This window comes from Plectropomus leopardus, chromosome 21, assembly GCF_026936395.1.
Source record: "Plectropomus leopardus strain MGB_pleo_1.0 chromosome 21, ASM2693639v1, whole genome shotgun sequence".
Taxonomy (NCBI): domain Eukaryota; kingdom Metazoa; phylum Chordata; class Actinopteri; order Perciformes; family Serranidae; genus Plectropomus; species Plectropomus leopardus.
The window spans coordinates 11,945,293-12,890,080 of record NC_142196.1 but is presented as its reverse complement, the minus strand read 5'-3'; the positions used below and the strand labels follow the sequence as shown (position 1 = coordinate 12,890,080).

At 39.0% G+C, this 944,788-nt stretch overlaps 21 protein-coding genes and 3 long non-coding RNA genes across 45 annotated transcripts; 14 read left to right on the top strand and 10 right to left on the bottom strand.

Annotated features, from left to right (window-relative positions):
- Positions 1–3,403: 3,403 nt before the first annotated feature.
- skida1 (SKI/DACH domain containing 1) lies at positions 3,404–31,748 on the bottom strand. Of its 3 annotated transcripts, XR_015775396.1 has the most exons (3): positions 31,584–31,748; positions 26,112–26,187; positions 3,404–5,202 (listed from the first exon to the last, which is right to left on the bottom strand). XR_015775396.1 is itself a non-coding variant. In XM_088072154.1 (2 exons), exon 2 carries the CDS (start codon positions 19,381–19,383, stop codon positions 17,050–17,052), a length of 2,334 nt encoding a protein of 777 aa, XP_087928280.1. In that variant the 5' UTR covers positions 19,384–19,721; positions 31,584–31,748; the 3' UTR covers positions 13,695–17,049. The 3 variants fall into 3 exon arrangements, 1 of the variants encoding a protein (XP_087928280.1); XR_015775397.1 differs by lacking the exon at positions 26,112–26,187; XM_088072154.1 differs by lacking the exons at positions 3,404–5,202; positions 26,112–26,187 and adding an exon at positions 13,695–19,721.
- A 49-nt stretch (positions 31,749–31,797) lies between these two features.
- Positions 31,798–85,032, top strand: mllt10 (MLLT10 histone lysine methyltransferase DOT1L cofactor). 3 transcript variants are annotated; one of them, XM_088071804.1, is made up of 21 exons: positions 31,798–32,170; positions 36,042–36,121; positions 40,592–40,646; positions 43,660–43,769; positions 44,648–44,751; positions 45,144–45,237; positions 49,632–49,721; positions 57,908–58,006; positions 58,310–58,646; positions 59,402–59,620; positions 61,948–62,430; positions 69,036–69,196; positions 73,263–73,380; positions 76,827–76,905; positions 78,119–78,312; positions 79,315–79,464; positions 80,509–80,564; positions 80,794–81,095; positions 82,150–82,170; positions 82,433–82,523; positions 82,824–85,032. In XM_088071804.1, exons 1-21 carry the CDS (start codon positions 32,008–32,010, stop codon positions 83,106–83,108), a joined length of 3,291 nt encoding a protein of 1,096 aa, XP_087927930.1. In that variant the 5' UTR covers positions 31,798–32,007; the 3' UTR covers positions 83,109–85,032. The 3 variants fall into 3 exon arrangements, with proteins under 3 accessions (XP_087927930.1, XP_087927931.1, XP_042366173.1); XM_088071805.1 differs by lacking the exon at positions 49,632–49,721; XM_042510239.2 differs by lacking the exon at positions 82,150–82,170.
- A 9,984-nt stretch (positions 85,033–95,016) lies between these two features.
- LOC148186031 (uncharacterized) lies at positions 95,017–105,324 on the top strand. The gene is made up of 3 exons (XR_015775404.1): positions 95,017–95,182; positions 95,393–95,493; positions 105,071–105,324. It is a non-coding gene; the product is annotated as an uncharacterized LOC148186031 (long non-coding RNA).
- A 10,263-nt stretch (positions 105,325–115,587) lies between these two features.
- Positions 115,588–120,860, top strand: commd3 (COMM domain containing 3). The gene is made up of 8 exons (XM_088071931.1): positions 115,588–115,774; positions 117,160–117,271; positions 118,611–118,674; positions 118,764–118,798; positions 119,567–119,627; positions 119,711–119,767; positions 119,877–119,930; positions 120,613–120,860. Exons 1-8 carry the CDS (start codon positions 115,636–115,638, stop codon positions 120,670–120,672), a joined length of 582 nt encoding a protein of 193 aa, XP_087928057.1. The 5' UTR covers positions 115,588–115,635; the 3' UTR covers positions 120,673–120,860.
- Positions 120,861–121,304: 444 nt separating this feature from the next.
- Positions 121,305–132,844, top strand: bmi1a (BMI1 proto-oncogene, polycomb ring finger a). 2 transcript variants are annotated; one of them, XM_088071930.1, is made up of 10 exons: positions 121,305–121,522; positions 125,856–125,990; positions 126,270–126,366; positions 127,018–127,073; positions 127,722–127,769; positions 127,992–128,100; positions 129,092–129,137; positions 129,464–129,562; positions 129,730–129,810; positions 131,552–132,844. In XM_088071930.1, exons 2-10 carry the CDS (start codon positions 125,879–125,881, stop codon positions 131,915–131,917), a joined length of 1,014 nt encoding a protein of 337 aa, XP_087928056.1. In that variant the 5' UTR covers positions 121,305–121,522; positions 125,856–125,878; the 3' UTR covers positions 131,918–132,844. The 2 variants fall into 2 exon arrangements, with proteins under 2 accessions (XP_087928056.1, XP_042366820.2); XM_042510886.2 differs by lacking the exon at positions 121,305–121,522 and adding an exon at positions 122,036–122,357.
- A 2,178-nt stretch (positions 132,845–135,022) lies between these two features.
- On the top strand, positions 135,023–177,638 carry spag6 (sperm associated antigen 6). 2 transcript variants are annotated; one of them, XM_042510438.2, is made up of 11 exons: positions 135,023–135,178; positions 135,260–135,355; positions 135,437–135,603; positions 136,598–136,781; positions 136,913–137,118; positions 139,606–139,779; positions 139,855–140,007; positions 140,148–140,339; positions 176,239–176,355; positions 176,480–176,625; positions 177,133–177,638. In XM_042510438.2, the coding sequence occupies exons 1-11, from the start codon at positions 135,154–135,156 to the stop codon at positions 177,194–177,196; spliced, it is 1,524 nt and encodes a 507-aa protein (XP_042366372.2). In that variant the 5' UTR covers positions 135,023–135,153; the 3' UTR covers positions 177,197–177,638. The 2 variants fall into 2 exon arrangements, with proteins under 2 accessions (XP_042366372.2, XP_087927791.1); XM_088071665.1 differs by lacking the exon at positions 177,133–177,638 and having other exon boundaries at positions 176,480–177,124.
- LOC148186029 (uncharacterized) lies at positions 173,170–176,493 on the bottom strand. The gene is made up of 2 exons (XR_015775284.1): positions 176,281–176,493; positions 173,170–173,672 (listed from the first exon to the last, which is right to left on the bottom strand). It is a non-coding gene; the product is annotated as an uncharacterized LOC148186029 (long non-coding RNA).
- A 1,971-nt stretch (positions 177,639–179,609) lies between the features above and the next one.
- pip4k2aa (phosphatidylinositol-5-phosphate 4-kinase, type II, alpha a) lies at positions 179,610–218,188 on the bottom strand. 4 transcript variants are annotated; one of them, XM_088071666.1, is made up of 12 exons: positions 217,985–218,188; positions 217,182–217,322; positions 201,200–201,297; positions 200,985–201,081; positions 199,342–199,494; positions 198,424–198,570; positions 197,868–197,906; positions 193,307–193,423; positions 188,424–188,537; positions 187,792–188,032; positions 186,655–186,758; positions 179,610–184,475 (listed from the first exon to the last, which is right to left on the bottom strand). In XM_088071666.1, exons 2-12 carry the CDS (start codon positions 217,320–217,322, stop codon positions 184,395–184,397), a joined length of 1,332 nt encoding a protein of 443 aa, XP_087927792.1. In that variant the 5' UTR covers positions 217,985–218,188; the 3' UTR covers positions 179,610–184,394. The 4 variants fall into 4 exon arrangements, with proteins under 4 accessions (XP_087927792.1, XP_042366402.1, XP_087927793.1 ...); XM_042510468.2 differs by having other exon boundaries at positions 217,182–218,188; XM_088071667.1 differs by having other exon boundaries at positions 193,316–193,423; positions 217,182–218,188.
- Positions 218,189–220,679: 2,491 nt separating this feature from the next.
- armc3 (armadillo repeat containing 3) lies at positions 220,680–229,271 on the top strand. The gene is made up of 18 exons (XM_042510805.2): positions 220,680–220,867; positions 220,992–221,058; positions 221,694–221,811; positions 222,202–222,327; positions 222,571–222,639; positions 222,735–222,910; positions 223,004–223,198; positions 223,396–223,579; positions 223,704–223,856; positions 223,941–224,049; positions 225,196–225,445; positions 225,691–225,827; positions 226,067–226,235; positions 226,480–226,574; positions 227,748–227,831; positions 228,105–228,272; positions 228,518–228,680; positions 228,919–229,271. The coding sequence occupies exons 2-18, from the start codon at positions 221,011–221,013 to the stop codon at positions 229,126–229,128; spliced, it is 2,454 nt and encodes an 817-aa protein (XP_042366739.2). The 5' UTR covers positions 220,680–220,867; positions 220,992–221,010; the 3' UTR covers positions 229,129–229,271.
- A 721-nt stretch (positions 229,272–229,992) lies between these two features.
- msrb2 (methionine sulfoxide reductase B2) lies at positions 229,993–232,744 on the top strand. The gene is made up of 5 exons (XM_042510672.2): positions 229,993–230,227; positions 230,792–230,889; positions 231,221–231,297; positions 231,711–231,858; positions 232,034–232,744. The coding sequence occupies exons 1-5, from the start codon at positions 230,113–230,115 to the stop codon at positions 232,163–232,165; spliced, it is 570 nt and encodes a 189-aa protein (XP_042366606.2). The 5' UTR covers positions 229,993–230,112; the 3' UTR covers positions 232,166–232,744.
- Positions 232,745–232,964: 220 nt separating this feature from the next.
- c8g (complement component 8, gamma polypeptide) lies at positions 232,965–238,051 on the top strand. The gene is made up of 7 exons (XM_042510473.2): positions 232,965–233,292; positions 234,687–234,832; positions 235,291–235,361; positions 235,442–235,549; positions 235,651–235,755; positions 236,844–236,879; positions 237,875–238,051. The coding sequence occupies exons 1-7, from the start codon at positions 233,110–233,112 to the stop codon at positions 237,892–237,894; spliced, it is 669 nt and encodes a 222-aa protein (XP_042366407.1). The 5' UTR covers positions 232,965–233,109; the 3' UTR covers positions 237,895–238,051.
- A 2,506-nt stretch (positions 238,052–240,557) lies between these two features.
- On the top strand, positions 240,558–242,215 carry ptgdsb.1 (prostaglandin D2 synthase b, tandem duplicate 1). Its single transcript, XM_042510552.2, has 6 exons — positions 240,558–240,721; positions 241,012–241,151; positions 241,255–241,334; positions 241,418–241,531; positions 241,621–241,722; positions 241,830–242,215. Exons 1-6 carry the CDS (start codon positions 240,626–240,628, stop codon positions 241,847–241,849), a joined length of 552 nt encoding a protein of 183 aa, XP_042366486.1. The 5' UTR covers positions 240,558–240,625; the 3' UTR covers positions 241,850–242,215.
- A 3,564-nt stretch (positions 242,216–245,779) lies between these two features.
- Positions 245,780–622,240, bottom strand: cntnap2a (contactin associated protein 2a). 2 transcript variants are annotated; one of them, XM_088071612.1, is made up of 27 exons: positions 621,644–622,240; positions 471,290–471,400; positions 454,768–454,961; positions 433,860–434,007; positions 424,115–424,167; positions 423,735–423,885; positions 422,395–422,579; positions 417,263–417,406; positions 415,830–416,091; positions 397,585–397,734; positions 385,881–386,043; positions 378,233–378,339; positions 374,653–374,772; positions 373,603–373,718; positions 371,915–371,999; positions 319,131–319,287; positions 315,639–315,766; positions 300,734–300,904; positions 290,407–290,625; positions 287,205–287,234; positions 283,784–284,020; positions 277,864–278,097; positions 276,624–276,757; positions 267,509–267,602; positions 253,122–253,406; positions 250,137–250,208; positions 245,780–248,299 (listed from the first exon to the last, which is right to left on the bottom strand). In XM_088071612.1, exons 1-27 carry the CDS (start codon positions 621,744–621,746, stop codon positions 248,100–248,102), a joined length of 4,053 nt encoding a protein of 1,350 aa, XP_087927738.1. In that variant the 5' UTR covers positions 621,747–622,240; the 3' UTR covers positions 245,780–248,099. The 2 variants fall into 2 exon arrangements, with proteins under 2 accessions (XP_087927738.1, XP_042366301.2); XM_042510367.2 differs by lacking the exon at positions 287,205–287,234 and having other exon boundaries at positions 621,644–622,239.
- LOC121960582 (uncharacterized) lies at positions 402,453–405,830 on the top strand. The gene is made up of 5 exons (XM_042510366.2): positions 402,453–402,792; positions 403,193–403,318; positions 403,405–403,572; positions 405,159–405,287; positions 405,363–405,830. Exons 1-5 carry the CDS (start codon positions 402,570–402,572, stop codon positions 405,638–405,640), a joined length of 924 nt encoding a protein of 307 aa, XP_042366300.2. The 5' UTR covers positions 402,453–402,569; the 3' UTR covers positions 405,641–405,830.
- A 14,721-nt stretch (positions 622,241–636,961) lies between the features above and the next one.
- On the bottom strand, positions 636,962–691,883 carry LOC148186028 (uncharacterized). The gene is made up of 2 exons (XR_015775384.1): positions 691,468–691,883; positions 636,962–637,084 (listed from the first exon to the last, which is right to left on the bottom strand). It is a non-coding gene; the product is annotated as an uncharacterized LOC148186028 (long non-coding RNA).
- A 296-nt stretch (positions 691,884–692,179) lies between these two features.
- Positions 692,180–769,966, top strand: tpk1 (thiamin pyrophosphokinase 1). 3 transcript variants are annotated; one of them, XM_042510281.2, is made up of 9 exons: positions 692,180–692,296; positions 695,026–695,116; positions 700,658–700,732; positions 713,720–713,789; positions 726,053–726,125; positions 729,410–729,505; positions 736,736–736,882; positions 740,710–740,818; positions 767,832–769,966. In XM_042510281.2, the coding sequence occupies exons 2-9, from the start codon at positions 695,074–695,076 to the stop codon at positions 767,975–767,977; spliced, it is 759 nt and encodes a 252-aa protein (XP_042366215.2). In that variant the 5' UTR covers positions 692,180–692,296; positions 695,026–695,073; the 3' UTR covers positions 767,978–769,966. The 3 variants fall into 3 exon arrangements, with proteins under 3 accessions (XP_042366215.2, XP_042366216.2, XP_087927796.1); XM_042510282.2 differs by lacking the exon at positions 692,180–692,296 and adding an exon at positions 692,347–692,526; XM_088071670.1 differs by lacking the exon at positions 692,180–692,296 and adding an exon at positions 693,475–693,595.
- Positions 769,625–771,666, bottom strand: sec61g (SEC61 translocon subunit gamma). Of its 2 annotated transcripts, XM_088071671.1 has the most exons (4): positions 771,506–771,664; positions 771,021–771,124; positions 770,719–770,821; positions 769,625–769,788 (listed from the first exon to the last, which is right to left on the bottom strand). In XM_088071671.1, the coding sequence occupies exons 2-4, from the start codon at positions 771,112–771,114 to the stop codon at positions 769,779–769,781; spliced, it is 207 nt and encodes a 68-aa protein (XP_087927797.1). In that variant the 5' UTR covers positions 771,115–771,124; positions 771,506–771,664; the 3' UTR covers positions 769,625–769,778. The 2 variants fall into 2 exon arrangements, with proteins under 2 accessions (XP_087927797.1, XP_087927798.1); XM_088071672.1 differs by lacking the exon at positions 769,625–769,788 and having other exon boundaries at positions 770,715–770,821; positions 771,506–771,666.
- Positions 771,667–773,501: 1,835 nt separating this feature from the next.
- Positions 773,502–782,529, bottom strand: LOC121960618 (retinol dehydrogenase 12). The gene is made up of 7 exons (XM_042510404.2): positions 782,389–782,529; positions 781,576–781,691; positions 779,445–779,600; positions 778,656–778,760; positions 776,553–776,762; positions 774,641–774,833; positions 773,502–774,433 (listed from the first exon to the last, which is right to left on the bottom strand). The coding sequence occupies exons 1-7, from the start codon at positions 782,397–782,399 to the stop codon at positions 774,331–774,333; spliced, it is 894 nt and encodes a 297-aa protein (XP_042366338.1). The 5' UTR covers positions 782,400–782,529; the 3' UTR covers positions 773,502–774,330.
- Positions 782,530–838,300: 55,771 nt separating this feature from the next.
- On the bottom strand, positions 838,301–842,034 carry LOC121960599 (retinol dehydrogenase 11). Its single transcript, XM_088071628.1, has 7 exons — positions 841,879–842,034; positions 841,383–841,498; positions 840,804–840,959; positions 840,613–840,717; positions 840,080–840,289; positions 839,392–839,584; positions 838,301–838,662 (listed from the first exon to the last, which is right to left on the bottom strand). Exons 1-7 carry the CDS (start codon positions 841,890–841,892, stop codon positions 838,560–838,562), a joined length of 897 nt encoding a protein of 298 aa, XP_087927754.1. The 5' UTR covers positions 841,893–842,034; the 3' UTR covers positions 838,301–838,559.
- A 1,763-nt stretch (positions 842,035–843,797) lies between these two features.
- tnfrsf11a (tumor necrosis factor receptor superfamily, member 11a, NFKB activator) lies at positions 843,798–860,471 on the bottom strand. The gene is made up of 10 exons (XM_042510380.2): positions 860,125–860,471; positions 854,281–854,359; positions 853,706–853,831; positions 852,672–852,818; positions 852,496–852,586; positions 852,008–852,084; positions 851,635–851,742; positions 851,427–851,476; positions 849,684–850,638; positions 843,798–845,239 (listed from the first exon to the last, which is right to left on the bottom strand). Exons 1-10 carry the CDS (start codon positions 860,197–860,199, stop codon positions 844,956–844,958), a joined length of 1,992 nt encoding a protein of 663 aa, XP_042366314.2. The 5' UTR covers positions 860,200–860,471; the 3' UTR covers positions 843,798–844,955.
- A 3,196-nt stretch (positions 860,472–863,667) lies between these two features.
- Positions 863,668–902,952, bottom strand: relch (RAB11 binding and LisH domain, coiled-coil and HEAT repeat containing). 7 transcript variants are annotated; one of them, XM_042510244.2, is made up of 31 exons: positions 902,392–902,950; positions 893,901–893,990; positions 891,096–891,167; positions 890,894–890,949; positions 890,617–890,730; positions 890,115–890,309; positions 889,429–889,523; positions 888,320–888,449; positions 887,393–887,550; positions 886,511–886,586; positions 886,337–886,432; positions 885,490–885,513; positions 880,681–880,793; positions 880,438–880,528; positions 879,636–879,707; positions 879,412–879,552; positions 879,091–879,255; positions 878,331–878,478; positions 878,077–878,233; positions 877,840–877,963; positions 877,181–877,229; positions 875,854–875,933; positions 874,803–874,909; positions 874,104–874,203; positions 871,652–871,734; positions 869,929–869,992; positions 869,687–869,825; positions 869,439–869,555; positions 867,595–867,683; positions 866,961–867,031; positions 863,668–864,955 (listed from the first exon to the last, which is right to left on the bottom strand). In XM_042510244.2, exons 1-31 carry the CDS (start codon positions 902,840–902,842, stop codon positions 864,835–864,837), a joined length of 3,588 nt encoding a protein of 1,195 aa, XP_042366178.2. In that variant the 5' UTR covers positions 902,843–902,950; the 3' UTR covers positions 863,668–864,834. The 7 variants fall into 7 exon arrangements, 6 of the variants coding, with proteins under 6 accessions (XP_042366178.2, XP_042366177.2, XP_042366180.2 ...); XM_042510243.2 differs by lacking the exon at positions 871,652–871,734 and adding an exon at positions 872,450–872,532 and having other exon boundaries at positions 902,392–902,949; XM_042510246.2 differs by lacking the exon at positions 885,490–885,513 and having other exon boundaries at positions 902,392–902,949.
- Positions 902,953–903,305: 353 nt separating this feature from the next.
- Positions 903,306–916,237, top strand: pign (phosphatidylinositol glycan anchor biosynthesis, class N). Of its 2 annotated transcripts, none has more exons than XM_042510365.2 (29): positions 903,306–903,635; positions 904,025–904,276; positions 904,469–904,590; positions 904,729–904,827; positions 905,178–905,284; positions 905,673–905,797; positions 905,912–906,042; positions 906,151–906,270; positions 906,525–906,565; positions 906,695–906,754; positions 906,926–907,018; positions 907,339–907,394; positions 907,780–907,858; positions 908,240–908,422; positions 908,537–908,676; positions 909,053–909,152; positions 909,307–909,399; positions 909,776–909,867; positions 910,398–910,503; positions 910,601–910,709; positions 911,763–911,865; positions 912,000–912,102; positions 912,594–912,680; positions 912,911–912,966; positions 913,379–913,454; positions 913,707–913,780; positions 914,237–914,279; positions 914,825–914,877; positions 915,055–916,237. In XM_042510365.2, exons 2-29 carry the CDS (start codon positions 904,050–904,052, stop codon positions 915,176–915,178), a joined length of 2,802 nt encoding a protein of 933 aa, XP_042366299.1. In that variant the 5' UTR covers positions 903,306–903,635; positions 904,025–904,049; the 3' UTR covers positions 915,179–916,237. The 2 variants fall into 2 exon arrangements, with proteins under 2 accessions (XP_042366299.1, XP_042366298.1); XM_042510364.2 differs by having other exon boundaries at positions 903,307–903,635; positions 903,986–904,276.
- Positions 916,238–917,872: 1,635 nt separating this feature from the next.
- gpr141 (G protein-coupled receptor 141) lies at positions 917,873–920,758 on the top strand. Its single transcript, XM_042510767.2, has 2 exons — positions 917,873–918,076; positions 918,763–920,758. The coding sequence occupies exon 2, from the start codon at positions 918,763–918,765 to the stop codon at positions 919,699–919,701; it is 939 nt and encodes a 312-aa protein (XP_042366701.2). The 5' UTR covers positions 917,873–918,076; the 3' UTR covers positions 919,702–920,758.
- A 202-nt stretch (positions 920,759–920,960) lies between these two features.
- Positions 920,961–937,981, top strand: hnf4g (hepatocyte nuclear factor 4, gamma). 2 transcript variants are annotated; one of them, XM_042510766.2, is made up of 11 exons: positions 920,961–921,182; positions 928,245–928,413; positions 928,686–928,780; positions 929,459–929,565; positions 929,685–929,834; positions 930,300–930,387; positions 932,042–932,194; positions 933,370–933,419; positions 933,635–933,821; positions 935,998–936,120; positions 936,612–937,981. In XM_042510766.2, exons 1-11 carry the CDS (start codon positions 921,152–921,154, stop codon positions 936,731–936,733), a joined length of 1,275 nt encoding a protein of 424 aa, XP_042366700.1. In that variant the 5' UTR covers positions 920,961–921,151; the 3' UTR covers positions 936,734–937,981. The 2 variants fall into 2 exon arrangements, with proteins under 2 accessions (XP_042366700.1, XP_087928463.1); XM_088072337.1 differs by lacking the exon at positions 920,961–921,182 and adding an exon at positions 926,023–926,262.
- The last annotated feature ends 6,807 nt before the right edge of the window (positions 937,982–944,788 follow it).

The window sequence follows — 944,788 nt, the reverse complement described above, 5'->3', positions numbered from 1 at the left end:
TGACTCAACGTGCTCTTTTGCATTTTCCTCCAACTTACCCTTTATCCAGGCAGCGCACGGAGCAGGTAACCGGGTCAAGGTCACGGGCACCTTTGAATGGCCAGCCGCTGGCGTTGACGCACCCCATGAACCACGGTGAGTCCTCGTGATCCGGTGCAGGCACTGCCACAGAGGAGCGATGAAAAAACGGATGCAGTGAAATGAGCGTGCAGACAAACGCAGCGAACATGTCTGATGCGCGAGGTCTCCGGACAAAGGCCGCAGCAGCCTTAGAGCACGAGCTCAGGACAGCAGCTGGATTGCGTTTGATGGGGAGGACGCACAGGTTTTAGACTGAATTAGGGGGGAAGAGTGGGATAGGAAAGCAGGTGCATTGACACCACGGAGTGCGTAGGTGAGAACAGAGAGGGACTGTATGCAAATTAAGGGAGAGGAAAGACTGAGGAGGAAGCTGGGATCAAAAAGAGAATTATTACAGTGCTGGTATGCAATCAAATAGTGCACAAATAAGTGAGCTACCGCGCATTTGTTACATTATAATTTAATGTTAATGGGTATGGTTTTATTTCAGGGTCGTAGTGGTGAGTATTTCTCATTTACTTGTGCAGTTTTCCTTTATTTTATGCATTGCAATATGATGTTAAGGAATTAAAATGTTCATTTGTCATTTTTTTTCCTTATAGTTTTAATACCGTGTGTTGTCTGTTATGCACTCCATGCCGTGAAAGGTCACCAGTCCAATTAAGTAACAGTATGGTCGGATTTATAAGTCTGACACTAGATCTGTGGCAAGAAGGGATTGTGCAATAAGGAGGTCTGCCATCGGACAGTTTTTTTCAGTGAGAGCAGCTAACACATGGAACAGTCTGCCAACAATTACCAAGGACTGTGACACACATAAATAATTTAAAAATGACCTAAAATCATGGCTAAGAGACAATAAAGTGTTTAACCATACTTATTTAACTTCAGCTTATTTAAAATCCGAATTGTGCTTTCTTTGTCCCTGTTTTAACATACTTTGTGTTTTCTAATGAAGTGCATTCTGTCCTATGTATACTACAGTTGTTTCTGTTAATAAATTGTATGTTGTTTTTTTTCTGTAGTTATCATCACACCTGCCCAGGGACTACAGTTGAAAATTTGCACATTTACAGATATGTCTATAAATGTGCACTGTTCCTGTAATCTTAAACTGTATAATTAAATAAATAAATGTGAGTTTTTCGTGCATAATGAAACAGTTTTCAGACGACCACAGGCCTGTGTTTCAGCCTGAGTTGCTGCTTTTCTTGTCACCACACTGAAATGACCTATCATAAAGAGGCAAAACACCAGAAAACTGTAGAAAAAGATGAATGTGTTCTTTCTGGGGTTTTTTACATTATATTTTCAACCCCGTGTGTATCATTTTAATCTAACAATATGTAAATGTTATCATTAAGCCGTTTCATATGACAAATTAAACTGGTCAACAGTGACCTGGAAGCGTGCCCACGTGCGTCACTCAGGCCTCCAGTCTTAATAACAAGAAGGAGATGAATTCATTTCTACAGAGCCACGTTTGTGAGACAATGGCTGCGTCCTGTCACGAAGCAAATCCCATTACTGACTTCATTCAGCCCATTTGAAGCCGGTTGTGTCACTTAAGGACCAGAAACAGATCTCTATTCTTTCATAAACACTAATAATAACATCCATAGTCTTCAAAAGCGTCCCATTTATGTTTTATTCCATCAAGGAGAATATGAGGCATAATATTCTCGTTTAGGGACCAGAATAATAGAATCTGATGAGTGAGCCATCACACCACTATAAAGCAAAATCTAACAAGCTGCAGTTTGACATATATGAATCTCACTGACTATTTCGTTTTATTCTAAGTCTGAAATGTGCTTTTCTGACATGTGACACGGGATGCATCGTCCTACAACTAAGTTTCAACTGTGTGTCAAGAGCTGTCACCCTGTTTGCGTCTCCATTTACTCGCTAATAGCACTAATTCAAGGAAATCCTTCAAGAACGTCAATTTTAACAGGAAATATGTATATGAAAACCTCACCAGCAGTGCTTTTTTTATTTTGTTTCATAGAAATTGGATATTTTAGTTATTTAGTAAACAGTTTTCTTATAATATCGTATTTTTTGCAAAGCAGTTCTGGGCTGTTGGGGTGAGAAATGCAACAACACAACAGAAGTGGTGAAAATCTTAGACTCCAACTTGCCCTGTGAGCCCTTTGGTGGGGGTAAAAAGCGTCCTCCTCTTGCAGCTAACTCTACCGGTCCACCTTAAAAAACTCTTCCGGTTTTCCAGACATCCCCTTTAAGAGAATTTTCCACTGGTTCTCACGGCCAGCAGGAGGCGCTGTCAGACCATACCATCTCACTGAGCTGAGTGGAGCAGAGAGAGGCACAGCGGGGGGAATCAAACACATTTTCTCTGTTCATTTTTTATCCGGAATACGCGCATATTTTGTCCCTTTCGTTCCGTGTCTCCACGCAGACACTCGTCTTTCTTTCATAAAAGTAAACATACATGTGACCACAGAGACACCGACAGATCTCATCTGATCTCTAAAGAAATCCGAAATAGCGGGATTTTTTTTAAATTGTTGATTTAATAGCTTCAGCTGCACATATGAAAACTGAATACAGCTGTGGGAGTGACACCTATATTTGCGCACGCATGCACATTAAATTGGAATCTCTTTATGTAAATTAATCATGAGGAAAATACACCATGCTTTATTTTGGTGCGGGAGCCCATCCAAGCACCCGTGGAGGTCCCCGGATCACACGTTAAAAAGCATTTTAACCCTGAACATCAACATGTAGCGCTGCGCTCGTGACGGCGCGTAAAGCCCAACCCAGGCCTATAAACTCCCAAAAACCTGCTTAATTCGATAAGCGCGTGCTGTGTTTTCGACAAGTGCGCGTGGTGATACAATTAACAAATGATAAAATCAACGAATTTTTGAAAAAAGAAGCCGCTGAATGAGCGTTATGGTGCTGCGTAACGGAGAGTCCTAATAAAGACACGGGGCGTTATGTAAGCGCCCGCAGCCTGCGCCAACATAGAGGACACCGAGGAACCCGCTGCAGGAAACACAGCTGACTCCGGTAGACGGGGAAGAAAGAGGTGGAGCGGGATTAAACAGATATAATCTCACGGGTTTTGTCATAATATCAGGAGTGCAGTGGAGGGAAATCACCCCACCAAACCAGTTTACCTTTAATTTGTAAATTTTGTAACGCTTTTATCACGTGACATTAAACTGGACGAGAAGACATGGAGACATTAAGAAACTGAACAGATATAAAATATAAAACTATAGATTTAACTTGCTCATGTGATAAGCAGATAATCATTTTTATTCACAAACAGAGGAAAGTGCTCCTCATTTAAGAATAAAATAGTTTTGATTAACACGCTGCGTGATTTTTCTCCAGTGGCTGTCTGATCATGTAGACATAATTTCCTTTTTTTATAAACCAAATCATTTTTGTTTTTGTTTTTGTTTTTTTCTGGAGGAATAGTAACTCATTATATTCTTGTCTTTGGCTTCCATTTGTCAGAGGACTTTCCACAAATTGCTATATTTTAATACTTGAATTTTGAAGATAAAAAGGCCTGATCTTACCAGACTTCATCTCTCCCAACAACATTAAAAAATGATCCATATAGCAGCATAAATACTTTTTTCTTTTTAATCGATTAAGCAAGTCTTCTTAGGGCATTTTTTAAAATAAAAAAAGTCTCTAAAAGAAACATTAACATTAATCCTTTACACACAAATACCATAAGAAACGACCAAACAAATTCATTGACATCATTTATGAATCATGTCAGATTGCTAAAGAAGTTGTGAGCATTTCATGATGTTTGGATTAAGGCTTTTTAAAGGTGAGAACAGCTGGGATTACAAGCAGCCTCCCCTACTATACTCCATTTATCAGCTTTGAAATTGATATTTGAAATGAATACAGTCATTTTCGTTTTGGAAGAAGCCCAGAGAGGCAAAACGCTGTATCCTGTTGCTAAAACACAAATGAGACAAGATGAGCAGATTAGGCAGTCATGGCAGCGAGTTTCCACCGGAAAAAGAGAGCCAATTCAATCCCCAATCGATGTATAAAAAAGGTGTTTGATTAAATAAAGAATAACTGGAAATTGTGGAAGAGGCAGGCTGTTTCAATCTATTTCACTTTTGTTTCACGTTCATTTTGTCTCGTGTTTAAACAGGTTGTTTAACTTTACTTTTTTTTTTACATACTTTTCAGTCTACTAACATTCATTCTTTGTATTTCAAGCAGCTGTTTATTGGGGTTATGAGGTATATTTTGCTCAGTCCACAGAATAAACATTTCATCATTTAGCCTGAAAACCAGTCAACAGCAAACTAACTGCATATTAATAGAATACTTATATAACGATTTTTTAAATACAAAATCTTGTCTCTCAATATTCATATATGATCACGTGATGCTTGTCACTTCATTAATGATTGAGGCCTACCTCACAGTCACATTAATGAACGTGCCGTCCAATCGGCTGCATGCAAAAGCTCCTCAGACCTGTGTGTCTCTCTGATGGTGCTCTAAAAAAGCACAACATTAAAGCTGATTCTTCTCTTTGTGCTTGTTTAAGGGTCTGCAGCACCAATACTCTGTTATCCGGCCCTTGTTCAGTGCATTCACAAAATCATTTGCAGGCTGCTCAGCCACAAAAAGGAGGCCAGAAACTTAAGGGAAATTTGGAGGGTCAAGATGAACCAGAAATAAGCCGCAGAGAGCATATTTGAAAAAGGAATGTGTGTAGAAAGGCCAAAAACATCCAAAATATCCATGTCCATTAACCAATGAGCAACTAAGCACAGAAGTAAGTTAAGTAATTGCGTAAATTACCCGTGCATTGAGTCTATTAGATCACACGGTTATCATGTATTTCACCATAAATCTTTATTAAAGCACAAGTGGCGCACCCTTCTAACAAAGTTTTGGCCGAGGCACTAAAACATCCGCATTTAAAAGCTCTTTGACGGCACTGTGAAGTCGTTTCCCCCGAGAGGCAGCTCTGCAGGCTCAGATGACACTCTAAACAAACCTCAATCAGGCCAAATTATTATCGAGGATTCACTGTAACATTCAGATCTTATCAGAGCTGCATCACCAGGAGCAGTCTCCTGTGTTTGACAACAAGGGCTGGAGAGAGAGAGAGAGAAAACACATTAGAAAATGAGTTTAGCGGGACATTATAGGCTACAACTGAAACCATCGGCGAAGATCACAGATCCACGGACCAAAGAAACATCAGGGGAAACATTTTTTTAATTAAAATAATATTCTGTTTATACAACATAGGACTTTAAAAATCCTCAGTATGGTTAGGTCACAAACTGACAATTAAGCAGGCCTGTTAATAAAGTGTTATTTTACAGGATGTAATTGTAATATTTCACAATAAATTACTATAAAATGAAACTCTAATCTTCAAATATGCTGTGTTTTTCCCAGGATGTAACAGTGATATTTCACAATAAATCACTGTTAAAAAATGATACCGTGATATACAAAGATGATGTGATTATTTCCAGGATTTTACAGAACTGTAATATTTCAAAATAAATCATTGTAAAATTATACAGAAACTTATTAAGAAAGTAATTTACTGCGACTGTACAGTCAAACATTTTTACAGTGTGTTCATATCCCTTTGTCTTACTACAAATATGAATACTAAAGTAATAATAATACGATAATTGAAAATTCATTATTAAACATATCAACCACGTTTCAACCTATGCCAGCAATACTACGCAGGATACAATAATAAAGGACATAATTTAATATTAGCTATAATCCATAAGTACAAATAGACCTGATGATTTTCAAAGGAAAGTTCTGCTGAATTTTCATTTATACGCTGAATGCTTCAAATTAATATGGAGTAAGTTAAAATGAGTCTTTCTGGCTTTCCCCTTTGTCCCACACGAGATATAAAGAATTGGGTGAAGGTTGACTGAAACCTTATCTGGCAAAGGCCCAGTCAACCCTCTGAAAGAGTGTCCTATTATATGTCTCGCCCTCCCAATTTAAGAAACTTCACTTGAGGAGGAGAAGAAAGGAAGCCCATGTGCTCAAATCTGCTTTTGACACACTGCTTTTCCCACCTGCCTGCCTGCCTGCCTGCCTGCCTGCCTGCCTGCCTGCCTGCCTGCCTGCCTGCCTGCGTGCCCTGCAGCAAGGCAATAAGCTGTGGTTTTCATCAGTCTGACGTTTGACATGTAGCCCTGACTGAGGTGAGAATATCTGTCGACTTAGGCAATGGGGCAGTGGCACTGACAAAGAAATCAATGATCAACAAGCTGTGGCCTGACTGTGTGTAGAAACTGCTAAAAACACATTTTCTTCAGTGTTGTGGTCATTTTAGAAGGATTATTTCTGTTAATAATAAAAAAAATCATGTGTCTGTTTCAGTGGAGGAGGGTCTCTGTTGTGTGTGTGTGTGTGTGTGTGTGTGTGTGTGTGTGTGTGTGTGTGTGTGTGTGTGTGTGTGTGTGTGTGTGTGTGTGTGTGTGTGTGTGTGTGTTGGTGGCTTTCATCCTCAATCCAGTCTGGGCTCCTTGTCCTAACTCCCTGGTATGAGGGGTCAAAGGTCACCCCTGCTTGTGGCCTGTTCAAATCCCCCTATAGTGTGTAATGTTCTCAACTGATCTGTTGTTTCATAAAAGGAACTAGTGTCCAGATACTAGTTTTCAGGCTGTGGAACATTTCAATCAGCTGATAAAAACGATAAACACACACCAGCTTTAAATGATCATCTTATCTCCTGCCCCATTCCACTGCATACAGTTTACAGCTGCTTATATCCAAAACAATGGCAAAATCATTTTAAATTGTGACTTGTTATTGTTGTTGAATTCCTCTTTTTAATGAAAACTCAAAATACCATTTCATGGGATAACAGCTAAGAAAACATCTTAAAACATGTAGCCAGTAAAACCAGTGAGATGAACCATTTTAGAGCAAAACCATTGTGAACGCTTGATGTGCTTTTGCACAAAGATGAAAATAAATGTGAAGATGTATCCTACAATGCAAATAATGAGTCGAAAAATCAAGGTGTCCCTACCATAGCTCACAACAAAGAAACCACTATGAAATTCGTGTGTGTGGGTGTGCGTGGAGGAGGGCTTTATTTTAAAGGCAATTAATTTTTTTTGTTTCAGCACGAAAAAATTTAAGAAAATGCCTTCATAAACAGTATCCTCAATTAATATATGTTTTGCCAATGAGTAGTTTGTTTTTCCCCTTTTATTTATTTGTGGAAATTAAACTAATCATTTAAATTAATAATTCTCATTATTAATTACAAGTTATAGTTAAAACATGCTGAGACATGGGGCATGCTCAATCATTCATGTAATGGGATTAGGCAATTTAAAAAAAAAAGAACAATAGGAACTTCAAACTTTACTTAAAAAGTGGGTCACTGCAAAAAAAATACTTGCACAAAATTATTAGTCTTTTTCTTGCTTTTTCATTTACTAATTTGCAGTTTCATTTAGGCTGTTTTCGTATTTCCAGCTAAGGACAACATTTTTCTGTGTCACACTGACTGACAGCGTGAATCCTGCTCAGGTTTGAAAACCTAATAAACCTTATGAGTTTTCAGTTCATGCAAAAAAAAAAAAAAAAAAACCTCTAATGGGAGCCATGGGCTATATGAAATAAATATAGGCCAAAAAGACAGGGTTTAACTAATACCACGCTTTAAGATATGTTGACACATAGCAGAAAAACGGTCTCGATCAAAGGAGATCTTACTTGGCCTAAATATAAATGCCTTGGTGTGATTCTGATCAGTGTTGAGTTGGCTCCCACTGATCGCCTAAACACCGGGCTTACAGCTGCTCTCGGGGCCAGTACACGTCACTGCAGCGGGGCTCGTTGATAACTGATTGAATTGTATGTTCAAAGTTGCTCCAGTCTCCATGCTCCATTCAACATTAGGGCTACATCTGGCTCTCTGCTGTCCGCAGAAAAGCCTTTACAAATGGAGTTGAGCTCCATGACCGAGCAGAAGCCCTCTGGTGCTGGTTTTCCCCTTCCTTCCCCCATGCAGTCCCTCTGGCCAGGGAAATCCGCACAGACATCAGCTCTGTGGGCTCCCTGTGTCTCCTCTGAGCGTGTTTTCAGCGCTCTGGGGTCAGTTATTAACTTGAGATCATTTGATTTTAAGTTATGCATGGAGACTGGAAAATACTTGAGTCACTTCCGAAAATACCCTTAATGATAATAATAATAATAATAATAATAATAATAATAATAATAATAATAATAATAATAATAATAATAATAATCTGCCATGTAGCCCATATATTATTTTATAGATATAACCTATATTTCGTTGTGTTACCAGGAGCCATAAATGTGCAAATACGCATTAAGTAAATTTCAATAGGATTTTATAACAAACAGGCTGCCTATACTCACATAGGCTACTATAATCACAGTTATTTTAAAATAAAAAAAATGAATTGCAGCGACAGCGCTGTAAAATCTGACATGTTGATCTTACTTAAAGTAATCTTGGAAACCAATTGCCTTGAAAAAGGAATGGAAATATATCTATAAATCTTAATTTATGTTTACCTTATATGTCAGTGTTAACTTGAAACGTAGCTGTATTTACTTAAATTTGTGATGTTGTTCCAACTTAAAAAATGACAAGTGAAATTACCTTGTTCTTTGTAAGTGTTAGCAACTTCAGTCAACTAAGTTAGTCTGACTTTACTTAACTCAAAAAAGATAATGCCAGCGATGAAGTTAGGAAATCTACTAGCTCTGTTTTCTTAACATATTTAAGGAAATACAAATTTGACTGACTAGCTTGCATTCAACAGAATACAAATATAAAGCACATGGTTTACTGAAGTTTCTAAAACTTAGAAAATTTTATTTAATTATATTGGTAATTGCAAAAAGTTCACAAACATTTAATACATAACTAAAATTTAAGTAAACTTTAATTAGATATAAAGTTGACATAAATTGAGCTTAATAATTGTATTTACCTACGCTTTTTAAGGCAATTGGTGCCCCATATTTTTAAAGTAAAATCAACTTGTCAGATTATAGAGTGTATTATTTTATTCAGTGCTTAAATATCCCATTTGACGTTTGAGTGTGTTTTTAAATGAAAAGTCGCATCAGCAGAGTTGTTCCCATCCCCTCTCCACACAGGCTGCCATCCCTCCCTCTGACCCCGCGTGTGTGCAGGGGGATGCCGGGTAAAACCCAGCAGAGGCAGCGCTGTTTCCCCCGCTGTTTCCTCCTTCATGTGAAGCCACAACGGAGGTGATGGAGGCTACAATGAAATGCAATTCACGTGACTGACAGTTAAGAAAGTGTGTGGTGAACTAAATTTCGGGATATAGGCAGTTAGAGGCGATCATAAAAAAACATTATTTTTAATTTGTGTTTATAGCCTCCGAACTTACGTCATGGCTACGTGATTATAACAATATTACAATGTCATGAGCCCCTGACCTTTGCACTACTTATTTTTAATTCATTGGAGTCTCTGACTTGAAAGCATATTGATTGATTGCCAGACACCACACACTTAAAATGTAAAGCTAATACGCCAAGAGCGAAATTTGGGGAGTATTTTGTTCAAAGATTAAAACCGTATTTGTAAGAAATATACTGTAAATAAAACGGGAAAATCACCATAAAGCTCTCGATAATTCTGTTATCAACAGCTTCCCTCCATATGACGGTCCTCCAGTAACTCAAGCTCTATTTAAAGTCACAACTGTTGAAGCGTGAAAGTGCTTACAGCTCATACCACAAAAAGGTCAAAATATCAATACCAAGAAGAGAGAAGTACTGAAGTGGTGAGAAAAAAAGACGCGATTTTATTGTTAATTCACTCCACCCTGTCTCTTAGATGTGTAGCTTGTATAAATTCACATGAAAAAGAAAAGCACGGGTCACCCATGAGGAGTGCGTTCTCCTATAAGCGCATGGAGGAGCCATTGGTTTATAGCGACTTTTCTCATGGGGAAACTTTTTACACCTTATACAGAAGCTCTGCTCTCTGTTTTATCAGACTCATATGGCCACACACACACACACACTTTCGACTCTGCGTGGTGTTTCACTTGATTAAAAGAGTAAGCTTTTATTTTGAAATTTAATGCAACAAATGTAACAATTCCTCCTTTTATTGGCATCAAACAGTCTGCTTACTGCCCCCATTTTTCTAGTCTTAGCCTCTGTAGAGTTTAATACATAGTTAGAGTGTACGTGCACACGCGCCAATTGGCACACGCAGAGCTTGAGTGTTATCAGGAGCCCACACCAGAGTGTGCAGACCAGGGATACTCAACTTGCTTTGCTTGGGGGGCACTTCTGAAAAATGACAGGAATCCAGGCGTCAGTCTATCAGCCCTATGTTTCAAGGATTTTAGGACATTCCTAAGACTTTAGGAAGTTTCTAGGACTTTAGGGTATTCCTAGGGTTTTTGGACATATCTAGGGTTTTTGCACGTTTCTCTGATTTTAGGACTTACAGGATTTTTAAAGATATTTCTAGGACTTTAGGGGTGTTTCTCAGTTTTTAGGAAGTTTCTGGGACTTAGGATATTTCTAGGATTTTTAGACATTTCTAGGATTTTAGCACATTTTTAGGATGTTGCTCAGATTGGGATGGGATGGGTTTAACTAGGACCTCTTTTTTTTTTTTTTTTTTTAAAAACAAGCTCTATTTTGATGCAGTTTTATGCACTTTGGCACATTGTTTAGGCATATACTTAAAAGTACAAAAACAATTCCCAACGTGAATCACTTTATCTTTATTGCGAATTACAAAATGGTTGGGGGCGACACGGTATCCTATCAGGGCCAGATTTGGCCCGCGGGCCGTAAGTTGAGTATCTAAGTAGACGCAGTGTTGAATGACTGAGTCTTGCATTGCGTGACACCCTTTGCATGCATTATGTCAGTGTGGGCTGAACAGTCTTAGTCGAGAATTAATTCAATAATTTATTTGATAATTTATAGCTTGACTTTTTCTTAATTCTAGATACATTTGGGGAGTCTTTCAGCATTATTTCAATCACAGGTTAACGATGCAAACTGTATTCCACCACAGCAGATCATCGACCTGCGGCAGCAGCTTTCATGTCACGAAAGCAAAAAGTGTGCGCTTGCAATCTGCATGTTATACAGCGAGGCTTCAGTGCAACGTTTGTGCAAAACTATTGTATCATGCAGAGAGCCGTTTTCGTGTCCCCTCTGATCCCTGACTCACAAATTCATTCATACAGAGAGAATGAGAGAGAGAGAGAGGCGAAAGAAAAAAGGGTATGGCTGCGTAATTGGTGATGCATTAAAAAGCACGCAACACCACACACGACTCTCTTACAAATCCTCCCTTTGATTTGTTTATTAATATTTTACACTCAAAATATTATGAGTTTGCCAGTGACCTTGTGTGAAGAGGTGAGTGGCAGGCAAATACTTTACAGCTGAGAGATTCAACATAAAAACGTCCTGACAGCTTTTATCGGTCTCCGTGTATTTAATTGTCTCAAAGATCAATGCAGAGTGCTGACCATAACGCGGCATGTGTCTGTCAGCATTACCCATAACTTCGTTTCCCAAACACGCAGCCAGCCACCAATATAATTCCGATTCCAATGAGCTGAGCTCTTTGGAAAACCTTAATTTTTATTTTTTTTATTTTTATTTTTATGGCTGTTAAAAACCAAATTGTGTGAGGGCTTGTTTTGTTCTTTTTCCACGTATTCTTTCTATTGTTATTCTATAGAAGTTACAGTCTACTGGTTTCCAATCCGCACTGGAATTTAACCCTGAAACGCCAGCAGCAGTATAATGGCTTGTCTCTGCTCCCAGTATGGCCCCTCCAGGCTCCAGCAGCAGCAGCAGCAGCCGTGCCGGGGCCAGACAGCCTGCCAGCCCCAGCTCCCCTTATCAACCTCGGGGCTTTGGCCTGGACCGTATACCGCAGAGTCCCATTAATCAGGGAAACATCACGTCAAACATGGCAGATTGGGCAAAGAGCAAGTCTGGTCAACGCTTTCTTAGAAAAGTTGCATGCGTCCTGCACTGCACACTATATTCTGAACAGCCTTTGGGCGAGTTTAAGCTGTAGTCCTGTGTGTCCATACAGGTACATATGGTTGTGAATTATTAGTTTAACTTATTGTAGTTTGTCCCCTACACTGTAAAATGTGGCAAGTTGATTTTAAAAATAAAAATAAAAAAAATAAAAAATAAGACACTGATTGTCTTGAAAAATATAAGTAAATAACTATCAGTCTTAATTAATGTTTACTTTATTGTTAAATTTACTTAAAATTGGTCATATTTATTTAATTTTGCGAAGTTGTTGCAACTTAAACATAAGAAGTGTAAGTCAATCTTTTTAAGCTTTAGCAACTTCAGTATGTTTACTGTGTGATATAAATGTATTCTGCTGGTTTCAAACTAGTAAATCATTTTGTATATTTTAAAACATCTTAACAACTCTCCTGACTTACACCATTGGCAAAATCCTTTTTGTCATGAACAGTGTTAATCAGACCAATTTGGTTCACTGAAGTTGATAACGCTTTAAAAACAAAAAACAAGGTAATTTCAACTTTTTAAGTTGCAACAACCTCACAAAATTAAGTAAATACAGCAAAATTTCAGGGGAAGACATAACATAAATTAAGAATAATATTTACTTTACTTTTCAAGGCAGTTGTATTCCAAGATTTTTTAGAGTAAGATCAGCTTGTCAGGTCTTGCAATGCATGATATTATGACTCTAGATTTGCATTTTCTATCTGTATTTTTCCTGCAGGACTTACACATTATGGAAGGGAATAATGATGCTTTACGCAGCATGTAAGGTAGCTCTGCACAAACGCTTTCTGCAGATGCATACAAGCCACAATATGAGTGCACACATGCTCCCTGCAGGAGTGTTGTTTGCTCTGTTTCCAGTGTTAAAGCGAGTAGGCTTGCACCACCTCATGTGCCAGTGGTTGGAAATGCTGCATGCGTAAATGTCTGCGGTTTGCCTCTTGTTATTATTGCAGGCTCCGCAGGCCTACCACTTCTTCCGTCACACACCCCTTAAATACACCAGGAAGGGATTCCCTCACTAATGTAAGACTGAAGATACTGCCATACTGTATGCAGCTATGTTTGAGGGCTATTTACCGTCAGTCATTATTAGTTCTATTGTTAGTTTAAACTGCACACAATGTGGATAAGCGCTAGATCTATTTGGGGTCTATTTCCTTTTAAATGTGAAACCTCGTCGCCTCAGGACAAAAGCCTTATCTGCTATTTAAGTGGAAACTATCTGATTTCCCAAAACGCCTTTAAACACTTATGAAATAAGTCGTGTTACAGAGTAAATTGAAAGGTTGAGGACATTTGATGGCAAAGTAGTGCAACATATGAAAAGCAGCTGTGTTCCCAAAATAAAACATAATAAAAAAGGAAAAGGGAAACCCTATAAAAAGTTTGAAAATCACTTCACTTCTTTGTTTTCATAACCCTCTCCTAATGCAAATCCCAGGCCAATTTCTCCATCATTAAATCTGTTACCGCCCCCCCCCTCCGAAACAACAAATGATTGTCCAAAAGAAAGAGAAAGAGTCTCGTAATTACACTCAGTCGCGTTTAATGAATGCTTCATAATTAAAAAAAGAAAGAGAAAGTGCTTCAGAAATCCACTGTTCAAGTTTCCATTTCGAGTGCAGTTGTTCTATATATATTCACAAAAAAAAAATCAATATACAAGAAAAAAAAACGGAAAAATTCACAAAAATAAATATTCAGATTGATATAAACAACCAGTGACTTCAAATTCCATGTCAAAAAACCTGACCTCAAGTATTGTATCAAAAAAGCGAAGTAAATGGGTGAATGAGGAGGGCAGGGAGAAGAAGAGGAGGAGGAGGAGGAGGAAGGTGGAGGGGGGAGAGAGAGTGCACGCAGCCTCTAGCTGCAGCACGATGCAATTGTTTACATTGATAGCGTCACTGTCAGAGAGCTATTTGTCTTAACGGTGGAAAGACCCTCCCAACAGGCCATTACCACCATCTCCGTCCCCTCGGCCGCGCATTGTGAGCACTGCGTGAGAATAGGCTGGTGCGTCAGGGGGGCAAACCCGCACTGCTTTGGGCGCAGGCTATTCCTCTTCTTCCTATGCCGTGCAGCCTATGCTTTTGACATGCGGATTAAAGGTTGAAAGCTTCGCTCTTGCAACACAGCAACTCCCCCCTTTCAAACCATGTGCAACCCCCTCCTTTTTTTCTCTTTTTTTTCTCTTTTTTTTTATTTTTTTTTACTGCTAGCCTGCACATATACCAGCTTGTGACACGGGCTGCGAAAATAGCCAGTTTACAGGCTGGAGATATAAGTTCAAGTTTGAATCGTCGCTCCAGCACTGCAGGAATAAGGCCCACGGTGAGTTTGGGGGGCTTCGTGGCTGCAGAGTTAATCACGTGGCTAAACATATATGTATCCACGCTGATTTAGGCAGAAACTCACTTTTTGTACTTTTTTTTTTTTTTTTACAATCACCCATTACATAGTTTCTACAATCCTCTGAATGAATGCACCCTTTGCTGTGCTTGTGAGGCTGACATCATTCACGGGCTTTGGGTTTGTTGTGATCTGGCTCGCCATAAGCTGGGCCTCTCTTTGTCGCAGACAGAAAAGCCTGCCAATTAGCAGAGCGCGTCCTGCACTGCCATTAAAAAAAAACATCTACACATTTACTTAAAATACCTACATGTAGGTGCAGCTTCAACCTCTTGATTCGCTTCTGTTTAACGGTGTGGACACTGAATTTAGGAAGTAAATGAAACAGGTCTGGGGTACTACATTCACTGAGCAGCCATATTCAAAAGGCTACATTAAAGATGATGGTGGTGACAAATATAGAAAGCAATATTTTCAAAAAGACTGATTGTATTCTGGGTGTCAAATAGGACATGATTCGCGATTTTTTTTCCCAGCTCAGAATGCTGACTTACACTAATATTACACTGATGAAATACAATGGCTTCACGGAAATTAGCATATTATTAAATTATAGGAACTCACATACACTGTAAAATCTGACTAGTTGATTTTACTTTTAAAAAAATAAGGACAAAAAACTGCCTTTAAAAATAATGGTATCAGTAAATACCACTACTACTCTTATTTGCTTTTACTGAGAATTTAATTATAATTAATTAATATTGTGAAGTTCTTGCAACTTAAATATGACCCGTTTAATTAATCAATGTTTTTGAGTTTTAGCAACTCCAGCACACCAAGTTTACTGTGCTGTGTATCTGTATTCTGCTTGCTGCAAACAAGTCAATTGTAATTGTATTTTCTTAAACATGTTAACAAAACAGAACTTGCAGATCTCCTAACTGCATCATGGGAAAATTTCCCTTCATCACGATCAAGTTAAGTCAGACTAACTTGGTTTACTGAAGTTGCTAACACTTAAAAAGAACCAGGTAATTTCACTTGTCACTTTTTAAGTTGGAACAACTTCACAAAATGAAGTCAACACAGTTACATTTGAAGTAAACTTAACAATTAAATATAAAGTAAATTAAGATAATAGTTATATGTACTTCATTATTTCAAGGTGCTCTTTCCAATATTATTTTAAGTAAGATTAACTTGTCAGATTTTACAGTGTATGGGTGAATTCTAAACATCAAAATAACAGTCAAATGAATGCATTTTGGCCTTTGTGTCTACATTCAAATTAATCAGTCTCATCTTTTTTTTCTATCAGCATTTCTCACACATCATTTCACAGGCTAGTCAGAAAACCCTAAAGCTGAAACAAGACCCCCAACAGTATCAAAGTGCAATGCATTTAAGCCTATCTCTTGTGCTTTGTCGCATTGTTTCTGAGTGGCTAGAAGGTGTTTCACGCTGTTTTGGTGCTGTTTTCCCCCACTGAGAACTCCAACTCACACCCCATTCAAAGTCTACCTTGGACATTGTTATCGTGTCTGTGTTTTTCTTTTCTTTTTTTTAAACTTACGTACGTGCTTTTAACGCAAATACAGACTGGCACAAATATAATATGCAGGAGAAATCTGTGTCCAAGTGAAACCAGAAAGGACATGACTGGAGTCCATCGTGGGAGCTTACGTGCCTTGAAGGGCTGAACCTTATTCTTTTTGATTGTCTGTACATAAGGCCTGTGTTGTGACTGGGGGCCTGCGTCTGTGCAGAGTCACACATTTGCAAACCAGGAAATAGTCCGCAGAAATAAAAACAAGACTGAAAATCATATCACAAGCACCCTAGAAAGAAAAATACAACCCACAACCACCAGTAAATTCCTGTCAAATCTAATAAAGGCTTAACCGTGAGCATGTATAGATAGACATTAATAAAACCAAATTTCATTAATTCTCTGAACACTTGGACACAAGCTGGAGAAATCACAGCTTTGATATATATATAAAAAAAACACACTAGGTGGCACAGAATAGGAAACCCTGATTTTTTCCCGATTTTCCAAACTTGCTCTGAGCCCCAGCTAGATTTAGAGTAGCCTCATCTCAAGGAATGCTGTAGGTTTTTTTTTTAAACCCCTTTCCTCTTTTAGACAAAGCACAACCCACTGAAGCCCTGACACCATACAATCCAACAGGTCGAGCATAGAAAAGCGAAGAAGAAAACACTCAAGTAAACACAATAACGAGAACCTAACGTATTGCTTAGGATTGGTAGCTTATTTAAAACACAAGTTTTTAAGCATAAATCCACGAGCGGTGTGTCACAGTTCTGTGGGCGTTTACGGAGGCTCCAAAAAGGGGGATCTTGTGGGTTTTACCTCCACCAAACTTCAAAACAAAGCGGAATGTCACCCCATTCACAGAAATAAAATATGATAAACACCGATAAAGTTGCGAGCAGTTTTGTGAGCTCAAGTTAAGACTACAAAATGCAAAATGGACAAGGGTTGTTTTTTTTTAATGCATGAAAAACTCAGTATTTCCTAGTTCTCGGAGCGTGTGGGGGAGGGAGAATCTGTCCGCCTGGCTGCCACCTCCACACGGGGTGGGACGGAGGGGGAGGCCCGGGGCCCCTCAGCGAGTTCAGGGAGTAAGCAGGGCACAAATCCCCGTCGCTGCCAACAACCAGCGACGGCGGGGATGGGAAATTTGCCATGAGGCTGAAAGGCGTTTTTGCAGGCGATGCTACAGTGCTCGCGTTGCTGCGTTTGCGTCTGCTCGGTAAATCCTCAGTGGATGTGTCCTCGCAGCGACGAGAAGAAGAAGAAGACGTAGAAGAACAGGAAGAGGCAGCCTTGTTGACCTTTTTTGTTTGCGTCCTGGAAACTCGTTTCTTACTCCCCAGCACCGGAGCCCTGCAGTTTTTGTCCCCCTCTTCGATGCAGGGGGCGTCCTGGGTGCTCCTGCATTCCTGAGGACCACATGGGGCCACATCGGGGCTCCTCTCTGTGGCTTTAATAAAGTGTTTGATTGGGCTGCTCTCTATCGCATCTCCTTTACATTTGACCACCTGGCTCTGGTATTCATACTCATCACAGCTGTCCTCCACTTTAACTTTCACATTGTGGAGGTTGAAGGGTGGTGTTCTGGCTGTCCTGCTGTTGTCCGGGTGGGGGGTGGCGGTGACACAGAGCTCCTCCGGCTCGGTCTTTATTTTTTTCACTGGAGTGGGCAGTTTGAGGTTGCTGACTCTCGCTTCCCTTTTGTCGGCACATTTGGGGAGCTTGTCCTGGTCACACGGTGCGCTAAGGCACTTGGTGGGGGTCCTGCGTGAGAGGTGAAAGGCCTTACTCCGGTTGGGTCCCGGTGAATACAGCTCGTCCCTGTTTGGATCTGCCTCAAACACCCTGTCCCTCTTGGACTCAGAGAAAAAGCTCTCCCCAGGGTTAAATTTTTGCTGTAAAGGTCCAAAGTCCTTTCTGGTTTCACTGCATATAAATTCACATTTCTGGCGTTTCTCCTGTCTGCTGTCGCCTGTCTGTGAAGCAGCAGCATGACCCAGTGTCCTGTGTTTCTCTTGTTGATGCTGGTAGTGAAACGTGGGCTGCAGGACCAAAGGTGCTTTACTAGTGTTAAGAGTTTTGGCGAGAGAGCCGACCCGGGCGCGTCTGAACCGGATGCTCTGGACCGAAACACGGCTAGAAACCGAGCTGGAGTCGGACTGAGAGGAGCTCTCCTCCTCGTCTGAGCTGACCTCTGAACTCTCCGTGTCATCTTCCTCCTCGCCCTCCTCTTCCTCCTCGGAGCTGCTGCTGGTGGAGAATCCGGACCCAAAGTCCGAGTCGGGGTACGCGCGGTCTGAGTAGGTGCTGGACTCGGTGTCGCTGCTGTAACTCTCTTGGAAACTCGGCTGGTGGTGGTGGTGGTGATGATGATGGTGGTGGTGATGATGGTGAGGTCTGGGGTCAAGATAGAAATCCGAACCGAGGTGGAAAGCTCCGAAAGAAGTCCCGTGACCGCCGGGTGATTTGGGTTGTACGAGCAGCACCGGTGGTACGTGGTGGTGCGCGTGTCTGCTCCTGCTCCACGAGTGCCTCGCGCTGTCCCTGCCGCCGCCCCCCTCGCGCCTCCTCTTCCTTTTGTGAAGTAGGTCGCCGGCTGAGCGCGAGAGCCTGGACTGAGCAGCTATGGCGGACTGAGGCACCAGCGGCTGCCGGCTCACAGCGCTCCGGAAAAACGAGTGCCTTTGGCTCAAAGTAACGCGGTTCCCTGTTATTTTAGCTGTTTCATAGTTTTTAAAATGTTTGTGACTGGACTTAGTCACCAAACGGTGCTCCCGTCCGTGGGTTTTGTGGTAAAATTGAGGTAGTTTGGAGTCGGTGCGGCAGGGAGTCAGCTCTCTTCTCCTGCCCGTTTTGTTATGAAGTGTGAGAGTCTCCGGGACGCCGTGAAAACTAAACCAAACTTTTTCCTTCCACAGCTCGGCGTCCGCACGCAGGAGTCCCCCGGACGCATCCTCACCCCCGGGGGAACACGCCGCTTTCGCTTTCCTTTTGTTGGACTTCAACACCCGCTCCGTCTTGCAGGAGAAATACAGAGCCTCCACGTCCTCCCGCGATATCAGAGTGCACTTAGCGGCGTGGAAAGCTATAGAGTTTATTGCTTTAAGCTTCCGCAGCTCCTCCAGGTCGCAGTGGTGCTTCTTCACCTTCAGGTGGTCCATGCGCTTGTGCACCGTGGTCCGAGGGATGTTCTTCAGCAGGTCGGTGAAGACCTGAGACAAAGCAAACATTTGCTTGCCTTTGATGAGCAGGTATCCCAATCTCACTCCTTGCATCTCCTCAAAGCCACACTCCAGGTCTCCCATGTTTTATGCATCCAATGAATTAATCCATGTAGTCACTCTGAGTATATTATGGATTCACCAGTAAATGGCATGGGGTCGCGAGCTCAAGGCATCCTGCTCATACCTTTAATCCATCCACACTGCTGCGTCATGAAAATGCAAACTTTGACATGCGGACTTAAATGGAGCTGCCGGTGTCTCATGATCTGACAGCATCCACTCGTCGCCTCTTGCCCCTCTTGTCCGGCATGGTGGAGGAATGCGACGGATGCGTCCACCAAGCCGGGGCTGCTGCTACCTGCCTCTGCCGGCTCCACTCCCCTCTGGTCGGCAGCAGGACGAGGGGTAGGTGTACACCACTGCCTCAGCCAGAGGGATAAAATAGCGAGAGGAGAGAGAGAGAGGGAGGGAGGGAGTTGTGGGGGTGGAGGGGAGGGAGAAAAAGAGAGAGAGAGTCGTAGAGAAACAGAATAAGGGCTAAAATGCAGCTGCTATTCTGGCTGCTGGTTGAGCCACAAATAAAATGACAGAGAGGGGAGGTGCGCCAGTCTGGAGACACCTTCATCAATTAATGCCCTCGGAGTCGACGCCCATTGGACGCCGCTGACAGGTGATGCAATAAAAATGGATATTCCATCCCCACCCCCTCACACACCCTCACATCACAATAGTTTACAATTGTGCCCACAGACTCCGATGTTAGAGTAAATAACGCAGTTATGACAAGTTCATATTTCAACAGAAAGCGCTGCTGAAAATGCACCAGAGCTCGTTTAGAATGGGTAGCCCGAGCCTGCATAGTGTCATGATAGGACTGGAATGTATTGTGCTATTCCCTTTTCGGTCCATATCAAAATGCATGCGGTATAAGCAATCGATATATGCTGGTAAAATGACTCCACACTCCGGGTATTTTAGACGGTTTGATGTGTGTGAAGGCAGCGCAGCTTAAACAAAGACATTTGCTTTTTACTCTTGCAGAGCTGCTTTTCCACGTTCAGGCTGCTGCTCTGACCAAGGCTCAACTCATCTGCTTTTGTTGGCTCTAGCTTTTCGTCCATATGAGTTTTTTCTTTGCTGGTTGACTATAGACTGACCCACTAATCCTACAATATTTGTTCATACTGGATAGGCCTACACTCATTTGTTTGGCAATGCCTTAATTACTTCATCGGCATTTCCAATGTGTTTTAATACCCTTTCCCTTTACAATGCGTGCGTGTGTGTCCCTCTCTTTCTCTCTCCCTCTCTGTACGTGTGTGCGCAAAATTGTTTGAAATGTTGTGTAAAACAGGGTGTAGCACTCCCAGACTACGTATTTGTGCATACAGTTGATTAAAAAAAGAAAATAAACGTCAAACACTAAAAATTATATTTATGCGAATTCTGTGGAGTCATGCTAAACTGACAAATCCCCGTTACATTGTAGCCTTCTTTTCATGCTGCTAAAACAACGAGAACAGTGATTGGACAGGCTGAAAGTGCAGAGTCAGGGTTGCTTTTCCCACAAGATTTTCTAGACAATGTAGGTTAAAGCTGCAACTATTAAACAATCCAATTAAGAACTACTGTTCATTTTTTAAGAGGCACATAGGAGAAACATTTATAAAAAATATATATTTATATATTAAGAATCTAGGCTAAATGTTAAATAAAGTAACAACTATTTATAATATCAACAAGTAGCTTTTTATAATAAAGGGAACAGAAACACGTGCTGTGATGAATGAATATGACGCTGTCACTTGTTTTATTTCTAGAATGTGTTTGTCTGGTGTCGCACACATTTTTGACATACTGTCTATGCGCACGTGCATATTGCATGTGAACACCGGAAACACCTACACACACACACACACACACACACACACACACACACACACACACACACACACACACACACACACACACACACACACACACACACACACACACACACACACGCGCTATGACTTCCTATGACTTCTCACGGAACAGGCACGACAAAACGCACACAAAGCAAGACGCACAATCTGAGAGACGCACGCGCGCTCCCTGTCGACACACACACACACACACACACACACACACACACACACACACACACACACACACACACACACACTAAGTATAAAAAACGTATAGGCTGTAGCCACCACCCACAAAGCTGTCCAAATAATGTGACTATGTAATATATTTTAAGGGCTAATTGTTTGAATTACTGGTAGACCTTCAGAAGGGTGTTTGGACTGACTATTGTGTTTCGCCTCAGAGCCACATTTTTTCAACACTCCCAGCGTTATGTTCCGTCTTTGTTATCTATAAAACACGTAAATCCCTTGTGGCCCGTTCCTCAGCGCTGTGCGCTATGGGGCCAAAATCCAGACTGGGCATGCTCATTTCCACAATGTTAAGCCTGTTTGCTTATTTACAGACCATTCAGTGTGTGCTGAATGGCATCGATGTTACCTCGGTGTTACATCAAACAGCGTGTTATATATGTAGGCGTTGTTATTATATCTAAACCTTTTAATATGACTCGATCGTGTCCACAAGATCCTCCCGAAATTGGACTGCAGAGCATAATCACTAACATGGTGGTCATAGAACTACAGACAAGATCGTGCGTACCAAATAAGATGAAGAAAGCAGGAGATTAATGGGACTATATTGAATATATATATGGGTACCTGTAGCGACACACGCGTGCGCACGTATTTGGATGGTTAGGGTCATCGTGTTGCACCAGGAGATGTCAGCCTCCATATGGGGAATATGGTTTGGGCCGGACTGTGACCAAAAATATTTTTTCTCTTTTTATCTAATTTAAGAGTTTATATTACAGTGGCTGTGCGTATTGTGGCACAGAATCAGTAGAGATAATTAAAAGTTATAATTATAGTAGCCTCTAGTGTGACAAGGCTCCTGCTATTTATAAAGTAGGTTATATTTTACTGGATAAGCCGCAGAAAGCTGTTATGCGCCATACAAGTTACTTTAGGGTTACAGTTCAACACAAGAGATCCATGTGTGTGTGTGTGTGTGTGTGTGTGTGTGCAGGTTGCTCCTGTGCAGTGAATATATGTCTGATAGGCTGCCCAATCACTTCAAAACTAGTAAACTCCAGTTCAACCCCCACACAGCCACAGGTCACCTGACCTGCATTCTCGTCGCTCTAAATAAGACCAACCGATAACCTGCACGTTGAGCTCCTCTCGCAGCAAAACTCGCTGTTCACGTGCTGATCCTATATGACAGCATTAATACATGGGGCATGTGGAGCTTCACGGATGCAGCATGGTGAAGTGAGAGGAGGGGCAGATTGTTGAGGTCTGGATCCCCGGGAGAATAACTCCCGATCCCAGAGCCACGGTGCACCGTGCCTGGCCTGGGAGATGCAGAGAGGAACGGACAGTCGAGGCTTGTTTCATCCCACGTCCTGACCACTGTGTCTTGCCCTATTGGAAAACTGCCTCACTAGTAATAAACCATATCTATATATTTTTTTAATATAAAAAAAATCTTGAGGCTATATAAACACCCCCCCCCCTCCCCACCACCAGTCCAATCTATTCTTTACTTTATTTATTTTATTTGTCCAGATAAAATCGTAATCAAATTCCATTACAATTAAAGATTAATCTTTTGATACGTGTTCATTGGTTTTACTATTTAGTTATTTTATTAATATGACCATGGGTTGTCGCTTTCAATGCAGACGATTTAAAGCAGTATAAACCTACCAATTCTCTTGTACTGACCTAAGCCTGACCTCTCACGCGCGCTTTTTATCGTCTTATAACACAAGTACATCCTTTATATCCTTATAATAAATTACTCATATTGTACTGCAACTTGAGACAACTTTTTGACGTTTGTTAAGCTACAGCAAAGTAGATCAATCAGCAACAATTTCACATTACTTTTCAGTGTTTGGTCACAAAGGTCTGAAATATTTATCTGCAGGCTTTCAAATATACCATTAATTAATTAATTAGTACTGTCCGTCTCACCAACTATATGACACACACACACACGGCTAAAGAGCTTGAAAGATTTTGCAATCAAGATAATTTTACACGTCTAATATCCATAAAAACACATTTATTGATGTTATGTAGGCTAACTTTATAACAAAAGGACCTGACATAATGGAGGACTTTACCTGCTTATGAATAAACAAATATTACTTTCTGTATCAGGTTAAATTTGCCAGAACAACTGACGATGACGTTTCTCATATCGGCGCTGTTAGACGTGAAAGCCCTATGCTGACACCATGATCACTATTTTTAAATCAGAGCTCCACGCTTGTCCCAAACTATGTATCGAGTGTTATCTTAGCCATCCTGATAATAATATAATATTGTAATAATTACTCAAACATCGTCGTGTATATATATACATATTTGAGTATTTCCAATTAAGAGCAGGGACTCTTTGTTATGCAAATTTGTGGTTCACCAGATGCCACAGGGCACTTATTCCAGCCTCTCCTGCGCCTGGATGTTGGTCGGGACCGGAGGGGAGGAGAAGAGACCCGAGTGGCCGAGAGAGAGACCTCGAGGACGGGGGAGGTTTCTTACAGGAGACCGCAGTGTGCTGGTGATACGGGGAAAAATTCCAACAAATCTTACACTTTCGACTCCCACGAATGGACATGAGGCTACTCCAGTAAAGGCTTGATATGTTTGCGGAAGGTGAACCACTAAAACTCGCTTTAATCTGTGGGATATGTTTAGGGCATGGAGTTAATACCTTTTGGGAATCTGTGCCATTGTAACCTAGATTCATGAAAATTCGTGACGCATAGTTAGATGATCTAAAAGTGGAACAAAAACGAGTAAAAATATTTTTATTTAAAGTAAACGTTATGGATGTTCGCCTCGTGGCTGCTGCTTTACTTTTTTCTTTATTTTCCACTACTTCACGGTGGAAGACCGGCTTAATGGGGAAGATAGAGGGATTGGTGTGGAAACAGAGACGCACATGACCAATGGACACACATTGCGCAGTGTAACCTACATTTTAACAGGAGTGAAATTGTTTGAAACTTCAATGCCCGAAAAGGAACGCATGAAATGTCTCCAGTACCATGTAAAGAATATAAATAAATGGCTAAGTGTGTTTTAAAAAATGTATAGAAAGTCGACCCACGCCACACAATCGCTATGTGGTATATTTAACAGCTTCATTTGGTGATATTCATAAATTTTTTACAACCTCACTGGCTGTAAAAAAAAAAAAAAAAATCTTTTCGGTACAGGCTACAAACTCGTCAAACCAAACGTGTTGCTCCTGCAGCTCCCAGTCATTTGTTTTGCATCGAGTTTTATGGAGACACTTGGTCAAGGAGGCGCAGGCACTTGTAAGAGCATAGACTTTTTATGACACAAACCCACTGCCCCATGCCAAAACAATGAATTCCTCTCCACCCCCCACCACCCCGGGAGAATGTGATTTTACATGCAATCCGAGCCTGAAGTGTGTGCGGACAGTGGTGGGGGGAGGGCTCTCTTCACCTTTCACCCCGCCGTGTTGGGACTGTTTGTATTTTTTTCCTGGGCCCCTGTCCTACTCGCCGACCAGAGAGGAGACCAAATACTGATGGGTGTGTGACCGAGAAAGAAGCGTTATGGCACGGGAGCGCTGGGTTCATTTTTGCAGGTCATTTTAGTGTTGCAACTTCACCTATTTCAAACTTTCCCACTAAAAAGTAGCAGATGAAAAAGACCCCAAACTATATTGGAATAGCTGATGACTCTTCAACAAATAATGGCTCTAACTGTTCAACACATCATTTCTTTTAAGGGGGGGGGGGTCATATGACACAAATGGGAATGCATCACAAACATAAAGAACAAATATTAAACACAAACTGCCATGAACCACAAGAAAGACATGAAATATGTCCATACCACTGAGATAAAAATGCAACCTATGAAGCCTTATAGTCTATAATTACTGCCTAAAGGAATATCAGGCTCAATTAAATTTAATGATGCATTTATTGGGATTGCTGCAGGTGAATGACCTTAACTAAAACTTACTGTATTATTGCAACAGGGAGATTGACACAATATAAATTCTGCAGACATACAAAGGGAGGTGTGTGTGAATGCTGCTTCGTCTGAGACACTTTTCACTGTTTCAATTTTACCTTGCTTAAAAAAATAATAGTTAGGCTAAACGTATGCTGGGATATATTGTGTACAAGCTGCTCAAATATGTTGCACAACATATATTTTCTACTAAAAAAAAAAAAACATTGTTAGGCTGTTTCTTTTGTTTAGCAAGGCTATTTACATTAAATGAAAAATACCAATTTTCTCATAGACGCAATGATTTGAATACAAGCTGTTTGTGAAGACACAATTGCTTTAAAATAAAAGTCTTATTGGCTGTCAGTAGTCATTTGTTGGAGCTAAACATTCCCTTGCAGACTCATTTCTGCACACACACACACACACACACACACACACACACACACACACACACACACTTGGGATGCAGTGTTTTGTTTTGTTTTTTTTTTAAATTAGGATTGTATTACTGGTGTGATGTTTCAAACATTTTTTGCTCCTTCTGGGTCTTTCTTAGGATTAATAAATAAAAAAAAAATCAAATAAGCCTTTAAAGAGATGGCAATAGGAAATCTATATAGGGCAGTTACCATCAGAAAAAATAAATAACTGGCAGGCGATTAAGTGTGTCCAGTGTTTGTGTATACAATGTCTTAACACAATGCCATCATTTCTTATGCAGCTTACATAGAAGTCTGTGAGTGTGGGGGCTGCTTTTCCCAGTGTTGTCTTTCCTCCTGGTGCATTTCACACATCCCTTATCCTGCACAGAGAGACCACAAAACTTCACTCAGCCTATGCAAACATGTCCAGGACCCAATCATGAGAGCCCTCGGACTTCTTAAATCTCAAGAGCTATGAAGTCACACTTCTGACAATGAAACGTAGACCAAAGAAGACATTAAAAAAAAAAAAAAAAACATGAGGGGATATGAACAAGCATACTGTTGAAAGGCCAATTACAGCTTTTTACCTACATACTCTGTTTCTATGTAGTTCTCTTAAAGGCTTGCAAACTGCAAAATAAATGAAGCAAGAAATACCACAACTAAATGCAATTTATGCTATAGACAACATTTGGAAAAATGGTGCATGTTTCTATAGTATGGTAAACCTTAACAAGAGAGCTGACTTTTCTTAACAGGTCAAGGCCCATAGCAGAAACACTGTTGCAGCGGATTTAGAGATCCTCATCCAAACACCAACTTGAGAGCGCTAACATATAGCATCTAAGAGAAATGCCTGGTTATAATCACAGAATACTTTAAATTATATAAAAGCTCTGAGTGCTATATGTGAGGTCACCAATAGTGGTTGGAAGCAGATAGTGTCGCTGCAATTTTCAGTCTCAGAGAAAGCTCTTCTCTGACAACCCGAGGAACATTATACATGATTTGTGCAGACTTTGACTTAATCAAGTGCAAGTTGTAAAAATCATTTGCCATTTTCAGTGTTTCAGTAGCTATATGGGCCCCTCCACAACCGCTGCCCCCTCCTTCGCCTCCCTTTGTTCTCTCCAGCTCTAATAGGTTTTCCCCTGCCACACACAATTCACTTTTTTTTCCCTTTTCCCCAGCTCCCCATCCCTCCCTCACCCCCCTTTTAGTGCAGTGCCCAGTGTCGACTGAAGCATTTGAGCAATTTGAAATTAAAGCAAACAATGGGCAGGCACTCCCAGGGACCTCTCGCTCACCATATTACACGGAGGACGCTCGTGTGCTCTTGCGCATTATTGGCAAGTCATTACGTTTCTCTGGAAACCAAGAGCGGGAGCTCGCTCAGAGGAATCGGTGATGCAAGCAGCAGCTGAGTGCTTGGAATAACATGTGTGTGTGTGTGTGTGTGAGTGTGTTCTGGAGCATCCTTGGCAACAGCATGGGGATGCTGTCAAAACAGAACTGTATATTGACAGGTCTGATATGCAGCCTGCTATAGGATTCTCAATGCCTCTAGTTTTTTGTTTTTTTTTTAAGATATAGGTATTCATCCTTACAATGGAAAGCTTTTCAAATTGCTGTCTCAAGTCTACTGGCTCTGCACTCAAAAGGCATACACAACTTTTCCATTCTTAATCATACTGACATGGCATGGTGAAAACCATGCCATGCCATATAGACCTACTGTATTTTATAGTGTGTTGACTGTTGAATTTCCAAAGGTGTACATGAACTGTGATTCATTTTTTTTTGTTTGGGCTATCATTTGTGAAAATTGAAAAATTGAAAATCTCTTAAAATTACAGAAATCCTATGGTTGTCATTGACTTTGAAACTGTCAAAAACACTGTTGTTTGTACTTGTGTACTTTGTGCTGGGAGGGACAGAGTATACAGTTAGGAAACATCATGTTTTATCATATTACTATTGTCTTTTTGTATTAAATGAATTTAGTGCAATGAAATAAAAGACCTACATTCCTGACTTTTTAAGGACATGTGTGTGAATGTGTACAAACATTAATGACATCTGGAGAACATTCTGCATTTCAGCTTGAAAATTAAATATCTAGCCTCTCACATGATTACAAATATGCAGTCTGCCTTTAGAGAAGTGGTATACTGAAATGAAAAGGATTCAAATGGATTCGAAAAGGACAGGATAACAACCCTAAATGCAGAAAAATCCTCAAAGGGAAAATCAGCAAGTGCACAGAATGTACAGCAAAAACAGATGTGTGTGTTTAATGTACTTGAATTATCAAAACCAAAAAAGGTTATCTTAAGGTGTGAACACACACACACATTTATCTAGGCCTGCTATAGCAACTAAAAATTAATGTAATTATTGATTATTTTGCAAATCAGTGTAATGAAGCGAGGGATTGTTGCGCTCATTCGTTAGATTTTTTATGAAATATAAATATATAAAAGGGGTGAGGAAAGTCTTGAGTCTATCCTTAAAAGTGGAGACGGTGTCTGCCTCCCTGACCAAAACTGGAAGATGGTTCCATAAAAGAGCGTGGTAACTGAAGCTCTGGCTCACATCCTACTTTTGGAGACTTTAGGAACCACAAGTAACCCTGCGTTTTCAGAGCGCAGTGCTCTTGAGGGTTGATAGGGAACTATGAGCTGTGAAAGACACGACAGTCAGAGACTTGTTGGGGCAACTCGATAATAGGGAGTTGCAGTAATCAAGCCTAGAAAACACAAAAGAGTGCACTAATTTTTCGGCGTCTGTTTGAGACTGGTTATGCCTGAATTTTTCCAATGTTACGCAAGTGAAAGAAAGCAGTCCTTGAAGTTTGTATTCAGATGAAATTCAGAATATGGGCCGGGGGCGCGGTACATTATGACAAATAGAATGGGCTGTGGAGTTTTCCAGCTTGGGTGTGAAAGACTAAGAAAAAGGTTTTCAAATGAATTATTATTTAGTTTATCTTTAGGATGAATTACTAAGCTTGAATCAAAAATGGCAGAGATTCTGCCTTCTCGGCCAGTGGCTCAAGCAATGTGAGTATTTATATGACCAGGAGGAGTGGACTCATTCAGGCTAACATAATGATGAGGACACAGCCAGGTCTCCATGAGACAGAAAAAATCAATATTATTATCCGATATTTAAATGAGCTTTAGATGATAGGGATCTAAAATTCAAAAGACTGCATTTAATTCTCCTGTTATAATGCTCTTTGACAGATGATGTGATCATTTTTTATTAAATTCTCTTGTACAACTCCCATTTTGTTTATTTTAGATTTAAACAATTTTAGTGGTCGGGGGACACACATGTTTTATTACACTATGGGTGTGTGACTGTAATAAAGGGGGCTCAGAGAAGCGTATAAGACTGCGATTCTGCCCCCTGGTCCCAACTCTGGATCATCATCATGGCTCTAATAAACTCGGCCAGATTCCCAGAGAGGAGAGCGGCTCCATGCAAAGTTGAATGGATGTCATCCCTCCTGATAAGACCAGGTTTTCTCCAGAAAGTTTGCCACTTATCTACGAAGCCCACATCGTTTGCTGGACACCACCTCGGCATATCTGGGTGTCATAAACGCCAACATGAATAACAATCTTACCAAATCTATGCTTAGCCTTAGCAAGGAGTTTCAAATTTGACTTGGCGTCGCCCGCTCTGGCCCCAGGGATGCATTTTACTATGGCCGCTTGTGTCACTAACTTCACGTTTCGCAAAACAGAGCTGCCAATTACCAAAGTTGTGTCCTCAAGGAGAACGCATTTTAAACGTTAAGTGGGGGTGGGTGGTGAACCGCGGGCTTCGGCTTGACACTATGCCTCGCTCGGACAGTCACCCAGGCTCCCGGCTGCACGGGGGTTACCTGGGGACGGCTACCAGAGTTTCGCTATGTCGGTCCACACCGGGTACAGAGGGGCTTGCTAACTATTGCAGCTAGAGTGGATTTTTCCACGGTGCGAAGCCGCGCTTCTGGGTCGCAACAAACAAACTACACTTATTAAATGAACCATTATGGCTAAAGGAGGCAGAGGAGTAACTATGCATCTGACACCGAGAAGGAGAGAGCAGCAGAGGGAGAGGTCATCGATAACAAGGGCTAAAGTAGCTAACGAGCTAGCAGCGAGTGAACGGCTGTGTGATTAAACCGGAAACCCGCTGAGAGGAGAATACAGCAGTGAGTGCTCGAGTAAAAACTGGGTGAATTTAAATCGCAGGCAAGTTATAAGTAGTCGGAGTAAATAGCACGTTAGAAGATTAGCTGGTAATCGGTCGCAAGAGCAGCACAGAGACGCCACAAGACAAAAACAAAAGCACGGGAAGTGAGGTAATACGCTTACCGCAGTACGTCAGCATGTCCATCAAAACAACGCGATACTGTGCTTGTGCTACTACTACTACTACTACTACTACTGCTACTGCTACCATCGCGATATTTTGTCTGGCAATATTGTATCAATACACAGACGCCAAGTATAAATATTTCATTATATAAATGAATAATGTTAAATATACAAATTACGCTTTTGGTTGCCCTGCTAGACTGATAAAATCAATTGCTTTTTAAAAACCACTAGATACATGTTGCAGCAATAAAAATGAATAAATGAGCTGAAAATACTGGAAACTTTATCCTAAAAATGAAAGTTTTTCTTTCATTCGCAGTTGAAAAAAGGTCATAAATGCAATACATGATACTGCAATACTCAGCATATTGTGAAATATTTAAAATCGCAATAATATTGTATCGAGACCAAGGCTAAGAATTGTCATAATATCATATTGGAGGGACTCTAGAGATTCCAATCCCTATAAAAATACTAATTAAAATTTCCCTGAACCCAGCATGTCTTTATTAATTATGCCTTGTTTTGTCCTGCTATCAGTCTAAAACTCAAACATAATAAACAAAAAGGCTAGTCAAATGACAGAAAACAGATAAAAAACAGCAGATCCTCCTATCCAAAAAACTCAAGCCAAGAATGATTCTGCTTAAAAATGTAAAAACATTTTTGATTTATCTTTTTTAAATTATCATACTTGTTGTGAGTTCATTTTTGTTCGATCGATTACGCTAATTGACTTGACATTTTATCTCCTAATTGAGTTAATATACAATAAATAGTAGGGGTCAACAGATAATAAGCCTGGCCAATTATTGGGGCCGATATTTGGCAATTTGACGGTTATATGTATCAGCACATTATTTTAATGATTGCAGATAAAATTAATTAGTGTACAAGTGAAAAGATAATGTCAGCATGGGAAAAACTTTTACTTTGTAAAGCCTCAGAGAGCTATTTGTATTAATTCATTTTATTTAAATTTTCACTTGAATTTATTTTTTAAAAAGTTGCTCAGAACTTGTTGTATATGATGTTGAATGTTTTAGTTTTGATGAAACATGTACTGAAGACATTTAAACAAGGTTTTGTGTTGCTAACTACTAATAATCAGTAATGGCCCTGACAAACGGTCGACCAATATTAAATAGTCAACATGATCCTCACACTGAAAGTAAACCCTCTTTTTTTACGCTGGAACAGAAAATTTCCATTTCTTTGAAATGCAGCTGTGCTCTATGCATCACAAACGCATCTTATTCCACTAAGTCAAGAATTACAGTCCTTCCTGTAAACAAACTCTAAACACAGTCAACATTCACAGTTTTCTAAACATTCAGCGTTTCACAGCTGCAAAACGTAGTAATTCTGTGTCAGTAATACACCAAAGCTTTGCCTACCTCCATGTTGCTACAGTGTAACTTGACAGTGAGTGGAGGAAAGTGAAGTTTCTCTGCTACAAACTTTCAAACACCTCTGCCATTTGGAGCCAAAATGGGACGTTGTTTTCGGCGGTCCAATCACATCCGTCTTTTACTTCCTGTCAGAGGGCACGCACACACACGCGCCTTGCGTCATTACGCATTTCCTGTTCACTACGAAATCCCCCCGCCCCCCCTCCCCTCTTCTGCTCGCCGTCGCGCCGTGAAGTGGATGTTTTGGTGAGAAAATACAGTGTCGAAAAGGGATGTAAATACGTTTAAAACATGACATTTCGACCGAGTGGGACCTAAAGCGGCGTAGCTGGGGAACGAAGGGCGTTTTGTGCGAAGGTTTCGGTTCATCTTTATGTCGTATTCCTCCGCATGTCCGCTTTCTTCGTAGATGGTCTCCGGCGAGCGTTGTCTGGCGGCGGACGACGAGTTGTCGACGAATAATATGAAGGAGATGATCGGGGGTTGCTGCGTTTGCTCTGACGAGAGAGGCTGGGCGGAAAACCCGCTGGTGTACTGCGACGGACACGGCTGCAACGTCGCCGTGCATCAAGGTAAGCGGTGCTGTTAGCTCGGCTAGGACTTAGCAGTTAGCTCGCAGGCTAGTTTAGCGTAGTCTTGTTGCAAGGTTATGGAGCGCTGCGTGCGGAGCCTCCTCCTCCGCCTGCCCTCACCAAGGCCAGGCTGAGGTCAGCCTCCACACATGCAGCAGGACAGTCTACTACTTTGGCTTGGCAGCTTACTTTGCCTGTTTAATCTGGTATGGACGATTGTTGGCAACTGCTTTATGAAAAACGTACTGGCTGTCAGTCGTGCTCATTTTAGCTGTTCTGCTGTCAGAAGCTGTCATGTGGGATATCCAGGAGTAATACTCTCCTCTTGTCAAATGGTGTAAACTCTTGTCGACGACTTTACCATGCGATCTGCCAAATGACAGTCAAGTTTGCATCAGATATGAAGGAAAACAAATTTTGGACGCAACTTTTTAGCTCAAAGAGCAAAACAGTGATTTCCAAACAACATGTTAGCTCGTAGTAGTGTGGCAGTTATGCAAAGCTGCCGAGACGCTGCTTACCCAAGATGACTCAGATAATGACGTCCAGTGTTTACAAATTTAACAGCTGGCCATGTGTCTATTTGGCAGACGCAGGGGGAGAGTGAGAACTACTTGAGATGTCAGCAACTCTGAACCCATGCAGATGCATTTCAGTGTATTCACACTTGTAACCCAAGTGTTTTTGTAACAGCTTGTAAGTGTTTGGACTGTTAAATAGGGCTGACAGGGGCATGTCTGTAAGCCTGCAGTTAGACAGGGCAGCACTCACATTTAGTCAAATATTATAAAACTATTTGACCCACGTGTTTCTCTAACATGAACCAGCACCAGTAACATGCCTTACTATGTGGCTACACAATTGTACCAATTCTCATCGTGGTTTAATATTTCACATTACGGCTATATGATATCATGTCAGCCTCAACTAGTCAGTTTTCGTGACTCTGTAAAACATACTGTATCAGTTTGCCCAAAATTAGTTGCCTTTTGAAACTGGTTCAAGAACCAGACAGGAAGGTTTTTAGTGGACTACGATACTTAGAATGTCGAATGTACCCCATCAAGTACTGTATAACATATTCTATTACCCCACGGTTATCCTAAATGAATAGCTTTGAAGCTTCCATACAAAGTATTGCTGAATATTGAAAGTTGCGATAGGACCACAGATTAAACACTTACATCCAAACATGAACCCTCTGTTAAATGTCTAGTCACTTCCCAGATGTGGTCTGTTTGAATTCATTTAATTTAACCTTTAAATATGCAACACATTGCATACTTTATTTAATGTATAATACTTTGCAGACACACTTTGGGTATGATTGGAAGGACATACATGCAACATGCCTTAAAAGCCACTTCTTCTACCTCAAGTGAATTGGTGGTAGCAGACAAGCCTTTGAAGCTCCAGTGAAAATTATCCGAAAATATTCAGAGCTTTGCCTTGGGAAATACAAGCTATCATACTTTATTCAAACTCGCGGACAGTATTTATATACTTTGCTGTTACTGTAATTATGAGTTAAATGAGAGACAAGGACAATAATTAGACTTACGGATTTTTTTTTACTTGAAGCAAAAACAGCCTCAAAATGTGCAATGATCACATCAAATAAATTAGAAGGAATATCTCAAAAAAACAAACTCTCTCATATGTAGGCTTATAAACAAACGAATACCATGTTTCCCACAGAATTATCAACTGGGGCTAGGGCAATCAATGGCAAAATTTTACTTAAACTGTGCCTAGCGTTCTGCTGCTCTGTCTGTGTCCAGAGTACATCCTGCACTCCGATAGTGTGATGCGATCAGTAACTGAGCAGTATATATATTCCAGTAGCACTCCTAATGAACGATACAGCTCCAAAATATAAAATAAATCAATGTCGGCAGATGTTTTAATCGTGGCAGGCTGCCACAAGTATACAAATGTTTGGGGAAACCCTGGAATTAAAAAACAGACTATAGCCTGAGCCAATGATCAATGATATTGGATTGTATAATTAAAAACAAACAATCAAAAAAAGAGAGACAGAAAACCAGAAGCATTCGAATACTTCTTTGATATTGATTATCATGACCATGTGAGCAGCTTCGAAACATTTGGGACAGCCCTGCAGACTGTACTGCATTAGTTAAGATCAGACAAGGTTTTGATTCAGATAAACAACATCTCATGCGTTACCTTGTCCAGATGTTTTCTGAAAACCACAGTTATGACAGCATCTGTTTAAATGAAACATTCCTGCAAGAAAGATTAACTAGCAGCATTCAAAAATTTCCAATAAATAGCTTATTGCTGTATCCCAGGACTCAGCAGATATGAAACTGTTGGATAATTAACAAAAATAATGATTTTGATGTCCGTCAGGACACTGGCATCAATCCATAGAAGAGATGCATCTAAAAAAGAGTCACGAGAGACCAGAAGTGCTTCACTCAGACTGTGAGAGTGTCCGGATTTCACACTATATACTAATACTATTAGAAAATATACTATTTATCAATGGTGAGAGAACATTTTGGAAAATGGTGTATTATACAAGACTATGTAATATTGCAGTGCAGAGAGAAAACAGTACAAGGCAACTGTTAGTGTTGAACCTCTGACACAACAAAGTCATAATTTTTTTCTATCTCTTCACAGTCTCTTTGTAAACGCATTGATGATGAATAAAAACGTCCCCTGTGTGTTTGAAGACACCTCTGAATCTTAGAGAAAATCTTAAAATAACATCAAAGCATTTACATGCTCTATGTACCATCGGTTAGCATGGCAACAAATAAAAGTTTCAAGTTTTTAAGTGATTTGATCAGACAGTTGTAATTATTAAAATGAGTCAGTATGCAGCATGAAGCAGAATATTCCAACCAACTGCTACTTGATGTTTTGTCTGCAAGTCTGGTCACCGGTTTCTTCATTTGAACTCAGTTACCTTCTGGGTGTTTTGTTCTCAGAAATCTGGATTATGGCTGTTTATTCCATTGGATTATGAGCTCTGGACAGATCAGAGATAATCTGAAAATGTGTAGAGGTAGGCTATTTAGGGTAGTGATGCCGTATTTAGGGTAGCACCGCCTGCGCTGAAACAAGTCTGAGTCGTGTAAGCATCAGTGGAATCGGGTTATAACTCAAGATGAAAGAACTCAGTGTGTTTTTGAAGTTACACTCCATCTTGTAAATCATATTGTTTGCTAAAGCGATGCCAGAATATTAAGGTTTGACAGAACCTCGCATACTGTTTGTAAGAAGAGCGACATCAGTGACAATTGTCTCCTCTCCTGCATCCACACAGCAGTGTGAAAAATAAAAGTGCAAATTCTTCATGTCATTGTGAGACATTTCGTATCATCTCAGCTCTTAAATTAAGCAGTTTCTGCAGCTGACATTCTTTCTTTGACTTTTGTTTTCATAGAAATGTTTGGTCTATTAAAGATTGCGGACTATCTGAATGCAGTTTCTGTATGTATCGTCCCACAAGCTTGGTGACATTGACAAAAAAGCAAAGCATTATCATCGATGCCCATATGTGTTGACATTGTCATTGTCCCAGGGGCTTAAAATATTTTGTAGTGCAGGAAAACTATGTCAGCTGTCAGTAGCATATCAAAACAACAGCAGCGTGTTCGACACTCTGTCAGATGAAAACACTGCTCGGCTCTGCATTCAAACCACTTTAGTCACAACTTTGCCTTCTGGCACTTGTAAAAACCAGTCAGAAGAAGAGATCATATGATATTGTAAAGATGTTATCAAGCGTTGTCAGGTTTGCTGTGGTTTCATTATCACTGTGTAATTATATTCTGTAGTCTTTCAATGTGGTTGTATTGACTTACTTTAACACACCCGCTCCGTCTGTCCTCAGCCTGCTATGGCATCGTGCAGGTGCCCACCGGTCCTTGGTTCTGCAGAAAGTGTGAATCTCAGGAGAGAGCGGCCCGCGTGGTGAGTTACACAATCCAGCTACCCATTCATCATTTATGAGTAAACTCCTTGAATAACAGGACTGTCTGACAAAGACGGTAGACGTCATGCCCTTGCACAGCACCAGCAGATATAAATGGTCACTAAGAAAATAGCACCAAGTTGGGTCTTGTATCTTCAGCGTGTCTGTTCACATTGACTGCAAGATTTCATAACCAGTATCATACCTTGTGCTGATGAGAAAATGTCTTTTAATCTGCTCCAAATATGAGCTGCCTACTGTTTCTGAATATTTTAGTTATGAGAGAAAGTAGACAGAACAACTGTTTATTGCTATTTTTAAATATTAAAAGATACAATCATGCAATGCATCATGAAGGGATGGGGTTTGAAACCCAGTTCTTTTCCGCTTTTTTCAAAACCAATATCAAAATCAGAAATGATTGAGCTTATTGATACCGCTATGGAGTTCAGCGGGCCCTATAAGGTGACATTACATCTCGAGTCGAGTCACAACATTTAAATCCCAGCACACCCAAACTTAATAGCAAGTCCCCTTGATTAAAAATAGTAATCCAGTGTTGAAATCCGAGTTGAAGTTGGCAGGATAAGAACTAGTTAGCTAAATAAACGAGGTTCCATATGGTTTCATTGTGATGTGTTCATGGTCGGCTCAGTAAAATGGCATTTATACAAAGGTAAATAAAATGTCATCACGATGTGTTCAAATGTAACATCAAGAAAAAGAAAATTTAGTTATTGGTGAGAAACTTGAATAATACCATTGTGTGGGTGAGATATTTATTTCCCCAGCAATATAAGATTAAAACTCATTGTCGCCTCGTTGTTCCACCAAATTATAGAAAAGTATCAATAGTGGTATCAATAAAGACTCGTTAAGGAGTCTTGATAATGGTATTAATATCAATAAAATTAACAATGCTCATACATAGTATTCTGCAATGCAGTCACAGTCGTAGATGACAAACAATATTGAAATATTGCCCAGCCTTACTGTATGGCTTGCTGGATTTCTGTGTTTCACCTGAATTCAAAGCTCTAATCAGACAGAGAGTGTTTCGACATCCTGCAGCGGCTTTTTGTTATCATTTTTCGAAGTGTTTTGCTCCCTGCTTTTGAGTCAATTTATCCACTAAATGCACCTCTCATTTTTGTAAGAGCACTCCTATCTCCTTGAGTTGAAAAAACTTTAAATCAGAGTGGGGAAAAAAGGGCCCAATGTCATTGGTGGTTTTTTTTTTTCATTGTCTAGACAGATGAATTAAGTGCGCCTTCTGTAGTTGTGATAACAAGTAGTCACAAACATGGTCTTTGTGAAGCTAACATGAGCTTACTCTCAATGTTGCCCTATGTAAGCTACTTGACATATGTGAATAAACTGCCACCTCAACTTCTTTGTAACTTTTAACCAACCATAACTAGGCCTGATGACTAACAATCGATTGCTAAACTGCCAGACTTATCCTGAAATAAGTATCATCCAGGTTAAGCTCCTGGACCAGCTGATGGTCCTCCCTGAGATTTCTTCTTTTTCTGGGGTTCTCATATACCCACACAGATATATGTTTCCCTGTGCCCAGTACAGCCTCTCACTCAAAATCGGAGTTCCCTTTAGCATTATTAATGCAGATTTAAGGTACAGATCTGTAAGTTAACATCACAGCAAAATAACGTTTTGGCTAAGGACAAGTGATTTGGTGGTTGCTTAGTTAAAAAAGACACAGCAAGCTGCAAAAGCGCTCTGCCTTATTGGGACGGATTTCAATGACAGTGTGGTACACCTCACGTTTTGTAACCTATAACATGCGCTCTGATGTCTGATCGGGGCCTAACAGGTTAGGTTTATTTGAAGATGTCTTTTACATTGTACAAAACTGACTTTTTAGAGCTTTCCTTTGGCTTTTCCTTAACAGGGAACCTAAGAAGGACTTCCTTTATTGTATCAAATGGCATTAACACACAGCAGTAGTATCATTGTTTAACTCATTAGTAGGACTCAGAAGCTTGCTTGTGTTGTGCTCACCCTGTGTTACTGCTTCATCTTAAATCTCTATACAGCTTGGCAGAAGCTGCTGTATCAAAGGCATTATAACTAGTGAAATTGTATTGGAGGTCTGCACAGACCTGCATGTTACTGCCTCTTTTCGTGGAGCTACCTCCTGCACAGGCAGCACTTTCTGTGGTGTGTGCTGTCTCCTACGGCCCACAATCTGTTTTCTCCACCAGTTACTTTCATATGTCACCAAATAATATTAAGTCCTTATGAAACGCTCAATAGAACCTATCAGAAATGCTTGTTTGTGGCCAGTTTACCAACTTAACTAAATTCCATTCTATAGTGTGCAAAAAGTAAGCTATCAAGTCTGCAACTTGAAAATGTTACTGCTGAGGCAGGGAAACGGCCCTGGAAAGCACTGCATTTCCAACAATAGCTGGACTCACCGGCTCTCCTTAGACCCCTGAATCATGTCACTTAGAGCTGAACTGAATTTGGCCAAAGCGTTTACATACTTTATGTGCTCTTTTTGTGAAAAGCCATAAACTGCTATGGCTAAGTTGCTGAGTTTCAACTTAATATGACCTCGGCAAACTTCTAAGGACCTGTCGAGATTTTGTCAGGGCAAGATTTACTTGCGTAGTTGTTGATACAGGTGCTAGGAATGATCTGCCGACTAGCTGTATTCATGTGTGTGCAGAGGGCAAAGTTGCTCTTGCAGAAATTTAGCAGGACAACTTGGGTTTTCCTTTAACCTCTTAACCTGGTGAAGGAAACCAGGTTTCTCGTGTACATGGCAATTCAGAAATGAGTTTAGCGGAGAAATACTATTACAACCAGGTCACTCAAGTACATGCAAATGCTTTGAAAGTTGCAAAGCAGTGTCAAAGTATACAAAATCTTTAAATGCAGTGTTTTTAAAAGCCGAACATCATTCTCCTTGAAGGAAGATGTGAACTTGTTAGTCCCTTATTTCAGGCTGTGCAGCGGACAAATGGGTGAGGTGTTCCTTTTAAATATCACAATATAAGCATACAAAAGTGTTTTAACAAGTTGGTAATTACATGAGTGTGTCTGTTTGCAAGGGTCAGGGGAAAAATCAATACAGGCTGGTGTTGCAAAAACCTATCAAAACATGGACCCCAAAAATTTAATTTTTTAGTACATAAATTATTAATATTGCAAACACAAATTAAACTTTTGGTAGCCGACTAGAATAATAATATAAATATCTTTTGCTGTCCACTAGATAAAAATTGCTACAATAAAAATGAGATGAGAACTTAATCTTATTACATAAAACAAATGTTTTTCTTTGGGGACATAATTTGCATTTGAAAATAGGTAATAAAATCACAATGTAACGCAACATGTATTATCTAAATACTTAACATATTGCAAGACATTTGAAATTGCAGTAATATTGTATTGTGACTTTTAAGTGTCGTGATTGTATTGTGTCGTAGGGCCACCTGTAGCATTCTCAAAGGATCACATTGTGCACAAAGTTAGTGGATAACTGTAGCTAGTAAAATTAGTTATTTTCTGATTGACAGAGTAACCTGAAAATGAAAAACGCTGGTAGGAAAGTGAAGTACCCAACTTCCTGCGAAGCGTTAGGTTAATGGAAGAGTGATAAATAATTACCCTCACTTTTAAAATCTGTAATTCTCCTAATAAAGCATCCATCGCCTTTCTTGAATTGAGTGCTCTGAATCAAATTGACCTTTCGAGTCGATCAATTATGACTCCACTTTGTTTGCCTAATAAAGGAATATTTGGGAAAGGTGTTTACACTTGTGGCATTTAAATGGTTTCATTAAAGTTCATCCCGTCTATCGCTTGCAAGTGCTGAGTTTAGAAAGATTGTGAATTAAAGTGTAAATAAAGCAACAATTTGACTGTACAGCACTTTTTTAACCACAACTTTACAGTAAAAAAACATTTATAATAAATTAAATATAGATATTCAAAACCCTTCAAAAAGATGGATTTTAAGATCGTACTGTGGAGTTGGGGCACCTTTACTGTCTTGTTTGTGAGGTGTGAGCTTAAACATGCCACAGAAAAGTATTGGAGGAAGAAATAAGGAAAGAAGGGACATGGAAGTCTTTCCGCTCTGTTACAGTTCACACACACTGTGCTCTTTGTAGTTAAGGCCTTAAGATGAGCAACGGCAGCTTATGTGTGAGTTGAGTGAGAGTTCAATTGTCAGGCTCAGAGCAGCAGAAATAATTGCTGGAGGACTTGTATTTGCTGATATACAGGACATGCACACACTTGGAGTGATAAATAACCTCAGGTGGCAGGTAGTGAGGGTGTTTTCCCATAGAGTTTCTGGCCTTGTGCCCAAGTCAGGGCCGCTTGCCAGTTTATCTCACACACTGGCATATTTGTCATACTTTTCTGTGTTTACCTCTCCCTGTGTGGATGACCTGTTGTTTCTGACCTGGTGTCTCTTTTTTTCCCCACAGAGATGTGAACTGTGTCCCCACAAAGATGGAGCCCTCAAGAGGACAGACAACGGAGGTAGAATCCCTCTCAGCTACTTAAACACACACATACACGCACACACATGCACACACGCACACATCTGTGGTGAGCCTCTTGTGTATTTTGTCATTAATTGCATGTCACCGGCAAGTTTAAGGGGTGTGAGCGTGCTGGGAGAGTTATGTCGCTGTTTGTTGTGTGTGCTGCCTCTCTCTGCCGTCCTTGCCAGTCCATGTTTTATGTGTGTGTGTCTGTGTATGTTTATGAGGGGGCGGGCCAGGATGGGTATAGTGCATGGCCTGTGAGGAGTCTCCTCTCTGGGTTCATTGGGAGGTCAGCTTGGTGGAGACTGTAAATATTCTGTGTGTATGTGAGTGTGTGTGTGTGTGTGTTGAGTCAGTCAGAGAGAGAGGCACAGCTGTGGGATTGTGTCCAGGCCTGCAGGGAGGCATCAGGACAACACTAACACACACCGTTTTACTACTTTCTCTTTTATTTTACCCTTCCCATGACCCCTCTCTCCCTCTCTTCTTCCTCCCATTTTTCTCTCGCCATCTCTTTCCCCGACCGTCCGTTTCTCTGCTCCTGTCAGTTCCTCTTCACTTGTTGATCTGTGTGGTAGTTGCTGTTATTTCAGGTGGGACAGTAATAAAGCACAGCAAAGGGATTAGTCTGAAATGGGTATTTGATCTACCCTCTGAACATATAGCAGGAAGAGAAGAAAGGAGACAGAAATTAAGTTTACAGCTGCTGCTGCTTCTTGCCTCTGTTTTTGTCCTCTTTAAGTCTAGATACCGACTAAATATTGGTGCTCTTTTAATTGTAGGGTTTTAATACATCTGTGACATGCATATATTTAAAGAGATTTGATGAAAACAAGTGAAAATCAGCAACAGGTCAGAGCCAAGAAATACTAGATAAGTGGCAGCAGAAGAGCATTTTCTAATTTGTACTGGTGTGGTTTCACTGTACTTGTAGTTCTTTACCTGCTGCAGTAAGTACAACATTAACTACCTAACACTGTCATCATGGTTTTACCCGAGTTTACCACGGAAGCTCATAAAGCCATTATCAAGAACTGACAGTCTTTTTGTTTGTTTCAAACCACATATACCACATTTTAGCCTTATTATCAGTTAAATTTAGGCTCATGTTCTCAACAGATTGTTCCCTGATAATGTCTTGGAGTATGGGATGTTTGTTAAAGGATGCTTTGTTGGCTGTTTGGGGTGTAAAAGTGTGAATACTCAGTTTGAGGAGGAAGGCTGTGCCACTTTTTATAGTCCTGTTTTATAGGCCTCTTCCAGATTCTTGGAGGGACTTCAAAACAACAACATGCCCCCATTTCACACCCGCTGCCTCCCCTCTGTCCCGCCCTCTGCCCTCCTCCCCCTGTCCCGCTCACCAGGTCAAAGGCAGGTCAGGGGTTCAACTGTAAGTTTAAGCCTGTTTTTGTTTCCGCTATGGGGGAAAAACAGACACCTCCAGCGTGGCAGGAGACTCCCACCTCCATTTGACCTCGCGTTGACCGCCTTCTGCTCCTCCTCAGCTCGTCGTCAATTCTGCTGCCACTCCACTATGCCCCACTGTCATCCCACCGCCCCCAGTTTGTCTTCACTGACAGGCAGCTGTGTGTGTTAGGGCTCAATAAACGGCTACTTAGATAGATTAACTACCAGGTTGCAAATTCTACATTTACGATGTAGCATTTCAAAGTTGAACCCAAAGTTTAATTTATGTTTAATGTGTGAATGTGAATGGAACCAAAACTACAATTTGGCATATTAATGATGGGTCCAGACCACATTTTAGGGTTTCCCACACATTCATTTATTTGTGGCGACCTGCCATGATTAAAACATCTGTCGCCACAAATAGATTTTCTGTATTTGGAGCTGGACCATTCATTAGGTGCGCTGTTGAAAGATCTAGATACCGTTCTGTTATTCATTGCGTCACACTCAAAAACCATAGAGCACATTCTGGGCACAGACGGAGAAAAGTTTGCATTCACTTGCAGCAGCTGCTCCTCTCATCCATTGATCTGATCTGATCTGATCAGCTCTTAACAGATCAACAGAGCAATTATCTGTCCCGCAAGTCACAAACTGCTGCTGAGGAGATAAAAAAGTCACGGATAGCTCTGCCCGCGCTGCGTTCACGAACCCACAAAAACCTCAGAATTTAGAGAGGGGATACCAAATGACACATAGGGATACACTGGTATTGGGAAAAGTTTACTGTCATCAGCTAGAGCCACACATACACTCTTATTCTGTGGGAAACAGTGTGTTAGTGCTAGAGTCAAATAAGTATTATCTGCTATTGCCTTTAGGCGTGGTCCATTTTGGGTTCACATTGACAATAAATCCAAGTTTCATGGACTGACAACTAACACATTCAAAGGACTATTTTGAGTTGTGCTGCGCATTTGCCCGTCTTTTGTGGAGTCTGACAGCTTTTTTTAAAATTCTTCACAAAGGTCACAAAGAGGTCAGGAGGAAATACCTGGACATTGAAACTGTGCTGGACTTTATGGACTTAAGTGACACCGTGCAGATAGAGTCAGAGGAGATGAGGTATCATGTAGTGCAGCGTGATGGATGAGAAGGGAATCATGATTGGCTGCCCTTGTTTAGTTGTTTGATCCTCATCAGAGTTGAAAAAGCTGCACTCATACCAACTCAAATATACCAGGCCAAAGTGCTGCAAAGTCAGTTATGCATTTAGAGTAGAGACGTCACATTTTTTAGAGCCTGTGTCATGAGTTACAACTCAAAAGAATGCGCAGGAAAAGGCTGTTTTTTGTTTTACCCAGTTGATAAAGTTCTGTTGGTGATATATGGAGCAGTTCAGGTTATAAGGCAACTATCAGTCCTTTGCAACTTGCAACCAACATATGGAATGAATGCAGTTCTTCACTCTTATTCCTTCTCAAGACCTTCACAGATGGTTTTTAATCATCACGTAAACTCTGAAGTGTTGCCACAAACTTTTTGCAATCACACATGTTCAGAGGTTGATGGTTGTTTTCTGTGTGTGTTTGCAGGCTGGGCCCATGTCGTTTGTGCCCTTTACATACCTGAAGTGGAGTTCGCGAATGTCTCAACCATGGAGCCCATAGTGCTCCAATCTGTGCCACATGAGCGCTACAACAAGGTAACAGAACGCATCTATGCATTTAGACACCACACCACACACACAATGTAACTCTGATGGACGGGGTCAGTTTTTGGAATTACAGTGGTTCTCCTGCTCATCTAAAATCCATTAGGTGTGTCATGACCATCAATCTTTTATAGTAATGACCATAACTTTGATACAAAGCATGTATCAAGATATTATTTTCACTTCCTGTTTCAAAAATGAATGCCAACAGACTGTTTTTGTTCAGAGGAATGGAAATATGGAATGTTTTTTTGCATCAGATATTACACATTTAACAGTTAAAATAGCTCTTAAAAAGAGGTTAAAGAAATACCCGACGGCACACAACACCAGCCCCTCTCCTAACAAAACATGGTTTTGTTAAAGAATATCTGACAATATACTCATTGAATTCAATAAAAGAACTCTCTTGGACATTTTATTTTTCTGTCACTGTACATTATATTTTATAGTAGTGCTGCTGTCATTTTTAATCTGTATGAAATTTTTACTGATTATTTAGATAGTGTGGGTACTTGCTGTCATTACTGTAATTATTTTCATTAGTAGTTTTATTATTGTTGTTGTTATGGTTTGTTTTTGCAGTTTGCCTGTTTTCTTTTAGTCTTTTGTTCCCTTGCCTTGGATTTTTAATTACATACTTATTTTTTTTCCCTATGATGTAATGTGTACTTGTTTTGAACCCATGAAGAATAGTTTCTACCTTGGTAGTCGCTAATGGGATCCAAATAAAGAAAGAGTGTGTGTGTGTGTGTGTGTGTGTGTGTGTGTGTGTGTGTGTGTGTGTGTGTGTGTGTGTGTGTGTGTGTGTGTGTGTGTGTGTGTGTGTGTGCGCGTTTGTGCGCGTTTGTGCGTGGGTGCGTGTGCAGACATGTTATATCTGTGAGGACCAGGGCAGAGAAAGTAAAGCCGCCACTGGAGCCTGTATGACCTGCAACAAACATGGCTGCAGGCAGGCCTTCCATGTCACATGGTGAGACCCGTTCACATCACATCAACCTCACTAGACAAAGAAAGACACTGTTTCTGCTGTTTCACACACTAGAGTACACACACTAAGTAAAGACTTGTAGATTTGATATACTTGTGAGTAATGTAGTAGAAAAAAACTTTGAGTCACTGTGAATATTGAAGATTTTCATGTATTCCGAACTGTAACGACATCACAGCCTGCTGTAGAGTGGTCAAACCTGGATTTTTATGCTATGTCTGCTTCTGCTTCCTTGGGTTCAAATCATACTGTTTCATGATCGGTACTTGATGGTATTATGATACTTATTGTGTTACAATGTCACACATACATTTAAGAAAGTCTTCTGGTCTTTTTACCTCTCTTTATTGCCTTTACACTCGTCTCTGCTGCAGTGCCCAGTTTGCGGGGTTGTTGTGTGAGGAACAAGGATCGGACGCAGACAATGTCAAGTACTGTGGATATTGCAAATACCACCACAGCAAATTGGTAAGTGTCATCTCATATTTTTGTCTACAGATCTTTTGATCCTCTAAACCACAACCTCACACATCACTAGACAGTAGGTCATTATTCTCAACTTTCTTTTCTGTTGTTCCCATAACCCATTCTGCGCATGTAAGGGAAAAAAAATTGATTTGGTTATGATTAATCATTGACTGTACCAGTTAATCAGGGAGGAAGCTTGTTTTTTGTAAATATTGTGGTATAAATGTACAAGCTGACAATTGCTTGCAGTAGGGTAGAAGATTAATCGCAAAAGTTATATCTCTTTCTTTTTTTTAACCACCCAGTAACAATGATTAATTTGTGTCAAAAAGGTCTCTTATACAACCAATAAAGGGTTTACTAATGTAGGCGGGACCATGTGGTGGTAGGTAATTAACAGATTTCTTGATTGGCTCCGAGAGGCTTTTTACAAAAGCGTAGATCTTTTTTTTGTCTGTTTACAACTTTATGCTCAAGGACAACCAAAGATATGTCTACCTTTGCACGCTAAAAGGCCATCTCAACTCGCAACTTTGACTTGTCAACAACAGCTACCCACACAGCGCCCCTAGCTGCATATCTGCTGTCGATGCATTGCCACTGCTTTACTGCAGCGTTCTAAAACTTCAGATTAGCAACGATAGCTAGTGTTTTGCTTGTATTAGACTCACTGTCTTCCCTTCAGAACTAAGCATTGATTTCACTGTATGTATTTTATTTATGAAACCACTCTAACTGGTGTGTTGGACATCTTGCAGCAGACACAGTGTTAGTTGCACTTCACTACATATATATGCATGAGAGTATCTTAAGGCTATGTGTCTCCTAACAGTTTGATTGCTGATTCATGTCTTTTTTTGTTCCGCTAACTACAAGCACGGATGACCATGTAGAGTTAACACACACATACTGGCTCGGTTGGAACACAGTGAGAAATACCTTTCATCTTGTGAATGACTTCTCTGCTGCCACTTGAGAGATGACCCACCATCACCTCTTCCCTCTTCTTTTTCTTGTGTCTCTACCTGCCTTAGCCCTTCACAGCCCTGTCCTTCTCCTTGATACTACTTCCCCGTCTCCTCTACCTCTCCATCTTTTGTCCAACGTTTCCTCCGTTGTCAGTTTCTTTTTTCCTGCTTGGCCATCTCTCTCCTTCAGTCAGCTTCCGGTCTCTGTTGGCCTCTACCCCCTTCCCCTCCATCTATCTTTCTCCCCCATCTGCTTCCTCTTTCACAAGACCACTGAATCCATCCCCCCACTGCCTGCCTCTTTTCCACCTGTCCTTTACCCTCCATCTTTCCATTTCCATCTACTCTTATTCCCCCTCCCTTCCTGATGCCTCTAATCTCTCTAATAGTGGCCCAGGGTCCCCTCCACTCCCTTGTGTATTAGTACTAAGCCCAGAGTGGGTACAGCGGGTTGGTTCTGCAGATGCTCTATAGTGTCCTTTTGAGCTTGGTCAGGCTTAAACATTATTTCTGTATGTTAAATTCTGTAGTAAATATTTCAGTGATTTATTTCTCAAGTCTCCCGTGCTGTCAGTTAGATTTTATTTTTTAGTCAGCAGCAGTAGTAGAAGGGGCTTTAGTGCTGCTTTACATAAATTGGACACATTGTTTCAATAAAGTTGCAATGTCAGTTCAGTTGGCTTTTTCTTCTTTTCTAGGTGGTGTGCTAAGTATAGTGATATTTATGGTGTAAATGAGTATAACGATCAACCTAAAAAAGACAGAAGCACAGTCTCTTTTGTCTGCACTTCAGATTTTCTTGCCAAACAATTGGCGATCACTCCTGAAAAGCACATTGCTAGTTTCTAGTCCTTGATAGCTACCTTATCTTTAGTAGTCTGTTAGCTTTGCTCTGACTATGCAACCAGCATAAAGCAAACCTGATAGGTGGATAGCTAGCCCATTGTCAAGCAGAATTCAATCAGATAAGAGAAGAATGAAAAGGATAGGCATATCAACACACCAATCCAACAACTGGATATGCAGAGCAAATGTGTTTTTAGTGCACGTTTACTGAAGAGACGCCCTGTTGTGATCCAGATTTTGTTCCACATCTCCAATAGTTAATAACCTGTAACAAGGTATACACGTGTGCATATACACACTGCACCAGTTTGGGGATGGACGCAAATATGAATAACAGTAGCGTGACCTAACTATTGTAATTTCTGAAACAATGGTAGGCTAGAAACACAGGACAGGCTTTATTTGTAGTTTACACACACACACACACACACACAGATGACATTTTGCAATGTTAACAAATGCTGATGGAAAGACTCATGCTGTTATATTGATCGTGTATGAATGGCTTTGGATGCTGGGGCATAATGTCATTAAGCTGGGATTGTATGGATGACAGGAATGTACGAGAGGGAATCAATGACGAGAAAAGCAATGTTGTTAGCAGAGTGGGTTTCATAAAATACCACTTGATGGATGTTTACGGCATGTTAGCAACATATGGTATTTGACTGGACTCTGTCAGTGGCCAAATTTAATTTCAAACTTTGATTATACTTCATCAACACTGTGAATAATTTGTCCTTATTTGGTAGGGTCACTTTTAAAGCATTTTTCAATACACATTACTGGATACATGCGCTGAAATGTCATTTGTAACATATTTAACTAGATTATAAAATATATATATATATATATATATATATATATATATATATATATATATATATATATATATATATATATATATATATATATATAATATTTATATATTCTAAATATGTAGAACTATTTTGGGAATGCTTCAAAGCCATCATGCTGTGCTAATTCGTCCGAATCTTATATTTCCATGCCAAAAACACCAGCGTACTTTCCTCTGCTGTTATCTTCTGGCAGGTGCTCTGCATGCACTTTTTAAAACATTTGTGTGAAATTGCCTTACATGAATTTTACTTAGTGCCCAAATAGTAAGGGAGCGTTGCTCTATGTCCTCACTGAATACCTTAAATATGCACCTCTGTTACATCATGTAAAACACGTACTGTGCACTCGACCGGAGACATAACTGCTCTAAAATGCGTTAGTACTTGCTATCTTTCCACATTTGTACTTTTTAAACAAAAATACATGTTTTATATTTTGATATATATTGTGTTTTTTACTGGAAATTACATAAAATATAGCCAATGGTAAGTAGGTTTTTAAGGATGGTCATTTACCAGAAACTTTAAGTTTCCTAATGATCTCTGAGCAGACAGCTGCTTTCCTATTTAATTTAGTTAAATAAGGAGTTAATATTTGATTAACTTCCTCATTTTGTTTTTTCGTCTATTGTTGAGCTTTCAGATTGAGCAACAGGAATAAACAGAAATGGCGTCCAATAAAAGTTCAACTCAAAATGGTAGCATAATGTCGCTTGCTGAAACATTTTAGTAGAAAACACTAAAACAATGCACTCAAATCTGCAGAGAATATATAACTAAAAATAAAGCAAGATTGAGTGATACAATTGTTTTTTATTTTTTCAGGCTTTGAGTGGAATAAAAATCTTGTATTCTTCAATAGTATTAGTATAGTAGTATTTGTTGATCTTTTTCCTATGTGCTGTACAGTATGTCAGTATGGAAATCCAGATTTAGACTTTAAAAGGGAAGAGATTGCCAGTGAGCTGTATGTGAGGCCAGGAGAGGAGGATTTATCCCATGGTGCACCAGGTTGCCTTGGAGAGTCAGCTTTACATGAAATGCCAAAAGAAACACAGTCTCTGGTCATAGATCTGTACTTTTGAATAGAGACTGGGTAAACACACGCCTTGATCTATGCCTGGAGGTAATTTGGCTGTAATTTGAGGATGTAGTTGTTTATCACCATGGCAACACATGCTATGAGCAAGAGCAAGCTGACTTGGACTGAGATCGATAACCAAGACCTCTCAAAAGTGTCCCATGATGCCTCTTTAGATCCTAGCTCTGGCAAAGGAGTTTTAAAACAGCAGTGAAACACAACTTATGGTGGTGTCGGGCCTTACTGTTGCCCTCAGTCTTGATTGTTTTTTCTAATGTGTAGTATTGACGGATTTTCAACACTTGAATGACTTAGCCCAATGGTTTCTTTGGTCAATGAAGTTTGAACAGAGGAGCAGTGGAGGTATAATGCATTTTTGTTTTAATACTGTCACCATGCATTTTTTACTTAATTGTGACCAATAAGTTAACTCATAACCACCAATTCCAACCAATGCTTGTGACAATGTTTTTGACTGTCTTTTAATTTTGAATTTTCCTTAAGTTCAGTCAGCCTTTTCTAGTTTAAGTTTTAATTATTATTATTTTTTTTTATCATAGAGTTCTTTTTTTGGTCTAATTTTAGACTCTCTTCTTTGGACTTCATCCAGTAACTTGGAGTTCCTCTTTACCTTTTTAGCGAAGGAGCAGGGGCCGTGGTAGTAGGTCTCAAAGCTTAAGTGACTCTCCCTCTCAGTGTATGGATAGACCCCCAGACACGGACAAGAAGGTAAGACAGCCCTCAGATCTTACCCTCTCTATGCCTCCAAACCACCAACTGTGACTCCACCAGAAACACACGCCCTCACTGTTACATGCTCACACTGTGCAGGCACAGGCAAATTCACGGAAAAGCATTGATCAATAATACTTTTCAGCGGTTCTTGTAATGGCTTTATAATGAGCATTTATGGAGTCAGTCTTTGAATATATTGGCAGGACATTATTTATGACAAGCGGAGTCTCAGAAGACATATTTTAGTTTGAATTAACAAGGCAAATGGAAAAAGAGGTGTGTGGTTTTGATTCATTATTGTAGACGTAGGTGTCATATCTTAATATATTATATGTTGGCAATTAAAAAAACAGCAGATGTCGACCCTTAAGTCAGTTGATCTGAGAAAAATGAGTGACTTGTTTTGAAATGGATAAAGGTCCTTGAAAAGAATTCATTTGGTATCTTGTAGTAATTTATTTATATTTTTTTCAAGGTAAAACCTATAGATGTTATTGATTTGAGCATACTGTGTTTAACATCACACCTCATAATGCATCAATCTGTCCTTCAGCTTTTCAAAAGGTCTTTAATATATAACAAGTCCTTTTAATTTGATGTCCAAGTGAGTGCTGTGATTGTTTTATATATACTCCGTATCAGTTGCATTTGGATTGGTCTTTAACTGTGAGTATGACTGCAGCTCACTAACACCCACCAGTGATCGCAGCCTTTAATGAATGCTACATTAGTGTGACTTAATCAGTCACAGCTGTTAGCAGAACATGTAATCACAGGCTGCGAAAAATCTGAATTTGCACGAGGTGTCAAGTCATCTGTTCCACTTTTTGTTTTTTGTCATGTGTATGGAGCCCTTATAGGACCGGAGTACAACTTTTGCGGGCCAGTATTGGGCCACATACACGCTAATATATTTTATTTTCAAAACTGTGTGTTTAAACAAGAGCAATCACTTTACATACAAGAGTTTTAGTATCCCATCAGAAATAATCTATGTAATAATTTATGCTTGATTTTATTTTTATTTGGAGCTGGAGTGTTCATTAGGAGCACTATTGGAACATTTATACTATTTGGTTTTTTCACGGCCCCCCCCCAGAACGCATGCTATACGCATTGGATCACCTCTGACTGAGTCGACAGATCAAATAATTGACAAGTGACTCAAACTCCTTAAACAGCTGCTGAGGAAAAAAAGGACTCATGATGAGTTCTGCCTATGCTGTGTTCACAGACCCGCAAAAACATCAGAATTTAGAGAGGGGGCACTGAATGATAAAAAAAAAAAGGGACACACACATACACAAGATTGAAAAGAGTTTGCTGAACCCCCAACTCCTGTCCTCAGCTACCACCACACATAGATTTTAATTCTGTGGGAAACACGCACGACCATTCAGGTTCACTGGGCATACAGATGCTGATTCTTTGCTGCCGGTTACTCAGCCACAGAAAATACTATGGAGATAGTAAAAAGTAAGACCAGAGAAAACCAGCGTTGGATTTTGTTTTTTTTTTTTTTGTTTTTTTTGACCGACAAAAAAAAGGAACTGTTACTGAAAGAAAAATGAGTGCAATGTGGTCAAGGAGCAGAAAGCAGATTGGGAATCGTTACAAAGCAAATATGGCGGCATATAAGCGCCGTACCAAAAGCAGTATCCTTGAAGGAAGTCATGGCAGTGGGAAAGGACTAGCGTTATGCTACACACATAAGAAGAATTTTATGACACAAACGTGTTAGTGTGGATGTAGCCTTGGAGTGTAACAGGTAGGTAGAAATATTCAGCTCTGTGTTGTATAAATATAGAATGTACTAAAGTAGCCACATGACTGTCCCTTTACAGTTGAGCTGTTTAGAAAGTTTTCTCTATAGTGTCATTGATTCTTGTCACCCAACTCTCCAACAGTGTGCCCTGTGTGGACAGCACTTTGAAAATGCATCCATCCTTACTCTCTTCTTAAGTAGCAATCACCGGGAAGAGTTTACAGCATCCAAATATTGAAGTTGGTGTCAGTGTGTGAAGTTAATCAAGCACTTCACAGCAAAGTGCATTGCAGCAAACAAAGGATGCTTATTAGATAAAACAAGCAAGAACAAGTACTTAACATACTCAGACATGAGTCAGAGCTTTTGTGTGTGTGTGTGTGTGTGTGTGTGTGAGAGAGAGAGAGAGAGAGAGAGAGAGAGAGAGAGAATTTTTAGCCTGAGGGAAACTTGGTCCAGACCACCTCACTGTTTAACAAATGTGGATCACAACAGGATTTTTATCTGGCAACAATAAAATGTTTTATAAGATGACATTTTAATCAAGTTGTACAATTCTGCTCGGTCATCTAAAATGCTCTCCATATGTCCCTGATATTTAATGCAGCTGCACACTGCATACTAAGTGCATTCGTAAAACCAATTTAATTTGGTCAGGGGATGCTTTAAAATCTGCATTAGAAAGATGTTGCCTGTATAAAACAGTATAAACCTACTGTGAAAACAATCACAAATGAAAGCTCTGGGCGAAAATGAAAATATTACAAATGTCTGCTGCAACTTTCTAATTAAATAAATTCAACTCTGCAAGCATATATTATATAGATGCCTATAGAGATGCCTTGCTGTAGCAAGTTTTATGTAAAATCAGTCTTAAACAAATTAGTATAACAACTGATACAGACAGATTTAATGGACCAAAGTAAAATATGACAGGGCTACACAATGCTGATATTGATCTTTCAAATCAGCTCAGTGCTTGTACGTTTTTGTTATGATGAGCATAAAATTAAGAGGATTAGCATAGTGAAAATTGTCTTCTTTTTTCCTAAAAATACATCATGGAATTCAGTTATCTCAGTTTTGTTTTTAAGGAAGGAAGAATTGATGGGTGCATTTTGTAGGTGTCTGTGCAGTCAGCTCCTGCTTGTTTTTGTCACCCGAATGACTTGACAAACAATTGTTCAAATGAAATTCAACCTCTGAATGAAATGTTCATTTTTAGATGAGATGTTGCATTTATTTGTACACCTTTGTTTATGCAGAAAGCTGAGGAGAGATTTTGAAAATGATGCTGTGCCAAAAAGACTTATTTACTTTGAGTTCCATTTTTCTATCTTTTTTTTTTAATTTAAGTCATAGTTAATGTTTTTGATAGACAAGCATGAAACACGACAATAGATGTTTCATTGTGTTCGGTCATAAAATAATCAGTGGAATCAAAATTGAGAATTTAGCATGTTGTGTGATGTTTTATCCTTCTTAGTCATTGTGTCAAACAATACCAGCTTCAGCGTGTGTATCCATATACCATCCAGCCCTTCTTCTCTGGCTTTTGTTAATTTTGTCTTATTTGCATTAGTCAGAGTATCCTCCCTCTCACTCATTTGCACTCTGTCACACACACACACACACACACACACACACACACACACACACACACACACACACACACATTCTCTCTCTATATCCACCTTCCAGGGTCAGAGATCAGTAGGCTCAGGTGTGTGTGTGTGTGTGTGTGTGTGTGTGTGTGTGTGTGTGTGTGTGTGTGTGTGTGTGTGTGTGTGTGTGTGTGTGTGTGTGTGTGTGTGTGTGTGTCTCCACACATCCACTCATGCATTTGTTATGTGGTTTCGAGGCTCAGATGTAAACCCACTTCATGTTAGACCCTGCAGTCAAACTACAGCAGGGGCTAAAACATCCCCACACTGGCCACTTAGACAAAGCCTGCAGGAAATACACACACACATCTATACATACACAATGGCTCGTCAGAAATCCTGCAGGAAACTGCACAGGGGAATTCCTGCCAGGCCAGGGCGGATTATTTTCCCCCTTACTTCCTGTTCCTCCATTTCCCCCCGCCGCCTTCCCTCTCCTCTCCTCAGCCCCCCTCCCCTCTGTGTCTGCATCTTCCTCCTGTGGCCACTGCGTTGACTTGTGAAGCATTTAAGATGCATGTTCCATTAAAATTAAAAGGCGATACTTTTTGCTTTGCATCATCGGTGCAGGCCCTTAATTTCTTACATAACCTAGCTAAGATTAGGGACTTTTATTTTATTTTATTTGTCTTTAAGCATCGCAGCAAAGAAATTACCACAACCTAATACACACTGTGCAGTACAACAGGAAGTTTGTTTTAAAATAGTGTTTGAACAATTAATTGACTGATGAATTAACAGGAAATGATTGAATTATAGTTTTGATAATTTATTATTTTTTGTCAAGCAAACATGAGTAAAACTTTCTCTGGTTTCAGCCTCTCAAATGTGAAGATGTGCTGTTTTGTCTTTGTTTTATAGAATTATAGGATGAATATTTTTAGATTTCAGACTGTAGGTTTGGCAGAAACAATTAACTTAGGGTCTGAGACTTACTTATGGGCATTGTTTACTATGTTCTACCATTGTATTAATAAAATAAAACAATTGATAGATAGTTACAGCAAGTGTTGTTAGGACACTGGAGATTCTAACTTACAATACAATACCTTGAAAAATATTGATTTTTAATACCACAGAGAAAAATTAACATTGAAGGCACAGAATTTCATTTTGTTGATTAAAAGATAAAAATGAAAAATCTTGTCTTTTCTTGGTTAGTGGCAGAGAACAGCATAATGATTGTAGCAAACATTAACAATAAAAGAGAGCAAGAAAACACAACCGACACTGATGTATTGATAATGCAGAAAATGAGTACTTTTTTCAAATATTTAGAACTGATATGTATCAGTAAATGTCTGCTTTTGACAAAACTAGTTATTTAATGCATTTAGTTTGAGCGTTAAATGCAAAAATCAAGAGGCCTGCTTGTACCAAGAGAGCAAAGAAAGTTCAAAGCATATATTTTCGGAGCTGTAAAGAAAACCGTTGCAAGAAATAATGTGTGTCTCCTGAAAGGGGAGTTTCCCAGTTCAGAGCCCCATGACCAGCGTCCGACATAGACAGAGAGGATTTCAGCCCGCCGTTGTATTGCTCATTGCTCAGGGGTTTGTTGATAAATAGACGTGGCCCTCTTTCGCTGTCACAACTCATATTTACCCCACACAGACTCAAAGAGCACTCGGACATGTCAAATGATCAGGCTGCTAATGGTCAGCAAAAGAGAAAGAGGGGAAATGACACGCTGAAAGGCTTTGTCTCTGCCTGTATAATCAATTGACCTGATTGATAAGGGTGTGTCAGGGGTACATTGTGTGTGTGTTATGTTTCCCACGCCCAGTGCTTCGGGTCCTCGTGTGTGTGTGTGTGTGTGTGTGTGTGTGTGTGTGTGTGTGTGTGTGTGTGTGTGTGTGTGTGTGTGTGTGTGTGTGTGTGTGTGTGTGTGTGTGTGTGTGTGTGTGTGTGTGTGTGTTATCCGACCCTCTCAGCTCAGCCTCTGTCCATCAACACCTACCTCTGGAATGTTAATGAAAAACAACAAGGGAATCCCAAAGAATTTACCTCTCTGTCTTTTCTCTCACTCGCCTTTCCTGCAGTGCCGTCTCTCCTTTCTGTTGCAGTAAATACTGTTTAAGTTAACCATCTTACTCTGTTTAGTCACCCACAGTTTATACTATGTTTCTCATTTGTTATCTGCTTTCTGCAACAAGTTTGCAAAGTAGGTAGAGATCATCAGACACAATTTTTCCTTCTGAAAACGATTCCTAATGCTGAACTTGCACATAAGCCAAAAGTGAAGACTGGCCCAATACCACTGCATTAAAAAAAATATACAGATATATCACTAACCCTGTATAGATGTGAAATAATTGCTTTTATTGTTGTATGGCATTGCTCAGGTTGACCCCTTTGTAAAACATGAACAGATATGAACAGAGAGAATGGCTCCCACAGTCATGGGAAAACTAGAAAAGTAATGGAATCCCACAATCTCATTTTCCAGGTCTGGAAAAGTCATGGAATTAGTAAAATCTTTTAAAGTTGTGGAACAGTTACGTGGAATTTGGTCTCTGTAATGAAATTTAAAGTTCCAGTAATTTTCCTTGGATAACCTTCTATGTAATGTGGCATTTTATGTCACTTCAATTGATTATCTTTGACGGTTCAACTGTTGGTCTGATAAAGCAAGCGCTTTAAAGATACCAAACTTTTTTATTTCATTTTTCACTATTTTGTTCCATTTTATAGACTAAACTGTTGCTTGATTAGGTGAAATCACCAGGGTTTAAAAACTTTAACAGCAACTCACTCAATGATCGGTCATTACAAAGTCATTCTGTGCAGCCAAACATTGTTAAGACCTACAGAACTCTATTTTGAATTCTACTTAGGATCCAAACAATTCCAGCGATATGAAATATGTCTGCTTTTTTGGGGGGGGAAATGTTTATAAAATGATGCACAAAACATCTAGAATGTTTTCATTTGTTAGAAGGTGCAGACATAAGAAACATGAAGTCGGTATTTCCCTCAGTATAAACTGACAGCTTCAAAGGAAAGCTGCAGAATATATACATTACCGTCATTCAGCATGGATTAAGATGATCGTAACAACTTTAAAGCTACCTAATGGAAACAAAAAGGTAAATTAATTGATTGCAGCCGTAAGTTGCAGCATAAAAATAGAACGCTGCAACATATGTCTAGTAACCCCCCTGAGTGTTAGCATTAGCGGAAGCCAGCGTGCAGAGAGGTTACAGTGGAGCTGCTATCTCCTGATTTGGCTGGTGAGGTCTGTTAACTGCCACCCTTAGAGGAAGTCTGGCTAAACTGTCACCAGCCTCCATGCAGTCGCCGGAGGGGGGGGTTAGGGGGGATGGGCGTTTTCTGGTGTTTCAGAGTTGTCATGACACTGAGCATCACAAGCATGTTGAGTCTCATGTCGTCTCTCAGGATCACTGCATATTTTCACCACCTATCTTCTAGAGTGTGTGTGTGTGTGTGTGTGTGTGTGTGTGTGTGTGTGTGTGTGTGTGTGTGTGTGTGCGTGCGTGCGTGCGTGCCTACATGAGTGTCCATGTGAAAGTGTGTGTGAGCGCACATGCACCTGTCTACTCATATGCCTGCACCGAGAGGTGTCAGGGTGCGGGGCGTGCATGTGAGGTGTAAATGCGCTGGCACCCAGTCGCCACCTCTGGGGGTGCGAGAGGAGGATGGCGGCGCGTGTGTGATAGCAAGGGTGTAAATTGAGCTGTGATGGTCCAGGAGGAGGATATGATTGGATGTAACGATGAGACCTTGTGCACGGCAAGAGGCACTTAGACACACTCCGCTCTAAAATGCAGTGCGCTGAATTCCTGTTTCCTCCTGCCCATTCTTTATCACTCTTCCATCACTCTCTTTGTGTTTGTGGATCTCTTAGCTTTCATCTCGGACTGAGCCTTTGAAATGTAATGCTCTCTCTTTCTATCACAAACACACACACACACACACACACACACACACACACACACACACACACTTCCTTTTTTGTGCTTATATCCTAATAACTCATACCTTTTTAGTTTGTTTTATTTTAGCCATCTCTTTGAACACAGGACACTTGCAGTTATCAGGATTCCCGCTGATCCTCCGAAAATCTTAAAAGGCATTGAATTTATTAATCTGATAAGATACCCTGTTTGGTGTTAAAATATCTTAAATAAATCTTGCAAAAGCCTTGAAAAATGCACTGGAGATGGGATTTTATGAATTGCTTCTTTTCTGATGTTGCAATGTAAAATCTCATAATAATCAGTTAACATCTATTTTTTATTTTTTTTTAATAATTTACTAAATCCATCTTCTTAAATTATTCATAATGGGAATAAAAGCAGTGAAATAATCCAGCATATAGAGTGAGACACACAAAACCAGTAATAAAAAATTCTAAGAAATGCCAGGTATTTTCCAATTCTAATCAGATGTAACATTTTCACTGGACCAGAATTGTAATGTTTTATATTACAATAAACGTTTAGGCAAAATTGTTCTTAACTTAATGTAAAAACTGATGGTTCATGTTTTATTTTTTCTTCACTTCTCTTTATCTTCAGGTTTTTGTTATTGTAAATTTGGTCTCAAAATTCAATTTGAGTCCAAATTTCTAATTATAGTCCAGTATGTCTTTGCGGGTTGAGGGTTTCAAAGAAGGGTTGTAGGAGCAGGTCTGTTTTTCTCTCTCTGTCTTTATTTCTCTCCTTCCCGTATCATGTCTTAAGCAGCTTCACCCATCTGTTTCTCCTTTTTTTTCTTTTCCCGATGCTCAGAAACACAAGGAGCGGGACAGGCACAAACCGAAACACAAGAAGACCTCGATGGACATGTCGCCCTCCCTCGTCCTTCCTAACATCATGGTCCCAGATAAGGTAAGGGCATTCCTCACTGCTTTGATTTGGTTAATTATGACTGGTTAAACATTACAGGACGGGTGGCTGTTTTCTTTTCTTCACCTTGATTTACCTTTGTTGCTCTTCTTCTCCATCCCTCACATATCTTGTCCTCCTGCTGACCTCTGTCCCGTGTTTGGTCCTCCCTCTCTCAACTGGCATTGTTTTGATAATTTTCTCTTCTTGTTCCGGTACTTCTCACGGTTCCTGTCCTCCCGTTTCTTTTCAACCATAATTTTTCATTGTACACCCCCCCACACCCTTTTCATCTTCCTCCTCCAGAACTACAACAGCAGCAGCTCAGGGGGAGGTGTCACCTCTCTGCCGGCGTCGTCACAGAAGCGACTGGACGACGGCAGCGCCCGTTTTACCACCGCCAACTTCCAAGAAGTGTCGTCCGCACTCTCTGGCAGCGGTTCCAAAGATGGCTTGGCCGCAGACACTGGGAAGGCGGCATCTGAAGCGAAGAACAAGAAGAACAGCGGCGCAAGTCATGCAGTGGGACAGAGGGGTGGCCGCAAGTCTCTCACCTCCTCAGGGAAACCCCTCCCCTCCGCCGTGGTCACCATGGCAACCTCCTCTACATCTGCCTCCGCTTCCACCGGGCCTTTCCACCAAGGTGAATTAATAGTCCTGTATGTTAATTTTCCTGCGACTGGGAATTAACCCTGCAGTTAGAAAAATTGAAACGCAACGACAAATCATCGGGTGTTACTGCCCTGCCCACCTACCAAAAAACTGCAAGTGCAGCATGTTTACAAATGCAGACATAGTATTAAAACCCAAATAAGAGCGTGATTCATGTGGTTTGTGTGTGTGCTGTGTCATTGGCTGGATTTTGGCCAGACACCAGAGTTTTGTGTGTGTGGCCGTGATAACAGTGTTTCGTCTCGACTGGCCCCTGGCTCCTGTAATCAGAGGCCGTATCTGGGAAAGACCCAGAAACACAGAGAAGGAAAGAACATGTGGGGAGGTCAGGACCTGAGAGGCGTCAGAGGCTCACATTGAGCTCCTGTGTTTTGTACTATCAGAACTTGTCAGGTGTGTGTGTTTGTTTATGTGTGGCTCGTAGAGAAATGGTGTGTGTGTTTGGGTATCCATGGGTTTGTGTGCTCTCGAGGCGCTTCCTCTGATACATGGGAGGACTACATGATGAGGGAGGGCTGACTGAAGAGCAGATAGAGAGCAGGAGAGCAGATAAGGTGCTTATTTTGGTTATCTTGGTGCTGCTCCTCCCATGATGATGGAGAGGAGGCTTGTATGAAAACTTTAACAGCTGTAGTGCATGTATCCTGTGTTGTTTCTCTCCTGCTTCTTGTCAGTCTCTTCTATCTCCTCCTCTGTCTAACTTTTCTGTTATTCTCTTTCTTCCAGGCCTCCTGTTGACCAGTGCCAGCAAGACGCCCTCTGCCCCCTCCTCCTCAGATTTCCTAAGTTTCTCAGACTCATCGTTGCGTTCAGGCGGCGGGACTACCTTCTCTTCCCCGCCATCATTCAGCAGCTGCCTTGTGAAGCCGAGCTCGGAGGGTGGAGCTTCAGAAGGAACTACAACGCTCTTCGGCTCTCTGATGTCCGCCACTACAGCTTCTGCAGGTACCAGGCGTTTAATCATGGAAGTGATCTCTTATGATTGAAGTGTATTTTTGTTTTTCTAGGCGTGTTCCCATTACAGATTTGCGCAAATATTATGCAATATTTTCTAAATTTCGATAAAACGCTATTGCAAGGTGACTGCATTTCCATTGAGTGATATTATGAGACTTTTCCTGTGATGTTATACAACATTTAGTTGAGCAAAAAGGAATCAAGAGGCCTTAAACAAATTAAAATCTTCATACAAAACAGTGATAGGAGCTACAGCCAATCAAATGCCTTCAAAACAAATGACAGCAGCCATGATATACAGTATATCCTACCACCATTTCAGTTAAACATGCAATTTTTAGTTGTCTATATTCAAAAAATACATAAGTAATACTTAAGTCCCAGTGGTGCAGCATGATTATCTAATCACTATCAGCTGTGTGACAAGTGTGTGGCCTGCATAAGAGATTAGTGTGCCCCCGTCTGAGTATGAATGTTGATTTTGAAGAGGGCCTGAGGGCCGAAACATCATCTAAATAAAAGAAACGAACATGGAGCTAGAGTGTGTTACACTTGTCTTTAACTTACAAGTCTGCTTCCAGTGATCAGCACCTAAATACAACCTTTATTGCTCGTTACTTTACGATATCATAAATTATTTGGTTTTACCATAGAAATAGAAGAGGAAGTAATACATTTGCTGTAGTCATTTGACAACATCAAAAGAAAATGGCGATATTTGTTTGTTGTTATGGTGACAACACGTATCTGGGGCTATAAAATGTGTCACACTCACTCGTTTGAGGACTCTGTCGTGGCCGGTCGTACACACTAAGCTCTTGTTTTCCTTTTAACTGTCTTTTATTGATGCTCATCATGTAGCCTGAACCCATAATTACAATTATCAACATCTGTGTCACCTGTTAACAGAGGCAACGGTCAAAACTCAATTTAAACCTCACCAACATCTGACATTAAAGTAATGGATAACACATTCAAACATGACAAAAGATTGTGATAGTCCTTTTTACAGCGGACATTTTGACATGTCATTGAAGAAGAAGCACAGGTGTATTCACTAACATTATTGATATCTGCATTTCACTCAGACGAGCCCCTGGTATTGTCATTGCTGGGTCGCTGGAAAAGCTTAATGCAACTGAGCCATTGTTAATGTTATCAATTTCACCTGTGCCTTTTTTACTCTGTCGAGTCAAAATGTCTGCTGTGAAAAAGGTCCATTCTCTTTCTTCTCAATAAAAATATGAGGTGATTATATCCAGCAATCCCCGATCCTTCTCTAGCAGCAAGGCAAAGGAGATAATATTACTCCACTCCTTGTTTTGTTGTTACTACAAAACCTCACCTGCTACAGAAGTCTCAGTCACATTTGCAACAGCACACAAACATGAGGGCTGCTCTGATCATCCTGCTGTGTTTATTTGAATAGGAGTGTTTGTTCTACTCTCATTCCATCTCCGTCGTTTGTACCTTCTTCGTGGTCGCATTTTTTGGTCTCATTATTACAGTGGGGCCACCGTTTTTTTTTTCCAACACCATTTCTCAGATACAATAACAAAAGACATTAAGAAGGCTATTCACAAAATTTATTGTTTTTAATGACATTTTTGTGATAATTCTGAGCATGTTGACCCTTTAAAGGGCCATTCCATTAATTTAGCATGTCACGCTTGACCAGTGTACCAATGGACGATTATTCAAGAAATTAATCAAGTGACTTGACTTTAGTAATCTTGGGTTGGACTCAGATCCTTATACAAAAAAAAAATAATTACAAACTGCTGCTGAGGTGTGCGGAAAAAAAGTTAATCACTGAGGAGGGTTAACAGAAGACTTTTGCCAGGTTGAATAATGGGAAGTTAAGGATCCAATGTAGTTTGGATCTCAACCTTGACTGGCAGCCATTTTGAAAGTATTGCAACTTCAAACGATAATGAAGCACAAGACTTAATTAGAGTGCTCTTTTTAGTCATTTTTAGCAACATTTTCTCCTTCTTGTATCTAAAATGTAAATATGTACTTTTTTTACGTAGTCCTCCATGATAGTGATTAGATTGGACTGTTGGACAGAGAGATGGGCCTCTGACGTTTTATTGACCAAACGACCAATAGATTAATTGAGTAATAATGACTAAATTAATTAGTAATGAGGAGCAGTAATCGTTAGTTGCAGCTTTAATTTACAAGAGAACTGATGACGCAGGTTGTATTTTCCTCTTGAAGTAGAATCATTGATGGCCAACAAACCTCACAAAACATCAAGAGACTGCAGGCTTTGCTCTTAAATATTCAGTCCTGCTTTCTTTTTATTGCAGTGGGCGGGAAACTGTATGAGAATTCCCACAGTCTCACAGCCAGCGAGACGACAAGCCTCAGTGGGTCCGCCGGCTACAAACGGCCACAACCCGCCAGCTCAGTGCCGGGAATTGGAGGAGCGGCGGCAGGAGGAGGGGAAGACGGGGTGAAGAAGAAGAAGAAGGGCAACTGGCGAAACAGATTCGGACCTTGCTTCACGACGGATGTGAAGCCTTCAGAGCCAGCTCCCTCCCTGGCTCTCCCCACCCCCTCCACAGCCAACACCTCCTCCTCCTCCATCGTCTCTCCGTCCTCCTCTTCATCCTCGACACTCACAGGCCGGCCGGGTTTAGTATCCAGCAGTGGATTAGGAGTGGGGATGGGAGGAGGAGGAGAGAGGGGGCTGGGGGTCATGGGTGTCAGCGGTGGGATTCAGAAGTCCCCGTCACTCCTCAGGAATGGGAGTCTGCAGAGCAACAGCAGCTCCACGACCACTGGGCCAGGTGAGGAAGAAACAGCAAGTTGACACACTCAAAACATGACTACGTTTACATGCACACTAATATTCCAGATATGACAATATTCTGCATTTGATACACGTCATGTAAACAGTACATTCTGAATTTAGCCCTATTTCACATGTAGCACTTTCCGATTAAGACATGCAGGTTATATCAATATTATTCTTTGGACATGTATACAGAACATTGAGAATATGTGTCTCAGGTGGGGTTTTCTATCCCAGTTTTCCACACACAGCATCTTGCCCGTTTATGGTCGGCTTTTTGTATTGTCGTGGATCTGTTGTACATAAAACAATAGTTTTCAAGGCTGGGGTAGTGATATATGCCCGAAAGAAAAGCCTACATTTCTGGTCAGAGGGAGAAACACACATACTTTTAAACATTATGAAAGGCTTGCATATCCAGGGGTTTTTGGACTGTGAAAATATAGCAGTGCCAACCCGTACAAGATGGTTGTTAAAGGAATAAAACACTCTCATATCTATCTCTCTGTCTGTCAGCTACTTTTAAGAAAATCATCCTTGCAGTTTTGCTGTATCTTACCAAATAGCCTGAAATTATTGAAATGTTGGCAACTGAAATGAGGTTGGTTTAATTCAAGCTCTGTTAGCCAGTTGTGTTCCATCGTGTTCACCGCAGTGTCATCAAAATGATTTAAAGAGAAGAGTGAGGCATTGTGGCTGTTTTTATTCGTCCAGCTCCTGACTTGTGGAGCTTTCTTACTAAATGCTTTTGTATTACACAGAAACTGTTTGTGGAATCACATCTGCATAGCAAAGTATCAACAATACCGATCACAAACAGGAAGGATTCGACACACCTTTGTTATTGGCTCCTTGTGTGCATGTGTGTAAGTCAGAGTGCAGGTCTACGTGCTGTTTGCTCACACACGTGGAAGTGGTCTGTATGTTTTTTTCATCGTGTTCAGTTGCTTGGCAACTGTCTTTATGCTTTGGAGTTCCCCTCTGCTGATGGAAATGGCTCAGCACAGCCCACACATCCCACATCTCCGCTTTCTTCCAGAATTACCACCCTTTTGTTTCTGTCTCCAGCCGCTCAGTCGCTGTCTCTTACCTGCATTCTGCTCATTCCTTAAATCCTCGTCTCACCTGTTGATGCTTTCTGCAGATGAAGGTGTAGGTGTTTTTCGTATAGTCCCAGGTCAATGCATATATGTGTACATGCTTCAAATCCAGGTCCAAGTCCAAATCCAAATAAAGAAATTAGATGCAGGCCAACATCCATCACTGATCATCTGATCTGATGCAGATCACCAATGTGCTCCTGCTATAATATACTTACATTAGGCTCCTACAGGAGAGACCCTTGTGTCTCTTTGTTACTGAGAGTTAAAAAAAATAATAATAATATTGTGATTATTATGACAGATATTGTGATCTGAGTCACAAATTAAGTGAGACTGATCATTTTTACATTTCATTTTCATTTAAAAAGAATTAAAATTATGATGGGTTTGGTTTCTTTTTTGGATATAGTTTCCACCAAACAAGCATGTTTCCTTACGTCTAGCATATAATTTGTAGGCCAGAGCATCTCTGTCGCACCACAATGCTTCATTTGTCATGGTATGTTACACTTTTTACCTTTATAAAAAAAATGGAACTTCTGCAATATGAATATTGCATTTGGCCATATTGCAATTTCAATGATATTTCACTTACTTGTGCAGCACTATTTTTGATATTTCTAGTTCTAAAGTATTAGTATACTGTATTTTTCAATTGTACTATTCTTTTTAAAGTGATTCATTACGTCTTGTTAAATTAAGTTGTCCTTAACTTTCAGAATCTATAATACATATTGCCCCATCGATTGGATTGGAGCATTCATAGAAGACACCAATGAGTTGTAATTAGGTTATTTTTCCCCACCGCAGTGCAGATCTTAAAAGTGTAAAAATATGTGGTTGCAAAGAAGTGCAACAGTACACTGATTGTGATCACAGCATTTGTTGCTTGGTGTGAATGTCTCAATTCACATATTTAGAAATATAAACATAGGTATGAACTAGGGTTACACTCATTTTTCGCACTTTCCTTAATAGATTATTTGTAAAAATTAACAATCGATTAATCATAACTCAAAAAAATCATAAAAACAGCAATGCATAGCCTATCAATTAATCAGTAAAATTTCACGTTTGATTAAAGTCTTTATGACCGATTAATTAACCGATTGTCGATTAATTGTTATCATCACTTGTGTGAACTTAAAAAAACCATAAACCAATAAAAACTTGTGCATGTCTTTTTCTGCTTGCATATGCATTCAGATGCAGAGATAAAGTTATTTTATAGTGGCATCATAGCTTTATGTTTCCCACTTAAGAAAGCATCATTACCCCCAAGTTTATTAGAGCTAAGTGTGAACTGACAGAAATTTCCTTCTAGTTATATTCTGCTTTTATAATTTTATGTGACGGTGGAAACATGTTAACTTGTCATCAAAGCAACATGAAACGTAGCAATTAGACTTCTGGCATTCTGACATATTGAAGTGATTGTATCATTGCAAACCCTCAAATTTATTGTTGCTAAAAGTATAAGCACAAGTCATGTCGATCTATAAATATTGATATTCAGTCAAGCTTTCAAAGGTGGATATTTTGTATTTGCTTTGAGCGGGAGTTGGTGATGGAGACACGAGTACTGGAAGGCTCTGAATATAATTATTTGCAGCAGTGGTGGTTGAGGATAATTTTGTTTGCGATTCCACGTCCATCTCAGTTTTTGGAGCTTGTGCTTTTCCCTACAGCAGTGGCGACATTTCTGACCACGGCTGGTGAAAGAAGATAGGGGAGACGGTGGTGGTTATGTATGGCTGTGCATTATATGTACGTGTGTGTGTGTGTGTGTGTGTGTGTGTGTGTGTGTGTGTGTGTGTGTGTGTGTGTGTGTGTGTGTGTGTGTGTGTGTGTGTGTGTGTGTGTGTCCGAGAATCATGTGTTCTTCTTCCTACTGTAAATATTTAGCTGAGGGTTAATGCAGGGCAGTAATGGGGAGGGTCTTGGCGTTTATCTCCCCCCCTCCATCCTGTCTGCTGACTCCACCGTGCTGATGGATAGATAGTTAGCCTGATAGATATGTGTTGGAGGGTGGGGAGAGGCAGGGGGTTAGATTTTGGTTAGGTTAATGTTTGACGGCAAGGGGGTCACTGATGGGACGGACGAGTTGGTAGAGCACAGCAGGTTTGTTGGTGTGTGGGGGAGGAAAGACGTTGGGTGGACATTTATTTATTTAGACCAGTGTGTGAGTGTGTGAGTAGAAAATAATGAAAAAAGAGACAAGGAAATTAGACACCTCTTGCTGTTTTCATATGTTGTTTTTATTATGTTTTTTTAGTTAAAGATTTCTTAAGATTTGTACGTTTTTTCCCGTCATCTGAGTGAAGTGACAATTATAAGGAACTTGGTCTCACTGCAACACACATAAGACGGAAGTTGTGAAAACCAGGGAATATATAATCTGTTGAAATTTTATTCAAGGACAAATAAATAGGGTTGGATAAATGAAAATGAATTTGGGCACAGTAAAATTAAACTTAAGAATTGTATTTTTTTAATTTTTTTAATGGGTTTGATTTTCTTTTTTTTGCACCATTCAGGGTAATTATCTTTTATTTTCATTAATCTTAATATTTAACTAATGTGAACATTGTCGTTGATCGAGCTTGAAAATTTCCTCCACTTTATCCAAAACAAAGACTGTTAAACACTTGAAGCCAAAGAAAAACAAGACACACACACACACACACACACACACACACACACACACACACACACACACACACACACACACATTATGCAGAAAACTTCAAACAACACACATCTGAAATTGGAGACAAAGTACTTTAAAGTGACAGCTCTTTCATGTACAATAGACAATATGTGTGTTCCTCCTCAGTAAACTACGCAAAAAAAGTATATGGTAAAATATTTCAGGTGAATTAAGTCCACTTTGAAACCTAACTGCATATTTGCAGAGACTCCTGAATTTTGTTGTATGCCCAAACTGTTTTCAATTCTGAAACTGATTCGGCATTATCAGTCAGAGGCAAACCCTCATACATTTGATGTGATTCGTGCACACACACACACACACACACACACACACACACACACACACACACACACACACACACACTCGCATGGTCTGCCCTCGATGTGGCTCTGCTCCCTCTACACATTGCCGTGATGTTTGAATACATTTCTGTTTATCTTTGGTGGTAGAAAATTCTCAGAATAATAAATCTTTCCGTTGCCATGATGGTATTCAGTGTTTGTCTCCACATTCCATTTTTAAACATGATTAAATGACTGTCTGAAGTTTTTCCAGAAAACATGTTACAGGACCCCAGTGTTCAGCATCACACTGCAGACTGAAATTTCCCTCTAAAACAGAAGTTGTTGGTTGAAAACACTAATTCTGCTTGTTTTTTAACAGCGTAAGATGCATTTCACTTTGTTTTTAGATTGGACTTAACCCTCCCTAAATACATAACATAGATTTCCTTTGGCGATAATACCAGCTTGAACTAATCAAGGTGGATATTTTTGAAGCTTACAGATGTACTGAGCAGGAGGGGAAAAGGAACAGGAAGGTCAGGCGATGGAGGCAGTTGTGCTTCAGGGGCTTAACATTATTGATCTCACAGATAGGGTCTAAGTTGTACAAGCTTAGGCATGTGTGTGAGAGGTGAGTGAGTGTGTGTGTGTGTGTGTGTGTGTGTGTGTGTGTGTGTGTGTGTGTGTGTGTGTGTGTGTGTGTGTGTGTGTGTGTGTGTGTGTGTGTGTGGAGAAATGTTTTGCTCTTTGTCTTCTTTTTATTTAATTTTTAAATATGCCTTTATCCCAGTAAGTGGATAATAGTTTGGTTAAATCTCAATCTTTGTAATATTTGAAGAGAGAAGAAAATACACTTCTGAAATAACAGTTCCACAACAACCATGAAAAAAACATAACTATATACATTTTTTAATTTATTAGATTTGTTTTAAAATAGTTCAATAGATGTAAGGTTTATTTATTTATGTATACATTTTTAGTGTAGCATATCATGAACTGGAGCAAGACGGTTTTCACCTTAAAGTGATAACATTTACCTTAAATGACTATTATTAATATAATACAGCTGAACTTTAATTTAGAAAAGTACTACCAATTTACATAAATATTTATGAATTCCTTTAACATCACAAAATTGCAAAATCAGAAAATAACGAGCTGTTTAGTTTGGTTGTCTATATTAGGAAAAAAAAATACAATATATTAAAAATTAAAAATAATTCAGACATTTCTTATAGAACATTTAACACAACATACAGAGACTGACTCAAATCTCTATTAAAATACTAGCTGTTTAGTTTGGTTGTCTGACACAGGATTTTTTTTTACAAGAAATTTATTTAAATTCATTTTTATGGAGTATTAAATAAATACATATACTGACACATAAACGGCATACTTTTAAAAAAATCTCTATTCTTGCATCATGAAGTTAATATAAGTTAAAATTAACCTTTAATTTTTTTTACTGCGATTGTTTTTTTGTTTTTTTTAACCATCCCTTTGTGTGTAACTCATTTCATCAGCGACATGAGCTAAACTCTGATAAACTGTTGGTTTGGCCTCTAATCCAGCGGCTCAAAATCTCGCTGGAGCTCGTGCCCCCTGAGTCACGGCAGCCCTGCTTTGGGTATCAATTTTTCTGGTGCATATTACAAAGCGTTATAAATAGTATGTAGGCCCATGCAGTGCTCCTATCTCTCTCTCTCGCTCTCCCTCGCGCTCCCTCCACCCCTCCCCTCCTGGCACAAAGATCTCTTGTTCCCCCAGTGAATGTGTGCTGCCCTGAGCCATTCAGGCTTTTGTGGGGCTGAGGGGCCCTGTCCTCCCACCCCTCCCCACCTCCACTGCTGGGGTCAAAGGGGGGCAGGGGCAGGGCTTATCCCTGGTTAGTGGGCGAGCACAGGGGTGTGCGAGGGGGGAGGGAGGGGGAGAAAGCAGAGAGATAAGAGAATGGAGTATGGGTGTGTGAAAATGGAGCAATATGTTTAGTGATTTATAACTAGTTTTTTAATACAACATTCATGATTTTTAATAAGCTGTAGAAAATGTGTTTTATCTGAATTGCTATAATTCTGTGCCAGTTTTTAAAAGCTTAATGTGAATGGTTTGTGTGTGTTTCTGTGTGTTTGAAATGTATTATAATTTAATGGAGATTTTACAATCATAGGGAAACTAAATTATTTGACTGCACACTTAGGCACGTCCATGTACGTAATCACACACTACATTTGTTGATTTAATAATCACGCATTAAAACTTAATTTTAGATGTTCCTTTCTCTGGAATAGAGTAATTGGTCTTTTTGTAGCCAGCATGCACAAAATCAGGATGACTTAAACTGAAATATTAGTGCTTTTCATGCTGCAATAATTACAGTAACTGTAACATCACCTGTCAAACAATATTCCTCTAAAACCATTGTTTTATTGTCCTGTTTAAATATAGTGTTAGATGATGATAAAGCTGCTAATGTCTGTGGTCTCTGATGTCTCCACAGGTGTTTTCTCCGGCGCCGATGGGTCATCGTTGGGAACAGGAGCCGTTGCCGTTGGTGGAGCCGGCTCTGAGTTGTCACAGCAACAGCAGCCCACACCTTCGCTAGCCCCTCCATCTCCATTCACCGCCACCGCACCGCTAACCAGCACAGCCTCCACACACGTGAGCCCAAACACACAAACTGCACTAAAAACTCCCCGTGCCCTCCTCACACACTCACATACATGAAAATACATGCTCATTAAACACACTCCATCTCTCTTTCTTTCTTTCACAAACACACGCATACACACATTTTCTCTCTTCATTCAGCACCCTCTGCATCCGTCAATTCATCCACATCTCTGGCATCTTTGAGCTGAAGTGTAGATGAGCTGAAGTGCAGATAAACTGTGGGAACACAAATAAACCAAAGCACGCTAATTAAACGTCTTCCGCACCAAATCTCTCAGCACTATTATTAATCCATCGCATGTTAATTATGTGTGAAATGTGTGTGTCCTGACCTTGTCTGGATTGTGTTTTCTCAGGGAGTTATTCTATGGCTGATTTTTGTACAGTGCGCCTGTGGTGGAAGGTCTCACTGGTTTATTCACAGCACGAAAATTAGTCTTTTTTTTTTGTATCTGAACATTTCATCGAAACATCTGTGATTCCCCTGCCTAATTTAATTCAACTATTGACCTTAGCATGCTCTGAAAAATGTTCTGTTATAATATGAAGTCTTTATTACTGTAAATGTACAGGAATGTGTATGGGTGTCATCACACAGATAACACACAGGGAAAATTTTGGGAAACAAAAAATCTTTTGAAAAAAGAATGTTGAAATTTAGTGTTCAATGTAATGACATTTGGAAAGAAAAAAGCAGAAGTTGAGAAAAAAAACAGCATAGCATCACGATTGCTTATAATAAATAATAAATTGCTTATTTAGTCCAAAAGATTTTGCTGTAATAAAAAAAGACTTAAGTGAGATAAACAGACTGAAAACTTTATCTTGAATAATACAGATGTTGACAAAGTTCTTCTTTGGGGACATCATTTGCAGTTGAAAAAAGTGATTAATCGCACTAAATTCCAATATATTTTATTGCAATACTCAGCAGATAGCAACATGTTTAAAATGACAATAATACTGTATCATGGCCTAAATATTATCATAATATTTTATCATGGAGCCTCTGGTGATTCCCATCCCCACAAAAAACACCTGTGCTGTGTTAATATAATACACACTCACTATGAGGATTTTCCTCATATTCCTTTATGTGAAAATGGTGGGAAAAAAAGCTTCTGGGCAGAGCTTAGAAAGTGATCATTCACTATAAATTAGGTCTGAAAGTGGTTCCAGAATCCAGGCTGCATATTTAAGGAAAATGCCGTCTATCTTGCATGTATGTGAAATGTTTAGGAATTTTTAAATAGACATTAAATCATTTTAACAGTGTTTTATATGATATATGATGTTCAACTTGCAGTTCAGTAGGTTTATCTATATCAGAATGAATTATGGTGATTTCCAGAGCTAAAGTTGCAATTTTTTATGCTTTTCCTGGAAGTGTAATTGTTGTCGGTGTGTCCCATTGGCTTAAATAGGCTTGTATTCAAAAGTGAGGGCATTGACTCTAATTCGATCAGCTCAGCCCCCTCCAGTAATCACTGCCCCATCTCCCCAAGAGAAAAAAACCCTCATCTTTAATCACTGACCCCAGTGTCCATCCATTCAAAACCTCCCCACCAAAGACCACGCTCTGTCTCTGTCCACCCAGCTCCCATTTTTCTCCCGTGTCCACTTACCACCTCTTTCTTTTTCTCTCACACACACACACACACTTTCTCTCACCCTCGACCTTCCTTCTCTCCGTCCCCATCCATTTCTCTTTTTCTCCCTCCGTTGTCCTGTGATGTAATGACATCTGACAAGCACCACAGTAGGGATGGAGGGATAGATGGAGGGAGGGAGGGATCAGGGCAAGTGTGTGTGTGTGTGTGTGTGTGGAGGGGGTTGCACTCATGCCTTGAATTGGCTGGCCTGGGCTTCATCTTGCCCCGCTCCTCTGTGTTCAGCACATATTATAGGGGACGGGAGGCCCAGGGAAGCACAGGATATCACGCTTGTTTGCAGCATGTATAGATGAGTTTGGGCTGTAGCTGTGTTTGTTTGTACGTTTGAGACAGAAAGAGAGCAGCAAAAGCGAGGAAGACTTTGATAGAGAAAGAAATATTTTTTTCCTTCCTGTCGCTCCAGATTGTTAAAAATGTGTGTGTTGGTTTGTAAAGTGTGATGCACGCCTCTGGGCATCTGGGACACACACGCACACACGCGCACACTTACAAGTCGAGTCTGCAGAAATTACGCAACTATAGAAGGACGCCAACAACAGGCTTTCTTTACTCTGTGTGTGTGTGTGTGTGTGTGTGTGTGTGTGTGTGTGTGTGTGTGTTCCTGTGTGTGAGTGACAGAGACCATTTGCTATTTTCAGTCCGCTAGCAGACTCTCGGCCTACTGTTATTGGCTATCAGCCCAGGACAGAGAAAGGGAGCGCGAGAGACTTTGAATGAAAAATGAATGAAAATGAAAAATGAATGTTGATGGGAAAGGGGGCAGGATTATGGCACTAAGGGGAGGAGGAGGAGGAAGGGGAGGAGAGTCTAGGAAGAAATCTGAAGTCATTTCAGCGTGGGTGGAGAAATGGACCGAGAGTTTGAATTTAACATTTAACAGTGATGGGAATTTCCAGGATGTTTTCCAAATGGTATTGTTTTAGACATACACCTTCCATGAATTTGTAATGGGAGATTATCTACTATTTTTGTTCTCAGGGTGCACCCAAAATTTGAGCAAAATGCATATAAATAACTTATAATGCAATAGCAAGAACAGAAAACAGGCTTGTCATATTGACCAGAAATTACAGAATTGCTAAACCTTCCAAACAATTTGTTAAATAGCACCTTCTGGCGGCCTCAGTAAGTTTTCTGCTGTGTCACTTGTTGTGGCTTTTTAACCAAAACAGCCATTTTGTTCTTTTCGGTAGACCTTATTCCCCTCCTGATGCTCCACCCTCGCTCTCTTCCGTCTTACCCCACCCCACCCTTCACTCCACGGTCCTTATTTGGGAAATGCCTTAATTGGATTAAACTCTATGCATCAGAAACACTTTGTCAGCATGTCAACGTACTGTTGGGATGTTGAGGCACTCTGAGCCCCGTGTGCATGTGTGTATTGGTGACAGAATAATGAGCCGTGGATCCATAATATAGCCTTGGTTTTTGTATATGAAATGGTAGTAAAGTGTTGTCAAATCCACATTCAGATATGTTTTTTTCCTCAATTCAAATAAGCTTCACTCACATTGAACCGCGTGTAGATGCTTTGTAGCAAAGCAAAATCAATACTGGAGGGCAGAGAATTAAAATTCTCGAACCAGCGATTGATCTGATTGATTCTCATCTTTGTATTCAGGCTCATTATATGTGTAATAACATGCTGATTAAACCGCTCCAAAAATGTAGCACAAAGTAAACACTTGAAGCTGACTGACGCAGTAAAACACACACACCAAAGAAACAACTCTGACTGCAGCATGAGATTTAAATATCAGTTCTTTAACAATAATTCACCGCTCAGACAACATCGCTTTGCTGCTGTTCAAGAATGACAATTTTTTTTTAACAATTATTGCTAAATAGAGAATCTAGATACAATGATATAAAGTAGTGCAAGTTACATAAAGGAGAAAATATAACAGATAAAATATAAAGTAAATGACATAAATCATTAGTTGCATGAATAGACGGGAAAAGTAAAATATATACGCACAACAAGAGTGTAAATAAATATGTAAATAAGTGTGTATATCAGATAAATTCATAATGAATATGAACAATTAAAATTGGAACGCATCAAAATAATTTTCCATTGTAGCCCTGAAATAATGTCTAATTCAATGAAAAATGATTTTAAACTCAGACGTGCATTTCCACCATTTAATAGAAGCCGTGTAACTCCTGAGTCAGTGCTTTGATGTTAATTGTTTAAGATTCAAATCCTTTAACTTTGAGCACAGTTAAAGAGACATATAACTGCATTGTGGATGGGTTCTGGTCCATGCTCTTTTAAAATCCTCTCTAAAAAAATGTTTTCTAAATGACTTGTAACTACAATCTCAGTAACATATATCCTTGTGGGTTATTCTCGTCCATATCTGTGCCTCTGTCTACAGGTGAGCGGTCTGCCGGGGTCAGTCTTCAACCTCGCTCCCTCGCATATGTTTGGTAACCGGCTCAATCCCAACTCAGCCATGGCAGCACTCATCGCTCAATCCGAAGCCTCACCAGCAGGTACGGCAGCATACCTAACGTGATGATGCGTGTGTGTGCCCGTGTGACAAATGCATGCATGTGTGTTAGAGAGGGAAAGAGAGGGAGATAATCGCTAGGTCACGCCCCCTCAGTCCCACAGAGAGGTCAAGGGTCAGCACTCGTGATATCTTCAAGCTCCTCCCACTCAGCACCAGTAACGTGCCGTGATTGTCCCCCCTCCTCTGTCAACCGTCCTCTCTGTCACACATACAAATACAGCACATGGGCTCACACACATATGAAATGCATGTTTAGAGCTCTTAACTGTGGCTGGTGTTCGGGAAAGATCGGGGTTGTGTTGAGCTGGTAGCTGCCGTCAGGAGCTCCTGCAGCAGAAAACAGGCGGTTTGTTGTCCGTCCAGTGCAGAGGAGCTGATGAAGGAGTGAGACATGGCTTTAGTAATCAGAGTAGCCACTTCCTGATACAAGACATCTGGTTGAAAAGAGAGGAGAGAAGAAGGGGGAGGAGGAGAGAGAGTTAAGAGCGAGGAGGAGGAGGAGGAAGGTAGGTAGTTCCTGCTGCCGGTCAGCAGTCATCAGAGCCAGATCCACCCTGACCCGCAGGTCAACTCACTAATCAGGCTGAATGACAGGAGGCCACAGGGCTGTGTGTGCGCGCGTGTGTGTGTGTGTGTGCGCGTGTGCGCGTGTGTGCGTGTGCGCGCGAACAGATAAAGAATATGCAGGTTCCTGTGTGTCGACACAAGCAAGCTTTGTGTAACTTTTAGAAAACGGTTTGGTAGCAGAGGAAATTGTCACACTTTAGCGACAACTTTTTTCACTTCATTAGAAAAAAAGTAGATTTTGTTTTAGATAAATGTTAGATTTCGTTTAACAAAAATAGAATTTTGGATGTGCGTGTGCATTAAAATTGAAAATTTGCATATTCATATATTGTTTGATATTCCATTTTATATGTAAGACATCAGACACTTTATTTGTCATTGTAGATGGACGAGGAAATTATGTCTGTGTACTTTCATGTTGACATATGTACACAAAAGAAATAAAAACATTAAATTAAAGCTGAATTTGAAACATTAAGACAAGATAAAAAAGAAGCACAGGTAATGATAAAATGAAACAGTGACAAATAACTCTGAGCATAAATGATCATTTGAAGTGTGTCTTAAATATCAATAAATAAATGGCAGTGGTGAGTTTAAAGTGCATTGTCAATCAATATGTATATTTAGAGTAGAGTTCTATGTTTTTATTTTTATATATGCAGGGTTCCCACGGTCATGGACAACCTGAAATTCATGGAAAGTCATGGAATTTCTCAATCTCATTTTCCAGGCCCCCACCGTAAAGTTGTGCACACAGTTGTGTACAGCACGTGTGAACAGCTACACAATCATGAATTTCTGTTTGTGAACCAGTGAGGGTCATGTGAGCACAGACGTGCAAGGTGTGCGTGTGTTTGTATGCATGTAGCCTGTTTACTTTGGCAGCCGTCTCTCTTTGCTTTTGAGTGTCTGGAGGGAGGTGCCAGGACGGAAAGGGTTATGAGAGAAAAAGGACTTGAAAAAGAAGGCGAGCGAGGGACTAGAGTGGTGACCTGGTGGGGGTAAAAGCTGGGATTGACCGTCTTAAGTAGAGGGGAGTTTGTGTGAGTGTGTAAATGCAGAAGTGTGCGTTTGCGTGTGTGCATGTGTGATTCATTACTCTCACTGAGGAAAATGAAAAGAAGCGTCTGGCCAGGGGCCCGGAGGGAGGAGGTAGAGACTCTCACAGAAGGTAGAGGGAGAGAGAAACGCACAGGCACTTTGAATGTAGGCTCGTGTGTGAAAGAGATACAAAGGCAGAGAGAAAAAGTTTCGGAGTTTGCAGGGCCACAAGTATTACAGTCTTTCCACGCTGCTCCTCTTTGACACAGTGTTTTTACCCAAAACTGAGCTGTCTCCAGAGCAGAAAAATCTTAAAACTGTTTAAGTGTGGGTGAGGACACCAGAGCTTTTGGAAAAGTCTGCACTGTAAGCCTGTTCAGATCTCCTATCAAAGCTTTATAAAACTCCAATAAAAGAAATCCAAATAGACATACTTGGAATTTGGGAAGCGGTAGTGCTGTTTAAATGTGCTGTCAACACCAATCACAGATATGGAGTGTATGAAAATCCTTAGTATTTTAACCATGTGTGTTATAGTGGGAGTCATCGGTTCAAAGTCATGTTTGTCATAACTTGTTTTAAAATGAGTAAAATTTATCAAGTATGAAGCTCATAAAACAATGTTAAATTTAGTTTGAGATGTTAAAGAGGGCCCCAAAAAGAACAATAGGAGGAGGAAAATATTTTTTCATAAACCTTCATTTTAAATGTTAATACAGCCTAGACCTGCAACGATAAATTGATACATTGTCAAGTATTGAATCAATCTCCAATTGAATTTATAATAAATATTATCGAACAATTTAAGTTCTCTGACTCCAGTTTCTGAGATGTGAATACTCTCTGGTTTATTTACTCATCTGTCAAACTGAATATCTTTAGGTTGTTGACAAAACAAGAATGCCACCTTGGGTTTTGATAAACACTGATCAACCAAACAACTAATCAATCGATTGAGAAAATGATCAACATTTAAATTGCTTTTAAAAATAAAAGCAATTTGCAGCCCCATAGCCTATCACGCAATGCATTCATAAGGCTTTTTTAGATTTATTTATTTATTTATTTTGAAATGCTTGGGGTTTTTTGTTTGTTTGTTTGTTTGTTTTTGTTTTGTTTTTTTTCCTGGTGTTATTTGTCGAGAAACAGGACAAATCTAGAAATGAGAACAATTAAATCATGAGTGAGGTTGTATTTAGTGCTGCAAATTAAAATTCTTTTCATTATCAGTTAGTCTGTTGATTATTTTCTTGATTAATCTATAAGTTGTTTGGTTTTAAAATTGAGCAGTGTTTCCCAGATCCCTAAATGATGTCCTCAAATGTCTTGTCTTGTCCACCGCCAAAGATATTCAGTTTACTGTCAATAGAGGACGAAAGAAACCTGAAAGAAAACACTTTTAAGAAGCTATAATCAGAGAATTACTCTTACTGAATTAGCTGGTGATTAATTTATTAGTTGACAACTTATCGATTAATTGTGGCAGCTCTAGTTATGTTAAAACACAGTATGTGTGATGTCAGAGAGCACAGGATAACCTGGCTGTTGTCTCACTCTTTACCATATGTTGGCTGTGAAGCTCAGTTTTGTGGTTTACCCACCAAAATAAAACAAAAAAGATATTTAGCTGTTTTGCGATTGTACAGGTGTTTATGTGTAGATGGAAAACTTTACAAAAATGACCTGGAAATGTTAATGTGGATGAATACACACAAAGTGTTCAACTTCAGCCGGCTTAGTGCGGGCTTGGTCTTAGATGTACAATTGATTTTTGTGTGTGTGTGTGTGTGTGTGTGTTTGTGTGTGTGCGCGCAGATCAGGAGGTTGGAGACGGCAGCAGCGGCGTCGGAGCTCAGGGCTTCTCCATAAGAGCTTCTCCCAAGACCACCCCGCGGTGAGTACACACACACACACACACACAGATGCCCACCCATCCCTCCCCATTTACATTCCTCGCTGCCCCCCCTACTTCACCCATCCCCCCCTCTCTGCTTTTCCCTCCGCTGGCCCCTCGTCTCCTCTCTCTTCCTCTCACTCCTCACACACACACATGCACACTCTCCCTTTCGCTCTCACCCCTACAGGCAATTCTCGCTCTCTCAGCCAACGATAACTTGTGTTTTTTGAAGGTGGTAACCATCCTTCAACTCCAGTTAGATTTTTTTTTTTTTTCCGTGGGTTTAATCACACATGGACGGACAGTCTGATGATTTTCGGCATCTCCTCCAGTTGGGAGTATTTACATGGATGTCTCAGGATGGGAATATTGATGAGACAAATTTGTTTGTTTCTTCGTCTTTGTGGGATGGATAATTTCACTTGATGAGGTTGGTTCCAATTTTTATTTTTTTGGTTTATTTATTTTCACACTGCACCTGTTTTATTTCACATTTTGCATTTATGGGATGTAATTTGTCTGTGTTGGAAAGGGTGGCATTTATTTTAAAAGGAAATATTGTAAACCAAGAATATGGTGACTTAGGAAATTAGATTTTCTCATTAAAGCAGCACATTTAATAAATGCCTTGAGGATTTTGTAGTTCAACAATTTAATGTCTTCATATAAATATAGTTGACACATTTTTGCATCCAACATTTTGGATTATAATGAGACATCGACACCCAAAATCTGAGTGAATTTAACTTTGCGCTGTGATTCAAAAGTGGAAAAATCTTGTCACCACTTTGCATTTCTTTTACTTTCCCCCCACATTACGCACCTCTCTGTCTGTCCTCCTTGCTCTCTCCTGCTGTCCCTCTATTCCCCTTGTCCACACTCAACAGATTGTCTCCGCACACACACACACACTGAGATTTATTGCATGAAGACAGTCCACTTTCCTCTGTCTGTCTCTCTCCCTCTTGCATGTCCACTTTCTTCTTCTCTCTCCCTCTCTTTCTCCCTCTCTCTCCGCCTCACACACACAGACAGAAAGCCTGGCCCCTTTTCATTAGAGGCCACTGTAACAACAAATTGATGTAGTTTTATAGCCAGCAGTGTCTATGTTTGTCTGACGTTTATGTTGGGTCATTAATCTCCCCATTGACCTCTCTATCTCTCCCCTTCTATCCATGCTCTCTCTCTCCCTCTCTCTCCCTTCATTCAGCTCTCCCATTGGTGGCCTGCAGATCCGCTATGACTCCTCGGGGTCGTTGCCGGGGCCCGGGCTGGGGTTGCTAGGGGCGGGGGGAGGCGGCGGGGAGACGCTGCCCCCGGTGGCCACCAGCATAGAGCAGCTCCTGGAGAGGCAGTGGAATGAAGGGCAGAGCTTCCTGCTGCAGCAGGGAGCGCAGGGAGACGGTGAGAGGACACACACACACACACACACACACACACACACACACACACACACCTGAAGACGCACAAGGATGCACTCACAGGATGCAATACCTGACACTCTTCTCCAATGGCAAAACGATACTATTTCAGTGCCTTATCCTGATAACTTTTTAATTTAACAACAGGATTAAATGTTCTTAAACAAAAACACAACATTTGCTGTCCATTTTTCAGTACTTGTCAAACATTTCTGTACCAGAAAAGTAGTGAGGTTTATTACCCAGCCCCTTCCACCCTCTTTGCCCATCTCTCTCTTCCTATCAAGTGATCCATCACCCTTTTGCCTTCCAGCTGCTACCGTTCCCATGTTCTCTCAATCTGTCTTTTCATTCACTTTCTCGCTTTTTCTGTTACTGTCAATTACTGTCAGTAATGTGGCTATCCGAACAGCCTTTCAGGGATCTATAAAGTAAAAATTCAAAAGGGAAGGTCGCCTCGTTGTTGGAAAGGTTGTCCTTCATCTGGACTTTGGTTTAAGCTCCTGTGTGTGCATACCCTCCTCACTGAGTTGTCCTTGTCACTGACTCTGCACAGGTGCCAGGGTCACTTTTCTGTAGCTGACCTTGACCTCTGACCTTTTCGTGGTGTACATCTGTCTAATCAGTCACCTGTTTTTTGTGTTGGGGCTTAGCATAGGTACATGGCTTTTCTTTCTTGTGAAAAGATCACTCCCAATACAGCTTCATCTAAAAAGTCCAAAGCATTTCATTTAAAATGTAGGCAAAAGCATTTTGAATTTGAAAAGCCTGTGTTGACCTCACACTGCAACCACATGAACTTAATCACTGCAAATTTGAATGATTTTCCTCTCTGCCTTACAGTAAATCGACAACTCAGAGCAAAGAGATGCACAAAATGTCTTTTAAGCAGGAAGAACAAAGTGCTCCTGCTCTGCGACACATAAACGCTCTGATCAAACCAATCACTTTGTCCTTCTTGTCTCTCTTTCTCCGTCTCTTTCAGTGGTGGGCATGTTGAAGTCTCTCCACCAGCTGCAGGAAGAGAACAGGAGGCTGGAGGAGCAGATCAAAACTCTGACCATGAAGAAAGAGAGACTGCAGCTTCTCAGCGCTCAGCTATCAGTGCCTTTCACCCCCACCACGGCCTCCTCTGGTACACACACACACACACACACACACACACACACACACACACACACACACACACACAAGCTGCTTTTACACAGAGATTGTGCTATAGGGCTGCAACAAAGTCCCCCCTTTACACAGCCTCGCACTTTTACACTGAGCCAAATAATGGCGGCATCATGCCGCTTCAGTGTGTGATTGTACACTGCATAGTGGTATCCCACAATCAAAAGAGTCATGACGGGCGTGGCGTTAAACACACGAATGTCCGCCTCTAGTTTGACATGTAATACACGTGTTGGTAGTGCTTTATGAATATTAACAAAGGCATAACATTTTAATCACAATCATTTACCTTCTCTGATATATGACAGCTGATCTCCTCTGCTTGGAGGGTAAGGAGCTCCTGAATCTTTTCCCAATTTGCGGGCATTTACGGAAACTCTTCTTTTCTGAATAAGCTGCTGTGCTAACAGCTGCTATTTAAATGTCCCATGGTGGGGCGTATGCATAAACACATTGTCAAAACGTCACACTCGTGCCATTTTTTCGTCTTTCTGGTTTTACGTTTTACACAGCCGTTTCGGGGCTGTTACTTCCTCTGGTCCCAGCTCAGAGGAGAGACCACTTTGTCCCCCCTTTTTCGTAATCAGACATTATATACAGAACGCAGAAGCAGCACAATAGTATGTTGTTCTGTCTTGAACAGGCAGCGTAAATGCAGCCACAGATACAAGAACTGAAAAAAAAATAGTAGATTAAAATAAAAGTTGATGGAGAGAATACAGATGCACAGCTTTGATTACTAATTCATCTTTACAGCTGTTTATTAGAGCAAAATGACAATTATTTTCTGGCTTCAGCATCTCAGATGTGAAAAGCTTTCCTGTTTTTTATGATTTTGAATTGAATATCGTACAAAATATTTATTCACATCACCTCAGGCCTTTCCCCATATTTTTCTGACACTTCATATAGACGAAACAGTTGTTGGTTAAAACATAATCGGCAGAATTATTGATGAAATGTAGACAAAGAGAATCTAAACCTGCTTTGATTTCTGTTGCAGATGTGAAAGGAACCCATGTGGGAGCCACTGACTCGTCTTTACCCATGGCAGCTCAGGTAAGAACAAACAGCAAAAGCACAAGATGAAGCAATATCATACCATTAATATAATAATTGAGTTAGTTAAGGTTCAGTGATGTAGGCAGTAGATGGTTAAGTTTGGTTATATGAGGTAATGTCATTATTTTACACCTCATTGCATGATAAATTAGAGTGATCAGTCTACATTTGTGAATAAGAATATCATCAAGTGGATGTTACTATTAATGGTTTTTCTGTCCCTCAGGACGGGGCATCATGTGGTGGCCACAGCAGTAGTGGCTCCACCTCATCTCTCTCCACCCCTCCCTCCGTCTCCCAGAGCCCGCCCCAGCCGCAGCTGAATGGAGTCGCTGCTGTGGGAGCGGCCCCGGCAGGGCTGGGAGGGGTGGCGGGACTGATGGGTGCTCTGGGTGCAGGCAGCGCACTGGGCATGGGGGGAATTGTCGGGGCGCTGAACGGGGTGATCCAGACGCCAGCAGGCACAGCCAGCCCTCACACACACACTACAGGAGCAGCTACCGGCGTCACGTTGCCTGTTAATAATAGGTACGTCTGACGGCTGCTTTTTTCATCCTGAAATCTTTTTCTGATAAAACGGTAATTAAAACCTTTTAGTTAGTTATAGTTGACAAAAGTGAAAGACGGGAACAAGTTATGCTCACTAATGAAGGATGAATGTTATTTCATGTTAGTAATGCAATAAAAGCATGTGGTGTCAGATCACCCACCCCAACAAATCCAACAACTGTCAGTGGATTAAAAATCTCCACATTCAGAGTATATCAGCAGTATGACAGCAGCAAAAAGAGGTCGGTGTAAAAAGTAAAGCCGTAACCATGGGCAGCACGGGTGTGACATTTTGATTTCGTATTATGTTTTTGCGACCACACTGCAGGAGATTTAAAAAGCAGCTGTTAGCAATTAGTTGCTAACTCAGAGAAGAAGAACAGTGGCCGTAGATGTTTGCAAACTGGAAAAGCATGCACTGTTATTCAGTATTCACGCAACAACCAGAGAGGCTCGGAGTAGGAAAAAAAAAAAAAAAACACACAATCAGAACCAGAAAATGATTTATTGATTATTGACATGTAGGTTTTCACTTATAAGGACTTTAATTTGTTTTGTTTTGATTTTTTGGTGCATACATTAAGCCTTTGAAACCTAAGCAAATTGGCTTGACTTCTTTCGACAAAATTATGGGAAGAAGGCAATGAGCAATTTAAGAAGAAATGGCCTAAAAATTAGCAAGAAATTTGTAAAAAGCTAAAGCTACAAAAAAAACACAGACATAGCCTGAACAAAGTGCTCATAATACTAATTAATTCTGTAAATAAAAATGTGACAAAGATAGGTGTGTTTTAGCTCAGGATGTCATTACTTCGCTATATTATCACAGCAAATAGTTCTTCCCCACGATGCTAATGCTCTGAATGTCATATACAGAACCTTTAAAGAACTGAAAACACAACAATCATTCCTGATGTCAGGGAACAGCCATGTCTTGCAGCTTCATCTCTTGGTTTTCAAAGATGTTTGTAGGTGAACTCAATTGCACCTTCTCCTTTTTCTTTACCTTTGCTTGCATGTTGGATTCGTGCAGCTCAGCAACTAGTAAGAACAGGTGAGACAGAAGTCAATTTAGCATCACAGCAACCTGTAGCTCCGTTTCTTTCGTGTCTCTGAAGTCTGTCACAAGAGATTTTGTGCTGCATGTTTTGTGTGTGGTTATGTGAATTCATACCCTCCCCCCTTTTTTTTGCAATATCACAAAGTCTTAAACCTCTAATGTTTTGAGATTGTGTATTAAAGTGTGTGTTGCTCAGAGCTGATAAGGAGTGTTTATTGTGTGTGTGACTGACTGTGAATTGTTTGTGTCCTGTCAGCGCTGCGCGACTCGGCCTGCTGTCTGAGCAGCACAGACTCCTCCTGCAGCAGCATCAGCTCCAGCAGCTGCTGTCCTCACAACCCTCAGCGGTACGACACACACACACGCACACACACACGCACGCACGCACACACAGGCAGGCTTGCAACTCCTCACTGCCATCACCACTATCACACACAGTTAAACACACACAAAGACACTAAGCTACAATTTTCCTTTCACAATGGCCTAAATCACCAAGCTTATTAACTCTTCTTTTTTTCTGCTGTCTTCCTCTCCTTCCCTCATCCTTCTTATCCAACTCACATTTCCATTCTTGTCTTAAACTTTCGCTCTCTCCTCTTCCTCCCTCTTTGCCTCCTCCCCTCCCTCCTCTCTCTCTCTCCCAGGAGCAGCAGCAGGTGTTGCTCTACCAACTGATGCAGCAGCAGCAGGACCTCCAGCAGCTGCAATCCCTTTCCTCCTCTGCCCAGATTCCCTCCATCCCGCTCTCCTCCGCTCAGCTGCCCATCAACAACCTGCTGCCCGCCGCCCAGAGCCAGGGCCAAGGCGCCATCACCGCCAACCCCTTCCTGGCACTGCAGCATGCACATGCTGACACACACGCCTCGGGGGCACAGAAGCCGCGGCTAGCAGAGAAGGCCGTGGGCGTTGCAGGGCAGGAGAAAACATGACGGCAGATACTCTTTACTTTTTTTTTTGCTTTGTTTTTTTTAATAAATATGCAGAGTCTTCGGGAGATCAGCCTGTTCGTCAACTTCGTGGTTCAGTGATGAGAACATTGGCAGCAGAGAGATCTGTGTTATTCTTTGCTAATACACTAGCATTGTGAGTGGCGGCATTGATCTGCAGTCACCAGCTCATTGTAGTTGACTGTCAGGGTTTTATTTTTTTGCTATTTTTTCAGGTTACAGTCTTAACACAACATTTTGTCTTCGTTTGTAATATTTATGTCCATCCAATTTTTAGATTTTGTTTTTAGGTTTTAGCTTTAGGGCTGCTTCAGGTTCTTATTTTGTCACTGAGATCATTTGCGTTTGATATCACTGGTAGCAACTTAGTGTGTTAGTTAAAAAAAGCACATGGTGTGTTTGCTTACCTTTTCCATCAATGAGTTTCTCTCAATGTTTCTACTCTAATCTCATCATCTTGCTTCTTCTAATTTCTCCTCATTCTCTTGTTGCCGTGTCCTGTTTCATGCTGTTTTCCTTTGTCTCCACATTTCTCTCACTGCTTCTCCATCCTCCACACCAACGATAATTCTCGGTCTGGTCTCTCTGCTGTCTCACTCTCTCAGGGGCCTCCGCTAACCAGAGTCGTGCACTCAGCACACAAGCTAGCACACACACACACACACACACACACAACATACTAAAATAGCAGAAATACATGAATATAAAAACTACAACTCCCCACCACAGGACTTCACAGTAGCAGATGTATGTTTGACATCTGTCTCGCAGCGATCCCGAGGGGAATATTGGGTGAGAGGCTGGTGAAAATATTCCACATGTTCTTGCTGTTGCCTCTCTCCCCGTGTCTCTTTCACAACGTTTGTGCAGATCCATTAATGTCAGTGAGCCAAGCCTCGTACGGTCACCACAGAAGCCTTGCTTTTGACTGTCTCATCTCTGGGCCAGATTCAGGGGGCTCACTCAGGGAAGTGAAATGTAAAAAAAAAACAACAACAAAAAAACAGCAAGTTGAATGTTCAGAGGGATGCTTTAATCCACAGACTCACAAAGAGAAATTATGCAGTTGGTTGTCAGCGTGCGGAAGTTTTTACGTTTCATCTTCCTGATTGAGCCCCCTGCTGCACCTACCTCTCGAGCAGGACCAGCCTATCAGGACCTAAAAGGCCGACAGCAGCGGCCGCTAAAAACCCACAGCAGTCAGGACTGGCCAATCAGGGTCCAAACCCAAGTGCCTGAGGCCAAGGGGGGAAGGCGCGATTTGTTTTCCTTTTACCTGTGTCCCTGTCACTCAGCCCAATTCTTCACAACGCTACTAGTAATTAAGCTGCCTTTCTAAGGCGACAGATTATTAAAAAAAAAAACACGTCAGGCTGGACGTGTTGTCTCTTTAATAAAACCAGGAAATATTATTCTGCTGCATTCTCTAATATCAAAGCCAACTTTGTATTGTGCTTTTTATTTATTGGGAGTTTTTTGTGTAATGGGCATAAGATGATATATTTTAAAAGCCCGCTGGTGTTGCAACTTAACATCATTTTGTACTACTGTGTAAAGTTTTGTTTGTATTTTTTTTCCTTCATACAGTCGAATCTTGCTGTAAACCCTTTTAATAACTTCTTCTCTGTGTTGTGTTTGAAAGCTAGAAGCTACTTGATAGTTGGCTGATTGGGGGGGGGTGCCGCTGTATATAGCTGTTTGTAGGGGGAAGGAAGTGTGTCGCAGTGGCACAGTTTTTACCTCGTCAAGTGTACATAAACCTTTCTCATTGGCCGTTGGTGTACATAAGTGATTGTGATTGGCCGTGCTGGTGTGAAGGAAAGCCAATGAAGCCTCAGTTTGTGTGTGTGAATCTTTTAGGACCAGACAAAAAATAAAAAAGGTTGACAGTGACTGGACACACAAAGTATTAATTTATTTTTATATGTGCAGGGACATTGTGTTTCTTTTTTTTTTTTTTTTAAGTTTTGCACCGTTTTTCTTGATGAGAAGTCATTTTATACTTGGCACTGTGTTTTCATCTGTGCACACATTTGTTTGGATCAATTTTGTACAAGTGGAGAATAATGGGGGGGGGGGGGTCTGACATTGTATTTCAAAACACCAAAATAAAGAAACACTCTGGATAAAGTAACTGGAACATTTGGTCTTTGTGTTAAAATAGAAAAAAAAATCTTCAATTCTCTGATTTGAAAAGCGTTGTTTTGCCGATTCAAATGAATTAATCTGTATTCAAACCTGAATTAATACTGAATACACTGACACATAAATATACTTTTTTTGTGTCACAATATTCTAAAAATGTTACATTTTTAGAACAATATGCAAATTCTGTTCTCAAAATGGATGCTTTCCTTGCTGCCAAAAAGTCTGTATTTGTTATGCCTCCAATGAATAATCTGAAATGCATTTAATATCCAGACAGATGTGCTGTTAATTCAAAAAAAAAATCCTGCTTGATAGGGGAAAAAATCAAAATAAGGAAGTTCTTTTGCCTAGATGTAAAACCAAATAATGCAAATGTATACACAACATATTAAATATACACGTCATGACTAAATTTAAATGGGCTGAATAAATTGGTTGCGAGATAAAACTATGTAAAAACCCTTTTCACCCATTAAAGGCACAAAATGGTTTATTCTGCCCCTGCTCTGGGATTCATTTAAACACGTATTTCCCCCAAAAAATATCTGGGTTACAAAAAAGGGAAGGAAACTGAAAGAAAGTAAACTCACAAAAAAATTAAAATTTATAATAAAATTAAATTTTTAAAAATAAAGGTGCATGACAGAGACATAAATCAAGAGAGAAAAGACTGGGGGCCCACAGAGCCTGCTTATGGATAGGGCCCAGGATTTGGTGCTACGCCCCTGTACACAAATCATGAATGTAAATAAGATGATAAAACAAGTTTGTTTCATTTCTGATTAACTGACAATAGACACAATGTCAATGAAGATGGAGTGATGGGCTTGGCTTATATTTTACAGCATTCATTTTACAGAGGAGATGGCAGCAGAAGCAAGACGCGATTAATTCAGTAACAAGGGGGAGGAAAATGAATAATCATCATGCTGAGAACTGCCAATAGAAGCTGAACATCTTTAAATTTAAACAATGTGCTTCAAGGCTCCTGTCCTAACAAATATGCACACACACACCCCAAAGCTGATGACTTCCAGCTGCCAAGAAACAACCAGTGTGTGTGTGTGTGTGTGTGTGTGTGTTTGGAGGTGGGGGCACCATTCTGCTACATCTGCTTCTGCCCTGGTAATTAAAAGCTCACTTTCCTCCTGCACCCCTGCTCCCCCAAAAATACATCCCCTCAGCCCCTTCAGGAGTTTTCAGCGCCCCCCTCCTCTTTCTGTACACAAACACACACACACACACACACACACACACACACACACACACACACACACACTAGAACCCCCCCCTTTCTCCTCTCTTTTCTCAAGCACTTGCTCACTCACCCCTCCCGCTACCAAACATCCCTCACCGTGCCCCCCCTCCGCTCACTATCAGCTCTGTCAATCAAAGCCAGACTGTTTAAACAGCATATACCCTCACCACCTCCTCCTCCTCCTCCTCCTCCACCACCCAGGATCTCCTCTTTTATAAGCCTCCACCATCAGAGACGCCTCCCCTCCACTCTGGTAATAGCAGCACCACCCTACCACACATACATACACACACGCACACACACACACACACACACTCAGGCCAGAGCTGCTGTGTCCATCATCGATCACACTCCCCCAGAAACCCTCCCTGGGGGTGGGAGGGCTTACCAGCTGATGGAGGACCCCTGTGTGCTGCCCAACCAGGTGCCTGATCACAAAGTCAGAACATTACTAAGCCCTGGTGTTAGGAGACAGGAGAGCTCTCTCTCTCTCTCTCCCACACACACACTCACACACGCACACAGAGCAGATAGCAGGCCAGCGGGGAGGGTTAAGCCCTGGATGATTAGACAAATGTTGGGCAGATATTTGTAGCTTCGGAGGCGAGCTGAGCTGCTGTCACTGAGGAATGCTCTGCAGCTACATGGGGACCTGCCTCTGACTGAGCGGGCTCTGTAACTTTGAGTCCCAGCTTTCTTCTCCTGCGTTAACATGAAACACTTTATTGTTTTGCATTTATTTAGGGGAAACAAAGCCGCAGAACAAAAATGCAACCAAGACAGCTTGAAGAAAGAGTGAAGTCTAGATTTTATTTCATGATATTAGATTTCTAGATTTCTAGATTTTATTTCATCTACAAAAACAAAATGACGCAGCTGGAAATTATGTCTTTTTAATAACTGTACAGAAAAAATGACCACATTCACAATTTAGGTACTGACTATTTATATATAAAATAGACATAGTTCATCTAAAAATAATAGACTACTTAAATAAAAAATACAATTAGCAGAAAAACATAAATTTACCAAAGTTAAGCTGCTGTAATAGGATGACACAACAGAAAAGAGAGCATCTCAAAGACTACAGCAATTTTTAATTATATTTCAATTTATATTAAATGTATCAACCGCTACAAACACCATGACCTACAATTGAAGTTACACACTTAAGTGTTTCTTACTAGTCCAAAAGAACGCACGGTCAAAATGATTCAAATTTGTTACTCTGTAATGAAAAGCTCCAGACTATAGAAAAAATATATACTTTAAAAAGTTAGCTTATGGGCATTCTTAAAATTTTAAATTGAATTGAATTTGAAATGACAAGTTGAGGTAAACTTAAACATTTAAGATAGCCCTGACGCTAACTTTTTTCTTTAAGTTATTACAAATCCTTTATTTTCCACAGCGTAAGTAGACAAGTTGAGGTGATTTTGTAATGATTAAACTCTCAAATTCAGTCAACTTAAAAATTTGAGGCAGACTGGGCAACTTTTTGTTTTTAAGTTAAAACAAATAGTTTACTTTTACCATGCAAATTTGGAGAGTTTGAATTTTTCTTATTAACTCAACAATTAAATTCTTCCACTTCTTTATTCTAATAAACCATTTAAAAACCCACCCATGTGAGAAATGCACTGTCACTTAGATCCTGAAAAGCTGATGTTCGGACATACATGGTTTTCACAGGACGTTATTTTTCTTATACTTACAATATTTGTTGCCATCATCTTTCCCATCCAAACTCAGGGCAGCTCAGGCGTCTCTCTCCAGCCAAGCGGAAATAAAAAGCAAAAACCATAAAACAAGTTAACCAAGTACCATGAGTAATTCCAACACAGGTTTTGGCATATGTTTGGTAATTCAGTTAAATTATTTAATTAGACCTCAGCCTCAAAGTGAGAGAGCAAAGTGCAATAAAGCTGAGAGAGGCTCCGGTGTAATAAACCATTAGCAGGAGGAGGCAGCCGCTGCTGTGTACAGTAATGCAGTGTAAATCATCACAGAGTGGCTGCCATTAGGAGGCTTAATCTCAGCCAGAAACCTGTAGTCAGCTGCCAGGGGCCCTGATCCGGTGCCGAGTGGAACCAGATCCAGCGAGCAGAGGTGTTTAGGGCCAGGGTAGGAGAGGAAGAGGAGGAGGAAGGGTACAAGGAGAGTGCAGGGGGAACAGCTGAGGAGATTCCCAGGGTGTGGGTGTGTGTGTGTGTGTGTGTGTGTGTGTGTGTGTGTGTGTGTGTGTGTGTGTGTGTGTGTGTGTGTGTTTGCCTGCCCCCCACAGGTCTCTCTCCTGTAGGATAATAGAGGCGAGGAGAAGCAGCAGGATTCAGCCTCATCCCTCTTCATTCTCAGATAGCTTGTATTCTTCTGCTAAGTGACACTCCTCTGTCACCCCCATGACACACACACAGACACACACACACAAACATGCATATACACATCCTTCCCAGGACCCTTATTTCTCCCTCTTGCTCTGTTCCACCTTGGAGTTTTCTTGATGCACATGCAGTGACTAGGCTGTGAACATCCAAAATTACAAATTACAGCGAATGCAGGTAATAGAAGTGCTGCCCCAATAATTCTTTTTCTTTGATAGTCAAGTCTGGCCAGTTTTGTTTATGTATGTTAAACCTTAAAAATGTGCCTCAGAGGGCTTCTGCTGCTTACAATCTGTGCAACACAACTTACATCCCTGTAGATCTCCAACAGAGAAAAAGTAAAAACTCCCCATAAAAACATGTTTAAGTCCACACTTGCTATTTAGATCAATAAAATGAAACAGTTTTACAATCATCACTTAAACTAATCGTATTCAATGAGACACATACACAAACACCCATAAAGCTGATGTTTTCCACAGCACTGATGAATAATTGCAGATGAGATCCAATTACTGATAATATGGAATAATAATGGACAGGATAAAATCACAAACAATTGTAGGAAATATGATACGTTTTATGTAAATGAATTCAAAGTTCAACAATTAAAGAAGAATTACAAATAAATATTTTGACTTTTAGGATGATGAAGATGTCTCTTCCTCAGAGTCTTTCAGTGTGTGTGTGTGTGTGTGTGTGTGTGTGTGTGTGTGTGTGTGTGTGTGTGTGTGTGTGTGTGTGTGTTTATGTGTGCGTGTGTGTCTGTGTGTGTGAGTGTGTGAGTGTGTCTATCAATCTATCTATCTATATGTTTGTAGCCTATATGTTGTGTTTCATGTTGGCTACAATTTAAGGGAAATGGCAAACTGTGAATACATAAATAAAAATTGAACATTTCCAAAATACACAACAGTTAGGAGTTTTTATGTATTTTCATTATATTCAAAATTAATTACATCGTTTCCTTCAAAGGTTTTAACGACTTTTGCAAACAAAGATACAAAATACAAAATAATAATATGGACATGTGTTTTGAATATCAAAGGCGAAAATAACTTTGGATACAATTCAGTTCTGATATATGTATACGCTGTGTGCGGGTGAAATGTTGCGCTGCAGCCTGATAGTTGGAGAAACGCCGTTGATCGCTCCGGTGTGTAGCAGCGTCGTCCCGGCGACTCAGCGGCGCCTGCTGCGCTCGCCTGCCGCGTGTAGTGCTGCGCTGCGCGGCCAGCGAGCCGTCCCTCCCCCGCTGCCTGCGGCTCCCACTACCGGCGAAAAGAAAGGAGCTCCGAAAACTGCCGACAAGTGGGGAGGATAAATTCACCGTGCGCCGTGAGTTTATTAATTCAACGTTGAAGGGAGGGGATTTAAATAAGTGATTTTCTTTTGTCTGCTATTCCCCTTCGGAAGGGGAAATGCAGCTCTGCAGCAGCAGCAGCAGCAGCAGCAGCAGCGCCGGCGTTTACATTGCTGTGTTTATTTAATCTGTGGCTCCCCGGCATGTTGACTCACGATGAGTTTCACCACATTCAAAATAGCGTCAAATGTTGGAATAAGATACAAAATAATTTTCACACACTCGCGTGGACTTATTGTTACTCACTTACTGAGACAGAAAGCGATTAAAAACTCCACAGGCTCTGGCGTGTTATTGTAGCATTTTCATCTAGCTACTATAGCGAGCATACAATATAAATGTAGCATAATATTGTTGTGTATAGCCTACTGTAACATACATGCCACCTACAGTGAGGGTGATAATACAGATATTTCTAAATAAAATAAAATGAAATAGAATAAAGAAAAAGAAAAGGAAAATAAGTCCACATATATTTATGTAATCTCCTACAGTTTAACACCAACATTTCTATATTTTATAATATTCATAAATTGACTTTCTGAAGTTTTGCTTTACTTTAATCAATTACCAACTACTCAAATATTTATTTATTTCAATTAGATCAAATAGTTTATGTTTTTACTGTGATACAGCCCCCCATCTGTGATGGTGACCTCCGTGTGTTGTTTTGAAAGCCATCGACCACAGCAGCCAACAGCAGGGAAGCCACATGACCCACACAGAAATGTACTAAATTAGCCTATGTATAAATTCAATTAAACCCATGTAGAAGCCTCTTATTTCCTTTGCAGTTGACTTTTTTTGTCATGTTGTTTTAAAAGCACATCTATGCTATTTAACTTGTCATAATGTGGTATAAAAGTGACATAAAGCATTTATCTTTGTATTTATTTGTCAAGTATCCTGTTAAATTCAAAATAGCATAACACCAGGAATTAATGATGTGCTCAGTTCTTACCTAAAGACACAAACACACACAAACTCACTCAGAAACATAATGTGATTTCCTTTAAAATGTTTACATCCAACCTGAAAGAAGGGGGACAGAACCTTCATTGTATTCCCAATATTTACCATAGGTGTGAATGGGCTCTGGGTGAAGAATGAAACACCATTATAAGGACAGGTGGTGCTGGCAGAGATGAATGTAATCTTGCTGGGTTATAATGAATGTGACGGGATATAGATCTGAGATGAGATCTGGTTTGATCATCAGGTAAAAATAGATCAGTCACTGGCAGATCATTACTGATAATTACTTTCAAATGGTTGGCTATGTGAGAGGTCTATATTATTAAATAATTCTAGCCCTGGTTAGTGATGGCAGGTTGAGGGTATTTCATGTGTGAATGTGTGTGTGTGTGTGTGTGAGTCCATGCTTAATAATTATATTAAAAGTAAAAGAGTAGAGGAGAGGTGTGTTATAAATGAATCTTTTTTTTTTTTTTACTTGTTGTCAGGTGACAGATTAAATTTTAGTATTCATCAGGCAGTTTTCAGCATTAAAACTCTTTATGCATAACAAATGATCAACCTCAAATCCTCTGATATGAATCCCTCCGCTCCACATGTATGTGTATATTTTTATGATTAGCTAATAAACATCATTTAAAAGCTGCAGGAGGAGGGAGGGGCCCTTCCCTGAGCCGCTGAGGTATAAGTGCCTTGCTCAAGGACACTGCAGTGGATTGTGAGGAAGGCATCCCAGTGGAGGCTTCACGCCAGTTTCTAGTATTGAAATCAGAGCATCAGAGTGTGAGGAGGAGTCCAACTGCTGCTGCAATCACGATAAATGAGCGAACAACAACCATGTAAAGAGACCTGGGATTTCTCCAACGGCAACAGCTGTTAAATGGTATAGACCTGGGCTGCATAATGGTACCGGCTGATGTGTGTGTGTGTGTGTGTGTGTGTGTGTGTGTGTGTGTGTGTGTGTGTGTGTGTGTGTGTGTGTGTTTGTGAGAGAGCCTTCCCCCTCTCATGTTCATCCACCTATCAGCAGGCCTCATTTATTATGCAGACTGGAGACCCCTGGGCAGGAGGGGATGGCTAGTGTGTGTGTGTGTGTGTGTGTGTGTGTGTGTGTGTGTGTGTGTGTGTGTGTGTGTGTGATTTGGAAATGCTGCGGGGGGTTACATGTGATGCCCACAAGAACATGCACACACACACACATACAGTTAATTCAGTTGCTCCCAAATACATGCTGTGGGAGCAAAGGGCTGAGAGAGATTTAAAGACTACAGAGACAGAGAGAGATTTTTTGTGTGATATAATATCAAATAATAGTGTGTCTGAGGTTTGTTGAACTTGTTGCATCAACTGTGATGAAGTATTAGTTCAGTAAAAGATGGCGGTTAGGTTTGTAAGTGTTCATCCAGGTGTGTGTGTGTTGTTTGAACATGTGTGTCTGATCACACAGACCTTGAAAAACACACAAAGGAGCCGTCTCTCCGCTAACTTGTATCTCTGTTGTTTCCCTTCAGAAGGAGAGAACAAAAAAAGACCTCTCTTAGAGATATGTGAATGCATTTCACCCTGAAACTAGAATTACCGCCATGTGGTCGGATGCTTCAGATGTTGCAGTTACAGCTGACATCCTTAGCTGTCCAGACTCATATGTAGCCATGACAGTTGACATTCTTTAAATGTGGAGCCCCGAAAATAATCTCAAAAAAATAAAATTATATTTAAAAAATAATGTTAATTTTTAAAAAAAAGAAGTCTGTGAGAAAAATGTCAACACATCTCCCTTCAGATCTTGATATATGGTGTCACAGTGAAGTTAACCTTTGACCTTTTGAATAGAAAAAGTTATGACTTCCTCCTTTTATTCTGTTAGACATTTGTGTAAAATATGTTTGCAAGTAGTGTATTATGAATACTTGAGTTATGACTAGAAACATGTTTCTTGAGGTCACAGTGACCTTTGACCACCAAATTCTCATCAGTTCATCTTTGAGTCCATATGGACATTTTTGCCAAATTTAAGACATTTTTGTGAAAGTATTCTTGAGATATTGGGCTCACAGGAATGAGACAGATGCAAAGTCACAATGACCTTGACCTTTGACTTTGGAGAACTACAATCTAATCAGTTCAGCCTTGTAAACGTTTGTGCCAAACTTGAAGAAATTCCCTCAAAGCGTGCTTGAAATATTGCATTCACAAGAATGGAACCATTAGACAACCACAAAACATGTCATGTCTTCCTGGCATGTCCTTAAAAACATTGTCCAGTGACTTTTGGGTCTAAGAAGGTAATACTGTACTTTTTAATCCACTACATTTATCTGACAGCTATAGTTACTTTCTTAAGTAATATTACAAAACTTGTGATACACCTATAAAAAGACTCCACTTATAAAAAAAGACTCCATTGCCAAAATGTATCATTTTACCTTGCTGACCCAGGAACTGTTGGTCTACTGCTGCTTCAGTCAGTTAGTTTATTTTTGTTAAACGGTGACTCTGGATTCACCAAAGTCTCACCTTGACATGAACAAACTGTTTTGGAAGTACTTAGCATACAACTGAATAAAAGAGACTTGGATTATACTGCACAAGTTGTGGAAGAGGGTATAAACAGGTGTTTTTATCTGTATTTGAATTCTTTGTTCACCATAGAAGCATCTGAGAAAAAAAAAGTTTTCTTCACAAATGTGCTTTCTCTGCAGGCAGGTGATTGTTAGAGCAACTGGAATCACCTGAGCGTGTTTTAGGTTATATAGGCAAGTGTGCAGCTCGTAGCTCACTCTCTGGCTGACTCTGCGCTCTGCTGCTGCAGCTCCCTGCAACTCTTTTGTTTGGTTATGTTTCCTTAGCTGTTTGCTTCGCTTTAATGCACCTCTACAACACCCATACACATGTCACACTCATGCACCACACTATTGACACCACTGACTTCCACACTGCATATTGTATATATTTTGTTAACATTTGGTTTGGTCTATTTTGGTCTGGGTTGATTTAATTTTATTAAATAAGTTTATTTTGTCCAATTTATCCATGGTGTGTCTTCCTTTTGTTGTGGTCTTTTGATTTGTGTCATAATTTAACACAGGGTGAAAAAATTGATAGATAAATGGTCCTTTAAAGATTAGAGCAAAGCAGTAGTTTCCAACCTTTGTGATTTGTGGCCCTATACAAAAAAGAAGGTGTCAAAATCACTTTAATTAAATAAAAAAGCACTTCAATTAAGAAATGTTAAGGATAAACTCTTAAAAAAAACTGAATGATTAAAATACTCAAATTATCCTCACCCTGATCTGAGGACCCCTCAGATGAATCTAATGACCCACTGAAGGGACTCAATCTTCAGGTTGAGAAACTCAAGCCTAAACTGCAGAATTGTATATGAAGAAGTTCAAGCTAGAGCCACCTTGACTAATAATATCATAAAATATTATCAGTCATGCCCCCCCCCCCCTTAAAAAAAATTTTTTTTTTAGTGCATTTTGCTATTTACTAATATTTAAGCACTTTCACTCTGTGTTACTTAATTGGGAATAAAGGTCAGGGCGATTCAGCAACTGGCTGGAGCTCTAAAAATATTAGAACATCCTGTTTTTTTCCCCATGGCAAAGTAAGTAAATTATAATTATTAACATAATATTTAATTCAGAATGTGCTAACTAATACAAACGGTTTCTTTTCTCTCTCGTCTTTGTAAAATAAAAAAGAAAGAAAGAAAAGACCCCCCCCCGGATTTTCATGAAATGGTTCGGTCCTGCTTGCACACCTGACGCAAACCGGTACTTGCTAGCAAGGTGAAGAGAGGAGAGTCGGCGGAGCTGAATCTAAAGTGAAAGCTTCCGAAACAAAAGTTTGGGTACCAAAAACCAAAAGGAACATGGGAGAGAAAGGACAGAGTGACGGCATTTCACCCAGTTCTTCACAAAGACAGGTGGGTGACCGTGAGTGGTGGAAATAAACTCCTTAAGTTCGTAGTGAAAGGTGCTACGGTTGCTCCCCTAACAGTTAGTTTAGCAATCTTTACAGAAAATTGTAAGTGTTTCGCCTACATTTTGGTCCTCTGTAAGACATCATTTAATCAATGTGCAAACTTTTTGGAAGTTATTTATACTAAATCAGTTGTCCCTGTCCGGTACCACAGACTGTATCCTGGTATCAGGCCAAAGTGCAGCTTCGTCCTCAGCAGTCCTGTCTCCCCAAACATCCCCATCAATGAACCAGCCCTACTCCCAACTAAAGGAGGTGAGCAAATGACCTGAGACTGAAACTTTGCCTATGATGTTTTTACCAGGTTGGAAGAAATACTCCAATTATTACATGAGTAAAAGCAGAAATATCACAGTCTAAAAATGTTCGATTACAAGTTAAAGTTCTGGATTCAAATAGTTACTTATGTCAAATTTCACAAGTATTACCAGCAAAATGTACTATATGTATCAAAAGTAAAAAAAAGTGCAGAATGGCACCTTTCAAATGATCATAACTGTAGAAATTATTTGTATGATCATAACATGAGCTCCCTGGGTTATCATTTGGCTATTATATGATTCTGTTTGCATGTAACAGTGTTTTAATGTTGAAATGTGTTAATGTGAAGCCAATTTTAGATACTTTGTATATTATGGGGTAGATTAGTAGTGTAATATTGCATCAAATCACATTAAAAAATCTGGTAAACGGATTGCCTTGAAAAATGTGAGTAAATCTTGATTTATGTGTACATTATATCTAATTGTTAAGTATACTTAAAATGTAGTCATATGTACTCTTTTTTTTAAGTTTCTGCAACTTAAAAATAACACATTTAATTAAATCAATCTGTCTTAATTTTAGCAAATTCAGTAAACCAAGTGTGCATACTCACCAGTCATATTTGTGTTGTCATCATTGCCAAATTCTCTTTGTCATGATCAAATTAAGTCAGACTAACTTGATTTACTGAAGTTGCTAATACTTGGAAATAACAAGGTTATTTCCCTTTGACACAGTGTAACTTAGCACATGCATATCTGTTTATCTGCACAGTAAGCCACCAGATCTGAGTTACATGGGGCTCAATAATCTACCCTGACACAGTACACATGATAGTATAAGAGTGTAAAGTAACTTAAAAGTGTTGTAGAAGAGGTATTTCTGATATCAAAAAGTAGTATTCTCCATTAGTCTTGCCTGTCTGTTGACACGCATTAGTGGCACAATTATAAAAGCTGTGGTCTAATCTTTTAAAAGTCCCAGGGTAATGTTGGAAATGGTCAGAGGAGAAGGAGAGAGGGGGATGGAAGAGGGATAAAGGGAGGAAGGGGAGGAGAGAAACTCAATCTAAAGCACCAGGTGCACCTTTTGTCGACATAATCTCCCAACCCTTGAGACCGCGCACACACTGGCCAACATATACAGCCTTTCATACGTACACATGCTGCTTTTTCGACCGGGGGATTTGGATACTGGGTTGGCTCTGGTCGTATGTAAAAACCGGACTCTCAGGTCACTGCGCTGCCAGAACTGGGTTTTGGTCTATTTTTGATTTAGCCACACTTAGGTGATAATCAATAGGACAAAACATTAAACATTGCATTGCAATGATGATAAAGGTTTATCACAGCATGTGAACACTGTCTACAAAATTGAGGTCAATAGAATACCTGCCCGATTTAACAGGAATCAGGAGAAAGAAAAGGAGAACCATGTCTTTGAGGGAAATGTCACATGTAAAAACCCACATGTGAATTTAGAGCACATGTGCACCTCCGACAGAAATGCTTTCATGTGTGAACTGGTTTTCACAATGTATTCACTGTAAGATGGAAATAAACGTGTATAATTTAACACACTCTAAAATGTAGCTGTAAGCAGATACAGAACATTTTTAGATGTTAACACCAATAATTGAACATAAGCAGTACGAGTGCTTGACAGTGTGAAATAGCTGTAATCAATCATACGACTTTATGAGTCAGCACATTCATTTACAGTTTAATGTTTATAACTTGCCCGTGAGTGACTTGGATAAACGCTTGACAGAATATTTCACTCCTGAAATGATCATTTTGTTTGTCATGATCTGCTTTGATCTCCTTCTTGAGGCCATGTTTTCCTTTGTTTAACCATTTCAAACCTGAGCAAATTGGCTTGATTTCTTTCAAAAACACAGGAAAAGCAATGAGCAATTTAAGAAAAAAAGAAAATTAGCAGAAAAAAATGCAAAAGTACAAAAATACCTAAAAATTAGATGGAAATAAACAACTTTGAAAAAAGTTAAGTAAAGGAAATACCTGGAAAAAGTGCTTAAAAATTACAAATAATTCTGTAAAATCTAAATATATGATTATTATAATTAGAAATTTAGTTTTTCTGGTCATTTTCCTTATCATTAAAAAAAAAATAAAATTTCCAAAGCTACTATTTTCTTGCAATTTGTGGAACAGTTATTGCCAAGTTGCTAATTGCCTTTTTCCCCAGGTTTTACTAAGACAGCAAACCAGTTTGTTCCAATTTTGAAGCTTTAAATACTTGTGAAAGTGTCTGACCAAGCATAAGAACAAGAAAAGTGATGTCAATCCAAGTTTAAAAGGGTTAATTCTTTTTTTACAGTCATGCTTAGCATTTTTTCGTCAGTGTTGATTGTCTGTCCCCTGGTTAGTTTCCCCTGCCCCTCACTGGTCCTGCAGTCTACTTACCTGTTTTCACTCCCCTGATTAGTGTCTCCCTACTTTTACCTGCCCAGTTCCTTTGTTTTCTCATAGCTCGTCTTTATTTTCGGTTAGGAGTTCTGTGGCTTGGTCCAAACATGCAACCAGCTCCCCAAGACCGTGACAGTGTTACCTTTAATTCGTGAAGAAAACGCAATTGCTAATTTGTCAATATATGTGATAAAATTTCATTATACATGCTTACAGCTAAGTTTACCAGCAAAATGTAACTTTTGAAGGAGGAAAATTGCTCTTGCAAATAAAAAGCCTAAATTCATAAACACAACCTTGCTCAGTTTAACACACTGTCAAGGTAAAGTTAACATAAAAAAACTTCTGATAGACGTAACTGTGCAACTGACATTACTGCTGACTTTTCCTCTCTCTTAATTGTGAAACGTTCATCTAAGCAGCTATCATTTCCCTGTGGTAGTCATTTGTGCTCGCTGTTGAGAAAAAAATTACACAAGCTTGCTTTAAAAAGTCCTTATAAATACATTACGTGCACCAAAACGTTACCTGTGGCTGTTTTTCCAGGGGTATTTGCAGATGAAGAGGGGATAAAAAATAAAGTCTCTAACAGAAGGATATGCAGAGTAGCAGTGGCTGAATGAGCTTGTGTGTGTTTGCATGCATTGAGGGGAACAAGACCTGAGCTTGCAGTCATTGTGAGCCTACAGACATGTATTGATGCCTGTCAATCAGTCCACTACACTGCACAGGGAGGACAAGGGGAGGGGACACAAAGATCCGCCTTTAGAAAAGAAGCAGTTGTGCATCTAAAAGCCTGAAAAGTTGAAAACCTTGGATTGCACGAAAACACACCCTTGAATAACATTACAGGCCGCGTTAATCAATGGCTCCTACCACAGTGGATTTACGCAGACCGGGCGCCCCTTGTCTACAATCCCTCACCCGTCATCCTTTAAGCTCGACCCCTAAACTCCTGTGAAGCCTCAAGTAGGGACGGAGCCAAGGACGGAGCAGGCTGCTCATTGTGATTTAATCTCTCTCTGCCTCTCTCTCTACTGCCAGAACAAACATCAAATATGGCCTCCTTATCAGGCCAGCCGTGCTCTATCTATCTATCGCCAATCAATATCTCCTTTTCTGTGTGTACAGGCTTACATGTATGTGTGTGTGTGTTTGTGTGAAACAGGTCTCAAGGGCTGCGCTAACTAAGGTCAAAGAGCAGGTATAACCCTCCAGCGTGGAATGACAGATGTGGCCAGAGGGAAACAAGATAAAAAGAAAGGGAGGGAAAAAAGAATGAAGGGAGAGATTTATAGAAGTTGCGTGTGTCCTAAACAACAGATCATAAAAAAAGAAGGAACTGTTATTATCGCTTCTGTTTCTGCGGCAGGCATAAGTTCGCCTCAGGCAGCGGCCACCAGATCAGCTTACCTGAGCGAACGTGGGCCTTGAACAATGGACTGGAAGCTTTGTCAGGTACATTTTTTTCAGTAGTGCCACCAACTAAACGAGCAACTGTATGGTCACAGGGCGGTGAATGGCTCATTATTAAATGCTTCCTTCAGTCACAGGGAATAGGAATAAATATCAAAAGGCGTTGGCTTCTTCTGCATCCTGTTTGCAGTAAGAAATAAATGTTACGCTTGAGCTTTCAGATTCACACACACACACACACACACACAAATAGGGGCAAGTATACATGCGCGAAAGCCATTTTCTCCCCTGCATGGACATGAATTAACATAGAAGAGAAAGTAAGTGTATGCATATGCATCGAGGGGGGGCTCCTGAGGTGATATGACACTTTGTCTGTGCCTCTATTCACCATGAAACAGCTCCATAAAGCTGCAAAAATGCTGCCAGAGCTACAGCCGGCTGCAAGGGTGTTAGAGATAGATGGAGAGAAAGAGAGAGAGAGAGAGAGAGAGAGAGAGAGAGAGAGGGGGGAAATCCTTTGTTCTGTCAAGGACTTAACACAATCAGAGTGTACAGTGTGTCAGGAACGCACAGGCATATATCAACTTCAATCTCTTTTTAATGAAAAATCCTGCCCTCTCTAATATGTGCAAATTAACCTCTTCTCCTCCCTCCCTCCCTCCTCCCCTCCTGCCATTTCCCCTCCTCTCTCCCTCTCCCTCACAGAGGCCCCTCGACTCCCTTTCCCTCTCTTCTTGTGCTCTCCACCCTCTTTTTTGTCCCTCTTCTTCCTCCTTTCCCACTGTTTCGCTTCACTTTCACCAATTTTTCCACGTTTGTCTTATTCAGAGGTGGAGGCCACGCAGGACTGCAGCAAAGAGAAGGAGAGAGATGTTGATAGAGAGACTCCTGCTTTTCATTAGCTTGTTGCTTCAGCCACCCAACCCCCCGCAGCAATTATCTACATCACTTAGTTGTAAAAAAATATATATATATTAAAAAAACATAGCAAAACAACATCCCCAAGTCATTGTCCAGCAGCAGAATTAAAATTCACCCTCCATCCTGCTCTACTCTCTTTGGTTTTCATCTCTCTCTCTGCTCCGGCACACACTCCGAATCATGCTATTACCCTGATTATCCTGATGAGTTGGTCAGATCCTCGCCTTCTCATTCTGCCCATGTTGATTGTAATTTAGAAATTACACCTAATGAGGAATTTTTTAAAAACATGGTGGTCGCTCTGTGGTGCCAGCTCCACACCGCTCCCTGCCCTAATGGATTTCCTGGTATGGAATCCATTTTTCCCCCCTTTCTGCCCTGCAGGGGGTCCGGCTAGCCAGGCCCTCCCTCCCTTTCTCTCTCTCCTCTGCTCCCCCCACCCCACCCCATATCCCCTACCCTCCACTCCTCCCCCCTACTCCACTAATTGGGGACGACTGGTTTGGGTGAAAAGAAGTCATAATCATTGTTTCTGCTACTAATTTAAGTGGTTAAGTGTATGGGATCAGCTCGCAGAATGAGGAAATGAGTATGATTAAATTTACATTTTTTAATCTTAACAGCTAAAGTGCCAATTTCCTTTTTATGGTTTTGTTGGAGGTTTCTGAAACTCCATATGGCAGTTTGCACAAGATAAATGCATATGTTTGCGTTTTTGTTGTGTCTCAAGAGAGCTCTTTTGGTTTAGTTCTTTTGGTTTTCTTGTATTTAATAATTTAACATGCCATCCTTTAAAGATCAGAGAACCAAACTATCTTTTTCTACTTCTTTTTATTTTAGAGGAATGTGATCCATCAGATCACATTCATCAGTTTTATAGTTTTAACCTGTCGTGTTAGTCTTACAAACACCTGTACCGTACGTGCGTTTGTGGCAGAAATGAGGGGGAACACACACACACACAGAGTTGCATGCAAATCAAAGCCATCAACAGCTTGTGATGAAGTGAGACGTCGTGGCATAAACAGAGTGTGCCGTTACCATGGAAGCCACTTTCACCTCACAGGCCGAGAGAGACAGGCCGAGAGACAGAAAAACACAAAGAGCCAATGAGACGGGGAGGGAGTGACAGGAAAACAGTAACAGGCAGACAGACAGTGTGTTACAAGCTCTCCTTCAGCTACATTTAATAGCTTTTCAAACCTTTCTGAGCTTTTTCACCACTCTCCCTCCCCTGGGAAAGAAACACTATTCGTACAGTAAGACGTACAAAGACAAAGTTCATTGAAATGTCGTTTAATAGCTGGTTGGACATTCACAAGTTTAATGAGCACATCACTAAGCTGCAGGAGCAGATGTACAGTGGCTGTTGGAGAGGTGCAGTGGCTTTGAAGCCACATCTGTCCCTGTTTTGGCCTTTTTTCCCCCTTTTCTGTTACAGATAGCAGCCTTTAGACCCTAACTTCAGATGACTTTTGGCATCATTTTTGCTGGAGAGACAGAAGGTTTACCCCACAGTTGTTTGTGAATTAAAGCTGTCCTACATGCACCATCTAGGACTTGTTTTTTCTTTAGCGTTATCAGTTTATAAGAACTTTAAAACAAATAAATCACTCGCCAGGCACAAGCACAGACAGATAGGTGGTGCTCATTAACTTGCTCTTTGGGCCACTGACTAAACAAGTGCCCTTTTTCTATTTCTTTATTAAAATGTATATTTTATATTTCATCAGTTCTCAGTTAAAAACGTGTAGTAATGATCAACAACTGCAAGTTGTTGAATATTAGTTCAAGCTCTAATTCTCAAGCCCCTTTTCCACTGCACAAAATTTCCTCTATAACCTGCTAACATCTGTTTTTTGATGTAATGGTAAAAGATACAATTGGTATACACACCCACGTCAAATGACTATACAGTAGTCACTGCTATTTAACCACTCCAGCTTTAATCAGCGTTGATGGAAACATAACACCTAGGTGAACATGTTAATTTTAGCCCCTTAACCAGCAAGATGCAATGATTTGCCAACACAAAAAAAACACCTGTTTCCGCCCAAGAAGCTCTCAAACATTGATCCAAATTAGTCTACACTGAGTTTTAAAAAGAGACTGAGTAAGTAAGAGATATATAAAAAGAAGTAATCACTGATACCACATGCTGACCTGTTTTCTGGTCCATCCACGCACACACCGAAAGGCATGCTAGTCTGCTGCAGAGCCATGTACACAGCATTTGTCTACAAAAGGAGTCTTTTTAGCGCGTTTACACATTTTAAAAAACATCCCTACCATGATTCCTTTCCTCAACCTCATCTACATAACTTTGCTTTCCTTAACCTTGAACTAAACCATGTTACTTATTCTAAACCTAACCAACGTAACTTTACATTATGTATGTCACATTATTCATAGGGCGCAAATTTGTGACGTATTATACCGACCATTGTATAAGTACTCACAATTGTTTATCAATGTCAAGAAATTACACCACTATGCATCAGTGTGTGGGTATTGAATAAAACTTATTTTATATAACTTTAACTTTTAAAGATAATTATGAGAGGGGTGCCCTTTCTTTGCATAAGCATCAACCCCTGGAAATGTCTGTGTACGGCACTGTTGCTCTCTTTGTCATCAGTTTGATCACTCTCACGTATCCCTCATAGCACGTGCATTTTACTTCATGGGGGGAACCATAAACAAGACTTACAATTCACTCAGCTTGAACTGGAACAAATCACTGCCTGCATTTTTCTGCGTGGCACTGAACGTCCACTTCACTCAACAATTCATAATAAACAGGCCTGTTGCAGGAAATTGAACATAGCGACCTGGTCATATGACATCAGACAGGGCAGCTGAGCAGGGAGTCACAAGCAAAAGGGTACTTCATTTGGCAGAGACAGTAATGACAAATTTCCTTCCTTTATACTTTATAAATGGTTCATCTTAGTAAAATGGAAACCTTTATTCATTTAATCCAGCTCATTTTCTCTCTCAGAGATGGAACAGTGGGTTACATAACTTCTACAAAGGGCAGCATAGCGACTGAAAAAGAAGAAGAAATTGGCTTAGCAAAGGAGAAAAATGGGCATTTCTGCTTATGAAGACATTATTTCCCTTAAGTCCAAAGTCTATCAGGTCACTGTGTTTGACTCCATAGCAATCAGTGATTTTGCATGTTGTTTTTTTCGTAGCTCCACTGTCTTGTCCACCCTCAAAGCCTGATTGCTGCAGAGTGAAAGACTAGACTCAATACCTTCTGCGAAAAGGTCGGATGAGCGAGGCCGCTGTAGCAATCCTAGCTTTCAAGGTTTGCCAGGGAGGCTACAGGAGGTAATCAGAGGAAAATATGTCCTCTCCTCCTCCTCTTCTTTTAGACCTCCATTAGACCAGCCTGCCTCTGTCTGGGAAAATTGATTTTTCTCCCTCCCCTCCTCCTCTCCTCTTTCTCTTCCCTTTTTTTTTTGCGTCTCAGGTTCCATTTGAGGCTTGTTCATCCACTCTCAAGAGCAGTTCTGCGAGACAGAGAGCGAAAAGAGAATAGTTAGGCCACGACAGGTTGTTCACACATATAGTTACCCACCCCCAACAGCAGCCACCGGGGCTCCGGTCTCATTTCTGTCATCTGCAGACACACAGAGGCCTGCGGTGGTTTGAACTTCTTTCTTCCACCCCCCTTTTACTCCTCCTCATCTGCCTAATCCTTTCCTTCCTCTACTGTTCTTTCTCCATCTCTTCCTCTTTCTGTTGCTCTTCCACCAGTCTTGCATCCCACCCCCCCTCTCTCTCAGAGCCAAGTCTTGGATCAATGCACCATTGATTTTCCTATCAATGAACATTAGTATGGATCAGACTGCTGCTTGCACTGCCCTGCCCCGAAAACTACACACATGCACGCTCATACACGCATGCACTGAAAGCGCCTGTTGCCACAGGGACCCCAGATTTCATCACTGCTCAGAAACAAGCACAAAAAAAGGGACAGGCTGGGTGCTGTGGACAAAGGGAGAGCGGCAACAGAAATAAAGGATTGATAAAAGAGAGGTTCTAGTTGAAAGCACAGGAGCCAATCAATGAAAGGAGTGACAGAAAGGGTAGGAAATGAAATCAGACTGAGCAGAGTTAGTGTTTGTCTCCACGTAAAGTAAACAGTCATTGGTCAACTGCCTGCTAGTCGATTCACTGCAGAATAATTCAGTCTGATTGGCACCGAGCTCGGGCTGCTGATAATAGCTGCTGATCATGACAGTGAATGGATGCGTGCGCTTTATACACCTTTAGGTGTCTTTCTCTTTCCCCTCTCCCGCTCACACACACATACACACACATTTCTGTCTCCTCTATCGCCCTATAATGGGCTCTCTGAGTCAGGTGGAGATTGACACTTTTCTTTCTGCTGTGCTCCTTTTGTGTCCAACATTGTATTCATTCCACACAAACCGACAGCGGCCTCTCAGAGAACACATTTCTGCACACATCAGCTACATTTTGCATCACCAAACAATGAATCTGTGCTTATACACACGCCGTTACCATCTTCAATTAACTCTGTGTTTGGGGTAAAGTGAAAGGAGAAATAGGAGAGTAAATATTTTCTAATTTTTGTGTGGTCATAGTAGCCCATTGATAAATGAATGAATGTGTAAAGTGTGTTTATAATCAACTGTCCTTTCTTGCACAGAGTGAGAGGCCCTGTATGTATGTGCAGTATGTGATGGTGTATAAATGGTCTTCTTTGGGATTTTCTGAAGTAATGTTGCATCTATGATAATTACATTGTCTTTTTCCTTTGTCAGAGAGAGAGAAAGAGATGCAGTGTAGACTGGTCTTGACAGAACAAAGAAACATCCTTCTTTGGAAGTGCTTGCATGAAAGTTGATCCTCAGTTAAGACCCCACGTACAAGGAAACTGAGCCGTCCTTTGCCCTGCCTGATTGTAAAGCGCTTTAATTCGGGCTGCTGTGAATGCCTGCCTGCCCCTTTGCCTGTTTTTTTTAAAAATTATAATTAATTATTTTGCCATGTTCATTATTTTGTATTTATTTACTGTATGCAGAAAATTACATATATTAAAAATCTTGTTTTAATATTATATAATTTCTATGATGAACAGTCACGTTATTATCTACTTCCATAATTTCTAATATTGTTCTTACATTTGGATCAGCAGCAGAATAGTCTGGGGGGGGGTCCTGCATAAGCAAGGGCATTGGTTTTATTTCAACACTGAGGGGGACACATAACATGATCTGCTACAAAAAGGCCAAGCGCAAATACGTAATTTCCTGCATTCTGGTGAAATTTGGTGGTCTGCTGTTCAAACTGTACATAAAAGCATAAATTCTAAATGTGGATGAAATGTTAGCTTTCCTAGATTTTTCTATTTTTTATTTCACCCACTGGGGGAAAATGTAGTTTGCAGGACAGAGCTTATATTTGGACACAGAGAGATTTTAAATGTCGGTTCTTGAAGGTGCAAACAACCTTCAGAAATAAATAGGCTTTGTTAGCTGACTTATGCCACAAAACATAAGTGGTTGGTTTCGCAGCTTCAAAAACCATTTTCACAACAGTGTCATAATCTGAACATTTATTTTGTGCTTTGTTAGATGTCCTATCAAACCAGCCTTGAATTTAAACAACTGTAGGCTATTCCCCAGAATGTACTGGAAAAAAACCCAACAATTATTTGCTGGTGTAACAACCTCAGAAAGATGGACAAGGCAGGTAAAAGAAGGAATGGAGTGTGACTGTTGGAACTATTATATGATGTAAATGCAGAAATGTTAATCCCTGACCAACATATACCAGTTCTACTCTTCTCTACAATGCCTGCATACTTCACTGGGGCACACACACACACACACACACACAGAGAGAGAAAGAGAGAGAGAGAGGGAGAGAGAGAAACAACAGTCAACCTGTGGGAGCTGAAGAGTAGGGGGAGCCAGCAGATTTTTCTGGCAACATGTCAACCAAGACTATAACCTTTGTAACCACAAAGTTCAATTACTCACTTAACTCACTTTGATCCAGACCTCTGCCTCTGATTGAGGCTTTAACATGTGGACTGACTAAAATAAGCCCTAAGCAAGCTCAGTTCTGCATCCAACAACAACATATAGTTGTGGCAATGGAAAATCCGTGTTTGATGCTGATCATAACGAAAATATAACTAACAACTTCCACAGCAGCTGCTTTAGTGTTGAAAAACTAAAAGGATTGTGATTAACTTCAAAGTTTTTACAATGTTGCAAAACAAACTTGAGTCCAAATTGGCTTGCTTTCGGTTATGAAGCATTTGTATTGCAACACAAATACACTAAAAGCGGTCTTTAGTTGTGACTGAGGCACTGCGGAGTACGATATGTTAAACTGTAAAAGACCCTAACTGCCTGCCGTCTTCAGGCAGCGGCAGGGTAAATATGGCGGGTGCACCGTGAGAATATCTCTGAAAAAAAGACAGCAAAACTCGTGTTAAATACATTTTTTAAACTGTATATACGTTTTGAGAGAGCGATGTAGTCGCTAAACTACTCTCTCAATCTGTAAAACTTCCCTGTCTTGCTCGGTGCGAAGCCGCTGTGCCGGGGAGCCGAGCAGGACGTAGGCGGAAATCGAGCTCCTGACAGCGGCTGCTGGAGCAGCAGCGGCCGGCAGGAAGCTGCTTTTCACCGGCAGGCGCGGGGAGGAACAGCTGCTCCTGCGCGCTCAGGGAAACACCGACTCTTTTCGCCATTTACGTAACAAAAAATATATATATTATTAATAATTTTTAAAAAATCTAAAATACACAATGATTGGCATTGTTTTATAGTCTTTATTTATATAGGCTAATAATTATCTAGTTCTTTTTTCCCCTCCAAACAATCACATGAAAATCGGCTGAATAGCAATTTTCTGTCAGAGATGTTAATAATAATTATTACAATTATTACAAACTATAGTTATTTATGATAGGTAACTTTATCTATTTCTTTTATTTATCTGTGGCAGAAAATAGCTAATTATGCTATTCATTAGTCCAGTTAGTTGGGCGAGTATATTTTAAACAGCCCCTGACTTGTTTGTTTTATGCTTTATCAGCGGATTAGCTTATTCTTATATTAGAATATTAGGTTATATATTTTCTTATTTCTTTAATATGCAGCTGCATGTGAAAAGGTGAACAGCAGGTTAAATACTATGAGCCTGGTTATTGAATTTTACGTCAGGTGGCATTTGCATTTAATATCCCTCCGCCTGCCATATTGTAACTAGGAACTCTCTCTCTCTCTCTCTCTCTCTCTCGCTCTCGCACACACACACACACACACACACACACACACACACACACACGAGGGGTATCCAAGCTTACTTTAGGCTATGGATGGATGTATATTTCTATAGACCTACATCATAACATCACAAAGGAGCCTCCATCACTGTTACATCTGTCACAGTTAGGGCTTCTGCCTGTCGCGCGCCCCAAGTCATAATGGGAGGTGATGGTGGTGATGGTGCTGGCTTTAGAGATGGTGAATTAGAGCAGGCATGCGCGCGCTGGTTGAGGTGAATGTGTGCCATTCAAATTTCCATATATGTCCTGTCACAAGGGAGACCCCCCCTCTTTTTCCTCACATGCCCCCCCTCCCTTTCTCTCTCTCTCTCTCTCTCTCTCTCTCTCTCTCACACACACACACACACACACACACACACACACACACACACACACACAGAGCCTCCCCCTCTCCTTTCTTTGTTCCCCTCCGATGATTCCCTCTATGAGCTCCCCACAGGACAGAGAGAGCGCGAGAGAGAAACCACACCACTGCCACCCAGCGGCCACGGAGGCGCGCGCGGCCGTGCGCGCGTGCTCTTTGTTAGCCCCGACCTCCATGAATTTCCATCATCGGGTATTAAAAAAAAACAGCCGTCGGCTCCTTTACAACTTCACGGCATTTCATCAGCATAAATTCATGCGCGAGGATGCTCTCATGCCATTTTGCGCATAGAGAGTAGGCTCGAGACGCGCTGCGTGCGCAGACGCACACACGCGCTCTGCTGAAGTGTCCTTGAGCAAGACACTGACCCTATGCTGACCTCTGGGGACCGTGAGGGGGAGATTTCTCCTCCCGAGATTATCATATAATCATCAGACGGTCGTATCTTTTTTTTCTCACTCGTTTCCACCACAATATCTGACGGATTACACATCGAAATGATTCAATAAAGAGAATATAGGCTCTGCAGGACAATAATTTAATTAGCTCCATATATAACCTAGTTAATGAGGTACTTAACAGGGAGACGTTAATTACAGATTCTATATGGCCCTGTTTTTTTCTGCAGGGCATCCTCTCTTCTCTGCGCCTTTAAGTGGGATTAATCAATCATATTGTTGCACATTTATTCATCCGCGTCAATCTGCTCATGCAAACTGGTTCATATATTTCTGATTATTTGTTTTATTCTGTATTTTGTGCAACATGCAGACAGTTCTGTTGAAAAAGAAACAATGTAACAAACAAGTACAAATATGTGAGGAAATATGATGATCAGTGTGTTAGTTAAAATGATGAATAATTTAAAGCAGCAGGCAGATTCAATGAGGAGGAAGGGGAGGAGGGGATGGGGAGTTTTTTTTTCCAACAGGGGGCAGAATCACTGCAAAAATCTCCATCACGTACGCACATTTGCACACGCTCATTCATACAAAAGCACACAGGCAACGCTCTAGGATCTGTTGTTTTTCTCTGCAAGCAATTTTCACCTCCTACCAGCTGCCTTAAAAATTACCTTTAAATAGCCTTATACAAATCTGAGCCCAGCGTGTGTTCTGTTTGTTTGTTTAACAAATAAACTTCTGCAGCAGATTAAGAGAAGTTTGGATTACTTCCAGGGTTACTAATCTATTTCAGCAAATGAAGCTGAAAGGTCGCTGGGAGCCCCATATTAAAACGTGCTAAAACGGTTAAACACACTAGATGTTTGACAAAGTGAAAAGGAATAAAAATCTCCTTCTGGGAGCTCAAATTAGGCTCTCCTCTTTGGTTACTGTTTGGGATTAGTTTAAAATTATAGAATAATAACCAGATATGAATCACTGTGAATTTAGTCTTTTTCTCCTATAGGGGCCTCTTTGTTACATCGAGGTCTTGACCTCGGAGCTGGTGGTTTGGGAGTTGTGGTTTCTTTCTTCTCCATGCTTAATTAAGTTTTAATTAAAGCAAAATCGGGATGTTTGGAGCATATAAATAATAGAGGCAGACATGGAAGGGGAAATGCATGGGCTGGTTAATATTTTTTCCATGTTGCATTTATTTTTCTCACGTTTTTATGCAGTCTGTCAGTCAACAGATATTTGCATTTTCAAGTTGATATAATTTTTGACAAGGCAGGTGTAAATCCCTCTAAAACAATTTTCCACGCATTTTTTATTTTTTTTTAATTTATTCATTAATTTTATTTTCTTTTTTAGAATTTTCCTTCTCTTACAAAAAATACACATCTATCATTGGTGTAACGTGTAGAAAACAAACAAAGCCTTGTTTATTTTGAATGAGTCAAAGATGAAGAACAAAAGTTCATTTGTCAAAATTCTTGCAGACACAAACTGAACTGTGCAGGGTATTCACTATAAATCAGGCATTTCTCGGCTAAAATAATTAGGCTGAAAATATTTTGGGAGGCACGTGCTGCATGAATGATGTTTTAAGTCATCAAATCGGACAAAATGTCCTTACTGAACGTATGTGTTATCTGTTTATCAGCTGCTAGCCTATTTGGCTGACACGTTCATGTTAGAAAGTGTAGGCTGCAGTTTTTATTTTATTTTTCATCTGCTCATAGCAAGTAAAATATGGTTTATAAATGCTTAAGCAACCACCAATAAATATTTAGCACTGACTGTAATTTGTAGGAGAAAGTCTTAGAATAAACTGATGATTAAAAAAAAGACAACTCCATAACAGTCGTCACTTTTCTTGTTCAAAAGAAAGAATTGAGGAAAGGTGGATTTTTCTTTGGATGTTAGAGCCTTAGATCAAATTAAGTTATCCATAATTTCAACATCACAAAACTGCATCCTATTCAACGTTAAATTAACTCAACAAACCCTTTATTTATAATTGTGGCACACTGTAGATAATAGCAGACAGATGGACTGAAGCTAAAGCTGTCGTACTGAACTCCTGAAGAGAACAATTAACCCACACCACCGCCTAATTCACGATATCATACTGAGAGTTAACGCGTTTATGAGACGACAGACTGAAATGATTTTTTAGAAACGTTGGTGACACCAAACCTGTTTTGCAGTTTTACTGTAGACATTTTTTGTAAGATGAGGTATCTTCAAAGACCCGAACAAAGAATGTATGTGCATTTTGTACACTGTAAGCTGTGCAGCGTCCATTGCCATATTAAAGTTAAGGTGGGTCACTTGTGTTAAATCACTATTAAAAGGCCAATCACCTGCTCTGTAACAGCTTCCTAAACATGAAGAGATAGAGTGGGTGCAGCATATCTGAATTAGCCTGCTGCAGATCTACAATATTGGTCAGTTATATAATTTGGTGTTATAGAAAACGCCAGAACATGCTGTCATGAGTCTTTTGGACATTTGGATCTATCCACACGCTTGCATGATGATGCTTTGGCGAAAATCCTTTGATTTTATTGTCATCTAGTTGTGGAGAAAGGACAGCAAGTCCCTTAACCGAGTGCAGAATCAGGGCCCCACTGACAACTGATTTTACAAATCCTCACTCCACCCACGATTCCAACCTTCACTTTTCAGATGTGTGGCCCATTTGTTATGTTTGTCGGAAATAAAAACATGACAAGCACAAACACGGTAAAATACGACAATATGTCAACGTCCTCAAGGCTCTAAACCCTTGTTGCAATACAATGAACATGCACACAATCAATCCTGTTAAAACAGTCCAAAACATTTTGGTGAAACGGGACAAATGTCCATACGTCTCTGTCTTATAAACAGGTTTTGAAATGTGTTCCCTTGTTGACAATGCTCGCATTTTCAAAGGTCATGTTGCCGCAGAATGTTCTTAAAGGGGATGTTTCCAGTTTGTCACTGTCAGGATGTAAAGACAGTCAGTGGCGGGAAATAATAACTGAGACAGAAGTGATTATTTCTGTCGACCTTCAGTCGTCCAAGTATTAATAACAAAATAGAAAATCACAATAAAATAAAATCAGTGTACGTTTATAGCTTTTTGTTCAAACACATTCCAGCATCAGAGGTTGTCCATCAGTTTTGACCTGCAAAGATCAGTATGTTTTAAATAACTTAAGCTGAGTTAAATTCATCTTAATTTCAACACTGCTGTCTTGGTAAACTTATAGGTTTTCTAATTATTGCACTGAATTAGAGACAACAGCACATTTGACACATGTAGCCTAACCTTTGCCAATTTTAATAGTTTTCATGTTTACTTCAAGAAGTCACACCGACTTAAACATTTGGGGAAATCATGCAGATTTCAACTATATTCAGATTTCTGAAAGATGTTTTAGCAGATACAACTGTGTAGAGGTTAAAAAAGTGAACATGGCTTCACCAGTGGTGCAAAGATGATGCAGAGTCAGCAGCCTGATATTTGCTCTGACAGCAGAATAGTATGTTTCCATTGAACTGGTGCTCTTCAATCTTTAAATATTCACATAAGCAACATAAGGGGAAAAAAGAAGAAAAAAAAAGAAAGAAAAAAAGAAACGCCTGGTGGTTTCCTGTTCAGTTATATGATCAACAGATTAAAGTGATGAAATTGAAAAGACAAGTGACGCTGCAGAAACACAGGGATTACTGTGAAGAGTTTCTTTTTTGGATCCTATATCGTCAGTTTTTCGATTTGAGTGTTATATTACTGAGTGGGGCTTTTATTTTGAAGGAATTATCAAGAAGCTGCATATGTTAATACATTATGCTAATTAATTTCAAGGCATCATATGGCCAAAAAATGTCGAGGCTGTCGTGGTTCTTACAATATGTGTGAAAATGAGTCTGTTGCAAATTGAGATTCATGACGCATTAAAAAAATCTGATGATGTAATTGGCTCTGATGTAACAGACAGAGAAGGAGACGTCGGGGACAGTAGGATGAGACATATCTTGGAGGAAAAACAAAACAGCAAGGACAGAGTGAAGGCTAATCTATTTCACAACCCGTCCTGGAGCCAAAATGGACTTTGGACAAAGCGCGGAGTCAGAGGTCACTCCGATAGCTGCAGCGTGTGTGGCCGCGCGAGAGATCCTCCTCGTGTCTGGATAATGAAACTGAGACCGACGACGATCTCACTTATAGGGAGAATGATGCAGGATGATATTACTGTTACGATTTTTAAGCGCGGTGCATGCACCTGCGACAGGCAACATTTGAAAACGAAAACAATAAATAGGTTTTCCTCCGAGAGTTTAACCCGTTAACTGCTGCTGTTGGTGGTAAAAATGTTCAGCGCAGAAGCTTAACTGCACCGAAGAGTTACAGTGTAAAAATTCAATTAAATAGCATAATAGATAAGAGAGGCTTTTATCGGGACTGCTTCTCACACAGAGGCACTTATTTGCACAGTTGTTGGTGTTTTTTTTTTTTTAGCTGTGGAGGAACAATGTCCAAATGTATGCCACATGATAACTATGACCTAAACGATTTATGCTTTCCTGTCAGTTTAGGGAAATTTACCAACACAATAGAGCAACATCTAAGGCTCGTCTGTATGCAGCATAAAATGCATTTATGTTGTTTTTTTTTTCCGAAAAAGGGAATTTCCTTTATCTGTAGTTGTCACGGGGATCCAAGTCTAGACTACATAACACACTGATTACACATGTTTTCGCCTGACATAATGGAAATTTATGTGACCTACTCTGTTCACTAAAACATACTCAAGAATCTGGCAGGGAAGTTCCCCCGCGCCAAAAACAACAGCATATGCAGATGATTATAATAGATAATCATATAAATATGATGACCGAGTTAAAGTCGAACAGGTTGGGGTTAGACACTGTGGTTTAACCATGATAAGTGCGGCAAAACCGCGTGGACAATAAGATTAAAAGGTCTTCACTTTCCACATGTCAAATGTAAAAAAACATTGCATCGTTTCACACAATCCTTATTTCATCTTAACAACCTTTATTTGTTTTTCTTGACCTTAGTCACGGGAAATCATTAAGGCACATTTCTTTCGTTTCAGCCCCTCAGGGTACCTAATGGAATAAGTAAAAAAAAAAAAATAATAATAATAATAATAAAAAATAAATTATGACAGAGTTAAACTGTGACAGGTTTTAATGTGGTGTAACAGTTTAGTACAGAACTGTAGGGGGGAGTGGGGTTGGTTGGGACATTTTTGTATCAACACTTGTACACTTGAACAGTAATGAAATTATTTTGTCCCCAATACAGGTATCTGCCAACAATTTATCAAGCTTTTCAAGAGCTCAACCTGAACATGAAAGGCACAATTTTGTAAAAGGAGTGCATTTTCCCACAATTCAGCCTCAGTGGGGTGGTTGGGACAGAGGGGTTGGGTCCCCTGGGACACATTGTTCTGGGGGAAAAAATTAAAAATTAAATTGAAAAATTGTAGTCTAAATCTGGAAACCTTATATTTACAATGGCACTTGTTTTAAAATTTCTTTAAGTAAATAGAAATCATTTGTAAATTTATTATATTTTCCAAAATTACTGGGATGTGGAATTTGGCTGATTTTAGTCTTCTTTTCAGTGGCACCAGTAAGCTCAATGAGGTTATCATATACTGTACTTAGCTTATAGGGAGTGTTTCATTTTGCAAAAGAAAAAAGACAATAAAATGTATTAAATAAGTCCTTCATCTCTAGTGCAGTCAATATTCTCAGCAAAGTGACTGATTAGTTTTAAACCTCAGACAGACGATGATACCAACTGATTTAATGTGTGGACGGTTTCTAATGACCTTGTCTGTATGTTTGTTTTACCACCTGCTTGTCTGCTTTTTATCATGTTGTCTTCTGTGTCCAGTGGACAAATGTCCTCTCTGGTGGACAATAAAGATATAATCTATATTCTATCAATTTGAGAGTTTAAAAAGTTTAAACTCTACGCATTCAAAATATGCTCAGGGGTTGAAATGTAGGCCTATGAACTTCTGACCATTAAAATTAAATTTGTGATTTTTTTTTTTTTTGGAATTTGAAGTTTTATTGATTTTGTCAGTAATAATCATTATACAAACAGGAGAAACAAAAACAACCTAAAATAAATAAAAACAGGCAGGTAGCCAAACAGACATTGACACAGTAGTGCTCATTATTTCATTATAACTTGGTGGGCATTAGCACATGACAATAATGGCATAATATTGTATTACACCCTCATGTTCTTGCCAAGGTCAAGTCCCTTATATACCCACTAAGGCTGTCCCATTGTTCCTTCACCATGTCATTTTTGCAGCTCAGTCTTCCCAGCATCTTTTCACATGCAACTATTCCCATCATTTGTTCCTTCCACATTTTCAGTGTGGGAGTTTGAGGTTCTTTCCAGCATCTAAGAATCATCCGGGTACAGGTAGTTAAGCCAGTTATTAATCAATTTGTGATTTGACAGTGGGTCTTATTCAACCAACTCCGACTGTCCCCCTGTCCCAGCTGACCCCGCTTTCCTCTATAGACAAAAGTCTTGAAATTAAACTTTATTAAGTCTGGTGCTGTCTTGATTTTATACAAGAGGACTGAACAATGTATGCAGAATTCTGACAGCTTCAATTAGTAATTCTTTCTTTCATCTGCTTCACTTCATCTCCAACTCCTGATTAAAGAGGAGAAACCATCTTTTATTGAAAGAGTGGCTCTAAAAGTGTTTCAGCCTTGGCTACAGAGGTAACCTGTGCACTATTATTGACGACTTTTACAGATAAAACTGGCTAAAGAGAGATGTGTGTGTGCATGGATATAAAATCTATGCATAAAATAGGTGATTAACCTAAAGAAGCCCCATTGGACCCCATGTTTAAGTATGACTCCATCTGTGGATTAATATTTTGTGTCATTTTACTTAAATGTGCAGATACAACTGCTATGAGGAGACTAAAAATATTTCCATTGCACACAAAATCAAGTGCACAAGTTCCTCTGTATTTATTGCATTCAGAGTACAGCAACAAGGAAATATTTGCATCATGAAAACCACCACTTTGAAGCAATTTCCCCCAAAACGGAGCTCCCACTACATCTGCTCATCGACCCCCACCAGTGATTTCTCCACATTTTCCAGCTCTGAGCTCCTGAGCTCCTGAGCTCAGCCCTCTGCTGCTCCACACGCTACATCAGCTGATCCGTCACGTGGTCTGGTGTCGTGGGTCGCCCTCTTGCAAAATGGAGTTGTCTGAGTCTGTGCAGAGAGGGTTGCAGTCTCTCGCCGACCCGTCCTCCTTCGACCAAAGCAGCTTCCAGGCGCTGCTGGACGCGTCCTACAGCAGCCTGCTGTCATCTGCAGCGGACCCGGGAGTCCTCGGTGAGCTGCCGCCTCTCTCCCCGCAGCTGCCGCTGCTTTTGTCTCCGCCGCTGCTTCCGGTTTCTCTCCGTGTGGAGGAGCTGCCTCTATATTTCGGGATTTTACGGCGCCTCTGCACGCTGCGAGTTGACCTTAAACCGGATTGCCCGTGTTTATATTAAGATCTTTAACAAGGCGAAGTGTTTGAGCATGCAGCCGCCCGTCAGCTGCGCTACAGCGACCTGAAATTTACTGCAAAAATAGCAGCAAACGGAGCGCTGCTGGTTTCAAAGATCTGCTCTGCGCGGTTAAAGCGAACAATCCGATGTGTCTCCGTGATCACTTCTGACTAATGGTGATTGAAAAGGTCTAACATAGCCTTTATGCAATGCTGAGTGGACTTAATGCCAGTTTAAATGACAAAAGGCTTCGAGTGGCTGCTCCTGAATGTAAAACAGGCAGCAGAAAGGGTTAAAGGGAAAAAACGTCTTTCTCATCAGTTGTGGTTTTGTAGAAAGGCGTTATGCACAATAAGCTCCTTAATACACATTTATGACTGTGTTGATTTGTTTCCACCTCATATTCACATATTCACTAGATTGTTTACGCTTTATTTTTGAAAAGCACCTGGAAATAACCTTAGAAACACGTGAAAAACGTTCCTGTTATATTGTTCTCTAATTTGGACTGTGTAAGGCTTCATACTATGGTCCCATTGTTTTTTTTATTTTTCTATCTAGTGCTTCCCAGTAACTCATCTGCAACATCTTTTTTTAAAGAAAATATTTAGTTGAACATGAAAAACATGTTGTTTCTGTGTGTTTAAGCTGATACAGCTCAATGGCATAAGCACGTGCAGTTATTCTGACTGACCTGGAAAACACTTCAGAGTTTTATCTTTCAAATAAGCCCATTCATGTACGGGTAGCTACTAAAAATGGAAGAAGAAGAAGAAGAAAAAGAAGAAGAACTGCAGTCAGTGTTTTTTGGGGGAAGGCAATTTAGGTGAATCTTCCAGGGTTTTAATGAGCTTTAATGATACAAAATGACAGCAGACTTGGCCACATCATGCAATAGTTACAGCTCATACTTTGTCATGGGCAGCCTCGGTTGTTTTCACACCGTGTTGTCCAACTTCTGCAACATTCCGACTCTTTCTAATGGCAGAATTATATAGAAAGAAAAATGTCCACCATACAAACAAACAAAGGACCCCTGGCTGATGCAGCTGAGGGGCCCATTCACATGCAAATCATCATTGATTTCCATTCCACACGTCAATCTGGAGAGCACGAGTATGGATCGCAGATTTCCGTCATTTATACCGATCAAACCCGTGTGCTGTGTCCATATAGAGAAAAAAACCCGCAGATTGGCATCCTCACGCCGTGTGTTTGTGCCTCCAGATCAGCCCGAGCTGAAGCGCATCGACCAGATCCTGCTGAAACAGAGTCACACCGCAGCGACCACCTTCATACTGGAGGCGGTCAAACAAAACGCTGACAAGTCGACGATAAGGTAGGCGACTTGAGGCAGGGGAAGGTTTCCTGTATCATGTTGATACTGCTGTCAGCCCCTGCACGAGCTCAAAATAACCACATTAGTCGTCAGTATTAGGCTATGAAAATTGTGCTCTCCTCAGTGTGACAGGAAATGTGTTGCTCTAAAGTATATTGCTTGCACGTTTCTAACCGTGTAAGGACACTGAGGTGGCATATCTCCATGAGCACAAAAGACTAGCCATAAACTGATATAATAAAATACGTGAACTATTTCTTGTAAAACTTGAGGAAATCAACATAATATTCTTAAATACTGCAAAACAGCATGAGTTACAGGAGGTTAAGTAATGCTGTTGTGATCTAAATGTGTGGCCTATGTGTACCAGATGTGTAATGGGATGTTCTGCTTGTGTACCAGCAGCAATGCTCCAAAAAAATAAACAAAGAGCCAAGATGTTGTTAGTTTTGGGGGAATTTTCATCATGAAGCAACTCTTAAAATGGTCTGTGAGCTTTGTAACTAAAACTGCAAATGGCTGTGAATGAGTTAAAATAATGGATGCAAGTTACATTTGACATCTTGGTCTGAGTGTACTAGTATCTTATTATTAAGTCTCTCACTATTGTCAGTTTATATTGCCTTAACATATTTCTTTTTTGTCATTGTCTTCGGGTGTTTAGAAAAGGGAAAGTGTTATTCTTTTGTAGAAGGACATTGTATGCTAAAGCCCTCTTGGTCATATTGTGATTTGTGACATTGGCCTTTACAGATAAAATTGAACTGAAATTATCGGCACAGCCCTTTAAGGTATGCTTTGTCATTGGGCTATAATGAACTTTGACTAATCTGTAAAGCATTTTAGGTTGCCTTTGTTTATGAAATGTGCTATATAAATAAATTTCCCTTGCCTTATCATGAACAGAGATGTGTTCAGGATATAGAAGATAAACTCTCAAAAACTGTGCATGTGTGTGACCATCCAGCAAACAAGTGCAAATATACAACAAAAGAATCACAATTTTGATCCCATAGGAAAGTATTTCTTTTCTTTTGCTGTCTTTTTATACTCCCTTAAACCCACCCAAAAACTGTTTGTCTTGTATTTCTTTTTAAACTGCACATTAACTGTGATTATAAACCAACAATAGACATTAACGCTGATTCATACTACATTAAATTGAAGTAGGACTGATGTATTTGTTCCTCTGTTATCTTTGTTTTGGAAGGGGGGAAGAAAACACAATTAAAATGCTACGGTTTAAACATGTCCACAAATTTGAAACACTGACTATTTTAAAACAACAGTAAAATAAGTGCAGTTTTGTGAAATCTAATGGTCTTCCTTGTTCTTGCAGCTCAAGCCTTGAAGAACTTACATTCAGCGCAGAGAGAACAGAAATATTCTATAGCACGCATCAGGTGGTGAACAATGTTGCCTTTATTATTTATTTCCATGTTGTCTTGTGACTGTGGCTGACTTGTACATTGATCTATGTTTTGTTTTACAGAAACATAAAAAAGATCTGGAACATCTGTTGGCAAGGTAAGCCTGAATGGGTGCTCAGAAGTGTCATCAGTGAAGAGATTTGTGGAGGTGATGATGTTATTTTTAAGTTGTTTGGTCCAAAGATGAAGCTGAAGCATGGGATTTCTTTAAGATACAGGATTGTACCTGAATGATTTTGCTCATTGATTGCCTATGGTGATCACCAAATGAAGGTCAATGACTTTGAAATTTTTAGTCCACTCCACACTGCTAATGATGATTGAAGACATCAAATTTGAGAAGAAAAAAAAAACAGATTAACACAAAGGATTATTAAAATACAGCTAGTTTTGAAGCAGTCTTAAAGAATTTTTAGTTGATTTACCAAAATCAAAGGAAGAGAAGGCAAGTTGTTGCTTCAGCCCAGTGAGGAGCAGAGAGGGTGGAAAAGGACACAGAGTGATTAATTGCAATGTAAATGCTGCTTTATGACCCATAAACAAATGTTCTTTGTGAAAGAGCCACATTGTCCCCAAACCGACTGAAAACAGTTGCAAACAAATAGTCAATTCACATAAAACACAGAAGGGCTTTTAATCTCACAAAAAGTGTAATACACAAAACCGTGGGACACGTGGTTAAATAACCTCAAACTGGCTGTTTATTAAATGCTGAAAGGTTTTAGAGAATCGGCCAAAATATGTTCACGAGATATTTTTTTTAGAACAAATTTCTGTTTTTTGTCTCCATGACGTTTATCCTGATTTTCCCCTTAATGTCATCCAAATCACAGATGCAATGCTTCTTTTCTGTCCCCCTCTGCAGCATAGGAAGGTGTCCACCTCAGATCAACGACGTGTCATGGCGTCTACAATACCACGTTAAGGTACATAAAACACGTTTTTGGAGCGCGTTTTGTCTTTTTTGGAGCACGAGTTTTTGCTTCTAACTAAAATGTTGTTTCTACAGAACGGCCAGGTCGATAAGGTCAACGAGCCTTTCTACTTGATTTCATTGAACACGGAGGTAAGACTCTCTCACATGTTTATGCCGCAACTGTCATGGGTTTTCCTGGATGTGTTTGGTGCGTTTTTGTGCGTAAAACAACGTTTTTTCTCTCTCCCCTTTTTGATAGAATGAAGGATCCCCAGAAGATATCAACTTTACTTGCACAGTGGAGCAGCTACAGGTAGAGGAAATATTTTCCTCTCTGCATACCGCTTTGTAATCTTTTATTTGTCTTTCATTTTTATTCCAGCCTTAGATCATCTTGCAGTTGTATATTTGCAGCTTTTACGCACCACATTTAGCCGCCTTATGAAGAAAACAAAAATGAAAGAAGTCGATTGCTACAGGGCACTTTTCCTATTCAGACAGGGCAACTTCTAAAGAAAATAAACTTGTTAAAATTGTATCATATCTTCGCTTTGGACATAATAAATGAGGTGTTTTGTTTTCTTGCTCATTAAATTGTTTTTCATTGCTGCAGCCAAACATTAAATCTGAAATAATTGAACCCGATAGGTTGAAGTGATGGTGATGCATTGGTTATTGTGCACCATCGCTGAATCCTTTACATCATTAGAGTTCTGGTTTGATGCTTTCAATTTGACGCCTGACATGTATGAAAATGACGATGGCTGCAATCAGATTCACCATGCAAAATATTTAGTCAATTTAATTCGGTCATAAGTCCAGTGCAACTCACTGTCAAGTCAGACTGAATCAAACATTCTGAACACATACTAATTTTGTTTTATTCTTATATATAATGAGTATAATTCATTGCGTAAATAATATACTTTCACCATACTCATATTTTAGTTTTTGTCGGACATGTTCCTGTAAAAAGTGATCAATGGTTGTTTCAGGATTTGGTGGGAAAGCTCAAAGACGCTGCCAAGTGTGTGGAGAAAGCCAGTCAGATGTGATGCCGGTGTCCAGTTTCCTCGCCTTTTTCTGCACCTCAAAGCACTGAACTTCAGCGGTTTTCCAGCGGCATTTCATCTCTTTATAAGCTTATTTTTTGTACCTGCAGATTAACATGACCTGTATGCATTGGGACATCAAATCATTCCAAGTTGTGTGTTTCAATTAAAACTGAAAAAAAAAAAAAAAATCAAAACCGCCTTGTGCTTTGAATCATTTTTCGGCTGATGTCATTGTCATATCTTTTGTTTTGTTTTGGAGGGACTGAAAACATTTAATTTGAAAATAGAGCCAATGGAGTGAGCATGTGTTTTGTCAACACTTACTTGCCTGAATAGGATTTTTGCCATAGTTTCATGACAGCAGTGTATTTTGTTCGCTCAGTTTACAGCTTTTTTCCCTGCAGAACTGGGAGTTATTTTAAAAGACTATTTACAAGGATCTGCTACTTTTTGGGGACGAGGCTACGTTGCTCTGAAAGGATTGTTGTTCCCCTTTAGACTTTCTTTCTGCATCCATCTCACAGCTGAAAGTTCAAAGCTCCTCAGCTGAAGCGGCTCAGATTCCATAAACATCCGAGATGCCTTCATTTTCGGCGGCGCTGGCTGAAGGATAAAGACTCCAATTCATCAAGTTGGAAGTTGCGGAGCATTTTCTTTTTTTTCTGCAGATGTCAGGACAGCCTGTGACAAAGGTTTGACACCAGAGCCATTTGTCACACTGGACGTGTTTTAACCAAGTGCGTAGGTCTTCTAAAGCAGCAAGATGAATAAGGTGGCAGACCGGTGCTCCCAATAGACTGCGCGGAGTGGATTGAGGCATTTTTGACGAGTCAAAACGACACGGACGTGTGTGAGTGCGTGTGCTGCAGTTATTTTTAACACCAGAGAGATGAGGGCACACCATCAGCAGCCTGCTTTTCAGACTCCCATAATCAGGGTGAATCAAGGGCGAAAAAGGACACATATAAAGTGCACGGATTGCGTCTTTGTGAGCTGAAAAGTGCATCAAACTGTGTGTGATGTGTAGGCTATTGTGGGTTATTTTATATCATGCGTCATACATTTGAAAGAAAATGCACCGACAGTAATTGTATGCGCCCTAACGCAGCTGCCCGGTGTCCTTTCAGCTCAAGAAAAGCACAAACTGTTGAGTAGTTTGTGATATTTTGTGGTTAAATGATGGTAAAATGTACATGTGTGTCGTTTTATATCCTGCGTAGTAGATTGGCAGAAACAGCATACACCGACAGTAATTCCTAGGCACCCTTAAGCAACGAGATCACGTGACCAAAGCGGGGCGGTCGAACTACAAGCCATTTTGGGGACGGTGTCAGTTTCCACGGAGCACACACACACTGCTGCATTTTACTGGGGGGTGAAGCGGATATTTTGGAGGCAAAGTTATCGGTGCCGAAGTGGGAGCCTTCCCGAGCCGAAGCCGGAGGACTGGGCTCTCTTGACGCCGCGAATCGGATACGCTCAGAGCGCGCAAGCGGCGAGGAAAAGAGGAGTTTTATTCGCACATCTGAAATGCGCTCCGGTCCGCCGTGCGCTCTCCGCCACTGACAGCGTCTGCAGCCTGCTTCAAGATGGCGGCTCGGCTCCTATTCATTTGCTGCTGATCGCCTCCCAACTTTCATTGTCTATTCGCCTCAAGACCCACCGATTCCCCGCCGAGCCTCCAGGTAGGTCTTATTCGATATCGTCTCTAACTAACGCGGGCGGGAGGAGAGGTTTGAGCTCGGTGCTTTTGTGTTTTTCCACGTAGCGATCCAGCGGTGGATGTGGAGCTTTCAACGGTGGCTGCAGCGATCACCGACGTGGAGCTCCGTGTGTGTCTGCGCACCACTTTTTCAGCAAAACATGTTCCCCGCTCGAGCACGAACGCGAATTATGACCCACGCACACGCGGCGTTGCATTATCTACTACCCATGCATGTGTCTGTATAAGTTGATCGCGGTTGGGGTTTGAATTGCGTCGTTTGGATTTATGTAAAGAGGGAGATCTCAGGCGAACCAGGCAGGGTTGGCTGAGATGGTAACAGCAGCAAGTGCCCCAAACGGTCCCTGTGTGCTCATATTTACACACAGCGTCTTTATTTTATAGAATTAGGATGCTTGGGATGTTGTGCACAAGGTGTTGTGTTGCTTTTGGGTGTATGTGACTAAATGTTGGTTTTATTAACTTAACTTGGATGGCTCCCATAAACGTGACAAGGAGGCAGACCGTTTCGATTGAGCATAAATGTTTCATTACGGCTGCTCTGTAAACACTGGATTGTCGTTAAACACGCACTGTGGATGTTTATGTCTCTGCTGATGGTTTTCTCAATTAAGAAGGATGGGTGGTTTTTGGGGGAAATTTAAAAAAATGTGGGCGAGACGTCGGCTATAGGATACAAAAGGGTGTTTGTGTCTCGCGAGCAGCCAAAGCACCTTGTAGTTTCACTTTATTTCATACATACTTTTGCCAGCATAGACAGTTTGTTACCATAAGTTCAGTATGGATTTCTACATTTTCACCTTCATACGGCTAAATGCTGGCGCGCTGTGTGGCTCTAAATCTGCAGGACAGGCAGACATGAACCACCTCTTTTGCCTCTTGGGGGGATACAAAATTATCATTTTACTCATGAATTCTGTCTGGCACCCTGTTTGTGCGTAATTGGTTAAAATTAATGTATTTTCCCCCACTCGGGTTTGTAGGTTGACAGCGTCTCAGGTCTGTCAATAGACGTTTTAATGTAGCCCAACAGAGTGGATGGTTTACAGTGTGTGATGAGTACAATTTAACAAACCAAAGTTCTTCCCATTTGTACTGACTTTAGCCATGCGGTCGATTAGGAATCTTGAGTTATTTATTTGGAGATTTTCTGAACTGACTGACAGCGGTTAATATGAGGTCTTTTCCATTGATAATTTTAACTGGGTTATATCCAGCTGCTGCTGATTTACGCTGAAGGGGAACCTTTACAAGAGGAGCTGCTGTCGTTTGGGAATAAATGAGTTTTGGGTCCGTGCAAGAAGCGAGGGAAATCTCCTCATTTGTCGATGCTTTATTGAAAGATTTAAAGACTGAGTAAATGAATTGATGATGAGTTCTCAACACCGATTCCATAATTAAACCTATGTGTGCACAGTCTGCCTAATATCGTGGTTGCATCATCCATGTGGTACAGTCACTGTTAATGGGAAACTTGATTTAGTCTTTACTGTAGCGTTTGTTTGTTGGTTGGTTGCAGCCATTTATCAGCATTCGTTCCCATTATGATTAAAATTCTTTGGATTTGTGGAGTAAAGTGAGCACGCAGCTCCCACAGGACACAGCGAGAGCAGTTGTCCAAACACCAGTCAATCGATTAATGATGCAACAGGAGGCTCCCTGCATGTATCCATCATTATCCATGTGTGGAGTCCAGAGTTGCCAGCAGCGGTCTGTTCAGAGTGTCGGTTGGTTGGTGCATTGAAACCAGCCGGGACTCGGGCATGGTGCCGGCTGTGGCTCCGTAAAGTAACAGTGTGAGTTCAGAGCTGGACAGGCTGGCTGTCATCCAAAGAGGGACACCTCCTCATGTCCAGTCTGTAGACTTTTAATGAGCGCTGTTATTATTTCTTCAAATGTCAGCGAAGGGCGCCCTAATTCTTAGTTAAGCTTTTATTAATACGCGCCGATTTGGATTGCTTTCCAAGCTTTTAAGACCCAATCACGGCTCTGGATAAAACGAGAAAAAAACGATGATACTTTGGCATTTTTTGACTCGCTGTTTGAGCTCTCGTGGTTTGCCATAACCAGGTTTGCAAAGTTAAATTGCGCAAAGTAGCTATAACAAGTATTGGCGTTTATTAAAAAGGCTGTTTGTCACGTTAGTTGGGAATGGCGCACAATAAATATCCAGTGTGCGCTTCAACTTCAGCAGTCGCTGCTGTCTGGCCATGTTGGTGCTGCACGGTGCTGGTTATCGCGCACACGCCATGAAAAACACGGCGCAAAGCGAACCAGAATAAAGCCGAGATTATTCTCCGAGTTGGACACACATACTCCCCCCCTGTGCTCCATAAAGATTTGGAAAGCCCGTGTAAACGTGTCGGATACTGCTTTTATTTGCCCCCTTTCGAAGGAAACCCCGCAGCCCGTTGAACCGATACGGGTTTTTTTTCCTCCACAAAATGGCAGCCGTGCTGTCGGCAGCCTGGCAGTCCAGCCGCTGTCTGTGTGCGCGGAGGGACGGAGGAGCCTCCGGTCCCTCCTTGCTCCCGCTCTGCACACCGGCAGCTCGCCGTGCTGTTGTTTTGGTGAGACATCCTGCCTTGTTCTGGCGACTGGCGGGCAGCCATGTGGGCTTAAAAGCAAAAGGAGTTGCCATAGAAACGCTCAGGTTTCCCCATAGCCTGTGTGGCACACCTGACGCAGTGAATGGGTCTCTCCTATCATCCCCCCTTTCACCCCGGGGCTCCACAGACCCTGAACCTAATATTATTTCCCACCAAAATTTCTCAAAATCGGATTTTGTCAGAAAGTGGAGCAAACTATCCATTTTTATTTATAGTTATGAGTCGTAGATGTCTAATTTATCTAAAATGGTAGCATACATTAGAGTTTGATGCTTCATTTGTCCGATCAGTTTTTATAATTGTTATAGATTTTCCGCTCAACATTGCGTAAAGTAAAATTTTACTCAATTTATGCGCAATTAAACGCCGCATTACGCATCAGATTATCCAGCCTGTCCGATTTTGCGTCTATGCCCAAATCAGGACACATCATATAAGGAATATTCTGTGCCACCGTGGATTGTACTTGGATCCGAGAAACCGTTGTTGAAAACTGCAGTGTTGCTCTGATGCCATGTGTGCAACCACGCTGATTTAAGATGAAGCGAAGAAGAGAGGAGCTCTTGGCTCCATCGATCTCTCCAGTGGAAGTGATTGATTTATGATTATTCCCTGCGCCGTGGTCAGGTGACTCCGCTGCCTATCAATCTGCCACCGAGCTCCTTCCCCTTTGGTTATTATCGGGATTAGCATAAAAGATGATGTTGCTTTAACAGAGTCAAACAAACAGCAGCCTTTTTTTCTCTCCAAATGGTCCTGCTCGCTGTTGTAAACCTGCAGCCCCTCTGATGCCTCCTTGCCGGCCATGCATGCGTTGTTTTGACTTGCCCTTTTTTCCCCCTTCCACGCAGGATTCTTGTTCCTCTCCTTCAACATGCATCGGACGACCAGGATAAAGATAACCGAGCTGAACCCTCACCTCATGTGCGTCCTGTGTGGAGGATATTTCATAGACGCAACGACCATCATTGAATGTCTTCACTCATGTGAGCAAACTGACACAAACACTAGCTGCTATGTGGCTGCAGTGGGGAAATATTAACATGCAGTTATGCACGCTGATGGCTGAGAATCTGTTGCTGTTTATAGGAAACCCTCTCGCATCTTTCCCTGCACGTTTACTGTGATTTCCACTGTCAAGTGCTGCAAACGAGATTTGTCCTTAATAGTCCTTGAACCACATGCTCTACCAGCTCAGATTCAGGAAATCCTTTCAGGTCACATCTGATACTGACTCTTTTTTTTTCTTTTTCTATGGTTTGCAGTTTGCAAGATGTGCATTGTGCGCTACTTGGAAACCAGCAAATACTGTCCCATCTGTGATGTACAAGTGCACAAAACCAAGCCTCTGCTCAACATAAGGTGAGAACTGTGACTATTGAATTTCCTGCATGATTTTCGTCTCAGTGTTTTTTAAATTGTTTTTATTTGGAGACTTTATTTGTTTTTTTTTTGTTTTTTTTCATGAATCTCTCATTGAAGTACTTTTTTTGTGTGTTGTGTCTTGTGCCCCATCATATATTTGCCCCTAATTTACTTTTTCTAATATGAAGATTTTTTCTTTTCTTTTTTTCCCTTTTTTTGCAAAACTGGCAGCTACAACAGTTTGAACATTCTTTGTTTCCTCTTTCTAGCACTTTGTGGTTTTCCCCTTTTGTTTCCCCACTGAACAGCTGGATCATCCAGTGATTACTTAAAAATATTCAGACACAAGGAACAATACACAGCTTTGAAAACCAGTTATGAACTTCTATTTATATATGTTGCACGCAGGCTGTTTATGTGCAGCAATACCACCCTGAGTATTTATGAATTTATATATTAAAGCAGAGGATTTGCAACTGGAAAAAAAGCAACTTTACTTTGGAATCATAAATTATTTTTCTTCTATGTAATCTCGATACAATAGGAATGATTCAACCATCTGTTTCAGTTTTTTTGTCTTTTTAACTGCAACTGTTGAGGATTAATATATCTCAGTGACTTGACTGAAGTTTCTCTTCCTCTCTGTAGGTCTGACAAAACTCTACAGGACATTGTGTACAAACTGGTCCCCGGCCTCTTCAAAAGTAAGAGCATGGCGGTAGAACCATAGCCGTATCTAGCATGTGTTTACTTTCACTCTGACTCTTCATCTACACTCATAGCTTTCTTTTGATAATCAGCCAACCGTGTTGAGAGACCACAACAACTCACTCCTGCAAATACAAAGCAAAGAAATAAGAAAACAGTAATAATAAATTCACCTCCCCCCAAAGAAGTTCTATTTGAAGATATTTAGATTTTCAATGTTTCCAACATGCTCAGGATCTATTCTAAATGTGGGGCTGTGGTTGTAGAGCTGAGATCATATCTGCTGTTGTCATCACATGTGGTTGTTTTTGTTAAAGTGTTGCTTTTGTTTCATGTAATTCTCTCTTATTCTGTTGATCAAATCTCTCAAAATAGGTCAGACTCCATTTTTTTTAGTGCCAAGTCTCCTGTATTTCTCTCCTGTTAGGAAGAATATTATGATGAAATGGATATGGAACTTGAGGCAGATTTTTTTTAGGCACAGGCTATAATGTGATGTTACCAGAATGTATCAAATCAAACAGATCATTTTGTGATTTGTTACATCCCTGTGTGCTGTGTTGTTTAAGAGCTATATTTCCATTTCTGTGAAAACTGAGAAAGTGAACAGACTTGTAATTGCTTGTCTTCCTGAACGTCCTCAGATGAAATGAAGAGGAGGAGAGACTTTTATGCAGAGCACCCCGTAGATGGTGAGTTGGAAAGCATGTCCTTCAATTAAATTTCTTTTAGTTGCCACGGTGAAAAGAGAACCACATTTCTTGTTTTCGATTAAACAAAAGGCACGATTTCCACTCTATATGTGTTTCATTGCAGTTCAGTAGTCCATATTGTGCATATTATATTTCTGATTTGTCCTTTTTTATTTGTTTTTTTTTATTTGTGTGGGTATTCATATGTTTATTTTTCCACAGCATCTAATGGATCAAATGAGGACCGTGGAGAGGTGGCAGACGAGGACAAGAGAATAATTACAGATGATGAGATCATCAGCCTCTCTATTGAGTTCTTCGACCACAGCAGGTAGTCTTTGTGTTGGTTTTGTACCAGTAATTATTAATGCTACTTTTTTATGTAGCTATAGGTGACTGTTTTTTACAGAGAAGCAAACATTATATTTAATTCAGTAACAGTGTCAGGAAATGTCATAATTATTATGACATAATATGCTTACGGAAACAATTAAGTACACATATTTTCATGTGTTTGATCAGATCTTGTTTAGACTTGAAAGACGTATTGTTTCAGATTAAATATTATAATTGGATCAGATCCAAGTGTTGAGGTGTTTATGTGTCTATCAAGATATCTGCTGTCCTGCTTCAGAGGGTACGAGGTCCTTTTGTCCTCCAAGCTTAGTTTTACTATATTTGATATCCAGTGTAAATGCTGCTAAATCAGTCATATGCTTCAAAATAAGATGCTGAACACCCATTTTTCCTTTATGTTAGGAAAATGTCTTTTTTTTCCCCAATCACAGTCAGAAGTACCCTTTTGGCAATAGAAAGTGTTTCTCAAGAGCTTTCATTTAATATATACATAACTCATTTTTATCCAAAATTTCACTTACACACCTTTGATTTTCACCCCTCAAATAGTTTGTGGATATCACTTTATGGAAGAACAACAGAGAGATATTCAATAGATTGTCCCTCGCTCTTTCAGCCTTTCTTAAATTATTTCAAGAGCTTTTTAATGTTATTTTACATTTTTCTTTTAAAGTTTTTAAAAATGTTTGAACTGTTGACACGAGTAATAAGCCACAAATACTGCATGTGTCAATTATAGTTTCAAGGGGATTAAAAACTATAATATCTGTTGGAGGAAAAAAAGAGCAATAAAGTGTACTTTTCATTCGAAAGGTAGAACATCAAAATCAATTTTGATTTTTTTTCTTATATCTTTTTATTTCTAATAATCCAATTTTGTAATTGTATAGATGTAATTTTGGCACATAAAAAATACAAATATCACATAACTGTAAAGTTATTAATATTTTCTTTTTGTCTTGCAGACTGGGAGGTGCAATGGAGGAGAAGCAATCTAAAGAGCAGAGTATGGTAAGCTGGTTTTGGCTATATTCTCTTCTTTGCCAGCACAACATCATTTGGATCAAAATAAGAAAAATAAAACAGCAGACTCCTTCATAAGGAAGCAGCTCATGAATATTGAATTTCCACCTCTGGTTGTGAAATATGAGACATTTTAACCGAACATTGTTTCTTCTTGAGAAATGGCTGAATAGCTTTTGTAAAGTGAATTCTTTTCCTGCTTTTAAGGTGGACCAGTGTGTAAAAAAATAAATGCTTAGTCACTCCATATCAATACAACTCTTTACAAATATTTTGTCCAATGCATGATTTTGGAATATTTCTATGATGTGCAGGTGGCTAACAAGAGGTACCTACAGTGTCCAGCAGCCATGACAGTCATGCATCTGAGGAAGTTTCTGCGCAGCAAAATGGACATCCCAAATGCCTACCAGGTCTTTATTTATTTATTACATTTTTCTCAGACATTTCAACTACATGAATATAAACCCCTATTGGTCAAGTTGAATTATGATATTTTTGACTCTTATTTCAAAATTGCATTTAAATGCAGATAAAGTTACTGTTCCATTGAAATGAAAATCTTGTTTTCTCTCTCCAGGTTGAAGTCATGTATGAAGATGAACCCCTGAAAGATTACTATACGTTAATGGATATAGCATACATCTACACTTGGAGAAGGGTGAGAGATCTGTTGTGATTAAATAAGCTTGATTTCTCTTTGTTATCCACATTTTTGTTATTTGACAGTCATAATTTTAATGTCCTTATCTTGCCTGTGTATGTATAATATTGTGTGGATAATTTTAAGTTATCTACATTATCAAGTATATTTTATTTTATATTTTGTTTATTTAATATTTTATTCTATTATCATGTCTGTCTTATCAGCTAGGGCGTATTTTAAACACATTATGGTTTATTGTTCAGGAAATGCTCTGTTTCAGTGACATGAAATAATTAGACAACCAGCGTTGATCTTAAAATGAGTGTATTTCGATTTTATTTTACAAAGTGATGAATTGAAGATGACACATTTTTATTTTAGTGAAATATAGCAAAGTGTCCCATTGCACTGCACAGTAAAATATGTCTGTTTGTGACAAATGGGTTCCCTCCCCTTTCTTTTAACTGGAGCAGACACTAATGTGGTCTTTTAAAAAAATATATTTTCATTTTAAAATATTTCTAAATTAAAATAAAACAGACTATAATATATATTGGATGGGTAAGGGTCTAGCTTGGAAGATAGTGGGCATTTCACCTTATAAATTTGTAGGCCAATATTCCCAAAGGAATCGGGAAAAACATGACATGAAAATGTATTTGATTACTGATACTAAGACAAGAAAAAAAGTGCTTAATTTATTCCTCCGAACATATTTTAGACATTTAAAAGTGTTTGTTTTAAAACTATTTTAATTTGGAATAATATGCCTACCTGGCTTTTATTTGGCAATGGATACAAAGAATCAATTTGTTATCAATAAGCGTCCTATATTTTGAGATATGTTGTTTGTACAAATGCATTTGGAGTTCAAAATGTCCTTATTGTGAAGAGTATGTTGTTGTTTTTTTATTTTTATGTTAATCATTTTATGTATTTGATTTTATCAATGGTAAAATGTAATTAAGAACATTTACTCAAGCACTGTTTTTAAGTACAAATTTAAGGTACTTTTACTTTAAATGTTTCCTTTTCATGTCACTTACACTTTTACTAATATTATACTTTTAAGTTCATTAGATTTATCTGAATTTTTTGTTACTTTACATATTAAGATTTTTGCATAAAACAGAAGTTTATAGGCCTTAAATTTGATGTAAGTACAATATACAAGTAGCCTACAGTCAAAATTCATTGCAAATAATTGCAATAAATATTTAAATATAAGTCTTTTTCATTTCTAAAAAATAGAATTTAGAGTTTTGTGGGTGTTTCTTTTTCATTTAAAAAATAATTTTAAGTTTTGGGAGGGGTCTTTTTTTTTTTTTTTTTTTTTTAAAAGTAATTGTGACTTTTTTCCCCTTTAATTTTTCAAGTGTTTTCTATGGCTTTTAAATAATTTTGACTTTTAGGGTGTTCATTCTTTTTCTCTGATTTTTTTAAATTTTTTTTTTTAGTTTTGTCTTAGTTTAGGCTAATACTTTTACTTGTAATACTCTAAATACTTTTTCCTCAATATACTTGCTTACTTCTACGTAAGTAAAATTTTCAATGCAGGACTTTAACTTGTATTTTTTCCAGTGTGTTATCAGTAGCCTACTTTTCTATATTATTTTTAATGTTTCCGTTTTTACTTTAGAATTTTTTTTACTTCTACTCAAGCAAATGATCCAAATACTTCTTCCACCATTGAATTTTAATTTTGTTCAGTCGTGATAATATTTTTATTACCTCTGTATTCATCCCTTCCTCACAGAACGGCCCTTTGCCACTGAAGTACAGAGTCCGACCCAACTGTAAGAAGATGAAGGTGAGCCACGCGCAGCAGGAAGGCCAGAACAGCGCGAGCAGATCCGGTCCGGAGAGCGACTCTGCCAGCGACAAAGCCGGGAGTCCCGCCGGGGCTCCGTCCACGTCCTCGTCGCTGCCGAGTCCCGGCACGCCTGCTCAGTCCCCGCACCCACAGCTCCCGCACGGCCCTAATAACGTCAGCTGGAGCCCAGCCGCCGCCCCTCCGAACCCTTCGACCCCCAGCCGAGCCTTCACTCAGTTCGGCAGCGGCGGCGGCGGCAGCAAACCCCGGAAGGTTTCTCTGAACGGCTCGGCGACCTCCTCCGGATGACGCGGGGCTCCGGACCGGACCAGCCAACGCCACACCCGCTCAGCTAATACTGTTTTCATGCCAACGTAGTTCCATTGTGTAGACAATGTTATCTCTATTTCTCTCTCCATTTGTTGTTCTGAATATTATGGCATCATATGTAAGTTTAAACGTAGTGGAATCAGAGACATTTCAAAATAAAAGGAAGGAGGAAGTCAGGTGGCGTGGGACTATATGGAAGCAGATTTTGATGTTGAAAAAAAAGAAAGAAAGTTGGAAAGGAGAAGAACGAGCATTTACCCAATTTTAAAGCTACATTTTTATTTTATAGAGGTGACTGAAGATAGACTTTTATATTTTCTTTTTTTCTCAGATTAAACGTGTTTATCATGATTATTTCATGTGTGTTGGGATATTTTTAAACTGTTGGTTTAAACATGCATGCTCATGATGACACTTTTTTCTTTTATGAAAGGATTCTGCGTGTTTGCCCCACAAGTCTCATTTTGACGGGTTTTGGAAGTGTTTCGGGCATCGATTTGTTCCAGGGAAAGGAACATAAGTTTGTTTGGCGCTGTTGGCTTCACGGAAAATACGCCTACGGAGAAAAAAATCAAATTTAAATTGCCTTTTACTGCAGAACATAAAGCGGTTTCTTGTAGCTGCCGTGGAATCGGATTGCTTATCCTCCACGTCTTTAAGTCCTTATAAGCAGTTTTAGAGAATCCACGTGTAAATAGAAACAAAATGCATATTTAATCAGCGATGACGTTATTCTCCCCTTTGTTCTGAGGGAATGACTTGGGCTCAGCTCCATTTCATGCTCAATGACAGATGTTTTGATGTCTCCCGTGTTTTCCGTATTTGTATCGCTCGATTGTATGGACAACTTATTGTATTGTTACTGTTGCACAGTATAAAACATCTAAATAAAACATTTTACACTTACGGAAGTCGTCAGATCGATTGTCTTTTTGTATTAGAAAGTCATCAGTCAGTCTGCTGTTTTGCATGAAGAAAACCAAATAAAGGAATAATTGAGATGGGCAGACGGTGCAGAGCGCCAGATGTCTGTGTGAATCAGCAGTGATGAAGACTAAGACTAACTTTGTTAAGGAGGCCAGCTCTGAGGAGTCAGGAGGAGGTCTGGCCCGTGATCCAATCATGCTTTTGAATACATTCAACGAAGATGGAAGTCTTTTTGATTTTTGTGTTGTACTAATGATTTATCGCATGAGTAATGGGTTTTACTAAGATGCAGCGATTGTAATGGAAAATGAACTAAGGACTTTTTCTCTTTTCTGTAGAAGGCATTTATTATTTCATATACTCCGCATACAATTTCAGTGTGATTTTCATTCTCAGATAACGCTGCGTGTCATATTTTAGACATTTTATGAATATATTTGATGCCACTAAAACGACGACTTTAAAAAAAAAGCCTACATACTGTTCATTAACTAAATTTTATTTGTTTAATTTTTATTTCATTTTTTTAAAAAATGAATTAATTATTAAAATATAGGCTAGGCCTATATAGAAGTATTCTTTAAATTCAAACATACACACAACGTTTAGTCTGTGTTAATTGAATCTAGCTTTTTAATAAATCCCAAATATAAATAAATAAAATGTAGCCTAAGATAAATCGATCAGGCGGGCTGCGTGGTTAAAGAATAGGCTATATCACAAAACTGCGGTGAAATAAATGAACCATATCACTCTATCAGCCAATTGTTATCAGCCATTTTATTTGGTTATCAGTGTTTCAACTTAATTATCACTTACCATGAAGTCATACCTTAAAGTAATAAAACGAAAATACGCCTATTGCTCGGATTTAATACAAACAATTATCTGTCATATAGGGCTTAACTGAGTGATAATGAGGCTAAATAAATTTACTGTGATAATCATTCCTGCGGTACAAAAAATATTTATAGCCCATTAGCAAGTCAGCCGCAAACGAAATCAACAACACTCAGCACTTTATCTACATTTTGTGTGAAAATAAATACATAAATAAACAAACAAATAAATGCATAATAACATCGGAGTATGATACGGTTTTGATCCGAAGGCAAATTTTAAGATGTTGATGGGTAAAGTAGATCCATTTACTGATACTATGACGTTGTAAAAAAAACAAAACAAAAACACTAAATAAATAAATAAATAAAAATATGGGCCAATAAGACTTTATAAAAATCATTCAAATAAATAAGCTATAGGCTTTTCCACACAGCTATTCAGTGTAGGTTAATAACCAAAATTATTTAACCCATTTTTATTCCTTTATTATTCCTTTATTAATTTTTAAATTGACACATGTAGGCCTATAGTCTATCACTATCATCATATCAGCACATCACCATGTTTCTTTTACTTTTTTCTTTGTTTGCTGTTGCAGCACAAATCTCATAGCTCACATACTAACTGACAGAGAGTAGGCCTGTGTGGGCCAAAAATTTTGACTGACCACATTTCAATTACAGTTCATAACCGAATAATAATTATAATAATAATAATGCTAATTATAATAGTAACGACAGAAAATCTATATTTGTATTAATAATAAGAACAATAATTTAATATGTAGCCTTTATATTATTTTTATAAATAGCCTATCATCTATGTATATAATAATATATAATCATTTTATAATTATTTTGGCCTATCACTTATTTTATAAGATACCGGTCTGCAAACTGCAACTAGAGGCAGTCATACAGGCAGGTTATCCGAGGACACACTCCTCCAGCGGGCAAAAGTTGTAAAAAATAAAAAAGGAGGCTATCTCATTATGAAATACAGAACACCTTTAACTGTAGGCTACTTGGCGTTTTCACTTCATCCGCCACTGTTCGCTCAGATTCCGCGGTCCTGCTTTTTCTGTGAATCGTGGTGAGTAACGTTGTGGTGTGAGCGTGCGACACACCCGCGGTTGTATTTTCGCGGGAACAGACATGAGGAGGCAGCACAGAGCTCTCACACTGAGCACAAAGAGAGGGGCGAGCGGATCAGAGAACAAACAGGTTGATTCAGCTTTACAATAGACGATCTTTGGCACGAGCGACAGAATGTTCTGCTTCCTGTCTGTTGCCACGGCAACACTTAACAACAACATCCAACCCAAACGGTCAGGAGGAACACTGCGTTGATTCTTGTGATACATTCACTTTGTTTTCCGGGAGGATAACTCGGATTAACTTGTGGAAATACATCTTTAAGACGAGGCATTGTCCATCAGGGTGATAATGAGTCAACGGCAGATCATTCAAGGTGAGATCCACGAGCTGTTTCGATTAATAAAAGAGGGATGCAGCTAAAAGTCAAACCGTCTTTTTTTTAATCTGTTTGCAGTTTTTGAGCAGTATCAGAAATCAAGGATGCAGTTTGTGCAAACGGTTGCTGATTTGGCAGCCAGACCACAAAACATAGAAATCCTTCAAAATGCTGGTAAGAAGCAAGATTATAATCATTAAAACTATGTTAACTTTAGCTGCTATTTCCATCATTTACTCCAGTTCTCTCTTGCAGGTGTGATGTCCCTGCTGCGTCCCCTCATGCTGGATGCAGTCCCCAGCATTCAGCAGACAGCAGCTTTGGCTCTGGGCCGCCTGGCAGACCACAGCGATGACCTGGCCGAGGCTGTGGTGAAGGAAGACATCCTGCCCCAGCTGGTCCACTCTCTGGCCTCGCAGAATGTCAGTATACTAGTTTACTTAGCATGAGTGCGACCAGGCCTTTGTTTCCTTCCTCTTTCTCTCTCTGAACACAGACAAGGTTTAGTTCTTGCTATTGATAGAGCACTGCACTCTAATATAATAAGCTCACATTGGGACATGAGTCACTTTACATTTTTAAACATTTCATGTCAAATAGGACAAGGATTCAGTGTTTGCAGCAGAATTATTTTGGTGACAAATCTGTTTGAGTGGCTGTGCAGCTTTTAAAGGTGGGTTGACAACTCATCGAGAGACCCCAGGCAATTTTTTACAGCTCAAAAAACACACTTTCCTGCAGTAAATGGCCCAAAACGCAAGCAATGTGAGTTCTGACACACTTTTCAATTATGTTTTTGCCAAAAGAAATACAAATTTTATTTGTTTCTGAGACAATTTAGTGTAAATGAACCATTACAGCATATAAAACATATAAAAACATTCATTTTTAGCGCACTTATTAATGATCATTTATGCCTACATATTTTATCACCTCACCTCAAATGTGAAAGCCCCGTGTTACGCTTTCAAAAAAAATGTTGGCTGAATAAGACAACAAAAAAAAACAAACAAGCAAATTCATATTTGAAGGAAAAAAAGGTTGATTTTTTGCATTTGTTTTTATTGTCACACATACTGTATAATGCACTACCCAAACAATGTGGGATTAAAGCCAGTGTCAACAAAAGATGAGGGTTAAACAGTACAGGGGAAACATTTGGATAAATGGGATTTTTAAATAATCAATAAGTTAAAATATTTTTTTCTATAAAACACAGATAAAAATCAAAATAAACAATAACAACAAAAAATCTAATTTCAGGCATTACATGAAGATCAAAATGTGGGAATGTAATCAAATTGTGGGACAATAATGGGCTAGCATCTCTGTCATATTAAAGTCTATAATGTCAGTTGAATCCTCAGTTTGGACCATGGACAATGGATGTGTGTATCTGTGTGTGTTTGTATGCAGAGGTTCTACAAGAAGGCAGCAGCGTTTGTGCTGCGTGCAGTTGCCAAACACTCCCCTGAACTGGCGCAGGCTGTGGTGGCTTGTGGGGGAGTTGATGCTCTGGTTCTCTGCCTGGAGGAGTTTGACCCTGGGGTGAAGGAGGCTGCTGCCTGGGCACTGGGCTACATCGCAAGACACAATGCATGTGAGGAAAACACACTGGCATGCTTAGATTTCTATGATTTCCCTTCTTCTTTTACTCTCTTTCTTGGTTTGAAGAGACACTTCAGCTCCTGTTTCTTTTAATGTTTCCCCACTCTTTCCATTTCTGTGCAGTGTTGTCTCAGTCAGTTGTGGAGGCAGGTGCTGTCCCCCTGCTGGTTTTGTGTCTTCTGGAGCCTGAGATCGCCCTCAAACGCATCGCAGCTTCCACACTTAGTGACATCTCCAAACACACACCAGAGCTGGCCCAGACTGTGGTGGACAATGGTGCCATCGCTCATCTGGCACAGATGATCCTCAACCCGGACGCCAAACTCAAGGTAGGAAAAAACACAGCCTCACTTCAACAGCTTTTGTATAATGGCATGGGAAAAAAATCAAACCTTTAGTCCTCTGAAACCTGGAGTGAGTTTTCTTGTGCTGCTTTCAGAGATGCCTGTCACAAGTATTTAAGCCACTGAACCAAGAGCAACTGATGCGATTTCTTTCAAAATCATGGGGGAAGAGGCAATGAGCAACTTGGTAATAAATGTTCCACAAATTGCAAGAAATAAGTAGATTTAGAAGATTATTTTTAAAAAGGTAGGGGGGAAAAGCTAAGGAAATTTTTTTTATAGTTATCACAATTACATATTTAAAATCATGTTACAAATTATTGTATTTTTTAAATTACATTTTAAGCACCTTTTCATTGATGTATGAAAATACATTCTTTATTTCTTTATTTTATAAAAAAGGAAAACAAATTTCTTGATAATTTTTGGGTAATTTCTTCTTTGTTGCTCATGACCTTCTTTTCATTTTTGAAAGAAATCAAGCCAATTTGCTCAGGTTTCAAAGGGTTAATAACAGAACATTGGACCATTACACTGAATGGTAATTTTTTACCACGCATACCCAATAACCTGAGACATGCATGCTAAACATTCATGTAACCTAAGTGCTCTCTTTTATTTTGGTAATTGAAGATTAAGGCTGTTTTTGAATATAATTTTATCATTTTAACGTCGGATTATATGACTGTTTCACTGTATTAAATTATTCATATTATCACAAGAGCCATACGTTGGAGTAATATCCCGCCATGCCAGTAGGTGGTTTGTGTGACTGATCGGGGCATGGGCGTGTTTTCATGCAGGTCAGTGCAGGTGCTGCTGAGAAAGAGATGCAAACAATTGTCGAATGCTCGGAAAATGAGTTATACGACTTTATTAATTCGAATTTTAAGTTGAAGCTTATTGGAGTTTATACAGACAACACGGACACTGGTGAGAAAATAAATGTACACTTTATTTGATAGTGTGAAGTATGCGTAAAGACCGAAAATACTCCTCTGCTTTGCAGACTACGTGTCAAAACAACTCGAACAAATTAGCAGGCAGTAGCGGTATGGGACTTATCACTCAGTATGAATGACTTAGTATAGCAGTACCACGTAGACCAAAAAAAAATCTACTTTGAAAATGTACACAGATGATAGGTCTAGATATATGCCTCCGATCTTTAAGGTTTATATGAGGCTTTATGTGTGTTTTTTTTCTCCATCTGTTGGTCCTGTTTTCCCGTCATTCACTTTTTAACAAATCTCTTTCCCTGTCGCTATTCCTTGTTGTGATTTGTCGGTTAATTAAGGTGATTTAGAACATTTTATCAGCAGCATAATTTAACCGAAAATGTATAGTTCAAAATATTGATTGTTGTAAAAAAAAAAGATACATTCCCCCACATACCTACATTTTAAGTAGCATATTCTTCTCTGTTATAGGTCACATTTGAGTTGAAATTATTATTTTTTTGAGTCAACAGAGTTATTAAATCTGTCAAGATGGGGGAATACAATAACAAAATTATGCTGACATTTTAAGGTTCCCTCATGCAACCCAAACATACAGGTATTACGTTTCTGTCAGGCTTGGAAAAACCTGATGAAATTTAAGTGAATGTGGCACCTGTACTTGAAAATAACTCTATATAGTATAGTGTGTCAAGTAATGTCACAGTATAGTATGTCATAAGAAAAATCAAAATATAGTATATTGTAACAATGTCACAGTATACTATGTCATAAAAAGTCATAAAAATGTCATTGTATCATGTAAAAAAGTATGATAATATGATATGTCATTTTTTTTCCCATAGTATATCAAAAATGCCATAGTATAGTAAGTCATAAAACTGTCCAAATATAGTATGTCAAAAATATCATGGTGTTAAAAAATAGATAATAGTGTAAAATGTTATTAAATTCATACAGAATTCAGGTTTCTATCAGTCTGGGAGAAACCTAATGAACTTTGACTGCACATGGCACAGATTCTTTAAGGTAATTCTTCAAAGTATAGTGACATTTCAGGGCAACCAGTCTAAATGTTAACTATCAACATTGCAGGTAGATTTTTTTAAAAAACATTGGAAACAACCAATTTGTCTTTGATTACTGAATGTAACATCCAAGTGTAGCTTAAGAAAAGTACCATATATATATATTTTTTTTAAAGATTATTTTTAGGCATTTTTGCCTTTATTAGATAGGATAGATCATCAGTGTGAAAGGGGGAGAGAGAGGGGATGACATGCAGCTAAGGGCTATGAGCTTGGCTTGAACCCACAGTCACTGTAGCAGGGACAGTGGCATTATCCACTAGACCACCAAATGCCCTGAAAAGAACCACATGTTTAATACATAACAGTAACATTTCAACATGAATGCTGGCTTTAAGAAACATACAACATAAAGCTGTTTTTGAATTTACAAAAATGGCAATGAACTCTGAAAATAATTAAGATTTGTTTTTGTTTCCAACCAGAGGCAGGTGTTCTCCGCTCTCAGTCAGATCAGCAAACACTCTGTCAGCCTGGCAGAGATGGTGATAGAGGCTGAGATCTTCCCTGCAGCAGTGGCCTGCCTCAAAGATCCAGATGAGTATGTCAAGAAGAATGTCACCACTCTGATGAGGGAGGTGGTGAAACACACACCCGAGGTACTGCACACAGTCACACTTGTATGCACGACTATGCATGTCTGGATACGACGTAATCTATGCCTGTGTTTCCAGCTGTCCCAGGTGATTGTTAACTGTGGTGGCATGGCAGCTGTGATCGACTATTTGGGCGAATGCCGTGGAAACCTGCGGTTGCCGGGGATCATGATGCTGGGATATGTGGCAGCTCACAGTGAAAACCTTGCCATGACTGTTATTCTCTCCAAGGTGTTAATCTCTGTTCTGATTCCCCTCAACATGTGACAGCTAAACCCACCGCTAAAACCAGAGACATGACTTGGGGTTCAGTATGTAGGTCACAGTCACTGAACCAGTCCCTTTGTGCTGTATCTCCTCCTGTCCTGCAGGGGGTGCCCCAGCTGGCTCTGTGTCTATCCGAGGAGCATGAACATCACATCAAGGCAGCCACAGCCTGGTCCATCGGCCAGATAGGTCATCACACCCCTGAGCATGCAAAGGCAGTGGCAACCTCTAACCTCCTGACCAAACTGCTGGAACTCTACATGGACGCCAGCAGCTCAGAGGACTTGCAGGCCAAAGTAAGACATTTTTCATGACATTTTTAGTGCATACTATGCTATGACTTTTTTACAAGTGAGTTTTTTTTTAAACAAATACTTTATGAAATTTTAATGGCATTCTATTCTACAACATTTTAAAAAAAACAACTTTTTTTAATGCTGTGGCATACTGCACTGTGACACAGTTTTTGTGACCGATAATATTGTAGGAATTTTTTTATGCAATGCATACCCAAAAAAAGACACCATATGTCAGAAAAACTCAAAAAAAATCATAGTATTGAGTGTAAAAAAATCATAAACAAATCATGACAAAGTGTGTCATAAAAAAGGGTAAAAGTATAATATTCCCTTAAAATTGAATTACAGACATAATGTTGTATGCCTTAAAATGTGCAAGAAAAAGGTACACCATGGAAGGCCCTAAAATGTCACATTGTTGAAAAAAATCCTTTAAAAAGTAAAAGTATGGTATGCCATACAAAATATCTGAACATTTTGGTATAACTTGCCCTAAAATTTTAATTAGTATGAAAAGTCATTGTATAGTAGGCCCAATACCCTAAAAAATTCATTGAAAAGTCATCGTATACTATGGTCCAAAAAACCATAAAAAGTTATACTATAGTATGTGGTACAAACTAGCATGAAAAAGTTATTGTACAGTATGTGGTCCAAAATAGCATCAAAAAGTTAGAATATAGTATGTGGTCCAAAATAGCATTAAAAAGTCATACTATAGTATATGGTCAAAAAAGCATTAAAAAGTCATAGTATAGTATGCACAAAAATACTATACAATGGCATTTTGAATACTTTTTGGACCAAAAATTCTATAGCATGGTGAAAAATGTCAAAATATGACGTCCAAAAACAACAGCTTGAATCCACATGAAATAGCATGTTGAGGGGGTGCCCGGTGGCTCAGTTGAACATGAGCCCAATGTATTTAAGCTATATCCTTGTCGCAGCAGCCGCAGGTTTCAGTCCGACCTCTGCCGTTTGCTGCATGTCATCCCCACCCATCCACCCCTTTCACTCAATAATGAGGCTATAATTAAACATAAAGCCAATGAAAGCACAAAAAGTATAAAAAAAATTAGTATGGCGAGGCGAACAATAGGATGGAATTTGGCAAAACCGACCAAAAACACCATTATGATGCATGTTGGAAAAATGACCAAGAAGGCAAGGCTATAGTATGGCAAAAAAATGTCAAAATATGACATGTCCCAAAAACAGCTTAATACACGTAAAAACAGCATAAAATAGTGTGCCAAGACAGGCCATAGCATAGAATGTTGAAAAAATGGCCAAAACACAATAAAAATGCATGTTGAAAAAAATGACCCAAAAGGCAAGGCAAAAGGTATGGCAAAAATGTCAAAATATGGCACGTCTCAAAAACAGCTGAAAACACCTCAAAACAGAATAAAATAGTGTGCCATGACATGCAATAGCATAAAATGTTGTAAAAATGGCCAAAAACAGCATCAAAATGTATGTTGAAAAAATGACCGAAATGGCAAGGCTATAGTATGGCAAAAATGTCAAAATATGGCACGTCTCAAAAACAGCTGAAAACACCTTAAAACAGTATAAAATAGCGTGCCAAGACACGCCATAGCATAAAATGTTGCAAATATGGCCAAAAACAGCATAAAACTGCATGTTGAAAAAATGACCGAAAAGGCAAGGCTATAGTATGGCAATGTCAAAATATGGCACGTCTCAAAAACAGCTGAAAACACCTCAAAACAGCATAAAATAGCGTGGCAAGACATGCCATAGCATAAAATGTTGCAGAAATGGCCAAAAACAGCATAAAACTGCATGTTGAAAAAATGACCGTAAAGGCAAGGCTATAGTATGGCAGAAATGTCAAAATATGGCACGTCTCAAAAACAGCTGAAAACACCTTAAAACAGTGTAAAATAGCGTGCAAAGACACGCCATAGCATAAAATGTTGCAAATATGGCCAAAAACAGCATCAAAATGCATGTTGAAAAAATGACCAAAAAGGCAAGGCTATAGTATGGCAAAAATGTCAAAATATGGCACGTCTCAAAAACAGCTGAAAACACCTTAAAACAGTGTAAAATAGCGTGCAAAGACACGCCATAGCATAAAATGTTGAAAAAATGGCCAAAAACAGCATCAAAATGCATGTTGAAAAAATGACCGAAAAGGCAAGGCTATAGTATGGCAAAAATGTCAAAATATGGCACGTCTCAAAAACAGCTGAAAACACCTTAAAACAGTATGAAATAGCGTGCAAAGACACGCCATAGCATAAAATGTTGCAGAAATGGCCAAAAACAGCATCAAAATACATGTTGAAAAAATGACCAAAAAGGCAAGGCTATAGTATGGCAAAAATGTCAAAATATGGCACGTCTCAAAAACAGCTGAAAACACCTTAAAACAGTGTAAAATAGCTTGCAAAGACACGCCATAGCATAAAATGTTGCAGAAATGGCCAAAAACAGCATCAAAATGCATGTTGAAAAAATGACCAAAAAGGCAAGGCTATAGTATGGCAAAAATGTCAAAATATGGCACGTCTCAAAAACAGCTGAAAACACCTTAAAACAGTACGAAATAGCATGGCAAGACACGCCATAGCATAAAATGTTGCAGAAATAGCCAAAAACAGCATCAAAATGCATGTTGAAAAAATGACCGAAAAGGCAAGGCTATAGTATGGCAAAATGTCAAAATATGGCACGCCTCAAAAACAGCTGAAAACACCTTAAAACAGTGTAAAATAGCGTGCAAAGACACGCCATAGCATAAAATGTTGCAGAAATGGCCAAAAACAGCATCAAAATGCATGTTGAAAAAATGACCGAAAAGGCAAGGCTATAGTATGGCAAAAATGTCAAAATATGGCACGTCTCAAAAACAGCTGAAAACACCTTAAAACAGTACAAAATAGCATGGCAAGACACGCCATAGCATAAAATGTTGCAGAAATAGCCAAAAACAGCATCAAAATGCATGTTGAAAAAATGACCGAAAAGGCAAGGCTATAGTATGGCAAAAATGTCAAAATATGGCACGTCTCAAAAACAGCTGAAAACACCTTAAAACAGTATAAAATAGCGTGGCAAGACACGCCATAGCATAAAATGTTGCAAATATGGCCAAAAACAGCATCAAAATGCATGTTGAAAAAATGACCGAAAAGGCAAGGCTATAGTATGGCAAAAATGTCAAAATATGGCATCGCCTCAAAACAGCTGAAAACACCTTAAAACAGTACAAAATAGCATGGCAAGACACGCCATAGCATAAAATGTTGCAGAAATAGCCAAAAACAGCATCAAAATGCATGTTGAAAAATGACCGAAAAGGCAAGGCTATAGTATGGCAAAATGTCAAAATATGGCACGACTCAAAAACAGCTGAAAACACCTTAAAACAGTATAAAATAGCGTGGCAAAACACGCCATAGCATAAAATGTTGCAAATATGGCCAAAAACAGCATCAAAATGCATGTTGAAAAAATGACCAAAAAGGCAAGGCTATAGTATGGCAAAAATGTCAAAATATGGCACGTCTCAAAAACAGCTGAAAACACCTTAAAACAGTGTAAAATAGCGTGCAAAGACACGCCATAGCATAAAATGTTGCAAATATGGCCAAAAACAGCATCAAAATGCATGTTGAAAAAATGACCGAAAAGGCAAGGCTATAGTATGGCAAAAATGTCAAAATATGGCACGTCTCAAAAACAGCTGAAAACACCTTAAAACAGTGTAAAATAGCGTGCAAAGACACGCCATAGCATAAAATGTTGCAAATATGGCCAAAAACAGCATCAAAATGCATGTTGAAAAAATGACCAAAAAGGCAAGGCTATAGTATGGCAAAAATGTCAAAATATGGCACGTCTCAAAAACAGCTGAAAACACCTTAAAACAGTGTAAAATAGCGTGCAAAGACACGCCATAGCATAAAATGTTGCAGAAATGGCCAAAAACAGCATCAAAATGCATGTTGAAAAAATGACCAAAAAGGCAAGTCTATAGTATGGCAAAAATGTCAAAATATGGCACGTCTCAAAAACAGCTGAAAACACCTTAAAACAGTATGAAATAGCGTGCAAAGACACGCCATAGCATAAAATGTTGCAGAAATGGCCAAAAACAGCATCAAAATACATGTTGAAAAAATGACCGAAAAGGCAAGGCTATAGTATGGCAAAAATGTCAAAATATGGCACGTCTCAAAAACAGCTGAAAACACCTTAAAACAGTGTAAAATAGCTTGCAAAGACACGCCATAGCATAAAATGTTGCAGAAATGGCCAAAAACAGCATCAAAATGCATGTTGAAAAATGACCAAAAAGGCAAGGCTATAGTAAGGCAAAAATGTCAAAATATGGCACGTCTCAAAAACAGCTGAAAACACCTTAAAACAGTGTAAAATAGCGTGCAAAGACACGCCATAACATAAAATGTTGCAAATATGGCCAAAAACAGCATCAAAATGCATGTTGAAAAAATGACCAAAAAGGCAAGGCTATAGTATGGCAAAAATGTCAAAATATGGCACGTCTCAAAAACAGCTGAAAACACCTTAAAACAGTGTAAAATAGCGTGCAAAGACACGCCATAGCATAAAATGTTGCAGAAATGGCCAAAAACAGCATCAAAATGCATGTTGAAAAAATGACCGAAAAGGCAAGGCTATAGTATGGCAAAAATGTCAAAATATGGCATGTGTCAAAAACAGCTGAAAACACCTTAAAACAGTATGAAATAGCGTGCAAAGACACGCCATAGCATAAAATGTTGCAGAAATGGCCAAAAACAGCATCAAAATGCATGTTGAAAAAATGACCAAAAAGGCAAGGCTATAGTATGGCAAAAATGTCAAAATATGGCACGTCTCAAAAACAGCTGAAAACACCTTAAAACAGTGTAAAATAGCAGCAAAGACACGCCATAGCATAAAATGTTGCAGAAATGGCCAAAAACAGCATCAAAATGCATGTTGAAAAATGACCAAAAAGGCAAGGCTATAGTATGGCAAAATGTCAAAATATGGCACGCCTCAAAAACAGCTGAAAACACCTTAAAACAGTACAAAATAGCATGGCAAGACACGCCATAGCATAAAATGTTGCAGAAATAGCCAAAAACAGCATCAAAATGCATGTTGAAAAAATGACCGAAAAGGCAAGGCTATAGTATGGCAAAAATGTCAAAATATGGCACGTCTCAAAAACAGCTGAAAACACCTTAAAACAGTGTAAAATAGCGTGCAAAGACACGCCATAGCATAAAATGTTGCAGAAATGGCCAAAAACAGCATCAAAATACATGTTGAAAAAATGACCGAAAAGGCAAGGCTATAGTATGGCAAAAATGTCAAAATATGGCACGTCTCAAAAACAGCTGAAAACACCTTAAAACAGTATGAAATAGCATGGCAAGACACGCCATAGCATAAAATGTTGCAGAAATAGCCAAAAACAGCATCAAAATGCATGTTGAAAAAATGACCGAAAAGGCAAGGCTATAGTATGGCAAAAATGTCAAAACATGGTACGTCTCAAAAACAGCTGAAAACACCTTAAAACAGTATGAAATAGCGTGCAAAGACACGCCATAGCATAAAATGTTGCAGAAATGGCCAAAAACAGCATCAAAATGCATGTTGAAAAAATGACCGAAAAGGCAAGGCTATAGTATGGCAAAATGTCAAAATATGGCACGCCTCAAAACAGCTGAAAACACCTTAAAACAGTGTAAAATAGCTTGCAAAGACACGCCATAGCATAAAATGTTGCAGAAATGGCCAAAAACAGCATCAAAATGCATGTTGAAAAAATGACCGAAAAGGCAAGGCTATAGTATGGCAAAAATGTCAAAATATGGCACGTCTCAAAAACAGCTGAAAACACCTTAAAACAGCATAAAATAGCATGCAAAAACACGCAATAGCATAAAAGGTGGCAAATATGGCCAAAACAAGCTTAAAATGCATGTTGAAAAAATGACCAAAAAGGCAAGGCTATAGTATGGCAAAATGTCAAAATATGGCAAGTCTCAAAAACAGCTGAAAACACCTTAAAACAGTGTAAAATAGCTTGCAAAGACACGCCATAGCATAAAATATTGCAGAAATGGCCAAAAACAGCATCAAAATGCATGTTGAAAAAATGACCGAAAAGGCAAGGCTATAGTATGGCAAAAATGTCAAAATATGGTACGTCTCAAAAACAGCTGAAAACACCTTAAAACAGTATGAAATAGCGCAAAGACACGCCATAGCATAAAATGTTGCAGAAATGGCCAAAAACAGCATCAAAATGCATGTTGAAAAAATGACCAAAAGGCAAGGCTATAGTATGGCAAAATGTCAAAATATGGCACGCCTCAAAAACAGCTGAAAACACCTTAAAACAGTGTAAAATAGCTTGCAAAGACACGCCATAGCATAAAATGTTGCAGAAATGGCCAAAACAGCATCAAAATGCATGTTGAAAAAATGACCGAAAAGGCAAGGCTATAGTATGGCAAAAATGTCAAAATATGGCACGTCTCAAAAACAGCTGAAAACACCTTAAAACAGTGTAAAATAGCGTGCAAAGACACGCCATAGCATAAAATGTTGCAGATATGGCCAAAAACAGCATAAAACTGCATGTTGAAAAAATGACCCAAAAGGCAAGGCTATAGTATGGCAAAAATGTCAAAATATGGCACGTCTCAAAAACAGCTGAAAACACCTTAAAACAGTACAAAATAGCATGGCAAGACACGCCATAGCATAAAATGTTGCAGAAATAGCCAAAAACAGCATCAAAATGCATGTTGAAAAAATGACCGAAAAGGCAAGGCTATAGTATGGCAAAATGTCAAAATATGGCACGTCTCAAAAACAGCTGAAAACACCTTAAAACAGTGTAAAATAGCGTGCAAAGACACGCCATAGCATAAAATGTTGCAGAAATGGCCAAAACAGCATCAAAATGCATGTTGAAAAAATGACCGAAAAGGCAAGGCTATAGTATGGCAAAATGTCAAAATATGGCACGCCTCAAAACAGCTGAAAACACCTTAAAACAGTATGAAATAGCATGGCAAGACACGCCATAGCATAAAATGTTGCAGAAATAGCCAAAAACAGCATCAAAATGCATGTTGAAAAAATGACCGAAAAGGCAAGGCTATAGTATGGCAAAAATGTCAAAATATGGTACGTCTCAAAAACAGCTGAAAACACCTTAAAACAGTATGAAATAGCGTGCAAAGACACGCCATAGCATAAAATGTTGCAGAAATGGCCAAAAACAGCATCAAAATGCATGTTGAAAAAATGACCGAAAAGGCAAGGCTATAGTATGGCAAAAATGTCAAAATATGGCACGTCTCAAAAACAGCTGAAAACACCTTAAAACAGTGTAAAATAGTATGCAAAGACACGCCATAGCATAAAATGTTGCAGAAATGGCCAAAAACAGCATCAAAATGCATGTTGAAAAAATGACCGAAAAGGCAAGGCTATAGTATGGCAAAAATGTCAAAATATGGCACGTCTCAAAAACAGCTGAAAACACCTTAAAACAGTGTAAAATAGCGTGCAAAGACACGCCATAGCATAAAATGTTGCAATATGGCCAAAAACAGCATCAAAATGCATGTTGAAAAATGACCAAAAGGCAAGGCTATAGTATGGCAAAAATGTCAAAATATGGCAAGTCTCAAAAACAGTTGAAAACACCTTAAAACAGTGTAAAATAGCTTGCAAAGACACGCCATAGCATAAAATATTGCAGAAATGGCCAAAAACAGCATCAAAATGCATGTTGAAAAAATGACCAAAAAGGCAAGGCTATAGTATGGCAAAAATGTCAAAATATGGTACGTCTCAAAAACAGCTGAAAACACCTTAAAACAGTATGAAATAGCGTGCAAAGACACGCCATAGCATAAAATGTTGCAGAAATGGCCAAAACAGCATCAAAATGCATGTTGAAAAAATGACCGAAAAGGCAAGGCTATAGTATGGCAAAAATGTCAAAATATGGCACGTCTCAAAAACAGCTGAAAACACCTTAAAACAGTATGAAATAGCATGGCAAGACACGCCATAGCATAAAATGTTGCAGAAATAGCCAAAAACAGCATCAAAATGCATGTTGAAAAAATGACCGAAAAGGCAAGGCTATAGTATGGCAAAAATGTCAAAATATGGCACGCCTCAAAAACAGCTGAAAACACCTTAAAACAGTATGAAATAGCGTGCAAAGACACGCCATAGCATAAAATGTTGCAGAAATGGCCAAAAACAGCATCAAAATGCATGTTGAAAAATGACCAAAAGGCAAGGCTATAGTATGGCAAAAATGTCAAAATATGGCACGCCTCAAAAACAGCTGAAAACACCTTAAAACAGTGTAAAATAGCTTGCAAAGACACGCCATAGCATAAAATGTTGCAGAAATGGCCAAAAACAGCATCAAAATGCATGTTGAAAAAATGACCGAAAAGGCAAGGCTATAGTATGGCAAAATGTCAAAATATGGCACGCCTCAAAAACAGCTGAAAACACCTTAAAACAGTGTAAAATAGCGTGCAAAGACACGCCATAGCATAAAATGTTGCAAATATGGCCAAAAACAGCATCAAAATGCATGTTGAAAAAATGACCAAAAAGGCAAGGCTATAGTATGGCAAAAATGTCAAAATATGGCACGTCTCAAAAACAGCTGAAAACACCTTAAAACAGTATGAAATAGCATGGCAAGACACGCCATAGCATAAAATGTTGCAGAAATAGCCAAAAACAGCATCAAAATGCATGTTGAAAAAATGACCGAAAAGGCAAGGCTATAGTATGGCAAAATGTCAAAATATGGCACGTCTCAAAAACAGCTGAAAACACCTTAAAACAGTGTAAAATAGCTTGCAAAGACACGCCATAGCATAAAATGTTGCAAATATGGCCAAAAACAGCATCAAAATGCATGTTGAAAAAAATGACCGAAAAGGCAAGGCTATAGTAGGGCAAAATGTCAAAATATGGCATCGTCTCAAAACAGCTGAAAACACCTTAAAACAGTGTATGAAATAGCGTGCAAAGACACGCCATAGCATAAAATGTTGCAGAAATGGCCAAAAACAGCATCAAAATGCATGTTGAAAAAATGACCGAAAAGGCAAGGCTATAGTATGGCAAAATGTCAAAATATGGCACTTCTAAAAACCAGCTGAAAACACCTTAAAACAGTACAAAATAGCATGGCAAGACACGCCATAGCATAAAATGTTGCAGAAATAGCCAAAAACAGCATCAAAATGCATGTTGAAAAAATGACCGAAAAGGCAAGGCTATAGTATGGCAAAAATGTCAAAATATGGCACGTCTCAAAAACAGCTGAAAACACCTTAAAACAGTGTAAAATAGCGTGCAAAGACACGCCATAGCATAAAATGTTGCAGAAATGGCCAAAAACAGCATCAAAATGCATGTTGAAAAAATGACCGAAAAGGCAAGGCTATAGTATGGCAAAAATGTCAAAATATGGCACGTCTCAAAAACAGCTGAAAACACCTTAAAACAGTATGAAATAGCATGGCAAGACACGCCATAGCATAAAATGTTGCAGAAATAGCCAAAAACAGCATCAAAATGCATGTTGAAAAATGACCGAAAAGGCAAGGCTATAGTATGGCAAAATGTCAAAATATGGTATGCCTCAAAAACAGCTGAAAACACCTTAAAACAGTATGAAATAGCGTGCAAAGACACGCCATAGCATAAAATGTTGCAGAAATGGCCAAAAAACAGCATCAAAATGCATGTTGAAAAATGACCGAAAAGGCAAGGCTATAGTATGGCAAAAATGTCAAAATATGGCACGTCTCAAAAACAGCTGAAAACACCTTAAAACAGTGTAAAATAGCTTGCAAAGACACGCCATAGCATAAAATGTTGCAGAAATGGCCAAAAACAGCATCAAAATGCATGTTGAAAAATGACCAAAAGGCAAGGCTATAGTATGGCAAAATGTCAAAATATGGCACGCCTCAAAAACAGCTGAAAACACCTTAAAACAGTGTAAAATAGCGTGCAAAGACACGCCATAGCATAAAATGTTGCAATATGGCCAAAAACAGCATCAAAATGCATGTTGAAAAAATGACCAAAAAGGCAAGGCTATAGTATGGCAAAAATGTCAAAATATGGCAAGTCTCAAAAACAGCTGAAAACACCTTAAAACAGTGTAAAATAGCTTGCAAAGACACGCCATAGCATAAAATATTGCAGAAATGGCCAAAAACAGCATCAAAATGCATGTTGAAAAAATGACCGAAAAGGCAAGGCTATAGTATGGCAAAAATGTCAAAATATGGTATCGCCTCAAAAACAGCTGAAAACACCTTAAAACAGTATGAAATAGCGTGCAAAGACACGCCATAGCATAAAATGTTGCAGAAATGGCCAAAACAGCATCAAAATGCATGTTGAAAAATGACCGAAAAGGCAAGGCTATAGTATGGCAAAAATGTCAAAATATGGCACGCCTCAAAAACAGCTGAAAACACCTTAAAACAGTATAAAATAGCGTGGCAAGACACGTCATAGCATAAAATGTTGCAGAAATAGCCAAAAACAGCATCAAAATGCATGTTGAAAAAATGACCGAAAAGGCAAGGCTATAGTATGGCAAAAATGTCAAAACATGGTACGTCTCAAAAACAGCTGAAAACACCTTAAAACAGTATGAAATAGCGTGCAAAGACACGCCATAGCATAAAATGTTGCAGAAATGGCCAAAAACAGCATCAAAATGCATGTTGAAAAAATGACCGAAAAGGCAAGGCTATAGTATGGCAAAAATGTCAAAATATGGCACGTCTCAAAAACAGCTGAAAACACCTTAAAACAGTGTAAAATAGCTTGCAAAGACACGCCATAGCATAAAATGTTGCAAATATGGCCAAAAACAGCATCAAAATGCATGTTGAAAAAAATGACCGAAAAGGCAAGGCTATAGTATGGCAAAAATGTCAAAATATGGCACGTCTCAAAAACAGCTGAAAACACCTTAAAACAGTGTAAAATAGCGTGCAAAGACACACCATAGCATAAAATGTTGCAAATATGGCCAAAAACAGCATCAAAATGCATGTTGAAAAATGACCAAAAGGCAAGGCTATAGTATGGCAAAAATGTCAAAATATGGCACATCTCAAAAACAGTTGAAAACACCTTAAAACAGTACAAAATAGCATGCCAAGACACGCCATAGCATAAAATGTTGCAGAAATAGCCAAAAACAGCATCAAAATGCATGTTGAAAAAATGACCGAAAAGGCAAGGCTATAGTATGGCAAAAATGTCAAAATATGGCACATCTCAAAAACAGTTGAAAACACCTTAAAATAGTATAAAATAGCGTGGCAAGACACGACATAGCATAAAATGTTGCAGAAATGGCCAAAAACAGCATCAAAATGCATGTTGAAAAAATGACCAAAAAGGCAAGGCTATAGTATGGCAAAAATGTCAAAATATGGCACGTCTCAAAAACAGCTGAAAACACCTTAAAACAGTGTAAAATAGCGTGCAAAGACACACCATAGCATAAAATGTTGCAAATATGGCCAAAAACAGCATCAAAATGCATGTTGAAAAAATGACCAAAAGGCAAGGCTATAGTATGGCAAAATGTCAAAATATGGTACGTCTCAAAAACAGCTGAAAACACCTTAAAACAGTATGAAATAGCGTGCAAATACCCGCCATAGCATAAAATGTTGCAGAAATGGCCAAAAACAGCATCAAAATACATGTTGAAAAAATGACCGAAAAGGCAAGGCTATAGTATGGCAAAAATGTCAAAATATGGCATCGCCTCAAAAACAGCTGAAAACACCTTAAAACAGTGTAAAATAGCTTGCAAAGACACGCCATAGCATAAAATGTTGCAGAAATGGCCAAAAACAGCATCAAAATGCATGTTGAAAAAATGACCGAAAGGCAAGGCTATAGTATGGCAAAATGTGAAAATAGGGGACGTCTCAAAAACAGCTGAAAACACCTTAAAACAGTATAAAATAGCGTGCAAAGACACGCCATAGCATAAAATGTTGCAGAAATGGCCAAAAACAGCATCAAAATGCATGTTGAAAAAATGACCAAAAAGGCAAGGCTATAGTATGGCAAAAATGTCAAAATATGGCAAGTCTCAAAAACAGCTGAAAACACCTTAAAACAGTGTAAAATAGCTTGCAAAGACACGCCATAGCATAAAATATTGCAGAAATGGCCAAAAACAGCATCAAAATGCATGTTGAAAAAATGACCAAAAAGGCAAGGCTATAGTATGGCAAAAATGTCAAAATATGGCACGTCTCAAAAACAGCTGAAAACACCTTAAAACAGCTTAAAATAGCGCGCCAAAACACGCCATAGCATAAAATGTTGCAGAAATGGCCAAAAACAGCATAAAACTGCATGTTGAAAAAATGACCGAAAAGGCAAGGCTATAGTATGGCAAAAATGTCAAAATGTGGCACGTCTCAAAAACAGCTGAAAACACCTTAAAACAGTATGAAATAGCATGCAAAGACAAGACATAGCATAAAATGTTGCAGAAATGGCCAAAAACAGCATCAAAATGCATGTTGAAAAAATGACCGAAAAGGCAAGGCTATAGTATGGCAAAAATGTCAAAATATGGCACGTCTCAAAAACAGCTGAAAACACCTTAAAACAGTATGAAATAGCGTGCAAAGACACGCCATAGCATAAAATGTTGCAGAAATGGCCAAAAACAGCATCAAAATGCATGTTGAAAAAATGACCGAAAAGGCAAGGCTATAGTATGGCAAAATGTCAAAATATGGCACGTCTCAAAAACAGCTGAAAACACCTTAAAACAGTGTAAAATAGCTTGCAAAGACACGCCATAGCATAAAATGTTGCAGAAATGGCCAAAAACAGCATCAAAATGCATGTTGAAAAAATGACCAAAAAGGCAAGGCTATAGTATGGCAAAATGTCAAAATATGGCACGCCTCAAAACAGCTGAAAACACCTTAAAACAGTGTAAAATAGCGTGCAAAGACACGCCATAGCATAAAATGTTGCAGAAATGGCCAAAACAGCATCAAAATGCATGTTGAAAAATGACCAAAAGGCAAGGCTATAGTATGGCAAAAATGTCAAAATATGGCACGTCTCAAAAACAGCTGAAAACACCTTAAAACAGTGTAAAATAGCTTGCAAAGACACGCCATAGCATAAAATGTTGCAGAAATGGCCAAAAACAGCATCAAAATGCATGTTGAAAAAATGACCGAAAAGGCAAGGCTATAGTATGGCAAAAATGTCAAAATATGGCACGTCTCAAAACAGCTGAAAACACCTTAAAACAGTATGAAATAGCGTGCAAAGACACGCCATAGCATAAAATGTTGCAGAAATGGCCAAAAACAGCATCAAAATGCATGTTGAAAAATGACCGAAAAGGCAAGGCTATAGTACGGCAAAAATGTCAAAATATGGCAAGTCTCAAAAACAGCTGAAAACACCTTAAAACAGTGTAAAATAGCTTGCAAAGACACGCCATAGCATAAAATGTTGCAGAAATGGCCAAAAACAGCATCAAAATGCATGTTGAAAAAATGACCAAAAGGCAAGGCTATAGTATGGCAAAATGTCAAAATATGGCACGTCTCAAAAACAGCTGAAAACACCTTAAAACAGTGTAAAATAGCGTGCAAAGACACGCCATAGCATAAAATGTTGCAGAAATGGCTAAAAACAGCATCAAAATGCATGTTGAAAAATGACCAAAAAGGCAAGGCTATAGTATGGCAAAAATGTCAAAATATGGCAAGTCTCAAAAACAGCTGAAAACACCTTAAAACAGTGTAAAATAGCTTGCAAAGACACGCCATAGCATAAAATATTGCAGAAATGGCCAAAACAGCATCAAAATGCATGTTGAAAAATGACCAAAAGGCAAGGCTATAGTATGGCAAAAATGTCAAAATATGGCACGTCTCAAAAACAGCTGAAAACACCTTAAAACAGTGTAAAATAGCTTGCAAAGACACGCCATAGCATAAAATGTTGCAGAAATGGCCAAAAACAGCATCAAAATGCATGTTGAAAAATGACCAAAAGGCAAGGCTATAGTATGGCAAAATGTCAAAATATGGCACGCCTCAAAAACAGCTGAAAACACCTTAAAACAGTGTAAAATAGCTTGCAAAGACACGCCATAGCATAAAATGTTGCAGAAATGGCCAAAAACAGCATCAAAATGCATGTTGAAAAAATGACCGAAAAGGCAAGGCTATAGTATGGCAAAAATGTCAAAATATGGCACGCCTCAAAAACAGCTGAAAACACCTTAAAACAGTGTAAAATAGCTTGCAAAGACACGCCATAGCATAAAATGTTGCAGAAATGGCCAAAAACAGCATCAAAATGCATGTTGAGAAAATGACCGAAAAGGCAAGTCTATAGTATGGCAAAAATGTCAAAATATGGCACGTCTCAAAAACAGCTGAAAACACCTTAAAACAGTATGTAAAATAGCGTGCAAAGACACGCCATAGCATAAAATGTTGCAGAAATGGCCAAAAACAGCATCAAAATGCATGTTGAAAAAATGACCGAAAAGGCAAGGCTATAGTATGGCAAAATGTCAAAATATGGCACGCCTCAAAACAGCTGAAAACACCTTAAAACAGTGTAAAATAGCTTGCAAAGACACGCCATAGCATAAAATGTTGCAGAAATGGCCAAAACAGCATCAAAATGCATGTTGAAAAAATGACCGAAAAGGCAAGGCTATAGTATGGCAAAAATGTCAAAATATGGCACGTCTCAAAAACAGCTGAAAACACCTTAAAACAGTGTAAAATAGCTTGCAAAGACACGCCATAGCATAAAATGTTGCAGAAATGGCCAAAAACAGCATCAAAATGCATGTTGAAAAATGACCGAAAAGGCAAGGCTATAGTATGGCAAAATGTCAAAATATGGCACGTCTCAAAAACAGCTGAAAACACCTTAAACCAGTGTAAAACAGCGTGCAAAGACACGCCATAGCATAAAATGTTGCAGAAATGGCCAAAAACAGCATCAAAATGCATGTTGAAAAAATGACCGAAAAGGCAAGGCTATAGTATGGCAAAAATGTCAAAATATGGCACGCCTCAAAAACAGCTGAAAACACCTTAAAACAGTATGAAATAGCGTGCAAAGACACGCCATAGCATAAAATGTTGCAGAAATGGCCAAAAACAGCATCAAAATGCATGTTGAAAAAATGACCGAAAAGGCAAGGCTATAGTATGGCAAAAATGTCAAAATATGGCACGTCTCAAAAACAGCTGAAAACACCTTAAAACAGTGTAAAATAGCGTGCAAAGACACGCCATAGCATAAAATGTTGCAGAAATGGCCAAAAACAGCATCAAAATGCATGTTGAAAAATGACCGAAAAGGCAAGGCTATAGTATGGCAAAATGTCAAAATATGGCACGTCTCAAAAACAGCTGAAAACACCTTAAAACAGTGTAAAATAGCGTGCAAAGACACGCCATAGCATAAAATGTTGCAGAAATGGCCAAAAACAGCATCAAAATGCATGTTGAAAAATGACCGAAAAGGCAAGGCTATAGTATGGCAAAATGTCAAAATATGGCACGTCTCAAAAACAGCTGAAAACACCTTAAAACAGTATGAAATAGCGTGCAAAGACACGCCATAGCATAAAATGTTGCAGAAATGGCCAAAAAAAGCATCAAAATGCATGTTGAAAAATGACCGAAAAGGCAAGGCTATAGTATGGCAAAATGTCAAAATATGGCACGCCTCAAAAACAGCTGATAACACCTTAAAACAGTATGAAATAGCGTGCAAAGACACGCCATAGCATAAAATGTTGCAGAAATGGCCAAAAACAGCATCAAAATGCATGTTGAAAAAATGACCGAAAAGGCAAGGCTATAGTATGGCAAAAATGTCAAAATATGGCACGTCTCAAAAACAGCTGAAAACACCTTAAAACAGTATGAAATAGCGTGCAAAGACACGCCATAGCATAAAATATTGCAGAAATGGCCAAAAACAGCATCAAAATGCATGTTGAAAAAATGACCGAAAAGGCAAGGCTATAGTATGGCAAAAATGTCAAAATATGGCACGCCTCAAAAACAGCTGAAAACACCTTAAAACAGTATGAAATAGCGTGCAAAGACACGCCATAGCATAAAATGTTGCAGAAATGGCCAAAACAGCATCAAAATGCATGTTGAAAAATGACCGAAAAGGCAAGGCTATAGTATGGCAAAAATGTCAAAATATGGCACGTCTCAAAAACAGCTGAAAACACCTTAAAACAGTATGAAATAGCGTGCAAAGACACGCCATAGCATAAAATGTTGCAGAAATGGCCAAAAACAGCATCAAAATGCATGTTGAAAAATGACCAAAAAGGCAAGGCTATAGTATGGCAAAATGTCAAAATATGGCACGTCTCAAAAACAGCTGAAAACACCTTAAAACAGTGTAAAATAGCTTGCAAAGACACGCCATAGCATAAAATGTTGCAGAAATGGCCAAAAACAGCATCAAAATGCATGTTGAAAAATGACCGAAAAGGCAAGGCTATAGTATGGCAAAAATGTCAAAATATGGCAAGTCTCAAAAACAGCTGAAAACACCTTAAAGCAGTGTAAAATAGCTTGCAAAGACACGCCATAGCATAAAATATTGCAGAAATGGCCAAAAACAGCATCAAAATGCATGTTGAAAAATGACCGAAAAGGCAAGGCTATAGTATGGCAAAAATGTCAAAATATGGCACGTCTCAAAAACAGCTGAAAACACCTTAAAACAGTATGAAATAGCGTGCAAAGACACGCCATAGCATAAAATGTTGCAGAAATGGCCAAAAACAGCATCAAAATGCATGTTGAAAAAATGACCGAAAAGGCAAGGCTATAGTATGGCAAAAATGTCAAAATATGGCATCGCCTCAAAAACAGCTGAAAACACCTTAAAACAGTGTAAAATAGCGTGCAAAGACACGCCATAGCATAAAATGTTGCAGAAATGACCAAAGAAAGCATCAAAATGCATGTTGAAAAATGACCGAAAAGGCAAGGCTATAGTATGGCAAAAATGTCAAAATATGGCACGTCTCAAAAACAGCTGAAAACACCTTAAAACAGTGTAAAATAGCTTGCAAAGACACGCCATAGCATAAAATGTTACAGAAATGGCCAAAACAGCATCAAAATGCATGTTGAAAAATGACCAAAAAGGCAAGGCTATAGTATGGCAAAATGTCAAAATATGGCAAGTCTCAAAACAGCTGAAAACACCTTAAAACAGTGTAAAATAGCTTGAAAAGACACGCCATAGCATAAAATATTGCAGAAATGGCCAAAAACAGCATCAAAATGCATGTTGAAAAAATGACCGAAAAGGCAAGGCTATAGTATGGCAAAAATGTCAAAATATGGCACGTCTCAAAAACAGCTGAAAACACCTTAAAACAGTATGAAATAGCGTGCAAAGACACGCCATAGCATAAAATGTTGCAGAAATGGCCAAAAACAGCATCAAAATGCATGTTGAAAAAATGACCGAAAAGGCAAGGCTATAGTATGGCAAAAATGTCAAAATATGGCACGTCTCAAAAACAGCTGAAAACACCTTAAAACAGTGTAAAATAGCTTGCAAAGACACGCCATAGCATAAAATGTTGCAGAAATGGCCAAAAACAGCATCAAAATGCATGTTGAAAAAATGACCGAAAAGGCAAGGCTATAGTATGGCAAAAATGTCAAAATATGGCACGTCTCAAAAACAGCTGAAAACACCTTAAAACAGTGTAAAATAGCTTGCAAAGACACGCCATAGCATAAAATGTTGCAGAAATGGCCAAAAACAGCATCAAAATGCATGTTGAAAAAATGACCAAAAAGGCAAGGCTATAGTATGGCAAAATGTCAAAATATGGCAAGTCTCAAAAACAGCTGAAAACACCTTAAAACAGGATAAAATAGCTTGCAAAGACACGCCATAGCATAAAATATTGCAGAAATGGCCAAAAACAGCATCAAAATGCATGTTGAAAAAATGACCGAAAAGGCAAGGCTATAGTATGGCAAAATGTCAAAATATGGCACGCCTCAAAACAGCTGAACACACCTTAAAACAGTATGAAATAGCGTGCAAAGACACGCCATAGCATAAAATGTTGCAGAAATGGCCAAAAACAGCATCAAAATGCATGTTGAAAAAATGACCGAAAAGGCAAGGCTATAGTATGGCAAAAATGTCAAAATATGGCACGTCTCAAAAACAGCTGAAAACACCTTAAAACAGTGTAAAATAGCGTGCAAAGACACGCCATAGCATAAAATGTTGCAGAAATGGCCAAAAACAGCATCAAAATGCATGTTGAAAAAATGACCGAAAAGGCAAGGCTATAGTATGGCAAAAATGTCAAAATATGGCACGTCTCAAAAACAGCTGAAAACACCTTAAAACAGTATGAAATAGCGTGCAAAGACACGCCATAGCATAAAATGTTGCAGAAATGGCCAAAAACAGCATCAAAATGCATGTTGAAAAAATGACCGAAAAGGCAAGGCTATAGTATGGCAAAATGTCAAAATATGGCACGCCTCAAAAACAGCTGAAAACACCTTAAAACAGTGTAAAATAGCTTGCAAAGACACGCCATAGCATAAAATGTTGCAGAAATGGCCAAAAACAGCATCAAAATGCATGTTGAAAAATGACCGAAAAGGCAAGGCTATAGTATGGCAAAATGTCAAAACATGGTACGTCTCAAAAACAGCTGAAAACACCTTAAAACAGTATGAAATAGCGTGCAAAGACACGCCATAGCATAAAATGTTGCAGAAATGGCCAAAAACAGCATCAAAATGCATGTTGAAAAAATGACCGAAAAGGCAAGGCTATAGTATGGCAAAATGTCAAAATATGGCACGCCTCAAAAACAGCTGAAAACACCTTAAAACAGTATGAAATAGCGTGCAAAGACACGCCATAGCATAAAATGTTGCAGAAATGGCCAAAAACAGCATCAAAATGCATGTTGAAAAAATGACCGAAAAGGCAAGGCTATAGTATGGCAAAAATGTCAAAATATGGCACGCCTCAAAAACAGCTGAAAACACCTTAAAACAGTGTAAAATAGCGTGCAAAGACACGCCATAGCATAAAATGTTGCAGAAATGGCCAAAACAGCATCAAAATGCATGTTGAAAAATGACCGAAAAGGCAAGGCTATAGTATGGCAAAAATGTCAAAATATGGCACGTCTCAAAAACAGCTGAAAACACCTTAAAACAGTATGAAATAGCGTGCAAAGACACGCCATAGCATAAAATGTTGCAGAAATGGCCAAAAACAGCATCAAAATGCATGTTGAAAAAATGACCGAAAAGGCAAGGCTATAGTATGGCAAAATGTCAAAATATGGCACGTCTCAAAACAGCTGAAAACACCTTAAAACAGTGTAAAATAGCTTGCAAAGACACGCCATAGCATAAAATGTTGCAGAAATGGCCAAAAACAGCATCAAAATGCATGTTGAAAAAATGACTGAAAAGGCAAGGCTATAGTATGGCAAAAATGTCAAAATATGGCACGTCTCAAAAACAGCTGAAAACACCTTAAAACAGTGTAAAATAGCTTGCAAAGACACGCCATAGCATAAAATGTTGCAGAAATGGCCAAAAACAGCATCAAAATGCATGTTGAAAAATGACCGAAAAGGCAAGGCTATAGTATGGCAAAAATGTCAAAATATGGCACGTATCAAAAACAGCTGAAAACACCTTAAAACAGTATGAAATAAGCGTGCAAAGACACGCCATAGCATAAAAGGTTGCAGAAATGGCCAAAAACAGCATCAAAATGCATGTTGAAAAAATGACCGAAAAGGCAAGGCTATAGTATGGCAAAAATGTCAAAATATGGCACGTCTCAAAAACAGCTGAAAACACCTTAAAACAGTGTAAAATAGCGTGCAAAGACACGCCATAGCATAAAATGTTGCAAATATGGCCAAAAACAGCATCAAAATGCATGTTGAAAAAATGACCGAAAAGGCAAGGCTATAGTATGGCAAAAATGCCAAAATATGGCACGCCTCAAAAACAGCTGAAAACACCTTAAAACAGTGTAAAATAGCTTGCAAAGACACGCCATAGCATAAAATGTTGCAGAAATGGCCAAAAACAGCATCAAAATGCATGTTGAAAAAATGACCAAAAAGGCAAGGCTATAGTATGGCAAAAATGTCAAAATATGGCAAGTCTCAAAAACAGCTGAAAACACCTTAAAACAGTGTAAAATAGCTTGCAAAGACACGCCATAGCATAAAATGTTGCAGAAATGGCCAAAAACAGCATCAAAATGCATGTTGAAAAATGACCGAAAAGGCAAGGCTATAGTATGGCAAAAATGTCAAAATATGGCACGCCTCAAAAACAGCTGAAAACACCTTAAAACAGTATGAAATAGCGTTGCAAAGACACGCCATAGCATAAAATGTTGCAGAAATGGCCAAAACAGCATCAAAATGCATGTTGAAAAAATGACCGAAAAGGCAAGGCTATAGTATGGCAAAATGTCAAAATATGGCACGTCTCAAAACAGCTGAAAACACCTTAAAACAGTGTAAAATAGCTTGCAAAGACACGCCATAGCATAAAATGTTGCAGAAATGGCCAAAAACACCATTAAAATGCATGTTGAAAAAATGACGGAAAAGGCAAGGCTATAATATGGCAAAATGTCAAAATATGGCACGTCTCAAAAACAGCTGAAAACACCTTAAAACAGTGTAAAATAGCTTGCAAAGACACGCCATAGCATAAAATGTTGCAGAAATGGCCAAAAACAGCACCAAAATGCATGTTGAAAAAATGACCAAAAGGCAAGGCTATAGTATGGCAAAATGTCAAAATATGGCACGTCTCAAAACAGCTGAAAACACCTTAAAACAGTGTAAAATAGCTTGCAAAGACACGCCATAGCATAAAATGTTGCAGAAATGGCCAAAACAGCATCAAAATGCATGTTGAAAAAATGACCGAAAAGGCAAGGCTATAGTATGGCAAAAATGTCAAAATATGGCACGTCTCAAAAACAGCTGAAAACACCTTAAAACAGTATGAAATAGCGTGCAAAGACACGCCATAGCATAAAATGTTGCAGAAATGGCCAAAAACAGCATCAAAATACATGTTGAAAAAATGACCAAAAAGGCAAGGCTATAGTATGGCAAAATGTCAAAATATGGCACGCCTCAAAAACAGCTGAAAAACACCTTAAAACAGTGTAAAATAGCGTGCAAAGACACGCCATAGCATAAAATGTTGCAGAAATGGCCAAAAACAGCATCAAAATGCATGTTGAAAAAATGACCGAAAAGGCAAGGCTATAGTATGGCAAAAATGTCAAAATATGGCACGTCTCAAAAACAGCTGAAAACACCTTAAAACAGTGTAAAATAGCGTGCAAAGACACGCCATAGCATAAAATGTTGCAGAAATGGCCAAAAACAGCATCAAAATGCATGTTGAAAAAATGACCGAAAAGGCAAGGCTATAGTATGGCAAAAATGTCAAAATATGGCACGTCTCAAAAACAGCTGAAAACACCTTAAAACAGTATGAAATAAGCGTGCAAAGACACGCCATAGCATAAAATGTTGCAGAAATGGCCAAAAACAGCATCAAAATGCATGTTGAAAAAATGACCGAAAAGGCAAGGCTATAGTATGGCAAAAATGTCAAAATATGGCACGTCTCAAAAACAGCTGAAAACACCTTAAAACAGTGTAAAATAGCGTGCAAAGACACGCCATAGCATAAAATGTTGCAGAAATGGCCAAAAACAGCATCAAAATGCATGTTGAAAAAATGACCAAAAAGGCAAGGCTATAGTATGGCAAAAATGTCAAAATATGGCACGTCTCAAAAACAGCTGATAACACCTTAAAACAGTATAAAATAGCGTGCAAAGACACGCCATAGCATAAAATGTTGCAGAAATGGCCAAAAACAGCATCAAAATGCATGTTGAAAAATGACCGAAAAGGCAAGGCTATAGTATGGCAAAAATGTCAAAATATGGCACGTCTCAAAAACAGCTGAAAACACCTTAAAACAGTGTAAAATAGCGTGCAAAGACACGCCATAGCATAAAATGTTGCAGAAATGGCCAAAAACAGCATCAAAATGCATGTTGAAAAATGACCGAAAAGGCAAGGCTATAGTATGGCAAAATGTCAAAATATGGCAAGTCTCAAAAACAGCTGAAAACACCTTAAAACAGTGTAAAATAGCTTGCAAAGACACGCCATAGCATAAAATGTTGCAGAAATGGCCAAAAACAGCATCAAAATGCATGTTGAAAAAATGACCGAAAAGGCAAGGCTATAGTATGGCAAAAATGTCAAAATATGGCACGTCTCAAAAACAGCTGAAAACACCTTAAAACAGTGTAAAATAGCTTGCAAAGACACGCCATAGCATAAAATGTTGCAGAAATGGCCAAAAACAGCATCAAAATGCATGTTGAAAAAATGACCGAAAAGGCAAGGCTATAGTATGGCAAAAATGTCAAAATATGGCACGTGTCAAAAACAGCTGATAACACCTTAAAACAGTATGAAATAGCGTGCAAAGACACGCCATAGCATAAAATGTTGCAGAAATGGCCAAAAACAGCATCAAAATGCATGTTGAAAAAATGACCGAAAAGGCAAGGCTATAGTATGGCAAAATGTCAAAATATGGCACGCCTCAAAAACAGCTGAAAACACCTTAAAACAGTGTAAAATAGCTTGCAAAGACACGCCATAGCATAAAATGTTGCAGAAATGGCCAAAAACAGCATCAAAATGAATGTTGAAAAAATGACCGAAAAGGCAAGGCTATAGTATGGCAAAAATGTCAAAATATGGCACGTGTCAAAAACAGCTGAAAACACCTTAAAACAGTATGAAATAGCGTGCAAAGACACGCCATAGCATAAAATGTTGCAGAAATGGCCAAAAACAGCATCAAAATGCATGTTGAAAAAATGACCGAAAAGGCAAGGCTATAGTATGGCAAAAATGTCAAAATATGGCACGTCTCAAAAACAGCTGAAAACACCTTAAAACAGTGTAAAATAGCTTGCAAAGACACGCCATAGCATAAAATGTTGCAGAAATGGCCAAAAACAGCATCAAAATGCATGTTGAAAAAATGACCGAAAAAGGCAAGGCTATAGTATGGCAAAATGTCAAAATATGGCATCGTCTCAAAAACAGCTGAAAACACCTTAAAACAGTGTAAAATAGTGTGGCAAGACACGCCATAGCATAAAATGTTGCAGAAATGGCCAAAAACAGCATCAAAATGCATGTTGAAAAAATGACCGAAAAGGCAAGGCTATAGTATGGCAAAAATGTCAAAATATGGCATCGCCTCAAAAACAGCTGAAAACACCTTAAAACAGTGTAAAATAGCTTGCAAAGACACGCCATAGCATAAAATGTTGCAGAAATGGCCAAAACAGCATCAAAATGCATGTTGAAAAAATGACCGAAAAGGCAAGGCTATAGTATGGCAAAATGTCAAAATATGGCACGCCTCAAAAACAGCTGAAAACACCTTAAAACAGTGTAAAATAGCGTGCAAAGACACGCCATAGCATAAAATGTTCCAGAAATGGCCAAAAACAGCATCAAAATGCATGTTGAAAAATGACCGAAAAGGCAAGGCTATAGTATGGCAAAAATGTCAAAATATGGCACGTCTCAAAAACAGCTGAAAACACCTTAAAACAGTGTAAAATAGCTTGCAAAGACACGCCATAGCATAAAATGTTGCAGAAATGGCCAAAAACAGCATCAAAATGCATGTTGAAAAAATGACCGAAAAGGCAAGGCTATAGTATGGCAAAAATGTCAAAATATGGCATGTCTCAAAAACAGCTGAAACCACCTTAAAACAGTGTAAAATAGCGTTGCAAAGACACGTCATAGCATAAAATGTTGCAGAAATGGCCAAAAACAGCATCAAAATGCATGTTGAAAAAATGATCGAAAAGGCAAGGCTATAGTATGGCAAAAATGTCAAAATATGGCACGCCTCAAAACAGCTGAAAACACCTTAAAACAGTATGAAATAGCGTGCAAAGACACGCCATAGCATAAAATGTTGCAGAAATAGCCAAAAAGAGCATCAAAATGCATGTTGAAAAATGACCGAAAAGGCAAGGCTATAGTATGGCAAAATGTCAAAATATGGCACGATCTCAAAACAGCTGAAAACACCTTAAAACAGTGTAAAATAGCGTGCAAAGACACGCCATAGCATAAAATGTTTCAGAAATGGCCAAAAACAGCATCAAAATGCATGTTGAAAAAATGACCGAAAAGGCAAGGCTATAGTATGGCAAAATGTCAAAATATGGAACGTCACAAAAACAACTGAAAACCCCTTAAAACAGTGTAAAATAGCGTGCAAAGACACGCCATAGCATAAAATGTTGCAGAAATGGCCAAAAACAGCATCAAAATGCATGTTGAAAAAATGACCGAAAAGGCAAGGCTATAGTATGGCAAAATGTCAAAATATGGCGCGTCTCAAAACAGCTGAAAACACCTTAAAACAGTGTAAAATAGCTTGCAAAGACACGCCATAGCATAAAATGTTGCAGAAATGGCCAAAAACAGCATCAAAATGCATGTTGAAAAAATGACCGAAAAGGCAAGGCTATAGTATGGCAAAAATGTCAAAATATGGCACGTCTCAAAAACAGCTGAAAACACCTTAAAACAGTATGAAATAGCGTGCAAAGACACGCCATAGCATAAAATGTTGCAGAAATGGCCAAAAACAGCATCAAAATACATGTTGAAAAAATGACCGAAAAGGCAAGGCTATAGTATGGCAAAAAATGTCAAAATATGGCACGTCTCAAAAACAGCTGAAAACACCTTAAAACAGTGTAAAATAGCTTGCAAAGACACGCCATAGCATAAAATGTTGCAGAAATGGCCAAAAACAGCATCAAAATGCATGTTGAAAAATGACCGAAAAGGCAAGGCTATAGTATGGCAAAAATGTCAAAATATGGCATCGCCTCAAAACAGCTGAAAACACCTTAAAACAGTATAAAATAGCGTGCAAAGACACGCCATAGCATAAAATGTTGCAGAAATGGCCAAAAACAGCATCAAAATGCATGTTGAAAAAATGACCAAAAAGGCAAGGCTATAGTATGGCAAAAATGTCAAAATATGGCACGTCTCAAAAACAGCTGAAAACACCTTAAAACAGTGTAAAATAGCGTGCAAAGACACGCCATAGCATAAAATGTTGCAGAAATGGCCAAAAACAGCATCAAAATGCATGTTGAAAAAATGACCAAAAAGGCAAGGCTATAGTATGGCAAAAATGTCAAAATATGGCACGTCTCAAAAACAGCTGAAAACACCTTAAAACAGTGTAAAATAAGCGTGCAAAGACACGCCATAGCATAAAATGTTGCAGAAATGGCCAAAAACAGCATCAAAATGCATGTTGAAAAAATGACCGAAAAGGCAAGGCTATAGTATGGCAAAAATGTCAAAATATGGCACGTCTCAAAAACAGCTGAAAACACCTTAAAACAGTATGAAATAGCGTGCAAAGACACGCCATAGCATAAAATGTTGCAGAAATGGCCAAAAACAGCATCAAAATGCATGTTGAAAAAATGACCGAAAAGGCAAGGCTATAGTATGGCAAAATGTCAAAATATGGCACGTCTCAAAAACAGCTGAAAACACCTTAAAACAGTATAAAATAGCGTAAAAGACACGCCATAGCATAAAATGTTGCAGAAATGGCCAAAAACAGCATCAAAATGCATGTTGAAAAATGACCGAAAAGGCAAGGCTATAGTATGGCAAAATGTCAAAATATGGCACGTCTCAAAAACAGCTGAAAACACCTTAAAACAGTGTAAAATAGCGTGCAAAGACACGCCATAGCATAAAATGTTGCAAAAATGGCTAAAAACAGCATCAAAATGCATGTTGAAAAAATGACTGAAAAGGCAAGGCTATAGTATGGCAAAAATGTCAAAATATGGCACGTCTCAAAAACAGCTGAAAACACCTTAAAACAGTATAAAATAGCGTGCAAAGACACGCCATAGCATAAAATGTTGCAAAAATGGCCAAAAACAGCATCAAAATGCATGTTGAAAAAATGACAGAAAAGGCAAGGCTATATGGCAAAAATGTCAAAATATGGCACGTCTCAAAAACAGCTGAAAACATCTTAAAACAGTGTAAAATAGCGTGCAAAGACACGCCATAGCATAAAATGTTGAAAAAATGGCCAAAAACAGCATCAAAATGCATGTTGAAAAAATGACCAAAAAGGCAAGGCTATAGTATGGCAAAAATGTCAAAATATGACATGTCTCAAAAACAGCTGAAAACACCTCAAAACAGCATAAAATAGCGTGCAAAGACACACCATAGCATAAAGTGTTGCAAAAATGGCAAACAAACACCATAAAAATGCATGTTGAAAAATGACCGAAAAGGCAAGGCTATAGTATGGCAAAATGTCAAAATATGGCATATCCCAAAAACAGCTGAAAACACCTTAAAACAGTGTAAAATAGCGTGCAAAGACACACCATAGCATAAATGTTGCAAAATGGCATAAAATGCATGTTGAAAAATGAAAAGGCTATAGTATGCAAAAATGTCATTTAATTCATTGGTATCATACAAGACAGTGAAAACATTACTTGAGCACTACAAAAATTAAAATGCATGAAAAACATTACTATGCCTTCTTATAAGATACATTGCATACAATACACTACAATACTATACATTACAGCACATGCAATAACACACATATTTTTCAGAGAAATTGTTCAGACACTTGACCATCTATGAACCATAACTTTAAATTTCTTTCACAAGAAAGGTAATTGTCATGTTCCCTGAGCTGCGCTGGAAGAGTATTCCAGGTATGAGTAGCTCTCACCGAAAATTCTGCCTGACCAAAAGCAATCCTTCTGTTTGGAGCTAAAGTCTCTTCTCGTGAACGACCCGGTATGCCAGTCAGTAGATGTTTTCTGTTTTATAAAAGCACCAAAGGAGGGAGGAGCCAAGTCATGCAGTATTTAAGACAGACATCCTTAAATCTAACAAAATTATCCAAGCTCAGTACGTTCTGGTTTGTAATGCTGTGACATTGATATTGCATGTCCCAAAAACAGCTGAAAACACCTCAAAACAGCATGAAATACAGTGCAGAGACAAGCCATAACATAAAATGTTGCTAAAATGACCAAAAACATCATTAAAATACATGTTGAAAAAATGACGGAAAAGGCAAGGCTATAGTATGGCAAAAATGTTAAAATGTGATATATCCCCAAAACAGCTTAAAACATCTTAAAACAGTATAAAATAGCATGCAAAGACACGCCATAGCATAAAATGTTGCAGAAATGGCCAAAAACAGCATCAAAATGCATGTTGAAAAAATGACCAAAAAGGCAAGGCTATAGTATGGCAAAAATGTCAAAATATGGCATGTCTCAAAAACAGCTGAAAACACCTTAAAACAGTATAAAATAGCGTGGCAAGACACGTCATAGCATAAAATGTTGCAGAAATGGCCAAAAACAGCATCAAAATGCATGTTGAAAAAATGACCCAAAAGGCAAGGCTATAGTATGGCAAAAATGTCAAAATATGGCACATCTCAAAAACAGTTGAAAACACCTTAAAATAGCATAAAATGGTGTGGCAAGACACGCCATAGCATAGAATGTTGCAACAATGGCCAAAAACACCATAAAAATGCATGTTGAAAAAAAAATTACCCAAAAGGCAAGGCTATAGTATGGCAAAAATGTTAAAATGTGATATATCCCCAAAACAGCTTAAAACATCTCAAAATAGCATAAAACACCGTGCCAAGACACGCCATAGCGAAGAATTTAGCAAAAATGGCCAAAAACACCATTAAAATGCATGTTGAAAAAATGACGGAAAAGGCAAGGCTATAGTATGGCAAAAATGTCAAAATAAGACATGTCTCAAAAACAGCTGAAAACACCTTAAAACAGTATAAAATAGCACGCAAAGACACGCCATAGCATAAAATTTTGCAGAAATGGCCAAAAACAGCACCAAAATGCATGTTGAAAAAATGACCCAAAAGGCAAGGCTATAGTATGGCAAAAATGTCAAAATATGGCACATCTCAAAAACAGTTGAAAACACCTTAAAATAGCATAAAATGGTGTGGCAAGACACGCCATAGCATAGAATGTTGCAACAATGGCCAAAAACACCATAAAAATGCATGTTGAAAAAAAAATTACCCAAAAGGCAAGGCTATAGTATGGCAAAAATGTTAAAATGTGATATATCCCCAAAACAGCTTAAAACATCTCAAAATAGCATAAAATAGCATGGCAAAGACACGCCATAGCATAAAATGTTGCAGAAATGGCCAAAAACACCATTAAAATGCATGTTGAAAAAATGACGGAAAAGGCAAGGCTATAGTATGGCAAAAATGTCAAAATAAGACATGTCTCAAAAACAGCTGAAAACACCTTAAAACAGTATAAAATAGCATGGCAAGACACGTCATAGCATAAAATTTTGCAGAAATGGCCAAAAACAGCACCAAAATGCATGTTGAAAAAATGACCAAAAAGGCAAGGCTATAGTATGGCAAAAATGTCAAAATATGACATGTCTCAAAAACAGCTGAAAACACCTAAAAACAGCATAAAATAGCGTGCAAAGACACGCCATAGCATAAAATGTTGCAGAAATGGCCAAAAACACCATAAAACTGCATGTTGAAAAAATGACTGAAAAGGCAAGGCTATAGTATGGCAAAAATGTCAAAATATGGCACGTCTCAAAAACAGCTAAAAACACCTCAAAACAGCATAAAATAGCATGGCAAGACACACCATAGCATAAAATGTTGCAGAAATGGCCAAAAACAGCATCAAAATGTATGTTGAAAAAATGACCGAAAAGGCAAGGCTATAGTATGGCAAAAATGTCAAAATATGGCACGTCTCAAAAACAGCTGAAAACACCTTAAAACAGTATAAAATAGCATGGCAAGACACGCCATAGCATAAAATGTTGCAGAAATGGCCAAAAACAGCATCAAAATGCATGTTGAAAAAATGACCAAAAAGGCAAGGCTATAGTATGGCAAAAATGTCAAAATATGGCATGTCTCAAAAACAGCTGAAAACACCTTAAAACAGTATAAAATAGCGTGCAAAGACACGCCATAGCATAAAATGTTGCAGAAATGGCCAAAAACAGCATCAAAATGCATGTTGAAAAAATGACGGAAAAGGCAAGGCTATAGTATGGCAAAAATGTCAAAATAAGACATGTCTCAAAAACAGCTGAAAACACCTTAAAACAGTATAAAATAGCGTGGCAAGACACGTCATAGCATAAAATGTTGCAGAAATGGCCAAAAACAGCATCAAAATGCATGTTGAAAAAATGACCCAAAAGGCAAGGCTATAGTATGGCAAAAATGTCAAAATATGACATGTCTCAAAAACAGCTGAAAACACCTTAAAACAGTATAAAATAGTGTGCAAAGACACGCCATAGCATTAAATGTTGGAAAAATTGCCAAAAACAGCATCAAAATGCATTGGTGAAAAAATGACCAAAAAGGCAAGGCTATAGTATGGCAAAAATGTTAAAATATGTTATATCCCCAAAACAGCTTAAAACATCTCAAAATAGCATAAAACACCGTGCCAAAACACGCCATAATGAAGAATTTAGCAAAAATGGCCAAATACACCATTAAAATGCATGTTGAAAAAATGACGGAAAAGGCAAGGCTATAGTATGGCAAAAATGTCAAAATATGACATGTCTCAAAAACAGCTAAAAACACCTAAAAACAGCATAAAATAGCACGCAAAGACACGCCATAGCATAAAATGTTGCAGAAATGGCCAAAAACACCATAAAACTGCATGTTGAAAAAATGACTGAAAAGGCAAGGCTATAGTATGGCAAAAATGTCAAAATATGGCACGTCTCAAAAACAGCTAAAAACACCTCAAAACAGCATAAAATAGCATGGCAAGACACACCATAGCATAAAATGTTGCAGAAATGGCCAAAAACAGCATCAAAATGTATGTTGAAAAAATGACCGAAAAGGCAAGGCTATAGTATGGCAAAAATGTCAAAATATGGCACGTCTCAAAAACAGCTGAAAACATCTTAAAACAGCATAAAATAGTGCTCCAAAACACGCCATAGCATAAAATGTTGCAGAAATAGCCAAAAACAGCATCAAAATGCATGTTGAAAAAATGACGGAAAAGGCAAGGCTATAGTATGGCAAAAATGTCAAAATATGGCACGTCTCAAAAACAGCTGAAAACACCTTAAAACAGTATGAAATAGCGTGCAAAGACACGCCATAGCATAAAATGTTGCAGAAATGGCCAAAAACAGCATCAAAATGCATGTTGAAAAAATGACCGAAAAGGCAAGGCTATAGTATGGCAAAAATGTCAAAATAAGACATGTCTCAAAAACAGCTGAAAACACCTTAAAACAGCATAAAATAGCGTGCAAAGACACACCATAGCATAAAATGTTGCAGAAATGGCCAAAAACATCATTAAAATGCATGTTGAAAAAATGACGGAAAAGGCAAGGCTATAGTATGGCAAAAATGTCAAAATATGACATGTCCCAAAAACATCTGAGAACACCTAAAAGCAGCATGAAAAAGTGTGCAAAGTCACGTCATAACATAAATGTTGCAAAAATTGCCCAAAAAGAACATAAAAATGCATGTTGAAAAAACTGACCCAAAAGGCAAGACTATAGTACGGCAAAAATGTCAAAATATGACATGTCCCAATAATAGCTGAAAAGACCTTAAGACAGCATAAAGTGGTGTTCCAAGACACGCCATAGCATAAAATGTTTCTAAAATGGCCAAAAAACCAATAAAAATTAATGTTGAAAAATAGACCCAAAAGGTAAGGCAATAAGTATGGCAAAAATGTCAAAATATGACATGTCCCCAAAACAGCTTTAAAAAACCTAAAAAGAGCATAATACACTGTGCCAAGACACGCCATAGCATAGAATGTTGCAACAATGGCCAAAAACACCATAACAATGCATGTTGAAAAAATGACCAAAAAGGCAAGGCTATAATATGGCAAAAATGTCAAAATATTGCATGTCTCAAAAACAGCTGAAAACACCTTAAAACAGTATAAAATAGCATGGCAAGACACGCCATAGCATAAAATGTTGCAAAAATGGCCAAAAACAGCATCAAAATGCATGTTGAAAAAATGACCGAAAAGGGAAGGCTATAATATGGCAAAAATGTCAAAATATTGCATGTCTCAAAAACAGCTGAAAACATCTCAAAATAGCATAAAATACTGTGCCAAGACACGCCATAGCGAAGAATTTAGCAAAAATGGCCAAAAACACCCATAAAAGTGCATGTTGAAAAAAAAAGACCCAAAAGGCAAGGCAAAAATGTCAAAATATTACATGTCCCAAAAACAGCTTAAACACCTCAAAACAGCATAATATACCATGTAAAGACAGGCCATAGCATAAAATGTTGCAAAAATGGCCAAAAACAACATAAAAATGCATGTTGAAAAAATCACCGAAAAGGCAAGGCTATAGTATGGCAAAAATGTCAAAATATGACTTGTCCCAAAAACAGTTGAACACCTCAAAACAGCATAAAATACCGTGCCAAGACACGCCATAGCATAAAATGTTGCAACAATGGCCAAAAACAGCATCAAAATGCATGTTGAAAAAATCACCGAAAAGGCAAGGCTATCGTATGGCAAAAATGTCAAAATATGACATGTCCCAAAAACAGCTTAAAACACCTCAAAATAGCATAAAATACTGTGCCAAGACACACCATAGCCAAAAACCTCATAAAAATGCATGTCAAAAAAATGACCGAAAACCAATACTGTAATATGGCAAAAAATGGGAAAAAATGACCAAAACTGCAATCCTGTAGAGTGGCGACATATGCCAAAATATTACATGTCCAATAAACATATGAAAACCATGTAAAATCACATAAGACCACATGCTGAGACACGCCATAGTATAGGATTTTCTAAAAATGGCAAAAAACAACAAAAAATAGTATGTCAAATGACCAGTAATGCATGACTATAGTATGGTGAAATATGTCAAAATATGACATCTAAAAAAAACCAGCTCAAAACAACATTAAACTATATAAAATAGCACACAGAGGCAGGCCGTAGCATAGGATGTTGCAAAAACAGCCAAAAACAACATAAAATAGCATGTCGAAAAAATTAGTAGTATGGCGAAAAATGTCAAAATATGACTTTCAAGGAGCAACAGCTCTCCTCTTTAAGAGTTTGTGTCTCTCCCTTTACTTTGACGAACAAATCGAACAACATCAGATCTACGAGAGTGGCTTGTTAGAGAGTTGAGGTGTCTGTTTCTTTCTGAGTGATGGATATCCAATAATGCTATCTTTCATGGTTAACCAAACCAGGAGTTAAACCCTCTACCACCCGGGCCTAGGGAGCATCTCCAGTCCCTCTACTCTTGGGAAACTGAAAGTTTGCTTTTGTCCAGCAACCTGTTTCTTTTTTTGTTTTGTTTTGTTTTGTTTTCTTATTTTTGTCTTTTAGCCACTCAACAGATTCTCAGAGGGATTAAAAGGCTAACACCCAGGGATGGTAGAAAAAGGTTAAAACTGCTCAAGGCAGGCTTTATTCAAAGATAAAAATGTCAAAAGCATAACTCAGAAGCAACAGTTACCTCACTCCTTTATATGGGAGTTACATATACCATCTAACAAGATCTAAGCAAGATAAGGCAAAAGCACATACAGTGATCTGTTGTTCCTCTTTATCTGGAGGTCCGTCACATCCTGTCTTTCCACTGTCCATCTCTTCTCATTGGCTGGCCTTGGGGTGGCGTGTTCAAGTAGAAACCTTCTCCTCCTGCTGCTGGGAAGTTTCCATCCCCTGCATGTGGTTTCCTGTCACTGATTGCTCAAATGGCTGCTGCTACTGATTCATGAACATGTTAAACATGCTCATGAGCCAGGGTGCAGCTGTTTGCATGTTCAAGAAGGGGTTCATCTCCCTCAGAGGGAATGAGCAGCTTGGGTTAGGATCTGGGTGCAAGTTTCCATTCTTGGCTGGTCTCCCAACGATGACATGTCCAAAAAACAACTGGAATTCATATAGCATAGCATATACAGACACGTCATAGTATTAAATGTTGAACACAAGTCCAATAACATCATAATATAGCATGTCATGTTTTCAACATGTCAACACACGTCTTAATAGAGAATTTTAAACAAACGGACAAAAACATTATAATATTGCATGTCGAAAAAATGACAAAAAATGTCACAATATTACATGTCCAAGTATAGAATGTCGAAAAAACGCCATAGCATGTGGTCCAAAATAGCATTAAAAGGTAATACTATAGCATGTGGTTCAAAATAGCACAAAAAAGTCACCACAGTATGTGGTCCAAAGTCACATAAAAAAAAGTCATACTCTAGTATGTGTTCCAAAGTAGCATTAAAAAGTCATACTATAGTATGTCGTCCAAAATAGCACAAAAATGTCATAGTATAGTATGTTATCCAAAATAGCATTAAAAAGTCAGTATAGTTTGTCGTCTAAAATAGCACAAAAAAAGTCATAGTATGGTATGTTGTCCAAAATAGCACCAAAAAGTCATACTATCATATTTCATTAAAATTAATAACATAAATAAAGCAAGTCATCCAAAATAGCTTTACATTTTATTGTATAGTGTGTCCTTCAAAACAGCATAAAAATGCCATACTATAGGTTGTTGTCCAAATAGCACAAAAAAGTCATAGTATGGTATGCCCTCCAAAATAGCTTAAAAAAAGTCATAGTACGATATGTCGTCCAAAATAGCACAGAAAAGTCATTGTATGTAGTTCAAAATAGCACAAAAAAAGTCATGGTATATTATGTCATCCAAAATAGCACAAAAAGTCATACTATAGCATGTCATCAAAAATAGCATAAAAAAGTAATAGTATATCATATCGTCCAAAATAACACAAAAAAATCATACCATAGTATGTCCTCCAAAATTGCACAGAAGTCATCATAGTAAAAATGTCATACTATAGGTTGTTGTCCAAATAGCACAAAAAAGTCATAGTATGGTATGTCCTCCAAAATAGCTTAAAAAAAGTCACAGTATGGTATGTCGTCCAAAATAGCACAAAAAAGTCATAGTGTAGCATGTCATCCAAAATAGCACAGAAAAGTCATTGTATGTCGTCCAAAATAGCACAAAAAAAGTCATGGTATATTATGTCATCCAAAATAGCACAAAAAGTCATACTATAGTATTTCATCCAAAATAGTATCCACTGTCATGGTGTGTCATGTCATGTCATGTCATGTCAAAATAGTCCCAGGCCAGGGGATCCCGAGGCGTTCCCAGGCCACGCTCTTCAGAGTGTCCTGGGTCTTCCCCGGGGTCTCCTACTGGTGGGACGTGCCCTGAACACCTCACCATGGAGGTGTTCGGGAGGCATCTGAATTAGATGCCTGAGCCACCTCACCAGGCTCTTCTCAACGCGGATCCTCCCGGATGACCGAGCTTCTCACCCTATCTCTAAGGGAGAGCCCAGGGAGTTGAAGCTCCTTCTGCTGGGAGACTCTACCAGACGTACCCAGCAGAACCTCACAATGCGTTTGGGTCTGCCAGGTCTGACCGGCGTCCTCCCCCACCATCGGAGCCAATTCACCACCAAGTGGTGATCAGTTGACAGCTCCGCCCCTCTCTTCACCCAAGTGTCCAAGATATGCAGCCGCAAGTTCGACGACACGATTACAAAGTTGATCATTGAACTGCGACCTAGGGTGTCCTGATGCCAAGTGCACATATGGACACCCTTATGCCTGAACATGGTGTTCGTTGTGGACAATCTGTGGCTACCACAGAAGTCCAATAACAAAACACCACTTAGGTTCAGATCGGGGGGGGGCATTCCTCCCGATCACGCCCCTCCAGGTCTCACTGTCGCTGCCAACATGAGCATTGAAGTCCCCTAGCAGAACGAGGGAATCCCCAGTAGGAGAACTCTCCAGCACCCCCTCTAAGGACTCTAAAAAGGGTGGATACTCCGAGCTGCTGTTTGGACCATAAGCACAAACAACAGTCAGGATCCGCCCCACCCATAGGCGGAGCGAGGCTACTCTCTTGTCCACCGGGGTAAACTCCAACATACAGGCACTGAGCCAGGGGGCAATAAGTATTGCCATCCCTGCCCGGCGCCTCTCACCAGTGACAACTCCAGAATAGAAGAGAGTCCCTCTCGAGAAGACTGGTTTTTGGAGCCCAAGCTATGTGTCGAAGTGAGGCCAACTATATCTAGTCGGAACTTCTCAACCTTGCGCACCAGCTCAGGCTCCTTCCCCACCAGAGAGATGACATTCCACGTCCCTAGAGCTAGCTTCTGCAGCCGAGGATCGGACCGCCAAGGTCCTTGCCTTTGGCTGCCGCCCAACTCACATCGCACCCGACCCCATTGGCCCCTCCTATGGGTGGTGAGCCCATGGGAAGGATCTAGTGAGCTATGCTTGGTCTGGTCCCTCCCTGGTCTTTTAAAACCATAGAGAGAATCATAAGTCAGTTCCTATCAAAGGTCACTTTCTGTAAGGCTGATAACAAAAAAAGGAAATGCTTTATATGACTGTATGCTTTATACTTCATTCCTTCTGTGATTTTCAGAGTAAGAAGGCTCTGAAGAGTATTCTGCAGAAGTGCACATACCTGCCAGGTCTGGAGCCACTCCTTTATGACGTCCCAAGCAACATCCTTAAACATGTTGTCTGCCAGTTCAGCAAGGTGAGCGAATCCACAGCCTGAAACAGTCATCTGCATAGTAAAAATCAACATTGTTATTTTTTCACATTTTGTTGACAAAGATTTTCAATCTGTATTAAATACTCTTTTATGCCACTTCTTAAAGGTGCTACCTCATGACAGTAAGGCTCGCCGCCTGTTTGTGACCAGTGGGGGGCTTAAGAAAGTGCAAGAAATTGAGGCTGAGCCTGGCTCCCCTCTGCAGGAGCACATCAATGCTATCAACAGCTGTTTCCCTGAGGAGATAGTCAGGTGTGTTTCTTTACCCAGTACACACACATGCTTAAACACATATTTTGTTAACATCAAAAACCTTTTTGGAACAGCTCTGAGCAACATAAACAGTAATCTAGGAGTGACTGAGCAGACCACATGATCTCAGTCTTTTCAGAGACAGTGTGTGCTGAGTCAGCTGCAAGTTTTTAGCAGTATGTCTTTTCTCCACCTCATTTTTCCATTCTTTAACAATCATAAAATAATAATCTTTGTTTTTGTTTTTTTATTAATTCAGAGTAAAAAATACTTTAATAATACCATAAGCCTAAATAAATTACAGTAATGTATATAATTATAATAAAAGGTAACATAAGAATAAACTCAGCAAATACAGTTAAATAGGTTAATAAACTGGATCAGTAATAAGCAAATGTAAAAGCAGAGTTAAGTTGCATAATTATGATAAAAGAGACATAATATCCATAAGTTTAAAACCTAGTGTACAGGTTGATTATTCTTTGTGTGTGTGTGTGTGTGTTTTAGGTACTACTCACCTGGCTACTCGGAGGTCTTGCTGGAGCGGTTGGAGAACTACCAGCCGGCCTAACAACACTTCATACACATCCTGTTTCATTTGTCTTACAATAAATTTACATTGTTTAAAGTAGCAGCTTTTCAACTTTGATATTAAACCTGGTTTTGTTTTTACACCAAATTTTACATGCATTTTGGCAGTGACTGTTATCTTTAGTACAACAGATATAAATGGTATATTCTAATATTTTTACTATATGTTATGTTAGAGACCCTGCAGATACAATGAAGGACATTTCACTGAGCTACATGGAAACTCTTGTCTCATAGAGAGGTCAAAGGTCATGTTCTGAGGCAGAACAACAACCGTGGAGTTGGTGGGTAATTACAGAGTCACTAAAAGACATTTCAGCATGCTGGATTCTTGCTGACACATGGTCTTAGGCATGCCTGGCTCATACACATCTAAATGTTTGATTTAAAAAGTAACATACAGTAGGCTATGTAGTTCGATAATCTGGGATAAGAAATGTATTTCTCAGTCAGTGCTGTGGTTGCTGGGGTCAAACTGCCCCCTGGCGGCCATGACTTGTCACTGCATCTCAGCTGTGCCTGTGTGCGTGTACGTGTGTTGTGTGTACGTGTGCGTGCAGCAGCTGCAGCGCACATGGCGAGCTCTTTGTTTATTGTCTGCTGGGTTGTCTCTGCTTGTTCTCCACATTGTACTGACGGTGCAAATGAGCCTCCGCCTCTTGCCGCAGCGGAGATCTGAACATGCTCCGGCTGCAGCTGCCACCACCCCCTCCTCTCTAAAAATCGCATTTGATATCATACAGCTTCATGACTCTCTTGTCGCCGATTTTATTTTGCTCATGTCTGTCATATCAATGTTTCAGTTCCAGTAAATGGAACCGGTTTCAGAAAAGACGAGCGGCTCTAATTTCCTTTCCACAATAAATCAACAAATACATACTTTAGTTTGGCAAAACAAATAAACATATAGTCAACAACTGTCGCGATTAGCTAGACACATAATACAAAATATAACATTTCAAATTTCAACGGATCAAAATAGGATCGAAAACCTCCACATTTTTCCTTAGCATATCCTTGTATTGGCATTTAACCAACTGTAGAATATATGTTGCAAAACAACACAATACAATTATTCTTCATTTAAATTGGAGGACGCTGAAAGTGTGAACCCGTTTTAGCAATAAAAATATTAAAACTGATCAAAAAAAGTGTGTCCTTGTAGTGTGTTGGTGCGTGCATGGAGATAGAGGGGGTTAAAGAAAAAATCACTGATATTAAATTAAAAACCGGAGTGTTTTTCTTTCTTTCTTTTGTTGGCTTTTTTAAATGGTCAATTAAATGTGAGTCAATTAAATTAGAATTTGAATATGAATAATTAAAAACTAAAGCGTCAAGCCTCCGTTCACGGTTTTTGCGACAAACATTTTGTAAATAAGAAAAGCAAATTAAACGCCGGTAAGTTTTTACAAACATGTCTCTAGATTTTATATAGCCTGTTTGATCGTGCCTGTATCTATTTTTGGTATGGTATCATAGCCATTTTTCATTAGTGACGTTTGATATTTTAGGGGCAGATATTTGGTGTTCATACGCTAAAACAAAACAAACAAAACAACAACCCCACACAAAATACTTACGTTACTACCGTTTAACGTTTTAAACAAACGGATGGTCCCTCATATTTGAAATCATTACCACCGCTCGCAATACGGACTACCATTTATTATGCATGAGACTGTAAAGCATGACGTTATTTTTTTGTGTGCGAAATCCAAGCGTGTAAATGATGAAAGGATTTTTTTTTTACGATTGCGACATTTTGCTAATTTTACATGCAACAGGATCTCGGACTAAATATTTCCTTTGTTGCCTCTTATGTAATTGAAAAAGGCGAAATCCCTCTGGCAAAAAAATACTGATTAGTTTAACAGACCACGTTTGCGTTTTATTAGTTTAACATTATGGTAATTCAACAAATACTAAACAAAAACACATTCAAATTAAAGAAATAAGGGGGCATTTTTCAACAGCGTTTTTCGTTCATCTTTCAGGATTTTCTTTTTTTCGCGTCCATTGTTCCGCAAATTTAATTAAATTGTTAATACCAATGTTAAAAACAACTATATATATATATATATGTATAATTGTTTTTTCCAGGCTTTTGGAGACAGGAGCATGACTTTAATAATCACAAAAACCAACGTCTGTTGTTTTCCTAACAAAAATCATGGTGAAAAAAATGAAGAGTTAAAGCGAAGAAATTTTGCAGGATTTAAAGAGTCATGAGAAAGTCATTCCTGTCTTCCTCTCCTCCTAAGCAGATACTGAGTGTTAACTGGAGTGTGAAATATGTTATTGCAAGTAGAGCATCAATGTGAAACAAACATATTTCAAAGTGAAAAATTAAATGTGCAACAGGGGATAGTAAATGAAAAAGAGAAACATCAGAGTTAGGCTGACTTAAGCAGAACAAGTGCTTTAATTGGTTTGAGTGAACGCTTATGGAATGGAGTGTATTATTATTATTATCATCATCATTAAATGTGAAGAACAATAAACATACATCATTTTGGCCTCTCTGCCACTGAAAGGGAACTCTCACCAACCACTGTCAGACAGCAATAAACACACACACACACACACACACACACACACACACACACACACACACACACAAACTCTCACTCACATATACACACACAGTAATGCGAAAGTCTTTTAGATGTAGTCTAAAAGTACTCGGGACTGTCCTGAGACCAAAGCTCCACTGCAGGGGGGGAACGTTTCCTGGCCTGGGGTGTGTTGACTTGCATGTCTGATTTAAAAGGATTTAATTACACGGTAAAATCTGACAAGTTGATCTATGAAACCGATTGCCTTGAAAAAGTAAATATAACAATAAATCTTAATTAATGTTGACTTTATATCTAATTAAGTTTACTCAAAATTTAGCTGTGTTTACTTAATTTTGTATCGTTGTTGCAACTTAAAAATGACGAGTGAAATTACTTTTCTAAGTGTAAATCTTTAGTTGTTGGCAACTTCAGTAAACCAAGTTAGTCGGACTTATCTTTATCCCCACAAAAAAGGATTTTGCCAATGATGAAGTCAGGAGCTCTACAAGCTCTGTTTTGTTAACGTGTTTAAGAATATACAAATATGACTGACGAGTTGACAACCAGCAGAATGCACACACACACACACACACACACACACACAGACACACACACACACACACGCACACACATATATATATAGCACAGTAAACTTGATGTACTTGATAAAGATTTATGTAATCAAAATACAGATACACGTAAATTTTGTAAAGTTGAAACTTAAAAATGACAAGTTTAAGTAAACTCAACAATTAGTTATATTTACTTACGTTTTTCAAGGCAATCTGTGTTTTTTTTTTTCAAAGTAAAATTGTGTCAGATTTTACAGTGTACTTTAAAAAATATTGTTTTCTCTACAAATATTTTTAATCTAAAGGCCAAAAGAAATTTTTCCACCTCTGCAGATCTGGCCTGGGTTCCAGTCATTTGTACTCAGATTTTCCCTTAACACTTAATAAACCACATGAACACAGGATCGTTTCTCATAACTTTGGACATGTTCACATATCAGCGATGCACACCTTGCTCCATCTCCCAGTGCATGTTAAAAAACATAAATTCATTTCAAACAGACACATTATACTACACACAATGTTCTTCAAGCTCATGTGGGGTAGTTCAGACTGCTGCTTTTGGCAAGTTAACAGTGGCAGCAGGTTGACTGTCAGGTGGGGGAGCTCATTCATGAGAGTCACAAAAGCAAGGATTTATTCATTTCAGCAGCAGGGTGCGTGTTATTATCATCTTTAATTTGCATCTGTTAAAGTCTGGCATCATCATCGCCTTCCTCGCATGAGAGCCAGATTTAATATTCCCAAAACAAAACAGATTTTTAAAAAAAACCTCACTCTCCCAGCATGCACTGCTCTGTTTTCTACTTGCTTATGTCAACTACAGGGAAGCCTCCAGGGCCAAACAGAGCAAAGCAGACTAGAAGATGATTGTATTCCCTCATGTTTTCTGTATGACACAACCTATGTACAGTATGAGCTACGTGACAATAGAAACAAAACAGCCCATTTATAGTGAACAAACACAGAAATATCAATTAACCACTGACTCAGGATGAACTATCAGCTGACGACCTCCCTGATAACAAGGTGATCTGGGTCACACAAAAAGCAAGAGAACATAAACCGGTTTCAGAAATGAGTAAGGAAGCAGTATATCGATGGTGAGTGAAATTTTGGACAAACATTTAAAAAAAAAAAAAAAATCACATTCCAGTAATGTGATTGCATCTGTAGTTAGAAGTTAAAAAAATGTTGACAGACTACTTAGGAGGGGGGCAGCTGTCAGTTAGCGAGGATGAGCACGACAAAACACAATCACATTCCACAATTCACTTCCACACACGCACGCACGTTCATTATAAAGGCAGGACCAGCGTGAACGAACAAAGGATTAATATCAGCAGACACCGCCTCGCCCTGAGGACGAGGAGGAGGAGGAGGAGGAAAGGGACGCCTGTACACACTGAATAATCACAACGATAGATCTGAATTTGCAGAATCCAAACCAATCCACCGTAGTCAAATTTAAGACAGCTATTCTCTGTAAGTCGGTTAAAACACAATCATTAGAATGGTTTCATTTAACTAACAACAATAAATCTAAACACAGAGTGGAAGAAGGGTGAGCGGGGGGGCTGAAAATAAAGTCGGAAATAACGCATGTCAACGTAAACACCCTATTATTAAAATAACCTTTTACCTTTGTTTTAAAAAAAGATTACAAAATAGAAAATTAAATAATTTTGGAGTATAAAGGCACACATCTTGCACAGTGTATACAATGAAAAACAGTTATTTAAAGCATGGTAGGGACTATTTTACGCTGAACAGCTCACAAATCCGGTTAAAGTGTAGGGACACAAAGAGAACCTGAACAGCCAACAACACAGACTAGAGGGAAAAGGAAACTTAGTCCTGTGACATGCAATTTTTTTATGACTTTTTTTTCTTTAAAGTACATCTATAAGTAAGTATAAATTCAAGCAGTATCATTCTTCATTTACCACAGCACCATCATTCATTCACAAGGGTGGCTCCGCATTGTTTTTTTAAATACAACTATATTTCATGACTAAAATCCAATGTAAAAATATAAATGTGAATATATTCTATGATATCTAAACAAACATATTGTGATGGAAGCTTTTTGCATGGGTTACAATAGTCAAGGAGGACGACTTTTACTTGTTTTAGTTGGTTATCCAGAGGTGATACACAACGTCACACGCACAACAACTTTTCTCACTTACACACAAGTAATATTGCATTTCCCTTGTTAAGACCGTATCAACTAATTGGGATCGTATTCGTAACATTTGGTTCCTTTCCTCTTGTGCAAAATATACAAAAAACCCCCCCAAAAATCATTACCACATCAATTCATAAAACCGCCAAATTAAAACACAGATAAACCACCTTTAAAAATGTCAACAATAACAACACAAACAACAATGAATAACAGACTTGAGGTTAGAGAAGATGCTGTTGGTGTTAATGACTTAACAACACGTATCTTTACATCCGCAGCTACTCTTCCCAACCCCCCCCCTCGGCCCTTTTACAACTTTTGAACACTGACACACACATCGTTAGCCGTCATTGAGTGTGCGCTGGTACGATGCTGGAGGTAAACAGTCTTCTGTCTGCTGCCCTGAACACACAGTAACGCTGTCGCCTGGTCACAAAACCCACCACAACACCACAAAGCACTTCTAAAAAGAACTGGAAAGTTTACAAAAGCTCTGAACAGAGCTAATATTGCAGTAAAGTCTTCCCAACCAATCTAGGGACCCGTAGGTGAGGTGAGGATCTGAGATCAGGTCCCTAAAGACTCGAATCAAAGAGAGGTTTCCTTTTCATCTTTGTTGCAGCGCATGTAACAGAACAAGAGCTCCTAACCTCTAGTAACAAATAAAAGTGCAACAATTTTTTTGATTTACTCATAAGGTGCTAATGGCAACAGAAAGTTAAGGGCTGTTGATGTTTCAAACTGACACCCTATAGTATATGAAGATACAACACAGGACTTCTGGGTCATTCCTCGCCACAGGAACAGAAACTTCCAGAACAATGCCCAACAGAGGGAACGCAAGTAAACAACACTTAACTGTGTACTTAAATCCCTCTTTCTCCTCATTTTAAGGTACACGTCCTTCCCTTAATCATCTTTCAATCACTGTGCATCACAACAAAGCAAACGGGACAAAGCACTGACAACCACAAGTGCTGGAAACAAGCAAAGTAATTTACTGCAATAATCTAAAGAGAAGTTACTGTTGTGAGTGTGTGGCAAGAAGATAACCCAGAAGCTTAATTTTTTTAACTGTACACGAGGGAGCAGGTGGCGTTTTAAAGGTGAGTGATGCAGGAGGGACCCAAATGGGAAGATCTGTTTGGCTGAGTACTTGTATAGCATTTGGGTGGGGGTGGGGGATCTGGCTGTTGGCCTATTGGAAGACTGCTTCCCTTTTCCTGAAATGAAGCAATTGCATTAGGCGAGGCTCAACATCCTCGTTTACATCCCACTACCGGCATCATTTTGCAGAAGAGATCTCACCTTGTGCCGTAATCTGACCTCTGCCCTCCCCTTGACCTCATGCGATACACACACGATACCCTTCCCCTACAGTACTTCCCCCCCAAAATATCATAAGGGGAAGACAAATGCAAACATCCAAAAAAAAAAAAAAAAACAGGGTGCTGGATGTTGTATTAGAGGATTAAAAAAAAGCCATATTCCCACATAAACAACCATACAGAAACAAACAAATTATATAAAAAAAAAAATGTAATGACTTGGACGCTTGCTTTCGACACCCTTATCATCCAAAGTAACACATGAACAAAAGTCAACAGAGGAGAGGTTAAATGTAAACGAATGATGTTTTGTTTTTAGCTGCAGAGCGTGGCACGCCACTGAAAGGGAGACAAACAAACGGGGAGGGATGAGGAGAATGCATGAGGGAGAGTGATAACAAATCCATCACAGCACCTTATTAATTCAGCCTCTCGATGGTTTTTCTCTCCGTCACTTCTCTTCCCCGCCCTGCTCCCCACTTGCCCTCCCTTTCCCATGTGCCTCTGTGCCCCTTGTCACTCCTCGAGGCTATGACAGGATAGTGGTGATGAAATCGTAAAACCTCTTGGAGTACTGCTCTGGGTTCACCGTGGAGATCTCTGCTCCGGCCTACAGAGGGACACACAGACGACTGTCGTTCAACACATGCAGTGTTTATCCTGTAACTCCGGGCTACAGTTATACTTAGCATTATATTCTGAACAGAACTATTCAAATAGCTCCTGTGTGTAGAGATGTCAGATGAGATTTTGATATCATGATTATTGTCAGAGAAAATATTACAGTTGCACTATTTCTATGATTATTAGTCAGAGTGCTGTGGCATTTTAAAAAAGAAAGAGAGACAAAGAGAGGAGAGACTTAATTTCAGAATATTTTCTAATGTAGCTAATGTCAACCATCTTTAACAACATTGACAAAAGCCAGTTATTTTTTATAGTGCAATGTTTGGCTACTTATCCCTTTAAAACTTCAAATTGGTTTGACCTATTTCAATCATGGGTAAAAAACAATGAACAACTGAACAAGACATAGCCCAAAAATTTGGAAGGGAAAAAAAAAGTAGCAACAAAATTACCTGAAAATGCACCAAAAAAGTAAAAGTAAATAACCAAAACAAACAAGAAAATGACACAAAAATCCTGAAAAAAATATGTATACATTTTTTTCTGTAACACAATTTTAATACAGTATATGGTTTTTATTATTATACATACTTTTCTGAATATTTTTATCTAGAAAATTTTAAATTTTCTTCTTAAAAAACCCCAAAACAAATTTTTTGGTATTTTTCTTGTCACCTATTACTTATTTCTTGCAATTTACAAGACGATTCTTGCCAAGATGCTCGTTGCCTTTTTCCCTAATGTTTTTGAAAGAAATCAAACAATGCTTTGGTTTCAACGGTTAAATAGCTGACAAAAACTGATGTCAATACAGGTTTCAAGGGTTAAAAATAATCTATAATAATAATAATTAAGAGGGAATAGGCTATAAAGAACATAGGACAGAGAGAGAGAGAGAGAGACAGAGAGCCACAGCCAGTTAAAGGCATGAATTTGATGTCACTACGCTGCCTCTCCATTCTGTTTAAAAAGTACAATTGCGGGATGGTAGGACAGAGTTGTCTCACCTCGAAGCCGCCACGAGGGTAGTAACAGCATCAAAACTGTGTCTGTATAAACAGGACAGCCTGCAGGACTGGATTATGACCGGAACAGATGTGATGTTCAGACAGCGTGTTGTATGTGCGACCCACCGAGAGAGATTTAGCAGCAGTTAGCAGCTAAGTCAAAGAGGACGAACAGCGGCTGTTAATGTCCACAAATTGGGAAAACAATGAGATTTCAAAGTGCCTCATCCTCCGAGCACAGGATGAGATCAGCCGCCACATACCAGAGACATCAAATGATTCTTAACGCCATATAATGCCATTATTGTTTAGAAAGCGCTGTCGACATGCATGTTATACGTCACAATAGAGGCCAACGCTGTTGTGTTATACATCATTCCTGTCACACCCCTACATGCTTCTGGGACGCCGACATGCTGTGTTAAATAACACATGATGCTGCTGTCATTTAGTTCTGTGTAAGAATGCAAATGCAATGTAGCGCGGTCTCTGTGTAAAAAGGGCTACAGGGAGAGAGTGAGAGCGACAGCCACCCTCACAAGTTGTGATCTACGCTCTGGGACTTTTAAGTATTTTGTCCCAGATTAGTACAATAACAAGTTAAGTTTTTTTCTTTACCTTGACTTGGGCATACAGGGTCAGACGATTATTTTAGCGATGTTGGAACATGTTCAAAGTTTTGCACCCCATTGCGATCACTTTTTGACGGCACGCTTTGCAAACTGGCTATCCATCCAACTCCCTGGTCATTTATTAGATATCCAAAATGCCCCCACACTATCAATCTTAGGAGCTGCTTTGGCGAATAGCTCCCTCTGACATTTTTTAACACCTCCTCTTCTCGACGCTTCAAGCGAGTGGCACGACTCTCACACACAAAACAAAGCAGCGCACGTTATGTGACTTGCAGTCGCGACGAGATTTCACCGCACACACGTGTTACGAACTTGACTCTCTTGAGAGGAAATTTCATTACACACGTGACTCATAAGATTAGTTTTCATGGGTCAACAGGCAGGCGTAAGGACACACAAGATATTGTAGCTTCTTCACTTCTTTTGGCTATGAAACTGTGACAATATGTAATGGCAGTTACATAACTGTTATGGCAAAATTGGTTAATCGAGACATTCCTACTTGTATGCAGCTACATACCCCATGTTTGACAGTCTTGGCGGCGTGGGCAGCTTTCTTCTTGGCATCGTAATGCTGCAGAATGTCTATGACAGCCATGAAGTAAACCTCCTTCCTGGGAGCGCCTGTAGTTTAAAGCAAATGCACTGTGGATGAGAATCTTCGTATTTACACAGTGTCATCGGGCAAAATCAGGTGTTAAATAAGACAAACAAAATCATTCTGCCAGCAGCAGGTCAGACAACTAGAATGAGAACTAAAATACCCAGTAGGGGGAGCTCCAAGTACTGTATTTATTGTTTAGATGTTAAATACAGCTCTCACTGGTTGTATTTATAAAGGGTTCCCACAAATTTTCAAGGACAAAATTTCAAATCTTTTCCATGATTCTTCAAGGACCCATTATATTTTTTTTTTCTTGCCCAGGATTTTTCATCTACAGACATGTACAAAACATCACATTGATGGATATCAGAGCTATGTGATGTCGACAGCTTTATAAATGAAACTTTCTGTTATGTTACATTCCATAGAAGATCACTATAACAAACAATTTCATTGCACAAAACAAAATTCAAAGACTATTTTATCCTTTCAAAGCTGGATCAACATCCATTTTCTTTTGCTGTATTCAGACGCCTTTCACTGGTGTTTTGAGCACTGATCATATTGGTCTGATTTCATTCAAAAACATGGAAAAAAGAAAAATTGGGCAACTTGACAAGAAATGTCCTGCAAATTGCAAGAATTTGCTAGTTTTAGAAAATTATATTTAAAAAAAACTAGGGATATTGATGAGAAAATTGAGAGTTATTTCTTTTAAAGAACTTTCTTCCATTAATTTCATTGTTTGTTATTGCTCTTTACTTTCCTTCTTTTGCTTAAGTTTGGGTAATTTTCTTATATGTTTCATTACTTTGTGACAAATTTTGGGGCAATTTACTCTTATAAGTTGAATTTTGCCTTTTTGTCATTTCAAAGGATTAAAATATTCAATGAATTTTCCAAAACTTTTTAAATTCTTACTTACTCCATGATGTTTTTTCAGGCCTGCAAAACACGACTGTAAAATTCCATGACTTTCGCAGGTTTTTCATGACCGTAGGAACCCTGTATATAACATTGTATAAAAACTTGAAAACACATTTTGCTACTCACTTTCATTGCTTTTGATGGCATAGACATCAATGGCGGGATCAAACTCTCCAGGCGACAGAGGCTTGGTGCTGTCCAGGGTGTTGCTGGGACTGTCAGGGGGTGTTCCAATGCCCCCTCCGTCACTCTCGCCCTCCTCCTCGGCCTCATTGTCCTCGCTCTCCACGTCCTCCTGCTCAGCTCGCTCCACATCGTGGATCCCCACCAGCAGACTGTAATCCATGAGCTTCAGCTGGGCCAGAAACTGGGAATGAAGGAAACAGGACATAAAATGTAAGTGAGGGTATAGCAAAAATGTTTAAGGAGGATGGAGATGGCAAGGGTAAAAAGGACGAGAAAATTCAAAGAGGAAATACTACTACTACTACTAATAACGATAAGCAGTATGTCCAGCTGGTCTGGTAAAACGTCTACCTCTGTCCTTTCTCATCAAATTCCTACTTAAGGTGCAATGTAAGTATATAATATGTTTACTGATGTGTTCACATTTGTTATGGAAATGTCAAGTGACTGCTGCTGCAAACCAATTTCCCCACAGGGACAAATAAAAGTATCTGCCTTTATCTATCTGAAATGTACAGTTAGAAAGGGTTAAAACTAGGGGTGCTTTATCAGTAATTTTGATGAGCACATACCTCCACATCCTTTCTAAGCTTCTCCAGGAACATTTTCTTGTTCTCCTCGTCAATGTAGATCTTCTGCCCGTCATTGATGAAGTCATTGTCCTTGTAGGTGGGCAGCTCCTTGGCCTACCCATTAGCAGTGGAGATTAGCAGCCAAATAAACAACAGTGAAAACCACAACAACACTCGACTGTTCAAACCTGAGAGGTATAGCACTGTAGGTAGCAGAGCTGGGCAAAAATGTGACAGAACTCTGGTGCTTGAATCAAGTGTCAGTTTTTGATTTAGAAGACAAGTAAGTATCCATCAACTTCAGTTCTTAAATATATTGATATTTGAATACTGAATAATGTTTGAGATAACTGACATAAAAGGTCAAAAGCAGACAAATAAGAATACATGACACCAGCAACAGTGTTCTTCCTCCTTTTTCCCCAGAGTACTTTCACAATCATAATTTCACATACTGTGTATATTATTACACAGGACTTAGGCGTATCAAAAAGTTGTCTTGTTCAAGTACAAGAATTAAGGGGTATATCAAGATGCATGATGACAAAGATTAATTAATTAAATTTTTTATTTTTAATTTTTATTTAAAGATGAAATTAATCGTGCCAACAGCGTATTCAAATCTGCCTGACAAGACAATCCGGCATGTTGAAACACCCCAATGAGCCTGTAGTTTGTTAGACAAGCCTGTGTGATTCAGCCGAGTTCAACACATATTACTAGTAAAATGAGTTGGCTGACGAAGTACAGGTAGTCCATCCAAACCAAGGCTGACTGTGTAAAATCGTGCAGCATGCTCACAGCAGGGTACAGATCCATCTGATGCACCAGTTTGCATATTTTCCATATTGTCGCAGTGAAATGTATTTACGTCTTAGTACCATGAAGCACATAGCACTTGGTATGTTTATTTTTGGCGGAAGTTTGGACAGCTTTTTAAATGCATCTGGTAGATCCACACTCTTTGTGTCATGAAAAAAAAAAAGGACGTCCAAGTCAAAGCCATGAAACGTCTTTGTTGGCACTAAGCTAGTCTCCGAGAGCATCTCGTTCTTATTGCTTTGATAAAAGAGTATATTCTTCCTAATATTCTTCCTAAGACATTTTTTACAAGCTTTTTCATCTAAGATGCTTCTCGGAAACCAGACTGTGTTTTGCATCTAATATTAACTCTTTTAATAACTCTGTAAAGCCAGCATACTTTATCTTCATGACGGATTCCCACTATTCAGCCTACAAGCAGAATAAAGGAGTTTCCTATTTAAGTGTCTATCTATTTGGATTAATTGACTTCTTAACCAGGCTGCAGGACTGTCGGCAGCCTGTAGGGGGAAGAGGTGTTATGTGAGGAGGGACAGGGCCTAGTTCTGAGTCACTGAGGAAAAAGAGAGCAGGACATGAGGTATTGAGGCAGCAGCAGCAGTTAAGTTACTACAGTGTATCTATGGCAGCAGGAGAAGAGCAGCAACACAACAGCACTTCGTAGCACTAGAATGAGCTTGGACAGCACACACTGACACACATACATACACATACAGGTAACAACTTGACACAGATGAAGACAGGAATACATCTCACAAGGTAGGACATTTGAGCGCATATACAGTGTACAGACATAGACCTCCAATTTACAAGAAATATGGGATGTACAACTTGCTAGACAGAATAAAGATGCGACATAAAAAGTAAATGAGGACGCAACAGAAGGCCAACTACAAAGAGTGAAATTAACCTGAAAGCATTTTGCAGGCCTGTCACCTGAACTGACACCTCAACTCTTACATTCATCCATCTTTCTAAACTTTCATTTTCTTTTATTTCCCTGCCGCACATTCTCAGTCTTTCTGACTGCTTCATTAAGTCTTATGCTTTCTCCCAGTCATGCATAGGATTCTATCAGTGGGCCTGTTACTGCTTTCCTCTATTACAATGACAGCAATGAAATGGGCCTGACTCTTGAGTGGTGTGCTGCGATGAGGTAGTAAGTAGAAAAACAGAAAGATATATTTGAGGCAGGAAGAAAGGGTAGGTTGCTGATGAGCCTTGTAAAGCTGTGTGACAGGTGAATTTCCCCGCAACCTTAAAAAAATGTATCTCATTTCTTTTCTGTCTCCCGTCAGCTGGTTGGAAAATGGATCTTGGCCTTTGGCAACGTTGATGTCTAGCTGTCTCAGAAGAAAAAAGGCTTTCTGTAGAATTTGTGGCATGCTAACCAGGTTTCCTACAGCTTAAGGCAATTTAAGATTTCAGACTTTTAAAGAGGTTTTTTTTAAAGCCACTCAGAATGATTTAAGACATCCCCATCACATTACCTTGCATCAGTTTCAGCCATATTGCAAAATCTTCATTGCATAGTCAATTTTTGTATAATTTCACTTCCCCATGTTGTCCAGAGTACAGTGACAGTTGGCAAGCAGTGGCTCCTCTTCGTCTAGATACCAATTACTTAAGTATTTTACAAAGCAACATTAGAAAAAAGATCACAAAATCCTACTTTCCATGTTTTAGCATTTTTAAGGGTTTTGAATAACTGATTTAGGACATTTTGGATGGATTTATGGGCATCTACAGAGTGCCCCAGGGACAAAATTTTTCTGTAGGCCGACGATGTAGTTAGTATCGCCCTGGTTCCCTCATCAAAAGGTCTATTGGATTTTTCCATTGGCTTTTGGATTACTGAAGAAAATAAGCTCTGTGGTAAACAAACGTTTATGATACTTACACATCTTGCTCTGCGAGACAATATTTACAAATGGACACCACTTTTAGGATTTTTTAAGCCTAAATGTAATCGCCAGAAATAAAAAGTTAACATATGCTTATAAGCGAACTACAATGTGGTTGCTTGACTTGATGGTGCCGCCACAATGAGGCTGTAAAGCTGGATTTGGCGCGGCTTGACGCGATGATATTCTGTAGTTTCATTTAGCTACATGTTAGCATCCATCATTTTGAAGACACATAAAAGCATCACCATTCGCAAATGGTGTATTTACTAATGTGTTTTATATTGTAGAACAATATGTGAACGTCTCTTAAGCTTGTATTAACCACAGACTTTATTTAAGTCAACTAACCAAAACCCCATTCAAAAAATCCTATGATTTTGAGATGAGGGAAGCAGGAGAGTTAAAATGCTAACTCTAGATGGGGCCATTTGAGGTCACTGTAATTCTCCTGCATGCTTGGCACACGAGAGAAGCTTCAGTTATGAAACTGAGGGTTAGATGACGATAATCCTACAAACAGGACCTGTAAGACCTCATTTTTATAACAATGAATGAAATGCCTTTTAAGACATTTTAAGAATGTGCAGAAACCCTGGGTAACACTGGGGTGTTCCTAAACCTTTCTATGAAGTTATAATCCTACCGATTTTGACAAAGATTAATAGCCACCAGCAGGTTTCACATCAGCGACATCCAATTTGTAAATTATGAGCTCTGACCGAGACAAATAGCAGTAGAATTTGTCTGAACTGTTTATCACCAGCAGTCAATGTCTATTAAAACTTTATTTATGTGGAATTATCATTCAACACTTTGATAAGCTACTAGCAAGTCAGCTGGTTCATATCAACCGCATGCAAGTCAACGTGAATCAAGCACTCGTGTTTGTTTAGCATTGTTATGTGTGAACACACAGAATAAGCTGTGTATAATAAGTGATGCACAATCAGCTGTTGTGGGTGTGTATGAGAAAAACGTGCTCTTGAGAGCAAAACAGTTTTGAGGTATGTAAGCTGGGCAAAAACAATAAGAAAAGTAGTTGAATAGTTTGCACCTAAATGGTTTTGTCAAATGTTCATTTTCACAACAAAGCTATTTCTGCCTCATTTCATAAGTTGGACTGTTTTTTGGAAACAACAGGCAATGTTCTCCCGAACTAGAAACACATTGAGAACTGAGATGCAGGTAATTGCCAAACTCACTCAAGGATGCCAACAACACTGACTCATAAAACGCTTATTATATCAGGGGGCTGTGGATGTATAAAAAAATGACCAGAGTCACACTGCCGTTGCTCTGATTACCTGCGAACACTGAACAGCTTTAAAAAATAAAACAAACATTAAAAAAAGCAAAACAAACCTGACTCATCTCTTAGACTAGCTACTGTATCAACTTATGTTGCGAGACACCAGCTCATCTGCTAATTAATACATTTCATTTAACAAAATTAAACGTTTCGGCTGCAGTGTGCTGCACAGAGCTGAGACATCGTACCTGAACTTCACTGTTTTGAGAAGGGCTCACTCTATCACAGTCTATGTATATACTACATCTTTCTTTTGACTCTTCAGACACCATTTGTCACAAAATGTGCACTCTATTTTACATCATGTCGAGGTTGGTGTACAAAGGTGAGTTAACGTAGTCTCCTTATCAATTTGTTCTGCAGAAGACAGTAGAATTTGTTTAACTCACTAGTTTTAAATTCGGATTAAAAAGAGTAACAGAGCAAGGAAGCTCTCCCTCTGAAATACATCGACTTTCCAGAAATGTAACAAGTATTCACTTTCTCTTTCTTTCTCTGGTTCCTGAATTTTATTTTGGCCACACAGTGTGCTTCCCATTCATGCCGCCACCTTACTCCTCCACTCCTTGCTCTCCAGTGTTTCAGATACATGTTGGTGTTGTTGAGTGAATGGTGGGAACAAAAACAAACTGTCTGGCAAAACTAAAACTGAACTTGCTGACAAGTTGAGCAAAAGGTGACTGTAAATGGATGAAAAGTGTGCAAAATATGGCCTTTAAATAACAGTGTGTCAGCTTAGAGAAGGCGAGGAAACGAAAATGCTCGGCCGTACCAAAATAAAAATAACAATAAAATAAGATTGGTTTAATAGATCATGCCTGGTATATGAGCCCTGGTTCTCTTACATCTCTTACGTGTTTCATGGCGCAGTAAAAGCGCGTGGCAATCCGCAGTGTTTGCAGCCTTTGCTGAACGTTACCAGATTTGGGCCGCGGGGGCACATCCTCTGGTTGGGGCGGCTGCTAGAAAAGGGGGAGCGAGGGGAGGGGCGGTGGGGGTGGAGGAGAGGAGAGAAGAAAGGAGAGAGGAAGGGAGGAAGGAAGTTGGAAGTAAAGGCAAAGTGTTTAAAATGTAACAGAACACCATTGTTTTTTCAAATTGGTAGAGGGTTGGAAAGGGCATGAGCGCGAAAGATCTTGATGAAATGAATTATAATTCTTGGTTGTCTTAATAGTATATCAACAGTGTCCAACAGCTTTATCCAGTGACGCAGTCATTTTTATAGTTATACTTCCACGCTCTTAGTTTCATTAATCAATATGATTTTGTTTATATTTAATGACTGCATGACTTTGGTTTGCCTTTAATAGTATTATGACTGTTTCCTGGCATAAATGCCTCATAGAGGAAAGAAAGCAGCCTGCAGCGCTACTCTATGGAGGCAGAGGAGCTGGAACTGCGAAGAGCAAGGAAACAACTGTGAACTAATTTGCATTCTATAAACTTATATTCTGCCAAACATCTATTCAGATGTGGTACTATTTCTAAAGGCTTACTATAAACTGGATAAGAGGCTACAATAAAATATCAAGGCAGTTCACACTCAGTCATACCGACACATTAAAGCCATGTGCCCCCACAGGAGATACCAGCCGGTGCTGGTGTGAGGAGAGAGAGGAGAGTAAACAAAAACAACAAACAACTGTAGCAAACAGCTACCGAGCAGAGACCGCGTGGGGACAGGCTGTACTCCACAAACCAAGGACCAGGTGCTGCCTATTAACATATAAACAAAACCTCTAGATTTTCCAGGTCACATAACAAATAATGCGATCACACGAATGACCTACACAAGTGTTTGCTAAATTTATGTGTCAGATTCATAAATGGGTCATGGACAGGTTTTTTGTGGTTAACCACAAAAAAGTATCTAGTATGATTAGATGAGCCTGAATAAGACCAAATTTATCTAGTTCAGGCTGTAGTTAAGATAATTTGAGAGAAAAACAAATGAACACAAAAACTCACTTCTCTTTTGCTTGGTAAAATGCTGGACATAAATGTCAAAATGTCAAATGTCAGAAAGCCAATTGCTGCTGTTTGGTAATCCAAACCTGAGACAGCAGCTACTAAAAATCTTAAAATGTATTTATGAAAAGAAAAAATACATGTCATATATGGGTAGAACAGAACATGTCCACAATGTGCAACAGAATGAAGCTGGTGTTCATACACATCGGAATGTGTTAGAAATAATGTAACTTCAAAAAAGATGCAGAAAAACATTATATACCATGCAGATGCATGCATGAAAGGGAGACGGTCATGCAGTCAGGAGAGAACCCTGCTGTGCTTGTTGTTTGTGTGTGTGATGCTATTATTTTACACAAAGACACACACACACACACACACCCCTTCTGAAAACTGAATTTTTCTTTCAATTGGCAAGATGCACCCTCTTCTTTTCACTGACCAACTGCAGTGTGTGTGAGTCTTCACACTAGTCTGAGCTAGTGTTAGTGTAGTGTTCTCATATTGGACTTTAACTAGAGAAAAATGTTTTGAGGGAAAGGAAAACATTTGTTCATAGCTGAGCACTTGTTAGAGCTAAGTGTTAATTTAAGCATGTCAGTAACTGTGTGTATGTTCAAAGGTGTTTCATGTAGAAAACACTGAATAACTTGTCAGATTCTTGTCTTTGATGTTGGGGCTTTAATTGGATGAAATAGTAATGAAATAGTTAGGAACACAAGAAGTTGGTTCCCAGCTGGAACCAAACAATAGCAGTTTTCTCTTGACCTGACGTGTGAATGGTAACACCATCAGCGGGCATGTCCTATTGTACATGTTGGAAAGAGAGGATAGAGAAGTCAAGTGAGAAAAAAAAAATGTACAGTGGTCTCATTAATAATTACTTAAAGACACTAAACACTAGAAAGAAAAGCCAGAGACTGTATCATATTTAGTTGCTGTGACCTATAAATTCACCACTTCTTAGGCGAAGAGAGAAGATAATGTTATCTCAGAGCCCTATGGTGCAGTGTCTCTCTTCCTCTGTGCTGCTGCAAATTCCGGACCAAAGAGTAGCTTGAAAGTCAAGAGCACTCACTCTACAGCAAAATCTGGGGACCAAAACATCCAAACCAGGTTCTGCTTGGAAAAGCGGGCTGATTTGCGAGACAGCTCACAGGTTACAAGAATCCTAAACAAAACTGGTTTAAGAACCAGAGCTAATATGATGGAAAAGGAGTGTTACTGTGTTTTACATTCTGCACGTGACTAAAAAAACAGTGCGAGCTTTAATTATGGTGGCAAGTACTGTGCAATACTTACTGTATTAGCTGCATTTCACTGAAAGTAACACAACTACAGAACTCCCCACAGACTAGCAGCAGCAACTAAAGTTAAAAAGTCAGTGGTAGTCAGTTTTGCAAAACAGAAAATACCCATTTCATTCATGTTAATTCTGCAAAAATGTTGCTTCTGTTTCTCGACTGTAATTAGTGTTTCACATACAGCTGAGCCAAAGACAAAAAGGTCACACAGGAGCCTCACGTGTGTGTTAAATCCTTAGCTGCTTTGTTTTTCCATTCATCTGTTTTAACCCCAATAATGTTTTGTTTCTTCTTCCATTTACAGTAGGCTATATTTAGTTGAGGGATTCCCTGAAGTCATCCATGCCTCACTGCACGGTAAACCCGGTGGAAAGTTCAAACCCCTCTGGGTCAAAACACACTCTCCTACAAAACCTTTTTCGTGGTCAGACAAACCTTTGCAGAGTGACATGTGGAGACATGCAATGAAGACAAAACACTTTGGACAACCATCCCCTTCAATACTGCTGAGCTGACAGGTCAAATGAACAGTGGTCCAAAGTCACAGTGATCAAGGACGTCATCAGCTACCTCATCACTCACAAGGTCAGAGTCTTTTATCTATAAAAAAAATATATATTGTTTATATCTGGTGAAATTCTAATTGGTTTAACAGGAAGCACAGTGAACCACCAGGTCCTTCACAATGCCAGTGACACAATTCATTTTTGACAGGTGACTGTCCAAGCAGCCAAGAGCAAAAAACTTAAAATAGCCAGTCTCACACAATCAGCGACATTTACATCACTATCATCACACAAAAGCTCATATGTACTGCTCATACACACACACGCAGCCAAATCAGATACATAGCTACATAGAAAACACATCGTACGCAAGGCTACTCAAAATAATGAGACATCAGACTGAATTAAACCATAAAACCAGACACACACAGACACCTTCTATGAATTACACCTGTCAATCTTTCATACACAGACAGCAGGCAGGGGAACTGATGGAACAGCAGAAGCAAGGTTAGGGGGATGGAGCAAATTAAAGAGACACAAATAGCGTGCAGGGGCTAGAAAGGGAATGGGGTGATGAAGTAGGTGCTAACTGAAGGAGATGGATAATTGCTTCTGTCATCCCCACCCAAAAGGGAACAAAAACAGACACAAAAAATGTGTTATTTGGGCCATTTGGGTGATGACAGTAAGCCTGGAATTGTTTGAAGCTGTGTCGGTTATTGAAACCACTGCAAACAGTTTGTTCTCTCTCTCATTCTCTAACTGTCCACATGGCTGTTAATGAACATGGAGTTTAATCAGAGCATTTGATTTGTTGTCATGTTCATTTTTAGTACATGTCATCACTGTTTAAAGTACTTGAAAGATAAGACAATTCACATTTAGTGTATTTGTTAAAAAAAAAAAAAAACAAAACAAAACTTGGTCCAGAGTTTTTGGATACTTTTTAACCGCTTTTGTTCCATAAAAGGAAATTACAACAAAATCGAGACGTCAGAGATGCGCCAGTGCTATGGAAGTTTCCATCTGTTCAATCCACACCAACTCAAACCTCCACTGTCATCAGAACCAGCTGTTCTTTCAGCATTGCACCACCTGGTGTGCTGAAAGGACAGTGATCTGTTCAATAGACAAAAAAATTATCAAGTAAGATGTGTGAAAATTAAAGAAGAAAATATTTATTGCTGATGTTAACAGGTTAATCTGTTTTATTTCCTCCACAAAATATAGAAAGTGGGAGACTGCTTCACTAGGTGCACAAAAAGAAGAAAAAACACTTGGAGCTTAAAAAAGTAGTTTGCATATTGACATGCAACAACGTAATGTCGGTGTGGATACACATAAAGCGCATCAGTTCTGAGTGAAAAATGTTTCTAGACGTTTGAAAACACGCTGGTGGTATGGCTTGTTTTCTTTTTTTTCACGTTTCTAACTGTTGCTGTGCTAGTTTGATGCATTTGTTTACACTGCGTTCAAAATTTTGCACTTGAGAGTTTATATTATCACTACTATCACTACTATAAAGGTATACAGTAAAGTTTAAGAGATCCTGCCTCTTCTTAAGCTGAAAGTTGTGATAATATGTGTAACAGTGGATCCTGGCTCATGACAGGTGACTGTACCTTCTCCTTGTCGCTGGCCTCTCTTGCCACAGTGGAACCCTAGAAACAAAAGAGAGGAAATTACTCTCCTTAACCCGATTGTTACTAGAAGCACTGGAAAGTGTTGCACTAGCCTTTTCCTCACCACCCTACTTATACTCATTCCTGCACATAATCATAACCCCTTGTGCATGTCTGAACACAGAAGCTCACCCTATTAGGCATGCGAGGCGAAAAGGCTTAAAATGGATTAAATCGGTTTGACTCTGTTCTGGGACCAACTTGGGGTACATTTACAAAAAAGTGTTTAAAGGCTTGAGCTTTTACAAAATATCTGAACTATAAGCAGGCCTATGATGGGGAAAAACACAAACAGTGAAATAAATATTTGTGTTTTCTTGCACCAAAAGTTCATATGATCAGCGAAAAGAGGACCTTGAAAACTGAGTGGCAACAAGGGATACGTTTAGAGCAACTATAGAATAGATTTACAACATTTCTTATAATATTCATGCCATTTACGAGCACTTTTCATTTCCTTGTTTCTTTTTTTTTCTTAATCCATTTCCCCTCTTACCTTGAGATCATATTTTTTGTAGACAGAAAGGCGGTGAGAGAAGACATTGCGTGTCACAATCATGTAGGTCTCATCTCCATCCACGGTGAGCCGGTAAATCCCCAGAAACTGAGGCAGCAGTGTGTTGCCATGGCACTCCACAATGAACTAAGAAAAAGAGAGCAAAAAATATGAATTAATGGCTCTTCTATAGTCACAATATAAACTTACAACCTGGATAAGAGAAAATGAGAAAGAAATGTACAAAGAACAGCAAAATCCCTTTATAGTCATTCTGTGATTGACTGTAAGGTGATAGACAAAAAGGGCTTAACATTCTGCAACAGCTGACCTAGGAAAGTGTCTGAATCTGTAACCTGGCACGTAAAATCTGGTCCTTGTATTGTGTGTACAGTGAACCTTTGTATCACTTTGTAATGCAAATAGACAAAATAGGCACTGATGAATATAAAATTATGTATGTGTATTTTAGTCCCTCTGGGACTTTGCCATGTTGCAATCTCAACAATAATCCCTTTGAATTCAGCACAACCGTGCAATTCTGTCCAATCACTGCAACTTTACTGCAAATTTAACGTCAAAATTTCATTTCTTTGTGGAGCTGCATGCAGGGTATTGATCCGCTCAGTCCCTCCTTGCCCCTTTTTCTCTTTGTTTATCATGAGACTGCGCATGGTACACAGTCACACACACTGACAAGAATAACTGTAAGCATCACACAGCAAACTTAACCCAATGTTTATCAATAGTTTGAAAAACAGAGTGGAGCTGTTTCAATGTTGGTGTGAGATTATTGGGACTGTTTAGGGGCACAGTGTCTAAAGTTACTTTAGTAGAGTAAAATTCTTAGGTTTACAAAAGAAAGGATAAATGAATGCTTGCCTTCACGTTCATAAGTGTAAGATAAACCATTATCACCTGATGATATTTCTTTAGAATGTTATGCATCTCTGCCACATCCTCACTGCTGATGGTCTTGATGACGTAGCGTTTGTCATAAGAGGTATGGAAGCGAGCCCCGCTCCGTCCCTGGGCCTCACTGTTCAAGGGAGCACTGCGTGTCAGAGAGTTCTGAAAACACACAGAGCGAAGACAGAGAGGAAAAATAATAATGTTTATCAGGATATACACACTGAGATTTGATTAGCTGCAATTTTTTGAAATGATTTAACAGTCAGAATCCATATTGACATATAGCTGCTGGCGAAACAAAACTTTTGAAGGTGATTGAAACAGCTTCTAACGCAAATTGAATGGATCCCTCATACAGCATGTCCTGCCTCCACCATCTTATTGTCCGACCACCTCCCACTCACCAGTCTAAACATGTGGGCTTCTGACCCCTACGCCTGCTCTGTATCCAAACCTAGACACAGACACAAACAGCTGCTGCACAGACTTTGGAGCTCAAAAGTAACATGATCCAACACCCCTGGCTCAATGCCTCATTCTTCAAGAATTTCTCATGTCCTCTGCCTTCAGTTCACTCTCCCCTCTTCACATCATGGCATTGATTGCTGGTATTGCAAAGTGAGCAGTAGCCTTCAAGGTGCAACCTAAAACAACTATTGGGCAGTATTTCTTTCTTTGGTCGAGACCCTAAAATTGGTTGCAGTATGCTTTCTGGAGGGTCCTAAAAACCACAGACACTTAGAGGCCTACTTATAGTCCAGGTCCTGGTGCAACACTAAAGAGGTCTGTGTCACAGGCTGAACATGTTAAGAGGCCCTTTGCCTGAGGCTGGCATAGATGAAAAGCTTTCAAAATAAGAGCACTTTTTGTTTCAGCTGGTTATTTTCTCCACCAGGCATTTATCACAATGTGAAGGAAAAGGTTAATCTGTTTGCACTTCAGTTTCCCTACAGAAACTTAATTAAATACTGCTAGCATTGCTCATTAAAACTAATGGTTATTGTGCATGCAATCAAAAGAGCCTGCAGCTGGTGATATCCTTGGCTGTAACAAAGAATATTACCGATTAGAAATAATTCCACCAGGCTTTTAGAACGAGAGCTAAAAAGAAAACAAGCAATAAACCTTTTGACCACAATGCAACTAGTGCCTCATGTAGGAAAGTAGTTTTAATGTTGAGAATGTCATGACATTCCTTTACACAGGCCAGTGTCTTAACACCCCCAACTGCCCACTCACTGCAGCCAGCCGAACCCTAATGTAAACATGTGAGAAGGACAGCTGCACTGAGCTGGGACACAACGACCTCCAAATACTGCCAACTCATTGCCTGCACTGGGAATGTGGATTTACAAGGGAAGAGTGGAAAATAAAGGAAGTCAGGGCTGAAACAAAAGAAGGAAAGGAAAAAACACAATTTGCAAGCTAAGACTATGATCATTTTTTTTTAAAAAAAATCAAGTGTTTTAGTGATCTTGTAGCGCCAGAGGGTTACATTTAATCGATACCTAAGGTTCAGATACTTATCAGGATAACTGTAAAATCATTAGGCTGTCTTTAGGAGCTGGCAGTTCACACATATGTAGAACTACAAATACAATAAAAGAGACTGTTTATTTGCAGAGGTAATGTTATTAGGCTTTTCATACCAAGAAGTCCTGATCATCAATGCCAAACCTCTCTCTGAGGTTTCGAAACACCAGAGGGCAGTACTCCTTGAACTTGAAATGGCTGGGCATGTTCTCCCTGTGTAAAGGAAAAAATAATCAGAAAATACAAGTGATAAAATTTACGAGATATGAAAATACATTATTTTATTCTTGTTATCTACAATGATTATATGGTATACTTAAAAAGACCTTACTTGTTGAAGAGGTGGTTGTCCACTTTGATCTTAGAATAGGCCTTGAAGTCATCTGGCATGAGCATGATGGGAATCTGAACATGGCTTAATTCGTTTATCTGGGCAGAGAAAAATAAACACAAGATAGAAGGCGAGATCAGTGATGTTTCTTATAACACAAAGCCGTCTTAAACATGTCACTGTAATCATGTCACATTAGAAATATTTGAAGTTAGGAAAGCCCTGGTATACTGAGGGTGGAAAGAGGAGTGCCACACTTGGGGAATAAAGACAAAACCTAGACAAAGATCATCAATAGGACTAATAAACATAAGGTGGTGATCACTGGGATCAACACTGAAAATATTTTCTATAAATACAGCGGCAAAGCAACCATTACAGTGTCCTTTATAGTTTATTTATCTTAAAAAACAGTTCTTTCAAACTCATGTAATCTTTTCACATTGTAAATATCATCCGAACCCATCAAGAGCATTCTTCAACAGAGTAATGGATAGATCAGTGGTCATTTAACTTCACATGGATGCTCACATGACTAGATTTTGCCTCTGAAAAGACATCCACTGTAGGAGTAGGCACACATGTGAACACATTCAGGGGCTGTCTTGCACAGAGGAATTCTTTGCACCCCTAAAGAGGTTTTAGCCAGCAACAAAGAGAAAACACCAGCACCAAAATGATAAAAATTGAGAATAATACTAGCAAGCCCCTTTTATATCTAGTGAAAATAAAAAAATGCTGAATTACGACCACAGTGTTTTCTTAGTATCATGGCCTGCCTCCTGCACCAGGTTTCCTAAACCAAGTAGAGTATTTCCAGTAGGTGAGAATGAGTCTGACACGACAATTTCATATGTGAAAGGGCAACACAAGGAAATGTCTGGAACTCCAAAACTCACACTGCTCTCTATAACAAGAAAATGCACTGATTTGTTTGCAATAAAGTAACACAGACTCATTGCCTTTTTTGAACCAATCATACTGTCCTGCCTAGTCACCCCAAAAGGCAGGAAGACCTTGCATATATGTATTTGGTTCTGGTATCGACAAAATGATAAAACAGTTGGCTTACACACCAGTCAGTGTTTGTTCAACTTTACCATCTTGCTGCACAAAAACTACTCACATGATTAATATCATTAATCCTTGTTTTCAATCTCAGATAATTTAGTAAAATGTGGTGTGTTGCGGAATTAAACAAAAAAAGCAAACATAAAAGGCAAAATGATGTAGGTAATTTCCCCAATCAAAGTCGCCTGCTGACATGTTATAAGGGATAACTCCCAATTTGGGCCAAGAGATATGGCCAGCCGGGTCATCAATCAATACCGATCTTCGGCACAAAGTGACGTGAGTAGTTTACGGATTAGATTTTCAGCATCATGAAGCCTTTGGGATTGAAGGACAGCTGAAGGGGAAAGACTGATGGAAACGTTGGCAGAACTGCTGAAGCTTCAAGGTGCTTTAAACGTACAGATAAAAAACAAGATGACAAGATGAGGACTCGCAGGTCAGAGAGGACTACGAGAGAGAGAGAGAGAGAGAGAGAGGACATGTATGTATGAGTGACAGGATGGGATGTGTAGCTCCTGCAGGAGAGATAATCTTAATATCCTGCAGTCTGTGATGCACTGCTATTTTCTAATCTTCTATTTTGAGTGTGTTCACGATTCAAGGGCAGATAATCACTTTCCTTTCTATGTTTGATAATGTTTCTCTCCATGTGCATGTTGAAATACATTTTTAAAACCAGTTCTGAAGTAAGGCATAGAGAATTTATTTTTTAAATGCTCACATCTTACTCTCTTTTCAGATAAATAATGTGTCACAAACAAATGAGGTAAATTAAGGCGGTGTCTGAAATACTGAAATTCACTGAGTTTTAAGAGTGGTTATGTTCTTAGAATATCATATGTCATATTTGAGTCTTATGTATAGAAATACATTTACTAGAAATGTTGATTAGATGAGTTAGCCTATTAACCCTATCTTGGATGACTTACATGAGTGTAATTGATTTCACACTTATGGTTATGGTGGCCATCAAACAAAATACAAAATTACAGAGCACTTCAACAAACCACGCTGAAAAAACAGCAGGGTGTCTAACACATAAGGTACATTGCAGGGGTTTTCATTTGGAATTAGTCATGCATGGCATGGCTGTAATACATAGACCTGACATTTGTTATGACTCAGGCACAGCTTGATACAAATATGATGTGTGTGCATGTGTGTGTGTGTGTGTGTGCACATGCTTGTGTATTCCTTGTTGGCTGCAGGTGGGAGTGCTGGCAGGTTGCTTGAATCTATTAATAACCTGTCATTCCACCAAGCACACTTGTCATCTGGGTTCACTGAATAAGCTCGAACACTCAAAACGTGATTGACCAGAACATTAATCACGAAACCTGTGGGTATGTGTTCCTCCACAGTACAGTCCCAAGTGTACTGCAAGCTTTACATTGCTTACGGCTAAGATTGTGCAGACAGACAAGATGTGGCGTCATATCACAATTCCAGCAGCTGCATTAGAGGAGGCAGCCAACATTTTTTACCATTGCGGATTTGCTATGGCCCTGTAATGCTGCAGGGGCATTACAGCAGATGGTGCAGAGAATGGCCTCAGCATGATTGACTGACCCAGGAAAGCATTTGGCATGCTTCAGGTGGCCATTAAGAAGTGTACTTTTCAAGACAGTGTGCCTGAAAATGTTGTTGATGTTAATGCTCAAGACTTTGTTTTGGACATATATCAATCCAGCGCATGGTTAAGGCTTTAAAATGTATGATTAACGCTAGGGGTCGACAGACTATCGGCCTGGCCATTTTTGGGCCCATATTTGGCATTTAGCCGATTATAACTCTCTCTATTACTTAATCGAAGTGTTATTTGCCACTGGCCTATTCTTATGATTAATGTCATTTTTGTGACCAGATAGATGAGAGAGCAATAATGATGTTGACAGCAGTGGAGATGGCAGCATAAATAGAACAAATAAATACAGAAATAACTTTGAAAACCCATAACTTGAATTTTTTTTAACATAATTGTGTATATGATAGTGTCCTTGCTGATAAAAATACAAATCCTGTACTGTAGGTAATATTTGTTGGCAGCCAAATAAAGTAGATTAAATTGGCTCACTTTTAAAAGCACAAACATTTTAACACACTCCATGTCCAAGAAAGGAGCTGGCAGCAACTAGCCAGTATGTTGGCAAAAGTAGTTGGCTAAAAATTTTCATTAAGACAAACTTAAAATATACTAGACTAACCAACTGCAAAAGCTGTAAGACATAACGCTTACACTAACAGAATTGTCTTAATTTGTTTGCTATGAGGACTCACAGAGGAATACAATGTGTGCAAAAAATAAAACAATCCACTGACTTAACTGGTCAAATGTAAAACAAATCTTAATGCTGAAGTCTGCAAAAGCTTGTGCGGTGATGTACAACGGTCTACCTTTGCACACTATTCCAGCTTTTCCACTATTTAACCAGCTCAGCAAACATGCAGAAAATGAGCACAGTAGTATTTCAAGAAGAAGATTGTTTAGCCAACTTAATGTACAGCACCTTCACAGTCAACAATTCAAACTGAATATCTCTGCGCTTAAAATACCCTCTGGGATTATTGCGAGCTTTTTGAGCAAATAAACAGAAATGGTAAAGAGCATAAGAACATAAAATTAGTCTGCATTGTTAGCAGAGATAAATTATTAGTAGCAGAGACTTTTTAGGAGAGGGATTAAATATATCTGCAAAGAAAAGAAGACAGCATATATCTTAACAGAGCAGAAAGCATGAGAAAAATAGAAATGGAGAGGAAAGCCACAGAGAGACAGAGCAAGCAGAGGATCCAAGTCCACAGATGCCATATCCGAGTATGTTTCAGTGCCCTGGTGTGACAAGCACCAAGTGATGATACAGCACAGATGCATCCTGGGTACTCAGTGGGGAGATGTCGCCTAATCAACAAAGCTGTGTTTCACACAAGAGCAGAGACAATGCCTGATCTTATCAAGAAGCACACGTAGACGAATGCAAAGACACGAATGTACACATGCATGCACAAACAGAAATGGGGTGAAAATATGTTAGATAAAAAGAAGTTGGCCCCGAAAACAATGTGCATCAAAACTCTAGGCTGCCAGTGCACCCATTTTGTACTGTTACTGTTTTAGTGGCAAATGTTCCTCTTCCTGAAATTTAATCCATGCTACACTAAAAACTGCAAACACTGCATGAGTGAGAGTCTAAGTCAGAAAGTAAGCTATTTTCACAATTCATGCTTTTGACAGTTACTATAATGTACTGTTTTTTGCAGATGCATGCATGAAGGTATGACTAAACCAATACAATGACCTGACTACAATTGGATCACCTAATCTACATTAAGTAATACGTGAAGTAACCCTATTTCATCTGCTAAACTCATGATTTCTATCTTGAGCAAAGTGTAGGTCTTATGTTTTGTTAAATCAGATACCTCCACTATATCCGCCTATCTTCCTGCAGCTATCAAACTTGCAGACAAATTTCACACCAACACTTCCTGTTTGTCTCCATGGTGATGAAGACTGGTTTTCCGGCCTAGAGTGAAGCAAGTGTGTGCTGTTGCTCCATTGGACAGGAAGCTAGTGAAGAGAGTATGCTCAGTCAGCAGCATGGCATAGCCTTATCTCTCTCAACAATGACAGATGGATGACTCAGTCATAGCAGATAAAAGTGTTGAAAGCGGTGAGAATGAAACACCTTTTACTTAGTTTAAAAAATTGGGTCATTTCTTAGTTGCAAGCAGGATAATGAAAATATAGAGAGAAATGTCCTTGAAAGTAAAGCAGCCATACTAATAAGGCATGCCACGAGGATGGGGGGAGACATTTGACAATGAACAGGAAAGCTGTGACATTCATAACTCAATAACTGACTTGCAAGCTAGAACTAGAATGTGTCACTAGTGCAAAAAGTCATCATAATGATGTGGCAATTCTGTCAAGTTCCTCCTTTGTTAGTAAAGGTCAGAGATGAATTCCAGCATACTTTAATATCTACAGACTCTGTCAGACAGTCTTTACTTATACATACTTATGCAAATTTAGTTAAAAGCATTTATGAAAAAGTGACCAAAATTAACCTCGATGTTTCCATGGCCCACTCATATCGTCACTCTGTAAAAATTGTTGCTACTGTCTATATTTTGAGGTCTATGGTTCACTTATTTCAGTTCACCAATACGTGACAACTAAAACAATTGGTCCCTATCTGATCCAGAGGATTAGTATCCCTATTTACTAACTGCACAACACATGTACTTTAATTTCTCATTGTACAATCTAAGTAATTCTACAAAGCCACAATGCAGCCACAAAAGACAAGAGAACAGAATCAGTCACAAATCAATTGACGGTTTAGCTGATGCTGAAATGACAGCTTCTTAGAGATGATAAATGTAATGCAGCAACCCTGTTCTCGATCTATTCCCTTCCATATCTTATTATCTAATTTGGGTCTTCACAAAAAAGTAGTATTCAAGTTAAGTTTTTCTACCCTCATTGACTTGTCTCGAGCTTGTGGGTTTATTTTCCATTGGATGAGTGTCACCGCAATCCAATCTACAGGGTTGAGTAAAGTAATTTCTAAAATGTATACAGCTCAGGCCAAGGTTTCCCTCTGTGCTTGCAATTTTGCCTTTAAGGTAGCTGGAGTCAGGGAAGTAAACAAACCTGGATCGGTGCCAATTTTAAAATAACATAAGTGGTTTAAGTAAAGACATACAACAGACAGTGTGGGAGATTTATTACCTCAGAAGTGTTACCGACTTTTTAAGACAAACGTGTCGAAAAAAACAAATCACAACTGTAAAGATAAACAAGAGCTTGGGAAACTTGTATCAAGTGAGACACAGGGGATGATTTATTTTCTATTTGAGTCATCTTACAGTATGCTTAATGTCCTCGTGAGAAGCTGTCAATTATGTGGTGGAAATGGGACGTATGCTCAGAACAAAGTGTTAGCATGCATTTCCTCTATGCCAATTTAGTAGACATTACCGTCTAAGTGGCTCTAATTAAAGTGTAATCAAGACTGACTGATCATGTAATTAACCAATATGAAGTGGTGTAAAAATACTAGGAGGCAGTGGGATTCATAATCTAGTGAAAGCTGTGCTCAAATCAATGCAGCACAGCATTGATTTGTGACTGATTCTGTTTTCTTGTCATAATTTTTATAAAGCAACAGCTGCCAAACCCATCAGCATACACATCTAAATGTTTTCTGGTGTAACACACACTCTCTCAAGCATTATCTGTCTTGCACTTTTTGGGCAGCAAACACACCACAGAGCTCTATTAAACTTTTGAAGTAGTATACTTGTTTAGCAGATGATCATCTCCATAAACCACTGATATAATCACATAGAGTATACACCCAGCTAAATGGAGATTTGCCCTTTAACAGTAAGCATCAAAGGTCAGTTGTTGTCGATTGTATTTAGTGCTGACTTGACCTTTCACTGACCACTAAAAAGGCCATTACATCATCACCTGACCAGTTAAGAATCCCAGAACCATTCATAAATTTTAACAATATGCACATGAAGAAGAATACATCTGACTAGGATCCAAAATAAGCCCCTTTCAGTGGAAAGCCCTAAGAAGTCAAGAAGTTTATTTTACCATATGTATATGCACAGACAGGCCGTACAGGTACATAGGAATTCATTATGTGCAAGCTTTGAGTGGTGAAAAACACCATAGAGATAAACACAAACAAGAATCAAAGAAAGATACTAAAAAAATGTTTTTAAAAAAAGAAAGCTACAGTTCAATTTAAAAACACACTATACAATACAATAAGTTAAATACAGTGTAACTATGGTATCTGGGTGTGTGTATCACGGATTCATTGGCTTGCCCGTAAAAAGTAATGTAGTAGCGATGTGACCCAATTCTTTGGAGCAGCTTTGACAACTTCAGTGTCAGGGGTAGCCCTCACTCCTCCCATTCCTCCCTCTGCTCACAACCACAGCATAGAGAGGTCAGCCATAATGAGGACACAATGATGAAAAAAGTGGAGCAGTGTTAAGGTAAAAGGACTGCTGCATCTCTCTCTCTCTCTCTCTCTCTGTGTGTGTGTGTGTGCGCAATACAAAGAAACAGGGCCTGGGACAAATGAAACCAACTACCTGAGTAAGACATCAGTGGTGTACTTACAAGCTTAAGGTTGTCATTCCTTGAAGTGTGACATGTCTGCTTTCACATCAGACACCAAAAGCTCATTCAAGTCTATTTTAGTCAGTGTCAGTCACTCAATCACACACTGAAGTGCTGAAAAAAGGAATTGTGAGTTTCCATGTCTTAGACATTAGACTACTGCAGGTATAGCAAGCTTCTGCAGTGTATGATAAAAAGACAATTATTACTCCATGTCAGCATGTCCTTTGGGGGCATTCTTACAACAGACATGCTCCTGTCTGTGTTGAAACACAAAATGACAAATGACTATGGTGGAAACAGGTAACACAGAAATTACTGTTGTCAGGTGCACATACATGCAGATACTCAGTAAGTCTGTTGTGAGGTCAGTGCAATAAAAGGCCAACTATTAAAGGATATAGTGGTTTAGACTGACTGAGCAACAAACAGGCTTATGGTATACGGCCTGTCCTGTTAAGCGAATCAAGCTGCTCAGCAACATGTCGCATTGCATTTGGGCAAGGAGTGTGCCACTGGCCCATGGCATGGTAACTGTGGCACAGGACACACACACTGAACACACAGGACGACTATAGGAATGTACATACATGTTTGCAATAGTTGCATGAGTTGAAAAAAAAAACATGTTTGTTTTAAGGTTTTCGAAGACACACACTGGAACAACACCACAAGACGCTTCCCATGAGTTCCTCTATCTGTCACTGCCTCAGGGTGCCAGGATGTGAGGCTCCAGCTTTTCTGTTTTCCTCACCCATAATCATCACACATATTAGCTGTAGGTCCCTCCTACAGATATTTATAGAATACCCTTCTTATGCAATCCACAGAACTAGACACAACTACTCTGACTCAGAGAGGCAAAACAGCAAAGAAAGGGGAGACACAGGGGGACAGGGAATGAAAGTGAGCCAGATAGACAGGTTGACACAAAAAGGGGCTACCAAAAAAATAGTAGGGGTGTGAAAATAGCTTATTCTCTGAAGTATCTCAATTTTTTTTTCATGAAAAGAGAGAGACCGTGCAGTAAAGTAAAGGTAAATTTACAGCTTACAGGAGGTTAACATGATACATCCTCTGGATTTTGTTTGATATATATTGTCGACACAAAATGCTGTTGCAAATTAATGACCCATCATAAGCACAGTTAGCTTGTTTACTATATGAGGTGGATGCTACTGTCATACTGAACGTCCCACTGTTCAGACTTTCAAACTTTGTATGGAAAAACAACACAAATTGTCTAATATTTGTATTGAACTGCCAGATCTGATTCGACTAGCATAATTCTGAGACAGGTACGGCACTAAACTTGTAGCAACTCAGATTCAGCCAGCATAAATCCCTGACGCCAGGTTTGATTGAGACCACGCTTACTTCTCGCCAGATGAGCAATCCTTAAAAATCACAATAAATATCAAATTAAAGCCCAAGTGTAATGTAACTGTAATAGTATCGAATCAGGAGATACACATATCATTTCCTCTGTAAAAAATAGTGAATTAACCTGTTGGGTGGGGGGAGTTTAATGACCAGAAAGTAAAGAGAACCACTGAGAAAAATCAAAGTAAAGCCTAAGGAAGCCCAAAGACAAGAAAGAAAATTTTGAAAATGTAGACTTTCATAAGACTTGCCTACACTACACAAAGTCTTATGGGAAACATTCAAAAGCTATTTGTGTAAAAACAGGGCAAATAAAAAAATACTCCAAAATTCTGCTAATTTACACTTTTCACTGTCTACTAGTTAAAAGGCCTGCTTTTTCTAGAAAAGGTACCTAAAGTGGTGCTGCGCTCAATAACAATAACAAGAAATTTGTTGCAAACTCTTTCACTGTCTCTTTGCCTGTGGTAATTAAAAAATTGTGAAACATCAACTCAACACAACCATCTTTTTTGCATTAAAAGGACAAGAGCAGGTGACACGCACCAGCAGGTTATGAGCTCCTAGACTCAAAACCATGATTTCACAGTGGGTGCCTTAAACTGTGAGAAAGCTGCTTTCCAGCTGGTGAAAAATCTACTCAAACATCAACGGTGGAACATGATCTGATATGCACTATAAAACACCAAGGACTTACAAAAAGAACTGACAGACTAGCCAGGGCTCAGGATTACGCCCTTTTTTAACGATTCACAAATTATGTGAGGGTGACACTGTAAGCTCGATACTGACTTTCTACTGCAGAAACAAAACTCCTGACACATAATGCACCTTGAAACATTTTTAGAATTAGCTTGTCATACTGAGAATAGTATTTTCAGTGACACTGTTGGGGCCTAAATGCATTCCAATAAATCTCACAATAGACTGTGTTGGTCCAACAACTTAACACCACAAAGGGGTTGGACTTGCATTCTGTAAAGTGTCTTGTGGTGGTTTTGCAACATTAATTCACTGTAGATGTTTTACCAAGCTCTCTTTTTTTTCTTTAAGAACCAAAATAAAAAGAACCAAACATGGAATGAGTATTAATGTATTAAGGAGTCAAGATTTACTTTTTTTAACTTATGCACAAGATCCACTGTTTTCATAAAGAATATAAAGTGTGTTACAGGACACGACTAACATAAAATTGGTCAACTGGCTGGTGTATCCTGTAAGCTATATTTGTGCTTAGTGTCTGTTCTGTTCATGTCAGCACATATTCAGTACAAGTTTAAGAGAAGGGCTATCCCTCTCAAACTGATATTAAGCGAGGCAGAAGGCTAGTTTCACAATATAGAGTAAAAGGGGAAAGAGACTAATTTACATAAACACTCTGATGTAGCCAAATCATAATTTGTGAACTCAGTGCAACAAAAAATAGATTCTAGAGAGACAAGGCCTATTTCTTTATACTCGCCACCAGGCATAAGCCTGAGGAGAATTACGCGTTTCATCGTGTGTGTGACTACGTGTGTCTATATCTGTCTGTCTGCACCTAATCTCACATACTATTGGATCCATCTACCTAATGTTTTCTGTGTATATTTATGCCTGTATGCTGAAGGCCCTCTCAAGTTGCAGTAATTCGCAATTTTTGAAAACCTGTTTTTATGTCTCTAGTTTATAAAGACATTGACTACTGACTCCCTTAAAAGGCCAGTAGGAACCGCAAGTGCTTCAGTTATATTGTTTCTGTTATGGATAATCTAGGTTCTAGGGAGAATATTGTTTCAGCTAATCACTATATACAAGGCAGTTGGGGGCTTCTTTTAGTGGCATTTTCATGCTGAAATTGACATTTTTCATTGCTGGTGTTTAGGAAGTGTTCCTGTCCAAATTTGCACACCAAGGTAAGACAATTGTGGTTTGTATTAGGAATTCAATCAAACATTTCAGCAGTGATCCTTTAAAACATCCAATTATGTCAGCCAGCTGCTGAAATGCCTTTTTTGGTTAACTCAGCACTCATGGTGGCAATACACTGGGCAAATTTGAGGTCAATGTGACAGGGCAATGTGCTGCCAATAGGAACTAACATACACTGAATACCTTTGTAATTTTTTTTTTTAAGATTTTTTTTGGCATTTAGCCTTTATCAGGACAGATCAATGGCATGAAAGGGGGAGAGAGAGTGGGGACTACATGCAGCAAAGGGCCTTGAGTGGGAGTTGAACCTGAGGCTGCTGTGGCAAGGACACTTCCTTTATTTATGAGGCACCTGCTTTACCCACACAGCCACCGACACCTCCATACCTTTGTAAATTTTGTACAAAATCATGTAGCAGAACTCATTTCCAGCAATCGGCCAGACTATAAAACAACCCTTACATAGTCTAGTGTAGACCACAGTTTGGCCTTTGTCAAAGTTTGCTCTTATTTTGAGTATCCGCAAATTAATTTCATACCTACTATGTTATGATCCTAAACACTTGGGCACTATGTAAAATGAATATATCCCCGTTTTTGTTCCACTACTCATACGCACAGCATGCCCTGCACTTCCTGTCCTCCACCCACATGCCCCCAAACACACCTGGCTGATATCTACTCTCTGTTGGGCTCACTATTCTAGTTTGTAATGTCATTCAGCCTAAGAATCAGGGGATGCTTTTTGAGATTGATTATGGAGACTCAGGTTTGTTTGAGCTGCATTCACTAAGCTCCAGCAGTTACAACTGAGATTTCTTTGGCCTCAATCTATTTCTGTAAAACCATGAGCTGTGTAACCTATTTGGGCCCTGAAGGATGCGAGTACAATTTCAAAGTATTAGGATTAAAGCAAAAATTGGCTACCTGTCAACAAAGGTTATTTTCAGCAAGCTGCCACGCACACCTTTTGCCACACAAAGGTATTTGAAAACACAAATCCCTTGCTTTCCTCAACCATGACACAAGAATCATTTGGAGGACATACACTGAATGTCCTGGATCACGTAAATGTCTCATCTTGGCACTCCATTAGACTTTTTTTTTAGGTAAAAACTTTGCTTTATTAGACCAACAGAGGGGTAGTATCTGTGACTCTTCTGTATTGTCTAGAGTGATTACTTGGCCAGTCTCCCCTCTTAGCAGGTTCAGTTGTTTCAATTGCACCCGGACTGATAACACTGTAAGAAGTATGGTTTTCAGGAGGCACCAAAGTGGATGCTTTTGACTAGGAGGCCACAGTGGATATGTAGGGGCGGGGGGTTACATTTTGCAGAACATGTGCATGTGTTTACATGTTGCCTCTGCAGACTGGTTGCATTCTCAGGCCTCCCTTTAAATTCATTCCTTTACAGCGTCCTGTTATGTACAAGTGGAGTTTACTTTTGCAAACTTCAGTCTGTAAAGTAACCTTACATTAACATTTCCAAACTGCAGCTTTCACACCTCCTGGAAGTAACTCAGTGGCTCAATCTGGTGACCTGGCATGGAGTGTCATTTTTATGTTGCCAATGGTATGAGAAATGGAGTGCCTTAACAAGTGGTGAGAAAAACAGCAGGGAAGGCAGCCTAAGGCATAAGAAGGAAATGTGCTGGCGGCAGTCCTGCTCTGTGTTATGCAATCCAAGAGAAGAGTTTGAACATGTAGATTCTTCAAACTTGTGTAGGTTTTTATGGTTGGTTTCATTAGACCGCAGTTTTAAGACACTTGAATCAGAGGGAGTTTCTGATATGAGCCTAGATTACTCTTTCAATTGGATGTGCACACATAAACAGATTACATAATAATGCCAATGCAACTCTGTATTAAAATTTTGATATTTTAATAAATGTATCTAATAAAATAACATTTTTAATAAAACATCAATCTTGACAGATACTATAGGATTTTGTGTGCTTTGTGAGGAAATAAAGCTGATGTCATATCTGACATTGCATCAATGTTCATCCATCTCAGGCATTTCAAGTGACATTCAAAAAGTGAATGATTTAATCAGTACTGCATGTATGGAGGTAAACCTCTTGTGAACCTTATTTTGCACCCTCAGACTTAACACCACAGCCAGGTGACTTAATCTACCTACAGACTACAGCTTAGATACAAAACAACACCTCTGTTTTTTTGGCTGCCTTGTCCTCACATCACTTAGGCTATCTAGAGGCTACATAATCCACACTAAACTCCCTCTCTTAACTCTAGGCCAAATATCAACATGGTTAGTATTGACTCCATCATCAATGTGCCCTCAGCAATGTGCATCTATGACGCTGATGTCCATCAAACACCCAAAGATTCCTTAACCCAATACAGAGATACTGAGTAAGACAAAAAGACTAAATAAGAAAATGAATTACAGTTCTGTTATATTGAATAGAGGTTTGGTTTCTAGAACATCAGTATGAGTTTTCAAAGCAACACGAAACAACAAATAGAGCTCAAAAGAGGCCAAATCAGCTCTACACAAATTGCTGGTGCATTAGCTAAAAACTGCAAACTCATTTGATATGACAAAGACAGCAGACTTTTACGTCATGTCAAACTGCAACAACAAACAGAAAAAGGGGTCCAAAATTGTGCATTTCAAAAATATGTCAGACGTGGTATGCAGTATACAGGAAGCTGAAATAGCACAAATTGGCATGCAACCTTGACATAACCCACTTTTGTAGTGATGTTTACAGTAGCCATCTAGTTACAAAGTTTCAGTTACAGTGCAGTTCTGCAATGTCAATCCCCCGTATTTACCTAGGCTATAGTTGGGCTCTTGTAGACAGATGTCTAAATAGTATTCCTCTGACATATGAAGTTAATATAAAATCAATATTAATGTCCAAATGAAAGCTGTTATGGAACTAGTCTCAAAATATTTAAATTCCTCATGAGAATCCTCCTAATTCTGAATTAATTTTCTAAAGCAGGCTCTACTGTCTCAAAGTGTTTAACCACTGCCTCAAAAACAAACAGAAAAAAAAGATCAAGAAAGCAGAGCGACATTGCATGAAAGGGCCAAAATTATCATCATCTTTTACACCATTTGCTACCCCATGGGAACAATTTCTTACTGATCTATAAATAGACATTTATATACTAAATGAACAAATGAGTGATGCTGCTTACTTATTGCTTCGTACTTTTTGCTTACACTTCGGAAAGCAGCTCAATCTTAAACACCAGATAAAACATGCAGTAGCCTGGTTTGCTGCAATTACCAGTGGTGGAATGTAACCAAGTACATTTACTCAAGTACTGGACTTAAGTACAAATTTGAAATACTTGTACCTTACTGGACTATGTTTTTTTTAAGCTGCATGCACTCCTCCACTGCATTTGAGAAGAAAAATGCTTAAGCTACTAGTTATTTTTTTCTCAAGGTTTTTGCATAAAAAGCACAAGTTTATAACATATGATGTTTTGTTATAAATTAAACTACCAGTTACTACAAGTACAGCTGTAACAATTAGTTGACTAATCAAATAGACAATTTACAGAAATTTAAATAGCTATTAACTATTTTTGATCAACATTTCAGTCATTTTTAATTTAGGGAGTGAAGGTTATATATATTAATAAGATTGTTTGAGTGACAGACATGAAAGAAACCTTAGATAATATGCCGTAGTCCACTGATCACTGCACCGTCTCCTTGTGTGTTATAATAATGTGTACGAAACATTGGTTAAAGGTTTAATACTTGGGGATTTGGTGCAAGAAATATTTGTATGTCCTCTGCTTGCCAAGTTTGCTCTCTCTCTCCAACATATGAGTATTGGCCCAGTGCAAATATTCAGCAAAGGAAGAAAAAGAGTGCAGAGATAAGCTGTCTTGCATGGGAGGATCTGCTCTCTCATGACACAGACCCCTAGAAGCTTATCCTACATGTACACAACAGGAAGCCGAAGCCAAAGCCAAAGACAAGTTTGACACATACACATACACACATACACACATACACACACACACACACACACACACACACACACACACACACACACACAACACTTTACAGGGTTCCTACAGCTTATGGCAAGGTACATTTAATAGTTTTTTTTTTTTATGATTTTCTAATAACCAAAATATAAAAATTACATTTTGCCCAAATGGTTATTGTAACATAAAATATATCATTTCTGTTCACTGAAGAAGTTAGATTATCTACATCAAATAAAATATTATAATTCTTTTAAGAGTGGAACGTATGGAAGATAGTTAAAATATAATATTATGATAAAGGTATCTATTTGGTTACAAACAGGAGTGTGAAATATCTGTCATTTCTGGCCTGTTTTCTTGACGATTCTTTGTTTCTCAATCTGCATGTGTATATTGAGTTTAAGAAAATACATTTATTAATTATTTCACACACACACACACACACACACACACACACAATAGATATCTGCAATTATTTTGAAATTTTGTGATGCAAATGTCAAGAAAAAAAATTAATAAAATCCTACTTCCTATGCCTTCACATTTTAAGACTTTTGAAAGATTCATTTAAGTCAATTTAATACTAATTAAGTGCTTTTTTCAGGTCAGTGAATTCAATGCCTTTTAAAACTTTTTAAGGACCCACGGGAACCCTGATTTTAAGTGCATAGATCAAAAATTATGCAATACTAATACCATGGGAATTACAACTTTACAAAGCTTTCTAAAACTAACATCACTAATCACTAATAATTGAAGTCAGTCTCACATTTATATCGACATTACTCTAGCGAACCACTGGACAGATTACTTTGTATTAATCTACTGCAATAACACAAAGGCTCATAGCTGACAGCAAGTAAGGCATAATGTGGCACATCAAAGGTCGAGGGAGACATAATGTGCAAAAGTCTTAGGCCACTTTAAACTTTGCTTTTTAGCAAGGTAATAATGATCATACATTTTTATTTCTCAGTAGTTGCTTTACTAAAATACATGAAACATCTATGCAATACTACAAATGCAAATATTTCAGAAATGATTACTTCAACTAGCTAAAGTTGCAAGTATTTAGCCTGACCTCCCTTTCCTCTTAGAATGTCTTTAACTCTCTTGGGCAGACAATATGAGATTTACAACACTAATCTTTTGGTGTACTTACACCAGGTTATTTCAAGGTATGTCCAAAGCTTAATGTTGATTATCCGAGCTACCTTTTGTTGTGGTTGTACAATTCCATGTTTGGTCTTTATCCCTTTCTTTGTTGAGCATTACATACACAATGTGTGACAGTTTAACTCGCCGTAGGCTGACTACTGTACAAGACAAAGTCACAGTCAGATTATTCCATTCAAAATTCCAAAAAATACACGATTGTAATTTTGCATCTGCAAGGCATATCTATGGTGGCCTATGACTTTTGCACAATACTGTAACTGTGGATCATCATATGGACATTGGGTGGTCTGACTCACCGAATGGTTGACTCCCCACATAAGCACGCTGAGCAGAGGGTCGCTGGCACGGAAGAGCTTCACTTTCTGAGCCACGAAGTGTTTCTTCTTGGTCTTCGTTTTGCTCGCAATAGCTGCGGCAATGCTGCCCGCCGAAGCCATCTTTAAGCAAACAGGCTGGTTATTGCAGTCTGTGCGATAATCTTGACAGAGTGTCTTCCCTTGAAGCTGGCACAGTGGCCACTAGCTCACGACTCACTGATACAAATACTATTCATTTAGCCAGCTCGCAAATAGAAGTGCCCCAATTATTTTCTTCATCCAACGTCCCACTCGACGCTATGGCCCTTCCTCAACGAGGAAAAATGTGATAAAACACGACGTGTTTAAGCTAATACTGCTGCTCTCCTTCGCCTAACAGTCCACCGCTTCCCTCAGCCCACATCATAAGTCACCTCTCTTCCTTCCTTGACTAGTCTGGAGCTCTCCGCACCCCTGCGATGTGAGGTCTCACTGAGCTGGCGTTAGCATAGCCGAGTAGCTAGCTAGCAGCGGTAAACTCAGTGAAATTAATAAACGTACAAAATAAGGAGAATGTGCTCTGTGAAAAAACTCAGCCTTAAAACAAACGATTAAAATGACACATTAATAATGCTGAACGGCTGACTTAACGCTCCCGACTACCAGCTAGTCCCTCCGACCTTCGCTAGCGAGTCAGCTAGGCAGGGTTAGCCCACTGACGGCACAAAGCAGAACCGGACTCCGTTTACCACCAAGCTACCGTTAGCCTGCAAGCTAACTATTAACATTGGATAGCAGCTTACAACTAGCAAGCGGCTCAGCCCTCCTTTAACGCGCTTGTGGTCAGTCTGTAGAGATGACAGGGGTGTATCCTGTCATGTTCTTGCCCCGAGGAGCGGTTATTTGGACGTGATATCAACGGCTGGTCAACTCCGTCTGCAGCATTGAGGCTCATGTGTGCTGCTGTCAACTGACAGCTCGGCGGAGGGGAGGTGACAGCCTGCGCTTTGCAGTGTCTGCTGCGCTGATTCGCTGCAGCCCCCTCCCTCCACCGGGCCTATGCTACTTTTCTGTGCTTTTTAATAGCACACGGCAATCTTTTTATATCATCCGAAATTTGCATTTCGAATTGACAATGTCACAAATGAAACAAAATCCTTTGAGTGTCAGAATAAAGCATTCACTCCACCATTTTCAGGTGGGCATGTGAGTGCGTGGGCACGCTTGTTTGCAGCTCGTGTAATAATAATGCATTAGCAGAAAAAAAATGTTCATCATCCCAACCATCCCCCATCCTTGGCTTGCTTTCGTTTAGATTAATCTGAGGCTCATTTCAGGCAGAAGGGTGATAATGTCCCACACCCCCAGAGGTAATGTCTTTAGAGGTCATTTGGTTTTCTGGTGCACACTGTGCTGTTTCCACTGGCACATTGCTGTGTCAGTAAGAGCAAGAGGCCTCAACGTGCTGATGCTCCATAGAGCTCATTTGTTTTATGAGTCACCCTTCACACCAGCACATTTACCTCAATACAATTTCAATGACCTGCACAGGACAGACGGCCACCCCCTGAACACACACACACATACACACTACACTCAATCACACTGTGGCCTGCAACTTACCATTTTAACCCTATAATGCCAGTTGTATTACATTTGATACACATCTTACTGTGGCCTCCGTGTCATCCACATTCACAATACTTTCCTGATGAATGAAATCTTGACCTCATTGTATAAAATGACATGACATTTGGAACCCCCAAACACAAAAGTGGGATTTAAAGCCATATTCTCTGTAAAAACAAATCACACCCCTCTAAAATCACACAATTTTTCATAGCAAGAAACTGTAAAAAATGTAGGAAGATATTTACAGCTTCAGGGAGGGTCATAGTGAAATAAAATACATTTCGAAAATACTGAAGTTGGATCACAGCTTTCCCTCTGTTCTGATAAAGTAAAATCCCTAACAGATCCTAAACAATACAGCAGTAAAAAGGCAAAGTGCAGTATCTGCACTTTTTTGCAAAATTCACTTTTTTTGCACTAATTGAAAGCACAGTATCTGCTCTTCAATCTGTTAAAGTTTTGTTGGTCTTCTGTTTCAATTACCAGAGATATTTGGGTTTTTCGTTTTGCAGTATCTGCAAGAACGCAACATGAAACCATTGCAAAGTGCAACTGTCACCCACTGCAGTTTGCCTTGGTTTTACCATGAAGAATGTCAGAAACTGCAGTTTGCCTTTGTTTTAGGACCAACAATGAATATGAGGCTGCTAGTTACTGCTTCTATTTAGGCGGCATCCTGAACAAAGTGACAAAATGTGAAATTTTTGACAGCAGGAAAACATTCTGGAAGATGTCAATTTCCCATGGCCGAAAGCCAGTGGAACTTGCATCGGACCGTGGGGCAGACAAAAATGGTTTTAACCAGTTTTAACCATGACTAATTATCATTTTGCAAAATGACATACAGTAGCCTACATGAAAGCCTGTTATGTTTGCTTGTAGATGTTTGCTTGTTAACCATAACCAATTATAATTTTGCTAGATAACCCATGCAGTGACTGGTGTTGTGTCAGTAACATGTATAAACGTACAAACATGAATTTAGTAAAATTAGTTTGATGTTGGATGAACAAAGGTGGTCTTGTTAACACAGCAAGAATCCAGACAATAAAAGTTTTCATGTTGCTTGATACCAAATAAGCAACTACCATGTAAAATATTGGCAGACTCATAACCAAATCACAACAAAAACTATAAAACAACTTTGATTTGTGGGTGAGAAAGACATTTGACCAATTATAGGAGAGCACTGCAGGTCATTTTACATGGCTGGACTTTATCTGTGTGCTGTAGGGGACATCCTTTTTTTGGGTTTAAGATTTGATTTGAAATTTTATAAACAAAATTTAACAGGAGCATTTGCCCTAGCCATTCAATCAATCCCCGTGTGTAGAGGAAATCCTGCATTACATAGACTTGTATTAAGTAATAGAATAACAGACATTTATATTTATTTTTTAATTTTTATTTTAAATGATATCTTTTAAAAATAGAATGGAATAGACATTTTCTGTCCACTCAATTACATGGATAACTAAGAAATTGCTCGCACAATTTTACTTACTGCTTACTATTATATGGCCATATATTTATACTGCAGTAAAACAAAGGCAAAGCGCAGTTTTATCCATAAAGCTGCCAAGGTCAGTCTGAGGGTTAAATTGCAATATGCTTGAAATTCACTGCACTCCCATCTAATCAATCATGCACTTGGTAGTTAATATAATATAATTTGATGCTTACATATAATTTGATTCTTACATTTGACTGACAAAAAAACACAAAAAGCTGTTTTTCTCAGTCTGGGATTTTTGCAGATACTGCACGTTGGCTTTGCAAGGCAGAATAGCTCTAACCCCCATTTAGCCAAACGTGGCAAGTGTTGCCTAGCAACGGGGTGTCAACCTCCTTTTCCACAACACTAAACTTACAGTCTGCGTCGTCTCGCCGGCTGTCATACAAATTATGAATCTTAAACTTGAGCTGAAGTGTCGAACAAAATAGTTAAGTCATAGTGAACAATTGAGAAATTTATCAGCAATTCTGTCTGTTAGAGTGTCGCTTGTGAAGACTGCTAACGTAACGGAGCAGTGAGCAACCCACCGAGCTGTCAGGTTAGCTTTGTAGTTTAGCTAGCATAGCTACTTCACGACTACAGTTTATAGGGTTGATTGCATTAAGACGCTATTGGACTATCTGTGATTAATAAACGCTGTTTACACCAATATTGTTGAACAGTTTCTCTCTGGATCACATAATGGGAAAGAAGGTGAAGAAGGAGAGCGAAACTCCATGCAAGGAAACGGTGAGACATTATTAAAACGTACGTCTAGTTACCTTTAGGGAATGTACTTTATTTATCAGAGTACGGGGTGGCTGGGGTGTGATTTGGAGGTTTGTTTTATATCAGGACCCTCCCTGGAGCTACAGATATTTTTTCTTGAGCCTGCATGAGTGACTGGGGGAAAATGAATGACCCTCCCTTCCCCATAAATAACCATATTTCACAGTTTCTGGAGATGATAAATTGTGTGACTTTAGAGATTTATAAAAAAAAAAAAACCAAAAAAAAAAACCTAAACTAAACATGTCTTTAAAATCCACTTGCAGGTTTTGGGGCTCTGAGGGTGTTTAAAATAAATGCAAATACAACAATTTAATTGAATGCTGCTCCTCTAAACCAAATAAAAAAACTTAACTCCTTCCCCAGTGCTTCAAAATTTATCTGAAGTGCCTCTCCTGCTCTGCACCACTCCCTCCCCTCTAATAAATAACAGATAGTCCCTTACTCTTTTGTAAAAGCCTAACAAATGTGTTTCTGAAAGGTTTGCATATTCCATATCCATTGAAACAAATGCCCATTGCCTAAAATGTATATTTCAGGGACAGATATAATCATTTATGAAGCATTTACATCTCTCCCTGTCTCTCCACACACAGTTCGAGCCTCTACCTGTTGAGGGCAAAACTCCAGCAACAGTAGTGCTGCTGCTGAGCTCCCCAGAGGAGGACATCCTATTCAAAGCATGTGAAGCAATCCACACATTTGCAGAAAAAGGTACAGCAAGCTACGAACTGCTATTCCTTACACCGGTATATATTTATACATATTTCTTATTTTCATTTTTTGGTGAGCAACCCTGCAGCTTATTTCCTGTCATTTACCGAGAAATCTACATTACCATCTCATTTGTCGCCATTCTGTGCTCCATAAAGCACTTGTATACCTTTCTATATCAAGAGCTGACATGTCTAAAATGATCAATATCATAGGCAAATTACTATATTGACCACCGCCCCATTTTAACTTTAATTCCCACTTCTGCAATATTAGTTTATATTAAATCACATTGCAAAGTTTACTCAACAGATACACAATAAATGCCCACAGGCACTCTGCCTGGCACCATGCTGAATTTCCCTGTTAACTGTCTCCCCCTGTTGTTAGGAGATGAGAACAAGCTTTCTCTGTTGGGACTCGGAGCATTGGAGCCTCTCTGTCAGCTCATCACTCACAAAAACAAACTGGTCAGACGCAACGCTTTCATGGCCCTGGGCACCATGGCCACCAATGGTGTGTCACACAACACAATCAATGCACACTCTCATTCTGAGTCATTTGGTGGCTTACAATGCAACAGATTTGACCATGCGGTTAACTTATGGACCAACTTCTATCTGCTTTTGAGCCGACTGTTTGGAGACCCATTGACTGGTTACAGTATTGTTTTATTTACTTAAAGACTGAGCGACTGATGGATTTACTCACTGAATAACTGCAACAGTTATTAACCTTGTCTCATGTTTTCACTAAAAGGTGATGTGAAGAATGCTCTGAAAAAAATAGATGTCATTCCATCGATCATTGACAAACTGTCACTTGAAGGCGAGTCATTTTGAACACAAGATAAAATAACTCAGAAGTAGATATTTACTGTGTATTAGCTGCAATAAACATCATGATTATCTCTCCTTTTCAAGAGGATACAGTTGTCCATGAGTTTGCAACACTGTGCCTGGCCTCTCTGTCAGTGGATTTCATCTGCAAGGTCCAGATCTTTGACAACAAGGGCCTGCCACCTTTAATCCTGCTTCTGTCCAGTTCAGACCCTGATGTGAAGAAGAACTCGCTAGAGATCATCTTTAACCTGGTTCAGGTGACTCAGTGTTCAAGCATAGAGAGAAGGTTACAAGTGTATTTGTGGTATTTAATTGCCTAATAGATTCAACATTCCTGCTCACTGTATAAGGATCAACAAAGTCGTCTGGCAGTACATGAGTTGGTCGGGATCCCTCCAATTCTGGAACTGTTGAAGTCGGACTTCCCTGTCATTCAGCATTTAGCTCTAAAGACGCTGCAGATTATCACAACTGATAAAGATACACGCAACACCTTCAGGGCAGAGCAAGGATTTGAGAAGCTCATGGATATCCTCAGCAACACGGTGGGTGTAAAAACAAGAATGCAATATGGAGAAGGTAATAATAACAGCCCAAATATGCAGTTTATGTTTGTACTATTAGCTGGAAACAGTACCTTTTGAATTATCACTTGTTGTAAACTCTTAATGCCCTTTCTGTCATTTAAAGTCTTTGTCCTCTATATCCTCTGAGCCCTATCTGTTTTTTTAATGTCTTGCAGGCCTTCACTGACCTCCATGCTGAGGCCTTAAAAGTAGTTGCTAACTGTGTGAGTGACAGTGAGAGCTTACAGCTAATCCACAAGGATGGAGGACTGACGAGGTTGATGGAGTTTGTTCTCACCCCCAGCACGCCTGAAGTCCAGTTCAGTGCTGTTAAATGCATCGCCAGGGTTGCTGAAAGCTGTAAGAACAGAAGGAGACAACAGATAATAAATTTCTCTTAACTTCCCAGCTATAGGTTTAAAAGTCCTAATAGTATATATAAAGCACTAATTTCATTTGTGTGTGTTTTCTGTGTTGGGTGTAGCTGAGAATCGCAAACTGCTCCATGAGCAGAATGTGGAGAAGGTTCTGGTAGAGCTTCTGTCTGTGGCGGACATAGGCATAAAAACAGCTGCCTGCAAGGCTGTGTCGGTTATGAGCTTCCACCTAGCCAGCAAAGACTGGTTTAGAGACCTGGGTACGTACAAATTCACACAACCACCTTAACACCAACACAATGTCCTTGATGCAGTGTGACTGAGTTGATTTATGTGTGTTTCAGGTGGTATCCCTGCAGTTGTACAGCTGTTGAAAAATGAAGATTTGGCATTGATAGAGGCAGTAACTCAGGCCCTCTCTAACCTCACACATAGCAACCAGCTCAACGCATAGTGAGTGACAATGACAATTGGGTAATAAAAATGTCATCTCTGCAGTAAGTTGCTCAAGGAAGACACATGAAATTAATAATCTCAGGGTCTTTTGACTGTGTATACCACAAAGTATTAACAATATGTGTAATTTAGTGCCAAACGTGTAAAACATTTAAAGTCCCATATTGTATTTAATCCAATTTCTAAGTCTTCTAAAGTCTTTCTAAATCAAGTAAAGTTGCTGTATAAACAATGCATTAAGTAAGAAAGTATTCAAATACTTACCCACAGAGAAATCCACACAGTCCATATACAGAGACTTTGCCTTTAAATGAGCCACCAGGAAATCTGCAAATTTTGATGTCACAACTAGTCAGTGTAGACTGTTTAAAATTTGAAACATAAACATTTTAAATTGGACTCTTTGTATATGCTGCTGGAATGACAATACAGAGATGTAGAGAAAGACACAGAAAGGATGACAAATCAGAGTAGACTAAGCTTTTTCAGGAGAGCTATTATAAAGAGAGAGGCATTAATCGGAGCATTGCACACAGTTGGTGAATACAGGTGTATTCAGGCAGACAGTTTGAGGAAAATAATGGCTAATTTTAACTTTAAAGCATGTAAACATGAAACACAGAGCACATGTGTGACTGAAAATGGGTATAATATTGGACCTTTTATTGGTAGGTTTGCAGTCTCTAAAACTGAGGCTTAGAGGGAGTATGTATTTTAAAGTTGAGCAGTGAGCCTTCCTCACCACTATTTCACAACTGATTTAATGCTTCATCCGTCTTCTCATGGTTCTCCCTCACTAAGTATCTCTTTACCTCTCTTGTCTCCCTTTTCTCATTTCATCTTCCAGCTTTTTATTCCCCTGACAAATCTTCTCTATACCCATCGTCTCTCACTGTCTGACTTCATATTTCAGTAATACTGTGTCCTTCCATTTTCAGGACATTTAACTCCGCCTCCCATGCATCATCCCCTTGCTAGCCTTACTATTAATGTTTGTTTTCCTTTATATTTATTTGTGCAAAGCACACAAATCAAACACACATTACATAAATTCTATGCGGTATGCTTTGTTATGAGACTCCATTTATAGTCAGCTCTGTAGGTTTGCAGTAAATCCCCCCTCCATTTCCTTGGTATCTGCAGTGCAGTGCATGAGGCGGGAGGCCATGAGATGCTTGTCCAGCAGCTGTATGCAAGCTGCCCCAGGACAGTGGCCAATTCTGCTGCCACACTTGGCAACATGGCAAGACAGGAAGTCATTCGCTGCAATATCTTGTCACATGGAGCCGTACAGGGTCTGGTGGAGCCAATGAAGTCGACAGATACACAGGTCCTGGTCAACACCACTCTGTGCCTGGAAGCTCTCGTCTGTGATGCAGAAGCAAGGGCAGAGGTTGGTGTTTGTGTGTTAAATGACTGTTCATACTGCTGACTTGTTCTCATGCATGCAAATGACAAAAATATTATGCAATCTAGAGAGGTTTGCATAAAGGAAATATCAGTTAGTTTTACTGATACTATTTTTTTAACAACAGCAAAACATAACAATATTTATTATAGACAATAGTTTCCTATAAATTGTCACACTATTTTTATGCTTTCCCTAACTACCTAAAATTCACCCCCTGTCCTACATAGCTACAAAATGCTGGAGGCCTTCACCCACTGGTCAGTTTGCTGCGCTCCCAGCACAAGGAAGTGCTGCACAATGCATGCTTGGCTATCAATGTCTGTGCCAGTGACGTGCCTGCTGCTGTGGAGATGTGCAAACTTGGGTAAGACACTGAAATATAAGACAACCGTAACATCAGGGCATGACTGATAAATTACAAAATGAAGAAATCTACTTGTGTGATGACAACTGCAGAGCACTTGAGCCAACTCTGAGTAGTCTATTATATAGCCAGTAGATGGCAGGATAGGACAGAATTTATGTGTGGTTCTTTAAGAGTGAGTTTTTGAGCATTTTTACATATATCATCAATGTCTGAACATCTGTGTATGTGTGTCTCAGAGCCCTGGAGATGCTTCAGGAAATCAACCAATCAGTGAATCGAAGGAGCAGCTTCAGCACGTTAGCCATGATCAGCCTGCTTAACTCCAACTTGTCTGTCAAATACAGCCTGACAGGTCATCTGGCCTCCACTGACATTATCACTGATGGCTTTTACGACACTGGGAAGGTGTGTGAATACTATTGAAACTGATGTGAAACTGAGGTCACTTAAAGAGATGTGAACTAAATTTTAAAAAAAAACAACAACAAGAAAAAAAAATCTCCAGAAAAAATCTGCAGATGCACTCATAATTTGTTGTTTTGGAACTTGTTGGACTGATCTGTTTCATGTTTCTTTTGTGAAGGAAACATACTGCAGAAAAGGATAGTTTAACATTTCTTACACATTCACATCTCTTTCTCCCTCTAAGGCTCGTGCAGGCCAAAGGATTCTGACTTTAGAGGAACTGTCCAAGCAGCCAGTCAACGAGCATCGGCCCATCATTGTTGTCAACACAACAATCGAGTATGTTATTTTGTCTTAAAAAACTAGATCTTAATAATCTCTCCTTTAGTATTTGTATGCATCATATACTAACCCAGTAAAATCTAAAGTGATTTATTAAGAATACATCCAGCAACTCCCCAAACTATGACAGCTAACTGGGCCTCTTTTGCACTACAAGTACTGTGTGAGTGGGAAACTAACAAGTACATCCACACAGATGGTGCTCTAGCATTAGCTGAGACTTGGCAGGTTTCCTACACTACGAGTCACACTGTGTAGTTTGTCTGCACAATTTATTGTGGCTGTTAGATTACTATCACCCTCCCCTTGTCCGCTCCAATCCAGTGCTCCACTTTCTCTCCTTCCCCCTCTCCCCATTGCCTTCAGTGTGCCCCATTAGCGTGGCCTCACAGGGTAAACGATCCCATTTTTTTAAGATGGCAACACACTCAAGGAGCTTTTGTATTTAGACTGATGGAGTTAAACTCACAGCAATACACAAGTGTACATGCCTGCACGGCCATGAAGATGCCTACACATAATACACATGCACACTGACTGAGACACACAATACAAAGACACTATATGTATTAAAGGCTGCAAAAGCATACCCACACTAATGCTCCTACAAGCTTCCAGCATTTTGATGAATTAACGTTACCAAAGAGAACAGTACCCCCTCAGGGTACCTCTGGTCCACCCAATTTCTACAATGTCCCTCCTTTAGCACACACATACACAACATCCCAGGCATTCTTAAACAGTGTGTTATGTAATCTTGATCTCATGTGGTCTCATCTACTGCTTAGTATTACCCAAGTTTAACCCATTAAGTATGTGTTGGTACTGGGTACCTTCTAATTTTCTCCTGGAATTTATGTAATAATAATATGTGCAGAGATGAAAAACAGCTACATGTTATTATTTATTATTGTTCATATATGTTTTCTACCTGTGTTTAATGCATATACTATTCTCTTGGATTCTGGCAAACTATTTCAGAGACTAGAACAATAGGACCTGTCTGACACAAACACATATATATTCCTATGTACATACTGGCATTACAAGCACAGACAGAGACGCCGAAACCTAATTAACTGTAAATATACAAAACTAACTATAAAAAATTTGAATAAGAATGCGGTATTTGGTTATGTAAACCATTTTATCCTCCTACTTCTGGTGCAGAGAGGCAGAGGATGTGCCAGAAGAGAGGCAGAGCAACCCATCAGAAACAGAAACCAGCAGCAAGGGAGACCGCAAGACACCAAGGTGAGAGTGTCTGTGTATGCGGGGGTGGGAATACGTACGGTATCATCATATGTAACACTGCCTTACTTATTTTTGCCACTAGTATATATCTTAACACATTCAACACACAATTCTTTGGCTGAAATTTTACAAAGATTTGTGTGATTTATGGACAGATTTTACAGGCAAAAATGTACTATTACCTCATTTTATGGTACTGTAAATCACCAATGATATTGCTATTTTTAAGACTGTGACTCGGATTTCTTTTTAATGTACTGTTTCTCTGTGCAGGAAGAAGAAGGAGGATGACAAACAAAAAGATGAGACCCAGCCTGAGTCTCCTACAGAGAAAGCATGGAAGATGATAGACGATGACTCGTTGCAGATTCTAGTTAAAGAGGTCAAGGAAACCATCCTCCGACTGAGTGATGAACGAGAGCAGTATGCTGCCTTGGCCAGGTGATGGATTCCTGCAGCCAGCTCATAACCAACATGCAGAGATGTTACTACAATTCCAGAAGAAAATCCTCTCATATTATATGATTGAAGCTAATAGAAAGGAGACACCCTGGAAACTGTATTTTGCACACTAACTTGTAAAGTGTTATAAAGGGAATGACAAAAAAAGAGAAAAAAGTGGCATGTAACAGCATTTTAAAGGTTTCTGTATTGTAATGGATTTTGTGCACGTGTTTAAATTTCAGGCTGGTGAGTGAAGCCATGGGTGGAGCTGTGGAGATGGAAAAGTTGCATGAATTCCCGTGGGTGCTGCACCTCAGCGAGCTCAAGTTTCAGCTTCAGTCTAATATTGTTCCCATTGGTCTGATCAGCAGGGGAATCTACTGCCATAGGGCACTTCTCTTTAAGGTACCACCAACCTAGTTCCCGTGAAACATCATCAACTTTTCCCCTCAGCAAAAATCCCTTTTCTTGCTCATTTTACATTTCAGCCACATCTTTAATATCTTATTTCAAGCTCCTTGGCTCAAAAATACCCAAATTCTCCACTAAAAGTATTTTTATTATAACCCTCTATATCAGTCTATTTTTATTTCTAAATCAGACTGTAATACCCTGACCTGTCTTCCCTCTTTGACTTTCTCAGTATCTGGCTGATTGCATTGGACTGAGCTGCACACTTGTTAGGGGTGAATACAACCGAGCTTGGAACGAGGTACTCCTCTTCAATGGGAACATCTCCAGGAATGAGCGCTCTTCACAGCCTTGCCGCTACATAGTAGACCTTATGCACCAGCCGGGAAGCCTGCTGAAAGCCAGTACCCCTGCTGCTGTGCAATACCAGACATTTAACTAATAGATAACTGATTCGTATTTTGTGGCAGACCTTTAAACCACACAATAGAGTATTATTTAGATTGTCATTTGATTATTTTGGTCCAGGTGAGGCCAAAAGGAAAATGATGTACGTTATCTTCTTAAATAAACACACTGTTATTACCTTGTTCTTCACCAAGGAGGGTTCATGTTATAGCTGCAGAGAAAAGACAAACAAACAATGCCACAGCTACAGTCTGAAAGTTGGACTTGGTCACCAGGGTGGTATTTAACTGCTGTGTATGCCTCCACTGAGGTTAAATCATTTCAAGGAAAACATATTTTTGTCCAGAGACATACTCACGCACAGCTATTATTATTTCAATATGACAATTAATAATTAATCTGGAAAGTTTAAAAAAAAAAAAAGGTTTTAAGCTGTCGGAGAGTATTAAAAAAACAACAACATGAAAATAGTTCTTGTTGCTCAAAAACAAAATTTACAAAAAAAGAAAGAAAGACATTCATGGGGTGGGATCCCCCTGAGCCCCCTACAGTGGTCTGGGCTAAGCCCACAAAGTCTTCAAATCCTGGTAACACCCCTGCATATGTTCACAAGACTTGGATCCCTGCATGCACATATGGAGGGGTTATAGATTTACTAACAAATGTACAACACACTTATGGTAAATGTAGGTCAAAAGCAAATATGTTATTTGTGAAACTGGGCTATCAAACTGACTTTACAACTTCACAAACCAGCTTTTTCCCCCAGTTCGCCCTTTTTTCTCAAGCCATAAAGCGGCTACAGCATTATGATGCTCTTTGCACGTTATCTGGCAATAAAATCCAGTGAACCAATCTGCCCTATATAGCTGGCGGTGTGATTTTTGACCGGGTCACACGAGGGAGGACCAGCGCGAACTCGCCGCAGCGTGAACAATCCCGCTGCACTTGGCTCCACTGATATCAGCTGCGCTTGACTTTAGACAGACTTGACACCACAGCAGCGGCAGCAGTAAACATGTCCCGTTTCGCCGTCCGACTCTTCAAACTAGTTTCTCAGCACGCGACAGCCAGATCCGCGGTGTTACCGAGGAGGATTTCGGTTTCCATCCGGCCTGTGTCCACGTCTCAAGGTACTGAGGAACTTATAATTTCTTTACTGTCACTTTTTTGTGTAGAAGGTCTGAGTTTCCAATGGTGTAAACTCATGCAGGTGCACCATGCTGCAGTTTTCTTAAGAATAACAAATATGCAGCATTAAGTTATTGATTGTGTAAAAATGATTGTTTTCAGAGGTAGTGGGGTTTGCAGGCGTTAGCAGTACATTTGGGATTAGATAAACTTTTACTTTAGAAGTTAAGTGAAACTGTATTAACTGTTTTGTTCTGAAATGTTACCCTCTCCTCTGGTACCTTTCTGCCTTCAGCAGTACAGCTAATTATTTTCCAATTCAAATCCTAAGAAAAACAATCTTGATTTGTTATGGTGTTCAGTGTCTATGGTCTAAAGTTGTGGCTCCTATTTTGAAAAGATTCAAGAAATACTGCCATACCAAATGGTTTTAATTGTTTTTTGGTTGATTGATAAAAAAAATCATTTTTGTGTATTCAAGATACTTGATTGGACATAATGGCCTTCTATTATGTTCCATATGCACACAAAACTCCTTGGTGACGTTGTCATTATAACCCCTGCAGCCTTGCAGTCCCTCACTCGTTATAATGAGAGTACAGACTGGCAGAAGAAACTGACCCCAGAGCAGTATGTAGTCACCAGAGAGAAAGGCACTGAAGTGGTGAGTATAGCACACTAAATGTAGAAATGTGCAGTAATTTGTGTCAAACCAACATTAACTCTGTCTTCCACACAGACATACATATTTTCTGATAAAGACAGTTGCAGGTTGTCAAGTTCAACCAGGTCAGCTACAGCACTACTGATTTATAAATTAGAGGCTGCCTGAGGACAGCGTGTAATAAAAATAAGGATATTGTATTGCATTTACATAATCATTATCAGGTTTGAGGACACACAACTAATAACATGGTGAAATCCTCCTTTATGATTAGTTTTGTGTTTCTGCTCCTAATACTGTGTGTGTGTGTGTGTTCTGTGGGTGTTTTCAGCCCTTCAGTGGGATCTACCTTAACCACTTCGAAGTGGGGATGTACCACTGCGTCTGCTGTGATGCTCCACTTTTCAGGTAAGAGCACTTTAGTGTTAGGAAATACTTCCCCACATTTTTATGCAGACAGCAATGAGTGATTTTTTGTATTAGGGACTGTTCGTTATTTATGAGAGGGAGGGGTGATGTGGGGGGGTTCACTGAAAATCTACAAAAATCACACAATTTATAAAAGCCTGTAAAATATGGTTATTTGTGGTAGAGGGAGGGTCATGAACTTTCCCCCAGTTACTCAGGGAAAAGGTTCAAGGAAGAAATATTTGTAGCTGCAGGCATGGTCATGATATATATATATATATATATATATATAAAACACCCCAGCCACCCCTTCCACCCCTCTACTCTGATAAATTAATTACAGTCCCATAGATGTTGCTATCGAAATATATTAGCAGGTGCTGACTGAGAAAATGTTCCTCCTGTCTTGATAGTTCAGAGGCTAAGTATGACTCTGGGACAGGCTGGCCTGCATTCAAAGAGGCTCATGGGACATGGGAGCGGGACGAAAGCTCCGCCTCCATCATTCGTCGCCCTGACAACAGCCTTGGTAGCACTGGGACAGAGGTCCTTTGTAAAAATGTGAGTTGTTTTCTGAACTGTGAAGCCAAAGTTCACTTTGCTTAATGTAGATGATCTAGTTAATAGTTTTAGTAAATAAACCAATAATGTTTAAATTGTTTGTGTTTCTATACTATATTTATATTTTTGTAATTTTGTCTGGCTTATGACTTTTGTGTGTTTGTATTTAATGCAGTGTGATTCTCACCTGGGTCATGTGTTTGAAGACGGGCCGGACCCAACAGGTCAGCGGTTCTGTATCAACAGCGTGGCCCTCACTTTCAAACCTAGAGCAAACAACACACCTGAAAAGGATGAAAAGGACTAAAACACACAGTTATGTTTCAGTTCTCACCTGTTCTTTTATGACAAATTGAAGGACCATCTAAATGTCAGAGGATTCATTCCACGGTTCTGACAAACACATATTTACAAGTGAGAGCTTTTTGTGCCACAAAGTGTCTTAATAATTGCATTTTTGCAGGAAGAGGACTAAGAGAATTGATCTTGTCTCTTGTTAAAAAACACTGGATTTATGCACTGGAAGGAAGTCGACATACAGACCGTACATGCATCACACACACTAGTGTAATCAGCTTTCCTAATGAAAAACATACTTCCCCCCAAAAGTCACTGTATTAACTGTTTTCATTATTCACAAATGTTCATTCAGTTAGTCATTTTGTTTTCAAACTGAATGTATGACTGTCTATATGCCCGAAAAATGTCAAAATACACTGGCCTAAATTCATTAGACCTCTTTGTCTGTAGGTATTGCAAAACACAGTTATGCGATTGCTGCTTCATGTGTTTATCAGTCTGGAGTCACATTTACAGATCAAACTGCGTTATTTTCTGTGTTAGGAATTATGATGATAAGTTGTCAATAAATTCACATTTTTGTGTATTATCTGTGGTCATGCTTTACTGATAGTCGAGTTTATTAAGATTTTAAAGTCAGTATTTAATAAGGATTTGTTGCTGCCCCCTTCAGATGTGCACACTGCAGTAAGTACTGCAGTATGGCCTCATCTCTGCTGGTAAACCAAGTTAATATTTAACCGAAAAAGCCATCCTCTGTTTCACATTGTTTGCCTCATGCTCTCTGTCTGTTGATGCATTTTGGGAAATTTGGGGATTGGGAAAAGTTCAAACAGAGACAGGGGAAACAGAAAGAGTTAAGGAAAGAAAAGAAGAGTTAGTATACAGGAACCCGAGCAGTCCCTCAGGAAGAGAAGACTGTCTCTTGAGTGTATTATTGTCAGTGCTAGGATGGCTGGAGTATGGCGTAGCGTGTTGGCAGTGGCGGTGTTGATGTGTGTGTGTCTGTGGGGCGCCACTGAAGCTGTAGGGGGGGCTAAGAGTCGACCGCGACCCCAGAGACGACCTCGCAAGAAACCAAAGGTTGACCCTATCGACTTGACCCCGGCTGCACAGAACATAGACATACAACAGGTAAAAAACTGGAGGAAGGGGCAAAGTATAGACACCTCTTCGTGTGTGTTTGGCTTGTGTATTATTTCTATGATTGTGTATTAAGTGTTTTTTTTCTTCTTCTATGTTTTGATGTTTGTTATTGGTGCCTTTAAATCAAGCTACAGAACTAAATAGGTAGAGTGCCCTGATTGGATATGTTCTAGCATTAAATGACTATTTTAAACTTTCATTTAAAGTTTAGTTATGACAAGGCTGGAAAAAAGTTTATGAAAAAGCTGCACTGAAAAGAAAGAACATCTTTTTTTGATAAAAGATAAAGCGCTGTTTCCAGGCAGAAAACTGCAGACTGCAAACACAAAACAGTTGACTGTGCCTTTAACTGACCTTTGCACACTGACGACGTGATTCTGTTTCTCACTTGTCTGTACCAGAATGCATCAACAACACAAACCGACAGGATTGCAAAATAATATGTGGAAACCATGACAAATCGCCTCAGCAGAACAGCCAAAAAGACCTAATATTATTTTGAGGAGAACATGGGGGGAGTGAACTTTGTGATGCATGGACCAATTTGTACATATGCCATCTATCGACTAATGTAGCAGGTATTTGTCTTAATCTAACATAGTGTCAAATGTAAAAGGTTACCAAAACAAATGACATTAAATGCAAATTTAGGAGGCTGATCAGCAAGTATTTTTCCAGAAGTCTGGACATCCAGACATCTTAGTCTCCTTAATCCCATTAATATTTGGAACACATGCCTTAGTCCCCTCCAAAAGAAACACAGAAGTAGTAGAGGACTTTTATTTTGACAAAATGAAACACATTTACGCCACAGATTGTTGTCAAAAAGGCACAAACTGATGCATAAAAAATCACCAAAGTTCAGAAAATGAAGTGTTTGATGCTCAAATATTTCTGGCAGAGGGCCCGCAAATCCTTGTTACATGTGTGTCCCCGCTAGTGTTGAAAAACAAACAAACAAAAAAAAAACCTACGCCCTTGTGGTTATGGATTAGTGCGGGGTCTGGCAATGGACATGCTTGTGTAATTGTGTCAATATGGTGTTTTTGGCAATAAGGGGGATTTTTCAATGAAATAGGAACTGAACACAACCAAAGATAATTAACCGGGACATTCGAAGCAGATGTATCCTTTTTGCTAGAAAAACCGAGAGTTTATTTTTGCATAAAAATACTCAGTCTAAGTTCATCTGACTGTGGTAAACTAGAGCAAATCCTATATAAAAAGGATTTTGTTTGATATGAGGAAATAAAAAAAAAAAAAAAAAGAAGAAAAAGAAAGAAACAACCAAAATGTATTTTCCACTTGAAATTATTATATTTAAGGTTTAGGAGATATTTTCCTCTGTCTCTGTTGCCTAATCCTACTTTTATGTGTTACAGATGACAGGAACATGGTACCTGCTTAACACCGCCTCCAAATGCTCTTACCTGATGAATCATGGAACCAAGGTGGAGCCCACAGTCATGACCCTCACACGTCCCTCTGCCTCTGACCAAACGCTGTCTGTTAGCACAAAAACACGACAGTAAGTATGCATGTAGCTTGCTGGGACTCTTCAGTACCATGATTTATCAGCAGAGGGGGCAAATATGCCACAAATCCCTCTACACTCCTCATTCTGCACTGACTTCACTTATCAGCCACATGTGTTTGATTTTATTTCTGTATCCTCTGAAACAGGAAGGAGGTAGAACAGTTAAATCTTTTCCTTATAATCTGAAAAAACTTTTAGGTCGTCCTGACCTGGCGCAAGCAGAATAACAGAGGGTACAATACGCAATTGAAATGGAAAAAGTGTGTCTTTGCGTGACATGTTGGCATTTGAGTGTTATGAATCATTTTGGCCCAAGAAGAGGAAAACAGGGTTTTGTTTTTGTCCTTTTCTCATGCAGCATTAGAAAGTTGGTTAAATTTGAGGCCTGAAGACGATGCATGTGTTTAGATTGTGCAACAGTGTAAAATGTCACACTGTTGTCTCCTCAGTAATCACCAGTGTTGGGAGATATTACAGGTCTACGATCTAACGCCAACTCCAGGAAAGCTGACACTTAAAGGTCAGTGCCTCCCTTATCAAAAAATGATTGATAAACTGCAGTGCAATGCAGCATCCCTTCATCCTATCATTTTCCACCAGGAGCTCGTCCTGAGCTGAACATTGAGATAGTGATCGGCGAGACGGACTACACCTCCTATGCGATCATGTATTACCAGAAACGGGACAAGATCACCATGAAACTCTATGGTTTGTTCTTTATTTGGTATTTTAGATGTAAAATAAAGGAAGAAGTTTTGATAATGTTGCATTTGTAAAGTCATTATGTTTGTTTTGTGCTCTGTGTGCAGGCAGGTCTACAGACAATTTGTCAGAGCCAATGCTGACCAAGTTTGAGCAGCTTGCTGAAAAACAGGGTTTGGGCCTTGCATACCTCTTCCCCTTCCCCACATACAGTACGTACATGTACAGTTGAAAATAAAATGAATTAAACTGTGTTAGCAGCTGTATAATTTAACATTTGAATTGACACAATATGTCTCAGCAGCTCAGAATCAAGCATATTTGTAAAGGAAGTTTGGAATATCTTGTGCTACTTTTCAAAATTAAATTTACAGTAGCTGTATGCAACAGTCTGAGCAAATCCATGATTCAGAGGTTGTCTGCATATGGCTCTCAACATGGAGGTGGCTGAGCCTGCAGCTAATGTTGCTAAAAGTACAAACAGTGCTAGTGTTTACCCGGTGGGCAACTGAGGGATGGGTGCTACACTTTCAAAAAGATGCCATTTCAATATCAGCAGTAACTGCCATATGAGTGCAGGGCAGGGCTTCGTCGATTAGCTAGCCAGTGGGATACACACAAATTGACCCACAAGCACTAACGCGTGCTATATTAAAGGTCCAGTATGTAGGATTTAAGGGGACATATTGGCAGAAATGGAATCTAATATAATATAGATTAGAAAAATAGATTTTCTTATGTATATAATCACCTGAAAATAAGAATCATTGTGTTTTCATTCCATTAGAATGACTTGTTTATTTTATAAAGGGAGCAGATCCTTGTCCAACGAGATCCCCATATAGTGTCACCATGTTACTGCAGTAGCCCAGAAAGGGAAAACTAAACCCTGACTCTATATAGGGCCATTAACGTACTCCTATGGCCATTGTATTTGGAATCCCCTAAACAAAGAGCAAAACCGTTTTTTTTTCCATATTAAATCACCCGTTCTGTTTGTTTTGGAAAGGGAGAGACCTCTGTGGATAATTAGGTTCCCAATTAAAAAAAGCCCTAATCAATTAATACTGAAGGAACTCCAACCAGGAGAAGTTTCAACTGGTTGCAAATTGCAAACTTCACTGCTAAACATCTCCCTACATCTTAGGTTTACATTTTTCTTTAATGTTCTGAATAACACATATAGCTCATTTGAAACAATTGAAACACACTGTGCTAAAGACAATGATATAAAGGATGAGTATGTAGTCTTACAATTGCCTCAGCTGAATTTAAAAACTGTACTTTTTTTCTTCTCTAGGTCACTGTGGTGATGTGGACCAGGACCATGTCATAAGTAAGTCAAAAGTGTAAAAAAAAACCGAGATGGCCATAATAATTAAATAGAATAAAAACGTGGTGATTATAGAACTGACATAAAAAATGGACACAGGTGAGTGGAGTAGTTGCAAATTTTTGAACACGTGTAAAATGCCACTTTCAGACACTGCCACTTTTTTGGAAACTGAAGAGAGCATCAAATAATATTCAGTTCTTTAGCTGTCAGTGTAGCTTGCAGGCTTAATGTATAGTCCATCTAATATTTCCACAGGTCATGCACACTGCAGTTTGTTCAGAATCTTGTCTGGGCTCTGTGAGGCTCCAGACGTATTTCATGCATTTCATCTTATTCAGTGTAACGGATGCTTTACTGGGTCTGTGCATTATATGTCAATCATCATTTTACCTTACAGCTGCAGTTCAGAGTGCAGGCGCTGAAAGATAACATATGTTTTCCCCAGCCCTGTTCCTCTTTGACAAATAATTTGTATTTAATAAGTAATATTACTATTTGTCAAAAATATAAATGTTTCTGCAGCAATGCCAATGAGGTTAGGTTACAGTATAGTACTGTATCTGAATTATGTGATTATGATTGTTTAATGGAATTACTGGATTGTAAAATTTGACTTTTTTATTGTTGTTAGATGACAGATAATATCTTACAATTTTTGTATTCAAAGGATATTTCTACCATTCTTGCCATGGTAACGTTTCATAATACCTTAACAAAATGTTAAAATGTTGTAGGCGAGCCCAAGAACTTTAAATAAGCTATTATATCACAAGCAAGCAAGAGACACAAAGAGAGAGAGATTGGTTGAGAGCAGCTTTAAGGAAATCAATGACCTGCTGTGAACCCAAATACTTTTCACGTTTGCGCCTGCAGCCTGTGCATGTGTTGGGTTCAGTTATTTAAACATTGTCAACAACATGTTATCCAATCTCCACTCCCTGATTAAAACAGCAGCATTGCTTCTATGTAATTTAACCTGTCACTCTTTGTTTCAGACTGTGTCCCCACATGCTGAGGAGGCAGAGTTTTGCAACAGACACATCCATCCTTGCAGAGTTCCACAGTTCTTATGCAAATATTATATAATTTAAGTTGCTGAAAGACCAAGGTCTTAAAATTGTAAAACTGTAAACATTATCCATCACAGATAAATAAAACCAAATGGAGCACAATCATGTTGTTGTCGGATGTTTTCAGTTTTACAAAAACCCACAATGGGCCTCATCCGCCACTAGCTGATTCTCATGCATGACTTATTGTTGTGTTAACACCATCCCATCGTTTTAGGCTGAGATTTGAGATCATTCAGTGTGTGTGTCTGCATACATGCTTTTTAGGGTGTGTTTGAGGACACTTAAGAGTTGGGGGTGGGGGTGGGAGTTAATGTAGCCCAGATGTGGAGCCCAAAAGGGGTTGTGAGAGTTTAGTTACAAAACTAGGCTACCAAATGTCTTTTACACTGCCCCTAGCTCCACCCAGCACCTCTGTGTCCGTGTGAGTTACATAACCAGCGAACTGCAAGTCAGCGCCTGCCTTGTCTCTTAGCTGAGTCTATCAAAGAGTTTTTGCCAATGAAGAATTTGTAGCCAATCAGCTCATTACATATTACATAATGTGGATTACCTAATTTATTATATAGTGATGGATTTTGGGGGTATTGTTTAACACATAAAGCAGAGATTTCATTTAAAAACAAGATGATGCAGTTCACGCAACTCTCTTCTCACTTCTCACTTCTCACTGTTATTACACAACTAGAAGGGGAACTATGACAATTTTCAAAATTCATTCATGTTTTTCCTATGGTTTAAAATCCAAAAATATTAGTAAACATGAACAACTCTCTGCAAAATCCAAAAACTTAAGTGCTAAAACTCAAATTTGTGACTCTACCCTATGACATTACAAGCATGAGACTAATTTTCTGCATCTGTGTGTCTGAAAAGGGCCGCTTTGGTCCATGTGACACAAATGTCATAATCCGCCCATGTTCGCGAGGGTCCGCACGGACCCCTATGCAGATGTCCAAGTGAAGCACATTTTTTAGAACCATACAGACCATATACATAACAAGCACGCCAACTGTGCATGCTCCACACTCTTGTTCTGAACTCAAATCCAGTCCAAAATACAGCAGTTAAGCTGGATGCAGCCTTCTCACCATAAGTGACAAATTTTTAAGTTGGATATTTAATGGATATCCACTCCAGACTGAGCAGCATTTTCTTATACCCATTTTCCATCAAAATAAGCGTGTGCTCACAGTTTTTTTAAAACAGTAAAAACCCACTTAGAATAGGCTATCCCTTTGCCAGTAGAGCAGAGCTATGTACACGGCTCTGCAGCAGACAAGTATGCCTTTCTGTGTTGTTGTGGGTATATTTTAGTGTCACGTTTCACGTCACAGACAGGCCAGCAAACAGGTAAACAGTAGAAATCAGCACAGATGGAGGCCTGCGAAACTTAACAGCAGCTACTTCTATTTAACCATAATTTACTTTTTTGGTTACTCTTTCAAACTCAGTAAAGACTAATCTAGATTGATGTTGGAGGGCTGACAGTAATTTTGTCATTGCATTTCACTGGTTAAGAAGCTAAAATTAACACGTTCACCTGGTTGTGGTGTTTCTATCAATTCCTACTGCTAATTCTGCCTACAAGTCATTTGATGTGGATGTAAACGCCAATTGTACACTTTCCCATTGCATTAAAAAGCCAGGTGTTAGTGGGTGTAAGCAGGTTTTTGTGCAGTGGAAAAGAGGCTTTAGTCTCACTTTTACTCTACGTAGGCAGTAGGAGGATAGTAAGCTCACCTCCCAGCCCTCCTGTTTACTGCTAATGGCTCACATGGACCTCCAATTCTACTATAATACGTATCTGCACGATCACAGCTAGCCACTGACTGATATATGTCCAGGCTTATACTATATAGTAGTATATAGTAGCTCATGTTCACAAATGTTGATTTAGCTTGAGTAGACCATAGAAATAACATACTAGAATTCTAAATTTAGGTGTCTCCCTTTAAGTTACTCATATTTTAAAGGTTTTATGAAACTGTTAACACTCAAAATGAACTGCGGAGAAAAAGCAAATAATTATAGGCGATGCTGGCAGCCTTTTATGGGAAATGGTAACCATGCACAATATCACTGTCTGAATGCATCTGGCATTAGCTGCAAGGGAATTCATATTTAGTACATTTTAATCTTATTTTAGGTGGATTTTATTGGCTCATAGAGCTGATTTGAGTACTCTTTCGAGGAAGTTCAGTAAAAGTGCCTCTGAACTCTTATTGTGTATGTGGTGTGTTTCTTGAGCTTTCTTGTGCCATATGGTGAAGAAATTTGTACTCTTACCAAACAGCTGTTTTGATAGTCAAGGCATGCCTGAGCATTTGTGCTGGAGGAGGGGGAAAGAGAGGGGTGTTAAAAGAACCCTATTATGTGCCCACTCTTCCTTTTTTTCCCCTTTCCTCCCCCCATTCTTCCCTCCTCGCCTCCCCCGCTTCCATCCACACGTGCCAGTTGTGTAACGGCAGTGATTTGCATGCTGGTGAGTGAAGGCCAAAGAGTTTTTGTAATGCAAAAGCTCGCAGTAGGAGGTGGGAGGAGACAGAAGGACAAGGAGGGGATGGGGAGCAGGACTCTGCAGGATATAAGGAGCCCCATACTTGCCTTTTCTGACACACCTCTCCCTGATACTTCATTCACTGCTGAAGAAGCCCAGAACACAAAGGAGAAGCCATGAGGAACACACTGCTGAAGATGCTGGCCGCCCTGATGTGTGCAATGGCTGCCTGTGCCGATGTCACGCCTGTAGCAGACTTCGACCTGCAGAAGGTAAGAGAGAGACAGAGACATTACCAACATCGCAAGACATATTGATTACTAACAGCTGAAATCACCACAGATCAACAAAGAGAGAAGTAAGACGGAGTTATTTGAATCTGAGGTTGGCTGATATGATCAATAGAATCACCCAATGTGTAAAATCTTACTGAAAGAATAATTTATAAGAAACATAAGGGTTGTGTAAAAATTGTGCTGCAGTTCAGATAAACTTAAAATATTATGTTCTGATTGAGTGAAAAAATGTTAACCCCTTTTTCCTTCGTCTGTCTTTCTTTTAGATGGCAGGTAAGTGGTTCATGGTTGGCTTTGCCACCAACGCCCAGTGGTTTGTGAACCACAAGGCAGGGATGAAGATGGGCACTGCTGTATTAACTCCAACTGACGGAGGAGACCTGGACCTTTCTTATGCCAACCTGAAGTGAGTGATTTATGTGCAATTATACCCTAAAATAAAAAAAAATCCTGATGTTTTGTGTGGTAGAATAAACAGCTTAATAATCTGATCCCTTTCTCTCTTTTAGTGCTGATGGTTCCTGCTGGAGAATGACTCACCTTGCAAAGAAAACAGAGACTCCTGGACAATTCACCTTCCACAGTCAGGGTAAGAAGGGCACACACAAACACACCAGACAGACGCAAACTGTAAAATTCAACAGCCTGACCTTTCTATGTCTGCTTCATCAGTTTGGAACAATGATAACGACATGCGCATCATCGACGTTGTGTACGATGAGTATGCTCTGGTACACACTATCAAGACAAAGGACGGAGTGTCTGAGGTCCTCAACAAGCTTTACAGTAAGTCTGGATCAGTCATGAGGAAGCAGCCCTGAAGAAAAGCATTGTGTGCCGTATTTGGTGAAGGTTAACTCATTCTGTGTTTGCAGGTCGCTCCACTGAGGCCAGTCCCGAACTGCAGCAGAAGTTCACACAGTTTGCCCTGCAAACTGGCATCCTCGCTGATAACATTGCCATCCTGCCTAAGAATGGTATGTAATTAACACAGAAACCTGCACTTTAACATAAATGCATTTAATCTGTGTATGAAAGTGGTTCAGACCTTCGCTCACTGGCCTTCTCATGTGTGTTGTCACAGCTGAGTGTCCCGCGGTGTGAAGAGTCCCCTGCTGTCCCTCATCTCTCGCGCTCTTAACTCCCAGCCTTTCATCACAGTGGAGTCTTGTTTCCCCCTCACTGTGATGTCTGCGTCGACACAAAGCCACACCTAAGACAACGAAACTTTTCGCACGATTCCTTGCTTCCTACCAAAGATCCAAATCCTCGACCCCTCCAGCTCACGCAATAACTGTGGCACCGAGTGGAACGATAAAGGGCTGATGGTGAAACAAAGGGAAGAAACACATGAGACTGTGAAAGCTGTTGGTTTACCTTTTTGGACAAGTGTGCCTTTTGTAACTGCTGATTTTCTTTTGTAGTGTTTTATTTTTTGTTGAAATAAAGCCATTAAAAATGTTAAATGAATGGTTCAATGTTGAGAATGATTCTTTTGGTGGAAAAACAATGCATCACACACTCAGGTCTGTGAACTGCTGAGTGTAAAATCAATTCTGTAAAGTATGGTAAACAAGACTGCCACCTATTGGTTCATTAACGGGTATAACACCAGATCCCCAGAAGTAAAAAGTCTTTTTCAATATTATGCTTTTGTCAATCCAAATAAATAAACAAATAAACAAACAAACAGATAAAATAAAAAAAAAAACTACATAATGCTACCAAGAGCAGAAAATGAAACTATTTAGATTTTACACATCACAAGCTGGCTTTTCACTAAAATTTTAACTTTGATAAAATTGGCGAAAGAAAATGCAAATTCATGTGCTTCCACAACTATTACCACAATATTAAGAGTTGTTTGATCAAAGTAAGCAATGGGTGGTGCTAAATCCTCAATCAGGTGACACAAATTGACATAATAAAAAAGCGTGCCAGTCAGTCCTCAATTGAAGGAAAAACAACTGACATACAGTACAGTAATAGCCAAGCCCCTCGGTTCAGCGCCAGGTGTCGAAGCCATTTTTACATATTGGCCAAACGTGAAATCACAACTTCCCTGTTCATCGACTGATGCCTGTATCAATTTCTCTGTATGCATCCAAGATGTAGCCATCTGAAAAAAAAATAATATTTTGTGCGGTAACATTTGTCCAGTAACAATTGTTAACTTCAACAAAGCTTAATGGTATGCGTTCACAGGGTGTTATTTATTTTGTTTGTCCTGATGGGATGTACTGCTTACAAGTGACAACTGCCACAGCTGAAAAATAACAGTAGCACAGAAGTGCCAAAAACTAGCCACTTCAGGCTGGCTCCAAAACAGAGTCAATCCCCTCTAGGCCTCATCATGGAGGTCACCAGGTCACCAAGGTCAGGACCTAGGTAGCCTATTTTTTCTATGTTGTATACCTAAAAATAACTTTCATGTGGCAATTGAAAATATATTACAACACCAAGAGAACATCATGCTCCTTCAGTACAGGACAGGTACTCCCAGAAAATACCCAAGTACTGTATAAGTATTATTACCTCACACCACTGGTCATGACACATACAAAAACAGATCATGTATGTTACTGCCCTGTGACATGGATCTCCAAACGTCTAAAAATATACGTATTTAGAGAAATAAAAAACTTTCATGCCCCTCTAACAAGCTTAGTTTTTGGACCTTTTCTAAGACCCAGCATACAGTGCTGGCCCTCATGTTTAGATGTCCATATTTACAGCAGAAATAAATGCATTTACGGCCTTTCATGACAACTGCGTTGCTACAGTCCACGAGTCAGAGCCACAGCTTTACCTGTGCTGCAGGTGAGGTCACCTCAGGCTTAAATCAACCAACATGGCGACGGCCGAAATGCCAAACACGAAGCTTCAAAAAACAGTCCACAAATCAGTGAGTGATATCACCATAGCTAAATCCATTATTGTATACAGTCTATGGCGGCTTTCCAGCACTGGTTGCTAGTTCGGTGTGTCGTTAGTTTACGTTTTTTGCGAGTTTCCAGAAGCGGCGAGTCAGGCTGGACCCCCCAAATGAGCATAAACTAGCCAAGATACAAATTTATGCAAATGAGGAGCGAAAGCCCGCCTCTTAAAACGCAACACCGCGCTGCCAGAAACATTAGCTTACAAAGACAATACATGAAAAGCGCAGAAATGACAGAAACTTTGGACACGTACCTCAACACACCTGCGTCTCCGACCAGACTGTAACCAAGTTGCATTATGGGTAATGTAGCTAATGTGTGGAATGGATATGTAAATGAAGTTGTTGCTGCGGGTCTGACAAGATGTGTAGCTTTAAATTGGTTTAGTACTGTTTTCAGAAGATTAGGTAAACAAAAACACGAGGTCAGCTGACAGTTGTGGTAGAGAAGAACGCACGCACGTACGTACGTACGTACGCACACACGCACACAGGATATTGACTAAGCAGCTGCTAAAGGTCATGCTAGGTATCATTCACATTCATTTCTAACACTATTGCAGTCAAACATTCAAGTTAATGTGACGAACAAATACCAAGAAAATCAATAAGCACCTTTCTAAAGGCTGTAAAGCTAATGCTTTAAATTTTTTGTCCTCTCTGTTATCTGTGTCCTCAGTCCTTCAGAGGTCATTTTTATGCTTTTGTACAGCCTTATTACCGAGGCTGTCTACCAATTAGGCCTACAAAAAGTATTTAAGTGTATTGGCTGTAATTATTTTTAGTTTTGAGACAGTGTTTTCTCTTATATATCCTGTTTTCTGACAGTTGATGTAGTTGTGATTTAGTGCGTACAGTCACTCTTACAGGGATAAATAAAGTATAACGTATTTCCACTGAATTTTGTTGATGCTGGTTCACAAGAAGCTGCACCATCTGACCACAGGGAGGCAGCCTATGACCAGAGCAGCTAAAACTACTCTCATTTCTCTCAGCATGTGATAAATGGAGGAAGGGCTGGCATTACATTCAGTCAGTTTAAGCAAAATTGCTTTATAAAGTGAGCCATTAGGGAATCTGTGTAGTTGTGATTCATTCCCTCGCACTCAGTGTCCTTGTTTCTCTCACTTCACCCTCAAGTTAAAGCAACCGAAAACGTTTAATTACAAGAATGAGGTCAAGCAGTGTCCTGCTTTAGGTGCAATTTGTTGGTCCAAGCGCAGCATGACAAATCATACTTTTCATTCAAACTGACAAACATTTATGAGTTGCAGCTTGGGGATTATCTTTTTTTTTTTTTTTTTTTTAATTTATTTTCAAATCATTTTCACTTAGTTAAGGAGCCAGTATATCTTGTTACAGCTGCTGACACTGTTAGAGGCATTTGCAGCCAATATTATAGCACAAGTTTTTGTGCAATTGAATTGCCTCTGTCAGAGTACTGGTGGAATTTTATAGGTTTTCAAATTAAGAAGATGAAAAATTGTAAACAAATGAAAAGAGACAATTTTTGAGAATAAAATACTCAATATACGGTATCGCAAGACACTGCGATAATCAGCATTTTCTTTCACATTAGGGGGTATAATGCTACGTTCAATTTACCTCAGAAGCCGAAGATCGGAGCTACAAATTACATCTGAGTTGACCGTATACCAGTAAGCAAGTAAGTAAAGAGTAAGTAAGTAAGAGTAATTAAGTAGGTAGGTAAGTATGTAAGTAAGCAAGCCCAGTAAGTTGGAAAAACCATGTTGTTAGATATGCATTATGCTATATTTTGCAACTTACAAACATTGTAGCACATGTCCACAGATAGAAACTGTGTGTGCTAAGGCCTAATATGAAGAGAGCAGTTCTAAAAAACAGTGAATTACGACAGCTTTAACAGCCGTTGGTGAGGTTCCTCCAACTTTCCGAGTCAGAAATCTGACATCAGTTGATGTTCCAGTGAAAATTTCTGACTGAGAACTTGGAAATTCTTCCTTCCCACATTAGGCCAAGGTATGCCATGGATGTCTTTCCCCCCTATGCTCTATATCCCGATCTGAAGATGTCTACATGTCAACATGATAGTTATACATAGAAAAAGACTGACATTAAAGATCAAACACTCTTTATTGAACTCAACAGAATTGAAAGCAAAACATGGGTTATGTCTCTTGGAGCTGATGATCCATCATCATCGTTATATTCAAACCACATAACAAGGGTGTGTGTGCGTATTAATGTAAAGTCTGAGTAATATAATTATTTAAAAAAAAAAGGAAAGTCACTGGTTTGCCTTCATGGGTGTGAAGTGTGAACGGAGAAAGTCTTCTTTGAGGCCGCGGTAGAAGGCAGGCTGAGTTCACCAGCTGTCCTAATGTCTCTGATAAAGTGACCTACAGTTAGCACTCAACCATGAGGCCACGACGATGTACAAAATCATTCATGAAACAGGAAGTCATGGCAGCAGATTTGACCAAACAGACATACAGAAAGCAAGTTTCACGAGGAAATAAAGTTGGCAGCAAATGTAACACATTGTTCTGTAAATGCTACGGTAAGGTAAACACACACAACGATGAGAGGAAATACAACATGGTTAGAAAATATGAATTGTACATCTTGTATGTTGGATGACGGTGGCACTGTTAGAGTGAAGCTCAGTTCATTGTTGAGGAAAGCAGCAGCCTCCTCATTCTGAACCCGTTGCTCTCATAATAGAACAAACAACCTTGACTCATGCTCTATCAAACATGCATGCTTGCGTGTTCATGTGCGTCACAGACGATAGGTGTAAACTTATGCATTGTATAGCGTGCAGCTCTCCTGTACATCAGGGTACCTTCTCCTGCTGCATAAGAATACACACTGCTACGCTTGAAAGTCAGACTTATTTAGGATTTAAGTGAAATTTGCCAGATTTTTTTTCACCCGAGCATTCTGAATTCATATTCAAGTTTCGACCGAGATTCATAGATAATTGAACAGAGCACCACGCAAATCAGAAAACATAAAGACACCTCTGATTAATGACAATTCATGCAGCAGCATCAAGTTATTGTAAGTTTGTGTTAAGTGGTCTGGGGCAAGGCGCTATGGCTCAACACCTTGAAGGCACAACGGATTAGAAAGCCAATTATCATCTTAACCTTTCCCAGATCTTGAACAAATATTAGGTTTTTATGATTTTTGTGTGTGTGTTTTTTTTTTGCTGCTTTGACCACTTAATACATAGAGTTTAGTGCACCAATAGTAACCATCAGTGTCAGGCAAGTTATTCGATCTCATCTGTGTAACCTTTTTCTAGCACTTCTCTATTTAATGTAACAAATCCTTTTCATCTGACCTGCACATATACGCACAGTTGCATGCACGCACTGCAAACTCACAGCCCAACGTTGGTCTAAGATGTCAAAGTCAAACATTTAACACAAAAATCAGAGCCGATCGGTAAATGACGAAAGACTCAAGTGTTTGGCAAAGAAACAAAACGGATTGCTCAAGTCTGAATGAGTAAAGGCGCACAATTTCACTCATCCCGAATGAAAAGAAAGCTGCCGTGCTGAGCTAAACCAACCATGGAGTGTCATGATTTCCCATCATGCTCTGAGAAACCCCTCTCTGCTTTCCCTCAGAAAGGAATGTCTCATACAATCTAATGTCTTGAGATTTAAACATAAAACTCTATATCTGATACATATATAATATAATGGACGGACATATAATGTAATAAAGATCTGAAATTTTCCTCTTAGTGTTTATGTAATGGACTCTGAATAAATCTTTTGAGAAAAAAGAAAAAAACAAAACAAAATATTGTATTTACAAAGTGAGTTTTGGCATCCATATTAAACTCTATATTACCACAATATAAGTGGCATGTCATTTGACGGATATGAGTGTTGACAGACTGGTGCAACCGCAGCCTGATGAATTTAAAAAAAAAAAGGAGAAGGGTTTGGCATGTTGATTTGATCATTTTTGATATAAGATTTTTTGTTAAAAAATAAAATCAAAACGCAACAGAGACTGGCAATAAATCTGTGCTATCACACGACCCAGTAAGTATAATTATTTGTCATATACAGTATTCAAAGGACTCCTGAAAACTCCCAAGCACGATACAAAGAAGGACAAGCCGGTTAGTATATACATGTACAGTCTCTTACAGCCGTGCTTCGCTGCATTAACTGTCCCTCTTTTCACTCTAATACTCTGGATATATAAAAAAACAAAACAAACAAACAAACAAAAAAAGATTTCTGTACACGTCTTTCTCACATCGCCGCCCTCTCTGGGAGATTATTGTCCTATTCAAAGGCCTTTCCTCCATCTCTCCTGTGATTGGTCATTGAATTAAACCTCCTCCGTCTCTGTGGCACCAGGTGGTTTGACGAATCACGTCCTGGCTCAAAGTCCCGCCATTGGCCATCAGATGAACCACTCCTTCTTTGATTCGTCGATGGTTTCTGGGTTGTCGGTGCCGATGATGGCCGTGTCTGCCGATTCTCCGGCGGACTCTCCGCTGCCCTTGGCCTCGTTGGTGTGGTAGGTGCCTTTGTGACGGAACATGTAGCGGATCAGGAACACCAGAGTGCATAAGATGGTGAAGATCACCACCGCGATAATGCCTGCAGAGGAAGCAGATGTCACGTGCACGAAATCAGGTGTTATTGTGAATTTTCAATCACTTGTACTACTTTTATTCCACCAACTTTGTCAAGGCAAGTTTATTTATAGAACACATTTCTGCAACAAGGCAATTCAAAGTGCTTTACATAACACATCAAAAGCATCGAGACAAAGTGCAAAAGAAACACATTATAAAAAGGACATTAAGATATAAAAATGAAAAGAGCTAGATAATGCAAAATACAAACAAGCGAAATATACTGAGACGAATATAAAATACAAGAATAAAAGTTACAGTATAGTGTAAGAAATGAAAAAATATATTTAAGAGCTGCAGCAAACATGCATGTTTGTCTAGGAGTTTGTTTCAAATAATGTGTCAAGATGTTCTCACTCCCAAATAAACTCCTGACTTTAACTCAGAAGTCCGCTCTTTTTTCCGGTGTAAAACCAAAAGTCAGTGAGGATGTTTAAATAACAAAGTGGTGTGCTAGCATGTGCAGCACGCTACATTATCGATCGCTAGTGATGTATGTGACATGGTGTAATAACAGCTTTAATTTTCATGCTGCAAAAGAGATGACAGAATTATACATAGCGCTGATAAAAAAAAAACCAACAATAAATTATTAATAATTTTACATGGTCTTGCTGGACTTAAAAACTGCACGATTAATGTATAAAGTCAAAAATAACCTTTATGACTGTATTCAGAGGATGTTCAAAACTTAAATGAGTCAGTATGAACTAAGAGGAACTTTACAGAGACAAAGATTAGAAGAAATGGAAAACAAGGATGTATAACAGTTGAAGGAGTTCATTTCTGGAATAGTTTTGAAAAGGAAATGGAAATGTGTAAAACCTCTAAAAAATTTAAAAAAAAACCAAAAAAAACAAAGGTGATTAAAAATTAAGATGATTGATATAAAACAGAGTTATGAGTGCCAAGTGTATATATGAATATTTGTTTGGGACTTTGTGATATAAAGAATATACATACATTTTATTTATGTTTTTGTTTCTTTCAATTTCATTATTGAGGCCTTGTCCACAAGGTCTCAAGCCGAAACACATCGGTCAAATAAAGGTGTTCCTCAAGTTACAAGTGTTGCTGGAGCTCTTTGACCTCTATAAGACTCTCTTCATTCTCCAAGCACCTTGGAAGTTGTGCCAGAAAATCCACTCTGTGTTTTCAATGTCATTATGTAAATCTGAAGAGGACCGTACAAAACAATTGGGTCGGCGATTTAAACTAAAGCTGAAGCCTACACCTTTATAGTCAGCAAAACTTGCTTTGCTGTGGTTTGGTTGGGTTTGTTATTGTCTTTTTTTCTAGTGTGTTTGTATTTGCAGAAGTTAGAAAACAACCTAAATTAACTGAACTGAACTGAACTAAACTGTACTAAACATAATGATATCAACTACTGTAGTTTTTTTAAGCCAAGCCATGGTGCTTTTCTAAAAAAAAACCTAACCACCTGCTTTTGTTGTCTATATTTACAAAAGTAAACCTAAAATTGAAGTTTTACAGATATTGTAGGTTTATTTTGAAAAATACTTGATGCATGTAACGAACTTTACATTTCCTTTGAAAACTAAAGCGTAATTTGTAATAGCGTAATGTGTGCTATGCTTAGTGCTGACTCTGGGGACACAAAGCACACCTGTCCCAGAAGACCTGAGAGGTCTCGATGGTTCATAGCGTAGCAGAAGGTCAGAAATGTATTTTGGCCCTGAACCACTCAGCGCCTTATTGAACATTTGTTGCTTTTCCTCTAATATATAATAATGAATGCAAATGCAGATCTAACTGCTTTAAGAAATGACATTCTTTACCTCCAATGATGGCTGAGTCTCTGTTGACTCCATCAGGAATCACTCTCTCCTCATTGAAGGGGAACTCTGCGTCTGAGCACAGCGAGAAGAAAATTCAAAGCGTACTTTCAAACATTAAGAAACTCAAAGAATGTTAAAAATGTTGTATTGTCTAGCAATATAACTACCTTGAAAAGCTTCACTAGACCAATTATTGCACATGAAAACAACGAACAGATGGATAAGTGCATTTGAAGGTCAGGCAAAATAATACCAACATGTCACAGTCCTGCCTGCAGCAATACAAAATAGAGCCTTTAGTCTTTTTTCAGCAATAAAGTGCCACAATTAAAAATTTCCCTTTAATACCAACAAATTGGTTTGATATCTTTCAAAAACATGAGACGAAGGAAATGGGCAACGAAGGAAGAACTGACCCCAAAATTAGCGAGAAATTAAAAAAGTACAAGAAAATTACCTGAAAATGAAAAAAAACCCCAAAAAAACTGGAAATGTCCTGGAGGAAATGCTCAAAACATTGTAATTCTATAATGTAATTTTAAATATTTAATTTTGATAATTAATTATACATTTTTTGTTTTTCAATAGCTTTTTAAAAATAATTTTCTAAATCTACTAATTTCTTGCAATTTGTGGAACATTACTTAGTAAGTTGCCCACTGCAATTTTCCCCCATGTCTCTGAAAAAAATTGTATCTATTTGCTTAAATACTTCAATCTTAACAGCAGCATAATAAAAGTTATGTCACTCCAGGTTTTAAAGGGTTAACTACAAAGTTTTACTTTAAAAGCAAAAACCCACAGTGTTTTGTTTCTTCTAACTGGTTCTAGTTTCACTGCGTACATATATCAGACAGTTAACTGGATGAACACAGCGCTTAACATCCTTGGGGGATGACTGGTGCTGTTTATTTAATGTATCGCTGCTTCATGTATTTCATTAAAGATCCATGACAGGTTAAGAGGTTAATAACAGCTGCTGCTTCTGTAATTCTCTGTCCGCAACAATTATCTTATTGCTGTGATTCTGGATGGAGAGAAAGTGCAGAGCAAATGAGCGCAAAGAGAGATGAGAGGTCAGAATGAGCGGAGGAGGTGGTGGATGATAAAAGGAAGACAATCAAAGACATTGTTGAGATCTGCAGTAACAGTGTGGCATTCCTGTTTAAGAACACGCGCAAACACACGAGTTAAAGCATAAAATCGAAGACGTGCGTAATCAAACCTTACTGTGCACGGCAACCTGCATATTTGCCGCGCACTCACACAAAGTGCTTCACCCTGCAATGAGCTGTCAGCTATTTCTGCTGCTGACTGCAGAGTTCTCCAGGGAAGTAAAGAGCATGACTAAGATGGAGAAGAGGAGGCTGAGGTGGGAAAAAGGAGTGAAAATTAGAAGCAACAGAGGGGAGGAGAGCAGTCAGACTCATTACAGTCTGTTAGCTGTCAGCTGCCTGGATTTCTTTGGCTGTAAGAATTTATTTTATCGGAAAAGATGAGAGACAAGGGCAGAGAGGAGAGAGCCAGGGCCGTAAATATAGACATTATGGGCAGGGCAGTTGCACTGGGGCCCATAGAGAGAGTGCACCCTCCAACTTCATGTTAGGCAGAAAACAGATCCTAAAACTAAGCTTGCTAAATGTGCTATTGGAAAGGAAAACCCATCTCCATCATGGTTTTTATGGTTGCAATCTAACAATATATATTATAAATTATATGCTATATATTATAAATATATGTAAACAAGAGAGACACAAAAGTAGAAGAATATTTTTTTTAAAGCTAAGGAAAAATGTTCAGTGAACTATATTCATATTCTATATTTAAAAATATTTTACAGGATTGTTATAATTGTAAGCATTTTTTTCAGGTCATTTCTTGCTTTGTATTTTTTTGTTTGTTTTTATTTTTCTCACTTTTTCGTTGTTTGTTTGGATTTTTGGGGGGAATTTTCAGGTAATTTTTTTTGTACTTTTCACAGATTTCTTGTTAACCTCTGGGTCATTTCTTCTTTTCTTTTTTTTTGTTGCTCAATACATTCTTCCCATGTTTTTGAATAAAATAAAGCCATTTTATCCAGGTCGCAAAAGGGTAAATAAAAAATTTAACTGTATTTCCATCTTTGCTGAGCAAGTTTTGTGTGAAAAGAATTAAAAGCCTGTCCCATACAGATGTCTGTCCTAAATATAAGCCAGTTGAGTTCAGTGATTTAAGCAAATTATAGCCCAGGCCATTAATTGAAGTTTTACGGTAAAATATAAATAAACTATAAAAACTAATTGATAACATCAATAGTCCTTTTGGGTAAATTTGTCAAATATACATATGCAATGATGATTTCTGGTAATATGAATGTTGTAATATGTATTACTCAATGTCACGTCTCTATTTGATCATATGAGGAGACAATAAGCTTTTTTTAATTGCATAACTGGTAACTAGAATGCACTAGGGCCCATCAAAATAGCATGCACAGGTCCACTGTAACTACCTCACACCACTGGAGAGATCCAATGAAGTAAAAACATAAAATGGAAAAACAGGATTTAAGCAGGATGGGTTTTGAAAAAAAAAAAACGAACTTTAAAAAATCAATGAGAAGACAGACAACAATCATGACGGACTGAGGGAGGGCTGGATGAATCATTGATTGAATCTATCTATAGAAAATGTACAGCTAAATACGATTAAATCCCTTCTGTGAGGAGGGTGGAGAGCTGACTGTGAGTTTGGACCTGGAGTCCAGATCAATAGACTGGATCGAACTCATATAGCTCAAAGCTCCCAAAGGCACTGTTGGCAACAGGCCTGAGGAATGCGTCTGCATCCAAAGTAATGAGGCTGAAATCCTAAACACTGTTGTGGACTGCAACTTTAGAGGGCGCTGAGGTCTGTTTTACTGCAGGAAGTTCTTGCTCATTACTAAATTACTTGTGATATTCTTATGCAGTCACAGCAGCATCTCTTATCTGCAGTAATCCTCACCTGTGTTGTCCAGACGCCAGGGATCCGTTGCAGCAGACATCGGTGGGATGGTGAGAGGTGACGCCCCACAGTTGGACTCCACCAGTTTACCCTGGTAAGATACTGGCGAGGCGGCTTCAGGTTGTCTGTCTGGCTGAGCGGCTGTCGGTGTGGCCTGGGCCTGTGCAACGGTTCTCAGTGCAGACTTGAGGGGGGCGACTCCGTTGAACTGTACCCGTGAAAGACACCCAACAAAGCCTGGGGTGTTGTATCGCTCGATGACGACTGGGTCTACGTGTCCAGTTTCTGAACAGAGACAGAGTTGAAGAGAGAAACATGTTACTGCTTAATGAGACTGTTAGATCAGTCAAACGTGATGTTACCGTATGTGGAATCAGTCCATGAATTTGACTGATATTAAGAAATGTGGGGCGATAGATTGATAGCAGGGAGAAACAAGGCACTGACCACAGCAACATTGATATAAAGAGGGTCCTCACAAAAAACTAGGGTATATAGTAGAAAGACACAAACACTTTTGAAATTGGTGCCAAGTGACCAAAGAAAACAGAGAAAAAATACTGTGGTATTGGCTTCTGGTCAAGAGGCAGAAAACCTACAACTACCAGAATGCACTGTGCTGTATCAGACCAATAATCTCATCTTTTCGACACAATGGCGGCCAGCTGGCAACAAAAGATCTCAGATCTTAAACAGCAAGCTGTTTCTGAAAACATTTGAGGGAAGAAACAACGCAACAACAGAACTGGTTCATATTAGCGCTGCTTACTTTTAACATTTGATCTCCGTTTTTCAGCCTCTGTTTTCACTTTGCAGGAAGCAGTATTTTGTCCACTTCCTGTTCACAAACTTTCACAATTACATCTAAACAGGGCATCAAAATATGTTTTTGGAAACATTTTTGGCGAGAAACAGGCAGTGCAATAAGATAATCTTGATTTATATTCGATCAGCACAGCCTGGTTTTAGGTTGGGTGGGTCTGTGTCACTGTTTTGATACCAAGCTGGTTGAAAATCAGCAAAGCATGCCTTTAAAGAGAAAGAATCAGCTCTGATTAGCCAAAACACACACAACAAAGATGAAAACACACTTATCTAAATGCTCAAAATCCTACTGAACACTCAAAAGTGAGCATATACTCAAACTCTAGTGGGCACAAATGCAATAGACTAATACTCTAATATGAATTTACACAAACAAGGAGGAAAGAGAGATGAGTAGGAGGCAGGAAGAGGGAGGAGGCCCATACACTTGACATTGACCTCTAATGTCAAATTAGGAGGATGAATGATGAATTAACACCCCGTCTGCTCTGACAGTCTCTCTTTGTCTCTAAATTCAGTTTCCTTCTCACAGGATGCCTCAGTAGCAAAGAGTTTGGATTTATGTGTTTCTAAAGCAAAACCATCAATGTGAGCTCAAGTCTTTATGGAAAACAGAGAGAAGAACAACACCGGGCTTCTACAATGCCAATTAGTTGTTGTGATGTTGCTAAACATTTTATATAGATACTTTAAATGGTAAATCTGCTCTCTGAATCCAGGACTCTTGATAAACACGCTGGTTTCCTTGTTTTCTCTCCACTGATGTGTCTCTGTTGTCCACCGTGCTAACCCTTCACAACAACTCCAACTGTGACAACAACCATAATTTAGAGAATTACCCGAGGTCCCCCTACTGCCATGGCAATCCTGACAGTTTCGGATGTGCCTGTTCAAATGCGACAATTTGTGCACTTTTATCTCTGCGTCACAGTCAGCTCCTGTCTCTCCTTTGACTTTTGTCTCTCTTTATTTTTCAAAGAGAATTACTTCAACAAACACAGATAAACCAACATCTGAACTGCAGCTGGCTCAGTCGTGCCAGTGCTACATCCCTGCTCAATCTGTGGCTTATATAGGCTGTTTGTAGGCTACACACAGCATATTTCCCAGTGTTGACAAATATTGATTTTTACTGACAGTCATTTGGAGCTGTAAAGTGTTGACTGGAGAGTTGTTTCTTCTCTCAGAGCTGACTTGGCCCCAGGGACATTCATTAAAACTACCTAAGTGTTAAATCCCCTCACAATCATTCAGGGTTTGTCTAATGTAGCATTAACGGTGCACATCAATCATTAAAAAATGCTTCTTTTATCACTGAATGAATACAAAAGATGATGTTCATTGGCTGCTCACACAAGCAGACACACACACATACACACCTGCAGAGAAGATAAGAGAGGAGAAACTGCAGGCAGCAAACAGAATTTAAAAAATCCATCCAACACCTACAGTTCAGTAAAGACTTAAACGCTGCACGCTCCACGCCGGCACAAACCTGGCCTGATTTCAAAACAAGCAAACTGTCTTCAGCACTTTCACAGAGCTGCAGAATATTCCCTTCGTATGGACTCTATCTGTGTGTGCAGACACAACTAATTTTCACATGCATGGCTGCTCTGCTGCTACACGGCCGAGCCACACCCAGAAGGAACTGCTGTTTGGACAATCCTGCAGCAAAATATGAACAAGGGATGACTAACTAGACTGCTGCTCTGTGTGTGTGTTTATTTATTGAATCGTGATAGTAAGACGATGGGTTTATGAGTATCTGGACATGGTTTATAATGTAATTTTCTCTCTCTTTTCCAGTTGGATGTGTGTGTTTAATTGTGTGTGTTTGTACACTATTGATTGTGCTGCCAGGAATAGAGCTCAGCCCAATCTGAGTCCTCCACATATTCATCATCTGACCAGACATACACCACTGTATCTGTGTGTGTGTGTGTGTTGGAAGCAATCAGGTTCCGCAGTCTAGTTTTCATACAGTTCAGCGATGATGAGGTACTAATGCTGTTCATATGTGTGTGTTCTGAACTGTGTGGTCTGATGCCGCACTGATCAGTCCTTTTCTGCAGGACGTAGATCCACATATCTGCCATCAGTCACTTCACACCTTTAAAACACTGTGCATAGTGTGTACGTGAGAGATGGTATGGATTTGCATATGCGTGGGGGTTGTGCAGAATAGGTGGAGAGAAAGTCACCGTCGTTAAAGAAGTGCCTTACGAGTAAGCACAGCGAGCAGAATACTGATAACCGTCTTATGAATGCAGAATATGAATATGAATACAAGTCCTCTCTCTCCTGTAGCCTGAACATGTGTTGATCACTGCAGAGGCCTGCGTGTGAATACTAATAGGCTCTCTTTTGGGAGTAGCGCAGGCTGCTTAGCATACAATGCTGCTGAGTAAATAGCCAACAAGCTTCCCTTGTTCCAGATTTTTTTTTTGTGGCCAGTGATTTCATGAGGGGAAAGCAGCATGTTTAAAGTTTAAATAACATAATGTAACACATAAACACCACACATTTAATATGAACTGAAGACCCAGCTGTCACTGATAAGAGGCCTCCATGGCTTCAATGGCATCATATCCATGTAGTACTAATGGATGAACAAGAGGTGGACACAATAACACATCTAATGCGAATATATGCCAATATATTAGCCCTGCAAAAACTACCTTTGTGAAGTTGTGAATGTTCACTTCTGGTTTTGGTTCAGCTCTAAGAAATATGAAGCTTAGAATGTAATTAGGACTGGGCAAAATATTAATATAATATCGATATCATGATATGAGACTCAATATCGTCTTAAGCCACCTTTACACTGCCGGTTCAAGGTGGGAATATCACGCCATCATGCAGCCTGATCGTTCTGTATAGAAGGTACGATGGTGGAATAGGCGACAGAGTTGTTTCACCTTTAATCAGCGATGGGAGGTAGTAACAGGGCAAAAATGATCTCTGTATAAACAGGACAGCTGGCAGGATGGCTGTGATGTTTTGGTGAAACTGTAAATGGCCGCAAATAGGGAAAACAATAAGATCTGGGGGATCCTTACCCTCCGAGCAGAGTATGAGACGCCATATAAAAGGGAACGCAAAGGTTGTTCTTGACATGTTATGCCATTGCTATTGTTTGAAGAGGGCTGTCATTATATGTCACACGAGAGGCTGATCCTGTTCTGTTAAACGTCACGCCCGTCATGCTTCTTTCGGTTCCGCAATGTTATTTAAAATCACACACACTCGAGCAGAATGATGCCACCGTTGTTTGGTTCTATGTAAACATGCAAAGGAGGCATAAAGAAGGGACTTAGTACCAGGCCTTTAACATCATCTCTGTGTTAAAAGGGCATTCAGTTCTGGATAAGGTATTATCATAAGAGTTATCTTTTTCCTTGTTTTAAAGGTTGCATTAACCCTTTAAAAACATAGAGAAAAGGCAATGACCGACTTGGCAGAAAATGTTCCTCTTACGAGAAATTAGTGAATATAAAAAAGTGATGGCAAATGACCTAAATTTTTTTTCAGAAACTCTTTTTATATATCATATATTTTATATTTATCATTATTATATATTCAAATTTATTTTACAGAATGTCTCTCTCTCTCTCTCTCTCTCTCTCTCTATAAATATATATATAGATTTTTTCAGCACTTCCAGAGTAATTTTCTTGTTTGTTTTATACTTTTCTAATTTATTTTTTTGCTTATTTTCAGGTAGGCAGGAGTTGTTCGTCGCCTTCTGTCTGTGTTTTTGAAAGAAATCAAAGTGATGTAATTTTATAAACTTACTAGACTGTTCTGTTTTATTTGCCTCTACCCATGTTGTCATTAAATCTACATTACTGATGATCATTTATCAAAAATTCTCATCACATAAATATTTTGTGAGAGTGCTAGTAGTCCACCCCAAAATATTGTTACAATATCAATACACGTATTTGCTTAAAAATATTGTGATATTAGATTCTCTCTTTAGAACACCAAGCCATAATATCATCCAATAAAACCAAACCACAAACAATGGCCTATATAATTACCACAGAGTAACATCCCTCTAATGCAGTCTCAACATAACCATTATCAGCTTTCTATGGTATGTTCTTGCCAACAGAACTACGTATATATTTTACACCTTTTTAGAATGCTTTGTCCATCCTCAGTGCCTTACACCATCCTACATAATACATGAACATTAACAAGTAATATCAGCTTGTCAGGGCCAGTCACCACACTAATCTTAAGGCTTGTAATCCCTTATTTTGCTTGCCTTGTTGGCCTCTTAAGAGGCTTTCTGGACTGATCAATACAGCATTTGCAAACACACACTCAAACCAATAGCTCTCTACACACTCATCGTGATTAGAAAAGAGCATCAGACTGATCCATTTGGCTTCAGATTGCAATAATGAAATGTACCATCACATTTGATTACAAGTGGGTCTTGCAAATGTGATGTACAATATGTGGCCCCTCACACATCTCGACACACACACTCACACAGTCCCAACAAGGTCAGCATGTAGATTTCACCTTCTGATGGTGTGTCACCAGGGTGGGCAGTGACATCACATGAATAATTCAAAAGGTGAGGCAGCATGTAAAGCCGCGAGGAGAAGGCTGGAAGGAGGACAATGGGTTGGGGTGTGTTTAAAAACAGAATTTGTTCCCCAAAAAAAGAAAGGACGGACACAACTGCAGGGCTAGCAGAGAGGGAGGGTGTGGCTGCCTTTCCAAAAAAGGCAGATGTTGACGGGAAAGGTGAGAGACTTAAGAGGAGGGGGGTGGAGGAGGAAGGAGAGAAAAAAAAGACAGAGGAGAGTGTCTCTGGTGTGTATGCGTGTCTGGGTGAAAAAAAATGAGGAGTGGAAAAGAAATGGGGTGACAAGAAGGGTGTTCAAATAGAGGGGCAGGGGAGCGGAGATCAAACGCAGTTGCCATGGCAACAAATGGAAGCTGATGCAGGGGTGAAAGAGAGAAAAAGAAGGGGGGTGGGGTTAATGAAAGTATGATGCATTTTAGGCATATCAAAAGAATATTAATGTGAATCCACCCACCACAACCCTTGTAGTATAAAAAGTAATATGTAACATGTAGTAATGCAAACATGCATGCATGCACAGCCAATGTACCAAAGACAGAGACAGACTGAAAGAAAGAGTGAGAAATTTTAAATAATGAGAAAAAGCCCGAATAGAGTAAAAAATGTAAAAATTAGTAAGAAAGACAAAAAAATTGCAAGAAATATTGACCTACAGGTGTAAAGATATAAAATTAAAAGACAAGTCAATTCTCTTACATTTGCTTCAAATTTATTTGTGCGTTCTTGTCGATTCATGCTTTTTCTTTGTTTAAAATCCAATGCAAAGTTTGCTAATTAAGCCAAAAACTACAAACTGAACACAACTTCTCTTCCTCTTTGAATTCTGGTTCTTGTGCACTTCTGTATTTGGTTGTAAGTGTGGTAATCCTCTCTAAACTGCTGGCATGAATGTCATAAAAACAACATAGTGAGTAAAAAACTGACATGATTTGCAGCAAATAGAGACTTGCAAAGAGAGGAGGTGTGTGATGAATTAAGGAAGTGGAGGTGGAGAGAAAAAGATCAACGAGAAGGCAGATAAGAAGTGAAGCAGATGTATGACTGTTAGTTTTAGACATGGAGAATACACCTGTGGTTACAACGCCCTACTGAACACACACATACACACAGATACACACACAGGTGTATCCATCACTGCCGCCTCCAGCTTCCTCCTCCACCAGGATGTGAGGCTGTACAGACACCGAGCCAAGAAAACACAGACATAACAGAGACGCAGCAACAAACAGTAAAAATAATTAATACACGACTCATTTTTTTGCCTTCTGACTCAGACTCACACCGGGGTTCTGTTTAATTTCCCTGCAATCCAATTACATCAGGGGGTGGATGGCCTTTAAGATTCAAAAGCATCACAAATCTGGTTAAATGTCGATCTATGGGGAAATGTAGCAGCAAATTTAATTCACATTTCAGAAAACAGAGATGATGAATCACTTAGACCTGGTAACACTCATGCATATGCAAGAACACATACAAATGAAGACACAGGTATACGTATACAAACACACACACTCACACACACACACACACACACACACACACACACACACACACACACACACATGCACACAACTGTAGTTACCTATGTGGAGTAGTTTGCGTCAGTGTCTGTATACAGTTTGTGAGGCAAACCAGCTTCCTCTTCTCTTCTGTCACTCGTTCCTCTATATGGATGTCTTGACACGGTACCACATTGGCAAGCGTCTCTCTCTCTCTGTCTGTCTCTCTCTCTCTCCCTCTCTCACTGCAGTGCAGTCCCACCCCCACTCCAACACAGCAACTGGAGAAAACCTGGATCCTGGACCCACAGTGCCACGGATCAGGACTCACCAGTATCAAGTACAACCAGTGGTGATAGCCTGGCATGATGTCATCCTCACACAAACACACACAGACACACACACACACACATGAAGCGGTGACCACGTACAGGCATGTTCATCTGATTTAAAGGCACACTAAGATGACAGAGATTATAGAGATTATAGAGAAAACGACTCTGTTATCAGCCTCATCTAACGTCAGGATTCATCAGCGATTCGGGGCTCTGCTCAAAGGTCACAACAAAAAAGACAGGTGATGAACCAATGATTGCCTGTAAGGAAGGAAACTGATTGTACTTCATCATGGCTTTAGAAACCGCTGCAGTGAGTGAAGTGAATTGTGCCTGATAAAGAATCAGTGGACTCTACAATGTATACAGTAGCTGAGTGCTGAGTCCTCAAAAACAGGAACCCCAAAAAGCGTTATCAGCAGCTCAATGAAATGATTTATTAATGCACTGATGTTTCAAGCAAACTCCTCCGCATGCAAAGGGGCATCTGCTAAATATTGAAGAAGGGGGCAACTGTCTGTAAATTAATAAGCTGTGTATTGAAATGTGTTCGGTTAGAGTGCTGTCCAGCTGATATCTTTTTAATTAATATAACATTTATAACAAATTAAACAACATTTATATACACAGTTTTAGGAAGGTTTCTTTTGAAATGTCACAGGTTATGGATTACTAGTTAAAATTAAATATGTACTGTAACTATTTTGATTACTTTATTAAAGTAATATCATCAAATTTGATTACCTTTTGGTTGATTTTCCAACAGATGTTTTAGACTGTGCAATAAAGCTGAAAAGTCCTACAAACATACATTTAAACCACACATTGTAAATCTCACAACAGTGCTAAATAATGATTATTATCAAACTTTTTATTATTTCCTCAATATAAATAAGAGTATAATATGCATAAGGCCTCTATTGAAAATAATATATTCAGATGTTACCCTTTGTAATCACCAACACTGTTATCAATGACTGGAATTCAATTACATACTTTTTCCCACTAACTGTAACAGATGCCAATTACATTTACTTAGAAATGTAATTACATAACTCCTTTTGATGGATTAGAAGGTAAGGTAATTTATTTTTCAAAGCATCACGCACCAAAAGGTGCCCAGCCTGCATGGGCTTACAAAACACCATGATCATAACAAACAAGAGCATAACATGAGAGCGAAAGAGCAAACATAATACACCTCCCTGCATGTCAAACAAAGACAAACAATATTAAAGCAAATATGAGCAAAATGCTCCTGAACAGCTATGAAGCGCGAGACACAAACTGTGCCTTTAACACATCAGACCTATAGCACCCTCCTACGCTGCTGGTAGGCCTTTAATACAAACTAAGAACAAAAAGTGCATTTCATTTGTTATTTATTTCATATCATGCATGTGACATTTTGTAGACTGACATGAGTGTTAGCTTCACCCTGCTCCCTTCGTCAAAAAGTCAGTGGGATTAATCCACTGGATTTTGGATTATTACAGAAAATATACTCTGTGGTTAACAAATATTTATGTTACTTAATGTTTTGTTCAGCAAGATAATCATATTAAAAGAACAAAACTTTCAGGATTTTTTAACCATAAATTCAACTGCTAAGAGTAAAAAGCTAACGCTGGGCTATAAACAAACTACGCTACTGTTGCATGGCAAAACGTCGCCACCACCAGAAGCTGTATTTGGGACGATGACGTTCTGTAGTTTCATTAATCCACTTGTTAGCAACCTCCCCTTTAAAGACAAATAAAAGCCTCAAGGTTCACACATTGGGTATTTACTGTTGAGGGACAAAAAGTAAAAAGACTCTTAAGCTTGTGTCAACCACAGACCTTATTCCAGGCATCTAACCACAAACCCATTAAAAACCCCACTGTCTTTGAGAGGAGGGGAGAACCATACGTGCTGAAAAACTAACTATTTTCCATGTTTTAGGACTCATTCCTGGGGCATCCTATGCACTCCCAGAAAACAGCGCATAGCTCTGTTCTGAACTGCGTCAGACCCCTGCACCATAATCTGAAATAGGACACAAACAAGATTAGAACAACTGTGTATAGGTTTTATAACAACAGTCTCTAAATAGCTGAATTTTATTAGCAACAGCTCCCAGTGCCCTAAAATACTTGTAGAGTCTGATGAAACTTTCATTCCTTCTTTAAAGTTAAGACGCTCATCAAGACTAAGTCCTAAGTACTTGTAAATTTCAGAGTGTGACAGTGATGTTGAGCCAAAATGAGCATTTTCACCTTTCACCCGTGAAAACAACCCTGAGCTCCATCAGTATATTGTCACAGCTGTTATTTTCAAATAATGTTGGTCATACTGTATGCCTATATCTATATAAAAGCACAGTCTGCTTACTTTGCTGCACCAAAGGTAAATATGTCAATGTTTAAACAAATGTTAGAACAAAAAACAAACAAAAAAGCCCCAAAAATGTTTAAAATAATAGTAATAATAATAAACATAGACTTGTAATACATATTATATATTACACTGAGCCTGGATTTTAGGGATACATTGTTTAGATCTAGATATAGAGTAATCATGTTCATTGCTTATGGTGCTGCCAATACTTCACTTAAGAGATGGTTGAGAGTTATGGTTGTCAGGTTTCTGTATAGGGCAAGTTTATTAAGCACTTTCCAAAAAAGCTCTTGGTTCCCATCATGCTCTGCTGAAAATGGCTCCTTGGTATACCATGATGGTCAATGTCTGTTTGAAGCGAAAGAAAAGACCTAATTCAAAATCAAAGCGAGACAAAAACCCTGAATGAAAATAACAACCATTATGCCTCACAGTTTCTCAGAATAAAGCCATTACACCTGGAAATGGCAGTATGACTTAAAGCCTTCGTAAAATAATTGGCAGCATCCACTGGGAGAAATATGTTAAATATGTGTAGGCAGACTTAACAGAATATGGGACGCTGGGGGATAAAAAAAAAAAACACACAGAAGAGAGAGAAATCTGAATTTCAGTGTGGTACTGATGTACATGTCCTTTAAAAGCAACCCTCAGGGCTACAATCATCTGTCTCTAATAGCACTTTCACAGTGTCACTATTTCTCCTGCTCTCTCTCTGCCTTTGGCTCTGAATTTATTCTCTCAGACAGACACACTCACAGTCGATGCACATGCGCACACCCACACACACAAACATGCACCACACACACATAGATACACACTCACAGGCAGATTTGTGGCACTGACAACTGGGTTGGGAGTGTGCCTGCTGTTCTGGCTAACGTATGAGTCATGTCCCCCATCTATTCCACTGGGATGCAGAGATCCAGGGAGCACAGACCCGTACGCAATACATCAACCCACACCCACCCACCGACACACACACCCACCGACACACACACACACACACACCGATGTAAAATCACAGGGAAGACATTAGACTACATTCTACATATATAAATATACACAGGACTGTTGTACATATACGGTTACCCTCACACACTGCATACAGTTACATTAAGCATCAGGCTACAGTAGTACATACTTCATGTAGCATGTGCTGAATCCTCCCTGTGCTTCATGATCAATACTACTTAAGTACAATTACCTTTGAATGCAAACACAGTAGATCTCATGACCCTGAACCCGAGACATTCACGCTGACAGCTACAACAAACAGGCTCGATAGTCCAAATACAATTAAGAAGACATTGGTTTTGTTTTCACAAAAAAAGAGTGACACTGTGCTGACCGCAGCATTGCAGTCGATCATCACTTTACAAACACTTTGAATAACAGAGATAAAACCCTGAATGCTTTAAAAATGGTTTTAACTGCTAGTTCCTGTGGCAGTATTTCACCCTGAGTCCGGATTAGAAGTGCTTTGCAGTTAGGAATGTAATTAACAGTTATTTTGATTATTAATCTGACAAATAGTTTCTCAAATTTTTCTCAGGTTTTCCTAATTTAACAGTAATTCTGTACAACAGTGAACAGTCACGTTTTGTCAGAGCACACTGGTGGTGACACCATCCAGTGGTGAGGGCACAGATTGCAACTGGCTGAAACTTCTGTGTGCAAAGAGTGTGAGAGAACACACACACACACACACACACACACACACACAGATGTTTTGCCTTTCTAGGCTACTATAACAACTATTCTTAGTTTCAGATGATTATACACTAATGAAAATACAGAATTTGCTTGTAAAAACAGTATATGTTGAGGAAGAAGGCACAAAGTTGCTGTAGTACCGTACACATGCCACTATGTTAGAAGGCTCAGGTCAACAAAGCTTAAAGTGTCCCATGCGATGAAAATAATGCATCTGTCAATCAAGCTTAAGGAGACTGTCTGAGAGAGACACAGGAGGACGACTGGGAAAATAAGGGCCGCGCATCTGTGACTAATGTGGAAAAAACAAAAAAGTGGGATCTAGGTTAATTAGTAGGGCACCAACTATCAATCATTTTCATTGTTGCTGTCATATGTTGATTATTTTTCTGAATAACCGATTAGTTGTTTGACCTATAAATTGTCTAAAAAAAGGCAATCAGTGATTTCCCCATGCCCAAGATGACATTCTCAAATGTCTTGTTTTGTCCACAACCCAAATACATTAAAACTTTTGTGATAAAGGAGTAAAGAAACCAGAAAATATTCACATTTGAGAGGCTAGAGTCAGGACATTTTGACTTTTCCATTGTCAAATTAGTTGGTGATTACATAATTTAATAGTTGACAATGAATATATTAATGGCTTAATCACTGCAGCTCTATAAACTAGTTGTACATAATGCAAATATTCCATTACTTCAGAGGTTGTTTATGGTATTTATACCTTTTGTAGCTCACAGGTTATTGGATATTGGGGCCCTAATCAATGGCACCCTTATGAGTGTTACCTATGGAGTTAGTTAATGACAAAACAACAACACGTTTACAATATTTAAGTAATGATAACAGAAACAGTGACTGGTTATCTATGCACGTCTTTCTATGTATCTCTCTATTCTATAATGTCTACCTTGCTTTTATTCGACCATTTTTATTCTAGCCAGCTTATCCCATCCCACAATCAGCAGACTGTGAGGTGATAGTGGAGACGTCTCTGTGATCAGTGTGTCTGTGTGTGCGCTGTACCAAACACAGAGTCTCTGTCTCCCAGAAATAGAGAATCTGATAGCTGGGCTGTCTGACAGCCTCTCTTGTCTCTGTGGTCCCGACACAGAAGTGGAACAGATCTGATGAGATGTGCAAAATCAAACGCCTGCTTTTGTTCTGTTTCCTTTCTCTCTCTGTCTTCCTCGTCACAAGATTCCTGTCATCCTTCTGTCTTCCTCTTTCCTCTTCCATCCAATTACCTTTTTTCCTCTGCTCTGTCTATATGCGCTATTCTGTTATGATTGAGACATATCATACATTTATGATGTATGGGAGACATACAGTAACATCTCACTATGTCAAGTCTATATATTTGCTGGACTCCATATGTGGAGATGGCTATATGAGTTGGGGCTGTTTTGGCACGTGCAATGACTTTGTCCTGTGTGTCCTTAAAGCATCTGTGCTGTGTTAGTTGGGTGAAGATGGATGGCTGTGTTTCGTGTGTGCATGTGCAGTTTGCGTGTTTGTATGTGTGCGTGCATGTTGCTGTATTCCCAGGGGTCCCGGTGGTGTGTGCAGCAGTCGATAGTTCTGGCTGGTGAGTGAAGTCAGCCATTACTTCAACCTCACTGACTTTCTCAGCACTTGAGGTAGAGGACAAAGAAGATAAGGGGAAAGGAAGAAAAGAGACGAAAATACAGAAAAGACAGGAACAGAGAAAGCTGCAAATTCTGAGGCACAAGATATATTAGAAGTAATTAAAGTAGCTAATAACACCGGCCAAAATCAAGCTATAAACCACAGTGACTACTTGGGAGAACATAACTACCTTGAGGTAAGTGGATGTTGATAATAAGAGCAATCAGTGTAATCAAAGTCTGTGTTTGGGCAGATGATTAAGCGCTTTGTTAAGACCTATGCTCCAAGTTAATTCAGTGGGAAAAATAAACTGATGCAAAAGATCATGAATCACATTTTAATTAGCTTCAGCACTGCAGCGTCATTGTCTGCAACAAGTAATGTGTGTAAGCAGTTGTGGCTGACCAACTTAAACAGCCAAACTGAAGAGAAAAACTCCCAAAGTCAAGTTTGGGGATTATTATATCCCATTAATTATCTACACTGGACATGCACTGGGGGTTCTCGTAACAGTTAGGCAATGAAATATTTAGGTTATTTCAATGAGAAAGTTTCCATCAGAACATAACATTGTATAACCAGATTTCATAACCTCATCAGCCACAAATGTGGTGCAGTAGATGCAGCTGGGATCATGTGCTGCATAAATATCCCTCTTTTAGTCCTTTGGCATCCTCTAGTGGACAAAATGTGCAACTACACTCTATTTTCTATTTACAAGAGTCAAGAATAGTGGAGCACATGGAGACATTATGTGTGTGTTTTTAGATATTTTTTTCAAAATGTATTCATTTTCTAGTGTTGATTGATCTTAATTTTTTAGCAATGGGTCTTTTAGGGACCCATTTGTAAATGAGGTGGTTTGTAAAACAAAGGTTTAGGGGGTTTACCTGCACTTGAACATATAAAAATATGAATTAAGGACCTAAACATGACAACAACTGAAACTAACAACACACATTCAGTGTGTTTTTATCGTCTAGGCTTTTACTTTTGGACAGGAGAGATGTCGACTACAGTTTGCCTCATAACAGAAAACTGAGATTATTTTTTATCTGTTTTAACTCAAGTAGTGAACTATGAGCTGAAGAATTACAGCAAGGTCAAGCAACGAACATTAATTCAATTTTAATAACTGTATGGATGTTTTATTTTACTGAAAATCGCATTTTTTAAAACTCAATAGCAACACTCAATAATCCACAATTAAAATGATTTTTTTCAGAAGATATGAAACTTGAGCCTCTTAATGTTCCGAAAAACTCATAAACAAGTGATTTGGACCATGATGGAGTGGGGATAAGGTGGTATTTGAGTTTAAAAAAAGATCACAAAAAGTTTGCACAGTGTGAAAATGGTAAAAAGGATTAGACCAGCTGATACACTTACCAAAGACTTTCCCCAAGAATAGTGTCTTGACCAGGTTGAACTGTGTGTCTGAGGCATCTGGGAGAGTGTAGCTGACTTGAGGGTAATGATCCAACTGAAGCAGTGAGAGAGGGAGTGAGAAATAATATGTTAGAATCTGCATTTTAATGAGAGTCTGGGTCTTAAACTACTGATCACAGTCTTGTATAATGACAGCCAGCCAGAGACCTGCATCAGCACATTAAGCAGAGTACACAAGATGATGAAGGAGAGATGGTAATTCACTTTTGTCAGGCACTGTAACATAGCACAACACAGCACAATCCAGGCTGAATGGCTCCCTCTTGTGGTCAAAACTGTTCAGTAAATTGGAAACCACTGAAACCTTTACATTCCTCCCATGAACCAGTAACATAACTGTGTCAAATCCAGACACTACAGACAACCAGGATTCAATAGCTTCACCATAAACTAGGACTGAAACATGTTTGTTCAAAAATATGAATATAATATATTAATATTAATATTAATCATTTGTGATAACTCACTTTACTTCAAAGCATTTGGCAGAGCTACTACATGTCTTAGGGCAGGCTGTTTTCATGCACTCTTTGTACATATACCTACAAAAAGTGATGCACTAGAATTTGTATATAACACACATAATGGGGAATGCTGCGATCATGTGGTCAATGCGCTGACATGAGTAAAGAAGTAAGTGCGTCAAAGTGCTACATTTTGTATGAAGACTGCTTGTTGGAGCTGTGGTTAGGTCTAACAAACACAGGAATTTCTGCCAGGAGACTGCTGATTGTGTCCTGTGTGAGGCCAAGTGCACTTTGACTTATTTTACAGTATGTCATCACAATATTTCTTTTTCTAAATCTGACTTCACTTGTCTAAAGCTAATCCACGTAACTTTAGGTTCAGTATGTGCTGATGCCCAACCATGTTTCTTTTCCAAAACCTAAGTTACGGAACTTTACTTTCCTAAACCTTTAGTACGTAATTTTATGTGAAGTATGTAATGTGTCAATGCCCAACCGTGTTTCTTTTCCTAAATGTAACCTATGTATCTTTACTTTCCAAAACCAAATCAATGAACCTTAACGTTACAGATGTAACGTTAAGGTTAGTTAAAGTTAAAGTTAGTTTTTCTAAAAATCAAAAAAGTTTGACAAAACTTGCATTCATTTAGTTGTATAGAAGTTATTCCACAATAAATAAAAGAGTTTTTACAAATTTCTTTTCTGGAAAAGAAAACTGAACATTTTCCTCATAAAACAACCTGTGTTACCTCGCTCTTTGGTCATTCTCTACAATATAGGAGAATGATGCATTAAAATTAAAATCATAATTTTAATGTGGTAATAATATCTCACTTCAATAATATCATTGCTGTTCACACCAGACCACATGATCAAAGAAAATCTCTTCCTTGGAAGGTTAATTTTTCTTTTATTCCCTTTTGTTTAGGCAAGCTAGTCACGGCTCAACGTGAACTTAAAAGCGATTTTCTATAATGATCCTGCAAACAAATAGCTCTTCACCAGGACTCGAGATAAATGATCACACATTAATTAACAATATGCAATTTCTAAAGTCTGCGGTGGGTTCAAAGCCTTTCCCCGAGAACTCAAAATAGAGGGAGAAAAAGCAGCGTGTTTACACAGAAGAGCGTTGGTGGAGATGTGAAAGCAGAGATGCTGATGGAGGGAGGGAATACAAGACTTTAATATCCCTGCAACATAATTAACTTGTTATTGCTGTTTCACTGAAGTTTCTAATTAGCTTGAAGGCTGCAGTCGGTGCTATTGACGAGAATCATTTCAACCCCACAAATTGGTTTCTGTGTGTTCCAGAAATAAAAGATCTGCCTTCCTCCCCTCTCTCTGTGCTCTGTATCTCAGTGCACACCAGTCTGCAGAATGCAGACCGACGGCCCAAGCCAGAAGAGGGGAGGTTGATTGAAAACAATGACTTTTGTTACTGTGTGTTTTACTGGAAATTTGTTCCTTTGATGTGCTGAAAAGCTGTTGTGGACTGTAAGCAGGGAGCTCAGCTGGACTGTCATTAAAGGGTTGAGATCTCTCTCTCTCTCTCTCTCTGTGTGTGTGTGTGTGTGTGTGTGTGTGTGTGTGTGTGTGTAGTGCTCTTGTTTACAGGTTTGAATCAGTAGAGTCCTCCCATACAGAAAATTCTCTCTACCCCCTACCTCTCCAGACTATTTTCTCCCTCTTTCTCTCTCAGCACACACACATGCACACGCGCGCACGCACATGCACGTGTGTGTGCGCACACACACACACAGAGCATATCCTAATTTGATTCCTTCCAAAAGCCTGGTCTCAGTGGAGCATTGTGTGGGTTTTGTTTTCCACAGTGACTGGAGGGTGGGATAATGGGGCACAATTAAATTGAGCTCAGCTTATTTACTTTTATCTGAGAAAACAAATTGGCTGCACAGTCAGGGAGGGCGGTCTGAGTCTCAAAACCCCACAAAAAGGTCCACAGAGGAAGACAGCTAGGGAAGAAACCTCATTTTACCAAACTTTGTCAATTACAACCACAATTATTGGGATCCTTTCCTTTTTCGCTGCTCCATTTAGACAACACAGTTTTCTCCTTTAAGCGCTGTTGGTGCCTCTTAGGTTACATAAAGCTTACATAAGCAAAGTAATCAGGGGTTAGACAAAGAGAAAATTAACAATGGGTGAAATCTATTTCCCTAACTATGTGCTCAAAAGGAATCTAATTTAGCCAATGTGCTGTATATATTCAAACTAATTTACAGTACACTGAGAACTTTTTTTACTCGTGGCAGCTCTGTTTCCTTAATGATATCTGAGGGACAAAAAAGACTCATCAAAGATTAAACATTAGAGAAGCTAAGTGCAAATAAATGCTAATTTTCTTTCTTTACTCGAATAAATAGCTTGACCTCATTATCAAGAGAACAACTGAATTATTATCTTTTCCTTCACAGCTAGAGCCAGCGATTCACACCACTAATACCAACCAACCAATGACTATCGGAGGAGAGAAAAGAGGAGAGGAGACAAGAGGAGAAGACGAAACAGAAATGAGATGTCTGTTGCCTAAAGGGACTCCTCACTTTCATCTCTAAACCCTCAACAGCGTGAGAGTTTGAGAGAAAGCGAAAGCCAAAGATGGAGAGATGGAAACTTATTTTGATCTCGCCATGATATGCTTTTGATAGCTTGCTAACCTGAAGAGACCCCACAAACTGCTTAAAAACCAAACATTTGCCTCCTGCGCTGCACTCTGCGCACCCCGTGTGTACATTTCAGCAGGTATTTGTGTGCACATGCAAATCCACACCTTGAAATAAGCCTCAGGACTGCGGAGGGTTTAGATAACCTAAATGCATCAAAGTGATCTTTGTTATTTTATTTTGTGGGTCTGCTTCTTTATCTGGATACAAAATCTTTCTCTTCTCAACCTCCACCTCTCTCTCTTTGACTCTCTATTCCCTCTTTTTTCTTTTGCTCTCCATTTCTTTTCTGCTCCCTTTTCTCTCTGATTCCAATTACCACACTCCTACTTGTCTTCCCACTTGTTCTCCGTCGTGTCTTTAAACTGAACAGTCGCTTGTCTAAATGCCTTTAAGATTTGCAGCCCTGATAGCAGAGAAGTGAGACCTCCTCAGCCTCAGGTAAACACTCAACTCGCTCTTTTACCCTGGAAATTGAATTTGATGCACCGGCGGGCCCACCAGCATAACTGCCTTTTATTGCATCTGACTCATATCTCTGCCTCTCACTCATGTTGTTATATCTCAGATCAAAGCACCTGCAACAAGGCCTCCAATGAGCATGTAAGCAAAATAATAATGGGTTGGTAAAGTTTCAAATGCCCGTGGCACGCTATTAACAAAATTGGCATTTTAGGCTTTAATACCTAACACGGTAATTTGTGATCCTATTTCAAACTCAGTAATTAGCGAGTGTACATTTCAGTCAACGATAATTCAGTTTGAACATTCAAAAGCAGGTAACATTTCAGCATGTAGGACAGGTTGTGAGCATTTTGTCTGACTGTAAAGGCTGTTGATGGCATTTCAAAGAACTTACTGAATGACTGAAACACCATCAAACAGTAACACAGAACAATAACATTATAAGTTTGGTGAACCATGCAGATGTTAGATGACTATTAAAATCTGTGCCAACTACTTTATGGCTACCTGACGGCAGCAGAAACAAGGTAAAGACAACAATAATATATTATTAATTTTTAATGTGGAAATAGACAATGTTTTTTGCTTTCACTTATAATTATGAAGTAAATGTTGATTGCACAATGTAACGGCTATAAAAAATTACAACCTCAGTGTTTAGACTGGTTTCCTATAAGCCTCAATTTTACAATGCAATTCTGCCTGCCACCTGTATGTGCCTGCCTTTATGTTTCCACTTCAAGGTGATACAGCCAACTTATTGGCATACAGCTGCCTTTTTACACATCTAACAGATCACAAGGAACATTAAGCATTCATTTGTGAGTAACAGGAATATTTGTTTCTTTAAGTGATAAGTTCCCTTCTTTGTTCTCTAGCTAGCTGCTAACTTTGTCCTTTTTTGTGTGTCTTTTGTTGCTGGGTAAATTATACTTTTTTTCTTTAACATGGACACCTGCAGTGTAATGCTTCATTGGTAGGTCATGGTATCTGCTTAATGTAAAATACTGTTACAGAACTGACATATTGTCTTTGCATGCTATATTTGAGAATTAAAGTAATACTTCACCAACAAAATGACCATTTGTATATCTATTACTCACCCCGTGTTACATTGAGTTTGTGAAGAAAACTTTGTTTTTCTCGCATGCTTTCACGCTGAATAAAGAATCAAAAAATGGTGAGCATTCTTGATGATCGTCCTAATGTACTTCTTGAGTACTTCCCCAAACCATGCATTTTGGCTAAAAATTTTAAACGTTTTGAAATAAAAGTAGAGTGGGGGTCGTTGCCTATGTGCGCTACTCGTCAGTGTGTGAGGCTCTTAATGCAGACGTGTTTGAAATAGTAAGGTTTTAGCTATAATGTATGCATGTGTTTGTGAAGTACTGAGCACACAATTGGTTATATTAGACTTTAACTGCAGGAGTTGTGTGAGACTTTAGATAGATAGAAGGATGTTTTTATGTAGTTTTACTGTTGCTAAATGCAGTCCTCGTTGAGGCATTGGAGAAAAAGTTTTCCTCATGAATTTAAGGTAACATGAGATGATTCATTAATATACAAATAGTCTTTTTGTGGGCAAAGTATTCCTTTACGTCAGCAGACCACCAGCTCCCCTGTCTTTTTCAGAGTTTCTCTTGTTGCTGTCATTCTGAGCAAAATTTGTCCTCTTCCTCGCAACTCATTAGTGAGAGTATAAGCTACAGTCATGGTTCATGGCTAAAAGTAAATTAACTATAACTAAAAACCCTCAAGGATGTGAGAAGGCAGAAGGTGGGAGGAATGCAGAGATAGAAGAAGTGGAGTGGACAGATGAATTAGACTGAATAAAGTGGATTTTGTAGTGTAGCAGTGTAAAGCCTTTGTAGTGAGCTGACCTGACAAGATCTCGCCTGTGCATGCACGTCTGTTGGTATGCATGTCCACATCTGTTTACCCGTGGTGGATATTAAGTGCATGTTTGTACCTTGAAAAGAGCCCGGAGGCGGTAAGGCAACATGAAAAAGTTTCGCTCATCAAAGTTATCTTCGTTAGCACACCTTCTGGCTCTACTTTTCATGCCCTATCTTTAAACTTAATCTTTTTTTTCTCTACGTCCCTCCCCCACAGTTCCCTTGCTGATTTCGTCTCCTTAAACCCAAATTACCACATCATGCCCACCAGTGTTCCTCTTAATTTTCTTATCATTCTTTACTGTTTAAGAGGTGAACCTATCATTTAAGGACGAGACGATTGAATGGCTTCTTATTTAGAGTGTAGCCCGGACGCAAGGGGAGTGGTAAACTGGGGATATGCACTTGATAGTTAATATTTCAGTCACATGCTGAACACCGGGCCAAACATCGATATCTAGACGCAACCAAGCTGCGATCAACTGGTGGAAGACACAGTGTGTGAGTTCAGGTAGGCTATGTGTATGTGTGTGTGTGTGTGTGATGAGCAAAGAAGCGCACAGTTGCTCCAATCACTCTCTATGCCAGTAAAAGGGGATGTGTTATGTTGAAGTGCTCCCACTGGTGTGATCAGCAGTTGCAGGATGTGATTTGCTCAGAAAATGAGGACGATTTCCATTGGATGTTTCAGCTTCCAATTTTCGTACTGTCACAATTTTTCACTGTAGTGTGTGACGGTAGGTGATGAGATTCCAGTATGGATGGGGTCACTGCTTGATGTTCAATGAAAGACGGATAGGGCTAAAGACTTATGTAGAAGAGGAGATGTAATGATTATTGGTTTGCAAATTTACTGTTATTTAATCTGGTACTGTTATTCAATATTTTATGTCACCTTAGTGAAAGCAACAGAGGAGAGGCTTCAGCTGAACTTGTATTTATCACAAGAGAGGGTTACACCTTGACACTGTAGCCAGAATTATATTAAACACGACCAGTTACATATCAACTGTCTACTACGCATTATATGGACGCCACTCAACATGTCCTCTTACAACTGTTAGTGTAATATCTTTATGACAATGCTCATACAATGATTTGTATTTCCAATGTATTAGCGCCCCATGAATAGCATTGTGACATTACTTAACAAAAACTTATATAAGTTAGGTTTTGGAAAAGAAACATGGTAATGGTGTGCCTTAAAAATAACTCAGAGCCTGTTTTGTGTTCAGATTTAATTTCTACTCCTCAGACAATTATTACATCCACACTTTTGCTGGATGTTCTGCAGCATGCTTGCTAGTCACGTAAGTAGTATGTCAATAGAGATGGAGATATCGCTGTCAGCAGAATTCAATACGTCGCAACAGCTTCATCTAACTTGACATAAATGTGTAAGTTATCGAGCGTTAGCATGCTGTCACCAGAACAACCACCATGTCCTGCACTGATGACACAGTACTTGTCAAGGAAGCATTGGGATGCTGTAGCATTTACAAAAGATATGTCGTCAAATGTTTCCCAGACCAACTCGGCAAGTGGTGGTGACTGAATCACAGTGAGTCTTGGTGGTTGTTTAAACATGTATTTAGTGCTGTCCACTATTGATCATATCACCCAAAACACAAACTAATACCAGGTGTACAAAGGGTTTCGAACAGGACACAAACACTGGTCTCTTGGGGGAAAATCCTGTGTTTGACCCATCCAGCCCCCCACCCTGCCATCTTGTGCAGACTTTCACTCTTTATACTACCCCCTTCTTTAATCCTGTCAGCACATTAGTCATGATTGCATCCTTCCCAATTACTGGATGGATAATATACAAATTACTTCATATATTTGGATCATTTCCTTTGTGTCCATATGTTCTAAATGTATTCCTTTAAACATCCGGCAAACATATTGTGATTCATTGTCATTCTTATCATTTATATTTCATTTATTCTGAGTAATAAATCCATTGGTGCATTATCTGTACAAGGCCAAACCATTTGCATTGTACTTGCACCTTTTTTCCCATTTCTTTACCTAATTATGTACTTCAAACATCTATTTTCTCAATTAGATCCAAAGCAAATTACATCGACGGTCTAGTTTATTTTTTATTTTCACAGTGATTATAGTGTTAAGGTACACACTTTTCTCTACAATAACTTCTAAAATAGAGGTGATGCAGACCCAGGTTAAGTGTTTCATTGATGGAAAGTAATCCATGAGGATACCATGAATAACACAATATAGCAGATAAGATCAAACTTCATTGATGCTTGCAGGGAAATTTGATTCTGTCAGCATTAGCATTAAATCCATAGATAACAAACTGTGTGGGGTGTAAGCAAATAGCCGGATTATTAGTAAGAGCAAGGTTATACAAAATTATTGATGTGATGCTCTCAACAAGGTTCAGTAATTTTGCAAAGAGTTGGTGAGCCAGTGGCTCTACTTCATGCACTGCCTCCCTCTGGCCACTAGGGGGTAGGTGGGCTCTTGACATGTGAGCAGGTGAGTGAAATACTCTGAATATTTAAGGAAGCAGATGATAAATATAAATATGCACACTTTATGAAATAAAGTCTGAATAACTAAAAAAATAATAATTCTAAAAAATAATTCTATTAATGTTATAATGTATGACACCTGCATTAATGTCACAATATATGATGTGCAAACATGGCATTCAAGTGACATTCTACTGGAGGCCATGCATACAGAAACTGATAATTAGATGTTCAAGAATTTAATTTTTTTGCATCTAATTTTAGAAAAAGACCCTCCCATGACAATTCATATACTGCCCATGCAACTACAAAATTTACTTTGATCTGGATGCATCCAGTAACTACGTTTCACAGGAGGCTGCCATCCATCTAGGGTCCTCCTTAAACTGCAGCCAAATCGCAGCATTTTAGCCCACAACAAAGTCTGTAATAGTTTAGCTGAATTCTCACTCCATCCTTGACAGCCACTGACTGAGGCTTGGCTGTATTGATCTGCACTAAGCTGTTTAGCTGCACAAAACTCGAGAGCACACAAACAACCCCCCACGCACAAATACAGCTACACACAAATATATGTGCACAAACACATTGTCATGCGTGGACGCAAACACGCTCACTGTCTCTGTCTCTGTCTCACACACAGGCAGCCACGCACACCAAACACACAAAAAATGCAGCGGCAATCACACAAAAACAGCACGCAGTCATACAAACACACACAGATCGATGCTTTCTCTCTGTTGCTATACTTAGGCTGTCTACTGGAAGTGGATTAACAGTGGCAGAGGACAAGCACTTTCATCACAGCAGAAGACAGAACAGGACACTGCTCTACCCTCTGACTTAATGCTAACTCTGGCTGGGCCGGTGTGATTGTGTACTTGTGACTGAGAGTATGTGTGTACTGGATGGCAATCCCATGCTTTCCTTGGTTGCTTTTAAGGAGGATCTTGAAATTGAACTGTAAGTCTTTCCAGTTCTTAATCTAAAAGCCAAAAATATGTCTTTGAGAGTGACCACGTGTGTGCAGGCCATACCTGGATGGTGATGCTTCTGTCAACACGGGACATGTTTATGCTATGTGGCTGTCCGTTGGCAAGGTTACGCTGGTCCACATCTATCGAGAATGGCTCCCTCAGACCTCCCAGGTTATACCGCACCTGTAGTGAACCTGAAGACACATGTGGCAGTGGTTTGAAACCCGGTCTGGTTATGTGAAATCTCACCTTTGCTTTTTCACCTCTCTAAAATGATTAAAAGGTACACTATGTAGGCTTGTCGGCTACTGTTTGTATAAACCAACCCCAGAATTGCTCTCGTTTGGCAATTTGCCTCAGTGCATGTGTGTTTTTTCTGTGCTGTGTCTCTTGGATGCCTGCTGCTTATGATCTGGCACCTGGTCGCCACACTTTAATAAAGTCCCGACCTCACCTGAGTGCTGTGGTATTACACGCCCATAAACGTCTGGTAAATAAGAAAATACAGGCACAGACCTGAGTCTTTGCTGATAAATACACTACCAAACACTTCTAGTGAGTCATGAGTGATGACTGAGAGGAATTACTTCTGTATGTCTATGCATTGTTTATTAGAAAAATCCTTCACAGGTAGTATATCTTTTCGCATGAGCTCTCGTAAATCAATACTTAAATAAGAACAATGAATTTTCTAGATATTTCTCGAGTACTGGCTGCAAAACCATAATCGCTAATGGGTTCCCAAGTAATGAGTGTGTTGCTAATGGGTGACACAGAAGACTAGCTATTTTTAAATTCATTTAGTTCATTATGCACTTTTTTCTTACAGAAATATTCTGACTGAAGTCAACACTTAAGGCCAAAATGTAATTCTTTTTGAAGTGGAGGTGCAAGCAGGGGTGAGGAGTAGGGGGTGAAACCCATATCTTGACAGGGGATTATCGATATTTACTATCTCAGGGCCCTGAGTGCGCAGGGGGCACCAGAATCTCTATCTGCACCCCTAGGCAGTGTGAGTATTTTGTAGTTTTATTTTGGTGGTGCACATCAGCTGCTAAAACGCTAGATGGCACTGTCAAATTTTTCTGAGTTGTCTTTCATCAAAGTACTTTGTTGCCTATCAACCGCTCAGTGGGAGGCTATGACTGGGGAGGATTTTTGGAGATTATAGAAGTTTCCAAAATGTGCTGCAAGGTCAGCCTTAAAAACATACTTTGCAGCACTAACAAGCATTACTCCAAGCAGACTTCTCAGTAGTGAGCAATTGCAAATTGTGTGTGTGAGTGTGTGTGGATCTTACCATTCTGCCTTAAAACCACAGCCAGATAATCCTGCGTCTTGGAGCTGACATACATGAGAATAGCGGGAGCGTTGGATGTGCTGAAACTGAAGGCTACTTCCTCCTTTGTTAGATTCACTTCATGCGGCGACAGCTGGTGCGTCAGGATCTTTGAGTCTCTACTGGCTCCTGCAACTGCTTCGGGCATGAAGTTATACTTGACCAGCGTTCCTGCCTCAAAGAAACCCCCAACATCTGGGTGAAAAAAAAGAAGATGTGTGAAAACAAATGTTATGTATGCAGGTGAACACACACAAATACAATAAATAGTGCTTGTCAATCAGGGGCGTGTCTATGGAGCACACCCCTACAATCTGACTGGCTACCCCTGGTGCCACCACGTTATGATCAGCTATCAGTTTGAGGTGTTTGATAAGTAAAGTAAGTTTTCGTTTATAGGTGCATTTCAGTCTTAAACCTGAGAAGCAGTAATGTGCCAGAGTAGTGTCTAGTCTGACTAATTTTATGTATAAATACATTGATACAACTGTTAAAAAGTATCTTCTCAAAGGCTTATTTATTTTCATTTTTTGGCACTTTCACTTTTGCAAAGTTTGGCACTTCAAATAGCAAAAACGATATGAATGTTTTTTGTTTTCTATATAAAAAAAACAGATCAAACCTTATAAAAAGCTATGCAAATAAAAAAAATACATCTATGTATAACAAAGCAACGGCAAAAGAAAAGACAGAAAAAAAACCTCAATCAAATAGAAGCAGCATGAAAGCACTCATAAACTCACGGATGCCACCACACAACAGGCCAGACATATTAAATAGCCATGGAGAAATAAACACACATAAATATGGTAGTGTTCAGGAGGTGCAGTAAAGTGGGTGTTAAATTGCTGTGCTCTAGCATCTGAAACCAAACAATACAATGTTTACCAGTACATTAACAGAGCTAATGGCATATTCCCGCCATTCCAGGAGGCTTATTGATTCTTGTAATCAAGTGTTGAAAAGAAAGGACCAACAGTCCTGTTATGCTCCTTGTGTGTGTGTGTGTGTATGCATGTGTGCACAATCCCTGCGTGTCAGTTACAAAGGAGAAAAATGGCACAATGTGCGTGAAATTAAAGAAAATGGTTAGAGGGAAAGCAGCACGCCTCGAGTGCATGTCTGTGTGTGTGTGTGTGTGTGTGTGTGTCTGTGTGTGTGTGTGTGAATGCCATGGAATATTTCTTGACATGTTTGCCTCCCCTGTGTGGCAGTGGTAAAAATGTATAACTACAGCCCTTACGAGTAAAGAATAATAAGTGAACACATTTATGCATCTTATTTTAAAGCTTCACTTCACCCTTCGTCTCCCACCAGACGATAAATACTTCAAGCTACATTACTTAAATTTAATAGAAGGCTTATTACTGGAAAATGGGCAAGTTCTTTGACTGGTATCTGCATACAGGCAAAACCTCACTTCCATTCAGCTCCACCACAATTTTATCCTCTATTCTGCTGTGCACTGATATCATTTCAAGCCTTGAAAGTCTGGAGAGACCCATTTTACCAATTGTTGTGTTTTAACCAGGCGGAGAGCTTGTGAAGTTTTCAAACAGCCTCTTTCTCACTTTGTTTTCTGATGCGGCTGGATTGTTTGCTGTCTGCCAAGATCCATGCTGCTGGGTATTAACTGAATCAAACTTAAATCTGACAAAATGCAGTATTTCTGTCAGAACAGCATGCTTGATTGAATTCCTTAAATCAGTTACAAAACAATATGGAAAAACAAATCAATAAAACAAGCCTCAATATCTATGGCCAAATGACATCACAGGAAAAAAAGTTTGTTTCTCACCTCACAGTTATTAACAAATAATGACTTCAATCTTTTCATTTATAAATGCATACACTGAGAAATATGTAGTTATTAGAATTAGTCACATTAAATTGAGTTGGGAAATATCCAATTATGTTAACCTCGCTATGTATTTTAGGTCAATATTGTGTTATTTTTGAGAAATGAAATAAGAATATTCCAAGTTTACATCCTAAATTTACTGCTTTTCATCAAATGTCAGGTCAGATATTACATATTAGCCACCTCTTCACTCAAAACATGTCATACGAGCAAGATAACACTAGCATTGTGAGTTGGTTTGCCAGCTTCCACAGATGAAAGTTTTAGGAGGCCAGACCATCTACCAATTCTCTCTAAATGCAAGTAGTACTTTGTTTGATTTGGAAACAGAAGCCCTGATCTCATGGGACGTGTATTACCAGGAAGCTCATGTGATTTAGAAACTAAGTCCCCATGGGATCTCCTTGCTGTGTAGCGAGATTAAAACATAATATTTGACAGGAAAAAAGGCAAAAAATACACGTAGAAAAACAAACAAACAAACAAAAAACCTAAATCCGACCCCAAATCTCAGATGAGGATGCTGTTTTACAGGGCACTAATATTATCACATGACCTCTGTGTCTGGCAAAATGTGATAATTTGTGGTGGAAATTCTACTTGCGAACACATGGACATGGCAGATGTCACGGGATTAAGATCACAGACAACCTTTGCAATTATTACTAGAGGTGCTCAGTTTGAAGTAAGCTATTAATGTATTTTTAGCAAGTGAGTGAGTATGTTAACCTAGCTAATGTTATCAGGTCTTTGCTGTGTTATTTTTGTGGAATGTAATTATAACATTTCCCCAGTTTACTTCATAACTAAATAGCATCTTAACATTTTATTAGTTTTAGTTCTGATGCTTTGACCAAATTACATATTAAGCCTCATTCCCACTATACTAAAAACCTGCAACACCTGCTAACATCTGGCTTTTTAAGGCAATGGGAAAGTGTACAATTGGCATTCACACCTGAGTCAAATGACTGTAGTAGACATAAGTAACACCCAAATGAATGTGCGAATTTCAGCTCTTTACCCGGCGAGATGCAATAACGCGCCGCCACTCATTTCTACCCATCTCCTCCTAAGCAGCGTTAAAACATTGATCCAAATTAGTCTGCACAGAGTTTGAAAGAGACTGAGTAAGTAAGAACAGTAACCATCATAAAGTTTCCTGATATTGTACACGAAGTACTCCAGTTACTGGCAGTTTGTGAGTGAACATAATTTGTGACAACTAACTAAGTTATTATGTGGTGCAACCTGTTTTCATTTAGTGGTGTGTTAATCTCTAAGCAACCACTTACCTATATAGTGAAATTAGATTAAGGGTAAACTTTAAGAGGAGCTTCTTAAACTGGCCTCAATCTTGCCATTCTCTAAACTTTAAAAGATTCATACATTTTATCTTTATTTCATACAAGCTATAGATCATGCGGGGCCTTTGTGTAGCCTGTCTCAGCCTTCTCTGCCCTGCTGAGAGAAAAAGAAGAGAGACCCCGACTTGCTGCCCAGAGCCACAGCAGCAACACACATAACTGTCTGGAAGCATAAGAGGGAATGAAAAACGCTGCTTCAGGGCAGGGGCTCTTTGTGTGTGCGTGTGTGTGTGTTTTATGTCAGCGCGTGAAAGTTTTGGAAAGGGAATTTATGCATGCATGCAAACCTCTACAGGTATTTACAGACGTGTGCGTGTGTCCATGTAAATGTATATACATGTGCACACCGACTCCATGTGACCCTCAAGGGCAGAAAAGCAGAAGAATGAGAATGTAATAATAATAATACTGCGGGGTCCCCTGAGCAGTGTGTAAATATGGATACAATGGAAATGCACTATGCAATTATGGCTGGCTTCATGCATTTTTCACTTGCTGGGAGGACAGGGGGAAAGGGGGAGAAATTCGGAAAGAGAAGAGAAAACAGCAGAAGGGCAACTGGGAAAGAAACAAGGAAGTGAGGAGCAAAGGGGAGATATAGAGGGTAAAAAGAGTAAAAAATGAGGAAGGAGAGGGAAAGGAGACTAAGAACAGGGGGTTGAAAATTGGAAAAAGGGAGCAAACAGGGAGGAGATGAGGGGTAGGAAGGCAGCAAGAAGACTAAAAGTTGAGAAAGACATAGGACAAGAGTAAAAAAAAAAAACGGGAAAAATAAAGAATGAAGGGGAAATTCACTAATAAAGGATTAGTGATGGGTTTCTAGAGCTTAAGGAGAGACAGATTTAAGACTTTTCAAGACATTTTAATGCTCAGAACTCAAATTCAAACAAACAAACATACAAATAAAAAAATAACCAACAATTACTCAGGGATAGTTTTTGATAATTTCATATACAAAATGTAAGGTTTCATGATACAATGTCAGAAAATATGATTGAAGATATTTTAATATCATATAAGCCCTTTGTTTTTTTAGATTAACGCATTTAATGCCTATTCAGATGTTTAATGGTGGGAAGGAAACCTGGGACGGGAAATATGGGTAAAAGAGATGAAGGAGAGAAGAGAAAGGCGGAGACGAAGAGGACAGAAAATAAAAGATTTTATGGAGGAAAGTCACACAAAGCAAGAAGAGGATGCAGCAAATTGTAGGTAAAAAGGACATGGGACAGAGAGATGAGAGAAGAGGACAAAAAATAGGGAACGTGTATGAAGAGTTAGGGAAAAAGGGGAACACAAGGAAGAAAAACATAAAGGAAAACAAAGAAATGAAAGCAGTGTTGACTGAAAATGAAGAAAAGGAGGAGACAGGGGAGGAAGAGGAGAGTCACATCATGTACAGGAACAAACAGACACAAGGGTGTGCTCTCTCCCTTTCTTTGCCTCTCCCTTTTTCTGACACACGCACAGACAAATACATAAACACACACAAACACACACCCTCGCACAGACAGTAATCTCCATTCTCTAAATCCTGAAATGCCTGATTGGTTATGACAGGATTCAGAGGAGCTCATGTCTTACACTAGCATATCACCACACACGGTCGCCCTCTTCCCTGGCCTTACACGCGCACGCACGCAGACACAGGCACACACACTTTGCTTTTCTGTCATCTTGTCACCCCCCTGCCAAGAGCACAGGGGAAAAAACACTATTAGGCTTTAGGAAACAAATTAATTCACGTGTCGGGGATCAAGTCTCTGACTGGGAGCTAGCAGAAAGCCTCTGACAGCACTGCTGCTCTTCTCCCCAGAGCATTTTATGAAAACTTGTTTTGGGAAGTCGAACTTTAATGCTGCATCTAATGAATCCCTGTGAAACAAACATGATGTTGTAGCAATATGCAACAGTGCAGAGCTCCAGCGTGACATTTCTCATCTTTGAACTTCAAAAATCTGGAGCTACCAAGCGCTAAGCGGTGTGGCGTGTTTCGTTGTTTTAGTTTGATCTCGTGGCTCTGCATCTGCACAACATTAACATTCAGCGAGAGTAAAGTCGAAAGTTAGGGAGAATTGGGTAAGCACAATATCACTCTCGATCGATGCCTTTTATTATAAGCCCAAACACTCTCAACACCGACAGCTCCAAACCGAATAGGAAGTGAGGACAATCACAGAGCGCGGCAAAAATCACAGTGGGTTGTCAGGCAATGAAGCTCATTGAAACACAACTACTCCAGCAGTAATCATGGCGCTATTTGCCTCTGGCTTTGTGAACTAAAGAGGGACGGTGCCAACAATAACATTGTTACACAAGGATGCCCGTAAAACTTGATGGAAAAGCATTAGCCGAGAGATTATGACTCAGTGTGTCACCCTAAAATCTCGAGCAGAAAGGTAGTTTGTTAGGTTTGAGGAAGGGAATAAAAGAAATGAAAAAATCATTTATCTGCTACAGTTAGATACCTAAGGGAATTGCAAAAAAACCCTGCAGTGCTGGCAAATTGGAAATAAAATCTGTACCTGAAAGCCCACACAAAGACAGATTGTCTTTGCAACTGAAGTTTTGAAGATGAAAAGCAGCGTGATGCATTTATAGTGCCATGATCTATCGTCAATTAGAGGCTGAAATTTCCTAAAATGCCTCTCACCTCTGGTGCAGAATGGGCCGTCATAGGCAGTGGCAGTGCAGTCACACAAGTAGCCGTTGTACTTCTCCACACACTTCCCTCCGTTCCGGCAGTACATCCCAAAACTGGTGCAGTGGCCTTGGCACCCAGGCTTGACCCCAGGCGTGACCTTAGCCCTCTCTTCCAGGTCGAGGGTGATGCCGTTCATCCGTAGGGCTCGGATACAGCCCAGGAAACCCCTCTGCCCCCCTGCGGCACCTGAGGAGTGAGGGAGGGAGGAGTGGGAGGGAGAACAGTGAAGCAAAGATATGTAGCATTAGCAGATAGGAAGGAAACAAATAAAAAAGACAGAAGAGAGGACAAATGGAAGTCAGGGTCACAAAAGTCCTTTTAAATGTAAGAGGCTGTTCTCTTTTAGAAATGTTTATATCCAAACGCCTGGAGGAAGCCACTGATGTCACGTTAATCGTTCCAACTCTGATGCCGTTCTTGAAACAACCTTCAACTCGTTTGATTTCTTCACTAATTAAAACAGCCTAATGAACGCTGCGTCTTAATGAACATCTTACAAGCGTACACATGCTAATGGACGCACGAATGCGCGTAAACTACAAACTACAAACACACACATTTAAAACACACTACACACAACGCACCTGGCTTGAACGAGTCAATATAAGCATTAATGCTTAGCCTTGGGGTGTCGATAGCCATTCCTCTAAAGTGCCTCCATCGTCATTCTGGCCTTGCACCATTACAGTCTAACTACCCATTAACTTGGACAGAGTAGGGGTGTTAAATAGATTAATGTGCACCTAAATGACTATAGCAATAAACACACTCATAAACATGCACCCACAGGTATAGATTCGAATGTACACAAGCACACCCGCAGAGGACGGTTACGCTGTATGGATAAACACATGAGCATGGGCGCACACTCACACACACTATCATTAACAAGAGCCGAGGGGCATTTTAGTTATTAAAACCTCTCAAATGCATCCTTTGGATTACAGAGAAGTGTCCATTCAAGAAGACACGTTAGGGGAGACACGTACGGCTTCCTCCCAGCTGCGTTCTCACACACACACTTCTGCTAGCTTAGCCACACACATATAAGACGCAGATCTAATAAGATTACTTATACATGTACTTTGATTTCCTCCAGCCGATACATTATTCACATATCTAGATGCAGCTGGGCTTTCACACGCTTTCTCCACTTTCCGATCCCACAAAGGGTTTGACTTTTAGTAGACCTGTTAATTAATCCATTTTGTACCACTGATTGGCTGGAGGTTTCTGCCACCTGTTTACTCAGGTCTAAATCAGTCTGTGATTAAACGGACAGCAGGCATGGAGGCCTGCGGAGACCAGGGAGGACACGTACGCGGGTATGCACACATACATATAGCACTCACACACAGATGCATACACCTTCTGTACCACTCACAAATGGTGTGTAATAGTGCCTGACTGATACTGAGTCAAGTCAACATTGGCCTATCACAGATATAAGCGTTTTGGCGAATATGGTGGCAAAAATGTAACACTGTGCTGTGAATTATGACTTTTTAAAAGGATGCATTTATATACTGTATATGTGCATCTTTGTTTTTCTTAATTGAGGAAAATATATTTTGCTCCATGTGTTTATCAAATTCAATTGTATATAATCTTTGGTTGCTACCAAATCTGGAGGATCCTGAATGTGTCTTAATTCCTTAATAAATCATTCTTAGTTTTTCATTTTTCTTAAAGATCTACTATGCAGGATTTCCCTAAAAACAATGTTTACACTGATACAGAATTAACCCCTCTCAATCATTATTTATGACCCATTAGAAGTGTATGACAGGGATGTTTTTCTGTAAAGACTCCGCCTTCTGTATTTTCCTTTGTTCTTCTTATTTTCAGTGTCAGGACTCTAAAGGCATGTACCCCACAGCAAAAGGTACCGACCGAGTTCCGAGTTAGCAGACTGCAAAGCTTTTGGTTTCTAAAGCTAATTTCCTCCTTCATGACAACTTTTCAGGGGGCGAATTTTTTCATCTAATTAACCCGTTTACATGAATTTTTTTTGTCCTTGCTTTCTTAGTCAGTTTGACCCATAACTCCTCCATACCTCCACCTCTCACCCAAATATGGTCACTTCTGGCTCTGAAAAACCAAGACTGCGACGGTCAATATGCAAACTACATACTACTACACCCTGGCTACACCCATTATTTTCACAGACTAAGTTTACAGACAGTGACCAACAATCCTGCATAGTACACCCGTCAGTAACAGCCTTCAATTGAGTATTGATTGAACTTTAGAACACACACACACACACACACACACACACACACACACACACACACACACACAAACATAGAGCACATCATTTAATGGCTACACAGACAAACTGAGATGAATACAGAAATTCAGACACATTAGCAGTACTAAAAGTCAAACACACATGCAGCAGGTGTCTGCACCTATTTATTTATGGGTGTGATATACGTGGCTCAAGGGCATGTTACCCTGTAATGTCTACCTAATGAGGAAACATTTTATATTCATTAGGCTATACACAGTACACACATATACACACATATACACGCTACAGCCAAATTAGCAATTAAAAGAGAAGTCATAAAATGTGACCTTTTGACCTTCGCTGTAGGTGTTTGATTATGTTAGTGAGGATTCTCAACTAATAAATAAACATGCAATATGGACTTCAACACTGTATGCAGACATACAGCATGCATTTATATGTATACAGACTGTGCTTTTAAGCCTGATTCAACCATGCAGATAATTCCCCATCCGCCTGCACATCTGCTGCACTGCTGTTTTTCTATGATCACTGTGTAAGTGGGTTAATAGGATGATGGTATGTCCTATTTCTTTCAGTTAGTCTGCACTTTAGGATGCAATTTATATTGGTTTTAGATGAGTATTTTTGATTCATATGGTCTAAATGCCATTTCAAAAGCATTCCTAACCCACCGGCAGTTCCAGTGGGGAGATATTATCATAGAAATCCCATTTCACCAGCCCAGTGCTCTATATCTGTTAGTTTATGGCAATGTTTTTCCCCAACTATCTCTCTTAAAGGTTCATAATGGGCTTGCCTCTGATGGATCACTGCGCGGAAAAAGCACGTGTGCGTTGCAATAAGTGTGAGTGTACAGGCAATCCTCACACTTGTGCGTTAATGTTGAGCATAATTCAAAAAAAGGAGCAGCACGAGAGCCGTAACATTTCAGAAGATTAATCCTGGCTAAAGTTTAATTATCACCAATGTGGAGCTGCAGCAAAATCACAACAAAACACATTTAATTTGAACTGTAGGTCTGCATACGTGTGTGTACTGGGAAAACTGAAGCTGCTATGTCTGCATCAGTATGAAAGATACATTTCATTACAATCATTAAATGTTACCTACTGTCTTGACAGGTGAGCGAGGCGGGCTTCCCTGTGACAGGTGTCACACACATGCAGTGAGTAGAAACAAGCAAGATGTCGATCCATGAGGACAGAGACAAACCAAAGAAAGACAAAACAATCCAAGCATGAGAGAATCGAGCAAAAACATGCAAAAACATAAAAACGCGCGGTAGCCAGCATTAATCAAGAGGGAGATCAAAAAGAACAGATGGTGGCATTAAATAAATAAAATGTGGCAAGACTGATAGTTATGTGCATGTACGTATGAAGTGAATTGGGGAGCTAAAAGTTAACAGTGTGAAGTAAATGACAGCAGGCTGATGGTATAACATTTACTCTCAGGGCCATTAGAGCAAATGAGCCACTGTGCAGTAAACACTAAAGCAATCAAATGCTTGATGAGGAGCATATTGATTGAGAAAGAGAGAAGGAGATGATACAGCGATAGATATCAGAACAAGGTGAGCAAAAATAAAGCTCCCTGTTGCACTTCCCTACTGTGTGATCATGCAAAATCATACAAACATAATCTTGATCATTTTTTTGTTTAGGTTTCTGGATTACATTGTTTGTTTCTATCTCGCTGCATTCAAACAGCCACAGCAGTATCAATCGGAGACGATGTGATGTGAAGTGGTGAGGGATGGTACGAGGAAGAATCAGGTGAGTTCAGATAACATCTTGATGCCTGCAGGGCTCTGCTAAATCTCTCCATCAAACACAAAAAGATCTTTTCTTGATGTCAGAGGGCAAATCTAAACCACTTCCTTTCAGTGGCTGGGTCACTTCCTGTGTGTCACACTTAACCTTCTCAAAGCAAACCTCAAATGAGGATTAAGCGGGGATTAGAGATTAGATATGAGAGGTTGCTGACACCTTTGTTGCAGATGTTACATATAAGTTTCTTCCTGCTGTTACTCTATCTTCCACTATCTCTGGTGTTTTTAGATATGTGCCACACGCAGCAGTCTTCTCCTGTCTTTCTTCGACAGAAAAGTCACACATGCAAATGAGGCCGAGGCGCTATCTGGAAGCCATTACGTTCCCGGATTCATAGCTGCGAGGTGCAGCTCAGTGACGAAACCTTTCTTGCACCTTTCCATTTCCCTAAATGAAAGTACAAATACACTGAGAGGCAAATTGGGACATGATAAGGTGAGGATGCTTCAGCAGCGTTCAAATCAGCAAAAGTGATGAGACGGTGAAATTATATTATAAACGGGGATCAGCGGGGTTACAGCTATCACATCGGGATGCCTGATTGGAATTTGGAACAATCTCCTTTGGGCAGAACTTTTTTTCCATGAGATAGAGGGAACTCTGTGATCCGCCTCAGCACTTTTCCCTCCATCCGCAAATCCCCGAAACTATTTTAGCCCCAGAGTTTGGTTTATAGCGTATTGACAGCTCAGCACAAAAGGTAGAATGAGACAGAGAAGTGAAAGCATAGCGAGAAAAGTGGACAGATCTTCTGCCATTTGAACCGTTGATGAGCTTGAGGGGCATTGTGTGGAGAGGAGGATGAAGCTGTGAGGAGCTAACCACTCCATCTCACAAAATTTAAGCATAATTGGTGTGATAATAAGGGCTTGATCTGTCTGATAGAAAGTGTGTGTGTGTGTGGGGGGGAGTAAGGAAAGTCGGAGGGTTGATATCGTCCTTGTGCAATAATAGTTTCTTAATCCAAAGAAATATAAACGCTGAGTCAAAGTATTAAAGAATGAAAGAAATGACCTCTAAGTGAATTAAGTTAGTTTAAGTCACACGCCCTCACAGCCAGCACAGAGTGCTCAGTTTTAACTTTATTAAAACTCTGATCACTTACACGGATTAGTTTCTGAGGACGTGTGTGTCCTCATGCATGCATAACATAAGACGAGAAATGGCTCTGTGTGTGTGTGTGTGTGTGTGTGTGTGTGTGTGTGTGTGCGCGCGCGTGTGCGCTGGATTAACATGAACTTAATTAGCAGTGGTTGTGGCTAAGCTGGACTGAAGCCTCTTTAGAAAGAACCCTGCGACTTCCTGTAACGGCGGCTACATTTTTAACTTCTGAAACAATGGATATCTGCATCTGAGGGCGACATCACTGAAAAAAGACAGCACAGAGGGTTTATTTCTTAATTCTATCCAATTACGAATACTTGGGTGAAGTCTATTCAGGCATTTGTCTTCCACATAAGAAACCTTGATTATTGTGTGTTTATCTCATTGAATGTTCCTCCCACACAAACTAATTTTAAATGTTCAATTGAAATCAAACGTGTAGATGTGAGCTATTCTTACACATAGGGGTTGTTAAAGGAATAGTTTACACCTTAAATAAGCATTTTTATTTCAATACCTCATTATGTGTCACATTGAATTCCTGAAGAAAATGTTGTTTTTCCTGCACTCCTCCGGTAAACGGAGAATACAAAAACGGAGGAAATTCTTAATGGATGAAAGTCATAGATGTTTGCGTTCAATATCTAAAAGAAACTTTATCAAAACATCCATTTACAAATGTTCACAAAACTTGTAGTATAAACCAAGTCTCATTTATTCAGTCATATGCTCAGAACTTACAGACAGACAGCACTTTCCGACAGGTAACAGAACAGAGAAAAAATTATCTATGCACTTTTAAGCCTTTTAAGGCTTTTAAGTCTCCACTGACAGAAACAGTTATTTTACCTTGCTGAAAACGGGACCTGCTGGTTTACTGCTGCCATGATCACTTAGTTTGTGTTATTGTGTGACTTTGGTGATTCTGTATTAACCCTTTTAAAAACCAAAGTCACACAGTATCACAAACTATTGGTTAAAGCAGCAGTGCAAAAGCAGCTCCGGTGTTCAGTGAGGTAAAATTACTGTTTTTGTCCATAGAGTCTGGCTTTGAAGAGAACACAGATAACACAGAAAGTTTTCAATTTTAGTTCAATTTCCTGTCAGAAAGGACTGTCTGTTTGAGAAGTACTGAATATATATGACAGGATATACCATTTACATTATACTGCAGGAGTTGTGTGACACTTTCTAAACTGATGTATTGATGTAGTTTTGATGTCAAACGTGGTCACCAGTTTACGTCAGTTCATTAAGAATTTTCCACATTATTGGATTCAGAAATTCTACAGTTATAGATATACAAATTGTTGCATGGGGGGTGAAATATTCCTTTAATTGTTTGGGGTGAGTGTGTGTGTGTGTGTGTGTCTTACCCACATAGAGCTGGCTGAACAGCTCTAGCCGTGTGTGCCCCTGTGCAGGAGCAAGCTGAGATGTCCGATATGTCTGATCCAACTGAAGGACTGACTCTTTTACGTTTCGCTCCGCCATTACACGATGCCATTGGTCATCGTTGAGGGGCGTGGCTGAATGCACTGTTAATTCCACAGGCCCATTTCCAACGTCGAAGGAGAAGGAGATGACTTTCGGAGCTGCACAGAGAGTGTGAGAATAAGAATGAATCACTTCACCTGGAATCCTAGTTATTAAACCACATGAAGCAAACATCGCAGCTTTCTAAAACTCATAAGTCCCTGTTCTGTCATAGTCCACTCTGCAGGTAAATATGCGTTCAATTTCTAATCTAATGGCTCATTTGTTTCAAGGCCATTCATTTGGCTTGTATAGATTTCAGCTTTGCAATACACGACTGCTCACAGCTTTGGACAGGACTAATCTCACAGACAGTCGATAGAAGCCAGGAACTGTAGGCTTTGTATGACATAAAGTTATATCGCAGCAGTTTTCATGTTCTTTCTTTCTTCTTCTTTTTTTTTTATTCAAATCTTGATCTTTTTGAGGTTTCCCTAGTTTTGATGGAGAGATGAAAGTCAAAGATAGAAGAAAAAGATAGAAGGAGAAAAAAGAGAGCAAGAGTTGGAGATAAATGACAGCGAGAGTGTGTAAATGAACAAAGAGAAGAAAAGTGAAGGGAAATGGATGAAAAATGAGGGCAAGATGGCCTTGTTTTTCTGCATGATTAATTTCCATCATCTTAGAGTAAGTGGATTTTTGTGTGTGTGTATTTGGGATGTGCTATGGGGAATTAAGGAAGCTGAAATGCCATAAAGTTTATTGCTTCTACGCAGTTTAGTGGCCTACTATTTAACACACCAACAGGGGGCACTGTTATACCTTTTTATGACCATGACCGGTCAAATGCACATCTGAATTACAGTGTGTGTGTGTGTGTGTGTGTGTGTGTGTGTGTGTGTGTGTGTGTGTAGGGGGGTGTGTGTGTGTATGTGTGTGTGTGTGCGTGTGTGTGTGTGCTTCAGCCTACCAACTGTCCATTCCAGATGTTTTTGCTTCTGCAGCGGTGAGGTCAATGTCTGAGGGCTTTTAACCTCTCTGTAGGGAACAGTGATCAATCTGTACACTGTGTGTTTGTGTGTGTTATAGCAGAAAGGGAGTTGAAAAAGACAGGCAGAAAATGTATATGTGTGGGTTTTTGTTTTCACCTCTATCTCAGCAATCTCCAGGAGATCAGATATTTGAAATGTTATTTTGAGACACAACTAACCAGACATACCAGACAATGTCCAGCTTGATATTTTTTGCGGGGCAATATGGACAAAATTGAATATCACAATATTTTTGAACCAAAGCAAGCATTAAAAAACGGTCACTAGGAAAATGGTTAAATCCAGTAACAAATACTTTGAAAGAAAAGTATGGAATCATTTTGGAAATATTTAGAATGGAAAAGTTGACTTTGAGGATCAAGAGAGAAAATTCTATCAAATTTGGAATAAATGGATTGAAATTATTACCCCATTACAAGCAGACTTTGCATGACTCCAGTGATGATTTATCCTTATTTCCCCTTCTTGATGAAAAAAGTTAATAGAAATATAAGCTTCATTAGTCCTAATGTTTCATAGTTACGTTTTTTTTTTAGAGTTTGAGTAATGCATATGTAATAAAGATAAACACAAAAACTGAGGTGAAAGTACAAGAAGTGGGTTGCATACATGTGGATATACGGGTGAATATAGATATGTTAAACCTGTACATGGTACTCACTCACAGAATAGGTTGTTGCTCAACATTCCAATAAAAAATAAAATGAAAATAAGTGAATAAAACCAGGAAAAGACAACGCTTAAGATATTATCACATCGAGTCATACTTCATATGACTACAGTTTAAAGATGACAGTTCTCTCATCTTTTCTAGCTGCAAGACACTTTTGGTTTGGATTCATTATTTCATAATTGAAGTTATGTGTGGTAATTTCCGCCAACACGAGTTATGTGTGGACGAGAGGCATTCAATGAATGCTTGCCACGGCAAAAAGTCAAGGGATTTTTTTGCCTGGACCTATAAACTGAGGCAAGCAACAATGAGAAAACAATGAGGGAATTATTTTTTTTGCTGCTGGAAAGACAATTTGCAATTGTCACATTAAAACCCAATTTGACTCTTTTCTTAATGTTGGTAGTACTGTGAGACTGCTGTATAAAAGCTATATATTCTGGGCGGTGCCATATGGTTGTTATTGGCACCAGTGTGCTGCAGTCATAGAGATGATGAATAACCACTTCATAGCTCTATATGTTACTGCTTAATTATGGCTTAATTAGGCTCAGATATTAGAGTGGATAATTAAATGTAGTGGTCAATGGGGAAATGAACTCTCTTTTTTCCCTTTGCCCAATCAATATGCCCGGCTCTTTTCTCCTTTTCATATTACTTTCCTCTAATTATCTTATTTTCACTCCAGTTATTCTTCCATTCCTCCATCTCTTGCATCCCATCTGCATTACACATATAGCTCCTCTGTTTTTCTTTGTTCTTTTGTTTCCTTCCTTCTTTTTATCCATCCTCATAGTCCCCTGAGTCTATCCTCCCTTCCTGTTATATTACTTCCCTCATTTTTTCACATCTTCATTGTTTGTTCATTTGTTTCTTCATTTACAATTTGCTTTCTTGCACTTCTCACTTCTTACCCATCCCTAATGAATCAGTCACTTTGCCCTCCCTCCCATCCTCCCTTCCTTCCTTGATCCCTTTCTTGCAGACATGATCATCTCCTCTTAGATGAGATGCAAAGACACCAGAAATCATCTCAGCAAAAGCCTGTATGGATGTGCTGAGTGCATTAACCCATAAGATAAATCTGAAAAAGCGCTTAAACATTCAACTCCCAACAATACACAGCAGCATGCAGACAAATAGACGCATGCACACATAGTGAGGCGCAGAGTATAAGCCCTCTGACAGGCTTTAGTACACTGAATTAATGATGTCTGTATGCACAGAGCAGGTCTGCAGGGCAGGGAGGAGCGACATCAGTTATTTTAAATGCTGGAGGAAAGCCAAACATATATCAAAACGCCCCAGTAGAAACAAAGCTACGGCAATGCTGCTATAACAACACTGAACGAGGTGTGTGTGTGTGTGTGTGTGTGTGTATGCTGTGATTGTTTGTGTGTTCTTTCAGCAGCACAGCAAAGCAAGATGGATGCCCTACAACTTTCTTTTATACTCTGTCCACCGGCTGGAATGAAAACTAAAGTGCCCTCAGAGCACAGAGCTTGCCTCATCTATTTGCATAGCGATGATGGATGTTATAAGTGTTAATGTGTGTGTGAGTGTAATTTGGTCTGCGTGTGAGATATACTCGCATGTTGGCCTCAAGAAAATCCAGCAGAGCTTTTCATTTTTGCTATCTGTTTTTGTATTAATTGTTTAATATGGAGGCTGAACAAGCCAAGTCTTACATTATCCTTTGGTACAACCAAACAATGATGAAGTGAAACAGATCATGTAAGTCTCTGTGTGAAAGATCGCTGTGCATACATGTACCTGTGTTTTTCTAAAGTGAAGTTTCATTTTGCAGCTCTTTTGCCATTTGTAGATGGCTGGCGGTGTATTATCTCTTCGATCTCCTTTTTGTTATACTTGCTAATTCTTTTGTTGCTTGTCTCATTTGCTTTGTTAGCCTTTTACTCTGTGATTTCCACCCCTGGGACGACCACAACAGTCTGGCCCTTTTAAGAAGGGAAACTCTATTTAAGTGTGAGTCGAAATCAGAACACCACAGCAAAACCTGCTGCTGTTGACGCTGAAACAAGATTTAAAGCAACCTCTCAAAAGCTAAGCATCTCTTTGTGACAAAAAAGGCTCTTCAAATCAAACTTTTTCATGCTCATAAGCAAAAAAACTTGCATGCACATAATGCAAAGAATCCTGAGTATTTCTTCATGTTTACATAGAACAGATATAGTGAGATAAAGATGTACTTCTGACAGTTTTTGAAGACGAGTTTTAAAATATTCGCAATGGCGGCTGGTTGTGTTTCCCTTTAGTAGATAACTACATATTACTTTACAATGCAGAGAGACATCTTTAGACAACTTCAGAAAGCTAGAGATGCATACACTACGGCCAAACTTCAGATGTGAACTTTGTGTCTGTCTGGTCTTCACATGAAAAAGGGCAATAATACAATTTTATAAGTCGAGGTCTCAAGCAGGAAAGAGCATTTCTCAGCTGGATCCCAGACTGAAAGTGTTTATAACCTTTGGGCAAGACTATCACTGAAATTGCAGCCTCTTAAAGACTCAAAACACGGCACATACATAGTTTCCACCGAGCCACAGAGCACCCCAGAAGTCAAGCATTGCTGTATTTAGGGACCTTTCTATCTGTCCTCAATCCTGTTACCAGTCCAGTTCACAGGGTTCTGAATATGTCTTCAGCGCTGCCTTTCAAATGTGTCTATGCCTACCTCTTAAGATTCAAAGGGGAATAGTGTCCACCTGATGGCTTTGAGTCTGCTGAGGTCACAGTAATGCGTGTTTTGTACAAGGTCGTGTGTGGATGTGTGTGTTTGTAAGTGTGTGTATGTGCTTTGAGCTTCTGCAATGGCACAGCTATGCTATTCTGGCCTAATGCTAGTCATTTCATGCCTTGACTGGATTGCAGCAGATACAGTTTTTGCACCAGCGAGAGGGCAGAGATTATGTGTGTGTTTATGTGTGTGTGTGTGCATGCAAGTCGTTTTGCGAGTGTGTGTCTAAATGTGTGCTGTGGGGCAAAATGCAAGATGATAGCGAGGGAGAAGGGAGAGGAAATCGATGTAGGGGCATTTTGAAAGCCTCGGGAGACACATGCATGCATGCACACACGCACGCATTCACGCACACGCACACGCACACAAACACACACACACACACACACACACACACTATCTCCAATGGCCTGCTGTGCAACGGTTAAAGACTTACTGTATTTTTGTGTATGTTTTTGTGTGCATTTTTGGAAGACAAATACCAACCCACCCGTGGCAAAACGTCAAACTGTACTTGCATGTACAGTAGTTTCAGCACATTGTTTTTTTTTCATGCAACAATAGGTGCGTGCATGCATTGTGTCCATGACTTTGTGCAAAGCCGAATTTCAACTGTAAGGAAAAATTGCGAAAGAAAATAAAAAAGTTTTTCGGCCACAAACCAGCTGACATAATGCCTTCCAGAGTAATGGCTTTAGAAAGCACATTGGCTCAAAAATTGTCCGTCGACTTTGTGTCTGTTCACTGGTTGGCATTTTGACACAAAATGGCGGGCCAGGCACACCAGCAGGAAATGTTAAGTAAGTGCCTTTGACACCAAATGTTCAAATCCCTTTGAATCCCAATGAAATGCAATTAGTTATCTATCGACAGCCATGCTGTGCCAGGAACCCCCTTCACAATGCAGCTCTGCGATTCAAATGAAGCCAGAGATTTTAACATTCTTGATCAGCGTGGCTCTACTGAGGCCTTGGGGATGTTAATTTGAGCCACTGGAACAAGATCACAGAAACATACTGCATGACATGTCAATCATAAGTCTCAGAAAGGACTTAGAATGTGAAATGGGGTGGTGCAAAGCTGTCCCATTTTTGGGGGATTTAAAAGGCTTCTTTTTTCTGTCGCCACTTCATCCATTTCCCACTAATATTTGACAGTTTTCTTTCTAAGAGCCTTGTATGACATTATATGGTAAAGGGTTAGCAAAGTATGAAATTCTCAAGTCAAATCTCAAGATGGTGGGTGGGGAATATGAGATAAGTCTCAAGTCTCTGAGTTAGAGTCCAAGTCAAGTCTCGAGCCTCGAATGTTTTCCGACTTTATATGTCTATTCCAGAGACACCATCCTGCAAAATACAACAAGCAGTACAAGCAGCCATTTAAGACCCATTGTTACGGGCCATAGCAATTATGACGGGAGCAAGGAGGAGGAAGTCAGCTGAAGTAGTATAAAGAAGTCTGTGAAGGGAGCGTGGTGGGAGGTGGTCGGATCAAACACAGGACTTTCATTGGCGTTTACTCGTGTGAAACCAAAAGTCAGCACTGAATTACTTTCACTACTTACCGAATTATGTCATGTGACACACATAATGTTACCTTACATGAATACACTGATGTATTTTAACCCAAATGATAACCTTTTTCTTAACTTAACAAATTAGTTTTGGTACAACTGTGGCCCTTTAAAACAACAAGCGTTAACAGTCATATACAACCTATTCTGTTGTTTAAGTATAATGGTGGTAGGTGCGCTATTTAAGAAAACGCTCCTGTGGGTTGTAAAAGCAAACAAAAAAACAACAAAAAATCAAAGACATTTAATACATATGTTTGAAGATGAATTTTCCACTTAAACAGTGAATTCAAACTCAAATATTGCACCACTGACAATGAATTAAAATATGAAAACAGAAAAAAACATACTGCAAGAACAAATCCACCTTTACAAATGTTTTGTTGTTCTTCTTTCTCACACTGAATGCAGCCAATAATGTGGAATAATGAAGATCTAAATCAAGTAAAAATAGTAAAAACTTAAATCCATTTTTGTTTTTAAAAGAAAGTAAAGATACGATTTAGAGGCCTGTTACAAAGATGTAGGCATTATTTCAACATGATCTTTTGGTATGTGTCTACTTTATTTCAACGGCGCAGTTGCATCTCAAGAATATAAAACCTGAAAGTGTCTTTGCACTCAGTCTTGCACAATGAGGACGCATGATAAGATAATGCCCCCATGACTGAACTCCCTCTCAACTGGTGCAATGGTTGCTTTTGTGTTGGTAGAGTAAGAAAAGCCGTGCTGTCTTAGGGCTCGGCTCTTGCTTATCTTCTCCCCTGCTGCTCTGAGGACGTGGGAATCTGTCAGTCTGTGCTCCTCCAGGCAGATTATTTCATAAATAGATAAACAGCATTTTATATTATAAATGATATACATATAGGTGTATTCAAACAGAACTACTAGATTGCTCTAACTTTATTAAAGAAGAATCTCCTGTAAAATGCAGCCACATGCATTTTGTGTCATTTCATTTCTATGGATTGCTAAATATTTAGTTTTCACAAAAACATTCAGACTCGTAACTCCAAAGCTACCCACGAGGGAATAATTAATTTTCAATTATTTTGTGTCAAAAGTTGTGCAAAAAAAGAATAATGGAGTGAGGAGTGCAAAGTGTTTTATAGCAGCATTACTCTGTAATAAGTGATGATAAAATATTACACCCACCCAGCACTTCCTCTTTAATCATTTGCTTGACATCTTCTGGTGCAAGGACATCATGGTCGAGCCAGAAGAGGCAAAAGGATGAGTCCAGCAGAACAGACAGCATGTAGACTGTGTCTCCAACACCTGGCCCCAAAACATCTCCACGCTCTTTTAGCTGGCCAAATTCTCTCAGTGATTGACGCAGCTCTTTATGTCCTTGGGCCTTGAGAAAACTGTTGAGTCTGTGATTTTCCAAATGAGTGACGGCTTGCACAAGCCGTAAAGTTGAACTCCACCTGACTGATGTTGCAGTGGGGATACTGTGGTTGGCTGCATATTCTGCCTCAAAAGCTTTTTTCTATCCAAAGGTGGAGTGAGGCAGACAGCAAAATTTATTCACCTTAACCATAAGGCTGTTCGGTATGTTTATCTCTCTCAGCCCATTGCCAAAAACTATCTGTAATGTATGTGAAAAACACTGCAATGAATTCTGCAAATATTTTCAGGTGGGGGTCTTCCTTTTTCCTCACCTTCAGCTAAGCCCAGGAAATAGAACAGGTGGTCCTTTAACCCTTTAACACCTGGATTGACTTCAGTATTGTGCTGCATTCAGATGCCTTTCACAAGCATTTTAACCTCTGAAACCTGGGAAAATGGTTTGATTTCTTTTAGAAACACTGGAGAAAAGCAAAACATATACCACAAATTGCAGGGAAAAATAGGGAAAAATGACCAGATAACTATAATTTCCATAATTATATAATTAAAATTATTTATAAATATTTCTTTATTTTTACTTCTATTTTTTTCCTTAATTTAGGGTAATTTTCTTGTACCTTTTTACTGATTTATTGGTAATTTGTGGGAAATTAAGTTGCTAATTTCCTTTTTTTTTACCATGCTTCTGAAAGAAATCCAGCCAATATACTCAGATTTTAAATGGTTAATTGGTTGTTTGATCCTAGGCTCCTACTGTCTGTATGTCAAAGTTTCCTTAGGCAAGACACTTAACCCTAAGATGCTCCCAATGGGCATGGCACCTCTACCACACCTATGCTTTATATAAATGCAGTCTATTTACCTAACCGTGGAAGCCCTCATCATATATGAAGCATTAACTCGGACCATGTTAGTGTATGCTTTATTTTATAGTTATCACAGTGTGTTCAAATGTGTCACTTTTTTCTCTCCTCAGAGAGATCTTGTAAATCTGTCAGTCTACGAGAACAGACTGTAGTTTTGACCTGCAGTATTTTGGCACAAGCAGCTTGCGAAAGATAAGTTGTGCGAAAATAAGCAGGCCACACCTGTTATGTATCAAATAAATATCAAAACACATCTTGTGCCACTCATCTCCTTTTCAGGTTGAAGCGACAGAACATTAAATCATGAAACGTCGGTCCTTTGAGTAAACAAAGTGCAGACTTCAACTGAATATTTAAGATGCTTTTAACTAGCTCAGTTTTTTAAAACTAATACTCAGTGTTTATGTAACTGACTTTTTAAAATGCACCACATATACATTTTTGTATATGCATGTGTGTGAAAGAGTTGATATGAAACTGTAGAGGCTTCTGGATGGGAAGACTTGTGTGCAGGTACACATTCAACAATGAATATGTTTACATGCACACTTAAATTACACTATTATCCAAATTTGACAATATTCTTCAGTTGATACAGGTTTTGTAAGAGGTATACAGTTTAGATATTCTGAATTCAGCCTTTCTACAAATCTAGCAATTTTTGTATAAAATGTGGAATATGCAGGTATTATTCAGGTTTTAATAGCATTCTTTGGACATGTGTACAGCACATTTAGAATATGTATCTCTGTTGGGGTTTTACCAGAGTTTGAGACACACAGCCTCTTGCCTGTTTACTTTCAGCTCTGTGCGCTGTCATGGATATGTTGTACACAAAAGAACTCGCCACCAGTTTGCAAGGCTGGGGTAGAGATGTGTGCCCAAAAGAAAATCCCCCTCTGATTTAAAACATTATAAAAGATGTTTTTTTGGCTCCAGCTGTGTAACTATTCCATTCAATGTGTCTGATATGTCAACTGAAGTATGCACAGCTGCAAGTAGATGGGAATATTAGTGGAGTATTATGGGTTTCCCACACATTCATTTATTTATGGCAGCCTGATACAATCATAACTTCTGCTGCACGTACTGATTTTATATTTTTGGAGCTGGAGTGTTTATTAACAGCACTATTTGAAAAAAGATAACTCTTGGTTTTGAATTGCATCACACCCTTGGAGCACAGAGCGTACTCTGAGCTCAGACAGAGCAGCTGAATGCCAGGCGCAGTGAAAGTAAAACTTAATCCTTCATTGTGCTGGGTCTAAAAGTTTGCATTTACTCGCCTCTGCAGCAGCTGCTCCTCTCATGGATATTTTGTGGATGTAAACGTACTCATTGCAACACATACAACTAAACCATTTCACCAACACCATGAGTTGACCCTGTGTGTGTGTGTGTGGGATATGTGAGTATTTGTGTACTGTACAGGTTCACGGGGACAAACTTTTAAGAGAGTTAAACAGTCATACATGCAAGAATAGTTTTTAAAAAAAGAAATGGAGAGACAGAAAGAGAGAGAGAGAGAAAGAGAGAGAGAAAGTCTGTGTACTGGCATGTCTGTGTGTGTGTAAGAGAGCTTGTGTTTTGTCAACCCTGAAAATGGGTGATTTGGTTAAACAGAGGTTTATAATGGACATAATTATTGCACACACCAATTACCTTAAATAAATGATTGCTCTCTCTCTTGCAATCACACAAAGTAGTGCGCTATAATCAGGAAGGCAATTGACTGTTGCTGGTGTGTGCATCTGCGTCAGTGTGTGTGACAATGTGATTCTGAGTGTGTATGTGTGGTGACAGGTTGCATCCAGCGCAATCAGACTGACTGATGAATTAAAACTCACACTAGGGTAGATAAAGAGTAAGAGTAAAAGAGAGAATGAGAGAGACAAACATGGAGAGTGATGACTCTCATACAAACACAGAATCACTCAGGTGCATCTTACATTTGAGCTCCAAGCGGATGAAGTCGGTGTTGCCAAGGTTCTCCAGAAAGACGCCGTAGGGCGCGCTTGTCTTGAAATAGAAGGAGATGTCGGCGCTGGTCTCACCCTGAAAGGTGGCAAAGTGCAGGTAGGATGACGGAGTGGTGAACGACGCAGCGTTCCAGTAGTTGTCTGTGAAAAAAGCCCAAAACAAATAGAATCACAACCAGCCCATCCGACATGCACCTACTGCGCCCTCCATCAGCAGTGTGGCAAACACTATAACCCACTCCGAGCTGATAAGCCGAAGAATAAATTCAATGCAGAAATGGTTTTATTTCAAATGGTAATGCATCCATTCTCATTTCTTTCCAAAGAGCTATCAATCTATTCAGGCTAAAACAGTGTTATCTCACCGACATTGTCTAATGTGGCTCATTTGATATCTCCTCAGTAAAAATGATTTCATCACCTAAAACTCTATTTCTGTGCAGAGGTTTTAACGCAGCCTGTAATTTCCTGCAACTTCAATAATGCTCAATAGAAAGTTGATCATATCATAACAGCAAAGAGAGACCATTTCTTTTCTTCTAAATGAGGACCTGAGAAAGGGACAAGGGTACACGGATATAGTGCTGCGGGATTTTTGATAACAACTTTTCTAATGACTTTTATGAAGCGAAACCAGCGGCTGCTAATGAAGACAAAGTAGCGGCATGCTAAACAGCTGCTGATGAGTTATCAGACTGTGGTTGATGAAGTGACTTCTCTGCTGTCCCCTCTCCTCTCCTCTTGCCATGTCGGTGCCTCGCTCCTATCACTCAAGGAAGATGGAGAGCAGGGAGGAAAGAAGACGAGGAGGGGGAGAGGAGACAGAGTAGAGGAAAGAGGCCAGGCACGGGTGAGAGGATAGAATATTGAAGAAGTGATGGAAAAGAGGGGAGAAAAGTCATGCAGAGGGCAGTTGACAGGAGAGGAGGAAGAGGAGAAGGAGGAGGAGGAGGTGGGGGTATATGGAGGGCAGGAGGAAGAGGAGAAGAGTTAAGGCTAATGTGGAATAAGCTGTGTGAGATCTCGTTGATGCCTCAGAGGATTGGCCTCAGACCCTCCACCATAACCCTGGATGAGCAGTGAAGAGAAACACTAGAGCAGTGGGGAGATGTGTGTGTGAGTGTGTGTGTGTGTGTGTGTGTGTGTGTATATACAAGAACTGTGTATTAGAACTACTGCTAATGATTAATGTAGAGTTAATCTTTAAATTATTATTCTAATCTGACATCTACAAGATGTTATCCAAATTTTTCTGAGCCCAAGATGACGTTTTTTATTTATAATGACAATTTATAAAGATTTTATTCCATATAAATGACAAATGATTATCCATTATAAAAAGGAAAAACTCTGACTGATTTTATGTCAAGAAACTAATCAGCTAATTAACTTATCATTTCAGTGCCCCTTTGCTCCCTTTCAACTGATTTATGGATGCATATGTGTTCCTGTGTGTCGTAAGTGTGTTTGTAAATGTGTTAGTGTGTTTGTGTGTTAGTGTAAGTATACACCAGTGTCCATGCATCTGTGTGTGCATGTGTGTGTGTGTGTCTCCTGGCTCTCTGCGATAAGCTCTCCCCAATGACAGGGCTGAGCTTCTCCCCTCTCCTCCTTGCCTCACATCCAGTCACCAGGGGCAAGGGCAGATAGCGGCCAAGTGTACACACAGACATGCGCACACAAGCACGCGCAGACCACCTCCCGATTTTGTCTTTGTGATTAGTGCCTTTGAAGTTGGAATACTGTTCATTTCTCTACGGGAGGCACAGCCAATTATTGAACAGGGTTAATTGGGGACTTAACAGGAGGAAGCCTGCAGAGGCCACGGAAACAAATAATTACGTTGACTGTGTTGTTCCAACCAGGGGCCACATGGTTGGCGACACTCAGATGTACAATCACTGACTGATTGTAAATTGTTTTGATGATTGCAGCATATGCAGGAGCACAAAGGTGCAATAATGACAATATTTCAGAAGAGGTAACCAAAAAGTAGCAGGACTATAGAGGTGAAAAGCATATGGGTACCAAGGCTGCAACAGTATGAGATTTTCCTAGTACGATAACCATCTCAGAAAATATCAGTTTCACAGTCTTACGCCACTAGAAAAAATGTGCATCTTATCCTGGGCCCAGTTAGATAAACCCACACTGTAAACATAAAAAAATAGTTTTGCCTTGAAAAGGTTAGTGTCTGCACTGCGTTAAAATTTTAAGTTGACTGAATTTGAGAAAACAAGTTGTGATGCTTCAACTTGTCTTCTCAGATTTAGTCAACGGCAGCCCGAACACTAACTTTTTTTTTAAAAGTTAAAACAAATAGTTTATCTTTATAGTTCACTCGTGGGTAATTGGCATGGGGCCATTATGGAACCTTTTGAAAATCCCATATGGGGCCCATTTTTCAGACCATTTACTACCCACACGGGCCCCACATAGAAATTTTGGCTGGGAGCTGGCATGGAGGCATAATTGTTATTATCATCAGTTACAATGGCCCTTAAAGGAATGAGAACAAGTTTCCTTTGGTTGAACGAATGCTTCATTACAAATGAAAATTAAAACCATTTATTTTAATGGTATTGTGTATAAAGAGGCAGTAAAGGAGGAAAGGAGCTTTGCACGTGCAGGTGTGATCCTCTGTGTGTTTGTATTTTTTTTTCAATAACAAAAACAAGCATATGGTGTGATAACTGTTATTTTTTTTTTTTTTTTTTATCTATGGTATACTGTAAAACCTGTACACAGAAGCAGTCCTTATTGATATACATATACACAAAGAATTTGTTCAGTTTTCCTTTGTGTGTACTGAATAAACAAATCCAGCCGTCACAGTAGACATTACGAATACATAAACAACATTAAAAAAGTCTCATGTGCTGTGATATCTATTTGTATGCACTGGACGAGACCGTAAGCGCTTCGAGCAAGAGAGTAAAAAGAAGGTTGACAAAGACATAGAAGCAAGAAGGACACGAGGATATAGAAATACAGCCTGGAGGCGAGTCATGCTTCAGAAGGAGGGAGAGAGAACAAGAGGAAAAGAGGAAAAAGAGGGGAGTGGGAGGAGGTTAGAGAGAGAGAGGGCTCAAAGGGGATCTATGGTGTGAGAAGCAAAGGAGAACAAAACATTAGGGGGTTGACGGAAACGGAGTGTTGGAGAGAAAACAGTGTTAGAGGAATAAACATGGGAGCCAAATCATAAACCTCTGATTGCCCCTGTGCCAGATCCACAGATGCAACTGGTTGGCTAGGCTCTGTGGCACATTTATCACTCCCATATTGAAATGTTTATCAAACAAATGTTTCAAAAACTGATCCAGCACATGAATGTCTTTTCCTGACTGAGACACCACAAATATTATACTGGTAGCCATAATGTCCGATAACACGCTTAAAGGCAAAGCAAATTAAGCTCATGCCAAGAATTTATTGACCACAGATCTATAAAATGAGTGTGATATGAACTGCACGGCCTGCTACATTAAACAGCCTTGGAAGACAATCAGGTCGTTCTATAAGCTTCTGTGTGCAATCAAGCCATTTTACTTTATGTATTCATATGTAGGCTTTCAGTAAACAGAGACAAAACTAGAAAGGAGGATCTACGGTTTGTGATGAGAACTTCCAAGACAGACGCTTTTCAAATGAAATCTGAAGTGGTTTCCTTAATAAGCCACTTTTCTCTGTCTAATTGGTTCTCAAGGTGATGCCTTTGCAGAAATTCTCATCCTGTTGTCACTTATTCTCCTGGATGCCTTGGTCTCACTGCGCGGTGCACTACTGCAGACAATAAGGCTTACCCAAGAATATCTCGGATCTACTTTCAGGACCTCTCTGGCCTCTGTTGCCGAGCTACTCGTTTGTTAGACACTTCATTTTCTGAAGCAGCGGAATAATGGTCGATTGACATTCAATTTCTTCCGTCTTTCAACATGTAGACGGAGTACTTTAAGGTTTCAAGAGTCTTCTGTGGTGGCGGCCTTCAATACATTCAACCCCAGTGCACCTTACATTAAACAACTATTTGAAACACTTTAAAATGCATACAAAGAGTACAGCACAGAAAGAAATGGAGCAAACCAGTGCTGTGTGGAAGGATCACTGCAGTCTGGATGGGAGGACGATGCAGCATGAAGTAATTCAAAATCCAGCGAGAGCTCATGACTCACATGAGCAACAATTCACATTCTGTCATCATCAGGGTTTAGAGCTTCTATGCTCTGGTTTGTTGGTGCAGTGACCAAGGTGCTTAGAACATAGCAACAGCTTGATCTGCATAGTTTTCAAGGAGGACATTTTTTTAAACATGCAGCAATGAAGCAGCTGAAGGACCCTCTGTCCTGTGATTGGAATATGTTTGGTGAATAGCTACTTTTTCCAAAGTTGAAGTGAATAAAATTTTTTAGCCATGCTAATGATGTGGCTCCATGAATAGCAATGTTTGTCTGTTGGTCATCATCATTTTACATAGACATTCATAGATGCCAGATAATAAATATTTCCTGTAGTTCCCCATCAGGTTGACATTTGTGGCTTTAAGTGAAATGTTTCAACAACTATTATTATAAATTGCAATAAAATTTGCTACAAACACACACTCTTTTCCCTGCAGAGTGAACTGTGATATTTCTGGTCCTTTTCATCTAGTGCCAATATTATGTTACACATTTCAGTTTGTCCAGCACTTTGGTTTATGACCAAATACCTCAAATCTAATAATATCACAGCTAGGCTTCACATTGGTTTTAACAGACAACATCACATCACCATAGTCATGGCTTCTCTACAGAAACACAAATGCTGACCCCATATGAGCCAGTATGCAGCCTTGGATCCCCAGATGGGGCCCCTCTGGCTGCTCCAAAGTCAAGGCTTGGTAGAACTGATGCCGTTGTAAGCACTTTTCATGCAATCCCGGGTCAAACTCTGAATCATAGATATGCTCTAAATGTCACATAAAGCTCCTTTAACACCCACTGCAGGGATTAATGAAAAAGAATCACAAATGTAACCACAAAAAAACAGAGCAAATTTAAAGGTACTCCAAAATCTGCTTATATTAAGATTATTTCTGCACTTTTTGTCTGCATGTTGTAACCATCTCCCACACCCTTCAACTAATTTGACTGAGACGTGGCGTTGCATAAAACACTGAAAACAGCTGCTGACCTCTGGATCAGACCATGGGGACTCGTGCAAAAAAACAAAAACAAACTCCAGCCCACTGAACTGTGGAGGCTGACATGACGTGAGATACAGTTTGGGGTGAAGTTTGAGTCTGTACGCCAACTAGATGATTCATCTGTCCATGCTTGACCAGATGGGTTATGTGCCAGTACCAGCAGATGGTAAGGATGACTGAGTGCACTGTCGCAGGTCATTAACTAGGACATTTTCAGGCACACACACAAACAAACACACATATAAAATACATGTGAATACACTTTAAAAATACAAATTCATGTATACGGTTGGCTGTACAAAGAAGACTACACTTAATACAGAAATAGCTCATATTTAAAACCTCATCCTCACACGTACTGCATGTACTCAGTGTGAAGTGTGTCTGTATGTCTGTGTATTCACTGTAGATTGTGAAATTCAGGATCTCTGGCCTGCTAAAGCACTTATTACTCAGTTTTGCAGGAGCAAACACCCGCTGAGCCATCTCATTTAACTTTTCCACTTATTCTGCTACCTACTTCAGGTGCAAAGTTGTCCTATTCATCAAAGGACTTAGAATAGTGTCATCCAACAAGAGAGACAGCAGCTCCGATCTTGGAATGTGATGCATCTTGAAAGTGCCCCCAAGGGTACAGCTCAGATATAATTCAAAACATAACACTTGAACCTACATATATATTTCTGAAACATATTGAACTATGGCACAATACTTCTGTGCTCATGTCTAAATTTCCACGGAGACCTGCATTTCATTTCAACTGCATGTAATTGGTTTAGGCTCTGTATGTTTATAGTAAAAATAGTATTTGAAACTTCAGGTAATTAGTCTGTATCTTTCATTTCAGACTTGATAAGCCTTTATCAATCTGACTCAACTGATAAAGTTGCTCATCACATTTTTAGCACTTAACCTTTAGAGATATAATCATGAAGAGATTACAAGATATACAAGTTTAGCAAAGACAGAAAGGGAAACTTTTTCTTTAAATTATTTCTTGTGTATGAATATTTAGACAAAAGGATAAATGTAATATGTTTTTAAATGGATGTAATGCTCTGCTAAAAATAAATTGTGGAAATAGGACTTCATCTAGCAAACATTAAAAACAATTTTGGTGATTAGCTTTTGTTTTCCTCCTTCAAGGTCACTGGAACTAACCTTTTCATTTACGGCTTTGTCAAATGTTTATGAATACCTGTTTGGTCGATGGAATCATTACCATGTATGTATAACAAAGGCTCATTAGTTTTTATTCAATTATTTTAGTATTGTTCTTCTGCTGTTTTTTTTTCCAAAATAGTTGCTATTTGTTGTCTTGTTTCTTACTTTTTCATATGGTGTTTAATTTTGTCTATTTTTTAAAAAATGTATATATTTACAAAGTGTGTTGTTTGGATTTACCAAAACTCATATATTATCTCTACGTAAACTGTGCATCGCTGGTGGCCTCCTCCCAGGGACTACAGCTAAAAAAAGTGAGCTTTTAGTTGGTACAATATATTGTGTATTGTACCTGTTAAATAAACAATAAAATAAATATGTATATATATGAAATGTAAAAATGGGCCCAAATGTTAAAAAAGTTTTCATGTGCTTAATGATCAAAAAAATAAATAAATTGTACAATACAAAAAAAGTTATCAAATTTTGACTTTTACTACATTTTTACACTTGACTTGTTTATCTGTTTACATCATCTCATACATCTATGAACAGAAAAGTAATAAGCCCTTTGGTATGCGCACCAGACCCTTGATGTCTTAAAAAGCATGCTAGAATGACATCAATTACAGAGACATTACATGTGGGCATATGAACAGTGACAAATGGGTACAAATCAATTAATTAGTTTTGAAGTATCATAGGTGACCCTTGTAATCTTTCATTTGTGGTCAGCCATGAGGCCGTGCATGTCTCATAGCAGGTGCATTACATTATAATAATAGAGCACATGCTGCTTTGCTTCATTTGCTGTCATTTATTTTCATTCCTATCTATTAAAATGTCCAAACCCTTTTAACATCAATAAATGGGACTAATTCCTCTCTGTCTGCCTGCGACTGTATAGGCTGCCATTAAACTAGCCATGGAAATGGGCTTCATTAATGCCCGAGCACGCACGCACGCACACACGCACGCACGCGCACACACACACACACACACAGAGAAAGTTGCACTCTTACTTGCTCTTGTGCCCACCGCGGACACACACACACACACACACACACACACACACACACACACAGAAACGTGCACATGTGCACACACACAGACACAAAGACACCTCCTTACTAAAACTTTCCCTGACTGCACAAGACATTAGTCATTTGCCTAAGAAAATCCATTATATGGCAGCCAATCATCATTGCTCTTACTGAGACAGAGCTCCATGCAAAGTATGAGGAGCATCAATCATACACGGAGCACCTATTCACGTGTGAAATTTTTAATATATGTTTAATATGCCTTAATGGGCCAATATATAATGCATGCTCCATGTTCCGGTGTCTTGACCGGCACTATTGCAAACATACCTCAAAGTCATCTTCATTTTAAAGTTAGTTTGTTAATTTGGCAACTCAATATAAAAGGGGATAACTCTATCTTTGTCTCTCACACACCCTCACTCACTCACACACACACACACACACACACACACACACACACACACACACAGTCACACAGTGGATAATAGAGTAATACAAAGAGAATATGACCCCCTCCAAGTGACAGAAGGATCCATCTTTTGTAATTGTGTCTGCCATACTGCTACATGATAGAGCCACACACACAAACAGATGTGATGTCATGGGTCATTAAATCATGGTTTGTTTGTATGTTGGCAGCTCTGTGATAGAGGGACATTAGCGAGAGTGGCACCAGATTGTTGATGAAGGGACCATAATGAGTGTGACACTGGTGAGGAGTGAGGGCAGGTGGTCTGTCATGTTCTGGCCCTTCGACAGAACCAGGCCACTTCCTGTCTCCTGAATGAATGTAAAAACTGATAGAGAGTGAAAAAATCTGTGCATGAAAGTAAACCACATCCACAGTATTCTTAGATTCATTCTGTTGTAGTTTAAATCCAGCACAGTCTGTAAAGCTTGCAAAATGCCCACACACAGTCCACTGAGATTGCATAGCTCCACTCAGTTATTCCCTTTAGTATGAAAAACAAGCAGACAATAGATAATATATGAAGCATTATTATCCTAATGATCATGCTGCCATGCACTAAAGGTGAAATCCATGTTTGCTTTTTCTCTCTGCACGATATTACTTTCCACAAAACCTCTCTGGTACTTTGTTACATCACACAGGAGATACTGACATTACTTCCTGTCTATGCTGTTTTAATCTATTTCATCTTAGGAGGTAGAAAAATAAAGAGAAGGGATGAGGGAGGCAGAGGCAATCTCCAAAGACAAAACCACTTGATTGAGGTATTCATACAGTTTTGTTCTGAAGCCGCTTGATGGATAACACATACGGGGAGTCAGGATCTGATTGAGCCTGCAGCTGTAGTGTGGTTCAACTGTTCCACTCTTAAGAAAAGATAATACACTGACTGCATTTACAAGCACAAAGTATTCATGTTTTTGGCCTTACTCCATAAAAACAGACAATATTCCTGCTAAGATGTTTACACAGTAAATGAAAATTTATATTTCATTTATATTCCCCTTTATATGCAGCTGTATATATGCTGATTAATGTGCCCTAAAATGTCATTATCACATCAAAATATAGAAAAAAAGGAATGACTTGAGTTGCTTGTGCCATTTTGCTCCTTTGTGTCAAAACAGGTTTTTTTTTTCAATTGTTTTTTCCCCAGTGGCCAACTTCTTTGAGTGTACGATCACAGCCTCCCTCTATTATTTCTTAAACCACTTTCTTGAAAAAGTCAGCATTGTAATATCTGCTCATATCCTTGGACACACTTTTATCCCGGCCTTAAAAATTGTTTTTTATGTATAGCGTAACCATGACAACGTACAGAGCTGACCATAAACAGGCAAGAGGCCGTGTTTTGCAAACTGAGGTAAAAACCTCAAATAACACACATATTGTTATAATGCTGTATACTTGTCCAAAAATGCTTTTTAAACCTGACTAGTAACAGCATACCCTACATGTCTTGATAGGGAATGTCACATTCGGAATAAGGCCCCATTCAAAATATCCAAATTGCAAATTTTGTTTTCATGACCTGTATCAAATTAATAATATTGTCATATTTGGAATATTATTCAGCCCCTCCAGGATGTTGCTATCACAACAATTAATGCAAACTCAGTCAGTCCTGGTGAATGTTGTGTAACTTTGCCCAATCACTGCAACTTTATCGTAATTTTGACTATTTATAAATGGGTACAATATCATTACATTAAGGTGATGCACACAGCATATTGATGCGATCAGCCCCCCGCCCCGTCCTTCTGTCTTGCTTTTTCATGAGATTACTTCTGCAGGAATGGAGCTCCGTGCCTGGGGAAGAGTGTCACAAACACAAAGTGACAGGGCTAACTGTTAGCATCACATGGCTGACGTCAACAAACTGTTAATAACAGGTTTAATGACAGAGTCAAGCCATTTCAATGTTGCTCAGAGTAACAGCTTGGTGTCGAATGTCAGCGACGGCTGTGTGGCTTCTGCCCACAGCGGCAAAATATGACCAGTATAGGGATAATCAGCTGTGTTAGTCCCTGCCAACTTGGTAAAGAGAGCAGGAGGAGAGAGGTTAAAGAAACTGGTCATTCAGCGCGGCTTCAAAAGCAGCAACAGCTGATTGTAGGCAATCTGATGTTGCTGCCCCCCCCCCTCCCAAAACACAAATAGATTTTAATTCTGTGGGAAACACTGAATGCTCATAATAAAAATCTCAGAATCCAAGACACCACCACAACTATTTTTACAACAGCTATAAACATTGTAACATGCATCATATTTTTTAGAAAAGCTGCCATGAAATCAGTTATTTCAGGCTACAACAATCCCTAAAACAGCACCATAATCCTGCAAGACTGAATAGTGTAATATTAGTGTGCATATAAATTTGGTCATTGTTGCATTGTTTGACTCTAGTTGTAATCTGTTTTGTCACATTTAGGAACGATGAGAGAAACTCACAGCCGAATACAACAAATCAGCTTCTGGCTCCTTGTGGCTTTCAGGAAGCCTCCCAAAAGATACTGTACTTGAGGCTGCAAAAAGCCCGAGTAGCAACACATGCTGGCTATGTATTACTGCATCATTTGAAAAGTGTCAATTAGTGTTGGTGTGCTGATACAGGGAGTGAAAAAAATGACACTTTTCTGGAGAGTTATAGTGTGTGGTGAAGCAGGATAGCAATATGTCAACAAATATCAGTCTTGTCATCTTCAAGCTGGCTTGCTAACACCTAAAACGATGGTTTTGGTGTGCATCACACACTGGTATGTGTTTTGCTGAATTTCTCCTTGTAATGGGAGCTATCATTGTGTGGCTTTACATCATTAGGATTATATTTCCATTATCCATTGACTTTTATGAGATTGTGTGAAAGCCCACTCAGATTCAGAATGAGAAATGTTTCATTAAGCCAAGTATGACAGATGCATCAGGAATATGATGCCATGAATCACAGAGACAGAGACACAGTGCACACTGCAGGACTGACACACTGCAGGTACAGAGTGAAACAGCAAAGGCTCATGAGTTAGGAGGAAAGAGAGGTGGTCAATATGATAGAGTAGGAATCTGTGTGTGTCTTCCAGTTGACCCCATATCCCACAGGGAGCAGTGTGCCAACACTGATTAGAAGAAAAGACAGGAAGAGAAACAGCTAGGATTAAACAGCCTCTCTGGGTGTGTTGTTTGTGTGTGTGTTTCTGCAGTATCTGATATCTGATGTTTACCTGAGAAACAACCAAAACTACAAGGACTAGACAGAAGAGAATAAAAGGATGAGAGGCCTGTTTAGATGGAAAGTCTCTGAACAGAGTTCAGATACCTTTATCTGGCCACACACGCATACATAAACACAAACACAAGCGGCTACAGACACAAAAACACATATTCCGAAGCGCAAAAAACCCACACATATACACACATAGTATTTTTCACAGCAGAAATACAAGTCAAGATAAAAAACTATTTCTCTGAATGATCAGCACAATGTGAGTATGAGTGATGTGTTATTTTCATACTCAAGTGCAACCCCTGAATAACAATGTGCCCAGTTGTACTCCGCTATGCATGAAGTGTTTTCTCTTGTTCTCTCTCACAATAGTTTTTAATTAAGACCCCATTTAAACCATCAGCAGCAAATTTTAATCTTCAAAAGCGGTTTGTTACTTTCTAAAAGTTTGGCTTTCAGTGTCGGGATGTATTGTTCAGTCTTAGACATACTAACAATGTTTCATTTCTCCAGGGATTAGGGATGCAGAAGGGGGCAAAATGCTCTTCTACATGAGGAAAGTAAAGATAATAAAGACCAAAGTACTCCTCTATTTTTTTAATTCTGTTGGGTGTTTAAGTCATGACTTTGCCGCCACCCCACTAACCATACAGCTGCACATTTTCCATTAATTGTAAAGAAATATAATGGGTGGTTTGCCCATGCTTAGATATGTGACATTAATTATTGTACTATGTGTGTTATCAGATGTTGTGCAACTGTGGCAAAGATCGTGCCCTCTTAGAGCAGGGTGGAATATTTTTTTGTGTTAAGTATTAAAAAAAACGGTCCAGAAAACAACTGGATGTCCCTGAGTGACATACTTGACATAGTTGAAATGTACAGGTACCACAGTTTAACAAAGTAATCCATGTACCTATGAAGTAAATCATATAATTTACAAAGAGAGAGACAGTCACCATATCGTTAGCCACTTTGTGTGTATTATTGCTTGAAGTAAATTACCTGACTTTGTAACTGTAGTAAACTGCACACCTAATACCTGTTAAGTGATGAAGCCAGTTCCTATAGCATTTAAGTATACATATCAATTGTATAAATGCATCATTCTACAATGTACAGCACATAGCTCACTAGGCTTACACAATGTGTTCAGTTTCCCACTATTACATACCTGAATACATCAATAGTGATGGAAATAGCTAGCATTGACTGGATTTTTATGAATTATTTTCCCCAAGAAAAATGCATTGAGAAAGTTGAGTCAAACACAGAGTAGGTAGAATTAGGAGCCATTTATTTTCTGTAGGGCACAGGGCACTGGCCAATACAACCCTTAACACGCTGTCCACATTGTTTTACTGACTTTCAAACAAGAGGATGTATCTTTTGGTACCCACAGAGAGCTCTCAAAGGTCAAAGGTTTCATGAGCAAATTCACAAGACAGAAAGAAACTTAGAGCACCTGTAGGGGCAGAAATGCACCCCGAACCGCACCGTCATGCAAATAGTGTCCTTTTGCTTCTGTGCTATCTGCACGTATTTCAAGTAGGCTATATGCATTTGGCAGACAACTGGCCCTTTTCAATGCAAAAGAGCCTCATGGCAAAAACAGTCTAGTTCACAGAGATTAGTACTAAGACACACGCAGTTACGGTGAAAGTATCACAGTCTTCAGACTCGCAGACTGGTGGTAAATGAAGAGCACTGACAGACTGGGATACTAATCCCAAATATGTTTTCTCTCTGTCACATTTAAATTCCTTGCCTGAAGTTTTGTAGTTTCTCTGTACCTTATTGGTAAAGACCTGTAGCTTGCAGGCTGAAAATTTCAGTTTTTATTTTCTCTCTGTTCTGCTTACTGTGTTCTTTGTGCAAAAGCCACATTTATATTTTGCCTTGTGGGTAACTGCAATCAGACACAAAAAATGTAAAACTGCACTCAGCTGCAAAACCTCTTGAGCATGTTTGCCCTGCATTATCCTTAATGGAATATATTTCAAGAATAGGACCTTGAGATGGGCAGATAACAGTTCCAAGTGATGCGTAATTCATGGTGGTATCTGTGGCCACAATTCAATCTATACTCAGTGTCAAACATTGCTCCTGACTGGCGTGCCTACACTTCTTATCGTATGTTATTGAGAATGCATAATCTCACAGTTAATTTATTCAGACTTAACTGAATTTGGAAAACATTCCAGTCTGGCTTTATGCTGTTTTAAAAACTAAAAGCGACACAGCAACAGACGGACCAGTTGCATCATCGCAGAGTCACTGTTGAAGTGTTGCTGAAACGTTCATTAACGTAGTTACACTGTGACGTGCTTGTGTGTGTCTGCTACTTGCCACAATGCAACTTGACTGAAAACCATCTAAAGTTTGTAGGTCTGCTTGGTCAAAAAATATATATGTTTTGAGTAATATCTGAGTCCTATTTTAGCATCAAATTTCGATGCATCCCTCTGTGCACCACAATGCACACAAAGCTATCACAGCACCAGCTAACTACGCTATATAACAAAGCACCACAGCTAGAAGCAAAACTATACGACTGGTTGATGCTTAACTGCGTCATTGCACAAAAGTTGAGGCAAACTCAATTTTTATTTGAGCGTGTCACATCTCCCCGCAGCTACAAGCTTAAGGTGTCAGTTTTCAACGCTTATCAGGATTCTATTGAAGAGGACTTGTAGCCTGTGCTGTGCTGCTTGCAGTGTGAACACAGCATTAGGCTGCTTTCCTGAATACTTGACATTTCTCCTCAGAGTCACAAATGACCTTCTTTGGACAAAAGATGCAGGAGAATGTGATCTTATTTATTTTAGATCTCTGTGTTCCATTGTCCATGCAGTGCTACATGACCTGCTTTAGGAATGTGGTGGTATTTCAGACACAGCAGCTCCGTGGTTCAACAGACATCACAGAGCTATCCGGATCTTAATAGGAAAGACAACCTTTATCGACAACTACACTGCATAGCCCTGTGACCTTTGTTGTAGCCGCTACATCATTTTCTCTCCTCACACATTATAAATCTAACTATTTCAAAAGTCTGATAAAGTTTCGAGTCTAGGAATCTTCTACAACTTAACATCAGTCAAAAAATGTCCTTTGGCTCCCCGCCTCTGTTCAGAGGCTACACACAATGTCAACAGGGGAATCTGAATATGAGTTGTATTTAAGAGACTGGAGGTGTTCTCTTGATTCAGCCTTTGATGAGCCCCTCACAAAGGTTATGCTGTCATGCCTTGACAACCCGCTGAGAATTATTTCAAAAGTCAACCTCTCCGCAGCTGACTTGGAGGAAGTCATTAAGTTGTATTTAGTATTTCCTCTCAATTAGGCCATTGTAACTGCAGCCCTCCTGCCACACTCAAAGGTCCCTTTAACCCCTGCAGCTAATCCAGAATGCTCACACCAGTCTTCATTTTTATGTGAAGGCACCCTGTTAGCTTTGAAGTTATTTTTAAGATCTAACTGATAATTCTAAAGCACAGTGTGATTTCGCTCCTGGCTACATTACTGACCTTTTCACTCTCTTTGAATCAGAGGCATCCTCTGGCAGGACCCCTCCTGTGTTAAAGTTACTTCATGTACGTCCCTGATTCAATCATTCATTAATTACATTTCCAACCCCCTGTGGCTCATGGGATTCCTGTTCTTTAATCTTGATATTCATTTTCACAATTATGCTCGTTGGTCCAAGCCAATCATCATTTGGGATTCTGATTTGGTTACAAATTTGCGAAGCTGCCCATTAGTTAAAATACGAAAGAGTTACTTACTATCTCCTTGGCAGCGGAGTGGTCCAACAGTCAGCCTGGCCTCAGAGCCCGGTCTGTTGGTGTCACCCACAGCCACCTGGCTGACTGGAAGGTGCTCTTTATATACCAAGAGACCAGAATCTTCTCTCCTGTAAGATGAGTGGAAACACGCAGACGGAGGGAAGAGGAGGAACCATGTTAAATATTTAGTCCCTTATCTTGTTGTTAAATAAAATGTGAAATTTCTGCATCTTTTGCTGTTGAGGAACCTTCTTGTATGTTGCACATTTTTGATTATAGCCAGTTTTTTCAAAACTATGCAAATGCTGCTCATTCACAGAGTTCCTTGACTTTAAGGGAGTACTTATAGTATGTTAATGTGCATCCTAAAAAAAATCTTAAATGGTTGTGAAATGAATGTTAAAGATGATGTATGTCTCATATAGGAGGCAGAGAAAAAAGGTCATGGCAAAAAACATGTATAATAGATGTTAGTTGCATGGGGTTGGGCAATATATTAATATAATATCAATATAGTAATACAAGACAAGATATTGCCTTAGATTTTGGATATTGTAATATCATAAATGTTGTCTTTTCCTTGTTTCAGAAGCTGACTTACAATAAAGTAATGTCATTTTCTGAAAAAACAGACTGTTTTATTAATTCTCCTCATCCACTTAGTCATTAAATTCCACATTATTGATGGTTATTTATCATAAATCTTATTCTGCATATACTAGCACCAATAGTCAACCCTACAATATCATCGCAATATCAATGACGTGATATTTCATTTTCCCCATATTGCCCAGCCCTAGCTGTAACCATATAATTACCTTACATAAAGCATACCAAATGTTTATATTACTTATTATAGAATATATATGTGAAAATGTGCAGATATATATACATAAAACTCATTCCTAATTATTATTTTTTTTAAATATGAGGGTGGTAACCGACATAATTGCAATATAACACATAACCAATTTGCCTCTATGTTCTAGTAGCACATTGTATATGGGTATGCTTTGTATATATGCATATCTGTGTAAGTTATTTTTACATTTTCTCTAGAATGTTTTTGTTTCACACACACACACAAAAAAAAGAGAAAAAACTATTGTACATGAACCTAACACACCATAACAAAATGGTTAAAGGAGAGTATATAACAATAAAGGAGTATATAACAATACAAGAGTGACACATAGAAGAATGAATTGGATGTATGGATGAATGAGTGGATAGTTGGCATGATATTTAAAGCAATCCATGAATGAGAAAAAAAATCAATCAATCAGAAGAACTAAATCAATTGACAGCATTATTACTTTTTCTTGCCATCACAAGAACTAGTCCACTGACAATCCCATTATAATACTACAAAGAATTATTTCTACATCACAGGCTACATGGTGGGCATGAGTTTTAGCATAAAATGCTATAAACTATTTGATTTTTATTGTTTGCTATTCACTGTTGTTTGAAAATGAAACAGCGAGATCTGCTTTATGGCTTTGTGCACGCATGAGTGTGTCTGTATGTGAGCGTGTATCTATGTGTGCATACATATGTGTATGCTTCTATGAGCTGACAAAAATATGGGTAACGAGTGGAAATAGAGTTATATGGGTAATATTTCATCAAGTCACTCAGCCAGACAATGAGACATTAATGCATACATTATTAATGGAGAGAGCCAGACAGAGTAAGACTTATTTGTAATCTCATCAGTTTTAGAGATGAGGAGGGAGACATGAAAGTAAATGAAATCTCTCCTTCATGCTAACACTCAGTAATTACTCACAGACAAACATACAGTATGTACACACATGCACACACACCCACAGACAGTGATCGGTTTAATGAGAAAATCCATCAGCTGGTTAAAGGAGCTTTGAAACACAAACTGTTGGTCCTGGCAAACATCGCTCTTAAAACGCATCACTGATAGTGGTATTCATCATTCAGTCACTTTGAAGTTAGACACCTCATCACACTGTCCAGCTAAGGCAGACTCTGAGCTGACAGATTAATGCAAACATTAGCATTAGGGATGGTTATAGTTTCAGCACATTAAAGTCGTCCCGTCAAAATGTCCGTGGGTATGACATTTTTTACTTTAAAGTTGAATGATATAGCAATACAGTCAGTATTGCCATATCAACGGCAGTCTTTTAGGCAATACGTTATTTATTGGAGTTATGCAGGGATTTAGATATTTCTATATTTGAATGCCAGCCAAAATGAAATTCTCAGTAAAAGAACATGTATTTATGAAGCATACTGTAACTAGCACTCAATAGGTACACTGACCTTTACGATTTCAAAATTCAAAGTGAGATTTTTTGCATAGTGCTTAATAAAAACAAACAAAACATTAAATACTGTTAAGGTAAAATAGAAGTTCCTTTGACCCAGCAGAGAAAATCTGTGGGTGGGCTGAATGACAAACACTGTTGTGTCCCTGAAGAACCTCTGAAAAAGGCATTTAACTCCTAACTGCTTCACTGAAGCTGCTTTGTGGCTGATTGTAAGTGGCAGCGGTAATACTGGGCTGATCCCAATAGCGAGAATATTTACTAAATCCACTTTATCCAGTTAATTAAAAAGCATAAATGTCTTTATTGAGTTGTCCACTGGTTATTGATTGTAATGAACAGTAATTGACCATCCAGTCCCATCCTCCTGGTACTGGATAATTTTGGTCAGAAACCTTTTTGAAATAACAAAAGTGTGCAAATTAAGACACAGCATTAGTATAAGGCTTGTAAATATGCATTTGATGGCTACATATATGACATTGTTCTAAAAGTCAGAGGCTAAAGCTACATATCCCAGACAAAAAGACTGCTTTCACAAAAGTTTTGATCCGTGTTGAAGAAATGGAAGGAGCAGTACTGTTCTTGTATTGAAGTGTTAGATGTATTAGAGTACAGTGTAAGTGAAAAAACACCTGACTATTATTCCATTGTACCACTTCCACACTGTCTTTTGTAGAAAAACATAGTCTGATATGCACAACAGAGACCATAGAAACAATTTCAAACCATATGTTACAAGAGGAAAGCCATTGAGGATTAAGACTAACCAATGTGCTTGGGAAATCTTACTCTATTCCAGTAAACTGTTTTGGCTTTTAGACAGTTTTCCATACGTGCCACTGAGTCTCTGATAACCCAGATGTACCGTAGCGTCAGTGATAGGGCAAATCTGTAAAACTGAAGTGGGATGGATACAGCTGGGTGCTCAAAGGAGCATTAAGCAGAATGCACAGCAGAATGATGCAAATAACAGATGTGCTGACTCGGCTGTATGAATGTCCCTGTATGACCTGCTATGCTCCACTGCAGCCGGTGGACTGGGTGTGACCGAAAACTTTCACTGGCAGCTGGTTCTGCAGACTTTAATTAAAGTCAATGCATAACTGAAACTGTAGTGAAGTTAATCAATATGGTACAAATTGTTTGCGCTCCGGCTAAACTTTTATGTGACTGTCTGACTTACCATTGTTTGTGGTCGGCATCGCAGTTGCAGTCATACTTGGGGTCAGTGCAGTTCCTGTCGATGCCACAGGCACATTTCTGGATGCCGGGCCCCGAGCCTCCCCAGTAGAAGTGCTTCTCGCTGCCCCGACCCACCCACCAAGTATAGGGCGTCCCATCTGGGGAGCAAACACACACAAACAAAACAGAAATATATTGGTTCCTTTCCAAAAAGAACAGTCATGTCCCTACTGGTTTCTAGTTGAATACTATAATGTTCACTGTTTGCCTCACAGAAAACACAAACTTCTGCAAAGGCAGTCACATTGTGTTACTAAACTGTCCAAACTCCTTCCCATTGCCAGTGATTAATTGTTAAATCATTCACTGTTTGAGGCTTTTGTCGCATTAATGTGATTTATATTGACAGCCAGCAGCTGCATGGTGAATGTAATTCATTTGTTCAGCATGTTTTACACAGCTGGATGGTAAATGCCTTTGAGACAGGCAGGCACACTTAGTCATAGATCACACCTGTGATTTCAAAGATCTGCTAAAACACAGATTCAGCGTTGCATTTACATTTGAGTGTTGCATTATTATGAGTGAATCTGTGTTTATATAAGTGTCTGTGTGAATGCAAGTACTTCTGAGCACATCTGTCGACACACAAACACCTCTCTGTGTGAATGTGCGCCCGTGAGCATGTGTGAGTGTGTGTGTTTTAATGAGTGGATAAAAGGTGAAGGATCACTGCTTTTCAATAAGAAATGTAATATTGTTTTCTTCGCCCTAGATAACATATTCTGGCAGGAGACAGTAAATAGGCAGAGAGATAGGTGTAAATATTTTGGTGCCTGGAAATACATCACAACAACAGCAGGGGATAATGAAACAATATTACATTTCCCTCTTTATTCAAAGAAAATAAGCTGCATTGTCAATATCGCTTTGTCAAATTCGTTCTGAGACAATGAAATCTCCTGAGCCACATTCCTTACAGGAGGGGATTGAAGCTGACTTCTGATGCAGCACAATTGCATTGAGAGGTGTGATATACTGTATGGTATTATTACACTCTTATATTTTTATATTTTCTGAGCTGGTGCTAAACTCCAAGAGGAAGTTGTGTGTGTGTTTCTGTGTGTTTATATATATATATCTATATATACACATATATTATGTGTGCGTGTGTGTGTTTGGCCTTGGTGACCTGTGGGTTTTATTGTCCTCATAAAGAGAATTAGCCTCATCTCTCTCCAGGCCGCTGTTCAGACAAGCCATTGTCAATAGGATTAACACTGCCTGCTCAAGAGACTTCACAATCCTCTCCCTTTGTGTGGACATGTATGTGCGTTTGTGTGTGTGTTGTTGCACTTTTATACAAGTAAGAACCAAGTTTGAAATTAAGACCTTCACAGATAGGTCAGTGAGGTCCCCAACCACAGCCAACTAAGCTAAGTCCCAGCCACGCGAAACACCATGCATCTTGCCCCACAGCCCAATTAGTGAGTGTCATGCCATCGTCCTTGAAGATGATCTGCCGCTACTTTTCAAAGTGAATGGCAAGTGGCTTTAGTTATGTTGCCTCAAGAGCCTCGTTTTCAACAAGCAGTCCGGTTCACTTCAGTTCAGTTCAGTTCGTTACACATTAGAACAGTTATTTTTGGGTTTCCATTGCAAAAAGGTTGTGGATGGTACCAATAGCACAGCACTTTTTTTGCCACCCCTCTGTTGAGGTACCTAGCACACTGATCTGATACTAAAACGTGGAGCTAATAACAATGCAGTCTGTCAAGAGAGTTACAATCATCACTGCTCTTCTACAAGGACTTAATGCAAAAAGTCACTATTTTTAAATATCTCATTTATTGTGACAGAAACGGTAAACACTCCTGTTCTTTCAGAAACCCTCTTCCAACACATTCTGTCTGCGGTGGAAAGGCTAAAGAGTTCTAGGGTTTAGATACATGTCTGTACGGGTTATGTACTGGTCCTAAGGTTACTATACTGAAACTGATGGTGGAAACCTGGCTTAGTTCTTGTTAAACTATGATGGAGTGTGAAATATAAAACAAGTCTTTGGGACAAAACATCTGCTACATGAGGAAAGCAATGCCCCCAGTGAAAGGTTCCAGCAACAGACATCAACAGATGCTATACTGTAAATAACAAGCAACATAGGCCTAGTCCACAAGTAATTGGGTGTTTTTCAAAAATAGCTTTTCTATGCCTTTTGGACTTTTGTCCACAAGCAATCTGTGGTTAGGTCACTGAAAATGGAACTTTTGCAAAAGTCCTTTTAGGGTAAAGATGTTCAGAAACTCTGTTTTCTGTGTTGAAGTGTAGACAGGAACATTTTGGGGCTATTTTTCAGGCTTCTGATTAGCTAGCATCTTTTTCTTCCTTGTGTGATTTGCCAGCATGGCTTTAGTATTAGGGTTATATTAACCCCTTTTAGTTTGGCATGGCCTCGACAGCACTTCAATTGTGTTTTGGAATTTCATTTTAGGCTTAATTAATTTAAAACAGTGCTTGTGCGGATGTTTGGGTTTGTTTTTTTGAAATGATGGAGGAAATAAACTTTTTTCAAAAATAGCTTTGACTTTGTGGACTATTGCATAAACACATAAATGGATATATCACAGACCGTCTTGTACTAAAAATACAGTTTTAAATGTTGGCACATTATTGTGGTCAGGCAGATCACAAGCCACACTGAAAAGACAACAGTTTCCCAGCTGTCTTATTTGTGAGCCAAAGGGCAACAAGTAAACAGAAGCATACAGTGTGAAACAGTGAGTTAATGCCCCAGAAGCCAAAAGTCTCATTCTCTTACTTTCTGCTTGGCCTCTCACTGACCCTGCCATGCCATAACACATCCGATTTGAGCCCTCACTTTTCTAAACTTTTTAGACAGGTGGGAAGCAAGTAGAATAAAACTGTTTTTCTAGAAAAATTCCAAGCTGATCCTTTTTTCATAACCTATTTTTCAGGAGGAGTAAGAAAATATGATGGAGAGGAGAGGAGAGGAGAGGAGAGGAGAGGAGAGGAGAAACAGCAGGGCATCAGGTGGAATGGGAGCTATGTATTGTGCCAGTTAAAGTCTCCTGTGTGATTCAGTTTAAGCTCTGCCAAAACAAACAACCAAGGAGTGGAGAGTGAGGAAGAGGGTGGAGGGGGAGATGAGAGAACGACAGCATGGATGGATGGAGATAGGAGAGATGGAATCACACTGGCAGAGAGTTCATATGGAGAGCCGCAGAGCGAGGGCACTGCCAAGATGAGGCTCAGCAGCGTTTTGGTGTGTGCGAGTGCATGTTTGAGAAGGACAGAGTGTGTGTGTTTGTTTGGGTGTTCTTAAGTGTGGGTTTAAAAAAGCAGGTGCACAATAATTATCACAAGTCCCACCAGATTAAGATTAATCTAAAGAGTGGTTGCTGTATTTGTATATTTTAATGCAACATTGCATCAGAAAAGAGACAGATGAAGCTTTTTCTCATTTGAGTTTAATAAAATACTGGAGGAGACTTTACAGGGCAAAGGAATAAAAAATGTTAATGATAGAGCAAGGGATTAACTGGTCAAATACAAATAGATTTTTGGAAGATGAAAGCAGTGGAGGAGACAGATGTAAGCCTTATCTTGAGCATTGTGTTACATCATTTACCACAATAAATAAAAGGATAATTCTGGCTGATTACAAGTAAAGTCACTTTTACGTACTTTTGACCACGATGCTGTCAGTAATATTAACATTGCACTCATTAACACAATTGCTGAGATCTGGGAAAGAGGAGACATTGCTGAAAAGAAGTCAGATTCGGCAAAAGACTACTCAGTAAAATGATCTCACAGGTTTTAAACAGGTAAAGCCAATGTTGTCTGAAAGAAAATTGTAAAATTATTGCACAAACTGTGCTTGTTAAAAACAACCATCACAGTTTCCAGAACAACTTTGACCTGCTGCACTTATCGTAGTTTAGTGTGCACACAGATATCCTGTGCCTTCAGTAGGGCTGCACGATATGCAAAAAAAAAAAAGGCATATTGCGATTATTTTTGACAGATATTGAAATTACAATATGAGTAATGATTTTAGTGGAAATGATCATTTTTGTATTTCATTTTCACTGTACAAACTATAAAAATGATTATGTGATTTTGCTGTTTGGCACCAAACAGGCAAGTTCCCTTAAGTCTGGAATATGATTTGTATGCTAGGGAATCTTCACAATGCTTCATTAATGATGGTTTGTGGTGACACAATTTTCTTTATCAAAAAATTGCAGCTCCTGCGATTAGGATATTGCACTTGGCCATACGGCAATTCTGATAATGTTTCGAATAATTGTGCAGCCCTCGCCTTGAGATAATACCTTGTTGATTTTACGTCTAAATAAAGTGGTTTAGATACCTGGCTAATAATCTGATTTGTTGGACTTCATTGTAACAATGTTACAGTATTCTTATTTTCTGGTCTGAACTATAACTTTGATAAATAAAATGTTCTAATCACTAATAGTACAGCCTAAGCTGTGTAAATAAGACCCAAGCTCTAATAAAGCAAAATTATCCATTAAATCTCAAAGGATGAATAAATTAAAACACCAAGCGGAAATTTCTTGTCTGTATTCATCTTTATGATCTTAACATCCTTCCTTATCGCTCCTCTTGCTCTCACAGCCAAATCCCCCAACAAACATCTTAAATGTTCACAGGAGAGGAGAAAACAGACATGACGGATTGATAAGGCCTGAGGTTGTGTTCCTCTCCTGTCCTCGGGGACAGCCACACAACACTGCTTATTGTGATGGCTTTATCTGGCTGTTATTTCAACATCAAACCTACAGACACACTAACCTATTTATCTCTCTTCTTATCCAGAGAGGTTAATGTCTACATCTTCATCATGTCTGCTGCATTTTGTACCGAGACTCATAATCCCAAAGCAAAGACACATAGAGCTGTAGAGGGAAAGGCAACAGAGAGAGAGAGAGAGAGTAGGAGAGAGATTTGGAGGCTGTGAGATAAGAAGAATGACAGCAACAGAAAGATGGCAATGAAAAAAGACAGAACGAGAGAAAGAGCGTGATCGCTGTCTTTATAGTGATAAGAGACCTGTCAGTTTCATCCCTCTTTGATAACCATCTATGCTTTAGCCCAGCAATTAAACTCAAAATGGCTCCCAGAATACTCATATTAAAGGGGAACACCAACTAAATTAAAAATTTCAGTATATTATTTCCACAGCCTAGGAAACTTCAATCAATATCTGCAAACATGAGCTACTCTTTCCTAGCCAGAAGAAAACTCATATCAGTTCTGAAAAAGGACGTAGTTCCCCTTTAGTGGCAGAACGACTGAAGCCTTTCACGTTGCTGCAGGGCTACTGAGCCAAACATCTTTACTGTTCATTTTAGACATAAGCTGAGAGTTTAGTCCCTGTAGGGCATGCCTTAATACTTCATAAAAAAAAATAACAATAACAAACGCACACAGGCATGTACACCAAAATTATGTCAAACCAACCAAATCACCAGAAAAAAGGTGATATTATATGTTTCTGAATCCATGGATAGTGTTACATTTACACATTATTATGTAGCAGATATGTTCAAACTTAACATTTCACCAAGGCTGTGGCTAATGTTTGGTTAGGTTTAGGTACAAAAAGACTTGAGGGTGGTAAATAAAAAAAGATGATGTTTTTGCTTAAGATACTCAGTTTTGGAGGCACAGTGTCCACGGGAAAAGCAACAATATCTCTCTAAAAACTACAACAGCTTCAAAACACAGTCATTTAGTGCCTAAAAAGCCGAAGAGACACACTGACTGGTCACTACAAAACCCACGTTAGGTGCCTAAAAAGTGTATGAAAACACAGAAGTGACTCATTTAAACACAACTTGTTTTGTTGTTTGTTGGTCTTGTACAGTGGTCTGTAGCTTGGTAGTTGTTTTGCCAAGGTGGCTCTGCATCCACCATCCCCTCCACCCCCCAGTGAAAAAGTTACCTCATATATAATGTCATTTGAGAAATAAAACAATACATATAAAATGCTGAAATGCAACATAATTGTGGTTCATAGAAACATATAATGCCAACATCATCCTCTAGTGCCTGGGCTGGTCAAACCTGAATGTTATGAGTTGATGACTGTTTCAAAAATTGATTTAAGGTGAATAAAATATGTAACAGAGAACCTTTAGAAGTCCATAACTCACCGTGTTGTTTATACTGTTGGTGAAGATGTTTAACTTTATTCTATTGTGCTCTTTAAATTAAAAGTGATAATGAAAATTTAAATTACTAAGTAATTATTTGCTGGTTTCTGTTGGTACTAAATCATGATGGATGGCTGATACAGCAGCAGATACCACATCTTTATTTTGCATTTTTATGTCAAAACACTGTCTCTGGCTTTGGGGCAAAAGCTGTTATCAGTTGTTCGTTGTGTGATAGGTTAAGGCTGACATTTCAGGTACTATTGGTAGCAGCCTCTAGCCTCAGGTTGGTCTGCTGATCAAGCTTATCACAGATTGGTCCGTAGTACACAGACAGTGCTTTTCCATAAAACTCTGTTGATAATCTGTCACAAGTATTCGTACCCAACTCACCACAAGCACATGGGGCGCACTTAGTTCATATCAAGGGATCACACCCCTGCCAGTCAGACCATGAACTGAAAGGTCAGTGGGTCCAAAAAGGCACTCGACATGCTCAGTTGCTCATATCCCCAGTCTGGGAAATGATGGCTTTTAAGAAAGGCGGTCAGTTGGAGCTGAAATGCCAGAATGGCATTCATAACCCTTAGATTTGGTTTTCTCATAAACCTGTCTCAGACATCACCTTTACCAGAGTCATTACACCTTAAAGAGTGATTATCATTGCCTCGCATTTACTCTGAATTCCCTCTCTGGCCCTGCTGAGTGACAGGTGCCTGTACAGCACGCTGAAACACTCCCATGGCGCTCACATGCGGATGAAAATATAAACAGCTCATTTGCTCTCTGCACGGATCTCTGAGGAGGGTGAATGTGAATCAATACTCTTCTTTTCTCTCCTCTAACAAGATCAGCTACTGTATAATTTAGAAAATAAGAAAGGGCAAGAATAAGTCTTCGCTGAAAAGCTCCCATCAGGAGACACAACAAAAAATGTGCACACCCATTCACTCTCAAGGGCTCTGGACAAAGACAAGAGCACCCTCCCGTCTTGGAGAGTTTTTGCACAAAGTCCTGGATCAATTTGTCTTTGTCAATATGACGTTGGTTTCTGTTCTTTGTTGTCATCATTTGTTTGCATTTCTGTTTGCTGTGCAGAGAGCCTGGTGTCTCCACTCTGTGCCCGCTGGTCTTTGTTAGCTTCCTATCCTCTTAACATCTCTGTTTCTGTAGGGAGACTGTAGGGAGGCATATTAGCCTTGCCTTGGGATGTCTCCCGAGAGCTACAGATAATGCAGTTTGTGTTTGTGTGTATGTGTGAGAAAAACAGAAAGACAGAGATTTTTTGAGCCTCTTTCTTTGTCTCTGTGCTTTTGTTTATCTATACCAGTGCATGTGTGTCTGTGTATTCTCCTCTCTGCCCCTTTTAATCTGTCTCTGAGTCTTTGCAGAGTTCCCCTGTCTCTGTCTATTGTCTCAATCTTTCTCCTCTCCCGGACCACCTATCCATCAATTACTTCAAGAACCCCTCCTGCCTCTCTGTGCTACCACCATTTTCTCCGACTCTATGGCTCCCACATATTTAGAGCCCTTTCTACTTCACGCTCACCACCCTTTCCTTGCTCTCTCATATCTCTTGGTTTCAGAGGCCTCTTTCTTTTTATCTCTCTTCCTATTATGTCTTTCTACCTTCCCTCTGCACTCCTGAATCTCTTGCTCTACCAGGCTACTTTTCCCCCTCCCTCCCTCATATCTGCTTTGCACACCTTTCCTTGCATTCTCATATCAGTTGGTCTCAGTGGTCTTTCTCTCTTTCTCTCTCTGTCTCTCACTGTGTCCATGCTCCATATCTGTCTATCTCTCCCACGTCTACACGACTCTTTCCTGGCATCTAATCTCTTTATGTTCTCATTAGTCTCGCTATAATCTGCCCTTTAATCCATGCTAATTGCAAACTCCCCTTGTCCTGATCCTGATCTGAAGTTGTATTTGAAACACACACCGCCTTTCCCGTCAGTCCCTTATGGTTTGATCTGCTAAGGGCTACAATGCATACCAATAAATCAAATGCCTGTGATCTGTAAATCCTTATAATTCTTTACCTGCGGTTGAGTAAATGTGGGTAAAATGGGGTCCTGAATATTCTAAGGTAACTTAAAGGTAACCTGTGCAAGCTGATGATGCAACACAAAGACCCACCAACGGTTTCACACTGTTCAACACATTCTCACTCCCAGCTCGACACTTGCTCAGTGGCTCATGTCAAACTATGATGCTCTAGTACCTCTTCAGCCTAAATTTTAGATGCTCAGGGTTAACGTGTCATAATGTATTTTTTTTAAAATACACTTATATGTACGAGGTAAAAATTTGGATTTTAGTTTTACTTCCTTAGGTTTAGGCAACAAAAGCAAGTGGTTAGGTTTAGAAAAAAAACAGGGCTACACCAGACTCAGAATTATGCCAGTCAAATCGGATTTGGCTGTTTAATACAAATAATGGACAATTTGTTTGTTTTTCATGCAAAGTTTTAAAGTTTGAATGGGCTCCACAGGTCGTTCAGTGTGACAGTGGCATTCACATAATATATTCAACAAGCTAACGGTGCTAACAATGAATTGTAAATGTGCGAAAAAACATTTTTTTGCCAACTAGATATCAAACTAAAACCAGAGACTGAATCTTATTAAGTTGCTGAGAGCTGTAAATTCACGACTTCTAAGCAGCGATCCCCCGGTTGAAATTCCAGTGTTTTTTTGACCCATCTACCTCCCCTCCTGCCTGAACCATGTGGACCTCCTTGCTCTTTACACTATGAAGTTGCTCAGCCTGTCAAAAAATGCTATTGCCTGTTGCATCTCATACCACCGCCAAAGGGTGCCTAATTACGTCAGTATCTGACCCCGAGGGCTAATGACTAAGAGTCAATTGACAAGTCGGAGGAGAGATCTGGTTGCACATTTTCAGTGATCAATGGTTAGTGGTGATAGCTGGCAAAGGAATCTAGCAATACATTAGCAAAAGAAAGGAAAGAGACAACTGCTAGCATGCCAACATCTATTCTGGTGAGAAAAGAGAATGCAAACATAACTGTTTTCAAAAAGTTGTAAGTACAACTAGTTATAGATTCATAATGCTGAAATGTTGGTTGGTATTTAGTACTGCAAAAAAATCTATCAACGCATGAATAATTAATTCAAGCAATTACTTGTTCTTTTTGGTGGTGAAGGTAGGAGGTTAAAGAAGAACAGCATAGAAATAAGTTCATTGTTGCCTGCAGTGCATACAATGTCAGGTGAGATACCTCCGTTGTCTACATCAGAACACACAGCAGACAGGCCGGGGAAGGATAATGAGTTATTTCAACAATTTCTACCTGAGAGCACCCGTAACGCGATCCACCTCCCTTACAGTTCTGAGGCCGAGCCTCCTTCCCCCCGCCCGCTGTTCAGCACAATGTTACGCTCTAGTAAATTCACTCTGCATACCTCTGCACCCATCTACAACTCTTCACGGGTCATCACGGAGTGTATTCGGCTATTAAATGAAAAACACCTCAGAAAGGGGAGAGAGGGGGAGGAAGGGAAAATTAATATCAATGGTTGTGCCCTAATTGGCTTGTCTGCTTGATAAAGGACACATAAACCCGACTCTGCTGCAATCACCCCCCCACTTTCCTGACTCTAAAATATGCACTAGAGCCACACATAAACATACGCACAAACAAAGTGGAATATGTGCGCTCACAAAAACACACACCTCCGGCAGCCGTTGTAACTGACAGAAGTGTAGGCTGAAGACCATAAACAACCATAATCATCATTACCGCAGGGTAATCTCGATCAGTGTGTGTGTGTGTCTGTGTGTTTATGACTATAAGTCAGATTTAGTGCCGTGTCCCCTCAGGTCAAGGCCGATGGACAGATGTGTCATGAGGAAAATGGCTTCTGCCAAGACACACTCATTTTTCACTCTGGTGTTTTACTCACACCATCCATCTCCCTGCATATCCGTCAGGCTCGTCATATGGATGGGGATACAGTGAACAACACTCATAATTACAGAGGAGGATGAACGGGGCATAAACAACTCCACAGAGGCGAGGGCAAAGAGGAAGAGAGAGAGAGCGAGGAAGAGAAAAAGTAAATCAGAGAGAGAGAGAGGCCAATGGAGAGGAAACAAGAGTTCAGCAAACAGGCAGCTGGAATAGAGAAAACACAACAGTCAGAAACAGAGAAGACAAAAAAGAGAGAGAGAGAGAGAGGAGGGACTCACAAGATGAGAACATGATTAGCGAGAAACCAGAGCTGAGAGACTGGTCGTGACAAAGATGTTTTTAGGGACTGTAGGTGACAGCGGGAAACAAGTGCCAGTTCTTTTAGTACCCAGTGACAAGCAAACTGTGGGAGTCATGAGCAAATTCACAACTAAGGTGTGAAGATTTATGCTGTAATTAAAGGTAAACTGTCACATCCAAACTTTAACTTCATTTCATTAATTAGATACTGCTTAATCAAGATCGGCAAACAGGGCAGAAATAGTGCACGCTGTCATGTTATCTTAACAATATGTCAAGAGTTTGCAGTGAAAAAAACAAAGTGTGGCTCTGATAATTACTCAACTTCAGTAAGTCATCAAGTGACATGCCACCAGTGGGCATTTTCTCATTTGCCTCTTAAAGCAAAAACCATATGTTTTTTTAGTCTATATGCACAGAACCCTGTACAGTGATGTGGATATACAGTAGCATCTGTGATGTCACACGGGGTTTTAGCTCTGATTTTGGTTTACTGCAGGCTGCCAAAGATAAAATTATGTCAAGCTGACACAGCCGTAAACATTCCCTCTTTGAGTGTTAATATTTTCCCACAGGAATAATAATTTTTGAAAATATTCATCAAGGACACGACAAGATGTTCAACATTCAGCTGTGGTGTTTGCTGCTTGGTAAACACACTCGAGAGGATTAGGATTATGTAAAGCACAGTGATGAAACTGCTTTTTGTAACACTGTCAGTGTCACAAAAACATGGTACTGTATTTGGAGCCATAGTCTCGTTTGCAGATTCATTGTTAAAAAGTTTGCATTTTGTGTAAATGCTTTGAAGCTTTTTAGCCACAGATCACTTAAGAGGTCATAAAGTTCAACACAATCTCCAGAATAAATGTTGGCTTTGTATGTGTCTGCAAACCACAGATATATTACATTTGTACATTTCATATGTAGTGTATATTTTGAAACTTAACATTAACTTAACACACTACTGTGGTTAATGTGTGATTAGGATTAGGCACAAAAAACATTTGATTATGGTTACAAAAAGATCATGCTCTGGCTTAAAATACCCGTTGTTGTCGCCAGAACCACAGACAGTAATGTCCCGGACATCTTCTTAAAAATTACCTGAACTATTGCCACCTCTTGGTGGATATTTTCAATATGTCTACTTAAAAAAATACAAAGTTTTGTCACCAAACTGTGGTGGAAATGTCATGGACATCTCCCAGATGCATACCCAGTACTGTTGCCACAAACCTGGTGGAAATGCCCCCACAACTTCTTTAAAAAGTATTGTTGCCACACACATCGTGGAATTGTCCTGCAAATCTACTCAGGTTTGTTGCCCAAACCACTGTGGAAATGTTCTCTACGTCTCCTTAAAAAATGCCTGGTTGTATCACTACAACTATGGAAGAAATGTGCTGGAAATCTTAAAAAGTCAGTCATCACAACCCTGGTAGAAATGTCACGAACATCTCCTTAAAGGATACCTGGCATTGTTGCCACAACCCTGGTGGATATGTCCCAGACATTTATTTAAAAAATACTTGCTTTTGTCATCACAGACACTGCTGGTCTTCAATTCTGCTCTGCTAAGTGGGAAACCATGTGTTTAGGTCTCAATGAGGCACTCGGCTTCTACACATGTAATCTGAATAACAAGACTTTGGAAATGTGGGTATGTATGCATGAAACATACAATGCCAATTTTTTCGACTGGCAACTGGGGTGCAAATTTAGACAGCTGATTGAAAGGTAAGTGAGTAAATAATTGGTACGACACCACAGCACTAATTACAAATACCTCACACATCACAGGTCAGTACTCAGCTAGAAACAGACTGCACTTGTGTTCATGCACCTACCCACACACTCAAACATACAAGCAGGCACAAACATTCCCACAATGAAAGTCTAAATTTCTTTCATGTTGCTGTGACACATAACAACAGAAACAAGTCTCTCTAGTGTCTGTCAATTATCAAAGAAGATCTTGCTGCATTTCTGCTTTGTATTACTCATGAAGGGGCTGTGCATCCTGCTGACAACTCTGTGCTATGTTCGTCATCGCAACATTTTGTTGTCAAAAGCATGATGGACTTCAAGCTTTTATCCTAAAAGACTTTTTTTTCTTCAATTCTCACTTCTTTTGCCTTTTATGGTCCAGCTGTGCCGCTACCCAAAAAACTCAATTTCCATTGACTTTTTTTTTGTCGTACTCTCACATGGCATGATCAAACAATACAGTAACATTCTAGGCAAAACATATTTAAGAGAAGAAGAAGAAGAAAGAAGACTGGGAGAAAAAAGATGGAGAAAGACATGTTGTCAAAAATCATCAAGGAGGGCTGCTCTCTGTGCCACTCTCTCTTTTGCTTTATCCCTGCCAATCCTGATTTAAACACTTGGCAAGTTGCTTGTAACCTTGGTGATTTATCTGTACTGTAAGTCTGAATGAAAATCATTCACTTACAAAATGTTCTGGCCTTGAAAGCCTCAAGTATACAGTTAAGTCTTGCTGGTTGCTTGCGAAGCACATTATGTTTGGAGGATTTCATCATTGCATCAGCGTTGACGATTTCTTGCAAGCATTTATTACAGTCTAAGGCGCTGAGAGCCACAGCTTTGTGGGAAAAAAAGAAGACATTTCAGGGGTGAACACAACGTCTTTCGAAGGAGAACAAAGAATAACCTATGACACTCTCCTCTCATCCAACCTGCTACATTCTTTCCTTTAGCTCCATTCCTACCCTGCTCTTTGTTTGCAGTCGATCCGCAGGTGAAGAAGTTGACCTCTTCGGGCCAGACACTAACCCGCTGGGCTTTTCCCTGAGCACACAAAGACCTGCAACCTTCTCTATCTTATTCTACCTCTCTTACACACTCAGTCTCTGTTTTCAGCTTCATCTGCTCTCTCAGCTGCTTTCTCTCCCCCCATCTCCCCGTCTCTCCGTTCCCTCTCCCCTTCTTTCCCTCACTGCCCTGCTGTCTCCATCTTAGGTTGAGTTATTGATTTTTGTAAAGGTTGACTGCGGCTTCTGCCTTCTTCTCTCCCACTCTCTAACTCCCTCTTCTTTTCTCTCATACTTTCTCTTTTTCCCTCATTTCCTTTGCTGATTCTACCACTTTTTAATTTTTTTTTTTTTACTTCACATTCTGTTTCTTGCGGTCACTATTCCTTCTACCCATCTCTGTGTCTCTCAACGGGAGGCTAAACTTTAGGAAACTTCTAGATTCCATCCATCTACACGGTCCCACGTCCCTCAATTTCGACTTAACCTTAATCTGGCCTGGACAGAGTCTACCTGGGTCAGTTTGTAACACCGTACAGAGTCCATAGTTCTTGTTTCTGTTTCTAAAATATCCTATAGCATATAATTCCAAGTTTACACAGAAATGTCTGTCACAATCGAAGAACACCCACATTACAAGGAGCATTCCTCCAAACAACCCAGACTCCCAACTCGTCTGATACTGATGCTTGGTCAGTGGCCCCTCAGTGTCAGATACTGATGAACAAGGTACCTTTAGCTGCAACATAAGATGCACCAGTCAGTTGCAATACTGATGCTCCAAACAACTGCTATAGTGTTAAGAGCAAGGAACTTATTTAATAGGCATGTAGTGTGTGGTATTGTGTGTAGTATAATATTCTAGTGTAGTATATACAAACATGACATTGTGACACCACATGCATTTTTGCCTAAACCCAAGAAATTACACTTAAAAACAAAGTATTTACAAAGCGGCAACCTCTGAGGCTGAGAAATTAAGCCAAAGATGAGATGCCAAAAGCTGCAGTTCAGCAGATGGCCACTTGAGGCTGGCTCTCAAACAGAGTAAACCCCTGTAGACACCCATGTGAAAATGCCCAATTTCACAACAGAAATAAACATGCTTGCAGCCTGGTAAAACAATGGATACAGTCTCAATAGCTAATTCCAACTTCATGACAACTGTACATGGGGATAATTTTACACATTTACAATTTATTAAGGACCAAAGTTGAACATGTTGGGGCCACTTTAGTGAGAGCCGGTCTGCGAGGTGTCGCTTCTGCCTGTGTGTGAGATCCACCCCTTGAACCTTTACAGCTCAACCTTCCCGCCCAAACATGGTCACTTCTGTCTCCAAAAAAACAAGATGTCAACAGCCGAAATACCGAACGCGAGGATTCAAAATGGCAGCCCACAAACCAGTGTGTGATGTCATGACAGCTTTGTCCATTATTTATGCAGTGTATGATTTATACCTAACTCTTAAAATACAATTTGAAAACAGACCGTAGACATTTAAATAGCAGAAACTGTATATCTCCTGTGAAAAGTGAAGTTCATTTTGAAAAGACAAAATGCACATCATAGCTTGTCGTGTAGGACCTATAACCAAGCATCAGTATTTGAAGAGTCGGGAGGAAGAATGTGTCTAAGAGAAAACAATCCCTGATGAAAACATTGCATTCTCTTTATCGTTCATCATTTAAAATACAAACCCTGAGCAGCAAAGAAACCAAACATACTAAATAAAAACAAAATTAATGTTCAAAACTAAGAAAACAAGTATTGCGCAAAGCATCTGGTAAATTAGTTACAACTTGTATTTAAAAAAAAGTTTAGTCCCTTGAGGGAGATTTTAAGATGAAATATAGAAATATGTCTTGAGTGCATCAAAGTTTTCAGCTCTACCGCCTGGTTTCTTACTAATATGAAGAATTAAGTCTTGTGACTGCTTATTGTGTGTAAAAATCTGTCAACAATCTATGACAATTTATCTTATAAATAATGCATGTATAAGTAAACAAATATGACTGGAACATAATAATGGATGTAAACAACTTGATAAACCATTTATAGAGTGACGACTCGAATCAGGTTATGATTGTATCATATATCTAAAATACTCTGTGTCCTCATATAAAGCCACTCGGTATGATTTATTGTGACAGTGATTTGTGATAGTCCTCCACATATGTGACCTCATAAACTTTTACTCTTATCAATTTATATCTCTCTGAGCAGTCGCATTCTTATGAACACAGTAAGTCATATTCACAGGCTCGCTTCAGAGGCTACAGATTTTGGAGGACCTTGCTGCATAAATCTGTATATTAATGAGGAAACACTGATGCTGCTGAAACTGCTGTACAGTAAAGAGTTCATATTAATGCCACCCATGCGTTCTGTGCGGACAAGTAAGTTGCCCATAAATATTTATTAGTGCATTAATGGGCCTAGTGAATGGAATTTGTAATAGGTTAATTTGATGATGTTTAATACATCACTGCGATTAGGTCGGGACATTAGGCAGCAGAAGTTTTCCATGGCTTGGATTTTCATCCAACACTATGACGCTTACAAACACTTTAGATGTGTAAACTAAATCTGTCAAGTGTTTATACTTTCGGAATTGTTTTGCAGTAACACCTACTGTAAAAAAAAAACTATTGGAAGTACTAGACAGATTGATTGTAAAAGAAGTGTAAAGATGGAGTCATTTATATTAGTATTCCTCTCTAAATGAATACAGAGGGAAGGAATCACACATTTAGCAAGAAACTTAACTTTCAGTTAACAGCACTGTTGTTAACGTCACGCTTAAAAGAGCAACTTGAGTGTGTCATCACAGCTGCGAGGTGTGGTGAATTTCCTAAAACACAAACAATTATAGCCTGATAATAAAAGGATATCAACATGCAAAGTTACTTTGAAATAAACATTAATCTCCCTTCAAAACGCTTCACACAAAACATTAAGGTAGTTAGATATATCAAATATATTGTATAAAGAATATTGTAGCTGAGCTTTTGTAGCTGTTGTTTAAAAGGTCATGTTGAATTTAGATAAGAACCTGAAACATTTTGCAACAAATTGCCAATTTATTTTCAGAAGTGCAGGATTTCACTTTAGCAGTATACTAAGTGTTGCTCACCTGCCCATCATTCTCTAATAACCTGTCCACGATGTCTCAGGGAACATGATGACCATATTAGTAATGAGGACGTGGCTGACAGGTGAGGCTGCACCTGGATTCTGGAGGCTCATTACAGAGTCTTAATGATGTGCTGTGTTCAATAATTAGGAAACTTTTCAGCTCTCTGTCCAATCTGCCTGTTTGGTTGCTGTGCTGGCTGGGGGGCAGCACGAGCGCTTTGGTTTGGTTTGACAGCTCGAATGCACACAGTGCCTGAGAGATCTGTGGAGTGCTCATTGTATGTGCCGGTGGAAGGTTCTGCAGAAGTTTACATAAGGACACACATACGGGATGATAATGGAATATGAGAGAGTGAGGTAGGGGCTGGGAGTGGGAAAGTTTGAAAACTTAGTTGTGTCTGAATGTAATGAGCATGTGTATTTTTCTTATTTTCTATATTTTGTGTTAGACAGACTGGCTTGGGACCAACTACCACAAATGATGCAACTGTGTTTGTGTGTACTATGTGCACTATGTGCAAGCCTGCGTCGGCCAAAGTTAGTGTGTTTGCACTTCTTAATGAGAGCCAGAAATTTGGGTTTCAAAGTCCAGACCTCTAATTAGGGTTTGAAAGTTTTCAAGTTGGGTGATAAACTTCTAATAGTTTGTGCAAAATATATTTGCATTTGAGTTTCAAAGACTATGGACACCTTTGCAGGCGCTCTCTAAGTATTAGTCAGTAAATGCCAAAAACATTGGGATTCATTTATTCAGGAAATAGTTCCAGGTTTGTGTTTTGGGATTGACCATAAATATGACAACTAAAAACAAAACAGCTGATTCATGAGATCTGTTTTGGAGACTTTCTTTGCAATGAAGATAGATGCCAGTGCATAAAGTTTGGGCAGTCCTCCACTGAAAGTGATAACTAATGTTCCTTATTTGACTCACTTCAATTGCTGCTCCTGAGGCACTCTGCAGGCATCAGATTTAAAATGCTAATCCTAAAGAAGTAACAGCATTTTGGGAAAACGTCATTATTTTTATGGAGGCAGGCACACGTTTGTGTGGGACCAGCCATCTCATTTTATCTTTTATTTTGTTATTCCAGATGGGTGACAGTCACATAAAGCACAGCGAATCATAAATCTCTACCATGTGGTTTAAATCTATAGTAACTAAGCTGTTGGCAGGGGTAGTGATTTTGCTTATTGCAGAATTACAACTGTGTTGTTAATAAAGTTTTAAGCTATGCTAACGGAGCAAACATCAAATGTTGCCCAAAACTGTTGCATGCTCTCGCTGCTTCTCTGTCTCTTCTCTTTGCCTCACAGTATTTGGTCGCTGAATCGTTATTCAATGCTACAAAATTGAAACAAAGTTGAAGTAGAGGCATTAAAGCAGTTTAACATGCTTTCAGTGCGCTTAAGCCTTCAGTTATTTTTATATAAAGACAACTTTGAAAAGTATTAACTGTTATGCATAGTTACGCATTTAACTTTATGTCCTGACAATGGAGTAGTTAATGTGTGGTTAGGTTTAGACCCCTAAACACAATTGGAAATGTCCCAACACGTTGTCAAAAAAAAATCCGGTTTGTTGCCAAAAATATTGGCTGGAATGGCCCCGAACTCTTGCTTTTGTTGGTCTCAAACAGTGGTCTGCTGCTGCCTGCTGCAGCTGTCTAGCCTAAGTGTCATGTCATCTACCAGCCCCCTCATCTGCCCATTACAGACTCAGCTCATATACATGTCATTTGTCTGAGATTTAAATCCCATAAGAGCATAAAAGCATGCGTGTGTAACTATCATGAGATTATATTCATTTCTAAATCACCGGAAAGTACTGTAACAGGCAAGTGATGCACTAAGTGCTCTGAGTGTAGGATAAGAGTGTATGTGTATGTGTGTATGCGTGTGTGTGTGTGTGTGTGTGTGTGTGTGTGTGTGTGGTGTCATGCCGGTTAATGAGGGCCAGAATGATTGAGCTGAAGTTTGCAGGTCCTGTCTGGCTGCGGAGGAGAGCAAATGATGAATACACTTCAATCATATCAAGACAGGCCTTCATCATTTGTTGGAGCTGTCAGAGAGTTATCAGGGCTCACTGTAGGCAGCTGGAGAGGAGGCCGTGTCCATAATTGAAAATTGAGTTTAGAAATGTCACATGTTTCCGTCCATCTAAATTTCAAGCTGGGAAATCCCCATTGGCACGCAGCATGTAGAGACCTGACAGTACCTATCAATCCAAAATTCAACATTTTAGTCAACAGAGACAATCGCCAGTGGCCCATTTGTTCATTTTTAACAAGGGGCATGTTGGGCAGCTACAGTATGAGACTATGCTGCAGGCAGTCCTCAGTACTTTACTGATATATTCTTTTTAAAGGAAAAGTTCCTGCTTCTCTGTCTTTACTTACTTACTTACAAACTATGTAAAAATTAGCAGCCAGGTGGCTGGTTTTATCTGAAAATGCTCCCATTTGTGCTTTATTTAAAGCTGTTGCATCATCATTTAGGCCCTACAATTATTCTTTGATAGCTATTTTTGAAAACAAAAACAGATGCTTCAACCTTCACATCACCAGCCAAGTAACCTTTATAGTCTCTGCCGCAGGGTGAGGCTGCCATTTTCACAGACACAGATTGAGCTTTATCAAAAACAAAAAAAGAAAAAGAAAATCAAATTTGAGACTTGGTCCAGGGCTATCCTTTGACTCTCATGTGTTTTCCGTCCAAAATCCACAGTGAAGTTACTCTTTAGTTAGTATACGCGTTCACCTTAGAATATCTACATCCAAGGTCTAACTCCTCCACAGTGGTTTTTAAGTGAGGAAAATAGAACGCTAATCTATTCTGCTGTAATCATGCTCTGACCTGGCTAATGGAGGCAGCATACCCCAGGGCAAGATGTAATCAGGAGGACAGTTAATAAAATGAACAAGACCGCTTTACCGATCTTACTAATGTCCCTGACCTTCCCCGGGGGACGACATTTGCACACATGCAAGCTCACACTTCTACATACATGCCCTAACACACATATAATGTACAGTTCATCACATGCAGTCTTAGGCATGACCGTACAAATAGGTTGATTGATGTAAAGGATAACAAGGTTGCTGCAAATAATTCCACAACATGATTACTATCCAATGATCCTTCCAACACTCTACCCATTATCTCTGCACTAAATCGCCTCTTTAAGTAGGGGTGGAAAAAAAGGACAGATGAATCGCTTGCCCACACCGCACAAAAAACTTTCACACAAGTTCAGACTTGGAGTTCAGAGACAGTTTCAAGGCATCGTCTATTTCAGGGGGGTTTGTCTCTTCCCGGGGTCACACACATCAACTCCAGGGAGCAGAGTCACGACTCTACAAACGGCTGTCAGTCAAACACTGTAATGACTGACATGTCACTCGGAGTTCGGTATATATTTACATGAAGGACATGCTGATCACAGAGGAGCTACTCATAGGTAGAAGTGTGTATGGATGGGCACATGTACCTGCAAATGTAGACACACCTAAACATAAAAACCTTTAGAAAAAACAACAATAGAAAAGCAAACAAAATCAAAACATGTCAAAAACCTGTCATCTGTCCTCATGGAAGTTACACAAGGTTTAGGCTGCCTCAACTGCAGTATATGTACTTATGAGTGCCTGGCAGCTCAAGTGTAACCTTACACAGCCAGGTGCGTTTGACACTCCCTCTGCACTTTTCCACCTTATATCTATTCTCACTTTCTTCCCTCCTCTCACTCGTTTTTGGGTACAATTAAAACCCACCAAACACCCTGTATTTTAGTGTGACAGTTCTTTTCTCCTGATCTTATTGGCACGTTCTTGTGCCTGCTGTTATCCTACTCTGTTCCAAGGAGGTAACTTTTAACTCTAAAATAGTCTAACAGTGCCTACATTGGAATTTTTGTTTATTGTTATGTTATTTCTTTAAGCATCTTCAAATGCTTCATACCTTTAAAATCTAAAAGCTAAAAGGTTGTTCTAGCCAATAAATCAGAATGACTCATAAAAGTATTGAAACAGTGTCATTAAAAAACAAAATACAAAAACTTTTTTTCATCATATTTAAAAAAAACAAAACAAAAAACAACAACAAACCTTTTTATCAAAAATATTTTTAAATATGGAAAAATTACCAAAATATTTTTAAAAATCCCTAAGTTATTTGAACTATGTACATTATTTAGTTTTTAAAATATGTTCATTTCACAAGCAGACTGTGGCAGCATTGTAATAGATTCATCATTCAATCCTCTGACACCACTGTGTGTTTTAGTGTGGTTTTGTGCCAAACGTAACGTAGTGCAAAGATGTCATTATGAAGAATTATTGTTCTAGCTATTGTGGTTTTTATTTTAGATTAATATATGCAGGATTATCCAACAACGATCTCACACAGCCATTACAGGAACATTCTGGTGGAATTTTGGCTGAATACTATGTTTGCACTGCATTTAAGGTAACATGAGGCAATTACATGAGGGGTTAAAACGATAAGTCACTGTATCATATCGCATCATATCACTGCGTTAGCACACATACGCAGGAAAATCCGGTCTGCACTTGCCCAAAGGCTCACTATCAAATCATCACGGTTTACTGTGACAGAACATGAGTATGATGGATTTGTTTCACTGAGGCATCCGCATCGACCTTGGGTCAGAATATAAAATATACACAACTTGAACTTCATCCAAAGTATGTAAACATGTTAGTCAATGTTACATCAAATACAAACATTAGAGAAAAAGCCCTCAAGTGTCTCAATTCTCTAATGCAGATGAACACTGTAGTAATTTGAATGCTGCTTCATTTGAGAGGTGTGTTTAAACAGAAAAACAAAAAATCCCTTTCAGATTTAGTTATTAGCCTTGTATGTCAACATGATGTAACACTGTAGAAAAAGGTGACATTATAAATGTTTTGTAAATGATTCAATATACTTTTCTGCTTGCTTCAACATTACCAAGCAGAAATTAAAAAAACAACAAAAGTATGATCATAGCTACTATTTATTGTACAGTGATCTAATAAGAGACACCATAATATTACTGATAACTGCAGTGTTTACTGTGAACACAGTCCACTGTTGGTAGGTATTATAAAAGACACGCATAACATACAGTGCTGTCCCTGTGCCCATATGCCGAACCTCAGTATAACGAAAGACCCCATTCACTCTCCAATCGTGGCGTTATGATATTAGCAGTTTAGGTACAGCCTTGGCGGGATGTACTTCAGCCCCGTGGTGGATTACAGCGATGCATCAAGGTGCTTACAGCAAAATGAAAACGTAATTCTCAGAGCGCTTGAGGGAAATACAAGACAAGAGGTTAGAAATGATCACTTGTTGAAACACGATCACTGGCTGCTAAAGGGAAGTTGTCCCGAAGCTCTGACATTCCCAGATGGCAAAGCCCCCATCATAATTCCTGGAGGTCATTTCAGGGATATCATTTTCAAGAAGATCATAGCTGATGAGAGTGTTGGAGGTCTCCTTGGGGTACGGAAGCAACCTTGTCAGTGCAATATCACCCTCTGACATATTTTAATCAAGGAGTGCATGCATGAATGCATGTACATAGACACAACCAAATTAATACAGTCGTGAGATGGACACTGGGGCATTAAGCTGACAGTGATGGAGTTAAACACTATTGGCAGGCCAAACGATTATCAACAATGGAGAACGAAGGTGTGGTTAATTTAAAAAATAATTTAGCTCGAGGGCTGTGCATGAATCAGCCACATATTATAAATAACTGATATCAGGAACCTTCATCAGTGGTAAACAAAACGTTGTTTTTGATCAGCCAAGATTGATCAGATTACCATTGAGATCCATTAAGCCTCTGGACAAAACAAGTCATTTTTACCCAAGTATACAGCCTAATAGGGCTGTGTATCATTGGCAAGAATCTGGCAATAGGATACACATTACAATACAGATACATTGCAATCCTGTAAGCCACGTGGTATTTTTCAAATAAAAAAAAATATCAAATTTTAGGAGTTAGCTTTGTGCCCTTTATGACTGCCTGTGTTCTTTGTGTTTATACTAACTGTTGTTACATTGGAGTGTAAGAGACAAATGGCTGAAGATAGATTGCAACACTGAAGGATCTAGCAGTCTGAGGATTAAAACCAATAAAAAAATGAACCACTGTCAAAATCTTTGCATGCAAATAATAAATTAAAATAGATACAGGGTTTTTAAGAATAAATACAGCATCACAAAACATCATATCACGATACGCAAGCGTATCAATACTTTATCATACTCCTACAGCCTAATCTGAGGGGAAAGACTGGGTCCAAAACCATCTTAAAACCAAGAAAAATGTCTCCTACACCTTCACATTCAAATCATGACAGGCTTTTACTTTCATAGTGTATTTAACACGTCTTAGAGCATGAAATAATCGTGTGAAATTTGTCACAGACAGTTCTATTCTGCACTGTATCATAGTCAAGGACTGCATGAAAAGATTAACTCAGCATCAATATATGTAACCTTTGAGGTTAATTTCCATTATAATAACCATCTAATATAGACATTAGAGAGCTTTGGAGCTTTTTATGGAAGAAAAAACAAATGCATTCAGTTGATAAATAAGAAATATTCTCCTTGCTACAGTCAGTGTAAGGGAGGCAGGAAATGGTGGGAAATGCTTTTAACAAATATTGTAAGAACGTAAAGTCATTATATTTAAAAGCAGTGCTTTACTTAGTGTATCATGTCAATAAGTTATATTTCTAGGACTTATATATTCTAGTCAGCAGCGATTTTAGTCATATAATATTCCTACTGTAATTGTTTGCAGTCAGTCACTTTGCAATCATTGAATTTCTACTTAATGACTTAGCCCAACCTTTTAAAAAAAAGGTATTTGAAATATAAACATAGTAACCTCCGTTCTGTCAGCTATACCAATGTGGATTAACAGTCTTTTCTCATATAATGGGCTTTTTGATTTACATAGCAGGACATCCTCTGGTCTTTTATGCCAGTTTTTTTTTTTGCAAACTTACTGCATCCTCTCTCGAGATCTCCAAACAAAGGACTAATTGGCTGTCACAAGTTGTGATGCACTAGTCAAACATGGAGCTATTCATAGCACAGCGTCAAAACTGCCACCTACTGTATAACCTGATGGAAAAATAACAGTAACGAAGTAACAGGAGATTCTGTTACACCCTGAGAGAAAGCAAAAGGATTTTACCCAAATTTTATTGCCATGAAGGAGGCCATGGTGGATGTGCAGTATGTATGCCACATGCTTAAAAATAACCTATTATGCTAATTTTTCAGGTTTTAATTAAAGCAAAAAAACACTTCCTCATACTGTCTGTGTTGGAACACCTGTATTCACCTTTAGTCTGAGACGTTCTGTTTTGTACGTGTCTCTTTAAGCTCACCTTCTGTTTGCTTTGTTTGGTCAGATACTATATGTCTTCGGTATTTCGGCATCTCTGACCATCATTGCAGTCTTGGGAATGACTGTAACTGACAACAGAAGCCAAAAATCACCAATAAAAGCTACTTAATGCAACGAGACATGTTACAGCAGGAATATGATCCTACATTGTTGAGAAATTAAAAACATCAGCAAACAGAATTACAGGTATCCACCTACGTTAGCACTACCATGTAGTTAAATGGACATTAGCAGTGCACTTGCAGCAGTTGAATGACTTTACCAGAGAATGGCGGCATTTCCAACTGTGAAAAACTACAAATAAAAGCTTCTAAATGCAACCAGACATGCTCCAGCACAAATATGATTTGATGTTGAAATTGTTTTTGAAATATGATTGGGTGATTTGTACCGCAAAGCGTGCTAAACTGGCAACCTATTAAGACGTGGCAGACCAGCTGAGGCCATACCATGCACAAGGCAGCTATAATGGAGCTGGCTAGTACCAAAAAAGAACAAAACTTTATGAATCAAGGGTTATGATGTCAATGGAGGAATTAAAAAGAAAACAGCAGTATGAAAGGTCTTCACCTCAAAAATAAGCCACCTGGCCACCACACGTGTCACTACAAAAAACCCACTATGAAACGTACATTAATGTGTCGAATCATCACTATTTAACAGACTTGATTTGACTTGCTTGATTCTCGCCAGTGTAACTTGGGACTTGCTTGAGTTTTGAAGGTTAAGACTTTAGACTTGCTTGTGACTTGTACATGTGTGACTTACTTTCATCTCTGGTAAGACTATATATGACACAAAATACAGAAAAGCCTAACAGGTTCCCTTTAAACACACACACATATACTCTGCAGTTATGGAGATATTTGTTTACATTCACCAGACAGATTATTTTTTTGTCAGAGGCAGAAAAATGGCAAGCAAAGGTGATGGACTGTCATGACAAATGATTGTTGGCAGTAAACAGTAAACAGAAATCATATCAGGAAGCGGGAAAGAGAGTGTACAGTAATTGGACTGAGGGGTGATATAAAAAAAGAGAAATACTAATATTAAATCACAGTGAAAGGGTCGGGGAGCTTAATGCGGCAGGCTCCTTACTAACAAGGCATGGCTACACACAACTGATGCTCCCTGTTTTTCTTCTTCCATTGAATTCTCATTATATTTCCACTCTGTGGCAACTTCTCTTATGTAACCTCCACGTCAATAAGGCGTCATGGATTCAGCTGTATTGAGCTGAGAGTGCATGAGAAAGGATTCAGAAAACAGAGATAGAAAAAAAAAGAAGTTTAAAGTTCCTCTCTTTCTCCCTCTTGAACTCTATATCTCCTTTTCGCTTTGTTTTTCTGCCCTGTTGTTAGCCAGGGAGCAGAGGACCAGAGAGAAAGGCTAATGTACCGCATCGAAAAACACCAACGCAACTGTGCTTCTCTCTTCCTCCCTCATACACTGTTTCTAGCTTCTCCCTCTCTTCTCTGCAATTCTCTATCTGATTTTATGTAAGTTTTACTATTTATTTGTCTTTTTTAGTTACAGCACGGCATTTTCTCTTCCACCTCCACTCCGCTCTCTCTTCCTGTGCGGTCCATCCAACAGTATGGAACATGACCTCTCACTTTGGCTGAAATCCCTGCAATCTTTGTTGTTTTTGTAAGTGAACACACACATACACATGCAGGGAAAAGTCAGGCAGCACACACATACACAAACCTGCACAAATCCCAAATGCCATTTCCAACTGCTCTGGAGCTGCAGAAAGACAGGGGCTTATTGAGATGAAGCATGGGGCCTTGGGGGTGACAACGTGGGCATGATTGTCTGCTCTGCCAGCCTCCTCCTCCTCCCTGAAACTCTATAGAAACTAAACCCCCACCAGCGACCACAGCGAACCACCAAGGGAGAGAGAAAGAGAGAGCAGTATTTCAATTCTCTGCCTTTTGCAATTCATCACCACCCTCTAACGGCAAACTGAGCAGTTAAGCTATTGCCCCCTGGAAGAAAAACAGGGATTCTTCAATCAAAGTGTCTGGAGAAGTAAGGTGCCGGTCAGCCGAACTTATATCATCCCTGCAGAAAGGCTTAAAATAGATCTGATGTTGTGAAGATAATGCTATGCTTTCCTCTTAGAATAAATTCTGTTAAAATTGTGTTAAAATCTGTGAACAATGAAAACTGTGAAAATATTCAAATTTAGCACTGAAAATTCATGCGGATGATTAATTGTTAATTATTGAAATACTGAAATACCTTTTTTTACATACAGATAACACTACAGGGTCACTATCAAAAGAGGCATAGCATGTAACACAACAGCTTTTGCCAAGTCGGCAGAGCTTTCTGAACAATAACAATGGCATAATATGTTAATAACAATCTTTTATCTCTGTTATGTAGCGGTCGATCTCATACACTGGAGGGTAAGGAGCTCCTGGACATTATTACTTTCAATAATTTTCCTGCTATGGGTCACACACATAACACGTTGTCAAAATGTTACACCCTTGCCTCCCATGATCCCTTCCTGCCAGCTGTCCCATCTATACAGACATCATTTTTGTGCTGTTACTACCTCTGATGCCAACTTAAAGGTGAGACTACTCTGTCTCCAATTCAAAAATAGTGCCTTACATTCAGACTGACAAGGTGGCTGAATGCCTTAAAATTCCTGCCTTGAAGAGGCAGTGTGAAAAGGGGCTTTTGTTTATAGAGCTAGCTGTGAGAAAGAGCATGCAGCTTTGTTTGGACAAGTGTAAATATGTCCCTAAATAATGTTATGATGAAACACCTCTAAAAATCTCATATGAATGCACTTACCACCTAGCAGGCTTTCTGTTATGCCGGACTGATCTAATCAAATTCACACATGTGCGAATATGTGGTTATTTATAAAAATATATTCACATATGTTAGTGTGAAAGACACGCAGGTGCTTAAGTAACAAGATCTGTAATTATCAGTAGCTTGATTACAGTTGTCAGTATAGTTTTACACAAAGGAACAAGAGCAAATTCACAGTCTTTCCACAGTCCTTATAATCAGTGAAGAACACCTTACTTTTGGAATTTAAAAAAAGACTCGCTGAGCAAAGTTCCCCATTAGGCCTATTAGTGTTATTTTCCTCCATGCAAGAAGATAGTGCCAAGATGCATCTTCAACAGCTTTGTCAAAATTGGTCCATTGATGTAACAATTTCAGCAGTGCCAAGTTAGAAAATTATCCTTTTAACTTCAGCATACCCATGGCACCTCTCACAGTGTATTCCTTAATATTGAAAGATCAGTGTTGTCTGAAATATCACCTGAGATTCTGCTGGATGAGGGCCATTTGATGTGTAGGCTGAATAAGAAAAAATATTTAATTTGGATAGCTTTAGCTTCCTAATCGGGCTATTGCACAAAGACGAGAGTACATACATAAACAGACAGCGAGGTATGGAGCGCAGAAAGAAGGGAGAAGAGAGAGACAAAGAAGAAAGCTTGGTGTTGAACGACACACAGAGACGGGCGGGTGGAAATCGGAACATTTCGAGGCGCAGATGCAGAAAGGTTGAACAACAAAGCAAATTCCACTGTTGGTGTTCGCAATAGTCATGCTACGTTATGTGATCCTGTTAGCTTGCCTGAGTTATTGTACTGGAAGCATTGTGGGGCCGCAAGCACTGAAGAGGCAGTAGGCTTTTTAGAGCCACAGGGATAGAAGGGTAAATGACAGATGATACACAGATTTAAACACCACAGGATGGCCCAAGGCAAGCTGGGAGCCACAGACAAGTACCGTTATACGGTAACACAGACACTGCTAGTGCATACTCAAACAGATAAACTCTGAGGGACTCGTATATTAGGCATGCATGCACACATGCTGCCGTACAAGCACACACTCTAAGACACACTCGCTGTGTCTCATTTCAGGGGCCGCTTCCTTTGAAATCTGCATTTCAAGAACAAATGGGCTGAGAAGATTTGGAGGACAACAGCCAGTGTATCCACTCTGTGCTTACATTTCTGACTGTAGAAGTTTACGAAGACTGCTCAAATGCATCATTAGTTCTGGTTACCACTCAAAATGAAGCTATGGTGAATCTGCATCTGGTGGAGAGAGGAGGTGCACCCTACTAGTTTGAAGGACACACCATCGTACATGACGTGCTTTGAAGGAGTTGGCCTCTAAAATAAGACTCTGTTAACATCCCATCTCCATTTGCACGCACAGAGGTACGTTGATATCGTGCTGTGAATCTAATCTCAGTTTACAGCCCACCACATGGCATGAGTCTTGCAGTGCACCCTGAAAATGGATTATGATAATTTCATAACTGCCTTGGAAGCAGCGGTAAGGAGGAGTTGTGCTAAAACATCAGTAGCCGCCCTGTGACCTCCTGCAGAGGTGCACAGCAGGAGGCATCAGTGGAGATCCACTAACACAAACTACTTCTGTACAACCTTTCATGTCCCTCTTCTCCTCGTGTTTTTCTCTTCTGTATCTTATTTAATCTTCCTTCCATTCTCACCATCTATTCAGTGTTTTTTAATCTTTCCACTGCTTCTGTCTTCATAAACGCAGACACACACAGCCACGGCCCCTTTTGAAATGGGTGAAAGCTTTGTGACAACATCAAGTCCTGTTGTGGTGCCTATTGTAAGTGCGCAATGTTGCTGACAACAAGGACAATAAAAAACCCATGGCTTCACATCGAGGCAGAACGGATGGAGAGCGACATGGCATCTCAGAGTCTCCGGCTGTAATATCTCTCAGAGTGTTGTGATGGCGTGCTATTTTCCACTCCACAAGGCACAAAAATGGCCATGTACCAAACAATACGCTCTCAGTGAGAAGTTGAAGGTTCCTACTCACATTACAATAAAGCGGAAGGTGAATGCATATAAAGAAAATAACCTCAGCACCAGTTTCCTATGCAGCTGTGAAAAGCTGCATTTAGTGCAAAGAAGGCAGGCCAATACAAGGGCAATGAGACACAGAGACAATGAGGCAATGAGAATAAAATGGAGAGGCAAGGAATTTCACTGGAAACATAAATCAGAAGAATGAACAAAATAAGATAAATTAGCTTTTATTACAAAAGTCATGTAGTAGTCATTTTATTTGTTTTAATTTTGTTTTACAAATATATATGTATTAGACATATTTGGATTGCACAATGATTATAAAAGTCAGGTTTCCTAATGTAGCGTAAATGTTGATCAAAGAGTATATTGACTACAGCTCAGGAGACATTACAACCTCTACTCTCCTATTAAAAAGCAACAAACATATTGCTTTTTCAACCCTGACACCACTCTGCAACCTCAAGATTAACTCAAACCCTGGGACTCTTTTTTTATTCGCATAGCCACTGGACCACTGTAATTCAATGAACTGCAACAAAAACAACCCTCTAATTTATCATTTGCAAACTGACATGACATGGGTGGTATCAATCTTTTTATCTAAGGGACCTGATGCACAAAGCCGACAGTCAACCATTGGTCAATATTTGGTCGTCAGTGAGTGTTTGTCACTCTAGTGTTTACGGTGTGCCCTGTGCTTTTGGCACTTGTCTGACTGTGTCCGCTGTTCTGACCGAATCAGCCGGCAGACTCGACAGAATTGCAGGACTCGCAGGAGCCCATCAGTCAGGGATACAACTCTAATTGGCAGCTCAGTTCAGTTCAGAAAAGGAGAAAAGGGAGTGGGGGAAGGAAACAACTAAAGTCAAGAAGGTGTGTGATTAAAATAAACTTAAGATTATTATATTTAAACTACTGAGCTCTTGAGTGGAAATGGTTTGTTATCATTTGTGTGTAAATATTCTTTGTTCTTTTACCATCAGGTTGTGTTTTTAATGTGGCAACTGGCTAACTAGCATCTTGAATCTGTCTCATCAGTGTTCTGATTTCCCTTTCTGAAAGACAAATATAGACTTCCACTGCCTGCTGGTCTCATGCAGGCGCAAAACATACGTGCAAGTTGGCAGTTGTCTGTTGTGGTGAGTACAAAAGACACTTTTTGACTGAGACACAGGCGGCGTAAGGCGACTCAACACTTGGGGAAGTGTGAAAGGGGAAAGAGAGGGTAATAACATGCAGCAAAGGACTGAGGTTGGACTGCTGCAGCAAGGACATAGCCTCTGTAAAGGGGGAGAAACTCTACCAGGTGAACTACTTGGTGCTCTGACATTACATTCAAAAATTATGCAATTTAGTGATTTTTTTTTTTACTTGCTGCTGAAACTGACTGAGACTGGAAACTGTGCAACTGTACAGCAATGTGTCTTCCTTAAAGAGATAAGACCACAGCAGGAGGCCTATAAATTTGTGAGCGACAAATTAACAACAAGAATGCCTAACTTTCTCATTTAGTGTTGTCTTCTATTTGCTTGTTTAACGCGTTTATGGTTATGAGTTCAGCACCCCCTCTGGTGTGACTTAGCTTTATCCTCCAAGGAAGTAATTTGGACATCAGGCGCTAAGCACTGATTGGACTGGGCTAAACTGCTAGCCTGGGTTGACACGGACCTATATGAGCAAAGGAGCACTCGCAAATGACATCAAACTCTTTGCTCCTGTAATTGGATGGGATTAGTCTGGGCTGAGGAAAGCAGCCCTAAACATGGCTGAGCCACAGACACAATTTGCATAATTCAAAACCGCAGGGGTTTGTAACAAGTGAGTTTGAAAATAGAATAACAAAGGGGATGGATTTAGTTAGGCTGGATCCAGGTAATCAACAAGACACAGATGAACTTGATACCCGAGAATTGGCCATGTTAATTTACACTCCAGGGAAAAAAGTGTGTATTTCATGAAAGAAACAGCATCTGGCAATTAAAGGATGGATATTTTGGAGCGGGAGGTAGTGGTCAGCGTGCCTCTTTAATAGAACAAGGCAGATACATGGAGATTATGTTCTTGCCAGGCAGCTGAGCTTTCAGCCAAGAATATCAACCGTTCGGTGCCATGTCTTCTTATTTTTGTTTTTCTTGCCACTATTTTTCCTCTTCCACAAGCACAACGCCAGTGCAAAGCAAAACAACCATTTACAGAAGCAGTTTGGTACAGTTACATTTTTTTTACCAATTAGATTCTCAGTTTATACTCTTACTTAACTGTTTAGACAGACCCATATGACGGAAAATGGTAGCCTAGTTTGTTCTTTTATCTCCGCAGCACATGATTTTTTTTTTTAAATTATAAATACAGTCTACTCAGTAGTTATTCCTTCTGATGTTGAGGCAGAATGTACATGCATGCCAGAGGTCAGCTGGCCTTCAGATGTATCCTTTACGTAGTGCAGGAGATGTAAAGCATTTGATCAGTCAGCCTTTGTGGGCTCCAGATCTTTGAGGTTAGCTCTGTGTGCCGGGGTCCTCAGGCCGATTTTCTAAAACTACCTCGACAAACGACACAAGCAGATGCACCGCCGTTGCAAATCTGTTACCTTGTACATTTCAAGTACGGTATCTTCAAAGCTGTAATCAAATGATGTGAAATCACTTTACACTTAGAATAGTTCAACCCAGGAGTTTAAAACCCATTACCTGTGCTCAGATGAACTCTGCGACACATAATATCAAAAAGATATTTTCTATCCATTGCCCAACAGCACCGCATTGAGGCATGTCTCAATCGTCTTCCACCTGAGCTTACTATTGTGGTGGCTAAGTCAAGGTTGAGGCAAAAGTTTCTGAGGAGCACCTGCTGTAATGCATCACTCTGGGATGAACAGAATGAAAACCTGAATTGAAAATGGCTCCCACCTTTGTCGGGTCAATGATCTATGTGTGTGTGTTCATGTCTATGTGTGTGTGTGTGTGTGCGTGTTAGACAGAGAGATAGAATGACAGAACGAAGTGAAACTGCATGTAGAGCACTTTCTTGAGCAATGGAGTGCATCTGCATGAAAGGCAGGCTGAAATCTTGGAATCCTTTTAGTGTGTTAGACATATAAATTGCCTTTCACGCTGCTACATAAATCAAAGAGGACTATGCAAGTGTGGCCTTTCTCTCCCTCTCTTTCTTCTGTCTCTCCTCCACTCACCCTTCCCTTTTTTGTCCCTCAGATATGCCTGAAAAAAAAATACATTAGCCCTTCAACTCTCCTGCTCCTTCTCCTCCCTTGGTGCTGGTGTGACTGTGTGTGTGTCTGTATGTTGCCTTCTGACAAAAGCTGCTCTCGACAAGCCAAGCCTGCCCCCTCTCAACAGCCGTCTTATCCGCTAACATCGTGATCCATCACGCTGTGGTTCGCCGCCCTCCCCTCCACCCCCTCCACAACACCGCAATCCCCTGCTCTCATCCTCACCTCCACCCTTCAAGCCGCCTGCCTGACCCAGCTCCATCCGTCCCTTCCTCCTCAGCTCACCTTCCTCTCCTCATCACGCTCTCTCATTTCCCCGCTCTGCGTGCCACCCTGCCTCGATCCCACCCATCTGCGCTCCTTCTCCTCCCTCGTCTCACCTCCCTCTGAATCTCCCATACTCCCTGTCACCCCTTCTCCCTCCCCTCTCCCTCTTCAAGTGTTTATCTCGCTGCCTGTGCTCCAGTCATCCAGGCAGTCAAGGGAGAGACAGAGAGCTCTCTCCCCCGGGTCGGTGACCCTTGTCAGGGGGACAAACTGCCCACTGCTGCTTGCCTACACAGCTGGAAAATTAAGGACTTGTGGGGGCGAGAAGGTTCAGCGTGTCTGTATGTGTGTATGTGTGTGTGTGTGTGTGTGTGTGTGTGTGTGCATGTATGTGTGTGATGGAACTCATAGATCGGTCTGTGTGTGGGAAAGAAAGAGGTGCAGGCATGTGTGTGTGAGAGTATTAACGAGTTTTCGTTTGCTGGTGTGTGTGTGTGTGTGTGAGAGAGAGAGATCAGGTTAAACAGTCTTGTTTAGAGAGGAAACATGCTGCAGATGGTTGTGGGTGTCCAGCTGTTACTCCGTCTAATGGTTTAATGAGTATCACAGCATTCATCCAACTCACCATCTCCTCCTCTCTTTGTCTTTCTCTCTTCCACATTAGCCTGTTGGCACACTACCACATGACTATTTAGCGAACAGAGTAAACATCACAAAAAAAACCCAAAACATTAAAACTCCAGCTCCATTTTTGTTCCCATCCTTGCATTTACAGTTGGTGCCAAATATCAACTGCACTTTGTATTCTGTGAAGGTATTAACTACAAAGCTAATGCCCAGGTTCTGTTATTGTTGCGTAACGTTGCTTCTGTTCTTTGATCGTAATCCAAATCAATTGCCCTTTGGGACTGCTGCAAACACTAAAGAGAGTCGAGATACTTTGTTTGCTAGAATTTTTTTCTCAGGAGGCTTTGACAAGGTGTGGTTGAATAAAATTACAGCACAAAAACTCAAAGCTACATAAACTTTAGCAGGCCCATGTTCCAAAGCCAAACTTTAAATGAGTTTTAAAAGGCTGACATCTGTAGTATTCATTACACTTTTTTAGGAGGTTTGCTTGTATCATGTTTTCTTACTAAAATCACTACTGAAATCAACCTTTTTTTTTTGTTTTATGTTAAAGATGCAAAAATGAACATCAACAAACTGAAATCACTGAATGCATGACAAAGGACAGGATCACAGATTTATGATTTGACTGTTTTTTCAAAGTTTAAATGTGCAAGTCAATGCAGTCTGCATCCATCTGTTGGGTTTCTGAAGCTTTTTTTTCCCCCAAGAGTTCGACTAACCAACGGACTGTGACTCAGCACACCCAAATGCCTCTGAGAAGAGCACACACCCAGGAGGCATTCGATACAAACATGTTTGTGTCTCACTTAGCTTAAGAGAGTCAGATGAAGAGTATCTTTAATGACCAGCCTGCTCTCAGACCTCTACCCAAGGGTGAAGTTCAAATATTTATGCCAATTAGAAAGGTACAAAACCCAAAGACGTGGGTAATATGATGAATTAAAATTTAAAAAGGTAACCTGCACTATTTTGGGTTGATAAGCTCTGCAAAATAAAAGAGCTCAGTGCTTCTGGTTTGGCAGGAAGAAATCTGTTAGCTTGTGTTCAAGTTCACATAAAGAGCTGCATTTGTAGGAAATCTCAGAAACAATTCAATTTAATTGACTTTTTAGATGTAAAGAAAAATGTTACACGTTCTACATGCTTCTCATAGAGCTGTAGGAAACAGCTCAGAAACTGCTCACTGCTCACAAAGTTAATGTATATGCCATGAAAAGGTTATCTAACATGGTCAAGGTCAAGTTCAATTTTCATTTAGTTTGGATGAGTCTGTATTGTCCAAGTGCAGCATTTCTCTTTGCCAAACACAACTACACGTCTAAAATATTTTCTGTGAAGGTCCTGCTGAGTTTTTCAGTCCAAGACCTCCATGTCTTGCCATATGGGTGCTGTGTACTGTACCTTGTCTTTTTATTTACCTACTGGACTGGCTGACTACTTTTATCTTGATCCAGTTCTTTTTCTATCATCTTCAGCCTAGAGCTCCACTGTGTTTGTAACTCTGTGAGGAGCTTTTGTTGAGACGCTCTCTGTCTAAGTTGGCCAAATCCCTACATTTAGTCCAAATGAGGGAAAATGCATCATCTACTTTCTTAAAGCCAGAGATGACACAAAAAGAGTCAGGGTCCAGACAGATAAAGAACTAACACGGAACATTCAAGGCTTTCTACGACATAAGTACATGGAACATAAAAAAACCCCCAAAAAACCCTTCACATTATTGTTCTAAGAAAACGGTACAAGGCAATAGGGACTTTTCTAGAAACAACTTTACAACAAAGAGCACCAGGTATTCTACAAATCACGCAGGTTATAAAAAAGTCCATAGTTCAAACTAAGTATTGAAAACCTTTAACATTTACCAACACAAGTTATGGTCAACAGTTAACCCTTTCAATTATTATTATTTTTCTTTTTATAAAAAAATCAATGAGTTAATCTATTTATTCACAATTTCAAACTTCCCTCAACCCCAAGCCAAGTTGTTCCTACTAAAACATAAATATATAAAAAAAAACAGAACATGAGCGTATGTCATTTAATATTTTAAAAACTAGAATTAAAAATGAAAAAAAAAAAAAAACAAACAAGCAGGGGCATGAGGCTGAATGCGCTCATGCGGCCATGTTTTAAGGTGAACCCTCCAGAATGTAATCACTATCATTTAATTCCACCTGGGAATGTGTGTAAAACTTTGTCATAATTAGAGTATGAATTAATGAGTTATGGCTAAAAGCATATTCTATGAAGTCACATCGACCTTTGACCACCAAATTCCAATCAGTTCAGCCTTAAGTCCAAGTGGACATTTGTGCCAAATCTAAAGAAATTCGCTCAGCGCATTCCTGAGATATCCTGTTCACAAGAATGGGATGGATGGACTCCTGCAAACATAATGTCTCAGGCCATGGCTGTCACTTGTGTGGAGGCATAAAAGGGCAAAGTAATTTCCTAAAAAAACTGGCTGCAGTAGTTTTGTGCAAACAACCAGGGATAAGTAGCAGTAAATATTTTATTGAGGACTATAGTGGCTTTGGAGGGCTAGTAATTATTGTTGGCAGCATGATGATCTATGTGTGATTGACTTAAAGTAAATCAACAAAACTATACAGCCCAAATGAATGAGATAAATCTTGATTTAGCTACACAGGCGATATTTGTGAGAAGAATCAAAGTCTTATTCTTTAAAGTTACTTTTTCAAACCATCTGTTTTGGCGTCCATGACGTCTTGTGCCAACTGGTTTAAAGTCTACCTACTGCACTTAGTGTAACTGTATGGTACATGGAGATTTATAATGCAATTGCCGGGGCCACATTTTTTCATGTTTTAATGGGTTCCTATTTGCATATTTCTTGGTGTTCTTGAATAAACATATTTACATAGAAATCCCATCATAAGCATGCTATCTAGTCAATGACTGTAAAAGTGTTACTCTCGGCTCACTCTCTGAAAGTATAAGATTAATTAAGGGGACTACATCCGTGACTCAGACATTAGGATATCAACTTGATGACAATGCTGTCATTTGTTGATACTCACGAGGACGTCAGGAACCACAGTCTGTGTGTATGACACATGAGCAATATGCACACAAACACACACAAACACAAACACAAACACACACACACACACACACACACACACACACACACACACACACACACACACAAACAATTTGAGCTGAGTAATTACAAGAGAATGTTGCATGGTACGCCAACATTTGATAAGACAAACATCATGAATATTTATTGGTTTGTTTATGCTCCCTGTGTGAGAAACAAGACAGAAACCGCTCCACAGAGATGTGTCATTGGCACAAAACAGCACACTCTGACACCGGCACAAACACACACACACAAACATTGATATAAACACACTGATATTAACACGAGGCCACACACAGACATTAAGTTTATAACAGGCAGAACAAACTATCAAACTGCAGCACAAGATGCACATAATAGCAGACAGGTACACACTGACGGACACATAGAGTGGGTTCATTTCACGAGCACACACTCCCCATTTATAAAACTCTGCATCTTCTCCAACTTTGTCTCTCTAACTTTCCCTGGGTTAGTTTTAAAGCCCCTCAAGGTCAAGTCAGATAATCAACTTCCCGCCCTGTGTTGCTTCATTAGCACCACTGAGTGATATTTCCTCTGTTCTGTTCCTGTTGTTTTTCCAATTGGTCTAATCTCTCTGTGCCCCAATATCCCGCTGTAATCCGGGAGCTGTGTTAAAAATGCCTCCAGTGATCGCCGCATACAAACTCACAGACGCCAATAAACCATGAACTCACAGATGCAGACGCTTCGCTGCATACATAAACACTACTGACACTGGAAATACTTCATAATATACAGTATATGAGTGTGTGAGGGAGATGTAGGTAAAAAAGCAGCCCATTAGTATGCATATGCAAATGCATGGATGCATGTCTTTATAGTGGAGCGGGATTCTTGCTTACATGATCCATCACTAAAACCACTATGTTTGATGAGCAGTTTGCGGTCCTATATGCCACAGCTTGTCCACAGCAACCTTGGGGAGGACAAATAGAGAGCCGAGGATTGCCTCAGAAAGCTTCATAAGTGAGATCAACCTCTCAGCTCATCACAAATGAGAAGACAATATTATAATTACTCCTCAAGCGAGCTGTTTCTATTTTTCCATTTTTGCCTTTTATCTTTCCGCCAGGCGGTGGCCATATGGTGTATTGTTGATGTGCTTGTTTGGGTGTGCTGGTTTGTGTGTGTGCACGTGAGAGGGAGCAAGTACAGCTCAGAAAATCCCATTAAGGAGGATATGTATCGGTTTGCTGTGTTATTCAAGGCTTTCTAGGACATTAGTACCAACATATCTTTCAATGTCAGAGCAAGCGGCAGAAAACAAACTAATCTGCTTCTCCTTCTACCCTTCTTCCTCCCTCTTTTCCCCCTTCTTTTACTTGTTTTCTTCCCCCTCTGTCACTCTACATCAATCTCTGTCTTACACTCCCACTTCTCTCAATTTCTACCCCTTCTCTCATCACTACGCTTCTGCAAGACACAACATTTTCCTTTGTCCTTCTTTCTCTCCTTCTCTCCTCTTTGCACCATGAAATTGATAAGTTATCTGTGTATTTGGCAAATTGGGCACAAGTTTCAGTTGAGCTCAGTGTCATGCCGTCAATCTCTGCGAAATAAAAGCAGTTTCTGCATCAGCTTTGCTCCCCTATCTTATATACGCAACAGCAGCACCAAATCAAATCCCTAACAACACAGGTGAATAAACAAATGAAATGCATGAACACGTCTTGGTCTTTGAAAGAAGTACACAATGGATTAAGCCCAGTTATGACACATGAAAACTAAACTCCAGGTGCTTGCTTTGTTCTCGGTTGTTAAGTTAAAAAAAACATGCAAACACACAAAAATATACACAAAAACAACACCACACACAAGCTGACTATTGCAACAGCTGTAGGACAATTTCCATAGAAGCTGGTGCTTGTCTGAATAAAAGGTGCAGTGCGCTGAGTATGATAGATTCCAGTACATATACAAGCTCTTTTCTTGATTCTAACCCAATTTCGGTATTTTGCAATGGTTGCAAAATATAATTGGGATCTGTACACAAACACATTACCGACGGGACAAATGAGGCAAAATTTAATTAAGACATCTATTATTAACAGTGCAAGACCACAATAGCTCTAATTGCAGAAACAATAGGAGTGAAGAAGAAAATGCAGAAGACAGTTACAGGACAATCTGGAGCATTGTTTCTGTTGAAAGTGCTGTTAATGGTTCTACAGTGCGTGATTAGACACAACAGTCCATGTTATCCAAACTCATAAATGGCTGATTTTAATTGTATCTGCGTGAAATGTATGTCTCCTGAAGGGTTTTACAAGCAATAGTATTGAGATGACCTTAAGGGAATGCACCAGGTTACGAGGAAACTGGATTCATTATCTCATCCGATACACTCTCCAACTGGACAAAAATCCCACCAACATCCACTAACATCTGGCTTTTGTCTTTAGTGTGAAAGGTTACAATCTGTATTTGTTCTTGGGACTCTGCAATAGCGTTAGCTATTTATTGACTCCAGCTCCAAAGAGCAGTGGAGAAAACAGGACACCTGGGTGGAAAGCTCAATTGTTGCCCCTTTCCTAGTGCAATGCTCCACACCTTCTATGACTCTAAAGCAGCAAATTCCATCCATCTCCGTCTAAGCACCTCTCGAACGTCATTCCAAATTAGTCAACACCAAGCTGAAAGAGACTTATTAGGGACAAATTGGTAATGGGTGGGTCCCAATAGTATGTTATTGTTTAAACATTAAATTAATATGGATTGATCAGAAGTTGCTATATATATCATTTACAAGAAACAAACTTACAGAACAATCTCAGAATGGGGCTTCAGATCATTTGTGATCCCAAAAGTTAAGAGACTGAACACAGGTCAAATAAGGATTTTCCTTCGTCACAAGTATTTACTCGGATGATACTTGCACTCGTAAAGAATACATTATTTGTGCCAGTTTCTGGTTTTATCCAAGTATTTGGCTCAATCTGATGAATAAGTACAGATATTTAAGAAAAAATTAACCGCTATAACATTTTCACTGGCCTCCATGCTGTTTTCTTCTATTTACTAAAACCGGTTTTGATGCGTTTGTGATGTCAAACGTGGCCCACAAGAAAAAAAACAAAACAAAAATAAAACCAAACCAAAACAAAACTATCTCCTACAGAACTGTGTACACAGTTCTGGTCTACTGGCAAGTATAAAGGAGTCTATGCCCTTTTTTTGTAGTTGTTTCAAAAACCTGCATAGAAATGCTAAAAAAACGGGCATTGTTTTGAAAATGAAGGTAGTGGGTGATGGGGAAATAAACTTTACTGCAAACCACATGAATATGTATTTAAGTCAAAAAAAAAAAAATCCCTGACTGATTCATTATCCTGCTAATGAGATTTCATCACTAACAGCTTCATCTTATCTTAAAGGTCAGGTCTGTGGGTGTAGTCACTCAATACAATGTATGATAAAAAGAAAAGAAAAAGATTTGGAGAGATATGAAGCCTAAGTGGACCAACAACCTCAAAAACTCAGTGTATTCCTTTGAGCAACACACTGAATCTCTAGAGCCATGAAAATGAGAATTTCCCAAAGGAGATCAATAAGCTATCAGGTTCATTTTATCATCGCTCTGTATGCTTACATCAGGAATCTCGCCCACTTGAATGCTAACCATGCAGAGCTTTTTCTCTGAGGAGCATTCTGTTTAATGTTGCTGTCTGACAACAATCTCCACCTAGTAATATCTGGAGCATGGACGTCCACAGGGGACAGAATCTCACTGATAACACACATGTAAGTGCCAATACACTCACAGACACACACTCCTTCCCAGATGTATCTGCATTGAATCGAATGAATACATTAAAACGCTCAATAAATTTGGTCCATCAGCCAGAGTGCCTTGTGACACACACACGCATACACACACCATCATTAACAGACACATCACTTTAATTTATGCTGGTCTGGCAATTCTTCTTTAAAGACATGTAGCCGGAGCAATAATGCATGTTGTTAGATTTGTTGGAAGCTCCCCTGCATTAATGCGTATTTGTGTATGTGCTGTACTTGTGTGTGTTTTGCTTTGTATATACTCAGCCTGGGTCCCACCCTTCAGTGCTGAGCATTTCAGAGAATAGATGATATAAAATAGAAGAATAAATATATGGAAGATGGAGAAGAGAATAGATAACAGGGAGAGGAGAAAGGCTGCAGAAAGAAAACAGAAAAAATATAAATAGAGAAATAATATAAAAAATAAAGATAAGGCTTTGTGCGGATGTTGCATTGTGTTATTACACTTTTTTCCTGTGCTTACATCCTTGTGCTGCTCAGCCCGTCTCTCATGCCCATGTTTTTCCATGATTTGTCTCTGTTATTGGTGTGTGTTTTGGAATAATATGCAGGTTTCTGTGTTTTGAGAGACATAATGGGCACAGCAGTATCTACTTTTTTTGCTCTTTCTAGAAAGTTCCTTATTTTCTGGGAATGTCTTCTCTTTTTATAGTCGCAGCTTTGCGAAGCTTACACCATCTTGACTAAAATATGAAGTGAAAAATGCACTCTCATACCGCCAATAACTCACGTGACATGCCTTTACTTCAGTCTCAGAAGATCATTAACAAGTTTAATGTCTTATGTTGAAATGTAATGCACACAATGGCAGTAAGAAAACCGTTAGCAAATTGTTAACAATACTTTGTGCTGAGCGCTGCATTTTGTGTATGGATAATGGACTCCCTAGTAGGCTCTTTATATTGACTTATGTCTAATTTTGGCTGAAAAGAACAAAGGAAGGAAACAAAAAGTCCACATGAGCTGTTTGAAGCTGCTGAAACAAAAGCCTGTAATGAGAGGTGTGATGTGCAGCATATTAAAACATCAATGCCTTTTTATTGAGACAGGCAAACAACATCTTTCGGTAACACTTTATATGGATAGTCCGCCTACAGACAGCTTATAGAGTACGTGAATCACTTCAACTGCTTATTAGCCAGTACTCAAAAATCTGACTCTTTGGCTCTGTCTGTAGATGTGAATCTATGGAGCATGGTATGTGACAGTGCCCTGCATAGTCTGAGAGTAAGTTAGTTATGAACTTGAACTACTCTCTCAACCTGAAACCAAGAAAAGCAGAAGAGAATAAGGGAGGACGGAAAAGAAGTTAAGAGCAAGATAGACAAATTCAATGATGGAAAAGCAGGAGAGTTTTTCAGAATATTTCTGGGACCCATCATGTCTGGGATCAACTCAACAATTTAGACGAATCAGACTAATCAGTCTTCATACACATAGTTATGTAGTGATGCCTGATTTTTTTTGTTTGTTTGTTTGTGATTTTTAAAAAAAAAATTGCAATACATGTAAAATGTTTTTAGGCTCTTTTCTTTTGCAATGAGATCGTAGGGGCAAGTGAATACTGCAAAAGCAGTTGTGATGCTATCTCATTAATCAAAATTATCAATTATAATAATTATACTATTATTAAAAGCATCAATGTTTCCCACATAATTAGAGTCTATTTATGATGGCTGTTGGTGAAGGATTGTCTCCTTGAGCTGCCCTCCTCCTGCTTTCTCTACCTGGTTAGCACAAGCTAATACAGCAGCAGCGGCAAATATCCAACACCAAGCCCTTGAGTGGTCAAAACAATCTCACATCAAAACCCATTAATAGAATTTTGGTGACATTAGCTGTGTGATGATGACAGTTATGCCTGTCACTGTGTGTTACCCTGTCATACACTTAGGGGCTGAGTGGATCAATATGTGGCTGGCAGCTCTACAATGAAATGAGATTTTAACCGTCTGAAATAGTCAAATTTGCGGTGAAGTTGTGGTAATTGGACAAAAGGTTGCACAGAATTTGGGTTAATTGCTGGGATCGCAACTCTTCGGGGAGACTGCATAGGCTGAGTGAATTGTTCAAGTTCAACCAAATTATTCTGACAATATGTGGGTATGTTTGTGAATTGTCACATACTGTATACTGTAAAGATAATCTTTTAAACATCTATGCAATAAAGCAAACTGTTGAATTGTTAAATATAATTCAATAAACTAATGGAATGTTACAAATATCCTTTAAACTATATGGTGGACTCTCCAGATAAAATGACACCCATATTTTATTTCTATATTCAATTATTGTTGAAATTCCTATATAAATGCACATATCCAACACTGAAGATAAAATGAGAAATTTAGAAAAGTTCTTGATGACAATTACTTCTGTACTTTAGAGCAGCTGCTATGGAAACAGCAGAAGTCTTGTTGCTCCTACTATTTTATAGCACCAATGACACAAAAACCACAATTGTAAGTTGAAGTTTGGTCTTAAAGTGTAAGAGTAATTAGAGTACAGCATTAACTATGTCCCTTGCCTTTTAATGTATTATGGATTTAAAAGTAAAGTAAAGACTCAAAAAGTCAAAAAGAATACCAAGCAACTGAAAAGGTTACAGAGGGATAAGTGGAGTGGCATTTACTAATCCAATGACATTTTTTCCAAGTAGAACTAATTTTAAGCTCTGCTGTGTGCAACTGTTTTTAATAACCTACTGTCATTGAAGAAACTGGGGATGCATGCGCTGAGAGCAGTGGCAAAATACAAGTGTTATTGTTGTTCTTTCTACACATATTGCTGTTTTTCTGTAAATTTAGTCTTTTCCTTAAAAGTGCTCTATTTTTATTGACAGTGTTGGAGCTGTGGTTTTATTTATATGCACCTGACACAACCTACCTGAAAGAGTTTAGACTGTGACAACTGAGCCTACACACTGAAAAAGGCATCAGCCTTAATATTCATTTTTCTTCTGCATAAATGCATTAACAGTAAATGAGAACTTCAAAAGACTACTTTTACCTTTGAGTGTGAACCAGTTTACCTCGAGCTAAACATGACCGAGAGCAGCCCATACCATTTGATCTTTGGCTGTGCCCTAAAACAGAGTACTAATTTAAGCTTCCAGCGTCTGCGGGTACATCAGACACATTTCTCCGGAGTGAAAAACATGAAATTGTGTTAAGGCTTTTACACATTTTCAGCACTCTCACTCTCAGCACATCTTTCTTAGAATATTTGACATTTCTAGGTTAGTAAGATGCTTGTACTGCTGGAAACCATCCAGATCCATGTCCCAGGTGTGGAAACACTGGTAGCGCTGCATTCGAATTACAGTTAAATTTTATTGCAGTCTGCACTGAAGGGAATAAAATGAATACATTTTGTTTCAAGTTCTTTGACCCTGTTTGCACTAAAATAGGGGTTTTGTTAATTAATTCAGGTGTTTCAAACTAATTTATCTACATCTTAAAAATAAGCTTTGTTGTTTTACTCGCGTTAATTCCATGATGGCTTTTTTTCTTCCTGTACTGGAAACAGAATTCATGCACTCAGCCCAACACTGGGCAAACTGGGAGCAGAAAGTATTTGACATGCTGGATGAATGTTGCAGCCAGTGGGCAGCAGGCATGGACAACTCACTCTATAGCAGTGCCAATAAGCACGTACGCGCACACACACACACACACACACACACACACACACACAAAAGTACTGAGCGAGACAGAGAGGCTTTGAAAAAAACACATACACACCAAAAGCTTCACTAGCAGGTGGTGTTGTCTTTCCAAAGGTACACCACACACACCATCCGTCTGCACAGACCGCCACCAGACAGATACACAGTTACTGTACACACTGTGGCCCTAACTTTACCACCCTTGGGACGCTCATGAGTCTGTGTGACTAAGAGACTGTAGGAGAGAAAACGACAAGCACAATGAGAATGAGAAAAAAAGAAATGCGAAGGGAGAAAAAGCGTAACGGAGGAAATAAAAGAGAAAAGAGAGAGATGCTGCCCTTGCAAACACCTTATTACTCCAACTTAATGTACTGTAAAATGTTACACTCTTTTCCTTCGACACTGGCACCTCTGTGGCTATGAGCTGTAAGTGTTGCACTCAGGTAGACAGACGTGGTGCCGGATAAGACACATGACTCTGTCAACACAACATATGACAGCATTATCCCGGGCAATGACGCATTACCAAGGCAACGGCAACCAGAGAGCGCACATTATGGGATGTAAATGATATTGGCTTCTCTGTGACGGATCACACTTTGTTACTCTGTTTCTTGTACAGTCTCTCTTACCAAACACCACTTTGTCACAAAAAAACCCACACCTTCGCACACACACACACACACACACACACACACACACACACACACACACACACACACACACACACACACACACAAAGTGCTGTTTCACATTAGCAAACCTTCAGCCTGCACCACCACAGGTGTCTTCAGGTGTCTACCTTATCTGAAGCTGTAGAAAGGTTTCAGGCTAATTCCATCCGTTAATTTGCTGTTCTATAAAAAGCCTAACTTTACACGTCAGCCTCGAATGCCTCTTATCAACTGACTGAACACCCTTAGCTCCCCTGCCCCTGCCTGTAATGGGTGGGGTGGGGGGTACAGAAAGCTGCCTGCAACCTTGAAAGGAGGCGGATTCTCATCAGCGCATTTAATGCCGGGAAAGATAGAGAAGATAATTTAGCGTTAATTAGCATCTTGTCTACAGGGGGTAAGAAAAGGATGGGAAAAAGAAGGGCGGACACCGGGGTGATGAGGAGAGCGAGAGAGACGCCCGAGGACCCTGGTGATAGTTCTCCTCTCTCTTGTCTTTTGATATATTAGTTCTTGTTCTCTCTTGGCCCCTGACTTGCTTCTTGCCTCGAGTGCTTTCATAAATTAATAACATTGTAACCAGAACATTAGTCGGGTAATGAAAGACGTGGCACAATTGGGCACTGTGTGGGCACAATAGGCTAATAAAAGGGGATAATAGATAAAACATAAAGGGATATTAAAATTAATAATGACATAATCTCAAACAGTTAGAAGCCAGTGACAAGGTCCCTCGCAGTATGATCTTATTTGTTTTTAATCAACAGTAAAACTACTAAAAAACACAAAAAAAACAAGGTAACGATAAGTTTAAATTAAAAGCCACACAGTGAAGGAGTCAGCAGCACATATTGTGGATTAGTTAAGGATTTCATATTTTCCAATAAAACATAATTAGGGACAGACTTTTGCACTTCAGATGGATATCAGCTAGCCTTTTTCACATTCACAGCAGTGAACCAGTATCTGTTATTTTTTGGCAAAACACAAGAGAGTGAAAGCGAGAGGCAAGAGAGAGAAAAAGGCAATTGTCTGCCACTGCTGCATTTGTAAAGGTTAATGATGAACATCAAAAACCACAAACAAGAGAAAAAAATAAACAAGTGGTTAACCAGTGCTGCAGAATAAAGTCATTAGGGTGTGATGCAAGTGTGTGTGGGACCTGTGAGTGTGTGTGGAATATTGCAGTGGTTGGCTTGCTGTGACTTGTGAGGCAATAATTGAGACCAGAATTCCCCATGGAGCAGAGTGTAACAACGCCACGCATACACACAGCCTCATTATCCTGAAACACGCTCATCTCACATCTCTGGCCACCCCCGTTTCTTCCCTCTCCTCCTGTGTCCATCATTCTCTCTTCCCCTTTGGTTCTCGTATGTATTTTACACCAAAGACCAATTCATGACCTGCGTTTTTGTTCGCGGTTGTTATGGGTGAGAGTCTTCTACACCAGAATTCATGAGCCACGTTATCGTAAAACATCACACCCTGTGACCAGTGTATATTCATCAAAACAATGCAGACGAAAACCTAATGAAGCCAATAAATGAAGCCTTTAGAGTTGTTTAGCCAGTTAACAGCATCATAACATTTGCAGATAACACCACAGCGATTGGTTTAACAAGTGACAGTGAAGAAAAATCTTATAGGAGAGAAGCGGAAGGTATATGGTGCCAGGACAACTCTCTCTAAATGCCCATAAGACAAAAGAAATCATTATTGGCTGTCTGTTATCGCTGTATATTCTCTGTAATATGTCTGTTTTTTTGTCTGGAGATGTTTCAGGCAGAGGGTGCTGCTAAGCACAAGGTTTCAATGCATTTTCAATGCACAACACATAAAAAATAAAGGTGAACTCAACGTGAATATATATTTGTGGGTGGATATACTTGTGGGTGGGTGATATGGCAAAGTTCCTCTATCATGGGATATCATTTTATATCACTGTATATAAATCAGTATAACTTTATACATTGCCAACTCCATCCTGTTATGACAGCAAACCTTTTTTAAAACTTGGTTTTAAAACATTATAATTAATCATTTTACCTTTGCATCTCTTGTCTGCGCTTTTGCTATTTTAGTGGTGACTTAAAAAAAAAATTAAATCACTTATTACTCAATCAGACCTCTTATACCTTTTCTCGTCACTTTTTTATTGCAAATGTCTATCCTTTAACGTGTCATATATTTTATTGCTCTGTAAAGCACTTTGAATTGCCATGTTGTACTATACAAATAAAGCTGCCTTACATTGCCATATATATCAGGATACAGTAATTGTTCAATAAATTCAGTTAAGAAATGGTTTAAAATAATTTTAAAAATAACTGCCATTTATTGAAACTAACATAAGAACAAAATAATAGCTGCCTTATGTGTTACAACATTTCAATTGAAAATAAAAGGTAAAAAAAAACCGTTAAACTAAAAACATTTCAAAATTGGGTGTCTTTAAGGCTCTTGAGAACAATAATTTCGAGTGTTAAATTAACTCCCATGGCAGAAGGATATAGCCAAATCTTTGCTGGTAGACACTTTTCAACAATTGCACATGCTGTCATATCACCCAACCCTAACTCGTCCCAAGTCTATTATTTTAGTGCCCTACTGTACACCCTGAGATCAAGATCAGCAGTCTATTGTTGGTCACAGCACAGTCCTTTTGCTCAACCTGTGACTGAAGTGTTTTGACAGATTAGAGAACAAGAGTTCCAATTACTCCCTCTGTTCCACTTTCTCTCTTTTCAGCTTTCTCCATTTTATCATCCTCACTCTGTAAACTCTTTTTTTCCTGTTTCCACCTATCTACTGTATATTGCTTACTGCCTTATTGCTTACATGTACCCTCTTTTTAGTGGCCTGTAACATTTTAGCAGCCAATAAATATGCAAACATAACAAAAGTCATTAATGTGATAAAATCCTGAAATAATAGCACTTTATAAGGACAGCATTTACCACTATCATAATAACTTTTGACATGACTGGACAAAAATTAAATTGATAATTTCAACTTTATGACATCACCCCGGATTAACTGGGTGTTGTTTTGCTGACAGCAAGTGAAAGCTTTACTTAGCAGAGGGAAACTGGCTGCAGCATTATCTGCAGTCTCCTTTTAGGGTTGTCAGGCTATTATCTCAAAATGTTACGATTAGCTACGATTAGAATTTTGCTCTCAGTGTTACTTTGCACACAAGAACAAATTAATTTGGACTGATTCATGATTGGATGACACAGTTACATTAGACAAAAATAGTTTGGCTTGGTAATGCTACAGTCTGTCAGTAAGTTAAACCTTTATGTCTAATGTTATCATTTACAAGATATTTTACTGAGGAATTTATGTTCTTCCTTTATTATAAAAGGCTTTATTACACATATTATATTGCTGCCAATTATTTGGGTATACAGACATATGTTACAAGCCACTGTCCACCAAATGCAAAATGGTCAAAAGGAATAACTTTATAATTCTAGTAGTCATAAACACCCTGTTCCCAATTGGCCAATGTTTCAGCTAAAGCTTCCTTAGCAGAAAACGTATTATGTGTGTGTCAGCGGCGCCTCTAAACTGTGCAAATATTAAACACATGTCTTACTGAAGAGCATTTCACTGGAGTAATGAGCTCATTTATTTGATGGAAACATTTCTCTCTTCATTAGCCTGGATTCTATAAATGATTCTATGAACTGCTTCAGGCAAGTCTGACAAATAAAGAGAGAAACAACACGTTTTTTAATAAGCAAAACAGAAAATGGGAATCGGAGTTTTAGTCGTTCTGTTCAATAAACAAACACATATGTTTAAGTTTGTTGGTTTTGGTTGTTTGTGGCTCCACCGCAGTTTCAGTGATCAAAAGCAGGTATCTGTGTACCACAGTATGATTATTTATTTCAACAGAACTTCAGTTTATCAGAAGCATTGCTTGAATTCATTCCAGTATTCATAGGAATTTGTTCCATATTGAATGATCCTACACCTACTGATGTACCACGACATCAACACCAGAGACCACTGTTCATTTCCTGTTACCCACCAACAGTCCGTATTTTCTTCTTTGAATCATTACTATGGTATTCCCAAGTGGTTATTGCTGTAACTACGATGATCAAGGTCCCCTTATCTTAACAAAGTAGTAATTTTGCTGTGCTCCATTTATCTCAGAAAGCAGAACTAGGAACTGCGAATGATGTAAAACCACGTTCCAGTGCAACAAAACGGAAAATTTTGGAAGAGTTGCTGAGAGTTGTAATGGGTCATTTCAAGCAGTTGTTTGAAGACCACCAACTTCTATACATGTGGGTCAAGTGCAGAACACTGATTGTATGATGCCCAGCCACACGGATGGAAACAGGATGTCAGGTATATAAAAAACATAATGTAGTTTCAAAAGGGAATAAGGAGCAACAGTGACAAGGAAACTCAAAGAATGAATAAAATCACTTAGTTTTTTTTACACTGGACATTCTTAACTTTTCAAGGCGACTGTCTTCTGTCGAAGTACAAACCCTAAGCGTACACTTCATCCTAATTCCTCTTTGGCTGTGAGTATGTGTGTCAGAGAACGATAGCTGTGTGTTTTTATCTGCATCTGCATCTTCTCAGGAGCTTGTTTGTGCAAGCCTTGTGCCACTGGTTGTTTACAGGTTGTTTACGCTTAAAGGGATGATTCTAAATCATTAGTGAAGGGAGCTAATTCTCTTCTAAAAGCTGTTATTTCAACACTAATGGAAGAAGTGTTCAACAGAGTGAGTGAGAAGACAGGGGCAGAGAGATGGGGTGGAGGAAAGGGAGGATTTTAAGTGTAAGGAGGAAAATAATGTGAGGCAAAATTGGAGGTGAAGAATGGGAGAGGCAAAACTGAGACTTGAGATGGTAGATGGGATGAGAGGAAAAACAAAGGGGAGTTGGGGGTGGTAAGTGTGGACTAAGAGGAGAGAAAGATGGGTATAAATTGATAAATGTGGATGCAGAAGATGATGGGGACCAGTGGAGAGAGGAAGAGATGAGATAGAAACGTAGGGGAGGAGGAGGGAGAGAGAAGGGAAATATTGCCTGAGTTTGTGCGCCTCTTCAAGTTGTCTTTGTGTGTGTGTTGCTGCATGCATCAGCATCATGCTCTCCCATTATTTTACCTACTCATCCTGCAAATGTTGGACAGAGACGAGTTGTGTGTGTGTGTGTCCGTGCGCACGAGCGCGCGCGCGTGTGTGTGTGTGTGTGTGTTTGCAGGTGCAGGACCAGTCTGACTGAAAGGAGGTAATAAAAAACACTAAAGGGCCAGAATACGTAAAAGAGGTCAGACAATTAGGACAATTACTGCCCAAGTTCCAAATTAGGGGTGTCACTGGTGGCAGAATATAATTCCCATTTAACGGTTCGTTTAGCTGTAAAATGCCAGCACTAGTGTAATAGATGAGATCTAGATGAATTTAAAAGAAAAAAATAGTGGAAGTGGAAGGAGAAGAGTAGCAAGAGTGTGTCTGTGTAGCCATGCGTATATGAGTGTGTCTGTGGTTCACAGAAAAAAATGCTGTTGACAGTGTAATTTGATGAAAGCTGACAGCTAATTTATGAAGCATATTTTGGGGTAAATGATTTTTCCCGGTCCTACTTTCTCAGTCATTCTAGACTGGTAATTGGATTTCCCTAACTTGCAAGGTAGTGAATTAGGAGTAAACTTGAAGGACTGACTGACTGAGTGACTGACTGTGTGTGTGGTTGAGGGAGGGGGGTTCAATGTGTGCATTTTAAGCTTGAGTGTAAAAAAAGAGTGTATTAATAAGGTGTGTGTATTTGTGTGTGTGTGCACACTGCGTTCGGAGGCGTAGGCGTCTTTTCTTAGTGCATTGGAAGTTAATGGCAAAGTTTTGGTTGGCTGCACTAATACCCGGCTATTACTAACCACCTATTGCTTTATTCCTACTCAGTCAATCAAGGACCATGGACAAACACACATACACAAACACACACATACGCAGGCATACATCTAACAAACCTGAAATCCTCTCCCCCTCCGTCACACTCTTTCTATCTCCTCTCACTCACTCTAATTGCCAGGAGTGTCTTGTCTTTATGAAGCTATCCGGAGGTGGATCTTGGTGTGTGTATGTGTGTGTGCACTGTGCGTGCGCCTGTGCATATTATTATTCACAGTGCTGTGTTTTTCACTATGAGAATAACAAGCTTGCCGTCATTGTCAGAACCGTTTTCTGCCTTTTTACTTTCTTTCCTCTGGCCAACACAACCCCTCCTCTCTCTCTTTCTCACACACACGCACACACGCGCACGCGCACACACACACACACAGATGTCTTCCTCAAACAAGATATTAGATTAAATACCAAGCTTTGACACTGACTGAGCAAAACAAGAGTAAAACACAGCTGCGAGCCCTCCTCTCTAACTCTTCTCAACTGCATAAAAAGCTATTCCAAACCCTGCTGAAACTCCACTAAACCCAACCCTAACACCAACCAAATAGGTCCAATCCAGGGCAAACCTTACACACAACTCAACCATTCACAAGCCAGACCAACTAATCCAAGCCAAACTGACAGAAAACCTTACCAGGCCTCGCTCAAGCACATTACAGCCAAAGTGACTGAGTCCAAACAAATCTAATGCAAATGAATGTAATCCATGTTAATCTACTCAGACTGAGCTCAGCCAGGCCACAACTCATTTCCAATGGTCTGTTTCAGTCCTATCAACCGTAGAGCTAGGTAGAGACAGGCTGAAAGCAACAGTTCAAACACACAGATGGGTGACAAATTAGCAGAAAAACCAACATAGGGTTGGAACAATGGCATTCCATCATGCTGCCTTAAATAAGTATAAATTCTAATCCAAGCTAAAGAGCTATTTGTTCGCCAATGCTTTTAATTAAGTTTCTTTTAAATACATTTTATTTGTTTGTTTGTTTTACTGTTGTTCTATTGTTTTCATTGTTTTATACTACATGTGCTTTTGCCTGTTTGCCTTTAATGTTTTTATTCTATGTGCTTTGGATTGTTTGATTTTTATCTTGTGTTTTCACTGCGTAACCTGGAAAGAAATTTGGGTATGAACACAATACAAATGAGAGGAAGGAATAATGATTGGAAAATCGGTTCTAAATAAATAAATACATCAACCAGTAACTTTGACAGATGTTAAAAGAACTTTAGGATGCAGCAATGCCAGGTACAAACTAACTGTCTCTTGGGGATTTTAACTATCTTTCCTGTTTACTATTAAACTAATGGAGCATGAACAAAAGACATTCCTCGAAAACCACCCACACACAGTTTACCTGCTCATTTCTGCAAGCTTCTCATCAAATTGCTTTTCAATGGCCAGCAGAGATGCCTTCTTTTCTTTTGCAGTTCGACAAAACTTCTTACTTTCCACTGTCAATTATCTGTTGGTGGAAAATGCTCCCTCTAAACTGGCCTGTGCATGAGCTAGGACAAGCAGAACCTTCGCCATATCCCACACTCTGGAAAATGATGGTTTTGTCCCAGTTGTCTCATACAAACTTTAGCTGTTTTGGGGAAAAAGTCCCTGACAGCAACCTGAAAAGCAGCTGAGTCACTTACAGTCCATCTCTGCCTCTGTGAAATGTTTTTGGAAGAGTTGGTTCAGGGTGGCTTCTGCTGTAAATCAACCTGAGAACTATCTTTGTGCAGACTAACACTACTTCTTTCCAATTCACATCCAGCCTGTCCATTGAGATCTTAACAAGATTCATGATTCTAATCTCTGAGAGCAGGTACTTATTTTTCTCAACGATATCCAGATGATGAATGGTCCATAAACTCAAATGCAAATGCATTTAGACTTTTCCACGGTGTCATCACATAGCCTCTGTTGAGCCTAGAAATATTGGTTCAGCCCAATTGTCCACATGTATGAGCACCTGGGACAATCTGGCCCAACACATCATGTAGGAACAGTGCGAATTAACCACCTTAAGTGTCCACAGTGCAGTTAAGGGTTTGTGTTTGGATACAGCATCAAAAATGTTGTTTGCTTGGTGGCAGATGAAAAAGAAGCTGGTAGGCGGGGTGACGAAGTGAGAGTAAGAGCTGATTTATGTGCAGCAGCAGCCTGGTGCTTCGATCATTTAGCACTTAAATGGTGCTGCCTCACGCATGTTTGAAATGTCACAGTGTCAAATGTTTTGCACATCCCAGTTTAAGCCATGCCTTACACTTGTCTATGGGAAGCCAAATAGTATTAAATTTGCACTTTCGCTTGTGCAAATTTACTTTTCTCTAGTAAACATGCTGCAACTCAGGTTGGTGTCGACATGACATTACCTCCCGTAGAGAACATATGTAATGCAACATTAATAACGAGTGATTCTGCTTTTTTGTTAAATTACTTGACTAAAACAGTAAGATTTTCTTGACTGTCCTCAAGTGAACCACATATATTTTAGATATTTGCTTTAATTATTTTCCTGATTTTTCATTTCCCTCAAAGCCTTTCAAGGCTTTGCTATGGCTCATTTCAAATTGGACATTTCCTGTTTTTTCCTTGACCATATGAACCCTGTTTAATTTGTATTGTCTCTGTTGTATTTCCAGGCAGAAAGACATGGGGAAAGATATGTTGTTAACATGACTTCCCCATCAAATTCTGACTATGAGACGAATAGAACATCCTGTCTGTCTCCATGCTGTGTACTTGTATTTGAGTCAGTGGTAAATTAAGATGCCATCCTCAGCCCTTACCTGGAGTGTTGAGCAGTCTGGACATGCGACAGCTGTAGGCGATTTGCTGCTCACAGTATTCTGCACTGGTGGTGATGGCTGTCACCTGAAAACACAAGTACAGATATATATTTTCATTTTTCCTTATTCAGCTGGACGGGAATTTAAACTAATTATTGAGCTGCAAAATGAAACAAAATGCAGTGTTTTAATTCAGCTTCCTGTGATTTAGAGAAGCTGAAAATGGAACAAGTGATCCATACAAATTAGGGGGGGAACATAATTACAGGAAGGATATGCTACTCAAACCCTGTCATCTCATGGAACACAGTGGTCTCGTATAAATTGCAGGTAGATGTCACTCCTCATCAGAGCGTTGAAATCTGTAAAGTTCCCACTCACTCTGTTCTTTTGGATGACAGAGGCAAATAACTGACTAGAAAAAGCTGGCTTTTTGACTTCATGCGACATGTAGAACCACTAACCAGAAAATTAAAGGGACAATTCAACGCAAAATCAAAAATGGGCTATATGTTTTTTCTATAACATGTACTGTTATTTGTCAGTCTAGATTGCTTTGGTGTGAGTTGCCGAGCGTTTGAGATATCGGCCTTCTCTCCAGCATAATGGAACGAGATGGCTCTCGGCTTGTAGTACTAAAAGCACCAAAAAAATCCATGTGAAAAATTCAGTAGCAGTGTCTCTTTCCAGAAATCATGACCTGGTTACTTGAGATAATCCACAGACCTTGTTATGAGCAGTTTTATGTCAGCACAATTTTCTTTCTACTGAACTACAAACTGCCAACCATATCACACTGCAGTGCAACCGTTAATGGTGTTTCAGGAGGAGCAGCAAGCAACTGGCTCTGGTTCTTTCTCATGCCTGGAACACACTGCGTGCATGAGCAGCACATGACAGCAACCTGGCCGAACTGCTGCGTGATAAGTTGTATGCAGCAAACGGTAGAGAAATGAGAAGAAACAGGTTAAATTAGCATTGTGCATTTGAAAGAATTAGGACTGAATCAGTTGAGGGTTAAATTTTAAGGTATCATTCAACTGTTTCACATTGCAGTCAATAGCTGTAGAGTATATGACGGTGCTCATGGTGTAGGTTTGTAAAAGCAGGCACAGCATAAATGTTACCACCAGGTCAGGTTACCAACTTCTGGTCAGTCTTTGCCTTTATTGATTTAGAAATTATGGAAACCAGGCAATCAAGCTTCATTAGATTCTCAAAAACACCCGGTAGGCACTGGGCAAACTTAACAAACAACTCAGTGCACAGCTCTCTTGGTGTTTCAAAAGTAGAAATAAAATTAAAAAAAGAAGTGACAACAAATAATGACTTAATGACAAAACTTTGTTTTGTACCTGGTTACCTTTAACTCACTGAGTTGACAAACAGTCACACATGAGTGCTGCTGTTCTTTGTGTATCACTGTGAGTGACTTGTAGGAGTCCATAAAAGGGTGATTGTTTCTAGTGTGTTTTGGGTGAGAAAAAACAGAGGAGCTTTTGATCAGCTCACAACTGAGAACGCAACACTGACAGTACAAAATATTGGCACAGTGTAGTGTTGGAGAAAAAGTCTGCACAATTCAAAATTGGGATCGCAGCAAAGGGCCATGGGTTGGAAACAAACCCGGGCTGCAACACAGAACTTTCTGTGTATAATGTATGCAATTGTGGGTTTGTGTGTGTTACCTGGTCCATAGAGGCACTGTAGTTGACCTGTAAGACGGTGCGTCTCTCTCTACTGGAGCCGGTCACTGCAGTTTTGGGTGGCAGGTTGTTCATAACAGTTGTCCACACTTTGTCTTCTATATACACACAAACATGTTAACATTTAAACAGCTATTCTCTATCTGTGAGAATAAAACAGTTAGATGTAGGAAATAATGTGTTACACACAGATTAAACACAAACACAAACACAAACACACACACACACACACACACACACACACAAAGAGAGATGCAGTTTGACTGTCATGGCAGTGAGGTTCTTTCTGTGTAATCTAAGTTACAGCTATGAGACTCCAGGGTTTAATAGACACTTCTGTGCTGTTATAGCATGAGCCAGTCACTCAGACATCTCCCTGTTCATTCACACTGTCAGTCAGGGAATGTGTGCGTGCATTTCAGGTCTCTGAGGTATGTGTGTGTGTACGAGTGGGAGAAAGAGAAACTCTTAACATTTTCCGAGGGATGTGTGAGTGTGCTATTCAGCGTGACTAAGGGGCTAGCCAGCGGAGTGCAGTGACATTTCATTAAAAGTCTCGCCTTTGCTCTGCCTGCGTGCTCTGCTGTTCCACACTATCTACTTATTCCACTCTGTGTGCGTGTGTGTGTGTAGAGTTAGTGAGGTGTGTGTGGGTATGTGTGTGTGTGTGATTGACAGAAGTGTCACTCAGACCGTTGGAGCACCCTCAGGTTTGCATAACAGGTTCGTTTCTTATGTGTTTGTGGTTGGTGTGTATGTATATCTGTGTGTGTTTGTCGTGGCTGCTCCTTCAGAGTTAAATGTCAGTAGCAGTGATCGTGTTGCCATGGAAACCCCAGGTATAGCAGGTTAAGAGTGCTGCTGTCTGAGGTTAAGAATGTGGAGGGCCGGAGAGTTGTCTTCCCTCACAGGTCACTGGGGCCAGAGTAGAGAAGCGTGCACACACGCACATGCACACGCACATGCACAACGTATCACAGATGATAGCACACACAAAGGACTGTGATTTCAAGCCCTCACACACACACACACCTGTCATGTTGCAATTGACTTTGAAGGGTCCTAGGGGTCCGCTGCCATCAGGGTCAATCCAGTAGGTGTCAGAGGATCTGCCAAGATGCTTATAGGCCTCACATGAGGGCTCGTAGATGGCTGGGGGTGGGGCAACATCACGAAGAAATAAGGAGAGGTTGGGGGAGGAAACAATACAAAAATTCCACTGTTGCTGATACTGTGATGCTGAGTGACAAATAAATATTGTTTATTATATTGTTTTACGGGGTTAAAGGTTCAATGACTCTGACCAACCTGTGCAAAATGAAAATGAACAAAAGTGTTTTTAAAGTCTACACAAATTCTTTATTTGGGGGTAAAAAATGTAAAGGCTGGCCTGAGCATAGCTGTGTGTATTCCAACCTCCAAGTTATTATTTTTAATATCAATTACTCAATCTGTGTTATGTTGAATTCTTAAAAAAAAAACTAACTTTTCTTCACAGTGAATTAATAATCCAAAAACAGAAAATTCTTGATCTGTTGAAGTGAAGGGGGTCTGCGTTCAAAAACAGCAAAACTAGATTAACACATTTGTTTACAAACCCTCACACAACTAGTGCAGTATAATCCAACACCCGTTTATCCAGGTATGTTACAATGCATTTTTGCTAAAAATGTACTATTTAAAACACCTCTGCATAAACAACGCAGCAGTGCTACTTGCACGTGTGTGAGACTGCTTATGCCTTAAGTATTTTAAATAATCAGGTTTTAGTAGAAATGCATGTGTTTGGGAAGTACTGATAATATGATGAGACTTGGATTTTACTACACGAGTTGCGTGAGAGGTTTTAAATTAATATTTTGAAACAGTTTCGCTGTGGTTAAATGCCAACCCCTATGACTTCAAATAATAAAGAATTTTCTCCATTTTTGTATTCCTAGGTCACTGGGAAGGCATGCAAAAAAACAAGTTTTTTTTAAGATTTAAATGTGACATGGAGGGAGTAACTGATATACAAATGATCATCATTTGGGGGGGGGGGGTGACGTATTCCTTTAGGGCAATGTCTTAATCTAAAATCAGAGGAGTTGATCCTCTTGTAAATATGAAAGAGATATGTATAGCAGTCATTTTCATTTTCATTCATTTTCATTTTCAAAGAAGCTAGAGAAAAGGTCCTTACAGTGATCTGCTTAAAGCTATTTTTGGACATCTTGGATCATGTTAGGAATCACAGTATGAGTCACATTATTAAACAACTTCCATATGCTGCCCACAGTGACAACAACATGTCAATAAAGATGATACATATTTGCAAAGACAGCCTTCATATCCACACACACACACACACACACACACACACACACACACACACACACACATATATATATATACTGTGTATATATATATGTATATATATATATATAAAAACAATGGACCAAATTAATTAAATTGTAGAATTTTCTGGGATGGATCTAAAATAGCACATCAATGTCCGAGGTTATTTTCCTTTTCCCCTCCTTCTAGAAGGCAATTTCATGTGGTTGCCAGTCTCTATTCAGCAGCTGTCAAGAAGTGGTGTCTTGTCCCACACACTCTAGCAATCTATCTGACAACATATTGATGTTATGTTTGTGTTGATCTACACAGAGACAGACAGAGAGGGGAGGGTAGGAAGAATTACATTTCAAAGAGAAATGTGACAGTACGACTTGGAGAGAAACTTCCTCATTGAGGCAAGACTGTTCACGGGATTTATACGGAGTTTAAAGAAGAGGGAAAAAATGTTTTCTGTTTTGCATGTCTATTCTTCCTGTCCTTTCTTCAATCCTTTTTTGTTGTCTTTATATTTTTAGACTATTTAATCATTGGTCATTTTATCTTGATATTCCTCTGTTCATCCAGGAGATTAGGAAAACAGTTGCCTCATTACAGTGCATGTTTCTCAACAAAATCTGTGTTTGGAAGAACTGACCCTGCTGAACCATCTCACAAGAATCTGTACAGAACTCAGGTTCTACGGGTTAACTATGTGACCCGATTTAAAAAAGAAAAAGAAAAAAACCTCAACACACATTTTTGTTTTCACACAGGACATGAAACCTTGTCTCCTGGGTAAAAGTCTTGTGTTTGTTTGACTAATCCACCATCCTGCCTACCACCTTACTGACTTTCTCACTCTCTATACTATGTCATGCTGCAGACTGGTTTATATTGGAGCTTGTTGAAAACATAATACATCTTATACAGACACTAAAAGGGGGGCTTGTGCATCGGAACCAGACACCATTGGCCACTGACCAAGCTGCCGTATTCTGCTGTCACCAGAACTGAACTACAGTCAAAATAGTGTTGGACATAAAGCTAAAACAAAATGTAAGTACTTTGAGCGGATATATCTGCAGCTCATAGCTTATAACTGGGCACCATGCAAGCAAAGCTATTTTTTTTAATTGACAATTATTTTCACTATTGATTAATATGTTGATACTATATTTTTTACATTTACTGGCCATTAGCAATTTGACATGTAAGCAGATAGTGCCTATAAAAATTTCCCAGAGTCAAAGGTGTTGTCTACATCTTGGTTGTCTGAACAACAGTACACAACCCAAGGATATAATATTTACAGCAAAAAAAATGAGAAAATAACAAATATTCTTATATACGAGAATATGGAACTGGCAAATTCTTGACAATTTTGACTAATGAAAGATTAATCAAATACCAAATATCTTTCAAATGTGATCCACTATTTTAATAATTAACTTATACTCTATTAGCACTTCAAGTGTAGTTTGGTAGCTCATAAAACACAAGATTTTGAGCAAAATGTATTATTCATCCAACCTTCTAACCCACACTTTCGTGGCTGGTCCCCTGATTTGACCCACCGTCTCAAGGTTACTGCCATGGCCTTAACTATCTCTTATTAGTGAATTAGTCCTCCATAAATTGTTAGGAACACATGGACAGAAAAATATGGGGTCATGCAAAAACATATCTCACTACACTTCTTGTGTTTGTTATTTTTTTTTCTTTTTCTTTTTATTGTTTATGCTTTATTTTCTTTCTGATGTTATTCAAAGTCCTCTGTCCCTCTGTGATGTTATATATCCTACACAAAGTCTTTTCCACTTGCTCTATTCTTCTATCTAATACTCCCACACTCCATTCATATTAAATCTGTTGCTTTATGTCAAACATACACAATATTGCCAAAACTTTTCCCTCTCATCCTCTCTTAAAAGAGAACAATATTTGTGGCACTTGGGAGGAGGGATGGCATTCTCAAAATTTTAAGCCTTTAAAGAAAAACCTCTTTAGCTTTTGCTCTTTTTCTGACTCTGTTCTCTTTGTGTGCTGGTGCTTTTGGTCGAGTTGCCTTTTCTCAGTCCAGAACAAAACAGCGCAATCAGAAAGCCAGGCCTCTAAACACTTCAAAAGTTCATCTGTCCCTCTGCTGAGGATTGTGGCTTTGGAAGGAGAAACAGCTTAATCACTCAAAGGCGAACAGAGGCAAAATCAAACAAACTCAGAGGGAACAGAATACATTGGTGTTTCAGTAAGGGAAAAAACACACAACTGCATTTACACACATTCATGTACTCACATGTGTGGCAGGTGGCTCCAGTGTATCCTGTTCCATCGCAGGTACAGCTGAAACTGTCCCAAGTCTGTTTACACCGTCCGCCGTGTTCACAGTGATTGGGCATACACCTGGAGAGAGGATGATAGAGAGACTCATTTGAAACATTTACAAGATGTGATGCCCTTTACAGAAAGATAATTATATGTTTGTGTGTACATAAAGGTCAAAAACACATTCACACTACCCACTGCCACATTACTTCCTTCTAAAATACAAGCATGCATAAATTAGATAGATTCTAATTTATGTCTGGTTTTGTTGATATAGATACATATTTGATATTTGTTGAACTGGCTGCTAAACATCTGTCTCATGTGTGAGACATTTAGATAATCCTACTAACACAATAAATGCCTCTGACTGCCACTGAGACTATGGTTAATATGCTGACTACTCATCTGATATTGAAGATCAGAAAGTGAAGCCTACAGAATATTTCTGACGGAAAGATTGGAGCAGAATTATTTTTGTCAAAATATTGATTTATGGATACCTATCTATATGGAATATTTAAAAAGGTTTCAATGCTCATTTTCAACAGTATTGATACACCAGTACCAGCTGTGTTTTCTTGCTTTCTCTCTTTCCCTACAGAGTTAACACACAGAATTGTGACAGCACCCATTTGAATATCCTTAAACTGCAGAATTTTGAATTAAACAAAACAACGCCACGAGTGCAAGATGGCAGCGCTCATAACTAGGATATTTTGGCCTTATTTTTGCGCAGTGGAGGTAAATGAGTACACATCATCGTCTTTATATACAGTCTATAATCTGGATTTATGTAGCAAGGCATCAATATCGCACTTACAATGCAAAGAAAAACTTCTGTATCTTAAAACGTGTGATATAAATTCAGATTGTATGCTGCACGATTCCAATGGCCACACATGCATTAGCATACCAAAGCTCCTTCAAATTCAGGTGAAAAAATGAACACATTTACTTACTAACTTACTACTTCCTAATTATTAGTATACCCAGTGGTGAGTGTAAATGTTCCAGTTGACTGAATATAGCTTGACTTAAAATACATATCTTTTTCTCTCTGTTTTGGCCCTTTGTCATGCTAACATTGTTTCACACATCCATAATGTTGCCTTTAGAAAACCTTTTCAAAATGGATGAATCTGAAATGTCACTGTTGAGTAAAAAGTGTGGACAAGAAAAAGAGAAGCATGTCCAAACGTTGACACGTAATCACAGAGATGAGATGTAATTGCTCATACAAATTGACAATAACTGACCAAACAATATGGGTGTTTTCGTCGAGCATTATAGCATTTGATTGAATGTGTCGGTGCAGCGCGGCAGTAATTACTGGTCACTTTAACAGGAAGCAATTATTTTCGGATGCAATAAATAACTATTTAGTACTTAATATATTGCATGACAACAGGCACACAGAAATATACAAATGAAAACAACTTAATTGCCTGTCTGCCTTTAATAATTTGAAACATAATTTAAGTAATCATGGAAAGCAGGAAGTGACAGAATTAATTGTTTATCGTGTCAATATTCTGTGCAGATGACAGGTTTCTTAACCAAAAGAGGAGTAAAAAAAATCATTGCCACTATCGAGTTTCCACATTCAAAAAAAAGGACCTGGGATTAGTAGTGCAATGCAAGTAAACACCATTATCCGCCTCAGAGTGAATACACTATTTCAGCACATAGCAGTTAAGACATCACTGGGTTTCTTGTTGAAATTTGACTACCAGCTCAAATCCTGAATACATCAAAGTTCTGTGGTTTGATCTGCCTGCGGGCCTGGTGGGGATAGATCCCGAGGCACTGTCGTCTTAGAGCTGGGTATCCTGCACACAAATTCGCAAACATGTACTCAAGCACAAGTTATGTGATTAAAATATCTGAGTCTGATTATTTGAATGAATCAAAGTGTTGTTAAGAGGAAGGCCGGCTGGAGGAAAAACAAACACTGACTCATAAGTGCTGCAGGGGTGCTTTAAAATGCTGACTACTTCTTCAGTCATGTCGGGAGTCGGGCAGTTTCGGGCACAGGGACGTTCCATCTCTGGAGGGAGACACGATGATAAGCTGTTTTCATACCTCTATAGTGCCTACGAAGCTGACAGACAACTGTGGACTTGTTCATATGATACATGATGAGTTTGCTGACAGGGGAGCCTCTCTGACTGTGAATATGTTTTATGTCTCTGTATATTCGCATGAAATGTGCTTTGAAAGCCATCAACCCTAGAGTGACATTAACCTTCATATGTGTTTTCTTACTCTCTGAAAAAGTGCTGCAGCAACAAGGTTACAAGTACTAGAAAAAGAGTGAAGTGCTGGTGTGTTTTCTGAATGAACTGTATTGTAAATACTGTAGCTACTGTGTCTGTGTGTGTGTAGACTGAAGGAGAGAAGCTGTGGATATAGTAAAATTTTGGGAGAAAAATGACGTGCAAAATTATCATCCACCTCTCAAAGCATATCTTTGCTCTGACTGTGTTGACTGATGCAGATAAAGACACTTTAGGTAACACTACTACACATGAACCTACCTGCCATTTTAACAGTGACACTGCTTTACATAAAATACTTGAAAAGTGCACTTAGAGTAGTGCAAATCACTGCAAACCAGAGCTGATTGCAGCCACTCTAGACAATGCTTGTTTCACGGCTGCAAGTGGCAGAGTTCTCCCTCCCAATTTCCTTACAGACAACATGGTGATGACAAAAGTATTATGGTTTTATGGTTTATTGTTTTTCAAATCATGCCTAACTTGAGTGATCACAACATATCAAGTATGGAATTAATTTGTTAATGCTACAGTTAAAAAAATGTGGCCTGCAACAGACGGTAAGGCTTTTTGTTTTAAGCTGAGACTAATTCCGGAAATGCTTTTGGCTCTCTGCTTTTGCTGCATGATTTAGTTGAGGACTTGTGGGCACTACCGACCGCACTTCTGGAGTCAGCAGTCAGTGATGGTATGAAACAGTCAATAAAACAGGCTTTTCAGCAATTTTAAATTAGCCCAACCATGAGAGTTTCTTGCGCATACAGTCATAAATGTGTACACAAAATATTAGGCTAATTGGTCCAACTGTATTAGCTGCGGACAGACAGATACACACACACACACACACACACACACACACACACACACACACACACACACACACACACACACGACCAAATACATCATCAAGGCTTGCAAAGATTAAAAAAAAAGGAGTTCTGATTACAGAAAGTATTTAAGTAAGTTATTTCCTGAGAATGTAATAATTCCTGAAAATATAATAAAAGTTGCTCTTAAAACAGATAAAACCCGGGGCGTCCAGTGGCTCAGTGGCTAAAGCAGGTGCCCCATGTACAGAGGTTGTGTCCTCACCGCAGCAGCTGCGGGTTCGATTCCAGCCTCTGCCCTTCACTGCATGTCGCCCCCTCTTTCCGCCTTTCACGCTAAGTCTTTCCTATACATTAAAGGCATAAAAGCCCAAAAAAAATCTTAAAAAAAAAAGAAAAAACAGATAAAACCCAATAATATCATGACCAATTATGTAATTAAATGTCCTGAAAGATGTCGTAAAAATGTACTAACATTTTTACCAATAATGTAATACCTTTTAGGTCGGTCTGTTTCCCCCAAACTGATAATGTAATAATTTTGACAGATAATGAAATAATATTTCATTTACCATTTAATGTCATGTTAGCCTACTAAAAACACTAATATTTGAGAGAAGGTTTAAGCAGTGATTTTCAAACTTTTTTGGTCCAGCCACCCTTTAAAACTACAAAATCCTTGATTGAATCCCCAATCACAGGAAGAGTACAATCATGTAAAAGTAAAAAGGTTTCTACTTTCAAATGTTCTTTAGAGTCGAGGCAAACATTTTTCTGAATTTCAAATTCAATGAGAAAACCTTTTCTGGTGCAGAAATGTTCTCAAATGGAAAGACTGGCACGGCACTTCATCTACAAAGAATCACTATTGATAAAAAAAGGACATTTCATGGAGATTGCATTGACCGTTCATCATTCTATTTTTTAACTTTAGTCATCTTCTGTTTTTATTGGCTCCGGATAAAGTCAAATCTAACATCCAGTCTGGTCTGGTGGATGATCCTTGCACAACAACCAAGCAGCATGGTGATAGGCAGGTTAATTTCCCATTGACTGGGATTTTAGTTTAATGCATCTTTGCTTGATAAAATGCTCCACTTGAATTCTGATGTTAATTTAAAATTATACATTATTTCTAGAGTTTATAATTCCAAACATGAAATCAATGTCAATTGTTAGTGTTGTTAGTATGCTCACATAAAACCCACAGCACCATCATTTTTTGCACACTCTTCTTTCCTTCTTTCTACCTTTCTGAAAACAAAGCTACTTTTTTACATCATTACATAACCTCGCAAAATTATTACAGCTTCATTTAAAAAGAAAAAACAACAACCTGAAAGATATTTCATCATCTCTACGATATCAGTCAGGAAATGTTATGACATTATTGGTCAGGTTATTACCTTATTGGGTTTTCTTACATCTTTGATCAGCTAGAGTCCAAATTTTATTACATTTTCAGGAAATAATTACATACTCAATATATAACTTTGCACTGAGCCCACCCACAGATATTCAAATCATATTGAACCTTGACTTTGCATATATTGTAAATGAAATTCTAATATGCTGGTGATCCAAGTATATCACGCTGTTTCGTAGCTTCAGCAGGCTAACAAGTGCAATGGCATTGTGCTTTCACAATGTGCTGAGACTGACGAGCACTGACGATCACAGAAGATATTATGAGCAGCAAGCCGTGAGCACTGAAGTACACTGACTACATATGCTCTTTTTTTGTATGAGCAAAAAAAACCATGATCTATGAAGGAAATTGAGCTACTCCAGAGTGTGTTAATGCTTTTGTGTGTATTGTTGCAATACCTTTACAGAATGACGCTGACATTGTTGAATATGGGAATTTGCACGCCTTGTAGCCATGTGTATCAGCATGAGTGTGTCTCAGTGGAGACATGTGTGTGTGTTTTGCCTCATCCAGCCTCTCAGCCTAAACAGAATCCCACAGTGGAACGGCATTGATCAAAAGGAGGTCAGACAGGGCTATTGAACCGCCTTCAAAGACATTCTGATTAGTTAGATGGTAACACTGCACCCATTCATCTTCCATGGAAGGACATGAGGGCCCACCTCGAGTACTGCAGGGTGGATCCACGACAATTGAAGTCATATATAGGGTCAAAAGCACGGCAAGGAAACTGGTGTGGATATTTGACGACCTTCATAAGAGTTTGTTCTAAAAATCGAACCGTAGTCCGCCTGCTGCAACCAGCCATCAGCAGTGCTAATGCACCATAATCTGCAATAATAATAATTTCATACTACATTACCTCATAATGCAATGGCAAAACAAATGATAATAGAAGGCAGCATGCAAATCCGTAAATTAAACATAAGCATGAAAAGTTATCAAAAGTTCATCAAAATTTACGAGCCGTTTGTGTTAGGCAGTATCCAAAATAATACTTAAGATAGATCTTTCTCATAATTTTCCACATGTGAAAAACAAAAGTTGTTGAAAACCTCTACAGTGTAAAGTTTCACACTGTAGTATGGACTAGGATGACAAAGCTTTTCTTGATAATTCCTTCACAATTATTAATGTAGCTACCGTCAATGCTTTAATACTAACAATGGATTTGATGACTATATGTAAAGTGAAATGGGTCGTTCGTATTCATGAACTCACTGAGAATTATCACTGGATTATAATTTCAGCTCTTCAGAGCTTTTTAGTGTTTTAACTCGTTGCTTCGGTTTTTCTGAGCTACAAATTTAAACTTCTGGTAGACCCACTGCTTTCCTAGCATTGCTTTCGACCACAGCAGGCAGCTGTTTTCAGAGAAAAACCCACTGTATGCAACCTGCCCAAAGTAAGTGACTAGTTGGTAAACACTGTGAAAAATTTAGCAGCTAAAGAGTGGAATATTTCTCTCAAGAGTTAGTGGAAACCAGATACAGAGCTTGAAGGAGAGAAAATATTGGACATATATTTGTCAGCTGGCCAGAAACACAACTCCAAATAAATGACTCCTGGATGTGCAAAGAAAAATAACTATATGCTAAAAAAACCAGCACATCTTTTTGTAATGTGATAATATGTCAGCATTATGTTCACAGCTTGTTTCCATCGCCACTAAGTGGACAGAAAATCCCTTCATGCAGGTTTATTCTTTACATGTATGGTAACATACTTTCACATTCATCCTTTAATAATCTCTAACACTCATTCACTCATTTTCTACATACTGCCAGATGACTTTATGTGTGTTATAGTGATTTGACCAAGGGTCTTCATGCAGCTGTTCAGTTTACAATTAACAGCCTCAGTCCTTTATCTGTTAAATTGGCTATGAGGCTCCAGGTTTGAACATCTCTATTGTGACTTCAGCCATACAGAAAGATAACAAAGTAAGTGTTAAAATACAGACAGAGAAAGACAAAAGAGAACGTTTAATTGTTTTGGCAGTTCAGTGTAGACTGGGAACTTTTAGAAAATTATCTGGAAATGATTTTGAGTTTAAAAACTCTGCTTGACACGTAGACAGCTTTTTGAAATGTGTCTATACGTGTTAGTGCGACTAAGCCGTGATCCAAATTCAAGTATCCCAGCAAGCCACACTGCTCTTGAAATGAGGACTAAATTGATCTAAATCAAGCAGTGGCAGTTGGTGTCTACTTCATGGGGCGGGGATATTGATGAAGGTAAGTGTTATTGACAAACCTAACCTGAAAACAAATCGCTCAGTTCGGGGAAAATGCTGTTCCAATCAGCGCAAGGTCAACTCCTAATTGTAGCTTCCTGGTCGTGTTTACCTCGACAGTACCAATCCATGCACCGTGTTTCTAATTGTCACATTTTCTTTATATCCGCTGCATGACTGAAGACCACTTAACTTTTATTACACATAGAATAAGGCCTGATACCTGGAGGTTAAATCAGTTGACAAAGTTTAAATGTTTTGCTCACAGCCATCAGATTCGGAGTAAAGAAGCACTCATATTGGGCTCAAGGCATGGATGATTCCATATATGGCAAATCCGTCCCAATGTATTTGACTAGTGTATGACAAGAAAATAAATTGGAATGTCAACAAGTTGTAATGAGTGCCTCCAGTGAGCCAACATTGGGACGTGCTGTGCAGAGTCTCCAGCTCTGCCTTACTTGGCAGTGAAATAGAGAAATGCGTGGCTCATTTTTGATGTTTGATTAAGATCATATAGTGTTTTCCACGGATGAAACCGACTCTTTTCTTTCAGCTAAAAATGAAAAAAAGAACACACATACCCTCACACTGTGAATCCGCCACATCAATTATATCCATTTATCAGTATGACAAGCACATAATAAACAACCACAACAGCCAGAGCCCTGACTCATACATCTCTAGATAAGAATTCAGACTCCGTTTATATGACTCTTCCAATTTAAAACCATTTGATTTATGACATTATGACACAATGTTTTAGTGCTTCGCATATGACTGAGTGTTTGTTTTCATCAATGAATGACCGTGTGGATGTGTGTGCATGCAGGAATTATTGCTCTTACCTGTCTATGATTGCACACATGTCTAGGCTGACATTCTCAAAAGCTCCCATCGTGCCTTTTTCCACCGCGTGCAAATCAGCCGGCTGGTCATCCACCAAGATCGCTTGCATGCAACCCTGGAAGGAACGCTGAGAGGGTGGGAACAGCGTCTGAAGAAAATACCCTAAAAACAAGAAAAAGAAAACTTTATTAGGGTTTTTTTTGTTGTTACAAAAGCAAGAGAGTTTGAGATCAATCAACTGAATACTGAACTGAATCTGAGAGGAAACAGAAACAAAGGGATGCACAGCAGCTTGTGTTCAAACAATGAAGTGAAAGAGGTGAAAGAGTGTGGGAAGTTGACAATAAACAAGGAGACAAGGATTTCTTTTGATCCATGCTTTAAAATGCATCATGAAAAGACGACCTTCTGTAGAAGTAGACATCAGACTTAACAACGATATCATCCTTGACGAGGAACAACAGACCTGGCTCGTGGCTGCTTATTGTCACTTTTTAAAGCCATGAACCTTCATCAGTCCTCATGTTTTAGAGCTTATCCACAAGGCCCATTAGCCTTAATACCGGTGCTAAGGCCGCAATACACTAGGGGACATATAGGTTTTACTGTATACAGCACCTTTATGAGATACAAGAGTCAATGGCCCGTCCAGAGGTAGCACTGGGCCTTGACTGAAGCGAGGACAAGGCGAGGACAAAGCTGTGCATATGGTGTGCGTGCATGCTAAATCATTTGCACATATTCAACTTTGAGGATGTGTGGTAGGTGTGTGTGTGTGTGTGTGTGTGTATTCTACATAAACAACTTTGTCTTCATGCACCGGTTTACAATACATGTGTTCACTATATATAGTATGTGCGTGTACATCCACAGGGGTTATTACAGGGTGCATGCACGGTCAGATATAAGAGATGGGAGACCGGAATTTAATCTTTGACACAAGCACACAGGTCACTCATAAAACACTGCCGCTCAATGACATCTCCATCATTGTGATGTTATAAGCTGTCACACTCTCCAGCATGCCTATTAGCCTCAAGGCCAGAGCATCAAAAAGGCTTATTATAGAGGGCATATGCACTGTGTGTGTGTGTGCGCGCACCAACATAACTGGCTGATATGCCGACAAGTAAAGTAGCAGAAAAGTAAAAATGTGTGTGCCAGTGTGTGCTTGTGTGTGTATGTGCTGGATTCATCCTTTTCTTCACATTTTCTGATTTTCATTTCCTCCCCCAAAAGTTTCTCCTGTCATCCTTGCCATCTGTCTCTTCTCCTGCCACACCTGTCTGCTGTCTTTCCAGAGGAGTGGGAGACAGACAGACAGTGAAAGGAGAGCGGAAGAGATGGAACGCGAGAGAGGAGATGGGAAGCAGAGCAGACTGCAGCTGGCTGGCAGCACTTTGTGTGCGGCTGTGGGTTGCATATGAATGCAAAGAAAATGCAGCCTTCCTGACAGTTTGGCACAACAAACGGAGCAATGCATGGAACGAGGGATGGGTGGGTGAATGTATGTTGCTGGGCTGTGAAGGCTAACAGGGGGTGGTTGATTTGTTATTCTATCTAAACCACTGACGGGTAGTTCTCCCAATTCAACTATACGAAAAATGTCCTACGTATTAGTTAGGTGTCACCTGTTTAAGCCCACATACTGCTCATTTTGTATGGAGACCATTTTTAGGCATTGCACCTAAAAAAAGCTTCTCTCCATATAACTGTCTACTAAAACTGACTATGTTTCATTTGAGAAACAAGGTTTGGATAAAATACATTTTGATAATGTGACAAGTTTGGGTAAATACACTGGTCTTGGATTAAAACAAACTATGTAAAACAAAATATGTAATCCCTCATCACTGCAAATAAACATATTTTCCTCCCAGCTATAGTGCGGCTTAATAACCTTAATTGTTTTAGAATAAGTTTCCGAATGTTGAAGATATCAGCTGTTGAGATGTCTGACTTCTCTTGAATATAATGGAACTTAATGGCATCAGGCTTGTGGTGCACCAAAAAAGGAAATGACAAGACAAGTGTTGACATGGTTGACAGGTGTAGTTGTGTAGAAAGAAAATTGTTAATCCATGAAACTGCTCACGAGATGATCTGTGGATCACCTTGACTTAATTGTATTATTTGGCACTTCAAGCACCACAATTGCCATCTAGTTCAGCATAAGATCCCAATGCCAGAAGCCACATTTTGCAACCGCATGATACGCCACAGGATGTTGTCAACTGAGAACATGGTTGGACCAAAACAGTCGCGTTCACATGCCATGGCTCAAACGGCATCTGGATAAAATGCTGCCAGTAACGGGAGGGATGGGTGGTGGATGGGTCAAACAAACCCTGGACTTTGATGTACAAGTCCCGTGTTTGCTTCCTTTCTGAATGTGATGTATTTTCTCTCCAATTTACCATGTGCCTCCTTCCCCTAATCCTAACCATCAATGCCCTTGTTTTCTAATCCTATCCATCAGTGCCAGCATATGAGTTTTTTGATTTGCCGCTGGGTTGCCACGTGCTTTTGTTGCCTAAACATAATCATGTGTAGCGTAATCCCATCATGTGTTTGTGTTGACATCATGGTAGCAGCATCTAGGAATGTAAAATAGCAGATGCTTAAGGATACCTGGAGCGTAATATGTAGGTGCAGAGGTCCACTGTAAAGCAGCAATATATGACAATATGGGATGAGAATGCATTGTTTAGTCCTATTTTATTTGAGAGACAGCAGACATCTCTATCACTGATATCTCCAGCATTTAATCTCGAGCCACAACAATCGAGATGATAAATGGCACTACAGGAAAGAGAAAAATATGTATTTTTGTAACTGTCCCTTCAACCCCTGGTATCTCCACATATACTGTATATTAGCAGCAGTGCTTGGCAGCTCCAGTTTGTTACTTTGTCTAACACTGTGGATGATCATGGGCATTGCACTACATGCGTTGGCTAAATAAAACTTAGAAATGCTTTAAATTTGGTCAAAGCACCATGTCTTCCCTTATTGTTGCTCTGAAGCCATGACCAGCAATGTATCATTTTATCAGTCAGAATGCTGTACTGCAGCTGCAGTGACAAACAGAGGAAGATACAGACCACGATTAATGAGGCGGAGTCAAACAGAGACAAATACTTGGCAAACAAAGCTTAAACGTGGTCATACATCTGTACATCCTAAAGCTATCACACACACCCAAAGCTTAAATCCAAGCTAAGAATGTCTGACCACATTTTATTTTTTACCCCCCGAAAGCAACGACGCTGTGTGGTTTTAATTTGTTGTATAAACAAAAGCTCTATCTCTCATAACCCCTCAAGATCTGGAACAGCAGCAATAATCCCCTGCAGTCTTGCTGGCACTCTATCACAGCCCTCCTGCTGTGCCCAAAGAGCTTCTCATACAACACACACTGGAGGACCAGCACCAGCTCTCTGCTACCTGAACACCATCTGACTGGCACGGCTTGCTCACAGGCTACAGAACACTTGTTTCCACATCCCAACACATTTCAGGGACGTATCGCCTTTCAACGGAGGTAGACTGGAAATCGGCCAAAATGCTTACACGTCAAAATAAACAAATATTCTCAGCCTGCTTCTCCAGCACATTCAGAAGAGACATAAAATGTTGCCAAAAACAATATGTAGAATCCAAAATTTCCAAACTCACACCAGGAAAAATTGAGCTTATCTATGAACCACCTGTTGCTAGTTCTCCCGGAGCCATTTCTCCCTTAACTGTAAAAACAAACTAATAGTGCAAGTACCTTCGAACAAACATAGCATGCATGTGTGTCAAACAACAGCATGTACCCGCTACATACACAAGACTGTGTGCACATACACAAAAATGCATGGTGTACATGTGCAGACAGCATAGGCTGCTTTCTAATAAATGTGGGCGTCAGAGTCATATGTTTAATTCATCACATGCTTTAAGATGAAGAGGAAGAGGGAACAGTATGTAGAAGCTGAAAGCTTGCCATGCATTAAAAGCTATATTGTGAATATAAATTCACACTATATCTGCTGGAAAGATTTCCTTTTTATGGCTAACTGAAAAATATTACGCACTAGACAGACCAAATAAACCAACTGGAGTGTAAGCAGCATTATGGCATTTTATTTTAAAAGGTCACAAAAGTTTTGTTTTATAGTAAATATAAGTTCATAATGGAAAAGAAACATTTAAGACAGCACTATACTAGGGATACATGCCTGTAAAATTCTGAACCAACATCAGTATTAATATTTAAAATAACAATTTGGCTGTAAGCTGATACTGATGTTTGTGTTGTCATAGTTTATTTTGTTTTTGTTACTACTTCCGGTTTTTGTGACAAAAAAATGACTTAACAGTATAAAGTCATTCAGCCCTTTATTGCGCTACCTTTGAATGAGTTTAAATCATCTTAAAAAATTATGAAGCAATCTTCAAAATAATCTTTCAAATTAAATGAAAAAAAAACTGCTCCAAAAGCTTTTTTGCTATGTATCAGAATTCCCTCACTAATATCGCTTTTATTGCTTCAACATCAACAAATTGCTCAGTCGGACAACTGTACCTATTCAAATTTCTTGCCAAACAATACATTTTACAAGATTATATTTGAAATAGAGCTGTCAAACAATATTTTTTTATAATCATGATTAACTGCATCTTTTTTTTTCTTTTTTTTTAAATTCCATTATTTTGCATTACAAAGGAGTTATGAAGTCCATATTGACGAGGTAAAACAATTCTTACCAGCTTGTCTTGATGAGGAATCCAATTATAGCAAAAAACTGCATGGGACTAGCATAAAGTGGACATGTCTGTAAAGGGGAGACTCTACAAAGCAAACATCGGACAACACAGATGCACCCCTACTGATAACTAGACTTTCATTTATTCATACACATGTAATAAATGTGAGAGGAAAAAATGACATTTGCAAAGTGATGATAAAAGAAGCAATGAGCTAAGAAATACTGTGACACAGTTTGGAGAGCAGAGTTATAAAATTGTTAAGAAAGTGCAGATTGTAAAACTAATAATGGAAACACAGAATGCCTTTTCCCAACAGTTATCAAACACCAGCATGCTTCAGGGTGGAACGTCCCATAATTGACTACTCTCTCATTAGTATATCCATTTGTCCCCTTTTTCCTGCAGAGAAAAGAGCATAACTTTATAGCCTTGTGTGTGTGTGTTTTTGTGTGAATGTCCATCTGTCTGTCTTCCCTCTTGAGAAATTCAATTTGTGGATGTCTCGTGTCAGTCACTTACTAATTTCTCTAAGCGCAGCGTCAGGAGTGAGAAACTACTCCCCGTAAAATAGGCTTTGGGTTCAGGAGGCTGCTTCTAAAAGCAGATGCTCGGGGGATAGAGGGGTGGAGATGATAGGAGAAGAGAGGAGACGAGGGGAGGCAAAGGAAGGGGTCGACCCGGTTAAAGGGGTTTAAGGGGGATGAGAGGAAAGAGGAGAGGATGAGGTCCAAAAAAGAAGAAGAGGAGATAAACTGAGAAATTGGAGAGAACGAGAGAAACGAGGGAGGGAGGAAAAGCGGAGAAAGGAAAACAGAGGAGAACGGAATTAAGAAAGCGGGCATAGTCGAGGATAGGATGTCAGAGGCTCAGAGCCAAGCCGTTTCCTTCCTCTGACATCTAAAGTATAATATCCTGTAACTCTGTAACCTTGGGTTTAGGCAGCGCCATGTGAATTTTAATGCCACAGAACCAGAAATAGCAGAGTAATTATTTTTAAAGCAGCATTCTTGACTAGATACTGTAATGCCACTGAACTCAAAGAAAACAGTTCTCAACCAATATGTCATGTCAGTGTATGACGTGTGGCACAGTGAAACGTAACTGCATCTGTTTAAAGTAGAGCTTGTATTATGAACTCTATAAAATTGTCATATGAAGTCACATGAAAATTGCACAACACAAAACAAAAGGACAAACATAACGAAGAAAAGTAAAGAAAGGAAAAAGTCTTGGCTGCATAATTTAGCCTTTCAACTCTTTGGGAATGGTACTTGAGCTGCGTAATGTCCCATTTTAGTCATCAAAATACATTAAACATAGCCACTTATGCAAATTAGGCAATCTATTAAGATAATTAAAGCATTAATTTGCAAATATTTTTTATGTCAGCATGCTTGTCTTCGCATCGCATTACAGCTCCATGGTATTAATATTAATGTTATCTAAAAGTATTGTGAGGCTTTGTTATGTTTAAAAAATGAGTTTTCCTTAATTAAAAAGAAAAGATCAACTGCTGTATGGAGGGAACCTGCTTTTTAAGTGCTGGGTCATATTTTGCAAAAATGTCTAAACTCACAATCATCACTGGCAGGACAAACATATTTTTTAAAGGTGTATTTTTTTTTTCTTATATTTTATTTGGGGGGGTTGAGAGAACTTGAACAGCTTCTGGCTAACTGTTTTGCATGTTTCACATTAGACGGAGACAGTGCTTGGCCTGAAGGACACCAAAACCAATCATGTGCATGTGGTAATATTTTGTCCACTTTATAGGTGAAATCATCCACATGCACACTCACCTCACATTCGATTAAACACAGACTGGTAATTTATTTCAAATTATGCCTTCTTATATAAAATCTCTGTCTGTTTATGTTTACATAGACAGTGTTTATTTAAATGCATTAAAATCAAAATGATCCTTTACCCAGGCGCACTGATACTTTCTTATGTTAATCATATTATGCTGTAAGTGTCACGTGAAACACTGCGACTTTGTGTGTGTGCACACTGTATGATTAGCCCTGCATATGTGTGGCAGTCAAGCCTCACTATAATACTAATAAGTTCTACTTTGGTTTAATGTGGCAATTCGACATGCTCAATAAACATTTAGCTGCAGTGGGGAAAAAAATAAATTGAGGAATATGGACACAGACAGAAAGTCAAACCCTGTTCCTTCTGACATCCACGCAAGGTTTCCACTGTGGCACTCACACCGTAGTAGCATATTGGAGGGCTACACTGGACCCAGCTTACTAGCAGTTCTTATTTCCAAATTTCGTTTTATATGAAGGGCAAACACTGCAATATGTTCACTACATGCATCACAATTAGACGAAGAAAGGATGACCTAAAACAAGATAAATATGGCTGCAGCTATTTGTATTGTCAAAATTAATGCAATATTTAGAGCATTAATATAGCTGCTAAGGAGCTGGCAGGTCCAGACTTTTTTTTTCACTGTGGTGGCCCAAGTGAGGCACTGACTTACGGCTTGAAGTACGAGCACTGCAGTGAGAACATGCTTTGGCATAGCTTTAATTTCCCATTTTTGTCTCAGCTACCCATTCCTACTTTAATTATTAACACTGCAGTGTCTTACAATCCTGTTTATAGTTTAGTTTAAACAATAAATAGATCTACCGATCACAACACAACAGAGTGACACCACAAAAATGTAAAATAAAGCTTTTTCAGCCTGGCACGTGCCACCAGTCTACTCCCTAGAAACACCCCTGAGAGAGGATTTCTTGAAACAAGATAGAAACAACTGTTTCATATTGTCAAACTGAATGCATTAAGAGCCAAATAATTGAACTGTAACTTCAAACAATATTCAGAGCATTGAAATAGCTGCTAATGAGAATCAATCACACCCCCACCACGCTGACACCCTCTCCCCACGTGGTGCATCTCGACAATTGCTGGCACAGGTGAACTTCACAGGCTGCAATACTGCCTTTAGTATGGCTAAAAATCTGATCTCTGGAGTGCAACTGTTTACTATGTTAAGAATGATACCACACCACCACTACGTGTTGTGTAATCCAAGCATCTCTGCTCCTTACTGTAATAGATGGGCCATCCGTGTATACCTGTGAGTCCCTGTGTATACCCTGCTGGTTAGCTAAGCCCCCCCACTCTGCACTGAGCTCATAGGGCAGTTATCACTGATATCTGGACGGTGTTGTCACAACAGCATGGCGCCCACTAGCCGGTTCCCCTCAGCTTTTATCTCTGTCAGCTTTGTTGCTATTGTTAGCACTGTTTCCACTGTTAGCACCATTAGCTGCTAGCTGCTAGATAAGCCACCTCCATTGTTGAGAGCCATGTGCAGACAACCACTTAATCAAAGACATGCTCTGAATGTCACATAGAACTCCTTTAATATAGTTATATTCCATGGTAGTAGCAGCAGTACTTTGTTTATGCAGTCTGGTTCAATCTGTGGTCACAAATCAACAACTGTTGCCAAAGAAAACACAGCAGATTGATGCCTTCAAGCCATGAGATTTGAAGCAGATGGCTACCTGGATGACTGAACCTCCACAAATGACTCTCAGCTATTATCTGAAGCCTCGTCCTGTTTATGAAAGAACATGGATTGTTCATAATACTGAGGGGTTTCTGCTAATTGTGGCACACTGACAGAACAGTCGCATAAAAAGTGCCGATGGAATATTGTTATAGAGCTTTAGGACAGCTTAATGCGCTTGGCCTCTCTGACTCATCAAGCTGAACGATCAGAGAGAGTAATTGAGGGCAAGCCAAAGGCTAAACTATCTTTTGTACACTCACTATATTATTCGGTTACCTCTGTGCTAGGATGGAAATTAGCCCCTGAATGTGATGAGGTGGAGTGTGTTGAATAAATGTTAAAGAAACTCTGTCTGAGTTGTAAATGAGGCGAGTTTCTGTATGTGTATGTGCTTGGGAGTGTTTAAGCATGTGGTTAAAAAACACCCACACACTTACATACAGGTTCACACTAACCCACATGCACAAATCCAGATGGCTTGAGGCTTTCGTTGTAAGTCTGTGAATATAGAGCACCCCAGGGATGATGTTTTTCATCAGGCCAACCAGGAAGCTAACGTTGCTCTGGTTCCCTCGTCAAAAAGCCTATGGAATTTTTACATTGGATTTTAGGATCATTGCAGAAAGTAATCACTGTGGAAAACAAACGTTTATTATACTTGCATGTTTCGTTCTTTAAGATAATCTTCACAACAAAACACAAGCTTCAAGATTTTTAAAGCTTGAACGCAATAACAAAAGGTGAAGAGTCATTGCTAGGCTCAGATGAACTACACTACAGTCGCATTGCCACCACTATGAGGCTGCAAAGGCGCCTATTGGGTGATGACGTTCTGTAGTCTCAATTAGCCACTTATTAGCAACCGTATTTTTTAAGACACAATAAAAGCTTTAAAGTTTGCGAGTGGGGTATTTACTGATGTACAAAATGTGAAAGTCTCTTAATCTTGTTTTAACCACACACCTTATTTCCGACCGTTAACCAAATAGCCATTCAAAAAAACAAATTAACTTTAAACGAGGGAACTGGAGGTGCTAAAATGCTACCTAATTTCCAGGTTTTACTGGGGTTCTCTAGAAAATAAAATCAGGTCATGGAATTGGACTGGAAATGTAAAAAGAAAAAAAAAGAAAAAAAACCTTTAAGTGCAAACCAAAATAATTCTGGAGCTGGAAAACAACCTGTGACAGTACCTTTTCACAGGAAAAGAAATCTCAAGTCTGAACTAAGAATGAACTGGTTGAAATAGTTCCAAAAATGTCTTTCTAAAACTTCTTCCCTTGCCTGTGAAGCGGTGGCCTAAATATCTCTCTGTACTCTTTGCCATAGTAATAATCAGCAGTTCTGTAGCTCCTGCAGCCTTCAAATTTGTGTTTACCACCAGGCTCCCTGCTCCACGGTATTCATTATGTCATGTAAAAACTAAAAACTAAAAGTCCAGTCACAGCTGCTGCCACACATTAACTCTGTCAGTAGGGGGATAAAAACTTTGGAAATAACACAGTTGTATGTAATTGTGTGAGTATGTGTGTGTGTGTGTGTGTGTGTGTGTGTGTGTGTGTGTGTGTGTACATGCAAACAAGTGAAACCCACATGCAGTATGACACAGACATATAGCACATACTGTAAAGTGTATTGTGTGTATCTACCTTTGTTTATAAAAATAAGATGATGTGGGTTATGTGTGTTTCCTCTGATGACGTTCAGGTGCTGCCTCTGGGATTTTGTCTTATTGTCACCCCTTTGTTTCAGCCTCTCAGCACCTTAGGATATAGCTTTCACTTTCACTTTTTTCTCTCTCAAGCTTTAAACTCACTTATTAGCCCACTACCTTTAAAAATGTCTCAGCCAAAAACTTCTCTTTGTCTCGCTTGTTGTCTCCTTTTCTCTTCTTCCCCATCTTTTATCTGTCCTCCCCTTCAGTTTCACTCATCCATTCTCTCACTCTCTGTCTGTCTCCTCGGCCCTGTTCAAGGGGTGAAGACATTACAGAGATCCTCTCCTCTCAGCCACTATTGATTCCCGACTCAGCTTACTAAAATCAATAAATCACCAATTGGATCAAAATGGAGACTAGAGGGTGAGAAGGAAGAGGAGAGAGAAATCAGAAAAGACAGACTAAGACAGGAACTAAAGAGAAAGTTGAGGTGAAAGAGAGATAAGACATAATAAAAGATAAAGTGTTAATATTGAATGATCCTGGATCACACTGGATTAAAGAATCCAAGTCAACCCTTTTAAAAAGTGAGCATTTAGAAAGTGTGGCAGATTTTTAGATGCTTCCTGAGTAAGATGCAATTAGCACATCAAGGCCTCAAAGCTCAGATTTCATAAATAAAAAGTACAGAGTCATCATGGGCTTAAGGGGGATTCACTCAACAGCAGTGAGGAGTAAATGAAGATGGACAACAGAATAAAAGAATGTTGATGTGTGTGTGCGTGTGTGTGTGTGTGTGATGGTGTGAGGTGCTCTGATCCTTATTGACTGGCCTGGGGAAATGGTTTTGCTTGATGGAGGAGATTGTAGTCTGATAGAGAGAGGGACGGAGGCCTGATGGAGCTATCAGGGCCCAGACTATCTCTCTCAGTTACTGTAATTTCATACAGGTGCCCACACAGCCAACACACACAACGTTGCATGCGCACACTTAGATACGAACCATCTTCCAACAGACGAACAGCAGTGTCTGGCATCATTAACCTGGCGTCTTCCTAATTCAGACAAATTGTGGCTGATGCGTGTGTGTGCGTATGGTAGTGTGTGTTCACCTCTGTATGGTTGTGTAGCGGTCTAGTCGTGTCTGTGCTCTTGCTAAGTGAGCAACTCCCTGAACTCTGGTCACTGGGATATAGATTTCTAGCGTGATAAATGATTTGTAGACACATTAAGCCCGGCACACACACACACACACACACGCACAGACGGATGAGACTTTTGCTCTGGTTTCAATGAGCCCTGTTTCATAGTCGGCTAACACCGACAAAATAAAATTGATTATAACTAACGAAAATAAAGTACTCCTAAGTAAAGGTAGATTAATTAACATGTATTTTAAAAGGTTTTTGTATCCTTGGCCCATTAAAATTGATCAAGCAATAGAAAGCTATGTAATTAAGCACAAAAAATACTATCACTTGCTCAAGAAAACAACTGAAGATGCATAACATTTTATAGGCTTTATGAAACAAGTATAATACACCACCTTGACATTAAGAGATGTAAGCTGGATATTACACTCGGATGACATTTTTAGAGCATTCTTACTTCCTTAAGCGTGGTGAACATCTTACGCTCTGATGCCTCCCAGATAGCACTGGAGAGGAATGTGATGGGATGACGGTAAATGGAGGTGGAAGTGACGGGTGTGTTGTTTTTGTCAGATCTGTGGTGGGGTGACCCTTACCTCCTAAGTGATACGTTCCTCCCGTGGTGATGCTGAGAGGTGAGGTGGAGCGCACAGCAGACGCCTCCTCGCTATCTATTGTCAACATGGCAAAGTTCTCCTTGGCGACCAAACGTATTGCGTGCCACTGGCCATCGTTGAGGCCTGAACCTGGAGGGGGACAAAAATAAAGATACCTTCAGAAATATGGGTGGATTTCGAGACAATTGGACAATGAGCACAGAAATGCAAAAGGCCCTTAAACCTCTTCTACATAGCAGCAAGACACACAGACTTTGTGGTTGTTTTGTGTCTCTTTGAGGTAATTTTGTGTCGTCTGTGGTTGTTGTGTGTCTTTTTGTAGTCATTTAGTGTCTCTTTGTTGCCGTTTTCTGACCCTGTGTGGTAATTTTGTAGTCATTTCCTGTCTCTTCATGGATGCTTTGTGTCTCTTTGAGGTAATTTTGTGTCTTCTTTGGTCCCTTTCTTGTATCTTTGTAGTCACTTTGTGTCTGATTTTGGTTATGTGTCCTTTTGTAATCACTTTGTTGTTATTTTTTGTACCTTTGTAGTTCCTTCATGTCTTCTTGTAGTTATTTTGCTGTGTATGTTCATCTTTTTGTGTTCCTTTCGTGTCTACTTTTGGTCATTTTAAGTTTCTTCCTGGTTAGTATGTGCTAATTTGAGTGACATATTGCATCTGATGGCCTGGGGGTGCCCAAACAGTTTGGCCCCTGTGCCCGGTAGGCTCGGTTATGAGTTCATGCATGTTCAGAAAACACACACTGCACAAGTGTCTTTGCATAAATGTAAATAATAAATGCTGTATGCTTTAAGTATAAAAGGTGAGTACAAGGTTTTGGCTGAACAGACGAATTTCCAATGAGGCTCTCATTTCTGCAAAAAAAAAAATCCTGACCCAAGTCTGATAAAAACGCACCACCACATTCTTTTATTCATTTGTGAACAATTCACAGTGAGGACTGGTTCCTTATACTGGGTCAGATTTAACTTTGTTATAAGAGGATATAGGAGAAAGACCTGACAAGGATTTTAGAGAAAGACAGCTGGTGACTCATCATGGGAGAGAGGTGTGTGGGTGGTGAAACTAGGAAATACAATTTCTGCCTGTGATGTGTGGCATTCTCTGTCTGTCTACCTTCTACCTTTTTCATACAGCAGATTTTTTCTCCACAATCATGCATCCCTGTGTTTTTCCATCTCAGCTGGCTGGCGAATGTGGCTTCAGACAGAGTTAAGACATGCTCAGCAGAAGATCATCTTCCCGCCTCTGCCACATTTTTTCCTCACTTCTACACGTATTCTCATATATATGTCAATACTCCCCAATTCTTTGCTTCTCTTTTGTCCTCTCTCTCCCCTCTCCAAGCTGAGTGCAGCTTCCCGTCTCAAGGCCCCTGTGTCTCAACTCCATTAACTCTCAGAGAACCCTGTTTGCGTCTGGGCACCAGAGTGCATGTGTGTGTGTTCTGCATGCAGGCTTTGAGCACTCTGTGCAAGTCTGTAATATGTTGTGTTGTCTGCATATGTCAACGTAGTGTGTGTGTGTTCGTGCGTGCGAGTTTTGTGCTCTCCTTTTCTCTCTCTTCCCTTGTAGCTGTGCTCCATTAAATATGAGTGATGTTTTGGAAAGGGACATTACTACTGGAGCTGAGAGAGAAGCCAGCTCACTCTCATCACCCTCTCCTCTATACATCACCTCTTACTGACACCAATCTCTATTCATCCTTCCCTCCCTGCCTCCCTCTCTGTCCCTGATTCTTTCTTCCGTCTCTCTGTCTTTATTTCCTTTCCTATATTTCTGCATTTCTCTTCTCTCTCTCCCCTTTCCGTCTTTATACTCCTCTCCTCTTGTGGCCATCTGCTGCATTGTCTATCTTTTTCAATTCAGCTTCGCTCACTGCTTCACTGACTGTAATGCATCGAAAGTGAAGACATTATAGAGAAGTTCAAACTACGGTCACGTGCAGATCAGTTTCAGCACAGCGCATTTGCTCACGGATCTGCATGCAAGTCAATACACATGTACCTTGGGCTTGCTGCATGTGTCAATATATTTGACTCAAGTGTGTAACAGAGTGTGCAAAAAGTTTCCACGTGTCTTCACCATCAACCCAATCGCTAGAATAAATGTTAGCTATGTATATTTATGCAAACAACGGATATGTAACATCTTTAAGTTATTATAGCAGATATATTGAAACGTAACATATCTGTATGAACACTGTGGTAAATGACCACAAAAACTAGGGGTGAATATCATAAGTCTAATCACAATATATGATATAACAATAATTTTGAAAACAATATGATATTTGCTAAAATCACAAATAGGGGTGGGAATCCCCAGAGACCCTATGAAATAATCATTACAATACTATATTAGAACAATTTTAAATGGGTAGCGGTAAGCTGGGAATTACGATTGAGTAAATTGTGATATATTGCAATTTATTACCTCTTTGCAACTGCAAATTATGTCCCCTAAAGAAGACATTGTTTTCATAAAGTTTTCATTTCAAGAAATGTTATCACAGAAAAATGTACAGTATATGGTGGGCTGAAAAAGCAATTAATTTTATCATTATTCTTGCAACTGCAAGTTTAATTTGTATTTGCAATATTAATAATAAATATATATTTTTAAAAAAATCAAAATTTGCCATCTGTGTACCCCCCTCCCTCCCAAAATATAATTTCCATTCAGTTTAATTCAATTCAGTAAATTCAATAAACTATTGCTTTTTGGTTTCGCTACTTTCTGGCATTTTAGAATGAAATGCTTAATCTAGAAACAATAAACAAATTCACTGTTATTCATTCAATCCATAATTCATTATGGTGATTGATTATGATTTAAAAAAGATCAAGTTTTGCCTTAAAACACCTTGTTCTGGTGGCACACTCACAATTGGAAATGCTGTCAATGTCTTGCTAAAAAACAGCCGTTTTTGTTATTTGTTGGTTTCTAAAGTGGTCTGCAGCTTGGCAGCTGTCTCACCTGGGTGTCAAACCATCCGCAACCCCTCCACCTCCCACTGAGAAACTCAGCTCATATACATGTATCAGAACCACACCTCAGAAACGTGATATGAAACAAGTACAAAAGTAACATCTTTGTAGGTTGCATAAATGTACAGTGCCAACATTTTTCTTCTGGCCACTGTGCTGTCACCATTTACAAGGCACATTCTTCCCAGAATGCACTTGGAGACGCTGGCTTTCGTGACAGCAGGGAGTCTACACTAATTAATCTCTATCAGCAGGGTGACTGTGTGTATGCATACATGCGTGTGTGCGTGAGATCATGACAGTGACCAAAGAAACTTAGAGCGAAGATGGCCACCTGCTGAGGGGTGTGACCGCTGTGGCCTTGTTCAGGGCAATGCTGAGTCAAATATGCACACACGCATGCAGGCACGCAGACATGCAGGCACACACACACACACACACACACTACAAATGTGATTATGCATACAAATTTCCACTCGCTCTATCACAGAGTAAAATACAATGATGCAGCTGAATTTTTCTTGTGCTCAGGAGGAAGTCATGAACTGAATAGCAATACTGACAGAAAATTAAAGGATGCTTTGTTTGAATGACATCAGAAAAGTCAGTTCTGGAGGAAGGAGACCTTGATGTGCTCCTTTACTGGCAATCACATTTCTGGCTGTATATTGGTTGGATGTAATCACTATCAAGCTCTCCGCTCCATCCTGTCCCTCTCTATAACCTCTTGAACGTAATGGAAAATAGATACTGTGTAACCGAGTGTCCCCTCATCTGTTTTACATCACCTGCAATAGCTTTGAATGATGAGCTTATCAGTGATAGCGGTGTTATTGAATCTTCACACCCACTGCAGCACAGCTGCACAAAACCCAATCTTACGCACACAAATATGCGATGCACTCTCTCTCTCTTTCTGTCACACATGCCAAACACACCGGCTCAAATCACACATGCCAGCTGTGCGACACAGATAAAAAGACCACAGATAATGAGGGAGACTAGAGGAAGGAGGAAGAGAATTGTTCAGATTTGACTAGATAAAATGGTTTCATGGCATCTTTCGGAGTTGCCATTCATATGTACGAACCTAATAACAAGGTGGAAGGCTGACCGGTCACTTTGCTCTGTTTTTGTTTGGAATAAAATAAAAATGAAGAAAATTGCACTGTGGGTTCACTCGCATCATCTCACATCCTCACTTTTAATACTCATTAGCAAGAAAAAAGCCTGCAAACTGTGGCAAGAATGCCTTCCCAACTGAAAAATAACCCATTAAAACAATTGAAAGGTTGGCAATGATTTCACATAACAAATAAAGAAATGTGGACTTAATTAGTAATAGTAATTATATCATTTTAGAATTATAGAATAACATCTGACCCAGATATTCTCATGGCATTTTGACACTTCTAACAAGCACCTTTCTGTGAGGAAAAAACAACTTTTAAGGTCACATTAAACATTTTTCTTCACAATACCATCTAAGGCTTTATTTATTTTTATAATGCTGTCATCTAATAGAGTAGAATTAATTATCGTCTCTATCAATCCAAATAATACACACATATTAAAGGTGAGCTTAGAGCCCCATACTCACCATATTCATAAACAAGATAAATGATGATGTTTGTGAAAAAAAGAGTTCTTTCTGTGTGTTTTATCCTTTTAAGTCATCTTCTGCAGTGTCAGCATGGGGTCAGTTACAGAAAACAGTCAAATAAAATAACGGGAAATCGTTCCTGTATAAACAGCTGTGGCCATTGCATCAGTCTATTCTTAATATGGTCAGGGACGGCCTTCTTGTGCAAACTCGGCACAAGATAAATATTAACTGAGAGAGTTTTCTTTGACCGCTTCTGCTCACAACACCTTTGGTCACTGGGGGGACATTTTTATAAAGTACAAGTACACTAAAAAAGTCTTATTCCATTTACTTCTTAGAGGACTTTTTGGAAGGCTGAGGTTTAACAATGAGGGGTGCTCTGCTGCTGGTGTTGCTGCTATGTCTGTCTGGGACATCGGCTGAAGGCGAGAGCGAAAGAGCTGAAGGTTTACAGACGAGTGGTTCGATCTGGAATGAGCTAAGAGCTCTGAGAGACATGGTGGTGGAGCAAAAGGTGGAACTGAGGAACACCAAGGCTGAACTGCAAATCCAGAGAGACAAAGTGGCTGGGCTAGAGAAAGAGAACGCAGGTAGTACTTTGACAACATCTATGATGTGGGCTGGGGATGCAGTGATTATCAATCTGCTAATTATTTATTTAATCAATGAAAATGAAATAGAAAAAAAGGAGTGTCTGCAGGAACTTAAAATAGGATTTTTAACATTTAAAGCGCTAGAACCAGTAAATCTTCAGCAATTTTACTGGTCTCCATAACGTGTTTTAAAGTTTCAGTGATTTAAAGCCTGTTGCAGCTTACTGCTCACAGCTTTATCAAATGAAAAATGTGCCATAGTAAACACCACAAGATAAAAAAAACTCTGTGAACTTTTGTGGGCTGAATATAAGTTATTGTGTCATATATATTCCATAAAGATGTGGCTGAATGCTTCCTTAAAAGAACCTCATCCTCAGCTTCTATGCTCTTTCAGTGATGAGCTCCAGACTGGCAGTCGCTGAAAACAAGGTGACATCGATTACAGTGGAGCTGGAAGCGACCAAGACTGAACAGCAGCTCCAGAAAAGCAAAGTGGAGGAGGCTGAGAGACTGATTTCTGGTATGTTATTACCTAAATCACAGAGTTGGTAATTATAGAAAATCTTAAGAGAGCAGTTGAGCAATGATTGGCTTTCATGCATCTAGCACAAGCAGCAGAGTTGGCTGCCCTGATCTCCAGAGTGACAACCAGTGAAAAGGAGGTGCAGGAGCAGAAGAAGGAGGTGACAGCTCTCAGGGAATTGCTGGATATTTCAAAGACCGAACTACAACTCGTCATGACTAAACTCAAGGAGATGGAAGGGACAATTGCAGGTATTTTGATAAGAGACAGCCCACTTTAAAACATTTCAATTCTAACTCTATACAGTTAAAATGACTTCTATGGCTTTCGCTTGAAACCAACAATTGCTTTGCCTCTGTTTTCACAGATATTTTAACTGGTCTCTTAGACTATGCAAATTCCCTAAATGTGCTGTTGTCATCTCTGTACCCAAGAAGTCTAATGTTGTCTGTCTGAATGATTACAGGCCTGTCGCTGCAACTGTACTCTGTTGTTTTGAGGGTGTGCGACTGGTCTGTAACCATTTTACAATGTTGAGACAGACATGATTCAGTTTGTCTATTGGGCTTACAGGTCTGTAGAGGATGCTGTGTTTCTGTGCCTACATAGTATCCTGTAGCACCTGAAGGCCCCAGACACCTATTTAAGAATTGTACTTATTTATTATAGTTCTGTGGTAATTACCACTGTGCTCCTTAAACTATCCGATAAACCGTAAGTGCAAAAAACCCCAAACTAAAAACAGGATTCTTGGGAATTCCATTCCCATGATAGAGTAAAAGAAAAAAATCCTGTCTTTTGCAATCGCATGCCTGACCCTGTTACTCTTCCCCGTGCTGTCCCCCAGTCTTGTTATGAGTAGTGAAATTTACTCCCATATTACAGAAATCCAGTGTCATCTGTAGTTACCCCAAAAATATTATTTTCCTGAACTCTTTCAATTTCAACCCCATCTATTTGTATCTGTGCTTGCACTTTCACTCTACAGTTCCCAAATAACATTTTTGTTTTGCTTTGTTCAAGTTTAAAGACATTTTGTTTCGACAGACCAATAATTTTAATTTTCTAATTTCTTTGGTGATATCCTCCAATAGTTGAAAGAATGGCATAATCATATTATGTATGTTTGAATGTATACATTTAATAGCTGTTTAGCTGCTCTTTTTTTACGGATTTTAATTTTGTAATGCGTGTGGGATTTTTTGTCTGTTTAAAAAGCTGAACTTAGGCAAATGTTTATCAATTGAATTGAATTAAGTTACATTTATATCCTCTGTTACTGCTATCTTTGGGCATGTGTCCACATAGCATTTTTATTCAGAAGAAAAGCAGTGTCGAAAAAGTGCTCCCTTCTTAATGACGTGCTATGGGTGTGTATGATTATGACAACGATATCTCGACATGTGTTGTTGACAATGTTAGCGAGGCAGTAGTGCTACATTAACAGATGGTTTGCTACACAGTTGAAAACAAGCTTACAATGTGTACGGTGATAAAAGCACAACACTTCTCAGCAACCTTTAGTGTCCAAACGATCTGCTCCCATACTTTTCTGTCTTTGTTGTGACTGAAATATCATCCAGTAGCTAAAAGAAGCCACAGTGACATCAATAGCTCGGTACTCAAAACAGCCGCACAAAGAAGTTGGAGCACTCTGGAAAAGGTACCGGGCGAGGTGCCTTTTCATGCACTCTCCTATGGGGAACAATTAAGAGAAGACACCAGCGCTCAGAACTAAAAAAAACACTATGTGGACACAGGCCCTTTAAAAACAGTATCTAATATTTGGGATCAAAATCTTGTCCCTTTGTTAAGTGTTTCCATCCTGTGTTCAAAGGTACTCCGAAGCTGGCTTTCTCAGCTGCTTTGACCCTTTCAGGAAAGATTGGACCATTTAATACTGAAACTCCACTCATCTACAGTAGAGTCTTCACAAATATCGGAGGGGCTTACAACTCCGCAACAGGTATGCATGACCGCAAGCATCTCATTATTGTCTAAGAGACAGACAAAGCTGACCCCTGATTCTTTACTGTTGCAGGTATCTTCACAGCACCTGTTAAAGGAGTCTACTATTTCAGATTCACTGCTTTCAACAACAAGAGCGGAGAGTGGCTGGCAGTGAATCTATACCATAACAATCAGAGAATTTTGCATAATTCGGAGTTAGCTACTGGTCATACTTTCATTGCAAATGCTTTGATTCTACAGCTGGAACAAGGAAGTGTGGTCAATATGCGTCTCCAGATAAACTGTGGGGTTTATGATGATTCTTCCTCCTTGAATACATTCAGTGGTTTCCTCTTGTACCCTTTGTAACATTCAGACAAACTTTGATCTTCAGAACGGCCTTGAGGATTTTACACCTTCCAGTGGTTTATCGCACTACATTTTATACTTGGGAATCTTATCCTTGGTAACCTAAATTTGATCAAGTTGTTGACATACAAAGAAGAAAAAAAAATACTTGTGTGCTACAATGACTTAATAAATAATGTGAATCAAGCTACACTGTTCTTAAGTGGCTCTTATCTGAAAAGAAAGAAAAGTAAGTGTGCTCCTCAGGTTTTGTCGCTCCATTTATTTAGTACTGAAAAATGAGATGTATAGGCCGTATGGGCACAAAAGCTATAGCTGTGACGATGAACAACAAGCATTATTATGTGCAAAAATGATGAAAACTCCAATGGAGAAACTCACTTGGAGAGCAGGGTTTTAGGAATAGTTTTTAGCAACCCTCCACTTAAAGAGCTAATCCAAGTAACCTAATTACTTTAGGTTGTTTGAATAAAATATGTCTTAATTGCAATATTCCCCAAAAATAATTAACATCAAACATTTGTGTGTGTGAAAATGTGGGCCATTTCTCATATCCTCATTAATAAGGACATTGCAGCTGGCAGCATATTTATGTGTCACACTTTTGATAACCACTGAATTTTCACAAATGCCGATGTATTAATATCACAGTAACTGAGGGAAAACAGCCACCTTAACTGTAACAGTGCCGGACCTTGTAGAAAAAACTGGTTAAATTTTAGTTGAAGGAAAATCGTTCTGACTGATACACAAACAGCAGCAGCTGAGGCTCCACCAGTTTACAAAGCGGGTCTTTTAGAGACCTTACACTTGAGCATGAGGAGTTTTTCACTCCTCACACTGTTTCATTCACTGTTGGTAGAAAGTGTCGATGAAAGTTTAGAAGAGCATTAAGAGTGTAAACCAATGTATAAGCAAACAAGCCAACAGACCAGGACAAGCAGCCTTGACATCTGGGCTGAGCTGAAGGAGTGGGAAAAACATGGTACTGGAACAGAGGGTGACTCAGCTTCAGTGCCAGAGAGACAAAGCAGCTGCGATGTGGAGTGAGAACACACGTCTAATGATAGAGCTAAAGTATTGCACAAGTTTTGATCACTGTAAAATCTATGTCACAGTGAGCAGGTGTGTTGTGCATTTAACATTTTTCATTGAATTACTCAAATCACACTGTTTAGTACAGTATATCATGTTGTGGTCGCACTAAATGACCTTATTAACGGCTTCATTCTGCAAGGGGACACTAAACCAGTCCCTTTAGTACCACTTTACATATGACACACAAAGATGCAAGGGGTTTACAATGGCTATTTTTTACCTGTAGTTTTTCATTTGAGGTAACGGATATCGAGCATGATGCTTAAGATTCATCTTACAAGGTGTTAGGGAGGATCAGTGGTTATATGAAGTTAGAGAGCTCAGACCCAGAAAAACAAACACCCCAGATTCAACGACTGTCTTTTTCTCAACCAACTAAGACCAAGTGATGCCCTGCTGATTTCAAAGAGGTGTGTGTGTATTTGTGTTTATCTGTCAATGTGCAAGTATGCAGGTCTTGCATTTCTATTGATTTCAGCTATATTTGCCTTGAGGGATCAATGATGCATAACCGACAGTAGACTGATGCAATCTTGAGTGGGAGGGAGAGCACATAGCCTACATACATTTAAAAGTAAGATAATTATTTTCAAATGACGGAAGACAAATAATTCAGGATGAAACAGTTGAGTTCTGAACTTAAATAGCATATGAATTGTCTAGTCATGGACAAAAACATGTTGTTTTTTTAGGTCACACTGAGCTTGACCTTTGATCCCTTACCAGACCTTTGAAATCTTACCAGTTTATACCTCAGTCCAAGTGGACTTTTGTGCCAAATTTGAAAAAAAATTACTTTTAAGGCTTTTTTTTTAGGTATTGTGTTAATCAGAAAGAGATGGTTGCAAACTCAAAGTGACCTTGACGTTTGACTACTAAAATCTAACTGGATCATCCTTAAGTCCAAGTAGACCTCTGTGCCAAATTTGAAGAAATTCAGGTCACAACGGCCTTGACCTTGGACCACCTAAATCTTATCAGTTCATCCTGCTTTTAAAGTTATTTTGGGGGACTTTTTATGACCATTGTGATAGAGCAGCTGAAGAGTGACAGGTCTAATTCCAATACAGGTCCCAATCCCAATCCCAGTTTGTGCCAAATTTGAAGAAATTCCCTTGAGGCTTTCTTGTGATATTGCATTCAATAGTATGGGATGGACGGACCACCTGAAAACATAATTCCTTTGTCCACAGTTGTCGCCAGCACCGAGGAGGCAGGGTCAAATTCAGCTCATTGTAACCTCACAACAGTTTGTAGACATGCACTTTGTAGGAATAAGATGTTCAGAATAATAACAGTAGTATGTTGTACATTTTAGTCGGTTATCATTGTATTTTAGTGGAATAATGCTCTCTTTGCTAAAAGCCACAGTACACTACAGTAGCTAGCTCAACATCTGTATTATATGTATGAAATGAGAACTGTAAAATATGTAAATATAAATATGTAAAATACATTTTATTGGATCTTTACCAAAGCTCCTGAGATGGTCACTACTTTATAAACAGCAGCAAATAAATCATGGGCTCAGTTGACGGTGAGTCCATCTGATAAGATGGAAAATAGCAGTGAGTTATTATAGCAGACAGAATGAGGCAAAGTGAATACTAATACAATTCTCAAAGGTAGAAACTGATTACATGTACATCACAAAAGGAATAGGCATCAATTATTATATTACCGCATTACACATTGGGAAGAAACATTATTTTTGGCTGCTCCTGAATGTTTTTGTTTTTATCTCATCTCCCTGGCAGCATATTGGGAATATCACATAGTGCAACAAATCCTGACTGTCCAGTGTGGATTTTATTCCTGTAACTTTATCACTCTGCTCCTCTTGCTGCATACTTTCCTTTCTCCTATCATCCTCCTCTCATCCTTACTGATCATCTTTCCTTTTCCCATCATGTTTCTCCTCTCCTCCTCCTTCCAACTGTTTCTATTACATATTGATCCTGTATGTACAGTATAAATGAATTTCGTCTACTATAAATTTATGGGGCCCTCTGGCATTCATGAATTTATCCTAGCCCTGTCTCCTCCACTCCTAAATATTCGATTCTCCAAGGTAGTTTGAAGAGCTTTGCACGTCCTCACAGATGGCAATATGCCAACCACACAAAGCCTGGGAATACAACATATTAAGCATTGCCTTTACACACACAAACACATATGCACACGGACACAGGGACACACACACTCAGGGGGAATGAAACAATATAACATTGTAATCAGGGCTGGCTGTAGTATGTTCCCCCCCTCAAATCTGTGCCTGAGGCCATTCCATTATTGTAATGCCTTATATGCCTCCTATTCGGACTGTGTGAGTAACCCTGTGTGTGTGTGTGTGTGCGACTGGTAGTAATTCTGAATCTCAAAGGAACTGATGTTATTACTTCTAGCTAAGTTGAAGGGTGTGAACGCACGCATGAAAGATCCCACAAACATTCACACAGTTTTACAAAGCAAAATATTTCTGCTCTAGCAGCAGCTGAATCAAACAGTTTATGCTGCCTGTGGCTTTGTCTTATTTTGCAATGAGTCTTGCCTCTCACTGAGAATGATTTTGTGGGATGACACGTTTCCCTGGTGATATCAAATAGGCCGATTTACAGAAATAGTGAAGGAAAAAGTTCATATAAAATGTGCAAAAGAGATGGAGAAAAAGAGAGCATCATAATTCTTGCATCATAAGAAGAGAGAGGAAGAACAACACATACAGAATACAAAGATTTTTTGGGATAATAAAATAAAAGAGCTAAATCCTACTTTCCTGTTTTCTTGAAGCTCAGGTTGAGTGATACGGCCTATAAATTAAATCACAATAATATTAGGCCATATCGTGATATATGATAAATATTTCTCAAAATTTTGAAATCTCCTCTAAACTATCGTAGACTACTGAAATACTACACTGCTAAATAAACTACTGTTTGAATACATAAACTAACAGCTCTACAGTTTATATATGAATAATATTTACAAGCTGAGCACACACAATCACCCAGGAGAAGGCGGTCTGAATGGGCGCTGTTTGTGTGATATATCATGTTGGTGTCAATGGTAAAAAATGTTTTAAAAAAGGGGGGACAAATGTACTTTATAGTCCTGATATGGTCATTTATAAGAGCCTGGTAAGACCAGCCTGATAATGTGAGCTCAACATTCTGTTTCGCTCTGCAAATCAGTCTGGACTCGCAGCCGCCCAAAACACTTTCCAGAACTTCCAGTCCAGTCGGGGCCATTCTGGGCCAAGAAATGTGCACCAGTGTTGACAACATCAGGGACTGTGTTGTAACTGATGACGCAAACATATAAGCTAATGCCTGAAAAAACAGTAATGGCAGCTCTCGAAGCAACAAGTGCTAACTTTAACATTAGTAGAGTAAACACAGGAATAAGAGAAGTTATTGCAGCAACCGATCCACTTACAACAAATAAACAACACGCAGAGTTTCTCGAAGGAAAAAAAATGATTTCGCCATTTTTTCCAATTGGATTTGGCAAAAGCTTGATTTACCAACTGGCTCCGTTGGTTATGAAAAAGATGCCACTGATTATGCTAACGGAGGATCAAATATGGGAAGCCTCAAAGCTGGTGATCACGGCCATGCAGATCAGTGTTCAAAATGCTTCAGACATACAACAAAGGCGCTGCCAGATGGTGTTCGTCGTCCAGTCCAGAGGCCTGGTGGCTGAACGATAAATGGCTTAATACGTTGGCAACGCCAGTGTATTGCAAAAAAACTTCATGTGGATTCCTGTCAACGAGGTAAACATAACATACAAATTTTAAATACGAATAAATTGTATTTTTTAAACTAAATTATGTTAACAAAAGTAATGGCCACACACTACATTTATGCATCCCATGTGAAGCGATATATCACCCACCCTACTTGAAGCTATACTAATATATTAAATTCATCAGGAATAATTATCACTACTTACATATTTTGTCTTCTCTGACAACGAACCAAAAGCACAATAACATATTCCCTCACTTTGTTCCATGAGAACCTCTTAGGAAATTAGATTTCTCTGTCTCTGCTAGAGACACTGGAGTATTGTTTCCATGGAAACAATGCTGGTGCCCAATAATCCAATAATTAATCAAGAGGATGATCAGAGGATAGCATCTTCACAGCACATACTCAAAGACAAACACTCATTAGCTATCTGTGTCAGGTACAAAAGGAGCCTTTTTCACTGGCTTTGTTTTATTGGAATTATTTCATGGTATGTAATGTGGAAAGTAGTGTTTTGATTTATATTTGGGCACTTGAAAACATGCTTCGGTCCAGCTGTATGGCCATCAAGGCAACATTTCCCAGCCCAACCCTATAAAAGCTGTTGTATAATTCTAACAAACAAGTGATGAGAGGAAAGCAAAAGAGAGGAGAGAGGAGAGAGTTAATGAGTAAGTAAAAGCAAAGTGATGGGAAAATTAGATCAGTGTCCCTTCAGGAATCACAACTAAGCATTCTCTATCAATGCACATGCAATACACACACATACTGTTAGAGCACAACCACATCTAATCTGGTGTTCTCTCAAAGGCCTCATCTTCTCTAGTTTCATCCTCTGTCTGCTTGAGAGAAGAAAGTGGATGAAATGGTTTTCTCAAAGGAGAGAAGAGCATGTTTCCGTAGGTCACAAACAGCCTAGGGGCAAGTTCTTGCTCTCTCTCTAACACACACACACACACACACATTTTGAATATGTGTGTATGCATTGGGGGTTAATTTGCGTGTGCTCCTAGTAGCAGCTGTAATCTACTGTACCTGTCGCTCTGTCTCCAATCAGGGAGGAAAAATTAACTTTAATGACCTGGGACCCACCGTGGACAGAATGAGGTTATGAAGAGATATTCGGGTGATTGTTACGCCATCAGAGATACGAAGCTTTTATACACCACTTCCCTCCCTTCATCCACCCTCCTTTTTCATACTGCACCTGCTGATTCACTTGGGTTTTGCAGAAAACCCTTTAGAAATTACAAGCTGGCTGTTTGAGGGTGATGCTCATAATACAGTCCTGCATAAAAAAAAGTATCCCTTTAGTCCAGACCTAGATATCCCCCCTCTTACAATATATATGCACATTACACACCACTACAAATAAAAGTAGGCTCCAGATCAAACACCTTTATGAGCCTGGATATATTCTGGATCATGTGTTAACACACCATTGTCTAGCATTACTGACAGACCTGAAGCAGAAACAGACTGACATGGGCATCCTATTGGAGTCTTATTGCTCACCCCCGGTGGGAAATGCCCAACATTAATTTTCATTTTTGTCTTATTTTGATCTGCCAATTCCTAAGAAAAACAAATATCTGGGCCTCATTAGCATGCTAGATGTCTGTCTCTAAACTAAGCTCTAAGTAATTCTATCTCTCTGCTATTTTGTACACAACGGTGAAAATCAAAAATGTAATCAAGTGTGTAAAAATGATTTATATAGCATTTTTTTCACAGAAAAGGTCACAAAGTGCTTCACAAGAGCAATATACAACACACAAGAAAGAAGCCAAAAAAGACTAGGTGACTACCAGAGACACAGTTAAAAGTGCAAAACTATTTTGCAGAGTTCAATTAAAAACAGCACAGTACACAAAAAGAGCACACAAAACACCACCAAAATACAGAGCTATACAAGTTACCCAAATGGCTGTTTAAACAGGTGCATCTTTAGAAGACTTTTAAAAGAAACCACAGAGTCAACAGACCGCAATATGATGCAGGGAGAGCGTTACAAAAGTTTGGAGCTACAGCCTCAAGAGCTTGGTCACCACAGATCTTCAGGGAGAGGGATAGATAACACATTTTGCAAAGAACAAGCTGAAGAATATGGGTGAAGTAAATCAGCCACAAAATGAATAACATAATAAAACGCTGGGGTGCTCATTCTAAGTGGAAACAACTTTCACTTTAATAATAAAATACTGGTTGATGAAGATTTAAATAGGATAACAGCTACTGCGAGTCAAAAAGAAAAAAGACACTAAATATTAATATGGTTCTGTTATCAATCTATCATCCATCTAAAGCAGGGGTGGGGAGCCTTTTTTTTTTTTTTAATTAAGGGCCATTTCAATTTTTATGAAGTCCTCCGAGGGCCATACTAAACTTCTGAACACATATGATGTAACGATCATAGATTAGTCGGAAAATCCACGGTTATCACGCTTTCACGATAATTACAGTCCTTCACAAACTCCTTCTGCGTGCGGTTTCAGCTTCTTAGCTATTAATTTACTCACCACAAAACTTGCTTTCCTAACATTGTCTCTGTCAGTCTGTGGTCTTGGGAAAGCTGATTGTTGGGCACCCCAAATTTGTCCTTACAACTCGTCCAGTTTAGCATGTTTCGAGCATCAAGGTGGGCCTTTTTCATCACTGCCAGCGCCACGCCACAAACTAGGCAACGTGTCTGGACTTTGACTTCGTCAAAGAAACAATCGTTTGTCCATTTCACCTGGAAAACGCGACCTTCTGCATCCACCTTCCCTTTCTCGGCACTCGCCACGACGCATATCACTTGTCAATCAATACACAATGTTATCGCGCGATGGCACGTGACCTCACGTGCTGTGTTCACTGACCCTGAGCCTGACTCGGACATAAATAGCCGTCAGTATTATCTCAAAAAGTAATTGCTGTAGACATTTTTTCCCCCTGAGTTTATATTTATTTTTAGAAATGCGATCAATGGTCTCGTGGGTTGTACACGGCCCAGAAGGCGGAGGTTCCCCACCCCAGAGCTAAAATTAATCTGGTTTATATTTCGACAAGGTGGCATGGTGCTATTCAAAAAACAAGTGAGTGAATGTTCAAAGACTTGGTTCACCTGTTTTCACATCACGTTCACACTGTGGTAAACATTAAGTGGTGCATATGATGTGAAAGTTGCTACCTAATGGTGTTTCTCTGAAGACTCTTCCCATTATGGTTAACAGATCAGACAAATATTAAAGACTGATACATTATTGACACAAAGTGTGCCTCCTGGTGAGTGGTTAATACCCCAGTGTGCAAAAAAAACTCTTCATGCCTTAGCATGAGAAGGGGGTGCTGGAGGCTGCAGATCAGTAAGTCTGTATGGTTTTACCTTCCAGCAGATGCCTGATTAAATGTATGAATAAGCTTTCGCTAAATAGCTTCATAAGCAATCTATCCCCACTGGGAAAAGAAAACTGGATTGTGGAGTCTGTGTAAGCTCCCTTTTCTTTCTCTCTCTCACTCTCTCCTCCTTAGTGTGTGCACATCTGCACGTCTCTCCCCAGTATATTTGCCATTAAGAGGGACTAAGCATTTCATTACAAGTCTGCTGAGCTCCCACTGTGTCATTGAAGCCAGAAGCCAGTGTGGCTTTCTTTCTGGGAGATACTAATAACTGAATCAAAGGAGGGAGCGTGTGTTTGTGTGTGCACGTCTGTGTTTGTGTGTCTGTATATTCTGGTAATACTGATGTAATCGCAGGCTCAAGCCCAATTAGCCTAGAGGGTAACTCTGTAATAATCCCTACCCCTGGGCATAATGGCCTATTAAAGCAGCAGTGGACAGAATAAATGAGTGTGTCTAAGGAAAGAGAGAGGGGAGAGAGAAAGGAGAGGCAGGGAATATAAGTAACGGAGAGCGAGTGGGTAAAAGAGATTTAGGACAGACAGAAGACCCACTTGTTGAAAAAAAAAAAAAATCATGTCCGTTTTATTTTGACCTTGATGTTTAATGTCTTTGAAGGTTTTACTCAAATGCTAAAACTGCCTGTCCAAACCATGGGGCATCACTTATACTCGATCTACACATCTCAAAACATGCTTTCATTCAAAGCTTGTTGTAAAAATGTTTCATTAGAATTGCAGACAAAATAACAGGAATTCATAGCCCCAGCTTCAAAGCAACCGATATGAGTGTTTTATGCTGGGAACCCTCCTCCATTATCAGACTGCTTATTAATGTTGTTGGGCTCAGGACCACATAAATATAGGCCTTGTAAAGATGGAGTCTGTGTGTGTGTCTCGAAGAGTATCTCAATTTAGATGTTAACTAAAATTGTTTGATCTGATAATGTAGTTTGTGCTAATGCTTTAAAAGTAAAAACAGCAATGTGGAATGATGTATGCATCACTGTCTGTCAAAATGTGGACATTAACTGTGTTTACATAAACATATTTTTATGCGTACTTTGCATCAAAAGTCAGTATCTAAATTTGATAGAACTTCCTAAATCTCTACCGGCAAAAACACTTTTACACTCGCTTAAGGTGGTTGTTGCCATAGTTAAAAAAAAGGGTTGTGCTAAATGAGATATGGAAACACCTTTGATGAAGTTCTGAAATAGCAAACATTTACTTGCATGATTCATTATCTATTTCCGCTGTTGGAATCCACCTGGACATTCCCACAATAACATAACTCTTCTTCATCTCTGGACAGCATGAAACGAGGCCAAAAATAGCTGACATCACACATTCTGCTATTCTATTTACTAGCCGATATCCCCCCATGTGTAAACTATACTGCCAACTTTTGATAAAACTATGCTATGCATGATGCAAACAGGCCTACTTCGCTGTTTGCTGTTGTTGTTTAAGTTTGCTTAAAATTTCTTTGGCAGTTGAATAAAACACAACTATTGTTTGAAACTGTAACAAACACCCTAAACACCAGCCAGATACAGATATGCAATATATCAGTTTAGCTTTCATTTAAAAATTCCTGCTCTTTACTCAACCCTAAACTGTGAGCAGTGACTGTGAGCGAAAAGCAGAAATTCTAAATATTTCCATAGCAGATTTGTGGCAAAGACGTACTTTGATTACAATAGAGAATACAACAGTAACTGGCGTCATGACTTGCTAATAGTCAATTAGCTAATTCTATTAGCTAAGCTAATAGAATTATTTTGTTTCCATGCAACATAATCCATGCAAATTAATTACTTGTAATAATTATATTGATGACTAGTGTCTTGCTTGTTGTTTTCCATTCTTGAAGATAAATGTAGAACTTGAGAGATCAGCTTCTGGTTTGAATTGTGTGGTGTATGTTTATGTAGGTATATAAGTCGACCGACTCACCTGACGATAAGTCTACCCGGTAGTTTGTGGTCGCCTTTGTTACGTTGATACGAACTACAACCTTGCTGTCCTCAAGGGAGATCTCCATCGTGCCGTCATCAAGATTACTGAAGAAGAGGAGCCCGTCAGGGTTCCAGGTACGAAACTGGAAGCTCACAGATATTGTGTCGTGATTGGCGCGACCTGGCAGCTGCAGGAAGCTGGTGGCATTAAAAAACACCGGGAAGGTGTGGGTTTCCACACAGGAGAAGGACAGGTTACGCTGTCAGGACACAGATTTAGAGAGACACCAAGAGAAGGAAATATTAGGAAGTTATCAGTGATCTTTAGAGAGAACAGTAAAAAACAAAGCTAAAGTTGAAGTTGTTTGAAATGCCCTTACACTTTAGGAAATCATGGATTTATTCCCAAGGCTTCTGAATCTAGCTTCTGCATGTTTACCTTTGGATGTTCCAGACTGAAGCTAGATTCAAAGAGTGATATCGCTTGTACACATTGTAAAAATGTGTCTTCGGCTCACCTTGTTTTTGAAACAGTAACCTGGGTGATGTGTCTGTGATGAAAACAAACACTATTGTTGAATTTAAGCACTAATTACCATTGAGCTTCTCCTACCTTGCGCTCCGAATCAAATCATTAGCAAACGCACAATATTGAGCTGCCTTACCGACTATAGATACTTCCTCATTGCCTCTGCCCGTGTGCGTGTGTGTTTCTGATATTTGAGAGCAGATCTGTTTTGATTAGAAATGAATGGCTGTGTGAGTGATCAGAGAGAATTAGAGGTGCGACTTAAATGGACTTGATTAGTGCTTTCATTTGTTCAATCAGTTCACCCGAGATCGGAGAAGATACACTGGCTGTCTATTATTGAGGAAGAACAGGAGAGGGGGGGAAACGAGAGCTCTGAGACTTTACAGTCTATCAAAGGCTGTTCAGTGAATAATTTTAAGGATGGCAAAACACTTAATGTGCTGAAGTTACATCCAGCAGTCATCCAGAGTGCAGTGTGTTTGATGAGGAGAGGAAAAGCATTTAATATGTTTCTCATTCTGTTGAGATAGGTTGAAAATAAACTGAGCGGTTGCAGTGAAATTCTGTTTTTGTAGGTCGCAGTGAAATGGCAGCCATGGTATTAAGAGGGAGCACAAAGACAGGAGGCAAACACATGGAGGGGCCACTGATGGGTCAGTTGTATCTGATTAATTATGAATCTGTTAAACTATTTTTATACAATGAATAACTTGCCCCCTCACTCAGGTCAGATTCAGAGTAAGTGTGACAATAATGAGTGTGTTTAGTGTTCAGCTGCCTTTATAAGCATGCTATTTCAAGCTCTTTAGATTGATGCATTTCAAACTATGTTGCCCTGTGTTGTTTAAGACAGTATATGTATGTGAGTGTCTGCGTATGTGCATGCACATTGTCCTTACAAAGCTGGAAGTGTCTAGCTTCTTTCGGCGGGCCAGGTCTGTAATGTTGTCTCCATTGTAGTTGATGCTCTCCATGCAGCCTTTAAAATTCTTTCTCCCTCCTCCCACTGGCTTCCCGCTGTAGGGCATCCCCCCAAAACTCAACTTACGAAGAGCAAAGGGGAAAGAAGTAAAAAGAGATGGACAGAGGAGAAAAATACAGATTAGGACTTCCTTTAACTTTGATTAGCTTCTCCCTCTTCTCATAGAACATTTCAAAAAGCTGAATAAATGTAACATGGAATTAAAACGTTCTATTCTGGCATCACTGTTCAGCCATTCCCACCCAAAACAGGGATTATAGTAGCAACATACAAATGTCTTATGAGAGAAATTGCAACAAAGCCTAAAATAGGTTTCAAAACCCAAGATACAGTTAAGCCAACTAATGTTCAATTTCTTTTTCCCCTAATCTCTTTATTGGTTTTTGCAAAGAGATTAATTACACGCACAATTGGAAGTAGTGCTGAAGCCCACTCCCACCCATCCACGTAGATCCCACTCCCACCTACACCAGCTCTTCCAGCCTCCGGGGTCGTACCCTCTCCTCCACCTGCCTTTCTGAGTCTCATTCACACACATGTGTACCAGAACTAACCTAACCTCTCAGGGAGAGCCTAATCCTCAAGCCTAATACACTGCATTATCTCATGAATCCATCTGTTATGAGTAGGTGGGTAGAGATGTGTCCATTTGATGAGAATAAGCTTCCTAGCAAGCAGTGATTGCAATAACTTGTGCTGCTTTGTGTGCACTGGGCATTGCCGTAATTCCAAAAAAGGAAGAGAGGGTGTCGGGGGCTGCTGTTTACCCAAGATTTCACAAAGTGTATCAAATGCTGCAGGATAAAACTCTGATAATCTTGGGCATGAACAAAACATGTGCATCTAATCAGCGGGTGGTTGTTTACATCTGATGCATGAATCAGTTCTGTCAGGGAATATCTCGACTCGTCTTGCATTGGTGAGGTGCCTTTATTTTAGAGATGACAGTGAAAAGGCAGAGGAGATACGAGGGGAGAGAGAAGGGGGTATGATGTGCAACAAAGATCCCAAGTCTGGAGTTTGGCTTTGCAGTCATGGCATTGGCATGGGATGTAAGCAATAAGCTACTGCCGCTCTGGAAACGCAAGTTGCATGAATGAATGCAGAGATGTGTGAACAAGGTATGATCCACAGCCACTCTTCTGATTTTAAACATGGGACAGTTTGTGCCAGCCCTAATTTCTAAAGTGTTTGGTCTTCATAACAAGAGCAACACTGACAAATCTAACATCAGATTTTTTAAGCAAATACCTTGATATCAGCATATTATTGATATATACCTATCATATATTTATATACCGCAGTGTATGGGAGAAAGCATAAAAAAAGAAGACAGGAGTTTGTGGGGAACAGATGTGATTAGAGGAGAATTGAGGCGAGGAGATGGAGGCTAATAAACGGGCATCTGGTGGGAAGTGCTGAAGGACACAGAACTGATGAAAATGTAAAAAGCGTTTCCTATTTTTCTACAGTTGAACATGTGTTTTTTTTTTTTTTGCAGACATAGCTCTGAGCTCTGACGGAAGCTAAGATGATGGAGAGTGGTGCACAATTACCAGTCGATATGTGTCTCTCTTTCTGTATGTGTGTGTGTGTGTGTGTTTGTCGTGATGCTCCAGTAGTCTTAGTAATTACTGCCAAGGGTAGATACAAATGCACCCGGATATTTAGTCGACAGGCTTAAATGGGAGCAGAAAATGTACAGACATGCACACACGCAAGATGTGGACTAGACGGAGTACAGGGGTGCACTTTGAGTAAAAGCTGGTCACAATTTTGCCTTATGCAGAGAGATTCATGCAGGCAATAACACTGCCAGGATCCATCCAGGGTTCACCACAGGCATGTTACACATACATTCTTTAACACACACACACACACACACACACACACACACACACACACACACACGCACACACACACAAAACCTCTTTCAGTTGTATAGATTTCCCACAAGATCCCTTAAATCAACAGCTTCAGTTTAATTGGACTGTGGTTTGTCTTGCCCCATTTCTCAGTATCCTATTTAACACTGGAACAGATCAGCCATATCAGCAATACCTGCTAAAGGTCACACACAAACTTATCAATGCACACACACAAACACATGTACACACCCACATACGTATTCAACGCACACAGCTGCACGTGTATGCACACACTCACATTACACACATTTCGTATCCATTATGCATTCCAAAGTCAATTTCCTGTTTTAAGTATTATTAGCTGAACTCTTTGCATTCCATTACTGAATATCATTAATTATGTGAGTTTTATGGATTAGCATTATGGCACAGTGCAAAACCAATATCTAATTTCCTGTGAGGTATCAATGCACTGTACAGACAAGGAAGGCCTAGGAGTTGTTTGCAAAGCAGTAGCAAAACCAGAACAGTTGTTGTGGTAGAACACGAAGATAACAAGTACCATAAAAAAATAAAGACTATGAATAAGTAAAAACAAGTTATTGCTATTCTCATGTTTGTAAATTATCAAACAGCCCTTTTGAGACTCACAGAACTTTTGGAGGGTTGAAATTTTTGACTGGGAACTGCTCACACAAGCAGATATTGTATATTGTGTTAAAATTCAGTATGTCCCAGGGCTCCTAAACAAGAATTCTCACATAGCTTTCTAGAGGACTGAAGTTCACCTCCATCATTTAAGTTCCAAAATAGAAATACACAACACCTCAAACCTTAATAAAGTGAAGCCTGCGAGCTAATGTAGGCGGAAAGCTCAAGTGCATTGCTTCAGTCAACATGGCATACTCTTCCCTTTCTAACACCAGACTGACATCACTGCGCCCCTCAGTCTTCTGCTGCTCTGCTCGCACTCTGTGCTACTCCTGCCGTCACTGCTGCTGCTGTTCACAAACTCCACTCCCCCCCCCCCAGCATCAGCCTGCAGGCTCTGAGTATAAGACAACCTAGAGGGGGAGTTTGTATTTTTCCAGTTCCTTGTGATGAGGAGTGATGAGGTCAGATAATAGAGGCCAAATATCAGTGCTGTACATATTCCACCCTCACATAATAATCCTTCCACCTGAGGTGATGACTAAAAAATACATTAGCCCAAATATGCTGTCAGTGGCAGAATGATGAGGCAGCTATTTTGCCACAGCTGCTGCATGCTGCTGGTTAGAGTTACAGCTATATGGTTATAGTTGATATAAGGTGATTTTTACTTTGCATATTTAAAGAGCTTCATTTTTGTTTAAAATCAGCACTGCACTATGTGTGTGTAACATCTGTTTTCAATTTACCAATTATTTATCCAGTAACTATAATACAAAACAATTAAAATACATCAAACACCACTGACTCCCATGTTCACTGCTTAACTAAAAGCAAAAGCCACCCATATGTACACATTCAAGAAAATTAGCTAACTGATATTTAGATGTGGCTACCAACAAGTTGTCCTAAAACAACAAGCTTTTCAAACATAATCCGTGACCCTCTGCATTAACGCCACCCATAGGTATACTAACTAGTTACATACATACACATAACATGGCAGAACATTATTACATTTCTGGCCATCATTTTGTACCAGCGCTGAACTTATACCTTTACAGAAGCTCTCGCTTAGCATTATGCACCTTTCTGTGGCAAAAGCTGAAATTAAAGCTTTCTCAGCTCCATACTGTTCTGTGTCTCTGTTTTAGTAACTGAAGCTTTTTCAATGCCTTTATTTGATAGGACAGATACAGCGTGAAAGGAGCAGAGACAGAAGGGATGACATGCAGCAATGGGCCGAAGCTGGACTCCAACCAAGGGCCGCTGCAGTGAGGACAGAGCTTCTGTACATTGGGCACCGGCTCTACCAACTGAGCCACTGGGTGCCCAAGAAACTGAAGCATTTTGACTAGATTTTTTTATTAACTAAACAATAACTTCATAATTCATTCAGTATTAAAGTAAATTAGTCATGAAATTTCCCCCTAGGGACTGTCAACTTCCGTGTCCTGACAGCAGCATCGGCTACATAATGCAGAGCCATCAAAAAACAGATTATGAAGGGGGCCTCATTTCATGAAATCAGTGTCTCAAATGTAGATGGCATTTTTGGTCTCTGCCATAATTGTGCCTGTTATAGAGTGGGCTTAATCACATTAACAGTTGTAGATGTTAAAATGTTCATGCAAGGTGATTTGGGAGAGGTCTGTGTGCATGCACCTTTGCCAACTAAAGCCACTATAATTGCCTTGTGTTTGCAATAAGAGGTGATCTGAACAGGTGGAAATGCAAACACGACATCATGCCAAAATTTGCCCCAAAATTGCACTGCGCCACCTAATCAGAGGAAACCCAGCCTCAGCTGCACCACCCCTCCCACTTTGGCACACATAGTTGTGTCTGGAGCCAGGGAAATATCAAATAGGCAACTGCCTGTGGGTGCAAAAGCACTGCGTTTGCACTGCTGCTGGCTTTGCGCCTGCAAGATAGAGCCTTGTATGTTGTACAGGGTTGAAAAAATAAATAAAGTCCACATTTTGAGTACCTGTGAAGCTAACATGTCAGTTAAAAGATGCTTTGCTGTTACAATTTACAAATAAAGTAGGATGTGAAAGTTAAGCATTTTTCTCTATGTGTTCTTAATACGGTAGCCAGTCACTTGTACACCGGGCAGCTGCTCTGCACTGACACACACATACAAGCATCAGTCAGGCAAAGCTGAGGTAGCTGGATAAATCAGCTGACATTTTAGCTATTCACTTCTTCCGTGGTCTGCCAGTTCCCTTTTCGTAATTGAACTCACCCATGACTGCCTATCAGTGTACAGCTGTTGAATCATTTGAAACCCTGAGGTTTTGTTATTAACATGATGTCAAGCTGATATGTCTTCTAAAGAAAGAATTGTAGCGAATGTTTAAGTAGCAAATGTGCTTTATACCTTGGGTACTTCCCAGTCATCTCCTGTATATGGCATTATGCTTTTGTGTTGGATTCACTCCTTCATTTATTCTAAATGGGAGACTACCTTTCTTTGTTTGTGTTCTTAACACCCATGTCTCTACATTCAGTATAATTTGCTTCTCACCTCATAGTCCAAATCGAGGTGGTCAAACTCTCCGTTGGTCCTGAAGTGCTGAGTGTGTCTGTCCAAAGTGAAGTTCACATTACGACGGTAGCGTTCGATCACCACTGAGTGCCAGTGATTGTCATCCAAGAGGCTGCCGGTGGTCACAGAGGTATGACCCAGGATAGAGCCATACTGATTACTGCCTGTAATTAACATGTGATAATCATATTAGTTCCAACACACAGACATTTGACACGGTATAGCAAGCAGCATGTTTTAAAAAGCCAAGAATTAATTAAAAGATGCCCTGTAAAATATGTACAAACAACAAGTAAATCTGCTTTTATTCTAAGAGTTTTAATCAGTTACTCTGGCCATCTTCACAAGACCAATTAACGCAAAATATATGTGTGACTTCTGTGGAGGGGATTTGCCAGAAAAGCCAGAAATACTTTCAATGCTTCACAAAATGGAAATTTATTACACCTTGTACATGGGTTTCTTAAATATGCACATTTTCAAGCAATTATTCAAGACTACGCAATATATACACAAGTTTATAGGTTGATTACAATACACAGCTCAAAGTCATTCTGCTCTTTATGTTATTGTTGTGCAAGTGAAGTCATCCTCACACACATAAGAATACAATTAATATATGGTGCTGTTTCTTGCCAAAACAAACACACCTGACACTTCTTAAGCAGCCAAAAGTGTCATCATACAGTTACGGACTTCATTTAGCTGTTATACTGGGTATAGGAAAGCCTCACTGCAGAGTTGCATCTGTGCTCCAGTAAAGCATCTTTAAAGGTTACACAGCTCTGTCAGCAGCACAGCTGCTCGACAGTGAGTGATGCTCCACACACTTGCGGATTGTTGTGTCTGTTGTTTACAGTGTAAAGGGTAAAAAGCTGTGCCTGGACACTTTATCTTTGCTCCAAGATAATGCTATCCTGACAGACAGGGCATTAATTCAGATTTAAAAAAAGTTTAGCGTTATTGTCAAGCCTGTAATGATGTTATTATTCTTTTGACCTGTCAAGTTGCTGCAAACACAACCAGTGCAGTGTAGCTGTATGCATTAGACTGAGTACCTTTTTAATCCAAGAATCGGAGCTGAACTAAGTATATCTGGGCCTTATACATTTTACTTGGATATTTTTTAGCCAATATTTCAAGACAGCTTGAGTTGTACTTGATGAGATATGAATTTACAAACATAGCTCTGCAAAAGTTTGAAAGTCTGCAATAAATTGATATGAAGACAGCTACATAAAAAACACTGCAGGAGAGACATCTTAAAGACAAACTCTGCATTTCTTTGTCTTAATAAATGCGATGCATGTGTTGCCTACCTAAGTTTATCTGCAGCAGCAGCTTGGCCTTGCGAAGCTCCAGGGTGATGTAGTCTCCCTGCTGGCCCTCCCCATGGAGGATCACACCCTCACTCTCTGATGTCTTAAACCTCAGTGCAATCACATCCTTAATGATCTTCATCTTCTTCACCTGCCAAAATGTGAGCAAATACCATGAGACCCACATGTTAAACAGCACAGGTGGCTCATTTTCAATTAAAGGAGCGTAGAGAAAAATGTCAGGATCTCCATCAATTTTTCTATCATATCAAGTTGCTATTTGTTTGATTTTCAGGATGCAACTTTTATGTACTAGTATGATCCTCACAGTATGACTTTAATGGGATGGTTTAGTCAACAGGATATCAAGGTTCCAGTACCTTAAAACGATATGAGATTACACCCTGCCCATCGAAGTTGATCACTCCCGCCCCTAAATAGACAGAAAGTATAGACAGATAGAAACAACAGAGATACAGACAGAAATAATAAAGAGGGAAACACAAGACACAAAGAAACAGCGATTAGTCAAGTAAAAGTGTGATTGCAGATAGGAATAGGCCTTTATCCTAAAAAAAAAGGACATAAAAACCTAACCTCTTCTTTGACTGGGTCCAGAAATCTGTATTCAATTACGCATCATTACAAAACAAAACTTGGTAAAATGTGTGTTTTTGCTTCTGGGTTACATCAACAGTACGCCGACAATAGCTACATTAATGCGAGAATACCTAATCAGATGTGCTAACATGCTAATAATAGATAAACAGACAAAGGGCTTGTGGAAATGTAATATCTTCTGGCTTTACTTCCCATACATCTCGTATGCATTAAAATGTCATCTTTACAGGTTGCTATTGCCGCACTAGAGATTTTATTGTTTCAAATGATATTGTACCCAATAGGCCTCTTTCACAGTCGACGTTTTGATATGTCACAGTATGAAAAGCACAGGTGTAAATAATAAAATTAATGATGATTGAATTCCATTTTGCGGCTTCTGTTTCAGGGTCCTGATATTGTACTCTTTGGCTCACTATCACACTGTCACGGCTCACTGGGATAATTGAACAGAACAGAGCAATTGTTAATGTTATTAGTAACACCTGTGCCTTTCCCATTATGACAAATCAAAATGTCTGCTGTGAAAAAAAGGCCTGTAGCACAGAAAAAAACACCAATGTATTTGACATTTTCTATATATGTGCAAAACAGATACAAATGTAAAACTGTGCTGTTGTGTAAAATATCATAAATAAATATTTGTCATTGCACAGGTATTACAGAGTCCTATATATAGGATGATGATAGAAATATTTTTTCTGTGAACCTCCTTTAATGAAATTAAATAAATAATAAATAATCACATTTCACAGTTTCTGGCTAAATGGTGTGATTCTTGGAGATATTTAAAGAAAAAAATACTAGGTTTAGCGGTTCTGAGGGTTTTTAAAATAAATACAAAACATGACTGTTGAAAGTTGAAAGTCCCTCCCCTAAGCCAAATCTAAAAACTGGACTCCTTCCAAAATTCTTGAAAAATGATTTGAACTGCAACCCCCATTTTGAAGCACCCCCTCCCCTCTCATAAATAATGAACCATGTCTAAGGGATTTTTTCCATACAGCTTTTAAAAAATGGTGTAAATAAAAAGACTTTTAACTAATAATAAGAATATGTGAAACAATAAAAAAAGTTAATCGCCAAAGATATTAAAATCAGATGCTATGATACACCCACCAGGTGTTCTCACTTATTCAGGCTGATTAGCTGCCAAGCTTCAACCTGAGCAGGCGTCTAATCAGCCAGAATGAAAACACCTGTGCGTGCATGCAGGTGTGTTAAACATACTTATCAACAAGTGTAAAATACTACATATATTCTTACTGTTTACAATACATGGTCTGTGTTGATGCCACTGAAGTTACAGTTGCAGACAAGAGTGCATAACTTGCATAATATCTTTGCAGGAAATTTAAATGACGATTAATTCCAAATGAGATATTTTGCATGTAAATATGAAGTTTTACGGTGGGCAGAAATGAGATGGGAAATAAGGGTGGAAAAGAGTTTAAGATCTTGAGAAGAAAAATAAAGTGCAGTGCTTGAGGCCCTCTTCAATCTTACTATCATCACCCCAACTGTTGGAGTGGTTAGTGGAGAGTGCGTGAGTGGTGTGATTGGTTGTAGAAGGTAGCAAAGAGTGCACAGGCTATAGTAGGATGACAGAGCTGGGGAAAGATGGGATCATCTTTATATAGTCATACTCATGCGCAGTCACGCTGTCCCTCGATCTTACCTTCTCTCTTTCTTTCTCACTTATATAACACACACGCACACAACTGTGCCAAGCCTGTTCTTTCATGATAAACACCTGGAGAGGGAGGTTAGAGGAAATTACATTTGTTTCCTTTGTTCTAACTTCAGTGCTCCCTAAATGATCCCATGCTGCCTCTCACTGGGTAGAAATACATCTTTCCATCTCTTTTGCTGCTTTACACTTCACTCTTGTTCTCGCACTTGTTCTTGCTCTCTCTCTTCCCACTTTCATCTTTCTTCACTGTTCTCCTCTCTGCTCTACTCTTATTTCTTTTGCTTCCCTCTTTACTTTACTTATCCCTGTTTTTTCCCCCCTCTCTCTCTCTGCTGCTCTCCCTGCCCCTCTCATCATCTTCTTCTGTCACGTTTACGGTGCAAACAGTAGTGGTAGTTGACAGTTTTCCAATTGTTTTATGAGATATTGCAGATCTAGATGTGCTGCTCAGAACAGGGTTGCCAGCTCAGCTGAGTGCTTGATGTCAGGAGGGAGACTTTGTGGTGGATGGAGGGCTTTTCCACCACCTGCAGACCACTTTGAGATGCAGAGAAAGAGGGAAGGAGGGGGAGAGGTTGACCCACTGCAATGCAAAGTAACAAGGGATGACTATTTGGCTTGTAGCCAGCTGCAGCTGGGACGGCATGTGCACAAGATGGCCGAGGTTTTCAGACCCTTACCCAGGAGATCAGGCCATTTTGGACCCTGACCCAGATGGTGGTTTTCCACCAGAGATGTGAAGCGACAGAGGCTTGTTGAGATGGAGAGGCGGAGACGGAGGTTTAACAAGGCCAGCTGCATGTGACAGCCAATATAATCTCCATATAAATTATATAGGGAGTTATTAATTATCAGGATCTGAAATTAGAAGTTGAGTTCAGTACATCACTGTCACATTACCTGCACAATTATGACTCTGTTGTGTATGGCTGTTGAGGGTATGATCTCACTGCTTTACATCCTGCAAACTGCTACATTAAAAAAGAAAAATATCATTGAAACAACTTGTGGCTTTCTTTCACTTGCTTCCAAAACATCTTGTGGTGGTGCTCATGTGGACACCACTTTTGTCCACAGGGACCACTAAATCAACACAAAGAAAAGTTTCTAGTGGTTGCTTTAAAGGAGTGCTTCAGGGAGTCCAAAAACATTCTTCATTAATTAAACAGGGACAGAATTTACAAACTGCATAACTTGTGCAGTATAATTCATGTCTCATTTATCCAGTTGTTTGCAGGTTAGACCTACTGCCCAAGCACATGCATTTTCACTCAAACACCAGGATCCAAAGCACATCAGTACAAACAATCTCATACACGGTCGAGTAGTCAGCCTGGGCACCCACTTGCATTTCAACTCAAGCAGAGCTTAGACTCACATGCTCAGGGCGGACTAGTCAGCAGTGGAAATGCTTTATATTATAACATTTTTAGTGAATATGGATGTGTTTGGAAAGTACTGAGCATACAACTTGATAAATTGACTTGGATTATACTGCAGAAATTGTGAGAGTTTGTAAACAGATGCTTTGATATAATTTTGCTGTTGTTAAATGCAGCACCCAGTGACTTCAGTTTAAGACTGTCTTTTTTGGATTCTCTGTTCTTTGCAGAGGCAAGCGAGAAAACCTACATTAATTCAAATGTTAAGTGCAAGATAGTATTCTAAATTTGTCACTTTGGATAAATGCCTAATTGTGCAATTTACAACAAAGCAAATAGACATAATTCACCCAGCGTAGGGAAATACCACGGAGATGCCACCTGTATCGTATCAAGGCCAAATGGAGGTGCACTGAACTGGCATGTAGGTGTTATCATGTTAAATTGTATCCATGGCAACGTGTGTAACTGGGCAAGCAGCAAATTAGGTGGCAGTGAGCACAAAAGCAGGCCACTCACGGCGTGACCTACCTTTACTAAACTAATGGATTAGGGTGATTTATTCTATAATTAGAAGATTTGTATTTGCATTTTCTGACTCTTGGTAAATCAATGTAAGATGTTACTTTGTACTCTGGTATACATTTTGTCAATACTTTTGATATTCTGTATAGGAATTGGTAAGGAATAATCAAAGCATTTATTTATAATGAAAAAATTATTGGTCTCAGCCCTGTACTGTAATACTGTACCCCACCCCTATCCCCCATAGTTATCGCACCCCTGAGACTGAAGGCTACAATGATGCTCTTTTAGCTGTTTATGTTTTTGGCCTCAGTCCTGCTCCAGAAATAGATGCCATCCATAAAAAAATCTACATAAGTACATTTCTTAGACTCGACAGATAATGATGGTGATACATCATCCTGACAACATATTCAGAGTATCGTTGGCAGAAATGGGCCACAGGTTGAAGTCAGATACGATATGCTGGCAATCATTTGGAATTCTGCTTGCATGAGAGTGATTGGTGTGTATAGAAAATTAAATTTGTACTCTGTTTCCATCTGACTTCCCTTTCTCTCACATACCAGCTCCACTATTTCCTGACTCATCTATGAAATAATTGATTTTCTGTTGATCCTATGTTAATCAAAATGGAAATGAGCATGTAAATTCCACAGCATGGTGGCTCACGACTCCTTTATAGCCCCTAGCTCTGGCGCAGACACATACACACACAGCCTTTCATTGCACAGTCCTAGATGAGTCATAATATGGTATTGCATTTAATTATCATACATTTTGAAAACCCAGAATTATCATCTACAACCAACATATTTGGTGATTATGCCGGGAACATAACATCTATATTTATCTGCCTCCTTCTCCTCCTACTAATTCTCTTTTGTGCTCTCTTTTTTCATCCTCTCTTCTTTTGTCGTTGCCGAACACTGTACCTCTCTCCCTTCTTTCATCTTTGGACTGGGAAGCAGGAAAACATTTAGGAGAAGTTGATTCTAAGAGAACCGGAGAGTTGGGGAGTGAAGGGCGGGTAGATGAACAGACAAATGTACGAGTTCACATTTTATGACTGAATGCTGAAGAAAGGAGCAGTGACAGCATAATCATGACTGTGGGCTTCAAAACACAGCTGACGGACAACTCTGAAAGATGGCACACCCTACCAGGGCGAGTGTGTGTGTGTACATGCGCAGGTGTGCGTGTGTATATGCAAGTGTCTATCTCTTTCCGAGTTATCACTGATATCTGAGTTGTAAGCATGTTTTCACCTGATTGTGTATATTTATTATGCGTTTCATCTGTCAGCGTGCAGTGGATAACACTCACATCTATTAGAAACACAGAGCTCTCAGTGCTTATTTGTCATCAGAAGAGATATGTTCTTTCAATAGTATTGTTGTTTACCTCAAACACTGTCTATCAACTCTCTTTTTGTTTGTCTGGCTATTGAATGAAATTATATAATTTCCAAAGATGTATTTAAATAAAATGGTCTTATTCTAATGCAGAATAAGGAAGCTAGAGGAAACACACATGATGTATTTCATCATGACGTATTTCGCACAGCTGAAACCCAGTTACATCTGGGAGTTAACTGTAATCACTGCATTCTCGTGTTGGTCCACCAGAGACAATGGTCATGACAATGATTTTTAATTTTGTTTTAACATAAACAGTGATATTAGGTGCAGCACCCAGTGATAGCCTTCATCTTCATAATAGACATATGACAATAAGCTGACATAAGTTGCTGCACAGTTTACAGTAGGTTTAAATTACTATATTGATGTCACACAAGTCATCCTCAATCTACCTTCTGTGTTCTTTAAAATTCATATGTTCTACTATCAAGCATTGGCAACTAAGACAGGACAAACAATCACATTAATAAATTGCAATAAAGGAGAAAAAAAAGGAAAAACAGAAAATACAGAACCTTATTCAAGGTCGGGCTCGTGTAGTGCCCGATCTCTGAATATTTGTGGTCCTCTCTCGTGTGTGGTGGTCTGTAGTTGTTGAGTCAGCAGAAGTTAGGTGCTTTTACCTCAGCCAGTGGCGTAGTTAGGTGTAGTCAGTGGCTTCAGCCTCAAATGCTTTCTAAATAGCCCCAGATCTTAAAATGTAGGCTATATGTACATTTCAAAAATAAGAATAAAAGTAATAATAATAAAATGACCTGGATCTAATAATCTGTTATTCCGTTCATTCTTGTAGTAAATAAATGTACGTAATTACAATCCACTTCGGTTAAGACAAATACATACATTTAACTGTTTTTCCAACTCTAGTCAATAAATCAAAGTATTATTTTTCTACTCGATAGTAATTACTGTCAACTGTTATTATTTTTAACATACTAATTTATAGTAAATCTGGAAAGTAAAAAAAAAGAAGTTTTTAACGGAAAATAAGGTGCCAGAGTGCATACAAAAAGCATAAAAATCAAGCTTGTTTGTAAAGAAACAAAACAAAAATTCCCAGGGGAGAATCACCATGGCTCACCCTACATAGTTGCAGGCTAAGCCACCAATGTCTTCAGCCTTTTGCTCTTTCGCCATTGGTTTCTCAGGTGGACAATATTTCAGAGTCTCTTGCTTGAAATATTAAAATGATGAATTGTGGCATATAAGAATATCCGTACATTTCAAATAGTATTGCAGCTAATTGGTCAATATGTTTTAATACTATGTAAATTTGGCTAACTAGTTCACCTCCCCATTATGGATGAGTGTCACACAATGATTAAGCGTCATCCAGCTCATTGCACTTACCCATGAATCTTTGCATAACAGTTAGCCTGTCCTTAATGCTGTGTACTGCAAATCAAATGTTTGTTTTTTTTCTTTTATGAATAGGCCGATTTACCTTTGCTGTTAATAAGTTCAATTTCTGTTGATGAAAATGGAATGTGTGTTTTAAATCATATTTGAATATTCTGGGGGAAAACAATCAAAACTTAAATGATCAAATCATAATTTGGTAGACCCCCTGCAGTATCTTTGAGGACCCCCTGTTAAAGACCCATGTTTTAAGCAAGTAAATCACATTTGCAAATGACAGCAAAGGAAAGCATGACCTAAAGAGATGACATTTTTAATGCACATTTAGATGACAATCACAGTCAGTATGTATTTCCTTTAAACAGACCCACTGCAGAAACCATATTAATATCTGAAACACTGTTTGAAGACTACTGACAAGTCAGTGGAAAAGCCGCAGAATAAATAAATCAAATCAAATCTACATCAAGTTTAGTCTTTGCTCAGTCTAAGTGCTTACTTTCCCATTTAGCAAGCTAGTGACAAACTGATGTTAGCAAAAAAAAGGGAAAAAAAGAAAGCTAACTTGTATTAAACTCAATTTACCAACTTTTTTTGACTGTTTAAAGTCAACTAGTAATGACTTCTGGAAATGTTTATAAATAAATAGTATAGACTGTGTTTCTAATATGTTATTCGGTCCTGCCAAAATTGTGTTTACAACTCACAAAACCGCTGGTGCTTGACAGCCAGCTTCACTCTGTCAGCTATTGATCGTGCCTACATTTCTTTCTCTATAGTTGAGAAATATACATCTTATGGCATCTCACTTGAATACAGTGTTTTATACTGTATTTGGAAAAGAGTAAGTAATAATGCTCATACATTCTGAAGTAATCTTGGGCGGCTCTGTTCTGATTGCTACCTGCCTAAGTGTTTTTGTGTATGTCTGAGGCTATCCATGCTTATGTTGTGTACTGTTGTTTTGGGAAATGTGTAAAATATATACTATAATATTATACTGATATTCTCTATCCTCTATATTGTCTCATCATCATTATTATGGTGAACCTGCAAAACACTATTTACAGTTGAAGTGGCTTAAAATAAAATGATTCTTTAAGAAAATGTGACATCAAAAAACAAGGCAGATGTTCGAAAGTCAAATTCTGTTTTTCAGTTTTTATAGTCCAAATTAAGATCAATGATATCAACACCGCTTGAGAATATAAGGGTAGAAGCTATTCTGGTTACAAACAGCAACAGCAACAAGTTGACTTTATCTACACACAAAGCAGTCACATGTATTAGAAGTGAATTATTTCCCTGTCAAAGTTGTTTGTGAGTGCAGGAGTGTTTTTGTTGGAGGGGACAGGTGATGGATATAAACCTAGAGTGGGCTGGATTTCTGTGTTTTATTGTTCTGTGCAACTGTGCATATGCGTGTGCATGTGTGTGTGTGTGTGTGTGTACCACATCTTGTCATCCTTATCACTACTGACTTGCTTTTCTTTTAACATGGGAAGGAAATGAAACAAGGGAAATATAATCAAAGGGGATGAGGACTGACTGGAATGCAACACTTGCCCTTGTATTCACACTCAGACACACACACACACACACACACACACACACACACACAAACTCAGAGACATGTAATCGCATCTCTGGAATGAAAGATGTACGTGTGTCACTTATAACAGTAATTTATGCAGAGCCTTAATTGAAAATTGTTATCAAAATCAATTTGGCGGCCTTTAATAGGATGAGAGCAAAGAGGCTGCAAGAGAGTCAGTTCCCTGGATGATACATTTGTTAGAAAGCGAGAGACAGAGTGTTAGTGTGTGTGTGTATCTCTGTGTGTGCTCTGCATATTTCTGCACATGGAGGGCTTTTGTGCGTGTGTGTGTGTGTGTGTGTCCAGGCAGGTTTTCACTCTGGGTTTGTGTTTGATTTGTAAACCAAATTAGTTTAAAATGAAGAAAATCCTTTGTGACATCATTGGAGATTACAAACCATCAGCACTCTCCTCATGGATCCATAATTATAAATGTTAACAATACTTATTGGAAATACAACAGTATTTTAATGTACAAATTAAGGATGTCAGTTTTGATTTATTTTGTTTTTCTATAGCCCACTCTATAATACATTTTGTTTTTCAAGATGACAAAAAAAGCAATATTAACTGATATACAAAGGGCCTCTCCATGTGGTCCGAAACCCCATTGGCTCAATGAGCCTTAACGATGCATTTCAAACCGCGATCCATTTTAGTGTGGGCAAGTTGTAATGTTTTGTAATATAAATGTCTTGCCTTTTATTTTATTTTCTGCTGGCTTTTCTGACATACAGCTGGCTAACATGCAGAAACATAGTGCCCATGGCCAACCCTTGTTTAGCTATCATTAGCCTTGGCTGCTGTGCACTGTGCACCACCTTGGTCATATGGGAGTTAGCTAGTGGTAATTACAGCTAATATCCTAGTAGCCTCACTGCAGAAATATGGTGGCCACCCTCTGATCTTTCCCCAAATGTAGCCCTTATGAGTATGGGGCCTCATTTTGAGCCACAAAACCCCTATATTAATGTTAACTATGTTAGCACCACTAGTTGTGCTGACTCTGCTAACGGTGCTAACACTGAAGTTCACAATGCTGAAGTGGGTTTACGGCTCAACAGTGAAGTATTTACTCACTGGGGGGTCCATGGGGGAGAACAGGAGAGTGGGCCCAATGTCTCCACAGCAACACTGATGGGACCCGACAGCGTTACAAGAGGTAATTGCCAAATGAGTGGGGCCGATGGCTAACATTAGCTCCCACCAACTAGGTTAAGCATTGTAATGAAGTGAAGCGAAGCAGAATTAACCATAGACCAACATGCAGAACCGGTCCAAATTATTCTTGGTGGTTTACCGACAGTGTTGGGAAGGTTACTTCTAAAATGAAACAGGTTACAGATTATTAGTTACCTTACGAAAAATGTCATAAGTTACATATTTAAATTTCTCCATCAAAGTAATGTAACTTTTTACATTTGATTTATTTTTGATTACTTATCTAATACATGTTTTATACAGGCCATAAAGCTGAAAAGACTTTAAAACTTTTTTGTGTCTGTGTGTGTGTTTGTCTCAACTCACAGTAGGAGCAGCCATAGACTTCTATGCGCAGGCCAATCCGTCCCTCCTCGCTCCAGTCCAGTGGGACGAGCCTCAGGAAGCGTGCAACAATTCCCTGCTGCAGCTCATGGCGAACTGAGCTCTCCGAGTTGGAGTTCCCCGAGAAGGCCTGCGAACACACACAGACACACACACCCACAATGAAATTAAATACATCAAAGCCACAAGCCTGCAGTCAAACAAGCAGCTTCGGGACTAGGAGCAAGAGTATTTGTTCCACTCACCACATCCTGCCCTAAAGGTGCTCACTCACAAAACATACAAAATAATTATGAGTCTACATATCTAATATGCCCGCCATAAGACAATCTGACTGCAGGGGATTCGAAGAGGAAATTGCATATTGTATTCGACTCCAAGTGGATGTAAGAAAGCCCCTGTTCACATCATCTCATATTTAGGCTGATTTCTGGGTCCCAAAAGATTCACAGGAGCTTGTGACTGATGAGGTTTACAGTTCCTTGTCATAGCACTGCACTCCACACATTCAGTTAAGCAGTCTCTGAAATATCAGCCTCTAGAAAATAAGACACTGTACCGTCTACAAACAGAACAAATGTGACTGCTGATTTATTTACTTAACTATACCAGTACAATAAAGTGCACGAGACAGATCAGGATGTGTTCTTTTGCTTTTGTGTAAAATCACATCAAAACATGTTGCCTTCATGCACCATTAAAGAGCAACGGTGAACTTTAAGAATCCCTGCTGTGTCTGGAGCATGGCAGCAATTCACCAATGATGCAAAGAGCGTTCACAGTCGGTAGAGAACAAAAAGGCAGCAACAATAAGGTGGCATGAATTTGAGGACATCAGGCTACATTTGGCAAATAGTCAGTTTTTTAGGGATGTAATGGCAGTGACACACCAGAAGTACATTTACTGTGGCCAGTCTAAAAGCCTTCAAAGAAAGCTAATTTAAAAGCTAATCCTTAATTCCATTTCATTTCTTGTTGGAATTTAATCATGACTTTGTGTTTGTTCCTTCTCTTGATCTGGCACATGATGGGGAGACATTCTAACCTACCACTAATCCACGGTCCCTAAACTGTTTTCACTTCACTCCCTCTGAGACAAACGCACGCCACCACCCTGTTCCCCATGCTTTTCTTCATCACACATGTGCACTAAACAGTTGGCACAAACCAATGGAGAGAAGCATCATTAATAGCCTAGCTGGTGACCTGACGAGAGCAAGACACCAGGCAGCCATGTGTTATTCTAGATAAGACATGAAGTGGGCAGGGCAGTGGATGAGAGAGAGAGAGAGAAGAGAGAGAGAGAGAGAGAGAGAGAGAGAGAGAGAGAGAGAGAGAGAGCGTGCGCGCGCGCGTGTGCATGTGTGTGTGCATGTGACCCAAGTTCGTACCCCTGAAGATGTGCTATCTGCAAAGAAGGAGATGGTCAAGGGTTCACACTAAGCTCAGAGCCAGTGAACTTCCACAGTGGTGGGGGAGTTGACATGAGGTGAGCAGCGCTTCTATCTCCTCTGTGCCTTTCCCTCACTTTCATTTTTAATCTTTATTTATCCAGGAAAGGTTAACTGAGCGCACAAACACATACGCTTTTTTATTAGCACCCTGCTTCAAATTCACACTGCTCCACATGACTCATCAGGGAGCCCTTCAGTATACTTTAACTGCAGCTTTTGGTCTCTGCAGGTGCACAGGTCCTGAAGTTCTGGGTTAAGTGACTTGCTCAAAGGTGGCTATGCTGCTCACTCACATTACTGAGTGTGTGTGTGTGTCTACATCCATAAAAGATACATTTCTGTTTAATACAGTAGCAATCTAAAAAGCCATCAGCTATCAGTTTGACTATGATATAGTTTCTGTGGCAACGTACAGTATTTGGGGGATTATGGTTCTTCTTTTCCTTCTTCCTCTTTCTTGTGCCGATCTTGTTTGCACTTTGATTAGCAACTTGAGAAAAGTCCAGACATTTCGGCTAACATATATTAACTGATATCTGAATATGAACGCAGAGAACTACATCCTCATGGTGATATGTCTCTAGGAACCAGTTAAGTTGCACTTACAGTTTACATCCATGTCTTTAAAAACATGGATGCTTCACATACATCTTCCCCCCAGTGGCACAGCAGCTCTATACAATCATCTCAGATTCTAGATGGTCCCCCGAAATTAATGTCACCAATCCTTTATCTGACCAAATGTCTCCCCTTCTGTAATGGCCAGAAAAGTGTTTTTTTGAGGAACATTAAAGTTGATCTGTGAACTTTTCAATATAAAATGTTTTCACCTCATATTTTCAACCTATCAGATATTTGTGTGAAATGTTGCCATAATTTGCACATTAATTATTGACTTACGGTCAAAAACATGTTTTGTGGGGTCCCAGTGACCTTTGACCTTCGACCACTAAATTCTAATCAGTTCTTTCTTGACTCAAAGTAGACGATTGTGCCAGGTTTGAGGAAATTCCCTAAAGGCCTTTTTAACATATTATGTTCATGAGAGTAAGACAGACATAAGGTCACAATTACCTTGACTTTGACCACCAAATACAACCACTTCATGGCTGAATCCAAGTAGAAGTTGGTGCCAAATTTAAAAAAAGTTTCTTCATGGTGTTCTTGAGATATTGCGTTCAGAAGAATGAGTCGGTTGACGTCACAGTCACAGTGACCTTGACCTTTGACCACAAAAATCAGTTCATCGTTGAGCACAAGTGGACATTTGTAGCAAATCTGAAGAAATTACCAAAAGGCATTCTTGAGATACCTCGTTCATGATGGGACAGAGCTATGTATGTACATACAGATGTAGGAAAGTACAGACGTTAGCGTAGAGCCCATATACGTAACGCACAAGCCAAAACTGTCGTCAGATGATAGCTGATGGGTTCTGATTGCATTTCAGCTGATGCATTGTTTACTTCCCCACACTGACTGTTTACGTGCAACCATAGCCCACTTACATATAATTGATTAATGCTACTGGGACTACAAATGGAAACCAGAACACTTCTCATACCATAATATTGTCCCTCTAGATTCTGCATACATATCTGTTTACAGAGATTTATACAGCAGTGAAGAAAAAACATTGGTCATATTTATTTTTTTTGAGTGGCTCCAAAGGATTTTAATGATCAAATTAGCGTTCATGAGCATATGGGATAGCTTGGTTGTGGAGGACTTTTGACTTTTCCTTGCATACACAAATCAAATGAACTAATGAATGCCCTCCTTATGTCTGCATGCAGATTGAACATATGTTTCGAGTTCACGGATCTCTGTGAGATCAAATTGAAACTCTACCAAAGTGCTGGAGAATACACTGTAAAACCTTCCAGCAGACTGACAAGTGTAACTGCACTGAAACAACATACACATTAATAAGGACACAATTTAAAAATAAATGGCATCAGCTTTTACTTCACTACCAATACAATTTTGACAATGTTAAAGCAAAACTTAAGACAAGGCTATAAGGCTCTGTGTCCTCAGAGTTGTGGTTGAACTAAGATACTTTCACAGTCTAACATAACTTTATGCCAAGACATAAAACAAGCATCTGAAAGAAAAGAAACTGGTTAAAAATGTCCTCAAAACTAAAATATTCCTTTAACCACTGGGGCTAGCACCACCCTGTGGAGTTGTTGTACATTTCTCAGATTGTATCTCTAAGACTCATCTCTCTTTTCTCCTTTCGTGTCAAATCTTCTTCCTTCACATCTTGTGCTCGCTTTTGAACATTTGTCCTTCACTATTCTGTTTCCAGAATGCCCGTGGTCCTGGCTATGGATATGATGCACAAAAAGGCACAAATGTTTCAATTTGCATGCACACATGGAGCACACATACAGTATGCACATACACACGATGCCCATGCATCACCTTGTCATTTAAACCTTCTGCACTGCTAAAACCTGATATCACACTTAAGCTCTTTTTATAGTTGGAAATAAAATAATAATAATAAAAACCCCTCTGAATAGTGTATATCTACTGAGGATTTGGCTGACTGCGTGCTGAAGACTTAACTTCTTTTTGTCCAGCCGACACTTTCCTCTCCTTGCCCGTCAAGGTATAAGAGATAGAAAAGGAGAGAGAGAACAAAACTGTTTTTTGGCTCCACCCAAAAGCTCCATTCCCATTTTCCAGCTTCCTTCTTTTATTTCTCTATTGTGTTCATCCCGCTATTCGGCACTTATCTGTGCTTGGCTGAATGAACAGCTCAATTCAAAGACATTACTATGCAGAGCGGAGGGCAGAAGGTAGGATAGGGAAGAGAGGAGGAGGATGGAGATGAGGAAAAAGTTGTGGATGCTGAACACCTCGCAAAAGTCTGCTTAGTCAACCATTTAATTCCCTCTCCTCCAGAGTCAAATCATTAACCAGCAAACCAAGGAGTAATTGGGAATTTGTGTGTGCGTGTGTCACTTTATAGAGTGTGTGTGTGTGAGACCGCTTACGTCTGTATGTGTGTGGAAATGTTAGGCAACTTAAGAGCTTAGACACTTTGACGTTTTGTTTAATCAAGAACTGAGGTAATTTACGGCAACAAAGGCCACAAAGTGCCTAAAGCAACTTTCAGTTTTTACCCAGTGTGAGTATGTGTGTGCTTACATGCTTTCATGGATTTGTGTTTCTTTCCACAAGTTTAAGCCTAAAAGTGATTTCTATGAATGCTATGTCCGTCAAACTACTTTTTAAATGTACTGCAGTATCCCATTTAAAAACGCTGCAAATGGGAATCCTGAGTAGATTTAAAGTGAAAAATATTTACTCCTATTTTTTTGCAACTACCCCTGCAAGGATGTGCATAAAGTTTAAGAATATTAAAAACAGATCATGCTGTGTTTTAAAAGTTTAAATAAGCATAGTTAGTACAGAAAACTTGGGATGAAAATCAGATGGTACAGAGCTGTCACATGATTTAAGCAATCCATGAGATCAGTGGAGGAAAAGCAATGAGAGGAAACTTGGAAAACAAAAATAATGAGGGAAGCTGAGAGCCAGCCAGTGTCCTTGTTGGGCATTTGGAACACCAGGGCTGCCGTCATTCAAGAAACAACAAGCCAATCACTTTACTACAGCTGGTCAACAAAGACCCCTGTGGTCTGCTCCGTCTCACACACATCACTCACCATGCAAACAAGATACACATGCATGTTGGCATGCTTGTGCCAATACACAAAACTGGGCATTCATTTATACACACATGTGTATACACACCCATTATCTACTTGCTCAGCAGCTCTCCCTCCTTCCTACACAGCAGTTACTTATTCTCCCTGGCTGCATGTTTTTCATTTCCTGAATGTGCATCTGTCATTTCTATCTGCGTGTGTCTGTTTGTATGCTGGTGAATATCTATCTGTATGTGTGTGAGAGGATGTATGCGCTTGTGTGTCTCTGTTTTGACAGCCAGAGACAGGCCTTTCCAGAGAACAGATCTCCAGATACTGAGAAACAACAAGTGAAAGCTATTTTCTGGTGTTTGCTTGTTGCTGAAGGACGCTTTGTTAGACCAGCCCAGAGAAGGGCCATTGTGTGTGTGTGTGTGTGTGTGTGTGTGTGTGTGTGTGAGTGTGTGCTCCTTCTGAACAGAGGCAGGGGAAATCAGTCCGGCCTGGTCTGGTCTTTTGTTTTTATCGACAAGTGAACAGGACAAAACAGAAGGGCCATAGAGAAATTTGTGTTTCTGTGAAACCCTGTGGGCGGTTGTGTTTGTGTGGGTATGTGCCTCTATTGTGCCAAGACAGGACAAACTGTAGTAATGCTAAATTTAAGTCATGCATGTTTAAAGACATATTAGGCAGGGTTTTACTTAAGACTCATGCAGAAGTGATCCCTCTCAATCACCACTTATAACCCACTAAAAGTGTGTGGCTGTGTACTTGTGTTTGAGACTCTCCCCCCCGCCTGTATTTTTAAATTTCCGTGTAAGGGACAGAGTGTAAGCTGTATGCATCCAAGAGCAGTGGTGTACTGTAAGAAAGTATTAATACTTTATTACAGTGCTATAGTATTTTTTGGAAGTATCTGTAGTTGGGTTTTTATATTTCTGTTAAATCTAACTTTTGCTCCGCAACATTTCCTAAATAAATTTTACACATTTCTCCTGAGCATTTTAATTACTACAAAATAAGGCAGAAAAGAAGGAAGAATGGAATTAAAGGAAGGTAACATGATTTTGTTCCTTAAATCCTTTAAGTTGTAAAGAAGACATTGTTTTTCTTCAGGTGTAATGCACTCTCCATTTTTAAGGTGGTGTAAATATTATGAAGAAATACACTTCAAAATTCTGACTGCTTGCTTTTTTTTTTTACTAGAATTTAATTGTACTTTTACTTTCAATACTTAAGTTCATATAAAATAATAAAATTACCTTTGATACTTCATGACCGGAAATATCAGATACTTTCAGACTTTTAGTTAAGTATTATTTAAACAGGTGACTTTAATATCTACCAAAGACATTTTCTGGTGAGATATCTGTACTTTTACTCAAATATGGCTTTCACTGGGGAATGTGTTGACAAATAGTAACTGACAATCCTGCATATTCTGCCTTTAAAATGTTTTGTAAAGTACAGGGAATTGGAATGCATTTTATTCGCAAAGTAGAGTGGAATAATCTCCTCACTAAGATAATGTGCGTTTGAATGCCTATAACACTGGCTTATTAAAAAACTACAACAACAACAAACAACAAAAAAAAAACAATAGCAAGCACATGTCTTTCAGCAGAGCTACTGGCATGTGTTGCTATTACATAATGTTTTCAGTCACTGTAACTTTAAATGTAACACCCACCTCAGAGTCTGCTGTTATCAACTCGTCTCCCAGCACTTCTCCCATTAAACAAGTTCACTCCTCTGTGTGGACAGCTTCATCTGCCCTCTTTCCAACAAGCTAAAGCATATTATGAATCCCGAAAGTGGAATATGTTCCAACTCAAATATCTGACTGCTCCTCCCATGGGAGGCTTGATGTAATTCATGTCCCTTGCCTGAAACTATATGTCTGCAAAATACAGCAAAATGGGCAACATGCCTTATTGAACACAAAATGCTGCCTCAATGGGAGAGATTCTTCATCTCCTCTGGCTAACCACTTCTTGACACTCGGCTCACAGAATTAAAATTCTGAGCTACACAGTCAATCAAGCCTCCCACTGGGGGTGGAGACCACAAGCAAGTTCTGCTGCAGGCAGAAGTTAAATGGACTTTTGATCTGGATCTGTAGCTCAGATGGGCTGAACAAGGAACTTGACCTTTACTGTATTCTGTAACATTCTTTTCATTTTTTGTGTTCCAATATTATTTATTGTGTATTGTGAAGTTTTGATTGTCTGTTCTCCCTCAGACTGACAGTTTCTTAAAAATATAAACCTGAAATATGTTGGTGTTCATAATAACTGTAAGAGATCTTCAGCCATGCTTTCTCCTCAGTATTATTTGTATCTGTTAGCGTTTGATATTATTGATATTATGTTGTGTATCCCAGTGGAGAACTCAAATTATGTCTGTTGCTCATTCTCATTCCGAAGTCGTCAAATACCGTTGCTTTTGTGGTATTTTTGGCGTAGGATCCTACTGCTAAAAGCCACCTTTTGCGTCTACATGATACACTGCTGGATGACCTCAGCTGAGGACACAGCCGGACAGAAACATTCACTGTGTTATTATACGCAGCGTATATGTGCAGTGTAATGCCACCATGTGCTTTTGATTTTGATATCATGGCGTCAGTAGCAGACGCAGAAGAACACCTAGAGTGTAATATGTAGAAGTGAAAGTCCACTCCAAAGTGGCAATATCTGATAACTTGGGATGAGAGCGTGTTGCTTTGCCGCATTTCTGCAGGTCTCCTCCATTATTTCAATGTTATCTGAGGGGAAACACTCAGCTTGAACTCCACATTTGCACGTTTAACAAGCAACATTTACTGTATGTCCATCTTTTCTCTGCGGGTGTTTTTTTTTTTTTTATTATTATTTCTGTGCATCAAATGCTTTCACACATATTTTCATTTTTGCAGGCAAAGTGTTTCCAATGTTCTTTCCACCATTTTATTGGAGCTGGTACATTATTATAACCCTTTATATCCGTTATTGCCATGTGCCGAAGCACAGCTATTCAGTTCAGTCTCTCATTAACTGCTCTCACCTGCTAAAAGGAGCTCCCAAAGAGCTGGTGACAAAGGGAACTGAAAACCTTTTCTTTGCTTCCCATACATTATTATCAGAAAAATGAGGAACATTTCCAAGATATTTCATGCTAATACTTTTCTACACACTTCCATTTGGATAATTAATTGCTGTGGCGTAATCGAAAGATGGAAAGGCCTCAGTAAAAATCAAGAAACATTTTTAGCATCACACCATCATCAGTATTGCCTCGTCTAACTTCACTAAATTATCATTGGTGTGCAAAATATTCCCCTGCACTGAATTTAATTTTACAGAGTCAGACCGACACACACACACACACACACACACACACACACACACACACACACACACACACACACACACACACACACACAGAGGAAAAGAATGGTGCTTTAAGAGCCCATTACTCAGACTGTGAACATTTGGCACCTTCTCTCCCCTCTGCTCACCAGGGACCAACACTGATGGAGTGAAGTCTGCCTCCCTTGCTCAACTATGAAACCTCACACACCAAATGCTAAGACGGCATGTTTGTGTGTGTGTGTGAGTGTGCCTGCTAACAACTCATTATTTGGGAGTGTATGTATGTCTTGACACGATGTTTTGAGGGGGCCGGCATTTTCACACTCATTCATGTTTGACTCTTTCTCGTGCATCACACCGCCTACTCACCCAGAGCTTTGACATTAGTTGTAAGACCCACGAGCACCATTTGGAAAGAGGCGAGCTCTATTCAGCAAAATGAGTCAGACAGACGCCACTCATCGCCAACACAAAAAGATTCAGCTGTTAGTAGGGCACCACCTGTGCACAGTAGATATAAAATAGGTACCACAAATCTCAGTGCCACGTCTTGTCCACCGTCACAAAAGTACAATGTTCCCGTTCATGACAGAGATGTTAAAATTTCATAGCAGCCACTCAAGTCGTACCACAGGAGACGTCCATGACTCACTGGGAAGTGTCCTCTCTATCTATTTCAATTCATCAAATTCATTATTCACACTCAGCAATTTTTAATTCCCATACAACTCTTATCTGGAATGGAGTGAAGTGACATTAAAGAGGCTGACGTTCAAACCCTGTGAAGTCACTGCAGCGGATCAAGATACAGAGCTGAAAGTTAGAAGAGACTTTATATCAATGCAGATGGAAAAAAAAGGCCAAAAAATCATATCCATGACTGTAAGCAATGTGTTCCTCTGTGGTCTGATTCATTAAATCCAAACATTTTGGACTGAAATGCTGGATGCAATCATTCATTTACAATAGCCAAAGGCAAATGGTCAGCACTGCAGTAGTCACTGTGAGTGAACGTGTCTGTGTGCACTAGCATGTTTTCATGCATGCGGCTGCCTGGTTACATCTTTTAGCAATTTATGTGCTTGGTCAATGTAAGTCAGGATCAAAACAAAGGGATAATATCTATTAATACACATATTAATCTGAATGTTAAACCTCTTTAAGATCTTGCATTAATGTCAAATGAGTGCACCTTATTCCCTCTGATGTAAATAATCTCTTCTGATCCCCTCCCCGGTCTCTCTTATCAGCTGGTACCAGTTGCTGTTAGGGTGGTAGCTATGGATCATCTCCATCTGTGACTTGACTCATTACATATCATCTTGGATACCACTGGCTTGAGATCAGAAATGTAGTGTGCATCTTTGCATAATGTTTTGTAATGGATGCTTAACTCCGGAGAATAATAGAACAATTAATGATAACTCAAGTATGACAGAAGAACAATGGCTGTTTGTTGCTCTTGTATTACTGAGAAAAGCAATTTCATATCATAATAAAGAAAATATTTTCCACTTTAATGCATCTACTGTCAGGACTACAAGGACAGAGTCAGTGATGTTAAGCACCACTTATAAAAGTCAAATCATTTTAAGAAGGTTTGGGTGGAATTTTTGTGTGAATGAAATGATTTCCAGATGAGTTAATGAAAGATTGTCATTATTCAAACATCAGAGGCTTCTTAACCACAACTGCTGCTAGAATGTGCAGCTATAATTAGAGCAAATGCATTAGTCAAATATTTCTAGTACCTAAAGAAGAGGGTCCTGATTTAAAATTAGGGTGCCTTTGCAATAGAAAGATGCAGATACGTTTGAAATTGGTGCTATATGACTAAAGAAAAGAGAGAAAGGATACACTTTTGCTCAAGAGGTAGAAAACCTACAACTATAACAAAAAAATGTTCCTGCTGGTGGGTGACGTAATGTGGACTGGTACTGGTTTGAAACATTGGTTGCCGGCCGAATCTTGCACTACATGGTAACCGAAAACATTTGAGGCAAGTCAATAACAAAATCTTGGTTTATATTTGATCAGTGCAGCTTAGTTTTACTGCTTGATCTGCATTTTTCAGCCTCCGTTTTCACTGTGCATTAAGCAGTATGGCGCACACCTCCTGTTCACAATCTCTTGCTATTACAGCTTGATAGAATGTAAAAATGTGTTTCTGAAAACATACTAGGAGAGAAATGGGCAGTGCAGTAACATAACCTTGCTGTATATATCAGCACTGCCTAGTTTTGGGTCGGATTTCGGTCTGAGTTTGAGAAAGAGAGAAAGGGATGAGTAAGTCTCTCCATCCTGTTTAAATCTGGCATCAAAATGCATTTCAGGTGATCTGGTCGCAACTAAATAGTACTAAATACTGGTAGAAATGGCTACCAAGATGCATTTCCGATCCGATCTCTCAAACCATTTCCCAAGGTGGCCTGGGACATATTTGACCATAAATGTTATGTAGTATAAACGCTAACGCCGTCCTGATGTCTCTCTGACAAGGACAACATCATCAGTGCAGGACGTGATAGTTGTTTTGTTGACAGTGCCAATGCTCTGTAATTTATCAATTTTATGATGATCTGGACAAAGTGTTGTGCAACCACATCGTTTTCGTTTTGCCCGATGGAAGGGGGCATGTTGAAATCTGTTGACAGTGATATCTCCAGCTGTACTTACACAAACCCTAACGTGGGTAGCAAGCATGCAACAGACCAGCTCGCAAAAGTGGTCAGCTGGATGGACAGATATAAATGGTGATGTGTCTCGGTTGTCCACTTGCATTTGGATCACCAAAACACATGCTAATACTGGGTCTAAACAGGCCCTTTGCGTCCACGGCGGCGACGGCATGGTTGGCAGGCAATATGAACACGAAGAGAAATGGAGCCTGTAGTTCGAGCAACAAGTGAAGCCTAAAATATCTTTGCAATATCTCACTGTCAAGAATAAACAAACACATACAAAGCATGGTGAATATGAAGTGAAACTACAGTACTGGAGCATTCCTGCTGAGATCTGGAGCACCCATCCCGATCACTCAATAACAACCTGACATATAGCAGGTTACAGATGTGCTAAATACAGAGTGAATGAATAAGTGAAGTGTTTGGACCTTCAAAACAAAGGGTTCTCCCCAGAGAAGAAAAGGTGCATTAGTGTTGTAATTTAAGCTAAAAATTGTTCCAAGAAGATTACTCATAGAAGCCTTTGTAACCAAACGGCCTTCAGAAATAATTGATGCTTGTCTGTTGGTATTACTATATGTTGAACACTTGAATGTGAACATGTATAAAAAGTATAAACATCATCTTAATGAAGACTTTTTTATTCGAATTTGCTTTTAGTCATCTATTAGTGTTTAAACACTTCAGTCTGGGACTTATTATAATTCCAGAGCAGTCCTTCGTATCTGCATATACACCTCACTTTAATACATATATGCAGAATATTTTGAGTACTCTTTTTATCTTTGTTTTTACACTAACCATTTTATTCATTTCTCCATGCTTTAGTGTTGTCTTTCTGGAACCTTGCACTAATGTACACTTACTTTCCTCTCTGTCTTCCTAGTGTGATCCCCTCTAGATAAAAGTGTCAGCCAAATGCCTGGATGGAAATGGAAATGTATGAGGCACTTGATGTCTGTATTTAATCAGATGCAAAAGCGCGGAGGGCGATTTAAATCTTACAACTGGGAAAATCACTCAGGTTCAAAAAGTCAGCACTGTACTTTCATTTCTCTTGATGCTTTTATTTCTCAGAACTGACTGTGAAATATCACAGATAAATAAATCAAGTTGCATTTTTTTTTTTTAAATGTGAAAACCAGAGGAAGGAGGTTAAAACGTTTTCTCTAGTACAAATGCAGCTTTGGAAACTTGCTTTGTACAAGCTGTAAATCCCCATTTTTGCACCATTTGTTTTTGTGATCCTTGAGTGAAAAAAGAGAGCTGTAAATTAACAAAAGGTAAAAAGATATAGTATTGGTCAATGACCGCTTGTCCTTGCTTTGATTCCCTGCCTGCCTTCCATAAACACACCACCAACAAACATCCTTGTGGAAAGTGTCCATAACAGGAAGAACTGGAAGAAATGGTGCACAGTGCATTTTGGTTACTGTGGAATATTTAGAGCTAAAGCAAAACCTTTAGTCTTTTCCCTCCCTTTTTTCTGGCATTAACATGCCAATTTTGAAAACGATTGCACATTTATGCAATATAAGGGACCTGGTTTTAAGAAACGGCCAGTGGTAAAAAGCCTCTTCACAAGCTATAAGGACATCAGAACAAGTGTTAATCTCACAAAATGCGACCATCCAAAATCCTGATATGTGTGCCATTAGTAGGCCTGTCAGAGTAACTATAACTCACTTGCCTTATGCCCTGGTTTCTCAAGCATGGGCCATGAGGCCCACAGGCCAGCTGACAAGATAACAAGGTCAGTAATGTGTTTCCAGGCACGGAGGCTTGAAAAATTATCTGGGTCCCATGCCACTGTTAATCTCTCTGTGATTTTGATTTACAGTTTAAAATGTGTTTCCCTCCCCGCAGCTCAGCTGCATTATTTTCTTCTGCTGTTCTGCTATTTCTATAACTGCTTTTAAGTGCCAACGTCAACTTTAAGTTATTAGTAGTAAGTAACGAACAAAGAAAACACAGCAGTGGTGTTGTTGTTGTTGCTGCTGCTGCTGCTTTTCTTTCTGCACTGTTTTGGATTATGTTTTGCCATGGTAAGAATAGGATAATAATAACAATATTTGCTCCATAGAATATCATCATATATTGTTTTTACATGTGTAGCCTCGTTGGTTACAGCATAGTCATTTCCTCAATCAGTTATACTTTATGGACATATCTAACCACTGATATCAATAAACACACACACATGCAAAATTTTAATGAAATCTAACCCTCTACACATCTCCTGTACCAGGTAGAAATAAATGCTGCGTGAAAAATAGTTTGTTTCTGTACACTTTAATTTACAGGGGAAGGTGGTTTGGTGGCAGGAACTCATGCCATATTTAAGAACTTTCTTACAACCAAAAAATACATAAGCCTATTTTCCATTGGCTCGAGTGAGAAACCATTATTAACATGTCCCTCTTTGATCCTGTACCAGCTTAAGATTTGCGGCACTGGCTGTGCTAGTTTATTGGATACATACATTACTGTCAACTGACCCTGTGTACTTGCAGCTTCAAGCTTCTCATCCACATTAATAAACAATCTGAGAGAGCCAAACAGGGCCTGCTGGCATTATCTGAAGACAAATTATGGTAAACAAGTGTATGGAAGGAAAATGTGACACTAAAATGTTAAGTTAATTGAGTTTTAATGTGCAGTTAGACAGAGATTTTTTTTTGTGCTTTCACCAAATTCACTCGACATTGCATTTAGTTTTTAATGTTCCCACTGAGGCACGCATTAAATCATGATGCTGTGGAATCAAAGCCTGACAAAAGACATTAAGATGATCACTTGAAAGGTTTCCAAGAAACACACTTTAAATTGTTACCTGTCACTGAGTACTTCAAATTTCTAAAACACGAGTTACTGAATATTTTTATGCAACTGCCACTATTTAATAAACCAAGGTTTTCAGGTCTGTTTTGTAAATGTATTGCCATCATTGCCAGGGTGTAATTTGGCACACAAAAATAACCATTGTTAACAACTTCTAAGTTAAAAAGAAAAACTGATTCGTCTTCAACATGACACATCAAATTATAATATACATTATGAAAGCCAAACAAACATATCACATCACCACTGTACTAGTGTGTGCGCCCATGTAAAACACAAGGTACAAACAATGTGGACTTATGATCAGCACATTTCTCTATGGCAAACTAGTGCTTAAAAACTCCACTCTTCACTTACTGTTATAGTTATATGATAATTCAGTATTAGATTATAGACTTTTAGACTATTGTGTAACTGATTAATTCAGGTTTGCTAGTATTGACAGTCTCTTAGGCATTGTCCACTTTTCCAGTGGTTTTAATTATCACAGTAATGCATCAATGTCATTGTGACTCCTCAGTAGTACATTAGCACGCCATTAAAAACATTATTTTTCACAAAACCAATACTACAGTTGCCAGCCCTTAATCAACTATGCAACCCAGCAGAGTGAAAATTACAAAAAGACAGTCAGGAGGGTCAACTTTTTCTCCAGGGTGTTACAGTAAGGGAACGCAGGTCAGCACAGGTCTGTGTTTAGGGTGTGTGTTGAAGAATGGATGAGGAGAGAATTGTTGTTGAGGTTGAGAAATATCCAAAGCTATGCAACCCATAATCAAGCCATTATAAAGACAATGGCAAATAAGATATTGCCATCTGTAGTTCTGGAGATTGTCTCTTTAGGTGGGAAATGGAATTTCATTAGTGGATGTCCACACATGAATTACGCTAACGCATAGATGGAAAAGTACAACTTTTTTAGTAAAAGTAGCAATTATTCTTCTGTTGATGTGCTGCAGTGTGACGCATCCTACTGGTGTTTGGGGTGGCATTTGACACACCTCATATGATGTGCCGTTGCAACGCTGGTGTGTTTTCAGCTTTACAGTATCTTGCTTGTTAGATGTATTATCTGTAGATGATCTTTAGATGATTTTCAATCAAATCCATTACGTCAGCTTGCGGGGCATGTATCACACAACAATTTATTTGCTCAGGGGCCATGCACCAACAAAGTAGGCTATTCTAGGCTGACAAATGCCAGCAAGTCAGACACACGAACACACAACAACAGCAAACCATCATTTATGCTCAAACACAGACCCAACCAATGCTGTACCAGAACCAGAGACACTATCAACACAACAAAAGAGGCAGGCAAATGTGTTATACAGCATATAAGGCGCAAGATTAAAGGGCATAGACCACCCAATAATGTGTTTTCAGTTGTTTTCTTGCTTTGAAATAGTCTAATGGGAAAAATAAATCAACATTACACAATGTAAATCCTGTTCCTGTCCCAATACCAAAAATTACACAGGGCTCAATTTATGGGCTTTAAGGCCTAAGCAAGAATGACTCCTATCTTTTCCATTGATTCAGAAGTGAGAAACATAAGACTCCTATGGGAAAGATCCTAAAATATGGATTTATTCTTTATATTAGACTATTTTCAAGGTCAGAAATGAGCTGACAAAGTTAGATTTTTGGGTGGTCTACCCTTTTTAAGGAGTAGTTACGGCAATCAATACTTTAGTCTTCAAACTAACTTCAAAGTTAAACTTTGATGGTTAGTAAGTCAAGTGTAGTAGACCAGCTATTTGCATTAATCTACAGTGGCTCTATTGACTTGTAGGACACACTTGAGCAGAGACTTCAATGAGGGTGAATGACTGAAATGATGGGAGCAAGGCAGACAGAGGAGACCATCAACTAGCGTCAAAGTTAAGAAATTAGGCGTCTGAAATGGTTTTGCAAAATTCTTCAAGGAACCAATGTGGAAAAGATACTGTAGTAGTTATGATTACATTACCATTACATTACACCCTTTGCTATTACCTCTTTTTGTAACCCGGATCTGTTTGTAATTTGAACCATGCTCCCCAGTGAATCAGTACCACAGTTAAGTTAGCACTGGCGCTGCCCCTTCTACTGAAAGTTTTGTCCCTCAGTTTGGCAGTGTAAGGGTTAAGTCATCAGCATGGAGTAAGGGCAGGTGGTGATTGGTGGCAAAATGTTCCTAAACAGAACCTCCATGCATAAGACTGAAGGACGGGTGGTTTTCTCTCTGGGGATTACTGTGTGAACCTCATCCACTGGTGAATGGGATTGAGCCAAATGATTGAATGAGCTGAAACAGGGACTGATGGTAGCAGTGTGAATGTGTACGTGTGTTTGTGTGCAGTGTGTGTGCGTGTGTGCATGTGTGTGTGTGTGTGTGGGTCAAACATTAAGTCGACTTAAGTGCCCAACCATTAAAACCCATCCTTTTGATCAATAGCACTGATAGCTCCAAAATTTCACCACTCACACACAAACACACACACACACACACATTCCCATAAAAGATTTTTAGCTGTAGTATGTGTAAAAGAGTCGATGCATGCATGTGTGTATGCCCTCATGTAGATTGCAGCAATCCCAAAGCCTCTTCGAAATGAGACACGAGACAGAGAGAAATAAATGGCTCCAGTTTTGCTTGTTACTGCACTGGAGGTTATTGATGGTATATGCCCAGCTTAAAATTATTGGCTCTGTATTTGTTTACATAAGCAATATTTTGAATTACACTGGCGATAAATTAAAAAGCAATATATATGTCGTACATCGAGGCAAAACTGAAAAAAAAAGTCAACTATAGTAGCAAATACATCCAAGATGAATGTGTTTTGGAGTATTTGCAGAAATATTAGAGGCAATGAATCAGGGTTAATGGCAGAAGGAAAACACTTCTGAATAAATAATAATCTGCAAACAATTATGATGCAGCACACAAAAACAACAGCTTAATTTACTTTCAACTGTAAATGATCCATATTTGTCACTGCTTCCAGTCCTAACAGTACTAAAAGAGAAATTAATGATGAAGCTATTTGGGGCTGAATGCAGCTTAATACCCACAGACAAAAATGCACACATGCAAGAAAACAGTGTGCACTGCTTGCAGGAAAACACACACTCGAGCTTGCAATTTTGTGGCTGCTAAACAAGATTCTACACATTTTGGGTTTTCTTACATCTTGTGATGTGTGAAGTATAATGGTGCACATTATTGTTTATTGAAGCTCTGTGGCTTTTAAGTTGAGAACATACCCACTGCCCACACAATACTTGACCAGTGTTTTCTCGCCCTGTCAGAGGAGGTGGAAAAGCTTGAATTACACAGCAGCATTTCAGGAATAAAACTTTTAGGGACAGATTAGTTCAAACATACTCTGCCCCGAATTAGTGTCGGGACACGCTTCCTCAAAGGAACTGTGTAGGACATTCAGAATGCAGAAAACATGTATTTGCTATGGAACGATATAGTGAATAAATGGTGTCAATAGACCATTTAACTGATTTTTATTTTTTGCTCGGGCAACAGGTTTGCAGTGGTCTATAGGATGTTGATGTCATGATTAGACCACAAGATGTGCTGTTGTGGCTGCTGAGAAAGCAAGCATAGAGCTCCATTCTTATTGAATAACACTGACAAAAAAGCAGATTTACTTGTCAGTGTACGCTAACCCCTAATTAGTACAAGTGCATTTTCTGCCCTGAGACATTTAACTATTTGATCTTCTTCTTCTTTTTTTTTTTTTTTTAGCATTTATAGAAAATACCTTTTCAATTATCAGATTCACTTCTTTCTTAGTAACATTCTGATATGTAGCATTTTCCTGAACATAGTTCAGTAGGGGCAGCTATCTGTTATCAAGGCTCTTTCATCTCAATATAGATAAAAAAGAAAGTAATTTATTGGTTTACTTGTTACATTTAGACAGTTAAAAGTTGCCCTGAGGAGTTACTGGCTTCTAGTAGTGCTAAAAGTTCTGTTTTGTTTATCATCTGCATATAAGCACCAGCACTCTTAAGTTATGTGGCACACAGTCCTGGTTCCACATTATTCCACTGGTCAACAGAAAACTCTAAGGTCACTTTTAATGTGCTACTGCTACAAACAGAAATAATATGACTCAATTTTCAATGCAATCACTGTCATACAGCATTCTGACTACAGGTGAAATATTAAATATGTGCATGATATAACTTATTTTGTATGAGGACAAATGTGTAAGATTTAGTGGCATCTATAGCAGTACCAAATACCCCTCACTCATCCCCTCAAGCATGTTGGAGAACTTCATTCTAAGCGAACACAAACATGATTCTTAGTTTCACCTGATTATAGTCATGAATTTTATATCTCATTTCTGCCTATAGATCCCCCTAAAACCTGTTTCTTTAGGTCATGCTTTCAAAAAGAAATCTTGACCAAATTGATTTTTTTTATTTATTCTGCAACTGCTATGCAGTATGTCCTTGATGTTGTTTAATCTGCTTTTGTATGTCTTGTTCGTGAGGCTTTTTGCAGAATCTGTTACATTTACATCATTTTGATATTAACTAAGGTTGTCAGCATTAACATGTTATTTGTGATGCAATAAAAGTCCTTACATAATGTGTTTGTTTGTTTTGTTTTTTTAAATTGCATTTATCACTGGCCCACTTTCTTGTCTTTAAGAGGCTGTATCGGGCTGTTTTGAAGCGAAAGTGATAGATATCATTGATACTGGTATCAATGAGCCTCGAAGACCCAAGGAATCCAGTGGTACCAACACTGTCATGCTAGCTTCTCAGGAAGGGTGTGGAATAATGCCACAAAGTTAGGCTAAATTTTGGCGATGGAAAAAACAGCATGGCCATTTCAGAGGACCCACTTGACCTCTGACCCTGGGATATCTGAATGGAAATGGGTTTTATGGGTACCCATGAGTCTCGCCTTTTACAGACATGCCCACTTTAACCCAGTTTCATGCAGTTTGTTGCTGTCATTTCATTCCCAATCAAGACAGTTTGGTAAGAATTACTTAATCTCATCAATATGGACTTGAAAAGTGTTTTGAAATGCAAAATAATGGAACTGAAAATATGATTGAAAAAATGCGAATAAACGTGATCAGCTGTGGAAATTTTGCAATTAATTGTAATTTTTTAAAAATCACATCATTTGACAGCCCTAATATTGATTAATGTGTTGTCCCTGACCAGTAAAGTAGAACACACAGACCTAATGGTCTTCCAGCAGCTGAGAATGAGAGTGGGGATATAAATATCCATATATATAATAATATATTGTCTCCACCAGTCAAGACAAACAAGCAAACATCCTCTCCCTTTTACTTCCAGGTTTTAAATTTCTGCTGACTAGCTTGGTGTATCAACGTTATTCATGACAGGGCTATTCTTCTCTTCTCCTCTCCCCATGCTGAAAGCCCATCTGTTATCACCTGTAGCCTTTACCATTCAGCAACAGTGAATAGTGCTGGCCATTAACCCATTAGCTAATGATCACGGATTGTCAGATGCCCCACTCAAGTGCTTGCTAACAGTGTGGAGTTGTAGGTTTGGACCAGGAGATGCACAGAAGATAATAAAGCAACAGAGAGATCACGTCCATACAACGTCTGATAAATAAAGTGCTAATGGCTCATTTCCTGATGTTGTTATTTCACTGTATTTTCCATTTAGTCCATCAATTAGCCCATTGGTGCTTGAATAAGGTCTGTGGTTGAGATATATTTGGTAAAAACTGAGCTAATTATTTGATGAATATTTATGTGCATCATGCTGCTGCACTCCCACGCAAGGTTTTTCTGTTCTGGGTTACGTGAAGGTGAATAAGAAGCCTTCACATTTTAATGATAATTACGAGAAAACGCTGTTTATTTTGTAATAAGTGTGGAGTGCCATTTAATATCCTCTTCTATCATCATCAAAATATTTCCCATCTGACCAGTCCTTTTAACACATACTTCTTGAGTGACACATTTATTATAACAGGAAAGTAAAATGCATGCAAATACCTTGGATATTGTTATCTGCTGTTATCATCAACCAACAGATAAATAAAACAAGTATAGAGCTTTGTCTTTGATGCTCTTACTGCTTCCAGTTCCCTATCAGCACTTCTCAGCACTTATCCTAGGTTGTCAAATAAAGATGAATAGTCATGCCCCTCAGCCTCTCACATCGATGTGCAGACCACACAGCTGAAACACATTTTAACACGTGGTTAATGTTGTGAAATGGTTGCATTATGGTTCAGGCAACAAACAAGATGAAAATCATGTTTTGTGTTGAAATAAAGTAAATATGTCCATAACTGATGTCAGTGCACAACACTTCTACACAAACTGCCTCTAATGTTCGTGTCCCTGTACACAAACTGTGTTCAGTCCAGTTTTGTTTGATCAATCCACCACCCCTGCTACCTGCCCTATGCAGACTTTCTTGCACTTTATATTGTATCAGTTGCTCTCAGCGTCAAGTATCGAGGCGGATGGGTTTACATTTGATATAGTTGAAAGTTTGGTGTGTCTCATAAAAACGCTAAAGGCTACCTTCTGTGTCGATATCAAGTGCAAAGAGGCGTGACAAAGACATGTTTTTTATTTTTTTAAGATTAGGTTTTTTTTTTACTTTTGGTCTTTCTTAGGACAGGACAGCTTAAGCTTGAAAGGGAGAGAGAGAGAGAGAGAGAGAGAGAGAGAGAGAGAGAGAGAGAGCAATGACATGCAGAAAAGAGCTGCGGGCTGGAGTTGAACCCACAGCCACTGCAGTGAGGACTCAGCCTTTCTAAATGGGGTGTCCGCTCTACAAGATGAGCTAATGGGCACCCCAAAGATGTGGTATTTGACACAAAGGAAATGAGAAAGGACTGCATGCACACACACATCTTGTTTACTCACCCAAATGTTGCCATCTTGGTGATATGGTTTCCAGTTCCTTCCTGTGTCGCTGTAAAGGAGTCGGTATCGCGTTGTCCAATCAGAGCTGCTGTAGCGGCCCTGAGTTGCTATGGCGCTCACCTGCTTCCTGGAACCAAGGTCCACCTGTAGCCACTGGTAATGGTCACTGTCCAGAGGTGACCATCCACCAGCACCTGCAGAGTTAGTGACATTTGTAATGAGTGGGCGGTAAAAGGTTGTTGTCAAATATTGCTTTAACATAACGTGTTTCTCTGTGAGCTAAAATGACTCGGCCCTGGCTTAATTAAGTTAATTGTAAAAAATTGTAGGAGTGACTTTTTTTTCCTTCCGTGTATCTTAATAGGAGAAACTGCCTGCTGCACATGCAGAGTTACAGCCAGGTCAGGGCATAAAAGATGTGGAGTCCAATACAGTCAGAGAGGCAGCATGGTGCCACTATAATGACATTTTACAAAGGGGATGTGGAGTTACATAGCTATAGTCCTTCCTATTATTAATGGACAGTGTCTAGCAGAGAGCAGCCTAGACATTTGCTCCAAGTCTGACACTAGAATAGCATATATACTCGTCTTCAGAATCATATAATTATTCATCATCCAACACAACAGACGTCTCAACTTCTAGAGGAATGGCATTAGTATGTATGACATTCCAGGGTGGACTCCTTTTTTGTTATTGGTATGCTAGACATAATATGACATTTTTAGAAATGCTACATATACCACTGACATCCACATATCCACAAAGATGTTGAGTTAGAGCTAAGAGATACAACTGGACCAGAATGAAACCAAAAATTACAACATGAGCACAACACTACAGTTGTGTTACTGATGACATATATTTGTCACAAAGTATTTGCAAAGAGTAAAACAGGAATGAGACATTCCCTAGATATGTAAATAAGTAAAAATGCATACACTGTCAAGCACAAATATAACACCATTCATACTGATAGTTACATACAGTTTTCCACTATCTCCATTTGTTTTCCGCTAAGCTCTGGTTTAATATGTGCATCCTTGGGTGCAGATTAAGTGATATTTCACTCTGGTGGTGCATGCATTTTTCAATAGTTTTTTACTCCCACAAGTCTCAAAAAATGGGCAATAACAATTGGAAATTACTTTAAATGTTAAGATCAGAACTGAAATGTGACCTCCTCATTGCCTTTTTGCAAATAGTTTAAAAGGTTTTCAAATCTATACAAAAAAACCCCCCCTCCCAAACAGCTCCCAGGTTGAGGGTTTGTGAGAGTAGGTGCACTAAAGTTGGAATCATTCTACCAAGGTGAAATATTGCTTTGAAGAAAATTACTCTCTCTGAAAGCATCAAATGAGAGCATTTCAATGCTATTTTCCCATGGCTACAGTGTCAACTGTTGGAATAGATGGCTGTGTTTGTGTCGTATCTCAGAGGCAGTTAGAGTCCTTGTGCTTTCCTCAAACCCCATGGCTCTGCCTTTAGTCCCAGGCAAATACTCATGTGTCCTCCAAAACTTGCCCCCCTACACACCTCCAGGTGTCTACCTGAGGCGGTGCCAAGCTCCCCTGGACCTTGCAGGTTAAATGAACCTTAGGTTAAACGCTGCAGAAACAAAAGAGAAAGACAACTGCTAGACAAGAGAGAAAGAAAAATGCTGGAAAGGTTCCCACCGACCTGATTCCATCTGCCATTAGAAGGTAAGAGAAAAAAAAATAGGAGTGATGCCAACATGGTATGTGGGCGACTGTAAGAGCAGTCAAACCAGTGTGAGAAATCCAAGAAAAATGCACACAGAGTGCATTAGAGTGCATAAAACAGATGTAGAGACTACTGCACACACACATACATGGCAAGCACCGAAAATGTATCAGTGCAACAAACAGCCGAGCCTGTGACAGAATGCGACTGTGAAATGATTATCGGGAAGAGTGGGTGGTGGATGGACTGCGAACTGGCCATGTCACGGCCGTCTTCTTTGATTCTCTGTGATGGATTTTTTTTTCTCGAAAGGACACAAATACAGATAAGAAAGTGACGGGCTGAAAGCACAAGTGAAGGAGAATGACTGATTTAAAAATGACAGGAGGAAAGAGGGAACAGAACCACAGGGACAAGGTGAGAGAAAGGGAGATAGGAAGACCAAGAAAGTACGAGAGAGTGGGAGAGGAGCACCAAGTGTAGTGAAGCAGGCATGAGAGATGATAGTCATATGATAAAATAGAGGGTGAGGCATTTTGCGATGTACCCCCTCCCTCCCCTGGCAAAAATCCTATATCTTATCCAATTACAGAGCCATTACACTCCAGCCCCGGCCTTGACAGATAACCAGGCCCGTATCAGTGGAAACGTCAATACCTCAAAAACCCGTTGCAGCAAAGCTATTCCCTTGGGGGGATAAAACACTATCAAAAGGGGGAGACGGGGGAGAGCATGGAGGGTGAGGCACTGGGTTTGGAAGGGGCGGGGGATAAGTGATAAGTAAACTGACAGTAGGAAATAAAGATTAAGAAAGCAAACTGAATGGACAATGAGCAAGGAAGTGTGACGCTGTGAACAAGATCCGAGCATGGGGTGCCGGATAGGGTGTCAAGGAGGTGTGTGTTGAGAGGGTGACGCGCAAAGGGAGAAGGCAGAAAAAATGGAAACGAGGGCGAGTAAGAGAGATGGATGAGGTGAGGAGAAGAGGGAGTGATGAGAGAGGATTTTATGGCTGTGGTAGTGGGGAGGCCAGAGATGAGATGTGGATGGGATGAAAAAAAAAAAGGACAGATAGGGAGAAATGTAGTTATGGTAAAGAGGGTGATAGATGAGGCCAAAAGTGAAAAGGGGAGGATGAACAGAGCCGAGGGAAAAGGATGAGAAACTCGGGAGAAAGAAATAAACTGAACCCATTTGACACTGGAAAGAGGACAACATGAACGGAGAAATAGACTGCAGGTGGGTTCAAATGATGTGGAACAGAAGGCAAAGATTAGAAAAGTTATGGAGAGAGTTCAAGACAATAGAAAAGAGTGAGAGAGGTTGCTTTAGATATACGTGCAATGTATGGGGTCATTATTGCACCATAATGGTGGTGTATTGTAAAGATCTCCATGTTTGTTCATCTGAAATTTATACTGCTATATTTCTGTACATGTCCTCAAACACTCTACCGAGAATCCCATTTCGATGTCAAACACCAGATATGAAATTGTTTTGTATTACTTCAAAAAGGAGTTATGAAAGGCAGGCTGACCTGGCATGCTGCTGTCCATCCAACCCCCTGCTTCACAATCACACACATTCACAGTGCTAAAGTGTAAATATAATCCTCCACTGTTGGTCACTGCGGATCACAAAGCAAGCAGTTGGGAAATTTTAGCACATTGTTCAAGGCCACTTAAATGGTTGTTACTGGTGGCTGGGAATCGAATTTCAAATCTCTACCCTGCAGCGCTACAGCCACAATGACCACAGTGAAATTTGGACTGCAAAATCATGCAAAAGACTGCATTCTGTAAGTGTCACGACCAGACTTCTTGCACGCCTGTTCTTCCCCTCAGCCACTTCACACATCCCCTCCAAGGCCCCTGCGATGCTGGAGAACTTTCCAAAACGTCCACACAATGCTTGTTAAATGATGAAATGCATCACAATAAACTCAAAACTTAAGTCAAGAAAAAAATCATTTTTGTGTTTACTTCCTCATTTTTAGGCAAGAAAAGCACATAGTTAGGATTAGAAAAAAAACAGCATGGTTGGGTTTGTTTCTACTGGCATGTAATGTAATGTGACATACATCCCTAACAGAGTATGCTACACATACTAGTGCACTATGTTATTGAAATAACTTGACTGACTTTTGATTTCACCAAAGCAAAGGATCAGAGTTTGTTAGTCACATCTACCTCCCCTTCCACCTGACCTATGTGGACTTTCTTTCTGTTAAAAAAAGCTGTCCCCTGCTGCGTCTCATGCCCCGCTAAAAGGTGCCTCTGTGCATCAGTATCTAATGTGTTGGCATCTTCAACTGAACCGGTACCTGCCTGCATCTTTTTTCTTGCCCCGCTCCTGTTAATTTCCATGTGTTTGAAACTGCTGCCTGTTTCGGTAATCCTGTTCCCCATCCATTACTTCCTGTTCTGATCGTGAGACTACATCAAGTCTTCTTTCCTTTAGCCTGATCAAGTCCAGTCGAGCCCAGTTTGATACACACTATTTGATTCGTCCGTGCAGTGCAACGCTGGATGATGTTGCATTGCGTTGCGTCAAAATGCTGAGGCAGGTTCAACTTTTTTGACAGAAAATTCTGCCTCCCTTTGACAAAGCCCAACCTTGCAGTATGGAAGGTGGAATGAATGAGAAACTGCGTTTTTGAAGAAGTGCTTATGTCGATGTGAACATAGCTTACAGGGGTGAATGAAAAGACGAGGTAATGGCTAGGGATAAGGGGTAGAAGGTGATGGATGGAGTGGGAGGCATGTTAGGGTTACAAGGATACCAGAAGTAACAGATGGGAGTGAGAGAGAGACCGATAGATTGAAAAGTCCAGAGAGACGTATAGGTTCAAAAGATCGTGAAAGTGATGGGAAGCATTTGGGAAAGACGGGCTAAAAAAAAGTAATGAGAGACAAAAGTTGTGGGCAAAAGAGCTATATGTTAGAGGTCAGAGGAGGAACAAGGGATATGGATAAAGGATTTGGGTGAGCAACAAAAAAAAAGGGCAAATACTGTCACAGATCGGAGAGGAAGGGAGAGGGCTGGTAAAGAGGAACAGATGAGAGGGGAGAGGGGAGGAGGGGCAGCTTGACAGAGGTTAGGAGGGGTGTGAAGAGTGATGTATAAAAAAGAACAGAGGTGCAGTGAAAGGTGAAAGCCGGAGGGAGAAAGGGGAGAATCGAGAAGAGGTTGACAGAATAAAGTGGAGATGGAGGAGGCTGGCGGTGGGGGGATGGTAGGTGAGGGCGCGAGTGCCAGCATCAGCGAAGGGAGAAGAAGGGGAAAAAAATGGGAGGAGAAAGGGGAGGGGAGGAGTGTCGGGGGACTGTCACCGTTCTCTCACCTGTCACACACACAGATGTTCGGGGAGGAGAAGAGGAGCAGGAGGAGGATAGGGGAGAGAAGAGGGGAGCAGAGAAGGTCAAAGAAAGCACCTTTGAGGAAGAGACGAAGAAAAGGAGAAAGGCAAGTAACAGAGAAAAAGATCAGGAGATAGAGCTCAGGACAAAGGACAGAGAATAACTACAATCCAAGAGGAACATGGAGAGAATAAAGCACTGAAAGCAAAACAGTCTAAAACTAGAGGAGAGCTGCCAGATAGTTTTTGCTGCTGACACCATGTTGCTTTCTGGATAATAGGCATCAATTTGTGCAATGCAATGTGTGTGTTTTTGTAACATTTCAAGTCTACACCATGGCGTTAAGTGGAGTGATGAAACACAATTTATATGTAATTTATTTTTCCTCAGAGTCAAATATCATCTCCAACCCAATATGGAAGCTTAGAAATCTCAATCTAAACCCGAGCCCAACAGGTTCCAACAGGTCCTGAAAACCCAGATGGTTCAGGCCTAAATCATGTGCTGATTGGCCTGGTCGGGTATAGAGCTTGGTTGGTGCTGTGGAGCAAAAAAAAGAAAGAAAAAAATATATTTTATATATATATATTGATTGATTAATATCCTCTCCTATTTTCAGTACCAGGCAGCAGCTCCCCCTTCTTCTTGCCCTGCAGGCAATAAGAGAAAGAGAGAGCGCAGTCAGGCTCCATGCTAGGCTCTCTGTTCATCCTCTCGACTAGAGCAGGGAGCCTCTCTGGCGGGCAAATACAGTGCGGTGAGTTGGTGATCCACTGAGGTGGTCCATTTTCCGCTGGAGACGCACATAGCTTGCGCCGCCATACTGGTGCGGCCCAGGTGTCAGAAACTGTCTAGTGCTTTTTTGAAGGGTTGGGTTTGGCTGGGCACAGGCTCGGGCGGTTCTGTTCAGGTTGTAATTTTTTAGCCCTTAGAGAACTCTAGTAGCTTGGTCACTGACTGTATGCTTCAGACTATGGCGCTCTAGGTACAGTGTCAGTGTTGGGTTATCAGGGAAGGACTCATCTGCTTGATACATGCATAGTGTCTTTTCAAATTAAACTTCCGTGTTCACAGGAAATGCAGGTTTTGTCACTTAAACTACTTTAGGTTCAGGCAACAAAACTACTTGGTTTTAGAAAAAAGATCATGGTTTTGGTTTAAATAACAAATTGTATGTTAATGATTGTTTGACCTAAATGTTGACTTTTGGTTTCACATAGGACACAGACAGCGGTCCCCAGGGTGAAACTCCTGTGTATATTTCACCTATCCAACACCCCTTAATCCTGTCCTACATGGACTTTCTCACTCTTTATACTACGTTATTGCTTTGGATAGGATTAAGTTGGAGTTAGTTGAAAGCCCTGTGTGTCTCATATAGATGCTTAAAGGGGGTCTTATGCATCGGAGTCTGGTACCAACTAAACCACTGACCAAGTTGCCATTTGTCGCCCTGGAAATAAGAATATGCAACCAACATCAGATGGCACTTAATGATGGGTGGGGTTAAGAATCAGTCTACAACATTTATGATAATGAATTCTTTGTTTCAGTCTGTAATCAACCAAAAATACCAAATATTTACTGGTTGAAAGTCTTACATTTATCTGGTCGTAAATTGAAAACGTTTCTAAAAAAGTTTATGAACTGCTGGTTCACAAAAGAAAGTTGAAGAGGCAACTTGGCCTCTGTGAAGTGGTCATGAGCATAGCTTTTAACAAAACAATTCATGGATGAATACCAACTCACATTAATTAATAATAACATTAATAATAGCCCCTGTCAGACAGATCGAACATCCTTTAATGAACATAGAAAAGGCAGAAAATCCAATCTGATTTTTCTCACACTGGGGAAATTCACAGGTATTGATAATATGCCTTGGCAATTTATCAGGACATTCTGCAATGTCTTAAAATCTGTCTGGGGGGAACACCTCTGTCCCATATGGCCACTCTACAAAATCCCCTCATAATGCATTTGAATTAGGAGCAGTTTCTACGGTTATACTGACACTGGCATTTTAAACAAGCAGCATGTTAGAAATCACATTAATCTGCTACCTGAAAGCTACCCTAGTGAAAATGTCGCTGTGTGGTGCCCTTCGCAGGTCACCACTGGCCAATTGGAATTCACACAGAGAGGATCCTTCTGAGATAAAAGGAGCCAAGCGAGGCCGAAAAACATGGTTGGAGTTTCTCCAAGCTTGCAAAACAAGGTTTGAGCTATCTGTGATGACACAGATAACCCAGCAGTGGTAGCACAGTCGGAGTGTGTGTTACAGTGGAATCGCACTGATATCAGTACTGACTATGAGCACAAATATTCTCACACGCAGCATAAAACTGCATATAAATGTATTTGTGTGTGTAAACACACACACGTGGAGGTGAAACATCAGTTTTTATCAATTGTTCCGTTTTTCAGTGGCATAAAAGCAGTTTCCTCTAGGCTGCAAGCAAAGTGACCGTACAAAGCTGGTTATTTCCCATTCTTCAACAAAACCAATAACAATGAGCATACAGTAAAAGCCACTGAAAAATCATATTGGTAATGTAGGGGCCATAGATCGATGTACCAACAGCAATGCGCTGACTAAGGAAAGGCAGGGAACATAATGGCGAGAAAATCAAAGCAAGAAGTGCCCTGTGGGAACCATTGCCAAAAATGGCCGCCATTTGAAAGTGTCAACTAATGCAATCTATGTGGATATTTTTCTTGTATAACATCTCACTCATCTCAGTTCTCACTTTTCAAGAAACCTTGGGCTATGAGTTATTAGACCAGACCACAAGTAAAGGTATGAAAGCTCCCTTTGGTTGCTTTGAACTTGAATCAAACAGTGCTGCACTGTCTCAGCCGTCTTCTCTCTCCTCTGTTCGTCTCTTGTTAGGCTGTCAAGTTGACTCCCTCCTGGTGTTTTATTTTTTTGGATATAGATGATCAGAGCCCACCTAACTGGACAAGTCATAGGGTTGTCAATCGCTCTTGGGGAGTGAAAGTAAAAACATACAAAGAATATAGTATGTATGTGCAATGCCGATAAAGTTAAATTGTGAACTGGAGTGTGTGCATGTGTGATGATGACAAAGATGATTTTAACTTTTACAGCCCAGCAGGGAAATGGAAAATAGGAGGTTTAATTCAACTGCCTGGCTGGGTAAATGGCTTTTAGAGTACTGATGGTAGAAAATGAGTCAGACAAGAGGAAAAATGTGAATGGTGGAGAAAAGCAGAAAGAGCAAGTGAGCATTAGAGCAACAGCAGGAACAAAAGACAAAGTGAACAACTGAAAGTGCGTACGAGAGTACAAAAACGAAGATAAAGATTTTTAGAACACAGGAGGAAAGACCTGACTTCTTAGAGTGAGTAATGGAGACGCAGCGTGATTTGGGACGAGTGACGAGCAGCTGGTGACAGGCATGACACACAAACAAAAGTGAAGGCAAAGCAGAGCATCAAACAAGGGAACATCTCTCTTCTGTCTTACTGTCAGTGTGGGAGAGTGTGTGGGTGGGCGCGTACACATAACAGAAATTTGTTTCTGCGCATGTGCGTTTGAATACTTTCATGGCTCTGTGTCGTCTTTGTGTATGTGTGTTCCAGCCCCCGAGAGAACATGCGAGAGTATGTTTATCAAAGTCGCCGCTTTTCATAACAACCACATTCACAGAAAGTATAACATCTTAATTAATTAAGATGCTAGGCCGCCGGAAAAAGGGAGCAGAGAGAAAACAGCTGGTTAGCCCTCTGCTAGTACTTCATCTTTCTGTCATGGAGCAAAGGGAGCGGATGAAGACAGAGTAATTTAATTAGGAGCGGACCGCCATTATCGATGGATGACTGCAATGACTAGAGACATCAAACAACTTTGCCAGATGACAGAGAGTGAAAAGCAATTCATGAAAAGGGAGAGGGGATCTGGTTAATTGTGCAGCCAGTCAGAGCACAGTTGTACTGCAGAATTGTGACGTCCATTGTTTGAATAAGGAGGGATATCGAGCAGCGTTTTCAAACTTTGGACAAACTTTGAAAAGTATGGAATATGAGTGAAGAAAAAATAGATAATAAGGTCTGTGAAGAAAGAGGGGACAGGCTGAGAAAATGGAGTGTGGGATTGAGAATGTTACTGTGGAAAATAGAAAGTGTATGGAGGCAAAATGAGATGGAGAGGAAGAAAGGGGAGACAAGGATGTGACGGAGGGCAGACCATACAGAGCAGAAGAGAAAGAAACAGAGGGAGAAGGGTTTGGAGAGAGGGAAGAGAAAAGAAAATGGAATATAAAGCTAAGTGGCCACATGTTTATGATTAGCGGCCCAATCTCATGCTCGGCCATGTCTGCACTGCATAGCCACATGGGCACATGCACACATGCCAGCAGAGATGTTCACACACACGCATGCACATGCACACACACACAATGTGCCCATTCCTCTCTTATTTTCTTCACACCCAAAAAGGTATTCATTGTTCTCCTGTCTGCTTGTCTCTGTCCAAAGGCTTAATCACTTTATGACAAGTTTTTTTTGTCTGGATGAAGTCTATGTCAAAATAAGCCATTATCAGGTGCAGTTTCCATGGTGGCAGAGATAATAACATGGAAATTTGATTTATCTTTTTTTTTGTGATTACACAAGGCTTGACACGTGAGATCACTCATGAAAAACTGAAGCCAAATTTCATAAACAACTCATTGCTTATCACTTAAGCATTGTTTCTTCTGTCCATTTCAGTCTGTTTTCACTGTTCTAAGAACCCTTTTACTTTCTCCATCTCTCCTCTCTCTACCTTTTCACACCCTCTCTTCTCTCTTGCCTTCACGCTCTTCATGCCTCTTCTATTTTAACCTGTATCCACAGGGCAACTGTCTTTAGCTGGCAGCACTGAACACAGCCTTGTGGGGGGTGCAGATCACAGCTCAAGTCGTTGCTATGTCACTGTTGAAAAGCTTGACGGGGCTCATCACTCTTCTGTTAAAAGTAAAAGCAGTTTTTTCCAAACATTTATTACCAAATGACCCTGTTTTAGTTCCAAAATAACCATGGTCCGAGCAGAGAAAGAGTTGTAAAAATGTCATATCAATTTGAGTGAGGCATATTTTTACAATGCGTTCTTGAAGTGGCATTGCACCACTTACACCTGTCAAAGTCAATTTATTAGTCACAGGAAGTATTACTCAGCCAATGAAAGCTGTAGCATAATGTCCTCTGTGGCTCTGGAGGGGCTTTGACAGGTCTAAGAATGTGACCGATCTCACTTGAGGAATCTCAAGTTGGACTTGGACACTACAAATTTTAAGGAGAAAGTCTGCTGTCAAACTGGGAAGACATGAGCAATTACTAGACATGGAAGCACACAAGAAATATGCCAATGAGTTGCACTATAGGAACCAGGGCTTTCTGAACTTGATGTATAATGGAAATTAAAAGTATCATATTTTGGTCTCTGTAGGACATATTTTGGACATTCTTTTGTTACGCTGTCTTTTAATTCCCTTAGCTTAATTAAGGGTTGGACTAAGGCCTTATATTTTTGAAAACTGAATTTTCCTCTATGTTTTGGCCTCTTGTACACATGCAATCAGAGATTTAGGGCACTTCAACAAAGATTTTTAAAAAACACCTACTGAGATGCTTTTGAGGAGATTTTTCAAAAGTCATTTGTAAAACGATGACATCATCTCCTCAATTTATGCATGCCTATTGTCGCTTTGTGTAATGAGCATACACTAGAAACATTAATGACAATGACAGATTGGTTTGATAACATTTGCTAGCACTCCTTGGTCTAAGGACTACTGTACACTATAACTTAGCATTGCTGCGGATGAGCAAAGGTGTCTGCTGTGCCGTGTTTTTGCTCCATCTCAGCGCCCAAGGTTTAAAGTCCACCAGGCACAACAGTTTTTAAACAGGCCTGGTCGAACAAGCAGGTGGAGGGACAATATCCAGAGAGGGATTGTGGTTAAGAAATGGAAGGACAACCTTAACATGTTCAGAGCATCACTCATATCTCTAAATGAGCTCCTTTGTCTTTATGTGTAATGGGTAACAGTGGTGACGTCATGAGTAGGTTAAGCTTGCACATTTAAATACCTTTGTGACGAGGGAAGACTGCTGAAAATAGCCGGAGCGTTTGGGGTCGTTTATGTGTTCTAGTATGCATTGTCAAAAACACTTTGAAAAACAAAGGTCTTGTGGGGAAAATTATTTTTTAAAATGAAGGGGAAAAAGTATGTTTTTGAAAATATGTTTATACGTGTCAACTGTGCCTAAAATGCCAGATTATTCCTTTAGAACATGACAGAATGAGTAACAGTACATACAAATGTATTTCAAAATTGTTTAACATCATGTCAAATGTTAATATTGATGTTAAAAATGTTACGTGACCCATTTTCAAACCTAATAATCCTATGTGGTTGTGAAAATCTGAGTTGAAGCTCCTTTTCTACATTTCACACTTAAGTGTCAGCCGTTCTCTCTTCTATCTCCCTCGCTGTCTCTCTTCCTCCCCCTCTCTGTGCAAATAGACCAAAGGGTTTTGGCTGCAAAGGAGTGGGCCCACCTTTCCCTCTGTCTGACACTCTTGAGATGTGCAGGGTCTCATGCATGAACCAGCACCGAGGAGAGACAGTGAGGGGGTGGGAGGATGTACATTTGAGGGAGAGCAGAGGAAGAGGAGTGATGGTGAGAGTCGTCACCGTGAGAAAGATAAGGCGAGAGAAAAGCATGAGCAGGGGTCATGGTGGCGTGGAGGAACGACTGAATGGAAGTAGAGAGAGGAGGAGAAGAAGTGGGGGAGAGAACAGGTGGGTGGAGGGAGGTGAATGTGAAAAAAAAGAAATGGAGGACAAGTCAGGGAAAAAAATGATAGATCTTCAGAACCCAGAGGCAGATGTCCCTCTTCGATTCATTCTACTACAATAATGATAATGATAATATCGCTAATTTAATAATGTGCAACAGCAACTGACAATCAAACTGAGCTGGTCCTAAAAAAGATGCCATGATGTAAGTTCATAAACAACATGTAGCACTGAGTAACAGTTTGTGAGTGATTGTGTTTTTCCAAACAAAGACGAAAGGCATTTAACATTATGATGAGCCTGTTGGTAAAGAACATTTTTAGGTTTCAGGAGCCAGAAAACAAAAATTTAATGAGCTCCCCTATCCAAATAAACACATAAATAAAACACAAGCACAATCTTGTCTGGCATCTATACATACATGCATACCAATATAATCTTATAAAACACATACTGCTACTTAAAAAAAAATCCAAAAAAATATGCGACAGGGAAATGCTGCATATCCAGTAAACACAATGAAAGTTATTTTAAAATGAAGTTGTTCTAAATTGTTGCTGGAGTCACTTCATCATTATGACATCAGAAAGACATTGGACTCTTACGTTGGACAGACTTTAAATTTTGGTTGGAATTAAAATCAGATTGATGATATTTTAAATGTGTGCAATGTTGGAATTAAAATTGTATGTTTGTTCAAATTATGGCCTTTTGTTAACATTGTGTTTTGGTCTCCATAGCTTATGAATAAATGTTGTTATTCTGCCTCAAGACTATGATGACATGAGATGTTTGGAAGCAATGGTTTTGAATACTTAACAATTCATCTTAAAACCAATGTAATTTCAACGATTCCATGTCAGTATTCTTTGTCAAATTCACGATGGAATTAGACATCCTGACATTTAATTTTGGTCACAACCCTAATCCAACCAAATATTAATGTCTAATGACGTTGATGGCCTGCTGGGATGATTTTCAAACCAAATGAGAGACCAGATAAAGGTTTTTTTGGGGGGTAGAGTTATTTTTTTGGTCACTGTGAGGGTCTAAGGACTGAGGCAAACTGTTATTTGTGATAATGGACTTTACAAATAAAACTGGAACTGAATTGAAAGTGAGTGTTGATTTGGTTTTGACAGGGGAAAAAAAAGTGGAGTTAAGAAGCAATATGAAAAAAATATGTATTGCTTTTGTATTATTATAGTTTATTAATATATCATTTGAGAGAAACAGTTTTACGCTGCCTCCTCTAGAGGCCTTGGGAACTCCCTTGTGTTGCCTGGATATGCAGCGATTTGCGTTGCATTTGTTTTAGAGGTTTAGTGTGTTTTTTGACTTTGCATTGTTTCTGTATTTATAGTGTTTGCTGTTAATGTATTTGTTTTTGGCTTTCTGTAGCATATTTTTTTCATTTGCAACATGTTTTAATTGTTGTATTTGCTTTGGATTTTTGGATGTGTTCGAAAAGGTGTCATTTCTGAAGCTAAAGCACATTTCTCCTAATGTAAATGTTTTAAGCTGTTTTAGCGCATCTGCCCTTGTCAGCGCCTGTACATACACGGATGGAGAGCACAGTGTGTGTGTGACAGTAGTCACATGAACAAGCAGGGCAGGGACCAGGCACCCACTGACTGGCTGGCACACAATAGACCACTGCCTGCTGAAAAATCATTATGGCATCATTTTATGTCTCTCTCTCTCTCTCTCTCTCTTTCATGCACACATACACAGACAGGAACGTGTGCCCAGAAATAAACATACAAACAGACGCACATACTCAGACACACATGCCAATAGCCCAAAACTGTTATAGCTGTCAGCGTTCACAACACAAGCTTAATATGAGTGGTGTGTCTCATTGATTTTGTGTCTCCCCTGTTTATAGCACTGGGAGATTGCAGTAGATTGGCTTATCAGCACACACTCATGCCACTGACGGCACATTTAGCTGCCAAACGCGACACTCTTGGAGGGACTCCTCCTTATAGAATGACTGCATGTGTATGTGTGTGTGTGTGTGTGTGTGTGTGTGTGTGTGTGTGTGTGTGTGCGTGCGCACGCAAGTTTTATCCTGTGTTTCTGTGAATGTATGTGTGTGTGTTGAGAGTGAGCAGTTCCATGCTGCTGCTTCTGTTTTCATAAATACATGTGCAAGTGTTGAATAAATTCCATTTTTGTCAAAGTAAGTGTTTTGACATGCTCGTGTTCCTGTGAACGTCTGGGCATCTAATGTGACTTTTTTATTCCAAAGAATGTTTCTGTGAATGTGTACATGCGTCATATGCAAGCTTGATTGGCTTATTGCTTGTTTTCTCATTCAGTTTGTGTTGTGTGTCTGCAAATGTTTCCCTGTCATCCTCAACACGTGCAGTGTATTTGATGTTTTTACATGTGCTTCATTATGTCTGTGTTTCTGTTTTGTATTGCTGTGTTTTGGATTCTGTGTGGAAAAACAAGAGATAACAATACTGATATAAATTTTGAGCGACATCTACTTTCACAGCAGATAAAACGAGATTTGAATTTCAGAAAAGAGAAGTCGACACTTTTTTAATCCTTGTGAAGAACTTTTTCTGATTGAAGAAACCTCATTGTCCCTTCTTGCAGAACTTCTCTAATTTTATATTCCACTCTTGTCATGTGCTGTATGCTAACGAGGTGATGACCTCATCATCCAAACACAGTGTCATTCTCCAGAGGACACCAAGACATAGAGGATGAGATGAAACTTTATATCCTTTTCTCTCCTCTCCCTGCTTTGACACTTGTCTCAGCATGTATCCATTTTGGGACATCTGATAGGGTTTATCACAACGGTGGTCCGGACTGTCATATAATGTGCACAAGTTAACAGTATAAAAACATTACAATGTCTATGGACTGCATTGTAGTCTTGGATTTTGGAGGTTAGCCCCCTAAAAAAAGTAATTTAGTCTTGCTAGTGATAAGGTATTTCTTCCTGAAATGTGAGCAAGGCTTAGAAAATTGTATAATTTAAGTCAAAACTGATCTAAAACATTTCTTTGAATGTATAGTTCCTAATGACTAATATCCTTGACGCTTAAACAGAAGTTTAACCTTTGACTAGACGACTAGTCTAAAAGTAAGAAAACGTTCCACAAACAGTCAGAGTAATCACAAATTAATCTATAAGCTTAAACATTGTCCCCAAAAAGTTGTTGCATATACTATAAAAGCCATTTGAAATCTGTAATGTCAATACATTTCAGTTCATTTTTGAATAACCAAACTGTATTTTAAATGTTGCTGAAATGTTTAGCACAGACACCATTATGAACAACGCACAATAAAACAAATGTCTTCTTTGTCTTAATTCTTTGTCTTTGTCTAATTTATATCTCGCTACTAGCAGGGCGTGAAGAACAGACAAATGTGTCATTTTTGTTTTTTTCCTTTTTAATCATTTTTCTTTTTATAAAGCAACATGTGACAAGGAAGACATTAAAATTCAGTGCAAATTATGTCAATATGTAAACTGTAATAAAAATGAAAAAAATTAAGTTTAAGCGACAAGCATTTCTGTGCTAGTGATAGTATAAACCCTTAATCCACTAGTCAACAGCTTGCACAAACCGCAAGTCCAAAGTGCAATAGCACCCGGCACTGATAGAACACACTTGTGAGTTGAGGATTACAACATAAAATTGTTGTCTGTGAGAAATGTTTTATTTATGACATTTATCTGAAAAGTGTAACTTTCATACCAGTTCTCCCCACTTCAGTGACAGCTTTATTTCATTCATAGAAGGAAAATAGAACGATAGAGTAAGTGACTTATATCGACCTTTTCTAAGTGCAAATAACACTGTATATTACTGCAGCTTTCCTGTACAACAACCATCCCTAAGGAACTGGATTTATATGCTTTAACTATTACATGTTCCCTAAGGACCTCCACCCTTGAGGAGATTGAATAGAAGAAAGCAAGTGGGGAGTGAATGCATTCATCTGCTACTGCTTTTATTCACAGGTTGGTCTTTATTTCTTTCCTTCTTCTGCTATGTCTTTTTCTCTTGTTGGTGGGTGTCATTGTTTAAGGAGGGGCAGTCCTGTCCTCTTTCACCAATAATTCTATTGGTATGATTAAACACACCAGATTAACTTGCGTTTATTTGCCAGCCCTGAGCTCTGTTGCCTCAGCTGTAGTGTGACTATATTAGATGGAAAAGTATGAATTATTAATTGTATAAACATAGAGGGGTGTAATTGTCTGGCCCTATCTCTCTCTGCTGTGGACTGATGTGGAAATGAGCTCCAGTCTGAGTCACTGAGATAATGACTTGAGCTGAGAGGGGGAAGGGAGAAATATAGAGAAGAAGTAAAAGGAAGGAGAGAGAGGGAGAGAAGAAAGTGAGGAGGAGGAGGAGAGTAGCAGCTGTGCTGCACTGTGAAATGTGTCACAAAGCCTGGACATTCACCTTTAAGCGTGTCATCTGTAAAATCATTCATAAGGATGTGTGTGCATGTACTTGAATTAGATATTTACCTCCTCCTTTGTCTGCAGTATGCATGTGTGTACATCTCTCTGTGTACATGAATCATGTGTGTGTGAGTGCATGCACATCAGCAGCTTTGTGTGTGTGTATGTGTGTGTGTGTGTGTGTGTTTGTGCATGTGTATGTTTACCTCCTCTCCTGTTGAGCTTGGCATATCCAGGTGCATATCCATTGGAGAAGACAGACGAGCTGGTGAAGGCTGTGTGAGGCAGAGGAGAGGCTAGAGCCTCGTCACACTTCTCTGTGGAGAGAGAGAAAGAATATGGAGACAGAGGGAAAGAGAAACAGGAGAGACAGAACAGAAGGACAGAAAATAGGGGGGAGGGATAATGAAGAGAATAAGGAGGAAAGAGGGAACAAACAGAAAATGGGTAACATTAGCATAATTTACATTAATTAGAAAATATGCATCAGCGCTGAACATACATTTATCTAAGTGCATATGGTTGAAGTAGTTCTCAGCCATTCGAAATGACAACTTTTGTAATTAAATGTTAAATAAGTGATTTCTAGGATAAGATCTCCTCAACTCAATTCAAGTACTTTCAGCTGAAAAATCTGAAGTCTTGTATTTTCCACATGGTTTCACTCAGTGCATTGTCAAAAAGAGACTTGCTCACGGGAGTAGAGACGTGGGCCTAGCTGGAGAGAAGCTGTTTGGGGGTCAAGAACTAAGTCAGGTCAGTCCGACTTGAACCACAGGGGCATTCAGAGCATTGTTGACTTCACTGGCAATCTACTGCAAAACATCCACTGTATCAAGCACTCTGGTCTAAAACCAGATGCATAATTGATTTAAATAAAGAGGAAAAAAGAAACAGATATGTTAAATAAGTTAAACCCCGGAGTGCTCCAATCAGATTAAGCTCGGCACAATCAGATTTAGCCATCAAGGCTCTAATCTGTCTTATTCTGACTCCATTATGCTGCTATAATTGTGCAAACGACACAGATTTATATAATGATATCACCAGGTGACATGGTCTCATACAAGCTAAGAGTAAGTCCATCAAATGAATCATTAGTTGGATATGCCATTTTTTCTTAAGTTAAAGGTCCAGTTTGTAGGATTTAGGGGCACATATTGGTGGAAATGGCATGCTTCCATTAGTTTAATCAACTTAAACAAAGAATCATGTTTTTGTTCCCTTAGAAAGAGTCGTTTATATCCACATATAAAGCAAGTCGTCTTCCACAGAGTTTACTACGTTGTTCAACAGTAGCCTAGAACGGACAAACCAAACATTAGCTCTAGATACACATTTTAATTTCACCCACTGAAGTTATCCAACATATTTGGCACACAGGAGAAGTTTCAGTTCTGCAACCTCACCCCTAGATGCCACCAAATCTGTCACACTGGAGCCAAATAAAAGTCAGCACTCAGCTTCAGTTGCTACTGTTCAAGACCACAAACCACAAATTACTTTGAAATTCTTCTGTTGTTTCATAAAGCACTGAATGGTATGCGGCCAAAGTACATTTTTGATCTGCTTTTCCTTCTTGAGTCCGGGACAGGTCCACGTAGCATTCAGCTTTCAGATAAACATGAAATCTTGGAGGCCCCCCCCACCCATCCACACACACGCATACACACACAGAGTACTGTGATGTTACTACTACAGGTTTTTGCATGGGGTACAATCTGTTGGAAACACCTATAGTTTATACAGGACTTTCACACAAAACTTGTTATCATAGGCTGCAGTCTGTGATCACAACCTGAATGACAACACCTGTAGATATCATGTCATACAGGATTTACACAACAGATTTGCAGACATTAATTTATTTATTTACTGAGTTCAGTCTTGTAGAGCCAGGAAGAGTATTTCCTCTCTGACTGCCAAGCTGGATCAAAGCCTGTCATCCTGTGCTGCGTCCTGTGCTCAAATATAATTTGAAACAAATTTCCTTCAACTCTTCATCACCTGTGCTAGTCTATATTAGTTACACTGAGGGTGGTAGAGAGCATAAAATCTACAGCTGATAACAGCCAACCATCATTCACACTTAGACAATGGGTGAAATCAAATCAATGCAGTTGGGCTGGGATACCAGGCCCCAAAATCACTAAATCTGCCTCTAAATCTGTGTGTGCGTTTTGACCTCAAACATCATGATCACCAGGTCAGTTCAGCACCATCACCTGATTGTTTTATCTCAGCTGCCTACTTCCTTAGTTTCCTTTTGTGCTACACAGAGCTACTAAGATCAGTAGACAGAGAGCTGCCTCCGCGAAGCCCCGCGTGAACGGAGGAGAATGGACTGAGAGGCAGCAGAGACTGAAACATTACTTAGATAAAAAACATAAACATATTTAGTTTACTCAATAAAAAGCAGACGGCCTAATGGTTTAAATAGTAAGTTAAAACTGTCAAGACTAAAATAGATAAGAAAAGGATAAACTGTGGGGTTGTTGAACTCCTTGCCAACCCGCCAACGGGTCTCCGCCATCTGCTTTGGTGTCTTAGGCGTGGGAATCATCAGAGGCCCCCCAGTATGATACTATCATGATATTATATTATGGCGATTTCAAATATTTTGTAATATGCCGTATTGCAACAACATATAATGTGATAATATATTTGTGATATAATCTAATAACAAAGTTTTAAGTCTGGTCATCTCACTTCAATCATATTTATTGCAGCAACATGCATCTAGCGGACTGAAAAAACAATTGATTTAATCATTCCAGTAAGCTGTCAGAGGTTTAATTTGTGTTTGTAATATCAATATTAATATTTATATAATAAAATGCTGATGCTTATCATCCATTTATGGATATAGTATTGCCATGCAAAATATCTCTACGCTATGCTGCATTGATTACTTCCCCAAAACGTAGGGCATACTGTGCTCTTCTCTTCTTGAACTCCTGATGGATGCTGATTACCTCAGTCTCAGGCTAGAATGTTAAATGTTGGCTGTATAATGTAGATTGAAGATCCTCATTTGTGCAAATTATTCATCACTTTTTTAAAAAAAGTGAACATTTGAATGGAAAATACAACAGCTTCACAATGGCCACATTACACTGTAATGTAATGTAATCATGCAGACATGAGTCCAGATGCGCAATGAACTGCTGACCCGATGACCGGGATCAGCCATGAGGAAAATAGTCAGAAACACCGATGCGGCAGTGCTGCTCAGTCCTAGCTGACCTCAGTGTCAACTTGCAACTCCTGGAACTCTCAACAGGGATCATAGAAAGCCATTACAGCAGTATAGAGTATGCATGTGACACGCAAAGGCAGCAAAAATCCTCTACAACAAATCCATATGTATATATATATATATATATATATATATATATATATATATATATATATATATATATATATATTCCTGACATACACACAGTCAAATCACTTTCCTTTCCCCTCTCAATTCACATCTTTCACTCACACATGTGCAAAAAAATGTACCTCTTCCTATGCAAGGTTTCACGTGGAGAGAAATTGTGAATTGCAGTCGATAGCTCTCTGTCACTACACTCCGTGTAAGTGTGTGCGTGTTTGTGTGTGTTTTAGTGTATATGAAGTACCATGAGATCCAGAACAAAGAGAATTGTTTGTGCTTCTGTGCATGTGTACAATACACTGTGGTTGAAAGTCAAAGCCATGTTTCCTCCTTGGGCTGTTGGCTTGTTAGACATATTACTTTGTGTCACAAGTGGACTCACAGAGAGAAAAAAATAACATCATCAAAGCCTGATAATGTATGAGTGTTTGTGTGAGAGTGTGTGTTTCTGTGGGGAAGAGGGAAATGGTCTGCAGCCTCCCTCCTGGCGTGTAAGTGAGGTTCATATTTTACATCATTGCCTGTTTTGACAGGAGGTACACACACTGACACACAGGTGTTCCTTTATAAACACACAAAAAGTAATGAGGTTTCTGGCACATTGACCTTGCACATGGCGTAGTAGTAAAATCCACCAGGAAGCATTCGGTAGCTGGCTCACCACAGCAGAAATGTGCAGTGATGTACACAGGAGGGGAGTGTCCAAAGGAATGGGGTTGTAATTTTTAAGGGAAAAAAGTATACTTGCATCCACTTTGAGTGTGTCACTGAGCTTGTGTGTATGTATTTGAGCATGACAGGCTATATTCGCACCTTTGCAAGTACTTCTTGCACGGAGGGACATCTGCTTCTTATGGCAGTAAAAAAAAAAAAAAAGAACAGTTTGTATCCCATGGAAGGGAGTGCGGTGCTTTAAAGAGGACTTAGATGAGCTGATGCCATTGGATGTGACTCATGCCAGCACACCTAGTGATGTGTTTCTGCTTATCTCCTTCTGAAACTGTGCCATAGCTGCACCTGTCATGCAGCAGCATCTGGTCATGAAATTGGGAAAAAATCTTTGGGTCATGCTCAAGTGTCTCAGAAATTATTCTTGCACCTGAATTTATGAAAATAAGTCCTTCTCTCTTCCACCCACACACACACACAAACACACACATCATGGGACACTTTCACGCGCATGCATCCATACAATACCCCCCCTGCACTGATCCACAGAGACACAAACACTTGCAATGAAACCGATGCAGTCAGGCAGCCTCTTATTCATTCACACATATGCACACACAAGGCCCTTCCTGCAGCTCCATTCTCAAGAGTGTCTCTATAGGTTTCCCAGCATTATATTTTTCCAGCTGTACATGAACGTGCTTTGCCGGTCACACACACACACACACGTACACACACACATGCAAAAACATAGAATTGCATAGAATATCTGCTGAGAGGGAAGGAATGAATGAAGCTGCAGAGCGGAGTTAATGGAGAGAAAGTGGATTTTAAAGGAACGGGGGTGTGGAAGTGTGGAGAAAAATATAGTGCATTTCTTCAGTGCTTCAAGTTATTTCCTCAGAGCCCTTTTTACACTTTGATGGGAGTAAAGTCGCTGTGTGAAGGGGTTTTAGTGATCGGATGATGAAAAAAAATGATACCTGTAATCAACTGGGTAATGCTCACTTACAAGATACAAATGATATATGAAAAAATAAATAAATACATAAATTATATACCCAGCCATTGTCAGATAAAGCTCTCAAAACCAAGGCCTCTAACTGATAGAATGGCAACCCCTCCTGAGGCAGTGTTACCATATTACTGGCTTCATTTATAAAGTGACTGATTAGATTTAAACTTCTTTGGCCCCATGCAGCTTGCATTGATTTTACCACGGCATTACATGTGTGTTAAGTGCTCTGCATTAACATCAGCTGATCTAAAAAGCGTCTGCAGACAAGTTTGACAGTTTTATAAGGAGGTGTGTTAATCTGCCAACACCCCACCCACCTTTCAACACTAACTGCACATCTTATTTCCTCTACATGCTGTTGTACTGGTTATGCTGATTCCCCAGTCCCCTTCTGTTCTACTCTCTTAATAATCACATATATGATGTTATACCTTGCCTTGTGCATTATACAGTAGTATTAAAATGATATGTCTGCTAGCTTCTGTTCTGCACATTATACCCCAAGGGTAATCAATTTGACTCCCAGTTCAATCTTTGCAATGCTGCCTGGGTTAATGTGGGAACCGATGGCAAATAGTGCTACAATACTTCGTACATCATGATTAAATGACACATGAATCACATGAATCTAATTTTAAGAATATATAAGGGTTGTTAGCCTTTTAAGTTCCATTTGGTTTTGTGTAAAATCAATTTTAATGTTCACAAAATGTTTTTTTTCATATGAAAACCTTCAGAGCCAAGTCTGTAATTGGATTGCAGCTTTGTTCTTTGATCTTCAATAGAGCTGTCAATCTTCCTCTATAATCTCACATGAATTTCATTCATTCTTATTTTTCACATTCAAATTACATTCAAAATCAAGGCTAAAATTTAGCCAATTGTATGTACCTATACACTGTGTCGCCTCCACAGGCATATGCATTGCCAACACTGCCATGCTTTTGTTGTATATGCTGTCCACGAGAGGATATTCCAACATTACCAATAAAGATTTGGAATAACCAAACAATGTTTTTGCTAAGTTATAATAAAGCTTAGGCACAAAAAGAATAATACTGACTTGTCAACTCAAACGGTCAGGATCTCAGTGGGACCACCGCTTACTGTAATTTCTTTTTTTTTCTTTGGCTAAATCGAGATTGGCTCTGCATTGAAACGAGAGCAGTGTTGTTGAAGACATAGAGCGTTCTATACGAACAGTTGAGTAAAGCACATTCATTGTGCTTGAAGGTCAAATGCTGCACCTCCTCAGACAGAGGGAACACTCTGCTGCTCCAAGAGAGCTCTGAATAACCCTACAGTATATTTCAACACAATATGAATATAAAATGCTCTAATTTATGCCAGAACATGCCCTGGTGCTCAGCTGGGTTTTTACAATCACATCCTGTTCAATAGATGCGATAAAAGCATCTTTTTTTCAGATGTGGGCAAGTCAAGGCAAGTAGGGTAACATTTGCTAATGTTGGCCACCACACACGCACACACACACACACACACACACACACACACACACACACACAATAATAATATTTATAATAATAATAATGATTCCAGCATTCAAGTTGTATTTTTTTTGCTATTCAATATATATTTGACTCCTGAAACTGAAAAAAAAAATTATGAGAAGAAACCAAAGTCTATATTACAATGTGACAGAGTTTGTCATTGCAGTTGTTAAAGTTCTTTGTCAAACCTAAAGCACTTCAATGACGAATGACAACAAAGCATGTTTGCAGTGTACAGTTCTCTGTACAGCGAGTGGCTATATTGGCATACAAACACAAAAGCAACCATGACTGCAGAAAGGTCATTCTGCTATGAATGGGAAAAGCAGAAATCTTGGTCTACCTACTTTAAGTATGTACCTGTCAACAAAGACTACATTGTAACACTAGAGTGACGTTACTGCTGTTTGTTGTGTGACTTAGCATTACACATTTTCTAATGTATTTTAAGTGCGGTTAGAACCACACAACATTTTCTGAACACTTTCCATTTTCAACCCTTCACTGATGGCAATCCTCGTGTGGTCACTGATGTGCGGGCAACAAAGAATCAAGGGAACAGCAGTGAAAAAGGTAAATGTTGGTTGCTTTTGAAGTGAAGCCAGCATTGTGTGGCACATCTAGAAAGAGCACTGCTGTCTTTTTGGTGACGTTTAATATATGGTAGACTGCACTTTCTTTTGTTTTGGCTGAAATGTGTGTATTTGCAAACTAAGGGCCTGTTCCATATTAAATTGAAAACATTTTTTGTTGCACATTTTAGGAATTGGTGCACATGAATCTTAAAACGACATTAAATTACTGCTTAACTGAAACAGCAATCTGTTTCAGGATTCCTTGCTAAATGTCTGGCATAAAAATCTGTCTTTGCCCATTTTCTCATTTTTAGGAATGCGCCAGTACCAACAACAGTAATATACCTAAGTGATTTATTGCTTTGAGATGATTAAATTGCAGCACAAGGTTTCCCACACAGGAAAGAGGAAAAGAGGTCTAGGATCATAACCATCAATAATTCACTGATATATCACAATGCCACCTGCTGCAGCACACATACTGTATTGTCGTGCTGTAAGAAAAATACATTGTTAAAGTATATAAATGAATTGATGAAATGAAGACCAAAATTCACACCCACACAAATGCATATGGTTATATGTGCAAAACACCTAAAGCAGTGCATGACTGCTCTGTGTCACCGGTGAAGGGCACATGGTTTGTCACAGAAACACAGAACAAATTCATGAATGCAGTGGCATTGGCCATATGTTCAGCACTCAAATGTGAGATCCTGATATTTGTCCACGTCTGAAGTGGAAAGTCAGGTTCTGTATGTTCATGTACTTTAGGGCAAGCAAATTACTACAATATCCAAGCGCAAATGTCAGCCTGTTCCCTGGAGAACAAGAGAGAGATAGTTTTACACATGATGGTATTATAAGAGAGGAAAAACAGGTAGATCCAGTGAGGGAGAGAGATAGATAGAATGAAACACAAGAAAAGAGAGAGAAGACAGGAGGTGAAAGCAAAGGAAAATGGCTGCCTACCAAAGCCTTCTTAGTGACATTTCCAGCTAGGTAAATAACTAGGATGTGGAAAAATAGCAACCACGAGATGTGTCAGCTGGCTGCCACCATTTGGGACCAGAGCCACGGATAGACAGGGTTTGGCCAGCTTGTTCAAAGAGCTTTACATCGCTGCCACATCTCTGGAGCTAAGGGGAGTTGGATACAAATAGAGCATAATACATTCAGGGTGAATTTCATGACATCCTAAAGATCAACTGGCATGAATTCACAGATTGAAGCCACAAAGCTACATTTTGGCATCCAGAATGTGGCATAATAACACGGAAAACTGGCAGGTGCAAACTCCTTTAATGAACTGTTGTTCCTGCCACATTGGCATTGCAGAAATATAGCCCTGACAGAGACAGTTTTCAAGTACTTAGCACGAAGGCCTAACTCAGAGGATGTTTTGAAAATCGCAGATTTAAAAAAAAAAAAGAAATTGGAAGGACTGTTAAACACAAATGTCTACCACAAGGGGTCTCTTAGTCGAAAGGGGCTATCTCAAAGAAGAGGAACAGCAGCTGTGAAAGTCTGCAAATTATAGAACATCAAGATTTGGAGCTCCTTGTCTCCAAGTAGAGGATTAGATCAGCCATGTAACCAGAGGGTAAATATTGTTATTTCTATGTTAATGCCATTGCTATTGTTTATAAAGTGCTGCCGATGCATATGCTATATGTCACCTGAGGGGCCCACGTTGTTGTGTCTAACAGCTCGCCCTTACACTTTTAAAATATTTCTACAAAAAAATACCTTTATTATCACATTGAACAGTCTATCCCACAGAATATTTGTGGCGGTAACTGACCGGTGGGTCACACCCTGAAACAACTCAGGACCCAGTGGTCTGATCCTGGCCGGTCCTACTCCCGGCTGGATCAGCAAACTTTCTGTTGCTGCGGTTACACAGTTTAGACTCCATGCTGCCACTAGCCACCAGACCAGTGTGACCGATGGGTTTTGCACTGGCTGAACTTGACTTGCTGAAAATCCGTATGCGGAGCTGCGGCCCACTCTCCCCGTGGTGAAGTAGTTCCCTGTATGGGTAGTAAGGCTGAGGGTCCGTATGGTGCACTAGCTACCTAGCTTATCTCATTTCCTTTTTCTCACAGCTCATCTCATTTGTGGTCTGATAAACAGAAAGAAAGCAAGAGCGGAGCAAGGAGATGCTGAAAATACAGCAGAAAATCAAAATGTTGTGGTCAGTGTTGATATTGTAGCAGGTTGCCAAAAATAAATCAAACTATAGGAAACAATTGTACTGTAGCAATGTAACTGCACACATTAGCTGGTGGCTGGCATGAGCCAGTTGTTAGAGTAGCACAATGTAGATCGCTAAATTGATATTGAATTATGTCAATATGGTCTCTACTAGACTGCTGTGTTACAAATTGACTCGCAATTAATGAAAAAAAATATGCAATTTGGCAGAGAAAAATGCTGTATTACTGTTATTGTCACTGTGCTGTCACATACTCAGAGCACACAAGATCCCTTACTGACTCTTTATCAGCTGATATACACAAGGTCTTGAGGAGAATTAACCCACACAAGGCAGCAGGCCCAGACAAAATCCCCGGGCAGGCCCTCAAGATGTGTGCTACAGAGCTGGCTGATGTTTTCACCTCCATCTTTAACCTGTCTCTTGCACAGGCTGCAGTCTAAACCTGCTTTTAAATTACCACGATCACCCCAGTCCCCCAAAGGAGATCAGTCACTTGTCTGAAAGACTGCATGGCCATCTGCACTCACTCCAATCATAATGAAGTGCTTTGAGAGGGTGGTTCTCAAAATACAAAGAAATACACTTTAGTCACAAACTCACAAAGTAACTGTACAACCTTGGAGTGAATCCCATACTCTGTGACCAGTGTTGGACATAAAAGCGGGATCAATGAACATGCTCGTATTTTTGATGAACAGTCACTTGAACACATCAGTGTGCAACAGATAAACTGTAATGTGAGTGTGATTCATTCTCACAACAGTTAATATTTGTTTTACAGCACCTGGCATGCCAGCACAACACTGGCAGACAACACAACTGCTGAACCAGTTCATGTGGATATTAAAGGATTTTTATGAACAGTTACAGAGTCCAGTGGAAAAAAAGTCTTTCTTTTATATGCAAATTGTGCCCACTGGTTCTGAAAAAACAAATCGAAACATCAGCAAAATGTGCAACAAACTTTACATGACACATCAAGTTCAAGCATCTGACCAGTATTGGGAAATACTCATGATTAAATAAGAAAAATAAAAATTAACTACCCAGTCACATTTAAATAATTAAAAAAAAAATTAAAGCTTTTTACAGTATGCAAAATTATGTTTCAAAATGTGGAGAAAAGCAATATTTTCTGCTCTAAAGCACTAGGGGAGAGTCAACTGAAGATTCTGAAATGAAGAAGGAGCCACTGAGCATTTACAGACCCTCTTTAGCAGCTAGCACAGTAGCACACAGACACCCTGAGCTGAAGAATGAGCCAATACACAATGACAGTCTCTCTTTCAGCTATTAACAGCTGCTAGCCTTAATAAAAAGCACACACCCACAGCAGTGAGCAGAAAGTGCTGAGCCAGGTAGCCAATTCAGGATGAAATACCGAAAGGTTAGTGACGGCTGTTATGCTTGTGTTTATATGTGGCATTTAATAGAGTTATTTATTCATTTATTTATTAGGCTGAAAGAGCTTAGAGAGCTTGCTGAATGTATCAAACTTGCCGCTTACACACAGAGGGTGAACGAAATGACACTGATGCGGAAGCGCTGTTATGTTTGATGTTATATAGTTAAGGTGGTGTTATGTTGAGGATGGCTCCATTGCGTTCATGAGCCATTATTTCAGGCCCACCCCAAACCATCCTGAACACAAAAATGCTAAATAAATGAATGAATAAATAAATAGAAAGATAGATAGACATAAATAAATAAAAGTTTATTTCTACAAAGCTGTGCTTTTTAACAAGTATATTTTGACATCTATAATGTGTTCAGTAAGAAATGTCTGATTTTACTTTTTTTTTTTTTTTTACAGACTTGAACTGTGCCTATGGTAAAAAAAAAAAAAAAAAGCCTTGTTTTTCTTTTTTAAACTGATCATCTGGTGTTTCCTTTGTTTTATTGAAAGTTACAGCAAGTAGACGGGTTTTAGAGGTTAAACACTGTTTCAAACTTGACAGCATAAACATTACAAATGGGTCTCTTTGTATTTCCTGTTGGAAAATTTTACACAGTGTGTGCCTGTCCTCAGCTGACAGGAAGTGGACATGAACTCAAGCTGATTCCTTGTAATACAAATCAAATATAAAATGGTCTTTATGATGCAATTGACAGGTGATCAAAGGGAATGCACCGTAAGTTTGAATACATTTACAAATTTCTCTAGATTTGAACATTCTTGTAAACATCTGAGATAATATAAGTACACATTTTAACAAAATACATATGTATAGGATATATACATACTTACATATATGTATATATGATCTATGGTATTTTCAGATATTCTAATGGGAAGGCTACACAGGGTGTTTTTAGCTATCAGACAGTTAAATTTAATATTATTTAAGACCATTTTTAAGATAATTTGTAGCTTAATTCAAGAATGTCTTTTTCATTCAAGCACTGCAGGTTAGTATGAAGTTGAGTATAGTATACATGGTCCCATTAAGAGGTATATAGGATATATATGTATATGTTATTAGAGTGAGTTAGGTTAATCTAGCCTACATGTTGCCAACAGGTAAGTGCAAGTATTAAGTAAAAAGACATTATTAGGTTCATTGGTATGTTTAAATATTTGTTACATCAGACATGTGGACTTTTAAGCAGAAGAGACTGACTCGTTTTGACAAAAAGACATTAAAAGATGGATAAATTAAAAGCAATGAAATGTCTGTGGCATGTAAGACCTCACACATTCCAATTTAAGACCACTTGTTTATATGTCATATCTTTAGGCGAGTCTGCTAAAGTCTTAACTCTTGTATACATGTTTTAATAAAGGGTTCAGTTAGTCAGTCAGCCAGAGAAGAACATTCAGTATTCTTTGTCAGGCTGCTAAGCAGACTGGCAAAAACACAACACAAAACTCTGCTATCTTTATTTAATAACTGTGAAACCAGTTTTGGTATGGTGCTGTCAAGTCTGTCCTCTCAACAACACGGAATGCTGAAGTTTGGGGACTTGGGGGCTTTTTCTGGACTCAAGTCATGAACACAGTGGAAGCTGTCAAAAGTGCCAACAGCTGCATGGAGATTCGGTCTGACTCTCCAAACTGCCAGCGACTGTGAGAGTCTCCGTCTGCTCATGCCTTTGGTCTCTGGTGTGGCTGGGAGCGGCGTGGGCCTCTGCTTTCTGTTTTCCAATTTTTGCCCACATGTATGCTTCAGTTTGACAAAGTCCATCTGGAGCAGATTGAGAGATGGTCTTAACTATATTGTGTTTGCTGCTGTAAAAGCATTCTGCAGTGATCTCATTTCTACTGTAATATTTATAAACTCAATATAGTCCATCTTAGTTATTTTAGTTTGATGATCTCCGTTAGTCTATGAATGCTCTTCTTTTGGAGGAGGAGATGCAGGGCTGTCGCTGATTCTGCTGGCAGAAGGCAGTATGTATTTCGTATGTACTTGGATGTACTCAGTGTTGATTCTGTTTAGAAATATATCACTGTTATACTTGTTAGTGTACAATAATATTGTTGTCAACAAACCATTACCAACATAGAACCGTTGATTTCTGCTGGTGCTATTACTTTAAACAAAAGCATAAGAAGACTGACACCCTCTGAGGTTCACACAGGATACCTATGAAACATCTGCACTAAATGACTGTTGGTATTATTTGGTCAGGTCATGTTGTATGCAGTTGTCAAATTTGGCAAAGTAAAGGCACTCTGTATCCAAAATTGCTTTAAAAAACTGATTGAATATGCTCCCCTTTTTCATGGGGTCACAGCAAAAGAGTTTAAAAATCGGTCAAATGGCCATTCGCTAATTAGCAAGCGGTTACATATGCGTGTTGTCCTGTACACCTGGAATTGCACGACAGCAGCTCCCCAGTGGGCTTCACAAAGAGCTATAGTACACAAATTAACAGATGTTCCGCAGCATAGAAAAGGCCTCAGTAATTGGCATTACAGATGGCTGTTCCCACCATTTCTCAGTGTCTTTGCTCTAAAACAAAACTTGTAAAGTAATCACTGGCATGTGATAGTTGTGGACTCTTTGGCAGGGTCAGTGCTGTAAACATATCTTCAAATTAATAGTACAAAAAGTTTTAGTGGAGTTTGGCACCATTGCACTTTGGAGCTTTTTTCTACGAGTTGATCTCTTCTTTCTAATGCATGTGCATGAGGATGCGTGGGTGAAGCAGTACACAATCATTTAAATAGTGCCACAATATTTCCCTAATCTAGAGCTGCTGGTAATGCGCCATGATATGCAGCGATGCACCAACAAAGGTAGGAAAGAAGAATGCAAGCTAGGAAACATAATCAACATAACATAAACAATACTGGATTCAAAACACTTTGCAAATGTCTTATAAAGAAGATAATACATTCAACATGTTTGTAAGACCTCTGGGATACACACAATGTGCCTTAGAGAGTAACACTGAATGCAATTAAAACTTTTGTTTGTTTTCAAGAAAACACTGCAGGGCACCTTTAATTTGAATGCCAGCTGCCAGACGGTGCTGCACTGTATGAAAAGAAGTGATTTTGGTCGCATCTTGTATTCAAAAGGCTCTGTTGATCAGGTGACCTTCAAGTCTTAGAAGCCCCCACAGCCTACAAACACATCACAGCTCAACAAGCGACAGATACGCAGTCACAAAGCCGCCTGAAGCTCACTTCTCAAATCAAAAGAAGAATAAAGGACATTGCAGACTTTTAGAAAAGATGCAACAGTGACAGATTGAAACTTCACTCTTGTGTTGTCAAGTGCTTAGTGACACCAAAAGAAGTGAAAACACCAACAAGACAAACGGACAAAAATTGCTATTATGTTCATTCTATGTTGTGGAAAACTTCTTTACTGACTATGGATAGTGCTCAACAAAAAATTGTAATCTAAGAAACTGATTTTCTGACTATCTGACTCAGCCCTCACTAGACCTCCTGCTCCTCCTAAAAATTATTAATATTAAAAAAAAAACTATTTTCATCGTCACACAGTCCAAAAAACGTTATTAAAGATATCCAAATCATTTTTGTGAAGCTGATGAGAGTGTATCTAGTTATGCACACTGTACTACTGTAGTTCCAATACAAAGTTATACTTTTTAGGGGTGTAACCGTTAACAAAAGTCATAATTAAACATTTTCATAAACCCTGCATTTTCCATAACAGAGTAGGGTCTCATATTCACAGCTGTAATTGTAATGTTACCAGTCCCTCCAGTGATTTCTTTTGCTTATAGAATAGAATAGAATATGTCTTATTGTCAATACAGAAGTACAATGAAAATTGAGCTTGTAGCATTTGAGTTTTCTTTCTACTTTCCCGCATTGACACACGGGGTGATGTGGGCATGAAATGAAATTAAATGTTTGAAGTATTCTCACTGATCATGATGTGTAAAGGATGCAACACACTGTTGTTGTTTTTTTCCACCGCCACTCTATTTCCATCATCCTTATAATTTACAGTGAAACCAGAATGGCTCCAAATGCCAGACCTGTAGGTTATTGGAGGATATTCTATTCCTGGTTTGGTAATAGCGTTACAAACCATATTGCAACAACTTAGCTTAGCATAGCCTGCCAGTGCATAGTTACTACCTTTCTGCTATTTCATGGCACACAGCCTTTTGCCATGAAATAGCTGATGGCAGAGGAGTGAATAACAATCATCTAGACCCCAGGGTGAGAGCCCATTCAATTTCAATTCACACAACACCGTGGAGGGAATTAAAGTGACCATTTAACTCGAAGACAAGGTGCCAACTTTTCTCAGCATGAAATTTGTTCTGTGAGAAGGGGTTATCATATTTTTAAAGAAATCCTATCTTTATTTTATTTTATTTTATTTATTTATTTTCTTAAAGGGACCATGTACAGATTAAAACATAAATTTTATAACTTTATGCACCATATACCAGAATATAACTGAGAGCTAATTTGTATCTGCAGTCCCTTGGCAGGTCAGAATAAATACACACCCCCCACTGGAGTTTGGTCGCAGATATTGTTTTTTTTTCTTTAACTGCGCTCCTGAAGGCAAGTGAGTTGCTTTTCCAAATGCTTTCTCTCTGTTCAGAAATGTATATGCTGTGTACATGGAATGTGACTCACTCTGCCTGCGGGGTTAGGTACCTTGTTATTATATTTTCTATCTATTCATGTCTCTGTATCTTCCCTTGCATTTTTTTCTACCTTTTCCCAAGTCAGTGAGTTTATATGTGAGTGGGTGAGTTTTAAAATGCAATTAGCTATTTTTTCCTCTCCCTTTTGGAAGATTTTTTATTTAAAAAAAAACACACAATCTCTTCTCATGCTGCTCAGTCACTCTATACACTTTCACTCTGGCTTATTTCTCTTTCAACCATCCCCTGCCTTCCCGGACCACCCTCCAACTACCCACCACCACCCCCAGGCTTGCCAGCTCTTTGCTTGAGCTGTTAATCTAAATTTTTTGGTCCAGATTCATTTTTCATGTCTTGGAACCCTCACCAAACAATTTTTGTCAACAGATCTGGTGCCCTGTGCCAATGTGTGCACAGACCAAGCGCATAATGAGATGTTTTGGATGAAGCAACCACACATAAAGACAGACATCCAACTGCGCGCGCTCTCGCTCACACGCACATGTACCTTTTCTTTCCTGCTTCCCTCTACATTTACATGTGTCAAGTGAAATTTAAACTAACTTTTGAAGTATTGCGAAAACAAAAATGTCTCCAATGTGTAGAGTTTAAAATGTAGACTGGAGCTTCATCAAAACTTACAACAAAACCAAAAAAAAAATGTGAACAATGATCAATGCTGGACAAGATGATATTGTAGCTAGCGCTGGCCATATTTCACACTGTCTGAAGACAAAAACTAAGAAACACATTTGGCAGGATTTAAATGCACCAACTATTACAGCCATCAGTGGGTGCTTTATGAGATGTGTTGGAAGGATATTTTACAACCAACATTTGGTTTTCACAAACATTTCAGAATGTCAAAAGCCACTTTTCTCCAGTGTGGCAATTGACAATTTAAGAGATTAGAATTTACATAAAATACTTCAGTGGAACCCAAGCTGTCCCTTCTCTATCCCTATTACTTCCTTCAAAAAATCCTGAAATCATTTGGCAGCAGTTCTCACTCTCCTAATAAAGTCCTTGCAGTCAGTTTGTTGTCCATAACAAAGGCCAAGACTTTTTTCGGTTTGCCCAATAATGTAACCATGGACCCTCCTAAGTCCAACATTCAGTTAGCCCGGCCAGCTCAATAAACCCTTGTGGGTCTGCTGTATAACTTCATCTATTATTTATCCCAGTAATTAAAGGGCTCCTCAGGATGACTGATTCTCTGTGTCATCGGTAATCCATGGAGCCTCAGGCTGGTTTATGGGAGGTCTGTGGTGACAGAATGGCCCCCCTGGATGGCCCCCTTTAGTGTTTTTTGATGCAGTTTTTGAAAGTGACATTGGTCAGAGGGGCAGATGAATGCATGTTTTAGTTGAGGGTTAAGAGAAACAGATAGTAGGTAATAGGAAAAGTAAGAGGAAAGAGGCAATTTAAAAGTGGTGGACAAAGGTTAGATCATACTAATTACAACCCGGCCAGTACAAAGGGATAGGTCACTATATGCGAAAGGCTTATTATTAGCCGGCTGCATTACTTTTCTCAAACTTTTAAACCGAAGAGCAAATGATAATGGTGCATTACCAATATGCATGAAGGTAAGAGCACAGACCAAGTTCTGCAAATAACACTGACATCTGAGGTGTTCAGAGTGGGCTGCAATGACAAAAACCCCTGCATGCACTGGCTAAGAGTCCCCTCAAAGTGAGCTGCTGTTACTGAGTCCTGTGGATGCTAATCTGTGTAATCCTAATGTATCTTTTAGTTCAAATAATATGTTTCAGACTCATTCAACAGTACCTTTTACACTGCTTGTTCAAGGCTGGAATATTGAGCTGTTACGCTTGCTCTCCGTTCTGTATAAAAGGTACTCTCGCAGAATGGGAGGACAGAATTGTTTTGCCTTTAAGCTGGCAGTGGAGGTAGTAACAGGACTAAAATGAGGTCTGTGTAAAAGGGACAGCCAGCAGGACAGAACATGGGTGGAACAGGTGTGACCACATTTAAAAAGCAGTTAGAAGATATCTCAAAAAAGAAGAACAGCTACTGAAAATTTTCCGCAAATTGGGAAAACAATGAGGTCTGGGGTCTCCTTACCCTTTGAGCAGAGATTGAAATCAGCTGCCATATGAGAGAGACGGTAATTTATTGTTTTTTTCTGTGTTATGCCATTGTAATAGTTAAAAAAGCACATATGTTATATATCACACTAGAGACAGACGCTATTTTGTTAATATTCATGGCCATCACGCCTCTGTTGCTTCTGCGATGCTGGCATGCAGTCTAAAATTACACACTAGAGCAGCATAATGCCACTATTGTTCAGTTCTGTGTAAAAAGGCAAATGCGATGTAAAGAAGGGACTTCCTAGTCGCCCTGTAGTGTGATCTCTGTGTATAAAAAGGCTGAAGACACACAGTGCCCAGTCATGTGCATCATGTGATATCTTAAAATATCAAAATGTTCTTCTCTTACACTTTGTATCAAAACTTCATCAACACCTCATCGCTCTTTTTGTCTCTCTTTGTCACCCTGTGGCAACATGCGTGGCTGCTTGATGTGCCCACTTGGTGCCAGGTCAGATCAGTTATACCTGCCTGATTCAGTGGACTCTCAACCAGGACCGATCTGCTCAGAGCTGCATGAAGCATAACCCTCTGTCTCTCACTGATACACTCTACCTTCAAGAGAGTGTGTATGATTGTGCGAGCAGGTGTGTGTTTGAGTGTGATCACAAAGGAATGGCAAGTTAAAATTCCACAGAGTTTGGCCGGGGGAAAGAATGAGACGTTGTTAAAAACATTTATGTGTGAGTACTGCACAATGGATAGCGGACAGAAATACAAAAAGCATGATAATGATGGAGTAAATGAGAGAAAGTATTTCTGTATGTCTCTGTGTTGTTATGTTTATCTGATGTTGCCCGCAGCATCGCCAACAGCAACAATGTGGCAAGCCAAAGTGGTTCCCTTATAATAAATTGAATGGATGTGGTGAGGGCTAAAATCTTTACTTGAAAGTGCGAGGCAAATTTGCACCACAGCTTTTATTCAATTTGCAGTCACAATCTGCATGCATTTAGCATCTGATTTAATAAGTGAGCAGCTCATCATGCAATTAACGACGGAGACTGCCTTCCAGTGGCATTCTTTCAGAGAAACAGAATGAAAAACTTTAATAAAAATAATTCTAAGTAAAGCAAAAGATTACAATATGTTTACTGTCTAAATGAAGGCAGGGGGAGTCATTTAACTCACTAAAATATCTTAATATATATAAAATAAAAAAGTGCACAGAGTAAAGTGCAGATCTTCGCCAGGTGGCCCTCCAAGCTGACAATTCTTTTTACTCCAGCAGAAGCGCTGCAGGACATTTCAGAGGCATCAGAGAAGCTAATAAAAATGTACACCTTATCTATTTAAAACAAAGCTGTAGCACATTGCACCAAGTGGATTGATTTCTCCTGCTAACATACACTACATGGACAGCCACGTCCTTTGTAATTGGACTTTCAAAGAATTAAATCTGTTTGTAGGCCATAGTACAACTAAGAAGAAAATGACAATAAACACCATTAAAACAGACAAAAAGAACCCATTTACAATAGCTGGCTTACTTACTTAAGGTGAAAGCAGAAATATCAAAAATGACCAAATCGACAAAATGAGCAGGTCTACAAAATCGGGCAGGCAAAATGCTTCTTGCCCCTGGAATTGCCCTTCCCAGCTCCCTTACAATTAAGATGATAGCAAAGACAACAAAAAAAATGGGCATTTACTCATCTTGTATTGTGCCTACCTTTTAAGCCACAATGAAGACTAAAATGTGCCCTGCAACAGACTGTAATGCCCAGAACACACTGCATTCATGAGCAGTGTGTGATGGCAACCTGGCTGAACTGCTGCATCTTGCACGGGTGCAATGTTCACACTGGCAGCATTGTTGCTGCGAAGCTTCTGCAGGGCTGCTTGCTGCTATAATTGTTTCCACAATTATAAGCACATATTTCTCTCATTTATGAAGCCCTGCAAGCTCTTGCATTGTCAATGACATAGTCCTGCAAATATTTCACAATAAAATGCCTTGTGTCAACAACTGATGGTGTTCTGTTGACAGAAATGTGAGGGCTTTTAGTTTGAAACAGAGAAGGCTAAGTAAAACAGATATATTTGCATTTTCTCAAGTCTGTGACAAATAAAGACATTGGAACTGTAATAAAAGGTGGTAAAGAGTTGATATTTCAAAACATGATTTTTACTGTATTTTGGCTGACAACTACATTTCTCTGGACATGCCGTGCCTGAAAAGCAGCTGTGATGCGCCTGACCAGTGCTGCTAACACAGGCAGTGTGACTGCACTAACCTGCTAACATGAGCCCAAGAATGATGATGATGTCTGGAAAACTTGCAGCCCCTACCAGATGATTAAGAGGAGTGAGGAGTCAGAAGTCAATGAGCATAGAAGTTTAAGTACAGAACAGTCAATAAAGCAACTAGGATTCACTGCAACCACAAGAGTTCCTTCAACATACAGTTAGAAATGTGCACACAAAATATTTATCTTACTGGTCTTGTAGTTTTCAAATTTACTGAGGACTGACAAAAACACACGTACACACACACACACACACACACACACACACAAGCAACAGGTTATCCCTTCCAAGTTTACGTCTGGCATAGATAAAAATAAAGACAAGCCAGAACATCCTGTACTCCCGTACTGGAACAATGCTTTAGAGACCCTGTTAAGCAACTGATCCAGTAACAGCACAGATTTGACCAGGTGGAGAGTGTAGATGGTGATATGGCCAATAATAATGCATCTGAACGCTAACTATGAATGTAAAAAAAAAAAGTGCTTTGCAAAAGTGCATTAGCACCACATGTTAAGTATATACAGATTTTTGTGCACTGTATTATTACTCCTCTCTCTTTTTGTGTGAAAATTGATTTATTAAGATCAATAATATATCATCCACAATGTGTCCTATTACTACTAAAATGTGCAACTTTTTTGTCAGAGATGAAGAAACAGCTGCACAAACAGGCCCACGCACATTACAGAAACGTTAATCCAACAAAAAGCACTCAGCCACACTTTTCTCCACCTGTTATTGGTGCAGTACTTCCAGTATTCGACAGATAATAGTCAAACTGTGCTTCCAGGCTGTTGCACCTGTTTGATACATAACATGCACTACTCTTAGAGCACTTTTAGAATCTACAAAGAAAGTACCAACAGTCTAGCAAATCTTGCCAAGAGAGAGCTTGGAAAATAATTATTACTTTTTCATGGTAATATCTCAGAACAGAAATAAGACTATGGTGGGCAATTGTATTTTCCTTCAGCAAAGTAAAATTGTTGTACATTGCTCACAACAACAGAGCATTATTAATTATTTCTCATGGTTCCTCAGGTGGGAATGGCTCTCATTTCAGAGGCCATTAAAATACCATCACGCACAGACCATAGTGAGATTTTGGGATTTGGCTTATTGGTTAGTGGGTATATTGGTATCAAAGGAGCTCAAACAGAAACACAGATGCAAGGATGGTCTGTTTTAAGAATACTGCTACCGTAAGAAAGGTCAGTAACCCAGTATCAGTTTATCAAAATACTGTGACACCAAAATTAAACATATATGTAGGAAACATGCACCTTGCTCTTGCTAAAAAAAGTTGTTTTTTTCCCCTGGCTGTTAGAGACAAAAAAAAGAAATTAAAAGTGTAGTGATCAGATAACTAGGAGAGTGAGATAAAGTTTATAGTACTGCCAATGATGCAGTTTACAGTATTTGGAAAATTAACAGCCTGCAGTGGCTATTCATCCAGAAAACTGCAGGGTTGAGGAATGCATTGGCTGCCACTACGTGCTTGTTGTAATTAGGTTGATAAGCAAAGTCTATCATGGCCAGAAAGAGAAATGGATAGGTAATCTATACCTGCATATACCCTCAATTACACTACTGGATTCCAATTAACAACTGGTCTTGAGAAAGTGAATTAATTTGGGCCACAAAAGAAACATGATTAATAAAGGTGTAGTTCTATATGTAAATGCACAGTACATGATACAAAGGGTTTTAATGATACCTTGAGTAATCAGTGTGACTGCGTTTTAATGTACGTTATGATTGAAAATTTGTATTTTTATTAATATGTCTACTCTCAGAGGAAACATAAGAATATTCAGCTGATTTTTTTCCAGTAAACTAGTCATTAATAGTTAAGTATTTCCTTTTTCTCCATCTATCAATTAAACTTTTTTTAGTCACTTATATCAAGTGGCACACACATGCCATGTGGAGGTGCTTATGTGTAGGCACACACACACACACACACACACACACACACACACACACACACACACACACACACAAACACTCTCCTTCCCCCATATCACCGCAATGAGAAATTGTAGCATGAGATCCCATGTGTGAAATTGTCTCTGGTACATCGTAAATAGGAAAGAACTACGCCGATTAAATTTAACACATCACAAATATGTTTGTATTTGCCTGTGTGTGTGTGTGTGTGTGTGTGTGTGTGTACACATGTGTGGTGAGTGTGTGTGTGTGAGTGTGTGTGTATTTCTACAGCAAATATATATTTCTATAGCATATCTTCATCATTTCCCACCTTATTTAACTCTGTGCTTGTTATGGTCCATGTGAATTATTTCCATGTATCACGAGAGCAAGAGCAGAAACAGATTAATATAGCAAAGCAACAGAAAAATACACTGAATGACTGAATAATAAAACATGCACAATTCGCTTCCATTTCCTCCACTGTGAATACTGGCACAGTGGGTCAATATCAGAGCAATCAGTGAATCACTGGCTGTTGGTGTGGTCTGGATGGGCCTCAGTCATTTCCTCTAAAGAAGCCAGAGAGGAATCGTGAGCCTCTCTCTGCCCTCCTGTGTGCTCATAAAGATGATTTGCTGCCAATCTGGCAACTGAAGCTCATAATATCACTCCCTCCACTGCCCTCCACCCCTTTGTCAGCCCTAAACTCCGCCATGCTGAGAAACAATATGTTCTGACTGGCAGTAAAAGACGAGGGTAAGGGGATGAGGGAAAGGGCAAGATAAAGTAGTGTGAGACTCAAAAAAAACTTAGGTGGCATGTGTTTTAAAATCACACATGCATGCACTGTCTTCCACAGAGGTACATGTGCGCAAAGCCAATTAACTTCCTTTCAAAAAAGTCCCATGCTGGTGTCCAATATGGCCGGTGTGTCTTACATAAAGTAGGAACTGAGGAGTGGTCAGGGGCATAGACAGGAAAAACCTAGGCAAGCTGGCTGAGCCAGGAAGACACATTAAAGTGTGACAGAGTTGCCATTTGAAAACAAGGAATCAAAAACTAACCTCAGATCTGCTTACTTAACATGAAATCTTTCATATGAAATTTAGCAGGATTTATGTTTGAACATGGACAAAAGATTAAAAAAAAAAAGATTAAAGTGAGAACTGTAATTACTTTTTGTGGTAGTGGTACATTAATTTTCCGAATAACACAAAAATACACAAAAAGCAGCTTTATTGTGATTGTAAGTGGAGTTGTTTACTGTATGTATGCCCTTATGTTTGCGCTGACGTGGTGTGTGGTGTACTGTCACATCGTTCCATCTGTACTGAGGTTAATCCCACCAGCCGAGCTGTGGGGTAATCAAAGAAACTTGACTTGACGTAGCTACATCCTGGAAATGAGGTGAGCAGCGTAAAATGATGGTTGTGTGTCTGACAAACTGAAACAGATAAAGTCTACTTACTTTGGCTTACCATGTTTTTCACAAGCTACTTGCTCCGAATACTAAAGCTTGAGTTAGAACTACTATATTGATAGGCTTAAATTATTGATGCGATATTCGAGAAAGTTGAACTGAGAGGATATGAATGAAGAAACTGATATAATGCAATCGGCAACAACATTTCCCAACAAAAAACACACAACCCTGCTGGTCTGCTTGAACTGTAAATCCATACAGTCCGCATCATGAGTGGAGTGGTAGCAATGTTGGGAGGGTGTAAATGTAATAAGTCACAGAATACTAGTTACTAGTTAAGAGGGCATTCCTGCATCGGAGAAAAGATGCAAAGCAACGGAATGAATGTTACAATTAAAAGCTTTTTACTGACAAATATGTTTGGATGTAGCCCATCTGCAATTCTGTTTTTTTAGAAACTCTTAGTTAAGTAACTGTCACAGATTACAATTCCGTTTACGTCGTCAAGATATTGGTGTTTCTCTCTCTAACAAAGAACCATTGGCCTCGCAAAGACACAAGATTAACCCTGTAAGGCTCACAGTTACGATATTGCACACATCAATTTAAGCTACCCTGAAAAACCAATATTGAAAGAAACGAAACAAAAGAAACTGTAAATGTTTTTCAAGACCAAATTTCCATGGCTCTTATTTATAATCACAGTAAATGTTTTAGGTCCAGCCAGCTCACCATTAACTCACACACAACCTGCAAACTGTCCTTTGTTTTATTGGAATGAGATTTCATAATTTAGGTGAGTAAAATTCGTTGAATTTATTTTTGTGATTATTAAAATTACTAAAACATGTTGTGGAATACTTTTTTTTCAAATTGATTTAGAGCTTGTGTCTGTGGTGTAATTTGAAACTGCATTAGTTAAAAAATATGTAACACTAATCCAGGCTTTTTTTTTGTTTGCCCAAATAGTTGCTTGATGTATAAGGCAGAAACAGCACATTTGTTTTGGCCTCTGGGCAAGTTACTTATGGAATTATTGCTAATTAGCTACAGCTGATATAATCTGTCACTGACATTATTTTTCATTTTAACCAGCAAATGTGACAATCTGTGCAGATTGAAAATGATAATGCTTTGTAAATGATCTGTATAATTCTCTCTGCTAAAAAAAGACCAAAAAGGGGTGAGAGAAGAAAAATATATAAAAGTTGTGTTAGCCTTAAAGCTTAGAAAAGCTTAGCAAAATGAAAAAAACAAAACAAATCAACTATTTTAACCCAATTCTGGTACAACGTTTATCCCCACTTGTGGATTGTCATCCAATACACTATTTTTTAGATCACCTCTTGAAGTTGACAGCACAGTGGCCCACTGAAAAAGACACTGTCCTTCAAACAGAGGATCCAAATTGAAGTCTCTCTGTCATCAAGCATCTGCCCTGCTAGAGTGTCCTTGAGCAGAATATTGAATCCCCTCAAGGGCTTCAGGAGCGCCGCACCGTAACTGACCCTGACCATTGACTCATATCTGGTGTTCTCATACATCATCAGACAGAACCTCTAAGAATAAATAACTATGGATTGCTGACAGGTGTTAGGAATCAGTGTTAGCGATTTGGCTGCACCCCACAAGTACCATTGGTGAGAGTATATTTTTTTATATTGGACTCAAGGAGACAGAACAAGGGAGGGTTTTAAGGATAGTACAAGTTTGATAGCTTATATAATCCCATAATCAATAAGTCCTGTTTTCACCAGATGTGCTGCTCTCCAACCAGACAGAAAGAGAGAGAGAGAGAAAGAGAGAGCGGGGGATTAAAGGTGGAGGCAAGCAGAGAGCAAGTTAAAGAGAGAAATACTTCAGAGTGGAGGAACGACGAGCCATGGGAAATGTTGACAGTGTAAAAAAGACAATGTATTTGTAAAATCAAAGTATGAGACATAAAGCATGCCATCTTTGGACTAATCAGTGGATAATCTGAGTTCACTCTGACTCAGCGATAGTGAGCAATAGTTCAAAATCCAAAAACAGACATGCAAGCACACATATATATATATCAAAAATAGAATATATATATTTGTGTGTGTGCATTCAGACTAATGCACTTAAATACAGAATATGCATGCACACACACATAAATGCGCACTCATGCTAAGGGAAGTCCAACAGTAATTAGAGGTGAACTCTATTTGCTAACGACCTTCAGCTCCAAGACCCACGGCAGGCTGACAAATTAAGGTTCTCTCTCCCAGCCACGCAGGGCTCCCACAGGTTAATGGGAATCAGGGGGCTGAGAGGGTGTGTGTGTGTGTGTGTGTGTGTGAGAGAGAGACAATACATTTGCTCGTGTGTGTGTGTACATCTATACTGCCAGGCTAATGGAAACCCAAGCTGTGCTAAGCCCCTGCAGTGGCTGGGGTTCGCTAACGGGGATTTAGCATTGTTCTCTGTGTCAGTAATACCTGGCAGCCTTAACAGGAATTAGCATACCTCGTGGCCGAGCAATACAAAACGAGGCTTATAGCGGTTAGCTTTGTTTGCGCTGTGGCAATAAAGCGCTAACTATGTTTGTTTATCATGTATTAACTGATGTTTCTGGAGCAAGAAATGTTAACAATATCCGCTGCTCTCAGATGAGATTATTACATTTGCTGCTAATGGAGAGGATTAGAAATTGGCGAGATTTGTTGCTGAAACATTGCGCAGTGTTGGGAAGGCTCTGCGAGTTTTCACACTCATGCTCCTCCCTGCTTTTCTCTCCAAACTTTTTTTCTTCCATTCTCAAATATTCAACGCTCTTGGCGAGATCTATCTTTTCTCCATTTCTGCGTTCCTCTCTTACCTCCATCCTGTTGCCCTCTGATTTTTCTCACACTCTTCCCCCTATACTGTCATCCTGCCTGCCATCAATGACAATCTTCTCCCTCTCCATCTCTGTCTCCGTCTCACTCTGTCTTCCATCTTAGGGTAATTATTTTCAGAGGAAGGATATGGTGGAAATGGATTGGTTCTGAAGGCTGCTGAAGAGGAGGGAAAAAGAATAAATGCTCAGAGGAGGAGAAGGAGAGTGTGAAGGATGGAGTGTGTCAAAATAAAAAGAGGACAGCCACTGATGGCAACAGCAATGAAAGAAAAAAATCATGTGTTGTAAGACAGCGAGAAAATAGTGTATTAGAAGAAGAGGGAGAGGGAAAATAAATTACTAGCAGAGAGTAAGAGAAATATCAAAAGCAGATAACAAGGGAATAAGAGAGGATGCCCCAATTACAATGTTGATTCCAGAAACAATTAATTCAAAATGAATAAATGATGCGCTCAAATAAAGATACACATACAGAAAAAAAGCTCCAGCTACTTGTCTACTCCAGGTTCTCTCATCATACAGTCAGAGTTTCAACAGGGGAGACTACCGCTGAATTTTCATATGGCTGGAAAACTGTGAGCCATCCCATGATACAGACTCGGCATGAGTCATTCCCCACATTACAGGAGGGCACTGTCGAAGGTGTTGTTTACCTTGTTGACATGTGTGAGGTTTGACGTTCACCCAAACTGCAGTACCTCTCACCTGCACCTCCTCATAACAGCTCACCATGGCTGCTTACTCTTTTTCATTACTTTCTTAAAGAACCCTCCACTCAAAAGTGTTTTTCTTCTATTTGTGTTGCCTAAAATGACTGTCCTTGACTGTACTGACTTGTATCTGTGCAAAGTTTTTTTTTACTAGAGGGGTGCTTTTACATTCCTCTGCTGAAGGTGGTGATGTCTATGCATTTTCCTGAAATATAAGATTCAAATGTACACACAGCAAGATGGACTGGGTACATCCAGACCCCCGGGGAAGCTAGTCCTCCTTGCAACATTTTTTTTTCTATTGGCCACTTGCGGCATTGCAGCAAAACTATCCCCTGAATCTTTCCATTCTGAATTTTTGAGCCATGGTGGTTTGATATTTGTTTAAACTTCCACAGAGCAGAGAAAAGCAATTTAAAAATCTGTGACGTCATCACAATGTAAAATGTATGAGACGACCAGGAACTTGCAGATGGGGCTGGTGGGAGGAACGCTACTGAGCATATTCAGAGGGATGCGTACAAGAAGTAAACCCGGAAGCTTGAAAACTTCTGAAAAACTTCAGTTGCTCACCTGGAGCAACTCCGAAGAAGGAATAGATGCCATCTTTGGTCTGGGTATGTCACAAATGCAAAAGCCAATCACAGTCTAATATGGGAAATACATACTGACAGTGGAACAGACTGTGAAACAACATCCACAAAGAAAACTGACACCTCCAGCACAGAGCACACTTACAGCAGAGAGAAAGTTCTGACAGCAAACATGGTAGAGTGAGCAGTATTTGGACGAACCCTAGAGAATCCTTCCAATATCTACCAAAAACCCCAAACATAGCAGATATTGTGTATGTTTCACAAACACTAGCAGTGTGTCTGCCAATGCCAGCTAGCCTGCAAGCTAACAAACAACACCGACAAATAAAAAGTGCTAACTACACTTATCCTTCTCATTCGGCTGCTAGTCATTGACTTTGTTGCACAACAGAATCCCGATCAGACTCTGGGTCTGACTGAAGCTAAAACATGTTCAGCTGAATGTCTCTAATGTGTAATAATTACCATCTTGATCTATTTTGCTCTTTCACCAGTCAACCTAGTGCTAGTAGTGCTGAGACATCGCTGAAGAAAGCGAAACCTACTGCAAGCAGCAAGTGGGTGTTGAGTAGGACGAAGGTCAGATCCAGAATTACTTAATGAGGGGAAAAAATAGATGTAGTTCCAGCCACTTTTCACAGTTGTAAAAACCAACTTTTTATCATGTGGGAAAACCAGGTGAAACATAATATTTATCACAACAGAGTATTTTTACATACTTAAAGTACACCTAGAGGGGGGCTTTAAAATATTTAAATTGATCTGCCAAGGTAAAAAGTAGAAAAAAAAAAAGATTTAAAGTTTATAATCGCAATGACTAACCCAACATTATCTGTAGCTCCTTCAAAATAAAAGCTCTCCAGTGGTTTGAAGGTGGAATATGTTATTGACGAGCATCAGCTGGAACAATGTGGATAACATTAACAGCTGCTCAGCAACAGTAGACTTTTCCACAGCGTAACAAAAGAGTGGAGTCCCATGTTACCCAAGAGCTACAAAATTATGTAAACCTTCACAAAATCCTGCTCCCTCATTGTGGCCTTTTCCAACACACTTGTTGAGCCAATCAGTTTCCAGTGACCACACAGCTTGGCTGAGCGTGGAGAGGGTCACAGATTGGCCCCGTTCCCTGGCAGGACCATAATACTGGGGGTCAGTGCAGTTATCCCCTACTGTGAGGTCACAGTGGGAACGCATGCATGCGCGACTGCATCAAGGCACGCCATGGTGTCACTACAGTGTGTGCCAGCCCTGAGGAAATGGACATATGGTGAGGTGGCAATATGTAGAGCTTTGTGGTGTGGGGCTATGTGAAGAGTTGAAAAAGAAAGGAACAGAAACAAACACAAAAAAATCACATGCATACACAAGTATTTAGAACACTTTATACACACTGATTAATGTGCAAACGTATCTGTATAATCACACAGTCACATCTGCAGAAACACACAACTCGATGTAAAAGAATGACCATGACGAGGGTATCTTGGACATTATAAAGCAATGCATTAAAAATTATGCCTGAGACTGACTTACAAATTACAGAGAAAAACCATCAAAGACAGTGAAAGAGAAGCTGAAACAAAGCTATAATATTGACAATGCATAAGCATCAGCCTTTCATCTTTAAAAACTTGTGCAGACATTCATTTTAAACAGAAATATTACCTTGTTATGTTCCAACTTTTTGGTAATTAAAGATGATTAATTCTGAAATACCACTCTGAAGGGGAACGAATGTGAGGAGTAGTTTGTCTCACTGCTCATTAGCAGTGCAACTGTGCAATATGCAAAACACACACCATAAAATGGAACAAGGAGCTTGAGTTTGAGGCTTTGAAAAGTGGCACTAAATAATTAAAAAGAAGCAAATTACAGTTAGTCTCGCTAGTTTTTTCATGATTAAAGGCAGTAACGTCAGAACAATATCATATTTTCCTTTCTTATGTAAAGAAATAACTATTTTGATGGTGTGGTGTTGTGTAATTGCTACAGCGTTGCCGCTCTGTCTATCTCTAGCCGAGACACGGTGAAATTTTTTAATTAGCAGCATGGCATATCATTAGCTTGCAACATTGTCCTGAGATATTTTGCCTTTCATGTGAAATTAGTCCCACTATGCAAGAAACAGCAATTTCTCCCTGGCATTTTCCACATGGAAAAGGCATGAAATGAAAGCCTCTGTGATGCTATTAGAGGTCTGGAGTTAATGGTCTCAACATCCACTAACCAAAAGTCTTTTATTTTAACCGAACCATGCTCTGAACCAATTTTCATTGTGGATGCACAAATGTAATAAATGTCTCTTTGTGGATTTACTTAATGCTCTTTCGGTGTATGAATACCCGCTGTATGGGATCTGAAAAACATTTCAATTCTTCATGAATTGCCTTATACTATTTGATTTTCAGTAATAATGCCTTGCTCTGGACAAACGAATAATACTTGTTAAATCAAATAAGTAGACATATAATATCCTCACAAGTCTATGTAATTTGAAATTTCAAACATTCAATGCAACTGAGTGTCCAGGAAATTGATGCTGTATTATGTGTGTGCTTAGTAACAACAGTTGATTTGCATGGGTCTAAAATATGCGTTTTTTCGACAAATAATAGTGTTAAACCGATCTTATATGGTTCTAATTACGGTCATATTCATGTATGCTGAAAATGTGTGTAAAAATTAAATAAATAATATCCCAAGTCTGAAAACTTTACTGCATTTACAAAAATGCGTCTTTTCAGATTTTAGTTCATGTACCTAGCAACAACACTGTCTGTGTTATCCCAAATAAATGTAAACACACACACAAGCACACAATCTACCGTACACAAGAAATAGAAAGACACGCTGAGACAAAAAATTTAACTTGCGTGCATGAGTGTGGATGCACAGACACATGCATACAGATATGTGCACACGCCCATCTTCTTTTCCCTCTCGTAATTGGAAAGTCCCGCTCATGCTTAGACATCTATAGAGATAAATCTTGATTTAAATAATGTTAACACATTTTAATTCCATGCTGGGTCTTCCTCAGCTTTATGAATTGTCAGTGTTGTGAGCGTGTGCCTACATGCATGCGGTGTGTGTGTGATTGTGTAACTAACACGCTTGTTGTGTGTCTATCACAGAGCCATATTTGTCTCCTCTGGATAAACTGTGAATTGCTCAATGTGAGTGTGTGTGCGTGTGTGATTGATGGAGCTGCAGTGGTACTGCAGAGAGAGACACAAAGTAAGAGAGAGAGAAAGAAAGAGACAGAGAGAGAGAGAGAGAGAGAGAGAGAGAGAGAGAGAGAGAGAGAGAGAGAGAGAGAGGGAGGCTGGGTTGGATCACAGTAACCGTAAATGCTGAGCGGTGGGCATTACAGAGAGGAGACAGAGGGTACTACAGAGAAGTACAGAAGACTGAAGAAGGGTAAGGAAGAGGGCAAGGTCAGCAAAGGACAGCAAGCCACCTGTACATTACAAGTCTTAAAAGTAAGATGAATAGCTCCCAGAACACATCTGTTGTAGCTCATAAAAAAGTAACAAGTACATAGCTAATTTAGTGATGCATCAAATAAGGCACATAGCCAGAACAGCAGCGTTAGCTCAGCTTCACAGAAAAGCAAACCGATAAATGCAACTGATTCGATTCAGACTTCCAAAGCTCCTTTTCTAAACTCTGTCTCAGAAAGTGATTAATTTGTGCCGTCACAAATCGAGTCACAGGACGATTTAAGTGTTTGGTGGCGAAAACAAGATGGGGTGAACAACTACACAGTTTTCAACTGTCAAGAATTTAATGCCTTTTTTTAAACTTGCAAGGTTTGTCTATGAATCTTTAAATGGTTCAAAAGTGAAATTGAGCCAGTAATATGGTGACAAAAAGCCTTGATGAAACTGAAGTACAACAGCCTCAATGTTCAATTTAACGCAGCAAATCTCAACATTCCTCAAAAAATATCTTATTCATCCTACTGTATATTGTTGCATATTGAATTGTTAATGAATAATTGATTTCTTTCAACGGAGAGTGAGACAGAGAGCAACTATTGCTCTTACTGTTGCCGACATGTATTACCAATTGACATATATTGTAATATTTTCAGAATTTACTGTAGTTCATATCTCCACAGAGGCAAGTACAAAAGGCAGTTACAGCCTGGAAGATTTTTTTTCCTTATCCCTCTTTTTGACATTCTTGTCCCTCACTCTATTCCATCCAGAGTCCATGTGCTCCCCACTTAAGATTTACTATTCACAACACGATGTGGCAGTAACGGTGAGAGAGGAAGGAGAGCAAGAAAATGGAGAGAGGATGTTTTAGCAAGGAAAGAGGGGAGCGACAAAGGTACAGTACAATATGTAGACTCGAGGGAGCCTTTGGGAACTCACAGTTCTTAGATACAATGTACAGACTCTAAGTCACGGAAAGAGAGCTGGGGTAAAGATTGAACACTGACTTTTTTTTTCCAGCCCTGAAATGGTGTCATGCTTCTGATTTGCAAATTTCTTTCCCCCTCCACTTCTTCTCTTGTCTAATCAAAGTGGACACTGGGTACTGAGCAGGCAGGGCATGAGCATTTTAGTAAAAGAAACCTTCAGAATGTGTCAAAAGTGATGTAAAAATGCAAAAGAAATGCACCCTATGTCTACATAAATCTAAACCAGAATAGGTTCACTTGACAGCTGGTTGATTTTCGCTGTCCTTTTTGTGTAAATTTAATTTCCAAAATCTGCCTATCTTCTCTGGCATTGCTGCATAATGATAAGCATCCTATTATAAATCCTGACAGGCCTGCATACTGAAAATGGGCATGTCAGCTGGTTTGGAAAACCATAACAATGAATTATCTCCTTTGGAATGTCGTTCACTTTGTTTGCTGTGGGTTTGTCCGTACATGTTACTTACTGCCTGAGTATGTAGTGTGTGTGCATGTAGAAATATGTGGATCACATCCTTGTCATAAACATCCGTCATGGGAATATAGCTGGTGGTGAGAGTTTTAGGACCGTCATTCTCCGGAGCTTGAAATAGAGGACGTTCTGGACGTGCACTGGTTTCACAGTGGGAAAGGCTGAGGTAGAAATCTACACAGCATTCATGTGATGGACATTATATGACTGCAAAACGTGCCATCTATCAGAAAATTAAAATTCAGAAACAGCTGTGGGGAGTATTTCAATAGCAAGAGCTAATGCTGGATTTAAAAAAAGGCATTACTTTCTGATTAACCCCAGCTGTTCTTTCTTCAAGTAACCCAACAAATTCCACCCTACAAAGCATTACGATATAACAAAAAGGAGCACAGAATCTGAATCAATTCATGACATGCCCAGCTGTGAAGAGCAGGTGTGCAACAAAATAGAACAAGAGTCCACTGAGTGAAGTAGAAATGGCATTTTGTTCTTTTGTTGTTTGATAGAGAGAAAAACGATCAATGACAATCTAAGAGGTGACATCAGAACTCCTTTCACTTCCAATCAACTAAACATGATAACGCGGATCCAGTCGGTGTTGGCTGAATAGTTTTCCTGCTCAGGGAGTTGGTTTAACAAAAGAGCTAATTAGTGGAGACACCGATATGTCTAAGGCGGAGATAAACAAAAATAATTATATAACGGTAATTTAAAGTTAAAGCCTCAAAAGAGATTATTTTGTACGCAGAAAAAGTTGCATTTAACCTTGCTATGGGAGGACATGAAGAAAGATAAGGACAAAACAGCATTTAGATTACGGGACAACATTATCTCCACGCCCAGTACACCCCCCAAAAGAGGTTGTATTCCGCAATTCTTTTGTGAAATGGAAAAGCAAAGGCAAAGGAAGTCAAAGATCTAGCAAAAGAAACCAAGATATATTTTCTCAGGAGATGGTGGACCAAACAAGTGATGAAAGGTGACTGAAGACGACTTTGATGGGAAGTTTAAGTATCTCTGTCTTCCACTTTCATGACAACAGGTCAAACAATGAAGTTTTAACGTGAGTTGAATTATATCGTTATGAATGATTATGTTTGAACAGTTTAAACAAAACTAAAAGCAGGTTCACAGTGGACGTGAAAGAACAGGGATATGACAATTATCTTGGAATAACTCGTTTGCCTGGCTGTTTGAACCAGAAGTGCATTATATAATTCAGAAGAATCAGATAATAACATGAAATGTATCCTTTACATTTTAAATAACATAATATCCGTGTGTTTTCTAGCTGTCCCTGCAGCTTATGGAGAAAATAGACAAGTAGTCAAATGCTGCAGATCATGAGTTGGTGGTAACATGTCCAGTGTGAACATCCCAATCTGCTAAAATAGGCCCAAAAAGAAGTGGGCTGCACTTCACGAAAATTGGTGTGCTTGGTGGTGCTTGTGCATGTACTGTAGTCGCACTAGTAACTGTGTGAGGCTACATAGCTACTAAAATCATGCTGATGTGCTCACAGTGTCAAGGTTAACATGCTGGTGCTTTGCATGTAGAATTTTTACCATTTTCTCCGCCTTTGGCATGTTAACATTTGCTAATTAGCACTAGGTACAAAGCACATTGTAGGCTGGTATAAATAATATAATGATGATAATGATAATTACCAGTAGATTTGTAGGTAGGATGCAAGTTTTTAGGCATACGAATCTCCATATATAAAGCATACAGTCATGTTACAGTAGTTCAGGCAGAGACATAAAGTCATTCCCACCTGTGTGGCCGGTACATCCAATCATAATTATACAGTTGCACCTTGCAGACATTACAACATGCCACTTATCACTGTGACCCCTCTGATTACACTCAAGTCAACACTATGTGTAAGCCCTCACACCACCCCGAAAACCTCCTCTGTATGAGGCATTTGTGGTATATTGGGGTATATTTGATTTAACTAAGATTTACGTTGTCTTTAAGTTACTCTGACGGATTCACTAGATAAGAGGAAACTTTGAACTGCTGCTGTTTTCAGAGGAAAACTCAGGGGATCACCAATTCATGAGGCCTCATCTTCTAGGGAAGATGAATGTCTGCACAAATTTCATGGCAATCCATCCCATTGATTTTGAGATATTTCAGTCTTGACCAAAGTGCTGGTCCAATGACACGGCCCATTCCTAGAGCCACATTGCTAGCATGGCTTAAAAGCTTTTATATAATCATAATACAATAAAAATAAGAAACCTTGCTATTATTTAGACACTAGCAGGAGTTTTACAACTTGACAGATGGCACAGTGTTAAAACAACGTGCAGATGATTGCTCTGGAATACATCCCTTTGAGATGCAGAAACAAGGAGATGTTAAAAAGGAGACAACAGCTGTAGCTTTGAGGAAGTCTCTACGGCTGGAAAACAACTCCTCTGATAGGGGGGATGTTTTCTCCACAGAAGCCTTAAATTATATTTGCCATCAGGGACAAGAGTCATATGTTGAATTAAAAAGGTATGAAAAAAAAGCACAATACAAAAACAACAAGCTAAGATTTTTGATGTCACTGTTTTTGTCAGGGGACCCATTTTCACACTAATTAAGTTCTTCAGCTAAAAAAAATAACTATTGAAAACACCACACCTACTTTGGTGTGCTTTGTGTTCCTGTACACAAAGTAGGCTAATGAGCATGTTGGCATATGTGCATTTCTTTGCACGTGTGATATTAATTGTAACTTTGAAGGCTGTCTGTATACAAATACTAGGCAAATACAGTGGTAAGCTTAAGATTTTGTGCAGTCCATCAATATTCCGTTGGAAAACAGAATTGGTCAGGACGAATGCAGAAGTTGTGCCTCGGTTCTAATTAAAGAATATAGCAACTTCACTTGTAGGAAAGTTATTTAGATGGAAGGTGGGTGTTTTTTCCCCCTAAATCTAGTTGATTAATGTTTAATTCCATCTCATCATCTAAGTTTTGATACTGAACTCGAGTTTTCAACACACTGAATTATGCAAAAATATGTTTATGTAAGCAAAGAGCAAGTTTGAGTCTCAAAACAACCCCTACTAAAGGCTCCTACACACTATAGCACTTCCCAAGCAAAGCTGTAGTTGCATTGCACAACTGTCTTATGATGGGGTATATTAAAGTTTTCGTGGTTTGCATATCAGTGACAGGGGTCCACACATTATGAGGCACTTCATTAGGGAGAATCCCCAATAAGTCTGTCGGATCTCCAAACTATGTTTTAAACAAGAAGTAATATTGGAAAAACACAAGACCACACAGGAGATAAGAGTGCTTTCCTCCCAAAAAGGGTGTCTGCAAGAGGGAAGTAATCTAAATTGTTTGTATGCTGATTTACAGCAATAATCAAGGAATAAGAAGAAATGTATATGGCGGAGAGAATGGTTGGGGCAACGCAGGCAGCAATGGCGGTCTGTTCTGCTTGCTGATTTCCTGTCACAGGAGTTATGACACCCCCCCCCCCAATATTTCCCTTGCCCCCTATCTGGCATTCTCATTTCACAATTTCAGGTTTTTGACTCACAAACAAGTTCAGATATTATAGCTGCCAGATACATTTCAGACATTTGCAAAGAAGTGTATCTCTTAGAATGTGTCTTTAAAAATTCACATATAGGAAACTCTGATTCGCCTCTAATCTGAAGGTTTTGTCAATGATTACCAAAAACTGTCAGCAAGAGAAAAATCAGGGATAAAATTGTGTAGTATTAACTTGACGTAAAGGAGCTAAATTAATGCATGAGCAGGATCGAGTAGAAATCAGAGCTTCAAACTCTTACACTAATAATAATATCCACAATAAACCTAAAACCCTAGTTCTAATTTAGGTGATAGTCCCAACATTGTCTCTTGCAAAGCAAGTTGACATGGCCGAAATCAAACTTTAAAGTTCATGTTATAACGAAAAATGTGTTGCTTTCCTGTAGCAGAATGCTCCATCACTGAAGAGCTTAAACTGAGATGGAGGATGGCTGATTTATGATGTAGGAAAGGCTGAAAACAGAGTTTTTCAAAGCCAGAAATCTCTGTGGGCACTGTGGTGAAGCAATTGCTGAGTCACCGGTATTGATTAACAAACCTATCAAACCCCTACAGATAAATTATAGCTTATTATCATTATTATAGCTCATTTTTAGCTGTGGAAGAGGAAAAAATATTTATATACATACTGACCCAAAAAAGAAGTTTCAGATTGCGAACCAGCTGAACAATAAATTCGTATAACTCAAGCTGGTGGGATCCAGCTTAGAGGCAGCTGGCAAACCATAATTTACTAGATATGTGCAACCCGGTGATCTGCGCCCATGAGATTACAGTATTTATTCTTCAGACCTGCAAACTCTAGAGCAATAAAAAAGGTAACAAGACACAAAACAAAAATCAGGGAGGGGGTTCTGGGGGTATTCTTTCCTACTGATTTAAATATGCAAATTAAGTGTTTTTGAGCATTTTGAGATTAGAATACCATAAGAAAAACCATCTTATTTTGATAAACAAATAAGTTTAGTTGAATATAAACATACAGTATATCATATTACTAGATTATAATTTTTGATGCATTTATGTCTTCATCACTTATATATTTTAGCTTGTAATGGGCGGAGAGCATTTCTTATTCAATCATATATTTTCTATATTACTTTACATACTGCCGTGTAGTTTGTGATTTTTCCTCCTGGGAACCAAACATCAGAATCTGTCAGATAAATGTAGGGTGTACCTCTGACGAGCAAAAATAGAATTACTTGAGTAAAGTGCAATTACCTCAAACTGGTACTTATGTATAGTGCCTGAGTAAATGTACTCAGGAACTGGAGTTGAGGTTAACTAATACTAGCTAGTTAAACTAGGCTTATTTAGCTAGATAGATGGAGATGGATATATTTTTCTCAATATTATTGAGATTGACAGTCTTTGTAATACTGTGTAATTTGTAAATCTAAAAAACCTTCAACAAATACAGAAAAGATTTGTAAACTCAGAAAAATGTTTTGTAAATATAAATAGATATGCAAATACACAAATTTATATCACTGTTTTCATTAAATCAATTTATTAAAAAGAGAAAAAAGAAAAGTGTTTGTGAATATCTTAGCATTTACAACCTTCAAAAAGATATTTATGAATACAGTTTTAATTTGTGAAATCAATTCTACGATTGCAGATTTGCATTTAACAGTCTTTTGATTTAATTTGTGGAATTTGTATATTTGCAGATTTGTTTTATATTTGAAAAATGTTTTTCTTTGAGTATGCAAATCTTTTTTCTTTGTATTTATGAAAGGTGTTTCAAGTTTACAGATTAAACATTAACACAGGATTGTTGATCTGTTCACACATGATACTGAGACAAATCAGTTAAAAGTGTTTTTGAACAACCTGCAGTGTTCTTCACATTGCTTGTTCTGTATGCCAGCAGCTACAGTGCTGTTACGGGTTGGCCAAAAAGCGACTAGTTTGCAGGTTTTTTTTGGGGTTTTTTTTACAAGCAGAAACACTTATCAACACAAATATAGAACATTTACAACAGATTTCAATCAAATCAAGTGTTTCCTTTCAAAATAAATTTTCATGGATTAAGCAAAAAACATTTGGTCTTGATGGCAGTGCTTGACAAAAGGAACAAGAAACCACCAAAACAATTTGGAATCATCCTCTGGGAAACATGAATAGTACTATATATTTTCATGAGAACTTTGTCAGCAGTTGACATTTGTCCTTACATACAGACCAGCAATCTTCTTTGGCCATTCAAGAGGCCTTCAGCCTACAGGTCAGAGGTAGAATCAATTTCTTCTGGTTTACCACAATGATTATTTATGGGCTTTACTGCATGTGTCCTGTTCGGATAGTATAAGGGTATTTCGGCTTATGGGCTAGAGTCTATTTCTACCTCACATTACAGCAACCTCATCACATTCATGTGTGAAATCATTTGAACCTGAAAAAGCCACACATCCTGCAGGAGCATATCCACAGTCTGCCAGTTTTCACAGTGTAGTATACGATTGACTTCAACTTCACTCAGTGTCAAAGCTCAACACCTCCCAGAGTCATCGGCCAGTGTCATTCCTTTGCCAACCTGTTGTCACATAACTATCGCAATGTCACATGGGATATCCATTGCTCATTTTGATTTCAGTGTATTAGGCAGATGGGTTGGTCTATTTAGAGAGTGTGGGGCTGGTTGTAGCCTATAGAGCACCCGATTCTCCCACGCTTGCTGTTTAACTGACGCTGGAGCAGATTGTTTATGACAGCTTTCCGGCTGCAAACACCAGACTGTGTGCTGCAGGACAGCTTCTATTACCGCAGCACACATCAGCATGAGCACACAAACACACACAGACACACACACATACACATAAACACACACACGACAACACATAAACAGGCTCACGACTAAAAAATAATAACAGAAAATTTCAACATCAAAGCAAATGTTAATACACATTTTCACCCACACAAGTTCACATGTACATATATCATAGAAAAGAATGCAAATACCTTATCATTTTCACACATTCTTACTGATGTAGCCATCAGACAAATCCTGCTTTTTACATCAAGCATTACTAGCTGCTCTGCCCCGAAGAGGAATGGATTGGACAATTTTAAAATTCTGCTCTTTTGACTATTGTCAAAAACAGGTGGATGTCAAATTTGTGACATTCTATCTCCTGTGATAAAAAAGAGCACACACATTGTCCTTAAGGTTACTAAAGGGGAGAGTTGCATAATGGGAGGGACTTCAAAATGATTCCTGTGTTGCCACACAGTGTTCCAGTACATAATGGTTTTCTAAAACTAATGAGTCCCAAATGTAAATGTCCCACAAAACAATGACAAATGCTTAAATTGAAGGAAAACATTTTTCCAACTGTAATAAAGACATTTTACACCAACTGACTCTGAAGAAAAGAAACATTTATTGACCTTCGTAACTGGACATCAGTTACATAACTGTATGTTAAGAACGTAATGTCATTCATGGGGCACCAATTCGTATGAGTTCAAACAAACTGTTGTGCTGGATTTACTCAGGATATCATATGACCCGTTCCATGAGAACACATTGAGTGGGGAGATGGGGCGTTGTTGGAGCAGGAACATGGGGTAGGGAGGTCCATTGTATTTTCCAACTGCATCTGTGATCTACTGCATTTTGTATGACTTTAAAAAACCAATAAATAGACCTTGAGCAAAACAAATTTAAACAAATTACACCCATGCTCTTTGCTTAAAGATATGATAAAAATATGGCTCATCATTTTAGTTTATAGGAATCTTTCACTGTTTAATGATGAAATACAAAATGGGTAAAAAGACAGATCCCAAATAATGTCTCGTCAACACATCACTGGGTGCAGTTCCTGCTTGATACGTACCGTTGGCAAACCAGCCAACTTTTCTCTTTTCTTACTTTCTGACATTCTGATGTATAAACAGCAACTCATTTGCCTTTTCCTTATTTTTTGTCTCATTTTGTGCTAATACCGGGAACAAGAAGTACAGTGATAATGCAAGAAAGTTGTCTTTGAACCTATCCCTCTTATTCTTTCTGTAGAAAAGCTCACGTACTCTCTTTTAGGAAGGAAATTATACAGACATCATCAAGGGTCTACTTTTGAAGCCAGGGCCACGTGAGGTTGTTCATTATGCAGACAGGGTCAAAGGAAAGTTCTTATATACTGATTATTGATTAATATCCCGTTGATAACATAAAATGATTCATATGTTTCTTACGTAGCCTACGTACATCAGCGAATCCAACTGGCAACCTATCAATCACTTTTTTGTACACTTCTAATCTTCCTCCTCTCTCTTCCCCTCAACACACTACTCGAGGCCACCATCATTTCTTGCCTCCTTATCTGTCTGTACTGCACATCAGGTGAGCTGAAATATGACAAGTCCCAGGTTGTGAGAATTTTCCTTTCAGGCAGGAGAAATAGGAAAAAAAGGAGTAGAAACAGATAGTAGAAAGTGAAGGAAGTCAGATGTGTATACACCCATGCCACTGATAGCTTCAGCACCAGATACAGTTCTCTTTGCTTCTCTCTGTCCCTCTGTCTTTTTTTGTTTCTGTTTTATTTCCCTCTCTGTTTCTGTACCTCTCCCCTTTTCCCTCGAACGCTCTGGCTTTGTATTTCTTGCTGCATTTCTCTTGTTGTGTCAGTGTGACAGAGGAAGATGCAAGGCTGTTCCCGTCGGCAGTGTGGATAAAACAGTTGACTCTGCGCTCACGGGCACAGTGAGAGTGCTGGCTGAAAGCAAGACCCTTTCCTTTGTAAGAGTGAGTGTGCCAGTGTAGGGTGTGTATTTCACTGTATCTGTGTGTGAGTGAGATCGTGCTTGTGCACAGTGTATAAGCTAGAGGAAAGATCTCCCCATACACCATTCCCCTGTGACATCCCACAGTGTGGGAGAGGTGCCAGAGTCGGTGCCCATTGTCGGTGAAGATACTGATTGGAGGTATTTTGTTTCTGTGCTGTTTTGTTTTTCAGGCCTGTGTGCATTTATGTTAGGTTGTCTGTGTTATCAAAAGCAGGAGTTGAGCAAATGAGTTGGTCTGCCATGTGCACAGGGAAGTCTCCAATCTGTTCCAGGCTGTAGCTGTGTTGTTCTGGCTAACTAACAGTATAGTCACAAAGTTAGAAAACAATGCTGACTGCACTGCCGTGGATGCCAAACACCAGATGTAATACACAATAGTTCTTTCTGTTTATTTTGTGTAGTCCCAAACACAGTGATGCCACAATTTACATGTCGAGACTTTGGCCTTGTTATTTTACTTGACTTGTGACTGGTAATGACACTGCTCCTTTACCAGAAAGTGATATTTTTCAGTCTTGGTCCACATTGCCCTCTTTGAATGTTATCACTCAACTGAATGGCAGTTATCAGACTTACATTAGGTTGATGGGGAATGCCCAATTAACAAGACAGGGCAGGTGCACCAAGTACAACAGGCTATTACCTTGTCACAGTGGCCAAGTAAGACCCCCTATAAAATAATCTCAAAAAAGGGAAAAAAAATGGTGTTGATACAGTAGACCTAGTAAAGACAAACCATCTTAAAAAATACCTTCAAACAAGGAGTCCCAACATTAAAGAGAGAGTGTGGGTCCTATCTTAACAACATAAAAAGAGTCTGATATGGAAAAGAGTTTCAGGGTGTTTCTATCTGTCGTGCATCAAAGAAATTTTGCAAATAACTTGAGTATGTTCATCACTGAATCTATTGAAATATTCATAATGTGAGTATAAAGAGCAAGAGAGTACATGTGCTGAGGAGTTTGGAGTGGGGAATGAGTCAAACAAACAGGACTTTCACTCAGGAGACTGGTGTTTGTGTCGTGCGTAAAAAAAAAGTCAACATGATTTACTCTACTTGACACATTTAAGTTAGGCACATTACGTTACATCCTGTAACACATGTACTTCTTTTAACTCATACGCTTATCATTTTTCTAAACCCAACCATGTGGTATCAGCACCTAAATCTAACAAAAATGGAAGTGAACTGTAACCAGACTTCTCCTGTTGACAAATGATGACAGGCATATGTTTACTGGGCTGATGATGGCCCTCTGAGGCTACTAGTAGGCATAGCAGGCCCATTCTACACCATATCTATGAGGTTGATAATGACGGCCACTCAATCAAATGATAACATTCAAAATGGGTGTCCACACATGACACGTATTGGCTACAGTTTCTTGAGTTATTCTCTTCTGTGATAAAAGTAGCTTCTTCTGTGGTCTAGTAGCTGCCATTAGCTCCTCAGATGATAAAATCAAGTAAATTAACACACAAGATCCAGCTGTATCAAACTCAGAACTCACTCAATTCTAATGTCAGGAACAATGTTGATGCAGCTGTTGAAGCCCTAGAAGAAGAAGAATAGTCATCAATGGCCTATAAAGTAGAGCTAACTAATGATTTAATGATGCAGTTACATTTCATTTTATATGTTATTGTTTCTTGGTCTTTATAAACTGCCCAAGTTATTTTGTTTTCATTTGTATTCATTGTGTGCTTCTTTGACCAGTAGTAGTTACACCCTCAAGTATTTTGCCAAGTTATATGCTGTATGTTAATATTTATTTTATTTATCAAGATCAAAACTGATTTTTCACTGGAAAATTCAGAAATGGGTTCAATTTAGGAAATACCCCCAAGATGTTTATAACCTCTAGGGTAGAAATAGCCTCTTCAACTTATCAGCATTCCACAGACATGCACACAAACTTGCACATAAATATATTAATACACAAATACTGTAAATAGGATAAGCTGCAGGTTGGCTACAATGGCTGATGGCTGAAATGCCTGAATAAAGCCATAAATTATTAGAGTGCTGTTGTTTTTTTCTATCACCATGTGAGTATGTTAACTGGGAGTAGTGCTACACTAATATTAAAATGCTGTGCACTTACAAAAGTCATTGCTATTTTAGCACATCTTTTGATTTTTTTTATAAACTGCTTACTATAAACTTTTTTTTCTTCCTTATGTTAGGTATGAATAATGGAGTCTGGCAATGGATTAATGAAAATGTCAGCCATGGCCTTTCTATTTGTTATTAAATTTGTGTCAAGTCTAGAGTATGTTGATTTTTCAAACTGCTCTTTGTCTGCAATGCTTTCTTGGAGCATATTTGGCAGCTGAAGATTCACTCTACTCCAAAACATTTCAAGATCAGTAGTGCTGCTTACGCCAAATTTCTACCCTTCACCTAAATAAAAAATAGTGATATCAGACTATTTTCCACAGTTATTTGGTGTTAGGAGTGGAAATTAGTCTTCCTCTATATATTTTGTGGCAGTCGAAGAACAAACAGCTACAAACCAGGATGTAGGCTCCTGGAAGTTTGGCTCCGCCCCTGGTCATGAGACGCCAGTTCACAATTCAAAATTTGTCCTTGTTTAATGGTGTAGAAAACGGTGTGGATTGAAACATGGACTAAAATTCTTGCAGTGTTAACTTGTTATAAGAAATCCTTTGCTTTGCTCTACAGCTCTGATGTTTGACTACAGCAGATTTAGGATTTGACCTTGCTTCCAGGGCTTTCTCTACTGTTTTCTGGCATACTGCAAGAGACACAGTTAAATGGCTTTGAGATGGATGGTTACAAATACCCAACGTCAATTTGGCTTGAAGATGCTGTACTTGCATTAAACCTGGACATGAATGATTCTTTAAGGGATGAATGAATATTTTACAATGCACTCTATTGAAGAATCTATTCTGTCTGTAGTATTTATTTCACAGACTAATTTTGGCACAAGGCTTAGTCCATCTGGGCAATATAACAATGTGGCGATGTTCATAGGCAAATAGAAAGGAGCATTAATTCATTAATATTTCTTAAGTGTTTGATTTTTGCATAAAAGATGTAGCAACTAAACACATGACCACTGGCAGAGGCTCATGACTCATATTATGAATAACACTTCTGATAATTAATGTTAGGCTGATATTAGTTTGTTTGCTAGTACAGCAATGTAAGTTATTGCAGGGGAGAGCACACAGATTATTAGACTGAATGCAGAGTTGTGTATGTATTTACAGATTTCATTTTAAAACATTTTTAATTAATGTGGTGTATTCAGATAAATAAAATTAGACCAAATACATAAATGGATGCATAAGTACAAAGGGCACATAAATAGAGAGATATAGAGAGAAGAGAGAGGAAGAACTCTCATGAAGTCTCAATAACCTTCAAACACATTTAAAACCAGAGTTAAAAAGCACAGGAATTTCAAAAATTGAAAAGAAAGAGGTAATAGAGATGAGTAAACTTTTCCACAGCCAGCTACAACAGAAAAAGCACAATCATACTTGGATTTTATCTAGGACTGTAGAAAGGACAAAATTAATTGGCTAGAAGATCAAAGGGGTTTGGAGGTGGAATAGGAGCAGGGTAAATGGAACCTTGTGCTACTCTGTAAAGGAAGGGCACAGTGAGAGAAGAAAAGTTCCCATCTCTTCAAATCAGTCTTTTTAGGGAAAGAAGCCATGACTTCCAACTCCATGCTCTAAGTGGTCCAAAGGAAATCCAATGTGTGAAAGGAGCAGTGAAATAGATATCAAAACAACATCAATGTCACAATCTAGAGACTATCAAAACTGCAGTCACCCTGATGAGAGTCGGTGTAGTACTACAGTACCGTGCACTGAAAACCCTCACAAGTTAAATCTGGACGACAGTAAATATTTTTGATTTAATATGCACTGGAGTAACTAATAATTACAATAATGGCAACATTCATTACAACTGTAGTGTCACAATAGGCAAGCTGTTGTCATGCACTGTTTGTAAGCTTTTTTCAACAAACAGTAAAACATATCTAGTACATATCTTAAAGCAAGTATTTTTTGTGTAACCCATGGATTTGGAAAAAAACACAAACAATATGCTAACAGGACTAAAGAAGGAAGCAGTCCTTCTAGGGAGGCAGTTTGGGGTGATGGAGGGTAAATAAAATGCACAATTTATCCCAGAAGACCGGTGTAAGTAAAGCTGAGCAAATAACTCTGGAAAGTTAGTCACTTTTTTTACTTGGTCGGTTTCCAAATGGTTGTTTGAATACTGTAATATTTTAGCTCATTTTGGTTCAGTTCACATACCATCAATTTTTTACATATAAATTAAGTTTGGGGTATAACTCAAATTTACATTGCAACAGTAGTTGACAAAGTTCTACAAAATGCACGACTTTCCCTCAGGACTTTCTGCAGGAGACCAGTGTCCAGAACCGTGTAGACTTTCTAACCCTAGCTACAGTAACTTTACTTGCCCAAACCTCACCTACAGAACTCCATAATGGGTATGTATCGTTGCATTAAGTGCATGAAGTCATTTGTGGGACACTTATTCTTGAAATATAATACCAACCAAAGTTGCAGTAAGCCATGCCAGTGAGCCACCACAAACAATACCAAAGTACAGACACTGGCATACCTATATGGAAAACCACCATTCTTATGAGTCAGTTATCAGTCACACCTGTTTTTAACAAGTCTAATTGCCAAGCCTGTCATGAGAAAACTCACTGTTAAATTCAGCACAGTTGCACCAGTTTTACAGGACTCAGTTTGTGGAATATCACATTGTGAATTGTTTAATAGAGTACAAATTTTCACTTGGTTGGTTTCCACATGGTTGGCTGAATTCTGTAATATTTCAGATTGTTTTAATTAAGTTCATATACCATCAATAAATTGCATATACATTTGGTTTGGGGTGTAACTCAAACAGTAGTTGACAAAGTGCAACAGATTTTTCAGGAAAGATGTTTGTAGCTGATCCTGTTGACAGCTGTGCTTACATTTCTCACTCAGTGCTTTACAATATTTAAGTCATTTACACCTTCAATTAATTCTGTTTCCACAACACAGCATTTATAGATAAGTGATATCAACCCTCCCTGGTGTTGTCAGGGTTGCAGATGGGACACACAAATGCGTTGTTTGCAGCCTAATCTTGTTAAACCACAATGACAGCAATTATTTTTGTCAGGTGAGAAGTCGTATTAAAGTAAATAATGGACAGCTCACTTCCTTTGTGGCGTTAACTGAGCCTTCCTATCCCTGTGAGATTGCACCAGCAGCCAGAGGTGCATAGTGAAAGCGAGTCTTAAAGGGAACCAATCTTTATGCAGGTGGTGTTTTATGCTACAGCCATTACACTGTGCAATCAACGTTTACTTTATAATGATAACTTGAAGCAGAAAACTTCCCTTTTTTCAGTTTGACTGTTAAGACTTGGGCCATTTTAACCTCTTTGTAATGCTAAATGGAAATAACTACCCACACAAGCTTGGGCGCATTGGGACAACTCATTAGACATTAGTTGGCTATGTCTCCAAAGTTTTTTTTTTTATTATTATTTCATTTAGTAATAAAGTCTTCAGGGGGGATTTTCATTTTTGGCAGTCTCAGTAAATCATACTTTTAAAGCCCATAGAACGTGTGCAATTATAAACGACTAGAGGACAATTTATTTCTTTACCAACCGGTGACCATACAAAAGTAGGGGTCTTACATAACAAGGGGGTCAACCACATACTAAAACATAGATATTAACAATGGAACTGGAAAAAAACAACTGAGTTTGTTGTCAATTCTTAGCTCAGGAGTTCCAATTTGATCACTTAAAAAACATATCCACCTGAATCTACACTATTTTAAGTCCACACTGATGAATAATTATGCTAACATACCTGCTTTGCCTGAGTCTTAAGAGTGGAGCAGAGTAAAGCGAAATTAACTGTGATGTTGGACGATATTGAGGAGACATGTCAATTTAGATCTGCCTCGATAGCAGCGTCTATCATTTCTACAGCACTCGCCATTGTTGTTATTACTCCTCATCAATTCTGGCGCACTGCTTGAAAATATTTGTAACAGCGTTATTTCAGCCTGTGGCATTGACTGGCTAATCATCAGTTTCCAGTTAAAAGAAATAAAGCAGCCCAAACACTAACCTTTACATTTAAAACAAGTTCTTTTTTTTCAGTGTGGTTGCTTTTTATTTCAATAGAGAAATGCCAGGGTGCCAGACAAACCAGTCAATTTGGTGAAGTGGGCAGTTAACAAGGTCTGGAACCAGGTAAGCTTTAGATACCCTTTCGACAAGTTTCCAAAATCACTTTCTTTCTACGAAATCACTCCTATAAAACAAGGCACAATGGGAATCTTCAGCTGACTTCAAATGTGCCCTTAACCAATGAGGTTGCTTGAATAAAACTACCACCTTTACAATTTCTCCTCATGACTGCCTCTGTATCCTTTGGCTCAACAATTAACACGCATATCTGTTCAGTGAAAGCTAACCCTCGGGCTATGATCTGCAGCAGCAGCAACACACACACATATGCACACGCACGCACGCGCGCGCGCACACACACACATACACATACACACACACACCTTTTTATTTTTATTTATATTACATGCTGACTCTACATCCACTGCCTCCCTTTCCATCTGCCACTCTTTATTGACAGCTCTCAGCTCTCTCTTTTCATCCCCATTGTGTTTTTATGTCTCCTCACTAGCATAGCAGGTGACTCATGTCGTAATTCAGATATTGATGTTTCGATTGTTAATAGAGGAAGTTGGATAAGGACAGCTATTGTGTACACAGTGTGGGTTGCAGACAGTACATTCAGTTGTGTTTATTTTGTGACAATGTCTGCCACTCTCCCCCGGCACCATAACTGGTTTAGCACAATCCTCTTCACTAAAGCCAAACCCTCGGGCATGTTCTGGAGCAACTTCGAAAAGAGACACACTTAGCTTTTCTTCTTTTTCGCTTTTTGTCACGCTGAGCCTAAATTCTCCGTCTAGTACTCCATCTGCCTGTTTTCTTTTATATCTGAAATTGCTCAGTTTACTGCCTGCCTTTTATTCTAAAAATCTGACAATATACATCTCCTCTTCTCTGCACCTTAGTCTTTCACTTTATAAGTCTTTTCCCCCTGTTGTTTCTCTCACCACTAAGGTAAATTGAACCTGTATAGTCTCACTTGTTGTATAGACACTAGTATATCCACATCTGCACTGTAATAACCTTTTCTTTGTATGCATCTATTTATATAGATGGCTAAGGCGTGCTGTGTCACCGTCTTTACATTAACTGTTTCATAAGAATGCCTGACAACAATTCAAGTGATGGTATGCATGACTCCAACTGTTATGTGGGATAAAGAGAAGCAGGAGGGAATTCAGGGGTTTGGCTCAACAAGCTGTGCTGTTTTATCGAAAGAAGGAGGCAGAGTAGTGGCAAAAAAGCCAAATGATGGGGATGACTGTGACAACAAAAGAGACAACAATAATTAATATTCAAATCAAAATTACTATCTCACTTCTACTGGTTAAAGTTTTTCAGAAACTTTTAAATTCACCTTCATTCCAAATCGATTTATATACTTCCCAAGGTATTGTTCTTGAGTTTCATAAACCAGTTTCTTTCTCATGCACACACTCTCGAATGCATCCCGAAGCACATGTACACATTCACACCACTCTGGTAAATTAAGGTGTGATCACAATGGAGCACAAGCTAAAATGTGCTTATGCAAATTTGATTTGATTGTTTCCTCAGCAGGCATACGTCTCCCTCAAAATGTGCACCTTTGCTATTCTGTAATGTATTTTTCTAGCATTTTTTCCACACCACCTTTGGGCCAAGCTGTGCGTTATGTTAATAGCATTGCCCTGAGGAAAAATATGCTTTTAACTCTACTCGTGCAAGGAGAGCAAAGGCTAAATTTCTTTTTGTCAGTTTTTATGTTTATTAAGTGAGTTATGCAGCACTAAAAAGTAAGGAAGCACTGGGGCCAGAAAAGTTTATCTACTTTTTTTTTCTCATCTCCTTCCCATGCATGAACACAAATATGACAAACTGCAGACAAAATTGAACACTATGGATCAGGAGGGTGATATGTTCCGTGTGGACAGCTTGTAATTGAGTTTGTCTGTCATTATAAGGCATAAATCGAGAGGGAGCCTAAAGTCAAAACTATATTCACTGGAGAACGCCACTGACCACAGGCTGCTGTCTTTCTCGCCAGTGCACTGAGTTTTTGGTTGCTTCACCCTGTTGTTCATTCTGTCTCTATGGAAAGTACTCTTACAGCCTGCGGTCGCATCCCACTCCAATAACAACTCCAGCTGGCTCTTAGATAAGACTCCTCAACCTCAGGAGTTTTCTTAAGTTTCACAGCAGCTGATATGTGCTGTGTATGTGTATTGCTCTTTGTGTACCTCCTTTGAGCATATTCTTTACAGTGCTGTTCATGCACTACATAAGTGTGTGCCTGTGTCCTATCAGTGCGTGTTTGCAGTTGTGCTATACCCAAAGCAACACACAGTGTCTTGGCTCACTAATGTGTGTTATTATAACTGTATCTCTCTCTCTCTAAAAATATATATATATATATATATATATATATATATATATATATATACACACACACACACACACACACACACACACACACACACATATATATATATATTATATATATATATATATATTCATACATTTTCATAAACACGTAACAAATGCAAATATGCAAAGTGTCAATATGTATACTTCAGTGTCCATGCTTGTGTACTATCTTGCATTACTCTTTTTTGGCAGTGTGCTTATTGTGTGTAAGAAAGTGTGTCTGTGTGTGTGTGTGTGTGTGTGTGTGTGTGTGTGTGTTCCTGCCCCCCTGCTGCTCTCCAGTAATGGAGAACATGTGGTAATAACAGTGATCTATCACAGCGATTGCTTGCCACTGCCAACCACAGTGAGAGCAGAAGCTGCAACAGCATGGGACAGGAGCGATGACAGTGTTGATAACAATACAAAACTATGAAGTGATTCAAACAAGGGGACGGACGTCCTTTCCTTCTTGCCAAGAAGACATAAACACAGTCATTAAGCTTACAGACATTATCAGATTATTGCATTTTCTGGAATCACAGAGTCTGGGCTATTTAGAAACTTGAGTCTATTGGTTAATAACTAACTTAAAATTTCTCAACAGGTAGGTATTTTAATGTGAGTGTTATGTAATAGGAAAGACGTGCACACACACACATGCACCTGGAGTTGACATGTTTAATGCCGTCTTTCTGTTTGTGTTCTGGGGTTTGGAGGCGGGTGCTGGGAAGGGGGGGTTGATTCATATGTTTAGATGTTTTTTATGTTTTTAACTTGTGAAGCACTTTGAGCAACATTAAATGATGAGAAGTACTCTATAAATTTTGTAAGTTTGTTTGATTTAATTTGATGTCGCATTAGAAATACACACTCTTGAAGGAAACTCTGGCGCAACGTCACGGTTTTTAAAGAAGCAAGTCTATTAGCGAGTCGAGGGGTCATGTCTGTGACAACAGCAGCACAGAGAGAATGAACCGTGCTGCACTTGTAGATTTTTCATGGGAGCTGCCCTTTTTTTCCCTGTACTCACAAAGTAAATTCTGCATAGCTTTATTGAAATCACGTTTCACTTTCGTATAGCAACTGATGTAGTGGATGCTGAATGGTCTAACAATTTGGAAAATAAACCCCAGGAGCAAACAAAATATTTCTTTCTTTTTTTTGTGAAATACTGACAAATGAAATGCTCAATGAGGGATTGCAGGAGTTACAAAACACAGTGGACCAGAGGCAAACCCAGATGGGACATCGTGACTTCAGCTCTCTAAAGTCAGAGAGTTCATTATCACAGTTCAGGAAACATGCATTCAGTATCTCATGTAGCCAAGGAAACATATGACTGCAATAATGCACACAGCATACATTGTTATGAGTTCTGCGAGACCATTTGCAAAGGTGGTCTACCTCACAATGCATCTGTATCTCAGCCAGAATCAGCCACATGTAAATACAAAACCATCCAGTTTGCTCCAACAAAAGCCAACTGCAGGCTCTCTGCCTGCAAAAAAATGAAAACATTTATCAAAGCTTCTGATCCATATATAGTACACAGCAAAGAGAGCAAGGAAAAACCACCCAAGTTCCTGCCTCATATGTATGCATTGTAAAAGAGGACCATTTCCTGAAATGAAAGTAGATCCAGACTGCCGCTTTACCCTAAAGCTGTCTAGTTTGTGTTTGTTGACAAGACATTATTAAAATAGCATGCCTAGAATCAGACCACAAGGCTTAAAAAGATTTATTCCACAGTGAAGTCAGCATTGATAGTCATGTGAAAGAGCACAAGGACATGAATGAACAAAATAAAATACTTAAAAAAAAAAAAAAAAGACTGGCTTTTTGTTGCACAATTTTCATGCAATTTTGTGTATTTGGCAGGTTCCCTTCAGCACCCACTCACCGAAACTGATAAAACATGACTAATTATTACTGTATTACTGCATGAATTTTTCATTGCAATTTCACTGATGAAAGCAAAACACAAGGTCAAACAATATTTAGATTCTGAAAGCATATTGAATGTTTAAGAAACATAAACTGTGTGCATCAAGCCAACACCTGCATCGCAAAACGATGCGAGAGAACGACAGCAGTGGCAGCCCCTCAAGACAAATCCCCTTTTTCATCAGATACAAATGCAATATGTTTCCTTGACCTGACCTGTGCTTTTAAAATGAACAGAGATGAAAAGATAAACAGATCAATTCAATCTCAGCCAGCGGGGATAAATGTGTCATGTATGCAAAAAGCAAAGCAGAGGGAGGTCTTTTTGGTTTACCTCGAAGCATGCAAGGCAAGGCAGTCCATTAAAGCAACACATGTGTTTGTACTTCCTTCTAACAGCATCTCTCTGACAAAGAAAACTTGCTTTTATCCATTGTTTCCCTGAGGTCTTTATGTAGGCTGAGAGAAGCAACAGACTCTCCATCCCCTCCACCACACACACTTGCTCACCATTGTTACATTTCCCCCCGTCTCTCTGCGCTCCCTTCATATTCTCTCACACGCACTATCTCTCATTTCTAACCTTTTCTCTCTCTCTGTCTATCACCTGTCTCCATACTCTGTTTTATTTTTGCCCTTCTCCGGCTGTTACTTTTTCATTTTCAACGGTTTTTTTCTTTCACATTCCTGCAACCTTCCCCCATGGCCTGTCATCACCCAGGCTCTAACAGCTCAAGTCCTTATCACCTGTTGAACCACTCGTTTTGTGATATCACGGGTCCCTGATGTTGTTCCTCTCTGCCTTTTATATCCCTCTTTTCACCCATTCATAAACCTAATTTACAATACTCTCTACTGCAGTTATCAACAAAAGATCTCAAAATAAAACATAAGCAGATGTCAGGTTGTCACTTCTATTATGAATGTGGTGATCACAAAATCATAACACAAAATGGCTTTAGAGGTAATTGCGCTCTCTCTGAATGCTGACAATATCACTGTTTAAGTGTCTGAGGTTTATTCATATTGTGTGCTGTCATCTGTCTAGCAGGTGAGTCACATTTTTGTTTTCAATATCCAGAAATACAATGTCCCATTGTGTTTTTAAAATCTAGGACTGAAATTGTTTTCGGCTTTGCAATAATGCTGTATTTTCAACTTGACTGTAATGGCACAATTTACATCACATCCCAGTGTGCTCATCATTTGTTTCTAGCCAGGGGATGTTGTATTTGATGCCTCTTCTTAGATTCAGTCTCAGGCAGACATTTCTGCACAGAGGGTGGGATGGCAAAGTAAGCACTTAAAGCTCAGAATGGCTGCAGCACTGATTTTGCCATTGCTGTGTTACTTGCTTTCAAAACAAAATTTTGAAGCTCAGGTGTGCGACAAATTAAAGTAAACTCTAGAACAGGAGAGCTCCATCAGTTACATGCCGATATTGGCTGGGCTGACGGTGAAGGTAAAAACAGCATCTTTTTGTCTTTCTTTTGTCCTTTGAAATAAGCTTTCTTAACGTATTGCACCTACATAGAATACATGTTGAAGGCTAAAAAACAGAGTGTATATTTGTTTTTTCTTGTTGGCAAAACACTGTACTCACCACCGTAGCTGTAGACTGTGGAGATGAGCACTCCAATGGAAACAGTTCTACAACACAGTGGGGGCCAAAAAATTCAAGGCTGCAAACCGTCATTATCTCTAACCGCTTGTCCTATTAAAGTTTGCAGGGCATCTGGAACCTGTCCCAACTGACATTAGGCAAGAGGCAGGGTACAACCTCTACAGGTCGCCAGATTATCACAGCCATTCATGCTCAAATTCAAACCTACAGGCAATTTAGAGGCCCTTAACTAACCTAACCTGCATGTCTTTGGTCTGTGGGAAGAACCCAGAGAAAACCCACATTAGGAGAACATGCAAACACAGAGAAGGGCCCCAGACAGCTGACGGTTTCGAACCCTCTTGCCATGAGGTCACAGCAACCAGTGCAACACCGTGCATTCACATTTTCCTGCAAACCTGTTCATTCAGAAACATAACAAAACTACTTGTGTTTTATTTAGAGCTACATGACAGTCAAGTCCAAGATAATTCTGTATTCCGAGGTCAACCTCTTCAACTAACTTTGTAATGAAAAACATGGTTGTAATGGAATAGTGGTCTAATAACTTTAAATGTTCAATAACCTTCATACCTCTAAAATGCTGCTCAAGATTGAATATGTTTAGAAGTTGTCAGATTTGTATGGACCTTTTCACAGCAGAAATTCTAACGTAATAGCACAGTAATTATAAAAATGAACAATGGAGGCATTTCATTCAGGTGTTCTAATGTAAGGACCCTGCTATTATGCATACAGCCTTAGTGTTATGTGCTTAGTGGCACACTCACAATAAATTGAGCCACCGTTAATTTTATTAATCACACCTGTGCTTTCTCTGCTGTGACATGTCAAAATATCTACTGCGAGAAAGATCTATTACCTTTACCTCATTGAACACTCGTGTAAAACTTAAGAAAGCTCTTGTCTGCCAGCTCTACAAAGGCATTAAGTACAATGTGGTAATAGGCCATGTTACAGAAAATAAATACTAACAGACACACAGTATCTTACTGGTAAAAAGATGAAGAAGATGTTTTCTTGGACAAGACAGTTTCATTAAGACAACTATACGTTCTACATTTAATTCAAAACTTTGGCCAAAACGTGCAGATTGAAGGGTTAATTCTGTGCACTCCTGCTTACAATTTGAAGGCAGGAAGACATTTAAACTCTGAAACATAACTCATGCACTTTTATTGTTTACCTTCTAAATCAATCCTACTTAAAGGACAACACAAGACATGAGAAATGGGGATGTCAAAATGACACTATAACATGTTAACATAAAAGACCCATAAAATCACACTTTAGATGTATGCTGATGCATTTAATGCTAATGCACACAGACACACACACAAATACACACATTAATGTATCCAGTTAAATGTTTTGTGGGAAACTAAATATAACACAGTGTACTATTTAAATATTTATGTTGCACGTCTTCATTTCAACCACAGTGTAGCAGACTGGAGATGCGGAATTCATTATTTACAGCTACATTCAATAATGAACAAAAAGTTTTTAGTTTTAATGAGCCTTCTGGACCTGAGAGCCTATTTTGGTAACTATAAAGTTATAGTTAGCTGGAAGTTTTATGGGCCTGCCATCACTGATCCACCTCCATTAGTCCCTGTGTAAAGCCTGGGGAGTAGAAATAAAACGTCCAGAAAATGCTCACTTACAGACTAGAAGGCCGATCTAATTACCACACAACAAAAAAGTTAATATAAACTGTAATAAAACATAATAAAACTACTCAATGTAAAGACAAAACTCTGCATCATTACATACAATTATATGGGTGACACATCAGTGTAAGGATGCCGACACCCGCAGGCTATCACTTAGGTCCTGCCTTGTCTCCCCAAAAAATGTAACCTTCACACTCATGAATGCGGAGTCACTCCCAGCTTTGCAACAGAGGCTGCAATCTCATCTTTTCCAAGAAAAACCTTAAAGCAGTCACCCCACATCTAATCATATTCCCTCTAATCATTCTGACAGCACTATGTTATTCTCTGCAGTATTTCTGCTTCATTCCTTTTGGGTTTCTTAACCTCACACTTCACACCTGAAGCTTACATCATCATCCTACAGTCAAGAGGATATTATAAAAGCACTTTGTTAATTCCCTCTTTACTCGGGTCTCGTAATTTTGGTGGTGTAACTTAGGTGACGGATCAGTTCCTTTTGTTAAAGAACAAATTCTTCATAAAATTTGACCAACATCGAATCTCAGTAAAAACCATAACCCACCGATGCCGAGTTACTCCCTGTGGCTACCACTCAAAACTTTCAGCTTTCACTGTACATTAACTTTTAAAAGCAAATTGTTACAAAAGGTCATTTTCACTCTCGGTCTTCAGCAGCACTTTATCCCTGTGCTTTTTCGCCTTTTTTATGGTTTTGCAGAAAGTTGCAAAGGATAAAACACAGAGAAAGACCACATTAGATTTAAATGCACTCACGAAAACGGTAGTGTGGCATAAACAAATGAAGTACAAAGTCACAAAAACTATTCACACATTATGTTGCTGAAGGATATATTTTGTCCTTGCTAGTCACTCAAAATACAGATTGATGTGATTAGAGAGCCACTGAATACTACTATTCTATTCTATAGCTATACTGACAATATATGCAAGTGTAATCAGCTTCTCATGTTGTAGCCATTCTGAGTAACATATAATCAAAAGTGACATTCTGATGTCTTAGCAACACAACAAAACTCAAGTGGAGAAAGAGCACTGCGGGTATTGCATGTTCTTATTTACCGCAGGCAAGAACTGCAAGGAGTTTACAAATCAGATGTGTTAGTTCCAAAGTGCAAATCTGGCTGCTAAATAGCTCCTCAGACTGCAAACACTCATCTACTCAAAGCTGAAAAATCACCGAAGAGACTCATTAGCTTGTTTTAATGTATTGCAAAAGACTGCGATATAGTTTCACTGAAAGGGAAGAAAATAACCTTGTTGGTGATGCACTAAAGTTAGATGGATGGAAAATGCTGAGTGAAAGACCTAAATATCTTCAAAACACTGTTTGCCAGCAGTGCATTCATTTTAGCATGAATGGCTCTAAAGTATGACATGGTGACTGTCAGTGGCAAAGATCATATTTGTATCATTGACTTCCATATATTAAGTCACATTCTTAGTCCTGGTTATGAGAGTTTCACTGGTGCTCTTAAGTATGACACATTTCGGAGGTGTGACAACTTGTGTGAGACTCAAGAATACTCGATTAATGAATCATATTGACAATGCATGCATAATACAGTGTATCCTGCTAACTTTTCTTGATATATTTTACCTATTTTGCCCACTTTTTCTTCTTCTCCTCATGTTCTTTAATGAGATAAGAAACAGACCTTGGGCGCGAACACACACTCCCATTGCCCATTTCTCCTTCCCAACTCGATCTCCTTTCCTCTCACTTTCTCACTCTCTCTGTCCCTTTTTTGGTCTCTCGTACTATTTAAACTCTCGGTAAATTGCTAATGATAGCAACAGCCTTGAGCAGACTTCCCAATGACAGAACTAATGAGAGGACTGCTGCAATGATAGCACATGCCAGCGTTGGCGTGGTTGTATATGCATTATGTATTCATGTTTGTGCTCTGACGGTCTTTTGCATCACTTGTGTGGAGCACGTTTAGCCTTTTCCCTCCTTTCCCACTCACTGTCTCTTTCTTTTCCATCCTCCCTTATTCTGTCCTTCATATCCTAGCAAGGTGATGCATCCCATAAAAGGACAAGTGTGGCCCAAGGAACATGATGACCATCACCAGCTGCAGTTCTCATCTCTCTAACTATATATTACAATGGCTGTCTAGCAAACTGTTCTATTATCACCGGACATTTCTTCCCCCTCCTTCAGTCTTTCAGTCCGTCATTCCCTCTCTCTCCTCCTCATCCCTAATTCCACCTTGCACCAGCTGTTGGTGTCTCCTAATAGCTGTCATGTTGATGTGGACAGACTAGGAACCTTTCGTCTCGCACCTTGCAAATGTGGCTCATTAAAGTGGAGGGTGGGATAGGGGTAGGGACGGTGACAGGATCCCGCATCAAGCTGCTCCATTTGCCTGCGTTTTCACTAATGAGTTGCTGACAAGCCAATGCCCGGAACGTCCCTACAAGGTGGTCATAAATGTATAATGGCATTAAGAAGTGCTTGATCGCGACACGCTCAAGGTGTTTCACGGTACATGGTGGACATAAGTTGAGACAAGGTGATGAATACCATTAATAACTTGAGGAAGTTGAGTCAAAGCCAAGGGTTTTATGTGGGCACAAATATAACTGACACATGCTCTCACATTGAATACAGCATTGACAACTTACAGCCCCTGGAACAGGATGTCAGATGGCCTGCTGCACATTTTCTCGTTTACAATGAGAATTAATTGATTCACACTGGGATTTTTTCTTATACTTTCAATGTAAATAAGGTGCCAGAATGAATAAAAACATCAAATTAGACCCTAAACAGAGGTCGAGGCTCTGCCCTGAATGTCCTCAAATCCTAAACCCCCCCCTATTTACACCTGACCTGTGCCATGCTGCTAAAACTGGTTGGTGCACATGAGTGAGGACAGCAAACATTGGAAGGTTGAAAGCAGGCAATTCACTTATTACATATACTTATAAATATGATTTATGTTGGTTTATAAACTGTTCCCCCCCGGCCGCCTGGTGCCCTACCATCCATTTACTTTTATATGTTAATTTTCAACTTGCTCAAAGGAGAAATTGCTTGGAAATGCCAAAAAATGTGTGAAAAAACCCCAAACATAATATTTCAAGAAAATTTTTACAGTTGGGAGAGGTAAAGAAGTTTATACATTGATAAAAGTTTATGCAACTTATAGCAAAGGAAACAGATTATGCTAATAATAATGCACAGTCATGATGTGCCATTAATTTTTGGCCACTGCAAGCTTTGTTCTACATCTTTGGATGGCTCTCAACACAGTTGTATGCGCACAGAGGTTTTTCTGGTATTTCTCTTCTGCAGTGGCACCTCCCAATTTTTTGCGAACAGTAATGGAAAGAAACGCACATAAATTTGTGGGGTTTTTTTTGCCAATATACTGAAATTTTGTTGTAATTTGCAGAATGCCCTGTGCAAAACAAGTTTAGTGTCCCCAAAACACTGTTTGTATTTATGCAATCATACATTTGCAGCCAAACAACTCTGGCAGAATCATATTAACAGGTACACAGAAATGTGAGCCAAATGATGCAATCACCACAGATGTCACAAGCACATACAAAACATGAACACTCTCACACGCATCTGTCATAAGAAAAGAGAAAATCAATTTAAGGCCATCTGTTTTACTCGCCACTTGCCAAATACAAAACAACTTGCAATTCACTTTGAAACATCTGGGACAGACGATAGAACGCAGACAACAGGAACATGCGGACACACAAAAGGCCAATCCAGTTCCTGAAATAGCAATCTAACACCAATTTGTCCATTGTGCTGGACATGTAGAGCTCAAAATTACGAAAGAGCACTACAAAATGTATGCTGTTCAATACTCACATCAAATACAGGCTCCAAGCAAAGTTGCACCCGTACAACCTCAGCAACAGTTTGACAAATTAAGCAGAATGAATGATGAATGGAAGGCGAGAAAACGAAGAGAGAAAAAGACAGAAAAATACATGAAAGGAAAGAGGGTGAGAACTGAGAGAAGAGAGGAGAAAGAGCCTGTTCAAAATTAACCAGCTGCCACACACTCCCACATCGCCACACAGAAAGAAAGACTACTACACAACAAAGGAGAACAAAAAAAAATCAGCTGCCACCAAGCCTTCCAATATAAGAGTAATAACTTATTTCATCTCCTCTTTTCTGAAGCCATCTCAACGTAGGCGGCGGAATGAATGTGGAGATTTGATATTATTGGCAGGGTGCCACTAAGCAGATACAAAAACGGTAGCTTAAGGCAAAATCAAAAGAAAATCAAGTTAAAGCCATCAAAACCCTATTCAATGTGGATTTAACTCCAGCTTGTCAGAAGCAATCATACCGATGTAATCAGTTTATTTGGCCTGTAAGTACAAATAATATGACTGTAATTTTTCTTGAAGGATAATCAAGCTGCTATTGCAAAAAAAATGTAATTTATTTGTCAGTGTCAAAAGTCAAAAGCAGTTTAGAGTTTGGTCTGTTGATAAAAAAAATAAAAACAGATTTGATATTCAGAAAGTACAACTGCATACAAAAAAAGGTGAGATGAGACAGGTGGGCACACACACACACACACACACACACACACACACACACACACACACACACACACACACACACACACCAACATCCACACTACAATCAACATGACACTTACCTGTGGATGTCAGATGAGGGTTTGCCATCAGGGAGCATGCAAAGAAAAGATGCGAGAGATTACTTTTAGGGCAAAATGTTACAAAGACAAACTCTGACATTAATATGAACACATTACACATCAATATCTATCACCATAATTCATTATTCTGGCACTTAATTACTGTAATTCCATATGTCTTGAGTATTCATCCCCACATTTATCTTCCAAACATCTGAGTGCTTTGATATAAATTGCAGGAATGTAGTTTATCATCACATTAGTTTTCTCCCCAAAGTCCTCCACTTTGTACCTCACTTGATTTATTATACAAAGGACTAGAACTATGTAAAATGATTTAAATATCTTGAATCATAACCTCCCACCTCCACTTTCAGCCTGACAGGTGTGAAAAACAACCAATTAAATGCCCAATGTCAAGGTATTCCATTAACTGCGGCTGAAAGGTTACAAAAGATTTCCAAATGTCAGACGCAAGGTTACACAGAGGTGCTTTTATAGTCTGTGGTCCTGGTTTGAACTCCGGCCCTATTTAATCTCGTAAGGATCTAATGTTCACTAAGAGCTGCTGGTTACCACAAAGACCTGCCTCACCACACTTCCAACCTCATGGACACTTGCCATTAAAAGGCAATCTTCAGCTCTGCACTGCACGGTATCCAAGTTATGATCACTGCAAACACAGTCTTGTATTTTCTCTCCAGATTCTAGACTCCCTCTCTCTATTATGCGTGCTCAAGAATAATTTTGTTTTTCCTGTTCAAAGCAGGTAGGTAGAAAATGGTACATTGGTGAATATGTGTCTGTTGCTGGAGCAACTGTCTGATGCTGCATGGACAGCGATTTCAGTGCCCATTGCAAGTGAACATTAACATTAACTCTCTCCTGTCCATTTGTGGCTGCAGCAATGATATATCTGGGTAGACGCTTTCTTACTAATGTAAACAAACTGTCAGGGCTGTTATTACATCTAAATAAATGATCATGCAAATTCGAGTAAATCTAATTACATGATATTGACAGTGTGTGCTGTATACATATAGTGTGTATTTCTTGATATGAACTAAATACAGTTAAAGAGAAATCATTTTATTCTAGCTTTAGCATTCTGATCTCAGTTCATGTGCTGACTTGCTCAGACATTTCACACAAACAATCCTTTTTCTCAGCTTGTCATTACTTTCTTAGGTTTGGTTTCTTTGTTTTACTACATCTCTGCTTTAGGAGGAAATTGGTATGACTTTTTCCATCAACACAACACACATGTCATGATCTTTTTAAAATAAAAAAATGTACAGACTCATCACAACAGTACAATACTGACACAAAAAAAGTTTCAGCAGTTAGGTCTCAATTCTATCATGGTAACTCTCTTTTGCTGTGTTTTCAAGACTGCCTGTACAATGGCCATAAAGGTGGTGTGTTGCCATGGTGATGTGCTTATTAACAGCTGCTAAGCTTCATTTCTTCCTGGTCATCAGATGGTGACACTGATCCCCACATGGGGACAGAAGTACAGTCTGCAGCCTCATGCTCTCTCACATACACACACTCATACACCCACACACACACACAGATTTGTTATGACAAATGAAAAACCATGGCAACTGGTCTTCTTCAGTTTACATCTCATGTTGTCAAAGAGAATGTGTGCGTGCGTGCGTGTGTGTGCATGCCAGCGTGCGCGTGTCAGTCCATGTAGTATAGACTCATTACCAGTTCTCTAAAGGTGGAGTACATGATTGGCCAAATACAAAGCAATAGCATCTAGCTCCTCCATCCATTAATAAGATTCACAGTCTTCTCTGTTGCACACACTCAAGCACACTTTTAATACACACACACACACACACACACACACACACACACACACACACACACACACACACACACAAAGGAAAGTCAAGCTGCTGGAAGAAATCAGGTTAAAGCATGAAATCACGGGTGTTTCTGTGCAGTGCAGTAACCCGGTTACCGTAAAATCTGTGATTACCTGAAGCTGATCAATAATCACATTTCTCCTCTACCCAATACCATATTTGTTATTGCAAGGCCAGTAATATAAAGCATTTGTTTTTGGGTTTTGGGTTTATTTCACTCAGATTTTGGGTTAAGTTTATTTAGGATTTTTTTTTGTCATTGTATCCACTTCCTCCATAATCCTATTCATATTCATGACTTAGTCCTGCACATTTGCCTCTAAAAAAAAAACCCAAAACAACTAATCCCCTAGGTTGCCCATTTGCATGACACTGAAAATGTCAGGTTACTGCAGAGGGCTGACAACAACCAGGTTACCTCAAAGCATGTAAATGTGAACAAGTATTACATAGTCCCATATTTTCTCCTCTCACGACTCTCTGGGTCATCTGCTAGGCCTCTCAAACTTCTTTTAAAGATTTTTTGGGGGGCTTTTATTGCCTTTAGTTGACAGGACAGTGTGAGCGTTAACAGGGGAGAGAGGGGGAGACAAGCAGCAAAGGGCTGAGGCCGAACTTCAACCCGTGGCCACTGCAGCGAGGACACAGCCTCTGTACATGGGACGCCGCTCTATCCACTGAGCCACCAGGCACCCCTGGCCTCTCAAACTTTGATGACTAACACCAGAATAGGGATAGACATGATGAAATACATGCGCTACTTACACACAACCACATAAATAACTGCACATTAATGAACATTCCGTTTTCAACCTCATCAAGACCAACCACATCTGTCTCTCACACACACCTTAACCTTCACTGTCCTGCTCTCAGAAAAGACAGCTGAAAAGAATTCAAAAAGTGAACTATTCAATGCACATGTGGATCTTTTGAAACCTAAATAGACCATTTTTATTTAATATACAACTTAACCTTGCACATGGCAAATTTGCACATCTCACTCTTCCACACTACCTCACTGCATAGTCAAAACTAAAACTTCAGCAAATGTACACTGTTTTATGTCTACAGTATTTTATGATCATTGTATATTTTTTATATATTTTTTAGTATTTAGTGTGTTTAAGTGTTTTTATCTCAGTATATAATAATAATGCACGCACACTCACACACCAATGGCACAGCTATACGGAGCAATTTGGGGTTTAGCGTCTCCATGAAGGACACTTTGTAGTGGTAGACAACCACTCTACATCCTGAACTACACCCCCCCTCACTCTGACAGAGTGCAAAGTGTATCTTTATGATACTGGCATGACAACATACTGTCCCTTGTATTCAGTGGTGCTGAATCATGTGCATAATCGACTCCGACATTCATTTAATCAGGTTTGTCTCTGTATATCTGTACTGCTTTGTGCTCAATTCAAGGTTACTAGTTCAGAATACAGTTAAAATCTATAGCTAGGGAACACTTATGGGGTTGTAAGAGAAGGTAACAAAAATCATTTGATTTTAGATGAAAAGACAGGAAATACTATGAGAGCTACAACTTCCAATGACATAAAAAGATTAAATACTCAGTATATTTACCCCCCCAAAAAAGAGTTGGTGTATCAACACTAAAATGAGAATTGGGACTTGTCCACTGTGGTTGAGGATGGTGATTTCTCTCAGGATGTGTCCTATTATTTTTGCTGATGATGTGTCCTCAGGCTCCATGTCCCAACAAAGATTGTCACCTGGGAAAATTCCTGGGAGTAAGAAGGGCAACAAAGTCAGCTTCTCCCTGACCTGATCTATCAGTTTAGAAAATGCTGCAGCATCTCCATATGCAACAGCATCACTATTCTGCACCAGAGTATCAAAGAGCAAGGCATGCACTCTGTCACAGGCGCTGACCTGCCAGACTGAAACTCACAACCACTGGGTCAACCAATCAAACTGGAGGAAACACATTCTCTCCTTCCGAAGGGACCAATTAAGGAGACAACACATTCCCATTGGGCAGTTGTAATATATTCTCCCTTTCAGGCCAATTTCAGTACAATGAATAATGCTCAGGAATAGAAGGGGTGTCAGACTGCCATAACACTATCATGACCTTAACATGACCTGTTTGTATGTGGAGTTTTTATGAATGCTAATGACTGCTGGCTGATAATTTCATTTAGAGTAAAAGTATATAAGCTGATTTCTTCGAGAATAAGATATAATATGCTACATTAACGGTGGCAAATGATTTAAATGCAGGAACCAAAATAAAAGTTCATCATTCTGAGATAACAGCACTGTCATTTATGAAAAAAGGCCTCTATGAATGACAAGTACTACGGTGTATTCCCCTGTATTTCCTCTGCACGGTCGCTGTGTTACACGCAGGTAAGAGTTTAGGAAATGATTAATTCTGAGCTACCCTTTATTGTCACAACTGTTATCCAGCTCCTGTGTCTGTGTTTGCATAAACATAAACATGATTACTGTATTGCACAAAGACATGCTGTTCATCTGCATCAACTGAGTCCTTAATGAAGAGCAGAATGGGACAAAAAATCACCAGATATGTATTTAGAAGCCATACATGAACTGAATCCCTTCAGCAAGCAGTGATCCGTTACCAGGATCTGTCTTTGGTGAATTGCATCTAATAACTTATCACATGGAAGGAAAATTGGCCTAATAGCCTGCCATCTTGTCAGTCACTGCTCTACACTAGCTCCACAGATTGGTTGCATATGAAGAAGCTCTGAAGTTTTGGTGAGTAGACACCCCATAAATCACCCACAAGTGTTACCATGGGTTACATTTTACATTCAAGACACCACCAGAGAAGCAATTTGAAGTAACCTCCAAACAAGAAAAGCTATCATGCTCAGAAAGCTAAAGCTTTTGCTAAGTATGATTTGGACAAAAGTATTGGCATTGTAATTTTCTGCAAACCACGGATTCATTTTAATTGAGCGTTTCACACATATATCATTGTTTATGAAGTGACATAGTTCATATTATATGCATATGAGCCGAGTTTCTGTTCTAAGGAGCAGGGGCTGGTGGATTGCCTGAGAACTAAGTGAGAAGGCTGCCATGCTGCAGGCTAGTAGTGTTTTTAATGACACTTATTGACATTTCCAGTGGTGTTTGTGGTGACAGCACCAGGTATTTGGGGCAAAAATCAAGCAGTTGAAAAGTGGGCTGAAAACAATAAGCCTATGCAAAGGTGCCAAATCTTGCAGTTCCTATAAAGGCCACTTGATGCTGGCTTCAAAACAGAGTAAATCCTCACAGAACCCCATGGTAAAATGCCCTACTTTACAACAAAAATAAACGTGTTTACAGCCTGGAACAAAAAAAACAAAAAAACAGTTTTGGTCTCTATAGCTACTTCAATATTCATGTCAACTACATGTGGGGTAATTTTTATATAACTCAGCTGTTTACATTCCTTTAAGTCCCAAGATTATACATATTTAAGGGCTGGCCCACTTGAGCGACAGGCTCTCTTTGAGGCATTATTAAAGTAGATGAGTTAGATTCACCCCTCGCTCATCTACAGCTCCACCCACTCATCCAAATACAGTAACTTCTGTTTTCAAATAACCAAGGTGATGATGGGTGAAATGCCAAACTTGAGTCTCAGAACAGGAGTCCACAAACCAATGTGTGATGTCACGGCAGCGTTGTTCATTATTTCACACAGTCTATGGCCAAAAACCAAATGGTCTTTGTGTCTAAACCTAACCACACACTAATCACAATATTGTCACAACATAACATTAAAAACTAAAGCATACAGAAATGTAACATTTCAATACAATCACTACATTTAAAATGAATAACTTACATATTGCAGAAACATAAAATGCCAACAATGATTTTGATGACAATTTTGAGTCCAGGAGAAAGAGAAAATGTGGCTGTAAGGACATACTGAGAGGAAAAACATGTAAAAGTCACAGTTTATGCAGGAAGTGCTGCGTTCAAACAATGAGAGTTTGAAAACTGCCCAGTAATGCCCTATCCCTGCTTTTCCATGCCATCCCTCTCTCTCTGCCCTTGGCAAGAGAAACTCAGTTTGACAGGGGATAGATGGACAGTAGAGATAGATGGATGGAAAGAGGGAAAGAGAGAAGGATAAGCAGAGGGCTGGCCTCTTATTCCCAATGCTGTGTCAGCTCTGCCATCAACTCATCAAAACTGCTGACACACTGCTGACATTCCCCTCTTTTCCATCTCTGTCCATACATATCTATAGAGTCCAATGTCTATTCATCCATGTCACCTATCCATCCATCTATCCACAAGTTGTAACAGAAAAAGAAGGATGAAAAACTGCAAATGATGAAAGAAAAACAGATATGAGGCAGGAGACAGATTCAGGTTAGAAAACATGGGTGAGGACTGAGAAGATAAGAGTGGGGGTGAGAAAGGGGGAGTGAATCTTCACAAGCTGGCAGTGACATTTAGTGCAAAGCTAGGATATTCAATGGAAAGCACTCAGCATCAGAGACTGCACACATGCTACACACACATACATTATGGATCTGTCCCTTTCCCCTAGAGATGGATTATTGTACCACTTCATTCTGAGAGACAGAGGCAGGGGTAGGCCTGCAGGACAGGTACAGGCAGACAGGCAGGAAGGCAGACAGAGTAGCAGGTAGACAGATGGCAGTATATTCATGCACCAAGAGAATGAGGAGAGTCTAAGCCTCAAACTGCAAATGAGACCCATACAGAACATTAAGTGCAAGTGGGGAAAAACACACTCCAAATGACAACTTTAAGTGCTATATAAAGTGCTGCGGAAAAACAAGAGCATTGTGAAATGAGTCACTCCAGAAAGTAGCTCTCTGCTAGAGAGCATTAAAGTTGCTTCCAAGGTAAAACAAGCAGGAAAAAAATGTGGAGAAAAGGAAAATCTGCAGCCTGCTTACAGTGGAAACTTTATGATCTGACTTAACAAAGATCTCACTTTTTTCTATCATCTATAACACCTGTCTGTCTGCTGAACTTCACACCTGCCTCCCGGCTTTTCTGTATATCATTGTGCTACTTGGTTTCCCACCACCTGCCCTTTCCTCATTTAGCACTCCATTTTTTCTGCATGCCTGCCTGTGCTTGAGACAATTCATCTGTATCTGTCAACAAGCTCCTCTGTTTTTGGCATAATTATGTTATCCAGATTTCCAGTCTCCAAGACTAAGTGCTGACTTAAAATTTAACACAGCCAGAAGAAGAAGCTCCAACAAACACAGACATAACCTCCAGGGCTGCAACTAACAGCTACTTAAATCAGGACAGACTCACTGAGTGAAAGAGTATTTGTTTACATGTGCAGAAAAGGCTGAGAAATGTGAACAGTCTTTGTCGATCACACCCCATCTTAATGTCATATATTTTAAGGGGACTGGTGGAGCTGAAGCTGAATAGGGAACCCTTCTGTGGAGTCTAGAGGCTGGTGGTGGAGGTGGTGGGGATGAGAGGGAGAGGGTGCTGATGATCTGGATAGAGGACAGAGGAGAGGACATTTGACCCAGGCATTGGATATGATGACTGGAGGTTAGGATGAGGGTGTCATTTTTTTGCCTCAAATGACAGGATTTGAAATCTGACAGCAGTGACATGACTGGCTCATAGAGATCGAGGCACAATTTGATTGGTGTAACTGGAAAAGCTAATTCCTATCATCAGCTAATTAGGAGGAGGCGGGGAGATTGACATAGAGAGAGAGAGAGATCTGTGAATGAGTGAAGCATAAAGATCTTCCTTTCTGATTGAATCTAGGATAAACTTTATTTACATTTCATCTGTTGATTATTTTTTTTATTGACTGATTTGTCGATTGGTCTATAAAATGTCAGAAAATGGTGAAAAATGTTAGGCAGTCTTTCCCAAAGTCTGAGATGATGTTGTCAAATGTCTTAATTTGTCCAGATATCCAGTTTAGTATACTATAGTATACTATATACTTTGGAGTAAAGAAACCAAAAATTATTCATATTGAAGAAATTGGATTTTGACTGTTTTTCTTTTAAAAAAATCATCAAACCAATTAATAGACTGTTAAAGTAGTCTGGGATTATTTTAATAGATGACAACCAATCAATTAAATGTTGAAGCTCTTACATTATAGTGTCACCTTCCTAAAAGCACCCTCCCATTTACACAGAAAGATTTTCAAATTCAGTTACCTTAGCAGTTCATAATGTCATTTACACAAATGTATTGATTTAATTAGCACAACGGGTGCAACAAGACAGCTTTAAAAACTAAAAATTAGACAGCATTAAAAAATAATAATGCTGTGCTAATGTGTAGGTGTTTGCTCACATACAAAGTACACATAGTGTGAAAATATACTTGAACTGTTGAACACTCAGTTTCCAAAGATATTCATTAGTTTTAATACTGTCTCATCTGTCAGAAAGTGTCAGATTTTGCAGGCATTTTGATACTTGAGGTTACAGCTAATTTTTTAAAGCTTTGTAAATATAAAGTTGAATGTTGTCCATGGGCCTAAATCTTTTTTTGTGAAATTAAGGATGTTTTAAAACGTTTCCAAAGATTTTTTATGCAATCTGATGCAGATGCAAGTTTAGTTATATTTACCAAGTGGTAACCACCAAAAATGAAGCCATCACGGTGCAAATAAAACTGCACTTGATTGGCCACTTCATGCTAGCGAGAGAAGCCAGTCAATCGTCATATACACATATGTTAACCTAACAGCAGAAAGAAATATGTTTACAGCATGACACAAAAAACAGTAATGATCTGTCAAGCCAATTTCGCCCCTTCATGACAACTGTACAGGTGGTGAATTTGTATATAATTCACCTGTTTACATTTAACTATGGCTTAAAATTATGCATAATTAACAACAGGCTGATTTGACTGACAGGTTGTCTGCCGGCAGTGTCTTCAACCTATTAGTGAGATCCACACTCGCATTGAAATATGGTTACTTCGCTCTGAAAAACTAAGATGATGACAGCCAAAATGCTTAACTTGAGGCTTCAGAAGGGAAGTCCACAAACCTCTGTGTGACGTTACAGTGCCTTTATCCATTATATTTAGTATTATGGTATTTATTAGTAAAACAATGCCCTGCAATGTCCAGATGGATGGAAACAAAAATGACATACAGGCTCTTTGCCCTGGCAAAATACAAAAGCTGGCAATGCTGTTTCTGCATTCAGGGAAATTGCTTGAATCACATGAATTCAACAGGCTGTATGAATGCAGTAGTCTTCTTCAGTAGCTTTAGTACAATCTTCAAGAAAATAGCACAAAATTCACACCATTGATCAAATAGGTAACACCAAAAACTGTACCCACTATTGACACCATGTCCCAGTTACTTCACTTCATAATTCACACAGCAAGCAGTAAACAGGTTCCATGTCTTCTTTAGAAAGTACTTCCTATGACAGTGATGACTGTAAATTATCCAGAGTAAGCTCCAGCATATTTAGATGTTTCTGTTGTTTTGAACCTCCTCTTATATTCTGACTTGTATGCAACAGGATCCTCTAGTCACTGACAAAGATCTAGCTGACATCCTGCTGGCAAGCTTAGCATAATTTGAACCACTTCCTTGTGGATTCAAACCAGCAACTTTCAGGTCAGTGCACAATCGTACACACTCGGTGCAGCAGTGTGTCTGGAGGGCAACTTTTCCTGAGAAGCAGCCACATCATACTGGAAGCTGCTTAAGGCCTCACCTCAGGCACAGAGTAGCACTCAGGTATATGTACGCCAGCGGCATAAACATAGCACACACACACACATACTGTACATGCCTCACACACACACACACACACACACACACACACACACACACACACACACACACACAAACATATGTATCTGGAGTCAAACAAAGGGGCACGCATGAATGCACAGACAATCCAGCTATGTACACAGAACCTTGATTGCCTTCCGGTGTATTCTCTCTCTCATATAGGAATACAAAAAGATACACACACCCCTGGGCAGATGTAGAGATGCACATGCATATGTAAACCCCCAACGCACACGCACACACACAAAACAGCCGAGAATGCCTGTTTAGCAGTCAGTCCAAACTGTGCTGGGAGTCTCTTACTTTCCATATGACCTTTTGTCACTTTGCCAGTGACATTTTAAATATGCTCTCGCTCACCTTTGTCAGCAGCCTTGTCTGCTGGGTGCCAAACAAAGTAGAGATGCTGAGGAAAATATAAAGAGAGGGAGTATGAGGAGACAGAGGATGGAGAAAATGAAAAAGATAAATAAAACAGAGCCAAATGAGAGGCAGGGGTGATGGCTGAGAGCAAGCATAGATAAAGAGAGGTGGAAAGGTTCAGCAGATGGGAAAGAGTGAGCTGAGGTGTTGTATAACCGGACAGAAACGTGAGTCATAAAGGTAAGAAAAAGTGGGCTAAAAAATAAAAAAAGCAATGAAACTCATGAAAAAACAAAATGGCAAAAGGTGGGGGAAAATGAAAAGACAGACAGCAAGAGGCAGGAGGGACTGATAACATGAGGTAGCCAAGAGCGGAAACTCAGAAAAGGGCAAGGGTTTCAAGAGAAAGAAGCAAGAAAAAAAAGAGTGTAAGTGGGCGAAAATAAAGAGCGAGGGATGGGGTGTGTCGATCTGGAAATTACAGCCGTCTGTGGTAGAAATGTCACAGATATCTGAGGGCCCCTTTCTGAGCTGCGATATGTAAGCCCCATTCATCTCCAGCCACAAGGTCTATAGTAAGATCAATAGAGTCTTTGCATCATAGGGACCCTTCTCCTACATTAATAAGACACACCAGCACTGACAAAACTCCCTGACATAAGAAGAAGAAGAAGAAGTTCCCACTCTTTTCTGTTTACACATGCCTGAAAGATCACTGTGTTGACATCAGGGCAGGGGGTCACCATCCTTTAACCAAAAGGCCTGAGATAAAGTCTACATTCTGTGGCTGATCCTGGACTCCCCGGTAGAGGTGCGTCACATATAAAAAGATACATGTGGAGATCTGGAGATTAAAAAAGAAATCACAAAAATGGTACTAAAGTAGACAATGTGTGCTATCTTACAGTTCATATTGACTACAGTGAGATCCGTTTAAAGGTCGAGGCAGCGTATTGATGGGGTTTACCGGTGGTTTCTGATCTTCAAGGGCATGTCTGTCCTTTCTTGGCCAGCTCATTAGTTGCAGGTGGAAGGAGGTTTTGAGAAGAAGAATGGGAATTATAAAGGTCAGGGGAGGGTTCATTCCTCTGTCAGCGTCTGTTTTGTGACTCTGTCACTCCCCACAGGCGAGTTGACATTTTAATAAAATGTTCAAAAGGACAATTAAAACATCAGGGGTGAGACATGCTAAGCTGTTCTTAATTTCCTCATCATCAGCATGAAAGTGTGATTCTTCACACGTGCGTACATGTGTCTGTGCTCTGGCAGGTCAGCCGTCATTCTATTCTTTCGACGATTTGGCATTTGAATCAAGCCCCACTACTGTCCACAGTGTTTCTGTAGACGATAGAGCTTTGATATATGAAAACCTTACATGAGTTCTGTTAACAAAAGGATTCAAAGACTTTGATCAGTTTGCTCTGAAACTTTGCTTGTATCAGTTTCAAAACCCTACTGTTCTATGAATCAAAGTGGCAGTTTAAATCTCCTGTGTTCACCTTTAAAGCTGTAATCCATGAGATTAAACACTAAACTAAAATCCAAGTGATAGGACACATCTTTACATGCACCCGCTTTACCATACGCACAGTCATGATCCATAGTAATTAACACTGATAAAGCAGAGATAGTCACACGGTAAAAAGCCTCATTATCAACAGCATAAGTAATTTACTTAGTAAAGCTAAGTTTCATTTGCCCTCATGAAGCAGCGCAGCAGAAGATGCTCTTCTGTCAGCATGAAAAGATGATTCCACACTTTCATACAACACACACTTGTGAATGAGCTGACGTGCACACAGACATTGTGGTTAGCTTGCATACATGAACAGACACACACACAATTTACCGTTTTGCACATACGCATGCATGCACACTGCTATAGAGTTGAAAACCACCTCAGGCTGTCCAGAGGGGGAGCTGGTAATGAGAGAGGCAGTAGGGGGACAGAAGTTTGGAGTGTGTGAAGCAAGGAAAGTTGGTTCTCACTTCTGAGGCTGCAAAGCTCACATGGGGAAAGAGGCCGTGTCATGAACAGTGAAGCTCTGCAGGAAATGACAAATCACTGGTGTTTGAAGCTAGGGACGTATGCATAGCTATGAGCACAAATGAGTGTGTGTGCATGTGTACATGTCTGATAGAGAGATAGCTGAATTGACAGAAATCCCAGCATTGCATGCACAACTATGTATGTGTGTGTGTGTGTGTGTGTGTGTGTGTGTGTGTGTTTGTGTGATTTGGACCCACAGTGCACACTTGAGAGTGTAAGTGGGTGATCTGAGGGCATGATTTGATCAAAGGCACTTTGATCATGTGGAGACTTGGTCCAGTACCAAACACTGTATGTGAGTTTTCTTCATGGCCAGACACACACACACACACACACACACACACACACACACACACACACACACACACACTCTCCAACATGTGTGCACGTGCACGAAAGCAATTGGATAATGGTAGCGCAATAACACTGGGGGCCCCATGTAATGGCAGCTAAATTTAATCCCATGACAGCTCCCAACTTGTGTGGAGAAAATCAATCAATGCAAATGGAGGCTCATATTGCCACAGTCAAATGTTAAATGACTGACAGACTGATGTGGCACTTAGCAGAAGGCCAGTGTCTCTTTCTTCCTGTCTCCTTCTGTCTTTTTTGCCTCTTAAGAGCCCGGCAGGTAGCATGTCAAGTATTCTATTTCAAAACATTGAATCCTTCTTGAGTAACAAAATGACTACATTAACACTGAAATATCAAGTCTGAAATGTTGTGGCATTGACTTCACAAGTAGGCCATTGTTGAATCAGTGATCAGTTTTTTCAACCTGACAAGTGTGTTTTTATTTTCTAGATAATAATATCACTATGTCGCTTTTGTGTTCCCTTGCAGTGTTAGTAAATGTTTATCCTCAGTCTACATGCAGTATCCACAAAGGTGAAATGTTCACCTTGACACCTCTTTCCTCGACAATACTTTTTCATTTCTGTTTGTCTTCCACCCCATTTGTATTGCTACCACACGCATCGCAGGCTTTATCTCTCTCCTTCTTCCCCCTTTTTATTTCTGCCCTGTAGAAACACAAAGTGAACTATCTTCTCGATCATTTCCCGCTCACAGCAGCACTTCCACACAGATATCTTTGCTCCAGTTGTATTTTTTTTTGTTTTGTTTGTTTGTTTTGAGAGTGCCTTTTTCTCTCTGTTCTCTCTTTGTGTCAACTCCATCGACAAGTTCTGTAATTGTCTTAGCTCATTTACCTCTAAAGGTGACGACATGCTACAGTGGCCCATAGTGGATTACAGAAAAGCTTTGATTATGCAAAAAAAGGAGCTGGGATCTATCAGTTGCTGAAGAAAAATCACAATAATCTGACAAAACATACAAGTGCCGGCATGGTGTGTTGTATTACTAAAGCCCCGTTCACACAGGATTAATATTCCAGGGGGAAGTGAATAAAATAAAAAATAAAATATTTGCTAGGCTCTTCTGTAACTTAAACCATTACTCTGGATGGAAGAGGCCTGGAGATCTTTTTTACACTGATTAGTTACTTAATTACTTTGATTGAAAAATTATTATAAAATTCTGCCATAAACAACAATTTAGAGGGTTTTTTTTTAAAACCAAAAATAGTCCCTTTTCTCCTCTGTCTGCTTCTTCTAAACACTGATGTCTCGAGTCTGTGTGCAGCGTCAGTACCTCAGACCTCCTGCTCGCTTACAGATTCAGCTGACAACAGATAGCAGAGTGCAGTGGAAGCAAAGTGAGAGCGGGAGGCAAGTGTGAGTGTGTGGTGCTGGTGGTTCAACATGCTTTTATGGTGTGTGGAAGAGTCAGCACCAGAGGACAAGCACAGCAGCTTTCATCTGGAAAAGTGAGTGCAGCGGCGCAAGCATGGCATGCTGAGTATCCCTACCCACATACACACACACACAAACACACACAAACAAACAAACACACGTGCACACCTTGTGCACACAGCTTTCTCCACGTTGTACGCATAAACATGCACACTCTCAATAACATGCACACTAAATGCATGCACATTTGCTCACATTGTTAAATGATATATTATGCATAAAGCCATGCATTCTTCATTCATTCAGCCATAATGAATATTCTATGAGGAGATAAAAGGGGGTTTGCCCTGCTACGCCACCTCCATGATGTAATACACCGACACCACACTGGCCCAGTGAACACCGAATACTGACACAAGCACTACTAACATTCCTGTGCTGTATGTACAGTACAGGATGTATGAATGTACTTGGCTTCCTCCTCACTGACTCACATCTGCATGTAAGCCTTCAGATTAAATGCATCATGGAGTGCCAAAACAAGGGCATTTTCATCGCCTGCTGCATATTTGCCTCTATCTGTAAAATCAACTTATCCTCAGAGTGCGCTTTGGAAAAAGGCACTCAAAGCAATTTAAGTGGTTTGCCTAAAGAAATGTGGTGTGAGGCTGACAGGCCATTGGAGGATTTGTTGAGGCTTGGTGATTCATATGACGTTAAGGTTTTTCACACCCTGCATCAAAGCACCTTGATCCTTCCTTTCACTTATAATCCTATAACCCTGCCCTTTGTGACAGAGTTAGTATTTTTATATACGTGTGCACCCTACAGTCTGCATGTGCTAAAATTCATTGAAGAAAGTATCTTTCTTCGAGTCTGTATACTCTAACTACGCAGATGCAGTGTGCGTGCGTGTGTGTGTGAGAGAGAGAGAGAGAGAAAGAAATGAGATAAAATTAAGTTTAAACTTGAGGGAAGACAGGGAAAAATCATCTACACGCACACAACGTTTATAGATGTAAATAGAGAAATTCATAGTTAAATACACCAACATCTTAATTGACACAAGCTGAAAAATGAAGTAATGCTGAGGTGTCAGAGACTTTGTGAGATTAAACCTTACAAAGTCTTGAGACCTTTTAAAATCAGGTGGCAGCGCTCTCAAGGTGTCCTTCCATGCTGGGAGCGTTGGGCCAAGGCAGTGGGTCCAATCCAAAATGTAACGGTCCCTTCTAAGTGTAAGCAGCACTGGAGCTAAACTTACTATGGGGATGCCTTCCCTCCCTTTCTTAAACATCAGACAGAGTCTTTATTGTACCTATTTCTTCCTATAGGGGTGCAGGTTGCCCCAACTATTTTGGTCTCAGGCTGACAGTGGGCCGTTTGACCAGACACACACACATCCCCCTCACTCCTACTCACTGCAGCCCTGAGTGGGTGCTACCTCTGCGTTATTCCAGAAGTAAACACAAATAAACAACTTAAATAATCAAAAATAAACATTTTTTGTCATTCTCCTTCTCATTTTTGTACGGCATCCTCAATAGACTCATTTTCTCTTAGTCTATTGCACTCATGCAGACTCCATTCCACTATTTCCCTTGTGAATCTTTTGAAAGTAAACAAAATGAGAGGGGGGGGGGGGTTCTAAGCGGCTGCCAATATCGCCTAAGGGAAGATTTGGCTTGTGAACACATAAAATTTGGGCATAAACAAAAATAATTGCCACATATGGCTACTATCAACAATATACAAACTTGCCCAATGATCGCACTGCCTGCTTCATTCTCCCCACAGAGTACTATTATTGCAGCTGGTCAAAAATGCCACACGACAGGGTGCAAGGTATGAATTCTAGCATTTTACTTCTTTTTCGTAGAATATGTGAGTTATTTGCACTGTAGCCTTGACTCCTCATTCATCATCCGGCAGAATTGGAGCTGCAGTGACTGCACCGGAATTTGTCCGCAGCGCTCTATTCAACAGCAGTCTGAGGAGATGCCAAAGCTGATTCCTTTCGGCTTTACTCTCTGTCTCCCACACACTTCACAAACACCCTCACCCAACAGTTTTAATCTGCCTGTTACTCTAACACAAACACCTCTTACCTAACACAAGACACAGGCACACTCGTACTTACAAAAAGCTTTTTTACTTTGCGTGCTCTTCATATTAATGCATTTTAGAAGTGGCAAAATACATTCTGAAAGGGTTGCTAATCAAGGTGGCTGCATAACTAACTCCCTCTGCTGCTTCCCACAACCACAGCGCAGACAAACACCTGCTCTCATAAGTGTGTGATTGTCACAGAGGTTGAGAGGAATGAAGTATGCTCTGTATTGAGAAAGAGGAAAAGAACACGAAAGACAAGGACAAACAGAGAGCGAAAGACGGTTGAAAATAGAGACAGAGAGAAAGAGACAAACAGGAGGTCATTCATTTGTTTCCAAAGTGAGCTGTTAACAAAGACTTTGTGTAAAAACTAATGGAAAGTGTCAGCGCACACACTATAGAAGAAAGATACAGCATAATAAAACAGCTTTGAGCACCAAGGGCAGATTACGCACATCAGAGTATGTGGCTATTTCCTCTGTCATTGATCCTCCATCGCGTGCTTAACTGAGGTATTGATTACAAATTGAGACTTGTTCTGCCTGAGCTGTGCATACCTACCTCTTATCAATACAGGTCAAGAGGCCGCTCTATCATTCATATTATGTTTCATCAATAGAACAAGGGTCACTTCCTTTCATTTACTCACCTCCTTTGTCTTTAGATGTTACACATAAAGGAGGACTGTGCATCTATTTGTGTGAGTGTAAAAACATTGACTGACTTTCACGATTAAACTGAAAAAAAGCTTTCAGGAGAGGTTTCTCTTTAATGGAGAATGAAGTATGTAGGTGTGTCAGATTTTCTATGCTGCTGCAGCACAAGAAAATATCGTCAAAGTTGAACTTTCAAAGAACTTTCCTGCCAGGTATCAGTTTGTGTTTGAAACTTTCCTATTTCAAATGCAATATTAATCTCACTGTTAATAAAGGCTGGCTGTTGCACATATTTACTCTGTGCTGTCGTTTGCCAGGGATCAGAAACACTCATTTACTCAAAGCTAAAGTTTGACATTTTGTGAAATACACTTTTTTGCCTTCTTGCTGAGAGAAGATCAACACTGCCCTCCGGAAACACACAGCGACAGCCAGCAACCGTTATCTAAGTTCAGCATAAAGACAGAGATGTAGAAAAAGAATGAGTAGGAATGACCCTCCACTGTTTGCTATGGTCATTTGACGAATACAAAAGAAAATTGGTAGCACATGTCAGTAGGGTCATGACATGCGTCACACTCACTAGTTTGAGAACTGTGATTTAGCCTGTTTCTTTAACCTTATTTCTCATCAACCTATAAATTACAACTGTACACCAAGTTTTTCTCTCTCACCGAAACAGGGAACAGAAAAATAACAGTTATGGGGACACTTTATAAGTAACGAGTTATTCATTTGAGAAACCTAATGTTTCAACTTCATTGCGTGTTTAGTTATAACCACAAAACCTCGTCTCAGGGAGTTCTGAGCTTGCCACAACAGTTGCAATGGTAACAGTGCACGTTAAAAGGCCGCCACTCTGACCAGCATGCTACAGTGATTTGAATGGAAATGTCTGTTCTACTCTTGTTCTATTTCTAAGACTGGAGACACATGGGAACAGCCAACCACCACATCTAAAACGCACTAATTAATATGTTAATTCCATTTTGTTTAATCAACACAAATAACATTTAGAAAAGAAGAGTAAAAAGGACAAATTATGGTTTTAAGGGTGTTATGTGCCAGACTATTTCATGGCCAGTTGCAATAACTTCCAGAGGTCTCCACTTGTTGCCTGGAATCCTCATGGTGACAATAAAACAGGAAGTTAGTAAACATGTTAATTAATGAGCTCTATCGGTGCTGGTAGGCAGATTTTGTTACTTTTGGACAGAACCAGGCTAGCTGTTTCTGTTTCCAGGCTTTTTGCTAAATTAATCCTACAGACTGCAGTAGCTCAGAGAGCAACATAAATCTTCCCACTCTCAGCAAGAAGGCAAATAAGCACATTTCCAAAAATATCGAACTATTCCTTTAATCTTTCTGCCTGGCAGGTGGTTAAGTGTTAGAAAGTGTGAATAAACTTTGGCTTAAACGCTAAATCTGTTACACCCGGAACGATTTAAACACTGCACCACTATAAACACTGCACGTCCGTGGTGCTCAGTGGTCGAGTAAACCACTGAGTATTTGCATGGCTTCCTGCCCATATAACGTGGATGAATGGCTCCACTGTCCTGCTGCAAGACTCTCCCCTCCCTCTGCAATCCAAGTAGGTAATTGAGTGCTAATCGAGTGTAACCTCAGAGCGGGAAAAAAACAATATAAGCAAATGAAAACACAAAACATCGGGCGCCTGTTCAACATTCAACAGATTCAACACTTGTCAGCCGACAACTGTCAGCGTCCATCATGAGGCTGTGTATTCTCTCTGGCCAAAGCAGATATGACAAGCTTGTGTATGCTGCTATCATTCACTCCCTCCTTCTCTCATCCTATCTTGTATATCTTCCTATCGTCACTTTTTTATGCTTCTTTGTATTCTTCTGCCAATTTCCCTGTTTCAGACCCTCTGACTCAAATTTGCCTCTGTTACCCGATTCTCTCAGCCTCAGTTCATATTCTTCTTAGTCATCTGTCTCTTTCTTTCTTCTCCTCCTCTCATTTCTGTATGCAGGTCACCATGACTGTGGGTGAAGCCGCACAACAGTACAGGAGAGAGCAAAAAAAAAAAAGAAAAAGGAAGGGACATAATGAATAGTAATTTACCGGTGGAGGGAGAGGGGGAAAAAAAAGCTTTTTTTTTTTTCAATCTCTTTCTCTCTCTCGTTGTATCACTCTCATTGCCCAGCAGGATTACACATAATATATGCACACCCACAGAGCTGCTCTGAGACAAAAGGCCATAGAGATAGACAGAGAAAGAGGCAGATAGATAGAGTGATACAGAGAGGCTGAGAGAAAAAGTCAGACAAGAAAAGACGCACAAGTCAGGGTTCAATTCACTCATATAGTTCCCTCGAAGTTAGTTAGTGCGGGAGGAAAAATTCTCTCTTCTGCTGCGTTACTTGTTTCCCTCTTTGTGTTTTATTGTCCTCTGCTCCATCCATCCCTCTTACACAGACACAAACTCCTCTTATCAACATTAAAGCACAATATCAATTGCCATGGGAATGCACCAGTGGGATTTCACTTGCCCCTTTATAGGAGTACCCTGAGATTGACCTGCCATGCAAAAATGATTGCCTACTCATATGGGAAGCGGCACAGCAAAGACCATGAGATCCCAAACAAAACCAGTTTGACTGAGCTAACGTACTAGTAAAACCGCGAGGGACCACAACTACAGTTGGATGTAATTTTTTCTCCCAGAAGAAAATCCAACTGCATACTGATGGAAGAGTTCGTATGACAAGTTTTAGTGGTTCAGACAGTTATATTAATACACCGTCTCGCTGACGAATACACTCTTTGATCTGCTTCAGACAAAAAGACAAAAACAGATCTGCAGTAGTCTCCTCAGAGCTTTAAGTGCTATCAATCTTGGTGTTGCACAAGAGTGAGGTGATCAAAGAGCTTAATTGTGTTGCTTTCAGGAGCAATCTATAGGACAGAGGCAGACTATTTGAGATTGAGTCAGAATTTTGACCCGTGTGACATGATTTTTACTCCAATCTTTTCTGTCTCACTATATCTAAAGCTGATACCAGCTTAGATAAATCATTTTTATAGACAGTTATTTGTTGTCCAACTTGTTTGTTTGTTGACCAGCGTGTATTAACTTAAAATAAATCTTTGATACATAAGTACAGCATAAGTCAGATTTTATTCCAAACAATGCATCAGATATCCTCCAGGGGATTGTGTTCCTTTGGGAAAAGAATGGGATTATATTTTCCAAGAAGCCTCAGTGGCATGTTTCGTCTATTACTGTGGTTGTGTTAGTTTAATTAAGTGTTAATATTGATATGAGTATTAATGACTGAAACCATAATTGGCTGACAGCACTGATCAATCTCAGAAACCCCGCTCCCACACTTGCATGCATCAAATGATTCCCAAAAACTGCAGCCAGTCGTTGAACAGTATCTGAGCCTGTCCCTGATTTTCAGCTGGAGAAGTGTGGTAAAGAGATACAGGTTTTATATGATTTCACCTCAACCACACTTAACAAATTACTCAACAATGCATTTGCAAGATTTAATGATCACAAAATCCTGTTATGTCCAAAAATGACAAGAACGCTTAAAATGCATACACATACAGCAGCGGCCGTCAGAAACTGCAGGGACAGACTGAAAAATCTCCTATGCATACTGTTAACCTTGTTGTAGTTTAAAAAATAATCATCATTCGGAAAACTGCTCTGCCTATTTTTCATTTGACATATGCAAAACACATGTTTCAGTGGATTTTTTAGGTGGAACTCAACCAAAAAAAGTTTCTGACCAAGCTGAAGTCTTTTTCCAGGCTAAAATTTGAATACTCTTAGAATACAGGCTGCCACTTGGACGCTGACTGCAAGATTTAGAGATCTAGAAAAGTCACTTTATCTTTATGTCAAGACATCTTGAAAGTGAAATACGTCTGTGAGATGAGAAACACAAGTTAAACACGTGCATAGATTTTACAGATTGAAAAAATCCTAGTTCTACTACCATACTACTTAGTAGTAGTAGTGGGATTTGGAATGCAGTCTAAAATTTCAAAGCTGTCATCGTGTAGAAGACCTTTATCTCTTCAATCTTAATAGTAAATGGCTGCACAGAGCATCAACATGCTGCATGCACTTATTGATGATGTTTAAATCCAACCATTTTATATGGTCGCCCCATGGTAAATATAGATACTATACTGTGCAAAATGTTATACACTTTACATTTTCTGTGATTCAACATGACATTCCGTATATATGGAAAGCTTTAGATCTATTATTTAAAATATCTAGCATTAAATTCAAGGTAATATGAAATCATTGGATCAGACATCTAAAAAGCAGTCCTCAGGATAAGTGGAATATGTTGTGACATGAACATACAAGATAGACATCTTTAATATAGTCTATATGTCGAACAGACTGGCCATTTGTCTTGTAGCATTTTAAAAATATTTATGTAAATGCTTTATCTATCCTCTGCGGTCATAAAAGCAGTACAGACTGGGTTATAGCTATATGTGGTATTCTGTCTCTCTTTCCACATTGGCCTGGGGACATAAAACACGTATTACATAAAATAAACACTCGCACAGACACACAGAGTTTGAATCTTCAGAAGAAGAGGCTGGCAGTGAAACAGTGTCGACATAATGAGAATGGAAAGCCAGGTTGAGAACCCTCTATCCAACTGTCTGGGAGAAATGATAATAACACGATAGTATTTGGGTCGCGAGGAAGACTGAGACAGACTCAGGGTGAAGAGGGCACACCTACTTTATGAAGGCTATTCTTCAAAGTTTGACAGCTGCAGCCAACTTCAGAGTAGCAGTAAATATGAGTTTAAATGTCTCCTTATTGTCCGCAATCATTCAATTCAAATATCAGCCGTGCTTACACTACAGGCTTCCTGAAACTCTGCAGTCTGCTCATATGAGTGATCACATTTTTAGCATTAATGTGTGCAGGTGATACAGGATACGTGGGGCAAGATTTGTTGGAGAACATCCACTGATGAGTGGTTACGTATGAATGCGCTTAAGTGTGTATGCGAGTGTGTATGTGTGTGCGTCTTTGTACCGCCCTCCACCCGCAGGCTTACAGTCAATCCCACTTTGGCAGAGTAATGGCCCGGGTCTCGATTGAAGTTACCCTTCATTAGTAGGAGAACAACGTTAAAGCAGGGATAGTTTGGATGAAAGTATTACGCTGTAATTCAGAAAGGCTGAGTTCTTTATCAAGTCCTATATGAGAGGAAAAGGGCCTAATGGTTCAAATTGCTGGAAAATTACAGCTGCGATTCACACTTCAAAAGACTCTGATTTTCCCTTGGCCTTTCTGCTTAGATGTGCTGAACTCTCTTTAGATCGAGGCTGTAAAACCCAGATACACTTTCCAGCCCTGATTGCAGCCCTTTGCCAACCTTAGACCCCTCTCTCATCTTGACCTCTGTCCTCTTGAGAGAATCTAAACACACCGACAGATTTTTCTTGATACACTGGATGTGGAGGTAAAGTTAACATCTTGTAAAGGGCATCAAAGGTTTGCAGGATGTTATGAATGTATGAATGCCATATTTATCAAATAATGTTCTCCTTACTCTTCCCTTCGATGCATGCAGACTTACTTTTCACTGCCCCAGTGACAAGCCATGAACCTTACTTTGAGGGGAGAGTCAAAATGTGCAAGTGCAGCAGTTTTTGGCAGCAAGGTGACGCATTAATGGGGACGATTTTCAAGTAGAGGGCAACAGAAACATGCTACCAAGGTGTCCTTGTTCAAGCCATTACGAGCAAATGGCAAAAGAATTATTGAAGAGGACAAAGAAAAGACACCTTTGAACAAAACAAAGTTTCACAAAAGATCCAATTACTGCAGGATGTTTTTGTTGGCAAGTGGAGCAACAGTTTGGCATTAGTGCAGGAAGAAACCCTGAAAGGTGTTCCTTCTGCTGTATTTTGTTGTTGTTTTCAACTTCTACATGTAAGAGTTGTCAGAGGGCCTGAAGTTTATGTAACTACACACAGTGCAGAGCAATTAGCGCCAAGACAGCTGCTTGTTTTTGACGGAAAAGAGAAGAAGAGTATCCTCACACCCAGTGTAAGAATCCTAACTTTTGACCTCTTCTTTTGGACGTAACTCCCCCTCAGGATATATTACTCTGCAATATGACAACCACTCAAAACAGTCGACTAAGGGCTCATTTATGCACAACCTTAGATACGTGTACAGACATGGATAGAGCCTTCTATCCATAATCCGCATTCATTTCACCTGTTTTTGTGCACATTTTCTGAATGCTTATTGATCCAGATGAAATAGAGCTCTACCATCGGCGATTGTGGGGGCAGTGCAGCATAGTTCAACTGAGATACAACCACAGGAGACAACAAAGACATTTAAGAAATGACGGAACGAAATTAACCCATAAGTGAAAACAACTGTCCATCCACATGTTGCAATGTTATTAATGGCCTACAGATAGCTGCCGTAGACAATGCAGCCTCCGTAAAAAGGTACTTTATTAGGACCTACTCCACTGTCGCCTCGTTTGTCGTTATGTTAAACGTTTGACTCTGTCCTCTAATGTCATCTAGTGGCTATATTTATGCAAACATAAAGGATGCATGTAAGTAGGAGCGCAGTGAAGATTGACACTGTATTTTCGTACACATTGGGAGAATAAATGAGCCTTAAGACTGAATAGCTAAGCAAATGCAATTTTCCCGTTAATTTACCAACAAGTTTTCAAAGTCTTAACTGTGCCAATTAGACCCGGTCTTCCCTTCCCATGCGGAAGCACCTTTAAGGCCAGCGGGTGCTCATCAAGGCTTCTCCCTGCTGTGACTGTGGGGCGGCAAAGACCTTGGGTTACAGAAAGCAAGGCATGATGCAAGCCCCCTGCAAATGGGTACTACAAAACCCAAGTGGCTTCCGGTGAAGAAGGGGGCACTGCTGTAAGGAGCAGTGTGTGTGTGAACATGTACATGCACATGTATGCGCTCTATGGTGCAGAGAAGATCACTAGGAAAGAGAACTGCAGCAGGCATATGAGAGAAAATCATAGTGCAAGACAAAGAGAAACAAATAGAGAAAAACAAGAGCATACAGTAAGCAAGAAAGCTGGAGGGTTTAAAAAAAAAAAAAAAAAGGTAGACAGGCACAACATGACGTCCTAAAACAGCCTGTCTAGATTTACCCTCAAATGACATTCCACTAAACTCATAACGCTCCTTCCACCTTTTTCTCCATCATCTCTCAATCTCTAGGCCCTCCTCTCAGTCTCTTATTCAATCTCTCCATCTGTCCATCTCTATCTCTTTATCTCACTCTACGTCTACATCTTAATGTCTCTCCCTTTCATCTTGTGGTGTGTCTTTCTCCATCTCTGTTTGTCGATCCTTGCATCTGTTCTCTTCCCAAACCAATTAAATGCTGTTTGCAATTACCCCCTTCACTTAGCATATCCTGGTCTCAAAGAGCTTTATGTGTGTGTGTGTGTGTGTGTGTGTGTGTGTGTGTGTGTGTGTGTGTGTGTGTGTACCACTTTAGGTAAAAGTTTTTATTTTATTTTAGAGGTTTTCTTTTGCACTCTAAAAATCATACTCGTCTGTGCAGAGGTACACACACAGACACAGTGAGAGCTACGTGCACATATGTTACACATTCACCGAGGGGGACAGTTTGTGAAGCGGTCAAAGGAACACCTCTATCCATTTCCTGCGCTTTCTTCCTCCCTGGAACATTTTATTGTCTTTGAATGCAGAAGTGAAAGCAGAAGCCTTCACTGTGGATATAAATAATGAACACTGCTCCTGCTGTAACAATGCTCCAAATACCTTCTTCCTCAGTGGTCCTATAGGGAGAACAGTGTGGATAGGGTATATTAACCTCCCCTATGGTGAGCTGTGGCTGTTTAAATCATTTAAATAACTCTGACTATTTTGGCATTCTACAGCATCACACACCTCGGCGTGTCTCAAGAAACTTTGCAGCACAAACCAGCATACCAAAATGGTCTGTGATGTTGATCATTGCCACATATCCAGGCTGCTTCGCTGTGCATTTTAATTGGGCACCACTGTAACTACTTCTGTGTCGATGATACACTGCTTTTGAATTCTGCAGCACCACTCTGAGGCCCTATGGGAAGAATGGGGAAATGCAGAAAATGGAGGGGAGAGGGAGAAAAATGAATGAAGATGGAGAGGAGGTGTGAGAATGTAATTATGAGAGAAAAGTGTGACAGAGGCGGGATAAGAGAGGGGCTGAATGAGCCTTTAGTGAACACCCAAGGAGCTCTCCATGGTGCTGAACTCACAAAGACTCATGCAGCAGGACTGGAACTAGCCATGGTCCTGTATGTTCTCAGTAACAGTTGCAGCTGCACACATGACAAAGATGAAATGTTGGTAATAGGAGCTTCGGTACACTGAGAAATACTTGCAACAGCAGCATAGCAGATAGTCAGCAGTGTTACTAGTACAGTCAATAGCAGCAGCTGTAAATGAAACAGTAGTTGCTGTTGTAGTACTGTAAGCATGAGTATGAACAGCATTGCTGTCTGCAGTAATCAGTAGCAATGTTAGTTTCAGTGGTAAAATAACACAACTAGATGTGTATTCCTGAAACAATAAGTCCATTGACAGATTATGATTTGTGTCCATTCATTGTTTTAGTCATTTTCCAGCAGAAATGACAAACTTTTTTTTTTTTTTTTTTTTTTATCATTTTATCTTTTAAAATGTGGAATTTATTGCTGTGTTTTGTCTTGTAAGATAAGACACTGAATATTTTGAGGTTGTCAGATTTCACCCTGGACACAAAAATTATGTTGATATTTCCCTGACATTTTATAGACAAAATGATTTATTAACTAAGAGAGTAACTGGTTGAAAAATCAATAATGAAGTTATTGTTAGTTGCACCCCTACAGCTTAATATTGTGAGTGATGGCTTTAGTTTTCAACTCAACAGCATGAGTGCATATAAAATATGTGCTGCAAAAGAAACGCTCTGTGCCCAGTTGGATGATAAGACAAACAATCGACAAACATTGCTGGCATGTCTGTTGTATCCTCAGCAAACTTATGAACAACACACAGGAAGTAAACTATTTTTTGTGCTCTGTGTGAGTCATTCTTGATGTTATTTTATTCCATCTGCATTGATACCTTGGCTTTATCTTTAGACAAAATATTTCAACATGGATACTAATTGTAATTATTTCCACATCTTGCACAGTGCTGTTAAAGAAACACTGCAGAAGTTACAACCTGTTTAATGTCAGATCTGATTGATTTGTTAGTGGGTATGTTTCATATGGTATTATATAAAGTGTTTATTGTATAATGTCTTTAGATCAGAATCCAGACATGACTGTCACGGTGATGTTATGGCTAGGCGATTATGAAAGAAAGGTGGAGATCTATGGAGAATTCAGGCTGTTAAAAGTGGAAATGTTGACACAGGACTGTCTCTTGTATGTGGCACAGCTCCCTTCTACTCTCTACCCCTGCTCATTTTTTTTTTTGGGGGGGGTCATTATCTTTCAACCAATCTTAGTCTTTTTTCTGACCTGTCTTTTCCCTCACTTCCTAATTTCCTCCTACTTTCTACCCTGTTTATTACTGACTGTCTGTGTTTCCTTTTGCCTATTTCTTATCTTCGTCCTTGCTCTCAAGCAGAGCATATCCACTAAAAAGTGATAAAGAGTCTAGACAGTAGTAATGAGATCTCTGTGACTCATTTCATCTAAATAGGGCACCTCCTGAGATCCCTCTGCTTCTGTGTGTGTGTACAAACACATCTGCATGGTAGTGTGTTTTTAATAGGAATAAATGTACGTATGTACCTGTATGTCAATGTGAAGCTGAAGGCACATTTACACAGGTTTCTGGGTGAGTGTGGATACTGTAAGTGTGTGCATGTGGGTGTGTTAGTTTAACAGGAGAGGTGGTAAGCAGAGAGTCCCTGGGAGAGTTGAGAAGGGTATCCATGCAGCAAATTAAAACCGTCCTTTTTCACTTCCAACTGTCCATCATGAAGGATGGATTTAGAAAACCTCAACTATTTAAAGAACGGGAGCGAAACAGACACACCCACATGCATGATGTCACACACTTTAGAAGCTAGGAAACCCGCTCCCCCACCTCTCAAACACACACACACATAAGAGCAATCGCAATTTCTCACACATCATTAGGCACGGAGCATTATCAATACCCAATCTCAGCCCCATGTAATTAGTCCCTATAGATTCTTTATTGAACACAATCAGGCAGCAATAACTCAAAAACTGACATCAGCAATAAAGTCATTTCTGCTGATGAAACGTCTGCTGATGTGAACCACTGTAGACAGCGGCAGCTTTCTAAAGATGGGTAAGCACTATACAGTTTCTGGCAGATCTCCTGAACAAATTCATTGTAATGTTGCATTGGTAAGGGGGAAATCTGCAAGGGTAAGTTTCTAGAAGTACTCCTGTAGCCGTCTTTAGAGACTGTTTTATTTTTCTCCCTCTTTCTGTGCCAGAATGTGTCTCAGCAAAACAATACATTTGGAAAGTTATTATTGTTCCATGAGATTCAAGCTGGATGGATTCATTCTTGCAGACACATCATAAAAAAAACAACCAGCACTGGATGGAAATTTTGAGTAGATTCAGACTTTGACTTATAGATAGATTGTCGGGATGTTTCATTACTTGTTATCATTCTAGGGCTGACCTGAATGCGTCAAAGCTTCGAAGCGTCAATCGTTGCCATTTTAATCTAAGTCTGTATTTGAATGCTCCATTTTACTGATTTGTTTTTTCACTGGTAAACTAGTGAAGGAAATTGAAAGAGAGCCAGTATCAAACACAAATGAGGCCAGTGTCCTCAGCACAGTCATTGACCCTTTGAATATTCACAACTTATTATCACTAAAGCTTCCAAATGCCAAAAAATGGTATTCCAGACATTATAATTGATCATTAAATAACAATGTTAGCATGTGTCCTGTTTTCAAATTATGTCAACAAAACCCTTAGAGAGTATCATGCTTCAAAAACAAAAGAAAACAATAGATTGTTCTTTTGGAGGAAGATTTCAATGAATGGCTTCAAAGATAGGAGTCAGGCTGCTTCAAAGAAAGACAAAGAACCAGAAAACTTTAGACACTAAAAGACCAAAGATCACTGAGAAGTTTTCACTGAATAATGAAGAAGTACAGTGAACACAAACTAAGCTGACTCTCAGCATAAGCTTTTTGCCCAGTAGCAGAGTCTGAGTGACAGTTGGTAAAAACAAAATAAAACAAAAAAAAAACAAAACAGTGAAGTTTTTACTGAACTCTTATGTACTATCATGCTCTGTGATTTTAATGAGGGACATCCATCTATTAAAACATATTGGGCCACAGGAGATCAACATAATTAACCTGAACTGTCCCTTTAAGAGTGGACCAGCAGTTTTGCTTCTTTTTCCATATATGTTTTCATTACAGTGTCCCTCGTTCAATAATGGTATCTGTATCTGTATTCAGTAGCTGTATTTCAGCACTAGAAAACATATTAGGTAGTTCTTTTTTTTACTCTTTGCAGGATCTTGTACGTATCATCATTCTGTGTCAATACAGCTTGCTGTAGATATGAGAGGATAACAGCACAATCTCCCCTGTGAATACTGAGTCCTCTCTACCAATCATCATGCCTTAGCTTCAGGCAGTGCAAATTAATCTTGCAGAGTTCATCATAATAATTGTAAAAATAAATTACCCTCCTACCAAAAATACACCAGGATTTTCCCTACAGATGTTTGCCTCAGTCTAAAGGAGCACACTGACCTAAACATGATGTTTTGCAACACAATAGTATGGTGAAACTGATGGTCCATTTCATTATTGATGAGTAATAGTACAAGTTTTAAGGTCCAGTGTATAGAATTGAGAGGCATCTATTGAGAGAAATAGTACAAGGTAGTCATGACAATGTTTTCATTAGTTTATAATTACCTAAAAATAAGAATGTGTTTTTGAAACATAAGTATGAGCTGTTTATATCTACATATGGAGTGGGTCCTTTTCCACAGAAGCTGCTGTGTTGTTGCTACAGTAGCCAAGAATGGAACCCAACACTAGCTATATCAAGCTATTCCTTTTTTAGCGTTGGCCATCACTGATCTCCTACACACTTGGCATACAGGAGAAGTTTCAGTTCTGCAACCTCAGCACTAAACGCAACTAAATCCTACACACCAGTTCTTTAATTACTGCAATTTATCTACATATATATTCAGTTTAATGTGAATATTTATACTATAATGAACTTTAAACTTTTTTTGTTCTGCTGCACTTTTGTTTTGGCTCCCTCCTCTTATCTAGTGTTAAAGAGTTGTTGCTTCTGAGGCAGAAGTTTCCACTCAATTTGCACTTGCTTTCCATTCAGTGTATTACCTCTTTTATAATGAGACACACGGTTGGAAGAGATAGCTTGACAGAGGGGGGCAAATGCTGTCTCCCATGAGCGTTATGCTTCACTCTTAAGTTTATTGATGCTCTGAAAGAGGCAGTGTTGACAAAATCCACTGCTCTTCTCTTTTGAACATCTCCAAGCCGTTTAGAATTAATGATCATCTTATTATCGGGTACTGTTCTGCTGGGGGACCCCACCATAACAATATTTTGATTACACTAAAGGCTGTCTCAGGGATCAAATTTGCACTTTCAGCAACAATATGCCATTAAGTAGCACCCCTCTTATATTATGCTTTAGTGCAATGATAGGCTTCCACTCTTCCCCTCCTCTCGCTCTCCCTCTTTCCTCTGCTCTCATCATTCTGTATCACCGGTAGCAGCTCAATTATGTAGTGACCACAATAGACCATGAATACCAATTTGAGGGGTGATAGGGGATAGAGGGAGGGAAGGGGGGGTCAGAATTCCTGCTGGCCAGCAAAATCGAGAGCGACAGAAGCTTGGCCTGGTTTCCCCTCTCCGGTGCCGCTGTAATTCACCTTGTGTCACCTCTATCTCATCCTACACTACGCTGCACTTCAATCTGCCACTATGCCTCTCCCTCATCTTCCACCCTTCTCTTTCTCTTTATGTCTTCCTCACACTCCTCTCCTCCCCCTCAGCTTCCCTCACCACCCTCAGATCTCTTATTAGTGATTCATATGTAAATCGTGCTTAAAATAATTATCTGACCTGGTGCCATCAGGTGGGATGAGGATGCAATCTGTGCAGGCAGATTCTGAAATGCCTCTTTTGTGTGTGAATTTGTGTACGTGTGTGTGTGATCTAATCTAAATTCCCCTGCAAGGCTATGGTTTGTGTTGTGTGTTTTCTGTGTTTATGTATATGGCCTCTCAAGACACCAGCATTTCTCTCCCCCCTTCTCTCTCTCTCACATAGACACACATACAGACACACATTCAGTTGGTTGCTCCACTTTCTATCCTTCCTCCCCCATCAGCCTTCTCTCTAACTCTATATCCCTCTATCTGTGGGAGGGATGAGGTGACCATCTGTTGTTCAGAGAGAGCTTGAAAGGGATTGAGGGGGAGAGAGAGAGTCAGACAGAGTGGGGGGGTTGGGGGCAAGCAACGCTGTGATATTGTAATTGCAGTCAAAGCAGAATTGAACTGAGGGGAAGAGAGAGGAGATATGTGCGCTGATAGTGTCAGCGCAGTCAAAGGTAGAGAGGGATTAACAGGCGCTGAAAGAAAGATGGAGAAAGAAAAACAGAGAGAGGGAGAGGTGGTATGATATTGTCATCGCAGTAAGGCAGGCAGTGGCAGGCCCTTAGTCTTTGATTTATGTCTCCTTCGTAGTGTGTTTGTGTGAGTGTGTGCGTGCCAGTGTATATGTGATTTATCGTTCGTTAACGTTGAGGAATTAAACCTTGTATCCCACTGAGCTGCGCACATCAATTACCAACCCAACAAACGGCCAGGCCTTGCCTCAGTTCACCTTTAATGAGGAGAGGTGGCAATTGACACACACACACACACACACACACACACACACGCGCACGCACGCACGCACGCACGCACACACACACACACACACACACACACACACAGTGATACAGTATGCACATACACACAAACACAGAAGCCGCCAATGCACACATTAATCTATACACATTTATATACAGTATGTGCGGGTATGAGTGTTGGCTTCATGTATAATGTGTGACCTGAACTTTAACTGAACTTTAACTGAACTTTAACTAAACTCTAGGCTGTGCATGCTGCCTGTGTTTTAACATGCTTCTTGACCTGCAGGGGAACTTCATACAACGTCTCCCACTCTAAATAAACAAGAATAAATGATCAAATATCAAATATCATCCAATAAGGCTCTGATTTCAAAAAGGGCAGGCAGAGGGTTTATCTGAGAACCAATTAAACAAATACAACGAGGTAATCTGATGAACTGTTATTAACATAATGCTATTATCCAATTTGCATCAATAATAGCTCCACAGGTTTCAGACCAGTTTCCTGATCATATGCAAAACAGGATCCAGGCCACAAATTATGATAGATATAATTTGCTTTGAATGCCCATCATTAGATTTGACTTTAGGGATAATTTGTTTCAGAACAGAGTAAATAGCAGAAAAGTGTAAAAAGAGAGGCATTAGAGGAGTTTGTGAAAAAAAAGTGAATAGAGAATGGGAATAAAAGAAAATATGCAGGTTCCATCTCTGAAAGACACTTTAGATTGAAGGCTGCTCTCCAATATGGGAGATGAAATGTTTGCCTTTCTAGTAAAAGAAAATATTTCTCGCTGAACCAGATGTGTTTGCCCTGAACCTTGGGGAGAGAGTAGTACTTTGCTACAGTGGCTGCCGCTGTGAAAGAAGAGTCATATTTACTCAGCATCCAGGCAACGTATAAGTGTTACTAAGAGGGGGGTAGAGTGAAAGTGCTCATTAGAGTGGACATACTGGGCTAAAAAAAAGCATTAAACCATTCTCTTTCCTTAATTTAAAAAATAAAATGTGATATTTGAAAACACATTTATGTTGACAGTCTTGTATGCAGAGCAGTTTGTTTTTTTTTGAATGAATGCGTAGTCATTTTAGGGAAGAGGAGGGAATTTCTGCTCTAATTTGTCAGGAGAAAAGACTGCTTTGCATACATTTTCAGACTAAAAACCTCTAATACTTTTGTTCATTATTATTTATGCTTTCTTTTTGAATCATTAAGTCATTCTTTGTATTAGGTCAGCTCTTGGTATGCCCCCTTTTGAAGTGGAATGACCAGAGACCGCTGTGCTTACATGAAACCCCAGGTAATCATGTAACATGTTGGCATGGGTGTTACACTGTTTGAGTTTCACTGTTTGTTTATGGAGAATTATTTCCTCTCACACAGGTGCAGAGCATACATGCCAGATGGCTGTTGATTGTATTCTTTGCTATGTGTTCAAGTGTAACTTTTTGGTCGTGACACAGGCAACATGAGGCGATGTAATAGTCGGCTTTGGTTGTCGCTAGTTCTGTGATGTCCATTAGTTTGTCTGGGTCTTTTGATTGGGCTTTTTTTGTTTTTACGGGACAGCTGTGGCTCTGAGGTAGAGCGGGTCGTCCACTGATTGGAATAGTCAGCATTTTGAAGTTTCCTTGAACAAGATGCCAAAATTGCTACCGATGCTGCACCATATGTGTGTGAGTGCATGTGAATGGTTACCGAGTAGCAGGTGGCACCATGTATGTTAGCGTCAACCACAAGTGTGTGAATGTATGTATGAATGGGTCAATGTGAGTTTGTAGTGTAAAAGTGCTTTGAGAGGTCAGAAAACTATAAAAGCGCCATACAAGTGCAGTCTATTAACCATTTACCATTACGAGGCAGGAATGATGCCCTCCACCCTCCACCCTCCACCCTCCGTTAAACCCTTTCCAGCTCTACTCTGAGCGTTTATTTTTCTTTACATGTGGACATGTCTGTGTCAGGCCAGATGTATCCTAGATAATGCTCAGGGCATTAGGACAGTAGGGAAATAGGTCACTAAGCCTGGAAAGTGTCGCTTAACAGATGCCCTAAGAAGGAAAAGTGAAAGGAAAAGGGTAAAAAGAGGGAAAGGAGGATATAAGTATGGGGAGACATAGACTAATGAGAAATGTGTGGTGAAAAACATAAGAAAAAACATTATTATGCTGTAAGGAAAGAGGGCATGGAAAAAATGAGAAAGAGGTGAAGTCAAGCAAGTGATAGAGGGAAGTGAAAAGCTCAGAGAGATACAGTAGAAGATAGTGAAGAGAGATTCTGCTGGGTAAGAAACTGCTTCTTCTCGTCCTCCTTCTTGTTTTCTCTCATTTTCTGCCTCTATCTTTCTTCCTCGGTCTCTCAGCCCTCTCGAAGGCAGCTAATTACATGTATCACTTTTCAGACAGTTGTAGAAAAACAGTGCATCTGCTCAAGTGTTGAGAGCTCACTGGCACTTTTGCTCATTTTTGTTCTTCACAAATATGCATGGCAGACACACACAGGGCACACATTCACACTTCAATTTCCATGAACATTCAGAAACTAAGACTGAAACAAACCACACTATTGCACTGCTGATGAGGAGACAGAGAACGAGAGGGTGCATGACACAAAGAGAAGAGAGAAGGAAGGAATAAACAAAAAAGTCTGCAGAGAAACCACTGTAGTGAAAAATAAAAGAATCGGGGGGCTGAATTTATGGCCAAATGAGTCACAGTCACGACAGCCCATAAAATTTGAATGAAATGCTGTAAAAGTGGGATTTATAATGATACGATCAGGAAAAATAATAAATCAAAATTTTTGCCTGTTCAATTGTGTTGGGAATGAGGTCTGAAATTGGCAGAGCTGGGATGAAACACAAGGGTATAATAATTCAATACATGAATCCATTCTATTTGTGTATTATGGTAGTGGCTGTGTTATTTCTGCTCCGTGTTCGTTTGTGTGTGTGCTCCTGTGCTTCCATCTTTGTTACAGCTAATTTAAGTTTGAGGTGTGAGAATTATTCGCTCCAAAATGTTTCAGGGTTAAGACCTTTAAAAATTAGAATTAAATTACATAGCAGTGAGTTTACGTACATACTTATGACAGTTAATTTTTTTTCTTTTAGCATGCCTTTTCTAAGGATGTTTGTCCACTGTAATCTAACTTAGCTCCTTGATAAAAGCCATATTGACCATAGATAGATAGTGGAAATTGCCCTTTCTGTGTGTTAGTGTAGTCTAACCTGATACAGACCTGCATTCAATCCACCATCCTCCACCATCGCTACCACTGTCCCTAGTGAGAACCGCTTCGGCCAAGCTTTTATCCTGTGCTGGCACAGCACTTAAATTAGATGAAACCAAGTGTGGAGAGAAGTTCAGCTATGTGAGACAAAGTTAACATGGAGTAAGTTGAGTCTCATGAGATTGACCACAGTCTACACTACAAGGTTAAGCAAGGTTACTGTAAATTTACTCATGGTTTATAGTTCACTTAAATTAGTAATTGCACGTAAAATTATATCACTCAGTTAGAAAACTTGGATTATTTAATGTGTTTTTTCTTCCTTAACCCCCACAAAGCAAAAATAGCCTGTAGATTTATATGAATTAACCTTAACAAGCAACATGTTATTTTGTACAATCATGTCAGGTGCAGATTTGCCACCAGCAGTAGCGCTCTGGAAGCTTCAAGTTGAACATGTCTTATTTAATTTGTTCCATGTCTTATCTCATCATCAGACAAAGACCAAATTAGCAGTGTCAAGAGTAAAGTATAAAGAGCGTTCACTACTTAATCTGCAACCTGAGCTGCTTTCTGAATTCCTTGTGTGTATTGTTAATAATCTTTTTACTTTTTGTGCAACTCACATCGCACAATTTAAACTCAATATCATTATTACTAGTAATGCTTATACTGTGCTTTGTGTTTGAGCAATAGTGTTGTGAAAAAATATAGCTTTATTGATTCATATCGATATTCATATCTGAATATTTGAAACTGTTTCATGACTCATTTTCTGCAGTATACAGATACACTGGTACCAGCTGCTCTTTCTCACTCACTTAATGTTGTTGTCTACTACAGATATCCTGCTGTTTTCTTCTAGAAACCAAGAAAAAAGTGTTGCTGTCATGCCATAGTTTTGTTATATTTATCTTTTAATACAATTTTTAAAGTGTGTCTCCTCAAGGTCTATTTTTTCCTGGGGTTTCAAAAATTGTATTTATATAAGTATTTTTCAGTGTATTGTATTGCGTATAGAAATTCCAGTATTGTGAGAACATCAGTAGAAAGACTGCAGTATCCAATCAAAGCCCCAGGTTTTACAGTTGTTACACTAAATAAACTTGCAAGGACGCTTAAGGATACATGACCTCTAGAGCCCCAGTCTCTCGGAGTTTAAATCTAAAAAAAAACTGACCTTTTTAGCACATCATTTCCTCTCTCTCCTGGTTTTCAAAGTTCTATACTGTACCTTACATAATAAAACAAACATGTCCTGAGTCATTAATCATGAAGCGGGCCCTGCTGGGGTGGAGAAGAGGTCTGTTGTGTTCTTGGCATGACATGGTGCCAGTGTGAAGCTGAGCAAACTAATGGACTAGGCAGGAAAAACCCTCAGGGTAACATCGTCATGTGCCACTGTGGCCTGTAGCCGACAGCCTCTGACCACAGGCAGGAGAACTGAATGCACACACACAATTACATTGAGCGGGATAATGCATTCCCGTCATTAACACTTCAGACAGCCAACTCTGTTGTGTTTCACTACCTCCTACAGTAATAACGGAGCTATAACTTGGTGAACCGTATACTGTACTTGATCTATGACAATAAAAGGACACAATTCACAGCTATCTCTTCACACTGTCTGGGCCAGCAGTCCAGTCACCACAATAAAATGTTGGCATTGTGAATTGCTCCAAACATTTTATACATATGATGTAGCTCAGACTGCATGTATATGAGCTGAGTTTCTCATCAGGAGGAGGAGTGGGTGGTGGATGGTGTGACACCAGAGGCACGATGGCTGTCAAGAAGCAAACAGCAGCAGACGACTGATCGAGACCAGCAAAACTGGTATTTTTTAACAGGTCGGGACATTTTTATAGCAGTGTCTGTAGTGACAAAAAACATATATTTGAACAAGATATTGAGACATTCCTGGCTGTGTTTGTGACAACCAGAGCATGGTGGTTTCTTAACTCTAACCAAGAGGTTTATGTGGCTAAACCTAACCACACTTTCACCACAGTTGTCATGACATAAAATTGAATATTTACATATAAAAACACAAGTTTTGACGTATTTGCTACATATCAAACATATAAATGTAACATTATCCATGTTTGGCAGAAAGATACAATGCTGGTGTTAATTCTTGCACTTTGGGTTGAGGCTAGAGAAGTATTTTGCCTAAAAGTTGTCTCAATACTCACACAAGACAAATCACAAATGCATATTAAAAACAAAACAAACAAAAAAAAAACAACAGGTGCATGTATGAGCACATACATACATATTTTAAGGCAATTCTTGCTTCCTTTTTATCTATGTAACTCTACCCATTTGAAAAATACTGAAAGCCATCGTATACCATCTGTGACATATCTGCAAACCCTACACATGCTATTGGTTCCAAAAGTTCATCTTGAAATGGAAAATAGGGGCTTTTAGGTATGCTGTCCCTGCAGCTTGGAATCTGTTGCAGACTGATTCGAGTCTTGGGGAGCAGATCTCTTTAAGTGTTTTCAACAGCAGAATGAAGGAATTGGAAAAAGGTGCATCAGATTACAGATGCTTAAATTGAATATCTGCCTTCATCTGATCAAGAATATGTTGACCTGATTTCCTCTTATGTTATTTTTCTTCTTTTTTTAGAAATTCTTTTAATTGCAATTTTTATATTTTTATATTTTTATAGTTTGTCTCCAACTTTTTTCAATATGCTGCTGCTCGTCTTGGCCAAAACACTCTTTCTTGTAAAGAAGATTTTAAGTCTTAAGTGAGGCTTTTCATGGTTAACAAAACATTTAAATGAATAAAAAATTAAAAACAAAAACATGGACATATACACGAGCTCTGTGTTCAGAAGGCTACTTCCACTTTAAGAAAATTCATACAGAGATGCTCTCATGTCAAATTCTATTGAAATTTCAGACAGGTTGGAGTTTGACACCTAACACTATGCACACATAAATCTTCTCCGAAGCAGATGGGAGGAATACACACAACTTGGCAAAGATACCTATACATGGCACAGACTGCACAGCTGCTAATATGCACTGACAGACAGATGCACACAAACACAGACACTCGCCAACCAAAATCAAACGGAGACCAAATCTTTCATGATGATCATGATGAGTTAAATATTTATGAATATTCTGTTGGCAACATTTCCTATTTTTACCACTACACAAATGCTATACGTGGCCATAGTAAGATTTATAAAAATAAATAGATCATTTACAATTCTCTGCTTTGAGAAGCATAGTGACGTGACAACACTTTACAAGTGTAGTCAGGGAGTGTTTGACGGCATGTGTTTTTGACAAGGTTTAAGCAAAAGTAGACAATTTCTTTGAATGTGTTTCTGTTATTGCACATGTGTGTTTTTTGTCTTAAGTCTGTTTGTTGCAGTGTGCTTTGCCAAAGGCAGTAGGGGAAGATAGAACTGGTTGGCTCCTTTGGGGCCTCCCACTCTCCCTCTCCCGGACACATGTACATGGCAGAGGTAGCTTCACTTTGACATTCATGCTACAAGGTTATACTGCCTGTCAGTCAAATCCCTGCGCACAGACAATATCCAAAGAGGCATACAGCAAAACAAGCTCATGAATACTGTAATATTACTGGTCTTTGGCTGACATGAGTTGGTGAGGAGGTCGTAGTGGATACAGGCTATTACAGCACTAGAGAGGTGCTACTAAATGCTGGCAGTTACTTTATATACCAGATACACAAGTGCATAAATTATTATGTGCCTAGAATACATCCCCTTATTTTGAAAGTGTTGCATCCTGATGAAATGTACATACTGTATCTTTAGGGCTAAGGCTGCAATGCAAATACACAAACTTCAAAAAAAGAATTCATGGTTGCTATGGCTCAGAAGGTAGAGCAAGTACTTCACCAAACAGATGATCGGCGGCATATCGAAGTATCCTTAGCAAGAATATTGAATTCAGAACTGCTTCTGATCGCTGTGCCACTACAGTGTGTGTGCAAGTGATTGTTTAAACTGACTGCTGGGACCTTGTACAGCAGCCTTGGCCATGCACCAGTGTATGCAAATGTATATGAATGGGTGAGTGTGACATGTAGTGTAAGGGCCCTGACACACCAAGCCAACGTTCAGAGCTGTTGGTGAATGCTAGGCCCTTGGTGAGTGTGTAGTTGCCCTAGTTTTTGTGGTATTTCCTGCCCTGCTGGCACTTGTCATCACGTGTCAGCTTTTATTCGATCGATTCAAAATCAGAGACGCCGTATTTTTGAATGAAGAATACAGATGACAGGTGCTTGCTGCTATGGAGAGTTATTCCTTCTCATACAGGCACAGAATGTACATGCTAGTTGGCTGTTCGCTGTAGTCTTTGCTTTGGGTTCAGTACAACTTTTTTTGGCCGAGCTTTGGGCATTTACCATTTAACATGGTGTACTAAAGACAATACGTTTACCTTCAGTCCTTTATAGCACTAAATGTAGATCTGTATCCCTACTGTTTCTAAGCTATTCCATTTAATAACTTAACTGTACAGAGCACATAAAGATATTTCTCAAATCGTATATCAAAAAGGAGATGGCCTTTCCCTTGCTGCTATTCACTATATACAATAGACACATTTTACAGTGCACCTGTGATAAATTGAAGGAAATATCTTCTTTTTGTTCTTTTGAAACCTCCTTTTTAATCTGAGCACACTAACCTCTTTCCCTCTTCACAATTTAGATGTCAATATTGGAAAAAGCTTTAGTCTTTAAGGCTGTTTCAAATCCTTTCAAAGTGAAATTTTGAGCATCGCCATTTGTCCCACCTTGTGTTGAATTTAATTTCTGACATTAAGGAAAGGTTATTTCTTTATTATGCACTGATCACAATCAGATTTTATGTGCAATTTTGTGTGTTTATGTTATGGGAGAGTGAATAAATGAGTAAAAGCAAAGGTGCATATCTATGCTAATGTTCACAACACACTATCAGAACATCATCTATGCATCCATCCCTGTGACCGTTTTTCATACCTTCTTATCTTGTTCTAGAATTCTGTGGCCCCTGTAGGCATCATATTTTTCGTATGTTGCCCTGGATAAAATAAAGCCTATTATCACAGCAGTGTACAGCAAATTGAGGCCATATTTGTAAACGCTAATTCTCTTGAAATCTGACACCTCAAGGACATGTTTATCCAAATAGCTAACAATTGAAAAACATCTTTAGTTTCTGGAAGGTGAAAGTCATGCAGGAAATAAACATGGAGTGAAATATGGTCAACAACACAGAGCTGTTGCTATTTAACTGGCATTACTGGTTTCTGGTTTGGTTTACAGAGCCATGACAGTTTCTCTTTGTTAAATTCAACTTAACAATGCAACCGTACAGCACTCTGACCAAGGCATAGACAGACACATAAGCAGTGCACTCGCTTGCCCTCACCTTGAAAATAACTGATTGTTAGAGAGCTTGCCATGCCTGTAGCAACACAGTGTGAGACATCATTACCTTTCACAGATCACAAGATAAGACCCACCATGTAAAAGTCCCATAACTATGAATCAATCTAGGCAAGATGGGAACTGTATTGATTGGTGTTGCCTGCCTGTCAGATGGTTAAAGATAAGGGCCATGTGAGGTAGTGCATGCCAAATCTGAAGGAGGAAATAGAAAAGAAGGGGCCAAGAGGGCTTAGCCAAAAGAGACTTTGCTACCAGTTAATAAGATGAAAATAATATTATTAGGTGAAGTTTTGGCACACATTCCAAGGCTGGAGCATAGCGGTCTGTAGGAGGGTGTCTGAGTGTGCCTCAGTGGGGAATCATGAGTCATCACAGGATTGGGCAGGTGTAGCTCAAGTGCTGGCACGCGAGATGAGCAACACAGAGAGTGAGGAAAAGGGCAAGTTTATGAATGAGAAGAAGCAAGGCAGTGAAACTCAGGCAGTGATTGGACAGATGAGATGGAGTGGGAGGTAGTAGAAGCTGGACTGGAGTGAACAGCATGGATGTAGACTTAGCTCAGTCTCATCTTTGAGCTTCAAAAAGATTTTTTTTTAAAAAAAAGGATGAGCAGAGAAATCAAAAGTGGGTTTGTGTATGGGTAAAAAACAAAACAAAAAGGAGAAAAAGTAAAGCAGATGTGAAATTAGAGATAAAAAGTAATAGCTTTTACTGAGCAGAGAATTGAAAAAAGAGTGGATGTGGATAGGTTCAACAGAAAGAGGAGAGCTTAAGAAAGTAAGATGAATCAGAAAAACTGCAAAGCGTCCTGGGGTTTAAAACACACATCTACTATACCTAAGCAAAACAACACACACACACACACACTGACACACACATGAACAGACAAACGCATCACAATTCCAGAATCCCAGAGATGTTATAACCGAGCTGGTTGTTTTCCATCTTTCCTCAATAGCTCTATTTGGGATGGCATTTTGATCACTGCAGCCAGTAGAACAAATGAAAGGTGCTGCACTGAGCCAAACTGGCAAAGTTGTTTTTTAAATATGCATTTTTTTTTTCTTTTTCAGTTTACAAAATTCTGTAGTGCAGGAAATGTGGGGGTTTTTTTGTATGACATATATGATCTCAGGTATGTAATTCTGTTGTCTTGTATTATCAGCAGGTGAAAAACAGACTATACAAATGAGATGCTCTTCAATTTTCCAAAATGCCTTGAAAAAGTATCACTGTGGTATTATTTCTGAACACTGCTGAACTCTCAATGCCCCAAACTCAATCAGCATTCATTGCATTCAAAAGAGGTCAATCTGGCAACTGTGCATCTTACATACATACTGCAACATACTGCAGGCCTCCAGAAAAATCTTCACTTCAAGATTTGGTAGCCAAATGTAATGCTTTCAGCTTTAGAATATGATTCTATATATCCCTGCTCATTCAAAAAATGCCATCTAATCCTTGTTCCAACAAATGCAAAGAATTAATGTTTTCTCATACATTCTCACTAAGTTTCTGAGCCTAAACATCTAGCGAGGCTACTGATCACTGGTAGTGGGATTAATGCATTCAAGTGATCGACAAATGCTGTGCAATTACAAGACCATCACATAGAATTGTGTATATGCTGCCTGACTATGAGCTGCATCTTCAGAGTCATATACTATCCAGACTAATTAAAAAATGTTTCCCAGGTTTTGCTCTGCATGTGAAGAGACACATGAGCAAATATCTGATTAAATAAAAGGTCACATTCATGCCCTCTAAACTGAACAATGGAACGCTCTTAGAAAGTAAAGATACAGGAATAGCATCAGATAAAGTTAATAATAAAAGCAGTGGGGGCAAAATATTGCATTTCTTTTGCACTTTTAGGGCTTTTGGGACAGCAGCCAAGACCTTTCTGACCTGCGGTGATTCAACAGGGAACTCTGGCTATAATGAGGAAATTTTCATTCTTGTAACCTTAATTTATTCCAACTTGGATAAGAAGGGCAAAGTGTTAAAAGTTCAAAGAGTTTACTTCTCTAAATAACACAGCCACATTAGCAAAACCACAAACAGCTAATAGCCTTTGGTCTAGTGATAAAAGCTGCCAATCACCTTTGGTCTGCCTGATAAAAGCTGCCAATCCCATGAGGTGCCTGGTGTGAGGGAAGTTAAATGATGGGAAAGGAAAGGAAAAAAGGGAAACAACAATATAGAGTACATAGGAGAATGAAAAAAAAATACAGAAATCATGAGGCAGTAAGAGCGTTTAATGACAAGACAACACTATTAAGGAAGATTTTTCTTAATTTAGCTATGTTGTGGTTCAAAAAGGCAAAGTAGAGATACTGGAGCCTCGGTAATTGCCTCAGTGGAATATTGTTAATTACTGCACCTGGCTATGCAGCACTACCACCCTAATTACTGTGGGACTGATGAGAAATGCTCGTGTTTTTATTTTATTTTAAACCTGGGATGACCTGTTTGAGCCCAACAGGTTTCATAATCCTCGCCATCATGAACTCACCTTTCACATTGGAAGAGCATTTTAAAAGGGGTTAAAAAAGAGACAAAAAGTTGCTCATGCTTATTATAAAAACAGACGCGCCAATGCTTCATCCAGCGCTCACTGCATTTCCTTTTCACCAACAATGCAAAGGAACATCTGCACCTCAGAGACCGTCCTCGGAACAGGGTTGCACAGCTTTTTCAGCACAAAAAAGAGCAGAGTGTTTTGAGCGGAGCAGGGGTGTAGTGCAGCAGGAAGGCCACTTTTTTTATTGCCTTCATGTGAGGAAATGGACTTTTGGAAGTTTGCATTATCCAGTTAAAATTCATATACATTTTTTAATGGATCCAGTCATCAAAGTATGTCATGCAGCAGAGCCAATGAAAACAAATAGAATGGTCTAACTTATCATATTGCTATTTAAGGTGTGTTGATTGACTCATGACATTAACTCATGTATTGAATAACATGCAGGAAATAATTCTACCTTAAAAGTTGCATGTAGCTGCAGGCGGTAACCTTTGAGGGGCACAGTGAATGAAATTATCTTATTCTAAGTCTATAGCTAGTTGTTAACTGGTAAAGATGAAAAGGCATTTTGTCGTTACGGTGAACTATTGAAGAACTTGCCACTGTAGGACCACTGTAGTAGGAGCAAGAGTCTTAGTTCTCTGTTGACCAATCAGCAGACTGCAATATTTCTAGCTCAACTTTTTAGTATCAGATCAGTCTGCTAGGTGCCTCAGCAGAGACATGTTACGGAATGGAGGGATTCTTTTGGTACTAACCATAAGTTTTGATGATAAAAGCACAAAAATAACTGTTCTACTGTGTAAATGACTGAACTGAACTAAACTGGACTTCATGTTGAAAATGAGGCTCTAGATGAGCCCTTGCAGAACCCACACATGGAGCTACATTAATCAGCACCATGGTGTAAATATTGTTTCTAGGGACAGGCTGGTTATCACTTGGCGAAAGTCAGACACACAGTGTGTTTCAGTGTGTCTGTGTGTGTATTCTCCCTTTTGCCAAAGTCTGTGTTTTGCCAAAAATTAAATTAAGTCTGGAATTAATGAACATTTGGAAGTAGGGTGAGAGAGATGTGTAACAGTGTGTGTCAGCCCCCATCAACCAAATCAAAGCCAAAACAACATTAGTGTCTCTGCTGGGTATTCTCTGTCTTCTTTATGGACACAAACAGGTTTTAGAGGCATTTAGAGATTTCTGATAATTCATGCAGAGGAATGTTGAAGTTGTATAAACTCTGTACCCATGTACAACAACTTACATTAGTTCCCTCCCTCAATACCTTCCTTTGAGTTGATTTTTTTAAAATATTTACTTTACCAGAAATATTAATCCCCATATCATTACTTGCCTAATTATTACTTTGTTTACTAATACATTACGTTTATACTCTTTCTTGCCTGTGTAACATTTTGTGCAGTTATCATGCATTACACTGTTATCAACAATCTCTCCTGTGTATTTTTACATTGTGAAAAAAAATGAAAGAGAAAAAAATGTTGACAGGTGTGGTATTTCTAATTAAAATACTCACAAACATAGAAAAGTGAAAGTTTGCTGGGTCAAACACAGAGGTAAAAACTAAATTTTGACTTCTGACAAGCATTGTTTACACTGCTTGGCTTTTAGCAAAGCATCAGGAGAGTATATCTGGCAGCAATGAAAAGACTCACTAAAAGTAACCCCCCACCACCGAATACACACACACACACACACACACACACACACACACACACACACACACACACAAAAATGCACACATGCACACACACACACACAAACGCACACACACACATGCACGCAAACAAGAGAACTGTGAAGGACTAAAGGCAAAAACGCTCTCTAGATTCAAAGAGCAGACTTCAATGGCCCCTCTGCACTGAGCATCATTACCTCTCTCTGCCTCTCTCTTTAAAGTAGCTCTCCATTGTCCTCTCGTAAGTACAGGTCTCACCTGTTTTTCAGTCTGTCGACCATCCAACACCTACTCTACTTCTGCCTGGCCTTTCATCACAGCCCTCCATACCTCCTCTCTCTCTCTCCAAATCTGTCTCTCTAACTTTCCTTCTCCTCGCCTTTCTCATTCCTTCACTTTAAACTGATCCTCCATTGCGGCCTCTAAACAAAGCATCGTCCCTCTCAGGTCCATTCCTCACCCTCTCTCTCCCACGACGCTCACATGCTGTGGTGATCGTTCCCCGCTGACTTCACCGTCAGTGCTGAAATTGGAGTGCTGATGATATCTATCCACTAAATTTTGCTGCACTTGTGAATGTTCATGCTGGGGCACGTCTTTTACAAATGTTACTCCTTTTCATTAAAGACTCTTTTGTTACACTAATCCTAAATACCTCATGTATGACTCCTGCTGCTGCTGCTGCTGCTGCTACTACTACTACTACTACTGCTACTACTAAGTGTCTTTAGCAAATTTCCCTGCAAAATAGAATATTTGAGTGGTGCACAGTTACAAGAGGTAGTAAAATAAAATCCTTTGCATTTGATTGGACCACTAAAAAGTGGGTGGGCTTAGAGTGGTTTTAAAAAGTGCCCCAGGGATGATGTTTTTCTGCAGGCCAACCTCGAAGCTAATGTTGCCGTGTTCCCCTTGCCAAAGAGCCATGGGATTTTTCTATTGGATTGTTGCAGAAAATAAGCTCTGAAGTAAACAAACATTTATGATACTAACAAGTTTTATTCCGCAAGATAATCTTAACAAATGAACACCACTTTTAGGATTTTTCAAGCCTAAACACAATTGCCAGAAGTAAAAAGCTATTGCTAGGCCGAAACGCACTACATTATAGTCGTGCCGCTATTGCTACAAGGCTGTAAAGCTGTGCTCAGCGCTGCTCGGCATAATGGCAATCTGTTAGCAACCATCTTTTAAGACACATAAAAGCGGTGGGGTAGAATAAAACGTGAAAGTCTCTTCAACATGTGTTAACCACAGACCGTATTTAAGGCTTCTAACCAAAGCTCATCCAAAAAGCCCATTGATTTTGAGACGAGGAAACTGGAGGTGCTGAAACGGATTTACAGATTTTGATAACTCGTCACCTGAGTTCTCTGTAAGACCAGTGTGGATAGCCAGTCACCCAAAGTCTCATTTGATTGAATTATTTTTGTTTATGCCCCTGAGTGGTTTTACAGAGAGAGAAAAATCTGGGATTTCGGTGTAAAAAAATTTCTGATGCTGATTTTTTTTTTTAATAAATATTTGGCATATAAAACAAGATAAATGATCAATTAACACAGGGGCACAGTGTATTTTTTCTTCTCTGTATATTTGATTTTCTCTTCGTTTACTGCCATTGTAAATTGACTTTTGTGTGATTCTTCCTCTTAATGCACATATTACACCTCATCTATTAAAAATGTCTACTCCTTTGACCTAGAAATTATGTAAAAATATCTTTAGTGCCATGTGCCAAGCTTTAAAAATCAATAAAATCTTTAATACAAAAAGTTAATGTTAAAACGTTTCACTGGGGCAAAAAATGAGCTTAATATATTTTCAGCTGATAGGGTTGTTGATCAATACCAATGTTTCACTTCAACACCTTAGCAGGTGCTGAGATTTGTAGTTTAGAAAAGTCACAAAAAACCCTCATTAAAACACCATCCTCCACACACTCTCTCTTACACAGACACACATACACACATTATTTAAACTGTACAACGTGAGATGGAGATATACTGTACAGGAAAGCAGCTGACACTGCAACAAATATCGCTTATAATTGCATTGTAAGTTGTTACATGTTTAGTGTCTTAAACACTTAGTATTTCTATTGTGCAAATGTGACATAATTCATTTCTGTCAATTCCAGGCCACCAGATTATATACAAGTGTCCTGTCAACATGTTCTCACAGTTTCTCTGTCAATTACTGTAACGACTACTACCGCTGCTGCTGCCGCAGCATCAAATTCTTCTGGGCTATTAAGTTAATATACCAGTAGCCTGGGATACTTGAGGTTGTGTATACCGCTGCTCTGACTGTGTCTAGCAGCACAGGACTGACAGCAGCCTGCCAACAGCAAAGCATTCTCTGTAATTTGAGTGGAGTTGCCTCCCAAAGGATTCTCATCATTCTTCATTGCACTGCAAAGGAAACCGGAGGCGTTAAAGCACACACATACACAAGATCAGTGTCAGAGTCTTAAGCAGCGCAGTGTTTGGAGCTACTAGAGGCAAAAATCATGATTATCCAATGAAAGCAATGTGACAAGTTGTTCCAACCTTTACAGTGAGAAACACAGAGTGGAAAAAGAGAAACTTCTGATGCTCCTGAACAGCTGGTGAATCTGTCATACTTAAGGCCCAAGTGTGTTCATTCATCTCTTTTTCCTTTGCTCTTCCGTTTTCTCTCCACTCTCTTCTGCCTTCTCATCTCCAACCCTCAGGCCTGAGGGCTTAGCAAAGCTGGCAAAACTGATTCAGTCACAAATAAAAATGATTTAAAACAGTAAGAGCTACTCAGAATGAATCCGATTTGGCTGTTCACTACAGATATTTGACTATTTGTCTCTGTGTTTTTCATGTACAGTTTGAGCGGTGTTCAGCAGGATGATCAGTGAGACAGTGAAATTTACATAATAGAGCAATCAAGCTAACCATGCTAACAACAGATCGGACATGTGCAACAACATTTTGCGAGACACTAGATATCAAACAAAAGCCAGAGGCCGTATAGCATTAAGTTGCCATGAGCTGCAAATTCACCACTTCTAATCAGAGGTTAGAAAAAAAAACTGCATCTCAGACCCTGACCAGGCAAAGCCTCTCTTCCTCCAGGCAGCTGTCTATGTTTTTGCAGCTGCCTGTACCAAACAGCAGTGGGAAAGCAAGGAGCGCTGACTCTGCAGCTAAACCTAAAACATAAAATGTCCCCAGAAGACCACTGTACGCTGACTTTCCACAAGGAATGTCAATCGACTGAGGGGTCTGTGGCTGATGATTTGAATCTCTAAATTTTCAGAGGGTAGCTGTACTCATACTACATTGTTTGACCTCCTTCTTTGCTTCTCGCATAATTACCACAGCCACTAGAGGTCGCCAACTGCAAATATGGGTCGTAATTGTTGCTTGTACAAACGAACTTCTGTGTGTCTATCTATCTATGCACAGAGTACCTATGTGGTATCTCCAACCAATGTCAAACATTTGCTCAAATTAGCATTTAACTCATCTGCTCTTTCAGTCGCTGACATTTAGCACAGACTGAACGAACACACTCACACAAACACACACACGGGCGTATACATTGAACACTCACATAAGCACACCTGCTCATTCAAACTCACACAAGCATGCACACACACACACACACACACACACACACAAACACACACACAGAATATGAACGTATATAGCAGGCGGCTGCTGGAGCGAATAAACACTAAAAACAAAAGAAAAGCTACAGAGAAACTGGAGGGTAGATGGAGGGTTGGGGGGGGGGTGAAATGGGTGGACCCTGGGGAATATGAGACTAAAACTGTAGCCAACAAAGACAAACATGTTGAAATATCACAAAAGAAAGACTTGTAGAGGTTAGAGAAGGACAGTACAACAAAGAGGCAATCCAGCTGCCTTTTCAGCTGCTACTTGTGTCGGAAAAAGCAGATTATTTTTGGACCGGTTGATGCATCTGTTTTTTGGTTGCCATACCAAGTAGTCGAGTGCAACAGGAATATATTTCTCGCTCTGACTGACAGTACAAGACCCTTGAAGTGACAATCGCATTGTGCTTCAATCTAGGAAAAAGAAAAGAAATATTTCTCCATCTTCATCCAGCTTTACAACATCCTTCCATCTTTTCTAACTTTCTTACTCTCTCTTTTTTATGTCTTGTGCCTCTCTCACTAGTTCCTCTTCACTTTCTCTTGTCTCCATCACACACACACATATACACTCATACACACACACTGAATGCATTATCTGCCAATTTCCCAATACACGGTGCGCCACGTATAAGCTGAGTCAGCAGGGCCCTCCATTTGAATGGCTTTCTGATTTCTGCTACAGTGACAATCACCCCATGAGACTCCAGTGTGAATGTGTGTGTGTGCGTGCTCACTCGCAGGCTTGTGTGTGTAAGTGGTTGGAGATAAAGCTATGAGTCACACTAAATAAGACCCTCGAAAATCACTGTCCTTTCTTTTCCTTGTTGCAAAGTTTGGAAGCACAAAAGAACCCTGTGAAGGAGCAACCCAGAGGGGAAGCGAAAAAGAAAAAGTCACATTTTTTCAGAGTCCCTTGAATAGGGGACCATATTGAACTAAACAGCTGTGGCCCCATGCATGCAGTTGTAAAGAAGGAAATTTTCAGCCCCATACTTAAAGGAAAAATAGAGTGAAGGAAATAGTGTCACTGTGCTAAAAGTCTGACAGCTTTACAGCATACGCAGGTTTCATCGGCTGCAGATACCATAAACCTTTGAAAATATGGTTAGACTTCACTGGCTACATGTGTCGTGTCTTGAATTAAACCATTTTGGGTAGCTGTAGAGGGATGAAACACGGCTGCTGTAGGGCGGCTGAATATAGAAACTATGACATAAAGTAGAAAATAAAGGAAAACACATCTTTCTTGTAAGGGGTGAGAAATCGGTTGATCCAGTTGATCAAGAACTAACAATTAAAAAGAATTAAACAAAATACTTCACAAAAATGAGTATTTTGACATATAGCTGTGGGAAAGGCCCTGTATTTTGCCCTAATGCCATGGTGATATTACAATAAGTGAACTGGTGCTCTGGCCTATATCTTTTCCTCTGGGTTTGTGCAGTATACAAACACACACACACACACACACACACACACACACACCCACACACACACATATTCGGGAGGTGATTTAAAGGGGGATGAAGAGGGAACCATCTCCCTTGTTAGCAAATTGACCAAAATGCATCCCCCTCGTCAACCTGCCAGCTCTCTTTGTCCCCTGGGTCTTGGACTTGGAACACTAATTGTCCCCAAAGGGGCAATTTGTGGTAAAGCACAGTAAACACAAAACATAATGCCAACACAATTACTACACACAAGACAACAATGAAAGTCCATGATCATGAACTGTCAATATAATATAATATCATATTATATTATGATAATATAATATATAAGACGCATATTGTGAAAATACACTGAAAGAAGTAAAAGTACCTAATGTAGAAAAATACCAAATATTTTTAAAAAAGTAACACACCAAAACCTTACAATTATTGAAAAAACATCCTAAGATCACAAAATGATTAAGTAGAAAAAGACACTGAAAAACTAAAAAATAAAAATTAATAGAAAATAGAAAAGCACCTCCAAAAACCCTCAAAATTATTAAAAGATGGGGGGAAAACAACCATAAACACTCAAAATGATAAAAAAAAATTTAAAAAACAAACAAAAAAAAATAACAAAGAAATACATTTTAACAATTTCGGAGGAAAAATTAAAATGATTATCAAAACAGTTGGTACATTATTTCCTGTCAATCAACTGTTGCAGCTGTACTTGTATTAACTGTATAGTAATTTTATTTCAATTAATACCAAACATCATATTTATAAAATCTTGTTCTTGTATGCAAAAATCCCCAATTTTTAAAGTAGCTGAAGCGCTCACATAAATGTAGTGAAGTAAAAAGTAAAAAGTACAATATTTCCCTGTGAAATGCAGTGGAGTAAAAGTATCAAGTGGCATGAAAAGAAAATACTCAAGTAAAGTGCAAGTACAAATTTGAGGTACTTGCACTTTACTTGAGTATTTGTACCTAGTTACGTTCCATCACTGAATGCACATCACCCTACCACAGCCTGCTGAGTTGCTTGCTATAGGAATAAAAAACTTTTCACCACGGCTAGTGCTTATCTTAAGATATCTATGCCTGTGGCCAGAAGGCTCTTAACAGTTTCACAGACTGAAATTTGAAATTTCCATGCCAACATACAATACAATAACAAAGGATTATCTCAACTGAATATCTGTAAAATAGTACCCACACACTGTCCTATCCAGACCCAGACCTTTTTTATTTATTTTATTTATTTCATTTTGACGGGGTGTTTCTATTTAACCAGCACAGCATTTGTAGCAGTGGTTTAGTGATGTCAGACAATCAAATCTATGCATTCAGATACGCACTCTGACTCAAGCAGGTGAGATACACATGGTAGAGAAGAGACAATTGACAACAGTGGCAGAAATAAGTGAGTCAGAGAACAGTAATTTAATACGGTGTGTTCTGAAGAGAGAAAAATAGACAAAAGCTTTTAATCAAGAGTGGACGAACTCTTTCATGTTCAATCTTTCCACGAGAAGTTCAAAATCCAGTATGTTTCATCATGTGTTTCAAGACTGTGACATTATTAAAAGCACTGTGGCAATGTGAAGCACTACTATGAAACAAGGCACAAAATGCCTTTTCAGTAAACATATCCACTGAGGGCACACAAATGTTGTCTCTTATACGATATGGCACTGAATCATTGAATCCTGATGCAAGTTAGCCAACTGCCTGCTGCACACATGTATGCACACATAAACTTTCATTTCGATGAACACAAAGTTTAATCAGCTCCAACTATCTGCCTCATGCAAATTTGTTTAGAGAAGATACTAACTGCTTTAAGTCCCATTTACCGCACGCATACACAAACACTTTACTATTCAGGTACAGACGCAGCAGTGAAAGGAGACAGGAAAGAGAGAGAAAACAGAGTGGAGAGCAAGAGATGAGGTGACTGTAATAGTTCTTGTTGACAAAGCTCCGTTCTCCTAAGCCAAGATCTAAATCATCCCCACATAAACACCTCCAGGTTAGGGGGATTTATTCAAGATGTATTTCTTTCATATATATTTTTTCTCCTCAATCCTTTTGCTCTGTTATCTTTCTGCTGCTGTGTTTTTCTCTAACCTTCTGTCTGTTGTCTCTCTCTATCAACACCCACACACTGTTTCTCTTCTTTCCTATACTTCTATATATCCCTGTCATTCTTTCTGTGTTGGTGTCATTGCAGAGTGCAATCAAATGAGATGATCCACTTGGCGTTGCACCGACACAGCTTAGCTCTCCGTAAGCCCGGTTCCAAACGGAGCAGAGGCAGAGAGTCGACGGCTTCAGATTTAAGCTACGTGCAAACAGGCCTCCTACAAAAACGATGTCTGTGGCTCATGCTTGAACCTTGAGGTCAATGGGAATTCATAGTTCCTTATTTAACAGTTGATTCCTCACAGGTTACATCTTTCCTCTACAGATCTTCTACTGTTTGTCTCAGTTCTATCCTTTGGTACTTTCTGTGTTGTAGTAATGAAAATATTAGATATAGCGTACTTTTCTATAGTGGAAATTCTCAACAATTATAACCTGCTGTATTTTTCCATCATCCCTGTGCCTCCTACAGACATCCTGATACCCACAATGATTTTGACATATGCTGCAAATCCGGATTTGTGCTGAAGCCATTATTGCTCAAGTAAATACCCTGGAAATGTTGCTTGTATAGGCCTTTAGATGGCTCTAAGGCTTTTTTTCTTTTTAGCTCTTTCTCATTGCCTTGTCCTTTCCTTCCTTTCCACCTGTGTATTCTTGTCTTTTCCCATTACATTAAAGATAAGCCCACGTCTGCTCCAAAGACAACAGACGCTGAAACCCGGCGTAAATAAAGTGAGTGATTTCATAAATGAACAAACAAGTTTGTAACTACTGACATTTTAAAATTATAAAACAATTGGGAGATAGAGCAATAGTAATGCACCAAGAAAAAATGGTCGTTTTATTATGACGGAAACACTGTATTTCTGTGTGTGTGAGTGTGTGTGTTGTCACACACTAAAGGATGTCATTTGAATTGTACAATATAAAATACAACCAATTCAACAATTTACCACATTTTACCCTGTGTGTCCTTTTTGAGTGAGCACACACACACACACACACACACACACACACACAAATACAAACATGCCCACAAGATGTTCAGTGACAGCAACAAAGTACCTCCTGCGCAGTGAGACTGTCCCAGTTCAAGGCAAATCTCAGCGCTGAAGTGTTTACAGATGAAGATCAGAGTTAATGTCTAATCCGGCTCCAAGGCACCGCTGCTAATATTTTACATATTGACATGATGCCACAAACATCTTTCCCTCCCTGCTTCTCTCATGCTGTTATCCATGTGTTCCGTGTGTCCGTCCCTTGCCACTTTCTGTCTGTTTCCATATCTCAACACTATATCAAAAGTGTCTCGCAAGGTTGACTCGTAGCAGCGCAATCATTCAGCAAGGACTGACAGACTAAAATAAGGATGTGCGTGGGTTGTCTGTGAGTTGTTTGCTATATGCTATATCTTGCAGATACCATGAACAAATACAATCCTTTTGTTGCTTCAATGGCCTGCTCCTCATTATCTGAGCCGTACTGTCCATCCCTCCTATTTCCATGGGTTAACACCAAAACCTGTCGGTTAATTTTTTTGTGTAAGTGGCAATAAATGTGTTAATGTGAAAAGTCATTAACGTGTTGTGAAAGAAAAATAACATTTCTATAAAAAGTAAGAGAAGGAGATGATTCAGTCTATTTGCGTTCTGTAAGCACCACTCCATGCTGGTTTCAATTGGTGCTCATCCATTAGACTACAATATGTAAATTTAATGCACACGCAGGAAATTATATGAGTCAAATGCGAATTAGAAGAGCCGATGCGTGATGCACCACAAGCTCTTAAGTATCAGACCACTAGCTAATGAGCTGACAGTGCTATTTTTGAAAGTCTGTGGAAAACATATACAGATACAGTGCACTTATCTTAAGCTGGCTGATTTGTTTGTGGGTGTAGAGATGAGTTTCTAATAAATTTACAGCGATTATCATTAATGCTGGGAGGTGTTTTCTACCGCCCTCGGCAGACAATTTACATATCATTCAAACTGAACTTTACCATCCGTATTATGACAGCTCTCCTTATGTGACTGCCAGTCTACACGGTGTTGCCAAATCCACCAAAACATGTAACAATGTTCAACAATTACAGTTTTCTAGATTTTCCCCTCATCTTCATTGTGTCTCTATATCTAACTTTTTCTCCTCTCACTTCCACACCCATCTATCAAGTGTAACGTTCAGCTTTTCTCTGTTAACTGCCTCCTCCACCTCCTTGTCTAATTTTCCTCTCCAAATCTGGCTCCTCTTTTACATTCAGCCCGTTTCCAAACAGCAAATTTGCCTTTCTGGGCTGTAAACCTTTTGGCCTTTAGCACGCTAGCCTCTGAGATTCAAAGCTGCTCGTCCAGACAGGTGAAATCTGAACTCTGACGGGTCAAATGGGTCACTTCGACACTCGCCTTGACCAATTAAACATTCTGTTGGTAGGTAGATAATGGGGCTTTGTGCACACACTGGCAAAATTTCCAGACTTGTATTAAAAATTCATAGCACATGCACAAGTTCACACTAGTGGCCACACACACACTAGAGAATATGTACATGCACACACACATACACACTGTCTTTTCTGTACAGTACATATTAGATTTTCTGCTCCAGATTTCATTATAATGGCGATTAATTCTTATACAGCTTTTTTTTCATGCAGGTCTTGCACACGCCTTAACTCTGTGTGTAGGTAGTTGCGAAAAGGAGATTATAGATTATCCTGGCATACAGTTAGGCCCTAAGGGTACACTATAGACTGTTCTCCTATTGATCGTCATTTCACAACCTTATGACTGTTTCACCTGTGCAGATCTGTCCACACAAAGAGAGACGAAACATAAACCAGAAAGATGAAAGCACAAATCGAGGACATTATATGATATGATCATAACATTTTGCAGAAAAATAGAGAGGAAGAAAGAAAAGTAACACACTCAAGTTTGAGTAAAAGCCCGTTCAATCTTCTTCCATTTGCACAGCTCTCCTTGCCTGTGCTTTGATTGTTTGTTTTCATATGTACCTCTCCATGCAAGACAAAAATAACTGCTACCAACTGTTAAAGACACTGGCTCAAAGGTATAATAGGCAGAAGAGACAGAGAAAATGGATTGGGTGGCCTTGTGCTTCCTTTGACGCAACTGAACAAACAAACACAGGGCTCTGCACTAATAAAGAATCCTCCAGAGGGAAAAAACCTCAAGTGCTATCTATGAGCTGCCATGTACATTATTTTTTTCTATCCCTGTGGACAGTGGGATTCTTGTCCGCCCTTTCACTGCAGTAAAGTTACACGGTGTCCAATAATACATAATATACCATCTATAATTCAAAATATATCCTCTTGGGTATAGTATGACAGCACAGCAGCAGGAAGGCAAGCATGTGTTGCTCTGTATTACAATAGAGCATGAAGTTTCACCTTTCTGAACTCAGAGTTTTGGACTAATACAAACTCATCTTCATATCCTTTATGGGCCTAACCAGTTCTTGATTATGTCTTATTCTCTGCTCTTAGCCTGTGCCTTCTTGACCATTCCTGTCACATCTATTTTACTTCTCTCATCTGGTTTTATGCTGTTGTATAAGTGCAAATAAAAAATTAAATTAAAGGTATTCAAGACGGATGGTCAGCAACTGTATCAGACATTGTTTAGGTGCAATCGTGTTCAAAACACAAAGAGCAATACAAAGGAACCCAGTGAAATTTACAACAGTTAAAATGATGTGTGTCATTGTCTAAAATGACTTGATCGGGATTCTGGCTAGTGAAGTGGAACAGGAGGCTACCAATTACAACACACAGTTGGACAGAAACAGTGGCACCTGCGTTCTCAACGGGACATGTAGCAATCTGTGAATGTGTGTGTGTGTGTGTGTGTGTGTGTGTGTGTGTGTGTGTGTGTGTGTGTGTGTGTGTCCAAAAGTGTTTGTTTGTTTCTAGGAAATCTACTTTTGTGATTTCCAGCAGGTCAGTGAGATAAAAAAAAAGAGCTTCATACACAGACATAAACAGGGTTATGATAAATAAAACAAGACAGAGTCATGGGGTAGTCTGCACAACATTATCTGAGACTGCTTATTGACCAGCGTGATTCACTTCCTGTAACGGATCCAACAGCATGAGACAGCATGAGAGCAAGTGAGTTCCACTCAGGGGGAGCAAAGACTGCTGACTCAGGTCATATGGCTTCACATACAGTAAGAGAGGGATAGAGACAGAGTGGGAAGAAGAGGAAGAAAGACAGGAGTGTGGTGTAAGTAATGTAAAAGGATAGAGGGATACAGGGGAAGGAGTGGGGGAGAAGAGCAGAGATAAGGACATAATGGAAACAGAGGGAGGTAAAAAAGAACAAGAGAGACTGTGTAAGCACATACACAATTACATATGTCCAGTAAATAGGTGGTGTTATGCATATGGTAATCTAATACCAGGATCAGAAGTGTATAATCTGCACTTTACAGCCTGTTTCAAAATGCTCTCCTCAGTATCATTTGAAAAGTACACATTAACACAAACAATGTAAACATACATATGTATATACACATAGTTTGATGTAAACTACACACATAAGCTGTAAAAGGACAGTTTCCTTTCTGTGACTATTTGTCTGTGCTTGTCTAAGCACAATTTAAGCTGTTGCAATTCGTGGTAATATTTTTTGCTTTTGATAAATCATTGCTGACTTGAGATGAAATGCAAACTGTAGCTCATAAAAAGCCACAGTATTTTCAGTGACATTTTTGTGCCAAGTTACTGTATATTTAAAACACAACAGACAGCTTGATCTACAAGGAACCTCTGTACTGTGCATCACAGTGTAATAGGGGTGAAACGGTACACAAAAGTCACAGCTCAGTCGTGACCCAGTTTAGATGTCACGGTTCAGAGCAAGTTCGGTACAGCCAAAAGAAAAACCTCAAATGCATAAGGATACAATTTTCACCTATTTTGAACAGACGATGATTTCAGTGCAAGTGTCAAAGATGGACAAACTCCTTTTGCTGAGGGCTGAGGTAACATTTTGTCCACTGGGAATTTTCGTAACCTATTAGAATTATAAAAATAAGTAAAATTTCAAACACTTCTGTACAAAAAGTGCAAAAAAATCAATCACCATACACATTGCCAAATCTATAAAACTGGAAAATATCTGATTTGAAACTGAAAACACAAATATACAAATATTAAACTTGCGCATGAGGAGGAGTGTTGCAATTATTTCCACCCAGGCTATATTAAAACATTCAAAGCACCCAAACCAGGGTTGGAAATTAGCACCAGCCACTAGTCAAATGCTGGTAAAATTTGCAAGTGGCTGCTAGATTTGCCTCACTCACAAGCCAAAAAAACAATCGTAATCTATTGAGTGACTGGTAGGTTTTCCAGTCCACCAGCCACAGGGGCAGGTGGACAAAAAAGTTCATTTTAAACCCTGAACCAAACATCAACACCAACACCCCCTCCTTTAATTTATACACAACTCTTTATAAGTTGCTATTGTAGATGAATGGGAACCAGCAGGTTCAGTTCCAGTTCCAGTATTTCGTTTGCGCTCCCATATATGACCGACTTGCATGCCAATATGCTTGTTGTGCTAACCTCAGCATATGTTGCTAACAGCTTGTGGCTTAAAGTTTGTGGGCAGAGCTTGTGCACTTTGGTTCTTCATTACATGCATAAATTTACACACAGTGTATTCTGCATGTGGATGTTGCATGACGTTTCAGTTCAAATACACGAATCACTGCGTAATGTGTATGTTTGTCATGCATTCAGGTTATTAAGGAGTTGCTTTTAAACTACAGAAAAATCTAATCTAAAATCTAAGAGAAGCATTAGTTTAAACATCCCTGTGGGAGGGCATGTCTGTAATGGGAGATGTTTCCTGGCATCTCTTGATTTACTAATGGTAAAGATCAATGCTAATCATTGCTTGCATAATGAAGGACTGGGCCTTCCATCATCATGACATTAGAGGGAAATACTGTCTTGGGACTGTTGGTAGAAGATAAACAGGGGCAACGTTACGAGGAAAAAAAGGCAAGACCAGCCTTTTTAACCCATGTTTAAGGGATTTAGCAGCTGCTTTTTAGCCATTGGAGCCAGTCAAGTATTGTCAATTTCAAAGGATGTGGCAAATTAAGAAGGAAACATCCTGTGTGAAAGAGTGAAAATGTTTGCTTAAAGCTAGCATTGTTAAGTCTATCTATGTATATTTTGTGTTTTTCAGGATATGCAACAAAATAAGCATTATTTGCTTAAATGGAGAACTTTGTAAGTCAAGTCTGTCTTGACTAGAGACACATTTATTAACACTGATATTCTGATTGTGTATTAGTGTTTCCAGTGTGGCTGCAACACCAGAGAGATGATTCATCAGCTCTGTCTTTCAGAAACAGTAGTGTGAAACATTGGAAAATATCACACTGGAAGTATAAAAGTATGCATCCCCACAGATCAAAGGATGGAGGATGATTTTGGATAAATACAAGTGATACTCAAGCTAAGAGACTGGATATACAAGAAATAAACGCATCACAGTCTCAACACCTCAAGAACAAACGACTCCTTGAACCTCCGTGCAGACACTCTGGGAAGTGATAAGCTATTGCTCAAACAACCTCTTTGTTGCATCAGGACATTCTGAGGTGAGAGAGAAATGTCAGAAATATTATGATCTTAGAACATGACAATCTTCTTGAGCAGTTTGTTTAGCAACCCAGGATTACAGCCAGTAGTTCTACTGTCAGTCTATTCTGATGAACTGTCTTGCATATCGACTGTCTCCTCCGTCACCCTTTCTCTCTCACTAGTGCAGACAGCCATTACCCAAACTCTGTCCTACAAAATTTCACTCAGTTCACACACCCCTAAAAACTGAGTGTTTGTTGCTTTTGGTTTAGTATGTTTTTTCTACCCAATTTTAATTTGTTTTTCACAGACCAATGACAGGCTTCTTCACACTTTGGTTGACACGTGGTGATTTTTTTCTGGCTGAGCTGACAACAATCACTGGCAGATCGCATCTGCTGTACTTTTACAGCAGAAAAATATAACATTTTATTACTTGGACATTTACAAGAGAAATGCGTCGACTCTTGTCACTGCATGCCGGACTTGGTACCATACAGCCTGTGTGCTCGACAGTGGGTTTAGTGTGTCGTGTCTTGATAGCTTAACAGGCAGCAATTCATAACAACATCAGAATCTAGAAATGAAATCAAGCTTGTCCAAGCTTGGATCTTGTTCTTCCACACTACAGGGTGTGGGGAAAACTAGACTCAATACATAGTTGAAAACATTTTGATTAGGGGTCTGCAAAAAATTTAATATACTCAATGTATTTTTGCTTGTTCCATGTGGAACATCTATCGTGAACATCAAGTAAAAATTTTCACGTTATCCTCTTAAGCCATCAGCATGAGACTCATTTCAGCTCTTGCTCTCTCCCTCTTACAAACACCAAAAGAAAAAGAAAACTCCATCAGTGGTCCATTAACACCACTCTGTCAAGGGCGATGGTGTGTGAGCATGTGAGGCACAATTTTGCATCTGCAGGGCTCAAGACCATGACTATTTAGTCGCATTTTGCAAATATTGAGCAACAGTGCAACTTCAAAATACTATTAAAATATAAACTGAAGAGCTGTTAATTAATTTCCAGCTCAAAGTAAAATCATGATTAAAGGCTCTGTGGTAATATTTTAGCTTTATGCTCATTGTTAACATCTAACTATTGACCAAAAGCTTCAAGTTCATGGCAAAAACATCAACACTTCCAGCCCAAAACAAGCCATGTGCTTGAAAATAAAAGCACCACTTTGATTTAATTAAAACAATATCTCATTCAACTTTATTGTATAACTTTATATATAATAGTACTTTATTCAACTTTATTGTAACTGTGGTTCTTTTAATATTTTTTTAATGAATTTCAGTAGTCTACTGTAGTTTAGAAGAAATTAAAAATTAATAAAGTATCAGGATATATATCATGTATTGTGATGTTGCCTAAAAATATTGCAATTACATTTTTTAGCCATATTGCCCAGCCCCACTTCAGATCCTTCTTTTTTTAACATCCAAATCTTAATTTTTAACCTGACAGCCTTTGTGATTTTACATCACACTACACTAGACCTTCTCTGCTCCTCTGCCTCATGGTATCTCCAACCTTGCATCCCTCTCAACAGGCTCCTTCCACCTGTACCCTAGAGGGCTGCAGGAGACGTTTTTGTCCTTTGTCTGACACATTGTAGTCCGGTGATTTATACCTCTGCACCTCTACCTCTCTTTCTCTCTCCCCCCCGTGTCTTTCTGTCCCATTCGCTTCTTCCTCCTTGTAGCTCTTGCTCATTGTCCATTTCTTTCTTGTGTGCATCTGCACACATAGTGCTGCAAACACACTGACACAAGGACATGGATGCACACACACGCAGAGAAATAGCCCAAAGCCTCGCTGAGTGGAGGGGAGAGGTCTCTAATCCTGTCCCAGGGAGAGTGGGCCTGCTGGGGGATTAGAGTGGGGCTGTGGGTGGCTCAAAAGATGGAGGGCATAGAAGGGTGGACAGCTAGAGAGAGGGTGTGAGAGTGAGTAATACCCCTTTCAGGTGGTCACAGACATGTGGGTAAAACCTGCTGTGACGGTCGATAACAATGGGTCAATGTGCATCATCTGAGCTGACTTTTCTACCTACTTCCCAACTTGAGAGGAATAGACTACTTAGCTTTTGTGAAACTTTCTTTGCTACTTACTTGATGTGATTTTGTTGTTTATCAGTGATATGTTTGGGACTACAGTGACAGATTTGAGTGTTTGTAAAGAACGACGAGAGGATTAACACACGGCAGCTGTCTCATATGAAATGGTTCAAAGGTGGGAAGCATTCAGTACACCTGCCTCCTGTGTATCCCTGTACACTGTCAATTTAAAATATCCCACTCACATTGTAAGTGAACACTACTGAGGTGCAGTAAATATAAACAATGTCCAAATGTGGGGACCACTGACAAGGGAAGCAGACTGGACATTTCATCCCCTGTCGTTTTATTTTCTTAGCTGTTTTCCATTTCTCTCTTGCTAATTCTGGGATGCAGAACATGGACTGTGCATAATGGACATTTTTCCTCATTACTGAGTGACTTTCAAATAGGATTAGGATGGAAATGAGCAAGTGTACTCACTTAAGGTGTGTATGAGTGTGTTTGTGTACAGAGAATGCAATCATGCAACGCTAATCCCACTCTCCACTCCCTAGCAGGTTCACAGCACAGTAGAGTAACCCAGTTGAGACGGGTGTTTAAGTCCCTCCACCCTGCATCTCCTTGTATTTATGTAGATGAAGGCAGGGAGCAAAAAACATTCAAAACACCAATCACATAATGGCCTTGCACAGAACCATTTCTAAGCATGCAGACAGTGTGCATAAACACAGACTCATCCTTTAAAAGAATAGTTTGCTGCCATGAAGTCTGGTTTCTTTCCAAGTAAATAAAATAAAACACTGCGTTTCTTTTTCTACTTTTTCCACCCCCTTCCTCCTGTTGGCGTGGCTCCCACACCAGCACAACTTTGTGACAGGAAACAGCATGTGTGCCAGCCTTGCCTTTGATACGAAACATCAGGAGCAGTTTCACCGCACCGCCAAACACACTTGTGTCTGAACAGCATTCAAAGGAAGGCCACTGTCATATGCCTGCTGCTTTGCTTACATGAATGTTACACATTTAGACATCTATGCCATACACACACATGAGCTAAGCTCCACACACAAGCACACACACACATCGGTTGTGTGTGCCTACAAAGTAAAACTGAAAACAGAGTTAGAATGGATACTTCCACAGTTTCTGTCAGAATATCCAACATACATGCTGATGTACGCTGCATCATGTGAATAAGAATGAGCTCCCCGAAGCTGTTTCTTATTATTGAGATGTCTCGCACAAACTTGCACTTTGCATGTGTCGTACCCCCAATTACTGCTCCCAGTGACGACAGTCGGCCTCATTTAAAAAAGGTTCTCGTGCGCAGTTTTTGTGCTTGAGGCCAAATTCAAGCCAAAGTTGCGGCTAATGAAAAATTGATCATGACGCCAGAAGAGCATTCTGGATTTATTTTCCACTGTTTTTTTTTTAGAGAAATAAACACTGTGCTATCATTACCCCAGATATAAAAGTCATTGTAATATGTTTTCTCTGATTAACATGTTCATACACTGGGATTTGAAACTTTTCTATCATTATCCTTTATTCCAGTGTCCTAATCCTTTTCCATTTCAATAATAGAATGATTTAAACTGTTATTTTACCATAGCCTCATTTTAATGAGTCTCTGTTTTAAAAAAAAAATACAAGTAAATGCTGTTCCTCATTCACAGGATAAAAAAAACTGTTTGGAAACATAATTAATTATCTTAATGTGTTGCTTTAATAAATACCAAAACTACACCAAGACTGACTTTAGCATTATACTGCCTTTAGAGAACAAGTTTCATGTGCACTTAATATACTTAAACTTGCCCTGATGTAAATAGGTCTATCGCGAATCATGAGGCTCAGCCAGTGTCACTACATTGTGGTAGATGGTGCCTTAGCCACAATTAACCTATTGACACATGTGCATTATGCTAAAACACAAACCAAATGACCACTCATGAATGGTGACTTTACCACAGCTTAACCCTGTCTATCCATTTTGATTTTGTGGCTACAAATAATATGTGGGGGATGGGATGACAGCTGGCTCTGTTTGTGTGTGTGTGTGTGTGTGCATGCGTGCATGTGAGCAAGGGGAATTAAATCCAAACCGAATGCAGATGATGGGCTTAATCCGGCCGTTCAGTAGGTCATGCTGAGGATAGCTCCTACTTCAAAAGCTGACCACATTGTACGGACACACAATCCTGCATCATTAAATCATGCATGGACATATATCCATCTATGTATACACATATCTATACAGCCACAGTTAAAAACTGCATGTGTTACCATTAACTGACCGGTTTAATTGCCTAATTTATGTATAACACACAAAAACAAACATATATTCTGTGATTCTGAATTTGCATCATGTACATTGTCAGAGAGAACAGAGAATGAACAGGCAGACAGAGAGAGATAGCAAAAAGTGAAAGAGTGGTAGAATGAGAGTGGGAGACAGAGGGAAAGTATGAGGGGTGTACCCTGTGTCTGACACCTGACAAATGAGCCTCCCAACAACACTAGAGACCTGTTAACAACAGGAGTCCATTTAGCTTGGAGTGACTACAGTAGGGGTTCGGATCTGGACTCTGTACCACCCTTTTCCATTAGTCACAAAGTGATGTTCACACACTATGTAGAGGGGCACAGTCACACAAAGCAATAACCAAATACAGGCACACAAAATAGATTTACAGAAACAGGTATAAGCACCCTTTTCTCAGAGGTCATCAATGTTAACCCTCTTATCCATTTAGCCTTCGTTTGCTGCTGACTTCCTATCGCTAAGTTCACAAGGGGAATGTACAAAATGAAGAGGCATGCAGAAGTGGAGGACTGTATTCTCTAAGGAAATCAGCTCTGAGCCCAAGAAACAACACTAGTGAGGAAAGCAGAACGAAATGCAAGAGCAGGAGAGGAGAGAAAGAGAGAGGAGAGGAGCAGAAAGGGCAGAAAAATAGAAAGGATGAGATGGAGATTCAAATGTTAAAACTTAAAATGTCAAAGTTGGAGCAAGATAACAAAAAGTGTACAATTCTGTATAAAATGCTTACATTAAAAACCAGAAAGTACCAGCAGAAGGTACCAATACAGTTTTTATTAATAAAAACTGCATTGTATGTAGGTATGTATAAGTAATTATTTTAGAGCACTTGTTGCTTTCACTGAAAACCTGTAAATGTACACATCGGATAAAATGGATGTTCACAAAGGTGGCAGGTAACACCTTTTTGTCTCAGTAACTACCATTTTAGTGCTAAGGTTGATGCTTCTAGGTCGCTGAAATATCCAATTAAACCTTTCATGAGATGCTGCTGGCCTAATTCTGCTGAAGGGGTCTGCCTGCATGATAACTCATGATTAGGTCACAGTCTTCTTCCGTATTTTTTTCCTGATTTCCTCTTACAGTTACAAATGTGGCCTCTATACGAATGCTAATGATAATAGCACAAGGAACAGCGAGAACATATCATTTAGATCATATCTTTGCATAAATTAAATGATTGAAAATGTCAGGCTAAAACGGCTAAGATATGGGTCGTAGCTGATGATTATGAGTAGAACTGTACATTTTCTCTCTTTTCTGCTTATATCTATACCCAGATTTCAGCAGACATATCCCCAGCAAAGAGCTAAAGAGAAATAATTATGATGAAAAACAAGAAGGAAGAAATATGATTAGCCTCAGTTATAGAGCCCTCCAAAAGAAATCGAGTGACTAACAAGAGACGGCTCTGCTAATAACAGGGTGAGCATTCAGAGGAGGCACAAACCTCCAAAGCTACTGGCTGCATTTGCTTTCAATTTGTCACAAGCAAAAGAAAATAATTGCTCATACTCAGAGGCCCATAGACATGCAGCTCACACACATACACAAAACCAAACAAACATGCAGTCATAGATACAGTTAACCAAGCAGACATGGAAACACACGCTCTTCAAAACCTCAGAATATAATCAGAGGCTCTGCCTAGCTGCTAATGCAGTCTTTGTTACATGCATAGTGATTGATGACAGAGATGTGTGTGTCTATCTGCATCTGTGCACAGTTATATATGTACATAGGGAAGGCATTTTCTGTATGTATCTTAGATGCGTGTGCATTTCTTTGAAAATTTCAAAGAGAAAAAAAAATTATATTTAAACATATAGGAAAGACAGAAATAAAACAAAAGGATAGATAACGACAGTTCGGGGGAAGATAGTCAGACAAATAGAGAGAGAGATGCAGAGACAGGGTCTAAGTGATGAGACAGATGAGGCAGCCAATGAGTGACAGAATGCAAAGGAGAGCAGAGGAGACCGAGACAGAGAAAAGAAAGGTTTGCCTTAATGCTATTCCGAGCTTCAATCAGCGCTCACCCTGCTCTGCTCTCACCCAATCATCTTGGCAACACACTCACACAGACACACATGTACACGTATCTCTCTGCCCATCAACCTTGGCCTGACAGACTGAGTGCCATGGCAACGGTTCACATAGGTTTAAACAGAGCACTGTGAGAGAAGAGAAGAGAGAATTGAGGATTTGGGAAATGGATAAATGTGTGAATTGATATGTAGACTACAAGACAGTCACAGAGAAACACAATGCAAATAACAGGTTGGCAGAAAGGTGAGGTGGTCAAGTTGAAAAGCCAAACTGACAGAGGGAGAAAAGTGTGTTTAAAGAAAGTGAGAGCAGATGCAAAAAGAGCAGTGCTGAAGGAACAAGGGAAGAGGAGTAGACAGACATGAAGAGAAAGTGATAAAGCCTGGGTTTAGACAGGCCTTTATGGGTTCACAGACACAGACACCCTTTGAAGTTGTGAGGAGATTTTGGGCTTACAACTCTGACAACAGTGACTGGAGAAAGACGGAAATTTGATTAGAGTTATGCACACAGACATGATGAGATACCAGAAATCAAGGAAACAAGATCACATCAAAGATGGATTATGGAAAAAAAGAGGATGAATAAAAACGAGATGGGCTACAAAGAGCTGCACACATGTTCCATCATTTTATAATATGAATAATGCAGCCGATTTTTGAAAGTCATCAGTGAAAGCTTCACAGCGCAGACTTTGGCTTTGACATAATTAACACCATCTGTTTGTAGTTGGGAATTAGTGAATTACTTTCCCTTCTGACCTGAGCGTGAGATTAAGCTCACCACTGTGTAGCTAGAGACAACCACAAGAGTGAAGAACAATGAAAAACACATTAGCTGTTACTACAACAAATTTTAGTTCTGTGCACTCTGTAACATAGATTTTTGTAAATGAGTCCCCATTCAAACCATGCCATGCCAATGTTCAGACATCCCAACATTCCTAATTGTCCATTTCTCCAACAATCAGTTGATTTTTTCCCTACCTTTCACTGCATTTTTTTCCAGCTGCATTGAATTATCAGGGTGTTTTTACCAACCCTTCACTGTGTTTCTCAGTGGTAGTTGAGCCACTGATCCTGAGTGTTTTTATTGGACTGTCCTTGCTTCCCCAGCAACTTCTGTACCACTTTTGGTGTTTCAAGCCAAAACAGTTTTTTTTTTGTTTTTTTTTTTACCAAACCATAATCAAGTGTATTTTGAGTCAAACCTAACCAAACATTCACCACAGTGTTGCTGACAAATGTAAAATATGTGTGGTTTACAGAATTGTACAATGCAAAAACAGAAATTCTAGCAATTGTGTTATTTCACGGCAGGGAGTGTGTATTTTTGGAGAAAAAGTACAATGGGTGCCTGTTTTTGGGATAACGGGCTGTTGGAGAAATAAGTTTTTTGGTCTAATGAGACTTTTTTTTTGGGACTAACGGGACGTCGTAACAACTGCCAGTCCCCACTCAAATACCTGCAACAAAGTTTTGGGAGTCTAACAATCTTCCTCTCCACATGTTGCGAACGTCAGCTTCATAATATTGTTTGAAGTGTGTTTTTCTCCTATTGAGATGAGAAGTGAGTTTGAAAATTACTGGTTGATGTTGCAAATTAGGCAGGTTCAGGTTGGTCCAGCTTGTTTAGCACTGAGAGTGGCTGTGGGACTCCACAAACTACTGATGAGCCAACTGGAGGCATCATGTGTTTCCCTTGCCACTGCCCATCCATCCAATTAAATACTGCATTCAGTCTTACAGGAACGCATACCGTCAGCACTTAGAGCGGAAACTGCAGAAGCATGCCTTCCAAGTGGAATTAAGTAAGGAATATTAACTGCAACCAAGATGATCTCACTACAGTATTTAATAGTTCTGAGGTATGGTGTTCAGCTGCAGGTGCAAACAGGCAAAGCTGCCAAATGTAACACGGATAGAGAGGAATCGGAAAAAAACATAATAAGCAGACACAGCTTGTTATCAAAACACAAATGTAGTGCAAAACCGTCAAGAAATAAATGGGATTTTCAAGGACAAAAAATGCATCAGTTCTGGGCGTTTACATGCTAAAATACATGTTCCAAGAGTACATCTTCCATTGCTTCCAGTGATTATGAACTTTCATTTATTTCATAACAGTTATTGCTCCCTAATAATTTATCAAAATGATTTCTTAATAGAAATTCCGGAAAAACAGCTGGAGTGAAACAAGCTTAAAGTATATTAGAACAGACCAAAAGCGGAATAACTCAATACTGAAAAAATGCACTCAATGAAACATAAGGAAATCCTTTAAATCAGCCTGCGTGCAGAGACATACACAATGAGAGGAGATGTAATATAAGCTGTTCATGACTTCAAAACAGTGTACCAGCCTTATTGGAGATTGTTCTTAGCAAAAACAGTATTAGGTATTGGGAAATATTTGGAACAAAACTGAAAGGAATACATGTTATGGGCTACAGTTCAACTAGCCATTTGCCCATTAATACCATTATAAGGATCATAAAATGGTAGAGATGCTAATGTGCGGCATATGAGATCATAAAAAAGATGCTTTATTATGGGGGATTACAATCTAAAAATCTTCCACCATTTGGCGCACATCATGGTTTGTCCCCTTGATGCTTTGGCCTAAGGAAGCTAGAGTCAGACTAGAGGCCTCCAAAATGCCTCTCTCTCTCTCTCTCTCTCCCCCTCTCTGCTCATGCGCTCTGCTTCATTATTTCCAAGCCCTTCAGGCATGAATTGGGCTCACAGCAACCTCTGGCTTTATTTGAATAAAATCGATCTACTCTTGATTACGCCGCTAAAAATTGTGTCCACGCATGACAGCGTCACACCCTCAATTTGTTCTAACAAGCAATAAGAGGGAATACAACCCCAAACCTCTACGCTGGGCGCCTAAATGCAAATAAATGCACAATTGCAAAATGCACAGCACTCACATACACATGCACATCGACACAGAAAGGAAGACACACAGTGATGCAGAAAGATGTGGGCAGATAAACACATAAATCCCTGAAAGCTCAATAACACACACACACAGGCACTTCAAACATGGGCTCATTAGACAGCCTGCAGAGAAAGAAGGAGAGGGAATGTTTAATAGCTTTGGGCTTCAAAACACAGCACATGCTGCATTGTTTACAATATGGATGTGTTATTCATGACATCTGTGTTTATGTGTGTGTGTGTGTGTGTGAAAGTTTTCTTTCCCATCTATCCCCAACACAAGACGAGAATGTCATTTGGGCCAATATTTCTTTGAACAGGGGCAAAGGATAAAGATTTCAGTATGTGGACATAAATAAAAGTGTTAACATTGTTAAGGTGCTTCACCCTATCTCCAAGGCCTACTATTTTCAGTCCTCACTGGTATGTGATTGGACCTTTATTTCGAAGCATTCAAAGGTTTATTTGTCAAACACACAACCCATATCAAATGTTTATTTTATATTTTAAACTAGAATATCATATGTAGTGAAGACTTTGAAAGAATTTAATAAAATGTATTGTGTATTTTGTGGTTAAATGTGCATGCTCCAAGCACATCTTTAACCCACAAGCACAAAATATCCATACAATCACCACACTTTCAAAATGTGTGTCACCAATTGAGTATCTGGCCAAATGTCACCCCTTCTGTTGCAGTGTTGAAAAATTGCCAGAAATATATATTTTTTTGCAGAGCATTATGATGTCACAGTGACGTTAACTTTTGACCTTTGGTTTACAAAATCCTATTAAACTTTTATGTGAAACATTGTCATAATTAAACAAGTTCTTGAGCTTAGGCCAAAAAAGTATTTTGTGAGGTCACAGGGATCTTTTCTGACCCCCCAAATTCATTTTAGTTCATCCTTGAGTCCAAGTGGATGCTCGTGCCAAATGTAAAGAATTCCCTCCAGGCATTCCTGAGATATGAAGTTAATGAGAGGGGAACGAATGTTAGGTCACAGTGACCTTTGACCTCTGACCACCAGAATCTAGTCAGTTCATCCTTGAGTTCAAGTGGAAGTTTGTGCCAAATTTGAAGAATTCCCCCTAAGGCATTGCTTGAGAATGTGATGGATGTATTGGATCAATAACCAGACGGTACAGTGCCTCCGGCCACGTCTGTCAGCAGAACTGATGTATAAAGCAAGTGAGATATGGCACCGAACAAAAATCCAGGTGATTAAAAATATATAACCACTCTAGTTACATGTTCTCTGTAGATAAACCATGTCTTGCTTTTTCAAAAGGAAATTTGATGCATAATAAACAGCCCATTTGTGCTGTCTCCACATTCTTCTCTTCCCTTGTCATTACTGGGAGATCTTGCTAAACACAAGAAGACATTGTTTATAGGTAGGAAATACAACTTTTGGGAACGTGGGGACATTAAATGTCTAGAAATCTGTTGAAATTGATGTGGTCCTTTAAAATATGCAAATGTTTTTCAGTGAAACAAAACTATGCGTCTGTTGAACTATATCTTCAACCATTTATAGTACTTGAAGTGAAGTTTGGGAGCACAATTGGACTTAACGGGGAAAACATTGAGCAAAAAAAAAAAAAAAAAAAAGCCACTATATTTTACACCTTTTGGGACCTAGGTAGCAACAAACTCCACTAAAATAGTTCCTCCTTTTCTCTGTCTAGGCTTGTATCTGCCTCACTGTTTCTGCAAGGATCTGTTCCCTCTCTCTGCAACCATTTCTCCTTTCATTGTCAGTTTCTTTTTCTTGCTCCCAATCTGTCCATCCACCTCGCTCTTTTTCCACCCCAACCAACAATATTAACACCTTCTATCGCTCTTTTTCTATACAGTGTCATATTTGTTATTAAGTATTAAAAACTTGCACAATAAATAATGTAAAGGGGGGTTTGAAAGTACAAAAATAGACCATTCAATGTTCATGTTTGTGCATTTGTGTGATTTTCCAGTACAGAACTGTCTCCACTCCTGCTGAAGATTTTCTTTATTTTATTTTTATATCTCCTCTCTTGTGGTCTTTTGTCACCACACACTCTAGTAGAACCTGCAGCTGGTCTGTACATGTTGGTGTGTGTGCGCGTGTGTGTGTGTGCATATGAATGTGAGAGAGCAAATGTTTTCATGTGTTTTGTTCTCACTGCGGCAGGTGACAAAGAAGAAAAGAGGAGGTTGAAAGAAGAAGAACAGAGCACAGGAATCAAGGAAAAATTAGAGCAAAAAAGAGAGTCTCATGTGGTGAGAGGGAGAGAGGAGAGAGGCTTGCACTGAGTGGCAGTGAGTGGGTTGCTTGCACAAAAGGAAAGTTTGAAGAGGATTTAAAGAAGAAAAAGCCAAGGAGACATAGATAAATATCAAGGTTTTTAACTCGCTAACATGGCCAGGTATTAAAACTATTGTTGCACTGATAATGGTAAAGATAATGATGCAAACAAAATAGTTCATAAACTTGAACTTTAAAGCTTTTGACACAGTCAGGGGTGGATATTCTGTGTACACTGCTTATGATTTAGCAAGAGAAGAAGTGTTATGAATGAGCGCTAAAGAAAGTAAAAGCAGGACAAAAAGCAAAAGATAGGAAGGGAAAGAAAGAGAAATGATTAAAGATGTAAAATGAGAAGGAAAAAGGGAGAGGTGATGGACGGAGGGCATTTTAATCATTGTAAGGTGAAAGAAAGTCAGGGGAACAAGGAGGTGGAGTAATATGTTATTCATAATTGGCTGACTTGGTGCATTATTTAACAAACACAAGCTCAATGAAAAGGTGCTACCTGCAGCCACCCGTTTGCTATTAATGGGAGTCTGGATCAACTGTCTTTCTACTACACCACAAAAACACATAGCGCAAAGATGTGCTCTCACGCAACCTACCCCTCAGACACACACACAAACACACACTGCTTTCTGCATATAACAAAGAAAGTCTCACATCACACAGTGAAAGCTCTGCAGGACTTCAAACACCCTTGATCATCCCTTCACATTATCCTCCTCTTTTAGTACAGCGGGTTGCAGCTGTTTTGCTATCCTGTGTCGTTCTCAGGGCATCAATATTTACAGCCATATAAAATTTTGTTCACAGCTCTCACAGGGTGGGGAGAAGGCCCTGGGCATACTTGGCTCTGGACAAAACATAACTTTGAACAGTATAAAAAGAAATTAGACAGTGTAGTTGTTCCTAGCCCTACCTCTGGAACTACATGCACTCACTGGCCAAGGATTGATTTGACTCTCCTGTGTCTCATCTGCTCATCAGCACTACTTTCTCAATAAAGAAATAACAGGAGTGGTGACTACCTGTGCTTCTTTCAAAGGAGTGCACAATCCTGGGGGTGTTTTTTGTTTGGTTGGTTATTTTAAAGGAGAAAGATTTTTTATTTTCCTTTGAAATAAAAAAAAGTTGAAACAATTTAATTTTTTGACACTGTAGAGGTACTTGGATTTTACTGGGTTTGTCTAGCTGGCCATTTTCTCAGTCATGTCAAGAGGGGCTCACTTTTGTCAAGAGGGAGACCTAGTCCTGTTATGCTGTGCTTGAAAGCAGTCATCCCACTTAAGCAAAGACAATGCATGTGTGTGTATTTGGCATGAATCGTATTTGCCTCTAAGCAGATTGTTTGGTAGCACTTCAAATTCCCGCTCTGTGGTAATAAGATAAAAAATATGTTGTGATAACTTCGGAGAGACAAGCTGCATAATAGTAAAACACCTGTTCCTTTTAACCTCTATGATTATACACTATAAGGAATGAAATGGTTTACAGTTTCACAATACACCAGGATAAAATTCCAGACGGTTATTATTGCTGTTTCAAATTTTAATTACCACTAAAACCGAATTGGATTAACACAGTTTGATAAAGTCACTGTTAATACTGTAATAACTAAACTTAGCAACAGTTTGCAGTTCTGCTGGAACCTTATCTTCATCAACAAGGACACAGACAAAGGAATACTTCAGCCAAAAAAATTACCATTTGTGAAAAAAAAAAAAATTTGAAAAAATGGCACATTTTGAGTTCTTGAAGAAAGCATTGTTTTTCTTGCACGCCTCTATGGAAAACACAACAAACATTATACACATTATTGATTGATTGGGGATTGCGTTTGACAACAACAAAACTATATCAAAACATCTGTTTACGAACTCTCACATTATTTATGCAGTTTAATACGGAGCCTAGGTCTGTTGAACTGCACTACGCTAATCCCGTTGCCTCTCCAGTTCATTCCTGCTCCCTTGTTTCCTAGTTTTCCTGGATCCTGGCCGCAACCTTGGCTTAGATAAGTTTCACTTCACTTTTCAGTTTTAAATAGTAAGGATTTAGCCAAAATGCATGTGTTTGAAAAGTACTGGTCATACTACTGGATAAATGAGACTTAGATATCACTGCACAAGTTGGAGACCTGTGAGAGTTTAATGAGTTTTTTTTTCGCAAATTCATGGAAACTTGGCATGTCTAATTGATGTACAAATGGTAATTTTATAAGTTCCTTTAAGGAAGCATGTCTGCTTATGCAACCAATGTTATTGATTTGGTGTTTATGCAAACAAGAAGTGCATAGTGCTACTCATCTTATTTGTGGGTTTCTGTGTGAAGCTTGCTGAATTTTTGAGTGTCTGTTTCAGTGGTTTCTGAACATTTTTTAGAACATTTTCACAATACCACTGTGATGCCAATATGAGAGATATCCACATCGTGCATGTAATTTGTCTATATCAGAAGTAACTGCTCTCCACATTCACTCTTGCAGATTGGATTCTAGCCATATATTTTGTTTGCAATAATAATTCTCCAGAAATGACGATTATAAATGCATGACAGAGCTGGACAAGCGTAAGTGTAGCAAAATTCCTACTTATTTTTCAGTTAGTGATGCAAGTTGTAGCTAAGATCCGTATGAGATCATCGCTTACAGTCATACCACCAGAGGGAATACAGTAAGGGCTATCACAAAGTAAACCTGCCTTGACATAAATAGATGCTCTCTCTCTTTAACTTGCTAAAACTGTGGAGGTTTATGTTGCTGTCAAATAGAAGTATTCCTCCAAAATGTAATAGTATACCTTGTTTTCAGATAAATATGCCTTTGCTGAGTCCATAGAGAGTTTTGAAAATGCGTCCTCAGGTGAATTCTAAGGTGAAAACAATAACTCACGAATATGCAGTGCACACAGTATAGATAAATATCACGTTTCTGTAAAACATTAAGCAGCATGCTGTTCTTTTAATATATTATAATCACTATTTAGCCAATTTAAATGCTTAACATACTGTATACAATGTACAGTGCATTATGCATTTAACAGTGAAACACAGGCAAATGTATGCAGGCCAGTTCACATGTAGAAGAGGAGATACTTTTCCTTTCAAGTCTCATATTGGAACAAAATATACTGAGGTTCTATGCAGAAAAAAATAATATTCTAAAGAACAACAGCGACCTGAGATACTACAGCACATACTGATTCCTTTTTATGTAAATGTTGTTTCAAATGAGCTGTATTCCTAATATAAGAAAACAACCAAAAGAAATGTTCGTGTGGTGTCAAATAAAATCTATCAGTTGGGGTATCAAAGGATACCAGTTTGGAGGAAACAAAAATCGTCAATATTGAAAATATTGAAGTAGAGAAAAGCTCTTCATGATATTGAGATCAGCACAAAAAAAGTTGTATTACATTGTGTATTGTTATTTATGTATTTTACCACCACTACTTACGAGGACATGTGACTGTGCATCTGTTTGTTTGTGACCAACATTAACTCATGAATTAAAGAATGGATTAAAGTAGCGATTAATGCATTCAGGAAGGAATTCACATATTTTGCTGATCCCACGACCTTTCATCAGGCTCCACCCTCATGATACTATACAAAACCAGCTATTATGACAGTAACAGTTATCTGGGCTCTTGTCTTCGATACACAAAAGATGACGAGGAAGGGGAAAAAAAAACTACCTTCACCAACACTCCCTTCATATACTTCATATACTGTAGTGTTGATAGACTGTTCGTTACAGTGATGTATTTCATTCATGACTACATTACACATTCAGACGTCCCCTCACGGGTATTCTCTAACTACATCTGTCAAGTATACCACAATCACAAGCATTTGTGTTGCACGATGTAACTTTTGTGATATCTTTTTTAGCTTCGTAATTTATGTTTAAAATATGTTTTGGTGCCAAATCAAGGCAGCAATTCCCTCTATGGCCCCAGACAGAGAAAATACTCGTCAGTAGAACAACTGCTTTTTGTAGTGACAGACAGTTTCAGTTCTGTAATGGCATCAGTGGTGGAGGAAGTACTCACTTCTTAATTCAAATGCATCAGCAGTAACATGTACTCATGTATGCACAGTATGATGCAAGTCATGATGATGAAAAATCAGCCCGTTCTTCTACAAGAGCATGTAATTCTCTAAAACTAGTTATATGTTTTTTTGTTTTTTTTTTATTAAATTTGTCATTTTGCAGATGCCATATTTTCACCTGACAACTGCAATAGTCAATAGCCTAAAATTCTGCACAGTGACTTATAAGTATAGAATTAACATAGTCAACATTTTATTCTGGAATATACTTGCCTTCTAGTTCTGACAATAAGCTGCATTACTAAAACAAAATTCACAAAAATGAATACCTTCCAGAAAAGGAAGATTTAGCTCTGCAGATTTGCCAGACAGCCCATTAAAGCCACAGTACAAAGCACTTAATGTGAATGATGGAATGAGATCACATGGGCAGCAAAGAGTTACAAAATCAAACCATGGCTGTATTATTGTTAAGGACTGCCACTGTGAAAAATAAGCAGTGTAATTAAGTGGTTTCTCAGTTGTTGGCAGAAATGTCCTAAAATACGTGCTGTACTTTGTTGTAATGTTCCAACCATGAATGGCGATTTGCAATTTTTCCAGATTCCATTTAATTTTGTCCCAAATTCAGTGTTTTCCCTTTTTGGATTCCTAATTCCCTTTCCGAATGCAGTGTTTTACATTTAAAAAACTCTTTGTCATAAGAAACACTGTCTTATGTGGTGGATAAATAAAATTTCAACAATTTGATGAGAAAATATTCTAATTTAATGAATATCAATGCATTTGATGTCACACAAGTTTGGACTATTTCCATTGATTATTATTATTAATAACCTTTAGCACTTATTCCAAGTGCTTCAATAGAGGAATAAAACAAAACCCTCCCTCCTTTTATAAAATAAAGTGCTTCACATCTGAGCTCCGTATCACTCTGCATTAAGTTAGCTGTTGGTGTCATATTTATGCTTTTATGGACAACTTCGCATCTGAGAGGGCCTTTAACACCTGACTGCAGGATCCAACAATGACATTCATTATGGGAAGCAGGTAACATGTTTAATACTTCTTGTGGATATAATCCAACTGATCGTATTTCCATATGTATTTACACTGTGTTAACAACTTAGTTTAAAAAGCAGGCATAGTCTCATGTGTGTGCTGGACCTTTCAAATGCATTTACAGGTCAGAATAAGGGGGCACGCTGCATCAGCTAGTTTGACCACAGAGATGCGAGTGATGATCATCTTGATGCAGAAACACAAGACACTGCCTCTGGACCACCGCAGAAAAACACTGCAGCAAGCTGTCATTTGCATCTTCTTGGTCAAACCAGCCCCTGCTGAAATTGGAGGCAACAAATGCAGAGCAAAGTCTCGGTGACAACTAACCCCGCAGCCGTTCCAGTGTGTGTGGAGGGGCTGAGTCCTGCCCTCAGTGAAACACCTATTTAGAGAGCAAAGAACAACAGCAACAGCGTGTCCATAAATGACACCAAAGCATCATAGGTTTTTTTCTGCATATTTGGGTTAGTTAATGTGAATTCCTCATAATGGTCACAAAGCAAGCCCCAAAGGGCTGTATAAATACTAACTTCAAGTCAATTTCAATTTCAATTTGATCTATAAATTCCAATATCACAAATTATAATTAGCCTCAGAGGGCTTTACAACACACAACATCCTTCTGTCTTTGGACCCTCATTTTACACTTGATTCCACTGTTACTATCAAATTGTGCTATATTTTCCCCATAGCGGAAATCATAGGACCTTAAAGTTGCACATGTAAGTCATTATGGATAAAAGCATTGGATAAGTGTGTGTAGACAGACTGAGAGCCTACATGTTGATACTCTAAAAGAAGTTACTGTGGATAGGCTGCTGTCAGCAGTACACTTTACAACTGGCTATATGAGAAATTGATTTCAGGTAATGTGATTAAGTGATTTCAACTCTTTCATATGACTGTAAATTAGCAAACAGGAAGCTTTAAGGTAAGCAAGATGAAGGGGGAAACAGAGGGCAGAGAGAAGGGAAAGCTGGAGCCTACGAGAGGTAAAGGAATGAAGATTGAAGACAGAGGGCAAGCGAAAGACATTGGCATGTTGGCACACTTGTTTTTGTAATCCCACTTCTGCATAATTACTCTTTTCCAGATACCTCACACGTAACAGCTAAGACTTTCATTGGTACTGGACCAGCATGCAACATAAGGAGTTTACAGGGCACAATGGAGGCTGACCTTTTGTGCTGTAGCTGTTAAATGACCTTTTAGACATAATGTAAAAACCAACATAGACCAAGTTTAACACTGAACCAGTATTGTTAAACACAATTTTAGTCTATTCAACTACTTTTTCAGCTGCAGGGACCCCAAGATTAGCATAAAAATAGAATGAAAAAAAGAGTCAGCACCCTGCTGATAGTGCATATAGATATACTGTACATCCAATAGGCTGAGATTAGAAAACTGTACTTCTTCACTTTACATAAAATGCTTACATAGTGCAAAAGTGCTCAAGTGAAAAGAAATCAGAACATTATTCTTTTCTTAGTATAAAGACTAAAAAAGTGTAGGTCAATGTGGAACAAAATAGACTGCAAAAATATGTGCCAAGTTGTGTTTACGAGTGTTGTTTCTGTGTCTTAAATGTGAAAAACACAGCTGAAACACTTCCTGTGTAAAAATACTATAACACCATGGCTACAAAGAAAGGTGTAGCACAGCCGTGTGCCATCTGTGTCCATACAAGACGCGTTCAGGCACAGTATTAAGTGTAGGTCACTGGTATTTGACATGTAGTATGTTCTGTATCCACATGAGAGAAGGCTGCTTTCAGGGCTTTCTGACAGTATGAATGCAGATATCTTTTCATTTCAATCCAAACCATGATCTTTTTCCTAAATTGAGAGAGGGCTTTCTGGCAGAAAACCTTGAAGTCAAACTTCTAAGACAGCCTTTTTCCATATGGTGCAAATGTTAGCTGTGCAATGAAAATGAAAATGCATCAAAACATTACATGACACTGGATATGGCTGACCCAGACCACTGAGAAAACACGACTGAAGCACTTTCTACATAGACACACCATGAGTCTACAGCCATGGAAGTGCTCTGTGATGCCGCACTCTCCACTTAGTTTACTGTGTTAGCATGCCTACATTTTCTAACAATAAGTACAGCTAATACTCATAAGAATGTTTTTTTTTTTTTTTTTACAGGTAATTCAGTATTGTATTCTACCTTATTATTTAATTCTAAATAATCTAACCTCTGTATCTATAAAATATAAAACACAACTCATTGAGATAGATGCACACAGGGCTACGTCCAGGATTCTCAAGATCATTTTTAGCACATACTGGGCTAACCAATACAATCTCATTAAGATTCCAAGTGAGAAAAAACAGTCATTCTATTTTTAGAAATTTATCTCTGCATCGACCTGTCTTTGCGGCGAGTCAGGGGATTAACACTCTGAACCTCACATGCACAAACAAGCCTGGATGCACAACTAGCATGCACAGAGGTAAATAACACACACACAGACATTCACACTCCACATTAGGATGGTTTCACAGGGTCACCCATTACCACCCTTTGAAGTGTGCGAGTTGCTAATGGTTTTGGATCCCATTCAGGGTGAGTCTGTGGCCTGTCTGTCCATTAGCTGACTGACACACTCTGCTGACTAAACACAACACTTCCAGTGCCCTTGTCCTCTGTTCCTCTCTTCCATGCCCCCTTCATCCGGGAGAAGAAAGTAGCCCACAGAGTTTGTGTGTTTCAGCATTTCTGTTTGTGTGTGTATGTCTGCATATAGAGTCCAAGTGTAAGCGTGATTGCCTGATTTTGTTTGAGCATCCAGAAGACAGAAAGAAAAGAGCAGGAAAGAGAAAACTATTCAGTTATTTCCTATTTAACAATTTTGCTTTGGTTAAACTGATGAATGAACAGAGTTTGATTCTTTTCAAAAAACATCCATGAATAAAAATGTTTGTAGTTCACTTGTGCAATTGTGGTCCCATCCATTTAATGGATGGAGCATTTTGAAGTATTACAATACACACAGTGCACTTTAATTGGCAATTGACATTATCTAGAGCCCAATAAATGTGGCAGCCATCCCGCTCTAAAGGGCCTGTCACTCTCTTTCAAATTGGGGAATCTTGCCACAGCCTCTTACTAAAGCCGCTACAGTCTTAAGTTTGTCAAAGGACTGATTCTTAAAACTGGTTACCTTTGCTGTTTTGTTAATAAAAATGAGTTGTCCATCTGATTCAGATTTATGGCTGGCAAATGGCAATATACGTTTCTTTTCTCCCTAACAAATGTCAGACAGGTTCAGTTTTATACATTAGTATACATTTAAGAAGCCATACTGACTGACATTCATATTTACTTATCAGAGGTACAGATTCAGCGAGAATGGTATTTTCTATTTAGAAAGCCACAGTTATCTTATTTTTGTATTTGTCTTGTATAAAACACTAAATAAAAATTGACTAATTTTGCTGAAAGGCAATTACTTACAATTACTAAAAAGACTGAAACTGTGTTCACCAATTAGGCTACTGACCCACAACAAACTGGATCAAGAAACCCAGTCAAAGATAATCTTTCTGTCAGCATGAAGTAGTGGGTTGAATGTCACAAAGTAATGCCAAAGAATAAGTCAACAATGTTGAAACTTGGCTGAACTGATAAATGAATAAAAAAATCTAGGTATATAACATGAAAACAATAATAAAGATAATGACACTTCATTCATAATTAATACCCAAAGATCATTAAATTACACAACTGATAGGATGAGCGCTGTGAGGAGGAGGGTACTATTCTAAAAATAAAATAAATGAATAACAATAGAAATACAAAACAAAGAGATTTTTTGCTTGACTGACCACCACCATCTGCAAGCAAAGCTGACTGCCTGTGTCATTGACCACCAGGGACTATAAAAACTTGACTGCACACTTCAATGCACAGATGACACTAGCTTCACATCCAGCCAAAGGATCAGACCCCACACTGAGCTTTTAGGGCAGCACTTTGCACCGTGTCCTTCAGAGAATGCCAAAGAGCGTTCGCCTCTCCTCCGCCTTACAGTTAATCGATAGCTCACTTTTCTGCCTCCTTAGTAAAAAGCAAGGAAGACTTCTGCTGTACCATGTATGTGTGTGCATTTGTGTGTGTCTGTGTGCGTGCGTACGTACGTACATGAGTTTATGTGGCGTGTGATTGTGCATTCCCTTAACAACGCTCAGAGAAATCTGCTCAGAAATACTTATGAATGCACGCATACAAGCACACGCACTTACACACCTTAGCTAACCCCTTTATACTCGGACGTGCACGCAGGAATCCGAATGCTTACATATTCTATCCATCACTTAGGCTGCTGATATACACGAGCATGTTAGGGTGCTGGCTGAGTAGATAATCTATAATCTATAAATCAGATTTGATGTTTCCTGTCTGCCCGTCTTCTTATTTCTGTGTGTGTTTCTCTCTGCCACGTATTCAGTCAGCATCCCTGTTCGTCCCAGACACAGATTAAAGAGCTGAAACTGATCTGCGATCAGCCATGCTGTAATCCCCTCCATGTTGGCCATCATCGTTTCATCTCTAGACATCTAATAGAGGTGCCAGCAGACAGGATGAGCATTTCTTAAGTAATGATATTAAAACTAATTCCCAAATATTTCCATTTGGGATCATGATTTGGAAATGTGAAGCATACCGTGAATTTCAACACTCTGCACTCATTAACCAACAGTTTAATGTGGAATTAATGAAATTCCAAATTAATCAACTGAGCTGCTAAAGGATTGACCTAACTCAATCTACAGCTCTGCTGCTGTCTTTAATATTGTCTTTGTGGCACTTTCAGCAGCTCTAAATCAAGCTCATTCTTAATAAACTCACACAGCATACATTAATTAGTAATTTGACCTCCTTCCACAAAGGTCAGGATTAACTGGAATTATTGCTGGAGAGCATTTTGCAGACTGTACTGTGTGTGGGAGGAGGGACGGTGGCAGAAAAAGAAACATACTACATTCCAGTAAAGAAACATTTCTTAGTAACTGAAACCCTTTGGAGAACTTAGGAACTTAACTCTTTTTTTTTCACCAGCAGGAACTGGTTCATGTATTTATTCATTGGCCACAGTTCCTACCCTAAAAGAGTCCAAGCAGCTGACACAAATTTCACTGAGCCAGTCAGTGCGGAGGTAGAGTTAGCAGTAATGAAAATCACTGACTAATAAAATGCAAGCTATACAAAAATCTTATTTAGTGGACTGCCATTTCTAAAAGGAAGTAGTTGATTAATAAAGAGCAAAAGGCACAGCCAGGATCAATTGAGGACATCTGCTGTCTAAATGTGCCATTAACTTAACTGATGTGTCACACTTGTTGATTTCTTATTTTACTCCCTCTTCAAGAAAATATTTCTCTGTATACAATAAAGCTAAATATGTCTGTAAAGGCATTCAAAGCAGGACTGAAGCCATTTTGGACACAAATGCAGGCCCTATAGTGTTTATGGTGCAAAACTAATATGAAAAGAGCTGTGGGTCCAGCATGGTGTCATGGTCACCAAACTTAGACTTGCTGCTTTTGTCATGTAATTGTAATTGTTTTCTCAGTGTTGTTTAGACCCGATAATCTAGACAGCTTTAGGAAGAGGTGAAACATGCACAAAGAGGAGAAGGATCAGAAAGCAATATAAAAAAAAGACAAAACGGTTAAAGAAATACAGATGACCAGGATATGAATGGGGAAGCAATGCAAAGAGAGACCTAAACAAGGTGGCATTAAATAGGGAGAAAGAATAATGAGGTGGATAAGAGTAAAAGGCAGCCTGAGTGAATAAAACAGTCTAGAGTACGGATGAGAGAAATGAGGAAAGGAGAGAGACGAGCACACAGACAAAGACAGATGGTGACCAAGAGGGGAAAAAAAAGAAAGAAAGCCACAGTGAAAGAGAAATATAGAGGAAGGTAGAGAGAAGGCAGGTGAAAGAAAGGTATAAAGAGGAAGCAATGACCCCTGTCTGACTAATCTTAGCCTACGCTGTAACAGCATCTTGAACCAGAGCTAATGGACCACATCCACATCTCACCTAAACTCTCTCTTTTTCCTCCATCTTAGACACATGATGCTATTTTTTATCACAAAAAAGTGCCCCCCCCCGTGCACACACCAAACCTCGGCCATACACAGACATACACACTGACAGTCACAAGCATGTGGTCCCCTGAAGCTACTCATTGCCCCACCACCACACAATAAGATGTGTTAAAGCCAACGCAGGTGGTATTACCTACAGACTATGTAGAAACAAGTTTCCTGCACTGTGCATGCACATACCAACAGAGGCACCAAAGCAAAATTACCTGGGATGTCATGGGCCAATCCCAAGGATAATAATTAGGGGCAATTCAAGTATATTTTAATTGATGAGTATTGGCTAAAACAAAATCTGACTGTTTCTTTACTGAACCACACTGTGTTTTTTTTCATCTTAACTTGCTGGTGTTGCAGCCCTGCTCTCCTTTAGCTTCATAAGACTGCTCCCAGCGCTTTTTGATGCCCTGCACTTGGGTTTTGTTTCTATGACAACAGAATCTCAAAATTAACATTAGCTAGTAGGCTAATGTGGCTCTATGTTAACAGAGGGCTGACTACACAATGAACAACAAGCTCACAACAATACAGTGATAAAAGCACAACGCTCACCAGCAACATCCAGTGCCCACCAGCAAATCTGCTCCCACAAATGGGCTTTTCTATCTTTGTTGTGACAGCAGCTTAGCTAAAAGAGCCTCAGTGACATCACCAGCGCCTTTCTGGAAAGTTCAGAGATTTTCAACTCAAAGCGCTCAGAGCAGCTGCACAAAAAGGCACAAAGTGCTCAGATAAAAGATACCGGTTAAAGCGCTTTTTCTCCAGGTGGCCGCATACAGCCGCATACAGCTGCTACTCATAGAGATCAATTGAAAAAGGACGCTGGCGCTAAGAAAAAAAAAACACTATGTAGACACAGGGGGATAAACGAAACTGAAAGCTAGAGCCTGAATCAGGGTGAGGCTGACCCAACTTGGACCGAGAGCTGTTCCTCTACCAAGTCTTCCTCTGGCTAATGTTCAGTTGCAGGAGAGTGGAGTGGATGAGACGCAACTGAGGCTCACTCAGCAACAGGAAATCAGAGTCTGCTCTGCGCACATCTTCACAGAGAGAGGGCTAACCCCTAACATCCTGGATCAAGCTGTTGCATTGGATGGGCAGACCTTGTTGGAATGCAGGAATTGAACGATGCCACCAGCAGCAACATCACCAAGCAACCAAATGGAATCGTCATAGTAGCTGCTGTTTGTAATCAACGCATCCTTCAACTCTGAAGATGTAGCAGATGAAATCTCGTTTTACTAAACTTTGTTTAAAAAATGACTAATAATTCTACCTTCTACCTTCTATGTAAATGGTCTGTTTACGTAATTCGAAGCATATGAATTGTCTCCACACAACAAAAAGAAGCTGGGATTTCAAATACACACACACACACGCACACACACAGGGAGCGTGACTTCATTCTCTGCTCAGGACGCCATTACTCCACTATATCTTTACATAGCAAGTAATTATTTCCTTCTGTGTTAATGCTCTTGATGTCACATACAGAATCTTCAATGTTGACTCAGCAAGTAACTTGACAGCAAGCCAAAATTCATTTTTGCTGTTTTGTGTTTGTGTGCTCTTTCCGAAACAGTGTCTTTAGTCTGCCAAACATTATTTACGAGTTTAAAGAAGCATCACTGTAACAACTGTGAACAGACAGTGGTGTCTTCTCTCTGGTGGATCATGAGACTTCAATTTCAGGCATTCGTTGATTTAAACATTCTTTAACATCCATCAGTAATCTAAGTTTAACAGTCTTTTAGTTTGGAAGGATTTAAGGTGAGCAGGATTTATAAGGCTATAACTGTTGTTTCAATGTATCAGATACATATTTAGAAAATATTTAGGTGAATATAAGTTGAACGAGAAAAGGATCAAAAATTTTATCAGCAGACACCCCATATTGAAAAGTCAGATCAGGACCCTTGCAATAATACATAAAACACAAACACACACACGCACACGCACGCACACACACACACACACACACACACACACACACACACACACACACACACACACACACACACACACACACAATTGTGTGAATCCTTGTGTTTGTGGCAACCCTGCTAGAGCTCTTTCCAAGACTCTGCAAGAGAACAGGCCTGTTTGACATCCCAATTACTGTGCACCTTAACCACTGTTTCCTCCTGGCTGAGTTCATCCACACAGACACACACTTGCCACAAGTGCATGTGTGCACAATGCAAGCAACTTCAACTAACTTAATTTTTTTTGCACTCTTAAATCCATTCCCACACACACACTTCCAGTCATGCACATCCAAGGAATACAGCAAACATGTCCTTTTACAACACAGATGACAAAAACACATCCAAATATACACGCTCACACATGCACACACTTAGAAATCTACTGTATTTCTCACTAAGCCAAATCTATTGGAAGCACTGGTGTAATTTTAGCACAAATGTACGCATTTAACATGGCAGACAACTCCAGTTTGCTTTTCCAATTGCATGTCGTCCCCTTTTCATTGCCTCTTCCTCCTTTATTTCCACTTACACTCATACACGCAACAGAGTAAGACACACACACACACACACACACACACACACACACACACACACACACACACACACAGAGAGAGCAAGTCATGCACATGGTCAGGACATGAACATGCAGACATTGTAGCTTCACAATACCAAAATAGAGATACACACACAGAAATACACAGGTTATGTTTTCCAAGTGACTTGTTGGCTACAGTACGTTCCCATTCTGCCTCTGTGCTTTTCCTCTGAGTCTAAAGAGAAAAAAAGAGGAGTGTTTCTTCAATGGAAGTAGCTCAAAGATTAATTCACTTAATCTTGGGCTGTAAATGGGGTATTCAAGCGGCTTAAAAAACAAATTGAATGCAAAGGCTGAGAGTAATAACAACATTTGTCTTAGCTGCGGCACAATGCCCTTTTCCACCGCACTCTTCCACATGAGCTGGTGGCTAGATTTCCAACATCCATTATGACGGAAAGGGACTTGTGCAGGCGCACATGTACGTACATGCACGGTCTGACAAACACACAAACTCTCTCTCACACACATACTGTCACATTTCGAATATGCTACCTACTGCATGCATGGAGAGACCAAAAATATGGAAAGTGAAAGAGAGACATGGCCAGACTCAATATGAATGAGTGAAGGGTGCAGCTGTGCGTGCATAAGTGAGTGCGTGCAGGTTCTGACAGATGTTGCACTGCAGTTTTTTAGTATGTAATCCCCAGATTCATCACTCTACCCATCATGCATGTGCATTTCAAAGGGTTAATGTTGCAGAATATAGGTTAAACTCAAGAGGAAGACAAGCAAAAGTAACAGTTTAATTGTCTACTGACAATAAGCTCAATGCAACTCTATAGTCAAGGATTACGTCTTTATGTTGGTGAATCAGTGAAAAACTCTGGGCTAATGATTTAGTAATGTATGGAGATTATTTTTACATGAGCAATAACTAATTAGTTAATGTAATTAACTCAAAGTCTCATTAAATCACTGTACTCACTATGTAATGTACCCACTAGGACTAAATAATGTATGTAAGATAAATCAGTGCTCCCCATGCCATAACATGTCTTCTGCAATGTTGTAGTAAAATAATACTTTGGTATCTAATATTGCACTCAAGTCAAAGGAAGGTATAAGGAGGGTGTTTTTTCTCAATGAAAAGTTTAACATAATTTGAAGATGTTTATGCAGAGCAGTAGCCATATAACAAAATCTTTCTACAGTTCTGATTATCACATTTTTTATGGCGCTCAAACATATTTTTAATACATTTTTAAGACATTTTTGTGCGTATACTTGGCATATGGATCATTTTTGCTTTCCAAGTCAGGGACCATGTCAGTCATGCCTGAATGCTCAAAACAATTATCAAAGAAATTATCATATTTCCTTAATAATAGTGCCTGAGTTAATGAGCAGTAAGACGTTAGCTGGGAGACAATCAACTTGGATTTGAGGCAAACACAAAGCGCAAAAAACATGTTCTGGAGAATCATCCCAGGGGAGACCACTGAGGTGTTTACTGCCTCCATGTGGTACAGGAACTCAATCTCAAAGTGGAGGCAACTCCTGCACCCAACCACTAAACAAGAAATTTCTGATGTAAAATCAATCAATGACTGATGACAAGCTGTACTTTGAAACAGCAATATGTACGGAAGCAATAACATGCCACTGTAATTAAACCATGCACCAAATTTTCAATAAATGCTATTATTTTATCAATAACAATTAAAACAAACACAAATACATCGATGTTATTATTCTGCCAAGTCATATAATGCCTGTAGTGTTAGTATCGATTTTCAGACACCGGTTGCATAAATCAGTGTGTGCATTTATCCGAAAATTTAGGACACTCCTGAATGTGGTTGAGACAATTAAAACAGAAGACTAAATCACCTGACTAGAAGGGCCTTGCCCACCACGACAGCACCTCGGATTCAGTCCCTGTCAGCAGCTACACAAGCTGCGTAAAGGATGGTGGGCATGGTGGGATGCCAGTGAGGGGTCATATTCTCATTGTTACACTAGCAATTTTAATTATTTTCTCTGATGCCCTCCCCAGCTTTGGATGTTCAACAACATGTACAATGGTTAGAACCATCTCTGCTCCATTTAGTGTGTCTAAACCTTCTCTGTCTCTCAGCCGGATGTTGTCCCTTATCTATTAGCTTCCTTTTGGTGATTTAACTGGAACATTTTACGCTAAAACAAACAACATTTCAACTCCATTCGGTATAGTTTTGGGAAACTTCTCTGCCAAGTTCAAGCTCACAGTGACATCCACCAGGGAAAAAAGGTGGAGTCCAGGAACTATATACAGAGGGTTACTCAGTCAGGTTTCCTAATAAATTTTTTAGTTTGTACCGCTCTTTTATTTCTTGTATTTGTTCACTGTTCTTCAGAATTTATTTGGTATCTTTTTTGTTATCAGCAGTCTATTTCTTAATTTAATTCTTGGTTGTTATTTTATAACTTTTTTTTTTATCTTGTATCCCCTGACACTTTGTAATTCTACTGTAAGTCCCACAGAGACCAATTAAAAATGATAATTATGATGATGACAGTGGTGATGATGATGTAAAATAAGCGTAGTAAGTGGATATTCACATCAACTAAAAGGCAATTATGAAGGCTATTATATGATCAATCAAGTTGTTAAAAAGCCAGGTATCACCAAAGTGAAGTGCATTATTGGGTGACACAGCCCAGTCCATTTTCTGACTGATGCAACTAGAGATTATAATAACAACAGTAATATCGAAAGACAAGGTGTCAGAGAGAATCCTCGCCTCCTGACCATCTTTCCTTGAGCTGTCTCTCCTCATCCTTCTTTCTTTTCTGATAAATGTTGCCTCGTCCCTTATCCTTCTTCTCTTCGTCCTCCTTCCCTGCCAACCTATTCTCCATCACAGAGACCTCTGTATAACGAGGTGGACAGATTCTGACGGGTTCTAATAAGAACACATTCCACTAGAATAACTTTGAGATACTGCACATTTGCACATGCCTGCACACTCACAAGCGCTCGCGCACACACACACGCACGCACACACACTTACGGTCACAAAATGACGCATGCATACACGTGTACTTTTAAATGCATAATTACACAATTACAGGGGTTGAGTTTTCAATGATGCAAGTCAGTGACATTTAATGACCTCGACAGGTTTGTGTGTGTGAGCTCTATGGTGTGAGCCTCTGTGTGTTTGGGAATGTGTGTGTGTGCATGTTACGATACTGACATTGTTAAGGGAATTACGCTGCATGACTTGTCAGTGCACATTTGTATCACTGTGGCCTTGCTCCCACGATGAAACATAGATAGCCTCGCAGTAGAATTCACTTTCAAGAGAGAAATTTCAATTCTTCAAGGAGACCCATATAGCAGTCCAAGTAAAAAAAGCTGACAGGGAGTAGAAAAAAAGAAAACAGTTACGTCATGGTGCTCTGGCTCTGACAATTCATTTCTTACTATTAGATGTTTGCTATGCATGTGATCTATGACACTAATAAGAAAATCGGCAAAAAACCCTTTCAATATGTCAGTCTGAATCTTTTAGTGAAATTAACTTTGTGCATGTTTGTTTTTAAATGTGCAAAGGTTTCAGTTGACTTCTGTGTCATATTATTATTATAATGTCTTACTATGCAAGTTGTTAAGATATCCTTGTCAAGTCAAATTCATATTCATTTATTATGGACTGCAGTGAAATGAAGCAATTCTGATTCCTTATGCTATGAAAATAAAGTGCTTTTTGCAGTGGATAGGTCAAGCATTTTTGTCTTAAAAGAACTGTCATGAATTCATTTCTGTTTCAGTGGGATAAAATATTTATACTCTGATGGGGAAAATTATTTTTAAGATCTGGATGAGGCCGAAAGAGGAGAACACAGTGTGGCTGACTGTCTGACTGTGATCCATGTCAGTCAGGCTGGACACACAGAGTAGATGCTGCTTTGAGACCTTGCATGAGAATGCACAAGTGGGCGCATTACGTTACTCCCTTTAAAAGTGGCTAGTGTGGACGTTTTATCAAACATATTAGTAATCGGGAGTGGGACGAGAGGGGACAGATTGTGAGGAGAGAGACTGGGCGGATGAAAACAGAAGACGAAAAAATACAGGGGGGAGGAAAGTGATTATGGCCAGATGATAAAACCACTAAGGAGAGCCAAGTACGGATAAAGAGAATTAGAGATAGTTAGGGACAAGAAAAAGGGCAGAAGGCGAAAGAGAAAAAAAACAGTTTGAAATAATGAGAGAAAGGCGGGGGACTCTGAGACAAAAGGGGAAGGAGGAAGAGGTAGTAAGAGGAATCATCAGCAGTAGTTATGGATAAGACAGCTAAAACAGGGAGAAGGGCATTAGGGTTTTTTTAAAGGCATTAGGACAGGCGAGCAGGGAAAGGAGGAGGTGGAAAGAAAATGACAAAAAGAAGCAGAGGGACATATATTGAAAATAGAGGGAGTGCAAAGGAGCAATAGATTAAAAAAGCAGGAGGAAGAGAGCAATTTAGACAGAGGCAGACTGGTCAGAAGAGAAAAATGGCAATTAACAATTAGACCTTATTTCCCGACTCTGGATCACTTGACTCAATGCGTGATAAATCTAGCATGAGGACAAACACATATGCAACCTAAACACGGGCAGGTGCACACATGAAAATACACGGCAGCCAAACAACACTAAACACCAAGAACTGAGCTGATCTAATCTGAGCCAAACCAGTCTGCTTCCTCCAGCTCTAATCCTATTATTACCACCTCCTACTGGGAGCCATCACACACACATACACACAATCAAGATACAGGGCTACACAACTGGCATCGAGTGATGATATGATAATAATAAAAACAGTGACTCATTTGTTGACATTAGAAATAAGAAATACTTTTTTTTCATTACTGTAGCAGACTGTGAAGACATACCAGCTTATTATCTCGTTTGCTTTGTATCAGCCACAACTAGCCAAATATTAAAATTAGACACTTAGATACAGACGCTGCAGCTGAATGGGCGTCCCTTAGCCATCCCCCAGTCAATTATTATGGGAGGAACTATTTAATGCTTCAAATTCAACTATGAAAATTGGAGTTGGCAACAGAATGCAACATGTTTTTTTTTTTCCTTTTTTTGTTTCTCATGGTATATAATGAATTATACTGAAGAACAGGAAACGCTGTCTTGCCCTCTGTGGCCCTGGAGGTGCAACCAGACTGATGTCTATGTCAAACGGCCTGGCACGCTTAATGAGATGAGAAAAGGCTAATCTGATTCTATATCAGACAGGCTCTAGGGGCATCCCATTTAGCCACCCACAGTGTCACTAACACACTGACTTAAAGGCACATTTCACACTGCTGCTGAGAATGTTTAAAATTTAAACCCTGTCCTTTACACGGGGAGTGATAAATAGCAAAGGTGCAAAGAGTTCAAGGCTGATTAAAGGAAAGATTTGCTGTTCACCCAGTGAGGTTAAAGTAAAGTGTTGACATTCATGAATACTGTATGACCGGCCCAAATATCTATGCCTATAAAATATACTTTAAGCACACTACGTCACATATTAACACACAATATGCGTTTCTGACGATATTCCTGCCAGAAATCTGCCATGTCAACCATCTTCAACAGGGAAACGTGTTGATTTCAATTGTAAATGGAAAAAAAAATGATGTAGCGATGATAATAAGATATGATGATGGAGTATGAGAAACCTCAGACACACTACAACAACAAATTTACACAATGTACACTGACAACTCATTACAGCTGAAGTAGAAGGACAAACGCAATCTACTTTCTTCAGTCATGTGAGCGCCTGTGGCTGTGTCTGCACCTTTGTTCTTGTGTGAGTTTGTATCTCTGAGTGTTCTCATATGCTTGTATGTGTCTGTGTGTATGTTAATTTAATTTTGTCATCCCGCAATAGATCTTCCGCACTTAATATCACCACGCTAGCCAATTAAGTGATACTGGAATGGAATATAAAACTGACAGACGCTTTAGGCGAGGTTTGTGTAGGAGAAAATCCCTGGAATACTGTTCAACATACAAGTGTGTGCGGAAAGATACACGCATGCACATATAGTTGAACATGCAAATGCATGTAAAACAATACACAGATGGGCAAAACACATCAAATCCTTTTATTATTTTTCTCTCTCTCTTTCTTTCATTGATACGCATAGTGCCTCATAGAACCACTTTCAGCGTGCACTTGGGAAACTCCACACAGTCAGTGGGTCAACCACACCATTGACTTTTAGTCTGCGAGCGCCTTTGCCCCGCTAGGATGGAAATGTTAATCTTTTTTTAGTCCATGCCTCAGACCATTGGTCGCAATGACACTGTCTATTCCCCCAAGTGTTTCACATCTAGTGTCTGAGGAGGGATAAAGTCAGCACTCAGATTTGAGCTCAGCGGTGGAACCGCTGGTGCGATTCAACATGCTGTTTGTATGACTTTCCCTCTCTTTTTCTCTCTCCATCGCACACACGCTTGCTTGCTTGCCTTCCATCTCGCAAATCATGCCCTGATCCTTCTCCGCGCTTTGATATTCCTGTTGTCGCATAATTTGTAATGCAACATATATTTTTATGCAACAGGTTATAGAGTGATAACGTGATTGATACCGGCAATAACGGATTTGTATAAATATGATTGTATGAAAATCCGTTTTACCTCAGTATTTGTAGGATAATCTTTATGACGCTATGTTAACGGTGACTTTTCTTTTATATTTTGTACTATCACTTTTAATACTGTGGGGCTTATAATTTTGTGCAGGAGCCTGACATTTAAAAAATCATACATTTATGTAAAAACATTTATATGATAAGTAATAATTTAGATAGACATTTTAGTTTCAAAGATTCAACAGGTCTAAATGTTTTATATTTTATTCATTACAAGTCTTTAAATAAACCTTGTTCAAGCCCCTGCTGAAGTTTTCTTAAACAAGACACTGAACCTCTACATGCTCTGGGGACTCTGATGCTGACCCAGTCAGACCTGCATATTGACGGGAGCAAGAGTACCGAGGATTTCCATAAAGGAATCAATAATGTTTAATAAATAAAGTGTTGTCACTATGACACCTACTCGCTGTGAGGTCGCTCTTATGAGCAACAGCTTTTGTGAAAGAAACACGATTCGCCCATCCCCTCTAACTCTCCGTCTTTTCCCCTCTGTAACACTCGCTGACGTGCGCACGTGGACATATCTGGGCATGCACGCGCACGCACGCCCAAACGGCTCGCGGTGCCGTCTCACCGTCGTTGTCTGCCGGATGGGATGATTAATGAGGCGCGTCCCCGGACACATTCATCCGGGACCCGAGAAGCCCTGGCGATCACCGGGGGAATCAGTCACACAGTCACACCGGCTCAGTTACCGTCAGAAACATCGGAATGACACCGAACAAAGTGGGGATGACTCCCAAAAAAAATACAGAACCAAACACGGTTATTCTAAAATGACCCACATTTGCACATTAGAGCTTTAAAATACCAGAGATGGTAAGATGAAAAAACAGTATATGATACAGTTAGTATGCATAATAACACAACAATTTATGCAGTTCCGGGTAATAAAAACTCTTGATACTAAAATAACAATCTGTTGATAAGCAAATAAATATCATCCTCGGCCAATCCTTCCAATTTTAAAATACGTGGGGATTTACCGGACAAAATAGATCCATCTTTTTTTTATTTAAGGTATGTATTGCTATCTGATCTGTAAGTTTTCTCAAAGTTTTCCAGCGGCCGTTTGCTGAAAACTACATTTGACTAAAAATAAAAATAAATAAATAAAAAGGCCCAGACCTGGTGATAAGACTAATCAAAATTCAAATTGCATTGAAACTTAATGAACGACCCAAATTAGATTGCAAAACCAGTGGGCTCAAAATTAGAAATTTCTAATGTGCCCCTGAGTCACTGACAGTGAAGACTCAGCCTCCAAGTCCATTGGACCATAACTCCCATTCAACGAATCCAATGCATTTGGATTTTTCGGGCAAATCCAGAGAAATGGTCTGAAAAGAAATACAAGGATTATATATATATAATGTCAATCCGAAAAATCCAGAAAAGGCTAAAAATAGCCATTTGTGAAAAGGTTTCAAACTGGTCGTCTCTCAAATACACTGTGCCTCAGAATTGAGACAGCACAAAAGACAGAAAACCTCAGATGACACACTAAAATGTCATTCAGTAATCCAGCCCTTTCTGGAAGCCCTAAATACCCGTGAACAGAATCACCCGACGGGCACAAAATCCCGGGCGCTTAAGTCAATGGAGCAGAGATCCCGAGGAGTTAACACGTGTAGTTCTAAACTCAGAAGGTAAACCCCGCTCCCTCTCCCTTTCCTCGGTGCAGCCTGGCGCTTAAGCTCCCGAGAGCTTCCCATCTGGCACAAACGTGGGGATACCTGCAACCCAGCCGTTAAGCGCACCTCTCTCCCTCTGCTCTGCTCCCGAGACAGGCTCGGTCTGCTTCCCAACCATGTCCACACTCACACGTCCAGCGCTGGGAGACACGTCCCCCCCCTCCAAAAAAAAATATGAAAAAACAACTTACGGGTTGTTGGCAAAGCTCCGTGCACACAGTTGACATGGCTGAAAATCCACAAAGCGACCGGCAATAACAACGTCAATCCCTGGGCAGGACGGTGCCGGTGCATCTTCACGGCCGGTGTGGACGCAGCAGAGCGGGAGCGGGAGAGGTAACACTCAGAAAAAAAACAGCGGGGTGGTGGCAACGCCAGTCGGTCCGTCAGACTCGCTTCGCAGTTGAGGACTGGCGAAGAGGAGCCTGGCTGCACGGACTCTCTCTCTCACTCTCTCTCACTCACCCCCCCTCTCTCTCTGTATGTCTCTCTCTCTCTCCAATAAAGAGATGATGTAAGGATCGCGCCGACTAACACACTGGCCTGTGCTCGCAAGCGCAACGCACTTCTCTCTGCAGCTATCTCTCGCCTCCTTATTTAGCGACTCCAGACTAAAACCAAAAAAACAACCCTGTCCACACCTGCACAGGACGAGAACGACCGGGTGCGACTCTATTATACAGTAACGGCTCCAGTAGTTGGAGGAGGCATGACTGTGCGCAGCTCAAATCCACTGAACTGATTTCTCCTCTCCAGCGCTCCGGTGCGCTGTCCGTGGTGCTGAACTTATCTCAGTCTTTCTGCCTCTCTCTCCTTCTCTAAACGTCTCTCCGTTTCTTATAGCCAGACAGTGCCCCCCTCCTTCTCTAGGTGGTGGTAGCCTTGTACTTGGTGCATTCGTCTCCTTTCATCACAACCAAAGCTCTTACAAAAAAATTATACTCGAAATTCAGTCAGTCTCTAGGTCTTATGTCTCCCTTTATCGCTTCTATCTACATGCTGTCCTTGTTAAAATGCTTTTTTGGCGAAGTGAAGTAAAAAAAAGATTCACTAACAAACAGTCCAAAGTATTGTGGTATTCAGTTGTTCTATTCAACTTACCCTGCATGTTACAGGGTTGTTAAATCTACATAAAATATACCATCTAATGCATACGGAGAAAAAAGAGAAACAAAATCATTACACGTTTATTTTTAAAAGTCTATCCGCAGTGAGGAGACATCTGTCAGTGATTATGCACTTTCACTCCTCTTGAATATATTCGTTCTAACTTGGCAAATCTCGGTTTTATTGCTTTCAAATTGCACGCTTATCTTTTCGGGGAGTTGATCCACAGCACAAGTTATTTTCAAGTAACTCTCAAAAATTTCAAGGGCTCAGAGCTGAATTTTGTTAATGGACTTTCATTCTTGATCTAAAGAAATTACACTTGTTATTTAGCTCTATGGGTTTAAAAAGTGACAGATATCTTACGTCTGCAAGATACAAAATCTTTCAGTATTACAGACTAGAAAGACTCAACATGCCTGATTGAGCCGGCTGAGATACCAAGATAGTTTTTCTATATGTATGCCACAGCCTAATTCTTCCTCTGAACTGTAAAGGCACTTTCTTTTCTTTTTTTTATCAATTATTTGTAAGACAAACAAAACACAAAGAGACCACATCACTCCATATTTAGAAAACAAACATGAGCAAATAACAAACAAGAATACACACAAACAAATAAACAAAAAAAAAAAAAAAAAACATCCCGTAGGGACTTCATAAGGATTCCAGGATAGTTTAACTGCAAAATTTACATGTTGTCACAAAAGGTTGACAGAAAGACATCTTACTGAAAATAGGGACCAATAAATGTCTCATTTGGGCAGTATATCCTTAATCACCACCCTTCAGATTTCATAAACTTCCCCCATCTATCTAGGTAATCTTGGTTATTTGTATAAAATCCCCCGAAAAAGGCAGGTAAAAGCACTTTCTTTGAAGAATTATCATGTACTGTACTCTGCTTATTACTTTCTACAGTAATGAGGGTGACTCATTTTGTGGCAGTGTTGTTCTTGCTATATCATTAGGGAAAAAATCTAGAAATACACTTCAGAAATGAATGAAAGCATTTGTTCTCATCGAGACAAATTGCCTTCCATATCTGGCTGTCCACATTTTTTCAATATCATGTCTCAGTCATGTCTGAGTCACTGTCATCTGTCCGGCATATAATGTGTGATTATCATAACTGCAGAGAGCATTTTTCCCAATGAAGAAAATGGTGAGTGAAAATGGAAATTTCAGAATGTAGTGCTCCATCAGTGGTAACGTCTCACTTATTTCTATTACTTCATGTGAACATGAAGGATTGATTATGACAGCTTATACTTTTATCGCTGATGCTGGGCCATGGGTCATTAGATTTATTTATCATTTATTACATTATCAGTCACTAATGTGCAAACAGAGCCAACATCTTTAATCAAGAACCAACAGTATATACTGTTTACTACTGTCATTTTGCTCTTATTATATAATTACACTGAAATGAAAAACACACAGGCACATAATCCTGTTGATTAGGTGTTGGGTGACATTTTGAGCAATTTCACACACTGCAAAAGCAATAGCATAACTGTATGTTTAATTTAATTAAAAAGGTACTAAATTGCTTCATCTTTGCAGGTAAAATGGCATGGCTAAAGTCAGATCTCTACTTCTGCATTAAAGAGTTATTCTTGACATACCGAGGCTACGTGCGAAGGCTCTAAATATGAGCCGTAGGCTACGCCTCAGCTGACGTGAACCTAAAAAAACATTAATACAATCTGGGCTGAGGTGACTACGAAGATACCACCTGGGGATTGCAAAAACTGTGATTGGCAACTTGTTTTTTCTTCTACAAGTTTCTGATACAAGTGGCGATTGATCAGAGAGAATGCAGCATGAAACATATTGGAAAAAATGCTTCATTATCTTTTTTTTTCAGTGACAAACATATAGTAAATAAGAACTTCTGCTTACACGACTACCTCTAGTGAGTCAAACAATGTAAATACTGCAGCTGCATGGAATAGTATCATACTCAGCTGTATCACAGTGCTGACATTTCCATTGTTGCCTGCATCACAAATTGATTGAAAGTATGTTAACATCATTACTGTGGGGATTATATAGTAAAATACCACATAATCACCTTAGATACATGTGTGTCTTGCTGTGGTGGAGGTTCAACAGGTGAAATTCAATGCTGTGCTATAAATTAAAACCTGCACCATAAGTATCTACAGCAGGACTCCCATCAAGTCCTCAAATATAAATCCAGTGTAAAAGTTTACAGCCACTCTGGTGCTCACTCTGTGAGGATGCACTAAGATACAGAAGGTGAACGCTAACATCAGCACTCCAACACGATCACAATGACAATGCTAACATGCTCACTATAACAGTGCCAACATGCTGTTTAGCAGGTAAAAGTCTTGTAATGTTCACTGTCTCAGTTTAGCGTGTAAGGATGCTGATAAGTGCAGCTGAGGCTGATGGGAATGTCATTAGTTTTGCAGGCATTTGGTCAAACAAAGTGTTGGACGAATTCAAATTTTAATGATGATGGTGTTACAGAAAACCACCTGAGGATCACCAAAGGTATTAAAATCCATCTTGTCTGGACCAGTGTGTGTGCTAAATTTCATGATAATCCATCCAATAATTTTAGAGATTTGACTCCAAACCACAAAAGCCAACTGGTGGGGTTAGTGGAAAAGTCAGGAGATTACCAAAGTCAGTAGGATTCATCACCTGGGGACCATGAATGGCTGTACAGACTTTTATGGCAATCCATCAAATAGTTGATATATTTAAGTCTGGAAAAATGTGGCAGACTGAATGACTCACAGGTCGAAACTGTTATCATAGAGCCACAATACCAAGTTTGACACATACACTTCTTTTTATCTGTTTCCTCCTTCTCTTTTCGCTTTTGTTGTCTGTTGCTGTCATTTTCCTCGTCTCCCTCCTCTGCTTGTTGATTACTCCATCCACCCTTCCACTATGCCTTTTGCTGTATGACAGTGCTCTTTCTCCACAAGGACTGCAAATGGGTTTGTCAATATGTCATGCATGGTAATTTACAGCCATCATTCATCTCATAAAAAAAACAATGATGACTGATGGCCCATAGATTTTGAACAAAAAAGTTGATGACAGCGGTGATGAATCTCCCGAGGAAGGCTGTTTTGTTAAGTAAAACGCTTGTGAGAAAGGAGCAATTTTCAGAGGCGTCTGCTATCCTGACCAACTCGCTGCTTCTATCTACCCACTGTGAGACAGAGAAAATAAGGCTCTGAGGTGAAGTCATGTAGTGCTTGTGGGATCATTAGAAAATGTGCCACCTTTATCTTTATTATGAGGAATTATCTGCTGCACTTAATAGTTTTATAGTGTGTTTTGATTAGTCTTAATATCCTGATGATCATATTTTCAGTTAAAGAAGATGGCTTGCCAAACAGGGCATCTGAGTGTTCATTGTTTTCGTCTAGATTCTGAGAATTGCAGGTCAGTCACGAAAACAGGAGGTAGAGGAAATCTAGGAAGTGCTTATCTTTGGAAGCAGACCATGATTTGGCAATTATTTCTAATGGCTGTGTGTGTGGCTCAAATATCCCATGTATTTCCAGAATGTCCTGTATGCTCTCATGTTAAAGATTAATGTTTTATGCAAGAACAGGGTTTTCGTGACAATCTACCACTCGACACTCACTACCCTTGTCATCCAGAGCCTCGAGTCCGTATTTTTTCTTTCTTCAACCACAACATTTTCTAAAGTATAGTTCCTCCAGACAGACCTGAACACGACTTGGATAAGAATATGTGGTCTGTTTTATGAGAGGAAATCACTGCAGTGATAACATGCATCATTACAGATCCTGACTCAACATAATAATGTTAAACACTGGACTGTATTCAATATAGACAGGAGAGGAAATGATTGGACAAACAATGTAAGTGGCTCTAAGGTGAAAAGGGGAATTCATTGTTGAAATACCCAATACAATTGGAGGGTTGGAGAGTGATTTGACCAAATTGCTACCCCAGAGAGGAACTCAGGAGTGGTCTATAGAGTGATTCACTGCTGTGGGGAAAGTTAAAGAAAGGAACACAAGAATCCTTCATCCACAATTTTATCAGGAACTCCTATTATTGAGTTATTGTGGCAAACACAGTCACAGAGAAGGATAAACTATTTTATTTACTTGGCGTAAAAGCTTAATGTGTTTTACGCTTAAGCAAAGGAAGAAACCATCCTACTGACAACAAAACCAGAGGTAAAGTTTTTTTATGTGTAACACTAGGCGCAACTTTTCCAAAGTGCGATAAGCAAATGTTTTGTCTAAGTGACCATCTCTGGTTCATTTAATGACAGACACAAACAATAAACTGTGTACACCACAAGCTGCTATGTATGAATCACAGAGAATTGGCCCATAGTCAAGTGAAATGATGCAAGCATAGCACTTCAAGAGTACAAGTCATTCTTTTGGTCAGAGAAAGCTTGCACATAAAAAATTTAAATAAGTCCAGCAATATCTAAAAGACTCTAGAGCAAGCAGATGTGGAGTTATTTTTAAAACAATGGTTCTGGGATTTGACAGATTTTGCTTTAAAAATCTCCCTGATAATACCCCTGTGCAATAGGGACAGGTCGGGATAATTTCCATATTTAAATACTCGCATTATATTATTATCACGTGGTCGCAAAAAAAAAAAAAAAATAGAAAGAAGAAAGAAGAAAGAAAGAAAATTCTAATGTAAAAATACGGTCTGAAATGAACACCCGAGCGAAATGCAGGTAGGATTTAGGATTAGCCAACTTTTTCTGTACAGATTAGCTATGATACATTTTACATTGCATAGCTCACACTGTAAATTTGTTTAGATTATTTAATTTGTGTAAATATTTCAAGACATATGCCTTGAAATATGGTTATGCCTGGTCGTCATTCTGTCCGTAATAAAGGATTGAGTGACGTCTGACTGAAAATGATAAAAGATATCTAACAGCAGTTGTACAAATTCATGATTTTGCTATGAGGATCTGTGCAGGTATATTCATTAATACATAGCAGTTACAACATTGTGTCCCATCCAAACAATCTAATCTATTAATATAAAACAGGGTCAATTTACTTTTGCATTTATATTTTTGTGTTTCCTTTTACGGTGCAAAAGAAAAAAAAGGGGATACATTGAACAAATACTGATGTCCAAATGGAGTACTCCAGTACTCTTGCCATCCCTACTGCACAATACTATGTATTTGTTGGAAACAATTACAACAGACAGTTTTCATACTATATGCTATACCAGACATAGTGATATCTTAAGTATTTCATAAAATCTATACTTCAATCAATGCCTCTAATAAAAACTGTAATATAAAATACTTGTCGTTTTCAATGCAATTAACATGAGAAATGATAACATGCTTCATGCTTTTTCCCCTTCACCTCTGATCAGCTAATAAATTATAAATGAATGCATTTCACGCTCACACTTACCCTTATACATCAACACACCAAGCCTAGCATGCACTCTGATGCAGTGGCACCATAATGTGGATTAATGGTTTTATGACATGGATGACAATAGCAAAGTTTTGAGATCTTGTCTTTGAGCTTTTTGGTAGCTAATCATGTCCTTACCTTATTAGATGAGCTCAGCATGTCAGCAGGATGTAGAGTTGCTGTCTTAGTGAACTCACTGTGGACGATATTGCTGTTGATTGGACATTTGCAGACTTTGAAGCAGCAGATGAGTGTAGAGATGCTATCTCGTTCCTTGACCTGTGCATATACACATTGTTAGCAGTCATTTATCTCAGCAGGTGATTAAACTGTAAATTTTCAGGGTGAGCTCAGATGTTCGGCGCTAGCACAAAGATAATTAAAAAAAAATTGCACATTTGCCAAACTGAGATTCTTTTCAAAAACATTTAAACGGCCAGCTAAACACTATATTCCATAGTGATTACATTCATTGCCATTTATTTCATTTAAATCACAAACTTCACCTGTGCTAATATTCAATTTTTTCAAACATGTGAAGAAATCTCTTTAAAACGCAGCCTGCAATCCTGTTAATTTCACATCATGTGTTATTTGCGAGTAAACAGGCGTCAGCTGTGGAAATAATCACATATGCATGCAAATGCAACTTGTTAGATCCCTACAGTTTTAGTATCAGCACCTCACAACATACAAAGGATTTGAAAGAGCTGAAGTCTGAGCAAACATTGAAAAAGGCTGGAGATAGAGATTGTACTAGGTACAGGAATGAGAGAAGACAGAGTAGGCGGAGAGGGAAGAGAAATGAGGATCGAAGAAAAAGCAGGAGAGGTGGGGAAGGAAGGTGAAGAAGAGAAGGGAGATGATAGACAAAAGAATGGCAGAGGAGAGGGGGTAAGAGAGGAGGACAGAGAGAGGGGAGGGAGAGGGCTCAAATTAGAGGAAAGCAACACCAATTCATCATGTCATCAAACACCCTGAGAGGCGCTGTACAGAGATCCTTTGGAATTCTCTCTGGAATGTCATCTCTGCATTTCTGGATCATTAAAGTGTCTGGGTAAACTTCCCACCCTGCACTCTGATCAAAATATCAAAGTAACAGCAATTAGAAGCCAGTCTGTTTTTAGCATGTGTTTATAGTTCATAAAATTAAAAATATAAATAATACATCTGAGTTATCAGTGGGTAGTACACGTCCCTCCCCTTCTGACATGTGTGCAGCCTCTACCTTACTTAAAGAGGAGCAAAATTCCCTTCAGTTCTTCAATGATAAATGTGTTTTACCAAGAGTGTGCTTTTGGCTGAGTGTCTAATCAGTTGGTGACTGTGGCTGAGGCTTAAAACACTTTAAGCACAGCTGTACTATCAAATTCAAAGAACTTCCTTGCAGCAGGCTGACATGCTGTGAAGGCAGAGTAGATTCTAACTTGGCCTACAAGTGTTTTCAAAACCACACACAGTATATACTAGTACATCCAGCCCATTAAGTCATCATTCAGTCATTACATCATTAGAATCACTGTGCAAACACATTTTAGTTTCACTGTAAGATACATTATAGGTAATAAATCATACAAGGACAGATATGTTTTTCAAATGTATCTTTTTGGCACTTTGAGCACCAAAAGCCAAGAGCCATCTAGTTTCATTATATTTGAGAGAGGACAGAGCAGATATCTCACAATACTTTGCAACGCACAAGTAGCACTACAGGTATGAGGAAAAATATATTTCCCACACATACATTAGGAAAAGCACAGGTGAAAAGCACAGGTGTAACTGATAACATTGATGCATTAACATTTAGCAATGCAAATAAGACAATTTGAGCCAGCATTCTGACTACCATAGCCCTAACTTAATAAACACACATGAGTGCAGCTTTAATTGACCTAATGAGTAGCACCTGTGTGCTACTGTCAAGTGTCAACAAAAAGAAACTGTAACATTATGAGACCTGCTAACATTAGCCTACCAACATTACCTGTTAGCTGACTTAGGGTGTTAAATTAGCTCTTAGGTTATCAAACTGTAAAGTGTAACGTTAAATAAATGTTCAAAACCATACACTCCTTGGTGGTAAATCCTAAATAAACTGAAATTTCTATATAGTGAGTTCAAAGCTGGTGCTATTGAAAGAATATTTTTAAGCAGCAGATAAAAGCTCCTAGCAAATGTGTTAGCTAACGTTAGCATTAACTTCTGTTACACAAAAACAAGAGTCGACTTGTGACAGTAGCCTACCTGTATATTGTTCTTTATTTCCCAGTTCTTCTTTGTGTTAAGCCCTGCACACCTATCAGCCTGGACAGTAATAATTTAACAAACCAATCCTCCAGGAAGTGCGCCATGAGTTGATGCCAAATTTACATGGTGGCCGAAAGTGGAATTACACCGTGAGTCGGTCAAGTGATGCACACTGGCCCAGAATGACTTCTCCCCATTGACTAACATGGGGAAAGACACGTCTATAAACCATTGAATATTTTTTTTGTGGCCGTCAAAACCCCCGAAAACGTCTTCTATCCCTATCTAGATGTAGACCATCTGGTTCGATAACATTTTGAAAGTCTAATAGAGCCGCAAGATTAATTTTTTTAGACCGCCATTCAAGCTAGCCGAGGCGCTAACCCGGAAGTCGGTTGCTCCGCCGGCGGAAGTTACCCACTCGGCCGCAGTCGGCAGCGCTCGGTCGCGTTCGGCTGCCGTTAATCTCTACTATGCGTGCTCTATGGGCCAGCAGATCCGGGTATTTTACACATTTCTGAACCCGTAAAAACTGCTTTTTCTGCTTCCTGCGCCACTGAGCAGCTGTCATAGGAATGAACGGGGCCCCACTCCCAGACCTCCCTGTAATACATCCATGGTAATATATCCATATAACAAACATGCAAACATGCAGTGCAGTGCATCTGGTGACTCTCTCTCCTGACTTCTATGATCTTATGCTTGTTCTTCTTTTGCATTTTTTTGCTGTTCTTTTTTTAAAATAGCTTTAAATACTCAACAATAAATACATGCTGTTGGAAAATTTCAGCAAGTAGATGTGCGATATATGCATATATATATATATATATATATATATATATATATATATATATATATATATATATATATATATATATATAGGGCATGTGCTATATAATTTATTAATTTATAATATTAAATATTATTTTAATAAAATAATAGCCTAAATTAAAGAACCAGACATGATCTGGAAACGTCTGCAACGCTTTATTCTGCTGTATTGTTTTAGCACTGTAATAAATGTGGCATTCAGACCATTTACTTCATAGCCTTGAACAGGTACTGAACAGTGGAAAAAGGAAAAAGGAAGGAGTGAAAAGGGGCCAGTGTCTATCTACTGAAGTTCCTCTATGCAAGGCACTCACTTTTTTTTTTTTAAGAGATGACATTTTCCTACTGATAAAAGTGGACATGTGCAGTGCTGTATTTGCATGCCAGTGGTAAAAGTTTGTGAAAAGACACATTCCACTGCTGATTTGGAGCTCAAAATACCTAGATCATCCATGGCTTTTCTTCTGTACAATGCACACATTGGCTCAGGATCCTTCTCATTTGCTGCTGTCCATAATTAAGTGTGAGAACGCTTGTTTTTATTTCCTTTAGCCACTGAAGTCCCTATTCACCAGTTTGTAATATACAGGTAACATCGAGGGTCATTCCCGCCTCCACAATTTTAGGAAGGTTTCCATTACCCCATGACCCTACAACAGAATGAACCCCAGAGAAAATGGGTGGACTATTATAACCTTATACCCACTTCACATATGTATGCAGTGTATACCATTGAGATCTAAAATTAAAAAATACAGTAAAATATTTCATCCCTATTACTCTCGACATACTGCACATGCTGCTTGCTGTATAGTGCATGTGTCTGCCTTCATTCGCACTGTAGCCTACGAGCACTGGGACAGGAGGCAGAATGCCGCTACATTTCACTCCCAAAAGAAGCACAGTGGAATTGACTTATGTTAATTAATGACCTTTGGTGTCAATCGTTCCAGGGATTATTTGCATATTCTCAAAATAGCACTAGAAGTAGGAAAAATCAACATCTGCACTTCTGTGAAACTCTCCTTGCTTCTCCCACTTCAAACGCATCCTAGCACTGCAATACAAATCATACAAATCACAATGCATGTCGTACAAATCACAACTTATGCAGTACGTTGATTAGCATGAGAAAATTCCTGTCTTGGTACATTTGTTGTGCAGCAAATGAGAAGGATCCTGAGCCAACGTGGAAAAGCCATGGATGATCTAGGTATTTTGAGCTCCAAATCAGCAGTGGAATGTGTCTTTTCACATACTTTTACCACTGGCATGCACATACAGCACTGCACATGTCCACTTTTATCAGTAGGAAAATGTCATCTCTTAAAAAAAAGTATATGAGTGTCTTGCATAGAGGAACTTCAGTAGATAGACACTGGCCCCTTTTCCACTGTTCAGTACCTGTTCAAGGCAGGAATTCTGCACCATTATTCCACCTCACCTTTCCTTATCAAAGGTACAATCAAAGAATAGGGTGAAAGGCAGGATCGCATGGTAAGGATGGGTGTGACATATTGACATATTGACTGTGTTATGTGTGCAACCCACTACCGTGACATTTACAAAGCAGCAAGTAGAAGTTAACAGCTGACGCCTGGGCCACACTGCATGCATGAGCAGCAAATGATGTTGCTGCATCATACTCCACTCATTATGAAGCTCTGCAAGCCACTGTATTGCAAACTACACAGTCTTGCAAATATTTCATAATAAAAAAGCCCTGTGTCTGCAATGGATAGGATTCTGTCCACAAAAATGATGTCAGAGGGCCTTTATTTTGAAATGGAGACAGGAAAGGTGGAGTAAAAACTAACATTATGTACTTCTTTATGTCGGATGGGAATAGACATTGAAACTGTACTGAAAGGGGGTATAAATTCAGCATGATTATTAAATGCCACGTTCCTTGTCTGTTTTTGCATAAAGGCTTGTGCGTCACATGGTAAAAATCTGCAAGACTCTGTTTCTCTCAATGAGCTGTGCCGTGCCTGAGCAGTGCTGCTCACATCAGCATTGTGTGTGCTCTAATCTGTGAACACCGGTGCCGAAATGAAAAAAATAACAAGTTCTGCAACGCACATGCACTGCTCATGCACTGCTCATGCACTGCTAAAGCAGGCAGTATGGCCTGGGCATGACTCAAAGAACAAAAATAGCAGCCAAATTGTCTACAAAACAGGAGAACAATATGTTCCTGGAGCTTAATACCCATTAAAAAGAGGACAAGATCAGCCGCCTTATAACAGAGAAGATAAATAATTGTTATTGCTATGTTTTGTTATTGTTATTGTTCAGAAAACACTGCCAATGCATATGTTGTAATCTATGTCACACAGCACACAGGAGCAGCATGATGCTGCAGCTGTTTGTAACAATGCACTGGCGGTGTAAATAAGGGACCTAATAGTGGCCCTATAGCACATTCTCTGTGTAAAGATGGCTACTAACTGTTGTGGTACTTGAGTGACAGCATCACGTACCTCTTAGTTAAAGATGAAGGGCAACATTTACATGAAGAGACAAATAGGTAATGTGTGAAAAACAGAAAGTCAAATGGATTCCCCTTACATAAGTGTTTCAACCTGCTGTACCTCTCCCCCGCAATTAACAAGAGATCCTATCAGTGCCGAAGCACTGTCTGTAATCTGATGTCAGGCCCTTCTTATCCCTAATAGAAAACCCAGTTGCAAAGAATGTCGAGGTCACTTGTTACTGCTATGTTAGAGTTTCTCGAGTGATAATGTAATAAAAGGAAATGTGGATCCACAAGTGAAGTGAAAAAATAAAATAGACAAAAGAAGCTGAAAGTTGCTGACGTTGCATTTCACTGTATGGATCCCAACCTTATTTCAATGGCCGCTTAGGTCAAACAAGTTTCCTTTCTGTTGGAAGACAAGAGACAGACGCAATCTGCACTTACAAGGAAGGGTGGTCTTTTAATAATGTCACAGCATAATTGGTTTCTGAAACATTTCATGGCCTTAATTAACTAAATGAGCCTAAAGGAATCAGTGAGGGGCAGGGGAAGAGAGGAAGATGGGAAAAAGAGAGAGGCAAAGCAAGGATTAATACGACCGATTGAGATCAGATACCTTATCTCTTCAGTTCACAAGTCTGCTATTCATTCCTGGTCCTCCTCTCACCCACACTCTCAAAAGGTTTCCTTCCATCAACTCAAATTAATCTACTTCACATTCACCGGCTGTCTCCAGCACACGCTGGGTAAAAATTAGCAGCTGACTATGGGCTGATTTCTCCTTGGTGGTACTGAACACTGTAAATGCTCAGTGCTACAATGTAACAGGTGGAGATGAGGGCATTTTTCATGTCTCAAATCAATTGCCAGTTTCTACCTCAAAGGCTGACGTGCATTACTTTTGATCCAGCTTAGTCTCTTAGGTTTAAATGCAACTATTCTGTATTAGTGATTACATTTTAGGCAACATAGACACCAAGACTGAACTGGTTTTTACTGGGGAGGTTTCTCTCTTTTATAGTAGCTGCAGACTAGCACCTTTGTAGCTCACTCTGTCGTTTGGTCGGTCAGTGGGTCTGCAAAAATTCCCCAACCATTTGGCAGCTAGAGCTTTTGCAAAGAAGGCTGAAATTTGGCATGGAGGTCAATATGTGCATGTGTGTGTGTTCATGCCAGTGGCTTAAAGGGGCATGGCTATGGGAAAGGCCTATATCACAAAAAGGTGCATAACTTTCAAAGTAATTTTTAAGACTTGCACATTTATTGTATTATTAGATTAGTCATGATCAGGTTTTGTTTCAACATTAGGGGAGACACATATGAAACAGAGGGTTTGAGGGTCCTCCACCAGAAAATTTTGAGCATCAAACAATTTCCTGCATTGTGGTAAATTTTTATGCACCAATTTGTGCCTTTTCTGCATCATTTTATAGTGTATAGGTTTTGATTTTCAAAATAAAAATGTTGATGCTAACTGGCAAAAGGGGGAAATCCAAGGATGCATGCATGTACGTGGCAGCAGCTATTTTTTAAAATTTGTTTTTACAAACATGAACTCATATCATGAGAATAATTTCAAAGATGCTATAATGACAAATCAGTTATAAATGCATCATGTCTTAAATCCTCATTCTTTATTTTCCTTGTACAAATATTTTAGGAGTAAAAGAGTCAAAAATGATTTCTGACATTTCAGGGCTTTTCCGTAGTAAATAATTACTGATGTAAAACAGCAGCACATGAATAGACGTTCTAGGAGATTTGGATGTTTTAATGTTCCAAGGAAGATTCTTATTTTAAGCTTCTTATTTACTGACTAATTCTCCTTTTTTGGTTTGTGTTACTACTAGAACTGGATCTATGTGCATGTACATATTGTGTGAAAAGGGAGTACATTAAGGAAGGAAATAAAAACAGGATTATACTGGGCTATGTGCTGGCAGAATGAATGGCATTTTAGTCCAATCAAGTTGATGTTTCATCTCATTACAGGAACGATTATGTTGACGTGTGGGCCACATCCTTTCATATGATTAAACTGTATACTCCACAGCACAGATAATGAAAATGTTATTTAGTAGACGCTGCTAAACATTTATAGAATAGTGCTGATGCCTGTGATGGGTTTTTGTTAACACATCAGCATCGCTGGAAGCTACACAGCAATGGTGTCTTGTTTAAACAATATGTTTACTTACAAGTTACAACTTAGAAAGTGTTAAGAATCAATCATTTTTTAATAAAAAAGTATGTTTTGCTCTTTTGACCTTGAAAAGACATTTTGAAAGTAAGTGCTCTCAGCATATATTTATCCTCCAACTTTTCATAAATTAAAGTCTTAAAAGTTACATGCTCAAGCAGATGCTACTGAAGTTTACATTGATATAGTTGATAAGGTCAGCAACTGGCTTAAAGCACCAGCGTTTTTGCATATCCCCCTTGTGGCATGAGTGCGGCACAAATAAGATAAATTGATACAAAATACCACAGTTGCCTAGGAACAATAAACTAAAACAAATTTAAGCCTAAAAACTAACCCGTTGAGGCTGCATTTGCTCAGGGGTAGTTCATGTATGTATGTGACACAGGGGTTTTCTTCCTGGAAGATACAGTCAGACAGACAACCATTGTGCATACATATTTTGTTTCAGAACTTAGAGCACTATACTAGAATTAAGCTCAATTGGATGTTTAAATAAAACAGATATTCAGTGGGTCCACAGAATCAATCTTCCATTCATTATCTATGGAGCAGCTCCAGACTTTATATCCTATAACATCAAAAGATTGAGACTTACTTCTGTGGTTTATGGCTTTGAGAAAGAGTAGTTGATGTTCACAAATATTGATTAAACCTTCCTCATCCATCCAATTTCATACTGCAATTCTTAATTTAGGCAGCATTCCCCTTTAAAATCTAATATTTTGCATTAATCAGGCTTATTAAGAGTCATATGTGCGTCATTATTTGGCCACAAGGACTTTTATAATAATGCTATACTTATATAGTCCTCAAGGACAAATAATGACACACTCGTGAGACTCAGTAAGCCTGACAGATATGCTGTGATATCAAGACAGAGGCCTCAGATTAGTAGTGGGGTCAGAGTCATTTTCTGCTTAGTACTGAACTGAGTTTGCACTTATAAAAATCTCACAGGCACTGTCATGAAGAACATGGGTGATGGGGGATGTGCAAGACACTACCGGTCTTTGCCCTTTGGCTGCAGGGTGATGAACTGAGGAGGGAGACTTTCCTTTAACTGCAGCAGCTGCTTTTAACTTTCCATTTTGGTAGGTGTTTGTCTCATGGTTGGACAGCCATGTGCACAGTGGTGAGTGCATCCAGCAAGCAGAAGAAAAAAAAAACAAAGCCAAAAAAACAGCCTGGGTGCTCACCCTTTTAGGCAGGAACAAGGCCTTGAGATGAGTCCACTGGAAGTGAGAGTCAGCTAGTAAGTGAGCTTTATATTCTCCTTTATAGGTGCAGGCAATCCCACTGAAGGCTACAAGGCACAGCCCTTGGGAATAAAGCAGAAAACAAAAGACAGAAAAGCATCAACAGATAGGGTCATGACCTTAAAGTTGTTGCTTGCAAGGTGGCTCCATTTCGATGTGTGTATCTGCCAAGGTTATAATTTCCTCCATCTCATGAATCATTTCCATCTTTTCCCCCCTGCCAGTCATATTGCTGTACATTATGTCTTTGATATGAATGACTGATATGACAGGTTGATTGTGTTGAGCATAAATTGTGACTGAATCAACTGAAAAATTCATAATGCATACAAAACAAAACAAGAGAATGCCACATTTGTATTTTGGAAAATTGGATGTCTGCTTGGGACGGTGTTCTTGGAGGCAGAGAAAACTTCTGATTGACCTGTATGTTGTGTATGAGTAACAAAATCTTCCTTGCATACCAATGTTAAGTCAAGTAATTAATTGGTTTTAGGATTTTGTGGCCTGGTGTCCTAACTTCTCATTCTTAACATGTCCACTCAGCATACTGTGTAATTTTTCAGTTCAACTCACCTCGAATTAATAGATTTTGATCTCTTAGAGTTTACATTAAGGTGAAACACATTATTTTTTCAATGTGAAAGCAGTCATCCAATTATGTTTATGAAGCAACATTTTTGGACATTACCTGGTCTCGCTTTATGACTGAGTGGAGAAGAAGGGCCTGGAAAATTGAAAACACTAATTGCATTTCCAGTGTGTGATAAAAAAAGGACAACTGCTTGAGCCAGAGACCTGTAAAGAACATTAAAGTCTGCAAAGGAGCTAGAATAATAAAAGGCTGTTGAGCTCATTAACTTTCCCTCTTTCCTCCTCTCCTTCCTCCTTTCCGTCCCTGCTTTTGTGATCTCTTTCTCACTCCTGTGCTTTTCCCTCTCGTCTTTCTCCTGAAATTCCTTCCTCCCAACAGAACTTTGCATATTTGCATCACCTTGTTCTACCCACTTCACCCTCTCTTGCGATGAGATGATTACAAAGCATGTTTCATCTCAGTTGCATACTGTTAAATGCTAATGACTGATCATATTAGCCATATCTTTTATCATCTCAAGTGCCACGGCGACCCCAAACCCAGCCAATCCCATCGCCTTGTAATTAATGAGTGTTCCGTTAACGATCTTATGCACATGCTCTACTGACTGATGGAATGTTTTGGGAATGTGTTGCCAGGTCACTGTGGTTATTGGGCGTCTCGTTAATGATGGAGCGCTCTCCACCTAACGAGGGGGCGGGGCAGTGGCGCGTGTCCGAGCAGGTGTGGCAGAGGCACTAAGAGATGGCTAATCAAAATGGAATTAGCGGGCTGATCGCCATCAGATCTGAATGAGGATGTCCCTCACTCAAATGAAGAGGAAGGAAATTCATGACAGTATGTCAACTTTAGGATAATTGCGCATCAAGGTCTGCTTGGCAAAGTACTTTGTGCAGACATTTATGGTGTCCACACAATGTATACCCAGGACTTGGGTGATCCCTTATCTAGCACCAACATGAAGATTTACATTTATGGTTTTGAGTGAAATATCACAACGATGAGGTGTCTGGTGGCTGAGTGGATAAAGGCGCCCCATAAAAGAAGGCAGTGTACTTGGCACAGTGGCCTCAGGTTCGACTCCTACTTGTGGCCCTTTTCTGCCTGTTGTCCTCTCTCTCTCTCTCTCCCCCTTTCACACTATTGATCTGTCCTATCTAATGCAGGCTAAAATGCCAAAAAATAATCTTTAAAAACAAAAGAAATAAAAAAAAGAAATGTCTCACCAACTACTGGGTGGAACACCATGAATTCTTGGATTCATGTTGCCATCAGCATAACCCAATTTGAGGGCAGGAGTGTCAGAAAAGTTTGGCTTTGTTTGCAGTTGTTTGTTTTTTAAGTAATTGGTTACATAATTTATTTATAATTGGCTGAATAAATTGGTTGAAATACTGGACTTTGTATGAAAAAATAGTGAAAGCTCTCTGAGGCCCCTTTAACCCCGTTAAGGCACAAAATGGTATAGTCTGTCCCTGGACTAGGATTCGTCTCTTAACCAACCTAGAGCCAAGTGACTGCTTAAGTTGCTGAATCACCAAAGTACATTCTCATGTTTTTTCCCAAGAAAGGGAAATCAGGTTCCAAGACAGAAAGAAAGGTATATTTATCTTTTAAAACTTAACTATAAACAGGGATGTAAGACACAGCAATGTTAGCAATTAAATTAAGTATGGGTAGCAAAGAAAAAAATGGTTAAGCTAAAGGGTAAAGCAATGCTGATGCATGTGCCTGCAGCAGCGCTCGTACCTCATGCCACCCCTGCATAAGACACTGCCCCACTTGGGCCACCCCAGTAACAAAAAAAAAATCTGGATGTTCTTTGCACTTGCAGTCCCCACTGTTTGAAATAAACAAATTGCTTAAAGCCGATCAGGATGAATTATTACAATTTAATAATCCCTTGGCTTTTCAGGTAGTGCCTTTATCAGGTCATGAATAAAAATTTGCTAATATTTTGATTTACTAAACTAATAGTATTCCAATCACCCTTAGCTGTACTCTGTATTCACTGATAATTAGCAAACATTAACATGCTGACATGCATAACTAAAGCGGTGACCACAATAAACATCACTTCTGGTCCTGAGCATGTTAACATTGGTAGTTAGTAAGTCAGCATGCCAACATTGGCATTTAGCTCAAAGTGCTGCTGTGCCTAAGTCAGGCTATAGCTTTACAGAACCATGAGCGCGGCAGTCTTCATAGCCTGCATGGTTTCCCTCCTTCCAAACTAGGCTGCCCAAAAGAAGGTAGGCTTGGTGTTGCACATGCACCACATACTTAATTTATTTCCTTCCTTGAAATGCGTCCCCTCTTTTGTCATCACTCCAGTCTTTATCACTCTCACCCGCAAAGTCCAAAACAGACTCTCCTGCTCTTTCTAGTCCTCAGCGTTTGTGATTTTGCTGTGAAGGCATTTTCTCTGTTTGTGGTGGCCATTCGTCCATAAGCTGGATTTATAGTAGCAAATCCAAGGCTTTCTTTACCAGCTTGTCCTTACTCTCTCAACTAATGTGTGTCTGTGCCAGGAGGTCTGTGTGTGCGAATGTCTGTGCACTTGCACATATGCACTATTTGTTCCAGGATTTTACTTCTCGTTGGAGGCTGAAGGTCGTGATGCTTCCTAATCCGTGATGATTGGCTGGCTGCTGGCTTCCTCCAAATATGGCCAGCTGCCCTTTTGCCCTTGCGCTTCTGCAGTCCTCAAGTCTAAAATCTCATACCCTGCTCCCACATCTCACTGTACCCACCCCGACCCCCACCTCCAAGAAGCACACACATACACGCACCTCTTCTCCTCTCTCACATCCTCCTGCCAAATCTCAGTGCAGCCAAAACAAATTTTCCTTAATACATACAGTCTTTACTATATTGTTCATTTTTTCATATTGCATTTACCCTTGTAGATGCTTTCAACAGCAACATGGATGAATAATTGAATAATTTCTGATCTTTTTGTTTTAACTGTAGAGTTGAGGTCAACAAACGGAGCTTTAAACACAAGATTAGAGTTATGTTTTTTCCTTATGTGTCTTACCTTGACTGAGAATGAGTGCAGAACGAAGAAAATGTGCTCAAGAGATAAAAAGTCAATACAGCTTCTGGCTGCTCTTTTTCACAGCAAGATACTGCACTTTAAGAATCTTGAATCAAGTTCACAAAAAGTAAAAGGTACAGAAAAATGATCTGATTCTGTATTTTTGCAGTGTAATAATTTCCCCTTTCCAAAAAATATTATAATCCTCAGTCCCTTGAACTTAAACTTGAACCCTGTGAGAGAGTGTAACTTTCCCCAATTACATTTAATAATGGGTACATTACTCAATAGCATAAAAAACGAAATGGGCGTGTGAGTCTTCTCAATATTACAGCAATATTTTCCTCAGAGATTTAGCCAAGCCATCTCAAGTTTTAAAATATGCATAGATTTGGAAGATAGGAATTTATAAGAGATACCTTCCACATTCATGTATTCACATCCCCGTCCCAAAATTATTAATTCACCTAACACCCTCATTATTTCAACCATGAACTCCGCCTCACCTCATACCACACCTTTCAATATCATTATCATCCCCTTCTCACAACCACTGGCACCTTGCCCGCGCACCATTTTACTATTAAAACTATGACGATGTAATATTTTCACCAATGATGGTAATGTCTTGTCCAAGGTAATTCCAATTGGGAAGCCTGACGACTCATTTCAGTGCAGACTGTGGGGCTAATAGGAAAGTGACCAGGGCTGAGGAGAGATAGAGACCTTTTCAATTACTTTGGAGGTGAGAGGACGACCCATTTCACTATATATATGATTGGAAATAACACCATAATAATCAGAAAGCTGGGAGACCAAGATAATTTCACAGTCCTGTTCTGCTATTTTTATTAATATTATGCCAGAGGTCTTTTGCCTCTAAGGGGTAAAGTGGAAGGATTGGATTAACTATTACACAATATATATATATATATATACAGTATACACACACATACATATACATACATACATACATTGTGTTAACACTGTGACTTTAAAAAAGTCAAAATCCAAAGATCATTATTCACAATTTCTAACATATGTTTCATAAACATAATGCTGTCTAATAACAACTCATCGGTGTATTCATCAAATGTGGGACCAAGGCATTGTTTTGCAAGTCTCAAGCAAATCTTAAGTCTTCACACTCAAGTCCAAGGCAAGACCGGCAAGACCTGAGTCAAGATCCAAGTCAAGACTAACAAGCCCCAAGTCCCAAACTCTGAGTTTCGAGTCCTAAAAAAGTCATAACATACTCTTCACCAAATGTAATGCAATTTTCCATGATGAAAACTTGATTGGAAGTTGTTGCATGTGGGTCTAATTTTTGACCCACTTGTTTTAAATACTGCAATTTTTTTCAACTAGTACAGAGTAACGTAACGTTTTTTTTTGTTTTTGTTTTTTTAAATGGTTCTCTCCTGCATCTTGACTGGAAACTGTCCAATTGGTTTAAATAAATAAACTGATTTGTGGCACACTTTCAAATAACTATTTATATATATGTAATTTTTCCAACTTTGGCCTCGAGGAAGGTATCAAAAGGTTCAAGCCCAAGTGAAGCCACCAATCACTGGTGTGACAGTTAAGGTTAAGTTTCAAGTTTTTGTTTTTTTTGTTGTTGTTTTAAATTTGATTATATCAAGTGTGAAGTCATCAAATCTGTGATTCTGGTCTGAGTCAAGTTTAAGTCATGTGACTCAAGTGCACATCTCTGGTGTTCCATCAACAAAACGCTATTTTGTTTTAATTTCATAGCCATCAGTTACCGTGCAAGGTGCTACTTTTACAGGCTGTTGACTTCTCATTTTAGAACAGATTCCCTCATACACCCAATTGGACTCAGTGTAGGTGGTAACTCAATGTTGCGTAATGCTATATGATGCTGTGCTGATACCAAACTGATTTTCAACTCCAGATGTGCCTGCAGATGTCACCTGCAAGCAATTTAATGGCAGGTGGTAATGTTTTTTATGGCAACTGCACTGAACTGATGAACCGAGGATCCATCAGTGTCCCCCGTGAGAATAAATACCATTATCTGTGTACTGGGTTTGGCATTTGTAATTTAGAAAGAGAGCTATTATTAGGTCAGTTCACCAAAAATGTTGTAATTTGCTTTTTTTTGCCTGCATTAATCCACAAAAAAAGTCTCACTGCTCACATATTACTGCTTTCCTGTTTTACATTCGTAGAGCCACACGCATTCAAACCTAGGAGAAAATCTGTTTTTTATTGTCAGCGACTGAACAACACTGCTGGAGGAATGGGAGCATTAAGTGCCTCGATCAAGGGATCTCAAGTTATGTATGATAAAATTGATCTCAGAAACACAACAAGATGTAGTGTAACTGAACTGCATTTGTATCCTACGCGAGTTTAATGGAAAATAAATAGCACAGTCCAAATGACTGATGAATGAGGTGCAGCAATGGGAAGAAATGCCAACAAACAAAGGTATTATCTTGGGTCAGATAGCTCTGTTTCTGTCTGAGCCTTCTTGTCCCAAAATGGCTCCATTAGCAAATACAATTTCAGCCGTTACAGACGACTGAAAACCCTATCAGAAGGAAGCACACATTGAAGGCAAACTGCGACACACACACAGCACTACCCAGAGGGAGGTGTGGGTGTTTATAAACCACACAAATGCTACGCACAAAGATATGGAGACACACACTCACACATACACACAGACAGGTAGACAGGAGTATTGTTTTCCTCTTAAACAACTTGATCCGGTGCCAGATCTTAAAAGCAGCCTATTGAACACCAGAGAAAAAGGCTAAGGATGCATTATTTGAAGATTCTGCAGAGAAATATCAGGGAAGAGAAAAAATATTCTTTAAACAGCTCACCTGCTTATTCCTCCTGTATCTGAGCTGTCTTTGGGATTGTGAGGCAGAAAGGGGGCAGAAAATGGAAATAAGGAAAACAGAGAGAGAGGGGAAATGTAAAAATGAAAGGGTAAAAATACACAAGAAAAAATAGGGAAGGGATAGACAGATAAAGAAGGAATGTACTGTTGGCGGATCCTGTTTCTCAACGGTGTGTCGGAGTGAAATGTGTTGTGTTCGCTAAAAATCGGCCATGGCTAAGCAGAAAAGCATTTGTCTGGTTTGCTGGCAGAGGATTTGTGGTGCTGGTGGCAGAGGACATAAAGACACATTTACTATCAATAATTTGCACATTATGTTACGTGTGTTATGTTATGTTAGCTGAATTTAAAATAATAATAATTTCAGTCAAAGAAAAAAAAATTAAATGCATCCAATAAGTGGCAACTTTTGTGAAGTTAAGACAACTGACATGCCTATATCAGCTCGTCATCTTCAGCAACAATTTTACACTTGCAGACTCTATATCTGCATTGACTACTGACCACAAAATTAGTGTTAAATCACAGAAATACTTAAACCTACATTGACCGAACTGTTTGGCCACTTGGGGGCACTGGAAACAATGTTATCACATTTTAAATTGATATACAAACCTGTTAGCCAATTTACATATCCAGCAGATACAGAGCAACTCTAGCATTCACCTGGAGTCATGTTTAATGTAAGTCCAACATTCACTCCTGCTTAACTCTGCTTTTAGTCTCCACCAGTTCCTGATGGAAATATCTGGCAGCTAATTGCTTCATTATGTTCATCAGCTAGATGCCAACTTTGTCTGCTTTTTTGTGAAGGGCAGGTAGCATAAAGTGAGTTTTTAGAACTTTCTTAGTAAAAACAACTACTTGCTGCAGCTGACAACAATGCTGCTGAGAGCAATGAGAGTAACCAGCCCATTATCATTCCCAGGACGTCAAATGCTGCCACTTTGTCATGGCCCTCAGCATGTCATATTTACACCCCAGGCATCCTTTGGCATCCTTACAAAATAAAATATGTAAACCCATTCAGGGCAGAACTTGACACTGAATTCAACTGACATGGTTTCAAGACTGGAAGTGAAGAGATCAAACAAAACCTGACTTCCAACCAGGAGACCACAGTTTGTGTCCAGTGTGAAACCAAAACTTAGTAGTTTAATGTAAAATTTAATATTAATGTAAAATTGTGCAATTTACAAATAGAAATTGGTCACATTATGTAACAAATGTAATTATTTTAAGACAAAACCAGAAAAACCAGACCTCATTTACTTATATGTGCACCCACAAAATGACAGTCTGATTCCTGTGCACTGGCTGATTTTGTTCATACTTCCATGTGTATGTTGGTGAATCAGAATCATTTTAAACTGGCAGGTTCGTGCCCGCTGTCTGCAATCAGCAGATCAGCATATTCAATTTAAAAAATGAATGTAAAAATGTATTTAAAAATTAAATACAATTTTATTTGTGCGTATGCATGATCTGAAGTAGCTCTAAATTTTCACAGAGTACGAGAAAATTCAGGTAAGAAAACATCTATGAATCCTGGCTTTCTACTACAACATTAGTACGCACAGCTTAATCACAGATTTGTGCATACGGACTGTTTGTGAATGAGGCCCATTATCTTTTCTCTAAACCCAACCAAGTAGTTTTGTTCTTTAAATCTAACTGCAACCATTTCACATTAACTATATATTACAATGTGTTTTAGCTGTGTGACCCATGCATCACTATGAGAGGCTGAGGACAATCTACCAGTAATTGACTACTTGGATCAGGACGTGTAGCTAACTCAAAAAAATATGTGTTGCTGGATGAAATATGAAATAATGATGAAAAAAGCATAAAAGGTTCATGAAGTGTTGAAGTCAGGTAATAATTCTCAAAGGGTAGGTCACCGCAAGGGACCACTTTCACATGCAAATCCTGATCCATTGTTAATACGTTTTTTGATTATAGCCCCTTAAAAGAACTGCCCCCCCTGTTCACAATGGTTGTTTCTTCCACAATTAAGTCCCTCTGTTATTCACATTGTGACACGCTCTCCTGGCATTGGCAGCAGTATTTGACAAAAACTAACAGTCCATGGGGAAACTCATTGCAGCATAGTAACTCAGTTTGTTGGCTTACCAAAGCTGGATGCCTGTGGCTACATCTAATGATCTAATGAGCTAATGATCCGGGTATAGCAGCCAGCAGCACTGCCACCCAATGCTGATGGCTCAATGGTGAACTGAAAGAAACAACCAATTCCAACAGAAAAAAGGGAGCACTTGACTCATTATCATAAGTAAACTGAATGACTAACATAATTAAACATATTAGTCCAGACCTTGCTTTGTCTTAATCCTTCCAAACCGTGGATCAATTGTGCAGCACACAACACAGTGGGTCAACCACATCAAATCCATGAAAAGCTCATTTAATAAACATGAATGCAGACACTGCTCCCATTAATTTAATGGTATTGGTTTGGTTTATTTTGGTGTTTATTTTTGAGTTGAATGGTTAAATGGAGAGATGTCATTATTTATTCAAATTACAATTAGCTGTTAGCAAGGCAGCACAAACAATGGATGGATGGGCAGATGGAGGCAGTGAAATTCTCATCAGCCGTACAAGTCACAAAGGAAAAGCATGAAAGAGAGCGACGCAGAGAGGGACTCTCTTTTCTCCTTGGTCTGCCCTTGAAGCAACTTTCTCTACCTGCAGTGTTCCTCCAAATTAACTTCCCCGGAGGCTTTTTACTTACAGTATAATAGAGTGATTCTGGTGGATTTGTATAGCTTATCCATATACACTCAATCAAATCAGCATGACAATGTTAAAAAATGAACTCTGTCACACTTTCTTTACAATGATGAAACAGAGCGAGCCAGTGCGTTTTCATTGGTGTGCATGTGTGAGTGCGTGCGTGTGTGCGTGTTGTCTTGTTGTTATTAATTGTGTTTGACAGTCTGTACGTTCCTCATTCTCTCTCCAACTGGAGACATCTGTTTTTCATTTAAACCTCACAGCCATAGGGAACCCCTCTCAAGACACTTGCACATCTGCTCACACTCACACACACACACACACACACACACAAACACGTATGCACACATGCACAAAAAGGTCAAAATTGTTGAAACCAACATACAGATGTCACATTTTAATTACAGTTACACACCTCGCGGTTATATGCCTCCGCAAACCAGTCAAGATGCACTTGCAGTTTGAATCGGTGTCTGTGAAAACACGGATGTCCCTGAGTTATGATGTGGAATAATGGCAAAAAAAAAAGGTGTTTTTGCAAGACATTATGATGTCACTGTGAAGTTGACCTTTGACCTTTTGACTGTAAAATACCATTACTACTACTACTAATAAATAATCTCTATTATTTTGGACATTTGTGTGAATCTTTTTCTTATAATATATATAAATTCTTGAAGCATGGCCAAAACATGTCTTGTGAAGTCACTGTGATGTATGTCCGTATATGTACAACCCGAAAACATAATGCCTCTGACCACGGCTGTCGCTGGCACAAATGCATAAAAATGCAGAACAGAGCCATTTTCCAAATTACATTTTTTTTTCATATGAAAGGAAATCAAAGTTTAAAGGACTATTGGGAACTCCCTTCTATCTAAGCTTCAAATCCAGCCAAAGTCAAGTAATTTGGAATATGAAATTGTCCTTTTGCGCCCTTCCATGTAACTGATCCTATACATTTTTGAATGATATAATATTTAACTAATATTAATTTAAATTTGAATCAAAACCACGACTTGTAGACTGTTTCAACCCAGTAATTCCACCACTGATTTGTGAAAAACAAAATAAAACATAAACACTGCTCGCATTCACCTTTAAAGTAAACTCAAGAAAGCCAGGACAAGCGAATACCGAGGGACTAAAACTTGAAATTGCTCCATTAACACTGACTCACAGACCAACTTTGCAGACACAGAGGCTAAAAAGATTTGACGTGGAGCTTGTACAAAAATTACTTAATGTCAAAGCTCAAATAAGTATCCAAAAACAACAAGAAGGCAAACTATGTACCAGTGTAGCTTTTCACTTCATTATTGCTCTGGGACACATTTAGTTGTGTTTTCCCAAATGTTGATAAGGTTTGATTAAAATCCCACCATGAAGGCCCTCAGTCAAATCTTTCCGGCTCCAATTTGCTGATGTTTGTGTTTTTGCCTTTTCCAAGACAATTATAAGCTAATTATTGGCTGAATCGGGTCAGTACATAGCCAAATTAAAAAACAGGAATAGCTCCATTGGCTATAGCATGTTGTGTGAATAAAGAATAAAAAAGATAAATTAAAAAAAGCCTTTTTAACTGATAACTCATGCACACTGCCTCATACAAAACATTATACAGCATATCTTTAACAGGAAAGAGGAGGCAGTTTCCAAAGCCAAAAAGACCATAGCGGAAATGCCACCAGAGACAGCCAGGTAGTATTTGTGTGTAATGATTTAGAGGTTTATTAAAAGGAAAGCTGCCAGCCTTGATACTCGGACTTTGTTTATGACTCTGGGAGTTTCATTATACCCACAGCTTCCATGGGACACTTCTGGAATTATTATGTCAAAGCAGAGTATCAATGTGGTTTTGTATTACACCACTTATTTTAGGCCATATACAAATTACATATGCTAAGCAAACATTTACAAAGCTAACAGAACATTTTTAAATTGATTTGTCTTCCCTGAGGCACTCACTGGCTTCAGTTCATTTCACTACAATATGAAAATGCTAATCCAACTCAGTGAACAGCATTTCACTGTTATTTTTATTAATTACTTTTGTGGAAGTTAAATTATTGCCATTTAGCAACATGCTGGCTCACAGGGGTGATTTTAAGGGACAGTTCACAACAAAATTGAAAGTACATATTTTCCTTTTATGACTAGTGCCATATATCAGTCTAGATTGTTTTGATGTGACTTGCTGAGTGTTGGAGATATCGGCCGTAGAGCAGTCTGCCCTCTCTGAAATATAAAGGCACTTGATGGCATTAGGCTTGTGATGCTCAAAGTGCCGAAAATACATTTGGAAAACTCAATGTTTCTTTACAGAAAGCATGACCTGTTTACCTCGGATAAAACACAGACCTTGGCCATGAGCAGTTTCGTGAAGGAACTATTTTCTTTCTACTGAACTACACAAGACAACTGTCATACGCAGACAGAAGCATGCATCTACCGCTCAACTAGCACCGCTGAGCTAGCTAACCTTACATCTCAGCCGAAAAGGATATTACCGGTGTTTACATCTTGTGCTGTCACTAGCCTCTGCTCCATGAGTACATTCATGCTTCCTTCTGTGCTGTGATATGGTTGGTGGGTCTAATTCAATAGAAAGACAATAGTTACCCCATGAAACAGCTCACAACAAGGCCTGCGGATTATCTTGAGTAACTGGCTCAAGGTTTCTGGAAAGAGACACTGCTGTTGATATTTCCAGATTTCTATCTTTGAAACTTTAAGCACTACAATGAGAGTGCCATCTAGTTCTAGTTATATTTGAAAGGCAGACATCTCTACAGCTGATATCTCCAACACTCAACAACTCACACCAAAACAATCTAGACTGATAAATAACACTACGGGTAAGAAGAAAAAAAAATCTTTTTTTTGATTTCGGGGTGAACTGTCCCTTTAACACTTAATGGAATTGAGCAATCATTAACGGCAATTGAACTGTGCTTTTCCTGCAATGAAGAGTCAATATGTTTGCCACGAAAAGGTCTATTTCAGATGCTGTATTTCAGAGTGTTATTGAATGAGATGTGAAAACGGTCTCTGCATGCGAGGGCACTACCGCATGTCAATAATGCTATTTTGACAAAGCAAGTTTCAAGTATCTGGGAGTCTGTTCATTTAAAAAAAAATAATTTCTGCAAGGAGGGCCAGATATGCACTAAAAACTTTTGGTGTGGTTTGAAAAAATACAAAAGCAATGACATAAACAATTTATAGGCTAAACCATAAATACCTCAGGTATGGGGCTTTATAGCATTGCTTTGTTTGACAGTTAAGAAGTATACAGCTAGTTCTTTGATGTAAATTTTGCCATACCACAGCAAAACTTATGTTTTTACCATTTACATAATACACAATAGTTTTTCACAACTAGTTACAGATAATTTGAGTGGACAGGAGAACAAAAATAGTCTGTGTGCGCTGTGGATAAAAGGGTTCAGTGCCAAAGGTGGATTGTAGGCTTAGCCAGTGTTGGTGAACACTCATACCAGGAGTGAAACATGTCCACAACTTGTCACACCCCCATTCTTTCACTTATCTCATGCTCCAGACAAACAGAGGAGCAAATCCAACAGAGGTACAGCACCACCGCTTCTCTTCAAACGCAATGCTACAATATCCCATCTGGCTTTATCAAATTTGTACGAAGTTAAACTGGAAATAATTGAGTAAATCTCAAGTGGATGTCAGAACATATCAATTTCTGCTGGGACATTAAGAGTCATTTGTGTGAATATCAGTCAGTAATATACAGAAATAGATGTCTATTGCTGTATTCACTGCAAGAGAAAAAGCATTTTGTCTTCATTGCTTTAGCTTCACAGTAATGAGTTCCTATAAAACAAAATCACAAATTTAGTGTTTTCCAGTGCACTTACAGCTTGGTTTTTGGATCTGACTATGCAAGGACAGAGTGCATACCAACTGTGTGCTCAAGTGTATATGTGTGTATGTGTCTGAGTTTGGGACTGAACGCTTTTGGCTGTCAAGTCAAGCAGCTGAGTCAGCACTTCAGTATTTTTGGGCTTCTATTCAGGGTTTCCCCTCTCTCTTCCCTCCACACTCTCTACCCTGCATCTCTTTTATCATCCTTACACACCACCATTGTGCACCCGGTCCCACACCCTGAACTCTTCTCTCTATTATTTTAATTTAACGTCTTGTTCCAGCTCTGCGGCTCTCCTTGTTTTCTTTATTGCTTTAATAACCCCCCCTCCTTTCCCCTCCCTCTCTTCTGCTGATACAGACAGCAGAGGAACATCGTCTCAGCGGTTCCAAATTTTTCAGTGCTCTCGAAGAAAAAAAGGGAAACATTTTGATTTAACGATCATGCGAGCATGATGTATATGAGCCCCTACTAAGCTTTCATCATCATGATTGATAAAACACAGAAAACTGGACACCACAGAGCAGAATTCAAAACTGAATGGCCACTTAGTTCACAGAGTATCACCCCCTAACAGTTTAAAGTAGTGTCTGGAAATGCTGACACTTCATAATGACACATTTTGAATAGCTGTTGAGGACAAGAACGATACTTTCTCAAAAAAAATATTTTGTTGCACCTTTTCCCCTTACAACTTTAGGGGTCAGTGGTGCCCTGAGGAAATTTTCATAGGGGTGGCCAGATGGGGTCACTGATAATTTTGAGTGGCACACCAAAACCAAAGGCCATAACCCAATTTGCTTATGCTGTTTAAGTATATAGGCTAGTTAACAAATAATATAGATCTACATGAGAGTCAAGGAATCACATAATGATAAATTTGGTTTCTTATTTTGCCATTAATATCACTAATTATCTGTTTTGCATTCACTACCACCAGTACAGTTAACATTTTGACTTCCACAGCAATCCTGTTTCAATGTGTAATGCATCTCATGTTGGTTATGTAGGCTGGTTGTCCTTTCCCTTAAAAAGACAAATATACAGCCTTAATCTGAGGGAGTACATTTTTAGGAACACAACATTTACTGGGAACAAGCCCTCTCCAGTTGGGATTCGTGGGTACCAATTTTACCCATTTGCATTCGGATATCTTGAGGTAAAAGTTCACAGGGCCCCTTTGAAGATGGCCATGCCAACTGTCCCCTCACCAAAATTTAACCTAACTTTAGAACACTGTGCTGACCTAATTCATACCAATGGGTGCCTTAGGTATTCTATTTTGACAGAATACTACTACCTTTGCACTTTCCTACAATTATTCCTGCCAAGGGAGCCTTCTGAGAGGGGAGCCATGCCCCCACTCCACCCCGGCCTTCCTGTTGACACGATGTCATTAGCCCCAAAAAAGTAAATTATCCAAACTGATCCTTGGTGTAATTATTAAAAAGGTTTTTTCTCTTAAATAGAAAGAACGGAAAATGGATGAAATTTGCTGTCTTCACTGTGCTAAACCTGTCATCTGTGTTTTGAAAGAAAAGCTACTTAAAGACTTCTCCAGATGTGACACTAATATGTATGGATGGTTATAAGGAGGGATGCAAATGTACATTTCAAACTGTGTCCACATTTAGCAGTTCAAAGCAATACCAGAAAAACACATCTTTCTGTTTTAGTGTGACAAACAAGCACAGACACACAGTGCATATTCACACACACTCTAATGATTTTTGACTTCTGCATGGTCGTGCCTGTTAGGGTTGAGCCAAACACATTGCTAAAATGAGTATCTGGTATAGATAGTGTACTTTTTATGAGAACAAGTATCAGTGAAATATGTCAATGAAGGGAAATCCTCATTTGATTGGCCAAATAGTTCTCTTACTGTTGCGAAAATGATCTGAAGCACAATGCTGAGGTTGTTCTGTAAATAGTCTAATAAATAATAAATCTAGCAACTTCTGATAAACCCATATCAATTTTCAGCTTAAAATAACAACTTCCAGCTGGGCAGTGCCCAATTTGAGCCACAGCCGCTTCTACTTTAAACTCTTCCATTTACAAGTACAGTAGGAATACAGATAATTTTGTTGGTTAAACAGATACAGATAATGGCATACTAACCAATCCCTATGGACTTATATGTTCTCCTATTATAAATAAGGTGAAATCTGGTTAAAGAAAATTACTGCTGCTCACCAAAAATACTCATATGCCTGCTGATTTGCAATAAAGGTAAATAATAGTGAGGAGGAGTGTTTGAGAAGAGAAATGTGGTGAGAATTAGATTTGTTTGCAATAAGTCTGACAATGTCAATGCAAACATGGTTTAAAAGAGATATCAGAATGATTCATTGCATGTCAAGTTAACTTTGTGCGAAGAGTGAAAAAGTAAATTGAGATCCAAGCTCTCGCAATAAAATACTTTGAATTAAACCTCTCCCACCACACTGCCACCACACACTATGCTTTATTACAAATATAAAAGCTTCATATAGTTGACAACCTCTCATGAATTGGGGGGGACTTCTGGAAGTTACATTTTATGTTGAAAACGGGACCATATGCTGTTCCTATTTGTGAGTTTCTTTGGTTCTTTGAAGTTGGTTATCTTCTAAGCAGTGTTTGCAGCTGTGGTAGCTACTGTGCTTAAAATTAATCCATATATTAATAATGTCAGAGTTCTGTCTCTGTGTCTCTGGGATGCAACATTAGAGAAGAGGAAAAGTTTTAATCCATGCATAAATGATTAGAGAGTTTTGTTACCGAAGGATTATCATTTCTATCCCCTCTGCACAAGTACCTTTGATCCTCTCACACAGTCACACACACACACACACACACTTACATTTTTGACCAGCAATGGCACTTGTGTTGACACCCTAGCAGAGTCCCGCAGATCAATGCATGTGCACACCCTGCTCCGTGCAACTCAAAACTGTGACTGTATGCCCGTGCGTCTGCGCGTGTTGTTGTATGAGACATGATCAAAGGTACTTGTGCAGAAGGGATAGAAATGATAATCCTTTTGTAACAAAACTCTCTAATCATTTATGCATGGATTGATACTTTGCCTCAGCTGAAACAGAGCACACCAGGGACAGAGAGAGAGAGGAAGGTAGCAGAGACAGATGCATAACAGCAACAGATAAGGACTGGAAAGTCTTCGAGGTTAGCAAGTATTAATATTCATAAATATATAAATATTCAAAGAAATCATACTGTAGCATACCAGGTATTACTTACTTAGACTTTGCATGTGCAGGATTTGGCTGGATGGAACGCAGTTATTTTTCAATGAAACTCAGATTACATTTATTTTTTTAACTGTGAGAGGAAAAGTAATTGCCTTATTGTTAATTAAATTGAATAGTGTCGCAGTGCATGTCTGCTGTTTGTCAATACTGTTGGTTAATGCAAGGAAGAAGTCAACATTTGTGAGTAAAAATGTAATAGCTCATCACAGTATGTTATTTTCTTCTCTACCCCTGTGATAGCCAAACTGGAGGAATTATGTTTTCAGGTTGTCCGTCCGTCCAATTTTCATCATTGCAATATCTCAAATTTGGCACAAACATCCACCTAAACTCAAGAATGAACTGATCAGAATTTGGTGGTCAAAGGTCACTGTGAACTCACAAAAAAATGCTTTTGGCCATATCTAAAGAATTCTTATGATAATTATGACAAAATTTCATTTCAGTGTCTAAACAGAAAAAAATGATGATGATATGACATTTTATATCGACAAGAACAAAGGTAAACATCAGTGTGACGCCATAATCTTTTGCCAAAAAACTTTCCTGGCCATTATTCAAGACCATAACTCAGGAACAGAAGGGGAGACATTTGGTCAGATCCTGAACTGATGACACTAATCAGTGCATCTTGAGACTGTAGTGATTGTATAGTGTATATCATCACCACAAACTCCTTCAATTGGACAGCACAGACGATCTATAATAGCTTTTCTGTGCTGTCTGATTGAAGCGGTTTGTGAAACACCCATTTATTAGAATATGTAGCTTTTTTACAGCAGCATCCATATTTGAAGGATTATTTGCCATGGCTACATACGATGTGGGTAAGGTGGTAATTCTATATACGTTTTTTTTTTTTTAAATAGTAAATGACCATTCACTATGTTCATTTTATAGTCACATTGTTTTGCTTAGAAAATTGTGAGATTGTGCAAATATTCTCCACTTTAACTACCCTGTGAGGGCTGTAGTTAGTCCACAGCTTGCAGCATTTGTGCATGTTGCTGGTTTTTACAGGTGCATAAACTCATGCAACTTTTTTCCTGTTTAGAAACAGATTTATCACTGGTGACTTGTACCTACAATTTCACAATTTATTTCTCAGCAAGTAACAAGTGTACTTGAAATTACTTCATCGACATCGACATTCAACAACACAAGTCCAGAGATTTTGACAAACGACCCCAAGCTGGACAGTTCAAGGATAACATTTCACTTGCCCTGTCTATAAATCAAGTGTTAAAATGAATGAATCTTGCATTTGGCTACTGCGGGACCTATTTTATCATAAATCACCTAGCAACAGCAGATTGAATTGTGCCCTTTCTTCGGACCAAGAATAACTTCTTGATAATTGCCTCCACAGTGAACAGGTTTTGTGTGCAGATTGTCAAGTGCTCAGCAAAGAGTGCGAAAGGATAATTATGGGTCAAATCATGTCTTTTAATAATGCTCCAAATGAGCTCCATCATGGGTTTCAGTTTTTATTGACACTTTAAGTCCCCCCCCCCCCCTACTGGCAGTCTGAATAAGCTCCATTGCTGTCACTGCTGAGGCCACTGTTCTGCTGTGATTATGCGATTGTCCTCATCAGAAGCCTTTTCATCATTAATTGGCTGCTGGACAATGAAAAGCCCGCAAATATATATCAATGACTACATGATTGAAATGAAATCTCGGAACAACAGTTTTGCCATGGTGTGATTTTTTAAAAATTGCTTTTTAGCACATCAATTTGTATAATGCTTTTAATTAGTGCTGTATTGATTGTATGAAAAAAGACATTTATCATATCGGAAAAATATCCCAAAAAATTGGGGGTGGCAAAAATATACTTTCATTCATAGTAACAACCACGCTGAAGCATACATGTAGAAAATGCCTTTTAACCCTTTAAGTACCGACTGAGACCATGTATTCTAAAATAAGCAGCTGTCAATAGCTGCTTGGGTCTGAAGGCTTATCTAATGTCCTTACAAATGTTTGTACATGTGCTGTATTCGCCTGGTGTGTGTGTGTGTGTGTGTGTTCAGTAAATGTTTAAGGCAGCAGCTTGTTCACTGCTGGCATGCCTCTGCTTTCGTTGAAATGAAAAACCTTATTCTGCAGTCAATATCTAATTTTCCTGTTTTGCCAGGTAGAACAAACAAGAGAAAATACTCTCCCAGCCTTCCTCACAGTCCACATGTTACAGGAAACTGCATCTCTTCCTCTCCCTGTCCCTGTTTTTCTTACTTTCTTTTCTTTTCTCCTACATTTCCTCTGCTCCCACACACACACACACACACACACACACACACACACACACGCACACACACACACACACTTAAATTCCATTCTTTGACTGACAGACCCCTCTTCTTGACAATATTGCATGCAGCTGGGAGCTAACAATAAATCCATTTGGTTTTTAATTGATTAGTTGTCCTACACTGGCTAATCTTATCCTGCACTTACCACACTCTGCTGAGACTTAAGGTGGTCACATTGGCCTGAGGTTTAATAGCATGCAAATAAACACACAGACGGCAGACAGTCAGAGGTACATACATGCACAAACACATAACGTCTAAAACAATGTGTACCAGTGTACCTCCCTAGGGCTCTTGGTATTTACCAAAACCTGGAAATAACAAAAACAGATAAAGTAGCCATTCTCTCCCAACCTGCTGCTTCTCTACAGTATGTGTGCCTGTTGGCGTCCTCTCCTATAGTACATGTGTCACATTAGCGTGTGTTATACATGTGCGAGATGTGTGGGGAAGAAGCATCTACTTATAAATTATGGAGAGCAAAAGAAAATATGTATTGAGGTGGAATGGATCGGTGAGGCGACACATTAGTATTTTTGCCCTACTTTCCCTCCAGCTTGTTAAAAGCAATTGTCTGGACAATCTGTCACCCGGCCTGTAACGGCTCTCCTAGTGAGGCTTGAAATGCACACACACACACGCACACACAAACATGGCAGTGACCACCAAGGCCCCACCAAACAGGAAGCTTGGTGGCATGCTAGTTAGCCTGACATATTGTTAGTCTAATCTCTGTAAACAGATATCTGCATATGAATGCAAGCAAGTCTGCAAGCAAGATTTTGGTATTGGTAGTGTTCTGTTCACTCTGTTCACATTTACATGATATTCAAAAAAGTCAAATTATTGTGTTAGTTGGACTAAAAGTGGACTTTTATAACACATGTAAACATGTTAGTCCGATTGAAATCGGACTATATCAAATTTATTGAAATTGGACAAACACACCCAGATTATGTGATTGGAAGTCGCCTTCCTCTATCACGTATACACCTTAGTCGGACTTAATGTGGGCTTTTCTTTTGGGCATGCATCCTAACCTCAGCCTTGCAAACTGTTTCTGAACAACACATCCATGACAATGCACATTGCAGACCGTAAAGAGGCTGTATGTTGCAAACTAAGGGAAAACCCCAACTGAGACACATTTTCCGAATGCACAATATGCATGTTCAAAGAAAGCTCTTAAAACACGAATTTGCATATCCGGCATGTTCTAATCAGAAAATGGTTCATTTGGAAAAGGGACTTTCAAACGGAATATGCTGTCTACATGAACTGCATAATTCAACAAAAGTTGTGATACCAGAGAGGCCGCTACTTTGTGGATATCCATGATATACTTTGTGGAAGTCGTTTTATGGTGGTTGAATAACTGAGCAGACCATGGCTGGCAGATGAAGTTGCCCCAGCCACTGTAGTTTAACCTTGGTAAATACATAATGATAAGGCCAGGTGATACTGCCAAATATGTGCTCTCTGCATGGTTGAGGGTAAGGCTCAAGGATTCCTTAAAAAAACTGCACTTGGTCAGAGGATGGCGTGAAAAGTTTTCTCATAAAACTCGTAACTATTGTGAGAGTAGTGGAGCAAGATAAGTGGGAATGAAGGCTGAGCTGCTCAGTAAAGTTTCATTGTTCACTGAACAAACAATGAACAAGGTGAAGCCTAGGCTAAACATTTTGCAAGGATAGAAGAAGGGCACATTAAAACAAGCACAAACGGATGAGGAATAAACACACCATATCTGTGTGTGTGTGTGTGTGTGTGTGTGTGTGTGTGTTTGAGTATGGTAATTTATATGTATGCATGTGTTTGAGTTGTTTCCATACTGTATGCAGCAGGTGTGCGCTGCGTCTTTTGTTGTCATAATCCAAACACCATAAAGTAAAATCAAACAAGAATTGATGTTCTTTTTTTTTCGACCAGACAGACAAAAAAAAAAGATTTTTTTTATTCCCGGCAGTGAGCTCCCAAAGACTTTCTCTGTCTTTCCTTTAGCTTTTAAAGAAAAATCCCAGAGACAACAGATCCACAGCAGAAATAAAGCCTCTTACAGAGTCCCCAATAGCCGTCAACTGCACTGACAGGATCAGATTTAACACCGCACTTGATTTTCTCAGCCCTCCAAGAAAGGTAAGAAATGACTGTCTAGCATTTCTCTGCACCCCTCCTCTTTGTCTCGCCAGAGATCAAAAGTGAACTAGACAGATACTGTGTAGTTAAAAGAAACATAAAGGGCTCAGTGCTGGTAGCTACTGCTGTTCTTGAGAGAACAGGGACCTCGGCTTTATGGGGCTCCGTCCTGCCACTTGAGCTTTTTCTCAGCTACTGATGTGATGATAAATAGGAAGTGGATTTCCTCTAATGCCCTGGAGGAGGTCGTTTTGTGATTTTTTTAGATTGTCTGGTTTGCTGGATAAAAGTCTTCTCACTCACAAGCTTTGATCTGATTATCTTAAAAGTGCCACAATGATGTTTTTTTTCTTTTTTTAAACATTTTTCATTGTTTAACCCAAGATTGTAGGCATAATCTAAGAATATTAACTTATTAATGTCTTGATCTGTTTGACTTTTTTTTCTAAAATGCTAAACAAACAAAGAATATACATTGTTATAAGATGCAGATGCATGATCTTCTGGTGACAGATAATAAAAGCGAGAATGTGATGTTAAGCAGCACCTGTGAGTTCAGGTATTGTTGTCATAACTTACATCACTGTTATTTACGGAAAGAAAAAAAACAGTTATGCTCTATTCTGAATACTCCACAGAGTTCAGTCTTGTTTTCCCACCTTGATGCTTAAGAGGAAGAACCGTTCGGTCGATCGTAGCATCATGTTAGCTTTCTCAGATACGTCTACAAAGTCTGATATGGATAGCAACCCCTCACCCCTTTGCCCAAACAGCGTGCAAGGTCAAGCTAATGAGTGCTCTTATAGGCTGGAGGTGATGGGTGGAGAGGGAGGGGTAGCGGTTGCTGATTATTGAGCTTCTTTGATGAAAACAGCCTCTGGAGGAGGCAGAGCTGAGTGAATCGGGGACGGGTAGGGTAAAAAATGAAGATGGAAAAAGCGGGGAATGACTGTCAATGATATTAAAGGCCTCTTCTGGTCCACTGATGAAAGACTAATCATGATAAATGCTGCTTAAGTTTTGCTCATTTTGTACCAGTAGACACAAAGGCACACGCTCATGCTCACACTGACATACAAATCCATTTTACTAGGCAATATTTCAACTGTTTTAGGATAAAACCAAGTCAGGCTTAAAATATGGGAAAAAGTGTGCAGAAGAATGGAAACTGAAGTCTTAAAAGATGGCAACACTGGCTACATATCATTGGTTGGTACATGCGAATGTAATGAAGTACATGCATCAAAACACAGGGACATAGATCTCTGTTATATTCTGCAGGATGCTGTTTATGCAGCCGTTTTTCTCCTTTAACGGCACATCATGGGAGAACAGATTTGAATATGAAAGGAAATGCAAATGCTTTTTTTGGCATATGTTGACATTTGCAGAGATGTAACCATCTCTATTTTTATTTTAAAAGACTGCATGTAGAATGTTGCACTGCAAAGCGCTGTCAGTGTGCACAAGGGCAGGCGTGTTGGGAGCACATATGTTGTCTGTTACTTTGCGCACAGATGAGTGGAGTGAATTGATACACCTCACAACACTCCATGGATCTCACCACTGACAGCATCACTGTTCTGCACTGCATCACAGCAAAAACAAAAACATGGCTTATGGTGTTAAAGGTTTGAATCAACGAAACAAATGACTGATGCAAGCATAAAGTCATCCTCCGTTTCTCCTTAATCCACAAACACACTCACAGATACACCGGGACATTTAAACACACGAGCATGCACACCCAAACACTCACTCCCTCATGCACCAGCGCCTTTTTATTTCATGCGGTGAGCTCAGTAAGTGAGTTGGATTCTCTCCTCATCTCTCCTTGTCTCTGCTATAGTTAATGACTTCTGCCTAATGTCTCCATAAGCTCTACTGAGAGCAATGAATGGCAGGTAAGACTGCAGGCCACATCGCATTCCTGCCTCTCTGCTAAACTACACGGTCTGCCTACAGTAATTATCACAACACAGAGAAGAAATTCAGCACCAAAGTGTGTGTGGGGCATTAGCTCGGGGCCTTTTATGTATGAGCGAGTGCAATTATTCAAATTCATCTCTGCACTGTGTGTGTATAGTATTTGTGTATATGATTGAGCTACTTTGGTGCCAATAACATTTTTTTTTAAAAAAAAAGGAAAGAAAAACAATTGCCAGGAGGTAAGAATTAAAACCCGACACATTACTGAAAGGGGTCATTTTCATTCTGCTTCCTGAGTGTGACTCGGGAGTAGAGAACATTAATATGTGCTGTCAAATGAATTGATTTTTGAATTTTAACGCATTATGCTGCTATTAAGCTCCTAGGGTTTACTGATTTTCCTGTTGAACACAAAAAGTACATAAAGAATAGAAGCCTGAATGGAAAAGCCTCATTTGTGTCATGCATTTTATTCTTTTGTTGTTGTTTTTTTTCTTTTCAATGTTTTACTCTATTATTTACGGCTTTTCGTGGCCTTTGGGAATTGTGATAAATGGCCCAATTTTGAAACAATAAGGAAGTCAAACAATTTTAAACTCCAGGGTGTCAATTTGACTGATGGCAGAGCAGACACGGTATTATCAGCTCAGGGCTGTCGTCCTGCTTTTGCTGTTAAGCTGTTAGAGCTCTCACATGCCAAGCTGACGGTTGGCCATCAGCTGTTGCTGGGCCATTGTCAGATCATTACTTTTTGCAGTGGCACTGGCACTGTTGACTTAAATGCTGATTGAACGTGTTGAATAAGCAGAGGGGACACTCAATGAGAGCTTTTCATTCATATTAATTGTTTATTCTACACATTTAGACCAGATCCTTCTCAATTTTGCCTTAACCTCTTTTCCTCTTATACAAAAATCACAAAACAACAACACAAAGCTTTACAATGCTGCTTTACAGTGCAGTTTTTTTGTCTTCCTACAACAGGCATGTCAAACTGGTCCACAGGGGGGCCGGTGTGGCTGCAGGTTTTTGTGCCAACCAACCAAGAGCACACAGTTTGACCAATCAACTGTCTGAAGACGGAGATCAGTTGATTAAATGAGTCAAGTCTGGTGTGCTGCTACTTGGTTGGAAACAAAACCTGCAGCCACACCGGCCCCCCTGTGGACCGGTTTGACATGCCTGTCCTACAACGTTAGGATAACAAAAAAAGGCTAACTGCAATTTTTTTAAGCGTTGCCCCCTGAAACTTGGAGATCGGATAATCAGTCTGAGACCCCTCAGCCGACTGAGACTGCTTCAAGTCGAGCAATCGTTATTCTGTTTGTCTGTTTTTGCTGTGCAGTGTGCTTCTGGGGACGTTCTGATTCCTGGACTTTGCCGCGGAGTGAGCGCTCTTGACTGTTACAAAACTCTTTGAAAGAGCAGTAATGCAGCGCCATAGAGGAAGAAGAGAGTTTCCATCATAAGGTTCCAATATAACATTATCTTGTCTATTCTTCTTTGAAGTGGTGAATTTACAGCCCACTGCAACGTAATACAACACCGTCTCTGGCTTTGTTAGACATCTGGTGAATATAGAAAAAAAACCCAAACCATCAAATATTTGTATTGAACTGCCGAATCTGATTCGACTGACATAATTCTGAGTTAGGTACAACAAACTAAATTGAGTGGCCTTGCTTTTTTTTTTCTTTTTTTTTTTTTTGCTGGCATGTTTTTTTTTTTAATTATATATCGCAATTTTTTTTTTTTTTTTTTACAAAGCAGTTTGAACCACTTTTGCTGAGTCGCTTTACTAAACCAAATGAGATTTCTTGCTAAAGTACCTTTGCTGTTGTTTAACTTCTTAAATCATGCAAAGTAAGTGACTGTTTGCAAAGCTTTCAAAGTAGCTCCCCAAACATCATTTAAAAGGGACAAATTATGTGCCAGACAATTTTTTGATCTGGAGTAAATTCTGTGTGTGTATAGACATGACTTCTCAAAAAACAAAGAAAACATAAATAAGCACAAATTTACTTTAAGTGCAGCAGTCAGCTGGCTATTAGCTGTAGTCTTTGCAATGTGCTGAAACACTTTCAGCAGATTGCAAGGCTTTTTTTAAAAAGGTCTAAATGGGGTATAGGGGTGCTTCGACAAGTGAAGCCATGAAACAACAAAACAAGCTGTAATGTATGCAGGAGAAGGGCTTTGACAGAATTTGTTGTGTTGCTCTGTGTGCTCATGTTTTCCTGTCTGCATGTGACAAAGAAGAAAGCAAGATTTGTATCAAATCACATTTAACCTCTCCATTCATCCATCCATCCATCCCCACTGATCCAGAGAAACAGACAGAGAGAGCACAAAAGTGAGTGAGCGTGGGTTATTCCCGCATGATTTACCACTCATATTAAAACAAGAATATATTATGTCTCAAATTCAATTTGAGAGGAGGGCGGTGTCAGCATTTTGCCTGTCATCTCCAGCGATGGGAAGAGACTGGGATGGATGTGAATGCCTTCTCTTATTTAACTCTGTCTGATTCTCCTGTGGCATGAGTAACCACACACACACACACACACACACAGATGCAAATGCCTACTTTTTGACTTGATGCTGACAAGGGAGTTCTTAACCTAATCCTGGTTAACATTTGGGAAATAAGCCATCCTGCAGCCTTTACTGCAGAGTAAAACAATTGCATGAAGTGCAGAAGAGAAATACTTCTCATCTGACAGTCCACCGCTTTACATTTCAGATTTTCAAACATCGCATGACTTACATTCAAGTAACTGTTGGTGCTTGTGTTTGCAGAGCTTTGACTGACATAATATCATGTACATAAATATACATAATATATACAATACGTACAAGATCACACAGATGACATGTACCATGCATAAAATAAAGACCTACATGCTTCATATGCATATGGAGCAAAAAAAAAAAAAATGTAAATGCTTGGGCTGATAAGAGAGCTACTTCTGTTCAGTGTGCATGTGAATAAGCCTGCCAGTCTGTCTGCCACTTATAAATTCACAAACTTCATGCAGAGAGAGCAAGAGAGGCAGCGGAGTATGGTGTTGAGTGGTAAGGGACGAGGGAGGGGGGGCTACATGAGGTCACACTTTACTTAAATTACATTTCAAGCTTATTGGTAACCCTTTCACCAGCAGCAACTCAGAAAAACACATACAAAAAGTATTCGAAATACCAAAAAAGTAGTCAGGCAATGAAAAAAAAGGTTAAAGGGCAGTAAAACCGACAATACTGTGGTTCAGCAACTGACACTGTTAAACATTGCTAAAGGTTTACTTTGGCTCAGTTTTAGCTGCAAGTGTTAAAGGGGGGAAAAAAAAGAAAGTAAAGGGAAGGCTTGACAAAGTCTGAGGTGAGGTATAGCCTGAAGTTTTCATTATACAATAGATAAGGAGTGATTCTGCTGTCTTGCTGCTGACAGGAGGATCATTTCACCACTGAGGACCCAGGAGGGCAAATAGTCCAGACAGAGCGCAGTGATAACCGGGTCGCCACAGGGAAGAGAATGCTGAGCACCTATTAACTACAGAGTGCAAAGCTGGAATATAAGGTTGAACCATCGCCTGGAGGTAGGGGGTACAGTTCCTGTCGGATCCTTTATATTGTTGTCAGCACTAAGGTGACTTGGAGGAATTTAGAAAGGTGGACTGCGGTGTAATAGGCGAATTGCATGGCACAGGCAGAAGTGCTCAGGGAGCTGAGCCAACAGGGGGTCTAGTCAAGAAATGTCTGGGGCTTGGACGAGGACTTGAGCTGAATCCCTGGTGAGAAAAGGCTGGATTTGACAGATGTTATAAATCTTGTGAATCGCGTCGTGGCAGAGTGAGGTTTAAAAGGTCGCTGGTGGTCTCACTGGGATCCACAGCAGTGAGGAGACTGGGGTCAGGGGAGTGTTATTACTGTGGCTTTAGAGGTCTTGCAGAGGATTTACAGCAGAAAAAAACGTGTAGAAATGAAATTTAGAGATGTTTTCATTTATAAATGATGAGTGACGAACATGTACGAAAGACCAAAAACAAAACAGCGGTTAAAAAACTGCCTGACAAACAGAAAAACTCCTCTTAAAGAGTATAAACAGCAAAAAGGGAAAAAATTAGAATCTGCAGACTGGCTGACAGAGTAACACGTGTCATTATATCAAAGGGTGAAAGCAGTCACAGGGTGTGAAAAGCCTGTTTTTGTACATAGACCATTTGGGATTTAATATGAATACATGTCCACTAGTGCAGTACCTTCGAAGGTGATGGAGACCTTGAGTCCTAAAAGAGTGACTGCAAGTCTGGATATAGGATGCAGCAATGTTTGTAATTGTTTTTCAATGATGAGCGTCTGTTTGCAGTACAAAGCTGATGACGCATCTGTCTCTGCCAGATTTCTGTCTGAGGGGAAAAGTTTAAAGAGACTGAAGTTTTTTGGAACTGATGAATATGTTTTCGAGTTTTCATCATCCCTTCAGTTTACAGGATCAAGGTATGGCTTGTTTGTGAGTGTGTTTGCCAAAACAAACCAAGAGCATACAAAACACCAAAACCTCTGGGGCCAGATATAAAGACGATGCATAAAACAACTATGTACGCCTCTGCTCCACACAAAAACTGGCATTTATAAAGATGAACGTACGCAGATAATGTGTGCACTTCATGCATGCTTCAGACCAGGTGCACACAAGGTTTTAACCGAGATAGCTGCGACTGATATGATAAGGAGGACATTGAATATAACAATTTTACTGATTGTTTTATTACTGTTGCAGTCTGCACAGCATTCTGTAAAATGTCAATCAAAGGCGCATTTATTCAAACGTTATGAATTAGTGGTATGGCCACTACAAATAGCAAATCCATGCATAATGACAGCTGCTCTGTTGGAGAACCTCACTGATGCGACACAGTTGGTGAAACTGCACTTTTTGCCGTATTTCTTATTGACAGGTCTAATGAGTGATGAAGCAGGCTCAGGCATCGATATTCAAATGATGTTAAAAGGCATTTCTACATCAATATACGACAAACTGTGGGAGCGGAAATTAGGCTTGCGTGTGATATCAGCTCCACAATGACTGAAATATATGAAACAAAATCTGGTTTACCTGCAACTGACTGAAGAAACTGGAGGCATATTTCTTACTTTGTACATAAGCTTCACATGATTTTAGTTGTTCATCTACTGTTATGCATCCGGCCTTTGGTTTCCTCCTGTTCAGTGACCCATCAATGTAGCTACAACAGCAGAAAAACTAATAGTCCCTATCACTGACATTGTGAGTCTAATGTTCTCTAAGCATTCCAAGTGCTGCGATCTCTTCCTATAGTCCAAAACACCCTCAAAGACAGTTAATATATTTATATTTGCGTATGAATTTAAGCTAATGTGACCAAGCTGGGAAGAGGGCTTAATCAGGTCTAGTTAAAGGCTAAATTATTAACTACAATGGTAGTGAAAGTACCCCTTTAAAATACTATTGTTTATAATACCACTTGTAGGCCTAAATGGGGCCGTAACCGATTGCAAAAAGGGGATCTCTTAGGCAAAAGGTCAACTGATTCTACATAACAAATTAATTAATTAATTTTAAAAAAAAACAAAAAGTACTGCAATCATTAAAAACATAAAGTAAGCACAACAGTACATGTAAGGTCAAATGCATGCCAAAAGATGTTGCTCTAAAATAATGTAAGAAACCCAATACTAGCACTACTATACAATATATATTGAACTAGGAAAGTGCACTCAGTAGAGCGCAGATACATACGTGCCAGGTGGCCATCCAAACTGACTGCGGCCACTTGTAGCCTAATTTCAGCAGACGCCCCACAGCACATTTCAGAAGGTAATAAATAATACACACATTCAATTTTAGAAGGAGCCATAATGCGTTACACAAAGCAGAGAGTTTTTCTGCTAACAGGCAGAGAATGTGAATTACTGATACAATATGATTACAGAGATTAACTGTATTTTTGATGACTAAACTATAGACAGAACTGTTTGATCCACATCCACTTAATAACTGGTCTCTGAATGGTATTAACTTTCAAGCTCAACAAAGTAGGAAATAACAACAGTAAATACAACTAAAACAGACTACAATAGCGTGGAGAAAAAAGAGGATATACTGATATTGGTATTGGTTACTGGCCAAATGAGTTATGTGTCGGCATATCAGATATCTGCAAAAAATTCAATATCGTTTATCCCTAACTCAAAATGAGACACTTCTTTCCTGTGGATGTTTTTGAGACACGGCAGAGGCCAAAATGTGGCCTGCAACAGACGGTAAGGATTGTTGGTTCCAGTGGAATTGATTTTCTAAAAACTTGCCAGCAGTCAATGACTGTCTAAAACAGTCAATTAAACAGGTTTTTCAACAACTGTGAATCACTGCAATCAGATGTAATCCTTGAGCATACAGTCATATATGTGCACACAAAATATGAGGCTGATTGGTCCAATAGTTTGCAAGATTAGCTGCAGATAGATGGAAACATACACTCACACACCTACTTGCTCACTCAAACACACGCATGATCCCCTCAAGGCTTATACCTGGCAGAGATAATAAAAAGCAGTTTGAAGGGACAAACTGTTAAAATGCATGAGAATGTCAAACACAATTAAAATAGTAACGCTTCAAGAGGACAAAAGCAGTGATAGCTCAAAACAAGGCAGCACTCAGGTATAACAAACATCAAAGAAAAGCAGTTATAATTGAGTGAGCAAGCTCACAGACAAAGCAAAGCAGTAATGGCAATCTCTGTACTGGAGGGAAATAAGAAAAAATGACATCTGTCGTAAGTATTCTATTGAATATAAATAAATTAGGCCAACCAATCATTTTAAGAAGGTACTTGCACATTCAGTCTGACAAGGAATATCTCAGACCCAAACTGAAATCTGAAAACCTGGTTACCTTAATCCAGGGCCCAATATACACGTTACAAAATGCCATAAATGGCAAAAACATGCACTTTAAGGCACACACACGGTTTTATTTTATTTTATTTTATATGTGCTCTTTGGGTTGTCTTTCGCTTATTTTTCTATTGTCATATTGCAGTATTATTTATTTGTGCATGTCTGTTACAAACTGATTATGTTATATTTTGGGGAAAATAACAAATATTTAATTATCAAAAAAAATTTTATGTGCATTTGCCACTACCACAAAAAAACAAATCCCAAAATGTGAAAGATGAAAGCAGCATGCAGATGGCTTTTTGCTATTTTTTTCACATCAAAAATGGATGCAGAAAAGGCACAAACTGATGCATTAAAAAAATACCAAAATGCTGAAAAAATTAATATTTAATGCAAAAAATGTTAGCATAACATTTGTTTGTAAAAGTTTTGTCATCAATTATTTTATTTTTTTAAGTAAGACGGTGTGATGTTTGATCACAGAACAGCCACTAAATGGGGGCTGGGTTGAGATTGTATTGTCACCTTGTTTTTGAGCTAAAAAAATGTCTTTAAATCTTATTTTCTGAAGGCTATCTAAATAAATATAATTATCACATAAACATATTGTGTTTTAATAATGAAATCCACTATTCTAAAATACTGGAGACATTAAACCAAATACTTACATGAATGACAAGTAATATAAATCTGCTGACTTGATCCATCCTATCTAAAGTTTGTCTGCAAACTTCTTCAGCGCTCCACTTCCACCACACCAACTCCTGATTTTAGATTTCAAGCGTGCCAATCGCCATTCATTGAGGCGAGTCATAACTCTGCCTAAGAGCACTCATTGAGGGCTGAGTCAAGGAAATGGGCTCATATATATGCAAAAGTTAAAGGTGTGAACAGCATGTAAATGACCAAATGCATCAGATTTTGCCCTTGTAAACACAGCAAACACAGGTGATTGCTAATAGAGAGAGTCTGTGGTCAACGCCAGGAGGAAGAGGAAGAGGAGGAGGCGACTCGTGGCTAAGCAGGTGCTAATCACAGCTCAGGTCATGTTATCTGCCCCTGATTAGAAACACTTGGAATTCATTATTGCCAGGACAGCCACAAAAATAACCTTTTGATGCTAAATGTATGTGTGAATCATCTATGTGCATATGAGTTTGTTTAAAAAGCATATGGCATGTGACATCAAGATTCGCTTCCGCATCTTGTTCTGTGATAGCAAGGTTATGATGGACCTCGCTGCACTTCCTTCCTCTTCTGCTTTGAGATGACAGGAGGCTCTTAGCTGAAATTCAACTTCACTTCAAGTTGTGACAGTTTGATGGAAACTTTTGCTCACTTTCATAAATTTAATTTTCATAGATGTAACCCTGATGAAGCAGTATTAGCTTAATTTTAGGTCATCGTAAATCTTCGTGCGTTTTATTAGTCCATTTTATCTTCTCGAAAATTTAGATACATGTCCTCCTCTGTGATGCGGCCCCCACTTTCACTAATCCGTTTTCTCAGTGGAAAACCTCAAAGATAGCTGCTGTATGTAAACTTTCATTCCTTATCGCTTCCAATTCCCACTCTGACTCTTTCTTAATACTTTTTAATACCTTGCCATTTCCTAGTGGAGGGCTACATGCTGTCTCAGCAGCGGACAGACAAAAGCAGTAAGGGACATGGAGAGAGATTCAGGGGCTTAGTGTCTATGGGAGGGTGACCCTATATTGTTCCAAATGCATAAGGGACCAAAAAGAAAACCCGTGGATGAGGAGCCTTGGCTTAGCATGTAATGCATAAAATGAATTTCTCACTCACGTCTACTCTTTTGCCACTTATTCTCTAATTCCTCCACCCCGCCTCCCCGCCCTCCCTCCATATCTTGCTCCCTTTGCTTTTGGTTGTACAGCTCATAAAATTGATGTCATAGCAGGATCAGGGCTATGTGCATTTGTGCATATAAGAAAGTGGTGATAAATTAGAAATTGTGCAGATCTGATAAGAAATAAGGAGTCAGAGAGCAATAGAACAAATGTATAAGTGTGTGTGTGTGTGTGTGTGTGTGTGTGTGTGTGTGTGTGTGTGTGTGTGTGAGTGAGTGAGTGTGTGTGTACCTGGGGTCTTTGTGTGTGACAGAAAGAGACAGTGTCCCAGGTATTAAAGGCAGGTACAGTTGCAGAACGCTGAGCGCAGTTAGCTTTTCTCTCGGTAATTGCTCCTCGCCGTAAATGCTAATTTGGTGTCATGACTGCTTGACTGAGTCCCAGATGGGATTTTAAAAGTACCCAGCCTCTTTCTAATTTCATTCTGTTTAACCCGCCCATCCACAGGCTCTTTGTGCACGCGCGCTAATGTGTGTGTATGCGGCTCGTCCGTGAGCTTCGACTTAAACCGTCCGTTCTGTTTGTGATTTAACGGTTTGTAAAATGCCCGTGGTCCCCCTCAGTGTTTAAAGCAATCTATTGTTGCGCTTTAAAGCCAAAATTCCCCAGAGAGTTTCATCCATAAGGCAAAATGGAAATCAATATGAATCATGAGCCATGTAGGACATATTCTAAAAATGTAGAGGGTATAAAACAAATCTATGCATCACTGCCATAGGTAAAAGCAAATTGTTAAATATTCTCTTTGTTTTTCTGTTCTTATAAAAGGTGTGAAGCCCTTTTTGATTGATGCCATGTTGCTGTACTGTCATTGAATGCCCCAAAGCCAAGCTATTTAAATGAGTAATAAGCTTGGGTTGAAAGGAGAAATTGTTTCCCACTATTACAAGAGATTGTTTAAAGTAGCAACTTTACATTTGGAAAACACTGTTATTACCGGTTTAACCTGCAGATGGACTATAATGTGTGAGATTTATTCCTGGAGCATTGTGTTTGTGTATGAGGCTTGTGTGCATCTGAGGGTTATTTTGATAAAGGCGTTATCGCAGTAGGTCCTCATTCTTTTTACTGTCAGTCTGATGGTTGCTCTGCTGGCTCTGCCCAGTTTTAGGTTAAATGTGTGCTTACTTTATGTGTGCGCCTATGGATTTGTGTACATGCTCTCCTAATTTGAGCACACTGGCTGGGTTGTCACATCAGTGGAAATACTGAGAGCAGCCAAATTGGTTTGCAAATACTTTGTAGTGTCTGAGAAGTGAAGGCTTTAAGGTTGGAATTCTCCATATGGATTTGGCTGCGTCAAACCGAGTCTATAACATGTCTCTGGTTCATAAGCATTCTCCTCTTACATCTTTTGACTTTAGAAACAGGGTTATTAGGACCACAGCTTGTTTCTGTCCACGTCATCTTTCATTGCAGATTTTTTTTCCAAACAGTCCCTCTGGATGGTAGAGCTGAAAGATATTCAAGGATGTAAAATGAGTCTCCCAGCAAGTTGTTGCTGGAAAGATTTCAAGAATATTACTGAAATTTGACAATAATTTCATCACATTCTCATAGTTTGGGTTGAAATTGAGTAACTTGCAAACTAGATTGTGTGCCCATATGACTGGTACTGTTCTCCTTTGAATCAGTACTTGTACCATTTCCAGTGCCAGGAATTTGGCACCGGTTCCTTTTTTTTAGTAGGTCTTAGTACTTCATCTGTAATCACATAAATTACATTTTTTAACAAGTTGCAGAGGATGATATAGCAGGCTTGAAAGCAATTCTGCTCTTCAGTGAAGCAAGGATGATGCTACGCATTAACAGGAAGTAAACACTACTCGACGGGGAACACATCTCGATACAACACCGGCTTTGGAGCGCTGACACCACCTGTCCAAAGCTAACCCTACGATCAGCTGCTCTGCAGAGATCCGGTGCCAGCCAACTTCCTGGCCGGCGTCACAGGTTTCACGGCACTTTGAAGCAGCATTTCTGCCTCTAGTCTAAGCCATGAGTTCTCACACAGATGGGCTCTGGAAATTTAGCACCAATGAATTTAACATGAATCGGTAGCCCACTCAACTGGACCAGGTATCAGTTAGTACCCTTAAAAGTACAGAGTTCTTGCTAGTGCCTACTTTTAAAAATGTAAGATTTCCTCCCAACAAAATAAAAATAGTGACACTCCTAAAACATGAAATCAGATTTACACATTATAAACCCAAAACGGGATGACATGTTTTGGAAAAGTTATTTATATTTATCTGGGTTCAGGAATAAAGTATACCATGTGTGGACTAGGGTCATTTAATCCAAAATAGATTAAACAGCTAAATTTCATGTTGATATCAGCTTCTTGGCAGGTGTTACATCTAAAATGCATTTATTGCATTCCATATTCATTTTTAATTGCATATTTAATCGCTGTGTTAATATAAAAATATTACAAAAAAAGGAATGCTCTTTTTCTTTCCCTGAAACAGACGATCACCTAAATCCAGGTGAAAGCTGCGATCCCCCCATTTAATTTCACCTGTTAAATCCACCTCAATCAGTGTAGATGAAGGCAGGGAGATAAATTAAATAAGGATTTCAGAAGTTTTACTCCTGAGACTTTGGATTGTGTGAGCGAGAGAATGAACAAAATAGGATTTATGTGCCTTTGAAACAGGGTATGATAGAAATTTCCAAACTGGTGTGAGTGCGTAAAAGAACTGCAATAACGGCAGGCTTTTTTAAGCTAAGCACTGTCCTGTGTGTATCTAGATTGGTCCACCTCCCAAAGGACGTGTGGCTCACAGCAGGACTGTGGTCAAATATGGCTCTTTAATGAAAGAGGTCAAAAGAGGCTGACACTTACTGGGATGAGTAACAGACAGTCTGCAGTTAGTTATATGAACGGCCTGTTCAATAATTGCCCTGAAAGAGCAGTCAAAGATCTGTAAAAGAATGTCCGAGTTGCTGCACAAAAGGGGATGGCAGCTGACAACAAGTTAAACATCTTTCAGACTAAAAAAAAAAAGAAACCATTATTTCAGTAGACTATGGAATGAATACAGTGGTCTCTAGAGGCTTTAGGGAAAAATTGCCATGCTATTACTTCTGTTGCAGTGGAATGGGCAGACTAGGATATCTATCTATCTATCCATCTATCTATGTATCTATGTATCTACGTATGCATCCATCCATCCATCCATCCATCTAACCAACCATCCATCGATACTTCTGTCCGTCCATCCATCCATAATTTTATGCGACACCTGCAGAAAGTAATATTTCTTCTGCTGAGACAAAAATCTGTCTATCTCCTTCTTTTGCAGTGAGGGGCACTGGTTCATATATATGGCATTCTCCAGGATGGGATATCTCATTAAGATTGGCATTAGAGGGTTCCTGTGACATGATTTGTTTCCAGGGTGAAGGAACTGTGCACACCGAGGGAGACTTCCCACATCAGCAGATACCATTATCCCCGGGATCACATACACACGGTCTGCTGAATATCACCATATCAGGACTAGTCGCCTCAGTTTTCTTCCCTACTTGCTTACTTTCCACCTTTACTTTCCGTCTTTCACGTCTCTCTTTTCCATCTTGATAAATGCCGATCTGGCACCTGTTATCTCCTGAGCGCTCTCAATATGCTACGCATGTGTTACGGGGCCAATTTCCAGATATGTGAGTGAAATCTTTCACTGTGTGTGAATCAAACTTGTGAAGCTGTGGGAAGAAGGGCATCAATAACTGCTGTCAATATGATATATCGTTTTTCTATTTTTTTTCTTCTCAGCATATACTTAGTTTTGTATGATATAGCACTTCCTGTGGCAATGCCTCATGGTTTGGCAAAATAATACTTGCATGCTGCATATTTTTCCTCCATACATATTGCTTTTTTTCTTGATATGTCAGGAGAGAGCAATCATTCTGTGTTTTTTTATCTTTCATCTTCTCAGTATTCTAATGATCTTACAGTATATCCCCACATGGGCAATGATGATGATGCATATCAAGTTTAGAGCATGCAAAGATGCAAAACCCAAAGTAAATTACACAGTGCCATAGAAGAGATCATTTTGTGTGTAAGTCTGTGGGGAGTCAATATCTCAGCAGAAGCAATGAGCAGACTGCACGATTGCAGAGAGACTAAATTGATGTAGCTTCACATGTAGTGATATTGCTCTTTTGAATTGAACCCATAGAATCTAACTGTCTCGTTTTCTGTATAATTCTCCTCAATTCCACATTAGGTTTGTGTGCACACTAAAACAAACAGATAAACTTGTGCTCTCGTACTCTTACTCATATTAGCCCATGCTGCTGCCTTGCTCCTTAACTGGAAAGAATCAATAATGGCTGGCAGGCAGACTTACAGGCGGGCTAGCCGAGGAATTCTGGATGATAAGGCCAAAATGTTCCACTCCAGAAGCCTTCAATAATCTTTATTGACCACATGAGAGCCAGACAGCAATGGCTTGGCATGGTCATCCGACCAAACCTCTAACTACGATTCTCACCTCTTCTCCCCCCAATTTTTTTTTTTTAAGTAGTTTTTTTTTTTTTTACAAGATATGTGTCTGAAAATGCTGTCATTTTGATCGAAACTCTTCCAGGAGGGAGAGGTTGTGAAAGTTTCTGGCTCTCTTCAGTCCACATTTGATCAATATGTTTCCCGCTCTGATGAAGTATGTGGACTGCCAGCTAGTCAGCTTGCAAACCAGACAGTCAATCATCCAGACAGAATGGCAGCTCCAATAAGGAAATCATATTATAGTATTTCCACTAAGCTCTTGACCCGCAACAGTTCAGTTGTCTTTGTCGAGGTGTTGACCCGTGTTCAGTGACCTGTGCTGATGATCTAGCTCAAGGTGAGAAAAGAAGCCTAGGGGAAAGGGGACAGTGTGGGACAGGCTGACATGTACAACGAATATTATACTCTTCACTGGTCACTGTCAGTATCTTCCACTGGTGGCAGGAAACATGACCATGGCCTCCATTTCATCCAAAAGCCACAGCAGCTGTGACATATCTACTTCCCTTATAAATACTTTCAGTGATATCGAACCCTCTCTACCATATCATCCAAGACACTGGCTATGTATTTCAATTTTATGACAATCCAAAAAGGTGAAAATGGGCCTAAAGCGGAGCTGATTTCCCAAAACATTGCATTGGTTTTATCTGTGTTCCAGGGTATGCCACAACCATTCAGGAACTAAATTAATTTGCTAATAACATTCCTTATCATTAAATTGAATAGTCTATGCACTAAAGTCTTAAAACTCTATCACAGCTGAAGGTCCGGCAGCCCACTGACAGACCAAAACACATCAACTAGAGCTTCTGTGCACAGCTGATGAAAGGAAAAACAAAATCCTTAGAAAGAATGTCATCTGACACCTTACTGTCCCTTGTAAAGGGTAACTTTAGACAGTCTGGACCCGATTTTCCAATGTTTAGTGTCTAAGTGACTTATGAAAAAAAAAATGTAATTGTTCCAGTGTTGAGCGACAGGGTTGCAGCCACGAAAAAGACTGCAATGTAACCACTAGGGGTATATGTACTCTCAATGTAAATCCACCAGTGCTTTTTTGCCACTGACAGACTCGGATTATTCGTGTCTAACAACACTGAGGAAGAGATAAACTGTCTTGTTACTCCAGAAAGAGCCCCAAAATCACTATTACCAAAGCAACCGGACTTCACTTAAATAAATAGCAATTTTAGCATGTATACAACCAGCATATTTTCACAACTAACTGGGTGAATTAAGGGTTTATCTTAACTAAACCAGAGCTGGTCATTGTTGAAACAGTGGAAAGACAAACCAAGTTGGGTTTTGTTAGAATAGAATAATGTTGACAGACACTTATGATAATAACCTGAGCCTGTCAGTGGCAAATTATACCTATTTTTAGTGGATGCAAATTGACTGTGCAAACATGTCCTGAGTGGTTACACTGTAGCTTGCTGCTGCTGGCCCTTTTGCTCAAACAGCACTTGTTAATGCTACCTCCATTGTTATCTTAGTAACACATATGTCTAGCATCGCTTTTTAAGCAACCCTGGAAAATGCCTGTCAGCCACTCTGCTTAAGAATCCTTTTGTTGGCATGTGGTAGCATAATTGCTTTGGGTGCTTGAGCTCATAGTTTTGTTTCTGATCCCTGCCAAGTGCTTTACTTTATTACCGCATTGCTATTTTCCTTTCGCTGCCTCTTTTCAGAAAACTTTTTTTTATTACCCCATGATGTATTTTGTTTAATTAATAGTTTTGGTTTAACATAGCTTGAAAAAAATGCAATCCATACTTCTGAAAAATACTCTAAAAGCTGCTTTTTAGTTACACATCCTGAATAGTTATTGATTTTTTTTTCTCTTGGTACAGAGCATTGTAATTCTTTAGCTGCTGGTGCATCACCTTAGCGGTCGGCCAGTCAGCAATACAGGCTAGTCTGTCAATCAGGACACACAATCTGCCAGCCTACAAAGCATATCCCCCCCACCCACCAGTTACAGGACCTTATGAATTAGAAAATCAAACAGTCAGTCAATCAAACGTTTTTGTGCATCATTATTTTCCTAATTAATATCATATATCAGAGACATGTACAAAAGCATCTGGTGTACTACCGGAGAGAAAACACTGGGTGATTATTTGTCTGTGCATGTGTGTGTGTGTGTGATGTTGTTCTAAATACTTTAAGGCAAAATCATTAAACAAGCACTGAGCTGTTAGTGAACATATGGAAACAAGTAATTGTAATGCAGCATACAGCATATTTAACTTCTGACCTGCCAAGGTTTTTCATAAGCAGTAACACAGAACTGCTGTAGAAAACAGCTTTGACACAGTTTGAAATATCCTGCTTATAATTCCTGAACGTTTAGATTTAAAATATAGTTTAGTTTTCTTAGATTTCTACAATGACGACAATTTGACACAGTCAACTCAGTCACAGTGGTAGCTAGTGCAGATATACCCTTATCCAAGTGGTGCAATGCCAGAGGAAAATAAATTGGAAGCTGAATAGAGTTCAGTTACTAACAAACCCACAGATGGCACATTACCCTTAAGCTTGGTACGTGGAAGTAGGTGTATACTGTATGAGTTGAATAAATAAGCTGGCTTTGTTGGTACTCAGAAGATGTGTGTCCCTATTTGACTTGAACCAAACCCAGTTCAGAATCCTGTTGAGATGTAATAACATACTCAAAATTACTCAAAGATGAGGAAAACGTTTGCTGACAAGAGAGAGCCGAGGTCATACTTAATGACAGCCTCTGTTCTTTTTATATATGATTCAGTGTTTCCCTCTTTATTGATTCTCAATTTTAAAAAAAATATCCTGATTATTCCAAATGCATTGCAGTTTTTCAACACATTATTATCTTTCTAGCACCAAGAGGCACTTTTAACCATACAATACTGTAATGCCTTGAAGAAAAACAAATATTTTAAAGGTACAGTGTGTAGAATTTAGTGCCATCTAGTGGTGAGGCTGCAGAACTCTTCCATGTGCCAAGCGTGTAGAAAAACTACGGTGGCCAAATGTCAAAAACACGAATGGCCCTATCTAAAGTTTGGTTTGTCCTTTCTGGGCTTAATAGTGGACTCTATATTTAGATTTAACCCTTTAACTGAGCAAATTGGTTTGATTTCTTTCAAAAACATGGAGAAAGGGAGAGAGGGATGACCCAAAAAGGCTAAAAAACAAATAAAGACAAAAAAAATATTTATTTTAAATATTCTATCATACATTTTCTACTATTTCAATTTCTATAATTTATTAGAATTTTAAATATAAAATTATTATATTTATAAAAATAGTTTTCTGGACAATTTCATTACTCTTTTTAGTTATTACTTTCTTAATACTGTATTTTTATGTAATTTTCTTGTACTTTTCAGCTAAAGAAAGCTAATTTCTATATGGATTTCAAAGGTCAAATAGCTTGTGAAAGGTGTCTGAACACAGCTGAAAGCTGATGTCGATTTCAAAGGGTTAAATGGCTCATTTCAAGCAAAGGAAAATACAACAATTTTTATTTAAGGTGATTATAAGATAATGAAAACATAGCAATGAAATTGCATGCAATTTCTGCCAGTAGATGCCCCTAAAGTTTCATATAGACAAAACAGCTCTATCAATTTTCTCAACCCAAGTATTCCATTGACAGTGAGCCTGCTGTGTACTTACACTGAAAAATATATTTTAATAATCAGATTTTCATGTAGCCTAAATTTCTGTTTCATTTGTATCCAAATTTCACTCATTTATCAAATATTCAGAACAGCAATAGATTTCTGATTTCTACTGAGCTGTATTTCACTATTTCCCAATCCTGTGTATGAAAAATGATGCAAACCAAAATCATACAATGTCTTCCGGCCAGCAAAACAGCTGCAGACATAATACTAGTTCAAAGGCGCTTTTGGTTAATCCCAATGGTTTTCACAGATTTCTTCAACTATGTTACCAGGGCAATTCTGGATGGAAGTTAAATGAGATTCACTGTGACTATTCTCTCAATCTATACAATGAAAGAGTGAAAAAAAAACAACAGAATATAATGCATGACCCTTGAGGTCTTATTTGGCCAAATGTGCAGAGAGAATCACAGTTTATGCGTGAGAAAGTGCAACGTGACAATTTAAGAGCCAGAGTAAATGTGTGTGTGTAACAGTGTATTTTCGCATTTGTGAGAACGCACACGAGAGAAAAGTAAAAAGATGGAGAGCAGAGACTGTGTGTGGTATGTTGTGCTGAGGGATAAAAGAGCTACCCCAAGAGACTGCAGAGCAGAGTACAACAGACACACACACACACACATACACACACACACATGCAGACACTCTCCAGGAAGATTGCTTGTAGGTTAAATCTCGCCCCAGCAGCAGCTCTCACAGGGTAATCTATTCTACTCTGTGTCTGACAAAAGAAATCTTTTTCTTCCCTCCTCCTTCCCTTCCTTTGTTCCTTCCTCTCTTAATTTCTTTTTTCCTTTCTGCCTGTTTTTCTTCTCTCTCTTTCACTCCATCTGACTCTTTGCTTCCCAAGATGAGCTGTATTTTAAAATCTCATTAAAAACAGAAATTAAACATTCTTTATATAAAAGAGACCGTGAAATACACAATAAACCTTGAGACGATCAGCTCCAATAAAAGAACATAAAAGTGACTGTAATACTGTTTAAACGGGACTAATCTCGCTTGCTCGGTCCATTCAAAGCCTCCAGGCACTGATGCAAAGTTGTAATCACCCATTATGTCAGTGTGTATTTTGGACAACCAACAGGGCTGTAATGAACTCCTGTTAATAATCTCCAGCCTTTCCCATTCTTACCTTTAGGTTTTGCTTGCTACACAACAATATATGAAAAAAAAAACAAGCGAAACAAAACTACATTAAGGAAGATACAAAAGCTAACACACACAGTTTACATTAGTTTGAGGTTCACAACAGTCAATGCTTTTAATTGATCAATCTGAAATGGAAATTCAGACACAACCAGAACCAAATTACAGCAAAGCAGAAGCATATTTGAATCATTTTCCCCCACTGCTGGAGACAAGAGGCTCTCGAGGTAAGCATACACATTAAATGAACATCATGAGCACACTTACTAAACCCAAATAATCCTCCGCTCTTTGTAATGATGTCATCACTGAGCTCTGACTTAATCTGGAACTCATGTTTATGCAGTGGAAGAGGTAATAACCTTATTATCCCTCCTAAACAACTGCAGATTTTAGATTCAAGCATGTGTTGGTGTGTGTGAGTGTGTGTAGAAGGGAGAGCGTGGACAGACAGCTGTTGTGTTCCACTGACTGTTTGTTTTTTTTGGGGGGGTTGCACCTTTAACATATCTTTCAAAACAAATTGATATTGCAGATGTTGAGCATAACATTAAGTGAGAGAAATAAATTATTTTATAATATATCAAGGCAATAATTATTATGAATGATTGAGGAATGGGGGGAGTTTGAACCTAAAGCAAAAACTGTTGCACATGTGCAAATACTCGTAAGTGCCATTTATTTATTACATGACATGGATGCCGCTTTCACACTGACCATCCCGCAAAGCCCGTTCAAACTTTAAAACTTTGTATGGAAAACAAAATGAATCATTGAATATTTGTACTAAACTGCTAGTGTAGTTCTGACTTGGGTAGAGCCCTAGTAATTTATTAGAAAACTATCAAAGAAACAATTTTAGAATCAAGCATAACATCATTTTCTAAGACCTTAACATGTATGCATGTTTTGATATAACTCTATTAACTTACTGTGAATTTGTGAATGTGTGTGTGGGTGGGTCACTAAGACAGACAGACATGCACACTAAACTAACTAAAATGTGTTGATAAAACAAATGCACTTTCTCTTCGGTCATCATTACAAAATATGCAGACATTGTTTGGCAAAAAAAATTGAACTCTAGCACCTTGCGTTGAATGGCAACAACAGACCTGAGGCATGAATAATGTCTCTCTTTTCCTTTTGCTCATAGTTTCGTTCTCTGGCACTATTTCTTATTTTTCAGTGAAGCCACATCCAATATATTTAGATGTAATGTTTTTTGGAGGGGTTCTGACTGAGTTGAGCTGTAGGTAAAAAGTAATTTAGAGAAGATGCAGATTTAAGGCAGCATGCAGAAGCTGAGACTCAAACCCACGCGATCACAGTCACCTCCTAAACCAAGCTAAGAAGTCTCCAACTCATACCTTGCTGAGTTTAAGGCTCAATCTGTGTGAGCACATACTGATCAAAGATTAAAGCTGAGGCCTTAGGACATATTTTATGAAGAGCAAAGTTATTACATTGCTGTTCTGACACAAGTTCTCCCTGGTGCTGAAGCGAGAGGATTTCACAGGTCCCTGCTCTTTACCCTGATACTTTTTCCATATAAATTTGGGCAGCACTAACCAGAAGGTTAGAGACCTCGAGCTCAGGACCAGAAGATTACCAGTTCGAATGCCTGGACAAGCTGTGAAAATCTGGACAGGGGAAGAGGAGAAGCATTTCTTTATCCCACTTGAAAAAGTGTCATTTAAAGAGTGGCCTTGGGCATGGCGCTTGACCCTCATCTTCTCCACTCAAGTTCCAATAGTAGAAGTCTGTTCGGTATTTGGACTTAGCAGCCTCTTGGTATGACTGGATAGAAAGTGTGCAGCAGGGCATGGCTGCAAAGGACTATACGCTCTGAGAACCTATCAGTTCATAAAAGCCTTCAGAAAGTAGGATTTTCTGAGTTTCTGCAAAGAGACTCTCTGACATCTGTCCATCCTATGTTCTGAAATATATTCCAAACCTGCAAACAAATGGAAATCATTCAATAACTTTTACTTAGGACTTCCCGCAGCGCAATGGTGACTGAGGATTTGGATTTAGGGAAGTCAAAAATGGCACCGTTACACCACAGAGAATCAGCCTGCTTTAATAAAGTAACCCAGCTATTTGAATAAAAGTAGTCCAGATCCAAACCAGAAAAGATACTAATACGACAGTGAAGAAAGTACAGCCTCAGCGGGCTGCTTTACATAACACTGTACACAAAAGTTGATGGGCCAAGTCCATATCATATGTTGTGTCTTTTCTTTCTTATCAGATCTGAATTCAATGGAAAATACAACAGATTGAACACTGGACTGTCTTTCTTACCTCTTCTCATTGTCTCTCTGAGGCGAAAATTCACCATGTAACTCCTCTGTTACGAGGTCTGAAAGGTATCCAAAATATAACACTCTGGTATTTTTCTTACTCGCTGTATGAAGAACAATCCACAGAGAGTGCTTACACACGCACACCCACACACACACAAATAACCCCAGAAAAAACCCTCCCCAGAGATTACATCGCTCCATTCAGTGTGACAATAAGGAAGAAGACGAAGAAGAAATCTCTTTTATGTCCTCTTCACCAATGAAAGAGAGCAGAGAAGCTAAGAGAAACATGGGAATCACAAATAGCCCTCCCTGGAGGCCATCAGCACTGAGTCAGGAGAGTTGTTGTCAGAGTTTCGTTTGATTCGTGCAGTTGAATCGTTCATAATGCAGGAGCTAGTGTTACCCACTCCTGGGTAATCACACGCCACTCAAGGTTCGTAGGAACTAACAAACTCTGTGTAATATTCAGAAATAGACGGGCAACTCTAGACTACTACTAGTATACTTATGAGCACCACAATTACAGCTGGCTTTGTATTGAATAACAAAATAATTATAAAATAGTATAAACATAATTTTGAAACAATAAAGTCTGGACTTGTCGACATTTGCATGTTAATAATCACTTTAAATGACTGTTGAGTTTCTCCGTCAGTCAGTAACAACCTGTATTCTCAGGATATACCCTCTTATGTGTTTACAGCTATCAGCTGCACTATTGTACCAGGAGGCAGAATTTATGGGTTTCTGTGCACACTAGATCTTGTTAAGGATTGCGTTCACAGTTTAGGATTTACCTGTAGTGTGATTTATCAGCCCAGATTGTTTTTGTGGTGAATTGCAGAGTGTTGTAGATATCAGTCTGCCTTTTCTCGAAAATAATAGATGGAACTTGGCTTGTGGTGCTTAAAGCACCAAGAAATACATTTGAAACTCAAAAGTAATGTCTCTTTTCCAGAAATCATGACCTGGTTACTCAAGATAATCCACAAACCTTGTTGTGAGTAGTTTCATGTTGGAACTATTTTCTTTCTACCCAACTACATCTGCCAACTGCATCATTGGGCAGAAGGAAGCATGCATCTATTACTGGATGAGCAGCTTGTGATCGTGCAAGATATAAACATTAATGGTGTTTTCCTCGGCTGAGCTGTAACGTTAGCTAGCTCAGTATTGGTAGGTAAGCTTCTTCCTGTATGGTGACACGATTGGTGAGTGTAGTTCAGTAAAAAGAAAATAGTTCCTACATAAAACAGCTCACGACAAGGTTTGTGGATTATCTTGAGTAACTGGGTCATGATTTCTGGAAAGAGACGTTGTGGAATTTTTCAAATGTATTTATTTATTTTTATGCTTTGGGCACCACGAGCCAAGTACCATCTAGTTTCATTACATTTGAGAGAAGTAACACATATGTATGGCTGATGTCTCCTACACTTTGCAATTCGCACCAGAACAGTCTAGACTGATCAGCAGCACTTCAGGTAAGAGGAAATGCATGTTTTTTTGATTTTAGGGTGAACTGCCCCTTTAATTAATTTCAAGTTTAGCATATAATTCCAAAACTGATACGAGGTCATCTGGCTGCGTTGAACAAAGTTCTCTCAGGCAAATCAAAATCAAAAGAATATGGTATTAAACTTGATATTATTTATGCTATTTAAATTATTCTGATGATTAAATAATTAAATAAAGAGCTAAGACTGTCTCACGTGATCATTTACTATATGTTTTATTGCACATAAAGTTATCATTAATTGCCTTTTATATGATAGACCATTTGACTTACGTCATTTTTCCAAACTTTGTTGATGCAATTTATCAACTTTCTAGACTCCAGACTTATTGAACCTTGAAGGTGCGCCTTCAGTCAAGTAGGAATGGGAGATCCCAAGTGTCTTAAAAAATAAAGATATCAAAAATGAGTCAATATTTTAATTGTCGCCATGGGAGTGAAAGAGGGGCAGTCAGAGAGAAAGAGAACAGAGGAAGTCTTAGTTTGAAAAAGAAAAGAAAAAACAAGTGCAAAATATTGGATTTGGTTGAGGTCATTTTAGATTGGCAGGATTCACAAAAAAAAAAAACAAAAACAGAAAAAATAGAGTAGAGACAGAAAAGCAAGACAAAACATTAGAGCAGAAGGGGCTTTGCAAATAGTCCTTCAGAGGAATGGTAGTGGAGAGTCGGAAGTCACTTCATTCATTAAACTGATTGATTCATCGTCAGAGTTTCTGTTGGTCTGTGTGTTTAGACAACACAGAACCCAAGAGACTCGGCAGGAGAGGGAGAGAAAGATCAATGATGTTTTAAGGGAAGAATGAAGTAGCAAGGCAGAAAGAGAGAGTGCCAGGGAAAGTGAGATAGATCGAGTGTGTGTGTGTTTGTGTCTGCGTGAGCTCATGTGTAGGGAGAATTCAAACTGATGGCTTTTATTGAAATATACCTGAAGACAGTGAGACAAATTAACTCTCTGACAACACATCCATACACCAGGATATGCAAGGTATAGCTTATTTATCTTTTGTCACATATTAACATCAATTTTCTTGTTATGAGACATTTTTTTCCATTGTTTTTCCATTGAGTATAATTTTCTTGCCAATCATAACTTCTCCCCAAGTTTAGATAAAAACAAAAGCGTCAATAGCCATACTGATACAGGAAATTTCATTACACTGTCACATCTCATCTCTCAATAGCATATTTATTTTACCTTATTGAGTCAAAAATATAATATATAATATGTTTGATGCATAGCTTTACCTCAGTCTGTCTCTCTCTCTCTCTTTCTCTCTCTCACACACACACACACACACTAAAAAAAATTGCAGGAAAACCACAAAACTGAGAAGAGGCGCAAGAAATCCACACTGTCAGCAGAAACAGACAAGCTTCAATGAGAATGGAAAGCAAACAGTCGGACCTCTTCTTCCCAGTATATATATTGCATTTCACAGGATCCAAACATATTGCCCCCATGACAATATCATTTCAAGAGAAAAAAAAAACACATTTTCCTCACCCATAAGGCATGGTGCTGAGACCATTTCTTTCAGCACTGCCTCAGACCTACTCACTACTCACTCAAGAGGCTAACTTGGCCTCGTAACAAAGAATTCAACAAAACATGCTGGTCTTTTTACATACAGAACACATACGCCTGCAGACGCCTACTCCTGCTATCACACTGAGCACCAAGCCAGTTAAAACTTTTGTAGCCTGTGGGCAATGAAGCAATACTGTGAAACCGTGCAACACTTTTAGGTTATTTACCGAAATTACAGCCATCTGCAGGGCTGTTGACCTCTAAAGGAGTGCCGCTGCCCTCGTGCCACCGGTGGTCTTGGCAAGCTGTTTGAATTTTGACAATCAGAGTTTCGAAATTCACTAAATTTTCAATTATGGAAAAGGAAATGTAGTATTCCGATAGCAGTTTAGTTTATAGTTTAAACTTGTCATGGTGTTTCAGCTTGCTTTTTACTGTTGTTTTTAAGCGGTTTCCAATGTTTTGACAGGTTGTCATGTAAACATGAAATCAGTGTTCACTGGGATGTCTTCCTGACCTTAACACATGCTGTGTACAAGTCCTCTCTCTGTGTCTGTCTGAAATAACCCATATGCAATGAAACTTTGCTCCCATTCCCCTTGCCAAACCCCAGTTTCTGTTGGTATCTGCACCGCAGGGAGCTCAAAAATGTCTTCCCCTGTGGCATCACCAGGCACCATCTGCATCATCTCTCACAGTGCCTGGCAGGGCCCACAGTAACTCTCCCATGAACCCCTGCAGCTGTTTTCTGGTAGGTCAGTCCGGTCCATCTCTTTTTTCTCTAACCATAAGTGAGAGAGGTTGTACTCCCAACTATGTGATACCAGCGTTCACAGAGAGCTGCCTAAGGTGGCATGCACAAATGGAAATATTCATTTTTCAGATGGCAGACTTCCACCACACCCCCATCCATACTCTTTAAACCCTATACACCATCCGCTAATGTACACCCTAGTGGGTGCCAGGCCCTCAGGACAGATGTATAGAATCAGAGGCATGGGTGATTAATAACCCAGAGAGCTCATTTTTGGCTTCATGTGAGAAAAAAATGACTGTCTAGCACTAAGCTGCCAGCCCTAGTCCTCTCTAAGAGCACATCCGTTGGCCTCTTCAACAGATATGAGTTTATACAAGCTGCTGGAAAAGTGCCACGCCACACTTAAGGTTGGTCTTTATCCCTGCTTCTGGACAGGCAGGTGAGGGACACCAGCCCTTAGGCAGTGATATCGCAACCAAAAAGAAATCCACCAGTCTCCCCTGGATATATGACAGGAAGCCTGTGGGGGTATTAAGTACAGCAAGGCAATGCCACAGGGAAGAAGCTGACATGTTGTTGATAATCACCACCCTGCCCATGTATTGGAGTTTAAAGAGTGGCCTCCTCCACTTCAACATCCTGGGTCCAATCACCTGTAATGTGCCCTCCTTGTTCTTTGTGACCCATTCCTCCAAGCTGATGTATACCTGGAGTAATTTAAGCCCTGTCTCTTTCCACTGAGGGCCATTTGTTAGCTGTGAGAGAGAAATCCCCTCCAAGTGGCGGATTGTGCTATGTTGTGTTTACCCCAGTTGACCATGGCACGAGATTCTACCTAAAAAACAACTGAAAAAGGGGCTGTCCTCCATTGCTCTTGTGTCTTGTTCATTCCTAATTAAAATAGGTCATCATCATTGGCAGATAAAGAGGAAAAATGGCCTACTTAGCCCTAATTCAGCTGCACATACTACCGCAACCACTTCCTAAACAGAAGCAGGGGTGGACTGGCAACCAAAAGCAGCCTGGGGAATTTGGTATCAAGGGGGCCCCATTGGTACACCAAATACAAACTAACACAACATGTTTGTTGATGGCATAATTGTTGTGTTTATGTGTACAGATAGCAAAAAAAAATCAAATTTCAATTAATGCAATGATCATTTAATACCTGATATGACTTAATGAAACTTCCTCAGAGCACAGAGTTTCACCTGCATGGATGTGGTTTTGCAGGATGTAGCAGGGTGTGCTTCAGGGAACTACCTTAGTGCCTCAGCACCGCCAAACCCGTGCTCTGGGAATACGTTCATGGGTTTTCTTTGATGGATGGTGTACAAGTAATAAGCTCCTTTGGGCTATACTAAGTTGATTTCAGAACACAGACCCCTAATCTGAGTCAATTTTTGTTGATCCATCTAAATGTCAAAATATTTTTGCACTATTTAGTTGTACATATATTTTCCAGTATAAATCATATGAAAATCTGCAGTGAAGTCTAGTGACAGTTGCAGCAGTGCCAGCAGTAACGTTTAGAAGCAAAAATCTAAATGTATTTCCATAAACTGATGACCACAAAAAACCAAAACAAAAAGAAAACCCATCCTATTTGTAGTTTAAATGAGGCTCACGGCCTCCTGTATGTTTAATCTTGGGCGTTGAGGCAAAGGTTAGGTGAAACACTTAGTTCTGGTAGCACATCCAAGAGTGAAGAGACAACCCAATGCAAGCAGACAATGCACGGGACCCTCCCCCCCAGGTTTTAAGGGACTCCCTTGACTTAATGGCCTGCTTTTAAGAATTATTTTAGGTATTGCAAACAGGTCAACAGTGTTCGAATACAGAACTAAATTAGAACCAGCAAACTACAGGAGAACACAATATTCACAACGCATTATTCACACAAAGCATAACATATTTTTTATGCTTCTGTGCCACTGTCCTCATCATTACCCGCAGACTGCTTAAACAAACCCATTATCTTCGGGCGTCAGCCAGCAAAGCCTTTGTCCTTTTTTTTGGCGCACCCTCTCAGCACCATTGGCTGCTGGTTTTCTCCTTCTATCCATTTTGGCAACAAGTGCTAAATACTTCTAATGAGTACTAGATACTAACTGAGTACTAATTACTTTCACTGTCAGTTGTGATGGCAACGGCTACATGTCATTACGGATTACTCTCCAGCTGTGTTGCTGCAGTTAAGATGACCTATTGCATATCTGTATGTAGGCTGTATTATGCCAAGTAGGGAAAAAAGGACTGACCCTCGCAATACCGTCCCACTGAGAAAATTCCCAAAGTGCTGATGGCCAGTCCGCGCTTGAACAGTAGCCAAACTGAGCAGGGCTATAAGATCCCCTGAGTAACCTGATCTGCCTTGTTTGAGCTGCTTCTCACCTTTATCAAAACCATTATTAAGTGAAATAAAATGTTGCACAAATGCAAAACCCAAGAGTACGACGGTAAGAGAGCAGAAAGGCACAAAAATGTGAAGTAAGCCTGAAAGAAAAGAAGAGACAAAAAGGAGCCGGGAGAGGAAAAAGTCAAGGCAGATAAAAAGGAATAAAGGAGACGCAAAGTCAAAAACACATTAGCGAGGAAAAAAAGAACAGGTGAAAGAGAAATGACAGAAAGGAGTTAAGGTAATGATAGGAAGTATTAAAGGGAGAAAGAGTACATAAAAGGGAGAGAGAGAGTGTGAATTTGCATGTCAGTTGGTGTGTCCCTCTTTTTGTTTTATTATCTGTCACAATAACAGGTGTATTCTGCCAGGGGTAAGCGGGGTAATAATGTGCCCCGTGTATCCACTGATAGGTGATATTAAATTGAACTCAAGACAAACACACTCACTTCACTGTGATGTGACCTTGAGGAGAAAATGAAATAAAAATGTCCGCGGCAATAGTTCTCACTAGATGCTCCTCTGAAAGTGGTAAGTGAAGAAATGACCGAGCATGTTGTCGCAGCTTTAGCGACTAACACTGGTGTTAGCGACCTACAATATTACCTCGCCATTTCTCACAGGTGAGAAACTGGCAACAGCCCGCCTGATTCTGATGTGCCAAATAATGGAGGTAATTAGCTGCATAAGATAGATAGCCAAAACCTAGAGACCAGCCACAATGTTCTGCAAGGAGATAATTAAAAAGCAATTGGCAAGAGATTTTGACACACTTGCATTATTACCTTGCACAGTGGAAAGAAAGACAGCAAATGAACGCCTGGCAGAGGTTCATTTTTTGGGAATGGTGTTTTTTCTACGGTTCAACTGCCTGCCAGCTGTGAGAATTTTCATGCTGTGCATTAAATGTGGAACAGGCGTCTATTTATGTTGATGAAAGACTTTGTGGAATATGTTAGTCTTCTTACAGCCTTTTGTAACAATGGCCATGTTTTTTTTTACAGCTACTAGCCTTGACACAAAAATTAGCAAGAAAATTGTAAAAGTATAAGAAAATGAGTTAGAAAGAAAGAGAGAAAAAAGACAGAAACTTAAAAAACAAGCAAATAAGGAAATGACTGCGAAAGTGCCTAGAATTTTTAATATTTTGAAACATAATTCTAAATATATAATTATTGTGATTGTAAATATATATATATATTTCCCCTGACTTTTTTATAATAATTTTCTTAATCCACTAATTTCTTCCAAAGTTCCCTACTGCCTTTTTCCCCATATTTTACAAAGAAACCACACTAATATGCCAAAGGGTTCAAAGATCCTTATATATGTCATAGAGAATCATGTAGCCTATAATCATGCTACCATTGAGGAGGCAAAACAATGTTGTGTCATGCTTGGTCCAGACTCTCAACTACAGAAGTCAGGAACATGTACACGGTCCTCATCTTATCTTAACCTCTGGACACCCTGAGCCTCCTCACATAAAGTATTCAAAGTATGAAGGACAGAGGCCTTTCAAAATAGCAAACCATGACAATGCAAAAATCATACAATTCTTCATATTTAATACTTTTTCTACCACACCTAGTTTCTTTCTTTACTACCACCACAGACTCACTTTTTCTTGCTCATCCATGTCCATCCGCCGAATAATGAAAAACATCCTATGTGGGAATTTCCAAACAGAAGAAGTGTGGGGAAAAGAGCTGGATCCATACATGATGTGTGAGAGAGACAGAGATAGGGCGATGTGGTTTAAAAAAGCGAGAAAGTTGAAAAGGATAAATATTAGAAAGATTGATGGACAAGGAAAGGAAAGCTAGTTAGATGGATGCAGCGAGAAGAGAGAGAGATCCGATCAAACATTCAGGTGGTGTGGTCTTGTAAAAAAAAATCCCTGCCAATGAAGAATGCACACACCCTGGAATTTATTCATAGATGTATTTATAATGCATGCCCACAGAATGAATGGCTTCCCATGCATCTGAGCATAGCATGTGTGTAAGTGTGACTGTGTGTAGCCTATACATGCCTGTTAGTGCAAAGCTGTGTGTTGAGTGTGTGTATGATCCCCCCCCCCCCCGCATGTGGAGTCTGTCTGGGAGACAGGGCAAGCGCTGATTGATGAGAGACGTTTGTTTTAACGAGCCTCCGGAGTGGATTCACCTTGAGAGAGATTTGGTTTCTCACTTTACACTGCTTCTACTGCTGTCTGAAGATATCTGAAGCCCACACCATCAGTCTGCTGCTTGTGTGTGTGCTCAAGGTGTTTGTTTACCTGTGTGCGTTTTGCGTGTGTATATTTGTGTGGGTTTCTGATGTGCATGCATTTTCGGTGTGTCTGTGTGTGTTAGTGTATAATTCTAGCAGCGTGTTGTTTACAAGTGAGTGAGTGAGAGGCTGTGTTTATGTGTGTGCTATAAATTATTGATTGTGGACCATTTTAGGTTTTTGTCTTTTTCCGTCTTTGCCATTGGCATTTCTTTCGCTCATGTCCTAAATACTATAATGAATTCATCTATGAATTGATTAATTTATTAATCAAAGGTCCAGTGTGTAGGATTTAGGGGGTTGTACTGACAGAAATGAAAAATAATATAAGAGGTATGTTTTCTTTAGTGAATAACCACTTAAAAATAAGAACTGCTGTGTTTTTGTCCCCTTAGAATGAGTCATTTATATCTAAATAGAGAACATGTGCTCTTCCATGGAGATCATCATGTTGTGAACCTCCTATAGATTCACACATTCCCAGAATACAACAGAGGACAAGACTTAGTGTCCTCAGAGGAACCTGCGGCCCTGCTCTGCAGGGACTCCTCAGCCAAATAAGAGATAAATTAATTTCATCTTTGTTTCAGTCAGAAGATATTAAGGAAATGCATGACTGTTTGGTGTCCGTTTTTGAATCTCTCCCCTCCCCTTTGAACAGCAGAGATAGTTGGGAAGATCCTGGTTCAGCTACTTTTTTGAATATTTTGTAAGCAAAAGACTATAGACCTGTAGTTCTCCCTGTAGAGGAGGATCAATGAAGCATCTAATTGTCTGACTGTTAATGCTCCATTAAACTAAATTAGAATTAAACATTAAAATGGTCTCATTCAATGAAAGTATCACCATGTATGGACCAGAGGTGTTAATGCAGGTCTGTTTTAAGGGTTCATGACATTTTAAATATTTTAATGCTCACATACACCCTCAAATATGACCACATTTGATAATCAGGCTGTTGAGGTCACGAAGCAGTCCAAGTATCTTGGTACCGTTCTAGACGACAAGTTGACCGTCAAGCTTCTGTGTGTAAAAAAGCACATCAGTGCATATATTTCTTCCAAACCTCCAATAGTTTTATGTTGACTGCATGATGCTTTATTCCTCTTTTATTGAATCAGATCTTTCTTTTTCTTTAATCTGCTGGTATGGTAGACCTAACTTAAAGCACAGATACAGGTTTCTGGGCATTGTAAAGTCTTGCAGCAAGATCGCAGGCACAATCTTACACAAATTGACTGATGTGTACAGGATCAGAATGCTGAAGAAGGCCCAGTCAGTCCTGGCTGATCCCAGTCACACTTTGTTCAGTGAGTTCAGCTTTCTTCCATCAGGCTTGAAGGACAAATAGGCAAAAGCACTCATTTGTCCCAAAAGCCACTGGCTTCTTAAATAATTTTACATGACCATTTCCTGTTATATATATTTGGTTTCTTTTTGTATTTAATGTATGTTGTATATTTTTTTTATTTATTTTATTTTTTATTATTTTTTATTTTATTTTTTTTTTTATTATTATTATTTATTTATGCTGACTTCACAACAAATTGCCTCTCGGGGATAATAAAGATATCCTGATCCTGACCTTTGGCCAGCAAACCCTGTTTTATATTAATCATTTACCTCTAGTAATGGCAAAATAAAATACTAACCGCTTTGTTGATCTGATATTAAATTGGACATCTGTTCAACACCCATGTTGTAATAGGGCACAAAACAGGCACGGATTAAAAAAGGCATAGGCCTCTGGGTATGAAATCTTGGAGGCCCCCCCTCACCCTTCACTATACACAAACACACACACACACACTCTACTGCATGGGCTACATTCTGTTGGAAACACCTGTAGTTTATACAGGACTTACACACAAAAATTATGATCATAGGATGGAGCCTGTGATCACAACCTGAACAACAACACCTGTAGATATCATGTCATACAGGATTTACACAACGAATATGAAGAAATTAATTAATCAATTCATTAATTTACCAAGTTCAGAACCAGGAAGAGTATTTCCTCTCTGACTGCTAAGTTGGATCAAAGCCTGTCATCCTGTGCTGCGTCCTGTGTTCAAATGTAATTTGAAACAAATTTCCTTCAACTCTTCATCACCTGCGCTAGTCTATATAATTCTACTGTATATACATTGAGGGTGTAGAGAACAGCATAACTTCTTCTACAGCTGCTAACAGCCCACCATCATTCCCACTTGAATGGGAGAACTGTGCACAGACAGTGCATTCAACACTATTACCTGATTGTTTTATCTCAGCTGTCTTCTTCCTTTGTTTCCTTTTATGCTACACAGCGCTACTAAGATCAGTAGACAGAGAGCTGCCTCCACCCGACGAAGTAAACATACAAACTGTGCGCGTGCGTGTTGGGCGAAGCCCCGCGTGAGCGGAGTTGAATTGACAGAGAGGCAGCAGAGACTTAAACATTACAAAGATAAATAACATAGGCATATTTAGTGTACTCAATAAAAAACATGTTCTAGACCTATTCTATACGAAAAGTGACCTTAGATGACGCCACACACAGGCCTAAAATAAAATTGATTTGAGTTTCAGAGGGGGCGGGGGGGCAAGATGGCGCCTGGCCTTGATGGTTTAAATAGTTAGTTAAAACTGTCACGACTAAAATAGATAAGAAAAGGATAAACTGTGGGGTTGTTAAACTCGTGCCTACCTGCCAACGGGTCTCCACCATCCGCTTCGCTGTTCGGCTGGTCCTCCACCTTAGTATCCGGCTTTAAAAAAAATAGGTCCCTCTTGATGCCACATTCTGGCTCTTTTCCAGAGAGGCGAGTGTGGGGGGGAAAAGCTGAAATTGAGGAAATATTTTCCGTATTTCAAGCTCTACGTTTTCTCTCTTCACCTTCCCTTTTGCTGCTCCACTGGTCCGCCATTTGTTTAATCCATTTTCTGCTATGAGGAGAACTACTCTGTTCGGTCTTGGCGCGTTCTAATTCTCACGGTCACATGACTCATCGTCATCATCACAGACACAGCAACAAGGCAATCATAAAACTTTTTCTGTTATCAAATAAAGTAACGTGAATTTATTCATATTGCAAGAGGGATACTAGCATAAAGTTAAGGGGTTTTTTTAAGACGAAGCAAAGGCTGGATGCTACAGTTGGTGGGGTTTGGAGGCCCCCTAGAGGTCGGAGGCCCCTGGGCACTGGCCCAATTGGCCCGGTGTTTAATCCATGCTCGGCACAAAATGATGGTTAATAGTGAAGAGTGCAGGCAGTGATTGGAAAAGTCAGTCTCTATCCACGTAGTGAAATTAATTCCTCAATTTGCCAGAGAACCCTAGAGTCTCATTTAAAAACCTCTGGGACTGCCTTTTTAAAAAAGTGCTTTTAGAGCACCATACAAAGAAAACGCGTTTCTACTTTTGGCCTTTAGGAGGCGCCGTAAGAAATTCCCGCTCCTCCTCGGTGCTGCTGCTGTTAGCTCCTGGCGCTCTTGTTGACTGTACACAACATTAATGGCGGAAGTCGCTTCATTCTGTGAGTTTTTTTTTGTTAAATATTTCTAAAGCAAAGCCATGACAGGTGAAAAATGTGAAGTCGGTTTATTAGCGGCGGAGCATATTGTCCTCGTGCGTGTTGTTTGTGTCAGAATTGTGCGGTTTTATCGGTGAACAACGGGAAGCAGCAAAGCGAGGCTCATTGCTCCAATGTCTCCCTATTCATTTGAAAACAGCTACGTTAGAGTGGTGATGTGAAACTGTCGTCGGGTAAGGATGTCAAAGTCCAATTTCACAAGAAGTTTAGTCTAATATGTGTCACGAAATGTTCAGCGGTGTTGCTCGCTGTTAAATGAGCTCGTGATTCAGTGGTTTAGCATCGATTTAGCAGTGGAGTAATGCATCATGAGCTGCTGCAGCCCACTTAAGCATTAACACAAAGTGTGGTCGATTATTTCAGCAGCTGGAGAAGCACTGCAGGCTAAACATCAGTGGTTATTCGGTTGAAAGATGTAGGTTGTTTATGTTGCAGTGAAATATTAATGTGTGAACATTCAACAAGATTTGAAGTGTGGAGATTTTACACTGAAATCTTTCAAATATTTACACATGCTGTCAGTCAGGGAAAAAAGTAAGTAATGGACCATGTGTTTTATGTCCTTGTGCTTTTAGTCATTTTAACTATATTTCTTTGTTTTACTCTTATTTGTGAAGCACTTTGTAACTTTGTTTAGATAAGTGCATTACAAATTAGGTTATTATTATTATTGTTATTATTATTATTAGGCCTGGTATTATTTTGACATCTGGTAAAAAGACTTAGTACAAAAGAGCAGAATCTGTGTGACATGTGAGAGTATTATTGATACCCATTAGCAGCAGCTGCTTTGTACTGACCCTTTTTATAATACAATTCGGGGAAATCTGAAAACATAATAATAAATGAATGATGCTTACCAATTGTTTTGAATAGTGGGACTAGATTTATGATGTGCTTAAAACAAATTATAATTAGAAAACAAGTTAAAAGGTTTTACTTTGACTTTTACTGGAGTTGTTGATAAGTGCCTCGGTGCGTGCAATATGATTAGATAATTTCAATTTATGGCAGCTTAAGTTTAAGTAACTTGCCAAATGAATACTACCTGTGGTAGTACACACAGGCCCATGAAAGGTAATAATTGACAAAGCCCTGTTTTGTCACTTGGCAGGGCCAAGGAAGGACATAGTTAAAAGTTCAGCTGAGGTTGTTATTGTTGTGACAAGACAGCAGCATAACAGTTTGTCTTTCTTATTCATAGTTTGCTCTTTTCTCCTAGCTGGACTGTAAAGCTGAAAGGTGAGCAAGAGGGGTACTGGCAGGCTGCATAGTGTTTGCATTATGTTTTTTTTTTTGGTTAATGTATGTTTCAAAGTGGGAGAAGGAATGCATTGTATACATTACAGGATTTGATGTAAAAAAAAAATGTGGCCAGAGAAGACAAATTTCAAAAGTTTGGTTTAGTAAAATGCATTGGTGCAGTGGTAGTTGGTGAGGTGGGTGTACTACTCGAAGGATGGGTAGGTTTGGAGGAAGTGGATATAATCTCTTATATATTCCTGTGGCGTTTTGCCTGATAGGTGGGTATACTGCAAACAGGCAGAAATAGAGGTGGATATACCCAGTGCAACTGCATTTACCGTTCACAACAGCTCTGGTTAAACTTTGATGAATAATATTTGTTCTTCAGTGTAAAATTGTAATTTACAGATTATTTCAGATATTATTCCAAATAGTAATTTGTAATTTCAAATTAATTCTTAAATTTAGCCAGCAGAAAATGATGAAAGGAGTTACGATGTGGATTATTTATGTTGTACAACTGAAAAATTCTGGCATTTTACCTTTTGACAAAGTAAAAGTGTTTGTTTTTAAGTGAATGGTTATAAAATTGATTCCCGCTCATTCAAATTATATTTTAGGGCTGCAGTGAATGATTATTGAATAATCTACAAATCATTTTCTTGGATAATTGCTGTTTTGGAGTCATGTCCACTGTAATTTCTCAGAGGCTAAAGTTTACTTTAAATTTCTTGTTACATATTAAAAACCAGAACCCCAAACATGTTCAGTCTAATATCATACATGGCAAAGAAAAGCAGAAAATTCACACATTTGAGAAGCTGAATGCATATGTTTGGTATTTTTACTTGAGAAATAACTAATCAAACTTTAGTGATAGATTAATGAAACCATTAATCAATTATCTAGATAACTGATGATTCAATTTTTGTGAAATGACTAATTGTTCAACTCTTTTTTGTCTTTTTTTTTTACAACTACTTTTGCTGCCCTATGGGTTTGTTTCCCATTCAGTATATATTATTTATATTATTATGAAATAAACATCTTTAGGTTGTAGATTGTTGGTCAGACAAAACAAGAAATCTGCTGATGTCACAGAAGTTCTGATGTTTTTTTTTTCTTAACTTTTTCATTGAAAACAAATTAATCAAGAAAATAATCAGCACATTATTTGTGTCTTGAGTAACCCAGAGGTCCAAACATAGTGTCGCTGTACTCACATGTGTATGTTAGCGTTTGTATTTAGTCTGTTTGTGTCGGGTGGAATTATTAGGACCAGAGGAGGGCTGGTGATAAACTGGGATTAGAGACAAGCTGGACAGTGAAATGACTTCCTTTCATTGATTTTGAAAGAAAAGAACAAAAGCAAGAAACAAAGATAAAAGCAAGAAGAGTAGCAACAGTGTCTGTCCTCCTCTCCTCAGTTCCAGGTGAGTCGGCTGATTGAAGACGGGCTCCTGTGGATCCTGGCCATGGATGAAGAGTTGACGCCTTTGGACTGCCTGCTGCCCTCAGGTACTGCCTTTCAAACACACATTCCCATGGCGCAAGCACGCATGCACGCAATCAATCAAATGCGCAGGGCCATGCGCATATGGCGCGTTCACCCACAAGCCACAAACTGGGACCCAAACATAGATCTGTATGCATCTGATCAAAACACACACTTACTCACATCACTGTCACACTTGTCTTCCTCTCTCTGCTTCTCCCAGTCACTCTGACACACAGACAGTCTCGGGGGAATTAAAACTCAAAAACAAATCACTGGCACTTTCATGACAACAATGTGTATATGTATGAGATGCACTTTCTTGTTTCGTTTTTGTTTTGCTGCGAACATAATGAACCTTTATTGAAAGAGGGCCCGATGCTTGTAAAGTTTGCTGTTTGAGAAAAACAAACTTTGAAGAGGCATTTTGCTTATTGAAATATTTCTAAAAATAAATAATCTTGCTCCCGAATACAATCCCTGTCATCATATAAATTCACTTTGTCAAACACCAGAAAATCAAGTACAATCTGATATTTGACTGGAAAGAATCCCATGGTAGCACATTTATTCTCTTATCCAAAGGCACATTTTTGTTCCAGGACTAATTTCCCCAAAGATTTTGAATGTGTTGATGCTCTCAAAAAACAAAACCCTCACGATGGTCAGCACTGACTGCCCTATAGACCTGAGGAGGAAGCGGGTTATATGTGCCTTTATCAACTGCTCTCAGGTCAAGGTTTATCTCCCTGGTGGTGTGTGTGAGTGTGGAGGAAGAGGAGCTGAGATGAGCCTAAGGGTGGGTTTTACCCCAAGCTGTAAGGGTCAAAAGGATCATATACCAGTTTGGCCTTTAGTGGAGACAGTAGCCACATGTAATTCCCTTGTTTGCTAGTCTTGTATTAGAATACTGCATTCATGATTTCCTTGTATCTTTGAGATCTATTTTATAAAAAAAATAATATAATGACTTACATGAAAAAAATCCCTTACATGCTTGTATATTATGATAAAGGGGCTACCATTTGTTGCCTAGTACTAGATACACTCTGTACAAATGAAATTGTGATGTGGGGTTTTGACACCTACTAGAAATATTGTCCACCCACAGAGAGATATAAATAGACAGATTTGGACTGAAAAACAAGCATTCTGTCCCCAGTAAACTCAGCAGTGTCAGAGCTTTTGCTCCTCTCATCCTTTCATGGATTCATCGGCGTTCAGGCAAAGGTTCAAAGACATCAAGTAAGTGTGAAATTTAATGATGAGGTATAGATGAATTTCAGGTATCTGTGGTGTTGCATTCCTAGAGTTATTTCACAAAGAGGTCTTTTGGTGGAACTGCTTTTCTTTTAACCTGCTACAATTTGGACAGCTGAAGAATCTTGTATTGAGCTGTACTCTTCTTGAAATATAGAAATATTCTGTCTTGACCTCTTGTCGTCTATGTTTGCCAATTCACGGAGTGGAATGTGAAAAAAAAACATCACTAAACAAGAAAATTGGCAAGGTGCAGTGCCAAGGACAAACATTGTTTGGTTCCAGCTTCTTCAGTATAATATAACTGAATATATTAAAGTTATGGACTGTTGGACACACAAAATAAGCAATGTGAAGACGACACTGAATCAATCAGTTTATTGTAAAAAATAATCTACAGCCCGGCTCTCCAATATATAAGACATTTGTGTACAGTTTTTAATCTGTTTAAGTCTAAATTATATTTAAGGGATTCCAGTGGTTTCTACCATTTTTGCAGGGAAAGATGAGTCAATTTAATATCTTATTTTTTTCTAGAATATCAGGCATATTTTCATTTTTTAAAAAGATAGATAAATAGAGGAATAAAAGGCTTAAACCTTAAATCAAATCACCGAACAATAATTTGCCAGCCCCTGTGCAGTAACTCTGAGGACCCTGTAGTGGTTGCGGACCCCCTGTTAAAGACCCAGGATCTACAGATCGAACAGTAATTTTAATGAGACATTAGTTACAGCCCCAAAACATAATGTGTCCCATTGTGATCAAATGATGAATGCAACCGAAGGATCAGAGCCTATGGGTACTACTACTGTATTATGTACCATATACAGTCTATAGGTTCCTTACATTGCTCTCTTTTTTGCTTCCCTTTTGTCTCTCCCTCAACGTCTCCATTGATTGCTGTTTGAAGGTTATAATCCTGATGTTAGTCTACAAAGACCACTGTAATTTTTCTCCTGTATGTGCACTAATACGTTTGTATATACTTGACATTCTCTTTCATGTGTGTGATTTGCACCAAGCTGAAACACAGAAGCATTGTTGATTTTCTATGCTTGCACAGCTCCAAAATCAATAGCACTCAAAGGCCAACGTCAGTCAAGAGACACTCTCTTCTGATAGGATGCTATCAGCAGTTGAAGCATCCATTGTTACAAATGTTTACTCAAACACGTACGCTAAGCATTGCAGGCTACGCTCTTGAGTTTGCTCACTGTACAAATCCAAGATTTATTCTACAGATTTCACACTGTGTGCAAATAATCCCCCAAATGGTTGCAGAACAGATCAGAGCACAGACACACATCCTCCTAATGGTATAATTTTCTCAATAAATCTGTTACCTTCTATCAAAAGTAAAATGTGTGTTTGAGATTGTATCATACGCTTGTAAAATCTGTCTTCCAGCTGCACAGTATAGTGAAACACTTTTCCCCCATTAGATGAGTTAGAGAATATTTCCATGGTTGCTTTAGTTTCATCTCTTGCAGGAAAAGCTTATCTAGACTCTCGGTGGAGAATATAAAAACAGCCCCTGGATGTCTGCATTTTAAAATCCCTAGTGTGCAAAGTTAGCCTTTTAAATTTCACCATTTTAATTATAAATGCCTATTCCTGGAATATCTATGTGCTTGGTGTGTGTGTGTGTGTGTGTGTGTGTGTGTGTGTGTGTGTGCGCGCGCGCGTGTGCGTGCGCGTGCGTGCGTGTGTGTGTGCGCGCGCGTATGTGAGTGTGTGTTTGTGGTATTTATGCTGTCTGGCACTTTTAAAAGAATCCCAAGGTGACATTTCTTTGAACAGAGTGCACAAAAGGCCGCACACCTCCTCACGTTCGGTGTGTGTGTGTGTGTGTGTGTGTGTGTGTGTGTGTGTGTGTGTGTGTGTGTGTGTGTGTGTGTGTGTGTGTGTGTGTGTGTGTGTGTGTGTGTGTGTGTGTGTGTGTGTGTGAGTGTGAGTGTTTTTGCAACGAGGGGTTATCTGAAAAGTCACGGCTGGTTGAGTTTGTCTTTTGTTCTCTGTACACCTACAGCCAATTAAGAGACAAGACTGACAAATCTACTCCTCCTCTTTCTCCTCCTCACCTACCCCTCCTGGTGTCCTCCTTTCTTTTCCTCCTCCTCCTCCTCCTCCTCCTCCTCACTCCTCCTCCTTTGTGTCTCCTCTTTATCCTCTTTTCCCTTCCTCTTCCTTTTACCATACTCTGCTGGGGTTGACTTTCGTATTGGAAATGACCTTCGAGTGATGTGAACTTTTTAACAACATCAAGCTCGATGCTGCAACAAAGTCACAAACCCAAAGGACAATTTTTTTTCCACACTTTCTCAGCCAAGTCAAAATGCACTCTTTACACTTAAGGGTATGAATCCAAAAAGGGTCTTTTTGCGGACACAAGGCAATGCACATTTTGCAATGAGAATTTCATGAAGCCTAAAGTATATTCTTTTTCTTCTTTCTTGGCCATTGCTTATTCTGGCCTCCCACTGCATTCATGATGTATCAGGGAAGGTGTATTGGGAAAGATACAAGTCTTAGAAATGCCAGGTTGTGCTGTATCCGATCTGTAATGCTGTTGTGTGGAATTTACATAAATGCAGTTTAGGAGAGAGGGGGCATTGTCATCACAGGATGTTGCTGAAACTTGCATATGGCATTTTGGTTTTGCTACAAAAGGCAACAATTTTAAAAATGGATGAAAAATTGTTTATAAGGGCAGGCACGAGAATGAGAGATAAACGAGCAAAATGGCTAAGTGTGGATGCAGGTTAAGAGAGGTTGTCCTTGTTGTTTTTGCTTCATTAAGGCTTTTTCAGCAGCTCTGTTTTTACTTAGTTGATGGATGCAGAGTTTGTCATTATTATGTTTCATCTCCTGCAGATAGAAAAATGAGTGACAATTGTAAAGTATCAGTCAGGGGACCTACATTAGAAGCAGAGCGAAAGAAAAGCTAAAAGCAAGATGGATGGGGAGCTTGAGAGAGGAAATAGACTTGTGAAATGATGCACCCTGGGATAGAGACTTTGACAAAGAAGCATGGAGGTACAATGAGACGGACGAGAGACGTTATAGAATGTCTGGTTATTTTCACTTTTGTTGTTCAGAAAGGCTTTCCTCCATGTTAGATACAGATGGTGTGTCGCCAAGGTGACAAGGAGCCAAGGTAGTCAAAAGAGCATGAATGTGATGCGTGCGAGGCTTACAGGGCTTAGCACTTACTTCTTAAAGTGGTCACCAGGCTTGTAACCAGGGGTAAGCAATTGGTTGCCAAACTGTTTGTTTAATGTTTTACTTTAGTGTTTTTCGTCTTTTTGTTCTTATATGCGAAATTCTGTATGCTGCTGTCATGGCTTACACTTTCTTTACACAATTTTACACCAACATCAGCAGATTGATAAGACAGATTGAATTTTTTAGATTCTGCTTAAACAGCTGAATGCCCTCTCACAACAGAAGAGACTGGGAAAGCCAACACTACATCATGTAGCACCAGAATGTGGGCACAGCTCTCCTGTTGGCCCCCATAGCATGCACTTGAAATAGCACATCACCCTGCATTGGCAATAAATACCTTCAGCTGAATTCACTCTGCCAAGATAATTTGATCATATGTAGGTTTTTGTTGCTGTCAGACTGTTTCCATAGACACTTGATGTCATGGTCTCCATATGCTGCAAGCTCTGCTCTCTCTAGTGTCCAATATATAAATATCACTAATGCAAAAAATATAGAAATGTATTTATGGAGCATCTTGGTAGCCCAGTGGTTACAGTGCATGCCACAATATTGCAACATTTAGGAATCGATTCCAGCCTCGGACCCTTGTTGCATGCCGTGCACCCCCCATTAATTGTGACCCCAGTCGATAAAAGTGAGGGTGATGTGACTGAGGTTAGATTATTGCATAATTTGGATGGACATTGTCTATACTGTGGTTATGTTTTGTCATTTTCGGATGTTGCAAAAAGTCACTAATTGAACTGAGTGGGAAAACATTCTGAACTTCCACAAAAAGCTCCCGACACCCTTGGAATGGTTTCAGATTTTGATTCTCCCTCTTATTTTCTAGTCTCTGTACGGAACATGATAATGACCTCATTATCACGGCATTGTTTTAGTTTTGTTTTTTATTAGGCACATTCAGTGCCCTAACCAACAGCCTCCAATTTGTATTTAAAAGGTGCGTTTTAAACATGCACATAGTGATGTCTTGTGTTTTTGCTGTGTGGCCATTATGTTCCATAGTCTGTGTCTCTGTCTGATTGTTTATGATTCATACCTTTCCCCTGTCCTCCTTTCTTGTGCAGGCACGCAGAGGATCTGTCTGATCATTCTGAACCAGCCTCTGGATAAGGACTACCTACACATCCTCTGGAGTAAAGGTATATCACACACATCACCAGCGCAGATCAAACAAGCCCCCTCAGTATCACTTAGATCTCCACTACATTTGTGTGCACTGAGCATGTATTCCGCAGTTGTTTTTTGTCGGTCTGTGCTCTCTAGCCTGTGTTTCCTCCGCTGTGCAAAATCTTAATTACTGCCATGTCTTTGAAAATGCCCCCTCTCTGCCCTCTGCCCACATTTCTTTTGCGATGTGCTTTAATGAAGTTTAAGTTGACATAATTTTTTCCCCAGAAAATAATTTTCCTTTTTGCAAGGGTGACTTTTTGTTTTATTTGTTTTGTAACTTTCATGGCTACATGACCTCAACAATTGATATAATCAAAACAAAGATGATATTATAAAAAAATGTATTCCTGTGTGTTCACAGCCTTGAATAGGCAGCATGATTTTGTTGCCCCTGATACAGCTTTTGTAGTGTCATGATGAAATTGCATAATGAGTTTTGAATCTGAACATTTCAGTTGTAGCAGCAGGGTCATTTAGCTTTACAGATCAACCTGAAATATACAGTAAGTGATCAAATAAAAACTATATTATAAAAGGCCCTACGCATTTCACTCATAATCTCCAGAGGTGATCATCTTTCACAGCACTGAACCATACATAATAGTACAATTTTTTTTATTCATTTGAACCTCCCAAAAGCACTCTTATAGCAATTGTAAGGTCTCAAGGTAACAAGAATAGCACATCCATTGAGATTCATTCAAGTGTGCATACATTCATTATAGCTAATTGGTTGGTAAATAATGTGAACACAGGCAGTGGCATTAAGTGTCCACTCTACTCAGCAGGGGAGTGACAGGGTCAATATAAACAAAACCTACTGGACCTAAGACCCGCCACGATTAGAGCGTGTGGGCGTTTCAGTCAAAACAAATCCATCCTCAGAACCGACTCTGAGCCATTGCTTACATCTGTGAGCTCTCTTGCAGCCTTTTACCAAAGACGAAATTGTCTAGTTAGAGATATGAGCAGATAGGAAAATCTTTACTGTCGTGCACTCAGACAAACTCATTTGTGTCTTACCCTAAACAGTTAGTCGTTAATGCACAACTCTTGCTTGTATATACTATTAACAAAAGAGCATTTAGAGCAGGACCAAATCTATACTTTCATTTTCAAATATACAGCACCTGTTGTGTAGTACAAACTTGCTGCATGGCTCCACTTCAGCAGTTTTGGAGTAACGGTTATGCCCAGCGGCATTTTGATGATTATTTCTGGGGATGAAAAGAACTATGCTTCATCATTTTCACACTAGCAAACTGCTGGTAACAAGTTTGCTGGCAAATTATGAACCAGGGAAGTCCACTTTTTTGTAGTTGGTAACTAAAGGGTATAAAAATGGATTTGATTTCCCTTCTGCGCCATGAATACTCTATGCCCTTTATCAGAGTAAAAGACAAACAGACATCCAGACAACTCAAAAACATGCAAAAAAGGCTCATCGTTAAAAGAGGAAAAATAGGTTTTTGAGGGGAAGTAGAGCTCCAGACTCCCTGAGGTGTCGCTTATGAGACGCGTTGATGCATAGCGGTTGTGCTACTTGGCTGTGATGTATTAAATATGCAAAGCTGACTTTGAGCCTTTAAACCAGACAGTGTCATCTCAACCTGTATCCTAGAACTTTGTTTTTTCTTTTAAATATGATAAACTGATCAGAAACAGAGCCTTACTGAACAAGAGCAACTTGTGCTGAATGTGTTAGGCACGCAGCTGTTTTATCAAGGACTTAATGGAGAAATGTGGCCTGGATCACTGGTTCTCAACAGTGTTTATGCTGAGACCATGAAACAACAACAAAAAAAACTAGGCACACTAATTTATGTAAAATTTAATACGCAGACTTATGCAATAATGGAAGAAGGTTAGTAAACAACGTAACTTTGAAGGCAAACTTGTGATTAAACCCACATCAGATTGAATTTTAATGAACACAGCTTTGATATTCTTATCAACTTAGCAAAAACCCAAGAGGCACCTGAGCTCTTTCCATCTCACGGCTCTTTCAGTTTTTGCCTTTATAGTAGAGGACCTCTACAAAATGTTTCATGGCATTAGACGAAGCAATTTCCTCATCTGATTTCACTCCAAAGGTTGCCTGCTGCCCCAAGAAAAAAGATTCTTTGGATAGTTAATTAAATGAGAAGAATAAAAAAAGTAGAATTTAAAGAAAGAAAAACATATAAAATATTCATCTAAAGGATTTCGATACCTGTTAAATGAAAAGTGAATGGGTTAATTGATGGCAAGTCTCATCAAAGTCTTACAATATGCATCCAGAGTAAAGGACAAGGACAGTTTTCTGTAGCTCTGCACAATACTGTCAAAAATAACACTGCTTATTTTTAAGAAAATTGCAGTTGTTATATAATTTGGAAAGGCATTCAAAGACTCAATTGAAATTTGCTAGCACAAACAACATCTAAACTGAAGAGAGTTTTTCAATATTCAGTTTAAATTGTGTGTTTGCTACCAGCATGTGGATATATCAGACTTGTAATAGATTCTTTACGCCCTGTCAATTGTAACTGACCCTCAACAGTGTTTGGAGATTGAAATTTTACATTCAATATCCTTATTTCCAAATCCAGTGATTACATTTTACAAATATGTATTGTGGAGCTATTGCACATCCTTTTGCTGATTGTTTCACTCATTTTTTCTTATTGCCTTCAATATTTGCCGGTAAAACAGGAACAAGGATAATAAAGCATTGCATCAAATCATTGTCCCATCCAATTGCAATATCTTACGACCACTGTGAGACAGATGGACATATTAGACACACTTTGACAGTGTCATGCAACTTAATAATGTCATACGGCATTTGCTTCCTCTTAGATAAGGCTACCGATTTAAGTTTCAGAAAGATTAGGGGTTGTTTTTTAAGTGCCACAAGCAATACTGTGGTGTGAATGTCAGAAATTGGGAAGCTTTCTTGATCAGTTCTGAACTTGGCAGCAGTGCACATGGGACTTGAAGAAGTTTTGACAGGATGATGATGGTGCGTGAATGGCAGATCTCAGATCTCTCGCAGTGTGATGGTAAACACGCTTGTAGCAAGTTTATCGTTCCTCACTTGATATGCCATGTATTTTTAATGTTGTTTATGGGATAAGCAGATGTCAGTGTGCGCATGAGCGTGTCGGAGTGTGTGTCACTTCCCAGATGGTTGTTCACCTGGAGGCATCGTAGCCAGGTCTCCACCCTTACAGACACGCTCTTACTCACGTACACACGGCACTCTCAGGTTCTCTGATGTGCTGCCCCTGGGCCCCCTCATCACCTGTGGGAGAGGTAGAGCAGCAGGGAGTAGGGGAGCGATAGAGGCTGGAAGAGCGCAGCACTGATCAAAGGGAAGCTCATTTATAGGTACCGAGTGTGATGTTGTGAAGAAGGATCAAGCTGCTTATCGCACTCTCTCACCCTCTCACTCATCTAGTCCATCAGTCACCCACTTGCTCATCTGGTCAGTCACCCACTCACTTGTTCATTCAGTCGATCGGTCTTGCATTTACTTACTTACAGATCCTTCACTTACTTCACTGTGTTACAACACAAACAAGCAAATCAATACAGCAATCAGGGAGGGTAACTCGCTCTACAAGACAAAAAAACAGGCCTGTGCCTGATTTCATCATTTGTTGATGCTGAGCAGCTTGCCAAAGTTGAAGTTTATGAACATCAGCCAGTTGAATATCAGCCTTGCAATCAAGGCCGGCTAAGTGACTGCAAGTGCGCACATACACACTTCTTGAACTTCATGTCTGATGGGGTAAATCAGCATGTGGAGAATTCGAAAAGAGAAGCTGTTCTTGAGGATTTATGGATAAAGCTTGTAAGAAAGCTAAAGACCAAATTCCTGTACGTCATTTAATCGAATAGACAAAAAATTAATTTCAATCAGAAAATTTGCCATCTAGAATTAGAAGGCTTTCACATTAGGGACCTGAGCCTAGATCCAAGTGCACTTGATTCCAAAGTCCAGTTTGTTTGATTAGTTAAAAGTATAGTTTGCATAGTTAGAAAGCTATGTACAATAACTGTGCACGGTTCCCCAGTCGATACTCCAATCCACTTTAAAAGCTGTCATGAGTATGGTTCATGTATACTCCAATATGGTATACATAAGGTGTGAACACAAACCAAACCAAAACACAGACGTAAATTGCTGTTTAACTTGACTACAAGGAGTTTTTGACCAGTTGTGAAACAGTCACAATTTAATACTGATGCCTCTATATCAGGCGGTAGTGCAGTTTGCTGTTGATGGACCCAGATCTGGCTTGGTGAGGCTGCAGCGATTGACCTACAGTCTAAGGACCATTGGGTGTCAGAGAGCTCCAAGCTGGAGAGCAGCAGCTCCTCCTCCAGCCAGGAGCAGAGCCTTGCCTTGTTGCTCCACCAGTATCCTTTGATGATGGTCCATGGGGCAGCAGTGTCTGTCTGCGCTGACCTTTTTTTTAGTGCAACAAAAATGTTATGTTGGCGATGATGCAAGCATACTCAGGCACAGAATAACATGACTAATGCAAAAGCTGAGTGGCAGGGGAGTAGAAAGAGGGGATTTGTACTTGGGCATGGCACAAATCAAACGTACTTAATACGAAAATGCCCTAACAGCTGCAATGATCAATCGATTTCTTGTCAACTTTGCAGTTAGTTGATCGCCAACTTATATGATAATCAGTTAATTGGTTTGAGTATTTTTTCAAGAAAAAATCTCAATTCTCGGATTCTAGCTTTGTTAATATTTTCAGATATGTTTGCTACTCTATGACAGTAAACTAAATCTCTTTGGTTTGGGGAAAAAATAAGACATGTGATCCTGGGCTTTGGAAAACACTGATCAACAATTTTCACCATTTTCTGACATTTTATTGACCTAACAACTTACTGATTAAGAAAATAATTGTAATCAACAGTGACAACAATAGTTGCACCCCTATAGAATAACAAACAGGGGGATGGAGCAGAAGAATAAAGAGTAACAGTGGAGCTGGAGAAAAAGAAAATGAGATATTTGTGCGGGAGATCAATCAAATTTGAGGCAAGGTGTAGAGAGCAGGGTGGATCTGCAGACAGGGTGACAGACGGAGGGGGAGAGGTGGACTGATGGATGAAGGGAGGGCATCTAGGCATCATAATAAGGATAATAATCTTTTCACTGCTCCAGGTGACCGTTTGCCCTCTCCTGTTCAGCACCAAAGCCCCAACCTGACAGGTATTAATCCTCACCACTAACCCCATCAATATTGGCCTGCTATAGAATATACCCTACAGCTATGTGGGTGTTTGTGTGTGCGTGCGTGCGCGCATTTGTGCGTTTCCGCATGACCATGAACATGCATCTTTCCTGCATTAAACTCAAGAGCAAAATAGATGATTAAAAAGCACTGAAATGACAGGTTTACTACTGTGTGTGGAAGTGCATTATCTCCTGCCCACCATATGTATCTGTCACCCAGCAGAGTGAGTGACAGGAGGAGTCGGTTCTGAAGCCTGCAGGGAGGGATTATTATGGCTAGTTAATTTACAAGGTCATCTCCGCCGACTGCTTCTGACGTCCCCGCTCAGCTCACATTATATCACCGTCAGAATTCATAAGGCAGCCTTGTCCCTGTATGCAATTCTCTGTTGAGCTTGTTTGTTAAACTCCTATGCTCTGAGGAGAGAGATAAGATGGAGTTGGTTAGGCTGTTGCATTCACAATTGAGGCGTACTTCAAACAGCAGGCAATTCATTGTTTTCGGAGGGAGAATGACAGTAATTGTATCTACAACGCCTGTGAAAGAAGTGCAGATGGAGAGATAATCTTCCTCAAGTTCAGTTTACCCACTTTTGCCATTTACTGTGATGAAGACAAAGTGAATGTTGAGAGATCTAAAAAGACAGATGCTCCCACAGGCATTTCCCGTACAATGAAGATTAACTTTTAAATAAGTTTGACCCGTTTTATGTGAATTTGGATTCAAAGGAAATTACGTCAAGGACAGCAATCCTAAAATGACAAGAAGCACACTCTTGACTAATCTACTCGGAGAACAAAAACAATTGAAGCTTAGAAACGTGTGGTTGTACTTTCGAGGACATCAACCTTAACACGGGGAATCAACTGCTTTACTCTGACAATGACATAAAATCAATTACTGCTGATTACAAAGCAGATGAACTTTTTTTTAAATGTACAGGGTTTCCTGCAGGATGTTGATTTGCAAAACACAGCCTTGATGTAAAAACTTGCAAGGTTTTCTTTTTCGGTGCTATGATGACAGGTACCTCTGTGGAGTTTTTGGTTACTGGTAGTGCTATGGAACAATTTTTTTTTACATGCCCTATGGCCCTTTTTTGTTTATATTTTCCACATGCATGAGTTGACTGACAGCCGGTGTTGGTAAAGTGCAAACAGTGTAGTACTGTGCCAACAAAGGCAGTGATGAAGAAGACTGATTGCACATTAACATGGATGTTAGCAATGCAGTATTCCCAAAAATTGCCTTAAAAGTTCTTTATGAGGAAGGAAATACCATGTTAGACCAGTGATTCTCAACCCCTAAACTTACACACTTTAAGCAGTGGAACCTTGTTTCATTAGATTGTACTTCAGTTAGATATGATTAAAATCAAAATATAAAGAGACAGTCATGGAGTCTGTAAAAATTGTGATCATATAGTCACTCTTGTGTGTCTTTCTAACAATAGCCCCCCTTCTCTAATGAATTAAATAGTAAAAAAATAAACTGTTCTCCAATGTTCTGGGGACCCATTGGAACTCCTTCAGGGACCCCTGGCTGAGAACCACTGTATTAAACCGCAAGCATACTGTGCACAATGCATTTTAAACTTAACCATTTAAACATCTGCTTTGCTCATTAAATGCATGCTCTTTACTGCTGGATGTAGTGCCACTGCTCTTTCCTCCCCGAGCTTAATAAGCTTAATATAATTTATGAACTTGTTGGAATTTCTTCTGACAAGCAGAGGTGCTTTTTGTCTCTGAAGGAGCAGGAGGCCACACTATACAACACTGCAGGAAACCCGGACATAAAGATACATAATGCAACAGTGTAAAACACTGTCAAAAGATGTTTAAATGTTACCAAAATATTGAAAATGATCACTCATTGATATTTATGAGATCTGCTAGCTTACAGCACTGGAGGGGACCTTATTATTATCAAAACAAGCCTTAGCAAGAAGAAGGCTCCCACGATAAAATGTTGCAGTTTGTGGTTAACTGATGGACCTGTTATTCCACCACAGTGCGAATGCAGACAAATAATACGGGATGGATATGAAGCAAAAATATGAGCCGAAAATGCATATAATTGGGAATTATATAAATGTAAGTAGATCGTTACTTTTGAAAGATTGTTATGAAGTTGGTACTTGCGAGCACCACTTTGTAGAATCACATCAAACCTCTCAGACTTACTGGAGCTGTGTGTGAGTGTATTTAATGGCAGGCCATACAAACAGAACTGAGTAAATGATTGACAGACGGAAGTAACTGTTCTGGAACCTTAAGTCTGAAAATGATACTGTGTGTGTGTGTGTGTGTGTGTGTGTGTGTGTGTGTGTGTGTGTGTGTGTGTGTGTGTGTGTGTGTGTGTGTGTGTGTGTGTGTGTGTGTGTGCGCATGCGCGTGTGTGCGTGTGGACACAGATAATGACAGATAGCTTTACAGACTGTGGCCACCAGGCTTAAAGAACAGTTTCTCTGTTTTTCGAGTTACTGTTTGAAAAGTTTCTCAGCCTTTGCACTCTGTCGGAGATAATGAGTCATTTACATTCCAATCATTTCTTGACGTGAAACATCGACAGCAGGTGGTGAGGGTTATAAGTAAAAGCACTGCCTAGGGTATAAGCGTCTTATTTACATCAATGCAAATGCATCTGCATTCTTTTACTTTTTAAGCGCTCAAGCCTTGGATAGTCAGATTGAGGAGGATACCCCCCTGTGTTGAAATAATCATTCCTCTCCATTTAATTCTGCTAATTGCGTTTACTTTAGTCTGAGTCTGTGTGTGCATGTGAATTTATAGTATGTAGTTGTGACATAGTATGCTTTGTACTTGCTGTATTTTTAGGGGTGTATAAGTTATTCTAAGTTTAAAATCTGCACCTCCATTTGTTGTTACAGTATACAGCCTGGAGAGAGGAAGTCCAAACATAAATATTTAATGCATGTCTCTGCTGTATGCGAATCAGTTTACAAGTGCAAAGTCTTGATGGTTATTTTACCCTAAAGTGGGAGTTATAGGAGAGAGTACTGTCTTGTTGGTAATTAAGTCAAGTCAAGTAAATTTTATATAGCCCAATATCACAAATCACAATTTGTCTCAAGGGGCTATACAATCTGCACAGCAGACGACACCTTCTGTCCTTGGACCTTTGCAGCGGATAATAAACACCTTAGAATACACAGTGATATTCTTGGAAATGAGTACCAGAGTGATGAAGATTTTTTTTCCTTTTTTATCAGATGTAGAACTTAATGTTTTTCTCTTTTTAGATTATCTGTGACTCACCAGTTCGAGATACCTTGTGGAGTTTCTGACCACAAATAGCACTGTTGCTATGCTGTGGTTTATGCAAGGTCACTGGATCTTGAACTAACAGACCTTTTTTCACAGTTTTTGGCTGGACATAGCTGAAAAAAAGCAAATACATAATTAATTACTTTAAAACAACTGCATTCTAATTAGACTTCCAGTTTCAGCTTCTGCTTTTGTGAATGCGGGCTTACTGGCAGGGCTTCCTGAGAACTGAGCCGTTGTTTTACTTGTGCTTGTCCTGATATAAGTCAGAATGTCTGCTGTAAACAAGGTTTATAAGAATGATAAAAAATGTAATTTGTTCCACCCTAACAGGTGCAACAAAGCTAAAAGGAGACTGAGGTAGATTTCAACCCACACATGAGAAAAGGCTCAATCAGGCAACAAAAGTAAAATCACCTGTGTGGGTGTGCCATAGCTGGCCTTTAAATATGTTTGTTTGTCTTTAGGGATGCACACAATCAGGTTTTGTGACAAACACTGAACTCAAGCATAACCTTTGTTTGTTTACAAGAACCTCACAAGGTACATCAGGCTTCATATGCGCTTAATCACTGTTTCTCGAGACCAAGGCTTGCATTCAGCACTGAATGAATAAATTGAGTGCTGTTAAAGAGGTTTTTACAGCTCAGGACAGTCATCACTGCAGCACAGATGTACAGATGTTGTTCAAGTAATTTTCCAGAAATGTGTGATTGCTTGCACAGTTCACATGTGTAATAGACAGCTGAACCGTATTCTTGTGAACACTCACGGATGGGTTTGCAGAAGTGACACATTTGAAAAAGAAAGCTAGTGAGACAGAAAACATGCGTACAGCACTTGACCGTCTCTTTGGTGCAGGCTTTAGTTAATTGTAAACTAGGTGCAAGTAGAAAACCACGGCTTGTACTTTGAAGTTATTTCCCCTGTGTGCACCACAACAGCCCAAAACAGAAAAGGGCTCTTAAAAAAACAAGCTGCCTGTTCAATTTGAATAGAATAGAGGCCATGAAAGAGCATACATTTGCAAATAGTTTGCATCTAATCATGTGCAACTTGAATACCATTTTAAAAATGGCAAATAACAACTTCTTTTGTCTGTTTTTTTAAAATAAGACAGATAAGTGCTCTTTCACTTACTTTGCCTTTAAAGGGTCAAATCAAATTTACTTGTCTGTGTAGTGTGTCATCGGTTTTGTTTTCTGTGGCAGAAAAGTTTCAAACTAATATGGAGCTTCTTTTCAAACTGTTTACATCTTTGCAGTGATTGATGTAATGTCAAGGTTTTTATTAAACAAAGCCTTTGCATTGCTGATGTAGGTAGTGCTGGGTTTAAATTGCACATTGTTGAGATATTTTTCCTTTTTCTATAAATGTGTTCTTGTGCACTCAGTGCTCTGACAGCCAGATGTATAAAGCAACCAAATCTCTCTTTGAATGTTCATCTTTATGTTTAAGTGTATAACAACTTTATTTTTCAATTATATATCACTTTTTATATCTCTCATAGAACAAGTTTGGTATGAGAATTGAAAACTGGTTCCAGTTGAGAACTGGTTCCAAACTGTCCAATCTGCTGAGATCGTATTCATCAGTGCTTATCAGTTTCGTTTATCAATGCCCACATTTTTCTGTAGCATTCTGCAAAACAATGACGTTATACTCATGTCTACACTGCAGAAGAAACAATCCACAGTGAGGCTTAATTTAATAAAGAAAACTGACAACAATGCTACTTGTAATGTTGGTAAAATGTTTATTTCAAGTAAGGGTGGAAACACCAGCAATAGGCCGAAACATCTTTTTACTCAACATGAGCTTAAATTACGGAAAAGTATTTGACAGTCTAAGCATGAGTGCCACTTCCCAACCGAGTGGCATGTCCATTTCCGAGTTGAAATATCTGATGTTATAAAAACTGTAGTGCCATGCAGGCAGGCTAAGCAGATTTTTTTTCTTTAAAAATTTGATTCACAAACTCTTTCTACACTGTGTTCAGACTCAAAGATAATGAAGCAGATGCATTAATGCTAAAACCTGTTCAGACTTACTTATTTTCCACACAGAGAACTGATCACAAATTATTGAGAGAAACGATAAAGAATTGGACCGATAAGTAGAACTGTTAATGGAATTGTTATGAATAAAATTAAGGCTGTCAACGTTAACACGCAATTATGGTCCCTAATTAATGCCTTTTTTAAATTTTAACTTTTTAATTGCATTAGTTTCCAGCCGACAGTCCAGTCATTAAGAGGCTGTATCGGGCTGAGTTTTAAAGCTAGAGTGATGATAATACCATATGAAACTAGAAGATCTAAGGAATCCAGTGGTGCCGACCATGTCATGTTCATTTCTCAGAAAGGAGGCTGAATGACTCTCCAAAGTTAGGTTACATTTTAGCGATGGAACAGCATGGCCATTTCACAGGGGTCACTTAACTCCTGACCTCAAGATATATGAATGAAAACAGATAATGGGGATACCCATGAGTCTCCACATTACAGACATGCTTACTTCATGCTAGTCCCATGCAGTTTTTTGCTGTCACTTGATTCCTAATCAAGACAATCTGGTGAGAATTGCTTCAATTTGTCAATACAGACTTCAACTGTTTTGTAATGCAAAAGGACATTGAAATGACACTGTACCATAGGGTAGAGAGAGAGCATGCACTAGTTTTATCAAGAACAGCTCTGGAAAGCTATCACATGTGTAGTTCGGCTTGTACAAACCGCACATCTCAGAATTCAAGGTCGAAAACCCTTGTGCTAAGAACAATTTGCACTCATAAATAGCAGGTCAGGATTCTTTATACCATTCTTAACAAATGAGTAAAGGGCAATGCCAAGTATTAGTAGTTCATCATTTTTGTTTGTATCCCACAGAAAATAATTATTATTGGTGTTTTGTGTCTGCGGTCATGCTGTCTGAGTGTGATGACATTTTTTGGGAGAGAGAAATGATGCTAGTGATGTGTGTGGAGAAAACTACATGTGTATGCCACCAGTTAGACTAGATTACTGCGGTCCACCCAGGCAGGCACATACAGCTATATTCAGGGCTCGACATTCTTGAAGAACTTGTCCTTAAAACAAGGAAATTTACCTTTCACTTGTCCAGGCACAAAAAGCACTTGTGTGGGTAAAAATGACAGTAATTTACTATTTTCATTTTGACTTGATGTGTTCTTTTTTTTCTATCTTGCTGTCAACTAGAGGAGAGGAGTGTGCATGGTTTGTTGTCACGACAGGTCAGTAGCCTTAAATCTTTTTTTAGGGCCGTTGGTGAGCAACCACATTTTACTTTTTTGTATTTCATTTATTGCATGTAATTGATTCCACCCAAAAGGAACAAAAATACGTACATTATTTACTAGTCATTAAAGTAAAAGTATTAAAAGTATTAACCTATAACAATTGGCTACGGATATATAAAAACAAGCCCTCTGTTTTTTAATTAATAAAAAATGAACCATGCACACTTATCTCCTGGTTGACAGAGAGTCAATGGAGGTGTCTCTCTGATGCTGACAGAGTATGGCCATTGTGGTGCCAGACGGGTGCCGCTTGCTGCAACTGTCAGTTATTGAACATGCTGTCTCTCGGACTAGCAGCCCCACATCTACTGTTAGAAACGTTTGTAGTTTAGCTAATCTGAAAATGCAATTTTGGGTCGGTGTGACCGATTCAGTGAGAGCTGGTCACAAATCTCTGGCTTGGTGCTTAGCTAATGTTACCATTATCTGGTGAATTACACAGCTGCTAACACTAGCCAGTTAACATAATTTACTTGTCAGGCAAGTTGGGTTAATGCCCTGGCACACACCCAAGTATATTACCCCTCTTCTTTGTTGTAACGCATTTAGTCAAATTCTTCTCTCCAGCTGTTGTATTTTCGTTCTCTTTTTTGACTTTTACATCGTAACGTTAGATTTTCTTGGTGCTTTTCCTGGCGCTCACCCAGGCTGAGGAGCCCGAAGGAACATCGCTGCCACGGTTCTTATAGGCAAAATGTGATCAGTGAGCAGTTCTTACTCTGCAGAATACTTGAATCAACTCCTGGTTGGTCAATCAAGGCATTCTGAGTCAGACGTATTGTGGGGAAAATATGCATTTGTTATAAATTGGCATTAAGTAGCACATAATGGGAAGACACATAGTATCTATATATTTAATGACTTTTAACTTGTTTGATGGGGCAAGTCATTTCTCTTCCCCCTTGTCCTAGAAAAAAATCTACATGTCCAGCACAAAACATAAAGTGAACACATCATTGACACCAGGTTGAACAGTAACTTGATTTTATTCTAATAGGCAGAAATGTGTCTTCAGTGAGCACAATGGCCACAATTCATTAAAAACGAAATGTCCTCAATTACACAAGCTAAAGTCTCTCTCTGTCTGTCTCTCTGTAGCTCTCATGAGGGCTTGTGCTGATGGAGCTGCTAATCACCTCTATGACATCACTGCTGGAGTTAGAGACAGGTGAGTCTGCCTTGTGTTCACATATGCATTAGTTATTTTGTGTTTTCACATATGTCTTCCTCTGTGTATGTCGTTGTATATTTGTTTGGGAAAAAGATGGTAAAATTGAGAATTTGTTTTAATAGCATTCTGCTCACTTTCGAGTAGATCCATATTCAGCAGTTGTGTGTTTGGCTGCATGTGCGCGAGAGTGTGTTTCTTCAAGGTGAGAAAATACACCCTCTTTATGTATTAGCCGTATGTGACAAAGTACTGTATGTGCGGTTTCTGCAACCACATTTTTTTTGTTTGTGTGGCTAATGGAGGACTGCTGTCAGGACAGAGATGGATCTGGGGTCCAAGGTGTCCCTGAAGTGTTGAGGCTTTCACATTAACACCCAGAGTGTGAGCATGAGTGTGTATTTTGTCAGGGTGTGAATGTGATGTTATGTCTGTCTGTGTTAGTCGTCTGCCTGCATGCTCTTGCAGTTCCATTGTGGCAACAACCAGTTTATGTTGTAGATCTGAGGTGGAGCACATTCACACAATTTCAGCAGGGACACTTATTCTTTTTCTTGAGGAGAAGGCTTAAGTTTGGTGCTGGAATCCTTAATGTTTTTAAAGCTATTATAGTGTTATTACATGAATGTGTATGGTTGACTGACCAGATGCACTAAAAAACAGAGCATTACTTAGAAACCTGCTGCATACTTTGCTATTAATGTTTATCATGTTTACCGGGCCAAAAATGTCTGGTTGATAATCACTGTAAACCAGCAACACTGTTTTAAAACAACTTTACAAATGCAGCACTGCTTTAATATCATTTATAATTGTCAAAAGTTGTGTTTCACAAAAAAAGAAAGAAAGAGTCAAAGTTGGTGCTTTATTGTCTAGTATGATGAAGAAATTACAAAACAAAATAATAACTTTTTTCTTTTTTATTTATTTTGGTCCTTAACAATTTGCTTAAAGGATACACAATCCACTATCAATTTTTGCAACCATTTCTAATTCAGCTGAAGTCTTAGTCACTAAGGCTTACTGAAAAGTTTAGTTTTTTTAAGATCACATTTTAGTCTTGTTTTGTTTTATTTTAGTTTTGTCAGTGAAATTTTTTCATTTATTCTAGTCAGATTTGTAGTCATAATTTTATCAGACAGTTTAATGATACTTTAGTGATGGATTTTGCTAAAGAATATTTCTCCTAGCTGTAAAAATGTCACTGAAAAGTGAGCTTACCTTGAGCTATGTGTTTGGTCATTTAGGCAGAGAATGACAAAATGTTCTTCCTTCATATCATATGAAAATGAATGCTTAAAGGTGTTTTTATTTTTGTTTCATATCACTGACATTCCTCAGGTCTTCTGCTAAAGTTGAGGTCATGTTTCACTCAGTAGTGAATCATAATCATAATCATAAAATCATAAAATGTATAAAGTGTGTTGTTAAGGTGGATGAGCATCATCTGCTTAACACTTTTTAAGCAGCCAAAAATTAATACCAAATTATTTTAAATGTTTGCTGTTAGTGGGAGTAGATGTTTATTAGGCCCCTTTAAATTTGACAATATGTCACTAGAGTAAAGGCAAGTCAATATTTTTTTCATTGACATTGTTGTTACAGTTTAGTCATGAAACAAAACGGTGTCAGAATATTTATCATCAAATTTTTTGTCAACAAAATCAACACTGAAACAATCTCAGCCGATCAAGATCATAAAATGAAGGTGGGAGAATAATTTAATTGCACATTAAAGTAATAACTCACATAACTACAGCCAACATCAATTGTTTTTAAATATTTAGTTACGGTTGCACAGTTAGAACTAGAATTAGATTTGAGTGAAACATGAGCAAGCACAGAGTTGTTGGAGATAAGAGAATAAAAGAGGTCCTCGCTGACAAACAAGAATGCATTTTGTATGTCTGCGAGCATGTACATGCATTTTTTTCACTGTATTTTCAAAATGAAACTAGTCATGTATCTCTGTCTCAGAGTATGAGTTTGAGCATGTTTGGCCTGCTGGCAGAGGCATCGCTCATACTTCTGTCTGTTTGTGTGACACAGCAGATCCATTTTCTGACCCTCCAGTCCGAGCTCTGTCAACAGCCTGTACAGCTGAGCTGACAGCCAGGCCTCCCTTTTAGCCCGACCGCTCCCAACCCAAACAGCATCTGCACTGAAAAGTTGTACATTATACAGGGAGGTTGGAAATGGGAGGTGAAAATGGTTAATAATAAAATACAGAAAGGGCGGGTGCAGGGAATGCATATGGGTTGGGTTGTGTAAATCAATCACCAGCAAGTTAAGATGTATTTAACCTAACATTACCATAACTAATGGACTACAGGGAGGGAGAAGAAGTGAAGAAAGGAGGTGGAGATGCAAGTAATCAATCAAAATCATGCTTTAGGAGCAGTGGCAACACAGACAACAGCAGCACCATGTAATCTAAGAGAGAGGCATTAAAAGAGATGTAGGAAAAGAAAAACAAAACAAAGGATGAACAAAAACAACATGGGCTGGTAGATAAATATTATTTTGAAACCAAGATAAAGATGTGAAATAAATCTGAGTAGAGTTCTGCCTGTTTGTGGATGTGTGTATGTTGTTTTGCACTTGCCAGTTTCAATGTATGTGTGTGGGTGTACATCTTAAGGCTCTCACTTTTTTCCCTAAATTATCTTCAAATGAAACCGTTACTGGGACATTTTTTCCACCCCAAATATCACAGTTATAAACTTCAGTTCAAAATATCAAAACTGGGCTATTTTGTTTGTCGGATACATGCAAAGCAGAGCGTGCTGAGAGGTCCCACATCTAAACTTTAGCTTACACATCAACAGACTCATGAAAGGATTAGCTTCCCCCCACTCCCCAAACTTCCGCAAGTAATGCTGACAAATTGTGCCGCCTCACTGCAGGGAGAACACGTCGGCTTTTAAGATCTAGTTTTTTCAAAAAGAGAAGCCAGCAAAAGTGCTCCGCAGTCTGTGCACTGACATCACTTTGACCACAGTCACTGCATTTGTGCTGGTGAGAATGTAAGTTATGTCAGATTTGTTGAGAAAATCAAGGCAATTCATTTGCCCGTGGGGAATCTGTGCCTTAGGTGATGTTTTGGAGGACATACCAGAATTGAAATTTGTAGCATCACAATTTTTTTTAAAAAGGTTGTCTTTGAAATGTAAATGATGGCAAACTCCTTTGAAAAAGCAATGGCCTTAGTAAATGAGGCAACGTGTGTGTATTCATCCACATCTGCCTGTAAATGTGTATTTACATCAGAAAATAACGAGGATAATAATGTTTCCGGTCAGCTCCACAGCCCCCTGCTTTGCCTCAAGAACAGCGTGGGTGGACGGCCTCCTACAGCTAAAAGAAAGGTGCCACGTAATTGTCTGTCAAAACAGCCTTAATGGTAGTCATTAGGGATGAAGAGAGGAGGAGGCATGTCAGGCTAAGACTTTCTGCCTCTCATGATGAGTCAAGGACAATGATTCAACATCATTGTTGTGTTAGAAGACAAACAGAACATATTTATATTCTCATAAAAAGTCCACATTGAACTTCCACTCAGATACCTTTTGCATATTTTTTATTTAATTGATCTCTCTCAGTTTATGTAAAAGTAAGTGGCAGAAAACATACACTCACCATACATCATCGATTTTCTATTAGTTTTTCCTCATACGCTTTTATTTCGGGTGATATTTACGTATGCTGCTGTCTCCAGTGGTTTTTAAACAATAATGTGTTCAGAGTTATTTGTGTATACAGAACGTGGCTGACGTTTGTGCACTTGAACACTTACTTGAAGCAATTGCTCAGTTCTTAGAAATCTGGGTCACTTATTTGTTCTTTTCCTGGTATTGAATCTCAAGTACTACCACCACATGCATTAAATTGCTTAATGTCTCCTTAATTGTGCCCATTTAAGAATTGCTCATTCACACATGCTTTTCTTCCTAAATTTAAATGTCTATTAGTTTTTCTTTCTCCCTCTTTTTTTTTTCAAAAAATGTCACTTAAAGCCACTTCATTATTTGCGTGTCCACATGAATCCCCTTTTCATCTGCATGACATTAATGTCGTCATCTGCCCATGTCCTTGGGGGCCACGTCGAGCCCTTCACAGACATCTGTGTAGCCCAAAAGCATGTGGACTGCATGCACAACACATGCAGCAAGTGTGAATGCTCTGGCTACATAATATAATCCCCTGTTTCTCACTCCAGTCTAGTTGTAGCATTTCTATCTGGAGGAGGAGGAACTAGAAGGAAAGAAGATATTGAACAGGGAAAAGAAGAAGAACTGGAACTAGTAGAAGAAGAGGAACTAGAGGTAGGAGATGAAGAACTGAAAGAAGTATAGGAAGAGGAACTGGACATAGTGGAAGAAGTGGAACTTGAACAAGGAGAAGAAATGGAATTGGAAGTAGTAGAGGAAGAGGAACTGGAAGTAGAAGATGAGGAACTGAAGGAAGTAGACAAAGAGGAACTGGAAGTATTGAAAGAGGTACTGGCAGTAGGAAAAGAAGAAGTGGAACAAGGAGAAGTTGAACTACGTCAGCACAACAGGCACAGGTCTGCAGCTGCCGCGGATGGCAAATTGCAGAAAGTATGTCCGTGACTTTTCTGTTAGCAAGAAGCAAGTAGCAGTAGTCATCACTGACATGCAGTCAGTTCACATTTTGTGCACATTTAATAATAGACCAATAGTTTGAGGTTTGGTTAACTGGCCCAATCATCCAGTTACTACTCAGCAGAGAGCTGAGTTTCAGGCTCGAATTAACCAGAAATCAGCCTCCAGTTAGTGATGGAACTCCTGAGTAACAGTAGCAGCTTGAGCTCAGGTGGGCTTGAGCTTTAAGTTTTGTTTTGGGTCTCGACAAGACTTAAAGTGAATTAGAAATCTGTTCTGACCAAAAGTTTGCGGGCCCCTTGCATCAGCTGTACTGAATCTGCCATGAGTCAAATGTGTTACACATTTTGTACGGTGTGTTCAGTGTTTAGACATTATAGATTTATGACAATACAACATGTTTTCTCCTTTATCCTCCATCAGACACTCGCAGTGACACTACTATATTTACATAGAAACCAGCTGCTCCTTAAACAATGCACATTATTATCAGCAATCAATTTAGTTCTACAACATTACTCTCATCAGTCAAATGAATGCACATAACTGCTCTCATTCCCAGAACAAACATATTGATATTCAAAACGCTAAGTTTTCATGGCCGCAGTGACCACTGAACAACAGTCCTTAATTTAAAAGCCTTTCACCTCATAAAATGAACTGATAAATTACAGTCTTATTATCAACCAGACTTGCAGACCTTCATGGGAGCTCGGGCTCTTTCGTCGGAGCTGAGGCCCCGTGGCTCTCCTGAAAATCTAGCCCGTATCTTCCCCAATTCTAAATGAAAATAGCATTTGGTCCAATTTGTGTATCTAATGAAATCCTCTGAGAGGATAAGAAGTCAAGAGATGGATGAACAGGGAGGGGGAATGTGGGTGGAGGTAATTGTAAGCAGAGTTTGTAAAATTTTCAGCTGTGTGTGGGTCTGTGTATGTGTCGAGTTACTGAACAATGGAGACACATGATTCTGTGCATGTTTGACTAAGCATTTTTATATGTGGAGGAGATTTCCAGAGCGTAGTTGTATCAGCACATGATTGTGCATGCGTTTTGGTTTGGAGGAGATAATGCCGTCAGCCTCAGCAAATGAAGTTGTCAAGCGCGAGACTACTTATTTTATTTTTTAAGACTTAGTGGCAAAGAGATATCGCCAACAGTCGCTCTTTCAGTTTGTCTGTCATTTCATGTTTTCTCATTCACATCTCACAAGCTTTATTGTTTTTGCTCAGCAGACAGGCCAACGGCTATGTTTGATGATTAAAGTGTTTTAATTAGGTCAGTATCTCGTAGCGTTGTCGTCAGGACCCCGTGTGAGTTGACTTGATATGCAGATGAGGTTAGCAAAGATTTCAAAGGCTGATATTCATTTAGAATATATTTAACAAGGTTTCAAATGTATCACACTTGTTATAAATCCATCCAAAGCTCCCCTCAAAAATGCTGTTGTGAAATATACACAGCTTGGGAACCATTTAACTGCTGGGGCTTTGAGAATTGCCTGACCTGAAAACAGGGTCACAGGCCAGCAATTAAGAGGATTACGCCACAAATGAAACCAGGCAGGGGTTTTGAGAGACTCATGGACCAGCTGATGGCTGGTAAGAACGGCTCCTTCCTCCTAATTGCCTTCAGCGCTGTTAGTAATGAGTTTTTTTCATTTCACACTCAACACGAATCAAAGCAGTATGCTGAGTCATTTTACAATAACGCCTTGTTTAATTTAGGATTTCTTTGCTGCATCTTTTTGTGGTTTGTGGGTATAATTTGTTTAATGTGTAATGTTAGGTCTGTTCTGTTGGCAGTAATTTCCAATTCTTAATCTGCATTAATTAGCTTCTAATTTTATTTTGTTCTTTGTTATCACATCAACTTTTGTCAAGAAGCTCATAGCCAGACTAGTTTTCTAATTTTTTTCTTCCCCAGATATCCTCTCACTAGACTTGCTATGCTGTTCCACTCCAAGTGAAGTTTGCCTATTATAAACTGATTAAAAAGTCCTCTCTGTGTTTATTGCTCTGTGTTGGAAATTGACATGCTGAGTTTGGTTGATGAGCACAGGGAACTGGGCCTTACCTTTTAACGTGAGGGCTTTACACTTTTGTTTTTACATAATGGGTGTTGTGCTATCATTAGTTTTTGTTAACTTTATCATATTAGAATTGTAACAATTAAGGTTAATTAAAATTGCAATTATTCCTTCCCCACCCCTCACTAGCACACCGAGTAGCCCTAAGAGTAATTCTGCGAGTTAATAAAGTAAGCGTGTGTGTGTGTGTGTGTGTTCTGGGGATAACGAGTGTGTGGAATTATGACTACGTCTGGTTATTAGTCTGACAGCCTATGGGCATCGAGCTGATTAACTTTGGGATTAGACACTGCTGGATCACAAATCACTGGATAACTGTTGGATGAACAAATCCAGGGAGTGCAGACACACATACATGTTTTCACAATCATACATAATTAAACAACAAAGCTACCAAGTGTTTTTAAGTGTTTTAATGCTGATTAACATAAGGATGTTAAAGACACATGCATCAGCATGCAAGCAAGCTCACTTGAGGTCTCACTAATTAGAATCTGTGTTGCAGTGGGATAATAACATTTCTGCTTACACTGATTGGTTGTTTTTCATGTTTATCTTGGCTGTACTGCTTTATTATGAAATCATGTAAAAACCTCATACAATGCATATCTACAAACCACCAAGTCCTCATATTTGAATGACAAAATATGTAATTTGTCAGTGCTTTCCAAAATAACTTTTATGACTTCATGACAAAAATTATTTTCATCTTCTGGTCTGGTATCTCTATGGTTAAGATTTGGTTAGGGACCCTCTCCGGACATATTACGTAAACTAATGTTTCTAATTTGTTTGCAGATTTTCTCTTTCTCCTTCATCGAGAAATAATGCTTGCAATACGTTTTTTTTTCTTTTTTAGCTTTTAGCTTTACAGTTGTTGCGTTGTCACTGGTAGTGTTTACACAGCATTAGCCTCATTTAAGAAGTTTGTTGTGCTCCAAAATTGGCAACTAGCAGACATATCTGAATGGTAAGAGTAGTTAGCATCTTTTATTTATTGCTGTTGTTTGTGAGCTCTAGGCTAACTGACAGTGGCTGGCACAGTTTTAGTGTTTGTGAAACATACTATATTTGCTAGGGTGGGTTATGGTAGATAGTGGCAGAAAACTCGAGGGAAGTTTACATCCAAAAACTGCTCACTCTAGCATGTTAACTGTGAAGACTTTCACTATGCTGCAGACTGTCACTGTTAAGTCCTGATAAGTCCACTCTGTGCTGGAGATTTCACATTTCTTTACTGGCACTGTGTCAGAGCTTGTTCGATATGTGTTCCCATTATTAAACAGTGAGTGGCTTTCATAAATGTGGCATACCTAATCTAGCTTGCACGGCATGCATTTGAATCTCAAATTTTAGGAAAATGCGCTAACATCGCCCCCCTCAGTAGAGTTATGTGAGAACAGCCTCAGTGACAAACTTTGTATGGATACAATTATAGTCAAGATCAGACATTTTTAAGGGAAATAAACAAAATAAAACATGCAAGTGGGGCTGACTTTAAGCTCAACTGCAGCTAAAACTGCTTAAGATAAGAAACTATCACGATCATATTTGAAAGAAACCAACACTGACAAAATGCTGTCCCTCTAGTGCCAAGTCAGACACAGATCTACTTTACTATCCACCCCAATCTTTTCTAAGAGGTTTTGCGGCACTGTGCCCAGTTTGCGATTTTCTTTCTGTAAAGGGCAGTCATGACAACAAGAGGTTGTATTTGAACAAATGACACATGATGTTTTTTTGATGAGGGCTGCCCCCTGCAGAGTCATGCAATCAACCATTATTCCCTAGCACACATAAAATGGTAAGTCATATCTTTTCACTTTTCATATATGTCCAGAGTTTGTCTGAGTTTGTCTCTGTGCCTTACAGTTCATATAAATGTCCATATGCATCAGAGAGCTGAACTAGTCAAGTTGCTTTGCTTTGGCTTGTTTATGTGTATGGGTCGTTAATGATGTGATCCAAAATAATCCCTCCACCCTTTCACTGGCTCTCCTCCTCTGATTGGGAGATGGGAGTGACGAGAGAAATAATCAGAGCTGCATCTCGTCAAGTGATGAAAAGACCAGAAGAAGTGGCTGTCACGCTGCGATCCAGGAGATGATGAAAGATATGAGGGAGCAGGAGAATATTAACAAAACATTTTGTTGTATAAAGTGGTCAAATGAAAGGATAGTGACTGGCTTAGTTTAAGGGAGATAGAAGTAGAGATGAACAATGTAAAAGAAAGGAATAGAATGTTTATTTGTTTCCTGATAAAGTGGCTAGATGATAGGAAATTGCCTCAGTCATATAGAAAGGTGAGTATTGCCAAGCGGAAATGGCGCAAAATTGGAAGAGGGTGTAAAGGAGAAGGCAGCATGTGAAGGAGAGGTGTGGGTTGGCGGTGAGAGGAGAAAAAAAGCAGGCAAAGAGGATGCGGAGAGGGGCACACAAGTGGGCTGATAGACAAACACACACAAACAGGCAAAGGTCACACAGCCATCCCCGCCACCCGGTACTCAGACGAACTGGCGGTAAAATGCTCTATTTCCCATCCAAATTAAAGTGTCAGTTAATATTAATGTGGAAGTGAAGACTGTCAGGCACACAGACACACAAACACACACACACAAACAGCATTTACGCTCACGCACGCAGACACAAATACAGAATTTAGAGTCTCGCCTGGTCAATTACTACCAGCCGATGGAGTCATGCACACAGGTCACAATGGGATGTGTGTGTGTGTGTAAGTGATGTGTGTGTGTTAGGCTCTGATCAGGCTCAGTGTCACGTCTCGTCCCGTCTGTCACATGAAGGTTATTTCTGAATGGAGATGCAATTGTGGCGTCCTGTATTATAAGGAGGGGAAAAGTGTGCATGCGACTTTGAACCTGCTTATTTTGCAGATGTTTTTTGAATGTGTGTGTGTGTGTGTGTGTGTGTGTGTGTGTGTGTGTGTGTGTGTGTGTGTGTGTGTGTGTGTGTGTGTGTGTGTGTGTGTGTGTGTGTGTGTGTGTGTGTGTGTGTGTGTGGAAAGAAAGTTTTTACCAGGATTGTATTTTTTGTCCAGCTCAAGTCGGGTGATGCTTGATTGTCTTGCATGCTTGTGTGTGTGTGTGTGTGTGTGTGTGTGTGTGTGTGTGTGTGTGTGTGTGTGTAGCAGCAGATTGCATACAATTGCTCTGCTGTTTGTCTTGCTGTATCTTGTTGGTGTAAATGGGAACACCAAGGAGGGAGGGAGGGAATAATCCTTCTGTATCTCTTTCTTCAACCGACCGGAACACCGCTCTCGCCTCTTGCTGGGGAGCGCACACACACACACACATGTACACACACACAATATACACATACATACACACACACAAACAAACACACCACCCAACCAACCATGAAATCGTAATGTCAGACCTGTTAATGCCTCTAGATAGCAAGAACCGCATCCCTGCATGGTCCTGCTTCACACGTAAACACACACACACATGAATGGAATAAACAGAGAGCTATCTGTCTCTCTCAGACAGGAATGTTCTACTCAGTAGTGGCTGGTAGATTTTTTGGTTGTTTTCACTGATATCTGCTACAGACCTTGTTAATTCCTACACCCTGGGAATTCAGACTGCCTCAAAACACAGTTGTATTTGGATGAATGAAATGCATAGGGAAATTTGTATTCTAAACGCAACGCCTGCTTGCACATATATTCCCCAACCTCCTGCCCAGTTTAATTTTCCGTTGTAATCCTCCTAATTGCATGTATTAACATAGTATTTCTCCCAGGTTTATGTAGTTAACAACTAATATTATGTATTACTTCATTTTGAGATCGTTGTGCCTGTTTTCTGAGATGCAGTTCTGAGTTATTCAAGTCCACAGGAAAGTAGAGCTGGGCAAATTAATTTCTATGCATTTTGATATTTTTCTCTTTTTCATATCCAGTACAGTGGCCTTTAACAGCTGTCAAGCCTAGCAGTTTCATTTGCATCCTCCAGCTACGACTCTTCCTGTAACCATAAAAGACTTCATACATTTGCTTTATGCATACTAACTGCAAAATAGCTGTCAACATTGACGGATAATGTGTTTTTAGAGTTTAATACTTCTAAGCTTCTTTTTTTAAAAAAGGTGTTTATTTTCTATTTTAATTATTTAAAATGGCTGAAATCTGCATGTATAAACAAAACTTAACTTTTTGGTGTTGTTCTTTTTTAGTTACATAGAGCGACTATGATGCATTATCAGTAGGGCTATATCGAACTTAATTACTTCAGTCAAATCAGATTTGGTTATTCAATACAAATATTCGACTATTCATTCCTTTTTTTCCATTGTAAGTTTGGGAGTTTAAACTGGGTTTGGTGGGACGTCCAGAGTGACATTGCTGTCAATAATAATAGAGTAAACATGCCAAGTTAGCCTACCAGAGACTGCCTGTACCAGAGAGCAGCGTAAAAGTGAATCACGCTCCCTCCACAGCTAAATCTGGGGCCGAAACCTTCCCCGAAAAACACAGACAGACAAAACAATCACAGTCGACTGAGGGGTCTCCAACTGATGATTAGACTTTTTGACTTTGACAGGTTGGTAACCCTAATAGTCAGCACATGATTTGTGTTATCTCCCCATTTTCCTTCTCACTTTTTTTACAATTCAACTGTGTAAACGTTTTGAGAACCACAACATGTTTTGCACTGGACATCTAGTATTTAGGAAAGTTTTTCAGCTTTTTTCATCAGTTTTTAACCCATTTGATTGTCTGCAAAAATGTATTTTAAAAACCAGAAACACTTTGGTTAACTGTCAATGTTTATGCCAGTGTTTAAGAAAAATTCAGTGTACTGCAGCTTACAAGTCTCCATTGCTTTTACTTTTCTTTGTCCTCTAACACATATTGGTATTCTATATAAATAAACCCATGAATTATTTGTGTTCCCGTATTTCATCATTTACTCAGTACACTGCTGTGAAGGAGCAAATGTTTCAAAACATCAGATTCCTCTGTGACCGAATCAAACCGATCCTCAGCTCTAATGGAGAATGTAGTCATTGTAATGGAACAGGTCAGTATCTGATGAACACTACGTACATCCTGCTCTGTTTGTATTTTGTGTGTGTGTGTGTGTGTGTGTGTGTGTGTGTGTGCGTGTGCGTGCGTGCGAGAGTTAATCATATTTGCATTTACTCTATTCTGTTTGTGTTTGATGCATCTAAACAAACTCAAATTTGCTTGTGTATGCTACCATGCACAGTTGTGTCTATGTATGTGCTTTCATATCAATCTATGTATCTCTTCAGTCAGCCGTGTGTGTGTGTGTTTGTGTGCCTGTGTGACAGGGCCAGGCTGAGTGCCACAGAGAATCACCCTGTCAGTCTCCATGTCTCTTCGTCTTCCCCTGGTGGCGTCACTCCCTCTCCCTCGCTGCACAGATCAAAGAGCTGACACATGCCCCAATGTCCTCTCTCCCCTTCTCTCTTCTATCTCTGCTCTCACACTCTCTGTCTTTCTCGCAATCTTAACCCTCTCCCTCTGTCACTCACCCTCTATTTTCTATCCTCACATCCAGCTTTCTTCCCGACTATATCAGTGGGGATTTTGATTCCATTACTGCCGAGGTCAAAGCGTTCTATGCAGACAAGGTGAGTGGAGCACAGCTTGCACAGCTTGTGTGTACACCTATGTGTACAGGTGTACACCCAGAGATGCTCTCACACACACATAAACAAAAAGCAAGACAACAATTTAATAGTTTGGACTGAAGAACTCTGAACTGTAAAACTTGAATCCTTTACCACCTTGACATGTAAACAACTTCAGTCAAAAGCTGACTTTTCCAACATGTATTCCTTTGAGACAAGACTTGCAGATAAGAGAGGATTTTTACTTTTGTCCACGCAGGCAGGGAATCTCTGTTTCATAGTTTCACCCAGTAAATCAGGTTTCGCAAGGTACATCTGAACTTCGTGTAACACTGACTACAAAGATATTTTCTTGTCAGAACAGTGTTTGACAGCAGTTGAATTTACTGAAGCATGAGTTTGTTGTCAGTATACTGTAGCCTTAAAGTTCACAATTACATACAAATGGTTGCTGGTGGTTCAGTTCAGTTGTGAAGTCATAGAAAAGACATACAGTAAACCACCGGATTTGGTACAGGTCTTGTGAATATGCACACACAGGGTATCTCCTTCTTTTCTGAATAATTCTCTAGACTTCCTTAATAACCCTTTTTACACAGAGATCGCACAATAGGGCAGCTACAAAATCCCTTCATTATGTCACATTTGCGTTTTTATACAAAACCAATCAACAACAGAAACAGCGGCTTAATGCCAACCCAGTGTGTGATTTTCGATAGATTCCGGAAAATTGATATTAAGGGCATAAAATGTAATATTTCTATCAAAAGATTACCATTACAAGGCTAAGACTTGAAAATTATGACTTTTTTATCGGTTTACAGCACAATAACTGTCGTAAACAGTAATAATAATTAAAACTTATTTACATGAATTGAAACAGTATTCTTCATACAGCAGTGCACATGCTCAAAATCTAAGCTGCAAAAGCCTATATGCAACCGGACTGAATGAGACAAGCAACAAGAGGACAGCACTGTGATCAAGAGGAGGTGGAACTAAGGTGGGACTAAGGAGGTACTGCAGCAGTGTGTGTGTCCATTTACTGTTGGAGAGAAAAGAGAAAGCATAGCAGGTACCGGTATAAACCTTTTGAAATATTCAGAATCGATATGTATCGATAAATCAATATTTTTGACAACACCAAAGGAGTGTATGCATTGGACAGTTTTTTAAGGGTTAGGTGGTGATATAAGAAATACTAGTATATTTGTGTGAGCTTCAGTGTCCAGATGATTGATATGAATGTTGTGACACCAATATCCTGAATATACAGTAGGCACACGATCTCCCAAAGTGACCTTTGCGCTGTCACTGCATACAGCAAACTAAACCCTCAGGAACTCAACATGAGATCAACTATGAAATCAGCTTGAGCTTGAGAAAGGACATGCTTTCTGAGTGTATGTGATGTTGCAGGGTTACAGAGCTGACATCACGCTGTCTAAGTGGATAAGTTAGTATCCAGGGTTGAGTGGGGTTTAATGGCTCGTATGCTCGAGATTCTTCAGGAGTTCCACCTGCAGTGACAAGAACACGCAGACTGAGTCATCAAAGTGGATACAAGTGTGTAGTGGCTCCAACTGTCAGTGCACTCAAGATGCATTTAGACCCAGTCATCAAAAACCATATCTGGAGGAGGTTAGAGTCTCATTTTACAGGTGTAATTCACTTCCTGCAGACCTAGGCACAGGCAGCCTTTTTTTCTTTCAACCAGTTAAGTGCATTCCATCATACTTATGACCAGTTCCCTGTGACATTCACAAACAGCTCAAATGTTGTGATTCTGAAGCAATAGATTTAACACCTATTGTAGTTCCAAACCTTCTATTTAACCTAAAAGTAAAATATGTAAATGTGGAGATTGTTATAGGGATATTTTGCTGATTTTCAACAAGCTTTGTTGTGTGTGCGTAGATGAGCTGTGGTACACTTTCTTCCAAGTTGAACTGGCTGTGAAGTCCAGGCCTCTGGTTGCTTCCCATTTATAAAGTCCTGAAAACAGTAAAAAAAAAAAAAAACATCTGCAGATAAATACAATGCTACTTCTAGAGTAAGTGGTGATGGATAAGGATTATTTTTATATGTATTCCACCGAAACAGTCCAGATACAAGAGTCTTCTGTGTCCCAAGCTGTGTAAGACTTGTTTTTGTAGGCATATTTAAACTAAACTTTCCAAGGTCATGGAAATAAAATGCAATTTCTTCTGTGAGGTGGGCTATCTGTTTTTTATAACGAGCAAAATGTCAAAGCAGAACATGTGAGGAGAGGTGAAGCTCGGTTCAATACATAACAAATACAGGGTACATAAACAGACACTTTAGAGGGAAGAAAATGTAGTGCCTGTGTGATCTTTGTGCTGTGCTGTGTGTTACTGTGATCAGTGGGGGACACTGTTTATAGTTTGAAATGCAGATCCAATACTTCACCATGCACTCACACGATCACACACATACATACTCGCACACAAAGATGCAGGTTGCCTTCAGCTGTGACACCCTCCTTTTCCTTCTCACCCTTTTCCCCTCTCCTCTGTAGCTGTCTGTAATATTAGTCCTTTTCACAAATATCACACAGGTTTGCCTAAAAAAATGTGCAGTACCTTTTTTTTCCGTGAGAGAGAACAGACTTTTATGGTAATGCTTAAGGAGCAGAACAATGGGAAAGTTTGAGGCGCTCCTTCAGAGATTTGTCGGAAACGGTGAATAATTCTGCATAAATGGAAGGGAGAGAACAGAAAAGCATCCGCAAGGGAGGGATAGAGATGAGGGGAGGCAGGGATGGAGGGGGAGGAAAGAGGGGGGGAGGGAGGATGGATGGGATCAAACAGAGCACAGCGAACAAGTTTGTGTGAACTGACTGCACTGTGTGTGTGTGTGTGTGTGTGTGTGTGTGTGTGTGTGTGTGTGTGTGTGTGTGTGTGTGTGCACGCAAAAGTTGGTGTGTTTCAGCAGGAAAGTGACAGTGTATTGGAGAGAGAAGGAGACAGAGGGAGAGAAAGCCAGAGCATGGTTGTTTACCTGGATGCTGTAGTTTAGGGCCACTGACTGGAACCTCTACATTATTCAGCAACACAGCCCACAGACAGCCAGACAAGACTAAAACACTGATTTATACCTCTCTCCATCTCTCTATCTCGCTCTGTTTTCTGTGCGTTCTTATCCCCCTATCCCTTATCTCTGCCTGGGTTTTTGTTTTGCTATCTGCGTATGTGTACATCTATCTGATTGTGTTTTTTGTTTTCTTTGTCTGTGTGCATGTTTCCATTTTTCTTTGTGCATAGGGGTGCAAGCTAATAGAAACAGCTGACCAGGATCTAACTGACTTCACAAAGTGCCTTGCAATCATGGTGGAGGAAATTCAGAGACGAGAGTTACAGGTAAACATCCACTGCACTCCACACACGCTTTGTCCAGTTTCATCCTCAGCTGCTTCAAATTCTTTTCCAACATGTTTATTGCTAATGGAATACTTCACCTCCCAACTGACCATTTGTACGTTGCATTTAATTTACTCCTCCATCGACTCTAAAAGATGTAGCAGGACTTAGGGACAAATTTTAACAAATAAATCTGCTTTGTACCTTGTACCTTAATTTGTGAAAAATACATTTGAACAACAAATTTTAACAAATAAATCTTCTTTGTACCTTGAACTTTAAAAATGAAAAATATGTTTTTTGCACATGCCTCCAGTGAATGTAGAATCCCAAAACTGAGAAAACTCCACAAACAGCAACGCTATAACAAACTCCTGCATAATTCAGGTCTCAGTCGAATGATCAGCATTTCCCACACAAACCGCTCTTTCTGACAGGGAAGTGAACTAAAAGTGAAACTTATCTATGCTCTCTTTAAAACCAGACTTCATTGACAAAAACAGTCATTTTACCTCGCTCAACACGGGAGCTGCTGGTCTACTGCTGCCTTGATCAGTCAGTTAGTTTGTGAGGGGGCAAGTATTCTGTTAAAGGAATATTTTGAAATTTTGCTAAATGTGATATTTGCCCTTTTACCAAGAGCTAGATGAGAAGGTAAATACTGCTCTTATTTCCGTCTGATGAATATGAAGCTATAGCCAGAAAATGGTTAGCTTAGCTTAGCATAATGAATGGATCCAGGGAAGCTTGTTTAATCCCTAGCCATTTGCATTTTATTAAGGCCCAAAATTATGCATATTGAGGGGTGGAGACAGTTTAGTGACAGGCTCTCTGCCAATAGTGTCCTTGGCCTCCAGTCAGATTCACCCCTCACTCGCCCACAGCTCCAGCCTCTTGCCAAATACGGTCACTTCAGGCTCCCAAAAGCCGAAATGACAACAGCCGAAATGCCAAACTTGAGGCTTGAAAACTGCAGCCCACAAACCAGTGGTTGACGTCACGATAGCTATGTCCATTATTTAAACAGTCTATGGGTTTAACTGGGTTATGAGTCAAAATGTTGGTTTGATTTCATTTCAAACATGTCAAAAAGAAAATAGAGAAATGATTATACAAACCAGCAGACAGACAAAACTAGTGATATTTACATACAATGAAAAATATAAAGCTAAAGAAAAGGTCAGACACATACATATGCGTACGACATACATATTGTGAGTGAGAAGAAGTAGAAAGATTTTTTTAAAGCTAATTTTTGACTTATATTGCATTTATTATTAAAAACCTGAAAAGGAGAAAGAGAGAGAGGAGCAACAGCAAGAGCTTCTGACTATGTTTTGGCTTTGAGCAGTGATTTCCTGAGCATACCAGTGTCAAAAACATTGTGTAAAAAGGGTGTTGTTCCTGTTATTTATTTTTTTTTAAAGGGCTAGCAGTAGTTGTAACACCGGTTAAAATGAATACTTAAAATTTCTCTGCCTCAGCCTCTGAAAGTTCAGCACCCTCAAGCAAGGCATTCAGTCTTCAGGTACTAAACATGAGTTGCTCAGAGGTCAATAGTGTTTGACTACAGTTGTCTGCGGGCAGATCCGAGGTGTAAGTGCGCGTGGGAGTATGAATATGAAATGGCGTGTAGCTGGAAAAAAGCATGCATGCTCATTTAACACTCCCTGAAGAAATAAGTGTTGAAAAATATCATCAGAATAATGTTAGCCACATTTACACCTACTCATGAAAAAGTGAATGGGTAACTGTGTTTTGCCAGATTTAAAATGAAATACTTTACTTTTGTTTTGATCTTTTCAAAGTGTGAAGCATTTCCTAACAACCTGATATCCAAAGTTCCAAAATGAGCTGCCAGGCAGAGCGAAGCCGCGTGCCCAGCCAGCTGCTTCGGAGGCAGACACACACAGATCTGATTCAGAGACTGACTCGATTCCCATCCTGATTCTCAAAATGTCAGCTGGATACCACGCAATATACCTCACATGAGAAAACATATATAACACAAAAAACTGTTTATTCCATAATTTAAACAAAGATCATTATTTATATGATTACATATGACACAAAATAGGGTTTTGTACTTATATTTATCTATCTGTTATCTTCCCTTCTTTCTTGCTCTTTCTTCATTATTTGAATTCTTGTAAGCAGCATGCTGAGTGTTGCTCCAATCACTGGCGAGTGCCCCAATCACTTCACCTCCCTAAGCTGATGAAAGACCACAGAGAAGACGCTTGCAGACACACAAAAATGCTCTTCATCTCATACAGTACGCACACGTGTTACGACATTGTGCATTTTCACTTTGTTTTTGTGTGTTGAGCTTTAACAGAGGATATACTTTTGTCCTTCCTTTCCATAGGTCTTTTCTTTGCGCAGCATGGCTAATATTTACTCTGCCTTTGAACTGAGTGTCTGTCTGTCTGTCTGCCAATGAGAGATAGGAGCCTGGCAATCAGTTTTTGACATAACGCTATATAAGTTGCTGATGATGACTTTTTTTGTTTGTACCATGTTTTTTCCACTCTTCTTTACCCACTATGACTCTTATTTGAACTTGCGTTCCCTTCAACACTTTGTGAATAGGAGCAGCTTATATAAAAGCAGAACTTTTCTAATGATTTAATATCACGCCTTGTCATTTTCTCTTTTGCTCACCTTCACTAATTTCCATCCACTTAGGCTGTTTAAATGAATTAAACTCGTAGATGAAATAATAACGGTGATTTGCAGATTACAGAGCATTGTGCTGCTGCTCAAGCTGTTTAAGATTCAACATATTAGCCCCTGAATGTTTTCCTCCACACAGCTTAGCGCTCGATTTAGAGAATTTATCTCGTATTGTGTTGGGTGAAATCCCAAAGAATGGTATCTGAGGATTATGGTGGGTGGATGAGTAAGAGTTTGTTTGTGTGTATACATATATATTTATATATGTGTGTGTGTTAACGTCTCAAAGTGTGTCTTTGTGTGTTTGTGCATGCATTTGTAAAAGGCTAGTGTGTGCGTGTGAGCATTCGGTACCTATTTACATTTGTTTTTGTATGGACTTGTTGAAATGTGTGCGTGCATGTGTGTGTATCTCAACATCTGGTGTGTGTGTGTGTGTGTGTGTGTGTGTGTGTGTGTGTGTGTGTGTGTGTGTGTGTGCGTGTGTGCATGTGTGCGTGTGTGCGTGTGTCTCCTCACAGCTCTGTCCTAGTTAGCTTCTGTCTCTGTGCTTCACTGTCACAGGCATAAGCAGCACTACTCTTTTCATTTGCCTCTATCTTTCTCTGGTTATCTGTTCATCATCCCCAATAAATGGATATGAGTTTTTGTGTTGATTTCCGAGCCAGCGTCGCTCGCTCCGGCTCCCCCAGCCAATCAGCGAGTACGGCCAGATCTGTCGAGCCAGCTTGTTAGATTCTCTTCATTCAGTCGTGAGATTCTCCTTGCCCTGTTTGTTTTTTGTTTTTAGTAAACAAACATGAAATAGGAACACATAAAAATTCAAACTCTTATATGAAGTTTGATATGCGTAGCGGACACAACAGAAATGTGATGGGAAGCGGAAGATTGAGCAAGCGAGTGTGTCATCAGAAGCTGAGACACAATACACCATTTTTTTTCTCTCTAGTCATCGCTCCTTGTTCTCTTTCAGCTTTGTTTGCTTTCTTTGAGGTTTTCTGTCTCCTCGCTTTTGCGACTTGCTGTGAATTTTGAACAAACTGATACTCTTCGCAGATACTGTCCAGTATTGATTTGATCCCTCCACTCTCTCATTCCTACCTCTGGTAGCAGCTTTGGTCCTTTCAGGGCATTTTTTTGCAAAAAAATGTTCTTAGAGAGCAGTAACAAAGGTGGGAAGGACACCAGTGATGGATTTGATAGGTAGTTAAATGGGTGGACAAAAAGACCAAATTTTCTTTTTTGAAAAACTCATGAAAAGACCAAAACCAACCTGCACTGCTGCTTACTTAAGTATCATCTTAGTTGCCAAAGCCTGATGAAACTAATTCCTTTGTATCACAGACCTAATCGCTGAAAAACTATCACACACAGATCATGAACGAGCCACTGGGGAATACAGTCCTCATGCTTTAAATACTTACTAGGGCTCCAAAAGTGTATTAATTTATGGCTGAAGATGGACCCCCACAAATTTGCTTTTTACTCCCATTAAGTAACAAATGCATAACAAGTGCCCAGCTATTTTAGGAAATAACTATGGTTTTTTTTCTCATAATGAAATATTTGTGACCTGTTTCTTGAGATTTTCATTTTTTGGAATGGATGAGCTTGGGACTGATAGCCACATACTTTACAGAAATCAGAAATGTAATGCAAATGTTTTATAGGTTTTGCTATGCCTCTGCCCTGGCGACAGCTGTGGCTGGAGGCATTATGTTTTTCGATTTTCTGTCTGTTCACCCCATTCTTTTTAATGAGATATGTCAGGAACACCTTGAAGAAATTTCCTCAAATTTGGCACAAACAACCACTTGGATCCAAATGAACTGATTACAGTTTGGGGGTCAAAAGTCTGAAGTGAGTAAATGAAGTGATGGCATCATTTTATATCCAAAAGGTAAAAGATCAACTTTGCTGTGACATCACAATTTCAAATACTGACTTAGTGACACTAACCTAGGATATCCACATTGAAACTTTGCTGATTGTGTATTTTTTCTGTGCTGCTGGGTTGAAGATAAGTGTGAAGCAACTGATTTTAAAATAAGACTAGACAGACATGGATGCAATCTGCAACTTTTGGTAGAGGCATGCAGCCATGAGGTGGTAATTTTAGTTGTTTTTTATTTTTGTTTTTTTCAAAGGATGTGTTGACAATAAGTAAAATTATAGAGTAAAACTAGCCTTTTCCAGATTGAGAGGTTGTTTTTGTTTGTTTGTAACCCCTTGTTTGGAGAAACACATGGATGGAGCTCCCTGTGTAAAGTAATGCAGTACATTTCAGATATTTTCTTTGCAATTTTATTAAATTACAGAAAGTTTTTGATTGCAAGATTTTTTCTTTTTTCTACTTCATAACCTCTCTCTCCCTTATTCGCTCTCTCCCTGAGGGGAGTTTGTTTACCAAGTGTTGTTTACAGTTTAGGCGAAGCCTCTGCATGTGGGGGCGTCAGCCAGATGTTGAAATAACCTCAATCTCTCAGCACTTGGTTTTGTTTTAACTCCATCGCCTGAGGCTGAAAGTTAGTTGCGATACAATCAGTTTGGTACATTGTCCATTGCTTCTATGTACAATAAAAATCTACAGTCCAGCACAAGTTTGATCTGAGCTCTTTCCAGTTTTAGAAAATATGAATACATTGAGGTGATGGCAAGTTGTTGAAGTACTGAAGGGAAAATAAAATGCATTTCAAAGTGACAAAGTTACACTGCTGTCTCCTGTGCGGTAATTTATTAAATGGATTAATTCATGCACATAGACTTACACAAAGAAAAAAATGCTCTCACATCTGTTATAGTAGTGATTGTAGCCAATATGATCTTATTGATTAGTAGCTGTAGTGGTAAGAGTGGGGAATTCTCATAGTAGGAAACCAGAGAAGTACATGATTATTGACTGCTGATGTGCATCTCTCTAATGTGCACCTTCCACACAGCATTAGCAGAGGTAATAGAAAATGAATTTACCTTGCACATCCTGTTTGTTTGTTAGTTTTTTTATTTGCAGTATGTAGTTGAAGTGAAAATGACGTGAAGTGAGTGTGATTGATGGTATTTGGTTCATTTCCTGTGCTGGTGTGACTGCCAGTCATCAGCCTCTGACAGCGCCTCTGCCCTCTAGACTCTGTAGGGTTTTAAGGCTGTCAGCCCCAGTGCCTGACTGCTCAGGGACTTTGTATAAGGATATAACTGCTGAGAGCTGTAAATATTGTATTTAAGAGAACTACTGGCTCAAAGTTAAGAAGAACCTTATTTTTGCACTGTGATTGCAGAAAATGGTATTAGTTTAGAAATATATGGCTTACTTATCCACTCTATGATCTTTCAATGATTGTTAATCTGTCCTACGTCTTAGTTCTGTCTCTGCTCTGTGTCCTCGCTGTTTCTTTATTTTTTGTTTACTTGTCCCAGTGGCATTTGTTACTGTGCTTTTAGTTTCTTTGTTGAATTGAAAGGCTAGCAATATTCTATGTTTTTTTGTTACTGTCAATAAATCCCATAAAAAATGGTCTCTTTTTATTTTCAGACTTCCCCAGCTTGTCTGTGGCTCTCAAGTTTAAAGATTTCTATTGAAGATGTAAAATGAGAAAAAAATGAAAAATAAACTACAGTGCCTGTTTTTATTATAAGGTAAAAGGTAAAAGCAGTGAACTAGTGTGGCTCATTGTTTGGGGTTTTTTTGTAGTTTATAGACAACAGTGGGCATTTATTGCACAGAAGAGTAAGTTTTATCAGGTTTTGGCTACACAAACAATACATGGTATAAGGATCACTTCATCATCAGTTTTGTACTTTTTGTAGTTTTAGTTGACAATATAAAAAAATATACTTTAATTTAATAAAGGATCTTGTGTTTTTGTCAGTTTTTGTTTGTTGTCTGTTGGTTAGCAGGATATCCTCAAAACTGCTCAAGACATTTCACTGAAATTTGATGAAAGAAGTGATTAGCTCTTTAGCTAACTTATTTAGTCATAGCGTGTTTCACAGATGCCATCTTATCCTCACCAAATTTGATACATAAAATATAGAGATGTACCAGACTAAAAGCAAGGTATGTTTCTACTCTCTGAATACATCCTGCAGAACACTTCCTAAATTAGAGCTCCTAGCTGTGGACAACAGAATTCTTTGTATATGATGTTAAGGGTCGCAGTTTGAAATATATGATTAATGTTATGAAACAGTTGCAGCTGCACCAAAAATCATGATTTGTCTTTAAATAAGTATGTTTGTCATTAAGCCAATGCGATGTATTGCAGGTAACATATGTCAGGTATGTCACAATGTACAACGTTACATCATTTCAAATAACTACACTTCCTCTGAGTAATAAATTTTATGGCATTTCACATATCGATGCATTCTAACATAAAAAGCTTTCTTGTTTTACTATAGCCACTTTTGCTGACACTTTTGTTTACTGGAACAAACAGCAGCATCTTGCTATAATTGCATCTTATTATCATTCTTATTATCTTGCCAAATAAACCAGTCTAGTAGATCAAAGCGTGGTATTTTTCTGTGTATTATTCACTGTGTTTGTCTTTCCAGGTGGATGCCATAGTGACACTGGGTGGTCTGGCTGGCAGATTTGACCAGGCAATGGCATCAGTTGAGACCCTCTACCACGCTCTGTCCATGACACGACTCCCCCTGTTGATCATACAGGAGACCAGCCTGGCATATCTACTCCGACCCGTGAGTTTTCTAGAAACACACAGGTGTAGTAAAGATTGAACTTTTCATGGAGCTAAATATGGAATTGTAATGACTGTGTATGTATTTGAAGTTGGGCCTTAAAACTACACGCAGGCAGACCCACAGTATATTTTTACCACAGTAGACTAACATTCTGCTCTTCTGCTCGAACACCTTCTAACTCTAATCACCCCTCACTCAGTCCTTGTCTTCATTTTCTGTTCTCTCTCAAAAATGTTCCTTTCCTTGCACTGCTTCCACCTTGATTGGAGTGTTGAACATTTTGTTTCTTCGTTAAGTAATCACTTGAAGATCACCCCCACACCACACCAAACACACTCACACTCACACTCGCTCACTCACTCACTTCTCTGCTCTTATGGTGCCCCAATTTGCTGTTGTGCATGAGCAAGAGAAAGGGAGGGAGAGAGAGTTTCTTTTGATGCTACCAAATTGTTTTTCCTCAATGCCAGCCACTTTCTCATGCTCCTCAGCTGATTGAGTTTACAAGTGGGCTGAGCAGACGCCATTTGGGACACGCACCGCTCTTTTTTCCTCCCATTTTTTCCCCATGTGTTGTTTATTTGCAGGATCTTCAGGACAAACAACTAACTGTCTCACTTCCTGATGACACCTTGTAATTCGTTAAGTAAACCTTTCTCTCATGCACTCCCTTCCTACTTCTTGTCATTATTCCAAAGGCGCGTTGTCATTTGCTGCTTCATACCTCGACACCTCCAATTAATCTTACTTCAGTGAGGGTAAATTAAGCTCATTTGTCAGCGCAGCTCCAATTCGCCAGCGACTGATGAACGCAGACGCCTGTACATGAAGGTGAACGCAACCTTCGAAAGACCCGGTGCTATTTGTTCAAGTTACATCTGTAATTGAAGTGTTTACAACTTTTGCCAAATATCCTCACCACCCGTATTCCATGCAATCACGGCTTTCGTTACGTGCTTAGCTTCGGAATTTGGTGGTACAATCAGTACATACACAGTTGTTCATGTTCTGTACACAGTCTAACACAAACACCCATACAGCAAATTAAGACCAGGGGTAAACTGCCAGTTATGTCCATTTGTCAGATTTGTGGGGATTACGTCATCTGGAAACACAGCTCATATACCCTTAAAGCTACTTATCAATGAAATATCCCATTAAGCATGCACATTTCAGTAAATAAGGAGGACATACATCTTCATTCCTGAGTAAATCAGTGCACATTAAAGTCATAAACATGCTCTGATTTAATCAGGGTTGTGTCTGTTTTTTTTAGCTTGTGTTTCCCAGATGCACAAAGTGTTTTTGTGCTATCTTTAGGAAATATGCAGAAATCTTATGTTTTCTATAGCTGGCTCTGGGCATTGCATAATTCTTGTGTCTTTTATTAAATTATGGGTAGGGACACTGCAAGGGCTGCAGGCTTGTTTATTCTGAGTCTCTACACGACAAGAATATGTTTTAATCAGACTAGGTCTCAAGGTGATGCTAAATTTACTCGATTTGAATGTATAAAACAGAAAAATTTGCACTGACTTCATCTATTTTGCTGTTTTTTCTCTTACTGTTTGCTCAATTGAGACATTGTTGCAAGCAGAGCCACATTTACTCAAGGTAATATCCAATCCTCTAAAGATGCTTGAAAAAACATGCTCTCTGTGTTGTGGGACAGGCAACGCACAGCACCGTGTGAGCCCAATCTGTGCCATAAATCATTCTATAAGCACACACACTCTCCGGGTCAATGTGCAACCTTGTTTACCTGATGCCCTTTTGAGGACTGAAACTTGTCAGTGCAAGAGCTGATTTACATGACAAAGTGTGATACCTGTGGTATGTTATGTCATCCAAAGTTAGCAACAGTGTGGCATTCAGATAAATATAAATACAAGCTCAAGAACTGACTAGGGGCGGTCTGTTCTATACTGCAACTAGTCATTTAGTGTTATAAACGTAAGACGAAGACGAGAAGAAGAGAAGTGTTACCTTTTTTTCATGGAAATCAAATCTTTACATAAAAATGTACAGAATATTAAAACTACATTTGGATTTACTTTGATAACCTTTCTGATAATATTCCAACAAGTAGCAGATACATGCTTTCTCAGATGTAGAACAGCATCCACAGAGAAACCCAATGGTAAACCTATAACAACATATGTATATAGATATGCTTTATAAATGTCTATATAATACAGTTTTTGAAATATTTTACAAAAATCAACCACTAAGATGTAAGGAAATGTGACAAAATGAAAACATACAGCAGTATATATTGTAAATTCAACACGTGGCTCACTTTTTCTCATGCATCTATGGTTTTAAATTCAAAACACTGCATTAGATTTGTCCAGACACTCACCAGGTAACTTTTAGAATGAATAGTTAGAGTTCAGTTTTCATCCCTCTTTTTCTCTGTGCCTCAGCTTAAATCTTGCTGTCCCAATTAGTCGCTAGCTCAACAACCTTAAAAATGTACATCTTTACCCTAAGTCGAGCACACATGTGTGTTTGTGTGCAGGTGCATGTGCATGTGCATTTGTTTTCCCCTCTCCGTTTTTCTCACACACTCTCGCTCTGACACACTTACACAAAGAGACTGTGTTTATGTATAGAAAACAACCTCGGGGATGTTTCTTGAACACCAAACGTTCCAACGCCTAGAATTTTCCCATTATTCCTACCCCCTGGCTCCGCAGCTCCAGGAAGCCCAGCAAAGGAAAACTCTGCTTTAAACATGTCACACTTTGAAAATTTCAAACTCTTAATTGAGTGTGCCTGTCTTTGCTGTCTTTGTCTGTGCCTGTATGATTCTTTTAGACTGATCTAGCTGTCAACACTTTTTCTCTTTGTACTTATGCTTGGGTGTATTGTAGTTTGAGCATGCACAGCACTTGTAACCTGCAGATATTTAAAGTGTTTATAATAAATAATTATTAAATTTCAAGCAGTTCCAGCAGATGCTGTGATTCCATAATCAAATCCACATGTATGTGCTGAACTAAGATTGAGGTGTTTTTTTGTATCTTTTTTTGAAGGCTGTGAATGAAAGAAACTCTGTTTTGACCTTTATACATTCCAGCATCAGGTTTTATTGTAACAACTACAATTACAACAACTACATTCAGAACAAAGTCATCATTCAGCCTGAAGAGTCTGACATTACCTTGCACCTACACTGTGTGATGTTTTTTTTTATCTATGCTCTACTTTCTCAAAGGGATACTGTGACTTTTTTGAAATGTTGTTCATAATAATTTTTTTTATAAAGCACTTCATACACAAGATTTCACTGTACCTCAAAAACATTTATTCTTCTGTCCCTCATGCACCATAGGAAAATACTTAACAAAGTCAACCATCCTCCCCCATCAGTGCTCTTTCTAAGCTGTTAAAATGTGCTGTAGTGTATACACTGTATATTGACTTCATACCATTAACTGCTTTTCGGTTAACAAGCTGGTTGTTACTACAGTTATGAGTGTCAATACAAAAATCTTTTGACTCCAAGTGACACACAGTAAAATGGACTATAATTCATAATGGCAAGGTATCTTTTTAAAGTGTGAGCAGGGACTGAAAATGGGTTGCAGCATTGACAAGAGCAATCATTTATTTTAATGAGCCTTGGTCCCTGGGCGGAGAAGCTCAGCTTCTCATTTGGGGCTGAAAGTTGAAGAAATCTTGCTCCACATTTGTTTCTCTTTTAATTTTTTTTCTGTCTCATTGTTTTCACCTGTCATTCACTCTGGCATACATGCACACACACACACACACGGACACAAACACTCAGTCACTTTTACATTCTTGCTGTTTGTCAGCAGGGCAGCCACAGACTGGAGGTGAACACAGGCCTGGAGGGTGACTGGTGCAGCCTCATTCCAGTAGGTGGACCCTGCCAAACAATCACTTCTGGACTGAAATGGAACCTGAGTGAGTCCTTGTTTTCAGTTTTAGCATTTGAATGAAGCTCCACAGCCAATAATTAATACCCAACTTTCATTGTTCCCAAACTTTATTTGTAGGCTTTGTGAATAAAACATCCTTTTCGTGCTCATACAAAAACAACATATACAGACTAGAAGGGTACACTACCTCATATCCAATAGTCAAGTTATCTATGATATGCAAATCAGCAAGCACAAACACTGTTATAGGCCAATGTCTGGATATATTTACAAAACTAATAGAATTTTGCCAACACGAGTACTTCATAACAACTGCTTTCTGGATAAGTTTGAGCTATTAAATGTTTTGGCTACCTCAGAGGTTTCTCGTACCTGTGAATGTGGATGGTGATACAGAGTTATTGTATTTCCACATTCAGCTACATTTTGTTAGTATTGAACTTTACTACCACCTACTGGATTTAAAGATGTATAGCATCCGCCAAGGCAAAATGCCTTATTTCGCAATCTTAATGACGGACAAAAATAATTGGTATATTTGCCCCGTGACTTGGATCTGCTCCAGAATTTCATGGGTTCTTCCTTGTCCCTTGTTACATCCTTCCACCAAGTTTCATTAAAATCGGGCTAACATTTTTTCCATAAATCTGGTGACAAATAAACAAACCAAATCAAAAGCCTAAGTTTCTTGATGAAAGTATTTAAGTGTGAATGTTCATTTTTCAATTTGGATTTTGTCAGACAGATATTAAATTTAAACAGGAAATGTGTGTCTCTTTAAAGGAGACATTCCTTGATTCTGATTAATTCAACTATCCTACAGTTGTACAGAAAAAATGTGTGCATTAAGGAGAAAGATAACAACAATAGGCCTCAAAAAAGAACATTTTCAGATTCTTATCCTAACTTTTTGTTTTACTTTAATAAAGCAAGTAGGCTTCTTTGTATGAATTTTGTTGTTTGGTTTACCTAACCCTCTTAAACTGGACAAACTTGTTGTGAATTGCCCGTTAGCTGCCAATACTGCAAACATAAATTTGCATTCACAGCTGTAACAACTTCCACTGAATTTTCAACATGCATAATAAGAGCCAGTAAAGTACTGGTGCTTAATTTGCTCCTGTCAAATGAAGCTACAGTTTAAAGAAGTTTCATATACTGTATATTGAAGACACATTCATGCCACAGTGAGCTTTTTATATTCTTGAGCATTATATGGACATCCAATCAGACACCCGTCTGAGTTCTGTCGTGGTCTTGCCCCACTCTAAGCCATGTGGCCAGCTGTGTTCTTAATGAGTTGGCACAGCCCAACCTGCCAACAGTACTAGGGAAACCTGGACCTTCTGTCAGTGGGGTTGCATAATGTGGCTGCTTCTTGGTGGGTGTCCACTCTCAGTGTCTGTGTGTGTAGGTTTTTAGGGGTCTATACACTTGAGAGAGCACGCTTGTGTGTCCGTGCTTGTTTGAACATGTCTGTATGCATTTTTGAATATACAAGTGTGTGTGCACTTCCAGCCCAGTTTATTAGCTTGTGTGTGTCTGTGTGTGTGTGTGTGTGTGTGTGTGTGTGTGTGTGTGTGTGTGTGTGTGTGTGTGTGTGTGTGTGTGTGTGTGTGTGTGTGTGTGTGTGTGTGTGTGTACTTTTTGATCAGCTACTGTGTGTTGTATATTTACTCAGCACACCTGTGAGATGGCCTTCTGAATGGTAATGTGAGGGACTTTATACATGAGAGTCCTATGCAGATTAGCCAGTGATAACAAGATGCATAATTAATCATATGCATATTTAGAAGGCTGGAGGTAATGATTTCCCGTTGGGATTGTGAGCAAGGACCAGAATGTAAAACAAAAATGAGAAATATGAGCTTTTTCTCATATTTTTGACTGCTGTATGTATTTATATAGCAATAGTGCATTTTGTAATGCCATCAAATTATTGAGTTTTGCATTTACTTTTACTAGTTAGATGTGTATTTGTGCAGGGTTTTCAATGCAACTTGCTCAGGGGCCCGAATCAGCTCCGTGCCACTCCTGGGTGACACCAAGACTCTTTAGAAGTCCATTGAAATGATCCCCTATGCTCGGGTTCAAAGCCTTACTGTGATGAAAAATATATGATTTTTCTATAAAGAAAGAGTTTTGGGCTGTCAGCCATTACAGCCTTGGTGCCCCAAAGGGGACTTTTTGCTTGCATCTAGAGCTCGTTTTAACTTTTGCTTTAAAGAATAAAATTCTGAAATGATTCATGTTGTTTTGATCCAGGGTGTAAATTTGGGATGAGAAGTCAGTTACTCAGTAATTTTTTTGTTTTTTGATTTTTTTTCTGGCTGTTGTACTCCAGGGGAGTGTGCAAGATGAGCTGAAATACCCTTGGCCCAAGTTAATTACATCATGTGTTCATTTTTTTATGTCAGTTGATCAATAATTTATATTGTTATGAAATTAAATGAGGCTCAGTACACGTATGCTCACAGGGCTGAGCTTGAGGTTGCAGTGGGAGGATACAATTTTTATCTTGTCGAATTCTTGTCAATTTTACCATAAGTATCTATCATTTATATTTTCTTTACAACAGTGTGAAATGCTTGATGTTGGAATGAAATGGCAAAGTATTACATTATGGTACTCATAAAATTTCCTCTTTTAATGTCAACACAAAGACAGCTGAAATCTCTCTCTAGATTATAGTATCACACAATCAACACAGTTAGGGCAAGCAAAATATCCAAATTAATTAGGACAAATATTAACTTTATTGATGTTGTATGTGTTAACTTTGAATATCTCAGTAAATATTATCTGATTGAAAAGCCAAACTAACGATCATCACATTGAATCAAATGGTTCATATTAGCATGTTCACACATTCTCTGGTATTTATGATCTTACAGATTGACTTTGTTATTTTTTATGTAAACATGAGAATTGTGAACCACAATAAATTATTTTAAGAATTTTACATTTGTAAACTGTACCAAGAGTAGAAATGGGGAAAATATCACAGCATCACCACAAGCAAAATTCCAATTACTTCCCGTGTGTTGGAGTATTTAGAGAAGTTTAGTAGTGAATGGCTCATAAACTTAAGAAAATACATGGCTAATGTTGATGCACAAGTCAGGTTATTTTTACATTTCGCACCAACCCAGCCTGTTATGAAAGCAAGTCCACCCAGCCCTACTCGTAAAAGTATGCATTTATCAATGACCCAGACCTGAACCTTAAACTCCCAAACCGAGGCTGAATGTTTCTGGTAATGACATGCTGTTGGCTATATTATTAATAATAATAAATATCACAATATAAAATGTGTGATTTCTGCTTAAAAAAGTAAGAATGTAGGGCTGCATATTTACACATCTCTTAAGTGGTTCTGTTTCAAGCCTGTTTGATCTTTCGGACGCACAGCTGATTACCTATGTGCTGTTTTTACATGAGCACACAGCTGACAGATACTATGGTTTGTTTTACATGGTGTTACAGAAGTGCATATATAACAGATTCAGTGTGGGCAAAGAGGCTTTTGTTTGCAAACATGGACTTTTTGCATATTTGCAGAAGGAGATATTTTTACAGGTCATTTTGAATGGAGGTTTTTATATATGTCAGACTAGAGCAGATTTTTCTGGTAACGGAAGGCACGGGTGATGATAAGCTGCTTGGTGTGTGAGAGAGACAGAGACAGGGGAAGAGAAGGTAGAAGTTGGAGTTTTGCACAATGTTTCTGAAAGTTATTAATAACCTACCCAGAATGCTGCTTTGCTACTTAATGACCCATGGGTTGTGGGTCGACCCATGCATCACTAATAGCTGGATACCAGTTGGGAAAATGTTCTTTTGTCTTGTTGTTTAGTTGATCTTTTAAGACATGAGGGTCTGGCAAAGACACCAGAGTGGCAACTGTACTTGAACGTTGAAGCACATGGGTTGATACCCCCTGGCACCTGGAGAAAGGAGATACTGCTGGCAGCACAGTCAACTCCTGAAGGTCATGGCAGGAGCAGTCTGTTCAAAACCTACTGCAGGCAATTTGCAGATAACAGTAGATCGGTTCAGGCCTGAAAATTTGACATACTTGAATTAGGCATTTAAAGGTGAGTTAGTAAGAGGGGATAGTTGGTGAATGTTATTGTGGGAGCTGGAAATGAAAGTGCTTTCTGGTAGAATAGAAACTGATGTTAGGAGTCATTATCTTCATTTCGCCCATGTTGGTGTACCTAATAGTTGATTTTTTTTCCAGGGCTTTCCCTATTAAAAACAACAATCTCACCACACTTCAGTTTCAGTTTCTGCCTCTGTTTATGTTAATTCTACATCTTAAAAACAAAAGTGTGTGCAACAGATGCAATAGTGACTTATTTAAAACTTGATTGTTTTGGCAGATATTTCATGTAGACTTGTAGCTCACTGTAGCTGCCTGTGAGGTACAACTATATTTATTAAAATATCATTTTGAACTTATGAATTCACCATTGTCAAGATTAATATGTAAATCTAGTTTGATATCGATTTTTAGTCATATCAGCCAGCACAGCATACAGATGTTGAATGCACAGGCTTTGCATAGCAAGCTCTTCAGACCTTTCAGTCAGTTGGGCAGTGAGGGAGGGAAAAAAAAGGGGAAGGACGGGCAATCTGCAACATCACGAGGCAGTGGAGGAAACCGTGGATGGCCGTGGCTCAAGAGAGTCTTTGTTGAGACTGCTGTCTAATGAAAGGGCTGCACTGCGGTAATGATACTAAAGGAAGGGAGCACACTACTAAATAATGAAGTGACTGCAGTGTAGTAAAGGTAAAAATATTGGAAGGGAATGTACAAGTTTATAATAAATTGGCTGCTATGTGCTAATAGCCATGTGCATGTTGTGCACAGTGTCTTGAATGTAATGTGGTGATGAGAGTGCTGGCTGGAGAGACGGATGGACTTCTGAGTCTGCATAAATCTAGCACTGCTCTCACTCACACACTAAGCTGCAGTCATTCACAGTGTCTCTCATTCCCTACTGTCATTTCCTTTTTCACTTTTACCTTTTTTTTTTAACCTTTACCTTCCAATTTGCTCTCATTCTCATCCTGTCTTTCCCTGACACTCGTGTTATCTTCCTTCTCATTATTAGACACTGTGACAGCTGAGCTACTTATCACCTTCTGTATGTTACATTAATTTTCATCAGTTCTGAAATCTTCTTGGGAGACTGTCAGTAAATACAGCTATTATATATTGCTTGTGTTGATGTGTCCACACACGACTGAGCTTTTATTCATGTGCATGCACTTCAAGATGGGCTGTGTGGGATTTGGACAGTAGCTCAGGGCATTTTCCTTAATGGTATCATTTACCATCAATGTCTTCTTTAAATCCATGTTAATATGTCACATGTGCACACACACCATTATACACCCCAGCCTTCCAATTAAATGTGATAAGTAGACAGGGCTGAATATCTCTATGTTAATGGGGAAGGCAGAAATGCACACATGAAAAACACCACCTTTAAAAAAGTGCAGGGTTTTTTGTCCTCTGTATGGTATCATCATTTTTTTAAACTAATGTCAATTTAAATTTATTTTTGTAATTATTGCTAATTCTAAATTTACTATGAATACATTCCAATTCACTTAGTATATAATCACAGTAGTTCTTCTAAGGAGGTGTGCATATTATTAGCATTCGGTGCATGGAGAAAATTAAATGGCCAAAGGTAATGAGGTAATATGGATTTTGCTAATTATACAAATTATTTGCAACAAGATTTGTTTGATGTAAATATCTTTAATCAGGAAAAGCTCTGCGGTTTAACATGTGTTATGTCTTTCAACACGGTGTGAATTCTCCAATTAAAGCCGGTGGTCGATCAAACAAAACATAGTAAGCTCAACAGGATATGCACTTTAAACACTCTACTTCCATCACAACAACATAGTTGTGTTATACTCACTTCTTTACTGCACTATTTTTTCTTTTTTATAAGACAGGCTGTTTTCATTACTTTGTCTTTCCAATTCTGTTTATTTTGCTTTTAATTCTGCTTTAAGCTGCCATCAGTTAAACTCAGCACTTCCTCCAATTGTTTTTTAATAAAAGTCTATCAGCAAAGAGGATGGTATTAAATAAAGGGCTGGTTCTGTCTGCAGTGAAGGGGAATAAATCAGGACTATTAAGGATATATAAGAATGTACTAAATGTAAATTTACTGTATATACCTATGGCGTTTTAAGTTTTCACCAGCCTACCCTTGTAAAAACAAATATGGCAGATAATGTCCTTATAGCCATCTTGCAAGGTGCAGAATCTAATTGTAAATTCTGATCACACACTAAAGCAGTTGGTTATATGACCAAGAACAATATGCTACCTAATTTTATTTAACACGCGTAACATGCAAAATGGTTGGTTGAGGTGAGGAGGAGGTATTAGAGAGACAAAGGGAGAGCTTGAAAGGGAAGGAGCGACTGGATTATAAAAAAAGGAAGAAATGCAAGGAGAGAAAGGGAGGATTTTGGGAAAGAAGCAACAGCAGGTTGGAAAAGGGTACGATGTGATGACATATGAAAGGGGGAGAAAGAGACATGGCAGGCATCTCGTTCATTTGATGTCAGATGCTGACACACAGCAGGAAATGAAGGATTATGAAAAGCACTGGGAAGGGTGTAGGGGCTTTTTACAGGAGCTTGAATGCGCGTGCACACACACACACATACACAGAAAGCCATATACAAACCTGTATTTAATGTAATAAATTTCCAATAAAGTTTCTTTGCCTTTCATTTTTATACAAGAAGTTCTTAAGTTCTTGTTCCCTGATTCCCTCATCTAATCCTTCTCTTCTCTGCTCACTACTTTTATTCCTGCAGTTGTTTGATCTACCAGGGTACAGAAGATACCACAGTTGGGTTTTCTTTTGCTGTAGAGTGATTCACTGTCTTTCTTGAGGACGATTCACCACAGTATACTTGCCAGTACTTTGGCCAAGAGAGCTGATCACAAAGATCACAAAAATTATTATGTGGTTATTAGAGAAGTAATACAGGGCCTCTCTAACCCATACAGTAGATTAAGAGCTGCCCTCCAAACCATTAAAATAATACTTCTACCCTAGATGCTACAACAAGGGGGAACAGCTAGTCTTAATTCTCACAAATCAACACATTAGATTCTGTGTATTTATCCATATAAAAATGAGTTGGGTTTTTTTTGTTGTTTTTTTTTTTTTTACAGAGGATTAGATGCTAAACTATTTCTTGGCTGAACATACAGGGACTTCCTAAAGAAAGCAATTAAGCGTATCTACCAAATGTCAAACTACTCTTCCTCACCTCAACCGACATTAGATTCCCTGTGGGGTTTTGTCTACTAATACTTTGATGTATTGGTCAGGGTTGAAAATTAGCACCAGCCATCAGCCAAATGCTGGTAAAGTCAGCAAGTGGCTGCTAGATTTGCTCTTCTCACCAGCGAAAATAAAATGTAGTGCAGCAATATACTGGCAGAGATATGAAAGTTGATAATTAGCATACTCTGGCATGTACTTATACGATACTGAAGAAAAAATGCAACTGGACAGAGAATCCCACCTTTATTTTAGTTATGTTCAAAACCAATTGATTTCCAACCCATTCTATGTGTTTGTATGCACTTATGGACATGCTCAAGGACGCACATGCTGGCACATACGCAGATAATGCGATACATATTCCAGCCAGTGGTTTCATACTATTCTAGTGATCAACAGGTGGGGATATTATAACAAGAAACATCTAAATGCACCAACAGAAGCAGGCAAGAATAAGACTGCAAACTAGTAAACATGGATGTTTACAACACAGGTTTCAAATTGTTAAAAGAAATCAGCTTTGCAAAGGTTTTACGAGAAAGGAAATGCATTCAACATGCTTGTTTAACAGTGTGTTTCGGAGAGAAACACTGGATGTAGACAACAAAAACTTTGTTTGCAAGAAAACTCCAGGGTTTACCTTTAACTTTCAATACTGTGATATGATAACAAAATTCTTAAGACATATGCTTCTTTCCATGTACTGTCATGTTGATGGTTTACTTTATATATGGAAATCTTGCCAAAACCAGTCATTCACCTTCTTTCAAATCAGACAATTAAGACAAATGAGACGATTACTTGTGGTCAAGGATGGTTTCTGTTTGATGCTGCTCCTCCTGCCCTGGTCTCACTGTGACAGCCGTTATCTTGCAGCTTGCGACATCTGTCTGAGAGTAGGATATGCTTCAGGGTTTCTGTCTCTGGCTCCACCGACTCTGCTATGGTTTGGAGCCTTTATCCAATAATGTCAGCCTGGAGGTGGGGAGTGAGTCGTTCTCCACTTTTATATTGATGGCCGCTTCTCTGCTGAAGAAGTCATTGTTCTTTTCTAATGTGTTTTCAAATGGGAAATGTGGTAATTATAATTCGGACTGGACAAGATTAAATAGAGTCATACACAGTCTTAATTAGGAGAACAGTAGTTATTCTCCACCTCTCTCTAGTCAGTCTGCTCGCTGGCTTGGCAACTGATGGTCCAGGGAATGTGTATCGTGTTAATGATCTTATGAATTAAACTGTCAAACTTTTAAACTGAAGTTTTAATACTTATGGATTTATTGTGATTTTATTTAACATGGTTTGCACACATAAAAACTCAAAAAGTGGCAGAAAAAAAGAAGCCAGAAGCAGATCTACTCTTTTCTCCTTTATTGAAAAAATCTGGATCTGGCCTCCAGCGCTATTAGGGCTAGACTGGTGAACGGCTGACTGGTGAAAGATCAGTGCACATCAAGATGGCCAGCACTGGCGTCAGAAGAAACACTGGAGTGATTCAGCCGTACATGTTTGAGCTTCAGTGAGACCCAGACTCAGATGGGGAGTCTATTTTGCATCATAATCGGGTACTTGCAGATGTATCGAAATGGTAGTTAGCATCTTTTATTAGCTTGTTTATTAGCTTGTAACTGGCAGTAGCTGACATGGCGTTGGTGGTTTTGAAACCTACAATAATATCTGCTATGATGTTACAGTGTGGTCACATTGATCTGGTTTACATCCCAAAACTGCAAACTGTTTGCAGTCAAAATTTTCATTGTGCCAATGTGAACACTGGCTCATTGTATTGGCAAATCCACTCTGAGCTGCAGGTTTCAGGTTTCTTAGAAGTACACAGAAGTCAGCACATCAACATTTTTTTCATATAATTAGATAATTAAACAGTTTTTCATATTCCTACTTTTTACTCAGCAAAATCCATCAACTTCTTTTATAAGAACTTTTGTATTTAGAGGTGGCCAATTCTTCTGCTCTATCCACTTATCCATCTACAGTACTTCTCACTATTTAAATGCCATTATTGGATACCAAAAGGAATTAAGGAACAGGTTTCCTTTTTTTCCTCTCTCTTTGTTCATTTTGGGTCTCCTGATTTGCTGCTCTGTTGCAGTATTGTACATTCTCACCAGAAGTCTCTGGTTTTGTTTGTTCAAATTGTCCTCATTCTAAATGTCAGGCAGTACATCTGTTCCTTTCTTGGACCAAATAATGCAGCGACCATCTGTGGGAGCTTCTCCTGATGTTTGTTTTTAACTTCATGTGCTTGTTCCACCTGCATAGAATTCATCCTTTAGATTTTTATAACTGTAAATGCACACACATAAAATATGCAGAGGTCCTTAAAGTTCCATTACACATTCTGTGCTGAACCATATATATGCACACAAATTGTTTGGTCCTCATGAGTGTTTGAAGCAGAAAATGTTTGAAAAACCTTAAAAGGAAAGCCTTTCTGGTCTTTTGCGTTTACCCTCAGGCTTCTACCACAGACTGTTTTTAATGTTTTTAGTTGTATGTGTAACAGAAAGTGCAGTAAATTACTGCTTTAGTCTGCAGTTTAAGGAGGGTTAAAGATAAAATGACAAGCAAAGCAGGGTCAGTAATGTTGAGCATAATTGTGTATCTCTTATTAAATATGGTCCTTATTTAGTACCAAAATATATTGCAAAGTCCTGCAATATGTTGCACTTTCTTGCAAGCTTAAATATTTGTAGCATAAGCAATGGCTTGCTCAGACTAGGGCCGTTTTTTTCTGACATCCTTTACTGTAGAGGCTCAAACTGGGTTGCTGATACCAATGATTATGCAAAATAAGGGTGAGTTCTTTGCGCTCTTGATTGGACATGCCCGGGCACATAAACCCCGACCAAGCTCTTGTCGGCCAGGCTCCGATTGTTGATTGGTTTTGCCTGCAGTAGCACTTTAAGACCCCTGCCAATTTATTTGCATTAAGTAGCCTTAACCTCTATTTTTCCCCGCTCATTTTCTTTGCTGTTGTGCATTCCATTGCCCTTGCTCTACCCTGCGGAAAATGAGTGGCAGTGGACCGCCCACCGCAAATAACCACTGTAACATTAATCTGACGTAAAGGGATGTCATTGAGACTCCGCAGCCATGGAAGCAGGAGAGGAGTTAGCCACTGGAAACCACTGACATGCTCAGCTCTGGCACAGCAACCTTCAGATCACACTGTGCTTATGTGTGTGTGTGTGTGTGCATGTGTGAATGTTTATCCACATTAGTAGTTATTTGGAGGTTGGGGTATGCTCTGCACTCTCGAGCATTATGGATTTATTTACACTGATTATAATGTTTAGCAGTGTTTGGCATTAAATCTTGCAGAGCTTGAGATATATTCAACTTGGCAAGCCTCATACACACACTAATATTGCATATTGAAGTCAGTAAGAACTGTAGTTGGGATGTTAATGACCTGTGTTATTTTTTGCTTCTTTTTTTATCCCTGTTGAGAAACAACTGTGGCAAACCCAGGACACTCAAGGTCATTGCTGCGTTATGCTTTTTTCCCCTTGAAGCCTCTGCATCAGGGGGATCAGACACGGGAATCCACAGATACTAGAAACATCCTGCAAAGCTTCTCTATTACCTTCTGCAAACAATTAATGACACCTTATCCTACTGCCAAACACACACATACTCACAGATTAAAGATGATGACAAGCTGATTCAAAGCATGCCAGTAAGGAGCTATATCCACTCAAGCCCATTGTAATTTATAAGACAATATATACAAATAAATTAACTCAGTTTTATCGAACCACTGATGTACAAATGTGTGTTAGAAGTAAAAATTATGTTGTATTTTTATGCAGAGTGTATGTTTGTAGAACTGCCCTACATAAAAGTAGAATGACATTTACTGTGAAAGTTTTAAGCTAACATTATACCTTGACATGAATGGAATCTGAGGCATCATGCTGAGGTTAGATTTTAGGGAAAGACAGCAGATGTGGGTGGATGATGGAGAGGTAGGGGGTCTTGGGTTTTTTAGGCCTTGCTAAGCTGCAGCTCAAAAACATCCATGGATACTATTTAGTGTCAGAGGCAGTTGCAAACTAAGTTACACAATATATTCAGGATATACTTTGCTTTACCATTATTAAAGGGGTTTAGAGGGGGTATATCTGAAGGAAATACATTCATACATTCACACATCATGACTGATTTCTTTTGTCACAAACACGGGACTATTTTCCCCTGTGTGATGGTGCCCCAGTTAGCGTATGGGAGAAGCGCTGGTGTAAGTGGGTGAGAAGGGCATTACAAAACACATTTGCAATGCTTGGAATATCTAATGCATGTGCAGTGGAAACATTATTATAAATCTATTCCATTTGAATGTAAATATGTAGATGAATTAAAATTTATTATAATTGCATATAGAAGAATCTGGTTAAGCACTTTAAGTAAACACGTTGCAATTACATCTCCCCACAGCACACACACATTTGAATGCAGGCTGTCCAAAGAAGAGAATAGTTTTCTACTTTGACCTAAACTTTCCATGTAAAGTTACTTTTGACAACAACAGGGAGAACCTATGCAATTCTCAGCTTCTCTGAAAGTAGTGGCAGACTTCAACTTTTGGAGAAAAAAAAAACTGACAATTTTTTTCACATTATGTCAAATTTTTAAATGAGGAAAACACATTGCCATGTGAGGCAAGTAAAATCGGCTAAGTAAAGACTGCCTAGCTAAGGGGGTCCCACAGAGTAAATTAACTGAATCAACTCACCATAGCATTATTGTAAAAATATAATCTCTCCAACAAGAGCAATGACCACAAGAATGCGTCTTTTAAATGCATACTCTTTCGTATGTTATCCACGCTAACAATTAACTGAAGTTACTACCAACAACTACAGATGCATTCAGCTAAAAGTCAACCCGTTAACATGGTCAATTGTTAAATCATCGCCAGCTCTTTATTTTTTGTGATTTTTTTTTTTAACTATGGCAAACCTGTTATTTGGCAGTCAGTAATGGTTGCATTTTATACCAAAGCTGTCATTAATGAAGTGAGATCATTTAGAAAATTGACGACCCTTGCTGCTGTAGCAGACTCTGCAACTTGCCGCCAGAGTAATGGCAGCACCGCACGATGGCAGAACACACAAAGTGGTCACTAGATTCATGTATAGAAAATGTTGGATGGTTTGCAACACTTACAGCCCGCTTTATCATTTTGATACATTTTTTAACTTTTATGGGTAAGTTTGATTTTTTTAAATTCCCAAATATTTTAAAAGCCAGAGCTTGTTAGAAAGTTCTGTCTTGGCTTAATCTTTCATTTTCTCCATCATCCCTCGCTTTTATGGGTATTGCTTTTGTAGAGTTGTTCAATGCATTTACATTAGTGACATGAAGATACATTTGGGAGATTCAATATTTCTTGGCAGTCATTAAAATGATTTGTGAAACCCTTATATGTTCATTTACAAAACAGCCCGAGCTAAACAGACAAATTCACAGTAACTGAAGTTATGAAAAAGACTGTCGAGGAGATGACTTTTAAATCAAACACAGTGCACTCAGTTTAAATGGCCAGCACATTAAATCTTTTGCCTCTGGCTTAAGGCCCCATAGACATTGCTTAAGGCAATGTCTATGGGGACAGCAATCATCTATAGCTTTTATGGCCTGTGTTTGTTTAAAGTAAAAAACTACATTTGTGAAGTCATAACAGTGTCATGAGCTTGATCTGACTGTCCAATCAATATTGTTGTATTGTTGTTGTCTCTTAGGACTTAACACCAGAAGACAAATATTCTTGTTTTGTAAATATTTCCAAATAATGTTTTATTAGAGTGCTACTTGAAGGGATACTTAACCAAATTTCAGTTAGGTTTGTACCATAACAATGTGCCAGTTTAGCTGGCTCCCAGGTTGTTGCTGAAATTACAGGCTGTATGTACGCATTTTCGTATTGTCCGCCACCAATGCCACCACCGAAGACAGAGTATAGAATATTTTAGTGCCCTAGTGTAAGCTTTAATAGCGAGAGTTTGTGAACAGGAAGCAGGGGCCATACTGTTTCCTGCGTGGTGAAAATTGAGGCCAAAAAAAAAAAAAACAGAGATCAAAAAGTGAAACTAAGCAACGGTGATTAAATTTAAACCTATATTGTGTTCCTGCTTTGCCTATGTCTCATCTCAGATGTTTTCAGAAACATGTTTTAATGTAACTGTAATAATGTGTGAAACGGACAAGTTCGCATTTGTCACCTACAAGCGGGAGCGTTTATTGGTCCTGTGTGGAGCAATGCATTCTGGTAGTTGTAGGTTTTCTACCTCTTGAGTAAAAGCAAATGCCACAGTCCTTTTCTCCTCTTTCTCTGATCATGTAGCACCTATTAAAAAAGTATTTTCATCTTTCTACTGCGTAGATGGACGAGAAAAGACCATCTTTCTAGCAGTGAAATATTTCTTGAAAGATGTGGCAATATCTAGTCTAAATAGATAAACCCAAGCCCCCTGTATTTCCCCAAAAGTCATCAAGTTCAGAATGGTATTGCATACTTTGGCCATTTTCAGCTGTTTTAGAGATTGTGTGATAATGTTTGTTATTAGGACTTTCTAATATTTTAGTGATAACATGTGTAATATGTTAATTTTGATTCTGACCTTAACTTGGAGCTCAGCTTTTGTTCTGAGTAAAGGTCTGAGGCCACTGCTGACACATCACGTTGTCCCTGAGGGCAGCTTTTAAAACAAACAAACACTTAATCTAAACTCTCACACACAGCACTATGGTGGTTTTAAAATACAATGTGGAGCTCAATCAAAACCTTGGCAGCTGCAGTTTAAATGACCAACACATGCCTCCGGCTTTAAGCTTTGTCTTTCAACACTCATTTCCCATTATGCCTCTCATTGGCTGCCATTATGTTCCTTAAGAAGTAAATGTGGGTCAAGAGCTATTGTCAGAGGATGAAATTCCTCCAAGTGTGCTATTTGAGGACTTTTAAATCACCACAAAATGTTATTCACACAAGTAAAAAGCAATGGATGATTATGGTTATGAAGGTCAGTGAGACAATAGGTCTCTGTCTGTGACTGACAGAACTACTAGCCTACGTGCGTGTGTGTGTGTTGTGTGCTGGTGTGCAGAAAACCTCCTTAGTCATTTCTTTGTGACTCAGCCCTCTGCCGTCCGACAGCTTAATATTAAAAAGCCTTCATCCTGCAGCAACACAGTCTGAGTTATGGCCTCTGGCACTGTGTGTGTGTGTGTGTGTGATTGTGTGTGTTAAAACCTGCTTCGTCATGATGTTTTCGGCTTAGTGTGGATCATAATGAACAACAAATTTGAATAGCTGTCATCCACAAACCAACTCTTCCCCGCACAGTGTGTGTGTGTGTGTGTGTGTGTGTGTGTGTGTGTGTGTGTGTGTGTGTGTGTGTGTGTGTGTGTGTGCCTGTGTGTGTTTGTGTGTGTGTGTGTGTGTGCGTGCGTGCGTGCGTGCGTGTGAGTAGGTGGGTATGAATGTATCTTTTCTTTTATATGCTTGTGTTTAGTATTAGCAGGCATGCATGTGTGCGCGTGCACCTGTTTTATTGTACTCTTGTTTGTGTTTCACTGCGTGTTAGTTTCCTTTTATGTGTGGGTATTCACAAACCTATGTGTGTGTGTGCATGTGTGTGTGTGAGTGCTAAGCATGTGACAAAGAGCTAGAGAAACTTCTGTAGACCATGAACAATGGTTGTCAGCCCACTGATGACAGAAAGGCTGAGGAGGCTTTCCTCTGTAAGGTTTCCATTCAGCTTGATATGCAAATAAGCTGTTAGTACTCCACAACACTGGTTACAACCCTGTTTTTCATTTCTTTAGTATCATCAGGCTCATACATCCATGCACTAACAAGCATCAGACTCTTACACACACGCAGAGAACCACAAACTAAAACATGCACACAAACACACACTAGGGTTGGGCAATGAATAAATATAGCATTAGTATTTAGACATAAAATTGAGTTGAGTCTTGATTTTTTAAAATGGTAATATTAATTATTTTTTTCTTCTCATGCACTTAAAAGTTATAATCATTAAGACTTTGTTTATTTGTTTTTTAAAAAAACTTCTGTTCCAAATGACACTTATATTGAATACTGAGGCAGAAATGTTGCCTAGAGTGGCAACTAGTTGACATGTCAGCATGTAATAAATATTCCAGAGCAAGCAGCCTTGCAAGTGCGACACTGGCATTACTCAAGAAAATGTCACATTGCATAAATGCTACAGAAGATCGATTGTTTACTGAATAAGTCAGGACATATTTTTCTAGAAAAGTAAGTGCCTTAGAATTTTCACTGGCCTCCATGCTGCTTTCTGCTGTTTTAAAAACCTAAAAGGGATTCTTGTTTGCTACGTACAGTTTGAAAGTAGTGTTTATGGATTTTCCAATGTTTAAAAAAATCTGCATACATATGCTAATTTAGGTGGAAAAGGTGTTTAATAATAGCACATTTCACAGTTATACTTCCATATTTATTTGTAATATTCCAGTAGTTGAGTTTGCCCATAGCTTATCATTTTAAAAGGAAATGTACTTTATCATGATCTAAAATCACATACACAAAGATAGATAGATCATTCCCATTCCTAAGGAATACAAACTGATGCATGCATACAGAAACACACCAGCAAGCATGTCTGAGCCTGAGACAAAGACACACAAACATTTCCATCTCCACATTTATGAAACCACATTCACTTTCTTTCCCTCTTTCTCTCTGTCTCTCTTTCTCCAGCCCTTCAAAATGCTACACTTAATACACAGATATTGCTACTCTCACACACATGCTATTCAAAACACATTTTTTTAAATGTCATCAGAATGGTAAGGGACCTTAAAATAACCCACCAGATGGAGTTTCATAACTCATTCTCTATTTCCAGTCACCAGTGCCTGTGAACACACACATGAGCTAGCGCAACATGAGACACATAGACACACGCATAAATCCAACACAAACAGGTGCTGAGTTTGATAAAAAACAAACACATGAACACAGATGGAATTCGGCGGCAAAGTCTCGTAGAGAGCTGGAGCAATTGAGAAATCTTAATTAAAAGTAAACTTTGGGCAAGATTAGAAATCTTGCCCTCACTGTTAATGAGAGCATGCTGTTTTTGAAATGTAAGCCTTCACAAACACATCGGCATGGAAATGAGATTTTGTTTTTATAAGCACTTCAGTGCATGTTCCATATTTTTAGTTACTCTCTTAGCATGCAGAATCACTGTGAGAGGATACAGGTATACAGTATTTTGATGATCTAGACATGCAGTATAAGTAGCATGTAGTCCAATTAGCCATTACTCACTGTTGAATACAGTGAACAAAAATTTAAATGCATCACTTTGTTTTTGCTCCCATTTTTCACAGGTTTGGGTTAAAGATCTAAGCCCTTAATAGATATATTTCTGTCAAATTTTGGTAATTGTTAAAATCTGTGTTAGTGAGTACTCTTCCTTTTCCAAGATAATGCACCCACCTGACAGGTGTGGCATATAAAGATGCTGATTAAACAGCATTATTACCAGACATGTGTGCCTTGAAATGGTTACAATAAAAGGCAACTCTAAGATATGCAGTTTGATCACACAACACAATGCAACAGACACTGCAATTTTTTAGGCAGTGTGCTATGGGAATGCCAACTGTAGGAATGTCCACCAGAGCTGTTGCTCATGGACTGAATGTTTACTTTACCACTATAAATCATCTCCAATAACATTTCCATAAATTTGGCAATACATTCAACCACCCTCATAGCTGCAGACCACATGTAGCCACACCAGCTCAGGAGCTCCATATACAGTGTCTTCACCTTCAAGGTCGTTTGAGACCAGCCAGCGAAACTGCTGAAGCAATAATTAGATTGCCCATCTGAAGAATTCCTGCTCAAACTGCCCAAATCTGTCTTCAGGGAGGCTCATATGCATGCTTGTCATCCTCACCAGGTTCTTGACCTGACAGCAGTTTGTCATCGTATCCATTTGAGAGGTCGGTTGGATGTACTGCCAAATCCAGGGAAACAATATCGTAAAAAAATTATGGTAGTGAAACACTCAGTTCACAGGCAACAGTTCTGGTGGCTATTCCTGCAGTCAACATGCCCATGGCACACTCCCTCAAAACATGCTACATCTGTGGCATTTGTTGTGGAATCACAATGCACATTTTAGAGTGGCCTTTTATTGTGACCATCCCAAGACACACCATGATACTGTTTAATCAGCATCTTGATATGTCACATCTGTCAGATGGATGGATTCTCTTGGAAAAGGGACAGTGCTAACGTACTTTAAAGGTGAAATATGTCTGTTGGGTACATGAAAAAAAGCCTGAGACTTAAACCTGTGAAAAAATAGGAGCAAAAACAAGTGTGTTAAAATTTTTGTTCCATGTAAAATAGGTCATATGTAAGAACATTTGGTAACATCTTTGAGGAACTTTAAGCACTTCATTGGTACTTTTTTAGAACTGAAAATAGCTCTAGACAGCCTTCCTTTCAGCTTTGTTGCTTTAAGAGGAAATCATGTTTGGCAAAGACTATACTAATGCATACTCTATTGACTAAAGCAGCAGGGATCTTCTTTGTCTTTTAAGTGAGACTTTGTGATGTTTGGTTCAAACTCTGCAAAAACACACATTTTATGTGCATATTATAAGAAAAATAGGCAAGCCACTTGGATCCCATCTGATGCAGCGGGGAAAAACAATGTTGATGTGAATTCGGAAACTGTAAATCTAAGAGTATTTTGACAGAACCTTTAAAGTTTTGCGTCGCAGCCCAAGCCTTTAGCAGCAGCGTGTGCAGCCAGAGAATTCAGTATTCAGGAGGTGTTCTAAATACTGGAAAGGATTGTTTTCAAAGGTGAAGCAATGCACTTTATCTTGTAGTCAAACAGATAGATGTGTCTGACAAACTTGGTTCAGTGAGGTCTTACCCAGTGTCCCTGCCAGAGGCAGACATCTCTACTGTAAGATCTTTCCGTTTTCCTTTTGTTTCCTGTGATGCAAACAGGCACCTTGACCTTCTTCTATTCTTTTCATATCTCTTTTCTTTCCCTGACGATGTTTTTCCATCCACACCCTTGCCTTGTGTTTCTGTCTCTTTTTTCAGGGATTCAGCCTAAAGAAATTAATGTATTCTCCCCTTATCTCTGGGCCTTGCATTTTCTCTATATCCCTTTCTACACATGTTCTTTCTCACTCTCTTCCTCTGCAACACCTTTCCACATAATGATTCCGTCACTCTCTGCCCTTCTACACCCCTTATTTCCCTCTCCTAACTCTCTCTTCCCTCTCATTTCCTCCCTCTTTTCTATGCTCCCACTCACCAAGGTCCTAGAGAGGGGAAATGAAAAGTGTATGTATTCTGTAGCAGTGCAGTGTGGCAGCGGGAGGGAAAACTGCTGTTTTATGGTTTTATTTATGGATCTGTAGATTTCTGGCGCTGTGCACATCACACACGGGGGCAGAGGGGGAATGAAGAGCAGCCTGATGTGAACTGCTGCTAGTACCCCCAGTGGAGCTGCAGACTAGCAAGGAGGCAGAGGAGGAGTGCACACATTCATGTCCTTTGGACCAAACATGCATTAGCAACGACCTGTTTATGACATCATGTAAATTTGAGGTTTTTAATGTTAATTTTAACACACCAACTCTATCAAATAACCTACTTAACCCCTATCGCTACAATCATTGTAGAATATCAAAATATACAATTTGCAATCCTGTCTGTTGCACTTTTGTCTGGTAACTGACTGATACCACTTTCCCAGCAGAGAGGAGTTTTCTTATCTGAAGGTCAACTTAAGCCAGAGCAGTGTTTGTCACCTCACACTCTTAGACGAACTCAGCAACCCCATCGTAAACATTTAATGGAAGCGGCTATCATTGCACAGCAGATGGTGCTAACACTGCGAGTGCACACCTTAGCTCATGTCATGGCCAATAAATAGCCTTAAATATAAGGAGAGTGTCAGGTAAAGAAAATGAAGGACAGTGTATTGAAATTACAGGCTGATGTAATTTGCACACCGGATGATTTCTTGAATAGATCAGCAATATTTTTCAAATGAATGCTATTCAAAATGTCCTTTAATTTTTTTTTTGTTTTGTTGTTTTTAACCACAACTAATATTGGAAGTACTTATACATTTTATATTATAAGTCAGAGTGCTCGTACTCCAGTGCATTTGAATCAGCGATACAAACAAAACTCTTAAGTGGCTCTCATGTATTTTTGCATCTGAATGATTCAACTAGCAAGAATGGCACAAATGTTTTCTTGTGGTAGAGTTAGATATAACTTGGCTGAATATTGTAAATTGTGCATTAACTGAAGTATTTGCTTCATCCATTGCAAACTGCAGACAACTGTGAGCTTAAGATTCATTCAGGTTTTTGAAAGATAAATAGTTGTTTTGTTTTTTTTTAAATGAAAATATATTCCCCAAAGGAGCTGGTGAAACTGGCCTTGGACCCTCTTAAATATCTCTATTATATTTCTCTTATTACTTTCCTGTCTCACCTTGAGCAAGTATGGATTCTTTACAGTCTATTTATTTCAATGATTCACAGTGTTTTCGAGAAGGTAGCAAGAGAACAGCAGAATTTTTGCAAAACACAGTCATACATTCACCTCATTTTAGTAATTGGACAGCTCAGTATTGAACAAACATGATTTATAGAAAATGATTTTCTCTCTCGAACTGTGAAGCGTGATGAAATTTGATAGCACACTGGTCTAAAGGAGTGGAGGATCTGACTGAATGAGTTCAATTTGCCTCTCGATGACAAGTCGCGTTAAAAGGGGACACATGTTTCACGCAAAACACATTTAGATATAATGGGAAGAGAAACTGATCTGCCTGTTTGTGTTGGAGTACTTGGGATCACAACGGCTTGCTCAATGCTGTTTAAAGGTGTGATGTGTCACCTACCCGTGCCAATCTACAGTTTCATCCTTCATTACAAGTTACACTAAAATTAGCATAAACAACTGTGATGGGTAGCTTATATTTTTCTGTATACTGACCAATTAATCAATGGTTAAAAAAAAAAAAACATTACAGCAATTTCCTTCCAGCTCAGAACAAGAGTGGCAGGGGAATCAGCAAAGATGGATTGAAAAAGATTTCTAACATGTGCAACCTGTTCAGTAAAGCAAAGTAATGTGGTTCACAGATAATTTTTTAAAGATATTAACAGATATGGAAGCTTTAGATAGAGGACTGTTACCTTGACTTTGGCCCTGTTTGTGATTACAGTGCACTAATATATCACAGATAATTTGACAGTAATGTTTCACTGATTAAAAATGCTTCATGGGGCACCTTTTAACATGTCTTTTGAGAACCCGTTTACAAAAAAAACACTGAGTGGCAAAAATAGAGCGGCAAGAGTCTTGTCTCCCTTTCAGAAATGGCCCCTAACACCCATAATTCCCCTCTCTACCTGCCCACTGCAGTGTGAGTGCCTGTGAGTCTCTCCTCTCCTCGCCCACCCTCTCTCCTGGGTAATTTGTTGTGTAAATACGGTCTACTTACAGCTGACGGGCCCTTTCGGCTGTGGCGCTGGAAATGCAATTACAGGCAGCAAACATCTCCATTGTTATCACTGGAGGGTGCAACGCTCATTTCGGTCCCCTCTGCAACGGGGGCCGTTATTGATCAGTATCAGCTTTGAGGAGGGGATTACTAATGAAGCCATCTGAAAGCCTTTTGTGCAGTAAAGAGTTTGCACGCGCGTATGTGTGTGTGTGTGTCTCTCAGTGTGTGTGTGCATCGTTGTAAAATGGATGTGTGTGTGAGTGTGTGTGTGTTAGAGAGAGAGGGAGACAGCCAGAAGAGGGTGTGTATGTAATTGTAGGTGAAACTATGCCATGCTGTTGAGCATGACTCCTGCTTCCTGTTGTTGTGCTTTGCTGCCTCTGGTGGTAGTTTGGTTGTTTATACCAGCCATCACTTTTGTGTATGTATGGAGGCTTGGGTGCTTGCAGAGGAAACCAATAGTTGTGGCACACTGGCGTCTTTTAAGAAGCTACTTGTAACTTGATGCTTCTTGTAGTTATAGTGTTATAGTATTACCAGTGTGGAAGTCAAGACCACCTCAACCAAGAGTAAGTCACAACCAAGACAAGAGCATATTGAGACCATGACAAGAGCAATACATTGAGGGGTTGAGATCGAGTCAAGACTAAAACCAGACCAATGCGAGTGTCACACAAACTACAGCCCCATAAAAACACCCGCAGACAACAAATGACGATTTCTCTTTAGTCATCTTTTTATTCTCATATACTGTGTGTATTTATATATGTACCATGAGAAATGTCTTGACAAATAATCAAAAGATGTTACAGAGGTGAGTTTTAGGTATGGGAATTTTACCTTATTTGCGCAAACTCTTTTTTTTTTTTTTTTTTGCACAGGCAATATGGTGATATTCCTTTAGTTGTGGTCTTAAACTGGTTTTGAAATGAAACCGAGACCTACATAATGTGGTATCAGGACAGGTTTGGACCAAGACTGATCTCGAGTGTGACAAAATTATTGAAATATTAGCTCTTTTTCTACTGAAATTTCACTATAAAGCTACTACAAAGTCCCTTCTTTACGTAGCCTTTGCATTTTTACGCACAACCAAACAAAAGTGTCATCAGGCTGCCCAGTGTGAGATTTTAGGAGATCGCATTCCAGCATGTCAGCAACCTGTAAGCAAAAGAGGCTTGAGGAGCGTGATGTGTAACAGAACAGCATTGGCCTCTAATGTGACATACAACATGTTATGTAAAATAATCAAAACTGATGCAGCTTTGGTGGAAAATTACATGTTTGTGTTGAACCATATTGTTCATAAGAAGCTCATTGACACTACAGGGTTTTATGCCTTTTGAAAATCACATTTATGAGAAGCCACACAGAAATCCCTTTTTATCTTTACATTTACCAATCAAGTCTTTCTGATTCCCCATATACAGCTATAAAAATATACTCATTCCCTCACACATAACACAAAATACTACAATATCTGCCCTACTTCTCTGTATTTCTGCGCTCTTTGGCAACCCTTGTGGCTCTGCTGGAATGAACCTGGTGGAAACACATTATCCTGCCGAGTGAAAACTTCAGGCCAGCACTTTAACACAGTCAGACATTATTCTCATACACACATAGCATAGTGACTGTGGCTCTGTGTTCACTCAATTATTAAGTACCCTAACTTCCCATACAGCTTATTTCTCTCCTCATTCTGACTCAAGCTGGTCTAATATCATGCTTGTGTGGCAGTCTTTGAAGCAGAATAGTTTTTTGTCTGTGTTTGATGTGCATGCAGGCGCCTGTGGACAAATGATTCGCTTCATTCTCTCCCGTCTTTGTTCCTTTGTGTTCATTTTCGCCTTTGCATGAAGTGATTGCACCAAAACTATTCTTGCATATTCATAAATTCTTTTATAATGGTCTTTATATTTTGTCTTTTCCTGAGGATGTTGAAACAATGCAATTATCTCGCGTTGGTTTGGGTTAATAGTGTGAAATATACTGTATGATGTTCGAGGCCTTGCATGTGCTGAATCAGGTTGTTTAATTAATGAGTTTCCTTATTCTTCACAAGAGAATAAAGTCTGTACTTCTATATTCAGAAAAGCTGCATTCGTGAGACACAGAATTTAATTTTAATTTATAAAAAATATACAAAGCCCACAAATAATTTGGACCAATATCAGATATTTTGTACTAATGATGCAACATAGTTTCCTAAGCACTCAATGCTCTGACTTCTGGAAAATTGTCTCTTTAAATACTTCTTGACCATAGAAATAAAACGAGTAGAAATTGCACTGTTTGCCATGTTCATTTGACTAGTACAAAAGAAAATGGCAATTGTTGTTAGGATTTATGATGACAACCCCTGGCAGTGGGGCTGTGAAGTGTGTCACACTCACTAGTTTGACAATGTAGTTTATTAAATAGTTAAAAACACAATGGTTGACCAGTCAACGTTTGACTCTTTCACTGTACTAAGACTAATGTTAGCTTAACAGTCTTATCGCATTTAAACGCACTTGATTCAAACTCGACAGAAATAAATGAAACTCACTAAAACCCTCTGAATTAGTCTTGTTAGTCATCAAGTGAGTTAGCCCACTGTTCCAACAATCACCAACTCTGGTTTAGTCCAAATAAATCCTTAATTCACAGTAAGATGTAAAACATACGCTGGCACAACATGCAGTTTGTCCCTGCTGTCTCTCAATGCCTTGGCTGCTGCTTGAGCAGCTGTCCCCTAAGCAGCGGTTTTCACTCCTTCCTCAGAGGCAGTGACAGTACATGATGTTCCAACAAACATGATATTAATGGCAACAAAATAAGAAGGGAAATAACAAGTGACCATCTGAAAGTAACAGCCTGCTTATTTTAGGAGATAATGTTACTACTCCACCGCTCGTTGCCACAGAACTTCGCCTCAGTAAGTTTGCAAAACTTGTCACAAGTTGGATTGTTCATACATACATAAGTATGTATGAACATGATGTATATGTATACATAAGTTTATACGGAAGTTAGCCCACTACAACAGTTACATTGACAACAGCACACATAAAAATTAGTTATTTTTATATTTGTTTATTTTTTGAAACATTACTTTTTTAAGGCTTTTTGTCTTTATTAGATAGTACAGTTTTAAGCATGAAAGGAAGAGAGTGAGTGGACAACATGCAGCAAATTGCCACAGGCTAGAATCAAGCCAGCAGCTGCTGCAGCTAGAACAGCCTCGGTGCATGGGGCGCCCACTCACCCAGGTGAGTTACTGGGCACCCCAACTCTCATTTTATTTCTATGTGCTTGACTTGCAGCTTAATGATTTAAACTTTTGCTAAAGTAATGCCCTTGAGATTTGATTCATAATTTTTCAAAACTAAATCTACAGTGTATATAATAGAAACATAACATACTCATGTCTGTGTAGGTTGAGATGTTTCGCCTCTTCTCCAAAACTCTTCTTCAGTTCTAAAAGTTGACTGGCAGAGAGCTCGAGTATAAAGCCTAGGCTGACCATCAGTATGCTAATGATCAAGGTGTCACATGAGAGTCGTCAGCTAGGAGTGTGGGGGCGTGATTGACAACACCCTAACAGTCTTGGTCCTTTCTGGGTCCTTGGTGTCACATGATTTAGAGTGGTTGTGTTTGGATCTCTGATGGAAAGAATCCAGAACTGCATTGTAGATGGGAGATAAATGGTGTCTTAGACCACCTCCTCTGCTCAGAGATGGTTTTTCTAGCTTGACATAGATGGCTTCTTTAACTCCACATTCAAACCAACCCTTTTCTTTGGCCAGTATGCAGACTTTGCTGTCTTCAAAGGAGTGTCCAGTATCCTTAAGATGCAAGTGGACCGCTGAGTCCTGACCTTAACATACTCATGTTATGAAATAATTAACACAGAATGTTTGTGTAATTTCTCTTGCATTTAGATTTTACACATTTAGATTAATTTTGTACATACAGAATGCTAGTTTAGTTCCCAGACACAGTAGCATAAGTATGCTGTACTGTAAAATATAATCTGTATTGCAATGATTTGTTATTATATCCATATGATGTCACTTTACCATATGATATATTACCTGGTGGATTATTTAACTTGACAATAAGTGTATGCTCAGTTATCTGTGATATTGTTTAAATGTGTGACAAGTCACAAATTGGCCCTTTGAGGTCATTCCTCTAGGCATAATGTATTCAGAAGAGCAGATGACAAAGCTACTCCCTTTTCGTGAAAATAAAATAGAGTTGTTATCATTGGGGCAGAGATGATTGACATGTAGAACACTAATTCTCCAACTCGCTATCAGATACTGCTCATCGCCCACTAACACCAAACTGGATAGTTTTTATGAAGATGGCTAAAAAAAGAAGTCAATACTTATGCAGCCAGAGTTGGGTGAGCTAAGCAACAGGGTGCTTCTGAGACTAAAAAAAAATTTAAAAGCTACAATGTGTCTTGGTTTTTTTGGCAGTTCTGAGACATAAACAGGTCAAAGCTTTGCAAAAAAACCCACTGAATAACAGGTAAAACCTTTGTGTCTTCCCTGTGAAGTATTACAAACAAAACGTGACCACAATAATAGCCAAATTTTCTGACCTGTAGGGGAAAGGAATGTTTTACTATTTAATTTGCTGCAGATTGTGAGAACGTAGCGACAGATATTAGTGAGTGAATAACCAAGAGCCCCAGGTGTACATCTCCTGAGGTGAGTTTGCCCTTTTTCACATTAGACACGATCCAACAGCTCCACTCTCAGGGTGTATGTCAGCTCAGCTTCTTCAGAGCAAATGTTGCGTGAATAAATGTAACTGTTAATGGGAAAAGTGACACGCAAATGTCTATTTCTGCCATTTGGGCCTGCTGAAGCATGGTCAATGCTTTTGTTGTTTTCCATAGAGATTCATTATTTTGCATGACTGAAGTCCTCGCAGCAGTCACTTTATGTTCTATGTTTACTTGGGAATTGCAGCCATTAATGTGTGACGTTTTTTAGGTTTCTCTCCATTAGCTTATACAATGTATCATGATCATGGTCAGGGTCAAAGTTCCCTTGACCATTGATTATATCACACTGGTAGAATTGGATGCCCCTTCACTACAGATACTGCCGAGCTTCCTGGTTATACCACTTGATGTCAGTGTTGGCTTGTTGTCCTTTCAGGTCTGAACGGTTAAGTTCAGTCAAATCATTTTCAACTCAACTTATACAGCATTCTCACAGTCATAGTAAATCACCAAACCTTTTCTGGCATTTTGGATTTGTCAGACTGACGGTGAATTATGTCCATTAGTGTGGAGACAGCACCAATAGAGCGAAAAATTGCCACAGGCAAGAAAAAATGAGAAAAAATGTATTTGGAAATGAAAGCATGTAAGTAGCAACTACTTGAATAGTTTAACCTTTAAAACACTGGATCTTGAGAGTGAAAATATCCAGGGCTAGATATGTCAGTTGTAGTAAATTACATATCTGTGCTTTTTATGGGGTTGAAAAATGTATCAAAAAAAAAATCTATAATTCTTTATTTAAAATGTCCCTCTCATTAAGGCTGTATCCTTGAATAGTTCATTCTCACACACTCAGTGCTAAATGCCAAACAAAAGGCCTTATGTGACTCATACACCTCAGTGGTCACCTTTCCTGTTAGTAGCAGCTGAAGGATTCTCTTTGAGAGCACTTGTTAGCACTTCAGTAACCATAAAGTGGGAGTATGCTCAGTGGCCTCAGCATAATAGCCTTTGTGAATGTGAGTTTCTTGCGGTGAACCGTTTGGCCTCGGGCTGCTTCGCTAGGTCCAAATTTCTCTGCTCACACATAAAGCAAAGTCATGTGGACCACTTCGCCTCAGGTCAGACAGGGACACGACTGCTCCAGACCTCATCTTCTCCAACAGGGCTTTGACACGCAGCTGCATTATTAACAATTAAATAACAAAGTATGGAGTGCAGTGTGCATGATTATACCAGTCACACTGAAAACCAATTATCTACTTTTGCCCATTGAATAATTTAACTAGACTATTTAAAGGAGCCATTAAGTGCGCTATCACTCAGTAGGCCCTCATTATTACTGGAGCTGCATTTTATCATGCATCTGTCTCCTCTGTTCAGATAACCAGGTCCTGCAGTTTGGGAAGCTGGTAAGCACCTCCAACACCTACGAACCTGTTGCCCCTGCAAACCCCAGGAAGCCTGTAATCGTGACAACAGACCAGCCTCTGCTCTGGAGCATGGGTATCCGTAAGCACAGGGAATGACATATTGGAAATCCTCCCTCTCAGGCAGTATTTGAATAATCAAAACAGGTATCTACTTTTCTACAGCTGAGCAAAATCACTAGTTTTATATGTTTTATACAGTATGAAGTAAAAGATGGAAAATGCTGAATGCACTATTACATGTGGCCAAAAATCTCACTCAAGTGTTTCTATGAGTATCCTGTGATATAATGATCGGGACATGGTCAGCTCTGTTGGAATGTGTGGCTAAATCCAAATGTCCAAATTTTACCGCACATGTAGAGTGCTGTCCAAATCCACAATTCATCCAGTCTAAAAGTGGCCTCAAGCGCCCATCTGCTGCATTCCGGGTAGTCTACTCCAGGTGCAGATTTCACTGGTTCAATTACCCACAACTCATTGCAATATGACATGAAACTTTAATTTTTCTATTTGCCAACTAAACAATAAATAATTATTATAAATTACTCTATTAAAACATGATTTAAAATCATGTAGGCCAGAAATAATATTCAAGCCACATTATGATAGAAAAATATGTAAAAGTGCTTTATAGGTAATCAAAATTCATTTTATTACTGCAGCCTGTCATACTGCCAAAAACTGTGCTGTGTAATGCCAAATACAGAGGCTAAGAAAAGTAGCTAAAAAACATTTAAAGAAAGTATCCAATGTAAGTAATAACCAACTTATTTAGTCATAATATCTGTATTTAAAAGCATTTCTCTATTAAAATGTGTGTCGCCTCTATGTTGTGAAAAATGTGTTAATATTGTTTTGTTCACTCATTTAAAAAAAGCCTACATGTGGAATTAACATGTTATCAGCAGACACCATTCATCAGTTTGGGTGAAGAATTGGACATCATCAATCAATCACCATGTACATGATTGTAGATGTCGCTCACACATTTCCATGACAACAAGCGAAACACACTGGAGATCTGTCTATCAGCGGCCTGCAGTCTCTGCCCTCGCAGACTTTACATGATGACAGTAAACATGTCATGGTACGTATGACAAAGGTCTGTGAGGATTGGCCTGCAAGTCTGGAAGGTGGACATTTGGATTCAGTCGAAAAAATTCTCAAACTGACCAAAAGAGCTTATTAATATTTTAGTATTTATACCATAGTGGCCATCAGTGTCAAGACTTCTTACTGTATTCATTCAACACTTCTGTTTTTTTTTCCATTACATGTATTTGCTTCCTCAATGTGAAGGGTTACATTCAAATAAAAGAAATAACCTTTTTAATCAATATGCACCATATACCACTAAAATCCAAGCCTTATTTCATACCAATGTCTGGTTCCCTTCATTAAAACATTTTTGACAACAGTGAAATTTGAAGAACAGAGATGATAGCATATTGCAAAGAATTATTGAGAGAGACATCATCACACCTAAAGTACATCTTCCTCTAGATGTCAACACACATCTGCTTTAAATCACAGCCTACACTTTGTGCCTTTAGCTTCAGTGCTTCTGTTCCACTGTCCACTTGTAGCTAACATTAACAAAATGTTAAGCACTATCGAACAAACTGTGCCTCTTTGATGACAGTTGAGCTTGACGTCTGTAAGTCAGACAAGGTAAAACAAAACGTTTGTATACACGCTGTAGTGATAGCAAGACTACTGGAATAGACATGACAAGTCAGTCTGTGGGTTTCCATTTGTTTTATTTACACATTGAAATACAAATGTTGTGCACAGATTGTAAAAATGTCATCCCTTCAGTCCCCAATCACACCAGCCCAATATCACCACCGTCTCCTGTCCCCGGGTTTTGAAGTTTGTGTTTTTTCTTGACCAGGATTTAACCGCCACTAGATGGAAAAAAAACAAAAAAACATGAGAGGACAATCCAACCTCTGCACTTTAGGATACTGTACATTACGATTATTGTAATGTACATTATTAAGGTAACAGACTAAATGAATAGCAGTTGAATGTTTTATCCTACTGTAAAAAATAAAATAAAATCATGAGTGTTACCAGTGCAAATGTTTTTTCTGTCTCTTTTTTTAGTGTAGTGATAAAACTTAAAGGCGCAGTGTGTCAGATTTAGTGTCATCTAGCATTGGGGTTGCAGAATGCAACCAACTAAATACCCCTCCCCTCACCCCTGTCTTTCGGAGTGTTTATAAGACCGTACAGCAGCCTTCTGGTAACGCAAGAACCCAAAAAAGCCCTCTTCAGAGCTGGTGTTTGATTTGTCTGCTCTGGGCTACTGTAGAAACATAATGGCACTTGTTAACATCATGTAATGTCGGGTGACAACTATAACAGATCACTGAAATTTACTGTAATTTGATCTGTGAAGAATTAGTGCTAGGGTGATAACAATACACACAATTCAAGGCTCAAATGCTGTCATTTTGGGATTATGATTGATATGTTTTCATATTTAATATAGAAAAATTAACACTTTCAAACAGGGTATCCAAATTCAATGAGCCTCTTACAGCTCTGGTAAATAAGTGGCATTTAAGTCATTTAGAGATTCATCTTCAGTTCAGTATAAGATTACATATACTACTTCATAAATACACTGAATGTGATTTTTAAATTGAGTATCACTGATATCTTTGACACACTAGGAGAAAATAATTAGACAGGGAAAGACAACCCCTTTCTGTTAACCCACCTCTTCACTGTTCTACTTCTATAATACTTGAAACATTTTTTTAACATTAACTGTATGACACAATTTTACTATATAAATATGTGTGTGTGTGTATGTTACTGCTACTTACACAATGATGTTGTTGATGGGGATGTGAATGAGTTTGACGAAGAAACCAATGAAGCCCATGATGGCAAACCCAATCGCTGTGGCCATAGCAATTTTCTGGAATTCTGTAGAAAGGCAAAAACAAAACAGACTACATCAACAACAAAAATCAATAGACCTTATCGAAGAAAAGTACTCATATTGCTCTTTAGATCATACATCTGTTAGCTGGCAGCTCTGACTTGAAATTAGGCAGCTGGGTTAAACTGGTGCTGCTGCCAACACAACACATACTGGGCCACAAAAGTAAGAATATGAACTTACCTTTTCTGTCTGGTTTTGTGCATCTCTTTACGAGCCTTATGGAGTCTTTGACGAACTGCCGGCTGGGCTCAACAAACTGCATTACCTGATCCATGGTGTTAAAGCTGCAGACAGAATAAAAACAAAATCAATGCTAATGCACAGGCTGCTTTAAGTGCTGACGTTGACTTCAACAGACTGAGCAACTCACGACTCCCACAACAATATACATGTTAATATACAGTAGATGCTCCCTCTTCAATCAAATATCAACCAATGTGTTGAAAGACGTGTCTTTTTCTTTAAAAAATAAACATTGAAGTTAGATGTTTCTCCAGTGCTAGCTAACGCTAACGCTATCGTGAGAAAAGCTACCAGGTCGACGTAACGTAACGTTAGCTGGAAATCCCGTAAACAAAACAAATATAAGACAGAACATCTAACACCAGTTAGTGTGTTAGCTTTATGTTAAAAAAATAATAATAATATAACAGCACTTAGCTTACCTGTGTCTGAGGTCGTGTGGGACGAGAGGACAGGCAGAAGAATGAAAGCCACGTAGCTTTTAGGCAGCTTGGTTAGAGAAGAAGAGCTGACGTAGACTTTACAAGCGCATGCGCACGATCCTCAGTCTCTTTGTTTATTTGAGCCTGAATTCTTATCCGCACTGCCACCTACAGGCCAGGAGGTTTAAATACAGCGTCAGCCTGTCAGTTTCGGGGGTTTACAGAAATAGTTGCAGGGGTTAACCCCATTTTACTCACGTTCTTGATAATACCTAGGTCTATTTGCTATTGGGAGAAGTTTGCTATCAGTCAGAACGCCTTGTATTGGTGAGCTTTAGGGAAAAGATCATGTTTAAAATGAATGGATTTCTGCCAAGAGGAAAATTTCTCCCATGTGCAGTTTATTCAACACCTTTTAGTTAGGCTGCAAAACAAAAATGCACTCCTGATTTTTAGACCTGATTTATTTTTATGCTTTAAAATATTACAGACAAGGGGTGTTTCTAGACTTTGAGCACATTGGGGGCTTAGCCTAATCCTCTGTAAGGGGGTCCAGGGAGAACCATGACCCCCTGGGAATTTTTTTTTCTAATGAACAAGCTCTGTTTTGATGTTATTATGCACTCTGGAACCTTGTCTACATTTTTTTTTTCATTCTGAATCAACCACAAACTTTGATTTAAAAAATATTAGTAGTTATTAGTAGTATATTAGTAGCTATTAGTTTTGAACTGAATATAACTGCTCAGTGGAAATATATTGACTAGACTTAGAAAAGTAGTTAAATGTATCAATTTATGTTAACAGTGGAGGAATGAAGTACATTTATTCAAGTGCAAGTTTGAATGGAATGACTGATTCTTAGATCCTCTATATGTAATTTGTGTTTTATATGAAGAGCTAGACAGATAGATGTATAGATAGATAGATAGATAGAAAACACCACTGTAACAAACTGAAATTATTTAAAATTTTAACCTGCTTTTCTTTTGATATGTTACTGTCTATTGTATGTAAACAGCTACCTGCACCATCACATTTACTGTGCATTCTGTCTGTGTATTTTTAATGATTTTAGAATTTAATATTTAAAATAATTCAACCATACGAGCCTTTGTTTCCTCTTCTTGTTCATACATATAAAAACATGTTAATACTGTATGTTTAGTGTCAGAGCAAGGCAGTTGTGGGATAAATTCTCATACATGGGGATGTTATTTTTTGTTATGTGGTAAAAAAGAAAGAAAGAAAAAGGAAAGAAGAATCTAGTCTCTCCAACTCACTAACACACTATATTTTTTTACTGTGAGTTTCTTAGAAAAAAGTAAGAACTGTTTTCATAGTACATTTTTGGAAAGAGGGTAGCTGACTGACAGAAAATTGAGTTATTGAGTGTGATTATGAACATTAAACATAACACACATTACTCGGAGGCAGCACTGGTGCTAGACTCCTTGTGGCCACCCCTCTTGCTCCAGCCACATTCCTTTAGTCTTAAATACTCAATCATGTGATTTAGATTAGGGTACCATTTCTAAACAGAATCCTGGCATTTTCTCTTGATCTTTGCTCCACATTTTATTGACTGTGTGGTGTAACAAGTACCACATTTAGATTAATACTCATATCCAGCAATGCAGCAAAAACATTGTGTATAATGTAGTGTACTGCATTCTACACATTGTTTTCCATCCATTATTTGGGCCTTAATAAATAAGCAAAATAGTAAATGATACTAAATAGTATTTTGCTACAGGCAGCAAGATTCCAATATTGTCATTTTAATGCATTGAATGTGGGTGAGTCCCATCAAAACTCAGTCATCTGATTGGTTTGCATGGCTAAGACTTTAAGACACTCATTCTCTCATTACTTATAGGCTACACTTAGCTAATCCTTTTTAAGTGCATCTGAAAAGGTCAACCAAACCGCTTGGGAAATGTTAACATTAACTATACACCCAAAAATCACGTGCACAGTAACTTTGACGCAAATGTCACAAACAAGCAGCAATTTTCAATATGTTTGCCAGTCTATCACGTTTATTTTTTACATTATGTACATATTGTTACATCAACAAGTTTTCGGTTTTCCTTCCTCATCTAACAGAAAGGCATCTGAAAAGGCAGACTGAATGATAAAACGCTGTTCAATGAAACAGTTCAATGAAGAAAAAAAAAACGAATCATTTTAGAGCTAATTGTTTCATGTTTTACTGTACTGATTAATATAAGTGCACATTTTAATTCTTAAAGTGATACAAAAGCAAAACAGGACTCACTTTATATCAACGGTCATCTAAGTGCTTTAACAAACAACCACAATATTGATCTGCAGTATTTTATACAGATGTGACTTTTAAAATGGCATTTGTAGAGTTTAGAGCCGTATTGTTCTCGTTACTATCCCCCCGCCACATTCAAACTTTAAGTTTTTAAAGGGCATTTAAGAGAGACTTTTAAGTCATTTTCATCCAAAACAAGTTGGCTGGCAAACATTTTTACAAGCTTACAAGATGGAACAGCATCTGCACTCAAGATACAAAACTGTCTAAACAAGGAATGTCCACATAGTAAAAAGACTGTTTCATCATGCAGTCCTGTTTAATGAATACAATTTTGACTAAAATGTCAGATACATCTTGAGATTTTATAAAATAAAGGAACTCTTGGTAGTGATCCAGCGACTTTTACCCTGTATTGTGCTCTTAGTCATTAAATACACCTGTTTCACAACAGTTACATTGATGCTTCTATAAAAGTGCGTAGAAGTGCTGTTTAAAAGATGATACAATGTCCTTCACTCTACAGTTAATGTGTCACTGTTCACTGCCAGGTGATGCCAAGCATGTTGCAGCTGATCTCCCACAGCTTTTGGGCCAATTCATCATCAGAAGCTGTTCTTGAGCACCTTGCAGGAGCGCAGTCACTGAGCAGTCACATGGAGACAGAAAATGACCATTACATAAAGTGTGCTTTATTTGTCATTATTGTGTAAAAATAAAATGGTTAACCCATATTTTCAAACAGTACACCCTTTTGTTAGTCAGCAGGTAGTAATAATAAGCAGCACGAAGCCTGCACTCTGACAGCTCTTGTAAAACCAATTGTAGGTTGGCTGAAATACTGTGTGTACCTGAAGTACCCTCCGCTCTGGCTCTCCAGGCCTGGCTCCACTGCACAGTAGATGGTGGTCTGTGCTCCCTCCAGTGTTGTCTTAGTGAAAATCCTGAAGATCTTCACTGCCACCTGGATACATTGGTGCTGATGCCTCCACAGGTCAGACTGCACCACCCCCGGGTGCAGAGAGAACACGCTCACCCCTGTACCTGCAACATGTATAGAAGCACCTACACAGTCACACATAGACAGTTTCAAACTTGACAACATAAACTGTGGGCTCCAATACCCATACTACCATATTATATATTGTATGCAAGAAAAAGATTTAGTATGTTCCAATACATAATATGTTAGATGCCATAATATGCCAAAAATACCAGGATGTTCTACTACATTCTACTACATCTGATTTTGCAGAATGCAAGCCAGCATGCTTTTTCTGGCTATTATTACTCACAATTCTCTGCACCGCAGGAGTTTTGTCACATCGACTGAGCTCCACAAACAGATGACAGCTGAACGTCAGCTGTTTGACAGCTGACAGAAGCTGAATAGTAATACAATTGTATTATATATTAATTGTTAAAGTGAATAACAATCATTTGGATTACCAACAAAGAAAACAAAAACAAAACAATAATAGAAAAATGAATATCTAGGCTAATTTTAGTAATGTAAAATGTTTTGAGCCACAGTGTGTGCTGTTATAACTTCATGGTTAAACTACCCACATTGCCAAGTAACAACAGCAGAGTGGCTGATCTCTGTCTCTGACGAGCTCCACAAGTGGTGTTATCTTTGATCTCCATGGCAACAGATATATAAGCAGGAGGGTTTAAGTTCAGGGCACAGTGTTTATGAAGACGTAGAATGTCCTGATTATGTGCATACTGCATGCAACAGTACATACTATGTAAGGGCAGCTGCAGTACCACTGACAGTAAAAAAGAATTAGTATGTGACTCGGAACCTACCCAAAAATTTTAAATGGGTCCTTCTGTACTTTCTGTTGCAATGTTATGTCGTGTTGTGCTGCATTTGAAATCACATACTATGCTCTACATACCTGATATCTATACTAATGATTGACATATTGCTGTGTAAATACAATGTAATATGTACTTTATCTCATATACTGTTTTAGCATACTATGTTACTATGTTAGTATGGGATTTTGGACACAGTTTATGCAAATGACATCAGCTGGCAGGAAGTCAACATGGCCCTGGCTGTTGCCTAGCAATCCAGTAAAAACAGTGTACACACATACTGTATATATATGTTAACACATGCAAACAAGTGTGTCTATGTTATGAACATTTGCACACTCTGCTATGGTTCTGCAGACAATCTACACATGTTTCTGTGTGACATATGCTGTATCAGTGATGGGTAAAGTGAAACTTTTGTTTTCAACATGTTTTATAGTCTAATCTCATGTTTGTTTTTAAGTAATAATAAAAATTGAGTTTTAATAGCTATACTCCAGATCTAGTGAATCAACCATTAGCCTGTGGGAATTGTAACATTAAAGTTTTTTTTTTCATTTCTTGGCCATCAAGCAAAAGAAAGAGCCGAGGGTTGAGAGAACAAAATGGCCCATTTCCAGGGAAAGTGTGATTCATATGTAATTGCTGCATTTGAGAAAGAAAAAAATTAGAAAAAAACACTTATGCAAGCAGTCCAGTGTGCATGTAATGGTTAGTTTGGACTTGCTTACGTCAGTCTTTTCTTATGTAAAACTAATTACAATGCTGCTCTTCTGATTTACTCAGCAACAGCTGCAAAGGCTCTTCCTCTCTCCCATTTGAGGTTATCTCTCAAGCCTCTAAACCCAGCCTTTCCTAAGTCCCCAATCTGTAATTTAGTTAAATTTCTTTCCTTCATCACTTTGTGACATGTCATAATGTACCATCTCACCTCACCTTTTAACTGTTTGGCAAGTGAGCGTGCAAAGAGGACGTTAGCCAGCTTGCTCTGCCCATAAGCCTTCATGGTATCATAGCTCCTTTCACTATTGATGTCATCCAGATGAAGTCCAGTCCAGGTGTGGGCCACTGATGCAACTATGACAATACGGGCAGGAGTTGAATGCTTAATGAGGTCCAGCAGCAGGTAAGTTAGCAGAAAATGACCTGAGGAAAGTCATGAGACACAAACCATGTCATAACACCATATTTTTTTAACCTTTCTAAGCCAAATGCATGCTCATTTTATCCACTCAAAGGTGTTATACTGCCAGATAACATAAAGATTTGGAAAAGCCACTCACAAAACACCCAACATAACCTAGTTTTTCATAAAAAAAAAAAACCAAAAAAAAAAACCCAGAGCAAATTGGATTGGGTTTTTTTTTCAAAAACATGGGAAGAAGGCAATGATAAAAGAAAATTTAAAAAAAAGATAAAATTACAAAAGGCAATGAAAGAAAAAAATTACCCAAAAATTGGCAAGAAATTAGTAAAAAGTACACGAAAATGAGCTGAGAATTTGTTTTAAGAAAAAGGAAAAAAAGAAAAACATAAGAAAAAATATCAAACAGCCAACAAGACTTGGCACAAGTGCGTAAAATCATAACAATTTTGTAAAATTATTTAAAATATGTTATTATGTTAATTATAATCATTGGGGTTTTTTCCCCTAGCTGTTTCAAAAATAATTTTCTAAATCTAATTTCTTGCAATTTTTGTCTTTTTTCTACATGTTTAAATAGCTGTAAAAAGCATCTGACAGCAGCACAAGAAAAGTGATGTTGCTCCATGTTTCAAAGGGTTATGAGAGAGTTGGAGCTTGTAGAAGTGAGAGCGCTGTCCCACTCTGTGAGACATCACCACCGACTGCCAACATGATGCTGTCTACTGTAGACTCTTCATAACTGACCTTTTCCTGTGTCGAAAAATATCATTGTTGCAGCTCTCTTGGTCAGTGTCGGACCTCGCACATTCTGCGTCCTAAGCAAGCTATATTTGTTGTAGGCATATATTACAAGCAAGAACAAGAGCTAATGAGAAATCTTTGTCTCTTTTTCATTCACTTGCCACGACTAACCTGGTCACTCTAGAGAAGTGGCATGCATCATGGTAGCTCAGTATTGCTGTAGTTCTAGTATGTCATGCTCATGTGATTCCACATGATGCAGGACAGTCACAAGTGGTTGCTATACTATACCTTATGAGCACACTGACGTAGCCTGACGTCAAAAATATGTCCTGACTGCTCTGTATGTACAATAAGTGAAAGGGGTAATTTTCCTTACCCAATAGCCCTAACTAACATGTTGCCTATATTTGTGTTGAACTTAACCTCATTATACATTGTGAGCTGTGTTAATGGAGAGTCTCAGGTGCTGCATATTGAAACTTATGCGATCAATAACTCACTGTATACATACTGTTCATATATGCGATGCCATTGCCTTTTGGTTTACATGTGAACTCTGTGAAGGACACTTAAAGATCCTGCTTTCCATACTATTGTTCTCTATTTCCTGTTCTACTGTTGACCTGACCAGAGTTTATCATTATTGAAAGTACATGTGTGCATGTAAAGGATGTTTTTGAATGTACAGTTATGTATGTGTGTGTATGACTGTGTGTCTGTGTCCTTGTTATGTTTGGTGACCATGGCGGCACACAGTCTGTTCTTCTCACTGTCAGCCTGTGACAAAAATACCACAGAGGAAAAAATTTTTTTGAGGGAAGCCATAGTCCAGTAGGGGGAAAACATGGCAAGCCTGCACTCTGGTTCATTTTCCTGGCTGACATGTTGACCAGCTAAACAAAAAAAATCCCTCCTGTCACTAAATAAGCGTATTATTTAATCAGTCACAGACATGACTGCCAACAATTTATGTCACATCAATTACCAAGACTGAGCAGTCTCTCTTGTATTTATCTCGCTGATAAACATCAAAGCCAACCAAACCACTTCATAACATTTCATGCCTGATTGACAGATTCTTGAAAAATGCACGTTAACATGAAATTTATTAAATCCACGTCGAGACTGCAGCTTCCAGCATGACTTACCCAAATGATTGACGCCTAACTGCATTTCAAATCCGTCAGCAGTCTTCGAGTAGGGACACATCATGACGCCTGCATTGTTTATCAGAATATTTATTTGTTTCTCCTCTGAAAAGATCAGCCCACACAAACACAAAAAATAAGGAAATGTTAGTAATAATTTCACCAGAAGAACCATATATTTAAGGGGTAGTATGTTGGATTTTGTGGCATCAAGCAGTGAGGATTGCAGATTTTCCCATGTGCCAAGCATTAATTCCCAGTTAGAATTCCTTCATTGTTTATTGTTCAGAAGGTTTTTACCGGGTACCAAATTATCCACAGAGGTCTCTTCCTCTCCAAAACAAACACGTCAGTTGATTAAAATTGGTAAAAATCAGTGCTTTTCCAATGTTGTTTGGCTAATCACAAATGAGCCACCAGCTAGCCTTGCACCTGGTAATGTGTGCTCAGCTTTTTTCTCCGATAACTTTGGATCCAGATGTTCAGGAGGCTCTTACCAGGAGCCAAATTATCAACAGAGGTCTCTTCCTCTCCAAAACAAACATACCAATTGATTTACATTTGAAAAAACAATAAATAAAGCAATTTGACATTAAAAATCAATGCTTTTTCAATGCTGTTTGGCATGTCAGAGAGGGGCTACAAACTACAGAGGCCAACGCAAAAACTAACAATCAGGAAACATTTTAAGTCTCTCTAGTGTCTTGCTCACAGGTACAAAGACAGGAAGAGCCAGTGATCAAACCACCAACTGTGCCATTTCAAAGACATGAATGGTTAGAATCCTACCTTTGTTGATAAGTTCAGCAAATGTTTTGATGGACTTGCTGTCAGAGAGATCCAGTTTCCTGATGACCACATTCTCATTTCCTGTGTCTTCTAAAATGTCCGTGCGGGCCTCCTCTGCCCTCTCCAGGTCTCTGCACGCCATGATGATGCGGGCGCCTGAAAAACAAGAACCAAAGGCCACAACATATGTTAATAATGTCACATTCTTCCATTTCATCACTACTTCCCTCGCACATCTGAAGAAACACATCTGAGGTGACATCTTATGACTACAGATGAGGCGAGGTTTCAGCCCCCTTTTTACTCCAAAGTAAGATGAATAAGCAAGTGTAGAAGCTACAGTTATAAACGCATGGATAGGCAAAATCCCTCAAGGTTTCCAAACTCACAACTTCAAATATGCCCGTTTGCAGGCACACAAAGCCTACGCCAATCAAGAAGGAAGTACACAACTCTCTCAGCGTACTTTTGATCATCCTCTAATGTTCTCTAACCTCTCATTTAGCCAGCTGCCCCGCTCACATGAACACAGGACCCTCTCAACTGTGCCATTCGTCTCTGACGCAAATTACGAGGCATTCTCCTTAATGAGCCCAGAAAGGGGGTTTGAGGACATGTACACACAGACACACACACACACACAGACACACACACACACACACACACACATACACACTCTGCTCACAAAAACTAACAAATAGAGAGGCAACTCCCCCACCACCACACACCGACACACACATACAAAATAGCTGCTGTGCCCACCAATTATAGATGAGGAGAGCCATTAATCAGTTGGAGCGTAGCGTCTGTATCCCATCACAGTGTCTTTGTTCCCCCCCTGCTGTTCCCATGTGGGTGAACCCAATTGTTCCCACATTCCCTTGGCAGCCAAGTTCACTCAATTCAATAAAATAGTAAACAAACAGTGAGAATGGAAGGTTATACTGAGTTAAGGATCATGCAGCAGATGGTTGTACGGTGTTATGCATGCATAAATCAGTATGCAGATAATGATTTGAGTCAAACCTGATCAAATCCAGTAAATTTAGATGTAATGAATTTTACAGCCAAACAAATAAATGATTAAAAACGCTGAGATTAATTTCCGTCGTCCTGATACTGTGCCCCAGGGAACCACCTTCTGTTATGAATCCTTGCAAAGATAATCATGTTGTCATCATGTCATTGCATAATCCTATTTACTGAAAGGCGATACAATCATTTGACAGTGAATCCTTCAGAAGCAATGACCAGTAGTGTTGTTATTCTCTGAAAGTGATGACTTGTTTTTGTCTTTCCTTTGTCACTTTTCATTTCTCCCATTGTTCTGTATTTCTTTTCATGTTATTCTACAACAAGCATCACTGCACAAAATGAAAAGTCCTGGCTGCCCTTTCATTTACAAAATAAAACGAGCACAAATGCACAGTGGTTGTTTTCAAAACGCGGAGGTAGATGCCATGCTGAGCCTTTCAAGTGAAAACGAATGACAAAACTGAATCACATATGCAGAACCACTTTTCATATTACTCAGTCTGCATGTGTGTCTGTGTGTCTCTTATCTGTGTGCACACACTGCTGGGTGCACCCTCCAATCTCTCTTTGTTTCCTGTCTGGCTCAGGAGGGGACTAGACGCTCACAATGCTCCCTCTGTCCCCTTGATGCCTCGTCTGTCTTCCATCACTGCCACTTGTCTTTCACTTGGATTGTTGAAGTGTGAAGCAAGATGCTCATTTCGGTTATCTCTTTTCTCTGTTCTTTATTTTGCTCTTGGAATATGTGAGAACGTAAGTTATACTTAGGCTATAAAATCACTTGTTACAGTCCCTCCAAAACATCTAGAGTAAAGACAGAATAAGAAAACAAGTAGGATTAAATTGGATTCTGTGAGGGTGGTCTGAGGACGGAGGGCACAATCAAAGATCACGCTTCATAGACTTTAAACCACCCAAAGCATTAGAGGTGCTTAATTCCTGGGGAAAAAGAGAGGAATGTGTAAGTCCCACTTTGAAAGTCGGCGAAAATTAACGAAAAAATTGCAAAGAGGCAGGTAAACATAAATGCGAGTGAGCAAGAAATAGACTGAGGCAGGTGGAGAGAGACAGCTGGACAGACAAGCCTGAACGGTACCTCTTCTTGCCAGATCCCTGGCTGTTTCTTTTCCAATACCAGTGTTGGCCCCGGTGATGATGACTGTTTTCCCATCCAGCCTCTCCTCAGATGACCAGCGGTGACAGCAAACACTCCTGAACAACACACAACCACAAAAATGTTGATAATAAATGGCATTTACATAATACATAATGGACATAATAACTATTATTTGTCAGTTTCCAATCCCCTTTGATATTACTGTCTATAACGACTTTGTCTTTTAATGCTCTTTCACACAGAGATGTAATCATTTGTGGAATTTACCACAAAAGTTAAGATATAGAAATATTATTAACAGAAAAATCAAACATGCTCAAGCATTACCTATACACTGATGAGAACAGAGACTAACAAAAAAACTAACATTTTTGTTGCATATAAGAATGTAAAGCAAACATTTCACATATGGTTTTGTATGTTATGCTACCCTATATTTCCTTATTTATGAATATGATGTAAATACAGGGTGGCTATTTTCCTGTAATAATAAAAAAAAATCTCTTACAGATTCACTTAATCAAAAACAATCAGAGTTGTAACTTTAACTGTTTTTCATTTACCAATGACAAGCAATTACAAGCAAAAACAACAACAACAACAACAACAACAACAACAACAACAACAACAACAACGGTCTAAATCGACGCAATTTACACATTTTAACACTAATCTAATCTACTGTAAAATGTGCTGGTACAACGTAATGTCATCTCCCTAAAGTTACTAACATTTCTTTCATTAATAAAACCAGCGACCTAACCTTTAATTTTCACGTTTCATTTTTCCTACCTGCAGTACATTCTTCCTCAGGAGCAACAGATTTCCACCGCAGGACCAGTGTGCGACTTCAGCAAGAAATGAATTTACCTCCCAGTCCTCCCAGCAGTTCGTCAATGGATTTCGTGCTTGTCATCTCTGCCCACCCCGCCGCGTTTGTCATGACAATAACACCGCTGGGCCAATCAGCAGCGAGCTGACGCATAATTGATTTGCAAGTTGCAGGCTGTGGAAGAGCTCCTGCTGCCGGAGAGACTCAAGTCCCAAAGACTGAGCTGACCAGAGAGGAGTCCGGTAGGAAATCTAATCTGTCAAAATAATTGAGTTATTTTCTCCACCGCCGTATGTGAGACCACTGCGCCTCAGAAAAGTGCAAATATAAATGCCTCCCCCAAAAATGACATACTTAAAGCATAAGATCTAATCATCTACTATAGAAAAAGGGCTATGAGCCTTTTAACATTTGTAATAATAAACATGCTTTTGCAATAATAATTGTATTTGGGGCCGTATGAAGGTCCTTTTAAGGGGAACTGCGCCCCTTTTCAAAGTCATACATGTAATTTCTATGGTGTAAAACATCCCAGAATATTAGTAAACATGAGCAACTCTCTCCCAAATCCAAAAGCCACAGTGCTAAAATTCAACTTTGTGATGTAACTGAGTATAAAGTCTGGAGCTGCAGAGCACCCACATGAATGCTCTGAGTATATGAGTGCACTTTCAGTTTTAAGAACACGAATAGAAACAGAATAAACCTCATTGGGGTTTAAAAAAGAAAACAATATTCTGTGGGCCCACAAAATCAGGTTCCCATTCATTTCCAGTGGAGCAATTCCAGACTCAATACCCTATGACATCACCAGTTTTAAACTTACTTAATATAATAACATATTGGTATTCTTAATTTAGTGGGTGCTCTCCTTTAAAAGGTTTTTAAAATGTCTTAAAGGGTTGTGCCAAGGTAGCCTGTTAATTATTTTTTTTTATCTTGCTCTTTCATGACTGTTCTTGATGGCACATTAACTATTACTATCCACACTTAAATGACATACTATACTACACATAATCATGATTTTTTTTGATGACATACTATTTTATGACAATTTAATGATACATTAAACATCATACTATACAATAATGTTTTTAGGATTTTTTTTAACTGACATACCATATTATGACAAATGTATGATCCTTTGAATTTCATACTGTACAATTGTGTTTGTGAGATTTTTTTAAGGACATCATACTATACTATGAGCTTTTTATGATTTTTTTTTTTTTCAATCTAAATTGAAATTTTTAGGGACTTGGTTTCAATTTTTTTTTGGACAACATATTATATTATCAACCTTTTATATGTTTTTTTGAGCTACAAACTATATTATGGCATTTATATGATATTATTAGTGACATAGGCCTACTTTACTATGACAATTTTCTGGGGTTTTTTTTCAGCAACATACTATACTATGATGTTTTGACGATTTTGCTGAAGACATACTATACCATGACAATTTTCAAACATTTTTGAACAACATACTATACTTTGACGTTTTTGAGCTATTTTGGAAGACATACTCTACTATAACGTTTTTATGCTGTTTTGGACAACATGAGTTTTTTTCATGTAAGGACACACTTGATGTTTTCTGCTATTTTTTACCAAAATACTGAAGTATTACTTCTATGGTATTTTGGAAGACATTTTATACTATGGCATTTTATTAATTTTTGGACAACATACAATACTATGGAGTTTTTGTGCATTTTCTGATGTCATAATATAGGCTACTATAACGTTTTTATAAATTTTGATTGATGTTCTCTCCTGTGATATTTTAAGGAATTTTTCGATGACATATTATACCATGACAATTTTATGCATTTTTTTTTTTTTTTTTGCAATTGTAGTTGACAGAATATTTTTATTATCATTACTCACCTTATGTCGTCACTTCAGGTGACGTGGTGCTGGAACACGGATGTTACCGCTGTTTGCTATGTAGTTGAACACCTGTGTGCTACCGTACAACTTGTCCGGAAATGTTTGATACAACTGTTTACCACAATAAATCCAAAGAAACGCTGTCATCGGAGTCGTCTCACTCGTTCCTCTGCTCAGCCTCTCGGCGGCTAACTTCTGACAGTCTGATAGTCCCCACATTTTGTCATCAAAAAAGAAAATACGGATTTCGTAAAAGGAGCCACGTCATTCCACATCACCGAGACAGACGCTGATGGTGGGTCTACTGTTGAGCCTACACACTATTCCCAGGATTGTGACAGAACGGCGGGGCCCGATCGCAACACACCTGCGGTATGTAACCCGTGTGTTGTCCTGTGTTATGGCTTGTTTGAAAGGCTGTCTAATTTTATTGCTGCCACGAGCAGATTTTGTTGTGTGTGGTGTGGGCTCAGTGCGCATGGGATGTGGATTGCATGGCTGCATTGCGCGCTGTGGTTTTTATTTATTTATTTATTTTATTTTTTTTGTTTCGGGTGTGTTTGGTCATTTAAAAAAAAAAACAAACTTTAATGCTATATCGTGTTTTGGCACGCTATTTTGGACTTTTCTAAGGTGTTTTCAGCTGTTTTTTGGGACATGTCATATTTTAACATTTTTGCCATACTTTTGGGTCATTTTTTCAACATGCATTTTTATAGTTTTTGGCCATTCTTGCAAGATTCTATGCTATGGCATGTGTCAGCATGCTCTTTTATTCTGTTTTGAGGTGTTTTCAGCTGTTTTTGGGACATGTCATATTTTGACATTCTTGCCATACTATAGCTTTGCCTTCTAAGTCATTATTTCAACATACTTTTTTTATGGTACACGATTTTGGACTGTTGGAAATTGTTTCCAGATGTTTTTGGGACATGTCATATTTTGACATTTTTGCCATACTATGGCTTTAACCTTTTGGCTTTGTAGGTGCTTTAATCTGTTTTTGGAACATGTCATATTTGCGACATTTCTTGCCACATAAAAGCCTTGACATTTTGGTCATTTTTTCAACATGCATTTTATGCTGTTATTGTCTATTTTTGAAAGATGTTATGCTATGGCATGTCTTGGCACGTTATTTTAGTTTGTTTTAAGGTGTTTTCAGCTGTTTTTGGGACATGTCATATTTTAACATTTTTGCCATACTATAGCCTTGCCTTTTTAGTCATATTTTCAAAATGAATTTATATGGTATTTTTGAACATTTTTTAAACATTTTATGCTATGACATGTCTTGGCACGCTATTTTAGGTTGTTTTAAGGTGTTTTCAGCTGTTTTTGGGACATGTCATATTTTTACATTTTTGCCATACTATAGCCTTGCCTTTTGGGTCATTTTTTCATCATGCATTTTTATGGTGTTTTTGTCCATTTTTGAAAGATTTTATGCTATGGCATGTCTTGGCACGCTATTTTAGACTGTTTTGAGGTGTTTTCAGCTGTTTTTGGGACATGTCATATTTTGACATTTTTGCCATACTATAGCCTTGCCTATGGGTCATTTTTTCAACATGCATTTTTATGGTGTTTTTGGCCATTTTTGAAAGATTTTATGCTATGGCATGTTTTGGCACACTATTTTAGACTGTTTTGAGGTGATTTCAGCTGTTTTTGGGACATGTCATATTTTGACGTTTTTGCCATACTATAGCCTTGCCTTTTGGGTCATTTTTTCAACATGCATTTTCATGGTGTTTTTGTCCATTTTTGAAAGATTTTATGCTATGGCATGTCTTGGCATGCTATTTTAAACTGTTTTGAGGTGTTTTCAGCTGTTTTTGGGACATGTCATATTTTGACATTTTTGCCATACTATAGCCTTGCCTTTTGGGTCATTTTTTCATCATGCATTTTTATGGTGTTTTTGTCCATTTTTGAAAGATTTTATGCTATGGCATGTCTTGACACGCTATTTTAGACTGTTTTGAGTTGTTTTCAGCTGTTTTTGGGACATGTCATATTTTGACATTTTGCCATACTATAGCCTTGCCTCTTTGGTCATTTTTCAACATGCATTTTTATGGTGTTTTTGTCCATTTTTGAAAGATTTTATGCTATGGCGTGTCTTGGCACGCTATTTTAGACTGTTTTGAGGTGTTTTCAGCTGTTTTTGGGACATGTCATATTTTGACATTTTTGCCATACTATAGCCTTGCCTTTTGGGTCATTTTTTCAACATGCATTTTTATGGTGTTTTTGTCCATTTTTGAAAGATTTTATGCTATGGCATGTCTTGGCACGCTATTTTAGACTGTTTTGAGGTGTTTTCAGCTGTTTTTGGGACATGTCATATTTTGACATTTTTGCCATACTATAGCCTTGCCTTTTGGGTCATTTTTTCATCATCCATTTTTATGGTGTTTTTGTCCATTTTTGAAAGATTTTATGCTATGGCATGTCTTGGCACACTATTTTAGACTGTTTTAAGGTGTTTTCAGCTGTTTTTGGGACATGTCATATTTTGACATTTTTGCCATACTATAGCCTTGCCTCTTTGGTCATTTTTCAACATGCATTTTTATGGTGTTTTTGTCCATTTTTGAAAGATTTTATGCTATGGCATGTCTTGGCACGCTATTTTAGTTTGTTTTAAGGTGTTTTCAACTGTTTTCATATTTTGACATTTTTGCCATAGTATAGCCTTGCCTCTTTGGTCATTTTTTCAACATGCATTTTTATGGTGTTTTTGTCCATTTTTGAAAGATTTTATGGTATGGCGTGTCTTGGCATGCTATTTTAGACTGTTTTGAGGTGTTTTCAGCTGTTTTTGGGACATGTCATATTTTGACATTTTTGCCATACTATAGCCTTGCCTCTTTGGTCATTTTTTCAACATGCATTTTTATGGTGTTTTTGTCCATTTTTGAAAGATTTTATGCTATGGCATGTCTTGGCATGCTATTTTAGACTGTTTTTAGGTGTTCTCAGCTGTTTTTGGGACATGTCATATTTTGACATTTTTGCCATACTATAGCCTTGCCTTTTGGGTCATTTTTTCAACATGCATTTTTATGGTGTTTTTTTTTTCCATTTTTGAAAGATTTTATGCTATGGCATGTTTTGGCACGCTATTTTAGACTGTTTTGAGGTGTTTTCAGCTGTTTTTGGGACATGTCATATTTTGACATTTTTGCCATACTATAGCCTTGCCTCTTTGGTCATTTTTTCAACATGCATTTTTATGGTGTTTTGTCCATTTTTGAAAGATTTTATGCTATGGCGTGTCTTGGCACGCTATTTTAGACTGTTTTGAGGTGTTTTCAGCTGTTTTTGGGACATGTCATATTTTGACATTTTTGCCATACTATAGCCTTGCCTCTTTGGTCATTTTTTCAACATGCATTTTTATGGTGTTTTTGTCCATTTTTGAAAGATGTTATGCTATGGCATGTCTTGGCATGCTATTTTAGACTGTTTTGAGGTGTTTTCAACTGTTTATGGGACATGTCATAATTTGACATTTTTTGCCATACTATAGCCTTGCCCCTTTGGTTATTTTTTCAACAAGCATTTTTATGGTGTTTTTGGCCAGTTTTGAAAGATTTTATGCTATGGCGTGTCTTGGCACGCTATTTTAGACTGTTTTGAGGTGTTTTCAGCTGTTTTTGGGACATGTCATATTTTGACATTTTTGCCATACTATAGCCTTGCCTCTTTGGTCATTTTTTCATCATGCATTTTTATGGTGTTTTTGTCCATTTTTGAAAGATTTTATGCTATGGCATGTTTTGGCACGCTATTTTACACTGTTTTGAGGTGTTTTCAGCTGTTTTTGGGACATGTCATATTTTGACATTTTTGCCATACTATAGCCTTGCCTCTTTGGTCATTTTTCAACATGCATTTTTATGGTGTTTTTGTCCATTTTTGAAAGATTTTATGCTAGGGCATGTCTTGGCATGCTATTTTAGACTGTTTTGAGGTGTTTTCAGCTGTTTTTGGGACATGTCATATTTTGACATTTTTGCCATAGTATAGCCTTGCCTCTTTGGTCATTTTTTCATCATGCATTTTTATGGTGTTTTTGTCCATTTTTGAAAGATTTTATGCTATGGCATGTCTTGGCACACTATTTTAGACTGTTTTGAGGTGTTTTCAGCTGTTTTTGGGACATGTCATATTTTGACATTTTTGCCATACTATAGCCTTGCCTCTTTGGTCATTTTTCAACATGCATTTTTATGGTGATTTTGTCCATGTTTGAAACATTTTATGCTATGACATGTCTTGGCACGCTATTTTAGACTGTTTTAAGGTGTTTTCAGCTGTTTTTGGGACATGTCATATTTTGACATTTTTGCCATACTATAGCCTTGCCTTTTGGGTCATTTTTTCAACATGCATTTTTATGGTGTTTTTGTCCATTTTTGAAAGATTTTATGCTATGGCATGTTTTGGCATGCTATTTTACACTGTTTTGAGGTGTTTTCAGCTGTTTTTGGGACATGTCATATTTTGACATTTTTGCCATACTATAGCCTTGCCTCTTTGGTCATTTTTTCAACATGCATTTTTATGGTGTTTTTGTCCATTTTTGAAAGATTTTATGCTATGGCGTGTCTTGGCACGCTATTTTAGACTGTTTTGAGGTGTTTTCAGCTGTTTTTGGGACATGTCATATTTTGACATTTTTGCCATACTATAGCCTTGCCTCTTTGGTCATTTTTTCATCATGCATTTTTATGGTGTTTTTGTCCATTTTTGAAAGATGTTATGCTATGGCATGTCTTGGCATGCTATTTTAGACTGTTTTGAGGTGTTTTCAGCTGTTTTTGGGACATGTCATATTTTGACATTTTTGCCATACTATAGCCTTGCCTTTTGGGTCATTTTTTCAACATGCATTTTTATGGTGTTTTTGTCCATTTTTGAAAGATTTTATGCTATGGCATGTCTTGGCACGCTATTTTACACTGTTTTGAGGTGTTTTCAGCTGTTTTTGGGACATGTCATATTTTGACATTTTTGCCATACTATAGCCTTGCCTTTTGGGTCATTTTTTCATCATGCATTTTTATGGTGTTTTTGTCCATTTTTGAAACATTTTATGCTATGGCATGTCTTGGCACGCTATTTTAGACTGTTTTGAGGTGTTTTCATCTGTTTTTGGGACATGTCATATTTTGACATTTTTGCCATAGTATAGCCTTGCCTCTTTGGTCATTTTTTCAACATGCATTTTTATGGTGTTTTTGTCCATTTTCAAAAGATGTTATGCTATGGCATGTCTTGGCACGCTATTTTAGACTGTTTTGAGGTGTTTTCAGCTGTTTTTGGGACATGTCATATTTTGACATTTTTGCCATACTATAGCCTTGCCTCTTTGGTCATTTTTTCAACATGCATTTTTATGGTGTTTTTGTCCATGTTTGAAACATTTTATGCTATGGCATGTCTTGGCAAGCTATTTTAGGTTGTTTTAAGGTGTTTTCAGCTGTTTCTGGGACATGTCATATTTTGACATTTTTGCCATACTATAGCCTTGCCTTTTGGGTCATTTTTTCAACATGCATTTTTATGGTGTTTTTGTCCATTTTTGAAAGATTTTATGCTATGGCGTGTCTTGGCACGCTATTTTAGACTGTTTTGAGGTGTTTTCAGCTGTTTTTGGGACATGTCATATTTTGACATTTTTGCCATACTATAGCCTTGCCTCTTTGGTCATTTTTTCAACATGCATTTTTATGGTGTTTTTGTCCATTTTTGAAAGATTTTATGCTATGGCATGTCTTGGCATGCTATTTTAGACTGTTTTTAGGTGTTTTCAGCTGTTTTTGGGACATGTCATATTTTGACATTTTTGCCATACTATAGCCTTGCCTCTTTGGTCATTTTTTCATCATGCATTTTTATGGTGTTTTTGTCCATTTTTGAAAGATGTTATGCTATGGCATGTCTTGGCATGCTATTTTAGACTGTTTTGAGGTGTTTTCAGCTGTTTTTGGGACATGTCATATTTTGACATTTTTGCCATACTATAGCCTTGCCTCTTTGGTCATTTTTTCAACATGCATTTTTATGGTGTTTTTGTCCGTTTTTGAAAGATTTTATGCTATGGCATGTCTTGGCACGCTATTTTAGACTGTTTTGAGGTGTTTTCAGCTGTTTTTGGGACATGTCATATTTTGACATTTTGCCATACTATAGCCTTGCCTTTTGGGTCATTTTTTCAACATGCATTTTTATGGTGTTTTTGTCCATTTTTGAAAGATTTTATGCTATGGCGTGTCTTGGCACGCTATTTTAGACTGTTTTGAGGTGTTTTCAACTGTTTTTGGGACATGTCATATTTTGACATTTTTGCCATACTATAGCCTTGCCTCTTTGGTCATTTTTTCAACATGCATTTTTATGGTGTTTTTGTCCATGTTTGAAAGATTTTATGCTATGGCATGTCTTGGCACGCTATTTTAGACTGTTTTAAGGTGTTTTCAGCTGTTTTTGGGACATGTCATATTTTGACATTTTTGCCATACTATAGCCTTGCCTCTTTGGTCATTTTTTCAACATGCATTTTTATGGTGTTTTTGTCCATTTTTGAAAGATGTTATGCTATGGCATGTCTTGGCATGCTATTTTAGACTGTTTTGAGGTGTTTTCAGCTGTTTTTGGGACATGTCATATTTTGACATTTTTGCCATACTATAGCCTTGCCTCTTTGGTCATTTTTCAACATGCATTTTTATGGTGATTTTGTCCATGTTTGAAAGATTTTATGCTATGGCATGTCTTGGCAAGCTATTTTAGGTTGTTTTAAGGTGTTTTCAGCTGTTTCTGGGACATGTCATATTTTGACATTTTTGCCATACTATAGCCTTGCCTTTTGGGTCATTTTTTCAACATGCATTTTTATGGTGTTTTTGTCCATTTTTGAAAGATTTTATGCTATGGCATGTTTTGGCATGCTATTTTACACTGTTTTGAGGTGTTTTCAGCTGTTTTTGGGACATGTCATATTTTGACATTTTTGCCATACTATAGCCTTGCCTCTTTGGTCATTTTTTCAACATGCATTTTTATGGTGTTTTTGTCCATTTTTGAACGATTTTATGCTATGGCGTGTCTTGGCATGCTATTTTAGACTGTTTTGAGGTGTTTTCAGCTGTTTTTGGGACATGTCATATTTTGACATTTTGCCATACTATAGCCTTGCCTCTTTGGTCATTTTTCATCATGCATTTTTATGGTGTTTTTGTCCATTTTTGAAAGATGTTATGCTATGGCATGTTCTGGCATGCTATTTTAGACTGTTTTGAGGTGTTTTCAGCTGTTTTTGGGACATGTCATATTTTGACATTTTTGCCATACTATAGCCTTGCCTTTTGGGTCATTTTTCAACATGCATTTTATGGTGTTTTTGTCCATTTTTGAAAGATTTTATGCTATGGCATGTCTTGGCACGCTATTTTAGACTGTTTTAAGGTGTTTTCAGCTGTTTTTGGGACATGTCATATTTTGACATTTTTGCCATACTATAGCCTTGCCTTTTGGGTCATTTTTTCATCATGCATTTTTATGGTGTTTTTGTCCATTTTTGAAAGATTTTATGCTATGGCGTGTCTTGGCACGCTATTTTAGACTGTTTTGAGGTGTTTTCAACTGTTTTTGGGACATGTCATATTTTGACATTTTTGCCATACTATAGCCTTGCCTTTTGGGTCATTTTTCAACATGCATTTTTATGGTGTTTTTGTCCATTTTGAAAGATGTTATGCTATGGCATGTTTTGGCACGCTATTTTAGACTTTTTTGAGGTGTTTTCAGCTGTTTTTGGGACATGTCATATTTTGACATTTTTGCCATACTATAGCCTTGCCTCTTTGGTCATTTTTTCAACATGCATTTTTATGGTGTTTTTGTCCATGTTTGAAAGATTTTATGCTATGGCATGTCTTGGCACGCTATTTTAGGTTGTTTTGAGGTGTTTTCAGCTGTTTCTGGGACATGTCATATTTTGACATTTTTGCCATACTATAGCCTTGCCTTTTGGGTCATTTTTCAACATGCATTTTTATGGTGTTTTTGTCCATTTTTGAAAGATGTTATGCTATGGCATGTTTTGGCATGCTATTTTACACTGTTTTGAGGTGTTTTCAGCTGTTTTTGGGACATGTCATATTTTGACATTTTTGCCATACTATAGCCTTGCCTCTTTGGTCATTTTTTCAACATGCATTTTTATGGTGTTTTTGTCCATTTTTGAAAGATTTTATGCTATGGCGTGTCTTGGCATGCTATTTTAGACTGTTTTGAGGTGTTTTCAGCTGTTTTTGGGACATGTCATATTTTGACATTTTGCCATACTATAGCCTTGCCTCTTTGGTCATTTTTTCATCATGCATTTTTATGGTGTTTTGTCCATTTTTGAAAGATGTTATGCTATGGCATGTCTTGGCATGCTATTTTAGACTGTTTTGAGGTGTTTTCAGCTGTTTTTGGGACATGTCATATTTTGACATTTTTGCCATACTATAGCCTTGCCTTTTGGGTCATTTTTTCAACATGCATTTTTATGGTGTTTTTGTCCATTTTTGAAAGATTTTATGCTATGGCATGTCTTGGCATGCTATTTTAAACTGTTTTGAGGTGTTTTCAGCTGTTTTTGGGACATGTCATATTTTGACATTTTGCCATACTATAGCCTTGCCTTTTGGGTCATTTTTTCATCATGCATTTTTATGATGTTTTTGTCCATTTTGAAAGATTTTATGCTATGGTGTGTCTTGGCACGCTATTTTAGACTGTTTTGAGGTGTTTTCAACTGTTTTTGGGACATGTCATATTTTGACATTTTTGCTATACTATAGCCTTGCCTCTTTGGTCTTTTTTTTAACAAGCATTTTTATGGTGTTTTTGTCCATTTTCAAAAGATGTTATGCTATGGCATGTCTTGGCATGCTATTTTAGACTGTTTTGAGGTGTTTTCAGCTGTTTTTGGGACATGTCATATTTTGACATTTTTGCCATACTATAGCCTTGCCTCTTTGGTCATTTTTCAACATGCATTTTTATGGTGTTTTTGTCCATGTTTGAAAGATTTTATGCTATGGCATGTCTTGGCAAGCTATTTTAGGTTGTTTTGAGGTGTTTTCAGCTGTTTTTGGGACATGTCATATTTTGACATTTTGCCATACTATAGCCTTGCCTCTTTGGTCATTTTTTCAACATGCATTTTTATGGTGTTTTTGTCCATTTTGAAAGATGTTATGCTATGGCATGTCTTGGCATGCTATTTTAGACTGTTTTGAGGTGTTTTCAGCTGTTTTTGGGACATGTCATATTTTGACATTTTTGCCATACTATAGCCTTGCCTCTTTGGTCATTTTTTCATCATGCATTTTTATGGTGTTTTTGTCCATTTTTGAAAGATTTTATGCTATGGCATGTCTTGGCACGCTATTTTAGACTGTTTTGAGGTGTTTTCAGCTGTTTTTGGGACATGTCATATTTTGACATTTTTGCCATACTATAGCCTTGCCTTTTGGGTCATTTTTCAACATGCATTTTTATGGTGTTTTTTGTCCATTTTGAAAGATTTTATGCTATGGCATGTCTTGGCAAGCTATTTTACACTGTTTTGAGGTGTTTTCAGCTGTTTTTGGGACATGTCATATTTTGACATTTTTGCCATACTATAGCCTTGCCTCTTTGGTCATTTTTCAACATGCATTTTTATGGTGTTTTTGTCCATGTTTGAAAGATTTTATGCTATGGCATGTCTTGGCACACTATTTTAGACTGTTTTAAGGTGTTTTCAGCTGTTTTTGGGACATGTCATATTTTGACATTTTTGCCATAGTATAGCCTTGCCTCTTTGGTCATTTTTCAACATGCATTTTATGGTGTTTTTGTCCATTTTGAAAGATGTTATGCTATGGCATGTCTTGGCACGCTTATTTTAGACTGTTTTGAGGTGTTTTCAGCTGTTTTTGGGACATGTCATATTTTGACATTTTTGCCATACTATAGCCTTGCCTCTTTGGTCATTTTTTCAACATGCATTTTTATGGTGTTTTTGTCCATGTTTGAAACATTTTATGCTATGGCATGTCTTGGCAAGCTATTTTAGGTTGTTTTGAGGTGTTTTCAGCTGTTTTTGGGACATGTCATATTTTGACATTTTTGCCATACTATAGCCTTGCCTCTTTGGTCATTTTTTCAACATGCATTTTTATGGTGTTTTTGTCCATTTTTGAAACATTCTGTCCTATGGCGTGTTTTGGCATGCTATTTTATGCCGTTTTGAGGTGTTTTCTGCTGTTTTTGGGACATGTCATATTTTGACATTTTTAGCCATACGATAGCCTTGCCTCTTTGGTCATTTTTTCATCATGCATTTTTATGGTGTTTTTGTCCATTTTTGAAAGATGTTATGCTATGGCATGTCTTGGCACGCTATTTTTCACTGTTTTGAGGTGTTTTCAGCTGTTTTTGGGACATGTCATATTTTGACATTTTTGCCATACTATAGCCTTGCCTTTTGGGTCATTTTTCAACATGCATTTTTATGGTGTTTTTGTCCATTTTGAAAGATTTTATGCTATGGCATGTCTTGGCACGCTATTTTAGACTGTTTTAAGGTGTTTTCAGCTGTTTATGGGACATGTCATATTTTGACATTTTTGCCATACTATAGCCTTGCCTTTTTGGTCATTTTTTCATCATGCATTTTTATGGTGTTTTTGTCCATTTTTGAAAGATTTTATGCTATGGCATGTCTTTGGCATGCTATTTTAGACTGTTTTGAGGTGTTTTCAACTGTTTTTGGGACATGTCATATTTTGACATTTTTGCCATACTATAGCCTTGCCTTTTGGGTCATTTTTTCATCATGCATTTTTATGGTGTTTTTGTCCATTTTTGAAAGATGTTATGCTATGGCATGTCTTGGCATGCTATTTTAGACTGTTTTGAGGTGTTTTCAGCTGTTTTTGGGACATGTCATATTTTGACATTTTTGCCATACTATAGCCTTGCCTTTTGGGTCATTTTTTCATCATGCATTTTTATGGTGTTTTTGTCCATTTTTGAAACATTTTATGCTATGGCATGTCTTGGCATGCTATTTTAGACTGTTTTGAGTTGTTTTCAGCTGTTTTTGGGACATGTCATATTTTGACATTTTTGCCATACTATAGCCTTGCCTCTTTGGTCATTTTTTCAACATGCATTTTTATGGTGTTTTTGTCCATTTTTGAAAGATTTTATGCTATGGCATGTTTTGGCATGCTATTTTACACTGTTTTGAGGTGTTTTCAGCTGTTTTTGGGGCATGTCATATTTTGACATTTTTGCCATACTATAGCCTTGCCTCTTTGGTCATTTTTTCAACATGCATTTTTATGGTGTTTTTGTCCATGTTTGAAAGATTTTATGCTATGGCATGTCTTGGCACGCTATTTTAGTTTGTTTTAAGGTGTTTTCAGCTGTTTTTGGGACATGTCATATTTTGACATTTTTGCCATACTATAGCCTTGCCTCTTTGGTCATTTTTCAACATGCATTTTTATGGTGTTTTGTCCATGTTTGAAAGATTTTATGCTATGGCATGTCTTGGCATGCTATTTTAGACTGTTTTGAGGTGTTTTCAGCTGTTTTTGGGACATGTCATATTTTGACATTTTTGCCATACTATAGCCTTGCCTTTTGGGTCATTTTTTCATCATGCATTTTATGGTGTTTTTGTCCATTTTTGAAAGATTTTATGCTATGGCATGTCTTGGCACGCTATTTTAGACTGTTTTGAGGTGTTTTCAGCTGTTTTTGAGACATGTCATATTTTGACATTTTTGCCATACTATAGCCTTGCCTCTTTGGTCATTTTTTCAACGTGCATTTTTATGGTGTTTTTGTCCATTTTTGAAAGATGTTATGCTATGGCGTGTCTTGGCACGCTATTTTAGACTGTTTTAAGGTGTTTTCAGCTGTTTTTGGGACATGTCATATTTTGACATTTTTGCCATAGTATAGCCTTGCCTCTTTGGTCATTTTTTCAACATGCATTTTTATGGTGTTTTTGTCCATTTTCGAAAGATGTTATGCTATGGCATGTCTTGGCATGCTATTTTAGACTGTTTTGAGGTGTTTTCAGCTGTTTTTGGGACATGTCATCTTTTGACATTTTTGCCATACTATAGCCTTGCCTCTTTGGTCATTTTTTCATCATGCATTTTTATGGTGTTTTTGTCCATTTTTGAAAGATGTTATGCTATGGCATGTCTTGGCACGCTATTTTAGACTGTTTTGAGGTGTTTTCAGCTGTTTTTGGGACATGTCATATTTTGACATTTTTGCCATACTATAGCCTTGCCTCTTTGGTCATTTTTTCAACATGCATTTTTATGGTGTTTTTGTCCATTTTTGAAAGATTTTATGCTATGGTGTGTCTTGGCACGCTATTTTAGACTGTTTTGAGGTGTTTTCAGCTGTTTTTGGGACATGTCATATTTTGACATTTTTGCCATACTATAGCCTTGCCTTTTGGGTCATTTTTTCAACATGCATTTTTATGGTGTTTTTGTCCATTTTTGAAAGATTTTATGCTATGGCATGTCTTGGCACGCTATTTTAGACTTTTTTAAGGTGTTTTCAGCTGTTTTTGGGACATGTCATATTTTGACATTTTTGCCATACTATAGCCTTGCCTTTTGGGTCATTTTTTCATCATGCATTTTTATGGTGTTTTTGTCCATTTTTGAAAGATTTTATGCTATGGCGTGTCTTGGCACGCTATTTTAGACTGTTTTGAGGTGTTTTCAACTGTTTTTGGGACATGTCATATTTTGACATTTTTGCCATACTATAGCCTTGCCTTTTGGGTCATTTTTTCATCATGCATTTTTATGGTGTTTTTGTCCATTTTTGAAAGATGTTATGCTATGGCATGTCTTGGCATGCTATTTTAGACTGTTTTGAGGTGTTTTCAGCTGTTTTTGGGACATGTCATATTTTGACATTTTTGCCATACTATAGCCTTGCCTTTTGGGTCATTTTTTCATCATGCATTTTTATGGTGTTTTTGTCCATTTTTGAAACATTTTATGCTATGGCATGTCTTGGCACGCTATTTTAGACTGTTTTGAGGTGTTTTCAGCTGTTTTTGGGACATGTCATATTTTGACATTTTTGCCATACTATAGCCTTGCCTCTTTGGTCATTTTTTCAACATGCATTTTTATGGTGTTTTTGTCCATTTTTGAAAGATGTTATGCTATGGCATGTCTTGCCATGCTATTTTAGTTTGTTTTAAGGTGTTTTCAGCTGTTTTTGGGACATGTCATATTTTGACATTTTTGCCATACTATAGCCTTGCCTTTTGGGTCATTTTTTCATCATGCATTTTTATGGTGTTTTTGTCCATTTTTGAAAGATGTTATGCTATGGCATGTCTTGGCATGCTATTTTAGACTGTTTTGAGGTGTTTTCAGCTGTTTTTGGGACATGTCATATTTTGACATTTTTGCCATACTATAGCCTTGCCTTTTGGGTCATTTTTTCATCATGCATTTTTATGGTGTTTTTGTCCATTTTTGAAACATTTTATGCTATGGCATGTCTTGGCACGCTATTTTAGACTGTTTTGAGGTGTTTTCAGCTGTTTTTGGGACATGTCATATTTTGACATTTTTGCCATACTATAGCCTTGCCTCTTTGGTCATTTTTCAACATGCATTTTATGGTGTTTTTGTCCATTTTTGAAAGATTTTATGCTATGGCGTGTCTTGGCATGCTATTTTAGACTGTTTTGAGGTGTTTTCAGCTGTTTTTGGGACATGTCATATTTTGACATTTTTGCCATACTATAGCCTTGCCTCTTTGGTCATTTTTTCAACATGCATTTTTATGGTGTTTTTGTCCATGTTTGAAAGATTTTATGCTATGGCATGTCTTGGCACGCTATTTTAGTTTGTTTTAAGGTGTTTTCAGCTGTTTTTGGGACATGTCATATTTTGACATTTTTGCCATACTATAGCCTTGCCTCTTTGGTCATTTTTTCAACATGCATTTTTATGGTGTTTTTGTCCATTTTTGAAAGATTTTATGCTATGGCGTGTCTTGGCATGCTATTTTACACTGTTTTGAGGTGTTTTCAGCTGTTTTTGGGCATGTCATATTTTGACATTTTTGCCATACTATAGCCTTGCCTCTTTGGTCATTTTTTCAACATGCCTTTTTATGGTGTTTTTGTCCATGTTTGAAAGATTTTATGCTATGGCATGTCTTGCACGCTATTTTAGTTTGTTTTAAGGTGTTTTCAGCTGTTTTTGGGACATGTCATATTTTGACATTTTTGCCATACTATAGCCTTGCCTCTTTGGTCATTTTTTCAACATGCATTTTTATGGTGTTTTTGTCCATGTTTGAAAGATTTTATGCTATGGCATGTCTTGGCATGCTTATTTTAGACTGTTTTGAGGTGTTTTCAGCTGTTTTTGGGACATGTCATATTTTGACATTTTTGCCATAGTATAGCCTTGCCTCTTGGGTCATTTTTTCATCATGCATTTTTATGGTGTTTTTGTCCATTTTTGAAAGATTTTATGCTATGGCGTGTCTTGGCACGCTATTTTAGACTGTTTTGAGGTGTTTTCAGCTGTTTTTGGGACATGTCATATTTTGACATTTTTGCCATACTATAGCCTTGCCTCTTTGGTCATTTTTCAACATGCATTTTTATGGTGTTTTTGTCCATTTTTGAAAGATGTTATGCTATGGCATGTCTTGGCACGCTATTTTAGACTGTTTTAAGGTGTTTTCAGCTGTTTTTGGGACATGTCATATTTTGACATTTTTGCCATACTATAGCCTTGCCTCTTTGGTCATTTTTTCAACATGCATTTTTATGGTGTTTTTGTCCATTTTTGAAAGATTTTATGCTATGGCATGTCTTGGCACGCTATTTTAGACTGTTTTGAGGTGTTTTCAGCTGTTTTTGGGACATGTCATATTTTGACATTTTTGCCATACTATAGCCTTGCCTCTTTGGTCATTTTTTCAACATGCATTTTTATGGTGTTTTGTCCATTTTGAAAGATGTTATGCTATGGCATGTCTTGGCACGCTATTTTAGACTGTTTTGAGGTGTTTTCAGCTGTTTTTGGGACATGTCATATTTTGACATTTTTGCCATACTATAGCCTTGCCTCTTTGGTCATTTTTTCATCATGCATTTTTATGGTGTTTTTGTCCATTTTGAAAGATTTTATGCTATGGCGTGTCTTGGCACGCTATTTTAGACTGTTTTGAGGTGTTTTCAGCTGTTTTTGGGACATGTCATATTTTGACATTTTGCCATACTATAGCCTTGCCTCTTTGGTCATTTTTTCAACATGCATTTTTATGGTGTTTTTGTCCATTTTTGAAAGATTTTATGCTATGGCGTGTCTTGGCACGCTATTTTAGACTGTTTTGAGGTGTTTTCAGCTGTTTTTGGGACATGTCATATTTTGACATTTTTGCCATACTATAGCCTTGCCTTTTGGGTCATTTTTTCAACATGCATTTTTATGGTGTTTTTGTCCATTTTTTAAAGATTTTATGCTATGGCATGTCTTGGCACGCTATTTTAGACTGTTTTAAGGTGTTTTCAGCTGTTTTTGGGACATGTCATATTTTGACATTTTTGCCATACTATAGCCTTGCCTTTTGGGTCATTTTTTCATCATGCATTTTTATGGTGTTTTTGTCCATTTTTGAAAGATTTTATGCTATGGCGTGTCTTGGCACGCTATTTTAGACTGTTTTGAGGTGTTTTCAGCTGTTTTTGGGACATGTCATATTTTGACATTTTTGCCATACTATAGCCTTGCCTTCTGGGTCATTTTTCATCATGCATTTTTATGGTGTTTTTGTCCATTTTTGAAAGATGTTATGCTATGGCATGTCTTGGCATGCTATTTTAGACTGTTTTGAGGTGTTGTCAGCTGTTTTTGGGACATGTCATATTTTGACATTTTTGCCATACTATAGCCTTGCCTTTTGGGTCATTTTTTCATCATGCATTTTTATGGTGTTTTTGTCCATTTTTGAAAGATTTTATGCTATGGCATGTCTTGGCACGCTATTTTAGACTGTTTTGAGGTGTTTTCAGCTGTTTTTGGGACATGTCATATTTTGACATTTTTGCCATACTATAGCCTTGCCTCTTTGGTCATTTTTTCAACATGCATTTTTATGGTGTTTTTGTCCATTTTTGAAAGATGTTATGCTATGGCATGTCTTGGCATGCTATTTTAGACTGTTTTGAGGTGTTTTCAGCTGTTTTTGGGACATGTCATATTTTGACATTTTTGCCATACTATAGCCTTGCCTTTTGGGTCATTTTTTCATCATGCATTTTTATGGTGTTTTTGTCCATTTTTGAAAGATGTTATGCTATGGCATGTCTTGGCATGCTATTTTAGACTGTTTTGAGGTGTTTTCAGCTGTTTTTGGGACATGTCATATTTTGACATTTTTGCCATACTATAGCCTTGCCTCTTTGGTCATTTTTCATCATGCATTTTTATGGTGTTTTTGTCCATTTTGAAAGATTTTATGCTATGGCATGTCTTGGCACGCTATTTTAGACTGTTTTGAGGTGTTTTCAGCTGTTTTTGGGACATGTCATATTTTGACATTTTTGCCATACTATAGCCTTGCCTCTTTGGTCATTTTTTCAACATGCATTTTTATGGTGTTTTTGTCCATTTTTGAAAGATGTTATGCTATGGCATGTCTTGCCATGCTATTTTAGACTGTTTTGAGGTGTTTTCAGCTGTTTTTGGGACATGTCATATTTTGACATTTTTGCCATACTATAGCCTTGCCTCTTTGGTCATTTTTTCAACATGCATTTTTATGGTGTTTTTGTCCATTTTTGAAAGATGTTATGCTATGGCATGTCTTGGCATGCTATTTTAGACTGTTTTGAGGTGTTTTCAGCTGTTTTTGGGACATGTCATATTTTGACATTTTTGCCATACTATAGCCTTGCCTCTTTGGTCATTTTTTCATCATGCATTTTTATGGTGTTTTTGTCCATTTTTGAAAGATTTTATGCTATGGCATGTCTTGGCACGCTATTTTAGACTGTTTTGAGGTGTTTTCAGCTGTTTTTGGGACATGTCATATTTTGACATTTTTGCCATACTATAGCCTTGCCTCTTTGGTCATTTTTTCAACATGCATTTTTATGGTGTTTTTGTCCATTTTTGAAAGATGTTATGCTATGGCATGTCTTGCCATGCTATTTTAGTTTGTTTTAAGGTGTTTTCAGCTGTTTTTGGGACATGTCATATTTTGACATTTTTGCCATACTATAGCCTTGCCTCTTTGGTCATTTTTTCAACATGCATTTTATGGTGTTTTTGTCCATTTTTGATAGATGTTATGCTATGGCATGTCTTGGCATGCTATTTTAGACTGTTTTGAGGTGTTTTCAGCTGTTTTTGGGACATGTCATATTTTGACATTTTTGCCATACTATAGCCTTGCCTCTTTGGTCATTTTTTCATCATGCATTTTTATGGTGTTTTTGTCCATTTTTGAAAGATGTTATGCTATGGCATGTCTTGGCACGCTATTTTAGACTGTTTTGAGGTGTTTTCAGCTGTTTTTGGGACATGTCATATTTTGACATTTTTGCCATACTATAGCCTTGCCTCTTTGGTCATTTTTTCAACATGCATTTTTATGGTGTTTTTGTCCATTTTTGAAAGATGTTATGCTATGGCATGTCTTGGCACGCTATTTTAGTTTGTTTTAAGGTGTTTTCAGCTGTTTTTGGGACATGTCATATTTTGACATTTTTGCCATACTATAGCCTTGCCTCTTTGGTCATTTTTTCAACATGCATTTTTATGGTGTTTTTGTCCATGTTTGAAAGATTTTATGCTATGGCATGTCTTGGCACGCTATTTTAGACTGTTTTGAGGTGTTTTCAGCTGTTTTTGGGACATGTCATATTTTGACATTTTTGCCATACTATAGCCTTGCCTCTTTGGTCATTTTTCAACATGCATTTTTATGGTGTTTTTGTCCATTTTTGAAAGATTTTATGCTATGGCGTGTCTTGGCATGCTATTTTAGACTGTTTTGAGGTGTTTTCAGCTGTTTTTGGGACATGTCATATTTTGACATTTTTGCCATACTATAGCCTTGCCTCTTTGGTCATTTTTTCATCATGCATTTTTATGGTGTTTTTGTCCATTTTTGAAAGATGTTATGCTATGGCATGTCTTGGCATGCTATTTTAGACTGTTTTTAGGTGTTCTCAGCTGTTTTTGGGACATGTCATATTTTGACATTTTTGCCATACTATAGCCTTGCCTCTTTGGTCATTTTTCAACATGCATTTTTATGGTGTTTTTGTCCATTTTGAAAGATGTTATGCTATGGCATGTCTTGGCATGCTATTTTAGACTGTTTTGAGGTGTTTTCAGCTGTTTTTGGGACATGTCATATTTTGACATTTTTGCCATACTATAGCCTTGCCTCTTTGGTCATTTTTTCATCATGCATTTTTATGGTGTTTTTGTCCATTTTTGAAAGATGTTATGCTATGGCATGTCTTGGCATGCTATTTTAGACTGTTTTGAGGTGTTTTCAGCTGTTTTTGGGACATGTCATATTTTGACATTTTTGCCATACTATAGCCTTGCCTCTTTGGTCATTTTTTCAACATGTATTTTTATGGTGTTTTTGTCCATGTTTGAAAGATTTTATGCTATGGCATGTCTTGGCACGCTATTTTAGACTGTTTTGAGGTGTTTTCAGCTGTTTTTGGGACATGTCATATTTTGACATTTTTGCCATACTATAGCCTTGCCTTTTGGTTCATTTTTTCAACTTGCATTTTATGGTGTTTTTGTCCATTTTTGAAAGATGTTATGCTATGGCATGTCTTGGCATGCTATTTTAGACTGTTTTGAGGTGTTTTCAGCTGTTTTTGGGACATGTCATATTTTGACATTTTTGCCATACTATAGCCTTGCCTCTTTGGTCATTTTTTCAACATGCATTTTTATGGTGTTTTTGTCCATTTTGAAAGATGTTATGCTATGGCATGTCTTGGCATGCTATTTTAGACTGTTTTGAGGTGTTTTCAGCTGTTTTTGGGACATGTCATATTTTGACATTTTTGCCATACTATAGCCTTGCCTCTTTGGTCATTTTTCATCATGCATTTTTATGGTGTTTTTGTCCATTTTTGAAAGATGTTATGCTATGGCATGTCTTGGCATGCTATTTTAGACTGTTTTGAGGTGTTTTCAGCTGTTTTTGGGACATGTCATATTTTGACATTTTTGCCATACTATAGCCTTGCCTCTTTGGTCATTTTTTCAACATGTATTTTATGGTGTTTTTGTCCATTTTTGAAAGATTTTATGCTATGGCATGTCTTGGCACGCTATTTTAGACTGTTTTGAGGTGTTTTCAGCTGTTTTTGGGACATGTCATATTTTGACATTTTTGCCATACTATAGCCTTGCCTCTTTGGTCATTTTTTCAACATGCATTTTTATGGTGTTTTTGTCCATTTTTGAAAGATGTTATGCTATGGCATGTCTTGGCACGCTATTTTAGACTGTTTTGAGGTGTTTTCAGCTGTTTTTGGGACATGTCATATTTTGACATTTTGCCATACTATAGCCTTGCCTCTTTGGTCATTTTTTCAACATGCATTTTATGTTGTTTTGTCCATTTTTGAAAGATTTTATGCTATGGCGTGTCTTGGCACGCTATTTTAGACTGTTTTGAGGTGTTTTCAGCTGTTTTTGGGACATGTCATATTTTGACATTTTTGCCATACTATAGCCTTGCCTCTTTGGTCATTTTTTCAACATGCATTTTTATGGTGTTTTTGTCCATTTTTGAAAGATTTTATGCTATGGCGTGTCTTGGCACGCTATTTTAGACTGTTTTGAGGTGTTTTCAGCTGTTTTTGGGACATGTCATATTTTGACATTTTGCCATACTATAGCCTTGCCTTTTGGGTCATTTTTTCAACATGCATTTTTATGGTGTTTTTGTCCATTTTTGAAAGATTTTATGCTATGGCATGTCTTGGCACGCTATTTTAGACTGTTTTGAGGTGTTTTCAGCTGTTTTTGGGACATGTCATATTTTGACATTTTGCCATACTATAGCCTTGCCTCTTTGGTCATTTTTTCAACATGCATTTTTATGGTGTTTTTGTCCATTTTGAAAGATGTTATGCTATGGCATGTCTTGGCATGCTATTTTAGACTGTTTTGAGGTGTTTTCAGCTGTTTTTGGGACATGTCATATTTTGACATTTTTGCCATACTATAGCCTTGCCTTTTGGGTCATTTTTCATCATGCATTTTTATGGTGTTTTTGTCCATTTTTGAAAGATGTTATGCTATGGCATGTCTTGGCATGCTATTTTAGACTGTTTTGAGGTGTTTTCAGCTGTTTTTGGGACATGTCATATTTTGACATTTTTGCCATACTATAGCCTTGCCTCTTTGGGTCATTTTTCATCATGCATTTTTATGGTGTTTTTGTCCATTTTTGAAAGATTTTATGCTATGGCATGTCTTGGCACGCTATTTTAGACTGTTTTGAGGTGTTTTCAGCTGTTTTTGGGACATGTCATATTTTGACATTTTTGCCATACTATAGCCTTGCCTCTTTGGTCATTTTTTCAACATGCATTTTATGGTGTTTTTGTCCATTTTTGAAAGATTTTATGCTATGGCATGTGTCTTGGCATGCTATTTTAGACTGTTTTGAGGTGTTTTCAGCTGTTTTTGGGACATGTCATATTTTGACATTTTTGCCATACTATAGCCTTGCCTCTTTGGTCATTTTTTCAACATGCATTTTTATGGTGTTTTTGTCCATTTTGAAAGATTTTATGCTATGGCATGTCTTGGCACGCTATTTTAGACTGTTTTGAGGTGTTTTCAGCTGTTTTTGGGACATGTCATATTTTGACATTTTTGCCATACTATAGCCTTGCCTCTTTGGTCATTTTTCAACATGCATTTTTATGGTGTTTTTGTCCATTTTGAAAGATTTTATGCTATGGCATGTCTTGGCATGCTATTTTAGACTGTTTTGAGGTGTTTTCAGCTGTTTTTGGGACATGTCATATTTTGACATTTTTGCCATACTATAGCCTTGCCTCTTTGGTCATTTTTTCAACATGCATTTTTATGATGGTTTTGTCCATTTTGAAAGATTTTATGCTATGGCATGTCTTGGCATGCTATTTTAGACTGTTTTGAGGTGTTTTCAGCTGTTTTTGGGACATGTCATATTTTGACATTTTTGCCATACTATAGCCTTGCCTCTTTGGTCATTTTTCAACATGCATTTTTATGGTGTTTTTGTCCATTTTTGAAAGATTTTATGCTATGGCATGTCTTGGCATGTTATTTTAGACTGTTTTGAGGTGTTTTCAGCTGTTTTTGGGACATGTCATATTTTGACATTTTGCCATACTATAGCCTTGCCTCTTTGGTCATTTTTCAACATGCATTTTTATTGTGTTTTTGTCCATTTTTGAAAGATTTTATGCTATGGCATGTCTTGGCATGCTATTTTAGACTGTTTTGAGGTGTTTTCAGCTGTTTTTGGGACATGTCATATTTTGACATTTTGCCATACTATAGCCTTGCCTCTTTGGTCATTTTTTCAACATGCATTTTTATGGTGATTTTGTCCATTTTTGTAAGATTTTATGCTATGGCGTGTTTTGGCATGCTATTTTAGCCTGTTTTGAGGTGTTTTCTGCTGTTTTTGGGACATGTCATATTTTGACATTTTTGCCATACTATAGCCTTGCCTCTTTGGTCATTTTTCATCATGCATTTTTATGGTGTTTTTGTCCATTTTTGAAAGATGTTATGCTATGGCATGTCTTGGCATGCTATTTTAGACTGTTTTGAGGTGTTTTCAGCTGTTTTTGGGACATGTCATATTTTGACATTTTTGCCATACTATAGCCTTGCCTCTTTGGTCATTTTTTCAACATGCATTTTTATGGTGTTTTTGTCCATTTTGAAAGATGTTATGCTATGGCATGTCTTGGCATGCTATTTTAGACTGTTTTGAGGTGTTTTCAGCTGTTTTTGGGACATGTCATATTTTGACATTTTTGCCATACTATAGCCTTGCCTCTTTGGTCATTTTTCATCATGCATTTTATGGTGTTTTTGTCCATTTTTGAAAGATTTTATGCTATGGCGTGTCTTGGCACGCTATTTTAGACTGTTTTGAGGTGTTTTCTGCTGTTTTTGGGACATGTCATATTTTGACATTTTTGCCATACTATAGCCTTGCCTCTTTGGTCATTTTTTCAACATGCATTTTATGGTGTTTTTGTCCATTTTGAAAGATTTTATGCTATGGCATGTCTTGGCACGCTATTTTAGACTGTTTTGAGGTGTTTTCAGCTGTTTTTGGGACATGTCATATTTTGACATTTTTGCCATACTATAGCCTTGCCTCTTTGGTCATTTTTTCAACATGCATTTTATGGTGTTTTTGTCCATTTTTGAAAGATTTTATGCTATGGCATGTCTTGGCACGCTTATTTTAGACTGTTTTGAGGTGTTTTCAGCTGTTTTTGGGACATGTCATATTTTGACATTTTGCCATACTATAGCCTTGCCTCTTTGGTCATTTTTTCAACATGCATTTTATGGTGTTTTTGTCCATTTTGAAAGATTTTATGCTATGGCATGTCTTGGCACGCTATTTTAGACTGTTTTGAGGTGTTTTCAGCTGTTTTTGGGACATGTCATATTTTGACATTTTTGCCATACTATAGCCTTGCCTCTTTGGTCATTTTTCAACATGCATTTTTATGGTGTTTTTGTCCATTTTGAAAGATGTTATGCTATGGCATGTCTTGGCATGCTATTTTAGACTGTTTTGAGGTGTTTTCAGCTGTTTTTGGGACATGTCATATTTTGACATTTTGCCATACTATAGCCTTGCCTCTTTGGTCATTTTTTCAACATGCATTTTTATGGTGTTTTTGTCCATTTTGAAAGATTTTATGCTATGGCATGTCTTGGCACGCTATTTTAGACTGTTTTGAGGTGTTTTCAGCTGTTTTTGGGACATGTCATATTTTGACATTTTTGCCATACTATAGCCTTGCCTCTTTGGTCATTTTTTCAACATGCATTTTATGGTGTTTTGTCCATTTTTGAAAGATTTTATGCTATGGCATGTCTTTGGCATGCTATTTTAGACTGTTTTGAGGTGTTTTCAGCTGTTTTTGGGACATGTCATATTTGGTCATTTTTGCCATACTATAGCCTTGCCTCTTTGGTCATTTTTCATCATGCATTTTTATGGTGTTTTTGTCCATTTTTGAAAGATGTTATGCTATGGCATGTCTTGGCATGCTATTTTAGACTGTTTTGAGGTGTTTTCAGCTGTTTTTGGGACATGTCATATTTTGACATTTTGCCATACTATAGCCTTGCCTCTTTGGTCATTTTTTCAACATGCATTTTATGGTGTTTTTGTCCATTTTTGAAAGATTTTATGCTATGGCATGTCTTGGCACGCTTATTTTAGACTGTTTTGAGGTGTTTTCAGCTGTTTTTGGGACATGTCATATTTTGACATTTTTGCCATACTATAGCCTTGCCTCTTTGGTCATTTTTTCAACATGCATTTTATGGTGTTTTTGTCCATTTTTGAAAGATGTTATGCTATGGCGTGTCTTGGCACGCTATTTTAGACTGTTTTGAGGTGTTTTCAGCTGTTTTTGGGACATGTCATATTTTGACATTTTTGCCATACTATAGCCTTGCCTCTTTGGTCATTTTTTCAACATGCATTTTTATGGTGTTTTTGTCCATTTTTGAAAGATGTTATGCTATGGCATGTCTTGGCACGCTATTTTAGACTGTTTTGAGGTGTTTTCAGCTGTTTTTGGGACATGTCATATTTTGACATTTTTGCCATACTATAGCCTTGCCTCTTTGGTCATTTTTTCAACATGCATTTTTATGGTGTTTTTGTCCATTTTTGAAAGATTTTATGCTATGGCATGTCTTGGCACGCTATTTTAGACTGTTTTGAGGTGTTTTCAGCTGTTTTTGGGACATGTCATATTTTGACATTTTTGCCATACTATAGCCTTGCCTCTTTGGTCATTTTTCAACATGCATTTTTATGGTGTTTTTGTCCATTTTGAAAGATGTTATGCTATGGCATGTCTTGGCATGCTATTTTAGACTGTTTTGAGGTGTTTTCAGCTGTTTTTGGGACATGTCATATTTTGACATTTTGCCATACTATAGCCTTGCCTCTTTGGTCATTTTTCAACATGCATTTTATGGTGTTTTTGTCCATTTTGAAAGATGTTATGCTATGGCATGTCTTGGCATGCTATTTTAGACTGTTTTGAGGTGTTTTCAGCTGTTTTTGGGACATGTCATATTTTGACATTTTTGCCATACTATAGCCTTGCCTCTTTGGTCATTTTTTCAACATGCATTTTTATGGTGTTTTTGTCCATTTTTGAAAGATTTTATGCTATGGCGTGTCTTGGCATGCTATTTTAGACTGTTTTGAGGTGTTTTCAGCTGTTTTTGGGACATGTCATATTTTGACATTTTTGCCATACTATAGCCTTGCCTCTTTGGTCATTTTTTCAACATGCATTTTATGGTGTTTTGTCCATTTTTGAAAGATGTTATGCTATGGCATGTCTTGGCATGCTATTTTAGACTGTTTTGAGGTGTTTTCAGCTGTTTTTGGGACATGTCATATTTTGACATTTTTGCCATACTATAGCCTTGCCTCTTTGGTCATTTTTCAACATGCATTTTTATGGTGTTTTTGTCCATTTTGAAAGATTTTATGCTATGGCATGTCTTGGCACGCTATTTTAGACTGTTTTGAGGTGTTTTCAGCTGTTTTTGGGACATGTCATATTTTGACATTTTTGCCATACTATAGCCTTGCCTATTGGTCATTTTTTCAACCTTGCTTTTTTTTGGTGTTTTGTTCCTTTTTGAAAGATTTTATGCTATGGCATGTTTTGGCACGCTATTTTACACTGTTTTGAGGTGTTTTCAGCTGTTTTTGGGACATGTCATATTTTGACATTTTGCCATACTATAGCCTTGCCTTTTTGGTCATTTTTCATCATGCATTTTTATGGTGTTTTTGTCCATTTTGAAAGATTTTATGCTATGGCATGTCTTGGCACGCTATTTTAGACTGTTTTGAGGTGTTTTCAGCTGTTTTTGGGACATGTCATATTTTGACATTTTGCCATACTATAGCCTTGCCTCTTTGGTCATTTTTCAACATGCATTTTTATGGTGTTTTTGTCCATTTTGAAAGATTTTATGCTATGGCATGTCTTGGCATGCTTATTTTAGACTGTTTTGAGGTGTTTTCAGCTGTTTTTGGGACATGTCATATTTTGACATTTTTTCCATACTATAGCCTTGCCTCTTTGGTCATTTTTTCAACATGCATTTTTATGGTGTTTTTGTCCATTTTTGAAAGATGTTATGCTATGGCATGTCTTGGCACGCTATTTTAGACTGTTTTGAGGTGTTTTCAGCTGTTTTTGGGACATGTCATATTTTGACATTTTTGCCATACTATAGCCTTGCCTCTTTGGTCATTTTTTCAACATGCATTTTTATGGTGTTTTTGTCCATTTTGAAAGATGTTATGCTATGGCATGTCTTGGCACGCTATTTTAGACTGTTGTGAGGTGTTTTCAGCTGTTTTTGGGACATGTCATATTTTGACATTTTTGCCATACTATAGCCTTGCCTCTTTGGTCATTTTTCAACATGCATTTTATGGTGTTTTTGTCCATTTTGAAAGATGTTATGCTATGGCATGTCTTGGCATGCTTATTTTAGACTGTTTTGAGGTGTTTTCAGCTGTTTTTGGGACATGTCATATTTTGACATTTTTGCCATACTATAGCCTTGCCTCTTTGGTCATTTTTCAACATGCATTTTATGGTGTTTTTGTCCATTTTGAAAGATTTTATGCTATATGCATGTCTTGGCATGCTATTTTAGACTGTTTTGAGGTGTTTTCAGCTGTTTTTGGGACATGTCATATTTTGACATTTTTCCATACTATAGCCTTGCCTTTTTGGTCATTTTTTCAACATGCATTTTTATGGTGTTTTGTCCATTTTTGAAAGATTTTATGCTATGGCATGTCTTGGCATGCTATTTTAAACTGTTTTGAGGTGTTTTCAGCTGTTTTTGGGACATGTCATATTTTGACATTTTTGCCATACTATAGCCTTGCCTTTTTGGTCATTTTTCAACATGCATTTTTATGGTGTTTTTGTCCATTTTGAAAGATTTTATGCTATGGCGTGTCTTGCACGCTATTTTAGACTGTTTTGAGGTGTTTTCAGCTGTTTTGGGACATGTCATATTTTGACATTTTTGCCATACTATAGCCTTGCCTCTTTGGTCATTTTTCAACATGCATTTTTATGGTGTTTTTGTCCATTTTGAAAGATTTTATGCTATGGCATGTCTTGGCACGCTATTTTAGACTGTTTTGAGGTGTTTTCAGCTGTTTTTGGGACATGTCATATTTTGACATTTTTGCCATACTATAGCCTTGCCTCTTTGGTCATTTTTCAACATGCATTTTTATGGTGTTTTTGTCCATGTTTGAAAGATTTTATGCTATGGCATGTCTTGGCACGCTTATTTTAGACTGTTTTGAGGTGTTTTCAGCTGTTTTTGGGACATGTCATATTTTGACATTTTTGCCATCGTATAGCCTTGCCTCTTTGGTCATTTTTTCAACATGCATTTTTATGGTGTTTTTGTCCATTTTTGAAAGATTTTATGGTATGGCGTGTCTTGGCATGCTATTTTAGACTGTTTTGAGGTGTTTTCAGCTGTTTTTGGGACATGTCATATTTTGACATTTTGCCATACTATAGCCTTGCCTCTTTGGTCATTTTTTCATCATGCATTTTTATGGTGTTTTTGTCCATTTTTGAAAGATGTTATGCTATGGCATGTCTTGGCATGCTATTTTAGACTGTTTTGAGGTGTTTTCAGCTGTTTTTGGGACATGTCATATTTTGACATTTTTGCCATACTATAGCCTTGCCTCTTTGGTCATTTTTTCAACATGCATTTTATGGTGTTTTTGTCCATTTTGAAAGATTTTATGCTATGGCATGTCTTGGCACGCTATTTTAGACTGTTTTGAGGTGTTTTCAGCTGTTTTTGGGACATGTCATATTTTGACATTTTTGCCATACTATAGCCTTGCCTCTTTGGGTCATTTTTCAACATGCATTTTTATGGTGTTTTTGTCCATTTTTGAAAGATTTTATGCTATGGCATGTCTTGGCACGCTATTTTAGACTGTTTTGAGGTGTTTTCAGCTGTTTTTGGGACATGTCATATTTTGACATTTTGCCATACTATAGCCTTGCCTTTTGGTCATTTTTTCAACATGCATTTTTATGGTGTTTTGTCCATTTTTGAAAGATTTTATGCTATGGCATGTCTTGGCACGCTCTTTTACACTGTTTTGAGGTGTTTTCATCTGTTTTTGGGACATGTCATATTTTGACATTTTTGCCATACTATAGCCTTGCCTTTTGGGTCATTTTTTCATCATGCATTTTTGTGGTGTTTTTGTCCATTTTTGAAAGATTTTATGCTATGGCGTGTCTTGGCATGCTATTTTAGACTGTTTTGAGGTGTTTTCAGCTGTTTTTGGGACATGTCATATTTTGACATTTTTGCCATACTATAGCCTTGCCTCTTTGGTCATTTTTTCAACATGCATTTTTATGGTGTTTTGTCCATTTTTGAAAGATGTTATGCTATGGCATGTCTTGGCACGCTATTTTTATTTGTTTTAAGGTGTTTTCAGCTGTTTTTGGGACATGTCATATTTTGACATTTTTGCCATACTATAGCCTTGCCTCTTTGGTCATTTTTTCAACATGCATTTTTATGGTGTTTTTGTCCATTTTTGAAAGATTTTATGCTATGGCGTGTCTTGGCATGCTATTTTAGACTGTTTTGAGGTGTTTTCAGCTGTTTTTGGGACATGTCATATTTTGACATTTTTGCCATACTATAGCCTTGCCTCTTTGGTCATTTTTCAACATGCATTTTATGGTGTTTTTGTCCATTTTTGAAAGATTTTATGCTATGGCGTGTCTTGGCATGCTATTTTAGACTGTTTTGAGGTGTTTTCAGCTGTTTTTTGGGACATGTCATATTTTGACATTTTGCCATACTATAGCCTTGCCTCTTTGGTCATTTTTCATCATGCTTTTTTTGGTGTTTTTGTCCATTTTTGAAAGATGTTATGCTATGGCATGTCTTGGCATGCTATTTTAGACTGTTTTGAGGTGTTTTCAGCTGTTTTTGGGACATGTCATATTTTGACATTTTTGCCATACTATAGCCTTGCCTCTTTGGTCATTTTCAACATGCATTTTTATGGTGTTTTTGTCCATTTTTGAAAGATGTTGTGCTATGGCATGTCTTGGCATGCTATTTTAGACTGTTTTGAGGTGTTTTCAGCTGTTTTTGGGACATGTCATATTTTGACATTTTTGCCATACTATAGCCTTGCCTCTTTGGTCATTTTTTCATCATGCATTTTTATGGTGTTTTTGTCCATTTTTGAAAGATGTTATGCTATGGCGTGTCTTGGCACGCTATTTTAGACTGTTTTGAGGTGTTTTCAGCTGTTTTTGGGACATGTCATATTTTGACATTTTTGCCATACTATAGCCTTGCCTCTTTGGTCATTTTTTCAACATGCATTTTTATGGTGTTTTTGTCCATTTTTGAAAGATTTTATGCTATGGCGTGTCTTGGCACGCTATTTTAGACTGTTTTGAGTTGTTTTCAGCTGTTTTTGGGACATGTCATATTTTGACATTTTGCCATACTATAGCCTTGCCTTTTTGGTCATTTTTTCAACATGCATTTTATGGTGTTTTTGTCCATTTTGAAAGATTTTATGCTATGGCATGTCTTGGCACGCTATTTTAGACTGTTTTGAGGTGTTTTCAGCTGTTTTTGGGACATGTCATATTTTGACATTTTGCCATACTATAGCCTTGCCTTTTTGGTCATTTTTTCAACATGCATTTTATGGTGTTTTGTCCATTTTGAAAGATTTTATGCTATGGCGTGTCTTGGCACGCTATTTTAGACTGTTTTGAGGTGTTTTCAACTGTTTTTGGGACATGTCATATTTTGACATTTTTGCCATACTATAGCCTTGCCTTTTGGGTCATTTTTTCATCATGCATTTTTATGGTGTTTTTGTCCATGTTTGAAAGATTTTATGCTATGGCATGTCTTGGCACGCTATTTTAGACTGTTTTAAGGTGTTTTCAGCTGTTTTTGGGACATGTCATATTTTGACATTTTTGCCATAGTATAGCCTTGCCTCTTTGGTCATTTTTTCAACATGCATTTTTATGGTGTTTTTGTCCATCTTTGAAAGATGTTATGCTATGGCATGTCTTGGCACGCTATTTTAGACTGTTTTGAGGTGTTTTCAGCTGTTTTTGGGACATGTCATATTTTGACATTTTTGCCATACTATAGCCTTGCCTCTTTGGTCATTTTTTCAACATGCATTTTTATGGTGTTTTTGTCCATTTTTGAAAGATGTTATGCTATGGCATGTCTTGGCACGCTATTTTAGACTGTTTTTAGGTGTTTTCAGCTGTTTTTGGGACATGTCATATTTTGACATTTTTGCCATACTATAGCCTTGCCTCTTTGGTCATTTTTCAACATGCATTTTTATGGTGTTTTTGTCCATTTTTGAAAGATGTTATGCTATGGCATGTCTTGGCACGCTATTTTAGACTGTTTTGAGGTGTTTTCAGCTGTTTTTGGGACATGTCATATTTTGACATTTTTGCCATACTATAGCCTTGCCTTTTGGGTCATTTTTTCGACATGCATTTTTATGGTGTTTTTGTCCATTTTTGAAAGATTTTATGCTATGGCGTGTCTTGGCACGCTATTTTAGACTGTTTTGAGGTGTTTTCAGCTGTTTTTGGGACATGTCATATTTTGACATTTTTGCCATACTATAGCCTTGCCTCTTTGGTCATTTTTTCAACATGCATTTTTATGGTGTTTTTGTCCATTTTTGAAAGATTTTATGCTATGGCATGTCTTGGCACGCCATTTTAGACTGTTTTGAGGTGTTTTCAGCTGTTTTTGGGACATGTCATATTTTGACATTTTTGCCATACTATAGCCTTGCCTTTTGGGTCATTTTTTCATCATGCATTTTTATGGTGTTTTTGTCCATTTTTGAAAGATTTTATGCTATGGCATGTTTTGGCACGCTATTTTAGACTGTTTTGAGGTGTTTTCAGCTGTTTTTGGGACATGTCATATTTTGACATTTTTGCCATACTATAGCCTTGCCTCTTTGGTCATTTTTTCAACATGCATTTTTATGGGGTTTTTGTCCATTTTTGAAAGATTTTATGGTATGGCATGTCTTGGCACACTATTTTAGACTGTTTTAATGTGTTTTCAGCTGTTTTTGGGACATGTCATATTTTGACATTTTTGCCATACTATAGCCTTGCCTTTTGGGTCATTTTTTCAACATGCATTTTTATGGTGTTTTTGAATATTTTTGAAACATTCTATGCTATGGCTTTTGTCAGCATACTCCTTTATGCTGTTTTGATGTGTTTTAAGCTGTTTTTAGGACGTGTTATATTTATATATGACATGAGTTGTGTTACAAACCCAGCTGGCAATGGGGAAAAGGGAAGCTACACACATTCAATTTTAGAGGGTATTGTTAATTAAAGTGTATTTATTTAATAAAGGATATTTGAAATTTAAGTGCAACACAGATAAGGTCCACCAGGTGCTGTTAAAACAATGAAATAAATATAACAAAAAGAGGAGTCCTTCAAGCAATACTGATGCTGACTATCTAAAGCTAAAGATTACAATGACAAATAACTCACACATTTGTAAAACAAAACCAAACTAACTATTCTATTGACTCACTGAAAAAAAGAACAGACAAATGACTAGCACCCCTGAAACTAGTGAAACTTAACAATGACAAAAGCTATGGTGAGTGCAGTACAAAATCTGGGACACACACAGGAATCTACTTCTCTTACACAATTCACAAGTAACACCTTCACAACAAGGAGGTACTGAAGGTGTCAGCCGCCATTGGAAGAGCACACTGGACTTTTATAGCCGTCGTCTCTCCTGGATTGGTGGAGCCCCACACGGATGAGCTGCACCAATCATCAGCCACCAGGAAGGATCCGCCCTCTGGGGACAGCTGTAACTCAATTGGATGGTTATACACACACAGACATAGATACATCCACATACACAAAGGAGGGGATTAGAGCTCATGGCTCAAGACCGCAACAAGGTGTTTTCAGCTGTTTTTGGGACATGTCATATTTTGATGTTTTTGCCATACTATAGCCTTGCCTCTTTGGTCATTTTTTCAACATGCATTTTTATGGTGTTTTTGTCCATTTTTGAAAGATGTTATGCTATGGCGTGTCTTGGCACGTTATTTAAGACTGCTTTAATGTGTTTTCAGCTGTTTTTGGGACATGTCATATTTTGACATTTTTGCCATACTATAGCCTTGCCTTTTGGGTCATTTTTTCAACATGCATTTTAATGGTGTTTTTGTCCATTTTTGAAAGATTTTATGCTATGGCATGTCTTGGCACGCTATTTTAGACTGTTTTGAGGTGTTTTCAGCTGTTTTTGGGACATGTCATATTTTGACATTTTTGCCATACTATAGCCTTGCCTTTTGGGTCATTTTTTCAACATGCATTTTTATGGTGTTTTTGTCCATTTTTGAAAGATTTTATGCTATGGCATGTCTTGGCACGCTATTTTAGACTGTTTTAAGGTGTTTTCAGCTGTTTTTGGGACATGTCATATTTTGACATTTTTGCCATACTATAGCCTTGCCTTTTGGGACATTTTTTCAACATGCATTTTTATGGTGTTTTTGTCCATTTTTGAAAGATTTTATGCTATGGCATGTCTTGGCACGCTATTTTATACTGTTTTGAGGTGTTTTCAGCTGTTTTTGGGACATGTCATATTTTGACATTTTTGCCAAACTATAGCCTTGCCTCTTTGGGTCATTTTTTCAACATGCATTTTTATGGTGTTTTTGTCCATTTTGAAAGATTTTATGCAATGGCATGTTTTTGGCACGCTATTTTAGACTGTTTTGAGGTGTTTTCAGCTGTTTTTGGGACATGTCATATTTTGACATTTTTGCCATACTATAGCCTTGCCTTTTGGGTCATTTTTCAACATGCATTTTTATGGTGTTTTTGGCCATTTCTGCAACATTTTATGCTATGGCATGTCTTGGCACGCTTATTTTAGACTGTTTTAAGGTGTTTTCAGCTGTTTTTGGGACATGTCATATTTTGACATTTTTGCCATACTATAGCCTTGCCTTTTTGGGTCATTTTTTCAACATGCATTTTATGGTGTTTTGTCCATTTTTGAAAGATTTTATGCTATGGCACGTCTTGCCACGCTATTTTAGACTGTTTTAAGGTGTTTTCAGCTGTTTTTGGGACATGTCATATTTTGACATTTTTGCCATACTATAGCCTTGCCTCTTTGGGTCATTTTTTCAACATGCAGTTTTATGGTGTTTTTGTCCATTTTTGAATGATTTTATGCTATGGCATGTCTTGGCACTTATTTTAGACTGTTTTGAGATGTTTTCAGCTGTTTTTGGGACATGTCATATTTTGACATTTTTGCCATACTATAGCCTTGCCTTTTTGGGTCATTTTTTCAACATGCATTTTTATGGTGTTTTTGGCCATTTCTGCAACATTTTATGCTATGGCGTGTCTTGCCACGCTTATTTTATACTGTTTTAAGGTGTTTTAGCTGTTTTTGGGACATGTCATATTTTGACATTTTTGCCATAGTATAGCCTTGCCTTTTGGGTCATTTTTCAACATGCAGTTTTATGGTGTTTTTGTCCATTTCTGCAACATTTTATGCTATGGCGTGTCTTGGCACGCTATTTTATACTGTTTTGAGGTGTTTTCAGCTGTTTTTGGGACATGTCATATTTTGACATTTTTGCCATACTATAGCCTTGCCTTTTGGGTCATTTTTTCAACATGCAGTTTTATGGTGTTTTTGGCCATTTCTGCAACATTTTATGCTATGGCGTGTCTTGGCACGCTATTTTATACTGTTTTAAGGTGTTTTCAGCTGTTTTTGGGACATGTCATATTTTGACATTTTTTCCATACTATAGCCTTGCCTTTTGGTCATTTTTTCAACATGCATTTTTATGGTGTTTTTGTCCATTTTTGAAAGATTTTATGCTATGGCATGTCTTTGGCACGCTATTTTAGACTGTTTTAAGGTGTTTTCAGCTGTTTTTGGGACATGTCATATTTTGACATTTTTGCCATACTATAGCCTTGCCTTTTTGGGACATTTTTCAACATGCATTTTTATGGTGTTTTTGTCCATTTTTGAAAGATTTTATGCTATGGCATGTCTTTGGCACGCTTATTTTATACTGTTTTGAGGTGTTTTCAGCTGTTTTTGGGACATGTCATATTTTGACATTTTGCCAAACTATAGCCTTGCCTCTTTGGGTCATTTTTTCAACATGCATTTTTATGGTGTTTTTGTCCATTTTTGAAAGATTTTATGCAATGGCATGTTTTGGCACGCTATTTTAGACTGTTTTGAGGTGTTTTCAGCTGTTTTTGGGACATGTCATATTTTGACATTTTTGCCATACTATAGCCTTGCCTTTTGGGTCATTTTTTCAACATGCATTTTTATGGTGTTTTTGTCCATTTCTGCAACATTTTATGCTATGGCATGTCTTTGGCACGCTATTTTAGACTGTTTTAAGGTGTTTTCAGCTGTTTTTGGGACATGTCATATTTTGACATTTTTGCCATACTATAGCCTTGCCTTTTGGGTCATTTTTCAACATGCATTTTTATGGTGTTTTGTCCATTTTTGAAAGATTTTATGCTATGGCATGTCTTGCCACGCTATTTTAGACTGTTTTAAGGTGTTTTCAGCTGTTTTTGGGACATGTCATATTTTGACATTTTGCCATACTATAGCCTTGCCTCTTTGGGTCATTTTTTCAACATGCAGTTTTATGGTGTTTTTGTCCATTTTGAAAGATTTTATGCTATGGCATGTCTTGTACGCTTATTTTAGACTGTTTTGAGATGTTTTCAGCTGTTTTTGGGACATGTCATATTTTGACATTTTTGCCATACTATAGCCTTGCCTTTTGGGTCATTTTTCAACATGCATTTTTATGGTGTTTTTGGCCATTTCTGCAACATTTTATGCTATGTATGTCTTGCCACGCTATTTTATACTGTTTTAAGGTGTTTTAGCTGTTTTTGGGACATGTCATATTTTGACATTTTTGCCATAGTATAGCCTTGCCTTTTGGGTCATTTTTCAACATGCAGTTTTATGGTGTTTTTGGCCATTTCTGCAACATTTTATGCTATGGCGTGTCTTGGCACGCTTATTTTATACTGTTTTGAGGTGTTTTCAGCTGTTTTGGGACATGTCATATTTTGACATTTTTGCCATACTATAGCCTTGCCTTTTGGGTCATTTTTCAACATGCAGTTTTATGGTGTTTTTGGCCATTTCTGCAACATTTTATGCTATATGTTGTCTTGGCACGCTATTTTATATACTGTTTTAAGGTGTTTTCAGCTGTTTTTGGGACATGTCATATTTTGACATTTTTCCATACTATAGCCTTGCCTCTTTGGTCATTTTTTTTCAACATGCATTTTTATGGTGTTTTTGTCCATTTTGAAAGATTTTATGCTATGGCATGTTTTGTACGCTATTTTAGACTGTTTTGAGGTGATGTCAGCTGTTTTTGGGACATGTCATATTTTGACATTTTTTCCATACTATAGCCTTGCCTCTTTGGTCATTTTTTCAACATGCAGTTTTATGGTGTTTTTGGCCATTTCTGCAACATTTTATGCTATGGCATGTCTTGGCACGCTATTTTAGACTGTTTTAAGGTGTTTTCACCTTTTTTTTGGGACATGTCATATTTTGACATTTTTGCCATACTATAGCCTTGCCTTTTGGGTCATTTTTTCATCATGCATTTTTATGGTGTTTTGTCCATTTTGAAAGATTTGATGCTATGGCATGTCTTGGCACGTTATTTTAGACTGCTTTAATGTGTTTTCAGCTGTTTTTGGGACAGGTCATATTTTGACATTTTTGCCATACTATAGCCTTGCCTTTTCGGTCATTTTTTCAACATGCATTTTTATGGTGTTTTTGTCCATTTTTGAAAGATTTTATGCAATGGCATGTTTTGGCACGCTATTTTAGACTGTTTTGAGGTGTTTTCAGCTGTTTTTGGGACATGTCATATTTTGACATTTTTGCCATACTATAGCCTTGCCTCTTTGGTCATTTTTTCAACATGCATTTTTATGGTGTTTTTGTCCATTTTTGAAAGATTTTATGCTATGGCATGTTTTGGCACGCTATTTTAAACTGTTTTGAGGTGTTTTCAGCTGTGTTTGGGACATGTCATATTTTGACATTTTTGCCATACTATAGCCTTGCCTTTTGGGTCATTTTTTCAACATGCAGTTTTATGGTGTTTTTGGCCATTTCTGCAACATTTTATGCTATGGCGTGTCTTGCCACGCTATTTTATACTGTTTTAAGGTGTTTTCAGCTGTTTTTGGGACATGTCATATTTTGACATTTTTGCCATACTATAGCCTTGCCTTTTGGGTCATTTTTTCAACATGCAGTTTTATGGTGTTTTGGGCCATTTCTGCAACATTTTATGCTATGGCGTGTCTTGCCACGCTATTTTATACTGTTTTAAGGTGTTTTCAGCTGTTTTTGGGACATGTCATATTTTGACATTTTTGCCATAGTATAGCCTTGCCTTTTGGGTCATTTTTTCAACATGCAGTTTTATGGTGTTTTTGGCCATTTCTGCAACATTTTATGCTATGGCGTGTCTTGGCACGCTATTTTAGACTGTTTTGAGGTGATTTCAGCTGTTTTTGGGACATGTCATATTTTGACATTTTTTCCATACTATAGCCTTGTCTCTTTGGTCATTTTTTCAACATGCAGTTTTATGGTGTTTTTGGCCATTTCTGCAACATTTTATGCTATGGCATGTCTTGGCATGCTATTTTAGACTGTTTTAAGGTGTTTTCAGCTGTTTTTGGGACATGTCATATTTTGACATTTTTGCCATACTATAGCCTTGCCTTTTGGGTCACTTTTTCAGCATGCATTTTTATGGTGTTTTTGTCCATTTTTGAAAGATTTTATGCTATGGCGTGTCTTGGCACGTTATTTTAGACTGCTTTAATGTGTTTTCAGCTGTTTTTGGGACAGGTCATATTTTGACATTTTTGCCATACTATAGCCTTGCCATTTCGGTCATTTTTTCAACATGCATTTTTATGGTGTTTTTGTCCATTTTTGAAAGATTTTATGCAATGGCATGTTTTGGCACGCTATTTTAGACTGTTTTGAGGTGTTTTCAGCTGTTTTTGGGACATGTCATATTTTGACATTTTTGCCATACTATAGCCTTGCCTTTTGGGTCATTTTTTCAACATGCAGTTTTATGGTATTTTTGGCCATTTCTGCAACATTTTATGCTATGGCATGTCTTGGCACGCTATTTTAGACTGTTTTAAGGTGTTTTCAGCTGTTTTTGGGACATGTCATATTTTGACATTTTTACCATACTATAGCCTTGCCTCTTTGGTCATTTTTTCAACATGCATTTTTATAGTGTTTTTGTCCATTTTTGAAAGATTTTATGCTATGGCATGTTTTGGCATGCTATTTTAGACTGTTTTGAGGTGTTTTCAGCTGTGTTTGGGACATGTCATATTTTGACATTTTTGCCATACTATAGCCTTGCCTTTTGGGTCATTTTTTCAACATGCATTTTTATGGTGTTTTTGTCCATTTTTGAAAGATTTTATGCTATGGCATGTCTTGGCACGCTATTTTAGACTGTTTTGAGATGTTTTCAGCTGTTTTTGGGACATGTCATATTTTGACATTTTTGCCATACTATAGCCTTGCCTTTTGGGTCATTTTTTCAACATGCATTTTTATGGTGTTTTTGGCCATTTCTGCAACATTTTATGCTATGGCGTGTCTTGCCACGCTATTTTAGACTGTTTTAAGGTGTTTTCAGCTGTTTTTGGGACATGTCATATTTTGACATTTTTGCCATACTATAGCCTTGCCTCTTTGGTCATTTTTTCAACATGCATTTTGATGGTGTTTTTGTCCATTTTTGAAAGATGTTATGCTATGGCATGTTTTGGCACGCTATTTTAGACTGTTTTGAGGTGATTTCAGCTGTTTTTGGGACATGTCATATTTTGACATTTTTTCCATACTATAGCCTTGCCTCTTTGGTCATTTTTTCAAAATGCAGTTTTATGGTGTTTTTGGCCATTTCTGCAACATTTTATGCTATGGCATGTCTTGGCACGCTATTTTAGACTGTTTTAAGGTGTTTTCACCTTTTTTTTGGGACATGTCATATTTTGACATTTTTGCCATACTATAGCCTTGCCTTTTGGGTCATTTTTTCAACATGCATTTTTATGGTGTTTTTGTCCATTTTTGAAAGATTTTATGCAATGGCATGTTTTGGCACGCTATTTTAGACTGTTTTGAGGTGTTTTCAGCTGTTTTTGGGACATGTCATATTTTGACATTTTTTCCATACTATAGCCTTGCCTTTTGGGTCATTTTTTCAACATGCAGTTTTATGGTGTTTTTGGCCATTTCTGCAACATTTTATGCTATGGCATGTCTTGGCACGCTATTTTAGACTGTTTTGAGGTGTTTTCAGCTGTGTTTGGGACATGTCATATTTTGACATTTTTGCCATACTATAGCCTTGCCTTTTGGGTCATTTTTTCAACATGCATTTTTATGGTGTTTTTGTCCATTTTTGAAAGATTTTATGCTATGGCATGTCTTGGCACGCTATTTTAGACTGTTTTGAGATGTTTTCAGCTGTTTTTGGGACATGTCATATTTTGACATTTTTGCCATACTATAGCCTTGCCTCTTTGGTCATTTTTTCAACATGCATTTTTATGGTGTTTTTGTCCATTTTTGAAAGATTTTATGCTATGGCATGTTTTGGCATGCTATTTTAGACTGTTTTGAGGTGATTTCAGCTGTTTTTGGGACATGTCATATTTTGACATTTTTTCCATACTATAGCCTTGCCTCTTTGGTCATTTTTTCAAAATGCAGTTTTATGGTGTTTTTGGCCATTTCTGCAACATTTTATGCTATGGCATGTCTTGGCACGCTATTTTAGACTGTTTTAAGGTGTTTTCACCTTTTTTTTGGGACATGTCATATTTTGACATTTTTTCCATACTATAGCCTTGCCTCTTTGGTCATTTTTTCAACATGCAGTTTTATGGTGTTTTTGGCCATTTTGAACATTTTATGCTATGGCGTGTCTTGGCACGCTATTTTATACTGTTTTAAGGTGTTTTCAGCTGTTTTTGGGACATGTCATATTTTGACATTTTTGCCATACTATAGCCTTGCCTTTTTGGGTCATTTTCAACATGCATTTTTATGGTGTTTTGTCCATTTTGCAAGATTTTATGCTATGGCATGTCTTGGCACGCTTATTTTAGACTGTTTTTAGGTGTTTTCAGCTGTTTTTGGGTCATGTCATATTTTGACATTTTTGCCATACTATAGCCTTGCCTCTTTGGTCATTTTTTCAACATGCATTTTTATGGTGTTTTTGTCCATTTTTGAAAGATTTTATGCTATGGCATGTCTTTGGCACGCTTATTTTAGACTGTTTTGAGGTGTTTTCAGCTGTTTTTGGGACATGTCATATTTTGACATTTTTGCCATACTATAGCCTTGCCTCTTTGGGTCATTTTTTCAACATGCATTTTTATGGTGTTTTTGTCCATTTTTGAAAGATTTTATGCTATGGCATGTTTTGGCACGCTATTTTAAACTGTTTTGAGGTGTTTTCAGCTGTGTTTGGGACATGTCATATTTTGACATTTTTGCCATACTATAGCCTTGCCTTTTGGGTCATTTTTCAACATGCAGTTTTATGGTGTTTTTGGCCATTTCTGCAACATTTTATGCTATGGCATGTCTTGCCACGCTTATTTTATACTGTTTTAAGGTGTTTTCAGCTGTTTTTGGGACATGTCATATTTTGACATTTTTGCCATACTATAGCCTTGCCTTTTGGTCATTTTTTCAACATGCAGTTTTATGGTGTTTTGGCCATTTCTGCAACATTTTATGCTATGGCGTGTCTTGCCACGCTATTTTATACTGTTTTAAGGTGTTTTTAGCTGTTTTTGGGACATGTCATATTTTGACATTTTTGCCATAGTATAGCCTTGCCTCTTTGGTCATTTTTTCAAAATGCAGTTTTATGGTGTTTTTGGCCATTTCTGCAACATTTTATGCTATGGCATGTCTTGGCACGCTATTTTAGACTGTTTTGAGGTGTTTTCAGCTGTTTTTGGGACATGTCATATTTTGACATTTTTGCCATACTTTAGCCTTGCCTTTGGTCATTTTTCAACATGCAGTTTTATGGTGTTTTTGGCCATTTCTGCAACATTTTATGCTATGGCATGTCTTGGCACGCTATTTTAGACTGTTTTAAGGTGTTTTCAGCTGTTTTTGGGACATGTCATATTTTGACATTTTGCCATACTATAGCCTTGCCTTTTTGGTCATTTTTTCAACATGCATTTTATGGTGTTTTGTCCATTTTGAAAGATTTTATGCTATGGCATGTCTTGGCACGTTATTTTAGACTGTTTTAATGTGTTTTCAGCTGTTTTTGGGACATGTCATATTTTGACATTTTGCCATACTATAGCCTTGCCTCTTTGGGTCATTTTTTCAACATGCATTTTTATGGTGTTTTTGTCCATTTTTGAAAGATTTTATGCTATGGCATGTCTTGGCACGCTATTTTAGACTGTTTTGAGGTGTTTTTAACTTGTTTTGGGACATGTCATATTTTGACATTTTTTCCATACTATAGCCTTGCCTTTTGGGTCATTTTTTCAACATGCATTTTTATGGTGTTTTTGTCCATTTTGCAACATTTTATGCTATGGCATGTCTTGTACGCTATTTTAGACTGTTTTAAGGTGTTTTCAGCTGTTTTTGGGACATGTCATATTTTGACATTTTGCCATACTATAGCCTTGCCTCTTTGGTCATTTTTTCAACATGCATTTTTATGGTGTTTTGTCCATTTTGAAAGATTTTATGCTATGGCATGTCTTGGCACGCTATTTTAGACTGTTTTGAGGTGTTTTCAGCTGTGTTTGGGACATGTCATATTTTGACATTTTTGCCATACTATAGCCTTGCCTTTTGGGTCATTTTTTCAACATGCAGTTTTATGGTGTTTTTGTCCATTTCTGCAAGATTTTATGCTATGGCATGTCTTGGCACGCTATTTTAGACTGTTTTGAGGTGTTTTCAGCTGTTTTTGGGACATGTCATATTTTGACATTTTTGCCATACTATAGCCTTGCCTTTTGGGTCATTTTTTCAACATGCAGTTTTATGGTGTTTTTGGCCATTTCTGCAACATTTTATGCTATGGCGTGTCTTGCCACGCTATTTTATACTGTTTTAAGGTGTTTTCAGCTGTGTTTGGGACATGTCATATTTTGACATTTTTGCCATACTATAGCCTTGCCTTTTGGGTCATTTTTTCAACATGCAGTTTTATGGTGTTTTTGGCCATTTCTGCAACATTTTATGCTATGTCATGTCTTGGCACGCTTATTTTAGACTGTTTTGAGGTGTTTTCAGCTGTTTTTGGGACATGTCATATTTTGACATTTTTCCATACTATAGCCTTGTCTCTTTGGTCATTTTTCAACATGCAGTTTTATGGTGTTTTGGCCATTTCTGCAACATTTTATGCTATGGCATGTCTTGGCACGCTATTTTAGACTGTTTTAAGGTGTTTTCAGCTGTTTTTGGGACATGTCATATTTTGACATTTTTGCCATACTATAGCCTTGCCTTTTGGGTCACTTTTTCAACATGCATTTTTATGGTGTTTTTGTCCATTTTTGAAAGATTTTATGCTATGGCATGTCTTGGCACGTTATTTTAGACTGCTTTAATGTGTTTTCAGCTGTTTTTGGGACAGGTCATATTTTGACATTTTTGCCATACTATAGCCTTGCCATTTCGGTCATTTTTTCAACATGCATTTTATGGTGTTTTTGTCCATTTTGAAAGATTTTATGACATGGCATGTTTTGGCACGCTATTTTAGACTGTTTTGAGGTGTTTTCTGCTGTTTTTGGGACATGTCATATTTTGACATTTTTGCCATACTATAGCCTTGCCTCTTTGGGTCATTTTTCAACATGCAGTTTTATGGTGTTTTTGGCCATTTCTGCAACATTTTATGCTATGGCATGTCTTGTACGCTATTTTAGACTGTTTTAAGGTGTTTTCAGCTGTTTTTGGGACATGTCATATTTTGACATTTTTGCCATACTATAGCCTTGCCTCTTTGGTCATTTTTCAACATGCATTTTTATTGTGTTTTTGTCCATTTTTGAAAGATTTTATGCTATGGCATGTTTTGGCATGCTATTTTAGACTGTTTTGAGGTGTTTTCAGCTGTGTTTGGGACATGTCATATTTTGACATTTTTGCCATACTATAGCCTTGCCTTTTGGGTCATTTTTTCAACATGCATTTTTATGGTGTTTTTGTCCATTTTTGAAAGATTTTATGCTATGGCATGTCTTGCACGCTTATTTTAGACTGTTTTGAGGTGTTTTCAGCTGTTTTTGGGACATGTCATATTTTGACATTTTGCCATACTATAGCCTTGCCTTTTGGGTCATTTTTCAACATGCATTTTTATGGTGTTTTTGGCCATTTCTGCAACATTTTATGCTATGGCATGTCTTGCCACGCTTATTTTAGACTGTTTTAAGGTGTTTTCAGCTGTTTTTGGGACATGTCATATTTTGACATTTTTGCCATACTATAGCCTTGCCTCTTTGGTCATTTTTCAACATGCAGTTTTATGGTGTTTTTGGCCATTTTTGAAACATTTTATGCTATGGCATGTCTTGGCACGCTATTTTAGACTGTTTTGAGGTGTTTTCAGCTGTTTTTGGGACATGTCATATTTTGACATTTTGCCATACTATAGCCTTGCCTTTTGGGTCATTTTTCAACATGCATTTTTATGGTGTTTTTGTCCATTTTGAAAGATTTTATGCTATGGCATGTTTTGGCACGCTATTTTAGACTGTTTTGAGGTGTTTTCAGCTGTTTTTGGGACATGTCATATTTTGACATTTTTTCCATACTATAGCCTTGCCTTTTGGGTCATTTTTCAACATGCATTTTATGGTGTTTTTGTCCATTCTTGAAAGATTTTATGCAATGGCATGTTTTGGCATGCTATTTTAGACTGTTTTGAGGTGTTTTCAGCTGTTTTTGGGACATGTCATATTTTGACATTTTTGCCATACTATAGCCTTGCCTTTTGGGTCATTTTTTCAACATGCAGTTTTATGGTGTTTTTGTCCATTTCTGCAACATTTTATGCTATGGCATGCCTTGGCACGCTATTTTAGACTGTTTTAAGGTGTTTTCAGCTGTTTTTGGGACATGTCATATTTTGACATTTTTGACATACTATAGCCTTGCCTTTTTGGTCATTTTTCAACATGCATTTTATGGTGTTTTGTCCATTTTTGAAAGATTTTATGCAATGGCATGTTTTGGCACGCTCTTTTAGACTGTTTTGAGGTGTTTTCTTCTGTTTTTGGGACATGTCATATTTTGACATTTTTGCCATACTATAGCCTTGCCTTTTGGGTCATGTTTTCAACATGCATTTTATGGTGTTTTTGTCCATTTTTGAAAGATTTTATGCTATGGCATGTTTTGGCACGCTATTTTAGACTGTTTTGAGGTGTTTTCAGTTGTTTTTGGGACATGTCATATTTTGACATTTTTGCCATACTATAGCCTTGCCTTTTCGGGCATTTTTTCAACATGCATTTTTATGGTGTTTTTGGCCATTTCTGCAACATTTTATGCTATGGCATGTCTTGGCACGCTATTTTAGACTGTTTTAAGGTGTTTTCAGCTGTTTTTGGGACATGTCATATTTTGACATTTTTGCCATACTATAGCCTTGCCTTTAGGGTCATTTTTTCAACATGAATTTTTATGGTGTTTTTGTCCATTTTTGAAAGATGTTATGCTATGGCGTGTCTTGGCACGCTATTTTAGACTGTTTTGAGGTGTTTTCAGCTGTTTTTGGGACATGTCATATTTTGACATTTTTTCCATACTATAGCCTTGCCTTTTGGGTCATTTTTTCAACATGCAGTTTTATGGTGTTTTTTGCCATTTCTGCAACATTTTATGCTATGGCATGTCTTGGCACGCTATTTTAGACTGTTTTGAGGTGTTTTCAGCTGTGTATTGGACATGTCATAATTTGACAATTTTGCCATACTATAGCCTTGCCTTCTGGGTCATTTTTTCAACATGCATTTTTATGGTGTTTTTGTCCATTTTGAAAGATTTTATGCTATGGCATGTCTTGGCACGCTATTTTAGACTGTTTTGAGGTGTTTTCAGCTGTTTTGGGACATGTCATATTTTGACATTTTTCCATACTATAGCCTTGCCTTTTGGGTCATTTTTCAACATGCAGTTTTATGGTGTTTTTGGCCATTTCTGCAACATTTTATGCTATGGCATGTCTTGGCACGCTTATTTTAGACTGTTTTGAGGTGTTTTCAGCTGTTTTTGGGACATGTCATATTTTGACATTTTTGCCATACTATAGCCTTGCCTCTTTGGTCATTTTTCAACATGCATTTTATGGTGTTTTTGTCCATTTTTGAAAGATTTTATGCTATGGCATGTCTTGTACGCTATTTTAGACTGTTTTGAGGTGTTTTCAGCTGTTTTTGGGACATGTCATATTTTGACATTTTTGCCATACTATAGCCTTGCCTTTTTGGTCATTTTTTCAACATGCATTTTCATGGTGTTTTTGTCCATTTTTGAAAGATTTTATGCTATGGCATGTTTTGGCACGCTATTTTAGACTGTTTTGAGGTGTTTTCAGCTGTTTTTGGGACATGTCATATTTTGACATTTTTGCCATACTATAGCCTTGCCTCTTTGGTCATTTTTTCAAAATGCAGTTTTATGGTGTTTTTGGCCATTTCTGCAACATTTTATGCTATGGCATGTCTTGGCTTATTTTAGACTGTTTTGAGGTGTTTTCAGCTGTTTTTGGGACATGTCATATTTTGACATTTTTGCCATACTATAGCCTTGCCTTTTGGGTCATTTTTCAACATGCATTTTTATGGTGTTTTGTCCATTTTGAAAGATTTTATGCTATGGCATGTCTTGTACGCTATTTTATACTGTTTTGAGGTGTTTTCAGCTGTTTTTGGGACATGTCATATTTTGACATTTTTGCCATACTATAGCCTTGCCTTTTGGGTCATTTTTTCAACATGCATTTTTATGGTGTTTTTGGCCATTTCTGCAACATTTTATGCTATGGCATGTCTTGGCACGCTATTTTAGACTGTTTTAAGGTGTTTTCAGCTGTTTTTGGGACATGTCATATTTTGACATTTTTGCCATACTATAGCCTTGCCTTTTGGGTCATTTTTCAACATGCATTTTTATGGTGTTTTGTCCATTTTTGAAAGATTTTATGCTATGGCATGTCTTGGCACGCTTATTTTAGACTGTTTTAAGGTGTTTTCAGCTGTTTTTGGGACATGTCATATTTTGACATTTTGCCATACTATAGCCTTGCCTCTTTGGGTCATTTTTCAACATGCATTTTATGGTGTTTTTGTCCATTTTTGAAAGATTTTATGCTATGGCATGTCTTGGCACGCTATTTTAGACTGTTTTGAGATGTTTTCAGCTGTTTTTGGGACATGTCATATTTTGACATTTTTGCCATACTATAGCCTTGCCTTTTGGGTCATTTTTTCAACATGCATTTTTATGGTGTTTTTGGCCATTTCTGCAACATTTTATGCTATGGCGTGTCTTGCCACGCTATTTTAGACTGTTTTAAGGTGTTTTTAGCTGTTTTTGGGACATGTCATATTTTGACATTTTTGCCATAGTATAGCCTTGCCTTTTGGGTCATTTTTTCAACATGCAGTTTTATGGTGTTTTTGGCCATTTCTGCAACATTTTATGCTATGGCGTGTCTTGGCACGCTATTTTATACTGTTTTAAGGTGTTTTCAGCTGTTTTTGGGACATGTCATATTTTGACATTTTTGCCATACTATAGCCTTGCCTTTTGGGTCATTTTTTCAACATGCAGTTTTATGGTGTTTTTGGCCATTTCTGCAACATTGTATGCTATGGCATGTTTTGGCACGCTATTTTATACTGCTTTAATGTGTTTTCAGCTGTTTTTGGGACATGTCATATTTTGACATTTTTGCCATACTATAGCCTTGCCTTTTGGGTCATTTTTTCAACATGCAGTTTTATGGTGTTTTTGGCCATTTCTGCAACATTTTATGCTATGGCATGTCTTGGCACGCTATTTTAGACTGTTTTAAGGTGTTTTCAGCTGTTTTTGGGACATGTCATATTTTGACATTTTTGCCATACTATAGCCTTGCCTCTTTGGTCATTTTTTCAACATGCATTTTTATGGTGTTTTTGTCCATTTTTGAAAGATGTTATGCTATGGCATGTTTTGGCACGCTATTTTAGACTGTTTTGAGGTGATTTCAGCTGTTTTTGGGACATGTCATATTTTGACATTTTTTCCATACTATAGCCTTGCCTCTTTGGTCATTTTTTCAACATGCAGTTTTATGGTGTTTTTGGCCATTTCTGCAACATTTTATGCTATGGCATGTCTTGGCACGCTATTTTAGACTGTTTTAAGGTGTTTTCAGCTGTTTTTGGGACAGGTCATATTTTGACATTTTTGCCATACTATAGCCTTGCCTTTTGGGTCATTTTTTCATCATGCATTTTTATGGTGTTTTTGTCCATTTTTGAAAGATTTTATGCTATGGCATGTCTTGGCACGTTATTTTAGACTGCTTTAATGTGTTTTCAGCTGTTTTTGGGACAGGTCATATTTTGACATTTTTGCCATACTATAGCCTTGCCTTTTCGGTCATTTTTTCAACATGCATTTTTATGGTGTTTTTGTCCATTTTTGAAAGATTTTATGCAATGGCATGTTTTGGCACGCTATTTTAGACTGTTTTGAGGTGTTTTCAGCTGTTTTTGGGACATGTCATATTTTGACATTTTTGCCATACTATAGCCTTGCCTCTTTGGTCATTTTTTCAACATGCATTTTTATGGTGTTTTTGTCCATTTTTGAAAGATTTTATGCAATGGCATGTTTTGGCACGCTATTTTAAACTGTTTTGAGGTGTTTTCAGCTGTGTTTGGGACATGTCATATTTTGACATTTTGCCATACTATAGCCTTGCCTTTTGGGTCATTTTTCAACATGCAGTTTTATGGTGTTTTGGCCATTTCTGCAACATTTTATGCTATGGCATGTCTTGGCACGCTATTTTAGACTGTTTTGAGGTGTTTTCAGCTGTTTTTGGGACATGTCATATTTTGACATTTTTTCCATACTATAGCCTTGCCTCTTTGGTCATTTTTTCAACATGCAGTTTTATGGTGTTTTTGGCCATTTCTGCAACATTTTATGCTATGGCATGTCTTGGCACGCTATTTTAGACTGTTTTAAGGTGTTTTCACCTTTTTTTGGGACATGTCATATTTTGACATTTTTGCCATACTATAGCCTTGCCTTTTGGGTCATTTTTTCATCATGCATTTTTATGGTGTTTTTGTCCATTTTTGAAAGATTTTATGCTATGGCATGTCTTGGCACGTTATTTTAGACTGCTTTAATGTGTTTTCAGCTGTTTTTGGGACATGTCATATTTTGACATTTTTGCCATACTATAGCCTTGCCTTTTCGGTCATTTTTTCAACATGCATTTTTATGGTGTTTTTGGCCATTTTTGAAAGATTTTATGCAATGGCATGTTTTGGCACGCTATTTTAGACTGTTTTGAGGTGTTTTCAGCTGTTTTTGGGACATGTCATATTTTGACATTTTTGCCATACTATAGCCTTGCCTCTTTGGGTCATTTTTTCAACATGCATTTTTATGGTGTTTTTGTCCATTTTTGAAAGATTTTATGCTATGGCATGTCTTGGCACGCTATTTTAGACTGTTTTGAGATGTTTTCAGCTGTTTTTGGGACATGTCATATTTTGACATTTTTGCCATACTATAGCCTTGCCTTTTGGGTCATTTTTTCAACATGCATTTTTATGGTGTTTTTGGCCATTTCTGCAACATTTTATGCTATGGCGTGTCTTGCCACGCTATTTTATACTGTTTTAAGGTGTTTTCAGCTGTTTTTGGGACATGTCATATTTTGACATTTTTGCCATAGTATAGCCTTGCCTTTTGGGTCATTTTTTCAACATGCAGTTTTATGGTGTTTTTGGCCATTTCTGCAACATTTTATGCTATGGCGTGTCTTGGCACGCTATTTTATACTGTTTTAAGGTGTTTTCAGCTGTTTTTGGGACATGTCATATTTTGACATTTTTGCCATACTATAGCCTTGCCTTTTGGGTCATTTTTTCAACATGCAGTTTTATGGTGTTTTTGGCCATTTCTGCAACATTGTATGCTATGGCATGTCTTGGCACGCTATTTTAGACTGTTTTAAGGTGTTTTCAGCTGTTTTTGGGACATGTCATATTTTGACATTTTTGCCATACTATAGCCTTGCCTCTTTGGTCATTTTTCAACATGCATTTTTATGGTGTTTTGTCCATTTTGAAAGATTTTATGCTATGGCATGTTTTGGCACGTTATTTTAGACTGCTTTAATGTGTTTTCAGCTGTTTTTGGGACATGTCATATTTTGACATTTTTGCCATACTATAGCCTTGCCTTTTCGGTCATTTTTTCAACATGCATTTTTATGGTGTTTTTGGCCATTTTTGAAAGATTTTATGCAATGGCATGTTTTGGCACGCTATTTTAGACTGTTTTGAGGTGTTTTCAGCTGTTTTTGGGACATGTCATATTTTGACATTTTTGCCATACTATAGCCTTGCCTCTTTGGGTCATTTTTTCATCATGCATTTTTATGGTGTTTTTGTCCATTTTTGAAAGATTTTATGCTATGGCATGTCTTGGCACGTTATTTTAGACTGCTTTAATGTGTTTTCAGCTGTTTTTGGGACATGTCATATTTTGACATTTTTGCCATACTATAGCCTTGCCTTTTCGGTCATTTTTTCAACATGCATTTTTATGGTGTTTTTGGCCATTTTGAAAGATTTTATGCAATGGCATGTTTTGTACGCTATTTTAGACTGTTTTGAGGTGTTTTCAGCTGTTTTTGGGACATGTCATATTTTGACATTTTTGCCATACTATAGCCTTGCCTCTTTGGGTCATTTTTTCAACATGCAGTTTTATGTTGTTTTTGTCCATTTTTGAATGATTTTATGCTATGGCATGTCTTGCACGCTATTTTAGACTGTTTTGAGATGTTTTCAGCTGTTTTTGGGACAGGTCATATTTTGCCATTTTTGCCATACTATAGCCTTGCCTTTTGGGTCATTTTTTCAACATGCATTTTTATGGTGTTTTTGGCCATTTCTGCAACATTTTATGCTATGGCGTGTCTTGCCACGCTATTTTATACTGTTTTAAGGTGTTTTCAGCTGTTTTTGGGACATGTCATATTTTGACATTTTTGCCATACTATAGCCTTGCCTTTTGGGTCATTTTTTCAACATGCAGTTTTATGGTGTTTTTGGCCATTTCTGCAACATTTTATGCTATGGCATGTCTTGGCACGCTATTTTAGACTGTTTTAAGGTGTTTTCACCTTTTTTTTGGGACATGTCATATTTTGACATTTTTGCCATACTATAGCCTTGCCTTTTGGGTCATTTTTTCAACATGCATTTTTATGGTGTTTTTGTCCATTTTTGAAAGATTTTATGCTATGGCATGTCTTGGCACGTTATTTTAGACTGCTTTAATGTGTTTTCAGCTGTTTTTGGGACAGGTCATATTTTGACATTTTTGCCATACTATAGCCTTGCCTTTTTGGGTCATTTTTTCAACATGCATTTTTATGGTGTTTTGTCCATTTTGAAAGATTTTATGCAATGGCATGTTTTGGCACGCTATTTTAGACTGTTTTGAGGTGTTTTCAGCTGTTTTTGGGACATGTCATATTTTGACATTTTTGCCATACTATAGCCTTGCCTCTTTGGTCATTTTTTCAACATGCATTTTTATGGTGTTTTTGTCCATTTTTGAAAGATTTTATGCAATGGCATGTTTTGGCACGCTATTTTAAACTGTTTTGAGGTGTTTTCAGCTGTGTTTGGGACATGTCATATTTTGACATTTTTGCCATACTATAGCCTTGCCTTTTGGGTCATTTTTTCAACATGCAGTTTTATGGTGTTTTTGGCCATTTCTGCAACATTTTATGCTATGGCATGTCTTGGCACGCTATTTTAGACTGTTTTAAGGTGTTTTCAGCTGTTTTTGGGACATGTCATATTTTGACATTTTTGCCATACTATAGCCTTGCCTTTTGGGTCATTTTTTCAACATGCATTTTTATGGTGTTTTTGTCCATTTTTGAAAGATTTTATGCTATGGCATGTTTTGGCACGCTATTTTAAACTGTTTTGAGGTGTTTTCAGCTGTGTTTGGGACATGTCATATTTTGACATTTTTGCCATACTATAGCCTTGCCTTTTGGGTCATTTTTTCAACATGCATTTTTATGGTGTTTTTGTCCATTTTTGAAAGATTTTATGCTATGGCATGTCTTGGCACGCTATTTTAGACTGTTTTGAGATGTTTTCAGCTGTTTTTGGGACATGTCATATTTTGACGTTTTTGCCATACTATAGCCTTGCCTTTTGGGTCATTTTTTCAACATGCATTTTTATGGTGTTTTTGGCCATTTCTGCAACATTTTATGCTATGGCGTGTCTTGGCACGCTATTTTATACTGTTTTAAGGTGTTTTCAGCTGTTTTTGGGACATGTCATATTTTGACATTTTTGCCATACTATAGCCTTGCCTCTTTGGTCATTTTTTCAACATGCATTTTTATGGTGTTTTTGGCCATTTTTGAAAGATTTTATGCTATGGCATGTTTTGGCACGCTATTTTAGACTGTTTTGAGGTGATTTCAGCTGTTTTTGGGACATGTCATATTTTGACATTTTTTCCATACTATAGCCTTGCCTCTTTGGTCATTTTTTCAACATGCAGTTTTATGGTGTTTTTGGCCATTTCTGTAATATTTTATGCTATGGCATGTCTTGGCACGCTATTTTAGACTGTTTTAAGGTGTTTTCACCTTTTTTTGGGACATGTCATATTTTGACATTTTTGCCATACTATAGCCTTGCCTTTTGGGTCATTTTTTCAACATGCATTTTTATGGTGTTTTTGTCCATTTTTGAAAGATTTTATGCAATGGCGTGTCTTGGCACGTTATTTTAGACTGCTTTAATGTGTTTTCAGCTGTTTTTGGGACAGGTCATATTTTGACATTTTTGCCATACTATAGTCTTGCCTTTTCGGTCATTTTTTCAACATGCATTTTTATGGTGTTTTTGTCCATTTTTGAAAGATTTTATGCAATGGCATGTTTTGTACGCTATTTTAGACTGTTTTGAGGTGTTTTCAGCTGTTTTTGGGACATGTCATATTTTGACATTTTGCCATACTATAGCCTTGCCTTTTGGGTCATTTTTTCAACATGCAGTTTTATGGTGTTTTTTGCCATTTCTGCAACATTTTATGCTATGGCATGTCTTGGCACGCTATTTTAGACTGTTTTGAGGTGTTTTCAGCTGTGTTTGGGACATGTCATATTTTGACATTTTTGCCATACTATAGCCTTGCCTTTTGGGTCATTTTTTCAACATGCAGTTTTATGGTGTTTTTGGCCATTTCTGCAACATTTTATGCTATGGCATGTCTTGTACGCTATTTTAGACTGTTTTGAGATGTTTTCAGCTGTTTTGGGACATGACATATTTTGACCTTTTTCCATACTATAGCCTTGCCTTTTGGGTCATTTTTCAACATGCAGTTTTATGGTGTTTTTTGCCATTTCTGCAACATTTTATGCTATGGCATGTCTTGGCACGCTATTTTAGACTGTTTTGAGGTGTTTTCAGCTGTGTTTGGGACATGTCATATTTTGACATTTTTGCCATACTATAGCCTTGCCTTTTGGGTCATTTTTTCAACATGCAGTTTTATGGTGTTTTTGGCCATTTCTGCAACATTTTATGCTATGGCATGTCTTGGCACGCTATTTTAGACTGTTTTGAGATGTTTTCAGCTGTTTTTGGGACATGTCATATTTTGACATTTTGCCATACTATAGCCTTGCCTCTTTGGTCATTTTTCAACATGCATTTTTATGGTGTTTTTGTCCATTTTGAAAGATTTTATGCTATGGCATGTTTTGGCACGCTATTTTAGACTGTTTTGAGGTGATTTCAGCTGTTTTTGGGACATGTCATATTTCGACATTTTTTCCATACTATAGCCTTGCCTCTTTGGTCATTTTTTCAACATGCAGTTTTATGGTGTTTTTTGCCATTTCTGCAATATTTTATGCTATGGCATGTCTTGGCACGCTATTTTAGACTGTTTTTAGGTGTTTTCACCTTTTTTGGGACATGTCATATTTTGACATTTTTGCCATACTATAGCCTTGCCTTTTGGGTCATTTTTTCATCATGCATTTTTATGGTGTTTTTGTCCATTTTTGAAAGATTTTATGCTATGGCGTGTCTTGGCACGTTATTTTAGACTGCTTTAATGTGTTTTCAGCTGTTTTTGGGACAGGTCATATTTTGACATTTTTGCCATACTATAGCCTTGCCTTTTGGGTCATTTTTTCAACATGCATTTTTATGGTGTTTTTGTCCATTCTTGAAAGATTTTATGCAATGGCATGTTTTGGCATGCTATTTTAGACTGTTTTGAGGTGTTTTCAGCTGTTTTTGGGACAGGTCATGTTTTAACATTTTTGCCATACAATAGCCTTGCCTTTTGGGTCATTTTTTCAACATGCAGTTTTATGGTGTTTTTGGCCATTTCTGCAACATTTTATGCTGTGGCGTGTCTTGCCACGCTATTTTATACTGTTTTAAGGTGTTTTCAGCTGTTTTTGGGACATGTCATATTTTGACATTTTTGCCATACTATAGCCTTGCCTCTTTGGTCATTTTTTCAACATGCATTTTTATGGTGTTTTTGTCCATGTTTGAAAGATTTTATGCTATGGCATGTTTTGACACGCTATTTTAGACTGTTTTGAGGTGATGTCAGCTGTTTTTGGGACATGTCATATTTTGACATTTTTGCCATACTATAGCCTTGCCTTTTGGGACATTTTTTCAACATGCATTTTTATGGTGTTTTTGTCCATTTCTGCAACATTTTATGCTATGGCGTGTCTTGCTACGCTATTTTATACTGTTTTAAGGTGTTTTCAGCTGTTTTTGGGACAGGTCATATTTTGACATTTTTGCCATACTATAGCCTTGCCTCTTTGGTCATTTTTTCAACATGCATTTTTATGGTGTTTTTGTCCATTCTTGAAAGATTTTATGCAATGGCATGTTTTGGCATGCTATTTTAGACTGTTTTGAGGTGTTTTCAGCTGTTTTTGGGACATGTCATATTTTGACATTTTTGCCGTACTATAGCCTTGCCTTTTGGGTCATTTTTTCAACATGCATTATTTTTGTGTTTGTGGCCATTTTGGAAACATTTTATGCTATGGCGTGTCTTAGCAGTCAGGTTTAAGACTGTTTTGAGATGTTTCTGTTGGTTTCGGGACATGTCAGATTTTGATGTTTTTGCCATGCTGTAGCCTTGTCTTATTGTTCAATGTTTAAACATGCATTTTCATGGTGTTTTTGGCCATTTTTGAAATATTATATGCTACAGCATGCCTTGACACGCTATTTTAGAGTGTTTTATGTGTTTTCCGCTTTTTTTTAAGACAAGTCATTTTTTGACATTTTTGCTATACTATAGCCTTACCTTTTGGATCATTTTTTATTGGGTTTTTTTTTTCCATCTTTGAAAACTTATTTTCTATGGCATGTCTAGGCACGGTATTTTAAAGTGTTTTCAGCTGTTTTTGCGACATGTTATATTTTGACATTTTTGCCATACTATAGCCTTGCCTTTTTGGTCATTTTTTCAACATGCATTTTTATGGTGTTTTGGCAATTTTTTTCCCAAATGATACAAAGTTCTTTCATGATTTAGGTACATACTATACTATCACATTTTATCAGATTACAGACAACTTACAATACTATTCAATTTTTTACATGATTTCGAACGAAATACTAATAATACAACGACGTCTATCCATGATTTCAGATGACATACAATACTATGATATTTTGTCACCATTTTGGTTGACAAACTATTCTATGGCATCATTTTTCAAGATTTTGTAGGACATCGTATACTACAACATTTTTCAAGATTTTGGATGGCAGTCTGTAGTATAACATTTTGTTATGATTTTGGACAATATGATGATGTTTTAATGTATTTCTGGAGGACATACTAGACTATGACATTTATAAGAATTTTCGGAGAACATACCATAGTATTACGTTCCTTTCCAATTTGCGTCGACATACTAATCATACTATTCAGCAATCGGAAATTTGAAATATCAGTGATATTATTTATTAGCAGCAGTTAATGAAAACATTCTCCCACCTTTTAGTGTGTCACCTTTCATAATCAAACATTTTTACTATAGGGCTTTTTTGTTATCGCTTCTACCGTCTTGGTTTCTGTTAATCACCTACATCATACCTTCAGCATTCAGTAAATCTAGCATAACATTTGTTGTAGCCTATTAAGAGTCACTGTATATATTAATTGTGCCTCATATTATACAGGAGAACATAAATGTATGTTTATCGCCAGCGGATGCCTAGCAGGTGGCAGCTCACAGCCCACAGCTTTAAGGCAGTGCCATCATCTTGACCTGCTCTGCAGCTGTCTGCAATGGCACAGTCCCTGTAAGGAAAAGAAAGACAGAGTATTTACTGCTTTTGCACATGCAGCATGTAGCTGTCCATTTCAAAACCCTGTTTTTCTTTACCTAACCCCACTCTATTGTGATTGATACAGAATTATTGCAACACCTGCCACATCTAAGCAGTCAGGAGAAACTAGGAATGTTGTAACTAAATATGTGAATACAGTTGTTCACCTTTCTTGTGCTGCATTCAGGCGCCTTTGATCAGTATTTAAATTTGATCCCTATTTGAGCCCTGGGGAAGCTGATTTGATTTATTTATTTATTTGATTCATTTATTTCAACAATGAGCAACTTCTAAAGAAAGATTTTCAAATTGCAAAAAAAAAAAAGGTTTAGGAAATTATTTCCAAAAAAGGCAAAAAAGGCTAGAGGAAAATATGTTTGGAGAACTTATTTATTAGAATTATTATAACTTTTAGGCAGTTTTTTTCCGGCCATTTTTAATCCTGTTTTGTTTATTTATTTGTTTTGGGGTTTCCTTTTTTTTTTTTTTTTTTTTTTTAAATTTCCAGGTCACTTGTACTTTTGCTAATTTGCCCAGGGTTCAAAGGGTTAAATGCATTTGTTGTGATGCTGACTGTGTGCTTTCACTTCTCAGAGGGTTAAGTTGCTTTGTTTAATTACATTTTTAAATTTTTTTTTATTATTATTTAAACTAGCTGATTTTAAGTATTACTGCTACTGTAACAGCATTTTGGACTGACTTGTAGTGTCCTCCTGTGAGCAGCTGGTTCTCAGGACTGACGATGCAGTAGACAGTGGTGTAGGCTCCCTCTGCTGGGGTCTTGAGCATGAAACTGAACGTCCTGATTACGTCCACAAGAGGGCGCCTCATGTGCCTTGTTATTTCAGTGTTCACCGCACCAGGGTCCACAGAGTAAGCCATCACCCCCATAGCTGTAGGAAAAGGGATGTATTAAAGTACAGAATTTCTTTCAGATATTTTAATGTAGATGGCAACTTCACAAAACACACACTGCTTTTTTTTTTATCCCATCGTACTGATTTGGTTGGTTTGAAATAAAGAAAAACCTTTACAACAACCTACTACATGGTGCAAGGCCATAATGATAAATACAACAGATCCATATCAGAATCAAGTATAACAACTCTGAGCTTTCATTTCTGTGGAAATGATTAATAGTAAGATTGACAAACAAGGTGTTTTGAGTGGAGTGATGATTAATTCCATGGAAGACCAGTGTGTTTTTTAGAAACAAGTTTCTCCTTGCTTTGTTTCTTGCCCAGAGCGGTTTGTGGTTGAGGCATGAGACTCTCACACTAGCAACGGATGCAGATCCATTTTTTATGCACAAGGAAAGAGACAGAGAGGCACACAACGGGACGTTAAGACAAAAGTACATGGTGCATAACGTTGCACTCACACCCTACCCTCAGTCCTTTTGGCCAGCTCTCTGGTGAACAGGACGTTGGCCAGCTTGCTCTGAGCGTAGGCCCTGACAGGGTGGTAGTTCTTCTCACCGCTCAGGTCATCAAACTGGATCTTTCCCATGGTGTGAGCTATCGAGGACAGGTTAATGACTCGGGATGGGGCCGAGTGTTTCAGCAAGTCCAGTAACAGGAAGGTCAGGAAGAAATGACCTGAAGAGGAAGAAAGTGGGAGAAATAGAGAGAGAGAGAGAGAGAGAGACAGAGAGAGAGAAGGATAAAAATGAAACTAATTAGGAAGAAACTTTTAAAGAAATACACAAAAGCTTTGCAGATTGGCTCACTGATCATCTGCTTAGTGATTAGACACCAGAATCAGCTTGTTAATAATTGGTGCTATTGCTGCATGTTAATACTTCATTACTAAAATTAATGTAGTAAAAATTTCGGTAGATTAACGTTAATCAATGACAGGGCCCCAGAATTAAATAAACACAGAACAATGTTCCCAAAACTAGTGTATTTAAACCTCTTACCCAAATGATTGACTCCAAACTGCATCTCATATCCATCCGCTGTTGTGGCGTAGGGGCACATAGCCACACCTGCATTGTTGATCAGGTAGTGAAGAGCCTTCTCAGCTGGAAAACAAAATATATGTAACCTGAATTAGAGTCCTCCTAAAAAATATATACTGTATTCTGGAATCTTTGTGTGCACCACTTACTGTTGTAGATATTCTCAGCAAACTGGCAGATCAATTTGGTGTCAGTCAGATCCAGTTGCCTGGCGACTACCTTGGCTCCCTTCACCTCCCGCATGATGTCACGAGCAGCTTGCTCTCCTTTTGCCATGTCTCTGCATGCCAAAATCACCCGTGCACCTACAGAGATTAATACCGCTTAATGGTGACTACGTGCTTGCGTGTGCGTTCATGTTGAAATTTGAGCAAGGTGGTGCTGAGCTTACTTTTAAACCTTCATCTTTGTCTCACTGTTTATCTATCAGACCAACCGGCAGACATTAGTTGCAACTCCAGTTCTCTGCTCTGGTCTCTAATGTTTTTAGCTGTATTTTATTGAAACCAGTAATGGTTCATATGCTTATGAGCATTATCATTTAATCTGACAGTTTAATTCTTGAGCTGCTTCATTATATGTAATATTCTTGCCTGTGCTTGTTAAACTCTAAACATTTTCTAAACGGGCACTTTCAGTTACACAGCAAGAAAGAATAATGCAAAGATCCTGTTAATAATCATGCTTTCCATTTGTCAGTCTTTAAATGTGAAGTTGTGTTTGCTTGCCTCTGCTGGCCAGGTCTTTAGCCGTCTCTTTGCCTATTCCAACGTTGGCTCCCGTTATTATTGCTGTCTTCCCATCTAGACGTACATCTGAAGACCACTTGGGGATAAACACAGACCTGATGAGTGAGACATGATGATAGAAATAATTAGAGAAATATTATGGGACATCTTGACCTCAAACATGATGGTGAAATCCAATTCTTACTAACAACTTTGTTAGACAAGAGGAGGGAATAAATTATTGTGTACGTGACATGTTTGTTCAACTGTACAGTAGATAAATTACAAGGTAGGTGAGGTTTCCCATCTAAGGCCAAACAGTGAATGCCAGAAACAACAGTCATTGTGTAAAATGTCGGTAAAAGTCACAGGCTTTAAGGCAACTCTGCAACTTCACTTGACATTTCAGCATCTGTCTGAACTGGCCCAAAGCAATCATCTCCACCCATCATGTACCCAGAGCACAATAAATAAAAGTAATTTGTTAGTTTCTTACCTGACAGCTTGCATCCCTGCAATTTGAGTGGCTCCTTATTTTGCCAATGTTGTCAAAAGACTAAGGTCCAGTGATGTGAAAGAGAGGAAGCTGGAGAAATGAGAGAGTGAATTAAATGACATCCGTATTTGCCTTTTATATAATTTAGAGTACAAGGAGAAGTGGTAATTACACACAAATCCCCCTCTGTTGAAAGTTGGTTAGTGTAACTAATCAATTTGCTATAATTTTGAAGATTTCATGGTAAACAATCACATGACAAGCACTGCTGTTTTTCATAGGGCTAGGCAACAGAGAACTACTTGTGTATTCACACAGCTTTATGCTTGGGATTTCTTAAATGAACTTAACTTTTGACTCAGAAGATTGTTGCAATGTCCTGTATCTTTCGCCCCTCATACTCTGTGTTCTGCCACCACAAAGTCTGAGTCTTGTTCCTGTGTCCGAGAGGCAGTGGGGCTTCTAGCAAATCTGTGCCCAGGGGCCCACTGGTTTATTACCCCCCATGCTTAAATGCATTTTAAGGTCATGTCTGCTGGTCCACGTGTTGCTAAGAGGAAATTACTTTCTGAACTTTGTGGTAGTTTTATTTGACCTTTTTACGCAATTCATCAATATTTGTGAGTTCCTTATATATGTTCTGCATGAAAAATCATTATCTGTGAAGTAAAAACTGCATCTGCTGGATGAAAAATTACCATTGAGGAGATAAAACTAATCCTCACTGCAGGTGAAACTGAAAACCTAGATCCACAGGTGAGCCGACTGTAATTTCAGCATTTCATCACTGTGGCTTTTTTGGTGCTTTCCACAGGAAGGTCTAAGTTATCACCTGGCTGCATGTGAGGCTGTTATCCTAATTGTTGATTGGGGTGACCATGACAGTCAGTTAGTTAATCCTTGAAAGAGCTTGAATGTGAACAATGAACCTGCAGCATTACTCAAAAGTGGGTTTCCCCTCTCCTTCTCCAGAGGCATCTATTTCTTTTATATCATTATCATTTGAAAATTGCATATGTGCTGGTAAATGGGTCTTAAAGTATCAGACCTACTTATAAAAATGTGATGAACAAAATCAGAATTTTCATATTAACTTGAGTTTTCTTGTCTTTTTTTTTCAGCTACCACTAGGTGGGAGGCTGTAGCAACATGCAGTAGTTTTGGACATATCTTCAGTCAAATGAGGGGCTGTTTTCTCACACATGGAAGACTGGAAAATAAAAAAAAATAAAAAAATTCTACAGTCAGGTTCTGTGTTGTCGGGGCAGCTAGGTCTCATGTAAACCATGTGAAAGCTAGTCATAACTTCCTGTTTTCCCAAACAACCATAAAATAAGCCGAGACAAGATGCGCACTTACACACATGCACACACACATATATAAACACACTCCTGCTGACCCAAACCAGGCCTAAAAGAGTGCTGCCAGCTCCTCTCATGTGGTCTCTCTGTGACGCTAGCTGGTCTGACTGCTCAGTGTGTTTCTCCTCACAGCTGCTCGCCATCCACGGGCCTGATGAAAGGCTGCCTGTCTGTCTGTCTGTCAACACGGGGACAAAGACAGAGAAGCCTTGCCACATGTGTAATTAGCATTGCTTCACGAAGATTATAGATCATCTTGAGGAGATAAATGACTCGTTCATTGTAATTTGTCGATCCCAGAATAGGAAAGTTGACAGAGTGAAACCACAGAATGTAGGATAGCAGCCATCTCTGGAAGGATAAGATGCGAAACATATTTAATTTCAATCAAAATTTTCTTTTAGTCATTCATCGTAATAGGTTTGATTGATATGTACATAATTTTGTGAGATTTTTGGTGAGGTTCTAACTCCTACAGTGTGTGTTTTGCTTGCTGTTAATGGTTCCAATTAACACATCCACAGCTCAGATCAAATGAGGAAACAGAGAGAATAGTCATTCTTGTTCCACAAAATGCTTCTTTTGAAATATATACAAACATTGATCACATGTGCATCTTCTGAATTAATACATAAAAAAGTCTACTTTGTAAAATTAATTAAAATATAAACAAGCTGACATTTAACTATTCTTCATCAAGGCTTGCACATTAAAACATAATGAACCAAAACAAACCAGTAATAAAATAGCTTATCAAATGCATAGCATTTTTTTCTTACACACAAACTGCACTTTTGGTGCAGTAAGAAGAGAATAAAAAAAAGTCTACATATGGGATAAACAACCGTCATACCAAAACTGGATGTGTCTCTTTCCTGTAAATTAGCTTTTGTTAAACCCTGCAAACCAGAAAAAAAGAAGAAAAAAATTGCACAGTAAAATGCCAGATTTTAATGTAGCTTGTAGATTGAATTTTCAGCCATGAAAATATTTACTTTCATGGCATGCTTTTGTGATCCCAAACACAATTATTTCCACATGGTGGATATTTTGTTATGCAAGGAAACTCTTGAAATCATCCAAATGTCAAATTTAAAGCTGTTAAAAAGCAGGAGGAGTCCACAGACTTTAACCTGGGCTATTGAATGACAGAAGGTGGGAAATTAAAAAAAAAAAAGTACTAACTTCTTTGTATCAAGACCCAGCTGCACTTTCCATACAACAATAAAGACATGACGTTCTTCCAGTCTGAACTGCAGTTCCACATCCAATTCCCAACAAAATTCCCCATCACTGTCTGGACTGGAGGGAGTTTCCATTTGAAAGAGCATGCAGCCTTCCAATGGAAAATGAAGAAAGGCACTTTAGTGATGCCTGAGAGATTCAGAAACTAATGTGAGAAAACTGACAAGTTATAGAAGTTTACATTCCGAACAAATGATGTAGGCATAGATCGATAGCTTTACAACCCTAAAAGTTGCGCAGTGAGTCACCTGACTGACCAGCGTTTTAATTAAAGCCTTCCTTTCCTTCTTCTCTTACAGAAAGCTGGTATGGAAGACAAATGGTTTTTTACTTGACTTATTTTTGTATTTGGGAGCTAATATATATATAAAGTGAAGTTACCAACAGATATGATCAGAAGTCATTTTTGCAGTGTCTGATGGTTAAGAAGATGATCACTGTACCAACAAGTAAACAGCTACTGGTCACTTTTTACTTTTCCAGCGGCCGTTCCTCCATCACTTCCTGGACTGGCAGTGTCTCTTCTTCCAAGGTGCTTTGGGAAATGGAGTCCCCTTGTGACCTCAGGCTGCTTTGGAAAAATGGCACTGTCTCATTGGACTCTTCCTGCACGGGGCTCCCAAAGGCATCATCCTGTCCCGCACCATCGCTGCCGAGTGACGTCTGGCTGACATAGACGACGATGACATCCCCGCTAAAGTTCATCACCTGACCACTGGAGATGAAGGTGGTGTTGTGGTTTCCAGACACCTGACCTGAATGGAAAAAGATGAGATTTTTAGAAGCAAAAAACACAATATTGGTCTGTGGAAAAAGCTTTTTTTTCTGCAATGTTGCCAGTGGCCACTGGGAAAAATTAGCTGCAAGGATGAGATGCTTCCCTGGGCGCCTGTTGATTCTAGTATCTTTGTGGACCCTTTACACTCAGTCCAGGTTTCAAAGAGTTAACCACTCCTGTGTCCAGAGGCGTATGACTATGGGGGACAAGGGGACTAACTTAACTTTTCTTGTGCTGCGTTCTGACGCATTCACAAGTAGCCTATGTAAATGTTCGAACCCCGGGAATATTGGTCTACTTTGTTAGAAAACGTGGGGGGAAAGGCACTGAGCAACTTGGCAAGAAATGTTTCACATATTGCAGGAAATTATTAGATTAAAAATAATATATATATGTATTTTAAAAAAATAAAGCTGGGGGGAAATGTCCAAAAACTATATATATATATATATATATATATATAATTTTACAGATTATTATCTTTAGGCACTTCCCGTCAATTCTGTCATCATCAAGGCTTCCCATTTTTTGGGGAAAAGGTTTAAAGAAATGGGATACTATTAATAGAAAATATTTGCCTGGTACATACATTTCTTCTGCCTTTTTTGAAAAAATGTAAAACATCTACACTTTTGGCCACAAGTGGCCTTGTGTGACAAATGTTTCATGACAAATGAATGACATGACACCTTATTGGGGAATGTGTTGAAATATTGTTTTTACATATATAGCACAGTTGTGTAAGACACTGTCGTCAATCCCCCCACACACACACACACACACACACCTCCCCCATTCATTATGTCAGTGAAGAAGGGACTATATCATGGCTAACCTCGGATGACAAATGGACAGTGGGTGTAATGACCATGCAGGATGACCACAGAGAGGCCGCAGCTACATAGACCGCCATATCATATCCTTTCTGCCTTATTTGTTTCAGAGTGTCCAGCATTTTTTGGCGTGAGAAACTCAAGACCTCTAAAAACAAGTAATTTATCAAGGGTTTAGGGTTTTACAGACATGGCTGAATAAATGCAGAAAAAAAGTGCTGTTCAACTCTCGCTAACCTTTATTTCTGTCCAGTACTGTAGCATGTTTCTCCCCAGCAAAAATGGAACTACTGATTCATCAACTGCTCATTTATGGATTTCAGCCAACCAGGTGAATTAGGAAATAAACAGTGTTTTTGTTTTGTAAGCCATCCTCCACCACATTAAGCCTCTGGTTCCTATTTTATCCAGCCTCCTGTCTGAGTTTCCAGCCCTCCGTGACTCACACAGCTCATGCCTTGTCTATTCACACATGTGCAGGCACACACACACACATACATAATCACAGTAAATGTAAGCAAACAGGCTGTAGCATACACTTCCACACCCTCCCCACGCACATACATATGCTGAAAAGCACACGCAGCTCTGTAAAGTTGCAAAAGCAGACAGACACAATTACACACAAGAGAGTGTGTCTCTGTGCTCCCCATCTGAGGAGCCTTTCCCGGAATACCAGTCTGAGAGGTCTAGCTCAAAAATATGTCATTTCACCACAACTCTGAAAACAAAGCTCAATGGAATCTGCTTTGGTTCTTGTGTTTATCCTTTCTTAATACCAAGCTGATTTTTCTGGATGCCCAACAATTGCAGCAATACTGTCTTCTGTGAGGCTTAAGTTGAACTCTTGTAGAACCCCACTCCTGTTCAGTCTCAAAGAAAGCCACAATTGTACACATTTCTCCCCAAAAGTCTGGCTCATTTTACCTGGACAGCTGCCACTTTAAATCCTTGACCAGTAACATATATCTGGGTCATTACTACTGTTGAGATGTCCTCTTTTAGCCCCAAAATTGTGAAGCCGCTGAGTGTCCAACAGGGAGGACTGACGTACACTGCACAGCTTCTGTGTGTGAAAATAGTGAAAAAAAATATCTCGGATGCAAATGCGACACCTCTGACCCCTGCTTGACTTTTTAATGGCACATGCGGGGAAGTCCATTTAATCACCTGTTATTAGTGCATGATGGGAAATGGTAGTCATTTTAGGCCAGCCAGAGTTTAATTAAAGAAGCCACACATCAGTGAGAGTCCAAAAAACTCTTCACATGTTTGAATGTGTGTGTGTGTTTTGTTGGGTGGGCAGGGTTATAAAAGTATTACTCAAGCTGTGCACATCTTGCTTCAATTAAAGCTGTGGTCACTTTGCGCAACCCTATGGAACTCTGGGTAAACAGGAGCTTTGTAGATGGCATAGTTCACATTGACACACACACAACACTGTATGTTAAAGTGTGGTTCTGGTGGTTCACTTGCTCATCAAACACTTACATATCTTATTCCCACTTCTTGTGTGGTCCCCCAAAATTTGGGGTCCAACTATCACTACTGGCTTTAATAAAAACATATTTCTTGGAAACAATTACACACACTTCTTATTCTTAAGCTGAAACCAATCCTCTGCTGTAAATTGTGTTCGGATTGCTCACCTAATAATACCCCAGTTTGAGCTAACCACTGTCCCGATCACACTGTTCTGATAATACTGCTTTTATAACTAACCATAACCACTCAGTGTTTTCGGCACAATACATAAATATGTTTCCCGGAGATTTTTCTCTTTGGCAGTAAAAAAAGGTCTCTGTGAGAACAATACAAGTTGAACTGTGTGACAGTAAAACTTTCCATTTAAACCAACATGAATTTCATTGTGTTGTTCTTGGTCGCTAGTTCCACCTATTCTGCGGGAAGAGAACGCTGCTATGCAGTATATCAACTCATGTATGGGTACGACCCTGTGGCAACACAGTGGTGACTGCCTACACAAACAGAGAACACAGAATCCACCTGGCAAACACAACTGTGGTCCCGCAGTCTTTGTAATGAGCCATTATCCCCTGAGCACACAACCACTGTGCATTCAGTTTTCACTGACACTGTTGAGTGGTCATAGCAAAAATATCCAGGAAATATCCAGTTCCATAGCATCTTTGTGTCACCCAAGAGGGCTAAAAAAAATAGCTTGACTTTATGGGAATCCACACAAAGATGTATGAGAGCCCATTTCTGCCATGAAAAAAAAATAGATGAAAAGGTCTTTAATAATTAAAATAAAAACACAATAATGGTAATACTACAAATCCCCACAATTTTTTAATATTTTTTTTTACAATGCCCTGCAATCTTTGTGTTCCCTTGCAATATTTTGCTCGCATTCCTTTTCTTCTTCTTTTAATAAGGGTCAGCGCATCATTTTTTTGTGTCAGTCTGTGTGTAGGGGTCTGAATGGTTATAATAAACCAGCCTGGTGTCAATTTCAGGTGATTTAACGAAGGTACAGCAAAGCATAGCAGCACTGAATTGTCGAAATCATTAGTGTCTGGTAGTTTTGCAACGCTGTGCATGCTCCTGCGAGGTGTGCAGAGATTTTGATGGGCAGAAGAAGTACAGTATTGTAACACAAAACGGACTGCAAAAGAACACAAAACTTATTGTCAGGGAATGCAACACAAAAGTGAAAATAATGAGATACTAAATCAGAATAGTGAGATTGACTTTCTAATTATGGCATTGACCTTCCAAGTCAAATTTATGCAATTAGACTCAGAAAAGAAAATGAGTAGTGAGCCATATTATAAGTGTGACTTTTTAAATCACTAACACACAACTAACCTCATGTCTGCTCCGTTTCCATGTCCTACCACTTTAAGCGCTGTCCTAAATCACCAAGTGAGAAGTGGAAGTGGCTTGTAGAACCCTTCAACAACTAGCCTGCACTGATGCCAACTTATTGACCAATGACATATTGTGTTTGTCATAAGGATGCTCTGTATAATAAAGTTCTGTGCGACTATCCTCAGGAATGTGAACTGCTCTAACTAAGATACATATTAAATCTTACTGTCATACAGATATTAAAATGTTAAAGGCTACACTGTTAAAGGCTACACATCAAATACACCCTTATAAAACGGTAGCCGTGTTTATTTGATTGTAAAGTGTTGTATATTTACAAGAACTTTTGCAAAAAACAAGCAACTTTTAAACATCAGAGAAAAATGAGATGTTTACAAAAGAAGAAGAAAAAATGTCATGGATGAATCTCAGATGTAAGTTTTATTTTATTTTATGTATTATTATTTTTTGTTAATTAAACTGATACAAATACATATGAAGAACATAAAATGGGAGCACATTTTAAATTTTTTACGTGGTTACGAAATATGACGACTGCCCCTTTCTCCACAGCAGAGAAGTAAATTTATCAAAGTTTTCTGCTGTCGTTGAGCTTCATTCAGCTGTGAAGGTGACTACAAATGGAGTGACATATGGGGAGGGAGTGGGAGTGGGTAGGGTCTGGTTTTGCGTGTCTTTGAGGCAGCACTTTTAATGCAAACGGGGGGACCAAGTGTCATTATTTTCACTTACCTGAGGTAAGAGTTGGTTCATCCAGCTGACTGTGGAGACTCTCGGGTGAGCACTCCAGTTCTGACTCCCCAGATGACAGCTTGCTTCTCCTGCTATCCCCCCAAGAGAATCCTTGGCCTTGCTCCAGGCTTGAGGCCTCAGAGGGTTTGTCCAGGTAGAGATCTCCAATAGATGAGGAGGTCATCAAGGGGCTGACCGAGGTCATCACAGAGGTTGTACTGTTCTCTGTTGAGGTGGAGTCTGTGCTTGCCAATCTGTATAATTCCTCCTGTTTTCCCAGTGACCTGTCAGTCAGGTGAGGTTTGACCTCTGCTCTCACCTGAGACAATGGCAAGCAGAGTTCAGTAAGTGGACTGGATGGAGGCACTGCAGAGGAAGTGTTGAGGAGTGGAGGAGAAAGGGAGACAAGTGATGCAACACCTGTCTCGGCTTTGGACAAAACCATCTTTTCTTGATTTCCATCACCCTTTTCTCCACCACTGTCGGCCCTAACACTTTTTTCCTCTTTCCCACTCTCACCTCCATCCCTCTCTCCATCCAGCCCTCCACATGAGCAGGTTCCTGGAGTCCCAGGACAGACAGCCTGGCTACAGTCTTCATTCTCCCCTACCTCCAATGGCTCGCGGATGGGAATGACACACACACAAGAACCTGCCACAAGAGGAAACGCACTCACTACCTCCTCTCCTTCCGACACTTCTTCAGGTTCTCCAGACCCTTCGCTCTGATCCTCCATCATTGTCTTCTCCTTGGTCCCTTCTTTCTCTGCCATGTCCACTGTGAAGGGCAGTGAGACCTTGACATCAGGACCAGAGGTAGGGAAGGTGCATGGGAACTCATCAGTGGGTGCTTGGCAGATGAGTTTAGTTGTCTCACATGGTGTACATTTGGGACCATCAGGGCCTCCTCCTATTCCTCCTCCAGCTGCACTATGGTAAAGAGGGGCCAAGGTCTCCTGCAATGACAGAAACAAAGAAAGAAGCATTGTAAACAGGAGTGGAGCCAGACATTGAACACATTCAGGGTTCAGCCCTAATGGGCTTATTATCCTGCTGAGATTTTTTCTATTTATGGGAGTTATATGCACTATTTTTTAAACCATTTAAGATAATTGCATGCCTAAAAATCTGTACTTAATTTGAGAAAAACACGTTAGTTGCCAAGATAAAAAATTATCTTTTAGAATCTACATCCTGTTTGGTATCTAACTGTCCTCCAACAGTTTCCATTATTCTGAAACCATAACAACAAATGCTGAGGATGACTAATTTTCACTCCTGTCACCCAAAAAGAAGCATTACTAATCTTGAAGCCTATTTTGTCGTACTATATGAGAGTTCACAAAATTAATATTTAGTCGCAAAGTGTGCTTCATTCAAATCCATGCTATAATAATCTGGGCTGCTCTAATTGTAAATCAATGGTTCCCAACAGTGCCAAGTAAACTGAATACTGAGCCAACAAAGGAGCTTTTACTCAATTATATTAGATTACCATAATAAAACAACATTGCCATATATTATTATCTTAATGACACAAATTTAAAAGCTGTAAATTACTTTTATTGTGTGCATTTATATTCATAAATATGTGTTATCCCAAACATTACACCATGTAGTAACAAACATAAGAGCTATGTTTGTTCCTTATGGTTGCATTTGATCCTGCACTTCATAAATAATCTAATAAATAACTGGGATTACTTGCAACAACTTTGGTTTCTGTGCATTTCCATTGCTGTACCTGTTGTATCCTTGTCCTCTTCAGATTCTGGACACAGGATCGCAGATTTACTAGACAAAGAAGCAACATATTGTTTCTTGAGTATGAGGTTTGTTTTGAACCAGTGTCCTCAATATATGGCACTTTGTACTCATACGCACATGTAAAAAAAGGATTGAATTATCACAGCTGGCAGAAAACTTCAAGGTGAATAAAGACTGTAACCTACCAGACAGTAATTTCAGTTTGTCCTTGTAGCAGAAGAGGAGCAGGATGAGGAGACACAGAACAGTGATGACTGACAGCACAGAAACTATAACCCAGGAGGGTGCTGCACCTGCAAGAAAGAGGAGTTCAAACCTTGCTTTTCTACTCTACATCTACTGTCAGTCATAAATGTGTGCTAAAAACACAAAGAGACAAAAATATCTGTCAAAGGTACAATAAATCAGACTATTTTCTTCTTTTTTCTTGATTTTCTGTGTGTTAAACTTCTAGGTGGCAGATCTTATATTTGTCAAGGAAAGTGTATCTTTTTTTAAGTTATACATTAAAGTGTGTCTGTATGGTGACAGTGTGCATTTAATGTGTCCATGTCTTACCAGAGTAAAGTGGTCCACACAATGCATCAGCCTGAGCGCTGCCTGGCTTTGTCTCACTCCTGCCCTCAGCCTTACAGCTAGAAGAGGATGCAATCACAAAACCACAGAGTGAAGAGGGATATTTTCACAACTGGACACACTACTTTTTTTTCTTTCCCTTTACATTTTCAAGCCAACCTGCCAGCCTTTCTGGCAGCAAATGCAATGACAAAGAACAGAGAGCGAGAACAGATGGAGAGAAGAACTAAATTTTCGCTTCCCATGTCTCTACTGTCATCATTATCATTACAGATCCGCCCGACAGTGGAAGCTGCTGTCTGGTCCAGGGTTCCAGGGGAAGTGGTGTGAGTATTACTCATAACAGCTGGCTGGTGGTGAAGCAGACGACTGCTAACCAACTGCATTTTTGCTTCACAACATCAAAAGATTCCAAGTAAAAAACACGTTTGTGTGTGTGTGTGTGTGTGTGTGTGCATATAAACACTTACTTAGTCCATTGTTTGCATTGTTCATCACTGTTGTCAGCAGAGAAGAAGCCTTTCTTACATGCGACGCATGTCTTCCTCCCATTGGTAGACTCTGGAATTAATGACAAACTTAGTTAATCTCTAAGTGACACTTTGCTGTAATTGCTTGTGGTGTGTTTTGTTTAAATGTGCCTCACCAGGGTCCTCCTCGAGTCCATATCCAGCACTGCAGGTGGGTATCCTCTCACAGTACTCGCAGTTGATGAGGGAGCATTGGTAACCAGGACGGCAGCGACACGGCTCCTCTGCCTCATGGTTCTCAGGCCTCTCCATAAAACCCTTAACTGCCAGTCAAAGGGGAATTTCTTTTAGCACAATAGTGGGTCCAAATTCTTGAAAGGAATCATCATGTGTGTTGCATCTAAAACTCCACTCTGCAGGCTGATCTGTCTCTTTGTGTTGCTGTTTGGAGCTGGCTTTGTATGAAGAATTAAAGATAATCTTGATAATGACACAATTAGGTACAATTTCATTTTTATCTTTTCAGCCCATGAGACATTTTTGTGGAGTTCACTACTTCAAAATTATACACAGGAACATTTTCAGTTTTTCCAAAATCAATACAAAAGAACTGCAATAAATACTGTCTTAAAACTTAATCTTAACTTTTGTTGAGACTGTTTCAGAAGTGTTGCCTTAACTTTGTGCTCATCAATGAGGCATTGTTGCAAAGGATAGCTTTTAATTAAAAGGTGTTGGATTTTGGTTCTCCAATGAAAGAGATGACAAAATATTTGGAAACAATTATCTCAAGTATTTAAAGGTCCAGTGTGCAGGAATTAGTGGCATCTAATGGTGAGGCTGCAGAACTATGTTAGCTGACACAAAACACAAATAGCCCTATCTAGAGCCAGTGTTTGATTTGTCCGTTCTGAGCTACTGTAGAACAACATGGTGGACTCTGGGAGAGGACCCGCTCCGCATGTAGATATTAACAAAGCATTTAAAGCCAATGAAAACATAACAATTAGTATTTTTAGGTCATTATAAACAAATAATAATAATAATATATAATTAACAATATTATGTACAATTTCTGCCAATAGATAGCCTGAAGTCAAAAACACTGGACCTTTAAACGTTTTAATTGTTAAGGCATGAGTAGACAATCTTTTCTTTTTTTTTTGACATTTAGGATTTCAAAATCCTTGTTCCAGTTGCAGATACTGACAAGGGTCACAGAACTTCTGCTGAAGACAACGCGTCTTGTCAGTCCAGACGGGCTGGTATTCACCACGACTACATTTGACACATTTAGTCTCTTGGGAATCAGTGCAGTCGTCAAACACACGGAAACCTAACCAAAATAAAAAAAAATGAGAGACAGAGAGAAAGACACAAAGGGAGGAAAAAAGACAGATGGAATTAACAACTCGTACATATTCACAGAAACCACTAAAAACCTAATGGATGGAGAGAAAAGAAGAAGGAAATTGACAAAATTAGAGCCCTTTTCCTCTTTTACATAAGTGGGCACTTCTGGATCAAATGTCAACAAAAATTATGTGTGTGTTTGTGTGTGCGTGTGTGTGTGTGTGTGTTTGTGAAAACACGTGCACATCTGAGCCATTTTAAGCCAAAATGTTCTGTTTTTAAACATCCTTCCTCTTTTGATTCAGGATCTTTGTGAATGGAAATCTATTTTTACTTTATGCTGCTTCCATTGAGTAACCAGATATATGTTCACGCTACAGTCCCATATGTGTTTCACTTTGGTGTGTGTGTGTGTGCGCGCATGTGTGTTACCTGGTCTACACCTCTTGCAGCATCTGGAGCCTTTGTAATAATGTGTTTCATCACACTGGAGAGATTTGGAGACCACATGCTGAAAAATATCAAGAAATAAAATTACTTTTCTTTCATTTTGCAAAAGTTTTTTTTTATGTGGCAGGAAACAAATGGTTAGTTTAACATAAGAATTATAATTTTTTCTACAGATGATATCACGGTTTGCTTAACTTAAAAAAAACCTGATTTTCAACCTGTGCTTTTTTGCCTCACTGCATGCCACGCTTTACTATGGCGATCCTACTCCTTCCTCTGTTCATCTCTCAAATCCACACTTGATATTTTGAGATGGTGGTGAGTAATGAGAGGAAGAGGATGGTTTAAACGTTTCCAAGACATGCCCAGGAATTCTTTCCACACTCTCAGAGGCACCTGACCACAGCACTGTACGCCCTCCAAACCAGCAAACCAATAGCAACCAGTTGCATGAGGAGAACTAACTGGAACTATACGCAGTCAACTCCACTTGGCTTGGAATTAATAAACACTTGGCTGCAGATATTCTCCTGATCCCCTGTAGTGAGCTGCAAAAAGCAAATCACCATGGTTTTGGCAGGCTTGGTCCAACTGCCCATTAAAGGAACAGTGTGCAAGATTTAGGGGGATTTAGTGGCAACTAGCGGTGAGGACAGCAGATTACAACCACCTGAAAATTCTCCTAGTCAAAATTCCTTTAGTGTTCACTGTTTACAAGGTTTTTCCCAGGAGCTGAGTCATACAAAGAGGTCTCTTCCTTGCTAAATCAAACAGACCCAGTGACAAAACTGGTACAAACACTGAATAAAGCAGTTACACGTTAGAAATTAGTGTTTTTCTGGCACTGTTTGGCACATGCTCACGTGTTTTCACCTCCTCTGATATCTTAACATCTAGACGTTCAGGAGGTTTAGCCAAATATTCTGCAGAGGTCTCCTCCTCTCTAAAACAAACAGACCTGCTGATTTAAAATGGTAGAAACACTGAATAAAATCAGTTTGATGTTAAAAAAAAAAAACAACCAAAAACTGGCCTTTTCCAAATTCTGTCATTGCAGAGGGGCTGCTAACCATGGTGGCCAACGTGAAAACACAAATGCAGTGTTAGATTTGTCTGTTATGGACTACTAGAATATAAGGTAGAAATACAATGCAACATGGCGTTCTCTGTGTAGATATAAATGGCTTATTCTAAGGTCTAGAAAACTTAATACATTCCTCTAAATCCTACTCACTTGACATTTAAGTAAACATGAGAATAAAGCAATCTTATGGTGAGATAATACCTGAAAGTCCTCTGTTCTAACATGCTTTAAGTCTTGTCCTGTCATTAATTCTGACGTGTGTAAGCTTTAGCATTAGCATGGAGAACCAGAGCTTTTGTTGCAAGCAACATGAAGGTGAACTGTGAAAATTCTGTGCATGTTTTAGACAGTAGAACTCCAGGAAAGAGTCACAAAGGTAAACCATGCACGCTCTCTCTTTCACACACACACACACACACTGTACACAACCTCTAGCCCCCCTACTTTTGGGTGGCTGGAGGTTGTGCCACATTGCTGAATTAGAGAATCTGGCTGTTATGACAGAAACTACGCCAAAGCCACAGTGTCTATATATAAATGTAGAAAAATACAACCTATAGGTCTGACTGCACTCTCACCTCTAGACCAATCTTGTTCTTTTTCGCATTCAGCGCTCTAGAAAGCTTCTGTTTATCCATGAAATTATACACCAATTAAGTCATTCACACTGTAATTTGCACAGCAAAAAAAAAAGCTGGTACTGCAGACATCCAGTTTAGTTAAAAGTGACAAACCTATCCTCCTGCTCTCTCTACAGGCAAAGTTCATATGTATGTCTGTCATCATTTTATCTTGTCTTTCCAGCAGTCTGTCTGTAACTCAAACGTAAACCTTCCTACAACACTTAGATTCTTGGTTTACAAAAACATGAAAATCTTACAAAATAATATCAGTTCAGATTAAAAAAAAGGTCTAATTCTGACATCGTCTTTCACACCCTCTCCTCCTCTTTCTCACACCTCCATGTTAAACACTGTTTAGTCTCAGTGTCTGTCTGTCCGGCCTCAGGCTACGATAGCACAACATGAACACTGGCAAGCATTTAATTACCTCCACTAAGCCTCTCGCACATCAGCCAATCTTTGTTTTACACTCTAACCAGAGGGATAATGATGCACATCGCCCATAGCTTGGACCGCAGCACTAATGAGGACCATGTGCTGCAGCAGACAGAAGTGACAGAAGTATGGAAGGTTCCCATGCAAGCAAGAGGTTCATGCTTTTGGATAGGTAGATTGACCAAGATGTGGAGACACAAAAGCCAGTGGTGGTCAGTCACTACAACTGGGCCAGAGTGCACAGGAAGCCAAAGGAATGCTGGGAATTGTATTTCTGCCACCGCCACATCTAAACATTGGGTCTCAGTTATACACGGCAGTAGCTTTGACTCACTAAGTATATATGTTAGAGGAAAAGAGCTGATCCACCCTATATGATTATAGGTTATCATGACGGTCAAGATAGAATGCCCAACCTCAAAGCTAACTTTATCTGCCCTAATGGATTCAAATATACACTTATGTTTGAGTGTGTGTGAGAAAAGAAAGAAATGGGGAAGGGAAAAGAAGAAATAGTTTAACTCCCCACTCTATCCTTTCACATGACTGACAGTTTGTAACTTTTATTTAAAAAAAACTGGGACTGTCACTACATTCACACAGCATAAAATCGGACATAAAATCTTTGGGGGAAAAAATCATGCTCCTCTCCCTACTCTTTTGCCTCAAAGGATTTCTAATGTTTTTACAGCATGTGAATGAAAACAACCAATCAGAGCTGATAAGTCTATAAAGCAGCATGTCAATCACTGCTGGTGAACTGTGGTCAAATTGCATTGCTTATTTCTCACATCAAATGTTTTCAGAAACATATTTAAGTATACTGTTTAGCTGTCATGTGAGAGTCTGACCAAATTTCTCATTTTACAGGTAAACAGTGCACTAAAATATATCCTCTGAAAACATTTAAAGTGAGAAATAGGTAATGCAGTAACAGGATCTTGAATCATATTTGATCAGCCCTGTCAAGTTTGGCAGTTTTTCAGCATTTCACAGTGTGACTGACATGATTGACAGCTGCATTATGAACTCTTTAACTTTGATTGGTTGTGGTGTGATCCTAGTGAATGAGATTAGAGACAGTATAAGAGGAGGTGGGACATTTTTTTTTTCACGGACTATCTGTCACATGTATTTCTTTTAGGCGCAAACATGACAAAGTTTTTTCAATTAAATTATGAACTGTAGCTCAAATAGAGAGAAAAAAGCCAAAAAAAGGGATTTACATATCTTTTTGCTCCTGTAATATTCAGTAACTACCTTTTTATTCATCATCTTTTATTGGGTGTGTTCCTTTTAAATATCCTTCAGCAGCTGTGTTCTATCAAACAGTGTGATGCAGAGCACAATCCATTTGCTGCCAGAGTACCAGAAAATTTGCATAACGGACACAGCAGCTTCTGGCATCGAGCCAAGAGAAGCACAGCGTAACTTTATCCCCAATTACCTTATCCACAACAAGGTGCTGTAAAAGCATAACGCACAGCGGAATCTTTGTACAATATTTGCGTCCGTGATTAGCTCTTTCAAAACCATAAAACAATCCTTTGAAAAGCCACCTGCTGAAATCACGATATCTGAAAATTCCCCAGAATTGTTTTTAAATTTGAACCATATGAGCATCTAAAAGACTTAGCGGATTATTGCACAAATGATAGCCACACACATTTTGCACTTATCTTTAAAAAAAAACTTTTCGGATTTTCTTGCAACCGAGTCAATAAAAACTGGGTAAAGTAGGGTTCTCCAAGGAAAAATCTTTTTAGAGTGGCTTAATACAAAAGAAGAGATGCCTGAAATCAGCAAAGACCTCAACTCAATAACCAGGGAAGAACAGATAGAGCAAAAAGCTGGAAAACAAGTACCTAGACCACTATAATCTGTGCCAATTCTTTTAGAATGAACAAGACAGATCTTAATCAGGCCTTGTTAGACATATTAAAGGTCTTAAAACAACTCTGACTCCACCTACTTTCACACAAAGCTCTATTGTCAAACAAGATTGCATGTTTTATTTATCAACTGAATTTCTCTGTTGTCTGTACAGTTAAATCAAGTTTGGATCTGCAGGCCTGAGGCAACTTGCTGTTATTGCTCAATCGGAGGTACACATAACACTGTGATGATTGATGGATGGATGCATGGATGGTTGGATGAATGTTTGAGAAGTTGCTGATGGATGACTGAATGACAGGAAGACGGTCAGATGCAGCTTTGCATGTATGGTCACAGAAGCCGACTAATAAAAGTACAGGAGCCATGTGGGCAGGCAAGTAAATTTATTTACCGAAGCTCAGCTTACTCATGATGTATTGACTCTTGAACTCTAGACATCTTGAAGTAATCTTGCATTGCTCAATGTCGCACAGACAGTTTGAAATTAATTTGGAGTGGATTGGATGAAGTGGTTGAAAACCAAGAAAATGAAGGGGATTTCTTTGGGGATACTGTGAGTCAGTAATGGCAAGACCATGGTGAGAACAAACCAAAGCCAAAGCTTTGCAGTGTCACCTTAAAACGTAAAAGAGAAATGTCTCTTCCCCTCCGCTGACTGGTTTTCCAGGCACTACACTACCAGTTGCTTCTACTTAAGCAAATTGAATTTGACAACATCTTTCTTCACTACCTCCATGAATCCCAGCATGGACAAGACGTGGTGCCCTCTCTGAAGGATTATCTCTTGCAACACATTTTGGTGAAGCAGAGAAGAAAAAAATGAAAAGAAAAAGCATCAGTTCCAGTTGAAGTCATAACGATGCTGGCTTACGGTAAAAGAGGCAAACAGGCAGTGATAGATCACTGGTGCCCAGCAGTCCAACCACTACAACCACATCTCATAAACTCCTCCACCTGGACGGAGTTAAGTCCTTGGACTAAACAACAGCATGGACAACATGACATGGGCCATTCACTTTTTTTCCTCAAATTAAACTGTGGCAATGGATCAGCTGAGACATCAGAGCTTTTATAATGTCAAGATACAGTGAGAGTGAAATGATTACAAAACAAGTGATGCTTTGCATTTGCTACATATTGCTTTTGGTGATGGTGACAGTGAAACACAACATAATGACATCCTTGCACTCCTAACTCCTAGGGAATGAAAACCTTGAATATTTTTAGTGTTTAGGGCTACCCTTCATGATCTCTGTCTGACCATTTTTGGCGTCTGCTTCTCACTCTGAAAGCCGCTCCTCTGACAGAGCTAATGAGGCTCCTGATGAGCCACTTGGCCAGCGCCGGTCCCCTCTGGACCGGGAGGGAATGCTTGGTGAAGAGGGAAGCGCATCGAGCTGCCAGCGACGTTTTTGCGGTCAGAACAGGGGAGGTGGACTCGACCCAAACACAACTGTTTCCAGTCAGTGTCCGGGCGTAAAAATTCTACCATCATCCCCCTCCTTCTCTCTGTGACCAGTTCATACGAAATCATCTAATGTGATGACACATATTTTGGTTAACTGTTACATTCTTCCTAGTCAAGCTACTCACAAAAAAATGATTGACAGTATTTTGCATTTGTGCTCATTCGAATAAAACTTAAAAGCACTTTTAAAAAGTAATGCATAGCAGACAGGGTACACAACAAAGTACTCACAAACTCTTTTGACTTTTAAACGCACTCCCTAATTCTTAGTTACTACGGATATTAAAATACAATTTACAATACCATGAGTTTGTTCTTACCTGTGCGTAAAAGGTGATGAGGACGCATGTTATCCAGCCTCGGACTATCCAACTTGAAGAGAAGCTCAGTCTCATCTCTGCGGGTTAATGTAAACTACTTCTGAGGCAAACTTGTCTTTTTTTAGCAAAGGTGGCAGCTCTTAACACCAAGATCCGAGTCGTCTTCAGATTTCCTCACAGTAAATCACTTCTTGTGTGCGTAATTGTGGCGGAGCCTCCACACCGTCTCACAGGGCATTCTTGCGCCTTCATTCCCGGTTAGGCAGCTGCAGTTCCCACCTTTCTTCTCCTCTCATCTTCCTTCTGCTTTCACCCACGCTTGTGGAGGGAGCTGCATGCAACAGCTTGTAAAAACTGACTTGCTGACTGAGGGAGGGAAGGAACTCCTCCCACGTTGTCATATGTTAAGAAAAAAGTTAAACCCTCTCTCCCCTCCGGATTCTGTCCCATGGAGACCAAGAGCTCACAGTGAATGAGTGTGTATGTGACAATTAGGATAAATTTGCCTGACTGCTGCCAGTGATGCAAGATTATCATGGTAACTAACTTAAAACTTTAATGTTTGGCTGCACTTCCGCCGCCTGCACAACTGATTTTGAAAGCGATTGTCAAGTGATAATTCATGTGATTGGCCAAACAAGTTACGTGATGACCTCACTCTACTGATGACCCCTCACACTGCACTGGAGGCAAAGTATGTGGTCACTTCCATAGATTTCACTTCCTGCATTTGCCATTCATCATAGAAACGAGTGGGCCGGTTGCTGCATAGTTTCTCGAGCGTGGGTCCTGAAACAGCCCATGATCATTACTACAGTCTGAAAAAAGGACATTTATTGCAAAGTATCGACTGCCTCCAGGAAACAGCTGTTCTCTGCTCCCAGGGCAAAAAGTGGAGAAAAAACATTGAATTTGCATGGTAGATTAGACCCATCCCACCTTGGCAAGTCAAGAGAGGGAAGAATGTTCACCTCAGGATGACAGTTATGCAAATATTAAATTGCATGTAGGCCCTGAATAGATAACACAGGGTGGACTGGCACGAAAGTACAGGTAAACAAGAGAAGAAGAAGAAAAAAAAAAAAAGAGATGCAAAGAAATGAAACTATCTTTATGCTTTGATAAAAGTGACAGTTAAGGGGTGAGGGTGTGTGTGTGTGTGTGTGTGTGTGGGGGGGGCATACCTTTAAAAACAAATTAATCAACAGTATACTGATATTCATGATGTTTGAAAAAAAGTCAAAATCATCCAACCTTGACATAAATGATGACTACAGTCATCAACAGTTACTGATGTTTAATTGAGCAGTGGCGCACCCATGATACAACTGCTTAGTATTTTGAGGCTGTCATCAAAAGGTTTGGGCATGCTCACTTTTTGAAGATGGCATGAAGATAGTGGTATCTTAAACTAAACAAACCAAGGCATCCATTAATACCAACCATTTTGGCATAGCATGTTGGGAAGGGGCTAAATAACACTCCAAATCAGGCTGAATGAAAATGAGTTCTATGTGCATCCATGTATCTATCTCTATCTATCTATCTATCTCTGGCTTTTGCTTTGGGTGTGCCAGCCCAAGATTTCCATTGACCACCTCTATGAAACATGTCTGCGCCACTGCGATCAAAGGTGTGTAGATAGATAAATAACTTTTCAACTCATAATAAGTTCAAAGAAAGGAAAAAAAGAGAGTTTTTAGCTGAGCCAGAGAGGGTAACAGGCTCTGTCCTCCTTCTCCCCCTCTTCCCGTAAAACATGCTGAGAGAGGCTGTTTTGCGGTGGAGCCTCTGCAGCTTGCACAGTAGCAATTAAGAGCCAGATTCGACTCTTATAGCAATCAGAAACCTCAGCTTGACTCTGAAATGCACCCCAGATATTCACACTGAAGTCAACCCCTAAAAACAAAACTGAGCTAGGAAAAAGAAAAGTCACTTCAAACATGTAGCTTGTTTTGATGTATAAATATGCATGCAGACACCCTACTGGTTTACAAGAATCACACTTCAAATGACCCAGGTCAGAGCACAGACTGTGTAGCTCTGTAAGTATATGGACTGTGTTGCTTGGTATCCCTTACAAGTCAAAGTTCATGAAGTAGGCCTATTCCAGACAGCTCATATACACAAAAATGCGCACACACGCCATAAGCCACTGAATGGTTTCCATTAAAGTAAAACACACTCGTTCCACACAAGAAAGCAGTAACAGCCTGTTTTGGTACCATGATTTTGGGGGAAGCTTCAAGAGTTCGGCACGTTCTGTCTTGAGCACATCAAAAAGTGCACAGGGCTGAAAAACATGTGTACGGGCCTCACATACACGCAGAACAGAGCGGAATAATATCATTAAGGCTTAGCCACCATGTTCCGGTGGGTTGAGGGTTGGATCTGCATTGCTTCTGCTTGCTTTGGAAACAGATGTGATCCATGAGTCACCCAAGTGACCAATGTGAGTAAGAGCTGCCTGCTGACAGCATTGCGACGGAAACAAAAAACGCCATGAGAATTTTCATCAACACACATGCACTTCAGGTGCACATTCAGATGTGCACACAGGTACACATATTTGCATGGCAGCACATTAACACACTGGAAGGCCAAGAAAGGGTCTTGGCAGGCAAAAGGTTGTTTTGACACACACAGAACAAAAGAATTCACAAGGAATGCAAATCACACATCAGGCATCCAACTCTGCACACACATATCTACAGACACACATAGATACACACACACACACACACACACACACACACACACACACACACACCCACACACACACACACACACACACACACACACACACACACACACACACACACACACTGCTGCCGTGCCCTCCAGTTTCACCCTGTTGTGTATCAATTATTTGTCCACCTGGCCTGTTATCAGTGACAGTGGTTGAATATTAGCCTGAATATGCAAATTCTGTACTTTATGAAGAGGTATTCATTTACTCTGTTCAACCACTAAATGAGCACAGCTCCACTTTGTTTTTAACATTCAGATACGAATCAATCAGAACTGTTAACAACCTGTCTGTTATTGATAAGATTGACTTTGCAACCACATTTCCTGCTATGTTATTTCACCTTTTAAAAGACGACTTGTTCTTGAACATCCCAGTTAAATTCTTATGGAGGTGCACACCTCTTTGACTAGGAGAATTCATCTTTTTTGATGATTTAGGCCAAAGTCAATAATGTCATTGATACAAAGTCATAATTTAAGGCGATAAAGGATAGATAACTTGGATTGAGAGATAGTGTAATCTTGACGGTAGATCAGAGCTTTTTCTTCTGTACTTATTTGGGGTAAGTTGTTGGGAATGTCCCTTAGGACGGACTTTGGTTTGTTGTACTAAGCAGACAATAGACCACATCAAAGGGCTGTATGTGAGGGGCAGGGACAGCAGGAGTGTGTGTTTGTCTGCGAAATTGCTTTGTTTTACAGCCTTTAACACCTGTCGACACTTTGAGCCAAAATCCAAACACAAAGAAGTCTTAAAGCATGCAGGCATTCAATGAGGCATAGCAACGTATATTTAAGTACACAACTGATCTCCATCTTTTATTACACCATGACACCAATTTCAAATATACATAATGGGTACCATCCTCTTCAGTTCAGTGTATGATACAGTTATTTACTGTTTCTCTTAGAGCATATCGAAAAGGAACAACAACAAAAAATAGAACCAAATACCCACTTTAGAAAAAAAGTACAATTATCAGAGACACTGCAACACAGAGAGACACGATGCAACGGACAGCGAAGGAATAATTATGATCAGTGTTCTCGTCAACTTCACATTGCCAAAACGGACAAACAAAAAAGAACTCCATTAACAGTAGTGATAATGTTCATAATGTATAAGACTCTGAATTAAAACATATTTATATATATTTATAATAAAGAACAAAATAGTAAAGTGAAGTGCAAATTTCTTTGGAAGTTGGAATAAGGTTTTTTTTTTCATTAAGACATAAATAAGTTATAAAATAGAAGCTGTCAAAAAAAAAAACAGTGACAGACTGAAAGAAATAAAGGCGAAACAATTTTTTTATAGCTTCAAGTATGCGTTACTTCTGAGCCGTACAGATACACTGTACAAGGCATTCTTAACAGAGCCATTATGATGCCTCCGACAATGACTCTACAACAAATGCAAGCAAATGCATCTATCGTACAACTCTTTACTCCCAGACAAAAATGATAAATGAAATCCAGCAGGCCGTGCTCAGAGTTTTGTTTCCTAGAGACGAGAGAAGCTCTTCTGATAAAAGAAGTACTGTGCAAGAATCAAATTAAATTTTGTGAAGTCCAGGAAACAAGTCCCTTGTTATCACTTTGGGTGCATCTCAATACTGTTCAGCGTCTTCCACGCTTACCTCTTTCTGAAAAGACAACATTAACAACGACTCATAAAAGCAAATCCCTAGTCCTCGGCAATGCTGTTGTCATGAGTAAGGATTAAGAGGAGCAATGGACAAAGGCCATCAGCTGTCACTGCCAGAAAAAATGCTGTCACCTTTAAAAAGCATGGAACTTTCAAAAAACCTTCATTTCTTGAAAATGAATAAACAATGCACGTGATTTCCTTCTACTTTAAGCTGAACCCATGCTTTTTTCCCTAGTAGAATGAAATGCTCCCAAAGACAGAAAGGGGTTGTCAATTAGTCGCAGTGGTCAATCAGTTTACCGCTGTGATCACTTTTTTCTCTGGAAGACATTAGCCAGCATGGCGCCAGAGGTGGTCAGCTGACCCATCTTGCTCAGGAACTTGGTCTTGGCATCCTCACCCACCAAACTGGAGGCAATGGAAATGGAGCTATGGAGGGGGAAAAAGGTTGATTTTGGCCATGATGAAGCAACAAGGTTAACTCTGCTTTATTCACACATGGACTGAACGATAAACACAAATAATAGCACAATAGTAAAGGAAAAACCTACATAATCCTCTGCTATCTGTTATCGACCTTATGTCAGCCTTTACTCAACTTCTTTAGAGGGGAAATTTAGTTTGCCAATACAGCCCCTCCTCATTTTTTTACAGCCTAACGGCTCCGCAAGTTCCTCTTTTGAGTTAGCTGGGATTCAGTGACACAGTTAAGCAGTTACAACACTCTGCCAAGTTGTTGCATTGTTTAACAGAAGGACAAACATCAGATCTTAACACCAAATTAAAATTTCTAAAAGAATTTAGGGAGTTCAGATGCTGCTGACTGATGACCACCATCAGGAGTGCTATATAAGGACGAAAAAAATGTCATCAACATAGCTCATGTCTTGTGGACTCAACTTTCCTGCCTTGTCCTTGTGTAAGATTAGAGACAGGTCACTTTAAGGTTATCTTCTATGTCACGCTGGGTTCACCACTGCTTTGTCACCTTAGGTGACTAACAGCCAGTCCTAAATCTATTCATTTAAATAGGAGAAGTGAAGCTGAGCATAGATTACGACCTTTTTTTAACCCCATAATCACTTAAGTAAATTTTGGACCCATTTTTCCCAAGCCACATATCTTCCAAATAGTTTCACACCAAACAAAGCGGACTATCAGAGGAAATGAACTCTGGTCCGTTTAAAGCGGACACCACGCTCTGGTGTGAAAGCGCCCTAAATTGCCATGTTTCAGACAGAAAAAACAAGGGAAAAATAACTTTTGTGAGATCTGGCAACAACTATATGATTTTTGGTTGATATTAGATATTAAGTTATCAGATAAAAGCAAGCAGAAAAATAGAGAGCAAAAATTGAATTTGTCCTGTAAATAGTGTACTATTTTGAACTAGCTTTCACTAATACATACATATGACTTTCACAACACTTCAAAAAGAGGTGGTTTAAAGCAAAGGTACTGAATTTCAGAGACAGGAAGAGGAACCATTTTTATATGATTGGCACAGCATGCAATGTGACATTTTTTTTTGTTAGAGAGCATCTTTGGTTTGTAAATGAAAACCCCATTTTGGCAAATTTCAGAAATCTTTCTGAAGAAACTTGAATAATCATGTGAACTGTAAGAATCTGTGTTCTGGAAACTACCTACGAAGAATTAGACCACTATTATGTGAAGCCACTTCAACACGTCTTTCTGACAGTGTTCACAGCACTATGACTGCCAAAAAATATCAGGGTTTCCAGACTATTTACCAGGAAGTAACTGATGAATTAAATAGTGGAAAAATTACACTCTTCATAGTCAAAACTCAGTAAAAGATGCATGCTATGACAATAAAGAGCCAAATATTCAATAAAAGTCAAAGAAAGACAAAATGAAAGAGGAACAAAAATCTCAAACACAAAGATTTTAACCTCAGAGTTTAACTGAGGGTTTTGGGGGACCACACCCAAACTGAGAATATGTGCACGGAGAGAAGCAGACATATACACACTTCTTACATGCATACATGCACACTTCTCTTTTAATGAGCCTGGAACATATGTTAACAAGATGGGAGAAACATCTCTTAAAAGACACCCACAGTATATGGCTGGTGTCCCAGCTCTCTTAGCTTCATCAAAACAACAACTCTCATTTTTCTTTCTCTCTCTCTCTGTGAAGATACCCACATAATGAGTGCGGTACCAACACTCTTACATGTTCTCTTCTCCCTGTGGGGAATAAACCCACAATACAGGCCCAGCCCCAACACTGTTAAATGACCCCTTTCCTCACAGCAGGAGTACTTCTTCCCCCTCTACATTCTTCTTCTCTACCACTTTTAAGCCATCACTTCTTGCTGTCACTGCTTCTCATGCAATAAAGAAATCAATATTTTGCTAATCATTTTAGGGAAATTGATTGTATGAATTGAACTGGTTCTTCTTACCCTTGTGCGTCTCCTATTCCTCTGTTTTCCACTTTGATTTCACACTCTTTAATCATAGAGCTCAGAATAACCTGAGGAGGAAATGTTAGACAGATTAAACTGAAATGTTACCTTTCCAAAACAAAACTCTGCCATTGAAACAAAAGTGAATCTTGTGATTCACTGAAAGATTTCAGAAATGCAATGCCACCTCTACTTGTTATATTTCTAAAAAGCATGCAAATCAAAATAAAAACCATTAGTATTATTTTAATGCATGAAAGTTCTGGCTTGGAAAGAATTCCTGTCTTAGGATCTGGTATGCAGACATTTCAGACAGAGCGGATGTGTACAGTGGAAAAGAATCAGCTGATCGTTAGTCACCTTTGGAAAATGCTCACATGAAATGCATCGCGTGAGATTCTTGGACACAAATAAAAATGGCAGAGGTGTGTGTATGAGTGTGTCTGAGAAAGAGGTGAAGAGTCAGACTGTCTGTCTTTCCTGATATTGAGTGAGAACCTCTGAGAAAAGATGAACAGAAAGAGGGAGACAGTCTGGCCTATCAGTGCATGAGTATGTGGTCACGATGCTAAATGCATGCATTGTGAGTGGGAGAGTCAGTTTGTGAATGTTTGCAGAAGTGTCCACTGACCTCATGCTCAGGGGAGAGTTGCTCCATATCAGCACGGAGACACCTCAGGCCAGGCAAGAAGTGGTTGACCATCACCTCTTCTGAAATGACTGCACAGGAAGTTAAGGACTGGAAAGAAATACTAGTACAATTGAAAATGCAATTTGATTCAAAGCACCTTGCAGCACTATGAATGAGTATATTACAGGGTTTCCCACACAATCAGTTTGTGGTGTACCGCCGCATTATCTGTATTTGTCGCCACGTTTAGATTTTTCTGGAGCTTGGTTTCTCTCTCTCTTTTGCAGCTAAATGTACTCTGGGCACAGACAGAGCAGCAGAGTACCAAGTGGTGTGAAAATGAAACTTACATAGTTTTAGTTTTGTCTATTGTTTTTTCCAGACTACTTAATATGAGACGTATGACCCCCCACCCCCCCACACGTGATAAGTGAAGTATCTAGGAGTGAAAAAACTAAAACAATAAAGCCGAACTGTTTTTAACTTTGCACTGAAAGTTAAAAACATCCTTATGTTTTAGTCTCAGGGTGGAGATGTGGTATCTTATCTAGGCACACTTCCTTGTTTTTCTAATCACATGTAAAGAGAAAGAAACTAGGCCACGTAGTTACAAATATTATTTGGAAAGGGCTTCCAGGAATTAGCAGACAGCAGGAGCTTACTTCAGGAAAATGTAAAATATATGGAAAAATGCTTACATTTCTGACTGAAAAACAAACAAAAAAAAGTCTTAAAATATTTGCCTTTGATTATAGAAAAAAACATCCTTAAAATAAGTTTGCAGCTAAATGACACAATAGTACCTTGTCTAGGACTGCATGTGCTCTGCCACCTGTCACAGCCAGTGGAGCTATATGGGACACAGAGTGAACAACTCTATATTTTTAGAGATGGGAATGTACAATTTCAGAGCTTGTCACACTGATTACATGAGAAAGAAGTACAAGTGGGAGGTAAAGCCTCTGAGGTTAGGGCTATACCTCCTGGACACTACTGCACTGTGAAATCACAGCCTGACAAAGATCCACAGGAATGAACCTCAGACCAGCTGTGTGTGTGTGTGTGTGTGTGTGTGTGTGTGTGTGTGTGTGTGTGTGTGTGTGTGTGTGTGTGTGTGTGTGTGTGTGTGTGGAGGGTGGGGTTGACAGAGAGGAGTACAGAGAGGAAAAATAATGTGAGAGAGGAGAAATAGTAAGATGAGAAACAATCACAGAGGAGAGGGGTGACAGAGACAGAGCAGAGGTAATGTAAACGTGACTCTTATCCTGGGAACTGTTACTAACAATTGGAGCTGATGCTCAGTCCTTCCCTCCTCTCACGCTCGTTCTCCCTCTCTCATCCTTTCCTTTGCTTAACTAACCCTGTAATTACATCTAGCCCCAAAATGGAGGCAGCTTATTTTCCCTTTCTCCTCCTGCCAAATGACGGGCAAACTCTGCCAACACACACACTGAACCGCACACTCAGGCACAGGGGCCACGCTGATACACACCACACAGGCATATTCAGGAGCACATGTAACTAGTGCAGTGAGCATTTGGCTGGTTATTCTAACGGCCTTCCCACTGACTCACTGTTACAACAGCTAAACTTGAACACATGCCAAACTTGACACAGACTTCTAGTAAATGCTTTGGAAATACATACAGTACAGTAGTTAAATAGTATGAGTGAGCTGCCCTCTTGGAAACCGTGGACTGCAAATTTTTCCCCTTGAGCTCCAAAAAGTTGTCGAAATGTTATATAGCCAGTATTAAGAATATAAATTAAAAGTCCACCTGAAGAGGGTAAATCCAGGCTGACCAATATATGACCCAGCTGCTACACGAACTATAGAAGGATACAGCAGCAGGAAAGGGCGCTGTAGGCCTCAAACAGCTGGGTGGCGATGTCAATCCTCTTGATCTCCACCGTCTGGCTGTTGTTAGCCAGCGCAAGTTTGTGAAGATGTGGCAACACGACTAGAGGAATAAAAATAAAAAAAAAATCAAAAAGTTAGTGCATATGAAGAGCACATGCGAGGCAGAGTAAAAGATAAAACTAAATCCCTAACAGTTAAGTTAATTTACGTTATTTTGTGTCTTTTACATACACTCATCTCTAAAGCGTGGCTCTGCGTTAGGTCCAACCCTCCCAAACGTTCTGATGATCTCCATGTGCAAAGAGTGCTGATCCTGGTACTGAGGGTCTTCCAGGAATGAGGCCAGCTGCATTTTAACACGCTCTAGCAGCTACACACACACACAAACACACACACAAATCATTTTTATACATATTTATTATACATACATGTTTATTTAATTCAATTCACTGTCAGCACAAAATGCTTCCTACCTCTTTTTGTGTGACGGTCTCCATGATGGTACCAAAGGCAGGAATAGTGGATATCCTCACTGAGCTAAAAGCAGCAGGAGAGCAAGACAACACTTTGACCATCCACAGTCACTGTATCACTATTTAGGTATTCCCCAATTTCTTCATCAGAATGCCTTTTAGCATGAATCAAGGAGCTTCAAAGAGCTGTAGATTCCTTAGAAAATGTTTGAATCATCAGATTGTTGAGTTTTATCCACGTTAACACAGATGGCCTCAGGTTATGTAATTAATGGGAAAGCACCAATCAGATGTCCTGTTGCTATTTACCATTTTTTTCAAATAATGCTACTGACTGAGTCATATTGATGGAATCATGCACCCCTCCCTCCATAATTGTTATTACAATGGCACATCAAGTGTCCAGTAGGCATTTACTCTGAAACCACACAGATGCTGGGTTCACACATGTTCTAAGCTAGTAACCACAGTGATGACTGAGGTGGTTGCTCATGTAGCAGACAGCCAATTTAACAGCTAACAGCTAGCAAATTTCTATTTGACTGGACACTTGCAACTATGATCATCTGATTACCATTGATTAGCTTCAAATAGTTATTTTGTTAAAATCTGGCCAATCAATTTGTGCACCTTGCCACATCAAAAATCTAAAAGGTACACAAAATTTTCATTTTCAAAATCATCATAATATTGAATTCCTCTATAACATGATATGATGATAATGATGAACACAAACTGACCACTAGATTGGATCATCTATAGGGAATCATTCATCTTTTGATTCTTGAGCTATCAATCCCAACGATAAAGGGGCTGAAACTCCTTTTCAAGGGGATCATTCAATTCCCAAAGCCATGATTGAAAAATATTAAAATATAATGCATTATAAAACTATCTGTCAATACTCAATTATTTTAATAAACTGGGATAAGCAAGATTAATGGGGTGCTGTTAGGACGAAGTTAGACTTTCATTCAACTGCATGTAAAAGCAGGAAAGATCAAAAGATACACTTGAGCCATCTTGGACTCTTGTCAGTTAATCACGGACAAAGCAACACGTGACAGATATCAAAATCTTAAATGTTAAAAAAAATAGAAAAATATTTTAAGGTTTTAATAAAAAAATATGTGTTGAATCTACAAGGTGGGTCAAGTGTGTACCCATTAGCATATGAATTTTAATACAGAGAATGATGAGATGAGAAGGGCTGCATTCCAACAGTGTCACCACTTAATTTAATCATCTTTTCTAATCACGCACATGAAGTCTCAAAGTACACTGGCAGCCCCCAAAAGAGTGCATTTTGCTTGTAGAAGAGTTTTACGTAACTGTCAAATCACTGCTAAGAATTGTCCTGAACTGAAAAGGACAAATGTGTGTCACAAGATTCAACTAGGGAAGCATTCGTCTAACTTTAAATGTTAAGCCAATTCACTGTGGCTCCAAATGAGTGGATCATTGAAGACAGGACACAGGAAGAGAGGCAAATTACTTCAGGCATCTTCCATTGAATGTTTGTGGTAGTTGAGGAAGCTGCCACTGATGTACTTCAGATGTACTGAGGGGTTTTGGTGCCACATGGACACAAGGGCTTTTTTTTAAAGTACCCATTCAAGCTCAGCAAGACAGATTTCTAGCAGGACATTGCTTTACACTGTAAGGATGCAGCCCACAAAATGACAATGTTTACAGAGAGGTTTTCTTGTGTCGATTGACTCACAATTCAGGCCCACTGCACAGAGTTATAAGGGCCGGAGCCGCACGGCGATCTACTAATGCTTCACTCATGCCTCGGAGAACCAACTGCAAACCCATCACACAGCAGGATGAGAAAGAGGGAGAGGCAGGGTGGGAGGAGACAGGAGGGAAAGATAGAGGGTGGGAGGAGAGAGGGGGTAGAAGATAGATAGGATGATATGGAAGAAAGAGAAAGAGAGGATAATAGAGTGACAGGATAAAACTGAGAAAGACGGGGTGAAGATAACCAATCACTAGCTGACGGATCGGTCAGGAGGAGGGACCCTGCTTAAATGGGGTAGGGTGGGGAGGAGGAGGAGGAGGAGATGGGTTACAGACGAGCATGCTGGGACTGTGCTACTGCTGCAATCAGGCAACGTGCACACAAAAATCTGAACTGGTTGATGTTGCAGACTGATGAGGTGAGGAGAGCTGGCATGGGTTAGTGCTGCAGATTGATGATGCGGACATGCAGAGTGTTAACAGTAGTTATGCTGATGAACCACCCCATGGCCCAGCCTGAACCTACACAGGAGCAACTCCACACTTAGCCATTGTAAAGGAAACTTATAGGAGAACATGTGGAATCTGAAATTGTAGAATCGATATCAACCATAATGAATTATTTAATCAATTAAATTGATGACTTCAGAAATTGGTTATTGCTCGATTTGGTCCTGGCAGGTACAGACTTGTTTCAGTGTGATAGTTCTCAGGCGGCAAAGAGAAGGGGGGAGAGAGACGCGGCGCGGTTTACTGTTGTTGTTGTTGTTCCACTTACATTTCAGGGTCGGAGGACAGTGTGATGAGAGCCGGCACCACTCTCTGAGCTACCAGCGTCTCATTCACCCCCTTCACCAGCAGCTGATCGGATTGGACAGAGCCAGCCGTGATGTCACAGAGGTGGGCGGGGCATTGGGACAAGAGCGAGCAACACCGCCAATAGATAGAGAGAAAAGAAAGAAAAAAAAAGCAAAACAGAAAAAAAGGGGAGGGAAAAAGAAAAACAAACACAAAAAAGATAGGAAGAAAGTGATATACAATGACAAGAACCATAGCTGCAAGGCACGGAACGGCACTGCATGTAACAAGCAAGTGTGTGTACACACACACAATCACACACACACACACACACAGAGACAAACACACACACACACATGCACACGCATGTATGCAGAAGAAATGGCGAAGCCAACATAGCTAAACTGCACAAATACCTTTACAGAATGGTGAGCATAAAGTTGTGGGCTCTTTCCACAGACTCCAGGTCAGATTATTTAATTTAAATTCAATTGACAAAATAGTTGACAGTAAACAAATCTGACTTGGGAACTGTGGTAGAGGACCACATTTCAACCCACAGTTTTGGCAATGGTGGACAGCTAGTCACTATGGAATGGTGACAGTGGGGTGTGCTGGGAAAGGGCAAGTACAAAACAGGGGGGACATGGATACAGCCTACCACTCCTCCTCCCCCAAGTTTAGATCAACATGGCCAGTTCTACTGCTATAACTAGATCCTCACTCCAGTGTTTGACCTAAAGTGTGCACAGATCTCAAGGACAAGGAGAAATGATTTGCTATGGTTGTTCACGCCAGGACTTTTGCCTTGACAACCTGGCAAGGACAAAAACAGGGGAACAGTCATCTCCCTTGAAAAATAGCAGTAGTATTACATTTCCAAAAGACCTGAAATACTGAAAAAGTAAAAAAAGATATATTTTCATGAGAAAACAGCTCTGATTAAATTAAAATTTCCAACAACACTGACATTGAACGGGCCTTGAACTCTTTAGCTAAACTTTGAGGTTGCTGACTTTAGCCTTTCTCTGACATGCAGCAGATATTTATGTAGCCTGTCCTGAGACCAGTGCACAGTGAAAGGTCTGATGGCAACTCTCGGAGGGTCTAGACATACAGCTGGAAACAGGGCACTCATAAGCTACAGAAATCTTTACTCACACTATTAAGACAGAGTAGCTACATATCAAATGCATGTTCAACAGCAGCAATAGCAAGCAGAGCTAGCACATGTACGGCATATAGATAAACACGAGTGTAGTATCTTTTATGTAGGACTGAACAGTTATATATGACTGCAATTTTAGCTTAATAATACAGTATACATAATTCAATCTAGAATGCATTGTCTATTATAAAGTTAAAATGCTTTGACATTATAATTACGTAATTACAAACAACCACAATACCCAAACATTAATTAACATTTTGTCTGTAATTGTGCAGTCATGTTGTATTCTATTGGTAAACACTCTGTAATAGAGCAACAACAATTTATTCTAATGTCTTGCTTGTAATGTAAAAAAAATGCATGGACAATAACATATTTTAGATACTATACATGTAAATTATATAAAATCAAAAATCTAAACGTGGTATGTTCAGTACACTCCGTGTGTGTGTGTGTTTTCTACCTCAAACATCCGTGCTGCAGTACACCGGACCAGTGCAGAAGTATGCACTACCCCATACCACAGAACAGTGAGCAGCAACTCATGGTACACTGGGTTGGCTCTGAAAAGAGAGCAAAACATAAATACTGGGTAATATTATAGCAGTTTTAAAAAAAAACAAAACTTGTTTTCAAACTGTGTGAGAAGATTTTACACACATTTAACACCAGCACTGCAAATCAATTACACTGTACAGAAGAAAGTGTGTGTGTCAATGCAAGTCAATATTTCATAAACAGATATTTCATGTCACAAGCCATAAAAAAGTGATATTACAAAGAAAAAAAATGACACAAGCAAAATAAAAAAAAAATAAAAAAAAATATTCAATCTGTTGTCTGTTGTTAATAATTAGCAACACCTGGACTTCTGCTAATGTTGTGAATGTTTGAAGCTTGAATCTTGCACAAATCACTACTGAAAACTCCTATAGTGTTTTTTTGGTCATTATATTACATCTATTAAGATTTACAGAGGAGATAAAGTATTCAAGCATGTCACAGTAAATTAAAAAACAGTAATATTACAGTACTAAAAAAGAAATAAAAATAAAAATGTTTGTTATTACAAAATGACCAGAAACAGCGGTCGTCACTTGGTCAGTGTAGAATTTTAGTCCACAGTTGGTAATGCATAAATTTGTGTGTGTGCATGTCTCACCCTAGCTCTACAAAAGAAGCCTTTAGGCTGTCGAGAGGTGCATGGGACAGAGACAGGGTGGTCATTACATCCTCCAGGAAACCCACCAACAATTTGCGATCCTCATCCTGTAAAGAAGTCATATCATGTTTATTGGTTACATCACACAGGCAACAAAAACATTAATATCTACATTTATTTATTTATTAAATGTGCTTATTTGTGCACATTTCCACAGACAGGGTTCGTAAGGACAGGGGCAAGTCTAATACAAGGGCATACAAGTACTTTTTCAAGCACTTATTTTTATTTTCAAGGTTAAAATAGTTTCTCCACAACCATCTTTTCCAAGCGAATTGTACAAATTTGTAAATGAAGCAAACACATGCTGTTTGCAATTAACTGGTTATTTATTCAGGCATGCGACTACCAAAGGACTAAAAGTTTAAAACATTTATTTGATATGTTTTTGAAAATAATTTATCATTTGGTTCTCCTCTCAATTATATTCAAGTACTTTTTTAAGAACCAAGTTAAAAAACTGTCTGATTTTCAAGGTATTCCTGGACTTAAATTTCCGAGAGTCAAATTCAAGTACTTCAAGTACCTTGTACAAACCCTGTACAGAACAGTTTCAGGACACTAATCCGTCACTTTGAACGTTAGATAAAACAGGTCACTCTGAACATGTTATGGTGAAAGATAAATAAAAATACTGAATGTGCCGTCCACAGTGTATTGGCAGTGCCGCATCATTTCGTGAACTTAGAATCAAAACAAAAACATGTGGCAGCTTGATGTGTTCTGGAGTGGATTTTCCCTCGTGAGAAAGAGCAGTTATTTAAAATGCAATGTGGTTCACACTCATAAAATATATACCATAACATACATAAAACAAAAGGTGCCAAAAATACTCAACACAACAATACACTATATAGAAGGAAATCATTTGACTTATTGACGAGAGACTGATTTATCTTGCAAGACTCAAAAAAGCACCACGAGGAACGAGTCTTGTAATAAATCAACTTCAAATCAGCTAGTATTTGGCTGCGGTCTGCTGTTAATTTACCTGGTTATAACAAGTCAGCACTCCAGTGGCATAGATGGGGACTGTGGCCTTAGTGAGAATATCGTTTCCCGCTGAAGCATCTGACAGAGGAATAAAATCAGAATGAAATAGGTACGAAAATCCAGAGATGGACATGTACCTGTCAAAAGAACTGTGGGTCAAGATCTGACACTTAACACATTTTTTTTTTTTTAGTAAAGGAGTACTTCAACCACCAAATGACCATTTGTATATCATTAACTCAAACCAGGTAATGTTTAATTCACAAAAAAACTCCAACCTCCAGTGGACAAAGAATTCAAAAACTGAGAAAATTCGTCCCTTTTTGATGTGCAACAACTTAAAATAAAACTTACCAATCCTCCCTTCAAAGCCAGACTCCATTGACAGGAGCAGTAATTTTACCTCTCTGAACACAGGAGCTGCTGGTCTACCTCTGCTTTGATCAGTTTATTTTAATTTACTGGTGTTTTTAAATGGTTAGTTTAGATTCAGCAAAGTCACACAATAACACAAACAACCGTGGATTGAGGCACTGGTAGACCATCAGCTCTGGTGTTCAGCGAAGTAAAACTACATTTTGCTCAATGAAGTCTGGCTTTGAAGAGAGCATAGATAAATTTCACTTTTAGTTCAGTTCCCTGTTAGCAATGGCTGTCTGTTTGGTAAGTACTGAGCCTACAACTGGATAAATAGGACTTGGGTTATAGTGCACGAATTGTTTGAGAGTTTGTAAATAGAAGGCATGCCGCAAAAAGCATTCTTCACCAATTCAATGCAACACAGGGTGAGCAACTGATATGAACATCTGAATTACCATCATTTGTTTTTGACCAGTTAATTATGAAAATAAACAATACACCAACCTACAACCAAACATGACAGGACAAGATGAGGTGAGGCACTATTCATCATATTGTGCCTGGCATTTAGTAGCATGACTGTGTATGTAACAAATTGTTTATAGAGTGCATTACATCGTTGTGGCTTTACAAAAATCTACTAAAAGGGACAGTTGCAATGTAAGGTCACAATGACCTAAACACAGACTGGGACCCAGTACAAAACACATTTCATAAATGGCCACAATACCAAACCTAAATCACTTGGCAGCCAGCTGAGACCAAGCACCTCTTATAACTACAGAAACATGTCCGGAATTAAAAAAAAAGAAGAAGAGGGGAACACCCATAGCTAACTCAAATAGCTTGTTTACATCAACAGTGCTGCGCCTGAACTCCACCTACCAACATTCTCTTGACGGAGCTGAGAAAATCTTACAACAAACGCACATCTGTGTGTATGTGTAAGTTTAATTTGGACTCACCAACATTCTCTTCAGATAGTCGGAGGATTTCTTGGAACTGTGGTTTAACCTGAAAAGGTCATGAGAATAAACAAAATGTCATCACAATTTTTTATAAATGTCATTGACATTTGCCGTAAAGTATCACTTTACAGTTTTATAGCTCTCCAAATCTCACATGGATTTTTGATGAATGTCTTTACAAGGTCATAGAAAGGCAAACCAAACCTCTGATATATACATAGTCCACCGTCTGCTCTTGAATACTGTTGCTAAGTATAAAATCATTACAGTAGTGTATGAAATCAGACCATTATTTGCTTATTACTCTCTATATGATAAATACTTAAAAGGTTACTCTATAGTTAGTAGTGAATAAATGTTTTCAGACACCTTGTGCATGCGAAGAACATTTTTTTCAAGCTACAAAACTGTATATACATTTTACACTTAAAATGGCTAAAAATAATTATATAGTGCACTATCAAAATGGATTACTGAATTCCGTTATAAAAAAATGAAAATATGTGGCTATGTTTTGGATTTGTTAAGAGGCAGAGTTGAGATTTGCTCAGTTTTAAAATGTTAGCTGAATACTAAAATTTTATAACTATAGTGATGTGGTAACACAATTTTTGTACTGTTAGGGAATGTCTAACTTAAAGGGTCACACGGTTTACCTTAGTGTTGGTAAAAATCTTGCCAAAGGTGCGACAGAACCTCCAGAAGAAGCGAGAGAACTCATGTACACAGGTCGATGATGTCACATTGATGCGACCCACGATCTCTATGAGCTGTGGAAGGCTGAAGACAGAGCAGACAGATGGAAATGAGTGTGTTTTTTGCGTATGTTTTTGGGATACCATATACAACTTTGACACATCTACAAAGCACGTGTGTCTGTGTGCATTTCTCACAGTTGGTTGACCACCCATAGCAGGCTGTCCCAGCCAGTGGTTCCTTCGTGCTCTAGCTGGTGGTCGTAGAGTATCAGCAGAGCACTTAGCATCTCCCTGCTGCCTATGATGGTTGCGATGTCCTGGAGCGGAGATGCAGGCCTGGGGAACCGGGTCACTGCAGGATCACAGACACATGAACTCAGGAAATGTCCTACTTTAACAATTACTACTTCCAAATGTTACGTCTGTGTATATGAGTTTAATTTTCCTACCCTCTATTGCAGGTATGTCTCCGTTGAGTTTGACTCTGCTGGTGAAAGGTGCATTCTGCAGCACCACAGCAAATAAAGGAGGGATAAGGGACTGCAGGGCTGACAGGAACACATGCAGCTTGTGTTCATCCAGACCATGTTCTCCTTGCTACGAAAAGGAGGTATAGAATGTGAGAACAGGGGAAAATAGAAAAATAAAAGCTTAAGTGAGGAAGTGCAACTTATTGTTTGTGTTGATGAGATGTGTAGCTTAGACAATAGGTGTCTGCACACATACATGTGTTGTATATACCACCAACAAAACTTGAATGTTTTTTTTAGATTTTGTTTGTATGCAGTAACTATTCATATTTGCACTCTTCCCACTTTGTATTGAAACTACTGAATAGCAATTTCCCTCTGAATAATTTAGGTTTGATCTTATGAGTAGAAACAAGGAGGACAAGAGGCTGTACATAAACTTTGTCTTGGAGTACTTTATAGGGTAGAATAACACTATAAACATATTCAAAATACACATAACTGTAGTATTGGATAGTTTTCTGGTACATATTTACAGCACGTTTCTATAAAATCGGACATTTGCTCTGAATATTCTTTTCCTCTAATTTACTGCACATTATATGTCTTAAAGATACCATGTAATATACATCATTTGAATGTCTGACTCAACAAATTCAGTTTTTACTATCAGGAGGGGATGAGACAGGCTCTCAGGTTTTAGGCCCAGCAATGAAGTTGCAAGCACACGAGCCCTTACCATAAGTAGTTTCTCTATACGTGCCAACAGAGAAGGGATGAGTGCAGTTTGCAGGGTGCCCAGCTCTGTGGTCCAGGCAGCGAAGGCAGGAATGAAAACCTGGTGGACTGCACTGACAACCCGCTCTGATGGGTCCCCGAGTGACAACAGCATTAGCTCAAAACCCTGAAAGACACACACATGGATGTGCAAGGGATAAACATTTACCTGTAAGCATGTGCAGAAACAGCAAAGTTAACCCCAATGGCTATTTTAAGGCATTGTTACGTTATTGCTGAAACACGTTATATTACTCACACTTCCCTCTCGCAGCACACATACCTGGGAGTACTTGTCAGGGTCATCTATGTAACCCATGATGATACCCAGACTCTTGACCACAGCCTCTCTGACCATGTCAGCCTTGTCCTCAGCAAGCATCTGCTGCAACATGGACAACACTAAGGAGCTACGGATCTCTTTCTGCAGAGACAGGAACAGATACATTTAATTCATTTATATTCATTCAAAATCTCTTTTAAATCTGTATGCACAATATATCTTACAGGCAGGTATGGTGCTAAGGCTCCACAGGACTCTGCCACCAACAATCTCCTCTCTGGATATTTGTGGTTAATCTGCAGAAAAATAAAACAATATTTAGTGGAAAAAGTGTAAAAATAGAAGTTGAACGTAGAAGAGAGGTAGACTGGATGGAAGCCACGGTGGAATGGAAACAACTCGATTATCATCAACACGCTGACCCTGTGGAAACCACTATTGGTGATTCTAGGCAGATTCTCAGCCTCCAAACTGCTGGCAGCTGTTGTTGCCATGTATGTGTTGTATGAGGGGACGCAGGTGGCAATGAAAACAAAACTGCTATCATTATGAGTCAGGGACACCATGGAGGTAATGATGGTGATTTTGTGAGTCAGAATATGCAATTACAACAACACTGACTTGTGTGCTAACTAAATACAAGACACAACTGAGTTTTGTTTCTCATGTATCTCAGAATAAAAGATTCTGCATTAGAGCTTTTAGCATTTCTTGTGAAACAGAGGCATTTTCCTTTTTGTTAAATTTATGTATGAGGCAAAATGGAAACGACAACCAAAATAACCACTGTTTATATTATTGTCTTTGTATTGAAATAGAATACAATAACATCCTCCAGAAGTGGAAATTACATGTCACGGAAAGCTTAATGAAAACGACAACAAAAAATTACATCATAAAATGTCAACTAAGAGGTTAGGAAAGTCCTCGATTTCATTTTTGAAGAGTAGGTGAAACCCTCTTTGTATTCTCACTGCACCACTGACACCAAATTCAATAACAAAGGCTGCAGTGTATAAACTATACCTGTTCCCAACACTGAGGAAGTAGTTCTGCCTCGACACGCGTGGGACCCACGTGCCTCGCAAATGCAACACACCCCGTCAAGATCATTTGTCTTCGAAAGAACACACAGAAAGAAACACATGAGAGCGCACTGCTGGATAAACTCATATTGGCTCCATATCTTAGAGCTAAATAATGGTATCTTAGTAAGAGGGAAATTAATGAGAATAATAAACTAATGAGCGTTTTTCTGTCTACACACACCTCTGCTCATCATCTGGTCTCTTGATTAGGTTAAAGAGGATGTGGAGGAGCTGGTCTCTCTCTTTAGGCTCTGGGTGAAGGCAGGCGGTACATAAGATGAGTGGGATCAACTCCTGAAGGAGAAACAATGAGAGAGAAACAGAGAGAGATGTGGCATCAGTTTAGATAACTTTACAAAAGGACAGTGGGGTTGAAACACACAGGGGAAGGATGGTCGGTAGCAGTCAAGCAGGCCTGGAAGTCTATGGAGGATGGGGAGTTGGAAAGGAGAAGATGTTTAATAAAAAGAGGAGACAAAATGGGAAAGTCAAAAGGAGTAAGACACACAGGGGGTCACCTCTGAAAACAACAGGAGTCCGTCAACACCAGTGAAAACATACTTACCTTCGATACCTTGCTGGTGTTAAATCTTGACTCATTGGCCACACACACACAATTAGAGACACATTTTGTGGTAACTTAAATAGTGCATGCACACACCCAGACACAGCTGCATTTAGACACACACATACCTTTTGGACTAGTTCCCCTACTACAACACAGCTCTATCGCAGAGTTCAGATAGAGTTTACGGACCTTTCAGCCAGAGGGGAGAGAGCTTAGCCGCCCTTGATACAGGGCCTCCACGGCCAAATTGTGGTCAGCCCTAAATTCCCGCCACACACACCCAAATTAGAGAGTGCACACAGAGTTAAAAATATGTTTTTTTTTCAAACAAACTCTATTTTTTTCCAGGAAGATATCATAGTGTCTTGCCAAGTGCTGGAAGAACAAGCAAAACCCCAACGCTGGACGGACAGATGGACCTGACAGACACTCGGGTAAAGATAGGCTGTGATGAGTCACTCACTCAATGCTGGACCAACCCTCTGAAGTCAATGCCATGTTGGCTATCTTTTAAAAAGTAAAAATATGGCGTTTAAGTATCAGAGGGACATTTTAAGTGGTTACATGTCAAGTTTAATAAGGGTGAAATCAGTTCAAGCGTCAAAAAGCAGCAAAAAAGCAGCAAATTAACTGCATTCAGGGAAATTTAACTGTCATGTTCAATAATCTTCTGCCCAGGCCTTTGAAAATACCATACATCTTCACAAGAGACATTTTTGGAGACTTAACAGCACTGGCCTGATAAAACAAATAAAGGAAATCATAAACAGCACACATTTGAAAAGCCAGAAGCCACGCTGACTCTGTTCTATTTCTGAGTGAACTTCTGTGTTTCTGATGTGAAGACTCCTTCAGGAGATTAAACATCTGACCAGTCCTGGATAAACATTGTGGGCAGGTAGAGTGGACAGGACGACGCCAGGACCCGGAGGCCAAGCGGACTGATGCTTTACTTCAAAGAGCAGAGAAACTGCACATTCCAGTCCGAGGACCTCCATGTGCAAGAGCCTACATTTGAATGCTACAGTTTTTGTTGATTTCGATGCCATATATTCCTATTTCACCATAACAATTCTCATCAGATCTTTATAATAAAATGTAAGTTCTTTGTCTCACTATGTCTTACAATATCCTGTGTACTATGATTTTTTGCGCTTTGCTGCTCAGGCTTCTCTCCTCTGGGCACCTATTCTTTTCAATTATTTTTCCTTTTGTTTTTAATCCATACTGACTTCCTACTTCATAATCAGACAAACCAAAGCTTGAGCACAAACACACAGCAAATGCAAATACTCTGCCATTTCAGCTATAATGTAACACCCAATCCTTTTTTGTCTTGTAATAGCCCTGATAAAACTGCCAATGTTCTTTGTCTTGCCAGTAGTTCCTTAAAGATCACAGTTAATCTGGCCAGTAGAAAACGGAAGTAAATCATTGCAGCATGCATTTACTCTCCCCATAATATTATCACTTCTTGGAAAGTCAAGACACACCCTTTACTACAAATTGAAGTGGAATAAGAAAAAAGTGCTGTAGCAATAATGTATAAATCACAACCTTTTCACCAAAAGAGAAGGGAAATTTGAGAAATGAGGAGCTACACAGAGGATGTTCATCACATTATGCTACAGTAACTCAGTATACTGAAGTAAAACATAATGTTTAATGATTTACAGTGTCTGGTATTACAGCCAGGTGGCAGGCAGAGTTTCACTGCATCATTCCGCCGTTTCAAGTCAAACACCTTTTGTTCTTAAGTGGGTGTCACGTTCAGACAACTAAAGGTGTGTCTCCAGGCTTGCTCCTAGCTTCAGGTTGCAAGGTGGAAGTGTGTGTGTGTGTGTGTGTGTGTGTGTGTGTGTGTGTGTGTGTGTGTGTGTGTGGGTGTGTGTGTGTGTGTGTGCATGTGCAATGTTATGGATGATGAATCTAACGGATATGGTACAAAGTCCACAACACTCAGACCCAGAGGCCTTAATGTTCTGCTGTGTTTTTATCTTTGCAAAATCAAGATAAACAATTCGGGGGGGGGGGGTTGACAAAGAGATTAAGTTCGCTATAACTGTCAGAAGTTGACTGAAACAATATAACCATTGTGATATGCAAAGCAGCCCAACTGAGAACTACTGCACTCTAACCAGACTTACCTCTTTCAAACACTCCATCTGTCTTATTAAGTTTCAAAACACTGCAAAACTTAATCGCACAGTATTTGTATACGCATGGACACAAGTTGCTTGCAAGTACTTATGTGTAGACAGAACACCTGCGCAAATAAAGCAGAAAACAAAGTTCAGTGGAAACTGCTCATACTTATCACGGTTTTGAGGATCAACTGCTTATATGGATCAAAAAGCCTGGGACAGGTGCTTACAGTGTCATTTTGGGTCTTTTAATACATAACAGCATAGGAAAACACGTTTAAAACTATCATAATTGCAATCTTTTTTTAAAAATTTTCTGGCATAGGAGAGCATCTCTGATCATAGCTGCAAAGGACTGGTAATGCCTGGTCACGCATTGCCATCTTGAGCATGCCCTTGGTGAAGGGAAAAGGCAGAAGAACTGGCAGTGAGCCTGGAAAGGGACGATTTCAAAGACTCCATAGGCTGGTTTAACCAATATACAATGAGAGAGAACATTGTGTTTATGAAACTGCACGGAGAAGCTGCTGAGGCTGACATAGTGTCACGCGGAGAATGTCTTGAGGACCATTGGGGACAGATGAGGCAAGAACACACGGTGGAAAACATTTAGAATACAGCCAAATTTATTTATAAATACTTGATGGTAATTTGAAAAGTGTTCCAAACAGCTGCACTGTACTTTAAAAGAGTCAGTAAAATTCACTGAATAGTGAATGAAATATGTTTCATTATTTTATTATTCTATTTCATTATTTCATTATTCAATTCAACAACATCATATCCAATCAGGCTTACCACATATTTTTAGAGATTAATTTTCAACACTTTTCCATAACTTTCCTACAATATCTGACCCCATTTCCATGACTTTATTTAAGTAGTTTAAAACAGCCTGCCTGGACACCTCTCTGACAACAAGCAATGTTAAATAGTACAATTTCAGATGTGGAGTGGTATACACAGTTAGTTTTCCCCCCACAACTAAATTTTGTCACTTCTCTGCTCTACCCTAAAACTTTTGACGGTTTGATCCAGAGCTTCAAGCCAGGGTCTGCCTATCCCACACCCTGAACAGATCAACAGACTATCACGGGACTCACACATAGTGACGGACAACCATTCAAACTCACATTCAGCCCATTTAAAGTCACCAATTAACCTAATCTGTATGTCTCTGGAGTGTGAGAGGAAGCCAAAGAACCTGGAGAGAACCCAGACCGACACGGGATGAACATGTTAACGCCACAAAGAAGGGCCCCAGCTGGCCTGTGTGTTCAGCCTGGGGACCCTCTTTCTGTGAGGCGACTGTGCTGACAGCCGTGCCGCCAAAGAATTCCAAACCATTTCCAGATTTGGAAAACATTTCATTTAATTTCTCAAACATTTTTTCAACATTTCATAACTTTTTCAGGAATTTCATGACCATGGGAACCCTGATAAATATACAAATGCCGATTAGTAAGTAAGTAAGTTAATCTGCACGAGTAATAAAAGAAGAAAAAGAAAAAATAAGCACACCCTTACATAAATAAATTTGACACGGACAGATGTGATAACTATGAGAGATTTCCACTGAAATTTGAGTTGAATTGCAGGTGTCTGCATTATAGCTTACAAGGAGTAATACCTAGCTTGTTAATGCCTTACCCGTTTTAAAATCTCCTTCCTTTTTCTCCTCAGAAAAAAATAATATTCCAACTATGAAAACAAAAGCAAACATGTTCCCTGACAGTTAAAAGGAGAAGCTGGTGTGCATTTAATAGCCTGGGATCACCGCACATCTCAAATCAAGGACTTTAAAAAATGCCTGTCTTTGGTTTTATTCAGCCAACACAGTATAGCTCAAAGCTATTATTAAACAGGCTGCTAATAAAATGTTATCAGATTAATTAAAATCACTGCAGAATCTCAAAAGCCACAGCAAATACATCAGACAGGGAACCAACCAGAAAAGGAAAGAGTAGAGATACACTGGGTTTAAGAGACATTCAGTACATGACCCACCTACTGTAAGGCTAAAACTGCATACCTTAAGTCATCTTTGCCTATTAGTTAATATTTTGGCTAAAACATATTTCGTTTTATGACAATGCAAGCCTGGATAAATACAGTCTAACGCTAATTGAAAAAAAAAAAAAAAAAAAAGAGTAATTATGGCAAGTGTCAGACCCTTATGTGGTAGCAGTTGTAGCCAACAGAAGATGGACATTAGTTCCATGTTTCTGGGTCTACAGGTCATATGAGAACCATGCAGATGAGTGCGTGAAAGACTCACCTGGCAAAGATGTGCAACCATTCTCTAGAAGAGAGGCATGCATGAGAGTGAGAGAATGAGTGAGACGAAAAAGAGAAGAGTAAAAATAAAACCAGTGAAGGCAAAAGGACAGCTAACATGAGTGGAGGGGGGCAGGGGACAAAAACAGCGGAGGGGAAATGACGCTGATGACACTGGTGAAAACCATCATAAAAGAAGGTGATATTCCCAAACAATAGATAGACACAAGTCAGCTAGGTATTTGCATGTCTATGTTTGGCACTGAAAATGTCTAAATTAGCTCTTTGCTCATATCTTGCTCACAGAAGACACAGTCAGATGTGGGTAATAAGGAGAAAGGCGCTGGGTGCAGCATTAGTGTTTGAGACATCAGCATGATTACCATCAGCAAACCAGCAATAAAACCAATTAGACCATTGCCAAGAACACTAGAAGCCTTCACATGGTATGTAACATTAAACTGCATGCTTGTTGAATTTTGGGAATACCTTGTGGCACAAACCAAGAAGAGGGTGGTGTTCTTTCAAAGCAAACAAACCTCTTTCGCACGACTGCAGATGGTGAAATGGGTGAATCACCAACAGAAAAATCACTTTCATCATGTTTATCCCCTTCGGCCAAGGTTGTTTAGAATTGGTTCACAGCCAGTTTACGAACACACAGTTTGGATGTGAATTTGCAGGCTGGAGATGACTGTGTTCTCTGCATCCTTCCCAAAATTTTAACCATGCTTAGCCCTGCTGCTGTGTGTGTATCTATTGGATACTAAGAGAAGAAGCCTGTGATGATGACAATAATGAGGGGGGACAAGGGAAGTGAAGAAGTGGAGCAGCAGACGTGGGGTTACCTCTCGTTTCGCAAGAAGGACATTAGGGACGATGTGAGGGAGGCAGCGGCCCAGCATTAACATCACGCTCTCCTCACTGTCTGCTATACGAGACACCTGTAAATGAGATGGATGTTATGCACAGTATGCTGTCAAAAATGTAGTGTTTCTAAGTCTGAGTGAAAGTGAGCTGACCTCTGCTCCCAGGCGGCTGTCGGAGCACATTCTGCAGAAGGACAGCAGGGCTTGCTGGAAGGCTGGGGATAGCTTCCTACAACACCACAAACAACAAGAGACCAAAAAAACCCCCAAAAAAAACAGTCATGACAGAGTTTACCACTTAATCTGTACTACACAAGAGCCCAAGAGCTTTGGAGATTGTTCTAACCACTGCATGATTGAGGATCGGACTCGGCCTTCCTGCCATAGAACTAAGTGTAGCCATGCTCCCATGCTACTGCAGAGTAAAAATCTACAGATAAATACAGTTTAGTGACTACACAATACAGCAACACTGAGACCTGCTCAGCTGATGATGACGTATTGTATATTGCCACTTCTTTTTTTGGGGGGGGGTTGCACATAAATCATATAAGGGAAATATATGAGGGTATCGAGAAAACCATCCAGTGCTGATTCACTGGATGCCGGTGCACTAAAAATACCACAGCATGGGTGGGATAGCAGACTAAAAGTAAAAAGTTTAATTCTCATCAGGACTGATATGTGCTCTGAGAAAAAGCTACATTTTCACTCAAGAGGGCCACTTGCCAATAAGTGCTCTTGTACTGTCCATTGTGTGCATAGGCTGATAACTACCACCAGGCTGATAACTACCTCCATCTAGTGGTTATATTTAGAAACTACACTAAGGTGGCCCATGTGGCTGTAAGTGTAGTGCTGAGTATACTAAATATCATGACCTGTATTCTACCTCACAGCAAAATCTTTAAGGACTGAGTTAGAGAATCTTATCATATTATCATCCTTACAGTGTACCAAGCAACGCACCATAGACAAATACAACACTATTGACACAAGGATTGTCGGTTTTTATAGTGTCTATTTATATCTCACCTGTTAGGTTGATCAAACTGAACAGGAGGTCGACTCTTAAGCTTGTTGTGGGACTGTGGGTGAGGCTGTGATATGTTCTGTGTGGAGGGGGGATCCGAATTAGTTTCAGGCTCTGAAACTCCCCGGATGTCCAGATACTGGCCGTTATCTGTAGGAGGCTGAGGGTAAAACCAGAATTAAAGGTCTAGTGCCTATTTTTTTCCGTATATTTCATATTATATTCAACGCGTAACAACAAGAGCACAGAACATCTAATAAACTGCACAATTAACCCAAACAGTGAACACAATAACTGCAAGAAGTTTGTGCAAAACAAGCAATTTGGGTGAATTCTGAGTATTATTATTTTCTCTTCAAATGATTTATTTTGTGTTATTTCTTGATCTTTTTATACAATTCTCTGTCTGTATTATGTTTTTTTTGTTTTTTTAACAAACATACATACTTAACAGGCTTCTTTCAGTGAATTCAGTACTGTCTTCTCCATGACGCTTTGCCGTTGTTCTATTAGTTCTTTATTTGATTGAACTGAATATTTTTCTAATGTAGAACAAGGCTGTTAAGCAGAGAGTGAAGGCTCTTTTATTATAGCTTGTATGCTCAGGTCTTTACTGAGACCTTATCCTGTGAGAAGTTTAGATCTATAACGAAAAAGAAAGCTGTTAAGAAAGCTGTTCTTATTTTCAGGTTATTAAAAACTGGTGACACACAATTATAAATATTAATTACAATTTCTTTCAATAGATGCCCCTAAATCCTACCCGCTGACCAATAAATGGGTCAAATGTCTGGGCCCCTCTCAAAATACACCAACAATCGTGCAGATATACTGGAATCATTTAAATATTTTTGAAGTTTCACTTTCTATTCTTCTTGAATTGCTATTAACATCAGTCTGTACATTACATATTCAAATTGAGCACATACCACAGAGGGAGGGTCAGTAGTAGAAGTGGTGTTGGTAGTGGAGGAGGACGGGTTGGATGTATTCTGGGAGCCCAAGTCCAGAGTGGCCGGAGGTGGGGAAGACACAGTCCTCTTCAGTGTCTGAATCTCACTGTTTGGTAGAAGAATGGGAAATGAAAGGACACTTTTAGAGAACACTGCTTAAGTGATATTAGTGAAGAAATGAGTCAAAGAGACAGAGATCTTAAATCCAAAAGTTGTGGTAGAACAGTTCTGTAAAATGCCTCAACTATTTTGGATTGTGGGGAAGATAATTTGTCTGAATCTTAATAATTCTGCATGGTAGGAAAATAAGTTCCACTCATGTCAGGCCAGGGCTTCCTCTGTAATTTCATGCAGATCTTAGGGGAAATTTCCATACTAGTTCTATCTCATGGTCAGTTTGGGTCACAGTTATGGTAATAATGTGGACAGAAGATATTTTTCATGAATGATTCTCACGGTCGTGGCAAATGTTCTTGTTGTAATGGCATAAAACTACTATAAAGGAAACTGTGTCAGCATAATAACATACTCACAGAGGTCATATGATTATAGGGGAACTCTTCCCATTTTTAAAAATTCATACATGTTATTATTATGGTCTAAAACAGTCCAAAAATATTAGTAAACATGTACAACTCCATCCAAAAACTCGGGTGCTAAAACTAAAATTTGTCATGTAATGGGGTATAAAGTCTGGAGTTGCTCCATTGACAACGAATGTCGAAAGATGCTCTAGATGACACTGAGAGCAGCCTGGGGAATGTTCTGAGTATATAGGGACATTTTCAGGACTGAGAACTCTACAGTAGGATAAAGCTCATTTGGGTATAAAAAGAGAAATCAAACACATTTTATTCTTAACGACAATACTATTTTGAGACATCCTTCTGTGGTTTCTGGCTTTATGAGAGAGTAACTCATGCATAAAAACATTGATCAAACTTTCCTAAAACATTGAAATAACAGATAAGAATGGACAATTTGGTTAGTGTTTGCCTTGAATTAGACAAACAGCAAAACTGTAGCCAGTGGCTTACATACTGACTGACTTGTATATGCGTACAAACATACACTCTGGCACAAACCTCTGCAGTTTCTTAATCTGCTCAGCAAGGTTCTGCTTCTCATTGTTGAGGAGGCTTATCTGGTACTCCAACTCTTGGACGACTTCTGTCTGTTGCTATAGCGGGACAAAAAGATCATAGAGACACTTCATTACCACAGCAGCTCAAGAGTTAGGTAAGGTCAAATCTCTTCATGACGGTGATATCTCATACTTTATTGAAAGAAGCAGCTTCTTTCATTTAGTTCAACTGCTTTTTACTGAAACAAAGTGAATGGAGAGGGGGCAATTAAGATTTTCATTATCATCATTGTGGCTCTGTAGATGGCCTCCACTTCTTTGCTGTGATGAGTTACAGCAATTGACCTTTAGGGGAAACTGCCAGTGTATCTCAAGGAGTATGCAGATACATGTTTTCAGCTAGTTTCTATCCAGAATACAATTTGAATTCATGCAAGTATATAAAGTTTAAGAGTGAGTGCAAAAGGCCTATATGCGTATGATATTGAAATACTGATCTCCACTTTGGAAGGGGAATACTTTTGTGATTACAAAGCTTTTGTTGCAGCCAAAAGCAAACCACCTCACTGACTCAGTCACTAAGATAAAGCCAAAAATCCAATATTGATGAGTAGAAGGTGCAACTCATGGAAAATTGTAGATCCAAGAATTAAACTCATACATGTAGGTACACTCTCACACACAAACCTGTTGTAAGAGGTCAGGCTTCTTTGGGGGATCTTGGGGGATGCAGTTTCCTGGAAGATCGCCAAAATCCACCCCAACTGACACATCAACTGTGTCCCGTGGAGAAGGAAGGGGGGTACCACAGTTTCTGTAGAGTTGTAACAGGTCGGGGGGTTTTGGGATGTTGAGGCCCACATCATCCCACAACTCAAAGTCCTGGAAATTAATAAAGAAAACAGTAATTAAACAAATTTGTGGCAGAAGTGGACGTGTCCTCTGCATAGACAACTCAAGACACCATGCAGGCTCAGAAGAGGACAGCTGATCCGAGTTGCTGAATTTATTTATGTTCACATGACCCTACCAAAGCTCTTAGACCAATTCCTTCATGCTTACAGGGTTTCCTATTTTGCCTTAGGAATAAAAAGACTAGGTATGAACTAGCAGGAAGAAATAACTGATTTAAAACCGAGATATTTGTCACTCTCTCTTTAAAACATGTAACAGCCAAAAACATCTTTACCTGATCGTCATTTTCATCAGAGAAGGTGATGGATGAGAGTTTGTACTCATTTTTTAATAAATATTCATTCACAAGGAAGTTTAAGGCTCTTTTCTCCAGTGGGCGTATAGGCTCCTGAGGTAGAGAGAAAAGAGAGGCTGTAAAAAGATTCACTTTAGGCCTCGCAGTAATGTCATCACAGGGGGTTTAAAGGAACACATTTAATCTCTCAATTCATTTGAGAAAAAGGAAAGGAATTCACAAATCTTTTCATTCTCAACACTTTAAGATTCCCCACCTGAATTTCAGGACTTGACTTGAAGTTTTTTCTCTCCTGAGAGGGCACTTCGCTCTCTGAGAAATTGAAAAGATTACAGATGAGTTTGAAAGGATGCTGAGTTATTCATCGGGAGGAATTCTCTTAGAACAAAAAGAGGAGAGAGAGAAAAGCTGTAACAAAAGAGGGTTCAGGTGGAGAAGAAGTTAAAAGTACGCCACACCTGCTGCCTGAGTCAAGTTGGCGCGCAGAGCCTGAATGGTCTCCTTTGCTTTCCGTAGTTCAAACTCCAGCACTGGACAGGAAGTGACAACACACACACACACAGGAAATGCATCCAACCAAAGACAGGGAACAAACAAATAAAACAAAGATGGGCATGAAAAACAAAACAACCACACAAAAGATTGTAAGAGTCATAAAACAAAACAACAAAAAAGGATACATGCAAATCATGGGTCTAAGGAACGCATGCAGCAGAGGATCATGGTAAAGCCGGCTGGATGACAGTCTGTTTGACAAGTGTGTGTAATGCATTGAGACATATCTCAATGATAGGATTTCCTGCCCTCGTTTTCCTCCCATCATGTGACTTGACTTAAAATATGGGAGTCAAAAGTTACTTCAATTGTAGCTGAGGTGAACAAATCTATTCAAGCTACAAAAATGTAGTCTTGATAATCTAAGAGCTGTCTGACAAAGGATTTTTGCCTTACTTACAAGTAATTAAATCATTTGGTTTCAAGCCACTCAAAGTACAGCCACTGATCAGGTTTTTACTTCTTCTAGGCCGTCATACTTTGAACAACACATTTAGCTGTTTCAGACGTCTTACACAATCAGAAGCAGCAGACATTTGAATAAAATTGTTGATTTGTGCATTGAAATTTGAGAGGCTAAACTAACACTGAATAAAGAAAAAGAACACACAAGATTCTAAGACACGTTAGATAAAAAACACACGCAAAAAGTAAGAAGCGATGGAGCAGGAAAACTACGTTGCATAGCTGTGCACTGAAAATCTGCCACCTGATGTGATTCTGCTGATGTCCCTTAATCTAATCATCATCATCTAATGTCGAGGATTGTGGTTCAACAGGTATTTTAGAAGGATTCATATTTAACATACCAGTATGGAAAGTGCAAAAGGCAGATGAAAGTATTCATTAATCTTCAGTAATAAAAATAGTAATTTCCTTTTAGGTCATTCTCAATTTTTTGTTTTCACAATATTAAAAATACTATATTTCTGCAAAAAGAAATGACATAGACACGTTACTTGTACTTTTTTGACCAAATTCACCCACTCTGCCTCCATCATCCCTAACCTGTCCAGCAGATCAAGAGTGCACAGGATGCAAGCGCAACAAAATGGAAAACCAAGAACTGAATAACGGGGAGAAGGTTTAAAAAAAAAAAAGAAAAAAAAAAGAAAAAAGCTAGTCTGGATGGAGTGACTTGTCCAGTATTGTTCACTGGGGTTTGATCAACGTCAGGAGAAAGCCAGAAAACCCAGAGTCAGACAGCTGGGGGCAGGCATCTTGGCGAGAAGAACAGGTCGTGGGGATGAGAGTGGGGGATGAAGAGGGAAGAGAGGAGGGGGAAGGTGCCAATTTGGTAAATAATAGTCATTTGAAAAAGATGTATAATTTGTAGTCGGGAGCATGAAACCACCATCTCTGCTGCATGGTTCTAACTGTGCCCTGACTCTGCATTAATTTACAGTATGTTTTCATAAACTGATAAAAGCCCCAAACCATAAGAATGCTAGCTGCCCATTTATAATTTAGTCAGTATCCACCTTCACATCGACCTTTACAAAACAGTAATTCTTTTGCTACTTTCATAATGTACTATGTACTTTAAATTTACTGATATTTACCATATAAACAATCCTTTTAGACTAAAGGAGGACACACTAATTCACATGCTTAACAGTCATGTACAGTGCAGAGAAAAAAAACAATCTAATGTCACATAAAAAAAACACATAAAGGATAAAATATGCCAACATTTGTGTCAATTCCATATTGCAATTATGGATTGGGGCTTTTCAGAACTCACTGACTTGACTAACACTTACCAACCAAAAGGGTGGATGACTACATAAAGCTGGTAACGACTGTGCTATGGGATAGTGTACAGGGCTTCACAAAAGTAATGTTTTCATGTTGAAGATTATATAATGATTAAATTCACATAATAATATTAGTCCCTGTGTAACAGCACTGTCCCTTCTGCATTAATGTTAAAGTAAAAGGCTTATTCGTGTGTTTGTTTTCCTTTAGTCGACAGCATGAAAAAAAATTACTCATCACACAATATCTGAAAACCAACAAGCTGCTCGTAACTGAGCAGCTGTTCTTAAAGGCAGCGTTCTGTGATGAGGCGCCATCAGTGTCAGACTCAACTGCTAATGTATTTGGCTAAAACTATCTAATGAGTGAGTCACGACAGAGCCACAGGGGGGAAGAGGGTGTGATTTCAAACAATGCTGAGACAGGTTCTGTACCAAAAATACCACAGACTGACTCAATAGTGTGAGAGTGGATGGGAGGAGGCTTGAACACCTCTATCAAGTTAAACAAAGAAACATACAGCATGTTAGAAGTGGAACATGCTGACAACCATCCATTATTTTTGTAATTCTTTTAGTTAGTTCCACCTGGCTAGTTTATAAACTCTATTGCAACAAAACGTAAGTGAGAAAACACAACAACACAATTGCTTTGTGTGGATTCTGTGATCAAATGCGTTAAAAACTATGTTCATCATTTTTCCATGACTACCAAAGCAGCTAAGGCAGTGCCAATGTGGCAACATCAGAATAACTATAGATTTCAATTTTGTGATGGCTGTCATCACCATTATCACCATTATACAGTCTTTGATGCAGCTGTCAGGTGTTATTCTCTTTGTTTCAGTGCCACCCTCCCATTCTCTGCCTGCCTATTCTGCTGATTTTTTTTATTTCACTGTGGTACACCGGGTCTCTTGCTTCAAGCCCTGACTGTACGGTTCATCTTACCTGCCACCCGCTCGTCCGACTCTCGGTTGCCGTCATCTGAGTAACGGGCAAAGTCCAGAGAGTCCAAGGTGCTGATGCTGCCTGCTCGATCTGAACAGAGAAACAGAGACAGAGACAACAGTCAGTCAAGTACACGCTTGATGAGTCCATTATCAAGCAGGTCACGGAGACTAAAAATGTGACAATGCACTGATCCTGGAGAAACCGACGGGGTCAACTACACAACAGTAGCCACACTGCGGTGGGTATATAGTACTTTGCACTCTTAGCCAGGCTGGAAGTAAGCTGACACTGGGATGGATGAGTTGGATGAGGATGACTAACCAACAGGCCACACTTCTACAAAACAGATGGAAACTTCATTAAATTCAGCTAAAAGCAGAGACCTTTAAAAAATATGTGGGAAGGTTATATTTTAGCCAAGAAACATATGAGTCACAGCACATGTGGGAAAACAGATCAATCATAAAATGTTAACTTTTCAGTTAATGGAAATGCCTGTTTCCAAACCAACACCTCCAACCAACAACCTTACATCTGAGTTGAGAAGCAATAAGTGCTCAGTCAAAAGAAAAAACAGATAAAGCTGATATATTAGCATACTTGTGCTCCTATTTCACCGAGGTATGCTGACCCAGTAGCTTAGCCTATGGTGTTAGTTTTCCTCCACCTCAATACAAGTGCATGATTGGACTATTTGTTCTCTGATATCAAGATACAGTGGAAGGTCAAGCCAAATGTGGCATGCAGACTACCTTTATAACCACGGCGTGTTCGCTGTGCCTCAGTGAATAATGAAGCTGAGAATCATTTTTTGGTGTAGAAGTGGATACTTTGATTTGGCATTTAAACTCGAGTAAAAACACACACTGCAGGATGAGACCTTTGGCTTTTAGGCCACATAAAAGAAAAAAAAGTATAAAAAGGAACCACTAGGTCTTTCTCAATTAGCTGACACCCATTAGTGACCTCCATTTTCTAGGCTTGACATTTATTCATGTTTGCCTTGCAAACTTACACTGTCAATGTTCCTTTCTTTTCTGAGAGTGTCCTCAGAGTAGATTATTACTTGATATTATTTAAATGACCAAGACCTTTCAAAATGGGGTAAAAGAATATTGCTTTGATAGTTAGAGGAAGGGATGATGTTAAAAGAAAATCACTGTGTGTGCCTGTGTGTAATGCTTGACAAGAAATGTTTTTTTATTTTATAAAACTAGATGTTAAAGGAAAATGTCAGTATTTTCAAACACTAATTTCCCATGTTTTGCGTCTCAGTGACTGGTGGAGACAACATTTTTTGAAATTGTTCTACACTCGAAGGAGACCGCAGCAGCAAAACAAGCTGCAATGTATTTCCTACAGGCAACTATGCACCATTAATTTGTATCCATTAAAAGTGTTTGTCATTGACAAGCTGAGGTTGTTATTAGAAGTGTCTAACAACATGATGGAAAGGACTCTACAGATAAGGTACCTCTCGCTGGCCTGTTTGTCATTGTGACCCCAAGTCTCTTTCAAGGAGTAGTCTTGCTTTAAACTCTACCAAGAAGTGACTTGTTGCAGGAAGACAACGGTGGAAACAACAGCAAGAGATGGAGAGAGGAGGTCTATAGGAAGAGTGTGTTGTCTAGGGAGTACAGAAGGCGTAGCTTGGTGTTACCAAAAAGATTTTCAATGTCTTGGCAGAATATTTAGCTGATTTCGACAATGTGGAAAAGTTCATAAGATTTCAGAACAAGAATTCTTCTTGAGAGAGACTTGGTTACATACACTAACAAAAAGACTGTATCAAGCAAGGTTAAAAAAAACTATGAAAAAAACAAAACAAAAAAAACCCATTTAATTTTTCCGTGTGGTCCTTTCCATAATGTTGTCATACCCATTGTAACAATCTTAATGTGTGTGGAAAAAACAAGCACTTTTAAAGGGCATAAATTGAAGGTGCACAATTGCCCATAGGGAACACATTGCAGCCTGTTTTAAATACAGGACCGATTTAAAAAATGTTGTTTCTATTAGTCACTTAGACACAAACACATAGGAAAAGAGGATCCTGCTACGAAAATTTCCCTTCAACAACCTTAATTTTGGGGATGAGGGCATATGAAGTAGATGCCTATGGTTAGTGTGGTTGCGTGTGCGTGTCACATGTTCAAATGTATGACCACACAGCCTCACAAAGCACACACACTCTCAGTCGTGTGACTGTACAGTGAGAGTGTTTCTGAATTTGCTGTGAGCATAACATTGTGTATGAGTGAGTATTCTTCTACTTTGCTGACATCAGGCTAACCTCTTTTCCTGTGGTGAATGCTTCCAACTGTTCTTAGTTCCTGATAATGTGAGAGGATGTTTGCTGTAATGGGTTGACAGCTATTTGGTGATTCAGGGATAACAGAGTGTTTGTATGCATATGTGTGTGTGATTGAGGGAAAAAACCCTAATTCCACAATGTGCTAGAGCATGCACAGATGTCTTTTGTGTGTGTGCCTAATTTGCAAAAAAGCGAGTATTTCTTCCTGGCTGACCTTTTAGTTCTGTGCCTGTGGCACGTATTGTCTGGACTGTGATAGATCTGACACTTCAGACTGTCACCTCTCCCGTGCACTCCTGCCAGGGAGCTTGTGCCACACACACACACACATACACACACAAATCCATGCACAGTCTCTCTCCATGCTCTAGGGTACATGAGTGTCACCATCTCACATCCAATCACACGCTACAAATGAGTCTTTATACACTGAATGAAGGAAACCTCTTTGTCCCTCTGGCAGTTTGTACTGAAAATACTAATCATACAAAAAGTATTTGGAGGCCAATGACATCTTAGAGAAAAGGATGAAGAAAGATAAAAATGATGGAGAACTCTTTTTCTCAGTATAAAAACAAAGGAGATAAATTGGAGACAGGAAAAGAGCAAGAGTGTAGTCCAAGAACAAAAAGGAAAGAGCTGATACATATACAGACAAGGAGACAAGAGAAAATGGATAGTCAGGCAGTAGCCAACAAGGTCTTTGAATGGGAACGATGTTTTGGCAGGACTGCTAGCTCTTTCAAAAATATAAATGGGATGACATGATGGCGAGCAAATTATAAAGGACGCTCAGGCAGACACACAAACCCGTGCCAACATTTGTCTCACAGTATTAAAATTATGAAAACATACTCAATGAAATGTAACAGTGAATACGCCTGTGTATAAACTGACTGTCACCTGGAACATGGTTCTAATTTAACACCAGACTATTTGCAAATGTGAATTCCATGCATGTAGGTAATGGGTGATAAAGTGGTGTGACTACACACTAAAATATTTAGTATGCTGCACTAATTCACAAATGCAAACAGGTACCAAACAATAAACTCCTGTCATGATTTTCCTTCTCACACAATAGCAGCTCCCTGCCCCAGACATAGAAAAGGATGGAGTGATTGTATGAAGTGAGAAAACACGAGGAAAGAAAGAGTTCATGTCAGCTGTGGGCCAAGCAGTGGTTCCAAGTAAAAGGAAAGGTATACAGGATTGTTTTAAAAGGTTGACAATGGTGGGTGGTTGACCTGGATTGCCATGGAGCCAGCATCACAGATTTGTAACAGGAGAGCACATAAAGCAGTTACAAAAAACCTGACCAACTTGTCATGTGCAGCTACTATTTTACCTATTTGAAGTTGCAGATGTGCCTACAACTACAAATTATCTTTCAGATCCATATCCTGAGATTAAACAGCCACTTTCTGGTATTATGTCTTATGTGGCAAACCACACCATCTTTTTAAATGTGGCAGCTTACCGTCAACTTGTGCATGGCAATTTAAGTGACTTGCATGCTAGTTCAAAAGCTCCTTGCATCATATGAGCAAATAATGACCTGACTAGGCAGGGAGGGTTGGAAAGAGAGTCATTCATGCCTCCTTGCTGCAAATTAGCAAGGTGGTGAGAGATGCCTTGCTCTGCCATGTGGCTTAGAGCAACAGCTGCGGATATGATGCTGCTTGTAACACATTCATTATCCATACACATGCTCGCTGCAATCAACTGCTTACAGCTCACTGGTTGTTACTTTCGATGCTTTCAGACTATCAGGAGAATCTGAACCCTTACCAAACACCTGAACTATTAGCACTGTTTATTATAGCTAAAAAAAATAAATAGGCTAAGCATAAACCAGCCAAGCAAACTATCTTCACACTCCAATTATGTATCAGTTCTCGCATAATGCTTTTGACTAGCTAAACTGCTATCTGTGTGGTTATCATGTCATGCCATACGATCATACAAAACACTATGCATCCTTTCAACGCCTTCTGAAGGAATAACATACTGCAGGCCAAATGTATTCATATTATTCAGTTCATTAAAATTACAGTTCTTTTTCCTTTGCAGGGTGTGCAAACCTTATGAATCCAGGGTTCCTACAGCTTAAGGCTTAAGGTAGATTTAAGACTTTTAAAGACCTTTTTAATGCCACGAAGAATTAAGTTTAAGACTAATTTTCTAATAACTAAAATTGTAGTAGGACAATTTTATTTTGGCTATATATTTATTCAAAAATGGAGCATGACTTCTTTTGAGTGCAGTGAAAAAGTTAGGTTATCAAATGTTGGAAAAACAACTCTTTTAAGAGTGAGACTCATGGACATCAATGAACATATTATATTGTCATAAAGGCATCTATTTGGTTTACCAAAAGAACTGGGAAATATCTGGCATTTCTGACCTGTTTTCTGGACGATTTTGTGTTTCTCAATCATGCATGTTGCAAGAAAATAAATTTATCAAATCATTTAACAAAAAATAAATTAAAAATTACAGATTATTTAGAGATTTTACAATGCAATGTTAGAAACAGAGATTTTAAAAAATCCTACTTCCCATGTCTAGGCACTTTCAAGACTTTTGAGAAATGAATTTAAGTCAAGCTAATACTAATTAAGTCTTATTTTTAGATCGATTAATTAATTAAAAATTGGCAGGCCATTGACCAAAATCAAGACTTTTTAAGGATCTGCAGGGACCCTGAAATCACACATTCAAAAACAGGACATTGACAATGTCACAACTGTTTCAAAACTCATATTAGGTAATTGGCTTATAAAACATCTTGCTGATTTATCCACAACAGAGGACATTCAATCTGTATCCTTCCCTCCTCAACAATAACTAACTCTGTCCTCTATCCCTCAAACACGAGGAAGAAGATCATTCCAGTGATCACATGAAGTCTTTGCTGCCAGATTGTGCAGGAAAGAGAAGTGACATTGTCTTCAGTCCATCACTTTCTCTGCCATCAGCATCCATTAGCCGCTTCATTTTTCCATGAATTTGACTTATCAGCAATCCAGGACTTCATATTCTTAGAAAACTTTGCTCTCATCAATAGCTACTAAGACTGAGAGCACTGTTTCTTTTTCACTTTCCTGCCAGTTTCTCAACAGGGGTGCTGTCAAGACCTGTCATGCATTTCGAAGACACCATCATAAAACATTTATTCTGTTACAATGCTCCAAACCTTTTGGGGGTTTGATAATAATAAAGCCACCAGACCTTTGCAACCAACACACACAGCTCAAAGGTGATTGTTGATGTGGTCTAAAAATCAAGTTGAGTCAAGAGTCAGTCTACACAAATATTTAATTCTGCAGGGTGGGGTTTATTCTGACAGGCAAGGGTTGCAGTGAATCTGCCTGGCTGCCATCTGGTATCTGCTAAAGCTAACCTCAGGCCAGTTGCGAGACCCACTCAAGACTATACAACAGTCTCCTGAGACACTATTGTCCATTGCTACTGCATCCAAATGAGGAAAAATACATCTTCTGGTTATATAAACCTTATCCTCTTTCTTTGGCATTTATTTATATGCTGTGGTTCCCTCAGCTGGAGAACTGCCAAATGTTTATACAATGAAAATTCATCATCTGGCCTTGTTGCTCAGCCTGAACCAAAAAGGTAAAAATTACAATTCCAATGTTGCTGTCATGATAAATGTGAGACACTGTGGAGGATTTGCAAACGGAAAGGAAGGCATCTACATCGCAGATCGAAATGTAGCCTTAAAATAAAAGAGATACCAATCGGAAGCTAAAACGCTGATTTGAATCCTGAAATTAAGGAGGAGGAAATCCTCGAATGAATGACCAAAATTACCCTGCACATCTCCTAAAAATTGTGACAGTAAATACAACACTTCCAATTCACCCTGCCTTGATTCTGATCGCATGCAGTACAGCCAAATTTAGCAGATATGGAAAGCAGTATTTGTTTTGCTAGTTTGACACTATAGTCCAAGTGACAAATCACATCCACTGGTGTGATATTAAACTTAGATTATTGGCAAGATGCAAAGAACATCTGCTTTCACGGAAAATGAATAGCGTAAATAAATACAAAATACCTATTTTAGTAGCAGGCAAAGGGAAAAAGACTCTCTTTTTGTTCATTTGTGTTAAATGAGAGCACTGAACAAGGGATGTAGGTTTAAGTAAATTTAATTTACAGCCTATAGTGTTTCCTGCTTGTGGGTCTCCTGATTGTTTAAAAGATATGGTGGGTGTGAACCCATCCATATGGGTCACTGACATTGTTCTTTCTCCTTTCTCTCCTGGATCAAAGACACATATACTTTTGCAAGACAGATCCAAACACTGCAGGCGAATATAACAAGCGGAGTCATTTCTACTAAAACCTAAGAGTCATTAAGATGATCTAATTTTTTTTAAAAAATGCACAGACAAGTACATTTTTTTTCAGAAGCTCAATCTTCTCTTGGAGTCAAAATATCCCCATGGTGTTTTAACCTCTCTAGCTTTCTTTGAATGTAGCCACTTTGCTTCTTTTAGACCACAGAGAGTATTGTGGGGCCTTATAGGTCTATGTTAAGTGAATAGATTTGCTCCAGTGCAATGTGGCCACAATAAATGGTTTTGTCGCTCACATTCCTTTCAATGCCAAGCTCTCGTGCTTTGCCATACAGTTAAGCAAATGTTTATGGTAATACTACTCCTGCTGCTCTGTAGTGGGCTTTATATCTTTGTGGCTTTGGTTGGCACCATGGTTACAATTTGCATGGCATGTTTATTTGTCCAGCCGTTTCACCATATAATGCTTCAGGTTATTCCCATGCAGAAGTCCTGTAAGTGGATGAGAATGCTACAGATATACACCCTTGACCAATAAACCAAACTAATATTTATCTCCCTGGTCTATTAGAAACAACTGATACAAAGCAACAAAACCACTATATAATAACATTATATTTATGCATGACATTTGGAAAGATGATTCAGCAGCTATTCTCTAGTGACATGTATTACAGTATGGTTTTATTGCTTTTTGTGTTTAAGTTTAGTGTTTATGTTGTCAATGTGTAGAGACTGCTTTAACAACAAGTGCTTGTATGCTTGGTAGTATGAGAGTGTATGAGGAACGGTGTGCATGAGTATAAATGTATAGGTGTAGAGTTTTGACATAAGACTTAAACAGGGATTCAGGATAATACTGGCACGGTATGGGCAGATATTGGTTTTAAATTAAATATCAGAATCAGCATACATGGTGATTTCTGCCTTTACCAAAAACCAATATTTATTTTTATTTACAAACTAAGCATGTATAAATGAACAAATTGAAGTATTTTTCAGATTTTGCCCAATTAATGAATATTATATACACTGAAAAGCACTATGTTTTATATCTTTATCTGCTGGGGGGCCATCACGATAAGAATATGCTTAATATGATGTTGATTCCACGACAGAAAAGACTTGATGATAGCTAAAATTAAGTGGGGAAAATGAATGGATATATTGATATTGGTATTTATTGGCATATATTATATATACACACAGATACTTTTTTGTTATGTAAATTTCTTTTTAATACTTTCATTGTAAATTCTGCATTTATTCAGTTGTTTACTGTGAGTATGAATGTAAATAAACTTAAACTACTGTGTCAAGAAGATATAGGTTCAAACTAAATTCAGGAAGGAAAATATCTTGCCATATACTATTTATCTAGGCATTAAATTCCAACTAACAATTCAGTTTGTCAAAGCAAAAGCAACATGTGCAAGCCTCCACCTCTTGTCTTGCCTTTTTCCTGTCCTGTAGCTGACCTCTGACCTTTGTAAGTGGTGTATTTCCCTGCAGGGCTCATTTACATTAGGGTGATTTTTATGGGCCTGTCAGTGTCACTCTCCCATCTCATCCAGCTAAACGGTGTTCTACAGCATCCGATGTCCATGATGATGTAGTCTTGCCAGCACTGTTGACCGAAAGCCGCTTGCTTGCTGCGGGCCATAAACCGGGGGGGGGGGGGCAGGTGCAGCGGATAACATTATCTCATGATCGATTGGCTTCCACATCCAGTGTTTTAGGCTAACGTTAGCTAGCCAGTAAGCTAACTCTGTGTAATGCAGCATTAAAGACAAAGCCAACTGAGCTGACAGCTACGTGACTAGCCCTGTGAGCAGATAACGTTACTTACTCAATGGTCCTCCAGGTCCGAGTACCTGGTCCTTGGCAGGCGGAGTGCCGCTCTGTCGCTCGAAGTTGCCCGGGTTTGAGAAATAATCCCTCAGCCTCGGAAGCTCTCTGCCTGCTTCCAACAGTTCTGTGTGAAACTCCAGGGCCGTGAGGATGTATTGGTCCCGTAATAGCTGAGCAGCGATACTATCCACAGATATTCGCGTCTCGGCGGTGCCTGCCATCGCCGAGGTGGCCGCGACCGAGCCCGAGCCCTCACCGCTGGGGCTCGTCCGGTTGCTAGACAGCAGAAGCGTCGGAGGCTCGGTGTCCGCAGGCGGTGAGAAAGGGTTACCTGGCGGCGGCCCTGGTGCCCCGTCACTCGGGCTTCTCTCTGTGTCAACTGTTTCATTGGGGCGCCGTTCAGCCTCTTCCTCGGAATCACTGAGATTAAACGGGTTGACCGACGCCATTTTTGCACTATAAAGATTTGTAGCAACCTATGCTAGCTAAGCTAATCAGAACCGCTTCTTCCTGAATGGATATTAAGCTAGCTCTGGTTTGGTAGGTGGCTCTGACAAGGGGTAAAAATGCGAAGCTGTGATTGGTCAAATGGGAGAAACGTTTAAAACCCAAAGCCCGCCTCTTTCAGGGAATAGTGGATGATGATTGGCTAATGGCCAGACTGAAAGGAAAACTGGGCAGGGCATATTATTGACAGCTGATAGCCTGTGCCAGTGCCTGTGCTAGTTAAAATGTTATCAACAAGGAACAAGCAATGAAAATAACTTCCAGTGAAACTACACCGTGACACAAATAGCTAAATAATAAAACCCTTTGCATTTATTTTATAAAAGGGCTTTTCGGAAAATCCCAAATAAAGCCCGCTTCGGAAAAAAAAGATTTAGACTACAGTACCCACAATTCCGCTGCAAAGAAAACGCGTCACCGTAAAACGTCAAGTCACAACAAGGAAGTGGGTGCTCATGGTGCCTGAATTTCTTGTGCTAATCTTCTTAGTGTAGAAAGAGGGACAGTTGGTTTTGTAAAAGGACACACTTAAAGGTTACGTTGATCTTGTTTCGTAAAAGAAAACCTTAATCTGGTGGATCCTGTGGATATATAGTTGGTCATCTACGGAGATCAAATGGATCTAAATCTGTGGAAAGGGCGAAATGATTGCAGATAGTTCTGCTTTCCCATTCATTCATCAACGAGACAGCGTCCCCCGTTTTTATGGGCAGATTGCACCGACGTTACACACAGGTAATACCTGTTTGCGTTGCCTAAAGATGCAAGTGCTTTTCTGAGTTACTCTCTTGTAAATACCGTTTACTGAGTGGTGGTGGTAACTTACCACTGAAATTTACCGAACTAACTAGTAAAGTCATTATTTCTGCACCATGACTAATGACATATGGTGACAAGGGGATTACCCCTGCCCTTGAATAGTCTTTTACATGGCAGACGTTATGGCTTAACTAGTCAATATTATAGTGAACCTTTCTAGTGCCTTCTTCTCAATTTGAATTAACCTCTACATCCTTAATTGTATAACTTTATGTTCATTAATTTCTGTCTCTTCTTCTCACCTTCTTCCACCAAACACATTTAAGCTTCCTTCCTCCATCTCCATTCCCCCGATTGCTCTGCAGATCCAGCTTGGTGTTGACACGCAAAATGAGGATGATCACCTTCTTCCTTGTTGGACTGACAGTCCATGTAGTCTTCTTCGTCTCTATCTTTGACATCTACTTCACCTCACCCCTGGTCCATGGCATGACACCGCAGGCCACACCTCTGGCACCTCCTGCCTCCAGACTGGTGTTAGTGGTGGCCGATGGTCTCAGAGCAGATAGTCTCTTCACACTCCTTCCCAACGGCTCATCCAGGGCCCCATTCCTGAGGTTGGGAAACTGAAACAGAGTAGTGAGCTTTATTGTGGTGTGTTATTGTGCATGTATTAGTAAGTCCAATGTATCTGCAATGAGCTTTTTTTATGTGTGCGTGATGATTATTCTGAATCTTTAGTTTTATACTTTACAACTTCTGATTAACTGGTGCTTGTGTGTGCACATCTGTGTGTTTCCCTATATCAGGAGTGTGATGGAGGAGAGGGGTACCTGGGGTGTGTCACACACTCGTGTCCCTACCGAGTCTCGTCCCGGTCATGTTGCTCTCATCGCTGGCTTCTATGAGGATGTCAGTGCTGTTGCTAAAGGTAGGTGTTGATACAGAGAAGGCTATGTGAAATTTTATTTACACAGAGTTTTTGGCACTTATGTACTTGTGTATGTGTTAGTGATTACTGTTGTGTCTGTTTGTGAATGCGAGTGCAACTATTTTTTTGTGTTTTCAGGTTGGAAGGAAAATCCTGTAGAGTTTGACTCAGTGTTTAATGAGACCAGACACACCTGGTGCTGGGGCAGCCCTGATATTCTGCCAATGTTTGCTAAAGGTAAACAAGCACACACACACACACACACACACACACACACACACACACACACACACACACACACACACACACACACACACACACACACACACACACACACACACACACACACACACACACACACACAATCACATCTACTAGCCCAATCAATATAAAAGCAAATGGTGACAGATAAAGACTGAATCAAAAATCTGAACTTTAAGCTTAGTAACTGAACTAAGTTACTTGTCAGTTTCTTTTATTCCAACAGTTTTTTCTTTTATTCCCCATTAATGCCTACATTATTTGATTGTTTTAGAAAAAAATTAATTCCTTGTAATAAAGTTTAATTCATGCTGTGGTTCTTCCAGGTGCCAGTGGAGACCATGTATATACTCACACATACCCAGCGCAGGAGGAGGACTTTGCCTCCACAGATGCCTCCAGGCTGGACCGCTGGGTGTTCACTCAAGTCAAAGTATGGTAGTGGAAGTACTAATGATAACAATGCATGGTGTGATTAAGCTGTTGATAAAATCTACTGATTAAGTATAAAATGGTAGAAGGATTTTTTTGTTTGTGTAGTGATATTAATATTTATTGTCACCTACTGCAACAAAGATCGCAGGTTGTTTTTATTACAATGATTTGTTGATGTCATATATGGACAGATAATGCATTTTAAAGTCAAAAAATGTGAAGCCATGTGGAGGCATTACAAGAGATTTTAGTACAGCTGCCACAAGCCTTAATGGAAAATAGTGGTCAATGTTAAGCGCCAGACTCCCCTGATACTATGAGCGAGGATTTGCCCATAGCTATTTTGAATGAATCCAATTATGCTTTTTGTTTCGTTTCTGCACTAGTCATTCTTCCAGTCAGCAAAGTCCAACTCCACTCTGAGGGACAGTCTGCTTGAGGATAAGAATGTCTTCTTCCTGCATCTGCTGGGCATCGACACAAACGGACATGCTCACAGACCAATGTCACAGTAAAGAGACATCTTATCAAGATTTCTTGTTATTTTGATCACACTCCACTTAAAATTTAATGAACAAAGCATCAATCACCTAAGTTGTGGTATCTTTATTGTGTATTTTTCTAGAGAGTATCTGGACAATATTGTTCTAGTAGACACCGGTGTGGCTGAGCTGGTGTCTATGGTAGAGGACTTCTTTGGTCATGATGGCAGAACGGCCTATGTGTTCACCTCTGATCATGGCATGACAAATTGGGGTAAGACTTGTTTGTGTAGGTGTGCAATTAAAAAAATGAAATAAAATATGTTCTTCAGAATATAAATTCATGGTTTGGAGTCTTGTATATCATATGTTGTGTCTCCAGGTTCACACGGTGCAGGCCATCCCTCTGAGACACTCACCCCTTTAGTGGTGTGGGGAGCGGGAGTTCATAATGCACATAAAGTCACTGAACCCCAACCATACAACGATGGCTACCTACAAGGTGCTAAACTCATGTACTGTGTTCACAGCTGCATGCTTTAATGTTTCTCAAGCTGATTTTTTCAGCTTCAGTTTAGGAACCATGTTCTCTTACAAGCACCTAAGATTATTTAAAATATATATACTTTTAGGCAGAGTGACATTCTGTTTTTTGGGGGGGGTTTGCTGTATAAATATGAATATTTATTTACACTATTGGCTATGTATAAAAGTCTATATTGTTGTCCTGATTTTCATCTCTTCTGCTTCTCTCAGATTGGAAACTGGAGCACCTTCGTAGAGTTGACGTCAATCAGGTAAGTCCCATGCCACATTTTAGAAAAGTGTTGTCATCAATTAATACAATAAAATATAAAATGAACAGTAGCACTGACCTGATAGAACAGCGAGTTGAAAATTGAAATATTTTCTATTGTTTTTTGCAGGCAGACATCGCACCCCTGATGGCTTCTCTCATTGGTGTGCCCTTTCCTGTTAACTCTGTCGTAAGTCCAGAGATACACTACAGACAAAGGAAATAATTTAGTCAATTTATCTTAAAAGTTGTATGCAAGTATTAAGGGTTATTTTAAAGTTGTCATATGGATTTTAAAAGTACTCTATTGTATGTCCACACATCTTCATCTTCACCTTTATGTGTATTTGTGTCTCTCCAGGGTGTGTTACCGCTTCTCTACCTTAACAACAGTGACCAGTTCAAGGCAGAGAGCATGTACACTAATGCTATTGAAGTACTAGAGCAGTATAAGGTATGAAAATATTAAAAGTTGGTATAACTGACATGCTGATCATTAAACAATCACTTATCACTTCATTGTTGAATAATTTTTCAAGTATTATTGGTAAAAATAAAAAAAAAAAGGACAGTATTATAATTTGAAATTGCACTACAGTATGTTGGTATTACTGAATCTCAAAAGTGCATGTGATTTATAACAATAATTTCAAAATTCTATATTTAAACACTGTCATTTTTAACTCTTGAGTTGTAGTAAGCCTGCACGTCTTGTAATACAGTAATTCTGTTTTATGGATCTATATGGTGACTGAGCTTTACATGTTTTTACAGGTGAAAATGACCCAGAAAAAGGAGACAACATTGCCTTTTCTCTTCACCCCATACCAGTGAGCACAATAAGATATTCATGTTTTGTAATAACTATAAATTACTGAATTAAAAGTATGACTTTTTCAAATTTTTCTTTGCTGTTTGTTCATTTTTTTTAAAAAAGCATTTTTTGTCAAAGGATCATGTGTAATTCATGTCACATACAAAGTGTGCAAGGCTTATCATATATTTTTTGTAAGTAAGAACATTAACTTAGTAGCAAAAGTATTCTATTGCTGGCTTATGTAAAAAAAGGCAGGCTAATGCATTGCTGATGTTATCATGGTTGTGTAAGTATGAAAGCAAACGAGGCATGCTCTATTTGGTCAAAAAATTTCAGACCATATTTAAATGCAATTTCACACACTCTGTCTTTATCGCTTTGTCTCACTTTTTTCCCAGACTACTGACTGAGTCAAAACAAGCAGAATTCATCCACAAGGCTAGAATACTGATGCAGCTGGAAAAGTATGATGATGCTGTGAGTATTTCGAAATGGATAGTCTGCAGCTTGTACGTAAATTAACACTTGTGCAAGTGAAGTAAAGTCATGTACTTAAACACATGAAGCTGGAGTTGAAACATGGTGTTCACATACAAAACATTTAGCTACGTGTGAGAATTCTGTGGTGTCCAGTGTTGTTGTATAATACTCAACTGATGCAGTAGAAAGTTCCTTTCTTCCTGACGCACATGGAACCTGCTAGGCTAGGTGTGGTAAATGCTGTCTACATCAATAAACCTATGTATGCCTTTTTATTCCTTTTTTTTAAATTCCTTGCTGATTAATCTTCTTTCCACACACATATTTGCTTTTGCTAAAGAGTTCCCTTTCATTTTTCCCTCATCTACCTCTTGTCAGATCTCTCTGTGTCGCTCTCTGATATCCCATGCTCTGGATGGCCTGGTCTACTATCACACCTATGACAGGTTCTTCCTGGGTTGCAGTGTGGTGCTGGGATTTGTAGGCTGGACCTCATATGTTGTCCTAGTTATACTGAAGACTCACGCCAGTCTCAACAGAAACCCAAGTGTCCTCAAACAGGTCAGATCACAACAATCTACCATTCTCTGCCTCTACGGATTCCTTTCACCGAAACAAGTTATTGACACTTGAATATATCGATAATACATTACATTTTTGTTGTTGGTCCTGCAGACTCCGGGCCATACCCTGCCGAGGCTGTGTATGTGTGTGGCAGTGGTGATCACTGTGTTCCTGCTTATCCAAAGGAGCCCCATTACCTACTATATTTACTGCCTGCTGCCTGTGCCTATATGGTACTCTGTTCTTAAAGAGTGAGTAACACGCATATTTAAGAGTATTTAAAATGGATAGAGACATCAATCACATGTGCACACATACAATACTATCTAGTCAAACAAATGTGTATAGTTCTTTATGCTGTTTTCAAAGAGCAAACACCATCAAAACACATCAATGGCAATCTCAAGGATCAATGAATAAGGCAGTTTTTCAGTGAATTTAATTTACCTCACACACACTTGTTTATGCATGTCTGGTGGTGAACAGCTGCAGTGAGGTGTTAATTAGATCCTTTGAAGTGGTGCTGTAACCATTTGTGTTTAAATGAATGAAAGTGTGGTTTTGTAGTTTCCATTGTTTTCTCCCTTTTATCACAGGAAAAATAATCTAATTAATGGTCCATTTCAGGTCTGGAACTCTAACAGATTTGATTCACTCAGCTCCCTCTCTGCCTCTGTGGAAATGTTTGGGCTATTTTGTGCTGGTGGCATTTGGGATTGAGCTTCTGGTAGGAGTTTTTAATATCTTGTAATGTATAGTTGGAGGCATATTTATGCTTCAGGACACTGACATATTTTTAGTTACCAGCCTTTAGCTGACCATTGTGTGCAGTTTGAGGATATTCAGTAACATGGATAACAGTTTACCTCTGCTGCCCTCAGGTGGTGAGTTTCTTCCATCGTGCCATGCTGACTGTGGGTTTGGCTTTCCTCTCCCTCTGGCCCTTCCTGGCGGGTATTTTTGGCAAGGCCAAGGTAACCACGTGATAGATCATGGCTCCAGCAATCAGTACACTGGGAAAGGTCATGGTCTTTGAATATTTCCTAACCTGTAAAGGTCATGGAAAATGATGTGTCATGTTTAGGAATACAGAGTATAGTTACTTACACATGAAGCATAAACACAGTAGCAACATTTCCTGCTCACAAACATATAATTATATATGTATATATATATAAAATACATATAATTTAACACTAACAGTTTTTCTACAAAAAAAAATATATTTTTGCAAAGTATAGTTCTTGCATGCATTTTACACTCAGTCATTTTGCAACACATAGTCTGTTAAATTTTAAGATCACATTTTGTATCTAACTCTATGAACTCATTGTCTGTGTCTCTGTGTAGTTGCGTGCGTTGAGCTGGTGTCTGGGCTGCCTGTGCTTGGCTGCTTTCCCCCTGATGCCAGTTGTGGGCAGAGAGCCCAACATACATCTGGTGTTAGTATTTCCTCTATTTGCCTACATTTATCAGAAAGTTTACCACAGTGTCCCGCCATGGCAAAACTCAAAAGCCAGATTAAGCTCAGTCAGTTACAACGAAATGGGTTTTATCTCTGTACTAAGGAAATCTTAAAGATCATCACAAAGTTTTGAAATGTGTTTTCTAGAAATCACTTAGAGATGGGCGATGTGGCTGCAATCAATATCCTTTCCATTATCAAAACACGCATATCAAAATGAGGCAAATTCAAGTTTACAGACTCATATAATAATCATTTTATGAAATGGACGGTTATGCATCACATTGCTTTACATGAGATTAAAATAATCAAAGAAAGCCTTGAAGATTAAGCCGAGGTAACCCTCATGACAGCATTAAGGTTGTTTTCTGAGACTTGACAAAGCTTCATCCATAGCTATAGAAGACATAATCTAAGCAGGACTCTCTCTATAACAAGCAAACTGCATAGGATATCTACAGCTGTGTGTCATGAACATGTTGGTAATAAGATATTATTGTTGCTCAGAACCTGTGCAGGTCTCCTCACTCTCTTTACTTCAGCCTGTTACCTCTGGTCATCACGACAGAGAACGCCACTGCACCTCAGTGACAGACAGCAGTTTGTCACCCAGGTAACTACAGTACACATCACTTTGTGTAGGTGCGTGTGTTTGATTGTGTCATTCCATTTGCTAAAAATAAATGATTACCTGTCAAACTCCATAACAGATGTTTCACGTGGCGGTGTGTGCGTACGTGCCATCCCTCACACACTCAAGCCTGCAACAGAAACAGGGCCTGCCACTTTTTAATCAGATCATCAGCTGGACCACATTAGGTAGGTGGGTGTGAGGAGAGCACTTGTAATCTCTCCATGGCATTACATTAGAATTTCCTGGGGGAGATTATAGTCATATTTCTGTATTATCAAGGTTATATTTAAAAACACTGACCAGATATTTAAGACAAATTATTTTCTTTTCTTTTTTCCTCTGTGCCAAAAATAGCTGTGGCTGAAGGCATTATGTTTGAAGGTTATCCATCTGTCTATTCCATTTTTGTGAACAAAATATCTTAAGAATGCCTTAAGGGGATTTCTTTAAATTTGGCACAAATGTCCACTTTGAGTCAAGGAAGAACTGATTAGAATTTGGTGGTCAAAAGTCAAAGTTATTGTGATCCCATCTGTTGCATTCTCGTGACTGGGATATTACAAGAACACCTATAGGGAATTTTCTTCAAATTTGGCAGGAACATCCACTTTGAGTTAAGGATGAACTGACTAGAACTTGGTGATCAAAGGTCACTGACACTTCACAAAAAATGTTTTTGGCCATAATTCAGGAATTCATATGCTAATTATGACAAAGGTTAGAGATCAACTTCACTGTGACATCATAATGCTCTACAAAAAACACTTTTCTGGCCATTATTAAACATCCTATTTCAGGGACAAAAGAGAAGACATTTGGTCAGATACAAAATTGGTGACAGCAATCTTGGATGCTCACCTTAAAACTGTGCTGATTGTATAGATGTTCTGTGCCGCCAGGGAAGGATGTTGTGAAGCACCCATGTTTTCACAGACATGAATGTAACTATTACTTGACTGGTTTACGGAGGCACACAACCGCAAGGTGGTAATTCTAGTTTTAGTCCTGATAATATCCCATGTCATTGACCTGTATTTTGAAAGTATGCACTTGACTTAAATTGACTTAAATTGTCTAAAATGTTTATATGTTATATGTTGTTTTTAGTCTCATTTGTGCAATGCAAATCACCCTTGCGGCAATAAACGTTTTCATTCATTCATGGTTAAAATGTCAGATCTTGTACTACATGCCCCTCTAGCTGCAGCACACCTCACCTGTCCCTTGTCTTTTCTCAGCTTCTTCTATGCTGGTTCCATTGTTGAGCACCACACGCCTTTTCCACCGTCTCCTCAGCATATTCCTCTCTCTAACAGCCACATACCTGCTGCTCAGCACTGGGTAAGACAAGATATTAAACACACACATCATGCAGCAGCACTGACATGTCAAATTATGTATCATGCACAGTTTAATCATCACAGCAAAGCTACAAAATAATCACATTTTTACTGTGTCTGTTTCCTCCCACCCAGGTCAGAGGCACTCTTCCCCCCTGTGCTATCTTGGTTGATGTTTGTGTGGATAAACATTGAACAGGAAGCTATGCTCGCTCAGGGTGTTTCTGGCAGACAAGAGGTAAAACCACTGGATGTGCTTTTCCAAAATTACATTTGGTAGAGCAGTGTAAACTGCATGAGAAAATGACATGCAAATTTCAATAGTCAGTAATTTGTGTGTCCATTTATTGCTGTTTGCATCTACAGATTATACATAACAGCTACTACTACTTTTCAGGCACTGACTTCTCTGAGCAGTTTTTTTCTTAAGTAACAACTGCTACATATACTGCTTGATATAGGCCTAAATATATATATTCTGGAGCCTGTTCTTATCTGCTCTTAAGTGTTCTGGAGTTAACATTTATCTACTATTCACTCCTTTAATGGTGTTTTCTTAATCAGACAAACAAGGAAATCCCAACACATGATATCACACAAGTAGGTTTACATAAAGTGCTACATAATGTACATAAGGTCTCAGTGCTGACTGATTATCGTGTTGGGTGGGTCTATGAATGTGTGTGAATGGGTGTATGGGCACGCTTTTGTGCATCTGTTTTCTTTCAGCTCTCCACTATCGATTTCTCTGCAAATATCGACATCACCAAGATCCGACAACTGAAGTTGGATGACATCAGAAGATCTTATTTTTTTGTATCCTTCTGTAGAGTATTTGTGACATTGGCTAAAGTACAAACAAAGTGTATTTATAAATAGTGCTTCTGTCTCAGTGGAGTCAGCAGACCACACTACATCCAATCTGATTATCGTTTAAAGAAGTGAAGATAAAATGGTTTGATTTTTGAAGTGTAAAATTAAAAATAATGAACTGATTAGTTTCCCATTGCTTCACGTGTCTTTCCCTGACTAGGTATTTTCTTCAGGTATTCTTTATAATAACAGCTTTCTTCGGCACAGGGAACATAGCGTCCATTAACAGGTATGTAGGTCATTGTATGTGTGGAAAGTGGGAGGAAGTTGTGTTTGGGTGGTGTGTGGCTGTGCATGGTTCACACTGCGTGAAGTGAATGTCTGCTATGAGGATGATTGATGATGTGTGCTTTTTTGATAATTAGCAGTGCGTCATTTGAAAAGAGGAAGGAAAGAAGTTGTCTGTGAAAAAAACAGTAGCCTCATACGGTCTGTGCATTATTATTTAGACCAGGGAATCTCTTGTGTATTGTATGCATTTGTACTTTATGTGAGGTGGCTTAAATTGCACCACACTGTACTAGGTACTGTAAAGATAACAATGGAGCTGCATCCCTAAGATACTAGATTTACACTGTGGACGAATTACTCTATGACTATTTAAGACATCTGTAGTCATGTCTTCTGCTTCTCTCTTCTAGTTTTGACCCAGCATCTGTTTACTGCTTCCTCACTGTCTTTAACCCCTTCATCATGGGAGGGCTGATGATGTGGAAGGTAACATATTTTAAACATTTTTCTTTTTTATGGTGTACGCTGTGTATCTGCATACTACCCTCATCAAGCTTCCTTTCAGCTAAACAAATTAGGTTCCCAAAAAAGGGAACTAGTCTTGCCGATTGTGACAAGTGTTAATCTACTGCTACATCAGTGTGGGAAATGTGCTTAACTAAGTTTTTAATCTCGTTCTCAAGTAATTATATTTCTCTGGAACTTCTTCATTCAGTCTTAAATGCCTTCCTTTTCCAGGTTATCATTCCATTCATCATAGTAATGTGTACATTTGAGACCATCCAAGTTGCAACACAGCTTTCATCAAGAAGGTAACTCCTTGCAGTAGCCTTCAAAAAAAGCAAAACACTCAACTCATCTGCTGTAGGATCAGTTCCTTCACAGGCCTTTACTACTGATCTGATGTTGTGCAGTGGTTGCAAGACTAATGCGTAGTCAACCAGTGTATGTAAACCACCTCTACTCTTGGTGCCTCACAGACACTAGCCAACGCAAGAATGCATTTCAGCTTTTATGCAAAATTTTTAATTTGATACAGCTATTTGCCTTTTAGACTGAATTTGCATCATACATGAAGTTTAAGCCATAAGTCAGCTAAAGTAACTAAATAGTAAGTCTTTCTTTTTAGTGGTTTCTTGTGTGTGAATTGGGTGTCAGTCTACTGTTCACGCTGTACATGAAGTAAATATGTGTTGTGGATGTTTTAATGTGAAAGATCTTGTTTGTAATGCTTTCTTACCTTTTTGGGTTTGTCTCCTCTTTTCCAGTTTGTTCCTGATCGTCCTGGTCATCTCTGACTTGATGGCTCTGGTAAGGCTGTGTGAAAGGTTGAAAAGGGGTGAATATTGAGTTAAAGGGATAGTTCACCCCAAAATCAAAACATTTTTCCTTTTACCCGTAGTGCTATTTATCAACCTAGATTTTTTTTGGTGTGAGCTGCTGAGTGTTGAAGATATCGGTCATAGAGATGCCTGCCTTCTCTGGAATATCATGGAACTAGATACTGCTCAGTTTGTGGGGCTCAACATGCCAAAAAAACTGATTTGAAAAACTCAGCAGTAATGTCTCTTTCCAGAAATCATGACCTGGTTCCTCAAGATAATTCACAGAACTTGTTGTGAGCAGTTTTATGTTAGAGCTATTTTCTTTGTGCTGAATCACACCCACTGTATTGATAAATAGCCTTTCAGGTAAGAGAAAAATATGTATTTTTGATTTGGGGTTGAACTGTCCCTTTAACGTTACACTGTGTTTTATTTTCTAATATTTTTTTTTTCTCTTTTGTCTTTTCCTGTTAAGCAACCTAGATGTAAAACTCACTAAATCAATTTTTAACTCTCTCTTCCTCTCCTCAGCACTTTTTCTTCCTTGTGCAGGACTATGGCAGCTGGTTGGACATTGGCACAAGGTAAGTTAGCATGGAAATACACGGTTCTTAGTCTTAATGAATTACTTATTAATAACTTGACTCATATACACACACTGTCCCTCCTTCCTCATTGTGCCTCCTTTCAGCCATTTCTTTTAACTGTGATGCGTACATGTACATATAAACATGTTCAATGTTTTCCTGTGTCTCTTTCAGCATTAGTCACTATGTGATAGTGATGTCGATGACCATCTTTCTGATGTTGCTCAGTCTGGTCACACACGTTCTCACCTCACAAAGACTCAGCCTGTGGAGAAGACACAAGATGCACTTCCCCTAAAAAAAAAAGTGTTTGTGTGTGCTAGTGCATCCATACATAGTTAAACCAAATGTCTAGTATTTAAATTAGATACTTTTTATTTAGCGTTTGCCTTATTAGCTGGAGTGTGTTTATGTAAGTTATGGGATATTGTTTTAGGACTCAATAAACTGTATAGTACAGTGCAAAAGTCTCACACCACATAACTGAATTGTTTTGTAGTTTTGGAAATTCCCTCCTATAAACATATTGTCCTCATTAGTAAGATGCTTTAACAATTTGAAAAATGTACCACGTGTCTTACTAAGAAATGACACAACAGTCTACTGAAGATAATTACGTCAAGATCAGTTCTCAGTAAAAAAAACAAACTGAGTTCTTCTTGACAATTGTTGGCATCCTTGTATTCACATAAAACAAACACTGCTTAGATACAAGGTTTTGATAGGACATTTTTCAGAGTGGTGTAAGACTTTTGCACAGTTCTGTTTGCACTGTATTCTTTTGTACTCAGTCGCTGTTCCAACATCATTGTTTTTATATTAATCATTGATGAATTGACAAAGGCCACTTGAATATTTGACCGTAAATTATGCCTTTGCCAAAGGTGCTGATTTATGATCCACCAAAGAAGGGTAACTTGATAACTCTTTAAATATGTAACAGTTTCCTGTGAAGCTGCCTAAAACATGTCTTTGTTCAGAAGTAAAAGGTATGTTATTTTTACTATACTGTGACTATGTTTTTACTAATAAAACTAAAGGGGTGGAATGGAAACAGGAATATCCATAAAGGGACCAGTGTGGTTTACTTTGTGCAACCATTAACAGAATTAAACTAGGTGCCAGTGCAGTAGCTGTGCTCTGTGATTGTATGTCAGGGTAACTGTAGCCATGGGCTCGGCTTAGAAAAGTAAAAGAGAGCAGTCCAGGTGCACTTGAAAAAGCCCCTAAGCCCAAAGCAGAGTTTAAGCACCCAGTGGCCAACACCAGGATTGTGGTTGCATTTAGAAATTAAATATGAATGTTGAGATGTACTGCAAAAAGCCTATGGTCTTAATAAATAAATGAATAAAGTTGCTCTGATGTGCGATATTGTTTTCCCAACAGATCAACCCATAGGGCATTCACTCTAATATAAACTGCATTCCCAAACAACTACTGCTACCTTTAAGGTCCCATATAATGCTATTTTTGAGGTTTCTACTAGAAAATGTTTATGTTCTTTTACTTTGAAAAAAAACTGATTACCTTTCTGTCTGCCTTAAGTGCTTTGTTTTAGCGCCTGTCTCTGTAAGCCACCTCTCCCGAAAATGCCAGTGTGCTCTGACTGGTCAGCGTTTCTAAATCTTTTCGCATCTGTGCTCTCATTGTCTTTACACTGTCACTGGAGACGGGGAATTACTGTAACAGCCCTTTAACAGCACTTTCGACCTTTATATTGTAACTTCACAGAAGCCCTGATGGCCAGTGGACGACATTTTCTGTCATTGCATTTGTCTGTGGATTGTGTGTTTTTACATTTTCACAACATTAAGACAGCACCGCTACCTCCTTTATTAAAAAAAAAAAAAAAGATCAGACTTTTCACAACATGGAACCTCTTAGAAAACAGTGTCACCTTGCTTTGGGGTTAGGGTGATTACAGGGGTTTTTCTGTACTTCCCTTTATCAGGAAATGCAGTAAAGGCTTATAAATAATTAGTCCATAAATGTTGTGTCTATTGCACCTCAAAGTCAACAGCTGGAGTGTCAGTGTATGCCTCACATAACTTAGTGCTTGCTGAGATGCTCATAGAAGATTAACACATATTTTAACATCAGAGCCAGCATGACCACATCCTCTCTCACTTCTTCTCTTTTGAAATAGCCAATACTCTTACTCCAGAGTGCAATGCGCATAGACTATTGGCTGTCTAGATCTGCGCATCACTGTCTCTGATCTTGATGTAATACTTTAAGAGCAGCAGTTAAGATTTAATTGGCATCTGAGTTATGACATGTTTTTGCAACTCAAGACAAGCTTCTGAAGAATATTATTGATTGCTATATTAGATTGTACAGGAAACAGATAAAAGTTAATTACTGTTAAACTGATAAAGACATTTGCCTCCATGAAGAACATACTAACTGAGATCCAAAGGAGTCACATAACAAGACATAAAACATCTAAATGAACCTAGTTAAGGGTGAAAAGCGAAGGGTTTCACACTGAAATGCAGAAGAAGCTACAGGCATCGGCTTTGCATCTATGAATGTTTTTTGTTGTTGTTTTTTCTTTTTGGTATAAGATGCTTCTTCGGCATAAACAGTCGGCTGAATGTTTAAGTTTTGCGTTTCTAAACTACAGACATATTTGATGCTATTTAGTCCTCTGGTATTACCATGACATATTTGTAAACCCTCAAGACATACTATAGCCATCTGCAATCAGGCACCAAACCATCCTGTTCCTCTACTTATCAGCAGTTCTATAAGCCATCCACTATGTCTATGTCACATTCTAATGGTTTGTATTTAGGTGAATATTACAGACAAGAATAATAGGCGTGGGTAGAGGGGCGATCAGAAGGAGGAAGCAGCCATCTCTGTGGTTGTGCATACATGTGTGCGCAATCGCCTCCTGTTTCTGACAGCACATATGCACAAACACACACACACACACACACACACACACACACACACAGTACACAATATGCAAAACTGGGCCGTGGTTTCTGGTTTTCAACACACAGACAGACAGACAGTTCATTTTCATAAACTTAACTTCCACACACAGTTGGCACGCACACACAAGCATATGCGTCCTAGACTACCGCTCGCTGGAGATAATGTGATTCAATGTAAAGGAGGACATCCTTTTTACGCCTTTATTCACACACAGGAGCATTCGACAGGCAGTTCTTATTAGAACCAAAAGGTACGTAAGTCAACTGGTAAACCCTCTGCTTTTGACTTAAGTTTATTCACGATGCAGTTTCCATTTCAGCATTGGTCTTTTGGTAAGGATTACACTGTGAAGGTTATCTTTACTTCTAAACTCAATTATGTTTAAATGTGGCATTTACAAAATATATATATTTTTAATTTCTACTTCCATAATTTTTGTTTATTTAATTTGTATTTGGTTCTGCTTTCTTTTACACTGATCTGTTGTAACAACTTGAAGCATATCAAACTAAGTGTATACTCAGGTTAATGTTTTCATCTAGATTATGTTTTTTTAGGGTTAGGGTTAGAGCGCGAGTGAGAGAGTAAGTACAGAGCCTATGTCCTTGTCGCTGCGGCCAATGGTTTCAATTCTAACATCGGTGCTTTGCTGCATGTCGGCCCTCTCTCTCTCAGTTCCACACTTAAGCAGTCCGATCTTATGAGGCAAAAAGTCACAAAAAGAATCTTTAAAACAAAGAGCGGATATCAGTTGGGATTGTAAATATAATTCTGTGTTGGGTCTAAAAATTTGCCTCAAGGAGTGTCACAGTCTGTACCGCACATGACACCCTCTAATCAGGGGTTCTTATCTAAATTCAGATAAGAACCCCCCCCCCGCCCTCTCTTGTATCTAATGTGTCCCTCTCTCTTCCTCCTTTTCTTTTTCTGTTTAAGATGGCTTCCACTGTAGCCCAGAACTTGACATCCACAGCCGTGAATTCCACAATGACTCCAATGTCCTTCACCGGAACTACAAAACCGTCTGAAAATGAGTACCACCCAGTCCTCCTGGTCATCTACTCTGTGGTTCTGCTAAGCGGCACCATCAGCCTGAGCCTGATGATGCACATCATGAAGTCCAGCACGACATCCATCACCTCCATCGCCGTACTCAACCTTATCTTCGCCCACTTTATCTTCCTTCTCACTGTACCCTTCAGGATTTACTACTACGCAGCTCATGACTGGACCCTGAGCCACAGCTGGTGTAAAGTGGTCAGCAGCATGATCCACATCCACATGTACATGTCTTTCATATTTTACGTGATAATCCTTATCACGCGCCTGATGGCGTTCTACCATAGAGCTGAGCAGGTGGCGTCCATCCAAAAGATTCATGCACTCATTGGCAGTGCAGTGTTGTGGATCGCTGTGCTTGTTGCGGTTCCGTTAATAATTCATTTTTCCTACGGCAAGACCACTGAGGAGGATGAGAGCTCAGAGAACTCCAATGCCACATCCTGCTTCAATTTTGGCAAGTGCATAGAGTCTGCAAAGGTGTTCAACTACTTCACAAGCACAGTCATCATAGTGGTGGCCACCGTGCTGACGGCCCTCCAAGCCAACGTCCTGAGGGTTTTATACAGGACACACCACCGGGGATGCACCTCTCAGCAGGACTTCTGGGCTCAGCTGAAGAGTTTGTGCTTTGCTCTCATCATGGTGGTCTGCTTCATTCCCTACCACATATTCCGGCTGAATTACTTAGAGCACATCCATCTGGAGAGTGTCAATGAGGTGTTTCTGAGTCTGACCACTTTTAACTGTTTGGACATGCTCACCTTCTTGGGGAGGAGAACCTGCTACATGTGCTTACCGGGAAAGGCTATTTAAACACTGTAGGTAGGATGTGTGTTAGGGGGTCAAGATTTGCTTTATTTTGTAACTTAATTTCACTTTGCTGTTCCTCATTTAATTATCTAATAAGATCCAGTGTTCAGGATTTAGGGGGGACAAATTGGCAGAAATATAATGTAATAAGTATGTTGTTTTTTTAGTTTTAGTTTTAAATGAGACTACAGAATGTCATCACGCCGAGCAATGCTGAACACAACTTTACAGCCCCATAACAGTAGCAAGGTAGTGTAGTATGTTTAAGCCTAGATATAGCTTTTTACTTCCAGCGAATGCATTTACACTTCAAAAATCCTAAAAGTGGTATTCATTTGTGTGTATTATTTTGCTGAACAAAACGTGTTAGTATCATAACTGTTTGTTTGCCACAAAGCTTATTTTCTGCAATGATGTCTCCAATATGATGAACAACGTCGCAGGCACATTGATTTGTAATATGAAACAGTTTTTTTCAGCATTTTTGATCCATTTGTTTTGGAGAGGAAGAGACCTCTGTGTTTAATTTGACTCTCTGTAAAAACCTTGTGAACAATGAAGACGGAAGGAATTCTAACCGGGAGAAATTTCAGCTGGATGCAGTCTTTTTAAACTATGTTTCTGTGTTTTTTCTGATAGTATTATAGTAATTTTTATCATCATTTGATCGTTGAAAGGGCAGATAGAGGTATGACATGCAATCAAGGCTATGTGGTGTGTGTTTTAATTAGCAGGCTACTAGGCAACTCCTTAAACGGTGTTTCTTCATTTAAAAATATTGACAGAAGATGACATGACTGGAAACTGTCCTTTGCTTTTGACTCAAAATGAATGAACTCTTGCCATCTGCTGGCCTCTGTATATACTACAAGAGCTTCAAACTTGACATTTGTAATGCAACATTGTGCCACTGGTCTTTAGGTTTCTTAATTTTCATCAGAATTTGACTTCATATGAAAGCCATATAAGTGGAAATTAAACATAAATATATTTCACTGTATTTGCTAACGCTTGACCCCTGTGTACATAGCTGCAGTGAAATAAATGTCTAAAATCGTTACTTTTTCACCATTATTTTGTGAAACATTACCTTGAACCTCTTGCTTCTCTTACCCTCTGCCCTCAGAGGTGGTGTTAGAGGCCCAGACTGACATACACACATGCACACAAACACACACAAACACACACACCTGGTGATCCTTTCCTTTTGGTTTTTATGGCTCTGGGTTACTGTTTAACATCCCCACCCTACTTTGAGTTTGTTTAGTAAATCGATCTAATGACAGGGCTATGGTGGCGCCATCCAATGTGTCGCTTCATGAATTATAGGCTGCTCAGCTCTCCAACCTTCCCTTTTAATGCTGTCGAACGCACCATTTTTCCTATTTTCTGTGTCACTAATGTCGCGCTGAGGGACTGCTAACTTCTGGAGGACAGCGGTACACCTGGATAAATGCACATCCCACACGGAAACAGAAACACAGGTAAGTCAAAGTCCTCCTATGAATTATATTGTCACTGTAATGCAAAATATTCACATCGGCTATAAGAATTATAAGGTAAGCTATTGCTTTTAAATAGAAAGTAAAGCCTACCTTTGGCAGTTTCTCAAGGACGTTTGGTAACATGTTCTGTTAAATCACGTGGTTTGTATTTTGGTGGTAATGGTGGTACTCCCTGGTACACACACTTTAGTTGCTTTTGTGTGACCTAAAATGAAAGCTGATGTGCTTTTGAATTGAATGTTACAATATGAGGTTTTTCAACTCTAGTGCTGGAATTTTTTTTTTTTGTTGTTTTTTTGTCCCGCATATTTATTTCTTTATTCTCACCTCTCTGTAAGCAGACAGCATTTTCTTAAAACAGATAAGATTCAGACTCACTTTGTCACGCATGCTGTGCTGTAAAGATCAAGTGATAACCTATTTCACCTGTACAACGACATTATCTATAATAAGAGTAGTGTTGCTGCAGGTTGCTAAGCAGGGAGATGGTAATAAAGTCACACTGTATTTTTCTGCTGTGATGCACTACCTATATGATACTGCCACTGAGAGTACATCAAAATAACTTGGGACGATCAAATTAGGAAAAAAAGTGAGACCTGCACACCTACTCCATGCCACGCAAGTTTAATTAAGACAATGTTTCAATCCTACTTGAATCTTCATCGGGTCAAAATGATTTCTATATATTATATATTTCTAAAATATATTTCATTATGATCTCTAAATATCATATATTTCTAAAATGTTTAGTTGGTATAATTGGATATTGACATTCCAATTCCCAGACTTATAATTACGATTAAGATTGTGTCAGAAGGTTGATTATTTTTGACGATGTAGTGTGTGTTGTTGTATTGGTTTGCCCTAAATTATGCAGGTGATTGCGTGTATACTCTTTACAGTCTAAAGATAATTTAGACAGCACTTCAGTTGGAGAAATCATGTGTCACACACATAAAAAAGCTGATCCTTCCATAGAGTTTTAAAGTGGATAGTCGACTGTTCAGTGTATGTTTTTTGTTTGTTTGTTTTAATATTGCCCAGGTATAAGGAAGTGGTGGTTTTCTAGAGTCAGTTGGGTGGCTGATCATCATCTGTGACTATTAAAACCTCTAATCTAAATAGAGGCGGCAGTGTTATGGCCAGTTCACACAGATAGCTCTTAGCACTGAGTTTTATGGCTTGAAAGAGCTTTTTGTTGCTAGGTGGATGAAAGGTTCCTCAATGACATCTTGCTTGGTTCTCAGCTGAAGAAGTCATAACAGCTGTTATTATTTTAGGTATTTATATGAATGTGTCGGTCATAGGTTTTACGTAACAGATTCACATGTAAAATTTCAAACTCAGTAAGCTTCTACAGTATGTCTTTATAAACAGCTGATCTTCAGTGTTTGAGATACTGTATCTTGATGAAAACAAATTAAGAGAAGGGGTTTGTGAAGTATTCTAAATACAGTAAGAAAAAGATCAATGGCACTCATTATTACACAAAGGCCTGAATTCCTAGGCATTTGTCCCTGCACTTAACAGAGGAGGGTGAGGCTAAAACAGCTATATTGTACTTATCGACCAGGGGCATAAATTTAGCCGGTGCAGGCTCTGGGACACATGGGTAGGAGGGCGCAGAGATAGTGGGCCCTAACATGCGATTCAGATGGCCACCTCTGAAATATGTCCGTGTTCTAGTAGGAACTCATGTAAAGTAGAAAATGTGGCCATTTTCTATATATACATGGGGCAAGAATCAAACGATTTGCACACTGTATTAAAAGTTACCAGTATTTTTAGTTATGCAAACTAGCAGAGATCTTCATCGGGCATTTTCAAATCATCATCAAAAAGCAGAGCAAGCATAAAGTCTTAACGGCTTCAGGTGGTAAAGAAACAAGACAATATGACACACAGTAGCTATATTAGGGACAAAATCTGTCAAGACAGGCTGAGCACATCTGCAAGCCCAGTGGTGGAATGTTACTAAATACATATACTTAGTACTATACTTAAGTACATATTTGTGGTATTTGTACTTTACTTGAATCTATTCTTTTTATGCCACTTTACACTTCTAATCCAGTACATTTCAGACAGAAATATTTTTACTTTACTTTTTACTTCAGTACATTTATCTGAAAGCTTTAGTTACTAGTTACTTAAAACATAAACACACATAAACACATAAACATATTCACATAAAAACATGAGAAGAGTTTATAAAAATATTTTGTCATAAATTTAACTACCCAACTGTTTATCAAAGTACAGGTGAAATGAAAAGTAAATTAATCAATTCGCCGACTGACAGAAAATTAATTGACAACTATTTTCGAACATTTCGAACATAAACATTTAACATTTTTTATCTATTTATTGAGATTTTCCTGCTTTGTGTACTTTGACTATTAATATTTTGAGAATGTGTTTCTAAATATACTTACTTGCTTTCACTTAAGTAAGATTTTCAGTGATATTAGTCAGCAAGGATCTGAATACTTCTTCCACCGCTGTTCAAGCTGAGTGAGCATTCATTACTTTAAAACGTAAAAGCGACAGTGAGAAAAGACAAGAGAAAAAAATGCAAAAGAAGAAGGTAGCCAAGGTCCCTAAATTAAATTCCTTTGGCTACTCTGTGTGTGTGTGTGTGTGTGTGTGTGTGTGTGTGTGTGTGTGTGTGTGTGTGTGTGTGTGTGTGTGTGTGTGTGCTTTATAACTAGTAACTGGTGTGCACTAGGGCCTGTCATAATAGCTTTCACTGGAACCTGTTGTGACTACCATACACCACTGCTGTCTACAAGTGAGTCTTGACAATATCACACTGTAGTTTCTTAGGAGCCTAAATGCCCACATGCTGTATACAGGTCTACAGCATTTCCACACTTCATTCTTGCTTCCTACTAATCCTAGTTTAATACAGGTATAGTGTCATTTATCTGATGTGATGATGAAGTGAATCCAGCACTCTCATTCCACAGTGCTCTATACCAGTCCTTTTATGTGAGTGTGAACGTGATCGTAAAGAGCAATTCTTCTCCACAAACCTGATGAGTCAGGAGGCCTGACCTCACTGCCTGGTTAAAATGTAATCTCTATATCACGTCTCTCTATGTCTCTTTCTTTCTCTCTCGTCATTCAACCCCTTTGTTTCAGCCTGCCGCCTTAACAAAGATGTCAGGTTATTACCGTGTGACAGCATACTAATTGCTGTTCCTCTTTATGTTCAGTAAGTGTGAGTTCATTACCTGTGATAATGTGCATTTTCGTTTATTGAGCCTACAGAGACAACACATGACCCCCACGCCTGCTCATTCACTGTAGGTGCTTGGCTGACTGGCTCACTCATTACTGATGTAGGGCATCAAATCTCCCATAATACTGCCTCTTATCATTTACAGCCCTCTCTAACACAATGCCCCAAACTGATTATCTTTAAGCCACACAACAAGATTTAGTGCAATGAAACTCCCCATGTAAAATGGGTGTGATGGGACATTTTAACTGGTTTATGGTAGTAAATTACAATGTGTTTACAGCATTCCTGCTCTGACAGAGGAGGCAGCTCACTAAGAACGACTTAACTCTGGTTTTGATTTTCACTTCTGTTGCCCCCTGACTCTATCTGTTTTTACAATAAGAAAGCTAAAAGAAGCGTGAGAATGATAGGGTTAATATTAGATGCTGCTCTTCAGGTAGTAATTAATACTTTTACATGGCAGACTGGCTCATCAGTCTTAAAGGAAAAGACAAATATGAATCATCCAATCTGAAGAGTATCATTTATCGTAATCAGCTTTACAAATGTAGGCCTGTGCTGATATTAAGTCACAAACATTGACAGCAAAACTGCAATTAATCCAGGTTCCAAAATGAAGCCCACAAAACATATTTTAAAAAAATGACTTAACAAATTAAATTTTCCTTTAACCTAAAATACAAGAACAAAAAAACTGATGTTTGAATTTAATTTGAATTTATTTTATTTGATATGATGCAATTTAACATGACTCAAATACAGAGTATGAGACTGATGTATTGTACAAGGAATGTATAGCTATTGCTAATTTTAACTATTGTCCCTTGATAGGCTTTTACATACAGGTTTGGCGAGTGGTCAGTAAGTTTAATGTCATTTGAGTTGTGTATATAAGCAGTTAATTAAAAAACATGTAGGATAATGTTTTCTCAACTTTTATGAATGACTGTTTGATGTAAACCAAATGAGTGTGTTTGCAGAAGAGTTAATGGAAGTTATCAGTGTTTTCCACCACACTTTGTGTCTTTATAGATTATATCTGCTGAGGTGGTGGAGCTATTACTCCAGTATTGATTAGATTAGAAAGCCTAGTAAGGACACACACACACACACACACACACACACACACACACACACACACACACACACACACACACACACACACACACACACACGCACACACACACGCACACAAATGTTTGTGCCTGTAAGAACAAAACCCTGTCATGTGTGCAAATACACGCACACAGGAGCAAGCCAACATCCACATGAAGCGCGAGCCATCCTCCAAAATCTCATGCAATCTGTCTCATGTTAAAAAATAGAGGTAGAATAGAGGAGGTAGAGGGTGAGAAAGGAAATATATCCTTCACCATTATCTATCCATCCCTGAGATAAGTGTGAGAGAGGGACAGATAAGTAATGTGCAATAAGGTGAGAAGTCTTAGCCACAGCTCCTCCCCTCTCCTTGCACCCAACCCAATCAGATGGGATTATAGATCTTTTATGTGAGGGCATCTCCCTTGTCATGGTTGTAAGAATTGGATGAAGCAGAGACCAGCAGATAAGGACAAGGAGACAGAGAGAAGAGAAGAGAAGAGAAGAGAAGAGAAGAGAAGAGAAGAGAAGAGAAGAGAAGAGAAAGAAGAAAGTGTGAGGAAGATCAAGTCAAAACAGGAATGAAGTATCCTCCTGTTCCTCAGAGTAAATCTCTGTTAGACATGGAAGTAGCAAACTACTGTGAAGGCCTGGATCCCTCATACAGCACACTGGGCTTTGAGAATGCAGAGGTGCTCTGTGGAGGAGGAGGTAAGTGCATGGAGCCACCTACACACTAGGGTTGAAATTAACACCAGTCACCAGCCAAATGATGTGTATAGCTACACAGTTTGCTTTACTCTCCAGCCAAAAAACACAGTGGTAATCTATTGAGTGGTTGGTAGATTTTGGAATCAACTAGCTACAGTGGTAGGTGGGGAAAAATTTCCAACCCTGCTACACCCACATAAAACCCACATAAACAAACAAGGCAAGCTCATATAAACACTAACTGAAGTGTAAAGCATGTTTTCTAGCATGCAAGTTTAGTTGGACGTGCTCACATAGTGTATGACAGTGGACAGACAGCCATCTTTATAGGCTTTGATGTGTACATACACAGACTGGAAAGCAGATTTTTGGCAGCAGGTGCCTGCAAAATGGCTTATGGACAGAGAAGTGAGAAGTGAGGCTTGTATTGTGTATCTGATAAATCTGTAGCCTCCTTGTTTAACCCTTTTTATACCTCAGCAGATGGGCTCATTTCTTTCCAAAACACAGGAAAAAGCGAAAAACGAAAGAAAAAAATAAAACAAAAAAACATAAACAAAAAACAACAAGGAAATTACCTATTTTGTGTTTATAAAAATAATTAGTATGTAAAATAATTTTAGATATATAATTATGGCCATTATAAATACAATTTCTTGGCCATTTTTCCATAGCTTTAAAAATGTTTTCCAAATCTACTCATTTCATTGCTTTCTCTGTTTCACAAACTCAGTAACTTAAGGTCTCTGTTACATTTTAGCTGCAACTTATGGAACAGTAGCTCAAAAGGGTTTTTCCCAATGTTTTCAATGTTTTCAGTTTGCTCAGAATTTGAAGGTTTTAATACTTGTGAATGAAACTAAAATAATGTAACTTTAAGGAGGGTTTTGGGTGGACAGTTTACCACCTAAAACCCTGTAAGACTTTACTGACAGAGCAAAGTTAGAGCAGCTGAAGGCAAATGAGTTGCTATTTGCAGAAACAGAAATCAGCATGTGTTGTTTTTACATAATTAGCTAAATGAAGAGATGGGGAAAGTCAGGACATTTTAATGTTGGCCAACAGCGCGTGTATCCACTTGTCTGCCAACACTCATTGTGAGAAGTTATCCCTACTTGCCTGTTGCTTGTATATGGGTGTGTAAGTGGATATTTGTGGTAGTGAAGGAAAGAGAAGGGCAGGGTAGAGGTTGTAAAAGCATAAAATCAGAATGTGATAAAAATATTTAGGCAGCAATCTCAGGTATGTGATATGAAGGTGTTTTTTGGAAGAGAAAACATGCAACTAAATGAAACACTGATGTCTGTGAACAAAAAGTCAGCTGAACATTGACTCGTGACCTTGTCACTGTCGGACTGAGAGAGTATCGAGGGGATGTGAAAGTGTCTGCGTCAATGCATCTCTATTTTTCACCTGCAAATGCTATGACTGTGCTGTTGTTCCATTTGGTAGGCTCTGACCGGACGATAAATGTGCATGATGATGATTACGGCTTTGATTATGGCGACGATGCTGTTGCTGCTGATACTAATAACAACAGTCATGGTAGTAATGATACTGAAAAGATAAGCCATAAAAATAAAGACATCATTATTGATGTTTAAAATGCCTGTCGACTGAGCTGACATTTATTTGTTTTTTTTGTAATTCATGTTTAAATTGATGTTCAAATCAAACATTCCACACAAATGACTTTGCAGTTACATAAACATTAAAAAGTCTTTGTAATTTTACTTTGGATGCAGTAGTAAGATGCTACAGTGTAATGGCACAGAAATTATACACATAGTGGCCTCAATTTTACAAATATTCGAGTTGACATTCAGCACTGTGGTACCATTACTAGACCATAGTGAACTATTTCTGGATGTTTACTGCAATACACTGATTCTCTTTGTTATTGTGTTTGTGTCTGAGTTTATGTGCACATCTGTCTTTGTACTGCGTGTGTATTTACCTGTGAGAGTGTTTCTGTGTTTCAGACAGCATGCCGACAGAGCCGAGCCTGTCAGTCGGTCCAGACGGGGTCAGCAGTAACTGTGCCATCTGTGGAGACAAGGCCACTGGGAAACACTACGGAGCCTCCAGCTGTGACGGCTGTAAAGGCTTCTTCAGACGCTCCATACGCAAGAGCCATGTCTACACCTGCAGGTACAGATGGCAAATACTGTGAGAGCACACATATGCACTTAAAATCCTGCCCTGCTTGCATTATAGTATAGCAATATAACAGAAAGAATATGCATACATGTGCACATAGATATGCTCTTGTACATATCTAAGAAGAACTCTTTAACAACTGATAACGTTTCAGCATAGTCATCATTCCACGGCATATCACGTCAAATGATGTTATGTTGCAGTATGTCATCATGTCTTGCTCTGTGAGACTACTTACATCGTTGTGTGTATGTTGTATGCAGGTTCAGCAGACAGTGCATTGTGGATAAAGATAAGAGGAACCAGTGTCGTTTCTGCAGACTTAACAAATGCTTCAGGGCTGGCATGAAGAAAGAAGGTACGGAACATCCTTTCTGCTCCCTGTATAAGAGAGAAACAAGAAACCATGTATGTTGTTTTTTCCCCCTCTTATCTAGAAAGCCCACTAAAACTTTATGTATGAAGATACAAAATGAAAAGTTAAAGTTATTTGGATACCATGTTAGTTTTTGGACAAACTGATTTTCATGGTATATTGCCAGCAGAAAATGTATGAATTTTAGATGTAGTTTAGAGACAAGACTTTAAACTGGCGATACTTAAGGAGAGCCTGTCTTCAGAGATTCTGAAAGCTGCTTCAAGATGGTTGAAATGGTCTCAGCCATAAAATAGGTGATTACTTAGAGTGTGTGTGTGTATTTATGAGGGGTATAACCTTGGCACAGAGTTTTACGACACCTAATCATGTGTTATTCAAACATGTTGTTCTGGATTGCAACTGGTTAACGTTTGACTCCTTTTGCTGATGCCAGCCTGCATGGCTATTTTCCTAAATGTTAACTGCCCGAGCTTCATTGGCATTGTTTGTAATCAGGACCTTTTCTTCACCCCCAACTAAATCCAAATCAAATTCTTGCAAACACTAAAACCAGGATAAATAGTTTGTTGATTTTTACACAAAAAATACAGTAGATAATGTCTCATTGCTCTGTCTTTTTCACACACTCAGTAACTTTAGGTCTCTGTTACATTTTAGCTGTGCAGAATGAGAGAGATCGGATCAGCTCCCGAAGAAGTATCCCAGACGCCCAAGACTTGCCACCCATTACTATTTTGGCCCAAGCTGAATCATTGTCCCAACAGGTGACATTGCCTTTTTGTTCACCTTACTAGGCAGCACATCATGTGCATGATTACATTACTTGCACAACAAAATCAGCAGACTTTGACTCAAGAAACCATTATTCCCTGACTTCCTCCAGATCACCGCTCCGATTGGAATAGCAGACATATCGGAGCAGAAGTCCGCCACTGTGGGGGATGTATGTGATTCTATGAGACAACAGTTATTGGTGTTGGTGGAATGGGCCAAATACATTCCTGCATTTGGAGAACTGCCACTGGATGACCAGGTAACATGGCCATAGTTGGTCAATTTTGATTAGCTATTGTTTGTTGTAATAAGTCATCCTTGTGCACATTTGAATCCCATGTCCCAAATTAAATAAAAAACTCTCAGACTTCAGTACTTTGGTTTAATAACTTTTTGAAGTGCTTTCACTCTTTTAATATTAGTCATTGTATGCTTGTATGAGTGTGCTTGCTGCTCTAACAAGTGGCTTATTCTGTCTTTCACTTGAGATGAAAGAAAGATTCTCTTTTATCAACCAAATGCACAGTAAGATGAAAGAATATTAGAAGCAGTAATTAAGTGAAGTGTCACAGATCTTGCTCTAATACAAAGACTACTAAATATAGCACACTACACTACAAACATGGCTTCTCTGTGATGTACGCAAGGGCAAAAGGGGAGGCATTGTTGTATTGTTTGTGTTCTTTGTTCATCTGTGTATGTGTGTGCGTGTGTTTGTTTATAGGTGAGTTTGCTCAGGGCTCATGCAGGGGAACACCTTTTGCTTGGGGTCGCCAAAAGGTCAATTCCATTCAAGGACTTCCTGCTTTTAGGTATGAGCTCATCTTATTTACACATATTTACACATTGTGCAATCAGGTGATTCAGCACTCAAGTCTGATCAAATGGGTAACACTTTACAATAAGTTGCAAACAAAAATGTGAGTGTTTACGAAAGGAACGAGTGAGGAACACATCAAGATCGACCTTATAATTAATGGATCATTAATGAGTGGTTCCATGAGAACACTGAGGAGTACTATATAAGAGATTGTAATGGTTGGATAATCACAAAGTAATGAGGGACTACTTATCAGCTACTTAGTATGAGGTGCAACTTAACTTGAGGGGGCAGCGAGATGTAAGTAATGGTTCAGGGTTTCTACAATTTAAGAAAAGTTAGACACTACACTTTTTGAGACCTTTTTTTTTAATGCTCTGAATGGAATTTAAAACCAATTTAATATAATCAAAACTGAAGAAAAAGAAACATGAACTGACAATTACTTAGGATTACAGTTTTGCCCAAATGTATTACAACAACAACTTATTTGGTTAATACCTGGTGGGTTGTTTTGTTGGATTTTGTGTTTCTAACTGTCTAAGTGGGATCCCACTGCATTAATTCCCATCATGCCAAGGTTTGGAAACACTTTTTGCTTGAATTTACAGAGCCTTGTATGCACTTCCTTTTATCAGTTTTGGTAATGCCATGAAATCTTGGTTTAATACCCAATTTTCCCTATTTCCTAAACTTCCATGTTGTGCAGGGTTCAGTGACAGCTAGCTAGCAGACAGCGGATCCTATGATATGATATGAATGTTGTTGGTACTATTATCCTGATCCCCATTATGTAAATGTGAGAGGCATTTGGTAAATCATTAAAAAAAATACAATGTTACCAATTATTTGGGGATTTTACAATGCAAGGTCAGAAAAAAATAATCATTAATTCCTACTTCCCACATCCTGACATTTACTTTTTAAAAAAATATTCAAACACACCAATTAAAGTCTTTTCTAGATTAATTAATACCTTTTAAGACTTTCTGAGGATTTGCTAGGACTGTGATTATTGTTAATTAATAAGTTGTTGTTAGTTTTGGAACTACTTCTTGAAGAAAGTGGTCATTAATGAACGAATCATTACCTAATAATAGAGCATCTCCCAGTCTGTTTGCTGATAACCCATTGTTATCTATTTTACAGCCTTTGAATTAAAGTTATTCAAGAATAACTCATTTACGATTCACCAGTCATCAGGTCGTTACTCACTCTTTTCTTAGTGACTGCTAACATACTTGTATACTGTATTGTGAAGTTTCACCCATCAAATGTTGTGTTAGCTGACAATGATTAACTCAAGGTTTCTATTTCTTTGTGACTTCAAAAGTATCTCTTGTAAACGGCATTACTCATTACCCAGACAAGTATCAACATCATACTATGGGAAGGTCTGTCAACTACACACTTAACTACACACTCATAGTGCATTACTATATGTCTTAGGACCTTTGTCATAACCTTGACTGAAACCCTTTAACTGTCTTGACACAAGTCAGATTCAACTTTTCTTTCTCTCAAAGCGAAATTTATTCCCTTCACCCTTCCATATCAGCACTCCATATCATACACACCCACATAGTTTACCGTCCCACTTAACTCAGCTCAACACTGGCACTAACTGATGCTCACTGTGTCTGCAGGTAACGGCTGCGTGATCCACAGGAACAGTCCTGAACAAGAGATATTTAAGGTAGCCAACCGAGTGCTGGATGAGCTAGTGCAGCCTTTCCAGGATATTCAAATAGACGACAACGAGTATGCAGCGCTCAAGGCTATTGTCTTCTTTGACCCAGGTAATAAAAAAAGAAGACGAACTAACATCAGGGGATTTGTGTGGTACAGTTAATAACAAATGCCAAGGACCAATTTTCTTTCATGAGTGGTTACCCTGTTTTTCCAGCTCGTCCTTGCTCCTCCATTCAGGAACTTTAAGTCTATTTGTGTGATTTAAATGCCTGTTTGGAAATTAAACATTGATTTAGGACAAAGAAACTACTTGATTAAGATTAGGAATTGCCACTGATAATAACCTTGGCACAGTGGTTGGTATTGTATGATTTGTCATTATTTCCAATAATGTATTAACCCTTTTAAAACCTGGATGGACACCAATTTTCTTGTGCTGCGTTCAAACACCTTTCTCAAGTCTTAAAACCTCTGAACCTTTTTGATTATTCTGAAAATGTGAAAAAAAAGACAATGAGAGACTTGGCAAGAAATGTCCTGCAAACTGCAAGAAAGTAAGTAAATTTAGAAAATCATTTTAAAAAAAAACAAGTATGAAAAAATGTTGAGAAAACTGTATTTAGAATTATAATAATTATGTATGTATTTAATTTTTTTTTTACTAATTTCTTGCAATTTTTGGGGGCAATTGCATTGTTACAGTTTTTGAAAGAAATCAAGCAGATTTGCTCAGGTTTCAAAGGCTAAGTTAAATATCAAAAGCTAAATACATTTATCCAAGTAATGCATTCATATTAAAAGAAAAGTATGAAGCACGAAAGCTGGAAAGACAAGAAACAAAACTAAAAAACACTTTACAACAATACAACAATAAATTGAAAAAGACAAAAAATTGCAAGCTAAATATGTTTAATGATACCTTGTCCAATACCCATTGCCATTTCTGTCCAGATCCCCTTTCCCAATCCCATCCATCTGGCTACATTTCCCCTCAAAGTTAGACCCCAATCCCTCCATCCCTTTTTTTAAATGTCTTTTTGGACCAGTGTGACCACAATACCTGCCCCCTCTCACGTTACCTGCCCTGCTTCCTCTCCCCTTCACTAAATCCCCTCATTTTACCTTCATGCCCCAGTTTGACCATAATCATTCCATCAATTCCACTCATATCCTCAATTCCATCCCTGATCTTTCTGTTTTTTTCCTCACCCTCCTGTCCTTCAACCCATTCCTTCACCCATAATCCATCTCCCACCTCCATGCTTTGCCTCCCTATCTGCAGATGCAAAGTCTTTGAGGGACCCATCGAAGATCAAGGCTATTCGGCTGCAGGTAGGTCAAGCATTTGATTTTTGTAGCTTAACGCAGAGTTGCAGTTCTTTTCTAGTATGTTCTATTATAATTTACAAAAAAAGTACTAGTAACAGGCATCAAAAACTTAAATTGTTTTTCAACCACCTACAGTATACATTAACAATTTCACACATTTGTACGCTGTATATCCAGAGGAAGGACACATTTGCTTACACTTGGCCTTGTGTGTGCAGGTCCAGATGAGTCTGGAAGACTACATTAATGACCGTCAGTATGACTCCAGGGGTCGTTTTGGAGAGCTGCTACTCCTGCTGCCCACCCTGCAGAGCATCACCTGGCAGATGATCGAACAGCTCCAGTTCATTAAGCTCTGTGGTCTGGCCAAGATAGACAACCTGCTGCATGAGATGCTGCTGGGAGGTGAGACTGGGCCCTGTGTCTGCACTTGTAAACCTGCAGAAAGAAAAATAGGGTGACCTTCAGCAAGACCAGCACATGCTCCAGTGGAGTTATTCAGTGATAAATGTGTGGAACTGGACAAGCATGAAGCAATGTGAAAAACAAAAAGTATACATACTCTGCAAAAGTTTTCCAGGGTATATAAAAAGTTTGGGAATCTGCAGAGAGATGGTATAACTTTTTATTATCCACATTAGGCAAAGCCAAAATAGAAAACTTGCTACACAAGATGCCGCAAGGTGACATCTGCAAACACATCTAAATGTGTATGAATAAGACAGTCTGTAGTTAAAGGTAAAATGCATCAAACATATTCTAAGCAGGGCCATGACAGACAACCTCAAGCACAAGATGAGGCGTGGAAATAAAGTACCAGTCATCTCCAAAAATGTCTTCCATTTTTCTCCATACATGCTAAAAACAACTCCAGGATATGACAACCTGACTAAGAAAACTGCGTACAGAAAGAGTAGTGTGTTTTACTTTTCAGCATCCTGTAGAAAAGTGGAACTAACAAAACAAAAACTGCTATTCAAACATTGTTGAGATGGTATTATATTTAGTAATGTGAATGTACAACTGTTTAAATATAGTGATGCCAACATAAATATATTAGCTAAACAAACCAAACTATTAAGAAAATGAAATTAGATATATTATAAAATATAAAATAAACTAAGGGTTTGATTTTTTTAAGTTATAAAGGCTTGACTCAATTACTATAAAAAACATGCACACATGCCGATACACCTCTGAAGGCACAGACTGAAATAAACTCTGCATAAATTTGTAAAATTTCCTCACTCAGTTAATTAAAAGCTCCAAACCACAGATTTACACTAGTGCTGTTGGGAAAACTATGCAAAGTGAACTACCCAACCTTCTCTTTAGTCTGATGAGGGCTTGTTAGGTGAAATCCCACCATCTGCAAGAAAAGAAAATCTGTGTTTTGGAGCGTTTCATTAAGGGAATACTTTGCAAATTTCCAACCAGCTTTTTATCAGAACAGTGTGGGTAGTATGTGTACATGCACTGTGCTAAAGTTCTCTCTATCTTACCAGCACCCAGTTCTCCCAGCTCATCTTCCAGCTCAAATCAATGTCTTGTCATCCAGCAGATTTTTTTTTTCTGGCTCTACAGCTACAGATTGTACTTTTGCACATTCATATATCTGACACCTTGGACACATATGCTGTGTTCACACTATGAGTGACAGAGTAACAGGCTACAATGCATTTTCTATGGAAATCGGTTACATGAAGCTACAAACGGACGTTCGTCACTGCTGATGGATGTGATGTGCTACAAAACAAAAAGCTTAGCTGGCCTAAACTATTTTTCAGCACTCTGATAATGCGGTGATTATGTAGCTGGTCATGCTGTTTCATTGTCGCTCATAGCGTGAACACAGCAAAAGAGTATAGAAGCTGTTTGAGAGTGAGCGCACCTCCCACCCTCTCAAACTCAGACTGAACTTTAATCAAACTGTAAAAGCAGGCAAAGCTGATGAAATATAAACTAAGATTCTGTTACTGTGTTGCCATTTTTCTTGCCTAAAATGTCAAAGGAACATAATTTAGTGCATTGTTTGGCTGTAACACAGAAATTTGTGAACAAGAAGGCTGCATCATTTCCTGTTTTGTAAAAAACTGAGATGAAATGGTAAAACAAAGCAGCGTTGATCAAACATAAACCAACGTTCTGTTCCTGCATTACCTATTTCTCACCTAGAATATTTTCAGACATATATTATAGCTCACTATTTGATTATAATTCAAGACTGTTTGTTACCGGCCAGCCACCAAATTGTTTCCTGTGGAAAAACCAGCCAAGCTGTTTACTGGTTTGGTGCACAGCAGTGTATGCTGGTAGTTTTTTTAATCTCTTGAGCAAAAGAAAATTCCACAGCTCTTTTTCTCTGGTCATGTAGCATCAATTCCAAAAGTGTTTGAACCTTTCCACTGCATAGACAGCCTAGTTTTATTAAAAATGTATTAATAATTTATTAAAGCAGTGAAATAGTTCTTTAAGCATGTGAGCCCTTAAATGTCACCTGACTAAATACTACCTTTTTAGGTAAGCTTCAGAAAAAAATCAGCAGTAAATGCATAACAAAAACTTGTTGCCATGTGTTCAGGCTTTACGTCAGAGCCCACACACCTGCACCATCATCCACCACACACCCAGCTGGCCCAGGACCCTTTGACTGGACACACACTGGTCATCAGCACCATGCCTGTCACTCACGTTCCACAGATAGGTAAGAGCTGCAGACTCAGCGACCGCACTCGCACTAACTCCTTTCCCTCAGACAAGCACAAACCCTCTGACACACACGCAAAAAATAAGTAACGTTTATGTTCAATTTATCACTCATGAAATGTCACAAAAGTGTGTGCCAGATGTGTTTCCATTAACTTAGTTGAAACGAATAACTAGGAATCAAGAATGTGGGAAAAAAATCCATAAAATGTAACATTTACAAGAATGGATGGGTATTGGTCCTATTGTATGCTTTCATTTAAAAATAAAAATAAATGCATTTGGAAATTACACCACCTAATGGCCACACAAGATTGATGGGAAGTGTATCTATAAAGCAGCAGCTTTATGTGTAATATTTCCTGTGGGCCACAGTTGATACATTTTGCAGACTTTACATATACAACAATACCCCACCAAACACACACATGCATAAACATTTTAAGTTGCAAAAGAATGAAATATCTGTCTATGCCTCTCTCCTTACAGCCTCTCCAGACACCCCCATCCCATCGCCCCCTCAGGGTCCGGCCCCAGAGAAGTACAAACACTTTCCCCAGCCTCTTTGTCCTCCAGCCAGCCCCTCGCCTTCCACACAGACTGATCTCTGACTTCTCCCTGCACTCTGTCAAACAAGCTGACATGGGCACGGTTTCACTGTCTCCCATTCATCATCCAAGTCATGGCATAAAGATTATGAAAGCTGTTCAATGTCTGTGGTTAGACTTTACTCTGTTTCTCCTCCCTGCGTCTCTTGGTAGTGTTGCAACAATAACTAAGACGCAATTAAAGCCGCTGTGGGCAGCCGTTTCAAACTTCAATATGTGACTTTCAAATTCAGTGAACTAATGAAACACTAAACTTGGGTTTAACAAAACATGCTGTGCATTTTTGTGGTCACCTAAAACCAATACACAGCACTGTTTTTCAATGCAGTACCATGGTTTTACAACACTTCCATGTCCAGTAAGGCACATGCTCTCAGATATGATGGTGATTCAAATGTAAATCTAGAGATTAGTCTGTTAAAACGTGTATGCCCTTTTAAACCTTTGCATTGCTTGAAGTGTAGTTTGTTTTTGTGTTTGATGCTTTGCTGGATTGGGCACAGATGTGCTTCTGGTTCTTTATGTGCAGTTTATTCACCATTTGGTATGCACAACAGATAATGTGTAAATGTGCAAAATACTATTTCATTTTAAATTTCAGAGACAGCAGCAGCAATGGCAAAACAACATGACTTACTATCAAGAAATGTTTGTTATGTCAGAATCACTCGGATTGTACCTATGTTTGTTAACAGTATGGATTAATGGGACCTATTACATTTGTAAACTAGTCTAAGATCAGTTATTGTGTTCTAAAGAACTTCAGAAATGCTGTTGCTGATTTTCCGGATTTAGATTTTCCACCTAATTACTGAGACCTAATTACTGCCATGTACTGAGAGGTAACTATTCTAACAGTTGGATTTGTGAAAAAAAGACATTCAATGGTTTGCATTTGTGTATTTATATAAAATGGATTATATATATATATATATATATATTCTTAATATACATGTATTTAACTGTTAAAGCATTAAAAAATGGGGTACAGCAGTTTGTGACAAAATCATTTATAAAAGTTTGTAAAGACATCATGTTAAATGCAAAAAGGAATGTGGATAAAAAGTAACATTTTAATATTTTACTGTATATATTCAAGTGGTTGATAGGAAATGTTTGGATCATGAAAATGCCCTGCTATATTCAATTTCTAGAATCACCTGTGTGTTTTTTATTTCGGTCAATAATGTGTACATTTCTTAATTTATGCAGTGAATTAATTAAAATTCCACGATGAGAATTTAAAATAAATCGATTGAATGTGGATTAATTGAAAATGCATACAGTGAGAGACTTGGAGTCACAGTATGGTGCAGTAGCACCCTCCTGCTGTCAAAAGAGGAAATACAACAGGGAGCAATATGTACATGGACTACAGTAGTTATTGTATATTGTATGCATCAGTACACCATGTCAAATGAGTATGCATCCATTCATTTATTGTTCTGCCATTTTTGACATAAAGAAAATTTAAGTGTGAAATGGAAATAGAGAAATTCAATTCCAATCTGTTGCTGCAGCCACAACAAACCATTTCAATGGATATAGCTTGAAAAAAAAAAAAAAAAAAAAAAAAAAAATGGACTTTTTTTCACATTTGATCCTGAAAGCAAAACATTATAGGCAAACAGATGATGATAAATTGACAGGATGTATTTCAATATGGTTCCTCCACATGCAAGAATACTGACTGTGGTTTGTCCATTATATCAGTCATGGAAGTCATCATGCTCCCCCACAGTTCCATTGGTTAGGACTATATAGCGTGTATCCAAAGCTTTATTGGCTAGCTATTGAGACCACGCTACCGGTTGATGCTGCTCATCTAAAATCAAACTAGTTTCCCCCACTGTCCATCTGAGAGAACACACTTTGAGACAAATCCTAAAGCCAAACTAAATTGTAAAACGACAATTTAAGCTGAAACTGAGCTGTACTGGGGCCAACTGTACTTTTAAATCTGTTATTTCTTTGACGTTTGTCCATGCTCAATCACTGTCTTGGGGTCTGCATGCGTGTGTGCGTGTGTGTGCATGAGCGTTTATGCGCAGTGGATGAGACCGGGGATAAAGCTGAGAGCTCTTATTCTCTGTATATTGTTGGGCGACTCAGAGAAAACACTCAGGTTATTTATGGCAGAGGAGCTGATGCTGTCTAGAATCAACATGGCCAAATCCTCCTATCAACTTCATAATGGACAAGCTACCTGGCTTAGGTCAAAACAACACAGCCCTCAATGGGAGGATGTGTGTATGCATATATACTGTATGCGTGTGTATGCTCTTACCTGCAATTTATTTATAATCTGTGCGGATGCATGTGTGCACACTTCCATATGTGTGTGTACGCAGGGAGCTTTACTCAAAGGCCTATAGTGAGAAGATGTGGGGGCCCTGACTCTCCCTTTTTCCTCAGATAAAACTGTGTGTTAGCATGCCAGTCACATATCTCATCTGAGACGCACCGCTCTCCTCCCCACACCTCGCCACTGCCCACACTGACAGCACACTATTACACACCAGTATGACGCTTGCTTCACCTGAGGAGGGCGATGAGGGGGAGAAATGGAGGGACGGAGAGATATATGGGTGGAGGAGCAAGGATGGACAAGAATATGATTTTTTTGTTTTGTTTTTTACTATATCTAAGTTTGAATTCTGAATTGAAACTCAAATTTTCCCCATTTTCTACCCCTGCTAGATGGTGATTATGTGTATTGCGTGTTTTTTCACATATTGTGTTCTTTTAAAAATGTGACTATCACACGGGTACATCAAAACAATAATTTGCTCCAGATTTACCTGCTAAATGAAAATACCTTGAAAATAAAACATATTCAATTCCTAAAGTTGGTATACTAATATTACTAAGTTATTAAAGTAGTGGTCAACTCTTTTTTTGCATATATTTATTTTATCATCATAAAAACTTCAAAAATTGCTAAAATGTGACCAGTGTTTTTACCTTTACTGGTCATCTGTCCATCAAATAACTGATTCATCCATCCATTCACACGTCAATCCATCCGTCCGTTTCTTTCATAACCACTAGATGGCAGTACAAGTCTGTGGTTCAGCAAATTGCCCTTTAATGGCTGTTTTCAATGTACTTTGCCCTTCCTCTGTCATTCTATGCCAAAATTTTTAAAAAACTGAAGAAAAAAAAATGTTATAAAAAATATTTTTTTATCATATTTTATTAATATTCTTATCTGGTAGCACCCTTTTTGATGGTTTAATGTGTATCTCAGTAAGGTTATTTTAAATATTTTCAACAAAATTGAGAAACATACTTGTATATGTTTCAGTTTTTTATTCCATAATATATTTGCACCTGCAGTGTAACACACTTGTTAAGGATGTTACATTAAGATTATTTAAACAAGGGCATTTTAATGAGTGTGTGTTCAAGCATTTTTTTTTTTATTTAGCTTTACACACACAATGTTTTCAAACACATTGACTAGATTTCTGTCTAAAAAATAGGCATAACAGATTGCAAAGTCCCACACGTATGCTCTACACCATGCAGGGGGAATATTGGCACAGTCTGAAATGAATGGCATGTGTCAGCGATCCCAGATTAGAGCCGGAGATTGCAGACTATCATTCCTCACCAGTGCATTTACCCATAATTCCCCTCTGTCTCCAATATATCCGATGATTCCTCCTCTAGGAGACAAGGTGAGGCTGTACGAATCTCTGCCTCCAACTCTGGAATGAATTTAAAAACCTCTCCTGAGTGATTTTCTGTGTCTCCGTCCTGCGACTGTATGAGTGTGTGTGTGTTTGTGTGTGTGTGTTGCATGCATGTGTGGTTTCTGATTATACCACAGCATGGGTGAAGGGAAGGAAAATACAGTGACAGCTTCATTTCCAAAGCTGAGTTCACATAAATGAGGGATTAAAGCAAGCAAGAGGGTTAAGGCACACCTCGGCCTTCAATGACAGCTTTCCCTCCTTAAAATCACTCTCTTCCTCTGTCTGTTTGTCTCTTTCTGTCTCCTTCTTTATTTTTGTCTTACTTTTCCCTCTTTTTTCATTATCTAATTCCTTGTTTAGGTTATCTGTTTTGTCCTGCTACTGCTCATTTGGCCTGCAGAGATAATACACACACAGATGAAAATGTAAAAAAACAACAACAAAAAAAAAACCCCTGCATACTTTACTGTTGACTACACACACAGTAATTTACACAATGGCAGGGAACTGGGGTGCGCTCTACATCATGATGATGGGAACCAGGTTAAGACAATGAAATTAGGGGTTAGGGCCAGGCAAGGGTGTGTGAGTGTGCGCGTGTGTTTGGGGTACATTAGGGAAATGAAAAGGGGTGGACCACTGATGGCCTCTGAGATGCAGACTTGTTAGAATAAAGGAATATAAAAAAGTCAGGAGACAGAGGAGATGACAGGGTGGATGATAAGATGAGTAGTGCAGTAATGAAAACGGTCCTGTGTACCCCGAGATTACATGGGGAATGAGATTGGAGGGAGGGAGAGAGAGAGAGAGGCTGAAGGGGCGTACTGTAGAGGGGGAAATGGGTGAGCAGGGAGTATGAGAGGGAGTGAAAGAATAGAGGAAGATGATGAACCATGGTGAGAGTCAGCTGGAACAGATATGATGTGAAAGGAAAAAAAGGGGGGAGAAGAAGAGAAAGACGAAGGGAGGCAAAACAGAAGAGGGAGAAGAAGAAACAGAAAAAAGAGGGAGAAGAAGAAGAAGAGGAAGAGGTATTACGACTCAGGACGAAGCAGCCCCACTCTGAATGATAAGTGTCTCACGCGCTGTGGGTTATGGGAAGTTCACACAAACAAATGACTCCCATTTGCCAGAGGCGAGGGACACAATTGAGAAAGAAGGGGAGAGCGAGTAAAGGAGGAGAGGAGGAAAGAGGGGGGAAGAAGGGAGGGAGAGGACTAAATACTAGAGCCATGATTTCAAATAACTCCATCTGCATTGAGGAAATGCTTACCTTTTTACCCCTGTAATGTTTTCATGGGTGCGCAGCATAAATGAAAGCACCTTCAATCCAAAGGATATTAGGAACCCTGTAGTGAAGCGCAGTAAAGTCTGTACTTGGTTCCTTAAATTATAGGCCGCCTATGGACCTTGGTCAATAACACTAAATGTATTGCAAATTGTCGCGTGTAGGTGGGCTATGTTTTGCACCATAAGAGGTGATATCAAACCATTATAAGGGGGCATGAATACTGCCCTTATTTATACACTAAGCAGCATGGAATCAAAGCTAAGTATGGCTCTCTCTCTTTGAAAATGACTTCACTGTAGTTGTTTTTAACCATGTGACATGCAGGCTAAAGAGTAAGGGATTGTAAGGGATTGATTCTACCCAAACAAGCAGCTGATTTCCCTTCTTACTTCCACTCTTGAGGTTAAAGGTGTGTTTTTCAGTTAAATTAGATGCTTAAGTGTTTGGTTTGAATGACAACCTTCATGGACTCTCTGCTTAAGGGCACTGAGTTGCAAAGCCAGTAGTTTCCATTTGATAGGATTTGATGTGCTGGCTAATGCAGGGGTCGAACCATGACCTTTTCAGCTGAGGTCACATTTCTTTTTAGAAAATGATTAAGACGAAGGGTCTCGCCAAGCTAGCTGATCTGTGATTGTGTATGTAGGCATAACTATGCCTTGAGCTAAATGCTAATGATAATGCTAACATATTGATGTTTGGCAGGTATCTATGTTCACGGTGTTATTTTAGTGTGTTAGCATGATGACATTTGATGATTATCGCTAAACAACAAAGACTCATGGGAATTATGTTTGTTTTGAAGGTATTTGCTTATAAACCATTGTTGGTCTAATTGAAATTTGACCAGATGAAATGTCAGGGGGTCGTCAAGGTCATTAGACTTTATATTTTGGCCCCATGAAAGTCTGCACAAAATTTTTTTGCCAATCTATTTGGTAGATTTCACTAGACTAGTGCAGTGGCTACTCAAAACATACCTCCTCAGAACGAGCCAATTGGCTCATCCTCCAGTATTGCTGCTTGCAGCTTTCTGTTAACCACACATTAAAACAGCTTCACACTTGACATTACTCTCCTTTGTGAAAGAAGTCCCCTCTCCCCTGCTTTTGGCACTACAGGAAAAGTCAGGGGATCACCAAATTCATTAGGATTTATCCTCTGGGCACTATGAATATCTGTACCACATCTTGTAGTTACAAACACCCCCTGAAATACAAAAAACTCAACTTCATGGTGGTGGTAGAGGACAAAATGAGGAATCTCCTAAGTCAGTGGGACTCATGGGAGCCTGTACATAATGTCTCAGCGATCCATTCAGTCATTGTTTAGATATTTCGGTATGGGTCAAAGTGGTGACCCAACCAACCGACACTGCTGTCCACAGAGCCATGCCACCAGTATGGCTTAACCTGAAGCTATCTATGTAAGAATTAACCAGAAAGTCCAACTTACCTTGCATTGGGCCACGAAGAGCTGATATGTCACGAAGTAGTCCTGTAGATGACAAAAAGAAAATTCTATGATTATACACAAATATGTTTCCAGCAGGCAAACTTGTGCTGAATAGCTGAAAAAATATGTATCTACTGTATCTATAACATCACTGTCATATCTTAATTGTGTTTGTTTCCAGCCTCTAAGAATCAAGAAGGAAGGGCTTTTGATCATTTTCATGTTCAGCAACAGTGTTGGGCAAATTACTTCCAAAATGTAATACATTATGTATTACTAGTTACTGTCATTTGAAAGTAATTACTTATATTACAATATCACTGTCTCTGAATTGTAATGAGTTACACTATTTTTGTGTTACTTTTGAGTTACTTTCACCAAATAACTACAAAAGCATGATAGGCATTCTAAAATGCTAAAATGTAGTTTATTACAGCTCATTACACATCCAGGGTAGGCCCCTAAAGCTACGAACAACATGATATAATAGGCGCAGTGTAGGCTCACAGCACAATACAATAAGTGACAATCCCCGTCAGAATCACAAAAGCAGACAAAGGATGAAAGTCTGGTAAATTATGATAGAGACACTGTAATTATTTTAAATCTAACCCAATTCATATCACATGACACACAACAGAGCTATAGCCTACTATAATGTAACCTATAGCCTAATAAAATGTAAAAAAAGACACACAATCTTGTTTTCTTTTCATTTCTGTTCTGTTATTTATTAATTTATCACATTTAATGCTAATATTAAGTAGAAATTAAACACTTTACAACTCCTATTAGTACACATTTAACAGTTTTATACAGTTACATGTTTATTTATTAACAGTGGTGAAATTTAAATAAGGCTACATTTACTGAAGTACTGTACTTAAGTATAAGTGTGCTATTAATTGTTTTACTTTGGAAAAAATATTTTGAGTAGGCCCTCGTCTTCTATAGCTGCCAACAGCCTGCAAATATTCCCAGTTAGAGAAAGAGAGAAAATAAGGCAACGTGCCTGTGGCCCCAGGCCCCCAAATCACTACATCTGCCCCTGGTAATTATCATGAGAGCTCAGTGCAAGCGGCCAGATGAGACACAGGGCGATGCGTCCTGGTGTTTACGAATAATTCTGTCCAAAGTCTGACTAAACTTGAAACTAAAACAAAGCAAAAGGCTAAAGGAGTCACTCTGCACCGCTTAATATTTGGCTATTGCACACTTTGGTGCTGTGAGGAAAAGCTCCACTCTGATCGTGTGTCTCGCTGCCCTGCTGTCAGACCATCAGCTGTTTAATCCGCCATAAGAAAACGCAGCTCTGTTGTCAAATACAATGCTGTATTAAGTCAAAGTCGTCCACTCAATTACATGATTGTTCCACAGCTATGTTGTCACAATGTTTTGGCATGAGATTTGCCTGGGCAGCTTGGGAGTCTGAGACTGACAATAAATGTGTGTGTCACACACCAGGAGTGTAAGAGTTGCCACCCCTGGATAAAGTCACAGTTACAGTTAGTTTTAGTTGACTCATATGAAAACAAATACCTCTCTTATGTATTCGATACTGACACGTGGGAAGTGATGCCAACCTCCCTGGCATCTGTGGTCCTTTTAATG

Excerpts from the sequence above, each read along its gene's own strand:
- relch (XM_042510244.2), bottom strand. The coding sequence starts at position 902,842 with ATGGCGTCGGTCAACCCGTTTAATCTCAGTGATTCCGAGGAAGAGGCT. Across the intron at positions 880,529-880,680 it reads AGACCAGATGATGAGCAGAG|ACAAATGATCTTGACGGGGT; the intron begins GTGTGTGTAGAC and ends GTTCTTTCGAAG. Across the intron at positions 877,230-877,839 it reads AGATTTTTACCAACACTAAG|GTTAAACCACAGTTCCAAGA; the intron begins GTAAACCGTGTG and ends TGACCTTTTCAG.
- armc3 (XM_042510805.2), top strand. The coding sequence starts at position 221,011 with ATGGGAAAGAAGGTGAAGAAGGAGAGCGAAACTCCATGCAAGGAAACG. Across the intron at positions 226,236-226,479 it reads GCTTTTACGACACTGGGAAG|GCTCGTGCAGGCCAAAGGAT; the intron begins GTGTGTGAATAC and ends TCTCCCTCTAAG. Across the intron at positions 228,681-228,918 it reads ATAGGGCACTTCTCTTTAAG|TATCTGGCTGATTGCATTGG; the intron begins GTACCACCAACC and ends TGACTTTCTCAG.
- mllt10 (XM_088071804.1), top strand. The coding sequence starts at position 32,008 with ATGGTCTCCGGCGAGCGTTGTCTGGCGGCGGACGACGAGTTGTCGACG. Across the intron at positions 32,171-36,041 it reads CAACGTCGCCGTGCATCAAG|CCTGCTATGGCATCGTGCAG; the intron begins GTAAGCGGTGCT and ends GTCTGTCCTCAG. Across the intron at positions 58,647-59,401 it reads CACCGGGCCTTTCCACCAAG|GCCTCCTGTTGACCAGTGCC; the intron begins GTGAATTAATAG and ends TCTTTCTTCCAG.
- msrb2 (XM_042510672.2), top strand. The coding sequence starts at position 230,113 with ATGTCCCGTTTCGCCGTCCGACTCTTCAAACTAGTTTCTCAGCACGCG. Across the intron at positions 231,298-231,710 it reads TGTGATGCTCCACTTTTCAG|TTCAGAGGCTAAGTATGACT; the intron begins GTAAGAGCACTT and ends CTGTCTTGATAG. Across the intron at positions 231,859-232,033 it reads CAGAGGTCCTTTGTAAAAAT|TGTGATTCTCACCTGGGTCA; the intron begins GTGAGTTGTTTT and ends TATTTAATGCAG.
- LOC121960618 (XM_042510404.2), bottom strand. Across the intron at positions 776,763-778,655 it reads GTTAGGCGTCAATCATTTGG|GTCATTTTCTGCTAACTTAC; the intron begins GTAAGTCATGCT and ends GACTTTCCTCAG. Across the intron at positions 774,434-774,640 it reads CAGAGCGGAGGGTACTTCAG|TGACTGCGCTCCTGCAAGGT; the intron begins GTACACACAGTA and ends GTGACTGCTCAG.
- tpk1 (XM_042510281.2), top strand. The coding sequence starts at position 695,074 with ATGGATGAAGAGTTGACGCCTTTGGACTGCCTGCTGCCCTCAG. Across the intron at positions 729,506-736,735 it reads TTCAGAGACGAGAGTTACAG|GTGGATGCCATAGTGACACT; the intron begins GTAAACATCCAC and ends TTGTCTTTCCAG. Across the intron at positions 736,883-740,709 it reads TGGCATATCTACTCCGACCC|GGCAGCCACAGACTGGAGGT; the intron begins GTGAGTTTTCTA and ends GTTTGTCAGCAG.
- ptgdsb.1 (XM_042510552.2), top strand. The coding sequence starts at position 240,626 with ATGAGGAACACACTGCTGAAGATGCTGGCCGCCCTGATGTGTGCAATG. Across the intron at positions 241,335-241,417 it reads ATTCACCTTCCACAGTCAGG|TTTGGAACAATGATAACGAC; the intron begins GTAAGAAGGGCA and ends CTGCTTCATCAG. Across the intron at positions 241,532-241,620 it reads GGTCCTCAACAAGCTTTACA|GTCGCTCCACTGAGGCCAGT; the intron begins GTAAGTCTGGAT and ends CTGTGTTTGCAG.
- sec61g (XM_088071671.1), bottom strand. The coding sequence starts at position 771,114 with ATGGATCAGGTAATGCAGTTTGTTGAGCCCAGCCGGCAGTTCGTCAAA. Across the intron at positions 770,822-771,020 it reads CACAAAACCAGACAGAAAAG|AATTCCAGAAAATTGCTATG; the intron begins GTAAGTTCATAT and ends GCCTTTCTACAG.
- pip4k2aa (XM_042510468.2), bottom strand. The coding sequence starts at position 217,322 with ATGGCTTCGGCGGGCAGCATTGCCGCAGCTATTGCGAGCAAAACGAAG. Across the intron at positions 201,298-217,181 it reads TGTGGGGAGTCAACCATTCG|ATAAACGAATTAAGCCATGT; the intron begins GTGAGTCAGACC and ends TTCTCTGCCCAG. Across the intron at positions 188,538-193,306 it reads CCATGAAACACGTAAGAGAT|GCCAAGGAGCTGCCCACCTA; the intron begins GTAAGAGAACCA and ends GCTAATGGGTAG.
- pign (XM_042510365.2), top strand. The coding sequence starts at position 904,050 with ATGAGGATGATCACCTTCTTCCTTGTTGGACTGACAGTCCATGTAGTC. Across the intron at positions 904,828-905,177 it reads TCTGCCAATGTTTGCTAAAG|GTGCCAGTGGAGACCATGTA; the intron begins GTAAACAAGCAC and ends TGGTTCTTCCAG. Across the intron at positions 909,400-909,775 it reads GTATTTTTGGCAAGGCCAAG|TTGCGTGCGTTGAGCTGGTG; the intron begins GTAACCACGTGA and ends GTCTCTGTGTAG.
- LOC121960599 (XM_088071628.1), bottom strand. Across the intron at positions 840,290-840,612 it reads GTTTGGAGTCAATCATTTGG|GTCATTTCTTCCTGACCTTC; the intron begins GTAAGAGGTTTA and ends CTTCCTCTTCAG. Across the intron at positions 839,585-840,079 it reads GCTGGCCAAAAGGACTGAGG|CTATGGGGGTGATGGCTTAC; the intron begins GTAGGGTGTGAG and ends CTTTTCCTACAG.
- gpr141 (XM_042510767.2), top strand. The coding sequence starts at position 918,763 with ATGGCTTCCACTGTAGCCCAGAACTTGACATCCACAGCCGTGAATTCC.
- LOC121960582 (XM_042510366.2), top strand. The coding sequence starts at position 402,570 with ATGAGGGGTGCTCTGCTGCTGGTGTTGCTGCTATGTCTGTCTGGGACA. Across the intron at positions 403,319-403,404 it reads GGCTGAGAGACTGATTTCTG|CACAAGCAGCAGAGTTGGCT; the intron begins GTATGTTATTAC and ends TCATGCATCTAG. Across the intron at positions 403,573-405,158 it reads GATGGAAGGGACAATTGCAG|GTACTCCGAAGCTGGCTTTC; the intron begins GTATTTTGATAA and ends CTGTGTTCAAAG.
- cntnap2a (XM_088071612.1), bottom strand. The coding sequence starts at position 621,746 with ATGCACCGGCACCGTCCTGCCCAGGGATTGACGTTGTTATTGCCGGTC. Across the intron at positions 416,092-417,262 it reads AGCTAGACACTTCCAGCTTT|CGTAACCTGTCCTTCTCCTG; the intron begins GTAAGGACAATG and ends GTGTCCTGACAG. Across the intron at positions 315,767-319,130 it reads GATGCCGACCACAAACAATG|GAGAGAAGATTCTGGTCTCT; the intron begins GTAAGTCAGACA and ends CTCATCTTACAG.
- tnfrsf11a (XM_042510380.2), bottom strand. The coding sequence starts at position 860,199 with ATGAGACTGAGCTTCTCTTCAAGTTGGATAGTCCGAGGCTGGATAACA. Across the intron at positions 852,819-853,705 it reads GCAGAAGTTCTGTGACCCTT|TTAAGGGTTTTATGGAGAGG; the intron begins GTCAGTATCTGC and ends TTTGACTGGCAG. Across the intron at positions 851,743-852,007 it reads GTGTGGACCACTTTACTCTG|GTGCAGCACCCTCCTGGGTT; the intron begins GTAAGACATGGA and ends TCTTTCTTGCAG.
- bmi1a (XM_088071930.1), top strand. The coding sequence starts at position 125,879 with ATGCATCGGACGACCAGGATAAAGATAACCGAGCTGAACCCTCACCTC. Across the intron at positions 125,991-126,269 it reads CATTGAATGTCTTCACTCAT|TTTGCAAGATGTGCATTGTG; the intron begins GTGAGCAAACTG and ends TATGGTTTGCAG. Across the intron at positions 129,138-129,463 it reads AATCTAAAGAGCAGAGTATG|GTGGCTAACAAGAGGTACCT; the intron begins GTAAGCTGGTTT and ends TATGATGTGCAG.
- commd3 (XM_088071931.1), top strand. The coding sequence starts at position 115,636 with ATGGAGTTGTCTGAGTCTGTGCAGAGAGGGTTGCAGTCTCTCGCCGAC. Across the intron at positions 115,775-117,159 it reads AGCGGACCCGGGAGTCCTCG|ATCAGCCCGAGCTGAAGCGC; the intron begins GTGAGCTGCCGC and ends TTGTGCCTCCAG. Across the intron at positions 117,272-118,610 it reads GCTGACAAGTCGACGATAAG|CTCAAGCCTTGAAGAACTTA; the intron begins GTAGGCGACTTG and ends TTGTTCTTGCAG.
- skida1 (XM_088072154.1), bottom strand. The coding sequence starts at position 19,383 with ATGGGAGACCTGGAGTGTGGCTTTGAGGAGATGCAAGGAGTGAGATTG.
- c8g (XM_042510473.2), top strand. The coding sequence starts at position 233,110 with ATGGCTGGAGTATGGCGTAGCGTGTTGGCAGTGGCGGTGTTGATGTGT. Across the intron at positions 233,293-234,686 it reads AGAACATAGACATACAACAG|ATGACAGGAACATGGTACCT; the intron begins GTAAAAAACTGG and ends TATGTGTTACAG. Across the intron at positions 235,362-235,441 it reads AGGAAAGCTGACACTTAAAG|GAGCTCGTCCTGAGCTGAAC; the intron begins GTCAGTGCCTCC and ends ATTTTCCACCAG.
- hnf4g (XM_088072337.1), top strand. The coding sequence starts at position 926,133 with ATGAAGTATCCTCCTGTTCCTCAGAGTAAATCTCTGTTAGACATGGAA. Across the intron at positions 929,566-929,684 it reads CTGAATCATTGTCCCAACAG|ATCACCGCTCCGATTGGAAT; the intron begins GTGACATTGCCT and ends GACTTCCTCCAG. Across the intron at positions 930,388-932,041 it reads CAAGGACTTCCTGCTTTTAG|GTAACGGCTGCGTGATCCAC; the intron begins GTATGAGCTCAT and ends CTGTGTCTGCAG.
- spag6 (XM_088071665.1), top strand. The coding sequence starts at position 135,154 with ATGAGTCAACGGCAGATCATTCAAG. Across the intron at positions 136,782-136,912 it reads CATCGCAAGACACAATGCAT|TGTTGTCTCAGTCAGTTGTG; the intron begins GTGAGGAAAACA and ends ATTTCTGTGCAG. Across the intron at positions 140,340-176,238 it reads CAGAGGACTTGCAGGCCAAA|AGTAAGAAGGCTCTGAAGAG; the intron begins GTAAGACATTTT and ends TGTGATTTTCAG.